General features: G+C 39.3%; 127 protein-coding genes and 6 long non-coding RNA genes across 198 annotated transcripts; 73 read left to right on the forward strand and 60 right to left on the reverse strand.

The window, feature by feature from the left end:
• Window positions 1-2,735: 2,735 nt before the first annotated feature.
• Window positions 2,736-5,378, reverse strand: LOC135620102 (protein EARLY RESPONSIVE TO DEHYDRATION 15-like). 5 transcript variants are annotated; one of them, XM_065122765.1, is made up of 3 exons: window positions 5,234-5,378; window positions 3,216-3,583; window positions 2,736-3,133 (listed from the first exon to the last, which is right to left on the reverse strand). In XM_065122765.1, the coding sequence occupies exons 2-3, from the start codon at window positions 3,553-3,555 to the stop codon at window positions 2,973-2,975; spliced, it is 501 nt and encodes a 166-aa protein (XP_064978837.1). In that variant the 5' UTR covers window positions 3,556-3,583; window positions 5,234-5,378; the 3' UTR covers window positions 2,736-2,972. The 5 variants fall into 5 exon arrangements, with proteins under 5 accessions (XP_064978837.1, XP_064978838.1, XP_064978836.1 ...); XM_065122766.1 differs by having other exon boundaries at window positions 3,216-3,579; window positions 5,234-5,370; XM_065122764.1 differs by lacking the exon at window positions 5,234-5,378 and adding an exon at window positions 5,036-5,203 and having other exon boundaries at window positions 3,222-3,583.
• Window positions 5,379-5,921: 543 nt separating this feature from the next.
• LOC135620104 (uncharacterized) lies at window positions 5,922-14,001 on the forward strand. Its single transcript, XM_065122768.1, has 8 exons — window positions 5,922-6,328; window positions 6,861-7,198; window positions 10,298-10,450; window positions 11,401-11,493; window positions 12,657-12,715; window positions 13,021-13,114; window positions 13,315-13,538; window positions 13,643-14,001. Exons 1-7 carry the CDS (start codon window positions 5,956-5,958, stop codon window positions 13,531-13,533), a joined length of 1,329 nt encoding a protein of 442 aa, XP_064978840.1. The 5' UTR covers window positions 5,922-5,955; the 3' UTR covers window positions 13,534-13,538; window positions 13,643-14,001.
• A 2,136-nt stretch (window positions 14,002-16,137) lies between these two features.
• LOC135620105 (probable calcium-binding protein CML10) lies at window positions 16,138-17,128 on the forward strand. The gene has a single exon (XM_065122770.1). The coding sequence runs from the start codon at window positions 16,155-16,157 to the stop codon at window positions 16,878-16,880; it is 726 nt and encodes a 241-aa protein (XP_064978842.1). The 5' UTR covers window positions 16,138-16,154; the 3' UTR covers window positions 16,881-17,128.
• A 6,926-nt stretch (window positions 17,129-24,054) lies between these two features.
• LOC103996465 (uncharacterized) lies at window positions 24,055-25,855 on the forward strand. Its single transcript, XM_009417388.3, has 2 exons — window positions 24,055-24,580; window positions 24,693-25,855. Exon 2 carries the CDS (start codon window positions 24,742-24,744, stop codon window positions 25,684-25,686), a length of 945 nt encoding a protein of 314 aa, XP_009415663.2. The 5' UTR covers window positions 24,055-24,580; window positions 24,693-24,741; the 3' UTR covers window positions 25,687-25,855.
• A 424-nt stretch (window positions 25,856-26,279) lies between these two features.
• LOC135620106 (cytochrome P450 77A2-like) lies at window positions 26,280-28,152 on the reverse strand. The gene has a single exon (XM_065122771.1). The coding sequence runs from the start codon at window positions 28,084-28,086 to the stop codon at window positions 26,473-26,475; it is 1,614 nt and encodes a 537-aa protein (XP_064978843.1). The 5' UTR covers window positions 28,087-28,152; the 3' UTR covers window positions 26,280-26,472.
• Window positions 28,153-28,922: 770 nt separating this feature from the next.
• On the reverse strand, window positions 28,923-30,747 carry LOC135620107 (cytochrome P450 94A2-like). Its single transcript, XM_065122772.1, has one exon. The coding sequence runs from the start codon at window positions 30,690-30,692 to the stop codon at window positions 29,106-29,108; it is 1,587 nt and encodes a 528-aa protein (XP_064978844.1). The 5' UTR covers window positions 30,693-30,747; the 3' UTR covers window positions 28,923-29,105.
• Window positions 30,748-30,956: 209 nt separating this feature from the next.
• Window positions 30,957-37,181, reverse strand: LOC135620108 (uridine 5'-monophosphate synthase-like). The gene is made up of 6 exons (XM_065122773.1): window positions 36,316-37,181; window positions 35,848-35,931; window positions 35,125-35,207; window positions 34,930-35,017; window positions 34,582-34,836; window positions 30,957-31,358 (listed from the first exon to the last, which is right to left on the reverse strand). The coding sequence occupies exons 1-6, from the start codon at window positions 37,096-37,098 to the stop codon at window positions 31,230-31,232; spliced, it is 1,422 nt and encodes a 473-aa protein (XP_064978845.1). The 5' UTR covers window positions 37,099-37,181; the 3' UTR covers window positions 30,957-31,229.
• Window positions 37,182-37,638: 457 nt separating this feature from the next.
• LOC108953644 (uncharacterized) lies at window positions 37,639-38,435 on the reverse strand. Its single transcript, XR_001979484.2, has 3 exons — window positions 38,238-38,435; window positions 38,051-38,138; window positions 37,639-37,890 (listed from the first exon to the last, which is right to left on the reverse strand). It is a non-coding gene; the product is annotated as an uncharacterized LOC108953644 (long non-coding RNA).
• A 1,745-nt stretch (window positions 38,436-40,180) lies between these two features.
• On the reverse strand, window positions 40,181-70,920 carry LOC135620109 (protein CHROMATIN REMODELING 5-like). Its single transcript, XM_065122774.1, has 31 exons — window positions 70,515-70,920; window positions 69,136-69,827; window positions 68,952-69,019; window positions 66,168-66,599; window positions 65,337-65,561; window positions 65,127-65,210; window positions 63,852-63,911; window positions 63,636-63,739; window positions 61,563-61,614; window positions 59,123-59,186; window positions 58,140-58,233; window positions 57,974-58,061; window positions 57,749-57,883; window positions 56,459-56,650; window positions 56,319-56,386; window positions 53,455-53,548; window positions 53,222-53,346; window positions 53,066-53,129; window positions 51,237-51,449; window positions 49,315-49,557; window positions 49,015-49,125; window positions 48,809-48,898; window positions 48,435-48,614; window positions 48,239-48,319; window positions 47,815-48,057; window positions 47,396-47,551; window positions 47,138-47,315; window positions 46,871-47,052; window positions 42,997-43,341; window positions 42,793-42,883; window positions 40,181-41,102 (listed from the first exon to the last, which is right to left on the reverse strand). The coding sequence occupies exons 2-31, from the start codon at window positions 69,788-69,790 to the stop codon at window positions 40,624-40,626; spliced, it is 5,196 nt and encodes a 1,731-aa protein (XP_064978846.1). The 5' UTR covers window positions 69,791-69,827; window positions 70,515-70,920; the 3' UTR covers window positions 40,181-40,623.
• Window positions 70,921-77,632: 6,712 nt separating this feature from the next.
• On the reverse strand, window positions 77,633-87,966 carry LOC135581194 (RNA pseudouridine synthase 6, chloroplastic-like). Of its 2 annotated transcripts, none has more exons than XM_065122778.1 (10): window positions 87,579-87,966; window positions 87,189-87,484; window positions 86,382-86,510; window positions 83,484-83,738; window positions 83,188-83,269; window positions 80,812-80,927; window positions 80,679-80,733; window positions 80,237-80,348; window positions 78,627-78,796; window positions 77,633-78,246 (listed from the first exon to the last, which is right to left on the reverse strand). In XM_065122778.1, exons 2-10 carry the CDS (start codon window positions 87,443-87,445, stop codon window positions 77,962-77,964), a joined length of 1,461 nt encoding a protein of 486 aa, XP_064978850.1. In that variant the 5' UTR covers window positions 87,446-87,484; window positions 87,579-87,966; the 3' UTR covers window positions 77,633-77,961. The 2 variants fall into 2 exon arrangements, with proteins under 2 accessions (XP_064978850.1, XP_064978848.1); XM_065122776.1 differs by having other exon boundaries at window positions 87,189-87,473; window positions 87,579-87,963.
• An 886-nt stretch (window positions 87,967-88,852) lies between these two features.
• LOC135620110 (probable glycosyltransferase STELLO1) lies at window positions 88,853-94,662 on the reverse strand. The gene is made up of 3 exons (XM_065122775.1): window positions 92,602-94,662; window positions 89,569-89,695; window positions 88,853-89,476 (listed from the first exon to the last, which is right to left on the reverse strand). Exons 1-3 carry the CDS (start codon window positions 94,338-94,340, stop codon window positions 89,000-89,002), a joined length of 2,343 nt encoding a protein of 780 aa, XP_064978847.1. The 5' UTR covers window positions 94,341-94,662; the 3' UTR covers window positions 88,853-88,999.
• Window positions 94,663-96,169: 1,507 nt separating this feature from the next.
• LOC103995926 (proteinaceous RNase P 2) lies at window positions 96,170-101,294 on the reverse strand. 2 transcript variants are annotated; one of them, XM_009416673.3, is made up of 6 exons: window positions 100,260-101,278; window positions 99,231-99,332; window positions 98,967-99,142; window positions 97,821-97,941; window positions 96,843-96,911; window positions 96,170-96,729 (listed from the first exon to the last, which is right to left on the reverse strand). In XM_009416673.3, exons 1-6 carry the CDS (start codon window positions 101,193-101,195, stop codon window positions 96,475-96,477), a joined length of 1,659 nt encoding a protein of 552 aa, XP_009414948.2. In that variant the 5' UTR covers window positions 101,196-101,278; the 3' UTR covers window positions 96,170-96,474. The 2 variants fall into 2 exon arrangements, 1 of the variants encoding a protein (XP_009414948.2); XR_010489631.1 differs by lacking the exon at window positions 96,170-96,729 and having other exon boundaries at window positions 98,864-99,142; window positions 100,260-101,294.
• Window positions 101,295-101,400: 106 nt separating this feature from the next.
• Window positions 101,401-103,302, reverse strand: LOC135620111 (cytochrome P450 94C1-like). Its single transcript, XM_065122779.1, has one exon. It carries the CDS (start codon window positions 103,274-103,276, stop codon window positions 101,765-101,767), a length of 1,512 nt encoding a protein of 503 aa, XP_064978851.1. The 5' UTR covers window positions 103,277-103,302; the 3' UTR covers window positions 101,401-101,764.
• A 4,580-nt stretch (window positions 103,303-107,882) lies between these two features.
• On the reverse strand, window positions 107,883-117,493 carry LOC103995924 (ACT domain-containing protein ACR12). Its single transcript, XM_009416670.3, has 10 exons — window positions 117,228-117,493; window positions 115,618-115,672; window positions 114,842-114,958; window positions 114,129-114,223; window positions 112,508-112,586; window positions 112,372-112,431; window positions 109,265-109,320; window positions 108,599-108,704; window positions 108,453-108,521; window positions 107,883-108,169 (listed from the first exon to the last, which is right to left on the reverse strand). Exons 1-10 carry the CDS (start codon window positions 117,407-117,409, stop codon window positions 108,107-108,109), a joined length of 882 nt encoding a protein of 293 aa, XP_009414945.1. The 5' UTR covers window positions 117,410-117,493; the 3' UTR covers window positions 107,883-108,106.
• Window positions 117,494-119,385: 1,892 nt separating this feature from the next.
• On the reverse strand, window positions 119,386-122,803 carry LOC135620112 (uncharacterized). The gene is made up of 2 exons (XR_010489632.1): window positions 122,572-122,803; window positions 119,386-120,424 (listed from the first exon to the last, which is right to left on the reverse strand). It is a non-coding gene; the product is annotated as an uncharacterized LOC135620112 (long non-coding RNA).
• Window positions 122,804-130,448: 7,645 nt separating this feature from the next.
• On the forward strand, window positions 130,449-135,857 carry LOC108951161 (uncharacterized). Its single transcript, XM_065122780.1, has 11 exons — window positions 130,449-130,906; window positions 130,987-131,067; window positions 131,151-131,246; window positions 131,413-131,496; window positions 131,578-131,647; window positions 131,745-131,827; window positions 133,150-133,229; window positions 133,383-133,481; window positions 134,801-134,897; window positions 135,225-135,314; window positions 135,407-135,857. The coding sequence occupies exons 1-11, from the start codon at window positions 130,679-130,681 to the stop codon at window positions 135,443-135,445; spliced, it is 1,047 nt and encodes a 348-aa protein (XP_064978852.1). The 5' UTR covers window positions 130,449-130,678; the 3' UTR covers window positions 135,446-135,857.
• Window positions 135,858-137,971: 2,114 nt separating this feature from the next.
• Window positions 137,972-143,377, forward strand: LOC103995921 (proline-rich receptor-like protein kinase PERK8). 2 transcript variants are annotated; one of them, XM_065122782.1, is made up of 8 exons: window positions 137,972-139,596; window positions 139,945-140,184; window positions 140,289-140,375; window positions 140,476-140,546; window positions 140,642-140,718; window positions 140,841-140,988; window positions 142,598-142,759; window positions 142,973-143,377. In XM_065122782.1, the coding sequence occupies exons 1-8, from the start codon at window positions 138,705-138,707 to the stop codon at window positions 143,138-143,140; spliced, it is 1,845 nt and encodes a 614-aa protein (XP_064978854.1). In that variant the 5' UTR covers window positions 137,972-138,704; the 3' UTR covers window positions 143,141-143,377. The 2 variants fall into 2 exon arrangements, with proteins under 2 accessions (XP_064978854.1, XP_018686130.2); XM_018830585.2 differs by having other exon boundaries at window positions 137,978-139,596; window positions 139,774-140,184; window positions 142,973-143,376.
• A 391-nt stretch (window positions 143,378-143,768) lies between these two features.
• LOC135620441 (E3 ubiquitin-protein ligase PUB24-like) lies at window positions 143,769-144,413 on the forward strand. Its single transcript, XM_065123365.1, has 2 exons — window positions 143,769-143,892; window positions 143,962-144,413. The coding sequence occupies exons 1-2, from the start codon at window positions 143,769-143,771 to the stop codon at window positions 144,411-144,413; spliced, it is 576 nt and encodes a 191-aa protein (XP_064979437.1).
• A 153-nt stretch (window positions 144,414-144,566) lies between these two features.
• On the forward strand, window positions 144,567-153,794 carry LOC103995920 (uncharacterized). The gene is made up of 9 exons (XM_009416664.3): window positions 144,567-144,855; window positions 147,047-147,161; window positions 147,308-147,408; window positions 149,015-149,140; window positions 149,272-149,392; window positions 149,494-149,578; window positions 152,419-152,532; window positions 152,618-152,657; window positions 153,462-153,794. The coding sequence occupies exons 1-9, from the start codon at window positions 144,676-144,678 to the stop codon at window positions 153,612-153,614; spliced, it is 1,035 nt and encodes a 344-aa protein (XP_009414939.2). The 5' UTR covers window positions 144,567-144,675; the 3' UTR covers window positions 153,615-153,794.
• A 318-nt stretch (window positions 153,795-154,112) lies between these two features.
• Window positions 154,113-155,836, reverse strand: LOC103995918 (probable calcium-binding protein CML14). The gene is made up of 2 exons (XM_065122783.1): window positions 155,616-155,836; window positions 154,113-155,531 (listed from the first exon to the last, which is right to left on the reverse strand). Exon 2 carries the CDS (start codon window positions 154,811-154,813, stop codon window positions 154,319-154,321), a length of 495 nt encoding a protein of 164 aa, XP_064978855.1. The 5' UTR covers window positions 154,814-155,531; window positions 155,616-155,836; the 3' UTR covers window positions 154,113-154,318.
• A 1,712-nt stretch (window positions 155,837-157,548) lies between these two features.
• On the forward strand, window positions 157,549-161,258 carry LOC103995917 (probable transmembrane ascorbate ferrireductase 4). 2 transcript variants are annotated; one of them, XM_009416660.3, is made up of 5 exons: window positions 157,549-157,777; window positions 157,868-157,919; window positions 157,989-158,194; window positions 159,006-159,299; window positions 160,777-161,258. In XM_009416660.3, the coding sequence occupies exons 1-5, from the start codon at window positions 157,604-157,606 to the stop codon at window positions 160,825-160,827; spliced, it is 777 nt and encodes a 258-aa protein (XP_009414935.2). In that variant the 5' UTR covers window positions 157,549-157,603; the 3' UTR covers window positions 160,828-161,258. The 2 variants fall into 2 exon arrangements, with proteins under 2 accessions (XP_009414935.2, XP_064978856.1); XM_065122784.1 differs by lacking the exon at window positions 160,777-161,258 and adding an exon at window positions 160,378-160,761.
• A 957-nt stretch (window positions 161,259-162,215) lies between these two features.
• On the forward strand, window positions 162,216-164,622 carry LOC135620113 (auxin efflux carrier component 3a-like). Its single transcript, XM_065122785.1, has 6 exons — window positions 162,216-163,401; window positions 163,472-163,679; window positions 163,758-163,843; window positions 163,937-164,094; window positions 164,257-164,333; window positions 164,410-164,622. Exons 1-6 carry the CDS (start codon window positions 162,306-162,308, stop codon window positions 164,474-164,476), a joined length of 1,692 nt encoding a protein of 563 aa, XP_064978857.1. The 5' UTR covers window positions 162,216-162,305; the 3' UTR covers window positions 164,477-164,622.
• A 2,731-nt stretch (window positions 164,623-167,353) lies between these two features.
• On the reverse strand, window positions 167,354-168,489 carry LOC135620114 (uncharacterized). Its single transcript, XM_065122786.1, has 2 exons — window positions 168,009-168,489; window positions 167,354-167,923 (listed from the first exon to the last, which is right to left on the reverse strand). Exons 1-2 carry the CDS (start codon window positions 168,354-168,356, stop codon window positions 167,486-167,488), a joined length of 786 nt encoding a protein of 261 aa, XP_064978858.1. The 5' UTR covers window positions 168,357-168,489; the 3' UTR covers window positions 167,354-167,485.
• A 93-nt stretch (window positions 168,490-168,582) lies between these two features.
• On the forward strand, window positions 168,583-172,670 carry LOC103995914 (uncharacterized). The gene is made up of 3 exons (XR_672544.3): window positions 168,583-169,180; window positions 169,296-169,388; window positions 171,795-172,670. It is a non-coding gene; the product is annotated as an uncharacterized LOC103995914 (long non-coding RNA).
• LOC135620115 (uncharacterized) lies at window positions 171,628-173,682 on the reverse strand. The gene is made up of 2 exons (XR_010489633.1): window positions 173,219-173,682; window positions 171,628-172,544 (listed from the first exon to the last, which is right to left on the reverse strand). It is a non-coding gene; the product is annotated as an uncharacterized LOC135620115 (long non-coding RNA).
• Window positions 173,683-173,997: 315 nt separating this feature from the next.
• LOC103995913 (mediator of RNA polymerase II transcription subunit 7a) lies at window positions 173,998-177,581 on the forward strand. 2 transcript variants are annotated; one of them, XM_009416656.3, is made up of 6 exons: window positions 173,998-174,147; window positions 174,346-174,544; window positions 174,676-174,745; window positions 175,862-176,028; window positions 176,147-176,220; window positions 177,336-177,581. In XM_009416656.3, exons 2-6 carry the CDS (start codon window positions 174,401-174,403, stop codon window positions 177,400-177,402), a joined length of 522 nt encoding a protein of 173 aa, XP_009414931.1. In that variant the 5' UTR covers window positions 173,998-174,147; window positions 174,346-174,400; the 3' UTR covers window positions 177,403-177,581. The 2 variants fall into 2 exon arrangements, with proteins under 2 accessions (XP_009414931.1, XP_009414932.1); XM_009416657.3 differs by having other exon boundaries at window positions 174,112-174,250.
• A 789-nt stretch (window positions 177,582-178,370) lies between these two features.
• Window positions 178,371-179,423, reverse strand: LOC135620117 (germin-like protein 5-1). The gene is made up of 2 exons (XM_065122790.1): window positions 179,212-179,423; window positions 178,371-179,109 (listed from the first exon to the last, which is right to left on the reverse strand). The coding sequence occupies exons 1-2, from the start codon at window positions 179,321-179,323 to the stop codon at window positions 178,541-178,543; spliced, it is 681 nt and encodes a 226-aa protein (XP_064978862.1). The 5' UTR covers window positions 179,324-179,423; the 3' UTR covers window positions 178,371-178,540.
• A 3,751-nt stretch (window positions 179,424-183,174) lies between these two features.
• Window positions 183,175-183,966, forward strand: LOC135620119 (heavy metal-associated isoprenylated plant protein 36-like). Its single transcript, XM_065122793.1, has 3 exons — window positions 183,175-183,254; window positions 183,342-183,417; window positions 183,506-183,966. Exons 1-3 carry the CDS (start codon window positions 183,249-183,251, stop codon window positions 183,778-183,780), a joined length of 357 nt encoding a protein of 118 aa, XP_064978865.1. The 5' UTR covers window positions 183,175-183,248; the 3' UTR covers window positions 183,781-183,966.
• A 1,133-nt stretch (window positions 183,967-185,099) lies between these two features.
• Window positions 185,100-186,449, reverse strand: LOC135620116 (uncharacterized). The gene is made up of 2 exons (XM_065122789.1): window positions 185,655-186,449; window positions 185,100-185,557 (listed from the first exon to the last, which is right to left on the reverse strand). Exons 1-2 carry the CDS (start codon window positions 186,355-186,357, stop codon window positions 185,472-185,474), a joined length of 789 nt encoding a protein of 262 aa, XP_064978861.1. The 5' UTR covers window positions 186,358-186,449; the 3' UTR covers window positions 185,100-185,471.
• Window positions 186,450-190,244: 3,795 nt separating this feature from the next.
• Window positions 190,245-194,977, forward strand: LOC103996461 (uncharacterized). 2 transcript variants are annotated; one of them, XM_065122788.1, is made up of 2 exons: window positions 190,245-190,768; window positions 191,917-194,977. In XM_065122788.1, exon 2 carries the CDS (start codon window positions 191,960-191,962, stop codon window positions 194,627-194,629), a length of 2,670 nt encoding a protein of 889 aa, XP_064978860.1. In that variant the 5' UTR covers window positions 190,245-190,768; window positions 191,917-191,959; the 3' UTR covers window positions 194,630-194,977. The 2 variants fall into 2 exon arrangements, with proteins under 2 accessions (XP_064978860.1, XP_064978859.1); XM_065122787.1 differs by having other exon boundaries at window positions 190,247-190,768; window positions 191,957-194,977.
• Window positions 194,978-197,936: 2,959 nt separating this feature from the next.
• On the forward strand, window positions 197,937-200,811 carry LOC135620118 (auxin-responsive protein IAA31-like). 2 transcript variants are annotated; one of them, XM_065122792.1, is made up of 4 exons: window positions 197,937-199,575; window positions 200,074-200,237; window positions 200,331-200,427; window positions 200,532-200,811. In XM_065122792.1, the coding sequence occupies exons 1-4, from the start codon at window positions 199,262-199,264 to the stop codon at window positions 200,584-200,586; spliced, it is 630 nt and encodes a 209-aa protein (XP_064978864.1). In that variant the 5' UTR covers window positions 197,937-199,261; the 3' UTR covers window positions 200,587-200,811. The 2 variants fall into 2 exon arrangements, with proteins under 2 accessions (XP_064978864.1, XP_064978863.1); XM_065122791.1 differs by having other exon boundaries at window positions 198,189-199,575; window positions 200,032-200,237.
• A 2,062-nt stretch (window positions 200,812-202,873) lies between these two features.
• On the reverse strand, window positions 202,874-210,928 carry LOC103995907 (ABC transporter B family member 11). The gene is made up of 13 exons (XM_009416649.3): window positions 210,580-210,928; window positions 209,719-210,178; window positions 209,466-209,520; window positions 209,194-209,369; window positions 208,851-209,072; window positions 208,523-208,761; window positions 207,346-207,871; window positions 206,909-207,182; window positions 205,847-206,727; window positions 205,200-205,466; window positions 204,482-204,745; window positions 203,851-204,144; window positions 202,874-203,455 (listed from the first exon to the last, which is right to left on the reverse strand). Exons 1-13 carry the CDS (start codon window positions 210,642-210,644, stop codon window positions 203,102-203,104), a joined length of 4,077 nt encoding a protein of 1,358 aa, XP_009414924.2. The 5' UTR covers window positions 210,645-210,928; the 3' UTR covers window positions 202,874-203,101.
• Window positions 210,929-214,980: 4,052 nt separating this feature from the next.
• On the forward strand, window positions 214,981-226,855 carry LOC135620120 (uncharacterized). 2 transcript variants are annotated; one of them, XM_065122794.1, is made up of 17 exons: window positions 214,981-215,367; window positions 215,979-216,076; window positions 216,928-217,047; window positions 217,882-217,971; window positions 218,137-218,252; window positions 218,347-218,446; window positions 219,183-219,254; window positions 219,327-219,374; window positions 219,467-219,544; window positions 219,628-219,747; window positions 219,884-219,989; window positions 221,932-222,095; window positions 223,210-223,344; window positions 224,046-224,176; window positions 225,233-225,295; window positions 225,405-225,483; window positions 226,458-226,855. In XM_065122794.1, exons 1-17 carry the CDS (start codon window positions 215,079-215,081, stop codon window positions 226,527-226,529), a joined length of 1,881 nt encoding a protein of 626 aa, XP_064978866.1. In that variant the 5' UTR covers window positions 214,981-215,078; the 3' UTR covers window positions 226,530-226,855. The 2 variants fall into 2 exon arrangements, with proteins under 2 accessions (XP_064978866.1, XP_064978867.1); XM_065122795.1 differs by lacking the exon at window positions 215,979-216,076 and having other exon boundaries at window positions 215,198-215,367.
• A 2,087-nt stretch (window positions 226,856-228,942) lies between these two features.
• Window positions 228,943-229,774, forward strand: LOC103995903 (ubiquitin-ribosomal protein eS31z fusion protein). Its single transcript, XM_018829721.2, has one exon. The coding sequence runs from the start codon at window positions 229,046-229,048 to the stop codon at window positions 229,517-229,519; it is 474 nt and encodes a 157-aa protein (XP_018685266.2). The 5' UTR covers window positions 228,943-229,045; the 3' UTR covers window positions 229,520-229,774.
• A 657-nt stretch (window positions 229,775-230,431) lies between these two features.
• LOC103995904 (YTH domain-containing protein ECT4) lies at window positions 230,432-236,332 on the reverse strand. The gene is made up of 8 exons (XM_009416645.3): window positions 236,066-236,332; window positions 235,348-235,411; window positions 234,903-235,050; window positions 234,741-234,814; window positions 234,148-234,657; window positions 233,281-233,769; window positions 232,966-233,178; window positions 230,432-231,844 (listed from the first exon to the last, which is right to left on the reverse strand). The coding sequence occupies exons 2-8, from the start codon at window positions 235,387-235,389 to the stop codon at window positions 230,777-230,779; spliced, it is 2,544 nt and encodes an 847-aa protein (XP_009414920.2). The 5' UTR covers window positions 235,390-235,411; window positions 236,066-236,332; the 3' UTR covers window positions 230,432-230,776.
• Window positions 236,333-236,819: 487 nt separating this feature from the next.
• Window positions 236,820-240,418, forward strand: LOC135620121 (Golgi apparatus membrane protein-like protein ECHIDNA). 2 transcript variants are annotated; one of them, XM_065122797.1, is made up of 6 exons: window positions 236,820-236,917; window positions 237,246-237,302; window positions 237,391-237,594; window positions 237,698-237,757; window positions 239,402-239,528; window positions 240,044-240,345. In XM_065122797.1, the coding sequence occupies exons 1-6, from the start codon at window positions 236,903-236,905 to the stop codon at window positions 240,130-240,132; spliced, it is 552 nt and encodes a 183-aa protein (XP_064978869.1). In that variant the 5' UTR covers window positions 236,820-236,902; the 3' UTR covers window positions 240,133-240,345. The 2 variants fall into 2 exon arrangements, with proteins under 2 accessions (XP_064978869.1, XP_064978868.1); XM_065122796.1 differs by lacking the exon at window positions 236,820-236,917 and having other exon boundaries at window positions 237,087-237,302; window positions 240,044-240,418.
• A 2,554-nt stretch (window positions 240,419-242,972) lies between these two features.
• LOC135618273 (transcription factor MYB2-like) lies at window positions 242,973-244,136 on the forward strand. Its single transcript, XM_065119152.1, has 3 exons — window positions 242,973-243,193; window positions 243,283-243,412; window positions 243,499-244,136. Exons 1-3 carry the CDS (start codon window positions 243,034-243,036, stop codon window positions 244,016-244,018), a joined length of 810 nt encoding a protein of 269 aa, XP_064975224.1. The 5' UTR covers window positions 242,973-243,033; the 3' UTR covers window positions 244,019-244,136.
• A 1,210-nt stretch (window positions 244,137-245,346) lies between these two features.
• Window positions 245,347-252,586, forward strand: LOC135620122 (nuclear poly(A) polymerase 3-like). Its single transcript, XM_065122798.1, has 11 exons — window positions 245,347-245,795; window positions 245,896-245,973; window positions 246,366-246,473; window positions 246,609-246,671; window positions 246,760-246,921; window positions 247,369-247,482; window positions 248,889-248,951; window positions 249,051-249,350; window positions 251,092-251,262; window positions 251,379-252,163; window positions 252,290-252,586. The coding sequence occupies exons 1-10, from the start codon at window positions 245,511-245,513 to the stop codon at window positions 251,769-251,771; spliced, it is 1,737 nt and encodes a 578-aa protein (XP_064978870.1). The 5' UTR covers window positions 245,347-245,510; the 3' UTR covers window positions 251,772-252,163; window positions 252,290-252,586.
• Window positions 252,587-256,079: 3,493 nt separating this feature from the next.
• On the forward strand, window positions 256,080-257,348 carry LOC103996458 (probable pectinesterase 66). The gene is made up of 4 exons (XM_009417381.2): window positions 256,080-256,529; window positions 256,609-256,803; window positions 256,872-257,110; window positions 257,192-257,348. Exons 1-4 carry the CDS (start codon window positions 256,080-256,082, stop codon window positions 257,346-257,348), a joined length of 1,041 nt encoding a protein of 346 aa, XP_009415656.2.
• Window positions 257,349-260,599: 3,251 nt separating this feature from the next.
• Window positions 260,600-265,692, forward strand: LOC135581226 (uncharacterized). 2 transcript variants are annotated; one of them, XM_065122800.1, is made up of 9 exons: window positions 260,600-261,114; window positions 262,738-263,265; window positions 263,771-263,836; window positions 263,920-264,086; window positions 264,178-264,328; window positions 264,428-264,512; window positions 264,599-264,981; window positions 265,091-265,195; window positions 265,316-265,692. In XM_065122800.1, the coding sequence occupies exons 1-9, from the start codon at window positions 260,980-260,982 to the stop codon at window positions 265,586-265,588; spliced, it is 1,893 nt and encodes a 630-aa protein (XP_064978872.1). In that variant the 5' UTR covers window positions 260,600-260,979; the 3' UTR covers window positions 265,589-265,692. The 2 variants fall into 2 exon arrangements, with proteins under 2 accessions (XP_064978872.1, XP_064978873.1); XM_065122801.1 differs by lacking the exon at window positions 260,600-261,114 and adding an exon at window positions 262,507-262,650.
• A 3,034-nt stretch (window positions 265,693-268,726) lies between these two features.
• Window positions 268,727-269,992, reverse strand: LOC135618332 (uncharacterized). Of its 2 annotated transcripts, none has more exons than XM_065119215.1 (3): window positions 269,632-269,992; window positions 269,331-269,499; window positions 268,727-269,238 (listed from the first exon to the last, which is right to left on the reverse strand). In XM_065119215.1, exons 1-3 carry the CDS (start codon window positions 269,646-269,648, stop codon window positions 268,888-268,890), a joined length of 537 nt encoding a protein of 178 aa, XP_064975287.1. In that variant the 5' UTR covers window positions 269,649-269,992; the 3' UTR covers window positions 268,727-268,887. The 2 variants fall into 2 exon arrangements, with proteins under 2 accessions (XP_064975287.1, XP_064975288.1); XM_065119216.1 differs by having other exon boundaries at window positions 269,331-269,375; window positions 269,632-269,959.
• Window positions 269,993-270,593: 601 nt separating this feature from the next.
• LOC135620124 (probable glutamyl endopeptidase, chloroplastic) lies at window positions 270,594-285,275 on the reverse strand. Of its 6 annotated transcripts, none has more exons than XM_065122807.1 (15): window positions 284,883-285,275; window positions 283,621-283,834; window positions 283,387-283,497; window positions 283,063-283,108; window positions 282,869-282,978; window positions 282,281-282,784; window positions 281,495-281,623; window positions 278,492-278,788; window positions 277,937-278,395; window positions 276,615-276,680; window positions 276,111-276,171; window positions 275,878-276,027; window positions 275,614-275,751; window positions 272,282-272,568; window positions 270,594-270,856 (listed from the first exon to the last, which is right to left on the reverse strand). In XM_065122807.1, exons 1-15 carry the CDS (start codon window positions 285,172-285,174, stop codon window positions 270,853-270,855), a joined length of 2,868 nt encoding a protein of 955 aa, XP_064978879.1. In that variant the 5' UTR covers window positions 285,175-285,275; the 3' UTR covers window positions 270,594-270,852. The 6 variants fall into 6 exon arrangements, with proteins under 6 accessions (XP_064978879.1, XP_064978876.1, XP_064978874.1 ...); XM_065122804.1 differs by having other exon boundaries at window positions 272,270-272,568; XM_065122802.1 differs by having other exon boundaries at window positions 272,270-272,568; window positions 282,863-282,978; window positions 284,883-285,211.
• A 671-nt stretch (window positions 285,276-285,946) lies between these two features.
• LOC135620126 (uncharacterized) lies at window positions 285,947-287,039 on the forward strand. The gene is made up of 2 exons (XR_010489634.1): window positions 285,947-286,390; window positions 286,466-287,039. It is a non-coding gene; the product is annotated as an uncharacterized LOC135620126 (long non-coding RNA).
• Window positions 287,040-290,961: 3,922 nt separating this feature from the next.
• LOC135620442 (GDSL esterase/lipase At1g71250-like) lies at window positions 290,962-292,517 on the forward strand. Its single transcript, XM_065123366.1, has 4 exons — window positions 290,962-291,193; window positions 291,422-291,549; window positions 291,628-291,864; window positions 291,942-292,517. The coding sequence occupies exons 1-4, from the start codon at window positions 290,962-290,964 to the stop codon at window positions 292,515-292,517; spliced, it is 1,173 nt and encodes a 390-aa protein (XP_064979438.1).
• Window positions 292,518-294,224: 1,707 nt separating this feature from the next.
• On the forward strand, window positions 294,225-302,533 carry LOC135620125 (nicotinamide adenine dinucleotide transporter 1, chloroplastic-like). Of its 2 annotated transcripts, none has more exons than XM_065122809.1 (9): window positions 294,225-294,582; window positions 294,697-294,792; window positions 296,151-296,260; window positions 299,673-299,721; window positions 299,831-299,940; window positions 301,080-301,174; window positions 301,270-301,358; window positions 301,443-301,537; window positions 301,692-302,533. In XM_065122809.1, exons 1-9 carry the CDS (start codon window positions 294,513-294,515, stop codon window positions 301,926-301,928), a joined length of 951 nt encoding a protein of 316 aa, XP_064978881.1. In that variant the 5' UTR covers window positions 294,225-294,512; the 3' UTR covers window positions 301,929-302,533. The 2 variants fall into 2 exon arrangements, with proteins under 2 accessions (XP_064978881.1, XP_064978882.1); XM_065122810.1 differs by having other exon boundaries at window positions 296,154-296,260.
• Window positions 302,534-303,771: 1,238 nt separating this feature from the next.
• Window positions 303,772-315,483, reverse strand: LOC135581235 (lysophospholipid acyltransferase LPEAT1-like). Of its 2 annotated transcripts, XM_065122812.1 has the most exons (10): window positions 314,881-315,483; window positions 313,685-313,804; window positions 313,545-313,582; window positions 312,261-312,325; window positions 311,417-311,485; window positions 307,316-307,449; window positions 306,206-306,346; window positions 305,096-305,159; window positions 304,357-304,644; window positions 303,772-304,201 (listed from the first exon to the last, which is right to left on the reverse strand). In XM_065122812.1, exons 1-9 carry the CDS (start codon window positions 315,397-315,399, stop codon window positions 304,625-304,627), a joined length of 1,170 nt encoding a protein of 389 aa, XP_064978884.1. In that variant the 5' UTR covers window positions 315,400-315,483; the 3' UTR covers window positions 303,772-304,201; window positions 304,357-304,624. The 2 variants fall into 2 exon arrangements, with proteins under 2 accessions (XP_064978884.1, XP_064978883.1); XM_065122811.1 differs by lacking the exons at window positions 303,772-304,201; window positions 304,357-304,644 and having other exon boundaries at window positions 304,862-305,159.
• A 2,384-nt stretch (window positions 315,484-317,867) lies between these two features.
• LOC135618274 (GDSL esterase/lipase At1g28590-like) lies at window positions 317,868-319,633 on the forward strand. Its single transcript, XM_065119153.1, has 5 exons — window positions 317,868-318,258; window positions 318,353-318,562; window positions 318,696-318,844; window positions 318,938-319,211; window positions 319,332-319,633. Exons 1-5 carry the CDS (start codon window positions 318,021-318,023, stop codon window positions 319,529-319,531), a joined length of 1,071 nt encoding a protein of 356 aa, XP_064975225.1. The 5' UTR covers window positions 317,868-318,020; the 3' UTR covers window positions 319,532-319,633.
• A 756-nt stretch (window positions 319,634-320,389) lies between these two features.
• LOC135620127 (GDSL esterase/lipase At1g28570-like) lies at window positions 320,390-323,452 on the forward strand. The gene is made up of 5 exons (XM_065122813.1): window positions 320,390-320,753; window positions 320,957-321,172; window positions 321,829-321,977; window positions 322,093-322,369; window positions 322,998-323,452. Exons 1-5 carry the CDS (start codon window positions 320,405-320,407, stop codon window positions 323,246-323,248), a joined length of 1,242 nt encoding a protein of 413 aa, XP_064978885.1. The 5' UTR covers window positions 320,390-320,404; the 3' UTR covers window positions 323,249-323,452.
• Window positions 323,453-328,400: 4,948 nt separating this feature from the next.
• On the forward strand, window positions 328,401-329,452 carry LOC135620129 (heavy metal-associated isoprenylated plant protein 6-like). Its single transcript, XM_065122816.1, has 3 exons — window positions 328,401-328,462; window positions 328,533-328,620; window positions 328,695-329,452. Exons 1-3 carry the CDS (start codon window positions 328,445-328,447, stop codon window positions 329,231-329,233), a joined length of 645 nt encoding a protein of 214 aa, XP_064978888.1. The 5' UTR covers window positions 328,401-328,444; the 3' UTR covers window positions 329,234-329,452.
• Window positions 329,402-342,300, reverse strand: LOC135620128 (probable acyl-CoA dehydrogenase IBR3). Its single transcript, XM_065122814.1, has 16 exons — window positions 341,929-342,300; window positions 340,737-340,877; window positions 340,281-340,412; window positions 339,531-339,719; window positions 337,932-338,009; window positions 337,457-337,573; window positions 337,238-337,336; window positions 337,048-337,165; window positions 335,840-336,099; window positions 335,465-335,656; window positions 334,259-334,401; window positions 332,688-332,772; window positions 332,383-332,592; window positions 332,154-332,306; window positions 330,132-330,236; window positions 329,402-330,045 (listed from the first exon to the last, which is right to left on the reverse strand). The coding sequence occupies exons 1-16, from the start codon at window positions 342,205-342,207 to the stop codon at window positions 329,854-329,856; spliced, it is 2,493 nt and encodes an 830-aa protein (XP_064978886.1). The 5' UTR covers window positions 342,208-342,300; the 3' UTR covers window positions 329,402-329,853.
• A 2,977-nt stretch (window positions 342,301-345,277) lies between these two features.
• Window positions 345,278-349,431, reverse strand: LOC103995888 (uncharacterized). The gene is made up of 3 exons (XM_009416621.3): window positions 349,232-349,431; window positions 349,006-349,111; window positions 345,278-345,541 (listed from the first exon to the last, which is right to left on the reverse strand). Exons 1-3 carry the CDS (start codon window positions 349,355-349,357, stop codon window positions 345,459-345,461), a joined length of 315 nt encoding a protein of 104 aa, XP_009414896.2. The 5' UTR covers window positions 349,358-349,431; the 3' UTR covers window positions 345,278-345,458.
• A 1,398-nt stretch (window positions 349,432-350,829) lies between these two features.
• Window positions 350,830-354,369, forward strand: LOC135620130 (caffeoylshikimate esterase-like). Of its 2 annotated transcripts, XM_065122818.1 has the most exons (9): window positions 350,830-350,906; window positions 351,016-351,100; window positions 351,230-351,326; window positions 351,405-351,437; window positions 352,723-352,869; window positions 353,213-353,343; window positions 353,456-353,593; window positions 353,681-353,779; window positions 353,921-354,369. In XM_065122818.1, the coding sequence occupies exons 2-9, from the start codon at window positions 351,053-351,055 to the stop codon at window positions 354,290-354,292; spliced, it is 1,065 nt and encodes a 354-aa protein (XP_064978890.1). In that variant the 5' UTR covers window positions 350,830-350,906; window positions 351,016-351,052; the 3' UTR covers window positions 354,293-354,369. The 2 variants fall into 2 exon arrangements, with proteins under 2 accessions (XP_064978890.1, XP_064978889.1); XM_065122817.1 differs by lacking the exon at window positions 350,830-350,906 and having other exon boundaries at window positions 350,939-351,100.
• A 641-nt stretch (window positions 354,370-355,010) lies between these two features.
• LOC103995885 (UDP-glucuronic acid decarboxylase 2) lies at window positions 355,011-358,434 on the reverse strand. Its single transcript, XM_009416618.3, has 6 exons — window positions 357,738-358,434; window positions 357,071-357,218; window positions 356,736-356,815; window positions 356,550-356,633; window positions 356,381-356,455; window positions 355,011-355,691 (listed from the first exon to the last, which is right to left on the reverse strand). The coding sequence occupies exons 1-6, from the start codon at window positions 358,338-358,340 to the stop codon at window positions 355,350-355,352; spliced, it is 1,332 nt and encodes a 443-aa protein (XP_009414893.2). The 5' UTR covers window positions 358,341-358,434; the 3' UTR covers window positions 355,011-355,349.
• A 6,547-nt stretch (window positions 358,435-364,981) lies between these two features.
• On the reverse strand, window positions 364,982-366,599 carry LOC135620443 (uncharacterized). Its single transcript, XM_065123368.1, has 2 exons — window positions 366,532-366,599; window positions 364,982-365,264 (listed from the first exon to the last, which is right to left on the reverse strand). Exons 1-2 carry the CDS (start codon window positions 366,597-366,599, stop codon window positions 364,982-364,984), a joined length of 351 nt encoding a protein of 116 aa, XP_064979440.1.
• Window positions 366,482-370,589, forward strand: LOC103995884 (uncharacterized). 5 transcript variants are annotated; one of them, XM_009416616.3, is made up of 4 exons: window positions 366,482-366,720; window positions 366,884-367,021; window positions 367,877-367,987; window positions 370,101-370,589. In XM_009416616.3, exons 2-4 carry the CDS (start codon window positions 366,905-366,907, stop codon window positions 370,332-370,334), a joined length of 462 nt encoding a protein of 153 aa, XP_009414891.2. In that variant the 5' UTR covers window positions 366,482-366,720; window positions 366,884-366,904; the 3' UTR covers window positions 370,335-370,589. The 5 variants fall into 5 exon arrangements, with proteins under 5 accessions (XP_009414891.2, XP_064978892.1, XP_064978891.1 ...); XM_065122820.1 differs by adding an exon at window positions 367,154-367,436 and having other exon boundaries at window positions 366,488-367,021; XM_065122819.1 differs by adding an exon at window positions 367,186-367,436 and having other exon boundaries at window positions 366,488-367,021.
• A 2,004-nt stretch (window positions 370,590-372,593) lies between these two features.
• On the forward strand, window positions 372,594-377,472 carry LOC135620131 (filament-like plant protein 3). Of its 4 annotated transcripts, none has more exons than XM_065122824.1 (5): window positions 372,594-373,076; window positions 373,361-373,565; window positions 374,263-374,461; window positions 375,157-376,946; window positions 377,030-377,472. In XM_065122824.1, exons 2-5 carry the CDS (start codon window positions 373,455-373,457, stop codon window positions 377,363-377,365), a joined length of 2,436 nt encoding a protein of 811 aa, XP_064978896.1. In that variant the 5' UTR covers window positions 372,594-373,076; window positions 373,361-373,454; the 3' UTR covers window positions 377,366-377,472. The 4 variants fall into 4 exon arrangements, with proteins under 4 accessions (XP_064978896.1, XP_064978897.1, XP_064978895.1 ...); XM_065122825.1 differs by having other exon boundaries at window positions 372,594-372,875; XM_065122823.1 differs by having other exon boundaries at window positions 372,595-372,959.
• A 209-nt stretch (window positions 377,473-377,681) lies between these two features.
• LOC135581243 (cyclic nucleotide-gated ion channel 18-like) lies at window positions 377,682-384,406 on the reverse strand. Of its 2 annotated transcripts, none has more exons than XM_065122828.1 (7): window positions 384,172-384,406; window positions 383,270-383,952; window positions 381,956-382,030; window positions 381,552-381,868; window positions 380,604-380,715; window positions 378,921-379,157; window positions 377,682-378,726 (listed from the first exon to the last, which is right to left on the reverse strand). In XM_065122828.1, the coding sequence occupies exons 2-7, from the start codon at window positions 383,735-383,737 to the stop codon at window positions 377,920-377,922; spliced, it is 2,016 nt and encodes a 671-aa protein (XP_064978900.1). In that variant the 5' UTR covers window positions 383,738-383,952; window positions 384,172-384,406; the 3' UTR covers window positions 377,682-377,919. The 2 variants fall into 2 exon arrangements, with proteins under 2 accessions (XP_064978900.1, XP_064978899.1); XM_065122827.1 differs by having other exon boundaries at window positions 381,956-382,168.
• LOC135620134 (uncharacterized) lies at window positions 384,382-386,071 on the forward strand. The gene is made up of 3 exons (XM_065122830.1): window positions 384,382-385,545; window positions 385,616-385,675; window positions 385,769-386,071. The coding sequence occupies exons 1-3, from the start codon at window positions 384,382-384,384 to the stop codon at window positions 385,913-385,915; spliced, it is 1,371 nt and encodes a 456-aa protein (XP_064978902.1). The 3' UTR covers window positions 385,916-386,071.
• Window positions 386,072-387,795: 1,724 nt separating this feature from the next.
• Window positions 387,796-389,762, reverse strand: LOC135620132 (uncharacterized). Its single transcript, XM_065122829.1, has 2 exons — window positions 389,130-389,762; window positions 387,796-389,044 (listed from the first exon to the last, which is right to left on the reverse strand). The coding sequence occupies exons 1-2, from the start codon at window positions 389,481-389,483 to the stop codon at window positions 388,445-388,447; spliced, it is 954 nt and encodes a 317-aa protein (XP_064978901.1). The 5' UTR covers window positions 389,484-389,762; the 3' UTR covers window positions 387,796-388,444.
• Window positions 389,763-393,240: 3,478 nt separating this feature from the next.
• On the forward strand, window positions 393,241-406,280 carry LOC103995878 (SWI/SNF complex subunit SWI3C homolog). 6 transcript variants are annotated; one of them, XM_009416604.3, is made up of 9 exons: window positions 393,241-393,347; window positions 393,484-394,005; window positions 394,109-394,659; window positions 395,585-395,948; window positions 396,057-396,124; window positions 403,113-403,201; window positions 403,498-403,568; window positions 403,645-403,811; window positions 405,699-406,280. In XM_009416604.3, the coding sequence occupies exons 1-9, from the start codon at window positions 393,314-393,316 to the stop codon at window positions 406,176-406,178; spliced, it is 2,346 nt and encodes a 781-aa protein (XP_009414879.2). In that variant the 5' UTR covers window positions 393,241-393,313; the 3' UTR covers window positions 406,179-406,280. The 6 variants fall into 6 exon arrangements, with proteins under 6 accessions (XP_009414879.2, XP_009414882.2, XP_064978904.1 ...); XM_009416607.3 differs by having other exon boundaries at window positions 403,657-403,811; XM_065122832.1 differs by having other exon boundaries at window positions 403,660-403,811.
• A 3,392-nt stretch (window positions 406,281-409,672) lies between these two features.
• LOC135620135 (aldehyde dehydrogenase family 3 member H1-like) lies at window positions 409,673-415,268 on the forward strand. The gene is made up of 10 exons (XM_065122833.1): window positions 409,673-410,285; window positions 412,105-412,173; window positions 412,273-412,369; window positions 413,303-413,509; window positions 413,705-413,820; window positions 413,968-414,072; window positions 414,150-414,322; window positions 414,405-414,495; window positions 414,593-414,742; window positions 414,855-415,268. The coding sequence occupies exons 1-10, from the start codon at window positions 410,052-410,054 to the stop codon at window positions 415,092-415,094; spliced, it is 1,482 nt and encodes a 493-aa protein (XP_064978905.1). The 5' UTR covers window positions 409,673-410,051; the 3' UTR covers window positions 415,095-415,268.
• A 756-nt stretch (window positions 415,269-416,024) lies between these two features.
• LOC135618275 (probable methyltransferase PMT25) lies at window positions 416,025-420,307 on the forward strand. Its single transcript, XM_065119154.1, has 9 exons — window positions 416,025-416,191; window positions 416,433-417,965; window positions 418,031-418,180; window positions 418,521-418,791; window positions 418,867-418,977; window positions 419,083-419,257; window positions 419,342-419,614; window positions 419,754-419,948; window positions 420,045-420,307. The coding sequence occupies exons 2-9, from the start codon at window positions 416,469-416,471 to the stop codon at window positions 420,271-420,273; spliced, it is 2,901 nt and encodes a 966-aa protein (XP_064975226.1). The 5' UTR covers window positions 416,025-416,191; window positions 416,433-416,468; the 3' UTR covers window positions 420,274-420,307.
• A 589-nt stretch (window positions 420,308-420,896) lies between these two features.
• Window positions 420,897-425,991, forward strand: LOC103995875 (RNA polymerase II transcriptional coactivator KIWI). The gene is made up of 4 exons (XM_009416600.3): window positions 420,897-421,106; window positions 421,209-421,314; window positions 425,353-425,375; window positions 425,692-425,991. The coding sequence occupies exons 1-4, from the start codon at window positions 420,978-420,980 to the stop codon at window positions 425,749-425,751; spliced, it is 318 nt and encodes a 105-aa protein (XP_009414875.1). The 5' UTR covers window positions 420,897-420,977; the 3' UTR covers window positions 425,752-425,991.
• A 1,708-nt stretch (window positions 425,992-427,699) lies between these two features.
• Window positions 427,700-431,674, forward strand: LOC103995874 (uncharacterized). Of its 2 annotated transcripts, none has more exons than XM_009416598.3 (8): window positions 427,700-427,902; window positions 428,105-428,217; window positions 429,059-429,130; window positions 430,428-430,463; window positions 430,620-430,665; window positions 430,867-430,954; window positions 431,106-431,163; window positions 431,390-431,674. In XM_009416598.3, the coding sequence occupies exons 1-8, from the start codon at window positions 427,824-427,826 to the stop codon at window positions 431,438-431,440; spliced, it is 543 nt and encodes a 180-aa protein (XP_009414873.2). In that variant the 5' UTR covers window positions 427,700-427,823; the 3' UTR covers window positions 431,441-431,674. The 2 variants fall into 2 exon arrangements, with proteins under 2 accessions (XP_009414873.2, XP_009414874.2); XM_009416599.3 differs by having other exon boundaries at window positions 427,719-427,873.
• Window positions 431,675-432,149: 475 nt separating this feature from the next.
• Window positions 432,150-435,682, reverse strand: LOC135620136 (BTB/POZ domain-containing protein At1g03010-like). Of its 2 annotated transcripts, XM_065122834.1 has the most exons (4): window positions 435,317-435,681; window positions 434,447-434,513; window positions 432,967-434,163; window positions 432,150-432,868 (listed from the first exon to the last, which is right to left on the reverse strand). In XM_065122834.1, the coding sequence occupies exons 1-4, from the start codon at window positions 435,412-435,414 to the stop codon at window positions 432,326-432,328; spliced, it is 1,905 nt and encodes a 634-aa protein (XP_064978906.1). In that variant the 5' UTR covers window positions 435,415-435,681; the 3' UTR covers window positions 432,150-432,325. The 2 variants fall into 2 exon arrangements, with proteins under 2 accessions (XP_064978906.1, XP_064978907.1); XM_065122835.1 differs by lacking the exon at window positions 434,447-434,513 and having other exon boundaries at window positions 435,317-435,682.
• Window positions 435,683-440,132: 4,450 nt separating this feature from the next.
• On the reverse strand, window positions 440,133-441,533 carry LOC103995872 (ethylene-responsive transcription factor FZP). Its single transcript, XM_009416594.3, has one exon. It carries the CDS (start codon window positions 441,453-441,455, stop codon window positions 440,370-440,372), a length of 1,086 nt encoding a protein of 361 aa, XP_009414869.1. The 5' UTR covers window positions 441,456-441,533; the 3' UTR covers window positions 440,133-440,369.
• Window positions 441,534-446,597: 5,064 nt separating this feature from the next.
• LOC135620138 (uncharacterized) lies at window positions 446,598-454,497 on the forward strand. Its single transcript, XM_065122836.1, has 3 exons — window positions 446,598-446,750; window positions 447,476-448,408; window positions 451,921-454,497. Exons 2-3 carry the CDS (start codon window positions 447,476-447,478, stop codon window positions 453,766-453,768), a joined length of 2,781 nt encoding a protein of 926 aa, XP_064978908.1. The 5' UTR covers window positions 446,598-446,750; the 3' UTR covers window positions 453,769-454,497.
• A 1,036-nt stretch (window positions 454,498-455,533) lies between these two features.
• On the reverse strand, window positions 455,534-457,821 carry LOC135620140 (small ribosomal subunit protein uS4y). Its single transcript, XM_065122839.1, has 3 exons — window positions 457,665-457,821; window positions 456,939-457,320; window positions 455,534-455,856 (listed from the first exon to the last, which is right to left on the reverse strand). The coding sequence occupies exons 1-3, from the start codon at window positions 457,690-457,692 to the stop codon at window positions 455,673-455,675; spliced, it is 594 nt and encodes a 197-aa protein (XP_064978911.1). The 5' UTR covers window positions 457,693-457,821; the 3' UTR covers window positions 455,534-455,672.
• A 122-nt stretch (window positions 457,822-457,943) lies between these two features.
• Window positions 457,944-462,170, forward strand: LOC135620139 (protein GAMETE CELL DEFECTIVE 1, mitochondrial-like). Its single transcript, XM_065122837.1, has 3 exons — window positions 457,944-458,571; window positions 461,345-461,534; window positions 461,802-462,170. The coding sequence occupies exons 1-3, from the start codon at window positions 458,039-458,041 to the stop codon at window positions 462,003-462,005; spliced, it is 927 nt and encodes a 308-aa protein (XP_064978909.1). The 5' UTR covers window positions 457,944-458,038; the 3' UTR covers window positions 462,006-462,170.
• Window positions 462,171-467,762: 5,592 nt separating this feature from the next.
• LOC135618276 (flowering-promoting factor 1-like protein 2) lies at window positions 467,763-468,380 on the forward strand. Its single transcript, XM_065119155.1, has one exon. The coding sequence runs from the start codon at window positions 467,840-467,842 to the stop codon at window positions 468,158-468,160; it is 321 nt and encodes a 106-aa protein (XP_064975227.1). The 5' UTR covers window positions 467,763-467,839; the 3' UTR covers window positions 468,161-468,380.
• Window positions 468,381-475,451: 7,071 nt separating this feature from the next.
• Window positions 475,452-476,928, forward strand: LOC135620141 (ferritin-like catalase Nec2). The gene is made up of 3 exons (XM_065122840.1): window positions 475,452-475,808; window positions 476,086-476,311; window positions 476,399-476,928. The coding sequence occupies exons 1-3, from the start codon at window positions 475,480-475,482 to the stop codon at window positions 476,771-476,773; spliced, it is 930 nt and encodes a 309-aa protein (XP_064978912.1). The 5' UTR covers window positions 475,452-475,479; the 3' UTR covers window positions 476,774-476,928.
• Window positions 476,929-477,092: 164 nt separating this feature from the next.
• On the forward strand, window positions 477,093-478,597 carry LOC103995865 (stress-related protein). The gene is made up of 3 exons (XM_065122841.1): window positions 477,093-477,287; window positions 477,409-477,630; window positions 477,943-478,597. Exons 1-3 carry the CDS (start codon window positions 477,255-477,257, stop codon window positions 478,357-478,359), a joined length of 672 nt encoding a protein of 223 aa, XP_064978913.1. The 5' UTR covers window positions 477,093-477,254; the 3' UTR covers window positions 478,360-478,597.
• Window positions 478,598-480,475: 1,878 nt separating this feature from the next.
• Window positions 480,476-488,982, forward strand: LOC103995864 (F-actin-capping protein subunit alpha). Of its 3 annotated transcripts, none has more exons than XM_009416585.3 (11): window positions 480,476-480,625; window positions 480,713-480,828; window positions 482,440-482,529; window positions 483,891-483,955; window positions 484,715-484,876; window positions 485,799-485,877; window positions 485,987-486,064; window positions 487,177-487,251; window positions 487,330-487,365; window positions 488,389-488,498; window positions 488,596-488,982. In XM_009416585.3, exons 1-10 carry the CDS (start codon window positions 480,505-480,507, stop codon window positions 488,494-488,496), a joined length of 930 nt encoding a protein of 309 aa, XP_009414860.1. In that variant the 5' UTR covers window positions 480,476-480,504; the 3' UTR covers window positions 488,497-488,498; window positions 488,596-488,982. The 3 variants fall into 3 exon arrangements, with proteins under 3 accessions (XP_009414860.1, XP_009414859.1, XP_018686024.1); XM_009416584.3 differs by having other exon boundaries at window positions 488,604-488,982; XM_018830479.2 differs by having other exon boundaries at window positions 484,715-484,855; window positions 488,604-488,741.
• Window positions 488,983-489,747: 765 nt separating this feature from the next.
• LOC103995863 (uncharacterized) lies at window positions 489,748-490,642 on the reverse strand. The gene has a single exon (XM_009416583.2). It carries the CDS (start codon window positions 490,409-490,411, stop codon window positions 490,049-490,051), a length of 363 nt encoding a protein of 120 aa, XP_009414858.2. The 5' UTR covers window positions 490,412-490,642; the 3' UTR covers window positions 489,748-490,048.
• A 349-nt stretch (window positions 490,643-490,991) lies between these two features.
• Window positions 490,992-492,958, reverse strand: LOC103995862 (phospholipase A1-Igamma2, chloroplastic). Its single transcript, XM_009416582.3, has 2 exons — window positions 491,572-492,958; window positions 490,992-491,476 (listed from the first exon to the last, which is right to left on the reverse strand). The coding sequence occupies exons 1-2, from the start codon at window positions 492,852-492,854 to the stop codon at window positions 491,233-491,235; spliced, it is 1,527 nt and encodes a 508-aa protein (XP_009414857.1). The 5' UTR covers window positions 492,855-492,958; the 3' UTR covers window positions 490,992-491,232.
• A 9,127-nt stretch (window positions 492,959-502,085) lies between these two features.
• LOC135620144 (V-type proton ATPase subunit c1) lies at window positions 502,086-505,744 on the forward strand. Its single transcript, XM_065122843.1, has 3 exons — window positions 502,086-502,244; window positions 502,325-502,610; window positions 505,439-505,744. The coding sequence occupies exons 1-3, from the start codon at window positions 502,169-502,171 to the stop codon at window positions 505,569-505,571; spliced, it is 495 nt and encodes a 164-aa protein (XP_064978915.1). The 5' UTR covers window positions 502,086-502,168; the 3' UTR covers window positions 505,572-505,744.
• Window positions 505,745-506,526: 782 nt separating this feature from the next.
• On the reverse strand, window positions 506,527-519,184 carry LOC135620143 (long chain acyl-CoA synthetase 9, chloroplastic-like). The gene is made up of 12 exons (XM_065122842.1): window positions 518,854-519,184; window positions 517,781-518,305; window positions 517,282-517,362; window positions 515,023-515,295; window positions 513,350-513,481; window positions 513,052-513,225; window positions 512,729-512,958; window positions 509,350-509,467; window positions 507,942-508,073; window positions 507,724-507,858; window positions 507,453-507,659; window positions 506,527-506,926 (listed from the first exon to the last, which is right to left on the reverse strand). Exons 2-12 carry the CDS (start codon window positions 518,225-518,227, stop codon window positions 506,762-506,764), a joined length of 2,094 nt encoding a protein of 697 aa, XP_064978914.1. The 5' UTR covers window positions 518,228-518,305; window positions 518,854-519,184; the 3' UTR covers window positions 506,527-506,761.
• A 5,953-nt stretch (window positions 519,185-525,137) lies between these two features.
• On the reverse strand, window positions 525,138-529,619 carry LOC135620145 (uncharacterized protein At4g26450-like). Of its 2 annotated transcripts, none has more exons than XM_065122844.1 (4): window positions 527,363-529,619; window positions 527,039-527,228; window positions 526,837-526,885; window positions 525,138-525,462 (listed from the first exon to the last, which is right to left on the reverse strand). In XM_065122844.1, the coding sequence occupies exons 1-4, from the start codon at window positions 529,117-529,119 to the stop codon at window positions 525,410-525,412; spliced, it is 2,049 nt and encodes a 682-aa protein (XP_064978916.1). In that variant the 5' UTR covers window positions 529,120-529,619; the 3' UTR covers window positions 525,138-525,409. The 2 variants fall into 2 exon arrangements, with proteins under 2 accessions (XP_064978916.1, XP_064978918.1); XM_065122846.1 differs by having other exon boundaries at window positions 527,039-527,225; window positions 527,363-529,616.
• Window positions 529,620-532,586: 2,967 nt separating this feature from the next.
• On the reverse strand, window positions 532,587-534,238 carry LOC135620146 (uncharacterized). 2 transcript variants are annotated; one of them, XM_065122848.1, is made up of 3 exons: window positions 534,004-534,238; window positions 533,325-533,921; window positions 532,587-533,235 (listed from the first exon to the last, which is right to left on the reverse strand). In XM_065122848.1, exons 2-3 carry the CDS (start codon window positions 533,908-533,910, stop codon window positions 532,625-532,627), a joined length of 1,197 nt encoding a protein of 398 aa, XP_064978920.1. In that variant the 5' UTR covers window positions 533,911-533,921; window positions 534,004-534,238; the 3' UTR covers window positions 532,587-532,624. The 2 variants fall into 2 exon arrangements, with proteins under 2 accessions (XP_064978920.1, XP_064978921.1); XM_065122849.1 differs by lacking the exon at window positions 534,004-534,238 and having other exon boundaries at window positions 533,325-533,965.
• Window positions 534,239-535,992: 1,754 nt separating this feature from the next.
• On the reverse strand, window positions 535,993-537,629 carry LOC103995857 (uncharacterized). 2 transcript variants are annotated; one of them, XM_009416575.3, is made up of 3 exons: window positions 537,036-537,620; window positions 536,763-536,948; window positions 535,993-536,674 (listed from the first exon to the last, which is right to left on the reverse strand). In XM_009416575.3, exons 1-3 carry the CDS (start codon window positions 537,513-537,515, stop codon window positions 536,390-536,392), a joined length of 951 nt encoding a protein of 316 aa, XP_009414850.1. In that variant the 5' UTR covers window positions 537,516-537,620; the 3' UTR covers window positions 535,993-536,389. The 2 variants fall into 2 exon arrangements, with proteins under 2 accessions (XP_009414850.1, XP_064978922.1); XM_065122850.1 differs by lacking the exon at window positions 536,763-536,948 and having other exon boundaries at window positions 537,036-537,629.
• A 1,184-nt stretch (window positions 537,630-538,813) lies between these two features.
• Window positions 538,814-541,324, forward strand: LOC103995856 (PI-PLC X domain-containing protein At5g67130-like). Its single transcript, XM_065122847.1, has 9 exons — window positions 538,814-538,950; window positions 539,018-539,083; window positions 539,168-539,290; window positions 539,396-539,533; window positions 539,945-540,043; window positions 540,122-540,425; window positions 540,508-540,731; window positions 540,808-540,894; window positions 541,049-541,324. Exons 1-9 carry the CDS (start codon window positions 538,945-538,947, stop codon window positions 541,196-541,198), a joined length of 1,197 nt encoding a protein of 398 aa, XP_064978919.1. The 5' UTR covers window positions 538,814-538,944; the 3' UTR covers window positions 541,199-541,324.
• A 333-nt stretch (window positions 541,325-541,657) lies between these two features.
• Window positions 541,658-545,285, forward strand: LOC135620147 (uncharacterized). 2 transcript variants are annotated; one of them, XM_065122851.1, is made up of 4 exons: window positions 541,658-541,924; window positions 542,005-542,150; window positions 542,447-542,565; window positions 544,839-545,285. In XM_065122851.1, exons 1-4 carry the CDS (start codon window positions 541,704-541,706, stop codon window positions 545,028-545,030), a joined length of 678 nt encoding a protein of 225 aa, XP_064978923.1. In that variant the 5' UTR covers window positions 541,658-541,703; the 3' UTR covers window positions 545,031-545,285. The 2 variants fall into 2 exon arrangements, with proteins under 2 accessions (XP_064978923.1, XP_064978924.1); XM_065122852.1 differs by having other exon boundaries at window positions 544,889-545,285.
• A 1,272-nt stretch (window positions 545,286-546,557) lies between these two features.
• On the forward strand, window positions 546,558-547,397 carry LOC135620149 (abscisic stress-ripening protein 5-like). The gene is made up of 2 exons (XM_065122853.1): window positions 546,558-546,883; window positions 547,020-547,397. Exons 1-2 carry the CDS (start codon window positions 546,632-546,634, stop codon window positions 547,206-547,208), a joined length of 441 nt encoding a protein of 146 aa, XP_064978925.1. The 5' UTR covers window positions 546,558-546,631; the 3' UTR covers window positions 547,209-547,397.
• Window positions 547,398-549,695: 2,298 nt separating this feature from the next.
• On the forward strand, window positions 549,696-553,167 carry LOC135618290 (uncharacterized). The gene is made up of 4 exons (XM_065119168.1): window positions 549,696-550,009; window positions 550,093-550,215; window positions 550,930-551,148; window positions 552,668-553,167. The coding sequence occupies exons 1-4, from the start codon at window positions 549,842-549,844 to the stop codon at window positions 553,067-553,069; spliced, it is 912 nt and encodes a 303-aa protein (XP_064975240.1). The 5' UTR covers window positions 549,696-549,841; the 3' UTR covers window positions 553,070-553,167.
• A 2,991-nt stretch (window positions 553,168-556,158) lies between these two features.
• Window positions 556,159-559,462, forward strand: LOC135620150 (protein SMAX1-LIKE 3-like). Of its 2 annotated transcripts, none has more exons than XM_065122854.1 (3): window positions 556,159-557,548; window positions 557,820-558,054; window positions 558,127-559,462. In XM_065122854.1, the coding sequence occupies exons 1-3, from the start codon at window positions 556,374-556,376 to the stop codon at window positions 559,252-559,254; spliced, it is 2,538 nt and encodes an 845-aa protein (XP_064978926.1). In that variant the 5' UTR covers window positions 556,159-556,373; the 3' UTR covers window positions 559,255-559,462. The 2 variants fall into 2 exon arrangements, with proteins under 2 accessions (XP_064978926.1, XP_064978927.1); XM_065122855.1 differs by having other exon boundaries at window positions 556,160-557,548; window positions 558,139-559,462.
• A 6,297-nt stretch (window positions 559,463-565,759) lies between these two features.
• Window positions 565,760-569,844, reverse strand: LOC135620151 (NDR1/HIN1-like protein 10). Of its 2 annotated transcripts, none has more exons than XM_065122856.1 (2): window positions 568,930-569,841; window positions 565,760-566,120 (listed from the first exon to the last, which is right to left on the reverse strand). In XM_065122856.1, exon 1 carries the CDS (start codon window positions 569,713-569,715, stop codon window positions 568,930-568,932), a length of 786 nt encoding a protein of 261 aa, XP_064978928.1. In that variant the 5' UTR covers window positions 569,716-569,841; the 3' UTR covers window positions 565,760-566,120. The 2 variants fall into 2 exon arrangements, with proteins under 2 accessions (XP_064978928.1, XP_064978929.1); XM_065122857.1 differs by lacking the exon at window positions 565,760-566,120 and adding an exon at window positions 566,197-567,461 and having other exon boundaries at window positions 568,930-569,844.
• Window positions 569,845-574,338: 4,494 nt separating this feature from the next.
• LOC135620444 (uncharacterized) lies at window positions 574,339-575,241 on the reverse strand. The gene has a single exon (XM_065123369.1). It carries the CDS (start codon window positions 575,239-575,241, stop codon window positions 574,339-574,341), a length of 903 nt encoding a protein of 300 aa, XP_064979441.1.
• A 5,067-nt stretch (window positions 575,242-580,308) lies between these two features.
• LOC135618396 (aluminum-activated malate transporter 1-like) lies at window positions 580,309-582,545 on the reverse strand. Its single transcript, XM_065119281.1, has 6 exons — window positions 582,173-582,545; window positions 581,944-582,084; window positions 581,570-581,842; window positions 581,207-581,319; window positions 580,800-580,949; window positions 580,309-580,711 (listed from the first exon to the last, which is right to left on the reverse strand). Exons 1-6 carry the CDS (start codon window positions 582,405-582,407, stop codon window positions 580,364-580,366), a joined length of 1,260 nt encoding a protein of 419 aa, XP_064975353.1. The 5' UTR covers window positions 582,408-582,545; the 3' UTR covers window positions 580,309-580,363.
• Window positions 582,546-586,947: 4,402 nt separating this feature from the next.
• On the reverse strand, window positions 586,948-588,231 carry LOC103996453 (E3 ubiquitin-protein ligase PUB23-like). The gene has a single exon (XM_009417376.3). It carries the CDS (start codon window positions 588,190-588,192, stop codon window positions 586,948-586,950), a length of 1,245 nt encoding a protein of 414 aa, XP_009415651.2. The 5' UTR covers window positions 588,193-588,231.
• Window positions 588,232-591,124: 2,893 nt separating this feature from the next.
• On the reverse strand, window positions 591,125-595,348 carry LOC135620152 (protein MITOFERRINLIKE 1, chloroplastic-like). Of its 2 annotated transcripts, XR_010489636.1 has the most exons (3): window positions 594,063-595,348; window positions 591,231-591,428; window positions 591,125-591,156 (listed from the first exon to the last, which is right to left on the reverse strand). XR_010489636.1 is itself a non-coding variant. In XM_065122858.1 (2 exons), exon 1 carries the CDS (start codon window positions 595,190-595,192, stop codon window positions 594,068-594,070), a length of 1,125 nt encoding a protein of 374 aa, XP_064978930.1. In that variant the 5' UTR covers window positions 595,193-595,348; the 3' UTR covers window positions 591,125-591,428; window positions 594,063-594,067. The 2 variants fall into 2 exon arrangements, 1 of the variants encoding a protein (XP_064978930.1); XM_065122858.1 differs by having other exon boundaries at window positions 591,125-591,428.
• An 8,148-nt stretch (window positions 595,349-603,496) lies between these two features.
• LOC135620154 (U-box domain-containing protein 27-like) lies at window positions 603,497-605,261 on the forward strand. Its single transcript, XM_065122860.1, has one exon. It carries the CDS (start codon window positions 603,862-603,864, stop codon window positions 605,146-605,148), a length of 1,287 nt encoding a protein of 428 aa, XP_064978932.1. The 5' UTR covers window positions 603,497-603,861; the 3' UTR covers window positions 605,149-605,261.
• Window positions 605,262-606,688: 1,427 nt separating this feature from the next.
• LOC135620156 (RING-H2 finger protein ATL78-like) lies at window positions 606,689-607,715 on the reverse strand. The gene has a single exon (XM_065122861.1). The coding sequence runs from the start codon at window positions 607,436-607,438 to the stop codon at window positions 606,803-606,805; it is 636 nt and encodes a 211-aa protein (XP_064978933.1). The 5' UTR covers window positions 607,439-607,715; the 3' UTR covers window positions 606,689-606,802.
• A 1,993-nt stretch (window positions 607,716-609,708) lies between these two features.
• Window positions 609,709-611,877, forward strand: LOC103995845 (probable mediator of RNA polymerase II transcription subunit 26c). 3 transcript variants are annotated; one of them, XM_009416561.3, is made up of 9 exons: window positions 609,713-610,254; window positions 610,331-610,402; window positions 610,507-610,589; window positions 610,689-610,765; window positions 610,858-610,913; window positions 611,009-611,042; window positions 611,122-611,237; window positions 611,326-611,407; window positions 611,524-611,877. In XM_009416561.3, the coding sequence occupies exons 1-9, from the start codon at window positions 609,898-609,900 to the stop codon at window positions 611,622-611,624; spliced, it is 978 nt and encodes a 325-aa protein (XP_009414836.2). In that variant the 5' UTR covers window positions 609,713-609,897; the 3' UTR covers window positions 611,625-611,877. The 3 variants fall into 3 exon arrangements, with proteins under 3 accessions (XP_018685606.2, XP_009414835.2, XP_009414836.2); XM_018830061.2 differs by having other exon boundaries at window positions 609,709-610,254; window positions 610,689-610,735; window positions 611,122-611,407; XM_009416560.3 differs by having other exon boundaries at window positions 609,711-610,254; window positions 611,122-611,407.
• An 87-nt stretch (window positions 611,878-611,964) lies between these two features.
• Window positions 611,965-618,527, forward strand: LOC135620153 (mitochondrial-processing peptidase subunit alpha-like). Its single transcript, XM_065122859.1, has 13 exons — window positions 611,965-612,331; window positions 612,957-613,223; window positions 613,520-613,816; window positions 613,929-614,096; window positions 614,221-614,388; window positions 614,470-614,550; window positions 614,676-614,742; window positions 616,019-616,116; window positions 617,519-617,591; window positions 617,689-617,759; window positions 617,844-617,893; window positions 617,997-618,109; window positions 618,208-618,527. Exons 1-13 carry the CDS (start codon window positions 612,296-612,298, stop codon window positions 618,261-618,263), a joined length of 1,545 nt encoding a protein of 514 aa, XP_064978931.1. The 5' UTR covers window positions 611,965-612,295; the 3' UTR covers window positions 618,264-618,527.
• A 215-nt stretch (window positions 618,528-618,742) lies between these two features.
• LOC103995843 (uncharacterized) lies at window positions 618,743-626,476 on the reverse strand. Its single transcript, XM_009416557.3, has 5 exons — window positions 626,339-626,476; window positions 623,511-624,381; window positions 623,179-623,379; window positions 620,910-621,105; window positions 618,743-619,153 (listed from the first exon to the last, which is right to left on the reverse strand). Exons 2-5 carry the CDS (start codon window positions 624,345-624,347, stop codon window positions 618,972-618,974), a joined length of 1,416 nt encoding a protein of 471 aa, XP_009414832.2. The 5' UTR covers window positions 624,348-624,381; window positions 626,339-626,476; the 3' UTR covers window positions 618,743-618,971.
• Window positions 626,477-627,002: 526 nt separating this feature from the next.
• On the forward strand, window positions 627,003-636,522 carry LOC103995842 (eukaryotic translation initiation factor 3 subunit K). The gene is made up of 8 exons (XM_009416556.2): window positions 627,003-627,245; window positions 627,672-627,728; window positions 627,810-627,860; window positions 627,965-628,027; window positions 628,636-628,686; window positions 628,754-628,820; window positions 634,985-635,067; window positions 636,084-636,522. The coding sequence occupies exons 1-8, from the start codon at window positions 627,138-627,140 to the stop codon at window positions 636,285-636,287; spliced, it is 684 nt and encodes a 227-aa protein (XP_009414831.2). The 5' UTR covers window positions 627,003-627,137; the 3' UTR covers window positions 636,288-636,522.
• A 686-nt stretch (window positions 636,523-637,208) lies between these two features.
• LOC135620157 (small ribosomal subunit protein uS2-like) lies at window positions 637,209-641,223 on the forward strand. The gene is made up of 5 exons (XM_065122863.1): window positions 637,209-637,426; window positions 638,995-639,257; window positions 639,341-639,538; window positions 640,031-640,238; window positions 640,934-641,223. Exons 1-5 carry the CDS (start codon window positions 637,300-637,302, stop codon window positions 641,053-641,055), a joined length of 918 nt encoding a protein of 305 aa, XP_064978935.1. The 5' UTR covers window positions 637,209-637,299; the 3' UTR covers window positions 641,056-641,223.
• Window positions 641,224-641,972: 749 nt separating this feature from the next.
• LOC103995839 (zinc finger CCCH domain-containing protein 62) lies at window positions 641,973-645,823 on the reverse strand. Of its 3 annotated transcripts, none has more exons than XM_009416554.3 (10): window positions 645,451-645,823; window positions 645,253-645,365; window positions 644,457-644,571; window positions 644,172-644,233; window positions 643,893-643,944; window positions 643,653-643,764; window positions 643,463-643,561; window positions 643,263-643,387; window positions 642,873-642,900; window positions 641,973-642,746 (listed from the first exon to the last, which is right to left on the reverse strand). In XM_009416554.3, the coding sequence occupies exons 1-10, from the start codon at window positions 645,684-645,686 to the stop codon at window positions 642,168-642,170; spliced, it is 1,521 nt and encodes a 506-aa protein (XP_009414829.2). In that variant the 5' UTR covers window positions 645,687-645,823; the 3' UTR covers window positions 641,973-642,167. The 3 variants fall into 3 exon arrangements, with proteins under 3 accessions (XP_009414829.2, XP_009414828.2, XP_009414827.2); XM_009416553.3 differs by having other exon boundaries at window positions 641,973-642,611; window positions 642,723-642,900; XM_009416552.3 differs by having other exon boundaries at window positions 641,973-642,900; window positions 645,451-645,819.
• A 4,133-nt stretch (window positions 645,824-649,956) lies between these two features.
• Window positions 649,957-655,398, reverse strand: LOC108953563 (uncharacterized). Its single transcript, XR_010489638.1, has 3 exons — window positions 655,173-655,398; window positions 650,698-650,764; window positions 649,957-650,607 (listed from the first exon to the last, which is right to left on the reverse strand). It is a non-coding gene; the product is annotated as an uncharacterized LOC108953563 (long non-coding RNA).
• Window positions 650,392-652,385, forward strand: LOC135620158 (uncharacterized). Its single transcript, XM_065122864.1, has 2 exons — window positions 650,392-651,578; window positions 652,104-652,385. The coding sequence occupies exons 1-2, from the start codon at window positions 650,392-650,394 to the stop codon at window positions 652,132-652,134; spliced, it is 1,218 nt and encodes a 405-aa protein (XP_064978936.1). The 3' UTR covers window positions 652,135-652,385.
• A 1,665-nt stretch (window positions 655,399-657,063) lies between the features above and the next one.
• Window positions 657,064-657,739, reverse strand: LOC103996452 (ethylene-responsive transcription factor ERF017). Its single transcript, XM_009417375.2, has one exon. The coding sequence runs from the start codon at window positions 657,714-657,716 to the stop codon at window positions 657,171-657,173; it is 546 nt and encodes a 181-aa protein (XP_009415650.2). The 5' UTR covers window positions 657,717-657,739; the 3' UTR covers window positions 657,064-657,170.
• A 4,126-nt stretch (window positions 657,740-661,865) lies between these two features.
• Window positions 661,866-662,864, forward strand: LOC135620159 (FCS-Like Zinc finger 13-like). The gene is made up of 2 exons (XM_065122865.1): window positions 661,866-662,416; window positions 662,564-662,864. Exons 1-2 carry the CDS (start codon window positions 661,929-661,931, stop codon window positions 662,721-662,723), a joined length of 648 nt encoding a protein of 215 aa, XP_064978937.1. The 5' UTR covers window positions 661,866-661,928; the 3' UTR covers window positions 662,724-662,864.
• Window positions 662,865-664,009: 1,145 nt separating this feature from the next.
• LOC135620160 (uncharacterized) lies at window positions 664,010-667,876 on the forward strand. Its single transcript, XM_065122866.1, has 6 exons — window positions 664,010-664,420; window positions 664,511-664,618; window positions 666,450-666,611; window positions 666,678-666,849; window positions 667,385-667,458; window positions 667,563-667,876. The coding sequence occupies exons 1-6, from the start codon at window positions 664,139-664,141 to the stop codon at window positions 667,641-667,643; spliced, it is 879 nt and encodes a 292-aa protein (XP_064978938.1). The 5' UTR covers window positions 664,010-664,138; the 3' UTR covers window positions 667,644-667,876.
• A 1,559-nt stretch (window positions 667,877-669,435) lies between these two features.
• On the reverse strand, window positions 669,436-681,888 carry LOC135620161 (uncharacterized). Its single transcript, XM_065122868.1, has 13 exons — window positions 681,411-681,888; window positions 680,253-680,402; window positions 679,934-680,146; window positions 679,759-679,848; window positions 678,725-678,841; window positions 677,071-677,340; window positions 676,706-676,862; window positions 675,927-676,004; window positions 674,770-674,870; window positions 672,624-672,791; window positions 671,905-671,979; window positions 670,773-670,868; window positions 669,436-669,941 (listed from the first exon to the last, which is right to left on the reverse strand). The coding sequence occupies exons 1-13, from the start codon at window positions 681,819-681,821 to the stop codon at window positions 669,603-669,605; spliced, it is 2,265 nt and encodes a 754-aa protein (XP_064978940.1). The 5' UTR covers window positions 681,822-681,888; the 3' UTR covers window positions 669,436-669,602.
• Window positions 681,889-683,702: 1,814 nt separating this feature from the next.
• Window positions 683,703-687,726, reverse strand: LOC103995834 (guanine nucleotide-binding protein subunit gamma 4-like). The gene is made up of 5 exons (XM_009416544.3): window positions 687,425-687,726; window positions 685,854-685,906; window positions 685,554-685,598; window positions 685,433-685,477; window positions 683,703-684,149 (listed from the first exon to the last, which is right to left on the reverse strand). The coding sequence occupies exons 1-5, from the start codon at window positions 687,557-687,559 to the stop codon at window positions 683,879-683,881; spliced, it is 549 nt and encodes a 182-aa protein (XP_009414819.2). The 5' UTR covers window positions 687,560-687,726; the 3' UTR covers window positions 683,703-683,878.
• Window positions 687,727-691,276: 3,550 nt separating this feature from the next.
• Window positions 691,277-692,018, forward strand: LOC103995832 (large ribosomal subunit protein uL15x-like). The gene has a single exon (XM_009416540.3). The coding sequence runs from the start codon at window positions 691,348-691,350 to the stop codon at window positions 691,792-691,794; it is 447 nt and encodes a 148-aa protein (XP_009414815.1). The 5' UTR covers window positions 691,277-691,347; the 3' UTR covers window positions 691,795-692,018.
• A 2,564-nt stretch (window positions 692,019-694,582) lies between these two features.
• On the reverse strand, window positions 694,583-698,325 carry LOC135620163 (pentatricopeptide repeat-containing protein At5g65570-like). The gene is made up of 2 exons (XM_065122870.1): window positions 698,052-698,325; window positions 694,583-697,161 (listed from the first exon to the last, which is right to left on the reverse strand). Exon 2 carries the CDS (start codon window positions 697,092-697,094, stop codon window positions 694,995-694,997), a length of 2,100 nt encoding a protein of 699 aa, XP_064978942.1. The 5' UTR covers window positions 697,095-697,161; window positions 698,052-698,325; the 3' UTR covers window positions 694,583-694,994.
• A 194-nt stretch (window positions 698,326-698,519) lies between these two features.
• On the forward strand, window positions 698,520-700,713 carry LOC135581290 (uncharacterized). Of its 2 annotated transcripts, none has more exons than XM_065122871.1 (4): window positions 698,520-699,203; window positions 700,015-700,110; window positions 700,190-700,257; window positions 700,339-700,713. In XM_065122871.1, exons 1-4 carry the CDS (start codon window positions 698,520-698,522, stop codon window positions 700,466-700,468), a joined length of 978 nt encoding a protein of 325 aa, XP_064978943.1. In that variant the 3' UTR covers window positions 700,469-700,713. The 2 variants fall into 2 exon arrangements, with proteins under 2 accessions (XP_064978943.1, XP_064978944.1); XM_065122872.1 differs by having other exon boundaries at window positions 700,174-700,257; window positions 700,339-700,478.
• A 219-nt stretch (window positions 700,714-700,932) lies between these two features.
• LOC135620162 (copper-transporting ATPase PAA2, chloroplastic-like) lies at window positions 700,933-709,993 on the reverse strand. The gene is made up of 17 exons (XM_065122869.1): window positions 709,322-709,993; window positions 709,070-709,147; window positions 707,914-708,011; window positions 707,714-707,767; window positions 706,730-706,816; window positions 706,117-706,281; window positions 705,479-705,589; window positions 705,068-705,136; window positions 704,882-704,991; window positions 704,559-704,664; window positions 704,241-704,307; window positions 703,725-703,804; window positions 703,138-703,592; window positions 702,676-702,844; window positions 702,391-702,522; window positions 701,393-701,543; window positions 700,933-701,260 (listed from the first exon to the last, which is right to left on the reverse strand). Exons 1-17 carry the CDS (start codon window positions 709,923-709,925, stop codon window positions 701,148-701,150), a joined length of 2,649 nt encoding a protein of 882 aa, XP_064978941.1. The 5' UTR covers window positions 709,926-709,993; the 3' UTR covers window positions 700,933-701,147.
• Window positions 709,994-711,835: 1,842 nt separating this feature from the next.
• LOC135620164 (ylmG homolog protein 2, chloroplastic-like) lies at window positions 711,836-714,633 on the forward strand. Its single transcript, XM_065122873.1, has 3 exons — window positions 711,836-712,148; window positions 712,543-712,742; window positions 714,241-714,633. The coding sequence occupies exons 1-3, from the start codon at window positions 711,861-711,863 to the stop codon at window positions 714,506-714,508; spliced, it is 756 nt and encodes a 251-aa protein (XP_064978945.1). The 5' UTR covers window positions 711,836-711,860; the 3' UTR covers window positions 714,509-714,633.
• Window positions 714,634-717,975: 3,342 nt separating this feature from the next.
• On the forward strand, window positions 717,976-720,463 carry LOC135620166 (growth-regulating factor 1-like). 2 transcript variants are annotated; one of them, XM_065122877.1, is made up of 4 exons: window positions 717,976-719,086; window positions 719,164-719,581; window positions 719,666-720,090; window positions 720,176-720,463. In XM_065122877.1, the coding sequence occupies exons 1-4, from the start codon at window positions 718,705-718,707 to the stop codon at window positions 720,181-720,183; spliced, it is 1,233 nt and encodes a 410-aa protein (XP_064978949.1). In that variant the 5' UTR covers window positions 717,976-718,704; the 3' UTR covers window positions 720,184-720,463. The 2 variants fall into 2 exon arrangements, with proteins under 2 accessions (XP_064978949.1, XP_064978948.1); XM_065122876.1 differs by having other exon boundaries at window positions 719,666-720,463.
• Window positions 720,464-723,414: 2,951 nt separating this feature from the next.
• Window positions 723,415-726,695, reverse strand: LOC135620167 (NAD(P)H-quinone oxidoreductase subunit U, chloroplastic-like). Its single transcript, XM_065122878.1, has 5 exons — window positions 726,425-726,695; window positions 726,241-726,302; window positions 725,871-725,960; window positions 725,610-725,750; window positions 723,415-723,598 (listed from the first exon to the last, which is right to left on the reverse strand). Exons 1-5 carry the CDS (start codon window positions 726,648-726,650, stop codon window positions 723,503-723,505), a joined length of 615 nt encoding a protein of 204 aa, XP_064978950.1. The 5' UTR covers window positions 726,651-726,695; the 3' UTR covers window positions 723,415-723,502.
• Window positions 726,696-728,272: 1,577 nt separating this feature from the next.
• LOC135620445 (protein RKD5-like) lies at window positions 728,273-729,159 on the forward strand. The gene is made up of 4 exons (XM_065123370.1): window positions 728,273-728,447; window positions 728,579-728,655; window positions 728,772-728,921; window positions 729,019-729,159. The coding sequence occupies exons 1-4, from the start codon at window positions 728,273-728,275 to the stop codon at window positions 729,157-729,159; spliced, it is 543 nt and encodes a 180-aa protein (XP_064979442.1).
• A 363-nt stretch (window positions 729,160-729,522) lies between these two features.
• LOC103995827 (PHD finger protein ALFIN-LIKE 3) lies at window positions 729,523-733,648 on the reverse strand. Its single transcript, XM_009416533.3, has 5 exons — window positions 733,356-733,648; window positions 733,166-733,198; window positions 731,908-732,136; window positions 730,399-730,522; window positions 729,523-730,106 (listed from the first exon to the last, which is right to left on the reverse strand). The coding sequence occupies exons 1-5, from the start codon at window positions 733,456-733,458 to the stop codon at window positions 729,840-729,842; spliced, it is 756 nt and encodes a 251-aa protein (XP_009414808.1). The 5' UTR covers window positions 733,459-733,648; the 3' UTR covers window positions 729,523-729,839.
• A 757-nt stretch (window positions 733,649-734,405) lies between these two features.
• On the reverse strand, window positions 734,406-742,430 carry LOC135620168 (alpha/beta hydrolase domain-containing protein WAV2-like). 2 transcript variants are annotated; one of them, XM_065122879.1, is made up of 8 exons: window positions 742,036-742,430; window positions 740,137-740,172; window positions 739,964-740,042; window positions 739,797-739,851; window positions 739,581-739,697; window positions 738,697-738,861; window positions 735,260-735,509; window positions 734,406-734,696 (listed from the first exon to the last, which is right to left on the reverse strand). In XM_065122879.1, exons 1-8 carry the CDS (start codon window positions 742,271-742,273, stop codon window positions 734,635-734,637), a joined length of 1,002 nt encoding a protein of 333 aa, XP_064978951.1. In that variant the 5' UTR covers window positions 742,274-742,430; the 3' UTR covers window positions 734,406-734,634. The 2 variants fall into 2 exon arrangements, with proteins under 2 accessions (XP_064978951.1, XP_064978952.1); XM_065122880.1 differs by having other exon boundaries at window positions 734,406-734,814; window positions 742,036-742,429.
• Window positions 742,431-750,850: 8,420 nt separating this feature from the next.
• On the forward strand, window positions 750,851-757,555 carry LOC103995824 (nuclear transcription factor Y subunit A-3). Of its 4 annotated transcripts, none has more exons than XM_018830067.2 (7): window positions 750,860-750,974; window positions 751,051-751,314; window positions 753,845-754,222; window positions 755,708-755,820; window positions 755,943-756,014; window positions 756,552-756,722; window positions 756,922-757,555. In XM_018830067.2, the coding sequence occupies exons 3-7, from the start codon at window positions 753,904-753,906 to the stop codon at window positions 757,267-757,269; spliced, it is 1,023 nt and encodes a 340-aa protein (XP_018685612.2). In that variant the 5' UTR covers window positions 750,860-750,974; window positions 751,051-751,314; window positions 753,845-753,903; the 3' UTR covers window positions 757,270-757,555. The 4 variants fall into 4 exon arrangements, with proteins under 4 accessions (XP_009414804.2, XP_018685612.2, XP_018685611.2 ...); XM_018830066.2 differs by having other exon boundaries at window positions 753,849-754,222; XM_009416529.3 differs by lacking the exon at window positions 751,051-751,314 and having other exon boundaries at window positions 750,851-750,974; window positions 753,849-754,222.
• Window positions 757,556-758,012: 457 nt separating this feature from the next.
• Window positions 758,013-761,356, forward strand: LOC135620169 (disease resistance protein RPM1-like). Its single transcript, XM_065122882.1, has 2 exons — window positions 758,013-758,149; window positions 758,841-761,356. The coding sequence occupies exon 2, from the start codon at window positions 758,849-758,851 to the stop codon at window positions 761,354-761,356; it is 2,508 nt and encodes an 835-aa protein (XP_064978954.1). The 5' UTR covers window positions 758,013-758,149; window positions 758,841-758,848.
• Window positions 761,357-761,518: 162 nt separating this feature from the next.
• Window positions 761,519-763,108, forward strand: LOC135620170 (uncharacterized). Its single transcript, XM_065122883.1, has 3 exons — window positions 761,519-761,791; window positions 761,891-762,181; window positions 762,412-763,108. The coding sequence occupies exons 1-3, from the start codon at window positions 761,519-761,521 to the stop codon at window positions 762,901-762,903; spliced, it is 1,056 nt and encodes a 351-aa protein (XP_064978955.1). The 3' UTR covers window positions 762,904-763,108.
• Window positions 763,109-766,963: 3,855 nt separating this feature from the next.
• Window positions 766,964-770,235, forward strand: LOC103995822 (glutamate decarboxylase 4). The gene is made up of 7 exons (XM_009416525.3): window positions 766,964-767,321; window positions 767,400-767,604; window positions 768,484-768,684; window positions 768,787-769,001; window positions 769,082-769,335; window positions 769,470-769,522; window positions 769,617-770,235. Exons 1-7 carry the CDS (start codon window positions 767,236-767,238, stop codon window positions 770,091-770,093), a joined length of 1,491 nt encoding a protein of 496 aa, XP_009414800.2. The 5' UTR covers window positions 766,964-767,235; the 3' UTR covers window positions 770,094-770,235.
• A 5,906-nt stretch (window positions 770,236-776,141) lies between these two features.
• Window positions 776,142-791,100, reverse strand: LOC103995821 (anaphase-promoting complex subunit 6). 2 transcript variants are annotated; one of them, XM_009416522.3, is made up of 16 exons: window positions 790,772-791,100; window positions 788,907-789,041; window positions 788,746-788,819; window positions 787,680-787,719; window positions 785,772-785,817; window positions 784,540-784,619; window positions 784,283-784,464; window positions 784,077-784,202; window positions 783,683-783,757; window positions 782,689-782,814; window positions 781,924-781,993; window positions 780,148-780,230; window positions 779,650-779,763; window positions 777,905-778,004; window positions 777,235-777,270; window positions 776,142-776,514 (listed from the first exon to the last, which is right to left on the reverse strand). In XM_009416522.3, exons 1-16 carry the CDS (start codon window positions 791,015-791,017, stop codon window positions 776,422-776,424), a joined length of 1,626 nt encoding a protein of 541 aa, XP_009414797.1. In that variant the 5' UTR covers window positions 791,018-791,100; the 3' UTR covers window positions 776,142-776,421. The 2 variants fall into 2 exon arrangements, with proteins under 2 accessions (XP_009414797.1, XP_018685598.1); XM_018830053.2 differs by lacking the exon at window positions 779,650-779,763 and having other exon boundaries at window positions 776,218-776,514.
• Window positions 791,101-791,875: 775 nt separating this feature from the next.
• LOC135620171 (cytochrome c oxidase assembly protein COX11, mitochondrial-like) lies at window positions 791,876-795,813 on the reverse strand. 2 transcript variants are annotated; one of them, XM_065122884.1, is made up of 6 exons: window positions 795,383-795,813; window positions 795,157-795,209; window positions 793,374-793,446; window positions 793,185-793,289; window positions 792,238-792,318; window positions 791,876-792,147 (listed from the first exon to the last, which is right to left on the reverse strand). In XM_065122884.1, the coding sequence occupies exons 1-5, from the start codon at window positions 795,719-795,721 to the stop codon at window positions 792,298-792,300; spliced, it is 591 nt and encodes a 196-aa protein (XP_064978956.1). In that variant the 5' UTR covers window positions 795,722-795,813; the 3' UTR covers window positions 791,876-792,147; window positions 792,238-792,297. The 2 variants fall into 2 exon arrangements, with proteins under 2 accessions (XP_064978956.1, XP_064978957.1); XM_065122885.1 differs by lacking the exons at window positions 791,876-792,147; window positions 792,238-792,318 and having other exon boundaries at window positions 793,185-793,284.
• Window positions 795,814-804,123: 8,310 nt separating this feature from the next.
• LOC135581303 (transcription repressor KAN1-like) lies at window positions 804,124-807,543 on the forward strand. 3 transcript variants are annotated; one of them, XM_065122887.1, is made up of 6 exons: window positions 804,124-804,977; window positions 805,063-805,139; window positions 805,645-805,690; window positions 805,809-805,929; window positions 807,006-807,093; window positions 807,170-807,418. In XM_065122887.1, exons 1-6 carry the CDS (start codon window positions 804,356-804,358, stop codon window positions 807,281-807,283), a joined length of 1,068 nt encoding a protein of 355 aa, XP_064978959.1. In that variant the 5' UTR covers window positions 804,124-804,355; the 3' UTR covers window positions 807,284-807,418. The 3 variants fall into 3 exon arrangements, with proteins under 3 accessions (XP_064978959.1, XP_064978960.1, XP_064978958.1); XM_065122888.1 differs by having other exon boundaries at window positions 807,012-807,093; XM_065122886.1 differs by having other exon boundaries at window positions 804,214-804,977; window positions 806,989-807,093; window positions 807,170-807,543.
• Window positions 807,544-810,763: 3,220 nt separating this feature from the next.
• LOC135620172 (purple acid phosphatase 17-like) lies at window positions 810,764-813,025 on the forward strand. The gene is made up of 7 exons (XM_065122889.1): window positions 810,764-811,070; window positions 811,570-811,726; window positions 811,814-811,921; window positions 811,992-812,119; window positions 812,198-812,326; window positions 812,401-812,468; window positions 812,555-813,025. Exons 1-7 carry the CDS (start codon window positions 810,891-810,893, stop codon window positions 812,763-812,765), a joined length of 981 nt encoding a protein of 326 aa, XP_064978961.1. The 5' UTR covers window positions 810,764-810,890; the 3' UTR covers window positions 812,766-813,025.
• A 5,744-nt stretch (window positions 813,026-818,769) lies between these two features.
• Window positions 818,770-820,395, reverse strand: LOC135620174 (pentatricopeptide repeat-containing protein At5g47360-like). Its single transcript, XM_065122891.1, has one exon. It carries the CDS (start codon window positions 820,373-820,375, stop codon window positions 818,900-818,902), a length of 1,476 nt encoding a protein of 491 aa, XP_064978963.1. The 5' UTR covers window positions 820,376-820,395; the 3' UTR covers window positions 818,770-818,899.
• Window positions 820,396-821,129: 734 nt separating this feature from the next.
• Window positions 821,130-830,239, forward strand: LOC103995818 (uncharacterized). Of its 2 annotated transcripts, none has more exons than XM_065122893.1 (5): window positions 821,130-821,383; window positions 821,482-821,564; window positions 823,626-823,681; window positions 823,766-823,880; window positions 825,776-830,239. In XM_065122893.1, the coding sequence occupies exons 1-4, from the start codon at window positions 821,212-821,214 to the stop codon at window positions 823,842-823,844; spliced, it is 390 nt and encodes a 129-aa protein (XP_064978965.1). In that variant the 5' UTR covers window positions 821,130-821,211; the 3' UTR covers window positions 823,845-823,880; window positions 825,776-830,239. The 2 variants fall into 2 exon arrangements, with proteins under 2 accessions (XP_064978965.1, XP_064978964.1); XM_065122892.1 differs by lacking the exon at window positions 825,776-830,239 and adding an exon at window positions 824,899-825,158 and having other exon boundaries at window positions 821,132-821,383.
• LOC135620173 (receptor protein kinase TMK1-like) lies at window positions 825,890-828,987 on the reverse strand. The gene is made up of 2 exons (XM_065122890.1): window positions 826,653-828,987; window positions 825,890-826,577 (listed from the first exon to the last, which is right to left on the reverse strand). Exons 1-2 carry the CDS (start codon window positions 828,985-828,987, stop codon window positions 826,045-826,047), a joined length of 2,868 nt encoding a protein of 955 aa, XP_064978962.1. The 3' UTR covers window positions 825,890-826,044.
• Window positions 830,240-831,323: 1,084 nt separating the features above from the next.
• Window positions 831,324-833,481, forward strand: LOC103995816 (UV-B-induced protein At3g17800, chloroplastic). 2 transcript variants are annotated; one of them, XM_009416514.3, is made up of 4 exons: window positions 831,324-831,448; window positions 831,543-831,721; window positions 831,812-832,095; window positions 832,284-833,481. In XM_009416514.3, the coding sequence occupies exons 2-4, from the start codon at window positions 831,575-831,577 to the stop codon at window positions 833,101-833,103; spliced, it is 1,251 nt and encodes a 416-aa protein (XP_009414789.2). In that variant the 5' UTR covers window positions 831,324-831,448; window positions 831,543-831,574; the 3' UTR covers window positions 833,104-833,481. The 2 variants fall into 2 exon arrangements, with proteins under 2 accessions (XP_009414789.2, XP_009414790.2); XM_009416515.3 differs by having other exon boundaries at window positions 831,839-832,095.
• A 4,446-nt stretch (window positions 833,482-837,927) lies between these two features.
• On the forward strand, window positions 837,928-841,154 carry LOC103995815 (probable xyloglucan endotransglucosylase/hydrolase protein 28). The gene is made up of 5 exons (XM_018830063.2): window positions 837,928-838,059; window positions 838,125-838,518; window positions 838,642-838,742; window positions 839,328-839,536; window positions 840,522-841,154. The coding sequence occupies exons 2-5, from the start codon at window positions 838,269-838,271 to the stop codon at window positions 841,009-841,011; spliced, it is 1,050 nt and encodes a 349-aa protein (XP_018685608.2). The 5' UTR covers window positions 837,928-838,059; window positions 838,125-838,268; the 3' UTR covers window positions 841,012-841,154.
• A 1,896-nt stretch (window positions 841,155-843,050) lies between these two features.
• LOC135581309 (two-component response regulator ORR21-like) lies at window positions 843,051-852,147 on the reverse strand. Of its 2 annotated transcripts, none has more exons than XM_018830049.2 (6): window positions 851,532-852,147; window positions 849,313-849,465; window positions 848,830-849,228; window positions 848,581-848,657; window positions 845,228-846,452; window positions 843,051-843,591 (listed from the first exon to the last, which is right to left on the reverse strand). In XM_018830049.2, exons 1-6 carry the CDS (start codon window positions 851,680-851,682, stop codon window positions 843,572-843,574), a joined length of 2,025 nt encoding a protein of 674 aa, XP_018685594.2. In that variant the 5' UTR covers window positions 851,683-852,147; the 3' UTR covers window positions 843,051-843,571. The 2 variants fall into 2 exon arrangements, with proteins under 2 accessions (XP_018685594.2, XP_064978966.1); XM_065122894.1 differs by having other exon boundaries at window positions 845,042-846,452.
• A 1,954-nt stretch (window positions 852,148-854,101) lies between these two features.
• LOC103995813 (pentatricopeptide repeat-containing protein At4g01570) lies at window positions 854,102-856,633 on the forward strand. Its single transcript, XM_009416510.3, has one exon. It carries the CDS (start codon window positions 854,171-854,173, stop codon window positions 856,541-856,543), a length of 2,373 nt encoding a protein of 790 aa, XP_009414785.2. The 5' UTR covers window positions 854,102-854,170; the 3' UTR covers window positions 856,544-856,633.
• Window positions 856,634-857,822: 1,189 nt separating this feature from the next.
• LOC103995812 (protein VAC14 homolog) lies at window positions 857,823-875,288 on the forward strand. The gene is made up of 20 exons (XM_009416509.3): window positions 857,823-858,139; window positions 858,271-858,384; window positions 858,514-858,579; window positions 859,651-859,740; window positions 859,834-859,953; window positions 860,030-860,058; window positions 860,162-860,304; window positions 860,389-860,483; window positions 860,761-860,847; window positions 861,055-861,162; window positions 861,252-861,343; window positions 861,575-861,656; window positions 863,934-863,999; window positions 869,035-869,150; window positions 869,321-869,441; window positions 869,568-869,729; window positions 869,812-869,940; window positions 872,958-873,026; window positions 874,311-874,592; window positions 874,773-875,288. Exons 1-20 carry the CDS (start codon window positions 858,050-858,052, stop codon window positions 874,869-874,871), a joined length of 2,160 nt encoding a protein of 719 aa, XP_009414784.2. The 5' UTR covers window positions 857,823-858,049; the 3' UTR covers window positions 874,872-875,288.
• A 3,133-nt stretch (window positions 875,289-878,421) lies between these two features.
• On the forward strand, window positions 878,422-882,163 carry LOC135620175 (glutamine synthetase cytosolic isozyme 2-like). 2 transcript variants are annotated; one of them, XM_065122895.1, is made up of 13 exons: window positions 878,422-878,579; window positions 879,346-879,385; window positions 879,463-879,566; window positions 879,653-879,701; window positions 879,857-879,963; window positions 880,075-880,162; window positions 880,674-880,802; window positions 880,871-880,945; window positions 881,058-881,111; window positions 881,199-881,236; window positions 881,345-881,504; window positions 881,615-881,675; window positions 881,760-882,163. In XM_065122895.1, the coding sequence occupies exons 1-13, from the start codon at window positions 878,506-878,508 to the stop codon at window positions 881,852-881,854; spliced, it is 1,074 nt and encodes a 357-aa protein (XP_064978967.1). In that variant the 5' UTR covers window positions 878,422-878,505; the 3' UTR covers window positions 881,855-882,163. The 2 variants fall into 2 exon arrangements, with proteins under 2 accessions (XP_064978967.1, XP_064978968.1); XM_065122896.1 differs by lacking the exons at window positions 881,345-881,504; window positions 881,615-881,675 and having other exon boundaries at window positions 881,762-882,163.
• Window positions 882,164-882,559: 396 nt separating this feature from the next.
• Window positions 882,560-891,951, reverse strand: LOC103995810 (phosphoglucomutase, cytoplasmic 2). Its single transcript, XM_009416506.3, has 18 exons — window positions 891,785-891,951; window positions 890,579-890,660; window positions 890,016-890,071; window positions 889,002-889,115; window positions 888,803-888,865; window positions 887,399-887,518; window positions 887,216-887,316; window positions 886,841-886,900; window positions 886,654-886,753; window positions 886,413-886,570; window positions 886,235-886,330; window positions 885,247-885,310; window positions 885,093-885,174; window positions 884,577-884,752; window positions 884,375-884,451; window positions 883,287-883,419; window positions 882,892-883,008; window positions 882,560-882,816 (listed from the first exon to the last, which is right to left on the reverse strand). Exons 1-18 carry the CDS (start codon window positions 891,863-891,865, stop codon window positions 882,745-882,747), a joined length of 1,752 nt encoding a protein of 583 aa, XP_009414781.2. The 5' UTR covers window positions 891,866-891,951; the 3' UTR covers window positions 882,560-882,744.
• Window positions 891,952-893,523: the final 1,572 nt, after the last annotated feature.

The raw sequence follows: 893,523 nt of genomic DNA on the forward strand, positions 1-893,523 counted from the left end.
TTGCAGTGCTATAAAAACCCAAAAAATGGCTACTTGGATGGTTTGTTTCTAAATAGTTTTGTCTCTACACAATGACTGCACACAACTTATATTTACAAGTCTGAAACAACCACAAAAGCTAACCAAAATGGGATTATCAAGCCTATTGTAAGCTCTTTACATGTAGTGTAAAGTATGAACAAAACTAAAAGAAACAAACATGCACGAGCATTACATCAAACATCCTATTTACAGCTTTGACTATGACATTCTCCCCCACTTATTCATTCGATATCCTTATCGAAGCCTTTACAGACGCTACATCTCTTCGCTTTTACTGGATCTTTTTATCTTCTGCTCTACTTGCAATATGTCTCTTGGCTCTCAATTGCTTTATGCCGTTGTTATTGAGTAGTCGAACTTTAATCCACTATGTTACTTCAACTTGCCAATGACTATGACTTTGGTGTGAGGTTAGTGGGGTTGTGTTAATCTTTATTGGTTCCTACGAATCCTTCAGATGAGAAAAAAAATATTCTTTGTTACGCACTAGTCTCTCAACCGTATCACACCGCTTAAATTGGGTGGATGCTTATTAGAACTTTAATGAGCATCGCCTTATAGACTTTGAAGTTTTTTAAGTCATTCGTTTGCAAAATTTACCCATCGATTCCTCTTTCACTTAGTTGACGCCTTCAAGTAAGTTCACATCACTTTCACTTTCGATTGACATTCTGTTGAGAAATAAAGTAGATGACTATTGTCTTTCACTATGTTTCTTTAAAGGATCTTTAAATATATTTAAAGCTCCTTTGTTGGGTAAATGAGAGATCTAGAGTACTTGATCTCCTTAGGACAGTCATAGACAATCCATCGTCCACATACAAGCCTTTGCACGAGTACTGAATTCTTTAAGTTAGCAATTCTTCTCATCTCTAACAGCTTTGCGTGACTCTTTCAATCATCGAGCAACCTATCCCTCATTGCACAATCTCATCCTTTGTCAAGCATCTCGCTTGCTTTGAGCACCGTTAAATTTGGTTGCCAACATCAAGCCATAGCCCAAACTTAAACATTCCAACCTTTCTGCTTTATGTGTTTTTCCTAGCCCGTTTATCCTCATGGTGTCTCTCATGCGAAGAGTTAGTTATTTCTCTAAATGTCGATCTTGGATGCTCGCTCCTTTGAGCGTCTCCTTTCCCTACATCTCAATGTTTGTTTCCCTCAAATGACAGCGCGTATTGGTAGCCCTCAATGCAACCTTGTTAGGTTCCCCACGTTTGCATGCTAAGTGTTTCTAAATATACTTGTCCTGATCTGATATCATTTGTCATGGGCTTAGCTGGTTTTGCCAAATTCGTGCGACACCCTTGCATGTCCGTCCACAAAGGGTCAACCTCCCTAAAACCTAATATGGTCCCTTAAAGACCTATAAAAAAGAAGACGGGTTAGAGGAAGCATTTAACTCAGGATCCCACAAGTAGTCATTTCAACAAACACTTGATAGACAATGTAAATTACAAATATAGACTTCGTAAACTCTGAACGATCATACGACAAAGGAACCAAAATGGTTAGCCACAGTCAAAAGTCTCCACAAGTGCCTACATGATACTATTATGGAGAAAGACAGCCAACTAGCCCTAGATACTACCCTAAAGGCCATCTAGCCATATGCCATCGGGGTAGCTCTTGGTTGCTATGTTGGCTGATATTCTGCACCACTTTACGTAGCTAGAAAACCCTCAAACGATTGCTCGGGTGGCTTGTTTCTAGGCAATTTTGTCTCTACATGGTAACGGTACATAACCTGCATTTACAAGCTTAAAACGACTACAAAAGCCAATCAAAATGATATTTCCAAGCCTATTACAAATCCTCTATATTCTTTGCAAAGTATGAATAAAACTGAAAGACATATATATATATATATATATATATACATCTTGCTTATAGCTTTATTTGTGATAATATGGTATCGATATTTTGATAACATAACACTAGAGTATCGATCATGTGGTGCAAGTATCCACCACGTGACGTTGAGGTTTTGGCCACATAGTGTAAGGGTGTTGACCGTGTGGTATTTAGGTGTCCATCGAGTGACATTAGTGTATTGTCCACATAGCAAGTAGATATTGACCCCAAATAGCAAGACATAAATAGATTGATTGTCAACTCCAACAAATCTTGATCAAAGAAAAAAGAATATCGTTGTTGATATGAATTAAACATAAATTTATTATATTTTGTGAAGATAATATCAATTTCATTTCATGGCGCTATAGTGCTACTGGACATGTGATGTCCAGATAGATGCCCACCACATGACATCAAGATGATATTAGCTATATGATATCGAGATGTCAATCACGTAACCCTGATCATATGCTTTGCTGCCCAAGTTTTCCACCACTTGACATCAGAATTTTCGATCAAATAATATCAAGGCATAAATCATGTGATGTCGGGATGTCCATCTCTAAGCATTAACAAATAGTTGTCGATCATATTATCATCCTCACAGAGTAAGGAATAAAAAGAAACCCAAAAAATAAATCTTGAAAACAAAAAAGATTGAAGTTGATGATATGAATTAAAACTCACATTCATTATATTTTGTGAAAACAGTGCCGGTGGGTACATTATGAGTGCTCCTCCATTCAGTTGTCCATAAAAGAAAAATTCTTAGCAGGGTGCGGTTCTGAAAATTAATTCTTCGGTCAATTGCAACATGAATCATTCACACACTGCAATTAATTTAACAGGGATATATGGAACATTATGAAAACACCCCGGCGCTGCACAACAACTTCTTGTCAACTTTACTACATTTCTACACCTTTTTCACAATTTTTTACTTGAGTTTGGTGCCACTGCCAACCAACACTTAGCAACTAAACAAACACTACAGCTAACAGCTGCTTTTTAAGTTCTTCTATACAGAGAGAAGGACAAGTTGCTTCCCACACTGGCTGGCAACCGAATGCCTCTCAACGAGGCTGCTGGATGACATGGTGGGGGCCGCACCTCGGGCTCAGGCGTTGGGCAGGTTTCTCCCGATGCTTTGTTGGTTCCAAGATTGATCTACTTCCATTCTTCGGAGATTCTACGCCCAGGCTCCTTGCCACTGCATCTGCATCACTCAGAATACCTGTCCCAAAAGAACACAATAGCTGCTATCGGACATGATTGTTTATGATTTATCACATTATGGATGAGATGCGGTCAATTACCGTTACCAATTCTTTCTTTCTTCAGGGCCATGGAAATTTGGTCTCCAGCTGCATCATCATGCTCCGCCTCGAGAATGGATGACTCATCACCGACGCCAAGATCAAAGGAGTCTGGCAGCAGGTTTATAACATCCTCATCATCATCAGCAGCATCAAAGGTTTCTTGATCTTGGTGCTGATGGAGCCAATGTTCACGGAACCATGTGGTGGTCTTCACCAACTCCCACCACTCTGCTGAAAAATCTTCCACTTGTTGAAATGCCATCGGGATGAAGAGTGGAGCATCGGGGTTCAACATCGATTTTCCAGTTGCTCCCGATGACGCTGCCATTGTACTCATTGTCTCCCAGTCGTTGCTTCCTTTCTGACTACAAGCATGATGAAATTAGATAATCTAGAAGGTCTTACTGGACAATAAAAATGCTTCTCTAGACAACGATGTCGCTCAAAATAAAGCCATTGTAATCATTTCATGCTTGCCGATACCTTTTCATCTACCCTTCTTTAGTTATTGATCTAAATACTAACAAACATAAGCGATCTAGGTTTTGGGAAATTATGCACATTATCTGTTCATTTCTCCCGATGACATGAATAATGGATGAATTCAACTGCTGTGGTCCTTCTTCTTTATCAGTACAATTATTCAATACATTCATACTCTGAGACCAAGTTTAAGATCATCAAAGTTTGGAGGGAGAAACAACAGCCGAAGCAGCTCATGTTACCTTAGATAGTATGAGGTTATAATCATGTTAATTTACTAATACCAAACAAACAACACTTAATCTAATCTGCACCCATAAATCATATAAAAAAAATGCTACCATGCTATAAGTTCTATCTTATGGTGTTTAATGTGGACTAATGAATAAATTATGTGGAAATGGATCAACTGAATAAACGCTTAGAGTCAAAAATAAAAAAGTCAAAGGAGAAATATAACATTTGATGTTTTTCAAAACAATTTAACTGACTACACAGGATTTTGCTACTGAAAAATGGAGTCAAGCTGCAAAGTAGGAAATATATTCTCAATACAGCTATTATATTTAGAAGCAATTGGAAAAGAAATTATGAATGAGAACGCAACATCTTAAGCCTACAAGTAAAACCTTTTGAGCTCACATAGCAGACAATCGATTGATCTCTAGCAAGTTCTGGAAACTCTCAAGCAAATGACTTGAAAAATTCTAACATAGAATAGAGTGTTTTTGCATTAATCAAAATATGCATAATACGATGAAAAACTAAAATGCGTAATAGATGCCAAACATGAGATTGAAAAAGCATTCGGATTCATCAAAAAGATCAATATCAACCACTAAAACAAGAAAAAAGGGATCTAAAAGAACCTACATGAATGATCCGGTCTTCGATTTTAGGTTGGACTATAAAAATCCATCAACTAATTGAATAAAGTAGTCGAAAACGAAGAACAATAAGGTAATTGACAAACGCACAAGATCCATAGACAACAAAATCTAGCTAATGAAATTTGACAATCTTGGTCTATTTTGCCCACCATAACAAACAGCAAAAAAACTTAATCCAAGCTGCCCTTCCAAAATTTCAAATCAAAAGATGCACAAATTTGGTTGCGTCAATCGAGAATTTGAACTCGATAATGAGAAGTATAATTGGCGAATCTAGCTAGGGTAGAAAACAGCGTTTAAGTTTCCGGATCTTATTTTCTGAGGGCAAAGCCACCATCTATCTGAATCTGCCGATTCTACCCTAAAACTGATGGCCATATCAGGGTTCAAATCAACGGGACGGGCCCTACAAGCAAATCGATTCAGAGACATGCAAAGATCTACCACATCCTCATGGAAGAAGCAGCATCGAGATCAGATCGTCCAGACCCAGCAATTATCGCAAAATTGGGGGATCACATCGACAGAGAATGATCGATGATTCAGATCACTCGATTCTTCTGGATTTTATGACAGATCGAGAGATAACTGCAGCTAAATCATGGATATAACACACCGATTCAAATAACATATATCGTTTACCTTTTCAGATCTACTGCTCAAAACATCCGAAGACTTCGATGGGTCGTCAGAAGAGGGCCAAAAGCGAGCTGTTATTATTGGTGGGGTTTGATTGGGATAGAACCGAAGCGATGTTTGGGTTATCGCTTTATAGAGCCATGATGGGGTGCCCGAACCACCACCGGCTCCGATTAGTCCGAAGCAACGGCTTTTCGGTGACGAAGCGTAAACGCATTGGCCCCACCGCGTCAGTTATTTTTCGCTTCTTTTATTTTCGGAAATGTGTTCCCAATCCCTCTACCGCCTTCTACTCGACTCTGACTTATGATTCGCTGGAGAAGTGGCTCCCGCAAAGTTTCTAACCTGGGACCCACTATTTCCTCTACTCACGTGACAGGTATAGCAGGGGCTTAACAAACGGGTACAGACGTCATTTTTTCTTTATTAGATTAGCCCGCATGTACGGATGACCTTAAACTTTCTATTATTATTATTATTATTTGTTTCACATTGTTGGGTACTACGTCAGCAAATGTCTCTGGATTTCTTATGGGGTCTCTCGATGTCTTTTCGATAGTGGATCCAATCCTTACTTCGGATTAGTAAGCTTATAGGTTTCGGATTTGTATGGCGGATCCGATCCGACGTACACCATCTTAGTGTATGGACATAACATGTCTAGCACAGCCACATAAGTACATGTAAAAGATCTACCCGAGTCTCCAAACCTCTCTCTGCCTCGGATGGCTTCTTCGTCCTTCCCTCCCTCCGCTTGGGCTTTCGCTCCCACCCAACTCAACTCTTCCTCGGCCAAGCCCGCCGTCCTCCTCTTCCGGACGAGGCCCTTCTCTTCCTTTACGCCAAACCGCGCCTCTTCCGCCGACCAAAACTCGCAAGAAGAGGGGGCGCCCCCCGACCCCGTGAAGCTCGCCTTCGCCAAAGCCAAAGCTTACCAGAAAGACAAGAAATCGGCCCCGATCGCGGAACCCGAGCCTCCTCCCAGCCCCAGTGCTGGAATCGAGGGGGTTGGTGATGACTCTCCCCCCGAGGTCCCCTCGGCGGTGAAGCTCGCGATGGAGAGAGCTAAAGAGTACAAGAAGGGCAAAGGAGCTCCGGGTATGGATTCTACGCTTCTGATGGTTCGAATGACATCGATATGAGAATTTTGATGTTTTGGTTTGTTTCTCTTAATTCTTTGTTTTCTTCGGGAAATTAAAAGCAATTGGTGAGAATCAACTTTGATCTTTCTTCTACTGTACCTACATGTTTCCTTAAAGAGATTTGTTTGCTTCCAATCTGAACTTCTCAACCTCTTGATGTCTTTGGCTAATTAACTATTGTGGAACTAGTGTGAAAGGATAGATTTAAATTGAAGATTTAACTTATACAAGAGAAAACCTTTCCCGGTCTCTCCTGATGGGTGCATTGTAAGACTGAACTGTGGACTGGAATCAAGAAAGAGTCTCTTTTTTCTTTTTTTTTTTTGAAAATTTCCTGTCTATCTAATGTTTTTTTGTGGCTGAGTTATTTTAAAGTAGAATATTTTATTCTCAAGAGTGCCATAGGAATTGTATAATGATTTACTCTTAGAAAGCGCAGATATTGTTCTGCTAATTTGCTGGACTTATATTTCTCTTTCAATCGGTAGGGCCACAAAAGATGAGCTTACCATACTCAAGAGAGCTACTTGAAGAGAAAAGTAAGAAGAGAGAGTTGAAAGTATCTAGTGTTGACTTTTTGGGGCTTGATTTTGCGGAGAAAAAAACATATAGAGGAAGGCCACCTGGCTTGAATCCGGTTATAGAACCAATTTCAGAAGGGGATTTGCCTGAAGTGGAGCTTATTGTTGGGGATCCCAGCAAGTTTGGAGAGTCAACCCCTTCAGTGACTGTGAATCCAGAAGAGAATGATGATAACATGGTATTTTATAAGCCCAAGGTTTCTACATGGGGAGTCTTCCCAAGGCCCAGCAACATTTCTAAGACGGTATAATGTCCATGTGCTCTTCAGTTGCCAGTTAAGTAGTTTGTGTCTCTTAATGCTATTTTTCTATACTTGTCTTTCGTTGGTTGTTGATCAATGTGTACACCAATACTCCTTAGTTGCAAGCTATAATACTGTTCACGTAATTGTAACTTGTGGCTGTACCAATTTAGGTTGTGAAATCAATTATTAGAAAATGATCACCCATTAAAATTAGGTAACTTGACCAGGTGAGATATGTGAAACGATTTGGAGATGGATATGCTTCTCTAACCCCATGATACTGGCTAAGGCCTTAAATTTTAGTAATATGTTTCCTGCATTAGTTCTAACTTGTGGGAAAAATCATCTTGAAGCTTTCCTAAATTGTTGAGTTACAATTTCTATTTTTACAAATGTTAAGTCCAAATCTTGAGTAGGTATCAGTCTAATTCACAGACCTATGTATGTTACAGTGGTCATTTGGTCTGCAATAATATTATCCAGTTGTAATTGTACACTTTAAGCAGGTTATAGTAAATGTAACATGATTAGTGAGTAATGATAGGAACTCATCTGCTTACTCTTTAGTGCTCGGTCTACCTAGGCCAATCCGCATTGTTGCATGAAAAGGGAATGCCCCCAAAGGATACAAACACATGACTGGACATAAATCCGGTTAGGAAGAGAAAGATAAGAGAAAAGAGGAAAATACGAGCTGGAAGAGACGTCATTTCTCAATCTTAAACTAGCTTTAAAAATAATATACAATAATTTTGAAAATAAATATTTGTATATAATCAGTTTTGGGTCTTCTAGACAGATTCCTATACTTCTATCTCGGATTTGAATTTTTCTCAATCCTGTATCTATATCTTGAATTTGATCTTACGATCCATATATGTACTCACCACCCATATCCGAGTGACGGACTTTTAATGCTCAATTACTGATGATGTCTGAATTGGATCATCCATCCAAGGTGTGATTGGAATCGACGTGATTCATTCCTTGTACGGAATGCATCACAGACTTTCAGAATGGAACTAAGCTGGACGAGTCCAGTGTGGATGCTGAGATGGGTATACTAATCTGGTAAACCCGCAAGACAAAGGGGACTTTGGAAATGTGCTTGATGGGATCCTCTAATTCTAAGTTAGAAAGCATGCAAGTTGGGTATTAGAATGAAGTGGAGAAATAGAGCATAAGAACTGAAGATTTCTTTTCCTGTGTAAGGAACCTCCTTTTAGAGCATTAGAATAGTAATAACTGAGTCACTAAAGAAGATACTCTGGATCTGTGCATTTATAGAAAATATTCCGTCTTGATTTGGTGGTTGATGTGGCAACTGAGTTCGTCGAGTGCAATGGGCCTACCATGTTAACATCCTGCATGGCTCCCAACTCCACGTGTCAATATCAGTTGATTGGGGGTAGGTTTATTTTTCCACATGCGTTTCAAGTGCAGATAGTTTCACATCGACGATGGGAAGGGATGATGTTTTAACTTGGAATGGACTACCAATACCATTCTAAATGTGACCTTGAGGATGACTGACCTGGAGAAAGTGTAAGCCAAACGGCTTGGGCATCTTATCCTCTTCCTCAGCCATCAAGAACATGGATGGGGCTTGTCTTGTCCAAGTTGGAATGTCCTAGAGGGCGAGCTCTTGCTGTTCTCTCTCTTCTTGGTATTGATCGAGGAGCTTTCAACCTCTCTTCATTATTGCAGATATGTTCACCAAGTTAAAAGCTGCTAGCAAAGGAAAGGGTGCAACATTATTCAAATTTTAATTCTGCCGTCATGCACCATTATTTTACTATGCCTCCTACTTTTTCCAAAAGTGGGCTATTTTGGCAGATTTTAACATGTAGTAAATGCAGTGATAATATGGTGATCGGTGATCCATGATGCATGTACCATAGTGCAAGAGAAGCCCCTGTTATCTAATTATCAGTAATAGTTCGATAACCAACGTGGCAATCATGGTTTTTTTTGGCTGAAATGGCAGGAACTGATCAATTTTCAGCCATTTTAGAGCAGAAAACTGGACTGGAGCTTGTTTTGGCTTGGCTTCAAGCAAGTTTGGCATGTTTGTACCCAAACAAGAGATGAGAGCATTGCCTATGTGTACCATGGTGATCTTCTGGATGAGCAAACAATAAAAATAAGTGTCGATACCATTGATGTGAAATTTGTCTTGGGAAGGAGTTGTTTTTAAGAAGTGGATGGGTCTTGTTCTTAGCAACCAATGGATCTAACATGAAGCACACGTCACTTCTGGGAATTAGCTGATCTTAAAAGTTAAAGGATCTGACATGGAAAATGCTTGCATGTATGTCAGAGACCCAAGAAAGTAGATGGTCAACAGGTCAGAGTTCCTGGATCTATTGACAGTTTTTTGTCAATACATCCCCTTTTCATGTTGGTGAAAAACTAAAATATTTTGTATAATGCTTATTTGCTAGTAAATAACAATTTGTCTGGAAAGGTGAACTACTTTTATAATGCTGGCAAGCTTTTTCATGGAATCTTGTTACATAGGTTGATCGGAAATGGACCAAGGAAAATCTTTCTATCCGAAGAAATTTTTTTACAATTTTCTTATTGGAAAATGATTTCTTAATATAATCATTTAGGATAGTGATAGACTTATAGTAGTTGTTGCTTTTAATATATTTTGGTATGTCATCTGGTAATGCAAATGGATGAAATAGCATATTCTAATGAGTAATGACTACTGTTGTATTAGTACATACACTATACAATCATAAGACATATTTATGAGTTAAGTGGTAGATGTGTGCAGTCTGGTTATCTATTGAAGTCATCTTTTGATGATTGGTTTTCTTTCTTCTCTTCTTTATCAAAAGGAAAACAAGGAAAGGGGCTCCTCCCATGATTTAACCATGCATAGAACAATTCTAAATCTCAAGTAGTTTGTCTCTTGATTCTTCTGCTCCCTCTCTCTCACAGATAAAAATTTTATCCTATTTGTTATGACAATATAGTGTTTTGTTCATTAGAAACAGTGTTTTCTATTTACACATCGTGATCCACTTCCTGATATCCTATAAAGATTTTATTCCATATCCTTTCATATTGTTCTCTTTTGATGTTTAGTTTGGTGGAGGAAGAAATATCAAACCTGGTGAGGTGCTGGAAACTGCCGAAGGTAAAGCAGCTAAAGAAAAACGCACTAGGGAGTTATTAGCAGCCTACAAAAGTAAGATGGGCTTGATGATTGATGCTAAAACAAAAGCTGAATGTGAGAAGGTATATGTCAAAAACACTTTACTAGCATATATTTTTCCTCATAAATGAATTCCTCTGCACAATTTTCATTACATGGTACTTGACATTTTTATTACTCTTATGCAAGGTTTTAAATACCAGGTGTACCATCTAGTATGGCCTGGTATTTATTGGTCTTATAGGAGACTGATACTCAGGTCAGTTTAGAGCAGGAAAAGATGTTCATAATATATATTTTGTTGGAACAGGACAAAAAATAAAGAAGAAACTATGAAACCAGATGATATCAGTTAAAATAACTTTTCTTGTTTGTTACAAGTCAATGATTTTCATCCTTCTGTGTCAGAGCATGCCTTTGGTGATGCCAGGTGGTGAGAGGCCAAAGGTGTTGTGAAAGAGTTCTCCCAGCTCTAAACCTAATGAAATAACTAGCCCTAAACTTGAAACTACTTTGGTAGGTTTCTGGGCCAAATTGATCTAGGGAGCCAAAGAATAAGCCATTTGCTTGGGTTTGAGCAAAACAGTGTCTTGAGACACATTCAGATCTAGGTAAGTTGTTGGCTAGTAAGATATGGATGATATGCCTATAACTATCTGATAGTTGATTCCATATTGGAGGTCACAAACTTAAGTGGCTTATTGCAAAATTGTTCACTGGTTTTGGTTACAATGAGATCTTGTTATCTCACCATTTTAACTGGAGAATTTTGGTGTTACTTGACGACTTGATTTATATATAACCAATTTCCCATGCTAATTGATGTCATTTGCATGTTTGAGACTGGCTCTTACAGCTCTATTTTCTGTGAAAAAATTAATGGAAACAGAAACTTGATGTAAATGCTGTTATGCTAGTTGACTGATTATAATGCACATCATTTTACTAGAAAGTATGATATCATGAACAGTACATCAACTTGCATCGGCTGTTGCTTGAAAACCATGGTGACTCCTAAGCTATTCATGTCCAGGCTTTGAAGGAAGGTGATAAATTGATGGATCTTGGAAGGTTACGGGAAGCATTGCCTTTTTATGAAAAGATTATGAAAGATGTGGTTTTTCAGGTAATTTATCTGTAGCTATATAACCTATTTTTAGAAATTGTTTTGTGTTTGTCATGACATAATGCATAAATTTAGGTGCAATTGTCTTCATCTCTCTGAATAATAGCAGCCATTCTGCAGATCTAAACATTATAGGATTAAACATTTGATGTTTAAATATGCATTTAAATCTCAACAAAATGGCATGATTTCTGATCTTGGGCCAACCAGAGGGCTTGGCTAAAGAACCTCCTACTTGAAGCATACGATAAAATTAATTGATGGAGAAGTTTTGCAGCATTTACAGTAACTCAAGTAGTTAACTAAGAACCTTTATATGCTTGTTTATGGCTGCGATATATCATTCTACCTTACAATTTTAAAGTAGTCTTCTGCAATCATTTAAAAAGGATGCAACATCAGCTTTTAGTTTGTGCAATATTCACTATTTCTACTTGTTCAATCAAATTTTTATCATGTGATCACTATATCTTGACAATAGATATTTTTGGTCGATGTCAGTATCCATTATTTTTTTGGAGATATATATTAGTGATAAATTAAGATTTTCTAAAGCACTGGTTGGCTAAAATTGTTTGATCGGTCATAGAGACTCTAATTAGTTGTTTTACTGCTGCTTCATTAGACTACTGATCAGGAACTCATGTATACTTGGTGGATTTAATTGTAAAACACATGCCGCAACAGCAAGAAACCGAACTGTCCCAAATTAGTTGGAAATTACAATGGTTTGGGTCGACACAAGGTGTCCCACATTCAGCTGTATTAAATTGGGCTATGCTGAAGCATTCGTGCCAATACTTGCTGCTTCATATTAGCTAGGCCAATTTTTGAGGAGTTTTTTCCAGCACAAGGTGCATCCCAGTAGAGTTGTGCTGACAACATAACAAAACCCCTCATGATGGAATAGCATCCATAAAAGTACATTACAAAGGTAACCTTTTGTGTATGTTTATAAGTGTTTGTGTGTTGTAACTGGCATTGTATACATATCAGCAAAAAGTATAGAATGCATGGTAGTCTTAGTGACTACATATATTGTTTGTGATATGTACTTTATTTTGTAGCATTGGGGCCACTTTGATGGATAATCATTCAATATCGATGATTTTTTCACTAATTCTGTTTTTCTTCTTCACATCATCTTAATAATGGTAATGCAGAGTGAACTTCATGGACAAGCTGCTTTGCAGTGGTCTATATGTCAAGATTCATTGAGCAGGTATGGTTGTTCGTAATGACTATGTATTTCTTTGAAATAAATGTTCATGTAGTATGCTTCTGATGATCCATTAGCTGGTTCATCTTTTGGGAATTTTGCCTTAACCTTCTCCAGCTTAACTAACTTTGACTTCTGCCTTCTGAGATACATTAAATGGCGATACTTAAAACCATATATCTTGACATATGGTTTATTGACATAAATGGGCCTTCATTTCCAGCTGTCTTATCATATTCCTTTGACCGAAACTTTTCTGACTAGGACACAAACTAAGCTCGTTTAACGTCTGTCTAAAATGTTGCCAGGCCAAATGAGGCTAGAGCAATGTATGAGAAGCTTCAGTCTCATCCGAATGTTCAAGTGAGCAAAAGAGCAAGGCAGTTTGCTTTTAGCTTTCAGGTACTGGAGATACAAAGTAATATTTGTTTAGTCTAATTTACGAATTAGTAGGTGAAAATTCCACTAGACTCCTAAATTTCCAAGTATCATATGTCCTTGTAAATATAAAGCACGCTGGTGTTTGGATCAAATTGGTGGTATAAACTGAAAGTGACAATCAGTACCAAATAGTGTTGACGATGGAATTCTATATTCCACAGGCTATGGAAATGATGAAAGCGTCAGGCTCATCGATTATACGGAAAACAGGTTATGAGACCTACTTTGATGCATTCGTAGAGAATAATGATGACTACAGTCCTACAAAGGAGGAACAGGAAGAGAGCACACTGCGACAAGGCCTTCCTTACATCATGTTTCTCTCATCTCCCGTTCTTTTTATAATTTTTCTCGCAGCAAGAAAATCCCTTGGGCTTTGAACAAGGTTGTGGATCACTCTCTGATACTCTTACAGAAACATAGATATCTTTTCCCTTTGGCATTATTCATTTCTAAAGGTAAATGCTCAAGGCTGAAGTGTTCTTGCAGGTGTTCCTTTCGAAGTGATTTGTCAACCTCTAGACAAGGGATGAGAATTTTTTCCACAAGGCATCAGTGAGGTAAGACACTGTCACCGAATGGATTTGTTTGGCTCCTTTAATTCAAGCATAGTTAGATTTTGGCTTGGTAAGGACAGTTGACAGTAGATTTTTACCAATTACTTTTGAGCCAGTGGAGTGAGTGCATAGGGTATTTGACTGCGGATGAGCAGCAACCTTTTTCTTTCTCAAGAAGAAGCCAAACGATGTTTGGTGGAACACAATGCCACGAGGAAGTGGCATTACATGTGAATTAACATCACAACGACCTTAAAGTAAATAATACAAAACTATAATATTGTTGATGGATCTCTTTCTTTTATCACTGGACATGGGTAAGCGGAATCGATTAGATTCACGCTCTTTGGTCTATCGAGGTCACCGTGATTATACAGATGGTAGATGTTAGTTCTTAGACGACCTTCCTTTGATGCTAAGTTTGGTGGGGATGATAGGAACCATATTTGTCGGATCGGTAGGTAGAAATGGGCCTCAATCAATAATTTAGTCATATGGATATTGACTTAATATAAAAATCTGGAGAAATATTTTGTATATATTGTAGAATATGTTATTGAGTTAAGCCCATTATAAAAACCCATGCGGCCATTATAATCGACGTTAATTATTATTTATAATTTTTTTTAACTGACTTGAGGGATAGCAGGACGAATGTGAACCAACTTAGACCTTCATCTTTATACAAACATGAATTGAATCGAAAAAAATAATTCGTTTTGGTTCAACAATTAACTATTCGATTCGAACGCAAAAGTCTCTCGTTTAATCACATCAGATTTCGTGTGTACCTAAACCTGAAAATAATTGGGGACATCACATATATCCATCACATCAGTGGAGATTTTATTACTTTAAAGGGGGGCAATTTTGACATAAATTCAACCAAGACCTATGCTGCATGCGTCCGTCTGATATGGGCCCACCTCACGCGTTAGTCTTAGAAAAATCACGTCGTCCTCTCACGGGCGAACGGACTCGTTGTATCCATCTCATCTCACGCGTACCACCACCACATAGTTCACGAGATCCTCCTCCTTCCCGTCGTCCCCACGTTCGTGTTTCTTCTCTTCCCTTCGTCCATACGCCATTTATTATCAATAAATAATTCCAGACCCGATTATCTCACCCACAACCCCGATTATATGGGGGCCCACCCGTAGTTCTTACTTCACATTGGCCCATTCTTTCAGCAGAACAAGTAAATCGTCGGGTACCTCTTCTTGTGGGGCTACGAACATTTTCTCTTTCGGTCGTTTCCTCTTTCTTTACGCAATCGGCGCTGCTCGCCCCCACCCACCTTAAGACTGCAACCCCAACTCGTGGCTGGTAGCTCTCGAGACACCAGTGTGGGCCCCGTCGTCACGCGTTGCGTTTGTTTGCTTTGGGTCAAACGACAAAATGGAAGTTGACGTGGCGGGTGTGCGATGTGACAATCTAGTTAATGCAATTAGATCCCGACAAGTGGCCTTTGGCTAAGCCATACCGAATCTAAGTGCATTCATTCCCTAATTCAACCCAAAACTGATCAAACCCATAAATTCGCATCAACTCAAACTAAAAAATTTTACATCCTCATTGACTTTGATATGCATGCATGCTCTTGTCATGGATGGATCGCTCGATCCTCACCTTCGTGGCCTCCTCTTCAAAAGGGGGGTGATGAGGTGTTTGACCTTGTGTCGTTCGTCAGTGGTGCGGCCGCTATTCCATCCAAAGAAGAATAAAAGAATCATAGTTATGCTTTTGTTCCTTCACCACTTTAAAAAAGTATATAAAAATAGAAAATAGGTAAAATATTTTCAACTAATTAAGATTAATTAGAATAGTAATAACCTAACGATAATAATAAATAAATTTAAAATTTTCTCTCTCATCTCTCTCCTAAAGTTCTTGAAACTCTAGAAGTTTCTCTCCTAAAGAAAGTTTTAGAAGTCTCTCTCCTAAAGATCTTGAAACTTTCCAAGTAATTTGTGGCAGGAATCAATTAAAGAACATTTGCAGGACAAGTCTCTCGAAGGTTCTTAGACATTAACATTGATGTAACGATTGATATTTTTTTTTCTTTATAAAAAAATAAATAAATTCGAATTGAGAATTTTGTGATAATTAGTTAAAATTTTACTGACTAAATTAATTAACACCGTTGATGTTAAAGTCTTTATTAGTCAAATTAATTATCTTTATCGACCTATCAAAATTAAAATTGAAAATAGGATAAGATTGTATAGATTTCCGCCGTCGAGTGAAATCTAAATAGAAGCGGCCGTCCGGTGGCCAACAACGTGGGCGGCACATCCACCACGTCTTTATACCATTACTTAACGCTGTCATACCACCGACGGCCGTTATTTTAAGCGTCCCGCGATGACCATGTCCTCCTCGAATCTTGTCTCAAATCAAACGGAATCCGTCATTCTCGCCACCCGCGCAATTGGGTCGTTATGCTCGCACCACAACTCACCAACGAACCAAGCAAACAGCGAACTTCTTGTCATCGCCGTCACACACTTGCCCCTTTTCTCCCTCTATATAGCTCCATCGCTCCTCCCGGAGGTTCCTCAAGATTCAATCGTGCGCGCTCTCGATCTCGATCTCGATCTCGATCTCGATCTCGATCCCACGCCATGGGCAAGATCCGGTCCCTCTTCCGCCGGCACCGATCTAAGCCTCAGCCCAGCCACGCCGCTATCCCCTCCGCCGCCGACCCCGGAAACCTCGAGCGGGTGTTCAACAAGTTCGACTCCAACGGCGACGGCAAGATCTCGTCGGCGGAGCTCGCCGATGTCCTCGAGAGCCTCGGCGGCCAGCGGCCCTCCGAGGAGGAGCTCGGCCGCATGATGCGCGAGGCCGACGCCGACGGCGACGGGTTCATCTCCCTCGCCGAGTTCGTCGAACTCAACACCAGCCCCCCGGCGGCCGTCGAGGAGGACCTCCGCCTCGCCTTCGCCGTCTTCGACCTCGACCGCAGCGGCGCCATCTCCGCCGACGAGATCGCCCGCGTCCTCCGCGGGATCGGCGAGGGCGCCTCCGTCGCCCAGTGCCGCCGCATGATCGACGGCGTCGACCTCGACGGCGACGGCCTCATCAGCTTCGAGGAGTTCAAGGCCATGATGACCGCCGGGGGATGCAACGCCCAGGCCTTCGCCGCCTTTGCCGCCGCGAATTAGGCGGTGGAGTTCTCCAATCGAACCAATCTGGATCCACGAGGTTCCCCTCTCTGTCTCTCTCTCTCATCTTCTTTAGCCCTAAAAGAAAATTCGACGCGGTCCAGCCCTATAATCGAAGGTGATGCCTTCTAATCGACCGTCAGATGTAGATCTGACGGTGTAGGCTGGAAGATGGTTGCTGGGAAAGATGAATTAATTGTATATAACGTGGATCCTCTCTTTTAATTCCAACGAACATATTCATATCATATTTCTCCCTCTTCTATAGTCATGATTGATGCCCTCTTTATCTTTTTTATGGGTAATTAAATTGTTTTCTTATAGATGAATAGATTATGGGTGGAGTATTATTATGGAGTATCGTTGTTTACGGGCTATATGAATCTGCAGCGACACTCGAACAACTAATTAAAGCATCATTTCTCATAAAGAGAAATAATTGATGCTTATTGGTAAGTTGGATTTCCTTGTTTTTAAACAAGGAGAAAACCAACCTCATGAAAAATATTAGTATGGTATAAAAGACTTCATCTTCTGGGATGGATGGATGGATGGATGTTGACTTGAAAATATCAGTGGTATTGCTATAAAGCCATCAAAATTAAAAAGGGAGAAGAATGCCTCGTGAAATTTCAATCCCCAAATGACTTGTTTCTATCTCACTCTTTGATGTCCCAATTGGGGATAATTGAAACCTTATAAATCACACATTTGTTTATGTGGAAATATTAAATATTAAATAATTGTGTAACGATACACTAACCACTAGAATATGATGATAAAACTTTATGTTACACAAAATGTTACAGAAAGCATTATAGAGTTAATAAACTAGATGTAAGGATAGTGTCAAACACTCTCCACTCTCAATCATGCTTCTCTCTCTCTCTTTTCTCTTTAATTGTCCGGGTTGATGATTACCTTATTATTTCAAATGAGAGAGAAAGAATGTTTTCGGTAACAAGAAAATTATTTTATCAATTTGGTGCTGAAGTCTGATTGAGCTAAAACTTAGCATAGCAGAAAATTATCAAATGGGGATTGTTCTCGTCAAAAGTGGGTCCAATCTGATGCTGTTTCAGTCTTTGTTTGTTCCGCAGATCAACCAACATTAGGTTGCTAACGACAATATGGTTCGAGGAGAATTTTAAGCTTTGAGATTCTCAACCTCAATAGGATTTTTCGAGAGACATGACACGATCTATCTACTTAGGTTGATTGAAGATGGATCGAGGAGGAGACCTCTTATTTATATAATAGTACATGTATTTAATAGGACTGTGTTGACGAAAAAAAAAAAAAAAAAAACCTTTACATCCTAGTGAATTTGATATAGTCCAGATCCATATACGTCACTTTCTTGATAGAAACATCAAGTTCCGAAGATGTCACCTTTATAAAGACCAAAGTCAGGAGAGGTTTTTTGATTCGATCGTTCCGACACCTAAATTAATAATCCGAAGTATTTGAGTGTCAATATGAGTGATAAAAAATGATCCTTCATTTTTCATTATGTTGAAGATGAACTTTTATATTTGGTCGTATAGGAATATAATATTTTATGAAATATTCTAGAAGGAGATAGCCTTTAACTATCTCCAACAACAGTCTACCCTTGATTTTTTATCCATGCATATGACAAAGGAGGGATAGTCAAAGGAGATAGCCTTCCCCTTGACTTTTTATCCATGCATGTGACAAAGGAGGGATAGTCAAAAGAGATAAGCCTTTAACTATCTCCAACAACCTCCTCTTGACTTTTTATCCATGCAAGTGACAAAGGAGGGATAGCCATGATCGCATGTCTTTGATCCTTACCCACATGGGCATACAAGTGGAGGGTGGCCTCTTTCTTCTTCCACTCTATACATCACTGATGGTCATACGTTAGATGACGATTAACTGATGGTGTTCTCTATCATTTATCCCATATAAGGGATGCTTCGGGGCTCTCGCGAGAGGGATCCAAAGTGTGATGTCTAGTTCTTCTAGCACATTAAGCTTATGCCTCTTTGATTGATTCTCCAACTTTGTGCATTAGGCAAATGCCGATAAGGCCGAGAGGTGCTCATGTCTTGAATTAACAAATCTCGTCCCTCAACAAATGGGCATTTCTCGCTAATAGGCTCTCCTTGATAGAGAATCAATCATTGCCAATGTGAACCTAATCCTCCTTTAAGTATGAAAGACTATGGGCAAGGGGTGCGAGTGCTATTGGTGGCAATCCGTCATGAGCAAAGCAAAAGAATTGATGAAAAGTGGCTTCAAGCGAGTGTACTATTCTCATGCTGAGCCTCTTAATGTGGTTAGGAAGGCGTGACACATCAAGGCCTCCAAAGTGTTGTACAATGACATTTGGGCACAAAAAGCTATAATGTACTCCGTCGGGTCGATATTGTCATTGAACGCCTCCAATGACGCGAGGCGGAAGTTTGTTTGATCTATTCCTTCATGTATTTTCTGGATAAATGGGGATCGATCTAGGATGAGGTCAACCGGTGCTTCCCCTTTTTATTATTAGAACTCTCATCGTATTTTCTTCAACCATCGGTCCATCCATCGTAGTTGGATCCATAAGAAATCTTCCATCGAATCTGTTGATTAGGTCTTGGATTCAGGCAAGGTAAAGTGGTGGTGTGGTCCATTGAATTTCATGGTTGGGGATTGAAGTGTCCACTCAATCGGCAGTTTAACGAGTCTCAGGTGCTTTTGAGATGTCGGTACCATGTTGGGTGAGGGAACCTCAATGATTGTCAGTGCCAATAGTGGTTGAGCCAGTGACCGTAGCTGAATTGGTGACATCACTTATTGGGCTAATTGGGGCAAACGATAATTGATGATTTGTATCATGCTCATTAGCATCTACACTTATTGAGTGAGGTTTAAGAACACCTTGATGAGGATGAGCAGATGGCTAAAGATTATCCTTTGGGGTGAGAAACCCACGTCATTGAATAAACACCAGTTTCGCATCGACGTTTACACCGAGGTGAATATGTCAATGTGCGGAAAGGGTAGCGATTGCCACCATGGATGAAAGTATTATGGGTCAAGGGCAAAGCCTGCTTACTCGAGTGTTTATTGAGAGAGTCGACGGGCGAGCATTCCTATGATATCAGACCCTTCTTCTAGTATCAAAAATGTTGAGGAAAAAAGTCATTGATAGCCTGGTCAGCCGACATAGTCCGGACTTGTATTTGTGGGTTATTTTGAGGTGCCTCCAAGGTAAAAACGTCAAACTCCCGATATGTATCATATACGAAGATCGAGATCGAGAGAGGTTTCCTTACTTAATCCCTGCTCAAGTTAGTAACCCGATGTATGTGAGTGTGGATGTGAGTGATCAAAAGATAATGCTCTTTTCTTTATTCCGTTGAAGATTATCTTTTATATTTAGTCATAAAAGGATAAAATATTTCATGAAATATTTTGTGGGAAGACAATCTCTCTAAAGTCTCCAACAACCACTCTTTGGCCTCTTATTCATGCGAGCAATGAGAATAGGACAACCCATAACCGTTTATCTTAAACTCTTATCCACTTGGTTAGACGGATGGAGGATGATTTTTATTTTCTCTTTTCATACTAAATATCACGTGACAATCATATATCAAATGATGATCGACTGATAATATACTCTAATGGGATAGACATATCTTTAATGAGTAATCGTAATACTTTGGTTCAATACCTAAGAAAATATATATCACAAAAAAATTGCAAAGCTGATGATGTCTTTACATATGCCTTAAAAAAAAACATTTACTTATGTGATACAAAGCCTCAATTATAAAAATAAGATCTTATTGTAGATCCCGGAAGTTGCTACATGCCTTGAGACAGAAGTACAAGAAGAACCTACTGACAATTTTATAAAGCACAAATTCAAGGGGGTAAATGTGCAATCTGTCTATTATATCTTTGGTTGATGCTAGGTCAACATACATTTATTTACAAGGATGGAGCCAAGAGGATTTGTTTCTTGATCAAACAAGTCCAGTGTTCCAACATAGTGATGGTTCTTATGTTCCTTATAAAAGATCGCTCATGAGGCAAGATGACAATTCAAGAGAATTTAAAAATAGAGTTGTATCATTAACCTCTAAAAGCTTATGATGGCATTATGTGCATTAGCATGAATTGGTTTTCCAAGAAGATAGACACCTATAGCTTTGATCATAAAGGGAGGTGAGTTGTGCTTAAATCTACAGAGAAGTTGTACTAAAAGATCCTCCGAGATGCCTACTGTTGTTACAACTACACAACAAAATTCTTCTTCTTTACTTCAAAAATCAAGGTTCAATAGCCTTTGATGCTTGGTGGAGCTTAACATGATAATTAAATTAAGCAAAGAAATTTTTAATTGTAAATTTTGATTATTCGATGCATCGGTATATGATGTCAATTTCATATTCTGATTTGATATAGAGAGGCGACTAGATTCGATAACGGGGATTTGCAAAAGATATGTCTAACAAAAAGTTTTTATGATATTTAAGTTAGTTTTAGGAGAGTATTAAAGTGATAAAAAATTCAAAGGGTTTAGAAGGATATGGATCTTTTATACAAGGTGTTGGTGAATAAATGTGTCGTGGCTGATGAGTCAGCACGGCTAGGTCCACGGGTCGATGTCAGGAGTTCTCTGTTGGCTGAGCTGGATGCCCAGGTAGGTCGGGCTTTCGCGACGAGGTGTTGGTCAGCGTTTGTTGGTCCGAGCGCCGTCAGCGTCGAGCTGCGTCTCTCCGTTCCCGAGATAAGTGATAGCTCGACCTCCCTCGTTGGGTGACGATTTCCTGGTCGAGGCGCTCGTGGCTCGGGGTGATCGCCTTCCTAGAAAAAAGGCCTTCATCGGGTGATTCCCGACTATGGCCCCTCCGACGAGCAAATCAGTTGTTTGGTGGAATTATTTTTTTCCCCCTTGGGCCGGATGCCGGCCAAAGGTCTTTATACTATTGTCCGAGGGTCGATCGTACGTGGGTTGGCGTGGTGGACGTGCCAAACAGTGCCTTGGTACGAATTCTGACTTGTCGTGGGGGCGGTGCCGTCTCAGAATTCTCGAGATGTGCCAAGCAACGACTTGGTACGGATTCTGACCTGGCGTGTGACACCGGGTGTGGCGTGTCTTGGACCCAAAATAGGCCCTATCACAAGGCATTCGTAATCCGCCAAGAATAAGTGAGAATTAATTCATGAGACTAGTTATTCATAATTATGTGATGTTACTCAAACCCGAAGATTGATCCAAATCGTTAGACATTACAATTAATGTCATTGTGCATTGCACTATCATGTGGGGTGCTTGATTGATGTGCCAAAGTTACGAGGCATCCAAACGAGTGTTGTAAGGGTAGTGAAATATTGTATCTCTTAATCATCTGAATTCACCACCATCCTTCCCTTCCTTATAATGGCTCTTGCTTTTTCTTGATGCTAATCGTAGACAATGGAATTATTGACACAATACTACTGCTGGAATCGAACACTTCTGAAGTGTTACAGTATATTAACTTGCAGTCTGCTGTTTGCCTCTGTCACTACTCGTACATGCCTTCTTCCGAGGATTTCTTTCTCGTTCTTAAAGCCGGCTGCCAACCCCTTATAAGGTGCCGACTGCAACTTACGAGCCTAAAACCATCCACATTAATCCTAGAACAGATCTAAGCAGCCTCTATATTAACACTGGCGATTGCTGTATATATATATATATATATATATATATACATATATCAAATGATTCAGTATTCCTGTTGAGGGTTTACTTGATCGTCCAAGTCGACTTGGAAATTTCGCCTGCGCATAAAGAAAAGCTGATGTATCTGTATTTGTCAGGTCAGAAACATATTCAATGTCTTCCGGTCTTCACCACAAAGAACAGCCACTTGCAGTCAATCCATTTTCTCTGTATATTAGATCTAGCAGCAGTAATAATTTTATGGGGGATTTCTGTGGATCGTTGCATAGTCTTACATAAAAAGATTGATGGTTACTCTTTTACTTTTCTGGAGTTAAATGCTTTAATTTCAAGTCCCGCAGAATTGATTGCTACTAACACTTGGTGCTACCTCAGTTTTCTAGTGCATATTTTACTTGCTCATGGCTGGAACTGCACATGCTGTGGTGGATGCTCCATCACATCGTTTCAGGCTTCATTAATTAAAGGGTTTGGGGTGGTACATCCATCTATCAACCAGAGGGAAAGAGTGTAGCTCGAACATGGGTTGCCGGCCATGGCGGAAGAGGAAAATGACAGTGTAACCATTATCTTAGGAGTAGTTGCAGTCTTCTGCAATCTGCATCTTTCAGCCTTAACGAGGGTTGCTAATGCTGTCATCCAAATCATGGAAGAATTTTTGGTAGCAGTTGTCCTATTCTTGCTCACTGAAGTTTCAGTTTTCTAAGGGAAGAAGCTTCTCTTGTGGGTTGGTCTTGAATGGCTCCATTAATGATCCCTTCCCAGCTTTAATTAGGAAATCAATGTGTGAGAGAGGAGATAGGTGAGAGAGAGCGGTGGAGAAGATGAGGTGCAGGTGAGAGTGACAATGCAACTACAACAAACCAGTAGGTTTAGGAAACAAGATATCAAGGCATACTCCTCATCCAAAAGGTTATGCTGATGAATCCTTCAAGATATATATGCATGTTATGTTCTTCACCAAAAATGGTCTATGTTTGACTTCTCATATGTGGAAATCCATATACATTGACCATACAAAATATATTTTATCATGCACTTTTTTGACATGAATACTAATAAATTATATTTATAAATTGATAAAAAAAATATTTACACCAATAAAGATTCTGACTGCCTAATGAGATAAATTCTAAGAAAAGATTTTACTCATACCTCAAAATATTTCTCAAACTAAATATTTTACTATGATAATCGAGATCAATTATTATTTATTAAAATTATTTTTTCTACATGGATCGATGGCTTAATCATTGAATGTATCAGAAAACTCGTGATCTTGATCTTTGGATAGGTCAGAAGACCATCTAGCAAACACTCGACCTCCTTTTTATGCATATGGAGTTGGGATTATTCCATCATCACATATATCTTGGCTATCGTAGATTCGTTCGTTGACTTCCAACTCGTCTCGTATCCTCTTCCAGTCTGCTCCTCTTAATGAAGCCCGCCTTCCAAGACCAATTTCACCGATCCCTAAGGTTGCAATGTTTGGTCAGCAGCACACAAATAAATGCAATTTATTGAAGTTCCCGAAAGGAAGAAACTTAACCTTCATCTTCATCTCTAGATCCGGAGTTTTGGCAAGCATGTGTGTGTGTACCAGTGAGTAAATAGCTACCGCACATTTGGAATTGCGTGCATGCATTGTTTTCTTGTTCTCCTCGTGCCAAGAGTTGACCCGAATTATCCATGTTTTTTTGTATTCCCTACACAGAGAGGTGTCGCATGCGTTGAATGCTGAGCTCGAGGGACGTATGGTTGATGGAATCCTAATAACTCACTGAAACTTCGCAAAAGCACATTGTTACCCCGATTTCATACAATGGGCGTCGGTTCTTATAGTATTTGTCTCTCTCAGGAGCTCAGTCCATCGCATCATCATCATCCCTTTCCTGTTGATCGATCCTACATTTGCACATACAAGAAAAGAAACGTGTTCTTTCTTCTAAGCAAAGCATTAGAAGAGACCGACTGAAGTGGCAGTGGGAAGCGAGGGCTTCGATTTGTAAGCTTCCATCCTTTCTCTCTTTCCTCTCCATGCTTCCCAGCTAAGAGATCTCTCTTTCGGCTGCTTGCTTGCTTCTTCCTTTACCGCGTCCCTTGATTCCTGGTCTCAGTTGGTGAGTGAGATCTTGTGATGTGTTGACCGAGCTGGAACGAGTATTTATGGTTGGGAGAACCAGGAAGCGCCTCCTCTCCAATCACCTTCTCCTTCCACCAGCCATGAGGGACTTCGCCTCATGTTTCAGCGAGAATGCTGTGAAGATCTCCGACGCCTCTTGCTCCGGCAGCAGCAGCGGCGGCTTAGCGCTCGATGGCACCTCGGTTGTCAGTGCAGTTACCTGTGTCTACGGTGTGCGGCTCTCCACCCTGAAGGAACTCCTCATCAGGGTCGCCTGGTCCAAGAGCCACGTCGGCCCTGCGCTGTCCATCGGCATCGACGACAGTCCCTCGCTTCATTGCTGGAAGCCCGACGCCATGAGCTGCCAGCTACTGAGGAAGAAGAAGGGGGCTCGGTCCTACGTTTCCGGGAAGTCCGCCGTCGTCGTCCACTGGGACTTGTCCTCTGCAAGATACGGGTCGTCAGGCCCCGAACCCATCGACAACTTCTACGTTGTAGTCATGGTCAACGCAGAGTTCGGGCTCTTGCTCGGAGACATGAGCAAGGAGCACATCAGGAGGTTCGGGGGCACGATCCCGACAGCAGAGTTCTCCATGATCAGCAGAAAAGAACAAGTGCTCGGCCACAGCCGCCACTCGACGACCTCACGGTTCCGCGACGCGGGGAGAGACCACGAGATCACCGTCAGGTGCAAGGGAGACGGCTGCGACGCCAAGGACTCGGAGCTGTCGGTGTGCATCGACAGGAAGAGGGTGGTGCAAGTGAGGAAGCTCAGGTGGAACTTTAGGGGGAATCAGACGGTGTTCGTGGAGGGATCGCCGGTGGACGTGATGTGGGACGTGCATGACTGGTGGTTCGGCAATCCTTCGGGGTGTGCCATGTTCATGTTCCGGACGAGGAGCTCTCCGGAGAGCAGGCTGTGGTCGTCGTCGTCGTCGGAGGAGATGTCTGGTTTCTCACTTGTGATCCAAGCCTTCAGGAGCCCATGAAGGTTTGCTGACGCCACTTCTTTTCTTCTTCTTCTTTCTTGTTGCCAATGGATTCTTGGAATGGAATTGGAGAGGAGATGTTGATCTCAGTTTGACAAAGCTCAAATTGTGTGTGTGTGTGTGTGTGTGTAAAAGGTGGTACGCAAAAGATTGTATGAGGAAGGATAAAAGACACATAAAATAATAAATGTTTTTATTGTTCTTAATTTCTAAATATGAAATCTCACATGTTATGAAGTCATATGCCAATGTATATATGTATATCTAATTATGATTCATAATCAACCTTTATGTTCCAATCCTAAGAAAAAGCCTTAGATTTGTAGTATCTCTCACATATATCAGATTTCTTATAGTGATACTCAAACCACAAAATCAACCTTCGAGTGATTATATGATTCTCTCAGTAACACTTTTATCGAGATGGAAATCATGGCTTTGATAGGTCTATAATATTGTAATACGCCCACTAATCTATCGAGAAGATTATTATACCCAAATTAACAGTAATTTTAATCCAACTTTGGAGACTAGTAAGGGTGTCACGTACTGAGTGAGTCGTGTGACCAAAGGAACTTTTGGGTACTTACGAATGGAAGCTGCAAAATGAGACGCTTGCAGTTAGTTATACTGCCCATGCAAAAAAGCTTCAAGCATACATATGCCCAAACTACAAACACTAGCGCTATGATGCGACTGTAGATCTTGCAGATGTGTTGGATGCTTCGTCGGTATCCAACGGAGGACGGAGACATATAGGACTTAAGAGACTGCTGTCGGACGTGCTCACTTCCTGGGCTTGACCGTGGCGAGGAGGCGACGGTTCTTGACGATGGTGAACTCCTCCTTGTCCATGAAGTCCAGCTTGGGCTCCGACGGGTGCAGCCGCCACTCGAACGCCTGCACCATCCTCGCCACCATCAGGCTGATGTGAGTCGTACCCATCGCCAGCCCCGGGCATATCCTCCTCCCGGCCCCGAAGGGTATCATCTTTATCCCCGCCGACCCGGTGATGTCGGCGGTCTCCCCGCCCGTGATGAACCGGTCCGGGTTGAACTCCAGCGGGTTGGACCACAGCCTCGGATCCTCCGCGATCGTCAGCAGGAAGAGCTCCAAGTTGGCGTCCGGAGGGATGTCGTACCCACCGAGCTTCGCCGGCTCGACTGCGGCGTGGGTTAGCGAGAAGTACGTCGGCGGGTGCTTCCTAAGTAGCTCCTTCACGAAAGCTTGCAGGTAGGGCATCTTCTCGATGTTGCGGTCGTCGACTGGTCGGTCTCCCACCTCGGCCACGATCTCCTTGTAGAGCTTCGCCTGGATGTTCGGGTCGTCGATGATGCGCGCCATGGCCCACTCGATGGCGGTTGAGGTGGTGTCCGTCCCGCCATTGATGAACTCCGAACACAGGGTGACCAGCTCTGCCTCGGTGGGGGCGGTGTCGCGGCCCTCGACTTTAAGGTCGAGGAGGGAATCGAGATAGGAGAAGGGTGCGGCGTTGGGCTCGAGGCTTGGGTCCTTTAGAATGGCTCGACGCCGGTTGATGAGGGAAACGACGGTCTCCACCTGCTCCTTCCTGATCTCCAGGACCTTCTTCTGGTGCCTCGCGTAGAAGGGGCGGAGGAAAGGGAGGTAGTCGTCCATCCTGGGGCTGATGGTGAGGAGCACCCGCTTCATCATCTCGTCGACGCGCACGATCGAGTCCTCGTCGAGCTGGACGCCGAAGGTCATGGAGAGGAGGATGGCGAACACGGCGAAGCGAGCGTTACGAAGGACCCAGACGGCGCCGTCGTTGGCCTCCGCCTCGGCTTGGAGGCGGTCGATGAAGCGGTCCATGGCGGAGGCGCGGGCGGGACGGAACTCGCGGAGACGGGAGGCGCTGAGCATGCCGGACACCATGTTGCGGCGGAGGGAGCGCCACTCGGGGCCGTAGACGGCGGAGTTGACGGTGAACTTGTTGCAGCTGAAGACGGAACGGATGGTGCTCTCGGTGGGGCGCGAGGCGAACAGCTGCCCCTTCTCGATGAGGGCCTCGTGTGCGAGCTCCGGGCTGGTCACCACGATGAGGGTACGCGCGCCCATGCGCAGGGTGAACATGGGCCCATACTGCCGGCGGAGGTCATGGACGAGATGGATCAAAGGCTTGCCCGCGAAGGCCACCTGGAAAAGGTTACCGACGAGCGGCCAACCGGGCGGGCCCGGTGGCAGCCTCAGCACCTTACTTCTCCTGCTGCGTCTGTACATGACCAGAACGAGGGCGGAGAAGGCCAAGGCCGAGGCCGTGAATAAGAGGTTAAGGTCAGGGTTGTCCATGGCGGCGGAGGCCGTGGAAGAAGCGGAGGAAGAGAAGAGACCACTGTGAGGAGGAGACAGGGATGAGCCGCGGGATTTATAATGAATTGACATCGGAAGCGGATGCCGAAAAAGCAGTTGCGGTGGATTAATATGCACCGGCCGGAAGGTCCACACAGCTGCAAGCAGCTCTGGTCCCTTAACACAAGAGAGATTTCGAGGGATCACTGTTCACTCCCTACTACTTACTCTTCCCTCCATTACTGCAGCAGCTGCTGTCGTCGTTGCCTCCATATGGACTATCGATGGTCAGTTCACGAGAAGGATGAAGGGTTGGTTGTTTGGCACTACAGGGAAAGGGAAAGAGGAGAGCGGTGGCGTGAAACGAGGATGGTGAACGGGTTTCATGGGCGGCGGCACTTATGAGCCCAAGTTATTGGGTGTGGAATTGAATGCTTGGGGACGGCTTCCTACCCCTTGGAAGAACACCGGAAACGAACGGAGGCGTGGCCGCAGACAGGAGCATGCACGAGTGGATGACGCAGAGATCTGTTTCTCGGGACGGAGCGTTCGAGGCGAAACTTAATGCAGTGAGTCTCCTCCCAATGTGCACTTGCCGCGCACTCCGAACCATCCCCGAGTCAGAGCTTGCAGCCCGATTAGCTTCGGCGTCCCAAGTAGCTGCAGTGAGGCTGGCGGAAGGGTCAAAACATAGTTATGACCGGACCAAGAAAAAATTAAAGAACTCGATTATTATTAAGAACTAATATTAATCGGTTTTGAGGACAATCAACATTGGTAAGTCAATTAGATGTTCACTGTTCTTCCCCTCTTATCATCTATTTAGATTGCTTTCTGGAGGAGTTGAAATGCCTCAATTAGGTGTTCGACGAAATGCCAAGTTCAACAGTACTACTATAAACAGCTCACGATGGTACGAGACACAGTCCTTGAGATTAGGTTTAAATCCTTCTGTTGAAGATGGAATATATCGAGATATTTCCGGTTTGCGTCCATGCACAGAACAAGAGGAAGAAAATGATTAACTGATAGTGTTACTTGCATGCATCTAAGTGTTCGACGAAATGCCAGGTTTTCATGACTCGAAAGCAGCTCCCCTACTTTCGCACGGCCTACTTCATCCTTCTCTTCAGCCTGACGGGAAAACCCCCCTTCATTCTCAGCGTGACTGACATCTCGTACTCCGGCACGGACACCTCGCCACCGCCGCTGTGTTCCAGCGCAGCCACTTCCACTCTAAACCTCCTTATCACCGCCGCCGCGACCGCCTTCATCTGCACGTAGGCCATCTCCTTCCCCAAGCACATCCTCGGTCCGGCATGGAACACCGGGAACCTCGCTGCGTCCATCCCCACGAACTCCCCCTTCTCGTCCAACCACCTCTCCGGCTTGAAGTCCCTGCAGTCGGCGCCCCACACTGCTTCGTCCCTCGCCATCGCGTACGGGCAGTAGTCAGCGAACCACCCGGCCTTCACGCACGTACCGTCCGGGAGCACGTCGTCCGCCACCGCCACTCGCGTGTCGATCGGGACCGGAGGGTACATCCTGAGCGCCTCCGTTATCGCGGCGTGCAGGTAGTTCATCCCTTTCAGCTCATCGTAGCCCATATCGTGCGCCGCCTCTTCGTCGTGCTTGGCTATCTCTTCGTAGATCCTCTGTTCGGATCGCGGGTGGACGACCAGTAGCCAGAAGAACCAGGTCAGGCCCGCCGACGTTGTGTCCTTGCCGGCGAGAATGAAGCTGATCACTATGTCCCTCAAGAACTTCCTCTTCTGCTGTGGTCCCTCGAACATCCGTCTCAGCTGGTTGTCGTCTTCCTCGAGCGCCGCCGCGAACCTCGACAGCAGGTCCAGCTTCTTGGTTCCTTGCTGCTCTTTCAGCTCGATGATGTTCATGGCGTACTCGTCGATCGTCTTCATCACGTTCCTGAGCTTCCGCTCGGACCCCACGTTGAGAAATCTCTTCAACTTCCAAACCAGCGGCAGCGGCGCGAACATACGAGCCGACGAGATTTTGACTGCCGCGTCGAACGCGTCGAAGAAGGAGTGGTCTTCAGCGCCGACGCCGGAACCGGGGCGGAGGGAGGCGGGGTCGGTCCCGAAGGCGATGGTGCAGATGTTGTCGAAGGCGAAGCGGCGGAGCAGGTCCTGGAGATCGACGGTCCCGCCCTCGTCGGAGGCGACCGAGAGCCGCGGCAGGAGCCGATCGCGGAGCTGGAACCGAACGACGTCAGAGACGAAGGACTTGAGGGAACGCGTGGTGAACTCGCGGCTGGCGGTCTTGCGCTGGAGGGACCAGAGGTGGCCGTCGGCGTTGAAGATGCCGTGGCCGAGGAGGTCGGAGAGCGCAGCGCGGGTGCGGCCGCCCTTGACGTAGTTGGAGAAGTTGGAGCGCAGGAGGTGGTCGACAACAAGAGGGCGGACGGTGGCGACGCCGCGGGAGAGGCGGAGGGGGCCGCGGACCTCGATGGTGCCGGTTGGGGAGCGGGAGAGGAGGTCGGCCGCCCAGTCGAGAAAGCGGCGTTGGTTGCGAAGGAAGGGGATGAGATTGCCGAGGAGGGGGTCGGGGAACGGGCAGTAGTTACCGGTGGCCTTTGCGGTCGAGTAGCACCGGCGAAGGAGGTGGTAGATGAATAGAATGGAGATGGGGATCAAGACAATTACATGGAAGGAGGGGGAGACGGTGGTGGTTGCCTCCATTCTCTTTCTCTCCGCTGCTTCTTCTTCCACGAGGGGATAAGGTATGGATGAAAGGTAATAATGATCGAACTACTGATGCTGATGCCACACAATCGTCATTGTTTAAGAGCTCGGGGTTGACTACTACATTGAGTCAAGTCAACGATCCCAGCTGGTTCGTATTCTCCCTGTTACATTACCAGAAACAAGTTTACCTCCACATTATGATCTGACGTCAAAAATGATTTGAGTGCAATAAAGAGAAACAAATCAGAACAGCACAAATTGAGGCATGCAATTAAGAATTATCATATGACCACATGAAACTACAAAATTGAGGTATCAATAGATACAGATTATCCAACAGCATTTCAACATAGGCTAAAGAATGGCTTGGTTGTTTGAACATCCAGCACTTTTAATTAGGATGAAAGAAAGCATTGGAAAACACATTCTTTTGATTCTGCATCCTTGATAACAGAAGTGAGAATTATTACACTGCCAAGGATCTAAAGTCTATGAGATTTGATCTCGATTATAGTTGAAACCAGATGAGATCTAGGGGCATTTTGCTTTGTAGGCATCCCAACCCTGGGCCCGGTATTCTCTGGCAGCTTCAGCAGGATTTGTAGCCTTTATAATTCCACGGCCAACTATGATGATATCGCTGCCTCTGTCATGGATTACCTGCACAGAAGAAAGCGATTAAGGGGAGCCGGATGGATGACAAAAGAGTCTCAGATGCGATTAGATGTTCCAGTTGAAAAGATTAAAGAACAAGTACAAGACTTTTGTTCGGTTTGTCAGCAAGACAACCAAGTAAAATTTATTTAAGAAATTAATTTTATTTAAGTAGCGACTATACTTGACAACCTGTTGACAATACACCTCGTTAGTATATCTTCTACGAGTCTTACATGAAGATCTAGGACACAAACAAGGTATTTCATTTCATCCGGACCGGTTTATACCAGTTCCTATTCACCGGTCGGGGTGTGTAACCAGGGCAGGGTTTGTCTCTTTTTAGGCTATCCTCCTCTCCTCCAAAATATTGAGATGTTTGTAAAACTAATACAATCAAGCAGAACACATTTCAAAACATTAAATTTTGAGATGCTTGGGCGGTCGGGAACATGACCTGACATGGCTAGATTTTCATGCATATCATGCCATTGACAAACATGAAGAGCAAAACGTAGCAAGATTACTCGTCGCTGGGAAAAAGAACAGTTCCTATTTCAAGAGATATATGAGACACTATTCAAGTTTAAAGTTTCAGGATCCCTGGAATCAGACAGGTCACATCGTTCCTGGATCTACTATGATGAAGAAGGTTCTAACCCAAGCTGATCAGCGACTACAAGGCAAACCAGATCCCAAAAGAACCAAGACAACATTAAAAGTATCCGGAAAACCCGAATCTGTAAAATCTTTGAAAGCTGCCATGCCTTAATACCAAGAACCTGACCTCATCAAGTTAGTAAAAGGGCCAAGATTACCATCTTCTGAAAGAGACTCACCAAAGAAGAAAGTAGTAGTTATGCTTTTAAGCTTGGCACACCTTTGTAGGGTTCTGACTTCATTATCAGGCTTCATTGAAAATAAAAATGTGCTGGTTTAAGATGTTGGGCATGATGAAGAAAGGTTGCCAAGAGTTAACAGGGCTATCAGAAGTTTTAAGATTGCACAAGTTGCGGAATTTTATATTTGATGAAAAGAGGCTTATAGCATGATCAAACTTCGGCGTTAGCAGTTGCGATGGATGAATGAAGACCCAAGAACCTAAGTCCTAAGGTTTAATAGGAAATACACAACAAAGACAAAGCACAATGAATTAGACATGAAGCTGGATTTAGGATGTTTCCTATCCAGACCAAACAAATAAATTAACTAAGAGGGAGAAATAACCTTGAACTTGTTACTAAATTGGAGATCAGAAGGGGATCTTGCACCAAACTTGAAGGACTCATGCCCACAGATGACATTGGCTTATGAGAAAGAAATATAAATAATCAATCAACTTAATTTGAATTATCCATACAACATACTTTTATGAGTTTTTATATGATATGAAACAAGGTTAGTCATACCGCAATATACCGCTCGGTATAGCTAGTATGTACTGGTCCGACAAGGGACTGGTATGAGCAGTACATACTAGTTTGTCGGTAAACCCTATTGTACCATGTGTCGGTATATCAGTATTGTTCGGTAAGTATCGTACCAACAACCAATGGGTACATTGGTACGGATCAGTGAGGCGAACGATAATATAAAACATATCTAATGTACATAAAAGAGAAACCAAAGTATCAATTATATAATTTCAATAAAATAAGACGAAGATATACGACTGAGATGCAATATTAATTGCAACTTGAAGTAGAATATAAAGTGTGAATCAAAAGATTCACATGCACAACAGTTCTTTAACTATCTTAGTCACATAAACCAAGGGGTCTTCTCAAACAGTTACAACTTAAGATCCATTCAAAGCAAGGCACCTACCAATTTTGCACAAGAATCTTACCATTAAGGATCCAGTGCCAATGCAGGGTCCAAGGATGTCAAGGTACACAGCCTTGTCCCTGCTAGTAGAGGCTATTTCTGTGACTAAAGATTTCTTATACGAGTCTATTGTTAATTCTTACTGCTACAACATCTTCTCAAAATTGGTTGCCCTAAAGGAAACCTGGACACCATATCAGGTTACAGAAACTAGCAGCAGTCCTCTATCACTAAACTGACCAAAACAACAGTCTCTTGATTGAAAAAGAAGAAAACAACATAAACTTGACAAAGCGTCTTGAAGTGGAAAGAAAAGTAATTAATACTGTTCTACAAGCCAATGAAAAATGTAGCTAGGCAGATGCATTTCCAAAGGCAAGTGAGATCATCATTTCTTGACATTCATATCAGCAAGAATTCTTTTAATTTGGATAAAATTTGGGTAGCTATTCAATTTTCCTTCAAAATTTAATCATCAAATGACACATATCCAGACAATCCTACCTGCCTATCAACTCACTTTTATTCTTTTATTTCATCTCCTTCTCAATGGTCAAAAAGCCTATAAATCAATATATTATATCTTTCAACATTTGACTATTAGAAAAGGGACAAAGTCGATGCACAAGGATTCTGTCAATGAGGGCCCTAGAACAGGTTAATAAATGCAGACTCCTCTGTAACAGGGAGATTGTTTCATGAACTTGAATCTTAGTCACCCAGGTTGCAAAAGAGCAACTTTACCACGACACCAAGACTCATCCTCTAAAATTGATCACTTTCTATTTTGCATGCAATAGTATTATGTTGCACCTTCCACAGTGTGACCGGAGCAAAATTAAGGGATCTAGTAGAGAACCAAGCGTCCAAAGAAAACCACCATGCAGTGTACTAAAGCAATGGGCAACTAGAATTGTAGCTGGTACAACAGCTAGCCAAGGACAATATGTTTAGAAGGGGTGAGAGAGGAGAAAGAAAGAGAGAGAGAGAGAGAGAGAGAGAGAGAGAGAGAGAACGAATACAGGAACCGTATAATAAGGTTCAAGTCAAAACTACATGTTTTAAATGACAAGAAACAATAATATGATGTTTGGTTGATATGTGCCAAAAAAATATGTTGCAGTGGGCATCCCCTATTCCATGGGATAAAAAGATCTGGATGAAGCTGCATATATCATCCAGCATAGTTAGGACTTAGGACAACCAATCCAGAAATATAATTCCTTTTTTCTCTTCTTAAAGCCATCTACCCAAACACATGCAGAAACAAGCGCTCAAAAATCACCTAATTTTTAGGAAGACTAATGAACGTATGACAAGTCAAGGTCCTCAAATACCCTAATATGGCTTTGAATGTTTCAATAAGATAATGTTTGAAAAATCTAACCAGCAAAAAACTTACAGAATAAGGAGTGTTGTACTGCTGGCCTAATGAATCTCCCCCAGAAACCATTTGAACTCCTGGTGTTGCATGAATGAATGCTGGATTTGCTGGCCCCCCTTGCCATGATGCTGGATTGACAGATATGAAGCCAATCACAAAATCTGAATGTTCTTCAGCTATTTTCACAGCAGCAGATGTGTAATCTCCTGTCGCAAGATTTCCAGCTGAGCTCATTTCAGCAAGCAGCAGGAGGCCCCTACCTTGACGCAAGCCCTTACCATATCAAAACAGAATTAACAAAAAAGTTAAGAGTCACATTTCTCCTGACGTGCAGTTAATGATGCATCAGTTGTTTCAGTCAATAACCTTCAACTTCAGACCATCAACAATCCCAGGCCCTGATATTATGTGCGCATTAACAATGTCAGCCCAGTCCAATATGTGGAATATACCTCTGGACCAAGAATCAAAGTCACATAAAACTAGCAAATGAAAGAGTTAAGATAACAAAAAATAAAAAAGATAAATGAAGCATCTAGCCATTATGAAGTTGGATCTCACCCTTCATACTGCATGGTCACTGTATTCCCAATGTCAGCAAACTTGCGGTCTTCAAAGATTAAGAAGTTGTGCCTTTCTGCAATCTTTAGAAAGAATAATAACCGAAATTGGCTAAAAAATGACTTATGAATGCCTCACAAAAGGATCAATCTAAGATGGATATGATTTTGCATCATTTAAATAAAATCATCTTTAGTAAAGTATTGAAAGGACAAGCACCACATAGGTCGTTCAAGAATTCAACTAAACACTGGAAAAAATCAGATATTATTTTATGTCAACAGAGGCTAACTAAGGCAGAATAAATAAAACAAGAACAGACAAACAACTAATGCTCAGCTAAGCAGTTATTTATTTAGGCATAAAATTATCTTTGGGAGATCAAAAAGAACAAATAAAGATGCTACCACAGTTTAACATAAATTATCATAATCTAGGCTGGGTTCAACATAGATGAGATTTAGTATTATACATATCTTCAATTTCTTCCGCATGTTCATCATTATTTGCTGCACCCATGCAACTAACTAAAATGAATAAAGAAAACAAAGACTGTTGGTGTGATTAGTGTCCATAAAATAGAAAATAGTCAGATAGTTTGAATCGCTTAATGTTGTATCATTTGACATGTATATATTCCTTGCCTCTTACTAAGAATGCTAAGATATAAAACGTGTAAAGGGGAAAGCAAAAGAAGTTAAATGGAAGCCATAAGAGACATACTGCGCGTAGCTGAGAGCCAAAATCTGATGTGAAATCAGGCAGTATATCCACGTGAGTTTTCAATAGACAGATCTCTGGGCCGACCTGTATAAGGAATAAAGTTCATAGAATGAGTCAAAAATGCTGAAAATCACAATCGTTTGCATAACAACAAAGATGCATAACTATTAAATTTCTGATGGATGCAAAGCATATAATTAGAAAAAAATAACATAAGGAATTCACAAGATAAGTAGTAAAGATGAACCGAAGAATCAAAAGAATGTGATCCAAGTGTTTGCACTTCCCAATACCCTAACATTAGTGAGATGAATTACAAATTAACTTTATGTAGTTCTGCATTTTGTGATTTGTAGCAAGCAAACATAAATGCGACGAACATAATTGAGCGAAACAAACAAAAGATTAAATCTTTACCACACAGAAAAAAGAATACAAAAAGATAGTTTCGGATTGTCTGAAAGTAACCTTATCCGCCAAATCCAGCAACTCTTTTGCGGTTGAAACATCCGCCGCCAAGCACAGGTTGCTCTGCTTCGCCTCCATCAATTCGAACAGCCTCTTTCCCGTGGGGTTCTTCACCATCGCCGCCCTCGCCCCATACGGAAGCCTGACGATGGGCTTCGTCACCGCCGGCGTGGACACGGCGACCCTGCGATTGGCATCCAAGAAGGCCCTCACCTCGGCAGCCTTGTCCTCGGACACCTTCCCCTGGGTCACGAGCACCCTGAGGACGTCGGACAGGGTGACGAGGGCATGGAGACGTATGCCATTGTCAGCGAGGTTCTCGCGGCCGCCCTGCTGGCGGTCGATGACGACGACAGCGTCGGTGATGCGGAGGCCGGCGGCGCGGAGCGGAGCGGCGGTCTCAAGGACGGAGGTGCCGCTGGTGACGAGGTCCTCGACGACGAGGCACGATTGGCCGGGGCGGAAGGCGCCCTCGATGGAGCGGGCGGTGCCGTAGTCCTTCACCTCCTTGCGGCGCATGATCATCGGGATGGATCGGGCGAGGGAGATGCCGGTGGCGATGGGGAGGGCGGTGTAGGGAACGCCGCAGACGAGGTCGATGGGGGAGGAAACGGCGGCGGCGGCGGTGGTATAGAGGACGTCGGCGATGCGGGCGAGGAGGGAAGGGTACGAGACGATGAGGCGGAGGTCGACGTAGACGGGGGAGGTGATGCCCGACTTGAGCTTGAAGCTGCCGAACTTGACGGCCTCGATCTCGTGCAGTTCCGCGATGACGGACTCCATGGCTCTTCCGCCCTTCTCCTACGCTTCCTCAAGTGACAGAGGACGGCTCCTCCGCTTGATGATGATGGCAGTTGAAAGCCCTATCGGATCCATCGAAATTTAAGTCGATGATGGGACGGCCGATGATGAGCTTGTGCTTCAATCCAACGGTTGATGGAATACGGGCGTGAAATGTGACGCAAAAAGCTATTGGGTCGGGTCCGAATTGAAATGTGGGGTCCGGAGTTGCACCAAATAAATGGATCAATTAATCGAACTATAGATTTAATATAAATATTTTAAAATAAAAATTTAAGCAAAAGCATGTATTCCAATTATATATATATATATATACACGATTAATTATGTGATATTTTTCTATTTATTTTTTATTTATCTTTTGTTAGTTCTTATTTACTTCGACTTCAAAGAGTATGGAATTCTATAGATCATACATCAAAAAAGAAGACTTGAGTTGATATATATAAGATTTATAGGAATCTTACTATCATTAACTTGTGCTTAAACATCTATAAGTAAAATTGTTTAGACGCAACAAAATAATGAATTATTATCATAATATCATTGTGGCATTAAACAGCAATTAGCATTGCAAAGTAACCCAATACAGAGAACATATATCACACACTAGTGATAGTCTTCATATGAGAGACAAGATTAATACAAAGTTATCCAATATAGCCAATAAGTCCATGTAGTAATGTCTTTGTGATCTCCTTCCTCTTGTCAAAGTATCCCCACCTTCAGTAGCAGCAAACTTCACATAACCAGCAGCAGCAAAGTGCAGCAAGACTGCATGAAATATACACATAAACGTGATTGATATCTTATCCTAAATACAAAGGCATAAAGTTAGATGATGCTATCACAAAGAAAAAGAGATAAAAATGTTCCCCAAGGTGTGCTCATGGACTGTAGGAGGGAGGGAGAAGAGGTAGAAGACAAAGCTTACCATCCTTCAATGAACCCTCTCTCGCCCTTCTTTTTGGATTGCGGCCAGCATTTCTTCTTAGGTGGTGATGACTTCTCAGTTGGATAACCTTTCACATAAACTCATTTACATCAAACTACAGCTTTATTGTTGCAGATAGATAGATAGATAGACAGATAGAGAGATAAAAAGAGAGAAAGAGAGAGACCTGGTGGAGGAGCTTGTTTATTGAAGTTGTCCATGGAGCAAAGGCTTTGATTCAGTGGTTGCTTCAGCTTTAAAGAGTGGTAGGAGCTGGAGGACAAATATATATACACACACACACACACAAGCAGGCAAAGGAGAGCTTGGCCTAATGTTGTAATGAAAGGGTCCAAAGATGAAGACTAGATGGATTTCTTGATTGTGAAGGAAGGCCTCAACCGCCCAAAAAGCAGTAGCTGCTTTTGACATTGGCATCTGTTTCATGTTTCTTCTCTTAAAGAGTCAATAATCTTAAAACATCATCAGGGATCTGATTCCTATAAAGAAAGTAAAAGGTGATAGAAGAATAAATTCTATCTCATCCTTGGTAGATTGTGATCGAAGAATATCAGACATATATATACGTCCAGGATATGATCTCTTGATGTAATATATCCTTTGCTTCATGCGGAAGATTCTAACAGGAATCCACTCGAGAGAACTTGTTGTTGGAGTTGGGTACAAGTTCTTATTTAGGTAGGAGGAGCAACTACTGGAAACTCTTTGGGGCCTCCGTGTTCAGAAAGAACCGAAAGCACCACGCTGTGACTTTTCTAGCAAAACAAGTCAAAAGAGCTATGACTTCTCTGAATCGATTTCATCATCCCAATTTTGACATGCGATGGTTTCAAACTACGTAGATAGATACTATTTTTTATTTGAGACTCTCACCACATATAATATGATGATGATACAAATAGCTCTTCTAACTTCAATACTTGGATATCGATGTTTAACAAACAGATCTTTCTACCCCTAAAATGTCAGCGTTGTGCAAATCTTGGATAACCTAATACTCATAATCAAGAAACGAACTAAAATCTTTCGGCCTTATTTTCTTTACGAGAATAATTAAAGCAGATATCGAAACTAGGCAACAAAATGTGAAGAATACATCATATACGGAAAATGGAGATTCAATAAACGCTGATGGAGATTTAGCACAATCCAATGGAAAGGCGCAGCTAGATTCATTGGTAGAAGTGATTAGAGCAGGTTTATCTGTGAGAGGGTGAAACCTGGCGAACCATAATATAGAATCTAATAGAGACGATTAGAATTACATAACAATATCCAGTAAATCAAGTTTAAAAGATAATTTAAAAAACATTAAAAGAATGATGAACAAGATATTCAACAAACAAACAAACAAATCGTTAAAAATAATGAGACATAGCCTGAAGCACTGATCACCAAATTAAAGTTCATCAACAACCAAGTTCTTGGAGCTTAACTTGAAAACAGATGGGAAACACTGCATACATTCGTTTTATACCTTCAAATTACAAAGGGGACTTCACTAAATATTCTGTCAAAATTACAGAACTGGGAAGAGTTTAACATGAAATAACATATATCTCAAGTCAACAATGAAAAAACCTGACTCGCAGTCAGCCATGACAAAGGCATAATATTTCGAATTGTCTTTAGCAAATATGAAAATAACAGATGCTACAAATATGAATTATAAAATGGATGCCAGACAAATTGAACTTGCATGGATTCATCTACCTACCTTCCGTGGGAGAAGTAGAACAAAATAAAATAAAGTGAATCAATATCTACATAAATTGGTTGGAAAAAGGATGTCTCGCAGGACAAGCCCCTGCTTGTTTGGCTTACATGCACTTAAAGCTGTCGAATATGAAAAATAAGCTATTATCCAACTGCTTTTTCATATGGGTGGAGGAAAATAGAAACAAAATCTCTTGTGACGAGCAAACATCTGGTTGACAAGTAAATAGTATCAACAAAGCTAATCACATCTCATTGCCAGAAAATAGTATCGGCGAAGCTGAATGAGCTTGAATGAAAGAGATCAATTACCCTCAACCCACATCTCGACACCAATCGGGAGACCAATACAACCAAAAAGGCAAGAAGGCTACACGACATAAGAAAAGCGGATACAGCATAAAGGTTGGAAAGACCATGTGTCAACTAAATTTTAAATTATCAAAGGTTTCTAGTACATTTTGATGTAAAAGCAGTTTCTACATGTATTGACGTTTTTGTTGATGTGAAGCTGACTCTCTCGGCTCTTCTCCATCACCAAAAATCTCTACCTATTTACGAATTACCAAACTCAATGCATCAAAATTCTTGCAGAACCTACTTTGGCTTTGCGTTAGCACTGCAACTTCAGGGTAGCGGATATGTATTACATGGTCATCATCATTCATTGCTCATCGAGCAGCAGCTTCAGGTCGCGGCTCAGGACTTTGCAGCATCACTTTCTCCAATGGGATAGGCGACCTTTATTCCCTCGGGAAAAAAAAATGTTCAAGTAAATGGCAACATGGCATTCCACTTGCTGATAGCAGCTCCGACACAGGGATGTACTATTTGAGCTATGACATGTGACCTTGTCCTGGAGGAAAACGGCCAGGATGTGCTCTATTAGGTCTATCATTTGGATACCTCCTCATTTCTACTGGACCCTTACCCAAAATCCCTGCAGAATTTGTCTGCTCATTTAGACGAACGCCATTGCTCATCATATCTGGCTGACAATGACTGTGGATTAGAAGTTGGTTATCCATTTCAGATCTTTTCCTGCGTTTCCAAGCTTCTGATTTTCCTGTGGATTGATTCCGGTGAAATGCTTCTGAGGGTTGGGATGAATGCTGGTAAGGTCTTTGCCTTCTTTGTAGATCATTATTCAAAGTAGGGAACTGGTTACTGTTGAGGGTTCCATAACTGTTAATGTACGAAGGTCCAACTCCAGCATCATTTTGCTCCTCTTTGAGTTTTGAATAGATTTCATGTAACCTCTCTCCAGTCAAATTGGAAAAGGTGGAGACGTAATTCCATAATCTCATTGTCATTCCTGTATGGCATATAAAAACGGTTAAAAAAAGATATGCTTTCTTACACCTCAGTGTTAACAAAAAACAAAGACAGTTTGGTGATGAACATGGATTACAAGCAAAATGACTATCACAAGATATAGCACAAACAATCTAACTTCGGTGCAACATAAAAATGATAAAAGAACATATTATTCCAAAACTCCTTTTCTAATTATAATACATTGTCATTAGCCATACTAAGTTTCCTCCAGATGTTACGTGTAGCCACTATATAGAATAGATTCTACAACTTATAGCATGCCAATTATTGATTGGTTAGGACACCATTTTTAAATATTATCCACACACCTAGTGGCGAACCTAGCGTGTGAAGGCATTCAGCTACTATCTTATCTAGTGGCAAACCTAGAGTGTGAAGACATTCAGTGACTTCCTAGTGGCAATGACTGTTGCATTACGCAGTGGTAGAACCAGCCATACTGTATAAGAGGATCCAGGTTCCACCATGTTGATGCATATTGCCCATTCCAACCAGGTCAGATGCATGTTCTCTTGTACCAGATGCATCCTCAGCAGTCACCATGATGAATGACCAAAGGAGACCAAGAAGGAATAGGCAGCAAAAGTGTTGAACTGCAGTGTGATGCTATCCATGTCAGCTGCTCTTGGGCTGTTTGCAAGATAATAACCACCAATCATATATGTCAGGGAGAGTAGTTCCATTTTTTCCAGGGCGGGGTAGGGATGTGACCTCAACACCAAATTAAAGTGTGAAGGTTACTACAGGTGAAAGATGGTTGAGAAGTGGCACCCTCCAACCCTAAATAACTGCTACCGAGAGGCTCACATAGGGCTGGTAATGGACCAAGCCAATGCACATCCACAATATCTCAGCCCAGTACAAATGCTTGTAAGGACAAGACCTGCACAAACCTAAGTCAAAAGGCATTGACACCAGATTGAACCAACTCAAAAGGCATCCTTGAGCTAACCTGAGCCAGCTTGGTCAATGATCAAAAACCCATTACAAAATCTATTACTTGTTTAACATATTTAAATTAGATTATGCATTTTGTATTTTCATAACTTTTTTATTAGCTTATAAATATATCCCTGTATCTGTTTTTTCCTATCACCAAGTAAAACATTGAGGTACGTTTCATACGTGACATCCCTTTATGTACCATTGGGCACCACATAATTATGTAACCTACTGACACATTTGATAACAGGTTAACTCCACAAATTCCTAAATTTATCCAATAGTAATTTAAAAGTGCTCCCTTTTGACTCACCAAACCATGATTCGTCTTATTGGTCTGTACTGATGTACCGATCGACCATTGGTATGGTATATACCGAGCCATACCGATGTACTGACACACGGTATAATGGGACATACTAATGTATCAGTATGTACCATCAGTACCGATCCCCTATCGGGCTAGTATGTACCACTTATACTAACTGGTATGCTACAGTACGATGAACCTTGCACCAAACTGTGTGCATGTCAAGTAAAATTATGTAACTGCATTTCATAAGAATTCTAATTTCTTTAAAAAATATATATTTTCCATAAGTTCATGAAATTAAGCACAAATATGTATCTACCGGTGAAAAGACCTCAGCAAACAGAAACACATTGAAATTATAGCATTAATCATATAGCTGAAATGAAAAGAGGATGGGAATAATGTAACTTACGGGATTGCTTATATGATACTTCATGTTGCTGTACAATATTGTCAATCTTTCTTCCAATAAGTTGGAGGTACCTTCTAATTCTCAAAAGAACCTGAAGAAGTAACATGTTTGAATTGAATGAAGACAAGAAAACTGGAAGGCTCCATTTTCAACGAAAAACGAAAAAAAATTGAACTACAACCTAAACAAGATAGTAGAACCAACCTTCTCTTTGGGAAGATCTATACTGGTAGTCTGCAACCTTTGAAGGCGCTTTAATGTTTGCTCCTCCTCTTCCATGACATCTGCACACCATTCCATCCACTTCTCCTCCTTTAGCTTTTGATATCTTTCCTGCTCAGAATCTGATATTTCACCTTCCTCTTTAACCTGAGGTTCTACTTTAAGCTTCTGGAAACGATCTTTTTCTCTAGAATTCAGTTTTGACAAACCAGCTTTCATGTTCACATCTCTTACTCGACTGCCAGATAATTTTGATACATTTTCCCCTTCATTGACAACCTTGCGAGAACCTTTAACTTTGGACTTACCATTAATGCTTGCAAACTCCTAAGAACAGAAATTCAAGCCACAGTAATAATGTATCAGTTGTTTGCAATCCAACTGACAACCAAATCAACCCAGGAAAAAATAAAAATTAAGGAACAATCACAATTTGGTGATCAAAATATATTCATTGGGTTTGACTCACAAAGCAAGAAGAAGCTGAACTGATAACAATACAATAAGATAAGTCTGACAATTATTGCACCAACTACATACTATAAGAGATTGGAAACAATAAATAGTGTTATGACAGGAAAAGAGCCATGCAGCCAGCTCCAAATAGTTTGGACATTACAGCTTGTTGTCGTCCTACATACAAAATATATAACAACTTTCTTAGATAACAACTGAATTATAGACGATAAGAAAACCTACCCAAAGTGCCTAGCGAGGTATTCATGTAATATCTACACCAAATGCAATTATATAATCAATTCTTGGACAATGATGAGATATTAACTGAAGCAAAATCTGTAATGATCATCATGGTTTAAAAAACTGGCTGAACTGATACAAACTGGATGATAAATACTGGTCCAATATGTCCAGTTCAGGAATTTTTATTAAAAGCCTTCACTAAAACTCTCTCTCTCTCTCTCTCTCTCTCTCTCTCTCTCTCTCTCTCTCTCAATCTGTATCATTCCCCGAACTCCGTGACTCGATGCCTGCCACCCAACAACCCACTCACAAACACAAGAATCACATAGCTCATTGCAACTCACTTGCTCACCCTGCGCTCAGTACTTCGCCTCCTTGTTTTCCATCTCTGCTCCACTTCTTCTCCTCCCCCCTCTCTGTGTCATCCAGTATGCTGGCATACCACATGTTTGTATGCCGATATAGAACTAGACCCAGTTCAGTCAGTGATAGGCACAGGTCCAGTACCAAAATTTTAGATTATGATCAATATTACCAGAGATCCAAATATACTCAAGTCAACAAGTGAAAAGATTTTTCCCGTAAGCTAGAACTCTAGCATATTGACAACTAAGGTACACAGTAAATCTACACATTGACAAGGTGCTGGAAAGTTCCAGTTTGAATTACTTGAATTTCTATGATTTATATACCTAATCAGTGTTAAGAACTAATATTAGGCCTCACAAAAAATGGTGAGAAATTCAATTCAAATCATTTAATGAACAACAAAATGTCTTTACATGTCAATGACAATGAAATGAAAGAGGTATTGGCACTCTGCAACTCTACTGAGCAGAAAATCTGGGTATTAAATATCAGGTGCTCTTCTAACAGTAAAGCTGCTCTACTAAACCTAAGAACTATCAGTCATCGAGTCCCATCTTAGAAGAACTGCACCGTTCTAACTGGGCTAATAAACTGAAGGTCAAGGCAATCAAGCACTCATTAATTGATTAAACTATACAAGGTTAAACTTTAAGAAACCACATCCTTGTTCACAGATGGTCTTGTTATAATGGGATCTGAATAATTAAGTTGTCTACATGATGGAACTCCAATGTACTTCAGAATCTGAGACATTCATTTCCAAAATAAGAAATTATAAGAAATTCACCTAACCAAATTCCAGATCTGCAGGATTTGTCTTTAACAAATCACATTCAAGTTAAATGATCTACCTGCTAGAATTACATTGTAATCTAAATGTTCTTTTCTAGAGTAGATAAATTATTGTAGCTGAAGTGCAGCAATATATTTTTCTTGTTCATTAACTATCTATGAATAGGTTTCTGTAGAAACCAACAAGGAGTTTGGTTATGATTGTATTGGGCAGTTAACCTTGATTATCTGTTACTCATGAATACATTCGACTTCTGATCTCCGTCTTCCATACCATGATTTGTGTCCCCCTCATCCTACACCCCATGGTAAGATAGTCATGGTTATCTCCTCCCTCTACTTGAGATATTATTCTTGTTTCTGATCCCATTTTATGTACTAGTCTGCTACCTCTCTAATCCTTTCATTCTCTTTATAATCTTAATATTTGTACTAAAATTTGTTTGGTATCAGAGTCATTTGCATTTCATTAGTTTGGTAAGCTAGTTTCAATTGATTTGTCTCGAATACACAATTCTGCCCTGCCTATAAATCCTATCTTCCTTATTATGGTTTTCTCCACCCTTCATCCTTCGCTGCATTTTATCATATCTATCATATTCATGCTAATGGCATCACAAACATGCAAACATCAGTTTGTTGTCAGAGCAAGTTCTTAATGCAGTCTTCTACCTCCGTCACTCTTCCCTCCTTTAAAAATTGATTGGACTAATATGTACCGGCTCGTCTTTGTCGGTCCGTCAAAATACCTGTCTTCAACATATAACTCAATTCTGGTAAATATACAGTTCACTTTCAAGATTTCATCCAATGATATTGGACGCTATAGGTTGCTACACAGATCCTATATTGGATTCCTTTCTTATACAGGTAAGCAAAACAAGGTTGCATTTCCATTCTCAGGTACTTAAGGACCACTAGACCATGCTCAACAATGCTGATTTATGATTGGAGCAATCCCTCACTAATTTTGGATGGGAAGTACCAAGGCCTTAATAATTTCGAGTACCCACATATTTCGTATGTGTATGTCTATGCACTAGTATGTCACTCTTGCCACATAATTAAATGTTATTACTTGTTTATGTACCATAAATGTTACTAGTAACTTTCAATTGGAAGTAAATTTCACCAAAATACCAGGAATGAATTGCATTAAAGGGAAATTCAAGAAAACTTGAGGAATTCTTTTTTGAACTATTTCTTTATTATTTCATTTGCAATCAACAATAAATTGCACTATGGTTTTGTAAGATTATAAAGAATTACAGATAGAGGTGCCAAATTTATTAATTTATGGAACACAGTTCGCAATAGATGGAATCACATATTCCAAATATGGGGAGTTGTGTAAGACAACCAAGCAGCTCAAATTGTTCAAGGCAATTAGTCAAACTTGGCTATGCCTATTCCTTGCGGACAAGAATGGTAACAGCAATCAAGGATCTGAACCATATACCCTTCAGTCATCACCAAAGGCAATATTTATGCTATATCAGAGCCTTGTGGAAAACAACTATATTTATTAATTTTTTTATGAAACAAATCAAGTCCCTTTTGAGATATACCTTCCACATATTCTTCATGTGAAAGTTGGATATTCAACACCTGCTTATAAAATTCTTCAAAGAATATCCACATGCTAAAGCTTGTTAACTTTAAATCATATTTTCAGAATCCTTTTTTGTATGCATGAATTTTATAGCTTTTCTGAATCTATGTTGCTAAAGAAAGAAGCTTATGATAAATCCAAAATGAACCTATCAGATGCCATGACAATCAGATACTTAGAAAAAAGTAAAATTAGAAAAGGTAGATAAAAAATTAAAAATCATGATATATACATGAGAAAATACAGGCTGCAAGAAAACAAATAACGAAATCCTTCAAAGACTGGTGCCACATAAAAATATTGCATAATCATCAAATAGAAAAGTATATAAGAATGAAAGTAGAAAGAATGATAAATTGATCGAACCAATGAACAACATACCTTCTGCAGAAGAGCACTAGCGCGATTGTCTAAGTTAGGAGCACGAGGTAAAAATGTTTCCCGTTCCCCAAGAGTTATTGGAGCAATTTTCTTTGTTAGACCAAGACTAGGATCTAATCTTATCTTTTCCCAATTGCCATATCCATGATAATATATCCCAAGCAGCAATCTCGCATCATCAACTAATTTTGAAAAGAAAGATAAGATTTCATTAGTAGTGAATCTTGATTATAGCAGAGCAAAATTGATAACCAGGCAACAGTCAACCTGAATTCCAACCACAGCTTTTAGACCATTGTGGACTTTTATGTTGTGTTACCAGACGGAATTGAGAAACAGGATCTTTATATCGTCCAATGCGCTTTGCTAGAAGCTGAAGCTCTTCAACACGATTTAAAAATTCATGGGCCTTTACAGATACACCAAAAAAATCTAAGAGAGTTCCCTGTTGACACCACCAGAAATTAAAAACTGAATACAACTTTGTAGCAGATTGGAAAAAACAAATCAATCATCGGAGCGAACCTTAGCATCTATGTTTCCTCCACTGACTGCTTCCCTACAACCATCGATCAATAAATCAAATAGCTCAATCTGGGCCTCTGGAAGAGCTGCTTCAACTACACCACCAACCTCAGCCACAATGAGGTCAATTTGACGTGGATTTCCAAATCTTTTTACCTGAAGATAAGAATTAAAAACAATGAATAATAGAAGATCTAAAAAACAATAACATATGAAGAAACAAGTCTGTGGTTGATAGAAGTAACATCACACAGTTAAACCTCAAAAACTTAACCAAATCGATTACATCTCCTTAAAGTCAATAGCTTAAAGCATCAACAAACAATAATTCAGCAAATTTGTGCTACTTGTCATCATGTCACTACTTGCCAATAGACTTAGGCAAAGAAATAAAAAATTTCAAATAAGAAAAACTATACCGCTCGGACGAAATGTGAAGCATCTTTCTTCGGCAAACCACCAAAAGACCATTCCCTTACTTGAGCTGCAGCCCCCTCGATTATTGGTAGAGAATGGACCAGAGCATCTGCAGCTTTGCTGGAACGCTTCTGTGTCTTTTCTCGAGAATCAACCACACTCTTTTTACTCTTTGTGCTTTTCTCAGGTTGTTCATGCTCAGCATAGCTTTTGATGTTTCTTGCAGCACGAGGCGCCAAGGCTGCCTGGAAATTGAGCATAACAGTTATACAGCTACTTACTTTTCTAGTAAGATAGTAGTAGCAGGACTGGATAAGGACACTGCACGAACTATAAATTTAAAAAAATAGAAAGAAAAAACATAAACATAAAATTGTGTATATCAAATCATCATATTCACATATATGCACTGAAGCAAGTAAATACATCAACTTGATCTTGTGCTTCTGGTTGAATCAAACGACTCCAAAAGGTTGCATCATCTTCAGCACTGCAGAAATTGGCAACCTGTATGTGCATATAAACAAAAATAGGAGAAATAATTAGCAAAACTAGAGCATAAAATGAGATCAAGAAAGGTCCAGAATCATGTTTTAGCTTGATACTAGCATAGACTTCTTGCCTTGAAAGCACTTAGTAATTCATTCCCTTCCTCTCCATCAGGCTCCTTGGATTCAACCTTTTCAGCTCTTTCAAGAATTTCATCAATATCCATGGTTTCCAGTCGCTTGTTATCTTCATCATCTTTTTCTTCCTTGAACAACTCCTCAGCTCCAAACCTCAAAATTGCAGAAAGTTCACGCTGCATTTACCGAGTGAATGATTTTAAAAAGAAAATTCCCAAAAAAAATTCTGAACAAATACAATAGAATTATGGACTAGGAATTTATCATGATAAATTAAAAAATGCAAAAAAATTTCAAATGATATGAAGATTCAAAGACAAAAATGGCTGAAATATTATTTGTAGCATAGGCTTTAAAAAATGAATTTGACCTTGTCAAACATAGAGCTTCCTTTCTTTGTTTCTTTCTTTTCAAGCCTGCCCTCAGCATTTAACTTCTGGATTACCAGGTGATCCAAAACCTACAAATTAGGACAGTTAATTATAAATCATAGAAACAATATTATAAATCATAGAAACACATTCAGTACTCTTCTAAAGAAACAATGTAAAAGTATCCCTTCAAATTGCATATTACCATCTTCTTCTTGGCACGCTCTAATATGTCCTCTTCAACACTTCTGCTGGTAACGAATCGATAAATATTTACTACTTCTTGTTGTCCTATCCTATGCGCTCTGCTCATTGCCTATACATGCAAAAAAGAAAACAAGAGATCAAATTAAATTCAACACACATAATATGCTTCTCCAGCACATAATACAAGATCATCAAATTTTGTGGGCTAAATCTGCTAAGTGAATTTGTGAAAACGTTCAACAAAAACCAAAGTTTAAAACTCTTAGGTTCAAAAAAAGATGATTGCATTCATCCAGACCTGTAAATCATTTTGTGGGTTCCAGTCCGAATCGAATATAATGACAGTATCTGCAGTTGCAAGATTAATTCCTAGTCCACCAGCACGAGTTGACAAGAGGAAACAGAAATCATCACTTCCAGGCGCATTGAAGTGTTCCATGGCCTGGTGACGAAGATCAGCTCTCGTACTACCATCAAGCCTCTGAAATTGGAATCCCCTAAAAGATAAATACTCGGCAAGTATGTCCAACATTCTAACCATCTGCATATCAAAATGACACACCAGTAAGCAGCATTTTACATAGTTCTGTTGGTGAAGAAGCAATTCTAAAAAGCATTAAAAAAATACCATTGCAGATCTGGCATCAATAGCTCAAGTAACATTTCACATCCCAGAGAACTTACAGTTGGTCAAAACACACACTATACCAGGTTGTCATTATATATGCGAACCTCCAGAATCATAATGGTTGAACCTCTAAGTAACCTTTTATATCTCCATCATTGCCTCATCAAAGTAAATATTCAACCCTTTGGTATATTCTGATTCGCATCTTTATGAGTAATTTTAACTCATTAATTCTTTTTCTTAGAATTGACTAACTTAAAGGACCTTCCTGCTTCCAATCTTTATCAATCAGAAGTATCAAATCAAGTTGATCTGGTGCATTGACGAAGTCATTCATGGAACATTAGGCAAAAATAACCATTCCTCCATCAAAAGTCAAAATACATGAAAATAATCTTATTATGGTTTTGTACTAGAAAATTTTGTGAAAACCTCAACATGTGTACATCTTGAGCCTACTAAATCCAGTGCTGGGTGCCAGAGTCTAACCTCTCCAGATTCATCTGAATAATGGGAAAAATGGCTCTAATGCCACATCCATCTGAAGCTATGACTTTATAAAGAGTGGAACAAATACATACGATATCAGCAGAGGTTTAGAACAAAGCAGCATTGTCTCTCTTAAAACAAAATAAAATTCCAATCTCAAGCACTTGAATATACTCAACATCCAATTGTATCGTATTATTTTTTTTCAACATGCAAGGGAAAAAGGGAAATAGGATTGTTCAATTATATTATGATTATAATAAAAACCCCAATATTCAATTATGATATAGTCAAAATGAAATAAGGTGATGAAACATAAAGTTCTTCATTGCTGGTTGTTCATAAGATCAATAATCTATTCAACCAAAAGATACATAATGCACATTCCAAATATTGTTTCCTTCTAAAAGCAATTAAATGGGAAACAAGTGCCTTTAATTATAAAATCTGTGTCAAAATTCTTGACATGATGAAGCATTAGAAATGATGTTGCATCAAGTTAATACAAAAACACACAGATTCAAGAAGCAAAGAAACACTTAGAAATCACATAAATAAAGCATTTGCAGAGTAAAAGCAATTCCGAAACAAGGAATTTTAGTTTTGTTAAATATACCACAAAAGACATCACATGTAAATTAGAAGTAACAATCCTCAAATTTGTATGTCACTAGGCCAATCTAATATCAACCTCATTTTCGTGATTAGATAGATTATAGACTACTGGACAAACCAAGAACCAGTGCATCACTAACCCAATCTAAGTTGTACCCTGTTTTCGGAATTAGATGCCAGTTTTATCATGATAAAGGAAAATGAGACATGGACAAAATAGCATTGCATTATCACAAAATAACCTTCATCTTAATCACTCAGAAGTCATTATATATAGGAGTAACATACCTCCGAATGATTAATGCCCACTAACTAGTAAGTTCTGTAACTTACTTGAAACAAATCTTACAAATAGAAGGCCAATTAAATTAGGATTACGGCTTGTTTTCCACCCAAAAAATTGCCTGACCATGTAAAGAGAAATTGCAAAAAGTATAGCTGATCTTTGCACTAGTTCAAGTTGTACTGGCAGAACAGAAAATACAAACCTGTGAGAATATTAATACACGATGATTTGTCTCTCTCAACCTAATAAGTAGTTTGTCAAGAATTACTAATTTCCCGCTGCTCATAACTATTCGCTCAACTTTATTAATATCACTAGTGCCATTATCTCCACCATAACCATGATCAGCACTCTCAAACAAGAAAGGATGGTTGCAGCATTTCTTCAACTCAACAACAATATTTAAAAGTGAAACCTGCATAATGTTCAAAAAGATAATAATCATTATCTTGGAAATCTCAGAAACATCTAGAAGTCCAAGAAATAATACATACTAAATATTTCTTTCTACTCCCATTTAGAAGTAAAATAAATCAATGGATTTATTCGTTTAATCATTTACATGCATTTGGATCAACATACCTACTGTAAAGCCTCCTATAAACAACAAACATGCTGCCATCACATAGACACCCTTACCCATATGAAAACAAAGTTCCAAACTTTCAGTGACACTCGCTATTACCTAGATTCCAGAATAGTTTGAAACAAGAAAAAAGAAACTCACAAATACTTAAGAAAATAAATTCGTGAACTTAGAGAAACAGATGATACTCACATACCAATTGCCCAAAAGCTTTTCCGACTCATGTTGCTGATGATACATAATTATATTGGCCTTAAAATTGCATGTCACTAAGATGCTACTCTTGAAAAGTACTACAAACTTATTCATATCTAAACTCAAATTGGATCTTTAAATTACAGTAATATATAGTATATACCACGTGGATTGGTGTGCACCTCCCGATAGACACCATTCAGGCAGGCTAATGGCACACGGACCACAGTGAACTAGGTGGTTCATTGCCAAAATAGGGTTTACCATCCAGTAAGCCCACCTGGGGTGATTATACTAAAAAATACCTATTGGGGTCTCTTTGTGACTTCAAAGCTGTGCCATTCAGCCCTCTTTTCCCGTTCTTTTCCAAGTACAGCACAGCACCCTCTCTCACTCTCATTCCTTTCTCTTACCAAATTTCCCCCCAATTCTGCCAAATCACATCCAAACCTCTTCCAGATTCAAGCAATAGTTGAAGGGAAAAGCCCAATTTCTTGAGGGGAAAGTTGGAATTGAAGATCCAGCCAGATATTTCTACAAAATTAGGTAAATCCAAACCAACTTTATTAGCTTAATTACTTGAATTTAGGTCCAATTAGGTACCAATTAGAGAGACTTCTTATTATATGATGCTAATTATGATATGATCATTAATTAAAGAAATGACAGGCATATGATGTTTGTTATGATATGATCATGTTGGACCATTGAGATTCACCAAATATAAATTACAATTAGTTATAAGCAATTTATTGTGCATGGTTTTGGTCACAAACATGAAAATAATTGCATAGAAAACCAAAACATTATATATATATATATATATATATATATATATATATATATATATATATATATATGGAAGAACACTAACAAAGGAATCAAATTTTAGTGTTATCTGTCCAAGGACTGGTACAAGGCCATATAGGTCACACTGGTCATTATTTATTTATTTTTCTTGTTGAATCCAGTGTGTAAGGTGGTATGGGTCAGTTTATCAGTATTATGCCAGTCCAACCAGTCACTGAAATTAGTATGGACTGATATTGAAATATCTGATATCAACTAGTAACATTAAACAGATGAATGATAATAAGGCAGAATAACAATACTGTATTAAACTAATTCATAGCAGTTATAGTGCCATACAATCCACTTAGATCTACAACAAGATTTTCATCAAGTATGACATATAACTGACATAAATACTATACTCATGCATATCATGGAGTAATGGTTGAAGGGCAGACCTGATTTCCACGAACTCCTTTGTTTAGATTGTGAAAATTACGCTCCAAAATCCACTTATAGTACCTGTCAGAATATATGTAATAGCAGATAATATCCAGTTCACTCAGAAACAAAAAGTTTATGGTCGACCAATCGCATAGGGTAAGAAATCTTACTGCTTCTGAAGAGGAGACATTTCCACCCTAAGAATGCGTTCAATTTTTGGAGGTAAGGACTTCTCCACATCTTTTATGATTCTTCGAAGAATGTGTGGCCTCAATTCCTTATGGAGATTGGCAAGCTATACACAAAGATTTGCACTTTTTATGCACAAAAAAAATAGTTTGCATTATCATATCCAATAATATATGTCGAAATAGAAAAGCTAGCTGGATGATATGTAATGCACCTGAATTTCATTGAAGGAGCTCAGATTTTTGTATTTCTCAACAAAATCATCCTTGTTAATAAATTTTTCGGGATCAAGAAAATGCAGAAGGGACCTGTCGACAATACAGCAAGGACAAACTAAGATGAGCAGTGGAAATATAGGTTATTAAAAGCAATAAACTTGTAAATAACAAGTACACTATAACATGCACAAACTTTAATATCAAACCCCACATGAGGCATGTTAAGCATAATCCTCTAACAGTGATTCCTTGAAAAAGAAAATTGCTCTCAAGTAGAGAATACAGAATAAACTTGCAGGCACTCCAATATTCAATGTCATAGAGAGGCAATCAAAATAATAAATTCCCCATCTCCTTTTTCACACAATATCAAGGCTTTTTTTTTCAAGTCAGTACCCAATCAAGAACAAAGCTGATAATAAATAATTCTTACTTAAGAAACCAAATACAGAAAAGTTAAATCCATCAAACAATATACTTTCTGATAGTGTTGGTTGTGATCTAGTAGGGCCGGGAGATCAACCACAAAAGCTGTTTACAGATATCTTTGCGGTATCATTAGTGAGAATGCTGACACAAGCAATAAAGGTTTTGTAAAAAGTACAATCAGCCGTTGATTTTTATACTATTCCATACTGCTTATTTCATGGTGGTGAGAAAGAATTCAATAATGTGTGATGAGTCAGTTATATCTGCTGCTACAGGACAGTACAAGACTACCTGATTTTGGTCAAACAGTCCCAGAACCAGATCATTATTTGAGTGGGACTATTTGCCTCACCGCATATACATAATCCCATAGTTCAGTTCCGAATGGACCAGCACAGTATATTATAAGGTATACCTACCCACACTACCAAATATCACCAAAACAAGTTGATTATATTTGAATACTGAGTGGTACCTATAGTGTACAGTTATCCATTACTAATTGGATCAATAGATATTGGGCGATACCTGATTACGTATTTGTTCGATCAGTATAATATAACCAACCACTAAATCTTGATCCAATACTAATACCAATCATTGACTGAACTGGTATGCCGATATTTGGTGGCCGTCCAACAGATGTCAGTTTTGGATCCAATAAACCCTCTTTTTCATTTTTATTTTCTTGTTTCGATCCCAAACCAGGAGGTACAACAGTATTTCTGATTTTGACTTGAACAGGCAAACTGACCAAGGTTTCTTGCCTGGTCCGATCCAATAAGATGGTTACCACTAGGTTGATCGGACAGTAAGACCACCCTGGCTCAGGAGCACGAAAGGTCCAATTTGAAATTAATTTAATCTATTTTTTTCAATTTGACAGGTTGTCTATATACTTTAAGTTGATCGGACAGTAAGACCACCCTGGCTCAGGAGCACGAAAGGTCCAATTCGAAATTAATTTAATCTCTTTTTTTCTATTTGACAGGTTGTCTATATACTTTTTAATGCCTCTTTCTCCTAATTCTCCCATCCTTATGCTCCTCTTCTCTCCCCTGATTATCGTCTGCCTTGTGCTTTCGCTGTGATCCGACATCGACCACTGCTTGCTCCCTCAGGCTGCCTGCTGCCGTGTCACTTTCAATACTTCTGCACCTTCTCTTCCTCCATCTCATATTCCTCCTAATCCTTTCCTTCTCCTTCACCTCCTCCTCCCCCCTTCTCGCTGCTGACCAATGCTAGGATACCTTTGATATAGATATTGTAAACCTCTTTTTTTCAATAATGAATCAATCTATGTTTTTAATTTTTCACACCTCTTGTAAACCATATGTCAAGAATACATGCATAAAATACTTCTACAAATGTATGATCTTAATAATGCAATACATGAATTACAAATACATAATTAAAAACTCATACTATATAAATATACAAGTCACACCTAATTAGTGGCTACTACATCCAACATCACCTAGTAATAATCATGACATCTTGATTATTAAGTGAAATTGAGGTAGTAGCCACTATGTTCGGCAAAGTTTGAGTTTACCTTGATTTAGAGAAAAACAACCAAGAATATGAAATCAACATTGTAACTTGAAAGAAATGCTTAAACCAAACTTCTGAATGCATTGAGTTCCATGTTGATTAAGCATGGTAAACATATTGGTTTCTTATATAAATCTAAGGAACCAAGCATTCTAGCTTGATCATTTATCTAGAGAACCTGATCATTACAAATGAATTGGAGAGAACCAAACTTCATTTACATCATTCTTGAGAAAATTACAACATGGATCTAGGGATGATGGCCACAAATTGTGGTTTAGGATGCTGACAACAAAATAATCAGTCTTAGGAATTACCTTGGCGACATGCATTTATTTTCGAAATAAAATGAATTGGATAATAAATTAGGAAAGAATAACACAAACAGAACTTCTAGCTAACCTTTTTGAATACGATAGAGTAAAGCATGGATTCATATATTGACCGGATATCGATTGTTTGCATTTACTATATAGCTAATGGTGTAAGCAACTCTATATAGCTAATGGAGCAAACAACTAATATTTCTCAAATCCATTAACCATAAATTTCAGGACTTTCATCTCTCTCATAACATTTTATATATGATGGTTCTTGAACAAACTATTTCACAAGGCATGGAAGAGATAAAGTCATTTAACAAATACTAGAGTATATAATGGTTGTAGAATTGTAGTTTCCATATAATATTAAATAAGGTATGTACAAAGTGCAACAATGCCTTTGTGAAACTAAACCACAATATGATTCTATCTAAGAAGCAAATTAAGAGCTAAATATGGCATTCATATACCTTGAGCAAGACAAATCTGAAACACACAACAAATTCAATTAAATCTATACTATGAATAGAAACTTCAAGAGAATTAACATTCACCATAATTCCTCGACACTGTTCTGCAGTGGTGTACCAGTAATAAGGAGTTTGTTTTTGGTGTTGAATTCCTGTGTCACAAAATGAGTCACATAAAACAATCTGTTATAAAGCAAAGTATAGAGGTGAGATATGAGCAATACCAGGAGAGTAGTGTATAATGATGCTTCACTATTTTTTAGTCTGTGCGCCTCGTCAACCATAAGGTAGTTCCATCTAATTTTAGATAATACCACCTTATCTTTTAATATCACTTCATATGTAGTTAACAATGTGTCAAACTTGATATTTCTGCCACTCTTTCTATTTGTGTAAAACTCAAATTGTTGACAAACCTGCTTCAAGAAAAGTAAAAAATCATGTAGCAACAGTCGACCTGGTCTGAAAAGTAAATCAAGGAGAAAATAATTAACAAATAGGTCAAGCTCTAGGGTTTATACAAAAAATATTTTACAATTAATTAATTAATTATTTGACAAGATGTAACAGAAAACTTTATCTGGTTGACAAAAAATTTAAGTTATAGATATCTAATCCTATATCTGGCTCAAGTTCTTCTATTTCAATGAGAATATCATTTAGTGGATTGATTGCTATGCCTCCCAACTTTAAACCAACCACAGCTTCTTGTTTTTCTCGAAATGTATAATGGTCATTGCCATAATTTTTCCCGTGTTTCTCTTGAACAGGAAAGATCCATCCGGTTCCTCATAATGCTGCAACAACTTCTAATCTAATTTAGATAATGTTTAAAATCAGAATGGCTTACAAGACTTGTTTCTTACATTAACTAGATACCATCATATTCATTAATTATCATGCATTCAATCTCCTGATTGAAAAAATAGAGTTTATCGAAAGCAGATAAGTTGCCAAATTGATTCCCATCACTTAGACGCTATGCAACCACATCAGCCGCATTCTGGCAATCAAAGAAGTCCAGGAACCTATCAGAAACTTAAAAGAACAAAAAGTAGAAGAATAGTCAACACAAAGATATCTAGAAATAAAATTAATCCTAACCCAAGCATGTTACAGAAGAAAAGGAAAGCATAGATTGCCTCTGCATGGCAGCAAAGGAGGAAAAAAGAAACAGATGAAGATAAGGAGAGGATATATCTTCATCTTCTGTTGGTCAGTGATCCAACAAATCCTTTCATCTTTCTTCATCCCCCACAATTGCTATAAGGTAAGGATTACAAGATACAGCATAGAAATGATCTAATATAGAAATGCCCATGAGAAATTGCTACACATTCAACCTGCAGAAGACTCGAAAGCTAAAACGAAAAAAAAAAAGAGGAAGAAGAAGAAGAAACAAAAATACATTAAAGTTCACAATACAAATTAAGTTCATTTTTTATCAAAAGAATATTTTCCTCCAGTTATTATGGCCATAAAATTGAGAAAAAAAAATTGCACAAATGATTTACCTCTCTGCTAGCACGATTTCCAACATACACAACAATATTCATTTCAGGAAGCCATTTTTTAAATTCTCGTGCCCAGTTTGATAGTGTTGAGAGAGGTACAACAACAAGAAAAGGCCCTTGTATCTGTTGAGCATTCTGCAATAATGAAGAATAAAAGAATTGATGCCTTAACCAAAAAAGAAGAGTATATTGCTAAGGAAACGACAGAATATTAAAGCAACATACCTGTAGAAATCCTAACATCGAAACTGACTGGACAGTTTTACCAAGGCCCATTTCATCAGCTAAAATAACATTTGTATCATTTCTCCAACTGTGTTGCAAGAAGGCCATTATTAAACATCTTATCTGACATTGAATAACATGAATTGATTCAGGTAAGTGAGAGAACCTGTTAACCAGGAAATTCAATCCCTCAAGCTGATAATCACGAAGTTTGCCCCCCTTCAGCCATTCAGGCTGTTCATCAAGCCTTCGCAGACTAGCTAAAACCAAACCCAAAAATAGAAGAAAAAAGACCATTTATCTATTTCTAGTGCCAATTTGATTAAACAAACCAATAATACAAACTTGATCAGATAAATCTAAAAACAGTATGAAGAATTAGACAGTTAACACATAACAATATCCCGACAATACATTCAAACAAGGATTGCAATGCTGCCCGGTTACCAGTACAAGAACCACTGTAAAACAGACGGTATGCCCAGTACCGGGGCCTGTACCGCCAAAGCCAGACCGGTATAGTCACTGATACGAAATTGTGAACCGTGCTTTCAAACAAAAATGAACATCTCAATTCCTAAAAAATCAACTTACTTTATAACATGGTTTTCCTTAGCAGTCCGTCTCAGTATACCAACCAATCATCGATACAGTATGTACCGAGTCATACCAACACATGATACGATGGGATGTACCAACATACCAGTATATATCACCCATAACGGTCCTCTAATGGACCAATGCATACCACTCATACCGAGCGGTACATTACGGTATGATGAACCTTGTTTTTCAACTCAAAACCCAACTCATCTATTCACACGTCTTGCACATCAGCTTGTCATGCACATTATGAGTTGCATGTGTTATGAAATTAAATTTTCTGGATGATATAAAAACATATTTTTGTTTATATAAATATTTGTAAAATATTTAAAGATAAGTAATTCTTCAATTTTGTTCCCAGGTTGTGAGTTCTACTTTAGAATGTTGTCATTCTAATAATGCTTCGACATCTATGTTTAACCAAGTTTTTAAGATCAAAGGAATGACCCAAGAAAAAAGACAAGATAGCACATATCAATTTCACCTAACAGTCCAGCATGTTAAACATATGTTTATGACATGAATGCATGGAATACAGCAAACCTTTGCTATTCTTCCGCTGAAAATCGACCGTTTTTCCTTGTACAGTTGTGGCAGCTTCACGAACCTGATACAGGAAAACTGTATATGAACAAACAAAGAAAACACATACATCCACAAAGCTACAAATGAATGGCAGTAATTTGTGGCATACCAATATATATGAATAGTGCCGACTAATCAAAATAAGGAGTCTACAATCTATATACCACCTATACATTATGGTTGCAGTCACCTTTTAGCTCTCATTAAAAGCATGAAAACAGTTCCAGATCAAGCCATAGATTATCCTAATAAAATATACGGAAAAAGAAAAATGACTGCTAAAGAAAGCAATATTAATAGCAGAAGAAAGGAACAGCAAATAAAAATGTAAATAATAATTGATGAACATTTGCAGACTGAAAGTTATTGTTGAATCAGACATATTTTAGTGATTGATCGATGAAGAAACCTTGAGGCAAAACTGATATTATGTAGCCACTAAGAGGAAAAAAAAGAGAGAGATCAGAAAGAAGGAAAAAAAAAACAGCCAAAAATGACACTAGCCACTTCAGTTCCTTTTCAACTGAAAAGTATCATACAATCTAAAAGAGACAACTATTAGCCCAATTATGTGACTCAGAATGAATTCTGCTTATATGTTTAACACCTTGGAGTTCTTCTATGCTGAAACAGAAGAACTAAAGCTGTTATTTGCTTTCAAAACAAATAATGAGCAGAAACTAGAAGAGGAAATAATAATTTAATTCAAACTAGAAGACTTCAAAATAACACTGCTATTGAAGTTTTGTTCATGTATCAAAAAAAACATGAAAAAAGAATTGCACTAAATTACCCAAACACAGAAACCGCCCTTTGCTTGCTTGCAAGAGAAAATCCATATGCGTTTACTGTCTCCAATATACTTAGTTTATTGTCCCCAATATACTTACAAAACATGCAGTATATACCAGACCAGCTAGCCAGCACTACTGCAACAAAATGATTTATACAATCTTTTGACCTTTGCTTTTCGTGTCATATGTTAAATGCTTTGAATAATTCCAATAATTTTTCAACTAACAGACCAGGCCCCTAACAATACAAAGGAGTTTCAAGCTAGTTTAGGGTTCAAACCTTTACAGTCAGGTCACCAACCATGTTACATGAAAAAATGTATTAGATATGCAAATATGTTTTTGTTTCATTTGCCCGTGTTGTTATCCTTTTCCTTTTTTCCAAGACAGCCTCTTCTATCAGAATGTTAAAATCTAAATCCCCATTGACATACTGGTTTGCCAGGCAGCTAAAACCCAATATAGACCCAAAATTCAACCCTCCGCTACATCTTTTCTGCAGTCTGTTATATCATCTGCTTCAGCAACACACAATATCAAATTTCTAAACTCAGTCAGAAGAACATCATATTCACTCCATGAGCTAAAGTATAAGCCTAAACAAGACACTAGTTTCTATGAGTTCAAAAAAATTGATGATAGTCTTAGCCAGTAAAGAATGACTAAGTCTTGATATATAACCCAGCTTTTGGGAATTAGTATCAATACTATCAACCAAGGTTCTGAATACCATATCGTACCGGTATACCGATCAGCTATCGGTACGATAAGTACCGAGCTATACCGAGCATACCGACACACAATACACTAAGATGTACTGATGTATCATCTATATCAGTCCTCAATCGGACTGGTACGGACCGTCCATACCAAGCGGTATGGTACAGTATTGCAAAACATGTTATCAACCCTCTCATTTGAGATTGTTTTGCCCAAGTTTTCCTCCTACTGCAACGTACCTTGATGCTTAGTATGTACAGTCTCAATAGTTGAAGCCAAGGATTTTAATCTTGACCAGTTCAATACGGTTCAGCTGGAATTTACAGGTCTAACCAGTGACCCACATGCCCTCCACCTGCTGATAACTCCAGCAGCTCCAGTACATCTCCTCCTCTTCTTCTTTGTTTGCCTTCCTCTTCCTCCTTCCTTCATGCTCTCCATCCCCAATGCTACTACGATATATTATGGCTAACTGTGTATTGATATGCTAAAAACAGAATGCGTCCGTACAGGTCCAACCAGGGACTGGCACAGGTCCAGCACCCGAAATTGCAAACTTTAGTTGAAGCATTAAAGATGTTTGCATTTATGGAAAAAAGAAGTATTCAAGATAAAATGAGGGAACTCTCAAAATGTTTGAACATGACCAAAGTGCACCAGTAAGGTGACAAATCATTTCTAGCCAGTGGTGTCATGAGCAAAAAAGGCCAAAGAGAACTAAAGAATTTGGATATCAAGTGACACTGCAATTGACAAAATTTAATGGTGAGAAAACACCCATGGAGCCAATCTATCAATGAAACAACAGCTTGTAAAGTTTCATAAACATTAAGAAATCAAACATACTGTCTAAAGAGTTTAGACAAATTCACATATAATTGTACCTTGTATTCATCAATTGCATCCTGAGCAAAAGCAATATCAGTATCCTTTTCCCTGCGGTAAGATAGTGGCACCAGTAATTCATATGTGACGAGCATTTGCAGGAAGAGGTTAACAACATTTTTCTTTAAAGTAATACCTCACTTTATTACGAAAAAAAAAACAAAGGTTTTTAGTTTTAGGGCATAATGAAAACATCAGTATACCAAAATTACCATGTGCACAGTCTTCACCACAATCAATTATTAACTTGAAACAAATGCAAAATTACAATATTCCAAGGAAAACATGGAAATACTTATTTATAGCAAAAAGAGGTTTTAATTTATGGACATAAAGCCATAACTATACATAAAGCAACCCTGTGTACAGTCTTCTTTACAACTAATTATCAGCTCAAACCATCGTCTTCCAGAGGTAATATACTGTATCGACTATCGAATCCTCAACAAAACATGGATGTGCGTTAACCTATTAAACAGCATCCAATAAGGACAATACTAATATATGGAACTTTCTCCATCCGAAGTGACATGGTCAAACAGATGATAAGCGATGAGCAATAGTTTTTCAAGCTAAGCAAGTAGATCATTGAAATATGTAAGACCATCTCATAATCTATATTACATTCCCCGACAAATTGCCAACATGCTTTTGAGGTATTACTTGCATTCCCCTGTACCAAAATGCTTGGTGACAGATTATATCTGTATTCTCAATGATCTTTATAATCATCCACAAAGATATACATGCTAAAGGAAGAAATAAAACAGAACTTGTACTCATCTCTCATAGTTCCCCGTGAACATGATATGTTTCAACCTCCTAAGATGCAGTGCTGCTAAATTTCCAAAACTGTGTCCAATATCAATCATCAGGTTATCAAAGAGTCAATGTGCACTGAGACACTAAGATCTCGTAGAGCACAAGCATGAAGTGTGGGACATGCCTAAGTGAATCATGGTGCATTTTATGATAGTATATGTGAAACATGAAAGTAGGAGTGATCCAGAGTAAAATAGAAAGTTATGATAAAATCAGTACCAGATCTGAAAACAGTAGAAAAAGTGAAAAACAACGCAAAGAAAGATCACAAAAGCAGTAACTATACTATTGCAACTTCATTTTAGAATGATTTAGAGAGTGAGTAGAAGTATGAGATTGTACGTCAAGATCCTTTAACTAGCCAAAGCTAAAACCTAAATATGAAGATATGTTTCAGATACATTAGAAAAGAGAGCAATAACGATCTTTTTAAGATCAGCAGATTTAGCTAGCAGAATACAAAATAAAGGGAAAAAATGAGAATGGCTTGACAAAACCTACTAAAGGTGTATAAAAATTTATTTAAACTAGTATGCAAATCAAAACAAAAGATGCCAGAAAAAAATTTGTAAGAATGATGAAAAGCTGAACAAATAAGAAACAAAAATTAAGTTAAATCAAAAAAATTAGTTTTCTAGCTTTTCAATCTTAATCAGGCTTTGACAAACTACTTCAATAATTTTCCGAAGTTCTACAAAGCTTCTCTTTAATAAGTTGAGCATGTTGTCATCATTGCCTGCCATCTTTGTTAATAGTCATAACTCATAACCACCACAGACGCAGCCACCATTATTACCACCGACCTTGTCATCAATGCCCCACTATTGTCATCATCACTGATCCCTCATAAACAAAATAAATCCTTCAGTTTTCCTCCTCTGAAGCTTAAATCTCAACAAGATAAGAGGCATCATTCTCAAGAAGGATGTCATCATTAAAGCAACTTTCAGTGAACTAGTATTACTACATCAGTCAGAGGTTTGTTTTCGAACTACTGATAAACAACCCAAGAATGCCACAACCAATTAAAGTTCACAACTTCACATTTAAGAAAAACACTAAAGAGAAAAGTTTTTCTTAGTCAGATTAAAGTAATATGTTGGTGTTAACATGTACAATTATCCAGCATACTCTATATCAATATGTGCAGCGATACCTTCTCATTCTAGTTGCTGTCCATTTAGTTTACATGTTTGTGCAGAGCATCTACTGTATTCTTGTCCACGACTATATTAAGAGAAAAATCATACCAAGTTGCTTCAGCATAAGAAAGTCCTTGCCACTTGACCAAATACTCTGGTACCACATCATCACCACCAATTTTACTGATCCTATCTGCAAATATCCTTTCTACCTGATCATCACGCAACCACAAGCCAGTTGAAGGACCATCATCATGGGGGAAATATTGGTACCAAAAAACATAAGAGTGAACTATAAAGATAAAAGATGATAGCAAATAAAACCTGGCTGTATTGCTTGAGAAGGTCTAACTCCATTTCCTTACTAACATCATGAACTTCAATCTGTTCAAAGAAAAAAAATTAAATCACTTGTTCCCAATATACAAAAATATTGCAGACATAATGAAAAGGCACAAAGTTTCATACAAAACTAAAAAGTGGCATCCATCAGAGTATATTAAATATCATTTTTAAATTAATTAAGTTGTTGTTTTCATCACAAAATTCAGAAGGAAATGATGCAAACCATCTAATAAGAAAGAAGTGCAGACAATGACACGATATAATACAAATCAGCAACTGAACTAAATGCTCGAATGGGCCAATATGGATAAAAATGTGATCCTGTGATTTTAAATTAAGACCACCATTTTTATGCATTGCCACCATAAAACTTTTCAGTCGCCACCATAAATATACCAAAAGAAACATACTGAATACGCAGGTGGACGTTCCAAAACAAAGGTTGCTTGTGAGATGATTCAGAAGACAACAAGTACAGTGGATAAAGACAAGATTTCTCATCAAAAATGTAAGATTAAGACATAATCTGTAAACTATGTAAACAAACCAATCTCCAGCGAGCAAACCTTTAAATATTGCTTCATCCTTTTCAATAGTCTTAAGCATGATACAGTTAAGAGAATATAAATGTGAACCTGATTTTTTTAATTAACCACTCCATCATATTAAGGTCACGTTGATATGGCTATGAGAAAAGAAACTACAACTGCTTATGATAGTACAACAATTATTTTACTCCATCGATGATATAAAGTTCTGATAGGCCCACATCTATCCTTCTTATAAGGAAAAAGAACTACAACCCGATGCATCCATTATAAAGCTGGCTGATGTTTTCTAAACTCACTACAAAAAGTAGAAGGTAACCAATAAAAGCTAAAGCAGAAACAAAGAGTAGAATTAATGCTATCACAAAATATGGCTATGAAAACCTTCGGAATTAGAAACAATTGTACCAACTTTACCTAATTTGTCTTCGCCAAGAACCATATTCCATGCGGACATAAAAGGGCAGCCTCATAAATTAATAATTATGCAGTGTAAATTTGTTAACATAACCATGTAGATGCAATTTTACCAGTTGTTTTGTTGCACCAAATTCAGTAGTAATTATATTTCTAATTAACTTGTATCCAAAAAATACAAGTAAAAACATCAGAAAAAAAAATACAAGTAAAACCATCAGAAAATGAATCAAATTAACACAGTTTTTGATCAAGTTTAAAAGAAGAAAATACCGAGGCAGGTTATCACCTCCTCACGTGACAAGGCCTTTTTGTGCCGTCTTTCCTCCGTTGCCCTTTTTATGTAGTTAAGTACCTTCTTGAATCCACTAAGCTGGTAAATCCGGAACCATCAGGTGATTTCATGATACAGAGTCAATATTCAATGTCAAGGAAAAATAAATAAATAGAAAATTTGCACATTGCACCAACAAATATGTGGCCAAATTGTACATCTTACATTTTGGAGATCGGCAAATGATTTCCATTCACAGTGAAGATATGATTGTCCTTTCCATTTTACATAAAACTCAACATCATCCCAAACAGGTTCGGAGTCTGAAATACTACTAAATACAACAGGTTGGGTTGATCTGTTGTCCCTCATAGCATCTTCAGCCGTACCTTTGGGCTGGTGCCAAAGCACCTTTTCAATTGAATCACCATCATCTTCCTCAGCATCCTCCTAATTAACAAAAATAAGACTATTACAGTTAAAAACTTGAACATGAGTGAAATGGATCAGTAGTATGAATATGAACCAGAATAGAAGATCATTCATATAGAAGTTTATGTGCAATCAAGATAGCACTCTGGGTTTTCTATAAGCAAAAGGTGATTAAATGGAACTACGGTGAGGTAACTGCCAAGCATATATCTTCAGATCAAGGAAAGAAAGATTATTATGATTTCAAGTGCAAAAATATATATATATTGATACACTAGCAACACGTGCACACACGTAAAACCTTACGTATTTAAGTATACATGAGTATACATAAAGTAAACAGCAAAGTGATAAGTTAAATGGCTCCTCTTGGAGTAACTCCATAGTCACTTCTGCCAACTAATGACCATTGAACCGGTAATTGGCTCCATAAGATATGTACACAATTAAAGTTCTCAATTCCCTTTTATGCCTCACATGAACTTTTAATTCACTTGAGTGCCAAAATGATAATTTTGTGATTCAATGGTGTAGCAGCACCCTTAAAGTAACTCCAATAATAGCAACAAAACAACTGCCAACAATAACAAAGATTAATAAGTAAAATTCCATAGAAATCCAAACCTTTTGAAATTTGTTTGATTTCTCCTCGTCAATATCCTCGCTTTCTTCACTTTCAGCATAAGAAACCTTTTTTACCAACCTACCAGACGTCCGAAGTTCACTGCTGATAAGATTGGTATTTGCAGTCATGGTAGAGTTGCCCCCACCTCTCTTGCGTGACTGAGATGAACTTCTTGCCTTACGACTGAGGTCTTCTTCACTATCTTCTTCTAAGTCATTTCCTGATGAATGATATTCTTCATCTGAAAAAGTTCTGCCTCTTTTTCGTCGTATATTTACAGAAGGTTTAGTGTCTTTCTGTTTCAAACTTTGTCCAACTTTACGTGGCATTCGTCTTCGTCGATTATCAAAATAATCATTATCATCTTCCTCAGAGAGATCAATGTCATCTTCATTGTCGTCCTCAAAATCATCACTGTCTGATGCTTTTTCCTGCAATTCAGCAAGAGTAAGCACATAGCAAGCAAAAGCATACTAAATTCAGTTAATAAACAGCAGGTTTTGGAGATGGAGTTACATCAAAAATTACTCACTGAGATGTGCAAATCCGATAAAAAAAAGCACATGGAATTTTCTTTGGATTACATTAAACAACAAAACTTGATCAAATTTTAGAAAGTATCCTGGCAAAAAATTATAGTTTATAGCCATCCAGTAAACAGGTGTTCTCTATTTTTAGTGTCAAGTAACTAATCAGACTCTTTACCCTACAAGAAAAGGAAAACAACAGAAAAAAGAAAAGGTTTGAATATCCACAATCATATGAGAGTTAGTTATATGAAAAGGTTTAATCAGGGAGCTTGGTCCGCCCCATTTGGGGGGACCTGGTCTGCTCCAATCGTGGCGGGTGGCTCATGATTCACAAGACCTCTCCATCTCGTTGTTGCCCGGCCACCATCATCCACTAATGCATGTCCATCCACTGGCTGCCTCTTTTTCGGTCCTCCTCTCACCTCCAACACATTGGTATTGCAGTACATGTCAGTATGCCAGATGAAACCAGGCCTACTTAAAGTTGGATTCCTTGATTTACTATAACTTCATGGAAGCAACTATTTACTTGCAAGGGTAAGGTGTCGTATACTAATCCCCCTCATCCTCAGAACTCAAAATAGCAGGATCCTTAATGCACTCAACCATCCCCAATTATTTATAGTAATATTGAATGATAATAATGATTTCCAATAAGTACATCATAGCTTTTCTAATGAATTGGTCTCAACTATTTTTTACTATTATCTATTATATAATATCATGTTTTTTCAAAGTAAGACATCTTATAAAATGAGCAAAAATGATCTATCAGCATAGGATATTTTCATTTTCTTAAATGTTATTTTACTTTATGTAATTGTTTTACTATTTTATGTTTTTATTTTTGATGTTCTAAAATCTATATCACCATCTTGTCTGACTTCTATTTGGCTAATCTAATTAGATTGATATTGTCAATCTCAACCATAACGTCCCTATCTGATCTTAATTCCAATACCAATCTTTTAACATATATGAATGCTAAAATAAAACAACCTTCTCCTCTTAATCTGAGTTTTTTTAGCTAGACTCAATTTCAAAGCAACTACACTTTACTGAACAAAATGTTGATAACACTTTAGCAACTATTCTCACCCAAACATACCTACAAGAAATCAACTTTTCCAGTGCATGTTCTATATTCTTTTCTGCCTTTTTAACTGGTTTTAACCACCCTCAGACACAAGATTAAGAAATTTTTATATACTCCGATATGGACATAGTTATCCAGATGATCCACGTCAACCATGTAGTGGGTACTGAATAATACATAAAACAGTTTCAACAAGACTATTCTTCCTCCAAGCAAATCCTTATCCAAAAGTTGCATAAACTGTTCCTTATCAAGGATCTGAATCAAAAGAATTTAAGAAAAAACATGTTGATGAAACTTCAATTTTTTTTCATGTCATCCCCATATGCAACTAGATCATCCAAGTGTGACCGTATCATTTCTTAATCCATATCATTTCAAACTAAATCCTTTTTAGCCTTTAGCTTTGCTCCAACCACCAGGTCCATAGGTCCAAAAATCATCTCCTTGTCATTGTACATATATAACCCTTTCTTGGACAAGCTTTCAAAACTTTCAGCAATTTTTTCACATTATCCTCATCAATCTCTATTTATTCATAAAACTAATCAATTATTGTATCTTCTCTCATGGGAAAAGGCACCCACCTCAAACCCAAATTTATATAGTATGAGCTTATATATATCCTGACTCCCAACATCCCATGCCCAAAAGAATGTCTTGCTTTAGAATTATCTTATAAAATTCTCCTTTAATCTTACAGAATTCTCATACCAATCGAAGGAGTACCCGACAAATACATGGTACTCTACATGCTCTTCTGTTTTAAACATCCCATTCTGGACTTATACAAAAACATTTTGCAGCATCCCCTTGCATGAACAATAGATCCAAGATGTTAAGTTTTACTTTTCCAGAACTTCCAGATCATCTATTTGAACTATATTTTCATTTGATTCATTCATGGTGTCAACCTTACATCTATCACTAAAAAGGTTGTCCATGTAACTAACAATGATTCTAAGTCAAGGTGAGAAAATTGAGGAAATGGAAGCACCAAACTATTATGGTGACAGAATATTGTCATAAACTCAATGCTCAAGTGAGAAAGTATCTACAGATTTTGAGAAAAGTAAAGCAATTTTTTTCCAATTGAACAACCAAAGACTGAAAATACTTCTCATGATAATATAAAGAACAGTATATGACAGTCCAACCTTGCTTTTTCTGCCCTTCCCTGTATCACTAGACTCTGGCTCAAAATCAGCATCATCTGGATCGTCTTCTGAAAATAAAACAGAAGTAACAAGGTTACAACTACTGACACCAAAAAGTAGTTCAATTGTGCAAACAGAAGCCAAAAGGATACTGAAAGGATGTGGTGGATGACATTAACATAACCTTCTTCCTCATCATCTTCATCATAATCATCATCATCATCACCATCATCATTGTATTCTTCGTGCCTCGCCACTTTGGCACCTTTTGCGATGCTCTTACTGACAGAAACTGGTTGTGTTAGTAACCTGGAACCAGCTACATTTAGATGGCTCGGTCCGCTGCCATGTAGGGAGTCACTTTGTTCCTCGCCATCCTGCTCATAGTAATCATCAGAGAGCATTTCCTCTGCTGGTACTTCTACATGTTCTCTTTGGGACTGTCTCCTATCTTTCTGCCCATTCGAATCTTCCGAATAATTATCTCCAGCATCCTCACCTAAATCATTATGATCATACTCTGCATCCCCAGAATCAGACATTGGTTGGCAGACCTTCCAAAATTTTGAGCCCCATGCACCGGTAGGAGCTGCTCTCTTTCCAAGCTTCCCACTTGCATCTCCTTCAGAGTTGTCAATTTGCAGTCTGCCAGTATTAAATTGTTCTTCCTCATTCTGATTAGCATCTCCTGTCATGTCAGCGTCATTATAGTTGACATTGACATCCACATTTCTATTCCCTACAGAATTATAGTCTTCAGCTGGTCTATCCTCCTCTACCTTCTCATCGAGGTTGTGTCCAGAATTTATTTTGCTATTATAGTTCCTGAAGAATGCCATTTACCCTGACATAGAGATTCTTCCACGCAAAAACGTACTGCAAGAATATGGAGCAAAAAGAAGGATTTTTCTTTAATTCAGCATATTTGATACTACGAAAGCTTAAAGCTATATTCTTTTCTATAGCAATTTATAAATAAAATACAACTAGAAAGCTCCATTTTGAACTCGAGGTCATGCAAGCTCATAATGAAGAGCCATTTAACAACCTCGGCCACTTGAGATCCAGTTGAGAAGACCAAGATATAATACGCAGAAAGAGAAACACGAAGTCATGGTACCGAACCGAGACGACCAGCTATCATTTCATCGAAAACAACTCTTGTCATGAAGAAAAAGAATTGATGCCCAGAAATCGGAGGCTTGCAGAGCAGAAGTTATGTGTAACGAACAAATCTTGCAAGCAAATCCCAGAACCATTCGAATTACATCAGGAAAGGAGCGATCAAAAATCCGATAAGAGAAAACCCGATGAAAACCACACTTATGGCTCCACACTGATCGACCTCCAAACGACCAAATCCAACACAAGAAAAGAACGGATCGGATGATCGAAGGCAAGAGAAACCCAAAATTAATCTCCAAAACCCCATAGAAAACCTAGCGACAAGATGGACGATGCGAACAAATCCTGATTGGAAGGGCACCCTACGAGAAACCCCGTCCAAGGCAAGAAATAAAAATCAAAGAGGCGGGGGACGAATTTGGCGCTCAAGAGACGCACCTCGGGACCCGACGGCACGAGATCGAGGTGGTTCGGTGGGATAAGGGCATTTATAGAGGACGGCCGGCGGCGCAGGCTAGCATCGTGCGCCGGAGGGCGGCGGTCGAAACCGGTTGAGGATAGAGAGACGGAACGAGAGAACGGATGATTTTTACCCCCAATTATTCGATTTTTTTTAATCTTAATCACCCTTTTTCCACCAAATAAAAGGGGGAAAAAGAAAGGGGGGGAGAAGAGGAGGGCTAGGGGAGGCGGCGGAGGAGAGGCGAATCGGTAGCGGGATTAGGCGATATATCGGGCGATTTCGGGCGGCGGTGGGAGGTTTGTCTTCGCGGTCGGACGCTTCCCACACAAGAGAGAGAGAGAGAGAGAGAGAGAAAGAGAGAGGGCAAGAGAGAAGATTAAGAGATCGAGATTTGGGGGTCTCTCTCCCTTTTTTTTCCCTCATATATCGTGGTGACGATAATTCACATGAGGCCCTCAAATAATTTGTTTTTACTTATTAATCCTTTCACAGGGACGTATCTGCAAAACATACCGACCCGGCTGGTCTTCCTAATATTAATGTGAGTTCGTCTCCATATGCCTGCGATTAATATGTTTGATTTGGGGATTATTTGTTGGTGGAATATAATACGTCGGAGCAATATGGGCGGATCCCATGCAGGGGCGTCTAACGCAGAATTTTCACGGTCCAGCCAGTAGATGACCGCCACGTGGGTATGTGGCTGCAAGCGACACGGCTTTGTGGGACCCGGGTGAATCATGCGTTCGGGGAGCGGCGCGATGGACGGTGATGGAGCCTGACGTGGGAGTAGGAATTAGAATTCTGGGTGGAGCAGATCCCCCGGGGAGAGGGAAAAGCCTCTCTGGAACCAACCCGGCGCGGACCGAAATAGAACTATGATCTCCGCCGATTGGTTTACGTGGCGAGCGTCTTTTACCGGACGGCGACTCGAGCCCTCACCTGTTTTGTTATTGGACGCAGAAGGTGGGATCCACGTGATCGGGCTATTAATACGACCAATCACGACTTCGGTAGCACACTTATCAGGCTTAGCTGTAGAAAGTGCCATCTCAATATTTTGAGATGGCACGAGACATGTGTCTTGCACGTGACGAAAGCCCATGGAGGCCCACATAAGGTATTAAATGATATTATAATCACGAATTATAATCATATTTTTTATTTTTAAATTATATTCCTGACTCAATTACAATATCATCGATAATATTTTTGCTGATTTGTATGATTAAATTATAAGTAGTTGGCAATTCTCTAGTCTAATTGACTTTATTTGATTATCTTAAATATCAAACATCTTATTGTTTATCAATTTAAATACATTATTACCTTAATTGACCACTTATAAAATTAGTTGTATTGACTACTTATAAGAACTTTATTGAATTTTTCTATTACGCTTTTTATCTGAATTCCTTCGATCGAACTCCTTCCAATCACCACAAGTCTGGTTTATCAACTATATTTAATCGAGTAACTACAAGTACAAATACTTGAAGCTTAAGTTATTAGGAAGGGATCGAAAATATCCTTTCTATCTTAGCAAGTAACTACAAATAGGAATGATATCATATGAGTGTCTAAAAAGGATTATTATTTTTTATATTCGCCACACCAAAAATACTTTTAAAACTATGTTTTATTTACTATAGTAAGAAAAAATCACAATCATAGCAAAAAAAAAAAAAAAAGCAAATTTCACTAATAAGGGACCGACCGATAAAAAAATTTTCATCGCGATCATGTTTCCGATACAATTTGATGAACCATAATAAGTAGTTGATCCCCTTTTTTTGAACCATAAAATATAGAGTGTTTTGACATATATGACAATTTGTAAACTCAATTAGCAAAGTACATTATACATGCCTCATAAACATAATTATATAAATAGATAATACACAAATATACATATAAATATTTTTTAAAAATTAATCTACTACATTCATGGTCACCAAAAAAGATTATGTTTCCGATGAGCTCTCATATAAATTTTCCTTATGCCTAAAACATTTGCATATATTATTCAATCATTCTTCTTGTGTTGTGCACAAAATCTTAGTTTAATCTTTTATTTTATATTTAAAGTAAGGATACTACTTTATCTATTATTCATATAAGTTTATGGCTCATGCTTTATTTTTGTTCTGTTTATTTTTCCTTTCTTTTTATAGAGCATTTCATATTAACAATACTCGAATAGACATGTTTTACATATAGGAAAAAAAAAATCTTTATAATCGATCCTTACCATTTGGTCATATCTCTTAAAGGTGCATTTGCACCCAGCTAGTTTATTATTAGGTGAAGGCTTCACCGATTCCTCAGTACAGTTCTAGGCCACTAAAAGCCTCTTTATATGAAGTTGGCTCTTATGTACTCAGCAATAGTAATTGTGTCGATGGATGATGTTCACATATTTTAGGTTCGAATATGATCTACGATAAGGCTGGTTGAGAGCAATGTAGTAGGGGTGCTCCTTGTTGACCGATTGTGATTCCTCCTCATCTTTTTCATCTTCCAGAGATATAGGGGTAACGATAGGTTTTTTAGGTGCACAGGATAGTTCTGGAGTCAAAACTTCTTGTTCAATCAATTCTATATTCTATAGTAGCCTCCTTCCTATATTTTTATAGTAGCACCTATTTGTTAAAAATAATATCTCTATGTATTTCAGCTTTAAATTTTTTTATGCACCAGATGATATTAACCAGTAAGTTTGATCACAATTCTGCCAAAGACCCTTTAATTATTCATCGAGGATCAATGATATGAAAGGAGCAAGTTGGTCATGACTAGATCAAAGTTCCGTGGATACAAGAAAAGCATAAAATGATTAACATAATTCAAATAAGTCAAAATCATAAAGAGAAAGCTCAGCTTCGAGAGAATGATGAAATTTAGCTCATTTTAAAGAATAAACACTATTATTCAGTCATGCATGCCCATATGAGAAATTATGTGCTTATTTATGAATGATTTATATTTAGTCATTCAAATAAGTTCATAATCATGAATGATATACAATTATGAATTAGGAATGTGAATATCATTTAATGTATTTAATGGATTTATTCTCTTTGTACTTGGCATTTGTACTATATAAATAAGGTCGAATCCCTTTATAATCAGAAAATTTAGAAGTATAATCATCTTGGTGAGTATTTTGTTTTTAAGTTCTTGCATGAACTTTGAAACTTATCAAGCTTTTGTGTTCAAAACCTAAAAATCTTTGCTTTTCCTATTAATTTATCAAAATTCTTAGTTTATAATGCTTTAAGAGAACCAAAGTGTTATTCTAATTATTTCATCAATTTTTCATTGATAAAGTTATTAGAATAGTTTTTCTTACTTTGATCTATCTTATTTCAATTCATTAGAGGGTGTCAATTCTCATTCCATATGTATCTTAGCTCTTTAGCTATTGGGGTATATGAAAATCATCAACTTAGTAACCATACACCCCGATAGCTAAAAGGCTATGATACATATGGAATGCGAATTGACACCCTCTAATAAATTGCAATAAGATGGATCGTTCAAGATTAAAGTAAGAGAAACTATTTTAATCATTTTATTAATGAAAATTTGATGAAATAATTAGAAAAATACTTTCATTCCCTTAAAACACTATAAACTAAGAAGTTTGATAAGTTGAAAAGAAAAGTAAAGATTTTTGGGTTTTGAATGTAAAAGCTTAATAAGTTCAAAAGTTCGGGTAAGAACATAAAAACAAAATACTCACTAGTGTTAAAAGATGATTATACTTCTAAATTGTTGGTTATAAAGAGAGTTAGTCTTGCTTATATTATACAAATGTCGAGTACAAAGGAATGAATCCATTAAATGCATTAAATGATATTCATATTTTCAATTCATGAATATAGATCATCCATGAATCTGCTTTGAACCTATTTAAATGGCTGAATGTAGATAAGCTTACAATTTCTAATATGGTACAATATAACTGAATGACTTTTATTCTTCAAAATGGGCTAAAATTTATTATTCGGACTTTCTTTTCATGATTTGGACTTATTTGAATCAGGTTAATCATTTTATGCTCTTCTTGCATCCAAAGAACCTTAACCGAGTATTGAGTAGCTTGCTTCTTCCGGATGTCTTCCAATAAATAAGTTAAGATTTTTTTTTTTCCTTTTAGCTTTAGCTTTTGCCATTGATCCTTCATAAATAGTTAAAGAGCCTTTAGCAAAATTATGATCTAACTTATTGGTTTATACCAAATGATATAAATCATCAACTTAGCAACCATATACCTCGATATCTAAAGAGTTTTGATACATATGTAATATAAATTAATATCCTCTAATGAATTAAAATAAGACGGATCATTCAAGATTGAAGTAAAGGAAACTATTATAATTACTTTATCAATGAAAAATTAATGAAATAATTAGAACAATAAAAAGTTTGATAAGTTTGAAAGGAAAAACAAAGCTTTTTGAGTTTTAAATGCAAAAAACTTGATAAATTTTGAAGTTCATGCAAAAATTTACAAACAAAACACTTACCATTGAAAGATGATTATACTTCTGGATTGTTTGGTTACAAAGAGAGTCGGCCTTTTTTATATAGTACAAAGGCCAAGTACAAAGACAATGAATCCATTAAATACACTAAATGATGTTCATCTTCCCAATTCTAGATTATTCATGAATTTTTCTTGAACTTATTTGAATAGTTGAATGTAGATCATTCATGAATAAGCTCATAATTTTTAATATGGTATAACGTGGCTGAATAACTTTTATTCTTCAAAATGGGCTAAAATTCATCATTCTCCTAAAGTTGAGCTTTCTTTTCATGATTTGGACTTATTTGAATCACGTTGATTATTTTAGGATCTTCTTGCATCCATAGAACCTTGACTGAGTCTTGGTCAACTTGCTCCTTCCAATAAATAAATTAAGGCTTCTTTCATCTTTTTAGCTTTAGTTCTTGTTATTGATTCTCTATGAATAGTTTAAGGATCTTCAGCAAAATTATGATCAACTGGTTGATATCATCAGACTTTGGAGCCTTTTACCCCTAAGGAATAACTTAAGAAAATATAATATTTTGACCTAAGTTATAGTTTATTATCGTTCACCCTTGCATATACTTAATACTTAAAAAATTTTAAATGTAAATAAGAGGCAGGGGTTCCACTCCACTCCTCTTATGGTCGATGCTAGCTGAGCCGAGAATGACTTCAAAAGTTTAGCATTTGAAATCATACACCTCACTCTTTCCAAAATGATATAGTTTATCCTTTTCGTTACGTCATTCTATCGTGGAGTGTGAGACACTGTATGGTGATAAATAATTCCTTCACATGCTAATTATTAAGTTAGATACTATAAAATTCTAGATTTTTATTATTCAAATATACCTCCAAATTTATTTCTTCAACATATTTTTTCACATTTGAAATTTATCAAAGACATCACTCTTGTGCTTAACAAAATATATCCATACCTTTCTTGAGAAGTCATTAACGAAGGTGAGCATATAGTGAGCTCTACCTTAAGTCACTACTGAGAGGCCTCTGAGTGGGTGTAATCAAGAATTCTCTTAGACTCGAACTAGATAGAGTTAGTTTTTATTTTTAGCTTTCATCAACATAAGCTCCTTTTTTTTTTTTTACTTTGAAAAATTCTTTAAGTAATCAAAATGGACAATAAAATTAGATTTCTCTTTAAGTAAAAAATATGTTATAACCTTATTATGCATCTTGGTTTTAATTGATCGTGTTTCGACAACCTTATATAATGAATTATTTCCTGTAAGTTTATCTCATACTCAAGTGGGTTCATAGGTAGAGAATCAACCATAGTGTAGTGTCATATGAAACAAATACCAAAGTTCAAAAGTCGCTCGTCTTGTGACCTGGTATGGTATATCGAGGTTATAAGTACCTTTATCTTAATTTTAAAAAAAATCTATTTATGTTGTTTATGCATATATTTCTCTTTAGATTATAGCTATTTTTTTAGAGCTTGATAGTCTGCTTTAACATGATTTTTTTTGCAATAGTAGCATTGAACGTTCTTTGATCTAGATTTAGATCTAGATTTATTTTTGTCTCTTTTATTTTACTCATTTTTTTTTGCATTCAAAGCTACAACATGACTTTTGTTGGAGGTTTTGATTGTTAATCACAAATCCATTACTTCTTTTGTTATTAGAGCTGAAATAACAAAGTTTAAAGAAATAATGCTATTATCATATAAAATTATTTTGTAAAAAATTATATATGAAGCAGAAAGAGAACATAATAATAACAGGGCATTATCTTCTTCGATGATTATAGTTCATAAGACATCAATGTGTTTGATTCACTAAGGTTCCTTTTGTCATTCATAATAAGTACAACCCCTACTTAGGGGATCATCTTCCTTGTGAAGGTTTTGGCTTAAACTTCTGCTATTGTTTGTTCGACAATAATCTCTAAGGTGCTTTTATTGGATATGCACATGAATAAAGTACTATCAAAATTTCAAAATTACCCCTATTGACCAAAAGTTGGCCAGACCCATACCCACCTTTGGTTAGATTGGGGCTGGAGTAGTGGGAGATCTAATCTCCTCTTACCTCTTCCTCACACCTTCCTCCACTGTTCCTTGAAACTCCATTTATATAGGAGCGAGGGAAGGCGATGAGTCATGCCCGCGAGCGGGGAAGAAGATGGCCCGATTGCTCCTCACCTTTCTCGATCGTTCCTTGTCGTCGTGCATTACGCCCGAGAGAGAGGATGTGTCTCAGCCACTTGACACCCAATCGATCACAATGACAGGAAGCGGCGAGGATGCCGGCGGTTGTGCACGGGTGGTCGACGACGCAGGTGAGGCTGCATTCCTCATCCGACTTGAACCGGTTCAGTGAAGAAATGGTTCGGTTCAACTTTGATTCACTGTAATTTGACTTGAACTGAGCCCGAGTTGAACTCCAATTTGAATCGGTTCCCTAGCGTACATAGGAATTGCTACTTAGCTCCACCATGAATTCAAAGAAACAACTCACTGACATGTCTCCTTAACAATAAGCCTTTTTAGCTTTGCCCTGCAGATGCATAAGATGAGAACAACACAGATGAACATATCAGATTTGCAACCGCATAAATTATCCAAGGAAAACTATTTCATACAACTGTCAATCTGATGAATGACCAATACTAATGCAGCTAGAAGAAAAGAACTTGTCACAAAATTCAATTGTAGATTGTTACAAATACAAGCATAGACCACTTCGAGACTTTTTTTTTTTTTTGGACTTCTTGCAAAAAATATATCAACATTTGACATTCTCTGCTTAAACTGCACCATCATATATGGAGGACCATCAAAAGCTATTGGTTCTACCATCCCTGAAGATGCTCGAATCTCATCTCGATAAGTTACCATGCGATATATTGGGGGTAGTTTATTGCTCTGTTGATCTCCACCATGGCGCACCAGCCTCGTAAGAACAATTGCCATCATCCCATGAGATATGGGAAGCCTGAAGACCGATAGCTGCATAAGGTTCTTTCCCATGCTGTGCGATCCATTGTTCTATAGCTGCCATCTTCTCATCCTCAGTAGCATATTCCTTCCATTTTCTATCAAATGGGTTGATTGAAGGATTAGCCGTTTTGGCCATAACAGATGGGATGTACATCGAGTCCCCCACAATAGGCGCACCAATGGCGGCAAACTGTGCTCTGATCTGTATCAAACACAATCAATCATCAAACAATATATTATTGTCTAACTCAGTATGTGGAGAAAGATCAAAGTAATATTGCGACAAGGATGCTCCTAGGATACACCTTTTTGTTTCCTTTGATGAATCAGGCATTTGAAAACTTCTATTTTTGTAGAACCTATGCTTCATATGCATCCTTGAAAAGGTCCCACACGTTTAATACTCATTATCATGTGAGCACACTTCGATCAGTGATATAATAAATCTCACACTAACCTCCACAAAAGCTGTTTTACCTCTGATAACTAAAGGCTAGGACCCAGTCTAATACATTTAACTATAAGATTAACATTTGTCATAGCCTTGATCTATATATCAATACCATAAGTAAATCAAAGTACCTGATGAGTTTTACCAGTCAAAAGATTGATTTTACATTCATAGGCAACTTTTTTAAAGGGCCACCCACAATCTTCAACATTATGGGTTTCCATAACTTTAGCAGCAGGCCACATAACCTCCTTGCATTCCAAAACTTCCAGTTGACAGAGATGCCATCCACCAATGATATCTACAATAATGAAAATTTCATAATCAATTTAATCTCAATTATCAAAAAATGACAAAGCATGATTTGTAAATAAAAAAAATGCAACATAAGTATCTCATGTTTCTATTTCATAATGCTTTAGATACTTGTTATGATCTTCAAAAACAACTAGATCTATATAATTGAAAATCCTGTTGAGATTCCATAAGATAAATTAGAAAAAACATAGTGGTAGATGAAAGCTTATTTGTGTAAAACAAAAAAAAAAAATCACCATTCAAACAAAACCATCCTAGCATCTTCCCTGTGGAAAAATTAAAGCCATTTATATCTGGTTGGAATTTAAGAAAAAAACTAATGTATATCACAAGCTAAGGTTTTAAATCTTAATCCAGGTTTCGGTAATCTACTGGATCGATATGGCACTAGTGTACTAGGTTGTATACTGACCTGTATAGCCTGGTACCAACAGAAAAAAAAAGAAAAATTTATATCTACTAGTATCAAACCATCATACCAAACCGTATAGTCTGCTACGGGTCCTTGCTTAGGACTAGTAAATACCGATTGGTACAAACTATACCAACCGATAATACAAAACCTTGCCACAGACCATTTACTATAAACACCATTTACAAGCCATTGTACAAAGTAAATTTGGCTTTTGCGAGAAATTTTGATCAACATATTATTTTTGTCCTCGAAAACTAACCAAGTGAAGAATGCTAATCAATAATTTACTAGTTGCATGCACCCACAGTAACAGAGTGTGCCAAGTATGGCTGATGTGATCATGTGTACCACAGGCATTTGGGTGTGAGAAGCAAAAAAAAAGAAACAATATATTTATAGACGTAGTAAGCAGTAATCACATTAAAGAATAAGGGATTTTTTTTAAAAAATTTGGTGGAGGCATATATAGCGAATGTATACTGGCTTGAGTTGACACCAACATACTCTCAAGCATGTGGCTCTGTTCAGCTTATTAAAGTCCTCAAAGGTCATTTTAAGTGTTTAGTTTTGACTGGTTTGTTGAACAATATGATTTTGGATTGCATGGACAGGTTTGATTTGTTTTGAGAATCATCAATCAACATTGATAATTTGAGATCCATGTAGACTGCATTCTAGCTGGCTTCTATCTTGTAAACCATAATTTTAATCATAATACAAATTCATAGTTATAAACTGCTTCTATTTCTTTCAGGTCTCCGCTTGAAGCTTTGTAAAGGAACCTGCAAAAAAAATGAGTTGCAAGTCTTTTGGGTGATGTAGGTCATTTCCATCAGAGTTACATGACAGTGTCGAATTTTCAACCCTCTTTATAGTATACATGCAAACTTATACACATCTATAGGTATAATGAGACAGGATGCTCAATCTTAGTTAACTACTGCAGTCTGCAGGTTCCCTATCAGAAAATGAAATGATCTAAAGATTAAAGATCAAACCTGACATTACCTTCTGAAACTAATCTTGGAGCAGTATTCACTGGACGCATGTAATGGGTAATTATTCCAACAGGTACAGGTGCAGCAGCAAGAGCAAGATACAATTTTTTCACCCTTTTTTCCTGTATCAAAAAACAAAGTTCATCACATAATACTCAGTGAGATGCATAAAATCTACATATGATAAATTATGTCATGGCAGATTGTTGCAAAATTTTAATATTTTAAATTGACTGTACAAGACCACTTCTGATGGGTAACGATTAAAATGGTACACCAACACAATATCAACATTGAATAATTTTACTAACATCATTTTGGTGTGTGTTGACCAGTATTGGCACCATATCAACTGGTGCATACCAGTCTGATAGGATTCTGGAGTTGATATCGGACAAGAATTGGTTGGCATACTGTTAGATATACAATCGGTTACATATTTAAAGACATACCCTGATCATTCCATGAAATTCAGAGCAAAAGTCCTTTGTTCTAGCCAACACAACACTGCAGAATCAGAATTTGAAGTCATTAGCCACATATACATCGTCAGAAATGTACTTCAGTAATAAGTAAAAAACTGACCAGCCCTCTGTACAGTTGTCTATCTGATGGGTGGTCCTCAGAGGAGTATCAAAGCCTAAAGCACGAGAAGCAAACATTGCACAGCATTCTTCAATGTTATCTATTGTTCCTCCTACCTAAACACAGAGTTACACATTTGTGTTTGTTATACAAAACTTATTTATTAACAAGAAAAATCATGGAATATAGATGTCAAAACAATTGAGAAAAAGTTGCATACAAAAGAAAATCTGTCTGTTTATATCTCAGTACAGAACAGAAGAATTCAACTCCTAAAAGCCTTCCAACACCTCCATTATTCCATTCTGACCTTTTAACACTGCTGAGTCATGAGTGAACTTCCATTATACTCAACTGGTGAACAATCATCTTGAACTAGCCGATGTCATTATGTACAAGTTGTAGCCAAGGACATCAACTTTGTTAAATGTAATAAGTTCCGCCACGACTCTTATATTTAAAGCTTAGATGAACATAATACAGATGGACTTCATGTATTCGCTTCATGGAGGGGAATAACCTTATGCCACATCAAGATTGCTCCTTTGCAACCTGGGTGAATGGATTTCGAATCTGAAATAGCCACTCTGATTGCAGAGTAAGGCTACGTCTATTGACCTTTTCCAAACCTACAATGACAAGGACTTGTCCACTAAACCGTCCCTTTTTTACATATATTTTCTTGGCTTAGACTAGTGGACAAAAAGCTTGAACATTACATGCAATGTTCAGCTAGAAGAGTTAGATATTTCCTTCTTTCCCTAGTTTTCCTATGTACTTTTGCGTTCTTCTTTCTTTTCTTATGTCCCCTCCTTTTTCTCCTCTTCTTTTCCCCATCTTAAAAAATTAGAAAATTATGGGAATAGCTCCCCCTTTGTGCCCAACCTCCCCAGAAAAAAAATGTTGTAGGCCTCATAGCTAAATGACCACCTTCAACTAGCTAGAACAAGTCATTGATAAAAGTGAGAAAAAAAATATCAACTATTCAGCAAGAAGTCCATGAGAAAAGTTAATAACCCCCTAAAAAATAAATTAAACTAGATTTGCATACAAAATAATAATCACTTCTGGTAGTTTTCTTCATGCTCCCAATTCAAGACACTTCAACTATCAATATGAATCTATCTTAATATCACATTTAAAAAACCTAACTACGACTTCTTGTCCAACCATCTCTTTTGACCTTTCTCAACAACCCTAATAAATTTGTAAACTACATAAAAAATCGGAGATAGGTGAAAAGTGACCGAGGTTCCTAATTCACAAAGTTGATAAATTCTCTTTAAATTAAGAAACATGAGGTATTGAATTAAACGATGAACAAGGCCAGCCAAACTAAGGATGAACGAGGAATAGACAACCACTTCATAGAAAACAAATGAAATTACCAGATATTTTGAACAAACTATATGTTCCAATACCAGTATTTGGTTAGACCAATAAATACCAGTTCATATCAATTGGTATGGTCAAAATTTTAAACTTCGAGTAATTTAATTGTGGTTTTACTTAGTAATATCAATGCAAAGTACTCTACGATATGGTAAAAGTACGATCAACTGGAGGACAGTCAAAGCATGTGGAATAATACTGGAAAAGCTAACTATAATATGCTACAACTGATAAAAGCTTATTAATCACAATTCACCAGAAGGGTCTAATGCAATTTCAATATAATCAATATTGGCTAGCAACTTAAAATGAAAAATTATGGATTTGCCCTTCCAACAATAGTCTTTCAAGTAACAAACTGGACACTACATAGAAACAACAAACTTGCACCCGTATATTACCAATGGCACTCAAAACCAGGTACTTGCTTTATGTCTAATAGCACACTATTAGAACTAAAACCTTTATGTCTAACAAAATTCAGACACTCACTCTGCTTGTATAGTTTCTAGTATACTTCTGGACATATTTTGTAAAAGATTAGATGTAAAATCTATAATGTGCCTTTTCAGAAATAATCCATTTGATAGCTACTGGTTTACAACAAACACTGGTCTTCAGTTCTAAATAACTTTTTTTTATACCTACAAAAAACTTAGGAGGCAAATTCGAACAAATATTCACAATTTCAAGTTGTGTCTCACTAAGTTATATCATATATTATTCTAGCTATTAGAATTAAGGTGAACTTTCTTGTGTTGGTTGACAAAACTTCTATAAATTTTTACCAAGTTTCTAAATACCAGGCATACTTCAGGTAGTTACTGATTTGACAGATAACCGATATGTGGCCCGAGCTAAATAGGAAAATTATAACATGTGCACATCAAAATGAAAAACTTATAACATGGAATTGATACAAATATGATAGAGAAAAGAGTAAGAGGTATAGGAACTCATAACAAAAGATATTAAATTACATACTGAAGTTGCAGCAGGTTTGTCGAGGACGACATAAGTACTGGTAACTGCTATGATTCTCGATTTCCAATCAATTTCATAGCACCTATTTATAGTATAAAGTCAATAAAAATGGCAAATATGAGTTGAAAAACATAATCAGTGGAACATTCCCTCTATTGAGTCATGCTAGCATAGACTATCTGGTAGCTAAACCACTGGATTGAACATCACCCATCTGATGCTGTAGGTAAAAAACATAAGCTAGTCTCCAAAAACTTCAATTTTATTACAGAAACACAGATAACAAGAGTGTTTACCTTGGGAAGCGTTTTGGATGCACATGCACACGTAAGTAAGTTCCTGCTTCAACAAATTGATTTGCATCAGCAACTCTAAAAGTTTTCTGGGCTTCTCTCACAGTTTTCCCCTTAATGGATGATCTCTTCTGCAAAACCGAAGGCTCTGTTACTTCTTTATAGATTTGAATTTGTTTGGGAGTTGCAGTTGGAGGCGGCTTTGGGCAGACCAGTGCATAATGCACTGCCCCAAAATGGATAAGATCTGCAACAAACCTTCATATATAAAATATGACAGTTACTTAGCAAGTGCTGAGACACATTCAATTCAGTAATCTGTGTAAAGGGTGTTTCATGCATTATATCTAATTAAATCATCAGCTCCCTATTTCATCATATCAGCAAAAGCTATTTCAAATGCATAACCTGCAGATTCTTACTTGGGACCAAAAATAACATGTTACAGATGATCTAATCGATCATTAATTTGGTAACTTCAGCTCTATGACATTATGTATCTCTCATGTTCACCCAAATCAAGGTTTTTAACATTTGGATACGGATCAATATAGGACATTTGGAAGATAAAAGAGAACAAATTAATTTCATTGGATTACATGATATGATCGCACAATGAATTTGATTAAAAAAAAAAGAAACTGAGACAAAGAAAAAGAAGAAAACAACAAATTTGACACCTACAAATTTTATAAATTAATTATTATATATAGTTATTCATTCATAACTTACCTGTATTCTACCAGTCCGCTGATTGATCATAGGAACTGAACCTATAAGCTAATAGTAGGGAATCCTGAGAAGCAGGAACCTTTCGGTATTTAAGATGGTTATATGTGGTATATCTTAATAATTTGAACCTTGAAAATCTTATTTTATATGAATTTTCTCCGGAAGTGCTCAATGTACTAATATACATAATATCCTCCACATATTTTTGTTTAGATAAAATAGGACTGAACACTATAAAATGCCAAAAAAAAAAACCTTATTCAAAGAAATATAATATAGCTGTCATGCCACTCTTTGGAGGAATTGGTAATCTTTACTTTCATCCAGCTACATGAATATGTAGAATGAACACAGATACATATGAATAGATTGTGTCTGATACCAGTTACTAAGAATATAGTTGGTGTTACTATATGGTTTATAAGGGCTAAGCAAGAATCTATACTGAACATTTCCTTCTTTGGTATACTCTAAAAATAAAATTTTCATCGAAGGGGTTTACACATCATCATTGGGAGGTGCTGATCACCAAATGAATGTGCTCTCAATCGACCGAGATTGATGAAATGGTGTTCACTGTGGTGTCAGGGAAGGAAAACATTATTGTGATGGAAATTGCACATAGCTCTATTCATCCCCTCACCTGGTCACAGGAGGTAAACTAGTTCTTCTACAGGGTACTGAAGTTTTCACTCTTGAAGATCCAACCGCAGTGCCTTCTTCAAGCTGTATATTAAGACAAACCACACCGCACAAGAACCCCAGACATGAACTTGAGGTGGTCTAAAGTCTAAACCCAGCCAAACACCAAAATTGGCTGCTAGACCTTGTATGACCTCGTAGAAGTGTGACGATCACTGCAATGGCTGTCATAGAGTACTATTCTAATAAAAAGAGTAGCAAAGATGATTTAAAAAGTCCAAAAAACCAATTACAATACTTGGATGGTATCCTAAATTTAGGAGAGGACTACAAAATTACAAATAGTACTTGGAAAATTTTTTCCCAGCCCAAAAACAGACATAGGGGTCAAGCCATCCATGAAATACCTGGTCTACCCTAAATAAAATAATGGAGCAGAGCCCCCATAGACAGAATTGGCTAAGGGTAGGCGGCAACAGCATGATAATTTAAAAAGGCTTCTTTTTTCAACTAGTTATTACACTAAAATATAGCTTTCTACAAACACGCGTGCCTATGGAAAAAATAGGTGTTTTAACTCGTGGTAATTATACTTTAAGCATAATTTAGCTTTCTTCTCCCTTCAATTAGACTTGGATTAGCTTTTGAAGAATTCTCTTTCCTTTGAAGCAGAGAGGCTTAGTTACGACTTTGGAGGGTTGCTCCAAAACACAATCTGAAAAGTATAAGTTGATCTTCATTAACAACAGTTGGTTTTCCAACTGCATGGTGTCTGAAAAGCCTCTAAGTTCTAAGAATAAATCCTCCTTTACACACTTTAAGTATCAATAGTTTAAGTTGCTATCTAGTATTTGTATCAAAACATAGTTGGTAATTCAATACACATTTTATTTGACACTGTTAATAGTCAACAATACTAGTATGCTGCCATAATTATTTATTAGTATATGTAAGGTTTGATGTACCGAAGCATACCGCTCAATACGGGCGGTATGTACTGGTCCGATAGAGAACCGGTACAAGTGGTACATCAGTACACCCTAGTGTACCATGTATCGGTACAGTTCGGTATGTACCATACCAACAGCCGGTCGATACACCAGTATGGATCGGTAATACGAACCAGTATAGGTCAAGTAAATCATTCATCTATTAGGAGTCATACATGAAGAATTCTACAGGTCTTCTTTAATGGGATACTTGGAATGATGTATTTAATAGAAAAGGAAAGTTTTCTTCCATATGACCTCTTAGTAGGCTACATACACAAGTGGTTGTAACTTGTAAGCACCTTGCTTAGTAATAGCTGTCCAGTTAGTTCCCTTAATTTTTAGTTAGAGGCATTTTTTTCTTCTTAAGAGAAGCTCTTACTAGGAAACTTTTTCTAACAGATTTTTGTTATTTATTTCTCGTTTTAATTTCACTGGAAACATACACACATATCCAAACTAAAAATCAAAAACTTAGTTATCAGTTATTTCTTGACATGCTTTATATTAAATAGATAAGACAAGGAGATACACTTACAAAGGAGGAAGATCCAAAGCTTTAGATATCCAATCAAGAACAAGTCCTCCTTCTAAGACTACAAGGTGCTCAACTCTTGGAGACTCATTTTGAAATGGACAAGGGAGCAAACGATCGTATTCTGGATACCTGAATCAAGGATGGTCTATTAAAGTAGACAGATAACATATAAATGACTTCAAACTTATCAAGGTACAGAAACACAATGCTATAAACTATGTAAAAGAGAAGCACCAAATGAGAAAAAATAAACTAGAAAAAACATAAAGAGGTGAAAAATACAAACTTCTCAGTTACTTCTTTTTCTCATCTTGTATACCTATAATATCAAATAGATCATCCAAACTCGTTCTATTCTGTCCTGACTCTACTGAGTTTTGACCAAATTGGTTCTAATTCAATTGAACCAATCCATGCCAATGTGTATCCATTCACATCAACAAGAGAGCCTAGTTAAGTATAAAGAGAACCTGAAAAAAACTATACAATTACTTAAAAGGACTAACCTATTCTGAAAGGAGAATAATTTCAATTAGGAAGAGAAAAACTAAAAATATGCTTCTCGTGAACTAATAATATCCGTCAAACCAACTTCCTGCTTGATTCATGTTTCTTACAAGGAGATGCTTACTATGGAAAGTCTTTTTAAGTGATAGCAAGAACTAGTAAATATTACAAACAAAACCAATGCTTCCATGTAATCTGAGCGAAACTGATAAAGACCACAAGAAATGGAGCTCAAAAGGCACAAATAGGCACCCCCAAGACCGAGCAAATTAAACTAGCCAAGGAGGAAAAAATAATTACCCATGAGCTGGAGAACTGCTCACAGTGGTGGTCACCGCCTTTGCTAACGAGGAGTAGGCAATGGAGGCCTTTCTTCTCACCACCCAGCAGTGTTCTTTTCTACTCCGGTGATGATTCTTGTGATCAGAGGCACTGGTTAGCACGCTAGCAAGGGCTACGGGGGGCAATAGAGCATTCCGCCAATAGCGAGATGCCCATATAGGCGACAGTAATGCATTGGACAAGACGGAAGAGAAAATAGCCGCTGCAGGTGCCATTCTATCCTATTTAGTTCGTCACCTGTGCCTGTTTTAACACTAAATTTTCACCTCTTGAATTGCAAAAGGGCGAGACAATGAAATGGTTCTCATAAACCTGATATAGAGAGAGATTACTCAGAGAGAAAATTACCACTTTCGATGGGTTGACCTTGTTGATCTTTCAATTCACCGAGCACAGGGCTTCTTCAAGAAACAGAGCTTTTTCGACCCCCAAAGTAACAACCCGAAAACAATATAAAGGAAACTAAAGAACAAGTAACCGTACAAAAACTACTAGACTGAAATAAAAAGCAGAAGTATCAAAGGAAAACGAAAAAACTTGAGGAATGACGAACACGGAATCGAAGAGATGAGAGAAAGGGACAGATTGCTGAAACAGCTTAGTAATTTCCTCTACTTTGAAGAGGATGGTAAAAGAGAAGATCGTTTGCTTTCAGAAGAAACCGGAGAGGGACTGACGAAGCGACGAGAGCGGCGGCGAGAGAAGGCGGTACCGAGAGCGGGATAGGGACGACAGCTCCGAGACCAGTGGACTCGGTTTCGTCTCGACGTGAAAAGACTAAAATGCCTTCTAAAAAGGACCGGTTCGGTTCCAACGGTTGGCTCCGACAGATCACCGAATCGTTTAGCCGGTTCGACCCGGTCTCAACTTTTCAAGGCAAAGACGAACCGGACCGGCCACGGTCGATTAAAAATTGAGGTCGGTTATCAGTTAAAAAAAGAGAAAATAAGATAAGCTAATTAGAAATTAGTAAGTAGAGATCAGTCGCAGTAGTAACATGAAAATTGAGCTTCTCTCAATATTCTAAGTGATGACGAGCACATAAATTAAAAAGAAAATATTTTTTTAGTACAAATTGTACCGAAAAAAGGGGACCAAATGCAAATTTATTAAATAAAAATATTTATGACATGTTTTTCCCTTATGTGTTTCAACAAAAAATAATGACATGTTTTGAATAGAATTATACTCATAAACGAGGCTGATTCATCGATTTATGCTTTTCATATTGCATTGGGACTGTCTCACACGATAAAAATCAATGAACTCGAGGTTTTCTAGGTAAATCTTCCAACGTTTGAATAATTACCAAATCATTATTGGGGAAGGGGATAGGATAGGGAAGTATGAGAAGGTAACTTATCAAGGAAGAGATGAAGTCATACTAGCACTCACTAGGGTTTTCATACAGTATTCATATACAAAATAGAAGTCTGATGCAATCGATTTAGCAATTCAAATGTCATTATTAATGTATCTAATATGTACATAGGAATGTCATTCATCAACTTTCAGTCAAGTAGACATGATTTGCCGAGTTTGAACCAGGCTAGATCAGAATATATGGGACCTCAATTACCTCAAAAAACATCCTCTATCTTGTTGGATTAACAATTACAGAATCAAGAAATGAGCAGGACTATGTTGTTTGCAAATGAAAATATTACAACATACAGAAAGAAAGATGATTACAGAAGGTGGAGGAGAACCTGATGAAACATGCAAACTCAAGTAGATTTGGTCTAATATCAATATACATTATCTAGAAATCATACCAGTTCCTGCAGAAGAGGGTCACCTGAAGCCATAACTCTTATTAGCTTCACAAAATCATACTCATGATGCACCTTGAGTGGATAAATGGCAGGTACATTGGCGGTATAGTAACTCGCGAAAGAATCATTAGCCGACAGGCCTGCTTTGTAAACCACCGTCGCCAGAGCACTAGAATCAAAATTCTCCGGTGCATCCATAGACAGAAAAATCATTGGCACGGCAACTTTGTGATGAATACGTTGATCCCCTATGATTTCCACGAGGTCGATGAAATCGCCAACAAATCTCTGAGGAACATAGAATATCTCGCTGCCACAGATGATGAGCCTGCCTTCTGTCGTACTCTGTTTGTAACTGGTCTGAAAATGAACTGGGAATTTGTTTACAATTTGGTTAACTAAAGTTCCTTGATTTACATGCCAATCTGAAGTCTTTCCCTCAGTGGAAACGGAAACCCATGATTCAGGGACCTGAAAGTAGATAAAGCAAGTCATTTAGTACATCCTTTGAGAAGAAAACCAACAAAATGTAACCAAGAAAAAAAATCAAAAAAGGTAATTGCCTTATTCGTTATCCACGGCTTTTCCTTGTCAGCTTGAAGTAGGTTCCAATAGTTAAGAATCATATCATCTTGGAGAAACAGAAATCCTTCTGCACCTTGAAATTTGTTAAACACCTTGGGCAAGTACCTATTTGATGAGCATACATGATGGCTCAGAACACAGAACAAGGTGCAACAAACAAACGTTCCAAAATAAGAATATATTGAATATAAGCTAAGAACTGGCATCCAGTACTTCTCATTACCAGAATGAAATTGGTAACAGTAGCAGGTATACATGAAGAGTCCATTTTGGCTTTCCCAACACTTGTGATTTGGATTTTTCAAGAGACAATTCCATATCATTTTTTTGATTAAAGGTTCCAAATTTTTAACAATCTTATAATGTTTATAATAGCCGGCCCTGACTGTTTATGATAGAAAAACTCAAACAGAATTGTTCTGCTATTTTCAATGGAATGGAATAGATATTAATCCTTTTCCAAACTTGTAAGGGGCATATCTCCCTTAATCCTTGTCATATTGGATATTTAAGTAGTCAATTTTCAGTGCCTCAATGAGAATAATGCAATGACATAAATTTCAAGATATGAAACCACAAAATTCAAAAGGTGCTTAGATCGGGAACAAAGGGGATGGATATTATGAACTGTGATGTGTGCCCAAACAAAGTACAATTTGTTGGAAACATCTTGTGGTTAATAATTTATAAAGAATAACCAAATTAAAGATTAAAGAAATTCTAGTTAAAACTTATTATATTTAGTAGCAAATGAGCAATATACGTCAATTGTAAAAAAAATTCGGTACCAAAGAAAGAACTCAAATTAATAGGATGTATCCCCTGGTAAGCTAGGAACAAGAGCAGAGAGGTTGTAAATGAAAAGAAAAGAGTTCATCTTACAGCTGCAAAGCAAAAGCTCTAATTTCTAAAAACAAATGAGAAAACAGAAGAGAACAGAAATAGGTTTGGTTAAGAGAGGATGGAAAAAGAAATAAGAAGAAAGAAGGATGACACAACCAATTTACATACTTTATTTGTTAAAAAAAAAACAGTGAAGTGACCACATATCAAGATACTGCTTTTGTAAAATGAGATCAGTGACACTGCACTTTTTTTCCACAAGTGAGACACTTTGGTTGTAATCCATTAGCATGTCATCATAATAGAGCAACTCTACATCTAGCACTTTCCTAATTGAGCTAACCGAAGCTTATAATGAGCCCATTTAAGCCTCCTGACCTTTTTTGCTTTATATCAATGAGTCAAATTCAACTCGGAACATGACCCTAGTGCAACTCTTATAATAATAAATTGGTTTGAGAAGCCAGGGTGATTAATATATTAAAAGAAAATAACAAACATGTGACGACAGCCGATCAATAAAGATATGAAACTAACACCTGCATGTGGGGAAATAGAAGGATCTATACCTAGACTAAATCAGACTAACAAAACCCTAAATGGCCTAAACCTTGATTGCATCAACTGCAAGTGAATCTCGTCCCAAAAGTCTACTTGGTCCTGCCCCATTGCTTCTTTCATAACAAATCTTAGACAATTTTATGACTAGATACATGATGTAAAGATTGGAAAATTTTAAAATGTAAACAATATATATTAGCTAAGAAGAAGTATAAATGAGACAAATACAAAAGATTACAATATTCTGGTAGAAATGAACTAAAGATGAAGATAAGGATGTTTAATCCCCTCACGCTCGGGATGGAGAAACTAATATGTCATGCTCCCTTGGTTGGGGCATGCAAACAATAAGAGTACTCGTCCATGCACATGCGATGTTGCCTCAACACACCATACCATGTTGCCCTCGATCAACACACCATCTTTAATATCCTATGTTGCCCAAGTTAGGAGCAACTCAATCTTGGGAGTTAGGGGAAACTGGTGAGAGCATCCTAGTGTATCAGTCACATGGCCCAAGCATTTAATGTAGCTATTGATCATTAAACAATTTGGCCTATCATTCAAAAGCGCTAAGCCTCCATTTACGTGAAATATAACTATCACCGAACGACCTCCTCACTTGTCCATGAGCAAGCAATCTACATTTCAGCACTTATAACCTTTACACTTGCTGTAAAATGCCAAACAGCCAATCTTTTGTCAGACAAAACAACAACCAACACGTAGGGGCTTTCTTATAAGTGGTTAAAGATTCTCATGATCCAACTAGGGCAGAGAATGTAGCCACCTATTCAATAGAAAATAAATGAAGAAAAAAAGCTACAAACATTGTGAAACCAATAATTCTTCACAAGAATTATCAAAGGCTTATATCCCAGAATTCAACAATCAACCATTTTTTTGAAGTCCCACTCATTCTTGTCATTACCATAGGCTTACATCGAAGAACACTAAGTACAATTGTAAGCCATAACCGAGGCCATGCAGGATGTTCAAATTAAATTATAGTTCAACAATTGTTCAAAAATACTGATAATAATCTACATCAAAAAGTCTTTTGCATCCAATTCTGAGATGTTCCAAACACACTAGTGAAAATAAACTAATCCAGTTCATACTACAACAATGTAACCCTATGCATATAACTAGTGTCCCAAAAATAATCATGCATAAGATCATCTATATTCAACAAGTGAAATTTGTAACACTCATAGGTGGCACCTTGTGATCATATCACCATGATTATTGTGTTCTAACCAAGCTTCATAATGCATCTATTTGGAAAAATGTGTCATCTAAAGTCATCCAATTTTCAGGCCACAATTGGTTTTCCCAGTCATACTAATAATATCCAAAGATTACACATCATTTCCGGCAAAAGGTATCAAATGAAGAATGCTTGTGTCATTAATTCACAACTCCTGATGGGATGCATTTAACACAAAACCAATGGGTTTCCTGTCATTCCATCAATGAGTTCACTAGACATGATTGCAAGGCACTATTGTTCAGTAAGAAGAAGTCCTCAGCAAGATAAAAATTGCAGATTGATGTTTGGCTTTGATTAAAAAAAAATCAAGATAAAACTAGCAAGTAGAACTCACTTGTATGCTTCAGCTAATTGGCCATATTCTACTGTGAGATCTGGGTTTCTCTGTTCTGATAGAATGATAACTGTTTTAAATATCCTACCATAGAGCAATCTCCACTCTAGAGCTGTACGATCCACAGGGCCACTACAATACATGATAAGAACGACATTTCCAAAGTACTTTCTCCACCTCATGAGATTCCCAATCTCAAAAGTTACAGTCCCAACCTCCTCCACCCCAAGGTGCACTGATGGTAGCTTCTTGGGAATAAATTCCTGTGTATCTCCATGCCCAATTTTTGCTCTTGGTCGGTCCAACTCCAAGGACATCAGCCTCGGCTGCTGGTATCCAATGGCAAGCAAGTCTTGCAGCCAGGCAACTGTGAACTGTAAGTCCTGCTCTGTCCAAAACCCTTCCTCTGCCATCGCATAACTCAGATGCAAGATCTTCTCGAACAGTGTCTGTTTCTTCGACCTCCAGGATACCAAAAACTTAATGAGACGCCCAACGTTCACATGGAGGTCCTTCTCCTCGGCGAAGGGGTACAACTGTGCCTTGTCCACCCTTTGGATGGTCGGCGGGTAGACAGCCGCAAATCCACCAATCTCCCACAGGATTCTCTGTGCCCAGTAGCCCCTGAGCACATCTGAAGCCATTGAGCTTATAGAGACCGGAAGCATAAGTCCCCAGAATGCTTGCGCATGGAAGATGGTGTTGAAGGAGTTGACAGGCACCATCATGCCCTGTGGCAGGGCAACCTTGGGGGCGTCGTCATCGAAACGTATGTCGAACGACTCCAGACCTGAGGACTTGCGTGTGAAGTAGAAAACGGAATCCACATCAGGGAGACCATTGGAAAGGCCCTGTTGGATGAACTGCCGGCCACTGTAAACCTCGGTGTAGAACGCCTCGCGCTCAACCTCCCCGACATTTTCCAGCGGCAGCCCCCTCGGCCACACGGATCGCTGCCCGAAGTGGACGTAAGGGTTCACGACCGTGCGGTTAGGATCGGCATGACTGTACTGAAGGAGGATAGGGTGCTTGGGGGCGGCAGCCTCTCCCACAAGGTCCAGATCGAAGTGCTTGCCGAGGTCGCCACCCACGACCTCGGCACGGTCGTCCGCGTCGAAGATGACTTTGGCACCATGTTGGATGGCATACAGGTAACCGATAGATTTGCGGACATAAGAGTTGTAAGGAAGGTAGTCGACGGTCCGGAAGCCAAGCCGAGCCTGCTGGTCCAGGGAGAGGAAGATGGCGCCTTTGAAGGACCAGTCGGAGGGCGTGGCGGAGTTGCCCACGGCGAGGAGCTGCCAGCCCTTGGTCCTAGCCAGAGCACGGAGAGAGTCGGTAGGGTAGGTGGAGACGGAAACGACGATCCAGCGGTCGGAGCGGAAGGAGGCGTACGGCGAGGCGGAGGGATCGAGGGGCTTGATGGGGGGGACGGAATTCCACGAGATCCGGGGGTAGGGGATGCCGCCCCCGGTGGAGGAGGAAGCGGAACGGGTCTTATCGAAGCAGAGTAGGGCAGCGGTGTCACCGGCGCTCCGAAGGAAGAAAAGAGCCGCGACCGTGGCGGCGAGGAAGCACACGGCCAGGATCTTGTAGAGGTTGTCGAAAGCCCAGGTGGAGAAGTCGAGGCTCTTGGCTGGGGCGAAGCGGCGGTGGTCGCCATGGTGGGAAGAGGGGAGGATGAGAGGGGGGGAGGAGGGCTTGGAAGATTTGGGGGTTGCCCTGTCTTGGACCAGCATTGCCGGTCGTCCAATTCAGATCCGACTCAGTCCGGCCGATTTGGTAACAGGTGGGGGCTAGAACGGAACTCGAAGCGGAGATGCGGGATCGGCACCGGAGACAGTGGCCGGTCGATCAGAAGTGAGCCGAGATGCAGGTAGGGAGCAGCGTCGGCGTCGCCTCTCTGGATCTCCGACCTCCTTCGGCTTCTGGGGAGAGGTCGGTGGCGGATATAATGCGGTTGTTGGTGCCGACAGATTGCAGTTCAAGTTTCGTTTTCGGTCGACGCTTGGGGATAGTATATGCAGTGCTGCAGTGGAGAGAGACGAGCAGCGGCCGCTCCCGGGAAAAGGTGGGGACAAATGGAAGCTTCGGGGGTTACTAATTATTTTTCTTTTTCTTTTTTTCTTTTTCTCTTAAAGAAACCATTCATTCACCAGTGTTGAATAGCAATTATATTTTTATGAGTCATCAATTTTTTGTAGTATTTTACCCAAAAATTATTATTATTATTTTTGCTGGGATTTTTTTTCTTCGAAAATATCCAATCTTTTACTTAAATAATTTAATCACATTTGTTATTCAAAATTTAATTAATTATTTTATATATTTTTTAAACTAATCATCTTAAAATAATTCTGAGTTGGCTTAATAAAAATTTGTTATACTGAAGATTGAACTAAATTATACTCCTCCATCACATTATTAGTTCAAAAGATCTTAAGTTTTTACAATTAATTACTATAATTATTTAACATTTAAGTTCTAATTACTGTATGAGGGTTTGGATTGATTAAGTGAAAGTTGACTCAGTTATCCTTAAGTTTAAACTAAGTTACACTCGAATTATCATTTGTAAAATAGGAACACTCTTAAAATAAAACGAAATTAATGAATTTTGTGTTATCCTCCTAAAATATACTTCTATAGGATTGAAAACATTATTGTTATTATAATTGTTAGTGTAAACAACATGGAGCCGTGGCCTCTGGGCCGACACGGCTCGGTTCGAGTCCGGAAGGTGGGATCTCCCCGGTGCGGCCCTCGGGTTCGCTGAGGGGGTTGGTCGCGGTGGTCCGATGGGGACGGCTCCGTCGACTCCGCCGGAGGGGGCTCATCGGTTGGGCGCGCGCTCCGTCTGTAGTCCTGCACACAGGTCGGGTCGAGAGACACGACCCGACCCCTCCGACGATCGAGTCAGTAGATGGTGGAGGGGGTAGAAAGGAGAAGAGGAGTTTGAGGTGTCTCCCTGGTGTGTTCTCCCCTGCATCTCGGTCTCGGTCCCGGTCCTTTTTGCTCGTTGAGAGTGCGAGGGTATTTATAGGGAAACTTACTGTGGTTTGATGTGCCTGCTTGCCGGGGCAAATGGTGGCGTCTGACACAGGCGTTGCGTGGCGTGAAGAGCCGAGCCTGAGCGGGTGTTAATGCGTCTCGGGCCGTGTTCTGGTCCGTTTGATCGGGTACCGTCGCGCCGACCGAGGTGTGAGGCGCGGCTGACGTTAGCCGAGTCTTATCGTAATTACTATCCTCATCAATAATCTATTAGCTATTATTAATATGATTTTATTATAATTTCAATTAAATTTAATATAACAAAGAGGAGCGGACAAAACTATTATCTTGAAGTTTGATAGTATGTTGTTTTATGGTTTTCATTTTATTCAAAAAGAAAAAAAAATAAAGCATCCAAATATGAGATAATAAAAGAGCTAAACCCAATCGTGACTTGACTGGTTTCTCTGTGTTAATCAATATTAACTAAGATGATTGGGTTAGCAGCCACCCCAGATAGCAACATAGTTCCAATAGATAAGCACGATTTGCATGTGAATCAGCTACATAATTCATATAAAAGACGAGAACTATATCAGACATCAGTAATCATATGAAATGGCGTGATTTGGATGTCACGCCATCACCGCTAATACAAACAAAATGGCTCATTCAATCTCTATTGGAAGAAACCATTTAAGACATTTGATTCACTATCCAATTAACTTGCAAGCATTTGATTGTCCATAACTTCCGATAATACAGTTGAAGACTTAATACAACATCGAAAAGTAGACTACAAACAGTCCACATAACTCGGGGGAACTCGAGAAATACTAAATGAATAACGGCGTTTCCGAATGTTTATTATCCCATCTGCTGTCAAAATGTAGAAGGTCTTTCTTTTCTTTTACCAATTACACGTCCCGCGCTACTACTATTGGAATTATTGGCACACTTGCCTGGAATAGTTGGCAAGTCCTCTGACTCTGTAATTGTTTGAACTGAATGGCCGGTTAAATCAGCTTTGCACGAGGCTTGGTGTGACTCATGTCTTGTAATACAAATCCAAGTCCGCAGTTTCTCATCATCGCATTTATCATCTAATGGCACATGCCATGATCCTGTCTCACACTCCTACAAAGAAGAACATGAAGGAGAAAAATGTCAAGCAAGTGCCAAGCATTACGGTTCCACATGAGCATAGCAAACAACATGATTCCATAAAGAAACCAAGAAATATTACTCACCTGAATGATTGTAGAATATGGGGGTGGCATCACAAGCGTCAAGTTACCTTTGAAAAAATTATATCTAACCTGCAAAGGATTCATAACAAAAAATACTTATCTTCCTGATATATGATCAGTTACATTGGTCGAAAAAAAAATGATAAAGACAATAGATGCAACACACCTAATGCTATGAGTTGATAAAATAGGAAAAAAGGCGTTTTAACATTTATTACAATAAACCGGAAGGATTGAATGAAAAATGCTGATCCAAAGAAGAAGCAGCTGTGTAAGGTACAGTGGGACTGGCCAAATAAATAGGAAGGACTACGTCTTTATGGAGAAGGAATTCCCTCGACAAGACATCCTTATAGTTACTGTACTAGTGATTTCAGTTCCTATTAATCAAGTTAACCATCTGAAGAATTAGAAAAACAGAAAGTGAAGAGGTACAATTCATCTATTATGTCAAATCTCATGTAAGTTAAGGCCACTAAGTTTGAGTAATCAATTAACATGAGCTTCAAGTACTACATCAATTGTCTGTTGATGTACTACAGACAATTAATTATAAATAAAAAAAGTACTACATCAATTAATTACAAACAACTAAGATAACTGTCTGTTGAAAGCAGATCACTGTCTGCCAATTTTGCCTTAAAACTTTCGCAATTCCTTGAAATGCCAATTCAACACTCCCATAATTTTATCGAAGAATTATTAAATGATAAATAGCACTTTCATGAATTGCATGTGTACCAGATAATATTTGAAGCTACTATGTAAAATAAGACAACAAAGCAAATCTATAATGGCTACTTGTTGGGGTTAGTGTATCTTGTTATTATCATATAGAATAAAACAGATGATCTGACCCTGAGAGGGATAAGAGAGAGAGAGGGGGAGAGAGGGTGGGGAGGTTGATTACAGACACTAGAACATTCATATCCTTTTAAAATAGAATACGATAACATTAGAATTAAGTAAAATGCATACTTGATGCCTCTCTTTCCACTTAGGGAAAAAGGACCTTCCTAGGAGCTCAAATATATGATCTCTCATTTCATCATTTGTCACAAGCCAACATCCAAGTCTAACTGCTGCGTAGAGCCAATACCTAGGTCATAATAATGGCATCTTATGTCAGAAAGAATCCTCACAAAAACTAAACATAGGAAGTCTAACTTAACAAAAGATTTAAGATAAAAACCAGAAAAGATGCTTAGCAAGATAAAATACTTAAAAAGGCATATGAAAGCAGGACTTAAATGCAAAATAAACTGCACGGAGAAATGTCCCAATCATTTCCAGTCATGCACTAAAATTATCACAATGAAATTTTATCTCAAAGCATTTTACTACAGAACATAACCCTTTAGCATTTCCATGAAAAGAATCTTGAACTTAGAATATAAAGCAGTTCCAAAACATCAAAATGAGTCACATTCAGAATCAATTTCAAATTTGGAGCTTGGAGAGCTTCTTGAATTATTTCTGATGTGACGTATTTAGAGACAATAACTTGCTGTCTGTGTGAAAGATGAGAGAATGACTCATCACACATAACAGTGTTTCTCATGGTATCCAAGAGCGAATGCCAACTATTTAAGAGTCAAGTTGTAGCCAACTCATACCATTGAACTGCCAGCAGAGCACAGAAGTTTACAGGTTGTGCTGTTTCAGTAAATTTTCCAAATGAAGATATCCTAGCCACAAATTTAGTTTTAAGTGGGCATTAACTTTTTTCAAGAAAAAATAAAGTAATAAACTATATTAGTTTAACAAACAATACATCCTCTGCTATGTTCATCAGAGTATAAAAGACTAAAATTCATCTGGCCATGAGTGCCTTCAGATTTTGGGAGTTATTAATGTGACACATGAATGCTTAAAGACCGTCTTCATAGTGGAGAAATTCTTTAAAGCCAAGTGATTTTTTTTTTTTTTCATTCATGCATCAGACTTTTAGTCCCTGCTATTTGATGATTTTAGAGTTATTTTCCACAAAAAACATAGAGGGACAAAATTTTCAGGTATACCTTTTTTCCCAATGAAATGACAGAATAACTTGCTGTTGATGGATACAGTACTTGGTAACTGGTTTGACTAGCAAGGTGTTCCAATGTTACTAAGAATCCATACCAATCATCATTAGATCCACTTGGTGTTGTGTACAATGCTCCTTTAGACTTCCAGGTAACCAGCAACTGCCTGTTGTGAGGATTTTCCATGAGTGCTTGAACGCGCCTACTGTGCAGAATAACAAGTGGCCATTTGTTTTCGAATCTTTTAGAAAGCTCTCCAACAACAGCTTCAAGCTGCTCTATTTAGGCACAAAGCACAGATGTAAGTATCAATTGCTGCACATCTATGTTAAAAGAGAATTAAAAAGCATTAAGAACAAACCTGAGACAAACTAAATCCACCATCTGCAAAATTTTGCTGATAAAGTGCAACATTTGCTCCATCAACAATAGCATCATAATTGTCATGGTCATCCAACCAATCCTACATAACGTTTGCAAACACATCTCAGATGATAAAGAAATTCTCTTTTCCCTTAGAATGTCAATTTTTTTAAGATTCAAATATCTCATTCTTCTCATCCACCGCCCCCCTCCCTTTCTTTGTACCATGGTACATTTTGGTGTCCCGTGTTGTGGTTATGTTGGAACAAACTGGACCCACACCAATCCGACCATGGATTGACATGTCCCTATACCCGGAATATAGAACCTTGGTTAGAGGTCCAAATTACAAATCATATTACCAAAAGTTTCGTAGACGATACAAGTCCCTTGCATTAATAATCTATTGGCATAGTGTTGATGATATAATATTCCTAGTATTCCTCATACATGATGTGAAGTATTTGACAAACGTTGGTGTCTGATGCAAACATAATAATCATTTTTAGTAGCCTGTGACTGATAGATGCTTATACCATTCAAAAGGTGTCTTGTAAGACACTTCAAAACTGGGCCATAAAATCTAAATATGCCATCATAACTTCAATTGAAAGAAGCTTTATACTGGACAACTATGGCAGATCATGTCACCACAAATCCACTCAACAAAGATGAAAACATTTGAAAGATATTTCTCATGAAAGAGGATTTCAGCTTGCAAGGAGCCTAAGAGCCAAGTCCATTAATCAAAATAATGGACTTAGATTAATTATATCCTCACGACGCACTAAGACTCAAAATTTGTATGTTTGGCAATTCAGACAATAATATGGGGGAAGAAGCTTAAAAAACTGCATAATCGTGCCTCTAGTTATTTTGTGTTGTGAGTTGCTTGATAAATTTATCCAAGACCAATAATAATAATTATAGCAAGCAATTAGAACTGCTAGTCAATGTCACAATGATCTATCAATAGAAATCATGATTGTTGTTGAATATTATTCGAGGAGGAAGCATGATATTTTACCTGAAACTTTTTGAAATTTGACATGGCCTCCCTTTCCATGGCCAAACTGGCCACAGACTCTGCAAACTTCTTGGTCTCCGATTGATCAATATCCACGCAAGCCAATTGCTGTCTGCAGGAGGTGCAGCGCCCATCTGCATTGACGTTTGCTCGGTTAACTTCCCATGTCCCCTTTCCCAACCACCCAAGCCCATGCCAGCCTCCACCATTCTTCAAGATCGCATCTTTTACCCTTCCACTATCCCAATTAGAGCTCCCAACCTCTGCCGCCGGTTTGCTCCTAAACCAACGCTCCAATATCTCAGCTGTGGTAGCGGTGACATGCCTCACATTGCTTCTCAACCTGTGCAAGTACTCATATACTTTCTCCTCCCTCCCCACCTTGGCGCTCACTTCCAGTAGCGCGGCAATCTCTTGCTCTTCTGGCACGACACCCGTCGAAACCATATGATTCTCCACATCGTAAGCCTTCTCCGCTTCCAATCCCCGGCAAAAGGCAAAAAGCGCCGGCCCGTAGGTCCTAAGCCTCGGGGTGGCCCCGTACTTCTCCCCCATCGTCCTCACCAGATCGAAAGCGAGGTCACCGCCTCCGTCGGGTCGCCGAGCGGCGATCCTCGCCATCGAAGTCACGGTCGCCTCGTTCGGCGCGATGCCGGCGGCGACCATGGCATCGAAGATTCGAGAACCGGCGTCGACGACGGACCGCGTCGACGTCTCATCGCCGAGGGTATCGATCGATGAGGAAAGGATGTGTAGGAGGGAGTTGAAGTGGTAAGCCGAGAGGCGAAGGTCCTCCGCCACGGCGGTCTCGTAAAGCGCAAGCGCGCCGGCGAGGTCGCCGTTCTTGGAGCACGTGTCTAGCGCGTGCCGGAACTGCCCCTCTCGCGAGCTGTTCTTCTTGTTCGTCTTCTTCTTAGCGGCCGCCGCCGTCGCCATGGCCGACGTCCAAAAACCCTAACTGGCGCAGTTCGATCTCCACCGGTAACGCATATATCGTGTGTCTGATGTATGCGGACAGGCGCAGACAAAACTCTACGTTTACGCACCTGCGGCATTTTGAGTCGATTCGAGTTGACTTCTTTTGCAGGTCAGTCATCGATTGTTGCTATGAATCGACGACATCTTTCATCGATCAAAGATGTATCAATCAAAGTCGTGATAGTATATTGTTGATTTGTGTGATCAGAAGATCATATTGTTAATCCAAAATACACCTCTCTCGAGATACATATAAGATCTAATCATTATGAATCCATGAAGGTCAATATCGGCATGATGATACTATGTGACAGTAGATATGGCAGAATCTTCAATGGATTTGATACTATAATTATCGTTGTGAAAGGCTTGGATCTTATGGCACTTGTTTTAGATGATGTTGTCGTCTTTTCTAGAAGATGGATGATGAACGACTTAGATCTGTTGTCAGAAACGAGAGAGAGCACCAGGAACTTGCTTCTCCCACGTACGTGTCGACCGTGGCATGCAATCATCACCATGATATCTCACTCGCAGGCGGTGGCGGTCCTCCGGTGCACTCGAACCGACAACCCCCCGGTGATGGTGGCGGTGAGGCCGGGAGTGAAATGCGGGGAACGGCCTCCATTAATCACCTCGATGTCGAACCTTGGAACCACCGAGACGATGACAGCCTTCATCTCCATCAGAGCCATCTCCTTGCCAAGGCAAACCCTGAGGCCGGCCTGGAACACGGGATACTTGAATAGGCCCTCCGGGGTGAAGAGACCATCCCGAAGCCACCGCTCCGGCTTGAAGTCGAAGCAATCGGACCCCCAGATGCGCTCCATCCTCCCCATGGCGTAGGGATGGTACGTCACTCTTGCGTTCTTGGTCACCATGGTCCCGTCGGGGAGCACGTCGTCCTCGAGGCAGAACTTGGAGTCGAACTGGACGGGCGGGTAGAGGCGCAGGCTCTCGTGGAGCACCGCGGTCACGTAGTGCATGCCCTTCAGCTGCTCGTAGGTTGGAACCTCGTCATTCTCGTCCTTCCCTTTCGTGACAGCGGCTACTTCATCACGGATCGCGGCCACGACCTTGGGATGCTGCGAGAGGAGGAAGAAGACGCTGGTGAGGGAGGAAGCCACGGTGTCGCGGCCCGCTAAGAGGAAGCTGATGACGATATCTCGAAGGTATCTGTCATCCTCGACGGAACTCATGAAGCGAGAGAGGAGATCATGGCCGGAGGCAGAGCCCAGTACCCGGCGTTGGCGTATGACCTCGTCCGCCAGCACATTCACTCTCCGGATCGATCGCCGGAGCTCTCTCTCGGATCCCACGTTGAGGAACCGTTTTAGCTTCCATACTAATGGCGCGATCGTGGCCGCTCGCCGCGCCAACAACGTCGATGCCATGTCGAAGGCCATGGCGAACTCGGACATGGGGAGCGACAGCTCTAGGCACCCTGGATCCAGCCCGAAGGAGATCTTGCATACGGTATCGAACGCGAACCTCCGGAATACGTCTTGAAGCTCCACCGTATTATCCCCTGATGGATCAGACACGAATGCCAGAAGGGGGAGAAGCCGGTGGTGAACCTCACCGGAGACGATACGGAAGGCATACGAACGCAACGAGGCGCTGCCGAGCTCAAGGCTCGCCATCTTCCGCTGGAACCGCCATGCCTCTCCGTCGACATTAAATATGCCATGGCCGAGGAGATCACCGAGGATGGTGGAGAAGGGCTTTCCCTTGGGGAAGTTGTCGAAGTTGGTCTTGAGCATGTACTCGACGTTGTCGGGGTTGGCGGTGATCGTGTTCCCGAGCACATGGATTTGGACAGTTCCAGTCGGCGACTGGCGGAGGAGGTGGGCGTACCAGTCGCAGAGGTTGTCGAACTCGGCGGTCCACGTGGAACTCAGGTACGCCCTGCAGACAGCGCAGTTGCACCACGGCCGCCACCTCACCAAGAGGAGAAGCCCGGAGAAGGCGATGAAGGTGGCGGCGAAGATGAAGAAGAAAGAGGAGACGTAGCTTTGCAGCCATACCGCGGCTGCCATGCTTGGTCTCTCGGGGTTGGGATGGACCGGATAAGGAGGGGGAAGGCAACGGGGGAGGGGGCGTTGCTTTATAGAGGCAAAGCAAAGTGGATGGTGTACGTGCGACGACAAAGGCCTCTCGACATGACCGGTGATCGACAACCGCGCATGGGCTGCGCCAGCCACACGGCGAACACGGGCACGAACTCCTCGTGCACTAAAAAGGCGACGACTTGGAAGGGAAGGCAGTCATAAGCGATGACGTCAGCGAGGGGAGGCAATGGAGCCGCACGGGATATCGGCTTCGCAGTCGGATTCACGTTTCGTTGGCTCTTTCCCTATTGGCGGAGCGATCGCGGGGCCCTGTTGACTTGACCTTCTCGTGTTATTTCTGTGTGCTTTGGACGGCCCGTATTGGGTCAATGATCGAAGCTCGCAGGTTTGGTGGTGAAAGGTAAAGATGAACTAATCAAGGAAAGATTGGCGTGGCAACTGAGCTTTAAAAGGGTATTAAAAGAAGGAATTAACATATAGTAAATTAGACTTTGATTGAACATAAATACTTCAATTTATTGATATCGTAAGTCAAATTCAATATATCAACATAATTTTGTAATCATTAATAATATGAGACAATCCGATTGCTCTATTTTCTTTTGTACTATAATATCTATCATAAGAAATAATGACTTTCGGTAATAATACCATTTGATAAAATAAAAAAAAAAATGTATTAATTATTTAAATTACATTTTAACTCAAAATTGAGCTTACAAATCTATAGCTCAAAATGGATATGCTTCCTTTTTTTATTTTACAAAATAATTATGTTTTCTTTTTTTATTTATTCCAATTGAATGAAATAGAAATAAATAAAGAAAAAAATCATGAAAATAATAATTTTGGTTAATTCATTCGTACGTAAGTATATGTATTTATAATATTTTTAGATTCCTAGAATCAGATATCGAAAAAGAATAAAAAAATCCTAATATAAGTGAAAAAGAAAAAACCAAATAACTATGTTCCTTATTTATAATGCTTAAAATTCTTTGAGCAAATTAGCATTGTGGGAAGAGAAAAATAAAGGCATCCTAAAAAGGACACTTTTAGCACATTTAGATTTCTCTAATAAAATCATCCTAAAAAAATATTAATCAATGATTATTTTCGCTAATCATTTATATATATATAATCGAAGTTGGCAAGTATTTTTTAGGATGATAAACAAATAAAAAAAAACTATTTGTAAATAATAAAAAAATTGCAAATTATGATTTGATTATTGTTTGAAGCATAGTTCTATGTTTTAGGAAGGAAAAAAAAACATTAAATGCATATGTCTACATTTTACATCCCATATCACATCACATCAGCACGATTTATGACAACCCACGGATCGATCGTCTTGACTCGACCCCTTCCTTCCTCTCTCTCTCTCTCTCTTTTGTTCTTTGTTGAATGCATTATTATTAGTACGGTCTGCAGTACCGAATTGTACCGTTCGATATGGGCGGTACGTACCGGTCCGATAGGTTGTCGGTACGCGGACCGCTTGTTACTGATCCGAGTGCACTGTAATACTATAGCAGTGCATTGTAGCGGAACTACAATATTCGGCACACCTAAGTATACCGCTCGATACATCTGGGTGTACCGCTCGGTATACCGTACCGTATCGATACCGAGCCCAGATCGAAACACCGGTACGGTACGATACGATATTGCGAACCTTCATTATTAGTGTTTACCGGTAAACCATCGATACAAGCAGAAGCAGATCATTAGTGTTTACTGGTAAACCATCGATACATCTCTGCATCACTTCACCGACGCCAAGCAAGGCATGGGTGGCATCCATACATACCGTTCATGTCGCTTGAGTCGGATAGCCAACACACGACGGTGGTCGCGACACGTCGGTAGCGTGCACAGCAATCCAACCACCGGTGGAGTTGGGTGTGGCTGTCGGAGTCGCACAGGAATGGCGTCCCTCACGTGTTCCATGTTTAACGTTCTCATGAATCAGTCTTTAATGATTTTTGATTTTTGTTTTTTTGATTTCGAAATCAAAAACTCTTTTTTTTATTGATAAAAAATAAAAATTAAATCAGTATACTTCGAATTTGATCTAATTCGATTCTAAAGTTAATGTCATTTAATGTAATAAAAACATTTAATGTGATAAGAATATCTTTCGATCTTCTCATAGATGTCATTCGATGAAACGAGAGTAGCTTTCAATTTTCTCTTTTGCTGGACTGCCATTTTCACCTCTCGCTAGCGTGTGGCTGTCTTCCACCAGTAGGTCGTGGGGACGTATGTGCTTCGATTGACGACGACTACTTCATCTTTTTCGATCGACAACTACAGTGGTGGGTGGAGGGTCTTTTATTTGGTGCTACTATTTCATCTTCTTCGATCGACTCACACTTCTCAAATGATAAGTGTGTCCAAAAAAATCTCATACGTGTTGTCAAAAAAAATAAAATGCATCCTTATGTATTTATATAATTTAGAATTCGAGTCGCATTGTTCTATACGATAATGATATTTGTCGCTACGACTTTGTCAATATGATCTCTACAAACCTTGCAAAATATTGATAAAGAGTTTGTCAACATGTCAATAAGCATAAGATTACATTTTGATTTTTTTTTACGATTTTATTTCTTTTTACGTCAACGATCATACGCTTTACCGAATTAGAATACGTTGTGGTGGCTATATATCGGAGATGTGTTTTGGAGATTGAATGCATATTAATGGTTTATAATTTTTTTAAAAATTATGTTTAGATTGAATATTATATTATAAATACTCGATTGCTAATGTTATTTTAGGATAGTATTGTTTAAGTATTTGTGAGATGTTAATAGTTTTTTAAAAATTTCTCAAAGTTTTATCTTATAATATTGTTTCAAAAATAACCAAATATATAATAAAAACTCTATGCCTAATTTTCTCTTCCATTCTCTTATATGATTTAATTTATTCATGAAATTTTATTTATTATTCTCGAATATCATTTTGCATTAGTTTATATGATTATATTATTTATTTATCATATATATAGACCATACATAACTTTTTTTTATAATAATATTGCATGCATTCAATTATTTTATTTTATTTATTTACTAACTAAATAAAAATATATATTCACTTTTGAATAAATATTAAAAATATAAATGATACAATTAATCACATAATGTCAAATGAAGTTTTGAAATATAATTTTTTCAAGAAACGTTGATGCTAATACACATTTAAGATTCAATTTTCATCTGTTATTTAAAATCTTTTATAACTATATGTTCATTCAAACCTCTTTCTCTAAGTATATATTAAAAATATAAATATGTTCTATAATGGTATTTAAAAAAATAATAATAAGAGAATAGTGGTGTGCTATTTATGATTGAAAAATTCGAATGACCTATAATGAGTTTCCCCGAAAAAACCTATGCTTTTGAATCGTAATATCATTCAATCCCATATATGTTAGCCTCGACGAAAACCCCGATTTGATATATGGTAACATCATTCAATCCCATATATTTTAGTCTCGACGAAAACCCCGATTTGATATATGGTATATGGTGGCTTCGATGATACCGTTGGTAGCGGGGGTGCGATAGGGATCTCAAGGAACAAAAATCTGTCAAATTTTCAACAGGTTTTTATTTTTTTGAAGATTACAATTCAACAAATGAAACCTAATTGATCGCTGTATGGTAGCAGCAAACTTCACATGAGAAACGAGAAAACGAAGAGGAGCATCCTCTTATGCCAACCCAAGTGGGGCTGTACATCCATCTTGTGTCATACAGACTACACTTCTCGATATAATGTCCTAAAATATTAATGCAGGCGGCAAGCGCATCGAATAGAACCACAAAGATCCTAGAGATCAACAACACAAGCTTTGGAACAGTGCAAGCTCTGCTAAAACATGGAAGCAGACCCCTAAAAAAGAGGGGTCATCGTCCCTCGAAATGACACAACAGGACAAAAAATGATGCCACTTGGTTTGGATGTTTTTGTTTCATTTGACACCTTAAACATCACACATCATAGTGTAGAGTACTAATACTTCATACGAATACGTAGAAAAATTGCCCAAATGGTGCGATGGCCATTGAAGGCCATCTGAAGTCAACATCCTACGTATAAATGTACCAGATATGTTCAATGCAAAGCTATTTTTGTATGCGGTATAAAACATTTCAGAAAAGGCCAGAGAAGGCTTCTTACATGGCAGTATCCAATTTCTTGGCAGCACGATTGGCATAATGTTGACCGACCCCATAGGCATATTGGCACATTTGGAAACATATTTGAAACCTGGTATCATACAGAAAATGGTAAAGAAAAGGTGAGAAAGCGTCAAGAAATGTCCAAACCAGACGAGCAACAGACAATAGCGAAAAAGTTTTGGGGAAAAGAAAAAAGAGATTATGAAGAAATTGCAGCTAAAGCTTTTAAATTTAATAGCACTATTCTGACATATTAGACAGAAAGAAACCTGAGTTTGACTTGTTGGTAGCGGACGGCAAAAACTGATACCAGCGTTTCGTTTCGGACGAACCTGTGTGGCATTATGAAGATATTGCAGATAAAGGCATTAAAATTAACAGTTCGAGAAAATAATTTATAATGAACCACCCTTGCAGAATTTAGGCAGTGGACAAGACATATCAGACATTATAATAGTTCATGTACACAAGTTTTGACCGAATATGACAGCAGAGCCTCGTGGGGCTGTAACTGCAGAAAATGAGTTTCACGCAACAATGAAACAAAATCCTGCATCAATTCTTGGCCCTGCAATGCTTCGGAATAGGGCCATCAATAGCTTTCCTCGTCTGTTTCAGGCCTGCGGAGGTAGTATCGTAAACAGTTGGTCAACACCTGCAAGCACATTTAACCTCGTTAACTAGAGTGACACCTCCGACTCATCAACCTACAAAACAAGGCATGTATAGTATTCCAGCGTGTATCTGGTTCCCTCGGAAAATAAGAATGCAAGTGTCTAGCATTCTGAAAAATAAGTTCAACACTAAATAATTATTTTGCGTTAATACAGTTTGAACCATGGCCCTTTTTTGGCTACTCCAGACATGCCAAATAGCAAATGGCTCCAGACCCCATATATTTAGTCATTGAAGAATAACTACTGTAAAATGAATTTTACCTGTGACAATGAACTGTTCAATGCAGCACCTCTGTAGCTTACATGAAACATATCCTTCGCTACTAGGCCCTGTAAGATAACACAAATATAAGTTTCACTCTTGTTCTTTATTCTTATTTTCCTTGGGTGCAGGATGAGAAAGAGACCTCAGTGTCAATCTCTGCCGACTCCACGTCTATATTGATGTCTGTTATGATCTTGATGATCTCCAAGAGTAGTCCTGGTCGATCAGCAGTCTCAATGTAGAGCAAGCTGGAAGATAAAATGTTCAGTTGGAGTTCGAAGATAATTCTTGAAATTCCTAATAATATAATAAGACTATTACTCAAAAGAACAAGAGCAAATAATGAAATAAAAGCACATCAAGTTTTATTATTAATTTGCAAATAGCAATGAAACATATGTAACACCCTAAAGGCACAAGAGAATCCTCGAGTGTAGAAAGGACAAACAGCAAATCTTGTAACAGGATGTAGCCATTTGCTAACGCAATACAGAATAAGAAAGACGTTGTTCCCGATCGAGTTATGCCAATTAATAACAAGGATTAACTGACATAGAAGTGCCATTATCTTAAATATAATTTAAATGTCTACACTAGGAAGCATATTTTTGCGCGCGCGCACACGCACACACACATCAATGCCTTGAGACCACTGCTAAGACATCTAAATTCCATAAAACATAATGTATAATTGATTATTGTATGTATTCAGTTCATTGCCAAACAAACAAAAAGTAAAACTGAAAAGCATCAGCATAACATACTGACCTCAAATAAAGGGAAAATAGCTAAAGATGAAATAACTTACCTTCTCTTTGGTCCATCATCTTGCAGAAATACCTGTGTGGCAACATCAATATCTAGCTGTTGATTAAGAAATCAAAGATTTAGTAACTCATTTTGGAAAGCATGAATGACCACAAGACCATCTGAATTTGAATAACTATTTTTCAAGTCTGAAAAACAAGTATCAGATCCTCATATAGGACAAGGACTTTATTCCATGACACAAGCAGTGTGCAGCACCTTGCTCATGCCAAACTAGTGCTACCATGCATGCCATGTGTCAAGTACTTTAGTGGGTATCACTCTTGATGCTTGTTCATTCCTATGCAACCAGCACTGCATGCGTCACCTTCTGTCAGATACTTCTCTCCTCATCATCCTCCTCCTCCCATCCTCTTCTTTTCTGCCTCCTCCTTTTCCTCCTCTTTTTCTCTTCTCTACTGCTTCTCCTTCTCCACCCTTCCCCCTTTGGGTATGTCAGTATGCTAGCACATATCAGACCTATAACAGTCCAACCATTGATTGGTATGGACTCGGTAACCAAAATTGTATTTCTTGATTGTGACTATTTTGAACAAAGTAAAATGACTAAAAAACATAACTAAAATCTATGAATCCTCACATCTGTAACATTAATGGTATTTAAAAGCAACACAAACAAAAAGATGTAAAAAGCAACAAACAAAATAAATGTTTACATAATAAATAATCAACCGGAATATAAAAGGCGTCAAAATTCACATTTTATTTATAAAAAAATTGTGAGTAACTAACAAGAGAGAACTTATATTAAAATATGAGAATCCACAAGAACCAGATATACTCTCATCAATCACAACAATATCATTAGCAAACAATGCATACCACGAAAGTCTACCCTGGATAGGGATAGTAAATCATCCCTCCATGTCAACAACAACACAAGTTTGTTATACACAATTTTCTTACTTCAATATAAATTCCAAACGCTCTTTTCTAAAACACACCTTATGAATATTGTGGAACTAAATCATATGCTTCTTTAAGTCACTCAAAACCATATGCAAATATTTTTTCCTCTCTATATTTCTCCATTATCTTTGTGAATAAATAACATCTAGTTGGTCTTAAAAGCATCAGACTAAACTCATAAAACTATATCCTATCTTTCCTTCGACAATTCTTTCCTATGTATCATTAGCTTAGTTTTCTCTGCAATAATAGCATCTTTGACCATCTCCCTCAGATCAAAATGACTGGTCTTATTTTAGAGAACATTTTTTAGGGTTCAAATTTTTGTTAAATATCATTGTCTCCTGAATTCTCTCAAAACTTGATAGTGATTCTTTCAAGTCCTAACTCATACCTATTTTCATCTTCAAAGCATAGTTAGTCAGACAAGTATCAGGATTAGGTTCAGTTAGAAAACTGGTGTCAAAGAATTAGTTGGGCCAGATCTATCGAAAAATTAATAAAAAGTAAAATAAATCATAAAAGGCAAAACATTAGAAAACTATAAAATAAATTTTATGAACATGAAATTTATAAAACATGATAAAATTTCTCTTACTTTCAAGTGTTATTAAATATCTAACTTAAAAGGATATGATTCCCTAATATAAATGATAAAAATTATATGAAAGATGGCAATGTTAAAATGGAAATTAATTCATTAAATAACTATGATATATTTATTAAAATGAATAATAGTTAGACAATAGTAAGATATTACTGTAGAAAATAACCATTAAATATTTATCATACAAAATACTCAGAATTTATCCACCTATAGCTCTGATGATGGCGATAGACCTTAATGTGGGCCATAATACCTCTTATAACCGTATAGGTGAAGTGTAAGGTAGTGCAAATTTGTAACTTTAGAAAAATAGAATACTTTATTTGAAGAGTACATGAACAGTAATTTATTTGAAGAGAACACAAACAGTAATCAGAAAAATTCCAAATCTCATGAATTCTCCTTAATTTGTGAACGCATCCCTGCTTTCTTTAAAAACTTACAGCTTACTCCCCATCATCTTCTTTCTTCTCTCAAATAATTCTTTTCCCTATTAACTGCAGATGGCAAACATTGTGATAAAGATAACATTAGAAATTTAATTGTTAGAGTGAATAGCTCTTCTATCATTCATAACCATAGCTGCAGGATCCATTTTTCTCTTTCCAGTATCTTGGTTTTCTCATTACCCCACTCGTCCCTTCAATTTACTTTTTCTTCTTTTGAGGCGATCAACTTCGTTAGAATTGGCCAACATTGGCCTACTCCAATTTAGTTACATCAACTTCATATAATTCCAAGTGATTTCCTGACAATAAGATGAAGAAATCAATCAATATTGCATCCATGTTCCACTGTACCAATATGGATTTCCACTATGCCAATATGGATTTCCACTATACCAGCATGGATTGGATATACCATTACAAAATCAATTTATATAGCAAACTGTGCAGAAAAGCTTCTTTAACTCATCAACTTAATTTTTATGGACAAGTCTACTATTTCAAGATTTATAATTAATTAAAATTGATTGTATTGAAAGTTATCTACGGAATGCTTATTAAATATTTTTTGAAAAAAAACCTCCATCTTTATTTCTGTATCATTAACAAGTACTTGTTGCTTCATCCATTATGCATCTAATATTATATACATCTCAAACCGTCCATTCGGTAGCCTTGGCAATCCAACAAATCCAAGTCCCAAACTCCTTTTTTCCAATCCACTCTTAAAAGGCATTGTATTATTATCACTTTTCTAAATTCCATCATTTAGTTCAAGTAAAGAAATTTCCTATGAGCTGGGGAGTCTTGGTACGACGGTAAGGTTGCAACCTGAGGAAATAGGGTTTAAGTGATGGAAACACTCTCTCTATGTTTATAGGTAAGACTATATGTTAATCCTCCCTATACCTCGTGCAATGATTACAGCTCTCAAGAAAAATTTACCACTTACGTTTTTAGATTTTTTTTTGACACATTACCTCTTTATCAATGCTTATCGATGGACAAACTTACAAAAAAGAAATCTGGCCACTTAACATGAGAGCACAAAAGACAAAAAACAATAGCATTTTCTAATAATAGCTTGGTTAGATAGTTTCAACCAAAAAACATCAGACTATATACCTTTTTCTCTGGGGGTTTGACTCCAAAAACTTCACCCATTGCCAGCCTTTCACTCGATTCCTATTAAAGAGACACTTAATTAAAAGAATAAAACAAATAGACCATCTAAAATTAAGCAAGCTAAGTAGTTACACACAGGATGATACTTCAAAAGATTGTTGATGATGGAAAGGCGAATCTTTTCTAGCATAGCTGGATCCTCAACCTTCCGCCCCCTGAAAAGTTAATTGAAGCTACTATTAGATCCAGTTAATAGCACATGAAGCTTGTTCAATGCTATAATTAACATTAAGAATATTCTTTTCAAGATAGAATAGTGCATATAGACATGCATGAATTTTTTATTCTAATCTAGCAGATGTGTAAAACATTTACCAGTGGTTTTTGTTATTCATGATGCATATACTAGAAAGTTTATATTTGCACAAATGAATAATATTCATACACTAAACAAATTTTTTAGCATGGCATATTTTTACTCCCTCAGCAACCAATCTTAGTAATCAATATACTAAGCTCCCAAGTTTGCAAGATATACACTAGAAACCAAAACAGTAGTTGGTTGTGTGAACCTAGATTCAGCATATGATGCTTGTAGATGGCATGGACCACACAAGTCTTTGGTAAGGACTAGGGAGCAACTGAATTTTAGTCGGTCATGAGATTTGAGTTGAGAGCCATCATTTCAATTTAAGACTCAATTGTTTTTTGTTTTTTGTTTTCCATGTATTACTTGGAGTTTAACGAGTTCAAATGAGGTATCGCTAAATTAAAATATTTAAGTCAGTTAAGGTTCAGTAAGATATCTTAAGTGGCACTTACCTTGAGCGATACACTGCATTATCACTGAAGCAGTGGGCCCATTGTGAGGTATTCATCCAAATGAAAGAGATGGGAAAAGAGGATAAACATTCAGCTCTTTTGAGGTGCATGGGAGAGCCATTACACTGACAAAACTCTTCTTCAATGCCTCTTCTTCTTTCTCTTTCCTTTACTACCTCTTTTGCTCAGAGATTAAATAAGATACATTTATATATGAGTTTTGAGTCATGTGAACTCTAGTTTTGAAAAAGGAACAAAATATTGTCGGCTTGTTCTCTCACTGGCTCTCTGGTGAAACTTCTGTTTTTCATCTCTTATGATCTCTTCTCTTGCTCTCTTCTCCTAACTGCATATTCCATCTCTGTCCTTTGCTTGCTGTTGATTTCTTGGATTTTTAGTGTAACCGCATCATATGTTATCAACACACATCATCAGTTTTAGTCGAAGATCATTCGACTTTGGTTTCTTTTAATTCCAGCATTCTGTTCCCTAAAAAATGCTTGTAAAATTCCAGTTGAAGACCTAAATTATATTATTATTTTGTCTCATAAAGCTCTTTTCTTTAATTTAAAGTAACCCTAAACCCATAGGGTTACATCACATCATTGGCAAAGGATGAACAATAACATTTGACATATATAGTACCATAGTATGTTATGCATGTGTAACATTGGTCCATAGAAAGAAAGATAAAAAAAGACAGAATAATGGCATAAAATCCAGCTAAGATGTCCAATACAATTCAAATCAAGAAGTTTCAAGAGACTAACAATAGAAATATAAAAAATGGGTACACTCAAAAGAGATTATTTTAAAGTCATGCAAGAAGTTTCTAAATGGATACAGTACACCTCCCATTCTTTATGTAGAATAATTTGGAACAAAGGCATAATGAAACTAGTGACTTCAATAAGGACAGAAATTAAAGTACTCACGCCCGCATAATGAAAAATTTTGTCTTCACAACAGAATCCTCAGTTGTCACAGTTCCTTTTGTCACATCCAGTCCCAAATCCTTAAGAGACCGCATCTACGTCAACGCAAGAAAATTTGAAATTAGAATTTCCTACAATGAAATTAACAACCAAAAAGCCCTCATTAATCCATATACATAAATCAAATCATCAAACAAAAATGAAAAGAAATAACAGATCTTCAAAAGTACAGAATAATAAACTAATTGACCTCAATCGAACAAATCAAATTCAATTCTAACAACAATCCTATTAACCTTTTGCCTAGAAAGAACTCAAATGTTCAGCATGTCTCTTTGCCTAGCTTAAAACAGGTTGTTTAGCTCTCTCTCACCTTTCCCCTCTCTCTTACAACCCTCAAAATAGGTTTCTTTAAGGTTTCAACTGACCAAAACTAGCCTTTCACAGTGCCACAGGTGCATACCAATGTACCATTTGATGGTGCATTGGCACAGATCAGACTTGTTTTAATCACACCATCAACCAGCATGGGTCTGGTACCAAAATTTGAAAACCTTGAGTGATGTTAATTTATTTAGTAATCCATAAAAGCATTCTCTACATGTAGCCAGAAAATACTCCGAGAAAATAACTTGTTAAACCATTTTCAAGCAGATATATACCAATCTTTGTAAAATTCCTTTAGAATATGGTAATAGGATAAAGGACTTTACCGTGTCCACTAGTGCTCCCAAACGGTCACCAAAACTAAGTTGCACAATTGTTGCATCGGAATCTGAATCTTGATCTATCAAAACTATTGGCATTGGCACTGATTCTTGATCAGACATCTGTCATGGATCGTAATCATATCAGAAGAGCAAAAGTAAGAAATACTTAAAAAACAGTTATTTAAAAACAGATTAGAAGTTTAGACAAAAAAGAACAAGCAAGACCTACTGCTGTCAAATGCCTTACACATAGAACAAGAAAACACTTCATATGAGATCGTAGAAAGACATCAAAGTTCAATATGAATATCATCTGTACAAGATTTGAACCTCTCAGAGTCTAATTAAATACTTAAAAAGAGCATCCAGAAGTCATCTACAATAAATTCTTTTATCAGTCAACTAATGCATGTTTCCGAACAAAATCATTTCAAATTTCAGGGGATACAAGAACAAGCACTGCTCTAAATACAAGTAGAATCATGACAAATCAATCTAACAAATTGTACCAAATATGTTGGGCTATAAGTCATCTAAGTTGTCTAGCATTACACCACCTTGGATTTTGTGTTTACTTTCAGATATAAGTAAAAGCTCAGTTTAATCAGTTGAAGTTATACCTTACCTATAGTAAACAAATTTTGAAATAACAATTAAATAACACATTGCCCCTTACAGTTGGTACAAGATTATTTGCTAATACAACTCTTCAGCTCCTCATAGTAAGGGCATATTTATAAAAAAATAACTGGAGTACACAGGAAGATTTTATGACATACCCTTGACGAAGATCCCAGCATATCAGCTGAATTGATAGAAGTCTGAGGGCAATTCCTACATCATAAAGTTAAAATAGATGGTCTTTGAGATCGTCAGATGCCAGTAATTGGATATGTACCTTAACCGAAAGGCTCACAGTAGAGAACGAAGCATAAACAAGGAAAAGGAAAATTGTGTTGCACCCCCTGGCCCCCAAATCCCTCTGTAAACCCTCTAAAAAGAATAAAGGAAGAGAACAACATTTATATAAAGTGTGATTCAAGAGAATATGTCACTTAAAAATTATCTTTCCAATTTATACAAGCTCTCAATGGAGAAATAACAAAAAATATATTAAACCTCAGGAGGTATATTTATCATATTTACAATAACATAAAGTAAACAAAAAAACTGAAACTAGTAGAGTCCATATTGGCATTTAAAGGCTCTTCTTCCCATACTGGTTGCAGTGTTCTGATCCCATACACCTTTACTTTTAAGGCATTAAACTATAAAGCACATTGACTTTAGTACCATTTCATGCCACAGAGCTCCCGCCTTCCAGATTTCGTTCACGATATCAGGAAATCAAAAGAAAATCATTATCACATTATTAATGTGCAATCTTCTCGTCAAAAGTTCGGACTTACTGAACTTATTGGGCCAAATTATTAATGTCCTCAAGTAGTTGGGACTTACGGTTTTGTTATTGTTATTATACTCTTCTCATCAAAAGTGATGATTGACCATGGGATCAGTTTGCATTAATAAATATATAGGAAGAAAATTAACTTGTTGAGTACCGAAGGCCTCAATTAGTTGTTTCAGAAAACATTATTACAAGAATACCAGAACCAGCAAATGAAACCGGAATCAAGGAATTGACTCAAACCATCTCAGAAACAACATCAAATCAAGCATTCCAACAAGTTAGAGCAATCCAATAATTCTACCAGCTGACCAACCAGTGACAACACAATCTCTATCAACAATTCAGTGATTCAACCAGATTATAACAAAAACAAACATCTCGAGATAAAATTCAATTCTACATGGTATAATGACAAAGGAATTAGAATATTCAAGAAAAATCCGTATCAAGAACCACTGCAATTATTTCAATCCACAGATAATGCGCGAGAAATCAGAAGACTCCTAAATCGAACCAGAAACGACAAGGCATCAATCAGTCGTCTCATAAAACATTTTTACAAGAATACGGAACTAGCAAACGAAACCTGAACCGAGGAATTGACTCAAATCATCTAATGAATAACAAAAATCAAGCATCCCAACAATTCAAAGCAACCGAATTATTCTATCAGTTGACCAATCAGTAACAACACAATATCTATCAACAATTCAGTAACTCACCCAGATTAAACCTCCTATGAGAAACCAAAAAAACAAACATCTAGAGACACCTTACACTTCTACATGGTAGACTAACAAAGGGATCATAATAGTCCGCATCAAGAATCACCGTGACCATTTCACACCAGAGATTATGCTCGCGAAATCAGACGAATCCTAAATCAAACCAGAAACGACAAGAAGCACGATCCTGACAGCCCCAAGAACAACCTACTGGTGAGAGAACAAAAATCAATAGCAGCGAATCGGAGCTCACCCGCGCATCGTCCCGAGGAATCCGCCGACGGAGACGAAGGATCCATGGAAAAGCGGCGAGAACCGGGCAGTCTCGTGGCGAATGAAGCGAGGGTGGAGGAAACCGACCGCGAGAACCCTAGATTGGCGAAGAGCGGTAGCGGAGAGGGAGTGGGAGGAGAGGAAAGCGGTGGCCAGAGCCATCTTCCAGGGGGAAGAAGAGACCTTTCGGCCGCGGATCACAATCGAGTCGAGTGATGGGAGGAAGGAAGAGACCGCACAGTGACAACAAGTGGGCGTCGCCAATATATAACAAGGGTGCAGATGCTTTTTAGCCGCCCCACGAATCAGCGAGCAAAGCTCTGTGGGACCCGCAGTTTTGGATGGACGCTGGGTGAGCCCAACATTCCTATGGTAACAATGACGATGTGACCAAAGCAATCAGATCGAGTCTCGGATCGTCGATCTCTGATCTGATTGATAGGCTCACTGGTTTAACTGTATCCTTGATTAATATTATGTAAAAATGTATAAAACACTTTAAAATCTTATGTATCATTAGAAATATTTTAATTATATATCATAAGCATAATTGAAATTCAATTGGTGGGAGCCTACAATTCAAAATTATACGTAATATAATATTTTTAAAAATATAAAATATCATAATTAATATAAAAATTTACAAACCATAATCTTATAGATAGATAGTGAGACGAAAAAGAGTTATCGGATGGAGAGGACACGAGATTATGAGTCACCTTGGTTTGGTCTAGACCCGAATGCGTAAAGACATCATAGGAATTCATGTAGTAGTCCTACGAGTCGGTTGATGGGACACTAAGGTATTCAAAATGACTCCGAGATAATCTTTCGAGGGAATTATTGAGTGCCAGAATCGATTCTTCAGTAGGTTCTTACGTAAATGTCAATATTGGTGGGAGAGAGTTTCTTGACCCAATTGCTCGAACGCTCAAGTAAGTTTTTAAATAGCATATAATGTAAATGAGTTATTTGGAGAAAGATCCAATCGTGAGTTAGCATGGAGGGTCGAATTTTATTTTTAACCATGGAAACAATCATTTGTAACGATTGGTAACGTCTTTCTTTTGGCCTTTTGTCCACGAGGGTGACAAATTTGAATAACCTCCTATGAATTATTGTCCACGAAGATCGACAGAAGGAGAGGAAAGACAAGCCTAAACGATCTTCTATGGATTGTTGTTCATAGAGACTGATAAGATCAATTCGAATGGTCTCCTATAAACTATTAGTCACGATAACCGATAAGTCATAACTATCCCCACATCATTGCCCATGCGTAGAGTGATTTAACCTCATCTTACATGTTAGTGCATTTATGACAACCAATTAACGAGTTGAAATTGATTATCAAAATATTTCCTTACAAAAAAAAGAAAAAGAAAAAGATATATATATATATATATATATATATATATATATATATAAAAGAAAAAAAACGATTGTAAACTGTAGAGAATGATATCAATATAAAAAAGATGGTACACTAAGAGAAAAATAAAAATTTAATATAAAATATAATATAAAAGGCACGAAATAGCATGAAATATAATGACATTGAGTAAAATAAAAACAAAAAATATTAATAAAATACATTATTTATTGTGAATCTTAATTCCGATCCCAGAATTACCACGTCAATCGTGTAAGATGACTTAGGCATTCATATTAAAAGAATGAATTTTCAGTTCTATTTCCAATGAATAAAGCTGGTGTCAACCACAGTTCAATTACACGCATCAAAGTCCCTCTCGTAAATTCTTATTGAATCTATGACGGCCCTTAATGTGGGCACCAGGGAGGGTATGGAAATTATGCTTTGTGCTTGTTCAAAACTTTAATTAGGGAAAGAAATTAACGAATAATGTTAATATGACCAAACACACTTATAGTTAGATAATATCTTTTTTAATAAATCTTTCAGAATAATTAGAGAGTGATTTAAATTTAATTTATTATGGTAACAGGATTAGCATCACAATATTTTTGTTCTTCTAGTTTCAATGTACCAACATTAGTGTAAAGGGCAATTGCAGTCAGTTTCACTATTTTCAAACACATTTACCATGTTCTAATTCAATATCATTGATCTCAGTTGCCATTATTCTTGCTCTGGAAACAAATCATAAAAGAGAATGTTGTTGTTGTTGTTGTAGACATATTCTGTTAACAACAAAGATTGCAGATCTTTCTGGTCAATGTTCTATCACTGAGAGCAAACTAATGTTGTTCATGGACACAACAATGCAGATGTTCCTTGATATTTATCTTCGCAATGAATACAACTAAGGACGTGGTGAACATTATTAAACCAGGGCTTCAGCCACAAGCAACAGCAACAACACAGTTCAATGATCAAACCCAACACTCATCAGCCGGCTTCTACGCATAGCTGCACATCCCATATCTGCAATGGCTTCCCTTGCTGCACTTCTTGCCACACCCGCCGCAGTTCTCATCGTCGTGAAACGGATTCAGGCATTTACCTTTGCAGCAAACCTCGGCAAACTTGCACTGCACCCCGCAGCGGCCACAATTGAACAAGTCAGTCTTCAGGTCCACGCAAAGGTTCCCGCAGCAGGTCGGGCCGGGACTTCTTGGGAGTTTGCACAGGTTTCGGTGCTCCTTGCACGACAAGGAACCTCTCCATCTGTGCCGACCCAGCATGTGACTAGCTTCGTCGGAGAATGAAGTCGTCTGATCCTGCTCGCCTTTGTGAGTATCTGCTGCGGCAAGAGAAGTGGTTAAAGCCATCAAGAATATTATCAGAAGGAATGACCTCATCGTGTGCAAGGAAGCTCTTCTTAAGTGTTGTTGCAACAGAAAGATTGCAGGGATGAGGAGAGCTTATGGAGGGTTGGGAGGTACTTATAAGGGAACACAAAGGAGGTAGAAGGTTTAAGTATACTAATATGACAGTTGCATTGTGTTGGAGGATAACATTTTTGTTCAAGTAATAGAGGAAAGTTAGGCCTCTCAATGGACTGCCAAAAGATTCACAAGACACACATCTAGAACTGGAAACATGGGATTCCTTTTGCAATTACTTTCTGAGTCATGGATTATCATGGCCAGTTGGGATGGAGAGTTTGCCTACTAAATTGCATTCACATCAAAGGCAATGTATTATTCCTCACAGAGAGTACTCTCTCTCTCTCACTCTCATAGAAAGGTGACCTGAAAGGAATAAAGAATAAACTGAGTGATTCACAGAATATATTTGTTTTGCTTTAAAGAACCTTTCCTTGATGATTCACACTTATATAAAAACGTGAACACAGTTTAATTTAAGGAAAAACTATAAACTAAGTATGATATAATTTGATTGGCTTTAGAAAAGCTTTCCTCACTAATTCCATCAGATTTCTTGACTATTTCTGTCTTGGTTTCCCCATATAGAGTTTCCTATTCCTCTTGATAGCACTCAGTGCATGCATCCTGGGGCTCATAATTAGTCCAGATGTCCATTTTTTTTCATAAACATCATAAGCTATTAGTAATAAAAGATCAACATAAAATTATTACTAAAAAAATTCACAAGGTATCATCAGCAAGTGTTGATACATAATTTTGGCAATACCTTCTGATATGAACGAGTATATTTCTGTCCAACAGCACCCAACTTTCCTGCTTTGGTATTTTGAACACGAGACTACAGACAGCCACATCAAAACCATGCTAATCTAGAATCCTCATTAATTTTCAATTGTTTTACCATGTGTTGAGCTCAACCTGGACAGGCTAGCAAAGTAGTCATATGGCATTATTATGTGCCAGAGCAGCAGGTGTGTCATGGCTTCCCCAGGCCATATGAGATATGTGTTTAGACTACATAGCATGACTAGAGTACTGTGACAATCATTTGAAGTATATGTTTCAGTATATTTTAGCCCAAACCCATTGAGATTCAACGATAAGATTATTCCTTTACAACCTAGATGATCAGGATGTGACTCATGGGGTAAGGGCTGTAAAGCTACATACTATAAGGTCCCGCATCAGAAGGGCTTCAATGTATTCACCCATTTAAGGGCATCAACGATCTCCAATCAAACTTTTGATATTCAGTCACAACAGTGTGAAAGAACTTTAAGAGATATTAGAAGTATTAGACTTAGCTAGAGAAAAATGTTTATACAACACTAACAGTATACTCATTCGAGAATATTAATATCCATCAGCTCAGTGATTTTGGACCAAAATCATACAAAATGTAAAAAAAAAAAATAATAAGTTGTACAAGTAGTTGGTGTTCTTTTAAGTACTTGTCTACATTCTACAACCTATCGAAAAAACATGTTCTTTATTTTTCAGAAGAGGCTTCAGAAATTAAATAGTTAATGGATCATAATACTCCATCAAAGAAATTGCAACATTCAAAACATTGAAACGTCTTAAAGACTGGACATCAATAGAATGCTTAGTCTTGTTCCTCATAAGAACAACAATAACAGGTCATAGTCTACCAGTTATATGGTGCTGGAAACATGAATCTTTTGTCACCATTGAACTCTTCACATACAACATTCTAAGTTAAATTTAGAGTGTTAAAATTTTTTAATTATAATTTCTAGAAAAGTCTCCTTAGACATCTCTCTACCTCTGGTCATGCCACTATTACTACCAGTCTCATCTCTTCTAACTACAACAACTATGGGTCTCTTACACATATTATAAGCATCACCTTTTTTATTTCATACATGCCCAAGGAGACTTCAGAGTGAACATCTCGCCTACGAATAAAATCAACCTTGAAGTGATCAATTAGAATAGAAACTGTTCAATTCCAGTCCAAACCACCAAATTAATTTACAACCAGTCTGACATTGCTGAAACTTCAGAGACTAACAAAAGTTAAATTGGCCAAACGTTTAACAAACAGGATTAAACCATAAAATCTACATAAAGCCTTTTTTAAATACTAATCAGTACCATACCACTTCAAATCCTTCTTGGAGCTTGCAAAGGTAAGAGTTTTAGCAGTAACAAAAATGCTTCCAACATTCAACAAACAGAGACAAGCGTATCTGTGAAAATTGCTTTCTTCTACAAATTGCCCGAAACTATGTCTCTTGGGTTGAAAAGTTCTCATGTTAGTGATTCCAGGAAAGTGAAATCTTAACAGTTTTGTGTTCCAGTGTTTCCAAATGCAAAACTTCATAACAAGGTCATGATATTTACATGATTGCAAGCCAATATTCGGATTTGAACTGCAATTATTGAAATATGTTACCCAATAAATCGTCGCCAAACAGTTCCAACCAATTATACCCAATTTCATATGCTTACATACCACAAGAAAAGAACAAGAGAGGAGCAGTTACTCTAGTGCTCGGAGGGACTCATTGGAAACCCAACAGCAGCCACGGGCGGGTGGGCACCAATGGGCGCCACCGTCTGTGCCGAGACTCCAAAACCTTCTCCCGTCACCGTCAACCCGCTACCGTCCTCGAGGGCCATCAACCAAACCCTGGAGCGACCGGTTCCGGCGAGGGCACCCGTGGTGATAGCGCCAGATCACGTGACGGGGGCGTGCGGTGTTACGTATGAGAAGGGATTTCTTAAAGCGGAGGGATTATACTCGTTATAAAATATAAATAAGGTGATATATATATGTTTGTGTGTGTGAATTCCGTCCAATTCTATCTCCGCCTCTCTTCCCCTCTGTCATGTCGAATCTAACGTCACCTTCACAGGCACCATCGACCCTCGTTGGAGTCGCTCTCGCGCGACAAAGAAGGAAGCAATGGAGACGACAGCGACAGCCCCCATGACCCCTCTTTCCTCGTGCGAGGATCGCGGGCAAGGATGGCGAAGGTCACTGCTGCCTCTATGAACTGCAGTCATCTTTCTTCCGATCATGTCCTCTATAAACAACATGGATTGCGAAAACAAACCTTTGTGCAACAAAGAAGCAACAATTATTCTTAACCACCAGACGATGAGACGAAGTGTAACTCATGGGACGAAGAAGCGAAGACATGTTTGCATGCATCTAAGTAGCACGACGAAGACGACAACACTCATCAGCAACTTGCCTTGCAGACGCCGTCGCAGCAGGCGCCTGGGCACCGGTGATTGCAACGACCACAGTTGTCGGGGTCTTTCTTCAAGTTGGCGCACTTTCTAAAGTTGCAGCAGGTTTCGTCGGGCAGGCACACTTCGGGATAGTACTTGCACGTCACCGGAACCACCATCGGACGTCGCTGCACACCTTCTTTATCGGCTGCAGCAGCAGCAACAGAGATGGCCAAAGCCATCAAGACTATTGTGAGAACGAAAGCAGCACTTCTTCTATTTAGTTTCATCGGCGAGAGGTCTGTGGTAAGCATCAAAATCATATAATCATGTCATGGAGCGAAATAAATTTAATATAAATCAAATATGTATAGATTAAAGATAAGATATACTTACCTCTTGATGTCATTCTGAATACTTTTATTTGATTCGCAGAGTATAACAACATCAATCTGTAACAAAAATATAATTTTTCATAAAATCACTATAAGTGATGAAATAAAAACTACAATAAAGCCAAAATACATCTATAGGCTCTTGTATTGTATCGTATATTATCGCATATAGGTGGTCTTATTTATTTATAGATGAGAGTAAAGCGTATAGAATAAATAATTAGGAAAGTCTCTCTTATAAGTAATTAATAAAATCTTACCATAAATATACCTACATTTTAATAATTAAAATATCTAAAATAACTATAATATCTAAAATAATAATTAATTTATTTAATAATATAGATAATCAAACATAACAATAATAAATTATGTCACGTGGATAAAAATAAAATACCTATAATTTATTTTTTATTTAATTCTAATAAAAAAATTATCAGGTTTTATGATATAATTTTATTATTATTGAATTATGATTGTTGAGATAATATTAACAAATTAAAAGGGATAAAACTATAAATAGAGGATATCAACGAAAATAATCATTTCACTTGGGTAAAATAGAAATTTTATAGCTCTAGTGAAAAATAGTTGATTTTTAAATAATAAAATTACAATTTTATTGGGACATATATCTAATTTTTGAAGGCTAAAAAATCATCAAGGGATATCGATTAGAATTAATAGCTTTTATAAAAATAAAATTAACCTTAATGTCTCGGCTAAATATTACTAGGATGGAAGCTCTAAAACCCTAATGTCTCGGCCTTTCTCCAACTATAGTCACCACAGCGTGCCCATGCTATCATCGCTCCAATCTTTATCGATAGCAACCTAACAAATTGATCAAACATCGGCTAAATATTACTGCCAATCTAAAAAAGTGCTGCCATCATGCCTAGCTACATGAATTCTCATTGATGGTGCATCTCATGGTGGCGTCTTCGTCGTTGTCTGTCATCGTTGCCAACCACCTAAAGCAACGCCACTGTCACCATGCACTACCTACGGTTGCCGCGGTGCATAGCACGTATGTTGCTTATGCTGCAACCTACTTCACCCTCCTCAAAGGTAGGTCTTATATACGATCAACAATTGCCTACATAGTCATTACCTGCTCATCGCCCACTATATCCTTGTGCCAATACACAAAACACAATTGATGCGCTCAGTGGCTGACAACCCCCAAACAACATCGAGTTCCTTTTTGCTACAACACATGGTGATCCTCTCGCATTATCATGATGTGTTACAATAAGCCACGGCTAGGAAACACCATCACCTATCTTTTAATAGTGTTGCTACCCATGATAGGGCTTGCTACCAAGCAAAATCATCACCCATCACAATGCTATCATTGTCCTTAACTACCCATAACAATATAATTCCTTGTCGCAGAATAGAAAAATATAGAGGCAACATCAAATATGTAGTTGAAGAATAGAAAACAAAAACTTTAAATTTTTCAAAAAGGTATTTATCATATGAATAATAGAAAACATAACACTTCCATCAAAGTGACTGACGCCCTTGATAGGATTGTCACACTTCCATCACTACCTATAACAATACAACTCCTCATCGCAGTATAGGAAAATCTAGATGCAACATCACATGCGCAGTGGAAGAATAGAAAACAAAAACCTTAAATTTCTCAAAAATGTGTTTATAATCGTGTGAAGATTGGTGCGCAAACCCATAAAACTGAAAATTACATATACGAAAGATAGTGTTACATAGAGAGATCGTATATCCTTGAAATTGTTAGGATCGAGAGCACTAAGAGGGGGGGGGGGGGTGAATTAGTGCAGCGGAAATCTTTCAGCGATTAAAAACGAAAGCTGCGTTTGTTCAATAAAAGTGATTTCGATGTAAAAGCCGATCTTAAGATTAAGCGTAGTTTACACAGTTTGCGTCTAAACGCAGTTTGCGTCTAAATGCAGTTTTACGTCTAAACTCAGTTTACGTCTAAACGCAGTTTGCGTCTAAACACAGTTTGCGCAGTTTACGTCTAAACGCAGTTTTACGTCTAAACGTAGTTTTACGTCTAAACGCAATTTGCGCAGTTTTAGAAAGATCTGAACTTAGAAACTCGTTCGTAAAAGCACAGAAGACAGTTTGCAGTTATAAATGGAATCAGAACGTAAACGTAAACTGCAATGTAAAGATCGTACGAAAACACCGATTTACGTCTGAATGCAGATTCGGAAAAATCAGAACTTAGAGACTTGTTGGTAAAAGCGCAGAGGGCAGTAGCTATGTAGGAGGTTTGCAGTAATGATAAAGTGCTCAAAGTAAAAGCAAACCAGAGATTTAGAGTGGTTCGGTCAGTCTTGACCTACTCCACTTTTGGCTTCCTCCACCGACGAGGTCACCGACGTCAACAAGAGGCCTTCCTTCAATAGGCGAAGGCCAACTGCCCTTTTACAGTTTCACTCCTTTTGACGGGATCAGGAGACAACCCTTACAGAACCTTTCTCTCCTCTCTTTACAACTCAAGACTTTGAAGAACAGAAGGAGGAGAACTTAAAGGCTTTTCAACAATTTTGAGCTCAAGAATCACAGAGAAGATCAAGATTTCGGTGTAGGTCTCTTGCTCTTTCTGTGCTGAATGGGTGGGGTATTTATAGGCCCCAACCCAGTTCAAATTTGGAGCTCAAAACGATCACATCCCGGAATTCCGGGATCAGGCGGTTGCACCTCCTGATTGGAGAGGTTGCACCGCCTGGCAGAGCTCGGAGACTGAGCCCAGGCGGTTGCACCTCTGTGTCAGGGGCGGTTGCACTGCCTGAGTCTGGCTCGGAGACTGAGCCCCAGGCGGTGCCACCTCTTGACTGAGGCGGTTGCACCTCTCTGCCAGAGCTCGAAGACCGAGCTCAGGCGGTGCTACCTCTTTGTCAGGGAGGTTGCACCGCCCAGTCTAGCTCGAAGACTGAGCTCAGGCGGTTGCACCTCCTGGCTGGGGCGGTTGCACCGCCCAGTCTCGCTGGGAGACTTAGCCCAGGCGGTGCCACCTCCTGGCCCAGGTGGTTGCACCTCCTGGTGCAATCAGGGTCCGAATGGTTAGCTCCATTCGGCCCAATTTCAATCTTTTCAAGGGCCCAATTGCCCCAAGATTAAGCTAATGGGATCACCTCCCATTTTCCAACTTAATCAACGTGCTAACTATGATTAAATCTAAGACAATTTCTGCAGCTTTGCTCCGATGCGTCAATCGCTTCTTCCGGCGAGTTTCCGGCGAACTTCCGTCGATCATCCGATGAACCCTCGATGATTCTTCTACGGACTTCCGGCAAACTCCTGGACTTTGCGACGATCCACTTGGCGAGTTCCGACGAGCTTCGCTTGGCAAGCTTCTGGACTTCTCGGATCTGTTCCCGTAGAACCTCCGACGACCGTCCGAACTTCCGTCAAACTCACGAACTCCCAACGTGATCATGAACTTGACTCCGGCGCAACTCCTGCTGCTTGTCTAACTTTCATCGTAGTTAATCCTGCACACTTAAAACAAAACTTCGATCGAGACAATTAATCCTAAGCAATTTAACCAAGTTGTCCGGCATGTCATTGGTCCCTCGACGCTTCGTCCGATTCTTCGGCGCATCGTCCTCTCCTGCAGCCTATTGCCCAATCGGCCAGTTGACTCCGCAACTCCGATATCCTTGGCACAATACCCGCTCTTCTTGGCCCGATGCCCGAGTCCACGGCCCGAAGCCTTTTGTCGATACGTCGACCGATCCACTGGCCCGACGTCCAATCTTCTGACATGTTCCTTCGGCACAACATGATTTTCCTGCTTTAATTGTCTCATCCTGATCGAAGCATCCTGCGTCACTCAAAACACAGATTAAATCATAAACATATATCAAGTAGTTTCATCATCAAAATACGAGATTCAACAGAAATTTGCTAGGACCGTGATGACACTAAGAGAGGGGGTGAATTAATGCTTACGTAAAAATTTGTCTGTTTGAAAATTCTTGTTCGATGAAAATGTTGGGAATTCTTGAGGGCGACATCACATACGCAGTGGAAGAACAGAAAACAAAACCCCCAATTCCCAAATATATATTCGTTATCGTGCGAAGATTGATGCACAAAATCCGTAAAACATAAAATCACGTGTGAGATAGATTGTGTTACCTAGGGAGATCGTATATCCCTACAGATCTTTATGAGAGGGTAAAGGAGGTCAAGCGCACTCCAATGAGAGGTGATCCGCATAGCAAGGCTGCGACGATGTTTCTCAAAACTCTAGACCTGCTCTAAGGTGGATAGGGGGAGGAGAATATAAGAGGCAACTAAAAGGCTCTAGCCTATGAACTACTAGTTTTCTCTTATTTATAGAGGTCCCATGTCAACTTAATCATAATGGATCCTCCTCTATTGGGTATTGGATCTCCATCCAACTACCAAAGTCACTTAGATTAGTGGATCTCTATCCAATAATCTCTCATGGGCTCTTATCGATTTTTATCCAAATGATTCAATAATTCAGGAGCTTATTAGATATTAAATAAGATAGGGGCTCCGACGAATATATCATATCTGAACCTCTACTAATCGAGATGTCTACCATATGTGTGTGACCCTCTAAGCCTAATATTAAGTTGGCTATGAGTCATACATGTTAGAACTCCTTCTGGCTTAGTGAATTATTATCACCATAATAATTCACTCGACTCGTTGATTATGAATGTACTAGGCCACTACGCCGTAGTCCCCAGATGATACAGGAGAATCCAATCCATTGGACATGTTTATCCTTAGTTACTATGTACCTATAGTCAATCATCCATCTAATATCCCAAAGACCATATACCAGGTATGGTGCTGTCAGACCCATATAATTTCTACTCGAGTCTCGCTTTAATCAAATTTTCTCGGAGAACTCTTTCTCTCTTAATCCGAATGACCTTGATCGAGGATTTGTTTGAGTAAGAACATATGAGATATTCCTTTCAACACTCAATAGCCCTCGTAAGGTTGACTACCACTCTCAATGATCGACTGTGCTAGATTTGGGACATCCAAACCTATAAATCCGATATCAAAGAGTGGAGCACTCATATAGGACATTCTTGGTATCTTAAGTCTAAGTACCAGATACACTACTGGGACTACGGAATCACTACCTGGCGATAATGTATTATCAATCATTCAACATTCCATAAGCGGATCAATCAATGAACTCATTCCCCGTTGAGCACCTATATTGTATCCATAGTGTCCCAACACAAGCAGCTATGAGACCAGCCGCTTCTATCATATGAACAAAAATATAGCACATAAGTGTGTCTGGTTATCTCGATGTGTCTCTCGAGTAACCTATGACTAAGATTATTTAGGTTCTATGTTTAAATGTGAATCAATCTCATTATCGTGATCCCATCACGATCTGATTCTCATTACACATATCCATGGACATCATAATATACTTATGCATCAAGCAATGTAAAGTGAGAAAATATCATAATAATAATAAACAAAAATATTACGTGTTATGTTACACGTGACATTACTAACATGATTGGCTTGTATGATATTTATGACTAGCACGCAACACACATCACCGTGACTCTACCATCATTCTTGACCATTGCAAAAACCATCATGCTAGCAATTGGAGTTCTACGATTGCGACTCCTTCTGATATCGTCAACAACGATCTATGTTACCACTTACAACTCTCTTTAATGTCTTGTCCTATGATATCAATGATAGAATAGACACGATAGAAAAATATATCAATAGCACAAAACAAAAGATGCTGATACTAATTATAAGCATAGAATTATAATTATACTATTATACTAAATAAATTTAATATGAAATCAAATATATAGAGATAAAAAAATAGAGGTCCATGTATTTCGCTGCTATTCAAAATACATTTATTTATTTGATTCACATAATGCACTTTATAATTTGATTCATAGAACATAACAGCATCGATGTACTAAAAAAAAGTCATAATTGTTAACTTCTCTTTTTCTATTTTTTATAAGGCTACTAAGAACGAAGGAAGTCGATAATATATTTGTAATATTGCATCGTATTATATCATATAATATCATATTGAGTCTCATATATATTATTTATTTATAAGGGAGAATAAATGATTTATGATAAGTAATTTAGAAAATCCTTCCGATCAATATATCACTTAAATAATCATACCATAAATGAACTTCTTTTTATTAGTTAATAACCAAATCTAATCCTAACTTTAATATATCTTATTCAATTAAATAGAATCTATAGAGGAAGATGAGATTTTTTTTTTTTACTTATTTTTGGATATTTTATGCTGCTCAAGTTTTGTGTATTAATCTGAAATTATAATTAACTTTAATATGAATCCAAATAATATCGAATTTGGAATGATTTGTAGCCTAAAATCCAGCTTAGGGAGGCAATAAGACTTAGTTTGCATGTGATCGGAATTAAGATGATATAACTTGTTTTTATGAATTTAATTACTCATCAGTGATTAAGTAAAGATATAAGGATGGAGAGTCTGTTAATACAATAGTTCTGCAAATACTTGAGTCAAATTAAGACAAAGGACGTCATTGTCTTCCTCCCATCGACAGATGATTTCCAATACACTGTTACTGACGGAGGATAGATCCTCTCCACGGGCCGCCAACGATCCGTCGACGGAAACGACAGCAATTTAATGGGCTTCGGGCCGAACGGGCCGTTATTATAAATTTGATTCGACCGAACCGTGATCCGGATTCTGGATCTGGTCCTTGTTTAAGGAAACCCTTGCCGCTATCATCAAAACCATGTACCCCATCTCTTCCGGTTCTCTCCGCTGCCGCCGCGCGTGTGCACCCCCTCCTCCTCTTCCGGTCCTCTTCCCTGCCGCCGCGCGTGTGCACCCTCTCCTCCTCTTCCGGTTCTCTTCCCTCCGCGCGTGTGCACCCCCTCCTCCTCTTTCGGTTCTCTTCCCTGCCGCCGCGCGTGTGCGCCCCCGCCTCCTTCGATTCTTCTCCTTTGAAGTACAAGGATGGGCGGCGGCGGGGGGAAGAGGGAGAAGGCGGAAGGGAGTGACGTGGACGAGCAGGAAACACGGGATAAGAAGAAGAAGGGGACGACTCTTCCCTCGATGATCAAGAACAAGGAGAAGAGGAGTGCCGTCCATGCCAAGCTCAAGCGCGAGAAGAAGATCGAGAAGCGGAAGCAGGCCAAGGCACGAGAGGCCGCCATCAAGCGAGCCCTCGACCTCGGCGAGGAGGCAAGTTCTTTCCCCTTTGATCTCCACCTTTTGCTTGGCTTTCTCTTTTCGGGTTATGAATCTTGTTTCTTGATGCATAGCCTCCGGAGAAGAAGGTGCCGCGGACGATCGAGAACACCAGGGAGGTCGATGAGACGGTCTGTCGACCTGATGATGAAGAGGTGAGCGTGCTGTTCAGTTACTGTTTTCTTCTCTTGCTTTCTACTTGATGTTGATCCATTATTCCTGATAATGGCTAGTCCAGTTATTTGCAGGGAATGATGCCGATGAATTTAGCCAAGTCCTGAAACAAGAAGTGACGCCAAAGATATTAATCACCACAAATCGTTTCAATTCCACAGTACGTTTTTAGTGTTCGTCTTTCCATCACTTTTACCTTTTCTTTCGTTGTTTATTTGTGTGTCCTTCTTGCCCTATCTTTAAATATTTTTTAGGATTCGTGGAATCCATATTTACTAGGAGCTAAGGCCACCGCTGAATTCTTACTTTTTTGAAAATGCTTGCAGAGAGGTCCTGCCTTCATTCAAGAGTTATTGTCTGTGATTCCAAATGCTCATTACCATAAGAGAGGAACCTATGAACTGAAGAAGGTGAAGCATTTGTGATGAACCAAAATTCGGGTTTCTTATTTTGCTGAGCCTTTATTATGATGATTGTTTCTCTTATTGCAGATTGTTGAATATGCAAAGAACAAAGACTTCACTTCAGTTGTAGTGGTCCATTCAAATCGAAGGGAACCAGGTTAGAAGCAACAGGGGAGATAGTGACTCTTGTTTTGTCATTGATTGTTGTTTGTTTTTACATCTGTAATTCTGTCTTTAAATACCTGTTTTTTTAGATGCTCTGTTGATCATAAACTTGCCTGATGGACCTACGGCACATTTCAAACTATCTAAATTAGTCTTGCGGAAGGATATTAAGGTACATTCACTTGCACTTGAAAAATGCATGAAAAATAGCTGAGTTCCATCATACTTTGGAGTTTCTCTTCTTGCTTCCATACACTCATTTAGTAACTATAGTATGTACGAGTTGGCATGGTTTATTTCACTGGCAATATGAACTCAAATTTTTACTTGCGCTTTTGAAACATGTGGACATCTTAGAAATGCATCCTGGATTATTATACTTATAAAGTACAATGTTGTCAAGTATTCACAGATCATTTAAGTTTTATATTTCTTAAATAATTACTGAAGTTTATGATATTGTATGATTACCTGTCTTGGAGAGGATAAATAAACCACAATGTCATCCTTATAGTTTCACACAAAATCTTAGCTTCTGAACCTGATGAGCACTACTTGTATCATAATATCCCAGCTGCATAGTAGTTCAAAAAATTGGAAAATGCATTAAAAAAAAGTTTAAGATCCTTTGGAATAAAGCAATAATAAAAAATTCATTAATAAACTTAATAAATAGTAATCCAAACTAGATCTATTATGGTGCCTTTGATCCCCTTGGAGATCCTTAAATTGTCTCAAAAATCTCCTGAATATTGATTTGAGTTTCCAGTCAAGCTGTTCCTAAAATGGGGTTCATGCCATGCCGATGGCGTACCTGCATTGTTTTGGCTTGGCATGGATCCCTCGTTGATATATGCTGCTTAGCAGTATCATTCTAGGACATTACTAGAATGCCTTCTCAAGTAAGGCAAATCAGTAGTATAATAGTAAATTTTGCTTGACCTTGTTCCTCATTGTCATTGTTCATGTATGTCAATTTGGAAATATAGATCTTGTTCTGCATTTTACTGCAAATTAGTTACTATATATGACTATTGCCACATCTCTAAGTTGTACTTTTGATATAGTTGTTATAGTACTACGGTCGGTGGAATGAATTTTTGTCGATTTGAATTGTGGCAATTTTATATTATGTATGGACCAATAATATGAAAGTTGCATCTGTGATTTTTTTGCCCTTGTGATACTTATAAAATGTCTCGATGATTGGCGCATCTGTGACATGCCCTAAGCATCCACAGAAGGCTCTAACAAATATTCTCAATCGAATGACTTTTAGTGCAGAGTAGCCCATACCATAAATTGATTTCCTATTAATTTATCAGCATATGTGCAAGCATTACATAATAGATGTCTAATTTATAAATATCTGGAAGTTTAATGCTTTATAAACATTCATTTTCAACTGTTTTGCTACATTATTTAAAATATTGGTTTTTAGTTTCATATACATCATACACATCCCTTTAACTATGGGTTTATTTTGGCTACCAGAATCATGGAAATCCTACAGAACATAAGCCGGAGTTAGTACTGAACAACTTCACCACACGTCTTGGTCATCGTGTTGGAAGGTTAAAGTTTTACTTAATTCAAGATGTCAAATGATACTCTCATTTCTCCTTTTATAGTATAAGGATTTGTTTTCCTCTTCTTGTTTTTTTCCTTCTTTATCAAACTTATATTTCTCCTACCTCTATTGATTATTTGAATTTGACTCTTTTTAGGATGATACAATCACTATTCCCTCAAGACCCCAACTTTCGTGGTCGTCGAGTTGTAACATTCCATAACCAGCGAGACTTCATCTTTTTTAGACATCACAGGTATATCTATTTTGTTGACTACTTATATTTGTTATTACAAAATATGTTGAGGATCTTATGCAGAACCTGGAAGTTTTCTCAAACCATATCAATAGTAGCTCTTCTATGTCTCATCATTGAACCTTTTTTTGCTTTCAAGGACTTGCTTTGAACACTGGCAGTATATTCTTAGTAACCGTTTGAATTTCTTCAAGTGCCTCTAGACATACTTTGTTTAAATGACCTTTGCAATTTTTGCTCAGGTTCTTATTGTCTAGTGTATTCTTTGTGCTGGTAGAGTGAAATAATGGGCCTATTTAGAGGTCTTGGACCGTTAAAGGTCATTTGGTGCTAGCTTAGGAATTAATTTGAGCTACTATTGTTCAAGGTGTTGGTCGAGGAAAACATGGACATGTTTAGGAAACCAGAGATGGTCACCTAGATTGAGTTGGGAACAGTGGAGAATATTGGTCCAGATGTCGGTGGCTGGTCTCTTAGATGGTTAGCAAATATCAGTATGTCTTTGAAATATCTGTGCTATTTGAGGAAAGCTGTTTGTCATCTTTAAAATTAAGAGCTATTAGATCTCGAGTCTGATTCCAATGTGGGTCCAACAACTGTTAGATCTTTTGCCGGAACACCTGTGGTGATATATATTGCCGACTAATTATTTATCGTAATGAAAACTACTTTTTCCGAACAATATGAAAACTGAGATTTCTGTAAAGCTTCCTGTGGGAAGCTAAACAGAGTTCTAGTGGTCAGAAGTATCACTGAATTATGATGTATATGCTCTAATCAGTAATATCTAGAAACTGACTATAAAAATGATCCTGAAAACAAAGAAAAAAGTAGTAACCATTGTGGTTTTCCCAAGTTTCATAGAAACTGAAATAAATAATGTAGATGTTGAAATTGCTGATGGAATTATGGATGTAACAAATTGTATAACATTGTGTAAAGATGGCTCCGAAGTAGGATGAAACACTTCTAATATTGGAGAAGGGCTTCATCTTATCATGAATGTTCTTCTTGGATGGGAGATCCTCCCTCCTGTAGAATTTTGTCTCTAGTTTGTTCAGCTGTGCGATGTGAATTCTACTAGTCAAATGAACATCAAGGAGGAATGCTAAATAGTCTTTTAAAAGTTGAGATTCTCTTCTTTTTTTTCCATTATGTTTTTTAAGGTTCTTTACACAGTCACATACTTAATGTTGGTACCATGAACTGATCTCAACATATACTTAGTGTTTCTTCTTTTGTTTGGGTAGACTTGTATGTAAACCCTTTAATTATTTATGCCATCTGGAATTATGTCTCATTTTCTCTGCAATTATTAGGTATATATTTGAAGCCAAAGAGAAAAAAGATGACTCCAAGGACAAGGCTGCCAAGAGCAAGAATATAACTCAAGAGAAAGTGATTGTACGGCTTCAGGTACTGTTTAACATGAGTGTCGCACTTTGTCATTTGATGATATGCTATACAATATTTATTACTTGGACCAGACACACACACACCATGATGCTTTCTCACCCAATTTTTAAATGTTTGAAGACTGTTTTATGTTATGGTTATTTTTATTCCCCTTTTTGTTACACTAGCAACGCAATTTCTCTGTACCTGGAGTATTCCTGTAAACTTTACTGCTTAGTTATCTGACCACACTCAACAGCTGTTGAATTGTGACCTGGGAGATTGATTATTTGATTTGACAATCTGACATGGTATTTTGTTCACATTTTATTCTTTTTGAAAATGCAGGAGTGTGGCCCTCGCTTTACACTTAAATTGAGGAACCTGCAACATGGAACATTTGATTCAAAGGGTGGAGAGTATGAGTGGGTTCACAAGGTACTCTTTCGTGATCTTGGTATAGAATTTACCATGTTCTGGGATTTATTGCTTTTTCCATCAAATTTACCATGCTTTTCATTTGATTCTAGCCGGAGATGGACACGAGCCGCAGGAGGTTTTTCTTGTAAGCCAGAGATTTTGCTTCAGAAGAAGACCTCCCATTTTATTATGGGAATTGAGCTTTTTTACTCTTCTACAAACATGCCAATCCACATTTGTTATTGATTTTAATTGTAGTCGTTTCTTTCCCCACTGTATGTGGAGGTTCGATCAAGTGTGGCCAGGATTTCTCTGCATCAAGAAATAAGTTAATTAGCTTGTAGTCCAATTACAATGGTTTCTGGGCCTTTTGTTTCGTAGAGCATTTTGCTAAGAGTGGCTGTCCCTTTGCTGGAAGGGAAGGACATGACCTCTCTCTTAATCTGCTTAAGGGCAAAGACCTGCTTGGGAGTCGTAGGTATTGCAAAAATGCTCGATGTATTGCAACATGTGTATTCATACTCTCTATGATCTAATCCATGGATATACTTAATTTCTGTATGTCAATGATTGAATAAACAGGTTTTTTAAGGAATAAATTGATTAAAAAAATATATCTGGATCAAATTACATACAAATAAAATGGATGTGCGCCAATTGGGTAAATCTAACTTAATTTTTATACATAAACCTTAATGTGTTCAAAATCAATCTCAACATATTTTGTGTTATTGGAAGATGCTATTGATATTTAAGTCAGAGGTGAAAATATTGAGTATACGAGGGGATTGATGTCACTTGTACGGATAAGATTTTTTGAATCCATCTTTTCGATATTCAAATTTATTATATTAAAAATGAGCTTCTATACTAGCTAGCAAATGAACGATATATTCTTCGAGGAAATAGACGATAAAAGATGAAGATAATATTTTTATTTATTTTGTGAAAGACATGTACTGAATGATGATTGATCGATAATATCTTCCCTATCACTTCGCCAATCCAACAATCAAAAGCACATCATCAACATCAAACACTAAATAAAAAAAGAGAGAGAATGGTTAAATAAATGATCGGACTCTGTTCTTCACATGCGGAAGAAGGCAGATTCCTAACAAGAACATATACCAAACATTCCAAAGTTGGGGGTTTTTCCTTTTTTTTTTTTGGCTTGCGAGAACAAAATTGGGAGAACCTTTTTGGAAAACATCTTGAGAATTGAATCTGCTTATCATTCAATCTAAGCTTTGGTGTCACATAGAGCATTGTGTTGGACTGAGAAGTTAGGAAAACATCAATGTATGCAATCTTATCCATACAAGTAAAGAGACTGCATCTGGTTGTTTGTGAGCTCATCACCATGTCACCTCTCTCAATCACTTGTACATCCATCCACACATTGTTGATGATCTGAGGGAGTAGACTATTGTCTTGGCTGGTGCAATGTTACTTGTTTCTCTATCTAATCTTGTGCACAAAGCCCTCATATCATGCAGAGGCTAAAACACATTGTTGAGAGACTTACTAAAGCTTCACCGGTACCTAAGTGTATATACTACAGTAAAATCCTAACTCTGTAGAAGAATCAATTTAGATGGTTTCTTTTAGCATCATCGTGAGAATCATTTCCTTTGTCATGGAACTTCAGAACGAAGCTTGCGGTGGGATTCTGGCCTTCACCAACCTCAATAATTAAGAAAGCGATGGAAAGTCTCGGAAGACTTCAGGGGGGAGGGGTGGACAAGACATGGCTGTTCCATGTGCAGAAAGAACAAGGAAGAATCCATGTTCAGAAGTGCGTACTCTTCCTATTAATCTAATCACCTTTAGTTAATGAGCTCAAGCTCTGGTTGTCTGCCACCATGTCCGCAAACTCCCACCACCCCAAGACAGCTACAAACAATCAGAATCATGTTTACAGCAAGCAGAGCACGGTTCATGCTTTCAGGTTTCTTTCTTCAATCTTAGAGTGAAATGAAGGAGAAGGAAAAGTATCACTAGGTTTTCAGACTCCTTCATGCAGTCCTGGGGACACGACAAAGGAAAGAATGGACTTTGTCCAAGCCACAAAACGTGAGCGAGATGTATCATTAATCTAACTGCACCTGCAAGTCCACAAGCTTGTTTTTGTTTTGATGTAATCCATGTTTCTGCAACTAATTTGTGCGAAGGTTTGTCCTAATAATCTTCCCTGATATATAATTAGCCTCCTCTCATACAAACCCAAATGAATGGGGAATGTTGTTGGGACACATTCATCAGACAGAGAATTCTGATTGGCAATACAGAGCTTTAATTGGGTTGGAGAAGAAAGTGTCGAAGAACAATGTGTTGGGAATGCCATTCCCCTTTCTCTAAGTAGGCCTACTCTTCAGAATAAAAAAAATTGCGTGTGATTCACATTTGGTTGCGAAAAGTCAGACTCAATCATTCGAATATGTAGTAAGATCAATTGATTCATTGTTGATGCCTGGAATTATATATGAGATGCAAACTAGCTAAGCAATGGTTGCAAAATGGAATTTTTGTTGTTCCAGTCATTCAATGGTTGCAGACAGTTTGCACAGCGAAGTGCTGAAAAGTGGAGCCTCTCCATCCATCTCGGTCTAAAGAGATCTGAAGAAGACACTACTTTGGATCACAAAATTCTTCTTGCCGTCGGTGGCATCTTGTGCGGTGAAATCCAAATCTTGTCACCTCTTCTTTTTTTTTGTTTTGTATCCAAGAAAGATTCTTGTGGACTTTGTTTTGCCACGGACAGGCTGGGCTGCGTTGACCCAGGAGCTCGAACTGTCGAACCCGAGCAAGTGCGCGGGCTTTTACCAAGCCGGTTGGTGAAGTTTTCCCCGGGATGGAATAAGATATCTCTATTTGCTCATCTCACTGGGAATGACAGTGCCCCGAGAGCTGGCAGTCGCCATGACTTGAAAGCTTGGTCTTGGTTTCCAGCTAGCTCATAATGCGGAGGAGCCTTCCCAAACTAAGATATTGGAATTCCCCCAAGTCGCGTCACGTTTGTCTCCCGTTTACGGTCGAGGAAGGACGGTGGCTTCTTGGTTTGGTTCTTTGTTCTCGAATGTCCTGTTCTGACTTCTTCGGGTTGCCTTGTTTCACGGAGTTCGTACCCGCGTGGATTGGATTCTGTGATCGTAAGGCGACTTGTCTTTGTAGGTAAAAGTTTCCAAAAGATAGGATCTTGATGAGTTTTAGGGAGGAGAATCCTATCCATTGTTTTATTGAGTTCGACGAAGATTATGATGAGATTTTGGTCTTTCCTTGAAGAAGATCCGTAAAAGTGGGATTAATCTTGAGTGCTCAACTCTGGTGTTGGAGTGGATCAAGGGTTCAAGTTCTTGAGAAGTTCGCTGATTCTGGTTCTGGATATGCAATGAGAGAGAGATTTTGATGCCGTGGAAGTCGACAGCAAGCGTTGCTGATGCTCCTCGTGAACTTTTCTGGAAGAGATTAGAGGATGTCTTGTTGAAGATGGGGAAGATAAAGATGGCAGCTTTTTATTACTCATCGCCGCCGCCACCACCACCGCCAGTTGACGTATCACCGCCAGAGTCTCAGCCTAGTGACTATTACAATCCATCACAACCTTCGATCCCACCTTCTACTTCCAATGCCGATCCCCCTTCGCTGCCTCCACCGCCGCCACCTGCTGCTCAACCACCGAGTGCTCCAGTTGATGCCTATACTCCACCACCGCCGGCCTCCTCTCCTCCGCCTCCGCCACAAACTCCGGAGTTGTATCCGCCTCCCCCTTCTGCTGCCCCTCCTGCAGTTACGCCTCCGCCGCCATTGTCACCTCCACCAGCCGCTATCCCTCCTATGTCACCGATCTATTACCAATCACCGCCACCACCACCGCCAGCCTTACCATCTCCTCCCCCTAATTCTGCACCTGCAAGCCCATTGGCACCACCACCTAAAGCTCCCTCCCCGCCTCCTCCTCCTCCTCCATATATCAGCAATTCGACCCCTCCTGTGCCTTCTTCAATGCCCCCTAGAAGCCCACCGTCACTACCTTTACCTGCTCCAATTAAGCCCAATGTCCCGAGCTCATCCAATTCTTCAAAGCATACAGGTTCTTCTCATGGAAGCAGCAATGCCCTGAAGAGTGCCGCGAACACTTCTGAAACTGTTGTAACAGTTGCAGTGGTAGCAGGTCTTGTGATGCTTACTTTTGTTGGAGCAGCTGTGTGGCTTGTGAAGAAGCATAAGAAGCCATTTGCACCTACTGCATATCGTGGAAATCTTGTTTTGGCTTCACCGGCATCTTCACATGCATCAGGTAAGGCCTGGAGTTCCTTTTTACCTACAATCAGCAAGATTAATGCAAACATGTTATTTGAAACTCTAGCATTAGATGATTGCTGGCTACAATCTATTTCTAGTGTCTAGCAGAAAGCATTCAATTACGTGCCATGACAAGTTGTTGAACTAATTAGTTTTCTTTTTCCTCTCATAGAATCATCCCGTGCAAGATCTCCATCATATCCTCTCATAAGACATGGTTCCGAAGGAAGCTATGGTTTCCATTACTCACCATCAGACCTAGGGTTAGGACACACAAAATTGTGGTTTACATTGGAAGAGCTATCAATCATAACAAATGACTTCTCAACTCAGAATCTTTTAGGTGAAGGTGGATGTGGTTGTGTATACAAAGGACGGTTACGGGATGGAAGAGAAGTGGCTGTGAAGCAGATCAAAGTTGGTGGTGCACAGGGGGAGCGTGAATTCAAATCAGAAGTCGAAACTATCAGTCGTGTACACCATCGCCACCTGGTTTCACTTGTCGGGTACTGCGTTTCGGAGAATCGGAGATTGCTCGTCTATGATTATGTGCCCAATAGAACTCTTTATTATCATCTTCATGGTGAGAAAAATATTTTACAACATTGGATTTGGCAATTGCACAAAGCATCTATAACTATCTCCATCAAAAACAATGTGCATTCTTAGTTGGAATTGCATTTGCAGGGAAGGGAATGCCGATAATGGAATGGACTGTAAGGGTTAAGGTTGCTGTTGGGGCAGCTCGGGGAATAGCATATCTTCATGAAGATTGTAATTTCCTATTTCCTTTCTTCTTGCTCTGTACATAATATTGCATTGAAATAATTAGACACTAACTAAGGAATCTGCATCAACTTAAATCTTGTGTCAGGCCATCCACGGATAATCCACAGAGATATAAAGTCCTCAAATATTCTATTAGATTACAGTTTTGAAGCTCAGGTAATCCATATTCCATAACATGCTTACTCTGAACATGTGATGCTGTTGTTTTCTAAAATTTTGTCAAGCTTGTCATTGATTTATCAATATATTAGGTTTCTGATTTTGGGCTTGCAAGGATGGCTGTGGATGCTAACGCACACGTGACCACATGTGTAATGGGCACATTCGGGTAGGTAAACCTTGCCAAATCGGGATATCTTACTACCTATTGGCTAGAAATTCCAGGAACAATTCCTTCAATGATCGCAACACTTTTGATTTTTGACCAAAAAAAATGCATTGTTCTTGCAGATATCTGGCTCCAGAGTATGCAACTAGTGGAAAGTTGACGTCTAATTCAGATGTGTATTCTTTTGGTGTGGTTCTTTTAGAACTTATTACAGGGCGGAAGCCTGTTGATACATCACAACCTGTCGGTGATGAGAGTCTTGTTGAGTGGGTAAGTTCCATACCTATAACCTTTCATTATTTTCTGTTATGTCAAAAGCTTATTAGTTAAAATTTGCAATGTTCTCATTTGAATAAACATCCATCATTACTAGTGGGAAGCATTGAGCTTTTGTGTGAATGGAGCTACAAAGCAAGCAACTGTAATTATTTATATGCGATCCCAACTTGGTCTGTTATTCGTGAAGAAATGGCTAATAGTCCAATGAGAAAAGGAATTTAAGAATTGGTTTGAATTGTTAGCTTATATAAAAACCCTGAGAAAATAAGAGTTAGTAAAACTTGTTATGCATATTGTGTAAAGTAGGTTATGCCATTTGACAATGCAGTACATACTGCTTTGAAGATATCAATGGGTCTCAAGGTTGATGGTGAATATTATAGTGGTGGTGATAGGCAACTGATGCAATAGTTTTGGGGAATAACAAGCAATGTAGTGACATCATGTTCTCTTTTACTTCATAGTTACAGAAATAGGTTTCCTTCTTGTTATTTCTTCATCTCGACTTCCATCTTATTATCCTTCTCTTTTTGTTTCCCTCCATTTTATTTTTTCAGGGTTTCATATTGGTTAGAATTGTGGTCAGCTCCATTTGTGCTCAATTGATTCTGGTCAATTCGACTGATTCTTGAGTATAAGATCAAGAAATTGACCAAAATCAGGTCGAACTTGGCTGTATCATGTCGGAATTTGTTGATTCCATGAACTATGTTGGGGATACAATAAGGTACCCGACATCTGACCATGGAAAAGTAGGACCTAGTTTTATATTGTCATGACAAAAGCTGAGTTTCTTACACACATATCACATGAATAAGGCACAAACCATACATTAGATATTGAGCGAGCAATTCTGTTATCATATGAGCTCTTGGGCCCAATCCATAATGAAAAAGGAACTTTATTGTCCATTTCTGTGAAAAATAATCGAATAGGTTAGACAGAAGATAGAAGTTTGCGTCTGGCATGGTTTCATTTCAACAGAGAGTTACAGAAAGTAATTTTATAGTTGGCTGTCACTGGTTATAGATGGACTAAGCTTCTTTTATGCAGTTTCATTTCCTAGTCATCAGATCGAACACATTCTAACAGTTCATCCTTTAGATTAGTGGAATTATATGTAATGTTAGTTACATGTTTCACTACCAAGAATCAACTCAGGTTACAAATTTGTGTGTTCATTCTGAGAGGGTCACCATCTGCACGGTTTCTTTTTTTCTAATGAGCATTGTGTTAGCATAAATTTCTGTTCTTGTTAATCGGGAAAACTTAAGGTGAAGACTTGTGATATATTTAACTCATACAATGGAAATTCTCTTACTCGAGGATTTTGCCATCATGTGACATAACTCTCTATAGTTAGAATAATCAATCCTGTGAACTCTAAATTCTATTTGAACCTCAAAGGTTTCCTGGCTACAACTTAATGCTAATCTGCAATATATCTTAGAAAAAAATAGTTTTACTGTGTTAATAGTATCTTTTCCCTTCTTTGTATTGGCATTGTGTGTGTTTGCTGCTGCGCAACCAAAAGTAATCTCTTATCGTTGCAAGGAAGTCAGTGTTGACCAAAAATTTTGAATTCAATACCCGATCTCAGGCTCGACCATTGCTAATTCAAGCACTTGAAAATGGAGATTTTGGAGATCTGCCAGATCCTAGGCTCGATGGTAACTATAACAAAGATGAGATGTTTCGTATGATTGAAATAGCAGCTGCTTGCACTCGGCATTCATCAACCATGAGGCCTCGAATGGGACAGGTAAAGCCTGAACCATACAACCAAATAATCTAAATTGGCAGGGATATCCCGGAAAGAAAAAAAAATTTGAAACAACTATTTTCCAGAAAACCAAATCCTGCCACTGACTTGTTTCACACTGTGGATGCTTAGTTGCGCCACTGCATTGACTTGAACCGGAAGGAGATCTTCTTACTGATTTGTTCTTTACTATGTTATTTCCTCTTGTACTAGGTGGTGAGAGCTCTCGAAAGCTTAGCCGATTTAGACATAAACAATGGTGTCCGACCAGGCCAGAGTGAAGTCTTTGATTCGTCGCAGCAGTCTGAAGAAATCCGAATGTTTCAGAAGATGGGATTTGCCAGCCAAGAACATGACAGTGATTACAGTCGAACTAACTGAGCCGACCATGAGCATTGTATTCATTTTTTTGCCCTTCAGTCATGATCTATATCAATTTTTGATGTAATTAATTTCACTTCGTAATTGGAATCATACAATTGGTTTCGCCAATTCTTTGTTTATTTCAAAACAATCTTACACCTTTCCTGAACTGTTGAGGTTGTCTTTGTAAGATCTTTTTGGCATAATGCATTCAGTAAACTGGCAATTTGCCACTGGTGAATCACTTAGAACTATTGCTTGATTGAGCTGTTCATGTTCTTTCTGTTCTTCCAAATTCTCTATTGTTGAAGCATTAAAACCTCATAAAGGCTGTGTGACATCTTTTGGGATCAAACTCTGATTGACTGACTTGGTGCCCCTTATGGTAGATACAAGATTGACAGATTCAGGATTAAAATCTCCCAGTCTATCCTAGCAATTCTTTAGTTGAATGTCTCAATAATTTGCTAATTATCTATATAAAATGTCGAATTGGATCATTAGATAAGATCTCGATATAATTTTATGATCTATTAATCTATATTCTTAATAAAAATCAACATTAATGACATTAAAATATTAGAAAATGTTTTCGAATTAGATTATTGTTGCAATATGCGGACGTGATCGATGCTTGTGGAAACCGATGGATCGGATCGACGTGGCGCTCGGTGTTCTCCACTCCCTCCGAGTACCTCCTGATGACTTGAAACCCATTGTCGACGGCGATCGCCGCATCATCGACTCGATGACATGGATCTTGCTGCATGGTGCGGGGGACAACCGCGACATGAGATCGACGGCAACTCTGGTCTAGAAGTCCGTGATCGAGGCAGCAGATTCGAGAGTGTTAGAGCAACTGAAGCCCGATTTCTTCCGAGCTGTGTTATCCCTCGTCCGCGATCGGATCTCTCAACAAGCAACCAAAGCCGCGCTGCAGGTCCTGCTACATGCTTGCGGATGGGGAAGGAATCGGATCAAGATAGTAGAGGCCGGTGGAGTGAAGGAGATTGTGGAGCTTGAGCTGACGACGACGGAGCTCAACCTGGGGGTGCTGAGCCAACTGTGCGCGAGCGCAGACGGAAGGGCTGAGCTCGTGGGCCGTGCCGCCGGCCTCACGACCGCTTCGAAGTGGTCCCTCCGGGTCTCGTCGCTGGCGGACGATAAAGGGGTCAGGATTCTGTCGTCGCCGTGCAGCTACTCCGCCACCACCGAGGTCCTGCAGGAGATGATGAGTGTGAGGTTTTGTCGGATCCGAAGCTTCCAAACATTAATGACCGTTTTGTCGTGATACGACAAAAGATACTGTAATCAACACGCAATATGAGTCCGAATCGGTTGGTGATCGGACCAGTTTTGATTTCGGATCCGCGAAGATAGATCCGATCCACGAAAAGCTCCGTTAGCGCGACCCATTTGCTCGAAGACCTAAATCGTGGGTTTAAGAAGATTCCCGACCGCGACGAGAGAAGACCAAAAGTAAAGCTACCTAAAAATTCCCCGGCCTCTCGTTCTTCGTCGATCCATCGCCGCGAATCCGGAGAGAGAAGGCCATGGGGGAGGAGGAGGACAGGGATCCGCAGCGGCTGAAGAGGATCGCGGTGGCGGCGTACGACTACGACAACGATCCCCGATGGGCGGAGTACTGGTCCAACGTCCTGATCCCGCCCCACATGGCCGCTCGATCCGACGTCGTCGACCACTTCAAGCGCAAGTTCTACCAGCGGTTTATCGTACGCCTTCGATCACTCTTCCTTTCCTTTCTTGGTTTCTCATCGGATTGATTTGATCCATTCTTGCTCCTTCGTCGTTTCTTGATGGCTAAGCCGAGGCGAAGATCGCGGAGAGGTTGTCCTTTTGTGGGATCTGTCAGTTCGTTTTCGGTTGTCGTTGAGAGAGTAATGTGTTCGTGAACTAAGGTTTAGTCGTTGGCAATTTTTTTTGGTGGTTTTCAGTTGCTTTGGTTAATTTGATGAAAATTTACGTTTTTAGTTATGGTATGTTTTTCAGCATTTTTTTATGTCAAGATCCGCAGCTTTTTGCTTCTATAAGTGAAAGGTTCGATTCTTGTTCTTCATATGAAACCAGCAAGTTGTTAATTTATGGTTTAGCTTTTGTGGTGACACCTAAGGGCTTCATCTTTTACTGTCTAATACTTGAACTTCTCTCTTGGAGTTTGATGTGTTTATATGGATTTTAACTTAATTCTATGATGCTTAGTTTTGGCTTTCGCTTATTTATAATTAATATTCTTTTCTCATGAGTCCATGAATCCGTTTCCTTGTCAATTTTGTTCAACACTCCCCACTGGTGTTAATATTCTTTGATGGAATCTATGCTTGGAAGATGAGTATAACATGATAAATAATCAATTACTATGGATAATGTTAAAGCTTCAAGTCACTGTTTGTCGTCTGCTAGTGGGATTCTAAGAAGCAAATGGGCAGGACTCTTTCATGCTCCTCGTTAACATAGCAAAAATTAGAACTCCAACTAGATCAAATAGGTCCCGGTGTTGGTGGTTTTACTTTTAAGCTATGCTGAAATCTGAAATTATCATCTAGCTTAAAATTTTTTTATTTGATGTGATTATTGATTGTCATGTTTAATCGCTAGGCTACGATATTGATGTTCTTGAAGGGACAAGATTTTGACTTCCAGTCAAATGATTATCATATATCAGCCTCATGGGATGTTTATGGTTATACCTATTGATGAACCATATCCTGACCAAGGACTGGTTTGGCCCTGATTCAGATGGGTATGAATCAAGATTAGGGCCGTCACATACAGTGACAACCTTAAACCTAATTGAGTTAGGATTTATAACATTTCGGTTATTTTGATTTGATCGACATAATTTTCAATTCAAATTCTAAAGTTGCTGATACATTGCATCCCTCATTTTCTGCCCTCTCTCTCTCTCTCTCTCTCTCTCTCTCTCTCTCTCTCTCTGCCTCTTCCTTCTCCTCACCTAAATATAATGATTAGAAATCTTCCTTTTCTTTTCCTTTTCCCTCTCTCATGCAGAGCCTGCACACAGTCGGATCTAAAGCAGACGGTGGTAACATCTATTCTTTTCCTGCTTGCCTATTAAGCTATGGGGCTAGTACTTCTTGAATTTTTTATATTCCATAGACTTGAACTTGATTTTGTGGATTTGATGGAAAAATTTATCGTTCTTGACCCTGAAATTCTGGCTGCCCAATCGGAAAATGATGACATGCTTACAGTCCACACAGACACACCTGGACAGCAGTGGGTAAGGTCCATCTCAAGATGTTTGAACCACTCACATCATATTTGTTGGCCATTCGGTTGTGATGTCTTCTGTTGCCTTCACTAAGCTAACACTGGCAGTGAACGTATCTCTTCACATGCCTGCCTTGTCCACCCTTTCTGGCCTTCAACCTTCGCCGCTCCACTACCTGATTGTTCTACTTCTCATGCTTCATTTTTCAATTTTGTTATTTCTAATGTTAACATAAAGAATGGACAGTCTGTGCGAGGTTTTTAACTGCTTTTGAGATTCTTACACTGGTTATTATCTTGATTGTCTGTTGGTAATCATAATGGTTTAGAATTTTTTAAAGCTAGATTGGACATTGGTCGACCCATTCATTTCAAATCTGGTATCTTCGCAAAATAATGCAGACAGGTATTCTTGGGAATTGAAGGACTTTCTTTTGGTCAAACAACTAAAATTCTCCAAAATGGACAGTCTGCCTGTATAAATTGATGATCTTCCATAATCTGACTTGTATAATATGTACATATGGGTAATCTTTGCATAACCGAAGCTACTTATCCACAGATTGCCTTTATAGCTTGTAGCTACTTCCAAAAGCAGCTAATGTTGCAAGATGACCCAAAATATAATTACATGGTTTGCCTTTCATGTTCTGATCACAATTTATATTCTAGGATCCTGATCTAGTTGTGGAGGCCATGTCTTCCACTAGTTCTTCTCAATCATCAAGAGCATCAGATGGACCTTCATCGCAAACTACTGCTCAAAATTTGAGGCCACAAAATTCAGGTGGATTGGAACTCAGAAGGCTTTTCATTTCTTATACTGTACAATATTCTGCCATAGAAATTCCTTTTAGATTTTGTACAGACATATCTTAGGCATCCTATTTTAGAAAAGAAAACATATCTTTGAACTTTAAACATGTTGTCCAGGGTCCGGTAGTGGAAGTACTGGAAGAGCTCCATCAACAGGAAGGAACGTAAATTCATTGAGGCTGGATCAACGATCTATACAATTTTCTGTCAATGCTTGGGTATGTAAAACATTTCCTTGCCAAATGGCCAAACACAAGTACTAGCACATACTACTAGTGTTTGATTGCCAGGGTTTTTGTCTTTGTTTATAGCATATTGTGCTTGATTGTGTTCTTCTTTAAATGATATTTCAGTCTTTGATAGAATTTGTAATCAACATACCTGCTCTAAATTCATTATTCTTATAGAATGTACACATAGAATATAAGCGTGTTGAAGAATGCATGTAATGCAATACCAAAATAGAGAGCTAAGGTTGTGTACATCCACCCTTCCCAAACCCTGCATTAATGGGAGCCTTGTGCATTTTTAAAGAGTAGGTTTACATTGATGTAGCTGCTAGATCTGCATCCGTTGAGTAAAATAAGAAGCCTGTTTTCCAATCAGCATAGCTTTGCACAATCTGCAATCGTTTGAGTGATCAAGCAATAATTGTTTCAATCAGAGCAGGTCCCAATTGATGTTCTTATTAGACAAGAATTTTCTTATCGATCAGGTACACTCAAGTGGATATCAAGAAACATAGTGGACTAATTAGTTTTTTGATGTGAGCTTGGACTTCAGTTTTCCTTGTTAAGCTTTTTATAATTCTGAAAAAAAATTATGGAACGGATGGTATCTTTTTTTTTCACAATCAATGTAGGGTTGAAGAAAATATATAACGTGAACTAGAGTCTTTTTTTGTATCTTAGCTCATTTCATAGGAGCGCAAGATAACCTGATGACATGAAGAAATTTGGTGGGTTTTATCTTTGTCTATGGTAAATTTGTTCATTTCTTGTTCCCATCTTTCTGCTGTTGCTTCTTTAGCTTAGTTTGTCAGGAGGTTGAAGTGGAACAAAAATGGGTGTGGGTAGGGCCCAGTAAATGTCCTCGTGTGCATATCTATAATGTGTGTACATATAGATAAGTACAAAGGTAGGAAGTACTTGGGAAGTGTCCATCTTCTTAAGTGCTTTCAGGAGGCCTGCCGATGATGACAACAGCTAGCTGCAGCAGTTTGAGATGATGGGGATCCATGATTCCTGATCCTAGGAGTGGCTATTACCATGTGGTTATTCAGTATGCACTGGGAACATATATGGGCTGGGGACCATGAGCCTGAACACTTTTGGCTATATGACTTGTAGGGCATCTAGATGTTTGTGTCTACAAGAAGAATTTATCTGATCTTATGACTGTTTGGACACTTAAAGATGCACCAGTGTGTTGTCATGTATTTAAACCCACAAGGCTTAAAAATGTATAATAATAGATTAAATAGCAAATAAAATTTGTATATTAACTTTCATGTTTATAAAATTGTTTTGCAGTCTTCTGCTAGCTCTACTATGCTGCAGATCCTGTAGATTCCGAAGTCTCCCACGTAGGATGAGATCATAAACTTGTTTTTTTTTTTTTTCTGTAAATTGCATTTTTTCTCACAGAAACTGGTAACTAACATCTAATCTTAAAAAACTTTGATTCATATATCCTAGTGCTTGTGTTTTATATATGTATATATTTTCCCTGAAGTTGATTGTTACATAGATTGTAGTATCATGCTGTGCCTTCTTTATATTGCTTCCCATCTCTTCTATTAATTTGGAAATATGCTTGTGTCAGGTACTAGTTGTTGCTACACTCGGAATGCTTCCAGTTGCGCCGAGAAATCTTTCAAACAAGGCATATCGGTTGTCATTGCTGGGTACTGCATGTTCCTCAGTTTGTTCACTATACACAGTCTATGGGGTGAGTTTGGTATAATAGTAATTACAACTAAAAGCTCTGCGTTATGTAGTTTTATTTCTGTTATATTAGTTGGGCAGGGTAATTTCACATAACCATTGTGTATATATGATTTATTTATTTTTTCTCTACAGAAACCAAGGGCATGGAACCTGCCTGCTATTCAGACATGGTTACAGACGGTCATTGGAGCGAAGGATTTTATCCATTTCATATATTGTATTACACTTATTACATCTAAGCTACACTTGAAGTGTGAGTTGTTTCAAATAATTTGTCCCTTTAACTTGTCAATTCCTAGAACTCCGTAATACTCATTATTTACTAATACTTGTTGATGGCTTTTCAAATGACAGTTGCTCTCATACCTGTGTTTTGTTGGGCTGTTGATCATGTGGCCAGATTTCTAAGGCGTAATTTTGCACGTTCAACTTTATACAGGTAATGAGCTTAATTTTGATGGAATGATTTCTCATTAGAAACAAAACAGTTTATACCAGAAACAGATTTAGAAAACTTCGTGACAAAATTTTGCATTCTTGAAATGACCTATTCATGATTTTTAACAGAATTGTTCTAAAAATCAGAATTGGAAACATGATAAGCTATTTAAGCTAAAACTGGGTTCTCGTTGAATTGGTCAAATTGGAAGAGACAGATTTCAGGATCGGATTTCGGCAAAATTTTAATATTTAACACTGATTTTTAATTTTTTATTATTTCATAATAAACAATTAAATTTTAAGTCTGAAGTTATTTTTTTAATATGTTGTAATTTTGATGATGTAAGTTTCAGCTACATATATGCATTAGTTTATGATTTTATATGTGCTATGATTTATTTTATCATTATATATTCGTATTTTATGACTCCTATTAGTTATTTACCTGCAATCTTTTTGTATACATTATTGCTTTCTATTGTATTATGTTATTATATTTGTTACTACGTGATATGTAGATCATCTTGCATGCTAATATGTATTATATTCTGCTTAGTGCTGACTAACAAAATTTTATTGGGATTTTTAGTTGGCTATGGTCGATCTAAGATTGAGGCAGCCAATTTTTAAAATTATGATAAAGAGCAGCATTGTCATGTGCACACTTGGGCTCAGTTTGTCATAGTTTACTGTGAGACCGAGCAGTCAATGTCACCCAAAGAAGTTTGTCATGATATGTTTTTTTTTTTTCAACTTTCTATTTGGTTCTTGCAGGCAATTATGTTGGCCTTTGACATTGATGGGACAAGTTGCTTATTTCCTTCTTTCTTTTTAGCAAAATTATCTAAAGCTTCAACTGTTTTTTGTTTGTTTGGCAGGAAGAGAACAATAACCTCTTTCGTGATGCAACTTTGGCCATGCATTAAATCTATGACTAAATGGATTGGCATGATGCCTGCTGATACCTTTCTATGCTCTATGGTACTTGTGCTGACCCATGCTGGTCGGCATGGCTTATTAGAAATGCATAGGAGGGTATATGTTCCACCTAAAATAAATATTGACTTATTGAGCCTATTGTTCTAAATTAATTTCAAATACGTATGTGAAGTATTGAGACCTGCCAAGTATGCTGTCGCAGAACTATGTGTACAGTCGGCTATTTTCAGTTATCATCGGAAAGGTAACTAAGAAAATTAAAATGCATGGAATTTCAATATTTTCTTTGCCAACAAATTCAATCTCTAAAGTTTGTAAAAGCTGTATAACACATGAGATTAATTCTGATCACTCACAGATAAAATTTTAAATGGGAGCCTGCAACATTCATCTCGAAGAATTTTCACTTTCATAGTAGTTTTGTGTTTAGGAGTGTTCTAGGCAGAGATTTTAATTTCGAATGATACGGGCGATACGTACCAGTTCGCTAGCAAACCAATATGTGGACCGCCTGCTATTGGGCGGTACCGTTGATCTAGCTCCGTATCAGACAATACGGGGTTGTATCGGGTGGTAACGATCGATTTTGATTGTTGTCGCTTGCTACTGAGCGATACCAGCCTGGCTACAGCGAGGGAAGAAGAAGTGTTGAGGCAGAAGAGGGAGACTCGGAAGAATCTCGACGCTTCTCGATCCGGCGTCGCCCTCCCTCGACGATCCCAATCCAGGAGGTAACGGAGAGGCAGTGGCTCAGCTTCTTCTTCGTCGAAGGCCGAGATGTTTGCGGCCTTCAACATCTTCGTCGAATGCCGTAGATGAGGAGAAGACTGCGTTCTTCTCCTTGTCTAATGTGACGAGGAGAAGAAAAGGAGGCGATGTTGCCGAGGCAACATGCTCCTCCTTTTTTTTTATATTATTTATATATATTGATTTTATATTTTAATATTTTATATATATACCAAGCAGTACACCTTGGCATATCGCTCAGTACGCTCGTACCATACCATACCGAGCAAAGCTCGATACGTCGGTACAATACAAAATTATGAGCCTTGGTTCTAGGAATGGTTTACTTGCAAGCATATAGATGTTTTGGAGAAAAAAATGTCTAAGTTGCATAGAAGATGATCTGTAGGTAAAGAATGTTTTGGGAATTATGGTCATCATCAAAATAACTAGGACTCTGCTATTCCGAAGCCCATTAATCAGTAATGTCATCAGTAATGTCAAAGATGACATCACTTTGTAGTTTCAAAGGTGATCTAGTCTACATCGACCCTGACAAGTGTGATTCAGTTCACTTGTAACTTTTTTTTTTTTGGTACAAAGGGTAAACGACAAAGGCAGGATTCGAGCCCAGAACCTTGATGAACAAATTTCTCATTATTGATGTGAAGTTTTCTAGTACAGCAGACAATCTCATGTATGTTGGCTGGTGGTCGTGATTTTCCTGAATCTATGACATTATGTTGCAAATTTAAGATATTTTGATATGTAGAAAAGAATGTTACTAGCCGCTTCTGGGCGCTTAGATATTCCCTTGTTGTTGCTTTGGTTTCTAAGCAAAAGTATGTTTTTTAAGGTAAATTTTATTTTATTGACTAAAATTTCATGTCTTAAATTTGGCTCCCTACCAAAGGGACCTATCTGTTTCTGGTATCAGTTGATAGAATGTAAGGAAAGATAAAATATCATGAGAAGAGATAGGAATAATACTTGATGCCTGTTATCATCTGATTAGTTCTGATTTAGTATGACCGTATGAGAAAACTTGTTGATATCTATATAACATATTGGGTTGCTTTATTTGTTAATTGAGCTTTCTGACGTGCTTTATTTGCTCAAGAATATATGATGAGAAAAATTAACTAAAGTAATGGTTACTCATTTCATGAACAGGAAATACTTAGAGGAGCCTTGTATATGGGTGGAGGCAAATGGAACTACATTAAACATCCTAAGTTCAAATGCTGAGATTGCTCTGGGCTTTCTTCTCATCATATCTCTATTCTCGTCAGTCAATTTATATTATTCTGTTTTTGCTGTTTTCCTGATTTTCAGATCCTGATCTATAGAACTTCTGGTTTTGTTGATGCAGGCTGCAACGCAACATAATCCAAACGTTCATATACTGGCAGGTTAGCTCCTTTTTTTTTTTTAAACAGAAGCAGTATCAAAATTTTTCATCGTATTTGTTGGTGGCTTCGATGTTAACACCCTTGCCATGTTGAACAACCAGGAGACTTAAAACTTATGATGTGGATTTTATTCTGGCTTACAGAAAAACAGGTCCATGATAGCAATAAACAATTAGGCATCAGCCTGACTATATTATATAGGCTTAGATAATTCTCTACTAGAACTAGTGAGAACTGATCTGATATTGGAGAAACCATATTCAGATCCTTTTTTAATTAGCAGATGCAGATTTAGATAACAGATGCCAAATTCTACAACCATATGTGCATATTGTGGCTACTAATTCATACTGGATATATGATGGATACAGATTTGAATCAGATTTTAGGGTGGATATAATGTATATATTATATGAATCAAGGCTAATGTCTATAAATAAGCATGATAGTGTTTCAAATCAATAGTATATGTGAAAAGAAAAGGAAGTGTGAGAGAAAGATGGAATATCGTGACATAAAAAACCAATTAAATAATAAGTTTTGATAGGTTAATAGAGATAAATTTAGTATGTTGAGATGTTTAAACATATGGCTGGCTCTGCTTTTGTACGAAGAGGATTCATACCGATATTGTCCATCTCACTTTCACCTCTTACTGGAACTTCCACAGTGAATCATACGAGAGATCTTTGCCCATCGTATCCATTTTATTTTTGGGTGGAAGCCATTTAGATCTCCTAGCTTAGCCTATTTGGTTGTGTTCTTTAATTTTATTAATTTTCCTCTTCTCCATTGTTGATGCAGCTCCTGAAGCTCATGTACCATGCTCCAGTTACTGCTGGTTATCACCAGAGCGTTTGGGCCAGGATTGGCCGTGCCGTGAATCCATACATCTACCGTTACACCCCCTTCTTGAACAGCCCCATCTCTGCAGTCCAGAGATGGTGGTTTAGGTAGAGGGAAGAAGAGAACGAAATGGATAGGAAGAGAATGTGAAGGCAGCTTGCAATATTTTGCCCTCACAAATTCTGAACGTCGTCTTTTTTGTCAGTGGATGGATAGCGCTGTTCTGACAGAAAACCACTCTGATAAATTGGAATTCGACTTTAATGATTTGGCTAAGGTGCCTTCTATTGATTCTTACGGTTTGTGCCACAGCCAATTGCAGGAAGTTGGCAATCTTCCTGAATCCATTCCGTAAATTCCTGGGTCTTGTGATCAATGGGAGTAAATACATACGCCCTTTTAATTAATTTGAGTTCATACTGCATTAAATCTCTACTGATTTCTTTTTCGTGTTCTAGTGATTCGATTGTCAAAACCCTGTGGCTCACACGCAAATCAGCTTCGTCTTGTTCTATACATGAGATCCCGATATCATTGTCAGAAGAACCTGATCAAATCCATGCCGCATTATTATTGGGAAGCTAAATAAAAGAGAAATCAAAGGTAGTGTTCAGTGAAACATCAAAGCAAAGCCCCTGCAATGATCATTACACACATGCGGAACGATGAATGAGAAGTATGGATTCATCGACTGCTTTGTACGTGATCCTAACTCCATTATATCATCTTCTGCTTCTGTACATTTATTGATCTCCACTCCAATCCACTGCTACCAAAACCAAAAGAAATAGTAATGGTAACAGTATCAACAGCCATCAATGGGAGACGAGGGTGAGGCCGAGGAATTCGGCGGCGGACTTGGCCATGACGGCGGCGAACTCTTCGAAGCTGATGACACCGTCGCCGTCGGCATCGGCCTGCTGCATCATGTCGGTGAGCTCGACGAAGGTCAGAGGCTGGCCCATGCGCGCCATGGACCGCGCCAGCTCCGCCGCCGATATGAACCCGTTGCCGTCCCGGTCGAAGCAGTGGAAGACCTCCAGGAGCTGCTTCTGGTCGACCATGGCCTGCTCGGTCATGACGGGCGCGAGCGCCGCCGCGAGCTCGTCGAACTCCACGGTGCCGTTGCCGTTGGCGTCCATGCCTGCGAGCATCGCGTGGATCTGGTCGCCGTCGGGCTTGAGGCCGAGGGAGCGGAGGAGGGCAGCGAGCTCCAGCTGGGTCAGGCTGCCGTCCCCGTCCATGTCGAAGCGATCGAATATGTTGCGCAGTTGCTTCAACTGCTCGCCCTGCAGCCGGCCGCCACCCATCGATCTCGATCACCTCCGACGACCTCAATGCCGATGGTCGATGTGGTGTTGCTGATGGTGGCAAGAGGAGGATAGGAGAGGAGAGGAGCGGTGGCGGTTCGATTGAGCGGCTGCGAGAGGTTTGAGGTGGTGGGCGGTGGCCGTTGCGCACGTAGGTTCTCTTCTTTTCCGAAAGATGGACAGAGGGACAGAGTGGTTAGCGAACGCGGTGGTTTGACTTAGTTTTGCCGACAACATTTTGTTTGATGGATATCATCTCAACATATTTCATCAAAAAATTTTATATCTTTTAAATATAAAAAATATAAACACACTATCATTACTACTGAGTTGAAAAGATATCTCAAATAAAAATAATTATAAAAAATAACTATAATATTTTCACAAAAATTTGAATGCCAAGAAAAATATATATAAATAATGAAATATCAGTTAGGGTATCTCAGAACAAGAAAAGAAATCCCAAAGTGTGCAGTAAATTAGCAGTTTATTTCATCATACCATGGTGATGATTCTACATTACTTTCTTGCATGGCTGAGCACAACATCAAAGCATACTTCAACCAGTTCACATCACAAGCTCACACCACGACAGCAGCAACATCCAGAGTACAGTGATAGAACACAAACGCTGAAATCTGAAGATAAAACACACTTTTGTTGTTGTTGTTGCTGCCATCCATCATCAGTTTTTGGTGCTCGGTTTGCCACTCCTTGCCTGTAGGAGAAGGATATCACTGGGAATTCTCTTTCAGAACTAACATAAATTATAAGATTCTCTCTGGTGCAATGACATGGATACCTTCTTCTTGGGCTCGCGGGGCTTCTCGGGTTTTTTCGGTGCCTGCCTCGACGCCGCCGGCGGCTTCACGGGGCCCTCTCCGACCTTGGCCGGCTCTTTGCTCGGCGCCGTAATCCCAGCAGGTCTCGCAGCCTTCAGTGACGCCATTCTTCCTTCTCACAGGAGACGAAGCTACCTACCGAGTGGAGTTTGGTGCTTAGCTTAGCTTGAGAAGCTCAACCCCATGGCTTGAGGTATTTATAGCAAAAGTCTTGGATTCCAGAAAGATGGAATATGGAATCGGATGCAAACTGAGGAGGAACACAGTTGGCCTGAATAATGGTAGCATGTTGATGGGGAATAATTACAATGTGTCAGTAGCTACTGAGATGGGAATTAGATGCAACTCTCATAGACTGTCTGTGATGGTTAGTTGGGAAGAGAATAAGTTCCTACAACTTTATGACAACTGAGGTTTGCCTTCACATTGGTGGTAGTAAGATAGATAGTTGCATTCTGCATCTTCTACTACTATTGAATTGAACTTTAAATTTGATTTGAGTGTATCTCTAGTGTCAGAATTTGATTACAACTTTATATGGTTTGATTTAAAATGTAACACACTCATTAATGGCCATTGATTTTATATTAAATCTATCGGTTGTATTAAGCAGTTTATCTTATCTAATATATGGTTTTTTTTTTAGCGATCTTTCCCCGAAAACTAAAAAAAATTATATTATATTATATAATCGACGTATAAGATAATCCGAACTTCGTTCCGATAGAGATTAATTTTATAGTAATTATTATCTATAATTTTTTTTTAATTATTTTTCCTGATTAATCTATAATTTATGACTCGAGCCTAAGATATTTATATAAAGATACTTAAGTGATTTTGCAAGAGTGCTATATGTTTTTATTACATTAATCAATGTAATTATTCATTTGTGCACTAATCATTAAGATGTGTATTAATTTTATAGTAGTTATGTACGCTTTGTTTACTATTTCTCTTGATTAGTCTATGATTTATGGCTAAGGATTTGAAAAAAATAATTTCGATCATATCTTGATTAGTCTATAGGCTAAATCGTTGAAGATATTTTGATGACATTAGAATTGAAGGTCTTATATTCCAAACTTATCCAAATCATATTTATGATAATTTATCTCATCAATGGCATTAGCTTAAGCTTCTAGAAGCATTGATATTGATAAAAAAACAATTCTAGTGATATTTCTCGAGTCTTTCTCAGGTGAGTTTGGTTAGATTTACTTTCGATCGAGTTGGATCAAACCGTAGAGCACATCAAAGCATTCCTCCCAACCCAAAGGCTTACACAACGGAAAACAAATAAAGACTCCGTCACGCCTTTCATCGATGCATTGACTAACGCTAACTAATGATGATATAATTTTTTTTTTCTTTATCCTTTAATGATATAAAACTTAGATAAATTTTTTTTTTTTTACCTTAACATACTGTAACATCCCATTAGTCTCATATCAGAAGTGGGCAATGTGTCCGATTGACTTATATGGGTCTGATGAGTATATTATATTAATTTTTACTTAACCATTTTGATCCGTGGTTGAAGGATCAAAATGGAGTTATCGGCCAATTGGCTCATCAGACTCGGGTCGTGACGTGTATTTCTATACCTCCTTGAAGATCGAAGCCACGGTAACTTTCAGAAAGTGAGTTAGATTAATTTGATTCAATATATAATATGGATTGATAATTAAATTTAATAATAATAATAATAATAATTTGATGCTAAAAGATCGATCTTTTTTGCTTGTCCTAAAAAAAGATCAACTTGATCTCCTGACATAATTAAGTTAGGAGATCAAGTTGATCTTTTTTTTTTGCTTGGCCTAGTCAAATAATCCTATTTATTATTTATATTAGGCTCAAAGCGATATAGTAATTTATACGGCATCGGTTTGGTTGTGCAGATCTAAAGGAGTACACAGAGAGAGAGAGAGAGAGAGGGGACGAAATGGCCGTGAGCATTGTTCTCTCTCACATCTCGGCTCTTCTGGTGGCCGTTCTCGTCCTCCTGTGGGCGCTCGCCTTCCGCACCACCATCTTTCTGCGCTTCTATTCCTCATCCGTCGACGGCGGCGCCACCGCCACCGCCACCGCCGTTGCGCACTTCGACCACCTATACTTTGTAAATGCACCATCTTCTTCTCCCTTTCTCCCTCCTTGAGCAATAATCGAAGCGCCCTCAGTCTCGCTTCCCTGCTCTGCTTTGCCTCAGGTCCTCCACACTCTCCTCATGGTCATCGGCTTCATCCTCTTCGGCGGCGAAGGTAACCGGCGCAATCCCCTGTAGCCTTTGGATGGGGAGGAGATAGTTAATGTGGTTGGTCGCTTGGCAGGTATACTGGTGCACAGGTGGGGGGTGGGCTTGGGTTGGGCACGGGGCCCGAGGAAGGCAGCGCACCTCTGGCTGCAGGGGGCGGCTCTGGGTTTCGGCGTCGCCGGGGTGTGGACCAAGTTCAAGGGCAACAAGGGGGTCCTCGCCAACTTCCACAGCCTGCACTCCTGGATGGGTCTGCTCTGCCTTCTCCTCTTCGCCGCCCAGGTCCATCCTTCTCTCTCTTCCTGTCACGCGCTCTCCTTCCGTCTTCCTCGCTACTGCACCTCCGGCCTCCGGTACGGTGGACATCCGATCGTAATCCACTACTTGATGGGCCCTGCTACTGGGTCATATCTGGTTGGCAGACATCCATCTAGAATGCCTTCTAGATGTTCATCGAATCCCTCACTATGCATGCCCCCAGAAATAACATAGAATCTAACATAGAATTGTTCTAACTTTAAGGTGTTTTGCATGTCTATCCTTGCAATAACATAGAATTTAACATTTTTCCCTTTACAATCCTCAAGTTAGTATGTATGTTCCTCAAAATATCAAGATTGTCACTTGTTCTTCTCCCATCAATGTCCATACTATTAATCATGGATTACCAAGATTCAAAATAGCAAAATGCCATCAGCAAGAGGGTATTATTGCCAAATCAAAGCTTGATTGATGGAGATTAAGTTTTCTGAAATTGCAGCTTTGCTGATTGAAATTGTTCTGTCTATCCTTGACTTGTAGCTTCTATGACCATTGTGTTCTTTCAAGACAAAGTAAAAGAATTTCAAGAAAACAATCCAAAAGTAATTAAGCTGAATTCAAGCCTTACTACTAATTCTCAAGTTTAAAGGGGTGAAAAATCTAACATGAAGTTTGATTTGGTCTATTGAACTTATTTTTTATAATGTTCAACCTGCTTGTAAGAAGCATTAGATACTAAACCCAATTACTTAATATTTTGGTTTGGTTTGCAAGCATGCATTTCAACGACCTACTATTGTAAGACTCCATCTCTTTGTGTTGCTTCTGCCAGTGGACAATGGGGTTCCTCAGCTTCTGGACCAGGGGAGAGGGACGACGGGCAAGAACATTGTTGCTGCCATGGCACATCTTCATTGGCATCTTCACCTACAGCTTGGCTGTAGCTACAGCAGAGTCCGGCCTCATGGAGAAGATGGCCTTCCTTCACACCAAACATGGCATCCCAGGGTCCTCCTTGGAGTTCACCCTCATCAATGTTCTTGGCCTCACTCTCGCCATCCACTGTGGGCTTGTTGTCTTCACTTTAATCCCTGCGAAGCACAAGGAGAGCAGCACCAGTACCATGGTTAGTTCTGATGGAGAACACCTTAACTCAAAATTTGTTTTCTCATAAGAAGATAGTTTTCTCTCATCTTAGCCACCATTTTTGGAGTAATGTTTCTTTGGTTTACTTCCGCTCGGTGACGTAGTAGGAAGCATGTGTCCCCTGTTCATCACAAGAACACAAAATTTGTGATCTACTAGGTGCAGCTCAGGCAGATCTGGTTGGTTAAAGGTGTATCCAGGCAAACATTACTTAGATAGCTAGGATTTCCATTTAGTATCATATGTTTTTTCCATGTTTCTGAAGTGTCAAATAAAATGTAGTCCTTGTTTTTAGTTCTTTCAATAACAATTTGTGGTGACTTCATGGAAGGAAGTTTCATGGATCCTGTTCTTAAAGCCTTGAAGGCTTCTGTAGTATATGTTTGAACCAATATAATGGTATTGCAATACCAAACATGTTTGATCAGCAGCTTACAGTACTATAAAACCACTGCAGATGCTTGAGAGTCGAATGCCACCCCAAGAAATATTATATAGGTTTTAGCTCATCTATAACTCAAGTTGGACAAATAAGCATATCATTTACTTTCACTTCATTATAATGGGTTCTATGTGACTTCCTTGTGCCTTGTAATATGCCCTGTTCAAGCACAGTAAGAATAAATTTGGAATAAATTTTATTATACATTAATGATATGGAATTCAGTAAACGATAGCTACCATCAAACTTTAGAGAGTAACATCAGTCAACAAAATTATGAATAAGATTATATAACTAAAGCATGCAGAAAATGATGATTTTAGAGGGACAACAGAAATATATTTATATGTGAGATGAATATTGAGTTATAAGAATAATCCCATATGATGTAGAAATTAAAAGAGAGTTGGGCTGATATATAACCCATAACTCAATGAACTTAAACTTCCTATGTTATAATAGCGTCTGATTAGCATGTATGCTAGTTTTGATCAGTTTAGTTTGGACTCGGTGTACTTTATATCTTGCTTCTGCATGCTTCCTAACAGCTAGATTTCATATTAATATCAATCTCACTGGAGCTCAGGCTACCTTTGTTTTCCAAATGATTTTGTAGATGATGGGTCTTGGGGATCGATTTTTATGTCTTGAAGTTCTTTAAGCAAATCACAGTAATGAACAAGGACTCACAATGTCAATGTTCACGTTGTTTGCATCCTTTTCAATGTTCAATATGGAATCTATTCTTGGTTTTGGAATCCACAGCCAAACTCTAGAGGCAACAGGTTCTTATTCTGCCCAACCCACTTGAAAGTTAAAGGTAGAGGGAAAGGTGAAGTGTGGATTCCTTCCTTGAGACCTGTTCAATTCTTTTGACTCTTATCCCAAACTCATTGGAGTCAGAGAAGCTCCTGCATCTGGACCAATAACACCCAAGCAGTAATATGGACAGATGTACTTATGGTTTTAATTAGAATCATGCAGAAGTGTTAACATTTTTTATTGTCGATGACAGACAACAAGGATCGGCTATGGTGTGAGTGGTGTTCAACGCATGTCGCTGTAGATGGCCTACCGAATCCTAGAATGAAGCACAGAAAGGGAGCAAAAAAGTGAGGAAGAACAAGATCAATGAATTTTGACCGTGTTTCGGATTCCATCCATCAAGCTGCCCGCCGTGATGGTGAAGACCTTTGAATGAGTGATCTGCTCATGATAAAACTTAACAGAAGGAGAGCGAGTTGCTGCTCATCATCATTCATGTAGTCTCGCAGTTTGACTGGTGCAATGCTGATACTGCATGTTCAAATACTGATTTCACTGAAATCAACTTGAATAGCTCTTCTTTCTTTTTGAGATAAGAATCTGAGTAAAGAATTTATTCAGATCTTTCTGTTCAGTGGATTTGGTTAAATACTGACAAATATAAGTGTATGTGCAAAAGAGTTCATTTTGTGGAATCATTCATTAAATTTGTGAAGAGTTCATTTAGATCAAGTTGAAGCTCTCTCTGTGTATGTGGCTAGATCAGAACACTGACATAAAGAGGTCAGTGTGTGGAATCATTGATCTTATATTGCAGGTTCAAAGCAGTTCATTGAGATCAACTTGATTAAGCATAGTAAATTCAAAACAGTTGATTGATTGAATTATTCCAACCAATTAAACCAGTTGCTTCATTATTCATATAAAGTCTTAATTCTGAAGCAAAGATTATTAGGTAAGAGAAAGCCTAAAATAAAGCAACAGAGTTGGATTTGGTTCTTGTTTTAATCCATGCTTCTATTATCATGAAAATTCTCCTTAATGTTGAACTATAAGGGTTCAATAAAAATATCATTAATTAATTCTATATGTTCTACTACAGAGAAGTGAAAGAAAGATTCTATATTATAATAAAGAAGGATGAAAGATACTCTTTTTAATTAAGAGAGAGCAAACACTTTAAAGAGACAAGTAAACAATGCCTGAAACTTATGAGTGATGGAGACTGATAAGAGCTTTGGACAAAATATATGTTCCATATTATGCTTAAAGTAGATTGAAGTATGAACAGGACAACAAATTCAGGTATGGAAGGAATATAATACAAAAAGAAGATATCCTAAATATTAATGATTCGTTGTTCCAATAAAATCCCATTTCATATATCTGAGAACATGAAAAAAATTCTTTGGAACTAATATGAAAGAATGTTTAAGCCGATTTAGCATTGAGTTTAGATTAACTTAAATAAACTTATAATTTGTTCTATATATATATATATATATATATATATATATATATATATATATATATTGTGAAGTATGTAATAAAACATATATTTTCATTAAAAATCTTTATCAAAAAGGTAAAGATGCTCTGATCAGAGGCTTTTGGCTTCCTCTGTGTTGCATATCTATAAATACCTCAACTCGAAGTCTGAAGACATCCATAGATTGCACACTCTCCTCCTCCTCCGTTCCCCTCCACCACTTCTTTGGGTGTGTTTTATCTCCGAGAGAGAGAGAGACTGTAACTGAGCAGCGAGCGCTAGCCAGAGAAATGATCTCGTGGCCCGACCTGAACACGGTGCTGGTGGCGGTGGTGCCGCTGTACGTGGCGATGGTGCTGGCGTACGGATCGGTGCGGTGGTGGGGGATCTTCTCGCCGGAGCAGTGCGCTGGCATCAACCGATTCGTGGCCGTCTTCGCCGTGCCTCTGCTCTCGTTCCACTTCATCTCCACCAACGATCCCTACGCCATGAACCTCCGCTTCGTCGTCGCCGACACCCTGCAGAAGCTGCTCGTCCTCGCGGCCCTGGCCGTCTGGTCCAAACTCCTCCGCCGACGCCCGTTCCCTGGCGGCGTTTCATCCCTCGACTTGTCCATCACTGCTTTCTCTCTCTCCACCCTCCCCAACACGCTGGTGATGGGCATCCCCCTGCTCGTCGCCATGTACGGGCCCTATTCCGGCTCCCTCATGGTCCAGGTCGTCGTCTTGCAGTGCATCATCTGGTACACCCTCATGCTCTTCCTCTTCGAGTACCGCGCCGCTCGCCTCCTCGTCGCCGACCAGTTCCCCGACACCGCCGCCTCCATCGTCTCCTTCCGTGTCGACCACGATGTCGACTCGCTCGACGCCGGGGCTGCCGAGACCGCTGCAGAATTCGGCGGCGACGGCAAGATTTACGTCACCGTCCGCAAGTCAACGTCGTCCAGGAGGTCGACCGTGACGACCCCCCGGCCGTCCAACCTTACCGGCGTTGAGATCCACTCCCTCAGCTCTTCCCGGAACACCACCCCCAGGGGATCCAACTGCAACAACGCCGAGTTTCCCTCCCCGACACCGCCATTCCGCTCGTCGAGCTTCGGCCCCGCCGACATCTACTCCCTACACTCCAGCTTCGACAACGACCACTACGCCACGGAGGTCCCAGCCGCGGCGAAGAAGCCGCCCCATCCGCAACCCAGCTACCATCACAACCACCGAGCCGGGGTGGGAGCAACGACGGTAAAGGCGGCAGCGGACGCGAAGGAGCTGCACATGTTCGTGTGGAGCTCGAGCCCGTCGCCGGTGTCGGACCACGTCGATCACGGGGCAAAGGAGATTCCGGTGGTGGTGCCAGCCGACGTGCCCTTTAACGGCCTCACCACCAAAGGTTGAACTACTAATATGACATTATTCTTATCACATCCACCTCCTAATCATGTCTGTATTGTTGCTTGTAGGCTTCGACGAGGAGGCGGCGGCCAACGACAAGGGCGCGGGAGGAGGAGAAGGAGGAGGGCCGTCCGATAGCGACGGAGGGCCACACCAGATGCCCCCCGCGGGCGTCATGACCCGTCTGATCCTGATCATGGTGTGGCGTAAGCTGGTCCGCAATCCCAACACCTGCTCCAGCCTCGTCGGCCTCCTCTGGTCCCTCGTCGCCTTCCGGTGCGTACCACCACCAAGCACGTAGTCGATGATGATGATGATGATGATGACGATGGTATCGTTAATCTTGGCGTGCAGGTGGAACATTACCATGCCGAAGGTTGTAGAGAAGTCCATCTCCATACTCTCCGACGCGGGCCTCGGGATGGCCATGTTTAGCTTAGGCGAGTTCCCAAAGACCGCCAATTCTATTTCTACAGCAGTAGCCGGTGATCCTTCTTTTGGCTAACAGTTGAGCGCTGTGGAATCATCGACAGGGCTGTTCATGGCGCTGCAGCCGAGGATAATAGCGTGCGGGAACAGGGTGGCCGCGCTCGCCATGGTGATCCGGTTCGTGGCCGGACCCGCGACGATGGCCGTGTCGTCCGTCGCCGTCGGCCTGCGTGGGACCCTCCTCCACGTCGCCATCGTGCAGGTTCTGCGCTCTGCTTTTCCACCTTCTGATTCGATGGTGACGGAAAGGGAACAGACGGAGACTTCGGTGTCGGTCGATTCGCCGCTGCCGTCGTCGTCGTGTCTATCTTTCTTGCACACCTTGTGTTTGATCTTTTGACTCGCAATGCTTTTGTTTGGGTAGGCGGCGCTGCCTCAGGGCATCGTGCCCTTCGTCTTCGCCAAGGAGTACAACCTCCACCCTGCCATCCTCAGCACCGCGTAAGCACTCAACCCAGACCGAAGAGATCCTCTCTTCGTCAACAAGTATCCACTAATCATGCTGTGAAATCTGCAGGGTTATCTTTGGGATGCTGATAGCTCTTCCGATCACCCTGCTATACTACATTCTTCTGGGACTATGACAGACTTCTTCTCCTGCAATGATGCTGACGCTCCTCTACCTCACCAAATGGATGCGACAGTCGCCACCTTAGAGAACAACACAGTGTGTAAACGACATCATCTTACTACAGAGGCAGAAAGGAATCATGGTGCAAAGGCTTCTCGCTGAATCAATTTGACAGCCGAAGTGGAATCTATATGTAGTCAAAGGTGTTGACCCGTTCAAAGCTTTGAACGAGGAAAGGTGAAGTAGAAACGAGGCAGATAAAGGAGAGCGTGGAATCAAAAGAGGACATCGCTTTCTTAAGCAAATCGTCTCCCATTCCGGCTGAGCCATCAACTCATACCGACATCTCACTACTTAATAGATTAATTCTTATAATTAGTTATTTTTAACGTCCCAATTTTTATGCTTTATCTATATATTTATAAAATTAAAATATTTAACTTTGTTTCTCCTTAATTCATCGATTTTACTGATAAAAATATCATATGAGGTAAAATAAAATTAAAATTTTTTATAAATATAAAGATATCAGTATAACTCCAGTAAGAACGTAAATAATAAAATAGCATAATTACATAAACTATGACATGAAAGTTGTGAATTTAATAATAATATATTAATTATCATGGCACATCATTATTAAAGATTAAAATAATCAGAATACATATATCATGTATAATTTATAGTATGATAAATTAAAAAATTAATTAAATTGGGATCATTAAGTTGTAAAGTTCTTTGATATTAAAATAAAAAAATTATTTTTTTCAACACATTCTTAATTTTTATCCGATCCGAAGTGTATAAATCATCATTACACTTATAGATTATATTTACGAAATAATAAAATAAATCACTTGAATGAAATTATCGTTACTCATTCTTTTTGAAACGATGTTTTTGTTTGAAATTTCAATTATTTTTATTATAAATCATTAAGCTCCATTCCAGTCTCTCTCTCTCTCTCTCTCTCTCTCTCTCTCTCTCTCTCTCTCTCTCTCTCTCTCTCTCTCTCTCTCTCTTCTATTCTTCTTTGGTTGATCTCTCAATCGCCAATCCACATCTCGAAACATGTTTGTGAGGAACAAGATTGCTTACCATATCAATGGTGGCCTTTTCCCCTTGCAATTTTATGTTTACGTCTCAGAATAGGCATTTGGCTTCATGAAAACGATTTCCCCAAACCCCTATGTTTTTGAACTGTGTGATCATTCCAAGAACGGGGAAAAACACACACACAAACACACATGCAATGGCAGGCCGTTGAGTGAGTGGGATTTATTGGGTTTGCAATATAGTCATAAAATTTGGATGAAAGAGATTAGGCTCGATTTACTAATTAGACCATTTGAACATTTAAGAAAATAAAACATCAACAACTTTTTTTTCTAATGTACATATATATTTTTTATAAAAAATCCTTATTTGAAGGATGAAAGGTATACAAAATCTTATTATATTTAGTATTCTGGTTTTGGTGGTCTCAAAATTTGATTGGCTACAAGAAGATTCAGGTGTTGGTGACTTAAACATGAATCATAATAAATGAAAGCTTCTTAAAAATCTAATAGTGATTGTTACTATTGGTTGTGTTAGTATCAACATCTTTACATCGATCTTTACACCGTGGCCTCGGGTCAATACGGGTGGATTCGAGTCTGAATGATTGGAGATTTTCCTGAACGACCCTTAAGACTACTGAGGTAGCCGACCGCAGTGGTCCGATCACGATGGGATCATTGTTTTCTCCAGGAGGGGACCCCTCGCCTAGGCCTTCGGTGGGAGGCACTTCGTCTTCGTCCCTACACACATAGGTCGAGTCAGGAGAGCTTGGCCTGACCCCATCGACGATCAAGTCAATCGATAATCTCAGGAGGTTTTTCTTATTTGATCTCTCCTCTCATTCATTCCGAACACGAGGGTTTTATAGGGAAGGTCACCATTTCCTGATCTGCCCGCTTACAGGGAGTAGGGTCATACCTTGGATAACGTCTGACACCGACATTGGCGTTGCATGAAGGACCGGTCTGCAGGATGACGACGTGCCTCGATCAGCGTTTTAGTCTATTTCGACCAGGCGCTGTCAGGTCAAACCGAGGCAGGCGACCCCCTAACTCCTTGATCTACGTGACATAGGAGACGTCACCCGGGAGCAAGTGACGTTAGTTCGTGTCCCATCATTATTATTACCCTCATCAAGTTGTATAACCTATTTAGAGCGTCCGCCTCTAAATGCTTAAATGTGACAATAAATTATGACCCCACTGTTCGTTCATTTAAGGTCTGATTTTGTGGACAGACAACCTTAAAGTATGACCAGAATTTATGAACCACATTTCAATTTTGATCTTTGTCAAAGTCCTTTGTAGTACAATATAGAAAGACTGTAATGCACTTTTAACCTACTTTTCATTATTATGACCCTCACAAGTGACATCTAATAGCATGCAACTATCACACTTCTCAAGATTTGACTAATCGTTTCGAGCTTTGACATCGTAAGCATCAGAGATTCCAATTTTGGCGTGCCATGCAATTAATTCATTGAAACGGCCCCACCACGACAAAAATATAGCTAGGTCAACGCGGTGTCAACTGGGCTCCTGTGGGGCCCAATTCTCAGCCTCCAATTTTCGCCAATGGTCAGATAGGTAGATATTGGGTGGCGCGGCTTACTGTTTTCCCTATTATGGGTACTCCTCGGCGCAACGCGGAACACGCGGTCTTTGTTGCCCGAAAACATTCTTCCACCCGCTGATATATACCCCTTGTGTACCTACGTACCGATTGGAGAAATCAGACGGCCCCATGTGGGTCCCGCAACGAAACAATATTGAGATCTTTTTAAAAAAATATAGTAGAATCCATTTCTGAATCTAAATAAAAGCAATGAGTAAAAATAATATTTCTTGCCGAATTTTGTTAGGGGAATGATAATAATAATAATAATAATACAAGCAAATAAGGCTTCGTCTTTGGCGGCTCCGATGCAGCGATCACCACCGGTGAGTGGGCGCGCCATCTACCTCCCCTGCAACCAAACGTTCCTGAGCTGCACGTCCGCCGGCTCGCCGAAGCATTTGGCACGGACGAGGCAGAAGTGGGTGCAGAAGCCCATCGACGACATCACCCGGGTGATGTTGAGGATGTAGCACGCGACGCAGTCCATCCCCCGCCCCTGCACCACCAGGCCCCACGTCCGGGGGACGCTGCGGCAGACGACGCCGACCGCGGCCTCTTCAACGCGAGTGCCGTCCTCCATCTCTCCCTCTTCGAGCCCCTCCACCAGGATCACGGCGTCGGGCGTGCGGCCCTCCTTGTCCCACCGCTTCTTGATCTGCCGCCAGATCTGTGGCGACGCCGCTTCCTTCTCCAGCCGCAGCGCCGGCGCGGCGCCCCCTCGGCCTCCGTCGGAGAAGATGTGCATGAGAAAGGGCGCCTTGCCGATGTTCCGCACAATCTACATTGATTGGTTCCACGAGGTTAGCGGAATCAAAGAAAAAGGAGAACGAAAGAAACAGAAGGGATCGAGGAGCGATCGCTACCTCTCCGATTGATTCCCTCATCCACCGATCCAGCATCTCGGGGGTGACAACCTTCCCCCCTTCTTCCATCTTGTTCATGTACACCGCTGCAGGAGCCGACAGCGCTAGTTGTCCTGTTGGAACGGCGGAGAAGGGGAGCGCCGTCGTCCTGTCGTGCCCCACAGCTTGGGCGGCCCTCACGGTGGCTCGTGTGCCTCTGCTTATCTCCAGAAAAGAATCACGCCGCCGGGACTTGGTGCCTGCCAGAAGAAGGCAGAGAGAAGAACCCTTTCGTTGCTTCCTTACCGCCGGAAATTGACCGGCCAACCCCGCCGCTCGGAGCTCCAAGGCGCAGGTCGAAGACGCCATGGGTCGATCTTGAATCGAACTGCGCTTCGATGTCGCGGTGATCGAGAATCGCCGGAAAGAGAGGTGAGATCGATCCCACCCACCCTCTCGGTCCTTTTTTGATACCAACGATTTTATACTACTGATGAGGAACCGAGACGGAATCGGAGAACCGGGGCGGGTAGCGGTGTCGAATCCCAATCTCCCACGCTTTGCTTCCGTGGACGGCGCCCGTTCCTCCTATCGCATCCAACGTGGCCATGCCCACACGATCAGCTACAAACGACGAAATCCAATTCCTGTCTTTGATACGAAAGACCCTCTGGTTCATGCTGAGGTGGCAAGTTTTTTATGGTTGATTATGCTGTTTGGAAACGGCTGTTTAATCTTTTATCCGTGGTGTGTGATGGGAAACGGTTGTCCACGTGCCCGCACGCGTTGGGCTCACACGGGGTTGCGGTCGACGCCTCTCGGCCTTGCGTCTCCCGTGGGCCACCGGAACCCGAATCTTTGGTTGGACTCCTCGTTGCGTGGGCAAACTAAGCGCTCGTCCAACAACAGCCACCTTTGCGTCTACGTGTCCGCGGTGGGCTTCCACCGAACCCGATTCTTCTCCATCGATTCCGATCCATCTCTATTCGGCTAGTCTTCTTGATGGACCACGGCAAGCTTGCCGGCCATCCACCGCCACCGGCACCGCAGCAGCAAGGGTTCCAGGGACTGGGTGATCGTCCCCGTCGAACACATCTCACCGATCCGCCTCTGCTGGGCCCGCGGCAAGGCGCTATGCTAACAATCTGAACCAGGCATCATCCGGTCAGTGATGGAGCTTCCCAAACCCTTAGGTGAGTTCTACCCTCGTTCCCTACAGCAGCAGCGCCAACGAAATCCTTTCGGGAATGTTTAGTCATTCTTAATTTTCCGTTCTCACATTTTCCCTTGGTTGATTTCACTCTTTAGGTCACAAGGACGCGATCCTCAACGTGCTTTGCTTAGTACCATAAGAAATCGGGAGAAAGGCAGGCGGCGCTGCTGGAAATTTGTGGCACCATCGTATGCTTCTCCTTCCCATCTAAATCCTTGTTTTGTGCAATTTAGATCAATTCCTATGTAGTTCAAATCTGGAACATGTACAATGCTGCCTGTTAAAGATTCATCATGGCCCTCTACATGTTTGTCTGGGGAGAAGTTGTTGGGGTTAAACGATCCTATTACTAGTCAAAAAGAGCACCTTTTACTTGTGAAACATTACTTTAGAGTTTAGAAACAGAACTAAGATTGATATGGAGAAGAAATAAGCTATCCTCTTATAGGAACTAAGTGCGTTCTGCCTTGGTAAAAATTATCTCACAGGCTTGTTGATCATGTGTTCGTTAATTGACCTTTTGCAGGACTTAAATTTCATATTGTTTCATTTGTATCTATTATATAATGTCTCTTCATGCCTTGGTTTTGTGAAAATTGTGTTTGTTTTGCAAGCTATTATGTGAATCATTTTCTTCTAATTAAAATATTACCATAAAAATTTATCAATGTTAATTTTGGTCATCAACTCAGCATGGAGGAGTTGACCCAATCCAACTCATTTTTCTAATGTTGTCACATTTGGAATTGGGTAGGAGTTCGTCTAGAGTGAAGTGAGATCTAGAAAGCTGATCAAGAAGCCCGACCAAGATGATGCCTTACTAGAGAAGATGTCCAACCAGGGAGCCTTGACCGAACCCGTAAGCTGATTTGCTTAGATGCAAAATTCTTCCATATCTTGCTCAGATGTGAAATTCTTCCATAGATTCGAACCCATAAGATGACTATCCAATTTCAGTTCAAACATTTCCTGCAATGTACTAGGGGTGTGCCTAGTAAGGCTCCTCTGAACAGATTAAATGATATTTTATTCACGTGCAGTTTATTTGATTGAATTTGGACCTACCTAGTTTCTCAATGGACTAAGCATGTACGGATCACCAGACCTAGACAAGATATCATATGGTTTATGAAGTGTAGGCCAAGTAGAGCAGAAGCATTTGGTTTAGGGTTTGAGAGTGTTTTGAGGATTTGGTTGTCTGTTTAGCCTGTTTTTTCGTGACACCTTTGTCTCAGAAGATCCATATTATTACCACCTCTAGCGCCAACTGACATTCAATTTGGTCGATCAATCCTCTTCTGTATTTCATTTATGAACCAACATTCGGTCAGTTCAACAAATGGATACTTCACATTATGGGGCATTAAATAAAGAAGTGGCATAACAAAAATAACTAATTAAGATGTTTATCTGGTATTCGCGGTTGTGATTTTAGGTTTTAGGTTAATAAGATACTATGACAGGAAGTTTCAAAAATATGAATGTTCCATTAATGTTCATGTATCTTTTGTTTGACAATTAGAACCAGTCCTAGTGTTATTGATACAGCCTTGGCTAGGCTTGCACAAGGAACAAAAGTTCTTGCAGAAGGGTGGGACATGGGAATGACAAGGGAGAACAGCTCCTGAGAGCATACACAAGTTTTCTCTCTTCTTCAGCAGGTCCTGTGCTAGGAACATTTTTTTCCCACCCATTGCTAGGACTGTCACAATATCTCCAGTGGCCAACAAGAGTGGGCATATTATAAGGTGCACTACTAAATTTCATCCTTCATCTGCTCTGTAGTATAGTATGTCTACAATGTCTAGATACCTTGCATGATTAGTTTAGATTTCTGACAGATGGGATCGTCGATGCTTTTGGTATATGTCAATTAGGATCAATCAGAGCTGAAATCTGTAACATTGACTATGCCTAAAACACTATGTTTTGATCTTCATTGTAGTGGGCTTTTCCTTGGAAGGGATTATAATAGGATAAATTTATGAACACTAATTTTCTCAGATGGGCATGGGATAATCTAATAGATCAACAAAGGTGCCTAATTTATGATGTGCAACACTAACTAATCTAAGCAAGTCCAGTGCGATAGTAAGCAAGAAGCAAATATGTTATCTAGAGAGAACATAATATAACAAATTAATTAAATATGCAAAATTTTCCACCGGTAGATATTGTGCTTTAAATCAAACCATGATAATATCACAAGCTAAGAACTAATCAAGGATAGAGCTTTTATCTGATAGGGAAATCGAGTAGGTAGGAATCTAATTGACTTCAATTTCTACCAATCTTACATTGGGGTTCAAAAGTGTATGCAAAGAGTTTTTAGGCTGCGGAAATCTACCACCAAATGAACATGCATATTTCCACACATTTGGTCCCATGAAAATCCTGTCTGTGTTGCAATCTCATGCATTTGATGGATATTAGAAACTCCATTGATATATTTACTATTAATACACAAAAAAGTTAACATCCTACCAGTATACACATCTCTTAGACTAAAAACTTAGATCTGAACAGAACAAGATCAAGCCTCTTCCTAGTGTCTTAGTTCATGGTTTTAACTAGTGAGTATTTACTTGATGCAGTTCAATTCATGCTGTCAGGAAATCTCCAACTGTGTTAGCACTCTTCTGATCTGAGGATTCAAGCCTTGCTGCGAGCATAGCCAACTGACCTTTCACGCTCAGATCAATAATATGTGACCCATCGTCACAGTAGCTAATGACAAAGCCTGCAATCAGCGATGGATCGACAATGTTTTCCAGTCTCAATTTTCTGAACCCTGTCAGCCTCTGCATCTTTCTTGAGATGAGATTGATCTGCCTATCATCCAATTTCACAGCAGAAGAGACAGAAATGACAAGAACATCACTTGGCTTGGAAGAGTTTTGATCGCCCTCTTTGCTGGCATCTTGTGTCACACTGTACTTCTCTTCCTCCATGATAGCATGCATGAAACTCGGAGTTAAGGGCTGAAACTCCAGGCCGCACACCGGCCTGTTGCAATTTTCGACATGTCCAACTTTGTGTTCGTTTACAAGTGAATGAGAAAGATTGCAAATGCTACTGGTGGATCCATCGAATATGTCAATGCGTGCATCAGGGTCGGTTCCAACATCAGATACAGCATATGAAGGCCGTCCTTGTCTGGATTCCCTGCCTGCAATGTTGACAGAGGCATTCTTCAACGAGCTTAATGGGTATGCCTTCAGGGAGGAAACACCATGCAGAGGCAGACCCATTTGAAAACGTTGTTGACAGGCATCCATGGCAGAACCTTTAAGAGGGCATGCTGGTTGCCCATTTGGATTAATGGATTGGTATAAGATCTTCATCTGCAAAATTGTTACTTAGTCAACTTATGATTACCAATATATAATTGAATGTTGCAATGATTTTTAGGACAAATGATTGAGGACAGTAGTGCAAGATAAAGATTATGTTCATTTCATCTGTATAAATGTTGGAGACTAGTGTTTACAGGAATTCTGTAGAAGTACAACAACACGACAATAATGAAGATAGAACAACTTAAATCTGCAATTGAAAGGCAGATAAAAGTCATCTATTCTTCTTCACCTACATGTAGATAGGCGACTCCATGAAGATAGGGGGATGTTGGTGTGTTCATGGCCTGATCTAGGAATGAAGAAGAATTAAGAATACGAAAAGTGAAATCCTATCTCATGTTGGAATCCAAAATTCAGCAAGTAAATAACTACAGTTCTTATCAACAAACTTCTTTGATCTTTAACCTATGGTTAGAGTTATCTGTGGGATGAAAAGTAAGGAAGAAAATAGACAAGATAGAACACATCTATGGGGTGAAAAGAGATATAAGATTATATAATTCCTACAAATATGTGAATCATGTGCATGAATTGAGATTTACACACAGTTTCACATATCATGGGCTAATAATATACTTGCACCCTTTTGCTGCATGGTGTTCTCCCCATGTCCATCTTCAAAACAAAACCAGAGAGAGAGAGAGAGAGAGAGCTGGAACCTGTAGAAGCAGCGTTGAGATGAATAACGAGGGCGACGAGGTAACCGAGAGGGAGATGAGTGGGGTGTATGGAAAGAGGTTAATCCCAGATAGATAAGGTGGGAATAATATCGAGTGAAGTCTTAGGTAGAGAGAGATGAAAGTCCAAGAGGAATGGGATTGGAGGGGGAGACTGCTCGTGCTCTTCCAGCCGCGGAAACATCATCCTTGACGCGCTCCCGCTTCCCCAGCCCAGTCCGCGGAGCTCTCACCCCGTTGTTCCGTCAACATCTTATCTACAGCATTTGCTCGAACACAAAGGAGGCACTTCTCCTCCTTTCGACGCTTTGACGAGATTGATTGGCTAACGATCAGTGCAGCGGTTTGGTATGGTTTATACGTGGTAGAAAACCAGTCGCTGGTCAAAGCCGGATTGATTACGCCCGTTTCCGACATGGAATCCGATGTTATATCCTCCCTAATATTTCGACATATTTTTTGGATTTTCCTGTGACATTATAATATTTAAAATATCTTAATCATAAATTATATTATCATGCATGATATATATTATATTCACTCGAGTCCGATATAATGAACAAATCCTAATCTTAAAAATGTAATTAAGAAGAAATAATATTATCATTATTTATTTTTCATCAGTGTGATAATAGACCAACTGTATAAGTTGTGATCGTATCAGTAATAATTATTACGCAATATTCTGTGTACTTTTAATTTTCTTTTTTGCTTTTCTTTCCCTAATTAAAATAATGAACCCTGTACTCATACGAGTAAATGTCATGTGATCATGACCGTCCATAGCAACTCGTAGCCCTATTCAACAAATCCCAGTCCTCCATTTGCTCCGGTTCCGAGTCTCCCCCCACTCTCCTTCCCGATCGCAGCTACCACCACAGCGGCAGTCCGGCGCACGCTGTCGTAGCCCGGTAATCCCGCTCGCCCCGATCTTACTCGCCCCCTTCCGATCGCTTCTTCTCTCTCCCTCATATATTTATTCCAGAAATGGATCCTCCCAAGAGATTATCGGCAGTGTGTTTCCGATTGCGTTCGAAATTTCATTTTTTTTTTTCCCTTGAAGCTTGGATGCCCTAGTTACCAAAATATCCTTGTTATTGTTGATGAAGCTCCCAATTGCGAGCAGCAACTGCTTGGGGAAAGAGTAGAGGGAGAAAGGTGTCGATGGCAACAGGAACATCGTCGGCATATCCGCCACCTCCTCCGTATTATCGCCTGTACAAGGACTATCTTGAGGATCCCGAGTCTGCTCCCGAACCTCCCCCGCCCGTCCAGGGAACTTACCCTCTCTTCGGCGCCACCTACACTGTAAATATCTTCTTTTCCCTCTTTCTTTTTTTCTCCCCTTCATCTTCGCCCTCGTATTAGGGTTCCGTTAATGCAGCTCCATCATGATAACATTTTTTTTTTCTTCTCTTTTGGCGATCGTGGCATCTTAGACGGATGTGGTGCTGCCGAGCTTAGAGGATCAGGGAGTACGTCAGCTCTACCCCAAAGGCCCCACCATTGGTATTACTTATGCCTCTTTTCTTTTTCTTGTTGGTATTGGCTATTCAGCTAAATGCATTTTAGTATCCGAGGAAAAAGAAATCAAGAATCAAATAGGTTTATATGAAAGGGTTTATTTTTTGGCAATTAAATATTAAAATTGTACTAACAGATGTCTACAAAATTCCTAATTAAGTGGGTCATTGAGAGCAGAAGAAATAAAGGGTTTAATTTGTCAGTGTCAAGTAGCAAAAGATAATGCCACCGACATAGAGGAACTATGATTTTTGTGCAGCTTCGTTGTTAATTTCAACTTTTCATGGACAAATTGGAGTGTTTAAATATTGCAATACACTTTTAGGAATAATTAATGTCTTTTGATCTCCTCTAGAATAATTCTGTAAAAATGGACACCGCTGTAAGAACTGAATGCTGAAAATTTTCAACATTATAAATTGGAACTTTAAGTTTTATTTTGAAGCAAGCTTGATTCTGAAGCTTAAAATTTCAAGGTTCGTCACATGTTGAGGGCCTAAAGATAGCATCAGTTTTAGAATTAGTTGACCGTTGTGACTTATTTTGTAAATTCTCCATTTGATCTTTATAGAGAATGAAGACAAGGTTTTAAAAGATGTAAATGATATGCAGGTTGTGGGGCCACTTCATAGTGCACATGCATATGTAACATCTTGATATTTTTTTTAATGATGTGAAAATATCATATCCTACTTTATTGTCGAACTGTTATAAGGATGTTAATTTACTGATTGCTAGTCTAGGTTGCTTAGATAAAGTCTAGATTGCTTAGATAATGTCCGTGCTACTTGGAGTTCTCTTGTCTGGCAGGACGCACATGCAATAGCTAAAGCTGTGATCTTGTTGTGGGAATTTGTTATGGTGCATATTTTAATCTAGTGGTAACACATCTATTTTTTTCTTCAATGATGTGCTTTATTTTGTGGAGCAATTTTATGATACCTTGTAATTGATAATTGTATCATCTCTTTGTCATGATCATAGTTTTTGTCAGATTTCTTTTGTGACCATTTTATACATGAGAATCTTTTCCTGTTTCTTCTGCACTTGTTGTTTTATGATTTTGGACTAGTTTCTTGGATATATTATTTTTTATTTCAGACTTCAAGCGGGAATTAACATCCCTCAATAGAGAGCTTCAACTGCATATTCTCGAGTTAGCAGATGTTCTAGTTGAGAGACCGTCTCAATACGCACGTAGAGTTGAAGACATCTCTCTTATTTTCAAGAACTTGCATCATCTTCTGAATTCATTGCGTCCTCATCAGGTACATGATTAGATGCTCAAACTCAACTGCAAAATCTTTTTCAGATTATTTCTTTTACCATTCTCAATGGAATCTTCTTCATGCTCTCAGTGTTGTTATTTTGATGTTTTACTTTTAGGCGAGAGCAACACTCATTCACATTCTAGAACGTCAGATACAACAGAGGAAGCAAGCAATAGAGGATATCAAAAGGTTTGTATTTCAACATAAAATGTTGATATACTCTCTCTCTCTCTCTCTCTGAGGATGTTGTTTTATTTTTGTTCATAACCAATTGATCATAAATAATCCAAAAATAGCTGGGTACAGAAAATTTTGGAGGGCTTCCAACATTAGTTAGCAAGGGTTAGACATCTTTGTTGTCTTTCTCAAAAGTAATTTTGTTTACCTTAATTTTGATGACCTCAAATTGTTGAACTTAATTTTGATAAGTTTAAATAACTTCCATTTGGCAAATACTTGCCACACCATATGGAGAATAAAATAACATTTATTTGATGTGTTAAATGGAAAACCTAAGCAATTTCCCTTCTATCTTTATGGCAAAATCTTTTAGGTCTTTTGTTTGTTGAAGATTACAAGGGATCATTGTTGCTTACAAAATGTAGGTAGAGAGAGAGAGAGAGAGAGAGAGAGAGAGAGAGAGAGAGAGAACTATGAACTTATTTTCTAAACTGCTCTCTATACTGTTTGGTAACTCGATATGAACTTTATCTAAAATATTCCTTCAGACGATATAAGTTCATAGAAGATAAACAGATAGGTTTTATTGTTTAAGTCATAACATCCAGGATTTCCATCTAAACATCAAGTTATTTGTTGTTAGGTGCCTAAAGAAGATAAAAAAATGGTGTGGTATCTGAGCTGTGATGTTATTTAACATTCTCAATTACCTGATCTAATTTTTCATGTTAAATGATAAGCATGATAAACCTTTCTCTAACTAATGCAATGCTTGCTGATATCTTCTTAAAATTAAGCTATGTGAGATTCTGTTGTCGTTGTGATATGCATGATGTTGGCAACATATGCCATTAAAGTGCAAACAATGGGGAGGAGCACTTAATCGGGCAAGTCCATATAATTGTGGACATTTTGATGATCATCAACCTGGCATAGTTAAGATTTTACTTTGCAGCATCGTTTAACTAATTAACACTATGTAATGGTAACCGTGGTAATTGGAAGGTATATCAAATTCTTAGTTCATTAGATACCAAAATTTCTTCAAGCTTGTGTCTCTTGAGAAAAACTTGTGTGTTGTAATCTTGTGGACTAATTGATTTCTTGGATCTAACTTTTTACAGGAGGAGAGAGGAGGCACAAAGGCTTCTCAAGGAATCACTCCAGAATTTGGATGGTCATCTAGCATGAATACTGTTCTCCTCTAATGCCTCATTGTTAGTACATGATTTATCTTGTTATGTCATATCAAGAATTTTATGGGAGGCTCTGTTGTAGAGAATGTGCTTGTTTCCCTTGTGAATTGTGCATTTAACTAACAAAATGAAGTTTTCCTTCACATAAAGCTTGAACTAAACTTAGATTTTTTATTTGTACCATGCATCATTTGTTACAAGCTTCTGAAAACATCATTAGGATCTGTTGGCAAAAGGATTAATGTTTGATAGTTAGACCTTGAAATAATTTTGAAACATTATGGTTATCATAACCTTGAGATGATCATAATCATAATATTTTATTTAATATAGAGCAGACTATGTATCTTTTGATAAAGTACTGTGTATTGACACTATTTTGCAACGGTAGTTAATCGAATCCAAGTTTATTGTGTTTTAGGTGACTTAGAAATGATACTCCATGAGAAGTATGATGGCAGCATTTTTATGGTTTTGATAGAATCACCATAAATGTATGTATATATATTCTTTTAAAGAAAGAAAATTTTATAGTGATTATATGGAAGCTTAGAATGATCAAACAAATTGTTGGAAGACAAAATACTCATCCTATTATATATTGAAGGAAAAACCTATCACAGAAAACTCAAGTTTCCCTCTTTACTGGTTGATGCAATCTGGGGATGAACTGATACAAATCAGAGAACCAAATGCTCAAGCCATGCATGAAATATTGTGGTGGTGGAGGATCCTCTCAGTCTCAGCAAAAGCAGGCCCTTTTGATCAGATATCTGCTGTCTCTCTTCTGGGGCATGCATAAAGGTATCACCCATTTCATTTGATGGCTTAGTGATGATGATTACTATGGACCTGAGTAAAGCCCCCATTTGAAGTAAAAAGTCTACCATGATTGTTGTCTTTATCACCTCTGTTCTTGTGTGCTGGTGGAATTTATAGGAAATCCTTTTGAATTTCCAGAATAGGAGACATAGAATGAATGGCTCATTAGTGTTTGTTTTGGTGATCCCTCTTGCATTTGATATGGAATCATTGCTTCAGAGCTGCAGCAAATCTTATTTAGCTAATGATTGAATGAACAATGAACAAACGTTATGCCGCCGACCACATTCCAGTAATTAAAGACAGTAGACTCAGTTAACCGCCTCTTCTGCTGCTTTCTTGGGTGCAAGGCGGCTCTTGATCTTTTCCACCTCCTTGGTTCCGATTTGGAAGGCCTCGGTGAGGACATGGTCGGGCACCGGCGGACTGGCCGCAAAGAGTGTGGCGGCAATGGACTGGGTGCCGGGGAGCTGGCTGTTGAAGGCAGAGATGCTGGCGGCGGGAACCGCACCGCTGTTCTTCTGGAAGTGGACTAGCCCGCGGGGAAAGACGAAGACGTCGCCCTTGGTGATGGTCTCGGCCACCATCTTGTTGGCGGTGGTGAGGAAGCCGACGTCGAGGGTGCCGTCGAGGACGAAGACGATCTCGGTGGCGCGCGGGTGGGTGTGGGGCGGGTTCAGCCCGCCGGGGGCGAAGTCGACGCGAGAGAAGGACACGCCGAGGGTGTTGAGCCCGGGGATCTTCTCGACGTTGGCAGCGGTCACGAGGTAGCCCGTGGTAGTGTTGGTGGTGTCGCCGGGCACGGCCAGGCCCCTGAAGAAGAAGTCCGCCTCTGTGATGCTCGCGGCTGGCTTGCACGCGAAGCCATTTAACTTGACGTCTGCAACACAAGTCAGCGTTCGAGAGCACGAATACAATCTCGTTCGATGGGACGCAAGACATCATCTTCCACTGAAACAGAGGGGAGTGAAGTGTTCGTTACTCGAGCTGAGATCTGCTACGCAGATGTCTTGGAGCAGGTCAGGGTCCGCAGCGAGGCAGGGAGGAAGAACGAGGAAGAGGGAGAAGCATACGAGGAGGGAAGACTTGCCCATGCCACCAGCTTGCTGCTGCTGCTGCTGCCGCTGTTGAAGACTTGTCTTGTTGGCCGAGAAGGAGACACAGAGAGAGAGAGAGAGATGATGGTATTTATAAGAGGGGAAGGTGTGATGTGATACTGAAGAAAGAAGGCATGAAATGGTCCTCCACGAGCCAAGAAACATGGACAGAGGTAAGAAAGCAGCAGTATACGTGGCATTGGCATGAATAAATAATGACAAGTCTCCCAACATAAATATGAATCTCTCTCTCTCTCTCTCTCTCTCTCTCTCTCTCTCTCTGTGTTAGCTTGTAAGGGATCTCATCTTCAGATGGAAAATAGCATCAGCCATTAGGTAATAACTTGCAGTATTAAGCAGATGGAGGAGAGCTGATAATGAGATTTGGTTCTTGGCTTGTAAGTTTAGCTTAGTGTATTGTAGGAGGGCAGAGAGGGGAGAAAGCAACCATGCATGGCATCAACATATGGATGGATCACAAGTTCTCTTCCAATCCCAAACCACCATGTTGAGTAAACAAACCACAGGTAGCATTGCTAATGAACTGATCGACCCAACAAGCTTTGGTGGCTTCTTAGTTTACACACACGTGTGATTCTTACTTAGATCCTTATGTTTAGGACCTGAAAGAAGGTGAAGTCATGGTGTCATAGTAAGCTCTCTTCTTCTTCTTTCTTGGTAATTAATGAAAGTTGCTTCCCTCTTGTAAAGATAGATAAAATTGCATCGACCAATTTAATTTTGATATCTATCTTTTAAAGGAATATTTCATCTTTATAATGAAAAGACATAATAAATGTCCTCTAAAAGTACAAAGTAATACTAAATTTATTTTTTTTTTGAAAAAACACTGAAGAGATACTTTCGATGTCATCTGAACGATTTGATTAGGTAATCTCACAAATATCAAAAGTCTACGCTGTTCTGAAAGGTGTTCGGATTTGGGCATTACTTGGATATGGTCCGAACCGACTTGATAAGAGCCGATTGTGTCACACCCCATGTTGGATAGGAATGACAACATGTAGAATGCTGGCTGATTTTAACCTACTTGTTCCAAAATCTGACCACGTATTTAACGATCTGAACGTTCTTCCTATCCAATTATTATATATATATATATATATATATATATATAATATAATCGGTAGGGAAGTTTGTATAGCCGAGATGAGAATACATATATATATATATATATATATTCGGTAGGGAAGTTTGTATAGTTGAGATGAGAATACTGAAATAATTTTATAAAATGGATATTGAAGATAAAAGAAAAAAAAATATCATCGAATATTTACATATACTTTTGATAAAGGATAAAATAAAATTTTATTTAAATATTATCATATTTTATATCTTTTATCTTGTTCCTCGTTAGAGTGATCGTAATTGAGTTGTGGAACCATCTATTTTGATTCCTATTAGATCCATCACTTTTCGATTGATAAAATAAAAAATAAAAATAGTCCATCAAGATTTAAAACTTTGGTCATTTGACTTTAAATCTAAAATGTTAATCATTATACTAAGAAATCTAGTGTTTTTTTTTCATATTTAGTTGGTTTGAAACCCCATATACCCTCCACTTTAATTTGTTTCAAATAACTATTGACTTGATTTGATTCCTATTTGAGTCGTTCTTCAAACATAATTTAGTAATCATTTAATATTTTAAATTTAATTATTTAAAATATTTAAAATAATATTTGTGATATAATTTTTTTAAAAAAAAATATAGATCCAATTAGAAAAAAATTCTGACTTAGTTCAATTAAACTAAATCCATTCATTTAATTTTAAATTTAATTATATATATATATAATTTAAAATTAAAAATCGATTAATCGATTTTTCAACCGATTTAATTAGATAGATGAAAAATAATTTCGATTCAAAGTATCTTATTACTTTAATCGAATCATTTCTATAAAATTTAATCCGATTTGAATCTTGATTGTTCGGTTCCCATCTCTTTCAACACCCGTACTCACTGCTCATCCATCATTTGGCCGATTAATTGCACATTAAAAAAGCCATCAACCCACATCCTTTTGGATTCGAGTAAGATCTTCCCTTATGACACCAAATGCCAGTTGGATACGTGCATTATGTGACCGATAAGAAGGCCTTACAACCACGACCTTTTAGATTCGCGGAAGATCTTCTCGACTCAGTGGCCGTAAGACTCTTTTGTTCTCACAGATGACACCAAATGCCAGTTGGAAACATGCATTCGAACAGTAGTAGAATGGTCAAAAGATTCGCTGGTGTTCTTTTAGAGAGAAGACCAGCCGATGGTCAATATTAGTTGGATATAAGAAGAAACTTAGTACAGCTTCAAAAGATTAATCTAAGACAAAGTCAAGTAAAGGAACTGTGGAGGAAGCATCATTTCAAATTTAACATCTCTCCCGCATCTCCTTATTTTGGCTGCTATTTCAGATTCGATCCTCAAAATCTTGTGTCAGATTTACTGCTCATCATCCCATGGAATTGACAAATTCCTAATCAACTTATTTTTTTGAAACAAGAAACTTAGGATTATCCATCCATCCATCCATATGCCAATTCAATTATTATCCAAATTAATATGAACAAAACCTGTATAAATCAAAATTTAAAGATATTATATCATAGTTATTCTCCCCTCTATAGTTCAATAGATTTAGAATATTTAGTGAAATTGATTAACCAATCAGTCTTCCTTGGAAGTCTTGTATTCGATAATTACTGTTCGATCAGGGTGCTGCATGGAGGTTTATGATTCTTGATGACGGTTCACCTGCTTGTGATTGTGATGGACAGCTAAAGGATTTGAACATTACATTGAACGAAGACTAGTTTGACGCGAGTAGACGTTTGTTCATCGACATGAATCGACAAGTAGAATCGGAGGATCATCCAAATAATTTCACCTATATATATATATATATATATATATATACATACATACGTACATGTCTTAATCACATAGCCGCCGTCGTGATGCATACGAGACACTAAAGTTTGTATTATCCACCATCTGATTGTGATCTGTTCTCCGGTAGGAGAGACGAGCACATCAACTGAAGCCAGTCATGATTCAACGTGCGTGTGTGAGAAGAACTTCTCCCATGTGTTCGAAGCAATTCATGCGGACGGCAATGAGAACGACAAATGTTTTCTTACGTTAATATAATGTTGTTGCATTAAATTAGGATTTCGAGTTTGGGTTAGTTTAGGTTAAGCGGTCGACTGAGGCAAAATGATATGGGTTGATAATTCGGAGATGAAGGATCGTTGACTTCGATCGATCTCCTGTTCTTTTTATCGTATATAGTATCAGTATTTAGATTTCTTTCTCCTCTCTCGTGTTGTGATCCCATTTCTCGCACTTAGATTTCCGTTTGCAATCGTTCTTAATTCATCCAAATAAAGTCTGCTTGGGTTCCTTTTGTGACATCTATTACTGCAGCTGAGTTACCTTAGTAGCATGTAGATATTAATCTACGACTATCAAATCAATAAGAACATCACCTTAGGAATAAATCTTGACGTAGCTATAGGAATTTTGCTATTGTGGTGCAAAAAGAAACACATTGACTAAGAGATGATGGTATTTTGTGTGTCTTACTTGTGTGAGGAAGGATTTCGACGTCATAACTATTGTGCTTTGTGGCGTCTATTTTCGTTAGCACGCAGTTTTTGACTCGTAGCAGTTCACACGAAGCTGCAATGGATCATTTGATATTGATGAGTGGCGACGATTATTCAACATTGAATTGACATTAGCAATCATTCGATATTGAATTGATCATTTCATACATACATAGAACAAGTAGTAGCACATGCAGCTTAGCTATATATAGGCTTCGTCTTGGTTTGGGGAATTGGGAACAGCACTACTGGTCTTGCGTCTTGCAGCGTTCGCGGTGTCATCATGAAGGTAAACTGATGGCCGAAGCAATCTTAGGCTTCCATGTCGATCATATGATTATGGTTGTGATTTGTTGTGGCTTTCCGATTGCTGCAGAAGATCGTGTTGAAGGTCAGCATCATGTGCGGCAAGTGCAAGAGCTGCATCATGACCATCATCTCCAAATTCCATGGTGGGCAGTGGAGGAGGAATAGGTTTCCGATCCGTCTGCATGCGTGCTGCGTTTGATCCTGTCTTACGTATAATCTGACTGCATGCAGGGGTGGTGTCGATAACGATGGACGCGGAGAAGAGCACGGCGACGGTGGTGGGGGACGTCGACGTGGTGCTCATCGTCAAGGCCCTGAGGAAGAAGAATCGGCCTGCGCAGGTCGTTAGCGTCGGAGAACCCGACAAGGAGAAGAAGGACGAGAAGAAGGACGAGAAGAAGGAGGACGACAAGAAGGAACCAAGCAAGCCTTTGCCTTCCTGCTGCACCGCTTGCAAGGCTGTGGTGGTGTGGTACGATGAACCCAACCCGTGCTCCATCCTCTAAACCACCTCTGCTGTGCTTCCTTTCTTCCTGCTGTCTCCTCTTCACCTGTGATCGATAACTCCCCCCCACCCCCGTCTCTCTCTCTCTCTCTCTCTTTATTTATTTATATATATATATATGCATCGAAGGACGTTAAAGTCAACCATTAGAGAGAGTTCGGTGCTCAATCCTTATGGTTTCACTGTATCTTGTTTGTGTTCTAAGTCAGATCGTAGCCTGTGGCAAAGGGAGTCAACCATTACCTCCTTGCATGTGCAAAGATTTGGCTCCATAGACGATAAGATCTGTCAATGGAGACCATTTAATATGAAGCAACACATGGGGGATGGATGAGATTCGATGTTCGATCCAAAGCCAAGAAGTAAACAGCCAAATTCCTGAATTCTAACCCAATGAAATCTGATATCTAAATAGATTAATTTCTATGGAACAGAAAGAACAAATATAAAGTTCTTCACCCAGCAAAAAACACCCTTCTACTTAACATCAGGTTTCATCACCTGCATAATCCCTGCAGGATTAACCATAGCAGTCTTCAGAGTATTCTTGGATTTTGCTCATCTCAGTGAGCCAATTTAGAATGCGACAATTTTGGTCTCAGCATCCTCTCCATTCTTGTCATAATATCTTGAGTGACATCATAGCAAAAGAACAAACGTAGGAATCACATTCCTATCAGGATTGTCACAAGTTTTGGAATGCTTTCTAAAAGACAAACCTTGTCCTTTTCAGAGACCCACCTGAAAGAAAATTATGAAACCATTACTCTAACAAAATGAACATCATTATATGGATTCATACAGTCCATAAATATTCAGCTTGAATGTGACCCAACAAGTTCTCAATAATTGCAACAGAAATATTCCTCCTATCTCTCAATTTCAAGCTCAAACCAACCTCAGCTGCTGGCTTCTGAGATTGAACAGAATTAGCTGGATTCTGCCACAATACAATACTGAATTCAGTATTATTATGAGCTTCAGTTGATTGGACATTTCCAGTAGTTGAGTTCTTTAATCTGAAACCTTAATAACAATGAGGTTCCTCAAAGTGAAAAGAAAACAGGAACAGAAAGAAATGTGGAAGATTCAATCAAACCCACCATTATCCTACTTTTGTTTGTCTGCTTTGATAGTAAAGTTGCAGTTCAGACAATTTGGTACTGTCCAGTTAGATTGGAGGCAGCAAGGTTGACGTGTGTTGGATAAGCATGGAAGTATGGTGAAAGAGGAGCACAATCTTGTCATTATACCAAAGCTCACAAAAAATAAGTCTGATGCAATAGCTTATTTTGAAACTGGGACTCTCTTGGCAAAACATGGAAGCAAGATTTTGATGGTATTAGCAATATGACTCTTCAAGATGTCTCCCTTTCTTTGATCGCTTTCAAGTGATTTCTTGCATGGAGAATGGATGGATCTCCATTGACTGGTACATCAGAAGTATGTGACTAGAACAGTCTATGGAGCTTGCACAAGAGGATACATGAGAAATACTCCACTCTTTCTCTCCCATCAAGTCTATTCTAGTTTTAGTTTTACTCGGTGCCGTAGTTTCGGATGAGCTTCTGAAGTTTTGGAGACCACCAACTGCTTGAACAATCTTTCAATGACCACACAATGTGTACGGAGAAGCGAAGGAGCTTAACTAAGCAACCATGGTGGTATGCAGCATGAACGATGACAGCTAGTTCAGTCATTGAGACGAGAGGCAGATGTGAGCGCCACTGCTTGCGCCCACACCTTCAGCTTCGCCTTCACATCCCTGGGGTCATCACCTGTTCCACAGATCAGAATGGCCATAGCTTCGTCAGTTGGCATCTGATAGCTCGAACAGATGTGGAGATCACAGCATCAAAACGTGGCCTTTGTTACCTGGGCTGGAGATCCTCCAGTGGATGGGGGAGTTGCCGCCGCTGCTGGTGTCGGCCGTCAGATCGGAGAACGTCCCCGGGATCTCGACCGTCCAATCCGCCGGCAGGTCCAGGCCGAGGTCCCGGCACGCTCTGACCTCCTCCATGTCCATGCACATCCGCCCGGACCCACACCGGGGCCGGACCACCAGCCGGCACTCCCCCGACGCCGCCTCCGGCCCGTCCTCCGCGTGGCTCTTCTTCATCTGCCACGCCCGCTCCAGCCACCGCTCCCTCGTCCGCCGCTGCCGACGGTGGTGCCGCCGCCGTCGCACGCCTCCACCTCCACCGCCACCGCGGGCCTCCGTCTCGCTCGCGTACTCCTTGAGCCAGTCCGGTCCGCCCGCCGGACCTCGGGCGGGCGTGCCGGGCATCGACGCCACCCCCACGCCCAACGACGAATCCTTGTCCGACCCCTCCAGAAGCGCGCCCCCTCCCCCGCCTTTCGGCACGTCCTCCTCCTCCGACGCCTCAGCATCAGCGTCATCCCCTTCGGACTCGAGCGAGAGGCGTGACGTCCTCCGGCTCGCGTTGCAGGAGCTGAACTCGCGGACGTCACCAGCGAAATAGACAGCAGGCGTCGCAGCAGCGCGCGGCTCGTCGTCGTCGCCATCGTAGCCCATGTACTGTCCGTAGATTCCACGAATGATCTGTTCAGATGCCATTTCTTCTCAATAATACAGAGATTGTGTTAGGAGGAAGGAAGAAGAGTCTGTCTCTTTTCGTGTCTTAAGCATCTGTCGGGAACGATATATATATATATATATATATATATATATATATATGATGCATTTGACTGGGAATATTTGATGCATATTCCATCTTTGTTTAATATATTCATGTTTAGATATTGCCACACGTAAGGCTATCATTTTTTAGATTGCAAGGAGCCCGATTCCTTCTAGTATGTTCTCTTTGGAGGCATTAGCAGACACCAAAAGGAAATTATCCTTCTTCTTTTTTTCCACTTGAAATAAGCTTTTTATAGAATTTTTTATGTTTATTTATTATATTTTAATACTAATTCTAATGATCTGTCGGTACAAGACTTGTGGGCAAATCACGGCCGTCCAAATGACAACGTGCTTCAAAACGGACGGTTCTCGCCGGCGAATGGCGACAGCGGCATATCACAGGGCCACGACCTCGCCAAGGGCCCCACGGTTTGGTGCACGCGTCGATCTCATGGTGGTCCATCCCCCTTCCTCGTGGGCCTCGCGGCGGTGTTGTAGGTACCGGCCCGGCCCGACCTTTCGTGGTCCAGATGCTAGCCACGAACCCGGGTGACGTGGACTGCGTGAACGGAGGGCCCCGGCGAGAGAAGACTGGACGATGTCGTTGACGCGGCAAGCGCCAGTTGGTCGAGATGAGCGGTCGCTGTTCGGATCTCAGCATCTGCCGTGGCCGAGTTCGTGGCCTTACGGCCCACTGACCTGCCATGGAGACGACCCACGCCGCCGTCAATGCGGGCGCCACCACCCATCACCCGCGTCCATAAATCCACACCACGCCATGCCGTGGACTCCACGTAAACTGCAGGCACAGTTGGTCGTCGTTCGGAGGCGCGTCAACGTCCCCTACCGACGGCAGCCAGTGGTACGGAGGTCGAGGTGAGCTCGAGGTGGCCCCGACCTCCGCCGCCCCGCCCCCCCGCCCCCCGAGGACATCAAAGAGTTTCTGACGACGACGAAACAGCCGTGTTCACGGACGCGTGACGTCCACAGCGAGCACCCACCACATCCGTCTCATCAACGGATGCGGTTGTAATATCGACGAATCGCATCATGTGGCACGATTCTTGGAGCACCGATGCCGTGGTTCTCGAAGAGGTTGCTGGTTGGGCTTCCACAGTTGCAGATCTTTGTGTCTTGTGGAGTCTGCAACAATGGCAGCAGATCAGTATGTTAGTGTGTTGTTATCAAGTCGAACGGTAAATGAGGATTGACTATATATAAAAGGTGAAGGTGGGCATAATGAGCAACATCTAATCCTTCTCGTTATTATCTAATCTAATCTATTTTGAAAGTACTTACTGTATTTGAATGTCACAAGTACTATATTTAAAATTTCACTGAATATTAGTTTTAGTGAAAATAAACATAACATTAACACTTTGGATGAGACCAAAAGCTTGTACCAAACAAAAGCACTTGGGTTCCAATCAAAGCTCCACATGTTCCAACCAATAGAAAATAATAAAATAAAATTATCAAATTATCATGTCAAATGATTAAGGGAGGATTGACTATAAGAGACAAACATGGATGAAATTAATAAGGTCTGATCATTTTCTCTATTGTCTAATATATTTTAAAAGTCTAACTTAAATATCAAAAGGATCAGATTCAATATTCAAAATTTTACTGGACGTTGATCTTAGTGAAGATCGATATTATATATTAAGAATTTTAAAACATTTTGGATGGGATCAAATATAAGCATAAAAATTATAATATATTATTATTAAGATTAAAATCTGAAATCAAATAACAATAGATCTAAAGATTACGATACGTTTTTTTTAATGTTGTTAAAAAAAATCTTTCTTCTAATCTACGAGTGCATCATTATCGGATTTGAGATATATATGATGTCGATTTATAAGAAGAACTAGACTCTCCTTCTCCTCTCTTCATTTTATCTTTCATGGTACGGTACGAGAGAATAAAAAGAATACGAGAGAATATTTATAATATCAAATTGACTAGCTCATTTGATTAGAGGAAATAAGAAAAGATATTTAATTTCTCAAATGTATCCATTATTTGCATTCATGTGTATTCGTGTGTCCATGTATTCAATGATTATGTTGAGTCCCTAGGAGGTCAGAACATAGTATCTAGGATAAATAATTAGAAGAGTTCCTCCCATCAAAATCTTAATATAATCAGATTTCTATTCTATTTGTCATAATTATAATCGGAATACAATCATATTTATAATATATCTTACATAATTAAATAAGATCACATAATTTAACACTAAAAATTTCTCGAAAAAATATATTTGGTAAGATTAAATTAAATAATCGACACAATATGGAACGTTGTAAAGCACTTTGGATGAGACAAAAAAAACTTTTACTAGTATAAATCGGATCCAAACCGAATGGAGCTGATTAATCACTCCACCGGTATCATATCTCCATTCTCCATTCATGAAGAAAAACCTTTCTGAGGAGGACAGGACAGAGCCAAGGTGATGTTCAAGCAAGCTAAATTACCTACCGTCTGCACTCCGTCCTACCACTTTTGGAGACAATTGGAAGACTTTTAATGATGATTTCATTTTCATACGAATCATGTAGGTGGCACACTATATTTATTGTAGAATTTGGCATTCAAAGTTTCCAGCTCAGGACCTCAACTCGAGCATGGATGATGATGAAATTTGCTCCAAGAGTCTTCATTTTGTCCAACAAAATCTTGTAGAAAATGCTTCTACTAAAAATCTATCATTTTACTTTTGTGTTTGTGTGTGTGTGTGTGTGGATGATGGTTGATCTTGAAGCTTGTTTGAACTGTTCATGGAGCTTCCCTTTTGTCATGCCACCCAACTCTTGGTGCTTTCTCATGGCACCAGATGTTGATGCTTTGTTTCACTCTCGATAATAGACTGCAGCACCAGCAGCATTCTTTGGCTTCAAGATTATTTCTGATCGAGTAAGAAAGAGAAGCCTATTGGCTTTTTCTGCAATGATCGATCGAGAAGGTCCTGAAGGTGTTGGTGAATAGAACCCTAATTGTCTTTGCTTGCAAGTAGGGGTACTCGGTCTAGTTAAAGGTTTGGGACTGCATGTGGCCTTAGGTAAGGTCCACTGTCCCAAGAATCTTGATCTTGAAGCAGTGTGGGCTTGTGTCAGGCCATGGAGTACTTGGAACAGAAGGGATCACAGATGAAAGGGCACAGATCACTTGGTCTTTACACTCGGATGAACACCATGCATGGCACAAAGCTACCTTGATCTTTTTGCTGATGATCATGAGCAAAGAAGGAATCCAAGAGTTGCGAGGGGATTGTGGCAGTGGTTACTGCAAGAACTATAAACAATACCAAGAAGACAAAAGCATTTCTTGGCCTCATCTCTGCATCTCTTCATCTGATGCTGCATGGAAATTTTGGCCTTTCATTCATTTTCACTGAATAAAATTGACTGACACTGAAGAACATTGGCTGATGCAGCCAGGCCTAATTATTGGACTACTTTAGGGACAAACACCATTGATTTGTTAGAGAACTTCCAGTGGATCTAAATCAAAGACCACTAAAGATGCTTGATTTCTGCCAAACACAACAATGGTAGATTTATTGTGGAAATCTACCAGTATAATGCACATATGTACCTACAAATGGTTGATCTTGCATTCTGTACAAATGGATTGAAAGAAGGGGTTAAATGTATCTTTTCAGAACAAAGATGACACATTTTGGCACCAAACCAGGGGCTAAAAGACAATGCCCATCACACTGCATGAGGCATAGCCAGTTTCATGGATCTCTGTCACTTACCATAAAAGAAGATGATATCCTTAACCCTTCAAAGAGAGAAAGCAGTGAACAGAGACCTGGAAAGTTGGGTTGATCAAGGGAGGGGCCAATGAAGTAGAAGTTCCCTTGAAGTTGTGGGAAAAGTTAAAAGCTCTATAGCACAACTAAAAGCAACCCTAATGGGATCCTAGAAAATCCTTCCACTTATGTCACCCACACATTGTAAAGTCACTTGCACAAGCCACCTCATGGCCTGAGGCTTACAGGGAAGCAATGGAGATCTCACTATCCAGCAGCCACTGGTGTGCCATGGAGATCAATAAACAATGCCCAGCTGCATTATTGTATTTAGTGTCTGTTATTTCTGTCCTTCCTTTTTCTTTGTAGCATTAGCATGTGTATCCACTCATGCCAGCTCATGTTTGCAATGCTTCCTAGTTGATCCAGTGGTGTTCTCCATCCCTTACTCCAGCTCTACTTTCTCTTATTATCTTCCAAGTCCTTTCTTTCTCTGCCATTACAGCCATTATACTCAATCTTGCCTCCATGGCCTCTGAAGCTTCTGTGACAGATCAGACTGTTAATGAGGTGAGTGAAAGCCTTCTCTAAATCCTTCTTTCCTTGTCTTTCTTGCTATATTTGCCATAAATGCAACTGCTACAACTGGTTTCATCTGATGGAGAACCTGATTCTCTGTTTGGAGATTAGAGTTTGTCAATTCCATTGGCTAAGAGGTATCTGTTTTCTGATCCTAAAAGCTTTTGCTTCATAAGCTCTTGAAGTGCTGATGAATCTTCCAATGGGCTTTTAGTTCCATTTTCCCCAAAAAGGATTGGGGGAAGAGAGAGGAAATAAATAAGAAAGCATGTTTTTATGTTTCCTATCTGTTCTTAATTGTTTCCTACTTGGTATACAGAATAACATCTTCTTTTTCAAGATCCCTGCTAATTATCATTCAAAAAATCATGAAAATAAAACCATATCAGTGAGATAGAAGAAATTAAATCTTCTGGTAATCTTTTAGTATTTTCTTACTATGTTATCCACCAATAGGCTTTAACCTTTCATTCATAGAGAATTATGGGTCTTTTGATTCTTAGATTGCTCTGATTGAAGCTTTGCTATGACTTCTTCACCATTTGCCTCTTTCAGCAGTATATGAAATTTCAATTTTGTAAACCCTGAAGAGAGTCTCAAGTAAATCTGAGAAACCAGACAGTGATTTAATATTCCTTCAGCACTATGCCTCTGTGCCAAACCAATCATACCCTCTTTTAGTTATTATATCAAGCATCAGATTTTTCTTACTTTTATGCAAGGAAGCATGTCATTACCAACTTCTGAAACACCAATTTACTTCCTCACTATTTTTATTAATTGTCATGCATAATCATTCTTATTGAACTGTTCCCGGATATCGATTACCCTTTTATTTTCAATTTGAAGCAACAAGCTTCACCTTGATGCACCAAGTTGGGCAATTAGTGATAGGCTAAATAATTTGCTAATCTACCAAATTACTTGAAATTTTTATCCCAAGTTCTAATGTAAGTAAAATATCTTTTGAAGTTTTCACTTTGACACATTATTCTAAACAAAAACACAAATTCTCTATATTTGTGTAAGTAAAATACCTCTTCTTGAGACTGGTCATCATAGGCAACAGTGATTTCACTAAGTTTAGTATGCTACTCATGCAAAGAACATTGTGGTTTTGCTCTATATTTCTTTGTCAGGACATTTTGTTGATAGCGGAATGATTGAAACCTTTTGCAGCACATGGGGACTAATGTCTCTGATAACATAAATAATGCTGATGAGGCTCTTCTCTCAAAGATTGAAGATCTAAAAGGAAAAGATGAAGAGGAAATATCCAAAGGAAAAGATGAGGAAAAAGTTGATGCGAAGAAGGATCCAACAACTGTTGAAGCACCTACAGCTGAACCAGAAGAAAAGCTGGACCAAGAAGTGGCCACTGTAATTGAGGAGGTGGAGGAAGAAGCCAAAGATAAGTTTTATTTAGAACCATCAGTTGAAGCCGAAGAAAAGGAACTGAAGGACAAATCTGATGCACTTGTCACTCCTGAGCTACTGAATGAACCAGTAGATCAACCAACAGAGATTTCGGAACCATCTGTTGCAGAAGAATCAGTCGAAACACTGAAAGAAAATGCTCATTCAGAAACTGTGACTGAAGAATCAATGAGTGCTGAAGAATCTTCTGAAGTTTCTGCTGCATTTAGTCCTCCATTACTAACAGATGACAAGCCCGTCGAATCACCAACTGTATGCATTGTCCAAGAGCCTGCTCCTGATGCAACTGTAGCACTCAATGCTACTGAAACAGCAGCAGACAGAGAGACTGCATTTGATGGGGTTGCAGTCAGTCCTGAATCATCAAAACAACTTCCTCCAATTGAAACTATTGAATCGGAAAGCTCAGATGCAGTTACTGTGGTTCCTTCTGTGAGTGAGCTCATAGAATCCACTGAAAGGACAGATGATGATCATAATGCTGATTCGGATACTAGGAAATTAGCAGGAGAAGAGCTTGTGCCTGAAGTTGAAGTTGCTGAACGTCTCGCAGAGCCAGTAGTTGATGTTAAGCAGGAGCAAGAAAACACTATGGATGTTGAGGCAACAGCTTTAAGCGAAACAAATCAATCAGTAAAGGTTTCTGAAGATGTCAAAGTGATTGTTGAGACAAAGAATGAAAATTTGGAAGGTGAAGACTTGAGCTTGGATACTATAAAATCAGCAGAAGAGATTGTGCCTGAAGTTGAAGATGCTGAATGTAACACAGAGCCAGTAGTTGATGTTAAGCAGGAGCAAGAAAAAACTACGGATGTTGAAGAAACAGATTTAAGCGAAACAAATCAAACAGTAAAGGTTTCTGAAGATGCCAAAGTGATCGGTGAGACAAAGAATGAGAATTTGGAAGGTGAAGACTTGAGGTTGGATGCTAAAAAATCAGCAGGAGAAGAGCTTGTGCCTGAAGTTGAAGTTGTTGAATGTACCGCAGGGCCAGTAGTTGATGTCAAGCAGGAGCAAGAAAATACCATGGATGTTGAAGAAACAGCTTTAAGCGAAACAAATCAAACAGTAAAGGTTTCTGAAGATGCCAAAGTGATCAGTGAGACAAAGAATGAGAATTTGGAAGGTGAAGACTTGAGCTTGGATGCTAAAAAATCAGCAGGAGAAGAGCTTGTGCCTGAAGTTGAAGTTGTTGAATGTACCACAGAGCCAGTAGTTGATGTTAAGCAGGAGCAAGAAAACACTATGGATGTTGAAGAAACAGCTTTAAGCGAAACAAGTCAAACAGTAAAGGTTTCTGAAGATGCCAAAGTGATCGGTGAGACAAAGAATGAGAATTTGGAAGGTGAAGACTTGAGCTTGGATGTTAAAATGTCAGCAAGAGAAGAGCTTGTGCCTGAAGTTGAAGTTGCTGAACGTACCACAGAGCCAGTAGTTGATGTTAAGCAGGAGCAAGAAAACACTATGGATGTTGAAGAAACAGCTTTAAGCGAATCAAATCAAACAGTAAAGGTTTCTGAAGATGCCAAAGTGATCAGTGAGACAAAGAATGAGAATTTGGAAGGTGAAGACTTGAGCTTGGATGCTAAGAAATCAGCAGGAGAAGAGCTTGTGCTTGAAGTTGAAGTTGCTGAACCCATCACACAGCCTGTCGTTGATGTTAAGCAGGAGGAAGAAAACACTAAGGATGTTGAGGCTACAACTTTAAGCAAAATAAATCAAGCAGTAAATGCTTCTGAAGATTTCAAAGTGATCAGTGAGACAAAGAATCAGAATTTGGAAGGTGAAGACTTGAGCTTGGATGCTAAGAAATCAGCAAGAGAAGAGCTTGTGCCTGAAGTTGAAGTTGCTGAACATACCATAGTGCCAGTAGTTGATATTAAGCAGCAGCAAGAAAAAACTATGGATGTTGAGGCAACAGTTTTAAGCGAACCAAATCTCAAAGTAAATGCTTGTGAAGACGTCAAAGTGATTGGCAAGATGAAGAATGAAAATTCGGAAGGTGAAGACTTGAGATTGGCTGAAAAATCTCGGGACATCGACTTCGCTGGAGTCGAAAATAAGGCATCTGCTAAGAATCAAGAATGTGATCCTAAAGACTCTGAGACAGCAGCAAAGCCAGTAGTCAAGCAGACCCTTTTGGATAAATTTGTAGAAGAGAGTACAGAAGACAAAGAGAAAGAGAGTGTCAAAGTTTATGATCAAAGTCTAGCTGCTTCCACTAAAGATGATGATGGTGCTACAAAAACAGATGGGGCTCCTAAATCAGAAACACCTGCTAAGAAATCACAACGAAACATAATATCAAAGGTGAAGCAGTCGATTGTCAAGGTGAAGAAGGCGATCATTGGGAGATCGCCAAGTTCGAAGACCATGGCAGCTGCTGAAGGAATCGAAGACACAAAACAAAAGTAGATGGAGACTGGATGAACACGGTTGCATGGCTTTGAGTGTAATACGTTCATGTTTTCTGTTCTTGGTTGTTCTTTTGTGCTTCTGTGTTGTTTAAGCATGTTCGGCAACCTGCCTCCCAGAAATGTGCCTGATATTTGATGGCCTGTCATGAAGCTTGTGTATCTCTGCTTCTGCAGCTATCCAAATCCGGGGGAGAACTCATCAAAGCTGTTGGCCTCTGATCAGTAGCTGGGAAGAGTTCTTTGTGGTTTCCATTGGCTTCCTTGTCATTGATTTGTAATATTTTTGGAGGTGTTCATATTATTTACAAGACATTCTTTTGGTTGTGATATGCATAATCTTCTTCTACATCATTGTCAATCTCTGGAAACCAATTGTTCTACGAATCAAAACTTTAGCTTACGTTGGGTGGCTTCTTTCGCTGTCAGACAGAGAATAACTTGGAAACATGAATGACCGACCGATAAAAGAAGACAACAACCCCAGTGATGCCGCAACCAAAATGGGATCCACAAGGAAGAGATTTGAGATCTTTGATGCCTTGTTTCTTTCTTCAGTCTACTTCACAGAGCAGAAGATATGCCAAGCCAAAACTAGAAGCAGCAGAGATCTGAATGAAATCAAAATGAAAGTCTCAAGAACACAATCAAGAAGTGCTTGTTTTGTCCAACAAGATTGCTCCTTTTCCCGTTTATCCCATTGCACCACAAACAAACTCAAATCCAGCATCTTTGGCACATGCAACCAGCTTACTCTAAATCACAGTCCAACTACTTGAACAGAGCTCGTCTTACTCGTGAGGAGCTTGCAGATGAGTGTTTTGCTGATCTTACCACTCATTGCTTGGCTTCCCTACGGTTAGCAGTCTTGGAGACGAAAACAGTCATTATAAGAGCAGAAATGAGTGATTAATTGGAGATGTAGCATTCTACAACCAGTGCAGATACACAATTGACAACATGAGAGTGGTTCATAAATCTCCTTTGTGGATGAGGAGAAAGTTATTGAGACGCGAAAATTCATTCTTTTTATGAGACACCGGGGACGACTACAGAAGCTCATGGTACGAGGATGACATGAAATCTGTGCCCAGAGGTGATGACCAGGAGAGAAGACTGATGACTAGCAACTGTTGATCATAAAGAACCAGAATCTTTGAGAATCTTGATGCTTGTTCTTGATGGTTTAGCAAATGATCCACAAGCTAGTAGTTGGGTGGTGATCACAGTTCGTAAAATTTGCCAGTGCTAAAACTCTTCTTCTCTCGAGCATCTGTCACCCAATGGTTTCAGTTGAAGACTTCTTCTTCTTCTTCTTCTTCTTCTTCTTCATTCTGCTACTGTTTGTGGCTCAATCTTGCACCAACTTCATATCTTCCAACTATTGAAGACTCATCCATCCGGTTGTTCCATTGGATCAACTGAAACGAACTGTTTCTCCGGGGATAATCTCCATTGCAACTACTTCGAAAAGGTCAATCATGATTATTATGTTTTCCTTCTTCAAATGAGAAAGGAAAAATATACCCCACAAACAATCAAGTAGGTGCTCCTATCTGGCTTTGTTGTGAAGCTAAGCATGTAAAGATGACATTGATTACTTTTGATTGCTCACTTCAGCTGCACTTTTTGGCAAAAAAAAGAGATCCAGAAACAACATCTCCAGACATCTTCCAGGGGATCAGCCCAGGGAACACAGTGAAGCGCAGAGACAGAGAGGCCTCACCATGGACAACATGCTTGCGTGGGGAACTCAACTGCATTCCTCTGAATCTTGACTCCTGAAAACAAATCACTGTTGAAGGAGAAAGGGACTTCCAAGAAGGGAGGTTAGACACCATTATTGTGATGAAAGACTTGGCCTGGAATCAACAGCTTGTATGCAAAGAAAGATGTGTGTCTTGAAAAGATGCTTAGTTGTTTTCTCCTTTTCATTGGGGTTCTCCAAAAGGTTGTAAAGATAAAATTAAAGAAGCCAGTGTATGGCACAATGGAGGCAATGTGATGAGCTGTTGGCATGGTGGCCTAAGGTGACTAGGACCAGATGCACTCCTTACAAGGCTCCCCTCAAGCCCACCTGATGATACACTTTCCCTACCTCCAAATTCTTGTGTTACCTCATCTGCTCACCTTTGGATGCAAATCAAGGTCCCAAGTGGGCCTAATAAAAGGGATAATTGAGTTGTTTAATCCACGGAAATTGGTCGATAAATCCGTCGTGGCACCGCGCAATTTGCCGTGCAGTTTAGACTGATCAAAAAATGATGGCAGATCAAAGAGGGACATGAGAAACACAGGCTTGTAGAGATCCAAAGCAGTGGGGGCATGATCAAGGGGATGCACACTTGAGTTGTCCACATGCATCTTGAACATGGACATTGGAATATGAAAAAGAAACCTAGAGGGAGCAAAACAAAGGAGAGGACATTGCACCCACTTTCTTAACCTGTTACTGAATCATCCTTCAGTTTGCCATTTCTTTAGGAGCAAGATAAGCCAGGTGTTTCCTTGAATCAGCTGACTTCCCTACTTCATATGGTTAAATTTCCTTTGCATCAAAACCTCATGCTCAGTAGTAAATGGTTGATGGCTTCTTCCAGTCCTTCACCCTCTAGCCTTCAGCTGTTGTGTAGCTGGCCTCCAGTCTATTTGATTGTCCAGAACAAGAAGGGGAAGAGAGCATTCATGCAGGAGGCAAATTTGCCTCTGGAAGCCAATTTGGAGTCCAGCAAAGACATTTTCCTAGCACTGTCAATGTTTCCTTGAACTGAATATGACTTCTATAATTGTCTTCAACATTTGAATAGCTGGCCTCCAGACTGTTGCATTGTTCAAACTGGAAAGGATAAAAAGGAAAACCAAATCCAGTGCTCAATTCTGGAGATCTAAGCAAAGAAATTTCAGAGCACCACCAACTTCTAATCTTCCTTGCACCTGTGCAGAAGCCACATGTTAACTAACAACTAGAGAACTAAGACTTCTTTTTCTTTTTACTGTTTCATACTATGAGTGCAGGATATACTTTTCCAGCTTGTTGGCTGGTCCAAGGTGTTGTCAACTTTTTCTTTCTTCTTCTAGTGTCTGGGGCTGTGGTTGATTGCATGTCCCCTTGAAGTAGCCCTCATGTCTTTCTTTTAGGAGGTTCATGCATTATCCTAAGCTACACAACCTTTTACCAAATCAAAGAAGGCCCTCAACACTTGTTGTCTGTCCCAGACTTCAAGGCCAATTACACATCTTGTTCCTCCCCTTCTCCTCACAGGCTAAGGTAGCCAATAGTTAACTCAACTAATCTCGGAGTCAGCTGCATCCACTTTAATCGATTAGGACCATAAGCTAACACAATTAGCAGCAGTTGATGAGTAGTGAACCGGTTAATCTTGCAGTTGTTAGCCAAAGAGAGAAGAAGAAGTGCTGGCTGTGTGCACAACCAACTCTGCAACTCCAGGGTAATGAATTGTGCATGCAAGCTGAGCAATATCAGCTTGGAAACATTCATACTAGTCCACGGAAAGCATTAATTGCTGGTACACTTGGGAAGATGTGAAAGCAAGAAGATATAACTTTTTTTGTAATTGACATGTGATTGTAGAACAAAAGAGGAGAATCCCAAGAAAGAAGGTGGTGGATTGTCTGCCCACTTCATGGAAATCTGCTTTCACTCAGCACATTAATTAGCTCGGAAACGTGCTGACATGAGACCATGCTATGCATTACTGTTGGTACAGTTAGGAAGTGAAGTATAAACAAGCAGATAGAAATTTTTATTGGCATATCACTGCAGAAGAAAATATGAGAAACACAGGAAGAAGGAAGGTGGTTGCTTGTCTGCCCACTGCAGGAAATTTGCTTTTGCTACTTCAATCTCGTGCCATTGAAGTCTTCTTGCACAGTCCATTGAGATGGTCTGCAAAATATGCATTCATCTGAGCCAAACTCAACATCCAAACACTAAACATGGATTGGATTGGAAAGAATAGTGGTTAAAGTGTCATGTTGAGTGGCAGTTGTTCTCTCTATCCAACGCATAAGAAATCTTGAAGGATGATCAACTCATCTGTTCTTCCGGCAGTCAAGTCAAGCCATAATGGTAGCTCAGCTCAAACTTCAGCAGGGTGTTGTGTTTCTCCTGTTTGATATCTGAATCAGTCCAGTCCATATCTGAATCCTCTTTTCATGGTAATGTCATCAAGCCTCATGCTCAGAGTTGTTTCAGAGATTGCCAACCTTGGTCGACAACAACATCTCATGTCACTTCTGTGAACAGCATGTATCTGCTCTCTCTCTCTCTCTCAAGTCTTGGAGTCTTAAGACAAATCTAATTAATAACTACAAAATAATTAACAGATCTTGGAATCAGATACAACTTTGAAAACTTTCTCCAATAAATTTCAATCAGAGACAGCATCAGCCTCTTCAAAGCTTGCAGTGCAAACTGTGTTTCATGGTGTTCTCACTAGAGATTACCTGTGCAAGACAGACCAACCATAAGGACAAGCAGCCAAACCCTGGTAAGCTTTCACCACCACTGGCCAACCCAGGTTTCAGGCCTTCCCCTTCTGCTGCCACATGCCCATGCAGTTTCACCAATGGAAGTTAAAGAACCTAACAGTCTATTTCGGGGAAGCCCCCAATGCCATTCCTTTGTCTCCTAATTATATTCTTGCATTATAAATTGGAGACTCTTGGCTTTATCATTCCTATCTTTTGTGACCAACAAGCCAGACTGGTAGCTTCCTCTCCAGCATTACCCCTCTTGCATCCCACAGTTCCCATGGGAGACCAGAGTAATTCCCCTTCTTCCTCCATAGACAGCAGCAGCAGCCACCCTGCTCTCTGCTCTACATCTTCCATCTTCCAGACAAGGAGAGACCTACTGAGCACAGATCTAAAGCTAGGACTTGGCCTCTCAACTTCAGCTCTGCATGGTTGTTCTTCTAAAGAAAGGTATGCATCTTGTGAGACCACTATGGATGTTTCTCCTCCTTTGTAATCTTTCTTGCCTCCTCCTTTCCCCAACCCATACACTTGCATGAGCGCCAGCCTTCTTCGCTTCATGGTGACCCGGGCCTAGCTGAGATCTTTAAGTTCCGTCTCTTCAGCTACAATTCTGAATTTTTGGACATATCCACGTCGTTTGTGTTTGACAGCCTTCCAAGTTTTCATCCTCCTCAGTGTCTTTTATGTTCGATCAATCCAAATCCTTTTGCATATCCTCTGTTCTTTGGTGTTCCAGCTCCTTACAACAGTGTAACTTCAATTCTAATGCGTGGCTCCTGCCTTATCCATTTGATTGCATCTCACATTGTCTTCACCCAGTTTTAGTCGTCAAAATCCAATTTAGCTTTTGTTCTTGTTCAGATTACTACTCTGTCGTTTCAATGTTCTTGTTTTGGTCATTAGGGAACAATTATCTCACTGGCCACCGATCAAACCACTTCTTAGGAGCACACTCGAGGAGAAAGTTCATCGAAGCCATTCGAAAACATTCTTCGTGAAGGTTTACATGGAGGGCCTTCCCATTGGCAGGAAGCTCGACTTGTTCTCACACAGTGGCTACGACAGCCTAACGAGGACACTTCGACGCATGTTTAGGACGACGATCATATGTAAGAACTTGATCTAGGCAGCAATGTTACTATGAACATCCTTGGAATTGCATGAAGCATTGATCATCATTCCAATGGTGTGGTGTGATCCAGGCCCTGATACTTCTCGAGTTCCTTCAGAGAAGGCTCATGTACTGACCTATGAAGACAAGGAAGGAGACTGGATGATGGTTGGAGATGTCCCATGGGAGTAAGATTCCTGTCAGCTTATTATCCTCATCGATGACCACCATCTCTTTTCTTTCCTTTGGCTTCTTCTAGATTTAGTGTTTGCTTGCTTGCTTCTTTTTACAGGTTGTTCTTGAGAACCGTCAAGAGATTGAAGATCACAAGGGCTGACAAGTGCTAGTGTTCATTTCCGAGCTCAATTTTTTTTGTATCTGGTTGCATGTAACATCAAAATTAGAACAACATGCAGCAAAATTAGCTAGTTTACTAGTTGGGTGTTCCCTCTCCTCTATTCATTGTTCTAAAAGAAAAAGGTATACACAATGCAATGGTTGTTTGCAGATGTACAGTCATACAAACAAATAATAATAATTGAAGTGGCTTCCTTGCTCTGATCTTCACAGGATATTTGCATGTTATTTTCTTTCATCAAAGATCCTAAGGTGGTGCTGTGTTCTGTCCCTTGTTTGCTTTCCTTCTTCAACCATTTCATCTTCAGTGCTTCCAATGGAAACCACACTTATCAGCATTAGTAATGACAGCTCTCAGCAAACAAGTGATAAGGACATGAACTTTTTGAATGTTGTATCACAATGTTCAGGTGCTGGCAAGCAAACAAGCAGTGCAGCTTGAGATGAGCAAAGGAACAGTTCATGCACAGGTGATGAAGATGCTGAAGCAGCAACTGCTTGAGATAGTAAAAGAGTAAATGAATGCCTCACAATTAAGTAAAGCTAATGCATGGAAATCTTGAATCTTAATTCAAGGTCTAAGATTAGAGACACTTTTGTCGATGATGTTGGACTTTGGCCATGCCTTGCCTCTGATGGTTTAATGGGTCAAACCTTTCTTTCTAAGCATTTGAAGCATCATGTTGACTCCGAGGAAGAACACAGAGATGCTTCAAAGTTCAAGCCATGTGAAACACAGAGATTCATATTTTTTAAATCCTTAGATTTAAATAATATGAATCATTATTTACCTCTATTATGTATTGGATAAACATTTACTAGTTGTGTATTTTACCATGTTGAAACCTGCTATGCATCTAATTAAATAAGCACCATGAAGAGTAGTAACAATATAAATACATAATTTTATTTCTATCTGAATTGCATGTGGGATGAAGAAGATTTAGATGTTAACTTAGATTATGGTACCTCATCCCTCTCTTGTCCTTTGGATGTGCCATATCTGCAAATTAAACTTAAGGCAAGCACTAATACTTAGTATTGTTCCTGAAAATAAGAGCAAAATATAATTATGATGAGCTATTTGTCTCCTTTTATACTTTCCAATAGTACTGAAAATATTTTCCATGTTCTACAGCAAAATAACAGCTAATTTTTATGCCTTCCACTGATCTAAGAATCAGTGGTACACAAACTGCAGAGGACTTTTCATATCTTCTATAGCATCATGACACAAGGAAGGAGCTTGATGACAAGAGCTCTACTTCAGATGAAATGTGTTTCAGCTCAAGATCTACAGACTAGTCTGCCATATCTTTCTTCTCCAATTGCATTTGCCTGTGGATTTTCTCAATGTATTCTTTGGCCTTCCTGTCTATATCAGGCTCCGCATACCAGTGGCCATTGTCGTCCTCATCGCTTTGTCTAATCTTCCTTGGCCTCTGATGCCTTCGTTCAGCTTCTTCCTCTCCCTGGTAGGGTTTCCTGGTGAATCCAAAGAAAGCAAGCAATGATTTCCAACCTCCTCCCATCTCCCACCCACCTGTTTCATGAACTGTATCAGAACTACTTGCTTGTAGATGGAGTGGCACCAGAATTTATAGGCTAACATGAATGGAAACTTGGAAGCAACGTAACCTGTGCAGTATATTTTCCTGTTCTTTTCTTTGGCCAACATATATTGTTCTGCAAGAACCATGCAGTAACAGTGAAGCTGCAAGGAAACTTTCTGTAAACTCAGACTTGGATGATGTACCTTTCAAAGCTTAAAAGGGGTCAAAGAAGAACTTTGCAGCTGGTCTATGACAGTTTGGTGCACCAAAGCAGTTAAATGATACAAGCAAACAGCATTGAGTTCCCTTAGCATTCAACCATGAAGTTGGTAGAAGTCCCCTTCCCTTGTTTGTACCATTCAGGACTCCCAAGTGTTCGGGATTATTCTTCAGCTCTTAATGCTCAAAAAGTGCCAAGCTACCAATGGACAAGGGATTCTCTAAAAGGAAAGTCTAAAGCAAATGGAAACTAAATTGAGATTTATCATTGTTTATTGGAAGATGCAAGATCTACAAACTCACATTGATGTAACCATGATGTGATTTGCATGTACCAGTAGATGTTTCTTCTTTCTCTTGTCCTATTTGCCTCTGTCTTTTCCTCTCTTTTATTTCTCTCTTTAACTTTTTCTTAAATATATTCACTGGAGATGTCTCAGTTAAATAACAATTTGATAATCATGGCTTGGTAATCAAAACATAACAATTTGATGTGGCACAGTCATTTGCGGCAGCATGTGCTGTCTGTACCATAAGTTCTGGCTAATATTTCTCAGAAGATACAAGATGTTTATGCTTCTTACCAAAGAATTCACCCAATCCTTCAATAAGATGTTACTGTCTTACATCTTTATATATATGTATGTATATAAAGTAACAGATACATGAGAGAGGGAGACGACAAAATTGTTGAAGCCTTAAAAATTGTAACTGAAGCAGGAAGGAAAGATTATTAAGATGCAGCGCTCATGTGAAGCGCTACAAGGGAGGCGTAAGCTCCATCCTTGATTTTTATCAGCTTCTCGTGCTTCCCTTTCTCTATGATCACTCCATTCTTGACGACGGCAATCAAATCCGCACCCTTTATAGTAGATAACCTGTGAGCTACAACGACTGTGGTTCGATTGACCATAACACGATCTAGTGCATCCTGCACCACTCTTTCAGACTCAGCATCAAGTGCACTGGTTGCCTCATCCAGCAACAAAATCTTGGGCTCCTTCACAATGGCACGTGCAATTGCGACACGCTGCTTTTGGCCACCTGATAGCTGCACTCCCCGTTCTCCAACCAGTGTGTCATAGCCCTGTGATTCGAAGTATTTAGCCAAAATGATAATGGAAGCAAGGAAGACATGGTAAAATCTATTGGTCTCACGAATTAATAAGAGAACTAAGATGACCAAGGACATTGGGACAACACTTTTAGTACATTGCCATAATCTTGGGGAATCAGCTCCTCAGATTTCCCAGAACAAACAGGGTTTGACTTAAATTAGAAATGCAAGTAAATAAAATTCTGGCCTGATATGCTAGAGGTGAAATTATCGACTAGAACCTATTGGGTCTAAGACCCAACTAAATGAACCTTTTGAAACAACTAGTTTGAGGGATGAAGAGAAGAGATTATTAGACTAGTAACAAATTGATTTCTATAGGTAATAAATTGTAATCTAACAAAAGTTCATATTCGGCATCTGACCTTCTGCAAACTGGAAATGAACTTGTGGGCATTTGATAACTCTGCAGCAGCTATGATCTCAGCTTCAGTAGCCTTTCCCTCCTTTCCGTAAGCAATGTTGGCACGAATTGTATCATTGAACAGAGCTGGTTCTTGGCTCACCAAACCCATTTGCTGCCTCAACCACCTCAGTTGTATCTTTTGTATTTCAATCCCATCCACCAATATCTCACCAGAATCAGGACTGTAAAATCTCTGCAACAACGATATGACAGTTGATTTCCCGCTACCACTCTCTCCAACAAGTGCAACTGTCTGTGAAGAGGAAAAGAATTTCATAAGATAGTGTCTTTATAAGGTCAGGTCTCACAATACCTTCAATACTTGATAAGAGTTTCATTAGTAAAAATTATTTTCACTTCTCAAAAATTCCTTTTGGTACAAACCAAAGATTGCTATTACTTCAGTAAAAAAAAACTTCAGCAGAAAAAGTTAAACATTAATTATTACTTAATGCAATTTCCAGTAGCAACTATTTCATCTGGAAGTATATGAACTTGTTCTACTATGTCTTGGTCTAGCAATTTATCCAATGTCACATCAGTATGTTTGTGTGCTCAGTACACATATGCATCTACCAGTATTGGTTTACCTTTCCAGACTGGATTGTCAAGCACAGGTCTTGGAAAATCTGGATATCTGGCCGCGTAGGGTACTTGAAGTTGACATGTCGAAACTCAATGTTTCCCTTCAATCTTTCCAAGGTCATGCCAGATTCATCGCTTGGATCTATCTTAGATTTCTGGTCAAGAATTGCAAATACTGATGCCGAAGCTGATCTGGCTTTTGAAGAATCTGGTGCGAAGGAACTTGACTGAGAAATCCCAATGGCTGCCATTGCAAGAGCAAAGAAGACCTTCAAAGCAAATTAAGAGCAACGATTAGGAGACTGAAAACAATGCAATCACAAAAAGTTTGATGTGTTCCACCAGCATCACAAGTACTGCAGACAACATGCAAAATTTATTATGGTTCGTATCAACAAGTTTTGGAACTTATCGATTTATTTTAAGATTTCATTGGATATTATGCAGTTCATAGGCAAAACCAGAACTAGTTCTCTCGCAAAAATTGTCTTTTAATTGGGGAACATGTTCTTTAACTAGTGATGTTTTAGAGTTAACAGATGCACTCATCTACACATTCAGCTTTAAAGATTGTGAGCGTCTTCTGACAAGGTTCTCACTCTGATATCTTGAAGATGTGTTACGAGCTAAATTTTAAGCTTTCAGACATCAAACATGCAAGAAAAGTTCACTTTTTTTTTTTAACAAAATCTCGAGTAATAGAAGTTTCTTAGAATCACGTACCCGAAATACTTTGTCAAATGTAGCCTTCCCGCTCTCAACTAACCGTGCTCCAGCATAAAAGCTTGCCGCATAAACACAAAATAACAAGAAGAAGGAAATACCAAATCCAGCACCACTGATCAACCCTTGTCTAATTCCTTTCTTTGTGGGGCCTTCACATTTTTGCTTGTAGATTTCCATCACCTTCTCTTCAGCAGAGAATGAAGCAACTGTTCTGATGCTTCCAACTGCATCATTTGCAACTTGACTTGCTTCCTCATACATTATCTACAGCCATTTTAGTTGATAATCGTTAGAAAACATTAACATAGCAAATTTCTGGTTCTAACAAAAGAGAACTCTCCACGTTAGTAGAAAATATCAAACTTATTTTCCTAGAGAGAACAATTTTTTAGTTCAATTAAATATGTTCAAAATCGTATATGCCAAACAAGTTCATCCAGTTGGGTTTTAAAATATGTTTTCTACTAAAATAATTCAGCACAATACAAACGTTTATTTGTTTCAATGACGGAGTTAGAAGTAATATGTAATTAATTCTAGTCAATCTATAGAAAATACATAGAGAAAAGGTAAATCAATAGATGCAATCTACAGATATCTTATGCAAGTTCAACAAAGAAACATTATGAACTATGGGACCATACCTTTGCATCCTTGCTGAACCCCTTCACAAACTTCATCTGTACATATCCATTCAGACCCAAGAGAGGCACCAAAGCCAGGATTATTAGAGCGAGTTGCCAATTGGCAATAAAAGCAATCAGCAAGCCAGCAATCAATGTTGTAATGTTCTGAACAATTAATGCAAGTGCATCACCAACAAGACTTCTGACCGTCGCTGCATCTGCTGATAGCCTTGCTCCGATTGCTCCACTTGAGTTCCCTGGCATATCAAACCATTCTACCTCCATGTTAACCACCTTCTGAAATGTCATTAGCCTTATCCTCCTAATTAACTTTGATCCTGCAATGCCAAAAAGGTAGGATCTAGCTGGTAGGGCAATTAAAGAAATCCCACCAAACACCAGGAACATTAAAGACCAAAAGTTAGAATCCTTTCTAAGCTTGTGCGGTGGCTCATAAAATGCTTTTATCACATTTGATAAGAGTATCGCGTACATGGGAAATATGACCCCATTAACAATGGCAGCAAAAGAGCCAAGCACCAAGACTGGGATCTCTGGTCTATTAAGATATGCAAGTCGGCGGAGAGGTACTTCATTTGACCGTTCATTAGGAATTTCAGGATCCATTTTCTCAGATGTAATATCTTGAACATCAATTCCTACAGGCAAACCAACTGCAGCTTGGAACGAATGGCTACTGCTTTGCCTGCCTGATGATCCTTGGCTAATTGAGCGATGGAAAGACATTTTTTTGCTTGAGGACCTTGCTGAACCAATCCAAACATCAGATTTTTCTGAATCATGTCTATTTACATTATCTGCATCTCGGTTCACTTCTTGCAGGCGAATGAGCTGGCTATAAGCTCCATCTGGATTCTTTAAGAGCTCTGTATGTGAACCTGGAAACATAAGTAAATGTTAACAATTTGTGTGTCATTATACAAGGTGGCTGGATTTTTGGCTCTTTTTCATCTAAACAAGCATAGAGAAGTATTCATGGCTCGGTTGTCAACAACTTGAGGAAGATGAGCTAAATGATCCTTGGCAAACTTAACTTCTATAGCATCAGTAAATATTTACCTTTTTCGATCATTGATCCTCGATGTATAACAGCGATTGTATCAGCATTTCTAATGGTGCTCAATCGATGAGCAACAATGACAGTAGTACGGTTTGCCATGACTCTATCAAGTGCTTCCTGTACTATCCTTTCTGACTCAGCATCAAGCGCACTTGTAGCTTCATCTAGAAGTAAAATACGAGGATCTTTCAGAATTGCTCTAGCAATGGCAACTCTTTGCTTTTGACCCCCTGATAGCTGAGTTCCATGTTCTCCAACCATGGTGTCAAGACCCTGAAAATTAATGTTTTATCCAACATTTGATCATTTCACAAGAAGAAAATCTAATATGAAGTCAAGAAAAGAAGATCCCTAGTTTTTAACATATAAGAAGTGTCTATGAAGTTTGGTGTTTTTGATCAATGATGGAAGCTCCTAAAAGCAGAAATGTTCTTACCTGGGGCAATTTATCTATGAATTTGGCAGCATTAGCCAGTTCTGTTGCAGCTCTGATTTCTTCAACAGTTGCATTATCCTTGCCATACGCTATATTGTCTCTAATGCTTGAAGCAAATAGGACCGGCTCCTGACTCACAAGCCCAATTTTTCCTCTAATCCATTTGAGTTGAAACTCCTTGAGGTTTATTCCATCTATGAGGACTTCACCAGCATTTGGATCGTAAAACCTTTCAATCAAACTAATAACAGTTGACTTTCCACTTCCACTCTCACCAACCAATGCAACAGTTGTTCCTTTCTGGATGAATAGAGAAAACCCACGAAAGATCTGTTCATCTGGTCTGGCTGGATAACTAAAACAAACATCTCTAAATTCAATATCCCCGTGAATATCATCAAGTATCTTTCCTTTGGCATCATAAGCATCAATTTCTGGCTTTCGCTTGATCGTCTCAAACATCTTATAAGCAGCAGATTGTCCTGCTGCAAATGCTGTCATGCAAGGTGCTATCTGGCCTAATGAGCTGGAGAATTGGATGAAGATAAGTTCAAAATATGGTGCACAAAACTTTTGGAAAAGGAAATCAAAATAATCTGATCTTACAAATGAGTTCTTGAAATTTTTTAACGTTGCAGAATGCCAAGACGAACCAAACAATTATGTAATGGTTGAACAAAGTTCCTACTTCTACAGATGTTGTGCATCCATATCATCTATGCATTAAAAAAAAATGCATAATAATAACTTGAATGAGTGGAGAACATGTTCATATTCATATCTCTTTATCGGTGTCAGAGTAAAGGCTAAGATTTGCTTTGGATGCCATTTTCCTCTTCATTGCACCATTTCTGTGACCGATCATTCAGATTCATGTCATAATTCATGTCAATAAACAAGCTAACAATCACAATTATGAGCATATTAGGTTTCTATGGAAAAAACAATAGCTGCATGGAGACATAATGGCCTCAATATAGAGACTAGCGTGTTAGAAAAGTTTGTTAGCACAATGCCAAGAGAGAAAATTCTCGGTGCCTTTTCTTTTAGACCACCTAATAAGGCATATTGTTTCACTATCAACATCAAGCCTGCCACCATACAAGAAGCATGAAACATTATGCAACACTTATGACATGTGTCATAATAAGTATAAACTGCAATTAGCGACACTTACAAGGAGCCAGTGAGGATCGCGAATATCACATTGATGACCTTGCCGCCAGTGTAACTCTTTTGCAGTATCAATTTTGCTCCATACCATATTCCCAAGGAATACCCAGCAAACATGAAAAGCATGACAGTTCCAAGGCCTAATCCAGCTACCAAACCCTCTTGAACACTTGCATTGTATGCTCTTACCAAAGACTTATCATACTTCTTTACTGCTTGTCTTTCTCCAGTGAAAGAAGCAACCTGTGTAAGAAGTCAGATTCCATAGGGAAATTTTGTCAGACAATTCTCTTTTATCATGTCTTCATCTCTCTAAAACAAGCAAAACTTACTGTCCTAATCGAACCAATCGTCTGCTCAACCACGTTTGCTGCATCTCCATAAGCTGCTTGTCCCCGTGATGCCATCTTGGTCACGATGTTAGCCATGGCGCCTCCTGCAATTACCAATGGGGGGATAGTGCACAGCATGACAAGAGTGAGAAGCCACCCTTGAGCAAATGCAATTATGAACCCTCCGAAGAATGTCGATGTCAACTGAATGAATTTGCCCACCTGTGAAAAACAGTGGAAATAAGTTACGACGAAAAAGGATTACACTGACATATCAGTAGATAAATTTCAAAAACAGTGACTGATGCCATCCGAGGCGAAAATGCAAACATGAAATAAGTACCTTCTCACCCATGGCATCCTGTATATAAACAGTATCGCCAGACATCCTCTCGACCACTTCACCTGTATTTGTTTCCTTGTCAAAGAACGCAATTTCTTGCCTTAGTATGGTTTTCAGGTACAAGTTCCTTATTCTTGCAGATTGTCTTTCCCCGGTAGCCATCCAGCAAGCCACCTCTGACAGAAATCAAAGTTTTTCAGCAACTACCATCATAACGCAACGGTAGAAGTAAATTTTCTGTCATATGTTTGTAGTAATTAAAGCATTCTTACGGAGGAAAGATGCGACGCCTGCTCCAATTGCGAGGTAGACAAATTTCAGTGATACCTGAGTGTTATTAAATCATTTCAACGAGTAAGTATAAATCACTATGAAATCTGGGCACCAAGTCATCCTCCTAAGAACCCTAATCTAATTTGTGGTCAACCATTAAAACATGCTAGATATTTCAATTCTTATGATTGAGGAACCAACGTAGATGTGAAGCATTAAGATGGTAAGCTCTGAGCATGACGATACGCATACCTTGGAAACTTCATCGATCACATCATCTAAATTCGAAGCTCCTCCAAAGGACTGGATCAGATTCCCAAATAGAATTGTCATAATAGGTAGGGCAAGCCCGTTTCCCATGGCACCCAGCGATCCCAGGACCATCAAAACTACATCTGTGGAGTCTGCAAAAGAGAACAGCTTGTAGAACGGCACAGAGTACTTGGTCTTATCTTGATCCTTGTTGTTCCCCCTGGCCTCCACATCTTGATTCTCCGTAGAACTCGCTGTCGGCTTGTCCGACGCAGAATTGCTACATGATCCCTGTTCTTGAGTCCTCTCAGCATCTGCAACAGTACCAAAATCCTTTTCGCCTACAACACCCATGTCTATCGTTTGTAGCCCGGTCTTAACTGGAATAGTAATCTGTGGGCAGTACTCCCCTTCTCCCCTGCAACGAGATAGAGAACTCTCTCTCTCTCGCTCTGCGTCTCTGAGAACAAAAAGTTCTTCATGTTATATTCACAAAAAAGTTGACAAGAAGAAAGACGCTCTTCCTTTAACATCAGATTGATAAAGCATGATCTCAACATGTTCGCAGAAAACCTGACACCAATCAAGTATTCCAGAATGATTGATTCAAAACATGAAAACACAACGATCGATGTTTAGCAATAGAAAATGACCGAAGAAAAACGGGATGTTGCAGTGGAGAATAAAAGGGTCCGGAGAGCACAGGGAATAAGATTCTCGATCAAGCTAAGCAGCAGAAACTGCTTCAGATCAAGTAAAAACAGCAACCAAGATCAACTGGATGATGAAGACTATGAAATCAAGAATCCTCAACCTCCCCACACCAGACGGGAACAACACACAGTTATCAGAAGAACTCACCTTCCCAGACCACACAGGTCTTTGCCTTCCCCACTAGGGCAGTGGGCTATCAAATATATACACATGCTCCATGCCTCTTGGCTTTGAAGAATATGATGCGACGATGGGAGAAGGTTCCCATTCCTTGGGGATCAAGTTTATATTGACTACCTTACACCCATTCATGCAAGTGGTCAAACGTTTCTTGCTCCGCACTTTGAATGGTCCACCGCAATGGCAACTGACAGCATATGCCATCTTTCTCGTTACTCATTATAGGATCCCCAGCGTTCATCTCGGAGAGAAGATGCGCTTGGCGTTGGACATTTAGATTGTTGCATGTGGAGTTTGACCAAACCCTTTGCGGTTTGCGTTGGCTTATGCCTTGTATCCTCCCCACGATGGTTTGTCGGCCGACACGCGGTGGACTCCAACCAAACCCTGCAGTCGATCATCTGCCTCTGTTTCCTTTTATCTATCACTGCCTATCTTTTCCATTCTATACAACAAAATAAACATTTCATGATATATTTCAACAAAGAGCTTCATGTGGAAGAAGCCATTTCTTTAATGGCATCATCAAGCACCGAAAGCTACATCAGAGGTTTGAAGGTGCAAATCTGGATCTGGTTAGGATGGTTGATTTGTGAGTGTATAGAATCGCAGAAGAAATCAGCAGTTGACCTTTTTGAAGCTAAAAATCAAGAACACACTGCTTAATGGAGCTCAGTGGATCATCAAGCCTAAAAGATGAAGTATGTCGTGTGCCGATCTCTGACTAGCTTTCCAATAATATGTGGTCCAGACGCGTGGCAGCTTAGTCAATAATATGTGGTCCAGACGTCACAAAAATTTCCATTTCACGTGTCATTATTCCCAAAATTAGACGCGTGGCATATACTTCACTTGATTTAGTGGTTTTTTTGACCCATGTTTGGTCTTGATTACTTACCCTATGCAAATTTGGCTATGTTGCCTTAAATTATTGATCTATCCCGAACCGGCCCCACCGGTTCGTTTCTTTCCTTAGTCGATCCCACATTTTCAATAGAGGTCAATTATTTTATGATAGGTCAATTAGATGTGTCCTGATTCCCAATAATTATACCATGTTACGTCTTGCTTACCTACCCTATGCAGATTTGTCCGAACCGGACCGGTCCGGTTCGTGGCTTTTCGACCAAACTCGCATGTAATGATGCGACCCACTCGGGTCTATCTACAGACCGGAACCAAATTGAACCGGCCAATCCAATCTTTCCCTGTCACCACAACATCGGTCGACCCCGAAACAAGCAGGAAGGAGACGCAGAAGACGATCTTCTTGATCTCAGCCATTTTCGACAAGGATTAAGGTCGGTTTCACTATTCAATGCGGTGACCCGGTCAGGTTTGGAAGCCTGCTATGCCGGCTCTCTTTCTCCCTTCTCTTCCAGAGGAGGAAACCAAAATGAGGGGCCTCCGTCGCTCGCGTCAGTGGGGAAGAAGCTTCCTACACGGTGGGGCATCGGCCATTGACCAACTCTCTTACTTTTCGAAAGCAGGCTGCTTTTCGTGGGTTGGTGGCTTCCTCCCGTGGTAGGAATTCAAATCTGTCTTCATTCACTCGGCGGCCGCACACACCGGCGAAAACAATGGCCATGATGCGGCCACCACAAGGAGGAGCTGTCACCGTAGAGCTGATGTTGGTGTCCCGTGCAATGATCGCCATGTGTTTGTAACTATGCTGGCCAATTGTGTGGCCTGGGATGGGGATGGCTCGCCAGCACTACTTTTAAAGCACTTGATCAAACCGACGGTGGAACCCTAACAGAGACCATGAGCCCAAATCGATACTTTGATTGGGCTTGGACGTGAATTACGTGGATTCAACTGAACCCGACTTGGGCTCTCGACTCAAGTTACCTTAATAGAACACCATATAAGGGCTGACGCCTAACAATAACGTTAGTAGTCATAAGGTAGATAAGATTATAATAGTGGTAGATAAGATTTTTCTAACATGTATAAATAGATATTATATTTAACTAATTCAAGTATATTATTTTTATATTTTAATTTATCAGTCATAAAGGTAGTAAAATTTTTTATCGGATAAATTTTAACCTAAAAGTCTTATTGATCTAATACTGTTTTAGAGAGAGAGATTTTTTGAAATAGATATATTTGTGAAGATACGACCATCGCATTGAAAATCTTATAGAGAATTTGGGTAATTCCTTTAGTGTGTTGTGGGACCTATGGGTTAAAGGATAATCTTATAGAGAATTTGGGTAATTCCAATATTGTCGAACCCAATCATCATCCAATTCGATTAATCTAAAATCATCTCTTTTCCTAATCTGATGGGTAATTTAAATGATCACTAGCTATTATTACCCATGAATTTTCTGCATACTTTATGAAACTCTAACAATGATCATATCAATTAGGGATCCAAAATTTGATGGAGAGATAAAACATCTTCTAGTTGTTTTGGTGGGGGAATAATTTTGAGTTGTCTTCTTCTTTCTTCCATGACAACATCTTCTAGTTGTTTTGGTGGGGGAATAATTTTGAGTTGTCTTCTTCTTTCTTCCATGACAACATCTTCTAGTTGTTTTGGTGGGGGAATAATTTTGTCTCATGCTTCTTTCTTTGTTTTGTGCTTCAAGATTTGAACTACTGTATCGATCATGCAATGGCTTTCCTTCCCCCCCCATTTTGATCATTCGTTGATCTTTTTCGACATCACATTGTCATCTCCATTTGCTGCCACTGTATCTAAAAACCTATCTCACCATTTTCATCACCTCCTAATCCCACCCTCACCCCTTCTCTTCTCAGTTTTCATCGTTCGATCATAAACCAAATATACAACAAACAATAAAAGAAAAGAAAAGAAACTAATCTCCCGATCGATTAGATCAAAACTCGAAGCAAAGACATTGAAAGATGCATCATAAGAAAGACAAATCATACCTCCGAGATAAAAGAGACGCCACAGATTTCGACCAGCTTTGGATATTAAAACCTCTTGGATGATTATTGCATCACTATTTATACTCATGAACGTAAAACAATTTACTATATTTTATACATAACAGGTTTAGAACACCTATACATCACAATAACCATATATACACCCCACACAATGATTGATTTATATGAGCATAATGAGTATATTATAAAAACTCTTACTTAGATGAAGTTAGAGGACTCATCACTGCGTTACGCCTCACGTGCACTATTTTCGGAAAGACCACATTTTTAGCTTTTGATGCTCAAACAATATATTCTTGATGTGCTTTTATCATTTAAGAGCAAATAATAGTCTAAGATTCTGCTCATATTAATTGAGAATCTAAAATTATAACTAGGGAGGAATTTTTTTTTTTTTTGGTTATGTTAAGTGGAAAGATTTCTTGACACATATTCTGTAAAATAAAAAGAGATAAGCAAATTTCTAATGGAAGTTCATTTATTTCTTAAAGGGAAAAAAATAAAAAAAATGATAATGGAAACAGCAAAAAGAAAGGGAAATCAATCATTGGGATTCCACTATCAGAATAAGATTAGGAAATCAATTATTGATACAATTAAGATATAGAATGAAAGATTAGGAAATGGTTTTAGAATCCAATAGAGCTCTATTGTTAAGAATCTTGTTGAGTTAAGACAATCAATTTAATGAAACTAATTTTCTGGATCTTATTTAATAGTTGAAAATTTATTTTTATTTTAAATATTTGGATATAATTACCTATAAAAATTGATTTATGTATAATTATAACACCCAATGTATCGAAAACCGATAAACTTTTCTGTGGAAAAATATAAAGATTTAATATTCCACAACAGGTTTTTTTAGAAAATAAATTCCAAAATAATATAAAGTTTAATAAAGTTAATATTAAGGTTGGTGAGAATTTAAATTAATTGAAATGGATTTATAATATTTTCAGATATTAAACTAAGACAGTATAATCTTCATTCAGGAACATTATAATTAATTAGTTTCATGAATTAAAGTATTATAAGTTTATTTTAAAACATTATAATCAGAACTATCTAATACCATTAAATTTTAATAAAAATAATAATTATTTAAAATTTAAGGACTCTCTAAAATAAGAGTGCAATTAGAAAAAAAACCAAAATATAGGGTTTTTTTTTGGTGAAAAAATAAAAAAATACATAAGATTATCAAATTATGGATAAAATTAATATTGCCTTTGACATATGCCTTCAATTTCAATTTAGATTCAACAGCTGGTCAACCAAATAGGTCAACGACATTGACCAATCTAGTCCCTTGTCCAACACTAAATCTCGACTGGATTCTGTCACCCCCAATCCCGGATTGTCCCTAAGATCATATTTTACTCCTTTAATTGTTACTGTTGTGTTATTATTCTTTACCTATTTATTTATTTCTTTGTTTTATTTGCTCTGCCCGTGCGCGGTGTGCCTCCAAACCCTCGGTTCTCCGGCCGCTTGCTCTGCTCGCGCGCGATCGCTCTCCTCGTAAAGGAGAAACGATGGTGGATTTGATCGAGCTCTGTGGCAGCTGCTCGCTGCGGAGGCTTCAAAATCCCGTGTTGGCTCCGGTTCGCTTCAGGAACCCCGCTCGAGCACCTGCGCGCGCACTTGGCTTCCCGCGTCCCGGTGCGGGGAAGGCTCGCGCTCCTCGCCGCTGCACAATTATTGCGGAGTCCGTGGAAGGGGAGGTGTTTTCTGTGACGTCCTCGAGCAAGTCGGATGTGGATTACTTGGGGGAAAGCACGAAAGGGGATCTGAATGTGAATGAGGAGCATCTCGACGCTTTTGGTGAGTTTGCTACTCAACTGTTGCCGTCAGTGTTAGGTGGATTGGTGTATCAACGACCTCTCTGTAGCTTCCGTCGTGCAAAGGGCAGATTTTTCCTATGAATTCTTGGTTTGCTACTCGACCGTGACGGTTTGTTTTAAGGTTAAAAGCTGCCTGAACTGATATTTGCATATTAGTTCAAGTGCAAAAGTTCACTAATTCCCTCATTGTTGGTTGGGTTTAGCTCTTGGGCTTGTGGAGAAATATTTACATGTTGTGCTTAGTAGTCTTACTTCAAATGTGCCCTATGACTGCTATATAGTTCACCAACCAATCTCAAATTGCAGCTTCTAAACACTTATTTATGGGGGTAATTATTACACGGATTTTGGATTAAGTATTGAGAGATACAGTATCAAGGGCCGTCTGATGACGACTGTGGGTGAATTATTGGGTTTAGAAGGAATCCCTGTCGTGGGGGAGAGGGGGGGCGGGGGCGATTGTGAAGTATGTTACCTTTGATAGTCCACCCTGAATAGTCATGACTATTCAGTTGAGTGAGTCTTGTGAGTATAATTATGAAGGAAAGCTTGTGATTGGAGAGTTAGTTGCTTTTTTGGTCTTTTTTGTAGGTTTTGATGGTCAAGCTGACTTAGATGGCCTGATTGGAGAGATAGCAAGAATTGAAGCTAAAGAAGCTGAATGCTCACTTAATGCTTTGGGAATTGTGGTATAATTTTACCATCATTTGATCTTCTAGTTATTATGCAACTCATACATACTGGAAACTTATCATGTCTGCTTTACTATGAATTTTTTCCCCTCATAGTTGAGTCTAAAATAAGCATAAAAGATTTACATTTAGAATGCAGCTGGCTTTTGGCACGTAATATCTGTAACTTTTTAGTACCTTCAGTAGCTCCTACAAAATGTACAAGGTGAGTTATTTTGGAGGAATCCTGCTTGGACCAATTCTACCACACACATTCCTGAATAGTTGTCTTTCAGAGCATCTTATAAGTTATTTCTCTTGCATTCTTTGAAAGGCTATATTATCACCATTCTCTTCATTAATAAATGTTTTACTTTTAGTTATTGCATTGTAAGATCTTTATGTGAAGTTACATGAGTGTCTCCATTGCATAAGCTTAAACCTCAACCAACACAAAGTTTTTGCTTGCTGTGGCCTTTTGGCTATATTGCAAGTTACTCTTTGCCTAGTTCTGCCTTATTTAATAGTTAAGCACCAATATTAGAGGATTCTCGTTTGGTTCACAGCTGAATTCTTCTCCATGGTGCCTTGTTAAGAGATGCACTTTAAAGCCAGTCATCTGGTGATGATAAGAGGCTCCAAGGATGATCTTTGATGATGATAGTATATGAAAGGAGACCGCCAGCTATTTTATTTGTACTTCAAATCTTGAATTGTGATTTAGCTCGCCTAGTATTTCTTTATTTTTGAATGTTATTTTGTAGTTATATGTGTATATTGATTAACTAACTATACAATTGTAGCATTTTGGATCTTATTCTTATATAAAAGAGATATCATATGCTTGACTCGCAACATGGTGGATGCAGGATCCTTTCTCATTAAGAAACTCTCCATGTGGCATTTTCTGCAGCAGGACTTTAAATCTCAGATCAATCAGTGCAATAGGTTATGACATGGACTATACATTAATTCACTATAATGTAATGGTAAGTAACTAGCTACATGTCAATTTTACTTAGACTTTGTTAATGGCACTTCAGTCACTGCCCCTGAAGTCATTCTACTAGCTCAAATTAGATCTTTATGCATACATGCATTATCTTCTTATGGGATACCCTCATTAGAGCTTAATGGAGGGAAAAGATATATTTAAACAACCTACAAATGGGCTCTTATTAGGGGCAAAAGAAACAGAGTGGAGCATAAACCAAATAGGTTTTATTTTCAGTTAATATCTATGGGCACATGTGTTTCAGTTTGCTCATCATACCCATGTTGCTGTAAGGACTTTGTTTTATCTTAGTATCAACACTCTGGTTATAGAGATAGATCTATGATTTAATAGACTGTTTACTAGAACTGTAGAAGAGCCATGCTCAAACATAATTGTTCAACTCTGTGGCAGGGGGTATATCATTACCTTTCTGACAGATACGTACTATCACATGCCAGTTGGCACAAGGGCATAACACCAACATGCATAGTTCAAAAATTGGCCTGGGCCTGCATCAGAATTGCTAGTAGGACTCAGCATATCATGTTGTGATAACTGTTTTGGTAGGACACATGCCGCCACATGCTTACTGGCGCAAAAGTCCTTGATGATCAGTTAAGCTTGAGCAGCACATGGCTTGAGTTCTAGCAGGCATTTAGGTACTTGCTCGGATCATTTCGGATCCACTCATTGGTTGCTAGAACCAACCACTTAAACTAATCATGTAACTTAAAATTCTTAATATTAAATTGCTTTTAAAGTGTAAATATGCATCGCTTACGCAAGTTTCATTGAATCATGACATGTCTTGTTAGTCACTTTGCAGGCTTGGGAAGGGCGTGCGTATGATTATGGAATGGCCAACCTAAGAAGCATGGGCTTTCCAGTTGATGGTCTCGAGTTTGATCCAAACATGGTAATGTTGTTTATGAACATGATGAATAGGTGCAACATAACTATCTTGCTATGTTGCATGTAGTAATGTAGATAACCTGTCTCTTGATAGATGCAGTCATTTTGGATGAGTATGGTATGAGGAATTTGTTTGACTTTTTGCATCTTTTTTTTTTTCTTTGCACAGGTTATTAGAGGTCTGGTCATGGATAAAGAAAGAGGAAACTTGGTTAAAGCCGATCGATTTGGTTATGTGAAGAGAGCAATGCATGGTACCAAAATGCTCTCAACACGAGCTATTAGGTGCGTCTGTTGTCTCCTGGTCTTGCAAATTATTCTCTATTTAGTATCAATGTTAGAGAAATTTTATGTTTTTCACTTTTCATCTGTGGTCTAGTGAGATTTACGGGAGAGAACTGGTTGATCTGCGAAAGGAAAGCCGCTGGGAGTTCCTTAACACCTTTTTCTCTGTTTCAGAAGCTGTGATGTTCATGCAGGTTGATTACCATCCTGAAATAGAATCTAGGAACTTCAGGTTCTGGTGAATCCTATTATTATTTTTTCTTTTCTTTTAATGGAAAAAGCAACAATTAGTTAATAGGTGTTCTGTTGCATGTTTAATGAATCAAGTTTTATGCGTTTGTCAGTAGTTACTTAAGACACTATATATTGCTCCCTTTATGGCTGAATTGGCTCACTTTCTGGATGCATTTTCTAGTCCGATGAATAATACTATGTTAAAGTTTGACTTTTTGGTTCTGTCAAAATGAGAAAGTGATAGTTAATGATTGGCAACAAACTTATAATATACCTATTGGATGTTTGACGTAATGTCTAGAAGTGTCATTTAGTTTACGTATTTCATAGGAAGCTCCAGTAAATTAGAACATCAGCATTTTCTTTTCATCTTGGAAGAAACACATATGAGTGGGGTATCAAGAGACAACCTGGTAAAGAAATTATGGATACATTGTATGACAGGGTAATGCATTTAAACGTCCAATATTATTCCACTGCGTAAGCATCAACATTTTCCCTTAAATATTCTTTCACTGTGTAACCTTCCAATACATGTATGTTTCTTCTATATGTACGATGCAATTGTATATTTTTCAAATTTTTTGCTTATTTATTGGCCCTTTTATTTCCTCAGATTATGCTGTGTTGTTATTCAGTTTTCTAATATTTGCCATATTACAATGCAAAACTGACATTAATAAGTTTCACTTGCAGATGGTTGACAGATTGGATCAAGGAGCAATGCCAGCAGAACTTGGGCCACTTGATTATAAGGGGATCCAGAAGGCAAGAAGCTGCGGCTTATCTAACTATCATGGGATCCAGTATTATAATTCTAATATTTCCTTTGGCTTTCAGGCTGTTGCTAAGGCCCTCTTCAGAGCACATGTTGAAGGTCAGCTTAAGGTAATATACCAGCCTATGACCATCACTCATGATCCTTACCAATTGGGTATCTAGCAAGAACATCCAAGTTTCGGGCTGCTACTTTTTTGCAGAGTGAGATAATGGCAGAACCTGAACGATTTGTAGAGCCTGATCCTGAACTTCCTCTGGCTCTTTTAGATCAAAAGGAGGTTGACATATGCACTTTTTATCTCTAAAAACTTTCTTTTTTGATGTACTATTTTTACTAATGAGATTAAGTGGACTTTCTCAGGCTGGTAAGAAATTGTTATTGATTACCAACTCCGACTACCATTATACAAATAAAATGATGCAGCATGCCTTCAATAGGTTTCTTCCTAATGATATGGGTTGGCGAGACCTTTTTGAAATGGTGAGGCAATCACTTCTCGGGACTTTCCACTTTTTGTTGAACTAGGCATTGACTTTGATTAATCGTCTTTTTGTATTCTATTGTATTAATATTTTCACATGTGAGTTTCTAATTAATGAGTGCTGTTATTTTGAAGGTTCTAGTGTCTGCAAGGAAGCCAGAATTTTTTCAAATGTCTCAACCCTTATATGAGGTTGTAACAAGTGATGGATTAATGCGTCCCTGTTTTAAAGCAAAGTCAGGTGATGCAATGTGTAGTCGATAGCTCATTTTCTATTATTTTCAAATGTTCCTTATATTGTTTTAGTTTCAATATGAGAAGCAGCAGCTTCATTTGTGTGGAACATCTCTATTCTAGGCACAATATTATATGTCTCTTTCACAAGCCCTAAACCGAGTTTATAAGACACAAGATGTGGGGATCCATGCATATGACCTTTTTCCAACATCATGTTCAAACTACTTTAGTATTGTTGTTTACCCCATGATGAAAGTTCTACTGGGAACAAAACAAGGGCATTAAATCAGATTGGAAGCATGTTATTTATCGTATGTCAAACCTGTCCAAGTCACATAGAGAGTATTGAAGTAGCTCTCCTCAAATTCAAGATAAAGGTATTAATTTATATGACCCGATTCGTGCTATCTGATAGATTCTTTATTTCAGAAATCCACAATGACTGCTTAACCCAGGGAATTATTTCTTATCATACATAGGTGTATTTTTTTCTCAAGAACAATGCTTAGATTATAGGTGCCATTGTAGTAGAGAATATTTCTCTTTTTATCAATCTTTTCTATTTTCTTAGGCCTTTCATGGTGCAACTGCCATGTGTTGTGGTTTTACTCATAAGTGCATGGTATGATATATATTCTGTACTGATTATGTTCAATCTTTAACTCCATATTTATTTTGAAATCAGATAGTTTTTTAGTTAACTTTATACTTCTCTTTTGACACTTGTCATGACCATAGCATCTTTATATTTTAATTGCCTTGCAGTGTTCAATACCTTTGATTCCATATTTCTACCGCTGGAACTCTCCTAGATCCATTGTGTTATCAGAGCAACAATACCTGTTCTTTATCTATGTCAGTCAGCTCAAGATGTGACCACAAGTATCAATGTCCCCGAATTTTGACTTGCTCCACAGTAATAGTCATATGGATCTCGGACTTGCTTTGTTTTTTCCCTTCGATTTCCTGATTTTGCTTAAACTTGAAGCTCCTGATCTGCACCTACACCATTCAGCGAATCCTTTGGAATGCCACATATTCGGAATTATCGGCAGGTTTAGCTTGTTCTTGTGGCCGTGCCTAACCTTGAAATTCCTTGAAAGAGTGGAAGAGCTTCATCCAGTTTTACAACTTTGAAATTCCTGATTTTTTGTCTGTTTTACAACTTTGATTTTTTAGCTGATACTTGCTTTTTTTATCCTCTTTTCCTGGGTCATCTGCTAGAAAAAATCAGACAATTTATCAAGTTATAATGTTTGTCATACATGCCAATTTGATGAATGCAACTTGGGATATGGTTATAAATGGGTCTCTGCTTGAGGTTCTCACTGACTGTCAATACTTTCATATTGCATAAATATATTGCATAGAACATCCATTTATTAGCTGGAGCATCATTGACTGGGCTGCCTTCTAAAGGGTGGGCCTGCAGTGACATGCTAAAGCTGTTCTTTTGTAATCTAATGACTAGTGTTTCAGACATGAAAACAAGGATACGCTTACAGAGGTAAGACTATGCATATTGATTCTCTGCAGGTCCTGCATTGCCGGAGCCCTCCTTTTAATCAATCAAATAAATCATTACTCATTACATCACAATTCAATTAAAGCCAATAAATTTTGATCTGTAAAAAAATGATATGAAACTGCAAATAATAACTGCTCTGTTGCCTGGTATATCACAGACCATGAATGAATGCTGTAAGGCTCCTTCAAGACAACCATCCACTGACTGTACAGGAGTGTATTCTTTTCTAATTAAGTGAGATAGCTCATTTTTAAATCAACCTAGGAGGCATCTGTGACTGGTAGCAATTTAAAACCTGCAGCATTGTGTTTCTAGTTCTTAGATATTATGGACTTTGACATGTGTCGTTGGTAATATAACTGATAGTTGAACCTTTGGAATTTGGAACAGTTCCTTATTAAATCCTTTGTTACTGCAGGTGGCTTGTACTCTGGTGGAAGTGCTCAGATGGTAGAGAAATCCCTTGATGTACATGGTGATGAGATCTTATATGTTGGCGATCATATCTATACAGATGTAAGCCAATCAAAAGTTCATTTGAGATGGCGGACAGCATTGATCTGTCGAGAATTAGAAGATGAGGTTAGTTAGCTGGTATCTCGCATCTGTTATATGTTCATTAACTCATGGCAATGATCTCTTTCAAGATGGGAAGCTAGCATGTTGTTGAACTTAACTGACAATTTGGCATCTCTGAGATTCTTATGGTAGCTTGTTCCACTCTATATATAATTGGATCGAATCTTAAGGAAATTTGTCATAGAGGTTAACTGTAGAACTTCACATGGATTCCAAACATCAAAGTAGGACCATTTACAACTCCACCAAAAGCTGTCTGTAACTTTTAATATTATCTATGAAATCCTTGTTTGATTTCTTACTAATACATTGTCATATTCCTGGCTGAAGAATGTTACAAGTTTTTATCAGGTTTCTAGTAGTAGTTGGTACTGTTTGCTTGATTGCTTTTTGGCGAGAATTATTTTATCTCACCAGTTACTATCATATAGTATCGATAAGTTCTTTATTTTCTTTTTTTCTTCTGATGCAATCACATGGATGATAAGTGGAAATGATGCTAAATGTGCAAGCTGTGGATGGAATCCATGACATCACTGAGAGGAGGCGATGTCACTACCACACCTGCAATCTGACAAAGACAAAGTTTAGTTGAGATATTTTCTTGTAGATTAATATCTCATATTATATGTTTTTTACTGCTATCTTGTGTTATGACCAAGAAATTGCTAGTGTTGGTTAGAAACTAAGTCTTGCTTTTAACTGGAACTTAATATATCACTTCGATTGTCTAGCAATGTGGCCTTTGTTTTGGTGGACTCTAGAATATCATTGTATAATTATTCTAAAGATTTATTCAAATAAAAGATCTTATGAAAATATGTTCATTTTTCTAGTTTTCGGGCTTGATGACTTTGGCATTAATGAAGAATATATCTTATCAAATATAAAATATTGATAAATTCTTTTGGGTTTGAATATATTCACTCCCAAAGTCATCTTTTATAAGCATTGAAATATTTTGATGATTAAAATGATTATTTAATTTCCATAAAACAACATTATGATTAAGTAATTGCAGAGTCATCATATGATGATTAAAATGAAGATTTTAGTGGTTCTGTTAAGTTGAGAATAGGTGTCAGTTTTCTTCCCATTGATTTGTGCTTTTTTGCAGTATAATGCATTGATCCATAGTCGAAGTCACAAAGAAGAACTAATAGAACTTATAGAGCAGAAAGAAACAGTAGGAGATCTATTTAATCAGCTACGCCTTGCATTGCAACGCCGAACGAAAGGCCGCCCAGCACAGGTGAACTCAGATGACAGATAACATAAATTTTCTGCAATTTTTCTCTTTCATTATTTTTAATCTAATACATCAATGTGTTTTTTTATTTCTTATATGTTCATAAGTCAAAATTTACTTGATTATATATCTGTTATCGTTAGTCTACTGCTAACATGAATAAAATGAACCTTTTGTCTGAAACAGATAGCTAGAAGGTTCCACCAATAAAAACATGAATCTTTGTTCTACAGGTATAAAAAGTGTCATTGACTTTTCAACAATCAAAGAATTGATAAATGAATACATGACTTTCCAATTTCCTATGTAGTACTGGAATAAATGTGATGGAATCATGATTAACCAGTAAAATCCTTTGAATAGAAGATTCTTACAGAAATAACAAGTTCTTTTGTTTGTACTTACATAAATTTGACAAAGATTAGCTACCTTTAATCCTGGTGGTACTTCATTCTTGCCTTTTTTTAGTTTTAAATGAATATTGCGAAAACAATGTTCTATCATTGGATCTGTGGTGCACAAACCAGTACTTCTGAAAGAATACTCTATTCTTCTTTTTTCATCCACATATAAAGTGACTTCATAAAAAAAATAGTGGAACTTGGGTGCATCTAAGTTCTGTGATTCTGAGATTTTTGTTTAATGTTTTGACCATCAAAATTTCACCATTTTTGAGGTTCCTCTTGTCTTGTTTCTTTTCTCAGACTCGTGCTGCAAATAATATGGATGACCAAGAACTGACAGAAAGCATGCAGAAACTGCTGATTCTTATGAAAAGACTAGATCAGAAAATTGCACCAATGTTGGAAGCAGATGGAGAACTCTTTAATAAAAGGTAAAAAAAGTAGTTTTGATACCTAATGCGATATGTGAGAAAAAAAGTGTATCGGTCGTGGACCATATATAAGCTTGTTCCAGTAGGAGTTTATGATTAGGTGATCTAGCAATGACTAATCACATATAATGGGCCTTGGAATGGGTCACCCAGTCCAGCAATGATCAATCTTTTACCTTGCTGTTGTGATTGTATAACCTGGTATTGTCTGTGCGGTGTTCTCTTTCTTCTCAATGTGGCTTTTACCTGAGACTCTGACCAAAGGTTGTCATTCATTATTGCTTGCCTTTGGGTGCATTGTGAAGCAAGTGAAGTCTTTCTTCAGATACAAAGTGATAGATACAAAGGTATCAATCAAATGACCTAACCAGATATTTCTGTAGAACTTTGAAGCAGTAATTTAACTTCCTTTTTTGAAAAAAAAGTCTTTCTTCCTCTTCCTCCTCTCTTCCTCTATCAATATACACATTTTTTCCCCTCCTTGTCACTTCACCTCTATTTTATTACCAAAAACCACTTCATATGTGGAATGCTGCAGTCTAAATCCTTGGCTTTGTTTCCTCTTTCCAACAATTCCTGTACATATTTGATTCACCCAGCCCATGCACCTATGTTGGTCAAACGTCATCTGTCGACCTGTTTTGATTTTGGCCATTCTCAGCCATATGAGTGGATGTGTTGGCTACAATTCAGCTAAGACTGGTCAATCCCATCTGGTTCATGCTATTGTGATTGCTAGACTTCAAATTAGAAGAAGAAATGGATAGAGAAGCTATAGGACATTGTGGCAGCATGACTATCCTGCAAGGTTTGGGTAGACCAATGAGATGTAATTTTTTTGAAACTTGGCATTTGACTTTTTTCTTGTTTTTTATTTTAATGTTAACTTTTTGGTCATTCTTGATTTGCTGATCTGATTAGGCTGATCCAATCAATCCTAATTCTAGGTCCCAGGTTCTTTATTTCTTCTTGAATGCTTGTTGCTCTCTGAATTTTTGTTTTTTGTGGATATTAATTTCAAAGCCTCATTCCCTTAAGCTACTTGCTCCTTTCCAGGTGGGGTTATCTCTCACGTGCGGGCTTGTGGGATAAGAGTCACCTTACAAGACAAATTGAAAAGTATGTCATCCTGTACTAGCTTTCTGATTTGCCCATCAACAGACGGGTAGTGAGAATACATGCAACTCTGGTTTGTTTATAATTGATGTGTGATTATTTTCAAATGCAGGTATGCAGATATTTATACATCCAGGGTTTCAAATTTTCTCCACTATACACCATTCATGTATTTCCGCTCACAAGAACAGGTGAAAACAGTATTCAAGTTTTGCTATCATTTTTATGTTAAAAAATTTGAACTTCTTTTATGGATGCACTAGAAATATCATTTTCTATGACATTTTTTTTTGTTATCCCATGGTTACAATTCTTTCTATGCCGTTTTAAAAAATTCTGATTCACAGAAGCATCTGATAAATAATATGATTGCGGGAAGTTTTTTCAAGATTGTTTAGATCTTTTGAAATATTACTAAGGCTGATAAGTTTTCTGGTTGTAAACACAAGGGGTTTAGTGTTACTTCAGGTTTACATGGAACCGGGCTCGACATCTAATCTCTAGTAATATGCCTTGATATTGGTTTAAATCATGACTATAGAAAGGCCGGTATCTTAGTGATCATTCTATATTTTGTGTGGAGAGTTTAAAATAAAATCTGCAATCATCCATCATCTCACATCATCCATGCTGTAAACCTGATGTCATTTGTCATCGGAATTGCAAAGAGGAATGAGGGGTTGACATTGTGTGGTGTAGAGTAGGATTTTCTTGCTTCTTTTTGTTTCATATGAATTTGATTGGTTAATAATATTCTTGTTTTCTGGTTTTAGAATCTCCATTTAATTCAAGAGATCTTATGGGCATCGAGTGTTCCAAGTGAGCTTTTTGCAAAACTTGAATAACACCACATGAATTTAACCATATCCTATGATTTTAACTATGCATCTGGAATGAATAATTTCTAAACGATAGGGAAAAAAAATCTTGGTTACTTCAAGCCTAACATTGTAGCTGATGCGAATTCATATGCTACCTACACTTTAGTCCAATTAAATCTGTTTTTCTTCTTGTATTACAAACTACATTGACATGCAAAACTTTAGTGATATTCATAAATGTGAATCGGTTGTTTACCGTATTCTTGATCGACAAATTAGGAGTTGTGGTCTACTACTAGTTTTTTCTTTTTTTTGTGCTCATCATCTGATTTACTGTATTGCAGACACTCGCGCATGATTCACTCACATTCTCCTCTACGGGTATTAATGGAGTTGCAATGAATCATGCTGCCTGACTCAAATCGAAGTTACTTCTATACATTATTTACTTGTGACCATGGAATGTAAGTTGAGGAGTCTAACCTCATATTGCAACAATAAAAGAGGTTGGAAATTATCGATGACTTCTGTACATGCATCCTTACAAGAATGTAAGAATGTGGCATTTGGAGAGAAGAAACCTTTGATACATTCTCACCACTATGCAGTATCTGATTCTTTGCAGTTCGTATGATTATTAGCCATGGTTGCTAACTTGACCTGTAAATTGAAATACTACAGACAGAAGCCAGAACTCAACTCTATATATCTACTAAAGTGGATGCCTTTTCTTGGGGATTCATCCTTGTCTGATTTGATTTTGATGCACCTCCTCTATTTGCTAAGGGGATTCGAGTCTTGTAGACATTTCTGAAACCAGATAAATTGCTGAATTGATATTGCAATTTGCCGTATTAGTCCCATGAAAGAGATCATAGTTTGATCAAGAAAGCAATCTCATGTAAGATAAGTTTGCATGCATTATACAGTGATGAGAGATGAGTGACTTCACCTCACCCTCTTTAAGTGGAGCAGTTCAAAGGAGTGAACTATCCAATCTCATATATTAGTGCACCAATACTAGAGAGAGGGACAGAGAGAGATCCCAATACTGCACCTTTCAACTAGTCCATAAGAGTAATAAGCCAACACAAAAGCACATTGTTTATTAGAAAGAGAGTAAACTCAGGACTCCACAGCATCACAACCTCCACCTCTCTCTCTCTCTCTCTCTCTCTCTCTCTCTCTCTCTCACACACACACACACACACACACACACACACACACACGCACATGTCACACACACACACACACGCACACACGAGCTAAGTAGACGACACCCTCACAAGCTAAAACACTAATGCAGCTCCACTTCCTACACGGACAGATTCAGGTCCGAGGCAGCCATGGCCATCCATCATGGTGGAGGAGCACCGCGGTCGCCGCCCGATGCTGCCGGTACCCCCGGCACGGTCCCGAAGCCCGGAATGCCGCGGAATGGTCGTCCAAGGCCGAAGCGAGGAGCTCCGCCGAGGTTGGGCCTCCCCAGGAACCCCCTAAATGGCTCGGGAATGTTCTGAGGCTGATAAGCTTTTGGCTCCGCGTCCAGGTTCCTTGCTTCCAGCCCTACAGCAAAGGAGGCAAGGAAGAGGGCAAGAACTAGAACCATCTTAGCAGAAGACCTCTCCATGCTTGCTTCTCTAGTTCTCATGGACCGTGTATGTCACTGGTTGCAGCCCATCTTATAGCGGAGTGGATGCAGGTGACATTTACTTGCACCGACTGGTAACAGTTGAGCTTTTAAGGTCTGCAGTTAAAACAGGTTGATGAAGCAGCTGAGCCTGCCAACGCATGGAGACTGCATCTTCATATAGCAATCATCAACCGAGGAGATGAGTTCGGTAGAGTGGTACTAAGAATGGTTAAAGCGAGTCCGATCGAATCACCTACTCCCATCAACTGCCATCAGTTCCCAGGATACTTGCTGCAGCTGCCTTCTTCAGCATAGGAATGCCTCATTCAAGGAGGAGGTGTAAGTTGGTGACATGACTGTCCCGAGTGTCGCTGGTTCGAAGCTGGTGGTTTCTGCGCAGAGATGGAAGGATCGGAGGCCTCTGATGTATTATTCCCAATGCATCTCATTTACATGCAATTCGTCTACGCAAAAGCAGAAAACCCATCCCAACTCCTAAGGGTTTCTTTTACGCCTATCGAGTCCGTCCAGAATGAGACAACAACAACTACTACTACATTACCACTTTCAAAACAGAGATTTTGCTATGTTCTTTATCAATGCCCAAATGAAGGGAAAACACACTGACTTGACCAGAAGAAAGGTTTTGCAGGTGAAATCCAACATAGTTTTCTATAAGAAGGAAAGGGATAACGATCTTTTGATATGAGATATTAGCATCACATTTGCGTTTGAAAATTTTCTTCATAAACAATACTCGAAAAATGAGTAACAAATTTATTAAGTGAGGTTGACAATCACATTTATATTTATTATTGATTATTATTATTATTATTAAATAATAAAAAAAAATACATATTAAGTTTTTAAAAACTTAAATTGTATTTTGTCATTTTCATCAATTACTTGACTGATTAATTTTTTTATTTATTTATTTTTGAAGATATATTAATATTATTTTGTGTTTTAATGTAATTACGTTAACTTCATATTTAACATATATTTATAGTGATAAATTATATATATATTTATTTATTTATCCCAATTTGCCCTACTTCTAAATGCCTATCATCACAGCCCTCACAAACCTTATGATGCATCTACGGTGACGATCATCCGGTACACCGAAACTAAGATACCGGCGGGTTTGCACACCGCGCCGACCTTTCGGTATAAGACCTCTTCCACCGTGTCGGGAACCCTAACCTTTCTATGCGGATTAGCTCGTGAGGGCCGAACTCGTAACCTGACAACCGCGGCGGCGGCGGCGGCGGCACCCGGCCACTGGACGCCGGAAAGATGCAGATCTTCGTGAAGACCCTTACGGGGAAGACAATCACCCTCGAGGTGGAGTCCTCGGACACGATCGATAATGTCAAGGCCAAGATCCAGGACAAGGAAGGGATCCCGCCGGACCAGCAGCGCCTCATCTTCGCCGGGAAGCAGCTCGAGGACGGCCGCACCCTCGCCGACTACAACATCCAGAAGGAGTCCACCCTCCACCTCGTCCTCCGCCTCCGCGGCGGCGCCAAGAAGCGCAAGAAGAAGACCTACACCAAGCCCAAGAAGATCAAGCACAAGAAGAAGAAGGTCAAGCTCGCCGTGCTCCAGTTCTACAAGGTCGACGACGCTACCGGCAAGGTCACCAGGCTGCGGAAGGAGTGCCCCAACGCCGAGTGCGGCGCCGGCACTTTCATGGCCAACCACTTCGACCGCCACTACTGCCGAAAGTGCGGCCTCACATACGTCTACCAGAAGTCTCAAGGTGAGTGACCAGTTGCTGTTCTGGACAAAAATTTAGGTGCATTATCTGCAAGAAGGCATCTTTCATCTGCTTTTAGCCTTTGATCGAATGTTTAGCTGATGTTCTTAGGGCAAAACAATCAGTGCCAACCAAATTTTGAGATGGAAACTTTAGATTGCCCCTATGTTTCGGATGATGGATAATAATCTTGTTGTTTTCGGGTTAGACTCTGTGATTGCATTTTTGATGAATTGGTTATGTTATATTTCCTGGTTGGTTGTTCATTGGTTGAATTGATGGAAGAGTAATTGATGTGTATTTATACACTGTCTTTGGCTTACCATTTCATGTTATTGTAATTGTATCTTATATGATCATGAAAAGGAAACAACTTCATCTTTTGCATCAAGTTTTGATATATTTGTCAAAATTATTGTTTATAAGATATGTAAGACTCTAAGGAGTAAAAGTTTGACTATCTACAAATTAGATTAGATTAGATTTGATTCAAAGATCATCTTTTCAACAATCAACATGTGATATTTTACTCTGATCTGATTAGCCCGACATCATTGTGGGCTAATCTTTATGATGTTGCAATCAATATTTTGGGAGTGTAATGAATCTCTATGCAAGATTGCTTTAAGAAGCTACAAAAGGCTAATTCGTTAGAAGGAAGAAGATATGATATGGAATAGTGTGTTTGATGAACATTAATCTCATTGTTATTTACTGGTACTAACCACAATTTACCAATCCTAACACGGATTAAACAATGATGCCAAACTATATATATATCCAAGAAGAGATTTGCTTGCCCAAACAACAACAGTGCTCCATTTGACGCTATAAGATGCATCACCAATGTTTCTAGTCAAATCTTTGAATCAAGCAATTAAAAGAATAAGAACAGCCAACACAGTAAGGATAAAAAACAGCGATGCACCAATTCATCCCACTATGTTGCATTTCATCTTTTGGATGTCATATGAAAAGAAAAAGAGTTACATCCTGTAAGAACGCAAAATAAGATTTCATCAACAGTGAAGAAAGAATCCCCACCTCCCTAAACCTTTCCCAAAAACATAACTGCGCCAATCGATAACAAGAAAGGAGAAATGGAAAATTAAATAAACTCTGCTTGCAGATAAAACCCTGGCAGAGCAAATGGATTCAAGAAAAAAAGCTCCTAGATATTGGGGCACTATGGGATGGATGATCATGAATGAGACCAGTAAGGATCAACAGCAAAAGCAATTAGCATGATAACAATCTAGACCACAGTATCATTTCCTTGGTCGCTGACCGTCAGGCGACATACCCTTCTTGTGCAGCCTTGGTCCTTTGAATTCGGTAGACTTTGCCCGGACACTCATAACCCTAGAGGGAGATTCACCAAGGTCAACCTTGATTTGCATTGATCCAACCTTAACCATGTCAGGGGGGATGACCTCTAAGCCCATGGTTGTACCTTGCTTGGGATCAACGGAACGCATACCAGTTTTTATGATAGCATTAGTATCTTTGCCGTCTCCGGATAAGTAGTAGGGTTCAAAATCCGAAGATTCTGAGGAGTGCACACTGGTCTTCGCCTGTCCCCCACTAGGGCCTGTTTTACCTACACCATTGACATCATTGGGACTAATAAGGTTCCCATCTGGCTTTGGAGATCGTTGAATTTTCTGCTTTGCCTCCATTCCATCCTCTCTTGGAGATACTGCAAAACTTGGTGGTTTAATTTCTGATTTTGGCAGCTGATTCGTCACAAGGCTATGCTGTTTTTCATCCAGTTTTGCAGAATTTACTGCAGGTTCTGACTTGGCATTCCCCGTCGGAAACTGAATCTCACTTGATTGCATCCCACCTGCTACAAAATGCAGGTCTTTTGTATCGGTGGAACTGTTCCCATCCGCTTTGAAAGGCAACAAGCTGACAGCAGGACCAAACTGTTTTCCATCTGTTCTCTGGGATTTATCAACTGCAACACCCGAATGCTTTCCATCTATTTTTGGAGGCCTAGAAGCTGAATCATCTTGCATTTTCTCTCTAGATTTTAATGGCTGTGCTGCTGCATCATCAGTTTGATATTCCACTGCCTGGGAAATTTGCACCACAGCACTTGAATGGTTTTCACCTACTCTAGGAGGGTGGTCAGCTTTCCCATCAGGTCCACTACGAGCAACAACTGCAGGAACATGAAGAGAAGCAGTGTAGCTCCTCCCAAAATGTCTAATTTTGTCTTCCATCATCTTTTTTTGCCGCACTTCATAAAACATGAAGTCATCAAGTATCGATGTTCTCAGCAAACTCGTCTTAAAAATACTCAGCATATTAATGCCTGTGCTGTATGGTATCTGAATGCATAAACTACATCAGCAATCTCATATAATCAAAACAATGATCTTCAAACTAGTCTTAAAAATACTCAGCATATTAATGCCTGCGCTGTATGGTATCTGAATGCATAAACTACATTAGCAATCTCAGATAATCAAAACAATGATCTTCAGTAAATCAAAACAAACATGAGCATGATTGCTGAAAGAAATAGATTTTTGCAAAACATATTGCATAACCACCTAAAAACTATTCTAAGCAGAAACAAACTTGTGATGAAGCAAAATTCCTTCATCAATCTTCGCATAATAGACTAATATCCCCAAAATTGCATATTATGAAATGCATCAAAAAGGGGCAAATAAGTACTGATGCAATGTGTGGAAGTGTAAGGTTACAGCTGGAACTGCAATTCATCGTATAAAAATACACTAGATAGTTAAAGAACCCATTGAAATTTCCAACACAGGAACTACAAACAAACATCAGCTAGATTTACAACCCTAACCTATCAACAAAATCAGAACTTTCAGTTCCAAGAACAAGAAAAATGCACTAAGAGTATATTTATATACATGGAGCTTAAATGCAAGAACTGCATCCTATATACGAACACCATAAGAACATTGTCCACAGGTGAAAAAAAGGCACCACACATTATATGTTCATCGTGTGTTTTTTTATTCTATGTTCATCTTGGGCTTTTTGCATGGCTTAAGCAAAGCGTGAAAGTAGCAACAAACCATACTTCCTCAAGTCTATTCCATCCTTATCATAGTGTGGGATAAAAGAAAATATTTTAGAACTAAGCTTGAATTAAGTTTGCCCATGCTTCTGAAAATGATCAATTGTACTAAGAAGCCATTCCATTTATAACTATGCCATACTTCTGCTTAATGGAAAGAATTTCTTGTAAAGTGTGAAAAACACTTATTTCAGTGTGGATATATGAAAGAAACATACAAGTCAATCTAGACAATTATCATAATATCCTAAGTATTCACCACCTAAAACAATACATTTGTTTGGAAGCAGTATATAGGGAGGCATTACTGTTCCTATAAACATTATCTTCCTAGCAGATACATAACCTGAAAATTTTATGTCAACAATATGGAAGCTACCGAGTAAAACATACCTCTTGTGTGTCTCTGCTATTAGTTACAGGTTTATTTTCATTGTTCTCTAGTATGATGTGCCGGAGACTAGCATTTGATACGTCCTTGATCACATGCCACTTCACAGGGAAGCTGCCAGACCATTTATCTTGCTGCCAAAAATCCATATCCTGGTCAAAATCAACAGGGCCAACCATCTCAGCAAGACCACAAAACTGCCCACTTGCATTGACCTGATGCAAAATTTTTTTCTGTCAGAACAGGTCATCAAATAATTTGCAAAAATGGAAAGGACAACTCAAAAGCAGAAATGTTTGAGAGAAAAAATCACCCACGGAATAGAAAAGAAAGACAGGGCACTTTCTTGATTTTCCTGCAGATTTTCTTTGAGCATCTTCATATGCACTATTAAGCCTCTTGTTGCCATTAGGGGTACTTGACCATACATTATATTTGATACTCTTATGCACATCATCCTCACTGTAAGATTTGATCACAAAGAACTTTGCATCTGGATAGTTGACAGGGAAGTCATCCTTATTATAATCATCAGGGCTGATAATAATGCATCCTCCTTGAACATCACTAGCACTTATTTGAGATAGACCAGCTAATTCAACACCTGATGAGGTCGACTGATCCTTTAACCTGTTTTTGCTTTCCTTATTCTGTTCCCCTAAAACATAAGGGTGTCTGCCCCCATCTGTAACATCATCTTTAGATTGGAGTCGTCGTCTCTGCTCATCCTGACCGGCCCACCCAAAAACATTTGGCTGCCGATTTGTTAAGCCTCTGGAGGATGGTCCAGCAACTGTACCATGACTCTGTCCAAAAAGAAATCCTTCCATGTGAAAATTCATATGTTAATCGAATTGGATCACAAGAGCATACAGCCTGATAGATTAACAGATTGATATGCAAGATATTTTAGAACATCAAAGTAACAAGCAATCGAAGAGCATAGCAGGATTAGCAACCATGAACATTAAAGAATAAAATACACAATGATAATGTAGAAAAATATGTCATCGTCAGCATCAAGTATACAACACCTCAAAAAATTATTCAACAGGAAATTGTGGTCCCCCGAAAAGAAGGCTCAAATAAGGGCAGCCATTACAGAAAATCATGACAGACACCCATAGATATAATAGATATGATAGCAGGACAACATTCCAAAATTTATATAGCTTTAAAAATACCTGATGCCGAGTAGTGCCACTAACATGCATCATAGATTCATGCGATGAAGACTGATTACTTGGTTGAATGTTAAACTGCGATCCCTCTGATAGTTTAAATGCTGCTAGATTCTTATGTAGTGGCTGAGAAGTATCTAACATCACTGATGGACTCATTGAAGTTGCCAGTTGAGAAGCAGCAGCTACACTAACAGATGCTTGTGTTGGAACTTTTGTGCTTGCATTAGCAGGTCTAGTAGCCACTGATGTACTGGCACCGAACAGAAATGGATCCATTGATCTACTAGTCACAAAATCAGAACTAGGTTGAACAATAACTGGAATATATGCAGGTGAAGAAATTGGGGGTTGGTATGAGGGACTACTCAGATACTGTTGTGTTCCTAAAAATGAACCATCTAGACCTGTAACAGCACCAGGTACATAAGACGTATATTGGTTGAAGGGAGACTGAGCATATACATAGCCAGGGGAGTAATACACATAAGGCAAACTTTCAGCTTGCAGACCCTGCCAAAAGAAAATCAAATTACAAGCTAATTGATGGTAAAAAAATAACATTTTTTTTCTCATAAAAAAATACTTGAACTTACCATGTAATGAAGATCTTGTCCATCTAACCCAAAAATGCCATGGTGGTCACCCCATTCACCAGGCGATTCATATGCTGGATGGATATATTTAACAGATCAGACAGAGTTGTTCAAAAGGTCTGCACTTAAGTAGCAGGTACAACCTGCAAACACACGACTTACCAGGACAAAGATAGCCATAATGGTTGGCAGCAGGATAGTTCGGTCTTCGGTCAAAAGTATATTCTGGATGCAGTTCATTACCCATAAACTCTGTGCCAGCCAGTGGAGGAATCATAGTGGCATTTGGAATGGTCCCAACACCAGGCATCTAAAATCCAAATGAGATGATGAGCCCTCACTAGTGTTGATACCTAATATGACTACAAATATTATATGTAGTTGTGATGTCCTAAAGAATAAGAAGTGCTATCATGGAACAAAGAAATACCAAATAACAAAAAGTTCTTATAATCCTGAACTTTTCCTTAGAACCACCACACAAAAAAATGGAACATTTAATAACTCATGATTGGCAACTATGAACCATGACCACTCAGGATCTTCCCATTTTGTGCAATTACAACAAGGGAAATTCTAAATACAAACTATTCAACAACAAGAATACCATGTACGTTTCTGTGCTTCCAGTATCAGAACCAGGATGCATCTTCTCTCCAGAACAACTGTCCCTGCAGAAGGCAAAGAAAAGAATGAAAATGCATACATCTATTATTCCCTAGGTTACCAAGATATGCAAGAATCAAGTGTATTAAAGAAGCCAAAAACGAAATACACTACATTTTCTGATGTCAACTGATACAACAAGCCTGTCAATACACTTGGAAACAGCTAGCAAAATGTTTCAATGCAATTTGCGAATTCAATTTAAAATCTTTATAAAGAAGCCGCATAAGCCCTCCCATGTTCAATTTCTACACACTGTTGAATAATAGAGAAGGTTCCAACCAATCAACTTGAACTAAGCATAACAAAAGAAAAGGATGTAAAGGAATACATAGAGAGAGAGAGAGAGAGAGAGAGAGAGAGGGAAAATCGACAAGTAGGATAGAAGCTACAAAAATTGCATAAAATTGATTTAAGTATCCAACAAACGGACATTCAACTGCTAAAATCGGCGAATTAAATGCACGCGACCGTAACCTTAAACATAATTCTACCATGATATGGGGGCAAAACCCTAAAAAATGACCTAAAAACCTTGTGAAATCTTACAGATGGCACCAAAACCCCGTGGCAGAGCACATAAGAAAGGCCAAAGATGGGACCTTTACGGCGTAGAGATGATTGCACGATTCCGTGAAGAGGAAAAGAAGGGAACTAACCAGAAACGGGAAAGCGAAACCAATCTCAAGACATCGACGACCAGGCGAGTACCGTAAGGGGGAGAAGGAAACGGAGGATGAGGGGAGAAATGGGCTTCTCGATTACGGCGGCAATCTCCGGCACCATAACTCGGCCAAATTCTGGTGCAGAGATGCGCCTCGCAGAAACCTTAACCCTAGATCGGAGGAGACTCGCGCATTGGAGAGGTAAAGCGAAAAGGGGCAGCGAAGGCTCCCATTAAAAAAGGGCAGCTTTACGAGACGCAGCGAGGAAAGCGTTGTTGAGAGCCTTTCTAGAACGCTTAAAATACCAAATGTATCCCTAACTCCCTCTATTCGATGTAAATTAGTACCGTCTGGAGATGCGACAACGAGTCAAGTGTAAGGGTAATGTAGGAATCATCAAAGAAGGAACCAAAATAGGGAAGTTTCTGGGCATCGGCGGGGTTCCATCCGGAAGATACACCAATCTCAAAGCACGATGTCCTCGTCGATTTAGGATGATGATCACATGTTGCCAATAAAAATTTTGGATTAACTTTATTATTTATCGTCATCGATCCATCATAACTTTGGTCAATTTAGGACTTGAAGTAGCCATTAAGTCAATTAAGGGGATAACGTATAATTAAGATTAATATATGGATGTATCCACCTGTCATAATATGATAATATATTACATTAATATATGGATTATGGATTTTATATGGAGGATACGAATGTCCTATAAGAGGTGTTAAAGGGCAATTGGGTCATTTTAAAGGCTGCAAGAATAGAAATGCGAGAGCCTTCTTACCGGTTAAGAAACCCCTCGCAGCTGCTCGCGGAAGGAACGAGATGGATCGGGTGCAGGTGATCCCTCTCTCCCACCAACGAAGAACCCTAATCGCGTCCCTCCCATCCTCTCAGTCTCTGTCGTCAATGGATGTCACCAATTCGCAGTCTCCATGCCGCCGCTGGCATTCCCCAATCTGTTATTTTCGTGTCAGATCTTCCAAGGGTTTTTTGCTCTCTTGGAGTGCCGGTGAATAAAGACGAGATCTTTCTCTACACTTAATTGAGAAAGACAAGTTGGATTCTTGTCCATAGATCTCGTCCCTTGTGCCGTAGATTTTACTTCGTTTCGGCTCCTTTTGATTGCTGCTTGATATTGTTCTGTGACATGTGTTTCTGTTTGCAGCCTTCGGGGGAGAATTATGCCAATCCTAGAACTTGCTTCTTCCATGTTCTCTTCAAGGTGTGTTCTTGGGCGTCGTATACTTCTATTTTGTTCCTGGGGTTTTGTCAGATCCAAGTTGTAATTTGTGTAGCTTTGACGTTGATAGGCTGCAGCTCTGGCTTTCTACGTACTCTCGGCGCTCTTTGTTAGTAGTTTTGTGATCATATTTGTGGTCACCGTCTTCCTTGCGGCTCTCGATTTCTGGGTCGTCAAGAATGTCAGTGGTAGGATTTTGGTTGGGCTGAGGTGGTGGAATGAGATTGATGAGCAAGGAGAGAGCGTGTGGAAGTTCCAATGCCTGGATCAGGAGGTTCTCACCTTCTCTACTTATCTTTAGATTTGTTTGGTAGATCAATTTACCAGGTACGATGTGAATTCCATCTCTTTTACTTCTGATTCTCTATTTTTCCCAGTCTCTTGCGCGTATGAATAAGAAGGATTCGTGGCTTTTTTGGTGGACTCTTTATCTCACGGTACGCTATCAAGTTCATGCTATTAATACAGATCTCTTGATTATGACCAATCTTCGACTGGGAATATAGCTATCATGCCTTTTATGTTGGTTTGTAGTTTCCATCATTTCTTAGTCACTTGTTCTTATGAATGCTAAACAGGTACTATTTACGATCGAATCTTCTAGCTTTATAGAAGAGTTTTAGGAACTAGAAATCTAACAATTGATGAACAGTCTAAGAATATGTTCCACTCTCATTACAAGGATTGGGCATGCTTGCTTTACATCCATGTTATACACTACTGTCAGCATCTTTGCTTGACTATTATTTATTGATTCAGAGAACACAGATGTTCATCTTTATACATAGGCTTTAATGGTGCAGAGACACATATGAAAGCATGTGACTGACTATCTATGGCTTAGTCTAAACATAAGTGTGGAAAAAAAGGTTGGAAACTAAGAAGAAAAATAGTCATGTGTCTCTATATTCAAATCACAAAACATTTATAGTAATATATGTTCTTTCTGACCGTAGATGCTCTTCCCCATAGTATTATGGTAGAAAAAATTTAGATCACTTGCTGTGGAACAGATTGTAGTTAAGAAGAGGACTGATATGTCTTGAACGAGCATGTGAAAAGGCTGTAGCAAGATGGAACACCAGTGATAAGATGTCTGGAATGATGGTAGCATGTCCTAGGATCATTTCCTTTCAGGTTTGACTGTAAGTTGCCTTCAAAACAGCTAATAAACTACTGCAGCAAGGATCACTGAATCACTCCAGCAGTCCATTATAACTAAAAAGAAGCAGCAAACAATGGGTTAGATCATCTTCAAATAAGCTGGTTAATATAGCCCATAACCAATTAAAATCAGAGCCAAAATTCTATGAACTTGATATTACGTCAAATCTAAGTTAAATCCTAGCTAAAATTCATACTAATCATTAACGATTAAAATCTCAGTTTGATACCGCTTTCAACACCTCATCAGACTGGTATGGTACTGTTATACTGGGTTGAATTATAACCTATACTGCCTGCTTTCATTGAAAAAAATTTTGTACACCAGTTGGTACATTGTATGGTCCAGTGTTGATTCTTGGTCAAACTGCTGGATATCAGTCTGTATGTTCTGGTTCAACCAGTATTTCAAAACCTGCCAACAATCTTAAATGAATTTATATCGCTGATCGGTAAGCCTCCAGCCTCTCCATTCAGGGAAATAAGTACGTTCAGAATATCTTAGAATCACCTGTCATGGATATCCATGTGTATTTTTCAGACAGGTGATGTGTATATCCATAGTTTTGCTACCTTTCAAAGTTATTCTGCTTGTACAATTTACTCTACCCTATTTATTCACTTTTCCATCTGGGAAGGCATGGTTCGATTTAATATTTCAGCATTCTTTTCTCACTGTCATTGTTGTTTTCACTGTTTTCTCTCTATTACTAAACCTTCAGTTGTTTTCTCTCAATCAGTATCTGCATAGCTATAAAAGATACGTTAATTGCTTAGTAATAGTTAAATCATTGATATTTTATACATTAATTGATTTTCAGAAGTTAAATCATATACATTAATTGATATGCAGAAGTTAAATTATTGATTTATTATTAAGTTGAATTATTTAATTTTCCTAAATTCATGAAATGCAGGCTGTTTCTTGGATTTTCCTTGGGGTATTCTCACTTATAAGGTTTCAGGCAGATTATCTACTAGTTGTAGGAGTTTGTTTAAGCCTCAGCATTGCAAATATTGTTGGCTTCACTAAATGTCGTAAAGGTACATATTTTATGTGATTCTATTTGATTATTCCATTGTCTTTTCTAGCATGCTTTTGATTATGAACCCAAGTTGCTCAAACATGTAGCCTTTGATGTCGCCATGAGATTTTTTATGATGCACAACCCATTAGGTGAGTTAAACCTTAGACGATAAGTTTAACATTCCATTGGCTTATTTATCTCGTTATTTTGAGTTATAAAATGTTGCAAAATTGCTGCCAAATTGAAATGACTAAACATGTTTTTATTTCTTACGAGAAGTTTCATCAAAGAGCCATAGTCAAACTTCATTAGCATTAGAGTATGTCTTTCAGTATTCACATTAATTTTCTCATGATTTCAGGATAAAAGATATTACTATTTCTGTTCTTTTCTACAGTAACCTTTTGCTTTCCTATTCTAAAACATGTGAAATCTGTTTTTCTTCGTGGGAAACTTAAACAAGGGATTCTACAAAGTAATTATTTGCTTTCTTTTGACTTTTACCTCAGTTGTTCCTCTTCTGTGTTCCAGATGCCAAGAAACAGATCCAACAATTTGCTACCAAGACTATTGCATCACAATTCACATCTTCATTACAGTCGGCATTCAGTGTTGTCTGAGATGGGCAAATGAAGAGAGGATATGGTGTCAATTAATATCTGTGGTTTTTTACTTTTGGGAAGAAGCAATTTCATCTTCTTTTTATCTTCGACTTTGTGGGATGTCTTCCCACCCTAAAAGAAAAAAGAAAAACTTTGTAGACATAAACAAACTTTTGTCTGTCTGTATCTTAGTTTCCTGCATTGACTGAGGTATTTTCTTTGTCGAGTCTGCATTACAACTGTCTCCTTTGAGGATGAAGGAAAAATATATATATATGAGATGATTATAATTTTGACTGGGAAACTTTGTCGAGTCTGCATTACAAACTTTGTCGAGTTTGCTCAGCAATTAAAGGTTTGGAGCGATAAGGAGCATTCATTCAAAGGTGTAGTGGGAAATGTGAAGGATAGCTCTTCTTCCACACTTCACAGTCTCTTTCTTCAGTACTATGATTCCATTAATCAAACTATTGAGCTTGTCATAACTCTTGCCTACTGTTTCAATAACATGCTTCAGTAGAGAAATCTCTCCTTCTCAAAAGCTGAGCTTTTGCATGAGCAAAGAAGGAGAGTTGGAGAGAGCAAAAGATTCATTCTAGTTATTGTGTCATGGTTAGCAAAGACAATATCCAAGTTGGTTAGTTCATTATTGCATATGTAATAGGTTATGTCCAACATATGTATGTATGTGGTTTAAGGCAACTGCATCAGAAGGATCTTGGAAATCTTGGTCTCCTGCATTATTAGCATCTCTTTTTCTAATGAGGACTTAACTAAGCAATCATATCATGTTTTAGTCCTTTTGCAAATGTTATCTTATCTTAAAAAAAGCTTGTCTTCCCTTTTCTAAGCTATGCTAGACTTGTCAGAGAACTGAAAGGAAAAGTGTTTTGTAAGCTTAAACACTACAAAATTTAATTTGATTCTTAACTATTCCAAACAAATTTCTATGTTTTTGTTGTTCTTTCCATTTGCCTATTAAAAGAGATTAAAAAAGATTAGCTTAACTTATATACCAGTAAAAATATACAATATTTTCCATGAACAACAGGTCAAATAAACATCAAAGAAACTTGGAAGTATGATAACCACATTACTGCCAGTCTGGTTCGAATTCCTTGCTCATCCAAGCTACAGTCTCTATTCAACATGTCAAATAAACTGTAAGCCAAAGCATTGGGAAAACAAGAATGATTCCTTTGAAATCTATCTGACCAGGATAAATCTTCTTCTTGTGAAGTTGAGAATCCACAACACTTGATTCAGTACTTCTCAGGCAGCACCAGAGGGTCATCACCTAACTCATGTTTGGTATGTTACCATGTTGACTTGAAATCTAGAGAGTTCAACTCTGAAGAAAAAAGCTGATATCAAATCATAAGTTGAAATCGATACCGAAAGGAATTTGCTGGCTTGATCCGAACATTTTACACTCAAACTAATCACCCGAACACGACGTTTATTGGATTAAAATCAATCAACCTCGTCATGATCCAGCAATTGTCAAGTTGGTGGCCGATGCATTTGAAGTCTAAAGACTATTGGCAAAGGTAGAATTAAAGAAGCATTATCTACATGATGATGTTAGGGTCAAAGACGCTTCATAGCAATGTTGATGATTCCATTTGAATCAATCACTATCAAATGTACCTTCTTTTCTCAATTTCTACTCAATCGTCTCATAGTTTTCCTCCAATAGAAAAGTTCAAAAGTCCTCTCCACCATTACATGTGAACAAAGAAAGCATTGTGTGGCTTTCATGGAAGACCATGTTTGGACTTTTGTAGAGATTTCAGGAATTAGAGGAAGAGAGAAGCCTCTTCTAGAATGTTTAGACTAATCTGATGACGTTGATGTTATTTAATTGAACTTTGCAGTCTGATTAAGATGTTTGGTGCCACACTTCTTTCTCCTTAGAATTCATCTTGTTGGAGAACAAAAATTAGACACAAAGGTTGTCCTTCAACTGATTTCGCTGTATCGATAAGGTTTCGAAATTGTTATGAACAATTAGAGTAGCTAAACTTCTGAAGTTGACAAGAATTGGACAATCAACAAATAGATGTGAGTATATCTTTGAAAGGGATTAGTTGCATAATTTCTTATCATGTGAATTGTTTCTTTGCTTGAGTTATGGACTCTTTCATATGTTCTGTTCATCCTGAGTACTTTAGGCCCTAATGATCTATTGACAGACCTAAGAAAGGAAGTGTTTCAATGCATACTTGGCTGCTTGAAAGAGTTGTGGAAGAGAAACTGTTGTAGTGAGAGTGTCAAAGTGATTTTAGGTTTCCTTCATAATATTTGTAGGGCTCTAAAGCTACCTATGCATCAGAAGATAAAAGAAGAAGAAGAAGTCATCTTTGTAGCCAAACCAGTAGTTCAAGCAACATGAAGTGTTGCATCAGTCACATGTATCTGTTCTCTCATTGATTTTGTTTGCTTTGGATCTTCTTCATCTTTGTCCAAGCTGTGTGCATGGGTCAAACATATCCAACTCACCACTTTGACACTCTCACTAGCCACAGCTTCTAGACTGTCGAACCCCATGAGGAGTAGCAAGCAGCCATTTTGTTTTGTTCTACAAGAAGGTGGCAATCCACCCCATGCCATTTAGCAGCATACAAAAGAACAGACAATGAGATGGACCAGTGGTTCATGTCAGTCAAACTAAGACCATCTTGTTTCATCCTCAGCTCTTGGCATCAGGTCAAAACCGGGGTTAGTCTTCTCATCTCATCATGAACCTCTACTTCAGGCTTTAGAGAGCTTAAACCAGTCTTGTTACTCCACACCACCCTCTATAAATGCCCAATGCCACTCATTCCATCTCTTAAGCTCTCAGCTCTTCTCTCTCTCTCTCTCTCTCTCTCTCTCTCTCTCTCTCTCTCTCTCTCTCTCTCTCTCAGGCTCTCCTTCATGGGGCTCAATGGAATGGCTCGTTGCTCTGCCACACCAACAAGGGAGCAGGAGATGGTCTTGAGAAAAGGTCCCTGGACTGTGGAAGAAGATCTTGTGCTGATGAACTATATCGGTAGCCATGGCGAGGGCAAGTGGAACTCACTTGCCCGCTGTGCAGGTAGCCAATTCATGCTTTGTCTTGATCCATTCCGATCATGGTGAATCACTCTGTTCTTTATCCGGTAATCATACTTGGTCCTGTTACAGGTCTCAGAAGAACGGGCAAGAGCTGTCGGCTTCGATGGCTGAACTATCTCCGCCCGGATGTCCGCCGCGGTAACATTACTCCCGAAGAGCAACTCCTCATCCTCGAGCTTCACTCTCGTTGGGGAAACCGGTGAGTGATCTCGACGAAGATCTCTCGGTGATGATGCTCTCCTTGCAGCTTAGCCCTGAACAGAGTCCCACGCCATCGTCTCGTAGGTGGTCGAAGATAGCGCAGCGGTTGCCGGGGCGGACCGACAACGAGATCAAGAACTACTGGAGAACGAGAGTGCAAAAGCACGCGAGGCATCTCCGGTGCGACGTCAACAGCAAGCAGTTCAAGGACGTCATGAGGTACCTGTGGATGCCTCGGCTGGTCGAGAGGATCCGGGCGGCTTCCGGCAGCTCCGCCACCTGCGTGCATCAGAATGTTGCAGCTCCATCGACTCGCGAATGGCCCGCAGAGGGAAGTGTTGAGCTTGGTCAAGCGAAGACCAGCCCGGACGACTCCGAGATGCAGCTCTCGTCAGCTTCAGAGTCCGACGACTGCTTCGCCAACAGCATGCAGGGATGTGAGAATGGAAGTGATGATTGGTTTCAGGAAGCAGACTTCACTGCTTGTTGGCCGCAGCCTCTGCCAAGTCCTGGAGTTTGTGCTGATGACTTGGGGTCGCTGGATTTGGATGGGTGTGGATGGGAGGAGAGCTTGTGGAGTATAGAAGACGTTCGAGGAGAATGAAGCAAAGGGAAGATAGAAGAATGTGTTGGGAAATCTTAATTCCTCCCCTCATTTTCTCCTCTAATTAAGGAACTGTATCTGATTCTTTCAGATTAATGGACTAATTATTCTCCCTAAATTTGGATGTGTCTAAATCTCATATATTACTTTAAATTTCTTCAAAGGTAAAAAAGAATTGTTTCTGTGGCACAGCAGATGAAAACACAGCAAAATTGTTTCTGATATCAACCAAGCAGATGAAGGATAGACAGAGAAACAATCCACAGTTTTCAAAGTAGACTAAATACATGCAGATTGTTGGATTTGGAATGAAGCTTATTCAAAGGTAAGTGGAGGTCTCCATCCTATTTCACTGTGCCATCAAAGGAAGCAAAGCTGCAAGTAGTTCTTGCAAATTTGCAGGCTATCTACTTGTATTCTGCAATCAAAATCTTGCATCCTATTCTCCTGAGCTTTTCATTTTTTGGTCACAGGAGCACTTTCACTAAATCTGTCCATGGCCAAAAAACCTATCAATTTCATAGTGACTGGCTTTGACTTGGAAGTAACCCAAAATTATAATATAATGACTCACTTTGGAAACTGAAACTATGATTCTAGATGATATGACTCTGCACCAATTAGTCAAAATGTAAACAAGGAAAGTTTTGGCTGCTAATTTTCCTCTAAAACTCATAAAGTCCTCCACATGTCACTGAATAATGAAGTCTTATCTAGAATGTTGAACATGTCACAAAAGTACTGACCTTGGCATGCCAAACTGATATCACTATCTCAACAAAAGCACTTTTTTTTAAGTTTGATTGTTCATCACATTCACATTGGATAATATTATATACATACATACATAAGCTATGTATTATATCACTATGGGCCATACTACTACTTCTAACCCAATCATTGGCTCCTTTTCTTTTTGGAAGACCCAATTAATGCTCTACATTTCCAGCCAATTGCACTTGTAATAATTTATTGTACCATTTGGTGAACATTGTTGAGTGCACGTGCTTGGAAGACACCGGCTCGAATTTGCACGTGCCATCCGGTCCGGTTCGTAGCTTGTGTTCTTGATGGGCGGGCTAAGTCCAGTCATTTGGGCTGGACGGTCATTTGATGGGCCCGCCCATATAACTTGAACTCTCTGGAAACTTCCTGAGCTCCGCGTACATGTACTTGCGCGCCATGTGGGATTGGAGCCCATCCCATCTGCGGCCACGAATTCAAATCTCCCCTACGATTGGCATTCCCGTAAATCCTTGCCGCCCCAAGCCAACCCCACCCCACGCTTCCCATCTCGCCCTTCGCTATATAAACCTCCTCCCCGAACACCACCACCACTTCCTTTTACTTCATTCGTTTTTACGAAGCTTTCCATTTCATTCCTTCGCTTTCCAGCTCTCGTTCGCTCTCGTCCTGGTCCGCGTGCCCTCACTCGCCACCTTCGATCATCGCCATCCGCTGCCCGCCGGGGCCGATCCCGACCGTCCGTTTCATGGCCTATGCGTTATCCGGCGAGAGGAGGATCACCGTGCTGCCACCCCCGCCGCCCGTCTGTCTGGTCGATCCCGGAACCCTAATCCTTCCACCGCCGCCGCCTGTGGCTTACCTGGTGCCCCTCGGCGCCGTCCCGCGCCCTGCCCATCAGGGCGCCGTCTTCGTTCAGAACCCGGTACTGGTCCCGAGGAACCACAGCCTCGCCTACCCTCCTGTGATCCTGCGCTTGAATCCCGCGTTTTTGATGCAGATGGACGAGCAGAGGACGCGATCCCTTCTTCAGGTCCGGATCGCTTGCTGTTGCCTTTTTTCCTTTTCTAACTCGTCCCTGATTTTGCCCTAATTTCGTTTCATATTATTTATGTGAATTCTTTTTGTTGCAGTTTATGGCTCAAGAGGGTCTTGAGCCATCTCCGGAAGAGGAGATGAAGAGGAAAACTGCGATCGATCAGCTTAAACAGGTTTGAGGATTTTGCAATATCTCTTCTTTGGAAAAATAGTTGTCATGGGACGAGCGTGTGATGGATAGTTTATCAAACTAAACATGTTGTTTTTGTTCTTGTCGTCGTCATAGGTGTCAGATTCGGTTGTGCTCCTTTCCTATTATAGAGTTGTTTGTTGGAGCATAACATGGTCATAAGAATCTCAATTTTGAGCCTAATTGTTGTGATGTTTTAAGACACAGGAACTCTATGGTTAGATATATAATAGGTCCCGGTGTGTTGGTGGGTTTTGGTTCTTTGTTTTTATCTATTACATATTTCTTGAACACATTCGTTGTGAGAGCCTTCCTATCTATAACATTGCTTTCATGCAAGGAAAGTTAACATGATGGTCTTGCATCCACTAACAGATAGTTCTGGCATGGATAAAGAAGGTTGCATGGCAGCGTCGTCTGCCAAAGGATGTAATTCCCGATGCAGGTGCAACTGTTCTTACATATGGTTCATATGGTTTAGGGGTAAGTATGGTTGGTATTGACTCCAGAAGTTAGAATGTGTATTATTTGCTAATTTCATAGCTTTTGTCCTTACAACATTCTAGATTCTTGTCCTTGACCATTTGGAATTCCCTAACAAAAGCTTCATTGCTTCAGGTGCATGGACCTGAATCTGACATTGATGCACTGTGTGTTGGTCCTTATTTTGCGACTTTGGAAGTGAGTTATATCTCATGTCCAATTGCTTGCTGTTTTTCTTTGTTTTGAAAGGGATATTGTTTTTGAAATGCTCATGTATGCATTGCAGGAGGACTTTTTCATTATTCTGCACTCGATGCTAGAGAGCCAGACACAAGTTTCAGAAATTCACTGTGTCAAGAGTGCCAAAGTTCCATTAATGCGCTTTAAATTCAATGGAATTTCCATTGATTTTCCATATGCTCGGATTCCAGCTATTTCTGTTACTGAAGTATGTATATTGTAGTAGATCCATAATTGCTCATTTTGGTTTGCATGGGTTATTTTCAAGTTAAAAATTTCCGGTGTTTGTAATCCTACATATGTTTAAGCAATCCATGATACTACTTGGGAAAATTGTAAGATGTTTTAATTATCTATTGTTGTTTGAATCATGCACATGAGGTTTACCTTTCTACATAATATATAACATTGCTAAAATATTATTAAGTATTATGATCCAAATATTCTGGACATTTTCTTGCGAAATTGGGTGCAAATTTAAATGTATTGTTGTGTACATCATGCAATTTTTTGTCTACCATCCTATGTAATGTTACACATGTTTAGAATATGATCAAGTATACGGATTCATTATGCTTCTGGACTTTGATTACAGTAAGTGGAAGTTGTTGTTTTGAAAGCTCCTCAATAATGGTCGCCACTGTTCAAATTGCAGTCTGTAAATGTTTTTGATCCCTCCGTGTTGGCACAAGTTGATGATACTAGTTGGAGAAGCCTCTCTGGAGTACGTGCTAATAAACGCATCCTTCAGTTAGTGCCAAATTTGAAGGTACTTGTGTTTCAAAATGACCAGTTTTTAAAAGTTAAAAGTCTTTCTTATAACATTTTTTAGGCCATTTCTTATCAATCTTCTTTAATTCAGTTTTATAATATTTGCAATTTGAAGTTTCTGCACATATATTCATGTGTTAGTTGAGTCCTTACGTCCATTGTGCTTTTCACTTTATTGACAAATGGGGATCAGGGCCATTCTGATTTTAGGGTGTGGCTCTCATAAATACTTGCATAAACAATGAGTGTAAGAACTGAAAGTCTAAGGTTTATTTGGAAGCTGAAAAACATGTTAACATCCAACTGGCATTCAATTGGTTCAGATAACCTTTTATCACACATGATATTTTGGTTAATGAATGAACCTGCAGTGTTCTTAAATACTGAGTATTGTTGTCACAAATGAATTCTTGGAACTGGGTAAGTATGGTTATCTGATACATCTTTGTCATCAACAATTGTTATTACTTGTATATCTTAGGCATTTTAGGATATAAAAATATCCATGTGGAATTGATGCTCTCTATATGGAATAAATGATATCAGGATCAGTCTGGGAGAATTGAGGTTGTAGGAAAATTGAATTAGAAGCAAGAATAAATGAAAAACAAATACCATTAGGTTGTCATAAAATAAGATCCGACTGGTCATGCTTTTATACCTTATTTACATAGATATTTTTATAATTAATATTTTTTATCTTGGTCACTTTCAAACTCGAAATAATTATCCAGACCTTCTGCCTGATCTGCAGCAGCGTAACAGTTATTTCATAAACTTAATGGTACTTTTGCTATTTTAACAATACTTTGATTTAGTAAATACTTCATTCAATACAATGTTTTCAGAAGACTTGTCCAATAATATTATCAATTTATTCATCTATTTGTTTCTCAACTAGACATATCTCTTTTTTTTTTCTTGATATGCTCATCGATACTTGAATGAAAGATTTAAATCTTGATTCGGTACCCCGATTTTGGTAACTGGTTGAATTGGTAGGGTTCCGATATACCAAGCTATACACCAGCCCATTCCACCTGATTTCACTAAAAAAATAATAAAAATTTGGATACCGATTGGTACCAACTGTATGGTTCGGTATTGGTCCTTGGTTCAGATCAATAAATACAAGTAGCAACTGGTATGTGATTCCTTGCTTGAATTGTTATAGAACATGATCAATCTTGGAGGCAAAAAATGTGTGGGCACACACAAAAAAGAACAAAAACTTACCTGACATGTTTTCAGAAAAGAAGAAATTTATAATTTCTAAATTACGCTCCCACAAACATAGATCAGTTTAGAAGCCTTGAATGCTTATCTTGTTGTGCATGTCTGCTTTATCATTTTCATATAGATGTTGTTTTGTGGATTAACTTTTCTTGTGAGTTTGATGCACAGAACTTCCAGTCCATGTTACGATGTGTTAAATTATGGGCAAGAAGGCGTGGTGTCTACTCCCATGTATGATCTTTTCCACTTTGTTTTATCTGCAAATTCTTCTAGACAATTTATTGTGTCTAAAGTACTACTTGTAAGTTCTCTACCTTGTTTTCTCTGCAGTTATTTGGTTTCTTTGGAGGAATCCATTTGGCAATACTTGCAGCTTATGTTTGTCAGAGATACCCTAATGCTAGTGCCAGTGCTCTCTTATGTCTTTTCTTTGAGACATTTTCGAAATGGCCCTGGCCTGAGCCAGTAGTTTTAAACGATCCATCAATACCATATAGGCATCCTGATGGGCGCTCAGTCATGCCTATTATGATGCCTTGTAGCCCATTCGAATGGTGTCACTCCAATATCACGAGAAGCACCTACAAAAAAATTGTTTCTGAATTCCAGCATGGATATGTCTTGACTAGGGTAAGAGTTTCTCTTTAGCCTGTGAATTCAATTTTACATATCTAACAATTGTTGGCTTAATTATGTATACTTTTGATCAGGAAACTAAAGAATGCAATATGCTAATGCCAACCTTGTGTATATTGCATGCTTTTAGGAAGTGTTCTGTTTTTGCTATTAATTCTTTCATGTTGTGATCACTTTTTATTCCTTATCTATCTTTAGCCCATGAGTTACTTGTGTTAATTATGTTAAATATAGCTTTCTTGAGTTCTAAGATTTATGGAATCTTCAGGGACGCACAAGTTTTTTTTATTTGAGGATTGATGTTGAGAGTTAAGATTTTGTTATCTTCAGTTTTTTAAAGAAGAAACTAGAAAAGTGAGCGATCAGTTCACCTAGATTAGATAAATATAATTACAAGAACTGTTGGTTTTGTTAGAACTTTTATGAGCATGATAAATGCTATCACTTGATTCTTGAGGAGGCAAATGTGCTTTTTGATAAAATACACATCCATTTTACTCTTGTAGATAGGGTCAAGATGGCCACAAGGGGCTTGCTAATAAAGCAAGTCATGCTAACTAGGCCGAAATTCCATTTGAGCCAAGTTTATGTGGTAGAACGAACCTCAGCCCAGCAATAGCCCATGGCTTTGGCTAGGTTGTAGAATCTAGAAACTTGGGCTTGGCACTACCCCACAAAGTCAAACATTCAGCATAAGTTGGTTCACTACTTCTCATACCAAATTGGTTAACTTAATTAGAAAACTCCTCTGGGTTTGTTAATGTGTATACTAGGTACATCCTTAATTCTACACAATTTGAACATCATCGAGTTGTGATGTGACAGTTGATTTTGCATGACTGTGGCATCCCAAGCTACTCCTATTAGCATTGTCATGGCAGAAGAAAAATAAAGAAATATGGGTTTATCTCTTCCACGATTGCTAAGTATCAGCACAATCTCAAATGTGCCTTCAGTTGGCCTAAACTTGTGTATTGGTCATGATGCATTTGCTGCTTGGGGGATATCGATGTGTATTCTTGGTTAATTTGAAAGTAGAATTATTCTTTTTTTTTCATATGAAGTTTTAAGTTCCTGCATACCACAATTCACATTGGCGTATTTCATGGTTTTTCAAGAACATGCTGTAACCATAGGTTGTTGATTTGCTTCATGAGAATCTTCATTTAGTTGTTCACTTCATCTGCTAAATTGATCACATCATATCATTAAACTAATTGACTGTTTTTTTTTTTTTACTTGGATTTCATGGCAAAAAAGCCTTTGCAATGCTAAATAACTTTTTGTTGGTCCATGTTAAGTCTCATTTTACTTGTTTGTGGGATATTTTGCTCTCTATTTGAGTTTTGGAATCAAAGTTTTAACAATGTATTAGGACTTTGAATACTGCAGTTCTATATAAGTAGAGTAAAAAGATGCTATATGTGTTCAGGGATGATTGTTAACACATGTTCAAGGTTATCATTAATAAATTATGGTTAGTAGTAAAAGAGTTTTATGTAGTACTCTCATCATGAACACTTGCGTTTTGGTTTAATGTATGTAATATGCTTAAAATCTAATTGGTTGTTTGATTCCTTTATTTGTATGGTTCCACATGACACTTGCTTGTCGTATGGGCACATCTCATTGATTTCCTGATGATATCTTAATATTTCAGGGCATTCATAATCAATCATCTTTAAGTACAAATTTTGATTAATTAGGTTAATTAGATTAGTTTATATGCTCTCAGTTGCGGGATCCTGGCAGGATGGAATTCAGGTGGAATAATCTATTTGAAGCATATCCATATACCACCAAACACACTCACTTTCTGCAGATTTTGCTAACTGCTGATAATGACGATGAACTACAAGAGTGGGTAGGATGGGTGAAGTCGCGCATCCGTGGTCTACTACTTAAGGTTTTTATTGCTTGCTTATTTTTCTCTCACAACCCCTGGACGCTTTGATGACATCAGTTTTTTTTTTGCTTTCTTTGTTTGTCATTTTAACCTGTTTCTTTCTTTGATGACTTCAGTTAGAGATGGTACAGGAATATTGCGACCCAAATCCTACAGAAAATGTCGATCACAATATAACTGAGCCAAACATTGTATTCTACTGGGGTCTGTCACCCAAAGGGAACACCATAAATATTGGCTCTCTGAAAAAGGATTTCATGAAGAGTATTAATACAGATCAATTTGCTGATGAGAACCATACTCATTGTAAGCTGGCTTTGTCAATTGTACAATACTCTCAGCTTCCCAAAAGTTTGCGGCTTGATGCTGGTAGTGCAAAAGGGTCAAAACCTTGTGGGAAGATATTAGATAACAATTACTTACCGAAGCCAGTTTACTCACAGTATCTGCCACAGGATTTTGTGGGTTATGATGTGGCTAATGAACAGCACCGAGCTGCTGCTGGTTAGAACTACGTAGCACTCGATGTTATGGCAAAGATGCACCAGCATTAGATTGTGTATTGCAGCTCCGGAAGAAGTGATTCTGCATTCACACTTGTGTTTCTGCGCTGGGTTGTTTGGTTGAACAACTTCAATGTGTTTGTGAAGGGATTTGAAGAGCAGTCTACCTGTTGCCATTGTTTTGCTTGTAAAGAAAGGGGAAGACACCTGGGCATTATATCACACATTATTTTGTGATGTTCTCTATATCACACATTATTTTGTGAAAAGTTTAGGGATATGATAAGACAAGGTCATGTTGCACTGAATGGAGAACTACACCTCGGCGATGCAACCAACTGGGTGTGTGTATGTCAACCTTTTCTCTCAATTCTCGCATGTGCTCGCAAATATTACAGGTTGGTTTCCATTGATTTGTGTTTGACATACTGTAATAGTTCCAGATGTTGTTTATATAATTCTTGTGACTCTTTAACATTCTGCTAACTATTAACATATGTCATCACAATAATGACTGCATGCAGCCATCTTCTGGGAAATATTACATGTAGAACACACAATGACGACGGCGTCTGTGAAAGGAAGCTACTTTATGGTTGGATGTAAAACTGGGTTGAAGGTTCACATTGTTCAATGTGCATTGCAGGGTGAGACCAGCCACAGGGTTGTATAATCTGTGGAGATGGCCTTGGCCTTGGAAGTTGACTAAATTGTATCTTGTAGTATTTATTATACAAGATAGAAAAAGGCAAAACCTGTGTTGGTTGTGAATTTGTTTTCTGCTTTGACTCAAGTAGTAAATGACATTGTTGTTATTGCAATTTGAAATGTGTATATGCATTTAAACTTTTTCTCTGTTATAATTGGATTTATAATTAGAATTGCAGTATTTTGCACTTGGCAGGTTGGATATCAATTAGATTGGGGGGGCCACTGCTTCATAGCTCGTTTCGCGATTCAGATCATGTGAATAGCGGGGTTTTCTTTCAGGTCTAGAGACACCTCGTCATTTGGTCGTCCAAACTTTTCCTTCATTTGGTCGTCCAAACTTTTCTCCATGCCTGTCTTGCATTACTTGTCTCGATTCTCTTCGAGTAAGAAGTTTATATGTTATTATTGTTGGTAAATATCAACGTATACTCTTGGGTTAATTACATATAGTTAGTTACCTTTAATATTCTGATATTTATATTTTAAAAAATTATATTAATACAAAAGTGAAATATTTAAGTTTATTTGTCTTAATGTTATTAGTTTTATCAACGAAAATATAAAAATAAAAGATAATTTTAATGTTTTAGTTAGTGATGGTGAATGATGTTGATGGTAGCAGGTAGTGGTGTTGTTGGGGGTTGAATGATTATTGTTGATGAAAAGAGCAGTAGCGAGAGGCAAGAGACGCTTTGCATTGACGTCAATGTCAACGTAGTTACTGAACGGTCCTTTTATCGTTTTGTATTTGTGTCGATGTTGACGCAATTGTCAAGCAATGAAAGAGTCAGTTGATGCAAATGTCGAGCGACATTGCTTTGCACTTGCATCAATGTCGACGCAGATGCAAAGCAACCCTCACCTCTCGTCGTGATTCTCCCCAACATCCACCCGTGTTCCCCAACGATATCACTGTTTATCACCATTAACTCGAATGTTAAAATTATATTTTTACTGATCTGTTGATCCTTTAGTTTGACTAGTGATCCAGTGAAATTAAGTTTAAATATATGATTTTTTTAGTTCAATTTGATGACTATCATGAGAATGCAATAATAATATTTAGAAATATAAAATAATCATAAAAAATGTTGTATTATATAAAAGTGGTGGAGCAATCAAATCTGATCCATGAAAAACAAGGCTAACAATAGAAAAAGATGTGTGTTGTGAATCAAAGTGCATTGGTAACAAAAATTTGTTTAGGCTTTTGTAGATGGTATTTTTATTTTTTATTTTTTTCTCGATGATGCATCTTACTACTTAAAATGTCTAAATACCTCTCATCATTATTTATCATTCATCGCCATTGTCCTATCATGAGGTTTCATCGCTTTCTCGTTACAATCACCACGAGGCCTTACTGTGATAAATGTCTTTTCCCTCCATCTCGTTGCCTTCGTCTCGTCGTGAGGGCTCGCTTCCCTTCTACGAGGTCATGTTGTAATGACATCCTACATGTCTACTACTTTGCATTTGATAATGAGGCTATCGACAATAGTGATAAGGAGACGATAGTGAGCTTCCTTTCCTCTATTATGTTTGCCTACCATCAACGGTGATAAGCAGATAACGACGAGCCTCCTTCCCCTCTGTTACTTTTGCCCTATTACTTTTGCACCCAGTAAGGAGGTCGTCACCGATGGCAACGAGGAGACGATCAATGAAGGCGAGATTGAGATTGATGATAAGGTGGTTGTTGCTGTCATTGGTGGCCATGATGTCACGATCAAGCTCCTACTCGATGAGATCTAGGCGTTGAAGGGCGAGCAATCCAACCTCTAGGAAGAATGGTCGAACCTCCTCAACGACCTATCCAAAGTCTTACAGAAACTTACTGATATCGAGTCATACCTCAAGGCCATAGTGGGTTAAGTCAGTCACCTCCATAACAGAGACAATGGGGATGTTTTACATGGTGAGATCTCGTGGTGGCAGAAGTGACAAGTGATTGATGACAACTAGAGATATTTATGATATTATAAAAAATAAAAATACCATATAAGGAAATTAAAACAAAGGGTGTGATGAAATGAAAGCCCAAAAAAGAGGAGTGTTTTTCGGAAATCGCCCACGACACTCGAACATAGACCATGCTTGGCTAGCTGGTCATTGACCAACATGCGACCAGTTTAGTAGTAGCCCTATCTTCATAGACGACAAGTTACTGTCCAACTTGAATGGATCATATAGTTTGGTTCAAATCAAAACGAGAACTAAATTGTTTGATGGTTTTGAACCAAATTGGAATCGGATTCTGATGGTTCAGTTTCAGTTCTCAGAGTCGGGAATCAGATTTAGTGATTTCTCTCTCTCTCTCTCTCTCTCTCTCTCTCTCTCTTCCAATAGCTTAACAAACAACTGATTAGAGGAGTATTTAAAAAAATAAAAAAAATAATAAAAGAGAATTGCCTTAAAACTAGTAATTTAATGAAAATGGAATCATCAATTCTAAAGTCAAGAGTCCGGTCTGATCGAGTCAACTACAATACAACCATCATTGTTAGATCAAGAACAGCCTGACCTACTTGAGTCACCCATACAAACGTCCTTAGATTGATTGTCAACCCCAAGTCGACAACCCAAACTCCCCTAGTCTACCTTGGCAAGCACGTATCATTGTACAAATCACGTTGATGAATCCATACCCCATGTCACCTTACGCTCATGTGAAAAGTCTCCTAATTAGGAAAACCCCATCTGGTATGCCTGAGTCGATCGACACTACCAACAGTATCTCTTATGCTTAAACCCCAAACCAAACGAAGCATCCATCCATTGTCACACTTTAGCATGCTCTAACGAGTAAAGCATCCAAAATGACCCACCAAATTTCATGGCTGAAAGATTGCGATCGTCACAAAGCATAATTATCACACTTAGCATGCTCTAACGAGTAAATGACCCACCAAATTTCATGAGAGGTTGTACGGATCAGTAGCATTTAGAAAGATGAAACGAAGATCTCTCTCTCTCTCTCTCTCTCTCTCTCTCTCTCTCTCTCTCTCTCCACATATTTGATTTTAAAGATGAATGAATGCACATTGACAAATATATTTACGACAAAAGATGGCTGTCAAAAATACCATATAGATCACGCAATGAAGAATTGTTGGGCAGCTTTGCAAAAGGTCAAATAGTGAAGATATGGATAGATTCCGAAACACAGATTTGTAGCCACTGTTCAGATTGTCAGAATGCTGTCTCGGCAACTTCATAATGGAATTACCAGCCATTCAGATACGAAAAGTAATTTTGGTGCCTAAATTAAATAAGGTTTCATTACTAAAACTAAAGAAAATTAAAGGCAGACAGCTGTGGTGATCAAAGCCGGAAACTCATTTGACATAAAATCTCACCCTCATACGGGATGACGTCGAGAAATCTACCTATGACGACCTTCACCTCTCTTATCCAAGCAATCATTAAAACACCATTAACCCATGCTTATAGATGGAAGGAACATGATTCGGTGATGTGCAGCATGCATGATCACCAGCCTGTACATACTCCCTACGGCATGTATCGACAATTATTCCACGTCCTGCCTCCCCAGTATAATAAGTGTCAGAATCTTAAAGCAACTACACAGTCCAAGAAAAGATGCAAGTGATCCCACTCATTCTATGTACCTTATTCCATGTCTTCCTGCTACTTCCCCACGCCAATGCAGCTGCAACCATCTCGAAGACCATCACGGTCAACAAAAATGGCGGCGCTGACTTTTCGTCGATCCAAGCCGCCATAAATTCGATCCCCGACTACAACAACCAGTGGATTAAGGTGCAGGTTGCAGCTGGAGTCTACAGGTCTCCATCCTCACCAACACTCTCATTCCCTTACACCTCCTCTACCTCACCGTTCCGCTCTCGATGCAGGGAGAAGGTGACCGTCGGCTCTAAGGGCTTCATCCTCCTACAAGGGGAGGGGGCGCAGCAGACGTCGATCGAATGGGGAGGCTACAGCGGGGACGCCGCTGGCGATGACACTGCAACCAGTGCCACCTTCACTACCTACGGTGCCAACTTCGTCGCGAGAGACATCACATTCAAGGTTTCCCACTCCTATCACCGTCATCCAACTCTGGTGCGAAGGAACCATCGATTCATGACATGGATCTTGCATGTTGCAGAACACGTATACTGGCAATACAAGGGAGCAGGCGGTGGCAGTGTTGGTAGCGGGAGACAAGTCTTCCTTCTACAACTGCAGGTTCATTAGCGTCCAAGACACGCTATGCGATGAGATGGGACGACACTACATCAAGGACTGCTACATCGAGGGTGCCATCGACTTCATATGGGGAATCGGCCAATCTATCTATGAGGTATCACATAAATGCACCGAGCAGTAAGTTGATCACTCGCGGCAAGTTTTAAGTGTCGCAACATACAGGGATGCACTATATCGACGGTGAACATACCCGAACAACCGGGCTATATCACAGCCCACGGACGACAAACCCCTGGGGATCCGAGTGGGTTCGTCTTCAAGTCATGCAACATCACAGGAACTGAGAAAACCTATTTAGGGAGAGCATGGAACCACCACGCCAGGGTGCTCTTCTACCAGACATCCATGTCCGACATTGTTGTCCCTGCCGGGTGGGATGTTTGGCACCAGAGCGGTCATGAGTAAGTCTAGTCACCCACTATATATAGGATAGAATGAGAGTTTGAGATCAAGAGCAGGGCTGATTAGGGTTTTCATGGCAGGAACGACATCACCTTTGCTGAATCAGGGTGCACGGGACCAGGATCAAATGACACAGGGCGCATCTCCTGGGCGAAGAAGCTTGGTGATGCTGAGCTGCAGCAGTTAACCTCCATGTCATTTATCGATAGTGAAGGGTGGCTTGCTGCACAACCATAGGCGGAGTCAACATCGGTGCCATGGTTGTTCTCAAAGAAGCAGAAGCCTGCTGGTCTCTTGATGATGGAAAGTGAGTCACTGGACATCAACTAGGATATTGTTTTAATAGATCAATGCTAAAACGTTGATCTACTAATTATTGACCAACCTAAAAGAGTAATCACTGGAGCGTTAAGACAAACACATGGTGTGCTACTGGGCTAAAGATGAAGCTGGAGTGATGAGGAGGTGTGCTGGGCCAAAAGCCCAAGACTTGTATAACGAGCTTTAAAACAAACATAAGGTGTGCCAGTGAACCAAAAGGCCTGGTCGCGCATGCAGTGGGGCAGAAGCCTGGGTCACGCGCCTCGACCAGGACGCTTCTACGATTCAACAAGGATGAACGAGTAGTGATGATGAGCATTAAGACGAACACAAGGTGGTGCAGCTAATGCAGACAGTGACCGGCCACTCACCAACCAAACAAGCATCATCGGAAATGACGTAGAGAGGCCGAGGGGCGAGATTCTTATTCTCGCTGTCAAGCCACAGCTCCACCCGCCATCAGCATCGCTCGCTCATGCACAGAGACGGCTGCCTGCCCGCTGTCGACCAACAGCCGGAGGGCGTCCCGTCCGTCACACGAAAGACTTTGCCGTCGCCAGTCTCGAATCGACAGCGCGTCACCTTTATTTCCCCATCCATCAATCAATCCATCAAATCCATCCGTCGACGTCGGTCTCCACGTCCCATCTGGCCGTCCACCGCGTCGCCCCCCTCTTTTTGGCAACATCAAAGCGCCCGATTCGCTGCCAAGGTTTCCCGAATCGGTAAAATCCCAGGCCCCACCCGCCACGTCCGATAAAAATATCCATAAAATTATTCATTTCCATTAATATTAATAGTTTTGGTGAAAGATTAATTTATGTCGATTCGAAATAAGAGTAGTTAATAACTAATGAAGCTCTCCAATTCACCCATCGACATGAGAATAAATCTGAACATTTTTAAAGAGTCAACATCTCTTTATGTCCTCCACACAAATCAGATGATAAGATCCGTCGCCGGTCATTATCGCCTTGTCCGGAACAAACATGAGTATCAACGATCATACACATAGGACTAAATAAAGACAACAGTAACTTGGATATGCATTGTTCGATGGGGCCCGGTGATGAGCGGGATTCATGTGTGGCCCCCGGCGGTGGTTTCGACCATGCGGTAGGTAGTTCGGTGGAGCCGTCGCTGGGTCCCACCGGGGCGGTGGGCTGGACCCCATCCGGCACATGCTATTGGGACTCTTGATTTGACCTGGCCAGGTTAACCGGGTTCGAGCTCGGAGGCATGCGTGCGAGAACCTGCTCCTTAATTTCGACTGCCACAATATATCACAAAGGTCCTGCAGAAGACCAACAATGTTAGAGCTACTAGAACTGCCACACCTGAATGCTTAATCGTTCATAGGACCATTCTCCTTTCTTTGTTTGCTGTGGCAGTTCTACGTATCGTTTGCAGTACTACTGTGCGGCTCTGATGTAGACGCCGCGGCGATCTCATGCATGGGTTGCTGCTGCCACACCTGAATAGATATCGGAGGAAAGCGATGAAGTGACGGTGGTGATGGAGTTATTGGTTCGAGGTTTACAAGTTACGAGGTAAGGGAGATCGCGGAAACCGAAGCGCAAAGCTCCGATGCATATAATATATGTGTGTGTAATGTATACTGCATCCCAAAGTCCAAAGAACATCCACTCGATGTGGGCGCCGAGTAGAGTTCCCCGTGACTTACGCTGTTCCCCCCTGCTCTGCCTTGTTTTGCTCTCCTTTTTGCCTTGTTTTGCGCCCCACCTCAGCGTCCGAGACTGGCAGAGCAGCAGGAGTCATGGCTGACCTCGTTCCGCCACCACCGCCACCAGCACCACCACCACCGCCAGCAGCAGCGTAGTCGCGACGTAGTACCCTCTCGTTAGATTCCGTGCGTCTCACGAGACCGCTCACGCCTCCCTTGGCTTTGTTCGCTTGCTCGCTTCCCTCCCACCTTTCTCCCTTTCTCTTCCTTTCCGAGAAAGCAACAGCTTTTATTACTGGCCAGCGAGCGGGGGAAGGGAAGCGCGTGCGCCCGTGAAAAGCCGCTTTCTGCTCGGTCTCCCGTTGACCGCACTCTTGTCTCTCTCACGTGACTCGCACGTGCTCTAATCCGTCAATGGCTTGTTCGTTTCTTCTTCATATAATGCCATAATAATAATTATTATTATTATTATGTGTATTTCTTTTTATTTAGACTGATCAAATAGAATGGTAATTATGTGATATTGACCGGACCTGATCCAATTTATTGCCAGCTCGGATATGTTGTCAGCCTCACACAGCTAGCTTAATCGCATGAACAATCGATCTATGAGGTGCAATTAGGCCAAATTCCAACATGTAAAATCCAGCCACTGTAGTTGATGCAATACAGGTGAGGAAGTGGATCTGTCAACACATGTGATGGATGTGTCACTATCCATGTCACATATAAAATTATCTGTCAATACATCATGTCTCTTTCTTCTTCTTCTTCTTCTTCTTCCTCCTCCTCCAAGGAAAGGAAAGGAAAGCTACAGCTTCCCCACTTTCCAAGACCCAAATCTTTAAAGCAAGTTGAGAAAATAAGCACATCCATGTCCCCCCATGCCACCTTATTAAGTGGAGAGACATCTTTTGATTGAAAGCTTCTTTTATCACCTCCATCCATCAATCCCAATGACCACATAAGAAAAAGAATACAGAAAAATATGTCATCCAAGTTAGATCAACTGATCAAGACAAAAGGTTGGGTTTTAATCCCATCTCCTCAAGTCTCCCTCCTTGACTTGAACAATCTGAGGCTAGTTTTCTTTTTTCTATTTGGCCTTCATTGGGACCTCGAAAGCCATGGTGATTGTTCGATGCCGAGCACAGTCGAGGGATGGTGGCGAGGAGTTGCAGGGAGGAGGAAATGGGAAGAATCATGAAACCCCAAGTAGCCGTGTTGGGAACCCCACCATGACCGAAGCCCGAGAAACACAGCTCCCATCATTTCCCAGAGCTCAATGTCCCCACTCCCCATCATTTTCAGTTGGACAAATTTAAAGATGGGGAGGGAGGAGGGTGACAGCAACTGAAGAGCAAGACATCGAAAGGTTTGTGACACCTCACACATTCCCATGCACTCCACGCTACCCCACGCACACTCCCCCGTCTCCTTCTCTCTCTCTCTCTCTCTCACTCACTCTTTCCAAAGCCTCCCCCCCCCCCCCGTCCTCCGGTCTCTCCTTCTGGGCACCTTGTGCATTGTTTGTGTTGTGGCAGTAGCAGTCACTCTCCCATGATATTACATCACCTCCTGTTAATTTTCTTTTCTTGTCTTTCAATTTCCTTCTTCCTTTTTTCCTCACTCGTAACAGTCTCACTATCATCTGTTGAGCTTGTTGGTTGGCACAGTATGTTTGGACAGGAAGGCAGCCATCCCATCTTTTCTTGTCTTTCAGTCTCAGAGAGTCGATAGCTCACCTCATGCCCTCTTTGACCCTTTCTTTCCTTGTTTCTCACTCGACCGCCGGGTAATCAGGACCAGAGTCTTGAGGTTGGGAGGAGTGTCGCGCTTGCTGTGTTCGGTCGAAGAGGAGGGATGGGATCGTTGGGTATGGAGGTGGTGAAGGGGAGGAAGGCTATGTGGCTCTACCCGAGGGTGACCGGCTTCAACCCCCCTGAGAGATGGGGGCACTCGGCTTGCTTCTTCGAAGGGGTTGTGTACATTTTTGGAGTAAGTATGCAGTTGAACCTGCACTTCTCTGTTTTGCTCTCCGTTTCTGATGCTTCTCTGTGGCTTGCAGGATCGAAAACCTTTTATGAACGACTTATTTGGAAGTTTTTAGAAGCAACCTCTGTGCTTCATACTTGAGCAATAGTGATTTATTGTTTGACTTCCACCCTATTTTGTCATGCCCATTTTGTGGAGCTTGTACTTGGCGTTTTTCTTGTATCCTGCTCATTGTGTACGAGCGAGTTGAGCATGGCGTTCTTCAGTTTTCTGCTACTTTTATGTCGTTCATTTTGCTCTTCTTTTTGCGTTTTCTTCTCCACAAGTGATTCAAAGTTTGGGCTTCTGTTTCTGTTTGTGCTTTACCTGTGTGTTATACTTTAGATGGCATATGTAGCATATGGCAAAGTTTGGGTGTATGGAGGATCTATTGTACATCTTGATGAATCCTGGGAATATCTGATTTTTGTATGTGGATCTAGCAAGGATATTGTAATATCCCAAGATAATCTCATAACCCAGGCATAACCACTCAAGTTTTCTTTGTAGAACATATCTATCATCCATTAATGTTATGTTGATTCAAGTTCAATCAATTTCAACTCATTCTGAAACGAAGATTAGTGTCTCTCAGCATGTATTGGGTACTCTAAATCGTAACAAAGTTGAGCATTCGAGTGTCAACATAGATCGAGTAGGGCTCGTTTTAGGCTTTTGATTGGGTTTTTTGGCAAAGAGCTGCAGATTAATGCCTAAAAGAAGAGAGACTGACAGTCTACCATAGGAGTCAGAATTGGTTGATCGTGTCAATTTCTTTCAAGAAATTGTTCTTTAGAGTCCATAATATTTTGTTAATCATGGGGCTTGACTTAGCTTAGAAGACTAGTGATTTCTGACATTGCTTCCTAATCTGTTTTTACTTGAGTCTCCCAATTCCTTCAGTTATTGCCTTGTAGGTAGGTATGTTCCTTGCAGGTGTCAAACTTGTAGTGTTCGCCGTTCTTCCACTGCTTTGTGACAATATGTTTCGCGCAAAGGAGACTGTACAATTCCTTGACTGCCAAATCTCATGTACAAGCCGTGTTCTAAGAGCTTCCTGTTAATCTTGGAAATTTATTTTTTTGTTATCTCTCATGTTTCAAGAAAATGCTTGAATTGTTTTTAATGTTTACATCGGTTGACTGATTTCTTAAAGATGGATTTCTCTTTCGGTAGATCGATGAATTTCTTCCTATTTGTTAAAACGCTCATCGTCGCTAAATAAAAATTATTTCCTGCAACACTTGGTTACAAAAATATTGTGGAAGATGGTGCTTTTGGAGATGAGAAGTGAAAGCATTTGTGTCCATCTGTAATATTTTTGGAGTACATTGCAGAGCAATCCTATGGTTGCTATTTCTGTCTTCATGGCATATTCATAAGCTGTGGTTAATAGTCATTTAACAAGACCACTGGATGATAGCACACGTTGTAGTAGCTGTTACCATCTGCTATTGTTTTATCCTGGGATTGCGCTCCGTCTTCATGATATTTGTTTGGGTCTGGCAAGGAGATATGATTTATCTTTGAGCGAGTACAGTTGCACTTGTCCCACCAAAATTAATAGTTTCTCTCCGATATTGACAGGGATGCTGCGGGGGATTGCATTTTAGTGATGTCCTCACTCTTAATCTTGAAACCATGGCCTGGAGCTCCCTCGTTACCACAGGTCAGAAGCCTGGCAGCCGAGACAGTCACAGTACTGCAATTGTGGGACACAAGATGATTGTACTAGGAGGCACCAATGGCACAAAGAAGGTCAATGATCTCCACATATTAGATCTGACGACAAAAGAGTGGAGTCAGCCTAATTGCAACGGCACGCCGCCTTCACCGCGTGAAAGTCACACTGCCACGGTCATAGGAGATGGCAAACTATTGATATTTGGTGGTAGCGGAGAAGGGGAAGCAAATTACTTGAATGATGTTCATATACTAGATTTAAAGAACATGACATGGACTTCTCCAGAGGTAAAGGGAGACCCTCCTGCACCAAGGGATAGCCACACTGCAATAGCTATCGGAGACAAGCTTCTCATATATGGTGGAGACTGTGGCGATCGGTACCATGGGGAAGTCGACGTGCTCAACATGGAGACCATGACTTGGTCAAGGGTATGAGTTCATTAGGTTTTTGTCTTAATTATTTTTTGTGCAATGGCATTGTTTTATTCCCTTTTCTTTTCTGTTACGGGCATCTGTTTTGGGTACATGATCCTTTAATATATCCGAAGTGTCCAAATAGTGTGCTAGATGATCTCGGGCAGTACTATTTGCTAGTTGAATGCAACTGCCAGAAAGTGGCAATCTTGACCAAAGTGATAATGTACAAAAGGGAAATCATTAAAGAAATCTAACATGGCACCACGGTGACATGTAATGTTATGTTTCTTTTTTCCTACGATGAGTGCTACTGGCAGAAAGTGGTAACCATGACCAAAATGATCATATACAAAAGGGACCTAATGAATTAAGAATTCTTTAAGATAACTTGAGAAACTTAAAATCATTTCTAATTAAGTACAGGTTCTTTCAGACAACTGGCATGTAACTTCGTAAACATAGTCGATGCTGAAAGAAGTTTAGTGCTCGAGTTTTATGGTGGCTTTATCCTGTGCAGTTGGCAGTTAAAGGATCATCTCCTGGAGTCAGAGCAGGTCATGCTGCTGTGAACATAGGGACCAAGGTTAGTACCTCCTGAACTATTTGAAGTCACTAAATTCTGTTTACATTACCAAGAAGTAGCTCCGTAATCATCGGTTTGTGCAGGTTTATGTCATAGGTGGAGTTGGTGATAAGCAATATTACAGTGATGTTTGGGTTCTCGATGTTGGGATATGCTCATGGGTTCAGCTTGAGATACGGGGTCAGCAACCACAAGGGAGGTTTTCGCACACTGCTGTAGTTACCAACAATGACATTGCCATATATGGAGGGTATGCTTCTCTGTTTTGATGTGTACCATCAAAACTATTCAATATAATTTGTTGTAGCAATCAATTAATTTGTTGTGCTTTGTTTTCACAGATGCGGGGAGGATGAGCGGCCTCTAAATGAGTTTATCATTCTGCAGTTGGGATCCGAGCATCCCAATGGGCGGTATAACATCTCCATGTGCAAAATTTTTGGCAGCCACTGGATTCAAGAGAAGCGAAAATTTTTTAGGACAGAAAATTTGGTAAGAGACATCTATTTCTTCTTGTCGATGAAGCCTTCAGATGTTTAGCTTCATTATTCCGAAACTTAGTTATCTGTGTGATTCGACTTAATCATGCAGCAAACTGCTGTGGTTCCAAAAAATGGGGAACAGAGTCGTAGATCCAGTGAAGTGGAAGTAGAACCAAGGAACTCAATGGCATTGGGTATGTTTTGTCTCTTATCTTATTGCAGTAGGTGATGTCAGCATAGCATTATGCTAATATAATCACATTTCATCTTTGCTACACAGAACATATGAATGTTAAAAGGAGGAAAACCAATGATGCAAGAGTGTCAGAGAATGAATCAGAGCCGGAAGAACATTCTCTTTCGCTCTCCCAACATTCGTCTCCATCGCAATCTGACCAAGAGCAGAATATAGTTCAGAAGCTGTCGACTTCTGCTAATGACTCCATTTTGCCTCAACAATTTGCTCGGGTGAAGCTATATAATCATAGGGAACCAGTAAAAAATGTTCAAAGGAGTACCAAGGATACACACTTCTTGGGTGGTGAATCTCCTAGGCAGCCAAAGGCCGAGCAGTTCCTTCGTGCCGTGCCACCACTTAGGCAAGAGTGTGTATTACTAGGAGCAGAACCGAAGCCTCAACTTAGACCTTGTTTCTCTCCCTTGGTAGGCAAATACCATGGCATACGTTTGCATCCTAAAGATTGCTTGTTATCTTTTTATAATATAATTCTTATATTCTCTGGATTTTACCACTGTTGAATGTCTTATGCAGATTGGAGCTGAAGTTCATGGAACTGTGGATGGAGCTTTTGACTCCGGGTACCTCATGACCGCTAATGTTAATGGTCAAATTCTCAGAGGTGTCTTGTTCAGTCCGGTGAGATTATTCTTACACATATTAATGACTAATGAGTGCGAAATGGAAATTGATATCTCGATTATGGTTTTTTATCTGAAAAAATTTCTTTTAATGATGTTGCTGCGCTACAATCATCAGGGTCCAGCTGTTGCAGCTCCGAGGCCTGCGATAAATTCACAGGGTTTGACTTGCGCCACTGCAATTTTCCAGCATTCTCCAAGTCCACATGCCATACCTGTTCATGTCAGGCCACCACGGCAGCCGATCTCTGGTGTGCTACCTGAATATGGTCATCATTTGAAGCAAACTCCGCAAGTGCAAGTGGTTAAAGCCCAGCCATTGAAGTTCAAAGGTGATATGCAAGATGTAGTCCTCACACTGGGAGGACCAGGTGGAGGTGGTCTGTCTTAAAAGTTATGCAGTCAATTAAGATTTTAGGCTTTTGTTTTGTTTGGTTTTGTTTTGCTTTTGTAAATTCTAATTTGGGAAATAAGATTACAAGTTTTGAGATGTTAGGCTTGATGGTTATTGCTGTAGTTGCTTTCATTGAATGCAAAGTATAAATCTTGATGTTGTGGTTTGTGTACATGAAGATTTGAACAAATTCATTCATGGTGATCTTGTTATGACCAATCAGCATATACTTGACTGATAAGAACAGCCCTTGGGTGCTGTCACAAGAGTCTTTGTTTTTTTTTTTTTTTCTTGGTGTTAAAAAGCAATTTTTTTCATTGTCAAACAAACTCTCCCACCCCTTGTTTTTCTTGGTAAATGTTGAATGGACAAGAAAAGGGTTCTATGATGGATCGATTTACTGGTATTGTTTCTACCTGAAACATTGAGCATGGTGTTTGTTCAGTCATATCCTGCATCTGAGAGGAAAGAACAATAAAAAGAACCTTTCAATGGATGTTCTAGTGATTGGTCACTCAAGGAATGCAAACCATATGAGATGTTTGTCCATGCTTCAGGAAATGTCATATTTGATTGTGTTGCTGTGTCATAATGGATGTGTCAGTGATGGGTTACCACTCATGGAATGCAGACCATATGACATTGGAGAAGAAAAAGAACCAAGTTTTGAAAGGATGTATTCCATTAAAGATCATAGATCTTCTGGCAACTTTGGTGAAAAGATGGTGAAATGCTGTGATTTCCAGCTGTATAAGAGAATAAAATTGATTTCATTTTGGATAAAAGATAGTGAAATTTTGTGTTTTAATAGAAAGAATCCCATGTCTTCACCTCCAGACATGTTCTAGTCTGAAGCTTGAAGCCATTGTGATGTCATATAATTTTCTCAATACATCAGTGCTTTGTGATGCTTCATTTCCTTGTTGATTTGGCTGTCCTTTCTTGATCTGAAGTTATCAGCAGGTCATATCTAATATATATATTGTTTTTCTTATCATACTTGCTATTCCCATGTGGGGTTATATATGGTATTGTGTTATGCACCATCCAAGAGGCTTGAGCTATCCTATCTTGCTTCCTGGTGTATTAAAGAATCCAAGAATGAGGCCTTTAAATTGACTCTACTAAAAGATGACACCATATTTTTATTGTTTGGTTTTAGTTTGATACTGAGAGATTGCCAAGGGTCACAGACCTGCAATGCACCTTCTTTTATCAGCATTCATCTGACAAGTAATGATAGAATTCTAAGCATCCCAGGATGTTAACAAACATTAAGAACTATTAAGATTCTGAGGATAATAAATATATTATTCCTTTTTTCTCCAATAGGCATGCATGTACAGACCCTAAGATCTTAATAGAGACTGTCGAAACATGACAACAGCAATGACAAAAAGATTTGATGCAGTAATATCTAGGCTGAAGATATTGTTAACATTAACTATGAAATGGTTAGTCCTTGGAGTGGCTCTAATCCCCCATTCATATATCTCTAAGTTATTGAGGAAATGAATGCTCCTTCTAGCTTTAGACCAAATCTCATGGTATTGTTTAGCTTGTGGATTGGAAGTTGTTCCATGGTGAATGCAATTCCATACGTTGAACAATGTTAAACCAAAAATGTTGCATTGTTTCTCTGTGCAATCAACTCTCCTGCTTATTCTTTACCAATTATCGATAAATTTTTACCAGATGTGCAGGTTACACGAAGCAAATCTCATTTTTCCGGTTGCAGGTTATTGCTGATGAACAAAGAATTCCTTCTGATGACAAATTATGTTGCAACATGACATTCAAACTAATGACTCTTCACATTCGGCATTTTAGCTCCATTTTGGTAAATGTTTTACAAAACTATATCCATCAGCCAAGTCAATAATCCAAAGTTCAGAAAGACAAGTAGGTTACCTTCATCAAGAAAATAAAGAAATATATCTGACAGATACATAGGTAGTCGAGTACTGTAAAAATTGAAACAGATTTTGATTGTTCTTTAGCTTTTCTCCTTTGTGTAGGAAAATTTTGTGAAATAGGACATGCAGATGAAAAATAAATAGAAAAGCTACCAAGAGAGCAGTATTGTAATCGAAACTTGTTGAGTTAAAAGTCCAGAATGAATCTAGAGAAGTTGCCAAATAAAAAAAATTGATCTATTCTGAACTACTTTTGGATTAATCAGGCCTTGGAAGGTGGTTTGATAATGATTATGCCAACTAAAATTCTCTGTCTGATAGCTTCAAGAATTTTGTTACCGATGTAGGTCAGTCACAATCAATCAATAAATTCTTGTAAATTCCAGCTTTTCTTGGTCAAGGTGTATGCTAACTATGTTGAACTTAGTGGAAATTAATCCCCGTTCTACCCCCAAATTTTATAGCTTCAAGAATTTTGTTACCGATGTAGGTCAGTCATAATCAAATCATAATAAATTCTTGTAAATTCCAGCTTTTCTTGGTCAAGGTGTATGCTAACTATGTTGAACTTTAGTAGAAATTATCCCCATTCTACCCCCAAATTTTATGGTTTTGTGCTCATATGATTAACTAGTTTCAAACCGAATTCAAGTAGAAGGTACAAGGTAATGTCAGTATCTTTCCAATTAGATTTACATATCAAAGTAAACAGAAGACTGATTATCTATTGATTTTCTTCTGCTTCCTGAATTGTTTTGTTGCATATGTGAAAACAAAAGAGCAATTTTTTTCATTTACCAGCTATCTCAATGCATTACACCTAGTAATGCTATGTGCTACTAACTTCAAAGAAAAAGATCTGATCTTTATGGAATCAATGCTAGAGAGTTACTGATTGCTAAAGATGACATTCTGTCTGTTTCTAGTCTCCGACTTTATTCTGATCAAATTTTAATATCCTATGGATCTATATATATGGTAACACATGTAAAGAAGCTTACTTTTTACAAATCTATCCTTTTCTACATAAAAATTTTATAGAGTATGCAGATGAGATTGGACACCATTGGTCCTGATTTTGATAACACAGACTCTTTAAACTTAAATCATTACTCTAACAGAGAATGCTAAACATTGAAAAGTTCAGGAAACAAAGAAAAAAGAACAGCATTACCAAAACTCAAGTAGTTCAACATTGATAATGTTGGCATAAAAGAAGTGATGGAAGGTAAACAAGATTTAATTAGACAAGGATGCAAAATCTACAAAGGCATTCTTTTTTACAAGTTATAAGCTTGCATTAGAACTAGCATTAGTCTACTCTGTACAGTAGCAAAATGTAAGTGATAAGGAACAACACTCACTTTCACTAGTTTTCTCTTACATTTGTGGTGGCAGCGAAGGCTGTGAAGCAACAGCAGCCGACATCCGTTTCCTCTTCTTCTTGCCACTACTCTTGTGCTGAGCGCCGCCTCCTGCAGCGGACGATGGCTTCGAGTGACTGAGACTGGTGGAGACGGACACGGGCACTGCAGCCTCCACTGCATCTGCGGCGGTCCCGACCGTGATGATAGACCCCAATGGACACTCCTGCCACCGGAGCGCCGCAATGTCCTGCTTTGCCTCCTCCAGTGACAGCGCCACGCCCACCGGCGTCGCCACCTGGCCCTGCACGGTCGACCTGTCCGGGCGCATCAGGTCCAGCGAGTTGAGAGCGTCCACGATGAACGCCTGAGAAGAACAAAGCGGTGAAGTATCAATTGCCAAGGTGGGGGTATCAGATACTCCCAGACCAAGGAAATCAAGGGATTTGGTGGGCGGACCTTTTGCAATCGGTGCAGCTTCAGGAATCCATGCATGTAGACGATCTGATAACCATCAAACCACAGAGTAAGGACGACATCAAATTTCAAAGAGAAAAACCTAAAACCCTCTCTTTTCTTCTCCTTCGTGCTCTTCTCCCCAAGGAATTCTAGTACGGGAAACTGGGATCTGATGCATGAAGATGGAGTTAGAACAACGAGGGACGAGGATTTGGGCGGAAGGAACCGATCGCGACAGAAGAGGAGTGGCACTGGGGACTGGAAGAAGCAAAATAGAAAGGGGAGAGCTTGGGGCTTGCACCTGGTTAAGCTGGTCATGGGAGAGGTGGTGGCGGAGGTGGGAGTTGCGGAAGAATCCGGCGTACTCTTCCAGGGTCAGCTGGCTCGCCGCCTTGTCTCCTTTCATCTCTTCTCTCGCTGTCGTCGGCGTCGGGTTTCTCGTGCCGTCGCGGCTTTATGTTGTTCCACCCGTTTCGCATGAATCAAACTTCCACGGGAACTACATCGGCTACCCGCATTCACACCCCGCTTTGGCGGGAAACGAGAACCACACAAGAGAGACCCATTTGGTGGGTCCCATGCCGGACCGGTGACGTGCCCATTAAACTTGCAATTTACGATCCAATGTTACTCTTGACAACCTGATGATAATACCTTAAAAAAAAAATAATATAATATTTTATTACTTATCATCTTTATATTATATTATTTAAAAATACTAGACACCCTATAGATGGATTCATAAGATGTGGATGAAAGTTAAAAGTGTTCAAATAGGCACCAAATGAAAACTCTATTAATTCTTAATCTATGAAGCTTACTTGTACATTATTATGACAAATATTTATTAATTAACTATCATTTGATTATTAATTACAAATTTTAAATTAGGTTGATACACTCAAGCTACCGAATGCTAATTACATAATATATAATATGAACAATATATTGTATCAGAATTTGTAAGGAAAAAACACGTTATTTCTAAATAATTATAATTTTTAAGTTGTGTGTTACATTACGTTTGATAATTATAATTTGGCCATTGAGAGTTTGCCAAAATTCTTGACTTAATTTTTAAGTCCAGAATTTTGGCAAACTCTCAATGGCCAAATTGAGCATTGGCCTATGTGTCACATATTTAGTGATTCTTCTCAACATTTCTTCTGAGTGTTTGTGTGTATGCACAACCCTTTTTTGGAACTACTCATTTTTTGTGAAGCTCCAGTGGTGACCAATGAGTTTGATGAATGCAGAAACAGATGAGATTAATTGCAAATGCTTGAAAAAATAGGGTGACAAGAGACAGTCATGAAACAATTTCTACTACAGAATACATTCAGCAGAGATGGGATAGATTACAAATGTTGGTTGGTACAGGAACTGCAGCAGCCAAAGCAATTAGTGAAGTAGGCAGCTTTGGAAAGAATCTCAAACTCATTCAGTGTGGCCACAACCTTATTGTAGCAGATCTGTTGTTGGTGTAGCACTTGATGGATGGAAGATGTGGAATGCAGCAGCTTTATCTGCATCAGAGTGTCACTATCAGAGCACTTATGATTTACACTAACTTTTGTAATCAATCTAAAAACTCAGAGAACTATTTATTCTTTTGGAATGCAGCAGCTTTATCTGAATCAGAGTGTCACTATCAGAGCACTTGTTTGGTAAGGGTAAGTAATATCACATAGTAATAGTGAGTAGTTAAGAAGATTCAAACTAAGAAACAGGGAAAGAACAATATGAAGGCTCACATTTGCTCAATTCCAAGTAATGAAATAAAGTTGACCCTCTAATTTGATAGTGTCCATTGTTCACTAACAATTTAATATTAGCACTCTCTCTCTCTCTCTCTCTCTCTCTCTCTCTCCTCCCTTGTGCCCTTCCCACCCTTCTTTGTTGGGCCAAGCTGATCCCTGCTCAACTGAACCAAAACAATATGTGAACTCGACTAAGCCAAGCATTAACACTTTGAACCGCGTAGTCAAAACGCAAAAGCCCATGACATCAGCAATAAGCTCATTTAACTTTATATTCCATCATAATCTCCTCAACATCCCATGTGGGACTAATTGAGTGTCAAATATAGGAAATATTTTTGAAGTCCCTGAAGCAGTTAACATAACCATATAGTTAGCTGGTGGCCTACGCAAATTGCAATTTTGTCATCATTGAATAAAGCTAGCTGTTTGGAATTTGGGCATCTCAGGAAGTCTCGAGTATCTGTCATAGGTGCTCCTATCAAACTTTGGAATAATGAAAGTGGTTGAACTACATTAATATTACAGGACATTCTCAAGAGTAGGCGACGATTTGATAAAATATACTTTAATGTTTTTACAAAAAGTAGAAAGCTAGCTTACAATTAAATTGTTAACTCTAAGAAAGATGTGTAGCCGCATATTACCAAGGTTTTAGAGCTTACACATGACAAGCTAATCCTATCAGCTAAATCTCAAGTTCAGACAAGCAGTTACTTCTGACTTCCTGAATAGCTTTAGTTTTGACCCTGCCTAAATGTAAGCACAAAGGACATGCCCTCACCATTAGAATCAATGAACGTAATCTGACAATCCTGAAAAGCCTTAGCTTTAACTCTACCTCCACGTATGAAAGACATCCCCTAGCTACTAAAATAGATTATCTTAATTTGACAAAACCACCTGTAAACATTATCATTCTGTTTAAGGAAACTATATAGTACATTAATCAATTAAAAGTATATTTAACATGAGAATTATAGTTCCATAAAATGCCAATAAAACTGTCACACAGGGTGTATGGTTATATTGGACATCAACCAAGCAATAAAATAGTAACAAGGAGAATGGTACAAACAGATACAAAAGCCAATAGGTTTAGCAACAGATAACTGTGAGGAAAGCATCAGTTTGACATTAAAGAGAATATAGAGGAAAGGAGTAGAAAGAGGATAATACCACAATAGAGACCTTGGTGTAAAATAAAACCCATCCTCTTGTGTACTTTCATGGTCAGGCACAGATCCAGTAGCTGAGATGGCCTTATTTTCAGAAGAATTTGGAGATTCACCACTGGATGAATAAAGATCTGAAGATTGATCAGAACTTTCTACACAGTATTTCTGCAGCCACATATCAGTCTCCCATAGGACATGCATGATACTCTCTCTAGCAGAATAACCATGACTTTCAAAGGGAAGAATAACCAAACGGCAGAGTGCTCCATGTCCTTTCAAAGCATTGAAAAAACGATCGGACTGCACTTGCAAATCAAAGTGGACAATTTTAGTTAGCAATTATGTTCCTAGCATTGGGAAAAGAACCCACATTTACCAACTAATCAATGGAAAAGCAAAACAATGGCGATAAAGAACGAAAAGGTTTGAGCTTGGCAAACAATACATACATACATACATGCATACATACATGGAAAAGATGCAACGACCTGCAGCAGTTAGAATTGCATGGATAACATATGTTACAGATAATTGATGTGTCATTTGTGGAAGCTTCAGTGTATCAACAAATACCAGCCAAAGCAGCAAGAAAATTTTGTTGTAAAACAATCAGATAAAGCTAAGGATCCAGAATTCATGGATACTAAAAGTAAACAGATATGAAGATGGAAGGAAAAAAAACATATATAATCAATATAGAAAATAAGACCTCTGGCATTTGAAATGCGCTCAAGCATGTGCAAACTGTCATGCATGCAAATTTATTGACAATTTATGTTTGAATTCTAGTGAAGGTTAGGGATGCAAAAAATCAGAGTCACCATATGATATAGCCTGGCTTGGCTAAAATTCTTGGAGGCAAGGTTTCAAATTTCACCCGATCTGATATGTAACAGGCAGAATTTATCTGTCCGGGCTTGATTTGCTCGGTCATCCAAAATTTTTCTGAGTGGCAGCAAGCCTAGGGTTTAAGTGCCAGCAGCCAGGTATGTGAGACTTTCTCCTTGAGCCTCACATTGCCACCTGCTGATGCTCATATTGCCATTGGACCACATGCCTGCTCGATACTCTTCCCACTCATATCGTATAGATAATTCTTAGGGTTAAGGTCAATTTTAGCCTCTGTGGTTTTGACCATGGACCACTTAAGCTCTTATGATTTACTCATATCTAAAATAACCCTCTATATTTTCAAAAACGTAATATATAAGTCTCTCCCATCAAGTTCGAGTTAATAGACGTTAAAGTCTACTTACGTGACATACTGACTCACAATAAACCATTAATATAATAACACGTGTAATTTAAGTTTAAAAAATGGTTAAGCTTCATTTTAGCTCTTCTGGTTTTGGCCATGGATCACTTAAGCTCTTATGGTACACTCGTGTCTAAAATAATCCCTACATTTTAAAAAATATAACATATAAGCCTCTCCCGTCAAGTTTGAGTTAATAACTGTTAGAGTCTGCTTACGTGACATGCTGACTCACAATAAATAATTAATATAATGATATGTGTAATTTAAGTTTAAAAAATGTTAAAGTTCATCTTGTTGAGGAAGAGGAAGCGGCAGAGTCCGTAGCGACGGATGAAGGCGGAGATGCAAAGGTAAAAGAGGTTGGAGGTGGAGGTGAGGGAAAGCTAGACCACCACATCATAGGTGCAGCCGGTGAGGGCACAGGAGAGGACGAAGTGGGAGGCGATAAAGACGAAGATGCCTAGGAGGAGGAAGAGAGACCAAGAGACCACTGCGTGCCTAGCGTCGGGCTGGTCGATGCACATCCACCTGAGGCAGGACCGGACTTCTAAACTCGTCATCAACTCAGGAGAGGTTACGTGTGTACAATGCCATGCTAGGCAGCAACGGCTCCGTGCTACTGCTGGAGATCGCTTCCACAACGGCGCCTCCTCCCACCATTGATGGTGGCCTCAGTTTTTTTTTTAACTTAAATTATATGTGTCATTATATTAATGATTTATTGTGAGTCAGCATGCCACGTAAGTAGACTCTATCGTTTGTTAACTCAGACTTGACGGGAGGAGTTTATATGCTATATTTTTTAAAATATATGAGTTATTTTAGACACGAATAAATCATAAAGGCTTAAGTGGTCCATGGCCAAAACCACAGGGGCTAAAATAGATCTTAACCCTTTTTTAAACTTAAATTACACGTGTCATTATATTAATAGTTTATTGTGAGTTAGCATGTCACGTAAGTAAACTCTAACATCTGTTAACTCAAACTTGACGGAATTGGCTTATATACATTTTAAAAATGTATGAGTTATTTTAAACATGACTAAACGATATGGGCTTAAGCGGTCCATTGCGAAAACTACAGGAACTAAAACGGACTATAATCCTAATTCTTAGGATTCACTGATCTAGAGATGAAACTTAGGTTCATTTTTCTATTTCTACCATCTACAAATTCTTAAATTTCATAGTATTGTGGTGTCTTTTCTCAAAATTGTTTCAAGAGTCAAAGCATTCCTAAAGCTAAATTGAATACATGGTTGGGTCTGAAGAAGAGCGTCCATCTCGCAGAAGTGCTATCGGGAAAAAGATGGGCTGCATATGGTTTCTGTAGCCTCTTTGTTGACTTGATTAAATATGTTGTGATCATATTTTGGTTCGATGTCAAAAAGCAGTGAATACTTTGGGATGAATTACTGATACAAATACTCATGTCATGGATTCCTTTCTATCACATGTTTGGTTGGCTCACCAAAAAGTCATGCTTCGAAAAAGGCGATGCTGCGATGGATTTCCATTCATGATTTGATGGTTCATCTGGAAGGAATAAATGGGACTGTGGAAGTGGTCAGGGATCATGTTGTCTTGATCGAATTCAGTTTCAATGGATGAGAAAGATGTTGTATATTGTTGTACCTACGATCCTACCCACTAGTGGATGACCTCGATATGATCATTAATTATGTCTCTCTCACACACGTCATTGAATTTCACTACTTTAATGAGAAGAGTTGACCATTTTGTACCTTCACCCTAAGGAAAAGAACAAGATCTAACTTACGAGCATTCCATTGTTCTATTTTTACTTTGTATGCCCCGTAAACTTCCTTCCTAATGTCAAAGAAATGGAACAAGAGGATTTCTACACAACAATCAATATGACCTTTTGTTCATCCTAATGAATTGCACCTAAGTGCTTTCCTGCTGCTATTAATAGTAGTTTCTTTTGTAAATCTTGTGCTTCTCCTTTTTAATCTATCTAGAGTTTCTTCTAATGTCTATGTGAGAAAGAATGTTATATGTGTTCTTTACAAACAAAAGTATAAGAAAATAACAAAAATATAACAAAGGATACACTCAATATACCTGCATCGTCAATGTTCCTGAGTTGTTGTCTTCTTCCCCATGTATTAATAGAATTGGTTTCTTTATTTTATTTGCAGACATGAAAGGACTCATCTCAATATAAGTATTAGTGGCCTCCCAAAGTGTTCTATCTTCGTTCTACATGCATACAGAAGCAGATATTAGATGAATAATTAAAAAAAATCTCTAGTTACAGAATTTGTTAGAAAGTCCAAGAGCCTAATAGTGAAGAGAAGTCACATCAAGAAAGAAAGAGTTCAAAACCTGAAAGCCAAAAGGAGTTAGAGTCCTATTGTATGCTCCAGAACGAGAAATGCCACAACAAAAAAGATGGGGTGCATGAGCTAATAGATTAGCTGTCATGAAAGCCCCATAAGAGTGACCACCAACAGCAATTTTATTTGGATGAGCGACCTGAAAATTCGAGCATGTATCAATCAAATAGGTAGACATGCACAACCCGAATAATCATTTTCTCAAGAAAAGAAGTGTTCTACCCCTCTTCGTATGACTTCCTCAACTGCAGCCTCCGAACTAGCAACCAGTTGTTCTACATACCTGGTTAACATTATAAAAAATCAACTTAAAGGAAAATGCTCATCTATGAAGCATGACATACAAGTGATATTATACAAACATTCTGACATAATATGTCCTATAAAATGACATGACATGACACAGGCATGGTAATTAATAGATGTTTTTATATATTTTAAATTTTATAATTTATATGATACAGATGATCTATGATAGTATGATCATCATACATAAATTATATATAAAGTAGAAAAACCATTCATAGGATCAGCAAAAATGCATAACACCATTTAAACACACATACAAAACATTAAGAAGTCCGAACGACATCCATGGTGTTATTATTTGGCAGATTGTACAAGAAACCCAATGTTTTGCATGTGTGTTTAAAAGGCTACAGGTAAAACTTATTTCATAGGTATGATAAGTGAAAATTATGTATGCAAAAATGGGAAGAAACTTACCGGTCATTTGCCTCTTCATCACCTTCACCAATAATTGGGATTGTTGGGCCAGAGAGAATTGCAAATCTGCAAGAATGAAATTTAGCCAGATACATTGGGCAATGAACTTAAAGATTTAAGGTAATGAAGCTCAAGGGAAAGAAAGGAGCTACATGAATTCACTAATGTATGCATTATCCTGTAAAACAATAACTTAAGCACTCTGTTTTGAGCAATTAGTTAACTATGGTTAACACAATTGTGGCTTGTACACAGGCTTGTGTGTTGAAGTCATGACATGAATTCACATATTCATACAATGATCTCAATTAAAAGCTATGGCCAAAGAATTTACTTCTCATTTCCAACAGTCCAAATTGAAAGTCAATGATCACAGTAACACAATGCCATATGGATTTCTGTTGATGTTGTACGCACTGCCTGCTTGTCGTTCAAATTTTGGTATTTAATAGTGAAATACACAGAAAAGTAGAGAAAATATATGTCACTACATCTCCATATGGGTTGATCTTATAGATTTATCCTATGTCAACAGTTGAACCAGCAACCACAAGAACAACAAGTCACCCATAGATGAACCAACAACAAGCCATTAAGTCCCAACTATTAGGGCTCAGCTACATGATCTTTTTCCACCATTGAGCTAGACCAATAAATGTACCAATTCACTTAATAAACTGGCTTGAGACAATATTCTAACTGTCGTAACACCATATGAGGGTTTTTCTACAAGTTATCCTTGACCAGATGTGGTCGAGAGAAATGGAAAAAGGTTCGTTGAGCAGCATCTGTCCCCATCATTAAATGCCAAAAGTATCAACAGCATTGACAAAGATAGGATTTGCTGATTTGGAGAAATAGAAGTGTGCATATATTTCTTCTCTTTCTTCCTTCCTCTCTATTCTGTGTATTCTCTTTTCCTTTTCCCTTTCTGCTGCCGACATGCCTGTGTGGCCATAGAAGTTAACCATGCCATGCTGAAAGCACTTACCACTCTGCCTCGTGATTGACAGGAACCTACACCTTAAAAGGACACTCTTGCCTATGGCTTGTATATTTCAGCATAAATTAGTAACTATCGGCTATTTAACACAAAAATAGGTGAAGCAGCATTCCTGATAGCAAGTACAATAAAGTTAGTATTCAAGCTGGACAAAGAATCAGTGAAGCACTCAACAAAAATATTTGTACAAATTTATGCAAATTTACAGTTTTTGTGAGGGCACTAGCACAATATTGTAAAGAAAGAATTTTCCTGCCTTCAAAAGATTTCATAACAAATATAATTATTAGTTAATGAAAGAAAAGTAAGAATATAATACCCTCTAGCCAACCAGAGAAGTGGTGATGTAGGACCTATTCCTGCAAACTCATTGGGAGAACCACGAACTTGACCGGCAGCATCTTTGCTTTTAAACTCTCCAGGATAAGACCAGACTAAGCATGGCAGAGGTCCTTCTTTAGTAGGACTGTAACCAGGAGGCAAGTAAAGTGTTGCAGTTAGTTGAACACCATCCTTCCTCTGGTATCTGATCATCTCTTTCTGTAAGGACGCCAACTGAGGATAAGGATGGGGGAAATTTGTAATCTGAAATGACTTTTTATCTGGCCAAGCCTGTAGAAAATATTGAGTATTTTCCGTTTTCGATTCCTTTGAAGTAAGTATTCTTAATTGATCAATGGGCAATTCACCATCAGTGTAATCTGACATTAATGCAACAACAGTTTCATAATATTTTTCCTTGTCACTTTCCCATATCCTCTCTTTAACTCCTGTATTTCTGTGAAGAAAAATACCATGCGCACTTTGTTTTAGTTTGACTAAGTGGCCTTCTATACACCAAAAATGGAAAAGATAATGCTTCATAAGAACTCACACGTCAAACAAATCAAGGAATGGAATGTTTCCTTCTGGTGTCGCACCTCTTCCATTCAGTAAAATGTATGTTCCCTCATCTTGCTTTTTAATTTTGGCAATGACATAGGTACCAGCTTGTGTTCGCCGCATCATTGGAGAGCCTGGATCAGAATATGCATCTTCTGATGATCTATCAAATAGTATTCGTGGATTAACATTTTTACTGTCTGGAGCGATGACCCATGTCCTAGTTCGTCGTGTTTTATACCATGATTCATACACTAAAGCAAGGGTATCATCACACCAAGAGATACCTCTGCGAGAAAAAGAACTAAGTAAGATCATGAAATGGACATGTCATGGAAAGCAAGTTATCATATCCCATTTTATTATGCTAGAGACTCTGTTTTACATAAAAATTTCAGGAAAACCGTGATGCCAAAGTAAGGACCCTTTTTACTATTTATTATTTTGAAGCTGCTATGCTCTTAAACTGTCTCACCATAGTTAATACCAACATGAGAAATTAGAAGTAAAAAAGACAAGTACAGTAGCCTTCAATGTCAACTAAATAATTACATTACACATGACACTTTAAGTTCTTAACAAATGGCTTTGTAGTGACTTTAGTTCATTTGCAAGTTTATTAGTATACTAACAGAGAAGTATTCAGTCTTCCAGAATTTTAAACAAGAACATCAAGAACTACAGAAAACATTTACTAAATGAAAACAAAGATAATTTTTCTTGGCAAATTAACTTTTCAGTTTTCTAAGTATCAAAAAGTCATTATTAATTTATTATCATCATGTCCATCTCCTTTCTTATTGTTAGCACTAGACATTGGCACCAACCAGCACCACCACCACCATTATTACAATGACCACGACCACCATTGTCGCCATCACCACTAGCAGTGCCACCACAACAGTAGCATCATCACACAATTAACAACATTTACAGCTGCAGCCCGTCATTGCTACCACCTTCCCACCACAGTTACATGTCTACTGCCAGCACACCATCAACCATCACAATTGTTAACACCATCACTATAATTACATCATCACTACTGGTGTAGGACAAACGTTCAAGTACAAATGATACAGGAAAAGGGCATGGAGAGCAAAGCATGTTTTTTTCTCTCTTTTGGAGTTTCACAATAAAGCAAAGCTAATAGTGGCTGTGAAGCATGGACACGTGCATTTGGTGGATGTGTCCATGTCTGACATGTGTCGGACACATGGACACACGGGTCGAACACTCATGTGTGGTGCTGCGCTTGTGTGGCCCCCACGTGAGGGTCATACACTTCACAAGAAAAAAAATCTGGAGATCGTCGCAAGGAAGCACATAACAATTATATCTAAAAATTGTTAAATATTACTTGATGTACTCAACCTTTATTTTGGATACTTAAATTTAGATTATTTTAATTGTTTTAACATGTATGACGATATTTATTTGTTCACATTGCTGAGTATATAAAATTTAAGTATAAATACTATAAAACTCATGTATGTATGTGTGTGTGTGTGTGTATATATATATATATATCACTTGTCCTCACTGTATTTGTGCCTTAATTTTTTTTTAAATGTCATGTCATCGTGTCGTGCCCGTGTCCGTGCTTCTTAGAATAGCGGTGAGGGATGATGAAGAAAGTTAAAAGGGAGAAGAGAAGATAATATTATACTTGCTCTAGTTCCCAAGCATCACAATTAGGATCCTAGCCTCACACCATGTGCCTCACACATGGACGATGGCATTGCACAATGGAAGGATAAGTAGTTGACTCACTCTAACTCTAGGATTCATTCTAAGGATGAGATCTGACACCATTGACACATATTCCCTTCATTCATACCCTAGTGTTCTAGGTCACAACCTCGTCCAGTATATAAGAGAAAGGAAAACTACAAAATCCAAGCAAAAAAAATCAAGAAAATATATCTTGTAAATCAAGGCATATTAATCATTTCTTCTTTCTTTCTTGGAGAAGATGTATTTAAAATTTATTTTGGTAAATAAACTTTTTTTGCATATGGGATATTTGATTGATAGAGATTTCTTTCTTTCTAAATGTCTTCCATCAATTTTCAACTTCATTGTAGAAATGAAATTCTTTAATCAAGCCTTAGAAATTTACATCAAGTTCAAATTTTGATTTCTTCCAATTTTTTCATTTGGCTTCCTTTTTCTTCTTCCTTAGCTATCTAAAAAAAGTAATATATACATATACATACATATATATATATATATATATATATATATATATATATATATATATATATATGTAATATTTGCATATTCTCCCCCAAAACTAATAAAACTTATTCAAATGGAGATGAAATCAAGTAGTGCCACATCAACCACCATCACCACCCTCATTATGGCCCCACCTCAACCATCTCACGGCCACCATCACCACCACTACAACCATTACAGCACCACCATTATTACCATTGTTGTCACCTTCACTACATTGTCACCAACATCATCACTAGTATCATGCGACCACCATCATAGTCACAGTTTCCACGTCACCACCATCACTACCGCTACTATCATGCTATGACCATCATTGTCACCTTTGTAACCATAACACATGCCTTTGTCGCCACCATACCTCATGGACACTAAAACACCATCACTAACATCAACAATGTCATCACTACCACTGCCACCTATCACCATCATTGCGCCAACATCACTTCAACGCCACCATTATCGCAACAAATTGAGGAAGATAAAAAGAAAGAAGAGAAAAGTTTCAAGTTTGAATAATTAAATATGTTGCTGTTTTCTATAGAGAAATGAATAGTAAAACAAAATGAAATATGGAAATTAAATCATAATTTTTTTCTCCAAAAATATACATGCCTAAAAAGCTTTAATAAAAATTCCATGTTTTCTAAGGTTATCAGGCGTGCACCAAGTACTTACAGGATGGATACTTTCTTACAACATATGAAGTGACTTGATTTATGCATAGCAAAAGATACAGAAACAGAAGGCATACCCATATCGAAGATCAAGTTTATGTAAAACCTCAGGCTGTTCACCGTTTATAGGTTCAGCAGACTCCATGTAAACAATATCACGTGGAGAAACTTCCGTCTTTGCATCTCCTCCATCTTGTGTCTCCACCCTGATATATCAGGACATTAAATGAGACTAAGACCTTCAACCATATACCAAATGAGACCCAAATTACTCATTATATTCTCAAGATGAGCACATGATGTTCGTATATCTGATATAAAAGCTTCTTGGTGCTACTTTCGAGCATGGGAAACTAAGTTTATGCATCTTTGAGTAACTTAGGAGTTTAACAAAGATGACAAATAACATTATAAAAGTTGTGCAAATTTATTCCTATATGTTATATTCATGATCTTATATCTCTTTCTTCAATTAAGCCAGATTGACAACTTTTTAGACTAGGTTCCTGAGAAACTAGTGGATAAGGTACTTCAATATTTCACTGTTGGCATGTCAAAGAACATTCTTCTAGATGAACTATGTGATGGAATGTGCAGAAGCAACATGAGATGTTATCATTTTTTTCAAAATACTCTCTTGTCAAATGCCTACTCACTACAAGGGCTCAAGCAAATCCAGTGCCATAATTTTACTAGGTTTTATATCCATCCAATTTCCTTTACATCTAGAAGTAAAATTCTTCATACTGAACTTTTTCTAATGTCTGTTGATGTTTTATATACCTATCCAATATCATATGTTCATATGCTTCTTAAAAATGTTTACTTGATAAAAAATGAAATGTATTATAGCTTTGAATTACCAATATAGAGTTGAAGGTTTGTCTGGTCTCCAATTGATCGAACGCTTTCCTCTGCGTACGCTATTGAATGCAATAGGAATATCTTCAGCCAAAGGCAAGTCACATATTTCTCTGACAAACTTCCCAGTTGTTGTCCACAATTCAACTTTCTTTGGGAATCTTCCACAGGGTACAATGTAGGAGTACGGTCGATGAATAGAAGTAACCATTATGTACTTGTCATCTGGTGAAGGATCAATAGATGTATATACAGCAGGTGGCCCAACAGTCTTCATTGTCCCATCCAAAGATACCAGTACTAGCTGTGATGTGGAATAGTAGTCAAATAAATCTTCATCATATTCGTCCTTCAGTAGATCCTGGAAGGTCCTAACTTGAACAACATTTTTCTGCTCATTTGATTGAACTTTTGGGCCAGATGGGACCAATGGTTTCTTTGGAGGGGCTCCACGAGAAATAGGGATAGTGCAAACTAACAACATGGAATCGTTCACCCAGACGAAACTACAAGATCACAGGTGGCAAAGTATTAAATCACTGATGATGCAGAAATTTAGCAGAAAGAAAAAAAAAAAAACTGGCCTGTACTTGTCAAAAACTGCGTTCAAGAATATATCAGGCGATTGGAACAGTGGTCTAGCTTTTCCAGATTCTACATCTGCGACCCAAACTCTAAGCTTGCTACTATTGTTTTCCTCCTAAATTGAAAATATTGAGGAGTCATTGGAAGGATGTGAAACAACAAACTGCATTGCTATAATAAAAAGCACCTGCAGGTTTACCTCATCAACTCGAATGCTGAATGATAAATGCCGACCATCTCGTGACCTAAAGTAAGTAGAATCAGAAAATCAATATATTATAAAGTCAGCTAAGTGACTTATTGTTGCATCCAAAATGTTGTTTCTTAGACAATTAACAGGAATCCAAAACTCAATAATTAGGAACAAAATAAATAATTCATGTTGCCAATCCAGATAAAAAACAATAAGTTCATTCACTGCTTTTATATTATATCCATAAATTTCATAAATCAACATCAGGAAGGATAAGAAAATTACTAAGCTTTCAGATGCAAAGAGCCTTTTGGTGAAAAAAGAAATTACCAGCTAACAAAATTAATCTTAGCTCCATCAGGGAATCCGTGCACTTCTTGTTCAGGTCCTAGCTTACCATCATCAGTTAAGGAATGAATCCCAATCCCCGTATAGAAGGACCTAAGAGACATACCACATCATCACTTACAAACATGGCAGAATTAATATCAAATTCAAATTTGCTACAACTTGTGCACTGGACTCGAATACCGGAATGAAACAAGGAACCCATCCATTACTCACATTCGACTCCGGGCATTATAGTTACCATCAATTCGTATACCAGCAAGCTTTTCCTCAGGGCGAGCAAGCTCTGAAAGCGGTGGCAGAGATCTTCGTTTCAGAAAGAGTATCTTATCCCTGTGTGGTGAAAATGACAATACAGGAAGGGGTGGTGCATCAACAATATCTCGAATTTCCTTTGGAGGAAGCCTATACCTCCCAAGTGACAAACTTTCTGCATCAAATGAACCAAAATATTTTAAGAATAAGTGAATAACTTTGTTCTCACACAAAGGAGGACCACAAGTTACAATGTCCAGACTATTTGGGATGAGCTACATGGTTGGAATCTCCTCAAAACAAAGAAGAATTAGCAAGTCAATAGTATAATCATGTTCCCTGCAATATCATTGGAATCTAAAAGACTATAGAATGACTCAACAAATTCCAAGCATCTTTGAAAAAAGATCAAAAGTATAGTAATTCACGACTTAAGACCTCGAGACAACATCAACCAACTGTGAAACCGCAATAACCACCAAAATAGATTGCACATTTAAAATGGTATTACGCATGTAAGAAGGAACCTGCCACTAACATGATCCAAAGCAATAAGGGATAGTAAAACAATAGCACTACTTCAGTCCACAGCAGTTTATCTTGATAGCAATATCTCCCAAAACAGAAAAAACAGAATAAAGAAATTGATATCAACAGCAACTGCTGCCCAAATCACAAACTAACAGAAAAGAAAGCCATGCGTTCTTCTGAACAGGATTGTAAACAAAGCATATCCCTAAGATAACTGAAGGGCAAGGGAAATTTGCCTCGATGCAGCCACTACCACCAGCAACCGACTTTTCATAGATTCAAAATGGCATGTCAATCAAGCAAGCACGAAACCAGCACTTGCAAAAACAAAACCCGGGATCCGCTCCAAATTTTAATGTAAGTTACGGATTCAGGGACATCAACCGGATTATCTGAAGAAGAGAAAATTCAATCTTGTCATATCTAGCCAAAGCAAATTAGACGATCGGGCAAGAAACCTGCAATCCCAAGACCAAGAATCCAAGCCAAAAATCCATTTTTTATATATGTAGAGATGAACAACGAATCACTGAATATAACGACTTTTCTATGAGTGACCATCTTCTTGAAGCCTCTAGCAAAAGGAAAACCTAACCAGAAAACCACGCTAAAAACCCAAAAGGTGCGATCTTTCCTGGGTCAGCTCTTGAGGCGATCCAAAAGCAGTAAAGATGACAATTTTTTGCGCGCACCTTCATCTTCTAGGGGCAGAGAAGTGGGGGCCGGAGATCCGTTCGGGTCCGCGACGCCACTCTCGGCAGCGGATGCGAAGGGGACCAGCCTGGCGAGCCGGGAGGGGGCGGAGGAAGCCGCGTGGGACCTCATGTGCCTCACGCGACGGAATCGAAGCGAATTAGGGACACGCAGAGGAGGAGAGCAGAAGAGGCCGCCACCGTGGGGGAGGGAGCCGAGAGGAGGAGGAGGAGGGGGGCACAGCGTGGGATAGATGAGAGAGAAGCGGCAGTAGACTTTGTGAAGGAACATTTTATTGCGAGATGGGGTTCGGAGGGACACCCAAAATGTCGACACTATTCTACAGTTTCACTGCTTTATTGGTATATCCCCACTGGCGATTTGCCGGTGCTGCTTTGGTACGTACCTCTGTGGCCCACATGGGAGCCAATGAGCTATGAGCCGATGCTTTCTCCCAATAAGAATAAAAAGGGGAAAGAAAGTGCTTTATTTTCTGAATTATTCTGATTCGTTTTCGCTCCTAAAAATATCTCCCTGTCCTTTTAACACGTTGACACGTGGCATCCACTTAAAGGTCAATTTTTTTTTTCTTTTATTCAAAATAAAATATTAAAAAAAATTATATCAAATGATGAAAAAATAAAATCCGTCTTCTATAAATAGGATTGTGCTTAAACGGAGATAAATTGAGGATCGTGTGATTAGTCTTCTATAATGAAAATTTTAATTTTCTTCATAGATATAAATAACAAATGTAAAATCTAAGCAATAATTAGGCAACATTGACACCAATGGAAAAAATAATAATAATCCAGAGGAATATTTTAGAATCATAAAATACTCTTTTATTAATTTATTACAAGAGGTTATATTAAAATTATCTCTTTTCATTATATCAAAAATTCCATTTGTCCTCCATCTTTGCATAGATCATCTGTAGAGTGAACGTTCGAGCCTCCCTCGACCACTAAGGGAGTGTTTGAATCTTCGACGTACAGAACGACACAGATATTTAAGAGAGACTTATCCATGTGTTACCATCCCATTCGTCACAGGAGGATAAGCAAGATCTATCCTCATCGAAGCTCCATCAAATCCAATCCCTGCCATTGCACTTCACGAGGACAAGCCATGACAACGACGCTGGCTGGTGTGGGCATCTCCACCCCTAGGGTTGTCTCTGTGAAGACCGACCGCCGCCGAGTGAGCTCCCGCCAGGTCGTGCTCGTCGCAAGCGCCCGCCCACCATATCGGAGAAGGTGGCGGGAAGCATCAGGAACGCGGAGGAGACGTGCGTGGAGGACGCTACGAGCGGAGAGTGCGCCGCAGCGTGGGATGAGGTTGAGGAGTTGAGCGCCGCGGTCAGCCACGCCCGGGACAAGCTCATGGCCGATGATCCCCTCGAACGACTGCAAGGACGACAGCCCAGAGGCCGAGGAGTGCCGCACCTTCGAGGCCTAAGAAGACTTCCAGACGAAGCAGCAATCATCCATAGTGTCGGAAAGAGGTGACTACTGTTCTCTAATTCAGAATTCTTCATCATCTTATGCTGTAGTCTAAGAAAATTGCTACTTGTATTCAGTAAATAAAGATATTTATAGAACATTGGATTGGATCGATTTTTGGGTGAGGATTTAGATTCATCTCAGACATTGATGTCCAAAAAGATGCAACACACGACACACAGTATCAGTAAGCAGCAACAGAGATCGACCAGGATTCATGCTGGCTAAAAGATGAGCAATAATTCCATAATATTAGCACCAAAAATGTCATCTAAACATCTGATACAATCATATAGGAAGGCAGTGTTGTGGTACGGTCAAAAAGATTAATCTAGATTTGGTTCGACGAGCAGAAACGGCAAGCGATGGAAAGGCTGATGAGTTAGAACGGGAGCATGTTGTCAGTCGCCACGATCACTCGCTCAGAGTAGGGAAGCTGCCATGGCCGGAGGAGATGAGCAGGAATCTCCGGTCTTCCCATTGCCATCCCACCAATCTCCTCTGTGATTCCAAGCACTGGGGCCAGCGACTGCAGCCTCTGCGTCAATTCATGCAGCTGAGCTCGCAGGATGGCGTTCTCAACCTCCACCGTCGTGTATTGCCGCCTTTGCAGACTGATCTGCATCTCGATCTGGCCATTTTGGGTCTTGAGCTGCGCTACTTGGTTCGTCAGATCATCCAATTGTTGTTGCTTCCTCATCCGGGACCTCCGCGCCGACTCCCGGTTGGAGATCATCCTCTTTCGCTTCCTTTCGTCAATGGCAGGCTGTGCGTCAACTTCAGATGCCGAAGGTCGGTAGATTGCAAAGGAAGGCATACTCTTACTGCAGGGGGAATGCATTCCACGCTAGTCGATCATAAATTGGAACAAGAGAGTCCTTCCTCGAAAGGACTGGCTCAGGAAACGAGATTTAGGTTATGAGAAGACGTAGAACCAGTAGAGGAATGCGCCGAGGAGGAGTGGAGGAAGCAGATGCGGGCGAGTAGCGAGATTCATACTCTAAAAGATGGTTTTATCGGTGAACATTGAGTCTACGAACAAAATCTTTCTAAAAGATCAGAAGCCTAAATCCAATGAATGAATTCCTCGATCGGAGAGAGCAAGAAGAAGCGATCTGAAAGCTCAAGACTACGCGATCTTACATGCTCCAAACAAGCGATTCACCTCCGGAGGCGGATCCCAAGATCCGATTTTGGGATTCGAGGGTTGAAGAAAACAACCGAGAAGCCAAAACTACCAGCAAAAGATCAGATTTTGAAGCAGGATTGCTGCTCAAACAAGGATTCCACCTTATATTAGCCAGGAAAAGGTCAGAATAAGGCGACAAAACACAGAGAAATGAACCAAACTTGCTCCAATATTAGGAAAGGAACAAGAAATACTTAGCTGGAAAGAGGAGAAAGATCAAATCTCCAATAGAGCAACCGAATGAAGGAAAGAAGGGTAGAGATATCCTGCAATAAACTATTTATAGCAGAGGAGAAGGCTGTTTCCAATGTACTTGACATAGAACAGCTCGATATCTGTTCTATAATTATCTCATTTCTTGGTTACATGACTTGGTATGAATTGATACGTATACTTCACTTTTCCTCGAGCAAATTAGTAATAGAATTCGTCACAATAAAATTTTCCATTCTTTTGGATCATTGCCCTCCTTATCCTCTAAAGAAACCATGAATTTGATTTCTTCGATGCCAATGATTAAAAGCCTTCCCTACTTTTAAGGCCAGAAGTTATGATAGAAACAATCAACAAAAGAATTGGCCTCTAGATTTCCTGTGCTTGATACATCTCAGCTGGCAATTCTATATCATCAGGCCTCCAAATAAATCACGAAAAAAACAAAAATGATCACATAAATCAAAGTCAGGAAGTAGATTGACCATCCTTCAGATGGTTTACGGGTTCATGCATTTGTCGACACAGTACCTAAATATAAAAGGAAAAAGAAATCTAAACACAGCCATGCTTGCCTATCCATTTACCGCACTCGTTTTTGGCTTCCTCCAGTTTCCCTGTCTTGTGTCCATCACAAAACCTTTTTCTCCTCGATCCAGCTGTTGACACTTGTATGTTCTGATCGGTTCTTTATACCAATTAACTGCCTCCTGCCTTCGACGAAACAGCTGATCACGTAATCCGACATGCCAAAACGAGCCGGTACTACCAGGCGGGAACGGGAAAGCAGTGGAGGTGGTGGAAGTGTTCGAGAATAATTTTTCTCACTTAATATAAATTAATTTATTATAAATAATATTTTTTTATGTAAATAGTATGGTTACAGAAATAATTAAAATTATTTTTTAATTATATAGATAAATTATAAATTTGATTAATCAATTATATTATTAATAAATATATTTTTCTAATGGATAATATAATTTTTACAAAGTAAATTTAAATTTTATTTTTATATGTGAATCATAAAATATAAATATTATAAATTTGTCTATATATCTAAAATTAAAATTAAAATTAAATTATTATTTATTTTTGGGAAGAGTTCATCTTCTCCTATATAAAAGCGCTTCCTTCCCTCGTTCTACACTTAGCGGAGGATTAAAGAAAGGATTCATCAAAGATTGGTAGGGTTCTCTATTTTTTATTTATATTTTAAAATATTTGATATTAAAATTATTATGATTTACGGGATGCATAATAATATTTTTAATTTATATAATTTTATAATTAATAAAATAATGATCATTGAATTACGATGTTAAAATGATTACCCAATTTAATAATAGTTATAATTAATTTAATTATATATTTATATTTCAAAAACTTATGTGTAAATTTTTATGATTTAATTTAGATTTATTTGATTTCAAGTAATTCAGAATCCCCTGATAACAATCATATTAATAGCATTAACTTAATCTTGAAAAATAAAAAAATAATAATTATTTATAAATGACACCTTTAAATAAAATATTTTAGTTCATCGAATTATAAAGACAGATATTAATCTTTCAATAATTCACAATTAACTAGAACTCTAATTGGAATAATTCAATTGATTCGAATCAATCTCAATTCAATTACGAGAGAACAGGACTAAATACACTTCTTCTTCTCTAGCAGGGGAGATCAGAATCGACCTTGGACAAATTGAATTGACACTGAAAATTCTGTTCTTGTTACAAATTTTGACTCTAGAAGAGTATTTCCTTGTGGAAGTTCTCAGTGTGTTCCTCTCTCATTTGTATCAGAAGTCTTCAATGTTTCAGGCAAACTGCTCTACATCATGCAATTGCATGGTAGGCAGGCAATGTTAATGTGAGTGATGATAATGTACTTTCTCGCAGAACACTCCCCTTGGCTAATTTTATTTAGCTGTATCATCAAAATGGAAGGCGATTTTTTTTTTATCTGATCTCCAAGAGGAAAAAGACAGTACTGAAGATTAATGTTTTCTTCCTTGTATTAAAGACCTGTGAAGCAATAGACTAGGAGGTGGTGGTGGTGAAAGATAATGACAAGTTGTCGAAGAATGTTAGTATCTTCCAAACTAGCATATGCCTGACTGCTTGATGTGGTATCTGAACTGTTTAAGCTTCCAACACAACTAGATCAGATTCAGCATAGAACAAAGCTAGCAGGTCCTTTTAATGATTGTTTAAAGGCAGATGTTTGATGAACTTTAGGATCAGACATGAAAAGAAAACAAAGGTATCAGATGCTGCAACAAGATTTGCTAAGGGCCAACTTGTTCTTCTCATGGGTGCCAGTGGTCTTAGCTTCTGTTTTGCTATCATGAATTGAGAGAATAGTTTGCTTTTGATGATCTGAAGAGGAGTTTGATGGTGCATCCATGAAAATATCTACATAATATTCTCTCAGAAAAGTACAGTATGAGGAAATGCATGGATCAGATATAGATATGCATGTAAAGATTCTGCATTTCTTAACTTTTCATATGTGCCAAAAGATTAATATGCATGGCCTTCTTCCCCTGTCTTTCCACATTCTTGATGTTGTTTATGTTTGTTGTTCTCATTGAAACATAGTGTTTTGTTGTCAATCGAAATATTGTAATCTGCATTCTTTATTGGTAGCTTAAATCTGCAGAATGGATTCAAGGGATCACATCATCCAAATAGTTGATTAATGTGGAATTCAGAAAAGATTTGTTGGTGGAAACAGATCTTTCTATCTGTACAAAAGGATGAAATAGAACCACTGTCATTCAGAATTTGTTCCACTTACCAAAATATATTTTACTAATATCTCTCTAAAGTTCAAAATTATGGAAGGCAATTGAAAAATACATTTGGAAGACCTTTTTATTCTTTACTCCTTCCAGTCAATCATTATCAAAGTTGAATTTAGTGAAATGGTAATAACTACAGAGATAGTAAAGTAAAAAAGAAAAAGTTAGATAAGCACTCCAAGAAACTATCTTTATGATGACTCAAATACGTGATTAGTGTAGTAGGTTTATCACATCTAAATAGCCTTCCATATCAATATATTGGTACTAATTGATCAGTTTTAAATCCACAATGAAAGCATGACTGTATTTTCTTTGCCTTCTACCTACCTTCATCACATACTTGATGGCTTCTCATGGCTAACATCATGCTCCTTATGACTGCTATTACAATCCTCTTAGCCACCAGAAATCCTGAGGGTGCTCAAGTTCCTGCCATGTTCGTGTTTGGTGATTCAATGGTAGATCCTGGAAATAACAATGATCTTTTAACCGTGGCAAAGGCTAATTACTATCCTAACGGTATCGATTTTGCGATCGGAACCACAGGACGATACTGCAATGGAGGCACTGTGGTGGATCATTTAGGTAAGATTCCACATGAGCATGCTATTACAGCATTGATTAAGCTAGCTTCAAAGTTCAACATGAATGTCTCTGTTTCATTGAGATGTTTATGGTTCACTTTTGGTTTTACTCTCTGGATAAGAACTTGATTTTTTTTGTTTTTTTGTTTTAAATTTTATGCATAAAGTTTGGTCTTCTCAAATGCCAGTAATTTATTTTTGTTGATTCTTCCTTTAAATTTGGATGTAGGCAATCTTTTAGGGCTTCCTTTGATCCCTCCATTCAACAGTCCTACCACCACTGGATCCAACATTCTTAGAGGAGTGAACTATGGATCTGCTGCCTCTGGAATCCTTTGGGACACAGGATTAATATATGTCAGAACCAACATCACTCTCTCTCTTTCTCTCTGTGTTTAGCTTCCATTTGACAGACTACTACTTGTGTCTTCTCAGGGAGATGTCTTCACATTGGATGAACAAATCCAAAACTTGAAGATAACACTCCAACAACTGCACCTGCTTCTGGGGAATGGGACTGCAGATTTCCTCGCCAGATCTATCTTCTTCGTTGGCATGGGAGCTAATGACTACATCAACAACTACTTGCATCCTCTACCTCGGAAGTCCAGGAAGTACACCCCGGTTGCCTTTACCCAGTTACTCATACAAGAGTACAGAAGGCAGCTTGAGGTCATCTCCCCACCTCGTTGTTTCAATGAACATTTCTAGCTCAAACAAATGGATTGCTCATGTGTGGATCGCCTCAGGATCTACATGACTTGGGTGCAAGAAAAATTCTCGTCGCTGGAGTTCCACCACTCGGTTGTACTCCAAACCAGATAGGCGGCTCCAATGACAGCAGAGGAGAGTGCATCAGATCGAGCAATACACTGGCGGTGCAGTTCAATTCCCAGGTTAAACTGTTGGTCCATCAGCTGAACACAACACTTCCGGGATCCTCTTTACTCTTCTGGGACACCTACAGCCTCATCCACAACATCATTGACAATTACTTACTCTATGGTGATCCTCTATTACTCTACTTATCCACTTCGTTTCTTCTTCTTCGTCCTGTGAGCTTTGCTTGCTGGCTCAGTGATGATTCATGGGTGATTGCAGGGTTCAAGTACCCGAACAAGGCTTGTTGTGGTGTAGGTCGATCGAAGGGGCAAGTGATGTGCCTGCCATTGTTGCCTTTGGAGTGCCGTAATCGATCAGAGTACATATTTTGGGATCCATATCATGCTACCGACGCACTGAACGCCATTGCAGCCAAAGATGCATACCAAGGAACCTTGCATCTCACTTTTCCTATCAATGTGGAACAGCTTGTTCGGAGCTAAGCTGAAACTTACAGTTTCGATCTTCTCCGACACCAATATATTATATTATATATATATAATATAATATTGTCAAAATAAAAGAAAATCCAATGCGTTGCTATATGATCATAAATTAAGCACAATCGGTACATTACGAATCCTTACGTGCCAACCCCAAAATGCACCTCCATGAAATGACCGGAGTGCCATACCCCGTGCCCAGGTGGCGGCGGCGCTCCCTACCAGCCACGCACGATCCCGGAGCACTTCGCCTTGACCCAGCCGTAGCCCTTGCGCAGCGACGCCTTCACCTTCCCCTCCACCGAGTACGCCTTGTAGCTCGCCACCCGCCTCCGCCGCTCCGCGTCCGGGTCGCCGAAGCACCAAACCGCTGGCACGGCACGGCCGGCCTGGGACACGCTCCGGTAGCGGCGCTCGAAGTCCGCGGCTGCGGCGCCGGTGGCTTTTGGACTGCTGTTCCGGGTGTCGGAGCACCAGAGCTCGCTCTGGTGGGCACGGTCTGCGTTGGCCATTTCATCAACGGAAGGAAGGGGGAGGAGGGTTGTGAGTCTCTCTATATCACTGAGCTGGATAGAGATGAAAGGGGAGTGTGGGAATGTGAATACCTCTGTCATTGAACTGCGTGTGGAGAGAGAGAGAGAGAGAGAGAGAGAGAGAGAGAGAGAGAGAGAGAGAGGACATAGGAAGAAGAGATTTGAGCTGTAAAGTGGGAGACAGGCACTGCAAATCTCACGCTGCATGGGGAGTTGGCGATGGTGAACGTACACAACACCCCCACAGAGTCGAGTATGATAAGATTAGATGGCTGCAGAGAAACATGCGCAAGTGCATATTTATCGAGTTAATATAGGCAGAGATCCAAGAAAGCAGAATACAAGAACAATAGATCAATCATGCGTCAGATGGGGTTCACTCCTCTAAATTCTTTTTAGTGATTTTAAGAGTTTCTTAGATTTTTGCCTTTATCTAAGAAATGACCCTTTCCACAAAATATTATTATTTCTTCGTTCCTTTATTCAAGAAATCACCTCGAGATAAAATCTATTTAACATACATATATCATCATAAAAATATTATTTGTTTATTATGAATTATGCTTCGATCTTATTTGTTTATATTTTTTCCGATACCAATCGATATGCTAAAGATCATCTTACCGATGTTTTAGGTATGATTTGATTATATTTTATTTCTCTATCAATGCTCATCAAATCCAACAGGACTAAGCCGATGGGTTCGAATTGGGATCGCCTAACACGTTTTTTGCGTGTAAATAACGATAAAGGAAAGATATAGTGATAGTTGTTCTTTGCCATTCCCGTGTGCGACCCGCCTTCCTTGTTCACGTCCAAATCAGCTCCTCCTTTCATAACATTGGGTTCGTTTTCCACCCACAGATATTAAGTCCTCTGGCCTATTGTCGCGGGATCCTAATCAAAAGGATTACGTGGCGTAGAATGGTCGGGCGGATAGTCGTCGTGATGCAATACTCGGCACACGCAATCATGGCAACTGCGATGGCGCAAATTTTGGACTCACCTGTTCGGGTGATTGCAGTGGATCCGACATAGGACCTGGCGACGCATCTTGTCCGTTGAAATATGCCGACTGGACTCGCAGCGGCCGTCGCGATGCAGTTCGACGGTCGAGATCGCTCTCAGATTCATTATTACTTGATCCCGTCTATCTCTAGCACTATATCAACAACTCGTTCGGAAACAGCGGTCCGGAGGTGGCAGATGCGAGAAGAGCAGGTGGAGAAAGGCTTCCGTCAATGGCGTCGTCCGTTGCGCCTGTGAGCCAGTCGAAACCCTAGTTCGTTTTCGAGGCTCCTCTGTCGCAAGGATCTCTGTCGACTCGATTGCAGCCTCCCAGGAGCTTCCGTCGCGCCCATGCGACTCTGGATATCCGCCACGCCCCTCTCGAGAGAGGAAACCCTAGTTCTTGATCTGAACCCCCGCCTCTCTCGACCTGTCGTCCGCTTGAATTCCCGCGATGACGGCCGAGTCCCATAGCCCGACCACCAGAGGCCTCCTCTGTCACGCCGCTGCCGGTGCTTCCGCTGGTAGTCTCAGATCTTTGATTCTTTTCCTTCCTATCGTGTTCTTGGATATTTGATACGGTAAAATCTGGGCGTTGTTGGATTAAACGGGTGGAATTTGGATCTTATATTGGATAGGTGCAATTGCGGCTACTTTCGTTTGCCCACTGGATGTGATCAAGACCAGATTCCAGGTCCATGGATTGCCCAAAATTTGTAGCAATGGTGTGAAAGGTATGGATTTTTCCTTGATGGACCATTAAAGATTTCCGACATGCAGGTAGCTTCTAAATGTCTCTGCGTTTGTGCCGTGTAAATTTGCAAGTGTTCCACAATCTTGGCATCAAAAGTTCCTAAAGTAAAAGTGTGGAGGAGCATGGCTGGTACCGTCAGAATGATAGAAAGATGAATAGAATCAAGAAAAAAGCTTGACAGAGCCATGTAAGTAAAAGGATGTGTACGGTCAGAAAAGAAAACAAAAGAGAGAGGAATGGTGTAGAATGGAAAGGTCTGGCTAAAAATGAAGAGACGTGTTGTTGATATATAGAGATATGGAATGCATGGAAAGACTTAATAATACGTTACTACATATAGTGAATATATAGGGGGAAGTGGGTTTTGAAAGTTCTTAGGTGAAGAAATCCAATTCATAAGTGATGAAAGGATAAGATTATCAGATGAGAATAGAGAACTATTGTTGCATGATTGCTTGTCCACTTATCCATCGTTATGTTTCTCTCAAAACTGTGTAACACATTTAATGCTTTTCTGGGACAAATCTACATACTTCCTGTATTGTTTGTCATAGTTGAGGTTTGTAATATTTAACTTCAATGCATAATTTGGAATACTATAGTCTATCGATAGCTTAAGTTTGAGCTCAAGCGACATATAATGCAACTGTGATGTTTCCCTCTGGTTGTGAAACTTGGATGATTTTTGTATCTAACTTTGTCAGCAGCATAAATGTCTTCAGAGAACCCTACTTGGCATAACATGGAATTTCTAATCATGTCACATCATGTTCTTATTGGGGGAAACTAATTTTCTTACTGAATGTTTTTGCTTGATGCAAATAGAACATTTAACAAAACCTCCTCAATGAGGTCAAATGTCCATTGTTTATTGGAGCAGCATGTAACTTAGCTTTGCTGCATGCGTTTTTTTTTTTTTATTATGACTATTTGAGCTATCTAAGTGATGTCGGAGCATACATAATAGCGCCACATCAACCAATCTGCTGATAATATCATGTATTTAGTTTGCATCACATGGTGATAATGGAAGTTATCTTACTCTTTGTGGATAATCTTGTCAGGTTGTGTTCCTTGATCGTGGGATTTGGAATAGAATTTTTAAACCTCTGGAGCTGTGTGTGATTTAATCACTATACAATGTCTCAAGCATGAATGTACCAGGATATTAGGATTTAGAAACACATAACTTTCTACAGTTTTTAATTGATTGTGATCAATATTTTTAGTTGATATATCCAAGAGGCAGAAATAGTATATTCTTCCATTAGTTTTTAAAAATAATTCTTGTATTTATCCATTAGTTTTCAAAAATAATTCTTGTATTGATACTATTAGCAGGTAGTGTCATAATTGGAAGCCTTGAACAAATATTAAAAAAGGAAGGTGTGCGTGGCATGTATCGTGGTTTGTCACCGACTGTTTTGGCATTACTCCCTAACTGGGCAGTAAGTTTCTACCTGTCTTTTCACCAAGATGAAATGTGTTTTGCAATAAGCTATTTTATCTTATAAAAATTGTGGACTTCAAGTACCTAAAAATGCATGAAAGTATTAAAAAATTGCCTAGTGTTACTCTATTATTTATGAGCAATAATTTTGCTGTCATATTTCACACTTTGATAATGGTATTATCTGTGTGTTGTGAAGTTGCACATGAAAAATGTATCACTTTTTCATATATTGTTAGAAGCTATGTGAGGTAGTCTCTTTCATGAAAATAATAAGTTAGTCACTTTTGGAAATTGACTGCAAAAATATTTCATGCATGTATTATATGCAGTTGGTTAACGTTTTTTTGTGGAAATGACAATTAGGTCCATATGCTGAATTAAAATATTAAAAATTGGGATATTATTATTTGTAAAAAAATTGTGATTGGGGTATAGATAAGGATCTTGGTTGACTTGTTTGGTGAATTCAAATTAGGAATTGTGGCTTTGCCAATGTAAACAAAAATTAGAGTACTACAATTAAAATATCAATAAATTAAAAAATAACTCTTATTGTTCCTGTCCCTTTTTCACCGATAGCTATTAATTAGTGCAGCTAACATGTGTCTCCCTCACCATTCTTCATTATCAACTAATGGCTATGCACAAGTAAATACTATTATACTGTTGAAAACTCAACCATCAGAGTTCCTTCTCATCAAGCAGAAAGAGAATCAGTCATGAAATGCTGATCTGACATAGTCCATGTTGGGATTAATTATTGACCTAATCTAGATTGGCCAATTTGTTTCGTTAGAGGAGCTAAATTATTCGTATCTTATAATGCAAGAATTTTTTAAAAAAATCAACCTCTCAATATTGGGCTAGTGTAGATTGGAATAAAATTGCATAAAAATATGTCAACTCTTTTTTCTTGTAGTAATATGAATTGAAAGGTTGGACTAGTGTAGATTGGAAGCCCATTATGCAACAACAAGAGCTATTTAAAGCAAGGTTCCGAGGCGAACCACAAGTTTGATCATTGTGAACCACAAGTTACCAAGGCAACTCCTAAGGCAAGTATAATTGTGGCATGTATTGGTGCAAAGATTGGAGAATATCAAAACGTTTAGTTTCGTCACCGATCTGTTGCTATGTATTTTAAGATTGATTACCGTACTACTGCTCGAAGAAGAATGACCAACTATAGCCGTACTGTTGTTGGTCAAAGATTGTCCATAACATGATGATTGGGAATACGACGAGCTTCGCTCTGTGTCTACGTCGTGTAAGCTTTGTCGCATTTGCTCGAAATCATCCACTGCCTTCCTCTTCCCCTTTCGTGTATAAACTAGATCAGTATCTCATCGAACTGCATGATCTGAATCTTGGGTGGCATGGATAAAATACTACTCCTCGACTCCTCGACACCGTCGCCATCATCAATCGATTCACTATTGTCCACGTCGTTGCCATGTCTCAAGACTGAGCAGGTTGCTGAATGCAATTGAGAAGATGTCTCGTCTCTCGACTCGATTCTTTCTAATGGTGCGGCTGATGCTACCACCTTCCCCTTTACCTTTTCCTTTGCACACTGGGCAGATGACTGTGATGATTGAGTGTCTCTAGTTCCTTGAGTAGTCTGACTTCATGTTGTCCAACTCCTTCCATCACATTATGATCGAGTGCAATCTTCCTCCTCATTAAGTAGAGGATCTTCTTGATTCTCCATTGTTTTGACCCACTCTAACAATAGTTATGAATCTTTGTTGTAGTATTGTTGGTCAATGGGATCAATCTTTGGTTCCTCTGGCTCCTTGTCCAGTTTGGCACATCGCAACCTTAGTCGCATGCTGTAGTAGACATATATAAGTTTCTCCAATCATTTTTACGATGGTCTGTTGTGGATCTTCGTGTGAATCAATGCGAACGTTGACCAGTTACGTTCACAATCACTTGATGTCGTCATCTACGAAAGTACAAATTGTAGCTTTGTGGAGTTCAAGAGAGTGCAAATGAGAAAGGAGAAATATCTGAGTGAGAAAGTGATTGAGAGAGTGTATGAGTTAGAGAGACTGAAAAGGGTAGAATGAGGAGGTAGAAAGGGTTTAAAAGCCCTTAGATTTGGTTCAAACGGTCAAATGGATCGTTTGAATTCAACAAATCCTAGCCATTGATCGGTATCAATCGAAATCCGACGTTACTAATCGGTACAGGTCAGTAACGGTCAGATTGTGATCGTATTGATTGGTACAGACCACGTATCGAGTAATACAGGGTCCCCTGTTATGGACCACCTGATTTAAGGTGGTTTGTATGTCGGTCCCCTATCGGACTGGTATGTACCACCCAGTATAGGTTGGCATGGAGAACCATGATTTAAAGTTTTGTTTGTAACTTTGTAACATTCTAAGATATTGATGTGTACTTGGGACACCCTTTTTTCCCGCCTATGTAGGTTTCGTGTCAATTTCCAGCACCCTTCAAGATGAATTCTGTCATTATTACTCAACAATTGTAGTATGATGGCGGGTTATAAAGTATAAACTTCTATAAATGGTTGTTTAGTGTGAACATGAACGTTGCTGACCAACAAAATTGGAATTTGGATCTGAAGTTACTCTTTGTCTGAAATATTTTGGATCTTAGAATTTGTGGAATTCCTATTCTTATAAATATAGTCTGGATATCTCAGCATTTGATGTCAAGCCGAAGCTTTGCATGAGGAAATGTCATCAACAACATGTAACTGATCAAGAAAAATAATTCAGACTTGAAAAATTATTGTTTGGGTTTCACCATGGTCTGCGTATAGTATACCCATTTGGTTCTGATAAATCAGTTTATAAGTCTTCTCCCACTTCTGAGATGGTACAAAACTGGGAGTACTATAGTCTTTCCTATTTAAAGGCTCGATGTCCTCATCAAGTACTAACATAACACAACAGGGTCTAGAATTAAATCCGAGCATGGTGCTTGTGAGGCCATCCTGACTCTAGGTCATGATGCGTCTCTATCTTATTCACAAGTAAAAAATTTTATTCAGAAATCTTATCATGCTTGATGCTAGGTCGACTTCGATATTTATCAGAGCTCGACTCAATGGAATAATTGACCAATTAACTTGATAGGCCTAGAACCATGTGACCCAAGATGCTTAAACATATTTAACCTGTAACTTAACACTTCTCACTTCCGATGTTAGACTAAACTGGGGGTACAGGCTAAGATCAGATTCTATTAGATATTAAATTACAAAGGCTTAGAGAAGAAATGAAATTAAATATTTTCAACACTATCTCTTTCTACCATCTTTCATGGTCCACATGATAATGGTTGCATGTCCATTCCTTTCTATGGTTGAAATGTTATTTTTATCTAAAGTTATAAATTTGTCATAGTAATTTTTTTTCTACACTTCCATCCAGGTTTACTTCACAGTCTATGAACAATTGAAAAGTTTTCTTTCTTCAAATGGTTAGTAGATTTATGGCGTGTTCTCCGTAATTTATGTCCTTCCATGTACAAGGTTAATGTTTGAGTTCAAATTGTCTTTAATGCTTTGTTTAATTTGTTACTTCGTTAGATGGAAACCACCAACTATCTATAGGTGCCAATATGTTTGCTGCATCTGGTGCTGGAGCTGCTACTACAATTGCGACTAATCCACTCTGGGTTGTCAAGACTAGATTCCAAGTATGTCAAATATATTTGGTAATGTATTTTAATAGGAGAATACATTATACTGAACACCTTGTTGGTTGACAAGTATGATTTTATATGGTAAAACAAAATGTGAATCATACCTGATGGATTTTATTATTATCTGCATCATAGTTCAACGCAAGATTCATTGTGCATCACTGATTTAACTATAAGAACCTGAAATGTGATAGTTTAGTGATTCTTCTCTCTTTGCTTTGAAAGAATGTAGGTATGTGCAGAATGGTAGGATGATTTCTGTATAATAGGATGCCTCAATTGGATGCTTTAATTGAATACATAAATTGGGCTATTTGATGAATTGTATCATGAGCATGCTGCCGCCATGTTCTTTGATTTGTACTGCTTTTTGAATATTAGATTGTTGTGTAACCTTATTTTTTCATTTTTCAGTTTTGTATATCAACTTTGATGATTTGTTTGTTGATGTGGCTAGCAAATAGAGTTGTCCTCATTTCACTATATAATTGTTTGGGCAAAGAGTAACACTCTTTGGGTTGAGTTTCTATTATGGTTTTCAGAATGGACATTGGCTCTCTTCAGCTGTGTTTTCTTTTCTTTGTTTTTCGGTTACACAGTGGGTTAAAGGTGATTTAGTTCTGTGGAGTCCTGTCATGCACGGGGAATTGAACTACATTTCCTTTCTGTGTGGACAGCTCCATTCTAAAAAAGTAGAATTGTCATTCTAAAGAGGGACTAGTAGAATTGAACTTTGATCTGGTTTCCTTCCACGGGGAGTTGAACTCTGATCTGGTGCCCGAAAAGGGACTAGTAGAACTGTTATTCTAAAAAGTTGGTACCATCTTCCCCTGTGAGCAAATAATCTAGGTTCATTTGCCCAATGCACTTGATCTTTTAAGGGCTAAAGCAAGAATGGACAACACACAATCATGTTTTGCAAGCTCAAGGATTACTGTGTTAGTTGATAAAAAACAGGAAGGACATAAACTGCAGCAAATACTTATCATTTTGACTTTTATGATTATAGTTTTGATTTCATGATCCTCGGATATCTGGTTCATTGGTTCTTTTGCGCAAGACATGGAGATCAATTACTAGTCAGAATTATTGAGTTGTCATACTGCTAACCATTGAATGCATCATATATGCAGGCTCAAGAATTGAGAGTTGGCACGGTTCCTTATCAGGGTACACTTAATTCTTTGAGGAGAATAGCCCATGAAGAAGGTATTCGGGGGCTATACAGGTGAGTCATTCTTGAAGAAATATGAAAAGACATATATTCTAAATTCAACTTGAATATCTTATTAATTGAATGTCCTGATATAATGTGTTGTATAGTGGTCTAGTGCCTGCTTTGGCAGGGATAAGCCATGTTGCCATCCAATTCCCAACATATGAGAAGATAAAAAGTTACCTGGCTGAACAAGGTATTGGTTAGGAACTGTATCTTAGTGGAAATTGTGTTAATCCTTTGTTGCTTCCTTGCTTTAAGATATGCTCTTTTTTCTTAGATAATACTACAGTAGATTCGCTTACTGCACGTGATGTAGCTGTTGCTTCATCTATTTCAAAGATTGTTGCATCGACATTAACCTACCCTCATGAGGTAACTTCTTCTGTCCAAGGATATCAGAATTGTTCACCATACAAAGGCATGCAACCATAAATTTGTTTTGTTTTAGCTTCTCGTGATTGTGATTTTTGGGATTTGTATTTCTGAAATGAAAATTTTAGGGCTCACTCCTTTTTGCTTATGCTAGGTGGTCCGCTCAAAGCTTCAAGAACAAGGGTTTCATGCTGAGATGCGGTATAAAGGTGTCATTGACTGCATTAAGAAAGTATTTCGAAAAGAGGGTATTCCTGGTTTTTACCATGGTTGTGCAACAAACCTCCTTCGAACTACTCCAGCAGCTGTAATTACATTTACCAGCTTTGAGATGATTCACAGATTCCTCATCAATCTATTCCCACCTGAATCACATCCACATACGTTGTAAGGATTATACTCTGGCTACAGAAAGTTGATGATGGACTAGCCAACAAATATGATCTGTTTCATGCTGCAGTTCATTTGCCTGAAGGCCCAGGCCTTGTGACAGTGACTGTGCTCGTGAGCTATGAGAAGCTTAAATTGTGATTTCACTGTTGGTAAACAAAGTAGGCACCTTTGAACTTGTAGAAGAACATGGTGCCGGTGAAATAATTCTGGCAGTCACCCGGCGAATGAGCGTGCCATGTCTGTTTTTTTTTTTTGGTCTCAAATTGGTTATCGTGCGAACTGGGAACATATAGCACGATAATGGCCACAAAGATGAGGTGAGTTTATCAGTTCTGCTTGTTGTTCATTTGTTGTTTTAAGTGGGTGTCAAGGCAAGATTTTGCATTCCACAAATGTTGCTAGGGAAGAATTTTTTGTGGGGGGTAATTACTATCCCGATCAATCACTATTGTAAAACTGATTATAATTCTTTAATCATCATGTGTTTTAGAAATAAACCTTTGGGGAAAAGATGCTACATTCTTCAGGTGCTTTTACATTTTTTGTAACATCAAGGTCATATTTTTCAATTGAAATAAAAAATAGTTAAATTGGTGCTTCGCATAGCATATTATCTCTTCATCTTGGGTGATAATTCTCCCAATGGAAAGAAATTTTGTATTGGCATGTCTGTTGGTCGTGTCTGGTTCAGTATGTATCGGTGTATTGCGGTACAATACATTTTGATATTTTAATTAAAAAAATTGAAAAAAGCTAGTCGAAAATAATATGTATATATATATACACATATATATATACATATATATATATACACATATATATATATATACATATATATATATATATATACATATATATACACACACATTAGGATATTTTTCTTTTATTTTTTGTATATAAATTAAAATTAAATAAGAATAAACTATATCAAAATTATAGATCGATAGAAATTTCAGACGATAAAAATATATATCTTTTCAAATCTATCGAGGAAGAACTATGTTGCACCATCCTCTATTGAAAGGTGTCTCTATTGATGTATTGTTGTACATGTTGCTACTATATGCATAGGATCATAGATTACAAAGGAGATGTATCTTGTCATCAAACTGAAAACGATGATTAATCGTGTCCGACAGACCCAACTCCCTGAAGTGCATTGATTGCTGCGTCCTGACAACAGTCCTCCGCCACCGTGACATGTACTTCTTCTGCCTTCTGAGCAAAATATCATTACAGTTTTTAGCTGTTTGGACCCAATCCAACATCAATCCAAAATCTTCTTTTGAATGTACAAACCAAGAAGGTTCAAAAGGATGAGAGTCTCAGGCTCCTCTATTTCCTTGCCGATCCAAGAATGTCATAATAGCCTTCATAGTGCATGCAAATAAGCTTCTCGAGGCATCTATACGCTGGTTGTGTGCCTTCATGTGAATTAATTAATGTGAACATGTATCAACCAAGTTTGCACCCTCTTGATGGCATTAGATTGCAAACCTTCGTTAGATTTGTTGTTGATCCTCCAAATTGCTGTCACCATAGTGCAAACAGCACTCTTATCATACAAACAAACTATTAACGTACTGTACGATAAACTTATATTTAAATAATTAATTATCATCTGAGCCAGTACCTTCTAAAAACAATCTGCATTATATAAACAAAATAAATCATCAACCAATCAATCAGTTGGGCGCTGGCAAGGTCCGTCGGAGGCCGGGTATGGATCAAAATCCGACCATAACCAGCCTAATCAACATCAAAATTTTTTTCAATTCAAACCGCACCGAACCGAACGATACATACTGAACTATACCAGTACACAGATCAAAATCCGACCATGACCAACCTCATCAAATATCAACTGTACTGAGAGATACAATAGGCACACCAATTGATATATACTTAATACATCAGGAATTTCATCTAAAACAAGCTGACCTAGGTTGCAAGCAATGAGATTGCTGTTCATGCTCCCAACTAATACTATAAATCTACACCACAAATCTAGTCATGCACATCACGGCTAAAAGCTTTGACAAATTACATATAACATGTTTGAGTCGATCAACCACAACCAACTCTGGACTAGTTTCACATAAGCTTCACTAAAGATTACGAGGTTCAACAATGGTTCAGAAGAACGACAAATTACATATAACCTGTTCGAGTCGATCAACCACAACCAACTGTGGACTAGTTTCACATAAGCTTCACTAAAGATTACGAGGTTCGACAATGGTTCAGAAGAACAAGTTTCAGGTTTCACATCTGCATGTGAAACATATGGGTAAAGTGTAAGCTGAGTTTGGCTCGATATGAATGTACACAGCAGTGAATAGCAGCAATTTGTAACAGTTTCCATTGTGGAAGTTGAGATCTAAAAGACAGTTTCAAAGATAAAAAAGTACTACAAATTGCTATACCTTGAATAAAAGAATAATCAACGAGCTATCTATAAGCAAGTGGAACTGTGTTTCTCTGAGACTATTGTGTCCAAAAATGTGGGAATAACAACAATCTGGTGGAGCATCTAAGAAGATTCAGATGGTAGCAGATGCTCCCTGGAAGAAATTTCTTGAGCATGTACTAGGCTGTACAGATTGTGAGGCATGACAAACAAATACAGTGTCATAATATTGCTTTCATTTCTATGCTTAATTCTTATAAATTATAGAAGAATAAGACTCCCAATTAGCTTTGGACACATAAACCTGCAGGAAGACCAAATAGATGGTTTAGTTTCAGTTATGCAGGCTTACAAGGCTACATACTCATCCAAGAAACAGCCATTAAATCAAAGAACCAATACAAGAGGGATATAAGTATTAAAGGGTCCCATGGATATCATGAACCATAAAAAGAAAAAAGAAAAAAAAAACCTTAAGAAAAAGCTCTCAGTTCATGCATTCTAAAGTCCAAGGCATCAAATGTCCATATTTTTGTAGCCACAATATTACCATATCAAACTGGGTTACACAATTTTACAGCACAATAGTAAGCACTGGTCTTTTTTATTCAGAATGTGAACAATGACCGTATCTGAGAGTACTTAAAAGTGTCATGGATGGAACAAGCAACCCAACTGATGGTACAAATCTTTGTGATAGAGTTCAATAGTTTTTCAATCATCTTTCTGATGTAAAACACGAGGTAGACTATTACCATTCAGCACAGCATGATAGATTCGTTTCTCAGCAAGCCCGATATCTGAAAGTGTTAGATTACCCTGCGGAAAACCAACCGGCGATTGGATATTACCGAAATGAAATTTTAGAACAGACCAAAAGTCAATCTATGAAATATCATCTACAAATTCATATTGTCACTACTTCTGACCATGGAAATAAGATTAGTTCAGCAATGGACACTTATAAAATGGATGTTTAGCATAAACAAGGACAAAACCACTGCAGTCAACAAAGAAACAAACCCAAAATAGTATAATAATATATCTTTTTTCATAAACCAAAATATCAGATTATTGCAAAATAATCTAAACCAAATCATATATCCCATGCGAGAAAGGCATGGGCTGCAATATTCCTAACTGAATCCAATGTTTTAACAAATGCTAAAGTAAAGATGCATGATAGCTGACAAATATGTGGATTTCAAGTGGGTTAAACACAGAGTAGATGAAAAATATTGTAGGTCCAACAGACCTACTTATCAACTAACAGCTTCAAAAGATCATGGACCCCGAGCCACCTACTGTTGAGTCCCATCATTTGGTTTGGTGATAGAGGCAGTTATATATTAGCATTGTCTCGACAGTTTATTTTGCTCATTTCTTAGAGCATCGATGCCTAATCCAACCTATGGGGAACTCGGATCAAAAATAGAATTGAATTCAAGGGTGCATGGGCTGTGAGAAACTCGGATCCCTTCTTGGAACCAGGGACAGGACCATCCAAGTCTTTACCAGCAATGTTTCATTCACATATCAACCGCTGATAAGCAATACAAATAATATGAAAAGCAGATTTAACGGGCTATAAGATTTGATGTCATAGCAGACTGAAAAGGTTGTGGAATGGAATCGAGTAACTAAGAACAAGAACACAGCTCTAGGAAAATCATTCATCGCAAGCCTCCTAATCTATTATATGTTTGAATTGGCCTACGTTCAGGCTTGATGATAAGATCTGGAACTAACACAAACTCAGTCATAAACTATTAATTGGGAAGACCTCAACTTCCATATTAACGATGCTGTAAATCTTCAACAAGATCAAACCAAATTAAGATTGAAGAAAAAAAATACAAGTGTACCTCGGTAGCCATTAATTTCCTAACATTGTTAGCATAGAGTTTGGGATCCTCCTTTTCTTGCTCAGAAGGGTAGTAAACAGGCAGCCAGATGACCTCAATGTGATTCACAAACTGACAAAGAAGCAAGAAAACATGGCGTACCTACAAATTTTCAAGAAAAAAGGGCATTAGAAGTAAAAGATAACTTAAGAGAGTTAAAAGGGAGTATGCAAGATCTGAAATATAAGACTAATTTATGGTTATGGTAAAATCTTGTCTTCGCCCTTTGTAATGATGCAAGATCTTGTATCCATTAATAATATTTACAAGAGAGAAGGGCCTAAAAATAAAATTTTGGTGGCTTAGCATGAGATTGAATACTAGAAGATAGTGCATTTGGCTACTAGTTCCAGAGATATGGGAGCAAGGTAGTGTAAGAACAAATTTTCAGGAAACAAGAACACATGATTGAAGATCAGGGTAAAGTGATAAGTCAGGTCACTATCTTCCATCAAGCAGTGTTACCTAGCCACCGACATAGGAATATGTACAGATATATCCAAGTATCCAACTCAGCAAGCCCAAACAAATAAGGTTACATTTATTGAAAAATAAATAAAAAATATAATATGTGCAAATAAAATACGTTATCTACAAATAAATAACAATACAATAATCTGTTAAAGATACCATGATTGATTAGTTTTAGGAATCACTATATAGACATTAACAAAGAAGATATTATATTTCTGTTAGACTATTAACCTGATAAATCAGTTGGTATTTGTCTGTTATGATAAGCTATCTTAAATAGCAGTAGAATTTAAAAAGTCACTTGAGTTTCATAGAGTCATCCCAAGTTTGAGCAAGTCAAAGTCCAGTCTTGGAAGACAAAGTACCTAAACACGTGAGTCCAGACAATATTGGTACCAATTAATTCACTAATCAACATGTTATAAAACTTGGAGTTCTGGTCTATTTCATTCTTATTCTGAGTGATAATGCAAATGAATTTCTGAAAAATTTTATAACTCACAACATATATCAAGTATCGATTAATTGGATAAACTTATGTAAAAACTGAAAAGTAAAATGTTATACTTAATATATAAATGGCTCATGATTTCTTACCCCTGATATGGAATCCCATGCTGGACTGAATCTGCAGTAAGGATATCTTAGAATAACTGGAAGGACTGGCACTTTTGCTAGAAAGGCACCAGACTTAAATGGAAGAAGATAATCACCATTCGTTGTTGTTCCCTCTGGGACCAAGAGGAAAAAAACTATGACATCAAATATTTTACTGGATTAAGTAAAACTCAAATGAATCTGAAAATACATCATCTTTACATAATAAACTTTTGAGGCTTCGAGCAATAGAATTTGTTACAATCATATTGTAGAGAAGCAACCTAACCATGGTCATTTAGATCTACCTATCAGTGGTCTATCTGGTAGGGAAAAATACAATTTTTAAGCATTATTAAAGAGATTGGATTTGGCTGGATGGGACCCACAGTGCCAATCTTTTACCCCTATTCCATTCTTTTTTCTTGATCTTTTTTTTAGTTTGACTTTATAATCAACTTGGCCAGAAAATTTTGATCCCACTGTTGACTATATGTAAACAAAACAAAATCCCCAAACTCTTACTACAAAAATGTGCATATTTAGCCTTGCAATTTTTCTTATTTTTTCATACAATTACAAATTGGTATTCCAGGATGATGAGGCAAGGGGCCATAGCTTACAATTTAGAGAATTGTGGTGAATTTCAAGGGGGAAAACTTTGAAAAAAAATCAAGTCAACGTTTACTGCCCCAGTCACTGCTGTCAGAAAACTCTCAAATCTCAATTGATAATCAAGACTTCAAGCTAAATAGACATAAATTTAATAACAAATTAATTTTTTATTAATATAATATTTCACTCCTTGAATCGAGGATGAAACATTCATATCTTTGATAACAAAGAAACAAGACCAACATAAAAGCTTGTACCTTGAAGCAAAACAGCAGTATGGCGAACCAAAAACTTGGGCATGGCTGACACCGTTGAAGAGAAAAGCAACCGTAGTCAAGCCATGTCCATAATATTCTGGAAAGTTGTGTAGAAGTTGCAAGAATTTCAAGAGAGAAGATCTTTGGAGTATGAGTACATGGAGGTGATTGTAGTTTAATTAAGAGGCCTTTTTAATGAATCAAAGTCAAGGAGACCAAATGATCATTGGGATCATGTGATTTTTATTGGCTGTTTGCTACGTAGAGATTGAACCTCAGGCCAAACAACGATTAAGGTTCACCACAAGGACAAGTGGATTTAGGAGTGGGTCAAGTTGTTATGGAGTGGTCGCGACTCGCACCTTGAACTAGACACATGAGGGCCTATACTGGCTGACCTTAGACAATTTTGGATGGATTTTATGTTTTCTAGTGACTTTTGGCTAGTTTTTCTTATTATTTTACCTTGACTAATCTATGGTGTTTGGGAGTCTTATTCTGGGTTATGCTAATGCTAGAGTCTTATTATATCCTTAAATTATTAAGAGGTATACTTTTAAGCCTTTGTGGATTGACAAGGTTATCTTAGAACGAAACTGTTCTCTCATAAGAAGTTATGGAACTCTTAGTAATCCTATAAATATATGATATTATCAACCCTACAGGATATGCATGATATTGGACATCTTTTTTATGCAATAAAATAGTTGTAGATTAGGAGTATATTTTGCTCCTCTTGTTCTTCTTTGGAAAGCTGGTTCTCATTGTTTTGAAGAATATCTCAATCAGAGTCACATCAAAGTTGTGAGCAAATACAAGAGTTAAGATTGGCATCTAGTACAAAGTTTTAAGGGATCTGATGAATGGAAACACCATCGTGCATAGTTTATAAGGGTCCTAAATACAGTAACATGAAAAGATGAGATGAAGTTTTTAGAGGTTGTCAGTCTAAGACGTGATTTAGAAAAGGAGTGTTCTTTCTTTTTTTTCATATTTAGCTAAGAAAAATTAGGAAGATAACAAGAAGAATAGGAGAAGAAAGAGACACAAGCAGAACATAACCAACCATCACAAAATACTTTCCAACAAATTATGAAAATAAATCAATAGTACCACAAGGTGCAAACAATTAATATGTTTATTCAAAAACTAAATATAAGTTGGTACATAATGTGGAATTTCCATTATCTGTGGATAATTCATGAACTTCTCACAATTTTAGTGAATTCTCTTATTATTATCAAAATCCACTACGTAGATGAGGAGTTTGGATTTTTGGACATGGCAGTTATCTCTTCCAAGGATAAAAATACCACCTATTCCAGTCTGGTCCGACAACCAACAGAACATAGACCAGACAATTTCGCATAGTAAGCCTGTATTCACTTTTTAAATAAAAAGAATTGTCAAACAATTGTTTCCTCTCCCTCTCTCTCTCTCTCTCTCTCTCTCGCTCTCGCTCTCGCTCTCGCTCTCGCTCTCCCCCTCCCCCCTTGTTGCTGTTGCCTTCTCCTCTCTATAGCATCACTGCCTACCTCCTCTTCCTCCGCCACCTCCTGTTCCACATCACCTGCCTCCTCAATTTCTCTTCCACTTCATCCTCCCTCACATTCTCTCCTCCTCTACCAACTCTCCCTCCTCCCCTCCATTGTCTTCTCTTTCTCTTCCTCCTACGGATAAACTTGTACGGATCGGCACAGGGATGTACCAACATAGTGGAGACTGGAGATTACATTATTCCATTTTTATTTTTAAATAATTCCCCAGGATTTAGCAACTTTAGGATCAGCTTTTCAACTATGTGACTACACTACATTAAATTTTATCATGATAGCTAATTATTGAAAAGAGAACACATACTACAACAATAATTGAACTTCTCATTATACAAATAATTTATTTTTACTTTATTTAAATCAGCACGCCCTCCAGGCCTTATTTGTTATATTCTTGTCATTCAACAGCTACTCAGCTATCAAGGACCTCTCAAGGTAATAAACATGGTTTTGCAGAAAATAAGACCATGGTTCTATTTGTGCATCAGCTACACCAAAATATAGACTCAACTAAAATCATTAGCTATTTTTTCTTCTTTTGTGCCAAACCTAATCCACTTAAACCATGATCTATTATAGATATGGAAAGTAAAGGAGATCTTAAATTATCTAGATAACTTCTACCATTATACCACTTGAATGATGCAAAATCATATGTTGATATCTTAGTTCTGAAATTTCATGGTAGATACATTTCAAACAATAACAAAGATTAATGTTGGAACTTGCACTTTTCAGTTTAAAGTTCACTTTTGTTAAAGAGCAATATTTGTTTGCTTCTTCCCTTCTAGTTTGTTGATATAAGGACCTAACTTAGATTTGGAATATAATTTACTTATTAGGTTGCATATACCAGTATTTTCCAAATGTTTTGTGGCTCTCTTTCTGTGTATAGGATCTGATATTTGTTAGATAGATCATGGATTTAACTGACACAACCTTATAACAAATATCATCCGAACTTTCCACAATGCACCGATCACTGACAATTTATTTTCCAAGATTTAAGAAATTAAACATGTAGAATCCAAAAGAGTGCCTCAATTGTATCAATATCCATGTTTTCAGATTTTTCTACAAAGTGATACATCTCCACATTTCTTGCTTCTAATACAGAATATAATTGCTTACCTCTCAACAAAATTTCTATGTCACCATTCATTAATCAGATTTCTATGTATATCTTTTTCTTGCGTACAAAAATCCATATCCTGTGTTTCAATTGTTTATTGACTTTCCACCAAATCCTTGCTTTTGTTATGCCAAATCTTCTTTTTCTATTTCCTTTTTTTGAAATTATTCCCACATAAGAAATTACTAGCATCAACCTCTGGTCTTGGACTAACTTTTTTACTAGCACTGCGATAAAGAAGTGCAAAAACCCTTATTTAATTTCCACCACATCTTATTTTGTGCAACCTCCAAGTCTAAACTCTTCGAGGCATAGGGTGGTGAAGAGGCCACACATCACCTTCAGCTAATAACCTAGCCCTATAGTGTAATTAATAGAGATTTCCGTCCAGTAATAACATTTTGCCTAGGCTATCATCTACCTAATTGCAACCCAACCCTTTTCAGACTTCGCATTGACAATGAAAGGAATTTAACAATCCACAAGGCTATAAATTTATTAAAATGGTAAATGAGAAAAAAAATCAGCAGTGCATGTTGACCTGGAAAGAGCAACATCATTGGGCAAAGCTTATTTTCATGGGCCTCTTGGATTCTTTCTGTCACCACACCTGAATGGATGAAAAATAATTGAAGTGATGCAAAAAGAATGCATAATAGTGGAGGACAAATGCAGCAAACAGAATTTACTGCTAATTATACTGCCACAGATGGCAGAAACAAAAGTTTATAGCCAATTGCCAAAGAAGTGAAAATCAATCTTTGTTTGTTTACAGACACCATTACCGGTTGGTACATACCAGTTTGATCAGGGACCAATACAATACCCCGGTATGAGATTGCAACCCTTGGTGTTAGATATCTTAATTGCAAAATCATTTATACTAACATGAACTTGTAAAGGGTATCAAGCCTTTGTGAATTCTAGATCATATCTTTTTCTCTATGGCAGTTTGAATCAATACAAGGATATTGGAATAGTTTGTAATTGCATCTATTAGATCATTCATGTGGGCTCTTGGTAACAAAGTATGTATTGTGGTACCAACTACCAAGTATCATCCTGCATGTTCAACAAGTTAGCTTGTTAAACACTAAACACATTTTACAGAGTAGACACAATTGCACCTATGATCATTTTGTGACTTAACTTAGATACGCCAAATGCAAATTTCACAAGATTAAAAAAAATAGTGGCAAGGATATTATTTTTATGCAGAATAAACACAGCAATGTAGAGGCCAGCCAAATAAATTCATGTTCTTTGGGTGGACATAGTCCAGCGGAGCACAAAATATCTTCAATAGAGATAACTGCCCCAGTATAAGATCTTCTCTGGCTTAAAATATTTGTAAAGAACATTCAATTTTGTGAATGTTAATGTACCTGAAACACCTTTAAAATCGGAGGATTTAGACTCTCGTTGAACGTAGACACAACCAAGGCACTTGCTGCAAATTAAAGCAATAACAAAGCCATCATCGTCTAGCTTACTTATCAGGAAATTAGATGAGATTAAAATCACAAGTACACATTGTAATTTTCATGAAACAGCTGTCACAGTCTAAAGGCCTATGATTTTAATATTTTTTTTAGAAATTGAATACATGCCTTGAAGATACACACAACCAAGGCACTTGCTGCAATAAAAGCAATAGCAAAGCCATCATCTAGCTGGCTCATCAGGAAATTAGATGAAATTGAAATCACAAATCCACATTGTAATTTCAAGAAACTGTACTACAGTCTAAAGGCCTATGATTTTATCCATTTTTTTCAGAAATTGAAAGATAAATAGCAGAATCCATATCAGGACTTTTAGAGCTTATGAAAATGAAATATAGTAAGATGACCTCAAACTTTGTTAAAATGTCTAAATAATATTTCTTAGGGTGCCTCATTTAAAAGAATATTTTCATATTGTTGATCCTAAAGGTGAACTTTGATCTAAGTAACTAATTAACAATTTAATTGATCTAAAAATGACTTCTGTAATTCAACATTGAGGAGCACCTTTTAAATTAATTCCAGACATAATTCAACTATCTGTCTCATACAACAACTCCAAAAAAGAGGCTCACCATGACATATGTGGTCAGGGTTAGGTTGGTATTGTTTTACTAGTAATATGATCTCATCAAGATTGAGGCACTGGACCATAATCCCATTTGGTGAAAAAGATTCAGATAAACATAGAACAAGGAATATGGTATCATCCACAAAAAAAAAGTAATATGCTTATTTCAATTTGGCAATCATGCATCTACAGCTACTAAAGAAGAAAATTTTATTCTCACCATCTTTATTAGGTAAACATGCTATTTATTGTCTACCAAAAGATCAGCAATTTTAAAGAGAAGACCAAATCTATCTTACAAAAGTAAGTGCCGCTATGGCATCACAAAGACTTTTTCTAAGAAATGTAAGGGTTGCAGGGGAAAAGCCCATAATTAGTTAATTTGAATCAATAAAAAAATATTCAGATTTTTATACTCAAATGTTCCTTTCTGAGTGAAAAGAATGTAGTAATTCTTAAAATGATGATAAATAGATGCAGCATAGAATCTAGTACCAAGTTAAATATGCCAGACTAGTTGGCATCAAAATCACAAAACAAGGTCTCAACAGTAAATTACAAATAACAAACTAACAAAATAAAGAAGCAAGTACCTGATGAGACCCACTAGGGGAAGCTTAGCTACTGATCTCTTCATCAATGAATTTCAGGACGGCAAAATTGCAATATGTCAGATCAATATAACACATACATCAGCTTCTTAGTTTTCACACAGATGTGATAAATAACATACCTTTGCAACAAAACTTGGAAAGGATGATGACATATGATAGAGAATATCCACATATGAAATATGATTAGACACAACTGCACCTGGTCTTTCCGATTCATCAGCCTGATCTCTGCAGCCATCCTGACAAATTAGAAGGGAAAAAATATGCATATTATATACAATAAACAGATTTTCTGGGTATAAGTTTTAGCTATCTTGAGTCTATGATTCAACAAGGAGGAGAATTGATGAAGATATTGCCCTCAAAATAAACTTCGGGTGATTAAAATGGATAATGGCATCAAGCATAATTTCTGTTGCAAAAGGAGAAACGGTGTCTGAGGGAAGGCATTCCGCTTGATAGGAGGGCTTTTCTGAGTACTTGAAGGTAGCTCAAGAGAGGGAGTCAAGGGTGAAGTGTTGGTGGGAGTTGTTAGGGGGATCCTTCCTATCATATGGCATTTAAATTGAAATAAAATAAAATAATTATAAGACACTTGTATCGCTAATATTGCTTTATGTAGAGTGTTGGCCAATTATAAAATGAAATGAACAAAAAATGTAACTAAGATAAAATGTTGAGAAGATATATAGAATTACTAGGAAAAATAAAATAAGATAAACTTTAGTTCACAACCAATTAGGTATAGGACTAACAGAGGATAAAATGATAAGATGGCATGGAGATATTCAAAGGAGACTATAAATGCTATGATTATATTAGATGAGTGAATTGGGATTTGTACTATAAGATGAGGTGGAGGGAGACGTAGCTCGATGATGTGAAAATATCAATGTAGTCAGGTGCAAATAATTGTTTATTGCATCTCCTTGTTATGTTTATTATTAGTATTCTTAGGAGGCTCTTTAATTATTTGAATCAAGCATGCATGCACTTTAATAATTTGAATCAAGCATTCATGAAGGTTAATTGTTCACACTCTCCTTCTGTGCATGTCTCTCATGAAGTGCTTTCAAGAAACAAAGTTTGTCTAGCTCATGTACTATGTAAACTCTTAAAAGCTAGACATTTAAATGAAAAGATGGTAACTCGAAATGCATGCCCAAGTAACCATTAATACCAGCAGAGGATGGTGTGAGCATGAAATCCACATGATTTATTTCACAACAATTCTTTATTCAAGAAACAATTGGACATAATGAAAAATCAATTCATAGTTATTATCTTTCTTGAATCAATTGGGTCAAGTATATACCTCGTTTCCAATGCTCCTGTGACTCTCTTTGATCCAATAAAAACCAAACGTAAAGAGCATTGCCCTAGAACAGAATCTCCCGCATCGGACCACCACCTCCCTCCTCCACCCACCCATATGGGCGTAGTCCTCCTGCCCATCCTCCTCATGCGGAGCGGAGAACAGCGTGCAAATCCGGCATATCAGGTAGTAAATCACCAATATCAACATCCCAAGCACCAAGCGGATCGGGACCAGCGTCACCGCCGCGATCCCCAGCATCACCTTCTCCGTCGCGGGGATCTCGCCTCGCCCCATCGTCCCGTACGCGTCCCTCCGCACATACGGTGCGTACTTTCGCTCCAACTCCTCAATGCTCTCGGCCGTTGGGCTTGCTGCGGGGGTGTCGGACTTGAGGAGCGGCTGCTCGTCCTTCAGCGTGGCGCCGCGTTCAGGGGAGACGCTGACGGTGTCTTCGCGGGTTCCGTTGGCTCCGGTGAGGCTATTGAGTTCGGACGCCATTGCAGAAACCATAACCATAACCCTAACCCTAAGCGTCGATCCAAGAAAAACAAGCCATGACAGATCGATAAAGGTCCGGTGGACGATGACTTCGCGGGCCGACCACGCACACGGGAAGGACAGTTGAGATCATCAGATCCGTTGATTAAATAATGGCTATAAAGATCCTGATCCAACGGTAGAAAAGACAGTTTCTAGTTTTCTTTTTCAATAATATATATAATTATAAAAAAAAGGCAAAGATGCGAAGCTTACTATTCTTATTTTTCTTACTATTTATAAATTTTTACTATTGATAATCCTTAAAAAAATTAAAAATATTTTTTTGTTATTTATAATCCCTATATTACCTATTTATCCTTTTTTTTTCCTCACAACTTCTTTTTTTAACTCTCGTCCGACCTCTCCCCTATCACCCCATCGAGGGAGAAGAGACGAAAAAAAAAAGAAATGAGGATGAGAAAAAAAAAGGTATTTATATACATTTACAAATGAATAATTTAGAATATTAAAAAAATTAAAATTAAATTATAAGTAATTAAAAAATTTATAATATAGTAATCTTGAAAGATAATTATATCCGTACTAAGTATTAATCTAACCTAAAATTTTTAAAATAATATATATATATATATATATATATATATATATATATAAAGAAATTATTATTTATATCTTTTCCGTTTAGTATATTAAAAGTTCGAGATGAGTTGAACAAATATAATAGTGTTAAACTAATGAATGAACTGATCGATTATATAATCAACTGTCAAATTAGAATTAAAAACTAAAAAATACCTAAAAATGGTATTTGATTTACGAGTATGATACCGTAAAATTTCTCTAACTTGCCTCAAACTCAAACTTCAAGAATAATGTAACATGAATATTTACTCTCTTGGTTTACCTCATTTTTATTTATTTTAGGGGTTTTTGGATTTGATACGTTAATACATTTCATTAAAGAGTGTAAAAATGTAAAGTTTGTCCAATAAAAAATTACTGCATTTGGACTTTCTAATTTTATTAATTTTAGGTTTTGTCGAAACATTTTTATCTTGCTCAGTAATTAAGTATGTTTCATTTGCGAGTGTAACACTATAAAGCTTATTTGATGCACCTCAAACTCACAGTGAAAGGAAAATTCGTGAATTTGCTAGATCGACATTGTTCGACATTTTATGGTTGTAGAAATATGGAATATTCAATTATCAAAGTGCGAAGTCCACAAAATTATTATATACTTTAGGGTTTCTCAAAACAAGGGTTGCATTTCATTACTGATAATTAGGAGGTCCCTTAAGTGCTCATTACTAGTGTTATATTCGGAAGCCCAGAAACCTCAATCTCATAATGACTTTGGAACGAAGAAGATTAGCTCGTTCTATGCTGACAAAACAACTGAGGTGGTAAGTAAATATGATGATTAGGGTTTGATGCAAGCTTTCTTTAGTGCAAGGCAAGGGTTTCTTGTGACAGTTGGGTGGGAGGGCTGCTTGCTGCCTCGTGAAAGGTAGTTGGTCTTGGTAGTTGCTGATGTGTTTGTCCTTGGACTACTTTGTTTGTACTTTTTGAGTGATAAGAACTTAGTTGATGGAGGTCACTGTAATGCCTATTGTATGCCAATAGAATGAGTGTCTTTTTGTGTAGTGTTCTTGCTTTGTCAAGTCTATTGTATGTCAATAGAATGAGTGTCCTTTTGTGTAGTGTTCTTGCAAAGAAGTCTATCCATTTCTTTTATTTAATTTCTTTTTCATTATAGTAGGACAAGACTCTTTTTTCATATTGTATTTGATGCTGAATAAAAAACACTAATTGAGAAAAAGCAACTCCATATAGGCCACTAAATGTTGGAACTCCATATTCTAAAACATGTAAATTTAAATATAAAAAAAGAACTAATATTTTAAAGAACATTAAATTCCAATAGTACATCAATTTATGAAGACTAAGTAGAATGCATATATGAAACCAGAAGGGAGCAGATTAATATCATTTCAAAACTCATTACTTTTTAGCTCGAGCTAACCAATAGTAACTATGATCACAGTGGTTAGTTAATATGAGTTTTTTTTACGTATGTTAATGGAAATAATATATATGCGTTTCAGAATAAATTTACTTGTTTTCATAAAGAAAAGGATCGATCATCATGCATGGGTTGAACAATCTATAGGGCTGGTAGTTGGATCTTTTTGGTTCTACTCTAAACATAGCTTTAATTCCACCAAGGACGAGTGGATGAGTTTGGCCTTGTTGTTTGGTGACGGGTCGCGTGCATGGCTTGATCTCATGTGGTCTTTGAGAATGAGCGCGATGGTGTAGGTCGTCTTCTCCACACGACCCATCGTCCTCTTATCTTTCGTCCACGGTCAGCATGTGAAGCTGCTCGTCATGCATGCGCACTACTGCTAACGTCGTCCTCCTTTCCCTCTATTTAAGGCGACGATTCTAATTTTTTCTGAGGAAAGTATTTAGGACAGTGATAAAAAAGGAAAGGAAAAGAGTGTTTTCGAGAATAAAGGGAGAGATCCCATGCACGTAGGAAGCAATTAACATGTCATATTGTGTGGAAACACAGGTAACCCGAGGGTGAAGACCTTCACAAGCCGTCGAAGGAGCCGCCTGGTTGCATAACAATGGCCTCCGGCAACCGTCGTCACCTCATCATAGTCATCCTGCTTCTACTGAACATCCACCACGCAAACGGCAGCTGCTTTCCGGCCATGTTCAGCTTCGGCGACTCGCTTCAAGACACAGGCAACTTCGTCAACACCTACGCCAATACCTCCGTCAGCAAGCCGCCCTGGGGGCTGACCTACTTCCATCGTGCGACGGGGCGGTTCTCCAATGGCCGACTCATCTTGGACTTCATCGGTCTGTCGTCGCACTGATCAACCACTGCTGCGTCTCATAGTTGAATGAAACTTGACGCAGTAATCGTTTTCTTGTTCTCGGATGAAACTTGCAGCACAAGCCGTTGGATTGCCGCTGGTGCCGCCGATCCGTGGAGGAGGGGACTTCTCACGCGGCGCCAACTTCGCGTTTGCAGGGGCCACAGCGCAGGACAAGTCCGCCTTGGCCGGCCTTGGGCTTGATGTTACCGGTTGGGGTAACTACTCCTTGGCCGTCGAGATTGAGTGGTTTAAGGACCTGCTTCGATCCGAGCCGTCCCTTGCAGGTGAGATTCTCGACACTCATGTTCTTAACTTAGCTTCAGATCAAAGAGAGAGAGAGAGAGAGAGAGAGAGAGAGAGAGAGAGAGAGTTCTACGAAAACTTGAATTCTTGTTCTAACAAGGGATGCATTCCCAGAACCAACCTTCTTGGGCAACTCGCTGTTCATGGTGGGAGAGATAGGAGGCAATGACTACAACGCCGCGTTGGCTCAGGACATACCGGTAGATCAGATCACGAAAGTATTTGTGCCCTCTGTGCTTGGGGCAATCAGCTCCGGGATCACCGTAAGTCTCGTAACACTTCTTGTATATGAACATGTAATCAGCTACATGTATACACGTTGCTTCGTCAAACTCACTTCACCATTTGAAAGCTAGACTTTGATCAAACTCGGCGCGAGAAACTTCATAGTTCCCGGAAACCTACCGATAGGCTGTGTTCCGGAGTGGCTCGGAAAGTTCTACAGCACAGATTCTGGAGAGTATGATGAACATGGCTGCCTCGTGTGGATGAATGACTTGTCGCTGTACCACAACAAAGCGTTGCAGGATGAGCTAAACTGGCTCATGGAGCTTTATCCGAATGTAACCATCGCCTACGCTGATCTTTTCGGATCCGGCATGAGGATGTTCGCCAATCCACAACAATTCGGTGAGCTTCTTACAGTTCCATGAATCCTCGTGTCCAAGAAATATGTTCTTGCCGCACCTCTCTTGATCAAAGGTTACTACTTACCATCGTTTTAACAGCATGATATTTATGTTGTTGCAGGCATCACAGTACCTTTTACTGCTTGCTGCGGAGGCCACGGACATGGATGCGATGAAACTGGACCTGTTTGCAGCAATCCATTAGCCTATGCTTCTTGGGAAGGATTCCACCCAACCGAGGCAACTTACCGTGCCATTTCTGATGGGTTGATCAGAGGGCCATTCGCCATTCCTTTATTGAACCAAACTTGCTCGAGCTAAACATGCAAGAAAGAAAATAAGCTCGGCCACATATTTGTATGCTGCATTTTGCCATGAAGCTTATGAGAAAGGAGTAGAAAAGTCAGTTTGATCATCCAAAAATCCTTGTTTATGCATTGCCTGGTAGAGCTTATAGTTTGGATTCCTAGAGTTCCAGGAGAACATGGAAGGTATCGAAGCAGGATAGTTAGAATCGTTTAAGTGTTCATTTTTCAGCATTGAATTAAACATATTCTTGCGGCACTCGTTCTTCATCTGCTCTTGCACTACAGGAGATGTTGAAGGACAATGTTCTTCTTGCTTCGTTAATTTGTAGGAACATTAGGACTCTGGAAATTAGTTGATTTCTGCATCAACTAGCAACATATGTTCCTAGAATAAAAATTTAGGTCACTGATTGAGAGATCAATCATGCATCACATGCTCAAAAAAATAAGTAAATGCCCAAAAAGTTTCAGTGGCCGTCGGTTCTCTCACTCTCGTGGACAAGCTGTGCCGGCCACTTCGCTTAAAGTGGTCGCCTCACGATCACGCTCAAAGACTTCTTTATTCCCTAAATTATTTGAACGAAAGGGCCCACGCGGGCCCCGCCTCTCCTCCAATAAGTGCAGAGCGTTTGGCGTACTATGCTGAAAGCGGGTATTTTTTTTATTCGTTTAGACTTCACCTACTTTCCTACTCCGCCTGTTGTTGGAGGATCCTTTGACCCCACATGCGGGTCCCACTATCTCGAATAAATCTCTGATCTCGGCTATTGTGGTTCGGTTGACCGAATACGTGCACCCGTCTTATTTGTTCCTCGGAGATTATTCGGCTTACTTGGGGTCCCACATGAATTTTCTCCAATCAGCATCCGAGACGACATTGATGTAAATGACGAACGCATATAACGCAGGTTCATCTCTTCTTCTGGATACCAAGTTCGGGGGAAAAATTGCGTTCGAGGGCGAATCGAGCCGACAAATGATTAGCTGTTCCTCCCCTCCGGTGGCCTCCGGCCGCGGCCTTCGCCTCCTCGTCGTGCTGTTCCTGCTCTTCACCGGCACGGCCGTCGGATGCTATACTTCCATCTTCAGCTTCGGCGACTCGATCGCGGACACCGGAAATGCGATAAACAGCGGCATCATTGTCGAGTCTGTCCGCCATCTTCCGTACGGCCAGACTTACTTCGGCCACGCCACCGGCCGCTTCTCCGATGGCCGACTTATCGTCGACTTCATAGGTTCTGCACTCTCTCTCTCTCTCTCTCTGTCTCTGCATTAATTGCGTTTGTTCTTGACATGAGCTTTTGGACGGTACTCAATGACTCTCCCCAATTGAACATCGATTTTCTTTGTTTTCTTCTCATCATATATAGTAAAAGGGTATGATTTTTAAGCTTACAAAGATTGGATGTCTGAGATATCAAGCTGTTGGTGAGCGCAGCGGAGGCGATGGGACTGCCGATGCTGCGCCCGTATCTCGCAGGAGGGAACGCCGAGGACTTCCGGTACGGAGCGAATTTTGCCTTCGCAGGAGCCACCGCGCTCAACGCCAGCTTCTTTGAGGACAAGGGATTTCAGTTTTCGCCCATGGAGTACTTCTTGGGTGTTCAACTTGAGTGGTTCAAACAACTACTGCCTATACTCTGCTCCGAATCAAGTGCGTACATTACCTCCAAGCTTTCGAATTTTCTGCCTCGTTTTGTTTTTATCGGATGAGATTGTAGAGTTGGTCAAATGTTCCTCGCATCAATCTCTAGGGAAAATTATTAGATTAAGTAATCTACTGAATAACATAGTAATAAGAAAAAAATACATAAAGACATTAATTGTGGATTCAGCATTGAGTACTAATGAACTCAAACTTGATTGGTTCAACGAACTCTTCCTGTTGCCTTCCTCTATATTGTGTTTTCATATTTCCCTCAAATATGAAGCAAAAAATTCACTTATTCATCATATCATAGTTTTAATTGAATCATTCATGGAGCCTTTTCTGTTTTGAACTGTGCAAAAACTAAACACATTAATTGCTTTCTAACAAGTTTAGCTTTGAACTATGATCTTGATGATAGCACTAAACCTACTCCATGACCTACAGATTTAGGCATCATATAGCTAAGCTGCAGTGACCATATTGCCCCACTTGGCCAAACTTGGTTTGAAACTTTTGCATAAATCTTTGCAAGTATTTATATAATCTCCTTGTGGAATGTTATAAGAAAATTTCTAATTCTTGGAGAGGCAGTGCATGTTACTCCAGTGTTAGATGTTACAAATTTTATATTGATCTCAATGTTTTCTATTTACTGACAGACTCTAAGGACGTATTAAGCAATTCTCTGATCTTAATGGGCGAGATCGGAGGCAATGACTACAATTATGCATTTGCTCAAAAGCAAAGCATACAAGAGATACGAACTTATGTACCAAGTGTTATCGATGCTATTCGTCAGGCAGTCGAGGTAAGTCTACTTATCTTGATATGTTAATATTCTGGCTTCTGTGTGCATTATTTTGGCATTTTGCAAGGTTTCCTAAAAGAATTTGCTCCAGTGTAACACTCATTTTGATTGCTAGGTCTTGATCCAACTTGGGGCTACTACATTGGTTGTTCCAGGGAATTTCCCAATTGGATGTGTACCAGCATATCTTTCAGATTACCAGAGCACAGTAGCTGAAGAATATGACCCACAAACAGGCTGCATAAGCTGGTTGAATGAGCTGTCTGAGTACCACAATAGCATGCTTCTGGATGAACTCAATCAGCTTCGAAAAGTTTATCCACATGCCACAATCATATATGCTGATTATTATGAAGCTGTCCTGAATATACTCCGCTCTCCCCAACAATTTGGTATGCTCTTGTTATATTATCTTGGTACCAAGATAAGTATGTTTTACCTCTCATTATTACATTATTATCACATTTGAATCGGAAACAAAGCTTAGCAACTATATTCAGCCAGTTGTTACTAAAGTACTTTGTTACTTGGAAGTGAGCTTTGTGCCACATATACAAAAGCATCTTGAAGTATTTTGTTTTAATAACTATGACATGCGTGTATAGCATCGAGTCCACACTAGCTTCCTATAATAATTTATTTCCAAAAATAAAAAGAAAAATTACCAATTTATTGAATTCTGGTCCTTTCCGTCAATATAAGGCCCTTGATCTTGCCAGGGATAAAGTAGTTTGCAAATTATGATCGTTATCATGCTAATTTTGAGACTCTAGGTATCAGAGGAACATGCATTCTTGTTGCAAAATTTGTCTCGTCATGCATCATGTGCTTCACTATCGATCCGAAGTAGCTTTCTATTAAGCATGAAACGTGTTACAATATGAGAATTCATAGCTGCAGAAGACCTTAGGGTGGAGCAATGGAACAACTTATTTGTTGGGCTAAGACACCAACTGATGTTACCCAAATATACTACTTCATCTGCGGCATTTTGAGCTAAGATCATCGATGTGGTTTCAGGATTTAAGACACCTCTTGCTGCCTGTTGCGGAAGTGATGGCCTCTACAATTTCAACTGGTCCAAAATGTGTGGTACTCAAATGTCAAAGGTGTGCAGCGATCCATCGGATTCTTTGTCATGGGATGGGATTCACTTTACAGATGCAGCTTACAGCACCATCGCTCTCAGCTTATTGGATGGACCCTACGCTTATCCTTCATTCACTGAAGCATGCACAAACTTTCAGCAGAATGCAGCTCTCTCACAATAGTATGCTGTTTCATCGACTGCTAAGTAGTTTATTAAGGTGTTCTTCACCTTGTTTGCAAGCCAATAAATTGTTATTCCCTCCAAAGCTCAACATTTTGCCCAAAAGGCAAATGTCATAAGTGGCAGCAGCTACAATATCTCAGCCATGTCCTGTCACTACATACTTCATAACATTCTATTACATCTATCAACATAATCTTTTAGATGATTTAGTTATAAACTAGAATTTTGTATTGTATCAGAGCAAGAAAGACAAAGTTCACTATCACCTTTAATAGTTTGATGGTCAAGTTAAGTATTTTTCCAGTCTAATTTTTCTCACCATCGAATTCAAACTTTTTTTGTGTTGGATTTGAGGGGGAATTTCATGTATCAATTGGAGCTTTTAGATGCTCAGTAGTTGTCTAAACTTTATAATATTTGATTGCATTAGGTCCATGAGATTCTCTCCAATCAAACCATATGTTGCAATTAAGTGGAGTTGGTCATTTGAATATATGAAACCTGTAAACTTGATTAATTGATTAGCAATTAACAGAAAAATGTTTGATATCTTTCATGTTCTCTTTCCCCTGTGTGCAGTTGTTGCCAATCCAAACTACTGAGTATAAAGTGTCTTGTTGAGTACGAAGTATCCTTTTATAGCTTGTCTAAGAGATTATGTACCGATGATTTTTTTCTCCCTTAATATAAATCAAGTTATCATAAATAATGTGTTATTTTATTTAAGTGATTAACTTTCTTGTTTGTATAATATAATTAATAAAATAATTAAAATTAATTTTTAATCAAGTGTATAAGTTAAGAATTTTATCAATCAATTAAATTATTAATTAATTTATTTCATAATGAGTGATGTGATTTAAAAAATAAATAATTAAATTTTATTTTCGTGTGTGAATCATAAAAATTAAATATTATAATTCTATCTTATATGTGAAATAAAAATAAAAATTAGATTTTTTTTTTTATGAAAAAATTTATCTTCTCTTATATAAAGGGTATTCCGAGAATTAAGGAGATCATTTACCTTTCTGTATTATATTTTAAAATATTTAATATTAAAATTAGTATAATTTATATGATGTATAATAATATTTTAATTTCAAAATTTTATGATTAATAAATAGTGATCATTTAATTATGATGTTAGAATAATTAGTTAATTTAATGTTAATAATAGTTTTAATTTCTTTAATTGGATATATTTGTATTTTAAGAAATTATGTGTGAATTTTTATGATTTAATTAGTTTTAAATTTGGAATCATGAATTTAAATTAGTTATTTCATGAAGAAGAATGAATTTAAGATTAATTATTATTTTATAATATTTTAAAGTACTTATAAAAATATTAAAATATAATTTAATAATAGAAGTCAAATTAGAGTTGACCTAAGTTAAGTTTATTAGTCAGCTCGGCCCATATGATTGGGCATGACTCAACACATATATATATATATATTTAGGTATGGTTTAGCTTGTGGTTAGACATGACCCAATCTGTGTGATCAGGTATGACCCAATGGGTAGGTACAACCTAACACATTTGATCAGACATGACCTAACTTATGTAGATATATACAACTCAACCCATATGATTAGGCATGATCCAACCTATGTGATCAGGTGTGGCTCATCCCATGTGGCCATGTATGTCCTAGCCCATATAGCTAAGTATTGTCTAACCTATCTAGTTAAGTATGATCAAACTCATGTGGCTAGGTATAACTCAGCTCATATGGCAAGCATAACTCAACTTATGTAGTGAGGTACAATGCAACTTATGTGGTCAAACATAACCCAACTAATATAACCAAACATGGTCTAGCTCATATGGCCAAGTACGACCCAGCTCATGTGACCAAGCGTGACCCAATCTATGTAGCTATGCATGACACAACCCGTAAGCTAAGCGTGATTAACTTTAGCGATAAGGCTTAACTCAACTTGTGAGTGAGGCTCAACCTAAGCTGTGAAGTTATGCTCATCTAGTTATGCATCGTCGCCCTTCTATCCAACCTATTGTATCTCAACCTAACATGTAACTTGAGATAGGTATGTGCGATGCATGTAACCTGTTCAAGACTCAGGTCAGTTGGTTCGATTTAGGCTAGCACTATATGATATAACCCAGTTTCTTCTTCCTTTATTGGTGTAAGTTCGTTACTTAACTGGATTAGATGAGTTTGCTTGGTTCAAGCTGATTCAAGATGATACCAATCAACTTGATCAGTTGAAGCCCACTAAACCTGATTGAAATTAAATAAATTTAAATTAAATTATGTATGGTTTCAAATTAATCATAAAAATAATTTTTATGATTTTTCAAAGATTCCTATGGTTATTATTATGTTTACATCACCCTAGTAAGAAGATTTAATTTTTTTAATTAAAAAATAACAATTGTAGAGACATTGATTTGAATTCAAAGATACAAAAAAAAAAATCTTTGTAAATTATGAATAATAAAATAATATATATTTTTTTAAATAAATCTGAAATATGACAGATTAAGCCTAAAATTTGCACCATGATTGGAGTACTGCACGATAAAGTTACAGTGATTTCATAATTTAGCATAGGTTTGTGTCATCTCATTCAAGAACATATTACTACTGCCATACAGGAGACTGTAAATGACATCTCGGCAATCAGTGCTCATAGGAGAAAGGAGGAGCTCAGAAAACCACAACATCGAATGTGCTTTCTTTATTACAGAACCATCACCTTGTCTTCCTCCTCGACGTCGCCTTGTTCCTTTTGTTGCGATCTCTGCCAACCATGAACATGATCACCACCGCGGCAGCAGCCACACCTACCGTGCAAAGAGTTCCCACACCGGCCAATCTCCACATCGAACAAAAGCCATTGCAGTCATCAGACATCTCCTGCTCCAAATACTCCCCGACAAGGGCTTCATCTTCTTCGCTGACAACGAAGCTGGACGGCGGAGAGGACTCCTTTTCTTCCGGTTCCTCAAGATCGGCGGCCGCTTCCGGCGCAATCTCACGTGAAGTCGCTTCTGCATCGTGCTGAATCCACTCCTTTGTTGTTCTTGGGTAGCCTGCAAAGTAGTCGGCATCGATGCCGCAGGTTGGTGGGAAGAAATAAGGTTGCTGGTTTGCATTGAGGAGGCCATTCTCGGTGAGCAACTCCCACTCCTCCAACTCCATACTGGAGGATTCTGAGGTTTCCTACATAAAAGGAGAGTAGAGATGGATGAAAAAAGAAGATGCATGGCATGATGTTATATATTGTGCAAATGCTGCTACATGGTTGGTATCATTATGCAATGGAAGTCACTGCCAGACCTCTTCATCCTAGAATTCTTGGTGCATGTTTTTGGTTGCAATTATGTGTAAGGAGTGGCCTCCATGCATCTATCTATCTATCTATCTATCTATCTATCTATCTATCTATCTGTACTCACTAAGAAACTTCCTGAAAGGAAATGAGACCACTGTGACATCTACTACTCCTTCATATATATCAACAAATTATTTCTTATTTGTTTCAACACTGGAGTTTCTTGGAAGCTTTCCATTATTTTTGCCATTTCTTTAACAATTGGAATTATGATGACATGATTGTTGTATGAAGACCCACAAATGCTAAACAGAAATGATAGGGAGCAATTCATGTTGAGAAAAAGGCAAAAACAATAATAACAACATAACATTTTATATAATTGCATTAGCACATATATATATTACTAATCAAGATGTTTATGAACAAAGTTCCATGTTGATAAATGCATAAGGCAAATATTTCTAAGAATACATACAAATACAATTTTCATTTACCTACCTTGATCATATCACAGATCATTGATCAAGAAGAATAAATAGGATGATCCCACTTCTCAATAATAATTCGTGGAGCAGAATGAAACATATGGAATAGGACATTGGATTCCTGACATGAATGGATGACCTTAATATAATATGATAATTATGATGAAGAAAAAATTTTGCTATCAACTATAATAAAATAGTTGTTCTTAAAATGAATTTAAATCAAACCAAATCACATTTGACTTAAAACCGATCGATCGATCGATCCGTAACGAGAGTTTGGGTTCCAATTAAACACGATTAGTTCGACAACCTAATCCACAGGGTTTAAACTGAGATCAAAATTTGACATTATTTACGAAAGAACAAAAAAATAAAAAAGAGAGGAGGAAGATGGGAATCTTTTTAATGAAAAAGTCAGCCTAAGAAAAGCTGAAGACAAAACTTTGTTTGGTTGTCTCTGTTGAAAACAACAGCAGGTTGAGCCATCAACTGCCATTTTCATTCTGTGATTGCTTTATTATGCCATTGCAAAAGCGAAAATATGTTCTTAAACTTCAATCTGTCGAGACTAAGTTCTCGAGGTATAAATGTTGACCTCACTACTGTAGGATAAGCACAGGCATTTTTTGATCATGGCAGAGTCATTGTCACCCTTTCCATGACAAGAGATGCTTGTCTATTGGCATAAGTTGCAGAATAAATTAGTCAAAATCCAGACCACATAGCAGGGAATGAATGTTTCACATCAATCAAAAGCAGAAAAGAAAAGGGAAAATTGGGCTGCCAAAGCCATTAGTTTTTGTACCAACCTGAAATCAGTCAGAAGCCTCATTAGAAGTGACATAGTTTGAGAGGCATTAAGACTTCTTATCTCTACTAGATCAAACAATGTTTGGAATAGAATGTACAAGAAGCTTTGGAATTTGATATGGATTTACTCAAAAGATGCTTCTAATTCTTCTATTATGGGTTTACTTTACATTCTGCCTGTTGAGGGTGGTCGATAACCATTTACATTCTTCTATTTGATCGTGTGTCGATCTGCCAATATCGATTAGCTAATTGATGAAAGAAATGTGGCAATGGTGCTCACCAAGAGCCGAACACAATAGGTTCCTCGGTATCAGAATGACTCGTGGGGAGAATATTGTGTTCATTCCTCCAGCAATGGATATTGCCCAATTGCCTCTCAGAATTGCCACTTGCTCTTTGCCTTTTTCTATTGTGCTCGCTTTACTTTTGTGGTCGGCCGAGATAATACAGTGACCGAGCCAAAGCAAATTCTCTCGAGGTTGCCCCACTCGAGCTTCGGAGCCTCTCCAAGTGGCATCCTCTTCTTGGGTACAAATACGATGCTATCCCTCGTCCTCTTCCTCGGTCTCCAAACGAGCTCTCACATGGCTCCGGCACTCGAGGTAGGTCAGCTCAAATTCGTGGTGTCTTGAAAGGATTCATGCACTGAGATGTGCTGTGTTGCACTCGCAGGCCAGATCGCCGGTCACGGAGTTGCAGGTCCGGATGGACTGCGGCGGCTGCGTGCACAAGGTCAAGAAGGCAGTGCACAGCGTCCATGGTAATGAATCACGTCGATGGTGAGAGAGAAGAAGGTTTGGGGTGATGGTTGCTGACTCTTGTGTCACTGATCAGGAGTGCATGACATCCACGTAGACTTCGCCCGGCAGAAGCTGACGGTGGTGGGGAGTGCTGATCCGGAGATGGTGGTGAAGGCCATCAAGAAGGCGGGGAAGTTCGCCACCATCTGCTCCCACTCGGAACCAGCTGCCGAGCCCGGCGGGTCCGAGCCGGCGGCCGACGCTGCTGACCAGCCTCCAAGCGAGTCTCCTCCGGAAACACCGGAAGAGCCACCTAAAGATGCTCCCCAAGTGACCCCATCCGCGGATGTCAAAGACGAAGCAGCAGAACCAGAAGGCGCGGCGGAGATCCATATGGTGCATCACTACCCGTACAGCTTCGTCCACAGGGAGCCGTGGAGCCATGACCCCTCGGGCGCGCATGAGATCAGATACGAGGAGCCTTTTGTCATGCACAGCTACGGTATCAGCAGCGGCCATAGGCCGCATCCTTACGTATCGGCTGCACGAGACATGAGGTACGGCAGCGGAGATGGAAGCCAGATTGCCACTATGTTCAGTGACGAGAACCCAAATGCCTGCACCATAATCTGAGGTCGCAGAAGAATGAACGACAAGAACGATTCAGAATCCAAAGACAGCAAAGAAGTTGGCTCAAAACCATGTAAACTAAGAACATATATTAAGCATCGAGGACAAGAAGAGATGCTCAGTTCGTCCTGGAACAAAAAGTATGACGTTATTGGTGAGATAAGAACTAAATTGACTTCATAATAACCAGTAATATATTGAAGCTGGAGGCAGCGATGTGAATTGCTACTGCTCGTGTTGATGAAAGCCGAAGCAAATCTTGCAGCAAAACACTGAGGACATCACAAACTTATCTGAACTAGTCAACAATACATGTATGCATATGGTAATGGATCTATGCAACCTCCACAACCCTCCCTGTCTGTCATTGGAATCATGTAAAGTTTCTCTGGAAATATTCGTCACTAAATGGACCTGAAAGCTACTCCAATTATTACAAATCATATAATTATTTGCATTGTCCACAAGCTCCGAATTCTTAAATGTAGTCGGATAGTAGTCAGCAAACTCAAGCAACTGGAGTACTATCTCTGCATCAAACCTAGTGGCCACTTTTCGATATTATGTAGACTACATCCCTTGCAGCTGTGCTTGTGTGGCATGAGTTGCAGTTCTATAAACTCCTACAGCTTGGCTCTTCGAAGTTCCAATTTGGCTATGGTTCCCAGATGAACTTCGTCTGGGCCATCAGCAATCCGCAGAGTCCGAGAAGTAGCCCATAAATGTGCCAGAACAGTGTCCGATGACAAACCAGCAGCACCGTGGACTTGCATTGCAAAGTCCAGCACTTTCAGGGCCATACTTGGTGTGGCTACCTGCGACAAAGATGAGTAGTACCAGTACTTTTATACTTTTGTCATTCCAGATGCAAATTATTCCAAGGTAGCTGTCATCATTCTACCTTGGCCATGGCGATAGTTCCACGAGCTTTCTTGTTCCCAAGTCGATCCAGCTGATCTGCTGCTTCAAAAACCAAGAGTCTCGCTTGCTCCAATTCTACTCGGCACTATGAAAAACAAATGACAAATTTGTAAGATCTTAGGGATGCATCGACAAGGACATTTTATCTCAGATGTCCAAAATGATAGAAAATGGCAATAACAACTTTTTTAACATAGTTTTCACAAAAATAAAAACATAGTTTGTACTGGCTTGGCAAATTGTCAGTCGGATCAAACATTAGCAATGATGATTTTTTTCCATTTCTTAATTATTATTTTTCCCAATGATAATGACAGCATAGGTTGGCACATATCGATCCGACAATTCATTTAGTATTTGGAAGAGCTTACATGTTTTACATATATATAGGATAAAACAAACTTATAAAATCAAATGGACTGGACGGCTGGACCGAAAAAATCAGGAACAGTACCCTGAACTGGTTCGCCATCCAAAACTTGAAAAGCCTGAAAATCACGTAACTTGTTATTTATTAGCAAAGATACTTGAATTTAACCCAAGGGCACTTGAGTCTTTTTATATAAAAAAAGAAAGAGAAGGAAACCATATTATATTCATTACCCTCTCATCCCTTCAATGTGTATGTTTTGTTCCTATCATCCTCTTTCACTATATTAAAGATTATTTTTCTATTTTATATTTTTACATAACCTATAAGTATATGTCACTTTTCAAAAAGAATTATAAACCTACAACGTGACCAGTTGACCCACCAATTCCACAAATGACCAAGTGATCCAAGACTCAATGCATTGATAATCCGGTTCGGTTATGATAACTGTCGAACAAAGTAACAAGCAATTTGTATGTTTTAGTATAGCACATGAGGCACCAGCAGAAACCATTATATCTAACATAATTGCAGGTGAGTGCTTGAACCTAACCTTTGACAAAGACCATTGATGGGCCAAACTGATGGGCAACAAGATGAGTTTTATAATGTTTTGATAATTAAAATGCTGGAAAGTTTATAATAAGCTACTCCCAGAGATCACAAGAGCACGAACATGAGCTACAATTTTGTAATAGGTGACTAAGAAGTATCCACAATAACAAAAAGAATTCTAAATAACAATGTGAATGAGGATTTAATAAATATCGATAGGTTTCAAAATCAAAGTAATACAGTCACTAAATTGAGTGGTGTTTTTGAAGAAGGGGCTTGAAAATCTTATCCTATAGTAAAGGTAGTCCTCTATGACAAATGGCATGCTTAATGAACTCGAGAACCACCAAGGTTAGCAACTAGTTTCGTCCATGTATTGAAGCAAAGGATCCTGCATGGGGATGGCGACAGGTAACACTTAAACAATTGTGATACCCTTTAATCAGGTACGAGACAGAATTTGTGTGCAAAAGATATATCCAAGTCAAATTCTGGTCCAGCTTTGGGTTAGAATAACCTACCTATTGTCATTTCTATCATCAGGCAGGGATGGCAGGGATCAGGTTTTTTTGAGCGACCAGGTCTACCTTATGTACTTAAACCGGGTACACATACCCTTTAATTGGATTTGAAATGAGTTTGGGGAGGAAAGTGTATATCCAAGTTGGGTCAACATTGAGGTTTGGGTACCTAGATAGCTGGTTGGGTTCAGGTTTGGGGTTGGATAAAAATTGCGGATACCCAATCCACTGCCATATAAAATCCTCCTGCACATAATATGAATAAAGTAAATGGACTTTGAATCTACCTATGTTTAATCATCTTGGTGAATTACATGCCCATATGCTTAAAGTACATGCAAGTATGTGACCATAAAGAAAGTATTTTTTTCACATAAAGACACTTGCACTTACATCTTAACAGTGGTCATACTTGTTTCAAGATAAGCAACTTCACAACAATAATCCAGTTAACATCCTTTTTTTATATTTTTGAATTTTCATTCCTCCGGCACAAGATATCATATAACAAATACAATTCTTAACCCAAAAAAGAGTATCAAGGAGAAAGTACCTTGGCAAGATCTGACAAGAAGGATCCCTGCTCAGCTATCAACTTTCCAAAGACTCTCCTTCTGAGTGCTCTGTCAACTGTCATTTGCATACCACGTTCTGCTGCCCCTATGAGTCTCATGCAGTGATGTAATCTGCCAGGACCAAGTCTACCCTGAAAATGTGAAGATGTGAAGATATCATGCAAATGTGAATATTCTGTGACAAATTCATGATGGAATGATGCTTACTTGTGCTATCTCAAATCCCCGGCCTTCCCCAAGCAGGATATTCTTCACTGGCACGCGGACATTTTCAAAAGTTATTTCAGCATGCCCGTGAGGTGCATCATCAAAACCGAAAACTAGTAACGGCCTTCTTATATGCACCCCTGGAGTATTGACATCCACTAAGATCATTGATTGCTGCTTATGCATAGGAGCAGAAAAATCTGTTTTTCCCTACATGGTTTTTTGTTTCAAATATTAAGATACCATAAAAAGAATAATAGTATCATTCTAGTCTTGAACAACATGATAGTGATATCAAAACTTACCATTACTATTAGAACTTTGCACCTAGGATCCATTGCTCCACTTGTCCACCACTTCTTTCCATTTATGATGTAAAAGTCACCTTGCCTATGTCACATTTTTGGAAACATCAGTTCAAAGTTGAAATTTCAAAACACATCATTTCGTGTTAAATACATCTTAAGACAATAGCCAATCAAGAAGATGGAAAGAAAAATGGATGATAAAATTTACGAAAAGCATGGTCTCGGAGCAAGAGAAAGAGATGACCATAAACTTAAAGATAAGTAATGTTTAAGGATAACATGGAAAGCCCATATGAGTATTACTTGCATATATATGTTCCAGGTCATGAATTATATTATAGAATATAGAGGAACACAATCTTTAACCTAGAAGAAGTCACTGAACTGGAAGAAGCTGATAATTGCAGGGCCTAACTACAAGCTATTAGATACTGTATAATTGTTTAGTTTGGAGGCTATTTTTTTCAGTTCTGAGGACAAGAAAGTGATTTGTTGAAAGGATTTTCCATATATTCACTCACTTGTCTAAGGTTGTTGTCAACTACCTTCAATGAATGAAAGTGATTGACCAAAGGGCGCTCCGCAGAGCAGTGGATGATTTCAAAATTCGACAGACTTTTGAATATACAACACGACCTCTTGTGGGCTGTGAATTCACCTACCCTATCTTGAAGTAGATTCCACGATTCTATCCTTCCTGTACCAACCGAACTTTGTGCTTCAACCACATTTGAACTTTTTCCTTAATTCTTACATGTAACAATTGACTATGGTAAAAGCCCAATTAAGCTCCATATATCAATTAGCTAACATATGAAACGAATGGTTAATCCTGCACTATTTTTATCTGTTATGCAGTACTAGATTTACACATAAGAAATAAATAAAAGGTTCTTTTGATACATCTGTTATCGAAGTAGAAATACTATAAAATTTGGAGATCAGATTTGAACACTCAAAGGGTTTTACATATATCTTTTAAGACTGAAAACAACAATATGACCACAGTTGCAGCAGAAGACAGCAAAAGCAAGGAATAACAGGGAGGTATTCTGGTGTAGAAACTCTCTCTCTCTCCACACACACACAACAAGAAAAAGGCAGCATCCACCAAAGCACACCTTTCATTGAAGCAATCTTGTGTAAACAAGAAGTCGTGCTTCTACATTCTGTATAATACTCAACCAACATCCTCTATCACATACTATTAATCGAAAACAAGAATAGATATGATGTACGTCTGTTTTTTCCTGTAAGACATAACACATCTGCTTCAACTTCTTCATTCACTGAATGTCAATATTTTTCCAGACTAATTCATCCTAATAAGATTTTGATGATATACACATTGATTGTAATAAAAATGGAGATGAATGGCTCTTTAACAGAGAATGTAAACTTGCCATGTGGCAATTAACCAAAAGACAATAACAAAGAGAAGCATGTAGCATTAGCTAGAGACAAAAAAAGCCAAGCCCAACAAAGACACTGAGCACTCTGTTGAGGAAAACATGTTCAAACAATAAATAAGCAGTCTGGACAGAAAAAAACTTGCCAGTGAATATTACCTAGTGAGTGAGCATTCAATGTTGGTTGCATCGGAAGATGCAACTTGTGGCTCAGTCATCGCAAATCCAGACCGAATCTTTCCTTCTAGTAGAGGAATTAGCCACTCTATTAGTTGTTCCTTAGTACCGTACCTCAATAAAACCTGAAAAAAGACAATACTGGAACAGAATAAATACCTTGGTCTCTTACCATAGCATTGTCAACCATATTTTGGCTTAGCAAAGTTTTTGATATTGCTAAAATTATTGTTGCCTGCTTATAATACATCTTCCTGTTAAGAAGAAAGGACAGCTGAAGCTGACAGCATTCATTCAGAAATTATGCAAATACTATTATGACACTGCATAATTACCATAAACACTAGATGAGTTTGCTTCTTGGCCTCTTGATTCAGAATACATAATGGACAATTATAGAAAAAGAAATTATGATAAACCATGATGAATTATTATTAGCAAGTTATAAGTTCAAATCAGAGCAAATTATGCTTGATAAGCAAATATTAAGAAAGTATCTCAACATTCACCTTCAAAAATTCAAGATATTTAACAAATTCCAACAACTTAGGTCCCTTCATCAGTCAAGGATTCAACCTTAAATTCATAATTTATCATCTCGATATGCTGATTTGTGATGATGTAAAGGGCGTACCTAGTGCGCTGGCTTGTGATTATATATCATAATTAATTTGATTATTAAGTTGATTATCTGGTATGAGTCATCCGTACTGTGCATGGTTTCTCCATGAAAACAATCTTGCTTTTTCTGTTACCATCATTCGTCAATCTTGGTTTCTCCATGCTAAAGCCATATTGACATGCCTACATTTAGGTATTTCTTGATCATTCTTAGGTCTAATAAATTTCACTGTGACCCTAAATCTTGTAACCTCCAGCCTAACACCTATTTTCTTCATAAACATGGCTACCGTTGGCCACCTAACAGTAAATCATAAATTTTGACTTACACCAGCAGCGTTCTTTAAGATTAAAAGATGTAATGCATAATGTGCTTCATTATACAGTAAAAAATTAGTAACAAAGCAAAAAAGATCCAATAGTATTATATATAAATATATATTACTAATATACATGCAAAAATATGTATGCATATACTGATTAGACTGAAGTAAAATATTCGCACTATAACAAAGGAAAATTTATAAGACTATAGAACGGAAATAACCTGGATGAGTATCACACTACCTCCATATTTCCTGTGTCCGGCGCACCACAGTTGAAAATTTGTGGTGCCCAAATTGAACGGCCCATAATCTCACACAAGTATCCATACTCAAGATTCGAAAGTCCAGCACCTATCAAGTTACTATTCGAAGCTCCAGTAGAAAAATATTTTTCTTCTTCAAGCAGCTTTCTTGCCCTAGCAGCACTATCTAACTGCAAATGCATCAATGTGATATGCAACTGAAACAAAACACTAAATAATCATATGGAAACCAGAAAAGAAGGTATCTAACAATAATAGAAAGCAATAGATCCTGACCACCAAATTGCATCACATTTCTTGAAAATATTCTTAAGAATATTAGTGAAGTAAAAAGATAGAACATAAAGCCTTACTGGAATCCACAAGTTCCAGAGGCCTTCCTGCTTTGCTAACTCTTTCAACTTTTCTTCATCTGGATGAACTGTCCAACGCTGACTTGATTGTGCAAGTCTATAAAATTCACTCTCATTTTGGTATACATGATCTTGCATAAACTTTAACAATTTCTTCCTAAGCTCCAAAACCTTTTGACTAGGCACAGAACATCCCTGCTCCTTCATGGACAGTGAATGGTCATCTTCTAACCTTTGAGTTGCTCCTTGACTCAAAATTCCTGAAGACAGTATGCAAATAAACTTCTACATAATGGCAAGGAATAAATTTAGAGCTAACGGGATACTGGTATGGAATTTTGCAGACTAACAAGAAAGATTCAAGCAAGTGCCTCTATTAAAAATCTATTATTTATTCTAGAATAAGCTATTCAACTGTAATAACTATCACCAACTTTAAGATTAATACGATATATTCATTATAGGAGTAAATATTAATATTCAATAATACCTTAAAATTTTCTATTGCAACAATTATCTATCATACATATGGCACACAAAAAGATCCAAAACAAATTTGCTAGTAGTTTTAAAGAGAACAATGGGTCTAAAGTTGTGCTTCTCTAAACTTCATGCAGATGACATGTTGGACAATGAAACGATGACATGAAAATGACTATTTGAAGAGAGCACCCGTTGGATTTGGAATTAATCTCAAATTCAAAAGCATCTCCCCTTTTGTGATGATTCCCTTGAGAGATGAAGGGCTACTATATATTCTCCCCTTTGTATTGTGTGGTAGAGGACAGTGATAATTAACATAGTAGCAGTGAACACCCAACATTATAGCTTATGGCAAATGACAAACACAACAATAGCACGTCTCCTCTATTTCATATATATAGTCATATGTTTTTTATTTCTCTTCTTTGGCATCCTTCTTGCCAGCCTCCTACATGTCACCTTTCTTCTTTTTCGAAAATAGAATTTATTTATAAGATAGAAAAATCAGTATAACCTTCAAATAATCATTAAAGTCCATACAAACTTAAACGTCTCAATAATATAATTCATGTTCTCCCAAAGCCACATGTGACCATCCTGAAACAAAATCATAGAATATGCAGTATGACAAATTTCCATATTAACATAAGTTCCTTATGACAGTAGGATTCTGGTAGTCAATAATGTCCTATTCATTCATGCAGAGGGAATCATATCAAAATTACCCAGTGGAGGCTGGTCAGGAAGAACAGACTCTCGAGTAATATATGCCCAGGCAGAATCAACTAAGACATTAGCCATCTTTCCAGCATACCGAGCACGCTCTCCACCTGAAGCATTACCCTGTATTTGTTCAAAACTATTACAGACTTATTTTTCAAAATGTCCAAACTTAATGATTTCTGATGCTAATACCAGAGTCCATCTATGATATACTCCTGCATAAATAGATGCACCACGGAACAAAGAAAACGCCATATAGAACTTCCATTCTCGAACTGGCCAGGGCCTTCTCTGAATTTCATCGATTTCAGGTGAGCAAACAAATTAATGATACCTCAAAAAAATGCAATGAAAATCGATGAAGCTACAAGCCTACAACATGTAGAAAAAAACTGTCAAAGTAATGCTTACAGCTGCAGAGCAATATACTGCCAAGTATTCCACCAAGGAAGGAATGCCTTCTGGGATGCCACTAAACTCAAGTCCATATGATTCACATTCTCCCAAAGCCACGTCAACAATATACAGCTGTACAATTATCATCAATAACTTCTGATTTTAATCAATGACATTGTCAAGCTTTGTACCCATTTTGAATCTTTTAAATCCAAAATTTCCAAGTATCCCATATTCCTTAGTGATGACTCAAATGGTTCAGGAAGCTTAAAGAAATATATTGTATTGCTACTTAAAGATTATATATGTCCCTGTCATGTCTAGCTCCCCTGGTTTATATTAGTAGTACAAGATGTGTAAGCCGTTTTGTATCTGTGACAACTGATACTATACAATCTGAGTTAAAACCATTTTCATGAAACATTCGAAGCTCATAAAAGCACAAAATAACAGAGATTTAACAATATAATGTTCGTAACAAGCTACTGACCAAGGCACTGTATGCAACATCACACATTTGGTTCCCTAAAGTTGATAGTTCCCAGTCAAGAATGCCAATCACTTGATCCTGCAAAAAAAGAGGATACTCATTCTTAACCCATTATGCAATTTGTTGAATGCTGCGTGTTTTCTGAACAAAAATGAAACATTGGACAATAAATTGCTAGTTATGAAGCTATATAATATAGACAAACTTTTCATCCTTTGGTTTTTGTTTGTAGAAAAGATCAAGGCATGACATGAAAAATCAGTCTTTCTACTTTATATTGTAGCTACAATGCACGCAAAGTTACACAACTTTTTTAACTCTCTTTAATGCTTTACTATTGATCAGTACATCGACCATACATGAGTTACAATGCTAATTTCATCCCTTATAATTCTGAGATCAGCCCCTTGGTGGCTGGCCCATTATTGGGTTCGACCTACCCCAGAAAGGGCCAGAAAGGGCCAATTGAAGACCAGAGAGTCCAAATTTGGTCCTGACACTCTGGTAGCAGTATGATAGATTTGTAGGTCCATATGGACTGTTCCTAGTCCTGAAAGCACTCCTGAGAGAAACTGAAGATTTGGAGGCCAACAGCAAGACCTTGACTTGTAGGGAAGAAACTGAACACAATGCATTGATAAAAGTCAACCCTTGATTTGGAAGGTCGACCAGCACTGTAAAGATTGCAAGCCATGTTACAAGGGATGAAGACAAGGGGTTCATCTAGGGCAGGACAACAGGCAAGGCTTTCGTACAGGTCTAATCCTAATAAATCTAGGACTAAACATACAAATCTGAATATGCATGTGGCCAGTAAACAAATATAAATACTTGATTATTTTATTTCGAGCACAGAAAAAGCTTTCTTCTATCTTCAATTTGGCCTTCCAGAGCAACCTTACTCTGTCAAAGCAAAGGATCCCTAGTTAAAAGGGGTTGTTTAAAATGTTAATGTGTTTATGTGATGTATGTGCACAAGATAAGATTCTTTTTATTACTAATCCCACATTTATTCATGCTGCTCATGTGATTCAATTAAAGCAAGACTTGGCACAATAATAAGGTTGCTCCTATGCAATATAGGAGAACATGATTCCAGTCATGAAAACAACCTCTTTACTTCTAGACCTAAGATTGTGTACATTAACTCTTGTGAGATATCATATTGGCACGAGATTGGTGGATTGGTTTTGCCCTTTCTACTTATAAGTACTTTTATATAGTTATGAATTCTATTTTACATTTATGTGAGCAGATTCATCAGAATTTAACACATGGAAATGCAGTATCTTTCTATAAAACAAGGAAAAAAATAAATAAATATCCAGAACAATCATATTTACAACATATATGTGCATAAGGTGGACCGAAACAATATCAGTTAAAATAACAGGGCTCTGTTTACAGCTACCCATAGAATAAAGGATATCATGTTTATCCTTACGAGAACCAAGAGTCATGTAAAGCAAATACCTAAATCTTTCCTCTAGAGGCTTACTTTTCAACTTGTTGATCTAGCATAGTTGTATAAATAAATTGTGATACAAATTGGAATTAAAATGCATATATTCTAGCTGATCAGAAACAAATTTTAAGAACCTTGACAGGGTGAAAAACTAGATTATCGATTCGATAGTCTCCATGAACAAGCCCAGTTCCTGATGCTCCTAAAGAATCTTCAGCAGGGATATTTTCTCTGAGCCAAACAACCAGATCAAGCATTTTAGGATTTCGATCAGGTTTCCCTTGACCAGTTGAAGCGAGATACTGTTTTCCCCATCTTTCCACCTAACAGACAAAAACATCATCAAAGCATAAATAAGGTTTTACATCTTTCCTCATTTTTACAGTTATGTAGTTCAATCTAACAATAAACTTCATTAATCTTAGAAGGGAAAGATACCAAACATAACAATCTCTCAAGAACAGAAAAATGAACAGAGTTGTTAGAACCATGGAGCAGTAAGAGGTCCTCAAGGCACCAAGCCAAAATCTTAGGCCTGCAACTAAGTTAGCAGGTTGGAACAACTATGATGTTATAGTATGTATTGCAGCTTCTGTCACAGGTAGTATCCAGCATGACAAGTGGTTCTGATTCATATCAAATTGAACTTGAAAAGCTTAACATCTTTAGAACATAACTTAGTGCTTTGTAATGTAAAGCTAACAACTGTTGTACGAGCAAGCATATCATTCTGAGAAATAACGACACCTTGAGGGAAAAATAAAAAGAATTCCTGCACAACATGCAGACTAGCTTATCTTGTAGAAACTTTTCTTGAATGCTCAAGGATCTGGTTTAGTATTAGTTCCATATTCAAGCTATTTAAACCAGCCAAATGACATCACCTGTCTCTTGCAATAGTTGTCTCTCCTGCCAAACTTTTGCAACCCAATCGAATCCACATCAACTTTGTGTAAAGAAGCTAGAGTTTTCGCAGTAGCTTGATATATAACCTTCCTCCTTTCTGGGCTCAGTCCCTGAACATGAATAGTTGCAGATTGATATAAAAATTCAAAAATAAGGCAACTCACGAAATGCTAAAGATAAAGATAGATGGTGCTTTTCGAATTTTCTCCCCAAATCGAAACATCGAAGAAGATCATCATGTGCAAGCCTGCAACCATTCTTGGAAGCAGTTTAGACTTAAATTCACAAGATACTGCTTGCACAACCCAGGTGTTCCATTCATATGTGATGCATACATGAAACAGTTAAAATTATTTTTTTCCCTCAGAAAATATTTGAAAGTGACAGATAATTATGTGAACTACACATTAAGCAACAATAGAAAGTTAACCTACTGGTAACTTATTATCCATGAAAATCCGTCCCTCCAAGTACTCCATAATGTAGAAAGATGTACCAATTATGCTTGTATCATTGCACAAGCAGAAAACCTTTGGAACAGGAACATCTGTGTGCACACCTAAAGCCTTGAGAACCTGTACAGAAGCAAAAACAAAGACTGATGAAAATCAATTGGGTGATCCTCCAAAACACAAAAAAAGAACAGCCAACTAACAAATGGCCATTCAATGCATGGCACTAGAACATATTGCTAAAAGTAAAACTTTCCAAGTTAAAAGTAAACACTCAAAGATATCATTGTCCAGTTCATCCAAAAGCCCACACACTTAGCAACTATCTCTTAAATATGATGCACAAAAATACCTAGCCATTAACATGGACAAAGTTTGGAAATAAGTAAGGTCTTGCAGCAGTGACATTGTGTTCTGACTATAAAATCCAGGAAACAACTTGAAAAAGCAGGAAGAGCATTAGAAGAAATCATTTTAGATAAACAGCTCTTAAAACAATTTGTTTCCTAAGAGTAAATGACTCTTAGAGACATGTGAGCATATCTATTTACAAGAAATATTTGAATAAACAACTTCCACTCAAATAATTAATTAGCCATAACCAAGATTTATCCAAATTGGACCATTCAATCTTGTACGGAAAGAAAAAGAAAAACCAAAACACATGCATTGGAAGCTAAAAAATCATCCTGTGTGTGATTTACAACTATTCAAACGTTTCTTCATGCTCATAGAGCTTCCGTAAAGTACAGGCATAATAGGCGGATCAAACCAGCCTGCGAGAATTTGTTTCCTTCCTTTTTCTTTCTTCTCTAACTATCAAATAAAGAAGCACAAAAAGTCAATATTATGAACATATTAACCCTAAAAGTCAAATCTACCCTCTTTCAAAAAATTCCAGAAATAAACCGTCAGACAGACGAACTCTCTTCATAAATCGCACTCGTCCAATTCATGAAGCAAGATTCTTCTTTTCCAAAAATCAGACATTTTAAAAGCCCAATTGCTCTTGCACGCCCATGCCAACATATCCTATAAATCTTACAACGAAACGTAAGCATAAACGAGCAGATCGCATTCATCCCGAAGGCAAAGTTCGCTCCTTTCCTACTAATATTTAGTAATAACAGATCTACCTATTTAACCAACAAACGAAGCAGAAGGAAAGCTATACCTGAAATTCCCTCTCGACGGCATGGGCGGACTCGAGGAGAGCACCAGGAGGCTTCTTTCTCAGAACATAGCGCTTGACGACGCCGGGGGATCCATGGGAAGCGACCTCCAAACAGAAGGTCGGATTGGATTGGCCATAGCCGAACTGGGAGACGCTGAACTTAGCCGGCGCTGCGGGTAAGCCCGCCACGTTGGCGGCGGCATAGCGGAGAAGGGCCGCCTCGTCGAAGCGGTGCGCCGGCTGCACCGACCGGAGGAGATCCGACGTCGAGAAGGCCATCGCGACGTAGCAATCGAGAAGCTCGAGGGATTCCGGGGAGGGTAAGCGGGAGCACGGCCACCGAGGTGCGTCACGTTCTTTGGTATGCGATCGTGAAATTTAATGGGGAGAAATTAAAGGCACTGACAAGCTGCCGCGTGGGCTTCTCTCTAGCGACAAGCTGTAATATAATATATAATATATATATATATATATTAAAAATATATATATATATTACCGTCATTGTTGAGCTCGAGTTATACGAAAATACCATCTTATTTTTACCTCCATCGTATCCATAATAGTCATCATCCATAACCCTCGTACGAGGATCGTTATTATCGTCATTGTTGACCTCGCCAGCCCTATCCCTACATGCCTCGTCAGCAACCCTTACACAGGGAAGTAAGGGGTGTGAGAGACATTATTATTCACTCATAATTCTCGTCGTCATCGCTTATGACCCTAAACCTAAGCCTAAGTGTCATCCTCTATCTTGCCCATTAGCCTTCGTATGAGGAAGGAGAGGACGCAAGGGCCATCGTCGCCTCTATGGATCCCACTATTGCCTTCACAGGCATAAGAGACGAGTTTGACGAGAGTCAGAGCAAAGACAACGATGACCCTCATGGCCCTTCATTCCTCACACGATGGCTACTTACAAGCATGACAAGGACGAAGACGATGACAAGTCTAATGGGGCTAAGGGCAAAACGATCATTTATAAAAAAAAAATTATAAGAATATTTTTCAATATTGAGATGTCTTACAGCAAATTCTCAAAGTTGTGAGTTTTTTTCAAAAATTCACACACATATATATATATAACTTCAAAAATAATTTTATTTTTTCCCTAAAAGATTTTATTTTCAGTTTATTTCCACATAACATCTCCTATTTTTTAAAAGACAAGATTGACCATGATCTCTACCTTACCGATCGTACCTCTAACCCATAGCCCCATTATGGCCACTCATTGCCTTCATCTCGCAATGAGGCTCCGTCGCCTTCTCATGACCATGTTCACCCCATTACCCTCACCCTCAATCTCATTTGTCACTATCGAGATATTGTTAAAGCCTTGTCATCCTCGTCATAAACCTCGATAAAGGAGGAGATAGCCAAGGCAAAATTTTCCCTCCCTCCTCCCCCATATGGCCTCCCACACTAAAAGAGCATGCTTTCGCCCCTTGTCACTCCTTCAGCATAAACAAATACATACTTTCAATGTAAGGGAGAAGGGAGGAGAAGCCTCGTTGTGATCACTTCCTTCCTCTCCATCAAACTTAACAATAGGGATGATAGGGTAGAAACAAAAACTTACGAGTGACAGGGCAAAGGTAATAGGGCCTCATAATAAGGTCTTAGGAAGAGGTTCAAGTGGCGGATGACAACAAGAGATATAGGCCAGAGTAGTCTCATCTTTTAGATACCAAGAGTCGTTCTTCGATAATAAACCAAAAAGAGAGTGCTCTATAAAAAAAATTATAAAGATTTAAGATTTTTTTAAAAAACTTATCCATATATATATATATGAAATAAAATTATTATATTTATTCTGTTAAAATATAAATGAATTAATTAAATTTATAATATCACAGCTTTGCGAGAGAGGCAAAATCAATGACGAAAGGATTCACCGAATCAATGTAAGTGGGTTTTGTTTTCTTCTATTATTGAAAGATTCACATGATCTCCTGACAAGAAAGTATTACACGTTGATGGAAAGGAGGCTTCTAAAAGGTAAAACCTCCCAGATAAAGAATGAAATTTCTCATACAACTAACTCCATTACTTTACTTCCTTTTAACTTGTGTTTCATCTTAACACTTGGAGCATCGTTGGATTTACCCTTCGATTGTTGTTCCTCTATAGCTTTACTGAGCCTTGCATGTTATCTTGACATGATGTTCATAGTGTTTTCTAAAATCTATCTGTCTATAATGTCGTCGTTCGGTATATTTATGTGTTTTTTTTTCTTACATTAAAAGATAAACTAAGAAGACAAAATTCAATTCTATGATCTTAATCAAAGATCTTACTAATTAAGCTATGCTGAATTTAATTAAAAATAATAAAAGATTCATGTCATAGTGTAGATCTTTCACACATCAAATTATTATTTTTTTCATCTCGTTTTTTCTCTAATAATGTTTACACATTTTTGACATCAAATTACTGTTCATTTAAAATTGGCATACCAAATCACTGATACATACTCTTTGCTGGTTCTACATAAGAAAGATGCCAACAACAAATGTTCTACATTTCCTCATTATTTGTCCTGCTTGAAAAAGACTCACATCTTTGGACTTGAGTACTGGCTTAACTGGACTGGTCAATCAGAAAGACTTCGACAGTATCAGAAAAGGAAATATGATTGTCTACCTTAGTTCTCACAAGATCCTGGATTGACAGTATCAGAAAGGTTTTTTCTCTTGTTTTTCTCACCTTTATTTTCTTTTTCTTAAAGGTAGTCCAAAGATTCTTGGATGATCCTTGGGGTGTGTATCAGTCGTGGAAAAGCCTCCTTGCATGGTGTTAACTCAAAGAAGAGACCTGCTTGTGTTTATCAGCAGATAAGCAGGTCAGACTGCCTTCATAATAGCTCCACAAACATCTCTAATCACATGGCCTCACACATCAAAACCAACAGATACAACCAATCTGGTTAATCGGCATAGTTGCTTGCATTTTCCAGGACCCAAGACGGAGTAGAGTTTATAGTCACTAATCCTACTTGTCCAACATAATATGACCACATCAGTATTCAATCAAATCTACAAGTTATACACATTCTACGAACTAGAAATGCATTGCAACAGACACAAGTCTCCCTGCACAATACCACTCAGAATATATGTCAAGACAAGCGCTGCATGACAAATTGCTGATCGACTAAAAGGCAAGTCGGTGACAAAAAAAGGTGCATAATGATTGATTGCGGGCGACACAGAATCCAAATATACAAGTTCATGTGAATCCTAGAAGATTTAAAGAAGAGGAAAGTCGTACATTTTCCTGCCCTTAGAATGTTGACCTTGCTCATTTTCGATGGCCCAGAGAAATCTGTTTGCTAATATGGCACAAATTTCAACCAAAAGTTAGGATATTTCCCTGATAGATCAACAAATACATTGTTCAAAGCGGTTCAAGGTGAAAGCGGAGATGTGCATGAGATATACAGGGAGTGCAGAAGATCCTTAATAAGATAGACAAGCCAAAGATTCGGAGCAGAATCCAGGCATCGGATTAGCAGGAAGAACTCACAGTCATCCAGATTTGAATAGCAAAACAGCCTTCGAGTCAACGTAAAAATAAAGGAAGTGGTTGGTCTCATGTGTTACATATGATCCTGCAAAGGCAGAAGCCAGATTAGAAAGAATACTTTACACAGTGAAGAGAATTGTGATGAGACAATAACGAAAATAATTAATTCAGTGAAGGAAAAACAAGTGCCAATCTATCTGAATAACAGAAATTGCCAGATTGATTCATCATATTATATAGGCACTTCATAGGAGAATTTATGTCCATTATCTGTTTGATGTTGCTTTATTATGATTCACAGTTACGATAATTTCTTTTATATTACAAATGAGGGAAGCCAAAAGACCACACAAAGTTATCTTAAAGGATAGCACAATCCACACGCCCTACATCAAGAATGACCCTGGGAAGGAAAGAGAGAAGTTTTGTCAGACGGATGATTCATGTTAAATGCTTTTTGCATGTCAATTCAGTGGCATATTATGTACAATAAAAACAGTGTAATGAGGAATCCCAAAATGAATCGGGTCGGGTGAATTAGAGAATAGACAGACGTATGTTGGCATTCCATAGCTTTCTGAGACTGAATTAGGGGGCTATTATATTCGTTATATGGGTCTCTTTAAACAGGTCTTTAAAAGTTAAAACTAATCATAAAACGGACAGAAATGTCAACATATTGGATCAGACTAGCCAGTTCATTCCAATTCTCAGAGGCCAGGTCACTGTATCTTATTGAACCCTCATCCCCTCAGCTCCCCAAATAAAGAATCATTAACGACTAATTTCAAAAACTGTGATTGGAAATACAAATCTAAGATGTCACTCTTTTGTTATTTTCTAACATACAGCTTTATCCAGCATGATTATCCCTGTACGGAGAGAAAACATGTAAGACAGTAACCTTACTATTATCTCAATCAAATTTTGGATATTGACAAAATTGTGCAAATAAATTATAAGTTATAACTGAAAACCAGACTCAATACTGTTGTTCACAAGTCACTGTAACATCACAACATAGCGTAAACATGCCACATCTGAACAATGATGTCATGCAGAACCTGTATGTGGCAATTACCAAATGGAACAGAAAGTACTGCAGGAACAACTATGGCTACAGTAAGCTACTATGATCTACATGCCCCAGTGCACGTGTAGCAACAAATTCTCTGTGGCCGCTGGTCCTAGAGATACAACATCTCCAGGTAATGTGTGTCCTAATTGCTTCCACTGAATATACTCCATTCAAAATAAATGAAGCACATCAAAATGTGGCACAGGATTGAAAGATTTTTGGTGGCAAGGTAACATAGCAATCAAGAAATGCAGTAGACAAGAAGATAAAGTATTGGACAATTTTGATAATTTCCTCTGCTTGCAATAGAAACATAGGAAGTATGCATCTCATGAACACTTCTCTATTGTTAGGGGAATAGAAGAGCTAACCTGCCAACAATTGCCATCAGAAAGCATAAATTTTGAAGTACCCTTTGTTAGAATAAAATTACCTGTATGATCATATTTTCATATGCAACACTAATAGGATAGTGATCCAAGATTTCCATGACATACTCAACAACTTACATAAACACAATTCAAAAATATATATCACACAGATAAACAGGTCACAGCAGTCTCACTTCATGTCACCTTATGCAGATGAAAAGGAAGTGACACAGGTGGTGGACGAGGCATTAGACTGTTGCAGAATAACTGAACTTTTTGATATCCAAAATTTAGACATATCTTCCAAAGGAAGCACATTTATAATTAGTCACTATGACTCAATTTCCAGTGGTGATATTGGTTACTAAGTCAAGATTAGGAAAATTGTCTCTCTATCTACTGAAGTAGGCCTACAACCAATGGCCCTCTCCAAACAGTGTAATTGCAAAAAGCCTCAAAAGCATTGGGGCCACCCTTCTTCATGGTTGACTTCCAATAGCTATTTTATTCTTGTTTCTGTTTAAGTGAAATCAGAGTAAAAAAGTGAAAGTTACCAGTCAACCAAGCATGATAGCAAGTTTAAAAAATGTGTGATTTCTTCCCATTACCTACAATAAATCTCCTCTATATAACAAGCATCCACTTAACATCAAAAAGAAAATATCTTTACATCTGAAATAGAATTAGAAGAAACTTAACATATTAGGTCAAATATGTAATTAAAATATGTAACCAAAAGGAATTTCTTTATTAGCTAACCATCCAAATTCCTTTGATGACACAGGAAAACCGGGATTTGAGATTGGTAAAGATATAAGGAAAGAACATCGTAAGAGCATACATGAAAAAAACAGAGAGGTCTCCATAATGAAGAAATTAATGATTTTGAGCCACTAAACGATTGTCATGGAAAAGAGTAGAGTGAGATAATTATTAGGGTGCACTTAGAGAATAGATACACATTTGAATATCAGTGCAAGTCAAATAATTATGTGAAAAAGGTTACATGGAATCCGTAAGTACCATAGATAGAATTTATTTATATAGGTAACAGGACAATCAGTCATATGATGAGAAAAAACATAAAACAACAAGTGACTTGGAGAGGTCAATGCACCAATCCAGTGACCCAATAGCAGGTCTACAGATTCTCTTACACTATGTGCTAATCCACGGAATATATTTTTACAAAATATTTTTATTTTCTTTTTTCCTTTGGAACAGAGGGGGTCTGCCCTTTGCATGCATCCGTATATCAGAAGAACCATGGTGCTATGCTGGTAAGCCGGAATATCTAAAAACATTGACTGCCGTCTACTAGAACTACAGAGGTAAAAACTGTTTTGGGAAATTTTCATGTGGTATGCAATCAAACCAAAATTGTTTGACAACTATACTCTGATACCTTACGGTCAACAAAACTTGTGTCTATCGATATAAGATGAGAGAAAAAACATATATTAAAAACACAATATCGAAGAAAGAATAGATTGTGCACAGAAAAACCAACAACATGAAATAAGGCGAGGCAAGTTCTTGGCCGAATATTTTCTAGTAAACTAGCAACAAGAAAGGTTCTGTAAAGCAACTATAAGCACTAACCTGCAGAAACCCATTAATGAAGCATTTATGGTTAAGTTAATTACTAGGATACAAATCATAAAAGATAGACATTCAGATGCTTGGTGCACTTAGTTGGAAGTTTAATTACGTCCAAAACAGCAAAATATTCAAACGCAAAAACTACTTCATGCTACAATTAACATGACTATGATACTGCAACATAACTCTCCGATAGTTGACGTCCATCCACAGAACCACTGAAACTAAATAAGTACCTCTGACATCATCCTTCCGCATCAGTCTACAACTTAGTATAATCTATGGAAGAAAACAATATCCCTTCGAAACCTCACCAGTCGATCAGCTATAACTACAAATATTCGATGGATGTATCTCTATGAAGTAAAGCCCAAGTAGACCAAACAATACGAATCATGAAGCACTATAAATTGAAAAGAAAGAAAAAGAGAAACTGATATTTACGTCCGAAGGATAAGAACGAAGCGAAAAAAAGGAAAGCAAGGAAAGGATGGATACCGAAGTTGCGCCCGACGATGCAGTGCCAAGTTTGCCCATACTTCTTATCGAATTCCTTTTTGATGTATTCGGCGATTTCCTTCTCCAACCTGTGTTTCTCAAACGCCTATTTGCGCCAACACAAAGACGGAGAAACGAATCAAGGGAGAAACCAAAGATCGGTGAGCAAAGTTCTTCACGGATCGATGAAACGCAAACAAGGGGCTCGAGATCGAAGGAGGCGTACGGCGCGGGAGCAGTCGATCGCGTCGTTCCGCATCTTCTCGCTCATGTCGATGCTCTTCAGGACGATCTTGGGCGACGTCGCCGCCTGCGCCACCGCTCCTACGCCGCTCTTGCTCTCCTCCGCCATCGCGGCTCTCTGTCTCTGTGAATGGACGAGGAGAAATCAAAAAGAGCACGGCGAAGCTCCGAGCCAAGAATAGGGAGAGGGGCGGATGGGGGAAACCCGATGTAATCGTAAGGTAACTCTCACCGCAACTCGTGGATCGGGTGCCGCCGCCGAGTCTCGATCCAGATAATGCATAGACGAGGGAGGCGTCCCATTGGTTAAAGGCCGACGTGGCTTTCTTTTCAAGTTCCTTCTCTCGTGGCTGGTACCTCTCCCGAGACACAGGATCCCTCGCCGACGTCGTGCGGCAGCACACGCAGTTGTACCGACGTGGCGCTGATGTGGCTGATCATGGGCTCTCAATCAAGTGGGTCCCAGTTGGTGTCCCACGCGGTTCAATTTTGCGATAAGTGACGCCAGCGGGGAGCCGAGTTGGCACGCCAACGCAGCTTTCTCAGTGCCACGAGCCTCCTCTCACAAGGATCGATTCCGTCTCGCCAATACGAAGGAGAGAGGCTCGGATGGAAGAACCTAAAAGCTCAGAAACATTGTTCTGAAATTATTTCTTGTTCTCATACGGATTGCAGCCAAGAAAAGATGTAAGCAACTAAAGGTAGTGGGCTTCCCATCAGATGCCAAAAAGAAATATAGGAAGCATTTGAATTCAATTCAGTGGACATTGGCTTTTCAATGTCCAACATGCAAGAAAGAGGAATGAATGCTGATGGTCATTCTGCATAGAAATCGTAAGAAAGAGGAAAGTCACATTGCAGAGGTTGCTGAGGGAATTGGGTACACATAGAAACTGTGTACATTTGCATTGAGGAGGTGAGATTACTGTACAAGCTCTGAAGGGACTGAGGAATTAGAGTGGCGACATGACTGCATCCCACAGTTGCTATTGAAGGTACAATAAAAGCTCCAAGCTTTAAAGGTGTCTGAACTCAGCGTTCGACCTCCATTAAGGTCTGCATCAAACTGTCAATGGCTTCTCCATCTTCTCGAGGTTTGATGCCAAGTTGTTGAGCTGCAACCCATGTTTTGTGGAGACTGAGACGGAGCAGCAGGAGGTGGTCCTTATACAACAAGTAGGAATCATGGGGTCAGCAAGATCCATCATCACCATCATTACATGAAGCATGGATCAGGGACCAGTACTGATGCAACTCCCCAGGAAGGATTCCAGACTCCAATTTCTCGAGTTATCTTTGTACATACATCACATCAAAAACTATGTTTCAAGTTGGCTTATTATCCTATCAAGGAGCAGTTCATAACTCTCTCTCTCTCTCTCTCTCTCTCTGTCTGTACTGCTGGCTTTAGATCAGGTTGTGGGCACAAGTGGCAATTAAATATTGGATGATGGGAACAGAAGTGGGCACCGATGGAGTGGGGAATCGAAGGAATCAATCTTCAGATCAGAAGAAATATCCAAAGACTTAAGTTTATTATGTGATCAAATCTTCTTGCGATAGAGGGAATGGGTGTGGGTTGGGGAGGGGAAAGCGGGTGGCTGCTGACCACCTCCTGTGGCTGTACTGCTGGCACGTGTATCATCATCCCCATCGAGGTATATTTATTGCCACCCCATGCCTCTGCTCCATGTTCCTTTGTCCCTGTCTTGATCTCCCCCTTCATTCACTTGCTCAAGAAATCCCTCTCGAGTCCCCTGTTGTCAGGTTCCCACACCATTCGTTTCCTCAAGGTCATGCTTTGATGCTTGCTGGAGCTGTTGCCGAACACATGGAGGTGGAGTACCGGGAGGTGATCCAGAACTTGATATTTCTGATCTCTGCCAAGCTTCTTCTGTCATCATCTTGTTTGTGTGTCTTGCTTTCCTTTAGCTCTTGCTTTTTTTGATCCTTCCTTCTTTCATGGTGATGATGATGGCAGGAGTACATTAGGAACTCAAGAGGTGTGCGGCTCTTCACATGCAGATGGCTGCCCACTTCTTCTTCTTCACCGAAAGCCCTCGTCTTCCTCTGTCATGGTCGTCATGATCTCTTCCTTCACAGGCTACTTGGTTGTCTTCGGTCCATACATAACATCATCTCATTCTTGGTTGCAGGATACGGCATGGAATGCAGTGGATTCATGAAAGGTGAGATCATCACATCCATCTTCCCAAGTTGAATGGAATGGGTTCTTTGGTGCATGCTGGGTGCTGCTGTCCCCTTTCCCTGGACTCCATGACTGCAGCAAGTACTCTGTTCCAACTTCTTCAGAAGGCTAATAATTGCTTGTGCGGGCATGGAAGGTTGGGTATTAATTGCATGGACTTTCTTGTGAGAACCTGTGACTTTTGGAGAAAAGGCCAAAGCCAAAGTCATGTCCGCTAAGAACTTTAGGGTAAAACATGGAGGGCTTGGCCGGTTGGGGAAGGAGGATGGGGACATTTATTTTCTTTGCTTCTTCCCATGCCTTCTTCGTTTACTTTATTTATTTCTTTTGATGTCATCATGTTTTCAACTTGATATGGCATGAATTACTTCCTTCCATGCTACATTTTACTAATTAGATTTTAATAAAAATTATAAATAAAATTTTAAGTATTTTAAATTTAATTAAATATATATAAATTTTTATAGATCTCAACAAAGATAAAAAAAAATTCATATGATTTTTGTTATTGTTATTGTTATTGCTATTTCCTACTAATTAGTCATAAGCCATTGTTGTCTACTACAATCATCATTTATGTATTTGAAAAATTAGTTTTTTGAGTAGTGAAGCTAATTATGAGAATGTTAGTTAGCTTAGCTGATAATAAGTTGTGTCTTCACTACTTATGATGTGGAAAAATGAAAAGAATGATGATGATTATGACATCATAATGTTATATATTTTAGCTTAGTAGTGGCATTGTAGCAATGTATATGTTATCTTCAAGTGCCATTTTTAATGACTTATTTATGAGCATTTATAAAAACAGTCAGTTCCATGAGGCCATGTCACTTTCGATAATACACAACTCTTAATGGTTGTAGTTTGGTGAACAAACAAGAAAGCCACCTCTTCCAATCTATTCCAAGTAAACACACCACTAATTAGCAAAGGTTGAGAATTTATTATGCAGCTGCATTGCCCTCGAGGTGTGGCGTCTCGTCTCGGTCGTCCGATCGGGGACCGACTCCGGTCGACGAAACGATCGGACGACCACGAGTGATTTGGTTCCATGTGGGGGCCCATGTAGTAATTGTGGTCGTCCTAGTTGTTGTTTGTTTGGGCTGGTGAGGCCCACCAAGTATCGTTGGTTGGTGACTGAACAATGTCCTATTTATGAACAATGTTTGATGAGCAGGGAAATTAATGTGGTTAGATTTATGGAGGAGGATTGGGTCCATTGTGTGTGATCTGATGACAGTGATTTATGATGGTGGTGTTAGGTTGCGGCACCAAGTTGGCGGCAGCCGGATTCGGCGTGTTCGGCCTCGATTATGAGGGACACGGGAGGTCGATGGGTGCCCGATGCTACATTAAAAAGTTCGATAATATCGTCGCCGATTGTGATTGGTTCTTCAAATCTGTTTGCGGTAAATTCTATGTTCTTAAGTCTTTATGTTTATCATAATATTGGTATTCGACATGGAAAATGCTTCTTACATCTTTAACTTAAAGGGTGTGAAGGTGATATTGTCATTTCTTTGTGCGTACAGTTCTTTGTCATCTTAGACACTATTTATTGTTCTCACATGGATTGGTAGAAGTAAAATGCCTTTGTCGATAAAAAGGGTTACTAGACATGCATGAATGCTAAATGTAACGTGTCTTGGCCAAACATGCACATCTCGAATAAATCCTTTGAATTCATGGTGGCAAATAGAGATATGTAGTATCATCATCATCATCATATCACCATGTATCATTGTGGTACAGGATCGTCGGAGAACCAAGACAAGTGTCGATTTTTGTATGGGGAGTCGATGGGTGGCGCGGTGGCGCTCCTCCTCCATCGGAAGGACCCAACTTTCTGGGATGGTGCGGTTCTCCTGGCGCCGATGTGTAAGGTGGTGATATGTAGAATGTATTTTTGATATGATAATATGATAAAGTCTTTATGATTGATATTCTAGGAAGATTAACATACCTGATTACTGTGTTGCTTTACATTACGTGCAGATATCAGAGAAGGTGAAGCCTCATCCGGTGGTGGTCAATCTTCTAACTCGGATAGAGGAGATCATACCCAAATGGAAGATTGTTCCTACCAAGGACGTCATTGACTCTGCCTTCAAAGACCCAATCAAGCGTGAAGAGGTTATGTATTGATTGACATTTCCATATGTTATATCTTAATACGAAATAATAATCTACTAACTATATATGTATATATATTATATGTAGATTAGGAACAACAAGTTGATCTACCAAGACAAGCCGCGGCTCAAGACCGCGCTGGAACTGCTTAGGACAAGCATGAACCTCGAGAGCAGCTTAACCATGGTATGCCTTCTTTTACCACCATAAACTTACCGCGGGTTTTCGGATACACTCAAGGCCGTTCCGGGAGTCGGTTACTGGCGGTGAGGTTACGCTGATCTGATGTCGTTGCTCGGGCGGCGGCGTCGGCCGCGGAAATGGCAGGTGACGCTGCCCTTCTTCGTGCTCCACGGGGAGGCCGACACGGTGACCGACCCGGAGGTAAGCCGAGCGCTGTACGAGCGGGCCGGGAGCGGCGACAAGACCATCAAGCTCTACCCGGGGATGTGGCACGGGCTGACCGCCGGGGAGCCCGACGACAACGTGGAGGCCGTGTTCGCCGACATCATCGCGTGGCTGGACCGGCGGAGCGTCTGCGGGGCGCACGACCGGGTCGATCGGTGGCCGATGAAGGCGAACGGGGACGCGTGGAACGCCAGCCCCGATTCGCCGGTGGGAGGGGGGCGGTGGTCGCGGCGACCCGGGAGGTTCCTCTGCGGGTGGAAGGGGCGGACGCAGCATCACTCTGCCATGTGAGAGAGATTGTCATGTGATGACGAACAAGAAATAACGATAACAACAACAATAATTATTAGTATTTTCAATTTTAGTAATTTGTCGAACAAATAGTGTGTTTTCGGTGCTTTACATAATGAAAATATCAATTTTGTAATTATAAATTCGAATATATATGTATATATCTTCAAATATATATAATAAGCTCAAACTGATAATTGCGATTATCCTTAGCTAATATAAATTTTAAAAATAAATCCAAAATGTTCTCATTAGTGTCACAAATTATGTTGTCTTCATTCCTTTTTCTATAGTAATTTATTCTTGCACATGGATAGTTATTTCAGCAGTAAGCCTGCCTAAATCTTTAAAACTTGAATAAGGATTCACAACATAAATAAATTGGATAAACCATTACCACACTAATTACTTAGATAAAAAATAATTATGTTTATTTTGAAGTTCTGATAGAACAAAAAATAGAACAGTTTATCACCAAGATATTGTTTAGCTCAGAGTCTTTTAAGTTTCATAAATGGTATCAACCAAATAATATGACAATTATTAGTAAAAGGAGTAAAATGATATGACACCCACTTACCAAAGTCAAATGTTGACATCTACATAGTGAATCTAATGATGGTGCCATCCAAAATGGTTTCTTCCCTGTTTACAAATGCATCATACATATATCTCAACTCATAGGCTTATCATGCAGTCTCCTGATATAGAGGCAAGATAAAAAAAACTGATAAACTATGTTAAACACTATATTAAATTCATATAACCACAATAAAAGGACAGCTGGTTCAATCTCTAAAAGAAGAAGGAAGATAAAAAACTATGATGAAAAACACATAAAAGAGAGAGAGAGAGAGAGAGAGAGAAAAAGTGCATTGCAGCTAGCTCTCAGCCGAGCTACTGCAGCACGAAGAATTTAAAAGAAAAAACATGCTCAATCATTAGGAATATCAATGAAATATAAGCTGATTTTCCATTGTGCTTCTGTATGGGCCTTTCATCTTTGCATAGGATGAATCGGGTTTGAGAGTCAGAACAGCAACATGAGCAATGTGTCTTAAGGAGATCCATTGTCCGTGATGGTGGCGGTGCCCGATGTGGTTAAATCAACTTCGGAGTGATCACCAAAAATACGCTTGCGGAAATCAGAGACCATAAGAGGGAGGCCCTCTCGTAGGGAGATCTTTGGTTCCCAGCCAAGCAGCTCTTTGGCGCGGGTGATATCAGGTTTGCGCTTGTGGGGATCATCTGCTGTGTTTGGTCGGAACTCTATCTTGGCATCAGGGTCGATCGTGTCCTGCACCACCTTTGCAAGCTCCAGCATGGTGAATTCTCCAGGGTTTCCCAGGTTGAATGGACCGACATGCTCACCCTCCATCAACTTAATCAGCCCCTCCACCTGCGTTTTGTGTTTAAAATTCAACTCAGGAAATCATAGGAAAATGTCAAAGCTACGTTCCATCTATTCCTTTAAGTCCCTCATAATTGAAAAAACTTCAACAACTACTGGATCCTTTTTTCCTGAAAATAATTCTGGGGATACCACCTGCAACTCTAATATAAATGACATATCAAACAAACGGAAACAACTCTATCGGGATCAAAATACAAGGGATGCTGGGAACCTTGAGGATGCTGCCTAATCGATCGATGACGATATCGGAGTATGGTGTTACAAGTTCAACAAAATTTTTTTTGCAAAAATGAGGTAAAATTTAGATAGAAAATGAAGTTTTACACTAAAATATTGGACTAATGATACCATGAACTAACTCAATGGAAAATCAGAGGCAATGAAGCAAAAAGAAGCATCGGCTAATTATCTACATCTAATAGTTTGGCCATATACATGAATGTAGTTGTTAGATATACAAATTCTCACTGGACCCATCCCTGCCAATTGCATGAACTTTGGGACCTACATGTCCGTATTGGTGGCACAGGTGACATTACAAACAGGAATGAAATATCCAAAGTTCCAGTGTTGCTAAGTTCGTTGGTAAACACAAATGTAAATCATTTATACCAAAAGTAAAATCCGAAAAACCATTTTAATTCACAGTTGCTAAAGTAGGAAGAAGGCCCTACCAGATCAGAGACATACTGGAAGCTCCTGGTTTGCTTTCCATCCCCATAAACAGTCAGAGCCTCCTTCCTCAAGGCCTACAAGAGATCATGTCAAAACTAGATGCCAATAACCTGTAACAAGATGGTGGAGGCTTATAAACAATAAATTAAAATACAATCTGAAGCACACCTGGGCAACAAAATTGCTCACTACCCGGCCATCATCGATGCACATCCGAGGCCCGTAAGTGTTGAAGATGCGAGCAATTCTCACCTGTAAACAAGATTTTATGTTACTCTTCCAAAAGACTGGTTCAAAGAGATTAAGTCAACAACAAAGTTTTTGCATCATTGAGTTTGGTTAGAGATCGATGACCTCGACTTGGGCACCACGGTGGTAATCCATGGTCAAGGTCTCTGCGGTTCGCTTGCCCTCGTCATAGCAGCTCCTAACCCCTGCAGTCGTCAAGCATAAAGAAAACAACGTGAGCCATAAGATATCCCATGCTTTGTCCCACAAATGAAGAGAAGCAGACCTTGGAACTGGTCCATTCCAAAGTCCCAACCACCCCAAGACAAGCTGTTCCTTGCAAAAGCAAATCTGATGATGGAGTTGCCACCTCAGGAGGCATGCATTTGCAGTAGAAGACTTTCCAAAGGCAAACAGCTGGAAAGATGGATCATGAAAGAGATTGGTGGAAGGAGTCATACCAATGGGATTGACGTTGCCCCAGTATGTCTCAGTTTGTGGATGCTGCAGGGGATCACCATAGACCTCACTGGTACTGGTGAGGAGAAATCTGGCTCCTACTCTCTTGGCCAGGCCGAGCATGTTGAGAGTTCCCACCACGTTGGTCTTGTGCACCGACAGCACAGGAGCTAGATGAATCAAGGCATTCAACAAGCAAAACGTGATACTTCTTTTTCCCATCTGCTTCGTGTAGAAGATCTCACCCAACCATTAAGCACCACTAATCAAACTGAAGAGTCCAAATCAAGCTAAATAGTATCAAGAGAAGTCATCTTGTTCGCTACAAGGAATCGAACTCGCACCAGAGTAACAGCAGATGTTGTTGAAAGCAACGAATCTTAATCAAAGACAAAGAAGTTGTGACTCTATTTACAGAAATCCTTAGGATTAACAGTCCACACCGAAAATTCTAAATTGAATCAAGATCAATAACCCATAAAGAGATCTTAATAAAAGATAGGAATTTGCAAATGCGAAGGAATAAAAAATCTGAATGGCGACACAAGAGGAAAAAAAATCGCAACTTTATGAGATTCTATGAAAGAAAACCGAAAACCGATTGCCGAGGAGCGATCTTTATCACAGAATTATACGACCAAATCGGAGAAGAAGTTGAGAAAAGGATATGATCGTCTTAACGGGGTTGAACTTGTAGTGGACAGGGGACGCCGGGCAGGCAAGGTGGTAGATCTGATCCACCTCCAGGAGAAGCGGCTCCACCACATCGTGGCGGATGAGCTCGAAATTGGGGTTCCCGAAGTGATGCACCAGGTTCTCCTTGCGCCCCGTGAAGAAATTGTCCACCACGATGACGCTGTCCCCCCGCTCGATCAAGCGGTCCACCAGGTGGCTACCCACGAACCCCGCGCCGCCAGTGACCACGACGCGGAGCCGCTTCCGCTTCAGACCCAGCGGCACCTTTGCCCCGACGAAGCCCCTCTCGAGCGCCGTCCGGTACCCGCCGTGCACCGCCGGCACCGAGAATTGCCGGGCGCGGTCAACCATGAGGCGGGAGTCGTAGCTGGAAGGCGTGGCGGAGGGGGGCGCGAAGGTGAAGAAGACGGAGACCAGAGCCATCCCGACGAGCACGAAAAGGAGGCGCTGCTCGCGGAGGAGGTAGCGGAACGGCCGCGCGAGCCAAACGACCCGCTTTTCCGGCCTCGGGGAGTACTCGCCGCCGTCCTCCGCCGGCGGGCCGTCGTGACCGCGGTAGATGAGCTCGGAGCCCATCGCGGATCAGAGGGATTGCGATACCGAAGGCTTACAGGGAGTCGTAAGCACAATGGCGACGAAGACGCGCTCTTCTCGAGGGGAGAGAAGGGAGGGGTATTTTGTATCGAGTTTGGAGCACCAACGGCTTAAACGTAATTTTATCACTTCCGAAATGACTATTTTGCCCTAAAAAGGCTTTCGATTGGTGCTTCCTGGAGCGAGCCGCGATGGCGTGTAATTTGTGAGACCCAACTGGGGCTTTCCTGTCTTTTCGAAATGTTTAATAGCTTCTTCCGATCGAATCATTAGATACGATGCCCCGATTAGGCCAAAAGTCCTCCTAATCCTTCTCATTGGAATGTTATTACCAAAAAGCCTCGTTCGATGGTAAATAGAGTTGGGGGGATGGTTGTTTCACATGATCTGGTCAACTCATTACCCATTAATCCTTTGTTAAATAGAGTGCATTATTTGTCTAATCAGTGCATCAAGATCTTGATCATATCTAAATGATTTGATTAATGTCTTGACGTGTTTGATTAGGACTGATATTTTTATGCCTCCGTGGAAAAAGATTATCCAACTTCTCAATAATTTTTATTATTTTGTGGCCTTTATTATTTGTATTCCCACATCCACAGCTTTTTTACGGCGAATTTGCATCCATATTTGGGGCCTTATCTAATCATTTCACGAGGCTATCGAATCCTTCCAGCCATCGGTCGAATCTCTCCTCCTTGGCCTCTTCCTCCGCCTCCTCCTCCTCCTCTGCATCGTCCAGCCCCAAATTCCCACCTTCCTCCACCTTCTCCTCTTCCGACTCATCGTCATCATTGTCATCCAGCGACTCGATGTAAAACCCACGAAAGGAATTAGGTGAGCACGCATCCTCCCCGTCGTAGAGATCGATGCAGTCGTCCCAACGCCAGAGCCGGGGCCTGCATTCTGGCTCCTCGCTGATCGTGGCACGGACTTCATGCCCTCTGATGACCACGCAATGGCCCGAGTTGGCTTCGAGGAACTCGACGGCGTCGCCGGAGTTAACGATCTATCACGATCTTAGTTGAAATTGTCTAAAGCATGAGGCACCATTACAGCCACGACGCGAACTTAGCTTGCGTTGCTTAAGTCGCGAGGCACCCTTGCGACAAAGATGCGAACTTAGTTTGCATTGTCTAAGTCACGCTTCGTCCTTGCGATATTGCTCCGCAAAGATCAGCCCACTTGTAACCTCTCGTATGTCCTGAATGACCTATAAAAAGAGAAAGTTGATTAGTTTGAAGAACGAGCGATGGACAAGTCTCGACGTCTCACGAAAAGGGAAAGCTTTACAAGCAATTCAGCGAGCACCTTACGTGCACAAGAGAAAATAGGGAGAGGGGGAAAATAAGGACTTTAGAGGGTTGAACGAATAATTGCAAATTCACAAACAGTTGCTCACTAGGTGCCGTGCATGACAACAAGTTCCCGTCAAGATAACGTACAAACCTACGAAAAGTTTAACGCCCGATACTATACTGAAGCCCCATCTAGCCTTGTGCCACTCGGGGGGTTCAAAGGGGCTGAGATGGCTAACGTTTTAGTGAGCGGAAGCGGACTACAGAAAACAGCCCGTGGCACATGAAAACGGAGCTGTTTTGGGGCTGTTTTGCTCGGTTCGGTGAGCGGTCGCTTTGTAGTGCTGCAACTTGTTCGAACTTACATTTTTATAAGCAAAATGACTTAAAATCAAGACAAAACATGATGTCAAGCAACTGTACATGTCGATGAGAGTGATGAACGGTTCGTTGAACAGAGTTGTTGCAGGTGCATGATAATCGTTCATGACATTCTCCCCCACTTAAACTCTCGATGCCCTCGTCGACGCTTGTTAGTAGTTGTTGATGATTGCTTCTTCATGTCATAGGGCATCTTTAGGCTCCCAACTGACTTCAGTTCGGGGAAGCTTTCACCACTTCATCAAGTACTCTGTCTGCTCATCTTCATTGGGCAACTTTATCTTACGGTTCGCTAGAATAGTTTCAACTCGTTTCTCGTAAGAGGCTATAGTGGGAGGTAGCCGAGTTGGAACACTTCGGGAAGCATCTTGCTAATCCAAGTGGTAGGCTTTTAGGTTGCTAGCGTGAAGAACGTTGTGAATTTTGAACCACGCCAGCAACTGTAACTTGTAGGAGACGTTGCCTACCCTACTGATAATTGGGAAGGGCCCTTCATATTTATGCACCAATCCTTTTTGGACTTTTTCCCTAAAGAATTGGAGTGATGCTGGTTGGAGCTTTACCAACACCAAATCGCCAACCTTGAACTCTTGTGGTCGCCTTCCCAAGTATGTGCACTTCTTTATCCTTTTTGTCACCTTCTCCGAGTAAGCTCGTACAATATCTGCATTTCGGTGCCACTCCTTTGCGAAGTGGTAGGCTGACGGACTACTCCCAGTATATCCAATTGCCATGGTGTGAGGAGTTGACGGTTGTTGTCCTGTAATGATCTCGAAGGGGCTCTTGTTGGATGCAGAGCTCCGCTACAAGTTGTAGGAGAATTGGGCAATGTTCAACAGCTTCACTCAATCTCGTTGATTGGCACTCACGTAGTGCCGAAGATATTACTCCAGGAGTGAGTTTATCCTCTCGATTTGGCCATCCATCTGGTGGTGGAGACTTATGGAGAAGTATAACTTGGATCCCAACAGTTTGAATAGCTCGGTCCAGAATCGTCCTAGGAACCGAGCATCTCGATCACTGATGATATTGTGCGGGACTCCCCAATGCTTCACTACATCCTTCATCATCAGCTTGGCTGCCTCCTCTGCTGAACAATATAGGAGAGCAGTAATGAAAGTTGCATACTTTAAAAATCGATCAACTACCATGAGTATTGATCCGAGTCTCCCTACTAGTGGCAAGCTTGATATGAAGTCTAAGGAAATACTCTCCCACAGTCTTTCTGGTACGAGCAATGGCTCCAAAAGTCCTATCGGCTTCTACTGCTCCGCCTTGTCTTGTTGGCAAGTGAGGCACGTTCGAACGTATTCCTCCACATTAGTTCTCATCTTCGGCCAGTAGAAGACCCTCTCCACGAGAGCCAACGTTCAATGAATACCTGGGTGTCCAGCCCAAAGGGAATCGTGACACTCTCTTAAGAGTTCACACCTTAAATTGTCCACCTCAATGTATACGAGTCCCTCCTGGACCCAAAATCATCATGCCTTGCCTTCTTTGATGAGTTGCATTAGGATAACTGCTTGGGGGTCACTATACAGTCCATCCCTAATCCCGAAAAGGAAGTTGAAGTGCAATTGACTTGCTTTGCCTCCGCCCTCCAATTGTACGGCATTCACATGCTCCACTTTCCGACTCAGTGCATCAACCATGACATTTGCCTTTCTAGGCTTATACTCCATTACCATATCAAATTTAGCCAGAAAGTCCTGCCATCGTGCTTGCTTTGGGGAAAGTTTATTTTGTGTTTGGAAATAGCTCAGAGCGATGTTGTCTATCCTTAGCACAAATCGCGATCCGAGAAGGTAGTGTCACCAAACTCGTAGACAGTGCATCACCGTTGTCATCTCCTTCTCGTGCACTAGATACCGTCGCTCAGTCTCATTGAGCTTGCGGCTCTCGTAGGCCACCGGATGACCCTCCTGCATGAGTACTCTCCCAATAGCGAAGTCTGAAGCATCTATATGGACTTCAAAAGGCTCTCCGTAGTCCGACAATTTGAGTACCGGTTCTTTTAGAATAGCAGCCTTCAGATCTTGGAATGCTATTTCACATTTGTCATATCACTTCCAAGGCTGCTCCTTCTTCAGCAACTCTATCAGTGGAGTTATACGCTTTGAATACCCCGCTATGAAGCATCAATAGTAGTTAATGAAACCAATGAAGGATCTCAACTTTAGCACCTTCTTTGGAGTTCGCCATTCCGCAACCGCTTGCACTTTTGATTTGTCCATCCGAATGGAGCCATCACCGATTCGATGCCCCAAGAATAAAATCTCCATTTGGGCAAAGTAGTATTTCTCCCTTTTCACGAACAAAGTGTTCTCCCTGAGAACCTTGAAAATTGTCCGAATGTGCTTGACATGCTCCTCGAGAGTTTAACTGTAGACGACGATATCGTCCAAGTAGACAACCATGAACTTATCCAAATACTCCTTGAATAGTTGATTCATAAGAGTGCAAAACGTGGCCAGAGCGTTGGTTAAGCCAAAAGGCATCAGTAAGAACTCAAATGCTCCATACCTGGTCACACAAGTAGTCTTCGCTTCATCGCCTTCAACAATGCGCACCTGCCAATACCCCGACCTAAGGTCAAGTTTTGAGAAATACTTGGCTTTGCCCAACTGGTCGAACAAGTCTGCAATGAGCGGAATGGGATACTTGTTCTTCACTATCACTTTGTTGAGGGCTCGATAATGGATGCATAGTCGGAGGCTCCCATCTTGTTTCTTCTGGAAGAGAACTAGAGCTCTAAATGGTACTTTAGAGCTACGGATGAGACCACCGCTTAGCAGTTCACCTAACTGCTTTTTGAGTTCTGCCAACTCTGGTGGGGGCATGCGGTAGGGTGGTCTCGTTGGAGGCTTCACTACTGGCTCCAGCTCGATGTTGTGATCCACACCTCTGCGTGGTGGAAGAGTCTTCGGTAACTCGGGTGGCATAACGTCAGTGAACTCTTTCGGGACGTTCGCCACCACAGCAGGTTCTTGAATGAACTTCTCATCGAGTGGCTCTAGCTTCATAGCAGCCACAAATGTTAATTCACCTTTTCGCACCCCTTTCTTCAATTGCAATGCCAATATATGTTGGGGTTCCTTGGTTTCTCTCCGAGAGATGGGAACCACGCAGGGGTCATCACCTCCCATCATACACAGGGAGTTTAGGAACGACATGGGAACCAACTTCATCGTGTGCATGAATTCCATTCCAAGAATCACTTGAAAGTTATCCAATGGCACCACCATCATGTTGGTGTTCCTGCTCCATGTTCCGATCTTGATGGGAACTCCCTTTGCCAACCCGAAGATTTGCCTGGCCTCCGAGTTCACCGCCTTCATTCGACTTGGGCTCTTCTCCAAGATCAACCCAACTCACTTTACTTCTCGATCGACTATGAAGTTGTGGGTAGCACCCGTGTCCACCATTGCACTGGTCGTTTGGTCATTTAGCTTGATGTCTACATACATCAGCTCACTACTTCCTGCTTTTTGTAGCTTTATATTCGTGTTCTTCCCCACTTGACCCCATATGACATTCAACAAATGCATTGCTCATATCCGGGATCTTTGCAACTCCTCATCGTTGCTGGATTCAAAACTGCTCAAACTAAGAGCAACAGCTTTACCCTTGTTCGATCGGGTCGGGGGGGGTGGATGGAAGTTGTTAAAGGTTTCGAGACCTTGCCCTTCGGGCTTGGCCGTTTGTGGGAACTCTTCTTCTTTTGTTCACCCCCGAGCTCCTTCCCTCGAGAATACTTTGGAGGGCGATTGCTTGAAGATTGTTTCCTTCTTCCCGAGTCTTCAGAGGAAACAAAGTCCGTGAGCCTTTCTGTAATAGTAATTGCCCCGACTACATCGGTGATATTCCTTCGATTTAGTTCTTGTTGAGCCCATAGCTTCAAACCATCGAGGAAGCTGAACAACATGTTATTCTTGGACATATCCTGTATGTCCAGCATTAGTGCAGAAAATTGTTTCACATAGTCTTGGATGGAAGTCCTCTGACGGAGTTGTCTCAACTTTCTTCTTGTGACGAACTCTGTGTTCTCCGGTAGGAACTAAGTTCTCAACTCCCGCTTCAAGTCCTCCCATGTGTCAACCCGACACCGACCTTATTGGATCTCCTCCCAACGGGTTTGCCACCAAAGTTTTGCATCTCTGTTCAAATATATTGTTGCTATAGAAACTTTGGTATATTCATAATCGAGCCTCATAGCTTGAAAGTATTATTCTATGTCGAACAGAAAATTCTCGAGCTCCTTGGCATCTCTGCCCCTCCATAACCATGAGGCTCGGGTGCCCTCAAGTTCTGTGATGGTACAACACGGGTGTTGCTTCCTCCCGCATTTAGTGCTCTGGTGAGCATGACCACCCTTGAAGTGAGTTCCGCCATAACTTCCTATAGGTGTTGCACGGAGTCTTTGGTGTCATCTGACAGTCGGTCGACTAGGGCCTCGACCTTGTCGATCCTGGACTCTACTTCCTCTTGCGAGCTCTCTACCCCAACAAGCCTTTGTTGGTCATGGTAAAGTTTCTCCAAGCTCGCTTCGAGAACATCCAAGTGGGTTTCCGTCGTTGTAAGTCTCTCCTTGTGACTCTTTTTCCCGGTTGGCGCTCCAGATTGCACCTCCTTAGCTCGTGGAGAGTAGCCAAATTCTTACTCATCATGTTCGTTGTCATGCTCCTCTTGAGCGGCTCCAACAGCATGAGAGCGAGTGTGCACATGCAACCCACCTACTGCTGCTTGGGGCCAGGATCCAGCTTGCCCCGCCTTACTTGATTCTCCACGATGCTTTGCCATGGCAAAGTTGCGAAGTTCCTTCGCTGCTTGCTTGAAGTGCTTGCCCACTTTGATACAACAATATCATGACCTTAGCTGGAATTGCCTAAGGCGTGAGGCACCCTTGCGGCCACAATACGAACTTAGCTTGCGTTGCTTAAGTCACGAGGCACCCTTGCCTAAGTCACGACCTTCGTCGCTGTCCTTGTCATCCGTGTAGTCGTCTTCGTCCTCGTCCTCCCTGTTGGTGTCCTCGTCGTCGGTGTATTCTTTGTCCTCCTTGTTGGTATACTCCTCGTCCTCCTTGTGGTCACCGTCCTCGTTGCCATAACAGCCGTCGGAGGCACGTTCGCGGGGAGGGGTGCAAGAGAGGGAGGAGTTGGTACCAACATCCGATAGGCGAAGCCAGCGGTTGGCGATGAGGTTTTGGAGGACGTGATCAACCCTTAGGGTTGTTCGGTAGACAGATTTGGGGGTGTGGCGGAGATGGATCCGGGAGGTGTCGCGGCAGGTTTATCTTACAATTAACTCATTGGCTATTCTTTTAATGAACCCTATATTTGATAAGAAGAAATACAAAACAAAAAAAATAATATATTTTGGTAACCATATAGAATTAGGTTAAAAATTAATACTTATGAAGCTTTTGATAAGCATTATCTGATCTACTGAGAGGATTTGTCTTTTGGTTGGGTGCAAAACTGCTACCAATAGAGGGAGAAGGAGGAAATTTTCTAATTGTGTTATAAATCTATTTGAAGGTTTGAACAAGTTTCAGGCTTATAAAGTGATATGTGAATTTAGATATGTTGATGGATGTGCGAGTTGGTTAGCTATTTTTCTTAATGTAACGAGGTATAATAATGTATTTAGAGCTCAAAAAATAAAAGAGCAACAACGATTACGCTATTTCATGATTCCTCCTTAAATGATAAATATAAGGCTCCGTATCAAATCTCTACATCTTGAATGAATTTACTCGTCATATGATAAACTATCATGATAAATATTATTTGTTAATGATTTTATCTTAATTAATGAGAATTGAGATGAAATTAATTATAAACTTATTGAGGCATGTCTTAGAAATTAAAAGTTTTAGATTAAATATGATTAAAACTTAATATATAAAATATAATCTTAGTGATTTTAGAAATAGATAACTGGATATAATTAAATTAGATGAATAAAACGTTAAAAAAATTTGGATATCTTAGATTAATTATTTAATATGATTGAGAGACTAATAAAGATATTATTCATATAATAAAAATATAATGATTAATAAAAATATACCGAGCGATATACCAGGTTGATTGAATAGTTTAATATATTTTCTTCCTGTATCACTGCTACATACAGGTTCCATCCGATACCGGATGATCCGCGTATCGGTATGTCGTCGGACTGGTACGTATCGCCTGTACCATGCGGTACCATTCGATATGACATACCATGGTTTCAAGTTATTAGAAAAGATAAAAAAATATTTTTATTCACGAAAAAATATTTTTAGAATTAAATAAATTTAATAAAAATTATAAATTATTTTGAATTTAACTAATATATGATTTTTTTAATCTATTTGAATGATATATATAATTGATCCCAAATAATTAAGATTTTTCAATACTAGCAAGGATATATATGTAAGAAGGCCATTGAAGACCGTCTATTTTATCTCTCCGGCCGCCGCCTCCGTCTGCGCCTACCTCTTTTCCCATTCCCGCTGGAACCCTTTCGTCGTCGTCGCACGAGATCCTACGGGTGGCGTCCGCATCCGCTATTAAACCTCCTCAGTCATTGTGGAATCAGTCCTCTCTTCCTTGTGGATAAGTATAGCCCGGCTTGTATGATTCCCTAATTCGTTTATTAGATTAGATCGTGCAAGCTAGAGCCCGGTAAGTGTTGGATCGTGTTTTATACCAAATAATATTTCTTAGCACTGGATCTTTATCTTTTATTTCAGATTCAACATGGGGTATCATCGATAGGGATCTTTGTTGCGAACAAGGAAAAAGTAGTTGACCTAGAACTTCTAATGAGACCCTTTATGTGTTGCAGAGGTATATACGGTCCGAGGATATGGATAAATTGTTTCAATTTGGAAGAAAGGCTTGGTTTCTGGTGAGAGTCCTCTCAGGGTATGAAGAAAGAAGAATCCGAGCATATAGATTGCACCTCCAAAAGCGAATCGAGCAGGTTTTTTGACATTTTTCGGTTGCTTAAGCACTAGTCATTGCCGGTGATGTTTCTGGTTGTTGTTTTTGTTGCATATATTATATACGGCTCCATTTGATTAACAGTAGTAATTTGATCTAACTTACTTTTCAGGAATGATCAGATTTTGCATGTTTACGTTTTAGGTTGTGCTTTGGCAAGTTTGGCAGGTGTACGCATGTCATCACTGCCAGGTTAAAATCATCTTGATTTAAGCACAGCTGCATAGGAGACCAATATGGCGGCCTGTCAATTAAGTGATACAAGTATTTGGCTTACCAAACCTACATATATCCAAATTTCAAGTTTCACGGTGGACTTAGACTTGTACTGGTTTCCCAAATATCCATCGCATTCACAGATTCTCAGTGATTTTCTGCTCAAGAAATGGCTGATGGTATGACATAATTCTCATCAGAAGTCATATACTGGGATGGCAGAGTAGAGTTATTTGGAGGATGTAACATAGATGGATTTTCATCTTCTTCAATCTTTTCGCTACCAATACATACGCTCTTAGTGTAGTCAAGAGCCATTTTTCAACCTGAGTTGCACCACCTGCCAGTGGTTTTTAAAGAATGCTTCATAAGTTCATATGACTTTGCAACCTTAACTCTTCATTTATTTGACTAGTTTCATTAAGCAAGATGCTGAAGGTGTAGAAATAGAAATTTTAAATATGCTATACAAGGATCTGGGGCCCATTTGGAGTTGTATGATTGATTCTCAACCTTTGATATGAATAACTAACAGTAGTGGAATTCTCTTATTGGATCATTGTAGTTTTTCTATAGATTTACTTGTTCCATAATGCTTATCATCTATTATATTATCCAGGCGCAAGCTAGGAAGGCAGATCTGAGAACAATTCCAGAGCAGGTCATCCTGTCAGAAGTTCGGCGCATGGTTGAGCAGATGCAAGCACTCAATCGTCAGCTGGTAGAAACTGTAAGTCATACTTTGACATATTTATCCTTTATTCCTTTTGATATTCGAATGCATTTAAACATCTCTTCCAATGCATGATTCATCAAGGGAAGTTTTCAACTTCACATATGCTCAAGAATTATGTTCTGTTGCAAAGTGTTCATGTATTTAGTAATGTTTATTGATCATACATTTGAAAGAGAAAGAATAACCACTACTAGAAACAAGTATCCTTAAGTCATAGGAAACATCAGAGATTTGCTGTATTTTCTTTTTTCTTGAGCAATTATTTTTCTAACCATTTATCACGTGCCTCTCTTGCCTACCTTTGTCATGTGATCTGAGGCAGTGATGAGGTCCATGCAGGACCTATCTGTTGAGTCATTTGCTACATCCAATCACAAGGTTGGTGGACAAGGCAGGTTGGTTAAAAACATGTTGGAAAAGTATTTTTTGTTTTCCGCTCTATAGTATACTCTAGCACACTGGTCACGGCGTAAGTTTCTAGTTCTAGAGTTTCAATAATACGTCTGAGATAGCAGTTGTGTTGGATGGCATGCCTGGAAGCATTCATTTAGGCATCATGTGAAAACTGACTAAAATGCTTATTATATTAGATGAATTTTCCTGAAAATGCATTTGTTGATAGCTTTGGTGATAAAATATTCTTACAATGGGCTTCTGGTGCATCTGAAGTTCTTTTCAGATACAATGCTATCAAAAAGTTATTGTCCACCTGTGACCTGATAGTATATTAGTTCAAGAAGCAATTATTACACGATGTTACTGATTGATCTCACTTCACTTTGATAAAATAATTGTGGTTGGAAATATTTTTGTTAGATTAACACCTTTGAAGCTACAAATAAATGATAGCAATAAATTTTTACCATAATATTTTTCTTCTATAATTTCAAAGATCCTAGAAATGTAGATTTCAAAGATCTTTGAACCATTATGATTTCTTCATGGATCATTTTATAAAAAAATCCATATGGGCTTGAGGTTTTGGTCTATGCGGTAGATGCCAATGGATACAGTTTAGCTGTAGTTTATTTTCACGTTGGTGGTCATTGACTATGTTCTTTGGACAAGATTATAATCCCTCCGGTTCCAGTTGCTGTCTTTATGTAGGAATTTTTTAATATTCTTGTTTTCTGTTTTAGATTTAATTTAGGTCCTAAAAAGTATTCAAAGTTGTTGGTCAGTGCTCTATATGTAACTCCATTTAGCAGCCTTTAGTTCCAAAAAGAGTCATAGTGATAGTAGTACTCAAATTTATCTTAAGTGATGTTCAGCTAAGATGCATTAAGAAGTTTATTGTGCTGATTGATGGATATTGTAATCGGACATAAAAGGGGTTTACTTCATGAAATATCTGACTTTTATATGTGACTTTGAGGATACGAGACAGACCCTTTTCCTTTTCCTCTTTATTTTTCTTAGTTTACCTTAGCCCCATTCTAAATTCATTTTGCTTTGGGGAATTGAACAAGCTGTAGGCCCCTTCATTTCACCTACATAAGATGCGTAAGTGTCTGGATAGTTTCCATCTGGAGAATTAGTCTAGGCTACCATCATTCATTCAAATGTAAGTCTCATCTAAAGATTAATAAGTCATGTTGCTGCAACTGGATTAGATACTTAATGCTGCAGTACATACTACACCGTGATTACAAATGCACATGATAAACAACTTGAATATATCTTATTTAAAGTTGAAAAATAGTAAGCAGCAACAGTTCTGATAAACCGAAAACATATGATGGAAAAAGACAGACATATAACGGCACATAGGTTTTAGGTATATGACACAGGTGTAGGTGCATATAGCTTATTAATTTCCAGACAGTACGTAATGACAAACCATTGAACAATAAGATAGCCCTAGAGGATGGACTAAAGTTGACAAGATGAATTGATAAATCTCATGTCTGGAGAACTCGCATGGATTTACTTAAGCATGCATACTTGTTCTTATATATATTTCTGCTTTATATTTTTCTGTTGGTTGATTATGATACTGAGCTGCCGAAAGAAGGAATGCTAAATTCATTAAGAATAGCTAATATTCATTGCTTCTCTTGGTTGGATGGTAGAAGCTATAATCCTTGTTAAAATGTCTCTTTTGTAGGAAGCCACGATAGAAGAGTACTTCAAACCAATTGACAAGAGTGCGGAGATCATCATGAATATGCAACTTCAGAAAGACGAAATGCAAGCCAAAGAAATGTTGAAGGTAATGCAGGAGCAGGCGATGATACAGAGAGAAATGGCACAGAAGAAACTCGAAGTCAACAGTACTAATGTCAGCCAACCTGCACCAGAAAAGGAATCTATGCCTTCAAACCAAGAACATCTCAAGTAATCCTATACCATTTTCAGCACAAACTGTGGCTTAAATCAGTGGCATGTTTGCTGTTGCTGATTTGGTTGATCAATAATACGTTAATGCCTGTGTGAGAAACTGCACACAGCCATACAACATTTGATGTCATTGTATCAATTTTGGCTGTTGCTGAGCAGTAAGTAGCATGTCCAAAAAAAAATTGTCGACCCTTGTGAGCACTTGGAAGAACGAGGAAATCTGATCTCTAAAAGAATTGCTGGCTTGTTAAGCAAATCAAGCAAATTCCAGCTGATGTCAGGCTGAACAAGGAGCCTATGCATCTAAAGTAATTGGGTGAGGCTGGACATCTTAACATATTTGACTTGGTCGATGAGATGAAGATCCAAACTAGTGTAGTTGGAACCTGATGATGATCGTTTAGATATATTTGTCATGCTTGAATGATTTCGGAGAAACAAGTGATGTCTAAGACATGCCAATTCATGTCATTCACATCATGGAATTTTAGTGACTGTAGGGGGCTGGAACTCTGTTCGTCTTTTCTAAGATTTATCTTTGAAATCCAGTTGGTAAGTACTTGGGGAGTATAATAATCTTTTTACCAGTTGTAACTTCAATGAGAATAAAAGATTTTTTTTGTACTACCTAATTGATTAGAGTTTGAGTAGTAAAAGTAAATCTCTTCAATATCAATGATAAGTTTGTGTACATTTGTCCTTCTCAATCCCATATTTTACTTTGAAGGATAAATTCGCTTAAAGACACCACACAACCTACTTTGCTATTGACTTGGATGGATGTGTGTGAAGTGTAGACCACTTTGCTACTATTAAAGGTGATTGTGGGGACATAAAGTTCAGTGTCTTTTTCTCTGTGTGTGATCCTTAAATTAGTACATTCATATCCATTTCACAGTGGCCATGGCAACCATAAAGTTCCTGGGGGCTCTTCTGGCATAGAGGTCCACTGGTACCAACTCTGCTCTTGTCATAATAGGTTTTCAGAAAAAAGAAGAGAAACTTTCCAAATCATTGAACTCCTACAGTACATATCTATCTGCTTGACTCTCATGACAAATTCAATAACGAACAAATCATGAGATCTTGCAATGTTGGAATAAGGAGCAAGAAATCATATTTGTGTATGAAATCATAGTGCAGTTGACTGTGCAGCCACTTTATCTTAGGTTTTTCATAACTCATGCATAGTTTTGTTGACTTTTTCCTCTTGAAATCTCACTTGATCACTGCACATTCATCATTATCAACTTCTGGTGGTAGAGAGACTGCATGACCATAACACAGACCAACAGATCTAAGAAAACAGATGTAGAACAAGTGCCATTGTTAGTGATAGGGCCACCTTTCAAGTTCACCAGCCAGCCATCCAATGATGGCTACAGCAGTGGTGCCACTGCAACATTGGCTCCACAAAGCTCTATTGCTACTTACCTGCATCACATTCATGCCATCTTAAAGCTGCAGAGAGGAATTATTCTTCTGTGTGGAAGAAGTGTAGCAGAGGCCTGTTCTTAGCTTCAGTTTTACCCTCCTGAAGTGACTGGTAGGTAGAAAAGGAGGGAATAGAGATGCCTGAACCACCAAACAGACGCATACATTCCAAATGTGCAGTAAAAGAAGATGCCAGGGAGAAAGAACATTCAGATCCAGCAAGAACACATCTACTTGCCTTGAAACTTTATGCTGACAACATGATGAGTTAGGTGGAAGGGGAAATCTCAGCCAGAGAAAGAGGTGAGTTGTCAGATCTGCAAGGTGTATCTAATATGCCATAATGGTCTCCATCATATGGAAATGAAATGCTATCTGCAATTTTTCAGTGCTCACAAAGTTGATTTAGCAGATAAGATTTGCCTGTCACCAATTAGCAGCAGCTCATAAACATCCAAACCTTACACAGTACACTCTTCTTATTAAGATCAAGTTCTTAAGATCCATGACACATGTAGTGACACAAACAGGCAAACTTTGACATCTGCTCCTCTTTGTTCTCATGCTTAACATGAGAAAAAAGCAGATCCCAAGAAACAAAGATCATGGCCTGTTTGTCAATTTAAATAGTCATACAGCAATCTTGACTGTAAGACACAGATCATAGTGAGTGCTGACTGGTGTCAGACATTTTATATTGGCCCTCCCTCCTTAATGTCTCATCTGCAAGTCTCATGTAGCTATCTAAAACCCTGTTTAGGAACAGTACAACAGGTTAGCAGTCTCCTCTAATTGTAGTTTATTAACCAATATAAAACAGAGAGATTAGGAGAGCGACAAAACAAGACAAGCAGAGGAGTTGAGACTGACAGCTGTTAGCTTTGGGCTAAGCTTATAATTAGAGCTAATGATACAAGGACAAAGCAGCGGGGGAGGAACAGCGGCAAGGGGTGCAATCCCTGCGCCCGAGGGCGGGAATAGTGCCGGCGCCGATTTGAAAGGGTTTAGGAAAACGGGAGTGATCCTCGGAAACGAAGTGGAGTAGAGCTGCGGAGTGTCGCCAAGGACGCTACTTTCCTCTCCCAATCGCATGCGCTGCCTCGGAGAGGTGAGTTTAGCCTCTGCATGCAGGAAAGATCTCGAATCTGGGGAAGACAACGACGCGATCGAGAACACTTCAGGAAAACAGAGAGTAAATATCGAGAACCCACGACGATTTCGTGCCCTACTTTTTTCTTGCGTTCTCTCTCGTCCATTCTGAACGTGACTATATTGGTCCCGAAAGACGACATTTTGGGATGATGTGCAGGTTTCCTCAGGCTTGATCATCATCTCTCTTGGATTTTATCTTTACTTTCCGATGGATTGTTTGCTTTTCCTTGTATTGTGATTCTATCATGTGTAGAAAAGATGCGATCTTGGATGATTCTGGCATTTACTCTCAAGTCGTTAGATACGAGTGTCAAGAAAGTTTGAACTTTTGGGCAATTAAATTCAAGGATGTTAATGTTTGATTCTTCTGAGCCGCATTTTGCGACGTATATTGTAGTTTCCATGTTCGAATCTTTGAGCAGCACTTCTTTCTGTTCGCAGGAGTCATGTGTTTAAATTTCTAGGGATTTGGAGCTACTACAGAATTGGGAAGGTGGCATTCAGACATGGTTGATTAGACGGTTGACATCGTAGAATGGATCGCCGGAGTTGGCTCTGGAGGCGGAAGTCATCGGAGAAGAGCCCCGGAGAGACCGAGAGTTCGACATCTGTATCCTCTCATTCTGAGAGGTACTCGGACGACCAGGTTTGTCGTCTGCTGCCCTCTTTGATTCTTCTTCTAGTTTTTCTTTCAGTTTACGGATTTCCGAACTCTGTAGATGATGAAGGAATCCAGAATAGTGCCTGAAGTAAATATTGCATTGTAGATCTTCCTTGTGAACAGGGAAAGGTTTGTATCATCATGAAGGCAAACTCAATATGAGAGTGCTATGAAATTATTGTGATTTGGATCTTAGAGGATCTTATTGTTCCTTTGACAGCTGACTCAAAAATTCAGAATAGACTGATTGCAGCATATAATCATTAGTAATTCTTGGAAAAGAGAATTTGTTCACCATTGATGAGGTCACTTTTTCCCCGCAAGACTAATCGCGATCGATCATCAAGCTGTTACAAAGCTTTTCTAACATTTTTCTGCTGTTAGGAAACTCATGTAATTTGGCCTACCGATCTGTGACTGAACACTCTCATCTCGAGCTTTAGCTGAAGAGCTTAGATTTTGTTAGCCGGGCCAAGTTCAAGCAACCTAGGGCTAGTAGGTATGTTGGTTGAAGTCTCAAAATTAGGATGAAAGATGTCGAGGAATTTCTTCATACTCTCTACATAAATGTTTTTGCAAATCCAACCGACTAGATTATTCATATGTGCTTCGGAAAACTAAGGATTTGTGTGCTTGGGGATAAATCTCAAAGTAATAATTTGTTATGTTGATTGTAAAACAGGAGCTATCGAGGGCTTCTCCGAATGATGCTTCAGTCAGCCAAGCGCAGTCGCGAGAGGTTTTATGCAATGCCTCTGATGGTGAAGTTCATGAAACTGTGAAGAGATTGACAGAGAAACTATCAGTTGCTCTTCTGAAGATAAGTGCCAAAGAGGATCTTGTCAAGCAGCATGCTAAAGTTGCAGAAGAAGCTGTTTCAGGTAATTGGCTCTAGATCTAGCAGTCCCCTGAAGTAAGAAGAGCTACTGCTGTAGATTTGAAGAGGTTAAGATAAATGACATAGTGAACTACTAGCACATAAATTAAGAATGCCTCCTTAAAACAGATATCTATTGATTCAGGTTTACAGAAAGATCAACCATGCTTTTTGCAATATTTTATGCCTGCTTAAGAATGCTAATCAAGATACAAAACTTATGCACATCATACAGGGATAGGCTAGACTTAGTTCTGTACTCCTTGCTTTTCTCCCATAGTCGCACTCTCATTTTATGTTAGGAAAGGTTTACTCTTAGCATATACCGATGTCTTAGTTCCCTTAATCGTGGTTTTAAAGTTTTAAAGAGTTGTTTTCAATTTTTATTTTCTAGTTTGACAATGAAGCAGGTGTTGTGACATGTTTTGCGATCTAATGACATTAGCTTTTCTCTATGCATAATCTCTAACTCTATAATGAATAAACTAGTTGATACCTAATGATACGAAGTTATGGCAACCTTTGGCATCAAGACTATATGAGTCACTGAGCATGTTTTCGATCTCTTCCTTATTATAAGAACAAACAAAGTTACTAAAAGTTCTATCAAGTTCTGTGCTTTTACGAGATCGAAGCACATCAACAACTAAGTTTACTGATATCTCACTGATTCGTACTCTGAACTATGAAATTTGATAGGTTGGGAACAGGCGGAAGCCGAAGTTGTAGCCCTGAAGCAGCAGCTTCAGACCACACTCCAGAAGAACTCTGCCCTTGAAGATAAAATTAGCCAACTGGATGGAGCACTCAAGGAGTGTGTCAGGCAGCTCCATCAATCGAGAGAAGAGGAGGAGGAGAAAGTTCGTTATTCCATATCCGAGAAGACACAAATGTGGGGATCTGAGAAGCATGTGCTTGAGAAACAACTTGTGGAACTCACAGCACAGCTTGAAGCTGCAAAGACCAAAGCTGGAACATTTGATCATGGATTGAAAGCAAGACTTGAAGCTGTTGAGAAAGAAAACATGGCTCTGAAGACTGAGCTCCGCTCTCAATCTGAAGATATCCAGGTTTTATTGTTGGAGAGGGAGCTAAGCAATAAAGCAGCAGAAACAGCTAGCAAGCAGCACTTAGAGAGCATAAAAAAGGTCACTAAGCTTGAAGCTGAATGTAGTAGGTTGCAGATTGCAAACCGTAGATCATCTTCTGCAAGTGTTCACAAGCCCATTTCAAGCTTAGCTTGCGTGGAATCTCTCACTGACAGTCAATCAGATAGCGGGGAGCGGTCCCTCGGTGGTATAGATAATGGACCTGGATGCTCAGATTCATGGGCATCTGCATTAATTGCTGAGCTTGATCAGTTCAAGAGTGAGAAGGCAGATTCAAGGATCCTCACCAGATGTCCTGTAGAGATTGAGCTCATGGATGATTTCCTTGAGATGGAGAAACTCGTTGCTTTGCCTGAGACTGATCCTGAAAATTCTGATCTTGAACCAGAAGCTGATTCCAACCAACTTGTTAGGAGATATAACCTCCTAGAAGTTGACAAAGAGTTCATGCATCATATGTTGATCGAACTAGAAGAAAAGGTTGAGAGACTGGAACATGAGAAAGCAGAACTGGAGATAGCTTCGACTGAATCACGTAATCGGCTCGAGGCATCTCGCAGTCTGGTGACAGCAGCTGAGAGCAAAGTGGTTGAACTGCAAACCAAACTGGACATGGAGAATGAATCAAAACAAACTGCCATGAGCGAGTTTATGGACTTGGAGGGAAAGAGGAAGGAATTGGAGACTCAGCTGGAGTCAGCGTACTTGGAAAATGGAAAACTTTGCGAGAAGGTATCTTTGTTGGAAGAAAGTTCTAAATCTGAGAGGGAATCATCTTTCGAACTCAAAGCTTCAATAGATAATACTGAGGCTGCTAGAGAGGCACTGAACTCTCAGCTAGAATCAGCTCATTCACAACTTAGCAGCCTAAATGAGACTATTGGAGTATTAGAACAACAGGTAAAGGAGGAACGGGCATTTTCTTCAGAGTTGGCATCAAAAGTGAAGGCGTTGGAGTCTCAGCTTGAACACGCACATTCCGAAGCAAGTAAGCTACAGGAGAAGGTTAACTTTTGGGAACTGAAAGCAGAGGAGGAGACTAAATTATCTGCAGAAATTGCAATTAAACTAGAAGCTACAGAGGCAGCAAGAAAGAAACTGGAGCTTGAGCTTCAATCAGCACATGAGTTTGCCACTAAAGCAGAGGCTATAGAAGCAGCAAAAAAGGCACTAGAAATTCAACTTGATTCAGCACTCGGAGAAACCGGGAAGCTGAGCGATAAGGTGGCTTTGTGTGAAGCAAAAATTGATGAGGAAAGAGCCCTTTCTGCAGAATTTGCAGCTAAGTGTCATAAATTGGAGGCTGATTTGTCGAAGATCAAGCAAGAAGCTCATCTCCGGAGAGCTGCAAACCCCAATCCAGAACTGAAGATAAAACAGGTGAATCATTTGTTCACTTACTATATGCAGGTTAAAGCTGTACCTCATTAACTAACTAGTAGATGTTATCATGTTATGTGTAGCAGGAGAAAGAACTTGCTGTGGCTGCTGGGAAATTGGAAGAATGCCAGAAGACGATAGCCTCTTTGAACCGGCAGTTGAAATCATTGACAGATTTGGATGACTTCATGCTTGGAGCTGAGAAGCTGGAACATGATGGAAGCTTGCAAGATCCTGGTGGTAGCAAAGCCAAAGATTTCCACCACAATGACTCATCAGAGGTAGAAGGCAGTTGTACTCTTCCTGATGGAAAAGAAAGCATCCCCCTCCAGTCTTCTTTCTATTTGCTTTCATCTTCATCCTCGAGTTTGTCTGGGTTTGTGAGATCATTACCTCACAGTAGGAGCATCAGTCATTAGAAACAACAGGAAACAAAGATGTTGGTGTTCGGTGTGTTGCTATCAGAGGATTGTTCTGTTTGGCACAAGTCATCTAATAACTTCATACTGATGTCTTAACTGAAAAATATGAGAGATAACCATATCATAGTTATAAAACTCGGAACGAACCAATAGATCCAAACAGAAAAACCTAACAGCCCCTATCACAAAGCCGATAGATTTTTCACTTATTAAGAGGAATATGCACGATACATCCGAGATTTAAGAGATAAATCTAATACTTTGTGTGGAATATTTCCAAGATACAAGATGAATACAAAAGCCAGCCACCATGTGAAAAATGTGAGCGATCCCCTGATATGCTGTTGATCTGTTTCTCATGTAAAACCTAAGCTTACAGTGAATTGGTAGTCTTTCCATCAGAGAAGTAAAAGAAATGTTAGCTCATAGTCAACACAAAAGAGAGAGCAATTTTAGATTTGGATACACTGCTACTTTTACATCAAAATGCCTTGAAAATTTCCTAGTTAATTATGGACATTTTTTACAATCTAACAGCATTACCAGAGATGTCACATGTCGCCGTCGTTGTTGTTCATGGAGAAATCAGGTTCATCTGGCTTCGCCAGCTTTGGCAACTTGATGCTAGTGGCAGCCTGAGTCAGCTGAGTGACCTTCTGATGACCTCTCTTTGTGTTCTTGGCAAATTTTGAAGCAAGTATCGTCACCCCCAGATGCTGAAAATTGCTCCCAGCTTCTGTTTCAGCTAACGGGGCCTCGACGCCATCAGCATAATCCAAAAGCAAAGGAGCCCCGTCAGGCTCAATGACCAGGCTCTCATCATCATCATCATCATCCACCATTTGATCATAATAGAGGTACTCCTGTGCAGCCAGCTCCTTTGCCAATTTCCTCTTCTTGTACCGCCTCCATGCAGTTTGTATGAAGCAAGCTCCCCATGTCCGCCATTGGTAAGAATAGAACCTGAAAGCATGCTGCAGTTTCTTGCTGTGGAGGCGCTTAAATTGGCTTGCTACAAACTTGAGATCTTCAGCTCGAAGCGCAAACGCTTCAACTTCACTGAGGGCACGGACTGTTCGAGTCGATGAGGGAAAGTTCACGCTTGGGTTGGGCATCAGAGCCCATGTCAACAACTCTTCACCACAGAAATCTCCAGGTCCCAGAGTGATTGAGTTGAAGAAACCACTTCTACCGCCGTTGGTTGTAGAGCTTTCAAGTTGGCCTCGGATAATAAAAAGCATTTCGTTGACTGGGTCACCCTCCCGGACAATGTAGGTATCCTTGGTGCTCAGGGATGAGACCAGTCGTTCACATATAGCATCTAGTAGCTGATCATCCATCTGTGAAAAAAATGGGACCTGCAGCAGAAGGGTTTGCTAATGAGGTTATTTCCACTTTGCATGAATTGTCTATATTTGATCGTCGAAGAACTGCACAAAGCTATGTGCCCGTAGAAAGCCTGTAATCTAAACATAAAGCCGAAACTTTTTATCATAGTTCGATGAAATGAAAGAAAACGGGGAAAAATGTAAGAATAAAGGGCCACACTCACTCGACGAACAAGAGCAAGACATAAATGTCGTTGAATTTCACGACGAAGATCCAAAGGCAAAGATTGCAAAATCGATTCTTCATCTACACCTCTAGTAGCGAGCCACTTGTATTGTACAAAACGCCGAACACGTTCTTGTAAGTCAGGCGGAAGTTGACGATGCCTCATCCACTCCTCAGTGTCCCTTTGCTTGACTCTCCATTCCTCAAGTCTAACGGTAATAGACTGCAAGTATGTCTGGAAGTAGAAGAAGAAAAAAGAACAATGGATTATGCAACTAGGTAAACATAAATTAGTTAAGAAACAAGATAGATAAAGGACTTTATATGCAATTATCATCTTCACACTAAACAACTTATCGATAAACTTGATACGAAAATATATAATTTATGAAGTGAATTCAGTGCAATGAGATACCAGCAATAGAAAAGCAGGTTTCACTTGGTCATATCCAGAATAATCATTCTCAGCTGCAGAAGTTTAAATGTTACATGAAATGGGCCACTGACCATTACAAAAATAACTTTTATTTTACAAAATAGATAACCTGTGAAAGAAACAAAAGAATTGAAACCATTATGAGATTCTCCAATAAACCATAATGTAAGCAAGCAAATTGGTTGACCTGATATCTAGACCTTGAGTATTCTGATGCTTACAATACCAATGTCACATAAACTATCAAGAACACAAAAAAATAAGTGCATATCTGAGAAGTCATTCTAACGTATTGTTGGGCAGAAATGTTATTCTGCTAAGATCTGTACAGATTTATAGTTGTGATCTTAGAAGAACCAAGTTTGATGATAAGTATATCCTAGAAGAGGCTTTAATCCTAATGATGAAATAATTTCAAGTCTTCTACATCTGATCCTCGATCTGAGAATTAACCCCACATATTCAAAGACTAGTATATAAAATGATGTGACACAACTTCACCTTAGTTTAGCTTTCTGAATGATTCTACAACATCCAGCAGAATCAAAATAATTTTCATATAGAAATGTGTCCTCCACTTCTTTATCCCATTAATAATTGAACCAGGTTTGCCACTCCATAAAAAATTTAGTAATACCTTGTGGGTAAGAAATACTTTATTTATCACCAACTGAAATATATTTACCAAATGAAATATTTTCTGTATTACAAAGTAATACTTTCAGTTGATAACATTCTGTTCAATTGTTATCTATGACAGATAAAAATTGACGACAAAGTGAGCATGCATTAAAGCCAAAAATGTAAAACGAGTCACTTTATTATTATGACAAAGATGTAAAAGGACAAAGTGACTCCTATTAATTAAAGCCAACTTTATGGACAATGCAAAAGGACAAAATGAAGCATAACATATATCCACATATGAATTATCAAGACTAATGAAGAATCAAAAACACAGATAACTAGATGCTGCAGACCTGGAACAAGGAAAATGAACATGCAGGCCAAAAGCTATCCACTGATATGTCATATGTCAAATGCATAAATATGTGCGAATTCAGAGTAATGAGAAAAGATCTACATATTTAGATAAGCAGGTTTAACATCTTTTTACAGAAAAATGAACAACCTTATCAACTCAAATATATTCACCAATAGCAAGCAATTAAATTAAGTACATAAGCATGTGTAGCTCAAGAAAGTTAACAGAAATGGATCATCTTTTGTGATAATAAATGGTACCTGCATGTTTCCAATTAAATGTGAAAACAGAACAAGACCCATAATGCATATGAGAATGGCAAATGTTGTTTCTCCAATATAAGTGCTTGTTCCCAGATTCTGTCCATATGAACTGAACAGAAACAAGATAAAGCACTAATTAAGTTCATAAAAATGTAATCAATAATGCACTCTAGTCAATCTTTTCCAATGAAAAAGAGAACACTAATGCACAAAATGAAGTCACAAGGCAGTTGAGTTTCACAACAAAAAAAATACTATTGTCGATTGACTAAAACATAAGCAAAATAAAATGAATTATCTAGTGAAGTGCAAAGACAGTTGAGTTTCATGACAAAAAAATAATATTGTCAATTGACTAAAACATAAGCAAAATAAAATGAATTATTTAGTGAACTGTGAAGACAGACTCATGATTTATAAATCCCTTAAATACAAAGTGTCAAATTTCAAATATCTGATATTATAGCTGGTTGGATGAACATGCCTGCCTTCTACAGCCTGTCTTCTTTTCAGCAAAGTCCATAAGACTCAAGAAAATGATTGGATGAACATGCCTTACCATACTGTCATTGTCAAGCATGAAAGTTCTTTTTTATAACAATATGAAGTGGACTCCAGACTATAATAATCTACTTGGGTGTGCATAGTTTTACCACAAAAGTTAGAAAAGACGTCGACATTACCAAACACTATGAGGCCCATTATTAATGCATTTGTACAAGGAACTATTCAAAATTATGTATAATTATCAGCTCTAATCAACATAAACATAGAGCTATTGAACACCAATGGAATTTTTTGCTCTGAACTATGTTCTTTTTCACATCTTTGCTACACTAAACTTGAAAATAAAAGAGCCATCTAAATTCAAGAGCAAGATATGAGACAAGATTTGGCCTATCAAAAATGATTTAGGCAATCAGAATATAGCTTCATCAAATTCACCTTAGATTTTTTAGTCCCCACCAGAGGCAATACAGATACTTTTCGATGAAAGTTGCTGCAACAATCTCACTAGTCAAAGCATCTGCAAACATGCCGAAATTGAACTTGATACCATCATTCGTGGCATCACAATTACTAAGCAGAAGGGTACTGTTGCGCCAGGCCTTTCGTTCAGGCAGCTCTAAGCTACTACAGTCCAAAAAACTAGGGTTGCAAATTGGCATTGTCGTCGTGCTGACATTTTCTGCCAGGCATTCTGTGATCCAGCAGGTGTACTGGCGCTCAATGGACAAAAGATACCATAAAGCTCCCAGAACCTGTAAAGGAGAAAAAATGGTCAATTTTCTTACTCAGGAAAATATACTGTGGTAACTGAGTAGGGATAAGTGAAAAAAGAATCATACATGGCTTGCCAGCATATATAGAAGGAGATTGTATGCAGCTCCTGCCCATGCAGTTTTTGTAACTACTCCTGTGGCCTTGACGATTCGTGCATTCAAAGGAAAAATGAGAAATAACCTTGGAATATATTGGATGAAAACAATCAATGAAAGTGTATTGTTAGTGTGATTAGCCGAAGAGCTGCTCACAGCTGGAATCACAAACCAGATTATTATCTGTAAAAAAGAAAGAAGTTGTCATATTTTCCCTAAAGTGAATGAATAAGAAAATCAACAACATTTGAACATATTAGATTATTTTCATGAATGTAGAGATCAATTAGAGTATCCAACAACGACTTGGTTCTGGTCAACATGTGTTATGCCGATATGGGGCCAATTAGTACAATAAAAATATCTGAAACTCAAAGAAACACCAGGAAATTCAAAATCATGGAATTTGAAGGCCTTAGATGTCATACAAAACATGTTGGATTTCTAACATTCGAAGGTTAAACCTCCTTTGGTGGTATGAAAAGAAAAGAGATAGTTATCAAGGATCCAAAATCATAGTCCCAACCAAATCATGCCAACCAAACCACAGATATGAAATCAAAAGTAAACTAGAAACATACAAAATAAACCATAGTGGGAAACAGAAAAAGAAAATATCTTAGTCAACATCGAAGTTAAATTAGAACTTCTGGAACTAGCTACAGAAATCCAAGCCAAATTCATAATTTAGCAATTGACCGAGCACAACCTCAATCCAATTCATCTCATTTGTCTACCTGTCTTTCCTTGATAATCTTTTCATCTTTCCATGTAATTTATTTCCCCAATTCATAAATGTAATAAAAAATAGAAATTCCAACTTTAAGCTACAGTATGTAAGAATTTCTTTTCTTTCCCTCACTGTCTAAAAGGATCAAAATTGTTAGACAGCTCAAGATTTTTCTCATATGTTGATTGATTAGTCAAACAGGCTAATTGGTTGTAAATTAGCTAACAGGGAATTTGGGCCCAAAATTTGTTCAGGACCAGAGAAATCTTTGATATACACACCTAAAGCAAGAAACATTCATAGAGTAAGACAACTTATAATTGTAATTTGAGAGTTCCAAAGCACCTTGGTTTCTGGGCAGTCTTGAATAGTCGCTTTGTAAAGGATTCTTATGCTAATGATTTATGCACAAACTACAATTAATGTGTATGATAATAATATGCTTTTGCTCTTTGAATGAAAGGAAGATGACAAGAATATAGCGGAATGCAAGAAACAAACACAAAAAAAGAAGAGAAAGACAATCGGATAGGTGGATCGCGATAAATACCTACCTGGGGGATGGGGAGCATGGCGATAAGATCGATGAAAAAATCGCCTTTCAGGTAGCGCATAGCAATCTGATGGGGATCCGTGACAAGCTCGCCCCTGCCGAAGACCCTGGAGCTGGGGGCCACAAAGGCGATCCGGAACTTGAGTAGCATGTGGCCCAGGTAAAAGAGGTCGGCGACGGTGCGAAAGAAGGTCACGATGATGCCGATATTGAAGTCAATGCGGACACAGGCAGGGCCGCCGATGAAGAGGAGGTAGAAGTAGAGAGGATCAACGAAAAGGGCCACGAGGCAAGAGACAAGGAATATGCGGTTCCAGCGGAGGACAGCGTCGCCTCCGGGGTCGAGGATCCGGCGTGGCCGCCAAGGCCGGTGGCGGAGGTGGTTGAGGACAGAGGCCGGGCGAGGGGGGATCCCCGGGCGACGACGGAAGGGGAGAAACCAGGCGGGGCCAGGGCCGATGGCCCTCATCTTCCGCGCCGGAGCTCGGGCCTGCGGGCGGCGTCGGCGTGAGCGCGGAGGCGGCGGAGGGAGGGCAAGGCGGCCATACGAGGGGAGGGGTCGAGGACGAAGAAGAGGAGACTGAGAGGGTTTGGGTACGGATGGTCAGGGAAGTGCGGGGAGGCGAGAAAGACGGAGGGAAGTGCGGAGGCGTCACCATGACAGCGTCCATTGTCCGTCGACGCCTGCGAACACCAATACAAATCTTGTAACAGGTTTAAGAGAATATATATATATATATATATATATATATATATATATATATATATATATATATATAACTGAGATAACAATGTCTTTGTAATTTTAGGGCCACGGTCCGGTCGAGCATCTACCGAACTGAACCGGACCTACCGGGTCCGGCGACCATCCGGTTCGCGACTCAGCAAACTCGTACCGCTTACCGTCTTGCCGACCGTGTGAGTGCGGAACCCAGACACGTCCAACCAAACGTGGCGAGAAGACGCACACGTGTTTGTCCCGCGCTTGGCCAACGAGCCACGTGGTGTTCGCCTACAGCTGATCTTCGGGAACAGCGACCGGATAAACCCGTTCCTCTTGTTGGTTGCTGTTCTTTTCCTCGAACACCAAGCCTTCAACGCCAACCAGGAAAAATGATGAACCTTGTGACGTTGGGCCTTCTCCTCTCCTCCCTCGCCGCTGCCGGCGTCTGGTCGCCTCACCACGAACCCAAGCCCAGCCATCACCAGCAGCGCCACCCCGCCGATGACCACGTCCTCCGAGAAGGCCATCGCGTCGTCGTCGTGGAGTATGAGCGCCAAGTCCCTCCTGACTTCGCTGAACAGGTTCTTCACCCTCCCGCCACCCACCGGCTCATCGAAGAAGCCAAGGATAAGATTCAGGAAGCCGCTTCGGTCCTCCCTAACCTCGGCCAAGGTGTCTCGACACCCCCTGCGCGGCCGGATGAAGCGCAAGCAGCCGGTTCCGCGAAGAGCATGATATGTGATGCCTATGGCGTGTGCAAGGAGAAGGTCGCTGCTCTCATCGGTAAAAGTAAGGAGAAAACGACCGAGATCGAGGATATCTCGAAAGATGCCGTTAAGAAGGCAGGCGAGAAAGCTAGCCAGCTGAAGGAAGGCGCGAAGGGCGCTGTGAGGGACGCTGAAGAGAGAGCATCGCAACTCAAGGAGAGTGCAAAGGATACTGTCAAGGACACTATAGACGCTGCCAAAGAGAAGGCTTCCATGGCGAGGGACAAAGTGGAGAGCACCATAGACAAAGCTTCACAGATCAAGGAGGATACCAAGGATGCCATGGAGAAGGTAGTGGAGTCCGCGAAAGAAACAGGGCAGGATATAGCTCGAAACATCTCGGGTATCGCAAAGAGGGCAGAGCACAAAGCCGAGAAGACGGCAAGAGAAACACGAGGCAACCTAACAGACATAATTAGACGAGCAAAAGAAGTGGCCTTTGACGCCGCAGTTTATGTTTGGGCGCCGGAGACTGGGCAGGCTGCGGCCGCGATTCTGCACCTTCTTGGCTTCGCGACCGCGTACGGGGCCTCTGTGTGGGTGACATTTGTGTCGGGCAACGTCTTGGCGACGGCGCTACCGAGGCAGCAGTTCGGGTTGGTACAGAGCAAGCTGTATCCGGTGTACTTCCGACTGGTGGCATACAGCACCGCCCTTACTCTTGTAGCGCATTTCTTCGGTCGTGACCGGAGAATTCTGGCTGAAAGAGTGCAGGGCTACAACTTGCTCGGTGCTCTGGTGCTGGTCCTGATTAATATGTTCTTCCTGGAGCCTAAAGCTACAAAGGTGAGTCGAAGTTGCTACCGAGTCGCCTTTCTGCCGCTACGCTGCCTGTCTAACTTGTCTAAACTGGCAGGTTATGTTCGAGAGAATGAAGATAGAGAAAGAAGAAGGGAGGGGTAGGGACATGGCAGATGTGATGGCGGAGCCACCGGTGATGGCATCGGCCCCAGTTGGGACGACGACGACAGCAACGAAGAGGGCGAGGGCGCCGTCAGCGTCGGTGGAGCAGGACGAGGTAAAGTGTGGATTGGTGCATCTAAACAGAAGGCTGAAGAAGCTCAACACCTACTCATCCCTTCTCAATTTACTAACGTTGATGAGTCTCTCCTGGCACCTGGTGCACCTCGCACGGCAGTTGCAGGTGAGCTGTTGATGCGGGGGTCTTTGTGAACTCAAGTCTGAACAGTTCCTGAGCTAACAGAAGTACGGTGTACTCCATACTGAAAAGCTTTCGGTGATTGCGAAGATGGTAGCCTTGTAACTACAGGATTTCCCGTCTATATGAATTAGAAGTAGTAGCTAATTGAAAGATCGGAAGAAGCCTCTAAAGGCCAATATCTACGCACGGTTCAATGTCTCGTTTCGATACCAAACCCCTTAATTATGAGCGATGGAGTTGCTAACCCAATCAATCATCTAAAACGAATGCATTCAAGCGAACGTTTTACGAGGGAAAAAGGAAGAATTTTGTAACGAGGGGTCAGTCAGATCTATGACGACTAAAAGAGAGCAATCAAATGCCAAATTCTTAGATGAACATACGCGACGCAAGTTCATCGAAGAAAAGGGGTTTGGGCATCACGGAGAAAGGAAAGAGAGAAGGAACAGAGGATAATACCGAGGATTAGAACAGAACGGGACCGGCTTTTAGGGTAAACAGAATACGGGTACCGGCCAGATCTTGAGATCTTGAGGAGGCAGAAGACAAGGAGGTCGTCCACCACCACGAAGAAGGCGGTGGAGCCGCGCCATCGCTTGGTGGCGACCTCCTTCCTCTTGCTTTTCTCCTCCCTCTTGCCCTCGCCGAAGGCTCGCGCTCGCCGATTGCTTCTCCGTCCCTTTCTTGGCTTCCCGTCCCATGTTAAGGGTGGTAACAGGCCGGGTCGGATCCTGAGTGCAACTTGCTCGATGAGAGACCCGATAGGTGGTGTAGGGTTCGGCTAGTGGTATCGGATTGGGTCCGGGGCGGAGCCAATTCGAGAAATCCGATCCGATCCCAAATAGGTCCAAAATACGTAAGTGGTACACACAAAATGTCAATTATATAGTTTTGTGCGAGCAAATTAGACGAGTAATGAAATTACTCTTCAAATATTATCATAAATAGAAAATAATGTTTGTTTGTATATCCTATTAAATATGAAATCATAGGGATTTATGATTTTATTATTGTTATTATATAAAAATACATACATTTTATTTGAATTTGATAATATAAATAGGGTTTGGGTTATTGGTTGATACATTATATAAAAAATAAAATATGATTATACATGTATTAAAATACTAAAGAATTTAATAATATTACAAAATATTATATAAAAACAATGGAAAAGAATTATATAATAAAAAATTATAGGGTGATTTAATCAGCCTAAATAATATTTTCACATCATTTTAGTTGATTTGTACATGTTCAAGTACTCATACTGCTGATTAAAGAATAGGGATAATAAGATAAGTATATATTGGAGGACTCCAGATTTTCTAAAACTTTTTTTTATATTTTCTCTATCTATATTCTAGCATATATATCAAACATTATATCTAAAAAATCTTAATTATTGAGTTTTTATCTAATGATATCTCCCAAAATGATTTTTATCTACGAACATATTTTTTTTATCATTTTAATGAGAATATATATATTATCATCGATCATTAATATATTATTATTATATTTATCTAAAGAAATAAGAAAGGAACGATAAGCGGAGGTGATGATGATATGCTAATGATTGATAAAGAACACAGAGATATTATTATGAAAATATCTTAAAAAATATTCTCAAGATAGAAACGATGTCATTCGTAAAATTCTAATAATAAAAAATATTAGGTAAAATATCTCTAAGCATTTGAACAAAATGCCCTGTTAATATATACCTTTGGCATCTAAGCAATTCCAATTTAATTAGGTATCAATAGGTTGGCACTTAGCTGGGAGGATGGCATTTACTAAAATATAAACAAAATATAAACAAGTTGTGGATCTATTTTGGCAACTTTGATTCTGCATAGGTTGGGTATAGGTGGGAATAAAGCAGCAGACATGTCAGAGTGCCTGCTGAGGCTTTGATTCTATGTTGGCATTGAGCATTAATGAAGCAGACAAAAGCTTCCATAATACTATGTTTCTATTCCCTTTCCTCTCTCCGAGATCAAGGAATCTTTAGGCCCCTCCCTCCCCTCCTCCTCTTGTCCCAGTGGAATCATTAGTGACAGGATGAAGTGACACAGGAAGTGATGGAAGGTGGGAGACTCGGAAACAGAGAGAGAGAGAGAGAGAGAGAGTAAGAAAGGTTATGATATCATTTGCATTCACTGAATGCTCGCAGTTTCCACAAGTATGGCCTGGTGGTTGGCTTGTGCAGAGGAACAAAAGCCACCTTTCGTCTGAAAGTTCTTACAGTGAGAAGAAGGGCTGCTGTTGGAGATGTGATGCTTCTCTTTTCCACCGTTCCCATGTCAACTCTTCTCTTGTAGAACTGCAAACCTCATTGCTTCTCTCTCTTCATGCAAACCAATAATAGTTTGTAGTATAATTTATATTGTCCTTCTCCACTTCAATCTTCCATATGGTGATTGATCTGAGAACAGAGAGCAGAAAAGAGCACCTCAAAAGTCTATTGCACCCTCCCTTCTCTCTCTCTCTCTCTCTCTTTACATATTTACCTTTCTTCTACCTACGACTGCAGACATCCAAGAGTTTCTTCCTCCCTGCTACTATCTCATCAAGGAAGTCGTCCAGCTGCAAAGCTATGTTCTCGGTTCCATTCCTGAGTAGGCCAAACGAAACTTTCAAGCTCTCCACCCTCTCCTGGATGCTTCCGCTTTCTGCGTCATGCCCTCCACTCCTCTCCAGCTCCTCTCTGAGCTCTTCTAAGCAAGCCCTCACCCTTTGGAACTCGAACAACAGGATTCCTGGCCGACCACCCGCTCTCTCGACCTCGGCTTCCACCCTCTGCTGCAATCTCGACGTGGACGCCATGAAACCTGAGCCCGAGAACAGTGAGCCCTCGCCAGCAGCAGACGTAGTGGAGCTCGAGTTCGGCCACCAATGCACCAAACCCCATACAAGGATCGTCAGGAGGAAGCAACTAACGTTTCTGCTTGCGAGTAGCACTCCTGTGAATCCATTGAACCCGTTTAGCTTAGATTCGGCAGGGATCTTCTCGTCGAACCGGAGAGACAGAGGTGCGATCCTCGTCTCCACCATCACTCTGTTCTCCCCTTCAAGCCCCACGAGGCCTCTCCGGCAGACTGAGATCGCCCGCATCACCTGTTACATTTAGAAGCAGGACAATTCAGATGGTTCTTGGCAACGAAATGGTCGTAGAACGAGTGAGGATTTCTCCAAGTAGGACCTGTCGGGTGAGCTGAGGATTGCTGCGATGGCTATCGTCGAGCGCGGAGATCATGCCGGCACCGGTAGCGTAAAAGGTCTCCATGCTCGAGATGCCTGTCTTGAGGGCATGACAAGCCTCCCAAAGGCGAGAGCTCTCGTCCATGCACTCGTCGAGCCACTTCTCACCCGCAGGCAGATGGAGCTTCTGGACTAGGTGGGTGAGGTTGGCGTGGACCGACCGCAGCAGCGCGATGGCCTTCTCAAGGAACTGAAGTGACATGAAGTTGTTCGACTCGAAAGAGCTTTCAAGATCATCGAGGCCATGCGCAAGGAAGGCGTAGAAGCCATTGACAGAGCTGGAAGAAGGCTTCATGAGGTCTGTATGACTGTGACCGAGGGAGCAGATGGGATGTGAATTGGGTGAAGCAGAGAGGAGGAGATTTAAAGAGGAGGAGGAGGAGGAGGAGGAGGAGGAGGAGGAGGAGGGAGGGAGGGAGAGGGGGATGGCTTGGAAGCTCAACTTCCTAAGCTGAAAAGGACAGCTTGGGAGCAATCATGGGTGTTTCCTTTTGAGGGGAAAAGATTAATGGAGTTGTGCCATTGGCATTGTTTACTCCCATGGCTTCTTCTCCTCCTCTTCCTAGTTTCAAGAGAGGGGAGGATGTCTTCTTCCTCTTCTTGCTTTGAGCTGAGTGTTGGTTTCACAGCTTCTTCGTGGGAGATTGGGGGTGCAATCCTATCTATGTTGACTGACTTGACCGGTATCTCTTCCGAAACGTAGAAAAGAAACCTTGTTATTCTCATCTGACTGCTCTCTGCATCTCTGCTTCTTTTCCTGAGGGCTGCAGCTCCATGTGAGGTTCATGTACAATCTCACTGGGTTGGAACAGGTCATGGCATCTTCCAAGAGGAGGAGACGATGGTTGGAGGCCGTGGGTGCTCTCCAATTGGCCAAGCAGTGCGCGGGTTCCTCTGGTCTCCAGTCCAGCTAAAGCTTGCCATATGTCAAACTGGGTTCGGTGTCGAGAATGATTGGCTCATGTGGTGAGGCCATTTCAAGGCAAGAGATGATGGTGGTGGGTCAGCAGGGTTAGCTCAGTGGCAATGGCGATTTGACCCGTCTTCATACAAAACCCTAAAGCCTTGTACTGCGCCTGCTCCGTACGAGGGCCCAAATCTGTGCTCACCACTTGACGAAGAATAAGAATGATGGATTCCATTGCATCAGTCCACACTGCAAATCTTCTTTTGAGGTCCCTTTCCACCTCCACCTCCCCCGCCCTCTCTCTCTCTCTCTCTCGCTCTCTCTATACTCGTGTGTTGATTAGAGAGGAGGGATGTGCCCGTGGGTTTTTGGAGAACGGGAAGGAGAGATTGGGGAGAGCACGTTGGTCTTTTGATATCTCATCGGAAAGTGGAGGCTAATGAGCATTGGCACGATGGGTGGCCTTTTTATTATGGCCACTAAGAATAAACCTACACTGCTATACTGCTACTAAGTAATTTTTTTATCAGAATTATCAGATAAAAAATAAATTATTATCAGAGAGATATTTTGCAGAAAAAAAATAATTTTGATTCAAAATCATAAATAATAGAATCTGAATCTGAATCAAACTAAAATAGCCTAAAATCAATTTTATTCTAATTCAAAATTCGACATAATTGAAACTACTGATTCTAAATTTGAGAATGGAGATATGCCAAAATGTAAAGCCTCAACAACACTATACTTCAAGAACATCCTCATGAACAAAACATTGACTGATCTTATCTCTTTCACCCCATTGGAGACATATGTTGTTGCTGTTGCTCTTCTGAGCTGAACGAGATAGCAATCCTGGTGTTTACATGAGTGAAACTTAGAGCATATCATGAAAGGTGCAATATCTAAGTTGTAAGATGTTGTAATTAGCTATTAAACTAATCCATAAATTAAACATAACATCAGGTTTACATCAATTGACGTGATTCCAAGCTTAACATAATGTAAAATGACATGGACATCACATTATTTGGCATTTACCTAGCATGACTTATCATGATCATGACATTTGTTAGATTTTATGATCCTATCTAATTAAATTATATATATTATAAATATAATTAAATTTTGATGATGATCATTGATTAATATAAAAAAAATTTAATTATGATAAAAAAATTTTATGAGATAATCTTGATGTGAGGAATTCTCCTAATTACTTATTCAAGACCTTATATTCTCACATAAAAACATATACAAACTCTTAGGAACTAAACACATAATACATAGACATGTGATATAATTAATAGATTATATATATTATCTTATCTTTATTTAGTCATATAAACTAGTCAATGAGATATTATATATTTATTTTATCTTCTCATTATTCCTAAATCCAAGAGAATACGAGTATAATTCTCATTATAGATTGATATTACTAGAGATCTCAGATCCAATGACAATATGCTTACAAATCAGTTAAATACTTAATTTTAATTTAGAGATGCATTATTATTTAATTTTAATTTTTTATCTTAAAATTTTTTGTAAAATAATAATATATTATGATTTTTATGTTGACTATCTTAACTTATTTTTGACACGAAGTAGCATAAGAATTCATAGTTACCCATTTCATTATCTAAAAAAAAAACCACCATCTGTCATCTATGACGCATAAATGGTAATCAGTAGATAAATAGTATTATTTTTGTTGAAATACTAATATATTAAATTACATTAATAATACATCATAACACCGTATTTGATAAAGTTATATATACAATTGAAAATGATAGGACAAACATGCCAATCATGCATGATCAACTACATGAAGACCTCAAAAGGTACATTATTGCTTTCTATTAATGAAACAATTATTGCTCATTATAAGTATCCGGGACACAAAAATAGATATAGAAAGTCCATAAATAGGTTGATAATGGAATAATTCAGGCTCTCTGTTGTTCATCAGAAGAAATAAATATACTTGCTTGTTTTTTTTCTTAGTCTTTTTTTCAACACTAAATATAAAACACATGTAGCTGTGCAGCAACATTTGTTGGCAATAATAAAATAGTTATTTCTCCAATCTAATTTTATCAAGAGAATCGATTCATCATAATTATATATATATATATATATATATATATATATATATATCTTTTCTTTATGCTCTAAGTAGTGACAATATCTAAAAGGAATTTATAAGATAAGTACCCATCTTTTGGACCCCCTAATTTGCCTATTGGGTTTTATTTATATTAAAATATTAAAACGATGATAATATTAACATATTAAAATATTAAAAATATGATAATATTAAATATTAAAAATGATGATAATATATATATATATATATATATTATTTTATATTAAAATATGATAATATTAAAATAAAAATAAATGATGGCTTATCAATTTTTTATTTATATAAATATATTATCAATTTGTATCCTATTATCATATTAAAATATGATAATAGTTGGGTAGGTAGATTAGTTATATCCATTTGTATCCTAAAATTAGTGAACCTCATATCCTAACAAAAATTTTAATTCTATATTTAATCATAAATTTAAATAATCCTAAAACTAAGAGATTGGGTGTGTGCAATTTGGCATGAGATTTTATAGACAATCCACTATGAAGATCCTCACATAGTAAATGTTATGAAGAAATTCTCACATTGATCCTTTTTAGGATGTCAAATCACCCAATTTTGTGTCTCTCATTATATTGAGAATTTATGGAATTATAGCTTGATGAGAAAAACTGTAATTTGATGAACTTGATAATTTATATCTTATTATTTTGTGCCCATTATTGAGATAACACTTAGGAAATTCAAGAAATAGAGATTGTTTATCTCCATTTTATGAGGTAGTATGAAATTTCTACTAATTTTAATTTGATGGATTTTCCATACATTAAAGCAAAAATTAAATATTAAAGAACATATTTAATATTTCAAAAATTGGAAAAATGTTTTTTTTCATTTTTTTAAGGCTATCAAAATGAGAATAATAGAAAAAGAAACTCCGTGTGTAATTGTACCGCGGGAACAGTATAACCTAAAATGTCTTCTCGCACGCGTAAGGATATGCTCACTCCCGGTCTTCTTACCCCTTTACGCCCCACCTCTCCCCCCCCGCTCGTGCGCCATTAGCTCCCACTTCTCTCCCGTTCCGAGCCCTCCTCGCCCAGCTCCGCCTATGTCGCCCGCTTCCCCTTCTCTCCCCTCTTCAGGTAAACGCTTACTCTCGCTCGCTCTCTCTCTCTCTCTCTCTAGGGTTTTCGCTTTTTTCTTCTTCTCCTTCTCCTCCTCCTCGAATCTTTCGATGTCACTTCATTTGACGCCAAGATCGCCTCCAAACTCTGGTAGATTCGCGGCTCAAATGGCGGAAGAGGAAGCGCGACGCCAATTCCAGGCGCCAGAAGCCGCCGGACGACGACGAGGATGACGAGGACAACGAGGATGCTGGCCGCGCCGCGGAGGGGGCGCAGGAGGACGGCCGCGACTCCCCCGCCAACCCCGCCACCGCCGATCCCGTCCTCGACCTCCGCGGGTCTGAGGTCCTTTCCGACGGCGGCTACCGGATCTCCGACTTCCCAGCCGCCGTACGCCACATCGTCAATCGCCCCCACCCTTCCGTCCTCGCCCTCGTTGCCGCCGAGCGCTCCAACTTTGCAGCCCGCCCGTGGGTTCCCCCCCTTTTGGAGAACATCTCTTACGGCCAGCTGCAGGCCCTCTCAGCGGTGCTCCCCGATAACCCTTCGCTGCTGCAGCCGTCAGACCTTGAAAAGCCCTCGGCTTATGTTTGTACACCGCCGCCTCTCATGGAAGGGAAGGGCATGGTGAAGCGGTTCGGCAAAGAACAGCTTCTCCTTGTTCCAATGCACTCCGGTCCGTAGTAGCAGTGCTTGGATTTTTTGCTCGTCGTTTCTTTCCGCTCTTAGAAGCTTTGAGGTCATTTTCATTCTAAAAATTTCTTCTTTGACGTCTTTAGATTGGTTTTCTGGAAGCACTGTGCATCGGCTGGAGAGGCAAGTTGTGCCGCACTTCTTCTCAGGGAAATCTGGCGATCACAGCCCAGAAAAGTACATAGGGCTTCGAAACAAGATAATTTCCAAGTACCTGGAGAATCCCGGGAAGAGGCTATCTTTTGCGGATTGCCAATCGTTGGTTCCAAACAATGAGCTTTATGATCTTAGTCGAATAGTTAGGTTTCTGGATCACTGGGGGATTATTAATTATCTTGCAGCTTCTTCTGTGCATCGTGGTCTTAGGATGGCTGGCTCCCTTCTTAAGGAGGATGTCAGTGGGGAGCTTCAGCTTCAGACTGCACCACTGAGGTCCATAGACAGTTTGATCTTGTTTGATAGACCAAAATGTAGCCTCCGTCTAGATGATGTTGCTTTGCTTTCTCATTCTGCATCAGTAGATTTTGATGCTGGCATTGGTGATTTGGATAGTAGAATTAGGGAACGGTTTGCTGAACATACATGCAATTTCTGTTCTTGCCCACTCACCAATTTGCACTATCAATCACAAAAAGAGGTATGTTTTTCTTTTATCTGCTCTGTTTACTTTTAATTTTACCTTCTTACTTCATATACATACAAATAGTATATAAATAATGAATGTCCTAGCACAATGCAGTTTGTTGTTACGTTGTTGTTTGTTTAGTTTCTCACTAATGTGAATGTCACCAAAACTTATCATCATTTTGGATCATATATTGCTCCATTGTAGTAATTACATTGCATTACCATAATTTTTTATTTTTCATTACTCTTTCCATTTACTATCATTAAATAGAGGTAAACTATCAGTAGCATACTTTGTAGATTTTGCTGTATATTTTTAAATCATTTTTCATGCTTTATCTCACAAGTCCACCTCATGCTTCTAATATTAGTTTTCTCTATGATAAGGGATATCTTCACTATAAACAGTCTCATTAAGACATTGAAAATGATTAAGATTGGCAAGTGCTTTGATCCGCTTAGTGGCTTAAACTGAGGAATACATGTTCTCACATGATTATCAAAATTTGCACTACCACAGAGAGAGAGAGAGAGAAGGGGGAGGGAAGGGCCCTTTATATTCTATTCTGCTTCATTCATGCATGTGCCGATCATGATTTCTATATTATATAACTAAAATGTACTATGCATCATATATATCATGGTCTACTAACAAATATGAATAAATGAGAATATCATCTTTTCTTTTCTACCTTCTTCACTTGTCTGGCCATTGATTACTAGTCCATGAACTAGGTGGTATTATCTGATTTTCAACTTTTATCATTGATTCGTGATGGTGATTTCACTAGTCATTTAGTTTCTATATTTTCAGCATAAACCTAGCAAATGCTATGGAGTGCCAACCATAATGGACAAGTTCCAACTCCCTTGACTGCTTATATCTGTTAAATTCTGATTTTTTATCATATTAAGCTGTGAAATCCTTTGAACAGGATGATATTATGCTTTGCTTGGACTGCTTCCATGATGCAAAATTTGTTATGGGCCATTCGAGCCTAGATTTTATAAGAATGGATTCGAGAAATGATCATCCAGATCTTGATGGGGATAACTGGACAGATCAGGAAACATTGCTGTTACTTGAAGCCTTAGAAAAATATAATGAAAACTGGAACGAAGTTGCAGAATATGTGGGCAGCAAGACAAAAGCACAATGTATTTTGCATTTTCTTCGCCTTCCGATGGAAAATGGTCTACTAGAAAACATTGAACTTCCACATATGCCCACTTCAGTTGATTCATCAAATGTACCTGATCCCGTGATTCAAAATTCAAATTCTAATGGTAATATCGTAGGTAATTCTTAAAGAATCTATTTGGAGACTACAAGAAAAGTTTATTTTGAACTAATTACCTTTTGTACTTTGGTCTAAAACCTTCTTATGCTAATTGTGTTATGATTAGGCAATCGAGATTTCTGTAATGGTAGCGAGCTCCCATTTTCAAATTCTGCCAATCCAGTTCTGTCCCTGGTGAGTAGTTGAGTTTCTGCATCTTTGTGTTTTCATTTCATTGCAAAAGAACAGAATGAACGCAACACATAAATCTAGCTCCAAGCAGACTTCTTGGTTGCGTATATTTATGCTGATATTAACCTTGCACCATGTTGTAATTGGTGAGAGTGAAGTCAGACCAAGTGGACTAGATTTAGGTTCTGATCTACTGTGATTACAAAACTTTGTTATCACTTAGTCAACTGGAAAAACATAATAACTACAATAGGTGCCCTGGGAATGGGCAATCTTAAATTTGCCTATGTTGGTGCTATTAGGCCATAAATCTGGGGACAGACGTACTGAAGAGAATGCTCAAACAAACCAGGAGCCTTACATAAACGTTAATATTCATATTGTTGACCTATGTAGAAGTTGGTTGTGTATATTTATGCTGATGTCGACCTTTCATTTTGATGTTCTAATGGTGAGAGGGAAGACGGACTAAATGGACTAGTTGATTTAGGTTCTGATCTGCTGTGATTACAGAACCTTTATGAAGGCATGGGTTTGATTGCTTGGTCAACAATAAAGGCTCAGGGACTACAATGTATGTGTGCTTGGAATGGGTGGTCTTAACTTTGCTTATGTTGGTGCTATGGCCCTAGATCAGGGAGATTGAACTACAGGAACCATTTGTGAATGCTCAAACAGCTATGGATCCTTATGGTGCTATGGCCCTAGATCAGGGAGATTGAACTACAGGAACCATTTGTGAATGCTCAAACAGCTATTGATCCTTTTTTGAACATTCATCTTGATATGCTTTACCTCCTCAGAACCTAAAATTCCTCCTAGTGATTGATTTATACATTGACCTTAATGCATTATAATGAAACCTATGATAAATAGCTTGGTTTTTGTTCATTCAAAGTTTCAAATCTTGCTTTTGCCCAATTGGATATGGAGATTCAATTCAATGATATCAATTTTAATAATTTGACTCCAAATTCATGAGTTTGATCTATAAAAGAATGAAAATATATAAAAAATATAGAAAGCAATATCAATGAAAAAAAGGTTATATTTCATATCTCCAATATTAATTTGAAAAAAGTTTGATATTATGAGAAAAAAAGTTCATAATACATATCCAAGAGGTACCTTACAAATATTAGATTGGACATATATTTGATACAAATATGTAAGTGATTCAAGTATTTGCCCTCATTGTTCAAGCTTCTTTATTATTCTAGTGTGAATTGTCCGCATCATATTAGTGACATTCTATTTTAATTTTCATCTTCATGGGCAAAGAACTTTTACATTGTAGTTGAATTTGCCTTATTATCACGGACTTACCTGGTTTTGCTTAAGTTGTGCAACATCCTTTCGTGTTTATCCGCAAAGGGTTAGTCTCCAAAAACCTCTTATGGTTCCTTAAGGACATGCAAAAGAGAAGAAACGTTTAATTCAGGATATCACAAACAGACATTTCAGCAAACACTTGATAGACAATGCAAATTACAAACATAGACTTTGCAAGCTCTGATTAGTAGCACGACAAAGGGTCTAAGGTGCCACCATAGCCAAAAGTTCCCACGGATGCCCACATGATATTGTTGTGGAACAAGACAATGAACCAGGCTTAGGCATTGCCCCAAAGGCACATCCAGCCATGTGCCACCCGAGTAGCTCCTAGGTGCAGTGCTGACTAACACTTCACACCACTCTACAAAGCTACAAAACCCTAGAATGACTATCTGGATGATCTTTTTTTTGGGCAATTTTGCTTTTGTGTGACGACTGCACAAGACCTACACTTATAGGACTAAAACGACCACAAGTGCTAACCAAAATGGGGCTGCTAAGTCTACTGCAAGCCTTCTACATGCTGTGTAAAGCAGGAACAAAACTGAAAGATATGGACATACATAAGCATTACATTAAATACCATGTGTACAGATTTATTCGTGATATTCTCTCCTACTTATTCTTTCTATGTCCTCGTTGAAGCCTTTATAGACGTTGTATCTTCTTGCCTTTGCTGAATCTTTAATCTTTTGCTCCAGTTGCAACACTTCTCTTGGCTCCCAATTGCTCTTCGGCTGTTGTTGAGTTATCGAACTTTGATTCACCAATGCTACTTCAACTCGCCAATGACTCTGTGGTGAGGTCGGTTGAGTTGTGTTGATCTTTGTTGGTTTCTGCAGATCCCTTAAATGAAGAAAAGGACATTCTTATTGTGCGCCAGTCTCTTAAACGACTCGCACCGCTTGAATTGGGTGGATGCTTGGTGGAGCTTTAACAAGCATTGACTCGCGAACTTTGAAGTTTTGAGGTTTTTCCTCCATAAAATTTGTCCATCGATTTCTCTTTTACTTAGTTGTTGCCTCAAAGTAGGTTTACATCACTCCTACCTTCGATTGATATTCTGTTGGGAAATAAAGCAGATAATCTACTCTCGATGAAATCGACTACTATTGGTGAGGATTTGACAATTGTTGTATTTGACTAAGTTTCTTTAAAAGGTCTTTGAACATGTGCAAAGCTCTTCTACTGGATAAATAAGAGAATTGGGGTATTTGGTTTCGTCCATCCTCTTAAGAGTTGAGAAGTCAAAGGTTACTTGACCTTGCCCGCCTCCTTGAGGGTTGTGCTTCATGTATCAAACCGGTTCCTAGCTTTCGCCTGCTTTTTGCTCACACTTCTGAAGCACCTAAAGTATTTGTACTCCTCATGTTGAGTTAGCTATTTTCTCATTGTCATCAAACTTATGGAATGTTAGAAATTTTGCTTGAAAAAAGTAAAAATTTACCCTGACTTGGAGAAAGTCTTCAATAGTTTTGATCGCCTTTGGGATTATACCATATTCTCCATCATTTCCATTGCCTACTAAGTAGAAAGGGTACAACATCATGTATTGCCTACTCCATTCCTTGATTGAGCACTCTTGCATTGACTCAAAGTTTCCATTTTCGGCTCTCTTGATGAGAAGCCCATTGACATCGATCTTATGAAGTTCCCTAGTCTCTGTCCTTCGGATTTGTCTTGCTATCTAGAGTTTGCATCTGCATTCTCCACATCCTTGGCCCATTTTACGACTATGCACTCTTCTTCCATGAGAGGAAGGGATCGATGACTCTACGTAACTCCCCGCTTCTGCGGTACCATGGTATTACCTTGCCATGCCCATGACTCTACTATCCATCACCTTACATCTGCGTCGTTTTTTTGTGATTGATGGATTTGCCTCTACGACACTGTGGCATTCCTCTAATTCCACTTCCATTCTAACCGACGCTTGATTTTGGTTAGCCAAGTCCCTTTCGACTCGTCATTGTTTTCTCGTCCCTTTCTATCACTTGCTTTAACACATTTGTATTCTCCGAGCAATTTCTCTTGGTTGATGGAAAGACAAGCTACAACTCCCATGCATAGCCTCTGCCATCATGTTGCAGGGCTCATGCTGATTTGTTCTCCTTTACGTCCTTGGTAGCAACGTTTGCTCACTTGGTCTTGTCTTTTACAAGCTCCCTCAAGCGAATATGAGCTCTGGAGCAGTCTAACTCTCTAGTCGCTTCGATCATACCTTAGTATGATCAAGTTTTCCCCCATAGGACTCATTAGTACTTGCACACGGAATCCCCCTCGGTGGTACACAATTCCATATGTTGATGACCAAGATCGAATGCAATGGAGATATCGTAATCTGTTGCACTATCGGTGCACTTGAATGGCAGCAGTGCGACATATTCTTCAAGTGTATCTTCTTTCTTGTCCTCTTGTCCCGTGCCAAGACCTTTTGACCTTAACTTCGTCTCTACAAGTTGAGTCGTCTTAATCCTTCCGTCAATTGCCTCGTCAAGATAAGGTTTATGTGCCTCGAAGCTCTTTTCGATTTTGGCACCATATAAGATGAGTCTGATCCATCAAAACGAGGGATCCATAGAACAACATAATCTTGCTCTTGCCTCTGTAAGAGTTCATGCTTTTGACCACTATCTAAGGAAAGCTTCGTGCCTTTGCTCCATGTTTCGTCTTCTATGTCGACTCCCTTCATACGACCCGGGCACTTCACCAAGTTTTACTTAAGTTGCTATGTTCCTCAGTTTGTATTGAGTTAATGGTGGCCCTCTTGCCTGCCATTTTATGTGTCAGCCCTCTATTGAGTTCGATCTCTATATTTTCTCTAAGTGTGCTTTCGTTTAGTGTTATTGCCTAGGGTCGCTCCCCCACTTGATCTCGTAATGCGTCCTCCAATACATTACATCGTAGGAGATTATACAACAACTCCTCGCCACTTGCTTGAACCATTGATTTTTATGGAGTTGTTATCTTAAGGTATCCCCTCAACATGTGCAGTCTGTTGCACATAATTCTCCTTTTGGATAACTGGGACTTATCCCTTTTGGATATTTGTTGGAACAACTTTTTTCGTCGGATCCTTCCCTTTGGAAGTTTTAGTGACCATCATCTCCTTGGACTACTCCATCTTGTTAAATAAATTGTGCAATGTTTGGCCATCACGAACACACTTGCTAGATTGCGACTCTTTGCCAATGTAGCCCTCGCTACGCTCCTCAAGGCCTAACAACATGCTGAACTTACTACACACTTGAGCCTTCTATGGACGTATCTTTCTCATGCTCTATGACGTCGAGTTTCGGTCACCTTGGGATGGCTATGGATAGTCCATTGTCCGCATATAAGCCCTTGCATGAGTATTGAATTCTTTGACTTAGCAATTTCCCTCGCCTTTATGAGCTTTGCACAACTTTTTCAATCATTGAGCGACTCATCCCTCCTTGTATGATCTCTTCCTTTACTAAGCGCCTCACTTGCCTTGAGCACCGTCAAGTTTGGTTGTCAACATCGAGCAATAGCTCGAACTCAACCATCCTAACCTTTGTGTGCTATGCATTCTTTCTAGCTCACTTGTCGTCATTGTGCCTCGCGTGAAGGGTTGGCCAGTCTTTTGAATATCAGTCTCGGATGCTTGCTCCTTTGAGCGACTCTTTCCTTGCGTCTCTACGTTCGTTTCCCTCAAATGGTCGTGCGTGTTGGCTACCCTCAATGCAGCCCCGCTAAGTCCCCCATGTTTATATGTCAAGTGTTCCTAAGTGTGATTGTCTCGCTCTAACACTATCTATTTTTATCACGGGCTTAGTTGGTTTTGCCTAAGTCGTGCGACACCCTTACGTGTCCATCCGCAAAGGGTCAACCTCCCGAAAACCTCGTATGGTCTCTTAAGGGTCTGCAGAAGGGAAGACGAGTGAGAGAAAACATTTCACTCGGAATTTCACAAATAGATATTTTATTAAACATTTGATAGAAAATTCAAATTACAAACATATATTTCGTAAGTTCTAAATAGTCGCACGACAAAGGGTCCAAGGTGGTCCATTGTGGTCAAAAGTTTCCACAAGTGCCCATATGACATTGTTGCAAAACAAGACAGCGAACTAGTCGTAGACACTACCTACCCCAAAGGCCCATCTAGCCATGTGTCACATGGGTAGCTCTTGGGTGCAATGCTGGTTGACACTCTACATTACGCTGCGGAGCTAGAAAACCTTGAAAATAGTTGTCTTGATGAACTGTTTTTGGGTAGTTTTGCCTCTACACGATGACTACACAACCTGTATTTATTGGACTAAAATGACCATAAGAGCTAACCAAAATGGAATTGTCAAGTTTACTGTAAGCCCTTTACATGCTGTGCAAAGCATGAATAAAATTGAAAGATATGAACATACACAAACATTACATTGAACACCTACAGAATTATTCGTGATATTATGTCCTAGCTGATTTTACTTTAAGATGATTAGCTCCAGGGAATGACTTAAACTAGTTCTGAGCAAGATTCTTGATCCTGCCTCGATCGGGTGACATTGACTGGTCATTTCTGATGGTCCTGTCTGGTTTAAAGAAAAACAAGTTCTAAAAACCCTTGATGCCTTTAGGGCTGGCAAGCCCTCTTGGTCTCACCCAAGTGTTGCTATTGTTGTCAGTTACCACCCATCCACCTACAGCCTGTTGTTACTTGTCCACCCTCCGCTTGCACTTGTACTTGTGCCTACCTCTTCATCGGTAATTCTCCTCTTCTTCTTGTCCTCCTTTTCCTCGTCATCCTTTTTCTTGCTTTCTTCTTCGTTCCTCATTCTTCTTGCTCCTCCTCTTTCCCTCCGCTGGGTACTGTAGGATGTTCTGGCATTCCATGTATCGGTATGCAGAAATGGACCTGGCGGATCCGGTGCCTGAAAGGACTTTTACTGGTCTGGTACCTAAAATTGGAAATCTTGGTTCTGTGCCAGCTTCACAACATTGGCTGATTCCTATATGAAACAATTGTGTTAGTATGGTCTGATTTAGTCTTTTTCTCAGTCTTGTAGCTACCAGAATCAGCTCACATCGATTGAGCTCGGTTATAGTTAATTGACTTTGGGCAATTCCAACCAATTTGATAGCATAACAGAGAGGAAAAAAAAAAAGAGTGGGGAAGAGTGAAAGAAGGGGAGGTAGCAGAAGGGGAAGACAAGAAAGAAATATGACCGACTATGGTACAAAGTAATACTACTACTATGAAATTTGCTATTTGTTGCTATCATCACAAATATAATGTTCACCATTTCGTAAGACAGGAAAGGATGAAAAATATCTATCCATTTTAAATCTTCTTCCAATTGGATGAACGGATCTTCCGATTGGAAATGATAACCGAATACATAGGTCATTAGGAGTTCTAATAAGCATATGCATATAGTATACCATCTAAACATCTTATTTCCTTTATGAGGAAGAGAGAAAATGGTAGAGCTGATGAATATCGGCAAAACAAGTATTGTTAACCAAGGAAAACTTTAAGAACTAAAATGACAATTGTTTCCGATTAAATCACATTAGCAAATGTCAAATACTTTGCATTTGAATTCTTAAAATTACCTAGATGTTGATTGCTTCTTGTAGAAATATTTTGCTTGTAATATTTCAGTACCTTATTCGAACATTGTGAAATTTGTAGGTTGCCTTCTTGACCTCCGCAATTGGACCAAGAGTTGCTGCAGCTTGTACAAGTGCAGCATTGTCTATCCTGACTAGAGAGGACTCCAGGTTAGTGCTAAAATGCTTCAGTTCTTCATGGGATTGGTACATGATTGCAATCGTATTATGGTGCTCAGTATTTACATTAGTATTCAATTTAAATTGTTACTTTTCTCTTCAAAAGATGTGAGGTGATACAAGACATGCTAAAATCAGTTGTACATGTTTTAGGATTACATTTATATTCTTCCTGGTGCCCAATCTAGCATATCATTCTAGTTTTCTTTATTGCTTTATATACACATTTAGAGGCCACTGTTTCTGCTGTCAATTAATTATATTTCACTTCTTTTACATGTTTGAAGGATCAGATCTGAGAGCTGGCATTCCGAAGTTGGCATCTGTGGGCCACATGGAAACTTGGGTCCTCACAAAGGTATATTGCTGATATTCTTCTGGTTTAGATTTCATGATTGTGGAAGTTGTCCCTTGATATTTTAATTCACTGTCAGATGGAACTCTAGAAGGTCAAGTGCCACAGTCTACTTCGCTTGCTCCTGAACTTGTGAAATATGCTGCCATGTGTGGCCTATCTGCAGCTGCAGTGAAAGCAAAATTATTTGCAGATCAAGAGGAGCGTGAAATTCAGAGACTGGCTGCAACTATCATAAATCACCAGGTTTTATTAGTGTTTGTTGCTTCTTTCATGATTTATGGTACATTTGAGATGGATAATTGGTCGTTTGATTAGTTTGGCCAATTTTGACAGGGGTAAACTGAAAACAAGTTCTTGGGTGAATTTGATGGAAGAATTTAGAATAATTCACTGAATAGGAATTCACAACTTTTGCTTCCAATGCAAGATAAAGAATTGGTTGTCTTGCCTCTGCTTGTTACCTTCTTCACAATTTACTGTTTAAACTTTTAGAGTGTAAATTTTTATGCTGAAGTCCTTTACAATCAGGTTAATAATATTCCTAATTAACTGGGACATCCAATTAAGCAAGCTAATGGTGTTTTTTCAAATAATACTGCCATGATGCTTTTTCACATGCTACAAATGAGTAATGAAATCCAGAAAGTGAAATGGCTAGATCCACTTATTTTCCCAGAAACAGTTATGGATATGGAACGCATTAATGATGTTTCCATTCCTAATTGACCACTTGGTTTGTTCGCATGGGGATTGTAAACTTTGATGAAATTTAAACTTTAAAGTATGACAGATCGAAAGAGTTTTTATGTAAATATGTGCAAATTTCACTTTTGTAGGTGCACCCATGCTCAAAGGCAGCTCAAGTTGCATATACAAAATTTTGGCTGCACAATTACTCCTGAAAAACCAATATTCTTTTTAAAGCTTCTCGAGGAAAAAATTGACATTTTTAATGAATTCTATTACGAAAAGGTTCATCTTCAATATTCTTTGACAATCATGATCTGCATAAATTATTGCCTCTTGCTTTCTCACCTAAAAAAAGAAATAAAACCCAGGGGCCCCCTACAGCAGTAATGACTTTTTGGTATTATAAATTTGGTAGATTTAAGTTACATTCAGCCTGTAATCAATTAGCAGAGTTTAAAGTTCAACAACCCCGATGATGAAATTGGCCTTACCTTTAATTATTACTAATAAGCTCCTTAGTGAGTAAAACGGTTACATTTTCCCCTTCCCTTTTTTCTCTTCTTCCTTTATCTTCACCTCTCTTTTTTCCCACACTTTCTTCCTTTTGGATCAACCTAATCCTTATTTTTCTTTTTTCTCTCCTTTCATCATCCTCTATCCGTATTTGCTTAACTTGTTGCTTATTGGTTAAAACTTTTATTGGTGAAAAAAACTATCACCGAGGTGTTTGTTGTAATTCTCTCATAATGGAAGTTTCTTGTGTTGCTAAAACTTTGATTAACTCAAGGGTATTTTTGTACATGTCAAGCTTGAGTTAATTGGACTCTTTAGGTAATCATATATCATGGATATTTAGGGCCTCACCGATGTTGCAGGGAGCAAAGTGTTACTATCTAGGAACACATAGGGTGCAAATTATAGTTAACAATTAGGAAAGGCGTAAATTGTGATTTCTAGCAAACATAATGTTTGAATTAAATATTTCTTATAAGTCATGTTAGCATTTAAGTGATTCCTCAAATATCAAACCACCTGAACAAGAACAAAAATAAATTGACGCTAGGAACATATGCTTGAAATATTGTTAATGTTGAAATTCATGTTCTTGAGTTGGGTTGACATGTGCTGTACTTTGAACACAATGAACTTCAAAGTGGCATTTTACTGACATTGCACTTCATCGATCACATTTCGACTATAATCTATTAAATTCCTAGCACCATTTCCATATCTGTATCGGCTGTCATGAAAAGAGTACTAAGGATATACTTGGAGTGATTTTAATAGTGCTTAGCGTAGTCCTGCTTGTCGTAATGCAATGATGTTTAGTATGATTGTAAAATTCCAAGGTTAATTTTGATCTTATGCGTCCAAAAATTGTGTTTGTAATGTTGCAAGTTTGAATTTGAACTCGTGTCCAAAAATCATGGTTATGTGCAGCTAAAGAGGTTGGAGCTGAAGCTGAAACAGTTTGCAGAATTGGAAACCTTACTGCTCAAGGAATGTGAACAGGCTGAGAGGATGAGACAAAGGCTTTCATCTGAACGCCTCCGAATGATGTCCACCCGATTTGGATCAGCAGCAAACAATTTATCATCATCATCGTCATCATCATCATCATCATCAGTAGCAGCGGCTGCGCCAACCGCTGTCAGTGCAAATACCGTGCCGCCTACCATGTCACCCTCGGTTGGGCAGGCGAATGTGCCAGCTACTTACGGCAGCAATCTTCCCGGCCATCGGCAGATGCAGTTCCTGCAACGGCAGCAAATGTTTGGTTTTGGGCCGCGGTTACCTCTCTCGGCAATCCACCCTGCTCCTGCCCCCTCTCAAAATGTTGTGTTCAGTTCTGGTGTACCTAACACTTCGACTCCTAACCATCATCCATTGTTAAGACCCTCATCGGGGAATAATCAATAGGGTAAAAATGTTTATTCTGTTGTTCATGTTGATCATTGTAACGTGTCTGAGCATAGTTTTAACAGATAATGTGAGTTGATCGTCAGAATAGTCTTTGTCGAATTGCTTGACTTAGTTTCTTCCCTCCAGCTTTCATAGCTCCTCTGCTGACCTACCGACATCCACTTGTTGGTTCTAACGAAAACTCGGCCTTTGCCAATCAATTTCTCAGTACTTATCACATCAGGTTTTCAATCTCCATACTAAAAGCCCTGATGAGTGCAAACTCTGAAGACAAGCTTGTTGCTACAATCACAAAGGAAAAAAGCTCGGGACGCCATGGGGAAGACTCACATGAGACAAATACGATCGAGTTCTATCTTCATCAAAGGAGTAATCCATAAAAGGTATAAGTTTTTGTCAACCCAATCTTTGTTTCCTCGCCATTGGTTTGCAAATTGGCATAGCAATTAATGAACCCCTTATTTCATTGATATAGTTTGTCCACTGTCATGTCAATTAATGGAGTCCAAACCTTCTCTATGTAATATGATGGGGGCAGTTAACTGTCTGCCAATTTCCTACCTTCTCTCTATGGCATGCAAGCCACGCGACTGAGACTTGTGGAAGGAGTCTAAAAGAGAAGTCCTACATATAATAATACCACACACTGATGTAATGGAGTCCAATTAATGGTTATATATAATGATTTTACAAAGCATGGTTTGTTAGATATCTTATCAGAATATATTAGGAGGTTAAAAGAAATGTTCATTTAGCTAAAAAGGACTTGTAGTAACTCTGCAATAAATTGGCACTGCTGCCTATGGTGAATTTTAAGGATAATCACACACACACACACACTCTCTCTCTTTATCAACCTCTGTTTTTTTTTGTTTTCTTTTGCTACACTTTTCTTCTTCTTCTTCCTCTCCTTCTCCTCTTTTCCTTCTCTTATTAGCTGCTTAAGAAAGTTCGAAGGAATTCCTACAAAACTGTCCATCCCACTTACATTTTTTTATTATTCCATTTACTTGCATGCTTTGTGAAAGAAAATAATTATCATCAACTTGACTTGATCAAATAAGGCAGGCAAATAAAACAAGGAGTGAGATGGAAGGTTGTGAATGAAGTTTTTATGACTTGTATGCATAGAATATCCACCTACATGGAATTTTGCATTCATGGGAAAGATATTGGATTATAGACTCAGGTCAGGCTAAGATATTATATTAAGTCTCTTAAAAGAAACTTGAAGGGTAGGCTAAACCCTCTTTGTTTCCTTTCCCTTCCTGTGTAGATTAACTTACCAAAGGTGATGAATCCATCCCCCACCTAATTCAATGGTTTGGCCACTGGTCATTGTCTCTCAATATTTCTAATCCTCCTTCATTAACATGCAAGCTGTTGCTGCTTGGACTTGTCCAATTCAAAATTTCAGGTCAAGTGGTGATGGAACCCAACCCATCCTTCATTCATAAAACAGCCATTAAGACCATAATAAGCTTTATCTCAATATTTATGTGTCTCTGTACAATTTATTAAGATGTTGTATTAAGAATGTGACAACATAACATGCTGTAGTTAATGCTTATTTAAAATGTTCATTTATTATTATAAGGACTTGTGGCAAACTTGGAACAAAATGACAGTGTGACATATTTTGAGGCCAATCAGTTACTTGTGTCATAGATTAATTAGGAGAATTTTGTAAGTTTAATGTTACAGATATTATGAGATTACATAAAAGTTGATATTAAACCCTAATTTGATCTGATGCTTTTCTTCCTTGTGATGATATATATGATTGTAAAGTCATTGAGGATTTTTACATCCCACATTGGATTTCATATTAGACAAATTAAATATTATGTACAAGATTTTATCAGGAAAAACAAATAATTTAGATTAAAATAGAAAAATGGATAGATGATTTTGAGTAAATTCTCTTGCAAAATAATACCATGGAAGGGATTGCATTACAATTTCTAATTATCGAATTTCCATAAGTATTTGGATCTATGTAAACTCACATGAACAAAAATTGGCTTAATAAAGATCAAATATGCATGAGATTTGATTTCAAGAAAGAAACTTGAGGTTAGGTTTTTGCAAAAACCCCCCTCTTTGTTTGCTCACTCATAGGTTTGATGAGTCACTATCATTAATAATTATAAAAAGTCAAATCATCTTGTCGGATTCAAAAAAGTAAAAATAGACTATTTAAATTTTATAATTTTTTTTCTTATAAGAATAGAAAAAAAAAATTCATATTATACTCATTATACTTATTTGGTAGGGAGAAAATATTGATTAGAATGCTCAACTTATTTGAATCGGTCCCAACTTAGACTTTTGACAAAGATCCTTGGTGATGTGCTCTCGATATTTGATGTGGGGTCAATTTATACTTAAGACTATTATTAGATAGATATTCTGATAAGACTTAGATAATTATATCCTGATTTATCTCTTATAGTCGATCATTTCTTTATTGCTATCAATCAAAAAGAATATTTTATTCATTTAAATTTTTTTTTATTTGATAAATGCTAATAAACACTTAATATAAAATTATTATTATCTCCTTGCACGAATGCCACGTGTTGAGTTTCGATTAGATACGAATGTGTTCACTATAAACACTAGAGTATAAAATTATTATTTTTGATATTATCCATATATCTTATAATTTATTTGACATAATATATACTTTATATTATTTTTATAATTTTGTTAAATCTATGAGTCAAAACCCGTCCATCGATCGGTTCAATTCAATCAATGACTCATGCATCCAAAGGTTCAAATGGTCAACGTCCGATCCGATACCCTCTCATACATAGTCTTCTATAGAAGGTAAGTAAATCTCGAATAATAAACCATCTTCATTTGACTACCTCTCATAGTTTACACAACGATGGCATCAAATTCTTCATTTGCAAAACAATTGTCATTACTTTGACTTGTTTTATCACCACGAACACACAACTTAATTAAAATTAATATTACATTAATCTACAACTCGGATGACCTATTTTATTTATCGAATTATTATATATGTGCCGGCCACTAATTAATATGATTTATAATTTTTATTAGTATATTATTGTATATATGATAATTTTATCCGCATTTGAACGTGATGTTTTTCACTATTTAATATATATATATATATATATATAATTTTTCTAAAAATATATAATGAAAATATCTTTTAATTTAAAAAATATATTGAAAAATAAAATATCCTTATCATCAACATCATCATTACTATTATTATTGACGATACGAATTAGGTTACGAAGCAATGATCAATGTGACAAGGGAAGAGAGACTATGGGCCCCACCACATCTGTGTCTCCTATCCCTTCGTGGCCTTAAAGTACACACACACACAGACGAAGTACTACGAATTAGGATAATATTTTCAGAATTATTATTGTATGGAATAATAGTGAGGAGGTGAAGACGTCGCCGGCCACAACGCTGCAGTTAAGGCATTTCGCCATCGACGTGAGAGACGCGCTTGGGATTGCGCTGTTAAATGATCTGAATTCGACGTGGCCCAAGTCCACCGTAACCGTGTGATTACCGTCACCCCGACGGAGCCCGACGCACAAAGAACACACGTAACGAGGAACTCGGAGTGCAGTGTAAGAACACAGCTCTCGAGTCTCCGCCGATTGCGTGCCAAAAAGATTTCGTGGCGATTTTGTGTCCGATCGTAGAAGAAAAGATCTCCTTTGTTGTCCCTTCCCCTACCTCGGTTTCAGATCTACTTTGTGGACTTTTTCGTTGTCTTTTTCCTACGTATATTGAGGCCTCTGGGGTTGGCCTTTCGCTGTCGGCGTCTTTGGAGCGTGAAGTTTGGAGCTTTGGGGATCGGGAGCGATGGGGAGTGGAGGGGAGGAGAGGGGGAAGGGGGCGGGCTTCGATGGCGCGATGGCGGCGGAGCTGGTGGCGGGACTGAGGCGGAGCTTCGCGTCCGGACGGACGCGGAGCCACGAGTGGCGGGCGGCGCAGCTGAAGGGAATCGTGAGGATGATCGACGAGAAGGAGTCGGCCATCATGGCCGCGCTCCACGAGGACCTCGCCAAGCCCCAGATGGAGTCCTACCTCCACGAGGTGCCCGAATCCTCATCCTTGTTCTGTCTTTTTCTAGCCCTCGGTTTTCGACCGCTGCAAAGTTGTGATCTTGGATGGATTAATTAGTATTTCTGTGCTGTTGTAGGTACATGGTGATGTTCCTACCAAATTGGATTACTTGTAGCTACATGTTTATGCTGCCGTAGTATTTATTGTCTGCACGAACTTGTAGGAGTCTTGATACAAAAAAACTTCTCTATGCAATCGGATTAATTAGCGAGACAGTGAATTTAGTGGATTAGTCCTCTGATGTCCTCCATTATTTGGTTACAAATGATAATTTGATAGCTAGTTTTTAGTTATTTTCTGCATCTTTAATTGCTATCCGAGAGTCATTAATTTTGTGTGAATTTATCATGGACCGATTAACACAATTATATCTTTTGTCTCGATAACAAGCCATATGGAGTCGATCAGAGTTTTCTTGATGAGAACATCTCCTATTCAGCTTTAAGGCATAGGTGGAGTGTAAGATGTCGATATAACAGTTCTTGGTTTTTGCATTCTGTCATTGCTGCATATGTTTCAACTTGGGATGTTGTAGTTATGTTAAGCTGATTTCTACTTGATACCTCCAAGTTCTAATAGCAATTGTTAAATCAATTATTAAATCTATTTCAATGTTCAAATCAATCAAGAAATTTACATCGGAGAGTGATAGATATATATATGTTTAGTTCTGTAATCAAATCACAAATGGTTAGTCAAAGCAGAGACACTTTGCGGCAAAATACTATCTCCTGTCTGCTTGTGTTATATGATATTTGTCTGGTTATGGTGGATATAATGACTCAATTATTCATGCTCGTATCCTCGGATTTGATTGTTACTAAAAAATTTGCAGTAATACACCGAAATAATCATAAATTAGCATTCAACTAACCATAAAGATAAATTCATACAGAATTTAACAGTTGTCATTATTAGCATAATTCGAAAATGACAGTACTTATGCATGGAGTAGAAGTTTATTGAATTGTTGCACCGTTAGCCTTACACGATAAGATTATATAATAATGAAATCAAGCTTAGGTAAGCAAATAATTCAAACCCTTCTTGCAGTGTGATGCCTCAGAATTTTTCCGAGGTACCAGAGCCTCATCTGTCTTAGCCTTATCTAGAGATTGGCATGGTACACTCAGTTAGGACTGTTAAAAGTCCTAACTTAAAAGATACAGAGTAGTAAAGGACTAAAGAATGTGAACAGAAGATTGACATAAAGTACATGGAAGATGAGGAAGTCAGCTCTCATCAATTATTCCTTGTTAGGAATTGTCAAGACCTTTTGATATAGGATGGTCAAATAACTGTAAGTCAATGGACTTTTGTGTTTTGAACAAAAATATCCAACTGGCTTAGTCCACAATGGCTAAAACACCATCAATATCTTTACGTACATTGACTAGATCAAAATTTTCAGCAAGACTACCTGCAAATCAAATAAATAAGACTAACTTTAACAAATTAGTTTAGTTCAACAAATTCTTGAGTTTCTGACAAGCTAAAGTAGTAGCAACAGCATGTGTCACGACCATTTCATGACTTTGTTAATTTGATTGAAAGCTGTTGTTTGAAGTGCTGTGAATCTCCTTGGATATACAATCTCATACTTTTCACTAACATCAATGACCTTCTAACATGGAATTCAATTGGCAACGTAGGCATAGAAAAAAGCTCTTGTTGTTTCTATAGTTGAAAGGGTTTTATTTGGGAAAATTGATGCTCTCTCATGCCTTTCTACTTGTGAGTATTCTGAGAAAACTTGTCATCTGTATATGACCAATTGCTCATGGTGCAGATTTCACTTGCAAAAGCAGCATGTACCTTTGCCTTGAAAGAAATGAAACGCTGGATGAAACCTGAAAAGGTATCCTCAATATCATTCTTGCTAAAAAATCAAAGTCACATAACTGTTTGGCGTTCTTTAAATTAGCCTTGTAATATTAATATCTTTAAATCTCTTCAGGTGCCAACTTCTCTTACAACTTTTCCATCATCAGCAGAGATCATTTCAGAGCCCCTAGGTGTCGTGCTGGTCATTTCAGCTTGGAACTATCCATTTCGTAAGTGCAAACTATGTGCATTTTATAAGTGTGTGGACGGAAGGTGGCTTGTTGGTTGTGGAATAAAAGGGCTCTTCCTATTATATTGTCACCGACTAGCTTTGGTATCTATATATAGCTATAGTTTGATAATTCCCGAACGGCTTCCATTTTATATATCTTATGTTATTACCTTAATTGGAGAGTATTAGATCTGTCTTGGCTTATACTGCTAGTTCACAATTCTATGGTGCTTGGATCCTACTTGACATGAATAAGTAACGGTAGTGATGTTCGATCTTTGCTTCTCCTTTATGTGTCATTGCTCGAGTGTTTTTTATTTAGTTGTTCTATTCTTTGGGTTGCATGGGTTTCTTCAATCTGAACTCAATGCAGAATTCTTTTGTCTTTCTCTTTGATAGAATAGTCAGTCCCAAGTTACTCAGCAAGAAACCAATAAAAATGATCGATGTATGCAACATCTCTAAAATGCAACAGTAGATATCTTTGGTTCATATCGGAAGATTAATGTATGCAAGCTGGGTCTAATTTTTGTCTTTTAAGTTTTACTGTGTTTTTGGCTACACCTGAATATCAACTAAATCTGCTATGTTAAAGATCTGTCGGATTCTGGAATCTGTCAAAAAATTTTAAAACCATGCTTTCAGTCGTTTAACTTACCAAGTTGGGAAATTGTTGTTCCATTATAATATATGGAGTGAATGCACTTAAAATGTCCTGTTAGTGTCACTTGTACTTTTCTCAATGTTTGTTGATGTCAAGGTCATTGCCGTTCATTTTCTTGCTGTAATTACGTTTAGACTGTATTCCAGTTTGCTGTTTTAAAATGGCACTGTCAAATTTAAGGTACTTTGTCGCGACCTGGATTCTTGTACATCCCTGATTTTCTCTTTTTCAAGAGAAATAACAGTTCTTTTCTTTTGTTTTTCCCAGTGCTGTCTATTGACCCTGTAATCGGAGCACTTGTGGCTGGCAATGCTGTTGTTCTAAAACCATCAGAAGTTGCACCTGCCACATCATATTTTTTTGCAAAAGTTTTACCTGAGTACATAGATAACTCTTGTGTAAAAATAGTTGAGGGTTCAATCCCTGAAACAACAGCACTTCTGGAGCAAAAGTGGGACAAAATATTCTATACAGGTACTGACCGACTACTTCATGCTTCTTACCTTAATATAACTTTCTAAAGTTTTTTATAGATTTTTCAAACATTTTAAAGTGTGAGTCTGCATATTATTCCTATGATTTTTATGTACATATTTTTCTATTGCTCTATATCCATTTAGACTTTAAAGAGCCTGGATTTTGCAATTTTAACCAGCGGAAACTCCACAGGTAATGGCAAAGTGGGCCGCATTGTGATGGCAGCAGCCGCAAAGCATCTAACTCCAGTAGCCTTGGAGCTTGGTGGAAAATGTCCTGCTCTTGTGGATTCAAGTGTCGATGTTAAAGTAATTATCTTTTTGTTTTCTTCTTTGCTACAGATGTAGGATTCCTTGCATTGGCATTAATGAGGGTTTACTCATGAAACCAATGTAGACTTGCATCTGAGTCTGTTTTTTCAAAACTGATGTATCCTTGTTTCTTGATCTTTCAAGGTTGCAGCAAAGAGAATTGCCGTAGGCAAGTGGGGATGCAACAATGGGCAAGCTTGTATCGCTCCAGATTACATCCTTACAACGAAGTCATTTGCTCCGACACTGGTAGAAGTTTCAGCATGAAATTTGATGATGGTTGTATCCTGCTTGTTCTATTTTTTATCTTTTGACGACATTGACAGGTGGATGCTATGAAAAGAACATTGGAAAAATTCTACGGGAAGGATCCCTTGGAATCAGCAGATTTGTCTCGCATTGTAAACTCTAACCATTTCAAACGCTTGATGAGCCTTTTAGATGATGAGAACGTTTCTGGCACGATCGTCTACGGAGGCCAGCGGGATGAACAGCACTTGTAAGATTCAAATATTATTACCGCTCTTTATTAAAATGAAATCGAAGCTGTTTAACCTTAACATCACCATATATCCTTGCAGGAAGATAGCTCCTACGCTCTTGTTAGATGTGCCACATGATTCATCAATAATGAAGGAGGAAATATTTGGCCCTTTCCTTCCAATTGTTACAGTAAGATACTCTCAACACCACAATGCATGATCTTCTGAAGCCATCCTTTGTAGACTCACAAAGTTTCTGATAAAGGATACATATCTTGATCTGTCAGTTCGACGAGGTGGAAGATTGTATTGACTTTATAAACTCAAAGTCAAAGCCACTTGCAGCCTATCTCTTCACCAAAGACCGAAAAATAGAAGATCAGTTTGTAAAAAACGTCTCTGCTGGTGGAATTCTCGTCAACGATGTCGCCTTGCATGTGAGTTCCCTTATCCGATTCCGAAAAATATATGTTCTACGTGCAGTTATGCCTTCTAGTCCACTGCTACTATCAATTCTTTTGCAACTCAACTCTTTTTCTGTTCATGCAGCTCGCAAACCCACATCTGCCATTCGGTGGCGTAGGCGAGAGTGGAATCGGTGCTTACCATGGCAAATTCTCATTTGATGCGTTTAGTCACAAGAAAGCCATCTTATATCGTGGATTTGGCGGGGAAGCTCCTGCTAGATATCCTCCATATACACCACAAAAGCAGAGAATTCTTAGGGGACTCATCAATGGCAGCATCATCGCACTTGTTCTTGCTATACTTGGATTTCCGCGAGATTAAGCATATTGTCTATTTGATGGTCATATATGTATGTATGTATGTATGTATGTGTGTATGTATGTATGTATGAGATGTTCTGTTCCATGCCCTACGTATGTATGTATGTACGATCAAATTACTCAGATTCAGTAACATAAACTATCATGAAAAGATGAGTTGCATGCATTTGTCAAAGCTATGATGGTCTCCTTCCAAAGATTTTGATTGGGTGCCTCTTGATTCAAAAGCTTAAGTTACTGATAGGTCATATTATCCCTATTTTTAATCAAAATATTTTTTTACAAAAAATATAATTTTGACCTAACCACGATTAAACGGAGTCAAATTTGACCCGGTAAATTGGTTTGAATCGAATCGTTCTGATCATTTAAATTGGTTTGAATCGAATTGTTCGGATCATGATGACGATGAATAGGTGTATTTAAATCGGTACTCGGATCACGACGATGTTGAATAGGTTTGAATCGAATCGTTATAGGTTCGAACCGATTTCGACCTACCTAATCAAATTGATTGAAAACTAATTTATGATTTTAAACTGTAATATTAAAATTAGCTCATGAATTAACATTTATAAATTTTGATATTAAAATTAGCTCAATATTACTACTGAAATTTTAGATTTCAGAGAACTAATCTTTTTTAAATTAAAATCAATTCGATTTGATTTGATTTGAACAGATTCTTCGAACTTAAAGAAGAATATATCTTAAATCAAAACTATTTATAACATTAAAAATTAAATTATTACTGAACCAGTTTGGACCAAATTGATTTGGTTCGGTTCGATTCTGATTTGATTTGGTTCGATTTCGATTTGAACCGGCCTAACTAAGATGGGAATGGATGAATGAGTTGAGGCACACATATTGGCGCTCGCCTTCAAAGCCGGGGTTCGTGTGGTCACCCTCCTCTCTCTCGTCGCTCGCTTCCTCGCCTTGGAAGCAGTAAACACCGCTTTCTTTTCTATCCGGCAAAAAGGAGTAATTTTTGCTCCCTAAATCCGCTCCTCGTCTCTCATAATCGTGTGGCGTTGTCATCTTCTTCTCTCTTCTTCTAGTTCGTTTGCGATCCAATGCTCCGTCGAGCTCAAAAAGGTGCGATCTTTCTCTCTGCCCGAATGCTTTCTTTATTTTCCTCTGTTATGCGTCAATCATTGCTACTGGATGCCTGAGCTTGAACTGGAGAAGATTTCTCGCTTCCAGGAGATAAATTAGTGAGTTATCCTGCTAGTTTGTAGTCATCATGATTTGATTTCTTGGCATTTTAATCTGGACTTCTCAACCGCTCTGATGATCGACAAATTGAGTACCTCTCTAAACTTGACTCTGCTTTTAGATACATAGATCGAGCAGTATTGGTGTGTGAATCGAAATGCCATTCGGGAAAAGCTCCACGATGGACTTTAGGAGGTCATCATCGTCATCGTCGTCGTCGCAGTGCTCGACAGCGACCCTTGTTGTGTTCGTTGCTCTTTGCTTGGTCGGTGTTTGGATGATGACATCGTCCACTGTAGTCCCCGTCGACATGTCTGCCACCGAGATCAACTCGGAGATGAAGCAACAAGCTTCCGAGACTTATTCGACGCCACTCGAAGAGAGTTCAACGGAGGTCTCCGGTGAAGCAACGAGAAGATATGCCGACACCAGCGTGAGCGATCCTACAACTGAAACCAAATCCGAGTCGTCGGAAGAGCAGAAGCTGCTCGACAAAACAGCTGAAAACATGGCAGAAAAGACCCAAGAAGGCGAGCTTGGGGAGGATGGCAAGGATAAGAAGGATGATGATTCCACAAAAGCTCAGGCATATAGTGATGAGAACGGGAATACAGAAGGTGAAGAAGTGATCAAAGAAGGTGGTGAGAGAAAAGAAGGTGATCCGGAGAACGCTCAAGACGGGAGCTCGGAGGAGAATCCTCGAGAATCTGCAAATGGTGCGCAGGAAAATACAGCAGACCAGCAGACATATAGTGATGAGAATGGCACTGCAGAGGGTGGAGAAATGATTAAAGAAGGTGGTCAGGAGAATAGCCTCGACAAGAGCAGGGAAGGGAGTTCTCAAGAAACTACGGATGGTGAGCAGGAAAAGAAAGCCGACCAGAAGTTTGATGAACCGACAGAAAGTGAGCAAGACAAAAGCTCAGAACAGAGTTCAGATGAAACTACTAATGGTGATGAGAAACCAGAGGGTGGAGAGATGATCAAAGAAGGTGTTCAGGAGTATGGCCAAGACAAGAGCAGCACAGAGGAGCCTAACCAAGTAACTACTGATGGTGAACAGGAAAAGAAAGCAGATCAGAAGGTTAATGAAACAGCAGATGGTGAGCAAAACAAGATTTCCGAGCAGAATTCAGATGAAGCTAAGGGAGATGAGCAACAGAAGTCCGATAGCAACAACACATCAGAGCAAGATGGAAAGGATCAGGGTCAGATAGAGGAGAAAGGTGAGCAAAACGAAGACAAGGAGGCCGAAGTAAAATCCAACGAGACCATTACAGGGACAGGGAACAAAACGGAGGACAGTGTCTCCAGCGAGTTGTTTCCCGACGGAGCTCAGTCGGAGCTTCTAAATGAGACGGCCAGAACTCAGAATGATGCATGGTCTACTCAAGCTGCCGAGTCCAAGAAAGAGAAAGAAGTGCAAGCTACACCAAAGGAAGATGGTACTGGGTACAACTGGAAGCTCTGCAATGTTTCCACTGGGCCTGACTACATTCCTTGCCTTGACAACGAGGACGCCATCAAGAAGCTCAAGACTACTAAGCACTATGAACACCGGGAGAGGCATTGCCCTGATGAAGCTCCCACCTGTCTTCTTCCTCTTCCTGAAGGATACAAACAGCCAATCGAGTGGCCAAATAGCAGGAACAAGGTACCTCTTCTTCATTGCATCTATGTCAGAGAAAATTCATTTTCACAGTTCTAATGTTACTGCAGATATGGTATCATAATGTACCTCACACAGAGCTTGCAACCATAAAGGGGCATCAAAATTGGGTGAAAGTGTCTGGTGAGTACCTCACTTTTCCCGGTGGAGGAACTCAGTTCAAGCACGGAGCACTGCACTACATTGATTTCATCCAGGAGGTTTGCTTGTTACTCTTTTCTGCTCCTTGCTTACAAGTACTTTTGTCTTCATGATGTCAATTTATGGAGCCTCAAATGTCAGATCAGGTGTCATCATATACAATTCCTTTTGTTGTTTAAAGCTGTATCATTACTATCATCAGCTCTATGGCATGCTTGAACTGCTATTTTATGTTGATTACAGCTTCCAATTTTTTCCTAATCAAAATAGTTCTTTAGTCCTCATCAGTTTCTCTAGTATTTTATGCTTTACTCTATGAAAGATGGATTCCTAGTGCAAATTGTTTGATCAGTTTTAGCATGATTTTGATCATTTCTTCTGTGCTACTCTGGTCTGTAGTCTGTGCCTGAAATAGCCTGGGGGCAAAATAGCCGTGTTGTATTGGATGTTGGCTGTGGAGTGGCCAGTTTCGGAGGCTATCTATTCGACAGAGACGTGCTCACCATGTCATTTGCTCCTAAAGATGAGCATGAAGCGCAAGTGCAGTTTGCTCTTGAAAGAGGAATTCCAGCTTTCTCAGCAGTCATGGGTACCAAAAGGCTTCCTTTCCCTGGAATCGTCTTTGATGTTATCCATTGTGCCCGCTGTAGGGTCCCCTGGCATATCGAAGGTAGCTCAACCCGAGAACAAAACTTCATGCCATGGAAGAGGTGACTCACAGGTAATCTGCTGGAATACCTTGCAGGTGGAATGCTGTTGCTCGAGTTGAACCGGTTGCTGCGTCCTGGTGGTTACTTTGTATGGTCTGCCACACCGGTTTACCAAAAACTTGAGGAGGACGTTGAGATCTGGAATGGTAATTGTTCTTTGATCCACATGAACTTTCCTAGTATCAGCTTGTAAGAATTCTTTGTGTAGTAGTATGATCACTAACCTCTGCTGTGAATGTGAATGGTTGCAGCCATGACAGAATTGACCAAGTCCATGTGCTGGGAGATGGTGAACAAGACGAAGGATAAAATCAACAAGGTCGGCATCGTAACATACAGAAAGCCTTCGAACAACGAATGCTACGCGAAACGAAGCGAAAGCAGCCCTCCACTCTGCCAAGGCTCTGATGACCCCAACGCCGCCTGGTAACTCTTTTACTTGTCTTTCCATTTCATGGCAGTATGAGTTCAATGAATCAACGTGTTTGCACATGGCACGTCTATCTCCAGGAACGTCCCCTTGCAAGCGTGCATGCACGAAGTACCTTTGGATTCGGCCGTCCGGGGATCACAGTGGCCGCAGCAATGGCCGCAGAGGTCGGAGAATCCACCGTACTGGCTGAATAGCTCACAGATTGGAGTATATGGAAAGCCTGCACCAGAGGACTTCAAGGCAGACTTCCAGCACTGGAAACGCGTTGTAAGCAATTCGTATCTCAAGGGACTGGGGATCGACTGGTCTGGTGTGAGGAACGTCATGGACATGAGAGCCGTCTACGGAGGGTACGTGAAAACCATGCATTGTTAAGCTGCTCTTTCTGCTATCGGAAAGGATATATGTGAAGCTAAGAACCATCCTTTGTTTCTGAACACAGTTTCCATGCTATCAAACAATGGTGTTTCTCATCACTGCTTCTTTCAGTTTTGCTGCAGCTTTGCAAGAGGTGAACGCATGGGTGATGAACATCGTCACCATCGACTCACCGGACACTCTTCCTGTTATTTATGAGCGTGGACTTTTCGGGATGTATCACGACTGGTGTGAATCTTTCAGCACCTATCCTAGATCATATGATCTACTTCACGCGGATCATCTCTTCTCCAAAACAAAGAAGAGGTCGGCATCATGATATCCTTTTTGCACTCCTGTGGAGTTCATACATCACATCACTGACCAATTTGTCTCTCGCTCGGAGGGACTGTTAATATGCAGATGCAAACTATTGCCGGTGATCGCTGAAGTGGATAGGATTCTGAGACCGCAAGGCAAGCTTATCGTAAGGGATAATGCAGAGACACTTGAAGAGGTCGAGAGCATGGCAAAATCACTGAACTGGGAAGTCAGAATGGGCTACTCAAAGGAAAAAGGAGGATTGTTGTGTGTTCAAAAGACACTGTGGAGGCCAGAAGAAGTTGAGGCAACTGTGTCATCATTGTCTTAGAGCAAATGTAAATCTCAGATGTGTTTTCTTCTTCTTCTTCTTCTTCTTTTCTTTGTGTTCATTTGCTGTTGACAATAGAGGGATAGGCAATGGTTTGTGATTCTGAGTGGATTGTAGAATCACACAGTTGAGAATTCTTGGGATTTGATGTTTATATTGGGACCATGCACAGTGAGTCCTTTATGAATCATTTAGTAAGCTGAATTAAATTAAATATGCTATTGGCTGCTCTCAAGTAATTAATTAGAAGTTAATTGAAAGGATTATGACAATAAATTGGCACAAGAAAGTAAGAAATAAATTTTAGGTGTCACAATATTCAGCCTTTATTATTTTTTGTGTAAATAATAAAATGTTGGAGTGGTATGAAAATGCTAATTTTAACTACAAATTAAATTTTTTGGGTTGTTGTGTTGTTCAATGATTACATATAGGTGGTTTGAATAAGTTTGAAATAATACTTATCTGACCAAAATAATAATTTCATATTGAATATGTTTACTTTAACACATCCCATCTGAGTTCCCTTTAGAGGTGGTTTCGGATGCGGGTTTCTCAATATCCAGTCCATACCCGATCCGACTTGATCGAGAATGACATAATTGGGAGACCTTTCTCGGTATGGAAGAAGTATCGTTGGGGCGCGGCTTTTGTTCGAAGCCCATCGAGGAAGGAGCGGTAGCGAGCGCGCAGGAGTAGGAGAGATGTGGAAGAAGGGGTGGAAGAGGAAGAACGAGGAGGGGGCCGGAGGCGATGGTGCTGCTCCCTCCAGGAAGTTCGCCAAGAAGGATTCGGATGATGATGGCGGAGACGATGGCATCGTCGTCTGTCAGGTTTGGACCGCGCACAAACCCTAGATTTATCTTCTTTTATTTTTCTAGTCTTGGGGTATCGCGATGTCGTGGATTTGCTTACGTGTGTTGTTCGTGTGGTAGATATCGAAGAACCGGAGGGTTTCGGTACGGCTGTGGCAGGGTAAGGTCGTGGTTGACATCAGAGAGTTCTATGTCAAAGATGGCAAGGAACTGCCGGGGAAGAAAGGTCCTTTCGTATTCTCTATCTCTTTCTTTCGGCCTCCTTCAGGCTATCGTTTTATGTTGTGCCATTTGACGAGGGAAAGCATTGCCTATATTGCATCGAGTCATATCGATTTGGTGGTTGTTATTGTGCAATATGTGTCCCTTTTTCATAAGTAAGATGCACTGTGCTTACTGTTGTTGGAGTGGAAGTTGGACCACCATGGAAGCTTATCGGGAGGGTGGAACAATGGGCGCGTGATCATGTTAGCCTACTATCTCGATAGGGTTTGGCATACTAAGAATAGTTTTGGACCAAAAGTTATAGTATATGTTCAGTAGTTTAAGGTACTCAGTTATTATGTTTGTACAAAGCATTGATAAGTGTATGGAGTTTTTTGAATGACATGGAAACAAATTAATTGGTACTTCGTAGCAACGTCTGGAAAGAAGTTAGTTGGGACTGGTTTAAAGATATAAAAAGTAGTTGATTTGGCGGCATGAAAGATTGGAATAATAACTTCATATGTTGCATTAGGATGGAAGAAGTTGGGTGGTGTAGAATAAAGACATAATTCTATGAGCTGTGAGGTGCCAATAAACTTTGAAGATTGGAATGTTATAAAGTAGAAAGTTTTTAGATATATCTCTTGCCATTTAATTCAATAAATATAAGGCAATAGAATGTGAGCTTAGTGCTAGTTTTGACGAAGCCTTCCAGGTACTTATCATTGTTATTGTGAGGCTTGATGGAGACATTCTATCATTTTCACATTTCAATTTAACCAAACTAGTGCTAATTATTGTTTCAGGAGTCGAAGCCCTTTCATGTAGTAAACTTTCAAGCTTGTGATAATGAGCAAAGAGAAATTACCATAAAAGATTTCTATAGTTATGAAATTTTCACCGATGTGAAATTCAGATTTCTGTGGTGCCAAAATTGTTCCTGTTGTGAAATCCGGGATCTTTTTTATACATGATGAATCTGATTGATATGTCATTTAGATAGAAGCGAGAAGAAACTTGGATAAAGTTTATCTGAATCCAAAGCTTTCCTCCAAGAGGGTATGGTTCTCTGATAGTTCCTGAAACAATTTCTTTGGAAATTGGAACTATTCCAGGTTCGTGATATATTAGTGTATATGCTACATTCGAAGTGGCTCTATATTTTCATAGATTTATGGGCATTAATCAACATTTGGAGTGTTTCATTAACTATAACTCTGGGGAAGTAGAATTATCAAGCATTAATGGAATAGGATTATTAAGTTGATGTATACAATAGGAACTTGATTCTTTGAATAAATGTGATTTATATCATGCACGATTGATCAAATCCTAGTGATTCTATGTTTTATACTTTTTATTATTTGCAATCAAAGCTAATGTCTTGAAGTTTGGACTTCTCATTTGCCACCAATTGCATTTCAATTTTCAGTTTTATAACCTGTAAGATGCATCATGCAGTACTTGCTTTTCTGACTTCTTACGTCTAAGTAATAAGGACTATTTAATAGAGGATCAGCTACAGTAGACAGGATATCTTGGTGATTTTGGAATAATTTATTAGTAATGGAGATTCAATTTTGCTTTGAACAGATACACATTATGGAATGATTTTCAGTGGTTAAGATGCAAGAGATTGCTTGCAATTCGTGACTTTGTCCAATGCACTCATACAATTGTTATCAAGTGTTTTTGTTAGTTAATTTTAGTCTTCTTCAAGTCCAATTTTTTAGTCTTCTATGGCCAACTAAAGAAATATTAGTTAATATAGTTTAAGGTTGATGGAGTCCAATAGCGATATAGTCAACTTAAGCATGTTTATTCTTTAAACAAATTTATCAAGTTGTTTGAACTATGAGTTTAAACTGTGTGATTTGCCTTGGGAAAGGATGTTGAAGTGTTTTCTTTAAGCAATATTAAAACAGATTGCTCTATACTTCTTATTACGTAATTTGATTACAAGTTTTACTTTTTATTTACTTGCCTTTCCTTAATGAACTCTTGATTCAAATTTGCTTTTGCTTGTGTTTGGTAGAATTTGCAATGTGAATCTAACATTTAGAATTCTCTAGCTCATTCTCATAGGAACCTTGAATTTTGTTCCTTGTATATAGGACAGTGAAATTTTTTTTTTCGAGTTTAATTTTTTTTAATAAGTAAAAATATTGTACCTAATATTATCATGAAGGGAATGATAGCTGGGTGAGCAAAGAAGCTTTTGTAGGGTTATGTTAGCCTTTATTTTTTGCCCAAAATATCTGTATATATTGTTAGTAGATGAAGCTATGAAGGTCCTTAGAAATGTTTCAAATGCTGATCACTACCTGCATAAAGTATGAAGTTTTCTAAATATTAAAAAACAATTTAACTGATAGTTGTTGATAGTAAGAAACCAGTTGGAACTAGTTCAAAGATATAAAAATGTGGTGAACTTGTGGGTATGAAACTTGGAAGAGTGACTTCATATGTTACATATATGAAGAAGGAAAAACAGTTTTAAGGAATCGATACACATAAATTTTTGACAATTGGTATTTGTAAAGAGGGAAGGGAGCAATTCATTGCCACTATTGTGAGACTCTGTTAATGTATTCTTGAAAATTCAGGAATATGATGACAGACTTAAATGTTTAAGTTAGATATTGTATTAGTAGTTGAAGATTTTTCATGTGGTAAACTTTATATTTGGTAGAATGAAAAAAAATGCTGATTTAGCACATAAAATTGTAATAGTAATGAACCAATGATGCCATTAACCATTGGAAATCCAACATTTCTGTCAGACATAATTTGTGTTATTGGCTTATCTCATCTGAAAAGAAATGAAAAGTAACTTGGATTAGATTCATTTTACTTTGAAGCTGCTTTCTGAGAGGGTATTGGTCTTTGGTAGATCCTGTGACAATGTCTTAGGAAGCTGGGCCCATTACAGAGTACTTGTTTGTGCAATTGAATGTCACTAGTGTATATCTGAATGCAGTTTTAATGAAGCTCATAATATTATTGTCATGACAAGATGTAGGATATTTCATCTAATAAATTTGTGGGATAGAATTATCTAACCCTCACAGAGTTAGATTATTCAGTTAATGTATACACACTAGAAAATCAATTCTTTGTGTAAATGTGATTTGGTATGCAAATGGAAAATCCTATTGTCATAGCTTATATGTGCCTGAATGACTCCGATGTTGATATTTCATTTAGTGGAGATACTTATACATACATTTATGTTATTAGAGTCTGGGCTTTTCATTTGCCTGTCATTGGTTTCCAACTTGTAGCATTATAAGGTTGAAGACCTTGAATCATTGAAGTTAAACACTTCTTAGTAGTTAGGATTATTAAGCAATACATTGCACAACAGTGATAGTAACATCTTGAAGACACACTTAGAATGTGACTGTTGTGTCTTATAGTATTTAATTAACAGTTCAGATACAAATTTGTTTTTGATGAAGGCGTGTTGCAAAACAAAATCTTGTGGTAGTTTGCCTACAAATTTCGAATGTATTTTATCAAAGGTTTGCATGTGCATATATCATTATACCGGTCATGTTTTTGTGTTAATAAATTGTAGTTTCTTCAAGTCTAATTTTTTAACATTGTTTTTCTGTGTAATTGATGCTGGTTTCTGAATAAATATTTTTATATAGCAAACTAAACATATTAGATAATATGTACTTAAGTTTAGCAGAGTGTAATTAAGGCATAATTGGCATTAGAACAATAACAATAACAATAACAAACGTTGTCCCAACAATTTTGGATCAGCAGGTATGGTCAAAGTTGAGCCTCCCTAAACCCAGGAGCCTTATGCAGTGAACTGTCATTTTTCTATATATATTCAACTCCTGTCATCATTATTTTCAAGACAAATGTTTAAAATGTTTAAACTACAACACTAGCATGTCATGTTGTTTTTTTACCTTAGCATTTGAACATAGCAATATTATGTTTCTTTGAGCATATTTTGTATAAACTTGTGGAATTCTTCAACTGTTAAGTCTATCATATGGCTTTTCACTAATTATAGCTATATGCTTTCGCCCTTCAGGTATATCACTTCCAATGGATCAGGTATGTGTATACATATCTTCTTTAGTTTTGTTCTGAGCTCTTGTTACTTATGCAAACCATCCCATTTACTGCTGATTGCCTCAAACCCAAGGAATACAATAACATGAGATGAAACTTAATCTGAATCCACCAGTGCTATTTTTGCTACATCTATGCATGAATTTGGAGGACAGCAGTCTGCCCCTGTTTATTGTCAAAAGACAAGAAAAGAGTTCAAACAAGCTTGATAGGATTATTAACAATATGATAAAATGATAATTAATTACATTATGTGTTCTCTTGTCAAGTTGATCCATTATTCTCTTGTTCTGTGTAGTGGAAAGTTATGCTGGACCACATCGACGAAATTGATGAGGCAGTAAAGGAGAATTCATAGTTTCCAACAGACCAAGAACTTGGAAGGAATTGGATCAGCTGTGTTTTGGCTTGGAGTAGTGGTCTGTCTTTATGGCTGGCGTGGATATACTCTTCAGCAATGTTGTGTGGCTAACAATGTGACTTCTATGTTATGTTTTAGATTGGACTGTGTGCCTTGCTTTTCCGTAGATCATGCTAATATATCCATCAGGATCATCTGGTAGTATGAGAAGCAGTTATCCTTACACTCTTGGTGAAATTCCTGCGTTTCATCTGTTGTCATTGACTTCATAATTTGCTGGGCTTTGGGTTGCCAAAGCTTCTGAACTTGTGGAATCATTAATGGACTTGCATTCTTTGTCAACCAACGTGGATCAACATTTTCTGGCTGGTTGCGGCAGCAGATACATCTTTTTTACTTGGTAGACAATTATCGAATTAAAAGTCCGGGTAAGAGCATCGAGCTAACTAATTATAGATTGTCCTATCTAGTTAGTTATTTTTAGATGTTTATATTTTAAAAAACTATATTAGTATTCTTATAATTATGAAAATAGAATATTTAGGTTTATTTATTCAAACGGTATCAATTTTATTGACAAAAATATAAAAATAAAAAATAAAAAATAATTTTAATATTTAGTGGTAGACTCAATGGTGGTGGATGGTGATGTCGCGCTTAGCTCATGTGTTTCAAATCTTCAACGTTGGTCCTCTCCATTCGTTGTCATGATCGGGCCACCAAATCTCTCTGTTGCAGTTAACGACTCTTGGGTGGTTAACAGTTGACGGGTGTCGATGTGGACTCTACCAGCTACGATAACGTTAGGCAAATTCCAACCTCAACTCGAAGTTGGGGTCGTTAGAGCTCCTATCACTCTTATCGCTGCCACAATCATCGTTGTAGTTGGTGGAGTCCAAGTCGGTGCTCGTAAGCTATCAACCCCCGACACCCACATATGTAACCAATTTTAATGAGTTAAGCCTAGCTATAGTTAAGCGCTTTCATGGCGATGAGGCCCTCACCGTTCGCTATGAGACTGAGCGTTGTGGTATGCCTAAGAGCCACTAGTCGTGATAGGAGATTTTTAAGCCTAGCCATAGTTAAACGCTTTCATGGCGATGAGGCCCTTACCGTTCGCTATGAGGCTAAGCGTTGTGGTATGCCTAAGAGCCACTAGTCATGATAGGAGATTTTTAAGCCTAGCCATAGTTAAGCGCTTTCATGGCGATGAGGTCCTCACCGTTCGCTATGAGGCTAAGCGTTGTGGTATGCTTGGGAGCCACTAGTCGTGATAGGAGATTTAGCGATCAACTGACGAGCACGATGCAGACTTGGAGGAGGCTAATGCTAGGGATTTTGAGCATATAGCGCTACTGATTTGGAGCATATGAGTTGGGAGTGACGTCGACATCCATCACGACCGACTCCATCATCGAACGTTAAAATTATCTTTTTACCCTTTATTTTCATATTTCATCGATAAAATTGACGTTATTAGAGTAAATAAACCTAAATATTTCACTTTCACTATAACTATGTCAATATAATTTTTTAAAGTTTTTAAAGTATAAGAACTGATATACGAAAGACAACTAACTATACGAAATAATACTTGGCCCAACAGTAGTTTAATATAATATTTATGGAAGAAAATTATTAAAATAATATAAATATTTCTTAGCTGGCTTTGACTGCTAATGTAAATATAGGATTTGCTATTTCTATTGTTAGGATTTGTTAATGATATGATCAGGTGTCGGTTATTAAAAAATATTAATTAATAATCGAGAATCCGATTTTTCATGAGTTTATATATATATATATATATTGATTTAATTCAGTTATTGATAACCATTATGAATGGTGGTTTAAATAACCCCCTTTTGAATAACCATTATTAATTCAATTTTTTAAAATAACGCCCTTTGGACACAAGTATTTCAATCGGCAATTGATACACGTAACCCCCCTTCTGATGCATGTATCGACCTCGACTTCGCTAACGGCGCAAATAAAGGGTCCTTCCGGCTGCCGGCGACGCCAGCGTAAGCGGAGATCACGTGAAGAGAGCAACAGCGACCAAGAAAATGGGGTGGGTTGCCGACAGCTTGGATTCCATCCGATCTACTCAGATCAGGCACGTACTCACCCAGATCGTCAGCCTCGGTTCGTTTTCCCCCGTCGTATAATCTCACCCTTAGGGTATTTCTTTCTCTCCAAGATTGGGAGATGACGCTGTTGAATAACGGTTTTCCTGTTCTCTTTGATTTTCTTGTCTTCTCTACCGAACCCTTGTGTAGCCTTGGAGCACGAACTGGAATCATTTAAATCCTCTTGTTGATGCTGTAATTGGGGTTATTTGTCGCAGGTATGATCGTGACCTCGGCCCTCATCGTATGGAAAGGCTTGACGTGTGTGACGGGAAGCGAATCGCCTGTCGTTGTCGTTCTGTCGGGAAGTATGGAGCCTGGATTCAAGAGGGTGAGATCCTTTGGGTACCCGTTTCTTTTAATTGAATGTATTTTTGACGCAGAACAGTTGGCATGTTTGGTTTAGAAATTGTTGCTATTATGAAATGTTTGTATATTTGTTAGTACTATAACAGATAGTTGAATATATCACGAAAGATAGTTGGGGCGGGAAAAAGGGTGAATGATATAGATGTAGAAATTGATGTTCAAAGAAGGAGACAGCATACGGGGCCATCCTTCACTCAAAAAGAACCTTCCCTTGGCTCGAAGGGTTATTACAATGAAAAGCTGACCAGTTGTTCATTTTATTTTCGCTGTATGTACTGCTTACTTTCTCCCCATATTATATGTCATAACTTTTGGCCTTCAAAGCAATGTTCTTCAAAGATTGTTCTACGAAGAAACATGGCACCCATATTTTTTTTAAAAAAAAGAAGGTTATATGAACTTCCAGTAAAATATTTTAACACTAAAACCCTTCATGTGATTTGATTTTGTGAGATTCCAGCTTTCTTTTGTTCCTTATGCACCATGATCTGTGAACCACTTCTTGCTTAGCTTGCCCTTTTCTGACTTTGGTTTGGTTTAGAATAATGTATTCTTGGGCACTGTTCTAGGTTTGTAGAACATGGTTTTGATTTTAAAATTTGTTTTAGGGTATCCATTAGTTGATATTGCAGCACACTTAATTGACATCTTCATTCCACGATGTTCTCATTTATGTTAAATATTATTTTATATTTTTTATCTGTTTAAATACAAAAAAAATCTCTTAGGCATCTATGCTGAAGTATGTTTTTTAAACTTCCAGAGGTTTATTATGCTATGAAACTGTTTTCTTATTGTTGCAGGGAGACATTCTGTTCCTGCAGATGAATAAGGATCCTATTCGAGTTGGAGAAATAGTTGTATTCAATGTTGATGTAAGTACAATTGTGACTGTGGACACTACCATAAACTTCTGTTTATTATGTTTTGGTACCAACTCCCCTCCATGTCTATCATCTTGTGGTTTTTTTATTGGCAAAATTATTTACTAGTTTAAAGTTTGTATCTGACTTTTAGTGCCTCTCGTTTATGCTAATTATTGATCTGTGTTTAGGCTTTAGCAACGTAACATGCTGTTTCAGTGTTAAGTTCTTCCCCTTCATTATGGAAAAAAGAGCTACACCGTTTTTCTTCTCCCAAGCTCTTCCCTTTTCACTAAACCAGAAAATTGCCTGAAATTTTGTTGTATGTTCAGTTTTCAGTTTGTTTTCTTATTCTAAAGATTATTTGCTGCCGCTGCCATATAACATATGTTCTTTCTACTAGTAATTTGACTAAAAGATAAGATGCTTGGCGAATATTTTGGGACAATCGATTATATTCTTATTTCTACATTCTCTACGGCCATCATGAGTTCATTGCAACTAATAAGATCCATTCTAATATCTTATTAACATTTAGTTTTTCGATAAACTCAAAGACATGGTTAAATTAGTAAATTTTGTATTGTGGGTCTAACAAGCTCTTTTCTCCCTTGAGTTTGACAATGAGTTAATTGCATGCAAATGCGGTCATAAAGATGCTTTATGAAACTAGTTACTGATAGTTGGCGGCAGAGCTAAATAGGCAAGCGAAGAAGAGAGACAGATTAATAGAGGGAAAGACAATTAGGCATTAGACCCCAGAATACTTAATTATGTCAAATGATCATAATGAGACACTCATAGAATCCTTAAACTTGCTCCTACCTATCTGTTAATACATGACTGAAGAGTGTAACCGATATGACTCTTCTTTAAGATTACAAAGAAATAATAAAAAACAATTATTACAGTGTTCAACCTCTATTTTGGAGATAAATGTAACATATTGGTTGCCTGATCAGACATGTAATTCCAAGGTACGAGGATAAGGAAATAAACAGTAGAATCAGATTGATGAGTGCTAAATTTTGTAATCAGTTGTTATATGCACGCTCTTCACCTGGATCACCATTGTGCTTGATTTGATTTTGTGTTGATAAAATCTATATGGAGATACTTCTGTTATTTCGATTTTTAAATAGAGTTTCCTACATAGTTCTACAAATCTTGTCGCTCATTTATATATGTCAAATACTTGTGCAACTAGTGACACTTTGACAATTCATGCTGATAATTTCACAGGCCTACTCATATATTTTTTGCAATTTACTAATATTGATTTGTGAAATTCTATTATCTAATTTTGCAGGGACGTGATATTCCAATTGTTCATCGTGTAATTAAGGTGTGCTTTTATCCTGTGCTAATATTGTCACTTTCTTCTATGATCATGAAGTTTTCATATGCTTGAGCCCATGTTTTGTGTGTTTCAAATAGGATTCCGGTTCTATTTCTCAGGTTTGAATTTTCTTATCTTTTTTTATTTTTTATATATACCCAGGTCCATGAGCGGCACAATACTGGAGAAATTCAGATTCTTACAAAAGGTAAAATCTAAATTTCTCTGGGTAATAAAGGATGCTTAACCTTTGAACTAACATATGTAATATGTAGCCTTGTGTATCTTCAACTTGCAAGATTCCAAATTACATTAATTCCTGTATTTGTTTTCCACCTTGTTCGTCTCCTTCAATGGCATGGTATGGTGAGAGGTTACAGTTCTAATAATTTTCTGATCTAATACTCAGGGGATAATAATGGTGAAGATGATCGAGTTCTGTATGCTCACGGTCAGCTCTGGCTCGAGCAGCACCACATCATGGGGCGGGCTGTAGGGTGAGACCAATTTTACTCAGCTTAAGATTTGCATCCTCCTTCTAGATTTCTTTGGCACAACTGTGCTTCAACCATCAGCATTAGCCCATTTTGTTAATCATCAGCAGCAGTCTTGTCTCAATGAATGACATTTACATCTTAATCGTAACAGGTTTTTACCATATGTTGGCTGGGTTACAATCATCATGACTGAGAAGCCAATTTTTAAGGTATGTTTTCTACCAAATAGCTGTCATTCAGATATTGTGAAAATCTTGCACTTCAGTATTAAGGGATGACAAACATAGATATAGTGGCTGCTCTCCTATTTAGATTTTTTTTTTGCCTTGCAGCAAAAATAAAATCTATATTTCTTGCAGACCAAAGCTTTGTCAGATGAATAAATATCAAATTTAGATTGTGTATACCATGATTTCTTCATTTTGTTTCTTGCAGTACTTGGTGATTGGTGCTTTGGGATTACTCATTATAACCTCAAAGGAGTAGGAACTGTTTGTTGCAGTTGCATATGAGTCTAACCATAACTTGCTTCTCATAACATTTCATATATTCAACCTGGCGATTACTAGGACGGACTTTGACGTCTTCATGTGTGAGAAAAGGAGTATTAGTTCAAATTGTTTGTATGCACAAAAACTAATATATGGCTTTCCTGTACTGCTAGAATAGTTGGCATTACAATTTCTCTCACTCCTTTATTGATATTTTTATTTTTCTCTCTTTTCCTGCCACATTTGAGCAACTCTCACAATTGCTGACAGTTAGCTTTAGCAAAGTATAATCCATAACGTAATCTTTATTTATTTAAAGCTTTATTTATGCATTAAATCCCATATGTGGAGGGAACATCATTGTTCACATTATTCATCAAGGTGATTTTAAAGGTGTTATTAGATGGATTATCGAATCTCCCATGGCATCCCAGATGGGCTTGCTTATAGTAGCCATTTGGGAAAGCCAAGGTTTGATTCTCAAATAGGATTTTGCTGAGCCTTGGATGATGTAGAATGGCATATGATTGTACTGTCGCCAAGTAATGTTGTCCTGCTTCATGGTCTTCCTGGTGGAAGTGCTGATTGCATCTATCTTATTCGTTCCTTGGGATCACAGAGCTTGTTCTTCTTATGATTTCACTGCTGATTGCACTTCCATTTGAACACTTCCCACGATTAACAAGCTAGTCATAAGTTCCAAATATTCACAACATTCAAACCTTTTTGATCCTTTTCATGCACAGTCTTCATCAGGAAAAGACCGACTGCATTTGATCTTGTAAACCCGAAGGAGACTTGACAGAGGAACAAAATTTATGGAAAACCATTATGCCGAGATCGTCATCGCAAACACGATCGAATATACACACCGCGGGGTTCACCATATGGCTTGGCGCCGCCTCTTCTGAAACAAGAGACGGGCATCGGACGCTGCCTTGGCGCTCAAGGGCTTGACGTCGACCCTCATCCGGAACAGAGCGCTCAGCTTGCTCAAGTTCTTGGTGAAAGATCGGAGTAGTTTGTTGGCAGGGTTGGCGCGCACGAGCTCCTGCTTCATGGAAACATGATCCTTCTCGAGATCAGTCAGCCTTATCCTCATCCTCGCTACCTCCAGCTTCAGCTCCCTGTTCTCTCTTCTCACCGACGCGTAGTTGTCCCTGGGAGAGATGGCGCCGCTCCCCACCCCACTGCCTGATCTCTGAGCGCACTGGCCGATTGCGGAGCCGAAGAAGAACTGGTCATGGCCTCCGTTGATGACGTTCCGCAGCCTGATCTGCTCCAAGTACAGCACTTGCACCGCCATTTGGATGGGCAGCCGTTCGTTCTGTGCTGCGTGGCTGCACGCCTCCTGAGACAGCTTCTGGCAGTCTATGGTTTTGCAGAGGCGGTAGCGCTCCGAATCCTTGATGTTGGGATGAACCTGCGATTTGATCCGATCCGTCATGATGAGAGACGCTTCCACTTCTCTCGCATGATCAGCAATCGAATGGAAGATCAGGAACAGGAATATGTACCTACCTTCAAGAAGATATCCACGGCTCGATATAGACCATCGTTCACAACTCGAGCATGATCCGGGAGTAGCTCCGCAATAGCGATGAACTTGGATGGAGTCAGGTTGGAATCCAGTGCGACCTCGGCGAGGTAACTGTCCAAAAGCTTCGATACTTTGACTATCGCGCTTTGCTTCGGAGATCTCGGGCTATCCAACTCGTAGCAGCCGTCTCTTTCCTCTCTCAAACGACCGCCGTCTTCCTCCTCTTCCTCCAGATTCAGGAAGATGGAGAAGATCCTCGCCACCGACTCCGTGTCGTACAACGAGGATTGGCACCCACCGTGAGCGTTCGCGGCAGGGATCAGTACGTCCTCGAGGATGGCTTGGTCGAGTTGGAGCCCAATTCTTCTCTCCAGATCTGCTCTGCAGATGGTCGACGCCGAGACCATGGTTGCAGTTTTCAGGAGACCTGAAAGAAACGCCATCGGCACGGGGCTCCTCCTTGACTGGCTCGGGAGCAGGGCAACGATGGTTTCTACCACGATCTTTTGCTGCTTCAGCATGTCTGCATCTGAGAAGCCACCTTTAGATGATTGCATGTCTCTCACCGTGAGTCCTTGGAGAGAGCTCTGTGCGTAATTGATCAGGATCTTGCTCACAGTCTCCTGCTTCAGGCCTTTAGATTTCATTGCTGAGAGAGCCCTTTGGAAGAAGTCTAAGCTCAGCACTGCCAGCGACTTCCCCCACCAGTCTTTTGGCGGTTCCACCCCTGACATTGCAGGCTTATGAGGCAAACTGTGGTCGAGTTTGGAGAGGCCTGAGGTTAGCTGCTCTTTGCATACGGTGGTTGCCACCGCTGTGAGGATCCTGTTGATCAGATTGATCTCTTCTGCCACAGGAAGGAGGCTTTCGCAGTGGTGGAGGACGGTGATTGAGTTGACGATGTTGGGGATGACTGCTTCCTTGAGGTAGATCTCTGTTCGGAGTTCCAAGTTCTTCTCTGCAAACTCCTCGGTCATCTCCAGGTAATGTGCTGCACACCGCAGCATGGCAACATTGGATGGGTTGAGCTCTGTGTTGATGCCGTAGCAGAACTTGGCAGCGATTTCGAATGCTTCTGCTCCGCCCGGCGTGCCATGGAGGTTGATGCGCGTCACCTTTGAGTTCTTTGCGTCGGATATGAGCTTTCTGATCCTTCCACTCCGGGAAACAAGAGGGAACTGCAGAGATCGATGGCTATGTGGTGAGCTTTGAACTGCTAAAAGTAAGCATTTCACATTTGTTTATGAAGTGTTTATGCATAGTATCATGATAAAGAACATCGAAGAAAAGGAAGAAATTTGCTAGCTAGCGAAGAGCTAATTTATGAAATGGAACTTTTTATAAATGTTCTGCTGATGTTTTTAATTGTTGTGTTTCTGTTCATGAAAATTGATAGAAACACAACAATTTGACCATAGTCTACCAAAAGATTTAAGTCATTCGAAATCGAGTTATTCTCACCTTGTGCAGTGCAAAGCTTGATGTACCAACTTCAACTGTGAGATCACTAGAAACATCAGAAAGTGGCCTGAAAGGTCAGGTCAGGAAGTTTAAGAGTTAGAACTACACAATGGAAATTTGTTTAGTTAACAGAACAGTCTTCTGCGAGCATGATGTTTGACATGTTTTTTAGGAACAAGATGTAACTAATGCAGTGAAAATTTTCGTTTGATGACAGATAGCATTCCTACTTACATTTTCATTTTTCCTCCTATCTTTTTCACTAGAACTTTATTTCAGACAATACTCATCTACTCAGGTGCATTTCTTAGGTTTAACGCATTGGTGAAAAGTAGTTCCATCTTTTTGTAATGCTAACAGTAGTATGGCATTTATGTTGCTGCCAAAGTTCACTAAATAGCCAGAAGTTGACAGTCGCCAATCCTCTTGTTTCCTTCTCTTCAGCTTTCTTCAGTTTTACCAATTAACACCAGCAATGATAAATATGTACAGCATGCTAGCCAAGCCAATTTGATTTCAAATGTGCAGCAAAAAATTCATATGTATTGCATCTTTTAGACAGAATTATTTTCTTCTCCTGTATTACACTGTGAATTAGCAGAGAGACAGATACGTAAAAGATAACTAATATGCAGAATTTTGCGGCGAACATGCATGAGGCGACATAAAGGTTTATCATGTAAAGTTTAGAAGGGGAGAAGAAAATGTTTGTGATGAAACGTAGAAATTAGATGTCCATCATAAGATTTTTCTTTTTGTCAGATGTCTAGAAGCTCATGAACCAAAGCAAATATGTGGAATACCAATACAACTATCAGTAGAACACTCAAATAGAAATGAATTCATGCATGGTTACAAGAGCACTGTTACCATTCGGTGGCCTGCCGTGTGCTCAAACTGGATCGGAAAATTCGCTTTGCAGGAACAACACTCAGCTGCTTCAGCTCAGTGACAGTGGCCACCCCCATCTCTCTCTGCCTCTGATAACAATGAGGCTGTTCTTGTATGTTCCTAGGCTGCTGTAAGGAAGGAAGGAGAAAGTCCAAGTTTTGGTGGATGTATGAGGAGAGAAGGGAGTGTGAGCTTTATGAGGGTGGAGTGGTGGCAGGGAGAAAAGCCATAGGCTTGATGAGAAGTAAATTTATTTGAACAGTGAGATAGTTGATGATCTGATTTGCACTTTTGGATGACACTTTCAACTACATTGTGCAAAAGGTAGAATTTATAGCAGCATTGTTATAAAAAAGCATAGAATAAACGTATACTGGGATGCATGTCTTTTAGTCAAAACTCTGGAGGTAAAAACCTTTACTCTCTTCTCTGTACACTGAAAGATTCATGATAAAAGATGGTATGCAGATGATTATTTTAGTATGACATGAGCTGGAGTTCTTTTTTCCTTTTTTCCTATCTATTTATCCAAAAATTTGTCTATGTTGGCATTATTGATGCTGCCCTATAGGAAATCCTACCCCAGATAATAAGCTATGCTTGATGCTTTTATCTTAAAATGTCTTTGGTCACTAAAAAACGCTACTGTTCTCTGAAGCTGATCAGAGAAGTTAGAATCATAAGCTTGAATACAGTTTCCAGTAGCAGCAAAACCACCATTTATGATGACAGTAATAAATCTGTGGTCTCAAATTTATTATTTTATTTCCCCAGGAAAGCAAAGGTGCATTTTAACTGTTTGAAGGTAATTAGGTTCTCCTTCAAATGGACAAGAAACGGGTTCTTTACGAGTACCTAGTGACATGAGAAACTGTACAGCAAAAAAGAATGGTAGCCTTTCTGGATTGTAGGGGTCATGAGTTAAACATCTACAGAGTGATCAACATCTGAATGGTTTAGTAATAAGTGCACAAGTTTGGTAGGGTTTTATTTGCAAATGGCTGATTAATAAAGGAGTAGACAGCTGTGCCTTTCTCTTGTCTTTTGGAGTTAAAAGTAATGTTTGAGGTTAGTGGGGTGATTGGATCCATTCATGAAACCTAATTCAATATTAATTGCTTTATGTTGCTGTAGTTTTCAGGACTCTGGTAGGGTGTGCATTGTCTCTTTAAGAAGAAGAAGAAGAGAAAAGAAAAGAACCAGACACAAAAGTGAAAGCCAAGCCAACTGTGAGCAAAAAAAAAACAGGTATATTTTAAAGCAAATTTCCTGGAAAGCTTGGCAGGTTATGATGAAGGTGAACAAGAAATAGTTTAGTGTGAGACACATTATGTGCTTTAGATCTAGCTCTCATTCTACAGCTGCAGTTTTTACTTACCTAAATAATCCCGTTACCCCAAGGAACTTAGATTTGACCATCCAATTGATGTTTGATCTTTTGATCTTTTATTGGTGAGACAGGATCAGAAATTTTCTCTGAACTATTGATTAATTATGAACGGAAGTAATTGGGATAGGGATGGGGAAAAGGAGAAAAAAATTGAGAGTGTGCATTTCTTCTCCATGACATGATGGTAAAGCCAAGAATCATTAGCACAGTTGAAGCTGGTGACCCTCATTATGGCAAATCGAAAAGAAACGACTATGAAATGTCTGGGCCCATAAAAAACCTAATCTTTTTTAGTGACTTCAATTAATCCATATGATTGTGCATCATGTTAAAAGCAGATGGTCCAACCTCTCACATAACCATCATGTTTGTAAAGATGTTCTCTTCCTTGCAGGACTGCAGGAGGTATGCATACACAATTGCTAAGATTTGTACCACCAATCCAACAAAAGGTGACCTGCAATGAGTCATGACAGCTCAATATATTCTCATATACTGGGGTTCTTTTATTATGATAAGTTCACTTGATTTTATGTTGTCTCCTACATAGTTTATATTGGATGAGCATATGAGTGAAATCATGGTAAGGTTCTTCGAGATGATTAGATCAACAGCCTCCATGATCCCTCCTAATTCCTTCCTCTTTTGGCTGGCTATTAATGCTCAGGTTAGCTCATAGTAAAGTAAAGAAGACCATTTACTTTGAGATCCAGGCTTTCAGCACAAGAGGCTTTTTAACTGCTGCCTAACTCTGTTGCAAGTCTTGGGAGTCTTGAGCCACTGAATCATGATCATGAACTTCAAAATTTCTGGAAGCTACCTTAGTCTCTAAAGCTGGTTAATCAGAACTTTTGCTTGGAGAATGTAATTGTAAAGGTATGGTCTCTGTAAGATATGCATCATCTGACACTTTTTACTGGCATTTTATAGTTCTAACAGATGATTGTGGAGCTAATGAACATGAAGTGAATGAACTGGAAAGAAAGGGGAGAAAAGTAGCTGGTTCTACTTTAGAGCAAAGGGTTATGGAAAATAGTAGTTAAAAAATGAAAGCTCATGAGGGGATAAAGATGCAGACTTAGAATTGGATCAGAACACCCAATGGGTGAACTCTCAAATACTTCACAGGGTACTCAAAAGACTGGATGCAGAGCACAATGAAACAGATCAAATTGATTGTTATGGTGTGTCAGATGGACATGATAAGCACTTTGCCCTGCGGAAAAGGAACGATCAGCAGCTGATGATGGGGTTGGGACTTGCACTGTGCATAGCATGAGAGAAGTTGCACAATGTAAAGGAATCTCTGGTCTTCTTGTATGGTAACCATTATAGTGAACAGCAATCCTACTTGAGTGAGTCAGAAGGCTGAGTGCTGGCAGAAAGAAATGTTCAGGTAATGTCAAACTTAGCTGCAGACTCAGTAAAACTTCAAAGCTGTGTGTTCTAGTTTCCTTGCTTTGATTCTTGTAGAGTAATTTAGTACCTATATGTTTTCGAGACTGATTTATCTCATCATTTTTTGAAGCTTTGATTCTTGAAGATTAGAAACATCTTTTGGAGTTTGATCAAGAAGTTTAGAAATGACAAGTGGTAAGATGTTTGTTACTCTCATCAAACTTGACTATCTACCCAAATCCAAAACCAATCTCAAGTTAAAATATTTCCAATTGAATTTATCTCATTGATCTGGATTTATATATATATATATATATATATATATATATATATATATATATATATATATATATATATGTATATCAGATTTAATATCAATTTAATCCAAAAACTTAAATTTATCTGATTGTATATGTAAATCGACTTTCTTAATTTTTGCGAATGTGAAATTATATTGTCAGTCCAACTTCACTCTTCATCTCTTAATATTTCCTAACTTATAATGCAATGAAATTGGAATTTAAGTAGGGAAAACGGAGCACAGACCTATGGGTGCATTAACCGATAGATTAATGTGATGGACTAATTTGTAGCTGATAGATTTGTTCGTCTACATGCCTTACATCAAATTAGCTTCTGATTAATCAATATAATGTAGCATTAACTGTTTACTCCATATCATAAGCTCTTTGCAGAATAGTTCAGAGACACCGGTGCAAATGGAGGCTGATAAGGCATATTTGATTCCATCCATAAATCTATTTTCTTCCCGATAAGAATTTTAGTTGTTACTGTTCATATGTTATGGTATGAATATAATGTACCAATTTGTTATGTATGGATGATGAGATTCCATTGATACAAAGCCAATAGATTTATTGAAATTGAACTTACGATACCAGATCAAATGTGTCGGTATATATGGATTCAAAAGTCCAACAAAATAAATATACCCGATAATAAAGAGGTCTAACTAATAATAAAATTAAATGAATTTGTAAGGTATTATTGTATCATAGATTTGGTGCAACACAAATGTAATTGACTCCGAGATAAACATGTTGTGTGTCGATCATGAGAACAATGATCCAAAGAATCTATCGTAAAATAAAAGATAAACACTTGTTAGAAATGCTCTTTGCTGCATCTTACAAGGTTCGACACTCCCAGAATAGATCAAGTAAGTGTTTGACCAAGATTCGACTAGAACACATACAAAGAAGAATGCCTCGTACCTATATGTTTTTGAGATAGTATAATATCATTGTTTTATGAGATAGTGTATGTGGAGAATCTAATTACTCTCATTTAGATCGTGCACCTTTGTGCAGCCAAAGCCCATTCTACCAGGTTTCCCCAACATCATGCATGCATGTGTCTTGCTCCTGCATCTTCGTCTTCATGGATAAGGACTTACTCAACCCAAATAACATCCCAGTGTGTCCACCAAAGAGGTAGGCATTTATATATATGTAGAACCATTTTAATGAACAGAAATAAAATAAACTACAGTGGCATGAAACCAACACAGTCATTGCTTTGTACCACAAGAGCTGGCAAGTTATGTGCATCATTTGCAGATACCTCTGACTAAATTGTGAAGGAGCTTTGCATCTGCAGGTTTGTGTTTCAACACACAGCAGTTGTTTAGTGTGGTTTAAGTAGCTGCTAAACCAGTAAAATACTAAGCATGAACTTCTAATCAGACTTTAAATATTCTCATGCATGCGTGCATCGTGATATAGTTTAGGAACACAACCAGCTGATCATGTCTGAGGCATTAATGATCTAAGACTGTACATGATCTTTCCCTTTCTTTTAAGGGTAGGAGAAGGAGCAGTATGTGCAGCAGGGAAAGTACGAATATGAGATTGTCTGTCAGATTAAGTATCTACGCTGATGCCTTTTACCTTCCAAAGACAAAAAATAAAATGCATGCCTTGATAGAAGACCAAATATATATATATATATATATCAGTTAGAACTCCCCATGGAAGCAAAGAGGAAGAATGTTGCACAAGGAAAAGCAGCTAATACATATCATCATTGTTCTTCTTCTAAATAGGTAAAAAAGCCCTTTTGGAGGACTTGACGACTTGCGTGAAACCACAAAGACACGGAGAAAAGGAAGCCCACAGGTGCGTGCGTGTGTGTGCTTTCTGAATCTCCCCTAAAGCCTATGAGTGATGTCTCAGTGAAGAGTGAGAGCGGAATGCTGCATTTGTGTCTCATGGAAATGAGCGCTCAGAAAAGTGGGTAACCTAAGTCGAAAACATCAGTCAGTGAAGACACCGATGGTGAGGTGGAGACGGAGACGGAGACCTGCGGCAGTGAAGCGCCAAGGTTGTCCATATTAATGTCGTTGGCGTCAGGGAATCCGCATGCACTGAGTTCCCACACAGGCTCGTCCATCCAGAACCCCTTGCTCATCTCTGCAAGACAAGGGAAGTCCTCTGAGCTCATCGAACCCACTCCACCACCCAACGGGTCTCCATTCGTTGCACCGCAACTGCTGGTGGATACTTGACACTGCACTTGGTTGGAAGGGGAGAGCACCTGAGCGTTCGACTCACTCGAGCTGCTGTTACCCCTGTTCGCAGAAGAGTGTTTGCGGGAGGACCTGAGGCGGCTCTCTTGGACGATGCTGCTCAAGTAACCCGACCTAGTGTCATCAGAAAATAAGAAGTCATTAGACATGTCCATCTCTGCTGGAGATCCGAATGCGGGCATGTTGGTGGCGTCCCGACTTGATCGGAAGAGAAGGCTGTCGACATCACGGCGACTCGGAGCGGAGATGCTATGGCGATGACTTTGAATCGAGAAGTTGCTGTGGTTGGAAGGTTGTATGGCGGTTGCAGCACCGACGAGCTGGTGAGGCTGGCCGGGAAGCGGTGGCATCGGCTGAGGGATGAAGCTCTGGGAGTGGAAAGGGGTGACGGCGTGAAATGTGGTCAGAGGGGTGTCAGCGTAGACGAAGTTGGTTCGAGCTTGGGTGCCTTTCATGGCGAGGGCTGCCCTGTCGTACGCCATGGCAGCCTCTTGAGCGGTGTCGAACGTTCCTAACCAATGCCTCTCCTTAGTCGTAGGGTCCCTTATCTCGGCGGCATATCTCCCCCAAGGCCTTCTCCTCACGCCGAGGAACCTCCCTGGCTCTGTGGGCTTCCTCCTCCCTCTCCTCTCGCCGGAGGAGGTCCCCGCCACTGGCGACGACGAGGAAGGCGACGACAACGACGATGAATGATAAGGCTTACCTTGGCAGAAGTCCATCATGGGTGGGGTGTATCCTTGAGCTTTTACTGTTGTATTGTCCGAGGCCTTTGAGGAAGACATCAGTGGGAAAAGGTGGATACGAGCAGAAAGGGAGATGGCGGAGTTCAGAGAGGTGTTCGAGGGATGAGAGGGTGTCTCAGCTCGGGGTGGTGTGGGTGGGAGGGAGGTTGGGGGGGGCTTTAAATGAGTGATGTTGGATATGTTGGGAGGGAAAAGGACACTGTAGATGTGATAGGGGTGGGGTGGGGTGGGGATGTCATGGATTCCTGACCCCCATCTTGACAAGCTTAAAATCATTCTCCAAAACCATAAGGATCTTTCGCTTTCTTATCCTTTGTAATTTCCTCTCTCTTGCTTCTTAAAAGCTTAAACTGTTGAGCTCCCAGACAGCACACAGTGGAGTAACCAAGATCGAGCAACTAATCCTCTCAGGTTCTCTCATCCTTGTCTAAACAATCAACTCCATTGTTCTCATCCTAAGTGGTGTGATTAGATTAATGAATCCGAACATGGGTGCATATGTCGTCTACAAGTAGCATAGGATGATCCATGCAGTTTTATGGGATAGTTTATGATGCCCGCCTGCTTTATTTGATTACTCTCTTTTGTTCTTTAGCTCTCCGGGAGGCTTCGTTTAAGATGACAAAGATGAGAAATCTGCGCCGAGTTCAAACCACCACGATCTAACGACTGTGTCGTAGCAGGGCGTAGATGTCTGATAAAGCCAAATCCAAAGCTAGACTTGATAATCTATGGCGGTTGACATATCAATCATCATAAGATTTTGCGTCGTCGTAGGCTCGTGAAGGATCTCTCTCTCTCTCTCTCTCTCTCTCTCTCTCTCTCTCTCTCTCTCTCTCTCTCTCTACATGTTTGAACTTAAACCAATGGTCTCGGTGCATCATCGTTCCTAACACAAAATCTCACATGTGCTTCCGCGTTTTAAGGGTGTTATATATGGATCAAATTGCAGTGGACTTTCTTGTCTGCTCCTTTAAAGTTTGAAATGGAGCAGTTAGAATGGTGTCAAGACATCTCAGGGAAACCTTCAGCTGCATCAAGACATTCTTTCCATGGCATTGTCTTGCTATGTGTGGGCAGTCTCTGGTTTAAGTGACCGTCACATGAAGGAGGATGCTAAGAAGGGCCCCATGCGTCTCCTCCCTTTGACTACCTTAATGCTGCCTTCCCCCCACCCCCCTTTTTCTTCTGTCTGCTTCATGTGATGAGCGAAGTGGAACTGTGCTGATGATATCTTAGTTCCTAATCGAAGATAATCATTTCGGACATTGGTAAGCAACAGAAGCTGAGCTTTCGTGTCTCGCAAAAGCCATTAGGAAAGGAGACGTGAAGACATTTCAGTCAAAAAGAGAGGAAAAGGATCGACATATAGAATGGGAATGTGGGACAGACGAGAGAGCCTGGGAAGTACATGGAGGCAAGAAGTGGAAACAGATGAGTTGTCCCAACATAAAAGAGATTTGATGGAAGAACACCGGACTCGAAATTAAGGCCACTGTCCCTACTCACTGTCTCACTCGCACAACTGTTGCTGGAATCACCAAAAACAAAAAAAAAAAAACACTTCATTTCTTTCCTTGTTTCCCTATCTCAGTCCTGCCACTGTTACAAAAAGTACGCCATGCAGGTGTGTGTGTTGGGTTAGCAAAAGAAGAAGAAGAAGAAGCAACAGCAGCTGCTGCAACAACAGCTCACACCGGAGCTTGCATTAGCATTTTAAATCCCGCATGATACGACACGGTCGGTCTTGGAATCTATGACCATTGACTTCCCCACTCAGGTCTTGAGAACTTTGATGCATATGATGAGCTCTCTCTCCCATTATAGGATAAGAAATCAGCTCCACTCGCAATTACAGTATTACTTTTGAGAATGACCTTTTTGGCCCACTCTTAACCCTGTCGACGGAACAAAGCAGAAGAACACACGCATATTTAGAAAAAGGCATGGTTTGCGGGGAATTTTTTCTGGGATATAATGGTGATAAACACCATGTACATGGCATCGGTAATGGAACGAAGGAGTTTAGCAGTCACAGGAGAGTCAAGCCCATCTAAAAAGGTGTGAGGAAAAGGTGGTCTACAAGTGTTTGATATAATGCAAGGCAAAGGAAGAGAAGGGAAATAGGGTGTGAGTAGGGGGATAACTTGGATGGGTGCAGTAAAAAACACAACAACAACAACAACAACAAAATAGAGGAGGAAAATAGACAACAAGCGGACAGTTCTTCTTCACACCCAAGTGTAGCGGAAATATAAGTGGCACGACACCCAAAACACATATGCTTTTGTCCACAGCATAGGTCGCCCGGGATTTGGGGGATGTCTTTATACTACTTTGACTTTGGGTTCACAACGCGCGGGTGAGGGAGTAGCGTTAGAGAGGGGTGGGAGAACAGTGGCCTTTTTGTGTGGGTGAGCGAGCGAAGACACTAGGCTGTACGTGAGGTGTGGTGTGCTGCTGCTGCTGCTGCGAGTGCACGAGAGAGAGAGAGAGAGAGAGAGGGGTGTGTGCAGTGGGTTTCCGCCGCATGCTGCGAGTGCCGCACAGTGCCACTGTGCCGCACAAGTGACGGAGACAGAAGAAGAAGGAGGAGAAGATGACGATAGTGACGATAGAGAGAAATTGTTACTTTGATTATGATTTCATATGATCATTCAAGATTATCTTGATGGCTTCACTTATCCATTTACATTATATTGTCCACATAATAAGATTCTTGTTCATGATGATTACTTCCAAGTATTATACTTACTGGCTCTAAACTATGTACATACATGTATCATGTGTAAGTACATGTATCGAGTGTACGTGGACCATGACATCCCCATTCCTCTGATCTCAATCCTTTACCTTTGTCCTTGTCATCCTTACTATCTCAATCAAATTCTAATAAGTTGGTCAAAACTATAAAAACCTTGATATTAACATTATTTTTTATCAATGACACATGAAATATTTTTCTCATTAAATCGTAAGTACTTCTTCAGTTCCACATCGGTAAAACATATAAAAGAAATATTCTCTCGTTAAACCAATGTTATATAACATTATCGTTAATATTTCTCTCATTAAACCAAAGTAAATTTGAGTTAAAATGACAATGAAATCATCAACTGTCAATCAAATAATACCCCATGAAGAGACCAAGAACGAACTAAGAACAATAGAGTGACGAAGAAGTTGCACGTCGCCTCCAAAGGCAGTAGTGTTCCCTGTGTACCTAAAACAGTGGCCATTGCAAGTCCACAGGAAAAGATGTACGAGTACAAATATTCTGCTTGTCAACTACTGTTATTTCCATTCCTCACAGCTGAAAAATTCTGTGTCAACAATCTTTTCGATGTGTATATCGAAATTAAGATCATCCACTTCTTACCTAAATCAACAGTGTTCTTAGAGGTGTATCTCACACAACAGTGTTCACTGTTCTACACGTAATATTCTCCCTTCATCTCCTGCATTCTGCGTACTCGAAGTCTCATGCCATCTTCGGAACGTGACTCGTTGAAGGGAAGGAGGAAGGAGAGGGGGAGAACAGTGGCGTGTGTTCACTGTAGCACACTTCAATATTCTCTTGTGATCTTTTGCTGTTCTGAGTACTTGCCGTCGTCTACCATCTCCGAAACATGGCTCACCCGAAGGAAAGGGAACAGTAGCGAGGGAGAGACAGCATTCTCCTACGTTGTATAGGCAGGTAGAGACGAGGAAATCTACATCCTGCAGACTGGACGTACGTACGTACGTACGTACTCTCTCGATCTCCACCGAGGTAGGGAAGCAAGTTCACTTCCGTATCCGTGTTGCGTCTGCCATAGAAACGTAGGAGGAATAATAGATTGCTTTCCACCAAGAGAGAGAGAGAGAGAGAGAGAGAGAGTAGGGAGAGGGGGAGGTGAAGGGAGGAATGGGACATGGTGTGGGAGCAAATGATCTTCCCGTCAAGTCGAGTTTTGGACCGGTGGCTAATGGCTTTTGCATGGCTTGGACCGATGGACTTTGTGCCAGTGTCACCCAATCATGGTGGCTTCTTCCACCAGCCGAATGAAAGAGAGATCTGTTCGTAATCGCAATAACACCTCCTCATCATGGTTGGAGAGAGCGTCATTCTTAACGTGCCCGTTGGATCGAATAGAACATTGGGCATCTATAAGTCGGGCCTCGATCGAGTTCATCATTCTGTAGAGAGTCCAAACCACATGGGCTTACGACGGGATAAGAAGCCTATCTCACACATTTTGGTCAAAAAGATTTCTTTATTTAGACATGTGTATGTCACTGTTAGACAATGATTAAGAGAGGTCATGCCATCCTTTACAATATAAAAATAATAATAATTTTTCTTGCAAGAACCAAAGGGCATGCAAAAATGACAAAAAAAAGAGGACTTCCCAAACAGCAAACAGGAAATTCAGCAAACAAACACCTTCCACGTGTCCGAAACTGGCTGGACACACACCTCCTGCCTCGCCGCCAACCGTCTTGGGGCGTCCGAGCCTTCGCACCCGATCCCTCTCGGTAGTCGGCCAACCGTTGTTCGCTGCGTGAGACCCGACAGCAAACACCCACCCGTCGCAACCTGCATGGCAGCCTTGTCTTACGTGAATAAAATGGTTCTTGTTCACGGCCAAAGTCACGACTCTGATGCCTGCCGATCGATCTGTTCACAAAGCCACAGTCCAAAATCACAATATCTAATATACAAACAATTATTGTTCCTACTGATCCATACTGATGCACACAGCTTTCGTGTCCAAAGTCGTTTGGCGTCTGCCTAACCCACTGAGACATTACACTCCCGTGCGGAAGAAGATGTAATTGAAGTGCATCATAAGATTATTTCTTTGTTGCTTGGTTTATTATGAATCAAATTATGAAAATAATTTTTAGATTTAATATTGAATATAACTATTTGTCCAATAGAAAATTCTGTATAACATTGATTTATAATTAGATCATCCTTGTGATCTTCGTCAGACATCAGCACTCGGTCACCTACTTATGATTGGAAGGATCTGTGGAACCCACCTGGGGATCACCGCGGGCTGGTTTTGAATTGCAGTCCAAAGGCAGGTACAGATTGGGTAACCGAAAATGACTGTGCATTATTAGACACTTCTATTTTATCCCCCATTCTATCATTCGGAAATATAAATAAATAAATATATTTTTTCTATTAACTATAAGAGCGACTCACCTATTTTTGGCTCTGACCTCCGCCTCTCCGCTCGCTCTCTCGCTGTCGCTCTCGCTTCGCTCGTCTTGTCGTCGATTGATTTCTTCCTTGTTTCGTCCAAGTCACAGCAAGCGACGCCAATCTCCGGGCAGCGTTCGGTGCGTCCTCTTCTTTTGAATCTCGTACTGCTCTCGCTTCTTTTTCCCGTTCGTTAGCTTTCTTGAACGCCTTGTTTTTACCTCGGCCGTCGACGTGGTGATGCGTACAATTTGGTGAATCACCACGGAAATCGTCGTCGAGATGTGTTCCTTCTTCGGAGGATTCGCAGCGTGTAAGGTCGGGAGGTTGATGATTTGGCTCGTCGCCTCGTGATTTGCTCGCTGGCCGCGGGATCGCTAATTGCTCGAGGCTGTTGTTAGGTGAAAACTGAAGAAGGGTTTCGTGTTCTGGTGTGGTCTTTTCGCGATGTGAGGGGTCGTCGGGATCTGCTTCGTGCTTGCTATTTAGGGCCGGCTACTTGTTTTTGATCGCCCGATCCAGAACCTTTTAATTTTGACTAGTCTTCAACATTTTTGGTGGAGCGTACCTGTTCAATATTGATCAATCTTTCGACTAGTTCGAAGGCGTGATATCTTTGTGCTTACCGATCGTTTATGGGTTTTCCTTCTTGATACTTGGGACACCATGTCTTTCTCCAGGGAATAGCTGTTTGCAGACGCAAGTATACTTGCGCACCGACGATCTGGAAAAGCACGTTAATTCAAGGATGATCCGACCACTTTTTTCTTAATTGTTGATTCAACGTTTGAGCTTTTTTTCTCTTTAAAATTTGGGATGCAATGCAGAGGTTTGTTTTTTATCTTTCAATTCAATGTGTTGACAGATGGATACTGTTGAAATGGACTACATGGAGGAGGAGCAAACTGCTAGGACATTTCCTGACCAATTTCCTTCGCCAGATCCCGTTTGCAGAAATGGTATTTACGATGAACCACAACTATGTCCTCGGATAGGAGATGAGTACCAAGTGGAGATTCCGCCACTAGCAACAGAATCACAATGCCTTTCGGTAAAAGCATGCGTAACTAGTACCAGCAACGTGCTTGCTGTTGACCATCATGTTGGAGTAGGATTACCCATTTCAATTATGTGGGTTCAACGTGTAGGTGATGATACCAAAGTTGCTCAGAAAGAGTTTTCTGGTACCAACACTGAGAAAATTCGAGCTGATGATGTCAAAGTTGATCAAAGCTGTTCTATTAAAAGCGAGTCAGTGGACTACGGAAACACTGAGAAAAGTCAAGCTGATTCTGTACACAAGATAATGACTAAATCACCAGAAAAAAGTTCAAATAATTGTGTAAATCTTTGTAGCCTTACATGTGAAGATGAATGTATTGGCACACAAAATTGTTGCAAAGAATTTGGTGAATCTATAAACAAGAGGAGAATGGATAGTGGTGTTCCTCTGCAGCGATTTAGTGAAGCTAATGGTGACAGTGCATTGCCTGGTTCACCATCTTCCTCTTGGAGTGAGGATGAGATGCAAAGTTTTCTCCTTGGTCTTTACATTTTTGGAAAGAATCTAGGTCAAGTGAAAAGGTTTATTGAATGTAAGAAGATGGGAGATATACTCTCCCATTATTATGGAAATTTCTACAAATCTGAGGCCTATTGTAGATGGTCAGAATGTAGAAAGATAAGAAGCAGGAGGTGCATTCTTGGACACCGTATTTTTACTGGATGGAGACAACAAGAATTTTTATCCCGTGTGCTACCTAGAATACCAAAGAATGTCCAACACACTCTGATGGAGGTACTTTCCATCTATTTCTAGCATTTTTTTCCTAATTATATAACTATCTCTTGTTGATTGTAATATATTAAAGGTTCATAGTTGAGAAGTGCAGTAGCTTAAACTCATGTCCATGTGTAGTGGCAACCCTCTAGTCTCATCTGTCAACTAAGGAAATCTTATAGACATTTGTGTTTCGAGTATATTGGAAATCCTTCTAGAGCATGAAGGAAGTTCTGCAAATTCTCATAAACTGTCAACATATATGTACTATGGCTGTTCAATTTTATTTCGAAGACTCATGCTCATGCCCAATGACAGACGAGAACCAGAGAATGAGAATTTGTGTCACTGCCCTCTATTATTATAGAAACCAGATTTTGTCAAGATTAGCTATTAGATTTAGAACATCAACTTGCAAGAATGGTACCTGTTAAAATTATCAGTAGTGGATGAAATGGTTAGTTTCATAAATTTAGTTCCGCCAATATTGTCACTTAAAGAATTCCCCCCATTCCATATCCATGTGGGCTCAATCATAATTTCACACTTATGATGATGATCATTTTAAGCATGTCTCAGCTTTATGTTAATGAAAATCATGCTAAAATTAAGATACTTCAGGATCAGATTAACTCACTAAAAGTCAATATTTTATATAATACTTATGAAAGGGAAACAAAAATGTGTTATATTTTTTTCTTTGAAGAAATAGACTACCTGATTGAAGAATAGTAACCATAGTGCCTTTGTAGATATGAACAAGAATAACAGCTAGTACAATTTACATATTATAATATTTCAAAAAATAAACATAAAAGAACCCTTAATCGTATTATGAATTAGTAATTTTCATAAAAGAACACTCAAACATAAAAGTATAAAAAGCATATTGCTCTTAAGATATTAAACTAGTTAATAGAGGTTTTGAATTGTTGGAAAGAACTTTAGAAAAAAATCCTATAAAAAAAAAAAATACAAAGGGAAATCAGTCCAAAATCCTTACTTTTAAATGAACCTTGTATTTGGAAATGAAAACAATGGAAGTCCTAGTCCAAGATATGTATAGAAGTGCTTAGGAACCTTTTACATGGACCCTCAATAATAGCCTATTAGTATTAATAGTACGTATAAAATGTCCAAGCCTCTTGTCCATCTCGAAAAGACTAAAACCTCACAACCTCATAGATCTCAATACTAATAAAAGGAGAATGACTATATTTTGTTTCTTGAATTGGATATCCAACCACCTAGGGCCGTCCCATCCCTCCCTCATCAACAGTTTCACTACTATTTGACAAGTTGTAGTAAAAGGAGACAAATTCATTCATAGTAAGACTTGGTTTCTTGGCAATGTCATTTTGAATCTTAACGTGATGAATAAAATCACATCTATGACATGGAGAAATCAAATTTTGACAATATTTGGTATATTAGTTCCTTTTACTAATCCATTTAGTTAGCCAACCATTTTAAGTTAATTTGCCTAAGTAGAGCATGAAATTTGTTCTAAACATAGGATAGCTTGGTATATTCAAATCAATGAGGCCACGAGTTGACTATTATTCCTCTAAAACAAGTTGACTATTAATTTTGTTCATATACCATGAAAAAAATTAATATAGGACACTGGTCAGAGACTGCCCTAGGATGAGGCCTGATAGTAGAATCGCCAACAATATTAAGTCAAGTTAGAATTGAAAAAGCTTGATCTAACTTAACCAGACCTTATGAAATAAAGATTGACAAAGTATCTATCGAATCTTTTGAATGTAAATTTTGAAAATGAACATTAACAATTGGAAACTCTTAAAAAGTATCTGACATTCATCTAAAAAATACTCTACAAATGTCAGTGTTTGGCACATATTTAAATTCGAGACAACACACAATTTAAAGCATCTTTGTTTTATATCCCATTACTTAAGCTAGCTCTCCATTGAGATCTATCTTATGGTTATACCCCCACTTCTTGTTTCAGACTTTCAGTTACTCTTCATACATCTTGAATGATCTTTTGTTGTAATTTATTGGTCAACGAATAAAGGAAAGCCTTTTTTGCGTTTCTTACCACTTTGAGTATACTAGTTGATGAGCCTCCTCTCGAGACATGAACCATGATGATCATTAAATTAGCCTTTTGAACTTTGTTAAATGTTGCTATTTGGCCTCAATAGGAATTGTCTACACGAAGAACATCCTTTTGGAATCTGATATTCGTTTGATTGGGATTTTTTTTGCCAAAGAGGAATTTATTAATATCTCAAGGATCTACAAGTGACCAATGTAGGTTCATAATGCAAAATACAAGTCAACTCTGGGGAATGGATTTCACCCATAAAACAGTAGATTTTTTGGTTCTAGCCCTTAAGTTTGGTCAATTTGCAGCATGATTACTTTTGTGAAAGTAGTGCCTTACATCAAAGGATGAAAGTTTTTTATTGGAATTTTGAGTACATCCTGTTCTAGATAATCTTTTTTTTTTTTTTACTGTGGGAGCGGATTTTCCTGCTTGTTTGAGGATTCATTCTGTCTTAAGCAGCTTTTTTAACTTAATCTCTCCTGTGGCCTTTTCATGATTATACGATACAATAGAAAGCTCAGGAAATCCATGTCTATGTTTTTAACTTAATCTCTCCTGTGGCCTTTTCATGATTACTGTGGGACTCGGACTTTTACTTTTGTGGCTTTTATCCTATTCTCCCTCGCATTTGATCTGTCTGCTTTTGATGGGTGGTGAAGTTTGTGAAAAAGCAAAAAATGCACTATTTTTAAACTTCAGCCTGTTGGAATTGGTTTATATTTAAGGCCATTGTTAAACCTGATGATTTGAAGATTATAGTAGTATGACAAAACCTTTATAAGAGTATGCACTATAAAAGAACATGAGTTGAAGTTTCTCTTTTATATATAATTTGCTCTAGAAAATATAACTGCTTTAACAAACAAGGAAGAGACGCACTATATAAGAAGAGAGTTTTGTTGCCTCAGCTGGAAAGGATTATATAGAAACCTGATGATTTGAAGATTATAGTAGTATGACAAAAAAGAACATGAGTTGAAGTTTCTCTTTTATATATAATTTGCTCTAGAAAATATAATTGCTTTAACAAACAAAGAAGAGATGCACTATATAAGAAGAGTTTTGTTGCCTCAGCTTGAAAGGATTATATAGAAAATTTTTCAACAGTTCAAGAGTCACTCTTGATTGAAGACACAACTGTCAAAAATATTTAGTTCCTGATTAGTGTAAGGTTTAGAGTTCTTTAAACCCTTAAAAAGTGTATTGTTCATCTTGTTCTTTGGTGACTAAAAATTGCATAAATGCTATCTCCAGTTTTATGTATAACATTTTTGTTTCTGTCACTTCATTCTGGAGGTAGCTTTCTGTTGTTCTCTGTTGATCTCGTTAACCTGAAAGGAACAAGGATTAGTTTAATGTTAGAAACAAGCTTTACATTTTATACAGATACTACATTTGTGTTCATTTCTGGATATTCTCTGTTTAAAGTTGCAACTCTTTTTTTCTTCAGGCCACAAATATACTTAATGAGGGCAGGGTTTCTTTGGAAGAATTTGTTTGTACTTTAAAGACAACAGTTGGTTTGCAAGCTATAGTTGAAGCCATCGGAATTGGAAAAGGACATGACCTCACTTCCATTATCTCGGATCCAGTTAGATCAAATCAGTCACTATCTATTCGGTCTGAGATTCCTGTTGGCAAAGCATGTTCTTCTCTTACGTCTGGAGACATCATCAAGATTCTAACAGGTGATTTTAGGTTAAGCAAGGCAAAGTCAAATGATCTGTTTTGGGAAGCTGTTTGGCCTCGTCTGCTAGCCAGGGGATGGCACTCAGAACAACCGAAAGATGTTAGTTCCAAGCATGCATTAGTGTTTCTTATCCCTGGTATAAAGAAATTCTCGAGAAAAAAACTTGTCAAAGGTCATCACTACTTTGATTCCGTTAGTGATGTCCTAAATAAAGTAGCATCAGACCCCAGCCTTGTGGAGTTAGAGGTTGAAGGAGCTGATGGCACTAAGGATGAAAATGGGTGTGCCATGGATACTGAATCGATCCAAAATGGTTTGCTTGATCGTCAACGTCACCGCTACCTCCGTCCTAAGGTTTCAATTTACAATTCTGAACTTATGAAGTTCACTATTGTGGATACAAGTTTGGTGCAAGGTGATGAACCATTTAAGGTGAGAGAACTGAGGAGTCTACCCATTGAGGCCTTAAGTAACTGCAGTCCTTTAACTCATACAGGACAAACAGGAAGTGATAGTTCAGGAGATTCAGATGATAGTTCATCAGATGATCAAGGAGACTATGATTCAGACGCATTTGACAATAAGAAGCCCAAAGTGAGCAGCAAGGGCATCATTGACAAGGCAGTGCATGCTGCTCCATCTGGGAATGCACTGACTTTATCAAGCACAATAGTACCAACGAATGGTTACATTTCAAGTGATCAATGCCTTGGTCAGCTAAATGGAAAGCTGCACATAAAAGATACCAAGTCTCAATTCAGCCGCAGGGCAAAATCTGAACGACAGTCTTATTTAGCACCTATGCCTAAACGAAGAAGGTTGACTGCCTGCAAGGAACAAAGTGGTCACCGTGCTTACTCTCTTTTGAATAGCCATAAACTAATGGAGGAAGGAGCTCAGCCCAAGTTGGGTGCACAGAAAGCAAGTGATGATATTGTTGGAGACATGCATCCCAAAATTTCAACCAATGCTGGTCCAGGTCAGTTGGAAAAATGTGATTTTAAGGAAGAATGTTGCGGTAATGCTGCTACACTCGAGGCAACATTCTGTGATGGAAAGCCTGGATCACGAAATTTGATTGATCTAAATGTACCATTGGATTTTGAGAATGGCGAACATCTCAACTCAGAGTTGGCTGGCAGTCAGCATGATCTGAATGAAGTGGAAGCTGTAAACCTCACAGAAACAAAGCAGCAGCTTGATGGTTTTGGGGCAGTGGAGAATCTTACTGAAGAACCTGGTGATCAACAGCCTCTGGTCAATTCTCGGAGGCAGAGTACCAGGAACCGACCTCCAACTACCAAAGCTTTAGAAGCTCTTGCATGTGGGTTTCTCGGAACAAAGCGGAGGGGAAGAGACACGAGGGCTTTATTGCCAGGTAGTGTGACAAAAAGACCTTCCCGTCATGTGCATAAGACCGTGGAGGCCCCAGATCCAGCTCAAGCTCCAGCTCCCCCAACAAATACCATCAGTTCCGCAATTGGACTTTCAAATGCCACCACAGTTGATGACTTGCACAAGGTCAATATTCACCAGGTACATACGTCCGGTGAGTCCTGTGTTCAGCCTGATGGTGATGGGATCCATAATCTGCTTAGGTTTTCTTAGCATGAGCATCACCCTGGCATCATAAATGAGAACTACATTTGGCCAAGGAGATATATGATGTGTCCCAACTGTTGGCGTCATCAGCAGCAGGCTGGTTCTTACAGTGAGTACCTGACCATGGAATATAATAGATCCATGTCAACGGGAGCCACTCACACAGGTGGTCGAGAATGTGTTCATTCTACACCATGCTTTTCTGGTCAGTTAGCATCCTCTAGTAGATTTACTTGTTCCCATTAACGAGAATCAGAATAACAGAGAAAGATTCTTCTGCAAGGTTCATTGGATAAGAAGAATAAGTTGATCCTGAAGGCACGACACCTCTGTTGACTCCACAGATTCTTCATCCTTGTGGTCACATGATAGAGGCTGTTCATATTGGTTTGTTTCATCGTCTGGTACCATATACCAAACTTTCAAGTAGCAGTATCCGGTCTACAAAGAGCGATGGCAAGAACTTCAAAAGTGGCCAAGTAGATTTTCTTTGACTATATGCAGCATTTGGCACTTGATGATGATGATGATGTCCGTATTGAAACTGCAGTTGGTATCCATTTGGATCGTCGCTAGAGGCATGATGTCTCTTCTCAGCATGCATTATCACACAATGTGCCCTTCACTAAATCCAGTTTTCGTGGGCATCGATTACAAATTTGTGGCAGCATTTATGCAGGTACCATTGTCAAACCCTGTAATGATTATATATGCAAGATATTTATCCTTTGACAATACTAGTTTTCTACTGCAATTATACAGTTATGTTCATTTTTAAGCGGGACATGCTGCAACTTGGGGCAGTTTACGCACCAGCATGCATAGTGTAGGTGGGTAGGAAGTAAACATCACGTTCATGTGTATGTTCTACCAGGAAACTCCCAATCCAGACGATCCAACCTAACTTGCTAAGAGAGAGAGAGAGAGAGAGACATGTTGATAAATGAAGGCTTAGCTATCTATTTGTATTTTCCTGCTCCATCTTCTTTCCTCCTCATTCTATAGTTAGGAACATAAAAGATAATGTACACGAAGAAGTTAAGGGGTAAACCCATATTATATCCCCAAACAAGTGAATTTTTCATGGGGTTGGCTAATAACTGATAATTCTTTTTTATGAAAAGTTAGTTGAAGATGCAATCAGAGAACACTAGTTAAGATGGTAGAAAATTTAAATACCTCGTAATTTAAACAAAGGATAAAATATGAGAAAATGTTTAAAATAATTTAAATGCTTTTAAAAGTAATAGAATATATGAATAGAGATCTAACCGTTCCTTTGCACGGCTTACACACAAACTGAACAGAAAACACAACTCAATCAACAAGAGGCACAACACAAAAACAAAACTCAGATAACAAACGACACATTAGCACCAACCAAGTCTCAAATCTGCATATTGCATGTGCCCCAAAGAATGATTTGACCATAGATAAACAAAATCAAGTTGACCAACAAAATGTCAATTACTATGACCAAATTCATTAGAGAGCACAGCAGGAACAGCAGCAAGTTTTTTTTTTTTTGTCTACCCAACCTATTTAAACAGTCCTTTAATTGTGTTTGGAACAGGTTTGGATAGCAAAATTGGTCTCAAGTAGCCTTCTTGGATCACATACCTAAGCAGTTAATTGGGATCAGTGTTATTCCTTATGTACGTTAGGGACAATAGCAGGTTGGATTTTTTTCTGGAATTAGCTTCTTCGCCACAACATACAAAACACCTACCAACTGAAGCCAAATAAAATTGATCTGTCAAAAGCCATCATCTCAAACTCTAAAAGCATTAAAAGTCATTCAGGGATAAATTTATGTGTTCTCACTTCTACGAAACCTTCAGATAACTGAAAATAAATTCATCCAAAAGAAAAAATGCTATCACAATTCCATTACCACAAATGCATGTTGCTCATTCTTCATCATCCTCATCACCATCGCCTCCTGCTGCCTTCTTTGCTGCTGCCTTCTGATTCCTTCTCTTCACCCTTCCGGGCCGTCCACCACCAAATGGACTAGTAAGGGAGAAATCAATGTGCTTTGCTGAATCCACCCTCACCATGAACGATGGGATGTTAACCACTTGTCTCCCAACTCTGCAGATTTAGTTCAAACATATGACAAGTAGAAAATATGGTATACCGAACAGCATGATAAGGCGAACCCACAGAAATGATAATGTAGCAACTAAGTATAGAAAGACATGCCATAAAGATAGACAAGTCTGCAAAAATAATCAGGAATTTGAAAGAGTTCAAAGAAAAATTGATAATACATAATACAGAACAAGTTAAACCAATCTATTTCTAAAATAATAACAAAATGTCAGATATCAATCTGTTTTTAAGATCACAAAGGAATTGCCTGCATGTTGTCCTAATCTGCTTAGGAAGCCTGCCACAAGGGTCTTAGCAGCCTAGATAATACCAGGCATGCTAATTCTCTGGACTACTAATATAAACAAGAAATCTATATATGCAAACACTACCTATTGGTCATGGTTTAAAGAAGTCACTTAACATAATCTTTTACAAGTCTGAAGACTTCAAAATTATTAGAGGTATTTACCAAGATCAACCATATTAGATCATCACAATAGGAGCAACAGATTAAACAAAAATTATAGAATCTTTTTCAAAGAGGAAAATAGTGGCTAAAAAAAATTTCATTTTAAATGAGGTAAAAGCTCAAGAAAAAGAAAGAAAGGAGTGTCTTAAAAACAGATTGATATTAGATTACTAGATATTAAAAACAGATTATCTTAAGAATCCCATCTAACACTATGAGGACTGTAATTTGGCAGAATAACTAGATATATTATTAGATTACTTTCCGAATAGTTTAATTCAGCATTATTGTAAATAATACTGTTCAAGGAATAGCTCAATGCAGAAATTACACCAAATCCATGATAATATACATAGACCAACAAAAGCAAATGAAATTAGCTTTTTGACTACAGGAATGTACTACCCCAGCAATGATGTTAACTGCCTCAATGAAAGACCACAGAATCTAAAGAAAGTATTGTATTTAAAAAATGCCAATAAAAATGAAGCATATTAAAAACTGTTGATGCATACAAATTCTGCTCATTTAATTAGAATGCATGTAAAACTATCGAATAAACCAAAAACATAGAAAGGAAAAGAAAAAAGAACAGAGCAATAATCGATACCTGATGTGACGCTGCCTGATGAGTACCCTAGCGTGGTGGATGGACTTCGCCATGCCGGACTTGAAGACGAGAGTCTGCAGGCGGCGCTCCAAGAAGTTCTCCACGGTGAGGGCCAGGACGTAATCGAGCTTGTTCTGGCCTTCCTCGAGGAGCCCATAGCGGTTCATCCGGCGAAGGAGGGCCTCTCCCTCAAAAATCCGACGAGGGTTCTTCTCGTCGAGCGTGAGAAGATCCCTGGCAGCGTTACGAATTCGGCTCAGGGCGTACTGGACCCTCCAGAGTTCCCGCTTGCAGCGGAGCCCATACTCGCCCACCAGCTTCAGCTCAGCATCGAGCCGCTCCTTCTCGTAGGGACGACGGGGCTTCTTAAAGGTCTTCCCATCTGAAAAGATCGAGACGTAATCACAACACCCAGAAGTGTTCTCATCGCAAAAATTAGATTTTGAGAGAAGAAACGATCGACGCACCAAGAAATCATAAGGAAGACAAAAAAACCACAGCAGAGACAAGATCCGCTCAACCAAAATCAAAACCCTAATGAGGGTATCCATCACGATAAACAAGTTTTAGAGAAGAAATGAAACATACATGCCAAGAATCAGAAGGAGAGCAAGGAAACATGACGGGTTTTAGATCCACTTCATGAGGGTAAAACGAGAGAAAATGAGATCGAAAAAACCGAAGATCCAAAGGTTCTTGAGTGAGAGATCGCCGACGGAGGCTTACAGTTCCTGTAGAAACTAACGTGCACCATGGCTGGTTCGTCTCCTCAGCCGCCTCCGGCGCTCGTCTGCGGAGATCAACAGAAGTGCGAAGTGGGCGGCGAACGGGGACGCAGGCGCTGTTATATACGAGATCCCAAAACCCTAATCCTGAGCGCGGAGACAATTAATCTACCCGGAACCGGTCGAAGCGAACCGAACCGGCAGCGGATTTTTTATTGGGTTTTGGGTCGTCCGTTTCAAGCCTTTGGGCTTTCTGGGGAGTCCGTCCGCCAAGTGCTTTTACATAACTACCCCTCGCGAAGCTTGGAAATAGAGTGATATTAACGGACGACTATTCCAGCTTTTCTCACAAACCTTTCATCGAACACCTGAAGCATGCACGCCCTTAAACGCCTCCTCTCCCAGTCCGCTCCCAAACTCCGTCCTCCTACCGTCGCCACTGCGATAATTGGATCAAGAAAGTCTCTCTCCACACGGCCTCGCTCCTCCTCCCCCAATTCCGCCACCGGCGACGATGAGTGGAACGACGCCTGGGAGACTGCCTGGCTCCCCGACGACCTCTCCCCCGCCGACGACCGCGCTCCCTGGGAGCCTGCCAGCCCCTCCGACACCTCCGCCGGCGCTGATGTTGTCCCTCCTGCCGAGGTCGACGCCGACACGCAGGCCTTCGTCGCTGAGATGAACGAGCGGTGGAGCGAGCGCCGTGGCGCCAGGAGGTCGCAGCAGGGGACAGAGTCGGTGGAGCGGGCAGAGGGAGGCGCTAAGAAGGGCGCAGATGAGTATAGGGTTCGGAAGCAGAGGATCCACTCCGGCCTGTGGATGAAGGAGATCGAAAAGTTGGAAGAAGCCAAGCTGGGGGGTGCCAACGCCAGCGACGACATCGACCGCCTTCTTGATTCCTGCTCCGAGTAAGTGCATTTAAATAAGGGATTTGAGTTTTTGGAAGATGCATATCGTTGCCTCTGGTTCTAACTTGTTCTTTCTCTCGAATTTTATTTTGTTCGAGACATGGATCAATCAATTTTGATGGCAATTGGATTTTGTCTCTCATGTTTCCACTCTTGGATGCCAATTAATCTTGCTAGTATTTAGTCCAAGTTCTGATCTTGATCGAAAATATTAGACTTGTTTGTGTTGTGTATACCGAAGAAACAAAATATTGCCAATATTCATCTGGATGTTTTGGATGTAGGAATCATGGAAAACGAAATATGTGGTTCTATTGACTTCATACAGTGTATCATCTTGTATCAATGGACCATAAATAGTACAGAAAGCCACATGGAATAAAACAATGGCTGCTACCTTTGCTCCCAACTAAATATCTATGCAGTTCGGGCAAGAAGGAAACTTAGATGTGTACTAGATCTAGAGGCCGAATACAGGAGCAGAATATATATATCTGCTAGTTCTTATACTTCAAACTTTTTGTCTGGATAGGAATGCAGCCTTGTGCGATAAAAATAGAGAAGAACTATAGGTTTTTTGGCCAAATACAAGAAATTCATGGGATATAGGATTGTGCTGGAATCATCAATCAAGTAGTTAATTGGGATGTGGCACAGCAACATTGATGCGAGTTTCTACACAGACCATTAGCTTTCTCTTTACGGACCCTCTACATAAACCAAAGTCAATGTACCTGTTGGATCCCATTTTCCTTTTTGGTAATAGAGAGGACTTGGTGAGATAAATGTGTTAGTTAAAGATTTAGACTTTTTAAAAGTAGCAGGCTCCCACAATTTTCCACAAAGTAACTACGGTCACTAAATACATCATGCATTGACCTATTGGATCATGTAGTTTTTATTTAATCTTGTGTTTGATTTCATTCTTATGGTATCCCTAACTTCAGTTTAGTTAAGCTTAGAAGACCTTTTTACTATCCACAATCAGCCATTTAACAAAGTAAAGTAGCAATTTATATTGAAAGAACAACTTCTTCCTTGAATCAATCTCTCTGCTTGTGCCCTAGCTTGGAATGCTTATTCGGGAACCATCAATGGATGTACAGTTAAGTTAGTTTATGTATGAAGCAAGATCTTAGTATTGCGAGCTGACATGGCAAATGTTTGGTTCTACTTATCTTTCTCTGTCGAGTGTAATCAGATGGTTGGTTGGAATATCAATCTATATTTCTTATTAGAGTAATGCAACACTAACAGTCATTGTGTTCGATCAAGCTATTTCTATCCGGCATGCATTTGCATTAACTTCTTGGATTGTCTCTTCTTCTAACTCTATACCTTCGTGATCATAAGATATTCTAAACAGTAATTCTGTTACAAATCTTTTGAAAAAATGTAGCTAGCAAACAAGGCTCCTTTTAGATTGTTGTCTTGGTTTGATCTGTACGTTCATATTTATGCATATTGATATAATAGTTCCTTGATTGAATTGTGTTGCTATCCTGGTTGATACCCTTATATGCTAATGTCTGTTTTTTAGTCTAAATAAAGTCTACCTTGTTATGCAAAACCAAGAGAAAAGATAGTTGTGTAATTTTGTTACCAGATTTGAATTGTTATACCATGATTTATTACAAGCATACTATGGTGCAACATGATGATCGAGAAAATGATCTACCAAGCTTTCAGCTCTATGGAGTATATTTTTTTCAAGATTCTTTCTGTTGGTTGTGATGTTTATTCTAATCTTTGTCGTTGCTTTTTGTTTCTTCTCTATAGTGTCTTAAGTCCAAACTGTGTAACAGTTCCTGTCTTTTTGAGTACCATTTGTTTTATTCCCCCTATCCATTTCAATTTGTTTGCTATGGCTAATTTCCTTCACAAAATACTAAAAGAATTAAATTATTTAGGAACATATGAATTGTCTTCATGAATTTTAGGTACATACTAAAAGATTCTTTCTGTTGGTTGTGATGTTTATTCTAATCTTTGTCGTTGCTTTTTGTTTCTTCTCTATATTGTCTTAAGTCCAAACTGCTGTAACAGTTCCTGTCTTTTTGAGTGCCATTTGTTTTATTCCCCCTATCCATTTCAATTTGTTTGCTATGGCTAATTTCCTTGACAAAATACTAAGAGAATTAAATTATTTAGGAACATATGAATTGTCTTCATGAATTTTATGGACTAGGAAATGGGACCACCTTGGCTTGGTAATTTGAAAATTACACTATCCAATATATTGGCTATTCTTCTTAAGGAAGACAAAAAAAAAACATTCAAGGAGGTTTACGTTATTCTATTTGATATAGAGAGACATTAACACTAGTGAAGTCTAGCCTACTAAAAAGGTTTTCTTAAATTTGATGACTAATTATAGTATAGTGTGAGCCTTGAAGGGTCCATATTCTAATTCATTTGCATTTTGCTGATAGAAGGTTCATTTTGAGTTACTAAACATCTGATTTTTCACAAAACAAAAAAAAAAGATCGCTGCGAATTAGAGGTCACAAATTCGTTTATTTAAATTGATTGAGGATAACTATTAATGAAAATCATAAGTCATCAGAGCTGCCTTTGCAATAGGAAAACCAATTTCAGTCTAATAAATGATGATTAAGAAGTTTTGTCTTCTCATGCATTCTACTATCACCTGTATTCCCCAAGGTTTCGGTATCTTTTGTCTTTATATATGAATTGTTAGTGCTGTCCTATCTGCTTCAGGCTGCAGCTCAAACACTTAGCATTTCTTATCTTGATTGTCACTGTAATGCAGGATTTTTGATTCCGGGAACATTGGGCTGAATGATTCTAAGATTCCTAGCACTACAGAGTTCAAAACTAAGCCCGATGGTTGGGAGACAACGTCAAAAAGTCAAGATGGAAATATATGGGAAATATCTCAAAGGGAAGAGGATATTCTCCTCCAAGAATTCGAGCGCCGGATTGCTTTCAGCAAATATCAGGTATGCCAACTCACAATCGGTAATATCCTGTAACAAAAATTTTGGGCTGTCAAAACCCTGAGATTGAAATGACTCAAGTTGTCTTAATTCTCTCTCTGCTGTAACTTTTTTTTAATCTGTATTTGGATTCATGTACATCACTTTCGCTGATGCATGCATACCCATGGATGCACAAACTTCATAAGTAATTTCTCTATCATTATTGTCAATCATAATCATCTTGCCTTAATCTTTTGTGCTTCTCAAACAAGTCGATGCCTAATGCAGATTTCTAGCTTCATCAAAACTCATATTTTTAGTCGGAGGCGGCCTGTCGATGGTTGGAAGTACATGATAGAGGTAATAGGCCCTAATGCCAGGAGAGGGAAGGGGAGCGTCCAACGACTTCCAAGTGTGACTGATCCATCAACGAAACCTTACCAAGAAGAAAAGCCGAACGTCAGGCCTAATTTGACCCTTAGAGGGAGCTAATAGTGTGCGATAGTATATGCTTCTTAAATCTTTTGATATGTTATTCGAATCCTGTTTTATTTTCTTGAATATGGGATTGTGGAAACAACGATTATGCTCTCAAGCTTATGATGATGAATGTACCACCTATTTCTGGACCAAAATTTCTGATTGCTCTTCTAGTTTCGTGCCAGTGTTCCATGTGTAGGATTTCATTGGATGGGTAGAATCAGAACTTGTCATGTTTGTAATGGATTTGGTTCTTTGTCTTTCTTTCTGACCTGATACATTCTCATTTCTTAGTGTACCTTAACAACTTGGTGACTCTGTTAATGCTCTCAAGGAATTAATTATCAATCTCAATTTCTTAAAATAAAGATTATAAGGTACAATTGTTGTTTTAATTGAAAGTCGTGCATAAATACTATCATATCAAAATTTTATTTTTATTTTTATTTTTTTTAAGTGAGCTCAAGACTTGTTAGGATTTGATTTTTACTAGCCAAATTAGCTGACACTTTTACAATATTATCATGTATAAATACTATCATATCAAAAATTTAACCGATCAATAAGAGATTATCTCAAAAATTATATATAATATATAAATGGGACTTAACTTGCACGATAACTTGTAAATATCTTTATCTATTGCTAATATTTTATTTTCAAGAGTAGTAATTGCATAGTGGTGTAAAGTCAGATCTATTGAAACCATCCATTATTTATAAGATATATTAATCAATTATCTCAAGTTTATCCCAAGAGGAGTCTACAATTCTATATGATAAAAATAAGGGCAAATTCTAAAAAAAATTGAAGTTTTCATTTTTTTTCTTTTCATACCCTTTTTCACTTTATTTTCATATAGTATTTATTATTTTCTAAATGATAAGATTACCCTTGGCCCATTCTATTCTCTTTTTGTTGTAGTTGCTTTCATCCTGTTGCCCCTATGATCGCCTTCGCCCCTTATGATTGTCCATTTTGTTGTATCCTCATGAAGGCTGCTAAAGTCCTCGATCACTTCCTCACTCTCGTCTATCACTACTATCGCATCGACCTCATTCGCTATGTTGTTGTTTCTAATTGCTAGCACTCACACATCCCAACGAGGATTGGGGTGATGCTGGTAACGAGCGATAGTGATAAACAAGGACCTTAATGGTCTCAATAATGACATGACAAAGGAAACAATCATAGAAAACGAAGATAGTCACGATAGGGTAGAGACGTCAATAGTAAAATAGTAAAAATGATCAAAAAGAAGTATTTTAGGAAATAAAGTAAAAAGGGATGATTTGTGAGAAATAATGAAAACTAATTTTTTTAATAATTGATCCTAAAAATAACTTTTTATATTTTTCTAAATTCGATACATTTCCTTCTTGAAACATCAATGATATTACCATCTAATCATTAAAATTGCCCTAAAAGGATTTATACTAAATTGAAAAAAAATATAAGCACTCACAACAAGTATTCGGAAAAGTAAAATACATGTACATATATAACAATAAATAAATTTGATGAAAGAAACCAAAAGTTGGTGCATTATCTTTAATTCTTTTCACGTGAAGAGAGGAATTGATGTGAGCCTCGCTATCTCCCCATCCCCACGTGGCATCCACATGCGATGACGAATCCTCACCACACTCGATGGGAAGGAATAAATCCCCCCTTTCGTAGCATGCAAAGCTTTACGACGTTTTGGTAAAGGAATCGATCCAACATTATAAATCTCACACGACTTTGTTCTCATTGTTGTCATCAACTTCTTAGGTAAAGTTAGGCTCTCAAAACTTGGCCTACTGCTTAATCATCAACTTCCATGAGCTCTTTCTGATCTCACATTTCTCATCGTTTTTTGATGAGTCAAGCATAATGAATGCTAATGCAAACCCAATGGATGTGCCAATTAGTGGAATTAACACCATTAAGTAGTGGTGATTAAAGCTTGGATTTTTTTTCTTTCTTTTTCTTCTTTTTTTTTTTTTGTTGCTTGCATGGGGCCATAGGTCTTTAGGTAAGAGGGAGGGAAAAGGGAACACTCATTAGGAAAATGGCAGTATCTTGTGCTTAAGAATTGATTCCAAATGAAAATGAAGCATATAATAGAATTAATTGGAAGATCTTTTAAAGATGATAATAGGATAGTAATATTAATATTTTTCTTTATTTTTTTTTGGATGGGGGGGGGGGAGGGTTATTAAAGAGGATAAGCTGAAGTGCTGACCTTTTTGTTATTATCTTGGATGCATATAATAAATAACTTTAGCTGCTTTTCCTTCTTGTTTAACCTGAGAATATTCCTTTTGTAGGGCAATCCTTATTCTATACAGAAAAAAAGACTGTCATGTGAAGGAGAAGATACATAAATTACTAAAGTTTGTTTTACTAACCATTAATTTTATTGAAAATGTGATCTCAAGTTGACTATGAGATCACAGTTGTTTGCTGGTTGGTTGGTTCAAGCTTTTCTTGCTGTCTAGCATTAATGAATTAGGTATGAATCATAATGTGGATTTTGAGACTAATGAATGAATAGGGAATTGAGGTTGATTTGCAGCACAAGAAACAAAGGAGATGATGGAAGGTTGAAGGATTGGGGGCCTTTTCTTTATAGCAAGCATACTTTCTGATCCCAGAAATCACACTACTTCTTAATCTTATTGTTTTAGTAGATGAAATCTCTCAAATCTCCTAACTTGTGCATAATATTTCATGTATGCCATGAACAATAATCCAAATATGATAGATATTGGTATGCCATGAACACATTCTTGATATGATGGTTCTACATGCATGCTTATTATCACTACATCATCAAAGGTACTTATGTGATGATGATCCCACTTTAAGGGTTTAGATGTATGAAGCCAACCTACATGGTGACATCACTAATGAGTATAATGGAGCTCATTTTGTACATGTATGATTTGAAAGGTCATATTCCTTCCTTCAAAATCATCTTTTTCCAACTTTATTTTTTTTTGTAGAATTACATGGACCCTTCCTTCAATGTCTCAAAAAAAGAAAAAAGGGGACCCATCAATATCCTATTTTACTCCATGGATTCAACCATTGATTAAGCATAGTTTTTAAGCTTCATGTTTTTTTTTTTCTTTATAAACAATTTCCATTTTGATAAAGAGAAATTCTAATGGACTTTTTATGAGAAGATAAATTGAAACCTCAAAACTTGTGATCACTTTGGACTGTAACTATTGAAAAGGGACATCTATAACTTTTTCCACCCAATCCTTATTGATCAAGTTGGGATAGCCTTTTAGCTTCCCAAGACACCAAATAACAAGTATGTGATGGATTGTTCCATTCAGAACAACCTAAAAAGCACTATCTTTTAGTCCTTTCTTGTACCTCTGATCATGTTCAACAATACATGCATCATCAAGTAGAGAAAAGACAACATAATTCCTCAAGGCTTATTATACCTTCTTAGATATTACATTTACTCTTCTCTTCACTGGTCAGAATCACAATATACTTATTTTATGTTTGATCAAACTTCTGAACTTTTATATGTGAATCTATAACTTGATATATCTAATCAAAAACTTGGGATGTTGTGAAAGATTTAGAATGTAATAATCATATCTTGGAAGTGGGTTGAATTTATTTAGACAAAACTGTTCTTTTGAGAATCTGCAACAAATAGCTCAAATAGTACAAATTAGTGCTGTCACAGAGTTGCTAGTCTTCATAAAGATGCACTTCTTTTTCTCCAACCAAGTAGAAAAAGCTGCAGCAAAAAATAGCACTTGATCATAAATTTAGACAACATAGTCTGTCCATCAATCTCATCAAGCAATTTTCCCCTGTTTGAGCTTGATAAATCACATTTACAATAAATATGCTTGATTATTCTGGCAAAGGATGGAACATACATAATCTGTTACTTGTTCTTTTCCTTTCGAAAAATACTGCATGTACAGCCTGCAATGTGTGATTAGCCAAACAAGGATTTCTGAACATGATTCCAGGTTTGATCTCTGGATCACTCTGACCTCTTTTTGTCTAATATTGATGAACTGTGTTTCTTACCATCTATCATTTATATCAGGAAAGTCTGAAATCTGATAACCTTCAGAGCTGAGTTTATTTACCATCACCAATTCTTAGTGTCTGAGGCAGGACCTTCTGTCAAGCCAACTACAAGCAAAAGGTGGTTTGATGGACCCAAAAATGCCATGATATTTAACAGTTTCATCACAATAATCCATCTTGTCCTTGAAAAGATTAAGTTTCTCCCAGGATCATGATTAATTCTCATAAAAGAATGTTAGCTTCCATCACAAAACACAGTTGGATAATAATTGTTTTTCTTCGTCCAAGATGAAAGCCAAATCCCTGTTGTCCAGCAATATTCTGAGGTCTTAATCCTGAGGAATTCTATTTCAATGACAGTAAGGAAAGGTGGCAAAAGCAAGCTTTACCAAGGAAGTATCCAAGCATATTGCTATTCAGATTGATGGAAAGTCGTTGGGGAACTGGTGCAAGGATCCAAGACACCATTTTTAGCACCATTTCTTCTGAGAGAGATCATGAAGCTGAATCCAATGCCTTCCTGACATCAACTTTGATGAGACATCTCCATCCTTAAACTTGAGGGCAATCCCTTTGCATGACAAAAATTACTTTTTGACTGATTGCCAGTTCATCCAAAACTTGTGTGTGAGGTGAAAGATGATGGCAGGGCTTTAGCATCTCTCTCTCTCTCTATCTCTCTCTCTCTCTCTCTCTCTCTCAATCAAACAAAAAAAAAAAAGCAAAAGTGAAGAGAACAAGAAGTTAAAACAGAGTGACAAAAAGCATAAAAAAGATGATGAGAATCAACATAGCTAGGATTCAATTCGTAGGTGTTTGAAAGGTCCCAGGAATCTCCTTTTCCTATTACTATTCCCACGCATTAAAAGCAGGGATTGAGTTATAACTTTCATGTTAAAAGAATTCCACCAATAAATCCATGCATCCAAGTGGTGGAGTTCTTCAGCAAAAAGCTTTCTTGCGTAGCCCATCAGTGAGTGACACGAGAGGGAAAGAAACACCACAATAACTATCGATTCAACGAGGGTGTACAAATCGAACCGAATTAATCAGTTTTGAATTGGTTAGATATTGAATCGAATTGAAAATTATGATTCGATTCGGTTTGACTCTCTCCCTGTTAGTACTGAGATATCGTGTGTTTTTGTTACATGCATGCATGCATGCATGCATCCTCTCTCTCTCTCTCTCTCTCTCTCTCTCTCTCTTGCTGTTTACTTTGAACTGATTCCCTCCATCACCGAGAACAAAAGAAAAACACTGAAACGAAAGACGTACTACACTTTACAACTATTCTCATATCGATGATCTTACAGCATAACGAAAAGCAAGATAGTGAGAGAATAACTCAGATGAAATCTCATGGAACGTACGATCCCGGATATATGAGAGTTGTGCACGCCATTGCTTAGGAGCCTAAACAGTCGGTCATTTTGAGCAGAATTGCTCGATCTAATGTGACTTACTCTTCTATGGACTAAGTTTTGTGATAGATTCCATTGGTAGGGTTGCACCAACAATTGCTTTGCTGCCAACATATATGTGTGCCTGCCTGCCTGCCTGCCATGAGCAGCCAAATAGCATCTTTGTGGCCGAAGAACCCACGAAAAGACACAGCAACATCGAGCATTAACACCATTGATATGTTTATTGGCATGCAGTACCCCACATGTCCAGTCTTTTCCATCTATATATACCTGAGGAAGGCCTCCTTCCAAGACACCACCAGGCAGCCATAGCTCCTCTCCACTTGGATAGAACAGTGGCACGAAGGAGGTCAGATCAGTATGTCAGGTGTTTGGGTGTTCAAGAACGGCGTTGTCCGGCTGATCGAGAACCCCGCCAATGAGCAGTCGTCGACGATCCGTCGCAAGGTGCTGCTGCACATCCCCACCAACGAAGTCATCACCTCCTACGATAACCTGGAGCGCAAGCTGATGAGCCTGGGGTGGGAGCGGTACTACGACGACCCCGGCCTCCTCCAGTTCCACAAGCGGTCGTCGGTCGACCTCATCTCCCTCCCCAAGGAGTTCAGCCGGTTCAAGTCGATGCACATGTACGACATCGTCGTCAAGAACCGCGAGTCCTTCAGAGTCGTCGACATGTAGATACGTGCACAGAGATGGATGGATGGATGGACCGGCTCTCCGTCCACCCCACCCCGAGCTGCTTCCGCTCTGCTACTACCGTCGTTACCGTGTTGTGTGAATCTTCTCATGGGTTGCTGTTGCATGGTGAATTGTATTGGTGTGCTTCTTTCCTGTAATATTCGGGTCGTATGTTGTGATGTGCAGTAATGGTTTCATGTTGGTGATTCTTGCGTGCTCATCGTGCTTGTCTTGCTCGACAATTTGCGTCCAACTTGTGAAATGGACAAGAAAGCGGGGGAGTTGCGGAAGCTTCTACGATCGTGTTAAGGTTAGCCGACTTGATCGGGGATTAAGAGGAGGAAAAGAGATGAAGCAGGTCACAAGGGAAGAAGGATTCGAGCGAAGAGGCATGGGCATGGGGGGTGGTGGGGGAGAGACAAAAGGGTGCAACCTCCACGTGAAGGGATCCCGGTGGAGAGCGGTTCCACGTGTGGCGGCGACGGGCATCAAGATCGCAAGAGGGCAAGATAAAAGATCGGATAGCAAGAGCATCAAATCATTCGTCCGTGTCCTTCTCAAAGCTTTCCGAGCCCGGCCAAGCTTTCTCCATGCCCACAGTCACTTGCATTCTCAAGCATAGTGCTCAATTGCGATTGGGAGGATTTAGTATTGTTGTTGTTATAATCTCAGTCTGTATATCTACCAAATGAAAGCTTGCAGGCAGGAAGAACATAAACTATTTGCATCACATATGCTCGGATTCATCTACACCTCTGATTGAGGACATATTCAGCGACAGAAAACAAAGACGAAGACTAAAGCAATATTGATGCTCCGAGAAATGCAATGGAGGGAATCAGAATAGTTTGGTGATCGCTTCCCTTTTCATTTTCTTTTGATCTAAACGATCTTTGGCAGGACATAGCGACACTGGTTTCTGCTGCAAATCCATCGTTCACAGAGATCGCCAAGTTCTCCACGTTATGGTAAACAAAATGCTCAGTGCAGCAGATTCTTATACATAGTTTTAGGACAACGAATAGGATAAGGACCACTGCCGTGATGTACCTGCCTTCACGGATGCTTCATCCCTAAACTTCATAGCAGCAGCAACCTGACGATTCTGCCACTATCGCTTCTGTCTCGTCTTGACGTCACGAGTCTTTCATTGCTGAATCGTCCGACGAATGCTTGCAAGTGTTAGACCTCATCGAAGGTTCTCACAGTAGATAAAAGCATATAGATGAATGCTCTGTGTCACACACCGTCTTATTGATGATCGAAACCTCAATTCCTTGCATTGATTACAAGTTCTTGAGTCACCCGCATCAGCTTGTCCTTCAGATTTATGTGAGATATCGGTGTGGTGTTTTGATTCCTTATCAATCTAACATCGATTAGATATCAGAAGTACACCCAAACGAGTTGGTCTCGTTCTCACAACTCGAGGAGGATTTGAATCCTCGTTGAATTCATATTGTACATCCAACATTCAAGAAACTGGGTGGGACTTGTGTGTTCGATCTGCCTCTTCTCCTCTCTCTGTTTCTCTTTGGTACATTAGCATGCTAACGTCCCAATACCAATCATAAACTTGAATTCTTGTCTCAGAATGCGTTCAAAAAACTGATAGAGAGAGAGATATTTCTATGGAATTTTAATCTTTTTTTATTTCAACGTATTATTCTCTAGTAGGCAGGAGAAGAATCCAATTGAATTTTGGGGAAGAAGAAGAATCCCTGCTTTTAAAAGGTCATCTTTTTGGCATCTAATCTGATACGATGGAATATTTTTCTCCTCTCCTATCCATCGTCTCAATGGAAGTCTTTTTTGTGGCTGCAGTCTCTTGTCAAACGTTTTATACTTAATGGTTAGAAAATACAGTATTCCATAAACTTGTTCAGAGGCAATGCAGCAGATGTATTGCTTTATTGTAGCTTCTGTAATGGGAGCATACAGAAGAGGCTTCAGTGAGGCCCTTAAGCAGATGGAAATAACAAAGTGGATCAAGATGTATAGATTGCACATAGTAAGGATCTTAGAAAACAGAGTCAAAGGGGCCAAGAACACTAGAAGTTCTGCTGGTTGCTGTAAAGAACACTAGAAGTTCTGCACAGTGGCCACATGAACTGTCATGAGAGACCAGGGTGTTTGTTCTCAGTCTTGAAGGATGAAGCTCTCCCTATGTGAGTGTAATATTTGCTTGTCAACTATTCAACTAATGTGAGACTTTAATATTAAAAAAGTTAATCGATTCCTCATCTCCAAAATGCATGATTTTATAATTCCCTTCCAAAGGTTTGATCTATGTGATTATTAGGTTTCTATCATGAGATCTTATCCTGAAAGCTGACTCTAAAATAAATGTTTCTCTATCTTGTTCAATATTCAGATTTGTTGGAGTCAAATCTTTATACTGCCATAAATTTCTATGGGGTAGACCTGAATTCAGTGCTTAAGATTTGATTCAGGTAAAGATGACTACGATTCAATCATGAAGCCCCCAAGTTTGCTTTTGTCCATTGCTTGGAATTGAATTGGAAAAGAGAAGACATAGGACAAGCTCCTAGCAAGAGGAATTAGTATCCAATTAGGATTTTGTATAGTTTCATACATGACAATTTAGCATCATGGGACAAAATAATGTCTCTCCATAGCCATGACAGATTTTGTATTTGCAAGAATGATCCAACAAAGCTCCTTCAGGATCTGGTTCTCAACATGCTGGAGTTATGGCCTGTGTTGCAAGTGTTTTAGCAGAAGAAGCACAGCCACCAGGAATCTCTGAGTTACTACTGGTATGGGCAAGGAGGTACCAACTTTGGATTGGATAAGGGCATTCATTACTTGTCCACACTTTTAGCCTGTCAAGGATTTCTTTCTTCTCCCTCTTCTTTCCAGCCTCAGCCCCCATTCCCTGGAAGCTGGAGTGCCCCCCTACATATCTTATGCCTATGATGAAAAGAAAGCAACTGATGAACTTCCACACTTGCCTGTGGAGGAGACAAACATCATCCTATCCTCAAGTATAGGGTGGAGATGCTAGTCTTAATAGCCTTTGGGCTTTATTTTTGGGTAGTTTTGCTGCAATTATCATTTACTGGTGATTAAGATATGGAGTAACTTGATGCTGCATACTTTGTGTCTTCTTCCATGCATGCTTTTTTGACTGTAGCATAAACAGAAGTGCATGAGGACTCTGTCTACATAAATAAACATGCTATTTTCTTTCTGCATGCATTTTGTTTTTTGATCAGCAGCAACTGCATCATTCAGAACTGACACATTCAAGTCATCAGGTAATGCTATCACATCAATCATCCATATTTTGACTGAGACACAGAATGAAGCAGTGGCATCTCAAGGCACAGCATTCATTGTCTAGTTTGCAAACCAAAAGGAAACTAACTTATCTCTTCAAGCTTTTCTAATTAAATTGTTGGAAAGATACATAGAAGTTTTTGGTTCTTCACCAGAAAGCAATCAGATATCCTTGGAACATTTTTAACACAGAATTCTCTAAAGAAGGTACAGATTCCTTCAAGTTTTAGTACAAGAAGGTACAGATGTATGTGTTTATTTAGGTGAGATGCTCATCACACTTGGGGATTCCAATGTTATTAGAATCTTGTACATTTCATTATAAGTTAGTGTTGGTTAACTTTATTCTTGAGACCACAAGTTAATCTACATAAAGGTATGGTAATGAAGAATCTATCCCCTGACATCCATGGTAATCAATTTGTACTGCATGTTTTGATTCTCATCTTATGCTGCCCACAATATTTTTTTGGAGACTCTTCTTTTGCTATTTTGGAAGCCAGATCACAGTGGCAAGTGTCCTGAGAATGTAGAGTTAGAGTTGAAGTCAGACAAGTACTGCTGAAGCTTGCTTCTTAAGTTAGTAATAGCCTTTTGCTTTCATGTAGACACAAAGCTCTTTTGGTGTGATGCCCCATCTTATATAATTGCCTAATGATCATATAGATGCTGGTACCTAAGCAAGTTAGGTTAGATGTTTAACTTAATATGGATCATAATAGTATACTGGTATTTTTAGTTTGATTTTGACTTATCTACACTTCTTTTTTCTGCAAAGTCCTCAGATTACATACTTCCAAAGTGGTCAAAAAAAAAAACATTAGAGAATCTGGGCTTAGCAATTCAAAAGCTTAGGCATTATGTCATCCTAATCCATTCAATTGATAAAGCTTATAAATGTATTGGATACTTTCTTAATAGCCTAAATCCTTAAGATTTATGGTCAATCAATCAAAATCATATTTGTCATCGTATTTGTTAAGTCAAAAATTGATTATTCGAATAGAAGTTGATTCAGAGCCAATTGATATCTTTTTTTTTTTGTGTCACTCGATCTCGGTTGATAATACATCAGTCCATCTTCGAAGATGCCACGCATTACAAAATTACATAGGGAATATTTTCGATAATACTCCTCCAATATTTAAGTTAGCCTTCAATCGTATTGAGAATATCTTCAGAGATATACTTGAGGTCTATGACTATTACTTTCGTGATCAATACTAATTATAAGAAATTATTTGTGTGTCTCTCCCATGCTTAATCGTAATTATGCTACGTTAAATCTATAATAAAATAACATCCAACTAATTCTACTTCATGTTGAGATATCGATCATACGTTGGTCACATGGTGTTAAGATATCAATCATATACATTGAAATATCGATTATATCCATGTATTAATATTAAAATAAGTTATGAATACTCGTGAGAGGAGATGATAAGACTCGTGAATATATTATATTATTTCATAATTATTTTTTTATTAGAAAAAGCTTCATTGTTTATTGATCAATACAACATGCTATTAATTTGCACACAATCCATTATTATATCTCCTCCTCTAATTAATTTACTACAATGACTTAATTCCCACATTTAACTTTGGACTGAAGATAAAAAGAAAAGGATAATGAAATCAAAGATGCTCATCTTGTTCAACACCAAAGTGTGCTAAGTTTCTGATGAAGCTTGCCATGCCCAACTGTGCTATGGGGCCAAACAACCCAATGACCATATATAAGTGCAAGCCCACCAAGTCCTATACCTTGAGCAGTCAATTGGTGACCCATCTCACTACACAATCCTCAAATTTCATTTGTATAACTCCATGGATATGTATGTCAGATTATACAAGAGTCAACAAAGTTAGTCAAGATTTGCATGAATTATCATTCAATTTGGCATGCTTGGTTCAACAATTAATACTTGCTCAGCATATGCTTTCTCTTTTAGATCAGTCCTGAGTTCCTACAGAGGTTGAACAATGCTCAGGAAGAATAACTAGAGTTATATTACCATGGGGAAGGACTCCTCACCTTCTTAGTCGATCAACTAGAGTTTAATCTTTAGATGGTATAGTGAGTGATAGGCTGCTCAACCCTCAATTCAACAGTTGGTGTTGTAGCATGCATGAGGAAGTTTGATTGAATGCAGAGCCTTGTGGTGTGGAATATTTGTGGCAACTAATAATCCCTCCTTGCCTCGACCACTTCACCTCTCTCAACCATAACATGCAGAAGATTGGTAACTTTGCTGATCCTGTTGGGGTTGCAGAGTCCACAAGCCATTGTGTTACACATGTAAACATTCGATTCCTTCTCCATTGTAGCTGTCAAGTTGAGTGCTTTGGGCCTTTCCTGCAGTATCCAGCAATCACACTGTGTTGGATATAATCTGCCTGGAGTCAATTCCTTTGTTCTGCATTTAGTTCATCAGCATCTATCCATGCTTTCTCCAACTTGCAGTTAGCAAGCTTGAAAGCCTGCATTTAACCTCAAGGGAAAAGATTGGATATCAATCCACCTTCTGCTAATTTTCTTGGTGTACTTCTCTACCAAGGAAAAGAGCATCTGCAGTTCCTAGACATAGTTTATGGTGACAGAACATAGCTAAAAATTTGATATAATCTCAAAGGGAAAAGATTGTACCTTAATTCACCTTCTGCTATTCCTCGTAGTTGTGTTCCTGACAAGGAAAAGAACATCTTTGGCTGGTAGATACATTGATTCTGAGCCATAGCCACTTGTCATCTACCTAAAAGGATGAGCGTAACCTGAAAGGAAAAGATTAGACCTTAGTCCACATCCATCTATATATATCCTCAACAAAAAAAAGTAAATGAGCTGAGTCCTTCTTGCCACCAATTTGCACGGCCATTAAAAGCCTCAATCTATCAGTCATCACCTAACCAGTCATCTCGAAGTAGTCGGATTATTGTTTCACATAAATAAAAAAAGAAAAGTATCGGATATTTTATCTTTAAAAAACTTCTCAATATTAAGTTTTTGTTAAAGATACTCCTTAATTAGTTTTTCTATTCGATATCTCTTTTTTATCAATTTGATAAAAATACTCCTTCATCCTCTTCATTCGTCTTAACTGTTGTTGTCTTTGTTATCACCTATCGATCGAACTTTCTCTTTCGCCTCCCTTTCTCCTTTCCTTTTCTATGTGATAGCGATGACATTACTAGAGGGAATGTATATTTTCATTAAATTGATAAAAAATATCTTTAAGTAAAAATTGATATTTGATAAATATTAAGAATAATTTTGGATAAAATGCCCAAAAAGTATGCTATGAGATTTCTGCTCCATTTCTTTGTCTTCAAGTTTGTTTGAGATTGAGATTGTCGCAAGTTATGCATTCGTTCCGTCTGAGTGGGCGAGAATAACTTCTTAGATAAACTTCCTCTCGAGGTTGAGATGTCTATATTAATTTCTCCTGTTAACAGCTTCAGCCACTTGGCAGAAAACAAGAGAGATCTTTCTATGTCAATCCATGCCAGCGTCAACATCAAAAACCATGAAAGGAATGGAACTGCTGCAGGTCCACAACTTGAATCCTTCACCTAATTGCCATAGAAACCAGCAAAACCTGACACACAAATAGCGTATGAGTGTAAAACTTACCCATCTCTCATCTACTACTCTTCCTCCTTACTTTATAATATACAAAAAGTCCTAAATGACATGAGAGTTTAATGTATTCTAAGACTGAAGTATTATTGTAGAATATCACTAGTTTTATGATCTAAAAGCACTTAAAATCTATCTGGGAAGCTTCGAAAGTTTAGTCGTCTAAAGCTCGTCTTGAAGTTGCGTGCAATGAGCTTCTCATTGCACATAATTGGACAGCTGAGTCTGTCTTGACCTCATCAGTTACCTCGTTACAAGATTACTTATCTTAATGCTTATGTGCTGGACTTAGTCCTCGATCATCTATAAATTGAGATGCCATTCACCTCCTTGTAGCTCATACTCGTCTGCTTCTACCCCAAACGTAGCTCCAATGGTTCCCTTCCTTCCTCTCACTCTCCTCCTCCTCTCGCCGGAAATTGTGTCGCTGGGACTGTCTAATCCGACTTGTGCCCCGATGCCTCCGGTCATCGCGATTCCCATATTTCGCTTAGATGTCGATCTCCTGCAGTTTGCCTTGAACTTGGAACACATAGAGGCTGACTTCTTCCTCTTCGCCGCTCTCGGGAGGGGGCTCGATTCCATCGCACCGGAGCTGGCCATGGGCGGTCCGCCTCCTATCGGTGCCAGGAAAGCAAACCTTGACGAGACCACAAGGCTCTTCATCGAGGAGTTTGGTTACCAAGAAGTTGGCCATTTGAGGTCTCTCTCTTTCTTTCTCCGTAAACTTGCACCCCAAGTAAAACACTTCTGCATCCATGCATACATATTCTTGCGTCACCGTTCAACACTTCAAACCTTCTCACTACCAAACAGGACTGCAACTTCATTCGACTAGCCAGAAGTTAAGAGTTTCACTTTACTAGATGACTAATCCTTAAGATCTTTCTTTGTAACACCTTTGTTCATTCATTTCAACATGAATGTATCATCACTATACCATGTACTGACTGCTTGACGTATGTTGTGAATGAGAAAGGGCTATCAAGACTACTGTAGGTGGGTTCCCGAGGCCTCTGCTGGACTTGAGTTCACACAACTTTGCAAAGATCATGAATGATGCATTTGGGTACCATCTCGACCCTCCATTTGATCCCTACATCGACACCATCAACTTCCTCCTGGCTTCTTACGTGATACCATACATGGGCCTTGTGGGTTACGTAGGGGCAAACCCTAACATCAACGGCTACGTCTCAAAAAGAGTAATGACAAATTGCGGGCCAATTCCTACATATCATCTAATATTATCTATCTCGTAGCAGTATGAGACTAATCAGTTCCTCACACAGCTTCTGGCGGGATTATTAGCCGTGGAAGCCGGCCAAGATGCAATCATCAGAGATCGGCTGTACCAGCACATGCACGAATTCGTGCCGCCGTATCGAATCACGGTCGCCGAGTTCACCGACCGGATCTCCGCCCTGAGGAACCGGCTGGCGATGTGCGGCATCAAGGACGAAGGCCTCCTCGTCCCGCCGGTGCTTGGCGCCGAGGGAAGGATCGCCACCAACGTAATCTCCGCCAACCGCAACTCCCTCGCCTACCGGCGAACGCCCGCCGAGGTGCTCAGGGTGGTGTATGGAACCGGTAACGAGCATCAGCCCGGCGGTTTCCTCCCCAAAGGAGGCAACGGAACGATCGCCAGAGAACTGTTGGCTCCGTAGGGGAATCCTCGTTTCTGCATGCATAGGCAGTCCGAGGGGTTTCGATGTTGCTGTCGTACTTGACATAAGAAGATAAATGTATTGATTGTCCACTATGATGTATGTTGTTATTATGATGTATTGGATATACTCGAAATTGCCTTGTGCTCGTGAAATGCTCGCAGGGCTAATTTTGGAAACAAAGCCACACGGAGACTATTCGCTCCCATGGCGCGTTCGCTATTGTAACCACCTCAGCACCCCATCTCTGCAAACGCTCGTGATTTTGCCACGTCGTCACCCGTAAGGTCTAGATAGCTTTCCCATCGAGCCCGACGTCCTCCAAAGGCCCCCCCCCCGCCCTCTTTGATTCTGGGAAGCACATGGAGGAGTCCTAAAAAGCGGGGCGGGAGCGATAAGAAAAGGTGGAAATCGCAGAGGCCGTGGAGCAAAAGATTTCTTGCTTTGTCCTGCACATCGAGATCGTTGGAGCCCTGCGACGATGGCAGACTACCATGCCCAAACTGAAGAGATCGTAAGGAGTTTTATCTCATACATTTAGGATTTCCTTTTCTTTTCGTCTTTTGGATTTGATCTGGTTTCGGTTCGGATTGACGAGGGATTTCTTGTTGCTCGGGTTGTGTGGATGGTTGTAGAGCCGGGAGGGAGAGGGGCTGAAGTACTTGAACTTCGTGCACCTGGCGGCGATGCAGGCGGTTGTGTGCCTGGCGATGCTGTACCAGTTCGCGAAGATGAGCTCGGGGCCGCTGAAGCCGGGGGTGTACCTCGCGGAGGGAACCGTGAAGGTCGTGATCGGCCCCGTGTGTGAGAGGTTCCGTGATGTGCCTTTCGAGTTCCTCAAGTTCCTCGATCGCAAGGTATGCATCTCTCTCTCTCGCTCGTTTGCTATGCCATGTTTTTTTGTGTGTGTACAGTGTCCTTGGCCTTTGATTCCGTTATAGTGATATCGGGGTGACGACCTATCTACTCCCTTCACCGGAACGTTATGTTCGCATCTAATCAACCTTAATAACTTCTTACGGCCGCCGTCTACTACTACCAGCCGTGCACACCCTCTGTCTCCGTCAACTTACGGCGTCATTCCAGCGTTATAGATTTTTTTTCGCATATTTTTAAATGAAAAATACCTAATTTAGATGTGAGTAATAACTTTACCAGTCACGTGTCAGACGGGCGAGTCACTCACCGCGGTGGCACGTAACGTGGCGGCACTCCTGAAGTCGGCGTCGGCCCAGGCGTACAAAGCGATCCAGAAGGCGCGGGCCGGGGCGGTGGCAATGGCGTCGGGGGTGGCGAAGGAAGTGTACGTGCGCTGCGAGCTGGTGGCGGAGCGGTACGCTGTCGCGGCCTGGCGGTCGCTGAACCGCCTGCCGCTGTTCCCGCGGGTGGCGCAGGTCCTCGTTCACATGGCGGCTTATTGGGCTGCGAAGTACAACAGCGAGGTGGGAACCGCGGCGGGAAGGGGCTACGCGGTGGCACACTACCTACCGACGGTGCCTATCGAGAGGATCACGAATGTCTTCCTGGAGGATTCGGAGAAGGCAAGGCGTGAACGCACCGCCAAAGCTGTAGCGGCGGCAGAGTGACCGGTGGTACTGTTGATGGAAAGCGTGCGGCTTCCTAATAGTTTATCTACTATGAAAGAATACGTATTTGGTGTGCTGTGCTCCGAATACGAATAAGTATCGATGCTATCGAAACCAACGGATGGTGTAGGATAGGATAGAATTTGTCCGAATTAAAGGTTGCTTGTTGTAGAAAATGTTGTCAATCACATGGCTAAATGACGAATTGAGTATGAAAATATCGTTCTACTTGGAAATATTCCACGTGATTCCTCGTATGTTATCAACGATAAGAAGGAAGATTGCATTTGTTGATTTCAATAACAGGAATGAAATTAATGAGTATATTTGTGGAAATCCTTGACTTCAATTTATGCATAATAATCGAGTCCTGCTATTTAGTTAACAGGTTGACTATTTGGTCTCGGAATGGTTGGTTTGAACTATTGGTATCAGGAAATATGGTTCTCGAGAATATTAACATGGTTGTTTGGAATGGTTGCTGTCATTGACGAGCACTTGGCACCCACCTATCAAAATAATGTCTTCATGAGAAATAAGTAGCATCTCACGTGCCAATAGCAAGGCAATTGTGTCGTCCATGAAGGGATCAAGTTAAATTTATATTAAGGGTTAAGATTGATTTTAATACTGACTCATAATCAATTATTAATATAATAATATATATAATTTAAGTTTTTTAAAAAAAAATTATTTTAGCCCTTATGGTTTTCGTCAAATACCACTTAAATTCTTATGGTTTTGTTTAAGCCTAAGATAACCTATATTTAAAAAAACATATCATATAAGCATCTCTCGTCGATAGACGTTAAAGTTTGTTTACGTGACATGTTGACTTATAATAAATCAATTAATATAATGATATATGTAATTTAAGTTAAAAAAATATATCTTATCGACGAAGAAAAAGCGACGGAGATCTTAGCGGCGAACGAAAACGGAGAGACAAAGGTAGGAGAGGTCAGAGGCGAAGGTGAGAGAAAACTAGACCACCACATTTTAGGCGCGACAGGTGGGAGTGCAAGGGGGAATGAAGTAAGAGACGGTATAGCCGAAGACGTCCAAGAGGAGGAAGAGGGACCAAGAGATCATTGTCGGCTTAGCATCGGACTAGTCAATACACATCCACTTGAGGTAAGACCGGAAGCTCATAATCTTATCGTTAGCACAAGAGAAGTTGTATGCCTACGACACCGTATTAAGTAGCAGCAGTTCGGTGTTGTTGCTAGTGGTGGTTCCACAACGAGACCACCATCAATAGTGGGAGGAGATAGTCTTAATTTTTTTAATTTTAATTACACATGTTATATTAATAGTTTATTATGAATCAACATGTCACGTAAACAGACTCGAACGTTTGTTAATTTAGACTTGATAGAAGGAGCTTATATATTATGTTTTTGAAAATATATGAGTTATTTTAGATACAAGGACTTAAGTCTAAAATGAATATTTTTTAAACATAAATTATACGTGTTATTATATTAATAATATAATATGAGTCAACATGTCACGAAAGCATATTCTAATATCTATTAACTCAGACTTGATGAGAATGACTTATATGTTATGTTTTTAAAGATGTAAAGATTATTTTAAATATGAGTAAACTATAAGAGTTTAAGTGGTTCATAATCAAAATCACATGGGTTAAAATAAACCGTAACCCTTTATTAATAATTTTTATTTTTAATATATATCATAATTTAATTTATATAAAAATAGTTATATTAGAAACATGTCGATTAAAGAGGTTCATAAAAAAAAATTTTCTTGAAAACCAGTATTTTTTTTCTAATTCTTGAAGGATACCGAGTCACAATAAAAAATAAGAAATGTCGTACATAGGGATTACAATCAGCGCAATTCTTTTTTCCTTTGACATTGTAAGTTATCTGAGCTTCTTAAATCAAGTTTTGATATCCATTAGCTGCGTATGATTATTTTGATAATTAATTAGATTTATGGGTATTTTTATCTATTGCCATTCTATTATTCCTTTGGGTATTTACATTTGCGTTATTCGATTAAACTAAATTTAATTTTATTTTCCTCCGCCTTTCACATCAATCAATATTTATATGGGATCTGTTCCCCAAATGTTAGGTAGTATTATTTGGTTAACTAACCGTCGTGTCCCCTCCAATGGCGGACGGAGGAGACGAGCCCGACGAAGCCGAGGAGCTCGGCGGCAGGCAGAAGGCGGAGATCGCCAAATGGTTCCTCGCCAATGCCCCCGCCGGGGAGATCCAATACGTCGCCAAAGGTGCTACCACTCTATCTTCCTTCTCTTATATTTTCCCCCATCTGTTCTCCGTTGTGAGAAGGTTTTGATCTCGTTTGTGCTTTGCAGACATGCGATCGATCCTTGGGGATGACGCAATCTACGAGATGGCTGCAGCAGAGGCCTACCCCGTCTACAACAAGGCGCATTTGATTGCTCTCCAGATGCCTGATCGGAGTGGTGATGTGAGTCCCCTATGTTAATTCGCATCGATTTCTTGAAACCGCGATCGTACGTTGGTCTCTATATGAGTTGAACATGTCGATCAGTTTTCTTCTGTTCTTTTTTATGATGTGGCTAGTTTGAAGATATACTATTGATAGAATGGTTCTTAATCTGGGCTGTCTCTAAATCCTTTGGGTTGAAGAAAACTAGCCAAAGAGATAAAAGGTAGCTGGTCCACATGATGGCTCCATTGCATGCTTGTAATTTGGGCGCAATTTTTCTTGCTTTCTGCAGCTTTAGATGAGTTAGATCAACGGACATGGTTGTAGTGGTGTTACGTCTTGCTGTGATGGTGTGACCACCGGTAGCTACTTTTTTTAGTGGAGACGGTACACACATGGTCGGTGATGGTGTGACCATTGGACATCTGCTTCCTTGTATGAATTTAGCTATGCCACTATGTCTGGGTATATCCTCGGTATAACCACCAAGCTGACTTTCACTGAGTGGTAGTGACTAAAGCAAATGAAATGAGGAAGTGTTGGAGAATTGAAAATATTAAGTTAATTTTGTCATTTTGTATGCTGAAAAATCTCCTTGTCCATACATTTATAATATGTAGGCATGACTAAATCAATGACATTGTGTTATATGTAAATCAAGTGTCCTACTGCACAATGTTGACTATGAACTGAATACTCAAACTACTATTTAGTCGACTTTTAATTTCACATGGATACATATGGTTGATATTGAGGTTAATTCTACATAATATAAAAATTGTGATTAAAAAGCAAAAGACATGGTAAAAGTTCTTGCCACACTTGGTTATCGAAACTATACACTCGAAATATGTACTAGTCCAGCTATGCTTTGTGTGTTAGAAAATTGAATTATTAGAACATATACAAATTTTGTCACCATGATTAGGATGTTGAGGTGAATGCTTGGGGATGCTAGGATAGATATAGAAGGAAAGGGAAATGTGACTGCAGCCAACTTATCAGTTGGGACCTTACAGATTGTTGTTGTTATTGTTGCATCTACTAATATAATATGTTGGACTGATACTACTACCTCAGCTGATACTAATGTCCCCCAAAATAAATCTTTTGTTCTAGGGGTCATTATATTATAGTTTTCTAATGCTAATTCTCCAGAAGAAAGGATTTCAGCTCTTTAGACAATAGAAGCTTTAGCAGTTTCCTTTTTAGAACTTATCCACACATTGTACCTTTTCCTTTTCTCTGTTGGGGGTGCATAGAGGATAAACTGTATGCTAGCCTAGATACCATAAGCACAGCTGTCAATGAGGTCATATAGTAAAAAGTTATCTTAGTTTCACATATGATTGCCCGCCCATGTATAAAAGCATAGTACGATATATTGCTGGTTTTAGTATTGTTAATGTGGAGGCACTACGATATCAATTATAGAATCTTTAAAAAATAAACATTATTGTACTTCCAATATGTCTATAATCTATTAACAATAAATTGCAGTATGTCTGACTGAAAAAGTAGAGAAAGAAATTGCTGTTTTGGAAAAAGAAAAGTGATATCTTCATATGCTTGAGTGTTTGATTGTTGAAAATTGTATTTATGACTATTAATTCTGTTGTTCACATTTAGGTACTTATTACGGCATATGGAGAACTTGACAAAAACAATTATTTTGATCCCAGGACTGCTCAAGTTGCTACAGTGGATCATGTCAAACAAGTAATCTCATATATTTTCTATCTGTTCCTGCTCACTTCCGAGTGTTAATGATAGATTTACTTTTTTTGTTTTAGCTTAAAGTGGCTTTACAGGTTTTGTGAAACATTAGGATATGTGATTTGCCATCTGATATGTTCATGTGTATGATCTAGACAAGTTTTTATTGTCCTGAGTCGGTGAGAAGTTCTGATTATCTGTTGGAGTCATTGATTCTCACTTTCTGCACATGGTTTGTTATGTCAAAAATCAGACATCCAACTTTAAAATATACTAGCAGATTGTTAAATATGTCCATAGAGAGATAAGAGCATGGACAAAATGATGTGAAGAGACTACAAAAGGTTGAGCAAACTTCACTTCAAAAGATATCCAGAGGTTATAATCATGAGTCATGATCACACGGAGAAACTTTGTTCATTCACATCACAGTGTTGAAGAGGATAAGCATACAAACCAAACATAAACCTTCTCTTGTATAGAAGAATAGCTATCGTGATATAATTAGCTCAGAATGTTATTGTGAACTGAGTAAAGATTGATGTATTAACTATTAGGAATTGGTGGCAACAAAAACAAGCAATGTTGCATAAGCAAGTTTGATGTTCATACAAGTTTACATAAACTTGTAATCTTTAAGGTTGATGAACAGAAGAGGGTCCTGTTATTTAATCCTTTTTTCCTTGTGGTTACTCTTTTCCTCTCTCTTTGGTAGTTTTTTTCTTGGGATTCAACATGTATATTTATTTATGACTGACATCTGATGAGCTTAGGAAGGCATTAAATTCAACTATTAAAATGCCAGTCTTATGCTATAGTAAGTTTGTCTTTATCAAACTAAAAGTTAAAATTGGTAAAGCATCTAGGATGATAACTAAATTTCATGATCTCATTCTTGGTGATAGTATGCAACTGTTTTTCTCCTCTCTTTGAAGTAATATCCTTAGTCTGCATGGAGCTGAGTACTCTTAGTTTTTTTTGTGAATTCCAATTTGTCATTCATTGTTTCTCCCTGAATATTTGACATAGTTGTCATGTGGCCTAGTGTTGTTAAAATCCACCACCTAGGCTGCCAGTGTTATTTATAGTGTCTTCTGTAAAAATTTTTGTTCTGTTTACTGGTTTGGATATTCATTCTTGAATTGTCAGTACAATCAGTAAATTGAATATTATTCATCTGATGCATCAATTTTTTTTTTTTTTCATATTGACCTCTTGCAACAAGCTTCGATAATGTAATTTTGTTTTGTAACTGGCCTTGTCTTGATAACAGTACTAAACAAGTTCTATCACAATCATTATTGTTGTAGACTATCTTAGAATTTTAATCTTTGAACTGATTACATTGTTGTGAATTTCTTTAGGTATGTACAAATGTAAGACCTGCTAGTGATGAGGAGCTCCCATCTCCATATATTGAGGAGTTCCGGTATGTTGTGGACTTTTGAGGAATGAGCTTCACTTTTCAGTGTAAAACTGTCCAAATCATTGTTTGCTCCAATAGCACCATGATGGTCATCCTTATTTGCTTTTTTTTGCTAATTTTTGTCCATTTGACAAATAAAAGTTGAGGTTGTGGAATAAGGTCATAAGCATACTGTTATTATATAATTTTTTGTAAGTTTCTTTATCCACATGTTTCATGTATGCTGTGTGAATAATTTGTTTATTGTTTCTCAAAATAAGATGTGTCAAGATAAATCTGTGCCTCTGAGCCTCAGTAATTTGCATTTGCATTTAATTATTGGGAGGAAGTCATCATGTATGTCTATCCTGGCTTTTCATCTGAGCTTCATCCCATGTTCTCTATCCTACCAGAGGCAGTGATCCAAATTAATCAACTAGTTCATAACATCCTCCATTTATACTTCAGCTCCAAGCATGTAATGTAGGTCAGAAACTCATTTGGCTCTCCAACTGTCAATGAATGCGTTTTTCACACTCTTTTATTAATATTTAGGTCAAATACTTGGACACTCATCATAAGTGTAGGTTTTTGCTTTCTAGTGGATAATCATTTTTGGTAACATGTTCAATGTTGCTATTCTGCAGAATTTATGTAAGTCAACAATAAAACAAATACCTGCTAAAAAGCCTAAGATTTCCATCCATTTCGTGAATTACCTAAAACCTACATACTTTTAGTTCAAGTGTATCATTTTTATATAATATCTTGGTATCCATGCAGGAGTACCCTGGCTGATGAACTCAGCAAATATGTTGGAGAAACTTATCCAAAGGGAACCTGTGCAGTTTACTGCATTAGTGGTAAAGATGCAGAAGGACCAGGAGCTGATTTTGAGTTTGTAATCGTGATTTCTGCTACTAAGTATAGCCCACAAAATTTCTGGTTTGTGAATCTTCAGTAGTTCAATTAGTTGGATTCTGAAGTTCGTCATCTTTTTGGTTATCTTCTGGCATAATTTTTCCAGTTGTTCACTATTGTTCTTTATGTTACATGATGTTCTTTTATTTGGTGACTCCTGTGAGGAACGTGCAGTAGATAATCATGTTAAACATGGTTTAGTTCTATCAAGAAAATGAAGATATTCCTTATCAGTCCCTTGACCCAAAAAATTCTTAGATTTCTGCAGACCATGAAGCCATAAGTGGTGGTAAATATGTTGTCTTACATGCTTGTTCCACTACATAATGCAGATCCAATCTTCTGATGATTGCATTTTGGTTTGCTCTCTAGGGTGTTTGACTCAGTTGAAAGACATTTGTTGCTGAACAACTTACATATAAAACAATCCTAGTTATGCTAGTTTTTCTGTGTTTTATATTCACATGTCACCAAAGATTCTGTTCATATGGCTCATAACACAAAGCATCCTGTGTGTATCTGCTATCACTGAGCCAAGTGGAAGTTGGAAAGAAGCTTAACAGAGTTCTGTATACATTAAAGACAACAACTGCATCTGTTTTCATTTTTCATAATTTTATAACGAAGTTTCAAAAAGGAGGTCCATCAAACAAATATCTTATCAAGAAGGAAGATCTTCCATTAAAACAAATTTAAAAATTGTTCATTTTCTAAAGAATGAAAGTAATAAGGACCGATATTTATTGATGTAATTTTCTTGATTGTATTTTTTTTCTTATTTTTCTGTACCTAGAGGAATGTTAAAAAGGGGAAGAGATTGTAACATAGGATATCATTGAATGAACGAGTGAACGAATATAGTTTCTCTTCCTCATAATGTGTTAGTGGTGTGACACCAGATTCTTTGATACTTCAACCCATAATTTCTATCATGTTGCACTTTCAGCAATGGAAGATGGCAGTCAACTTGGAATGTGGATTTCAAGGATGATCTGCAGTTTGTGGAAATAAAAGGAAAGATACTAGTAGGTCATTCATCCCAACCACCACACTGAGTTGAGGTTTTAATAATTGTTGATGATTGCTACTATTGTTTCAATTTGCAGTATGTTTGACACTCAATGTCCCTGTCAGGTAGGATCCCATTACTTTGAAGAAGGAAATGTCCACTTGGATGCTAAAAATGAATTCAAGGACTCCACCATCTTCCAGGTGATATGAATAAACAATTAACTGTGGTGATTAAGAATGAACAGTTTATCTGAAAAAATTAGTTGCTTAACTTTCGTGGCCTATACTTAATGCACTAAGAATGACAAACTTTTGGTTGGCTGGTTTTACAGATCCATATTTTCTGGTGTTTCTTCCACTTAGCATGCTTTTACATATCAAACTTCCCAAAATGTTCTTTTTTCTGTTTGTTATTTCCTTTCTCCTGATCTTTTGGTCTATATCTACTTAATGCCCTAGCATGCAACTAGTAATTATATGTCAGCATAATCATAAACATTGAAAGAATGACAAACCTTTGCTTGGCTGATTTTATAGATCTAAATTTTCTGGCAGTTCTTCCACTTAACATACTTATATGATTGAACAACCGGGATCAATTTACTTATGATACATATTTGACATTCATAAAAAGTATCTAATGAATTATGAGTTCAATAGATCTTGTTTAGCAGAAAGACGGATATTTCTTGCTTATTATTAGACAATCACCTATTCACAAACCTTGTGTGAGGCTAATAGTTTTTATTTTTCATGATGCAGCTCTTTCCCTCTGTCTTTTTAGCTCAGATGCATTTTTCAGATAGGGTACTAACCAAGCACCATTATCCCACTGGTCCTTAGCTTTATGGAACCACAATTACATCAAATCATTGTAGAAACATAAGGCTGATGGCTATGAAGCTCAGCAAGGTCTCAACTATTGGTCTGATCAAGATCAGTATTTAATTTTTTTATTATTTTTTCAATGATATCCGGTGGTACAGTTTGCTTAACACTCCATATACCAATACTGTGCCAGTCTGATCGGTTGCTGAAATTGGTATTGGACCAAAAATTCCTTGCTGCTTAGCATCCTCTATGGATGGAGATTGCATAATTAGATCCATGCAATATGCATCTTTGTTTGATGCCATTGTTCACATAATTGATGTGTTGAGTAGTAGCTATTCAAGTATGATTCTCCTTTTTCCTTAAGGCAACACTATCTGTTGCTTAATATTCTCAGTTGAGGTTGCCTTTGCTGGAAGATCATGTTCTCGTATGCTAATGAATTTCATCAGTATTACTCACACCATCACTGTCATTTTCAGTCTCCTGAAGATTGTGCTGCCTCAATAACCAACATTATTTGCCACCATGAAACTGAATTTATGGCATCTCTTGAGGTTTTATCCTATGTCCTATCTCACTGTTTCTTATATTCAGTCAACTGAAAACAGAGCATTAACTTTTGGCATATGCAGGCATCGTATGTGCATTTACCTGACACCACTTTCAAGGTATCATCAGGCATTCAAAACGTGAATCTGTTTGAATTTTTCCGTATGCATATCCTTGCATAAATTCATACTTGATGTCTGTCAGTATATATATGATCATGTTGACATGAGATTAGGCAAATTAGATCACCTTCCAAATTATGATTATCCACAACAATAAAATTGATCTATACCTTATGAAGTTCCCATACAATAAAATCATCAAATTTGAACCTTTTGCATTTTGTTTACTTAAATAATAAAAAAATTGTAACATTATTCCTTTTTGCCCACTTTTTAGATAATATAACATATTTGAAGTCTCATGATTTGAGAACGGGAATATTTTAGAGGGTGAAGATCAAACTTAAATGGTTGTATGTCGATGGAATTCTTCTATTACTGAATCGGTAGCTCTCTCTGTAAATAATATTATGAAAATAAATATATAAATATATTAAGCATACATATTCACACACACATATATATGTGTATAAATTTTTTACTATTAAATTAGAATATTAAAATATTAAAATCAAAGTTCTCATATTTTTGCTGAAGCATATTAGAGGTGCCTCATAAGTTTCTATATTTAATGTGTGGTTTTGGTATATGCTAGTTGGACTGTCCGGGGGTAGTTGCCATAGGATGTGCTGGGAGATAATACGATGATCAAGACTTCCAAGAAACTTTTATATTGTTAGTGCTGTCATGGGATAATAAATTGATCTCCATATAAAATACAATAGCATGCAAGGCTTCGATAATCAATCATGGTGATAAAACATCTTTCCTTTGGTCATTAAGCTGTGAAGATAGTTGTTTGCTATACATGATTTCACATACACAGGGTTAAAAGGGATATAATTACTCATTTCATGTTGATTCATTACTCATCTTATTTAATCCTCATCTTTGGTGCTAACAAAATCCCATTTTCTCCAATTCCGTCATCTGTAGTAATCCTAAATTTTCTCTGTGTTTAAACTTTCTCATCTACCAACATTAATGATCTTTATATATGTATATGTTATCCTCATACAGGATCTGAGAAGGAAACTTCCAGTTACTCGTACGCTTTTCCCATGGCACAGTACTTTGCAGTTCAGCCTTACAAGGGACATAACAAGGGAACTTGAAATTGGACAGTGAAGGTAAAAAGACATTGATGAGATTGGAAATCTTTTGTTTGTATTTTAAACTCCAGAGTTCATTTTATTGCTGACATGAAGTTCTAATTCTTTTTCCAAGTTTTCCAGGAACGATCGTTGTAAAGATAGACTTGCCTCTCTTCACACCTAGAAATACCCATCGTTCACAGATATGTACAACCTTTTGTATTCTACTTGCACTCTCTGATTTATTTGTCTGTTGCACGGAGTTTGAAAATAAAATAATGTCCTCTGCAATTTGTTGTACGTGGTTCACTGATCTTATTTAGAAGCTCACTGTTGACTGATTCAGTAGGGCAAAGACCTGAACCGTGGATGACCTCGTCTCCGAACAAGCACTGCGGGGCAGCAGCTTTACACAGCCTTTAGTAGTATGATGTATGACGTGAGAACCATATGTTACAAAACTCATTTTAACCATGTCAGCATGCTAATCTGGAATCTCTATAGCCTTAAACTCGATTAACTGCTATACTGCAGGCATTTCTTTTTTTACTATACTCATGACATGATCCAAGCAATTGGCATCCTGTGTTGCACCTTGCTTTAAAAGTAGATATCTCTTATGCAATGCTTTCACACACTGTCAAATTGGATTCTGACAGGGTTGCCTCTTTGGGATTGAACTTAGATGTGCTCTTGGTAATGGATATAGCAGAACAGTTGTCCCCATTGCATGAGATAATTCTTTCTGCAAATGCTGTTTTGCTTGGTGGTCACTACAATTTCCTTCATGACCTTTGGTAAGGGTATAATTCACAATCTTTTCACACATCATAGCCCATACGTTCTAGTTCAGGTGCAGCATCACTTATTTTCATTTCTTAGCTAACTAAAATCATGTTGTTTGAATTGCCAGTGACGGAATCTTATCACCAAACATCTTATCACCAAACATGCATTTATTTTTGGAGTTGTATTATCATTAGTGAAGTTCATGTCATATATGTCATCAGTGGTCAGCGCTCTTTTTTTATTAGGTCTTAAAAGGAAACATTTAGCTTTCCAGCTCACTAGCATTAGGATGCACAAGAAGTGATCACCGTGAGAAGACCCACTCAGCTCTACTGCATCTTCAAGAAGAGATCTACACAAGCGTGATGCCTCGCATCCATTTTTTAGGCTTAAAAACATAAATGATGAGATGACTTGACAAAAGAACATTGTTTTTAACAGAATTGTTTTTTTTTTAATAGAATTATATCATCTAGGGAACAAAATACGGTAGGTCTGTAACAATAGTGCAACAACATATTTATTATATCATCCATCTATCATTTAATAGATAGTATAGTGAACAATTTATTTATGACACCAAATGTAAAGAAACTGCCTCAGCCTTGCTTGTGACGTTACCAAAGAAACCCACCGAATCCCAGCAAACAAAAAGAAGGCAGCAGGTAGGTAAGTAAATAAATACACATCTATCTATTTTATCACACACTCATGCAAATAACACGAAATGATAACTCTGATCCCGGAAGAAGAGCCAGGGGTGCTACGGTAATTTTAGCACGGTCCGTCCCCTGCTGCTACTCGTCGGAGTCGTCCTCCCCGCCGAAGATGGAGAAGCGGTAGTAGAGGAGGAAAAGTATCAGCAGCAGCAGGAGCGCCACGCCGACGGGGGAGCCCCCGACGCGGTGGATGGAGTCCGGGGAGCCGGCGGCGAAGATGTCCGAGAGGACGGCGCCGCGGTCGGAAGACAGGAACCGAATCACCAGCACGAGGACGACCGGGAGCAGCAGAAGCCCCGTCGGGCTGAGGACGTCGGAGATGGCCCCCGTTATGGCCTCCCCGCCTCCACCGACGAGGAACGGCGCCGCCACCACCACCCCCACCACCACCGCTAGCAGAACCCCATGGGGCGGAGCTCCCTGCCCTTCCCGATCCAGCATCGGTACTCCTCTGCGCCCCTTCGTCTCTTCACCTCACCTCACTGCACCACTGCTCCTGACTCGCTGCCCCCTCACCGCCTTTGGTTGGTAGAAGAAAGCGATTGCCTGTGTGTCTCAGAGAGAGAGAGGAAGAAAGAGAGTAGCAAAGCGACACATTTATGATGGGAAGTGGGCCGTGGCGCCCAGCTTTGGGAGGTAGATGAGAGATGTGCCCTCTTTTACTCGGAAGAGGGAAAGAGGAAGCTGTGTGGTGATATGGGCATCGGTAGTTGGGAAAGCAGAAAACAAAAAGGGGTTGAAAGTTTCAAACAGGGGGAGGCACATGGTGGCACGTGACGCCACCGACTCGGATCACGTGAGGATAGGAACGGGGATTTACAACCGACGCAGCCGGCACGTGGTAGAATCGCTGGAATGCCGCAGCGTGACGGGGCCAATCGGTTCTCTTTCTTTTCTCCTCGAGTGAGTTGACCATAATAATACAAAGTACGGAGCAAATGATACGATTGCATCGTTGGAAGAGTCTGAGGTTTAGAATATGCAGCTTCCAATTTGCCAATGGCGACACAAGACCAGTATCTGAAATCAAATCCAAGACTCGTAATCATCTACTATCGGACGTTACAGCTGCATGTCCTCGTCTTAACACACCTATACACAGCATCTTGCATTACTTAAAACTACGACTTAGTTGGAATTCAATACATGTATATACGATCGAGAATGACACGGCCCACACCAAGTCATCCATCGATCAGCATGTGCGTGCAGGTCATCCTTGTATCTTCTTCTTCTTGTTGCTGCTTCTGCTTGTAGTAGTACTACTCAAATCGATCCAGTCCAAGCTGCTGGTAGTGGTGGTGGATGTCCTCCGGGTGGTCATCAATCTTTTGCCTCTCGGGCTGCGCCCATCGCCCTTCCTGAGACCTCATCATGCCCTTGTTCTCGTCCTGCCTCCAGTTGGGCGGCACCATGAGATGCTCGTGTAGGAAGTCGCAGGACTTGTTCACCAGCGCCGGGTCTCGCCCGGTGGTCGGTGCAAACTTCCGACCCTTCCCCTGGAATCTGCGAGCCCAAACCAGCAGGTGTTAGACCAAGACACGACTCTTGCATTCAGGAGAATAGCAGGGCGGGGGACCTCTAGCGATGAGGGATCGTACCCGTCCAAGAGATGGAGATGGGCTTCCAAATTATGGTAGTTGGAGGGGTCGAGGGAGTCCTTGAGGAAGGGCGAGTGCTTGTGGTCCAGAAGCAGCTCCACCCCGACGTGAACGTACCCGTCCATCGCCCTCAGCATGAACTCCGGCATGTGCTCGTTGATCAGCACGCCCGGCACGGTGGGCACCTTGTCGTGGACGTTCACCACCCGCAGCACCTTCAGCCCCAGCTTGTCGCACCGCTCCTTGAAGTGCTCGTTGCCCACCCTCGGCCCCCCGTATGAGAACACCGCCATCGGCACCTGCTTCCCGTCGGCCCCCTTGATGAGCTCCATCTCCGCGATGTCGTACGCGTTCAGCGTCGCCAGCGCGCTGCCGAGGCTGTGCCCCGCCACCGTTATGCTCACCTCCTCCCCGGCCTCGGTGTACTGGGCCACCAGCTTCCTCACCTCGGTCAGCACTTGCTCCCTAGCGGAGTACTTGCAGAACCGGCACGTCGAGTCCTTCTCGATGTACAAGTCAACGAAGCCGGTCTCCACCTTGACCCGGGTGTCCGGGCAGGGGATCCCCGCAGATCTCACCGGCTGCATCTTGGCCATGAAGTCGTGGATCCACTCCAGCCGCGTCACCGTCCCCCTCCACGCGATCAGGATGTCGCGGCGCCCCAGCCGGGCGGTGGTCTCGTCGTTGGACACCGAGACGTAGCCGATCCAGTTGGCGCGCTCGCTCCACGTCCGGGAGCCCATGACGGACTTGGCAAAGAACTTGGGCACCTTGACGTTGGAGGTGGCGTAGAGGTACCTGGTAACGTCGTAGCCGGCGCTTTCCATGCCCAGGCTGTAGAAGAACTGGCGGCGGCTGTACTTGCAGCTGCCGCAGTAGCGGGAGAACTTGTCATAGTCGAACGAGTCGTAGCAGGCCTGCACGAACTCGCCGTAGCGGATGAGCTCCGTACGAAGGAGGGGGTCGATCGGGTCCAGCAGGCCAGCCCAGTCGTCGCGGCCGTGGATCACGCGCCACCGGTTGGCTAGACCGTCCTGCGGCTGGCGGGTATCCACTTGCTCTGCTGTCTTCTGGAGCTCGAGGTCGGAGATGATCGCGGACATGGAATCTTCCCTGGCCGCCCTTGGTGGCTGAATTCTCACTCCCCGGTTGAGGGTGCGCAGCACCGGCACCGGAGACGGCTTAACGAGGGAGAGGGACGGGAGAGGTGGACCGGGCTGAGAAGGGGAGCTGTGAAAGACGCCAGGGAACCAGACAGGGAGTGAAGACTGGGAAATCGCCATCGGAGGCGACGGCTTCGAGGGGCTCTGAGGGCGGGCTATAGAAGGGAAGGTGATGGCGTTACAGTGGAAGCGCTGCGTATGATTGTGTTGGGCACTATATGTCGGGCATGGGGATGGATTTATACAGGCAGGAGGTACGGTGAGAAGTAGAAATACGCAAGTAGTACGAGCTACGCTCATGCATCGCGTCGTAAGGCGGGACACACTTCGCGTCGACGTTCCAATACTGGAAGCCAGATTTTTATTACTCGGTCACCGAAAACGGACGAGAAGAGCACAAGTCGGACACAAAATGGATGAGAAGGGATGACGCGGCACCTCTCCACCTGTCACGTCGATCGGACGGAAGCGCGATTGTACCGTATCGCTCGCGACTTGAGTCGTTACATCCAGCAATGGTTACACGTGATACGCGAGAGTCGCTTGGTCTCGATCGACGTTTCTCGGTGGAGCATTTTGCCTTCCTTGTGTCCCAACTTAGTGCTTTTGCCTCAACATCTACGGGTGATTGAAGATGATGTTTCACTTGTCAGTTCAATTATTGCTCTTGGTATCACGAGACATGTTAATCTTATTCATGGAATGGAAACAATCCCTTGGATTTATATAAATGTACCTTTTTTCTTGCCTAATTTTTATTATTATTCATGTCATCGATCATAATCTTATCGGACGATCGATCAACTATAAAACAACTATAAAATTAGATGGATGATAAAACTATAGGTCACAACAACATGTCATCATTTATCCACATAACATACAATGATAGTGACGAGATAGAAATCTCACTATTGATTTTATTTTTATCATTCATATAAATATATATATATATATATATATATATATATGTATATATATATTAAGAATAGATTAATGCAGGTCTTAGAGTGATGCCAACAATGGTGACGATAATAACAGAAACGTTGATAATGACTAGAATAATTAATGGTGATAGCATTATCGAAGAGATGGCAATGTCTATTTTTTTAATAAATAAGATTATTTTATTTCTTACCCCCAAAAGATCTTTCAAAAAAATATTACTAAAAAACAAACCCTCCAAAGAATATAAAAATATAAAATTATTTTTGTTTGACAAATAAGTAAAACAAATCTCAGATGTACAATTGTAAAATATTTTTTTATATGTAATTGGAGAAAGAAGATTGAGTGAATATATAATTGTGGAATGCTTTTAGTATTTATAAGTAAGTGTTATTTAGTAAAATTATATTTCAAAAGTCTATTAAATATTTTATTATATAGTTACTTTTAATATTTTTAATATTTATTTAAAAATAAATACATGTTTTTTTATTATATAAATAAAAATAAAAAATGAATGTATATAATCCTATAAAAAATTTCAATGGCCCAAATATATAATAAATAAAAAATATAATCATATAAATAAATATAAAAACAATTCTTAAATATAAATCATATTGATTTCTCGCTAAATCATTTTGACAATCTTATAATTTTAAATAAAACCACAAGACACTTTCAAATTAAAAAATATATATATATTAACATATACTAATGCTGAAATATTTATACTATCTCGAAGTAACGTCAACATTTAAATATTTCTAATGTAGCATCCAGTTTATATTTGACCTACATATTTAAAATATATTATCAAACGCATGATACACATGTGGTACGAATATAAATATTTTATTTGTAACTTTAATGCATAAAATTCATGTCACATCATAATACTTCAATGGTCACCGACGTTGCAAGAGTCGGCAAAATCCTTGAAAGATCGGAGAAAATTGAAGATAAGAAATATGAAGATAATTGTTTGTCTTTTGTCAATTTTGAGCAGAATTTTGAAATAGCAGTCATCATAATCTAATGACTCTGATGTTTGTTGCTGACAACATTGTGTTGATGTTTGTTGCTGACAACATTGTGTACAAACCAGTAGAAATCGTTCAATTATTAGGTTATGATCCAAATTAATAATGTGTGTAGGGTCTTTTTCTAAGGTGTCTCCATTTTTTTTTATTCGAGATCTCATATTTTTTTCATGTTACAAAAAATATATCATCGATGTCGTAATCAATCCGATAAGGTACGAACTCGTGCGTGTAGTATTGTTCAAGGTACATTGTGTCCAATAATGATTGTTCAATTATTCGGTTATGGTCTAAATTAATAATATATCATATTAGGGTCTTTTTCTAATGTGTCTCCACTTTATTCGAGATCTCATATTTTTTTCATGTTATAAAAAAAATATCATTGATGTCATGATCAATCCCATAAGGTGCGAACTCATGTGTGTAGGATTGTTCAAGGTACATTGTGTCCGATAAGGATTGTTCAATTATTAGGTTATGATCCAAATTAATAATATGTCATATTATGGTCTTTTTCTAAGATGTCTCCACTTTATTCCAGATCTTATGTTTTTTTCATGTTACAAAAAAAAAATCATCGATGTCGTTATTAATCCAATAAGGTGCGAACTCGTGTGTGTAGGCTTGTTTAAGGTATATTGTGTCCAATAAGGTTTATTCAATTATTAGGTTATGATCCAAATTAATAATATGTCATATTAGGGTCTTTTTCTAAGGTGTGTCCACTTTATTTGAGATCTCATGTTTTTTTCATGTTACAAAAAAAATATCATCGATGTCGTGATCAATCCAATATGGTGCAAACTCATGTGTGTAGACTTGTTCAAGGTATATTGTGTCCAATAAGGATTGTTCAATTATTAGGTTATGATCCAAATTAATAACATGTCATATTAGGGTCTTTTTCTAAGGTGTCTCCACTTTATTCGAGATCTCATATTTTTTTCATGTTACAAAAAAAATATCATCGATGTGATCAATCCAATAAGGTGCGAACTCGTGTGTGTAAGATTGTTCAAGGTACATTGTGCCCCATAAGGATTGTTCAATTATTAAGTTATGATCCAAATTAATAATATGTCATATTAGGGTCTTTTTCTAAGGTGTCTCCACTTTATTCGAGATCTCATGTTTTTTTCATGTTACAAAAAAAAATCATCGATGTCGTGATCAATCCCACAAGGTGCGAACTCGTGTGTGTAGGATTGTTCAAGGTACATTGTGTCCGATAAGGATTATTCAATTATTAAGTTATGGTCCAAATTAATAATATATCATATTAGGGTCTTTTTCTAAGGTATCTCCACTTTATTCGAGATCTTATTTTTTTTTTTTTGTCATGTTACGAAAAAAATATCATCGATGTCGTAATCAATACAATAAGGTGCAAACTCGTGTGTAGGATTGTTCAAGGTATATTGTGTCCAATAAGGATTGTTCAATTATTAGGTTATGATCCAAATTAATAATATGTCATATTAGGGTCTTTTTCTAAGGTGTCTCCACTTTATTCGAGATCTCATATTTTTTTCTTGTTACAAAAAAATATCATCGATGTCGTGATCAATCCAATAAGGTGCGAACTCGTGTGTGTAGGCTTGTTCGAGGTAGATTGTGTCCAATAAGGTTTATTCAATTATCAGGTTATGATCCAGATTAATAATATGTCATATTAGGGTCTTTTTCTAAAGTGTGTCCACTTTATTCGAGATCTCATGTTTTTTTCATGTTACAAAAAAAATTTCATCGATGTCGTGATCAATCCAATACGGTGCAAACTCGTGTGTGTAGGATTGTTCAAGGTACATTGTGTCCAATAAGGATTGTTCAATTATTTGGTTATGATCCAAATTAATAATATATCATATTAGGATCTTTTTCTAAGGTGTCTCCACTTTATTCGAGATCTCATGTTTTTTTCATATTATAAAAAAAATATCATCGATGTCGTGATCAATCCCAAAAGGTGCGAACCCGTGTGTAAGATTGTTCAAGGTACATTGTGTCCAATAAGGATTGTTCAATTATTAGAGTCTTTTTCTAAGGTGTCTCCACTTTATTCGAGATCTTAAATGTTTTCATGTTAAAAAAAAAATATCATCGATGTCGTGATCAATCCAATAAGGTGCGAAGGATTGTTCAAGGTACATTACCAAGATCAAGGTTAGAAAAGATCTTTTGATTTAATCTTAGTATCATGAGATAAGTGAGTGTATACATGAGTGTTTAAAAGATGAATTTTTTTTATTGTGTTGAATATGAGCTTTTTATATCTGATCGTAAAGAGGTAAAATATTTCATAAATATTCTACTTATGATAATATCTAACTGCTTCTAACGATCTTATCTGTATCTTTTATTCGTACAGTACAGGAGATAAAAAATAAAGGTAAAATAATCATCTGCCCTTGCCACATGGATAGATAAGTAAATTATATCTTTTATCTTTTTCAACTCGAACATCATCACATGAATACTATACATCGAATCGAATGATAATTTCCTGACGATATTTTTTCTATGTTCTTACCGTGGTATGGAATGATAATTTCACTTCTAACAACTTGTAGATAGATACAGATGCATAGTGTTCGGATGCTTTCCGCTGGTGAACATCCCACGAGATAAGCATGACCCAATTCGACAGGATAATTGCGCAGAGCATGAGGTCGTCCATGGGGACCGCACATGTACATGCACATGCACATGCCTGGTGAGGCTGCCGACGCAAACTCTTAGCCATGGCAACAGCTTGTGTGAGTTGTTGCAGGCGACAAGACTACCTGTTAGAGCTCATTCTCACTGCGTCACTCTCCCTCCCTCCCTCCCTCCTCAACTTGTGAAGAAAATGAGAAAGGTGGTGGGGTTGGATTCCCTTTGCCATTGTCTTCATCGTTGCCCCAAGTCAACACTGCCTGCAGCCATGGCTGTTTTCTATCGGCATCACATTGTTGGAATCTGATCTGCAACTTTTATATCTTCGTGATTCTGAAAGAAATAACACTGATGAGGAATTATTCATGATTCACAAGTTTCTCAATTGATGGTCAAGCTTAAGAATTCGTCTTTAGCATCTAAATTACCAGTCACCATTTACTCGAAAAGATTGCAAGGAATCATCAGCACTTCAGCAGCGAAAAAAGAAAAAAACGTTGTATTTTGTCAAAGACTCTCATTCTGAGATTTTTTTTGTTTTTGTCTATAAATAAACAAGGGGTTAAACGATGCATCTTATTAAATTTTTTTAACATAGAGATTTTTTTATCTAACGTTATTTGAATTTAATCTTGACATAATTTTTTTTATTATATATAACATAATATATGTCACATCCTGAATATTTTTTTTCATATATTTTCACACAGGTCAAATAAATAAACATCACTTTATTCATCATCTATAACCATTTACTACAATTCATTTATTCATCAAATTACAAATAGAAAAGTTAACTTCAAGAGTCATCCAAGTGACTCTACCTAGCGGTAGAGGAAGGTTCGCTCTCCATTGGAATCCGATTTAGTACTAGAGGGAGGCTGCTCTGAAAATCAAAAACAAAGAAAATTCAGCAACGCTGAGTAGGAACCCCAAAAGTCAAATCAAGATAAATACATGACCAAAATTTAATCAATCATCCCATTGGCGTATACTAAGTACCCGAATGAAGAGGCTTTATCCTACGGGATGAGTTTGTGTTCTCCCAACAGCGGATGGAGGCAAACTCATATCACACTCCCAACAGCGGATGGAGTGGTGTCCCACACCCGCCAAAGTGGGGACACGTTCCTCCCAACAGCGGATGGAGGAACCGTCCAGCCGCCACGTCTGACGGCCCGCTAATCCCCGAAGGGAATCGCCCTACCTGCTCTTAGCAGGAATATAATCTCACACTGGTCATATCCATTTCGGGATGAAATAACATATTTAAAACATCTCTTTCAAAAAAATCATCAATATCAAATAATATAAATTAACCCTCAATTGACTTGAACTCTAGTTTAATCGATTCAATTGAACTCGATTTACTAGAGCCTAACTGAACTGACCTCTAATCCTTATTTAACTGGTCTGGAACCACCCTAGACTAGTATAATTTAGACTAGATTAAGTTCAATTTAGGTTAAACTAACTTGAATAAGTCAATCAATTCGGAATCACCATCTAGACTAATCAAGTATAGTTTAATTCAATCAATATTTGGGCTCAAGTTCAACAATAATATTGGGCTAGATTGAGCCAGTCCATCTATTGGTCATATGCATTATACATGATTGAGCATGCATTACATAAAACTGGCCCAGCCTTAGCCCATGGACTAGTCATAGCATATACCCATTAACAACATATATAAAAATATAATAATACATTAAAAGATAGATGAGGAGAAAAGTTTTAATACAAAGAAATAACATTCTCAATTTGACTAGAAATCATAAGACATTAAAAGAGGGACTAGGAGATAAGTTTTAACACAAGGAAATAGCTTTCTAAATTCAAATAAAAATCATGTTTTCAACACATAAAATTTCAACATATTCTAGTCATATTTTAAATCATTCAGAATAATATATTTTAAATTTCAGATAAAAGAATATCAAAAAGGGATTTTAGATAACATATTCTAGTCTAACAAGATTTTAATCCAGATAAGATTAAAGATAAACTGTAATACAGAAAATATATCATATAAAACATATACCTTTTTAACATATTTAATTCTACAATAAAAACCTTAATCATGGGTCAAAGAATATTTTGAAAACTTTAACTGATTACTTTAATATATAAAAATTTGACATTTAAAGAATTGATACACATTTTTCAAACTATAAAACTTTCAACATTTAAAGAATCAAAATAAAAGCTAAAACTTTTAAGAAAGGTAGGGAAACCTACCTCTTGTCAACAGGGTGTAACTCCTCGTTCTCTTGTCAACATGGTGTAACTCCTCGTTCCTCCCGCTGCTAGGCTCGACTAGGTGAGGAACGAAGGAGAGAGATCCCTCCCCTTTAAATAGGAGGAGGTGAGCCTCTATTAAGGGAAATAAATTTTAATTTTCGTATTTATTTAATATAGATTATTTCTATTTAATATACTACCAAATATGATATCATCATATTTGGAATACTTACTAGTTATTTCCTTAATTCATATCAACAAACAAGGAAGTAGATTAGGATTTCCTTAAATTATAATAACAAGTAAGGAAAGAAAATCAATTCCTAACTTAAATATTTGATTTGATTACAATATATATAATAAATATATATAATTATATATAATTTAATCTTTGGTCTTTCTCACTTTGACCAAAGATTGATCTTCCTCATATAACTTTCTTTCTTTTATACTATAATCGAATAAGATATATAACAGAATTAATTAGATTCTGATGACATATATTGACCCTCTACTAATAACTCTCATAATGATTTATCATAGATTCTCTGTTGTCTATAAATAAGATTATAATTTCCCTCTCAACCTACGCTCTCTCTAATATGAGAAGATGTGTTTAGTCCTCCTTGACAATGGTTTTTGAATCTAGGGATAATGTATTTGTAGATCACATAGAATCCGATCTAACGTTATTTGAATTTAATCATGACATAAATTTTTTTTCGTATTATATATATATATATATATATATATATATATATATATATATATATATATATATATAACTTTCTTTCTTTGGTACTATAATCGAATCTTCTATCTTTATAAGTTCCCAACTGAATATATAATTTATACATTATTGTTGTAAATTAGATCTATCTTCCATCATGTTTAAAGCTTTCTACTGTGACTCAGATCGATCTTCCTAATGTGACCTTCTTTATGCATCGACGATCTTCCCCTATTGTTAGTCTTTCTTACTTTGACACAGACCTTCTTTATTATAAATCATATTTTTTTTCTTCCTTTCCCCTCAGACCATGGCTTCTCGATCCAAGAAGCAGAAGCACAGTCTTTCATTTTTGTCACTGAGCATAGTTGGCATCGATTTATAACAAATTTGATTTCTTAGTTTCTAATGATTTTTATTAAATTATCTTAAATTTAAAGTTATAATATAATAAAAGGGATCTCATATCCCCTCTTTTCTCAATTTATGAGATTCATTAGATTCTTTTTCATCCTATCAATAGGGTATATTTTTTCTTCTTTCTTTTTTTTATCTTCTAACACAAAAATAATAGCAAAGAATAAGATAATGTAGGTAGTAAACAACATAATACATAAAACGACTTTAATTATAAAAAAATAGAAAAAAAAAACCTACACACGTACCCAAATAATATAAAAGGCAACATACAAATTAAATAAATAATGAATGAAAAAGAGCATAATACATATACATAAAAGTAAATACAAAAATAAGTATAGAAACCACATTATTATGTGACCGATAAGACATATATTTTGGTCCTCAGATGAGTCACCACTGATGTCACACGCCACGTCTCAACCAGTGTCAGAATCCGACGTCGCACGTCACCCGTGACACATGTCAAGCCAGGTTCCGTACCGAGACACTATGCGATATGACTATCCTAAGGGCTCAGGGTGGTACCGTCTAACACCGCTCAAGCATCCCCCAAGACGCCAGCTCGTCAAAAAAGTCATCCCATCCCATAAAGATCAACAGTCACCAAACTTAGGCACAACCAATCCTCGCACAATAGTATATAAACCCCTGACCGATGCCCGGTCAGGGGGAAGAAAAGAACTCGATATAAAAATACTCTACTGACTTGCTCGTCGGAGGAGCCAAAGTCGGGAAACACCCGACGAAGATCATTTTGCAGGAAGGCAAACACCCCCGAGTGACGTGCATCTCGACCCAAGAGATACCTTCCATCACACAAGGGAGAGCAAAGAGACGCCCGGATCTCGATCAACGCCGACCAACATTCCTTCCCGAGGGTGCAACCACATCATCATCCTACTCACTCCGTAAGAAGCTCCCGACGTCAACCCGCGGACCTAATCATGGTGACTCATCCATACTTTTATTCACTAACAGTGATATAAAAGATCAATTTCATACTATTTGTGGCAAGGCGTTTTAGATTCATTCCTTCATCAAAGGATTTAATCATATTTCCATTCGTTTTTTGTAATATATAAACGAAAAAAATTAAGTCAAAGCAATTTGGTCATTTCATTGATCCCATTCGACACAAAGCACTCAAAAGACGGAAACGCCCTCGCCATCTCATCCCTCTTTCGGCAGTTGTCGAGTCTATACTCGTAATTACGACAAAGTTTAAGGGCTTTGCAGTAATATTGCACCAGTGTCCGCAAGCCATCCGATTCATCTTTTTCTTGTGGCGGACTAAAATAAAAGGCGAAATAGGAAGCCATCGAGATCAAAAAGCTACGGTTTGTGTACGGACCGGTAGCATCGCATCGATCGATCTCGTCGACGGCGAGATGTCTACCTTCAGCGGAGACGAGACCGCCCCCTTCTTCGGCTTCCTCGGCGCCGCGGCCGCGCTCGTCTTCTCCTGTAATCCCTCTCCCCGTTCATCTTTTCGTCGATCTAGGTATGGAGTTTGTGGTTTTGACGAAGTCCTTCGGTCTTTTTAGGCATGGGAGCTGCGTACGGGACGGCCAAGAGCGGGGTCGGTGTGGCGTCGATGGGGGTTATGCGGCCGGAGCTCGTGATGAAGTCGATCGTGCCCGTGGTGATGGCTGGAGTGCTCGGGATCTACGGATTGATCATTGCTGTGATCATAAGCACCGGGATCAACCCCAAGGCCAAGTCGTATTACCTCTTCGATGGGTATGCGCATCTATCGTCCGGCCTGGCTTGTGGCCTCGCGGGCTTGTCCGCCGGCATGGCTATCGGGATCGTCGGTGATGCCGGAGTCCGGTATAGATCTTCTTCTGCTGCTTCTCGGAATTCCTACATTTTAATTTTTTTGTCGTTTTCGTGGATTCTTTGGATCATAGCACTTGTTGGTAATTTGTCTTCAAGGGTGCTTGTGCAATGCGTTGATATATGGAGGCATACGAGAACAAATACCGTACATTTGGTGAATAGCTTCGTCTGATTTAGGTGGATTGTAGGAGTCTAAAAATCTGATCTTTTGGATTGTAGTAGTCTACAAATATGATTTGCTTCTTTTGGTTTTAGGTGGATCGTAGTAGTCTACAAATCTGATCTTATTTGATCTACGCTTTAGACATATTAGCTGGCCTATATAATTATTTCATGATACGTAGTGCCCACTGAAATCAGGGAAGGCCATAATTAGGAGCATGAGTATTCTAAATTGTTCTAAAGTTAGCAGGCTGTTTCATCTGTTCTATGGCCACTATGGTCATTTGCTAATTTTGATTCCTAAATGGCATTTTCTATGCAAGATGCACTCATATTGTTGTCATCACTTTCATTTTTGCATAGACATAACCTTTACAATGCTATAGTTTCTGTTTCGAACGTACGGTCATTTGCTATTTTGCTGATTTCTTCTGTTGAATTAGATAGGTCCTTGAGCTTTATATAGTCATTTATCTACCCTCGTGTGTAAGTGTATGTGTCAATGTAGGTAAATGAGTGATCTTTTGTCTTGCGTTCCATAAGCTCCTTTAGGTTTCTGCTGGTCAATTGAATATGTCCATGAGCTTTAGTTTTCAAGCCATGATTCTATTGGAAGATTGATTCTCTTTGTGCGAGCAGCTCGCTATCATTTCCTGGCTTTAGATTAAGTGTCTGATTGGTTCATATGATCCTTGGCCAATGCATTTGATCCTCATGAGATGTATCACTTTCATTATTTTTCTCCAGAACTGCACCACATTGAGCACTACTCGAGCACTAAATTTCATCGAAATGATGTTATCGTAAAGGTGGAAATGAGTGAGGTACACAAAGTGATGTTAGCAGAGAACTATCATATAATAGGTAAGTAGGGGCTAGGAGGGTAGTGAAACAAAAATTGAGGAGCTGATTATGATAAGGATACCGTTCGTTAGGATTGGCTGGGGTCCAATTGATTTTAACTGATTTCTTGTCTTATTGTGAGAAACCATCCAAAATCAATTTGACTCAACCAGAATTGGTCGAAAATTGGATGGATTGGCACAACTTGATTGATTTTGTTGACTCATAAGCTTTTTTCTTTTTCTCCTTTGCAATCCAATAAGGAGAAGATGGTTCATCTTTGTCAGACTCACCTCATCAGAAACCAGTGGCTCATTCCCTTGCCAATGTGATTTGCTGTTATGTCACTACTGCGTCTGAACAGGTACTTGAAACAGATTGTACTCTGAGTTAACCTTAACTGAAGTGTCGAAGACAACTTTCCTCGGTACGATGACAGTAGGAAATGTATTCTCCTCTCAATATGCTCTTCAGGTATCTCAGACAAGTGGTTATGACTTAGATATCTGATATTGTGGATGAAGTGGGTGGTAATTTACTATCAGTATCTTCTTTAGAGTTGACCTATGCTCCAACATATGGTTGTGATTTTGCTCGAGAGACTATTATTAGATTTTATAGATCTAACTGGATTTTGATTAAAGTTATTGACTAATGGAAAAGAAGCTTATATCTTAAGAAATCTTAGAAGATAATCTTGATGGGAGAGACTCTCTTAATTATCATTTCCTAGGCCTTGTACTCTCGCTTATATAATGATAGGACCCTAGGAATCCCATAATATCATTTGAGATCTTTTGTCTCACCTCCCTGATGGATCCCTACTACATCAATGTCCTGAGAAAAGTAGCAAGAGAAAAGAAGAACCCAACTTCTTCCTATGTAGATCTACGTGTGGAACATCATGACGATCAAAATATCATATTTCAGAAAGTTACACATCATATTCTCGATCTATGATAATTTAGATTTCATTCGTTGCTTAATTGTATTCTACATGATATTTTAAGGACCTTACTATTTATAGTCTCCTTCTTATGATTTTCAATCTTTTAAGAAATTATTAAAATAATAATTTACTATTCATAACCCCTATAATTTTGCTTTTACCATTTTTTTTTTCTTTTCTTCCTTCCCCACGGCCCTCATTTGTTGTGCCCTCTACTGTCGCTAGCTCTCCCCATCTCCCGTGCACCCTATTGGACAATTTCCAAAGGCTCGGAACATGAAATCTTCCGAGTTAATGTAACTAACCTAGAAGATTCTATCTTTTGAGCTATTATAGAATGTACATAACATTAAATTAGTATAATAAACGTCAAAAACTATTTCTCACCTCCTCCTCTTTGATCTTCAGTTTATGCATTTCATCATTTGTCTTTTTTTTCATCATCTTATGTCATTTCCAACGATTAAGAGAAAGGGAAAAAAAAAAAAGGGAGAAAAAGAGATTGTGAGTAAGAAGTAAACAGATTTTATTAGAATTAAATTATAAATTGAGGGTATATATGTCTATTTGACAAAGGAATAACTTAGGAATATTCAAAATTCTTAACATGGGGTTGTAAATAACAAAAAAAAAAAGATGTGCAAATAGTAATCTCCTATTGCAATCTTACAACCATTTCTTTGTTCTTTTCCCTTTTTTATTTCATTTAATTGGTTACTTTAATTGTGTTTTTCCTGAAGCATGTTCAAAATTCTGTTGATGCAATCTAAATCAGTTTCTAGCGTGCTGTATATTTAATAATCTATGCAGTCGATTAATTTTGAACTTCATTGTTTGATCATAAGTGGCGTTTTCTTTGTTTCAGGGCCAACGCTCAGCAGCCAAAGCTATTTGTAGGCATGATTCTCATCCTCATTTTTGCCGAAGCCCTTGCGCTATATGGCCTTATCGTCGGCATCATCCTCTCCTCTCGTGCTGGCCAATCTCGAGCCGAGTGAGAAACAAAAGTTGTATGTGTTACATGCTCATTTTCTATTTATATCAAACATCAATTCTATGTTTCCGCTGTACTTGTCACTAAAGATTCTTTCCGTGTTATGGTATCCAAAATGTATCGAACTCTTGACGATTACGTCTGACAAATAATTAGCACCCCTATCTTAACTCTTAAGCTAACCTGTCATAAAGTTGAAGTTAATCTTCCATCTGTAATAATAGTCACAGAGATTTAAGCTACAGTTTCTAAGATTCCATCAAGAACACATTGTAAGAGGATGTTAGCCTCCTCCCACAGACCTGGCACGTGGGTGGCGACCTCGCCTGTCAGCCACCTATGTCGAGTCTGTGGGGAAGAGGGCACATATTATTAGAAAGTATAACCTGTGCCATGTCATCCATTGTTGCAAGACTAGCTAGCTCTGCTCTACGAAGGTGGCAACATGCTGCCAAAATCCTTTTTTTTATTAGCAACCTCTTTTCTATTTATTCTTTTTTTTATTAGCATCCTTTTTCTATTCATTCTTTTTTTTTTTTAATCAGCATTCTCTTTTCTATTTATTCCCAGAGAACATCCATTGACTCTACAAGGTGAAATTGGCCTTGGTCTCCGCCCCACCTCTTTCTTGTCATCCCTTGTTATTGATCTCGCTTGCACACCTTTGTCCTGCAGAATCATTCTCGCATATGCATTCTAGCTCTCGATGGGTACAGAGTTAAGAGTAGAGTGTCTAAGTGAGGATGATGACAAGCGAGGGACGATAATGAAAACTAGGGTGCAAAATTAAAAATCATGCTGAGGACAAACAAGAAAAAACAATAACGGAAGCATACAGACCAAGATGGGACGTAGATAGACGACCGAGAAGGCTTAAGGCCAAGAGCAATTTTATCTTCTAGGATATAAAGCATGCATGCTTTACGAGAATAAAGAAAAAAAATACTAATAAAAAAAAGTGAAAAAAAAGGGGGTCATTTTGAAGTAATGATCTTTCATCGCTGGCCTTTCGTAGCATTGTTTCTGGAGCATCATTCACAGAGAAAAAGAAAGAAAAAAACAGAAATGGCCCAGCTTTGTCACTGTGTAAATAGGTGGTAGGTGCAGCTCAGATTCACGGTAAATACATAAAATTTCTAATACGTGGTAAATAGGTGCAGCTCTACGCACCTCCTCTCTTAAAGTAACTCAGATTCACGCATATAAATTTGCAAGGTCATCAGCAAACGCCTTCCGAATAACTTCTCTCTTGAGCTTGAGTGCAGCAGTGACCAGACCAGATTCCGGGGTCCATGGTTCAGGAAGCAACTTTATCTTGGCTGGAGTCTCAAACTTATCTAATTTTGCTTGTTTTGCTGCCTGTAAAGTAAAATAACACAACTAATAATCAGTCCACTGTTTTCTACTTGTATCAAGACTATTGATTGAGCTATTAGAATCAAATACCACCCGGTATATACATTGTTTGTCCAAGTTGTCCGGATGGACCTCATGGGCATCAGAGTCGAGAGTTACAGATTCAATGAACTCGATGATCAGCTACAAGCTGATCTTATATTATATGATGGAGCCTTCCAATGTGAAATCACATGCATTAACTTGAAAGGACCATAGGTTGCAAAGAACCAACCAGAATAAGGAGAGAGGGCTTACAATTTCTACATGTGAAAACAACATTCTATGATCGTTTCAGATCATGAAACTATATAAGAATAGATATTTCGACAAAAAATTTTACCGTTCCAAACACAAAGACATCTTTTGGTAAACAGAATCAACCAATCAGAAAATATCTTCCAAGAAGGTGAAGTAGATGAATCACTCAGGTAGAAAAAGACAAAACTTGCGTATGTATCATAGATGGAAGGGCAAAAGGGACACCAACCTTAATCAATGACCCATGCACTTCTTTCACTGTTTCCTCTTTTTGGCACAGATCTGAAAAATCACTGTAACTTATTTCTCGCTTTAAAGCCCATTCTTCTAAGGCATGGGGTGCAGCAACAACAAGTGCCACACAGAAATTGTGAAAAGGATCAGCGTGCAGCATGATGTTGTCCACATAGGGGCTCACGATTAGAGCAGACTCAACCTGAGAAAGAGAAGGTAAGTTTGCTAAAACTGAAAATTAAACCAATAGACATGAACAGTCCTACCTTTCCAAGAGAGACATATTCACCATGCTGAAGTTTCACTATATCCTTTTTGCGATCAATGATCTCTAGGCAACCGTCAGGGTAAAATCTTCCAATATCGCCAGTGTAAAACCACCGCATTCCTCTCTCATCAACCTTTTGTCAGTTGGACATCAAGGCACCTGATTAGTCTCAAACAGACCATGTTTAAGGTAACAAGCAATATTTAAAGTGCCAACCTTGTAAACTTCCTTTGTTTTCTCTTCATTCTTGAAGTACCCAAGTGTAACATTTGGACCACCAATAACAATCTCCCCACGAGGCATTGGTGAATCTGTAACTAAATATCCACCTTCTGCCCAATCAATCAACTGATATAAAAAAACAAATAACAATATGTAAGAGATCATTTAAACTTAAGGTAATATAAATTAGTCATTGACTATCCATAAAAAACCTCATATGGAGATCTATGTAAATATATGGACACATGTTTTCTTTTTCTAAAATAGTGATGCAAAAGAATAAAATACCTATATATATATATATATATATAGGAACTTTAGAACCCAACAGTGCTAGCAACTTCAAAGTAGCTAAAGAGGATAAGGATACTGTTGAATGTTTTAGTAATTATTAATATATAAATTTGCTTGTATCTAATGCAGAAGAAGATTTCAGGAAAGTATCTTTTCTGAACCATTGAGGTTCTACTTGACTTTGATACTAGAAAATAGTGCAAAATAACATGGACATTGTGGGAAAAAGGGATTGGTAAAGGGTACAAGCCATCACTAAAGATAGCAGCAAAGCATAAGCCAACAAGAAACCCTATGTGCATTTGATAGAACAATGAATTCTTCAACAATCATGGTTATACGGTACAGAAATGTTAGAGCCCTAACCTAAAGAATAATAACTGATGCCATGTTATATCAATAGAAATAATCTTAAAGTTGCAAGATCTAATAGAATTATAAAAGTCTAAATTAGTTCAGCATAGGAGTTCACTCCAAAGTTATCACTTTAAATAGACAAGAAAAAAAAAGTTGTCTGAGAAGGTATAAAATAATTTACAGCATAAAAAAATGAGCCTAGGTGGAACAAACTGTAGATAGAAAACCCTCAAATTTCATTAGCAAAGCAAGTGTGTGATGACAAGGTTTTCATACGCAAAGGTTAAAAGAGTAAGCACCAGGAATGAGGTTACATCATGCATTCGGGTAAAAAAGATTGTAGCAAAGACTAAAGATAACTACACGGAATTCTGAAAGAACTTTTCTTCATAAACATTGACTTCTATTGGCAGCCACAGTAGCATATCTGAAGTGTTAATATCATGAATAGGTGTACAAAATTTTATGCGGTTAGTAAATCAAACTTTGTAGTAACATCAATGCCATGGATGGCTATTGTCCACAAATCTATAAAATTACAGAAAAATTGTTATTAACTGCAACTAAAAGAATAATCTTAAACAAGCACTCTGAAAAATTTTGCAAATAAAGATAAAAAGGAGCAACAAGAACAACATTACATCTGATTTTAGACAAAAAAAAAAAGAGGTGATATATCACACCAGTCAAACAACCAATGTCCTCAAGGTCTTCACTTCTCATAACAATGGACTAGTTTACTCTTTATTACCTTGATATATGAACATGGAAGTGGAGCACCAACACGACCAACAGAAGTGTCATCATATTCGGAAAATGTTCCACCAGCACAAGTTTCAGTCAGACCATATCCTTGTCCTATTGGAGCCCTGGCAGATATATGAGAAGGTCAATTACAAGGTTTAAGGCATTCAAGCTTCTACAGATCTATAGATGTCTGTAAAATGAAACAATTCATAGCTAAAGAATCAAATGATCTACAACAAAGAATAAATATGTTGTGTGTTTACAAGGGTCAACTTCATTTGCAGTCTCAATAGTTCCTTGCCATGGAAAATTATTTTGGTTAATATTTCTTGATGTATCTTTACATCTCTTTCGTTTTTTTATTTACTTATCAAATATCAAGGAATCCGATATTATTTGGACCAAGGATTTTAATTTCGAATGATACCGCCCATACTGGGTAGTACGTACCAGTCCACCAGTAGACCAATACTCAGACCGCCTGCTATCGAGCGGTATCAGCCTAGCTGCGACGAGGGAAGAAGAAGGGTCGAGGAAGAAGAGGGAGAATTGGGGAAACCTCGACACTTTCCGATTCGACACCACCCTCCCTCAACAATCCTGATCCAGGAGGTAACGGAGAGGCAGCAGCTCGGCTTCTTCTTCGCCGAAGGCTGGAGACGCCTATGACCTTTGCCACGTTCTTCGCTGAAGGCCGAAGACGTCTGTAACCTTCGACACCTTCGCCGAACGCCATAGACGAGGAGAAGATCGCACTCTTCTCCTCATCTGACCTGACAAGGAGAAGAAAAGGAGGCGACGTCGCCAAGGCAACGTATGCCTCCTTTTTAAATTTTTTATATTATATTATAATATATATATATATGTATATATATATATGTATATATATATATATATGTATATATGTATACACACACACACGTGTACCGAGTGGTACACCCTAGCATAACGCTCGATACGCCTATATCGTACCGTACCGAGCAAAGCTCAAAATGTCGATACGATACGAAATTACGATCCTTGATTTGAACCAATATGTACCTGCCCATATTTAACAATCCGACCAAAGACTGATACTTGATCATAAAGGGCAGTATTTATTTACTTTTTATTTTTGGTTAATGGACTGAAACCTCAAACATTGGTACTTGTACAAGAAATCTAGAACTAAAAAACAATGGATTTTTACCATACTTTAAAAATGTGTTGCTATCAATGATATTAAATTAAAGTTTCAAATCTCCAAAATCTCAAATCCAATAACACTAAATCTAAAAATTGCAATTGGTTTTTTTCATTTATAATAATATAATGTATTTTGATCCACTTGAATGTGAGAATGGCTTTTGCTATCTAAAATTATCATATGAATCCACAAATTTGATCGGATAAGCAGACATACTTATATGTGGTTAAGAAAAGCCATGGCTTTTGGCACAGGAAAAAGAATATTTTGTCACAAACTAGCATGTCTAGGAATTATTTTGAAGAAAAAATCTCAAAAATCGACTTTTAATCCAAGATGCCACTCATGCACTTCTATGCTTTAACATCCAGATGCCACACTAGAATGAATCAGAAAACATTTGCAGCACCATGTAGTAAAAAATTATGAATAATTTCAAAGTAGCCTATGTAACCAAAAACTTCAGCTAGTTTCTTGTATATTTTGGGTATGAATAAATTGCTAAGACACTCTTTTAACTTGTGTTGCTATCTTTACTAGTGAAACCTGCAGGTCTATCAAGAAAATTTGGTTGATAAATTCGACCAATGGAATTTAGAGCCTGTTTAGATTTCATAAATGACCAACATCAAACTCAAAAAATTATTACTACAGGAAATATTGACCTTCTAAAACTTGTCTTTCAAAAGTTATTGTATGGTTTGTCAAGAAAGTCAAGAATGAAAACTTATGCTTTATAGTTTATTGTTTCAAGTACTTAATTGTCTGTAATTCAAAGTAATGGTAAAATGATCATTGGTCCCACCATTTAGTTGGCAGAAATCTTGAGTTAAATAATAAATCATAAATCAAGCAAAGATAAAATGACTCTAATATAATATCTTTTAGATGTTACATCACAGTATTATCTAAAATTCTGATACGTGAGGATGTTATACTATATTGGAGTTATCTATGTACATCACCATAAAACAACCTTACATTCACTATACAATTTCTTCTATATTCTCAGGAAAGTCAATATGTAAAAACGTTACTAATATGTATTAGTCCTTAAACTATCAAATTTGCAAGTTTGTCCCTCATCAAATTTGCAAATATCAGTTAGGGGATTGCAGTTTATCCCACCTCCATCTTCTGACTCCTTTGATGATTGGTCCTATCACACTTCAAAAATCACAGTGGTCAAAATTTCAAAATTTCAAGCAAAAGTAAGCACCAAGCTAATTTTCAACAACCAAACATTCCAAAGTAAACAACTTCCCAGAAGTATCATTGTCAAATGTCCACTCTCAACCAAAATAGCCTGCCCTCGGTAAAAAATATTTAAACAAACTCAATTTCATATATTTACAGGTTGACACTCATTTAATACTCTCAAAATCAATTTTGCTTTGTCTGGTGAAGTTAAAGCATCAAGTCCATCTAGCTAAAACTGAAGTTTCATACTGGAGTCCCACTAAAATGTCAAGCATTACCATCACTCAAGTTAAATGCTTTCTGAACAAATGAGAGACATAAGGACACCAATAGTGGAAGGTTATTAAAGAAAAACATGTCGGAAAAACAATTGAACTAGCTTTTTTAACTTCAATGAGAAGTTTAAGAAGCCAATAAAACTAATGAAGAAATACAACTCAAACAAAATAATGAGTTCAACATTTGAATGTTGCATCATATATAGAATGGAACCCAGAGTTATCCTATTAACATAATACAGAAACCAGAAGTGAGAAATTAAAACACACTTCTCAACTACACTATGGTGCCATTTCCCATGTATTTCTCCACTATAGTGTACAGTGACATTCAAGCATCCAACTGACTGGTAAACAAATATAAATCTTCTACAAATTAGGTGACAGATATTGACTACACTCTCAGTCTAGAATGAGGTAGAATGTTAGGTGACCAAGAGATGTTCACAGAATACATATGTACATCAATTAAAGGATTTAATAAGTTTGATCATCAAAATGTATTTTTAGAATTCAGAAAAAAAGGTTTGTGCAGCACTTTGTATGTATGAAGTGGCAGAGGAACTGTCACTCAGATATCTTAACAAGCATAACAGCATCTGTGAAACCTACAACAGAATCAAAGCAGCTGCAACTGCATCTATGCATCCAGGACTTAAAAATTCAGGTTTATTTTACTTGTGTGTACCGCAAAGAAATGATATAAAGGTTATACTAACCCGAGACATATATTGATAAATCTTTGAGTATCACCAGATAAAGGAGCACCACCGGAGAGTAGAAATCGTACATGTCCTCCCAAAACTGCTCGAACCTTTCTAAAGACAAGCAAATCCCACAAAACTTTTTCTAAACCCCATGCTCCAAACCAACTTCCATTAATAGCAGCTAACCTACGACCATATGCAACATCAAATAATTTCTTCGATAACCCACCCGTAGCACCAACCTGAAATGCATTAAGAACATAATACAAGATAATTAGTCTCATGGAAACCATGTCAAAGAAATTATGATATTCTATGCAAGGAAAAGTCAAGACCTTTTTCCGCACACCATCACGGACACGATCAAGGATAGCAGGGACAGCAGTCATCAGTGTAGGTCTCAAAACTGAAGCATCACCTTTGGTTCCTTTCTTTATCTTGTTTGACGTATCAGTGAGAGTCAAAGGTGATCCATATCCTATAGCAATCCCTGCAGCAACCATTACATTCTGCATATGAATTATACACAAAATTAGTACTGAATCAAGAACAGATAAATGAAACTAGACCGTCAGCAAGTTATGATGTGGATCCTGTTTAAATTTAGAGGTAAACATATCTAATGCCCCGCACCTCTGCAGCCAACTCAAGAATATGGGCTAGTGGCAGGTACGCCATGTATATATCTTTAGTCCCAATGGAAGGAACAATAGTCATAACAGCTGAAACTGTAGCTAGAACATTGCGATGTGTCATCATTACTCCCTGCATGAAAACTGAAGGAATTATAAAGGGAATTGGCATAAGATAAGCAACACACAAAATTTCTGAGACATCAACAAACAACATTCTAAATTTAATAATGAGACCACAAATCATTAGCACAGAGGTAGTGTGTACAATGATATATATGCAGGTACATGCAATGTAAACATACACTGCAGATGTATCAGTAGAAAGCCGGGAGTATGCTTCATAAGTGTCTTCATTGGTTTGTTTATGCCTTTGTGTGTCTGCTGGTGGCAATAGTTTTTCATTTTGTTCCCCTCCTAGGTTGTTCATCTTGTGTTTTGAATCCTTTAATTCGAGGATTTCCATTGTCAGTGACTTTTATATCAATCATCTAAAATCCGCAGGTTTAGATAAGTCAATATAAAATCAAATTACTTCTATCACCACCATATTTGAAGTAAACTATCATATCAAATTTTGGTTTTTCATTTAATTCAAAAACCTGTGATTTTATTTATGATGGCCAAATTTGCATTTATTACATTGTCGGGATTCATGCTTCTGTTCTTCTGTAATTCTATCCTATATATTAATGTAGGGAAATTTCAACCAAACCAATGCAAACTATTATGATGCACAATTCGTCTGATTCTAGCAAAACCAATATGGAGTTTTACTACATCTATCCGACGCTCAAATAACCATGGTTGGCGTAGTCATAAAAACCAAACTGGACCAATTGTTTGGATCTGAAAAACTGAGAACCAGAAATATCAACCGGTCTAGTCCACTTATTAGATCAATTTTGTTCAAAAACTGAAATGAATTGACTGGAGATCAATAAAACTCCAACAGATACACTTGTATACCAAGATATCAAATTAAGTGGTCTCCAGCAATCCTGAATGTCCATCCCAAACACAAGGAGAAGCCAACTAGTGCTTTGAAGTTGTAAAGGTTGATTTTATCTCAATAGATTACATCGAGAAGTACTATTTTAATGATAAAAATTAGACTACATATCATTTATTTTTTAAGGAATTAAAGTCAAGACTTTTCAGAAAGGATCTTTGAATAATAGGATGGAACAAGATTCAAAAGAAGTCTAACAGATACCACACCTGTCCCTGTCAAGAGTGGACAATATCTCATGTATGGCTCATGAGAGTATATGACATATGCCCTGTTACATGGCAATAACTCACCTAATGAAATAATAATAGGTGAACTTGTAGATAACTATAATGCACAGAAAGATAAGCCACTTGATATGGGCATGTCAAGATCAGATCCTAACATATATCAGAGTTAGTTCCAGACTCCATTCCTGGAGGTATGAATAAAGAACAATACTGGGGGATCGGATAGCATTTGAATCGAAAGAACTCAACAAAACAAATGCTACCATTTAGTATGATCAATTTTATGGCATAAACCCCTCAGTTGCCACAATTGTACAACAACAACAACAAAGCCGCTTGTGTATTGAGGACATGCAGGCAAACTGCAAAAGACAAAGCTTAGGCCAATGCAATTGATAGTAATAACAATACTTATATATGAGTTCAACAAACCTTTGGTAGACCAGTGCTACCGCTTGTGTACATTATCACGGCAATGTCAGCTGCAAGAGGCAGAACTGCATCCACAGGCTTTTCCCTGCCCATTGTCTCTACTTCACCAAATGATGCAATCATCCAACTGGTACTCTTCTTGGCCAGTGAAACCTCACTTGAAACCCCATCCTCATCGATATAAATAACACGTTTTACAGTGTCTAATTGTTGACTTATATCAATCAGTTTTTTAAGTTCCTTATGTCCACAAATTACAGTCGATGCCTCTGTCTGGGTCAATCGAAAACCAAATTAATAAGCGAGAGATTGAAACAAAATGATCATCTCCATTGACAAGAAATACTAAGAAACAAAATTCATACATAACCACATTGTCGAAATAATGCTGTATTTATTGTTAGGATTATAATATGTTTAGTATATTTTCAGGTCATTGTGCAGTATAATTGTTCACTAAACTGGCTCATTAAGATATCAAAAAAATTGCAAGATCAATAATAAGAAAGAACTAAGCATAATTTAAAAAATGCTAGATCCTACCAAGAACTAAGAAAAGGATGAGATGATCAAATCTAAATTTTCTTGCACCATTTTGTATTTGCTCAGGGGTTTTGTCCACCAAGCTAACCAAGAAGTCTGAGGTGCATAAGCATCCTTCGAAAAGGAAGAGATTAGAAGATGTGATTTGGAATTTCATAAAAATGGCATTTCTTTTGAGCAATTTCAAGAAGCTAAAATGATGATCTTTCATTCAGTTCACACAGGTAAAGAATTGATCATTCATATTTCAGACAAATGTACATCAAATGCTGCAGAACCACTCAGAAATACTGGGTAACTTTATTGTAAGCTGTGAATGTTCCCCCCAGTCAAAGACACTAGTGTCAGAGACTCAGAATGAGATAGCCATTCTAGACCTATGTATTTCAAGTTAAAAAATTTAGTGGTTACAGATTAGTCATCAAGGATACAGAAGTCATCCAGATCAAAATAACGCCATGTAAAGAAAGGAGATTATCACTCCCCCCATCTAATCTTACACAAGTAATTCATGTAGAAAATGCAATTTGTATCATCAGCATGGTTACCCGTGAGGATGAAGAAAAAGATTGATGGAACTGAATGAACTTAAGTAGGGTCACTTCACACAATATAAATCTACATTTTATGCATCATAACATCACTTAAGAATAACCAGCTACTGTTCCATATGTTTGCACGGTGTGATCCAAAATCTTAGTGTGGTTTGACCTCAATGCTGAAAGTAGTTGATTGCATGTTCTAGATCGTAAATGAACTAAAACGGAAGATAGAATAATAGCTACATTAATGAAAAGACAAAGCCCAAACATCGCAAAAGCCATCTCACGAATAGCTTATTGCAGCATAAGAAATCAGAGATGCCTCCTGACTAATAGATCATAACTAATTCTCTACAGATAGAAAACCTAAGAACAAAATAATATATAGAATATCGTCTCTTTGTTAACTTAAACCATTTCCTGACATTGAACCCTATAAAAAGCAATATCTCAAGTTAAATCGGGAGTACTCATATCTATTTTAATCATTTCTACTTTATAATAAAGTCTTCTCTTGTCACGCCACTAGTATTAATTGAAAGTTTGAAACCACAGTACTTAAACATGCCTGCACCATCTGAAGAATTTTCTCTCACTTTACCTTCTATTGGATGCTTGGAGGCTTGGAGCCACACCTAATTGTTCACAATTTTTTTTTTATCCTACATAGTAAATTTTTACCTCCACCTCAACATTCCCATCTATAACCAATATAAGTTCACAAATTTTTAGACCCTTGACACACGAATCAATTAAACATGGTTGGCCTAGCAACTTTTTATGAAATATATCTTTTAATCTAAAAGACACTCAACAATCACAAAAAATCCAACACCCCTCTCCACTTTAACCACTTAAATTTTACTCTATGAATATATTAATCAACTTCTCTATTTTATTTAAAAATACATCTAAGATACTTAAAACTTACTTGTAAGAACTTGCTCACCTAGCTAACTACATCCTCAGACCTTTTCTTAATATTAGTAAAATTATATCTTGCATACTCAGTTTTAAGAATACACTAAGCAATCACAAGAAAAACATACCAAAGGAATTATATAAAGATGAAATGCCTGGTAGTCATTTTCTACAAGACTAAACTGTAGAATTATTAAAATCAAATAAGAGGAAAACAATGATTTAAATGTAAATAAGCCTTGAAAGATCAAACCTCATTTAGTGAGTGACAAAGAGCATCCTCCCCCAATGAAGCATATATCGTAACAACTGTGATATTTTGCCTGAAGCAACCCTGTGTTATGAAAATAGACCAAATGTGTTAGGGAGCTAACATACAATCTTTTGACAAGATATAAAACAAAAAAAGGTGTGCAGCTTCTTTTACCATAGTTAAATGCTATAGGTAAGACTTTAGCATTTAGTATTAATTATTAAGCAACTGTTACAGTTCCAATATCAAGATAATCATCAACAGCTCAAGACACATAGATCCTTTTAAACAGATGACATGCTAATCTCATAGCTCACCTATTAATTTCCCATTTTTAAAGCAAAATTATGATCAAAATAAGCTATCTAATCTATATTTTTATCTCCAACAAATAAAAATTTCCACTATGATCAACAGGAGGACAACATAGGTTGAGCATCGTGCAGCATGAACATGTTCCAGATGCAACAAATATTTTCTTTCCAGATAAGAAAAACACCTGTAAAGCAATGAACCATTCGGCTCGTGTATCAGCAAAAATGGCAATCCGCTCATCTTTTTTGTGGCCAAGTTGCACTAGACCAGATGCAAAACTGCAGACAGCTCTAAAAGCCTCCCCATAACTAACCCATTCATAGCTTCCCAGATGAAGCTTCTCAAAGGATCTCCCATCTTGGCTTACTTCAATTGCCTTTGTTATAAGCTTTCGAGATCCAAGTAAAGGCCTGTATGCGAAGCATTTGCAGGATTGCTCAAATAGCTCAGCCAGCGTCGTAACCCCTTCCCAAAGAGACTCCACTGGAGAAGTAAATCGGTAGTTGCGAACTGCATATCCAGGCTCTCCACCAACATCCACAGGCAACCCTCTTTTCTTTCCATTATTCGATTTTCGGAACATAAGTGAAGCTATAAGTGGAACAAAAATGCCAACAATATACGGATTCATCCTTGGAGAAAAGCAAATGATGTGTGACCCAATTCTCAGAAAGTGCAGAATCTTTCAGAGGGAATAGCCCCACCCAACCTGTCATTTTGTTATTTTCAGAAAAAAAAGCATCTATAACATCAATAATCAAAACATTTAGGTAAATTCTTGAAAGAAACAAACTTTCGTTCATGAAATTTTTAAAAAAAATCTAATTAATAATAAGTAAAATGGCTCAATTTTTATCATGTTTATCCCTCCGCTAAACTGCTAACATCATCATCCTCTTTTATGAGGATTGTATTCGGCACATATTCATAAACAGAAACATCCTATACAAACATTATAAATTCACGAACTAAAATCATCAAAACAGGAAAGAAACATATATGAACTTCTGGAAGTTCTTTCCGTCAAAAATCTCCCCATTCCCTTTCACAGGGAATAACACTTTCTGTCATCCTTTTCGGAGAGAAGAGAAAAGACATCAATTCGAAATCCATCTAGACCACCACCAAGCACACATGATCGCGGGATAAAAAAGGCCACATCAAACCCACAATGGTTCATGTGATCGGATCGGTGTTCTCTTATTGAAACAAATTTTGCCGAGAAGGTAGCAAAGCGACCGTAACAGAAGTACGCACCTCGTAGGCAGCAGCAAAATGCAGAGAAGAAAAGCCCTATAGCAGATCAGTTGGGGGGGGATTAGGGCTCGGAGGGGCTCTTGATATGGATGGGTGTAAGGAAGAGGCCGTGAAAGGAGTGACGGCGGAGGGATCGAGGATTTGTGCGGCGGAGATCTCAGAACGCGAGACGACGTCAATTTATTGAGGCCTTCTGGGTTTGATGTCGCTCAGGTCCTCCCTATCTTCTCATTCGCTGACGGATCCTGCTAGTCTGTAATCGTTTCTGCTCAGATATCTTACGAAGGCCGAGCTGTACTCTCAGACTCCACGAGAATTAATTGCATCAGCCCCAGCCATATTGACCTGTTTAAAGCCTTTACCAAATATATATTTATATTTGTATACACATGAATCATATAAAACTTGACATTGTATATTTTATTGGAAGACAGCAAAAATAATAGAATATATTCTTGATCCATGATCATTGCTCGAAACTTAATTAATGATCTCCGATGTAGATGGGCATTAGATCTATGATGGACCATACAAGATGGTGCTTGTGTTAATATATTTTGGACCAGGTTTTTATAGATTTTATGAGTCTTTTCTAGAAAATATCATTTTTGAATATTAAAAGGATTATATAACATAAAGTGAAGAAGATAGATAATTAAGATTTTTTTTATTTTAGGTTTTTGGAGTTGAAGGTAGTATGGCGTTAGAGATGAGTTGGCCGAATCAAGCTAGATTAGTGGAGGGTAGTAGTTGGTCTGCACACAACCCCACTAAATGCTAGAGCAAATCCTTCTATATGGAATTAGAAATCGGGTGAAGTGTGGACCTTAGTATAAATCGATTGAAGTTAGGTTTAATTAGGATTGATTGATTGTGTTGCGATGATTTTTCCTTGGATTAAATCTTGGTCCTGGGTAGATAACCTAATCCGGTTCCCCAATCATAAACGTACCGGTGTTGGAAAAACAAATGCAATTTGGTCTGACAATTGACCACCCCATCTCAACTTATGGGCCAAAATAATTTATCATTTTAATATAACATTCGGACGATCGATCGATCGATCTTACGAATCAAAGATCTAATTAATTGTTTCGATAAATCATTATATGATGCATCATCTAACCTCTCGCATTCTCTTAGACCCTCTACCTATACCTAATAGTTGAATATTCTATTCTGAATCTTCAGAATCCCTTAAGTATTGGGGAGACATGCTCAACACAATTTTTGTGAGACATACCCCCAACATAGTTTTATAGAACATCCAATCCGATTGAACTCAAGACTACTACTGAGGCTCACGACGTATTTGAAAGTTGGACACACGAGCTCCCAATCCTCCCCTACTACACATTACACACCAAAATATGCTTTAACCAAAAATAAAAACACAAAAAAAAAACTTATAGATGGCCCGCCCCATGAGTAATTTCCCAGTGATGCATTAACAATAGGCTATAATTGGTCAAATTACGTCCAAGAACAGATGATGAGGTAACACAATCAAGATTAAACAAGACCCATGCATGTTTCAGGTGGCCAAGTTTGTTTGAGCAAGAATTGGTCCACAACGTGAAACATAAGCTGTAGTGGCTTCCTAGAACGAAAAATGGGGATGAGTCAAAGCATCAGGATACCTAAATGGACAAAAACCAACCATGTCCCAAAGAAGATGATCGGGCACTCAACCATCAACACCAATCCAAAAGAAATTTTCTTCACCAGTATTACACCAACCATGAAATCCCAAAAGAAACCGGACAAACTGGCACCAAAGTATAGCTGCAAAAGCATAAAAGAGGAGTGATAGCAAAGAGTTACAAACCAAGCTATGCTGCACCTTTGCTCAAAAATAAAATCCCAAGATCATCAAACTTAAATTATAAGCTGAATTGCTATTTCCTGATTCATGCTTCACTTTCATAAGAAAGATATTGTGGATCTTGGATGTAATTTCCATGTTTACCTAATAAAATGACATCTCTGAGGAAATGTTTACCCAGCATCATTGTGACGCTTTTTTAAACAGCAAGTAGCACCGGCAGAAAATGAAGCACATTATGTTATACTATGACACATCCACACCAAGCCAAACTCCAAAGTCAAACCCATCAAGAAGTGAAACACTAAAATCTTTCCAGAAGCAAAGTCCAAGAATAAGAATTAATATTTACTTATCAACCAACAGGCCATTACTGTCCTAAATTTAACTAATGCCAGGTGTTCAATCCCCTCCTTTCTCCCATCCCCTCTCCCTATCCACATTACCAACATAAGAAACTTTTGGATTCTTAATTGAAAATTTGCTTCTGATGTTTTTGTCATTAAGAATGCTGCTGTTTAATGATATATTTGGTAAAAGTATCAGAGTAAAGGCAAGTCTTATCAAACAAGACAAGCATGACAGAAATGAAATAAATCAATGCAAGTGTAATGGTTAATAGAAACTAAAGAGGAATAAAGGAAATACACTTACGAGTTGCAGGGGTTACCTTAGGTCAATGACAAAGCAATAGAACCAGTTGAGATGGTAAGTATTGTGCAAGAAAAAATTGAAGCATTTAAATTTATCAAGATCGATGTTTTTGTTCACAATGTATCATTCGGAGGTGCTCAAGTTTGTTCTGAGGTATCCCAAGAAACAGTACCATGGTTTAAGTGCATGAAATATTACTTAGAGGAGTGCAATAATATCACATAACTCTTACAATAAACAATTAGCATCTGAACTTCCAAAAGCCAAAACTTTAGTAGACCTCAATAACTCGGAAGCAGTTTCACTTTATTATAACAAACTTTTTTACTGCAAACGGTCCTGATAAAAAAATTTAAAAAGATAAAGAACTAACTACCAATAGCTCACAATGTCTCTAATGGAAGATTCCTTCAAGAATTGACCAACAAAACCTTTGAATATGCAAAAGATGACATTTATATCTTGACACAGAACCGTTATTTTCCTCAAAATGAGAATAAACAAGTCATATTTTTACCATTCTAGCAAGCAAGAAAGTCTACAGTTATTATGAATTCAGATGCTCCGGTTTACAGCAAAACATAGATTACACCTATATTCTCGCTAATGTACATGGCATACTTGCACTGAAGATGGTCCTCTAGATTATTTTGCAACTAAAGACCAAATATAATACAGAGATGACACTAAGAACATTATTGTAAAGAAACATGTCCACTTTTTCTTCAATTTCCAAAAATTAAAAAAAAAAAAGATAGCTTCTTCTATGTTCACAGATCGCTTGCCACTGTTGGCAGCATCACAAGTTATTCTATGATATGAAGTTAGTTAATGGGGGGAAGCAGTTTCATGATTAACCTCCACTAATTTCAGGTGAAAATGCCAACCAAAGTAACAACAATTAAAGCATAACAATCATGTTTATACATAAGCTTTAAAGACAACTATAATCAAAAATCAAGTTTCAAGTCCTGATTCATCTAATCTCACCTTTTCTCATGTCATACCTGCTATACAATGTAATTGTCTTTTGATGGCTTTGAAGAAGAATGCTTGATGGCACAATGACCATCATGACAAGAAGTCTGACAACAGCAGGCTTTCAGATGAGGTAATTTGTCTCGTTGCTGTGATGAAATACAACAGATCCAACTGCTGAATTGCTCACCAGCAGATAAAAGTAGGGGCAGGGAGGAGAGAAAGATGGGTTGAGTAATTTTGTTGTATTAAGTCACATTAAAATTATAAAAAGAAAACAAATGCAGGGTCATGTGACAAATAAGAAGGAAACATAGAAAAATCAGGAAATAGATGAACATAAAGAACATGCTAAGAAAACCCAGCATTATTTTTTTGCATTTTAAATTTATCTTTTATCTAAGGAACAGATACTCCTTAAAACAAAATTACATGCAATTCAGACACTTTTTGTTAATTAGGATTCTGAAAAGAAAGGGAGAAAAATCACTAATCAGCCTATAGTAGGCACCCAAAAAAGCCTGCAGGTTGCATTTTGTAAGAGTTTGGTTCCAAATGAAAAACTATCAATAGGTCTCTTGAACCAAGCTCAAATCAAAATAAAGCTGGTCAAGAAGGGTGATAAAGTATCTTCTTCCTCCTCATAACTGGTATGTGTTAGAATTTACATTACTTGTTCTTTCATTGTTTCGACTGAAATTTTAGTGAATTAAGTATGTTAAATTGAATCCTCCCCCTTTATTTTGTCCCCCTTTTTTACCTTTCATCAACTCTCTTCTCAAATTCTTAAGCCTACCACCCTTTAGGTTGTTCTAAATCACTACCCTTGAATTGATTAAATCAACCACTACCATTGAGTTCATAAAAACTATGAACCCACATCCAATCCAAGTCTATTTCCCAAAGAAAACTATTTCACCTTTGGCTATTGAGTAATGCTAAGAGCAAACAGCCTGGTAAGCCAAGCTTCTCTATCTTTGCCTTCAAATACTATCAATCCTTTCTAGGTAGATTGCCTAGGCAACATTCATGCTCAATAGATGTAGGAATGTCCTCTGCAAGAACTATTTGCCTTTCAGGTTAATTATGCACCATGTCTGACTTTCCATTGTAGAAACATATAACAATTGGTCTTGTGAAACATCCAAGTTCTGCTTCAATTTCTAAAGCAACATGGTACAACTAAGAACAATGGTCAAATGTGTGATCCTAGACCACTTCCTTCAGCCGAACCATGTGTTTAGGTACCGACAGCTCTTCATGGAATATAAATGTTCTTGTTGCCAGCTCATGAATCTTATCGGTTGAGGCTTCAATTAACCAATCCTCTTCGACAATTTATCAAACCTTAGACATAATTATCCATCATAACAAAAAAGAAATGTCTACCACATCAAATTCTTCTACTCTGTCCGAATAACGTTCTCTTAAGTCTTACCCTTTCTTCTGTTATCATCCTGTTGCTTTGTTACCATGTATATGTCCTTAAGTTGGTCCCATTCCTTTATGGATCTGGGCAATTTAGTTGGCACAAAATATTACCTCTGGTGAACCCTTACACTAGTTCAGCAAATTGATTCCAGGATCATTGGTTTTATCCTGAATTGGTCCAATCAGCTCGAGAAGTTTAGCACAGTATGGGAACAACTCATTGACACTTCAGATGTTAATTGTTAGATGGCTTCTTCAATGAAGGTGGACGGTGATATTATTTATAAGAGATTCACCTCTCCATATGGCTGCCAAAAATGGAGGAGGTACTCAGTTATTCTTTTTTTAAAGAGAAAAAAGCAAATAAAACAGGGTTAAGAACACAATAAAAAAACATGCATGCACTACTGATCAGCATGTCAACATCAAGGATTTTTGTATATGTCATGGTACACAATGAAGGCAGATTTAGAAAAATATAATCATCTTCAGAAGGCTAGATTTCAGTAATGTCATAAAAAAACTACATTTTAGTAATCTTTAGGCATAAATTTTATATATGACAATAAGTAGCTCCTGATGATCTTTGTCTGATGTTTCCATATATGATACATGATTAGCCAGAGCTAGACTATTAGAGTTTCTTTTCACAAGTAATCAAAGATGAAAATAGAAAGTTGGAAATTTTGGTGAAATTCAAAATTCATAAATTGAACATTTAGGGGATTTTATCTAGAAAATTGAGTAGTTTTTCTTGAACTTTCTGTTGTAGTTTCAAAAGTTGAGGAAAATAACAAGCTTTAAGTATTTTTTATTTTAAATTTTAATTTTTCCCCAAATTTAGGTTCCTTTAATATTTTAATTATTTTTATCTCAAATCTGATGTTTTTATTACACATTGTCCAATTTGACCAACCTAATGCAACACAAATCTTTATATCCTTGAGCATTCAATCCAGTAAAAGACTTGGTTCAAATTTCATGGACCTTTCTAACAGCAATAAAAAGTTCCATTCACTCTTCATTATATGGTTTCGCATGCCAATTCTTTGAACACTAGTCGTCCACTTCTTTACAAAATTTTCATACTTGTGTCGTCTCATTCTCACTTCCTTTCCCTGGAAAGCCAAGAGGCAACCTCTAGAATTTCTAATTTATCTTGATAAAATATACTAGAAATCGAACTTAGATGTGTTACAAGGATCTACCAACTGCAAGCCAATCTAGCACTAAACATAAGATTAGTGGGAAAAAGAACATCTGGAAATATAATGAGATAAAACATCAACTGATAATGATACTTCAGCAACATTAGCTACATAGAGCACAATTAAGTTAATCAATGTTAACCTTCATCATCAAACAATAGACTATTGAATTAGATGAAAGCCTCTCCTCAAACAGGCAAACAGAAGTTACTGAACAAGGTACAAAACAACCATTCTCACAAGGTAAGGACAAAGTTAATGGCAGGAATTTAAAGCAGCAGACAACAAAAGCAGAACACAACTTTGTGACATGTGGTTTAGATACTGGACACAGCAACTGATAGTTGATACATCAATGTGCTATTTATTGTCTAAAATCCTAGATGTTTGAAATCCAGATACTGGCTGGAGGATAAGTAATAAGCAGCCTTACTTAAATTGCCACAACACAGTTAAAGGTTCAAAAGAATTTCTCGTAATCTTGTGTTGGCTGGTCCCAGACCTCCATGAATCCTACAAGTGAAAAATATTGTTAAAATTATAAAACAAAATGTTGTGTAGCAAACATTTAAAACAAACTTGGAAAACTATCTAATATTCTTCAATATCCAAACTTAATCATTCATGTAAAGCAATTTGCAATGAATACAACCACACATCAGATGAATCCTCAAGCAAAAAGAGAGAGAATAAATAATAAAGTACAACAGTAAATACACTCCGTTTTCACTAGCTTATTACCGTAACAAGTATTTCGAAACCATTATGAATTGAGCTTGGAAATGTTTGTGCCAATATGCAAATTCAGCCTAACCCAATTCAGATGATCTGGCATACCTAGTGTTATGATGTGAACATACTTGGACATGTTTTTGGCATGGCTTATCTTTACAACATTTGACATAGGTTTTCAAATGACAAGAATTTTGAAAATTGCCTAGTATACGAGACTCTATACCGAGGTTGGGTCTAGGGACCCCTCAAGCTGCTATTTTCATGAAACGTGGTCACCTGGTTGTGAAAAGAGCAACCTCACTGTAATCCATGACCCAACCTCACAATTGATTCCTACTAAGATACTGTACACAGATAGTGAACCAGAATTTGACAGCACTTAGTTGCACTCGTGTTAGTCTTGCATGTATTTAGTTAACATATGGGTTGTTTATGTACATGTACTAAAAGACTATTGCGAAGGAAAAGACTCTCCAGTTGAACTGCCCGCATCGACTATGTAACTGGCTAAGTCAAGGTGGGTTTCAGCTCCAATCATGACTATCCTACATGATTGGCCATTTGGACAGCCTCGTGCTGCTGTGTGTCGCTACAAGATGCATGTGACAAGGCTTACTTTCACTCAGATGGTAGGAAGATTAATATGCATGGCAGGCATTTGAGGTGTTCCAAGGTCAACCAGGATTTCTAGATGGATTAGGCAAGGCTCAAGATACAATTTCAGCACCTGGCACTTTCATATTTGGATTTGAAAGTGGAATCTAGCCCCAAGTCCCACTTAGCACTGGAACTGAGATGAAGGAAGACATAGGGGACTACTTCTCATTCCAAGTTTTTTCCCTAGCTTTTGTGTTGTACCAAAATGTTAGCTCTAATCTTATCTACTAAATTTAAATGGCTTTGCCTTCTATTTCATGAAAAGAAAAATCTCATGAACATCCAACAGTAGTAATAACTTTGAATTTTAATATGTTAAAAAACTTTCAAAATTCAAATGATTGCAAAAATAAAAAGTTAACTGCTAAGAAAAGGCTAATTTTGTTGGGGGGGGAACAAAAAATAGCAGTGAATTAATTGCACTAATCAAAGTTAACTTCTGAAAAATGATAATTTGTATAGAAAACAACAAAAACTGCAGCAAATAATACAAACCTATATCTCCAAGAGATCCATATATTGAATCATCAACACCAGGAAACCCCTAAAAACAGACAAAAAAGAAAAAAAAAATAGCAGATTTATATTTATAACAGGATTATATGAAAGAACAGAAAGATTTTCTTCAAGAGACTAACTAGCAGAAGAAGAATTTAATCTGAAGAACAGGATTTCTGTTAACAAGCCATGCATATACCTCAGCACCATGAAGATCAATTCCAACTTGAAGGTTATTAAGGTCTGCTTGTACTGATGGGCTGCATGACATATCAGCTCCCAGGTAGTCAGAAATGGCTAGACTGTAGCTGTCCTGAATGACAGGAAGGTCATCTGAATGTGTTGTGTGGTTCATAACATTCTCTACAGGATATATCAATTCGTTCCTGCTTTATTACCACATCAGGAATAACTCATCTAGTGAGGGAAGAGCACAAATATTAAGGTCTAATAAATTCAAGAACAAATGGCATAGAAATATCAAACATTCCACAAATTGACCAGCTATACGAAAAAAACTTACTTGGCCTTCGAAGGATTACAGGCATTCACTTCAATTGGAGAATCGTCTTCCAAATCAATTACTGGAATCACTTTGTCATCACCTGAAAGACGGTTGAAGTCATAAGTAACTTTGGCCTTGCTATTTATCGACAGGCCAAAATCAACCGAAAGTTGTTTCTCAGTTTCCAGAGGAGGAGCTGAAATATTACAATCATTCAAAAGAGGATCACTGGGAATCTCAGTCATCTCAGGAGCTTCCATTAGGTTCAGATCACAGATTTTAAATGAAGTTGGTTGGTTTTGCTTTACATCTTCCATCTCCATGAATGATTGAGCTTCAACTTTTGGAGGTAAATTGGCAGTGACTTGTTTCAATTGATCGATTGCCTCCATTTCTTCACTCTGAGGTGGCATCTCCATGAACAGGCTAGCCTGAGTTTGTCTAGAGCCATCAAGCTGAGAGAATTGATTTTGCTGAGATGCAGTAGGCGAAGATGAGTTAATTTGTTTCTCAAGTTCCTCCTCTTGACTCACATGATTAGCAAACTTATCCTCCTTCCCTACGTCTACCATCATAGCAGATGATGTTGAACGCAGGAGGTTCATCTGTGGCTCACAGGGAGACTCTATTGTTTCTTTAGAGGATTTGATATCAACATCACCAGAATTAGCTTGTTCTTCACATTTCAAACGGTCAGAGTGATCCACATGCGATTCTTTTAAGAAGCCATCAGTTGGAACATCATCTATAACCATCTCAAAATCTCCTTTAGGAACAACTTCAATCTTGTTTCCACCATCAGTACTGAGGCAATGGTCATCTGTAGGACCTTTATGTGACAGTGATGACCGCGGTCGCGTTGGCACTTTTGGAAAACCACTGAGCTTCAATAGATCACTGCCATCATTGCTGACAGAGGAGACGCCTTCCTCGACTCCATCAGGCTTCACGGTTGAGTACTCTTCCGTGGAAATCTTTTTCTCTAACTCATCATGCTTACCACTCTTAACTCCTCCAGCTTCTGAATTTGAAGCCAACACTTCATCTGCCCCTTTGTTCTCATCGGCATCCACTTCCGCGGGAACATCCTTCCTGGTACTGTTTGAGCTCGCCTTCGATCCAGCATCATCAAGCTCTGAACCCGATTCACCCACCACTTCTCCCTTCGAGTGCTGTTCATTTTCAGCGATACTGCTTCCCACTTCCTCGTACCCACTTAGCCGATCTCTACGATACCCAGGGGCAAAGTCATCGTTGTCCTCTTCCATACTATCAGAATAGTCTCTGCTTCGTTCGTTCCACGGCCCATTTCTTTTCCTCTCTCTACTCCAATCCGGACCATCATACCCTCTGTTATAGAACCCTGATCTTTTCCTGCCTCTACCATTCTTCCTTGACCCCATTCGATCGTAGTCGTCGTTGAATCTTTTCCTTCCATACCCAACATCGGAACCCGCGTCCCCCAGCCGGGCAAGGGCCGAGGTCCTGCCTACGCTAAACGGCGGAGGAGCAGATGGGTTCTCCCGGCCCTGGCCTCTGAATTCTTGAACGCCGCTCTTGGACATGGTACTGGGGAGCGAGCTCGCGGGAAGCACGCCCTTGGACACCAGGTACTCGGCCGCAAGCCGGCCAGCCTCCATTAGGATCTCCATTTTGCTTGCAGGAGGGCTTTGGGGCTTCGAGTAACTGCGGCTGAAGCCGCCACGAGTACGATTACGACCGAACGGCGAACCCGGCCGGAAACCATCCCTGGGGTTCCGATACTTGGGCTGCATTTTTCTCGGTTCTTGTACCAATCACTTGCAGAACAAATAAGAAAGTGATGGATCGATCTCCCAATGATGAGCTCCGAGCTCTTAAACAATTAGGGCTCGAGAAAAGCCCTAGTTCGCAGAACGAATCAACCGTCGCTGGGCTCCAATCCGAAGGACTCACCGATTTGGTTGGATCAAAAACCCAAATAGACGCCGAAAACCCATGAATCCCGCGTAGAACCGCTCAAGATTCAGCTGGATGGTCCGGGGAAAAGGTCAAAAAGCCCTAAAATTCGACCTCCGATCGTTCCGAGTCCGGTCTCCGATCGAAGCCCCACCAATATCGAATGAACCGAGGAAGGGAGTTAGCATACGCCTCGGGAGAGGATAAGTAATCCTAGGCCGACGAGGTGTCATGACAAAACTCTCTTACTCTTTCCGTCCAACGCGTTCGATTACCTGCCTTATAATTGGACAAGTAAAAGTGAGCATCGTGAGAGAGCGAGAACAACTCAACGACCTACAGGTTTTTCTGGCGCAGATACGTATCAAAGAAGGGTGGAAAGCATACGCAAAGACCGTTTCATACCACACGTCATGTCAACAACAACAACAACAAAAGAAAATTCGCCTTATTTGGATTTTTTTTATAGTCGTTTTTGTGTTTCCGTGTCATAAAATCAATTTCTAAATAAAGATAAACTCTATTTAATCTCGGTTGAGTTGATTGGATCGTCAATTTTGTTAAGTTGAAATCACTATTTAAAATTTTAAATTAAATTAATAAATAAAAATTTAATTTTTATAAATTATATTAATTTTATATCTAAGATGAGTCGAGATATTATAAATTCTATATAATCTAATTATGACATGATGTATGTGAGGTATAATATTATGTCCTGATGAGTCGTTCGCCTTCGATATAATTAATTATATAATTATTAAAAATATTTTAATAAAAAATATATTATATCATTTAAAAATTTTCTAATATGGTAAGAAAAAACCTTGTAGAAGAGCATATCTTGGTGATTCACGTACATTTGCTTAAGCAGAAATGGATCATTAACACCATATATAATAACATAACATAATTCTTCCTCTTTAATATGAAGAAACAATCGTGATTTAGTTTATATTATAAGTCCCCTCATCCAATCAACTCCCAGTTTATATCCAGCAAGTGATGAGTATAGTAATTATGATAAGACTCGGCTAACGTCAGATGACGCCTCATGCCTCGATCGACGCGACGGCCCCTGGTAAAATAGACCAGAACGTCGGCCGAGGCGCATTAACTCCTGCTCAGGTTCGGCTCTTCACGCCATGCTAACACCAGTGTCGAACGTTACCCGTGTGCCCCCTGGAAGCGGGTATATCAGGAAACAGTAGACCTCCCTATAAGTACCCTCGCATTCCGAACGAAAAAAGGGGGGAAAAACAACTTCTTCATCTGACCTCCCCTTTACATCGACTAACTTGATCGTCGGAGGGGTCGGGCTGAGCACCCCGACCCGACCTTTGTGCAGGAGCGAAGTCGAAAGTCCCTGAGAAACGCGAAGGCAAATTCTTGCTCGGAGGAGACAACGACATCGTCCCGACCACCACAGACGATCACCTCGGCGGACTCAAAGGTCGTCTCGGGAAGATTCCTATCATTCGGACCCGAACCAAGCCGCCTCGGTCCTAGGGCCACGGCTTAAGGTTGTTTACACTAACAGCAAGCTATAGTAAAATTCAAGATAACCCTTTGTGGATATTATAAAAACAAAATCAAAAGAAAAAGAAAACAAATTGGAATAAGAAATTGATTCGATGAGAAATATTTCCACCTTGTGATACAAGAAGCTGCAATGACCATATAGGATTATAGTTCGGATGATGCTAAGGCCAGTGACTAACCGTGGACTCTCCTGCAAATGCAGGATTAGACTATGATAAGATATTATTTTTATCTCGGTTGATCCACGATCGACCTCTAGCACCATTACAAACATAGGCCCTCGAGACATGGACTAGACACCATGTCGGATACACCCCTACAGATTCTGCATAAGGGTCACCTTCCTCCTACACCGAGCCGAAGCCTCTACAGAGAGGCATCCTCTCGGCAAGTCCCGTTCTAAAAAACTCGAGACAACGTCGCATAGTACCATTTCACGCATATCGAGCGATGATCGCATGATGGTACGAACTTGTCGGGGGATTCGTCGCCATGCCAAATCCACGTACGACCGATCCTCGGGTAACAGTATAAAAGCCCCTGACCGACAATTGGCCGGAGAGGAAAGAAAACAAAGGACAAACCATTGACTTAATGTACGAGGGACCCAAGTCGGGAATCCCCTACCTGAGTCTATGTGCAAGGAGTGGCCACTCCTAAGCCAGCTCAATCCCGTGTTGGAGATGCAGCCACCCCGACCTCTGATCCAACCGACCTTGGTATCTCCAATCGATCGAGACACACACATCCGAACATCAATGACTCTGGACATCGACTCATGGATCAAGCCGTGCTGATTTTTCGGCCACGACACGTGAATTCACTAATAGAGACTTAGTTCACTAACAGAAACTTTTCATGTGCTATGAGTAAAACCTACTTCTGTGTCTCGTTTCTCATTATGCAGCATTCAAGCCATGTCTTTGATTTCAGAAACTGCGTTTATTGTGAACATGTTCATTCTCCGGTTATATTATTCTCTTTCGATGAGATCCGATAATGTGATGATATTGCCAAAAAAGAATATCCCTGAATACCTTTTAATTATATATATATTTAAGAGAAATATTCATTCTAAATGTTGGTGAAGACCATGGCCTCTGTAGCACCAGCAAATTTGGGTCCAACAAAACCAAAGCTTGCACACATTGAGCTGTCCCATACACGGAGCTCTCAGACCATGCAAGTCTTTTAACCATGTCACAGCTCCTTTTACCCAGCCAGATTAGCAGCGCACAGTATGCAGCCTGTTCTTTGACTTCTTTATCAGATGATTCCCCACTTTGTTTCACTTTCTCTGAAACAAGCTGCAGCAATGGAGTCACTGCTTGTACCATAAATTAGACGAGCACAGTTGTTCGGTCGAACAGAGGGGCAGAGACAAGACAAACGAGTTGGATGTCTGTCTGATACTTTTTTGTTGGCCTCTGCTTTATCTCCACCAACACACAAGTAGAACCACTGTTCAGATGAAGACACTTGGAAAGCCACATCCGTCTAATGCTTCTCCGACCAATCTCTCTCTATATTTGAGGTTCTTTTAATGCCACACAACACCAACAAAATTAGATTTCTGTTCCTATTTCACGATTATTTGGTCAGTTGTGTCACCAGAGTCATCTCCATATATAATTACTGACGAAGAAAGCTGCCTATCGAGATAGGTAGCAGCAGAACAATGAATCCACATAAAGAAGCAGAACTTGCAATGATGATGACACCAGAAACCTCTAGACATCACAACACAAAATGCACAAGACAATGAATCCAAGCAAAGAACCATGACATACGGTGATGACACTAAAAACCTGTATATATCACCACGAAACATGGCAATATGGCTTTGGGGCTGAACACAAACAGCTCATCTATGTTGGAGTACGTTCCTGCAGAACCCGCAACCGAGTCGAACTCATCGACGGCATCTTGACTCTTCTTCTTCACCCGCCCCGCGATCACCCTGCAAACCAGCATCGCTCTCTTCTCCTCGTCCGACGAGCTTACGCGAGCCATGTCATGCGCCCTCCCGCTGGTCGCCATGGTTTGGACCTTCCCGGCCTCATCGAGCTTGAACCCGTCTCGGATGATGCTGCACACGTTGCAGCGTTCCATCGACTGACACAGATTGGTGGAGCCGTTGAAGCCGAGGGAACACGCGAGGGTGGTGCAGTGGAACCTCAGGAGCTCGTTCCCATCGGCGACGCACCTCGGATGCTTTTTGGCGAGCTTGTTGTCGGCTTTGGTCTTGATGGAGTCTCTGTAGTCTTCGAACCTTGTGATGGCCTTCGGGGTGTTGTGGACCTTCAGGATCCTGTCTATCTTGCAAACTGGAGTTTGATTCTTGAGCCAGCTTGACTGGAAAATGATCTCGATGATGTTTCTGCTGGTGTCTTCAGGACCCAATTCTGATACTGTTGCAGAGAAAGGAGAACGCAGAGGTCATACATCGTAGAGATTTGTGAGAAAAGGTGTAATGAAATGTAAAGAAGAGAGTTTTTACCTGCATGTCTGACCGCCTGGTGAAGCTCCAAAGACTCAGGCCTCACAAATATCTCCCCGCAGTGCGGGCAAGAACAGATTGAAACCCTCATGGAAGGATCCCTGGATGGTCCATTAATGGGATCAACCATCACATGACACTCGTAGCACCCAGAAAGCCTCCTCAGGTGCATTCCAGTAAGAGATCCTCCGACAGAAGAAGAGGATGATGATGAAGAAGACGCAGTAGCAGAGGCAACGATAGAGGCGGATGAATAAGAAGCGAAGGAAGTGGATATATCCCCACTGACATCCTTGCAAGGAGATCTCAGGGATCTGCTAGAAGTATTACAAGGATTCACTGCAGCGGCTGTGGTTGCTTCCTGACTCGTCTCACTCGTGCTGTCCCTCTTCTTGCCTTTCTTCCTCCCTCGTGCATCTCTCTGATCCTTACACGAGAATAAGTTTCTCAGGGCTCTCCAAGCAGGTGACTTCTTGGCTCTCCTCTGTTCTTGCTTCTTGCTTCTGTTGCTTCTCTTGAGCTTCCTCCTGGCTTCACCTGTCTCTGCCATCGCACAAGGGGCTTGGTTTCTTGTGGTTTCTCCCATGGAGAAGAGGCCTGAAGTGGTTCTACTCCCTTGGGATCAGATGGTATTTGTATTTTAGAGGTAAGTGTTGCTTGTATCGATCAAAATGCATACCTTGTGATGCTGCTTGCTGTGACAACTCTACCGGCAAAAGGAACAGTAGAATGTGAGGACTGAGACCAGGAAATGATGGTCATTGGTCATGAGCCATGATAGCCTTCTTTTCTGCAAAGAAAGGGATCATGTGCTCACCTATTGCTGCATTAAACATGGGTAGCAACAAAAGATCTACTGTAAGCTTTTCTTCCTCAGAACTACTGTTTCTGCATCAGGACAGGCCATGGTTATCGTTCATCAATCACTCAGATTTAGCTCAATGAGCCCCCAAATCTTGCCTTCGAACAAGCAAAAGCAGCCCACGGTTTAAATCCAGAACGGCTAGTAAATTTGAATAGAGTGAGATGTGGTATTGTGCTGTCACCAAAGAGTAAGAAGTACACTTGTTGGGTTGTCATGCGGGGAAGATGGGAAGAGAGACCCAACTCCCAGCTGCCCCTTTGGCATGACTCCATTAACATTATGTCGTGCTCACCAGAGGACACAGAAGTCTCTGAATCCATTTATAGGACAGAGGCATGTGGTCATCAGTCATGGTAAGGGAGATGAATGCGATCCCGAAGGTAGGGGATGAACATCGATGACAGAAACGTAATGGATAAGAGTTCAGTAAGGTCACCCGCAACGCGAGAATGCATCAGAAACATGTGAATAACTGAGAACAGGAACCGAAGGACATGGAAGTTCATCATCTGACAACAACAGGGTTGTCTTCCACCTTGGAAACCTTCATGGACTCCGGAAAACAGATGAAAGATACAGATTACTGGAAGCGAATGAGTAAAAATTCTAGACGAGTAAAAATTCACAACTCAACTATGATTATGATTGACGCCTGATTAATATATTATGATAATTTCAACTTAAGCATTTTGATTAATGATTTAAATTAAACAAAATTATTGACTAATTAACTCATTAAACTTGTGGATTGGACTTAAAGAACTCATGCGAGCCACCGAGTTATATTGCTTAAGCGTTTTGATCAATGATTTTGACCAAATAAAATTATTGACCAGTTAACTCACTCGGGATAGACAATTTATGTTCTAATGGATGGAACAAAATTATCTTCTCACCTCACTCAAGATTGGTTTTCTAATCAGAACTCCTTATTTTTAGAATTCTTAAACCAGCTTATCAGAAAAACAATGCAACATATTATAAAAATATTACAACATAATATTTATGTAAAATTTTATAAAATATTATGTTTATAGTATTTTTAAACTATGTTACATGTTATAGTTTATAGTGTTCTCAATAATACTAGAAAAACACTATAATACAGTATAAAATTATTCTAATATAATATATTTTAAATAATACTAAGACTATTATAAAGTAATACAAAAGTATTATAACAAAATATTTTTATATTATAGTATATTATTTTTCTTATATTACTGAAAATATAATAACACAATGTAAAAATACTATTATTTAGACCGAGAGTATAACAATTAGTCCCACCGAATAAGATTAATATTGACTTATAAATATCTTATTAATTTTAACTTAAGTATTTTAATCAATGATTTAAATTAAACATAGACCCGTTAATACATTGACATAGAATATCTCATTTATTAAGAAAAAAATGATGATATTATTAAAAGAAATTAAAATGGAGAACTCTTTCCCAAAAAAGAGAGTCCAAAAAAAGGATTTTTTTTTTGAAAATTTCATATATATATATATATATATATATATATATATATATATATATAAGAAATTTGAAGTCGATGTCAGCTTAGCCTATTTCAGTTCCATCATATGAGGTTGGGCCGAGGAGATCCAACCACCTACCAATGAGAATAAAAAGAAAAAGCTTAATTCATGACATGTGCATTAAGTTGCACATGTGATGTTGTCACTTCCTATGCCTTTTAAAGTATATGGCACTTGGGATTCCTTCCCACGCTAATAATTTAACACTCATATGTGGGAAGGCTTCTTCTTCAATTCACATCACAAAAAACTAAATAAACAACAAAATGGTATTCCTTCTCGAGATTATTATTACTCCTCAGTATATTTTATTATCATTTGTTTTATATACTAAATACATAAGCTAGCAAAAATAATTCATACATCAACCCACATAACATGAATACCACCAAGTCTCAACTCGGTGTTACTTCCACCTCATTCGATATAGCCCTTGCCAACAAGTCACGGAACCTCAGCCCTGACCTCCTGCAGAGGAACAGCTCATGTCCCACAGCTGTCCTCCCACTCGAGGAAGGAGAGAGCAGCGGACTGGTAAATGTGAGCTCATCGGAGATCTGCAAGACTTTGACGATCCAAACTCGAAAGAAAGAAAGAAAGAAACTAATAGTAATAAAGCAACCATGAAGAAGCCTCCATCTACATTCGGCTCTCAGTTGTACTGGCAAGAGTTCTTGAGGGAGACTGGTGAGTTGAGCTTGGTCTGATCCATGAGGACCGAGCACTGGACGTTGTTGTAGAACTTGGGCTTCACCAGCTTCCCCAGCACGTACGCGCGTGACCTAATCGTGAAGCTCAGGGTCATGTTCACGGGCCCCGCGGTCTTGCCGCCGGTGCTGCTGAGACTCGGCCCTCCGCCGTAGAGCGGCACCTTGTTGCCCATCACCACCACGTTGACGTCCCTGCGGCTCTTCCTTGACTGGTAGAAACTTTTCATCTGCGCAGAAGAAACACGTATAAGATGCATGAGCGAGAGAAGCGCGAAGAGAAAGGGGATGGGCGGTGGCGGTGGCGGTGGTGATTACGTCTCCGTTGGCCATTGTGAGTTGGTAGTAGTTGAGATATAATGGCGTGGAGGTCACGTGGACGCCGAAGAAGCTCCCGGTGTTGCGGTACGTGAACTTGACGGTCGAGTTCAGGGTCGACATGTCCGTCGGCACGAGCGACGCGTCGGTGCCGGCTTGGATGATGAAGTTCTCAAATTTGATGCTCTGTGTTCGAGCGAGGAATCAGCGATCGGTTTCTCTCCTACTCTAAAACGAGAATCAAAAGAACAGACATGAGGGGGAAGCGATCACCTTCATGACGATTTGAGGCTTCTGGTTCCGGCTGGCGCCCCACAGAATCAAGGCGAAGAAAGAGAAGAGGACGAAGAATGCGAGGACGAATCCGAGGACGTAGCACCTGCGAGGAATGCCCTTGTCGTCCGCCTCGCCGTCGAGCAGCCCTTCCTCCTCGATCACCGCGCACTCCTTCCACGCCTTGTCGCTCTTGCGGCGGCCGCCCCTTCCGGCCCCGTCATTCGGCAGGATCTTCCTGGAGCCGGGCTTCAGCGACCCGGAGAACCGGCTGGAGGAGGAGTCCCTGGAGTGGCGGCCGACGGACGAGTGGGAGTGCGGGGGGGAGTGGGCCGGGCTGAGGACGGGGCTGGAGTGGAACGACGTTGCCGTCTTTTCGCCGTCATGGGAGTCACGCGACGGGCTCTGTACGTAGTACACCGGCCGGGCGGGCGACGAGGGCGCGATGCTCGTGACCTCGGAGTCGGTCTTGGCGTGCATCTTTGGATCTCAGCAACCCACAATTGGCTCCTCCTCCTCCTTTCTCCTTTTATTTCTACCCTCCTCTTCGGTGGCCGGAGAAGTTTCCGCGTGCCAACGCTGGACTTTGTCGCTTTTTGTGCCTTACTGTGGGTTTTGGCATTAGTTTACAGTGGCAATGGTGTATTGGTAATTTAGTCTGTGTTCTTAGCTTCCGTCACCGCGGCGTGACACCCCACGTGGAGTTATTCGGTGACAGGTCACAGGTTAGCTGTATTCCTCTTTCCCCCCCCATCCGCCCCACGAAACATTTTTCTTGTGACAGACAGCACATTATTTATTTGGTCTACGAGGAGATGATGTTTTGTTTTCCTTGTATTGCGACGGTGATCGAAGCATGTGAGCACTGCCGTAGATTGTGGAACTGATAGCAAGTGAATCGACGAACGCGATTGGAGTTGATTCTGCATACTATATGCGATGAAGTCAATGCTGCACATGAGAGCAGACTCGACCTTGTAGAGAGGGCCACTAACAGTGTCCATTCACTTCTTTCCTTGCATGCCTGCATACACACACTGTCAATTGTCAATGCATGGGGAAATCAATTTCCCTCGTATTAGAATTGTTGATCCTCGATCGAACAGTATCCCATTACAGGACGTGACAACTTGCAGGCATCAGCCACAGGCTGTAGGCAGCTGCAGGCCGCAGGCCTTCCTACAGCGGCCGTGGACTCGTAACAGTCCACGAAGCTGTGTCGCCACAGTCCGAGCACATGGCGAACCGCTCGCAGGCTTTACAGCTACGCCAATAAAAGGCCGCCGCCGGAGAGTAGGCCCCGGCGACCGAGCCCGAAGGTTCTCCTCCTCTTCGGATTCACCGCGTTGTTCACCCGTGTCGGTCTTGCATGGTTCGATCAACGCATTGTTCAACCAATACAGTGGAAATCTTTGTCCTCACTATATATATATATATATATATACATATACATATACATATACATATATGACCTTTAACGTCACGCATCAGAGTACACTCACGTGTAGTATCTACGCGACATAACCGTGTGTTTCTTTCCTTAAACGGGATTCCGAACCGTCCACCAACCGTGGTGTGTTGTGCTTGTACACTACCGGTTGGATACAATTGTATGGATCAACGTGTCATTGATTCGACTTCGCCCTATTCTGCTACATTTGGGACCAAACTCCTGCCCGTTAGTTCAAATTTTGTAGATCTCGGTAATGTGGTTGGCCACCCTCGTACGACATACATTATCTCATTACATGTTCTCCCCTCTGACATCTCTGTGACTCGGAAGACAAAAGCTGCAGTACGCCATCATCCTCCCAAAAACTCCATTCCTTCGCTCTCCATCGTCTCCATTTCCATCTTGCTCCGTAAGGGCAGAGAGAAGACTGTAATCCAGTAATCGTTGATCACAGTGATGCAGGTATGTTGTTATATCTCTGTTGTCGCTCAAATCTATCTTGGTTCAGAGCTTCAGCCCTCTACTGCAGCTGCTGCCACTGCTTTTGCTGCTACTGCTCCATTCACGCCTTCTTCCTTCATCTTCTGCTGCTCAGGTTCTTTGCCACCCTCTTCTCTTCCGTCACCTTTCTTCATCTCTCCTCTTCACTTTGGGTTTTCTTCTTCTACGTAACACACAGCTCGGTTCGATCTGCTTGTCCAACGGGAACTGCGACGCCGGGCTGCATTGCGAGACATGTCTGGCCAACGGCAACCTCCGGCCCAGGTGTACACGAATCCAGCCCTCTGATCCCAAATCGAAGGTCCTGATCTCCTCCCTCTCGCCACCGCAGTTACCGATCCTTCGTTGCCACCCTTTACATGTTTGGCGATGGGTGACGAGTTCTTTCTCCTCTACTATGACACAGGGAAATGGGCTGCCGTTCAATAGATACGCGTGGCTGACGACTCACAACTCGTTCGCGCGACTCGGCCAGCAATCGCGCACCGGAACGCCCGTCATTGCCCCGGAGAACCAGCAGGACTCGGTCACCGGCCAGCTCAACGTAAGCGCCACTATCTTGCTTTGCTTTGACGGATGCGGGTCGTCATCAACCCGCTCCCCGGTGTCGCGCGTGGCCCGGAACCGCTCCCCCGTTGCCCAGTCGAAGCGCGTGGGACGAGTTCGTTCGTTCCACCGCTCAGACGTGCCAAAATGATCGGCACGTAACATGACATTTACCAACGTTCTAATTAGATTAACAGCGTTCCACTAAGCAATTGCGTGATGCTGATACAAGTAATTTATATACAGAAAGCATGACCTATATATGAACCTAATTAGAACGTGCAGTGAATGCATTAAGCTCTTGTTCGGATGTGTTCTGCATGCATGACCTGTATGAATACTTCAGTTCTGCTTGCTATTGTAGCTAATGCATCTTCTGCTCATGCATGCTGCACTCTTACCAATACAGAACGGTGTTAGGGGCTTAATGCTGGATTTGTATGACTTTGAGAACGACATCTGGTTGTGCCATTCCTTCGGTGGCAACTGTTTCAACTTCACTGCCTTTGTAAGTTGTCGATGTTACAGAATTAAACCATTTTTTGTGCATTCATTATACTCATCATTAGAGATGATCCATGGCCAGCAACCTGCTATCGATGTGCTCAAGGAAATCCAGCTATTTCTCGAAGCAAACCCTTCAGAAGTCATAACAATCTTTATCGAAGACTATGTCACATCCCCTAAGGGTCTCACAAAGGTCTTCAATGCTTCCGGACTGATGAAATATTGGTTCCCTGTTGAAAGAATGCCCAAGAATGGAGGAGACTGGCCACTGCTCGGTGACATGATAAGCAGGAACGAACGCCTGCTGGTGTTCACTTCTAAAGCTGCCAAAGAGGCCTCTGAAGGCATTGCGTACGAGTGGAGATACGTTGTGGAAAACCAATGTGAGGAATCATCACCCAACCCTTCGTCTTCTTCAGCAGCAGTCTTCTGTATCATTGGATGCTGGTGCTTGAAATTTTGCAGACGGAGATGGTGGAATGGAAGCAGGTTCTTGCCCGAACCGAGCCGAGTCATTGCCCATGAACGCGATGTCGAGATCTCTGGTTTTGATGAACCATTTCCCTTCCAATCCAGACATGGCAACAGCGTGCAAGCACAATTCTGCTCCTCTTGTGAGCATGCTGAGTACATGCCACGGTTCGTCGGCTAATCGCTGGCCTAACTTTATTGCTGTAGACTTCTATAAGGCAAGTGCTGCATGTCATTTATCGGGTTGGAAAGATCATTTAGTGGCTATCCCTGACCTCGTGATCTCTGTTCCAGAGGAGTGATGGAGGTGGAGCCCCTCAAGCTACAGATATAGCAAATGGGCACCTGGTTTGCGGATGCAACAGTATAGCCTACTGCAAAGTAAGTCACATCTCCTATTCACGATCAGGAACAGTGTCTGATGATGATTGTGATCTAAGATCAAATCTACAGTGCCAAACGATACTAATATGTCTGCTGGAGCAGTAACTCTGTGTATCAGAGATAGCTAATTCCTCCATATCTTATTCCGCAGGTTAATGCTTCATTCGGGGTATGTGATGATCCAGCGAAGCCCGGGGCTGCAGCAACCTCAGCTTCCTGCAGATTAAGCTCTCCAGTTCTTGCAAGTCAGCTCCAGTATTTATCGTTGCTAGCGATCGTGTTGGTCTCCATGGACCTGTGACTCTTTTGCGACCCATAAATCCTGTATTGCAGCATCACTGTTGCTTAACATGGTTTCGGCAACTTGTAAAAGACCGTAGGAAATTGATGGCTGCTACGAACACTATCAGAAAGTATTTCTTGTCAATTGTTGTTGATCATAAAACACATGCAGATCACCAATCCAAATATATATCTGAATACAGATGTTTTGCTGTTGGTCTTATCTTATGCGATCAATAACTCGGCATCCGGACCGGTCGCCTTCTTTCGTACTCAAAGCGATCAAACCGAACCCGAATTGATCCGTCATCAACTGGGTTCCCGAATTTTGAAGCAAATCGAACGGTGATTTGTAGGAGTAACGCCGTCGCGTGGTCCGCCCTGTAGATCTTGGTCGGACCGGAGGCGGGACCCGTTTGCAGGTCGGTCATTGGAGTCAAGAAGCAAGCGACGAGAAAGAACCAAAGCCTCAGCAAAGGGAGTGGGGGGACGAGAGGGATAGTGAGAGGGGAGAGAGGTGAGGGATGGGGACGACGCGGCGGTACGCGATGGTGTGCTCGTCGAACCAGAACCGGAGCATGGAGGCGCACGCGCTGCTGAAGCGCCAGGGCTTCGACGTTTCTTCCTACGGGACTGGGGCGCACGTCAAGCTCCCCGGCCCCTCGCTGCGGGAGCCCAACGTCTACGACTTCGGCACCCCCTACAAGTTCATGCACGATGAACTCCGCCGCAAAGACCCCGACTTGTAAACGTCTCCCCTTCCCGCGCCCCCTCTCCTTACCCCCATCGCGAAGCCCTGATTTTGGATGTCGGTGTCGGGTGTAGGTACAAGCGAAATGGGATACTGCCGATGCTCAAGAGGAACCTCGGGGTCAAGAATGCGCCGCAGCGGTGGCAGGACAACGCGGCTGATGGCTGCTTCGACGTCGTTATGACCTTCGAGGAGAAGGTCTTCGATACCGTCATCGAAGGTCGGTCTTTCCTCTTTTCTCTGCTACGGCCGCCCTCTTGCTTAAGAATTTAGGGTTAAGAGTTCAAAATTGCCGGATTTGGGGGTTTTCTTTACCTGAACATTGCAATTCATGATGATGCAACTGCAAGCACTACGCTAAGAATTACATTTTAATCTATCATGATTTTAACGATCAATTGAACTATAGCAGGGTTTTCGATTATCAATGCCTTTTGGCTTTAATGACAAATAATAAATGTGTATCGCTGTGCAACATATTAAAGTAGTCTTTTGCATTGTTTTATTGTCATACAGATCTTAATAATCGGGAACAGAAGGTGATAAGAAGTGTTCTGATAATCAACTTGGAAGTAAAAGATAACCATGAAGAAGCTGCCACTGGTGCCAAGCTCGCTTTAGATTTATGTCAAGATGTAAGTATCTTTGCACAGGTTTACATATCAAATGATCTATGCATGCTTATGTTGATCGCTACCAAAGATGTCCGGATGTTTGTATCTTTCTGTGTTGGATATACTCCTTTTGAAGTTTAATAAGTTCAGGTACTCTATGTTGAGAGAGATTATGCAAGTCTCCTTTTGAAAATTATCCGTTCTCACATAAAATCTTCACTCAAGTATTCCCTTGTCATTCTTATCAAAATAAAAAATGGACAACCTGAATTCTGTATCCACTCGAGGACAAATGATATATTAGGGAACTTATACTAATGGGTTGTTGATTACCGAACTACTTTCGTTGAGGCAACCAGTACTATCTTTCTGAGGTCACAGTTAAATCTCATTTCACACTTCTAATTAGCCACTATGTTATTCATTTTCTTTCAGAAAATTCTGGTTAAGTTTCCAATGAACCCAATTGCCTTTCTGGGGTCCCTGATAAGCTACCATATTCCATGTATAGAGTTATGTTTGTTTGAATTATATATAACTACGATCAAATATATAATTTCCAGATGTTTTGGCTTTTATTGAGTTAAAAGTTCTCATGTGTCAGTTTTCTGGCACTCATTATAAGTGTTCTTCCAGTTAAATAGGACTTCTTCATTGGTTGAGTGCATTTTGGCCTGTCTTTCCATGTTTTGTGATGTTTAGGATTGTTTGAGGCCTATTTCACACCTTATAATTGGACAAGTCTTTTAATAGACTGAACTGGCACTTTTAGATTGAAAATGACCAAATCAGTCATTTAACTTTGAGGTGTTGTTGTTTATATCATGACCATGACTGTGTACTTTTTGTTGGAGTTATTTTCTTTTTCTTTTTCCTTCTTCTTTCTGCTATGGCAGCAACTTGTTTGTGTTGACGAGCAGCATGCCAAAATCCATTCCACAAGTTAACCAAAAACCTTCGTACTTCAAGAACCTAAAACCATAAATTTAATTCATGACATTTTTATTAGCAAGAGCGCATAAATATTCAACTATTGAGTGCATTTTACTATGTCAAAGTAGCTTGTCTTAATTTATTTTACACCTAATCCTAATCCTATTAGAAGGAGGCCTTTTACTTATTCCACATAGATCCTTTTCTTATCCTAGTCAGAGAAGAGGTGCACGTGATTAGGATATAAAGATGGAGCTGATAGTAACTTTGAGAAAATTTTCAACATTGCACAGAATCAACTAAAGAGTTTTGTTTATCTAAAAGAGAACTTCCTTTGGTACTTGTGATCTGTTCCATTGTGTATATGTAAGAAATGTATTGCATTTTACAATTCATTCCTAGTGGCCTGAATGACTCGGGTATTATGGAAGACATATTTAATTTATCATCTTTCTTTTTTTATTTATAGGAGTGAAACTGGGCTAGTACTTCAGTCTATGAGACTGTTTAGACTGCTAAGGTTCATGGTTCCGTCAATAAATAGATCTGTAAGGATACTTTATACTTCGTCTTGTTTGTTGTTATAAAAGGAAAAAATAATTTGAAGTAGACAATATTTTGCTATTTTAAGGAAGATTGGAGGGGGATAGGAAAGGCAAAAAGTAAAGAACCTCTTGAAAAATCATATTGAAAATTGGCCTGTTATTTAAACAAGTAGACCCATGTTGTCTTAAATAGAGAAGAAACATTCACAAAGTGGTTCAAACAAAATTTCTTTTTTCTCTTTTTTTTTTGGGGACAACATATAAATGTCTCTCTTACAAGACAAAAGTTTACGAGTAATGTAGTCTCATATATACTTGACTATCGCCTCCAGAAGAATCCTTTTGGTTGAAATTTGCTTCTTAAAATAAATGAAAAAAACAATTCAATGAACTTACAATGTGTCACAGTTGAAAGAGCTGCTAGAAATGCAAAAGTGGAGAAGAGCCTCTGAGAACCACAAAAATTGTCCAAAGATAAGCTAAAATATCAACATAAGAGATTCTTTTAATAAAAATGCCTTTGAAATCTTGTATCCATGTCTCTTTCATGTAAGCATGCCTGTACATTTGCCAGTTTCAAGTAATTTCAGGGAAAAAGTTGTTCTTGAGAACTTAGAACTGATTTTTGGAAAGGAAGTGAAAAAATGTTTCTCCTTATGGGTTCAATGATAATTTTTTTTTACTTTTGCTTAGCTACCAGATGTTTCCTTACTATACGGGGAAAAGACTGCGTGATAACTGTTACCTTTTTTTGTATCGAAATCTGTTGCTTAGATTTTTTAAAATATTACTGATGCCTACATTTGAAAATGCCAGATGGAGATTTGCAATATCATTAAGCTAATAAGAGATATATGGTGGTGCAGATTGAATCTGCAGACTGCTGGGAGGATGCAATCGATGACATTGTTGTTGCATTTGAGAGACAACAGAAGCGAAAACTACTCTACACCATCTCATTCTATTAGATGTGTAGTGGGTCTATTAAACCTTCTGAAAGTGTATTAGGTTGGCCGAAATGAAAAGAAGATTAATCCTTATCTCTTGCCTAAATTTTGTTGGTTTTCATGTAGTAGAACATTCACAGCATGACCCCTTGGTCCGGTAGGGTTCAGGTAGACCGAGCTAGGTTACATCCAGCTACTTGTACAACAGACTGATACGGTTTCACTTGGCCTGGGGGGATGTGTTTGTACTTGTACTATTTTCTGTTCTTGGGATGACCCAATTATATAAAAGATTATCTTATAAGTTGCTATGAAATATGCATTAAAACAATATCTGGATGATTTATAGTTAAGACTTTTGTTCCAGAGGTTGAAATTGGTATGAACAGAGTTCTAGATCTAAATAATTAGGCAGAAAGCTGTATCTTTCCTCTATTTGCGAAAGGTTCGTTTGCCGACATGATCCTCATCTGCGAAAGGTTCACTTGCCGACATGTTCTTGCTGGTGAGAATTCCCAAACACACAAATAAATTATTAGATGATGAAAATTCAGAAATCCCATCTTTTGAGACATGAGATTTTTTTTTTTTATAGACAACTTTCAAATTAGGTGGTAGATTTTTTGTATGTTTTTCGTGGTCCCTGTTCCACAGTTGACTATAAATTATTCTTTTTTGGGGATTAATATGTCAAAAGAAATTTTAACCATAGAGAATAGTGTTTATATTATTTGATTTAACAGGGAATTAGGATTCTATTCATTTTGCATGGATCCAATGAATGAATGGTCAAAAAAGGAAAAGAAATTAAATGTTCAAATCCATAAACGAAACGACATATCTAACACACAGTATGATCCGTTGGCGTCACGCTAGATTTTAATTAATCGATCGCTGTTACGGGATCCACTTGTTATTGTTAGGGGAGACGTGTCACGGGCACGATGATATTAAACGAACGGTTGAGATCGATCATCGATGATGATGATGATTCGGATCCTTACCCGAATCCGAAGACCCGAATGTGACCCAAGATGCCGGTGGATATTCCCTCGCCGACACTATCCGTTAGTCCATTATTTGTGGACGCTATCGTTGACGTGGATTACCCCACCCACCGTCGTCTTCCTGGGCCCCGCTTTATCAGATATATCGGTTCATAATTTCCACGGATTAGACCACGAAATATCTACCCTCTTTCATTTCCATTCACAAAAAAACGATCTCATAATAATTCGTCACGAATAACACGTAAATTCGACGTGTCTCTGGTCGTGTCTCAGATCACAGCGTCGGCTTCCGTGGTCGTACGGTGTCGTGTCCCTCTCCGTGACACGTGGAAGAACGCTTCTCCCGTCGGCCCCGAGAACGAGATCATTGGGTGATCGGGGTGCCAATCACGTCGTCATCTAAAACTCACAACGATCGAACAGCAAGTCTCGTGATTAACCCAACCACCACCACTCTTCGATAAATCTCCACTTTTTGACGGCAAGGTCGAACCACATCCGTGATCACAGAAGCCCACTTGCTTCCATCAGACCGTTCCCACGGCTTCGCCCCCACTATATATATCCCACCCCCTCCCTCCATCCGCAGTGCACAAGCAGCGGTCATATCCCACTCGGTTCACTTCGCAAGCAACAGCCCTTCGTGCCAAAGATGTCCGAGGAGAGGCACCACCACCACCTCTTCCACCACCGCCAGGAGGAGGAGAAGCCCTCCGAGGAGGTGGCCTACTCGGAGACCGTCTATAACCCCAGCGGCGATGACTACACCTCCGGCTACACGGAGACCGCCGTCGCCGAGTCCGCTTCAGATGAGTTCGAGAGGTACGAGAAGGAAGAGAAGCATCACAAGCACAAGGAGCACCTCGGCGAGATGGGCGCCCTCGCCGCCGGTGCCTTTGCCTTGGTACTCCTCTTTCTTCACATACTGCATGGACATCGGTTTCTTGATCCTTTTTCCTTTTTCTTGGAGACCATCAAAAGAACTATGTAATCGACTACATGTGACTAAGTCGAACTTACAGTAAATGTTGATCCAACAGTACGAGAAGCATGAGGCCAAGAAGGACCCTGACCACGCCCACAAGCACAAGATCGAGGAGGAGATCGCTGTAGCGGTGGGCGTCGGCAGCGGAGGGTATGCCTTCCATGAGCACCACGAGAAGAAGGATGCCAAGAAAGAGGCCGAGGAGGCGAGCGGACAGAAGCATCACCACCACCACCTCTTTTGAGGGCGCTATATGTGTATCTATGCCCTTTATGATCCATCTTATGCTACTTCGATAATTTGGTGTTTTATTACCCCCAAATAAGCGCCGGTTTATCACGTGCAACAATAACGGGTGTATTTCTTTAAAATTTGTGTCAGGCGATGCTTTGTACTTTTTAATCGTTTTATATTATTAAAATCTTAAAAAGAATCACTTAGTGTAATGGTGCTAGAGGTCGATCGTTGATCAACCGAGATAAAAATAATATCTTATCATAGTCTAATCCTGCATTTGCAGGAGAGTCCACGATTAGTCACTGGCCTTAGCATCATCCGAACTGTAATCCTATATGGTCATTGCAGCTTCTTGTATCACAAGGTGGAAATATTTCTCATCGAATCAATTTCTTATTCCAATTTGTTTTCTTTTTCTTTTGATTTTGTTTTTATAATATCCACAAAGGGTTATCTTGAATTTTACTATAGCTTGCTGTTAGTGTAAACAACCTTAAGCCGTGGCCCTAGGACCGAGGCGGCTTGGTTCGGGTCCGAATGATAGGAATCTTTCCGAGACGACCTTTGAGTCCGCCGAGGTGATTGTCTGTGGTGGTCGGGACGATGTCGTTGTCTCCTCCGAGCAAGAATTTGCCTTCGCGTTTCTCAGGGACTTTCGACTTCGCTCCTGCACAAAGGTCGGGTCAGGGTGCTCAGCCCGACCCCTCCGACGATCAAGTTAATCGATGTAAAGGGGAGGTCAGATGAAGAAGTTGTTTTTCCCCCTTTTTTCGTTCGGAATGCGAGGGTACTTATAGGGAGGTCTACTGTTTCCTGATATACCCGCTTCCAGGGGGCACACGGGTAACGTTCGACACTGGTGTTAGCATGACGTGAAGAGCCGAACCTGAGCAGGAGTTAATGCGCCTCGGCCGACGTTCTGGTCTATTTGACCAGGGGCCGTCGCGTCGATCGAGGCATGAGGCGTCATCTGACGTTAGCCGAGTCTTATCATAATTACTATACTCATCACTTGCTGGATATAAATTGGGAGTTGGTTGGATGAGGGGACTTATAATATAAACTAAATCACGATTGTTTCTCCATATTAAAGAGGAAGAATTATGTTATGTTATTATATATGGTGTTAATGATCCATTTCTGCTTAAGCAAATGTACGTGAATCACCAAGATATGCTCTTCTATAATGTTTTTTCTCACCATATTAGAAAATTTTTAAATGATATAATATATTTTTTATTAAAATATTTTTAATAATTATATAATTAATTATATCGAAGGCGGACGACTCATCAGGACATAATATTATACCTCACATACATCATGTCATAATTAGATTATATAGAATTTATAATATCTCGACTCATCTTAGATATAAAATTAATATAATTTATAAAAATTAAATTTTTATTTATTAATTTAATTTAAAATTTTAAATAGTGATTTCAACTTAACAAAATTGACGATCCAATCAACTCAACCGAGATTAAATAGAGTTTATCTTTATTTAGAAATTGATTTTTATGACATGGAAACACAAAAACGACTATAAAAAAAATCCAAATAAGGCGATTTTTCTTTTGATGTTGTTGTTGACATGACGTGTGGGATGAAACAGTCTTTGCGTATGCTTTCCACCCTTCCTTTGATACGTATCTGCGCCAGGAAAACCGATAGGTCGTGGAGTTGTACTCGTTCTCTCACGATGCTCACTTTTACTTGTCCAATTATAAGGCAGGTAATCGAACACGTTGATCGGAAAGAGTAAGAGAGTTTTGTCAAGACACCTCGTCGGCCTAGGATTACTTATCCTATCCCGAGGCGTATGCTAACTCCCTTCCTCGGTTCATTCGATATTGGTGGGGCTTCGATCGGAGACCGGACTCGGAACGATCGGAGGTCGAATTTTAGGGCTTTTTGACCTTTTCCCCGGGCCATCCAGCTGAATCTTGAGCGGTTCTACGCGGGATTCATGGGTTTTCGGCGTCTATTTGGGTTTTTGATCCAACCAAATCCGTGACTCCTTCGGATTGGAGCCCAGCGACGGTTGATTCGTTCTGCGAACTAGGGCTTTTCTTGAGCCCTAATTGTTTAAGAGCTCGGAGCTCGTCATTGGGAGATCGATCCATCACTTTCTTATTTGTTCTGCAAGAAGGGGAGGAAGAAGAGCCGGTGAGCGCGAGGGATGAAGAAGTACGGTCGGCCGGACGCCCTGTAGATCTTGATCGGACCGGAGGCGGGACGCGTTTGCAGGTCGGTCATTGGAGTCAAGAAGCAAGCGACTAGAAAGAACCAAAGCCTCAGCAAAGGGAGTTGGGGGACGAGAGGGATAGTGAGAGGGGAGAGAGGTGGGGGATGGGGACGACGCTGCGGTACGCGATGGTGTGCTCGTCGAACCAGAATTAGGGCTTTGCTTGAGCCCTAATTGTTTAAGAGCTCGGAGCTCGTCATTGGGAGGGAGAAGAGCCGGTGGAGTTGGGGGACGAGAGGGATAGTGAGAGGGGAGAGAGGTGGGGGATGGGGACGACGCTGCGGTACGCGATGGTGTGCTCGTCGAACCAGAATTAGGGCTTTGCTTGAGCCCTAATTGTTTAAGAGCTCGGAGCTCGTCATTGGGAGGAAGAAGAGCCGGTGAGCGGGATGAAGAAGTACGGACTCCGGCTTCGATTTCCGCCGGCGCAGAAGACCTCGAAGCCAGCTCCTCCTCGCCCTCCCCCTCCTGCCTTCGCTTTCGGCGGCGGCGACGACGAGGATGACATCGAGAGGGAAATCTCACGGCAGGCGTCCAAGAACAAGTCTCTCCAGAAGGTTTGTTGAAATGGTTTCCTTATTCCTGGTATTGATGAGTAAATGAACTTGCGGATTGGTTGATTGATGGTGGAATTTGGTAGATCGAGGAGCAGCACAAAAAGGCAATGGAAGAGGATCCCTCGGTCTTCGACTACGACGGAGTTTACGACGAGATGAAGGGGAAGATTGCGCGCCCCAAGGTTCAGGATCGAACGGAGAGAAAGGTACTTCACTTTTGCCTACGTTTGGATGAAAACATGATCCTTTTGATTACGCTGATGATCGCATGGAATTGCGTTTCGGTCTTACGTGAGACCCCTTTATGCCCTTCTTTCATGGTCATTTTGAATGATCAAATTGAAAGAAGTGATCTTTTAGATGAGACTATGGCGGTGATAATTGGGCTCCAAGAAGATTTCTCAGAGGAAGAAAACCAGTAGATATGTACCCAAAGTCGGATACTCTACAAAACGAACTCACCTTATTACTCTTTTTGAAATTGGTTTTCCCTCTTGTGTTCAGGGTGGGGCAGGTGTGACAGTGATTATTTATCGCATCTTCTCCATTCCTTTCTTGAAATAAACATGGGATACCTTTTCCAGTTTTTTTTTCTTTTTCAAGTTAGTCGATCTCTCATACAAAGACAAAGAGTATTGAATTATATTTTGGTTGAAATTCAGATGAATAATAGGATACAAAGTAAAGCTTTGTGGACTTTGTATGTTTGCTTTGGCACAATAATTAGCATTTTAATTTTCAATTGTGCTTTGTTCAAGTATGATGTGAATTCAAAAATCCTAATTCGGCAGTTCTTTTTCGGCGGCATCGTTTTTGTATTAAACCTAAATTGTGGGAGAGGATCGACCTTATTTTTTGAGTGCTTAACGATTAAGAATGCAAGTTAAAAATTTTATGTCTGTGTTTGATCTTGGTTGCAGTCAAAGTATATAGAAACACTTGTGGAGAAAGCAAAACAACGTGAGCGGGAACATGAAATTGTATATGAGAGGAAGCTGCTGAAAGAGAGGAGCAAGGATGATCACCTTTTTGCAGATAAGGAAAAGTTTGTAACCAGTGCCTACAAGAAAAAGCTAGCAGAACAAGCAAAATGGTTGGACGAAGAGAGGCTGCACCAAATTCGTGAAGAAAGAGATGATGTAAGTGGCTCATATCTTTCTTTTTGCTGCTTTGCTTTATTTTTCTTGTTGCATATGTAATGTGATTTATGCAACCTTTTGTGCATAAAAAACATCCACTGTTCAACAAAATGTGGTGTATTCGACAATTGATTTTGTTTTTCTCTGGTGGAAGAATAAAAGCTTAAAATCACTTCATTGTTGTAGAATCAGCTCATCAGCAATTGCCTTTTGTATGTTTATCTGGACTTTTTTGAGAAGCCAAAACCATGAGTTTGTCGGGGTCATGAAACATGGTAATACTTTTATTAGAACTTATCAATTTATTGTTTGAATGTGCTTCCAATTTGGAGTCCTGTTGTACATACTTGTGTCATCTTCTTTTGTTAAATTTAAATCCTTTTGGTATTAACATCAGATAGAAATGCTTTTGATAACTTTTGTAGATTTATAGTGATGAAAGTTATTAAGTGTATATTTCGCCTTCGGGAGTATTGCATTTGTGAGCATAATTATTGAATTTATCTATTAGCTAATTGATGAATTGTAATATTAGCTATCAAGTATTAGATGCTATTTGGTGTTGGCCACATGGAATGAGACCTTGGTAAAAGTATTGCATCCAAGGTTCACATCTTAGTCATCTATTTATATAAGCTTGGTGGTAATTTTGATTTTTTCCATAAAAATTGAATTTATCTGATTTTGGTTTTTTGTATTGATTTTAATTTTTCTGTGACCTTATCCTATCATCATCTTTGTCCAATACTCCAACCATATTGTCCCAACCAATTGTTGCATTATTATCCCCTTCTTGTTTACCAGTCTTGACCTTCATCTCGATTTTTAAAACCTTGATCAGATCAGAATTTGGACAGTTTTGGTTAGGGGTTTGATTCATACCCAGTTTAGTCAGATAGGCTATCAGATCACATCGTGTTAAGATATGCGACACTTGTAGTCTTATAAACTATAATCTTCCAATTATGAAGCACAGTGAGGTGTCTTGAGGTTTTGAGTGGATTTGACAACCTGGCTAACTTATGATCAGCATGGTTCATGTCTTTAACATCAGTTAGGGCAAGACTTAGGAGAGGACAAGACTTATGATGGTTCTCATGTTATTGTGAAACATGGATCACCATATTTTTTTTACGCTTAGCCAGTAAGATTGGTCCTTCTGGTGACAATACGCATGTTTAATGTTCCGAAACTTAATGTGAATTTTCTTTTATGTTATCGACCATAGTGCAAGAAGATCCATTATGAGTGAAGGCTTCTAGTTATTGTATGTCGAATCCAATTCAAATGGCTGCTTTCAGCAATGATACAATTCAAATTTGACTAGTATTTGAGTGATAAGTTGTTTTATGATGCAATTAAGTGGGACTAGAAATTTCATTATTTCTCAGGAGTGATCACACTTCTCTTCGATGCTTTTACTTTTTTAGTTGGTTATCATGGTCATTAAATTTCATTATGCAGCAGCCATTTCTTTTCTTTAATCAGTTAATGTAACCGACATGACTGCTTCATGTAGGTAACCAAGAAGAGTGACTTGAGCGATTTTTACTTTGGGCTCGGTGAGAATGTAGCTTTTGGTGCTCAGTCAGAAGATGCCACAAAACGGAAGGAACAAAAGCCACCCGGAGGCACTTCAGCGGTACCTGAACATGGCCCTACTGAGAAGAATGCACAGACAGATTATACTCAGGATACAGAGAAAGATGATACTCAAGCCAAGACTTCTAGTCATACACAGAACAACTCTGAGCAAGCTGCAGAGTTAACAACATCAGATGTTACTGTAAAAGATAACGATGATGGTGATAAATTGGCAGCTGTGGATCAATCAACTGAACGTTACAAGAGAGGTGATGACGCATTGGCTTCAGCAAGAGAGCGTTTTCTAACTCGAAAGAGAGCAAGACAGCAGTTGTAAAGCAGTTGTTTCGTCTCTATTTAGCACTTATATCTGGAGTTAAAATTGGTATTCTCTGATGCCATTTATAGTAACCTCATCGGTTATTTAGGTTTTGAGGAACTCAAGAAGTGCACCTCTTGGTAAGTTTGCTGTAAGCATTTCTCCAAAATAAGCAAAAGAAGCATCAAACGTTTCATGTTAAAAGACGCTTATTTATACACATAAAAGTTGTTTGAAGTGACAGTGGTCAGTCTATATATGATTATGAACAGAGGAGGATGCAGCCGAGGCTGGTCAAGTCTGAAGTTGCTATTATCAAAATTGCACCAAGATAAAAGTGATGTAAACGCAAAAGTTGCAATAACATAGACCTCATTTGTAGCTTCTTAAGTTATTTGTATCAGTCTGAGCAGCAGTAAGATGAACATAGAAGTTCAATTCTGAGAAGAATTCTATCAGGAGAAGTATTGCTTGCTTGTCTGGGGAAGTGGCAGAATTAATTTTTTTTGTCACTGCAGATTGTTGTCCAATAATAAATAATAGAATTTAGGCCTTCTCTAATGGCAAACAGAGAACAAAACCACTTCTAAACAGACAACAAATTTTGCAGGGAAATGATGAGCCACCGCTTCAACAATTGGAGAAATAAAAAAGAAAAGAGGATTCTATTATTAGGGAATAAACAAACAAAAGCTTTAACTTTAGTTGGAGCCAAAAACAAAAGCTAAAGATGGAGGGGAAGAAGTTATAATGTCACCTCACCATGATTTCAGATGTTGTGGGGAGAAGCAACAGGAAAGATATCTCCTTCGCATTCCAGCTTCATCCTTGGGGGTATCATTAGAACCAGAGAGAGCGTGCAATAACATATAGTCAGACTACAGGAAGGCTGTCGTAATCCTATAGCGAAAATGCCATTAAGATTCCTCCTAAATCTAATCTTCCAACCACCTTTGGTCTCCCCCCACTCATCATTCACCACCAATAAAATCTTGGTTCCAGACAAATCTCAAAAAGACTACAGACCGGAGAGGAGAAAAGATGGTCAATATTCTAGATTAGGACTTCTACTAAGATAGAACTTGATTCTTTTTTACGGTGTCTATCCAAACAATTCCGGCCGGTAGAGTTGTCTAATTAAACTATACCATCTCCAAGAAAATGCTTAAAGAAATATATAAGAAAGAGAGTCTATCCTCAACACTTTAATAACAACATGATTGAATGAATAGATACTATAAAGTCTTGAGACACTTGTTTATATGGATCAAGTAGGGTTCGAACTAATAATTTCTTTATATATATATGTGAGATAGATAGATAGAGAGAGAGAGAGAGAGAATGAAGGTGGCATCGCAATGAGAACTTCCGGGCAGATGATGCCTGATAAAGCTTTTATATCGCTGCTTTACTTTCAAGACGGGCAGTGAGATGAGAAGGCTATTCCATTGGAGAAGAAAGGGAAGAAGATGTAAAAGTAAGGTGCAAAACTGCAGTGGATTTCTTCTCACTTTCAACATGCATCTCTTGGTCAGTTCGAGGACTTTCTGCATTCCTTCACCGCAATTTCTTCCTTCGAGCCTTCTTTTTGCTGCATCTCAGGTTCCTTTTGGCTTTCTAATTATTAGAGCTGTCCTCTGCGCGTGTCTTTTGGACCATTATATGCCCAGCTTTTGACTGTGGCCCGGACTCGTTTGAAGCACAAGTTTCAGAATTCAAACTGAGATTTAAACCCATGATTGATCGATATGTGTTTATTGGCAAAGTGTACTGAATCATTTCGAATTGGGATGCACAGAACAAATGCATATATTAATGCTTGTTTCTCTGAGTTGGGTTAAATCTTACCGCAGCAGCAGCCGCAGCAATATCGGTGACATCTAAATCAGCACAATTCAATTCGGATTCGTATGCATAGAAAATTTGACAAGAGGTTTTAACAATCGACTTATACGAAGATCGATATCGGATGTAATTTTTTATAAAATCCTTCCGACGTTCAAGTTAATTTTAAAATAAAAAATAAAAATTTCTATGATATAGACGAAATATTTTTTTTTTTTAATTTTATATTAAACTAATATCTATCTGATTGAATTATTGATGGGGATCTTTTTGTACTTACTGACTATACTGTCATGTGTAGAACCGTGTGATCGGAGATAGAATATTTTCTCTATCAATATGATTCTCGTATTATATTTCAGATCAAAATTTTCTGCCTAAAACTCTCTTTTGGTCTCGAAGTTATAGACAACAAAGGAATATGATTGAGGAATGAAGAGAGATCTCTCGGAAAGAGTGTGAGGTGAATTTTGTGTCATCTTCTTTTCCGCCCCACCATTAAAGCGATCTTAGAGCTCTGCTTTCCATGCAAAGGCACGCTAATAAAGACCAATATATGCAGACTGCCCCAAACAAGTTAAGTATCCCTTCAAACAACTATTTGGCCACCATAAAAGAAGTTGTTCTTGATGTCCTCGAGAAAGAAGCTGTACGTACGCAAATTACCAATTCCTTGAGGCCAGAAAAGACTTCGATTATGAATTTGAGCTCGATCTGATCACCCTTATCACGGGACCGATAAAGACACTTAATCTCATGTCGATCGAAGAACAGAGGAATCAAAAACTTATAAACCTTTAACATCACCCTTATTTTTACGAGTGTCCTTTAAGATTCATTCCGAAAAGATAAAACCGTATGACCTCGAAGATAATTTCATATAAGCCTTTGTGTTGTCTCTACCGTTCCCTATTGTTCATAAGGATATTTAGTTTCATCTAAAAAATATATTATTATAATTATTATTAAATAATTAATATATTAATTTTATTAAATTTAAAATAATTAAATTTTAATTAATAATTATATATCGATTAGACTGTTATATATATTATATATATATATATATATATTAATTACATGGAAAGAAAGAAAAGGTAATGTGCCTTTGGATGCCGCTTGTCATCACATGCATTCCACTTTCCAATCACAAAATGGACTTTGGACCCCTCCATTTTACCTCCCCCTACAAGAAAAGCACAGCTCAAAATCAAATTAAATGCCACTCTTCTCCTCCACCATAAAAAGAAGAATACTTCTCCTATCACCTTCTCACTCAGCTTAAATGAAGATTGACAAGCCAACAGCAGCTCCCTCATATTCTCCAACAACTCCCCCTCCTTGTCATCTCTCCACTCTTTTCTTCTCTGTCTTCCAAAGTTCAACATAATCCATCGACACAACCACTTGATCCTTTTTTATTCTCCTTCTCCCTTTGACAATTGGAATCACCGGAGGTGGAAGCAGATCCCGGAAGATGAGAGCGGGAGGTTGCACTGTGCATCAAGGCTTAACCCCCGAAGCAGCCACTGTCGTGAAGCAATCCATAAACCTAGCTCGACGACGAGGCCATGCACAGGTGACGCCCCTCCATGTGGCCAACACCATGCTTTCGTCGTCCACTGGCCTCCTCCGCGCCGCCTGCCTCCGCTGTCACTCCCACCCGCTTCAGTGCAAGGCCCTGGAGCTTTGCTTCAACGTCGCCCTCAACCGCATGCCCGCCTCCACCTTGTCCGCTCCGGTGCTCGGTCTTCCCCAAGCCCACCACCCGCCGTCCCTCTCCAACGCCCTCGTTGCTGCTTTCAAGAGAGCTCAGGCGCACCAGCGTCGGGGATGCATCGACACCCAGCAGCAGCCTCTGCTCGCGGTTAAGATCGAGCTTGAGCAGCTCATCATCTCCATCCTGGACGACCCGAGCGTGAGTAGGGTCATGAGGGAGGCTGGCTTCTCCAGCACTCAAGTGAAGAGCAACATGGAGCAGGCCGTGTCCATGGACATATGCGCATCCACCCCACCTAATCGCAGTCCTAGCAAGCCCAAGGATGCCTCCGGTCCCTTCACAATCCCTCGCGCGATCACTACAAAGCCTCTGGTTCAAGTGAAGAACGAGGATGTGGTGAGCGTCGTCGAGACTTTGGCCACCAGGAGGAAGAGGAGTCTTGTGATAGTGGGAGAGTGCTTGGCTACCACCGAGGCTGTGGTCGGAGGGGTGATGGACAGAGTAAATAAAGGAGAAGTGCCCGAGGTTTTAAGGAACGTACAGTTCATACCACTCCCACTCTTCTCCTTCATCCACATGCCATTGCAGGAGGTGAATCAGAAGGTTGGGGAGCTGAGGTGCCTCGTGAAGAGCTGCGGCGCGGAGAGGGGGGCAATCTTGTACCTGAAGGATCTCAACTGGGCTGCGGAATATAGGGCAAGCGGGGAGAAGGGAAGAAATATCTATTGTCCTCTGGAGCATGCAATCTTGGAGATCAGGAACATGTTCTGCGAGGGAGAGAATAGCGGTGGGAGACTTTGGCTCATGGGGAGCGCAACATATCAGACCTACATAAGGTGTAGGGTTGGAAATCCATCGTTGGAGACTCTATGGGGCCTTCGGCCTCATACCGTTCCTACCGGAAGCTTAGGATTAAGCCTCAACTGTGACAGGTATTAACGCATCTCCTCCTCAGCATTCATCAACATCTAATTTCCTTCCTCGAGATCTTTTCCTCTGATTGCCAGTCCATTCAGAAGCCTAATCACCGATTATTCCTTGGATTGTCTGCTTTCTCGATGTTTTCTTTCGATGGTATTTGTTCTTCTAAACCGAAACTAATGCGCTCCAACTCTTTTCTGACTCGATAAGAAGAGATCCTACCTCAGCATTCTACGCGTTACGAAAGAGAGAATAACTCTGTTATATTCATTTTTTGCTCAGTGATTTAAGCCAAATGCCAATCAAGATCAGCGGAGGCTCCCAATTTCTGACAAAAACAGAACATGAAATCGGAAGTCATCCATCTTGCTGCGCAGATTCTGCTATCAATTTCGAAACGGATGCTCGGAGCGCGAATAGAACTTGTTATGGTCGCTACGCATCCATATCCTCGAGCCTACCATCATGGCTCCGACGATACAAAGAAGAGAAGAGGGGAGCGATCAGCGATGATCAGGTAATTAAATCTCCGATGAATTTTGCCCAAAAATTATCTTTCTTTTTGTGCATAAACATCAACGCGTGATAGATTTATTTGCAGGGCTCCCTCCAGCTGAAAGATGTGTGCAGGAAGTGTAACTCTATTTCTACTTCAGCCCGTAAAACCCATAACCATCCATCTGAAATAACATTTAACTTCTCTTCGGTTTCTCCATCTTCTTCTTCTATCTCTTCCTACGATCATGGCTGTCCGAGCTTGCACCCACACCAGCACCAGCAGCAAGCTTGCCTGCAGTCTCTCGAGGCAAAACATCAACGGAGCGAACAAAACCTCTGGATATCAGAAGTGGCTGATGAATGCCCCGAGCACAAGTCAAGAAGCAGTGGTCCAGAGCATGCGGGGCAAACTCGGTCTAACCCTAACTCGGCTACTACAAGTGGCACGATGGAGATGGAGTACGTTTCGAGATTCAAGGAGCTTACCGCCGAGAATCTAAAGACCATTTGCGACGCATTGGAGAGAAGGGTCACCCGGAAGAAGGATCTCATTCCTGAGATTGCGAGCACCATCCTCCGGTGCAGGTCAGGATTGATAACAAGGAAAGAGAAGTCGAGTTCTTCTTCGGAGAAAAAGGAAGACACATGGCTCTTCTTCCAAGGCGGTGACACCGAAGGCAAGGAGAGGATAGCCAGAGAGCTCGCCGGCATTGTCTTTGCCTCTTACGCCAATTTCATCACCATTGGACTCGGTAACTTCTCATCCACACCGTCGGACTCCACGGATGATGTACGAAATAAAAGGTCGCGGGAACAAGTCAGAAACAGCTATCTCGAGAGCCTCTTCGAAGCCATACGCGAAAACCCACACCGAGTCATCGTGATGGAAGACATCGAGCAAGCGGACTACCACGCTCGGTCTGGCATCAAGACCTCGATGGAGAGAGGGAAGATACAGAGCAGCAGCGGTGAGGAAGTCAGGCTTTGTGACGCCATCATCATCTTGAGCTGTGAAAGCTTTGATTCCAGGTCAAGAGCTTGCTCTCCTCCGGTCAAGCACAAGGCTGACACCGAAGACGAGAAGGAAGAGGCGTGCAGGTTAGATTTGAATCTTTGTGCCGAAGACGAAGAAGATCTCCATGATCATTTCTCGGATGACATGGGGCTTCTCGAGTCTGTGGACGGTGCATTCTTTTTTGAGTTGCCTGAGGAACTATGATTTGTTTGATTATTAGATCCGCAGTTTCTTGATTCCTCATTCTGAACCTTTTGTCGTTTAATACTGTTCAGTGAAATACAAGATGAGAGGAAGAGAAGGTTTGGGTGGATGGGTTAGTCTGCATGTAGGGAAGGGAACACAGTGTGTAATTGGTTGATGAGCTCTTTCTGATGCTAATTTTAATGTCTACTTGATGATCTTATCTTTCTACTCGTCAAATCATCATATCGGCCTTTGTTTTAGCTGAGGTTTCCTCGTTACAGGTGTCATCAGAAACTTGGAATGGAATGCTTCTACTGCATGCAGCCAACCACTTTAACATAAACCCTAAGTCTCATAGAGTTTGGGTGTCATCAGAAGTTTGATACTAATTTAATGTAAAAATTAATTTTTTTTTTAGATCTTAGGTGGAATCCAATATTTATTAACGCGAGACTATCTTCTGGTCTATTTATTTTTTCTCATACATATGAATATTGTTTTTAATAACATATCATGTTGAGTCGATATCGATAGAGAATATATAAGTTAATGGTGAGTTTTAATACTAAACTAAGGTTTTTGTTTCCTGATAAATAAGATATGGAACAATGAACAAAGAAGAAAGATAGAGAAAAATGTTATTTATTACCACAATGGTGATTGGTTGTGATTTTATAAGATATTTATTTGTATACGTACGCGTTTATCATGTATTTTTTTCGGATAATATACCACTATACAAGATTTGAATAAAAGAAACTAGGGAAACTCAAACTCTTTTTTTTTTTTTTTCCAAAAAAACACTATATCACATAATATTGGCTTAGCTATAATGTTTATCATTCTCTATGTATCGGCTTACAATATTTCCTAGCTAAAGTGACCACTCAATATCTTCAAGATTGCTTGATTATGAGATCAAAATAAGAACATTAGTATTAGATGATGGATGACGAATGATTCAAAGCCACATCAACCACATGCGATTCACAGGCAGCATACCAACATCACATAGCCAACATGTCGATCGCTGGAGCTCGAAGACGATCATACATGGTTGTGGCTATAGGTCTATAGCCTAGATTAAGTTAGTTAAGAAGCATATCAGATCGACAATGTCACATGATTGTCGATGTTCCCTGATGTAATGATTTTCAGAGACACCTATAAAAGAGACCCCAAGTGCGTCTAGACTTACTAAATAATTCTTCTATTTAGTATTATCTGACTAGCGTGATCATTTTAAACTCATTACTAATTTAATCATTGAAACAATATTTATCGAGAATACTCATAGATAAATGACTCATAACATATATACAACTCGTATGTTGTGTTATGTATAATTCACATCGCGTAAATAATATATAAAATATATTATGTGAGAACTTTTGGGTTGTACTAGGTAATGTCAACTAGCAATTTGTGATGCGTTGACACGATCCCAAATGTAAACCAATAGATGCATTCTCGCACGTATATAGTAAAAGCCTAATATAACTCCAAATTAGTAATAATCATAGCCTTCAAACAGATATACTATTATGAAGTTGAAAGAATTCAAATACCAAAAACTCAACTTTATAGGGAGTTTGATTTAATGACACAAAAATCGACTACACTCATTTTACATACTGTAAAAGAACATCAAAACATTTGAGTCGACCCAACATATTCATTTGATGACCCCAAACGTTGCTTATATAACATCCATAATTCATTGAAAATGAGTAAAACCTTCCAAGTTTTTTACAAGGGTGATAAGTTCTCACACTTTGAATCAAATCGTTTCACCTTTCACCTCGGCATAGGCTACCGACACCAAAAGCTAACAAAGAAATCGATGAGCGGATAATCATAAGCTTAAACTTAAACATCTAGAAAAGTAGTTTAGGCTTAAAAAGTTAATGGATTAAAGATATGATCTAATCAAGTCGTAAAAGATGGGATTAAATGTGATGAAAGACTGCAAACGATGGAGTAGAGGTAATGAAACATATGCACAAAAGGACCAAAAGGCACGATTCGTAACTTAATGGTTATGCAAAGGAGGCACTTGAGAAAGCAAGAAGAGCACGACAATCTTCTTCCTCCTCCTCATCAAAAGTGCACTACTTTTCATGGCATTTGAAAAGGAACCCTCTTTTCTCTGCTTTTGATATCACAACTCAACATTCCCTTCTCCAAAAAGTAGTAGTAGTGGGGGACTTGGAAAGATTAACCAAGCAAAGATAAGCATCTATCGACTCTTTAGACCGACCTTAAGGTTGGTGCTCTAAGAATCCTAAAAAGTTTATCTTCTCTTGTCTCCCTTTACAGACTTCGAGGCCGAACGAATCTTACAAAATAGTTTATCTTATCAATCATGTACCATCATTTAAGGATTCATGCACTCTTTTAATCTTCCTTTTCTCTCTCTCTCTCTCTCTCTCATCTTAGAAAGAACGTGTTGTGCAAGCGAGATTAAGAATGACAAAAGGAAGAGGAGGTAAAGAAGTAGAGAGATACGGTTCAAATACCGAGGGATAGGATATAAAGACACCCTCGTTTTCTACAACATAAACACCTTCCTGATCGGTTATTTTTAGTAAATAACTAAATCGAATATGTTTGGGCACATTGGAGATTCAATTCGTGGAGCATATGATCTAAATATTTCAATTTGGTAAAACAATGGATAGGCACTTTTTAATGTTTCAAGAGGATTTGATATCCACATGAATGATGTTGATTCGGAGTCAATCGAATACCATGTTAGAAATAAAATATTGATCAATCAGAATCGTCAGAATTATTTGGATTCTTAATAGTGTAGAATTATTCTCTTAAATAAATTATAGATAAATAATTTTAACGTATAATATAAAAGAGTATTATATTATTATACAAATGATCGACTCCACTAAGATATGGATGTTGAAAATATTTATATGATTGATAAGGTATATTTTGGATCCAAGATATGTCATAATCGATGTCACGTCGCACTACAGTCGAGTCAGTAAGGGGAGCACCCCCACGCAAGTCAGAATCCATACCAAGGTGTTGTTTGGTATGTCCCGTCCCGGAAGCTCGGGACGACGCCATCTGGCGTCGTTCCGTGCATCCGGGGATGGCGATCGCATAAAAATACCATCTTATCCCTTAAGGATTGGCCACCATGCCAAACTCGTGTACGATCGATCCTCGTACAGTAGTATAAAAACTCCTGGCCGGCATCCGACTAAGAGAGAGGATAAAAAAGAGAAAAACAACTATTGACTTACTCGTCGGAGAGGCCAAAGTCGGGAATCACCCGACGAAGGTCATTTTTGCAGGAAAGCGATCATCCTCGAGTCGCGAGTGTCTCGACCCGGGAGTTGCCATCCAGTGTACGAACGCGAGCCACTAACCAACCTGGAGATAGAGAGACGCTGATCAACACCCCGTCGCAAGGGCTCGATCGACCTCGGCATCCAGCTCAGCCGACCAAAAACTCCCGACATCGACCCGTGGACTAGGCTGTGCTGACTCATCAGCCACGACACATCAGTTCACCAACAATACATACCAATTTTAAGCCCTTAAAGAATAAGAAAAGGCTTGCAAGCAAAACGCATCATAAACAAAGGCGTCGCATCGTAGCCAAATCCTAATGAACTTGTTTTCATTCGGTATCTGCTGTGGCTGGTAATGCGCAATCTAACGAAAGAGAATTCGAACGCTACTTCTTCTACAAGTGAAGCTACTTTATGTCTTGTTGGCCAGCCGAAAGCAGCACCTTTTCCAATGAAAAAAGAACTCGGAGATGATGAATCATTCATTCATCGTCCACAGACCGCTGCCGGAAGTGTAATTGAATTTTTAGCTTAAACTCTAGTGATTTATTATGTAAAGGATTTCAGCTTTAATGATTGGTTATATCATAATCTCAGTGCACCTTTCCATCACTAACTATCAGACAAATGCTAAACATACTTGTCTCATCGGTGCAGAGAACCAAGTCGAAACCACATCAGTCATACATCTTTACAGCCAATCTAAACAGCATCATCATGTGTGCAGGTGCTGCAAATGGAGACTCACCCATGGCTTCACTTTTAGAGTGGCCTGCTTGTCGGTCTTTACAGCTCGGACCTAATTCTCGGCATCATATGTTACCTTAAACTCGAAACGGATAACCTATCTAATTTATGAACCATCTCTCTTGACGCCAACCTAGCAAGATGCCTTACCTAAGGCAGACCATCGTCTTCCTTCTTCGATAACCATGGAACATAGGTCTCCTTTAAGCTGTCAATCTTCGTGAGTTTTATGTACTAAGGAGGAGATGCGTCCTATAATGTCATGGTGGTTTTCAGACATGTCACATTGCCACCACCTCTTGGTCTTTTTTGATAGTGCACTGGTCATCACAGTGGAGGCAGTGTGGAAAAGAAAAGATTCATGCATGCGTCTTGGATCACGTAAAGAATTTGGATTTCTTTTATTCCCACCTTTGTTTTCTATTTTAGGCTACATTTCCGAAATCAGAAGGCTTTAATGCGTCTCATTGGGTAGCTATATATTGCAGGGGTTGTTTTCTTTATGGCCTTCATGGTGACATGAAAGACGAGGCCTCGAGCTTTGCAGGAGATAAAGAGAGAGACATCACTGTAGGCATGCACGGTCTTTAAGTGACAGCCCATCAGCGGATTGAAAGATAAAGGAGGAAAAGAAACAAAGAGTTTTATGATTAGCTGTACAGGATGAGAAGCACACTCATGACGACAACGTCGTCCACACTTCACAGTAGCCTATGAGTTTGCTAAAGCTCGACGTCCCTTTCAAGCCGAACGAATGCCCAACGAAAAGAGAGGGTGTCTTTTAGCTCTTATCATCTTTCTCAGTTGTGCTTCTTCTCGTTGAGGTACTTTGCATGCCTTGTGAACTTAATCGAGTGCTGCGCTGCGATCCTCGATGGCCAACATAGGCTGCGCAGACTGTAACTTAAACTGGATCAAACAGTGATAGTTGTGCAGCCAACAAAGTGCAGTGCAAGATCACAAGTTGGATGGTGAAGAAAGCTTGCGGTAGAACTCGCGATGAGAGCACCGTAAAGCACGGGTGGTGACACCATGTGCGACGACTGACAGTAGCTATGGCATTCATCATTAGACTATTGACCTACGTAGGCTTGAGATAAGTTCTTTTCGTTGGAAGAGCCACGGCATCTGCGCATCAAAAGCTTGACATTTCAGAATGCAAAGCATCGTACCGTAGGCATCGTAAGATCATTTCAACTGGGAGCAGCCTTCAACGATGCTACTCATTTCCTAGCAGATAAAAGACAAAACAAAGATACGGATGTTCTTTGAGAACCACAAGTCGTACAGCTTTGTCAGCCACAGTTCATCCGATTGGTATCCTTCAAAAGCAACATGTATCTTCTCCATGGCGACTGCTCAGTCTATAACGAAGAGCAGCTGCCAAACCTCCCGTGGTTCACTCAAAGCCCTCGAGGAAAAAAGAACACCCCATCGGCATCTGCAAAAGAAACACAAGCATGGAGACAAAGTTTTCACACCTATGATCTTTTGCAGTCTTTAGGAAAAGGAAGCTCGCACTGGCTTCTTTTGCTAAGAGTCTCCATCCGAGCCTTTAACTTTTTCGTCTTTCCTCTAAGCTTGCATGTGAGAATGCCTGCATGGAAGTAAGGGAATTCTCGGATCTGGAAGCTCTGCAACCTGCAATGATGGCTTGTCTATCCAATGCAGATATCCTTGTCTTTGATCATATCTTAATTTCAATGTGATGATTGGAGGATCCAAGGAGATGAGTGTCTATGTGTGATGATGCTTCGGTTCCATGGAGAAGAAGGGCACCGATCCATGTGCTCTTCTTTGGCTTTTCCTTTTACGTTCAGTAAGAGGAGGAGGTGGGCTGGTCAAAAAGGGCGAGTAGTGGTAGATACAAGTTGCATGCCATCGCATGAAGAATGACAACGTTGGGGAATGATGGTGTTTTAGTGGTGGATGGCTACGACATTGGAGAATGTAGGATAGGAGGATAATAGCGTGTCTTGGGTCGACCTAAACGTTGACCGGGCCTTAACGTTACATTCCCCGAGCTTGGCCCAATCGGCCCATTTACGGATCTCAATGGTGCTCAATTTTTAATTTTTTTATTTGATTTTTTTAATATCTTAAATATCTCCGCCCCACCATAAGGGCCTCCTGCCCTTTTGCAAGGCCCATCACGGGACCCGTCGAAGAGGTGGGACAAAGGTGGTGGGGTCTTACAGCATGACAAACGAATGATGATAAAAATATATTTAAGATATTAAAGAAAAAAATATGAAATAAAAAAATAAAAACTGAAAATTAGTAGTACCTTCTGAAAAAAGAAAAGAAGAAAAATTATCATTTACTTTTTATTCATACAAATATTATGTAATCTACGGTTTAACCAATAGGATATCTCCTCAAATGCCACGGAGAATAACATACATTTACTAAAGGACGATCTCAGACATCTTCCGTGCCACTATGAGAAGAAACTCATCTATTTTAATCATCTACTACTGCATAGCCGGCATTACTATTATTATTATACAATCAAATCTGTTCACCCTTCTTACGAAAGAAGGATGCAACGATAATAGAAATGGATAGAAAGGAAACAACTTGCAGGACAAATTAATGCACAGTCCCTTCCCTATTAACCATGGTCCATCTTCCATTATGTGGCTAAACCATAAAATTTCTACATTCTTGATATAGTCCAAGAACTGGTATTTTTGTGCACAACTGCTCCAGACATTTTAAGCATAAAACACTCCTGTATAAGGTGATTCTGATGGAGCTTTCATCCTCAGCAAGGTCAATAAAAGCTTCATGAATATCCTTGAGCTTCCACCAACATTTCTGCACAACATGAACCAAGGAGATGTGCTTCGTCAGTGTAACAAGATACTAATCACAAACTACATGGTGCAAATATGATAGGCACATCAGCCAATGTCCATACCATGCTTCCAAGCTAAACGTTCATGTCTAAGAAACTTCCTTCTCCTAATATTCATAATCATGATATTCCAGGAAAGTGACACACGATAGCACCTATGACCAAAATTTTACCCTATAGTCAAATGGTACTGTCAACTCAGTGGTACACAACCAACACAACACATCACATGCCCTAGTGATGAATGAAGGTGGTCAGATGCCTCCCACATACAATAACTCAGCAGAAACGAAACAAACAGTGCACAACCTACCAACTAGATAATATAACAGTTGTATCTCAACTGCACACTACTGTCATCATCGACATAATTAACTTTTAAGTAAAGCGTTTGAATCTAGGAATCATAACTACTGTCATCACAAGCGTCCTTTCGTGAGGGCCTCAAGTTTCAAACATAGCCAGAGAAGCCAATACTGCTATGGCAGAAAGACCCAAATCAAGCTGTACAAAGATGGTTCTCGAAACTCTATCCAATGGTTTAACCATTACGAAAATTCAAGTAAACAACATGGCAGTGAGAAGCTAATACTAAAAGAAAAGGAAAGATGCAAGAAGTTAAGCTGTACTGAGACAGCCATTACTGATCTAAGCTAAGAATTGAAGTACTTTGTACCATGTTTCTTCCTTCCGTTCAACCAATATGATACATTTCGGTAATGGAGCCTAATAAAGTCACTAAGCTGAGAGACTAGGATTCGAGTCACGAAAACAATCTCTTTGAATACTTAAAGTTAAGACTGTGTATATTAATCCTCCCCGGCTTCAACATTAGCAGGAGCGAGCCTTGTGCACTAGGTCCGTCCTTTTTTAAGCCTAATAAAGTTACTAATAGAATAACCTGATGGAAAATTGCAAAGAAAATCATTGTTCTCAACATATATATTGAGCGGTTTAATACTTGATACCAAGTACCATCCCATGCCAGACTGGCAAATACTGCAGACTGTACCAGGAATGTCTACTATTCTGAACTCCAAAAGACAACAATACATTATTTATCTGGCTGTTACTTGCATATTTCTATACCACAGAGAGAGCCAAAATTACATTTACTGGAAAGAGCACATATTGATTACCTTTAGTAAATTCTAGGGTTAAACAGCCACAGATGCATACCACCTTATATCCCATCTTAAAAATTTTGCTCCCGTATATTTTTTGCTGCAGAAGGCTCAAACATGTCCATTGATTTTCATCAGTTCCACCGTTCCCGAAATCATTGTTCATTCTACTACCATCTGAAAAAGGTGAACAGTTTTTTGTTTTTCTTTTTTGCCAGTGCTTTTGGCTAACTAGCTTTGATAAACTAAATGCACTAGACAGCGTCAGAGAATTCATCTTACGGCACCTTTAGCCAGCACTTTCATTTTAATAATCATCCTCACATTTACCTAGCCTTGATAAATAACCACTTTTGTAAAATATCTCAGACCATATCTCAGGATGCCTTCTCTCGTCATATGAAGTTCTTGAACTGAATTCTTTTATTATTGGTTCATTATTTTCTTTTTATCGGTACCAACATACAGAGGGCAGTTCCATTGGGTACAGTAACAAAATGGCAGCCTAACCAGGGACCAATAAAGGCATCATCACAAAGATTTAAAACCTTGCTAAAAAAAAAACAAATACTTTAAAATACAGTACCCTATCAAGTTTTAGTGCCCACAAACCTCAATTTGGGTACCAAGTTGGCACTTGCAATTTTGCAGTGTTCACAAACTAGGGCAAAAAAGAATTAATTTTATGCAACAACAGAAAGAAACTTAGCTACTTGAAATTTATAAATCAACGTTAAATTGATCAACTATTTCCTTCTTAGTGACAATATACAAATAATGTAGTGCAATGCAGTGAAACAATACACTCTTTAAATCCACAAGCATGTACAATAACATTGACGTCATGCCTAAGCATGTGAAAAATAAAAGGAGACGTCGAAGGTGAAGAATGTGATCTAACAACATGGACTCCGCCCTCCACCTCACGTTGAGGGAGGGGGAATTACTAGAATATGATCCTGTCCTAAATTAAGTCATGTCAACCTTTAATCAAGTTCAATTATTCAGCTTAAAACCACTTTGCTGGGACCTTGCCAAAAATGAGAAATCTGAGGTTCCAATCAGTTAATGTGAAGTCCTGAACATCGTCGATTCTCTATGATTTGGATTAGAAAACTGTGGAGATGGTTTTAGTTGGTTTGCTTGGTAATTTCTAGACAAGAGACGATTCCTTAAGCCAAAAGAAGAAGATCTCTGTTATTTAAATCTTCATCTCTATCTTACTACTTTCCAAACTAGTTGTCTTTTCTTGGAAAAAGCCTCCAAATTGCTTTTTATCTACAGATATAGTTGTAAACTAGCAATGAGTCAGAAATCAACCTAAAACTTACAACGTGCTGAGAACATTTACAAGAATTCGAAAACAAAACAGAGATCGCATAATATGTACTTAGCATGGCTCGAGAAGAACAAAAACAATAAGAAAGTTTATCCATATGAACTAAAAATACATTTTATATAGAATTTATCATAGTTATTATTTTCTTTAAATTTAATAGTGGACAGGAAAAAGTCAGAAAAGGATTTAACAATCAAATCATAGGTAGATAGTTACAGTATCAGAGCAACTCAGTCTCGTATCGCTATAAGATAATCCTAAAGAAGTTAAGAAGTCCAAAACAAGGATGATTGTTCACGAACTTACTCAGAGATTAGCCACGCATTTCTTCGGTGTCGATCCGACCAAGTACCCTGAGGCCGATGAAGTTGTCCCATTTTTCAACCCGATCGGGACATCATCACAGTATACCCTCATGGTGTGCCACCTCGTTCGCCATGCCCCAGATCTAAATCTCACCCAGGCCAAAACCGTAACCTGAAAGCCCACCGCCCCATCACCCCGGCTCTGGTCCGAACGGATCCCTTTCACCGCATCGGGATCCACGTACTCACCGACCGCCACGAACCGAGCCCGGACGGCGATGGTGTTTCCCTTCTCCTGATAGAAAGGTGCCAGCGAGGCTTCCGATATGGTCTCGGTGCCATAGAGGACGGCGGCGGTGACGTGGTCATAGTAGATCCCCATTTTTCTGTTGGGGTTATGGACAGCGAGGTTGAGGTCGAAGTCGGCGGAGAGCTGCTGCTCGGAAGCCGATAGGTTGAAGCCGGAGACGGCGACGGAAGTGACCCCGATCTCGGGAAGGCGGGGGCGGAGGACGAGCCATACGATGAAGACGGCCAGGCCGACGAGGAGAAAGAGGGCGACGAAGAAGGAGAGGAGGCGGCGAAGGAACAGAGGGTTGTAGGCGGGTGCGGCGACAGCGGCGGCAGCGTAGGGTCGGGGGTAGTACTGCGGCTGGGGCGGGGGAGGAGCGATGTTGGAGTAGTAGGAGGGGGGCGGCGGAGCGGGGTAAGGGTAGGCGGCGGCGGCGGCAAGGGGAGCGGGGTATCCGGTAACGACGGGCTTAGGATCGCCGGAGGAGGAACTCATGGCGACGGCCGCAAGAAGCGGAGTGGGGAGTGGAGGGTTGGTTCAACGACTCCCACCACGACGACGACGACGACTATAAGACCCGTGGGTTGGTCCAACAGAGTTCAAATTCCATTGACATTGAACCGGTTAAAGGCAGAAGCCGCGTGAGCCGTTAGGCTAAAACGCGTGCAGGGGATTCGCCTTCGTGGCTGTGCTCTGTGGCGTTGCTTACGATGGAAGGATAACTTTTACCCGCACTCGCCACTCGTGCCGCAAAAACTGTGTGACAGCCACGTGGCAGATGCTTAGATAGTGACAAAAGTGAATGTGTTCCGAGCACCCTTTTTCTTTTTCTTTTTTTCTTTCTACAAGTATTACATTGTATTGGATTATAGTACTTCATCTCTTAGATGGATTTTTTTTTATAAAAAGTATATTAACCATCTGGATATGTTAATATAAAAATTTTAAATATCTTTTTGACTGTTTAAAAAGGTGTGTTTGGAGATTATATATATATATATATATGAAAAAAGTATAAATAGATAACTTAATATATTTCGATTAATGTTAATTAAGAAGTCTAAAATATGATTGAGATGATCCGATAACATATTATATTCGAATAGATATCTACGATTGAATGATTCGTCAATATCAATAATGACTCGATACGTATTAAATGCTCACTCATCTTAACACAAGTTGAAAACATCGATATTATTGTGATATTTTATATCGTGGCTCAAGAAGGTACACTGTTTGGTCCAGTTCCAATAATGTAAGGTCATTCGTGTGATTACTTGGAAGAAATACTTCATGGAGAAGGAACGAAGAATTATGGTCATCGTTTCCTAGGGTGTTTTCTGATGGATCCATGAGAGGCTTCTGATCTTAAGTCCCTACACAATAGGTCAATGCCAAAGAAGGGAGTTTCGGCTTAACTCATCTGAAGCTTAAGTCAGTTTTTGTGGATAGTAAATCTTATCCCCTGACATCTACCTGGGAGTGATTTTTATACTTTTCATAAGGGGTCAACTCCCTCTGTGCTTTCTAACATTCGTTGATATTTTCGACGAGCAATTTGTTTGTCTCGGGGTCATCCTCTTAACTCCATGCATTGTTGAGTTGTATCATTGCTGGCAAGCGTCACTTGATTCCGAATGATGTGGATTTGCTATGCATCACTTCGGAGCCAAGCAGCATCACTTTTGAGCTGGGTTATATCGCTTCATGATGTAGTTATTCCTGAATCAATCTGTGTCGTTTCGTACTGCTTTAAAATATGTACGTTATTTTGACTAGAGTGATACTATATGTGATATGAAGTGGCTGTCAACTGGATGGTATCAAAATATCCTCTATCAAATATAAATCTTCATATATCAATATACCAATCGTAATATTTGATGACTTGACACATGCTTGCACGGTGGAAATACTACTAATGATTCCACAAAATTATCTCGTTGATTAATTTTTTACTTAACTACAATAATTATCCAAACTCTTCATGTAAGTACACATCATAAATTTCTTAAGTGGTTTAAGCTCACAACCCCATTATATTATTCAAACTCTTTCATTCTACTAACTTATAAATTGGAGAGATCTTCCCTAAGTATATCTTTAATATAATATGGTAAGATCCCTCGTCAATCCTTTCATACTATCAAATTAAACTTAGGACAAACTTGGATGCTTGACCTGAGTTGATATCGAATCGTTGACTTTTAATGAAATCAAAATCTATATTAACGTGATCCAACTACCAAGAGTTGGAATATCTAACTATATATCCATCCAAAACCATGGAGAATGCATCTCGAAAAGCCAATAAAAGAATCAATGCATGCTAGAGAGAATAGGGGATACAAATCCTTTTTCTTAAAACCAAAGTGAAGGCCACGAGTGGGTATCGTACGAGACAAAAGGCGAAAACCAATAAATAAATTACCGATCCCTCTAAAGGACAACACTAGCGAGGCATATTGATGATATTTTACATTTACTTTGGTCCTACCTACTAAGTCAGAATATTTTACTTTAATCTATCTATGCAATAAATGTCGCCCTTCGATTGGGGTCAGCAAGGATTTGACTAGCAATTGCAAGAAATCCTTATCAAATCAAGTATCCACCTTCTCTTGCTCATAATTTTCCTCCTAATTACTACAATTTCTCTTTCTGAATATTGATTTCTTTTGCTAATTTTAATTTTGACCGGACTCAAATTAGTTTTCCACTCATCGTATTTATCGGTCATTTGACAGCGATCAACTACACCAATATATTTGTAATTTTTGGAGCTTTGCATGCTAAACTAAAATTTAAATTGGTATATATAAAATCATTAATTCTAGCTTTTTCTCTCGTTCATTTATTATTATTTTTTATATTTTTTAATATTCTAAATATCGATCGTCTTCGCCCCATCATTAGGCCTTGTTGCCTTCTTGTCATGGCCCCTCCTCACAAACTGAGGATCAATTTTCTCCTACTTTTTCGTATATGACCCATCACATTAGACATTATTCATATGAATCCACTTGTCGCTCTTCCATTATAATCGTCACGAAGTATCTCTCTTATATGTCGGCCACAGGGTTCCCATCGATGATCACTATCTCCATATCTAAAGAACTTGTTCATGAATGTTACATCGACTCAAGATATAGCATGGAGAGCAAGACCGCTACGTATGTGTTATGTGTTATGTGTATGTATTATATCATATATCTGGGATGCTGTCACGGCCAAGCTCGACAAAAGCCCGGCATATCGGACAAGCACCAGCCATGGATCGATGCGGTCCAGGTGGAAGGCATGACGGCACGGCGGAAGCAGTCGACATCGATCGCCCTTGTGGATCTCTTCCATGCATATGCAACACGCGGACGAGGAGGAGGAGGAGGCCGCAGTTGGAACAGCGTCGTATTCAAGCACGTCAACTCGGAGCACTCGAAGCTCTTCCGGAGAAAGCCCCCTATTCTCTTCCTCTTCGGCTTCCTCTTCCTCATCGGCTTCGTCTTCGTCATCGTCGGTCACAAAGCCACCGATACGAAGCATATAGTCCACATCATCGGAATCGTATTCTCCGCAAAAGCAGCAGACGAGTGACAGTAAACAACATATCGCAGTGATTGAGATGAATGATCGACAATAACCCATCTCGTATATATAGAGGTAAGAAATGTCGCATTTGTATAGGAATTGGAATCCCACTTGTAAAAGAATTATAAGTATGATGGGAGAAAGAGAAATAGAACAGGAGTGAGCAAATATATAGGAATCGGAATCCTACTTGTAAAATAATTATAAGTATGATGGGAGAAAGAGAAATAAAACAGGAGTCAGCACATATATATATATATATATATATATATATATATATATATATATATATATATATATATATATATATATATATATGAATTGGAATCCTACATGCATATATAATTATAAGTATAAGAGTTAATTATATATTGGCCCATGTAGTTAGTTATTTTTAATGTTTCGATTTTTATACTTTAGAAAATTATATTGACATTCCTATAATTATGAAAGTGAAATATCTAGATCCATTTACCCTAATAACGTTAGTTTTATCGAGAATAACTTTGATAAGAAGCAAAACAATTTTGATGAGGACCCCAGGTCATCAGAGAATAAGGCATCTAAGGAGAAACTAATGGCGTTGCTGAACATCATGGTGGCATGATTAGCAGTCGAGGCAGAGAACCGACCACCAATGCGGGAGTGCTATAGATGACTAGGGAGGTGCGGGTGGAGGTGATAGTCTAGTCTAATAACAGCGACCACTTGCTAAGGAGGTGGTTGGACATGGTGCAGAGCTTGCTGAGAGAGCATAGATCGAAGGGCGATGATTGCCCGACGTCTACATCGACATCGACATAGATGCAAAGGGTGAGGGTTTGAGGCTGGGATCCACTAGACGAGTTAGAGGCGGGACAGCTACTATCTTTCGCTGTAGATGCCATGACGACCACCACCATCTGCGTCGATGCCGAACAAGCAATAGAGCGACGTGGGCAGGCAATGATGAGGTCGGGGGCACACTCCTCATGGAGGCGGATGACATCGTAGTGAGAGTAAATCTTATTATCATAGGAGGTGGCTAGGCAATTGCGTCGGCATTGACGCCAGCAGTACCGTCATACTCTACCGTTGCCATCGAACGTTAAAATTCTTTTTTTACCCTTTATTTTTTATATTTCTATCGATAAAATTAATGTCATTATGATAATTTGACCTAAATGTTTCACTTTCGTAATTATAACAATGTAATGTTTTAAAGTATAAAGATCAAAATAAACTAAGTCCGACTTATAATATGTAGGAATAAAAAGAAATAAAACAGGAGTGAACGTATATCTCTTCTTACTCCGCCTCCTAATCGGGCTCCTACTTAACAGCACAAGGAGGTTTTTGAGTTGAGATTCTCATTGAATGGAAACATTCTTTTGTGTTGATTGAATCATCAAAGAAAATAATCCTGTAATCGATTTGGTCGATGCAATATGAAAGAAAATAGTCCTTGAATTATTCGAACATGAAAAGGAACGTTCATTACATCGATTTGGTCTACACTTATGTATGTATACGTATGTATTGTATTTATTACATCAAATATTGGTCGCTCGCAAGCGGGTCCACCTCAGATCGGCACATCGGACAAGTAGTCGCGCGCACCAGCCATTGATCGATGCAGTCAACGTGAAAGGCATGACTGCACGCCGGAAGAAGTCGATATCGGTCGCCATTTTGGAATCCTTCCATGCATATGCAGCACACAGAGGAGGCCACAGCGGTTGGAACAGCATCGCCGCCGTCATGCACGTAAATTGGCAGCTCTGCAATCTCTGCCGGAAAAAAGCCGTCGTAGTCGTCCTCGTCGTCTTCTTCGTCTCCGTAGTCTTCGTCTTCGACGATCTCAGAGCCACCGTTCCGAAGCATGTTATCTTCTTCATCGACATCGCACCTTCCTTCTTCCATCTCAAAACCACCGTTCCGAAGCATGTTATCTTCTTCATCGGCATCGCACCCTCCTTCTTCCATCTCAAAACCACCGTTCCGAAGCATGTTATCTTCTTCATCGACATCGCACCCTCCTTCTTCCATCTCAAAACCACCGTTCCGAAGCATGTTATCTTCTTCATCGACATCGCACCCTCCTTCTTCCATCTCAAAACCACCGTTCCGAAGCATGTTATCTTCTTCATCGACATCGCACCCTCCTTCTTCCATCTCAAAACCACCGTTCCGAAGCATGTTATCTTCTTCATCGACATCGCACCCTCCTTCTTCCGTCTCAAAGCCACCGTTCGGAAGCATGTTATCTTCTTCATCGGCATCGCACCCTCCTCCTTGCATCTCAAAGCCACCGTTCCGAAGCATGTTATCTTCTTCATCGGCATCGCACCCTCCTCCTTCCATCTCAAAGCCACCGTTCTGAAACACATCATATTCATCACCGGAATCGCCATGGCAACAACAGCACCTGAGTAATCGGAGAAAACCCATCGCAGTGGGCTTCGATTGCGAAGAAACAGTATTCGTGGGATTTAGGTTTGTATATATATATATACTTCACCTCGTTTAAAGTAGGCACCGTATAGGAATCGGAATCCTATTCGTGAAACAAATGTATTCCTCCTGCTGATAGGCCTCTTACTTATCTAACACGATTCTTTTGATTGATTGAATCATCAAACACGACAATTCTCAAATCGATTTGAGAACCATCTGCTGCTTGTCTCTCCTTCATTCACCACACCCTACTTATAAATCAATACTCATGATACTTACTTTGTCATATTAGTACCAATCATAATCTTCTCTAAATTAGATATGCTAAATCAATCGAACATTTTATCATTAATTAAACTTTCAACTTTCACAATCTTTTATCATTAGAATAAGACCTTTTTTTCTTGATTGTTTAACTACGAAGTATTCGAGTACGGGTTTCCTTTGGTGCGAAATCAGAACAAGGAAAATAAAAGCCTAGACGTTCATTAAAAAGAAAAAAAGTCAAAATGAATGAGTGTTTTTCGATAATTCATCCAAAGAAAATTAAGAAGCCTTCAATATTTTACCACTCTTTCCAAAGTAATTTGATACCAGGAAAGATTTTTCTGAGGAAAATAAAAAGAAAAACCAAGTCTCCAACAATTACTTTTGGGAACACATTTAAAACACGTTAATATATATATTTTAAATACAAATCAAAAGTATCTTTATCTTTATCTAAAATTATAAAATTATAAAATTATTATTTTTAAATAAAAATTTATTTATTTTCTTTTTAAAAATCATTTTCTATTTATTTGTATGATTATATAATTTATTTATTATAAATTTGGGTTATATAATTTTTTTAAAAAGATTAAATATATTTATTTATTTTAATTTTTTAAACTGTATGATAAAAAATAATAAAAATATATATATTTTTTAAAAAAAAAATAAAAATATATAATTTTTCATCTATTATTTTTAAACTATATGTTAAAAATAAAATTGTGTTTCCAAAACCGAACATGCAACCCCTTGTCGAAGTATGCGTATCCTCTGCCAAACCCAAGTACACATGACGGAGAAGAAAGATAGATACGTCAGTCCTGTTCTTGTTCGATTGCAGGAGGAGCTAATGGATTATTTTTAATGTTGTTTCCCCACCCCTCCACCTCTCGAAAGTTCCTGCGTCATCCTCCACTCTCTTTATCTATCTATCTACCTATCTATCTATCTAATTTTCCTACACTTATTCCTCGAGACGAAAAGAAAGCATGCGATAAGTCTCACATGGAGCAGGAGGAAGGTGGAGTTGGGTCTCCGGACTCGGTAAGTCCATTCCTGAGGAAGACCCGTCTGAAGGGAAGGCTGTTATGGAATGCCTCGTTTGACCATCGCTGTGTTTCCTGTTGGCTGCGGCTTATGTTGCTCTCCTTTTCTCGCGTCTGAGAACAAATCGATTACTGAGGCACACTGTGCTTCTTGCTGACTTTATGGTTGGTGAACACACGGGGAAGAAACACGCCTGTCCCACCGTGCTCCCTTCTCAGACCACTCGGTCGAACCGTGCCGAACAGCCGCAGCTCCCTCTGCAGAACCCGACCAAACACCTCTGAGAAGGATGAAAATGCAGAAAATAGTTTTCAGAGAAAGAAAAGTGAACCGTACCTGTCGCTGAGCCACCACCACTGGACCAAACCGGTGTTCCCCCGGCCTCGAACCGGTTCTGAACCCCCCCCCGTCGTCACCGCCCGGAGACGCCCCTTTAGTCGAAATCTCCAACATGTTGTAAACTAGCCCGGTCCAAACCGAGCCGCCACTCCACCAGGCTTCAACCCCTGCCACCAGAAAAGGAAAGGGCTTAAGGTGCGAAGACAATGGACCGAAGCAAAACCCAATAACGATAGAGAAGAGGGAAGAGAGACGTGGCTGAAGCGGAAGGATGGAGCGGGCCGAATGCGGCGAGTTGTCCCGCGAGATCTTCGACGCCGGAGACATGATGGTGGCAGCGGCGGAGTCCGAAGTCTTAAGGGGTGTCGTCAAAAGTCGTGGGTTGCGAAACACGGTGTCGATCCAATGGCTGAGAGACGCGTCACTCGTACGTGCGGCGCGTCGCATCTCTGGATTCCCACGTGAGCGAGAGACGGGAGATGCGTCATCCCACGTGAGGGTAGGGTCACGTGAACGAGCGAGTCCACATTCCGTGGGCTCGGTCTACGGCAGGTGACCAGAAGTATGCCACGTCAGCAACTATTTTGACTGGGTCCGGCGCACGTATGTGGACCGAGGTGCTTTTGTGAGCTCCATTTGCCACTTCGGATTAGTGCTCGGTTAGTCCAGCTGACGCTTGCTTGCCGTCTTTAATAGATTTGAAACAGAGGTTGCCATTTACGGGCAAATTATACATTAGTCCTTCTAATTAGATAACTTTAGTAACATAATTCTTATACTTTCAAAAGTTCAATTGAGACTCTTATATTTATAAAAATAAAATATTTAACCACATTTCTCTCTTTCTTATTTTTAATCATATAAAAATATCATTTTAAACGTGTAGGATATAATTTTTAAAAGTATAAAAATTAAAATACTAAAAATAGTTAATTATAAAGGATAATATGTAATTACTCTACACTTATGAGATATAATTAATGATTATCATAATGTATCTATATTCATAAAAATTAATTTTGAGATATATATTAAGATTATTCTTGAAGAAGTACCGTAAAAACTTAATAATTTTATTCATTTAGATGATTATATTTATATAGATTTGAGGAAGAGATTTTTCTTATTTATGTGTTCAAATCATGCTTATATATATATATATATATATATATATATATATATATATATATATATATATATATATATATATATATATATATATATATATATATATATATATATATATAATCCTCAAATCATGATTGAGGATTAGAATATATAAGAAATGAAAAGTTGTAATTCCATATTTATATCTATCATGCTGTTGTAAGATTAAGTTTTCGTTAAATACGTCAATCTTGAGCGAGAGGCTTTGTGAGGGAGTCAGTCAGTTTCAAAAGTATGAATATAAGAAACACTTAATTGACATTTGACAATTTGATCTTAAGAGTCTATGATAATATATTTCATGCGAGAAAGAAACATTATCGATAGGTGGTACCAACATTATCACAACATATTATTAGAGTGGATTATGATATGATACCAAGTTCATATAGTAGATTGGTGACTCGGTTGAGTTCTGCAGCGGTGGTGGCGATGGCTTGGTATTTAGTTTCAGTGGTGGATCCTACAATTATATTAGGTTTCTTACAACTTCAAATGATCAAGTTTGCTCCAAGGAAGACTATATATGCTGATGTAGATGTTCTATCATCAGTATTATATGTCTAATCAGTATCAATATAGACATAAAAATAAAGTGACGAGTGTTTACGAAAACAAAAATTATAATTAAGAGTCCTTTTAAGATATTGCAAGATACGCTTTAGTACAAACTAATGTATAATAGAGAATCAATATATAAATTATGATAATTTATTAATTATATATAAAATTTATAAATATGTAAGAGATAAATACTCCAAAGAATCAAGAATTTATCTATACTATATGAGATCCAGAGTATGAATGTTATTATATATATGAGATCCACCAGAGAATATGATAGTAACTTTTTTGGTATTATGTATGTTCGTCTTTGATAATAGATCTCGAGTGTATTTTTTTTTAGATAAAAAAAATTAGAAGATGTTAATATTATTTTTACTTCTAAAAAATAATTTAAGATTTCTAAGGTTTTAATAGAGAATCAATTTGCTAATTACTTAAGGAATTACTTAATATTTATAAAATTATTATCTATGATGATAATGTCATTTATATAAATCATTAGATATATGATATATCTTTCTTGTTATTGTAAGAATAAAGAGCTATCAAATTTAGAGTGAGAAAGTCGACTAACGTGAAAAGTGAGAGTTTGGTATACTAGGCTTTTGGAGCTTGGTAAAGTTTATAAATAATTATTTATAATTTATAAATATGATTTGGATATTAAGAATGGATGAAGTCAAAGATAATTATATAAATACTATTTAATTAAGGTCTCATATAAGAAAGTATTATTAACATTTAATTGGCGTACATGTTAACTTTGAGCGATAGTCAAACTCAGGGTGAGTTAAATTATCATCAGTTTAACAATCCAGTTGAAAGTCTTTATGAAACTAACACTTGATCATTTGTGAATTTTTTTGCCCACTAAACATGCTTTGCATTTGGTAATATATTCATTTGGATTTTGCTTAATTCAAAAGATTCACTTACAGTTGATAACATTTTGTGTGATGTGAAATAATACAAAAATTCAAGAGTTAATTCCTCACATATGATTTTACGCTAATGTGAAAATTTTTTAGCTTGGGTAATGCTTATGAGTTTAATAAGATCAAGTGGAGAGCTTATGGTAACGTGAAGGTTAAAGATTTGATATGATTTAAATATATTATTTTTAGAACATGTTGTCATGAGATATTTAGGCTCCATGGTAATATTAGATTATGTTGATAGTATGAGAATTAGCGAAAAGTCAGTAACATATACTTGATTCTAATGTATTTCGATGTCACTTGGTCGAGAATAAGACAAAGACATCATTTATGGTATCACTTGTACATTAGGCGTTGGGAAATTAATTGATGGAGAGATGGATAGAGAAATTATATAATGGGTAACATACTATTGAACTAGAGTAATAAGAGAATACATGTCTAGAAGAAAATTGCTAGTTGATGTGATAAAAGATGCACTTGAAGACAAGGTATACTTATATGAACTCAGTAATGATTGATTATTGTTGTGGCTAGTAGTGAGATGGTGGATATAAGGAAGAATTAATATAAAAACTTGATGATTTATTCATTGAGATATAATATATTTATATAAATTTAAGAAAAAGTTTTTTTCAATCATTCAAATTTAATTAAAGATTAAAACATATAAGGAATATGTAAATTTATCATTTCATATTAATTTAGATCATAATCCTCTATCAGTTTTCACTGTTTAGCCGCACTTATTACTCTTCCAAATTGATGCTCAGTGTGGTGAGCCTTCATGGTTTAACCCTGACTTCATGCATCGGATCGAAACGCTTGAAGTGGGCGAGCCGAGCCAACTCCTCGACCGAACCCGCGATCTCCCGGGCTCGGACGTCCAACTGGGTGAGGAGGGATGCGATCGTCGCCAAGTGGAGGACATCGGACGTCGCCTTGCCCTCCGACAGAACATCCTCCAACTTCCTGACCGTCGCGACGACGGTCGACGCGTGGCGGCTGGCCAAGGAAGGCACGGTCATGGCCCGGATCGAGGACGACAGCTCCTTCAATGCCTTCGCCGATTCGGAGCTCATCTCCTGGCACGTCTTTCGGATCTTCAAGTGGAGGTCCGGATCCGAGCTTGGCTGCTCAAGAAGATGTTCTTGTTGAAAGAGCGTACAACTTTACTCTTCATTGAAATGAAGGAGTTACAATGAGTCGAGAGATTTATACCTTGAATTTTGGATAGGTGGTGATGTAGGTAGCAAGAGCGTCCATGGAGAAGGCACACTGCCGACTCAAAGCTCCAATTCTTAGATACTGTTTCCATGGGTGGCGAAACCAAAAGCGACCATGGCCCGGTTCCCATCTCGCAAGACTCATCTGCAGAATCATAAATCTTTCATTATTGTTGTGATCATCTTGTTTGCTAGCTTATGAAGATGGCTACGTTGCGACAACAGAAGCACTTTAGGCAATAGAAACTTATGTATCCCCATGTGATCACCATTCGAAGGTCATCCATGTACCAGATGATGATAACTTCAAGAACAGAGCAAGTTAAAGCTTGCCTAGCCAATCACTTTATGGAAGAAGAAAGTAAAGCTATGAAGAAGAATGAGTGTATCTGATGGCCTCACCAAGGAGTCCTCTGTGGGCTTTGAGTTGAGGACACTAATATACACCTGGAGAAAGGACTTGGTCTCCAAATTTTCAACCTCCCCTTTCTCTGCAAAGTATTCTGTTGACAGTCCTGCAAATTCGATTCCGGAATTAGTACCACCAAACATGTTCTGGAAGATGTACTTTTGTCATATCAGTGTGTGACAGAATTAGGCTTCCGATTTTAATCTAACAGCTCCAATTTATATTTCAAGGGTAATATTGATGTAATGCAAATTATGCATCATCATCTGTTGTCTTTTTGAAGGAATAATTAGATGATGATGTACTCAAGCAGTAATACCGCTGTGGCATCAAGCATCACATCTAGAATCATATACCTTCGAGGAAATTTGCAAGCTTTTCCAAATCGGCAGCCACAAGTTTGTGGAGATCTTCTCCAGCCCAGACTGGGAAGACAAAGATGGAGGTGCACAGGCAAGTAGCTACTCCGACGACGATGGTGGACACCCTCTGGAGAGCTAACTGAATCAGCTCGTCGACTCGATAGCTCGACACCGCCACGAGGCTAAACGTCAGTATGAATATCGTCACCCCGTAGTCATATCTCGCCTTGATCTCCGGTATGAACCGAGAGAACGTCGCCGCCGCAGCTGCAAGTAATGCCATGTAGCACACACAGCGCACCATCAGTGCGCTTCTCGGCACAAACACGTGATACCAACACTCGACGGGGAGCAGCGGTGAGGCATACCGAGTATGAAGACGAAGAGCCCGAGAAGGATGGGTTCTCCTTTCTCGCCGCAGAGGACCGCGATCTGATGAGCTGCAACTCCCAGTGAACCACCCACAAGTGTTGCGACAGCTCGGTTGAGGCCTTTGCTTAGAGTTCCACCTGAGGAGAGCACACGGCACTGCTTCAGTACAACTTCTTCCTTCCCATGTACATGGAATAAGACTAACGAAGCATGAGATGCACGTACCGACTGTATATTCCATGATCACCACCACCGTGAGCACGGCCCACATGGACGACACCCCAAAGCCATCAAACAGGGGGGTAACGTAGTAGAAGACGGAGACCAGCGTGAGTGCAAGTCCCACTTTGAAGGAGTGAGCGATACGTCGAGGGTCGTCTTCTCCGATCTTCTTCACCTTCTTCGACAACTCGACGACCATTGTCCTCGTCTTCTCTCTGATCTCAACTCCAAGATCCATGGTGCAGCAGTGGAAATAAGTCGATGGTGGAGGGTGGCACCGGGCTTTTCTTTTCCTGCTTGGTCCGATGGTCGTCCTATGGCTGCAAGTGCTTATATAAGAAAGGAGACAGACGTGGGAATGTCCAATCGCATATTAAACGTGGGTGACAAGAGGATTCCCCTGGAAACAGGATTGCGACCGATGTATGTATTGCCTGTCTCACTTTGAATCATCGAACTGGCCGTCGCTATGCCAGCTTCAGAACTTTTGTGACCGTTGATAGAAATAATAGAAGATAAAGAATAATTATTGAAGAAGCTTTATTGAATAAATGAGTTAGCTTGAATACATTAACATGTTCTACTCCTATTTATAAGATTAGAGGGAGGATTTTCCTCATCAGAATAGAGGATTACGATGGCGATAGCTACGACGGCCACAACTGCGACGGTTGCGACTACGACGACGACGACGGTAGAGGAGAAATCTACAGTAATGTTGCAATGATGCTGCTATAGCAGAGGAGAAAGCTATAGCAAAAGAGTTAGGAGGTAGCTTAAGGACGCCGCAGTGTAATGGAACAGACATTGGCATAGAGTGGCAATGGAGAAGGGGGTAGCAAGGAAGAAAGGTGTGGCAGTACTGGTGAGCACAACATTAGAGACGCCGGAGGCGGAAAAGCAACGCGGTGATGAGTCGGCAGCGAGAAGAGAACTTGCTCTAGGCAAACGGCTCTGATACCATGAGAGAAATAATATAAGATAAGAAAAATTATTGAAGAAGCTTTATTAAATAAATGAAGTAGCTTGAATACATTAACATGTTCTACTCCTATTTATAGGATTAGAAGGAGGATTTTCCTCATCAGAATAGAGGATTTTTCTCAACAGAATAGATAAGATTTCCTCGTAGGAAAATCTTATCTTCTATCAACAGAATATATATATATATATATATATATATATATATATATTAGCTTTATTAAATTACTAATTTGGATAAGGCTTAATGGAATAATATATATGTGGCTTTTTCTGACGCTCAACATGAGTTCAATTTAGTTTGTAGCTGTGCAGAAGCTAAAAGAATCAGCTTTCTGAAGCAAATTGCTTCTGCATCCTCCATTTTAATTGTTAGGAAGGGTAGAATAAGTAGTACATTACAAGATATTCCTTTCCCTGTCTTTCTTTGTTCTTTCAGAGGAAGTGGAGTGAGTGTTTTCTTATTTGCTAGTATGGAAGGTCGAATCAAGACTACATTATTCTCTACCCTTTTTTACCTTTGGTTCTTAAGCCTCAGCTGCGCAAGGAAACGATTTAACTCTATCCATCCTCTATAAGGAATGCAAGAATTTTATTTCCATGGCAAATTGCAGCAACGGATTGAATTGTTAGTCGATGAGAGGCCGAGACAGAGAACAGAGATCATATCGGATGCGAATAAGGCATCCTTCCCTGCTGTTTGTCTTCGGGCCATCCATCCTCTACAAAGGTTATCTTTCGAGTGCATGAGGTGACACAACACTTCGTACCATCCGCTTTTGGACTTCCAAATCTAGCCAAAATCTTCATCTGCGAATTAGGAATACAGCATATTCCTTTCCTCACAGCTTCAGAAACTAATATACAAAAATATCAGATTAATATTTAATATATAAAAATATTTTGGATAAATTTTTAAACTTTAGATCGATTATATCATCATCAAATTAATATTTTAAATATTAAAAAAAAAAGTTAGATAAAGATCCGAATCCGACACATTATTATTATCGGACTAATATTATACATTTATAATTTATCGAATGAGGTCTTAGTAAGTGAGTCAAGCATATAAAATTTAATCAACAAATTATTTGAATATTTTGGTATTCTAAAGAGTGAGAAGTGAGTTGATCCATTATGCACGAACAGACAAACCAATGGACTGTGGTGATTCACCATCAACTTGAATGGGCAACTAAGCAAGAGTTGGAGAATAAAGTTCACATCTGTCTTATCTCCTCCCTTCGTATGGTTGCAAATCTGACGTAAGATTTAGTCTTTTCATGAGTAGGACATAAGAGTGATGTGTACAAGTCGTAAGATTTGCCTTCCATTCCCTGCATTCCTCCTCCTCCTCCTCCTCCTCGCCTCTCATTCAATCCTTATCCAATGATTTGTGTTATTCCATGACTGATGTGGATTATGCTCGGCGAAGAATATGAGAATAGATGCTCGGATGAGTTTGCTTGAGAACTGTCCTACTTGAGAAGAAAGAATGAACAAGTTTTTGTAAGCCACTGCGAGGTGTTACTTTGGGGAGTAACATATTGACATACACATTGCCTCTCTTCCTTTCCTTTTCCTTTTTAGCTTGTAATGTTCGAGCTGTCGGGGATTCTTACAAGTACAATTAACCGTGGTTGGAGGTAAAATAGTGGCTCTCCCCTCTGCACTAATCAAAAGGCAATGCAAGGGAGAAAAGAGTAGGGGTGGGGTGTTGCGTGCCAAGTCATGTGGCTCTTCACCACTTTATATATATATTTATATATATAATGCTTTCTTTTTTATTTAATTTTGGAGAGTACTTTTTATTTTTTTAAAAAATAAGATTCTTTCCGTTCATTGTCTTATTGATGTTATATTTATCTCACATTTATTATCATTTTTTTTTCTTCTCATTACGATCACTCCTACTCCTCGGTGTATCATAAGAGAGGACATGCGGAGGAGAGCTAATAGTATCGAGATTCAATGGACTAATGAGACGGAGACGATAGTCGACATAGTAAAGATTAGAAATAATTTTATTTAAAAATAATAATAAATGCTGTACGAAAATAAACAAAAAACACGTTATGGGGAAAAGTGAGTTCATAAGATCATCTTTGTAACCGGTGTTTCTGGATGAGAGAGAGAGAGAGAGAGAGAGAGAGAGGATGAGACATGGTGTCGTGAGATTGTAAATTAAGCGTAGCGATGTGGCAATCTCTTTCTCCTTCGAAATTACGAGAGCTCACTTGGTGCTGCTTCGTCTGCGGTGGATAGAAGTTGGACGTGTTCTTCCATTGGAATACCGGCACGAAACATGCAGCTAAGTCAACTTAATTGCACCAACCAAGTCATCATCATCATCTTGCACAAAAGCTCCACCTTGTCTTCATCGTAATCCCACTTTTCCACAAATCTAAGCCGTCGTGTTTGAGTACCGCTAGTAGTTCTCTAGAGGGAGAAGATGTCAACCATAGCAATTGGGAGTCGATCAAAGAGATGGCCGGCTTGGGATCAATCCTGCACGAGCTATCGATCATCCAACCCGACAGAGTTAGTTGACCGGTTAAGTCCTTCGTAATATCAATATTAGATCATCTTCGATACTATTTATCGTGATGAAATAATTGACTCATAAACTTATATCTAAGAGCCTAAGTTATTGATCAAAACTACTTAAAATTAAGGTATTGGTAATACATACATCAAATCTTTATAAACTGATCATAATCACCTCTCGCTTTCGATGTGCATTAACCATTGACTTTTAAGAAAAATCGAGCGGTTCTAGCCGAAGAGAGCTTGCTTTGTTAGTCCAAAATCAAAGTCTCTTTCAAGAAAATTCTCCCCCTTCCTTTTGTTTTCCATCGGATTGAAATGGGCGGAGTTGCTATGGTCATCCATCATCGGAGAGAAACTAACCTAATATGTTACATTCAGAGTCTCATATAATCATATTCAAGAGACACGGAATTGTTCCAGATGATCAATATATAAATACTGAACTTGATAGGAAGAGGGGATGAAGTTATCAAACAGAAGAAGAGTATGACAAGCTTCAATCTTCTATATTTCTCTTAAGAAAAAAATACTTTACAATTTCAGAAACTCACTATCTCTCATGACCCAACATATGGGATTTATATAGTCCCCAAAGATATATTACATTAATTATATTCAAGATGAATCATTCTCTTTCAAGAAACCCTTTCAAGAACCAATAACCAATTTGACTTATCCTTCTATAAACTTTCAATTCATTTTTTCTTCTCGATGTAATGAATCTCTCTCTTGATACAATTAATATTTCTTTTGATGAAATAAACCTCTTTATGATACTTGAACAAGTTTACTTCCAACAATAAATACGTAAAACATGAATCCATGGTATGATGATGTTTGCGTGAATTAGAGAGGCGAGTTCAAGAGTTATTTGAATACTCTCCAGCTAAATAGCTACTTGGAAAGTGTCCGAAGAAGCTCAACATACGGTCTTTCGTACGAATATTCAAACATACGAACATTCAAAATAGGTGCTAAATACTTTTCATATGGAGTTCCATCGTTTTCAAAGATACGGTCTTTGCTCCTTCACTTTGATGACAAGTAAGTGGCTTTGATCCACCGTCGTCATATCGATCTTTTAGGTTTTTGACCTGATTAATTCGAAAGACATTCTTGGCATGACACTTGCTGAATACGTTTCCAAAACAATATAATAATTCACTTGCTTGGCTACGCAAAAATAAGGAACTGTATAAGATCAGAAGACACGAACAAAGTGCGGATATTCTTGGCTGTTGTTTTTATAGAGAGGGATAGGAAGCCCGCAAGCGAGGGATTAAGCAGGGGGAGTTCCTCCAAACCTTGGAGTGCAACCTCAGTATCCCCTGAATCTTCTCCTTCGCCTTCATGTCGCAGTCCATTTGAAGCATTAAACACAGCTTGGAAACAGCCCCGACCTGCAACATCTCATGCAGCACCGCCAGAGATGGCGAAGACTTCGCTACCGTGTACAGAATCTTCACTGCCATCCTGCTTGCTGGTTGCGACACCCTGTGCATCTTCTTCGACACCACTGCAATCCCTGCTGCGTGCCCGATCAACTCGGCTCGCCCTTCCGCGCACGTACACAACTGGTGTAGAATCCCCAGGATCATCTCGCACATCCTCTTCTCTGGCTCGTCGAGCAGTAGCTCGATCAGGACTCTTACGGCTCCGGCTTGCACTGCCTTTAGCCTGTTCTGTCCCCAAGGACAAACGGCGCCGAGGGCGTGGAGTGCTGCCTTCGTAGCCTGGTATGAGATCTGATCTCTTAACACCTTCGTGAGCTCTCGGAACAACTCTTCCCTCAAGGACAATAGACGGGCTGGAGCGACAACGGAGAGAAGAGATTTGAGGAGCAGCAACGAGTAAGCTCGAGACGGGTAGCTCGATCGCTCCAAAACCTTCGTTAACGATTCAATGACGTTGTCATCCCTTTGAAGTAGACCGAGTAAGCTTTTGTCTGAGAGTTGGAGAGAGCACAATATGGTGAAGGCTTCATCAGTGACACTTGAAGACCCCACTCCGTCGCAGACTTCTTCTTCGAGATCTGTTGAGTTGGAAACGCTCTTCTCTATGATCGAAGCTAAAACATCAACAGCACCTGAGCTTTCGACGCAACGTCGGTTGCGATCACTCTCTGCTACGATGGCTTTTAGTTTTCCGAGGGCGGTCACTTGAGTCTGCGGGAGTCGGGCCTCGTCGAGCAGAGCAGCGATCCGGGTCATGTCCACCGGCGGACGCGGCGTCGGGAAGCGCTCGACGCCGTTGGAAGCATTAGCAGCACACCAAGCCTGGATGAGGCGGCGGAGAGTGTGGTTGGGTGTGACGTCGAGGTTTGGCAGTGGCTGTTTGGTGACTGGGCAGATCTCGTGGTTGTGGGAGAAAATCCACCTCTCGATGTTCTCCCGGTCATAGGTGATGCCGGTGGCGAGGGTCACCGGATCCCTCATGATCTCAAGAGATACAGGACACAAGAAATATGGTGGAACTTCGGCTCCTTCCATCAAGGCTAATCTTTGTGTATATGACAGGAGAAGGCTAACCTAAAGGTTGAGGAAGACGGAAGGGTGTTCGTCGATGGTGATGATGAAGGGTGCATTGAGGTGGTGGCTGATATATAGAAGCAGAAGGAGAGAGGAAAGGAGAGATTCAAATGGGAAGAAGTCGTACGATGGTAGCCATTTAGTATTGCATAGGGTTTAGGAAGCGGTGTATTAAAGTTGAGCTTCTACTGTTGCGGCCGGTCATGGGAAGGACATGGAGTGGCTCAACGTTTGCCAACTTTACGCAGTCCTATCTATCTATGTACTGGAGACGGCCAGGAGGACGGCTTCTGGGTCTGACCATGGAAATGTCTTCGCGTTTTGACCTTTCCTATTACCGATCGGCCTTTGACATATTTAGCGGTTGCTACAATTACTTTTCTTTTTCGCTGTATTCCCGGTCAGAATTCTGTGGCAAACACCGGTACACAGGAACCTTCTGTAACTCGTCATCTTTTTCAAAACACACCGAAAATAGACTTTTGAGTCAAAAGGAAAACAAAAGAATATTTGACAAATTCATTTATGAAATTATCATTGCGGTGAATTTCTAGAAAAAAAACTTTAACTTTGAGAATTTAATACAAAGCATCACAATCTTGAAATTTTTCTAGAAAGATAATTTTATCTTTGTAGCCCTCGCCACGATGGCCATTGTCATCTCTGATGACCCTGTCGGCCCTACCCCCTGCATGTCTTACCTACATAAGGAAGGATGGGGCATAAGAGTCACTGTTGTTGCTCGCGATCCTCGTGCAAGGACCCATTGTCATCTCCTGCAACCCTTGCTCGAGGGCTCATCGTCGTCGTCACCTATGACCTTAAACCCACGCCAGGCAACCTTGCCTGTTGGTCCTTGCTCACCCATGATTCTCGCACGAGGAAGAAGGGGCCACGAGGATCACTACCACAACTTCCGTGGACCTTGTTGGATCTAATGTTGCCTCTGCACATGCAAGGGCGAGTCCAACGAGGATTGACGGGGTCTACGAAGGTGACGATAGCACTTGTGCCCCCTCCTTCCTTGAGCAAGACTATGGACAAGTACGATGAGAGAAATGCAAGTTGAGAGCCATGGTGGTCCAGCGGTAGGGATGATCGTACATTAAAAAAAAAAAAAGTATTTGGCAAGAATTTTTCAAAGTTGGGGCGGAAAAATTCTTAAAGCTATTTTCAAGAATACACACTAAAAAGAATAGTCTTATACTACTAAAAATTAAAAAAAATGTATATGCTGATCTTATTTTACAACTTAACAGTTTTAATTTGTGTTAATCTAACTTATATTAAGTTAATAGGCTAATTTAAGATTTTAATGCGTTAAATATTAGACCTATCAGCGCTTTAAAGGGATAAATGTCAGGTATCAGAGCGAAGTGTGTAATGCTCCCATTTTTTTCTACTACATCAATTTCATAATATATATATATCTTTTTTTTTTTTTGAAAACTGTTACGCATCCGATCCATATTCTACATCATTTATACCTAATGGGTCAACTAGCCAACGGATCAACAATCTAACCGTCAAAGAACATAGGGATCACACATGATTGATAAGTGGCGATCGGATCACAAGACAAGCACTTGTCACATGGTGATACAAGGCTGAACAATCGATTGTCTACTCGTGTTTGACGTGGCACCAAGTTCAACGAACATCACGCTAAGTTCTTGCCTAAAAACACCCCTCTTGCCGTTAGTGATTTTAAGCATAATCGTCCTCAGAGACTAAAAAAGACTCCCAAGAATGCTCCGATAGACAATACTTTAGTATTAGCCGACTAGTCTAATCGAACCGAACCCAAAAATTGACTTGATCCTTAAAGGCACATTTATTGGGAACGCCCTCGACCTAGTTATTTTGGTTTGACGTTCTACGAATAATGACCTAGAGAACATATCTCAGTTGAATCTAAATCAACATCCTAGCTCCTAGCTCGTTCTACGAATAATGACCTAGAGAACATATCTCAGTTGAATCTAAATCAACATCCTAGCTCCTAGCTCGAGCAACTAGAATATGCAAACTAGAATATGCAATAACAAATTGGTGTTACAAGAAGAGTTGCCAAGATGTCTCAAGAAAATTTCATAGGGTCATGTAGGATGAATCCCAAAGAGCCCAACTAGGGTCATGTAGGATGAATCCCAAAGAGCCCAACGAACCAAATGTATCGAATGGAACGAATAGGTCGAACGAGCCGAATATGCCGAACGCATTAAACGAATAGGGAGCTTTGAATCAGACCTTGCTATGCATTTTGTTACCAAACCCACTAATCTTGAACTCAAGAACTGACTTGATTATCGAAGAAGCATCGGTTAGAAATACTCCCAACTTAGTTTTACATATTCGACGCTCTATAAATAGTGACCTAAAGCGAGATTGACTTAGAAACTAATCGCAATTGGATTTGAATCATAATTTCAACTTGAATAACTAGAATATGTACATCCAGTATTCTGATCACTCATATACTTTATATTGCTTGCAAAATTAACATCAATTTTTAGAATACTAAGTTACACTTTTGCCCTATAAATACACGTTACAACTCTGTATGTACAAAAAGTACTAAGCTAATTTAAGTCCATGAGAGAAAAAACTTTCATGCATATTCCATTTCTATCATTTGTCTTTCACTACAATATAATTTTCTGTCATCCTCTTTCTAATACTATCTATTTTTAATCTAATATATAATGTGTAATTTTATTCATAAAACAAGTATTAAACCTCCAACAACTTGTTAGAAATTGATGATAAATCTGAATCAAATTGATCGGGACTGACATATAACAGTTTGGACACTAATTCAGTTCCAAATAACTCCAAAGATGTTTCAGGCAGGACACAGAATTCCATCTCACGCCACTGGCACCATGCAACATCCACCAGAATACACTGAACATTACAGGATCACTGCAACAAAATCCATAAGAGCATCTTCAAACAAGTTGAGCACATACAATAGTGGTTACAAGACTTGAGCTCACCATAAGTGTAACAAAATGCTTTCTGCAGTCGCCCACAACTTGGTACCAAAAAAACCTTCCTCTTGTATTATGGATGTCTACAAACTTTCAAAAAAGCTAAAAGAAAATATCATTGCACTAGAATGCAAGGCATAGATCACAACATAACACTTAAAACGTTCTTTTTGCAACAAAATTCATGGCTCCACTTATGAATACCTGTCATAGATACAGTTCCAAATATTATCAATAACCTTCCAAGTCAATAAACAATTATGTATAGAAAATGGGTCATACATGAGAATATGGAAATCACGATGACAACCATGATATTGTTAATGACCTTAAAAGGGGCACGAATGATGCTTCATATATTTTGAAGAATGCATATAAAATTTCCCCTTCCACTTGCCAGTTATTGCAGAAGCTAAAAAAAGTTTCAAGTTGAAACTAACTATAATGACCAAACATTGTGAAGAAACAAATAATCCACTCCTTGCATCTTGAACCCAATGAATCACTGAACAATAGTCTCATCCCTCCGTAGACAACAAATTTGCTTTAAAATCTGACAGTCAGCCGTACATTTCATCATTTATTCCAAAATAAGTTTGAAATCCAAAATAGATGTCGAATATGCAAAATCAGCAAACCATGCTTCAGGTTAACTTCTCCTAATAATTCTAAACAGTGAACTTAGATATTCTGATTTTGTACGCCCATACAAAAATGCTACATGCTTCTGAAACAAGCAAACCTAACTTTTATATCGATACAACATAATCAGTTAAAAATATCTGTTACGAAGTAATTTCTTAATAATCCGAGATCCTCTCCCTCAGGCCTGATGTCTGGATCCAAAAGGCCCCATAACAATCTTATTTAGGCTGGCCCATGTCTTTTCAGGATGGGAAAAGAGACGGGTCAAAACAACCTTTAAATGGGGGTCTATAGCAACCTTGATGCCCCTAACACATGAGCAGCTAAAGAAGAGGGAACATATGATATATCAACAGCCAAGATCAATTGGAGTCTCATTGCAGCATCTTAGCTAGTTTTATAAAAAAATTATGTTTGAAAAGAATGGTTTCATGAAGCAAAAGGGTAACTCGTAGTCCTAATCAGCCTAGGACTGCAGAAGTTTTTAACTGGGATAGCAGCAATTCAGGCTGAATTTTCTCCACTGGATTAAATATTAGGAGAAAGGTAAATCAGAAGAGAGAATTTTGAGAAATTTGGGACACACAAAAATTATGGATAAGTGCTAGGGACATGTATAAGTTTGGAAAACCAGACAGCTGTTGACTCTCATTTTCCTAACTTGTTTAGGGTTCAATTGGCCAAAAACTGTATAATCCCATTAAACAAGATTAGTGCTTTTACCAGGTAAGAAGAGACCATAAGTAGGTGTGCTATGCAGATCATAAGTTATTGATTGAAGTGATCCTATACAAACTAGATTAGTGCTTTACTAGGTGAAGCAAACTAGATTAGTGCTTTACTAGGTGAAGAGAGCATATAAATGTGTGTTCTCCTCAGCCTCTCTCTCTCCTCTCTTCTCAATCTCTTTACTCTCTCTTTTCTTCCTCATTTCTGTCTATTCTCTACTCTAGAGGATATGACACCATATAGGAGGCAAACATCTTATAGATATCATACCAGAATGGTATCAACACAAATCATACCGACATATGTCAAACATGCCAACATAGGGCAGGTTGATCTTGGATTGTCAAGATCAGCATACGAGCATATCAATTTACATAACACCATTTCATGTAGTGCCAACAAGGTATCAGCATATGCTCCTATGCCATGGAACAGCAATTCTTAAACATGGAAGTGATATACCCAAAAACTGAGTTGCATGGGAATCAGGATTTGATCAAGTCAGAATTGGATTCAGATTAGGGAAGGGACTTGGACTTGGAGCAGGTTGAAGGAAGGGTTTGGTTATCTGGGCCAACCCAAACGACCGTTTGGGACAACCAACACTTCAATTAGGACACACGCCTAGGAGGCACTTGCTTGAAGGCACCTTGTCAGTTCATCCCTTGTCTTAAATGGTAAAGCATGTATCCTTTGTAACACAATTAAAGTTTGAAACCCCACCCTGTGCAGCCTGCATATTTTCTCACCATTATGATGAATGATGTCCCTACATGCACTTCTTGGGCTTAAAGTAGTTGACTACAACAAGGGCTCTAAATGTTCCTTCTATAAAGACAAACAAATAGGAAAAAAGAGTTTGATCTTCAACCCATAAGGTAGTAGACAATTGTGTTGCGAGAGTAACACTGCTGAGAACGAAGACCTAGCAAAAGAAAGTGGAAGGCACTAACATGACAAAAACATTGGTCTTGTGAGAAGTTCTTACAGATAGAGTCATTAAATATTTTGTAAAATCTTCCTCGTGCAAGGAAAGAACTTCTCGCTAGTTTAATCCCTGCAACTTATACCACATATAATATATATTTTGCTGTCTTAAAAAACATAAAGAGGATGAACTCTGTCAGACAAATCATAATAACATAATATTTATGGTACCAGTTAACAAAATTAATGGATCCATAATTGAAAATTATGACCTCACACGCTGTTGGCTAAATTCATCCTGTGGGATAAGAAGTTAGCATCTGATAAGAAACAGGGGATGAAGACTGAACACTGAACTGAAGTAGGTCTGCGCCAATTTTGCATCATAATCCACACAAAGGAACTCTATAGTATACGCAACTTCTAATCAGCAGATATAAATAACCATAAAGAACATGTGAAATAGCAAGCCAAGTGCAAAATGCACCAACATACTCTTATTTATGAAGCTCATCGACATTCAAAAATGCATATTACCTTTCTTATGCCACTGTACCAACCACCATCTCATCCCGGCGGTGGACATAGTGATGCAAGATGGCTAGTCTTGCAGTCTCAAATGAGAAGTATCCCAACGCCGCAAAGCATGCACTGTGTAGAACTCTAGGGCCAATTCCTCGTGCCAGTCCACCCCATCCTTCCTCCATCACAATCTGCCTCAATGTCTCAGATACCTTATTCCTAACCTCCCCATGAGCTTGCGTCATTAACCTGGTCTTGACAACATCCAGAGGGGTAGTAAGAGATGCTGAGATAGCCCCCGCCAAGGCACCGCATAGCACACTCTGTGCCGGTTCAAGATAGGCCTTGCCTGTCTTGCTCAATACAAAGCTCTTCAAGTACTCGAATGAAGAGTAGCTAAGGATACCAGCCGGTAAATTTCTAAGCAACGTGGCAGAATAACCAGCATAAAGCCCCAAGATGCCATCTTTCTCGAGAATTCGGACCAAAACCTCCCATGAGCGGCCAACGGCACCGGCCTGCATCCTCTGGGTGATGAGCTCCTTCGGGACCATGATTGCCGAAGAGACGATGTTGCCCATGGCGCCAGCGGTGGGGGGAATGAGAAGCGGAGGAAAAGAGGGGAGCTTCGACAGGAGAGACTTGCCGAGCTCGCACGTGCCGAAGTAAATGGCGGAGGAGGTGGCGGAGCCGACGAGGACGGCGGAGACACCGCGGTAGAATCCAAGGATGCCCTGGGTGCGGAAGGTCTGGATGGCGGCATCGAGGGCACCGGAGTAGATCTGGGCGGCACCCTTGGTCTGTAGCTTGGTCTTGACGGCGTCGATGGGGAGAAGGCAGACGTAAGTGAAGGCGCCGGCGGCACCGCCGGCCGCGGCCCCGATGAGGGCACGCTCTAGATTGGAGAGGGACTTGAGGATGGACCGGTACTGGGAGACGGAGGGGGTTCGAGCTTTGGAGACGGAGACAGAAGCGAAGGAGGGGTTGGAAAGGGTTGGGGAAATCTTGTAAGGGCTGGAGGGTTTGGAGGACGAGGAGAGGATGAGGGTATTGAGGTTGCAAAAGGAGGAATTGAAATCTTGCGATAGAGAAGGATCGGAAGAGAGGTAGGGAGGAAGGAGGAGGAGGAGGGGATTAGGGTCCATTTTGAGATTAGGCTGCAAGAATTCAAGCCTTCTTCTTCTTCTTCGTCTCCTGCAATCAATGGGGGCCTTCCGAATCGTCCCACCGCAGTTCAGTTCGTCGACAGGGAGCCGATAAGGGAGTGGGAAACGGGTGGCTTCGCTGCCGTTGGATTGTGAAGACGGTGAACAAATAAATATTAAGGAAGAAAGAGGTAATTTACCGAAAACATCCTTCCCTTTTTTTTAATCGATTTTATTTTATTTCGATGTTGAATTGATTAAAAAAAAACAATTCAAATGGGCATTACGATAGATAATTAAATTAGTTCGCTTACAATAGAATCTAAACATTAGTTGTATAATTATAGATCTTAATTATTTTAAAAAGAAAGAATATCCAAACTAATAATGTAACTCCTTTTAACCGTCACTGTAACCATATATGGGATGACTGACTTTTATATTAATCATAAAAAATTGTCAAAGAGTATTTATTCTTGTGATAACAAATAAAATAAATAAATTATTACGTTCGCACTCAATTCCAACCATAAAATGTATCATGAAAGATCTCTAAGTGTAGAGGTCGGTGTAGTTTCACAAGATTGAAGAACCTAAGGACCTCTTCGTTCGATACCATCTCGCTCTGAGATGACCATGGAGCAAAACTTGGGTTGGATTCGAATCTAAGACAAACAATAAGAATAATTATTGAAAAAACTTTATTGAAGAAGTAAAGAAGTCTTATTGAAGTAACTTAGCTTGAATACATTAACATGTCCCTCTCCTATTTATACAGATTAGGAGAGAGGATTTCTCTCAACGGAGTAAGAGATTTTCTAATATAGTTGGGAAAATCTTATCTTCTATCATGAATCTCGAGCTTACTCTATTGCTGCTTCTCAAATCTCTTCTCTGTTATTATTCATAGCTGCTCCTACTCGGTAGCAAGTCTTCCCCATCTCCGGCGGTGCTGCAGGAGATTGCGTGCTCGTCGCTTCAAACGGACTGCGACATGAAGGTGAGGAAGAAGGTTGAGGGTATACCGAGATTACACTCCCATGCTCAGAGGAACTCCCCCTGTGTTTCATTCCTCAGTTATTGGGAGAACATAGCTTAGGAATCTGAAGAATTTTATATTCCTAAGAACTTGGAAAACAACTTAAAAGTACCTAAAGAAACAGAGAACAAAAATAATTAGATTATTAGAAGTTGCAGTAGTTTTGAAGTTTTTATATGTATAAAAATAAATAAATAAATAAAGAAAAAGCAAGAAGGGATTGTGAATTGTATTTTATTTTTGATTCGAGTAAAACTCTAATTTCTGCAATTCGAGCACAAGAAATCATCACATGCAAAAAGGGTGTTGAGGAGAAAAATATCTTTGTATCAATATATTTCTTTATACAAAATCTACTAATAATCCCAAAGTTAGCAACGACAACAAAATTGGAACTCCGAACACTATGTATGACATACTAATCATTCTTCCGGTATCGGTCGGCAAAGCTCTCTCACTCTCTCGCTTTCTCTCTACGATTCATCCAAAGGAGGAATAGTATGTATGGAGAAGAAGCTAAGAGAAAACACTCATATACAACTACTTTCACATTTCTCCTGCTGCTACGTCATGGTGCAGCAGTAGTTCTGTCGAGGCCAATGGAGTTGTGGTGCTTCGACGGTGCCGACGGTGGTATGGGCGTCGCCTTGGGCAGGAAGCCCGTGAAATAACCGGAATTCCTCCTCCCGGCACTGGGCTTCTTCTTGAAGACTTGCATTTCTCGAGCGCCATGGCAGCAGCATGAGAACAGCAGCAGGAGGAGGAGGAGGAGCCACACTACCAGAACTGATCTCCTGCACAGATCACTCATCTCTGCAGGCTGGCAGGGACCCTAGAAGAGGATGATAATGGTGGGGAAGAAGAAGAGGTCGAACTGCAAGCGGCTGTGAGCATAAGCATGCGTAAAGGTAGGATCATAAAAATATATAGTGTGGGCTTAAGAGGAGATGAGGTGGCATTAAATGCGAGGGAGGACTAAGATTTGTGTAGCTAATGCTTGCTATCTTTATAGCTTCTACTGATGCTGCATGCGTGGTGGGGTTGGAGTGAGCTGAAGAAACTTTCAAGAGATGGGAGGGAATGGCCATCAAATAAAGAAAGGAAGAGAGAGAGAGAGAGAGAAGAGGAAGAAGGCAAGCGTTGATAGAAAAAGGAGGGGGTTGTCGACTGGTCAGGTGACGGAAGGGGGCCACATGAATTGAATGGCCGACTACAATCTGGAGCTCGTCTCACAAGCACCAATGAGAACACTGCCCTGTCTCAGGGACTTTGCCGTGATAGCTGTCTTCTTCTTCGTCTCTCTCTCTCTCTCTCTCTCTCTCTCTCTCCTGAAGCTGCTTACTTCATGCGATCGTTTCAGTTAATATAGTGCATTCATGTCCTCAAATTAAGGCTCTTACGATGATGAAATGGTGCAGTGGGGACCTTATGCTTGTGAGAAGATGCAAACTATGGAATAAGATGTCTCCCGAATAAGCATATCACTCGCATGTTAGCTGGCACAATATAGTGGAGAAGAGAAATCGAAAGAGAGATGATGCTGGGCAAAGAAGAGTGAAGCTTGATGATGTCTGCAATCATGGACTTTGGTCTCCTGCCTCGTGCCCCATTTATTGAGTTCATGTCCCACCACCTCAACTACAACACTTTTGCTTACCCATTGGGTGTCACCCTTTGTAGGCCGGTTGACACTCTACCTCTCCTCGTTGACGATCTCACCAATCTTTGATTCATCATCTACTGTTGCAGCGTCCTGTCCAAGCTTGAGAGCCATTTATGGTGTCATCCATTCTCTCTCTCTCTCTCTCTCTCTCTCTCTCTCTCTCTCTCTCCATATATATATATATATATATATATATATATATATATATATAAAAGAAAGTATTTTGATCAGTAAAGAAGGAAAAAATATAAATGATTCACTGTTGTTTCACAAAACAATGTAATTTCGTCGAGATAAATTAGAATTTTGCTGTCAAAAGTGGGTGGTAAGTCATAATCATGGCTACAGCCTGTAAAAGGAATTGAAGTGATAATGGCTGACGATGATGAGTACATTAGATCTTAGTATATTTTACTAAGAATAAATATTGGATTATATAATATTGTATTTACAATTTATTATAATAAAACGAAATAACTAATTGTAATATGTATATCGGATCTGTAAAAATATAAATAAAATGAACTTACCGATTAGAAATATCTAATTTAGCAAGTAAGATGATTTATTGATGGTAATTGGCAACTTAATATATTTGTATCGTAATAATATGACAAGTATATTATAATAATGATATATAAAAATATCCAAGTTGTAAAGTTAGATTATAGTTATATAACATACAAATATTGATTCGGATTTAACGGAGATCCTATTCTATATTGTCTTTTGAATGATATGGTGTCAAATAAAGAAAAGTTCATGTAAAAATTATGTGAGACTATATTACGAGCATCTCGATATAGACGCTCTGATACTTAAATTAGTATTGTTTGAAAATATTTGATCAAGTGTTAAAACTATACGAGCACAAATGTATTATGGTGCTACGAAACCATTGCATATGAGGTCGTGGTTAAACGTTAGGGACACTTGTGCATTTTCATTGATCATAACTATGATAATATAGTATCGAAACCGAAAAACATGAGAGTAATAATCGATTGAGCTAGCTTTCCTAATAGCGCAATTGATCACCTGAGATATTAACGATCATCCATATGTCATAATCTATGTGTACAAATGACTAACATATGAAATCAAAAGAATATGATATGTTAAGAATCTATTTATTTAATTAAAGATGAACATAGCAAAATGAAAAAGATAGATGTGAAGAATAATTAAGAGAAAAACAATCCAAATGACAAAACTAATAATAAGTGTCAATAAAGTAAAGTATGCACGCACTGAAATTTAACCTAATTCTTGTGATTTGGAGATGATTAGTCATCTCCATAATGACAAGGCATATAATGACTCTTAATGTAGACATTCGAATAACTATTACCAGAAAATTATACGGTTTATAACAAATTTGAAATATAAGATATCATCAAGAAATATTGCATTCTCTTCGATAAGTGTATTGGGCACGTTGGCATTTGGTACATAAAATGACTACAAGGATAGTTGTGAAGTCAACTCGACATATATGATCATGTCATATCATTATCCAACTACTAAATGTTGACAATTTGGCTCCGTCTCCAAATGCCTATCTTCACTTTAGCCGGTCATTTTGATTACACTTCCCCACCTTGTCATTGAGTATATGCCATAAGTGTGTTCTTCACATTATGGCAATGATTGAGATTTACTTTGCTTAGCCCATTTAGATTATGCATCGTTAAATCATAAATTAGTTATCTAATTTGAATGTTGATTCGAAGTCAATCGAAATCTTCTTCCATATTTATCTTAGTTCAATCTCGACTAAAGGCTTGCTCGTCTGACTACGAGGATGTCAAATCTTACAAATCTATGTTGAGAGTATTCACAATAAATATCTATTTGATGTTTAAGTTAGTCAAGGGCTCGAAAGATTCAAATGACGCTTGAGAGTAATGTTCAAATGTATCTTGGGAACACATCTATGGACCCCTTTTCTAATGTACTTTTTAGATTGTTGTTCTGGGCAATTATATGTTTATCTCGAATCTAATCAGGTTCGTTTAGTGTCGAATCAAGGATATAATAACACCTCACAGATTTGATCGATCTTGTTGTTGTGATCCAACTATTAGTCTCGTGCCGACCACATGTGGATCAAACGATGATGCTAAGTTGTCGATGACAGCTTCAATTGCCCATTCATATATGTCAGTAGATAAAATCACATCGATATGATACTCATTATAACAAAAAAAGTCACTACACAAATACTAATCAATTAACAGAATCCATATCATTATTAATGAATTCAAAGACATCCTCAAGAGTTAGTTTATAACCTTCTAATCGAAATAACAATTCCTTTGGTTTTAGAAAGAAGTATATTTAGGATGATCATTATAGTATAGATGATGATGATTATTAGCTATGATACAAGCACAAGTGTAATCGAGCAACGTTCCCTTATAAAAGTAGATGAGAAAAGTTCATGTTCCTTCACATGTATTGTATGCTCACCGAATAGCATCGACAAACACCACTTACAAAAGCCAAATGGAACACGGCACACTCCCTGTAATGTTTCTCACCTGCAACATTCATTTTTTAGAGACCACTGTCCATATTCTACACTCTCGACATCAAAGTAGGAAGTCAGACCTCATCCATTTTTAAGTCATAGAAGGTGATTGATTACTGATCAACGCCTATTTCAGATGGTGGTTTCCATTGATTAAAGTCACATGATCAGCTTTTCATTGGTAAAACATTTGATCCCTCCCATGTTAGTTAGTAAACATTACATGTTGCCATGAAGTCCACTGAGAGAGTGTTTTACACGCTTTCCAAAGCAAGTGTGGCGTCCGAATTCTACTTGTATTTTCATTATTGCAATTTGATTTAGAGTAGACCGAGAGTATGATGAACTCCGATACGATGCATCTCTTATCTAACTCATATGAGATGGGACGAGATCGATCTGAGAACGCCAATGCGATTTCATATGAAGGATGGTTGGGGGGTAAAAGTCTATAACCTATTCCGATTCGGGTACTTGAAATATGTTTGGATGCCAAGGAAATCTAATCTAATCTAATGACGAATTGTACCTATCGATTTGTATCTATGGTCAACCCCACTTAACCACTCACATGGGTTTGGTTGACCCACCATCTTTCTTGTGTTTGGTTTGGTTCGATTTGGTGGGCGTCATTACTTGACTCTCCATCGTTGCTAATTTTAAGTGTTCTTACATTTTGTTTATGTTATCTATTAACAAATGTAATAGATAAATATAAACTTAAACAAAATTAGAACAACCAAAGCTGTCGCAATATACAAAGCTGAAAGGTGCTTTTATTTTGCAAAACTCAAAAAAATTATGAAAGGAGAATATAAATTGCTCTAACACTTTTTCTTTTTTTGGAGAGATTTTGTTTATTTTATACTTATTTAGTTTACTTGATCGCTCATATCGACTAATCGCTTGATATTAATTTGATAGTTAATTATTATAGCATTACAGTTTCTCCCAAATACATAAATTTGGGAAGATAAAAATTGCATGTCTTCCTTCCCAACATTCTCAATGTTATGAAAAAGAGATTTTTTTATGGTTTTATTTTGTGATTGTTTATTAGAATTTTGACAAACATTATGGGATGAAAATGGGATTCAACCACGACAACTTACTATTCTTCTAAAATTTATATTAAAATTTATAATTTCGAGACATCCAATTTTGCTTGGTAATGTAGTAGATTTGGCATTAAATCAGTATCCTACAAACTCTATATAGATTTATCATTCCAAGAAGTTATCATAGTTTCAAAGAGTTTTAGTTTTAAGTTATAATGGCTAGTGACATGAGAAAATGTTCATCCCAATCATGACTCTACACACGACGACATTGTCATTACGGGCCTCGATCAATAATTAGGTTATATGGACTTCAACCTATGAATATTTTATCCACGTCGTAAATGTTCTTGTAGATAAAACAAATGTTATTATAGTAATCGAGATCAATTATTGTTTAATTAAATCTCTCGTATTTAGTTTCATAATTAGTTAGAGTACCAAATTGATCACATCGAAAACCACATATAACCTCGATCTTCATACAAGTTGACCATCAAGCGAATACTTGAGTCCTATTCAATCATATCAAATTTTCTACGACTCAAAACTAAGTCAGATTGATACAATATAGTCAAATTTCAAGTATTCCATTCATATTATTATCATCAAAATAGTCAAAAAAAAAAAAAAAAATGAGAACACATTTTGGTAGGAAATTTTGATCCCCTTCCATAGCCACCTTCACATTAAATAGACGCGAACGAAGACTTTTTCTTGAAACGCACGACAACCCCACCCACACACACACACTAACTTTAACACATTTGGTGGATTCCAAGTCAACACGTTAGACTTCGGTGCGCGTTTAATTAATGTGGTGCGACGCATCCGTCGCCTCCAACTCCAATCGCATGTTACGGTATCGGCCAAAGTAGAAGGCATCGGTGTCTCTCGCATCTGCTAATTTCATGGGATGTGGGAATACACAGAAAGAGAGATCATGCAACCATCGGAATTCCTTGGAGTTGGAACATTGACTTGGAAAGTGGGCAAGCATGCATCGAATCGTACGTACTTTGGGGTTGGCACCACCACCACGTCTACTAATGATGCCATGCAGCTTCGATTCGGCTGGACCAAATCGGTGGTTGACACTGACTCTGTTCATCTCATGTTCCTAAGACTTTATGTGCCAAGCGAGAGACACCCACTTACGACTTTGTCCTTCCTTCGTAGCCTGAGTTGGCTCACTCCGAGCAGCAGTGCTCTTCTATGTCACCTTTCTCATGACAATCAACATTGTCTAACTCTAAGAGAGAACCATCGAGCGTGTGAAAGGGTACGTATTTTATCTCCAATGCCATTGTCGACAATATGCGCACTTCCTGTTCTTCTCTATAATAATAATGATAATTATTATCATCATCAATAATCATGTTTTGCTTTATCCCAACAAGTGTTGTGCCAAATCGAGTGCAATGAGTGCTGATGCCACAAACGAAGAGAACACACTGTAATTAACGTATAAGATCGATCATCCACCAGAGGACATCATCACACGGCGAGGAAAGTGATGAGATAGTGTATGAATGGGAAGATTTCGGCCAAAAATACTGTTGGAAAAGATATAAAAACTCATGTGAACGACACATCGAAACATCGATCCAAGTCAAATTACGAAAGTGATCTCTAGCGACTTATTATGGCTACTAAAGTCGAGCAGATAAAGATAAATACACACTTGCAAGAAAAGACAGCAAAACGAGTCAAACAGGAAACCGACCGCTGACCGATATGCCGAAGCCGAAGCTGAAGGCGAAGCCATCGCGTGTCTGTCCCTCTCGAGTTGGAGTTCGAGCCGGTCAACGACATCTGGGGCCCATTTGTAATATTACACCCCGGAAAGCAGCGGAAGAACCGCGTTGCGTCCAACATTTCAGCAGCAGCAGCAGTAGCGTCTCTTTTAGGCACACTAACAAAAAATAATTTCCATCATTAAACTATCCAAAAAAGAAATATAAATAGAAATAAAAAGCTTGACGTACTCGGTAATTTCTTCTCTAAGTTGGTCGTGGTCCACTTCTCCGGTCTCCGTAGAATGATGTTATTCCGCTGGTTTTCTTCCGTGCCACACGAAAGAAATGAGAGAGATCTCACGTCTTTTGGTCCACCTTTGACTGCCCATTCAGCGGCAGCTGCGTGTTAGTGGAATAAGAAACGTAAAGCACCTATACGAAATGTATCCCATGCGCCCCACTCCGATGCCCAAACCCCAACGTCTCTCTCTCTCTCTTTCTCTTCGCTTCCTTCCTCCACCTTTTTCCTCCGTCTCCTTTATTTGCTCCGTTCCTTCCCTCCCCGGCTTTCCCTTCCTTGTCCCATCGACTCCCTCTCCTGTGTCTTCCTAACGGAGAAGAGCTCGTACAGAAAGGAATGGGGAGGAAAGAAGCGACGTTCGGGCAGGCGTTGCAGGTGAAAATACCGAGCTATTTCCGGTGCCCGATTTCCTTGGACGTGATGCGGTCACCGGTGAGCCTGTGCACCGGCGTAACCTACGACCGCGCCTCCATCCAACGGTGGCTGGATTCCGGTAACACCACGTGTCCCGCCACGATGCTCCCCCTCCCCTCCACCGACCTCGTTCCCAACCTCACCCTCCAGCGCCTCATCAGCCTCTGGTCCTCCGCCTACGCCTCCTGCTCCCCCTCTTCCGCCGTCGGCGACGCCCCTGTTGCCGGGGAGATCCTCCGTGACCTTCGCTTCTCCGCCTCCGGCGGCGATCCCATCCCACCGCTCCGCAAGCTCGCCGAGTTCTTGTCATCCGACGAAGTAGACGAGTTCGACAAGAACAACCTCGTCAATGCCGGTGGCTGCGCCTCCGTGGTCGTCTCCGTTCTCCACGGGGATGCCGTGTCGGAGGCCAAGGAGGCGGCGATCACGGTTCTTATCGTGATCCTCACCCTCGATTCCATCGAAGAGGGCAACAAGAAGATCACGATCTCTGAGCTCACCTCCGACGTCAGGCGATCGGTTTCCGCTCTGACACGAGTTCTGAGAGGCGGCAGCAGCTTGGAATCACGGATCGACGCGGCCCGGGTTCTCCATTCGATCCTCGCCGCCGCCGATGCGGAATGCAAGTTCAGGATTTCCGAGGAGGAGCTGGTCCAGCAGCTGATCCGGCTGATCGGGCCGTCGGACGAGAAGGGGACGGCGATGGACCAGCGGGCGATCGAGGCAGGGCTGGCGTGCATGGTGGGGCTCTCCGCGTCGAGGCGGATCATGCCGTTGATGGTCCGGATGGGGGTGGTGGCGGCAGTAACCCGCGTGCTAGGGGCCGAGTCGCCGGCCGCGACGGTGGAGAAGGCGCTGCGGGTGATGGAGGCGGCGTCGGGATGCGCCGAGGGACGGGCGTCGATCTGCGAGGACGGTGCAGCGGCGGCGATGGCGGTGGTGCGGAGGATGGTGAAAGCGGGGAAGGCGGGGGCGGAGGCCGCGGTGGCGGTGCTGTGGAGGGTGTGCCACCGGTTCCGGGACCGGCGAGCGGTGGAGGCAGTGGCTGCGGCGGAAGGGGTGGTGACGAAGCTGCTCCTCCTGATGCAGAGCGGCTGCTCGCCGGCGGCGAGGCAGATGGCGGCGGATTTGCTTAAGATCTTCAGGGTGAGCTCGAAAAGCTGCATCACGGGATACGACACCAAAACCACCCACATCATGCCATTTTGATCGACACCAAAACGAAGAAGAAATCTCCGAGTTAAAAAGGAAGAATTTTGCTGTACATGGCTAGGAAATTTTGGTACATGCATTGAGATAATAAGAGATGGAAAGATTAAAGACGCTCTTATTTCGAGTCCACGAAGTATCATCGATCATAAACGCAGAGTGAAGATGATGAAACTCACAGCAATCAACATTAGCTTTGTTCGGAGGAAACACATGACATGACCTGACGACGACGAGAAAAAGGATCATGGAGACTTGTCTGTCATATTTTTTGACCCATCCATCGATACCAATCTAAAGATCGCATCACTGTCCGCTTGCGGTAGATTCGTTTAAAGAAGCTTCGGGAGTCTGTATTACTTCCCAAAAGATACACATGTCGCGTGAACTTTGACTTGCTGCTCTCGATCAATCGACGGCGTCAAATCCCTGTACCGATGTTTGATGTGCTACGGAGAACATACCTGCGTTAATTACCCGAAACAAAAAAGGATAACAATTAAAATTTCATGGGGCCCATAGGATGGGAAAATACGACTGAAAAATAATTAAAAGAATAAAACTAAAATGGGTTCATAGAATAAACAGAAATAACTGATTTATTATTATTATCTCGAAAATATCTTGAATTATTTTATTATTATTATTATTATTTTTTCGTGGAAGATGATTAGAGGGGATATAGTGAACGTTAATGTTCATGAGAACGATTGATTGACATATGAAATAAGATATTTAAGTAATTAAAAGATTATAAAAAAATAAAAATATAATTAGCAATTAATTAGTTTGATTTTAGGAAAAATAATTTTTATTATTTCTTAGGTGTATGTATAAAGTAAATGATAAATAGCAAAATAACGATCACCAATAGTAATCTTCTAAATTATGACATTGTTTCGATGGTGGATCGGTTTGTTAAAAAATAATAATAATAAATATCAACTTTTTATAGTCTGATTCAATATATATATATCTCTCTCTCTCTCTCTCTTAACCCCTCTCCTCTACCTCTCTTAAGAGGGCAAAAGGAGGAAGAGAAGAGAGGAGGCAGAAGAGAAAGAGGGAACAAGAAATATAAGAAAGAGGGAACGAAGGAAGAAGAGACAAGAGAGAAAAGAATAGGAGGAGGAGTGAAAAGATGAAGCAGCAGTAGAGGGAAGGGAGGAGACAATGGCAATGGGTGAGGAGGGAACATGGAGGGGGAGACAAGGAAAAAGAGGGGAGATGGAGGGAGGAAAAAAGAAGAAGAGTAGGAATACAAAGGAAGGGGGGGATCTTTCAGATCAGTGAGATCTTTCAGAGTAGGAATACAAATGAAGGTAAAATTTCATTGGTTTTTCTTGTCTCGCCATCACAAAGGTTCTCCGTCATCCTTTAAAGTGGCAGCCAATGAGATGCCGCAACTGGATATCTAAAATCTATGCCGCAACTGGATAAAGTGGACCATGCCTTAGTGGGCTTCACTTAGATTCCCATCATCTCTCTTTCCATAGCCCATCCGCTGCTTCTGCTTCATTTAGAAGCCGAAAACCACTCGGGAGTTGAATCATCTTTGATCTCCTTACCTCAAATCACAAACATTACAAAAGATGAACCAATTCCGCCTCTATGAACTCTGTACAGACTGCCACTAAATGACTAATGGCACTGCTCAATAGCGGTAGCCAGTGACTAAACCTTCCGGTTCCAAGGCCACTATGACTGCGTGGGCCGGCTGGCTCTCTCCGGCACGGCCCGAGGTCTTCCGGCACGCCCCGAACAAGCACCGGCGGCAGGTCGGGCAGGAGGACCGAGCCATCAGCCATTTGTCGATGCACCTGCGGTGAAACCCATGATTGCACTTGGGGAGGACGCGTATCTCCTCGCCCGCCTCGAACTCCGACAGGCAGATCGCGCACTCGGGAACCGACCCGGTGAGTTTCAGCCCGGTGGAGTAGACCAGCATCGGCAGCCGCTGCAGGGCCTTCTTCCCCAGCCCGGTCCGGGCCAGTCGAGCCACCGGGTGGTTCGCCACGCCCTCCGCCGCCATCTGGTTCGACGCCCGGAGCGCACAGCGGACCACGGAATTGAGCCCCAGCGCGCACGCTAGAGCACAGAGTAAGACGGCGACGATCATGACGGCGTTGGTGCTGCTGCTCCCGGGCCGATCGGAGAGCCCGAAGTTCGAGCCGGCGATCCAAGGGGATGGTGGCGCGGGGTGCTGCATGAACACGGGAGCGCTGAGCAAGAGTCTTCTGGAGTAGATGTCCAACACGATGGGTCCGACGACGGTCGAGGCCGAAGACATGACTGCACAGTTCTTTGTACTGTGGTATGATTCTGAGAGACTCCAACTCCATCTGCCAAAGATCTATATAGAGACCATAAACAAAAGCAAAGCTGAGATGATTAATTGTGTTGTGCGTGCATATGTTGTGATTAAGTCCTCTTTCCAAAAAGTTGGAATGGATTATTGCTAAGGGAATTAGCAAAGTTCATTCATTGCATGATGTGGGGGCCTGCACTGAGGAAACGCTCAAAGAAAGCACACATCATTGGTGGCAGGACGAGTGCTACTGCTGCTTGATATCATTTCAAGAGGAACAGCCCCCAAAAACAAACACAAAAAGAGACATACAAGCGTGCACTTGCATGCATAGCCAATACGATAAAATGCTAGATAAGGTGGTGTTGTTAAATGAAAAAGGCAAGTATTCTTGAACGCACTAAAATTGCTATCGGATACTCGTGGCTCCCACCACCATTCCCTTCCTTTTTGTTTTCTTTGTGTCGTGGGCCATACCCACTACCGTTTGCCCATCTGGGCCCCATCCATCCTCTGGTTCAAGTTTTTTTAGGTTTTCTTAAAATATTATCCTTAGGATATTTTCAATAAAATCCTTTCGATATTCAAGTTAGTTAATTTCGATTAAAGCATATGCACTGAAAGAATTCGGATCTAAAAAATTATAAATATTTTTATAATGAGATATATTATTATTGTATTCATAATTAAATATAAAAAATGATACGATCATATAATATCCAATGTTAGAGAACAAAGTTAGAGTAAGATCCTATGTACTAATTTTTATAGAACTAAAACAATATCTAACAGCTCCTCCAACCATATGTTTTGAAACATTACGTATCGAATGGTAGATGATAAAGATTCATGTGAGCTATCCGCGTGTGAAGCGCACACAGTGAGTAGATCTTATCCGACTTTGACTATCTATCCACCTTAATAATTTTATATGACGGTTGAGACTGCAATGTGTTGTTCCCATCTTTTAGACACTTACGGTGAGTTGCGAAGAAGAAACAACAATGGTAGGGAAAGGTATTGGGTGATTGAAGCCTATCCACTTCTTTAGGTTGTCTGATCTCCAGAGAGCATATAACCATGTGGTCATTGAGCGAGCAAGAAAAGATCAAACACGAGATGAGGATGGGAAGATGTTTATCCAGAAAAGATCAAATTCTGATGCTTCTTCACTACCTAAATTTCTTTAGGCTGCCACAAATCTGACATAAAAAATTGTTTGACTCGACCATAAGTGGTCAACCCTAACAAATTATAATCTGTTTAAAAGTTGGATATTCCTTTGATTTCTTTTAATTATCAGAATAATATATATTAGGGTTTTCGTAGTCTATAAAATCACAATACGAGATTCATATTGAAAATTTTACAATATTAGGAGTTCGGTATGAGTAATCACACTTCACTTCGTATTCATCGTACTAAAAATTTATAATTTTTGGATCCTACGAGGTACGATCGAAATTACGCACAAGTGACATCTGTAGTATTTTGTAAAGAAAAATAATGTTAAATATTTCACTATAATTTTTAAAAGTATAAGAATCTATAAGCTAAGCATAGGTACCTATGGGATAACCTATGATTAGTCTTGATTTGGAGCTAATCAATATCCTTAGAGAAGGATGGTGTCGGGCTAAAAGATATTCTATTATAATCTTTCAAAATTATTTAATAAAGTATTTCGATAAACACATGCTCTAATAGAATTTAGGTTATCGGAGAATATATTTGAAAGACTTTTTTTTTATAGTATGATTTATGACGTTATATTCGAGATCATGATTAAATATTATTATATTATATGGTTTTTTCAACATTATAATATAGCGTTGAATCATAAGAACATGATGTAATATATCATTTTTCTATGAGGCTGAATAGATTGCTTAGTGTCCACAGTGTGATGGTATGTCGGCCAAAAAGGTGATGAGGTATTGGTTAGATGATGGTGAGGTATCGATAGTCTTCCGTATGTCCATTGTGTTCCATCAAGCATGCCATACACCCATCGTCTGATATATAATAAATGTCAAAGTTAAAGACCAAATTGGTGTTGAGGTATTTGCGAGCATCCCGTACACCCCCACCGTAAAACATGATAAAGTATAGGGGCAAAATGGGGCAATCAGAAAAGACCGGGGAATTGGAATATGCCGGAGGGGGAAACCGTCTGTGTCCTCTCGCGCGGCCGCCCATATCTGACGAATCCCAATAAAGAAAAAAATATTTTGATTAATTAATTTATTTCATCAATTGCTGAACGCAACAAACGTTGATCTCCCCATCGCGTCTTCTTCGCTTCTGTCCTCCCCAATCCCCAATCCCCAATCCCCAATCAAGAAAAAGAAGGGAAAAAGGAATAAGAAAATAAATAAATCGAGAAACGAAGCTTTCTTCATGTCCCTTCCGTTTGGATTTGATCCGATCGATGACGACGGATGATCGGAGGAGAGGAATTAGGGGTTGAATCTGGTGGCGCGACTTCCCGATCGGAGGCCATGGATGCGGAAGAGCTGCAGAGGATGTTGAGGGGCTCCGGCGTGGATTTGTGGGCCCTGTTGGACACCGCGGTTGCGGTCGCGGCGGCGGACCATGCAGAAGAGCTCCGCGCGCGGCGGGACGGCATCGTGGAGAGGCTCTACGCTCCGCCGGCGTCGCTACAAAAAGAGGAGAAAGGGAGTAGCAGCCCGGTGATGAAGACGGTGCACAGGGAAGAGGATGAGGAGGACGTGGAGGTGAATGTGGAAAAGAGGAACGTACTCGCCATTAAGAAGTCCTTGGAAGACGCCGATCAGGTGTAGCTCCTCGTCCTCCAACAGTCATTCTTGATTCGATTGAATAATAAAAGAGATCTTTCTTCTTTTGGCGTAGCGATCGGAGGATTCTCTGGTCGGCCTCTTACAAGACCTTCTTGATACGGACATCACCTTCAAAGCTCTCAAGGTGACAAATCTGATCCAAGAACTCTTTTTCTTTTGGCTTGTAGTTTCTTACTCGTATCGGTTTCCTTCCAAGTTCCAATCTTCTCGGCGGTGTTTTGGCTTCAGGAGACGGACATAGGGAGGCATGTGAACGTCCTTCGGAAGCATTCTTCCGATCAAGTACGGGGATTGGCGAAGCAAGTCGTGAGGTGATGATGGGCATGGGAGGGAGAGAAGAAAAGAACAAAAACAGAAGAAGGAACTTGGGATTTTGTATGCATCTCTGATGCCTCTCCGCGTCTGCGCAGGAAGTGGAAAGATCTCGTGGACGGGTGGGTGAAATCGAATTCTGCAGGTGATTCCACGGCATCTCCTGCAATCCTCAGTGCGTTGCCCAAACCCCATCAGAATCATTTCGTTTCTCCTTATGATGTCAAGAATAGAGATAAAAGCTAGTCATTTTAATTTTGATCGCAGCGGATGGTGATTCGCCGCATGAACATCTCGGAAAGAACCACCAGAATGGCCACCAGGTTCTTAATCTTCCCATCAACTCGACAATGATTCTTTTCTTCTCCTTTCGAGATTTGTCGATTTAGTTGTTGATTTCCCTGCCGAATCGCGACAGACTCCGGAACGTGGAAGCTCTCCGCATTCTCAGTGTGAGTGGAACAAGAAGAAGTAGCCTCCTTTCCTTTTGCGTTTCCTTTTATTTGCTGAAGCCGTGCTGGGTTCAAGCAGATGACTACTCGAGTTCAGACAGGAACACCTTGGAAACGATGGAACCAAAGGCAAAGGTCAATCCGCCGCGCAAAGAAGCTCTTCCCACCAAGCCCAACGGCTCCGCCACTCCCTCTGTAATGTGCTTTACTACATTCATACGAGTCTCTCTGCATTCTACCAAAGTGTTTCATCTTCTTTCCTCCTCCTGTTTACTAATAGCAGACGTCACAAAAACTGCTCGATCCCGAGAAGCTCGCTTCTGCCAGGAGACGACTTCACGAGAACTACCGAGAGGCACAGAACGGTATCTCATCTTTATCTACCCCTCCGAAAGCTTCTCTTCCTATAATCAACATCATATTTACGACGGACATTTGCTAACGTTCTTCTCTTTCTGCTACGATTCGTGATGGGTGGAAGCCAAAAAGCAACGGACGATTCAGGTGATGGATATCCACGAGATCCCAAAGCCGAAGAATTCCTTCGTGCGCAAAGGCGGCTTCCAGGCGAAGCACTGGTGAGGAAGACTACCGCAGCAGCAGATCGATAAGATACCTTTGGCTTTGTACTTTGGTTCGAGCAGAGGCTCTCTTGATTACCTCTCAAAATTTTTATGGTTGGATCATTTATAAACCGACCCATGTAATTTTGACAGGCTTTTTCTCGTTCTTTTTTCTTTCATGAATTCCTTTTTTTTTTGTTTGCAGGAAATATGATGAAAGTAAAACTTCTGTAGTTTCTATCATAATTTATATTTCTCATTAATTAGTTCAAGTTATAAATACTTTTTATGTTAATGCATACAATAAGTATATACGGAACGTTTTAGCACGTGCAGTGAAAAGATGAGTACAATCTCGTATACGAACCCCGGAAGTGAACGCGAACGCAACCAACGTGTCCGTGCCCGCTCTCCTACACGAGCTCAAGATAACCGAGCGTGGTTCGTCCGCCTCGGTGATGACGACGCCGCCTCTACCAAAACCAGTAAGCACCGACGGATTGCATTCTCGAAAGCAAGTCGACGGTGGATCGTCATTGATCCGCGAAGCACTTGTTAGGGAAGTAATTTTCTCGACTGCTTTCGCTCGCTTCCCCCCCCCGCCCCTAAAAAGCTTCCGCCTCCACAAAACCCTCGTCTCGTCACCGGGGTTGCGAAAGAGGGTTCTCTTTGGTTGTCTCCTCGGGAAAAATGTTTCGATTTTCGAAACGATTTCGTCTTGATAAGGTCGGTGTTTCTGTATCTTATGATCTTGATATCAAGTCCGTTCTTGTGGAGCTCATATCATCTCTTCTCGTTTCTGCCTCGTGTTCTTCGTGTGGATGTTTTTGGCGAATTCGAAGACTATTCGGTCTTAATCTTCTGCGGTTCGGATTTTCTTGATACCAAATGCTGCCCTAGACAGCGCTTTAGAGAGCCAAGAAAGCTAAAATGTTCTAAACTAATTGAAGTAATGATGGTGATGAGTCTTTCAAGCAAGTTCTCTCCAGTGTAGAACTTGCTTGAAAGACTCGATCAGTGCCTCTCTGTATTGAGGTTCTCTCTGATAATTTTTCAGGGTCTTTAAGTTTTAAGAACTTCAATACAAAAGATGATAATGTTTGAGATCTGGATCAATTGTGTAATGCACACGGATGCATTATTAAATTGTCTTTGCAAACAATAAGGTTATACAACATTGCTTCAGATGGAATCGGTACTTCGATGCCGTTAACGATGAGCAATCAACTTCTTGCCTAAATTTTTTGATTGACTTGGATATCTGTTTCCAAATGTCGAAGCAACATGGACACAGAAGTCCGTTCCCTGTTGAAACTTATATATATTTGTTTTATGTTGGCTGTTATTGCAGCTTTTTAAGAATGGAGCAATCCGTAAGAGTGGCCTCACGGCCCTCACCTTGCATGATGGGACATCAGGCCATGGTGTTGCATCTCGATATCTATCTCATGAACCTCTCTCCTGTAGCGAAGACAGCTACACAAAGTGCATCCCTCCTCTTTTTCACCCCTTACCTGGGCTCAAGCTTCCTATCTGCCTCCCGGATTCTGCTGAACAAAATCCTACTAAGGTTACGACTCTTCCAAATGGTCTAAGGGTTGCCTCTGAGGATGCTTTGGTATGTTCGTATCTAGTTTTCATTAATTTACCTCATATTTTGCCACCATTACAACTGCATGACATCTTATGACCACATTTAACTGAAGATTGCTGCTATTGCCACTTATATAACTTAACATTGATATTGGCCTCTAGTTTTACTATATGGAAACTTGATTCATCCACCAGTTAATACTATTGTGGTTTTCTATTGCATAAGTTAATCTGTATACTTAAGTAACTTAATTATGGCATATGATAGAAAGATATAACTGTTTGCTGGATCTAGATTGTTCTAAGTCTGCCTCATGACAGGGGCCTGCTGCTTGTGTAGGGATATACATTGATTCTGGTTCTATATACGAGACTGAGGAATCCATTGGCGTTACACATCTTTTAGAAAGACTGGCTTTCAAAAGCACGAAACACCGTAGTCATTTACAAATTGTTCATGAAGTTGAGTCAACTGGAGGCAATGTAGGGGCATCAGCATCACGTGAACAGATGGGATACAGTTACGACACGCTAAAAGCCTACCTGCCTGCGGCAGTTGAGTTACTAATTGACTGTGTTAGGAACCCGGTATTTCTTGAGAGTGAGGTTCAAGAGCAGGTCAGTCATATATTTATGTTTTATATGCTATTAAGATCCAGTTTTTTGATGTTGGTTCTTCTGCAGAATAACAACGCTATCGTTATTTAGATTCTATGATGTCATTGTACAGGTAAATAGAATCAAATGGGAAATTGGAGATATCACGAAAGATCCTCAACAATTTCTCTTGGACTCACTTCATCTTGCTGGTTTCTCTGGTGCTTTAGGGAAACCATTGATGGCCCCTGAGTCTGCTTTAGAAAGAATTAATGGGTCTAAGATTGGGAAGTTCTATCAAGTAAGAATTGTTCATTACATTCTGGGGTTTACATGATTGTGAAATCTGAATTTTTTATACAACAAAACAAATGCCAGTAGACTTCCTGGAATTTGATGATTCAATGTTCTAAATCAATTTTCAGGAAAACTATACTGCTGATCGCATGGTTTTGGCCGCATTTGGAGTGGATCATGAACACTTGTTAGCTATTGCGGAACCTCTGTTGTATGACTTAGAGAGAGGGATTGCTATGGAGGTGCCAAAGTCTACTTATACTGGTGGTGATTTGAGGCATAAAATATATTCAGAGGTAAAAGTAGACATTCACTGAGATTAATTATTCTCTTTGTTGTGTCTACATTATCTATCTTATTTGCTTTCCTCCAAGTAGAAAACCCATGTGGCATTAGCTTTTGAAGTTCCAGGGGGCTGGCGGCATGAGAAAGATGCAACAGCCCTGACTGTTCTTCAGGTAAAGTTCTTGTTGTCGATAAATAATCTTTTGACATTTATTCTTTAACTTGTAATTTTGATTCTTTCGGAACTTGAGAATTTTGTTGCCTTTTTCAAGTTGTATGAATATGAACCTTTTTACAGACTTTAATGGGTGGTGGAGGTTCGTTTTCTGCTGGAGGTCCTGGGAAAGGGATGCATTCTCGGCTTTGTGAGTCATTGAACTGCCTGTCATACATTTTTTTGTGCAACTTCCTTTGTGCATTTCTCGGCTATTAACATGGCTATCATGCAAACTAACATTCTTCTACTTTTGGAAAATAGTAAGCTGAATTTCTGATATGTACATGATTGTTTTTGATGTTATGATATTGACTATAATGGTAAAAAGTATTAGCTGTGACAGATATAATTGTAAGGACACTTTTAATCTAAATTTAGAATTCTCAAATTATGAAGTCGACAATTCTAAATAATCTCGCAAGCAGCCTAGTGTACCTATTGTTGAATTTTTACACATCTTTCTGGTAAGAGATTACATAATAAAGTTGGTAGGAGATGAGAATTTGGGTTCATTTAGAAGATTAAAATCCTATATTGGATTCACTATATAACAAAATAAGATGTAGATGATGTTCCGGTTTAGTAGCCTAGTTAGTAAGGTCATCATCACCACGTGTAAACTGACTGGTTCCAATGCTTGATACTCTGCCTTAAAAAAATTGTGGGGATGGCAATCAAATGTAGGCTTGCCCTATTTGATTCCTGTCAAGGGCACCTGATTCCTCCTTAGGCTCAGCATGACTCTTGATCCTATTCCGACTCCTGATAGATCTTGAGTGTTGAAGAGAATTGTGACACCATCTCGATCCTGTTCGACCTTTTAAATGGAGTCAGGGCAAGGGCCTTCAAATGGGGTTGCTTAGGTGAACTTCTCAGTTGAGGCACTGGGCAGAATTGAATCTGTCCATTTAACTAACCTATTTCCTTTGGGATTTAACCTCCTCTCAGTGTTGGTCTCTATTCTCTTTTCTTGCAATGCTACCTTCTCATATCTTCCCTCTTTCTGTCCCCTTCCCATTCTTTCACCCCTCTCTTTGCAAGTGTTTTGCCGCTATCGCCACTCCTCTTTGCAAGTGTTTTGCCGCTATTGCCACTCCTCTTTGAAAGTGTTTTGCTGCTATCGCCACTCCATCTTCCCTTTTGTTTACCCTCCCTCTTCTCTCATCTCTCTGCATCCGTCACCCCAAAAGTTATCGAAGGTGATTAAAGAGATTACAGGATCACTTGTCTCAGTGGATCATATGAAAGCGTTTGTCGCATTAGAAGCAGGTGCTTGTGTTTTCTTATATTAAAGTAATGCTAGGACATTTGCATGTGAGAAGTATCATAATGTGTTAGGTGTTACCGAATACATGGTGCATGTCATATAGAATTTGATTCATGGATACTGTGATTGATGCACTGTTCGTCTGTGATTGATGCAGATCTTCGGGTGCTAAATAAATACCAAGAAGTGCAGTCCTTTTTGGCTTTTAGCAGCATATGTAATGACACTGGCTTATTTGGCATCCACTCGATTACAGTAAGCTCTTATTTCATCATCTTCAACTTTCTGTTGTTTGAAATCGAGAATTTTAAGGTTTACATGTATCACCTTTTGCTAGTTGCTTATTTTGATGGCTCAGGTTTTGGTTTCTTCACTCAACTTCTTTTGGGATGAGACAATGTGCAAATTATTGCTGATGAAAGAGGGTACTTGTTAGATATATATATATATATATGTACATACAGATATATATGTACATTCGTACATATATAGATGTACATTTATATACATAACACACACACACACACACACACACACACACACACACACACACACACACACACATATATATATATATAAGAAGAAACTGTATAAAATTTAAAATAGTTTAGGTAGATCTTGTTATCAGGATCTTCTATATTCTTAGTGCCAATAAAATATGATGTACTTCGTATGAAAAATCCAGTTTCAAATGTCCTCTCTTCAGCACCCATTTTCAAAATCATGTTATAGTCAAACCTAAAGTGATAAGGCATTAAATATGTAGGGCTGAACAATGGGAATAAATTACAACATCTTTTCAGTGAGGGTCCTTACAAAATGTTTCTCATTTGATTTCTTTAGTTCTTTTTATTCGAAGACAAAAATGGCCATAAACGCTTCAGGCTGTGGAAATGATGGGGATGGTTGTTAGGGTAAGGAGATGGACTGCAAATTGCACAAATACAGTTTCTAAAAATGCAAGTTGCCTAATCAAATTTGCCCAACAGTACTGGTGGCTGAAGTCAGTTCCTAACTGCTTGTAATTACTTTTTTTTATAAGATGATCTGAAGGGGTTTTATGGATTATTTTTTAAATTAGATTGAAGAATGCATCATATAAAACTCATAGTAGCTATAGATGTCAATATCTGAAAATAGGGCTTGATCCTGCATGGTTGATGTCAGTTTTGGTGTTTGTTGTATAAGATCTCTATTACCTGAAATGATTTGGTTGACTTTAACACCAACTCATTATTACTTTTTTTTTTTAATTGTGGAGCTGCCAAATGCCTGATATGCCCTTTGTCCACTTGCTGAAACAAGGTATATTAAAATCAGATTTTGGTGTCAAAAATTTCGATTCGTGTAAGCTTGAATTTCACCTTGAGAATGGAAATAGCATGATGGTTGCATATTTTCAATCCAAGCTTTCTTCTCGTATATTAGATACAATCAAATGCTATTGACTAGAGGACTTCCTATGATGTGTTGATAAATGTCGAATATTGACTTGTCTTGTGTTACCAGTCCTAGTGTTGTTTGAGCGACCTCGTCCATGTTCTAGTGAATCCCACCTGTCTGATGTATTTGTCTGCGACAATATTCAAATACTTAATTCTATCTTTTTTACTTGTTGGTTTTGTGGAAACTCATTTATTTTTTTAAACTAATGCAGGGATCTGATTTTGTGTCCAAGGCAGTTGATGTTGCAGTTAATGAGTTGCATGCAATTGCTACCCCAGGCCAGGGTAATCAATCATCTTGGAACTCTTCTTTTTTTTGGGTTTAATTCAGATGCTGGTAATTCATTACGAGTCATCCTTCTGTTTAAACATGTTTTTCTAGTGACTGAGCTTGAACTTCACCGAGCCAAAAATGCAACAAGATTAGCTATATTGTTGAATCTGGAATCCAGGGTAAATGAAAATATATTCTTTTGCAAAATTTTCTAATGTTTGGTTTTATCAAGGCCAATTTAAGTTTGCCTCTTTGCTTATTAGGCAATCGCAGTCGAGGATATTGGGAGGCAAATACTGACATATGGATGCCGGTAAGTTAGTAAAATACAACCTCAAAGGAGTGCCTAACTTAGTTAATGAGTTTCATTTTTTTTTCTTTTTTAATATTGATTGTTTTGATATATTGCTTTTAAGGAAACCTGTGGATTATTTTCTACGATGCTTGGATGAGTTGACTCTTGATGATCTCACCATCTTGGCACAAAAGATGTTGTCGTCACCTCTTACGATGGCATCATGGGGCGATGGTTGGTTCAATTTTTTTTATCATGTACAGTCTTATATTAATTCAGTAAATTATAGTGTCAAAAACTTGGCTCACAACTACACCCCCCGTCTTCTGCAGTTGATCGTGTTCCAAGTTATGCTTCTGTTGCCCAGCGATTTCAGGCATCCATCTAATGCAGCTCGGTGGCAAAGATATTTAATGGAAATTGATTTGGCCGATTTTTGCATATTTTCCAAATGAGAAGACGAGGATGATCTCTTTCTTCAGCAGTACATTTGTTGAGTCCCACGCAAAGAAAGAGTGACGGACCGCAGCACAAGATGGTGTTTCTTCTACCTTCCTGTCGGTGGAGTTGTGAACTTAAATGGTAACATATTTGATCTGATTCAGAACAAATTGTGAAATGATCTTGGATGAATTTAAGCACTTTTGCAACATAGCGACAAATGAAATCCATGCAAAGTATATAACATATTGGATATTGGTTTTATTTTATATTGAACAAATCGACAATTCAAAAAGAAAACAACTCTATTTTGATCAAAAAGAAAACACCATCAAAACAAAAAAACCATATGACAGATTAAATACCAAGTCAATAATTATTCAAAAATTTGATGAAGCATCCTTAAGATTAAATTGCAACCCACAATCGGTTAAACCATTATTCTCTTTATTCACTACCTCTCATTGTATATAATGTGTGTCAAGCGACTCTACAATATGCACAATTTTAATCTGTAAACTACCGAGAGCAAGCAATGGTTTTCATGCTCTCTTATCCTCCAATAAGATGATAAAAGGTGAGAGACCATATAAAGCTAGTGGTAGAGGGAACTATACATCATGTACACACATAAGATCCCCCAACGAAAAGCTAACTATGAAACCTTCGAGTATAGCTCATCCAGTGCCAAGTACAATGGCGCAGCAGCTTTTGGCCTCTCCACTGTCCCAAAAAGAATGTCACCAGTGGTCAAGTAAGGATCACCATAGAAGCGCAAGTTGGCGTCCATTCTTGTTGCTACGACATTCCCTTCCATCGAGACCCCAACAAAAGCACCTGTTGAGCAACAATTATGATTGTTTTCCCGCAATAATAGTTAAATTACAGGACAACTCTTCAATCATAAGCGAAATCATCATAACAGGTATTAAGGAATGCACCCAAATAATCCTTTCTACAGCTGTGCAGCAAGAGCAAACTTGGAAAGATAATAAGAAAAAAAGAAAGTAACTTGTGGAAATAGTCAGATAAATGTTTTAAAATACACCAATTCCTGATGAATTTGCAGATAACCAACCCATGGTAGATGTTACACAAATGTATCTAAATCTGGCTGCATGGGAACTTTTCTGCCATTAGCTCTACTGGGGAGTATAGACCCCAAATATTCCTGAAAGTATCATGCCCTTCCACATCGTTCCAAAGTTTGTTTTGGTATTTATCTCCTGATCATGTAAACTCTTATTTGATATTACTTATCCATTATTCATTATGTAGTTACTGCCGTCATTCCACGTCTAAATAAGCTTATAAAATTTTTCATCTTATGCTTGCACAGTGACCACCAGCAAAACGAGATACACGCGACTTATTTCTGTGTGATACTCTACTCATCCATCTCAACATCATCACTGACGCAGCTAGAAATGTCTTTCTAGATATACAATTCATAGTTATCCAACACATAAAACATGACCCTTTTTCAGAAAAAAAATATCTCAAAATAAATCCATTATACATTGTAAAGATGGGTACACACTCATGAGGACATGAAACACATTTGATGTGAATAACAGTCATTATGAACCTATTATTTCATAATTCTATTCTTATCTATAAATTCAACTGGTTCCTTAACATATTTTAAAGCATCAAACAGTTTGATCACTAAATGATCACCTTCCTGTATGGCAACTAATCACCTCCCAATTAACTAGATTCATGGTATCGAGAAATTGTCAACTAAATTGATCATGCATGTATATGATTATCATGAACTTACTGTGCTGTTATTTTATCCTAGGATACAAAGTTGATTTATGATCATCTTTGTTTGTTCTTTAATTAAACAATTAATTTCTTAGACTCATGGTGACATCGAATAAATTTACAATGAAAGAAAATCATGGATACAATAAATATACTCAGACAAACAGATTTTTCATTATTTACTATTTATATGATAAACGTATAATGATCCATTTGGCTTGAGCATGTAGCCAGTGATTGTCTTACTGTCATATAACATACTAGATTCAGCTCTCCATTCAAATCATCTCTTTCTAGCATGGATGTGTTGATTTTGCTTCATTTTATCAGCAGTCAGGGTTGTATTGCATTTAAAAATTATACCATGACAAGCAATATTTGGTTGCTGATCATTTGAGGATGCATTGCATTTACAAGTGAAACTTTTTTTCAGGTAAAATACCAACTCATATTACATAGGCCTGTAAAACCACCGAATTTGATGGCATGTCTGTAGGTAGCTTGCAGGTATCAGTTGTAGGTCAGGACATGGAAATGCAACCCCAATTTTTCTTATGGTCCCAATTGCAAGCAACCAAACATGCCTTATGTAACAGGTCATCACTTGATTTAGTATAACTGAATTTACACTCAATAGTCCATATTAGTCTTGATTGAAATTCTTAGTTTCCATAGTCTGTCGTCAATCAAAACAATGTCATTAGTTAACAGTGATACTATACGTTATTGAATTGTGTTCCAAATGGACAAAATATCCATAGATTCTATGACTATTTATTGACTCAAAGTTCGTCCGTCATGCAACACTAAGAAAATGACTAACCTTTGCTACAGCTGTATGTATAACAAATGCCAGACCCTTTAGCACCAGCTCGGAGATCTGCTTCAAACACTCTGCCAACTGGTCCTGCAGCAGCACTGATACCCGCACCAAATGAAATATGCATATGGCTGCTAAATGCCTTGACAACTTTAGAGCCATGCAGCACAATGATGAAATCCATCAGTTCGCCTCCAATCTGTGTAACAGAAGGAAAGGATCAAATTACAAGAACAATATATGGGTGTAGAAGAAGACCTTGGGTACCTAGACCAAGCAAACCAATCAAAAGTCAGTGACATTTTAGCCTATGAAGTCTGCTTGATGAAATAAGTTAATGGAAGTGCTTGGGTACCCAGGTCAAGCATAAGAATCAAAAGTGCATTAGTATCATTTTAGCCTATGAAGTCAGATTAATCAAATAAGCTAAAGGCATGTTCTCATTAAGTCAAAGCACTATGACCATAGCATGGAAGTGGGGAGACAGATATCAATTAGTTTGCCAGAAGTTACATAGACAGTAGACTATCATCTCACCGAGTTTAATTGATGATTTGATAGTTTGGATGATACAAGAATATTAAAATTCATTTTTTCCTCAAAATGTGATTAAGTAACACAGGTCAAACTATGATTTATCCCAATAAAGCAATCATAAATATTGTATTAAAATGGAAGTATTGAATGTATCACACATCAATAATTCTAACTTGCATATTATGACCAGCAATGCAGAACACTCATTTCCTTGTGACCAACATATACGAGTGAATATCTTGAACCATTTGGAAGATTAAGAAAAATCCAGACTTGTTCTGTTACATGATCCCTCTGTTCCTATTTATATTAAAATGGATTTCTCGCCATGTGGAATCTGGAGATTTACCTCCAGTACTAGGATAAGCACACCCAAGTGCATGAACTTCTATGTATGCACATGCATTATAACATGATAACACCACTGCAGGAAAATTGAACAGTCACGCCTCTTTTAATTGTAGAGAAAAAAAGAACATGAAATTAAATACCCCGATAGAAGGATTGTAGATCTTATTAGGCAAATCACAAGACACCAACATTGGAAGCTGCATCAGCACGGGCCACCAAAAGTTTCAGTAGCATCCATAGTGATGTGATTATCAGAATCAAAGAAGATAATACATCAAAGAAGATAATACATTCATACACATTCAAAATTCCATGGTCATGACAGAAATTGAAGTGAAAGGAATTGGGCAAAAATTCCATTGACAACTAGTTACTAATATTGCTCCATTCAATTCTATAAAAGATTGCTTCCATTAGTAAATTAGTTTTCCAATGCTTGAATGGTGGCAATAAATTTTTCGCAAATTTTAGAAAAACTTAACCTTCCATTTCATTTGTAATAAAATTTTGTATCCCTTCTTTCTAGTTCATTTTTGTCCACTTTTCTCCAAAAAAGTCTAGCTATTAGTATTTCCTATGTTCTACACCTTAGTAAAGAAAATTTATTATTATATTTTTTTCTGTGAGAACCATTTGGTGGACCTTTTAAGCACCAGTTTGGATTTTTTGTTAAAGAAAGCTTGGTCTAAAATTGGATACAAACTTGGACCAAACACATACCTAGAGGAAAGGCCATTGGCAACAACAGCAGTGCAAAAAAAAGTGTCAGATGCACACAGACTAAACTAGCACATGGTGAAGCTTTTCTCTTCCATTAGAATACATGAATGCAGTATCACAATGGTAAATCCTTATAAAAGACCAGGTTTGCCCTTAGAGAAAAAGTTCATTACTATGACATCACAAGCATTGAAACTAAATTATGGTTATTCTTTCCTATGTTTTATCACTTCTTTCTTCTTCTGGGTAGATAGTCACTAAGATATTTATAATTCAGATGGTGTATGTAGTGGAGTTCCATTATTTTGATCAAATTTTTGCACAAGATGGGAACAGGTCTCCAGCTTCTGCAATCCATGTCACAAAAATCATTTACATTCCAGATACCCTAAGCACTTCAGTCTTCTCTATAGCACTATTTTATTGTCATAAACCACATACATATTTTATTACCCTTCAAGTTGTTTCTAAAATTCAACCATCTTCATTCCTCCTAAAACCACCTTATAAGTCATCATTTATTACAATCTATCTTTCCGAAAACTTCAACTGATGCAATTATGTTAATCATAAGAATCCAAAGTAATAATGCTGGTAAACAGTCATGAAACACTGCATGTTAGTATCATGAAAGTGAAGGGGAGCACCAATATATAAGTTTTACCTGAGCTCCCCATCCTAAACCAACAGATAGAATGGCAGATGGTGCAGACCATGATCCATCGACCCTTCGTGAAACTACAAGACCAGAACCAACCTTGTAAGTAAGAAGCGCACCAACTTTAACTACTGTTAGTATGGCAAGCCCTTTTGCTCCTCTAAGGACAGACCATGGAATAGATTTCTCAGGATTTAATCTAGCAACCTGCATATTGTAAAAGTTGTGAACTTATTAGAAGTCACTTGATATTTGAAAACCAAAAAGATCCTCATATAAGTTAAAAGATCTCCAATTTGCATTAAAAGAGATCACACAGACATTATAGAAAATTGTACCTGGCAATAACTTCTCAAAGTATTTGTGGCCTTGTATATTTCATATTCCATGGAGAGGCCCACAGGCAAATTTAACCACCCTCTCATGCATGTCCAGTCAGTAACATCATGTTTAGCTGACTGCACAGCATTGCTATTTGAGTTAATCAATATGCTCTGTAAAGAATCAAGCTTGTCATAGCAAGTATCACAGACTCTCTGAGGATTTCGCTCCTGGAATTTGACTGGTAACAAGCATCTTCCTTTTGTACAGTCTCTGCAGAAGATACCACCACAAAATCGACAGTGATGCCTTCCACGAGTAATTGCTGTGAAAGGGGAATTGCATTGCATGCAGACTTTAGAATAACTATCTGGAAGCCACTCAGGAGGCTCTGCTGCAAGTATCTCTTTATATGCACTATAGTTAACAGATTCTACCCCAAGTAGAGGTGGCGCACTTGGCATACAAACTGATGGACACAAAAAACTATCTCCATTCAGTTCAGAACTCAAAAATGATATATCTAAGCTGGAATTTAGCTGTGATTGAATAGCACCATCAACAAGGTTCCGACTCGTAACCATTGCAGATAACCCACTCAAAACATTCTTCAAGTTTCCTTTATGATTGGCTCCATTTTGACTTATAAAACAAGGTTCCTGAGTTGAATTGTTGTCAGGAAAGTCAGGCTTTGATGATGGTTGACATAGATAATCTTGTCTAGACCCTCTTGGGCTTGATAATGAACCGCTGTGGTGGTCAACCAAGAAATCAGCTCGCTCTCTATCATCATGATTTGCTGTGTCTAGCTTAGAGAGTGATGAGTACGTAGTTATTTCTTCAGATGTCACCATGATTCATTCAGGAGTTGAAACTTGTGAGCTTTTCCTGAAACAGTGTGCTTTCAGATTTGAGATTATAATCATAAAAGGTAAATTCTTTTGCAAACAGGACATAGCAATTAACCAAAACATTTCATTAGCATTTCCATCATCCTGCATCAAGACTATCTTAAAGAGCTATTTGGTACTTACAATAAGAGAAGTCCAACCATCAAGCAAATGAAAGCCGAAAGTTAAAATTACTGTAAAAGGAACTTCAATGATCTTTATGCATTGACATTAGGTACAGGCAAAGATTTAAGATGTTTTTAATGATATATATATATATATATGTGTGTGTGTGTGTGTGTGTGTGTGTGTGTTATTTTTGGATGTTGCCATTGACAAATAAAACACAAAACGTAGTGAGGCAACCTTTTCAGTAATCACTTATAATAGCATGCTACGAAAGGAAACGCCTGAAATTTCTAGGATGAAGAGAAGAAATTCAATCTAGCATAGATGGATTAGCAAGAAGAGGAGTAACACTTGACAAGTAGTCACATCAGAAGCAAGGATATTGAAAAGTTCATGCTTGATAAAGATGAACTCCTAGAAGATCTGCTTGAAAAGACAATTTACTGTCCAAGCTATAATTCCAAGGCAATAGCATATTTCATTACTTTCGGTATCAGAACAGGCCAAGTTCTATTCTTTGACTCTGTTGACTATATAAGGAGTTTGGAACTTTATATGTAGCAATTCAAATAGAACATAATAATTCAGCCAAATTAAGCCTGAGATATTATTAACTATCTAAAACTAGGTATAGATTTGCCACGAAATAAAGTATTCAACAATGCTTTCACTTCACTGAAGGATCTACGAGAGTTTATAACTTCAAGTTGTCAAGACACTGTCACCAAAATATAAAGATATTAACACTAAAATGACTACATCGATGCATGTTGAAATCAACAGGTGTTCGATCTCAAGATTCACAATTTTATATATCGACACTGTACCAGCCAGGGCTCGAACTGGTACTATACCAGTGTACCAAAGTGTTGATATACTGGTACATACCCAGCTTTAAAAAAAGCCTAAAAATGACTGAGAAACAAAGAAAAGAAACTGCCAGGAAAGCCTGTATGCAATGCAGCCTCTGTAATGGGTGATGCCAACTGTCTTGAGGATGCCAAGTGATACTGATCCTGTAATGAGCTTACGGGGCAATACCAAACCTGTACCAAGCATAACAAGCAATGTGGATCCTGTACAGAGCTTACCAGGCAATATTGGCCCTGTACCATCTGATATGTACCATGCATAATATCCAGTTTACCATGGTTCATGTACAGATTACATGACGAACTGGTAAATACCACCCATACCAATACGGATCGGGTGGTATTGCAAACCTCTATATATCCCTTAAGAACATCAGTTCCTATCCTGACTATCTTTCCGGCTAACTAATTGCCAAAATTCATGGGAGACTCCATAATTACATCCATCAGAAAATAATTATTGGAACGTGTTCTTAAAAATGGATTAGCTAGTCCAAAAACTTTTATCAGAGGTCTAGCTAGTCTTTGACGTACCTAAACCTATTATTTAAGGTACTGTTCTTAATAACCATAGTTGTAACGAAAGAACAATTCTGGCAATCAACAGAATACTACCTAGCAATAATTCTTCTAACATGTGGTTATATGGATGATAATAGGAACATCAAATTGTTATACTTAATTTCTCAAACTTAATCCCACGCTTGGGCACGCGGTCGCAATATCAAGATCCAAGAATCAATCTGAACAACAAGAAATGGAAATAGAAACCGCGAAATCTCCTGTTTCTTGATTTAACAATTTACAACGAAATCGAAAATACCAGAAATCTTGAATTAAAAGGGAAGAACGACGTTAACCCTAGAAATTTAGGGGAGAAACTCTACCAGAAAGAAGGGCAAAAGATTTTTTAGAAAGAAACCAGAAGAAGAACAGAGATCGGTCAGAACTCACCAATTGGATCGGATAACGAGAGGATGGCGGATCAATGCGATGGTCTAGAACAGGTCGAGGGAGAAACTCGATGGAATAGCTGTTGTTTAGCGAAGAAGGGAAGAAATCGACGGGTATACGAGCGAGCCAACTGTAGTCATTTAAGACGTGACGATAACCACTTCAATTTCTCCTTGCTTAATGGCACGACTTTAATTACCACTTAACTAGCAAATAAAAACGTGGCGCTCATCCAGTGGCTAAAGAAGGTGGATTAGGGGCAATCGCCGCTCGTGCGCCGCATAGTTGATCCGTATCTGGAGTCGTGTAGTGAAACACCAAACCCATCACGGCACGTAACCCGCTTCATCAGATAACATGAGTAAGAATACGGATCCATGAGATTATTGGATCATCAAAACCACACTCAATTAATCTGACTGGTATTCGATCCGACCCGATTTAATTAAAGTTGACCATTTTCAACACGTGGCCCAAATTAACCCGTCACCCACTGGCAGAGCCCAATTAATCTGCAGTAGAACAATCACAATTTAAAGTACAGGAGAATTTGACGACCAAGATTGCAGGAAAACCGATGCTGCCTCCCTCATCCAAGAGTATAGATCATCCGATCAAAAGAAAATGTAAATCTTGAAGCAAATGTTCTTCTGCGGCCCGTCACTGACGTCGGTTCCAAGTCCCCGACCTTTACAGACATTTAGGGTTTCCCCCGCCTACCTTTTTCCCTTTTATTTCGTGCAAAGCTCGCATCTTGCTTTCCTTTCGCGTTCGATATTGCTAGGGTTTCAATCGCGTGATGGGGAGAGAGCAGCAGCAGGTCTCCTACACGGTGGAGCAACTTGTCAGTGTGAATCCATACAACCCCGATATCCTCACTGATCTCGAGAACTACGTCAACGAGCAGGTGATTCACTCCTGAAGCCGTTCTCTTTGATCTCCTTCTCGCCGCCATTTCCGCTTACCACTTGATTGGAAAGCCATGGCCAAGAACTCCTTCCTCACTGTTATCTACGGGTTCCTCTTGGAATCGATTGAATCTGTCACGTTACCAGCATGGGTTGTTTGGAGGATGTTTGATGGGTTTCTTACAAGAAAATTAGGTTTGTGGTGTTGTGCGAGGAGGGATAGAGGGAGATCTATGAAAAGTATATTAGAAACTGTAAGTAGTTAGAAGATTCGAGTTTTCTTACTTTTGCGTAGGAGTACTGTCCTAAACATAGCTCAATAGTCGGGCAAAATCCATGAAACCGACCCCGATAGCTGGGACATTATGGTTTGTTGTTGTATATTTTCTTCTACATCTTCTAATCATCGTTTGTTTATCTTGTAGGTTTCATCTCAAACATATAGTTTGGATGCAAACCTTTGCCTTCTTCGACTCTATCAGGTGTGGGTTTCAAGGCATTATTTGTATAACTTAGTGAAGAACATCATAAGTTTTTCTCTGCTGACTATTTTTTCATTGTAGTTTGAGCCAGGTCGAATGAGTATTCCAATTGTGGTTCAGATTTTGATCAAGGTCTGGCTTATTTAAGAAGTGAAAAGTAGAAAAGGCAATTGAATTTTGATGAACTTTCTTGATGTCTCATGAATTTTTATTATATTTGTTTCCTTGTCTTGCAGGCTCTTATGGCGATGCCAGCCTCAGACTTTAGCCTTTGTCTCTTCTTGATTCCTGAGCAAGTGGTATTTTAAATTTTTGTGCCCTTGACTTCACTCTGATATGTACTAATAATGGGCCATTTCAATGACAACTAAGATATCTTGATAGGAAGTATTAGCATATGGGAAGGATGTACTCATGAAAATATTGCAATTAATGGTTTGGAACTAGTCTAAATGCCATTAATAGTGTGTTTGGCAACTTCATTGATTAATTACATGGATATCCATCTACACATCTTTTAGGAAAAAAAAATCTTGTGGTTGTTCTTCGTGCCAGATTTCTTGTTAACAATAAAAAAAATCATTATTTTGAAAAAGAACTACTTGGAAAACTCACTGGGCACATGGATTTCATCATAGAAAAAGGTTTTTAAAGTATTCTGTTCAATCCTATGCTATATTGCATAATAAACCACAAGAAGAAATACTAGAAAATTTGCAAATTAATGATGATTATTAAGTTGTTAGTCTCAACTGACCTGTGATTGTGCACTTTAAATTGTTTTCAAAACATCTCACGATGAGCCTATTTGTAGATTTTGAGATTCCATATGTCACTGTTCATCCAGCTGTTTCTTTCAATGCACAGGTTTAGTTACATTTCTAACGTTATAATTTTTTGTTGTCAGCAAATGGAAGAGAAGTTCAAGACATTGATTGTTCTCTCTCACTATCTAGAAGTATGTCTTCCTTTTGCATGTGTTTCTATTGGCTGTTCGTATTCTGAGTTCATGAACACAATTGCAGACTGCGAGATTTCGTCAATTTTGGGATGAAGCAGCAAAGAGCCGCAGCATACTTGAAGTTGTTCCTGGTAAAAAGAATACTTGAACTTATGGGTTATTCTTAGGAGCTGACATTAGAACAGCATAACTACCATCTATAGTGCTCTTGGAACTTAGCATATTCTTTTTAGCCAATTTTATAGATTACAATGATAGCAATACTATGTAAGCATGTATATGACTTGGTGCATGTGCATATTTGATATTAGATGCTCCAAAGTTCCTTTTGTGGACCTTATATAATTGCTTGACTACCTATTAATGTATGTTTTACCAAATATGATAGCTTGGTTGGTCTGAGCAGAAGGGTTGTGGTAGCTCAGAGATGATTGTTTGGAGATGCAAGGACAAAATGGTTTCTGTCATTATGCATAACAACCAAATTTAGATTGCAATGAAGTGTCTCTAAATTGGAAGTTGTTGGGGAACAAATGGGCCGTGGCTGGTGAGTCAGCACGGCTAGGTCCACGGATCGATGTCGGGAGTTCTCTGTCGGCTGAGCCGGACACTAAGGTAGGTCGGGCCTTCGCGACGGGGTGTTGGTCAGCGTTTCTTGGTCCGAGCGCCGTCTGCGTCGAGCTGCGTCTCTCCGTTCCCGAGATAGGTGATAGCTCGCTGTCGTTTACTGGATGGCAATTTCCAGGCGAGGTGCTCGTGGCTTGTGGGTGATAGCTCGTCGTCGGGTGATTCCCGACTTTGGCCCCTCCGACGAGCAAGTCAGTTGTGGGTGGTATTGTTTTTTTCTCCTCCCCTTTGGAGGCTGAGATAGAGGTCTTTATACTAGCGTAAGAGGGTTAGTCGTACGTGGATTGGCGTGGTGGACACAACACGACATTAGTACGGATTCCGGCTTGGTGTGCGGGGCGTTGCCGTCCTGGGATTGCCGGGACCAGGCATGTCGAATAGTGTCTTGGGGTACGAGTTTTGACGTGGCGTGTGGCATCAGCTGTGACGTATCCGCGGGGCAAAACAGACGTGGCGTGTTGTCACGGACAAACTTTGAAACAGGGTGTTTGATGTAATGCTTATGTATGTCCGTGTCTTTTGGCATGTTCATGCCTTGTACAGCATGTAGAGGGGCAGCCGAAGGCTTAATAGTCCCATTTTAGTTGGGTTGGTGGCCTCTTTAGGCTTGTAAATAAAGGTTGTGTCATGTGGACACGTGCGAGAGATTTTTCGGTCTGTAATGGACCATTTTACCCTTTGTTGTGCCACTGTTCAGAGTTTGTAAAGTCTGTTTGTAATTTGCATTGTCTATAAAGTGTTTTTCGGAGATGTTTACTTGTGGATCCCGATTGAGGCGTTCTCTTTAACTCGTTCTCTCTTTTGGTGGTCCTAAGGGACAATGGGAGGCTTCGGGGAGGCTGACCTTTGCGGACGGACACGCAAGGGTGCCGCACGACTTAGGCAAAACCAGCTAAGTCCGTGACAGATGGTATCAGAGCGGGACAAGCACTAATAGAAACACTTAGCATGCAAACGTGGGGGACTTAGCGGGGCTGCGTTGAGGGCAGTCAGCACACGCGCGACCGTTTGAGGGAAAACGGCATGGAGATGTAGGGAAAAGGAGTCGCTCGGAGGAGCGGGCATCTGACATTGGCATTCGGAGGAATGGCCAACCCTTCGCGCAAGAGGCACCACGAGAACAGGCAAGCTTGGAAGAATGTGGAGCACATAAAGGTTGGGATGGCTGAGTTTGAGCTACGGCTCAACGTTGACAACTATACTTGATGGTGCTCAAGGCAAGCGAGGCGCTTGGTAAAGGATGAGACCATCCAAGGTGGAATGAGTTGCTCAACAACCAAAAGAGTTATGCAAAGCTCACAGAGGTGAGGGGAATTGTTAACTCGAAGAATTTGGTACTCATGCATGGGCTTGTATGCGGACGATGGAATGTTCGTTGCCATCCCAAGGCGCCGAAACTAGGTGCCATGGAGCATTGAAACTTTCTCTTCGGCATGCGAAGGATACGTCCGTAGGAGGTTGAAGTGTGCAACGAGTTCAGCATGTTGCTAGGCCTTGAAGGGTGCAGCGGGGGCTGTATTGACGTGGAGTCGCAATCTAGCAAGTGCGTTTGTAGGAGGCAGAACAATGCACAGTTTGTTCAGCAGATCGGAGTAGTCCAAGGGGATAGTGGTCTCCGAAACGAAGAGAGATGTTGCTCCAATGGGACAGTTATCCAGGAGGGATAAGTCTCGGCTCTCCAGAGGGAGAAGTGGGAAGGACCTCACATGTTGAGGAGGAGTACCTCAACAAACAACAACTCCACGAAGCTCGATGGACTGAGCAAGCGGCGAGGAGTCATCGCATGATCTCGCTTGAGAGAATGTATTGGTGGATGCATTGCGAGATCAAGTGGGGGATCGACCCAAAGCAACTTAAATGAAGGCACACTTGGAGTCGATGTGGAGATCGGACTCAAGGGAGGGCTGACCCGTGGAATGGTGGGCGCGAGGGCCACCATCGACTCAATGCAAAAACGAGAAGCGGAGCAACTTGGGTGTAACTTGGCGAAGTACTCAAGCCGCATGAAGGGAGCCAGCATAGAAGTTGGAACATGGAGCAGAGGCACAGTGCTTTCCTTAGACAGAGGTCAAGGACATGTACTCTTGCAGAGGCAAGAGTAGGATCATGTTGTTCCATGAGTCTTTCATTCTGACGGAGCGGACTCATCTTGCATGGTGCCAAAGACGAAGGGAGCTTCGGGGCACATGCACCTTATCTCGGAGTAGCATTTGATGGAGGAACTAAGGCGACTCAATTTGCGGAGGCGAAGTTGAGTTCAGGAGGCCTTAGCACGGGGCAAGAGGACGCAGAGGCGGGTACTCTTGAAGAATCTGCCACAGTGTTGCCATTCAAGTTGCCATGAAGGAAGCAGTGCGCAGCGGAGATTGTGCTGGTGGGGGCAGAGGCCCAGGATCCAGACAATGGTGCACAAATTACAGTGAGTCCCGGGAGGGACTGGATCATATGGAGGTATGATCGGGAGCTACTAGAAGCTCCACTTCGGTGAACAACACGACGGCAAGAAGGGCTATGGATTCAAGGAGTGAAGGCCATGGTACCGCAGAGGCGGGTCTTCCGGGCGTGCATCGAATTTTGCATCGGATGAAAACCTTGGTCATCAGCATATGGGGGCTGTGTTCCACTAAGGGAAAAGTTTGAATGCAAGTACCAGTGAGTTCCATGGGAGGGACTTGATCATGCAGAGGTATGATCGAAGCAGCTGGAGAGTTGGACTGCTCCAGAGCTCATATTCGCTTAAGGGAGCCCGGCAAGTCAGAGGACAAGGCCGAGTAAGCGAACGTTGCTACCAAGGAAGCTAAGGAGAACAGAATCGGTGCAAACCCTACAACGTGATGGCAGAGGCCATGCATGAGAGTTGCAGTCTGTCTTTCCATCGACCAAACGGACTGCTTAGAGAACACAGAGGTGTTGAAGTAGGGGGTCGAAAGGGGCGAGGAAGCGATGACGAGTCCAGAGAGACTTAGCTACCCAAAATCAAGCAATCAGTTAGAATGGAGGTGGACTCAGAGGAGTGTCACGGAGGCATATCTACTGATTGTGAAGAAAAGGGGTGTAGATGCGAGGCGACGGATAGTAGTGTCATGGGCATGGCAGCGCCATGGTACCGCAGAGGCGGGACTTCCGTGAAGGTCATTGATCCCTTGCTCTCATGGAGGGAGAGCGCTTGGTCGTGAAAGGGGCCGAGGAGGTGGAGAATGTAGAGGCAATCTTCAAGTACTGAGACAAGGCTGAAGGGCAGAGGCCGAAGAACTTCGTAAGACCGGTGTCAATATGCTTCTCATCAAGATAGCCGAAAGTGAAGGACTTCGGGTCATGCAAGAGTGCATAACCAAGGAACGAAGCAGGCAGTACGCGGTGCTGTACCTTTGCTACTCAGAGGAGTAGGCGGCAGGGTTGATGGAGAAGACGGTACAATCCCAGAGGCGACCAAACCTATGAGAGAACTACTCCAAGTTGGGGTGAAAACTTCCTGCATTCTAGAATTTCGATGGCTTTGAGAAGGTGAATCACAGTAGCTAACTCAACGCAAGGAGTGCAAACACTTCAAGTGCTTCAGAAGTGTGAGCAAAGAGCAGGCGAAAGCCAATAACTAGCTCGATGCATGAAGTACAACCTCGAGGAGGCGGGCGAAGTCAAGTAACCTTTGCCTTCTCAACTCTTAAGAGAATGGGCGAAACCGAGTACCCCAATTCTCTTATCTATCCAGCAGAGGAGCTCTGCACAAGTTCAAAGACCCTTCGAAGATAATGGAAGACAATAGTTGTCAAATCCTCACCAATGGTGATCAGTGCTACTGAGAGTAGATTGTCCGCTTCATTTCCCAATGAAATGCCAATCGAAAGCGGAAGTGATGCGAACCTACTGGGATGTGACAACTAAATGAAGGAAGAGTCAATGAGCAAAATTTTGTGGAGGAAGGACCCAAAACTTCAGAAGTTTGCGAGACGATGCTCGTTAAAGCTCCAACAAGCATCCATCCAATTCAAGCAGCATGAGGAATTTGAGAGACTGGCGCAGATGGTCTTTTCCTTCATCTGGGGGATCCGCAGGAATCAACAATGATCAACACAACTCAGCCAACCCCACACCAGAGTCAGAGTCAATGGTGAGTTGCAGCAGCATGGCGGATCAAAGGTTCGACTACTCAAAAAAAAAAAAAAAACAGCAGCGGAGAGCAGCTGGGAGCCAAGAGGCGCATTGTAGCTGGAGCAGAAGATTGAAGACTCAGCAAAGGCGAGGAGTTGCAGTGTCGACAAAGGCTTCAACGAGGACGTCGAAGGAATAAGTGGGGGAGAATGTCACGGACAAACTTTGAAACAGGGTGTTTGATGTAATGCTTATGTATGTCCGTGTCTTTTGGCATGTTCATGCCTTGTACAGCATGTAGAGGGGCAGCCGAAGGCTTAATAGTCCCATTTTAGTTGGGTTGGTGACCTCTTTAGGCTTGTAAATAAAGGTTGTGTCATGTGGACACGTGCGAGAGATTTTTCGGTCTGTAATGGACCATTTTACCCTTTGTTGTGCCACTGTTCAGAGCTTGTAAAGTCTGTTTGTAATTTGCATTGTCTATGAAGTGTTTTTCGGAGATGTTTGCTTGTGGATTCCGATTGAGGCGTTCTCTTTAACCCGTTCTCTCTTTTGGTGGTCCTAAGGGACAATGGGAGGCTTCGGGGAGGCTGACCTTTGCGGACGGACACGCAAGGGTGCCGCACGACTTAGGCAAAACCAGCTAAGTCCGTGACAGTGTGGCATCAGCTGTGACGTGTCCGCGGGGCAAAACATGCCTTATCAGAAGTGATCTTTAATCTAGAAAGATACTGTTGTTCTGAATGTGCTACTTACTCCCTGTTTTGATGAATCTGTGATGAGGAAGATAATAACTATGGTAGAGATTAGAAGAAAAATATTAGACCTTTCCATCAATTTTTCATAATACTGGGTACTTCTTTGAAGACAATACTGAAGCTCAACAAGATCAAATGAGGGTTTTTGGTGCCAACTCTCCCTTCATGGCAGGGATTAATTTAGCTTCTATTAAGTTTCATTTGGATCAATTAGGAAAAGCTTAGGACATGTATAATATGCATAAGGCAATTCTTTTTTGGGAAGAAAGGCTGTATCTTTACAGATCGACGGAAGAGGAGAAGAAGACAACAGGAATCATGATATTTTTACCTTCAAGCTATGTTCTTAAGGTCACCAATATTGTAATTTAATAAAGAAATAAAGAAAAGAAAAGGTCACCCATATTGTGATTGTTGGAGTATGGAATATACCAATTGGACCCGTATTCATTCAGCTGGATATCTGACATCAATCACCTTTTCTGGTTCTTTTATATTATAATCTTTCTTATAAGCTTGTCAATGGGAAAAAAAGAGAAAGAAAAGGTCATCTTTGTTGAAAATTTTGGTGTATAAATAGATATGCCACTTGGAGAATGTAGCCAAACAGTTAGACTCCTGACAACAAGCACCTTTTCTGTTTCTTTTAAATTTTATGCTTTCCTAAAAGCTTTCCATGGCCGGAAAAAAGGGAATGTTGAATGCTTCTTTTTTCAGTCCCATTTTCTTCTTGATACATGTATGCATGTTATACATTTTGAATTTGTACTTGTAGGCAGTAGATTGGTCAGTTTTTGTGGCTTATGACTTATTTGATGCAGGTTTTGAACAAGCTATCCAAGCTTATGCAATTCATGTTCTCTCCTTGACTTACCAGAAAGTGCCAAGGCCTGTACTTGCCGAGGTAATGTTGCTTTATTTTTCCTTTTTTATCTGTATGTTCCTGATTGTGGTTCGAATGCAGTGTATAATGTTAAAATATCAGTTCCTTTTTACCCAAAATGAGGCACAATTTGCTGTATGATGATTGCTAATTTTGTTAGTTTATTCAGAGTTTAATTCATGGTAATCACAAGTTTTTGCTTCTCTGATCTTGTGGCATCAAGTTTTGCCTGTGGCATAATTTTATCACACACAAGAATTAACATGTTACTGATCATTTATGTAATAACTTCTGGTCGGTGCAAGGGCTTTTTCAGCTGTTACATTTTGCTGCATAAATGTGGGTTGTAATGTGATCCTGATGTTGATATTTCATAAGCTGATACTAGTTTCATTTATTTAGCATTGATAAACATGTCCTGAAGTCTATTTCTCTCCAATATTTATATATACACATGTATAAATACCAGTTAAAATAACAAAAGCCACCTGGTTCTGATATGAAGTCGTTTACTACACACATTTCTAATTTTTGTTTTATTTTCTGTTCTAGTTCCCTGGTTATGCTGGTTCAAGAGTGCATGCTTCTTGCACCATGTAATGAGGCATCTACTCTGTCCACCCACCAAGGAATGTAATGTTCTTGATGCCACTATTATGTTTATTACCTTTAAGAATAGTCAATATTTGGTCACCCTTTTTTTTTTTTGCAATATATGGATGGATATCCCAATCTGGTGCCAATTGGCTATCTTTCATGTTACATGGCCGACAGTACAAGTCATTAGGCACATCAGTGGTTAGAATATGACATCCATTGATGCACATGTGTAAGACATTTTACCCTTTATTGAGAGACTGATTAGTTCAAAAGTTTAAACTTTTTTTTTTTGTCTCCATTTGTAAGAAGTCTGGGCTACTCTTCATGCAGTGGCCTCAAGATGAAACCATGGGTACTCAGAAGGAATATAGTTGCTTAAGCTCACTGCCCAGTTTTCTTTTTCCCTCATTCCATGTTATGTTGTAATGCTTGGACAGGCCATCAACATCGAAGGTCTTTCCCTAGACAAGTTTATCGAACATCATGTGGCCAACAGTGGCTGGGTCCTCGAGAAGAGTCATGGCCGCTCACAGTTGATTGTCCTTCCTCGCAACGAGTTCAACCACCCGGAGCTGCAGAAGCACACGGCAGAAGGCGTGCCATTTGAGCATGTTACCCGCATCTTCCCCATGCTTAGCTGAATTTGTTCTTGAGACCACATCGTGGCATTACTTTTAAGTACTGGAATCCTGTCATTGGAGGGTTTGCCTACAGTAGTAATGATTCCTTGGTGGCCTTGATTAAACTTGTAACAGAACCTATCTGTTTAATTTTCTTTTACGGCTAAAGCTGTTTATTTTGGCCATAATTTGTAAGTATACAGGTTTCTTTGAGATGCTTTTTGAAATACAGTGCCTCAGCTCATTGATTGTTTGATTTGTATTTCTTTGAGATCATGACAGATATGGATGATGCTAATATTGTGGATGCATTTATTCATTACAAGTGTTATGAATCAAAAATCAATATTAACATATCGGATGATGTGTTTCATAACCGTAATTATATGGCTCAGACCAGATAAAAAAAAAAAAGAAATATTATTTTTTCCTCTCTTTTTTTTCTCATCTCTAATATTATTTTCTCTCACCGTTATTCTTTTTTCCTCTCACTGTTATTCTCTCTCTTATCGGCGTCCAACTCTTAAGAATTTACAATTTACTATATATGATCAAGGGGTGTCTTTTTTTTTTATTCATTACAGACATGTTTTTATAATGGTTTATAGTTTATTAATTATTTTTTATCTATATTTTTTTTATTTTTTTAACATAATATATAATTATTTTTTATAAAAAATAAAACCTATGTTCTGATCCGTCGATCGATCAGTCTCACTAATAATATGGCGATCATAGATTTGGCCGTATCAATGTCTGATCCGATAGGGTTTCTAACGGTTTCTCGAATGCACGTCCAATACCGAGCCGAGTCCCGGTCCGGTCCCTATGACTCGCATTCGTATACGCGCTCGAACCGCATCGGTTTTCTACGAGTTTCGGGGCATTTTGGTCTTTTAATGTGCTGCTAGGGCTTTTTAACAGGAAATAAGAAGCGAGACATCGACTCGTCCTCCATTGCGCTACGCAGCCGGCGCCGTTCGCGAGATCAAAAGCACGGGAGCGTGTTGAGCGAGCTCTCGGGATCGAAGCCATGGCAACGCGTGTGCTGTCGCCGAAGGAGCAGGACATACAGATGATGCTCGCCGCCAACGTCCACCTCGGCGCCAGGAACTGTGACTTCCAGATGGAACGCTACGTCTACAAGCGCAGATCCGATGGTGACCCCTTGATACCGCCTCTGCGCTCTTCTGTTTTCTTCTTTCCTTGATGTCTGATCCTTTCTTCTGTTTTCTTCTGCTTTCTGGCCGTCCGGGCCTGAGAGGAGTAATTGATAGTAGTGTTCTATGAGGGTTTGGTAGTGCTTTCTATTTGTTGTTCCGGTTTCATGTTTTGCCTTGCAAGTTTGATATGATATGTTAATGGCAACGAACTGTGGTGGAGGAGAAATAAGTTTGTGTTCTTGAGAGTGAAGGTTGACTGTTGTCGCAGCTTATGGCTTTTATTCTCATATTTGAGGATGATGTGATTTACTTTTTTGGTTCACAAAGAGATTTTGCTGTGGTGATGCAATGGCGGCATTGTTGTCATTGGAATGTGGAAGTAGGTCCATAATATAGGCAAGAACATAGATGAGTAGTGTGCTGGGTTCCATCGGAAAACCCTAGGAACACCTCTCATGTAGATGCCCCATAAGATGTGCTTATGTAAAGGTAATTGAAGGTCATTTTTGCCTACTTATCATTAAATAGATGCAGGTTGAAAGCAATAAGGGGACCTTAAGGATTCTGTAAGCTGAGAATCACATTGAAGAATGGATATTGTTTCTTGTGAATGACATGGCAGTCATGCAAGTAAAAAAAAATTAAAAACAGATATTGGTTCTTGATACATTATAGTACACTATAGTGGTCGTTGTGAAGCACAATGTGCACAACATATCTCAGTATTCTCTACTGCTGCAAACAGAAGGTTTGCTCATCAGTGGAAATTGCTAGTTTGTTCCTCCGATTATGTCACCATCATATTAATTGTTGGTTGACATTGTATATCAAAACCCCATTTGGTCAATTGTCTCTAAATAACTCATGAATTTATAATCCAAAATTTATTGATTATTCAGCATCTTTTACTCAGGAACCTAAAAAAATTACAATTACGTTTGACAGGAAGATATGTTTGCAGATTGTTTTCAAGTGTTCTGTACAGATTACCATAGTGGCTTTTGTTTAAGTTAATCACACGTTTCTATTTATAGAGTTTATTGATTTATGTTTAGTTGTTTTCGCTCATTATGTTAAAGTATGTTGGTGAACAGTGTGTTTTTGTGGCTGAAATATGAAATTCCATAATACTAACAACAAATAGAGTATAAATCCCAACCAATATTCCTTTTCTATTTACTAGAGCTTATAGTACTCCCAAATGACTGGTTTTGATTCACCAAAGCACCTTGTAACCTGAAGTAAGGACCAATCTGATTAAACACTAAAATGTATAAACTATGAATGAACTCATTAAAGGGCCACCTGATCTGAAAGAGTCTTATGGTTTGATGGATATTTTGGATAGTGTTGTAGAAGTTTAGTTCAGTTCCGGAATATTGTTCTAGTTTTCACTAACTAGTAGTTTTTCACATATTAATATGTGCATATTGCATTTCCTTGTTCGTTTTTTATTTTTATTTTTATTTTTATTTTTTATTGTTGACCTAGCAAATTGTCTTTATGTAATCATATAATCACCTGCTAAGCCCTGTTTCTCAACAATTATACTTTTAACTGTTCAGGTGTACACATCATCAACCTTGGTAAAACATGGGAGAAGCTTCAGCTAGCAGCTAGAGTCATAGTTGCCATCGAGAACCCTCAGGATATTATTGTCCAATCTGCAAGACCATACGGTCAGAGAGCTGTTTTGAAGTTTGCACAGTACACGGGTGCTCATCCTATTGCAGGGAGGCATACACCTGGTACCTTTACCAATCAGCTTCAAACATCTTTTAGTGAGCCTCGCCTTTTAATCCTTACTGATCCTAGGACCGACCACCAGGTTAGAAAATCTGTAAAAAAAATGAAGTTTTATATCTGAACAGATAGATTATTTAAAACATTGTTTGATCTTTTTACCAACAGCCTATCAAGGAATCTGCTCTTGGAAACATTCCAACAATTGCCTTCTGTGACACTGATTCTCCAATGCGATATGTTGATATTGGAATTCCAGCAAACAATAAAGGAAAACACAGTATTGGCTGCCTCTTTTGGTTGTTGTCAAGGATGGTTCTGCAGATGCGTGGCACCATCCCTCTTGGGCGTAAATGGGAAGTAATGGTAAGCTTACATAAGTTGTTCACCTCTAGTTTTCTTTTACTGGCCTTAGCAAGGCATGCATTGATGGATATGCCTTTATTCAGGGTTAAGAAAGTCTTAATACAGTTTGGTATAATCGTTTTTAAATTTTTAGATTATTAATGGTAATCTTTTAATGGCAACCTTGGCCTTGAGTTTATGTGAACCCCATTGCTTCATAATAGGAGCATCTTAAAGCATACATATTGTAGTCTTGTACTCCAAAATTCTTTATGCCTGTTAGTATAAATTTTTATTACACTTGAGAACTATCTGTATAGTGATTCCCCTGGGTTCGTTGAAAAAGAATAGCTCACCATACTACTGTATCATTTTCCTCTTTGCTCTCTTTTTATTTTATTGAGAAGTAATTAGTTTTTGTTTGTTCCTGAAGTTAATGGTGGTTCATCATCAATACATATTGGAGGTGTTCTTTTAATACCTTTATTTTCTAATTAAGCCAGGTTGTTGCAGGTTGATCTGTTTTTCTACAGAGACCCTGAAGAAGCCAAGGAACAGGAGGAAGAGGAAGCGCCAGTTGCTCCCGATTTTGGTGCAGTTCCTGGTTATGGTGCTATGGTACCAAATGAACAATGGACTACTGAACAGTGGATGCCTGATGTGGGAGCTGTGCCTGCCGTCGTGCCTCTGGTTCCTGGGGCTGAGTGGACTGCTGCTCAAGGTTAGTCTCGGTAATTGTATGATATATTTTTTTAGAAAAACTCGAACTCACGATGTGATGATATTTATACAACAAAGTTTATATTGACCTATGATAAGCTTTAATGAAATCTTTAGGTTATTCTCACCTGATTCCACAAAGGCTTACTACTTCCTCTAACCAGACATATAGGCAAATGATACTTAGGATTTACCCTCCGCATCAAAGTAATGAAATATGGTGCATCCAGATTTGTTTCCCTTGTCATTACCTTTTTATCCAGATTTATTTTTAAAACCATTAACACAATAATTCAGGAACTATTATAATTTATCAGTTACATAGGGGTGGCCGAATTTTTTTCTGTCACTAATTGCAGCTTGACAGGATGTGATTACTTTCTTGTTGAGGTCAGTGTAGTCCTTGTCATCACATTTATGAGGGTGTTAATCTTTTATTCTTGTAATTTGTAGAGAACAATTATGTCCAGTATAAGATAATTTTGATATCGGAGCAACCGGTAGATCTTTAAGAGAGCAGTTCTCGGGGTGTATATTACCATGGCATTAAGGTTTAGTGTAATATGGCACATAAAATATTTACGTGTGTACAAAGCATGTTAGTCAATCTGCGTTTTGAACCATTGCAAAAGAAACTATAGTGCAATTCTGTCTCTCAAGGAATGGATCTGACATGTTTGTCTTTCTTATGGACAGCTCCCATAGCTGCTGGGGGATGGGATGTGGCTGCTGCTCCACCTGCTGATGGTGCTGTTGCTCCTCCTCCATCTGGTTGGGAAACTGCTCCACCTGCTGCTTCCTCAGGCTGGGAATCATGAATGTGTCAAGTAGTTTCAATTTTTGTATTTATTTAGGTAGCACTTTCAGTGCCTCTGGATGCTTGCTTTTCTCACCATTTTACTATCCACCTCTGAACCTGTTAACAGCTACTAGTGATTTTTTTTCCTTATATATTAAGGCCTAGCGATAGGCTAATTGCGAGTTAATTATATATTAATTTCTATACTTGGATTCTATTAATATCATAGTTTTTGTATTTAAAAGATTTATATTGAGATTTTTTTATTTATACAAGTGAAATAAATAATTTTATTTATTTTAACATCGTTAAATGTATTGATGGAGAATATAATACATTATATTATATATTGGATTGATATGAAAATGATAATTAAAAAATAATTTTAATATTTTTTTTATTTTTAATATGTGAGATATTAAAATTATTTTTTATCGGTAAAGTCATTTGAAACATAGAGAATATTAAAATTATTTTTTTATTTATCATTTTTGTGTTGCTTACTATCATGTGGTGTATTGTTTGTCTTTTCATGGAAAGCATCGTATTTTGTCTTTTCATGGAAAGGATTGGTTACAGATGGCATGAATGTTTCAACCTTCAAAGGAGATAATGAAACTATTCGTTATGTAATGCTTTGCATTTTTCGTGCAAAATATTATCGAAGAGAGCGAAAGATTAATCGCGCATTAGTTTTTGAAAATTAAGCATACATGTACTAACAATTTAATAGGATTTGTGACCTTATTTAGTCTACTAGTCAACCTATATTTCATCATCTAAATAGCATTCAAGCCTTTACATTTATTTTTTGGTTATCCGATGGACGCCTCGTATATGTCGTCAGCTCAGAAGGTTTCTACTGATGTCACTTCTCTCACACGAACTAATTTTGCCTTGTAAGATTGGCAAAAAGATAAAACAGGTTACAAAACATTTGATCGCAGGACAAATGATCTGAGGCAATATGTTGTTGTATGCAAAAGTTCAGCACAAGTGCTCCTGCAACACCATTGCAGAATCAAACAACATAGATGATGGACTCATAGAAATGAGTTTGGACGAAGTTAGCAATCATCTATTTTTATCTTGACAAAGCTAATGCCAAAGAAGAAATTGGTCACCATAAATCTAATTGTCATGCACATATTTGCATTCTACTCCAAAATAACACCTTCCTTGGCGATAGAAGCGACATGATTCTCTGTCTCTTGTAGGATATTGCCTCTTCGGTGGAATCTGGTGGAAAGAATTCACACTAACCAAAGGTTGCATGTGATGGGAGGAGCATGCTCTCTGTTGAGGTAGTCGATACTGGTGATGACGTTCTGCATGAAGGTGCAACTGGTGCATGTCCGGGAGATAATTCTGTTTCTGCAATGTTCCACAAGTGATCTGATGATGCTGAAAGCCACCTGAAGTTTGCTTCGAACCTTGGTGAAAAGAGTTCTGATTCTCAGGCATGATAGGCTTATCAGACCTCATATTCAGATGTCGTCCAGGCCATTCTTCTAGATTTTCCTTGAAACTTGTTGCTTGTTTCGGATCATTTGATTCGACCGAATTTAGATTGTGCTGCAATGATCGTAGATGCTGAATCTTGTGCAGTTGAACAGCAAATGATTGATGCTTTGTAGTAGTTGGTTTATCAAACCTCATCCATAGATGAGGTCCAGGCCCACTTACTGGCATCTCTTTGAGGATTGTTTCCTGCATAAAATTCAAGTCGACTGAGTTTAGACTCTGCTGAGGTGGTTGTCCATGTTGAAGCTTATGTTGTTCAACAACAGCTGCTCGAAATGGATCAACTTGGCTGAGAATTCCCTTTTTTCCTACCGTTTTACTACTACTTTTCTTCTGAATCCTGTAATAACAAATGAACAAAAGATCAAGAAAATGCCATTAACTTAAAGAAAAAATGATTGACCAATAAGCTTCTTAAACAACATATAATAATAAGAAATAAATATCTCAACTTAAAGATTACCATTCAATCTCTTGTAATTGAATTCTAACTTTTTCTAAGGTCATTTCAAGAGTAAAGGATTTACTCAATTGCTTGGTATGTAAACTATTTCTTTCCTAAATATCTCCTTGAAGAAGTTACAGAAAATGCAAGGTCATTTAGTTAATAGTCCTCTACATGAAAACTTCAGTTAAAATCTCAGGGGGGAAAAAAACTGAAGTCACAGGAAAAAAGAAACCTTCATTTAGTCAAATTTTTACCGGTCCAATCTGTCTTTTTTCAGCATCTTCTCCTGGATCCTATTATCTCGAGAAAATCGTGCAAAGGATCCTCTTGCATGTTTCTCCTGCAAAACTTTTCTCCTATTCTCTTCATCATCCCACCTCTGCAAATCAAGAAATTAGACCATCTGTTATAGCAACACTCGTGTTTCTTGTTATGTGCATTGGAGAACACCCACCTGCCTCATTGTCTTGAAACGGTAGAGGTTTCTTCCCTTGATAAGGAGGGGGTAGAGAAGAGGTAGTGTTTTTTCTCCTTTGCTCCATAGCACCTCAATCTACTCCCAGAATGACAGTGACATTCTCTTAGATGTTATGCAGTGGTTGATAAAGGTTAGAAACTTCTCTACTATGGTGTTTATATCATACTGTAAACGTGTGTTGCTGCTTGGCTGCGCCATAGCTTTCCTTCACAATCCTGCCGGCTACTAACCTTATACCACAAGGGGGACCTGTGGCACTTCTTGATGCAATGCTAAACCTGAAATAAAGTCGGGCAGAACGAACATATGAGAGTTAGATACGTAGAAATGGAGCATGAACAATGAAGAATCATTTTTAATATTTGAGATTTTCAAAAATGATCATGAGTATATATAGACATGTTACATTTCATATACATTCTGCTCAAACATCACCACATCCCCAGTGCAGGCATCACCTATAGATAGAGAAAGAAGCATTGATTGTTAATCAAATGTGTGCTTGATAGATCAGCAAAAAGATGCTGATATTGTTTTATTTAATCAAGTAACAATAGCCTTAAATCTTGTACCCACTTAATTATGCTATCTTAGTTTATCGTTGTTTGCTTAGAATAATTAGAAGCCATTATACCACTAAATGTGCTTTATTTAATGCTTTACTGCACTGAAACATGAATCTTACCTTTGCAATTAACCACAAAGCTAGAAATCGGATACTTTCTTTCTCCACCACCATCTTTGATCCTGCAATTGATTATGTAAGATAAAACAACTTAGAAGTGGACAACTGGTTCGTGTGTAATGCTTATGCTAATCGAAGATTGTTGACTCAACATTGTGTGACCAAATAATATGTTCTTTGGGTGACCAACCATCAGCTATAGGACATGGCACACATACACTTACTTTCCAACAAATTCTTAAGTTAATAGTGAAAGATATAATAGTTATATTAAAATTTACATACTCTAGGTGCTCTCTGATTCGCCCTATGAGGGTGTCTTTCTTTCCTGTTAACCTCAGCCCATATTTCCTCAGATAGACCTTGCACTGATCGACTTTAAGTTTCTCCATCTGGCCATCTGTCATCTCAAGAAGATCGGCTAGACATTAGGTATTGTCTCAACAAAAGGAAGATAATAATTTATCAGAAATCATTTGTACATAAACAATTAGCACAATAGAGCAAATCTTGATGACTCTTTGTTAACATAGAAGTAGTACGATTCAAGAGACATCTTTACGTGCAGAAATTTGCTGGGGCCAAAAGACAAAACTTGTTCCTTTTGAAGTCTTCAAGAATATCAAAAGTACTATGGAAATTACCCAGGAAGGAATATAGAATATCAAAGCAACAATGCGTTGGCATGAGTCCGTCTTAGAGCATCTCTAAAGAGATTGTACCACACAGAAAGCAAAGAAGTTCTTAAACAAGAAAAACTACAAATTGTTGAAACAGGGGTTTCAAAATGAATTAAAGAAAAATCTCAACATGACTAAACAAGAAGGAGAAGCAAACAATTGTTAGATTGAAACCGCAACGAATGTTCAATCAACTATTTTCTCTTTATGTTATAAGAAAATTTCCCCTTTTTTTCTTTATTTCTACATAAAATATGCAATGGCAATTAGTGTCTCAAAATATAGAGGATGAAAACGGAACTGTCAAGAATATAAAACTATAGGCTTAAGCTTTTAGACGCATTGATAAAAAAATACAAGAGGAACAGGAAGAAAAATATGTGGAATGGCATCCGACTGACCTTTGATAAGTTTCTCGACAACCTCGAAACATTTCCTATCCTTCGCGTCGAGCTCCGGAATCTCCACCAGGGGGCAATCCGACCCATTTTCTCCATCCCCTTTTCTCGTTTTCCTGTATGTGCCAAAACCAGTTTCAACAGAGAAAAGAAACGGAGTCCACATTCATCTCTTTGATCGAACGAGACAAGAACCCCTACCGACACTTGGATTTCTCGAGAGAGATACTTGAAAGGGCCGATCGCGTCTCCTCCAGGACATCAAACGTAGGATCTTCCTCGGAATCATCCGTCCCGCACAAGTCGCAATCCAACTTTCCCTCTTCTTCCTCCTCCTCCTCCGAAGAACATTCATCTGCATCAACATCATTATTGTCTTCTTCATCTCGAGGACCCGCTACATCTTCCAATGGTTTGAGCTCACGAAGGGCGGCCATTGTATCGATGGTGGTCTTTCCTGTGTTTCCCTTTTAACTTTGGAGGAGAGAGAGAGAGAGAGAGAGAGAGAGAGACCGTCGGCAGAAACGAGGGTTTGAAATTTAAACGGGTTGGGTCTCTTTTGGGCCTATTTGGGCCAAATATGACTGCTAAAGTACTGGGCCAAACTATTGCTCCAACTCGCCGTCGCCCTCTTCCTGGACGCCCTCCGTATGAACCTCCCCTTCGGCGCCGGGCTGTCCTTCACCAGGCGGCTCGGCGTGGCTAAAGAGTGAGAGGAGGCGAAACTGCAGCTGGATCAGGGCCGGCGGGGCTTCGGGGCTCACGACGTGGGGGTTGTCGGGGTTGGGAGCGACGGCCCTGATGCGATAGAGGCCGAGGGCCACGGAGAGGGCTACGAGCCACGCCCATAGCGCGCCGGCGAGGGAGGCGGAAACCACGGCCGGCGCTTCCAACAGTTCCATTCCGGGAAGAAAAGCGGAGTTTTGGAAACAGCAACGCGAACGGTGAGCAGTAGATATAAGGGTGGAATAGCGAAACGTGGACCGTCGGATTCGGCACTCGTCGGATGGGGAAAGACGACGGGAATGGAGCGCCGGAGATGCAGCTTCGAAGAGACGCAACGAGGCGACGCGTGTAAGGCGGAGGAGGAGGTGGTGGCGGTGGAAGAGTTCGCCTCCCGTGTCTCGACCGAACCAGCATATAGGGAAAGGTCTCTTTACTATTAGTTCCTTGAGTGGAACCCGCTTCCGGGGCATCCAACGACTAATGAAAAGAGTCCTTTTACGCGTTTGATGACGAAGCCTGTAAGAAAGGGCATCTCATCGTCCACGTCAGATGGGGGCCACTGTAAACTTCCTATAGTGGACCGAGAAGGCAAGTTCATGTGGAGGCCCAACAAAGATATACATGAGTCCAACATCAACAAGTTCTTTTAAGAACAAGAAAAATATATTGAATTATAAAGGACATTTTAACTTAAAAACCTTGAGGGTTTAATCAAATAGCATCCCATACTTGATTTTTATCTATGGATTTTGTTTTTATCAATTTAATGAAAATATCCCTCCCTCCATTAGTAGCCTCTAATCATCATCGTCGTCGTCATCCCGGCACTACCCTCTCCTCTTTTCTCTTTCCTCCATTATCATTTTTCTTTTCATTCCTTCTTCTCTCTACTCACTAAGGCTTTCGACAAGCAAAGAGAGATGAGGAAAGAAAAAGGCGCGAGTGATGTTAGTCACTCGTGATGGGAGCAAGAGACAACGAACAATATTGTTTGTGATGGTAACAAGAGATAACAGCAACAACAGAGACAACAATAGTCAAAGATAATATTTATGATCGAAAGTTATTAATAGAGAGAAAGATGTTTTTATTAAATTAATAAAAAATAAATATTCGATGTAAAAAAAGAGGATAAAATGGCTAATTATAAATATAATCCTTATTGACTATGAAAAATATATTTACTAAAATATTTATAAAATCTTTACCTATCTTTATTAATTATGAATAACAGTCTTTTCAGATGGGATGACGGTTTATCGAAGGCCTATGAAGCTACGCTGTTGGAGGAGGCTACAAGAAAACAAAGGCGATGCCAACATGAGACTAAAGCCAAAGGCTATGGTCAATCTAATCCAAACGAGGAGAAAGGTGAGAGTGTGAGTTGTATTTGTCAAGGGGAAAGAGAGAGAGAGAGAGAGAGAGAGGTTAGAAGTAATTTATTGACGAAGGAAAATTTGCAACAATCATAAATTCCAGCTACATCTAATTTTTCTTTTCCTATGATTTTTTTGTGTAGCATAATTTTTTAATCAAGTCAAGAGAATTAAAATATATTTTCTTATCCATCTTCATGTCTTCAGCTACCCCACTTCACACCATAAAGTCTCCCATAACTATGTTTATACTATATTAAATATTTTTTATTATGTTTGCTCTAAGTGATATGATTATTGTTTTGGCTACCCCTCCTCTTCGACACCTTGTTCAATCTAAATAATTCATCATTGAAAACATTTAATCTCTTATAATCGAATGTATAACGAGGGTTTTAAAAATTAATACTAGAGCTCCTATTAACTTAATCCTAAGAGTAAAATCAATGAATCAAACATTCTTTATCTTTTATCATATTAAGTCAATTTCAATTTTTAGACCGCATCCCCCAAAAATAATAATACAATAATATTCAAAATAAAATATTATATTGAGTCGATGGTTACAATTGACTCTTTGACTTCTCGTCCTATTTTCTTTAGATCAATCTAATAAATAACTAATGCTCACTATATGTATATTATTTTTAATGAATAGATCATATATAAATAAATATATAAAAGATGATGGTTTCTAGAGATTCCAACATTTGAAATTATATATTATTATTATTATTTAAAATGCATTATTGAGTCCATGCTTGTTGGCAATGGAAGAGCACCAAACCAATTCACCAAACAAAGGCACTTGTCATCTTCCACAAGCCAACTTGGGTGGTGGTGCATTCCTCCCACCGCCATCAAGCGGTCCCCCATTCTTCATATGTCTTCCACATAAAAGCATGAATGGATTCTCAATCTCCTCCTTCCTTCCTTCCTTATCTCTTCCTCCCCCCATGATCATCATCAGAACACACGCAAGAAACAAAGAAGCAAGAAATGCACTGAACTCAATTAACTACGTGCATTTAGGACCTTAGGTGCTAGCCACACTTTCTAGCCAATTAGGTACATGAAGTCAAATGATCGATCGGTCTGACCAAGAATTGCATCAAACAACTTTATATGACATTTATTTATAGCTCTGCTCAACATTACAAAACGATCCATCTCATCAAATAATAATAATTAGAATTAGAATGTAATTTTATTGTCATAGATAGAAATGATCATAACAATAACAACAATATAGTGCTAGTCATCTATTTATTATATAGCAATATAATTCGATATATATATATTTCTTTCTATGTTTATTCATCCCTCTGTCTAATCAAAAGAACATCCAAATCCAATCAAGAAAGGGGCAGTGTAGAAGAGAACGGCGTAGGGAGTAAGCACAACAGACGCATGTAGCCAATGAATAGAGTGAGTGAGAGAAGCGAACACGTAGTGTTTAGATTGGATGGGCCCCTCATCCTGTGGTGCCCACTCGAACCTTACGGTGGTGAATCACATGGACTCCAGCTCTGGGGTCCACTATCAGTAAGTGATGATGGTCCCCTTCCCTTGTGCTTTCTCCCTTCCAAGACAAGCCCACAGTAATGGGTCCTCAACTACTTGCTTACATAGATAGCTCTATGTAATATAATATTAGTATGTTATGTGTATTTATTATGTTCATAACATAGTGAAGAAAATTATTTTATCCGGATCAATATTTCTGATAACACAAGATCCATGATCTTGTTCGGTTTCACACCATTTCCAATAAAATCTAGCAAAACTTGTTTCGATCGGATCGCGACCGACCAATCGACGGACCGAATTTGCATTTGGTTGGATTCAGGTTTTTTTTGTGTTGTAATATGTAATACTGTCATTTTAAATAAACTAAGTTGTGGAATTATTTTCTCCATTTGCTTTCACTTAGTATAAGTAAATGGGTTTGTGGTGTGATTGGAGAAGCAACATGGTTGGTTCCCATGAACTTGTAATTTCCAAGTTGCCCAAATAATTCTTTTGCAATATATAGCCATAATCACAGCATATTAATGGTATTATTTAGTTGATTGAAGAATATATGTTATTAATGTCACTAAATCAGTTCTGCATTCTTAGGTTGATGTCCCAAAGGCATTCTAGCATCTCTCTCTCTCTCTCTCTCTGTATACTAGAGAGAAATGGAATATATAAATATATGTTTGGAACATTAGGACTCTTATATTCACATGAGAATGCATTGGGTTTGATCTTCCTACATTATCTTGATTATTGACTTTCTCACTTCAGACTGTTCACTTTCTTTTCTTTGTGAATTGTCTTTTGATAAGTCCTTTGTATTCTAAATTATTATAAGATTCTCAATTCATATGCTTTTTTTCTACCAGCAAGTTTTGTGCTATGGAAGGAGAATATATTCTGACATGCAAAAAGGTATGCTTAAATCTTTAGTTGATGTGAAATATGACACCAGTAGGAGTCTCCCATGGATACAGCACTTTTCATTTCTATGTCATGATGTTTGGCATCACAAAAGATTTTGAAGGCAAACCTTTTATATAGCATTATTCAATATAAAAGAATGAAATAAGTAAAAACCATGTCTATGAACAGCTCAACTTTCTTGCTGAATGAAACAGAAATCTTACATAAAAATAAGAGTAATACCACATAATCAGACTTAAAAGTTTTCTAATCGACAACATTAGTTTGCTCATCGACGAATACTTGAAGTCACCAAACTGAAGGATCCAACAATTACATAAGATCTATACTGCTAACCCAAATTAACCACTTGTACAGTTTTCACTTTGTGAAAATGGCACATTGTAGATTCTTAGGATGATGAGCCAATCATTTTACCCTCACTCAGATGCTAAAACATCAAGAGAATTGAGGATGCTTGCACATTGCTGACTGCAGAAACAGTAGCAAATGCAACAATGTCTTTTAGTATTTATAGCAACCCCATGAGGCCTCGTTTAGTTGCCTTCCAGGACTAGGAAACTGCCTTGTACTTTAGTCACCATTGAGAGACATGAGGAGCCACTCCTGCTCCAAGCACACCGTCAACAGAAGCGTGGAGGTGGAGAAGCCAAACCACAAAGAAGAACCGCATCTATCCGGTGCGTACATTCGTAGTCTTGTCAAGCAACTGAGCTCCTCTAGGTCCAGAGCTTCAACAGATCCATCGTCAGCGAAAGAGGAGGTTGTAGGTGGTGTTTTCCAAGATCTTGACAGCCATGGTGAGCACCTTCATGGAGCACAGCAACAACAACAATTACCAAGGTCAAGGCCACCAAAGAAACAAGTGAGAAGAAGACTCCACGCAACCAGGCCTTACCAGGAAAGATTGTTCAACATGGCAGAAGCTCGAAGAGAGATTGTAGCTGCCCTCAGATTGCACAGAGCTGCCATTAAACAAGCAAATGAACATCAGCAACAACAACAGAACTCGGCACCAGTATCAAATTTCAACCTCTCTGCACCGCCCTCGAAAGAAACATCGAATGAGCTGATGGGTTCTGTGAGGAACACTACAAATCATCTGCCGAATTACAACTTTACTAACTACTTGCATGGCCCTCCTTTCTCGCCCATAACTTTCCCTTCTTCCTTCTCGTGGGCTTGTCCATCAATTACACCTTTGTCCATCTCTGATAACTTGAATTTTCCTTTGCCTGATCAGCCATTAGGCCTAAACCTCAACCTTCAAAGTTTCAAGGATATCGACATTTCCTTGCGCCACAACCACCGCAATCAACAACCAATTGAATCATCACAAGCTTCATCATCGTCTTGTTCTTATTCTCCTCCTAGTGCCATGTTGGGTATAGAATTACCGGCTGTCTCAAACAATTCCAAACAAGCCTCTCAAGTTCGATTGGACCCTGCATCCATGCCGCTGCACCTGGCGATGGATGATGAAGAGATGGCAGAGATACATTCAATTGGGGAACAACACGACATGGAGTGGAATGATAAAGTGAATTTGGCAACAACAGCATGGTGGAGTAAATTCCTGAAAAGCATGGAAGGTGGCCTAGAGGAGAGAGAGGGTGGAGTCGGTGCAGATAGGCTTCATGTGTTTGATGAGTTCCTAGATATACCATCTTGGTTAAATGATGGTGTCGAAGGGAATACAAAGGAGACTTCCTCTTGTCAGCAAGATTTGGATGACAATTTTCAAGTGGAGGATTATTTGCAAGATACATCCTTGGCAAGGTAAGTGAAAAAATTTATGTTTCCAAAGGTTTAGATCAGTTTTGATCAATTGCGATCCATGACACAATCAATACAAAGCCTAATTCTTTTACTGACTGTTTACTTTTTCTGAAAACCACGAAAAAAAAATCTATCTGCTGAATACAAAGCCTAATTCTTTTACTGACTATTTACTTTTTCTGAAAGCCACGAAAAAAAAATCTATCTTCTGAATTTCAATATCTGCTGAATACAAAGCCTAATTCTTTTACTGACTGTTTACTTTTTCTGAAAGCCACGAAAAAAAAATCTATCTTCTGAATTTCAATATCTGCTGAAACAATGATAGATCAAAATTTGATGAGATTGGCATACGTTGAATTTTAGCTGCAAAAAATTAGTCATCATGTGGCCTAGCCACAAAGTCTTCTGCATGTGATTTAAGTCACAGACAGCATGATCATCAGAAAGACCTTCATTTATTCGGTTGACACATTATGCTGAAACTTATTGTCTTTTGCTTGTGGTTTTTATTTTCTCTTGCAGCTTGGATATTGGAGAAATTGGATATTGGTAAGAAGAATGGTTTTCAGAGCGAGAAAGATGATTTTTGACAAGGGCTATTTCATCAATACTTCAATAAAATGAAACTCAAGGTTCTCTTGGAGATTGCAGTGTAATGAGACTCACAATTTTCAAAGAAATCTTTCATCATGACCCAAATAAAGTGCTCTCTTAGATATAGAACGGCAAGTTCAAGAGTTGAATACAATGTAACAGGGAACAGTTTCATTTTCTTTGAGATGTCAAAGTTTTTGTTTTTGTTGTTTGTTACTGACTGTGATGGATGTGATGTGAAATGACTAAATTGATGACTATATATAAGCCACACTACTGGACTTAAAATTCAGATTACCACAGAGCATACCTTGATTAAGACATTTGAATAATTGATTAAAAGAAAAATAGAGAACTCAATCAATGTAGAGCAGGTAACTCAACTATATCACATATTATCCATTCTAATACAATAAAGTTTCATTTGAGATTAAATTGTGATCTTCGATTCAAAAGGATCAATTCTAACCACATCTGAATCTGGTTTGATTAATCCAACAAGAAGACTCTGGATGTGGAATTTTTCAGATTTTCTGAACAATTATAGCCATTGAAGCACGTCTTTTTATTTCCTCAAATTTCTTGTATGATTTTGGGATTGTATTTTTCTAGCTAAGAGTCGTAGTGAGGAATTTATCTGTGATATTTACAAGAATTTTGTTCATAAGATCATAAGAAAAGTTTGAACTCACTTGTTATATCCCCCTCCCAGTCTATCAAGCAATAATCAGTTTACTAGCAACAAGATGTTTTCCTTTTAACTTCTATGATTTAGTTTCAACTTTAACCTACCTTCTTAAGATCATCACAGAAAGCATGGTCAAGGAAGTTGTCACCTTGGTGAGGTTGCCAATCCTAGTTGATTGCCACTGCACAAGGTCCAAGCTAAAAATGAGCTTTCATTCATGATCTCCGTGAAGTATACTGTAACGAACATTTCAGAAACGTTCCCCACCTAATTTAATGTAAGCCTAACAGGTTTCCATATTTCAAGACTATGCAGTAGAAGACAAGATTAACAATGAAAGAGAACATGAGGCGGTAATTGGGAAAAGAAACTAGTGGCTGCTACTTTCGAAAGAAATTTGAGTTACTTTTTATGCTAGATGTCATTCATGACATCATTCTTCTTGTAACACTGTATAATATGAGTCCAGGAACTTTGGCAACAATGATTAGGTAAAAGATCTTAGAAACAAAAAGTGCTTTTTCATGAACCTTAAAATCTCAAATTAAGGAAGTAGTGCCTTCACTTCATTTTCTTATAAACAGATTTTCAAATGACAAAGGTTGTTGATGTTGTCTAGATATGTAGGAACAGACTCTGATGAAACAGAGGATACTGATGAAGGTGGTTGATGTTGTCTAGAGAATGTTAGAGAACATAAATGATATTCCAAAATGTGGATGAGTTGCAGGTTTTCTTAAACCTTGTTAGAAAATTTGGTTTCCTAAACTCTTTGCTAATCCAATCATCCTGCTGGGAGGACCAAATCAAAATGTATCCTCATTAGAAAAATAACTTACATATTTGTTCCTCACCACAAATTGCCCTTATGTTAGCCTTTTCTCCAGTAATCAAGCGTATGAACTTTTTGCAGAAATGGAGCATATGAATTTTGACGATCACTTTTCTACCTTCAGCATATTATTAGTTCTGAGTTCTGACAAGATATGGTGTCCTAGTAATTTTGTCAGGTGTGTAGCTGTTCAGGCAATCAAACGATTCTAGATCTGTAAACTTTTGTCACGGGACCGAACTATATAGGACCTACGGTCTGTCAGAAAAATCTCCATTTGCTTCTGCAACTGTTATTTCTTTCATCCTCCTCTCTTTTTCATTGGTTATGTATCACTTCTCTGATCATTTACTACCTGGTCACCTAGGTTAGTAATTCAAATATTGAAAGGCATATTGAGATTTAAGCACAAAAATAAAAATATAATGAACTGCAATCAAAAAAGAAAACGAAAGAAAAAAAATCATTACATGTTAGCATGAAACTTTGGATTTGGCAGCTAGATTCAGTGCAACAATAGCAGTCTATCAGGGGACATACAAGTATATAGAGATGAAAGACTAAATTACAGCTGTAGTCGGTGAAGAGGAAGTGCTTTGTCTCAAATTGGCCATATGAAAATATATTAACCTATATAATGCTTATATATTGTTTCAGAAAAAATCAACTGACACTTTCCCACCAAGAATACTGGGATTTGTGGTCTAGAATAGAGGTTAATAGACTAAGCTTGTCTCCCCATGGTGTTAGCAGACATTCTTTTAGACATGTATGTGCATCATACAAACTGAAGTTGTAGTGTCACACAATATCAGAAACTATACAAAATTAACAACAAATTGAATGTTTATTTTCTTGCCAACCAAGCCTTGACATAGTGTCTGATTTTCTTTCTTTATCTTAAAAAAATTCTTGGCACAAATCATCATGGAGATGTGCCTAAGTATATGACCTAACTAATTTTGCGTGCATGAAATCACTTGCTTGTTGTGACACAAAAAAAGGGTGCATGTTCTTTTAAACAACAAAAGTTGAACTACAACCTCTCCAACATCACAACAATTTTCAGATAGTTCTATTCATCATCATCATCATCATCACAAAGATGTAAAATTGATAACCAAGTTATATATAAGATATAAGATTCTACATGGACTAGTCTTGCTCAAAACAGAGAAATAGGTAAAACCACCCACATTTTCTACTGTAAATTTTTAAGGAGTGGATGAAAGCCTTTGCCTCGATCAAACTGATATGGGCAGAAATATTGAAAATTTCAGGTTTTACAACATCCCTAATAGAGGCATTTTTCCATTAAAAAAGGTGAATCTTGCAGGAGGCATGATGAGAAAGGAGACATATCCCAACACTGAGAAGATAATAACAGACTAAAGTGGGCATTGCCTTGAACTTCCGAAAGAAAGAAAAGGAAGAAGAGGAGGTATAATGAGACAGACTAAAGGTGGCATGGCCTTACTTCTGAGAAGGTCTGTTCCCACCAATCCCTTCACCACCAGCACTGAGAAGAGGTGCAGCAGACAAATGGGGGTCATCCACCAATCCCCCAAAGTGTAGAAACCTTCCTTCCAAACCCCTCTTCTTCTTATCATACAAGGGTAAGAAGTAAAACAGAGGAAGGAAGATTAAAAGATGTGGTACCAACAACTGATCCTGCAGACTGGTTCTCTCTCTCTCTCTCTCTCTCTCTCTCTCTCTCTCTCTCTCTTCATTCTCACACAAACATTTGTATTCTTGTAGTTGTCTCTTTTTGGTTATTTGAGATGATACATCCTAAAGTTAGATGAATGCCAAAACTAAGCATTAATTGTAAAACTGGTCAAGCATTGATTTGGCACCATCTACTTAAATGTGGCAGAGTGATTCATTTCCTGGACTCTTTAATGATGCTCTGGCTGCCCAAACATCAAAATCACTGCCATCTCCACATAAATGACAAGAGTCATACTTGGTAGTGAACTGACAGCTGCGTTTTGGTGGTATGAATTCCCCACCATTGCCAACGCAAGACACTGATCTGCTCTAGCAAGTGGAGCATGCAGTTCATCCACCATCGTCTGCTGCCAGCATGACAGGGATTATGTTGGATTGGGTCAGACCTCGAACCAGCCACCCCTCTACTGGTTGTGACCATGACACATCCCTTCTATCTATCTATCTTTTCTTTATTATTATTATTCATTCTTATTATTGATGTTGTTGCTGTTGACTACCTAAAGAGTCAAATAGTTGAATCATCAAAATATTTTATATACAACCAATTAAACTTGCAGTTGAGCATTAAAAAGGATCCACAATGGCCTTTTGGGTCATTGTCATTTAAATTCTTCCTCCTGCTAATATGGATCTATGACGAGATTCATTTCTTGCCATCGTCCGTGTCATCAGCCACATGGATTCGAAGCTTCTGTACGATCAATTGTTGTCTTCTTGTCGCTTGCGTGCTCGAGCTTACCATCTTACTTACCACCTGAACGATCGATCATCTTTTGTTGACCCATCAACTGTTTGTGGTTTTGACTAACTAACTTCAAGTGCTCCGTGCACGTACGTGGACGGGCACACGGCACCAATGTTTTCGAGAAGAATCCATGTTGAACAAGCGTCAGATGATACGAGTTGAATGGTCAGCTGTCGGATGCTGCATCCGTACATCTATTGGACGGTGAGCTAAGTCAACGTGTCCGAGGTTGGACGGAACGATTGTCCGTGTACATCGATCACAGAGCGTTGAAACTATTTTTGATTAACGTTCGCTGTGTGCACACTAACATCGGCTCAGCATTTACGTCATTTTGATGAGAATTCAATGCTAGAAATTTGACAGGGTTTACTTTTTCTTTTTCCTTTAAATTCAATCTGAACTCACGACGGTAAACATCGTCGAAATACCAAGTGTATGTTTCCATCTGAAATAATAATAATAATAATAATATCACTGATGTTGTTTAGTTTGATGTTGCTTCCATAAAACTAATATTATTCTGTACTTACTTGGAGTTTCATTATCATCTAACCGATGCACAAGTGCCTGACTCCAATCAAATTAATCATGATAATTATAATATGAGTTTAGCTCTTTTATGTGTGTATATATAGCAGTAGTACTTTTGTTCAGATATTTAATTATGTTTCTGAGAAATTGCCATGCGAAACTTTGTTTTGGGTTCTGAATTAACCCAGCTAAGCAAAGTGGAGCCCAACCTTTTCTTAGTCAAATGACAGGAATGGTGCTGACATGGCAATTCCAGATATCATGGGCCCACAAGCCAAGCATCATGATAGTTAAGCCCGTTGGTCTCAACAGTTGAATCATCGGGATATCTCATCAGAGACTATCAAGAGAGCTGACAGTCGTATAGTTTATTGTCGACGACTATAACTTTTTGTGATGATGTTGCAAACTTATTTCTCGAGTTCCATTTTTAGACACAATAAAATGGACTGAGAATTAATATTAGAAATTCCAGAGAGGTGATGAGCTATATATGTCATCGGTAGAAGCAGCAACAGCACCCCAAGCATCCTCATCCTCCTCGGTCCACCACTCCGGTAGTGCTCCTGCTGCTACGAAAGAATCCTCCATCATCAATCCCTCTACTGCCGTCGTCACCGAGCTCCCCTTCCCTTGACCCACCGCCTCCGTCGAATTCTCCCCGCCACTCTCCTGTGCTTCCCCAGCAGGCCGCCTCGGCTCCTCCTGCGCGAACTGCATGGCCGCCGCCCGTATCTCCTCCTTGCTCAGCCTCTCCGCCGAGGGTATTTGGGGCGGCTGGTCGGGGAAGTTGAACGCCGCACGAGTGCCACGGAGACAGTACACGGCAGCATCGTAGGCCCTGGCGGCCTGCTCGGCGGTGGGGTGGGAGCCGAGCCACAGCCTCTCCCGGCTGTTGGGAAACCGCACCTCTGCGACCCACGAGCCCCATTTCCTCATCCGCGCTCCCTTGTATCGCGGTGACGACGACGATGACTGCGCTTGCTTGCCGGTGGCCGCCTTCTCCATGTCTTTCTCGCTCCCTCCGTAACGTCCTACGCTTTCTCTCGGATCGATTCGCAATGGCTTTCCAAATGAGGCGGGAAGAATGGGCGCGTATTTAAAAGGAGAGAGAGACGGGGGAAGGCCGCATGGAGACGCGGTCGGATGTTGCTGGCACGCTTGTCTTGTGGACGGTGAGCTACGTAGCTCCACCTCCGTCGCCCCTGAATCACACCATCCACTACGAGCACCGTATGAACGCAGGTCCCACATGTCTTTGCCACGTGTACACCACAGACGGGAGAGAGACGCATGTGGGTAGATCTGCGGAAACAGCGGCGCCTTGTCGAGTTTTCTTGTGGCAGTTGGCGTCGTTCGTTGTCCGTGTGTCCAGCGGTGTCACAGAATACAACAGAAGTGGAACCCAGCAGCAGGCCGAGTGAGGCTTACAACTTGGAATTCACTATATGTGGCCGTCACCGGCTACTCCGCTTCCATGGATGTGTTTGGTTGACCTCACATTGGGTCATCCTTTACCACTTTTATCCTTGAATCTTCTTTTAAGGTGTTCTCACTCGTTGACCGCTCAAACAGTCCAATCAGCGTAGGGTACTCGTTTATAATGAAAAAGATGTGGTTATCTTCGGTTGGTATTCAAGTGAGGTAAAGAGGGGTTTGATCCCAATCATGCATGTTGTTGTTGATTGGATAGTTGTCTGATAACGTGGCTGATGACTGGGACGATGCTCGCATGTCATCAGAACTTGTTGGATCCGATAATGTCTTATTATTATCGTAAAGGTTTAAACAATTCGGAAAGGATTCAATTTATATTATGCTCTAACCATTAATCCCTTTTGTTTACTCTATTAGGTGCGTAAGATCAATAAGAATGGTGTTTATACTTGTTGATTGAAGACATTGGCTAACTATTTATTTGCATGATCAAATCTAGCCATTGCAGTCCAAAGCCACAAAAAGCTTTGTGGGTTTGAACATGAAATTTACAGGAGATGGCTCATCGAATGAGTTCTGATGGTTTCCCCCTCTTTCTTTTTTTGATCCATGTAACACTCGCTGGTGCTAACTTATAATGGAGTGTGTAAGCATACTTTGGGAATCCATATAGATTCATATCAGTAGGGAATCCACCGGGGAAGAAGGTTTCTACTTCTCTAAACTTGTCACAAACCAATTTGTTAGTGTACGAGAATAGATTGATCACGGCAATACCGATTTCTCATTTCTTTTTATGATAGTTGTGTTTCCTACATAATGGTATTAACAATGTTCTCTTTTTAATCTTAGATTACCTTTCTCTGGTAAATTTCTCAAAAAAAAAAATGAAGTTTTCACTTTTATCTACAGTGAATCTTTTATTTTTTAAAAAATATAAGATTACTCTTGATCTTTGTTCGTTACCTCCACTTCGTCACAAGGCCCCTTCATGTGATTGCTCAAGAGTATCGAGGTGGGGGATAAAATCGAGGGTAAAAAGATAATCACAATGTCACTTTCATGCAACTGCAAGACTCCATTGCCTTATGTGACATTGATTATCGACTTTTTTTTCCAATATATCATGGTCATTGATCTCGATAGAAGAAATGAAAATAATCATTGTAGGGTTTTTTCCCTCGCCTGCCGGATGGCCTATTGTGCCATGTGTCACCTGTACCTTCTTTCCAAACTACTCAACTCCTTAGTCCAGGGGGCTTGGAATCCAAGAAATATAAGAGGTGGTTGAGGACACCATCTTTAAAGATGACGTTTTGAGAGGTGCCGGAAATAAAGATGAGAAGGTAAATAATAATAATGACAAAGGCTAGGGTAAAGATGGAGGGCGAGGGTAAGGGCCTTAGTGACAAACAATGATGATGATGAGAGCACCGAACAAGAATAAAGGCAAAGGCGATAGATGAAAGCCCGAGACGATCACGATGGTACAAAGGTCAAAAGTTAAAAAGAGGATACTGTATGAAAAAAAAAATCTTATGTCTCTTTTTAAAATTTGCCCCACTTGTTATTGATGGCAAGGAACAATTTTTTTCTTCTGTACAATTTGTTTTGGTGTTAAATGAGTGGAACTTCGTTCTCATGCATGCATTCAACAAAAGTTGGTATCTATTCTTGTTTTCGCCTGATCTATGAAAATATATTCATCTTCTGATCATGAAGAAACAGTGTTTTATTTTTTTGGCTTTACACATTCTGTAAAAGCTGATGCATCTGATAGTTCATGTTCATTCACCTTGGTGTTGACGTATTCACTCTTAAGAAGTAAAACAGATAGCATCTCAGTAGCTTCTTCTGTCTCCATGATGCACTATTTTTCTCCCTTCTCAGTTGTGTTCATCTGCATGGCCAGTTCAGTCTTCTTATCGGAACTTAGAACCATGCTGCTGTGCTACACTTTGGAAGAGATCGAGAGACATCTGTTCATGGGTGCGGTAGCGATCTTAGTTTCACAGGATTCATTAGCAAACCATGTGCATATCGTCCTTTAGGAATGTTCTCCTCCTCATCAAACATGTACTCGATAAACCCATAAAAGCACAAGAACATATGCGATCCCATTGTCTGCCACCACAACAAAAAAAAAAAGAGGGTTTTGGGCAAGATTAATCCACTAATCCATAATACTAACTTTATTCGCAATAAAGACGAACGTCGTAATCTGCATAACACTGAGATTAACATGGAAATGCGAACACAATTAAGTACGACAAATGCGAGAGCATCAGAAAGTGATGTTCCACCTGCTAAGTTGTCTTCTTCGTGAACCCACCAATCCAATAATGCCATCATTATGGAAGAAAGTTTGCAAGGTGGAGCTGGAGATGACTCGGTCTCAGCAGATTCATAGTGAAGCATCGGACGTATTCCAACCAATGTTTTTTTGCTGGTCGAAGCTATGATGTCTCAGTTCGTCTCTAACAGGGCTGTCTACTATTGTTTTTCTGCATCAGAATCGAATCACACACCGAGCCAAGCTCAGTAATTCCACAGTTTCTGCATCAAATGAAACCTTGGTAATTCTAAAAAGATAAAAACGATCTATTATATGAGACTCAAATACCATCATAAATCCCAAAATAATATATGTGAAAAAGAACTTTCTATCGAATTGGTCATCGACCACACCCACGGGGAGGGGGACCCACAAAAGAAAAAGAACAGTAACGACGAAAAGAATGCCACACTGGGTCCCACAGGATGGAGAAGAGGCCAATCTCAAGAATACCTACCATCCCCACTCAACGCACTCACTCACTCATCTCCCTGTTCATTGGCCCACAACGTCGCTTTCAGTCTGCCCCACATGCCTCCGAGAGGGTCCACTCACTTACGCACCCCGAAAGCAACCACTTTTTTATTCGAGTGCTGTCATGGGCCCCGGCCGCAACAGGGTTGGGCATCCCGTATAGTTGACTCAAACAGCGAGCCCCACGGTGTGGGGCCTGCACTCGGACCAATCGGAGGGGCTTCATCATGGTTTCGTCTCTGGCCGAGCCACGGGAGCCGGCCCCAGCCACGAAGTGAAGGTGTGGAGGCGGGGCCAGGCCTCAACGTCGGGGGCCCCGCCGACAATGCTGGCACTTCGTCGTCTGGCGAAGCACGTTGGCCCACAGCGCTTCGCGCGGCACGAGACGTGGTACACGTGCGGCCCCGGCAGACCCACAGTTCTTGATCGGACGGTGGATTTGGACGGGGTTACGAATCCACAGCCACGTGGCCGTCGTTCGACTCCGCCCTCCTCCCCACTTCGCCATCGTGGGCAACCGGCACGCGCCCCTCAGTTCCCGGTTACCCGGTCTCCATCCGCGGAGGTGACTTCCCGTCTTTCTCCGACACCTCCGTCTGTCCCCCCGAAATCCATGTGAGTCTTTCGCAGGCTTGTTCTCTATATCCAATAACCTCAGGATCCCCAATCCTGACCGTCCAATCTCTTCATCCGACGGGCTCGATTCCTCTTGTTCGGAATCTCCTATATAATTAGTTTACGTGTAGCGGAGTTGCTCCCTTCGTCCAACCGCATATATTTCAGCGAGCAATGATTGCTCAATAATTCAATATTTTTCACCCATTAAAATAATAAAGAAATTAGTACTAAATAATTGAGTAGGTACTAAATTGGAGACGTTGATGCCTATAAAAAGCGAGCACAAATCCCCATTCTCAATCTCCTCCAAATTGCTCTCTGGGTGTGAATCTAGGGTTGGGCTAACTCCGGCCAAGATGGTGCATCAATCTCGGCCATTAATCCGGCGGCTACCGGACCCTATACTAACCGGTGATCGATCACGGCTGGCCGACGCCACCCCAACACAGGTGAACTCGCCGGAACGTAACTCCCAGTCGCCTAAAGTCTGGAGGAAGCTCGAGCCCGACGGTGTCGGACTAGCCATCGTGGCGGCCCTCGAGAGGACCCGCGGCGGGAGTCCCGCTAACGTGGTCGTTAGCACGGCCACGTCGCCGATCGCGATCACTCCGTCGAGGACTAGCCGGCGTAGAGGGTGTCCGGAGGTATCTGAACTGTGCTCCAGCGGTGGAAGTTGTGAAAAAGGGAAAGGCGGTGGAGATTTAGGGGAGCGGGTGATGGATTTCTATTGCGAGTCCCTGTCGCCGCCGCCCGGAGAATTTGGGGGGTTTCAGGTGGCTGATTTCCTTAGCCACTGCCACCTGTGTAGGAAGAGACTCCATGGAAAGGATATCTACATGTATAGGTAAATTACACATCTTTTAGTCTCAGATAATTGAAGAGATTGGGATCATCTACTTCTTTGGATGATCAAGAACCAATCTTTCTGTTCTGTGAAATTAGATGCATAGCATACGATGGTATGCTAACGGAGATGCAATCGTTGTTGCAGAGGAGAGAAGGCGTTCTGTAGCATGGAGTGCAGATACCAGCAGATCGTCAGTGACGAGTACCAGGAAAACTGTGGGTCAGAAGCCACGAGACCGACCGAGATATCGAGCTCGCCGTACTCCGGTGACCGGATCTTCTCTCCGGGCATCGTTGTGTCGTGAACGTGGAATCAAATGAAGGCATCAGAGAGCTTGGAGCTGCCGGAAATCACACCATGTTGACACATGATGATATTAATTAGCATGAGAACAGTGTAATCTGTTGCGTAAGAGAAATTTTGATAGTTATGATCGCAAACTAAATCCCAGTTTTTCCTCTTCGAAGGTTTGGGGTTTCTTGGCTCAAGAAATCCATGCTATTATCTTTCATCATGAAGAGCCAAAAAAGATGCATCGAGTTGGGATCACCATACAGAGATGGGTAAACGAAAATTATAGATTTGGTCAACCAGAACAGATATGTAAATTTGATCCAATTCTTCTACCATCTATGCTGATACATGCAAGAAAAAGCTGCTCCTGAAAAATCAAGAAAGATGAGAGTTGGAGCTAAGCTAAGTTCGAAATATCATATTTTGGGCCAATATTATTTGTATCTTAAAATAAAAAAAATACTTATATAACAATTTATGAAGATGAATTCTTATGAAAAATAGGCAAAAAGATTGTATGCTCAATGATTGAACCCATGCCCTTGGAAAGAACTTAATAGCAGGAACACAAAGAAGAGCAAGATGAGATGGTATCATCCACAGGATAGTTTTAGAATCCTCAGTTCAATCAGTCACTGAGGCTTTCTCGAGAAGTTGGGATGTTTGAACCCTTCATATTTAAACCTAACTAAAAGCTGTCTCAGCTACAAATAAATAGCTTTCTTATTCACTAGTTTACACAATTTATCACTACTTTCCTTTGCACAGAACATACCAAATGTCCAAATTATCTGAAATATATTGATTGTATGCAATTGCAGTGATTTTTTAGGTTAATCAGAAAGAGAATAATGAAGAAATATTTTATTCAAATTTTGTTACAATAAATACATTGAAAAAAGTTTATCGGGTCATAATAATTAAGATCAAAAGCTTTGTCATAATGGCACTCTGGTAAGCAGGGAAAGAGGAAGTGTTGGTCTGTATGAAATGACTATATCAAGCATCAACATCTGGAGATAAAAAGGAAGGAGAAAGGAGATTACTGAAACATAATGCTGGAAGCTGTTCTAGCAAGTAGAAAAGCCGCCGGCGGGCCGCGCCGCAACAACGAAGGGCCCGCTTAGGAATTATTGGAGGGTTTCCGTGGTGGGAGGTCGGGGATCGAAGCCCAAATCCGAGCCACATGACCAGCTCGAACTGCCCACCCCGACCGCCGTGCAGAATTTGTTGGGCAAAACCGTTGGATCCACCGTTCATTTACGGTTTCGTCTACCACCAATGGCGAATGCTTCAGTCGCACCATACCCTCATTATGCGCACACCGTTTCGTGAACCTCAGCGGCCACTCGAGACAGCGGCGGAAACCAACAGACTCGCTCACTCGGTCATTTCCTCAAACGTCTCTCGCTCTCTCTCTACGCGATGTTGAGCTCGGCGGCCACTCGTCGCTTCCTCTCCGCCCTCGCGTCCCGCCACCGTGTCGCCACAGCGGCACCCTCCGCCCTCCGCTGCTTCTCCACCGACGCCCCGCCCCTTCCCACCCCTCCCCCGGCCCCCTCCGAGGAGCAGCCGCGGCAGCAGAAAGAGACCTCGGAGGATGATGGCTCGGCCCGCCGGCAGAGGGCCGGATCCAGGACGACAGATGGCGCGGGGAAGTACGAGGAGGAGCAAGCTCGGGTCCTCCGCGCGGCCCTTCCTCACGTCGTATGCCTTCGATGCACTCAAGCTCGTGCTTCTTGACTGTGTGCTAAGATCTGCGTTTCTCGATCTCGCGTGACATTTGAGGTGTTGCAGATGAGGATGGGATGGAGCGAGTCCGCGATGATCGCTGGGGCGAGAGACGCGGGCGTGTCCCCGGCGATTGTCGGCTCGATTCCTCGTAAAGAAGCCGCACTTGTTGAGGTAAACAGACGCAGCTTTGTCGATTGGTCTGAGATCAATGCCTACCTCACCCTTTTCTGTTTGATACTTCTGAAATAGGCTATTCTTGTACATTCTTTCAAGTAATTAGAGCTGATTCGTGATTGTAGATGGCATTTGGTTTTGCCGTGCCTTATTTGTTTTAGAATGTTATGAAACTCCACTGAACCTTATGGATCAATTGCAAGTTTGAATTTCTGAATGGAAACTACATATCTGGGTTTCGGATTAGGTTGCAGAGTTTCTGGGACTGTAATTGGTAAAAACAAAATTGGGATTATTGTTCATAATTCTAGGTTGCCAGCTAGTTCTTGATCGATAAAATAGCCTCAATGCTTAGGTTATGCTTGCATAGAATTGACATTCATGTACACCTGTTTTCTTGTTCTTGAAGAGTTGGATAAGATCTAGATCAAGGCACTCCCTGTATACTGGCTGAGACAAATCAAAAGTTTGATGTAGCCATAGTTTAAAATTGTTGGCACTGGCACGTCATGCTCTAACATGTGGTTCTTCATGCCGATTCAATTATTGCCGAATGACTTTTCTGTCCGAGTAGTTTTTTTTTTTGGGTTTATTATAGTATTTAAATAAATGAGGTACAACCCTATTTGAGATCAACATGAGGAAATCTCATATTTAATTCGTAAATAAAGAAGTTCAGTCTTCCAATCTCAGTTGGAAATTTATTTTGTACCTAGGATTAGATGTATAGAATCTTATATGATATGTTTTAGAGTTTGAACTTTTTTTGTACTTATGTAAACATATCTCCGATGATTGGGGCATTCATTGCGTAGATTGAATTTTTATACTAACATTCCTTTTCAAGGAAGTCTATCCCAACATTCTTAGGCATAGAATTTTGGCAATATGATTATTACACAAAGTTTAAAATAAAATTACTTGAGTCAAGAATATTCGACTAATCATTATTAGCGACATGTTAAACAGGTTTTGTAGCTCTGGTGTAGAATGTCAGTTCATGTTGGCATTATCGTTCAATATATTACAGTTGACTTGCACTATGTTAATGGTGGTGAGTTGGCTTAATAAATGCTTATGCTCTCGTTTTCTTTTTCTCCAAATCACTTTTGAGGACAACGTCATTGATGCTGAAGATGCTTAGGTTCTAATTGATCTGATTTAACTCTTCAAAAGTTAATCATGCTTGACACTCATCATGAGAATGTAATATTCCGTATTGGTTAAATTTTAGTTCATCTGTTGATGGCTAGTTTTTTCCTCTGAAGCACCTTATCTTGGTATACTTCTCTTGTGGGAAGTACTGGCAGGCCTTGTAGTCATCTAACAGCTTTTACTAGTTATCTTTTGCATGAAGCTTGTTTCTTTGAGTTTTAATAATATCTTTGTATTAATAAGTAATAGGTAGCAAGAACTTAAATCTAATTTTCTTTCATGTTCTTTGATTCTGAGCATATTTTGTTTGCAATTTCTACTGGTCTCAGCTAGCTTGTACTAGTATCCTTTGTGTCATTAACATCGTTTGAAGATTTTTGCATGGATATTACAACAGGAAGATATTGCAAAAGTCATTAAGATACCTCTAAGATTTTTCATGAAATGAGATTTGAGCATGAAACCCAACTATCACAGATAATAGTAAAGTTTGGTTCTCCCAGTTGAATCTTTATGTGCAAATTGTACTAAAATTTGACAGTATATTCTCTGCTTTAAGGAGATATTAACAACCATAGTTTCAGAAGTTTCTCTAGCTTATGCCCCTATCTTACCTGTATGGTATACCACATCGTTCTTAATCTTGTTCGTGTGCTCTTTTTCATCTCTTCAGTTTTTCATGGATGACTGCCTTCAAAAACTTATAGACAAAGTTGAGTCAGGAGATGAACTAAAAGATTTGATACTTAGTAATCGTCTCGGAAAGCTTATTCGCATCCGGTTGAAGATGCAAACACCTTATATATCAAAATGGCCACAAGCGCTAAGTATCCAGGTGCAAGTTTGTGTTTCTATTGACCAAGTTATCAGTGTATGAGCTCATTACCTTAGTTTTTGTCAGGCACAACCAGCAAACCTCCCAACCAGTTTTAAGCAACGGGCTGAACTGGTTGATGAGATATGGCATGCGGCTGGAGATTCAGGTTCTGACATAGATTGGTATGTGAAGCGAACAGTACTTGGGGGTATATACTCAACAACTGAAGTGTATATGGTGACTGATCATTCTCTAGGTTCAGTTCTTTCACTCGTTAAATTTCTCATGTTTTTTGTTCTAAATTTATTCATAATCATTTCTGACTGAACAACTTCCTCCGGATAAAGAACTATTTAAAAAATGATTAGACTTTTTTTCCATAAAGCAAAGTAATCACATCATATGGTGAAACTAATTCCCTGTCTCACAAAGGAATAATTTAACTCTGGTGCGAAGGTCGACCCTCAACAAGATAGTGTTAAGGTCATTGCACTGATCTTTTTTCCATTTGAATAGTTGATTCAATTGACGCTCAACCATCTCTTTGCATATTTCAATCTATGCATGCTTTTGGTCATTGAGGTTCACAAAGTGTTGACTTGGGTGCTCTTTGGACTATCATTTGCTGTGAGGTTTTCTTTGGCCTCTCCCATAGTTGCTCCTTCCTCTCATGTCTCTTCCTGCTAATGCCACTTGATTAACAGCTGAAGATACTCAACATGTTTTTGTCTGCATGCTATATTGTTACTTTTCATCTCCAACAAAGCTAGGCATGTTTTATTGTTCTGCAGAGTTTCAAGACACATGGAGGTTTTTAGACCGCTGTATAAAGGATGCTTTCGACTTTCAGAAAACTGTTCAAGAGGTATTACAGTATTATCCTTCCATCTTTCCACCTATAGCTTCAAGTTCATTTGTCACATTAGAAGTTGACCACAGCATTCATGTTGAGCTGGTTTGCTTCTGTAGGCTGCATACCTAGCAGAGGCAGTCGGGGCAGGGATGGGTAACACAATGCAGGGATTCGTGAAGAGGATTTTACAGCGATGAAAATTTTGGATCATAGAACTCTATAGATCTGTGTTACTAAAATTACATTAGTTGCTTTGTGTTTGTTTCTTTGGCTAGAAAATATGTTGGACACTGTCCTGTGTTTAGTTGCTTAATAATATCAATTGAACCGATGGGAGCTCTGTAAAACTCCTTTCTTTCTTTTGAGGAAAGGATCGTAGAACAACTTGAATACAATGTATATAATATTAAGATGGTTCTGAAGTTTGTAAGATGGGAAAAAATGATGAGCTGATTTCCGTTTGGCCACTTCAATGGCTAATGGGAAGGGAAAGAGTTGGCCCCATCTGGTGATATCTTTGTGATGAAAAATTATAACTCGAGTTTAGATGGAGTATGGCTTAGGGAAGAGTTATTATGACCATAGTGTTAAATCCTAATTGTGAGGACTATGGTTTCTACTTCCTTATGGATGATATGGCAGACTGGAAGTGATGTTTCTTTTCATGGGGCTAAGTGTACCTATGGTATCTTGTATCCAGTTGTTGAAAAAGATATTATTTGGATGAATTCCAAAGTCTTAGGTGACATCCTGAACAAACATGAACTTGCTCCTCCTCCGAGTTTAAAAAAAATAGTTGACATAATTTACCTTTTAAGTTCTTTGTTAGATTTTTCAAGTATATATATATATATATATATATATATATATATATATGAATTTTTTTTTTAACTTTTTGTCTTTTCTCACATAGCGCCCTTTGTTGGTTTATTCTTGCAGAGTGCTCTTTAATTTTTTTTTTAAGATGAAATTATATTTGGTCTTTGTCCCGTTGCATCGTGGGCCACCTTTAATATTGCGAGACCCTTGTTTCATTCACCCACACGAGACTCATGTCACTGTCACCTCCTCCGACCTTGTGGGTGTTAGCAAGCTCATATGATGACGGTTTTCTCATCAAGATGGCTAATGCTCTTGGGTCCCTAGCTTACACTAGAGCTAGCCTCAATCGATAGTGCTTTGACTCGATATTATAGCATGTTGACATCACGTTCACGAATTTGGTCCATTTGACGAAGCAACCTTTGCCCCCACAGCACCCCCCCCCCCCCCAACCCCCATGATAGGCCTCACAGCAGGACTAAGGAATGTTAGAGTTGATTGACTTCTAGTCGATAAGGACGTCGGAGGAGATGGCAAGGGGAGAGCGGTGTTAGAGTTGATTGACTTCTAGTCGATAAGGACGTCGGAGGAGATGGCAAGGGGAGAGCGGCCAAGGCGAGGCTTCTCGTCTAAGGACTATGGATGTCACTTAATGAACAAAGGAAGGGAGAGGAGGGCTTCTCGTTGGTAGATTGAACGGTGATAGAAGTGGGAAAAGAGATCCTAATGACAGAAAAGGGAGGGGAAGGGATATTTACCGCTTATATGAGGTCCCGCTAATGATGGATTATAATAAAAAAATAGAAATCATGATGAACGAAGAAGTGAGAGTGGCGTTGACGAGTAACAAAGGTAAGTTTATCTTTTAAATTAGAGACGCTCTGCCAAAATAAACCAAAAAGGAGCATTATGTGAAAAAAAAAAGTGAACTTTAAGAAATTATATATATATATATATATATTTATTTATATATAGTATCTTGATCTCTCAAATTGTAAAGAAGCAACCTTTCCATTGTATTAAGATGTGTAAATAGTAGCATTGATAATTGATAACTTTTAAGAGAGTGAACCATCCCTCTCTTAAGCCAAAGGTGATGGATGTAATCTTTTCAAATATTTAATATAGCTTTCGACAAAAAATAAAAAGAGAAAAAACATCTTCAAATACAAAGAATCGTTATCGTCATTTCCTCGTGTCTTAAGTCAATTGCTATATATCAACATACAAGCATGAATACAAGGCATTATACAACTCATCCTGGAACTAATGTTCTTGTAACCGGCAACATAAATAACAAAATATACAACAATGGCATGGCCAGAGAAATCTAACTATTCGGAGCCATCACAGCATAATTCGGTGCAGCACTCTGAGCAGGCAAGGCATGAAAGAGCTGTACAGAGCTGTGTCATTACAATCACAAGCTGATCGTTCACCTTAGAACATGTTTTTATGAAGCACGGGCAGCAGCAGCAGTAGGCTATCCCGTTGCAGCAGCCAACAGCCTTGTTGTAGACGTCAAAGGTCTCAGGTTCCTTGAGCCCTCCAAATCCAGTAGGATGGTTTTCCGTGGTTGCAATTATATCTCCAAATCCAATGGCTGTTCTGCGTACCAAAACTGATAAGTTTTCTTTTGGATTGGCATGCTTCCGAGAATCTTTTTTCTTAACCTGTTACAGCCATGCAACATCTATCAGATAATTTGGACATTACGGTGCTGAGATCCTATGCCAGTTTTAGGTTGGTTTTGGGTTAAGGCAAACAATAATAGTATGATGTTTGAAAACTTTATTTTATGTTGTATCTGATCTACTTAGAACTCATTTCAATCGGAAACACTACTGACGAACCTACCATTGCATTCAAAAGTCACAGAGAATTGAGTAGACACTCTCTTTTACATAGGAATTTGGAACATATATAATAACAAAAAGTTGAAATTGTAAGTCTCAAAATGCGATGGTTTAGTGTTGAGACTTGTAAAACGATCAAGGTTTATCATAACAGAGGTTTCTTTCCGGATTTCTTGGCTATTGATGATGCAACCTTATATTGGGAGATTTGAGTCAACTTATATAAAATGATCATGATATCTTAAATACATGAATCTGACTCCACAAACTTTTCATCATCAGAAACTGTTTGATGTTCAGAAATCCCAGAAAACAAATACTCTTACAGTGGCAGTAATGACCAATTGAAGGATCACAAGTATGCATGTTAAAGCCTTACCATATTAGTCGAGAAATGAAGCAGATATTTCTTTGCAATTAAAAGTCATTTCCATGCTTATTTAGCTTACTGGGCAGGCATACCAATGCACCAGTTTATAAAGAACATAATTTCAGCCAAAGCAAACTTAATCTCCAGAATAATGTCCAACTCTAGTTAATATTCAAGGAAGTTGGATTGAAATTTTTTAGTATCAGATCACCTACTATTATTAGACAGGTGAATACCTGCCTTGCATGTGGTAAAATATGCTAGCACAGCTGCAGTACCTGTTTTATTGCCTCCTGCTTTCCAGTGTCAGTTTGAAGGAAGACCATACACGTATACTCTGAGGGGATGCTACTCTGTATGCTTAATTTAGTCACCTATATAATGAAAGAGAAAATAAAACACAAAGTATACATGGCCATGACATTGCTATTTATGAGCAGATGCAATACCAAATTTTATGACAGCCAATTACGGAAAAGACTACTTGACTACGTTGAAGAAATCATCCTATTTTCATTTTTCAAATATAAACTAGAATTTTAAAGATTTCAGCATATTGTTCAGCATATTTAAACACTTCCAATTTAATATATGACAAAAAACAAAGGAATTTCGGCATAGGAAAAAACGATTGACATGAACCTGCATATCTCCATATCTAAAGCAAGATATGCATTTGTCAGTGCGTTGTAGTCTAAAATTGATGACATTGGAAGAAAGCCATTCCACATGAGGTCGTAGGGTCATGCATGATTTTGTTGAAGCAGCTTGCTGGTTAAATCAATTAAAAATAACATTTTCTATGCAATGGTCTTTCTTAAGGAATTGTAAAGTCGTTCGAGTGAAATTATTATCTATTATGTGAATTATTCATTGCATTTCCTAGAATTTAGCCACGAGATTTCAACTATTTTAGGTCACTGCATTGGTAATTTCCCACCACTGTGATCCACAAAAGAAAACATTCTGGTCAGTTTTAATTTCCCACCACTGTTTTCTTTGTAATGCATACTTCCCTCAAATAGTGAATCTATTGATTCATACATTACATTAAACAAGGAAAAAACATCCAACATAAATGCAGGTCTATTTTTCTTTTAAGAATTTAGGGCAGGTTTGCCTCTGCCGCAAGATATGCAACATATCCAAAATAAGACTAGTTAGCAGCACATGCCATACACATGGGTAGATGTTACTGGAGATGAGGATAATGATGACCTATATGGAAAAGTGAATCTGACATGCATTCTGGTCAAAGCATATACAAGTACAGAATCTAATATATTGAAAACTCTTATCTGAAAGAACAGAATAAGATTTTGTAGTTATGCACTTTAGAACTTCTAAATTGATCCATGCATACAGTAATTGACTGTTGCAGATGACATACTAAGTGTGGTAACAACAAACCTTTTCCTGAAGTAGTTTGCTTTCAGAAAACCATGCCTGAGCTGTAAGAAGATCAATATGTTGCTTAGAAAAAGCCTGTAAAAAGAATCATTTAAGGAAAGAATATCATTCAGATCTGCAATACCAATAATCTGTGGCCTGCATACACAGCTAATCTCAATTTGAATATAAAGTCAAATACACGAGCATAAATATATCTAGGCAGTTCTAATAATAGTGAAGTTGACAGTCATAATAATTTGAACTTATGGATTCTGATTGATAAGGGTCCAAATCTTGGTCCAACATCTATCTAGTAATCTACTGGACCGGCATAATACGTCACCTGGTATCACCCAAAAAACTAATATTGACTGGTTCTTGACCATTTGGTCTGAGACTGGTGCTAATCATCAATGCATAATATGTTATCAGAACAAGAGTTTATTGATATTGCACTGAAATTGCTGGTGTCATGCCATCCCATGCTGGCCGGGATCAATATGAGTGAAACCATTATCACATGTTATTGTGGGTAGGTGCAGGCACTGAATACAATGGCATGCTTCATTGGCTCATGACCAGCATGGGCATCATGCAGTACCACACCAACAAGGTACCATATGGTGGCAAAGACCCCATGGACATGTATGGCATACTTAATCTTTGATAACAAATTGACATGAGGTAAGATGTCTAACAGAAATTAAAAGCATTTAGATCAAACATAAGCATCTTACTTTCTCAAGAGGAAAATCTTTTGTATGTTGCACCTTCAAGTCAATAATAATGTCACTCATGTCAGCCAAGATTCCCTTAGCTTTAAGAGTCTCCGGAAACTTTCCACGACATCTGCCTGATATGATCAATGGACATCGCATTAGGTCTGGAATATGAGTAGGGTATACCTGCGAGGAAAGCAAACAAGTTTTAAGGTGATTATATGCCTAAGAAAACACGCAAGTAAATCATAAATTGCTTGATAATGAGATAAAATCTAGACAGAGAATGATAACACAAAATAATTCTAGATGTATCAAATACCACCCAGATTGTGTAAATGGCATGTTTCACCATGATTGACATTATAGAATGAAGTTTAAATCAGACCTTCTGTTGGTCCAAACAACTGACCTGTTTGCAAAGTCGTTTTTGATGCTCACAATTTTTAAAATCAATACTTATGGTAGAGGATTACATAAGTAGTCCCCACGGCACAAGAATATTACTCCACAAGACAACTCGATCAAATTTCAAGAGTCATAAAACAAAAGAGAACCTTAATAATTAAGGTCAGCAATGAAGGATATGGTATCACATTGCACATGACCATCATCAAATTATATTAGCCAACCTTTCTACTTTGGCAGTGATGTAAGTTTCCACCTTCAACAAGCTAGAACTATCTGATAGTTTGGATTTAGTGAAGTATCTACATGTTTCACTAGTTAAACATGTTGTGAAAGGATGCTAATAGAAAGCAGTCAAAAGTAACAATGTTTTCCAAGCAATGGGACTTTGTGATGAAGAGGATACTGCATTTATTCTCGAGTAAAGCATGGACCATCCAAGACTCAATTAGATTTTAAAAACCAGAAAGGCAAACCTTTGAGTTGTATTTTGTCAATTTAATTTGACAAGGAAAAAAGTCATGATTACCTCAAGTTGCATGCATAAATAATAAAAGAAAATATGGTCTAAAGCAAGGTTAAAAAAAAGGGCAGACCGATGTCTATTGGACCCAAGGATTGACTTTTTGCTCGGACCGATATGTACAGGTCTGAGCATGAACCGGTACATGGACCATCCCTAGTTTGGTCTGCCCATGCAAATAGGAAATCATTGTCTGTGTGATAACCCTAATCTTCTTGTGCACATTGCATACTGTCGCCATGCAACACCTTTGTCGTGCACAACCGCACACCTTCGTAGTGCACATCACCACACACCTCCGCTATGTGCAGTTGCCTATGCCTCCGCCACAACCTCGCCACACACCTCTGCCTTGCACAGCTGCCTATGAGAACTCCTCTTCCTCCTCCTCCCTCTTCCTTTCTCATCCTTCTTCCTCCTTCCTCCTCTTCCTCTACCATCTCCTTTCCTTCTTCCTCTTCCTCCATCCCTTCCTCTTCTTCTCCCTTTTCTTCCTCTCTGAAACACTAATACATACTAGCATATTGACGCATAGTACACCAGTGCTAACCAGCATATGTACTACTCTGACCAGATCAGTAAAATGGGTCTGGTACCCAAAACGAAGATCCTTGATTGGACCAGTATACCACTCCCACTAGGTTGTGGGCTGCAGACCAAGTTTTTTATAGTTTTTTAATCTGAATAGCTGAAATAATCTCTCTGTCTCCTTCTCTCAACTGCAATGATGCTTTCTCTCTCATCTCTTGACAGTTTTCCCTTCAAGGAAGCTACTGTTAACTGGAATCCTTTCTCTCTCTATTTCCTTCCCTCAGCTGCAATGTTGCAACCTCCATGTCTGCTATAACTATTGCCTCCTCACATTGTCACTGCCACTGCTTCCTTATATGACATGCATAGCCATATCTCCCTCTTCCTCCTCCTTCACTTCCTTCTTTCCTTCTCCTTCTCAGCCTCTTTCTCTTTGTTCCATACCAACCCATTTGAGGGTGTCCTGTGTCAACACACCTCACACACTGAGATCTATGCTGGTTCGATTGTGATTGGTACAAGTCTTGGACTGGTATTGGGGACCTTGATCTAGAGCACAAAAGAATCACAATGAAGGGGAAAGTGGCATTTTGTGGTAAACTGATCTGGTGGATGAATTGATTACAGCATTAACCTCATGTTACCAGTTAAGGTTGACATTGCAGCTGCAGGAGGCTAGGAGCTCACAGTTCCAGAACATACCTCTACTTCATCAAGATCATTGAAGATGTCAATAGTGATATTTGCAAGCATAGTGGACAAAGCCCTATGAAACCATCTTGCCATATGCTTTTCAATCAGATCTACATAGAAAACGTAAGGTGCAATTAGCTTGACATAAAAAAGGGTCAATGAAACTATTTGAACTGATGTCACCAGAGAACTTAACTAAATATACAATCATAATGCCATTAGAAAGCTAAGCCCTGAAACCTGACACAAATACATGTTCTCATCCAGACAGAGAGTGAAAACTTGTTACCATGATAAGTTGCTTCTTTGCAACCTGGGAGATTAAGTTTCCAGTCATGGAAACAAGGTAAGACTGCACGTTTACCCTCACCAAACCCTGGCATGATGAGCATCTTGTACATTGGGCTGAACTCGTTTTTCTTAAACACCACAGGTATAAAATAAGTAGAGGCTACTATAGACATAATGAATCATGCATTTTCTATGTCATGTGTCTAACTTAGCTGTACAGCTGTACAAACTGTGGTCAAAACTTAGGGGCCATTTGGACAGTTGACTCTCAGAAACATTGTAGGAGATCATGCAAGTTCACAAGCCATCTTAAAATGCACTTTTTTTTCAAATGAACAGACTTATATGGAGGTCTTCTTTGTTCTATCACTGAGGCACTGACCATAGAAACATTCATTCAACCATTTACCATATCATTAGGTCTATCAAATACAGGTCCAGCAAATAAGTGCAACCATCTCTAGTAAGTATAGGGCTTGCTACAAACCAGATGCATCCTACTTTATAATTCAAACTTCAAATTCCAAGCACTAGTATAGGAAAATGACTATTTAAAATTTTAAATCACAGTTCATGCCTCTGTTCAAGATCTCTTGCACCTATAATGAAGAATCATTACTTCCTCGGTAACATTATCATCTACCAAGTTGTACATGTACAAATGACATCTAAATGGCTACCCTAGGTTTATCCTCTGAGTCCCGCACACTCTCCTAGCCTTATGAAACATCCAAATCAACATTGAATAGATTTCTCATACATGACAAACCTTAAAAATCATAAATAGAATATTAAAGAAGTGCTTACGTATGTAACAATTAATTTTCACAGAAGGATGCCTGAAGATCTTTAACATATTAAAAATTGCAACTGACCTGCACCATATGCAGCATCATACTGACCCCTCCCAATTGATGCCAACATTTTCAAGAAGTAATGATTGCAATAAGAACCTAATATAAGTTTTCAGTGTGACAAGAAAATAAAAGAGTCTAAGTTAGTACAGAGCAAATACCTGATGCATCCATAATCAGTGATTAAAATAAACAATAGAATAATTATGCAACACACTATTAGTTGATGGAGATTGACAATTCAATCAAGGTATAACAAGCATAAGCTAGTGCACAGGGAAAAAGAAGCATAGAAACCATGTATCACTATCTACCAAAAGGCAAGGATACTGTGGTAAAATTTTAAAAGTAGGTCTGAAAGATCCATTTGAATAAATCGGTGACATTTTAGCTTTAGAAACAAAATACAAAGGTGCTAGTTCGAATGATCACTTCTGAATATATTTGATCGAAGTGGACTTTATGATTCTTAGTAACATATAATAGTTGTAGTAATGGAAGCAATAGAGAAACAAGAGCAGCCACAAAAATTGTTTATAAGAAAATGAGAAGATTTGCAGCTACATTTGCAGTTAATCTGAAACTTAGATGTTTCTTTTCATCCATTTGAATAAAGTACATAAAATGCAAGTTGCCACACAATAGAAACAGAGAAAACCCATCTAAAAGATATGCCCCCTAGAACACTTCGATGATCCAAAGCGACAAGGAACTTGCATGAAACACAAAGGAACAGCTATTGGAATTACATAGAAACATTTAACTTAGAGATGAATATTCAGGTTTTCTAGAACCATTACCTATGCCAAAAGTAGAAATTCGAGGAGACATATGTCCCTTATTTGCCAGATGTGTTCTAATAGTATGACAGATGTTGCGTTCATCTTCAACAGCTCCATCAGTTATGAGAAAAATTTGTGGAATGGAATTTTGTGCACTTGATAACAAACCAATTGCCTATAAGAATACAACGAGGAAGAGAACAATCATTACACAGAATTTGAATGCAGTGTTAATAAAAATGAAATAAATAAGAAACAAAAAGAAATAGAAATTTTAATGTAGACATCAGAACAAATTAAATTCATCCTGTGGCTGTAGACAAGAAACCAACAGGTTACAAACATGTAGCTATATATCAAACTTGTTATGGTCAAGAATTTACCTCATTTAATGGATGCATAATGTCTGTCCCACCCTCTGCAACAAAATTTTTGTTCATCCATTGAATAGCATTTTCTACCACAACTTCAGTTGCAGGCTCCAAACAGGATGAGAATGAGTGCAACTCATCATTGAAAGCTATTATATCAAAATAGTCTCCTGGTCTGAGCTCCAAGATGGATGTAGTTAATGCACTCTTAACATTCTCAATAGGCTTTCCTTGCATGCTTCCACTTATATCCACAACAAAAACAACTTCATTTTTGAAGGCCTATTGCATAAACTAAGTTAATTTTCAGAGTTAGGACAGTAACTTGGTTGAACATATTCACAAAAAAGGAAAAACCTGGCATACAATATCTACATGCATTTTGAATTCACAAGTGGACTCTTATCATGTATAGGTACCATATAGTATGCACCTACCTTTAGTGTATCAAAATGCTTAGATCATTTAAGTTGCAACAAAAATTCCTTTGGAAGCAAAGAAATATTTGAATTAGGGTACCAGAAAGAAATAAATGGGCATAATGTATAAGAACCAGGGATTTTGAAGATAATAATATAAAGATAATGAAAAAATGTTGAAGGAAGAACCAACTTTTAAAAGTTTAACAAGCTCAGTGAGTCTGATTGTATACTAAATGTTCTAGATAAATTACTTTCTAAGCTAAGAACCATGGATATGGATATAGGATACACATGTGACATAATATAAACACAGGGATACAGCTAGGATGTACATGGATAAGGTGATTAAAATAATATTTTATATATTTTAGATGTCCAGCATATAAAAAACATATGTATAAAATTTATTCAAGTATTTATAGAAAATTATTTATGTCAATATACATACTAATCCCTAAGCATCTCCGCATAAGGAAATTATTAATAACTGGTTATATTATCAACAAATTTCATCAACTCTATGTCTATACTTGGAAAATTTTGAGACCAATGCCTGATTCCTCAACCTGCATGCTTTCTTTAAGACACCAAACACATGCTGACTCTCAATTCATGAAATGCAGCTTTAACAATTGCCAGGAACTATACAATCTAAATGGCAGGAAAAGATGCAAGAAACCAACACTAAATAATTCAGAATGAAGGCTTGTTTAAAGTTATAGTTTCACTAATTACCAAGTAGACATCAGGTCTTTGAGAGGAATTGGGTGACCGCTTTAGATAAAGTGATTGTAGGCTGACAGCCAAGAAAGATATTTATTCTCCAACAGAACCTTCTTGGTTCAGTGTCCACTATGGTCAATACAAAATTTGATATTTGATTAAAAAAAATTAAGCAATAGTGATAACACCATCAAGAAGACAAGCATTTTTTAAAGTTCTGACCCAATCAGAACAGTGAGATAACATTTGTAATGGAGAACTTACTTGAAGTACTTGGCTTGGCTTTTTCAGTTACAGATATCTATCACCTTTGTCTTGTTTCAAAATAGCTAGCCTAGTTACAGGATATATTAAATGTTGTTATGCATATGTTAATAAAGAACTTTTGCTTTAAAATCTTGCAGTGCACTTATTCAAAACCTAAAATGGCATGCAAGGTTGCAAGCACAAGGAAAAATCTATTTCTTAAGTTGAGGATAAAAGAGTGTTGCTAAAGATGTGCAGAAGAGACATTGGTAGACCTTTCTTTTCTGGTTACTTCCTGGAAAAAGATACAGACTGAATATATCTCTCCGGTCACCATCATATGCTGTTGGGGATTTTAGGAGTATACCACCAAACAAATCGTTCGAGGAGACCTGTTTGAATATAGAAGTGACAAGAAATGAAATACTCATAACTAAACAGAAAAACTGTTGTTTTATTACCTAAGAATTAAAATAAAATTACAAATAACTGCTGCAGAACCTTCAGGAGTCTTATTTATATTAACCTCAGCATAGTGCTTGATCACCAAAGCCATAGCTATGTACATCCTTCTTATGCTGGATAAAATCCATGTATTGAAAAAGAGTAAGCTTATAGGTGTTACGTTCATATGTGTTATGTTACCTCTAGCAAATTTTGCATGTAAACTGGTACACATGTCGATTTGTATATCCTCCTTTTCATTTGTCATATATGTATACAGTTTAAACATCTTAAATCTTCCAGTAACTTGGGTAAGGATTCCTACTACTATCATTTAAGTACCTTTTGCTCAGTTGTTTACTCATTGGTTCTTCCATATAAAATTGTCATTTTTTCATTACACCCATAAAATCCCTCAAGAACTAAGATCATAATCTAACTATTAGTTTTTGTAAAGAAAAAACTACAATACATTCAGTAGACAATAGACAATAAGTTACATGAATGTGCAAATATATACAGCAACGTCACTAAAAAATATTGGAAAATGAATTTTGCAAGCAAATCTACATATCCAGGAGAGAATACTCCAGATCTAACTATTCTACCATTAAAAAAGCCATAAGTTTAAATACCAGAAGGAGCGATTTTCAAATTTTACTTGGCACGCAGTCATGCATTTTGTGTCATTTTGTGTTGTTTTTGGCAAAGAAACACCTATAAGTAGAAACACTTGTGGAAGCAAAGACTTCATTTGGTTCATAACTCAATCATTAGCTTGTAATCATAAGCTAGAAGATGCATAGCTCATTAGAAAAATGATCAAATTTAAATAAAATGAAAACTCCAGGAAAATAGTACTTACACTAAACGAAAATTCAAGATCTTGGTTTGACCAACCCTCAACGAGTGCCTCGTACAGAAAGTTCAACTTCCCCACTTCACGACTTCTTTCCTGGAAAAGGAAAGAGAGCATGCCTTTAACAGAGCTATTTATTTTCATGTCCTCTGCATGTTACTAACATATGGCATATTTTCACCTTCAAAGGACGACTTGATTTCTGCAACACAACCTCCTTTCCGGTACCACTATTCACATTTAGTTGAATCTTCTCCTTTTTTGTTACAATTTTCGCCAATGGAGTGACATATTCTGGAAAATTAAAAGGTATGGTAACAAAGAACTGATCATCTTTATAGATTAACTTTTGAGACCATCTCACTCTAATGGAAATGTCTGAGCCTCCATTAACCTTCAAAAAGGAAATAATATAGATGTTGATCACACATGGAATTGACAATATCCTTTTAGAAGAGAATAGATGATCAGTGAGAGACCAAAATGCATGAGTCAATCACCTGGGGGATTGTTAAAGAAAGCAGTTGTGGTTTCAGGAAGCCACCACCTTCACTTTTAGCAGTGTTCTCTATGTTGTGATCTTCTAGCTCAATCACCTGGGTAGTGTATGATCTTCCATCGACTTCAACCTCAACGCCTAGAACTGAGTCCTGGTGGCCAAAAGACACTTAGCTTGAGAAGAAAGAAAAAGCTAGCAAAATATTGGCAATAAAAAAGCCAGTCAATAAAAGAAGGCATGAATTTCACGGGAAACTATGAAAAGTTTGTAGAAAATTATCTGCATAGGAATGTGCCTAAACAATCAATAATTTAATTTCTACAAGAGAGAGTATTCATTTATTCTATTTATTACCAAGTGATTTACATGCCTTTAATGTTTAATATGGAAACAAAAACCTTTGGTAAAGAAAATATTGAACAATAACTATCACCTAGGATAACTTAGAGGACCATCTTTTTCAGCCAAATTTTGATATTTGTAGTTTACTTAATCCTGTAAGATCAGTATAAACCACCTAATTATTTTAGGATAAAATAATTTCACGAAGACAAACCTCCAACAGAAACCACGAGAATCATAACATTCGCCAGTCACCTTTGGTCTTAGTAAAGCATCTAACAAAGATTTGTGACCACACAACACATGTATTAATGATTGTCTCAACTTGTTCTTAGTTCCCTGAAGGATTGCATTGCCAATTTCGAGAATATAAGAAGCAAAATTATCAGTATTTTTTTTTCTTGTTTTTCTTTTTGCTCATTGTGTTTATGGTACCACAAAAGCTTGATGCCGAGCTAGATGTCATCGTCAACTTATCACGAACCCATCAACTTGTCTTCCCATTTGGCAGCATTCAGCTCAATTCTCTAATTAAGCCACACGTGTCAATTTAATCAAAACGCTAATCTTCATCAACCGAATTGTTGATCGAAAGGATTCATATTTCTGATCGAGCTTGGCCGAACGACAAACAAACATAGCTCGAGATCGGAGTTATTGCAGGCAATTCTGTACGTAAGCAATAACTCATCATTTACAAAATATATATCCTCGTTCTAACATAAAGTGCAATGAAGACCAAATAAAACCTTTGTATTTGGCGACAGCTTCGATGGAATCACCAATCGCCGGATAAATCAAAGCCAAATTTCCTTACCTGCTCGCCCATTGGGACCACCAGACGGCAATCACAACTCCGGGTCCGCATCACGCAGTGGACCCGCCACCGGCCGCGGACGGCTACGAAGGCCGAATCGAGGATGCAGTCCACCTCCACCCCAATATCGGTCATATGAAGCGGGATCAGCGCCGGCGGGTCGCACCGCCCGTGCACGTGCGGCTGGTAGCTGGGAATGTCCGGGTTGTCTACGATAGCCGGATCGGCGATCACCGCATACACCATGGGCGCCGCCGGTAGAAAGGGCGACTCTGGCGACCGCTCCATTCCCGCGGCCGGCCGCGGCGCCGGTACCGGCGGGGCGAACCGCTGGTCCTTCCCGGCATAGACCCGCTTCGCTAGCTTCAGCCCGTCTTCGACGGCCTTCGCGAAAGCTTCGTCGTCGGCCATGGTCCGCCCGATTCAAGACGGTCCAGATCCCACGAAGAGCTCGCGTCGAAGCCTCAAAAGCGTGCGGTGAACAGAAACAATAAATAAGGCCAAGAAAGGAGATGGAACGGAAATCGCGCCCAACTAAAACAATGACTACATGATTATTAATTAATTAATTATATATAATATATACAGTATATGTTGATTTGATATTATTTGACATTAATTGGAATCCTAAATGATATTACTTGTAAAACATTATTATAAGGAAAATTATTGTTATTATATGTATAATATATTATTAGGAGTTTTAATTAGTTAATATTTATTGTAGTGAAAAGCGGCCCAACAGTGTTTTCTGAGTGGATAATTGCATATGTAAAGGATCATTGTTTACATGGCCACATGTGTTATCTCAAAATTCATAACAGTGAATACACTATATTCAACGACAGATATGTAATGCAATTTATGTCAAAAACACTTGGTTCCACGGCACCCGCCTGTTGTAAAGTGATTCCGTTGGTCGGAGATGGTGGCGCCCGCAATAGACCCGAGCCACGTCATTCGTGTGAAGTCTTTACGTGTATAATATCGGTGCCGCTGTTTCAGGACGAGGCGAGAGCAACGCGGGTGAAATACGAAACAGAAACTATCACCAATTGACAAATGACGCCTGTCGCTGTGGTGGAATAGGGACACGTGTCGCATCACGAGGGCTGGGACTGTGAAGAGCGCAAACAACACAAGTGTATTACCGAATAACCACAGCTGTTGTTGTTCTTTTACAAGTTGTAGTAGTTTGATAGGTTTTTCGTTAGAGACACATCGAGTGGAAGATTCATGCGCACAAGCATATCGAGGGAGAAGTTTTGAGGATGTTGGCGTCTCATGTTCAAACTATCTTCGTTTCCGTTCTTCCGGCCATATTTTGCCGACAGGAGGAAGGAAAGAGGAACGATAATGGATGGAGGCAGCCATTGCTCTGCACCACTGACGCCGGAGCGAGCTGTTCCTGCCGTACATGATGTTCGCACGAAGTAGTCGGTCTTCTCAACCCAACTCACGCATCTCCTCGTTCTGCACTCCAAATTCCGTACAACCCTCCAAATTCTGCACTCGTCTTCACCGCCCATCTCCTCGTTCATGGTTCTACAAAAACACCGAGTTGTTGTTCCTCTGCCACAGCTCTCGAACCCAACTTGGCCTCAGCCGGCAAGGAGCGCACACCATCTTGGTCGTGTGAACAGCCAACGCCGAATCAACAGGCTTAACACCCTTGAGCTCACCTGGCGTGTGTGCCCACTGAAGCTGGCTGGCTTCACAGACACCTTCGACCAGTTCAATGAGCAGCTCCAATCTGTCGACGTTGCACATCGTCGTACGAGACAACCAAAAGGCCTTCTCTTGCCCTCCTTTTCCAGTGCACCACGCCTCGTCTACATCATCCGAGGTTCGTTCATGCACATTCATCGCACCTTTATCTATATATATAGCCAGCCCACTTGGGGCCGCCGCTGAGCAGTGCGACCAGGCCTGCTGCCATGCCCTCTTCCTTCATTACATCGATCGCCGTCACCAAGATGACTAGTTTCATGTAAATAAAAATTAAGCTTGATCTTGACATTGGATTGTTCTTCGATCCGGATCTTGCTTGGCTATAAAAGATCACATTCGAATCCAATCGAATTATCATGGAAGTTACAAGATGTACGATAAATTTAAGGTATAGAAAAATACCAGCTCTATGTTTAAATGTTAGCTAATTCACAAAGAAAAAGATCAAGAAATTAACTTAATAACGAAAATATTAACCACAGAAAATATTAAAGCAATGGTAGAAATAGAATTACAAAGTAATTCTAAAATAAGCATTGGGTCCAAACAAGTTATGAAACTATCATGTGAATCTGGCAACAAAATGAACTCAGTACTTTTTGTTATGGGAATGACAGTGGCTACTACACCATCATTCTGTGATGACAACAATAATTAATATTCCAAAAAGGCGAAAAAACACCCATGTAAAAGAAATCTTGAGAGAAGAGCATCAAATTAATCTATTCACATATTCATCAGCTGATACAACACAAACATCTGGGGCAAAGGCACACTTTTCTTCCAAAGGAGCAAGAGCAAACACATCCACAGGAATATCCAGGACACGAGAGAGTTGGGACGGCACACTGTAATCTGGAGCAGGGAACCTTGCAGCAATTTCTTTGTGTGCATGCACAACATGAGGGGCAGGACCAATTCTGTTTACAGGTGCAACTTGGTCTTTTCCGCCGGCACGACTGATCACCTGAGCAGCAAGTCCTTGTTGGGTTGCAGCAAACCATTGCTCTGCTCACAAATGAACACCCTATGTTAAGATCTCAGCAATACAAAACAGAAACTTGGAAAGACCAAGTTCTCGGTGCATGTACTAAACGGCTAGCAATATGAAAAGCAAACTTACTTGATGTTATTACTTAAGCTTGCTACGAGTAACAACTATAGTTAGTATGAGGATCACCAATATGACAAAGGTGTGTGTGTGTGTATATATATCTCTATCTGTGTGTGTGTTATAAAGGATGCTAGAAGAAAGCAGATATTGACCTCATAGCAAAATTCATTCTTAGAAGTAAATTGAAGAATGAAACAGCAAATTATTAAGTTCAGTTTTTATCTGTATAAGAAGATATTGCTTCTTTGCTTGCCTTGACCATGTTCAAACACTGATGCAACTTGACAAATCTAAAAGAAATCAACATAGGATTTTGTAAAGTTCACTTACCATCATGTTTGCACATGACCAAGGCGACATATAACAATTAGTTTGTTCTTAGGCTCCAGCCAGTTTCACGTACCTCAACTCCATTGTTCTATTATATAGATTAAATAATTAAAAGCATTTGTTTTGGTGCATTTTTTCTCTTCCTTTGTTCACATGTCCACCAAACCCATTGTTCTGAACTCGGACGGAACTTAGATCCCTCATGCTTACATATGCTACTGCATTCTAAGAGGAGATGGATCTTTCCCTCCTCCAAGATTTTCAGTTCCTTTTTGTGATCAAGGATGATATGAATGATGTTTAGCAACAAATATTTTGACAAATTGATAAACATTTATTGCCATGATACACAAACTATGATGATATCTTCAAGAACAGTACCTAAGTTATGATGGTAGTGCTCTTTATCCAATACACATACACAATCTAACACCAATTACCACACAGCGTGGTTTTTAAAAGAGTTGGTTCTACAACCTAAGCTTTAAAGCTACTGGGATAAGACAAGCACATGACACGTAAAGAAGTACCTACAACAAGAATAATGAGCAGCAAGATTTTTTACTATATAATTATTAAACACAGAACAATAGTTATTATCCATGTTAATTAACAATTAGTCAGTATGAAAATTTGTCAAGTGAACTTCTTATAAAAACTCAAAAAAAGGATTAAATAACATGAATAAGCTCTTCTCTGGTAGTCCTAAATTTTATAGTTGCTTATCCATACGGTCAATATGGAAAAAAATATTGTATGCATGAAAAAGCTAATAAATAAGACACTTAAACTTTGGAAGTCATTTCACCAATAGAGAAATTGCGGATTTAAAAGAATTGGAAATTACCGAAGCCACCTCCAAATGCAGCGGTGTTTGTTTCTCTTCTTAAATCTGATTTACGGAGAATGTTGTAAGTCCAATGTTAAAAGGAAAGTCCAATATAAAGAGTGAGTTTATAGTACCATACATCGGGATTAAGGGATCTGGATTTGCTCCTACATAGTCATCAATTCTGCCAATATCATGATAACAATTATTTGCTCTGCTGATATTAAAGGTAACAAAATAAAAAAGAATTTGGTCTTTATTAACTCATGGTAGGCTCCATAAGAACTAGTAAATGCAGTTGATGGCCAGAGAAAATATGCCTCAAATGATTTGGGACATTGTTATAATATCAAATAACATCATTATTACGTGTTTTCCGTCTCAACCATCGATCATTGTGATTGCAAAAGAAGAAAAACAATAACTGAGTCTAACGTACTCTTTGCAGCATGCAGAGACTGGTTGGAGTCCTTCAACTGACTGTAACTCCTCCTGCTTAAATAAAGTTGTAATTAGTTTCTCAAAATATATACATATATTCAAGAACTTCTGATAAAAAAAGCATCATAGAGAACATATCTGCATACAAAAACCTGAGTGACAGGAAAAATAAAGAAATTACATCTACAGTCATTACTCCGAGAAGTTCATAACAACAATCATGTGTCCTCTTTTTTCGCTGGAAAATTTTATTGTAAAAGAAAGAAGAGAAAGAACACGTATTGGTGTCAAGTTATGGACTATGGAGAGCACAAACAACAGAATTATATTGCTGAATAACCACAGCAGTTGTTATTCTTTTACAAGATGTAGCTTGATAGTTTTTACGTTACAGACATATCATGTGGAGTGGAAGATTTATGTGCACATTTGCTGGCCGGCTTCTATGGATACAAGCATATCGAGGGAGAAGTATGAGGATGCTGGTGTTTCATGTTCTGCTAAGAGGAAACTATCCTGCTCATCTACATGCAAGGTCTGCTATTTGTTCTATGAACTCGATGGATTAGGGATGCTTCCCACTGCAAATGTTCTTGACACTGTTCAGCATGATGTATCGGTAACAATTGGTCAATGATAAATGCATCTATCCGTTCCTCACAAGACAAGAAAATTGTAATTTTGAGAAACGATGAGATTCCTTAAAACTCCAACAAACCTAGAGTCTTACCCCCCCTCCCAACACACACACACAAAACAAAAAAGAAAAGAAACCAACAAATTTTAGGGTCCTAAAACCCTTGCATATTAACAAAAGAAAAACCAAGACATCTAGAAAAAAGTTGCAAAATTTGCACATGGAAAAACCCCTATACTTTTTATATTAGAGATATTCAAGAAAGCTACTATATCAAGAGATAATAGAACAAATTAGAACTTTTTTCAAAAAGATTTATTTGAGTGCACTAAATTTTCCCACAGAGAGATAACCAACACAGAGAAGGGTGATCTTCCGCCACACTTTTTGTTTTGGCAAGTACCAGCAGATCCTGCAGTAACTGGGGTTCTATAGTTTTTCTTGTCTACTGAGAAAGAACTCTTGAACAATGTACTTACAAACAGGGCGCTTCCCTTACTTTTGTCTATGCACTTTGTTCTTTGTACAATGTTGCAACTCAAGTTCACACAAACAGTATTCTCATACATTTCACCAACAACAACGAGTATATTACCGATCATCGGATCTTTTTGGTTCATCTCAAAATGCAAAACCTCAGCTTGACCAGTATCTATTGTTCAACACGAAAAAAAAGAGTGAAAAGGGGGGAAAAAATCTGACATTGTTATCGACTTCCACGCTCCCACTGTGCTGCACGTGCATCCCCCACACACTGATGAAAAGGATTCAACTATGACTGTGTTGTCCCATCTAAGAACTCACTCTCAGGACCACATGACAAAGCCAACATCTTCACAGGCATTCAATGGAATCAAAAGACCAAAGAAAACCCTTCATGAGCCAAAAAAAAAAAAAAACCATCAGCAGCAGCAGCAACAACAAAAAATTACCTCGAGAAAGCTGATCTCTCGGCTCAGCAGCTGGACCTCCGCCTGCAACCGGTGGCGCCCGCAGAGGTCAGGATACCGGGGCGGCGACCGAGGCCGCGGGCTCGGCGGTGCACCGGACCCCTCCTCTGCCGCCATCAGTCTCGTGCGAGCGTAACAGAAGCACTATAACAATCTACCGATAGGCGATGAAGGAAGAAGAAGCGTCGCCTTTAGCTATACGACAATAACAATAAGGGATGGAGGAGCGAGCCGTCACGTTTAAATGCGGAGGAACGGCGGAGGAAAGCAAGTAACCGGATCGAGGGATATGGACACCGCCGTTCACAGTCGTTATATGGAGCACATAAAACGGTCGCCAATGATCCTCACGGTCCGTTATCACGACATAACACCACGAATCCCGTAACATCCATGTATCGCAGCATATATAACGGGGGCCGTCAGGGAATAAATCCGATAACCCAATATCCAATGGATCTTCATTACGGATCCTTAGAAGTTACCGAATCAAAATCTAGTCAATTGCATCTCCATGACGGATCACACGTATTTGGATCCTAGATGGATCTGATCCGAATCCGAATTGCAGGTTAGGCAGCGCCAGTCGGGGTGGGGGAGCGAGCCAACGTACTGCAGACCGCACGTGACATCCACGTAGGCGCGATCAGGGCTGTTGCTCCGGGATATGCAACACTCTGCAGCTGCCACTGCAGACCTGGAGATTGTAACTCTCCTTCTTTTTGACGTACGTATATATTATATTAAATATATAATATATATAGAGAGAGAGGTGGATGATAATTATGAGTAAATCTTGAAATTATAATCACAATCAAAATTATAAAAATATATAATATTTCAAATACACCTATTTTTAAATATTTAAATATAGTAGATGATATATATATATATATATATTTTTTAAATATGTATTAAATATATATATAGATATATATTTTAATCCGTCCTTTAATTCTTTATAGCAGTCAAATGAGAACAGCTCATGGTTGGGTTTAAATGGGGGCTGCCAGTATTAAATATGGATCAAGTGGCTCAAGCCTGTGAATTATTTTTATGCTTACACAATTGCTAAGATTATGGTGGGATAAGATTGATTATTGTCGAAAATAAAATGGCCAATTCATGTGCTACTTGTGATCACAGGAGATGGCCTGTAGATGTATGATATGTTCATGAGCTCCGATTCGAGTCAAATGACAGAGGTTGGTAGCAGATGGACTTTGCAGCTGCAAGAGGACAAGGCATGGAGAGAAGTTGGGGTCTATCCATGGACACACTGAGGGCATTTGAGAGCAGCAGCTTTCCAAACTAGCTCATCACTGCAACAAGCGGTTCTGCAGAAAAATCCAAGAAGCCATTAAAGCTGCCTCTGCTTCAAGCGCTGCAAGCAATCTCATTCCTCTCCACTTTTGGAGTTAACAGCAATGGTGGCCAGCCATCATCTAACCTGTAATTAACATGGTAAGCTAGGAACAGAAGTAGGCAGCCTACTTAATCTGCTGCCTGCAGCATTGCATGCAGTCTCATTCCAATCCATTATTGGAGTTGTAAGCATCTGACTTGTAATCATCAACATGGTAAGCTTGGAAACAGAGCATCCTGGGACATCTACTTAATCATGACAGATAGAGATACAAAAGAAATGAGTGCATTTGGGACAGCAGATGGGCATCACTTGTCACCTGTCTGAAAGGAGATGGATTGTTAATTTCATATCTAAAACTTATATTATGTCAAGTGCACTACATTCAAATGTGAGTTTAGAAGGGTCAAAAAGATGCTGCAGAACAAAGTAAACATTGACTGCTCTGCCTACACCTGCCTAACTCAAGTGTAGCAAGATTAATAAACAAACCTAGTAATTGCTTCACTAAACTAATCTAATGCTGCCTAGATTAAAACAATTTGGTCTAACTATTGGAGAACATAACATTATGAAGATTTGTGACCACTCATCTTGGGTCCAATAGCTTGACATTAGCATCTACATTGGTGGAAATGTGGCATTCCTCTAAAGTGATCATTTGAAATAAACAAGCATGCATGGATTTATGGAGCAATCTAAGCAATCATGTTGGTGTGATAATTCTCTTTTATTGAGGTGGGGAAGGGAGCTGTTTTGAGCACAAGAAATCTAAGTCTAATGAAGGGTGGGGGAAAGATTGATTGCAGTTGCTCGCCATCAGCCTGTATCATTTTTCCTCTTTGGCCTTTGTGTGGAACTTTTATGCATTGGGCTCAGGCACAGTGGCATCTGACAATGGACATGGGGGGCAAAGTTTGGGCAAGCATTCAATAATGTGGATAAAGGTGATTCAAGTACAAGCTAGAAAGATGTTCAAAGTGGTCCAACAGGAATTATTATTGACAAGAGACAATGAATGCTTGACCCATCTGCATTCAGGAAAATATTTCTTTTTTTTTAATGATAGAAATTACTTTGTGTCATTTTTTTAGGATAATCTCCTCAAACTTCAATTTCTGATACATCGTTTTTCAAATGAACTCACTATTTCCTACTATATATATATATACACACACTACTTTTCTTTTTTATTTTTATTTATGATTTCAAAATTGACAGGGAAATGTTAGTATAGACCAATAATTTTTCCCCTTTTCCATATTTTTGGCCTATTTTATTCTCATCATGTCCATCCATAGTGCCAAATTGTATTTTCTCCTAATATCTCTTTGTTCTATTTTTTTTTCAATCTTTCATAGTACATCACTAAAATATCTATTATTATTTCTCATTTCCTCCTTATAATACTAAGATTATCACATCTATTATTGCCATCACCAATGATAACATATGAGCATGCCCTAAAATAATTTCTCTGTTCTTTCTTTGTCATCCCTGTGTTCATCATTATCATCTTCTATTATTGGGAAACTCTATTATAACTTCTCCTACTCTTTATATCCTTTTTGTTTTTTTTAGGGTCTTTACTATTATTTATTTTAAATCATCCTTTATGGCCATATTGTCTTTTCTTATTTTTATTTCATACATCAATAATTGTTACAATATTAAAATTTTATCTTCTTTTTCACTTGAGAGGCATCTCTCATGTCATATATTTCCTCCCTTACCCGTCTCCGTATCATTTCTCAATAATAAATATTTTTGATTAATGAGATACATGCTTATCTCTATAATGACCACCAAGAAAATAACATAAGTCAGGAAAACATATTGCATAATGAAATCATCACCTTTTATTCTCTATAATGACCTTCGCTATATATATATATATATATATATATATATATATATATATATATATATATATATATATATATATATATATATATATATATATATATATATATATATATATATATATATGACACGATATTATTATTGACTAACCAACCTATCAAAATAAATCAAACTATCATGTTGAGTTTTAATTAGCCACTTACGATTTGACTAATTTTTATATGTTGAATTATAATTAACTATCACGCGTAGCCATATCAAGTTAATTAGTGATGGGTGGATACTTGTATTTTTGAGGGTAGTCAGAAAAATTATTCTTCTTATTGATATAAGAAACATGACTAAGAATAATTGAATAATATCTTCTTACATGCTTTCTTGGAACTAAAATTTGTAGCATAATCTAAATCAGAAACCCTTTGTAGACTCTCACGTAGTATTACGATCGTCGAGTGTAGTTCTTATTGGGTCGAGACGGACTATTATTGCAGCCCATAGCGCATTAAGCCCACGGAACGTTGCTTTGAATCTTGTGCCATTTCTCTTTCGATCGGACGGCCAATAGGCATTCTACATCCCTATAAATAGTTACTCTCTCGTGGTTTTTATTTCCATTTCGCTCTTCAAAACCCAAACCCTAAGGAGCGGCGGAGAGTGGAGGAGAGGGGCGGCGGCGATGACGACGCGCTTCAGGAAGAACCGGAAGAAGCGAGGGCACGTGAGCGCCGGCCATGGGCGCATCGGTAAGCACCGGAAACACCCGGGTGGTCGCGGTAACGCTGGTGGCATGCACCACCACCGCATCCTCTTCGACAAGTACCACCCCGGTTACTTTGGAAAGGTAGGTATGCGCTACTTCCACCGCCTCCGCAACAAGTTCCACTGCCCCGCCGTCAACGTCGACCGCCTCTGGTCCCTCGTCCCCGACGCCGTCAAGGAATCCGCTGCCAAGGACGGCACCGCCGCCCCCTTGATTGACGTAACCCAGTTCGGGTACTTCAAGGTGCTCGGCAAGGGGATGCTGCCGCCGGACCGCCCCGTCGTCGTGAAGGCCAAGCTCATTTCGAAGATCGCCGAGAAGAAGATTAAGGCAGCCGGTGGCGCTGTCGTGCTCACCGCTTGATCTGCACGATCGACGGTCTCTTTTTATACCGAAGAGCTTTCCTTTTTGAATCTGCTTGAACTCATCAATAGGAATCTGCAATGTTTATTTTGAGCCCAATCTGTTTGATCTTTTGACTTTGATGTTGTTGCTTGGACTTGAATTATTGTCTTGAGAATCTCTGCAATTTAGACAAATGCAGTTAGTAATGCCATGTTTGATTGAAAATTCTTATTTTGATCTCATAGTTATTGGCCTCCGTGAATGAATCTAAAATTAGTACAATTTAGTAGGCAAGCATGAAGAAATATTTATGTTCGTTCTTTTTTTGTTGATGAGCCTATTGTCTTTGTTATGTAAAATTATTGTCGTTTATATGAACGCAAATGATTAGACTTGATGTGTAGCTTCTGTCTATATTTGAGGTTGCCAATGGTATGGGTGAGTCTGTATAGACTATGAAGATGAGACTCTTTTTACCTGATGAAACTGTTCATCTCATGTTTGTCCAATATATGACACATGAAGTACAAGTTAATTGGAAAAACTGATTACGTTAGCTGCAGGTGTGCTTCCTGATGTGGATATGAATTGGTTTTGATACTCTGCATATTTGCAGGACTTAAATATTGGGAATCCATTCCCATTCTAACGGCTTGGTAGAGTTCAGATGGTGGAATACTTGTGTTCTTAGCTCAAGTCGATATGTTTTGAGTCCATAGAAAGAAATCATCAAGGACCATATTAGAGATTATATTAGCTTGTAAAATCTTGGGCTAATTACATATTATCTCATGTAGTTAGTTATCTTTAGAATTTCGGATCTTACACTTAAAAAAATTACATTGGCATCCTTATAGTTACGAAAGTAAAATATTTAGATCCATTTTTTCTAACATCGATAGTTTTACCAATGGATATACGAAAACAAAAGACAAAAATATAATTTTATTGTTTCGGTTGGTGGTGGTGGACGATGTTGGTGGTGACGGACGAAAGCGTCATTGGGGGTCGTGGGTGGTTGTTGTGGATGAGAAGAGTGGTGACGAGAGGTGAGGGTCGCTTTGCATCTATGTCAACGCCAACATAGTTGTCCAGCAACCCTTTCGTTGCTTTGCATCTGTGTTGGCGTTGACATAGTTGTCCAGCGGTGTCGCTTTGATCTTTGTTAGTGTTGACACAGTTGTCATGCGGCATCGCTCGACATTTGCATCGATGGCCCTTTTGTTGTTTGATAATTGCATTGACACCAATGCAGATACAAAGCGATAGAAGGGTCGCTCGGCAATTATGTAAGCGTCGACGTAGATGTAGAGCAATCCTCACCTCTCGTCGCTCTCATCCACAACAGCTACCTGTGGCTCCCTAGCGACGTCGTTTGTCATCACCAATTGAAACATTTAAATTATCTTTTCATTTTTTGTTTTTGTGTTTTCGTTGATAAAATCGACGACGTTCAGATAAATGAATCTAGATATTTCACTTTCGTAACTATAAGGATGTCAATATAATTTTTTATAGTGTAGGGATCGAAAGGCTAAAGGTAACTAATTGCATTAGATAATATGTTATTAGCCCTAAAATCTTTGATACCTATCACTCATTTTGCAAGGTTAACCAATTTATGTGATCATACCAAATCAAGCATAGTCTTTTGTGGATTATGGTTTATTTTGGTTCCTACTCAAAACTTCCCTGGGAATAAGGCAACATTTTTATAAGAAGTTGATTCCAGTTGCTTATTGTTTTGTGAAATCATTGATACCCGTCACTCATTTTGCTAAGGTTAGACAGTTTATGTGATTATATCAACTCAAACATGCTGCATTTTGTGGACTATGGACTATTTAGGTTCTTGCTCAAAATTTGCCTGGGAATATGGTAGCAGCTCTCAGGTTGCTTATTGTTAATTCTCTTTCACTGCTGATTTCAAGTTGGAAACATAGAGTTGTGATAGCCACTCGACAGTCAACCCACCTCAAACAGTTTCATGCGGTGATTGGGTCATGGTGGCATGTTGATGGCTTGGGTTAATTGCCTGGTGTTTTAATTCTGTCGATTCCTGCAAATAAGTTTTGGTTTTGCACATCCCACATTTTTGGCAAATATTGGATGATATGAGGCTGGCATCTCCAGGCCAACAAAGAAACCTTCTCTCTCTTTTTGTTGTCGTCGTCGTCGTCGCTGCGGATGCTAATTGGTATTGTTGCGATTTGCAAATTAGGGGAGCTTCTGCAACTGGTCGATCTCCCTATAGCTTTCTTTCTTGCAGTCTCGTGGACATGCAAATGATCCATCTCCCCGTAATTTCCATGCAGTGCTGGACAATTTACTTACACTCGATAACATAACAAGTGAGCATCCTGAGAGTCTGTCCTCGACATGTACAAGCAATCATCCCAAAGCGACGCCACTCGTGCCTGCAGGCGATCCCAAGCAATCATCCCAAAGATACTATGCTTAATTGTCCAACGCCAAGTCTTGCTCTATCAATATTTCATCCATTAGCTGTGAGTAATTGTGTCTTTGTGTATCCTTCCTATCTTGGCCTCATTTTGCAAGCTCGATCTGTTCTGAACCCACAATCCTGCAAAAACATAAATACTGGTGTCATTTCTCAATACATAACCCGTATTTCCTTTACGCCCAGACACAGATCCATCAGAAATATAAGTCTAATATACCCTCTTGGAGGGAGGCTTTTACCATTTGAATGGAATAGGATTGGATAGATGATTCCCTTCATATTCATTCCCTCCAGCACAAAAAGCTAGTTGTGACTATAGCTTGATGCATATAACTCTTGTACTCATCGAATATATTCTCATTTCTTTCTTTCCACATGTATGGAAGTAGATACTTTTTATATTTATACACTCTTACCTTCAGTCTATGATGTTTCAGATTACGGAAAGAAAAAGTCGAACTTCAAATTCACAGCATCCATAGCGAAGATCTTGATTTCTGTGTTCACTAAGTTGATGCTGGCACACGTTTCAGAGCACACTCTCTCTATGGAGGAAGTGAAATCTTTGGCAACAGTGGTCAGAAAAAATCATCGGAACCATAACCTCAGCAATAGTGGCACCATCAACTTGTCATAATAGCTGCAATGAGTTTCGCTGAACACTCCACGGCCAGACCACATTCTTAAGTTAATCCAACATGATAAGCTGAGAGGAATCAACTCAACCATGTTTCATTCCAAAGTCCAGTTTCGATTACCAATAGTCGTTACATGAACACAGCCCATCCTTGAAATGATGGAATCTCTTAGCATCTCGAGCAATGATTTCTTTGCCCACCACTTGAGACACCAACTTTATCCAAGAATGACAGTCACCACAAACCCTGAGGTTCTTGAATATTGTGATTGGTATGTCTCCCTTGTCATTGCTGCTCATGACCCCAAAGGCCACAGCCAGCTTCTCACTGTGGTAATACAAGGATCTCTCCTTTTCCAGCTCCTCCATTTCTTGTAGGACATACCTTGTGTCCGGAACATAGCCCAGTTCCTTGGTCCTTGTAATCAGCCCTTCCAACTCTTTATAGATCTCTTCTGCCTTCAGGTGGCCCCTGTCTCCCGCCATGAATGTATGGAACTCCCTGTCCACTTCGATCCAACTCATGGCTGGATCTTTCTTCAGGTTCATTCTTCTCATTGCAGATTTCACATTGATCACCTCATTCCATTGACCTAAAGATGCATAAATGTTCGACAAAAGAATGTAAGTTGCATCGTCACCTGGATCAAGCTCGAGTATATTTCTCGCAACCCTCTTTGCCATATCCAGTTTTCCATGTATTTTGCAGGCACTTAGCAAAGACCTCCACAGAACTTTGTCTGGACTCCTAAGTTTGGTTATCAGCCCTTCAGCCTCTTCCAGTTTTCCGGAACGACCTAGAAGGTCGATCATACATGCATAATGGTCACTAGATGGTCCATGCTTGTAGCAGTCGATGATGAAGGAGAACACTCGATGGCCTTCTTCAAGCAGTCCTGCATTACCACAAGCAGAAAGAACACTGGTGAATGTCGCATCATTTGGTTCCAAACCCGCTACTTGCATCATCTCAAACGCTCGAATTGCTTCCACTCCGTGGCCATTTTGTGCATAGGCATTGATCATACAGTTCACAGAAACTAAATCAAGCCCTGGCAGATCATCAAAAATAATTCTGGCCATTCCAATACGCCCACACTTTCCATATGTATCGATCAATGCAGCACAAACAAATCTGTTGCTATCCAACCCAATTTTTGTAGTGAAGGCATGGATCAACTTCCCTTGTTCGAACAATGCAAGGGCGGAGCACGCTCTCAGAGCTGTGGACAAAGTGAATGCGTTAGGCCGAACTGAATCATTAATCATGTTCTGAAGCATCAAAAGAGCAAGCTCTTCTCTGTGATTACATACCAAGCATCCAATTATAGCCGTCCAACTTACTGTATTTGGATCCGCTATGCTCTCAAAGACTTTTATGGAGTCATCAATCAGTCCACACCTTGAATACATGGTAAGGAGTGATGTCTGTGAAGAACAGCCTAGCTTAAAACCAAACTTTTCCATGACACCATGAATCGATAACCCCCACCTCAAGTCTCCAATGCTCCCACATGCTATTAGAACACTTGCGAATGTGAAGTCATTTGGACTCAAGCCATCCTTCAGCACCTGCCGGAAGAGCTGAATTGCCTCACTGTACTCTCCATTCTGGGTGTAGCCTACGATCAAAGCTGTCGTCAAGACAACGTCCTTGCTACATACTCTATCATAGATCGCTCGAGCTTCTCTCAGTTTGCCGAACTTTGCATACATATCTACCAAGGCACTACCAACAAAGGCATTTGTGGCATCTACACCGGTGATCACCAGACACCCATGAGCTGCACCGCCTTGTGCCACGAGACCGAGCTCACTGAATGCTCTAAGCACGCTCGAGAAGGTGAACTCGTCTGCCCTGACGCCCTCCCACAGCATCCGTTTATACAAATCCACCGCTTCACGGCTTCTGCTACAGCGAACGCAGGAAGATATCATGGCGTTCCAGGAGACAGGATGCGGCTTGGGCATTGCGTCGAACACCTCCCGGGCGTCCTCGATCGCGCCACATTTGAGGTACACGTCGACCAGCTTGTTTCCAAGGCTGAGGTGACGGAAGCCAGACAACTTCATATGGCGGTGGACCCGGCGGGCCTTCTCGAGGGACCGCTCGGCGGCGCATCGCCGGAGGAGGGAGGCGTAGGCGTCCGAGGGGGCTCTCGCCGCCGTGTGTTGGGTTCTGACAAGACTAGAGAGCGCGGTTTTGGGGACTCTCATTATTGCCCTTCCAATGCCGTCTCTCCCTCCCTTACAAACCGTCTCCCCGTTGTTGACGCCTTGTCAGCTTCCACGTGTAGGTAAAAAAATACAGAAGAAAAAATGTTTTATATTTATTATTCCTCCGTGGAATCTTATTTACGTATATTAGGCAGAAAAATTGGTTTCTGTTTCCTATTTACATATAAGTCCTCAAAACACATTATATTAACAACATAAGTCCTCAAATCTTTATCTGCTCATCCCATAAGTATATTTTATATTTATTATTTACTAAAATAAACTAATATTAATTATATATAATCAGGAATATAGTCAATCTGAATTTTTTGATAAATAATAAAAGCATTAAACTCTACAAGGATAGATGTGAATAATACATCAGATCAAAATTACAAGATTGAAATCGGATGGTTGACATTGAGTTGGGTTCGGAGTGACTTACAAGATTGCATCCCGACCTAACGAATCCGTCCGGAGAAATCACACGTACTACTGGCAAAAAAGAGGGTAGGAGTAGCGGAGAAGGTGACAACATCAATCACATGTACTATTGGTAGGTGGGACTACCAATAAGTTGCTTACACAATAAGTAGAATTAATGCATGCTTTTAAATATCGACCTAATTTGCATGCACAAATCGATGTTAATCAATCCGATCAGCTACCCATTGCCATGCCCACAATGAAAACACTCCATCAGGTTCAAAATCTTTTCTTTTGGATCCAATTGATCAGATCAAATACTGGTAGATAATGAAGGTAAGAAGAAGTGATCGATGGTTGACGAGTCACTTCACTTCATACCAACAACCAAATAAAAAGGGTTCATGAAAGAGAAAGATTTATATGAATCAATCAAACAACTTTTTTCCTTGCGTAAAATTGATTTAACTTAGAGAAATAATAAAAAGGGAAGCTCGGATGTCACAGAAAAAAAACAGAGTGGAAATTTACCTGGTCCTACCAGAGAGGCAGGCAATGGTTTGGTGGGGTGGTGGGGTCTTCCACAAGCACAGGATCATTCTTTCATGAAGAATTCCTTCTACGGAAATCTTGGAGGACTCTCGACCAAACTGTTTGGATAAGCAAGTCTTTTAGTTGAATTCTTCCAAGAACAAGTACATGAAACATGAAACCACAACTCATTATGTCTCCCTTAAATTGGATTATTTTTATCTCCCTCGAGTGTCTATCTCTATGTCTCCATTAACGTAAACCAACCGCCAATGTAACTATCCAACATGTTTTTAGTCTTTTTCCTTTCAGTCCTTCACTTTTTAGATTTTTCATATAACCCCTCTCGTTTTATGTTAAATCCCGTCTTATGTTTTATGGAAACACCCCTCCCCATCAATATAAATATAAGAAGCCCCCCGAGGGGATCCAAATAGCAGCAGCAGCAGCAGAGAGAGAGAGAGAGAGATGGGGCTTAGCCTGGTGTGGTTGATGGATGTGTTTGTCCGGCGCGCCTACACTGCCGCCGGCCTCCGCTCCCACACCGTCGCAGTCGACGCCGACACCACCGTCCATTGCTGGATCTCGACCTCCCTCCTCCCCACTCCCTCCTCCGCCGGAGCCGACCCCGGCCGCGGATCGAGGAGGCAGCCGAAGCCCCCGCTCCTCCTCATCCATGGATTCGGGCCCCGCGCCACGTGGCAGTGGCGCAGCCAGATCGCGCCCCTCGCCGCCCGCTTCGACCTCATCGTGCCGGACCTTCTCTTCTTCGGCGGCTCCACCACCCGGTCCCCGCAGCGGTCCGAGGCCTTCCAGGCGGCCGCACTCGCCCGCCTCCTCGACGCCCTCGGCGTCGCGCCGCCGCGCCGGGCGAGGGTTTCGGTGATGGGGACCAGCTACGGGGGGTTCGTGGCGTACCATGTGGCGCGGGCGATGGGGCCGGACCGGGTGGAGCGAGTGGTGATCGCCAGCTCCGACTTGCTCAAGGGGCCGGAGGACGACAAGGCGTTGCTGGAGCGGGCCGGAGGCCGTGGAGACGTCGCCGATCTTCTCCTCCCGCGGACCACCGCCGATATGAGGAGGCTCGTCCGCGTCGCCGTCCACCGCCCGCCTCGATTCATGCCGGAGTTCATCCTCCGCGACATGCTTCGGGTAAACGTTCATCTTTGCGCTCTCCACTTCCCTCGATCTTATTCCCTTACATCCTCAAACCTAGAATCGATCGATTAGTTCAGTCTCGCTTAGAAAGATGAGATTATTAGATACATTGATCGTCCCCAAATCATGTTCATAGAAATCAACGAAATGCTCTAAGAAACGTGGGTCCCAATGCTCACCCGCCATTGGTTGGCAGCGTGGGTCCCACGGTTGGACCCACCGTTGGTTGGCTGCTGGTGTCCGCAGCTACCAACCAACGGACTACATTCTTCCTCGGCCGAGAGAGGGGCAACGGCGAGATCATAGGCCGATGGGAAGATAAAAGCGTTGATTCTCTTAGAAAAGTGGCAGCACACATCAAAGCCTCCTACAAATCTCAATGTATTGATGACATATAGGAGGTTCTCTCACATTACAAAGGAAACCATATATGCATCCAAAGTCCATGATCTTAGCATTCATCCTTACAAATCTAAGTTTAGCATATGCATCCTTACAAAAGGCCAAGAACCTCTTTAAAACCTGCTAGTCATTATTTAACTTGAGATTTTTGGATGAATATTAAGGGATGTGTATATGTGAAGAATCTTAAATCTTACAAAGAGAAATGTAAACTCTGTCTGATCTTGACTATTATTTTCCGTAATGAAGATGTAATAGAATCTTTGTAATGTTCCTACTCTTATTTTTTGTTTAATTTAGCAAGCATTTTCTACTCACATTTGTTTTTTACTTGTTTGGGGTAAAAGGAAACACAAATTATGCCAAAAAGCTTACCAAAGTAAATATGCATGTCTGTGTGCAGAATCTGTTCAGCGATAAGCTGGAGGAAAAGCTAGAACTCGTCAAGGGCATCTCCCTCGCCAACAAAGACCAGTTCCAACTTACTCCTCTTCCCCAGGTAACAAACAGCTTTACTTTGCATGCAATCAGCTCATCAGCCCAAACCTTCTTTTGTTCTCAGTCCCTGTTCCTCGCAGCAAGTTCTGATGATATGGGGAGAGGATGATCAGATATTCCCAGTGGATAAGGCGTTCGAGATGCAAAAGTAAGTTGCCAACAAGCCTTCTTTTCCTGCTTCTGTCAATGATGATATGTTGATGACCGTGAACCAAATGAGTAAGTGCAGGCGTTTCGGAGAGAATGCGAGGTTGGAGGTGGTGCAGAAAACTGGTCACATGCCGCAGATGGAAGACGCCGGCAGGTTCAACAAGGTCGTCCTCAGCTTCTTATTAGGTGCACCCAAGTCTTCACTGTAAACTACTACATGGTGGTTGTGCTTGACGACTCTCACTGTCCAGATATGATGTAGATTAGATTCTTTTCTGTTTAGAAAAATAAGCCCCGGGCTATTTGCTGCAGGGTATTCAGACTTGAGTTCCCTTTAGTGGTTATGTATGGGAATACTACGCAAGTCTTCTTGCAAAGATGGGAGATGGGTTTGAATGGAAATTATGTGTTGAATTGGGGTTGATGAAGCTACAAGCAGCAGCATATGGCATCATCTTCTTGAGTTGCTTCTGGTTATAAACGTGTCTATCCAAATACAAACCTTCTCTTGCATGTATTCCTTCCATTATATCCTTATTATTATAACTGTATAGATATATACATAAATGCTAAAATGAATTTACATTTTTGGTAGGTAATACGAAATTGCAGGTGCATCTATAAATTTCTATACAATCATTTCAGCAAAACTATCAGGGGAACAATGGAAATATACATAGTATTTTGCTTTAGATCTATTTAATTCAGCGACTTTCGATGAATGGAATGTAGAGGAACAACATACACTGAATCCAAATACACGATAGTTTATTCTGTCAATAGCTGTTATTGAGTTAAGATAGCTGCTATTGAGTTGATGTATGCTCTAATACAAGACAACCAAAAAAAATCTCCAGTTGTAGGGTTTTACCACATCGAATCTCGATGTCATTTATCAACGTTTGCTTTGTAGTTGTTCGCTTTCTTGGGGAAAGATCCATGCAGCTGTAGTAGCAAAGAGTTGCTGACGACGAAAATGGAGCTCAAGGCCATCAACCCTCCTGCAAAATTTTCCTAGGAACTTTATTTGTTTTTCCTTCAACTAAATAGCTGAATTTTCAACCTAATTAGTTTATATCCGATCACAAACTGGAGTGTCGATCATGCTACTAAGACGTTTTGTCATGACTTACCAGAGAGTGATGGTGTCATGGCGAAATCAAAATTCGGGAGCAGCACCCCTGCCGCAATGGGGATGGCAACTGCATTATATGCCACTGCCCATGCCAAGTTCTGGTGAACTTTTGCCATTGTTGCTTGAGCTAAGGATATAGCATCCACTATCTGTAAATAAACAAGTTTTGAACTGAATCAGAAATAACAACAAACTGAAAATGATATATTGCAAATAGGATGTGACAAAACAGCAAACACCATGTGTTTGTCGTGGTTTTATCTCTCAGCTAGCTCACAAACAGATAACTTGAGGTGCATCGATCTCTCGATTAGGCATAAAAACAAAAAAGCAAGGGAAGACCAGTGCTTCGGTTTGAAGTATCCAGGAATCATTATGGCCGTTGGATACAGATTATGTAAGATGTGAGTTGAATAACAGGCTCCTTTTTAAGCGCCCATGATCTGAACCATGCCCACACTTGCACGACAAACTACCATGCAAAGATCTAATTTAGCTAGCTAGACCCCTCAGCATTTGCTGGTAGCATATAAGATGATTTTGCAAGATTTCAATCTACTCATAAGCACTCAATAGTAGAAAGACAAACATTAAACAATAGTGTGATACTTCCCTCGACACGGCTCATTGGTGGAAAAGATCCATATGGTATGGCTTGTTTCATTGTTGTTATAAAAAAGATGCAATTGCAAAAAAGAGATGAAAGGTCACATGCATTGCAAGACAAAAGAAATACGAGCAGCAATTAGCAAATACTAACATATAGTGGAATAAAGGATTGGACTTAACTGATAAACTATTACTATTGTCAATAATGTTGTTTCAAGATGCCCTAAAACAGTAACATGCTATTAATCTTCATAACACTTCTATTCCATGGGAGATTTCATTTGGTTGCTATCTAGGCGAAGGAAATTCAGAAAAAAGATGTTTTGTCTTTGTTACAGAAATGCAACAATGTGCATACAATTGTAGTATTACTGTTAGATCTTTTACCTGTGAAAGCCTGTTGCCTAAAAGAATAACTGATGCTGCATCAGATGCAGCATTCTCTTTGGCCTCAATTTGCAAAGCAATTCCAACATCAGCAAGTGCCAATGATGGTGCATCATTTATACCGTCACCAACCTTAAATTCAAAAAGAAACAAAGAAAACATTAGAATATTCCATTTGGTATAAGACTGAATTCCAAAAACAGTTGCATCATAATATTAATGCCATGATTAACGTTGTTCTAAAATGGAGTACTGGTAGTGTGTTAATATGCTACAATGAATTACCATAGCAACACTATGGCCCTCAGCTTGTAAACTTGATATGATACTTGATTTTTGCTGCGGAGTCAAAGCTGCATTTATAGTTCCAATTCCAACCATCTCGCCAACACTTGTCACTGCCTCTTCCCTGTCCCCAGATACGAGGACTGACTTTATTCCCATTCCCTGCAGCCTTTCAACCAAACAGAATACGTTTAAGCATGTAAACAGAAATGCTAAAACATCTTATACATAAACTAAGACCAAATATTTGTTTGTGATATGATCATAATATCACTAAGTATGTTTTAGAATGCTGTAGTTCATAATAAATTCAAGGACTTTTAGTTGAATAGTAGTATTTCTTAATAGGAACTTCAACAAGTTTCTATTTTAAAATGAAGCTAAAAAACAAAAAAAGGAAAAAACTCAGAATTCAATATTTTGCATCTTTTAGCATGTTAATCCATGGTGTAGGAAATATACTTGCTAACTGTAGATTTTGCATCATATCGCAGAACGTCAGATATTGCTATAGCTCCAATTATGCCTTCATCTTCCTTCCCAACATACACTACTGATTTTGACTGTTTTGATGATGTTGCCATGCTAGATGAAAGGCATCCCACACGATTTTCCAGATCCAGCAATTCAGATGTTGAAGCTTTTTTCTGAAAACGTTCATGAACCCAGTCAAGCCTACCAACTGCAATTAGAGATCCATCTACTTCTGCTAAGGAACCAAAACCAGGTTCTGTCAGTTGTCCACTGGTACTAGGGACTCCAAAATTCAGTGACTCAGCTTTATCCAAAATAGCCTTGGCAATTGGATGTGATGCCGTCTTCTCCACGGCAGCAGCTAGTCGGAGAATTTCGGATTCTTCATAATCCAAAGAAGCAATAGCGGTAACAACAGGTTTTCCTTCTGTAAGAGTTCCAGTCTGTAAGTTTAGACAAAAGATTACAGGATAAATATTAGTCACTTAGCAGAGAAAACTCTCACATGTTAAAATGCTGTTCCTTCACTTAATAATACCTATAAAACGAAATGAACATTCAACCATCAAAAATACCTTATCTAGTGCAATGACATCTATACCAGCCAACCGTTCCAAGACATTACCTCCTCTGATAAGAAGTCCTTGTTTTGCCCCTGCTCATGAAATTGACCTATCAGAATAGAATGTAGTTCATCCAAGAAGCCTTGATTGATTGATGGACAGATCTTTAATACTAGGACATTAGCACATTGTTCAACAGTTAAAAAAGAACAGATAATACAGAATGGTCGAAGTCTTCATGTGGAGAAAACAGTCTTTATAGAGTAACAACTATATGCATGTACATGCAAAATTAACAACAAAAGCACATGCAAGATCAAACAGCCATTCATGCTCGATAGCAAGTTCATGTACCAAAACAAATGTTGTTCACTGAACACATCAGAGATTGATCCATCTCAAAATGATCTATAATGCACTAAATTTGTCCACCATTTTCGGGCTAAATGTAGAGCATAATTTTTTTTTTATTTTCTACAGTTCATCATAGTATCTTCATAACTAAATTCAATAAATTAAATATATTACCCATAGAAGTGCCTACTAAGATGGCTGTTGGTGTAGCTAGACCCAGCGCACAAGGACAGGAAACTACCTGTAAAGTGCAGGCCATTAGTTCAGCAAATAGATATACAATAAACACCTAGTGTGAACTTAAAAAGTCAAGTAAATTAAAACTGCATGCAAGTTAAGGGGCAATCATCAACTTTTCATCTGAAATATAGCATCTAAAGCTAATAAATAACTATGTGGTAATTTATCAAGATAATTTTAAAAAAAACCCTGTTCATGTGGCCTTGATATGATATAGTTGTAGACTAAACGGAATTGTTCATATATACTTACCAGTACATCCACAGAGAGTTTCAAGCTCAAAAGCAATGGATCTGCATCAGGACCTGCAATATCATTAAGCAACACATCTGGAAAGATGTGTGTTCCAATATAATACCTGAAAGATGTGCAGAGAAAAAACTATTATTTATATCTGTTTAATGCAAACCATGATATTGAAGAACTTATTTTTATTCATTTTCATCCTCAATCAACAAATAAGAATATAAGCCAATTAATTCAGATTTGTATCCTTACTGGAACCACTCAAAAGTGTCTTCCATAGGCATGCAATAATTGATTATCAAATACCAACTAAAAAGCCAAACACACACCAGAAGGCAAAGGTTGCAGCAGATAGTGTCATCACACTGTACACAAAAGGTCCTGCAATTGAATCTGCCAGTCTTTGAATAGGTGCTTGATGTGCTTGTGCTTCCTCAACCTGCAAAAATCAGAGCATTCAATTAAGAGGAAAGAAAACATTCCAACAAGAATTTGAGAAAGTATTGGATACTGACCATGCGAACTATTTTAGAGATAGTTGACATAGCACCAGTTTTCACAGCTTCAATTCTTAGAGGTCCATCCTGCAAAATAAAAAACCCAACTAGGTCTCATATAGAAGTTATATTAACATTAACATGGAGAAATCACAGAAATCATTCAAGGAGAACAACATTTTATTAAAAGCATTCAGAAACCAAGAAATATCAGGCTAGAAACCCTTAGTTTTAGAACAAAGAAACTAGGAGCACTTCAACCTTAAAAGAGTACCTTAAAGAACTATTTCAAACAAATTTCCCTAGCTATAATCAAGCACTTCATAGAAATATATCGATCACATGCAATATTTTACAGCATCTAGTCTTTTGCTCAAGATTTAGGCACAACTCACTAAAGTTGGTATATAGTTTCATGAATGAGCATACCCAGTTAACTGTTCCTGCAGAAACACTGTGACCATGTTCCTTGAATACAGGAAGAGATTCACCTGTGAGCATGGATTCATCGACAACGCTCCTACCTCCAAGAACTTTCCCCTGCATCCAAAATTATTTCAGATAAATATGTGGTTTACCAACAATCAAGTCTGGACAAGTTATGAACCAAAAGATGAAAAAAAAAAATCCCATTGATTTTCACAATAATCATCCCTGACTTGTAAATTAGATAATTGATTAGACTCACATTCTGTAATCAAGTCTGGATGAGTTATAACGTCAAATAATAATCATGACTTGTAAATCAGATGGTTAATTAGAATCAAGTTTCACATTTAAGTCTGTATGAGTTATGATGTTAAATAATCATCAAAGACTTGTAAATTAGATAATTGACTCCAATAAACTGATTAGAAGTTTGCTGTTGTTGTTATAGATGCCTCTATGTTAAAAAGCAGAGAAAGAGCAACATGATAGGTATAGGTGTTTAATTAACAAGTAAACTTAGATAATAAGAAAAAAGACACGTACTATGAAATGAGTTGGAGGCAACATTTGTGTCTTATGTCTGTCTCTAGATATGTTATAAAAGCAGAACAGTGAAAAAAATTGAATTTTAAACATACATCTACGGGAATTGTTTCCCCTGGCAAAACCAAGATCGTGTCTCCAATACGAACATCATCAGTTGGAACTTCAATGCTAATTGCATCAGCACTCAAGAAGCTGTCAGATGTAGGATTCTCTTCAGGCGATGAGATTATTAATCGTGACTGAGAGGAGACCAATGACTGCAAGGAAGTAATTAAATTTGTCAAAAATACAATCTTTTCTGAGAGACTTATGATTACATTTTTTCTTTATATAGATAGAATTAAAAGTTAAATCATTTTCTTGCTACATTGTAGAATTTAAAGTAGGCATTTACAGTGAATATAAGTGAGCTGTTAAGAATAATCTCTCTTCATCTTTCTCCCTATTGAGATGACAATGCAGGGAATAGAATGATGATGATTTTCCTAGCTGGAACTGATATGATAATGTCAAGTGCAACTGGCATGATAGGAGAAGCATAATGACTAGTAGATTCTCAACTTGACTATAAATGCATAATGATGCCAAATGAACTATCTAGACAAAAGATGAAGCTAATATCAATTTTGCTAGAAATGCACAACTATGAGAAATGAATTAACAGATAAATATGGAGCTAATACACATAGCAAAAACAAGGCTTACCAAGAGTTCATTCATATCACTGGATGCCTGTAGTCTAGCCCTTTCTTCGAGAGAACGTCCAAGAAGTACAAAACCAAGAAGCATGACCTGCATTCTACAAGACACTCTGCCTGAATGAGATATTACCAGTAAGTACACAAGTGTCAGCATTCTTTGACTATGTGGTTTAAGAATCAGACTTGGCCCCTGAATTTGATTGTAGAAAAAATAAATTGCTGAATGCTGTTACACAATAAAGAAAAAACCTATGAAACTCTGGTAAATGTGGCACAAGATTTCTTTTTAGATAATGTAAAGTGTAAACGACTGCTAAATACAGGTTTCGGTCAAATCCAACCTTTAATTAGGACAACATGATGTGTTCATATGTTAGCTTGACTGGTAAAGAGTTTGTTGGATTATCGTAACGTCCTGGGATCAACATCTGCCTTCATCATTTACTGTTTTTGGCAAGGCAATAACACAGTTCATGGATTTGTGCCATCCACTGGATATACACACATACAAGAGCAGAAACATATATGAACCATGCCAACCGAGGATCCATGTAAACATGACTAAGGCCATTTTGGCAAAAGCGCATGACATTCCTGACTTTGATCTTATTAATACCCGTATGAGCCAAAAAATTTGTGTATCTTCACAGAACCTCACAAGGGACGAGAGCTAGGCACGAGAGCAAGTGAGGACAAGTGTGGCTGCGATAAATAAATTTGTGCATTTGACTTCTACGGTTAGGATATTCATGATACCGAATCATATAGTTAACATGAAGTGTACCCACAAAATTTACAACATGTATACCTTTCTCCACATTTTTTCCATAAAATTTGTTTCTCTTATAAATGAAATTCTTCAAAAGCGGTAATTTTAATTAGAAATTTGAAAACGAAATTCTTCCAAGTTCAGATTTGCATAAAAAAAAATTTCTATCAAAATCTTTTCATCATTGGACAAAGTTTTAAAGATTAAAATACAACTAACCGGTTCATCAAAAAAAGATGCTTCCCACTGAAGGCCTGGGTTGAGCAGCGACATCTGCAGAAGTTAAAAGAAACACACAATTAGTAAAGATAAGAAAAATATGATTGACCATTATCAACAACAGAAAAACAAATGAACAAGACAAAAACATCATCCAATAGATCAAGACAACAGCTATCGCTTGCCGAAACTGTACTTACTGCACTAATCAGGAATGCAGCAATGGATCCAAATCCCACAAGAGAGTTCATATTTGGTGAGGCATTTGCAAATGCTCTGAGACCATCCAAAAGCAATTCTACAGTTGTGGAACATTTATAGCAATATTCAGACAATGGAAGTAGATCTCCATAACAGAATAATCCAGTCCTTTAAGACTATTTAGTTATGCAAAATATATTAAATGCAATAAAACCTACTAACGAAGAATAAATTTAACTCTTATGGATTTCTGTAATTTTGGGGTCTATAGAAGAAAGTGATGCAGTCATCATATACACCATGGTCTAGATAATCAAAACCAAAAGAAAGAAAGAGAGAGAAAAAGTGACGGAACTAAAGGCCCAAAAGATTTTAACTGCTAAGAGTTATTATGAATCCAGGCTACCACTTCAATGGCACTCGGAAAATAACTAGATGTGCTTTGATAGGCAAGTTTTTTTGTCTCTCTCCTGTGTATGCACTCTTTAGTGAATTTTGTGAACACCCGAAATCACCCTCAGTTTTAAAGTCATTAAGTAGCCCATAAGTGTTTCCTAAACAAACCTCTCATCCGGCAGTAACCAGAGAAGACATCCAAAAGAAACAGGTCAGTGAAAGACAACTGCAATTTGCTCAAAAAGAAAACTAAGAAGAAAGTGATCAGGAAGAGAAGTCAAATCAACTAATAGGTGCTTATATATACAATCCTTTTTCTCATGCATAGCAACCAAAAAACAATGACACATGAACTGTAATGTAGTTAAAAGTTTGTGATTCTGTTGAACAGAAAACCCTTCATGTAAGTTTTTGCCATTGCAATCTGCTGATATAGCAAAATCTATCATGTGATTGTCCGTAAAAAAGGGTGATGGCAGAGTTGCATTGTGCTTATACAAACTCCAGAAAGCACAATGTTGACCAGCATTGCATTAAAGAACTTAACTGTAAAATGCTTAACAGAGTGAAATTTCATTTTTTGTTTGTCATCCCAAAATTTCAATCAACTAGCTTTCATAAATCTTAGGCATGCAGTGAGGCTATCCAGAAGTATCATTTACACCTTTCAGATAAAGGATGCAAAATATGCAACATATATTGAGAAGCCTTACAAAACATGCACAATGCAGAGCCAAGGAGAGTAAGCTTATGATTTACCTCTACCAGGTCCGAGCAATGACCCCAAGGCGATACCACATTTCACATAAGAATTGTGCAATATATCCAAAAATGAACCTGTATCAGACAACAACCATTATGCACGCATCATTGACCATATCAAACATTCAACTAAAGTAGAAAACTCTAAATTGAATAACTTTAGTTGCTGAATTTTATCTGCATCTTTCAAAATATCAACACCAGAGGCAAAAAGATCTCCATTTTTGGTATTGGGCGAGAATTCCTCACCGTGAGCGACGTGAATCCCAAGTGAATGCAACAAATGAGTGCCGTGAGACCCGCAGCACAGCGCCACCAGCGTCCACGCAAACGCGACACGGTTGCGGCTCGCCGCGAGCAACTTCTCCTTCCTCTCCGCCATCTCCCTCCACTTCCTCACGTTCTCCTGCACCCCCAACCCCGTTCTCCTCCGCTTGGACGGGAAACCGCACTGCGCCAACCTCTCGGCCAGCTCCTCCGCCACCCGCTCCGGTTCGTCGCCGCTCGTCCCGAGCCGAACGGCCGCGGTCTCGGTCAACATATTGACCGCAGCTGAGTCGACTCGGTCGTCAGCCGAAAGGATCGACCGGACTCGGGCGGCGCAGGCACCGCACATCATCCCGCCGACCTCGAGGAGGACCGAGGAGTTCTTGACCTGCTCCTCCTGCTGGGGTTCGCCGGACGTGGCGGCGCCGATCTCGACGGCATTCGGGCGGGGGAGGCGAAGGGGACCAGCTGAGCTAGGCCGCCGTAAGAGGCGGAGGTGAGGAGGAGTGATCCGGACAGAGCGAACGGGGCTGAGGTGGATCTTAGGTTTCGGGCTAATGGAGACTCGAAGGAGAGCAGCCTCCATGAGAGAGAAAGAGCGAAGGAAAGAGAGAGAGAGAGAGAGAGAGAGAGAGAGTCCCTTCCGTGTCCAATTCAGAGGTAGGAGGAAGAAGATATAGAAAAAGGAGAAGACTCCGAGACACGAAGACCTCTCACCTGTTCAAAGACCAGCACACGTGTCGTGCGTTATTGAAACACGAAGCACTGGGTAAGACGATGGGTGACGGACAGGGGTGCGCTAAGTAGTTGGTGGCCGTTGGTTTTCGACCACATTTTTCTTGTGTTCGCAAGCCAGCTAGGATGCGAGCATCGCCGGTAGAGTTACCGCCTACTGCGATCTGCCGGGTCTTAAACGGGTGAAAGTGGAGGGGAATATCCTCCATCTAAATCCGATATTGGTAGCTCTTGTTCGACGTGTATATAAGCTTAGAAGTGGATACGGGTGTGGTTCTCTAATACCCGACCGGTTTTCACCGACATGGTGAGCTTCGAGTTCGTCTGTCGTGCGGGTGATGCGTTTGCTTGATATATTGGATGAGGACGGCGGGTGGATTAGTCGAAACACGTGGTATACAACGTGACCTGATTAAATAAATGAAGGCAAGATTAAACTATACCTGCCTGATCGTTCGAGAAGAATGTAGGGCCCGTTAAAGTCATCCATTAAAAAGGCAGGTAAAAGCACGGGTTTTAATTATGATGGTAGAAAAAGTAATATTAATTAATTTTGGTCAAACTAAAACTTCAAGACAAAAAAAAATGAATATTAAATTACATAATCCCAATTTTAGCTGAGAATATATTTTATGGCCACGAGATCACTATGATGGGGAAGACCACTAATTTTACATGGACATTATACCGCATTGTTGGTCTTCGAACTATAATGGGTAGATAGATGACAAACAGGAATGGTCGATATGACTCGGATAGAGATATTGGTACGGCTCAAATGTAATCCAATGAAGACATCTCACATCTCTACATGTTTTAAATGTGGAAAGTGGTAGTTGAATAATTATAAGGAATGCATTTGGAAGGATATTGGTTGAATGGTACTGTTTTCTAATTTATCTTTTTTAAGACACTATTAATTATATATATGATATATATATATATATATATATATTTTTTTTTTTTTCTAAGTGATGAAGATGGGATTGGAGTCCTAAAATCTTTTTGAGCTTCTTCTAAAAATATCTCAATTTTATTTATTAATATAATACCCTAAATGTTCTATCTACATAATAAAATCTTATATTTTAAGAGTCTCTCTAAGTTTGTCAAGTTTCTCCAAGTTTGTCTTTGATGATGATGATAATTTCTTCCTCGTCCTAACTCTTATTGAGATGACTAATACTCTTTAGTCCTTAGCTTGATCAATCATGAACATCAACTTGTATCATAAGCTTGAGGTGTCGACGTAGCTAAAGTAAAGTTTGCATTGCCCAATCAGGTTATGACTTACTATCTCGATTTTCAATCGTTAGAAAATTTAAATAAATCATTGAATTCTAGATGAAGATAAAACATATCGAACGATCAATATAAAATAGAGATACCTATGATGAGACAAAAGTAATAGGACCTCGACGAAGGTAATGTTGACGATAGGGAGAAAGACATCGATGGCCATAAGGGATATTTAGAGTTTTAGAATAAAATAAAAATATTAAATAAAAATTAAAATATGAGTGTATCATTCGTAAAAATTTTAAAATGAGTATCTTTTTTAAGTTGATCACTCTATATAATATATTAAAACTGAGGGAAGAACAACTTATTTTCCTATTTTAAAGAGTTTAAATATAAAAAAATGGAAAAACTCGTCGCCACTACAACATCCATCCGTCCAATATGAAAACTCGTCCATCGGACGGCCATAAGTTGCCCAACAAACGTTATCCGCTCCCTTCTAATGCCCATTCATCTCCCCTCGACTCCAAACGAAGCAAGAAAGATGGCTCCTTTGCCTCCCTCAACCGCCGCCGAGTCCCCGCAGGCTACAGCCGCCCCCTTCACTGGACTCCTCTCCTCCGCCTTCCACCACCTTCCCTTCTCTTTTCCTCTCCCCCCGCCGAAGCTCTCCGGCCTCGACCATGCGGCGACGGCCCACGTCGTGGGCCCCCATTCCTCCCTCCTCTCCGCCGCCGAGCGCTGCGTTAAGACGTTGGCCGCCGCCCTCTCCGAGAATCCGTTCTTCAAGCCCCTCCTATCCACCCACTACGAGCTCCAAAGATTCTGCCAGGTTAGGTCATTGCTGCTCCTGAATTTCTTCAAGAATCTTTCGAAGCCCATTTGGAACAACAAAGTTCGCTATTTTTTTCTTACTATGTTCAGTCATTTGGGGAATTCGATAACTAGTAACGGTTTCGAAATCGACGTAGAACCTTAAATGACTGCCCCTTTTTGCACCCTCCGGAGTTCTTTCCCTGGCTCTCTGAAGCTTGACTGAGATACTGACAGAAGGAGCACAACAGAATTTGATACTTCTATTGTTCTTACTGTTTCTTTAATCTTTGGTGCATTTTGATTATTCAAGTGAAAATGGTGTCAATACAGGCGTAGAACAAACAATGTTCATTATATGCTTTGATAAAAAGGCGAATTTTGTGATTGCGTTATTTGGTTATTGCTTCCAGATGCGTTTCAGAAGCCCTAGGTTCGTGAGTTTACCTTCTGGCCACAGCTTTGCAGCAATATTGCCGGGAGACTCAGTAGCTGGGCTGGTGGTGACCAATGGCATCATCAACTTCTTGAACATATACAACACTCTGCTGATAGTAAGGCTGGTGCTAACGTGGTTTCCCAACTCTCCTCCGGCCATTGTCAGCCCTCTCAGGTACAATTCTTTGTGCATTGTGGTGCTGTAAGTTTAATGGATATCAGACTTTGGATGGGTAGTATATTAATTTGCACATAAGGCGGCTAGACTTGCTGAATTGGTCACTGACATCTGATGTTGGTTTAGGTGAATCAAAAGGGATGTTATAGGTTAAAGCTGACGCAATACATGGCACTAACGCTTTGCATCTTGTAGGTTTTTGTTAAATTTTAATCATCACATAAATGAGTTTGAAGGTAATTATTTGATGTGTCAGGGATGGGTACTTGTCTGTTGAAGGCTGAAGTATTAAGATATACTGGGTGAACTTTTTTTAAGTGCTGAGGAATCTACTATCATGTACAAATACGCTGGACTGTGTTTTTCAGAAGAACATCAGTAATCTACTTTGTTACACATCCTAATCTTAGCTGCATCTAGTCTATCTTTAGTAAATGAATTAACTAAACATTGCGAAACAAATAACCATTCTAAAAGAATTGAAATTGGTTCTGGTTAAGTTTGTATTGCTGTGTAACATGTACAAATATTACAAGACAACTAATTGACGTGATAAATCATCCATCTTTGGATCTAATTGAAGTGTTGACTTATTTGTGCAAGTCACAAGACAACTTATTAAACTATGTAAGCACTTTTAATATGTAGCACAAGAAGGTTCATTTGCCTATGTTATTCTCATCAATATGGCATTATCTTTTAGATCAAGTTATTAACCATAAGTGAGTTGGAGTCATTAATTGTCCGGGACATTATACAAAGGGGTGAGTGTTGCTAGAAACAGGGAACAGACTTTTCTCCAATCTTTTGTTCTTCATGAGTATTTTTATATCAAGTAGCATAAGTACATTTGTTCAAGCTTTCAAGTCCATATCCATTTACAGAAACTCTGAAACATGTAAAAGAGGCAATAAAAGATGGCAAATACTCTTTGTTCTGTATAGAATTCATTTTATGCAGAAGTATGAGAGCACAAGCGTATGCAGGAGCAAATATGCTTCCAGGATGTAACCAAAGGCATTTTGAAGCCTAGCTATTTGTGTCTAAAATTGACCAACTTTGCTGTTCCTAGTCTTGATGTCTTAAATCTCACTTATTAAAAATTTTAAATTTAGTTCAAGAAAATACACCCAGAAACTGTATTCTGGAAGTGATTCTTTGGCATATATGTATGAAATGCTTTGCCAATTCAACAGTGTTGTATATTTTCTTGTTTGATCGTTTGCATACCTTAAGCTCAATAACAAGCAAGTTGGTTTCATTTGAGTTAGTAAGTCAGCGACATAAATGCTTCTCTTGGAAGTTGGCATGTCATTTCAATTTCAATATGTTCAACCAAAACACTTTAAATGATATTAGTTTTAGTACTGCTTAAATGCAAATTTGTTAGTTGTCCTGTTGCTTGAGATGACTTTATGTTCTTTTTGCCTCAATTTCTGAGACAAAAGTACTTGTGTGTTCTCTTGTTATGATTTTTTCTCTGTTTTTTCTTCAGCACTATATGTGATCCCTATCTCAACATTTTCCGAGGGATTATCCCACCACTTGGTGGAACACTTGATCTTTCCCCCATCCTGGCTTTCCTTGTTCTCAACGCCTTTACTAGCACTGCTGCTGCTCTTCCAGCTGAGCTTCCAGGCGCTATAACATCTCAGCAGAATACTTGCAAACAACACTGGTCTTTTAGCCTTACCACGACACAAGAAAAGTGGCTGAGAAGGATAAACAGCAAAAGACCCAAGAACTCAGATGATGTCTGTTAGGTTATGATCCTACTACTCTTTGTTTGTATGAGACTGCATAACGTTCAATGTCTGTAAAAAGTCTTTGTTCGTATGCATTATTTTTCGTCTTAATGATTCAATCTCAGTTTTTGCGCATTATCTCATATCATGACATCTTTTGCTCTACTATCAACTAGTTAAGTCTACTATCAGCCATTATCTCATATCATTTTTGCAGAGTTTGAATGTAGCACTACGTTATACTCTCCATTGTTTTTTATTATAACATATGATATGTTTGCGTAATTCAACCATGACTGATGGTACATGAATTTAATATGTTCTACAACACTTCATATTGCAAACAAGCAGATCGAATGTTTGTCGTCATCCAATTCCCATAACAAGTGGTCGAGTGATTTAATGAATGCTTCAGGCACCCATAAAACACACAAGTCAAAAAGAACAGCCACATCAGCTCATGTTTGTTCCTTGGGTTTCTCTCTTTGTTGGTGTTGTCAGGATGGCCATGGCCTTCCCTTCACTTGTTCTCGCTTCCCTTCTGCCACTACACAGAAACTGCTACTTCCAGCGAGTGATGAAGCTTCAAGGAGTGATAGATGGAGCATATGGGTGCATGCAATCTTTATTTTTATGCTAACAGAACCTTTCTTGAACCAACTTTAATCCCTTAAGTTTCCAATGACAAGTTATTTATCTTGGAAGGTAAAGCATCACTTTTGTTTGGTGTAGCTCATTTGAAACTGTTTCCTCTCCGTTATCTACCAGTAAGTTTGTTCCTGTTTTCTGATTTCATATTTTTAATATAACTTTAATATGTTTGTTCCTGTTTTCTGAATTCATATCTTTAATATAACTTTAATATGTTTGTTTCTGTTTTATGAATTCATATCTTCAGTAAACCAAATAGAACTATAAGAATCAGCTGAGGGAGACATTCACAGCTGTATCGAGTGATACAAGGAAGCACTCTTTGATGCTTTCTGCAGAAACTGTACTCGAGTATCCTTCAAAGCAACCGTAGGGGTAAGATGAACAAGAAAGATAGCTTTTTTGTATACATTTTTTTTGCTTAGAACAAGTATCAGATACCCTTTCCTGAAAACATTCTACCAACCGAAAGGAGTTGGCCTTTCAGAAGGAATCAAGATACAAGGTTTAGACAGAGGCATGCTCGGATGAATATTACATCCTCCAACTTGTGGGGAAGTGGAGTGAGGGATGGAGCTGGCTACATTGAAATTTCAAATAGCACTTAGTGCCATGAACATGAACCTTGTTACTTTGATCTTCGAGTTGGTTTTATATGTTTACTAGAAATGCACCAATTTCATGGTGCAGAACGAAGTCCAAGAAGAAGAAACAAGAATGATCTGCAAGACCCATCACTTATGTGATCTAACTGTGCATCCCCTTCTGACCACAACAAAAGGAAAACTCAAAAGTCCTTTCAGATGAGAGTTGATTACAGGGCTTGTCTGCTCTCACCTGCAATCCTTCCCTTTTTCCTGGGACACTGGGGGGATCTTAATTAAAATGTTCTCTCATCTGTGAGTTTGTCCTGCTTTCGACAATGGAGGGGTTTCCAATGCTTGCTACCATTTAATGGGAGGTGTCAGTAATGTTTCTACCATTTAATGGGACGTATAAGTAGACATTGGCTAGCCAGTCTTAGGCTTCAAATTCCATCAGTACTTGTATCAGACTTCTGCATATATATATATATATATATATGATCTATATTTTTTCTATTGTGACTCCTATTTGTTTTTGTCCCATTGACAGCTGCCTCTTCAATATATTGGTCTGGAATTTCAAATACAAGATAAGTATATTGCAAGGATTTACTTCCATATAAAGATCCTTCTTGTGTTTGGAGTTGCAGACATCACCAAGAGTTTACTGAACCAGATTATAAGATCTCTCTGCACCTTCAGAAATTCTGGTTTCTTATAGTGTATTAGTTGTTCCTAATTAGACATAATGTTTTCATTTTATATGAATATATGGAGGCAATCAGAACAGACAGCTAAAGATTTGGTTGTGGCCCTCAAGAACTTTCAACATTGAATCAGTGACAAGTAACTTTGTCAGTTGTTGTCAATTACTGTGATGAGAAAAACCTTGACAACAATCAGTAGTTTGTATCATGATTTGCCTTCCACTATATGTTATTTATTTTACATATAGATTATTTAACAATGACCTTGAGACTAATGTGTTTTCACTTTGGATCTCAAAATATAATTCATCCAAATAATTGAATTTAGGTCTACTCAAGATTAATTGTTTGCAATATGTGCTAACTACTGTTTTTCTAGTTTTTGTCTCTTAAATTGTTTCTTAAAAGTTTTGTAAGTCAGTCATTGATATCCCAAAATAAAGAAATGCTGATTAGAGAATGTTGGAATATATTGGAAAGAAAAACTAAATTATGATCCTTGATGGCAATAAGGTCTTGCTTCATATCTCCTCCTATATTTATTACCTTTACCTAGATTTCTGCTCACCCAAAATAAAATGAAAACTGTAGAATCTTATATGCACCTTGTGAAGTCAGAGCTACTATTCATAGGACCTTTTGACAAATGGTTTTATTGGATTGAAAGATTGTCACATCTCTCACTCGGATCAAGGAAATGAAAAGTAGCTATATATATATATATATATATATATATATATATATATATATATATATATATATATATATATATATATATATATATATATATATATATATATATATATATATATATATATATATATATATCATCTTCATAGCTGAAATGAAATGTATGTGTCTGAAATGAAGGGAAGCATTTGACCACACAAACACAAAGAAAAGGCTGCTATTTGCTTCTAGTTCCAGAAATGGTTGCCACTCATTCTTCTGCACCACAATGCAGTCTTTTATTTATCCAACTTTCCCATTTGGAGGTGTCAAAGTTAGTTATATCTGAATCCAATTTTTTTTTTGGGATCATAGATTGTATTTCTGAAGCTTATATTCATTCAGCTTTTTCTTTTTCTTGTTTAGAGCTTATATTGATGAATTATAAGAGATGGATAACTTGTACTCCTCTGTATCTGATATAACTTCACCCTTTTTTAGTTTTCATTTGCATCAACTAATAAAAGATCAATAATCCTAAATCATGAATCAGTGAGATGACCAACAACATCAAACCAAGTGAAAACTGAGAGTCATGAAGCTTATGCATTTGCCTAGTTTCTGTCAACAAGAAGAAAAGAAAAGAAAAGAATATGGTAATCCACATATGGTATTCTCAGTAGCCTAAATTTTCTTACTTCAAAACCAAATAGTGGGAATGCCTTGGAACATTTGGACTAATGGACAGACCTTGGATTCCCTTGTCTCAACATGATAGCATTACATTGGACCAACACACTTGGGGGGGGGGGGGGGGGTTTGAGTTGTGGAGGAGTATCATCAACAACTGTATCACCAAGATCAGAAAAAGAAAACGCAAAATAGAGGAGGGAAAGAAATGGGAAAAGGGCATCCATCAGGTGAGGAAGGAGTAGCAGCAATAACTTTGTCTGTGAGTTAGAATTCAAAAAAGCAGCAGAAAGTGAGTGAGCATCAGCAAGAGTACACTGCACTCAAACCCTTTTTTTCCTCCAGTCACTCAGTGGCTCTCAGTCACTCACATGCTGTCCAATTATTTTACCTCTCTTGCTGTGTATTTTTTAAGCCTCAAAGCAGCCCTTTTGCTTATGGGTTTCTGCAAAGGTGGCAGGGAGTCAGACAGCAGCAGCAGCAACAAAAGGCAGCAGAGGAACAGCAGCAGCAGGAGGAGCAGCAGCAACAACAGGGGGCCAGAGTCGGTGAAGAGAGCACACTGCATCCCTGACCTGCCTGTTCCTCCATCTGCTGTCAGTCGCAATAAGAACAGACCACTGGCACCAGGTGGCAGAAGTATCAGCTGCAGCACCTGACACCATTAATGTTAAACCAAGTAGCTTTGTGAACAGACGCAGTTAAAGCCTTCTCTAAAGCAATAGTTATCTGTCTGTGGTCTATTAGCTCTAGTCTCAAACTCTATGCTCCCCACCCCCCACCAGTCTTATGATTCCTCTCTGCCCTCCCTTGACTGAATGACACTTCCTATGCAAACAAAATAACCCCTTCTTTATTGCAGTCACATAAAAAGACAAAAGTCGATTTATTATTATTGCAGGAAGTTAACAAGATGCTACTGCCGCTGCCGCTTCTGCTGCCTGTCACTCTCTCTAATGCTTGCTGCTGCTTTTGCCTCTTCCACTATCTATCCACTAGCTTCCTTCCTTCCTTCCTTCCTTCCTTCGCTCGCTTCTCCTTGTTGGTGTTGTGGGGTTTGGGTTTTGGACTTGCAGCTGTGGGTCTGAAACAGAGCAGTGAGAGTAGGATGATGATGGGAGGGGGCAGTAGGTATCCCTTCACAGCATCCCAATGGCAAGAGCTGGAGCTTCAAGCCCTTGTCTTCAAGTACATGGTCTCAGGTATCCCCGTACCTTCTGATCTCATCCTCTGCATCAGGAGGAGTCTCTTCATGGATCCTCAAGCTCTTCCATTCATTCCCAATCCTCCCACGAGTAAGTCTTCTGCGCTCGAAACCTCCACTTGTGGACTCTGCGTGTTTCGTGAGACAAGGTTGGTGTGTCGCGTGCAGTTGGATGGGGAGCTTACCAGCTGGGTGATGGAAGGAAACCAGTGGATCCGGAGCCTGGGAGGTGCAGGAGAACAGATGGGAAGAAGTGGAGGTGCTCCAAGGAGGCCTACCCAGACTCCAAGTACTGTGAGAGGCACATGCACAGGGGGAAGAGCCGTTCAAGAAAGCCTGTGGAATTGTCTTTGGCCACCAACCCAACCTCCTCACAGTTCTCTTCATCAAACTTCGTTGCTGCTGCTGCTGCTGCGGCTCCTCCTCCTCCTCCTCCTCCTCCTCTCTCGCTGTCAACACCTCAGACCCACCATTTCCTGCTTCCCTGTCCCTCCTCTTCGAGGCCTCCTGCCATGGGATTCTCACTCAAAGATGACTCTGCCAGCTTCTGTTTAGACTCTTCCCCCTACACGGTTGATAATTACAGGTATGCATAGCAGCCATCGATCTTCTTTCTCTCTCTCTTTCTCTGGGTTTGGTTGTAAAGCTTAATGAACTGTCTGAAGAGCAGGAACATCCTTGGATTCAAGGAGGGTGTGAATGAGTACCCTTTCCTCTCAGAAGCCTGCAGGGCCGGAAGGGAGATGCCATGCAGGTTGGGGTCAATGGACATGAGCTCTGTCGAGGAGACAAAGCAGAGTTTTGGCTACATGCAAGGCGCTCATCCCCACTCCAGAATCTGTTTGTCCGAGGAGCAAGACAAGGAGAAGCACTACTTTGTGTTGGGTGCTGATCTGAAGACGGACAAGTCTGCCAAGTTGGAGCGGGCGGAGCAACCACAGAATGCAAGGCCATTCCACTGTTTCCTTGATGAGAAGCCGCAGAAGATGGAAGACTCTTGGATGAGCATGGATGCGGACTTGAAGATGCAGCTCTCTATCTCCATTCCCATGGCAAACCACGACCAGCCGGTGGCTGCCTCTCAGCGTTACAATGGTGCAGTTCTCAATGCCTCATCTGCGTTGTTTCTCACCCCCATCAAAACGCTATCTTCTCATTTTCCAATGGTATTATGATGCAGATGGTTGACTTCCGAAGACCAAAGGACTAACCGAAGTCTCAGTGCCCTTCATCACAGGGTTATCCCTGTTTGATGCGCTAGATTTGCCTCTGTTAATTGATCGTCTACGATCTATCATCTCCTTCTTTCCCTTTTCTTAATGATGTTTTTGTGTTGATGAATGAAAGAGATGTTGTTTTGGGTTCTTTAATCTCTCAATCCATCTTCAAACTTGGTCGAGCTCATGAGTTTGTACATATGCTTTACTTACCTAGAAAGATGTGATTCTGCACTCAGCTCATTTTTACCTTCCTCGCTCAGCTCATTGATTGATCATGATTTTTTTTCTTTTCTCAACCTGAAGCTAGCAGAAGCTTCTGAGCTTGAGAGGATTGCCTGCCTCCATTTTACTTGAGACCCAGATTACTTTGGCTGATCATATCATGGCTTCACTAAGTAGTGGCAACACAACAGATGATAGGTCCCTCAGCTTACTACTCCATGCAAGTAAGGTAAACTTGATTGTTTTGTGAGCTTTTTGCTAGAGACAGCTTCATGTGGAATAGCCTGCAAAGGATATGAATCCATGTGGAACAGTATGAACAACCAAACAAAGTGTCCACAATGTTTAGTTGAAGGAGACTGCTTCAACTTGGCACAGACATGTCTAGAATAAACTACAATGGTGGTGGTGGTGTTGGAGAGAGCAAAATATCTGAAGGTAGTCACTAAATTTACAATATCTGATGGATTTTTGTACGATTATCAGATGATGATGAACATAAATACTCATGGACATGGGTTGCCATCACAAGGCACCAGAGATCTTTGGGAATTGAGACATAATGTCTCCAGTGTTTTCTTGTGGATCTGCAAGAACCTTGGAAGCTGCACATGATGTGGAAACACACACAATATAGAACTTGCTCAATCACATGCATAGGACAGGGGGATTGCCCTCTGTAGGATCCAGTGTCATGGCTTTGGTCCATAAATGCATCTCTAACTCCCAGTTCCAAGTGTACAGTGATGTTCATGCAATGAACAGATCTTTTCCTCTGACCCTCTTTTCAGACTATAGATTTCGAGCCCCCCCCAAAGGAAAGAAGATATCCAGAAAAAAATGGATTCTTGGTGCAGAAAATACCAAGGCAATTGCTCAACATTGTACTATGAGTTCTGCAAGGCACTCTTGCCACAGCTACAACCTTAACATTTTGGCCATACATAACTGATTCTGCTTTATTTCTTAAGAAGAAAATGCAGCTAAATTGTGCCACAAAACAAAAAAAAAAGGGGGGGTCATTTCAAGCCTCTGTTCCAGTTTATAAGCAATAGAAAATAAAGCAGTCTTTTGTTAAGAAAATAAATGGGCATAAATGATCAAATGCAGCAAATCATGTTTATAAACAAAATACCTTTGTAAAGATATAATTACTCACATTTATGCCCATTTGTCACATCTGGACTGATCTTTAAACACAAACCTATTTCCAGCCAATTGAATCTGAAAAGTTCTTGACATGTCAAATTTAAATAAACATGCAAAGAAATGGAAAGAACATCATTCCATTCCCTCAACCATTGCTGGAGGACAGTAAATCTGACAAGGAAATCATCACTCCAAAAAACATGACAAGAAAAATCTGCTAGATGAGATATTGTGATACCTGATCCAAGATATCATGTATTGGCAACTACTAATGTGAAAGGCAGCTGAGGCAAGCATTATGAACATTTGACATTGATATCTGACAATATCCCATGATGATACTTCACACCACCAAGTCAGACCCAAAGATGATACATCAGGAAAACTAGTATCAGTGGACATGCGCCGGATTTCAAGCTGAAAAAGTTGAATGACAGACTGGTACACAGCAAACATTTCTGTATGTTAAAGATTTGACTCGCATGTTACATCTAGTCATCCATCAAAATTGATTATGACATTCGTGGAGAATTAATCTCACTTTCTAGCCTCACACAGTTCCAATCCAGTTGTGAGATCTCGTATATGCATGTTATTACAGATTAGCAACTTGAGTAAGCAATTACTGATGATAGAATATGAACTGTAGAAACTATACAGAGAAAGCAATCTGGAGAAGCAAATCACACTTCTTCAAGGAAGAAGATGATCTAAAAGATGGCCTTGCGCTGTGCACAATGGATCTATTCCTAAAATCTGACATTCCACATTCACCAAAAGGTTGCTCACCAGATTATAGGATGAATTTAAGCAAAACATTCCATTGGAGTTAGCTGACATAGAGCAAAAACAAAATTAAAAAAATACTACTAGAACAGATTATAATAAACTGACCTGATAAGGGAGGATGAGGAAAATCTACTCCGAAAATTTTTACAATATTTAAAGATATTATTTTTTGATGATTCCATTGATTTAGAGAAGACCTTCATTTATAATAGTTCTAGGCCTTGAAAATTAACTAGCTAGCAATATGGGATAATTGAAAGAAATATAAAAATTAATAATATGGAATAAATAAAAATGATAAGTAGACAATTTTAGACTCTTTGAAAATAATCTTCTGCTGTTTGTTCCACATTATCAGCTCTAAGTTAGTGCCATTTCTTGTCCTGCTTTGCCCTCAAGAAGTTCTTGGAGTGAACTCTGCCTGTTGTAGCTCATCGGGTCCATGCACTTGCATGATTGCAAAGCGTGCATGGGGATTAAGATTATAATTTCAAGGCACCTAGCCAATAACATATTTGAACCAACAATGCAGTCTGTTTCCTCACTGGTCTTGAGGAATGAGAACAAGAAGCATCTGCAAAGAGAGATTTTAACACCCACCAGCCACTTCTTTGATGCGATCAAAATTTACAAAAGGAGATAATTTGCAAATTGTCATGGTTAAATGAAGACTTAAGGCTCCTGATCATATCGACATGATCCGATCAGATGGAACTACTGATGCCTAAAACCACGTGAATATGTGAACTCAAAAAAATTAATGGTGATAAATCCACTTCATCCAATAAGATACTGGTAGTAAATCCAATAAAACAGAAGCTTTTAGTTCTAAGTTCATGTTCGATAGTATTATAAGTTCAGATTGCCTTAAGAATTGTATGAATGCATGCAAATACCTAATTGTTCAAATATCAAGAACAAAGACAAAACCATCAAGAACATAATCCAATCAACTCTGGACTTGCTGCTCCATACAAAGGAGAAAGCTGCTTAAAATACAAATTCCATGCCTAAAGGACAGCGAGGTGAACAACAATACTGAGAGAGAAATTTCACACTATTAACAGATGCTTAAACTTGAAATAATTTTTAATTTTATGTTTAAATACAATACCAGAAGATTTCTCTCATCTGTTGAGGGTTACAGATAAAGCAAAAGACAGTATCAACCATGCAAGAAAAAAATATCCAACAAGCCGTGTAGGTCCTACGTCTTCAGGTTCCTGAACCACAAGATCACATATAAACTTATGAAACTTCCAAAAAAAGGATGATCTACTTGCATAAAGGTCGAATTTATTAGAAAGAACTTAAAAGTAGGACTCAATAGCAAAGGATTGCAGCTTAAATTTCCGTAGGTGAAATTACTATAGAAGTTGCAGGCCTACTGCATATTTTAACCAGTGATTTAAAAAACGCTAGACGCCAAAAGGCGCCAAGGTCCAAAAACGCCCGAGGCGCTAGGCGCTCGCCCGAGCGAAGCGAGGCGCTAAAATATAAAAATATATAATATAATTAATAAATATAATTATTTAAATTTTTAAATAAAAATATATAAATATATAATATAATTAATAAATATAAATCACATTAACAATATAAGCCTGCTGACGGAGAAACGAGGAAGCAGCGGCGAGCGGCAGCGGCAGAGGGAAAGGGAGCGGGAGCGGCGAGCAACGGGAGGGCTCGCGGGAGGCGCGAGTAGCGGGAGGGTTCACGGGAGTCACGAGCAGCGGGAGGGCTCGCGGGAGGCGCGAGCAGCGACAGCGACGAGCAGCGGGAGTAGGAGTGACGAGCAGCGAGATCGGGATCGGGAGCGGCAGCGGCAGCAACAGCGGGTTAGGGTTGGGTAAGGGTTAGGGTTAGGTAAGGGTTATATCGGTTTAGTTGGTTCGATTGAACCAACTAACAATCGAACCAGGACCGAACCAGACCTAAAATCCTGGTTCGGTCACTTGGTTTACCCAGGCGCTCGCCCGAAGCGCCCAGCGCTTGGGCTCGGGCGAGCGCCCAGGCGGCGCCTGTTTGAAGCGTGCCGCCTGGTACATTAGCGAGGCGCTCGGGCCTCGCCTCGCCTCGCCTCGCCCGAGCGCCTAGGCGAGCGCCCGAGCGCCTTTTTCAATCACTGATTTTAACTAATGTAGTGTGAAGATGAAATTAGAATAGCTACCCCTTAAGGCAGGAGTTGCCTTTGTGACAAGAAAGCTTAACAAATCTATTCAAATTCCTAACATATTTACTCCTTAAAGAAATACTGCATCAGCACCTGTTTTGAATTTTTTTATTCTTTTACAAGAACAATCTGGCTTTATAACGGTGTTTCTGATGGCTAAAATGTGCATGACAGACTTTTAGGTGGCAGGCAAGAATTCCATGAAAAAACAGAAAAAAGGTGATATATAGATGTTCAGATTGCAAAGAATCTAGTGGATTCAGAAAAAAATGACATATGATCCTAGCTGTTAGTATTGTCGCTGCAGCATAGCAAGTTCCAATAGTGCTTTAAATTCATGGAATGTACAATGGCTTACAGAAACTCTGACAGACAAGTCCCACAACCAGCAGATGGTCCCAATATTTTGTTATTCGACTTTAGTTTTCAGTTTTAATATGTGATGAACACAGATACGAGATAACAACTAAAAAACAACAGAAACAAGTTCTGCATATCAAAAAATTTCATAACTCTTTCATATCTACACCACCAAAGTTCTAGGCTTCTAGCCTAAACAGAAGGTTCAATAGGACATTAAACTGTAAAAACCTTCCCCGACTTCTCATAGTCCCAATCATATGATATTGTTAAAATCCATCTTATCCACAATTTAGCTCTATAAATCATGATATCACATGCCATCATCCACATTTTATTGTTAAGGCTAAGTATCAACTCCTAAAACAGACCTAGTCTATTTTGATTTTAAGATACTACATGAATTAATATTCTGACAACAGATAAAATGAAAAAGTTTTTGAGGATCTGACTTTAATAGTAGTGCGACAAAAAGCAAATAGAGATCTAAGAAAGCTTCATCTAGAAAACAATAGAAAGATATTTGGCCCTTGTTAGCTAAGATATATTACAGCTACTTGTTGTCATTGTTAGGAACATAAATCTTGTAGACCAGCCTCCTAATAGTATGACAGAAAAATCCTCACTGGTTGTATAACATACAGAAACTTTTATCTATCATCAACCTGATTAAGGTGTGACCAAAACTGAATGATGCATACCTGTGGTGGAGGAGGTTCTGTTGGAGTTTGTGTTATGTCGACCTCGAAAGGCCAGACATATCTATCTGGTTTCTCACTCCTGGCCAAACTCCAATCATACAATCTCCTTTCTTCTTCAGATGAAAGGACGACATATGATTCCTGTACAGCAGTCAAATTCGAAAGAAACCTTGAGAAAAAGCTACTGTCATTTATTTTAACCAGACATGTAACAATTGAAGTCTAGTAGCTTCAGATCAGTGTATGGTAAAAGCCGCAAACCTTCAGAAGTTCTAACTCTTTGCTGGTTCCCTCTTCATCCAAGCCTTTGCTCATCAGTTCTTCACACTTCTTTTCATAGGCAACCTTAACCTGGTATAGAAGATTCTGTATGTTAGATGGTACTGAAGTATATCAGCCAGGAGAAAGCAGAAGGGAAAAGATATTCTAAAGTCATTCTGAGATCCAAATCGAATGTTTCCATCACAACTGCCCATGAAATATTAGAGCGAAAATGAACCCAATTGAATCCAGAAAAACTTTGTTCATCTTAAACTTCTAGTGCAACAATGGAATCATGGTCATAACATTCTGACCAGTGGAATAAGATTAATGATTACAAAGCGAAAAAAGAAGGAAAACGTGCCCTGACCTGGTCATAGGGTGTCTCTCTAGGGATTCCAAGCCTCCCGTAATGATCAGCATCAGTAATTGCTGTCAATTTATTCGCAATAAAGCGGGAAAAAAACAGAATTAGGTCCATTTCAATACCATTCCAAATAACAAATTGAACGAAACAGGAGAATACACAAAGATTGCATTTTGAGGACACCAACCGATGCCTCGAAGCGCCTTCTGTACGTTGGCGGCCGAGATGAGCGACGCGGACAGCTTTTGGCTTTCGACGGGGGTGTCGGTCGGAGGCGGTGAGGAGGTACTCTCCTCCACGGCGGAGCTCCGGACGCGGAAGGCGAGATGCCTCGCCGGCGACACTCGGGAGGAGGAGAAGGACCGGCGGGTGCAGAGCGGCGCGGGAGGCGACCGGAACCCGACGGTCGCCATGAGAGCGGACAACAGAGAGGTGGGGGCGTATAATATTTTGAATTCTCCGATAAATTTATGGTATTTTCTTTTTCTGAATAAAGAAATCATTTTTATTTTGTGAGGTTTTGATGTGTGATATCAGACGGATAAGCCTTCGAGTCGGCTCACCGTCCGGTATGCGGTAGAAATAGCCATAACCAGCTTTTTCCAGAATGCATATTTTATTCGGATTAGAAAATATAAAACAATTCTGAAATCGTATATGTATAGATATCTCTCATATAATATTTTGCTTATACATATAATATAGTATTAATAATTATTTATATACAAATCCGTGTTCTAATCTATCATCACGCAAATGAGGGTGCCCTGTTCTAGCGTTCTGTCGCACCAGAGCCGTTGGATTTGGAGGCTACTGATCCATCCACCGTCAAATAGTCCAGAGAGCCGAGAAAGCGATCGACGGCGCGATGAGGACAAAGGAGCCGGTGGCGGCGTTGCTGGTGAAAGAGACGGCAGAGCCCGGCGAGCGAAACTGCGTCGACGCTGAGATCCAGCGACAGCCGCCTCCCTCTCCTTGGGTGGCGCGCAGCCTGGGAAGTCTCCGCCATGGCCTCCCTTCATGAGCATAAATGGCGTCCGGTTCAAACGTCGCGACTCAACGGTCAGAAACTGCCACGTAACCGTTTAATCTTCCCGCCAGACAACGAACAATACGTTTATATTTCTTCCTCTCTCTCTCTCTCGCTCTCTTCTTCTTCTTCTTCTTCTTCTCAATCCTCTCCATAACTTGAACCGTGGCTTCTCATCTGCGTCACTCTCCCGCAACCCGCTCGCCCTGTTCCCAAGACAGGGTGGGCACTCTTGGCGCGCCGCCACTGTCAGTTGCAACGCATCATGGGTCGCTTCAGCCCTCACCACGAGGACGACGTCGACGTCCTCGAGTACCTCGAGTTCTCCGAATCCGATTACGCTGGGCCGCCGGCCCTCCCCCCGCCGTCGTCGCCGCCGTCGCCGAACGACGAGTTCGACATGGCTTTGCTGGACGCCGTGGACAGCACTTTGCTGTGGGAAATCAACAACGACGATGCGACGACCAGAGTGGAACAACCGGTGGCCGACAACGACTACGGCGGCGGCGGCGGGTCGGGACCGCCAGCGGGGAAGACGGGTGAGCTGATGGCGGTGTCTCCCGCGTGGGCTCCTGCGACAGGCTTGGATTGCAGTTGCTGCCATGTGTTGCGAGAAGTGATTCACAGCGATGGTACATTAGAGCATCAATCGATCGCTAATGCTCTTCGTCAATTTCTTGCTGACTGTCAAGAAATGGCAGATTACTGTTGTTGTTACTGATTCGCCATGACTACTCTGTTTTCTCAGAAAGGGCATGCGATTGTGTTGTTGTGCAGGTCAAAAGAACATGAAGCTTGCGCTGCATGGAGGGCTTGGCGTCTTCTACCATGCGATCCTCGACGTGTATTACAACGTCGATGGGTTCGTGCCAGCGATGGAGCAGTCCTACATCGAGTAAGAATCTTGCGTTCGTATGTTATCAGTTATTCCTCTCGTCAAAGCTTTCTTACTATATCTGCACAAATATACTGCGACGGAAGATACCGATTGATTTCAACTGTTGGATGGAGGACAGTTTAAGTGGTCAAAACCTGGAATGGGTGAAGCAGTTCTTCCTCGACTACGGCCTGCTACGAGTGCGTGAGCGATACGTGATGATGCAGGACTCGCTGTCCGCCTTTTACGATGCCCTGTGCGTACCCATGAGCTACGAGGAGGAGAAAGTTGTGCCAGAACCAGGTGAGGTTTGACATTTCAGCAAATACCCTGTCGTGTTATGTGAGAAGGCATCACTGAGATTTTTCGCATCACATTTCGCTTTATTTTCTTGGCTATCACAAGTCTGTCTTCATTCCCTCACTTGATGGTAGGGTTATGTCAATCCAGGCCAAGTGAACTGCACTGCACCGGTGAAGTAGGAAAGTCGAAAGCAGGAATTGCCACACAGGTACATGCAGACGAACATATATTTGTCTTTATCAAGAGTAGTCATCACTAACGTCAAGCATTACATCTACCTCTTTCCGGGGATCTTTAAACTTCAGTGTGTTTATGATGTATCAGAGGGAGAGGACCAGGAGGCTGCACCTCAAGGATGTGGCTAATTACGTGCATCTTCCCATAACGGAGGCTGCCAAGGAGCTACAAATATGCCCCACAGCCCTCAAGAAAGTGTGCCGCAAGCATGGGATGCTTCGGTGGCCGTATCGCAAGGTCTCGTTCTGCTTTCCTTGCACTTGTATCTCTGCGATGGATCAGAGACTTGTGTTGAACTCATGACAAGGGTCTTTTGTTTGATGAAATAGAACAGATTAAGAGCATAGACAGGACCATCTCAAATTTGCAGAGGGAGCTGCGGTCTGGAACTGCAGAAGGAGCTACAGAAGTTGAAGCTAGGATCGAGAGACTTGTGGCTCAAAGAGCCAGAATATGTGCAGGCCTTCCACCATAAATAGGAACAACTTCATCCTTGAATTTGTGTAGAGATTAGTGTATTGTGCATAACTACAGACGAATTTTACAGCGAGAAATGTTTCTAGAGATGTTAGGACAATGTTTTGGAATGCATGGATCTATCAGTGGATTATATATGGGTCTCAACACGCTTTTACTTGCTATGATGCTTGCAACATGAACAGAATCAAGCAGCTGTAATGGTATGTAGTAAGTATTCAATGCAATTATGAAAATGTATTCATCTTGTACTAAGAAAAGAATGTACAAGCACACAGGCTAACCATTGCTTAATCCATGTCAGTAGTTTAAATCCGCATTACAAGTTATATGGACGACAGTGTGAGTTACCCGAAGAACATGATAGAACTGTAAGTAATACCATTCACATCAAGGGAGACCAAAGTACTCACCGTAACTTTTCAAGATATACAAAGGCCAGCATTAATTAAAAGAGTACCGATGTCGGACAGTTTCTACCCTAGTTTCGGTTTGGAACATCAAGGTCGTGGTAATTCTACAGTCAGCCAAATTTGCATGATGAACCAATGTCGATGCGCTAAACAAAAGGATACTTGCATTCGTCACATACAGATGCAAGGAACATACTTGTAAGTTGGAGGAATATAGACATGGTGTGCATAACAGGGACCACCAAAATGATAGGCGGTAAAGCTTTCAGGATGGGCGTGGTCGCTTGTTGCTGCATGATGGGCACTTGTACTGCTTGATGTGCTCAGCTCTAGCTGGGGTAATTTTCACACACTTGCCATGAAACCATGTCTCGCAGATATCACAGCAAATCCAAAATTCATCTGATGCATAATTGTCCCCGCATGCCCCGCACAGCGTGTCTCCATGCTCCTCTTCGTCGTCCTCGTCCAGTTCATCGTCCTCTTCTTTTGGTTGTCCCTTTAAATACTTTGGGTGGGAGTCTGACACCCGCTGCACCAACATTGTACAAAATAAGAAGCCTAATACAATCAACAAAACCAGAACTGAACTACACTTGTTGGAGTTGTTGGGTTTTAGGCAGACATTCATAGGTGCCCTTCCGCTCACCTATAATTTCGTAGATATCCTCTACGTTAACAAACTTTAGAAAGGCATATGTGAAATTTTATATATTTTGAAAGGTTTGTCAAAGTTTCCCCTTGAGCGTACTTGAAGAGAAGATGAGTAATACAGGCAAGGAGATCAAATCAATTATAAAAAACAGATTAAAGAGTGCACTAACCACTTTAGTGTTTGACTTGGATTTGTTGTTGCTATGGTTGGTTTCACTTGTCCTGACCTTGTTCTTGCCATTAACAACTTCAAAAATGGTCGGCAGATCATTAATCATACCAAAGAGGCGCTTCCTGTGTTATAAATTAAAATATATTTACTTGAAATGCCACTAAATAGAACATTAGCATCCAAGATATAGTAATTTGAGGAATATCAGAACAAAAACAGTGAATATATGAAAAATCATAAAAAACATGAGGTACAGGCTGAAGCATTTATAAGTTGTACTTGGTCAATCCCACTGGAAATTATTTTCAGTTTCTAAAATGATTCATGTTTGTGGTACACATTAGATAATTTTGCCCAGATTCAAAGAAGATATATGCATATTATGGAATTCCTCGTTTTTTTTCTTATATGTGATTCATGCTATTATATTCATGATTCTAAAAACTGTGTTATGGGCTGATTACTACTGGGTGTTTCAGATCGAACTAGCAAACAATTGGAAGGGAAAGGGTGTAGCTGAGTATCAGATTATGCCTTTGATCCAGGCAACAAAACTTTCAATTAATAATTGATCTAGTATTTCATATCTAGCATTTAAATGTAATGCTTTGCCTGAAGACAAAGTGGACACAGAAAATTATCATTTGTTACTGCTAATGCTGAAATACTGTGGCATTCATATGGTGCATACATGGTTCCATGTTGGACCAGTAAGCCTATTTTCTACCTTCTTTGATATGCATATATTCGCCATGTAGAAAGCACACATTGCCAACACTAATGTCTCATATATCATGATGCTAAAGATTCGTCAGACGTATCTCAAATATAAAACTCTCGCTTAGCAATCATGTATCTTAAAGGCTCTTCATCCTAATGAAGCCCTCAGTTGAATAATTTAAGTTTTCACTATCACCTACAAACAAACTCTCCAACAATGACTCCATTTGCCTCCTAGTATGCCCTAATCAAAAAGAAATTTAGGATAATAATCAGTGCACTGAATATGTATTTTTACTGGAATCTTGCATGTTTGCATTTTTCTATCAGAATAAGAGCGCACAATAAACTGTGCAGACTATTTTACAATATAAAACACCTTGATATCAGTCTCACTCCATCCGACATTTCCAGACATCTACAAAAATTCATTGGATTTTCATTGCAGATTCCACTAATACAAACTACACAAGACAAGCATGAAACTTCTCTTGGCATTTTCGATGCTAACATTGCATGTCAAAATATATACTTGGGAGTGAAAGTTATAAATGAAACTAAGCACTTAAACCGTTGATGCAGCAGGTATATTATTACTAAACTGTTGGTTAACATTATACAATGGTAAACATATAAAGAAGCATTGAACAGAGTATACATATGAGCAACAAAACTAGAAATCCATCAGACATCCTGGCATCAAGGTACACATATAAAGAAGCAATTAAATTTGAAACTATAAAAAAAATTCATTATATCTCTCCAAACAGTCTGATTAATTAATCACCTTTCAACTTTGTCAAATCCAAATCTAGCACCAAAATAAAATGCAACAGAAAGTATCCAAGCATCACTGTGTACTGCAACCAAGGATAGCCAGTCCTTTTCTTGCATTCCATCTCTTGCAAAGTTAATGCCTAAAGCAGGTTCAGGAAGTTCTGGGGGCACCTCTTCTGCTGGCAGGTTAACTTCCCAGCGCTCATTCGGAAATCCATAAAGGCATAAATTTTCTTTTTCTGCAAAGAGGGTCATATAGTTAAGAAGCACAACCATAAAAATTTATTTTTTTTCTGGCTAAGGTCTAAAGTCATCTGCATATGCAAATAAAGATATGATGAGAAATGGACTACTCATCAGATATTGAGGTGAAAGCTGGAGTAAGTAGAGTCACTATGTAAACAAGAAAGAATACAATGGAGAAGTTTATGTACCCCTTCTAGTTTTTTTCTTTTCATATGGTAAGCATTTTGGATTGGTTTCAAAATGAACTGACCCATACATAAACCAAGCCATTCTAGAGTTTCTCGGTCTTGGTATTTAAACTGACTAGTAAAAACTTCTAACAACAATTCAAAACTATTTGTCTTACCTTGAGTCCTTTCTCTGTTTCTTTCATCAGTCAGGCAATAAATTGTGAATTCAAACACAATTCAAGAATCTATATCTGTGCAACACTGGCAAAAGAAAATTAGAAGGGAAGAAGAACTCACAAGGAAAAGAGAGGCCTACAGCCCTGACTTTGTCCTCAGATGTGAGAAGTAGGTGAACCAAGTTTTCCCTTACAAAAAAGTTAGGGCTACTATGTTGCATGCTGGAATTTGAAATCAATCAAACAACGAATAAACTAGTAAGTTGGTTTGCGAAAACGACATGATGACACAAGTCAGGAACTCAATAACAGTTTGAAAAAATGAGGGTGTATGGACTTCCTCTCTAAATCGAGGAATAAAGGACATGTTCATCTCAGCTCTGATCGCTCACGTAGCGGATTTCAACAACTGTCACTGAAGAGTTGATTTGTGTCACGATACCAAATTCATCCTCCCCTATCTATTTATAATATTAAAATTGAAGCATGGAGGGTTTCTTTCTTTCTTAGAGCGAGTACCGCAGAATCAACACAAGAAACAAATACCTACAGATATTAAATGTTTGGAATAAAAAATAGCCCTAAAAATCTTCCACTACCAGAACTACCAACCAACGAACACAGAGAGAGAGAGAGAGAGAGAGAGAGAGAGAGAGAGGGTAGCGGAGCTTCTCACCGGGGTCGCACTGCTGGTAGAAATCCTCCACATCTACAAAAAAGAAACCCCGAGAACCCTTTAAGTTGGTCGACAGGAAGAGAAAAAAACAAGATCTTTTTGATGGACAAGAAAGAAGAAAGAGGCAACATTTTGATGCACGAAAATACGTATCGAGAGAGAGAGAGAGAGAGAGGAACTTTGTGCTGACCGGTGGTGAGGGCCTTGATCATGGCGGCCCTCCGACCCTTGAAGTCGCGGAACACCTCCTCCACCGTCCGGGGGTTGTAGTGGCCCGCCGATCCTCCGTCCATTCCTCCGACCCTCTTCCCACAGCGCAGCGAGCTAGAAGGAAGTATTCGGGAATAGAACTATAGAATTGCTTCGCGGCGCTTCGTCTCACGGATCGAGCAGGAAAACACCCAAAATCCAAAGAAATAAAAGGCGTTTTCTGTGATTCTATAGACCCTCCGAGCGAGAGAGAGAGAGAGAGAGAGAGGCAGATCCGTAGATCCAAACCGAGGGTTTAGATATCAATCACGGTCCAACGCTGGTCTGGCGATGTCTGACACGTATTATTATTATTATTATTATTATTATTATTATTATTATTATTATTATTATTTTGTGGACTATCTCATTATTATGTGTCTTTTATTTTAATTTTTCATTGCTTCTTCTTAAAAGAAATTTATCTGCTTTGATTAGCCGATGAGGATCAACTTTTAGCCTCTAATCATCACTGGAAGCAATGAATTAATTATACAGCAATAGGATAGTTAACTTAATATGTTAATTATATCTTATGGTAACATATATAAATTAGTTGATATAATTTTTTTAATTTTTTATGATTATATTTATCATCCATTGTTTATATTAAATTTAAAAATAAATGAGAATTTTAAGACGAACATATAATATTATATTAAAGAGGGAGAAAAAAAAAGAAAAAAAAACCAGATCTAACAAATTATAAGCAGCTATTCAATAACTCTTGCTCTGTGAATCAAATCCTAACTCTTTAAGCAACAAGTATGGCAATTAAATGACAATGAAACCTTGCCTAATCAAGGCTATAACCAACAGTCGACATTTTGACCTCTTCCACTTTCCCAGTTCGTAAGGTAATCCCTCAAGAATTATGAACAAAACAAATCTTGTTTACTTCACTAGAAAGTCCTAGAGATAGCGATTTATGTATACGCAACAAGCACGGGAAAAAAGTGACCGGAGAATAAAGAAATCATACGACAAGACATAGAAGCAACAGCAAACAATCTTCTTCTTCCGATTAGATAATCTGTATGTTTGAGTCCAAAAATACATTAATAAGAAAGACAAGAACAATTGAGCAAATCTTTGGACTATCTAGTGATTTGAGTTCAAAAATACAGAGTATGATGTTCGCCTCAGCGGAAATCAACATTTCAACCTTATTTCATATAAACAAAAGTGTCAGTATTTATGCAGGAGAGGATCATTTGGAGTCACAACTTCGGCATCTTCTGGGCAGCAGTGCACAAAAAACTAGCTAAATCCCCTTGATGAACTGCATAAAGAGACAGATTGAGGGTCCCATTAAAAGATAATTGCTGGAGCATCTGAGACATTATTTGCATGCTCTTTTTGTTACAGAATGTAATCAATCGATCATCCTGCTGCATCATCTACAAGAACATGGAATGATATGTCACGAATGATAAAAAGAGTATAGAACAACTTTTAAGACAATCTAGTGCTACCAAAACAAAAATATACAGAACCATCACTATTGCCATTAAGTTATTGTGTGTATGGAATAATACACACTAAACACTTTACCTACCATTCGCCTTTACTGCTTATTACATAGGCACTAAAGATAGCAACAGAGCTTCCAGTATAGTTGTCAGATCATTAATTTAATATATATTCACAGCAAAAGTTAAACCCATGCCTCACTATGAATCAACCATCACACACACACATGATATCCACTGAAGTGAAGTACTATCCACACGATACTTAAAAACTTCAAAGTTGTCAGCTGACTCAACTCCAGATGAATGCAGAGAATTAGGAGCAAAGTGGCATTTCATAGCTATGGAAATAAAATCTAATCAGATGGATTACCCTTATCATCAACTTCACAGTTCAAGTTGCACTCCTTAATCTCCGGAATATACTGATCCAGGAACAACTGGATTGTTCTCCAGTATCGTTCACCACCGTTGAACCATGTATCCATATGTGTGCCGTTTGGAAAATCCACAAATCTGCAGTCCCTGTTATTTTCTATAGCTTTAGCATACAGCATCTGCATGTGTGAAGGGGGAACCAACTCATCTTGCAAGCCGGACAGGAATAGAATAGGTTGTTCAATCTGCATGAGAAAAACACAAGTGCAAAGAACTTCAGCAAAAGCTACCCAATAAAGCAAGCACCTAGATAGACAATGGAAAAGCACATTTTAAATTTATCCGAATTATAATTAGATGGACAAACTTTTCCTGGAGAGTAAAGGGCTCTGGAATCATCACATATGATCATCAGATTGCCAGTTCAGATGAATGGTTCAGGTAGTGGAAGTTTCTGTTTTGATCTGAGAGATGTAAGTCCTGAATTCTGATCATAGTTACCAGGTTTGTAATTTCGGCTTCTAAATTGAGTTTCATAATTTTTCTCCTTATTTTCTACTGATGGGTAAGCCATGCACCCCAGAAGGAGGTGGTGGCAATGACGCAATGAGATAAAGGAGAAGGTGATGGTGACACAAGGAAGAGAAGGCAACCACAACGACTTGGTGAGTACAGAAGAGAGATCACACAAGAGACGATTGAGAGAGATAGAGAGGGAACATGCAAGAGAAAGAAAGGAGAAAAAAAGAAGAGAGAGACAGCTGTGCCCCAGGGACATGTACTAGATGATAAGTTCACCCCTAATACACCAACATTTATACCAATCAAATTTTAATGGGACCACTCGGTATGAAAAGTACACTAGTTGGCAGACCCAATTTCGTACTGGACCAGGAGAAACTGCCCAGTCCATGTACTGGCCATGACTCGGACCAGTAAAAACGACCCCAAACCAAGTTACACAGTTTTATGAACCATGCTTCTAAGATTTAGTAATTATTGTATAGACTAAATCTTGAACTCTCAATCAATTCATTACTGATTTTCCAGCTTTCTTGAAGATTAAGAGAGATTAGTAGCATCCATGAGATCATACTAAGATTTAATTGACAATATTAGGTTACCAAATTTTTGTTAGAATCACGGTATGTTTAAATAGTAATTTATATTTACATCTCATAGAGATTATGTTTTTCAATTAATGATTACATTGAGACAATTAGTGATCCAAGTTATACAAGGTCTAGGGCTTAATCATGGAATGAAGTATGTGTGGACTTTAAAAAGTCATTTTCCAAGAAATCTAAATGATGCATACAAAACATTGCTAATCAACATTCAACCACGAAAGACAAAGAAAACATTGCATTTCGCTCGAATGAAACAGGGTTTTTCTATCTCTGATCCTTTCCCTAAATCAATCAATTGCCTTCAACAATCCACTTCCAAGCCGGGCCCAGATCCCCTAATTTTTGGGATAGAGTGATCACAGCACAAGGGTTCGTCTAGATCAGTTGAGAATGGCTTAAACTCATTGGTGTAGGCTAGGATACATCTGGCTAATCTTGAGCTAATTCCAGTTGATGCTGGGCGGTCCAGCCTAATCTTAATTTGACTATCTGATTCGACTAACCTGCTCTAATTCTAATCACCTAATCGAATATTGGTCCTGTGATGTAGGATAACTCATGGTCATCTATGGTGAGTCGTGTATTTTGTCAGTTGAATCTGTTTAAGTCTAGGGTTAGGTTTTATTGAGTGAGAAAAAATCAATTCTGTTTTTTTAGTATTCCTCCAGTAGATTTTTATTTTATTGTCGATGTAAAAAATTTGTCCAAAATCCAAATTCGTTGTCTGAGACATATCCAAGCTAAGGTAAGTGTATAACCAATTAATGCTCACTTTGCTACAAGTGCTGAGAGCCAAATTCTACGTGAAACAAAAAAAGTAACCTATTATTACAGAGAATCAGAAAATCTTTATAATCATCTACAGATGAGTAACTAACTCTAAAAGTGAAATAGGCCATATTGGCATGACCATCTGAAATGCAAACCATAAGACATTTCAGAGTTGTATCATCTTTTCCTTTGCCCAGTGCTGGGCCTATCATGCACTCCATAAAAAATTACTAACATGCAAAATCATGCTGAGATGAAAAAAAGTATAATGAAAAGAGATGAACTCTTTGGCAAAGTTCACTTCGTAAGTTCATATCTCACATTATGTTATGTTTCTAAACCTTACGATATCATGACTAAAAAAGTTCATATGTTCATATCTCACAATATATTGCATTTCTAAACCTTATGATATCATGACTGTAAAAGTTCATATGTTCATATCTCACAATATATTACCATATGATATCATGACTATCAAATTGTCACTAAAGAGGTATATTGAAAAATTATTCCAATTGAGTGATGGATTTACAATTATTCATCAGATGAAACACAATTAATTCACAACATATCTCCTAGATTATAGTCCTTAACACACAGCATTGTTTAATGGAAAGCTTGATTCTGTATAAGAATATAATGTGGTGCATATACCCAATCATCAATAAAAATTTGTTGGTTTCCCTTCTAAAGTATTTTCTTTTGATTATATATATATATATATATATATATATATATATATATATATATATATATGTATGTGTATATGTATATGTGTGTGTATATGTACATATGTATATGTATGTGTATATGTACATATATGTATATGTACATATATATGCACATATATGTATATGTACATATATATGTACATATATATATACATATATGTACATATATATACATATATATAACTCTTTCATATTAACTTTTTTCCTGTTGCCAAAATCAGAACTTTGCTCGCTTATTATTCTCGTTCAATGATAAATCTGAAATCAAATATAAGTAAAAGGTACATATAGATGTATTTAAAGGTAACTGCAGACATATTTGACTTAAGTCTTCAAAAGAGCTTGGAAGGTTTTGTTCTGACTGGATGGTGAAAACAATTTTAAGAAAAAACAAATATATTATGACCCAACAAGACAAATCACAAAAAGCAAACACCCTGCAACTATAAAAAAATTTCTTGCTATTTTATGCAGACTCCTGCCACAAATTCATTCTGATGCCAGATGGTTGCAGAATGAATCTTTTGTTAGACCATAGGTCATGATGTTAGCAAAAAGGTCATATATGAGTCAAATAATTTGACTAGTCTTGAACTTAAAATAACTCAAACATAAAGTTAATAAAATAACAACCAGGCAATTTACTTTTCATATAAAAAGGGAAGGCAATCGATTCAAGTCAATATGAGATATCAACTATTCTGCAATATCAATAAATTATAGACACTTTTAATGAAGGTGACAGTCATAACCCATAAGCTAACTCAGAAAATTTTTCCATGAATATGGAGACTCACCTTGTCAATGATATCTATTGTGCTCCATGGTGAGCGTACAATACAATTGAGAACCTTTGGACTTTTCGATCCACTGCCACCAATGAACCATTTGAGGAAAGGAAACATAATCGCGGCCATGTCCAAGATGGAAGTGAAAGTATTCTCCAATATGAGAGCAGAAACCTGGAATTAGAATGATACAATTAAGATTCAAGAACTTACTAAATATTATAATCCAACAGCAGATATTTTGCAAAGACAAACAAGTTCAATCAGAATAATTTACAGACCAATATGAAGATGAGGAAGAGCTAAAAAATGCATCCTAGTGTAGCATTAAGACTTAAGACCTGAATTTAGTGTAGAACCACTTCTGAGCTTTACAACAATCAAGACCCAAAAATGACAAGCCAGCAACCTAGTCAAATCCTACAGGAAGACTAATTAACAACAATAATTTTTTCCTCAAATGGAAGGAGAAATTGCAGATCCTTTAATGTTCCAGTTAACAACAACACAATTATCAGTGATTACTAATGGTTGGTCTTGCATATCCACTGTTTTTTTAATAAAAATAAAATGAAAACCAGAATTGATGAGTGCCAAGTTGCCAAGCTCTAAATCACTTGATACATGAGAAGTTCCCAGTACATCCTAGGAGACTTATTGCCAAATAAGGTGCTTATATACACCTCAAACTTAAGCAAACAGAAAGCAAACAAGCCATTGATAAAAGAATAAAAAAAGTAGTGATGTACCAAATCTAAAGGTAATTGTCAAACAATCATACACGAAGAATCATGATATTGATTTGCTACTGCAGTTCAACATCACACCTGCAATATCAAAAAGCAACAACAACTCGACCATACAGAAACATACAGCTGGTTTTGAATAAATACCTTATCAGAATTATTTCTTGCAAGCATTGCACCAACTGCACCTCCTAAAGATCTCCCAAAGACAACTATTCTTGATGTGTCAATATCTTTTCTCTGTGTTAGATGATCTAATGCTGCCTAATTAAGAAATAAAACTTGGTAGTCATGATTAGAAATCCAATAACACAGAAAACACACAAACACAAATTAACAATCCTAAGCATCACATTAACAAACCTGAGCATCCATTATGATGCCATGCTGTGATGGGTGACCATCACTTTCCCCGTACCTGCATTATCATGCATGCATTTTTCCAATGATTACATGTAAGAAGTGATTAATTGCCAAATATCAGATAGCAACTAACAAGAAACCAGACAATCTTGTGGCACAAAAAATACCCTCTATATGAAAGCATGAATACATTGCACTGCAGTCTCTGCATCATTATCCGGACAAATTCAAGCCGGTGAGCAATATCTAGCAACTTGGTTTAAGGCTTCTAATAAATACAAAATACAACATTAATTGAATTAGAAGACAGTTTATTAGAGACGAACACTTTTCAGGATACTGCCAGCATTTTCTTGGAAGAAAAGTACTGTTGGACCTGCAAAACAATGATACAATGCTTACAAACAGGGAGAAAGTGATTGAAATGCAAAAAATACACTATTTTCAAAAATGAAACAGTTATTATCTATGTTCAGTAACTGTTATAAATTTATACATGATAAATGTTTTTAGGATGAGGATTGAATTATGTCCTACTAATGTGAACTTTTGAAGAAGGTTAGACTACAATCCTAGAGTATCTTTATATGGTAGCTTCAATAATAATTTTGTAGAACTTCCATATAATTTGCTTCACTTTGAGCCAACATTCATCCTGGTCATTAATTTCATCCAGAAAATCCCAAAATCGTACATGAGAATATCTTCCACCCACGGAAATTGCCCTTATGTCTAAAGTTAGCACTAAGGGAGATAATCCATGAAATTCAAGTTTCAATATTCCACAAGAAATAACTAGCCAGCCTTCCTAGATGAGGCTTTTCTTGGTTGAAAGTCTCTAACAAGTGTTTCAATAATTCAAAGAAGAGAAAGGGCCTCCTAAGCTATCAGCTAGAGAACTAAACAACTGAGATAATTTTTACATTAGAGAAAAGAAAATACTATACAAGAATGAACCCTTAAATCTAAAATGGTCTAAGTTAGATATAGGCATTATTGGTATTGGTATGTATCAATCAATATGCTGATGTACTATGTACTGGTACACTGATGTACGCTGGTCAAAATGGTCTCTCCCTCTATCTGTTTGGTCCATGACAACCAATATGTTGATGTATTGGTACGCTGGTATGTAACAATCTAGCTAGAAATCAGTACAGGTTCAGATAAAAACTTCAAACCTTGCACCAAGTTCCTAGACCATGATGTAGGATGTCAGACTGTATACAGCATTAATCTTTCTAAATCTGTATTTCTCTAATTGAGATCTATTTAGTTAATTTTTCATATTTCCTCTCTTCTAAATGCATATTAGGCCATTCTTTTACAATCACAAGTAAAAATTCTACAATCAAATGCTCATGCACAAGGCTCAATATAAATCTCATTTGTTTTCATCCATTTTTTCTTTTGAATCTATACCTAAAGAATTGTTGTGGTTGCAATCACTATTACGTTCATCTACTAAAACACACAATTGTATGTGTGCCACTCCAGTTGAATCTTTCCTAATTTACCACATTAACTGTTTTAACACCAGAGAAACAACTCAACTGGCACCCCAAAAAAGGTTAAAAAAAACACTTAACTATTGCGATGATAATTTACATATTTGTAGCAAAAATGTGAAAATTATCCATTGCATCTCAAGATTGTCGAACTGACAGAACACAATTCAAACAAGTACCAAAAACTAATATGGAAATTGAATGTGAGAAGTTTCATGACCTCCTCAACAACAAAATTTGACACTGCAAGGAGAGAAAAAGAGCAACAATTTGTCACCAGACTCAGACATAAGATGACAAATGATAAAAAAGCATCAGCATTCAATAAAATATAGGCTAAGTCCCAAGAACAGCACTTTGAGTACCCTGATCCTAACTGGTAGAACTCGGAACTAACGCAAAAAATGACCAAGAACGTGAGGGAGGGAAAACTCTCTTCCTGATTAAGATAAAACACAAAGCGAAAGTTGCTTATCACAAGGAGCAAAAGAAACCAAGAAAGCACGTCCGAGTAGCCTTAAACGTTGCTCTAGATCTGTCCCCGAAACCTCACAAAACCCTAATCTTTTTCGTTTCCTCGAAGGAAAAAAAAAACACAAAATTCACAATCATCTACAATTATCCAAGAGGAATCGTGCAATTCCAAAGGGGATCCGCCGAAGTCCCACAAAAGAAGAGAAAAAGATCGTGAAGAAGAACCCCAGAAAGATTAAGTAGGTCGCAGAGTCCACCTGGTTTCGGGGGGGAGTGCTTGACGAACCAGGCGTGGAGGCGGACGCCGTCCGCGGCCCGGAGAAAGACGTCCTCATAGTCGAGGCGGAGGCGGGCTGGGGTGATGGGGTAGGCACGGGCGAGCCCGGGGAGTACGGGGACGTACACCAGCCGCTCCTGGAACGTCACCAGCGCCACCATCCCCACCACAACCAAGCCCCCCGCCCCGTACACCAGAGCCTTCAGGAACGATACCATCGCCGCCGCCGGAGATCTCCGTCGACCGGGTGGTCGGCAACCCAAGACTGCTCCCGCCTCCGGGTACGAAGGGCTCCGGCTTTGGCGAGAGCGCTAGGGAACAAGGATGTCGCACGTGCGGAGGCACCGGCTCTGGTGAGCTGCTCACGTCGCAAGTACACGCGGCCACTCTTTTGACCTCTCTCCTTACGCCACGTCAATCAAAGAAAATAAAACTGTTTCCTTCTTCATCTGAAGAACACCTGTCTTTTCCAACGCAGGGAACAGGGTTTACCTCTCTCCAATCTCGTGCAAATGGACATGAACTGTGGGGCCCAATAGTTAATAAATTTTTATTCTTTGTCTGAGTGGGTCCCTATGGGATGTGAACCAGGAAAGCCGGAGCCTGTTTGGCGGAAGACTTGGGCGGTCCAAGATGGACTGGCTTAATGAAACAGCTGAGCTACCGCAGTTTGATGATCAGGCTTGCTTGGCTTGGACGAATAAATCTGTCTCCTGCTTTGGCCGAGACAGGTGAATCACACAAGGAGGTGACTCAGTATATATATATATATATATATACTATCCGCTCTCTCATAGTTTGTTCTCCTTCTGCTTCTTCTTCTTCTTCTTCTTCAGAGGCTTAATAGTGTGGGCTCTTAATTCCCACGGGGCTGATCCAAATATTTCTGAGGAAAGGTTCTGTTGTTGCTGCATACTATTCAACAAAAATATCTGCTCTTAAGACGTCTTGCTATGCCTTCGTGTTAATTTCTTTATCTCCTCCTAATCTTCCTAGAAAATTCTGGTCTTAAACTATTCTTTCCTTCTGTTCTTCACTTGTCAGATAGTCTGTAAGTTGGGATTGCAAGCCTTAGAAAACTCAGCGTTGATCTTGATTTAAACTTAAAACTCATGAAGCAATACAACTTGGAATCACATGTTTGAGGAGATTAATCGTTGCAAGTAGAAGATCATCAATCATAGTAACATATTTTCATTTGTAAGTTGGATCATCTGAAGGAAGCTGCTTGAACGTCTAATTGTGACAGCAATTAATTTTGATGAGAAAGTGGCAAAGAATGATAGTTGGTAGTGAGTTCTACTTTCACAAGGTAGGTGTGTGTACATGTTTTCTGTGAATAGAACTTGGATTTCAATTGTCTCCCACTGAGTGTTTTGAGATAAAGACATTGCAAGTGGAGCCACTTTTTTAAGGTGTAATTGTATCTGTGAATAGAACTGATTGCCATTACTCTCTCTCTCTAATTCTTTGGACTTTGAACTGTTAAGCTTCTTCTCAACTTGCTGTGACAGATGGACTGCCACATGCATGAAGAAGAGTGACCATCTCCCTTCTGCTAATTCAGATCTCAGTCATTTGCCAGTTTATGATGTGACAACATTCCGACAACCAATCTGAGATTCATCAACTTCATCAACCGTACAAAAAGCTTTCTTACAGTTAAGAACACATGAAGTCAAGCTTGATATCATTTCTTACTATTGTTAAATTACATAGTTCTATCTAATGTAGATTATCTTAATGGAACACATGAAGTCAAGCTTGATATCACTTCTTACTATTGTTAAATTACATAGTTCTATCTAATGTAGATTATCTTAATGGAAGGGACTCTCCTTATTACTTATTATAAATCTTCTATTTGCTTATTAAAGGACAGAACCTCCTAAGAACAAAATAACCCATTATTGAAATATTACGGATCTTCTCTTATTTCCTTAGTCCTTAATACATCGCAAAAAAGTAAAAAAGATGAATATAGTTCTCATTGCAGATCGATATCGCTATAATTTTTGGATCCGACGATGATGTGCTTGCAGATCATATAAAGACATTCTAAATGACATTAAAATATATATCATATATTTAATCTATTATTATTTGATTTTAGTTTTCTATATTAAAGTTTTTCATATAACAATAACATATAATAGCTTTTAGTTTCCAATTGGTATCACAACTATATTTTGAAATCAAATACTTTATATCATAAAAATATTTTATACTTAGATTTATTTCTTAGCACCCTCGCTTGTGAAAAGATATTATCCGATTTTGATTTACGATGCTCGAACGATTTGTTTGTATTGTCAATTTATTTTCTATCTAGTTCATTCTATCATCTACTTACGAGCGATATGAGGTTTTCAATATTTTATTGATAGACCACTATCGATAATATGTTATCGACGATAGTATAACTGAGGGCAACGACCTTTGGTGGTCATCAAACTAGTCAAGAGCAATGATTGCATACATAGTGGAAGCATCGCGGGGTGTGACAGCCTTATGGTGGTTAACCTACCTTAGTCGCAAGCGGTTGCAATAGTATCATCGTATGCGACGACTACAATAGCTTTGTTGCCTATGGCGGCTTTAGCAATGTCGTTGTGGCATTTGTAAGCTACGGGCAGTGTCAATTGGACATCGAAAGTCAACGGTTGTCCAAACAAAAACGTGGGCACAACCATGCTCCTAACAACCCTCGCCCCGATAGTCAAGTGACGTATGGGCACGACAGCATAACACTTCACGATGATCGGAGGGGTCGTCGATCAATTGTATAAGAATAGTCACCGCCTAGAGTGACAACTGCATGCCTCGCACAGCAATCACAGAAATGGAAGTAAGAATTAGGTTTTTAAAAACGATAATTTTACCCCTTAAAAATAAATAAAATTCTGATATATATCCTTAAAATCAAATATTCATTTATGCCCTTTAGAAATAAAATTGTTTTAGTATATATCCTAAGAAAAATTATAGTTTTACCTTAAAAAATTATTATTATTTACTTATATTCTCAATTATAAAATTATGGTAGTTACAATAAACCTGATCATAATTTTGGTTCTTTTGTTAGATTATTAGAAAAATAAGATATTTGTGCTCAATATGTTGTACTATATGTGTTATAATAGAATGAGATTGTTTAAAGACAAATCGTACTCTTATGGATATGGTTAAAAGCATGATAAGTTATTTTTTTATACTAATATAAAAAAAGCTCTAGGGATCACTATATAAATATTTTTTGAACAGGTTCATCAATTCTATCAACTTTTTTAAATTATAAACTCATAAAAAAATCTAACATAAGACATTTACATATTTATAATTATATCGAAGAGATTAGAGTTAGCAATTCACTTGAAAATAATTTGGATTCAAGGATTACTTTTACATATTTTATTATTTATTTAGAAATTTTTAAAATGATACAATTTTCTAAAAAAATAATGAATTAGTATAAGTGAAAATCTTAAATTTTAATCTTGACATTAAGGATATATAGGTTGATACTCCTCTATATTTTATATTCAAGAGATTATTATTTCTCGATTTAATAAATGATTTAATAAAGGTGAATCACAAAACAACAACGGTGAACTTCTACATAATACTGATATTTGTGTTAATGAACTTATAAAATAATCACAATCGATAGTTTTTGAGAATGTCTCAAAAACAAAGAAATCCTACAATTTTTGTTGATTATGTGATATATCTATATGAATTAAATTATGATATAGGAATAAAAAATAATCCCTCATTGTTTTCATAAGTTAAGAAAAGTAACAATTCTAAAAAATAATACGATGTAATAAAAGAATAGTTGAAATTAATGGACTAGAATAATGTTTAAGAACTCAACGAATTATCCAATAATAATAAAAGAGTCTATTACATAAACATTACTCAAAAGGTAATATTAAATAATATAAAAATCAAACTTTGCTTAAAGATTTTACTCATAAAGAATGTATCAATCATAACAAGATATTTTTTTTAGTTTTTTAAATGTATTCATGAATAATCATCAAAATATTATTGACTCATTATGGTTTTAAGTTATATCATATAGATATAAAAATAAATTTTCTAAACGAGGATATAGATTCATATGGATTAACCTAAATAACTCGTAAAGAAAATAAAAAATATAAATTTTATTATGTAAATTTAAAAAAAAATATTTATGACCATAAATAATATTTTATATGATAGTATATAATTTTTTTTATACCATTGCTTCCTTCATATTTAAGAAAATATTATTGATCAGTATTTATATCTAAAATTAGAACGAAATATTATATGTAAAATTAGGTCAATTTGAAATAGTGATATTTTCAAACACAGTTTATTTCTATAAATTGCTTTGATAATAAAAAGTCCACTTTATATTTTATATTTATTAGTTAAATAGATAATTTAAATATATATATATATATATATTAAATTAATATATTATTATATTATAAATAATAAAAGTTGATTTTATAATATACTTTGATACTGTGAAATTTTATCTTAGTCCCTAAAGATATTTTGTGACATATCGTAATAGTTTTTTAATCTAAGAATATCAATTACTCTAATAGTTCTATGTATTATAGTACGAAGTACTTAATGGTTAGAGAAAAAAAATTTAGAAATGATTGATATTAACTGAAAACTTAAATTTTATTGTATTAATTGTTGATTCATTCGCTTAGGACTCATAACCTAAAGTATTTAAATAAACATATTCTTATGATTGAGTTTGTGAGCAACCCATAAAAGATATAATGATACATGTTTGAGTAAATATTATAATTAATATCATATTTATGTAATTAAAATTATTTATTTATTTATGTAATATGTACATACATATTATGGTTTAATGTGTATAATAGGATTATTTTGATAAAATAAATTTTAGGGATCATTTTGGACTACATTAAGAAGGACTAATAAATTATGATACGTAGAAGAAAATATGACATTAATGATATATAACCGTCATAAGCCACATTGGTAGTTAGACTTAATATAATATTATGTTTGTTTAATTTATTGACTTGTTATATAAAATTTATATGCATGTGTAAAATATTTTTTAAAAGTTCTAGAATATAATTAAGTAAAATTATTTTTAAATAACCTTTGTCTTATTTGTTTTGATTTTGAATTTCTTTTATGAAAAATGTTAAATTATATAACTTTATCTAATTAGGTAACATATATTATAGACATAATTGGATTTTGAGTACGGTTATTAACTAATATAAAGGAAGTCTAATTATAATAGAATTCATTATGAGATAATCTTGATGGGAGAGACTCTCATAATTATTTATTATAGACTCTTTGCGCTCACTTATAAAATGATAGGATCTCTTAGGGATAAAATAACCAATCATTGTGAGTCTTCTTTTATTTCCTCTTAGTCCCTAGTTCATCGTTTATAGTAGTCGGCAAGTATAGTTCTCTTTATAGATCGATATTGTTATAATCTTCGGATCTAACGATAATATACTTGCTAATCAATTAAAAAGTTTTTGAATGACATCATATATTTAATCTATTATTATAGATCAAATAAAGATTTAATAAATTTTTTTTAGATAATATTGAAATGGATGCATTGTATATCAAATCTATTATTATTTAATTTTAATTTTTTATATTAATTTTTTTTAATGAATTTTATGTTTACAATAATCCTTTGTAATTATTGCAACATGTCGAACTAAATGACAAACATATGAGTCTTATCAGTTGACCCTTCAAAAAAAACAAAGGAAAAGAAAGCAACCATGTGAGGAAAAAATAAATGCATTGTTTCCTGAAAGTCAACTGGCGGCAGAGAGGAATGATGCTTTTCTAGGTGATCACCATTATCCACAACATATTGCATTCTGTAAGTTAAGATCTCTCTCATGTATACCACTTTTAAGTTCAATAGGGAATGATACAGCAACCTCAATCTCACTCTGGGTTGAGTGAAACTTATACTACTTCTAAGATCATGAATGATATAAGCTTCTACATGATTTCTCATACTCAAATTAAGTACTTGCTGTCATTTCTTAGAAATATCCTTAGCTATAAAAACTTACTGATAAATTGACACCCAAGAAAAACTCCAAGTTCAATATGAACTGGAAATGAAAATAAAAGAAAAAGTAGGAGGACAAGTTTAAAGTTATTGGAACTTTTACTCTTTTCAGACGATTGCTTTGAGAAACATGTCCAGCAGAAAAGATTCCTGAAGCTTGGCAGCAGTCTAGGCTATATCCTATGGATCTTTCTTTCCTCGAGTCTCCTTTGTGGGCATTCATGGTTATGGAGATACAGAGCTGAGCCTTTGTAAAGCATAACTAGGACGGTCCTCAAACAGCCTGTCTTAGCTCCTCTGTATAGGTTGCACCCTTCATCCATTTGTTCAGCTCTGCTGCATCTGTTCTCCGATCTCTGTGTTTCCTAGGTTTATGTGTTACCCTGTACTTTCTCCATTTGCCTCATCTAATTACTTCTGAAATGAATGCTAGAGAGAGAGAGAGAGAGAGAGAGATTGTCTTCCAATAACTGTGCTTGGAACAAGCCTACTTTGTTATGCAATTATTTGTGCATGTCAATGCCACTTAGTGGTCCTACATATCTTTTCTAAGTGGACATGCAAGCCCTAAACATTCTGGAAAATGGTATACTACAATCACCACCTCCATGTGTGAGAAGGCCCTACAAAGGTGAAGCGGAACATTTCTCAAAGATCCATCAATGGTTGAGTGAAGTTATCTTTCTGGATCTTGCCTTGACAAGCCTAGGTCTTGACTCCATGGGGTTGCTGCGAGAGGTGAAAGGCTAACCGAATCTCTACCACATTAAGAGTGGTAGAAATAAGTAGGGCAATTAAGTCTTGGAACCTTGAGGAGTTGTTGGGAATCGCAAGTGTCCATCGAGAGAAGAGAAGGAGAGGACAAGCACAGTAACCTTTCCAACAGACCATATTAATACTTCCTACTTTGTAGTTGATGCATTTGATGGTGCATTCAAATACTCATCCCTATAAGCTGTCCTACATGTTTAAATTAATTGACTTCAATGGTTACATTTCAATCCCAAGCTTAATCTAATTATAGATTAAGCAGTATATTTTCATTGCAACTTGGGCCACAGACACTTTGTGTTAACAGACAAACAGATAGATTCATTCACTTTTTGGTTGGAGAATATGAATTGATCTAAATATGGTCACGATTCTTTGTCCAATCACTTTCGATGAACGCTTGCATAACTCTATGACCTTCTTGTTTGAATGTTCAAGCTACAAGTGGACATTACACGTGAAGCATATTAATGTTACCAATGTACATAGCGGGAAACAAGGATGTCTCGATCTGGCGCATGGAATGGTTAAAGATGGTTTAGGATGTGCTTGACTTGATCACAGATGCACAAAGAATGAATTAGATACAGAGTTCATGATTGATCAGAAACTATTAGTTGATTGGTCTCGATCAACGGCTAAATGTCTTCTTCATCAATCAATGACCGATGGACCAGTTAGGTCATGCAGACCTAATACGACAGGATGAATATATAATGTAGATTGCATCACTCGTTTACACTATACGTTTGTTTATTTGGGGAAGAAGAAGGAGGAGGAGGTTGTGTCCACACTCTTCTTAATATGGTTTCACCTTGTCGAGGTGAGTACCTAAGGTACATAAACAGTGAATCATGTCCCATCCATCAATGCATATTTCATGTCTTTCGAGTCATCGCTTTCTTGAATTCGACGAGAACTACTATTTCCAGTTTGTGGACATGGGAGTAGATTTACCTGTGAGTATAGTACATGAGGACCTTTTGTCTCCTTTCATGTCTCATCAAAATAATTCTACTCAAACCAGCCATCCTCTTCTTCTTTCTCACCAGTCAAATTAGCTCTGTTTCATGAGTTCGATGAACCAGCAAAAAAACTGCAGCAGTTGTTTGTCAAAATCTTTAATTAGTATGTCTAAGCTGAGAAATGATAACCCAACACAATAATAGTTTGATCAAGAACTAGCCAAGTTTTTGGGTTTAAATGAGTTTGTGTCGTAAATAGGTTCAAGGATTATGTTCATTTTCTGATTGATAAGATTCATATATATATATATATATATATATATATATATATATATATTTGGGTGTGTGTGTATAATAGATGGGTTGGATTCACATTTAATATTTGACCGTAATCATTGATATTTAAGCAGAGTTCAACACATGCAAGCTATTGTCGGTCACATTAATATTACACCTCAAGGTGGTGGGTGAGGCACGTGTTAGCTGTGATTGTACACGCGCCATCCACCCATGAACACGTGACAAACATACAAAATCTAGGGAGGAAAAAGAGGGGAATCTAAGATGCCAACTCCCGTGACCTACCAATTACACCACGGGATAAATTCTTGGATCCAATGATTTTACTTGTCGGGTGAGCATGGGAGGAAAAGGCGTTGTTGGTGTGGGTCGAGACAAGCCAGGGAAACAGTGGGTATTAGTCATCGGCAAAGGCTACATGTGGCTGCTTTGGAGCAAAGCGGGAGTGCCACCGATGAGAATAGCACCAACTTCGTGGGTAATTAGTAAAGAACATGGTGACATTGGATGGTAATAATTTATCATGAGACAGAAAGCGAGAGAGAGAGAGAGAGAGAGAGAGAGAGACAAGGAGGGGGCGGCTAAGTGTGTTTGGTGACGGAAGTGGAGTGAGAGTTATTTATCTCTTTACTGTTTCTAAGGATAAAGGAAGATGTTTTTTTGTGCAGTTGGCAAGTGAAAGCTTTGCAAACTATTTTTTTAATGCGAGGGTGGTAGGGGAGAGGGAGAGGTAGAGGGAGGGCTCAAGAAAGGGAACATGTTCCCTTCCTGAAGGTTTTGCTCTTAACCCATTGACTTTTTTCTGATTTTTAATTTTATTCTTGTCATCATTTTTTGATCCTTCTCTCAGGTGCACCCTGACTTGAACTGTTGCTTGTTGGATGAAATTTTTGTGAATCTTGAGGTTCTGTTCTTGATTCTGTCTGGGTCCTGCTTTTGGATTTGGTTTGGGATGTCTGTGGGAAGAGGTTTTCTTCTGTGGGGATAGTTGAAGAAGGCTTTGGTTTTCTCGGTTTCTCTGCTGCAGGAAAGAGATTGGTTTACTGATACCCGTTGGGTTTGAGGGTGCATGTCATTGGGTTGCGGAGTTCATGTTTGGGAGGTGATTGTGATGGTAATTTTTTTGGTTTTCTGATGGTATTTGTTCTTTGGAATTGCTGATTGCTTGGTTTCTTTTTCTTTTCTTGTTAGATGGAGATTAGTTTTCCTAAACCGATTGGGTTTGTGGGTGCATGTCATTTGGTTGCGGGTTCTTGGATGAGAGGTGACTGTGGTGGGGATTTTTAGTCTTCTCATGGTGTTTCTTCAAGAATTGTTGATTCCTTCGTTTCTTGGTGTCATTTGTGTGACCTATATAGAAATGAAATATCTATATTTGTTGCATGGATGCACATGAAATTTTTTTTTCTTTTATTTTTGTAAAATAATGATTTTTTAGTGAAATGTCTTGTATACTACGAAGGCACACTACTAAAGATACTTCAATCGCATTATATAGAAATGAAATATCCATTTTGTTATAGCTGACTGATACTGTATACCTTAGAACATGTGATCACAATTGCCTGTTTGGAGATCAATATCCTTTTACCTGTGGATGGAAACTGGTTTCTACCTGGGAAGAGCCATTGCAGCTTGTTGGGCAAATTGGGAAAAACAAATGCAGTTAGTGTTCCTTTCAGGGTAGAATGATCTATTCACCAAGTATTGAGCAAGCCGCACAATTTTTAATTTTTCCACATAATTCAGGCTGTAAAACTCGGTCTGTTGGGGAGTACTGAATCCAGAGAACAGCAAGTACTCCCCATGAAAAACTTGCACAACTGCTCGATTCAGAACCATTCTGTTCTCTGTGTAATCCAGAGAAAAACAAGTTTTTCCACATACTTGAAATGTTGATGGTTTGGGAGTTCTTTTCTGAAAAAAGCAAGTCTCCTATATTACACGACAATGTTGGTTGATCTGCTTCAAATTCATTTTTCTGACACTTTTAAAGTGATGTAGTGTAGTGGGTTTAGTTTTTGGCAAAGGATTAATCTTTCATGCTCAACTGCTTGGGAAAAAATGGAAATTCTTTGGTGATATGAGTTTACTGATTCTAGTAACTTTTTTTTTCGTATTATGTAAAACTCGTATAACAAAGTTATGTTTGGCAGAGGGAAATTACACTTTGGGAGGGCTATAAACATGAGCATTTCTGGTACTTTTAGCTTTTGAAATTTTCTGAAGGATACTCCAAAGCTATTATAATCTCAGGTTCAGGTCGATACTGAAAGAGATTTAAATTAACCTTTGGCAACAAGATTCATGGTTACCAAATTGTCCACCAGGATGCCTATTGATTTGTATGAATAATCTTGCCTACAAAGAACATATCAAAATGCAGAATGTTAAAGATAAAAGAAGACTTCTTTTCATCTATTTTGTGCCATTCTAGCCATATTTTGGGTGCTAAGTTTTTTATTCTGAGATGCAAATAGTTGGATATCTTGCCTTTAATTATAGGTCATTTATTAGGTCCTTTGCAGATGAACCTGGTGAACCATGGGTTTTCTCTAATGAACATGGTGATCTTATGGATCTAATGCACCATAACCCTTTCTTCCCCTGCTCTGCCTGTATCTTCTTTGAGTTTCACCTCTCTATGTGTGGGTGTGTGTAAAATCACTGAAATGTGAATCATATTCACTTTTTATGAATGATTTATGTTATGCAGATCAGTTTGATTCACAAAGTAAAATCTTAAATATTAAAGTGATTTGATACTAAAGCCACATAAGTCCAGTTTGGCACAAAAAGGTGAAATGATTTTCATCCATAATCTATAACAACAATAGCAACAAAGTCCCAACTATTTGGGGTCGGCTACTTGGATCTTTTGCTGCTATTGAGATCTTTTTATCCAGAATCTGATAGAAACAAATTCTTTTGTGGGTTCTGCACTGGACCCTATCGGCTAAATACCATAGATAGCCATAATGCGAAAGGTAACAGAATTAAAGGTCTCTGTAGACACAAAGAAGATCTTGCTACCTACTGGATTCTGTTATCCATTCGAGCTGAACTTGCATTCGTAGATCACTATGTAGATTCTTGGGTCGGAGATGCACAAAATTGCTTGGTGTTCTAGTAATTTGGTTGTTTTAACATAGGATGGCAGAGAATTACATCCACCCAAAACTACTTTGCTGGATTCAACTTTAGTAGACATCAACCTTTAAATATCCACCACTTTCTGACTTGTAAGCTGTGCCAAGATGGGATACAGTGCATGATGATCATTGTCGTCCATGCCTTCTACCATCAAATATTAGTGTTCTTTGTAACTGTCTGTCAACTTGAAGTCAATCATGTGAATATGGATTCTTTACACAGATTTGAACAAATATATGAACTTTGTGGTTAATCAAATATCATGGTTGCAGCTGATGTCAGTAATCCTGAACAACTTGCTAATGTTGTTCAGCAATCTTGCAAATTATGTTTATAGCCGCCAATAGCTTGTTATATGCTTTTTCTCTTTTTCTGAAAATCATTATGAGTAAATTGTCGGAGTTATTTAAATGGTCTATGTCTTGATTTCAGATGCTCCTAACTTTCTTTCAACACAGTGATATTGATAATTGTTTTTTTCTATGTACTAGCTAGATTTTACAACTAGCAAGAAATTACACTTGCTCCAGAACTAGCCTGGTATTGGGATATGCATCTTGATGCAAGATATTCTGAAATGCAAGACATTGGCATGAGAGGTTCACAGAATAGACCCTATTCAAAATCTACTTGTGTGAACAATCCTACTTGGTGGAATTCAAATAGTGCAACTATTCCGGAGTCCTCATATTCCAAGAACTTGAATATGAACATGGACTTCTTGGGGAAAGATGGTACCAAGGTAAAGCTATTGAGCCATTCGGTATCTGAACATGACTCATCAACTCAGTCCACTGGTCAATCTCATCAAGAAATATCAGGAACAAGTGAAGACAATGTTCATGAGCAACATATTTCAGTACAATCTGGTATAGGCAAACTAATATGAAATGCTCTTTTACTACGCCTTTTGGATTTTGTGTTCTTAGATGTAGTGAATATTATCTTCTATCTGCTTCTGTTCGAGTTGATATTTCATTTTTGTTGCTGCATAATGTCACTTTAGAAAGTTGTTTGTTATGGCTTGACCACATTGTTCTGTTATCAGTAATCAATATTAAACTTGATGATTGCCTTAATCTGGAAAATTAACTTAAAATGAATAAAAATACATTGTGAGCTTGACCTTCTATCTACACCAAAGACTTGTATACTTATTCTGCTAGATATACCGAGTGCTTGCCTGATTGCTCATGTTTCTTTCTTTTCTTGTTGCAAATCTGTACTCAATTGCCACTGGTTCCTCTGGTTGTCTTCCATATTTAGAGCGTAGATGGGGAGCTTGATAGTTGCCAGATACACAGGTCTATTTGAGCTTTATTATGTCCATGAGATTAAAAGCTTGATAGTTGCCCTACACAAAGGGCTTGTTGAAAGGTTTAGTTAACCATAATCTGTACACAGTGTAACTATTGTCTTAATTGGTGAATGTTTTAATTTCTTATAAAAAATGTTCTCTTCCAGTTGGATATGTATCTGTTTATACAGTTTAAAATGGAGTAAATTGCTAAATTTAAACCACTGAATTCTCCTGTGAAGTCAATTTTCAAATGCAACACGAGGATTCTTAAGAAAATTCTGTATGTGGGAAGCATGTACCTTATCACTGACATTTCTTTGCAGTTTGTTCTTTTTATCCAAGTGTTGGATATTTATGGATAAGATTATGATTTATCCAAGTGTTGGAAATTTACCTGTACCGGTCCCTAGGTGGATCGGTAGGGGTCTGATACATACTGGTGCACCGAAACATGGTATGCTGGTATACCGATCAGCATCGAGAAGGGGGGAAAGAAGAGGAGAAGGACAAGGAGAATGGGGAAAGAAGAGAAGGAGAAGATTAAGAAGGGGAAGAGGAGGAGGAAAAAGTATTGGGGCAGTGGGTGGGCGATGGTGGCAGTAGCGAGCATGGGTGAGAGAGAGAGAGAGCGAGGACCAGACCCTGGAACCGGACTGGACCAGACGAAAAGCCATGGTCTGCATGCTAGTTAAAGCTCGGACTAGGAAACACTGTTTGGTGGTTATTGGTCCAGGCAAAATTTGATACCAATGTTTGTTTCTACTTTCTCCTTTTTATCATAGAAAATTGGGCATCATGAAGTCCTAAAACATTTTACTTAGATATTTTTGCATACTTGTAGATGTCAATGGTACAAAATGTACCATGTGCATGTTAATAGTTCCTTCAATTTTTGCAATGTATTTTCTTGTGTCTAGGTTGCTTTGCATGCCTGTATAATTTATAAAGATCTGTATATAAAATCTTGGTTTCAGAGTTCCCTTTTCTTTATGCAAGTACGTTCTAGTTCTTCCACATTATCTTACCTTCTTACACAGTTGCTCTCCTTTGTTAGGTATCGATAGTACACTCACAAAGTCAGCCAAGGATCATCTGAAGCCAGTCATATCTCTTGGGGCATCAGATGCTGCCCTTGCACCTCCAAAATGGGACTACAGCCAGTCCTTTGTAAGTTCGCATTGGTATTTTTGGAGCTGTTAAATGATTTGTTTATATGGGACACCCTGTATCATCAAATTCATTTAACTAATTTGCTTCTGATATTAGGGCTTCTGGATTTCTTGTTGCAGGCTCCTGTTCCATACCCTTATGCTGACCCATATTATGGTGGTATCTTTGCTGTGTGCGGACCACATGCTGTGGTAAGTGTTTCAAAATTTTGTTTTGCTAATTTTCTCTGGCTTTCAATTGGACATACATGTGGTTGCTCCACCATTTTCAAGTAGGGCTGGACTATACTATGGTTTCTATCTGTTGGTATATGCATTAAAGGTTTCACCTTCATTCTGGTCCATGGAGTGTTTTTTTTTTTGTTTCGATACTTTCAGCTAGAACTTTAAGACTTTGATGGAGAGAAAAAACATAGGAAGAACAAATCAACAATGACAAGCTTTTGCACATCAGTCACATAGCAGTCTTAATTTTCATTCGTTTGCTATCAATCAGCGTGTCCAATCTTGATTTTGCACATTGGCCAATGGCAAACATAGTCGATCGGCAAGTGCATACGATATAGTTGCGACTAACAATTAGGAAAATACAACATGCAACAATATACATCATAGGAATTATAGGATCCCGTGCACATTACTAGTGTCGACCTGTAGCGTAAAAGATAAATTTTCATTGATTTGCTATCTTCATTTTCTTCATATGGCACGGTGCTACTCTACCTGCAGATTCAACCACAAATGACGGGAATAGCATCCCCTGCTCGAGTTCCACTGCCGCTTCAACCTGCAGCGGAAGAACCCATTTATGTCAATGCAAAACAATATAATGCAATACTTCGAAGGAGGCAGCTGCGTGCAAAGTTGGAGGCTCAAAACAAACTCATCAAAAATAGAAAGGTATACGCTTCTGTAAGGACATAAGTCGTCGTTATCTTTTGTTTAAATATTTCTTCTGTTTCGTTACGCGAGTAAGAAAAAGAGAATTAATTGCATTGCCAAAATTAACATAGACCTGATTTTGCATATATGCACAACTAACAACTAACTCTGAAATGCTATCAATAGGAACAACTAACTTATGCCTGTATCTTTTCAGCCATATCTTCATGAGTCACGCCATCTTCACGCAATGAAGAGGGCAAGGGGATCCGGTGGACGATTCCTCAACACAAAGCAGCTCCAGCAACAACAGCAGACGCAGGCTTCTGCCATGTCAGGCCGTAAGCAGCTCACCGGTTCAGAGCTCCGCCCCATTGGTTTGGCTGCCACTTTGATCGACTCCGACACCGCAACTGTCTCTACAAACAGAAGCATGTTAGCGCAACGGGATCGCTTGGGCTTCCCCTTGCCCAATCTCCTCCATTCAAGCATGGGAACAAGCAATCAAGGTGGCGGCAGCATGATGAGCAGTAATTCGGAGCTCCAAGTCCCACCCATGCGGTAAAACTTGGGGAGCCAACCGAGAGTGAGGAGATTGTATCTCGCTGTGTCTCACGGTGGTTCCCCGGCAATTCATCCTTGGCTTTTGGCATCTCATCCGAAATGCTTCATTTGACATGGTACTAAAAAACTCTAGTTTGGTAACTCAGAAACTCATCAGTGTTAACCAGTACAGAGCTTATCGTACTCGTCCTTTAATTTGTACCAAGTAAAGAGATAGCAAGTGTGACTCAGAGACCTCCTTCTCAAACAAATGCATGGATTCCATCTCCATCCTGTTTACTACTTAATGCATGAATTCTCTGAATCTGATAAGACATGCTGTGGATACATGGCAAGCCAAGGCATTATATTGCCGAAATGATTTGATGTGATTGTTACTCTTCCGATCGGACTTCAAACAGCCATATCATTCGTATGATTAATTTACATATGAATACGGTGTTAACAAAACTGTGTATCTAAAATGGCTCGAATATTTATTCTATTCCACGCATGCGAGACCGAGTTTTATTTGGTAATGCCGATCGATCCGCGAAGCACGCTCTCGCGCGCGGGTCGCGATGAATCACATGGCTTGCACTCATCCGCAGACCACTACAGTATAATACTTAATGAATGCCGAGATCCATGGCTTGTATTGGTCGACGCAGAGACCGAAACAATAATTGTGAGTTGGGGACAGATGCCGACGTCTTCAAAGCTCGTATTCATTGACTTGACTCAACAAAAGGATATTATAAGATATTCCATAGCTTTCGTTTGGCGAAATAATATATATGCTTCACAAATGGCAGTGCGTCTTTGTATAAGAAAGCCAGGATCGAGGAAGGAGAGTCACCTGGTTCATCATCGGAGCTAGCGAGAGGCTCATCTTCTCTCAGGTACTGTTCTTTCTCTCATGCGGATTTCTTCATCAATGGGCTGAGTTATTCACTGTTTCAGTCAATGAATGTTATGCTGATTGATTTGAGCAAGACAACAAGCCGTTATCTTGCACTTGGATCCACATCTGGATCTCGTTACTCCATTTTTTGAGCTTGGAATCTTTCCATTTATCTTGTAACTTTCCCTGAGAATCGTGCATCTCTGGTGCTGAAGGAGGGGTCGAGTTCATCTGAGATCCTTCCTCTCCCGTCTCTTCCTCCACTTTTAATCTATACAACTGCGTCTTTCACTTTGTCTTCTATAGGAACCCTATGCCTGGAATTATTTTACTTTTAATCTTCCTTTTCTTCATCAGAAGAAGGAACCCCATGAGTCATATGATCTTTATTATTTTGGATCTGAGTGAATGTGCAACTATGAAATGTTTTCATTTGTTCGACGAGTAATAGATGGAAACTTTCTTTTAAATATGTATCGATTTAAATTTTATTTGGTAAAATTATATTTCAAAAATATATTGAATATTTTTGATAAATTTATCATTCTAATATTCTTGATATTTATAAAAAAAAATAAATATATATTTTTACTCCATAGCAAAAATTAATGAGATTATATCCATCAACACCAAAAGTAGAAATTAGATTTCTGTTTGACTAATTTTTGACTGCATGACTCTGTGGACAGAACCCAACATGGAGTCTTTTCTCATCCTCGTTGCCGAAAAGATTGCCGTGGCCATGGCGGGCGAAGCTATACAGGCAGCTATGGGCTTCAATTTAGGAGCCGAAGAATCGCTGAAGACGGAAGTTAAGGAGACGATCAGACGGATCAGAAGCGAGTTCGAGCACATGCAAATATTTTTGAGCTCCGTGGACATGCAGAAGTATAACACCACCATAGAGCCATGGCTGAAACGAGCGAGGGAGATAGCAGATTCCATGGAAGACGTGATCGACGAGTACTTGCATATTACCGTAGAGCGGTCACAGGGTGGACTCAGATCCTTTTTTAATCAAGCTGTGAGAAGTCACAAAAAGAGTAGCGCCTGGAATCTCATAGCTAATCGGCTGAAAGTTATAGAGACTGGCCTATCCCATCTCGAAGCCATGAAGGATCGCTATGACATCAGGAAGAATGAGTCCGAAGTAGATGATGATGACGCCGAAGGCGAGAATGCAAACGGCTTTGTCGGAAGAGTGTTCAATTCGTCGAGATCATACCCTGTCAGCGAAGAAGACGACAATATTTACAGAGAACAAAGGAAAATTTTGTTTCAGCTGCTAACAGATGAAACGTCTACACGCACGGTGATATCGGTTTGGGGCATGGGTGGTGTAGGTAAGACCACCATGGTTGACAAAGTTTACGGGAACCAGGAGATCGAGAATCGCTTCGACTGCAAAATCTGGGTCACCGTTTCCAAGTCTTGTCGAATCGAACATTCGATGCGAAGAATTCTCAAGGAACTGCTGGACGCAGATCAATCGGATCATGATGGTTACGGGTCGTCGGACCTTAATCGTGTACAGGAGGACGTTTGCAGCATTCTACAGGAGAAGAGGTACTTGCTGATTCTCGATGATGTGTGGAGCGGAGAGTTGTCTTCCTATGTGCAACGTGCTCTTCCCGATAACAATCGTGGAAGCAGAATAGTGATCACGACACGGCTAAACGAGGTAGCTTCGACATCAGAAGAGAGGCACCGGTTGAAGCTTCGGAAAATTGAAGATGAAGGCCAAGCGTTCGATCTCTTCTGTCGAGAGGTATTTTGGCATGCCGACGACAGGCGTTGCCCCAAACACTTGGAGACGGTGGGGAGAAATATTGTCAGGAAGTGCCAAGGCCTGCCACTGGCCATCGTGGCCGTAGCCAGACTCATGTCACTGAAAGGGACGACCGAGGCGGAATGGCAACGCGTTTACAAAAAGCTCAGCTGGGAGTTCGCTAACAATCCAAGCTTGGACAACCTGAAGCATGTTCTGAATCTGAGCTACGACGATCTACCGAGTTATCTGAAGAACTGCTTCTTGTACTGCAGCGTCTTCCCCGACTACAAGATCAAGAGGAAGAAGTTAATAAGGCTTTGGATCGCCGAAAGTTTCGTCCAGGACAGGGAAACACAGACGGTGGAGGAAGTGGCGGAGGAATTCCTGGAGGAACTCGTCCATCGGTCCATGCTTCACGGTGTACAGAGGAATAGCTTCGGAAGGGTGAGGAGATGTGGGATGCACGGATTGATGCGTGAATTGACTCTGCCCACAGCCCGGAAAGAAAATTTTAGCATGGTGTGGAAAGAGTCGGAATCATCGGGAGGGTTGGGGTGCGAAGCACGTCGGTTGTCGGTGCACGACTACGCCGCCAACAGCGCCTTGTTCCACATGGATTTCTCTCGCATTCGCTCCTTGCTTGTGTTCAAGCATGATTCCTCCCTGACCACCTTGCTGAAGACGGTGTCACGTAATGCTAGATACTTAAGGGTTGTAGATCTGGAAAGCGCAGACATGGACAAGGTTCCTGATGTGTTCATGGACCTAATCAACCTGCACTATCTGGGGCTAAGGAAGACGAAGGTTAAACGCCTTCCCGACTCCATCGGAAGGCTCCGCAATCTGCAGACCTTGGATCTCCGCTACACTAAAATAGAGAAGCTGCCCAAGGGGATAAGCCAGTTGAGGAAGCTGCGATACCTGCTGGCTCTCAGGTTGAACGACAGAAGCCGTCGATCTTTCGAATTCGTCAGCCATGTCAAGGCTCCGGGCGGCTTAGGCCTGCAGAATCTTACGAGCTTACAACACCTGGACATCGCCGCGGACGAGGAGTCGTCGTTGAGGCAACTCGGCTACTTGACCCAACTCAAGGTGCTCATCGTATCCAAAGTCAAAGGCGTGCACTGCCCGCTTCTGAGCGCCTCAGTGTCGCACATGACTTCCCTCTATAAGTTGAGCATCACGGCCTACGACGAGAAGGAGGTGCTTCAGTTGCAAGACTTGGGCCACTGCTTCCAAAACCTGCAGAAGCTCCATGTGCAGGGAACGGTGGTGGGACCGGTGGTGGTTCAGGAGCAACGCTGTGCGGGGATGCGGAGGGGAAGAGAGGGTGGGGTCGTGGCAGGCGGTGGCCTGCACGTCCATGACTCCCCATTGCTGCCTCCCTCCTTCCGTTCCCTGGGAGAAAGGCTTCGGGAGCTGTGCTTGGGCTGAAGCGGCCTGAAAGAAGATCCACTCCCGGCACTCTGCCACCTCCATAACCTTTCGGTGCTTTTCCTACGGCAGGCATACCACGGCTTGCAACTACGCTTCAAGGAAGGCTGGTTCCCGAATCTGCAAGAGCTTCATCTGCTTCATTTACCATACGTCAACAGGATGGTGATAGAGAAAGGGTCAATGAAGAGCCTTCGTTTGCTTCAAATGGAAGGCCTGTCGGAGTTGATGCTGCTTCCCAAAGGCATCGAGCATCTGACGTCCCTGCACAAGCTCTACTTATCGGAGTGCAACAATTTCTTCCTCTACGCAATCCAAGAAGACCAGAGAAAGCGAGTAGACCACATCCCAAACATTTGGCACGCCTACCTCGCTGACGGTAAGAAGATCATTGAAATCCTGAGCAGGCCCACGAATCGTGCACCTCGTCCGCAGGTACTTCACTCCCAACTCCAATCCTGCTTTACCCTTATATACATACACATACATATATATCTACATACATGCGACACGGATTAACATGATGACTTGCAGGAGGAGGAGGAGGAGGATCGGAAGTCCGTGCCACCGTATCCATTTCCAACCCCCAGCGAAACAGGGACGGACGAGAATGTTTATTCGTACTTACCTCCATTCGAGACGAGGTCAGAGATGAATGACAGGGGGACATCTAATTCATTTCCATCCCCCCGCAAAGATAAGAAGACAAACTGGCCTACCATTTCGGAGCATCCTTCGCTCTCCACTGAACAACCGGAATTCGTGCCCGTAGTGGATGAAGGTTCACTGGCGAGTGACTTTGAAGAGGAAGAGCAAAATAATAAGGTAGGCTTTACTAGAAGAAGAAGATTTTGATTCGTTATATTTACATCACCGAACACTACTACTACTACAACTACAACAACAACCACAACAACGATCTTTAACTTATTTATGCCAACGGTTTACAACCGCGGTCACAACTGTACCTGCCGGTAAGAACTGTGGGTAACAACTATGCATATATACCTTTTTTTTTCTTTTGCGAGTAATATTAAACATGTCATGACTCACAGGCTGATGATGGTGATGATGATGATAAATTTGTGCCGTCGTTTCCAACCCAAAGCGAAATGGAGATACGTGACAAGGTTGATTCACATTTAGATCAATCCAAGACAAAGATGGAGGTCACCCAAAGCGAAACAGAGATATGCGACGACGACAAGGTTGATTCACATTTAGATCAATCCAAGACAAAGGTGGAGGTCACCCAAAGCGAAACAGAGATATGCGACGACAAGGTTGATTCGCATTTGGATCAATCCGAGGCAAAGATGAAGGTGACCCAAAGCGAAATAGAGATACGTGACGAAAAGGTTGATTCGCATTTAGATCAATCCGAGGCAAAGATGGAGGTGACTGAAAGGAGGACATCTGATTCGGATACAAAACCCCCAGAAAAGATGATGACAAACTTACCTACCATATCGGAGGAGGCTGATGAAGAAGCCGAATTAGTGCCTACTGTGGATGGCAAGACAGTGAATGCAAGTGATGGAGAGTAGGATCAAACTAATGACCTAAGTGATGCTAGAAGAAGGTATCATCATATGTTGTTGTCCTCATAGCTCCAAAGATGAAGTCTTGAAAGTTGTTTTGTATGATATTAAGTCAGCTAGCTAGCAATGTATCAATCTTGTGATGGTGTTGGATTGATAATATTTTTATCTTATCTTATTTAATGTTAGAATTGGTACTATTGGGTTATAAGTATACATGTGTGTGTGGTATGATTGAAGTACAGTAAACTAAGGTTTGACTTTACTTTTCAAAAAAAGTTCGAAAAATATTAATTATAAATATAAAAAATGATCTTCTATTAAATTTTAGAATGATAATAATGACGAGATAATAGAAGAAAAAATATATAACTATCAAACTCCTAACATGAAAATCTTTTACCTCTACACATCTCTCATGTGAAAAATAAAATCATTATTTATTGGAAACACTATTTATATAGTATTTGATTTGTTAATAATCCATTCTCCAATTACTTGAACTACAATATTTTCACCTCTTTATATAGACCTTAGATATAAGACTTAAAATAAAAATATAGAAATGAAAAAAATATAATTTCATCAAATCAAGTATACGATGAAATTTTGATCGATAAACATTCATATAAATTTTTAAGATTTCCGATCAAGATTTCTAATCCTTAATCAAGATTGAATATATTTATTTTTTATTTACTTTCTTGTCTTCTCGCTAAACATATATTATCAAGTGAGACCCTACGAAGAATATCTATTAACTAATTAAATTTATTCAAATAAGAGATAAATTAAATTGGTTCTGCATCATATAATTGAAATATGAATCGATCTTAATGATAAAACATCTAATGTATGATAAGTAGTGACTAATTTTTTTTTATAATAAAAGACTAGAAAATACTGTGAGGCTCCATCGATATTTAAGTCAATAAGTGACTCGAGATAAAATTTTCGAAAAATATTTCAAATTTGTATAATAGGCTCATATTTATATATTTGCTAAATAATGAATATATAGAATAATGTTTTTTTTCCTCAAACTCATGCTAACTTAGGCTCCACACGTTGACATCTCATCGGCCAAATATATTGACCTTATGATCGATCTTACTCGAACGAGTTGCTGTCAACCCTATACCCGAATGAACCCAATCACCCAATCCAATTCGGCTCAACATGTATGTGTTTCGATCTTTTATTTGGATGATCCATGAGTTCAGCTATGTCAAAACCAACATTTCCTCTGACCATTCTTCATCGATGAAGACCGGAGAAGCTCTCTTTTCCTGGTTAGACCCAGGAGAATGGATTCTTCGATATGCAAGAAGCTCTACGCATGCACTCACGTAGCTTGCGCTGTCGCCAAGGGAAGAAAGGAATGGTATGCTATGCTACCAGCGCGAGGCCAAAACAGCGGCTGCAGTCGACCGAATCATGTCTTCCTTCCTCGAACTGCACTAGTCTTCAACCACAAGGCGTACGAAACCCGCTTCAAATTAACCTTTGATTCCCGAACATATGCCATATGCTTCCTCATCTTCCATAGTGCGCGGTGGTGCCTGCGTTCCCACTTTCTTTTGCTTGTTCAACCCACCTTACCTTCTTAGCAACGCAACCAGCTGTGATGTGTGAACAGCTCTCCTGTGTTGGTGCTCGGGAATTAATATGATGATGGAAGCACAAGGCATAGAAAAGTCTGAAACTTGAAGCCATTGCCACCCAAACTTGCAACCATGGGGCGTCACTCTGTGTGTGTGTGTGTGTGTGTGTGTGTGTGAAAACCAGCTCCTGATCTCCCTAAAAGAAGGCTGGTTTTGGTGCATCCCAACGTGTATCAGACAATTGATCTTTTGGCAAAAGAATATGTTGTTAGCGGAGAGAGATGAACGAGACATGCAATTGTGCTTCTTTGCCCGAGTCCATGAGTTGGTGTTTGCACATCACCAAAACCATCATGGTTTTCCTGAGGAGCTTTGCAAAGCCAGGAGGACCCATCACTCACGACCTGCTTGCATGACCCACGCATTTGCCAATACCATTCTCATCCACCACAACAAAGTGCAAGGACGGTTTGGTCGGTGCAGGAAGCATTCATGGTTTACCACATTATTGAAACACCAAAACCGGAGGCACTGCTAGTTTTTGCTGCTGATTTTGGACACACACCACCAACACCACCAAAAGGGAAGCAACTCTGGCTTGAAGTTTAAGAGGCAACTGAAATGTCTTCGAGATTGTAGAATTGTTCCAGGTGCAAAAGGTCAGAAATAGTTGATATGAACGAACCCTAAATTATGTGTGAAGCATACCTCATCTACTAGATAGGATGACCATAAACTCTTATGTCATTATTCACCAGTGTTTAATCTAAAATGAACTTTGAGCCAATGTGATTATTTCTTGCAGTGCTCGATGTTCCAAACAAATAACCTCAACTGGTGTTTCTTGTGATTGTTCTTTAGATGTGGGAGCACAAAGAACTAACTCTCTTCAGCTTGAAACAATTTCTTTCTTTCCTGACACATTTAAGCTTAATCAATGGACCAACACATGGCAAGTTTTAGTTAAATGAGCCTTTGACTCTGTCTTCATTTCCACCCATCCTTCAACCTTTCATAAATTCGGTGCTCTTTCCTTTGTTCCTTCCTTGTCTGTTCTTTGTTTTGTTTTATTATGTTGAATCTGATGCTCATTTAGATTTCCCTCCGAACAATCGGATAAAAGTCAAAAGAGCTCCAAGAACAAGAAAGGAATGACTTGTTCCTGTGGCGTGATGTGCAAGAACTTTCTCTAGATGACCAAGAAGATGTCGAAACATGTGGTGATGGGAGACTCGATGACATCTTCCACAAACTTTGAGTGCCAGAAAACTGGAAACTGTTGACCATGACAATTACTTCCGCTGGTGGTGTAAATCCAACTCTCTGCTATGAATCCAATCCTGACGAGGTTGAGAGATTGTGAACTCGGTGAGATGAACATGGGATGATGGTTCTGTGAATCCATCCACATCCATGATCGAGCCCTTAATTGATTCCCCAACTCCATTATAGCTGAAGACAGCATTGTTGATTACTTTAATGCCATCACTAAGCTTTAATCCTCCATCCAACGCAAATTCTTGCCGTCCAAAATACGATCGCACCAAACTTTCTCAAACGTCATGACTGTTCTAACAACTCTTCTCTCTCTCTCTCTCTCTCTCTCTCTCTCTCTCTCTCTCTCTCTCTCTCTCTCTCAATTGAGAAATTTAGAAATACTTTTCACACTGTAAAATAAATAGCATCAGTACCATTTCATATCAAGGGTGAAAGTAATCCGGAAAGCACGCAAATCATGAATTAGAAATCGAGGAAGGGAGGTCAAGAGGGTGAGATTATGAGCATCACAAATGATGATGAAGGGTTGGACTTTAGCCTCATCGTGTACCTACCCTCCGTGTCGCTTGGGTGGATAGAGGATGGTTCATTGTTGCTTGTTGATTGGGCAATGTCACAAGTGTCTTTCACATGTAGAAGGGAGGAGGCTGTGAGGGTTGTGATGATGATGATCATAAAAGAGAGGCATTCTATGGTAAAAAGAAAAGGAGGGCAAAGTGATGAGTGGGTTAATAAGAACAATACCTAACACGATGAGCCATGTGATAGAGGAGCGAGTGAAATAGTCCAACATGAGACTTTTTCATAAGAACAACACCTAACACTTAAAATCTCACGTCAACTCGTAATGAGACGAAGATAATAAAAATTGATTGTACGAGAGTTTTCATCTTTTAAAAACTAAGAAATAATATTTAAAAATAAAACAAAAGGGGTGCTCTTTCGAAAATATAAAAATTTAGAGACTTTTTTTTAAGAATTTACTCATAAATATATAATTTTAATTTAATCAAATGGTGATATACTATGGTTCTAGAGGACACGTGGTATGAACGTTGAATTCCATGGGGGCATCAATCAGGTGAACAGTAAGATGGTCAACGGGTCACACCGACGAGCCACCAAACAGGGAACCTTCTCGTCGTCCGCTTCAATTAATGCGCGTACATACGTTTCTTTTCCTGCAAGAAGAAAACTGGCCGCCGACCACCGTTTTCATTTCTCCGCAAACGATGGCTCAAACCAGCACCACCACCGTCACGAGACGGGGAACCTTGTTCTCTTTCCCGTTCGTCTTGCTATAAGAACTCGCCTACATGTCCCTTCAAATCCTCCCATCCCAACCCAAAGCAAACCAAACCAAACCATCACACACGTCCATCTCTCTCCTCTTCTCTTTCAACTCCATTCACCTCATTCTCCATCTGTGCTCTGCAAAGTAGGAGAACAAGAAGCCATGGTGCTCTCCAAGACCGCCTCTCAAACCGACGTGTCCGTCCACTCCACCTTCGCCTCTCGCTACGTCCGCGACGCCCTTCCCAGGTGAAGCGAACGCCTCTTTCCTTCTTCTGCGTTCTTGAAGATGATGATAGTGATGGTGATGGTGATGGGTGTGTGTAGGTTTCGGATGCCGGAGAATTCGATACCGAAGGAGGCGGCGTACCAGATCATCAACGACGAGCTGATGCTGGACGGCAACCCGCGGCTGAACCTGGCATCCTTCGTCACCACGTGGATGGAGCCGGAGTGCGACAAGCTCATCATGGCTGCCATCAACAAGAACTACGTCGACATGGACGAGTACCCTGTCACCACTGAGCTCCAGGTACACACCCTGTCCATCTTCTTCCATGGGATTACCTGCAGTTGAGTCACACCAAAACCACCAGGAATTTGCGTTGCTCCACTTGCTACTGCTTCTCGGGAAGCTCAATTTTGAAGATCGAGTTCTTCTATGCGCTTTGTTTTCAGTTCATAAATGCTATCTGCGCCCACAGAAATTGAGTTTTCCGATTGAAGATTGTCCACTGAATCTAGATGTCTTCATCTTATCTAGTCAAGAAATTTAGGCTGTTATCATCAAAATTGTGATTCACATTTACAGTGATCACCAAAACAGGTGGCTGCTGCATCAGTGGGTGCAATGATGCAGCCACTTTGGTCTTCCCAATTGCCTGCCCTACTGGTGAAGAACACTATAAGAAACAGGCCAGAAAAGTAAGGGAATGATGAGTCATGACCTGTTGGTCAATTGGCCGACCTGTTGGTCAATTGGCCGACCTGTCATTGCCCAAGTTTCAACCATCAGTTCATGTAAAAGAAATTGTCCTCAAAAGTCTAAAAGTGGTGGCAGAGTGTGGATTCTGCACAGGACTTGTTCAACAGAGACCGAATGATGTGATTGCTTTGAGCTCTTCAACAAAAGGCAAACTTTGTTTTTCTTTTGTTATATATGAAGAGAAATCGATTGGAAAATTAGTCTAAAGAGGAGTTTTCAGAAAAGAAATTATATAGCTTTACAAGCCATATGAAGCTTTTCATATGGAATCAGGGGATGAACTTTGTTTCCATGAGAATTTTGACTCTCGGAACAGAGCTTGTTTACGGAACATTCTGTAAGACATTGGTGTGAGCATATTATTCCTCTAGTTTTGCGCTTGATGCAATCTTTATTCATCAGCTTGAAAGCATTTGTTTACTGCAGAACCGATGCGTGAACATGATTGCGCATCTCTTCAATGCACCTCTCGGCGAGTCGGAGGCCGCCGTCGGCGTCGGCACCGTCGGTTCCTCCGAAGCCATAATGCTCGCTGGATTGGCCTTCAAGAGAAAATGGCAGAACAGAAGGAAGGCTGAAGGGAAGCCTTACGACAAGCCTAACATCGTCACCGGTGCCAACGTCCAAGTACGCAGTCTATTACTTACTACCCCATCACAAGCCATCATCTTCTTCTTCCTTCTTATTCTTGCATCTAACCCTGTCAAACGCGGTTCTTTGGATCGAAAGGTTTGCTGGGAGAAGTTTGCGAGGTACTTCGAGGTGGAACTGAAGGAGGTCAAGCTGAGGGACGGCTACTACGTCATGGACCCGAAGAAGGCGGTGGAGATGGTGGACGAGAACACCATTTGCGTCGCCGCAATCCTCGGCTCCACGCTCAATGGAGAATTCGAAGATGTCAAGCTTCTCAATGACCTCCTGGCTGAGAAGAACAAGAAAAAAGGGTATGTTCCTTGGCCACCAGCTCTGCTCTCAATGGGCCAACACGCATTGAATGATTAGGTTCATGTGTCCCATGATGCAGGTGGGACACGCCGATCCATGTGGACGCGGCGAGCGGCGGGTTCATCGCGCCGTTCCTGTACCCGGAGCTGGAGTGGGATTTCCGGCTGCCGCTGGTGAAGAGCATCAACGTGAGCGGGCACAAGTACGGGCTGGTGTACGCCGGCATCGGGTGGGTGATATGGAGGAGCAAGGACGACTTGCCCGAAGAGCTCATCTTCCACATCAATTACCTCGGCGCCGATCAACCCACCTTCACTCTCAACTTCTCCAAAGGTAATGATAGCAGCTCAGAATGCCAAGAATATGGAATTAATCTTCTCCTCCGTCAAAGCAAAGCAATCTTTTTTACTTCCACAGAGATTAAACTGCTACTGTTGACTTCAATTTTTGCTACCCCCTTTTATCAGGATCTAGCCAGGTCATTGCACAATACTACCAGCTAATTCGCCTGGGTTACGAGGTAGTCATCTCTCTCTCTCGCTCTCTCTCTCACTCTCTCTCACACAAACTATCTCTCTCTCTCGCGTTGACTCCTCGGCATTGTTTTACTGCAGGGATACAAGAATGTAATGGAGAACTGCCAGGAAAACGCCATGGTGCTGAAACGAGGGCTGGAGAGGACAGGGCGGTTCGACATCGTCTCCAAGGACAACGGCGTGCCGCTGGTGGCGTTTTCGCTGAAGGACCGAAGCCGGCACGACGAGTTCGAGGTGTCAGACTTCCTGCGCCGGTTCGGGTGGATCGTGCCGGCGTACACGATGCCGCCGGACGCACAGCACGTCACGGTGCTCCGCGTCGTCATCCGCGAGGACTTCAGCCGCACGCTGGCAGAGCGGCTCGTGATGGACGTGCAGAAGGTCCTGCACGAGCTCGACTCGCTGCCGCCCAAACAGCCCAAGGTCAACGGCCACCCACACCACCACCGCAACGGGACGATCCCCAAGAAGTCGGAGCTCGAGACGCAGCGGTCCGTCACCGACGCTTGGAAGAAGTTCGTCATGGCCAAGAAGACCACCAACATCGTCTGCTAGTACTTACAAGTTATTACCAGACATTATTACGATTAAGAGGATTGCTTCTTTTTGTTGTGTACGCTGTTTTAGAGGGACACGAATTGGCAACACTTGCCATACGGTTATTGTTCAAGAGCTAAATAATATGGTGTTTCATCAACTATGACTTCCAATTATCGAGTTTTGTTAGGATCAATATCAATTTTATGGGCCAAAATAATTGCTTTATGATTAACAAAAGGGCTTAGAAAGGACCTAATGTCAAATCCAAGCTGGTTATAATTCAATACTTGCCCCTAATTCATATGGCCAGAGCTATTGAGAAATAGGCATATAATTCAATCTAAAAGTAATGTCGTGGGATGACAGTCAACTAGTGCATGCAATACTAGTCTTAATTCACATTTCAAGAAAAGAGAAAAAAATAAAAATTTATAACAACACATAGTTAAGGTTCATTTTAATCCCCGTGATTTTGATCATAAATCACTTGTCTTATAATTTGTTCATATCTAAAATAACTTATAAATTTTTAAGAACGTAATATATAAGTCCCTCTCGTCAAGTCTAAGTTAATATATGTTAGAGTTTGCTTACTATCAGTGTAAACAACTTCGCGTCGTAGCCTTGGGGCCAACGCGGCTTGTGTCAGGTCCGAACGACGGGGACCTCCCTGGGGTCTTCCTCGAGCTCGCCGAGGTGGTCGTAGTGCGGTGTCCGATCGGGACGGGGTCGCCTTTTCCTCAGGAAAGGAACTCCGCACCTGCATGTCCGGCGGGGACCTTCGGCTTCGCACCTGCACAAAGGTCGGGTCGGGAGGCTCGACCCAACCCCTTCGATGATCGAGTCAGACGATAGTGGAGGGGGTTTAAATGAAGAAGTCTCCTCCTAGTGTGTCCCCCCCCCCCCCCCCCCCCCCCCCCTCTTTTCCGTTCGGAATTCGAGGGTATTTATAGGGAAGCTTATTGTTTTCTGATGTGCCCGCTTGCAGGGGGTTGGCTGGTAGCGTCTGACATGGGCGTTGGCGTGGCGTGAAAAACCGAGCCTGAGTAGGCGTTAATGCGCCTCGGCCGACGTTCCGGTCAGTTTGACCAGGTGTTGTCACGTCGATCGAAGCGTGAGGCGTCATCTGACGTCAACCGAGTCTTATCATAATTACTATCCTCATCATATTTCCCCCCCGGAAATAAGTTTGCGTCGATCGTTGTAACGGGAGTCCGAGGCATGGCTTCAGTTTTCAGGCGGGCGGGTCGCGCGGGCACGATCTCGGGGGGCATGGAGCCGAGGAGCACGACGCAGGCGGGCTGGCCGCGTAGGTGTGTCTCGGGAGGCATGGAGCTGAGGAGCACGACGCAGGCGGGCTGGCCGCGCAGGTGTGTCTTGGGGCATGGGGTCGAGGAGCACGACGTAGGCGGGCTGGCCGCGCAGGTGTGTCTCGAGGAGCATGGAGCCGAGGAGCACGACGCAGGCGGGTTGACCGCACAGGTGTGTCTCGGGAAGCATGGAGCCGAGGAGCACGACGCAAGCGGGCTGGCCGTGCAGGTGTGTCTCGAGGAGCATGGAGCCGATGAGCACGACGCAGGCGGGCTGGCAACACAGGTGTGTCTCGGGAAGCATGGAGCCGAGGAGCATGACGCAGGCGGGCTGGCCGCGCAGGTGTGTCTCGAGGAACATGCGGCCAAGGAGCATGACGCAAGCGGGCAGTCCGCGCAGGTGTGGTCTCGGGAAGCATGGAGCCGAGGAGCACGACGCAGGCGGGCTGGCCGCGCAGGTGTGTCTCGGGGAACATGCGGCCAAGGAGCACGACGCAGGTGTGGTCTCGGGCATCATGCGGCCGAGGAGAACGACAAAAGCGGGCATGCCGCGCAGGTGTGGTCTCGGGCAACATGCGGCCGAGGAGCACGATGCAGGCGTGGTCTCGGGCATCATGAGGGATACAACTCAGACCGAAGGACACGACTCAGGCGGGCAGGTCGCGCTGAGGTAGGCTCGGGTAGTCTACGGCCGAGGGGTGCAGCTCAGGCGGGAAGGCCGCGCTGAGGTGGGTTCGACAGTCTATGGCCGAGGGACATGGCTCAGGCGGGCAGGCCGCGCTGAGGTGGGCTCGGTAGTCTATGGTCGAGGGATGCAGCTCAGGCAGGAAGGCCGCGCTAAGGCGGGCTCGGCAGTCTATGGCCGAGCCGTGTAGATTTAGAAGATTTTAAGCCGGGGCTAACCACGAGCCGAGAGGGGGTCAGGTAGATACTGAACCTTCGCTCGGAAGAGACTGAGGCAAGGCTTAGATTTCTTTTCACGATGACAACATCGGGTAGCCACCGCGGGTGCTTGACCTCTCTTATGGAGCCCGCGGTCGGGAGTCGTCCCTTCTCCTCACGGCCGCCAAAGCCTCCGCGGTGGGAGCATCTCTAGCACTGTGGTGGGAGGTTGCTCCGTGAGGGACCAGAGGAATTTGGAAGGTCGCAGGCCTATCATAAACGCCTGCACTAACAGAGAGGGGTGAGTGTCCAACAAACCCCAGATGTGCGTGGCAAAGTGATCCACAAAATGTTAGAGGGGCTCGTCCTCCTTTTGTTTAAGTCTGCCGAGCAGTGCCGTGGAAGGCTTCGGCCGTGCATAGGCCGCGAAGTGGAGCTCGAAGTCATTGGCGAGCTGGTCGAAGGAAGCGATCGTTTCGGTCTTCAAGCCGTCATACCACGCATGGGCCGACCCTCTCAGAGTAGTGGGAAACGCTCTACACATCAAAGCATCAGAGGTCCCGTACAGCGCCATCTGGGCGCGAAAAACAGCTACATGGTCCGCCGGGTCGGTGGAGCCATCGTAAGCGTCGAGAGATGGGAGCTGGAAGTCCGGGGGGATTGTTTGATCCCGTATCTCGGGCGTGAAGAGAGACCCTTGGTGTGCGTCCTCCCCGAGCTCTCCCTTGGACCTGCGAACCTCTTCCTGCACCTCGTCGAGTTGCTAGCTAACGAAGCGCAACTGGACCCGCAAGGAGTCCGAAGAGAGTGCCTCGGGTTCGGGGCGGCCGCTCGGGTTTGCCATCACTGGATCCCCGAGTGGGGCCGGTCGGACCCGAGGTGAAGTGGGGGGCTCCGGAAGTGTTGTGTGGGCCCAAACGGGCGCCTCGCGTTGTCGCTGTGGTTCGATCGTGGGAGAGTGCGACGGAGAAGAAACGAGCGGGATAATGGTTTGCACCATACCCATCAGAGCTCGAACTTGATGAGCGAGGTCCTGAAAGGCCTCGGACGACACGGGCGACGGGTCAGCGGGGGCGCTGTCGAGCGGCGACAAGCCCGGGTCGTTGAATATCCGCCAATATCGTTTAGAGGTCGTGGCGGGGTGTTCGTCACGACGATCTTCGTGCGGGAGATGTTCCCCCGAGGCTTCAGTCGGGTGCGACCTCTCAGCCATGGGCTCGTCTGGGCCGCTCGGGTGATCACCCGACATTCCGGGCCCTCCTTCTAGCGCCAATATGTTAGTGTAAACAACTTCATGCCGTGGCCTTGGGGCTGACGCGGCTTGTGTCAGGTCCGGACGACGGGGACCTCCCTGGGGTCTTCCTCAAGCCCGCCGAGGTGGTCGTAGTGCGGTGTCCGATCGGGATGAGGTCGCCTTTTCCTCGGGAAAGGAACTCCTCGCCTACGCGTCCGGCGAGGACCTTCGGCTTCGCTCCTGCACAAAGGTTGGGTCGGGCGGCTCAACCCGACCCCTCCGACGATTGAGTCAGACGATAGTGGAGGGGGTTTAGATGAAGAAGTCTCCTCCTGGTGTGTCCCCCCCCTCTTTTCTGTTCGGAATGTGAGGGTATTTATAGGGAAGCTTACTGTTTTCTGATGTGCCCGCTTGCAGGGGGCTGGCTGGTAGCGTCTGACATGGGCGTTGGCGCGGCGTGAAGAACCGAGCCTGAGTAGGCGTTAATGCGCCTCGACCGACGTTCCGGTCGGTTTGACCAGGTGTTGTCATGTCGATCGAGGCATGAGGCGTCATTTGACGTCAGTCGAGTCTTATCATAATTACTATCCTCATCACTTACGTAATATACTAACTCATAATAAATTATTAATATAATAACACGTATAATTTAAGTTAAAAAAATATTAAAATATATTTTAGCTCTTGTGATTTTTGTCATTCACTACTAAAGCCCTTATAGTTTATTCGTATCTAAATAACTCATACATTTTTAAAAATATAATATATAAACTCCTTACGTCAAATCTGAATTAATAAGCATTAAAATATTAACTCATAATAAACTATTAATATAATAATAAATATAATTTAATTTTTAAAAAAGATTAAGATATCTTATCGAGGAAGAGGAAGTGACGAAGGCTATAACGACAGACGAAGACTGAGAGGTAGAGGTAGGAGAAACCAAAGACAGAAGTGAGGGAGAGCTGAACCATTACATCATAGGTGTGGCGGGTGAGGTTGCAGGAGAGGACGAAGTGAAAGACGATAGGACAAAGATGCCCAGACCACTACGTACATAGCGTCGAACTAGTCGACGCACATCCACTTGAGCTCATCATTAGTGCCGGAGAGGTTGCGTGCATACGACGCTCTGCTAAGCAACAACAGCTCGGTGTTGCTGATTATGGTCACTTCCACGACAACACCTCTTCCCATCGTTGATGGTAGTCTCAATTTTTTTAAAAACCTAAATTATATGTATCATTATATTAATAATTTATTTTGAGTCAATATAACGATTATTTTAGACACGAATAAACCATAAGAACCTAAACGATCCATAAACAAAATCACAAAAACTAAAATGAATCTTAATTTATTTTTAAACTTAAATTATATATATTATTATATTAATAATTTTTTATGAGTCAACATAAAGTTTATATACTATATTTTTAAAAATATATGAATTATTTTATATATAAATATATCATAAGGCTAAAATGAACCTTGACTCTTTAATATATAATCCTTATATAAATGTACATGTAGGAATGCTCGACGATACATATATATTGCTGAAACTAGAAGAGCACTGTGCAATCAAGCGTAATGCTTTTACAGGAGATAAAAAGCCGGGGAAAACATAATCAGGTGGATTTATGTACCAGATTAGATTTCATATAATAATATAAAGTATATGCACTCATCAGGAAAATGGAGTACAAGTTGAGCATAACAATAAAAAGCCACCAATGCAGAATCATATACACTAAGTTTTTCAATTAATTTTAAATTATGCTTAAAAAGATAAAGTGCAGAGAATTCATCTGTATCCATGTCCATATCCCAGAGAAAGCTATGACAGTTTAACTCCCCTTCCGGTCAGGGGAAGAAATGCAAGAGGCAAACCCAACATCGCTTAGGAGCGAGAGAAAACGAGGCGAGGGATAGGGTTTCCAAGGATGGGATTTTAGGCATAACCAGACGAAAGAGGAGAGACAATGATGATGGAAAGAGGGAGAAGGGAAGCGGTGGCTTCTTCCATCAGCGAGATGAAGCAGTGAGGAAGGAAAAGGCATTAGTTGCAGCAACATCTAATAGTTGAAGAAGAAAAGGCCAACAATACATTCGGCATTATATGGAATAGCAAAGGCAGGTCGCAATAATTAAAGGTCACCCACATGCTTCATAAATCATTGTATGGAATTAAAGGTCGCAATAATTAAAGGTAATAGATGCTTCATAAATCATTCAGATTTGGCAGTAAACTAAGTGTCTCGGGGCTCATATGAAGCTAGTATAAAAGAAGCAACCATCAAATACTCGACTAGAAAAATGTTGGACAACAGTTAAACAGAATAAAATTTTAATACTGTCTAAACTCTAAACTATAGCTTGCATTTATGTTCTAGAATAAGGTTTTCAAGAAAAATATACTTTCATTGGAAGAACCAACAGCTACAGAACATTTAACTTTCAAGACAGTTTTCCACAAAAAAAAAAAATCAAAAAGGTTCGGTCCATCAAAGCTTGACAGCACGAGCTCCACAACGATGAAGCTCCATAAAGCTCTTAATTATTTTGTTACTTTGCTGATAGCTCAACAGAAGTAAATCTTATGAATCTTATGAATACAAAGGGCATCCATCGTTACCATGAAAACCATGATGATTTAGTGTGCATGTCAATATCAATACAAAATTGGACATATTCTGCTAATACAAAAAGCAGAAAATATATGCAAAGCCCCAGAAAAACTGGAAAGAAAACCAACAAAAACAACAAAAGAAAGTCTGTAATAGCTAACCTATACACTAAAAACAGACCATGCACGATATTAAGCTAATATTTAGGAAGTTCTCCCACAATTACATAATGACAATATTAGCAGGAAAGTAACACTGCTTCGTCCATCAGTACATACCACAAGTTATTTCCTCCGGTCAACACCTCTGCAATCATCCTCGAGGGCAAGAGTTAGCATCTCTGTGCAGAATTGGTCGTTTGGGTCCAGCCAAAGAGCCTGTCCAATGAAAATGTAATAATTTCTATAAAAGTAGCTTAAGCATGAAATATGGACCAAACAGAGTGCGAATTAGAATAGGAAAATATGGAAAACAAGTTTGACAAATTAATTAAGTGTTTCCCAAGCAAGATTTCCCAATCTAGTCACCTTATAGATTGAGTAAAAATATTGAGTAATTTTTAAAAAAATAAATGTACAACTATATCAGGTGTCTGATATATGGTACATGGCTGAAAGAAGTGATGCCAGACTATGGCATCCTGCATATAGGCAGAAAATGTTGCCTTCAGCCTTCAGGTCAGCTATCAAGGAAGAGATCAAGGAATCAAAACTCAATTGCAGATATTTATTATGATGTTGCACTACAGCTTTTGATTGGAACGATCCATATCCAGTATATCACTTTAACTATGATAGGATACTCAGGTAGTCAACTTAATTACCCGACACATGCATTCCCATGCAACCAAATCCCAGCAATTCCTACGTGCAATTCTACACTATGAAAATAATCACTGTTAGCAGAAACATCAGATTTGTCAGCGCTAAGACATCTATATGCAAGGACTATCCCAATTTCAGTTAAGCTGGACAATAATATGAATTACACCATAAGTACATCTTTCTAATGCATATAAATTTCAATTGTGGTTGTATCTGGAAATCTGATGAAACATCTATAGGTCAATTATAATCACAATTTACTCGAAAACTCACCTTGTGGTAGTAGGTTATTGCAGCATCAAAGTTATCCTGTTAAAAATACAGCAGGAATTAATAAAACACTGATACCAAAAAGGCTATTAAATATGTGCAAAAACAGTGCAGCTAAGAAACTAAAAGTCAGAGGGGATTGATCTTCACCATCTCTTTAGTCATTATGATAAAGACTGTTGACATTCCAAAAAGAAGCTAAGCAGAATAAGACAAAACCGTTGAATTTTCTATTCTCATTTTTTTCCTTTCTAATCTTTATTTACTGCATAGACACTTGAACATACATGTAATTCCATAGATCAACAAATGCATGGACCTGAATATATCATAGTTTAAAAAATTGTGCATGCAGTGCTACTGTTCTTTTTGTAACAACTTTCGCTTCAAGTTACCTCAGAGAAACGAAAAAAAAAAAAAATCCAATGAAAATAAGTGAAAAAAAAAATCAGGCCTAAATTCATGCTCCAACACCAGCTTTGACACCTTGTTAGACCAACACCAATATTACCACCTGATGTCACTAAAAAAATAATTTAAAAATGAACTGGATCGGTTCCAAGCTATATAGTCTAATATCAATCCTCAGTCAGAGAGATACATACTGGTTGGGACATATCCCAGCAGATATTTGAGACCTTGGTATAGACAGCCTATAAGCTTGTGAAGATACCTGCAGATGATATGTATATGCCAGACCAGCAAATGCACTGAAATTTTGAGTTGAAACAGCCAGGGCCTTTTCATAACAGGAAATAGCCTTCTGGAACATCCTGAAAATACTCTCCCTGATATTAAATGTGCACAATAACAAAAATAATATATCTATTTTCTGCAGAAGTTACACCTTTTCTTTCAAAATCCTTCATATTTGTCCTCCACTTGAAGAGAATAAAGAAGTACATCAAGGTTAACATACAGATATCTCCATGCATTCAAAAGAATATATTGTGTAATTAACTGGTTCTCAGCAAATAAGGAAACATTCGTAGAAGCAAACAGATCAAATTTTGGGGCCAAACTATTATTGAATAAAAAGAACCACAAGTCTTTTAAAATGCTTTAGCCTTTACAGCTACACCTGAATTTCTGTCACGTGATTTAAATTACAAGATATACTTTAGAAACTTCATGACACTGGTAGTCAAGCCATTACCAGGAAAACCTTGACCAGGAAGTCCTCCAATTTATATATATCCTTAATCATTCTAAAGAGATGACATACACATTGGAGCCACTGCTGTATTAAATTTCTATTGTTTTTCCACCACTCAAGGAAATAAGGGTCCTTTTTTTCTCTATTGAGAGTGGCAACAAGGTTTTGACTGGAATAAGTGTCTCATTAGAACCTTTTTTCTTTTGCTGCATGTTAAGAGGGAAACTTCTCTGACATAATTTTTGCTTATTTTGTGAAAGTAGTTTCACGATCACTTTTTCACATATTTAGCACTTGATTATAAACCCAATGCAATTTTCTATATGTCATACTTCTTAAGCTCTTAACACTCATTTAACCTGATGTAGAATTACTCACATAGGATCAGACTACGACTTGTCAATCTTCCTAAATGAGGCAGGATTGACTCTAATTATAAACCTCAAGCAACTTGCTTTGTCTTTAAGAAATTGACACCTCTTAAGCTCTCAAGATTGAACCATGAAACCTGACATCAAATTTAAGATACAGGAACATGGGTGCAAATATAAAGCATCTTGATTGACTCATGTAATGAATACTTTTCTCTTCCAATTGTGCTATTACATTATGCAGCATCTTAAAGCATCTTGTTTCTGAATACTAACAAAAAGTCACAGATGGGTAAATCAATATTATTTGCCTTTCCAGGTTGCTTCTTTTTAAACCTGTGCAAGTCTTACTCTGCTTCACAGGTTGCTTCCTGTTGAACAAGTGCAGGGTTGTAAATAGTCCTAGTCTTACATATGATGATGTCATTGGAGTTGTCAAATATAGTTCTGCTGAAACTAATTGCAACTAAGAGGAAATGCTATACCTTGAACTATGCAAATTTAGCTAATTAAGATGTTTTCTTACATCATATGCTATGGAAAACTCCTGCATATTCATACCAGATATACCATAATGAGATCGTGGTGCTAGAGCATCTCAGAGCACCATTATGAGCTGTTTAGTTGCAGATAGTAAACAATTTGGCACAACAATTAATATACCCACATCAAGTTGTCTAACTTGGGCCATGCCTAGATGCAAACATAAAAGAGGAATGATTACTGATAATATAGCTTAAAGAAAATTTGATATGTTACACAAGTCAATCTGAAGTGTGTAATGTTCAAATGTATGCTACAAACACTATAGTAGACCAAGAAAATGTAGCTGAATCCTAAAGGTACAATAAATTCATAGCAGAAATTATGTAGATTGACAACTGAACGTACTTAAGTTTTCGTAATGCATGTGCAAGGTTTACCAAAGTAGGTTCCCACATTTCACTTAATGAAGATGAAACACAATCTAGGGTCATCTCAAACCACTGAACACCTTTCTGGTATCTACAAGAAGAAGATAATTTGGATTATGATAGAGAAGTACAAAAGCATTATACACACTAACATTCACCATATGCTGAAAAAGCAAAGGAAAATAGGTAGTAATGAACATGCAAAACAGCTCATAGTTCATCGAAAAAAATTGCTTAGATGGGTATATACAATGTGAATTCAATTTCCATATTTGACTGTTGCAATGGGTGTACACTTGGATGGCTGAGGAACAGCCTAGGCAGATATTGCAAACTAGAACAAATTCTTCACCATCATGTTAAGAATAGTACATATCTCTGCTAGTAGGTTGATAACAAGTAAAGATGCATAAATTGATTGCAAAATAAGAACCAGTGCTAAAAACCGGAACATAGAGAGGATGATTTTTCTTACTCCTTCATATGATAAGCAACAACTCCAAGTTCATTATATACAAGTGGATCAGAAGGGCATATCTTTTTGGCCTGCAAAAAGAACTGAAGAGAAAGCACGTTGAGAACATCAATAAACGATGTTGTACACAAGTCAAAACCACCTATTACATCATTTCTTGTTTAAAAGCTACTACAGTCCAATTAAAAAACAAGTTCTCCGCTACTTTTAACACGCTACAGCAAGCATTTACGCTTAAGAATCATTTTTAGTGGAAGAACTTCAAGCAAACATATGATTATTACTCCGAAGCTTTTAAAAGAAAATAAACAAGAACTAGCTATTCATGTACAACTCAAAATGCAGAGTTACATCTTTATGGACTTAAGTTCTATCAAACTATAATTTCGTATATCATCCCCAAGACTAAAGTCCAAAAATCCTAATACAACTTGAGTCTCATTTCTTGTAAGTTATGTCATAACTCTTGTTGTAGCATCTTCTTCAATTACAGTTGGCCTGAACTTAAACCCTTTCTGAAAATGTATCCGTGGGACAAAGTTCAAGGTTCATCTTCCTCACCAACCATACTTCAAACTTTAATTTTCACACTGAAACACAAGGGCTTCCCACTTTACTATTTGTTTAATATTTCATTATAGACTGAGATGCTCTTCGCTATAAAGAAACACAAGATGTCCAAGAAACCATAAGATGACTACCCAATTTAATATTCAATGAAATCCTCAGTGCATAATAGATGTTGCAGCTTAGGTGATATTGAATTAATTCTAGTCATGAAATTCAATTCGGGTAACAGACCCCAATCGATCCATGGTCGGGCTGATATGGGTACAGTCCATGCCAGCATGTACTGTGGTACCGTTTTACTGGCTTGGGAAGGGGAGGAAGAAGGGAAAAAAAGGAGAAGGAAGAAGGCGAAGAAGGAACAATGAGAGTTGGAACTACAGTACAGCAAGCAGCAAGCAGTGATGTCCTGGTCAGCCAAGTGCAGCAAGCAGTGATGGTGGGAGTTGGAACTACAGTGCAGAGAGCAGCTCCCAAGGAGTCACGCATCTACAATCCATGAAAAGAGAGCCAGAAACCACAAACACATGCTTTAAAAAAAAAAAAAACAGACCTGACCAAAGGGGCAGTTATATATGTATTGTATAGCCTTTTAAATGGGTTGGTTGCCTTTATGATTAGGCCCCCATCTTGATTGGGACAGAAACTTCAGAACTTTTAGCCATGTTCATGTTTAGATGGTTTTTTCATAGTTTAGTTCTACTTACTATATTGTTGGTTAAATTTATAGTTTTCTGTCTCAGGTTGTAAATACAATCTAATTTTTCTTACACTCATATTCTACGATAAGCTAATAGAGGTGTGACCCCTAGCAACACAACGATGACTACCTTTTGAAAGTGCTGCCTACACCAAAACCATTGTGAGAAACATAGCCCTCATGAATAAAACACCATTGACAAAAAAGAATCCTTAGCCATCATTTATCAAGTATTGCCAACATCAGTAGGTGATCTATAATATTTTCATCACAACCTTCATGTGGGTGTTTGTCTTCGTCTGTGGCGAGCCACCACCAGTGCGCCTATTGAAATCTTTAACACCAAGTCCACATCGGAGCATAAGGAAAAACAATAAAAATATATATATACATATATAAATAGAGATATACAGATGAAAACATGGAAAAAGGAAGCTACAAAATAAACAACCAAAAATGGCAAATGAAATCAGAAATCTTTTAGATTTTCAAAAGCTGCAGCATCATACCTGTTCTGCAAGTTTGTAATTGTGTGTTTGCATGTATTCCATTCCAATATATAGTGCTGGCAGATGACACCTGCATCAGGTTTCAGAAAAGATTCAAACTCTAAATATGAATCCAGATGTAAAAGGCTGAAACTGCAAGCACAAGACAAAAGGAATTTATTGCCATTGCTCGTAGCCAAAGTAGAAACTGTTAGATAAAAACTCTTTATGTTTTAGATATCATATATAAAGATTCGATTGCGATTGTTCCATAATTTTTAGAGTTTTATGTATCAAACAAATGCAATATACAATGATAGGATGCCAAAATGTCCCAACAAACAAATGCAATATATAATATCAAATTTAGGGTTAGATTTTTATGGAGAAAATTATTAACATGATAATTTTGCATTCTTGAATCTTAGCCTTAGATAAGCAATTGCATTAGTATCTCTGTACCAAAATTCAGACAAAATGCATAATAGAACATTAGGTGGAAGCCACAGAAAAGGATATTTATGATGTATAGCATATAGACCTTCAAAGAAATAAAATGAGGAATAATTGAAAATCGATACCTATGTCAAGGAATTACTATTGGGATCATCAATAAATAGAAACATACACTCGGTGTGAAGCAAAAACCTGACAACTAATAGATTTAGCATACAGAAGGAACAAAAGAATCTTTTCTATTCACTGAAATGACACGTTTCTAGGCAAATTAGATCTTATCAGGAATCCAACTTTGCCTGCATAGAAGACAGCAATAATCTAATTTACCCAGGAAACAAGCGAGCTCCAGAACGAAACGCAGCCATTGCTTGATCACCCTCACTTTGAGCAGCATAAGCATTACCAATACCTACCCAAGCAGGTGGAAACGACCCATCTATAGTTGTAGCCTTGCTGCACATGATCATGAGATGCATTTGCACTTTTAATAGATGGATGTAAAAGTCAAACCATATAAACCAACGAAGCAATGTATGGACATGAATACAAGCAACATAAGCATGCAACACAAAAATGATCTTATTAATGATTGCAGTAAAAAACTTCAAAAAGATAAACTCTAGAAGTTCTAACCATGCCAATAGTGACATGAAATGGAAATAATCAAGTTGAAGGCACAGATAATCAATGCTCTTATGGTAACTAGCAGACATAACAAAGGATCATCATGAAGAAAAGCATACCTTTTGAACATGTAAGATTTATAAATTGAGTTCATGTCAAAAACTAAAAAAAGTCAATAATGCAATTGCATTACATTGTAGTACAACTGGTCTGCTAAAAACAACAGATATAGTACAACTGGTCTGCTATTACAGTGTAGTACAACCGGTCTTCTTAATCCTTTCAATTCTATTACATTGTAGTACAACTATTCTGCTAAAAACAACAGATATAGTGTCTACAATCATCTCAACTCAAAGAATATGTAAAAGGTTTTAAGAATCATAAGAAAGAAGTGCAAAAAAATTACAGAGAAATGCTAGCCACACATACTTTAGGTGTCACAAAAAGAGGATCAGCCTTCATCCTTCTAAAACAATAGGATTAACATCAGGGTAACTTAATAACATGCTTAGAGGACAGAGTTACATCTCATAATGGCTAGTAACTATTTATTCCAAAATCTAAGATCATTCGAAAGTCAGAAAAGCAATGCTGTCTTCTTAATAAAAGGTGATCAACAATGAAACCTGTCGATAAAGGAAACCAGATACATAATAGTAATAAGATACACATTTAGAAATGACATAGCAATTACCAAAAGTATCTTCGTGATTGATCATACTTCTTGATACAAAAGTAGTAGCATCCAACAGAAAACCAGGAGAGAGCTCTAAAAAGAAGAAGAATTTGTCATGATCAAAATAGTGGACATCTCTGTCCATAAGAACATAATCAACAATAATATATCTTGTAGCATATGACTCAAGCTAGCAACATTAGGAATTAGCTAGTATATACAAATATAAGTAGACCAATTTCAAATATTCTTCTGAACAAATAAAGTAATTTCATACCTATCAATGTCTACATTATTATTCAATTAAATTCATGAGAGAAACCAACTTGCTACATAGTTGTCCTTAAAACTTAAGCCTTTTGATTGATCAAAATCCTTGAATCTTATATTGTAATAAAAAATGCATACTAACTTTTGAGGATGATCTTTCACCAAATTGCAGGCCATAAGATAGAGATCATTGGAACGGCCAAGTTCCATCGAAGCCACCAAATGAACTAATGTACATTTCAAATGAAAAGGATCTCTTTCTAAAACCCTGAAAGAAGCATAGATTGGAGTTATATAAAGCCTACCTATATTAGTCGAATTTAGTTAAAACTTTAACATAATTCTTACATGGAAGTAAGTTCAAAACATCTTTGATACTCTCCACTCTGGTAATAGTATTCAGCTCTACGAGCCAACAAGTCGGTGTTGTTTTTCAGTGTCTGGCTAAAAGATGAATTAGAAGATGCAACACCAGAAGTCTCTCTTTCAAGATCTCTGAACTTGGCTTCTACAACATGTTCTTTGACGTGCTACAAAATCAAAAGAAACAGTCAAAATCATATATTTTCTGATGCCAGATATTAACACAGTGCTTACGACATTACCTTCTTTACAAGACATGAGTAGAATGATGACAACCACTTATCATCTTTTCCAAATTGCAAAGATGATAATAGACTTGATTCTGAAATGTGTCGAAGTTTCAAACTTCTAATTTTCAGGAAAAATTGAGATTTGAAAAATCTACATCAAATGAAAATATCTAAACAAACATCAATCAGAACAATTTCTGATGGTCAGATAGAAGATATATATATTGGAACACCAGTTCACTAAGAATAGAAAACAAAAATTTAAGAAGGCTTTTTATTTGTGCATATGCCCCTTCTTTAAATTTGTCATAAAAGAATTAGCAAAATTCTAGTGTTGTCAGAAGATTTTACAGACCGTATGATCCAACAGGTTATCTTTTACCAAAGGTACTATCAGATAGAAAAAGTAACATACTTTTAGGTTGTCAAGTCTCCATAACAAATATCATCCAAAAACAAATTTTCACCAGATAGACTCCTATAACTGTTTGTCAATGTGTTCACAGAAACAGAAGAACCTTTTGAATAATTCAAAAAAGATGTGAAGCATGCCTTGGAACATTCAAAAAAGTTCAAGAAAGTACAAGGACACAAATGTTGTGAACTCAATTTTGCACTCTAGATGTGTTTCATACATGATACTATAATGTAATTTTATTAAAACCATATGCTCCTTTAATATAGTAATAACAAAAGTTCAAATAGCAGCATTAAGCCAAACGTTAGACCCAAATAATTGGGTATCACACTACAATCTGTTATCCTTTTAATGAAATTAAAGTATACTGAAAAATGAATAGTGGAAGAAATTTAAATCACTTCTGAGCATTGATGTGGTTATAACCTATGTCATCAAATTTTTGTATATTTGATTCACTATGGTGGCATTCTAAGTCACATATGCACAAAAAAATAATTAAGAAACACTTAGGAAGATTCATGAAAATTTATGTATAACTAATATCCAATTAAAAACCCAGCTGGGTTTTAGGTACATAAATAGTCCATACCAAATACTCTGGGATCATGCACATCCAAGATTCCAAGTAAAATTATCTTAAACGTTGTGCATAAGTCCATTCTCTTATTCAGATAGAAACAAAGCAACCAGCAAGCAACACTAATTATACACATTTTTTTAAGAATTAATTTTAGAGTTGGTTCACAATAATGATATCAGTGCTCATATGATTTGTTAACCAAAAGCTTCAAGTAACTTGTATCTGTCAATTTTGTAACCTTACCCTCCTCACACGTGAGCATGTAATTGTCAACCAGACATTCCAAAGCCTGATAGCACATGGCAAAATATGCAGTATAAGACAAAATAAACAAGACAGCTTTCTTTAATGATGTAGCATATACAATCCACAGTAACAATATAGAAAACTGTAAATCAAAATTTCAAAGTACAACATTTGGTGGCAAAGATTTATTTGTCCAAACAATAATGCCACAGATCTCACATGTTAAGCAGAATTAAGTAAGTCTAGAATCCAAAACACATAAGGATTCATTGAAATTTTAGTTTATGTCCATGATATCGTATTCAATAAAAATGGTTCATTGGTATGTTCTACCAAAACTGCATGAGATTTGCAATCGATTGATCAAGTCATTGGGAAAATTAATTATACATTATAACATTCTCCACAGACCAAAACCAGGATGTTATCATTGCAAAGAATTCAAAGGTACCCTACATAAAGTCAGTTGTAAATTGGTTTTCTTTTCCTGGTAGTTAACAAAAACATGCATTCATTATTTGTAACATTTAATTCTCGTCATTTGCATAAAAGCATGAGCTTGCAGATCTTGCAGTGCATAACAATCACAAACACTAAGTACCAACCTAAATTAACCAAGAAACATTTATTCAGCCATTTTATTAAGAAAAGAGAAGTAGCAATATGTGGTTACATGAAGAAATGGTGATGGAAATGACTAGGTTGAGAATCAAAAGAAATTGTCAAGATTATGAAATCTTATCAGGAAATTCAAGTTCATATTCTACATGAAAAATCAATAAGTAATGGTGTCTGGAAGCACTATTTTTTGGAAGCATCTCTGAATTTTTAACCTCTTAACTAATGAGTAATTTAGAAATTAGAAGAGCATGCTTTTGGTAAAGAATGATAGAGGAACCATGATAGTAATTTGATTTATGAAGGACGAAGCAATAACATTAACCACTTAAAAAAATCTGTATTCAGCCTATCAATCAGCCTACAAAATGTTCAATTTCTCCAATTTTGCCAGATATATTAGCTTTTCCCTTCTTTATTGGCTGGTGCAAATCTATAACAGATTGTCAAATACTTGCCTTCATGATGGTTCTCAAATTGTGACCTTCCAAGAGCCTAGATTCTTAGAAGGAAGACTCTTTCACTTTAAATTAATGCTAATTTCCTTGTATAATTACTTTGTAATACAACTATAGAAATCTTCCTAAATACAAAAAGTACCTTATGCAATCTGACTGCTATGTCAATGCACTTCCACACTACCTGAAAGTGACTGTCAGAACAAATGATGAGCTAAAAAATTTTCTTATCAGACTTCTCAATAAAGGCATGCCATTTTTCTAATGGTAAGAACTGACTATTGGTTGAACTATCTGATGTTTTATGATGTTATCCAAGTTGGCTTGGGATGACATCCTTGTCAGACCCCGATTCAAAGGAATGGAAGGAGCAACTGGTCCTCTTTCATCAGGTCAAGAGTCTCAATGATTTGTAATATTTACTGAGATTGAAGTATAACTAGAACTTTTAAGGCTGAAAATTGTTCCATGTGTCTCCTAAGAGAAAGTGATATGCCCTAACTTGGGAAATGAATTTTAAAGTATGAGATAAAGTAAACAAAAAAATTGAAGGTGAGAATTGTGATCACCTATTTGGTAGTCAACGCAAGTAAAGAACACCAGCCTACATTTGTCATTCTAAATGCATGTTTCAGGTTAATTTCAACTAACGAGCCATCAGCAGTGGTTCCTCACATTGAATCAGGGAACCACTCGAGAAATACTTTAAATTGTTTTAAATTTCTGTGGTGTGCCTCGAGTTTTTATCCTTGTTATATACAAATAAAACAATCTCAAACCTAGGTATTAGTTACACATTTTTTGGATCAGAAGCAAAGATTTATCTTACCTCATAACATAATGCATCTGCTTTAACAGCTGCTTTATACCTTAAACACATTAATCAAAGAAAAGGTTAAGCATATGAATAACTTGCAATGTCACAATAATAAGAGGTAACCACAACTAAAACACATGATAGAACTAGTAAATGCAAAGGCAGGTCAAAAATTGCAAACAGTTACTTAAAAGTAAATCAAATAAAACTTCTAAAGTGATTCACACAATGTTTATCTTGTATATGAACAAATAATGTAGAAAAACTAACCATTGAAACGCACAGGGAGATTGTTTAGTAAATGACAAGATAAAGAAACACCACAAAAGAGTTAACTGAAGTAGGAATTAGAAATATAGAATGATAAATACATATTTGAAAGATATCTTGTTGAAGTATGCATACATGAATTCTTGTTTCCAGCTTCACTCGTCTTGAAGAGATAACAACCTGTTCCACTTCACTCATCTCACCCAGGTAATGGCCTAAACCGTTGAGTTGAGAAACCTGGCAACATAACCAGGTTCTTAGGACAGCATGTGTTATTCCAATTGTCGATTGGCATACAGTGCAAGCATGATGCCTTGAAAATTGGTCCTTGGGTTCCCACATGTCTAAGAGTTCTCTTAACTTCACGAAGAGAGAGATAAAAATTAGAGTGCCATTATAAGCACATATAGGTTGGTAAATTAACAAAATTTTAGTCATAGTTCCTCCATTCTTGAAAGAACTTAATCTAATTCTTAAAGGTCTATGCATGACCTTTTGTATTAATAAGATATGACACCAAAATATTGTATCAAAAATACTGACTTCTTTATTTTAGAAAATTTGATTTTGGAAAAATTGATCAACATATAACTTAAATCAAACATTTCCAGCTCAATGTCCTTATTGCCCTATATCAGGCTAAATGAAGTGTCATTACGAGATAATTTTACTCTTTGAATACTCCTTTTCTGTTCTTTCATTCTTTGTATCATTTAATTCAAACATCAGTAACTTGGAAAACCCAACAGCCATATACATAAAACAATATCAAGAGTTGCAAACTATAATTAAAACAATAAAAGTTCACCATTGTCTGGCTTGAGCACGATTTTCTAAAGCCTCATATGCCTTGCCACGTAAAAAACAAATTGCTGAAGTAATCTGGTGACAGAAAAGAATACTTCAATTAGGCATCATGAAGAAAGCTAGTTACAAGAAAGGAAAGTCACAGTTCATCAGATATGTTACATTAATTTCATGATCTTCAGTATCCTTATCCAAGTACATTGCAGTCCCATCATTTTGTGAGAGAACATTTCCATGCTCATCAACTTTAGCATCACCAAGCATTGCCAGACATTGATGCCATTCTTTTAGCTCTTCCTAAGTGAAAATAAATTGAAAGCAAAGAATAGAATTAAGCATGAAACAAGCATTAAATGCATCAATTGGTAAAAAAATGCACTCAAATGCATCAATCAGTACAAAATTGCAGACTCAATTAAATTATATACAATTAAGATACTACAGGGAAGAAGAATTCTGATATAACAGGGAAACAAGTAACTAGTAAACCATAAGACAAGTTTTTGAATGTCACAAAGAGAAACAAACAAAAAGCAATATTGCAGCAACAAGCATAAATTTGGTCATGAACATAATCAAACATATTAACTTGGCAACAAATTAGCCTGCAGAATATTCTAAAAGGATATCTTAAAGTCATTATATGAATTATGGTCTCAACATAGATCATATTAACCATTAATTGCACGGATGTGGCTGTTGGAAACCAAATATTTCATGTTATATGGATCTTTACATATATGTGGAGCCAAGCTACATGGATCATTTTTCACGATTGAGCTCTTTTAACAACAATGTTGCCAATCAAACTAAGAGGCATCAAATATCTTTTAATTGTTTCTGATAAATTGTATTAGGTTTTCTTCTACTTCTTTCCCCTACAAACTTTATAAACTTACCTCGACCGTTCATTCCATTAATAAGTCTTCTTTGGATAAAAGTCCATGCCACATTTTTTATAGCACGGTTTTCATTTCACTCTCAATTGAAGCGATCCCTGGTTGTTAACAAACACAAATATTTCTTTTCTATCTTATAAATACCCCACATAACCATTTTCCACATTCTCATCGCCATCACAGTCTGCAATTTACTGAGATACTAATCACATACTTTCTACTATGCACCAGGGTGAAAATATCGTGGAATGTCAACCACACTGATGATTTCCTAATATTTCTTTGGGTTATACCAACCAATTCAACAGGTTTCAATAAACCGTATCATGATCTCAGTAACACTAATTTCTGCGTGTGATTTTATAGCTATCCAATATCATCATTGACAATGGACAACTGTCCTTACAAATGTCTAGAAGATACATAATACTTTGTAGTCTTTCAGTAACTAATTTATTCTGAATATGATTTATAAGACCAAGAGGTATAAGGATAAATAGGTAGAAAGGAAAAAGATTATCATGCTCCCCGTGGAATCCCAGGATTTAAAAAAAGGAAAATGGAGAATAATTTGTATTCTCAATTTTCACCTTGTGTATGTTTAAAAGAAACATCCAATGTGGCACATTATATATTTTAATCCATATTTTTAACAATCTAAATTCTAGCATTCACAAGACCTAGTGCATTCCTTCTAAAAAAATCTAGGTTCCAGATGTGGCATGAGATATATTTAGCGCATCCTATTTAACATCCTAAAATGGTCGACACATACTATTTAACTTGCTAAATTCCAGCACTCACTGGACCTTGCACATCCTTCTATAAGAAAAACTGATTACATAAATGCCACATCATTGGATACGAACATGGTAATAACAAGCTTACATTCCTCCAATAATCGATCATGCGCTTACACAGTCAGCCACAACTGGAAAAGGTAATGACAAACATTTACCAAGAAAGTTGTCAGCTGACACCATTGTGCCACGAGATCAAATAAATCTACACGCAATATAAAAGTCCAAGCAAAAACGAATAAGCCCTCTGAAACTAAAGTCGTTCGACAAAATGTCTCAGAAAATATATGACGATCGCTTAAGGGCAATGACGTTATGGAGGTTGTACCAGGCATTTGGCGGCGAGGTAACGGAAGCGGAGGTCACGGAGAACGATCTGGGAGGAATTAAGGAGGTGGAGGGCGCGGCGGTACTGGCGGCCAAGGAAGAGGGCCTGAGCCTGCATGTAGATGTCGGCGGGGTCACCGGTGGCTGCCACCACCTTGTCGGCGAAGAATATGGCCGACGAGTAGAGGTGCTTGCTCACGCAGTCGCGCACCACCCCTCGCAGCGTCTCTACCGCCTCCTCCCTCATCTCTCTCCCACTCGTCTCTTCTCCCTACCAAATTCCAAATCGAAATGAGAGGGAAACAGTGGAATGCGGTGCGACGGACTGACCTATTTGGGTTTCTTTAGGGCTTTATAGTCTGAGCGTTTTCATAAATAAAGTCCGACATATTGGTTATAACGCCCATTATGGCGGTTTAAATGAAGCTGTTATATTGCTTGTTAATAACGGGTATGTTATCGAACATTATAACGGTACTTCTTTAAAAAGAGGAACGGCTAAATTAGTATAAACTCTATTCTTGTCCACAAATTAGAATTCCACAAATTCAATAGATATCTTAAAAAAGATATAATTACTCTTTAATAATTCCATTTTGTGGATGTTAATTCAATTACGCAATGTAAAAAAAGAATAAGAAAAAAAAAACTTGTGACACTGTCATGGTTCTAAAAAATTGATTGTTTTGTTCAACACTAATTATCATCATCAATATGGATACAAATAGTTACATTAATAAGTGGTAGATAATGTGAGATTATGAGCTTATCCAATTTACTTTTTTAAAAATAAGACAAATTTGTAGAAAAGCATGGAACCAACTAACTAGATGGTCATCATAATTGATTATTGATGACAATATCCACCTTGTTCCTAATTTTCAATACATTATAGGGCTTCAAATTTGGAGAAAATCAGTCAGTACCATTCATCTCAATATACAAGCATCTTTTCACTTTTTTTTGTCTTTTGAGAGATTCAAGAGGGATGGATACTTTGGGTGAGATTTCACAAGTTGCAAACCTTGAAATCTTTTCAGGTTCTGAGAAACCAATTATACTCGAGCACAATAACTTAAAATTCTAACATAATCTCTTCTGGTGATACAAGAATAGGTTTCATTTCATTTCAGTGACAATTTCGTATTCTACATAGCATTTTGATATCATTCCAGTATATAAGACAAAACAATATATGGAAAATACAAGAACAGTTATCTGTCACTGGAGACTTCACAGACTAAGTGGTAAAGAAATGAAGCTTGTGATGCTTTGCTAACGCTCATTAACTTTAAAGAAGGTGTATGAAAGGATCAGGTTGTTGACACCATCCATCTTAGGATCAGCCTCAAACTCTGGGTCAACGTAGAAGAAAACCTGCAGACGACTCCCAAGTCCAAAGTTTCGTAATCAGAAATTAAAAGATAATAATTAGAATGTCCAGTAGTATCAGTGTTCACTCATTACCAGCATGTCAATTTGTTCTCCTGGAAGAAGTCACTGCTCTTCAAAACAAAAACACTGAATCTAGTTAAAGTAAGCTGCAGCCTGCGGAAAAATAATCCCAATAATATTATGACCTGTCCAACCTTTTGAGTATAACTTCTTGACAGTGAAAATACATAATGATAGGCCAAAGCAGGCGGGTTTTGCTAATTTGATACATCTTTCTGTATATCTAACTCTTAGATCATCATGGCTGGTATAACAGTAAGCTACCATTTTTCTTCTCAGGATGGACATGAAGGGAGCTGTATCTGTCTTCTACAGTATAATGACAAAATTATTATCCCTGATACCACAAAAAAAAAAGCCTAATGTGCACAAGCATGGCATTTCTTGCAACAAATGCCGTCCGTCCACATTACGTAAATATCCCAATCCAAACCAATTGTTTACTGTTTTCTCAAAATAATAGGTGAAAGGGTGTCTTGTAGATTATTGTTTAAGCTAATAACACTATGGAGAAATTTTGACAAAATAATCAATCTGTTAATATCAAAGAGCCTGCTATAATTCATCAGAAGTTATCAATTAATTAGTCTTTCCTCTTAGCACATGTCGTCTCTGTCTACTTACAATTCTGCTTATCCATGCCTTGGAGATCAATGTAGCTCTTAAAAGGGAACTTAATATCTCCTGTTAGAGCTTTACTCTTTCCAGGCAGTATATAGAGTGCAATTATGTCTAAAGTTTTTGTTCGATGAACTTCATAATTATATTAGCAAGGAATTGTAGACAACAAATGGGCCTGCAAGGCACAGAATTAAAAGTTATCAACACCAAGCCAGCACAAGTTTCTATCATCACAGAAATTATGTGAACTATTTTCCAAACTCATGAGGTAAGTTATATTAATAAACTGTGACGTTCGAAAATGGGTTGAGAAACATGCACAACTTGAGAATTCATACCTTCATTGGGGTAACATTGTATGTAGAAACACCAGTTATGAGAGTTGAGCTATGATTTTCAGCAGTATAAAATGCAAGGGCACTTTCTCCTGGCTTAACCCTGACCTATGTGAACTAAAAACAATTAGATAAATTTTATACCTGCAACAACATGTGTTTCCATTACTAGAGTTAATAACAAAAGGTAACCTCTCTTTGTGTAGGGGTAAATTTCCATGGCATCCCATCAGCAACATCAGCATTGAATTGAACAACAAGCTCCCTGTCGAAAGCAAAGGTCGGAGCGTAATTCAATTATATTCCAGTCTTAAACTGCAGTACACTAAATGCGCTAAAGAACATTTTGTGAGTTTTGATGGAGTAATCAAGTATAAAATTATAATTGATTGAAGCTGATCTATTCTATAATCAAGCCATGCTAAGATGACATTACAACTTGCAAAGTAGGGACACAACGTGCTATGACATTATTACTCTGGAACATTCCAGCTATAGCATGTGAGTAACAATCTTCGTCATAAAGGACAACCACCACCATATTCACCTGATCATATCAACCATATTTAGTCTTCTATCTTTGATTAAATCTCTCCCGCTTCATGTAGAAAGACCAATTGAAGATAATAATCACGGATTAAGGTAATCCTTGGTTAGGAATAGAGTAACATTCTTGTTAAGTTTCTTGAATTAAATGCCAAGCCCAACATTCCAGAAATTTTAAATAGGTTAACCTTCAAAACAAATTCCTTCTTATTTCTCTTAAACATCATATGAATGCGACCATTGTTAGATATTAGATCTTCACCAAACTTTATTGTGCACTTTCACTGGACACAAACTCATTAACGTAATCCTTGGTTAGGAATAGAGTAGCATTCTTGTTAGGTATCTTAAATTAAATGCCAAGCCCAACTATCCCAGAAATTTTAAATAGGTTAACCTTCAAAACAAATTCCTTCTTATTTCCCTTAAACATCATATGAATGGGACCATTCTTTGATATAAGACCTTCACCAAACTTTATCATGCACTTTCACTGTACACAAACTCATTTCAAATTCTTTAACTTCATGTGATAAACAGCTATACTGATGTATCAGGTGTCTCAAAATCTCTGTCAGTTTATATTGCAACGTATCATATTAGCTATGTTAGTTTATTACCCTCATGATTGAGAATTTTTATAGTTCTAGTAGGAGAAGAAGATCCTAATCCTAATTGTAGGAGTGCACATGGATTTAAATCCTAACTTATTAGGAAATAATCTCAGTTGATTTATGGTTGAAAAAGCAAAAAGAGAGCTTACAATTAAAGGTACTGTAAGACTCTTAAGACATGACAATTTTGAAGATCTCTTCTCTCTGTTTACTTCCTTCTTGATTTCTCTTTACCACATGCTCCATCTTTTCTCTCTAATCTCTTCTGGAAGATATCATCTTTCCCCAAAAGAAAAAATAAGGGACAATAGCACAAGATAATAGTAGAAATATCCCATCATTAAAGATCTAAGAAAAGCTTTAAATGGGTTTTTCTTAAGAAGCAAGTTGAAGAAAATAAATGATGAAGTTGCCACAAACTGCCACATTAATGAGAGTATGGCCAAAGAACTCAGGTCTAAGATAAAGATAAAACAGCATTGGACAATAAACAGGGATGGAGATGGAAGTTACATTGGGGAGACTCCCGAAAGACAACATAACAAGAGTAACTAGTAGGATTAATGGAGTACAACAGTATCTGCTCCAGCACTGGGCATACAGCAGGCACTCTCCTCAGATCACCGACAATAAGATTCATACTTATCAATTGCATCAAAACAATCATGACGAAAAGATAAAATCCGCACCAAGAAAAAAATAAATAAATAATCATGCAACACAATGCTTGCAAATTCTTAGGGTGGATCACATATATATAATTCCCGTCGATATTACCATTTGTCATAAATGCATGTAGGTTGAGAAATCGTTACCTCGAAGCCTTGGTTCCTTCTTGCGCATGGCGGGCGATCTTCTCCTCGACACTCTGCACAGACATAATCGTCGTCACAAGTCATCAACGGTTGATTATTTCCGAAAGCATTTTAATATTCTTAAGCAAAAAAGAAATGATTTCGATCAATTTCTTCATCAAATAAAACGAAAGTATCGACCGACTACCAAAGAAGAAGACAACGGACGAGAGGGAAAGAAGATCACCTCGCGGCGCTGCACGGTGCCTCCGTAACCGGTGGCCTGGCAGAAGCGGCGGTAGAGGGGGACGGCGGCGTAGGAGGCGCCGACCATCGCGGCGACCATTCCGAGGAGGTACACGAGGATGTTACGCGAACTCCGATCCCGGGCGGAGGCGAAGTCGCGGCCGCTGGAAGCACACCGGAACTGGCCGCGTACGCCGGGAAAGACGGCTGCGGGGATCGAGAACCAACCGTGGGGAGCAAAAGGGCGGCTAGGGCAGGGAGGGTGAGGGACGAGGAGGGAGGAGAGGTCGCGTCGGCCGAGAAAGGAGAAGGGAGAAGCGGGCTTCGGGAAGGGGGGCATCTCGGGATGGAAATGAAGTAATGGTGGTACTCTATTTGACCACTATGTGTTTGTTCTTTTGACTAACAGAACAAGCTGCGGCTTCTCGAGAACTCATTACCGCGGGATATTGTCCCGTGATTAAAAAGTGTTTATATAACTCATTTGCATCCCGAGATGAGGTAAATGAAACTTCTGCATTCAACTCAATAAAAATATTCTACTGTATATAATGAACAATAAAAATGATAATTTTATCTTTCATTAATGAATATAAATATATTCTTATTTTTTTTTTCATTTTTTTACTGTAGACTTCTATCATTTTCTTATGGTAAATATTTTTGAATCATTTCATTTTCTCTATCCATATCCATGACTTCATAAATATTTCTTACTTTTATACTTCTTTTTATTATTTACTAATTAAAAGATTCGAATAAGAAGATCTATTACTTTTAATGTATAAACTATAAGATTATAAAATGATAGCATTAAAATTATATCACCATCCCTTTTGTTTTTTTTTTTCATTTACTTTTCACTCATTTCTTGTTATGTTATATTTTTTACGATGCATGTTATGTAATATCAAGAAGAAAGTGAAAAATCACGTTACACTATATCTTACCAATTTTTTATTATTTGTGGATTTTTTATTATATTTAAAATCTCATTATAATTATAGAGAAATATAATAATAAAGATTACTCATTCTAAAGTTTTTCTTATATAAAAAAATCTTTCTAATATTCTTTAACATTAAATCAATATAATATGTCACACATGAAATCCAATATAAGTGTTATCTTTTTAACTTAAGTAATTTATATACGATAAAAAATAATCAATTTGATAAGATATAACAGTCAAATAGTTTTTTATTCAAATTAGAGATATAAAATAATAATAATAATTTAAAAACTTAAAAGATAAATCTTACTAGCACATAATTAATTCTATCATCCGTTATAACTTAGATGATATTTTGTTTATAAATTCGTCAAGCAACTCATTTATCTTTTCTATAAATTTCATAAAAAATGATGTATCTATTGACTTCACAAATATCGTACCTAAAGAATAGTTTATCGTAAATTAATTATGCTCTTATACTTTCTGTCAATCCAAACATCTGATATAATAGAGCAATTATACTTTACCCATGATTTTTTGTGATCTATTAATAAGTTTGTATAATCCAACTCTTTTTTCAATAATGGAACTCGTAACTCGTAATAACTTTGAGGTTTTAATCCTCCACTATATCTTCCAATATCTTCAATTATTTCTTTAAAATTATCTAAATGATAAGTACTAAGAGGAAGGCAAGCATGATAAAAAAAACGAGCAACGTGTTGAATCATTCTTTCCTTTATTTTCTTATCACAGGTATCACTTATATTTGTTTATCTTAATTTTACTCCTGCTTGACCTTATTACTTTTATAATCCTTGATACATATATATGTCAATCGATTCCTTTTTTCTATTCTTAATAATTATGACTTTTCTTTTCTTTTCTCTCGTATATTCTTTTTCTGTTGGCATTTATACTTTATAGATAATCTTGTTATTCATCATCTCTAATACGTTGAATATTATCCTTAAGTAAAATCATATAAAATTTATTTTTTATATTTTTTTAGACATATAAGGCACCAACTCTTCTTTTACATTAGGTGGACAATTTTTGCATATTGATGCATTCTTGAAGTTCCCAACTTGATGCTATTTTGCATAAAAAAAATCACCTCTTATAATCTTATCATAGAAAAGCAAAGTAATTATATTAAGATCATTTAGATAATTATATTTTTAAGTAAGATCTTTTTTTTTTTATGAATCCTTTAATTACTATGCACACTTATCATTAATCATAAAATCATAATGATAATTCTACATAAATATATATTAGCAGTGCTAAAAATCTAAATATGGGCTATTATATGATGACAATAGTTAACAATATACTGTTAATAATAGTTGATAAGAGAAAAGAGTCACTAACAGCGAAAAATAAGTAGAGGGCAACAATAATGAAAGAATTTTTATACGACACTAACAACAGTGGAGGAAGTTATAAATAATGACAACAATGGTAGAGGAAGCTTCAAACGACAGTAGTGGTAGTGGAGGATGCCGAGGACAGTAGCAACAACGATAAAGAAAGCTTCGAACGATGGCAAAAGCAACATCGTAGGCGAAGGAAGCTTTAAATTTATCTGTCGATGGCAAAGGAAGTTTCAGATGTATCCGTTAGTAGTAGAGAAAGCTATGATCCTCTCCCTTGACAATGGAAGGCATTGCACATGGAACCAACAATGACGGAGGGAACTACACATGAAAGCTAGACCTTTGAAGTCATCTATCAGTGATAGAGGAATTGTTGGTGATGGAGGTAATGACTATGTACGTTGTATGGTTCATGGGTGAGGTTTGTGTGCGCAACTTTAGTAAAATTATTTAGCTTGGTTTAATCTAAACTAACTAAGCTATTATTCAATTGAACTAAACTATCATATATGATTCGGTTGCTTTGCTTCAACCAGGCACTTATCCAAGGCGCCCGGCGCCCGAGTTCAAGTGAGCGCTCAAGTGACACTTCACTAAAGCATGCCACTCGAGTAAGTCTTGAGATGTTCGAGCCTTACCTTGTCACATCAAAGTGCACAGATGCTTATTTAAATACACTATCATATTGCACGAATAAGTATATGACATTAGACAACTTATGTCCGACCACGATAGGTAAAAATCAAGAGAGGATTGTGATTAGGATCATCTAGATTTATTTTTGGGACTTTGTTTTGTAGGTTTTAAAACATATTTTTTAATTTGATATTGATAATCAAGCTAATTTTTTTAAAGAAATACGTACATATATATATATATATATATATTGTACAAAAATATCTAGAATAATATTTAAATTTTTTATTTCTCATTTAATTGGAAGAAAATGGCTTATCTCATCCAGAAATACATCCAAAATCCATTGACAACTCTCTCTCTCTCTCTCTCTCTCTATGGGAGAAGACAAGGCTTGATATGAGTAGGCTTCAACAAGATGGGCTTTCAAAAGAAGAGGGCTTAGTCGAGTTGACTAAACTAGTAATCTAAAATATATCAATCATATTTCAACTAAACTATCGCTAACTCATGATTTTTTCATCCAGAGTTTTAAAATTATCTACCTCTCTATGGATGACTAAATACAATATCGATCATACTCCTTATATGGATTAATTGCAGAAAAATGTGAAGAAAATGTTTATATCCTTACTTTTCGATGCTTTTGCCATCATCACAAGGTATAATTTCATATAGAACATCAACTTAATCCTGCATATACCAGGAAAAAAAAATGTATGAATTCTATAGGAAAATTCTTGCAATATTAGCCATAGAAAGTAAATCCCAAGCATGTATATCCTACGTTGTCATCCTTTAATGGTTCCAATGCAGGTTGAGTTGCACCACAAAAAGAGAGATAGGAACTACAACGATTCAAGAAAACAAAGAATGGAAGTCAATTTTAGGTCAACATGTTCTTCATTAATGTTCTGAAAACAGTGAGAAGCCAATGCTTGGATTCCCTCTCAAGCGAAGATGCAGATCTCAGATCATACTTTTCCACCATCACAGTGTTGCCAAGTTCTGATTCATCGAGGACACAGAAGCTGATTCGATACTGCTCATGAACGTCATGTCCTCGACATGAAACAATGTGTTCGTACCTAAACAGTGGTAGACATGACTCATATATGGGATAGGAATGGCTGCTGTCTTGTCAGTGGTGGACTCTTGATTAATGATGTGTGTCATCAAGACCCAATTATTTTTGAGGGAGGTGAGAGGATCGATGCAGGTTGATGGGTAAAAATATGCTCTCTTCGATTTATGTGGATGTTATAATAAATATATGATCTACGTGACCCAATTAATAGCATAATAATATATGAATTTTTAATGACAATTAGAGAAAAGTATAGTAGAAGATATATTATTGTGATCTACGTGGAGTGCATGGGCATGCAGACTGTCTGCAAAGTTGCATTCTCCTGATGATTCTTAGAACTTGAAGACCTACTTCTCCCTTGCTAAATTCACATCTGCAGGATGATTTCTTCTTTTATTTTTAGTGCCTGCCTTATGTTCATGCAGCTGCTTCACCCTGGATATTATTCTCCAATCATCCATCTCTCACATTCCTTACTTCCAAATCACACCATCTTTATCTCTCTCTCTCTCTCTCTCTCATCCATAGTTGGACTTGGTCTCCATGAGCAAAAGTGTCAATAATGTCATCTCTCTCTTTCTCTCTCTCTCTCTCTCTCTCTCCTCTTCTCCAAGTATCAAGCAACAGCAAAGCTTTTTTGCATGTGGGGTGAGAAGCAAAGATGACATAAAGGGTGAGTTCTACCTAGCCTTTTTTAGCTGCTTGGGTAAGTCCATGTGGACCTTAACCTAAAGCAACAAAAGGGTGCTGCAATTGTGGGGTTCCTTCCCCACTCTACCAAGGGAGATCACTACATTGTCAAATGCATGGACCACATGCTGTTCCTACTCTCTGACTTTTGGGAACAAAGTCCATTTGATAATTTTTTTGTTAAACAAATCATTTGATTGCAGCTATTTTTTTTACCCAAATAAATGAGATATTAAATGTAACTAAAGCCTTTTAGTAAGAATATCTAACACTTCTCTTCCCATGTAAATTAGAAGGATCACTCAAGCTTAACATGTGAAACATACATTAGTAGAAGATATCTAATACCACATTTGAGTCAATCTAACTAAGATCTTCTTACATGTTTGGAGATAACAAGGGTTAATCACTTACTTAGAGGTTTAATTTGTCACACATAAACAAGTTAGAAAAATATATTAGTGTAATCTGTAGAAGTTTAATTCATAACTTGCAAAACAAATTAAAGAAGGGAGTCAACGTTTATTTAATTTATAGTAAAAAAATAAAAGAAAATCTTGGACCTTGAGTACCAAAAGAACTATTGGATTGCACCATTTGGTGTCTGCAAAAGCTGGAGTCCAACTTTCTCTTTCATGTTATTGTTTAGAGATGACAGGAATAGTAACATGTACTGTAGGGATTAGTAACATGTGCCTCTCTTACATTACCATGAGACTTGTTCTTGTGCTTGCTAAAATCCACCTCCATCATCACAGAATTGGTTAAAAAACACATTAGAAAAATAGATCCAATAATTTTATCAGTATTCATATATTTTTTATACCTTAAATACTAGTCTTATAATGGTGTATCGGACTTACTTACTAAGATTGAGAATTAAAAATCTCATCAAATATATTTTTACATCTAAAATATTGGTATAACCTATTTAACTCATCGATTTGTCGATAAGTAGCCGAATGTGTCAGGCTAATGATGGTGGGTGTGGTGGTAGATTCCTTATATAAGTTCAGTTTTATAAATTAATATAATAAATAAATTATTATGTCTAAATATCAAATCATATTTCACTTGCTAATTTCTCATCCAAGTAATGTGTATAATTGATTTTGAATGTGATAGTGCAACTTCATTCAACTCCTATTATTAGATTTAGTCAACTATACATGGCATGTATAATAGTACTGCACTATAGGTTGATGTAAGTAGCAACATTGCTAAAAACATAATAATATAATATTGCTATGATATACAGATTCATAAATAAAGCTTCCTTCAATGGGCATTGCAAGTTCTGCACATCTTTGTCAATCTTTGTGTGTATATATATATATATATATTGAGATAATGCATAAACTGTTGCAGAGTCAAACTTGCTATTAAGAAGAAAGAAGAAGACAGAGAGGGGAAAAGGAAGTTTTGAGGTCCAATTTTCACATTCATAGCTATAAAATACTTAATATTTCTCCTATTCAGATTCAATTCAACAATGTGATTTGAAGTAGCATTTACTACCCAATTATCATCAGTCAAAATTGACCAACATGCTATATAATCAAACATCTTCTCCTTATCGGAACATAACATCATCTAATGTACCTCACAAAAAAAAAAGTAATATATTGCTCGTTAACTAATTCCTAATATACACATTTCCTAAGCATTACACATACATAAGTGAGTGAGAAAGAAATGGAATGATTTGGGTCTCGATATCAATTATTAACTCGAATCAATTGTGGGGTTTCAAAACCAAGATAAGATTAATTGATCATGATTTGTGATAGTCAAAAGGCATGCATATGATGGTATAAAGCAAATTCTGAATTGACCGACCACAAAGAAGCATTAGAACAATAGAAGGTACGGCGTATGTAATGTTTAGAACATGATGGATGGTTCTTGAATCACTGATTGAAATGATTTTTGGTCATATTAATATGCGGAAATGTTATTTCCACAGTTAATTTTTGTATTTCTTTGGTGCTTATGTGAATATGTTTCGATTATACAAAAAAATGATTTTCTAAGCTTTTCGAGCACCGTAAATGGTGTTCGATGTAGCTGATCTTGGTTTCAAAACCTTGTGGTAAATTCTAAGTTGATAGGTCCTAAACCTAAATCTTGGAGTAGGGTTTAGCTCAACTCTATATTATATATATATATAAATACTAATCTTTTATGTGAATTATGTAATTACATTTTCCTTGACAATTTCCTGCAGAAAGTCTCATACACTTTCGTTCAGGAGGGGTTGGTGTGAAACATGAAGGGGGAAAAACTAGAAAGCCTAACATATCATCATGTCATGCAAAGGCCAGCAAATGTTTTGGGTTCCATATGATTCCTTGCTTCAATTGATTGATGTGCCTGTATGAAATATAAGAGGCTTATACTTCATCTTTCTTATACTCTCTCTCTCTCTCTCTCTCTTTTCCTGAGACAATGAAAGTTCCCCTTCGAATGTGAATGCTAAGATGGTGTGTCTTAACTTTGCAGCTTGACATGAATAAGGTGACAATGAGAGTTCCCCATATTCCTCTCTTTTCTACTTTATTTCTTGGAGCAGTTTTTTGCATGTCAATTCCTCAGAGAACCTATTTGGTTGCAGCATCTATTGATCCACAATTATAAGAACTCGGCATTATAATTTCATGTGGGTATCATATGCTGATGTGTATCATTATACACATCATGCTACTAATCCTAAGAATATACTGGTAATTATTGTCCCTAATAGGCTTTGATAGAACTAAGTGAGTATAACTGCTAAACTAAGGGACCATGTTTAATCTGAAAGTATTTGACATGAACCACAGCATGCATGAATGAAGAGAAGGATTTTAATTGGACGTCCATAAAGTAAAGGAAACATGTGATGCACAATTGGCATATGAGAGAAGAACCTGCAACCCCAATGTCATTGAATTCAAAGCAGGTATTGATAGACTCCTCATGCCCCATAAATGCAGCCTGCACAGACTTGTGATGACAAAGAGGAGGTAACAGTGTTGTTTAGTATTCCAATGTTCCATAAAATTCTTGAAAATGGAGCCAAGACCTCATTGAAGTTGAAGGACCTCTGTGTATGTTTTGTAGATGTGGTTTCTGGAAGAACCTTTCAGCCATCTAAAAGGAGTCATCAACTACTTGATGTGCTTCCCAATGACAAAGCATCACAAGGAGGCCTTGATGGAAACTAGGGTTTGGGGGAAATGGAGGAAGGTCATGTGGGCATGATGTATATAACTCCAGACCTAGACAAGGTTGATGTAGGTTTGGAAAGGAATATTTTGGAGCATGAAAAGGGAAGTAGAACTAGAAGGTTTTTGGAATTAAGTACTTAGAACAATTGCACTTATATAATCATCATCATCATCATCACTTCTAATGTCACCATTGAAGAAAGTTTGTAGAAGGAATGCAGCAACCAATGGCATCAAATGTTGTGGATTTTCTTGCAAGAAGAAATCTCTCAAATTACGAAGTTTATTGCACAATGAACTCTCAGAATGGTTTCATCTGCCAAACTTCCAGGTTAAGCAACCATTGAGAGAGGAGAGGATGAATTGAGTGTCATCTGATGCTGGCTGTTTTAGGCATCTTTCCTGGTACTTCTTTTCTTTGTCTGGCAGTACCATATGTCTGATTTCAATTATAATAGAGCAAAAGAATTAGGAACTGAGGGAGAGAGAGAGAGGGAGACTTAAAGTCAAGCAAACTGGAAGAGGAAGGAACCTCTTGGAATGCCTTGGGCATCATTTTTCTGCATCTGTTCTCACTCTACATCTCTCTAACTTTTCTTTGTTCTTTTGGGATTATGTCGTTTGTTATTCCTCTTAATGAGTCAGTGTAAGCTTGGTCGGAAAGTGATGAGATAACTTCTCAGATTAAGAAGCCTCAAAGCCACGCATTACCTAAAGCTGTTGTGACCATATATTCCTCTATCATCTCTCTCTCTCTCTCTCTCTCCCCAGTCTCATCTCCCACATTTATACATGCCCTAGGAAAGCAGAAGAGACAGCCCGTTTGCCTCTCCTCTCCACCTTCCTTTTCCTTCGTGTTCTTTAGGTCACAACACAGAGATAGAAGAAGACACTTTTGCAGATCTTAGGAGTGCAAAACAATCTCCGGTTCGCTGTCTACCAGATTTCCCAGCTTCAACCACTGAAGCTTCAGTTAGATTCTCGAGCCGAGAGTGGGAAGGGAGGAGATCATAAGATGTCATCGCAAGGGGTGTTCACCGAAGCCAGCTCTACAGCCTCCCCTGATCTATCCTTACAAATCGGGCCTCCAAGCATCGCCCCTTCGGCCATCTCCGACGCAGGCAGCGGTTCCCGGGCGTGCGTCGACCTTTCCCTCTCGAGCACCATGTCGTCGTCGGAGGGCAACATCTTTCAGGGGTTTCGAGGACCACCGCCTTTCCATGAATCCATCATACCACTGACCGGTACTCCAACCTATGTAGACAGTCGGTCGCCGTTCAACCAGATGTCTTCCTCCTCGCTGTCTTCATCTTCTTCTTCCACTGGTTGCTGGAGCGCTATATACTCGACGGCTTCCTACTTGCACCCACACAACGGGAGCCACTCTTCAGTCTCATCTTATACATGGACGCCGCCTCTCCCGACATGGATTATGGGGTCATCATCGGATTCCTTCAGTTGCTACCACCGCCTCCCTTGTGGCGTCGGATCTTGGGAAGCCTCGCAGAACCTGATGAGGTCAAGGTTCCTCCCGAGATACCCAACGAAGCGGAGCACGAGGGCACCGAGAATGCGGTGGACTAGCAGCCTCCATACACGCTTTGTCCGTGCCGTGGAACTCCTCGGCGGCCATGAGAGTATGCGAATGCCGCCTGATCTTGCACCCTTTCATTATTACCTCTCTTGTGCGGTATGATCTGATACCTATGTTTGTGGCATCAGGGGCTACACCGAAGTCAATTCTGGAGCTTATGGATGTGAAGGATCTCACCCTTGCCCATGTCAAGAGCCACTTGCAGGTGACTTGCAACTCACAGCTAAAACTCTTACTCTTCTTCAGTTACCTCCCACTCTCTCTCTCTCTCTCTCTCTCTCTTTCTCTCTCTCTCATTCTCAATGTGCACAGTAGCCAAAGGATGCAGTGATTGACTAAATGAATGAGAGTGACAGTCATGGGTCTGCTTCTCCAGAGACAAGAAGACTGCCACTCATGGATAAAGGCACAGAGACAGAAGAAAAGTAGCCATCATTTCACAATAATAAGAAGATATAAACAAAAGCATCAACCTCGTTGGTAATAAAATAATCAAAAGGAAAGAGACGAATGACCAGAGTGTCTCGTGTGTGATTTTGGATTTTCCTTGAGCTCACCTCTCTCTCTCTCTCTCTCTCTCTCTCTCTCTCTCTCTACTGTAGTAACATCGCTTCACTGCCATTTTCCACTTCTTTTCCTCTCGCTCTCACTCTCTTTAATGGCCTTTGCTAACTTTTTTTCTCTTTCTTTTCTCTTTTCTGGCGTTGCAGATGTACAGAACCATTAAATCGACTGACAAGCCTGCAGCTTCCTCAGGTAAACCGTGTTGCTTAGCCTTCTATGCCTTTTTTGTTCACCGCACCTGCTTCTTGGTCAGCTCTACTAAGCTTTCTTCCAAGTGATTACCTCATTAATGCGGTTCTCCTGTTCTAAGGCCAATCTGATGATTCTGGCGAAGAAGATTCCGCACCGAGAGACAGAGATCAGCCACTACTCATGGAGCACAAAGTCTCAGATCCACCAAAACAAGACCATTGTCTGGAAACCTCGTCTGGGTAACGACACACTCACACACCCACCTCTTGTTTGACTGATTGCTTTGAAGATTAACAAGATCAGAACATTGACTCCACCTCCATTGTAGGACTGCCATGACAGCCTTTTCTTTTCGCTGTCCTTTTGTGTTCTTTGATCTTATAGGGAGATCTAAAGCAGAAGACCAATAAAAACACATAGAATTCCCTGGTTGAAAAGCAGATCATAGGCCTTACTTTGTGAATGCCACCTTTGTCAGTGTCATATGAAGATATCTTGTTCTTTTCACGCTGATATATGTTTACCGTAAGAAAAGTTCATGTCCTCTGGCCACACATTATTGTAGTCACCAAAGCATGTTGGGTAGCCAATCGCTTGTCCCAGAAGCTTAGTGTTCTCTTCATTGCTTGGCCTCGGCTTCTTTTCATCGAGCAGGACTTTTGCTATTTTATTAGGAAGGAATTATATTTGTACCGACTTAATCTTGTTGGTTGAGGATATGTCGTAGCACCCCAACTAATCACACATCGGAAGTGACTAATTTTTATTCAACAAAGTTAATAAGTCAATTATCTTATTACGTAAGTCGTGATAATCGGTATCAAAGTTGACTTAGTACTAAAGAATGGTGAGAGGCTCGATTAGGAAAAATCTACTGGTGGACACATCATAACATTGAGCGTACACTGTGTTAGATCTCGCATGCATCATGCTAAGATTTGATCCGATTATCTTGGGTCTTGACGAGGACGTCAAACTCTTGATTAGGAGAGAATATAACACCCTCGTTAGTCCCATATTTTAATATAATTATAAGATTAAGATTATAAGAGTTTAAAAGGTGTATAATAAGTATTTTAGTCAATAGTTTTGATTTAATAATCTTAATGAGTCAATTATCCTATCGAGTCGAATCCCGATAGATTTATCATTTGAGATAATAACCTATAAAAAGCAAAAGATAAAATCATTGTCATTTTTGTTCATATGTAGTTGTATAAATCATGTCTTCCATCTTCAAGCAACAACATAATATCTTTTTCCTTGGTATTCAAATTCTTTAAATTGACTCTTGGTAGTTGTTTTTGGCAAAAAGTATCAGCCGAGAAGACTGGTTACCGATCAACTCAAATTACTTGGATTCTACCGGTCTTCGATCGGCTCCTCTCTCATCACAAATTGAGGTACTCTAACACAGTATCACTCTCACACATATCGTGAGATATGGCGATGACATTATCGTATCTGCATTTTAAACAGCATGATTCTTCCGGATCAAATGGCACGAATGACTCCTACGAAGAACATAGAATTCCTAGCTTGGAGTTTAGCTTGGGGAGATCAGACTGGTATGATAAAAGGCCATTGTGCTAGTTGTTCATATTGTTTCAGGCATCTGATTCGACAGAGATGAGGAGCCAAAGAGTTCTTTGTGAACAATGAGAAGTCGATCAGGATGATTGTTTGAGACAAAGCAATCATTTTGATTCTTTTTTCACCTTCCCTTGTGTCGTCTGTAATTTTTTTTTGTTTAGTGTCATTTTTCTTGTATCTGTGGATGGATTATGACCACAAAAATGAAATTAAATGTCATATAATCCATTACAAAGTGTGAAAAAAAGATTATTTTTTCACTTGTTATTTTCCTCGATTCTTCTTCTTTAATATTTCCTTTTGATATCGTCATTTTCTTTTGATCAATAAAGACTCGACACATGAAATACAATCAGCACTTAGCTAGGTCATCCGTCGAAGATGACGAAGAGCTTGTTGTCAAACTAAGCTTCTAGTGCAGTATTTTGCATGAGATGAGATATAAATACATATACCTTCCACACTTGCAACTGAAGTAGAACAATGAACAAAATTTTTGCTTTTGACTGCATCCTCCGAGTCAAATTTTTACTGACTTCTTTCTTTCGAGAATATAATAGTACTCGAAACATTAGCTTGATTGGATCGATTTCGGACTTCTTTGGTCTCACCCAACAAATTCAAATGTTAATCGGGACGATACAAACCATCGTTTATCTTTTCATATAATATGGTAGCGATACATAATCTAACTATTTATCAATCATAATAAGTTTTCCAAAAGGGGACCTATTTCTAGTGACCCATTGTTGCAAGCCCCTTCTCAAGCACCATAATCACTTGCTTATGAAGTCTCTCTGATTCAGTTTCAAGCACTTCAACTTCATTCGGAAGCACATACTACGGATGTGATGAATCATATCTGGCATGAATATTTGCAAGAAATGAGCAAATGCATGATTGTATACACAAGATCTAGCAAGGGAAAAGCCTCCACCGAGTGATGCTCCACAACCAATCCCCTTTCGCCAATTAGATTAAAGAGGAACATACTCCGTCAAATTTTCATCTAAAATTTGGACATCTTTAACGAATATGTTAGTCCTATAGAACATATTATTGCGTTCAAGGCATAAATGATGTGCACCATCTTTTGGCTTTTCTGATTATTTTGTGAGGAAATATTGGAGAATGGTGCTGTTATCTTCCTTCTACCGTGATATCGTATTCTTTAGGCAACTACTGAAATAATGTGCACTTCATTTCATCTCTAGATGAAGTAGTCGATTTGTATTTCATCTTGCTCCACCTCAGCAATTTCTTGACTACCCTTTTGAGGCTTAAACTTTTAATCATCTTCTCTTGTATAAAGTTACCAACACAAATAATCTCTTTGCATAATTTTGGGAATATCCTCTCTCAATTGAGAGTTGAAAAGAAATCACTTTCTAAAATAAAAAAAACTTTTAAAAATATATTATATCTTTTTTAGTTGAAATTTAAAATAAAATATAAAAAGTATATAAGACCATTTTTATGCTTATGTCACCTAATACGACTAACAACATATCCCTTTTGTGCATGATGCGTTTGCATACGATGGACCGAATACATTCTCTTTGTCTATAGTGTATCCACATATGACAAAATAGATATCTAAAATATTTGTCATATCCTAAAGTGTCTAGTCCACTTATGATGGATCTGAAGCATCCAATATAGCCAAAGTGACTCCTTTCATACACGATACATTTGTTCGAAATGAAAAAAATATTTTATTTACCCGTTAGATCCCAAAATGACATGATATATCTGCCCATGACATTAAAAATAAAAAATAAAATCCGAAGTGATCCATACAACAAATTCATCCCCTTTACTCATGATGCATATGCCTAAGAGAAAAATATAAAAAAGGAGTCTAAGCAACCTAAGATTTTCTCTTTGTGCATTATGCATTATGCTATGATAGAAAAGTAATTAAAGCACTCAAGAAATCTTATTTGTCCATCGTACATCCGTCTAAGATAATAAAATAATCAAAGTATAACTTAATCTACGTAGACATCATGGTAAACCATTGACAAATCCTTACCTAAAAGCACAAGAGGCAAAATAATATGATGATCATCTTCGATTAATTGGGACTTTGACACATGGAATCTACATAACACTTACTACACACATCATAAGAAGATGATGAAGAACCTATTGTGCGTATATTTTGAAAGATATATTCTCTTAGTAAAGTCATATCGACGATGAATCTTGATCTTATCATAATTCTTGAGATTTTATACAGTAAAAGAACAAAGATAAACAAACACTAAATTTCATCCAGAACTATACTTGCCAAAGCACGCTTAAATCAGCATGTTAGTGTCAAAATCCAGACACAAAGAAGATGAATTTGGCGATGAAGTACGTAACGCCATGTTCAATTGATTTCTTACCAGGATGAACACACATAACGACGACATCTTTGCGAGGGACTTCAAGGAAAAGATCGAATGACTTGTGGAACAAACAGCACAAGTGCAAGATCAATTCTTTCTCACTAAGATCGTCAGACTTCCAACACCACTAGAGTTCTCTTTTCAAGTGTTTTCTTCCTGTTTGTGTTGTGTTGGAATGTAAAACAGTATAAGCTACCTAAATGCTGTAATTTAGAGGATTTCAGTTGATATCCATATATGAATTAAACCGATATTTCAATATGAAAACCTCTAAGAAAGGCATTTATTATTATCATCATCATCATCATCAATATAATATGAAATATTAATTTCTGGTTATTTTTCTTTACTGTAAAAGCAATCTTATATGTTTATTTTAATTTCGTAATTTTTTGAAAATGATTGAAATAAAAAAATACTTGTCATATAAAAAAAAAAATAAAAGTGAATGGCTTATATATATATATATATATATATATATATATATATATATTACTCATAAATAATCAGTAAAATGGAATCATGCATGGGCACGTAATGACAAGACCACCTGACAGAATATTCCAAGGATTCCATTTCTTTATCACCATATATTTCTGGAATATCCCGTCCATCGACCCACAGCCCACTCCTTGCGTTAACATGTCTCTCTTTCACAGATTCCCTAACCTGCTCCACTGCTACATTACAAACACCACCCACCGTATCGCCCATGCTCCTTTGTTTCGGAACACTTTTCACGTGGTAGCAGACCGGGCATAAGCACGGTAATTTTACCTTCCTTTTTATTTGAGATACCGTCGGACCCCACAAGAATCCCCGGTAGGCACGCGGGTATTTCAACGAGTTGGAAAACTGGGGGTATATGATTTATTCAGCCTTTCATGACTCACCAAAGCGATGTCTCTTGATTGGTATCGGCTGCGTTCGTCGGTCCCACAAGAGAACCGTATGCGTCCGACCGGTAAAAACCAGGAAGTGTTTCGATTGGATAACGTTTAACTTTCACCGTTTAGGAATCGCTACTTCTCCTGCTTCCTTTCACGGCCCGCCGTCTCTCCCGCCCGCACGCCATCCCCTCCCCTCCCCCTTATAAAACTCCTCCCTGCGTCGACTCCATTAACCTTCTGTCCGTCCATCTTGATCGATACGGAAGAAGTCCCCCCTTTTTCCCTTTCTTTGTGATTGTCTTCTCTCGAACCGTCGGAGTCATGGCCGGCTTCGCGCGCGAGACCATGGCTCTGGCCATCCTCCTCTTCGCCATCCTCGCCTGCTCCGCGGAGTTGCAGAGGTTCGAGAGCCCGGCCAAGCCCGACGGCTCGCTGAGTATCTTGGTCGTCGGTGACTGGGGAAGGAAAGGCCGGTTCAATCAATCGCAAGTCGCAACTCAGGTGAACCTCGCTTTCTCTGTTTTCCTTCCTCCTCTCTACAATTCTCTCCCCAAAAAAGTCTTCTTTCCATAGTTCGATTGCTCTGCACACGAAATAAACAAAAAAAGAGACTTTTTTTTTTTTTTTTTCCTTCGAAGACATGTTCTTTCTCCCGTCCTTCGATGTTACCTCGTCTTCCAAGCGATGGAGGATGAGGGACGGGAAAGGATTCATCTTGTCGAACAAGGTGATTGCAATCTGGGAGAGCAACGCAGAGGATTACATGGGAAGCTGGCGACGATCTTGTTTCTTGGATCTTTGGTTGTGTTGGAACATGTTCTATGTTCCAGCTTTTTTTAATGGGTCCCTTTGGAATATGCCAATCAAGAGAATTATTACTCATGGAATCTTCCCTTTTGATCGACAAATGGGCAGCATGGAGCTCGAGTTGGTCTGTTGATGGTGAGATGCTGTCTTTTACTCCATGATTCATAGAATTAACCCATGTAATTCGTTGTAGATGGGAAGGATTGGAGAGGAGCTGGATATAGATTTCGTGGTATCCACCGGAGACAATTTCTACGAGGATGGCCTCACCGGCGTCGACGACAAGGCATTTGAGGAGTCATTCACCGACATATACACCTCAAAGAGTCTGCAAAAGCAGTGGTACAGCGGTAAGCTGAACAAAATGGATATCGATGTTCTTAGTGATCAATATCTGATGTTTAATCTCATGAAGATTGATCTTGTTGTGCTTCTAGTTCTGGGAAACCATGACTACAGGGGTGATGTGTTAGCACAGTTGAGTCCTGTTCTTCGGAATATCGATAGCCGATGGCTCTGCTTGAGAAACTTCATCCTTAATGCAGGTGAAATCAAGACTACTGTTTGTAGAACATCCTGTTGAAGTGTCTTTCTTATGATTGTTTCTGTCACCAGAAATCGTAGACTTCTTCTTCGTGGACACAACTCCCCTTGTGGAATCTTATTGGACCAACCCACAGGATCATCACTATGACTGGAGAGAAGTCGCACCTCGCGAAAACTACATCCCAAATCTCTTGAAGGTATGGTATATCGGCAAATTGCTGCAACCATACATATCTATGAAGTTTTTTGTTGAATACTTGAAGATATGTCATTAGGATTTGGATGCTGCACTGAAAGAATCCACAGCACCATGGAAGATTGTGGTTGGTCACCACACGATGAGAAGTGTTAGTGATCATGGTGACACACCTGAGCTTCTCGCTTTGCTTCTGCCAGTCCTCAAGGTAAGTCTGCTTGCTAATTCTTACACAAAGGGCTGCTTTTGATGTTCCAAGCCCTGATCTTGCTGAGATCACAGGACAATGGCGTCGATCTCTACGTCAACGGGCATGATCACTGCCTGGAGCACATCAGCAGCAAAGACAGGTGAAGTATCTGATTGATGCCTCCTCGACATGAATTGTTATAGAAGGTGGATTCCGATCTCCCTCATAGTGTTTCTTCATTGGCAGTCCGATCCAGTATCTGACGAGCGGAGGCGGCTCCAAGGCATGGAGGGGCGTCTTCACCCCAAACTCCGACAAGCTCCAATTCTTCCATGATGGTCAAGGGTTCATGTCTCTGCAGCTGACAGCGGCAGCTGCCAACATTGTCTTCTACGATGTGTTCGGCCAGGAACTCTACCAATGGAGTGTGACCAAAAATCTCCACGCTGCAGAGTAGGGCAGAACTCAAATCGCTTGTCAATATATCGCCATTGAAGAACTTGGGATTGTGAGTTATATGCCTGCACGATGAAGTGGGCACAACATGCATCTATAAGGTAGAGAGAGTGTGGTGTGGGGGTTCTTACATTGACTGCACGACTGTTACTGGGAATTAGATGATGATGGAAATAGTATTGCTTGTGATCACCCCATTCACTTCCAGTTTGATGGCAGCCAGATAAAGAATGAATTAGAGAAAGGTCATCTTGTTGTGCCTGTTGCCATTTCATTTGCTTTCGGTGTGATGGCATCCAAATAAAGAAGAGATTAAAGAGAGATCAGCTTTCAGTTTGGTGGCAGACAAATAAAGAAGACATGAAGGAAAGATCATCTAATGTGTCAGTCGCCACTTCATTCGTTTTCAGTGGACACACTAAAAGAAAGATCATCTGATGGTGCCTTTTGCCACTTCATTTGCTTTTAGTTTCATGGCAACCAGATAAGGAAGACACCAAACAAAGATCATCTTCTTGTGCCTGTTGCCACCTCAGTTGCTTCCAGTTTGATGAGCCAGAATAAGATGACAGTCAAAAGAAGTTTGTGCCAGTGGGCATGGCAACACACCCAGAAAAAGGTTTTAATTGGTTAAAGGTGCACGCAACCTTGAGAGAATATGCCTTTAGATAATACCTATCCTGAATTTTAAAATATTTTTTTATATTAAATTAAGGATAAATTTTAAAAAAAAGTCCATAGTTTTTAAGAATTTTTTATGCAGTGACTCATCGTTAAAAATTAAGTCATTCTTTCATACAAAATTTATTTTACCTTTGTGACTTTGACTCTTGTGCTTTTGTGTATGTGTCCCTTCTCCTCGTTTGTGCATATTCTCTTCATCCTTTGTTCATCATATTTATGGTGGTCATAGAGTCATTCTTTCATAAAAATATTATTTTACCTTTGTGACTCTGACTCCGGCACTAATCGTGTATGCTTCCGCGTGTGAGTCCCTCCTCATTCGTGCTCATTCCCTTCATCCTTTGTTTGTCAGTGGTGGTCAAAGAGGATAGAAGAGGACCATCGAGAACTGAATGTTGGTCGATAACCCCCTCCACATACAACAATACCTTATGCGCATTCCCATCAACCTTTATCGAGAATCATAGCCCTCGGTAGGTAACAAACCTCACTCATTAGATGACGACTCTAGACGCCAGGAACACATGCACCAATGACCTCTGTTGGCCGAGGACCATGTGCCTTACTGGATCACCTAAGAACCCATACACAAAGGTTGTACGATCGGATGGGAGCAACTAGGGGTCCATGCGTGGTCCATGTGTCTCATGCCAACAATTGAGACACATGAGTAAAATACACTTTTAGTCTATACGTGGAGACATAGGTGACCAACAATTGAGACAAATGAGTAAAATACACTTTTATAAAAAATAATGTTATATGAAATTTTTTTAAAACTACATATGTTTTTCTTTAATTACCCTTAAATAAATCTAAAGAAATTATATATAAAATATCAATTTAATTTTATATCAGAATTAGATAAAGATTTATATTAACTTTTAAGAATATGATGATTAATTTAGTTTTATTTATTTTGGATAATGATTCATTCTTAATAAATTAATAGATCAGTTATCCTATTACACAAAGTCATGAGCATTAAAAACAACACCGTATAGAGAATGTTCTTCCTTCAACCGACCAATTGTAGGTGGCATTAAGTTTATGATGGATGAGATGTAGCTCACCATATGATGTGCACGATTGAGTTGAATCCTTCAAACTATATCCTGACACAGAAGTCATTCCTCTCCCCAAGATTCATATGGCCAATCCTCTCTCCTTTAGAGACTTCCAAGTATATTGTATTTTGCTTACAATAGAACAGTTGCCTGTTCACACAGTGCAGATAAAAATCAATCTTATGACATTGGCCAAGAAGAATGCATTTGTATCTTTGCTGCTTAGATGTTTTCCATCATAAGAACAATTAATGCAACAGTGAATCTTGTTGGATACATTGAAATGGAGAACAAGGACATATTATATTAAAAAGCAACCAAGTTGGGCTCCTACTTGTGCTCCTCCTCAATGAAAAGAAAATTAATAGTAATAAAGAGAGAAACTAATAGCCCCAGATAGTACCTCCACCAGTTGACTCCACATGAAATCTGAAATCATGGAATAATGTCCTACATACTACCTCTATCAGTTGACTCAACATGAAAAGTGAGATCATGAGGGCTTCATCTTGCAAGATTGTGCATTGATGTGTTGTGTTGCATTAAGGTGACAACAAGAAGGTGGACACTTGAGAACAAGGAAAAGTTGAGGTGGGTGTGCCTGCTGCTGTAAGTGTTACCAAATGCAGTCTCGAGCAATTGTTGAACTGATGGAACATGGGAATCACCTCTCCTTCTTTAATTGGCTCCACAGCCATCACTTGAAGTGGTTGACATGGTTCCCTCATGTTGTCTTCTTCCGAGACAATGGCTGGGGATTCACATGGATTGCACTGGTATGGTTACAACTCCAAGTATTCCTGAAGGTGCTTCTGATGTGGATACCAACTCCCAAGTATATTTGTTTCTCAAGGTGCTCCTGATTCACAAGGCATGCACTGAGATGGTTGCAACTCCATGTATGTACTAATGCCCTAGATAGTACCTCCACCAGTTGACACCACATGAAAACTGACCATGAGAGCCTCATCTTGGATGGACTATCAAAGAATAATGTGCATTAACATTAATGTGGTTGGTTGCATGAGAGTAACATGACTTGTATTTCGACAAGAAGTCGGCACTAGAAAACAAGGAAAAGTTGCAGTGGCCACCAACATGCAGGTGGGGTAGACGCTGTCGTCAACAATGCTTGGATTGTTGGAACATCATATCACCTTCTCGGTTTCTTGTTTGACATGGCTTTCTCATGTTGTCTTCTTCTTCTTCTTCTTCTTCTTCTTCTCATTGCCTGCAATTATGTGCCTGCAACTCGATGGTTATAACTCCATGTTTTCCTCGTGTGTGCACTCGTATGGCTAAAACTGCACGTATTCTCGAAGTTGCTTTAGCATTCCGGCAGTGCGATAGATGATATTAGAGTCAATCTCGGAGGATGATTAGAAGTCAACTAAAAAAGGATTATTGGTCGATGAGATTATAACTTATTTATTAAGTATTGATTGTCTGACGTCTCGGGTCACAAAAGTCGACTTCAGTTTGGATTTAAGCATATCAAGTGTTATGATGATTATTATATATATATATATATATATATATATATATGGGCCAAGAACGGCGCCGGGCCTTCGGGCGAGGAACGGCCGTGTCCATCGTTAATTCTTTTTCCCGCGCGTCGCCTCATCACCCTTGCGGTTACTTCTCGCCGTTCTCCGCCCAAACCCAGAGCAGAAACCCTCGGAGGCTCCGATCCCGGACCTCCTCCGAGGCCCCGGATAAGACCCTTGCCTTCCTCTCTTCTCTCTTTTGTCGATTTTATCATGAAATCTTTAATTTTTATGTAATTTTACTCTCTTATTTCTCGAGGGCCTTCGTTGGTTTTGTGGATTAGGTCAATCGATATCTTCCTATTAGCGTGCTTTCTTCCTTTCGTTTCTCCGTTTGGGGCTTTTGCTTTCTTCGAGTTCATGGCCCTTTTCCCTTCAATTTCTCCATTGATGCATTTGCCTTACTCGTCATTGTTGTTCAAACAAATTGCTCTTCCACAGAGTTTCGTACAATGTCATCATGATGAGTTCTTCATGGATTATTGCGATTGCAGTTAGAGGGATTTTAGATCCATTATGTCCTCTGGCAATCGAGTGAGTTTCACATGAAATAACATACATGAAGTTATATTTTAAACTGGTGTTTCTTGAATTATTTAATGGAAGTCACAAATTTTATGTGGATTTGAAGAATGAAGAGTAAAGAATGATAAAAATTTTTGTAATTAGTGATGATATTTTGGATTGTGGTATTGGCAAAAACAGATGGAAATTGAAGGTTACGAAACTATCTTGAACTGATGTCGCATTAGTACCATAGCATGTAACATGCTGAGATCATCTTGGAGAATGTTTTCATCCTCATTGCTATTCTTTAAATGCATTTACATATTTGTATTGTACGTTTTCATAGTTACCAAAGAAGAGATAATAAAGTAGGTGTTTGTGTTCCATAATCTAATTACGCATCTTGTTAAAATGTCTGATATGACCATTATCTATTTGTTTATATGGCATTAGAACCATAGCAGGGTGGCATGCTAATATCTTGAAGAACTCTGTTATCAGCATTTGTTTCGTCCTTTTGCAGACTTACCATAGAACAAATGATAAAGTAGGTATTGTGCTCCGTAATCGTCTGATGTGATCATTAGCTATTTGTTAATACGACATTAGAACCATGGCATGTGACATGCTAACATCTTGTAGAACCTGGTATCGATATAAGCACTGTTCAAATGCATCTACATGCTTGTATCGACCTTTCTCATGTTCGGCGAGGAGCAGATGATATAGTAGCTATTTCTGTTCTATAACTCAATTGTAATCTTGTTAAAATAGTTGATATGAATAGAAGGATCTTCCTTCAATGATATTGACATTTTCCATGACGATATTAGCTATAAGCATGTTTAGTCTCAGTGGTCCTCCAGGATTCTTGTAAGCAAGACAATACATGTTCTTCTATATCTGATAGCTTGGATTGGGAGGTCATTATAGCCATCATCTGGATTAAACTATGATTTATCAGGACTTCTGAAATGCATTTGCTTGGGTGCTTGAATCAAGAAACAAGATTTTCAGGTGTGTAGCTCATGTCTCTTATTTAAGTTATTGGCTTTGTTCATTTATGCATTTCCTGGTTACTCTGTCCTCCGTATTTACTGCTGTATGCTATCTAGATAATTCCTGTACATGGAAATAAGGCTTGTACATATTTCATGAATTTATTTTATCCCTTAAACTATCTATGCATGCAAAATAGCTGAAAACTCTTCTACATTGTAAAAGGAGTGGACATCTTTCTATTCTTTAGTTTGGTCAGAAGAAGCTATTTATGAACAGGTCGTTTTATGTTGATTCTTGGGCCAAGAATATGCAGAGTAGGCATTTGCTGTATTAATATTTTGCTGGAGAAAGTTATTTGTGGTACTCAAAATTGATTAACAATAATATTTACTATTATTATATTCCCTAACTTATAATCTAGTGTAAGTTATACTTCCGACTTTTTTTTTGAAGTGTTTCATTCTTAAACAGTCATGCATGTTTCAGAATATTGCTTACTGTTTCCAATCAGATTAGCTTAGATAATCCTCTTTCTGAACCTTTTGTGTATGGAACAAACCACTTATATGGCTTCTTCTCCATTGTTCTATATGTCAACATCTTCATTAGGTTTTACATCCCTTTATCCAGCTTAAAACTGGCTCTAAATCTCAGGGAACACTTAGCTAGTTGCAAATGCATTTGTTTTCCTCACAGCTCAGTTCATGTTTGAGAACCAAAATTTCGTTAGAAAACCTCACAGCTAAGGATATCTTCTAGCTTCCTTATCTCAGGGGTTGGAGGGAAATTATGTAGTGATGACAGCAACCAATCTGATAGGATATGTATTTCTGATCTGTCAAAACCTTGATCTGAGCACACAAAATTATTAGCAGCTTCTACTCTTTTTTAACTCATGGAAACCAGATGACAAAAGTAGTATATGCCAATGTCAAAGAGCAGAAGCTACAGGTTGAATTTTATTTTTTGGTCGATCCTCCATAAGGTAACGAATTCCAGATTGTGTCAAGCTAAGATTAGATTTCGTCAAAGTTTGATGATTGCCAACTTTAGTTTAAACCTTATAATGCAATGCCTGTTCGTGGCAAATTTTAACAAAAAATGAAAGTGTAGCATGCCTCCTCCAATTTCACATGCTATCATTGCTAAATTTAAAGAATTTACCTTCAATGAACATTTTGTATCAATAAAACATAGATGACACTCATTTCTTAACAAATTTATTCGACATTCATTGACCAGGAAAACAGCAGCTGAAAATAGACTCAGCTCAGCATATTCAGAAATCTCATAGGCAGCACATAACACCAAGTTCAAAATTAAAGCTGCTATGGCTGTTTCAGTCCCATGATATGTGATGCCAAGGCATGTTCACCAGACTCCAATAACACCTCGACGACAGCATCAACACAATCAGCCTGCAAGGGAGTCTCCCTCTCGACAACCTTTGCTGCCAACCTCAGAGCCTCGTTTAAATGACCCTCCTCACAAAAGCCTAGCAGAAGACGAGAGTAGACATCAGAGTCGATGCAGACCAACCCCTTCTCCTCCATCTCGAGGACACGGCATGTGTCCAGGAATCGCCTCCGTTCACATAGCTCCCTCATCAAAGAATTGCATGCCAGACCGTTCGGTCGATCACCCTTCTCCAGCATCATCCCAAGTACCTTCTCTGCACCTTCGATGTCCTGAATTCTCAACAGGCACACGACAAGCACGCTATAGCAGTCTGCCGTCGAGACCGCTCCTTCTCCAGCCACCCTCCCGATCAGCTCGTGTGCTCCGTTGACATGCCCCTGTGCGCAGAAGCCATCCACCAGAGTCCGAATTGTCACCAGGTTTGGAGAACAGCCTCTCTGCCCCATCCGGTCTAGGATGCCCAATGCGTCACCTAGCTGACCCTTGTCGCAGAGGCATTTGATCAAACAGGTATAGGTCACCACATTTGGTGCACATGCCGCCTCCAATTCACGCTCCATCTCAACCAGAAGCTCCATCGCCGACTTTAGATCACCGCAGGCGCAAGCCCCATCGACCAGAGCCGAGTAAACGATCGCATTGGGCACGCACCCGTTCGCCCGCATCTGGCCGTGGAGGCCGCGGGCGGCTCCAATCTGGCCCGAGGCGGACAGCCCTCGCACGGCCGTAACGTAAGTTATCACATCTGGGATCAACCTGGCTTCTGTCATCTCTTCCAAGAGAGCTGCCACAGCTCCGCCACGGCCAGCATCGGCCAGGAGGCGAAGGACGGCGTTATAAGAGGAGTTATCCGGGCGGCAGTTGAACTCCGGCATTCGACGGAGGAGGGCGAGGGCCTCGTCAGGAAGGTTGCCGTGGCGACAGAGGTTGAGGAGGATTTTGAAAGTCTTAACGCAGACGGGGAATGCGGCGGCGCGGTAGGAATCCAAGAGTTGGGACAGGAAGTAGGGGTGGCGGGGAAGGTGGAGGGCGTCGCACGCGGCAACGTAGGCCGCGGCAGAATGGTAATGGTTGGGTTGGAGGCCGGCCCAGACGAAGAAGCGGAGCGCCAGCGCTCGGTCGTCGTCATCCTTGGTGGCGGCCGCGGAAGACTGGCGGAGGACCGATTCCACGACGGGGGCGGTGAGCTTGGTGTTGGAGAGGGAGCGGGAGAGCGTTCGCTCGAGGGAAGGGTGCCCGGAGTTGGAGCGGAGGAGGCGCCAGAAACCAGAAGCAGTGTCGTCGATCGCGGCGAAGGTGGTGGAGGAGAGGAGACGAGAGAGGAGGGAGGAAAGGAGGTGGGTTTCGGAACACAGACGTCTAGAAAATGGGGAGAATGCAGCCATCTTACGAACGGAGGCGACGGTCCCGTCCTAACAGGGGACAAACTTATATAGCATGCACAATCCGTATACATACATAAATAACAGTTACCACAGAAAATGATTTAGGATATAGAGCAGGTACCTTTCACCTTATAAATTGAATATAGGTGAACCGATTATTATTAACAGTACCTTAGAATAGACTTATAGTATTTTCGATCTTTTTTATTAAAATATTATATATATATATATAATAATAATTAAGGAATTTAGCTATGATGACAAGGAGATACTTATTTAAAAGAATAAAAAATAGGAGACACCATTTGTAAAAATGAACAAAAGGAACAATTTTTTTTTTCTGAGAATTCACCCTTAGATTATTTAGTCTTAATTTCTAATTCTCATTTCTTAGATTTTATAACAATATCTTAGATGATTTATATAATTTTTTATTAGTGTCCAATAAACATGTTCCGATGGCTATTTAAATGTTATAAAATTAATAATATATTTTCATTTGAATATTATTTTTATTTTTTAAATTCAGCTTTAATTAGAATTTTAAAATCTCGTGAAACTGAAAAAAAAGGTCGGCAAATGGTAATAAAATCTTAATATGATCACAGCGTCTTTTCCGTTTACTATATAATATTATGAGATATTCGAGCTGTGAGTCATACGCGTTATTAGATATAATATTTTTAAAAATTAATATAATATTATGAAATAACCCGATATGACAAAGTCAATTCCTTCCCGTCAAGACCAAAGTCACAATCTTCACGCCGAAGAAACAAGAACTATGCCTCAAAATAGTGGCCTGCCTTCGACCCACCGAGAGACGGAGAGAGAGAATGGGGCTGCAGTGGGTGATTTTGGCGGGGGTGGTGGCAATGGAGGCCGCGGTCGCGGTGCTGCTGACTCTCCCCGCCCCGCGTCTCGTCAAGTCGCGGATCGTTGCCTTGGCGTCGCTCCTCCTTCAGCCCGGAGCCAGTATCCTCCCTTTCGCGGCCTTCCAGTTCTTAGGTAAAGTCGTCATTTCTCTGTCTCTACATCATTCTAGGTGGTGTTTCTGAATTATTTCGATGCTTGTGCTAGATCTCTCTTTGTGTAATTCCATGTAGATTTGCGTTGGAAGAACGAGCATCGGCTGATGTGTACCTTCGAGGTCTGTACCACCGAAGAGAGGACTCGATACGAGAAATCCGTAAGCGTTCCTTTTCCCGCATGTGATCTCTTCACCCTCTCTTCTCCTACACTAACGCTTTTAGGGTTTGATATTGATTTGGGCACATATAGGTTTTGGAGGCTGTTTCATTCTATGATTGAATATATTATTTGCCAGTTTTAAGCCGGATATATTAATACTTTACTTTTGCAGAGGATCCTCAAATCTGACGTGAAAACGATATCATGGAAAGAAATTGCTTTCTTTCTGTCTGTCTGTCTATGGTTTAGAGACGATGTAAGAAAATAGAAATTTTAATGAATAGGAGAAGAATGTTGCACAGGATACAACGTAGGTCCTTGTTAGTTCATGGAAGCCGACTTGCCATGCCATTATTGTTCTTTGAAATGCCATTTAGATAGTCATCTGAAGATCATCTTTAGCTGCTGTTCGTTTCTAACTTGTTAGAAAATATTGATATATCACCAAAATTATTTTTTCAACATGTTGCTATTATGTATGTGGGTGTTGTTGATATAACATGGGTTCTAATTGTAATATATACACTCCAATGCTTGGTACAATTTGTTGCAACAATTGAGGTTGGTTTAAGGATACATGTTGTACATGATGTACATCCATGTGCTTGTAAAATATTGGGTTAGCCTGGTTCTCTATGAGAATGGCTAAATTCTGAAACATGTTTTTCATAAAGAAATTTCTTCAGATACAGAAGTATAACTTTTTTCTATAAAAATAAGAGATAGGAACAACCACATATTTTAATATTTCATAGTCTGTTAGATATTGTATAGGTTATAACATGTTTTACTGCAGACGATTTACTGTGTGTTTTCATAAACTCAACTGTTCATGGTTCCATACACCTTTTATAGAGAAAAAAACTACATAACATCATCTAGTATAGTTATTTAAGCAAGGTTAATTTGCTTATTTTCTGTTTTCAACTTAATTAAAATCAGAAATAGGGTTGTCTCTGGAACTCTCAACTTTGTTTGTTTTATTTTTAACTTCTAGTTGTTTTATTGAAAAATTAGCTTCATTATTTCTAGTTGAGACAAGACTTCCAATATGGTTTGGTTCTTGCTGTACTTTCAGCCAAGCTGATTGGAAACCCTAGATTGTATTTCATCTAACAAATAGGTTTAGTTTTTAGTTTGGTTTGATTGATAACAATTGGGCTTTTCATTGGTTCCATCAGAAACCATTTAAGAGTGCATTAGACCCCATATACCAAAATGTATATTCTTAAGCTCACAAGATCACTGCTTTCTTTGGCTCGAAGAATTTCTGTATCTGGAATTTTAGACAAAAAGGATTTTTCTATATAAACCAAAATGTATTAAAAAGAATCCAATTCTGTGTCTTGTTTATTAGTACTGTGAATCTTTTCTTCTAAAATATTGAAACTGAAGCTGCTGATACTTGATTCAAAACTTGTGAGACCTTTCTCTCTGGCCATTGGTCAAGGCTAAGACTTGAAGCCTTGTTATGTTCGCTCATGCCTATTTCCACAGCAGAGTATGATATTATAAGAATTAACCTTGGAAGTAATTGAACTTTATAAAGTAGGTCTCCTTGACTTCTTTTTTGTTTTTTTGCGTCCAAGCTTTAAAAAATTGGCTGCCTTGACTTTGTTACGTGTCCAATTTCCTGATCGCCCTAGGCTTCTATCTGCTCTGATTGACCAATCCAGGGTTTCCTGATTGAGGTCTTTTTCCCTTTTTGGGCCATTTCAGATAACATTACTCTATTACAACTATATGAATTTCCCTGATTGAGAAGCTGGAAGACCTTGCACCCAAAGTGTTGCCATGCCTTTGGTTGCTACTGAAACATACTTTTTTGTGATCATTTGGCAGTTTTCATATTAGGATTTAGGATTAGTTATTTTGATTTGATTTCTTATAATCCAGAGCTTTGCCACACCTGATGTTGTACCTGAAACCTACTTGTGGTTCAGTGTTACTTCTTAGATTCAGTTATCTATATCCATGAATTTTGCGAGTGGAAGATGTTTATTATATATTAAGTCACATACTCTGTAGAAGTTTATGACACTGTTGTCTTCTTATGCAGATATTTAAAGCACAGAGAAACGTCATTCTATGTGTCTCAGCATGTCTCCTTTATTGGTACGGAAAATTTAATACTTCCACTATTACGAGTATGTGTGTACTGTTGAGTTTGTAGTTCTCTCTGATGATTTTGATGGGCAGGTGTATCTTTCGTATTTGCAAATACCACAAAGAGATCAGGGAATTGGAAGAAGTTGAGAAGCATCTGAAAGATCAGTAGCCATACCATGTCTGATGATGTTTAAATTACATGAAGGTGATTGGTTAATTTTTGGTTTTATTGCTCCTTTGAGTTTTCTAAGAATACATTAGTTAGTCTTGGATGTGCTCTGTATTGGCATATTGTTATTTCTTAGTATGTAATATGATGATTATTCGTTGTAGTAGTTGTTATCACATACAGGGATATGCATAATCAAGAATTAACTAGCTTATTGAAAGGAAAGAAGTGAAAATGAAATGAAAACATTTATGCTGCCTTATTTAAGGAATCAACTGATTCTGGTTGGTACTCACTTTTATGGAACCAGCATTTTCGGTGCTTTACCTTTATCAAACTACTGCTTCTGTTTCAAAGGTCAACATTATGTGGATGAATTGTACCATAAGGTAGTTATCACCCAGGGTCTGGCTCAGCAAGTATTGCAGCAAGGTTGATATTTCGGCCCTTGGTTTTCTGACTAAAATTTGGAGAGACGAGAAAATTGGTGAAAACTTGTGAGCTTGAAGATGGTCAAATGAAATAATTTGGTCAGTAGAGTTTAGATAGTAATGTATTCTATATTTTCATTCTGACTGAATTGGTTTAGACTATTTGTTGACACCCTCTCTCTCTCTCTCTCTCACTCTACCTTCAACAGTCTCAACCACATAGAAGTCATTGTTCAAGGTGATTATGTTTTACAAAATTTTTTATACATCGGTTCAATGTTTCTGTTGCATAACTGTTCTTTCTTTCTGTTTTGAGCAAGCGAAGACTGAAACTGTTATTGGAGACCACAAATTACTATTGCTATTTTTTAATTACCAACTGCTATGAATCATATTAATTGCATGATTGTTAATTGATAATGATTTCCTTGTCATAAAGAATAGACATTTGTTTTCATTTCTAGAATAAGATCACATGTCTAGCTTACAGAAATGGAAATATTGATAGAATTTCATTAATGAGTTGAAACCATATGGTGACTGTCATTAGCCTGTTACATGTATTGTGTTCTGGTAGATGTCTGCAACGGTTCTTATCGAGTTCTCTTTATTATGTGCAACAGGTTAGATTGTTGGTGAGTGAATGGACAATTTTATAATGTAAGAGTCGATGAAGCTTTGATGATTGCTATTCTCCGCAGATGGGTTTTCGAACTGGTGTTGGTTGTCGTTCTTGTTCTCTTCATGTACTTGAATGACTTGATATGAAAACCATGATTTGAACTTGCATAAATGCATTTCATATCTCCTGAAAAATATTGTAAAGAACAGCTGCAGATTGATCTTCTTGATAAAATTATGATCATGATTTATGTCTGTTATAGATTATGTTTCAGTGTGATTTCGATGAATATACAGTAGAGTTGATTTTGGAACGGTGAAGTCCTCTGTCATGTTTGATTCAGGTACTCGAAATCAAAATCGAAATGATGATATTCATTTAATTGTTCGGTGTATGAATTCGAAATATTCTAATTTGATTAAAAATAACTGATATGATCTGTTTAACTTTTTGCTCGTACAAGTTTATATTATTTTATGTCTTTGTGGTTATATTATGTAATATTCATGTGTGTCTCTGGGCACTTGGAAGTTGGGTTTGTGGGTCCCTAGAATTGAGCAGACAGGGCAAGGGAAAAAGAAATTGGTGGTTTGGCTGGCTTTTGTCACCTAATGAGCCCACTGTTTGCTTATCTCTGTATGTAATCATCAGTCATCACATGAACACTGGGGAATTGAGCTGCAGTAGATGAACCTTTTCTCTTCGACAAAGAGAAAGATGGGGATGAGAAACCATTTCTTTTGAATTTCTATATTCTTAAATGTTTGATTAAATGATGGTTTCGTTGTTGTTATTCGACAAATGTTTACATCAATTTGTCTCCGCTGTATCTTCCTTCCATCATTAATGCGTATATGATTCGTCACTCTGATGTGCAGGAGCTTGGCTTTCCATGAATTGAAGTCTTCATGCAATCAGCCACTTGTGATGCTGAAACCGTCTAATAATCCTGCCATGTCTTTCCAGATTACACAACAGAAACACCGCACACAGACAAGAAAGGTTCAAGTGGTTCAGTGGTCATCATGTTACATGAACAAGAAAGGAAGCAACAAGAAAAGGAAATCAAGAACAAATCAAAGACAAACAAGAAACGAAAGGCTCAGTTGCAACTGCTGGTTACGCTAATTCCTCCGTCGAACTGAACTCATCTTCCATCGGCCGAGGTGAAGGAGTCGGCGAAGCCCGGCGGCCCCGTCGGTATGCTGGTGTAGGTGTTATCCAAGCTTGCGAGGAACGAGCTCGTGGCTCCGTCGATGTGGCTTCGGTCCTCGAATGCCTGCCATTTCTTCAGTGCTTGGGGAAGCGTCATATCCAGGTCGATCCCGTAGCTCTCCTCCGAGTCGGGATCACAAGGCTTCCAAAGCTCTGAGAGCGAAGAGAGCACGTTGACCGCGTGCCCCATGTCCGGCCTCTGGTGAGGCTCCCTGGCACAGCAGTGGCCGGCGAGCTCCGCTACGGTCCCGACGCTGGTCGCGGTCTCCTCGTCCATGTCGATCGCGGGGTCGATGGCAGCCTTTCGGAACGCCTCCTTGTCGAGGAGCATCCTCCGAAACCATGTCACCAGGTGCATGCTCTCCTCCGGTTGGCTCTCGTCGAGCGCCTTCCTCCCGGTGATCATCTCCATCAGTATCACTCCAAAGCTGAAGACATCAACCTTTGTGGTCACACGCCCCGTCACTGCAAGCAAGTTAGAATGATCAGAACAATAACATCAGGCCCATGCAAACTCATGATCCAATCATTCTGCATTACCCGCATACTCTGGTGCTAGATAACCAAAAGTTCCTGCAATCCTCGTCTCGACGGAACACCCTTTCCCGTCCGGTGCAAGCCGAACCAGTCCGAAGTCGGCGACCTTGGCCTTCATGTCGTCTCCAAGGAGAATGTTGGACGGCTTCAGATCCCTGTGGATGAAGCTCTGCTGCGCCAAGCTGTGTAAGTACTCCACCCCTCTCGCCACATCCAGTGCAATGCTTAGTCTCCTCTTCCACTCCAATGGCTTCTGTCCTCCTTCCTTCCAGTCGAACAGATGGCGGCTCAGCGTCCCCTGCGGCATGTACTCGTACACCAGCAGCCTCTCGTTCCCATCCAAGCAGTACCCGAGCAGAGACACCAAATTCCGATGCCTGACCTTCGTGAGGACCGCGATCTCCGACTTGAACTCGTTCAGTCCCTTCGTCCCCATCGCGCCTGCCTCCATCCTCTTGACCGCGATCTTGGTGCCGTCGTGCAGCTCGCCCTTGTACACCGTTCCGAATCCGCCGTGGCCCAGCACGTTTTCCTCGCTGAAGTTGTCGGTCACGTTCCTCAGGACCTGGATCGAGATAACCATGTTCCCGGCCTCGAGGACATGGACGTCGCTCGTGCCACTGGTCGTCGGGCTGGTAATCGTCTCGCTCGCGGCTGCGCCGCCGTTGACGCTCGGTCCTGCAACCGTGATCTTGATAATGTCCGGATCGGATCCCGAGTGCCGTGGGTGGATCACGGTTGTGTTCGGACTCTGAACTCTGCCGAGATTTTGCTGCTTTCTCCTGTAATGGCAGAAAACCAACAGCCCGACGAGGATAATCCCGAGCACCGCAGCTATCACCGAGCCTGCAATGGCACCGGCCACAGCAGAAGAAGACTTCCCGCTGCCTCTGCTTCTTGAGTCGGTCGACCCGCTTGGATTCGAGTTGCTGCCCTGCCCGGCCGAGGCCGAACCGGCGTCACCACCGACCACAATCTTCCCTATGTTCTGGTTCCCAGCGGTGTTCACCAGCACATTCTTGCTAAAGCTCGGAACTTGTCCCCATAACGAGTTGTTCGACACATCCAATTCCTTCAGAGATGGCAAGCTTGCGAGCTTGGCCGGAATGGTCCCGGTGAGGTTGTTGTTCGAGAGCAGCAGCTTCTGCAACGAGGCGATCGATCCGAACTCTGGCGATATCGTCCCGTTGAGGCCCATCCTCTGGAAGTTGATCACCGTGATGTTGCCATTGTCGTTGCAGCTGATCCCCAACCATCCGCACGGGTCATTGCCCTTCCAGTTCTCGGCGAACCTAGCGGGATAGCCGAGATCTTTAGCGACGGCGAGCAGGATATTGATGCGGGGATCGCAGGCTCCTGGACTCGGAAGGCAAAAGCTCTCGTCTTTGGGGTCTACATCCACTTCCTTGACCGAACTCGGGAACACAGGCACCGCCCCCTGCAGCAGGTTATTGGTGAGGGTGACCTTGGTCAGCGACGGGAGCTGGGTCAAGGACTTGGGGACGACGCCGGTGAGGCGGTTGTCCCTAAGCTGGAGGTCGCGCAGGCTGGTGAGCTGGGATAAGTTCGGCAACGGGCCGGAGAAGTCGTTGGAGTGGAGCCAGAGCTCCTCGAGTGCGGTCATGTTCTCGACGAACGCTATACCGCCGGAGAGGCGGGCGGGGCCTCGCTGGTTGTTGAGCCAGAAGGAGCGGAGCGGGGCGGCGGCGAAGGCGGCTGGGACGGGGCCGGAGAGCCGGTTGAAGGCGAGACCGAGGTGGTCGAGGGCGGGAAATGCGGTGGCGAGGAAGGCGGGGAGGGGACCAGAGACGCCGGCGGTGTTTGCGGAGAAGTTGACGAGGGCGGCAGCGTCACGGAGGGAGTCCGGAAGCGGCCAGGGGGCGAGAGGGTTGTCGTCGAGGAAGGCGGATTGGAGGGAGGCTAGGCCGGCGAAGAAGCCGTCCGGGAGGGAGGAGAAGCGGTTGCCGTGGAGGAGGAGGACCTGGAGGGACGAGAGGCCAGCGAGGGAGGGCAGGGGGCCGGCGAGGCGGTTCTGCTGGAGCTCGAGGCGGACGAGGGCGGTGAGGTTGCGGACGGCGGGGGACAGAGAGCCGGAGAGGTCGCATTTGCCGGCCTGGATGGCAGTGACGCGGCCGTCGGAGCAGGAAACGCCGGCCCAGGCGGCGCAGGGGTCGGCGGAGAGAGACCAGGCGAGGAAGGGGGAACGGTCGGCGCCCAGGCCGGCGACGAGGACCCTCATGGCCTGCAGGTCGCTCGGATCAGTCTCGGCCCGGGCGTCCCCGGCGGCCGCGAGGAGCAGGGCCACCAGCAGCAGGTGGCGAAGGGAGCAGCCGGCCATTAGTGTTGTGAGCGAGTGAAACTTCGTGTTCGTCTATATAGGAAGACGTTTTGAGCCTCAGTAGAAGGGAAGAAGGTGAAGTGGGCGCAAGCGAGATTGCGAAGCAAAAATAAGAGAGAGGAGCGAGACCCGCACATGGTGGGGACAAGAGTCTGGCTTACCCGTACGGGACCGAAGCCAGGAAGCAGGAACCTGCAGTCTCGGGAATCCAAGGATCGCACGCGGGGTCCACTCGGCCCACATCGTCGGCCCCACCATTTTTCTTCTATTCCTACGGTGAAAATCCCGAACCGTGACTGTTTTCTGGCAGAAGATCTCCACCATCGGCGATGTAGGGGCCCGAGATACGCAGAAAGACAGCGATCAGCCAGCCAAGCCCAGCCTGCTGGATTCGGAGTGTTGCTGATATCTGACAACGATCTGCTGTCCAAGGCCTTGGATGCTCTTCACCCGCCTTCCTGCTCCTGCCGCTAAAGCAAGCCTGCCTTTGGAACTCTGTAAAGTTAAGCCACCTTGAACAATCCCTTTCTTTTAATCTCTACAGTTGAGAAACTGATCCAGAAAGGAAGAGGAATATAGCTCAACAAAGGAGTCGGCAACACTGAATCCCTTTCTTCTGTTCTCTAAAGTGGAAAGCTTGAAGGAAGAGATGCTCTGCTGGTTCTGGTTGGTTCACTCGGTGGTTGCCTGTCCAGTTTGGATAGATCTCTCTCACAGCACAGGAGAGAAACTTGAGAGTCAAATCACACCAAGGCAGACGCATATTCCTCTCACCCCCTCGAGATTTCAAGGTCTCACTGCCCAATGCACAGACACGGTGATGAAGACTAGCACTACCGTAGTGTAATTCTGGGCTAGCATTTACCAGTCTCACCTGGCCACACAAGGGAGAGCTTGTGTTCATCGACCAGGCAAGAAGATGTCTGTGTTCACAGACACAAGAAACTAGAGCGGCAGTAGGGACAGTTGGATCTGCCGTTGTTCTTGCTGCATACAGCCTTGTACAACACACCTAGCTTATTGTCTAAAGGAAGAATGCAATGTCTTGTTGCCTCATGCATTTAACACCAATCAATGGCTAAAATAATATGCTGTGCAGTGGACATGCTTCTTCCTTCCTTTTTGTCCTCTTCCATCATGAGAAAGTTATATATGTTGTGTGCTTTAGAATAGAAGGAATGGTCCTTATTGTCTCATATGATCTATTTGAATGTGTGGTTTAACGATACAAGTGGAGTTCTATTTCCTTTTATTCAATTGGAGAAACTTCTCTTTCGGATGTAGTGTAATCAATCGATGGCATTTATTCACCAAAACCAGTCCAATGCATTTAATTCAGCAAATCCATGCAGGCTGCAGACAAAAACTGGGAGGAAGCAGGTGTACACAATGTCAGAGAACCATCAGCTTTCTCTGGGACTATAAATGAGAGACACTTCTTCCATGCTCCACTGCTTCTTTGCATTAAATGTTGGTGCTGCTTGTGTTCCTGTGGAAGGTACATTAATGAGAGATCAAACTGTTCAATAATTTGTATTTTTATTTAAAGAAATAAGAAATGGCAGGCAAGAAACTGAACCCACCCCCAGAAATCTTGCTATCAAGAAAATATATGCTTGATGTGGACCTGTCAGGAGTCATCCTGCAAACAAAACAAGTATCATCATAATCTGATGCAGACAAAATGCTGTGACTTCAGCTTGGGAGCAGGATGCAACAGGAAGCTAGCATCAACCATGGTTGGTTGTGTGTATCTGATGCACCTCCTTTCCAGAAATAAATTCTCTGATTGATGCTCATTTTGGTTGAGGAAATAAACAAGAAGCATATTGAAGCATCAATGTTTCAACCATATCTGATCCACTTGATGACAATCTCAGCTTCATATCAATTTTAGATTAGAAAATTTAATGAATGTTGATTAGCTTTGGAATGAATGCTGTCCTTCTGAGGACAAATTTGTTAACAGAAATAACTTTGCAGTATATCCACTTATATTTTATTTCCATTGCATACTAAGATTTTAATGGACAGGTAAACCAGTTATATTAGTTCTGTTTATCATCTTAGGATTTAATGCCCCCCCATTTCATTTTTCTAGCAAGCTTACTTTCCATGAAATCTAATGTAATCCATAAATAACCATGAAAAATTGTGGAGATGTAAGTGTTTGGGGACTTGCATTCCAATCAAGAAAAACACATACTTCAGCCCCAAAATAGGTAATAAAAATAAAAATAGAAATTGATGGCAATTTCGTAATTATCGATGTTGTTAAGGGTGACTCCGTCATGTGCCCATCAACAGCCGCCCCCGAAATCCGCGGCTCATCTCTCTCCGACCGCAAATCAGCCTATAGCGTTCGACCGGCGCCTCCCCATTTCTAAACCCTAATTCCATTCCCTCCCGCCCCCCCCCCCCCTCTCTGCCTTCCTGCCCGATCTCTTCGGTTCTTCGTCCGGTGATCGATCGTCGCTTCGTTGTTATTTTGTTATGTTTGTCGTGTGTTCTGGTTTTTAATTGTTGAATTTGATGGAGGGTTTCCTGTGTCGCAGATCTCGTGACTGTTTCGCGTCGGTTTCGGTCGATGGAAGCCGCCACGGGCCTTCGCTCTCCTCGGTGCCTTCGCAAAGCTCCCGGCTTTAGCTCGAGGTCGTGCCTCTTGGCCATCCACGGGACCAATTCTTCTCTCTCGTTTGATCCCAAGCCCGGTTACTCGACCCTGTGGCTCAAGGTTCGGGATGCATATTTGATTAGAATCTAATGTAATCCACGTTTTAGTTCGCTTGACGTTGGATGAGCTCCTTTGATGCGTTCGTGACAGAGTGATTCTTCAATTTCTCTGTCAAAGCAAGGGCGACCACTATTTGGTGCTCGGAGGAGCATTGGCGTTCGGGCATCGTCATCTTCCTCGGAATCGTCGTTGCCGATTGCTCCTCTCCAGCTGGAGTCACCTATTGGGCAATTCCTGTCTCAGATTCTCGTTAGTCATCCTCATCTCCTGCCGGCTGCTGTTGATCAGCAGCTCGAGCAGCTCCAGACTGACCGTGAGGCCGAGAAGAACAAGGAGGAGCCTGCACCTTCGGGAACTGACATAGTTCTATACAGGTGAAGATATAATTTTTTTATAGTGAAAGTAATTGATTTGTTTTAGGTGACGGAAGATAAGTTTTTGTCTCCAGATCGTTGCATCGACAGAGCTTTATGTAGATGAAAGTTCTGACTCTTTATGCTGAGAAATAATAGTGAACTTATTGTATTGGGTAGAAGATTAATTCTGGTAATGAAATTGTTAGGAGGATTGCCGAGGTGAAAGCTAATGAGAGGAGAACGGCTCTGGAGGAGATTCTATATGCATTGGTTGTTCAAAAGTTTGTTGAGGCTGATGTTTCTTTGGTTCCTACTATATCTCAGTCGACAGACCCTTCCAGTAGGGTTGATCACTGGCCACCCCAGGACGAGAAACTTGAAAGGTTGCATTCCCCCGAGGCTTATGAAATGATCAAGAATCACCTGGCTCTCATACTGGGGCAGCGGTTAAGTGATTCCAACTCTGTGGCACCTATTAGCAAGCTCAGGATTGGCCAGGTTTATGCTGCTTCTGTCATGTATGGTTATTTCCTCAAGAGAGTGGACCAAAGGTTTCAACTTGAGAAGTCCATGAAGACTCTCCCTTGGGGATCAGATAAAGAGGAGATTGCTATTAAGCAAGCGATGCCAGATGAGTCGAGACCGTTCACTGAGTCCAGGATTTCAAATCCTGAGTTGCCTTCTTGGTCTTCTCCAGGCTTTAACAAGGGTGCAGTTGGCAATGGGGCCAAGTCCAGTCTGCTGCGATCCTATGTCATGTCCTTTGATTCTGATACCCTTCAAAGGTACGTCACAATTAGATCAAAGGAAGCCTTTACCATTATCGAGAAGCACACCGAGGCGCTATTTGGAAGGCCTGAGATTGTGATCACACCCCAGGGAACCATCGATTCTTCTAAGGATGAACTGATCAAGATAAGTTTCGGAGGATTGAGGAGGCTTATTTTGGAGGCTATAACTTTTGGTTCTTTCCTCTGGGATGTTGAGGGCTATGTAGATTCAAGGTATCATTTTGTGACCAACTAGTTTGCATATAATTAGATGTGGGGGATTTGATGATGACTAAATGGTTCAGACAGTGTGCTGCATATTATTCTACAATAATTGCTGAAGGTGGAAATCACCAGATGGTGGCACTCAGATCTTCATATCCATCGGATCCTTCCATACAACTATTGAGGTCTTTAGTGCTGTACATAAGGGTTTCCTCTAGTTTTTGTTTCGTGTATGTTCTTGATAGTTGTTTTGATGTCTGTTCCTTGACTGTTTAGTAGTCTTTTTTGGTTAATTTTTTTGCTTGTAACTTGGAGTTAGAAACTTTCTTGTGTGTGAAGAGCACCATTTTCTATCAGGTGAAATATTATATTTTGAAGTAATAATTATTTTTTCTCAATAAGCTGTTCATTTGTAGCTTTTCTACATTCTTAATCTTTATGTTATTTTCCATAGTAACCTTTAAAAGTATATATTCTGTTCTGCATTGAACTAACATTAATCTTTATGGAAGCAAATAGCCAGATGAATATTTCTGTCTATCACAAATCCTTTTGAATATCTTGATAGGTTTATTTCTGTATATACAAATGGACACAGTCAATCATATAGCGGCAGTTTGTCTCACCTTTGGTTTCTTGTGATTGGATAAAGGTGTGCATTGGATATCTGTATTCTCCATAATCCACCAGATTAGATATTGGAAAGGAAATCCCTTGTATTTCCTTCTCTATTTAATTTGTACCTTTCAAAATTCTCATTATTATATGTTTCTGTCAAGCCAGAACTTGATAAATTTGATGATTTTTTCTTTGTTGATTATTATGTAAACTGAAAGAATTTTGATTAGCATTTGATGGTATACATATATAAGAAAAGAATATGTAGTTGATAACTTTAATGATTTTTCTTCACTGCTTATGATGTAACCTGAAAGTATTTCGAGATTTTATAACAGCAAAAGCTTGTACTAAGTTTAAAAACTAGCTTTTTGGAAAAGTTGGTGATCGAGGTCATCTGTGTGGCAGTAGGTTCATCTGCTCTCGTACTGCTTTGGTGAGTTAGTTATATGGGTGGAGGCTTGGAGCCTAGTTTGTCAATTGAGTGAGCCTTTCTGTGCAAAGTTGTCAATTTAGGTAAAGATGGAGGTTTTGAGGTTTTAGAACAGTTTGTCATCGTGTGTCTACTAGCTGTGACATTTTCTATTTGGGTCAACTTTTATGGTCATCCTATCTTTGGGTGCCTGATACACATATAATATGAAAGTGAATGTTATCGGTCGATCCGGAAGGGGAATAGGCAATTGGTTTGTGTCGATTTGGAAACCTAAAAGATGTTTTGTTTTGGTACTTACTTTGTGGGATTTTTTTTTTTGAAGTTTCTTATGCTCTTGTTATCCAAGAAAATAAACGGAATTGGGACAGATCTAGTAGGTTCTTGTGTAGCTCATTGGAGATAAATTTTACTTGAGAATTTAATCTGTTGGCTTCTGGTACATTCTATCTCTTTCTTTTGCCCAATCATTATTTCTGATTATTCTCTATTATTGTAACTGCTAATCATCGACAACTCTGTAACTGTTGTATCTACTACAGCAGGTATAGTTCCAGGTTTCTGATGTAATCAGGCATTTTTCTTATCTTATTTGAATTCACAACTCTGCACACCATAGATCTGATTACAGCTTTTGGTCATCGACAACACCTAAGGTGATGATGGAAGTACCTGTTGCCATTCATGCTTAATTAGTATTATCAATTTGATTGTGTGGTTGTACTACTGTCATCTGTTGTTTGCGTTCAAAACCTATTATTTATTCTATCAATCTTTAAGCTTGCTGTGAGCTTTAGCTTCGCATCTCCTAATGCTCTCATGTGTTTTGCTCTCACCTTTCTTCAGTTCTTTTCAGGGACTTCCATCCCTGCCTTCTTTCTCCAACTTATGCCAATGTGTGCCACATATTAAAGGGTGATTGCAACTCAGGTTGTTCTACTATCATCATTTATCGTTTCCCTTCAACCCTTCATTCATTCTATCGATTTCGGGTTCCTTTGAGCTTGAGCATTCCATCTCCTAATGCTATGAGGTATTTTGCTATTACCTTTCTTCAGTTCTTTTCGGGGACTCTCAACTTATCGTAATATCTATCATATTTAGTAGAGGACTCTCATCCCTGACTGCCTTCCTGTAACTTATCGTAATATTTATCATATTTAATATGACTGTCGATAAACTGGCTGTAGTTACGTTCCCCATGTCATTTGACAATCCTCTTCCACGAGAACACATCCATCGGCCTCATCACAGACCTCCATTAGCACACATCTTTGTGGTTGCCGGACCAAGAAAAAGCAGCATATAAGCAAATCCATTCCCAAAACTCTCTCTCATCTGAAACTTTTTGGCCCCTGTAGTATGACTGTGAGACACCATCTCTTGACACCAAACATTACCATCCATAAAGTCTTCCATCCACTGCAGTAAACTAGGTGTATAGAACTCTGCGTCGATGCATACAAAGTTCATTGGAACTCAGGGAGACGAAGGCTAAGGAAGGCAGAGTGGGCTCGGAGGTGGGCTCCCCACCGAGCCGTACGGGGAGAGTGACGTGCCGCATCGGGCGCGGCCGTCAGAGGAGTACCAGAAGCGTCTGATGTTGATCCGACGGCGGGAAAGTCTCGAGGGGCGACGGTTTGACGCGGGACCGGCTCGGCGTCCCCGAGGTGGCAACGGCTAATTCCGCTGATGTGGCGTCAAGTTCGACAAGTCACGTCACCAGTGAATTTACTTTTGCGCCCTGATACTTTACCTTAATTACGATAAAGCCCTGTTACTGAGTTGGAAAACCTAAGAGTAGATGAGAGCTCAACTCAACAAGATCGCCTGAATTACTACTAATTGAGATAATACTAATTATTAGTAATTGTATATTACTAGAATATTAAATCCTCAATTTATGAGAAAACCAGTCATCTTGGATTCCAAACATCCAGCTCAGCTACTTTGAAGGTGGGTACTCATCCATCCTAAGTTGGCTCCTTCTCGTTGGTCACTACTGCTGTTCAAGGACGTCAGTGGGCACTACTACTACTTCATGTGAAGTATCAATTTGATCTTGTGCATCAGCATCTAGCACATGGTATTGTCTACATCCAAATAGATGCCAGAAAAGAACCAGCTGAAGTAGTAGCCAGCCAGTCCTTCCCAAGATATGACAAGCACGTCTTGTGCACAAAATTTTGGTTAATTATGATGTCCGACATGGTAAGAAAATTGAGTTTATGCCTTGCTGATTAAGCCACTGAGGACAACAAGAAGTCGCAAAAGTTCTAACGTTCTCGCCAACCACAATCACTCACGACTTCCGGTGATATTGTTGTTACGATCACCAAAAACACAATTAGGATATTGAAATTATTTTTTTGTTTATCGTTTTTATGTCTTTTCTATATGCAATGTATCTTTCGTCGATAAAATCGATGGTATTAGGATAAATAAAATTAAATATTTTACTTTCATAATTAATAAGAATTTCAATATAAAATTTTAAAATCTAATTATAGGATAATATAGAGTAAGCCCACTTATTTCTTAAAAATTTTTGCACTTGAGTATGTTTGAATTTACTAGGAAAGTCTAAAGCTTAAAATGATCATATGGGTTCCTCATTTTATTAATTTATTAGATGTCTTCGGCTTTCCCACGTACACACGTTTGAACCCAATCCATAATCTAATTGTTGGGAGGCAAAAAATAAAATGGATTGGGATCAATTAGTAAATCACATGGCACCTTAATCGTTTCATTTAACATGACCATCATGACTTCTACAAGAAAGAGAACAATTTGGCCAGCCAAGTCATTCGGACAATTGAAGTGCAGTGAGAAGTGACACTCTTTTAAGTGGCCATATACTCACTCTTTAAGGGACCTGTCTCGGGTCACTATTTCCATGGCTAGTATTCATGACATTTTGGTAGTCTGTACTCGCTGACGAAGAAGAAGAAGATATACTCTTTTAAGTGGCCTCTCTCGGGTCACCTTTTCCACTGCTAGTATTCATTACGTTTTTGGTCTGTACTCGCTGATGAAGAAGAAGAAGAAGAAGAAGACGAAGAAAAAGAGTTGATGATGGGAACACATAACAAATTTTACAGTGATAGAATACTTACTTTTGGGCCTTTTTTTTTTTTGAAAAAAAAAATTCTCTTTTTAGCTTTTTCTCAAACGATGTCTTCAATTTTTTTTTAATTTTTTCATTTGTTATCCTTATTTTTTTTCTAATATGTTAAATATCTCTCGTTGTCCTATGTTGCTTTCGTCCCTTTGTGGTCACCTTCACTCGCTACGAGATTTCGTTGGGAGGTTTCGTCACTTTCATCATGTCGTCTAATCACTTTCTTTCTGTCACTTCTGTCCCGTTATAGTCACGTCTGCATAGTCATCTCCTTCTTCTTCCTCACCTTCGATGATGAGTTTACGAACGATGATGTGATCGAAGCGATAAACGATGAGACAGAGATGGCAGAGCCTCATCCATTGTCATCGATGTCTATCACTCAATGAGACAAGTGTGATTAGACGAAGATGACAAAGCAAAAGTGATCACGATGAGATAAAAATAATAAAATATTATGGTACGACGAAGATGATCATAACATACGAAATTAATATAGTAAAAACAATAGGACGACGATAAATTTATTAAATAAAAAATAAAAATATCAAATAAAAAAAATAAAATAATTATTTCTAAAAATGAAAAACAAGGGGGTGCAAATGGCCACTTACTTTTCAACAATACATGTCAATTCTTTACTATGAATAGTTCACTGAGGAGAGAGATAATTGGGGAAGAGAACTATATATTGCAACATTGTGTCAGATGTCTGCTGCATTTTACTCTGTACTCCTCAGTGGCGTTGGATACAGCATTAGATAGTGCTCTCAATTGCTATCAGTACTCTATGGCCTCTACATTTTACACAGGTGAGGCATACATCCTTTCAAATCTTGCTTGCATACTCTGTTAATGCTCTCTCTCTCATTCGAAGGCCAGCCTTTCTTTTGCACAAGTATACCTTTCTTTCCTCTTCCCCCAAGAAACATAGAGAAAGAGGGAGCTCTTTTCTCAATACAACACTAGAAAGAAGCACCCATACAGAGCACACACAGCCAACCCTGCAGAAGAACAGCAGATGAATAAACGAGAGAAAGGGGAGATGGTGGTGTGTTCTTCTTCCTTCTTCTTCCTACTCTTGGCGTCATCTCTACTCCTCTCCTCCTCCACCACCTCCTCTTCCTCCCATGCGGCCTGTAGTATCCTCAAGCTACCCAACCTCGCCACCCTCTCTTTCGAGGAAGGCTACACGCAGCTCTTCGGCGACTCCAATCTCATGCTTCACCGCAATGGCAGGACCGTCCACCTCTCCCTGGACCAGAGAACAGGTACTCAAATGCTCTTCTTCCGTCTCTGCTTCGTTGGTTTTGTCTCTGTCACCTCTCTACAGCCATCTGTCTCTGATGCTGGATTGGACTGCACTGCCTTTCATGGTGTTGGACAATCGGTAGGTGCTGGATTCGCCTCGCAAGATCTCTACCTCCATGGATTCTTCAGTGCTTCCATCAAGCTCCCTTCGGATTACGCTGCCGGAGTCGTCGTCGCGTTCTATGTAAGCCCACCTCTTTTGCGTTGTATCCTTCGTTTATCCATGCACAGGTGATGCTGATGTTACTTTCCTAAATCCAATTCAGTCATCGCCTTCTTGAAGCTTTCAAGACAGACTTCGTTTGATGTAGGAATTTCTTGATTCCCCAGTCATTTTGCTGTTATTCTCTTCTGATCACAATAGCAATCGAATGCCACATGGTTTTGTTTGCCATGAACCATTGAAATGTTCTCTTGTTACTCTGATCCATCTATTTCCATGGTAGCTCTTCTACAAGTTGCTGTAGTATTTCTGGTTGCTAATCATAATAGTTAGATGATTATGATGCTAACTTCATCCTCTTTTCCAAGCTTTTATGTTTGCAGTATAACCCCAAGTTCTCTAATATCTATCTTTCGTTATTATCAGCTTAAAAGAATTTAAGAATGACCATCTTTCAAAAAAGCTTTCCTCTGATTTCTCTCTTGATTTGCTGCAATCAACTAATATTTGACACATTCAAGTTGAAAGACAAATTCTAAAATGCATGGTTCCTTATTTAGTATCTCCATCACAGTGCACAAAAATCTTGTTTTCTTGTCAAAACAGATGTCGAATGGAGACATCTTCGAGAAGACGCATGATGAATTGGACTTTGAATTCTTGGGGAATATACGAGGGAGGGAATGGAGGGTTCAAACCAATGTCTATGGCAATGGGAGTACAGCAATCGGAAGGGAAGAAAGATATGGACTCTGGTTTGATCCGACGGAGGATTTTCATCAGTACTCCATCCTGTGGAGCCATGACAAGATCCTGTAAGTTTGAGTAGCTTCAGAATTCAACACAAAGCAAGTAAACGCAATGATTGATCTTTCCTTGCAGATCATTGCTCGAACATGCCTTTTTTCCTTTTACTTGATTTTGATAATTTCAGCCTCTTACCTCTTTCTTCCACTTCTGACAGAGTTACAGGTATAGGAGATGGTGCTTGCTAACTTATTGTTGGATTTTAGTATATTATACTTCCGAATGGGTTTAATTTGGAATGCCCTAACACTTGTTTTTTGTTTCTATGTATTCTTCTTTCTTCTTTTACAATGTTATCATGATTCCATTTTTAAAAATGATAAAGTGTTAAAAGTCAAAGAGATTATATTGATCTTTTTGCAATATTTTTTCCCCTAGCAAACCAAGTTTCTTACTGTTCTTATTTACATACAAAATTTTCTTTTATGTTGGTTTATTTAGCTTTTTTTAGGACTTTAATGCATCAGTAAGTTGAATATGGGGAAGCTTTGTTTTTTTTTTTATGATGTGAGTTGGATTAAAATCTTGCAATCCTAAAATTTTAAGCAAACGAAATCCAGAGTTCTTTCAATTCTTTGGAAATTGTGTATATTCAAGGCGCATGTTCAATGCTGCATCATGAATTCTGAAATGATAAGAGGCCTTTTCCTCTAATTGTTGTGTGGTATCTGCCTTAGTTCTTTCTACTATTCGAATAATAGTTTTGTGATCTTTCAAGCTACCATTAGTCTGCTTTTGTAGGTTACAAGCAAACCTCTTAGATTCTTTGGTCCATAAAAGTCAGCTTCTGATCTGTTATCCGAAAACGTAAAATTCTAATGAACAAAAGGATACTCAAATTTATTCCTCATACGCATTTAGTGAAAAGTATAGCTATATTAGTCTTGTCATTTATAAAATTCAAGAATATATAGTAGTTGATGCCTAAGTATGCTCTTCAGACTAAATAACCCAAACCTCATCCTTATGGTGTTCTATCTTTCCCTTGTGCAGATTCTATATCGACAACACTCCCATTAGAGAGGTTATAAGGACACAAGCCATGGGTGGGCAATTCCCCTCGAAGCCTATGTCCCTCTATGCCACCATTTGGGATGGATCAAATTGGGCTACGTTAGGAGGACGCTACAAGGTCAATTACAAATACTCACCCTACGTTGCCGAATTTGAGGATCTTATCCTCCGTGGCTGTGCCGTTGATCCCAGTGATCACACTCAGAGCTGCCAGCGGCCAGATGTGTTACCCTATGATGCTATTACAATGTCAACAGTTCAACGGTCTGCAATGGAGAAGTTCCGGAAGAAGTACATGACCTATTCCTACTGCCATGATCGTGTGAGGTACCAGACGTTGCTTCCCGAGTGCAAAATTGGTCCCGAATCTGAGAGCTTTCATTCATCAGGCGAAACAAAGCTCAATAAGCATCGTAATCGTGCTAAGCGCCATCGATGGAGCTCGGCTGGCACTGCCCTTTCGGTCTAACTGGAAATTTCAAATGTCAGGGAGGTAATAATTTTGCTTGTGCCGTATAGCATATTTCTGTGTGAGAGTGGTGGGACTATGTAGATTCTTATTTTTCATGGCACATTTACATGCATTAAGCCAAGTTTCTCATCATTAAACTACTTATTTGTGTCTTCTCATCGTTAAATATTCCTGAAACCTCACACCTAAATCAAGAGTATGGGATGGACACATGGAATGATGATCCAAAGGTGGAGGTGGGAGGTTTCTTTGTTCATGTTCTTTTGTTCTGTGCTGGAGGTAGTGGTGTGTAGGGCCATGGCTTTGTAAAAAGAGGAGTGGTTGAGTTTGAGATACTTTTGTGTTTGTGTTGATCATCTTAGGATGCCATTATTAACTTGCCTTTTAGCCTTTTTCTCTTCTGCAAACTGGCAAGATTCTCAAGGTCTTTCATGCAGAAATGTGGGGTCTCTCCTGGCAGAAGGGCCAGCATATGAGGAAAAAGATGAACAGCTTGAGCATAATATGCTTCTCTCCTCATCAGCTATATAACTTTAGGCCACAGGGCAAAGAAAATACAGCTTGCAGGACATGGTGGGGTGATCATAATTGCTTTTCATGGAATCTGTGAAAGCTTGCTCAGGTTGTTCATTGATTGATGACAGGACTCACTAGCATTTCAGCATCTTAATCATCAACAGTTACTGATTCAAATTCATGGGAGTCCTGCCATGGCAGACACATCCAAAAACCCCTCCATCATTGGTTTTGTTGCTAAAAATAATCATGAGTTTGATCAAATTGTGAGCTCATTCTTTCAGTTTATTCCTCATGCTTGTGTGAGGGGAATTAAGAACCATAACGCCCATCTCTAAGGATTATATTCACTCAAAAGCAAATCTGGTTTATGATTTCAGTAATGTAGATGGTGACTAGCATTTTTCAACATCATCACAACCTTACTCTGTAAGATGCATGTCATGCATCAGATGCTGCATCAGGTGAAGCCTCCAAAACAGAGTGCTTATCACTAATAAATCTGATTACAGAATAGAATCAGCAGTTAGATTCGAATCCGAACTGATCAGAAAAATAAAATAAAAAAAAACTAAATACCCATATAAATATTGTATATGTCCTTTCTAATAGTTTATTAAATGATTAAATGGATAAGTATTTAAAAAAAAAATAAAATAGATGGATTCAGTTTCAAATTCGAGATTAGCATAAGGAGATGTTTATTTTTTTAAAAAAAAAAAAAAAAAATTCATTTGGGTTTAGAAAGATCTGAAAAGTAACATCAACAATATCTCTATATATTTATCTGGATTAGCATAAAAGTGAGTTAAGCAATGAGATTAGCTTAAGGAGATGTTTGTTTCTGTGGATTTGATAGCCATAGTGAGTTAACATGTGAACACAGGGAAAGAGAACCGAGCCGGACCGGTTCGATTGCTCAGGTGAGCGCGCCGCACGAACCGGGCTTTGGTTCATTCGACCCTTTTCTCACGTTTAAAATCCCCCGCCCTAATTAACGGTGGAAGACAAGGGAGAGAAAGAAGGTTCGAGCGAGACGAGCCGACGAGCGCGCGCGGTGGTCTCTCCCTCCCCACATCTCAAGCTCCAAACTTGCTGCTGAATCGATATTCTTCGGCCCGATTTGGTAATGAGCTCTTCCTCGATTCAATCATCTGGTGTTTGTCTGCAATGGTTTCCTCCCCCTCCTCCTTCTTCTTCCTTTTTTTTTTGGATGTTTGAGCATGCGGATGGATGTGCATCGAATGATCCTTAAAAAAACTTGGTTTTTAATCTCTTTGGTTTAGATATCTGACCGCTGAGAGAAAGAACATATATGCAACTGGAACAACAATTCATGGCTTGCAAGTTTCATCCTCCGAGGGCAGTAACCAGTATTATCCAACCTAGATATGTTCAATCACTTATCCTAATACTTTATGACACACTGTCCAAGGAAAAGGGGGAAGATCTAAGAGTTTTAGGCAATGCCGAAAGCTGTGAGATATAAGGAAAAATGCAGAACTTAATTTGTGACAATGTGGGAGAATGATGGCAGCCAACTACATAAAAAAATTTGCTTACAGAAGAACATCATTCGCAAACTTGTTCTTGCCGGTGGCATAACAGGCGAAAAAAAATCGAAGAAAAATATGGACAAATTGTGCATCCAAGGACTAAAGAAAACCAATGAACCTTGGTCGACCTAATTTACACCAAATTTTGTTCCACACCATTAACCAATAATTACATAACTTCTGGACAGTCTCCCATGCTTTCATCCTACTGGTTTAATTAAAAAAAGAGGAAAAGAAGAACAAAATTATTGTATCAAACTGACAAGCCGAGAGGGCCTTCTTTCTTCAATCCACAACCACAAAGATCCAATGGAACGTATTTTCTCAGCATCCAATCACTTGTCATAACTACATTGCTGGTGGACCACCTTGATAACTTACCGAGTATCTTGGGAGATGGCAAAAGATGAAGCCCATGAAAGAGTTGTTCCGATTCAATTGGAGATCCTGTCTATTGCGAAGATATGCTGCTTTGGATCAGTAAGTCATCCAGCTGACCCATAATCTACAAAACAGAGTAACTGGTTAAAAGGCCCTAAAATGCAAAACCTCTTTCATATAGAGCACAAAATGCGTAACCAGAATCCAAGTTTATGAAATAAATTTATATGAGAGGCCAATAATACAGATGTTTATGTTCATATAATTAATTATAAAGGTCACCCATTTTCTGTTAATCAAACTCTTAAAAAGGTTGTAATTGCATATAGCCTGCAACAAACTGGAAATGACACGCCTTCATGGTATCTCGAATTAAAATTTGGAGGTGCTTTCAAACCAACAACAGACGTAAACGCCTTCATGGTATCTAAAACAACTTGGCCCATACATATGATGAATGTCCAAACACATACATGTGTCGTTAAATTTATAGTTGCATGCTAAATCTATAAATCAATCCATAAACTACTTGGAATTGAATTGTCAGGTCCCTCTGCAGTAAATAGAAACTCTAAAAGCTTAACAATTTCAACGGTTATTATATCCATTTTCTTCCAGCTGAGAGATATTCTAGCCGCTAATATCAGCAATCCTGCTCCCAACAACACTGGAAAAAGTTACTAAGGCATGATACTCATGCCAGATCACATGAAGCGAACCATATACGGTTTTACAACTCTACAAACAATTAATTGTAGCAATGGCATTACAATTTCTACAAAAAATATGCATAGAAATCAAGAAAAGCATGCAATGTTCAGGACACAAAGGATATATGCAGCTAATAAACATATTTGATGATATATGTACATACAAATATATATATACACACATACATATATATATAAGTTAAACAAGGTCTTTACCAGGACCTTGCCTTTTTTTCTTACTGCTAACTTCTTCAGCTAACAATGAAAACCCTCCTTTAGAACGACAGTCCTGCCTGGTTGGCTGCCCTGATCAGTAATGGGCAATGTTTCTTCTAATTAAGTTAAGAGTTGTCCTTGGTTCTCATTGATTAAATGGCAACTTTTGGTCTATTGAAGCTGGAAAGTATTTAACTTTGATTTAATGGCAAATGCATCTATGGTAACTATCAAACATGATAAACCTATTAATCCACAGTGTGGAGAAAATCTCTGGTTACCTTAATATGAGACCTGCGATATAAACAAATAGGGTACACGGATCAATTAACCACAAGATGATACAAAAATGAGCTATGTATCAAAACAAATGCAACTCTGGCATAACGTAACTAATCAAAGAAGCTCCTCAGGCTGCTTATATAGACCAGTAAGAATGTATATCTTCCTCATACTAGAGAAATCAAACTTTACAAACTGAGAATGAGGATATATTTTGTGTCTTTTTATCATATATAAGCAGACCAAATGGATCCTTTAATTTCAGATTAAGATAGTAAATAAAATGAACATTGTAAGATAGAGCTATGAAGATAACCTTATCAAATATTAAATAATGCACATGAAAGAATTTCAAGTTTTACTTACTAAAATATTCATGAGATCATTTGAAACTTGTGGAAGCACAATGTCCACTTTGAAATGCCCCATTAATTCCAAAAATATCTTGATTTAGAACATATACATCGTCACCAGTATAAGTACTAGTATTAGTCAAGTCATTAGTTGGGGACTCAATATCATCCACAGCAAAACGGCTTGGAAGGCAAGTACCTTTACCAACAAAACCAAGACTTCTACATTGTCCTTTTTCAGGAAATTTCCCCAATCGTGTATCGGTGGCTTGAACATTGCAAGAGTTAGGCACAAGACAAGGTGACCCATTAGGCCGACCTATAATAACATCAGGGTGATGCAACTGCCAACTGGTACTGCTACTTGTGCTTGATAAAGCTTCTGGAACCATCGATATAGGAACCGAATAGCCATCTACAGCAGCTAAATTCTCAAAGCCTCCATCTAAGACTTGTCCCATGCTGGATGGCATAATATCTGATTGAGTTGGCAATGGATTGTAATTCACAGTGACAGGCATAATGCTTTTCTCTGTCTGCAGGATGCTTGATAGCTGAGATGGAACTACCATGGAGTTCTGGTGACTATGAAAGGATTTGGTCCCTGCCTGAAAACTGTTTGATGTTTGAGAAGGGGGTAATATAGAGACTTGATTTAGGAGCCCAGTATCATTCCCTAGTGAAAATCCAGTCAATGATTGTGAGGGAAATATTGATGATCTATGATTTGTAATAAAATGATTATTCCCTGTCTTCAAGCTGGTGGATGATTGAGAAGTAACTACAACAGAATCCTGGATCACCGGAACAACAGTATTCCCCCCTTGATAATTAGTTGAAGACTGCGAGGGGACTACAAAGTCCTGATTTAGAAGCATAGGATTCCCCTGAACCTGAAAGTTGCTTGATGATTTTCTGGGGGTTACCAGGCAAGATGGTTGCATTTTAATTGCACGATTGGAATCTGATATCACTGTTTGTGGCTGTGGCTGCTGCAACATTGTCACCAGCATGTTATTGTTCCGAGTATTCAACCTTCCAAGGTTGCTGGCAGAGCCCACAGCCCCAGGGTCATTTGTGGACCAAACTGGTAAAGAAGATACTGCCTGACCCTTCAGCGAAGGCTGGCCAAATGCTATTCCACATTCAAAAGTAACACAATTAGTTCCTTGCACTGAAGCCTGTTGAGGTACTGGCAGGTTTGTTGTCTGCATAGCAAAGCTATGCGAAGGATGACCTAAGAGCTCATCTTGCAAGGCAGCCAGGGTTTGTGGAGGAATTTGACCTGAGACTGCCAAAGTTTGGAAATCAAGTCGTCCCAACTGACCCACTTTTGCATTTGAAGAAGATCCACATAATGAATTATTAAGTCCAGTGTGGTGTTGAGCCACTCCACTTAATCTCTTTAGGTAAAGTCTGAATTTCTGCATATTTTAAAATTTTAAAAGGTCAGAATTGTTATTGTATATCATCTCAAATTTCACAAGGAATATCACATCACATTTCCTACATAATAAGCAATCAACTAATACTGATACATCGACTATTACTATGTCCTAGGCAAGATCGTATATCTTAGTTAATCAATGCATGCTTTCATGTCTGCCAGTTAGCTCATTTATCAAACTACCATGAAAAAAAGGAACAAATAAGTACATGGCACATGGTTGTTGTCAGAAAGCTGCAACCACAATATGGATGATCTTTCTGAAAAAAGTGTAGCCACAATTACCTATAAATTTAATGAATGGACTCTGATGATCAAGCATATTAGGATTCCAAGAACATTGGTTTCGAATTGACAAAGACGATTTGTGAATACGTTCATAATGGCATTAAGCCCCATTGTCTGACTTCTGACATGTAAAATGCATCAATGCAGCTATTGATTTCTGAACTAATACATAATAGCACCATCTAGTGATATAATCACTGATTTATTGTGAAGGACCAGATACTAATGTAATTAATGTCATAGCTACAGATAACATTAGATTATGATATGATATCATCCTTATGGATAGTGCCTGTTTTAGCCCTTAGCATTGTTTTATGCAAGCTATGGTTGGTGCTGTTGATGTTGGAGTCCAAGTAGAATATCCAATATATATATCTTACTACACTGAGATTATATCATATAAATGTGTTGTTTAATATGACTTTTATTTTAAGCTTATGCTAGATATGCCGGTAACCACTAGTAAATTCTTCTGTTTGGCTCTAAGAGATTTCTTAAAATATGCACTTTGATCATCAAGAAGTTTGTTTGTGGCTTGATATATCAAACATTTCAACTGTGCAAATTATTTACTGAAATAGTGACTTATCATTTGTGTTACATTTTTTTTATTATTCTCCGTAACTAATGATTAATGTTAGTAGTACAAGGAGAGGTAAAAGAAGACCTAAGAAGACTTTAATAGAAACTATAAATAAAGATCTAAGTACTCTGAACTTAACTAAACATATAACATTTTATAAATCTGAAGACAACAAAAGATTTATATAGTCAATCCTAAATAATTGGGACTTACTGTTTTGTTGTTGTTATTGTTCTCCGTAACTGTTTATCAAACTTTATCCTCGATCCTTGTGTCCATTATTATTTTGAGAGCTCTATGATTTAGGATCTTATGTTCAAGTCCCTACTAATTTCAAGAAAACCTGATGTTATACTAGTAAACATGATTTGGTATGTCACAAGGCAATTATACAGTTGATATGGATAGATCAATGTATCATAGCTATTGCAAAGTCCATGACAATTGTTATGTAGGAACTGTCTAGGACATAAATTAAGGTAGTGGGTAACTAGCTTTTGGAGTGAACAAGGATCAAGCTTTGGAGGACTGGTTAAGATGAAGAGGCTGGACTGAAATGCACTGGTTTATCAGAGATAGGTAGATGTAGTAAATAGATGTAGTACACAGAGGCAGATAACTGGTCGATGCTGATAGGGAACTTTGTCAAACCAGTAATAGTATGGTGCAAGTATTGTGGCATGCATATCCAGTCAGTGCACCATGGTACAGCATGCTAGTACAACTTTGTCTGATCCAACCGGTACATATTGGGCTGCACGGCCAGTACACAGTGAAATTACATAGAACAATTAAAGGTTCACTAGAGATAAAACAAATAGAAAAGAGAGAAGAAGAAGAACCAAGAGAGAATGATTCCCCATCCAATCTCCAATAAGAAAACGATATGTTTGCCTACTTGGAGTAAGAAGGCCTGTGGACAGTTGATACCTAAATCCATTCCCTGTTATTATGCCACATGAGAGAGATATTTGAGAAGGAAAAGGTGCAATATGGAAGTGTGCAAACAGATATTTCACAAGTATGTATATGGGAAATTGGTTATTTTGAAAGATCATTTTAATGCAAAACAGTAAATATTATACAATTAAACAGTAACATATTCTGGAAAACTGGCGAGAGAAAAGGGGGGGAATTTTTGACATATTCCAATATTTCAGATGCACAAAAGTGCACATATAGTTGCAATTTTAACATTAAAATAAAGTTCATATGTAGCTCAAAGTCAAACCTGCAAATGGCTAGCAACATTTTCTCTGGTCAAACCAGGAACATTCATTAATTCTAAGATTCTCTTCGGCACAGCCTCTGCAAAATCCAGCAAGATTTTTCAGTACTATTTGAAGTGATGTTTTAAATATATAAAGAAAAGCTTATGTATGGTTAACAATGCATCAAAATTTGTATTGACAACCATTTAACTTGACAGTTAGACTGTTGCTGTCAGAATAAACATACAAGAGTCATGAAAAGTTCATACTGTCGATTCCAAGTTGGTTCACAGCATTGACAAACTGCTGATGGAGTTCAACCGACCACACCACACGTGGTTTCTTTGACGAAGAAGGGTCCACATTGTCTAAATCACCATCATCATCTTCTTTAGCATCTCTTTTCATTTTCCGATGTTTCCACGAACCATCAGTTCCATCATTCAGTGTGGAATCATATTCAGAATCATCATTAACTTGTCTATTATGGTCAGCTTCCTCCACACTACCCGAATGTTCAATTTCTTTACTATCAAGCCACTTTCTTCTGACAACATGCTGCCATATGTTTTGTAGCTCTTCCATGCGTACAGGCTTAGATAAGAAATCACAGGCCCCATGACTTACTCCTTTCATGACAACATTGAATCTAGTATCACCAGACATCACTGAAAATTAATGCATAAAATAACATAAATATCCCTGGAATAGGTTAGTTGAATGTAGTAAATTTAGAAAAGAAATGTATTTACTGATGACAGGTAGATCCATTTCGAGACCAACTAATTCGAGCAGCTTGAACCCATCCATATCAGGCATATGAACATCGCTGATTATCATATCAAAAGCATCCTTGTTCTCCCTTAGAAGAGACAAAGCTCTTTTAGCCTCGAAACAAGTTGTAACTACAAGAGTAAAGAAGTCCATAGTCATTCTAAAGATTTGGAAACTACAAATGAGAGAAAACCAGGTTGACTATAATTTAATATGACATCCTTTTATTTGGCATACCTCTAGGTGTTAACATTAATCTTCGATGCAACCAAAAAAATAAGATACCACTTTGCAGAATTGTCCATATAGAAGTGCTTTTTTCGAATGGAAAATGCATTTTTAGACTAAAAAGCACAACCACAAGAAAGATGTTATAGACAACATATTTTAAAATGACAATGCCACACATGGAATGTGTTGAGTCATATCACTTTGTTATCAAATTGGACTAGTATATTATATTAAACAGTTTGCTGCTTGCAAGCAGGTAAGGATCCAAAGGAAACAAGCAAGGAAACTCAACATAAGTTGTGAAAAATCATGGCTCGAGCAGTTCACTTGGGATTAAAACACATACGTATCGGCTCACTTTTGATTGTCAAAGAAAATGCACCAGTTTTTTCTTTATTATAATTGTTTAAGTTTTACTGTAACAACATGAGATAAACAGTTATGAGGATGCATGCATGCAGGGCAGGGAGTGAGAATCTGAGGTTGCTTTTGACATCAAAAATATTGGAGTATTTTCTATCATTAATAAGGCACAAGTTGTGGACAGGGAGAATTTAATTAAATGAACACAAATATGTTTGAGATAAATAGATGAGTTAAAACAGGATAACCGAGGTCTGCTCCCAAAGCTGTTTATGGTCTAAAAGAAAGGACGAGAGGTTGAAGGAAAAGTTGTGAACTTGATCCAGTGTGGAGAAATCTGTTATTTGTGACTTAACAGGGATACTGTAAAATGATATTAAAAGGGATTTTCCACCTTTGTTCACCAAGTTTCTGTGAAAGCAAAACCCTACCCTACTTTGACAGAATGGCACCTTGACCTCTCCAATTTCTCTGATGCATGCATGCAGGGCAGGGAGTGAGAATCTGAGGTTGCTTTTGACATCAAAAAAATGGGAGTATTTTCTATCATTAATAAGGCACAAGTTGTGGCCAGGGAGAATTTAATTAAATGAACACAAATATGTTTGAGATAAATAGATGAGTAAAAACAGGATAACCGAGGTCTGCTCCCAAAGCTGTTTATGGTCTAAAAGAAAGGACGAGAGGTTGAAGGAAAAGTTGTGAACTTGATACAGTGTGGAGAAATCTGTAATTTGTGAATTAACAGGGATACTGTAAAATGATATTAAAAGGGATTTTCCACCTTTATTCATCAAGTTTCTGTGAAAGCAAAACCCTACCCTACTTTGACAGAATGGCACCTTGACCTCTCCAATTTCTCTGATGACCGAACCTCCATTTCACTCAAATGACAATGAAGACTAACTGCCAGAGAGAAAGACAGTCACACTGAAACACTAAGATCTTAAGTATATTATCTTTTGATGTATTCTTATGGCACACCTGTATCACCACAATGCATGATGAACCATGCTGACAGCACTTGCCATGTTAAAAAAATTAAATGTTCCTATGGATTAGGAAGTGCTTGTGACAAGCTGAAGGCAAAACTGTAAACTGTGCAATTATTTTGGTTTGTCTTAAAAGTTCCAGAGCACCTTGTACTTTAGAGATCCAAAATTTCCTTCGAAGTTTTAGAAATTGGAATGCATAAACTCTCCAAATCATTCTGCGAGTATAAATTTCAGTAAGATGAGTCTGGCCCATAAAGTACAACTTCCTCTTAAGAAATCTTAGGAGAAGGCAACAAAAATTACATTATTAACATTAATCTTCATGTCTTCCCAACCTACAGATCAAAACCTAACCTTTTAGTTCCTGACAAACTAAATTTAAAAAGATTACCACAGCACCCACAATCATATTATCATCTGCTACCAGCAAGTAAAGATGAAAAACATTAAAAAGATGAAAATGTTTAAGGAACATAACATAATGCACTAAGGACAATCTCATAACTAATACCTGAGATTTCAATAATCATAAGGACCAACAAAACCCAGTACAAGTTTGAAAGGCGCATAAATTTCAGGCACACACAAGAATGCAAAGAAAATCTTACCATCATACTGGCAATGAAGAAGCATGCGCTCCACCACCGCCAAGCAGGTCGAGTCGTCATCCACCAAGAGAACCTTCATCCCCACCGGAAACTTATCCGGCATCCTATTATTCTCCAACCTGGAGCTCGCGTAGCTGCTTCCCACGCTCATCTTCCGCACCGTCGATTCCCAAACCTTCGCACTCCCCCCAATCTACCCACCACTTCCCAGAGATTTTATCAAATCCCACCCCCGAACGGCCTCTTTTCCTCCTCCCACCGATACCCTAACGGCGTTCCTATCTAGCTTCCATCCATGACATCTCCAATTCGAAGAACAGCAAGATCCATTGCCCGGATCCGCCGCAACCTCCACGCGGCAGCAGGGTGGCGAAGTCAACGGGACGCCCCCTTCGCCGCAATCCGACCCCGCTACGATCGGATCCACCGCAGGATCAGGAAGAACCAACCCTCGGGAGCTCCGGATCGCGCCTCTCTCAACCAATTCCGTCGCCCTACCTCGATCCAAAGATCACTGTGCGCGATAGAGAGAGACGGAGAGAGGAGAGAGGAGAGAGGAGCAAGAAAGAGAGAGACGGCCACAATTTAGACTGTACTTTTTTCGATCCTTTCGCTTTTCTAAGGAGAGTTATTGAGTTATTTATAGTCTTTTTTAAGAATAGAGGGAAAAGGTTCCGGGAAAACTTCTCCCACTCGTGTGTCGTTTATCTGTCTACCCGCGTTTTTATTGGCGGAGGCAATTATATTACATGGATCCCACAATTGCGTACAGCACGGCGTAGAGAATATAGGTAAGAAAAAAATTGTTTAGGAGAGGGTGTGCAGCAGAGGAAAAGAAGGCCAATAGGATCGCGCCAAGTGTCTTAGAATTATGGGGAAGTGGGACTCGGGGGGATTTCCCAGTCTTATTTTGGCACTCCCAATGAGTAGAATCAAATCATGCATTGGGGAAGAAGATGGGTTGTGGGTTTGAGATGGGGATGGACTTTGCACAGCGACATACGAGCATGATTGGGGGAAGCCTTCTTGGCACCAATCTATGGCTTTGCATTCTCTTCATTCATTGCTGCATGCTGGCCTCCTGCAGTTAATGTCGAGGGCCTGAGGGCGGATTGGAAGCCACAGCTGGCAGTCCTTTGAATGGTCTCAAATGGATCACACTGTTTCTTGGATTTATCATTCTAGTTTGTAGGGATTTAATCTACAGGAAATGACGATGACATGGGAAAGTAGATTCCCTACTTGATCAGATGATGAACGAGGTGGCTTTCGTTTCTTAAAGCACTGGTGAAACATGGAGTGGGTGGGATAAAGGGCAAAGGCGGCGATCCACATGTTCCATATGGATAACGCATGGAGAAGCTCCACGGCGTGTTCTTATCTCGCCGGTCTCTTTCCGAAACCAGCTGCGTCCACTCGAACATGGAGTTGCTCATCCATGCCGACCTCCACCGTCCATGGCTGTGTGGGCCTGTGATTTCGTAGACCAGATGGCCACAACGATGACCACGGATGCACTGCAGAGGTCAAAGTCAGGTGTAGCTCTCCGGTTTCAATCCCTCAGGAGATAGTTGATAATGTCTTGGAGGTGTTCTTGGCCGGCGTCAACCCCAGGAAAGCTGAAGGTGACAGTACAGAAGACGAGAAGGTGGCCTGATGGAGAGTTTATTAGTATGTTTCATGTGCGTGAATGCTTCGATAGATAAAAGTCGGATATTGAGCTTCGCTCTCCAGTTATGATCCCTGGAGTTCATGGCTGCAAGAAAAGCAGCTCAGGAACCCTGGACAACGATCGAAGCTGACAGCTCAGGAGCCAGGAGAAGAGAGTTCCTCCTCATGTTCAATCTGCATATTTCTTCGTATCACATAACCTCAGATGCAGTCTAGCTAACTCCTGTTCAAAGGTCATCTTTTGCTAGTGTAGAAGTCGAGAAGAGAGAGAAACCATGACTAAGCATGTTCATGTTCTCGTTGACATGGTCAATTGTTCTTTCTCAACAACATTTGACTTTGTCGGCAGTCAATTATAATCCAAACATTATATCTCTCTTCTTATCATTTTGGATATGTCTAATTATGTTAGATTTTTTTGCTTTTTATTCCATGACAAAGGATGAAAATACAGAACAAAAAATATATGTAGTTGATTTTTAGCATTTGCCTTCTTTGCGAGTGTATTTTATATTTAGACAATATAAACCAAGAGAAAATACCATATTAGTGATAAAGTAATAGTCACTAAGTGAAAATTAGCCATACGCAAATAATCCAAGACAAAGATGGAATACATGTAATTGAATCAAGAATTTATGTAATTTTGCTAAAGGATAAATTATTGCTGTTTGATTAACGAGTTATATCAGCTTCTTGCGTTGAAAATTTATTGATGATGATCCTCAAAGTCAAAGACTCAATCGGCGACGACGATCCCCGAAGTCAAAGAACTCGAGCTATGAGTTGGTCGCACAAGTCCCGTAGGACCTGAACCGAACCTGGTTTGAGCGCTTGGTTCATTCACTGTAGGATCTGTACTCAACCTGGATTTTGAGCTTGGTTCGCTTACTTTAGATGTGCAGGGGATTCAAGTCGCCGCTATTTGGCGCCGGCTTGCTTGATGGTTCGCCTTTCGCTTTCGTTCGATGCGACATGGAGGAGGAAGACGAGCCTTCTTCTCGACTCAAACCCCTTCGCCGCCCGCCTCTGAGCTTGGCGACCTTCTCTTAGCCGCCGCCCTCTCCAAATCCTTCTCCCGATCGCCCCCTGCCGCTCCGGCCCTCGACGGGCCCTTGCACGAAGCCGCCGCCCTCCACGTCCTCCGCCGTCCCTCCCTCCCTGCCGCCTCCAAGCTCTCCTTCTTCCGCTGGGCCACCTCCTCCGGCGGCTATTCTCCCTCCCCCGCCGCATTTTCCGCTCTTCTCCGCTCCCTCACCCGCTCCCGACCCCCCCTCCTCGACCCGCTCCGCCCCCTCCTCCGCCAGGCCCTCTCCTCCTCCCCGGCCGCCGTCGACCCCCCCACCTTTCGATCCGTTCTCGACGCATTCATCCGCTCCGGCCGCTTCGACTCCGCCATCGCCGCCCTCGATGACGCCGAGGAGCTTGCCGGCTCCCGCGCCGCGGCGGGGCTTCTCACCCCTCGGACCTACACCTCCATCGTCCTCGCCCTCCTCCAGAAGTCGCAGCTCCCCCTCGCCCTCGTCCTGCTCCGTAAGCTTCTCCGTGCCTCCGCCCTCCCTGACACCCTCGCCTGCAACCAATTGCTCGCTGCTCTCAGGAACGCCGACAGGAGGGATGAGTTCCGCTCGCTGTTTGATGAATTGTCCCAAAAGGGATTTCTTTTCGATACCTGGACCTACAACATTTGTATTCATGCGTTTGGATCTTGGGGTCAGTTGGGTGTTGCTCTTAGCCTCTTCAAGGAGATGAAGTCGAAGGGACCCCGAGTTGTTCCCGATCTCTGTACCTACAATTCAGTCGTCGGAGCCCTCTGCGTCGCCGGGAAGATTGCCGACGCATTGATCGTCTACAAGGAGATCAAGGAATCTGGGCTGGAGCCGGATAAGTTCATGTACCACACACTGATCTATGGTTGCTGCAAAGCCTTCCGTGTCGACGAAGCTGTTCGAGTTTTCAACGAAATGGAGTACAACAATGTGCGCGCCGATACCGTCGTCTACAATACTCTGCTCGATGGGCTTATGAAGGTCCGGAAGCTGGACAAAGCCTGCCAGCTATTCGAGAGAATGGTCTCTGACGGCATCCGGGCCTCATGCTGCTCGTACAACATCTTGATCGATGGATTGTTCAAGAACGGAAGGCAAGCTGCAGGTTTCGTTTTGTTTACAGAATTGAAGAAGAAAGGCCAGTTTGTGGACGCCATCACCTACAGCATCGTCGTGCAGCATTTGTGCAAGGAGGGCCGGGTGGTGGAGGCGCTCGAGCTGGTGAAGGAGACGGAAGAAAGAGGGTTGGCGGTCGATCTCGTCACAATTACATCTGTACTCATCGGGCTGCACAAAAGCGGGAGATGGGACTCGTCAGAACAGCTCCTGAAGTACGTCAGGGACACCGCCATGTTGCCGAACGTGCTCCGATGGAAGGCGAACATGGACTCCCTGATGAAAGCCCCCCAGGACAAGGGGAAGGACTACACCGCAATGTTCCCGTCGGCTGGCAGCCTGAGCGATATCATGAGTTGGATCAACCCAACACCGAGCGCAGACACTGCTGATGCCAATTCGGAAGCCGAATCAAAAGACGAGTGGTCTTTGACACCATACTTGGATAAGCTAGCAGACAAATGCGATTCTTTTGGCACCAATTCCCGACCGCTGACCGACTTCAGAGGCCTCCGAGTGCAGGAGAAGAGGGGTGGATCCTTCGATATCGACATGGTTAACACATACCTATCGATATTTCTAGCGAAAGGGAAGCTAAGTTTAGCCTGTAAGCTGTTCGAGATATTTACAACACTGGGCAGGGAACCCATGAGTTACACCTACAACTCCCTGTTGAGTTCCTTCGTCAAGAAGGGGTATTTGGCGGACGCATGGGGGATTCTTGAGGATATGGGAGACAAAAACTGTCCCGCCGACATCGCAACCTACAACCTGATCGTCCAGGGGTTGGGGAAGATGGGGAAAGCAGAGCTCGCGTGCGCAGTTCTCGATCAGCTGTCGAGCAAGGGCGGATACCTCGACATCGTGATGTACAACACTTTGATCCACGCACTGGGAAGGGCCGGGAGACTGGATGAATCAAACAAGCTGTTCGAGCAAATGGTCGGGAGCGGCATTAATCCGGACGTTGTGACGTTTAATACGTTGATCGAGGTGCACGCCAAGGCAGGGAAGGTGAAGGAAGCCTACATGTTCTTGAGGAAGATGCTGGCGGCGGGGTGCTCCCCGAACCATGTCACGGACACAACCTTGGATTTCCTGGAGATGGAGATCGAGAGGTTGAGGTATCAGAAGGCATCAATCAAGCGCGACCGCGAGGAGGTTGACAGTGAATGAGAAGATCTTGTGTTGGTCTTTTAACAGAAAATTAGAAATTATGTTTTTTTTTAGCAACAGTTATATTAAATTAGACATAATTACCCATAATTTTCATCCTACCCAAAAATAAATCCTACTAATTATCTGTGTATATTACAAATCGACTAAATTATCTATTTCTATATCCATCCCAACTCCGAGAAATTATGTATTTAATCCCACTCCTAACGAGACCAGATTCGGGTGCCTATTTTCTGTACATATCTCAAATCCAAATAGCGAGTATTCTAATTTGGTCTAAACAAATCGGATGTGTACAGTACTAAAAGACAGAATCTGTTGCCAGCCTATCGATCGGTCAAATTATTTATTGTGAGAGACAATTTTTTGAATTCGTATATTAGAGGAATGTGGTTGATTTTTTTTACTCCTTATATACCTGCTTTTTCTTACCTTTGAGGGTATATCTAATATTTGTTTGAAGTGCTTTTTATTGGATGTATTTTTGAAAAAAAATAATTTTAATTTTTGTTCACAACGCACCTCCGAAGTCTAAAAAAATTTTCGTAGAGCCAAAGTTCATTTTTTTCGTAATTAAAAAAATATTACGACCTTAGCCTTAGTTGTGCTTGGTTGCTCGACTCATTGAGTCTCTTTGTGGTTATTAGCTTATGTATGAATGATACAAATAGCCAAGAAAGGAGAGGGGATGATCGATATTATATACTGGCTCGTACGTAGAGTTATACGTAATTAAGAGATGGGAGAGATTAACCGATGAGGATCGTGATTATCCATGTTGAGTGAGCAAGTACCGAGCGGATGAAGCTACTAAGATGCCCAAGTGTACCATAGAGGCATGGCCCGATGCAAACATAAGCGTAAGAAAAAATAATAAGAGTAAAATAATTATAAAAAAAGTGCCAGTGATATTTTGTTTGGTGATCTCTAGGGGAAAAACTCAAAATTAAAGATTTTTATCGAAAATTCGTTTATTATTATTATTTTCAATTAAATATACTAGGCATATAAATGAAGTGTTTCTGGGAAAGAAAAGGCAAAAATCATTGCGTGGGTCATCCGGCAACAGATTCAAAGAGGACTGCTCTTTGAAAAGGCATTTTACGATTCGATCCTCGCCTCGTTTCTCCGCCCATCGTCACCGTTCATTTCACCAAACTGGGATTCAGATTAAGAGCGATAGGGGCTTTGTTATAATTTTGGAACAGCTTATGAACATTTATGCAAAAAAAGAGAAAAATGTCGTTAAAACCAGAGAAATTAGAAAGTCTTCCTCCTTTCTTCCTTTCTCTGCGTCTCATCATCTGTTCTCCGGGAACCCCTTGTTGGTATAATTAGGGTTAGGGTTTTCTTGATTCCTCCGTCGAGGTTTCGGGTCCGATTCGTCCGAGGTGATTCCCCATCGGCGATGTTCTGATTCGTGGAGGAGAAGGTCAGGAAACGGCTACCTGCCCCGGTTCTTGATCGACTTGTCGAGATCTCTGGCGGATGCACCTTTGAGACATGGCCGACGTCTTGTCTTTGATCCCCGCCTCCGTCCTCCGGAACCTCGCTGACAAGCTCTACGAGAAGCGGAAGAATGCCGCCCTCGAGGTATTCTGTTCCGATCCCTTTCTTTTAAAGAAAAGAAATTTGGTCGGGGTGGAGGGGGCAGAGGGGAGGGTTGATTGTTGATTGTTTGTGAATGATGTCAATGGTCGAATTAAAATGTCACGAGAACGCAGATTGAAGGGATCGTGAAGCAACTCGCTGTAGCCGGGGAGCATGAGAAGATTTCGGCCGTTATTAGCCTGTTGACTACAGAATTCGCTTATTCCCCGCAAGCGAACCAGAGGAAGGTCTGTTCATGATGTACTTTTACAAGTTGGAACATTGTTGATGTTCCTAATGACCATTTTTGTTTCAGAGTTGAGAAGTTTGCTTATTGATTCTTCTGCCAAGAGTATCATATGCTATTTTGCATGCAGGGTGGGTTAATAGGACTGGCAGCGGCAACTGTCGGGTTGGCAGCAGAAGCTGCTCAGCATCTGGAGGTTAGAAACTCAAAAGATTTTGCTTATGTTTTTCAATGTTACATAGTAGAGTTCTTTATACATGTTGATTTAAGTGCCTAGTTGCAATAATAACAAAATTGTCATTATTGCACCATCACTGCTATGATGATATTTGCTTGTGCTGTGAGATATTTCGATCTTGATAAACTGTACGGGGAAAAGGCTGACTACAGAGTAGAATAGCATGTGTTTGCTTACCAACTTGCACATGTAGCAAGGATGTTCATCTGCAATTCCAGACTTATAGTGATAAATTTACAATGGAAGTTTTGTGGCACATATTAGGCATGACAAACTTTGTTTTAGATATTTTTAGCTTATGTTCAGTCGATTCTTTCATAGAAAAAAAATCTTTATGCTCAGAAGATAGCACAAAATAATTAACTATTTATAGCACTTCTAAGATTCAACATCATTTTAAGGATGGATTGTATTACATAACATTTCTGGAAAGAAAGCAAGCACAACATGAATTGAATAAGTGAACACATCAAAGCATCTCTTGTGCCACTGACCTTGCAGTACAAGGGCTGTCTTCTGTTGTGTCACTGGCAAACTAAGATAAATCTTATTCTATATAAGTAAGCTTTATATTCTCGTTTCTTCTGAAGTTTTCCAAAGGTTTTAGTGGAATTTTGGAGGGTTGCTTTCTTGTTGTACAAACTTTAATAGCAGAAACAATTACATTGGTGTTTTCACATTTTTTCTAGCCTTTAGGCTTTAAATAGTTTACGTGTGCCTATATTTGCCTTAGCTAGGTAATGAACACCATGTCTAGAGAGTTGACATAGGTCAACAACAAAGTTCTCTAGATTTAAACATTATGCTCTATTTCTGACCCCTTAGTCATGTTTAAAAGGTTGGTTGGTGAGTTATCATCGATAGTTTTCTTGTTTGAAATGTAATGGCTATCCAGTTCTTCAGTTTCTGATTCTTTTTAATTTTAATTATGCTAGAGCAGACCAATTGATTTGATTTTTTTCTTTTAGTTATTCCAAGGCACATACTGACTTTTAGCTAAAACATTCTTATACTGGACCTGATTTTCAGCAAATTGTACCACCTGTACTTAATTCTTTCGCCGATCAAGACGGCAGAGTTCGATATTATGCTTGTGAAGCACTGTATAACATTGCAAAGGTAAGCAGGAGACATGACGAGTCTAGAACATGAAGCGTTTATTTATCTTCCACTGATGGACTAGCTAAGGCATGTTGTCTTTGTATTGCGTAGGTTGTAAGAGGTGATTTTATTGTCTTCTTCAATAAGATATTTGATGCACTTTGTAAGCTTTCAGCAGATTCAGATCCCAACGTGCAGAGTGCTGCTCATCTTTTAGACCGTCTAATAAAGGTAAGATTTGAATCTGATGTTTTTTTCGTTGAAATTTTGGTTTATAGCTGTTTAATGATTTTATTGTATTCACCAGGATATTGTGACTGAGAGTGATCAATTCAGGTGCATCACTTGGGCTTATCTGCTATAGTTTTTTCATGTCTGCATGTTTTAGCTTGAAATATGTTTGCATGACTTTTTTTTCTTTCTCAAAATCTCTTTAAAGCATAGAAGAGTTTATACCACTTCTAAGGGAGCGCATGAATGTACTCAACCCTTATGTGCGGCAGTTCTTGGTTGGGTGGATCACTGTTTTAGATAGTGTTCCAGATATTGATATGCTTGGCTTCCTTCCAGATTTTCTTGATGGTAATATATCTGAAAAAAAAAAGAAGTCAACAATTATTGTTTGGATTGTGGTGGTTTCTAAGGTAAATGATTATTTCTTTTCAGGTTTGTTCAACATGTTAAGTGACTCCAGTCATGAAATACGACAGCAAGCTGATTCTGCCCTATCTGAGTTTCTTCAAGAAATAAAAAATTCTCCAGTACGGCTTCTTCCACTGGATTAGTCAGTTCGACCAAGTGTTTTCTTAAAATGATTTTAGATCTCTCATCATTGTATTTAAAATTTAAACTATAATTTACGCATTGGTCCCATTATTTTTTTACTGTTATTTACTTTTACCGTGTGCACATGTGTATGAATTGTATATGTGATCTATTCATTTGGTTCATATCTTGTTTCTGTCAGCTTAGAGCTGAAGTCTGTAATGTGATGATAGCTATCTTATTTTTTCTAATTTGAGATTTGCTATTATGAAGAATGTAGATTATGGTCGTATGGCTGAAATATTGGTACAGAGGGCAGGTTCTTCTGACGAATTTACTCGGTTGACAGCTATCACATGGGTAAAGCTAATTACTTTTTCTCCCTTTTTAATGGTCTTGCTATAAATGATAAAATCTGTTTAACACCACAGTTTCTTGCCTAATGATGTGGTCCCTATGCAATTTTTGGAGTCAAGCACATGATGTTTCGAGAATAACCATTTTCTTTTCTCTCTGTCTTCATACTTGTTATTTACTAGAATCAGTGGTGTCTTATTAATAATGCAGATAAATGAATTTGTAAAACTTGGTGGAGAGCAGCTTGTTCCTTACTATGCAGACATCCTAGGAGCCATATTACCTTGCATATCTGACAAGGAGGAGAAGATAAGAGTGGTAGGTATAATTCTTATTTTGCTACGTTTATATGACCACTTTCTCAAGGAAAAATTATGTTCTTGAGTTCACATTCTTTTCATTTATAGGTTGCTCGTGAAACCAATGAGGAGCTTCGTGCCATTCGAGCTGACCCGGCTGATGGATTCAATATAGATGCCATCCTCTCGATTGCAAGGAGGTGCATTTTTTACCCACCTGAGAATCCTCTAGGTTTAAAGGTTACTTGTGCATCTAGAATATGTTTTAGTGTGCCTCTTGTGCCTATAAACGAGTGAAGAGAGGGATGTGTATATGAATGTGGCTTGTTATGTATTATGTAATATATTTAGTTATATATTTCTGTCAATTATCATCATAATTAAACAAGGAACTAAGTTATAAAAGCAATGTTGTGGCCCTTTTTTCTCAGAGAATTAACTAGTGAATGGGAGGCTACTCGAATCGAAGCACTGCATTGGATTTCTGCTCTCTTGGCTCGGTATCGAAGTGAGGTAAATCGATTTATGATATTGTTCATCTTTGTGTGTAGTAGTTTTGATGAAAAGATTATGTTGCTTTGTTTTACCTTGGGTGGAAAGACTTGCATCTACAAATTATGAGCATCTTAGTCACTGGATCTGCTTATTATAATTGGTCTAACATAAGCATATTTGCTGCACTGAGTAGAGAATTATTTCGTGTTATAACAAAAGATAATTGTTCAAAAAATGACTTACTCTGGTTATATGGTTGAGAAACTATCCAAAATCAATTCAGTCATGAAACTATAAAACTTCATACTTAATTGTAACTTCATATTCATAATCATGGCATGCCTACAAGCAATTTTCAGAGCAATGAAGTTGGTCTTGGTACAATATTGGGATTTGGGATTGCCATGAAATTTAGTTGGCTAAGATTTGAGTGCCGGGTCGACCTGAGAAAACATTCAATGCACAAGGTTCCTGCTTGTGCTGTATTTTGAGGAAGCTCACATTATACACACACTCAATGTTGCTTGCATAGTGGTTGGTTCCTTGAGTTAAATTTTTTATTTGGGAATGGACCAATCTTATGGCTACAACAAGGCTCACGCATAGTAATTTATAGTTTGTAAATTTCTTCCCAAAGGGATATTTCCATCTAGAAATCATTTAAAAATTAAAAGTAAATCTAAGAAATATAAAACCTATGGAAGAAACTCTTGAAATCTATGTTAAATCTTGGCTATACAGGTAACAAAGTATATGTTTTTATTCAAATGCTTATGCTAGCATAAGTACTGAATGATACAGGTAACAAAGTATATGTTTTTATTCAAATGCTTATGCTAGCATAAGTACTGAATGATATGTATTTGAATTTTTTTATCAGTAATTTTTAGTATTGAAGAGTCACGCTTCAAAATGTAAGAGTTATTATATGTGGCTTATAGTTGGATAGTATTATTGTTGGAAGCATAATTTTATGTTTCACCTGGACTGGTGTGTACTGGTCTGATGGTTTGTCGGGTCAGTGGCACATGCCTCCTAACACTGTGTATACTCAAATCATAATAAAAGTTATGTGAGCCGTCGTACATCTTGCCGGGAATTGGCATGGCTCCCATGTCTGAAACATCAAACCATGATTGGAAGCAAAAAATTCAGAGAGATTCCCCATAGTAGTGCACATTCTTATGGGTCTTATATTCTTAAATTACAGTATTTCTAGGTATCAATGATCCCTAATGATCATGTATGTGTAAAACAATTTGTATAAGATCGGTCACATGGCATCACAAGGAGCATTTTTACCTTTCTATGGTGAAGAATTTCACATACACAAGCTAGCACCGGGACCGACAGTAGGAAATTTTTATAGTTACTTATCGTTATCCATTTCAGCCACTGAGGACCCTTGGTGGTATGGGCAAATTACCTAGGAGGGGAACATTGAGGATTACATTGCATGTGTATGGACTTATCAAATAATGATTTTCTTTTCCCTACTCTTGGGCTTTTCATTGTACCATATCAAGTAGTAAGCATGTGACTAAGGCACTTTGCCTTACTAAATTTCCATCTTTTCGATGCAGATTGTTTGTGTGCCTTTTCTACGTCTGCCAAATTGTGTTAGCATACAACTAAGGAAATTTGCCTTTGCGGATCATTTGAGTAGGCTGACTTCGTTGTACAAGTGTGTCATGATAGAGTCCTGTATTGTTTAGCCAATGACAACGTGGAGCCAAAATGAGATCAAAAGTGGAGGTTGGATGTCTTGAGGCCCAATGCCACCAGATACTAAATACTTGCTAAAAAAAAGCCTGTTCAGGTTAAAAGTTTCTCGTGGTCTCATAGTTCTGAGATAGTGCTGTGCAAAAGATAGAAAACATAATTATTGGAAGGGTGTAGATTATAGTGCAGTGTGCTCGACAATGCGTTATGGTTAAAATGTTATGTTAATCTGCAAGTTGTTGATTCCTATCCCTTTGGTGATCACAAATTTAGACTGGATATGTTACATGCTGGTCTTTGGTCGAGGATTATGTTGATCTGGTCACATGTTAAGTTGAATGCAAAGTGCCTACCTTAAGTGTTTTTGATTACATGAACAGAAATTAGCAAACATTGACTTGCAATTGTGTTGTTTTCTTTTATCTATTTGTATATTCTTTTAGTAAAACAATTCCTTTTGCTATTTCTGGACATTGTCATTCCATCAGAGTAAATATTTGTGCTTGTATTTTGCTAGATGTATAATGCTGTTGTGCTCTGGCAGGATTAAGTTTATATTATTTTCTTGAACAGGTTATCTCATACTTGAATCATGCCTTTGACTCCTTGTTGAATGCACTTTCAGATTCTTCAAATGAGGTAATTTTTGAAAATTCGTTTCTGTTGATATTGTTACTAAATGAAATGTCTCATCTGATTTATACTGGTGTCGAAGCTAGAATTCTGAAGCACCATGTCACTATAAACAATGCACTTTACCTAGAATATTGATGTTATCATGCTAAGCTCCTGTTGTTTTTCATCGACAAAATGGCTGATCACATATCTATGCGTCAGATCAGTCACTGCTACCGACTGAAAACTTGGAAATAGAGAAAAAAAAAGCAAATGTTTTCCCATGTATATAACTTCCAAAGAAACATGTCATCTGTGACTTTGTAACCAATTGAAACTCATTGTTTCTATCACCTGTTGCATAATAACTAGTTAGGTAAAGTCTATGTGGCATCTTGTGTTGCATCTCTTGGCTACAAGTACAGTGCTGCTTTTTTCGATTCAACGACAACAACAAAGCCGTAAGTCCCAACTATTTGGGATTGGCTACATGGATCTTTTGCTGTCACTGAGATCTTGTATTTTTTTTTTTTTGATTAAGTCAAATTCAAGGTAGTCTTGCTAGTTACCAAGCAACATTTTGTGTAGCATTGTATAGAATTATGCACTGCTAGTTTGACTAATACAGATTGAATGCATGGTAATGACTTTGTTTTTGTATTTCACTTTCATTCAAGTACCTTCTCTCTTCTCCTATATCAGTTTGTAGTAGCTATTGTAGGATGATATTACAGCTTAATCCTGATATGCTTTCTTAATAGGAAACAACTATTTTCTGTTGTGGATTATTTTCGTTCATTTATATATCGAAAGATTTGCACAACTCAATTGGATGAGGTAAATACTTCTTTTCAGAAAAAAAAATGATTTCTCTTAATCACTCGGGACCATTGCTATCCCCAGAAAGTACAGAATTCTCCTCAATGAAGTATGGAGCACAAGTGGACCGGGCCTCATTAGGAAGAGTACGAGCAAAGGTGTTTTCTTTTCTGTTAGTATGAGCAAAGGTGTGTTCTCATCAGCATGTGCTAAGATGTAATTAAGGTTACAGAGGAACCAGGGAATGGGAATTGAACAACTGAGGATTTGTATGAGCTCCAGAATGTCAGATTTGACCAAAACATTGCAAAGCTTTAGCTGCTGCTTTTTCTGTAACCTGTCCAAGACAGCCCAGCATTCAGGATGAAGGGGACTGCTTGCATGATGGGTGGTGCTAGCACTAGCAATGGTGGCCCCTTGAAATTTTAGAAACGGATTTCAAAACCTGCAAGAGATTTAAGATTAGAGAAGGATCTGTCACACAAAAGTGAAAGCAAAGACTCCACCCTGTTAGATTCCCTTCCATATGCAAGTGGAGAGTGAGGGTCCTCAGAGCTTTTAGGGGAGACTAAACATAAAACTTTGAACCATAGGGTTATTAATTGGGATGTGCGGCTTCTGTATCTAGAGTTTTTTTATGTTCTTCCGGAGGAAATGCTTATGATAGAAGCAATGGTAGTAGGGTAAGATTTGCCCAAATGACTTCACTCACTAAGCCAATCTCCATTGGGCCAGATCAGGAGAATATTAAATTGCTTACTTTTATTTTCTTTTTTGTATTAATTCTCCAAGACAGAGAAGCAAAAAATGGAGTCAAAGCATTTCAAAACTTAGTTTACATGGGTTGATTGGTTTTCCTATATCCGTGTGAAAACTAACGACCCGTTTACTAGTGTTGCTGCATTTTTAATTGTGAAGTTCCATGTCAGATTAGTAAGGGATTTGAACTGTTTTGTGTTATTATTACTCGTTGCATACATGTGCTTTCCGACTAGTTCAATTTTGAATATACTTGTTGATAATTTATAGATGTCAAGTATCTTATGGACAAGGATTTTAATTTCGAACAATACTGCCCTACCGAGCGGTACGTATGGATCCATCAGCAGACCGGTACACGGGCCGCTCGCTACCGTCAGTTGGGGTTGCTTCCGCCCCGTTACCACCTTAAATCGGTCGATGACGGTCGATTTTGATTGTCGCTGCATGCTATCCGGTGGTATTAGCTGAGAGAGAAGAAAGAAGAGGGAGAAGAAAAGGGAGAACTTGGGGATCCGGCATCGCTCTGTCACGGACTTAGCTGGAATTGCCTAAGTCGTGAGGCACCCTTGCGGTAAAGTCACGAACTTAGCTGAAGTTGCCTAAGTCGTGAAGCACCCTTGTGCCAACGCCTCGGATTTAGTTGGGATTGTCGAAGTCATTAGGCGCCCTTGCGACATATGCATCTGCCAAAGGGTCAGCCTAATTGCAACCTCGTACAAGTCCCGAAGGACCTGTAAAAGAGAAAGTTGATTAGATTAAAAACGAGCGACAGACAAGTCCCGACGTCTCACGGAGAGGGAAGCTTTACAAGCAATTCAGCGAGCATCTTGAGTGCAGGAGAGAAAAGAGAGGAAGGTGAAAACATGGACTTTAGAAGGTAGAACGAACAGTTGCAAGTCCACAAACAGCTACTCACCGAGTGCCAAGCGCGAAGGCAAGTTCCCGTAAAGTTAACGTGTGAACTTATGAAGATTGTTCAACGCCCAACAATATACCGAAGCCCCATCTAGTCCTGTGCGACTCGGCGGGTTCCAGGGTGCTTAGATGTGCAGCTGCAATGTGTAGAAAACAAGTCGTTGCACACGAAAACAGAGTCATTTTGGGGCAGTTTGGCCCGAGGTGACGATAGGTCGCACTACAGCATTGCGAACTATCGTTGCTTACATTTTCCAAGCAAAAACACACAAAATCAAAGCAAAACATGCTACCATGTCTCTGTACAAGCTTGCAAAAGCAACTAACGGTTCGTTGAACGAAGTTGTTGCGGGTGCGTGACGACCGTTCATGACATTCTCCCCCACTTAAACTGTCGATGCCCTCGTCGACGCTTATTGGTAATTGTTAATGACTGCTTCTTTATGTCGTAGGGTGTCTTCGGGCTCTTAACTGGCTTCAGTTCGGGGAAGCTTTCACCGCTTCACTAAGTACTTAGTCTGCTCAGCTTCATTGGGTAGCTTTATCTTGTGATCTACTAAAATAGTTTCAACTCGCTTCTCGTAGGAGGCTCTAGTGGGAGGTAGCCGAGTTGGAACACTTCGAGAAGCATCTTGCGAATCTGAGTAGTAGGCTTTCAAGTTGCTGGCGTGAAAAACATTGTGAATTTTGAGCTACACCGGCAGTTGCAACTTGTAGGAGACGTTGCCCACCCTACTGATAATTAAGAAGGGTCCTTCATACTTGCGCACCAATCCTTTGTGTACTTTGTGCCTAAATAATTGGAGTGATGCTGGTTGGAGCTTCACCAATACCAAATCGTTGACCCTAAATCGGTCGATAACGGTCGATTTTGATCGTCCTTTCATGGTATTAGGTGGTATTAGCCGAAAGAGAAGAAAGAAGAGGGAGAAGAAAAGGGAGAACCTGGAGATCTGGCGTCGTTCTGTCACGGACTTAGCTGGAATTGCCTAAGTCGTGAGGCACCATTGCGGCAAAGTCACGGACTTAGCTGAAGTTGCCTAAGTCGTGAAGCACCCTTGCGCCAACTCCTCGGACTTAGTTGGGATTGCCTAAGTCATTAGGTGCTCTTATGACATATACATCTGCCAAAGGGTCAGCCTAGTTGCAATCTCGTACAAGTCTCGAAGGACCTATAAAATAGAAAGTTGATTAGATTGAAAACGAGCGAAGAGAGAAGCTTTAAAAGCAATTCAGCGAGCATCTTGAGTGCAAGAGAGAAAAAGAGAAAGGTGAAAACAAGGACTTTAGAAGGTAGAACGAACAGTTGCAAGTCCACAAACAACTGCTCATTGGGTGCTGGACGCGAAGGCAAGTTCCCGCCAAGTTAACGTGCGAACTTGTGAAGATTGTTCAACGCCCGACAATGTACTGAAGCCTCATCTAGCCTTGTGCCACCCGGGGGGTTCCAGGGTGCTGAGATGGCTGACATTTCACATGCAGCTGCGATGTGTAGAAAACAAGCCGTCGCACACAAAAACAGAGTCATTTTGAGGCGGTTCGGCTCGGGGTGGCGAGACGTCGCACTATAACGCTGCGAACTGTCGTTGCTTACATTTTCCAAGCAAAAACACACAAAACCAAGGTAAAACATGCTGCCATGTCTCTGTATAAGCATGTAAAATGACGAACAATTCGTTGAACGAAGTTGTTACGGGTGCGCGATGATCGTTCGTGACAACCCTCTCTTGATGATCCCGATCCGTCGTCGCCCTCCCTCACTGGACGCTACAGATGAGACATCGCCTCCTCGTCTGAGGCGACGAGGCCTCGGTGTCGTCGATGACTTCTCCTCATTCGTGCGGGGAGAAAAAGCCTTGGCGACATTGTGGGGAGAAGAAACGGAGTGTCGTCGAGTGACGTTTCTTCTCCTCATGCGGGCAGAAGAAACGAGGCGGCGACGTCGCCTTGTCGCCCTTTTTTTGCGCGGGGAGAAGGAAACCTCGGTCTCTTCTCCCCACGCAGGCAGAAAAAGGAGGCGACGTCGTATTTTTTTTAACACACACACACACACACATATATACATATATATATATACCGAACGATACACCCAGGTGTATCGCTCGGGATTCTGTACTGTACCATACCAAACTACGCTCGAAACTTCGGTACGGTACGAAATTATGATCCTTGCTTATGGATATCTTCACTATTCTTGTTTTTCTTAAAACAACACATCTGTTAAAATGGCGCCTCAGATAGCCTATTTGGTCTATTTGTTTGTGCACCTTTTCTTCTTCCTAGTTATCTGAAGCAGTGAATTGTCCTTTGTTGTTATGAATGTTATATTAGTGGCTTTGAGACCTAGACTAATCTGGATCATGTCTTAACACAACAACCACTGTAGGGTTACATTTGTGTGGTCAGTAGATGCGTACTCTGATGGTGTTATAGAGTGCACTACTTAACACCAGCTTATTGTTTGCTTCAAATTAATGGAACTGGTTGTAGATAGTCAAAAGTACTATAACTGTTCTAATTGCTGTTGTGTTAACAAGGTCCTTTCTGCTATTTTTATCGACAGGTTGTCCTCCTGGCACTTGAAGTGCATGCTTGCATAGCAGAAGATCATAAAAATTTTCATCGTCTTGTTGGGCTTCTAGTCCGCAACTTCCAAAATGACCGTGTGCTTCTTGAGAGGTATGACATTTGTTATCCTTTTCACTATATTCTTGATGCAGTATGCAACAAAATGTATTTCTTCTTTTCATTCAACATAGAACAAATTATATCTTGTTGATGGAATACTCAGACCGTAAATGTGTATTTACAAAATTTACATTTTCCTATACTCATTTTTTTCCTTTTAGACGGGGGGCTCTGATTGTACGACGACTTTGTGTTCTCTTGGATGCGGAACGAGTTTATCGACAATTTTCCTTAAATTTAGAGCAGGAACAAGACTTGGATTTTGCGTCCGTTATGGTTCAGGTTTTTTTATCATTTTTAATTTTGTTTCAATTGCTGAGCTTAGCAATTGCCATGTTATTGAAATTTGAAAACCCACAGTGCCAAAATAGGGCAAGTGTTTTTAATAATCCACTTATCTTTGTTTAGGCTTTGAATTTGATTTTACTCACGTCATCGGAATTGGCTGAGTTACGAGGTCTTGTAAAGCTATCGTTGGTGCAGTCTTCGGGCCAGGAGCTATTTGTATCATTGTATTCTTCTTGGTGCCATTCGCCAATGGCAACAATCAGTTTGTGTCTTCTAGCTCAGGTGTCATACATTCTAAATACTTGTATCATTTGCTTGGATCACTCTCCTTAATTGTTCTGACTGTTATCGCTCTCCATGGAAGGCATACAATCATGCCAGTTCTGTAATTCAGTCTCTTAGGGAAGAAGACATAAATGCAAAGTTCCTGGTGCAGCTGGACAAATTGATTCGATTGCTGGAGACTCCGATTTTTGCTTACCTGAGATTGCAGGTATGTGCCCCGTGTAGTTCTTTTCTCTTTTTAATCAGCTTTTCTTTTGAATGGAGGAGATCCAGATAACATGTCCATGAATTGTTGATACTGTTCTGTTTTGGGAAGTGGTGAGTATGTATCTAGAGCATGTATGCTAGTTTTTATGTGCCCTCAAGTGTCTAAGAGTCTGCTTCATGAAAATCAGACTGATTCTTTTTTTTGGATTCCTTTCTCATGATGGCATACAATTCTAACTGTTATATTATTACTCCTATTGAATACTAGTTACTCATTTGACTTCTGTTATAATTTTCCTTCTACCGAATATTAGTTATTCACCTGAGATGAGGAGGATATTAGTGCTGATCTTACAAAAAATTGTACTGTTCATTATTCATTTTCTTCTTTTAACTCAACTAAGCCTCATCTATATTTTATCAAGTAAAAGAATGTATCATGCTGAGATGCCTTTCATTTTCCAGTGATTTGACAGCTGGCTATTAGGTGTTTGTCAAATAATATTAGCTTGTGTTGTTAGAAGGTTGGTTCCTGTCAAGGATTTTAATCTGTCTGATCCTGGTTCAAATTTGCAGGACTTGTACGGTATCAGTATATTCCTAGTACATTGTCTTGTATAGGTGGATATCATCTTAAAAGAAACATCGACTGGTACATGAAGTTTTTGGTTAGACTAGTGTTTTGGTTGCTATGTGACATACCGACCAGTATTTGAAATTGAATCCATGGTTCCTGTGATTTCTTAAGTTGCCATTTGGTTGTCAGGTATTAGTAAAGCAAGTTATGCAGACATGTAGAAGTTCTGTTAAAATATGTGTTTAGTTGCTTGCAGTAGAAACGATGAATATTTGTTTGTGTCCAATTATGTTCCTAACTGCCTATTAAAATATTTGTGCCTAACTACCTCATTTATCCAGCATGGAGTCATTCAAATGAGATAAACATCATAGTGATGTAGATACCTTGAATTGTATTACAAGCTGCTCAGCTCCAATGAATTATATTAAGAAGATAGTTGGTATGACCACTTCTATAAATGTCATGGTTTTGTTTATTGATTTCATAGAAAGATTAATATGCTTACATACAGATCCCTGTTTTTGGTTAACACACCTGAAGTATAAGTCTGGTCTAGTAAGTTTTGAGATTGGATTGAAATGATTTAGTCAAGTGGATCAGGTTCATGTTTTGCACCAAAATTATAAGTCTGGTCCAATCAGTTTTAGTTGGGTCAAACCAACTTAATCAGGTGGATCAGGTTCATGGTTGCACCATAAATGTAAACCTGGTCCAATCAGTTTGGGCTTTGGTTGAACCAATTTATCAAGTGGCGCAGGTTCATAGTTTGGTGCAAACCCAACAAAATCCATGCCCATTTAGCTTACTAATTACTTGGTCTGGTATCAGGTTTTAGGTATTACCATCTGGAAGGCAGTTGTCTGTGTATGGCCAGCTGCTGCTGGCAGCCTGAGACAATTTCTGTCTAAATCAACTGGCTGCTACTAGCTGGCTTGTCACTGCCATCCATTACCTAGTTGACTGTCTGGCCAAGTCCAGCCATGGCTGGCCTGCCAATGCTGATGTCCATTGAACATCATCTCCCAGTAGGTCATTTTTCAGTTGCCTTTATTTTTATTTTTGTGGCCCTTTCTTGCTTTTTTTATCTGTTTATTTGCTGGATTGCTCTGACAGTTGCCCATCTAGTAGCTGTTTTTGCCTGCAACTGCATTGGCACCCCTTCAAGTATGTTGGAAATCAATTATGGTTGAACATCTCTTTCTCTGGTCTGGCAACATTTCTGGCATGCAATGTATCTAGAGATGGCAAATGTTGAACCTCAGTCGATGGCAACAATGCCATGCCATCAAGCTTTGATGACAATTACTTCGCGATATATGGCAGCATATGGTGGAAATGTCACTATGAACATGGAAGCATTGCTTAGGGCGTGGCAGCGGGCCATATGTAAGGCCATACATAAATATATTTTTAAGAAAATAATTAATGAAGCATTATTAGTTTAACAAATAATTTAACTATAAGGAATTCCCATAAGGATGATGTAGAATCTTGAACATTACAAATATTACAACCGTAGTCTAACTTTACTGGTTCTTTTCTCTGAAAAGGAGATAATATTATATTAAATATGCTATCTATACATGCAAAATAAATGTTATGGTTTAGCAAATTTTGTCAGCTTTTATGACTATGGCCCTCTTATTCCCTTCTTCAATACAAAGCCTAGAATCAAGAACAAAAATCTTACGGTAGATATCTGCTATCATCTTTATTTGCTAGGCCCAGATAGAGCTAGTATAAAATATTTTATCAGATGTCAGTTTTCTAATATAAAAATTATCAAAGAAATTTCATGTGTTGTTATTACACAATAAGAGATATATGCCTGATTCAGTACATAGTTCAAAACTTGTTTCTTGCTGTTTTAATATGTGACAATTTTCCCCTTGAAAATATCATTTATTGTCAATCTGTACTATACCTAAAAGTTTTATCAAGAATTTATGGTTAGGTTTAAATTTTGAATTGGGTAAGATGTTAATCAATGTAAAAAGAAGAGTGTTTAGGACATGCTAAATTAATTACTAATTGTGATAATAGGTATTAGATTTTGTGAAAACTAATGATATGTTTTCAGCAATTGATATTTACTATATAAGTTTATGATTTTAGTTTCTTTTTGCAGTAAATATTTGGCTAAATGTACAATTTGTGGCTTTCTAGCATGTTTTACTTTGAAATGCTTAAATTGTGATAGGGAAACACTTTGGTTGCTCATGTTATCATCCTTGCTCAGTCTCAAATGCCTTGTTTGTTTGCATCAGTTATTTGTGAAAATATCCTTTGTCAGGATGCTTCCATCAACTTGCATTTGCACATATATCTTTTATTGCTTGAATTGTTTCTCATGTTTATCATGATCAAGCAAACTTTACCTCCGTTATTGGCACCTAGATTTCCTTTCTAACGTGTAACTTATATACTTAAATTTACAGCTTTTGGAGCCTGCGAAATATACATGGTTATTGAAGACTTTATATGGCCTTTTAATGATGTTGCCACAGGTATGTTCATTGATACACGTATATCATCTTCTTCTCTAAATTTTTTCCTAAGATGAACACTTACCTTCAGTAGGTCGGAATACTAGATTTCTATATATCAGAGAAGTGCCAAGGTTTTAATAGAAACCATTATATTCATGGACATCCTCTAGTTATTGGCAACCTAGTCTGACCAGAAACATAAAGATATCTGTGGACTTATTATAGTTATTATAGTTTTAATCTTGATTAACGTAGAGGAGATTTACTGCAGTGATGATGTGTCCAAATGTTTTGACTAATTTCTCAATGTGTATAGGTTATGGTTGAAGTAAACTTGACAAGAGATGGTTTTGAGTATTGTATGAGACTCATAATACTGTTGATATAAATTAGTTTGAGATTCATATTCTTTTTGTAGCCCATGGCAGGGTTGAGGTTGACCTTCACAAGATCTCTTTTTGGCTGACGGTGACAATGGCCAAGGTTTATTCCCAGAAGAACCCTTATTATGTATAAAATGACGCTCAAAAGCTCTATCATGTGATCCAATTATCAACTTCCTTTAGGTTCAGTATGAGAATGACTTGTGCAGTTTAGGCATAGAAGAAGAGATGAGGAGATTCAAGATCTCCATCCTGTCACTGAATTTAACCTAAAATTTCTAAAGTAAGCAACCACTGGTTTTGACCTGGTATTTTTAGTCCTTTTTTGTGGTTGGTAAGCAAAGTTAAAAGTGGTTGACATAATTTATAATGGTAATTAGCCAACTTACTTGGCGCTGCTTCCTACTTAAGCATCCTGTAAGTTACCTTTTTCTTGCTAGCTAGAAATCTGAACTGCTAGCCTTGTCTCGCTGGGTCTATTGGTTCTGAAATTTTATCTGAACTGCTTGACAAAATGATATCTGTAACACTACTAAGATTATTTGAATTAAGGGAATACAAGTTGATTTCAGGTCAATAGCTTTTAGTACTTATCTCTACTTCTAACACCACCTTTTATTTCTCCATCTATGCTTATTTTCACTTCCAACCACACATAATAAACTGAATGATTTATGATCTTGACTGCACTGAACTCTACTTTGTTAAACTAATAAAGTTAGGGATAGCTTTGCAGTTGATGGTGCATATGCTTTCTTTTGGAAGCAATCCATCTTTATAATCTCGGTCAAGGGATCTGTTACTTTATTGTTTCTGGACCAGTGCCTGGAACTTCCACAGATGTTTGTTCCATGGTTACTGCTCTTTGCATTTTGTTAACTGCATATTGAGCTAACGAATCTCCTAATTATGCATGCAGCAAAGTGCGGCATTCAAGATATTAAGGACTCGCTTAAAGACTGTTCCTTCTTACAGTTGTATCGAACAACTAAAGGGCACGTCTTCAGAAAACCCATATTCCCAGATTCTGCAATTCTCGGAGGATAACAGAAACCAATATGCTGCAAATGTTGCAAATGTTTATAATGCAATCGACTTTCCATCTAGACTGCAACAATTTGAGCAAATGCAGCATAAGCATCGGATGCATTCCAAGTCAAAGCTGCAATCTCGCAATTCGACACCCTCAATTGCGTCACAGGTTTGTGGTGTTCGTAAAGCTTTGTTTTTTTTTTTTTCTTTTCAAAGCTTTTGATCTACTTTATGATTTCTGATCTTTCTGTTAAACCAAAAGAAGTTTCTCGAGTTTCATGTTTCCCTTGCTTCAGAACATGATTAACTAAGAGATGTATGGTGTTTCTCTTTCGATGCTGGTGTGTAGGAAATAAATATATCGGAAGAATCACGCCCTCCTTCCCCTCTCCCCGAGATTATGCGACCTCCCAAAACATGGAACAATCCAAGACAGCTAAAACCATGATTGTTCTTGTCATTCTTGTATGTGCTTCAGGCCATATGGCATTTGCCACAGAATCTCAATTGTACCACAGCAATAAGATTTGTTGCAGCGAGGTGGGTAAAAAGTTGTATATCTTCTTGTTTTATATTCACGCTTGTCATGTTGGAAGGCTGGGATTGGATGAACGAGATGAGCCTGACATTTCAGCCAGCTTCAATTCTATTTTGTCTAGACGTGGTATGCTCATGTGGTTTTGTAATTTTTTTTGATAAAGACCATATGAGCCCTAGGGAAGTATTTGGGTGGGTTTCAGTTCTTTGAACTGTTTAGGTGGAGTCAACAGTCTCAATAAATCATTTAAAAGTGTACATTGTAGTGTTTGCCTTGTGGAATGTTATCTATGGTCACTATTATTGTGATTATAATTGCTTCCATTTACCCATTGTGCTACAGTTCATTAGATGAGAATAAACCAATTTGGTATTGTTTCATTTGTGGTTCTAATTATTTATGGAGATTATTGTAGTTTAAACGTTCTAAGGTGGATGGATCAAAAACATCAAGAGAATGTTCAGTGGCATGAGACTCCCAACAAATAAAATGATGGCAATTGCAGACTCAGCAGTGAGAAGTATATGACAATGGTTAGTTTTAGAGAGGGAAATAAAATCTTTACTTCTCTCTCCAAAAATAACCACATATTTCAAACTAGGGTTGCATAATGGCAAGTGCTCACATGGATGAGTTACAACACACAACAAAGATCTCTGCCGATTGGTTCTTTATCATCATGCTGCCGAGAATAATACTGAAGTGGGGTACCAGAAAGATCAAGACTGGCTCATGCTGTCCTACCACTTGTCTGCAAGTGAGCCAACACAGTGTCAGACATGCATTTATGGCAGATCATCCAATTCAGTGGTTCAGATTTATTATCTGCAGAAGGATGATTAGGTTTCTGGCATTCTGGAGGTCATAAAATGGGGACATTAAAAAAAGGTGAGCTGACTGTCTCAGACAAGTTAGAAAACTAAAACTAAAACAAAATAAATATATATATATATATATATATATATATATATATATTAATTTGAGGTTAACTGAGTCAGAAGTTCTATTGATTTAGCTTTCATTTTAAAATGGTGAGCTCAAGAGGCAGCACATAATTGCTCACATGAAAACAACTTGAAAGCCAGGCATTTTTATACTATACCCTAGCTTTGCGAGGTCAACAACATCTTTATATGAATGTCCAACCATGATCACTATATATCAGAGAAAAGAAGCAAAAACTGAGTTGTATTCATTTGTCAATGCTGTGATTCTATCACTTCGTATAACCTTCTCTTGTTCCTGTATGATTCTTTCAGCAAAACAATCATTAATTTTGCTGACAATTGGATTATATTCTTTTACAAGTTACACCACCTAATCGAACAAGATTGGCTGGCAACCATTTAAATCAAGGAGATAAAAGAGATGCAAAGTTCATCATCTAGAAGAATCCTCGACTGTCCTATTAAAAGATTCAACTTGAAAAAGTCAACCATTTCCCAAGAAACAACTCAGAAGGTTTTTGTTCTGACATTTATGAGGCATTCATCAGATCAGCATGACGGTCAGGTTTCTTCCATATCTGAGAGAAGCCCAAAGATGATGAAGACCTGAAATATAGATTACTCAACTGTTTTCCCTGGCTTCAAACACCAGCATACTTCACAGAATTAGATCGGATTCAGTATGGAGATGCCAACTCAATTACGTATCTTACAGTTGACTTACCCATATAGTTTTTTGAGTTATCGAATCAGCTTAAAATATAGATATGACAAAGAGGCATTGAGTTAAGAACATAATTGAGTTTTAAGAATCAAATTAACCTGTGAGCTAATCCATATAACCTAATTAATTATTTTCGGAATCCAGTAAAATAATATCATAGTTAATTTACTTAGGATAATTTAAGTCATTAGACTCCAAATCAGTGTAATATCAGCAAAACAAAACTGAATCTGAACTAATCTGGAATCGACCTATTACTACCTGAATCACAAAGCCAAGAAGCAACAGGAACATAGAATATTTTCCAATTTTTAGAATACTAAAAGTCAACCATTGGGAGACTACAGAATGCTTTGAACATCTTAATCATTGGTCAGGAAAATTAAAATTATGGTTTTTGGAGCAGTTAACTTATAATCAAATGCATCGACAGAGAGTATTATTAGCTTGCAAGGTAATCAAGTTGACCAAGCTAAGTTTCCATACATGATGTCTGCATCAGTAAATCTAAATACATGTGTGCATATTCATATAATTCTGTCAAAATCATATATATATATATATATATATATATATATATATATATATTGTTATGCAAGAAATTTTCTGAACCAAGATTCACAAAAGACAGAGGGCATGAAGAGTTTTTGCATGGTAGACAATCTTCCATGTCACCTTGGAACAAATTTATTACTTAGACATAACACATTACTTCATGGCCTAAACAAGTGCTTAATCTATGGGCCTCAATTGTAAATCTAGAGGTTCAGGTTCCAGTATCGATCGATCCGAACATATTGTTCCAATGTAGAGGACAATATCAAATTTATGCTTGTTTTTTCTTTTTGTTGTAATTTTTTTTGGAATTTTAGCTTAATATTTCATGCAATTTTAGTTAAATATGTTGAGTTCTGAGTTTTTTTGAGATAAGAAGATCATTTGATCCAAACTATCAAGAAGCATCTAACAAATGGAGAGTTTTGTTGCAAGAACATGTTTAGCTGCTGCTATCCTACAGCAACAATCAATTGCTGCTAATCTTTATGATTGCAGAGTCATTGCTCACATGCAGCTTCCTCAATATAATAGTTCTTTAGCAGTGTGAGGCTTGAAGACAAGGCAGATCCTTGCCCAACTCAGGAAAGAAAGATAAGGTAGATCTAGTAATGTGTTAAGCAATAACCTTGGCAATTACTGCAGAGTAAGGCTGTATTGTTGCTACCAGATAAAGTCCATCAAGTCCAGGGGACATCAATAGAAAAGTTCCTATGCTGATTGCAGAAAGAAAACATCAATGACACTCTACAGAAGTAAGCAAAAAACATCAAAGGCACTATGCAAAACAAAGCATTCTTTTTCTTTTAAATACCAAACCCCATAATAGCATGATAAACCTCACTTGGTCTCCATCAATGACAGTACATATTGATCATAATGCTATATTCCCTTAAAACATGTAAAGCCTATGCAGAAGACTACATGTATTATAACAAATCATACAAGAGAATGTTAAAGTTCTCTTTCTTCTTTTTGCAGATAAATCTCCACAATTTCTGCAAGTCCTTTGGCAAAGGATAAGTTGATAATGGGCAAATCCAAGGGTATGGTTGAAAACTGGTCACTTCATAGACCTCTTTGTGCCATATAAACCATAACTTTACATCTAATCTTTCTGTACCACATATTTGAATCTCTGCATTGTCAACCTCAACTTGGTCTAGATTATCACCATATTCCAGTCACTGTTTACCTGCCATTCCCTCCACCACCATCTCTCCTATATATAGTCCCTTCCTTCTACCCTTTCTTCCTCACTCTGTTCTCTTTCTCAGGTCATCCATAGAGTCTAGAAGAAGAGCAGCTCTTTGCAGCCATGGCTCTGCTCACAGATCTCATCAACCTTAACTTCTCCGACTACACGGAGAAGATCATTGCTGAGTACATATGGTTTGTTCCTTCTCTTCTGTCGATCTCTTCCCTTGCTATCCTCTTAATTATCTCACTCTATTATCCGGTTTCTGCTTCTGGATTTTGTTCCATTATTTTGGAAGGGTTCAGCCATTTGGTTTTGGGCTTTCAATATTGTTAGGTGTCAGTTCTGTTGTTCTTTGGACTCTCTTGTTTTTCTTGAATCTTCTTTATGTTGTTTGTTTTGGTACTTTACAGTTGTTTGCATACAGGTGAGTAAATGCCATAATTTGTTTGGAGTTATTCTTTCTCAGAAGTATTTGCATGCCATGCATTGAGGAAAGAGGTTGATGACTTACCTTCAAAACCAGAACTTTATTAAGGATTTGGTGTTCTCTGTCCTCCAAAAGGAAAAGAAAAAGAAGAAAAATATTGTTTCTAGTGGTGATTGTGCTTTTTTGTTGCTACTTCATTTTGTGATATTCTTTTGCTTGTAAAAGGTTCTCAAAAATAGTTTTGCTCTTTAATTTTTGTTCTGGACTGTCTATTTTCTTCCTCTTTTTGAGGGAATGTGCACTAATTGATTTGTTTCTAACTTTCCATTTAACCATGAACAACTAATTAGCATAAACATGTTAAGATTTCCTTTGAAGTCAATTATAATTAAGTAATTAATTGAACTTTATTCACCTGAAATAAAAAAATTATCAATCACCTTTTCTTCCCTCCTCCTCCTCCTCCTCCTCCTGTCCTTCAAATTCATACAGCTCCTAATGGTGCCTTTTGTCTATTGCAAATCCAACAGGGTTGGAGGCTCTGGTGTAGACATCAGGAGCAAAGCCAGGGTATATGATATCCACATTATTATACTCCTTTAACTTGTAGCTTCTGTCCTGACATACTATCTGTTTCAATTGGAAAGACTCTCTCAGGTCCTGTGACTGACGCCAGCCAGCTTCCAAAATGGAACTATGATGGCTCAAGCACTGGCCAAGCTCCTGGAGAGGACAGTGAAGTGATTCTGTAGTATGTTGTCATGCTTCCTCTTCACTGTAGTTTCATTTTCTTGTTGAAGCTTCTGCAGTAAAAAAGATGCACCTTCCTGTCTGCAGTCCCCAAGCTATTTTCAGGGATCCCTTCAGGAAGGGCAACAACATCCTTGTGAGTCTTACTCTACTTATTTGTATCAAAGCTGATGTAATTTGCTTGGATTCTCACTCTCTCTACTTCTTTGTATCAAAGCTGATACAATTTGTTTTCCAAACAATTTTTTCTCATGGTCTTCTGTTTGCTTCTTCTTCATCTGGAACATATAGGTCATGTGTGATTGTTACACACCACAAGGAGAGCCAATCCCTACCAACAAAAGACACAATGCTGCCAAGATATTTAGCAACCCTGCTGTTGCTGCAGAAGAGACTTGGTATTGTTGTTCTCTCCTGCTTGTTGATGCTGTTTCTCCTTTTTGCTTTCTTTTCCATTCATCTGAGGATGTTGTAAAGCTATCACTGGGTGGATGTTTACTCCCTGCTAGGTTTGGGATAGAGCAGGAGTACACTCTCCTCCAGAAGGATGTCAAGTGGCCCATTGGGTGGCCCATTGGAGGCTACCCTGGTCCCCAGGTAAGTTCTTGTGCCATCCTTGTCTATTTTCCTATGATTTATTTCTCAACAAGTATCTCACTGTACAAGTTAAAAGACAAGAAAACTGGCAAATCCATGATTTCTTCATTTGTTTCTGTTTGATCCAGTTATTACATTTGGGTAAAAAATTAAAGTACAAAAAGCCTTGATAAGATCGTTCGGATAAATAGAGTTAGATTCACGCGAACAATCTCTTTATTTGTAAGGATAAGTTGATATAAGGATATCGAAATATCTGAATTTTATATCATTTTTTTCTCAAAAAGTTAAAGAAAAAGAAGAAAAACCTGAATCTTCCTATTTGAAAATATCTCTCATGAGTTTTGGCTACTCTCATCATGATTAGCAGCATGAATGAATGACATGATATGATTTCTCCTCCAAAGAACAAAGTTATAGCCTTTTTCTGATATGAAACCTTGGAAACACTGCTTCATCATAAGTTTTGGCCTGTAATTAAGCTATGCAATGACCTAAAGTTCCATGACAGGGTCCTTACTACTGCTCTGCTGGTGCTGACAAAGCTTTTAGGAGAGACATAGTCGATGCCCACTACAGGGCCTGCCTTTATGCAGGGATCAACATAAGTGGCATCAATGGAGAGGTCATGCCAGGCCAGGTAACGTTCGGAGCCATTCGAACTCCTCTGCTTCCTTCTTCTCATCAAATCTTGTTCTTCCTTCCCAGTGGGAGTTCCAAGTAGGTCCCTGCGTCGGCGTATCAGCTGGTGATCAGCTCTGGGTTGCTCGATACGTACTCGAGGTAGCTGCACATACCCCCGTCCGAATCCATGGTTTCTTCTGCACTGCACTGCACTGCAGTCCCCAACTTGTTCTAGCCAGCCAATCGTTAACTTGGATCTCTCTGTGAACAGAGGATTACCGAGATGGCCGGAGTGGTGCTTTCTTTGGATCCAAAGCCGATTCAGGTACGATGAGCTTGCTCACCTGCTGATCCAACAAGCGAGGAAGACACCGTTCTTGCAGTATCATATCGCTGTGTCTTCTCGTTTCAGGGTGATTGGAATGGCGCAGGAGCTCACACAAATTACAGGTGAACATATAGCCCATGAACTTGGAAATATATGCATATATATATATATATATATATATATATATATATATATATATATTAATCGTTTTTCCATTTGAAACTCTTCAGTACCAAATCCATGAGGAGCGATGGAGGGTATGAAGTCATCAAACAGGCGATCGAGAAACTTGGCTGGAGGCACAAGGAGCACATAGCTGCCTATGGAGAAGGGAACGAGCGCCGCCTAACCGGGCGCCATGAGACTGCTGATATCAATACCTTCGTTTGGGTACAATTCATGCACTCTCGACTACTCACTCGAGCTCGTAGATGAGATGCCACAATCATTCGCATTGGTAGAAATCTCGTGCATTCTTAACTCGTTGCGATCTATGACAGGGAGTTGCGAATCGGGGAGCATCGATTCGAGTTGGCCGTGACACGGAGAAGTCCGGCAAAGGTGGATAGCATTTCCTTCGTCTTGAGACTTCTTCATGTTGTGTGTCGTTCAAATATGTGCACCTCACTCTGCCATCCTCGTCAGGTTACTTCGAAGACCGAAGGCCGGCTTCCAACATGGATCCTTACGCTGTCACTTCCATGATTGCAGAGACCACCATCCTCTGGAAACCAACTTAATCAGCTGCTTCATCTCTGCGTGTCTCTTGTCATGTTAAGTGGGCTTCGGTGTGTCTCGCATTGCATGGGGAATTCAGCAGCGTTTTCCGTCAGTACTCCGCGGGGAGATCTGAATCGAGTTAGCTATACTTGATTGGTTTTCCTGTCTTGTTTTGTCACTTGGGTTGCAGTTGTGGCAGCAATAAAAGTACATTGGCAGCACAAAAGAGCTCTCTCTCTCTCTCTCTCTCTCTCTCTCTGGATCTGTGTTACTAAACTGAAGGAAGAGCAGTGGAGAAATTACAGAGAAGAAGGTAATTACCTGATGAAGTCTATCGAGTAATCGGATCTCGCAATGTGCTTCGTCAAATCACATCTCATTTTTTAGAGAGAATAATTCATTTGACGGCCCAAAAATTAAAAATAGGAGAGGATCATCACATTCGAATCTGAATCAACAGATACGATCTCATCTTCATCATCAAGTAAACAATCACATTTGATCCGTCAAAACAAGAGTTTCTCCACCAATTCCTGAGATTTGCCTCACCAATTATAATTGATGGAGACATCTTGAATCTTTCCATTTCCATGTAGAAACTCCCACCAACATAAGGTCAGGGCACTTCGTTTGGCTAAAAGTGGCAAACAACCTCAACAATAACCAGTGAGTCTAGTGATTTTGCAAGAAAGAAATAGATACACAGCAGCGATTTCGGATACATCTCATCGTAAACTTTGTATTATTTAATATAATCTCCAACCAGAACCGGGGTTTAATTTTGAGTGGTACTAACACAAATTATTTCAAAAACATGTAGCGCGCCGTGTCACGTGGCGCTAGGTACAAAATTAGTTGATAAAAAGAGGGGAAATCGATGTCCAACTCAAAAGTACTCATCAATTTGATTTTATGTTATAACAGTAGGAGCAGATCGTCCGGTGAATTCTTTCATCTTTGAGAGCTTTATCGCCACTTCGACCTACAGCACAAAGCATCTTGTAAGGATTATCTTAATGTTTCATGAAAATATAACACAGAGGTAAAGTCCTTTTACCAGAGGACCAAGTGCTTCTTGTGAATCCCTCCCGGTCTTTGTTGCATCGTTCTCGTACTGCTCAATGTAGACTCTGATAGTAGCACCTTCAGAACCAGTCCCAGATAACCGGAAAACCTAAAAATTATGTGGCAGACGTAAATTAGATATAACTCTAGACTCATACCTGGATGGAGGGAAACCACTTGTGACTACTGAGTGTGCCATAGACCATAATATAAAGTTTAACAGTTTAACAGTTGTTTTGCAATAAAAGACATAGTCTTAGTACAAAGTTTAGTATTCCACCGATGAAACTTCAGCTAACAACTTCAGGCTTCAAGTCAGCATCTGATTATTATAATTCGTTGTAAACTAATCCAAAAAATGAAGCACAGCAAGCGATAATAGCTTACAAGTCGTGATCCATCCACAAAGAGGTACCGAATGCCTTGATGCTTAGAAACAGAGCCATCAACAGGATCCTTGTATTCAAATTCATCGGCTTGGACAACATCCGAGACATCTGATCTTATCTCCTTTATAATCCTGAATAAATGAAGCAACATCTATTTTTTTAGGAAATCATATCTCGAGTACACATACTATAACTAGCACACATGTTGCAAATTGTCTCCTAAATCATGCATTTCCTATAACCTATCAGAAAATAGGACTCCTATCAAATGACACCAGTGAAATAAACTTGAACAAGAAGAGCATCATGGTTTTGTGGATAAGATTGATGGCAATATTTAAATAAATTTGAGCAGGAAAGGGATCATAGTCTAGGTTTCTTTTCTTCCCTTTGCAGATTAGGTTTCACCTGATTCCCCTATGCTTTAGAATCGAACATTGTTAGAAGCATCAGCTGGTCCCAATCTAATACAGACCAATCAAACAGACCACATACTATGTCAACTGATTCCATCAAGGTTTTAGTTTGTGGAACAAGCTAAAAATTAACATTGTTTCTTCTTAACATATTAAATTTGATATGAAAGAAACTGTAAACAAGGATGCCTTATGATCTAAACACAAAAATTGAGTAGCAACAAGATGCAGTAAAAAAAAAGGATGCAATCAGATCTATATGAAACTGAAAAGTAGAATCTTTAGATTCACTTGCCCAAGTGATGCTATACTTAGCAGGTAATGGAAATAAGAACATCATGGAGAAAAGGATAGTTACATTGAAGCCTATAGTATAAAACTAAAAACAAAATATTACAAATTAACAGAGTCATAAGCAAGACCAACTGCCATGACACAAGATGGACATTTGAGAGAATAATAACTGAAAACAACACAACACAACTAAGAAATAACAGTATAATGATGCAAGAACCAAGAAATACTACCAACAAAACCATATAAAAAACATGAAAGAGAAAAGTCCATACAACAGAGAAGAACACTTCGATGTGCTCACAACCACATCTATCTGTAGTTAGCCTTGGTGAGTCATGTATTTGATGAATTTCTTTTTTCACAAGTGACATACCTGTTAACTTCGGAAAGGGACGATTGAAGATTCACCAAATGTGCCATTAGCTCCTTAGCAGCACCAGCATCAACATTCTTCACCAAAAATAATAATAAACAATTGGCGAGAGTATTCTCATAGGCAGCAGCCATGTGAAAGAATATCACGAACTATACATTACATTTGATTTTTAAAAGAATATCCGTACATCTATGCTTACCTCATAATCGTAGCGAGTATAATAGTGGCGACCATAAGTGGCCCAATGTTTACGAACTATATCTTCAACTGTAACCAACTTATCCTCATTAAGCTTGTCCTTGTTCTTAAAGGCAAGAATTGAAAGCCAAGCTAAAACTGCCCAGATTCCATCCTTTTCACGAATATGATCTGAGCCTGCAAGAGAAGACAAAGGCTTACAGAAGTCTATTTTAAATGATAAAAATGCACAATCCTCCTGTAGCGCAAAAAAAAAGGGGGGTCACATTTGAAGTGCAGACCTTGCAGAAATTCAGTCAAGAAGGCTACTGGTCCAAAATGTTAAGCTTTTCTTGTTCAAATGCAGCATGCATAACATGAGACAATTTGTTATTTTCATGACAACATGCATCTCTTGGTTCCGTACCAGTCAAGTGTTTTGAACACTAATCAAAACTTGTAATAGAAATGTCACAATCTAAATTTCCACAATGCAAACTTGCAAAGACATGCAGGGGACAAAAATCCTTGAAATTACCTGTCCCAAAGCTTTCTTCACCACAAATTGAACAAAGTCCAGCATCCATCAAGTTTCCAAAAAATTTCCAACCAGTCGGCACCTGAAATATGGTAATTTTTGTTTTAAGCCATCGAATGCATATGCTCTGTGTAAGACTCCAAGCAATACGCACCTCAAAAAATTTAAGACCCAAGTTCTTCGCCACAACATCAAGGGCAGCTGAAGTTGGCATACTCCTGAAAGGTAAGATTAGCAAGGTGAATAAAAACGTGACCAGACAATGGGAAAACTGACATTACGTAGGAGTTTTCTAATTGACAAACACAGACTATAATAGACTAACGCATGTTTAGTAGTAAGAGGAATAAGAAAATAGTCTATTAAGTACTTTATGTATAGTGCTATCATATATTGGCCTGAGGCTTTATGGATTATTATCTCTCACTCCTTAGGTACCAAACAACTAAAGACATAACTGATGAAATCAAAAATTTCTAGGATCAATCATATCAAAGGTAAAAGCAAAAGTGAATTTTAGATTTTGCATCTTCAATTTTCAATCCCAAAGTTCATATTAATAACTTAATTGCAGAAGGTCTAGTGAACTTCCAATAAATACAAAGTCCAAATGATAAAAGGCAAACACAATGCACAACACATATCAAATATTAAAAGTATATAATCAAGAATACAATAAATATTCAGATCACAAATAGATAAGCATATGTTATGGCCAAATCAAAATTATATGGGATATCTATACTCTTCACGAAATTACTTGAGTAATAATTAGTAAGACTAATGTTAAATTATCATTGGCTATGTTTTCATCATTAAAGATTGTATAATAATATAAAAAAATGAAGGAAACACAAACCACATGCAATCACATCTTACGCAGACCACATGCAGTCACGTTGCTCCATGCGGTTGCATATGCAAACTGCATAAGCAGTCATGTAGCTGTGTATCACCATGTACACTGTACATCCTGTTATACCACATGGTAAGGTGGCATAGAAAACCACTTAAGAGATAAATCCACCCAACACTCTCATAGAAGTTTCTGTACAGAACCCCTGAATCTAGTTTGATTCATTGTTCAAGCATTCCAAAAAGATTCAAGTAAAACTTGGAGTTCATAACTGAAGATAGCACACCTGGCAACCCCTTTCAAACCAGAGGCAAAATATGGAATGGCTTCAACAGCATTGGCAGCAATTATAGCAACAGAATCTGATGGTGTTACAAAGAACCTAGTGACACAAGAAAAGAGTTGCCTAGTCACGAACATAATAGGATGTGTTATAGCTTCCGTCTATTATAACTGAAGAATACCTTTTACCAAGGACCATGTTGCGATCTGCATCCCCATCAGCGGCAGCACCAAACTCAGGTGGTTCAAATTGTGAGCTTGATTTACCCAATCCCATTCTTGCAACCAATTCTTTTGCATAGGTCAGATTAGGATCTGGATGACCACCTCCAAAGTCTTCCTGTTATAAGATTATCAATGCTTAATAATAAAATCATACAATTTTTGAGAGAAGACAAATGGACATATCAAGTATAAACACACCTTAGGCGTGCAATTTAATAGCGAAGATTCATTTGCACCAAGTTCCTCAACAAAAATATGCTTTGCATAAATTCCAGCAACACCATGAAGTGCATCATAGCTGAAAATAGTTTAAGCATGGACTTAGATCGCAGGTGTAAAAACAAGAATTAGAAGATGCTAGGAAAGCAAGGCCCCAGATGAGTACCAGAATGTGAACTTTGGGCATGAAAGCAGCTTTTGGATGGATCCAAAGTCAAAAATTGACCTGAAGCAAAAAACCAGTGATTTTAATAACCTTTGTAAAAGTTAGATTCCCCAATGTTCCTTCTTGAAGAATATATACATCCACCACATGCATTTCAGTAATGTGTGTGACAGAAATAATGACTGTTGATTTCATGATTAGATATCATGGCAACCTAAACCATTACTCATCCACTGCTCCATACTGTAAATCTTGGTTATCAAATACAAGCCAAAACCTAAACCAACAAAACTAAATTCAAAAAATGCTGCACGTATCACTGAAACAAAAAGTAATGTATACCTGCAATAATAACATGAAGGAAAGACCACTTACTTCATAAGCTTCACATAGTCAGTGGTTGAATCAAAGACATCCACGTCAAAAGGTCCTTCAGGCCCGGAGAATGTGCTTACACTTAAAACAGAAATATCAATCTGCAACATATAAGTGAATGAATATCAGATTTTCTAAAATCTTGTAACCAGAATTGCTGACAGATTCTAATGCAGAACATACGTCAGGAAGATTTTCTGCAATGAAGTATTCCTTTAGTGTTTTTGTATTGGCATATATCTTATCAGTAATAGCCTCAGGAGCAGGTCCACCATTTTCCATGTTATACTTTATTCCAAAATCCTGGTAAAACAAGAGTTAGTGGTAAATCAAATAGATGAAAAATCAAAGCTAAAAGCAGAATGATTAAGTAAATTACCAATGAAGTATTAAAAGCTAAACAAATGATAGTAATTTCACAGTACATTGTTTTTCTTTAGTTAGTGAAGCATATATCTCTTCTGATTTGAATGCAAATTGAAGTTGTTGCATGAAGCCTTTTCATAGTTCTAATAATATCATCACAGAAGCAAAAAAGCAAGTCAGTATTCATGTTTAGCCTCGGTCAGCTGCTAATTCTCATGGCACGAAAAATGTTCATTAACATGTGTCATTAATGCATCAGTAATGGTAAATTCATCAGAGATAGTGCACCACCAACATTATTGAATACTACACAAAATTCCTCAGACTGATCCATGCCTTCATTGTCTCTCAATATAAAGCTATTATGATGTCACCAGTCACCAGGAAAGCATGATTGCTAAGACTTTTCCAACATCAAGGGGGCACAAGCCCCTAGAGCCTCCTCCTCCTACTCAATATAATATTTAAATAAATTTATGAAAAAAAAAGTAAGTAATTACCTCAGCACAACAGGAATATTATAAATATATTAAATCAAACCCTACCCCTGTTTATTCCGGAACTTCATTAATGACACCATTCAAGAAAAAAAAATTTATTCAAATCACTGTAGGCAAAACAAGGCATACTGGGTATGCGACCGCATGTTGAAAATGGAAGAGTTAAAGGAAAAACAAGACTATTGAATACATAATATGAAGGTTAGCAGTTGCAAAACATTGAGAAAAGGTATTATAACTTATAAGCATAATGCACAGAAACAAAATAGGTAAAGAAAAATGCAAGCAAATAATCCAGTAAGTTTCATGAGTTTCGAATGAGTATTGAATCACTTGAAAGTCCTTTTATCCATACAATTTTGGGAAAATTAACAAAAAGAAGATCAAGGAAAGATAAATGAAAGGATATGAGGAAAAAAATATGGAGCTTGGCCTATAAGCTCAGTTAAATTGGCAAAGAGGATTAGGACTTACTTCCACAAGTTATCTTAAATTAAAAACTTAATTGTTCTTTAACATCCATATCATCAGATATTTGCAGAAAATGGTATAAACAAAAAAAAATTATATTCTTTAATTATTTTCTAGCAGAGGTCATCTCACAGTGAATGCTCACTCATCAGGCATTTTCTCCTCCAAGGTTATTTTGTCTTTGCCATAAAATGTTTTAGCAGAAAGAAAATATGCATACAAAACAATGACATGTAAAACAACAATATACCTCATGTGGACCTCCTGGATTGTGACTTGCTGTCAAGATAAAAGCTCCAGTTGCTTTTGATCCCTGTAATATAGGAGATGATTAATAACCAGGATGCTAGTCCAGTGAATGCTCTTTTAACAGACACACAAACAATAAGCTAAACCAACAGCCACCATTATTTACAGGAATTTTGTTGATACATAGTAAAGACACTTACATCTGCACCAACTCTTTCCCTTATGACAGCAGAAACTGCTGGTGTTGAAAGTAGAGAATTTTGTCCAACCCAAACACGTCTTACTCCATTAGCAGCAGCCATCTTAATAATAATCTGGTTGGTCAAAAGAAAAAAGCCACAAAAAGAAAAAGACAAGATCACATCATATCACCCAACTCAAAGCCAACCATTCATTATACACTTTAAATATCTACATCACACATATTACACATATTACCATTCATTATACATTTTAAAAATATGCATCACCAATTTATTGAGTGGTCTGGACAAGATAAAAATATTTGCCAAAAAAGCTGCAAGGAGTTATTACTTATTACAACTCTTCATTCCATCTATCAATATGTCCCAGCTCACACACATGTTCAGTGCTATGTGCTAATCAATATAAACCAATCTTATTTGCAAGGGTATGTAGGCAATATGTGTATACAATCTCAGCATGGTACCCAAGTCCATATGGGTACAATAAGTGCAGCATGCCTCAGTTTAATTGTCATTGGCTTAGGTACAGCCCTGTCAAAGCATGGCCTAGGGTGGATCAATCTATGCGGCCTTATTTATGCAAGCTAAGTGGCTAGTTTCATGATCAATCATAAAGAAGCAACATTACTGTGACTAAATCAAGATGATATAAGCTTGCTAACTGAAATTTAAAAGCATCAAGCAATAAAAAAGAACTGCAGCCAATTCAGAACAAACTCATCAAATATTGCCTCACAGGAAGTTTGAATATATATATATATATATATATATATATATATAGATGTCTTGTCCATAGGTTTTGTAGCACCATTTCCAACAACAAAAACAATAGGGGATATCATGTTAACTACCAAAATGCCTGCCAAATGCAATTGGTTCAGCCACAAAGGGTTTTCTTTGCCTTGATGGTGGATAGGGATGAGAGTTAAATTTTTAAAAAAGCTTAACTATAGTTTGTAAGATTTTTTGTGATGTATATTCTGAAAGTTATAATGAAGAGAAAAGTACCTGAACAGCATCCTTTGAGAAATAGCGTCCATCTCCAGAAACGACAAGTGTAGCCCCTGAGCCAAAAAAACTATGCTAAACATTGAGAAAATAAAAAAAAGACAACATAGTCAAAATATTACTTAGTAAACAACATTTAAGTATTTCTAGGACTTAAATTTGGATTTGCAACGTCTTAGTTTCACTTGTCAGAGTCTAAGATGTTTGACACCATAAGAGCATGAACAATTTTTTATTACTTTATAAGTCAAGCAGAAATAATTGTACGGTTGATTGTTTTGCAATTTCATTATCAATAATGTGCAACATAACAGCTCTTCACCAGGTATTTTGTCAGATACTAACTTAAATTCTCTTATCAGGTTAAAGAGATGGAGATACCACTATAACAATTTCATTAAATAAATTTTGAAGCTGCCTACAAGAGCTCCATTAGCAAAAGAAAGAAAAGATAACTGAATGAAGCAAGCAAACTAACTAACATATGCTTAGACTCAATGGTCTCTTATCTTATAATTGCTAAAGAGACCACTACATCAGTGACTTTGCACGGGAGAACTCACCTTTCACTTTGTCCGTAGGAAGGGCATTAAATGTTGACTGAACAAAGTTGTGCAGGTAATTAGGCTGCTTAAAAACTGTCACCTGAAAGCAAGTCTCACATAGTTCGGGTTAAATAAAAGGGAGAAAGACAAATGGTAAAGATTGAAAATTTCTCTCTTCAACAAGTAATGAGTCACAAGGTACATCTAAAAATGATCCACTATGGAGAACATTATATTCCACTAAAATTTTAGTGGGCCTACCCAAAACTTCAGATAAAAAAAGGCACAATGCATACATCGGCAACTGAGCGTGGTTAGTCTTCATTCCTATCATGTGCTATATACTATCAGCAAATAATCAACATAGAGCTAAAAGAAGGTACAACTGCATTTTAGTGGGCTCAAAAGAAGCACAAAAGAAATTCAAGATCCATTTCTGGTAACTAAAACTTGATTTTACACAGAGTGCTACTAATTTTCTAGATTCCTTGACGATATCCTAGGAGAGAGGATGAGAAAGAGATAAGCAACCACGATATCACCTCATATTAATAAATCAGCTAACTCGATATTCAAGATGGGATATATCATTATCCGACGGATCTCCCAAAGTCCCATTACCCCTCGATTTCAGAATAAAGAAAGAGACATCAATCAATATATCTAACAAACAAATGACAAGATGAGAGGAAACAGTTTCTAATAATCATATCCCATAATACTGCCAAATAAAGGAAAAAAGATGTGTTTAAGTTGGAGGAAAGGCACATCATGCAAAATAAAAATCACATTTTTGTTTATAATTACATAAAAAAGAAACTAAAACTCCTAACATCATTTGATTGCTTAAGCCAAATCCTTTGCCATTTTTTGCACATCGTTACATTAATTACAACAAAACCACACCAACGTAATCCTCCGATCCCAATTAGGCATCTTGAATTACAAGACCGAGTACCAGACAGATACAATCGAAATCAACCCATTTTGAATCACGAAAAAGCCGATCAAGCTAAAAGATAGTCATTTTTAGCAACATGAAGAAGTAAAACAAGCAAGAACAAAAGAAAACACAAGTACAGGCAGATCGACACGAACTCCATTGGCGTGGCGCCGAATCCGAAACCAATCCGCTTGCTCGCATCAAGAAAACAAGATCCACCAAGATCTAAACCAAGAGAGCCTAGATCGGAGGAAGCAGAAGAGAAAGATCAATTCACGCACCTTCTTCCTGAGGCCGGAGGTCCCGGGCTTCTGGCCCTCGAAAGGGACGGTCTCCCTTCGCGTCACCGTGAACACCACCATTGCTCAGAGAGTAGAAACCGAGATCGAGATCGAGATCGAGGCCGAGGAGAGAGAGTGTGTGGTAGCGTCGGGGAGAACAGATCGAGCATATGAAGGCGTGGCGCCTGTTCTCGGCACCTACTGATAGCGAGCCACGTATCATTTGGGCTTTCGTGGGCCGAGTCGTTTCTCGTGGTCGACGGTCGGAATCGGCCCACGTGGCGAACCAGAATTCCTTCCATGTGTTTTTACCTATCTCTCCCGTTAAAGGGCTGTAAATATCGTATTTACCCCTGTAAAGTTTAATATAATATGCATGTCCTTTTAATATAATATTATGATCTTCCATTTATGCCCTCCTATAACATCCTTCATTCATCCCTCCCCTCAAAAAAAAAGAAATTAGGCTAATTATTATTGATTGTTCTTTTAAAATTGAAAATATCAGCCACATAAAATAGTTAAAATATGTTTGAAATTATTACCCTCGTAATTGGAGTTATAGTGATATGTTGTTGTAGTGGCTAGCAATTGATACAAAAATATTAATGAAATTTATGTGATTTTATGGAATTTTGCGCCAATATATATATATGCTAAATTTTTATTTAGAGGACTAAATATGAAGATATTAATTTTATCTTATTTTAAAATTTTTCATATATATATAAGATAATTAATTTTTAGGATGATTGTTATTCAAGGTGATGATATACACTATTTTTATGTATATTATTGCAAATAAATAGATTTGAAAAGGATGATTAGCCAAACAAAAACTTTTGGAACTAATACATTATTTAATTAATATGCTGCATGGAATGAATTTAAGCCACAAAAAAAAAAGAAATTCCATTTGAGTGCACCAAATAAGCCCATGGGCTGAAATACTTGGACATGGGATTTCTGCATCAGAACCAAAGGAGTTTATACTATATATATACATATATATATACATATATATATGTATATGTATATATATATATATATGTATATATATGTATATGTATTATGTATATGTATAACTCATTGGTTTGAATGGATCCTTTAGCAGGAGCTGAAGGAAAGAAGAGAAGTCGCTGATGCCCATTGATTGAGACCACTGAATGCATGCCGTGGTTGTGTACATGAATGAAAGGAAGACCATAGAGTACTGCAGCCTTCCATAGAGCAAGTTGACAACTTTGGATGAGTTATTGCTGCATTGCCCGATCTGCCTGCCTCATGATGGAAGTCGAAGAGAAGAAGAAGAAGAAGAAGGATTCCACCATCTGAAGCTACTCTGATCATTGCATTTGGCCGTGGATACATATGAACAGCAGATTAATTGGCAAATGTGGACATGCAGCATCCAAGTAGTAGTTCACCATTTGATGCCAATGTGATGCCGCCACATTCTTATGATGAGGAGAAGAAGAGCAGCAGGTTGGCAAGATGTGGACATGCATTCACCATTTTCAACTATTCTGAGGCCATCTGCACGCCTCAGATAGGAGGAGAAGATACGGAACCCTAGAAAACTTGGTTTCTGCTTTAGTGAAGATGAGCAGGCCATGCTTTGTTGTCTGCATTCCCCCTGCCGACTGACTAATTAAGTTCAAGCACTTTGGTGTAGTGAAGTCATCATCACCTATCACTGACAATATTTAAAGCCTTTCCTCTACACGTCACAAGCATAA

Source organism: Musa acuminata, chromosome BXJ2-8, assembly GCF_036884655.1.
Source record: "Musa acuminata AAA Group cultivar baxijiao chromosome BXJ2-8, Cavendish_Baxijiao_AAA, whole genome shotgun sequence".
Lineage (NCBI taxonomy): Eukaryota > Viridiplantae > Streptophyta > Magnoliopsida > Zingiberales > Musaceae > Musa > Musa acuminata.

Bases quoted from the DNA above. Each gene is read 5' to 3' on its own strand.
- LOC135620164 (XM_065122873.1), top strand. From the start codon at position 711,861: ATGGCTCCTTTGCCTCCCTCAACCGCCGCCGAGTCCCCGCAGGCTACA. The intron at 712,149-712,542 runs GTTAGGTCATTG...TATTGCTTCCAG, and splicing joins AGCTCCAAAGATTCTGCCAG to ATGCGTTTCAGAAGCCCTAG. The intron at 712,743-714,240 runs GTACAATTCTTT...TTTTTTCTTCAG, and splicing joins GCCATTGTCAGCCCTCTCAG to CACTATATGTGATCCCTATC.
- LOC135620444 (XM_065123369.1), bottom strand. From the start codon at position 575,241: ATGGGTTTTCTCCGATTACTCAGGTGCTGTTGTTGCCATGGCGATTCC.
- LOC135620173 (XM_065122890.1), bottom strand. From the start codon at position 828,987: ATGGCCGGCTGCTCCCTTCGCCACCTGCTGCTGGTGGCCCTGCTCCTC. The intron at 826,578-826,652 runs GTAATGCAGAAT...ACTTGCTTGCAG, and splicing joins TCTAGCACCAGAGTATGCGG to TGACGGGGCGTGTGACCACA.
- LOC103995924 (XM_009416670.3), bottom strand. From the start codon at position 117,409: ATGGCTCTGGCCACCGCTTTCCTCTCCTCCCACTCCCTCTCCGCTACC. The intron at 112,587-114,128 runs GTGAGTACTTTA...TTAACTTTTCAG, and splicing joins AAATTTTTCATTATGCGGGC to GGGGCGGAAGGTTGAGGATC. The intron at 112,432-112,507 runs GTGTGTAACTAC...TCTCTTTAATAG, and splicing joins ATCTTTTGAAGTATCATCCT to GAATCGAGTGAAAGGCTGGC.
- LOC135620108 (XM_065122773.1), bottom strand. From the start codon at position 37,098: ATGGAGTCCGTCATCGCGGAACTGCACGAGATCGAGGCCGTCAAGTTC. The intron at 35,208-35,847 runs GTATGTCTCTTA...TTCTTTCTAAAG, and splicing joins TTGGCTCTCAGCTACGCGCA to ATTGCAGAAAGGCACAACTT. The intron at 34,837-34,929 runs GTTATTGACTGA...TGATATGGTAAG, and splicing joins TTGATGGTCTGAAGTTGAAG to GGCTTGCGTCAAGGTAGGGG.
- LOC135620130 (XM_065122817.1), top strand. From the start codon at position 350,939: ATGTTCCTTTGTCCCTGTCTTGATCTCCCCCTTCATTCACTTGCTCAA. The intron at 352,870-353,212 runs GTAAATTCTATG...ATTGTGGTACAG, and splicing joins GTTCTTCAAATCTGTTTGCG to GATCGTCGGAGAACCAAGAC. The intron at 353,594-353,680 runs GTTATGTATTGA...TATTATATGTAG, and splicing joins ACCCAATCAAGCGTGAAGAG to ATTAGGAACAACAAGTTGAT.
- LOC135620113 (XM_065122785.1), top strand. From the start codon at position 162,306: ATGATCTCGTGGCCCGACCTGAACACGGTGCTGGTGGCGGTGGTGCCG. The intron at 163,402-163,471 runs GTTGAACTACTA...TGTTGCTTGTAG, and splicing joins TAACGGCCTCACCACCAAAG to GCTTCGACGAGGAGGCGGCG. The intron at 164,334-164,409 runs GTAAGCACTCAA...TGAAATCTGCAG, and splicing joins CCTGCCATCCTCAGCACCGC to GGTTATCTTTGGGATGCTGA.
- LOC103995917 (XM_009416660.3), top strand. From the start codon at position 157,604: ATGGCCGTGAGCATTGTTCTCTCTCACATCTCGGCTCTTCTGGTGGCC. The intron at 157,920-157,988 runs GTAACCGGCGCA...GTCGCTTGGCAG, and splicing joins CATCCTCTTCGGCGGCGAAG to GTATACTGGTGCACAGGTGG. The intron at 158,195-159,005 runs GTCCATCCTTCT...TGCTTCTGCCAG, and splicing joins TTCTCCTCTTCGCCGCCCAG to TGGACAATGGGGTTCCTCAG.
- LOC135620135 (XM_065122833.1), top strand. From the start codon at position 410,052: ATGGGGAGTGGAGGGGAGGAGAGGGGGAAGGGGGCGGGCTTCGATGGC. The intron at 413,821-413,967 runs GTAATTATCTTT...TGATCTTTCAAG, and splicing joins ATTCAAGTGTCGATGTTAAA to GTTGCAGCAAAGAGAATTGC. The intron at 414,073-414,149 runs GTAGAAGTTTCA...CGACATTGACAG, and splicing joins AGTCATTTGCTCCGACACTG to GTGGATGCTATGAAAAGAAC.
- LOC135620157 (XM_065122863.1), top strand. From the start codon at position 637,300: ATGGCAACGCGTGTGCTGTCGCCGAAGGAGCAGGACATACAGATGATG. The intron at 637,427-638,994 runs GTGACCCCTTGA...TTAACTGTTCAG, and splicing joins CTACAAGCGCAGATCCGATG to GTGTACACATCATCAACCTT. The intron at 640,239-640,933 runs GTTAGTCTCGGT...TCTTATGGACAG, and splicing joins TGAGTGGACTGCTGCTCAAG to CTCCCATAGCTGCTGGGGGA.
- LOC135620442 (XM_065123366.1), top strand. From the start codon at position 290,962: ATGGCTAACATCATGCTCCTTATGACTGCTATTACAATCCTCTTAGCC. The intron at 291,550-291,627 runs GTCAGAACCAAC...GTGTCTTCTCAG, and splicing joins GGGACACAGGATTAATATAT to GGAGATGTCTTCACATTGGA. The intron at 291,865-291,941 runs GTCATCTCCCCA...GGATCGCCTCAG, and splicing joins AGTACAGAAGGCAGCTTGAG to GATCTACATGACTTGGGTGC.
- LOC103995904 (XM_009416645.3), bottom strand. From the start codon at position 235,389: ATGCATCCTGGTTCTGATACTGGAAGCACAGAAACGTACATG. The intron at 234,658-234,740 runs GTAAGTTCAAGT...TTCTTTTGGCAG, and splicing joins GACAAGATCTTCATTACATG to GGTCTGCAAGCTGAAAGTTT. The intron at 231,845-232,965 runs GTATGTTTTACT...TTATGCATTCAG, and splicing joins ATAGCAGAGACACACAAGAG to ATACCATACAGCACAGGCAT.
- LOC103995845 (XM_009416560.3), top strand. From the start codon at position 609,898: ATGATCGGAGGAGAGGAATTAGGGGTTGAATCTGGTGGCGCGACTTCC. The intron at 610,255-610,330 runs GTGTAGCTCCTC...CTTTTGGCGTAG, and splicing joins CCTTGGAAGACGCCGATCAG to CGATCGGAGGATTCTCTGGT. The intron at 610,590-610,688 runs GTGATGATGGGC...GCGTCTGCGCAG, and splicing joins TTGGCGAAGCAAGTCGTGAG to GAAGTGGAAAGATCTCGTGG.
- LOC103995863 (XM_009416583.2), bottom strand. From the start codon at position 490,411: ATGCTGGATCGGGAAGGGCAGGGAGCTCCGCCCCATGGGGTTCTGCTA.
- LOC135618275 (XM_065119154.1), top strand. From the start codon at position 416,469: ATGCCATTCGGGAAAAGCTCCACGATGGACTTTAGGAGGTCATCATCG. The intron at 419,258-419,341 runs GTAACTCTTTTA...GTCTATCTCCAG, and splicing joins GATGACCCCAACGCCGCCTG to GAACGTCCCCTTGCAAGCGT. The intron at 419,949-420,044 runs GTCGGCATCATG...GTTAATATGCAG, and splicing joins TTCTCCAAAACAAAGAAGAG to ATGCAAACTATTGCCGGTGA.
- LOC135620140 (XM_065122839.1), bottom strand. From the start codon at position 457,692: ATGGTGCACGTTAGTTTCTACAGGAACT. The intron at 457,321-457,664 runs GTAAGCCTCCGT...CGATCTTTTCAG, and splicing joins CGTTAGTTTCTACAGGAACT to ATGGGAAGACCTTTAAGAAG. The intron at 455,857-456,938 runs GTATCGATTATT...CTAAATCTGCAG, and splicing joins ATCAGGCAGCGTCACATCAG to AGTTGGGAGACAAGTGGTTA.
- LOC103995856 (XM_065122847.1), top strand. The intron at 539,084-539,167 runs GTTCTTTGCCAC...CGTAACACACAG, and splicing joins CTTCATCTTCTGCTGCTCAG to CTCGGTTCGATCTGCTTGTC. The intron at 540,895-541,048 runs GTAAGTCACATC...CTTATTCCGCAG, and splicing joins ACAGTATAGCCTACTGCAAA to GTTAATGCTTCATTCGGGGT.
- LOC135620144 (XM_065122843.1), top strand. From the start codon at position 502,169: ATGTCTACCTTCAGCGGAGACGAGACCGCCCCCTTCTTCGGCTTCCTC. The intron at 502,245-502,324 runs GTAATCCCTCTC...CGGTCTTTTTAG, and splicing joins GGCCGCGCTCGTCTTCTCCT to GCATGGGAGCTGCGTACGGG. The intron at 502,611-505,438 runs GTATAGATCTTC...TCTTTGTTTCAG, and splicing joins GTCGGTGATGCCGGAGTCCG to GGCCAACGCTCAGCAGCCAA.
- LOC135620132 (XM_065122829.1), bottom strand. From the start codon at position 389,483: ATGAAGCCTTCTTCCAGCTCTGTCAATGGCTTCTACGCCTTCCTTGCG. The intron at 389,045-389,129 runs GTCCTACTTGGA...TAAATGTAACAG, and splicing joins ATCCTCAGCTCACCCGACAG to GTGATGCGGGCGATCTCAGT.
- LOC135620143 (XM_065122842.1), bottom strand. From the start codon at position 518,227: ATGAATCCGTATATTGTTGGCATTTTTGTTCCACTTATAGCTTCACTT. The intron at 507,859-507,941 runs GTTGGCACTTTA...AACTGACAAAAG, and splicing joins AAACAAAGGAAGTTTACAAG to GTTGATGAGAGAGGAATGCG. The intron at 506,927-507,452 runs GTTGGTGTCCCT...TTTACTTTACAG, and splicing joins TGCATGGGTCATTGATTAAG to GCAGCAAAACAAGCAAAATT.
- LOC103995839 (XM_009416552.3), bottom strand. From the start codon at position 645,686: ATGGCCGCCCTTCGTGAGCTCAAACCATTGGAAGATGTAGCGGGTCCT. The intron at 643,765-643,892 runs GTAACATGTCTA...ACTTTATTTCAG, and splicing joins GAGCAGAATGTATATGAAAT to GTTTAGCATTGCATCAAGAA. The intron at 643,562-643,652 runs GTATGATATAAA...TTCTGGGAGTAG, and splicing joins AGCAGCAACACACGTTTACA to ATTGAGGTGCTATGGAGCAA.
- LOC135620152 (XM_065122858.1), bottom strand. From the start codon at position 595,192: ATGGACCCTAATCCCCTCCTCCTCCTCCTTCCTCCCTACCTCTCTTCC.
- LOC135620114 (XM_065122786.1), bottom strand. From the start codon at position 168,356: ATGGCGTCTTCGACCTGCGCCTTGGAGCTCCGAGCGGCGGGGTTGGCC. The intron at 167,924-168,008 runs GTAGCGATCGCT...CAATCAATGTAG, and splicing joins TGAGGGAATCAATCGGAGAG to ATTGTGCGGAACATCGGCAA.
- LOC135620139 (XM_065122837.1), top strand. From the start codon at position 458,039: ATGCACGCCCTTAAACGCCTCCTCTCCCAGTCCGCTCCCAAACTCCGT. The intron at 458,572-461,344 runs GTAAGTGCATTT...ACTGTAATGCAG, and splicing joins CTTCTTGATTCCTGCTCCGA to GATTTTTGATTCCGGGAACA. The intron at 461,535-461,801 runs GTATGCCAACTC...TGCCTAATGCAG, and splicing joins TTGCTTTCAGCAAATATCAG to ATTTCTAGCTTCATCAAAAC.
- LOC135620158 (XM_065122864.1), top strand. From the start codon at position 650,392: ATGAGGAGCCACTCCTGCTCCAAGCACACCGTCAACAGAAGCGTGGAG. The intron at 651,579-652,103 runs GTAAGTGAAAAA...TTTCTCTTGCAG, and splicing joins CAAGATACATCCTTGGCAAG to CTTGGATATTGGAGAAATTG.
- LOC135620168 (XM_065122879.1), bottom strand. From the start codon at position 742,273: ATGGTATCGTTCCTGAAGGCTCTGGTGTACGGGGCGGGGGGCTTGGTT. The intron at 740,043-740,136 runs GTATCCTGAAAA...CCAAGTTGCTAG, and splicing joins CTTCCAAGAAAATGCTGGCA to ATATTGCTCACCGGCTTGAA. The intron at 735,510-738,696 runs GTGAGTCTCCAT...TTTCTCATGCAG, and splicing joins CAATAGATATCATTGACAAG to ATTGAACAACCTATTCTATT.
- LOC135620174 (XM_065122891.1), bottom strand. From the start codon at position 820,375: ATGGCTGCATTCTCCCCATTTTCTAGACGTCTGTGTTCCGAAACCCAC.
- LOC135620107 (XM_065122772.1), bottom strand. From the start codon at position 30,692: ATGGAGGCAACCACCACCGTCTCCCCCTCCTTCCATGTAATTGTCTTG.
- LOC103995824 (XM_009416529.3), top strand. From the start codon at position 753,904: ATGCATCTTGATGCAAGATATTCTGAAATGCAAGACATTGGCATGAGA. The intron at 756,015-756,551 runs GTAAGTGTTTCA...CTCTACCTGCAG, and splicing joins TGTGCGGACCACATGCTGTG to ATTCAACCACAAATGACGGG. The intron at 756,723-756,921 runs GTATACGCTTCT...GTATCTTTTCAG, and splicing joins AACTCATCAAAAATAGAAAG to CCATATCTTCATGAGTCACG.
- LOC135620119 (XM_065122793.1), top strand. The intron at 183,418-183,505 runs GTGGGCAGTGGA...GACTGCATGCAG, and splicing joins CATCATCTCCAAATTCCATG to GGGTGGTGTCGATAACGATG.
- LOC135620110 (XM_065122775.1), bottom strand. From the start codon at position 94,340: ATGCTGGTCCAAGACAGGGCAACCCCCAAATCTTCCAAGCCCTCCTCC. The intron at 89,696-92,601 runs GTGAGTTCTACT...CTCATCAAATAG, and splicing joins CAATTAGCTGAAGCATACAA to GTACTTGCCCAAGGTGTTTA. The intron at 89,477-89,568 runs GCAATTACCTTT...ATCTACTTTCAG, and splicing joins AGCCGTGGATAACGAATAAG to GTCCCTGAATCATGGGTTTC.
- LOC135620105 (XM_065122770.1), top strand. From the start codon at position 16,155: ATGCTCGCACCACAACTCACCAACGAACCAAGCAAACAGCGAACTTCT.
- LOC103995813 (XM_009416510.3), top strand. From the start codon at position 854,171: ATGCGACATGGAGGAGGAAGACGAGCCTTCTTCTCGACTCAAACCCCT.
- LOC103995903 (XM_018829721.2), top strand. From the start codon at position 229,046: ATGCAGATCTTCGTGAAGACCCTTACGGGGAAGACAATCACCCTCGAG.
- LOC103995920 (XM_009416664.3), top strand. From the start codon at position 144,676: ATGGGGGAGGAGGAGGACAGGGATCCGCAGCGGCTGAAGAGGATCGCG. The intron at 147,409-149,014 runs GTATGTAAAACA...TGCTTGTGTCAG, and splicing joins AATTTTCTGTCAATGCTTGG to GTACTAGTTGTTGCTACACT. The intron at 152,658-153,461 runs GTTAGCTCCTTT...TTGTTGATGCAG, and splicing joins AAACGTTCATATACTGGCAG to CTCCTGAAGCTCATGTACCA.
- LOC135620170 (XM_065122883.1), top strand. From the start codon at position 761,519: ATGGTGATAGAGAAAGGGTCAATGAAGAGCCTTCGTTTGCTTCAAATG. The intron at 761,792-761,890 runs GTACTTCACTCC...GATGACTTGCAG, and splicing joins ATCGTGCACCTCGTCCGCAG to GAGGAGGAGGAGGAGGATCG. The intron at 762,182-762,411 runs GTAGGCTTTACT...CATGACTCACAG, and splicing joins AGGAAGAGCAAAATAATAAG to GCTGATGATGGTGATGATGA.
- LOC135620102 (XM_065122763.1), bottom strand. The intron at 3,134-3,215 runs GTAATTGACCGC...CTTTTGGGACAG, and splicing joins GAAAGAAAGAATTGGTAACG to GTATTCTGAGTGATGCAGAT.
- LOC103995818 (XM_065122893.1), top strand. From the start codon at position 821,212: ATGGGGCTGCAGTGGGTGATTTTGGCGGGGGTGGTGGCAATGGAGGCC. The intron at 821,384-821,481 runs GTAAAGTCGTCA...AATTCCATGTAG, and splicing joins CGCGGCCTTCCAGTTCTTAG to ATTTGCGTTGGAAGAACGAG. The intron at 823,682-823,765 runs GTACGGAAAATT...TTTGATGGGCAG, and splicing joins TCAGCATGTCTCCTTTATTG to GTGTATCTTTCGTATTTGCA.
- LOC135620127 (XM_065122813.1), top strand. From the start codon at position 320,405: ATGACGAACGCATATAACGCAGGTTCATCTCTTCTTCTGGATACCAAG. The intron at 320,754-320,956 runs GTTCTGCACTCT...TGGTGAGCGCAG, and splicing joins ACTTATCGTCGACTTCATAG to CGGAGGCGATGGGACTGCCG. The intron at 321,173-321,828 runs GTGCGTACATTA...ATTTACTGACAG, and splicing joins TATACTCTGCTCCGAATCAA to ACTCTAAGGACGTATTAAGC.
- LOC103996452 (XM_009417375.2), bottom strand. From the start codon at position 657,716: ATGGAGAAGGCGGCCACCGGCAAGCAAGCGCAGTCATCGTCGTCGTCA.
- LOC103995884 (XM_065122820.1), top strand. From the start codon at position 367,278: ATGGCGGCCTGTCAATTAAGTGATACAAGTATTTGGCTTACCAAACCT. The intron at 367,437-367,876 runs GTATGACATAAT...TATATTATCCAG, and splicing joins TGCTCAAGAAATGGCTGATG to GCGCAAGCTAGGAAGGCAGA. The intron at 367,988-370,100 runs GTAAGTCATACT...TCTCTTTTGTAG, and splicing joins ATCGTCAGCTGGTAGAAACT to GAAGCCACGATAGAAGAGTA.
- LOC135618396 (XM_065119281.1), bottom strand. From the start codon at position 582,407: ATGGATCTTGGAGTTGAGATCAGAGAGAAGACGAGGACAATGGTCGTC. The intron at 581,843-581,943 runs GTATGCCTCACC...CATTACTTGCAG, and splicing joins GCTCTTCGTCTTCATACTCG to CTGCGGCGGCGACGTTCTCT. The intron at 580,950-581,206 runs GTGAGGCCATCA...ATGATTCTGCAG, and splicing joins AGCCCACAGAGGACTCCTTG to ATGAGTCTTGCGAGATGGGA.
- LOC103995815 (XM_018830063.2), top strand. From the start codon at position 838,269: ATGAATAAACGAGAGAAAGGGGAGATGGTGGTGTGTTCTTCTTCCTTC. The intron at 838,519-838,641 runs GTACTCAAATGC...GACAATCGGTAG, and splicing joins CTCCCTGGACCAGAGAACAG to GTGCTGGATTCGCCTCGCAA. The intron at 838,743-839,327 runs GTAAGCCCACCT...TTGTCAAAACAG, and splicing joins GAGTCGTCGTCGCGTTCTAT to ATGTCGAATGGAGACATCTT.
- LOC135620117 (XM_065122790.1), bottom strand. From the start codon at position 179,323: ATGGGCAAGTCTTCCCTCCTCGTATGCTTCTCCCTCTTCCTCGTTCTT. The intron at 179,110-179,211 runs GTAACGAACACT...CTTGTGTTGCAG, and splicing joins CGTAGCAGATCTCAGCTCGA to ACGTCAAGTTAAATGGCTTC.
- LOC135620167 (XM_065122878.1), bottom strand. From the start codon at position 726,650: ATGGCGACCGTCGGGTTCCGGTCGCCTCCCGCGCCGCTCTGCACCCGC. The intron at 725,961-726,240 runs GTCAGGGCACGT...CTTCTATACCAG, and splicing joins GAGAGACACCCTATGACCAG to GTTAAGGTTGCCTATGAAAA. The intron at 725,751-725,870 runs GTTTGCGGCTTT...ACTGCTGTACAG, and splicing joins AAGAGTTAGAACTTCTGAAG to GAATCATATGTCGTCCTTTC.
- LOC135620161 (XM_065122868.1), bottom strand. From the start codon at position 681,821: ATGGCCGACGACGAAGCTTTCGCGAAGGCCGTCGAAGACGGGCTGAAG. The intron at 679,849-679,933 runs GTGAAAATATGC...TTCCTTTTCCAG, and splicing joins AATCAAGTCGTCCTTTGAAG to GAAAGAAGTCGTGAAGTGGG. The intron at 677,341-678,724 runs GTCTACCAATGT...TTTATGCAATAG, and splicing joins GAAGTAACCAGAAAAGAAAG to GCCTTCAAAAATGAAGTTGT.
- LOC135620151 (XM_065122856.1), bottom strand. From the start codon at position 569,715: ATGAGTTCCTCCTCCGGCGATCCTAAGCCCGTCGTTACCGGATACCCC.
- LOC135581243 (XM_065122827.1), bottom strand. From the start codon at position 383,737: ATGAGGGCCATCGGCCCTGGCCCCGCCTGGTTTCTCCCCTTCCGTCGT. The intron at 381,869-381,955 runs GTATGATTCTTT...TCTCCTTTACAG, and splicing joins TATATATGCTGGCAAGCCAT to GTTCTGGGAGCTTTATGGTA. The intron at 379,158-380,603 runs GTACCATTTATT...TTCTACTTCCAG, and splicing joins ATTTAATTGGAAACATGCAG to ACATACTTGCAGTCTATTAC.
- LOC135620136 (XM_065122834.1), bottom strand. From the start codon at position 435,414: ATGGGGGTGGCCACTGTCACTGAGCTGAAGCAGCTGAGTGTTGTTCCT. The intron at 434,164-434,446 runs GTGAGAATAACT...CGATCTCTGCAG, and splicing joins CAAGCTTTGCACTGCACAAG to TTCCCTCTTGTTTCCCGGAG. The intron at 432,869-432,966 runs GTAGGTACATAT...ATCAAATCGCAG, and splicing joins CCGTGGATATCTTCTTGAAG to GTTCATCCCAACATCAAGGA.
- LOC135620171 (XM_065122884.1), bottom strand. From the start codon at position 795,721: ATGCCCCCCTTCCCGAAGCCCGCTTCTCCCTTCTCCTTTCTCGGCCGA. The intron at 793,447-795,156 runs GTAACGATTTCT...TGCTTTCGACAG, and splicing joins GAAGGAACCAAGGCTTCGAG to GGAGCTTGTTGTTCAATTCA. The intron at 792,319-793,184 runs GTATGAATTCTC...ATTTTTCCGCAG, and splicing joins ACAATGTTACCCCAATGAAG to GCTGCAGCTTACTTTAACTA.
- LOC103995862 (XM_009416582.3), bottom strand. From the start codon at position 492,854: ATGGCGATTTCCCAGTCTTCACTCCCTGTCTGGTTCCCTGGCGTCTTT. The intron at 491,477-491,571 runs GTACGATCCCTC...TTGGGCTCGCAG, and splicing joins CATCTCCATCTCTTGGACGG to ATTCCAGGGGAAGGGTCGGA.
- LOC135618273 (XM_065119152.1), top strand. From the start codon at position 243,034: ATGGGGCTCAATGGAATGGCTCGTTGCTCTGCCACACCAACAAGGGAG. The intron at 243,194-243,282 runs GTAGCCAATTCA...GTCCTGTTACAG, and splicing joins CTCACTTGCCCGCTGTGCAG to GTCTCAGAAGAACGGGCAAG. The intron at 243,413-243,498 runs GTGAGTGATCTC...ATCGTCTCGTAG, and splicing joins CACTCTCGTTGGGGAAACCG to GTGGTCGAAGATAGCGCAGC.
- LOC103995864 (XM_009416585.3), top strand. From the start codon at position 480,505: ATGGCGGACGGAGGAGACGAGCCCGACGAAGCCGAGGAGCTCGGCGGC. The intron at 480,829-482,439 runs GTGAGTCCCCTA...GTTCACATTTAG, and splicing joins TGCCTGATCGGAGTGGTGAT to GTACTTATTACGGCATATGG. The intron at 483,956-484,714 runs GTATGTTGTGGA...GTATCCATGCAG, and splicing joins CCATATATTGAGGAGTTCCG to GAGTACCCTGGCTGATGAAC.
- LOC103995874 (XM_009416598.3), top strand. From the start codon at position 427,824: ATGGGGTGGGTTGCCGACAGCTTGGATTCCATCCGATCTACTCAGATC. The intron at 430,464-430,619 runs GTGTGCTTTTAT...ATATATACCCAG, and splicing joins TTGTTCATCGTGTAATTAAG to GTCCATGAGCGGCACAATAC. The intron at 430,666-430,866 runs GTAAAATCTAAA...TCTAATACTCAG, and splicing joins AATTCAGATTCTTACAAAAG to GGGATAATAATGGTGAAGAT.
- LOC135581226 (XM_065122800.1), top strand. From the start codon at position 260,980: ATGGGATCGTTGGGTATGGAGGTGGTGAAGGGGAGGAAGGCTATGTGG. The intron at 263,837-263,919 runs GTTAGTACCTCC...CGGTTTGTGCAG, and splicing joins CTGTGAACATAGGGACCAAG to GTTTATGTCATAGGTGGAGT. The intron at 264,087-264,177 runs GTATGCTTCTCT...TTGTTTTCACAG, and splicing joins GACATTGCCATATATGGAGG to ATGCGGGGAGGATGAGCGGC.
- LOC135620166 (XM_065122876.1), top strand. From the start codon at position 718,705: ATGCTACTGCCGCTGCCGCTTCTGCTGCCTGTCACTCTCTCTAATGCT. The intron at 719,087-719,163 runs GTAAGTCTTCTG...TGTCGCGTGCAG, and splicing joins CATTCCCAATCCTCCCACGA to TTGGATGGGGAGCTTACCAG. The intron at 719,582-719,665 runs GTATGCATAGCA...TCTGAAGAGCAG, and splicing joins TACACGGTTGATAATTACAG to GAACATCCTTGGATTCAAGG.
- LOC103995872 (XM_009416594.3), bottom strand. From the start codon at position 441,455: ATGTCTTCCTCAAAGGCCTCGGACAATACAACAGTAAAAGCTCAAGGA.
- LOC103995888 (XM_009416621.3), bottom strand. From the start codon at position 349,357: ATGGCGGAGGAGAGCAAGAGCGGCGTAGGAGCGGTGGCGCAGGCGGCG. The intron at 349,112-349,231 runs GTACGCCTCCTT...TGGCGCAAATAG, and splicing joins CGATCGACTGCTCCCGCGCC to GCGTTTGAGAAACACAGGTT. The intron at 345,542-349,005 runs GTATCCATCCTT...CTGCCTTTGCAG, and splicing joins CATCGTCGGGCGCAACTTCG to GATCATATGTAACACATGAG.
- LOC103995842 (XM_009416556.2), top strand. From the start codon at position 627,138: ATGGGGAGAGAGCAGCAGCAGGTCTCCTACACGGTGGAGCAACTTGTC. The intron at 627,246-627,671 runs GTGATTCACTCC...TTTATCTTGTAG, and splicing joins AGAACTACGTCAACGAGCAG to GTTTCATCTCAAACATATAG. The intron at 635,068-636,083 runs GTAATGTTGCTT...ATGCTTGGACAG, and splicing joins CAAGGCCTGTACTTGCCGAG to GCCATCAACATCGAAGGTCT.
- LOC135620147 (XM_065122851.1), top strand. From the start codon at position 541,704: ATGGGGACGACGCGGCGGTACGCGATGGTGTGCTCGTCGAACCAGAAC. The intron at 541,925-542,004 runs GTAAACGTCTCC...TGTCGGGTGTAG, and splicing joins CGCCGCAAAGACCCCGACTT to GTACAAGCGAAATGGGATAC. The intron at 542,566-544,838 runs GTAAGTATCTTT...TGAAAATGCCAG, and splicing joins CTTTAGATTTATGTCAAGAT to ATGGAGATTTGCAATATCAT.
- LOC103995810 (XM_009416506.3), bottom strand. From the start codon at position 891,865: ATGGTGGTGTTCACGGTGACGCGAAGGGAGACCGTCCCTTTCGAGGGC. The intron at 890,072-890,578 runs GTGAGTTCTCCC...TTTTTGGCTCAG, and splicing joins TCCTACGGACAAAGTGAAAG to GGGCTACACTTGTCGTTTCT. The intron at 887,317-887,398 runs GTATGTTCTGCA...TATATGTTGCAG, and splicing joins TTGCAGAAAATCTTCCTGAC to ATTGATATTTCTGTTTTAAG.
- LOC135620121 (XM_065122796.1), top strand. From the start codon at position 237,228: ATGTGTTTCTGTTTGCAGCCTTCGGGGGAGAATTATGCCAATCCTAGA. The intron at 237,595-237,697 runs GTTCTCACCTTC...TATTTTTCCCAG, and splicing joins TCCAATGCCTGGATCAGGAG to TCTCTTGCGCGTATGAATAA. The intron at 237,758-239,401 runs GTACGCTATCAA...CATGAAATGCAG, and splicing joins GGTGGACTCTTTATCTCACG to GCTGTTTCTTGGATTTTCCT.
- LOC135620106 (XM_065122771.1), bottom strand. From the start codon at position 28,086: ATGTCAATTCATTATAAATCCCGCGGCTCATCCCTGTCTCCTCCTCAC.
- LOC135581303 (XM_065122886.1), top strand. From the start codon at position 804,356: ATGTCATCGCAAGGGGTGTTCACCGAAGCCAGCTCTACAGCCTCCCCT. The intron at 805,140-805,644 runs GTGACTTGCAAC...CTGGCGTTGCAG, and splicing joins ATGTCAAGAGCCACTTGCAG to ATGTACAGAACCATTAAATC. The intron at 805,691-805,808 runs GTAAACCGTGTT...TCCTGTTCTAAG, and splicing joins CAAGCCTGCAGCTTCCTCAG to GCCAATCTGATGATTCTGGC.
- LOC103995878 (XM_009416604.3), top strand. From the start codon at position 393,314: ATGTCGCCCGCTTCCCCTTCTCTCCCCTCTTCAG. The intron at 393,348-393,483 runs GTAAACGCTTAC...AAACTCTGGTAG, and splicing joins CCCTTCTCTCCCCTCTTCAG to ATTCGCGGCTCAAATGGCGG. The intron at 395,949-396,056 runs GTAATTCTTAAA...TGTTATGATTAG, and splicing joins TTCTAATGGTAATATCGTAG to GCAATCGAGATTTCTGTAAT.
- LOC103995834 (XM_009416544.3), bottom strand. From the start codon at position 687,559: ATGGCGGCAGAGGAGGGGTCCGGTGCACCGCCGAGCCCGCGGCCTCGG. The intron at 685,907-687,424 runs GTAATTTTTTGT...TTATTTAAGCAG, and splicing joins GAGAGATCAGCTTTCTCGAG to GAGGAGTTACAGTCAGTTGA. The intron at 684,150-685,432 runs GTAATTTCCAAT...ATTTGTGAGCAG, and splicing joins TGCATTTGGAGGTGGCTTCG to AGCAATGGTTTGCTGCAACC.
- LOC135620124 (XM_065122802.1), bottom strand. From the start codon at position 285,174: ATGTTCCTTCACAAAGTCTACTGCCGCTTCTCTCTCATCTATCCCACG. The intron at 282,979-283,062 runs GTAAACCTGCAG...TTTTCAATTTAG, and splicing joins TCAGCATTCGAGTTGATGAG to GAGGAAAACAATAGTAGCAA. The intron at 276,681-277,936 runs GTATTATATTCT...TCATTCTTGCAG, and splicing joins CTTCTCTGGTTGGCTAGAGG to ATTTGCAATTCTCTCTGGCC.
- LOC103995857 (XM_009416575.3), bottom strand. From the start codon at position 537,515: ATGCACGCCAAGACCGACTCCGAGGTCACGAGCATCGCGCCCTCGTCG. The intron at 536,949-537,035 runs GTGATCGCTTCC...GCTCGAACACAG, and splicing joins AGCCTCAAATCGTCATGAAG to AGCATCAAATTTGAGAACTT. The intron at 536,675-536,762 runs GTAATCACCACC...TCTTCTGCGCAG, and splicing joins TCACAATGGCCAACGGAGAC to ATGAAAAGTTTCTACCAGTC.
- LOC135620145 (XM_065122844.1), bottom strand. From the start codon at position 529,119: ATGCAGCCCAAGTATCGGAACCCCAGGGATGGTTTCCGGCCGGGTTCG. The intron at 526,886-527,038 runs GTATATGCATGG...GTCTGTTTTTAG, and splicing joins TTGATCTTCATGGTGCTGAG to GGGTTTCCTGGTGTTGATGA. The intron at 525,463-526,836 runs GTTTGTATTATT...TTTCACTTGTAG, and splicing joins TGGATCTCTTGGAGATATAG to GATTCATGGAGGTCTGGGAC.
- LOC103996465 (XM_009417388.3), top strand. From the start codon at position 24,742: ATGGTTGGGAGAACCAGGAAGCGCCTCCTCTCCAATCACCTTCTCCTT.
- LOC135620150 (XM_065122854.1), top strand. From the start codon at position 556,374: ATGAGAGCGGGAGGTTGCACTGTGCATCAAGGCTTAACCCCCGAAGCA. The intron at 557,549-557,819 runs GTATTAACGCAT...TTTTTTGCTCAG, and splicing joins TTAAGCCTCAACTGTGACAG to TGATTTAAGCCAAATGCCAA. The intron at 558,055-558,126 runs GTAATTAAATCT...AACGCGTGATAG, and splicing joins GAGCGATCAGCGATGATCAG to ATTTATTTGCAGGGCTCCCT.
- LOC103995822 (XM_009416525.3), top strand. From the start codon at position 767,236: ATGGTGCTCTCCAAGACCGCCTCTCAAACCGACGTGTCCGTCCACTCC. The intron at 768,685-768,786 runs GTACGCAGTCTA...TTGGATCGAAAG, and splicing joins TCACCGGTGCCAACGTCCAA to GTTTGCTGGGAGAAGTTTGC. The intron at 769,336-769,469 runs GTAATGATAGCA...CCCTTTTATCAG, and splicing joins CACTCTCAACTTCTCCAAAG to GATCTAGCCAGGTCATTGCA.
- LOC135618290 (XM_065119168.1), top strand. From the start codon at position 549,842: ATGAAGAAGTACGGACTCCGGCTTCGATTTCCGCCGGCGCAGAAGACC. The intron at 550,010-550,092 runs GTTTGTTGAAAT...GGAATTTGGTAG, and splicing joins AGAACAAGTCTCTCCAGAAG to ATCGAGGAGCAGCACAAAAA. The intron at 550,216-550,929 runs GTACTTCACTTT...TCTTGGTTGCAG, and splicing joins AGGATCGAACGGAGAGAAAG to TCAAAGTATATAGAAACACT.
- LOC103995885 (XM_009416618.3), bottom strand. From the start codon at position 358,340: ATGGGCTCCGAGCTCATCTACCGCGGTCACGACGGCCCGCCGGCGGAG. The intron at 356,456-356,549 runs GTGTGCTTCAGA...GATCTCTTGTAG, and splicing joins TGAGCAATTTTGTTGCCCAG to GCCTTGAGGAAGGAGGCTCT. The intron at 355,692-356,380 runs GTAGGGCCTTCT...CACAAAACGCAG, and splicing joins TCCAGTATGTCTCTGATCTG to GTGGAGGGGCTGATTAAGTT.
- LOC103995812 (XM_009416509.3), top strand. From the start codon at position 858,050: ATGGCCGACGTCTTGTCTTTGATCCCCGCCTCCGTCCTCCGGAACCTC. The intron at 859,741-859,833 runs GTAAGCAGGAGA...TGTATTGCGTAG, and splicing joins CACTGTATAACATTGCAAAG to GTTGTAAGAGGTGATTTTAT. The intron at 860,059-860,161 runs GTGCATCACTTG...ATCTCTTTAAAG, and splicing joins ACTGAGAGTGATCAATTCAG to CATAGAAGAGTTTATACCAC.
- LOC135620159 (XM_065122865.1), top strand. From the start codon at position 661,929: ATGGTGCATCAATCTCGGCCATTAATCCGGCGGCTACCGGACCCTATA. The intron at 662,417-662,563 runs GTAAATTACACA...TCGTTGTTGCAG, and splicing joins AAGGATATCTACATGTATAG to AGGAGAGAAGGCGTTCTGTA.
- LOC135620129 (XM_065122816.1), top strand. The intron at 328,621-328,694 runs GTAATGAATCAC...GTCACTGATCAG, and splicing joins GGCAGTGCACAGCGTCCATG to GAGTGCATGACATCCACGTA.
- LOC135620104 (XM_065122768.1), top strand. From the start codon at position 5,956: ATGGCTTCTTCGTCCTTCCCTCCCTCCGCTTGGGCTTTCGCTCCCACC. The intron at 10,451-11,400 runs GTATATGTCAAA...ATTCATGTCCAG, and splicing joins CAAAAGCTGAATGTGAGAAG to GCTTTGAAGGAAGGTGATAA. The intron at 11,494-12,656 runs GTAATTTATCTG...ATGGTAATGCAG, and splicing joins TGAAAGATGTGGTTTTTCAG to AGTGAACTTCATGGACAAGC.
- LOC135620111 (XM_065122779.1), bottom strand. From the start codon at position 103,276: ATGGCAGCCGCGGTATGGCTGCAAAGCTACGTCTCCTCTTTCTTCTTC.
- LOC135620154 (XM_065122860.1), top strand. From the start codon at position 603,862: ATGGGGAGGAAAGAAGCGACGTTCGGGCAGGCGTTGCAGGTGAAAATA.
- LOC135581290 (XM_065122871.1), top strand. From the start codon at position 698,520: ATGGGGCTTAGCCTGGTGTGGTTGATGGATGTGTTTGTCCGGCGCGCC. The intron at 699,204-700,014 runs GTAAACGTTCAT...GTCTGTGTGCAG, and splicing joins TCCTCCGCGACATGCTTCGG to AATCTGTTCAGCGATAAGCT. The intron at 700,258-700,338 runs GTAAGTTGCCAA...GAGTAAGTGCAG, and splicing joins AAGGCGTTCGAGATGCAAAA to GCGTTTCGGAGAGAATGCGA.
- LOC135620116 (XM_065122789.1), bottom strand. From the start codon at position 186,357: ATGGCATCTGAACAGATCATTCGTGGAATCTACGGACAGTACATGGGC. The intron at 185,558-185,654 runs GTAACAAAGGCC...TCTGTGGAACAG, and splicing joins CTGGAGGATCTCCAGCCCAG to GTGATGACCCCAGGGATGTG.
- LOC135620156 (XM_065122861.1), bottom strand. From the start codon at position 607,438: ATGTCTTCGGCCTCGACCGTCGTCGGACCCATCGTGTTGGACATCTAC.
- LOC103996461 (XM_065122787.1), top strand. From the start codon at position 190,727: ATGGCCTCTGAAGCTTCTGTGACAGATCAGACTGTTAATGAG. The intron at 190,769-191,956 runs GTGAGTGAAAGC...AACCTTTTGCAG, and splicing joins CAGATCAGACTGTTAATGAG to CACATGGGGACTAATGTCTC.
- LOC135581194 (XM_065122778.1), bottom strand. From the start codon at position 87,445: ATGGCACCTGCAGCGGCTATTTTCTCTTCCGTCTTGTCCAATGCATTA. The intron at 86,511-87,188 runs GTAATTATTTTT...TCCTTGATTCAG, and splicing joins AGCAGTTCTCCAGCTCATGG to GTATCCAGAATACGATCGTT. The intron at 83,270-83,483 runs GTAAACACTCTT...TACTATAAATAG, and splicing joins CATCCAAAACGCTTCCCAAG to GTGCTATGAAATTGATTGGA.
- LOC103995926 (XM_009416673.3), bottom strand. From the start codon at position 101,195: ATGGCGACGGCGGCGGCCGCTAAGAAGAAGACGAACAAGAAGAACAGC. The intron at 99,333-100,259 runs GTAAAATATCAT...AACGTTATGTAG, and splicing joins CAAATTTCAAAAAGTTTCAG to GATTGGTTGGATGACCATGA. The intron at 96,730-96,842 runs GTGAGTAATATT...TCTTCTTTGTAG, and splicing joins CATATTCTACAATCATTCAG to GAGTGTGAGACAGGATCATG.
- LOC103996453 (XM_009417376.3), bottom strand. From the start codon at position 588,192: ATGGAAGGAGCCGAAGTTCCACCATATTTCTTGTGTCCTGTATCTCTT.
- LOC103995907 (XM_009416649.3), bottom strand. From the start codon at position 210,644: ATGTGTATATATTTGATAGCCCACTGCCCTAGTGGGGAAGGCAAAGAC. The intron at 207,872-208,522 runs GTAAGTGTCGCT...CCAATTCTCCAG, and splicing joins GCGATCCTCACTGGCTCCTT to CTCATTAGGCCAGATAGCAC. The intron at 207,183-207,345 runs GTAAGAACATTT...ATTAATTTTCAG, and splicing joins TCATAGATAAATTGCCCCAG to GGTCTTGACACCATGGTTGG.
- LOC135620109 (XM_065122774.1), bottom strand. From the start codon at position 69,790: ATGGCATTCTTCAGGAACTATAATAGCAAAATAAATTCTGGACACAAC. The intron at 48,615-48,808 runs GTCAAATTCATT...CGGTAAATGCAG, and splicing joins GAAGCTCTATGTTTGACAAG to CGTGAACTTTCTGCAATTTT. The intron at 41,103-42,792 runs GTAAGTTACATT...TATGCCATACAG, and splicing joins AGTATCATATAAGCAATCCC to GAATGACAATGAGATTATGG.
- LOC103995843 (XM_009416557.3), bottom strand. From the start codon at position 624,347: ATGGTGACATCTGAAGAAATAACTACGTACTCATCACTCTCTAAGCTA. The intron at 621,106-623,178 runs GTAAAACTTATA...TCTGTTACACAG, and splicing joins GTTTAGGATGGGGAGCTCAG to ATTGGAGGCGAACTGATGGA. The intron at 619,154-620,909 runs GTTAGTCATTTT...GTTGCTCAACAG, and splicing joins TACATACAGCTGTAGCAAAG to GTGCTTTTGTTGGGGTCTCG.
- LOC135620120 (XM_065122794.1), top strand. From the start codon at position 215,079: ATGGTGGATTTGATCGAGCTCTGTGGCAGCTGCTCGCTGCGGAGGCTT. The intron at 219,375-219,466 runs GTAATATACCAG...ACTTTTTTGCAG, and splicing joins ATGTTGAAGGTCAGCTTAAG to AGTGAGATAATGGCAGAACC. The intron at 222,096-223,209 runs GTTAGTTAGCTG...GCTTTTTTGCAG, and splicing joins GTCGAGAATTAGAAGATGAG to TATAATGCATTGATCCATAG.
- LOC103995821 (XM_009416522.3), bottom strand. From the start codon at position 791,017: ATGAGGGAGGAGGCGGTAGAGACGCTGCGAGGGGTGGTGCGCGACTGC. The intron at 784,620-785,771 runs GTAAGGTTACAA...GACACATTTCAG, and splicing joins CATGCTCACGTGTGAGGAGG to AATCAAGTCTATTATCATCT. The intron at 782,815-783,682 runs GTAATTGCTATG...GATCATGTGCAG, and splicing joins CAATCACGAAGATACTTTTG to CAAGGCTACAACTATAGATG.
- LOC135620443 (XM_065123368.1), bottom strand. From the start codon at position 366,599: ATGCGGACGCCACCCGTAGGATCTCGTGCGACGACGACGAAAGGGTTC. The intron at 365,265-366,531 runs GTAGGCGCAGAC...AACAACCCTAAG, and splicing joins CAGCGGGAATGGGAAAAGAG to GGTTGATCACGTCCTCCAAA.
- LOC135618276 (XM_065119155.1), top strand. From the start codon at position 467,840: ATGTCAGGTGTTTGGGTGTTCAAGAACGGCGTTGTCCGGCTGATCGAG.
- LOC135620441 (XM_065123365.1), top strand. From the start codon at position 143,769: ATGGATCGGATCGACGTGGCGCTCGGTGTTCTCCACTCCCTCCGAGTA. The intron at 143,893-143,961 runs GTGCGGGGGACA...TCGAGGCAGCAG, and splicing joins GACATGGATCTTGCTGCATG to ATTCGAGAGTGTTAGAGCAA.
- LOC103995913 (XM_009416656.3), top strand. From the start codon at position 174,401: ATGGCAACAGGAACATCGTCGGCATATCCGCCACCTCCTCCGTATTAT. The intron at 174,545-174,675 runs GTAAATATCTTC...GTGGCATCTTAG, and splicing joins TCTTCGGCGCCACCTACACT to ACGGATGTGGTGCTGCCGAG. The intron at 176,029-176,146 runs GTACATGATTAG...TTTTACTTTTAG, and splicing joins ATTCATTGCGTCCTCATCAG to GCGAGAGCAACACTCATTCA.
- LOC103995816 (XM_009416514.3), top strand. From the start codon at position 831,575: ATGGAAGCCGCCACGGGCCTTCGCTCTCCTCGGTGCCTTCGCAAAGCT. The intron at 831,722-831,811 runs GTTCGGGATGCA...CGTTCGTGACAG, and splicing joins ACTCGACCCTGTGGCTCAAG to AGTGATTCTTCAATTTCTCT. The intron at 832,096-832,283 runs GTGAAGATATAA...TGAAATTGTTAG, and splicing joins ACTGACATAGTTCTATACAG to GAGGATTGCCGAGGTGAAAG.
- LOC135620146 (XM_065122848.1), bottom strand. From the start codon at position 533,910: ATGGGAGAAACCACAAGAAACCAAGCCCCTTGTGCGATGGCAGAGACA. The intron at 533,236-533,324 runs GTAAAAACTCTC...TCTCTGCAACAG, and splicing joins CCAGGCGGTCAGACATGCAG to TATCAGAATTGGGTCCTGAA.
- LOC103995875 (XM_009416600.3), top strand. From the start codon at position 420,978: ATGTGGAAGAAGGGGTGGAAGAGGAAGAACGAGGAGGGGGCCGGAGGC. The intron at 421,315-425,352 runs GTCCTTTCGTAT...TTCGCCCTTCAG, and splicing joins GGAACTGCCGGGGAAGAAAG to GTATATCACTTCCAATGGAT. The intron at 425,376-425,691 runs GTATGTGTATAC...TGTTCTGTGTAG, and splicing joins TATCACTTCCAATGGATCAG to TGGAAAGTTATGCTGGACCA.
- LOC135620172 (XM_065122889.1), top strand. From the start codon at position 810,891: ATGGCCGGCTTCGCGCGCGAGACCATGGCTCTGGCCATCCTCCTCTTC. The intron at 812,120-812,197 runs GTATGGTATATC...ATATGTCATTAG, and splicing joins ACATCCCAAATCTCTTGAAG to GATTTGGATGCTGCACTGAA. The intron at 812,327-812,400 runs GTAAGTCTGCTT...CTGAGATCACAG, and splicing joins TGCTTCTGCCAGTCCTCAAG to GACAATGGCGTCGATCTCTA.
- LOC135620125 (XM_065122809.1), top strand. From the start codon at position 294,513: ATGACGGCCGAGTCCCATAGCCCGACCACCAGAGGCCTCCTCTGTCAC. The intron at 294,793-296,150 runs GTATGGATTTTT...TGATACTATTAG, and splicing joins TTGTAGCAATGGTGTGAAAG to CAGGTAGTGTCATAATTGGA. The intron at 296,261-299,672 runs GTAAGTTTCTAC...ACTTCCATCCAG, and splicing joins CATTACTCCCTAACTGGGCA to GTTTACTTCACAGTCTATGA.
- LOC103996458 (XM_009417381.2), top strand. From the start codon at position 256,080: ATGCAAGTGATCCCACTCATTCTATGTACCTTATTCCATGTCTTCCTG. The intron at 256,804-256,871 runs GTATCACATAAA...CGCAACATACAG, and splicing joins TCGGCCAATCTATCTATGAG to GGATGCACTATATCGACGGT. The intron at 257,111-257,191 runs GTAAGTCTAGTC...TTTTCATGGCAG, and splicing joins TGGCACCAGAGCGGTCATGA to GAACGACATCACCTTTGCTG.
- LOC103995827 (XM_009416533.3), bottom strand. From the start codon at position 733,458: ATGGACGGAGGATCGGCGGGCCACTACAACCCCCGGACGGTGGAGGAG. The intron at 733,199-733,355 runs GTCAGCACAAAG...TCTTTTTTGTAG, and splicing joins GATCAAGGCCCTCACCACCG to ATGTGGAGGATTTCTACCAG. The intron at 732,137-733,165 runs GTGAGAAGCTCC...CCCTCTTTGCAG, and splicing joins CTACCAGCAGTGCGACCCCG to AAAAAGAAAATTTATGCCTT.
- LOC103995865 (XM_065122841.1), top strand. From the start codon at position 477,255: ATGGCAGACTACCATGCCCAAACTGAAGAGATC. The intron at 477,288-477,408 runs GTAAGGAGTTTT...GGATGGTTGTAG, and splicing joins ATGCCCAAACTGAAGAGATC to AGCCGGGAGGGAGAGGGGCT. The intron at 477,631-477,942 runs GTATGCATCTCT...GTCACGTGTCAG, and splicing joins TCAAGTTCCTCGATCGCAAG to ACGGGCGAGTCACTCACCGC.
- LOC135618274 (XM_065119153.1), top strand. From the start codon at position 318,021: ATGGCCTCCGGCAACCGTCGTCACCTCATCATAGTCATCCTGCTTCTA. The intron at 318,563-318,695 runs GTGAGATTCTCG...ATGCATTCCCAG, and splicing joins ATCCGAGCCGTCCCTTGCAG to AACCAACCTTCTTGGGCAAC. The intron at 318,845-318,937 runs GTAAGTCTCGTA...TTTGAAAGCTAG, and splicing joins CAATCAGCTCCGGGATCACC to ACTTTGATCAAACTCGGCGC.
- LOC103995918 (XM_065122783.1), bottom strand. From the start codon at position 154,813: ATGGGTGGCGGCCGGCTGCAGGGCGAGCAGTTGAAGCAACTGCGCAAC.
- LOC135620169 (XM_065122882.1), top strand. From the start codon at position 758,849: ATGGAGTCTTTTCTCATCCTCGTTGCCGAAAAGATTGCCGTGGCCATG.
- LOC135620149 (XM_065122853.1), top strand. From the start codon at position 546,632: ATGTCCGAGGAGAGGCACCACCACCACCTCTTCCACCACCGCCAGGAG. The intron at 546,884-547,019 runs GTACTCCTCTTT...TTGATCCAACAG, and splicing joins CCGCCGGTGCCTTTGCCTTG to TACGAGAAGCATGAGGCCAA.
- LOC135618332 (XM_065119215.1), bottom strand. The intron at 269,239-269,330 runs GTCCGCCCACCA...TGTTCTTCTCAG, and splicing joins AGCTGCACCGATTGCAAAAG to GCGTTCATCGTGGACGCTCT.
- LOC135620131 (XM_065122824.1), top strand. From the start codon at position 373,455: ATGGATCGCCGGAGTTGGCTCTGGAGGCGGAAGTCATCGGAGAAGAGC. The intron at 373,566-374,262 runs GTTTGTCGTCTG...ATTGTAAAACAG, and splicing joins AGAGGTACTCGGACGACCAG to GAGCTATCGAGGGCTTCTCC. The intron at 374,462-375,156 runs GTAATTGGCTCT...GAAATTTGATAG, and splicing joins TGCAGAAGAAGCTGTTTCAG to GTTGGGAACAGGCGGAAGCC.
- LOC135581309 (XM_065122894.1), bottom strand. From the start codon at position 851,682: ATGAGCGTGGGAAGCAGCTACGCGAGCTCCAGGTTGGAGAATAATAGG. The intron at 849,229-849,312 runs GTAAATACATTT...ATTAATTTTCAG, and splicing joins AATGGATCTACCTGTCATCA to TGATGTCTGGTGATACTAGA. The intron at 848,658-848,829 runs GTATGAACTTTT...TGGATTTTGCAG, and splicing joins GAACCAACTTGGAATCGACA to AGGCTGTGCCGAAGAGAATC.
- LOC135620128 (XM_065122814.1), bottom strand. From the start codon at position 342,207: ATGGCCTTCTCGACGTCGGATCTCCTCCGGTCGGTGCAGCCGGCGCAC. The intron at 340,878-341,928 runs GTATAGCTTTCC...GCTTCTGTACAG, and splicing joins CCGTCGAGAGGGAATTTCAG to GTTCTCAAGGCTTTAGGTGT. The intron at 334,402-335,464 runs GTAGTGTGATAC...GTCTTTTTTCAG, and splicing joins CGGACACAGGAAATATGGAG to GTTTTATTGAGGTACGGTAC.
- LOC135620160 (XM_065122866.1), top strand. From the start codon at position 664,139: ATGTTGAGCTCGGCGGCCACTCGTCGCTTCCTCTCCGCCCTCGCGTCC. The intron at 664,421-664,510 runs GTATGCCTTCGA...GAGGTGTTGCAG, and splicing joins GCGCGGCCCTTCCTCACGTC to ATGAGGATGGGATGGAGCGA. The intron at 667,459-667,562 runs GTATTACAGTAT...TTGCTTCTGTAG, and splicing joins TTCAGAAAACTGTTCAAGAG to GCTGCATACCTAGCAGAGGC.
- LOC135620445 (XM_065123370.1), top strand. From the start codon at position 728,273: ATGGAGGACAGTTTAAGTGGTCAAAACCTGGAATGGGTGAAGCAGTTC. The intron at 728,448-728,578 runs GTGAGGTTTGAC...ACTTGATGGTAG, and splicing joins GAAAGTTGTGCCAGAACCAG to GGTTATGTCAATCCAGGCCA. The intron at 728,922-729,018 runs GTCTCGTTCTGC...GAAATAGAACAG, and splicing joins TTCGGTGGCCGTATCGCAAG to ATTAAGAGCATAGACAGGAC.
- LOC103995832 (XM_009416540.3), top strand. From the start codon at position 691,348: ATGACGACGCGCTTCAGGAAGAACCGGAAGAAGCGAGGGCACGTGAGC.
- LOC135620153 (XM_065122859.1), top strand. From the start codon at position 612,296: ATGTTTCGATTTTCGAAACGATTTCGTCTTGATAAG. The intron at 614,389-614,469 runs GTAAAAGTAGAC...TCCTCCAAGTAG, and splicing joins GGCATAAAATATATTCAGAG to AAAACCCATGTGGCATTAGC. The intron at 616,117-617,518 runs GTAAGCTCTTAT...AAACTAATGCAG, and splicing joins TTGGCATCCACTCGATTACA to GGATCTGATTTTGTGTCCAA.
- LOC135620175 (XM_065122895.1), top strand. From the start codon at position 878,506: ATGGCTCTGCTCACAGATCTCATCAACCTTAACTTCTCCGACTACACG. The intron at 880,803-880,870 runs GTAACGTTCGGA...CTTCCTTCCCAG, and splicing joins GAGAGGTCATGCCAGGCCAG to TGGGAGTTCCAAGTAGGTCC. The intron at 881,237-881,344 runs GTGAACATATAG...GAAACTCTTCAG, and splicing joins GGAGCTCACACAAATTACAG to TACCAAATCCATGAGGAGCG.
- LOC135620141 (XM_065122840.1), top strand. From the start codon at position 475,480: ATGGTTCCCTTCCTTCCTCTCACTCTCCTCCTCCTCTCGCCGGAAATT. The intron at 475,809-476,085 runs GTCTCTCTCTTT...TGAATGAGAAAG, and splicing joins CAAGAAGTTGGCCATTTGAG to GGCTATCAAGACTACTGTAG. The intron at 476,312-476,398 runs GTAATGACAAAT...TTCCTCACACAG, and splicing joins ACGGCTACGTCTCAAAAAGA to CTTCTGGCGGGATTATTAGC.
- LOC135620118 (XM_065122791.1), top strand. From the start codon at position 199,262: ATGCCATTCCTTTGTCTCCTAATTATATTCTTGCATTATAAATTGGAG. The intron at 199,576-200,031 runs GTATGCATCTTG...TTTGGTCATTAG, and splicing joins GGTTGTTCTTCTAAAGAAAG to GGAACAATTATCTCACTGGC. The intron at 200,428-200,531 runs GTAAGATTCCTG...TTCTTTTTACAG, and splicing joins GTTGGAGATGTCCCATGGGA to GTTGTTCTTGAGAACCGTCA.
- LOC135620138 (XM_065122836.1), top strand. From the start codon at position 447,476: ATGGATACTGTTGAAATGGACTACATGGAGGAGGAGCAAACTGCTAGG. The intron at 448,409-451,920 runs GTACTTTCCATC...TTTTTTCTTCAG, and splicing joins TCCAACACACTCTGATGGAG to GCCACAAATATACTTAATGA.
- LOC135620122 (XM_065122798.1), top strand. From the start codon at position 245,511: ATGGCCTATGCGTTATCCGGCGAGAGGAGGATCACCGTGCTGCCACCC. The intron at 245,974-246,365 runs GTTTGAGGATTT...ATCCACTAACAG, and splicing joins CGATCGATCAGCTTAAACAG to ATAGTTCTGGCATGGATAAA. The intron at 246,474-246,608 runs GTAAGTATGGTT...TCATTGCTTCAG, and splicing joins ATGGTTCATATGGTTTAGGG to GTGCATGGACCTGAATCTGA.
- LOC135620134 (XM_065122830.1), top strand. From the start codon at position 384,382: ATGATGAACCTTGTGACGTTGGGCCTTCTCCTCTCCTCCCTCGCCGCT. The intron at 385,546-385,615 runs GTGAGTCGAAGT...CTAAACTGGCAG, and splicing joins TGGAGCCTAAAGCTACAAAG to GTTATGTTCGAGAGAATGAA. The intron at 385,676-385,768 runs GTGATGGCGGAG...GCGTCGGTGGAG, and splicing joins GGGGTAGGGACATGGCAGAT to CAGGACGAGGTAAAGTGTGG.
- LOC103995921 (XM_018830585.2), top strand. From the start codon at position 138,705: ATGCCGTGGAAGTCGACAGCAAGCGTTGCTGATGCTCCTCGTGAACTT. The intron at 140,185-140,288 runs GTGAGAAAAATA...TTGCATTTGCAG, and splicing joins TCTTTATTATCATCTTCATG to GGAAGGGAATGCCGATAATG. The intron at 140,989-142,597 runs GTAAGTTCCATA...ACCCGATCTCAG, and splicing joins ATGAGAGTCTTGTTGAGTGG to GCTCGACCATTGCTAATTCA.
- LOC135620162 (XM_065122869.1), bottom strand. From the start codon at position 709,925: ATGGAGGCTGCTCTCCTTCGAGTCTCCATTAGCCCGAAACCTAAGATC. The intron at 704,992-705,067 runs GTCAGTATCCAA...TGATTTTTGCAG, and splicing joins TCTCTAAAATAGTTCGCATG to GTTGAGGAAGCACAAGCACA. The intron at 701,544-702,390 runs GTAAAAGATCTA...GTTTATTTACAG, and splicing joins TAGGCAACAGGCTTTCACAG to ATAGTGGATGCTATATCCTT.
- LOC135581235 (XM_065122811.1), bottom strand. From the start codon at position 315,399: ATGGTTATGGTTTCTGCAATGGCGTCCGAACTCAATAGCCTCACCGGA. The intron at 312,326-313,544 runs GTACTTGCTTCT...TTTAATTTGCAG, and splicing joins CCCCTAGTGGGTCTCATCAG to CAAGTGCCTTGGTTGTGTCT. The intron at 311,486-312,260 runs GTACATTAACAT...TCATCCATTCAG, and splicing joins CGATTTTAAAGGTGTTTCAG to GTGTGGTGACAGAAAGAATC.
- LOC135620163 (XM_065122870.1), bottom strand. From the start codon at position 697,094: ATGAGAGTCCCCAAAACCGCGCTCTCTAGTCTTGTCAGAACCCAACAC.
- LOC108951161 (XM_065122780.1), top strand. From the start codon at position 130,679: ATGGGCGGCGGCGGGGGGAAGAGGGAGAAGGCGGAAGGGAGTGACGTG. The intron at 131,247-131,412 runs GTACGTTTTTAG...AAATGCTTGCAG, and splicing joins CAAATCGTTTCAATTCCACA to AGAGGTCCTGCCTTCATTCA. The intron at 134,898-135,224 runs GTACTGTTTAAC...TTGAAAATGCAG, and splicing joins AAGTGATTGTACGGCTTCAG to GAGTGTGGCCCTCGCTTTAC.